General features: G+C 40.5%; 4 protein-coding genes across 9 annotated transcripts; all 4 read right to left on the bottom strand.

The window, feature by feature from the left end:
• Positions 1-75373: 75373 nt before the first annotated feature.
• Positions 75374-712232, bottom strand: SMYD3 (SET and MYND domain containing 3). Of its 2 annotated transcripts, XM_075203549.1 has the most exons (12): positions 711981-712232; positions 606445-606508; positions 567601-567708; positions 566302-566359; positions 559887-560023; positions 290476-290543; positions 278288-278390; positions 236546-236656; positions 176555-176642; positions 170716-170884; positions 91535-91643; positions 75374-75593 (listed from the first exon to the last, which is right to left on the bottom strand). In XM_075203549.1, exons 1-12 carry the CDS (start codon positions 712145-712147, stop codon positions 75492-75494), a joined length of 1284 nt encoding a protein of 427 aa, XP_075059650.1. In that variant the 5' UTR covers positions 712148-712232; the 3' UTR covers positions 75374-75491. The 2 variants fall into 2 exon arrangements, with proteins under 2 accessions (XP_075059650.1, XP_075059652.1); XM_075203551.1 differs by lacking the exon at positions 91535-91643 and having other exon boundaries at positions 75480-75593.
• Positions 712233-730958: 18726 nt separating this feature from the next.
• Positions 730959-747739, bottom strand: TFB2M (transcription factor B2, mitochondrial). 2 transcript variants are annotated; one of them, XM_075203547.1, is made up of 9 exons: positions 747581-747738; positions 742040-742410; positions 740605-740693; positions 739166-739319; positions 738564-738712; positions 737710-737799; positions 735589-735651; positions 732747-732898; positions 730959-732345 (listed from the first exon to the last, which is right to left on the bottom strand). In XM_075203547.1, the coding sequence occupies exons 2-9, from the start codon at positions 742368-742370 to the stop codon at positions 732159-732161; spliced, it is 1215 nt and encodes a 404-aa protein (XP_075059648.1). In that variant the 5' UTR covers positions 742371-742410; positions 747581-747738; the 3' UTR covers positions 730959-732158. The 2 variants fall into 2 exon arrangements, with proteins under 2 accessions (XP_075059648.1, XP_075059649.1); XM_075203548.1 differs by lacking the exon at positions 735589-735651 and having other exon boundaries at positions 747581-747739.
• An 8503-nt stretch (positions 747740-756242) lies between these two features.
• Positions 756243-784266, bottom strand: LOC142144541 (protein Mis18-alpha-like). Of its 3 annotated transcripts, XR_012689736.1 has the most exons (6): positions 783951-784266; positions 782141-782207; positions 781325-781398; positions 780354-780476; positions 779494-779587; positions 756244-756835 (listed from the first exon to the last, which is right to left on the bottom strand). XR_012689736.1 is itself a non-coding variant. In XM_075203545.1 (5 exons), the coding sequence occupies exons 1-5, from the start codon at positions 784105-784107 to the stop codon at positions 756755-756757; spliced, it is 522 nt and encodes a 173-aa protein (XP_075059646.1). In that variant the 5' UTR covers positions 784108-784263; the 3' UTR covers positions 756248-756754. The 3 variants fall into 3 exon arrangements, 2 of the variants coding, with proteins under 2 accessions (XP_075059647.1, XP_075059646.1); XM_075203545.1 differs by lacking the exon at positions 781325-781398 and having other exon boundaries at positions 756248-756835; positions 783951-784263; XM_075203546.1 differs by lacking the exons at positions 780354-780476; positions 781325-781398 and having other exon boundaries at positions 756243-756835; positions 783951-784265.
• A 30043-nt stretch (positions 784267-814309) lies between these two features.
• LOC142144540 (protein Mis18-alpha-like) lies at positions 814310-854470 on the bottom strand. 2 transcript variants are annotated; one of them, XM_075203543.1, is made up of 5 exons: positions 854215-854467; positions 842125-842191; positions 833911-834033; positions 832927-833026; positions 814310-814715 (listed from the first exon to the last, which is right to left on the bottom strand). In XM_075203543.1, exons 1-5 carry the CDS (start codon positions 854372-854374, stop codon positions 814632-814634), a joined length of 534 nt encoding a protein of 177 aa, XP_075059644.1. In that variant the 5' UTR covers positions 854375-854467; the 3' UTR covers positions 814310-814631. The 2 variants fall into 2 exon arrangements, with proteins under 2 accessions (XP_075059644.1, XP_075059645.1); XM_075203544.1 differs by lacking the exon at positions 833911-834033 and having other exon boundaries at positions 854215-854470.
• Positions 854471-855000: the final 530 nt, after the last annotated feature.

Below are 855000 nucleotides of genomic sequence, written 5' to 3'. Positions count from 1 at the left end.
CTACCTTTCATCTCCTGGCCTCTCCACTTTCCTACATGATAGGTATCTTGCTGACTTTCTGTCATCTCCTCCTGAATGTCCCAACATTTACTCAAACTATAGATTGTAAGCTTGCGAGCAGGGTTCTCTTACATCTCTGTCTGTATGTATTACCCAGTATTGTCTTATTAATGTTTGTTCCCAATTGTAAAGCGCTACGGAATTTGCTGGCACTATATAAATAAATAAATGATGATGATGTTTATGAAAATTAATATGGCCAAAACTCACTTAATGTCTTTCCTCCCTCTCCATCACTGTTGACAACACCACTATTTCCTCTGTCCCCCTACTCCATTGCATGGGTGTCATTCTTGATTATTCTCTCTCCTTCATCTCCCACATACAATCTCTTGCCCAATCCTATTGCTTCCAGCTCCACAACTTTGCTAATATCAGACAATTCCTCTGCCATTATGCCACCAAAACTCTTATCCATTCTCTGATCATTTCTCACCTAGATTACTGCAATTTTCTCCTTACCAGGCTCCCTCACTTCTTGCTCCTCTTCAATCTATAATTAATGTTACAGCAAGACTGATCTTCCTCTCATGCCCCTCCACTTCTGCCTCCCCTTTCTGACAAGACTTACACTGGCTCCCTTTCCCATACAGAAACCTCCTTAAACTCCTCACCCTCACATACAAAGTCCTCTCTAGTTCCACTGCTCCATACATCTCAACCTCATCTCCATATATTACTCTTGCTCTCTCCGATCAGATATTACTGTCGCTTAACCTCCCGTCTGGTAACCATGTCTCACTCCCGCATCCAAGATTGCTCCCGTGCTGCTTCCCACCTCTAGAACAATCTCCATCATTCAATCAGACTATCGCCTAGTCTGAAAATGTTTCTTGAAAACCTAGAATTATTAAAGCCTGTCAATTAAACCTTTCTGTCACTTATATGAAGTATACCTCCCTTCATTTCACCCACTCTTGCTTGAACTCCACTCATCTGCTTTCTCGAATCCCTTACACTGTCTTACCTCTTTGTGTCACCCATTTGTCTGCCCGTTCCCTTTAGATCAGAGTTGCACAAACTCAGTTCTCAAGAACTACCAACAGTTCATGGTTTCAGGATTTCTTTAATTGTGCACAGGTAAGTTAATCTATTTGGATGCGTAAGTAGTTTTCCCAGACAGAAATCCTGAAAATATGACTTGTTGTTAGTACTTGAGGACTGTTTTTGAGAACCTCTGATTTAGATTATATGCTCTTGCGTGCATGGCCCTCGTCCCTCCAGTTCTCCTGTTTTCATTACCTATGCCTTCTGCATGCAAGCTATGATTTGCAACCCCTCCTTGGGTATTTGTTGTCCCTGATAGTTATTGACTTCAAAATTCTATTGTATATAACTGGCCATGGCCACCTAAATACCTAAGTGAGTTAAATGAGACAGAGTTGTAGAAAAATCACTTAAAATATATTGTGTTAAAATGGTGTGACAACTACTTAACAATAACTGCCTCTATAGATACGTCTAATTATTTAATAAAAGTATCTACCAATTTTTTCACTTTTTTTGAATATGTTTATCTACAACTTAGAAGATCCATGTATGTATTAGATTTCTAAATTAACATGCAGGGTTTTTGATAACTGGTTTTCTGTATAGTTCACGCCATACCCTCACACAATTCATAGTCTAATATGGTTTTTTTTTTTTTTTTTACATTTGTATCAACATCATCGCAACATCCTCTTCTGTTTTATTTATTAGATTTGTTCATTTCAATTTTAATAAGCAGCTTTCGTCTTTTGATTTATATGTTTAGCTGTGGATTTCTATTTTATTAACTTTTTATTTGTAATAGCAGAAGAATAAAACATGTCACAAATGGAGGCAAAACATAGCAAATAAATTGTGCAGATAATATAATAGCAAGGAATAATCAGAATATATAGTAGCATGTGAACGGCCCAAGCCACATGGCCAGCCAATGGGGCCCAAGTATCTCATACAACAATCTAAGATAACCACAAAAAAAATGCAAGTGACATGTGAGTAGAAGAAAGAAACTAAGAATAAAAACCTGCTGGATCATTTTGATTTTAGTTTAGGGTGGGGAGTTTTGGGGGCAGGAGTTATTGAGGGATGGTGTATATAGGGGGAGCATATAGACAGATATAATAGCTGTGTGACAGCAAGGGTGGCCAAACCAATAGAAGTAGTTATACAGGTAAGTAGAAATGAACTGTTTTACCATCTTGGAAAAACAAGGAGGAGCTACAACGTGCCTGGGGGTTGCAGTGGAGTTCTATTTTCATCTTATTTGACACATTGTAGTCAAATATGACTTGTTCACTTCTGAATCTATTAAAAGGATGATATAAAGTGCTCCACTGTCATATTCAACTGTTTTTGGTACATAAATACCTAAGTATATAATGCTTCTGTTTGATAATAGGTATGATGAAAAACAATAGTTTATCATGTATAGTATGTTCTTTATTATATCTACACAATGTAAGGATTCTGTATCTGAGAGTACATATATAAAAAATTGTGGTTTTCCCGATTTATATTTTAGGACAGTCTTCAATGTTGTATAATTCGGTGAATTAGACCATTTCTAATAATTTTATGTGTAGTGCTTCTATGGATCAATTGGGCTTTTGCCTAACTCTTGACTAGTGTATTCAATGATGCAGTATATAAGGAGGTCCTTTTCCTCCACCGTTTACTCTTTTGTAGAAGTTATTTCTAAAATGTTAGTAGTAGTAAAATAGTAATAGTAGATGTGACCTTTTAATGTCACCCTTTCATGTTGCTGGGGATCGGCTGGGCTTGACTTGCCATCATCCCTTTTCTTTATCCCAAATGCGCCCCTTTAAATACAGTAGGAGGGGTTTTGCTGCCATCACTAGGCTCATTCAACAGCACCTACAACTGCTATTTCTCTGTAACTCTTGCTGCTAGTGCAGCTCCTTTCTTGGCACCAGGGTTGGTATACCTGACCTCTTCCTTCAAATCAGGGTTGCTGTGGATGTGCCCCCCTGGCCTCTTACAATGGCCAGAGCTGCAAGGTAGCAGGCAGAGCATTGTTATTAGATGCTTGGTCCCAACCTCAGAACAACTGGATAATTAATGAGATTGGTCTATTCTGTAGGTTACAGGAATTACAGCAGGTAGATATGCATTGAGGCAGGATCCTTAAGCAGTGATATATATTAGCTCAAGAAGTCCTAATAAGAACAGTTATACACTAGTTTGAGGTACTAGCGATCATCCAGGAGTTACAGAGGAATACTAGATAACACTGTCAAACAGGGCTCTTTTTATACAGTTTCTGACACACATGTTGGCAGGGGGTAGCACAGCCTCCTTGAGCCTAGCTAGCACCAGAATACAGAGATATTACATGTTATGCTTACCCTCCAGATGTAATATTCTCTAGACTTGGAGATAATGCAGTTTTCAACAAAATTTACATCAATCTGTGATTTCCAAAATTACTTGCTATTAGCTTTCATATCTCTCGAAGGCACAGAATGAAAATCTACACAGAATATAAAAGTAACCACCCCTGCTGTGCATTCAGACTAAAAATATACAGGAAAAGACTTAATTTCTTCCTACATGGCATACAGCCTCAATATAAAAATCAGCACATATGCAATTATATACATTGGCACACTATGCTTCTAATTAAAATACATGTATACCATAAGTTATCTATAAGTGATCCAGCCACAGAAGCATTACATGCTGATTTATAGGATTTATCTGAGGTGAAGTTTCTGTCATTAACATGACTGCATATAAAGTGGACTGCTCACCATTAAAGACCACAGACTGGATCAAGCATAATTTTCCTTCCTTCAGGATTTCACTTCAGTTTGAATTTCCACATTTGCAGACATATATTATAATTATTGGGATGCTAATCCCTTTTTACATTATTCAAGTGTGACTATTAGCCCAGTCTTTGTGTTCTCATGTGGCAGCACGGTGGCGTAGTGGTTAGCACTTCTGCCTTACAGCGCTGGGGTTATGAGTTCAATTCCCGACCATGGCCTTATCTGTGTGGAGTTTGTATGTTCTCCCCGTGTTTGCGTGGGTTTCCTCCGGGTGCTCCGGTTTCCTCCCACACTCCAAAAACATACTGGTAGGTTAATTGGCTGCTAACAAAATTGACCATAGTCTGTCTGTGTGTGTGGGTTAGGGAATTTAGACTGTAAGCCCCAATGGGGCAGGGACTGATGTGAGTGAGTTCTCTGTAGAGTGCTGCGGAATTAGTGGCGCTAAATAAATGATGATGATGATGATGATTTTGGATTTGCTCTGATTTCATAACAAGTTGCGTACAATGTTTGTTAAGTTTATTTGGGACAACTGTTCTGCATATAAGTCACATGAATTTATATCCTTTTGAGACTTTATGTTCCCTTTCAGTTGGGAATATATTATAGCACTGTTGTGCTTGAAGCTTGTTATTTGTGTAATTTTATTTGATCTACAATTTGTGGAAGCAGACTGTAAGCTTGCGAGCAGGACCTTCATACCTCTTTGTCTGTTTTACCCAGTTTGTTTATTAGTTTACTATGTTTGTCCCCAATTGTAAAGAGCTACGAAATATGTTGGCGCTATATAAATAAATAAATGATGATGACGATGATGATACGAGAATACATTTATGTTAGTATTCCTATATTCAGGATTTTAATATATTTGCAATCTCATATTTGCAGAAGTTCATTATAAATACTGGACTATAATAGTTTTTCATTTACTTCAATATGATCTGCAAAATATTAAAAAGACACTCAACCACTATATGTATATATTTGCTACATCTGATTGTACTTATCCATCAGTAATAAAAATTATGCCTGTAGCTTTAAATACTTTTCATTTACATAATTTGAAAAACATGTGCCAGCTAGACCACCCACACCGAGGCAAGCTTGCAAACAGCTAGCCCTTTACCATTGATACTGTACAGCATTTTATGTGGTGATATTGTGATTCCTGTTCACTAGAGAGTGTGTAGTGGCCCTAACACAGTCATGCTCTATTCCTGTGGTGTGACAGTGTAAGAAGGGCATGCTATCAGTCGTTGGCGTCATTGCACCAGACTCCACCTGCTTAAATCCCCATAATCTTCACCTTAATACCAGAAACACTCATATGCATATACACTACAGACATAAAACATACATCTCACTTACTAATCTTTCCCACAGTGCCTGCCATTTCACACTTGGTGAACTCCAGTTTATTCCCCCTCAGTACACTGCCCTTTTGATTCATGGTTGCCTCCTTTATCTCCCCAGGTGCCTTCTGTATGCTGCACTCTTTTCTTTTATGTCCCTCGCCTTTGTTCCCCTGCTACTTTCTTTCATGTATGCCCGACTTTCTCTCCCCCATTTCTCTTTATTCCATTGACATTTTTCTTATCTTTGCTTCCCTCTTGTCTCCTCTGCCCCTTATCTTGTGTCTACCCATTGTAACCTTTAGTTCCTTATATGTGTTTTCTGCCCCCACAGTTCATCTACCTGGCCCATGACTTGTCATCCTCTTCTCTTGTCCTCCTCTTGCTTTATATCTGCCACTGCCCTTTTCTCAAAAATGTATGTCCAGTCCCCTGTCCTTATCGCCACTGCCACCTTGTCCTCCACGTGTCTTTCTGCCCTTGCTTCATAACTGTCCATTACCCAGTCCCCTGCTACCATTAGGTCCCTCTTGTCTTCTCCCATGTCTGTTACTCTCAGTCGCCACTTTCTTACTTCCTTTCATAATTTCTGCTATTAAAATCATCTATATTAGCGCTACCTCCATCCCTTGGATGCCTGAACCACATCTTATCTATTTTTTGCACAAGTGAATAATGGACATCATCAGACATCATGCCCAGGACAAATAGACTATGATAACTTCCTGTCACTGACATAGGCTGCACTTCAGTGGTCCAGTCTGGACAAAGAAGAGGGCTGTAAAATATGGTGATGGGTTCAGAAATGAGGAAAAATGGTGAGGAAGACACATGGGCGAGAGGAGGAACCACACACATAAAAATAAGGTAAAAAGTAGAGCCCCCACCTACTCCAATGGACATTAGCAGCATACAAGCTAATAGGCTGTTTCACCCACCCCAAGAAATGGATTTTTATAGTACACATAAAACATACACAATTTTGGTATATGCCCATAATTTTTCAGGTTTATTCTGCTCCTTCAGAATGACAGTGTGGCCACTTCTCTGGTGACAGTGGGTAAGGGTCCCCAGAGGGGAGAGCTGGAGCTAAGGCATGGGTGAGTGGGTACACAGAGGCGTGGGTGACATAAATGGACCGGTTGTGCCCTCAGAGAAGGAGAGAGAGAGAGAGCGTGAGACTGCAGCTGGAGAGAAAGGGGTTTAGCCCAGAGCCATACAGAGAGCCCACTGCAAGGACAAGGAGGGGCTGTGGCTAAGTTTGTGGAACAACTGCTCTCTGGAGAACAATTGTAACATGTATGCTCTGTGAGTAATTGAACTGTTATTGCAACTGAACTGTCCAAATTTTTAGAACTGTACAGGAGGAGATACGAGAGTGCATAATTATTTAAAGGTAAGTGCTGGAGTGGAAGCCACAGGAATGTAAATGTACATTTGAGAGAAGGGTTAGAGCCCAATTAACTGTGACATCTGTTTACACTGGACCACCCCCCTACAACATTTGTTTACACATATTACAGTTGTTGTGTTGTTGTGAGATCCACATGAGCAGGATCCCTCTGGTCGTTTATGCCTACAACCAAGAGCTAGCCAGGGCAAATAAGAGCGCAAGGGAGGCCATGTATTGCCAATGGCTTACATGGTGACAATGGTGACAGGAGGCTACACAGCAAATGTCCTTTTTTAGGATTAAGCTAACTTCACAGTACCATTTTTCTTTTGTGTACAATTCTTAATATTATTCTGTTTAGGTTAATATAAATTGAATTGGAGCATTTTAAAATTAAATTAAATTATAATCCTGTCTGAATGTGTAATGCTGAGTGATGTATTTCATCCATTTGTAGACCATGCTTTATTTGTCCAGATGTGGGCGTGTAGCAGTGAATTATTCCTGAAAATTAAATTCAGATGCTGGCACTTGGCATACATACCTAGTAAAGATAAACTAATTATTGCACTTTCAGGAATTGTGGTGTAAATGCTTTACTGGGAAAAAATCTGCAAATCCTGATAAATCTTGCAGTAACAACCCTCACATGCAAGATACTAATCAGCTGGAGTCTAAAGATGTAAGGATGGAATTTTCAAACCAGCCGACCAGCTTTCAGCTTCTTATTTTTCTTTTATGTTTTGGTACTAAAGAAATAATTGTTTTTTGACTGTCTTGGATGTGAGGTTACCATGGTAACTTCACAGACTGCATTTGGGCACCAGGGAGATATCCATATTGCGCCTTGAACACTTAATTATTCAACTTTTCACCTCAGTAATGAAGCATCTCATTTAAAACTTATCAAAAAGAAAGACAAGGTCATTGGATTTTTTTAACCTCATCTGATTATTGTTTTTTTGTGTGTATAAATACAAATATTTATTTTTATTTCATCACTGGAAACCCTACCTGAATGTTATTGTTTACACTGTGAATATACTAAAATAATGATTAATCTGAATAGGTGCTGTTCTCTATCCTTTGTTTGAAATATTTATTTTCTGATGTGATATAAACATTTAAAAATATTCATTGGGTGGAAGTCACTTATGTTACAAATAAGATTTGTTGTAGTGTCTGTTTTTTTATTCCAATGAGCTGAAATTGCAAATGACACGGCTGTAAGGAAATCAAGATGGTTTGTAGAATGTAAGAAATGGTCCCCAACCATATGGCTACCATATTGAAGGACTTATAAATACAGTGGGGTAGAAAAGATAAACCAAACATTATGTCATTTGTCGTATGTGCACATTTTGATCAAATTGTTAACGCTCATTTATAGCAAAAATAGCCTCATTCATTTTTATATTACCAGAGTGGGGTAAATAACTCTCTCTGTTGCATCTGCCTGCAGGTTATAAATAATGATGGTAGAGCCTAGTTGAAAGCTAAGATAATTAAAAACATACATGAATAAATGCTTGGTCAAAGTGAAGGTTGTCACAACCCCCAAAGCGCTTGATTTTTAAAGAGCGAAATGTAAATGCCACATACGTTTTATGAGCACTATTTTCTCAATTTATGAGTCCTCAAGTCATACACATACAAGTCATACACATACATGTCATACACATACAAGTCATACACATACAAGTCATACACATACATGTCATACACATACAAGTCATACACATACAAGTCATACACATAATAAATACTTTTTTATGAGAAAGAATTTGGTTGTTCTTTGCTTTCTTTGTGAAAGAAATGTATATGAGAAAATAAACAGTAAACTGTACAGATGCTCAGTGTATCTGAGTACATTCTTCTGTGTTAGGGGGCTCTGCACTCCTAAATGCACCACAAGAATATTTAAACACAGCTTCTTGTGGCCTTTATCTGCTGTTTACCTCTTTGGCTTTTCCCCACCCCTCCCCTTTTTACTTTCTGTACCCCTACCGTCCTGTTCAAAACCAATACAAATTTAATAAGTAAAAACAAAAGAAATCATCAAACACAATACAGAATATGTGGTGCACTTACCTCCAAGAAAAGAACAATTGCTCAATCCTGCTCCTATGACACACTAGAAGGTGTCATACAGACCTTCATGCGCGATATCATAATCAGCAGGCCAACGTACAGCGCATCCATGTTTTTGCGATGATTAGTATCATGGGAGGACGCGGAGGATCATGTGAGCTATGGGCATATAAAAGACTGGTTTCAGAGCTGCACAGCCTGTCTTAATCTGATCTGAGGAACTGCATGTGTTCCACTTGCCCTAATTCGCCCCTCCCTTCTTCCCCACCATAATATATCTATATATCAGGTAACTCTTCTCTATCTGTCTACAGTATATCTATCTGAGTGTCAATCTGTGTGTGTATGTATCTGTGTTGTACATTCTTACTAGGTGGTCTATGCATTAACAATATGCGGCACCAGCAAATATGCATCGCTGCAAATCGCAGTTATGCATATTTAAGTACAGCTTCAATGCATCATGCCGGGGTGTGACTGGATCACTTATAAATAACTTATGGTATAAATGTATTTAAAGGAAATAGGGCAGGGTGCTTATTTATATAATTGCCAATGCACTTGTTTTTTATATTGTTTATATTTTGATATAGGAAATCTTTATTTCTGAGACCAGGGGAGAAAATTTGTTTTTTTCTGTTTTAATGTTGCTGGAGGAAATGCCTTATTTCTGATGTATAGATCTGATACAATAAGCCTTTGTTTAGAAAGCCTTTTGTATATCTTGGTGTAAGGAAATGCCTTGTTTGGAGTTTGCAACTTTTCTTGGGGAATTCTTTTCTTTGGAGGAAATGTGTATTCTGCAACTGTTTGAAGAAAGGACCCATGCTAATTAGACTTTTGATGTGTGAGGGTCTAGCACCTGAAGGCATAGAAAGATATAATTAGACTTGCTGTCAGATGTCCACTGTTTCCAAATTAAGATGCAAGATATCACAGCAAGATTTTAAGATTTCACAGATAAGTTTAAATATTGTAGCTTTGCAATGCATGTAAATCTATGTTTTGGTAAACAGGTTACATCCTGATTCTAAAAATAGCCTGTAAGGCTGTGTCTAAAATAGTATAAAAAGGGAGCCCTTGTAAACTGAATTGTATCATTCTGATGTTTCATCTGACCTGACCACTGATACCTTTAATCAGTGGAACAGTCCTTGTCAGGGCACCTGAGCGAAATAAGCATCACTCTTCTGCTTGACAACTTCTTCAATATTGCTGTAAGCCTGTGACCTGCAGATTAGACCCTAAATCTAATCCGTCCTCCGGCTGTTTCTGAGGTTTGGACCCAGCTCTCCAGTACCACCTTTCTGCCGCTACCCAGCAGCTCTGGCCAGTGTGATAGGCCATGGAGGATCCATCCACAGCACCCTGATCCATAATAAACAGTCAGGAGTACCAGCCCAAGTGTACCAGCATGGGAGTAAACTAACAGCGACAGTTACCCAGGAGGAGCGTGGTTCTAGGGGCCATAAAGGAGTCCAGTGGTGGCAGCAGGCTTCTCCTACAGTGGCAAGAGAGGTGTATTCGGATTAATGAAAGGGGACGGTGGAAAAGTAAGTCCATCTGGTTCCCAGAAACAACAGACAGGGTGGCATAGGCGGTCCATCCTGTCCAGGGCCCCCATCAGGGGCGTACTTGGGGGGTACTCTTGTACTGGGCCTGGGCTCACCAGGGGGCCTGGGCTCACCAGGGGGCCTGGTGGCTATCTTATATTTGGCGCCCCGATGGCCGACAGTGAAGCAGTCCTGGAAGTAAATCACCAGGCTGCTTTTCACTGAGGGTGGGCTGAAGGGTCAGCACAAGCGCGAGGGATAGAGATCCTATGTAGCTCAACATCCTGGAGCTCAGATAGGCAGCTCATAGCTCTTCTATTACCCAATGAGGAACGGACAACATCAGTGTGAGAGGTGAGTTGACTCACATATAGGACTACAGAGCAGTTTTTAGTGTTTGTAGTGTGTGCCACAATTTGAATTGGGGCACTACTGTGTGGCATAATATCTGGGGGCACTACTGTGTGGCATATTATCATCTGGGGCACTACTGTGTGGCATATTATCTGTGTGCACTACTGTGTGGCATAATATTATCTGGGGACACTACTGTGTGACATTTTATAATCTGGGGGCACTGCTTGGTATATTATTATCTGGGGGCACTACTGTGTGGCATATTATTATCTGGGGGCACTACTGTGTGGCATATTATCATCTGGGGTGCACTACTGTGTGGCATATTATCATCTGGGGGCAGTATTGTTTGGCATAATATGTTCCGGGGGCACATGTTTGGTGTAATGTGATTGATTTGGGGGCAGTATTGTTTGGTGTTTGGTCTTATATGAACTGAAGGCACTATTTTTTGGTGTTGTATGAACTGAAGGGACTGTTGTTTGGTGTTATATGAACTGAAGGGACTGTTGTTTGGTGTTATATGAACTGGAGGCACTATTGTTTGGCATTATATGAACTGGGGGCACTATTAAGCACCTTCCCCCTAGACGTTGCTGTACACGCCCTTCCGGCAGCAAGCTGCGGCACAGAGTATCCCTCGCTCGGTGTCCCTGGGTACACACTCTAATGAAGTGTTCTGCGCACTCTTATGGGTATGCAGGGGTTTTCTAAATCAATGCTCAGTTCATTTTGAGCTTCAACCTCACAATTTCTCTACTCATCGTTCCAGAGTGGCCTATCTCATTTCCTTGTTTGCCGGACAAGCTCTCGCATGGGCTTCCCCTCTGTGGGAAAGAAATGATCCATTATTACAAGATAGTGCCAAATTTATTTCCACGTTTCGAAGTGTATTTGATGAACCAGGTCGTGTTATTTCTGCTGCATCCAGCATCCTCCGTCTACGTCAGGGTTCTCGTACTGTAGGCCAGTACGTCATTCAATTTCGGATATTAGCCTCTGAACTTCAGTGGAACACTGAAGCGTTAATTGCCGCCTTCTGGCAGGGGCTTTCTGATAAAATTAAAGATGCACTGACTACTCAAGAATTACCTACTTCTCTAGAAGATTTGATTTCTCTTTGCCATCGTGTAGACATGAGATTTCGTGAAAGAGAGTCTGAAAAAACAACTTCATTTAAAGCACCTCTTCGCTCAAGCCCTCAAGTTCGCCCAGTTTCATCTCCGGTGATACCCATGGAGATAGGTCGCTCCAAATTAACTTCAGAGGAGAGGGACCGAAGAGTAAAAAATAGACTTTGTATCTATTGTGCTGATTCTACTCATATGCTCAATTCATGCCCTAAAAAATCGGGAAATGCCAGGCCCTAACCAGTTCTGGAGAGGTGAAGTTAGGGTCCCTGGAGTCCTCTTCATGTTCTACGAAATTAAAAGTTTGCTCTTTTGATGTTACGGTTTCCTTTGCTACCAAATCGTTTAAGTCCCAAGCACTTATTGACTCTGGAGCTGCAGGAAATTTTATTTCTAAATCCCTCGTGAATCAATGGTCTCTACCAGTGATTATTTTGAAAATACCTATTACTGTGACTGCTATCGATGGATCACGCATTATTAATGGTCTCATCACCAAGAGTACGTCTCCAGTAACCCTTCAAATTGGTGTATTACACCAGGAAGAAATTTCATTTTTAATTCTACCTGTTACTACCAGTCCGATTGTATTAGGCCTTCCATGGCTTCAACGTCACTCTCCCCAGATTGACTGGCACACTCCTCAAGTTACGTCTTGGGGGCCTGAATGTCATCATCGTTGCCTCTCTCAAGTCGTTCCTCTCAAAATACAGCGATCCTCCGTTTCACCTTGTTCACCGGGACTTCCTCCTCAGTATGCTTCTTTTGCCGATGTATTTGATAAAATTCAGTCTGAACGTCTTCCTCCTCATCGTTCGTGGGACTGTCCGATTGATCTTCAACCTGGCAAGACTCCTCCCAGGGGACGTGTGTATCCACTTTCGTTACCTGAAACTCAAGCTACATCTGAGTACATCAAAGATATCTCCAGCGAGGATTTATTTGACTTTCTACCTCTCCCGCTGGAGCAGGGTTTTTCTTCGTAAAAAAGAAGGATGGGTCATTACGTCCCTGCATAGATTTCCTTGGACTTAATGCCATAACTATCAAAAATCGGTATCCCATTCCATTAATTACTGAGTTATTTGATCGTATCAAGGGAGCCCGGATCTTTACCAAGTTGGATCTCCGTGGTGCCTACAATTTAATTCGAATCAGGTCCGGTGACGAATGGAAGACAGCTTTCAACACCAGAGACGGGCATTATGAATATTTAGTAATGCCCTTCGGGTTATGTAACGCCCCCGCTGTTTTCCAGGGTTTCATTAATGAGATCTTCCGGGACTTGTTATATGTTTGTGTCGTCGTCTATCTGGACGACATATTGATCTTTTCGCAGGACCTGCCTTCTCATCATCAACATGTGGCAGAGGTCCTTTCCAGACTCCGGAAAAATTCATTATTCTGCAAGTTAGAAAAATGTTCATTCGAGTTGCCCCAGATTCCATTTCTGGGGTATATTGTCTCCGGAGTTGGTCTTCAGATGGATCCAGAAAAGGTGAATGCTGTGTTACATTGGCCTCAGCCAACTACTCTTCGTGCAATTCAGCGTTTTTTAGGTTTTGCCAATTACTATAGACGCTTCATTCAAGATTTTTCCTCGATTGCATCTCCTATTGTGGCCCTAACTCGTAAAGGGGCCAATATTAAACAATGGTCCTCTGAGGCTCTTTAAGCCTTCCAGTTTCTCAAAGAGTCCTTCTCCTCTGCTCCTGTTCTTCGACAGTCTGATGTGACGCTTCCCTTCTTCCTAGAGGTAGATGCCTCTAATGTTGGTTTAGGAGCCATTCTCATCCAAAGATCGGAGCAACAAAAATTCCACCCTTGTGCCTTTTACTCTCGGGGTCTTCTGCCTGCGGAGAAGAATTATACCATCGGGGACAAGGAGTTGCTAGCTATAAAAGTAGCATTAGAGGAATGGAGATATTTGTTGGAGGGGGCTCGTCATCCTGTGACAATTTTTACTGATCATAAAAATTTGTCATATTTACAGTCTGCTCAATGTTTGAATCCTCGTCAAGCAAGATGGTCTCTTTTCTTTTCTCGTTTTGAACTAATCATAACCTTCAAACCAGCTGCAAAGAATAAAAAAGCAGACGCCCTATCTCGAGCTTTTGTGACGTCCTCAGACGTTGAAGACGGTCCCAACCACTCTATATTAGACCCCAAATGTGTTTCTCTGGCTGCTTCTTCCACTAAGGTGCTACCATTTGGGAGAACCCTCGTGCCTCCTGCTCTTAGGAAGAAAATCCTTTCGTGGTTTCACTCTTCTCGTTTTTCTGGACACTCTGGTGAACGCAAGACCTTTGAAATTCTTTCTCGAAGTTACTGGTGGCCTTCTATGAGGAAAGATGTCAAAGATTTTGTGGCTGCGTGTGAATTATGTTCCCAGTTTAAGACTCCCCCGCAGAACTCCAGCGGGTTTGCTTCAACCACTACCCATTCCTTCCAAGCCGTGGACCCATATTAGTATGGACTTTGTTACTGATCTTCCTCCTAGTAAAACTGCAATACTATTTGGGTAGTGGTGGACAGATTTTCGAAGATGGCACATTTCGTTCCTTTGACCGGTTTACCTTCTTCATCTACTCTGGCTGATTATTTCATCAAAGAAATCTTCCGTATTCATGGATGTCCTTCCGAGATTGTTTCAGATAGAGGAGTACAATTTGTTTCCAGATTCTGGCGGGCCCTCTGTAAGACCTTGGGTATCCGATTATCACTCACATCCTCCTACCATCCTCAATCTAACGGACAAACCGAAAGGGTCAATCAAGATCTTGAGACTTTTATAAGGATGTTCTCTTCAGCCAACCAAGACAACTGGGTAGATTTGCTTCCATGGGCTGAATTCGCTCATAACAACATGTATCATGAATCATCTGCTAAAACTCCATTCTTTGTGGTTTACGGTCACCATCCGTCTTTTCCGGAATTTCCTGCCCTCCCTCCCACCCAAGTTCCTGCTGTAGAGACTGTTTGTCAGACCTTCAAAAATATTTGGTCTCAGGTCAAAACCTGTTTAAAGAAGACATCTGCCAGATATAAGTCTTTTGCAGATAAAAAGAGACGGGCTATTCCACCACTGAAAGACGGAGATCGTGTTTGGTTATCAACCAAAAATATTCGTTTGAAGGTCCCATCTATGAAGTTCGCTCCTCGTTTTATTGGTTCGTATAGGATCATTCAAGTGATAAATCCAGTTTGTTTCAAACTTCTACTACCTAAGAACCTTCGTATTTCCAATGCCTTCCATGTGTCTTTGTTCAAACCTCTTATCATCAACCGTTTCTCGGTCCCTCCTTCAGCACCTAGGCCAGTTCAAATTCATCAAGAGGAGGACTTTGAGATTACTCACATATTGGATGCAAAAATTTTGCGAGGAGTTCTTCGTTTCCTCGTTCATTGGAAGGGCTTTGGTCCTGAGGAGCGGTCATGGATCAAAGCAGAAGATCTCAACGCTCCAGCTCTTCTTAAGAAGTTTTCTTCCAAGTTTCCGGACAAACCCGGTTCCAGGTGTTCTGTGCCCACCTTTAAAAGGGGGGGTACTGTCACTCACCGGACTGTGAGTGCCATTTCCCGTGTGTTCAGGAACCTTGGCCATCCGCCATCCTGAGGGTCTGCGCATGTGCAGCCCTTATCAAACCTTCAGTAACCGTTGCTTTTAATTGATTGGATGATCAGGCAACCCTCCCTATTTAAACCACCTGTGATCATTACCTGGTTGCCTGATCTTGGAGTCTGAGCCTCTGAAGGTGTTCCTGTGTTCCTCGTGTATTCAGCTCCTGCTGATTCCTGTTTACTGCTATTGTGGTTTCCAGACCACTTCAACTCTCCTGTGTTCATCGTGCCTGCACTCAGCTGATTCCTATCCGCTGCCTCCGTTACTACTACAGAGTTCCTGATCGTCTCAAACGCTCCTGTGTTTCTCGTGTCAGCTCTCCGCTCCCTCCGTTACTACTACAGGGATCCAGACCGCCTCTACTCTCCCGTGTTCAGCGTGCCTTCTCTCCGCTGCCTCCACCACTACTACTGGATACCAGACAGCCTCAACTCTCCCGTGTTCTTCATGTTTCCAGTTCCACTTACTACTGCTTCCTGAGTATTGCTTCGTTGATTCTGGATTACCTGCCGTGCGCTGCACCAACCTGATTATCGCTTCCACCCTCCAGTGGTCTCTCCTCCTGCCGGCCTTCAGCCGTTCAGGTATCCCTGCACGTCTCTCTGACAGCCTGCTCTCCTGAACCGCGGTATGCATACTTTCTATTGACTTTGCTTTTGTATTGCATATCCATCTGGACTGAGTTGTGTTCTCCTCCGGAGCCTCCTATCCACTGAAGCTATTGTTACCATTGACTTTGTTTCCTATTGCCTGGATAGCTATTGTGACTTTGTATACTTCAAGCAGTGCTTGTCAGTTATCGTTGTATTGTGGATATCATTGTGGGATCCAGTTCTGTGTGCCCCTTGTATACTCTGCTTTACATTCATCTCCTCGTGCCCCTCCTCACATATATATAGCAGTGGTACAACTTGCTGACGCAGACCACTGACTCCTGTTCCCTGTGTCACCAGTTTCAAGTATCCTCTCACATAAGCAGTGGTACAACTTGCTATACGCAGACCACTGACTTCCCCGTTACCTACCTGCACCTGGGATCCATTCCTTCACTATATACAGCGGTACAACTTGCTATACGCAGACAGCTGACTCTCACTACCTCCTCGTTACTCCTGGACATTCCTCCTCACTATAGCAGTGGTGCAACTTGCTATTCGCAGACCACTGACTTTCCTCACGTTTCCTTGTCCATCTGGTTCCTCGTGTACATTCATCTACTCATTACCAGTTGCTGCTAGTCATAGACTTTCCTCGAGCATTCTCTCACCATCTGCTGTTTCTCCTGTTCCGTTGTCACCCTGCTACCAGAGGACCATAGTACCAACTATATTACTCTGGTAAGTCCATCATCTGGTGATATCCTGGGCAAAGACTCCTAGTGCCCGTAACATGATGATGATAAAGAATTCAGGAACATTAGGGACATGGAAAAAGTGAAATAACTTGAGTTATTCTTCATCGTACTTACATTTTTGTGCAGCGACTTTACAGCATAGGGATCAGAATGGACAGAAGAAAGAAGACTTTACTGGACAGAGGCAGCATCTGACAGGGTAAGGCAGAATTGACAATAGCGTTACAACTCTGTCTCTGTTCTCTGTACATGCTGCACAATTACTCTTAAAAAATTGAGAATGTTTTTTGCAGTCACCAATTACTCTGCAAAAGACTATACATTATCCTCAATTTTTTCACATGATTTATACAGGTGCGTCTTATACAGTGGAGCGTCATATACATGGGGAAATATGGTATATCTCCCATCACAATTTTAGTGGTCCTTTAAGTGGCCAAATTAGAACCAGTTCTGATTTTCTCTGTGAAAGACTGTCAGACAGTAAACTACACAATTATGCCATAAAAGAAATAACAGGCCCCTTAATTTGGCTGTTGCTGTGTAATCTGATAAATATTCCATTATCTGAAACTCAAGAGTTGTTTTCAATCATTTACATTTTATCTGTTTGCTTTCAAGGTCATATGATAGCAATCAAAGTCAGATGCTCATCTCCAGTTAATTTCAATGAGAGCAAATTATAATCATGTCATCGCATCTGCAGCGTGTATGTATTGAGAATGGAATTTGATTTAAATAGAAGAATACTAATAAGTGGTAGAATTTTAGTACTGCATTCAAATTCTGTGTCAGTGATCAATAGAGAACTGTTACTGTTTTTTAATAATATTTCCACCACAGAAAAGTTAAATATGCTAAGCTGTTAGGTAAGAGGTGATGAGTGTGCCTTGTGATTATGTTATTATTAAAAAGTCAATTAGTTCAGTGAGACTAAACAAGACAATTGCAAAAACACGATACAGTGTACTGCTCAGCATTCAGTATTACTGTAACTAAAATGTCAAATATCAGACAAACTTTTATGGTATTTGCATAAATATATATGGACTGTTTCATGCTGAAGTTAGTGACACATATTCATATATATTAGGTACGACAACAAATATTAACTTATATGTTTGATTACGTTTGGTTTATGTGTCTTAACACTAGGGGGTAAATGTATCAAGCTGAGAGTTTCCGGTGGGTTTGAAAAACCAATCAGATACTAGCTATCATTTATTTAGTACATTCTACAAAATGATAGCTAGAATCTGATTGGTTGCTATAGGCAACATCTCTACTTTTCAAACCCGCCGGAAAACTCTCAGCTTGATACATTTACTCCTAGGTGTTGCCATTTGGCATTATGAGATATAGGTGTGTAAAGTGGTATTTGCTCCATTAGCACTTTGTATAACCTGGAGAAGGTCTCCTTGCGGACCATCTTTTCAAACTGGAGTGTGCTGCTCATCAATTTTATTTATTATTATTCCCATCTTGCGGAATTTACAGAGCACCCCACAAATTGTTTCTGGGAGCGGTGATCACATTATTAAGGCTGTGCCACATGGTTTCTGGTGACCTTGACATTAATCAGGTGATGTTTTCTCTTCATAGAAGTTATTTTTTTATATATGCATTTGGCAATCCCCCTTTAGAGATCCTCTGCTGGCCCCCAGCCTGTTTGGCTCACTCCACACTCCTGAGATCATGTACCAAAAAGTATCAAATCTGTTCAATTCAGCAACTCATTTTGTGTGACCGAATAGATTTTGTCACTAGATACTCAGGTCATGTGACAGGGTGAGTCTGTGGGAGCAGCATTAGACAAGTCTACCTCACAGAACACTGTATAATAAAATAATTATACAACCACTTACCAGTTACCTCTTCAAAAATATTTCATGAAACAACATCTAAGTACAGAAATAACTACTTTGCTATCTATCTTCTTGCAGCAATGTAACTACAAGCGGATATCATGTTGGTGTTAAATGACATCCATTTTCACATAGTATATGTTTTTATATATTCATTTTTGCACGTCATGGTGATTATTTTTTTCAAATGACACTTTTCATTATATTAGAAAAATGTTGATCCCAGGCCTTAGGTTTTTGCATTTTGCATGGACTGACATAAAATTACCCGGGCTACAGAAATAAATATATTGTTTGGAAGAACCAAATTCCTTCCTCATTCTCAGACCATTACTCACTTCACCTAAACTGTAATAATGTAGAAGATGAGAAGATGTCTTTGAGATGTTTTTCTATATTTATTAGCATCTGCTCAGTTGTTTTTGTCTAACCCAGCTTACCTCATGTCCAGCTTGGACCACAAGCACTTTATTGGAAATAGAAGTTTTGCACATTCAATGTAGAGGACAAATCCACAGTTAGTGTAATTATCATTAATTAGATATACCTGCCTCATAAATCATATAGCCTGGTTCCTTTCCTGAGGAAATTATTTTCTTTGCCCAATCACTCAAAACTGTGCATGTTTGCAGGCAGATCTAGCACATATAGCTATCAATAGATTGTAGAAATATTTATGTGACAGGAGATGGCTCTGGGAGATCTAAGAGGTCAGCACTAAAGGTGGACTTGTTTTTTACATTCAGGGAGCCCTGGGACACCTCATTGTGCTCACAGACGATATATGAATGGGGAAGGATACTGTTTTCAATACAAGAAGCGGGCAGATGAATGAAGCCAGAAGGCATAGACACAGCACCCACCTTCAAATAATACCAAATAAGAAGCCAGGGCCTGATTCATTAAGGATCTTAAATGAGGAGGTATCTTATTTCAGTCTCCTGGACAAAACCATGTTACATTGCAAGGGGTGCAAACTAGATTTCTGTTTTGCACATAATATTGACTGTTTTTTCATGTAGCACACAGATATCAAATTTAAATTTCAGTGTACAAATAAGCCATCAAGTATTTGTGTGCTACATGAAAAAACAGTCAGTATTTAACTTATGTGCAAAACAGAAAACTATTTTGCACCCCTTGCATTGTAACATGGTTTTGTCCAGGAGACTGAAATAAGATACTTCTTCATTTCAGATTCTTAATGGATCAGTTCCCCAGTCCCCAACTTATCTATAACATCATAATAAGGTATTGCCTGGTTGCTGACCTAAAAATGGTCCTGCATGGGACATTGTTATTTACTTTAGTCATATTAGGATCTCATAGGGTCCCTGCAGTGTTTTTCAATATAATTGAAGAAATTAAGTTTTCTGTGCATAGAAGACTATGTCCTCCATGTTCATCACTTCAAATATCTTCAAATCATTTCCTTCAACAATTTTTATATAGTTCTTGATTGGCTAATTTGCGGCATGGCTCGTAACTGAGCAGGTTGTGTGATGTCCAATTGTGTTTATTTATTCTCTACCCATGGGCTGCCTGCCAGAGATCCCGAAGATGCAGCATGCCACCCTGGAATTAGGTGAGGAAGTAAAGTGATTTAAGAGAGATGTGTGGGGGGTGTCTTTATTCAGAATAAAGATGCTTTTCATTGTGTGTTTTTTTTTTAATTTTTTTTTAAAAAAACAACAACATTTTTTCTAGTTACTCTACAGGTCTCAGCAGACCCAGGGTGCATTGGGTATGCTGGTACCCATAGTACTACAAGTGCCAGCATACCTATTAACTTTAAGGGGGCCAGGACATATTGGACCTGTAGTGCATCATGGAAAATTATTTTAGATCACTTTAAATTTTCTTTATTTACCTGCACTCACTGCCTAGAGGTGTTGGAGTAGACCAAGTGCTTTCAGCATGGGGCTGGCTTTTTCTAGGGGGAGTCTGATCTCCATAGGGAATTTAGCCTGTACTGACCAGCATAGGGCTGCTAGTCACTATGGCAGGGTGACCCCATACTATGGATTTCCCTACTATGGTGCCTGCAGCCCTGGTTGGCATATCCTAGTGCTGTTATCGGCATCTTTGGGGACACATAGCACATCTTACTGAAATGTACCGTACAGACCTGCACGTAGCTTAAGACACCTGTGACTCTGCAGGCTACGCCAATTGTGTACTTTCTCTGATGTAATTTACTTCTACACTTTGGCGCAAATTACATCCAATTCTAAATAAGTCCCTGAATATTTACTGTGAATGTGAATCTTGAGTAAGTTTTCGGGGGAATTCATAATCAATTCATTTGTATAAATGTCAGTATTTTACTGATGTAGGCTGATAACTGACTCAATTTATGAGTTACAATTCCACTGGCAGCACTGAATAAACACTCTGACAATACAGGGCTGACGTTCCTAGGCTTTGACTGACTATACAAGCACTACGCTCTTCCTCATTGACATTGTCGCGTTAAAAATTATAAGCAATGTAATAGCGTTTCGGAGGGAGGGGGCTTCTCAACAGAAATGTTGGAAGCACAGATTATTACTATACCAAAACCTGGCAAGGACCACTCAGACTGTAAGAACTATAGACCAATAGCATTGCTTAATACAGACCTGAAAATATACGCTAGATTGCTTGCTGATCGTCTGAATCCCCTCTTACCACAACTGATCCATCCGGACCAGGTAGGCTTTGTAGTAGGCCGTCAGGCCTCGGACAAAACCCGACGCATATTAAATGTTGTGGACCTCCTCTCTGGGCTCCCGGAGGAAGTTATTCTGCTCTCTTTGGATGCAGAAAAGGCTTTTGACAGACTTCATCGGAAGTACATGAAGGAGGTTTTGTGCAAGTTTGGCCTACAGGGAAGAGTTCTCCACTCCATATTAGCCCTATATCAGGATCCCTCCGCTAAAGTCTTCAGTAATGGTTTCTTATCACCTTCATTTCCCCATCACTAATGGTACGAGGCAGGGGTGCCCTCTTTCCCCGTTAATGTATGTTTTGGCCATAGAACCCCTGGCCCATACAATTCGGCAGGCGGACAACTTTCCAGGTATTAACATTCATTCACATAGACAGAAGGTGTGCCTGTTTGCTGATGATGTCTTTCTGTTTGTAACCAGCCCGGAGACCTCGTTGACAACCTTGAAGCATATCTTAGACCGGTTTAGCGAAGCATCATTTTATAAATTGAACATTACAAAATCTGAAGCCCTTCCCATTAATATACCACAATCTTCCCTTTCAAATTTACAAAAGAAATTTCCTTTTGTGTGGGTTAAAGATTCCTTATCATATTTAGGTATTCATATCCCGGCAAATTTATCTGCGGTCTTTGAAGTTAATTTTTCCCCGATTTATCTTCACCTCTCCTCACTGGCTAAGAACTGGATTGACTTTGAGGTCTCTTGGTTGGGGCGTATAGCGGCTTTCAAGATGATGTTACTACCAAAACTTATGTATATCTTCCGTACCATACCCTATATTATACCAAAACGAATGATGGATAGGTTTCACACTTTGATGATGTCATATGTCTGGAGGCAGAAACGCCCCCTCCTTACACACAAACGTATGTCCCTATCGAAGTCGAGAGGTGGCTTATTGCTTCCCAGCTTAACACTTTACCAGGATGCTTGTATTTTGAGCTGTCTCTGAGACTGGTCACTACCTCATGCAGCTAAGCCGTGGGTTGATATAGAGAGGGCTTTATACATAGGATACCCCTTGCTGGACCTACTTTGGATTCCTATGTCAGACTGCCCATCGGGTGCCCGTAAACTACTCTCCATCTCGGATGCCTTACGGGTATGGGATAAACTTATTAGCTCACACAAGGACTTTGTACTCCCCTCCCGTAATCTTTCCCTTTAAGCACTGTCGAAACTCATCCCAAATATCAATATTACGGTATGGAAAAATAGAGGGATAGTCCCTCTGGAGGATATGTTTGCGCAGTCCCTTTTCCTCCCCTTCGACATACTTAGGGACAAATACAATCAGCCTCAGTCCAAGATGTTTAAATATATGCAAATTAGACACTGGGTGGGGGGAGCCTCCAGGACCCCCCATGCTCTGTCCACATTACCAGCTCAGGTTCTAGATAGACTAACAAAGGCGGGTAGTAGGGGAGGAATAACATTCTGGTACCACTATTTCCAGTCCCTGGTCCCAGCCTCCAAGACTGCAACCCAAGCACGTTGGGAGGCAGATATTGGCCTGATTCTCACTCCCCAGCAGTGGGAAAAGATCTTTATATCCTCACACCGCATGTCTAGATGCATTAATCACACCAAAATGCATGTTAAGCTCCTCAATCGGCTCTATCTCACCCCGGATCGCCTTCATAAGATATGGCCAAGTCAGTCTAAATTCTGCTGGCGTCAATGTGGTCAAATAGCAGATGTCTATCATGTCTTTTGGACATGCCCGGTGATTCAGGCGTTCTGGGGAGAGGTATCCGCCTTGATCTCGGGGGTCCTGCGAGTTTCTATCACTCTTGACCCGGGCGTAGCCCTCCTACACATATACCAGCCTGTGATCCCTAGCTATAAACGCTATCTATTGGGACACATACTAATAGCCGCTAGAGCAGCAATAGCTCAGAACTGGAAGTCCCCTGCTCCCCCCAGCATCACTAAGGTCGTGTCTAAAATCCAGTATAGTTTTGAGATGGAGACAACAGATGTGCCCTATACGTCATCGCCTCCAATCCAATTTTCAAATGGTTTAACTGGCACGAATATGTCACAGAGGGCTCCGGTAGAGCACGGGTAGCCTCAAATCTCTCACCCTCTCCCTCTCCAGCAGCCCTCATAGAGGAACCCCAACTTAATGAATAGGCTCTGCCTGTGTGTTATTTGAGCTACCTAGGTTTTAATGTGTCCCCATTTGGTGTACTACAAGAAAGACCAATGTGTATATCTTATTTTTGCTGTTTAAAATAATGTGCATGTTATAAGATCGCTGTTTCAAACGAGTGACTTCCCCCCCCTCCCCCGGCGTGGGGGTTCCCCCCCTTTTCTTGCCTTTTGTTTGTTCCTTCAATTGTACTTGTCCCCCTTTCTTTTTTTCTGTATCCCATTTAACTTTGAAAATCTCAATAAAAATTTATTGAAGTAAAAAAAAATAATTATAAGCAATGGCAAGAATAGACGTGCATTACTTGCATTGCCAGTATTTCTGGGACTTATCAGAAAGGATGTATGTAAGGATGAAGTGGCAGCCATGGAACTTTCATTTATTACAGTGTTTTCAGTTACTATCTGTAATAGCAAATTTTTCCTCAATTTTAAAAAATAAATACTGGCCAACAGTGATGTATGTGTTTGACTGGTACATTTTTAAATGTTTACTGACATTATATTAGTAATACCTGTGTCAGTGCACCTAAACATTACATTGCCATCATCGGCAATTGGCACACACATGGTTTCTGATTACTCATTGTGTATCAATTCATTGTTTGAGCCAATGCCAACAACAATGTGATTTCTGCAAGGTACATTTGGCTGTCACACTTGCAATAAGGTATAATATATTGTAACAAAGGGAGGCATTTATCTGACAAGATTTTAATTTTAATCACTGGATATTGTCTGCATCTGACCTGATTTTCAAATTAATCCATTTTGTACAAATATAAGAAATTAGTCTGAATTTCAACTTCATACAAATTTCTAGTTAGTTCCAATAATATATTTATATTTTGACTATTTAACTTTGAAGCTGTCTTTACTTTCAGAGAACAATTACTTTTCTCTTGTTTCTCTCCTTTGTCCCTCTTTTAGTAACAGTGTGAAATGTAGAACCACAAATATCTTGTAATTGATGGACTTATGTATCAATGTTGAAAATGTTGTTGTGAAATGTGATACTGTAAACATCTATTCAATAAGGCATCAAACATTTACATGGTACTGAGATTTATATGGAAAAAAATATATCCATTTAATTAAAAAAATGTTTTGTATGACATTGGAAATACAATGGATCAACATTAGTCTGTCAGCTTACACTATGATTTCATCATTTATATGGATTAGGCCACAAGAAGGACCTCAGGAATTTCTCCCTTTAGACCCACAAAATGCCATTCTTCAGCCCTCAGGATAGGAAACCCCCCTTGTGGGTGATACAAATCTTAATGTAGCTTGTAGTATTACAGGCTTTAGGAATAAGGATTCAATTATAGGTGAGACAAATACCACTTATGAAACCTTGAACACTTCGGGGTAAATTTATCAAGCTGCTAGTTTCCAGCGGGTTTGAAAAAGTGGAGATGTTGCCTATAGCAACCAATCAGATTCTAGGGCCTGATTCATCAAGGTACGCAAACTCATGTTTCATACTTTGAGTGACGCAAACCCTTATATTTGCGTTGGAGTTTGAGATTGAGTTGACTTTGAGTGACGTATCTGCTCTGTTTGCACTGCGTATGTGGTGTTTTACATAGCTCAAGTCCCATTTAGCAGATGCGTATGAGTTTGCGTACCTTGATGAATCAGGCCCCTAGTTATCATTTATTATGTGCATTCTGCAAAATGACAGCTAGAATCCGATTGGTTGCTATAGGCCACATCTCGAATTTTTCAAACCCGCAGTCTTAGGCTGGTGCCACACAGGCCTTCTGAAGCTCTTATGGTAACACCTTGTAGTAAATAGGAAAATCAAATCTGTCACATGGAAAGTGTTTCAGTATGCCCATGTGACAGCTACCTTAGCGGTCTCAACTTTTCTCATGTGGGGGCAGGGCCGGATTAAGGGGGGTCCCCGGGCCCCCCTCTCTCTGAGGGCCCCCCACCGCTGGCCACACACTAATCGGATCACCTGTCAGTTGGTGACACGATTCTTCTGCTTGTTCGTCTGTGGGGCCCCCCTGATGCAGGTGCACCCCCCTCACAAAATTTGACAGCTGGCCTGATGTACAGCAGCACCGCGGCTGCTGTACATTCTAAGATGGCCGAAATGCAGCTGCTGTGCATTCAGCTCCTCCCAGACATGGACCATACCAAAAGAGACTGGGGGTGCTGTGTTGAACGTGGCTTCCAAGGTGAGTCACACTTTCACTTGGAGATTATATATATATATTGACTTGAGTAATTACTTTATATATTGGCTTCAGTGATTACTTTAATAATGATTAATAAAATAGAGGTTCCTATATATAAGTTATAGGATCTTATATTTTATTAATCATTATTATATATATATATATATATACATATATATATAGATGAACATATTTATGTATGTATATGTGTGTAACCTAATTAAACATTTAATAGAAGAGACAGGCTCCCATAACATATTTGTTGTGTGTGTATATGTATAAATATATATATATATATATAGCAATGATACCGCACATTAAAAAAAAAGAAGCATTGACAACATTACAATAATTTTGAGATATATATATATATATATATATATATATATATATATACACACCAATTTTGATATATATAGGTAGAAATATAGGTAGATAGATAGATAGATAGATAGATAGATAGATAGATAGATAGATAGATAGATAGATATAGTCAAAACTGATGTTATTTTATCAGTGTTTTTTTCTTTTTTTTTTAATGTGCAGTATCAATGCTAGTTTCAGGGATATGCTGGGACGGGGGAGCTGGGGGGCATATGCCCACTGGGCCGGACAGAAAAAAGAACATTTTAGCCCAAGTCACTATTACTTGGTGGCTGGCCCCTCCTCCAAGACCAGCCACCTTCTATCATTGGCCGCGGATCCTTACCATTCGTCCCCCCCTTTCTCTTATGTATGGCCTGCTATTGGTGTCACAGGTGCCGCCCCATGTGTGAAGAGAAACAAGGCCATGCAGTGCGCGGATAGAACAAAGTTAATGGAGGTAGTATGTTAATATAATGTGTGTGTGAGGGGGGTAGTATGTTAATATAATGTGTGTGTGAGGAGGATAGTATGCAGGGCCGGACAAATGCCAGAAGGGCCGATGGCTAGTTGGGCAGATCCAGTGGGGCAGGATGCCCGCCCGAGCAGCGCAGCTCACTGCGCGCTGCTCGGCGGACAGTTTCAATGTGCTGTGTGGCTATCTGATTTTAATCACATGGGACGGCATATGTCACGTGGTGCGTGTCCCATGTGATTACTGGCTGCACATCACATTAAACCTGTCCGCTGAGCAGCGAGGTGACAAGGTAAGTATGTCTCTCACTGGGGGGGAGGGCTGGCGCTGTGTCTCTCACTGGGGGAGGGCTGGCGCTGTATCTCTCACTGGGGGGAGAGGGCTGGCACTGTGTCTCTCACTGAGGGGGAGGGCTGGCGCTGTGGCTCTCACTGGGGGGGAGGGCTGGCGCTTTCTTTCTCACTGGAGGGGAAGGGCTGGCGCTGTGTCTCTCACTGGAGGGGAAGGGCTGGTGCTGTGTCTCTCACTGGAGGGGAAGGGCTGGCGCTTTCTTTCTCACTGGAGGGGAAGGGCTGGCGCTTTCTTTCTCACTGGAGGGGAAGGGCTGGCGCTGTGTCTCTCACTGGAGGGGAAGGGCTGGTGCTGTGTCTCTCACTGGAGGGGAAGGGCTGGCGCTTTCTTTCTCACTGGAGGGGAAGGGCTGGCGCTGTGTCTCTCACTGGAGGGGAAGGGCTGGTGCTGTGTCTCTCACTGGAGGGGAAGGGCTGGCACTGTGGCTCTCACTGGAGGGGGCTGGCAATTGTGTGTGTATCAGTACATTGTGTGGAGTCTGGACATACATATATATATATATATATATATATATATATATATATATATATATAGTGTGTGTGTGTGTGTGTGTGTGGCCATGTGTATATATAGTGTGTGTGTGTGTGTGGCCATGTATATATAGTGTGTGTGTGTGTGGGGGGCCATGTATATATAGTGTGTGTGTGTGTGTGTGTGTGTGTGTGGGGGGCCATGTATATATAGTGTGTGTGTGTGTGTGTGTGTGTGTGTGTGTGGCCATGTATATATTGTGTGTGTGTGTGGGGAGGGCAATGTATATACTGTGTGTGTGTGGCCATGTATATAGTGTGTGTGTGTGTGGCCATATCAGTACATTGTGTGGAGTCTGGACATAGTGTGTGTATGGGGCCATGTACATATAGTGTGTGTGTGTGTGTGTGGCCATGTATATATTGTGTGTGTGTGGGGCCATGTATATATAGTATGTGTGTGTTGGGCCATGTATATATTGTGTGTGTGTGGGGCCATGTATATAGTGTGTGTGTGTGTGTGTGTAGCCATTTATATATAGTGTGTGTGTGTGGGGCCATGTATATATTGTGTGTGTGTGTGGGGCCATGTATATATTGTGTGTGTGTGCGTGTGTGTGTGGAGCCATGTATATATAGTGTGTGTGTGGGGCAGGGTCGGATTTGCCCGCCGGGGGACCCGGCTATCCACTGGTCCCTGAATCGCTTCCCTCTTTGTTGGTGGGGGAGCAAGAAACTTTAAAGACAAAACAAAAAAAAACTCACGTGACCGCAGCGCCAGCTCCATTCGCACTGAATGTCATCATGCCCAACGTTCAGTGAGGAACGCCGGCAAGACAGAAGAGAAGAAAAGGAAGAAGCAGATAGAAAAGGTAAGTGATAGGGGAGCATGGCAGAGAGAAGGGGGAGCATGGCAGAGAGAAGGGGGAGCATGGCAGAGAGAAGGGGGAGCATGGCAAAGAAGGGGGAGCATGGCAGAGAGAAGGGGGAGCATGGCAGAGAAGGGGGAGCATGGCACAGGAGAAGGAGCATGGCAGGGAGAAGAGGGAGCATGGCAGAGAGAAGGGGGAGCATGGCAGAGTGAAGGGGGAGCATGGCAGAGTGAAGGGGGGGCATGGCACAGAAGGAGGAGCATGGCAGAGAGAAGGGGGGCATGGCAGAGTGAAGGGGGAGCATGGCAAAGTGAAGGGGGAGCACAGACAGCATGGCAGAGTGTGAAGGGGGGCCAGGAGAAGGGGGAGCAAAAGCAGCAAGGCACAGGGTGATGAAGGGGGTCAGGAGAAGGGGGGAGCAAAAGCAGCATGGCACAGGGTGATGAAGGAGGAACAAAAGCAGCATGGAGGGCACAGTGTGATCATAAGGAGGCACAACATGGTGATGAAGGGGCACAGTAATGTGTGTGTGATGGCACAACGGGCTTGTGGCAATGTAATATGTGTGTGGTAGGTGGTGGCTAAATAATGGGTGCTATTTTCTTTGTAGGGTGAAGATGGGGCAATTTAATTTTATAGTGGGGCCTATTAATTTAAGATGGGGTGGTTTGGGCGCTATTAATTGAATGCGGGGCTGAGTTTGAGGAGCATGAGGTATATTTATTAAATGTGAATATAAATTATTTAATGGCAGTGACGATTGCGGGAAATAGGTATATTTATTATACGTGAATGTGATTAATTTATTGCAGGAGCTGTCTGGAGGGAGGGAAATAAGTTTATTAAATGGGAATACTATTACTTTTATGTTGGGGCTGGAGGAAGGCCTAAGTATTAATTGTGGGTCCTATTGATTTAACGCCGGGGCTGGTTGGAATTTTATAAATGTACCCATTATTTTTTCCAAATAGGGCCCTCAACATTCAAAGATCCAGACTAGCCGCAACTTAAGAAACCAGCAGCCACAGGTGGTAAAAGTGACAAGAACAGGTAGGACAGTCTGTCAAATGTTCTGAGTCTAGTGCAGGCTTGGCTAACCTGTGGCACTCCAGGTTTTGTGAAACTACAAGTCCCAGCATACCCTTCCAGCAATAGACTGCTATATATTGGCAAAGCATGATGAGGCTTGTAGTTTCACAACACCTGGAGTGCCACACGTTAGCCAATCCTGGTCTAGTGGGATAATCTGGTGACTGTTCCACCCAGGTCAACACTGTGTACTCTTTATACACACACTGCATTCTTTATATACTACACTGTGGTGCTAGCTGTCCTTTGTGGGCTGACCACTCCCCCTCTAGTGTCTGGTCTCACCTCTGTGATGGTTGGCCACACCCCCTCTGGTGGGCCCCTAGCGTTGCAGTCCCCCGGTGGGCCCTCCATGCCCCAGTCCGACACTGGTGTGGGGGGTAGGGGCGGGCTGGACCAGGGGGCAGATGGGGACACATGTCCCCCGGGCGGGCCAAAAAAGATGAGTTCGGGCCAGTCTTCGTAGTGTGTACTTAGTGACTGGCCCCTCCCACGGGCCAGCCACCATCTCTATTTGGATGCAGCGAGGATCTCCTTTGACCTTCTAGTGTCACATGGGACGGCACCACGTCATAGGTGCCGTCCCATGTGCGCACAGATGAAGAACTGCACGGCGCGCTGATGAACGAGGTGAGTGCTTGGGGGGGGTAGTAGTATACTAATAAAGTGTATGCTTGTGTCAGTATAATAAATTAATGTGTGTATGTTACCGGGGCAGTATATGAATGTATGTATGTGAGAAGGAGCCATTATGTCGATGTATGTGTGCAAGAATGGGCCATTATATGAATGTATGTGTGTGTGTGAGAAGGGGCCAATATATGAATATATGTGTGAGAAGGGGCCATTATATGAATGTATGTGTGTGTGAGAAGGGGCCAATATATGAATGTATGTATGTGTGAGAAGGGGCCATTATATGAATGTATGTGTGTGTGAGTAGGGGCCATTATATGATTGTATGTGTGTGAGAAGGGGCCAATATATGGATGTATGTGTGTGTGAGAAGGGGCCAGTATATGGATGGATGTATGTGTGTGTGAGAAGGGGTCATTATATGGATGTATGTGTGTGTGAGAAGGGGCCAATATATGGATGTATGTGTGTGTGAGAAAGGACCATTATATGATTGTATGTGTGTGAGAAGGGGCCAATATATGGATGTATGTGTGTGTGAGAAGGGGCCAATATATGGATGTATGTGTGTGTGAGAAGGGGCCAGTATATGGATGGATGTATGTGTGTGTGAGAAGGGGTCATTATATGGATGTATGTGTGTGTGAGAAGGAGTCATTATATGAATGTATGAATGAATGTATGTGTGTGTGAGAAGGGGCCAATATATGAATGTATGTGTGTGTGTGAGAAGGGGCCAATATATGAATGTATGTGTGTGTGAGCAGGGTCCAATATATGGATGTATGTTTGTGTGAGAAAGGACCATTATATGATTGTATGTGTGTGAGAAGGGGTCAATATATGGATGTATGTGTGTGTGAGAAGGGGCCAGTATATGGACGGATGTATGTGTGTGTGTGAGAAGGGGCCATTATATGGATGTATGTGTGTGTGAGAAGGGGCCAATATATGGATGTATGTGTGTGTGAGAAGGGGCCAGTATATGGATGGATGTATGTGTGTGTGTGAGAAGGGGCCATTATATGGATGTATGTGTGTGTGAGAAGGGGTCATTATATGAATGTATGAATGAATGTATGTGTGTGTGAGAAGGGGCCAATATATGAATGTATGTGTGTGTGTGTGTGTGTGGGAGAAGGGGACATTATATGGATGTATGTGTGTGTGAGAAGGGGCCATTATAAGATTGTATGTGTGTGTGAGAAGGGCCAGTATATCTAATGTCAGGGTTGGTTGGAGAGAAAGAAATCTATTTAGCAAATGTGAATATTATTATTTTAAAATGTTGTGGCTGGAGGGAGGCCTAGTTATAAAATGTGGGTGCTATTGATTTAACACTGGGACTTCTACATTTTATGTACCCATTTTTTTCCAAATAGGGCCTCCAATATTCCAGGATCCAGACAACCAGCAAATGAGTTAAAGTAACCAACAGCCACAAGTGGTGACAGTGACAAGACAGGTAGGAGAGAGAGCAGGACAGTCTGCCAACTGTCCTGAATCTGGTGAGACCAGGCCCGGCGCTCCCATTAGGCAAGGTTAGGCAATTGCCTAGGGCGCCGGGACCTGCAGGGCGCCTCGAAATTAAAAAAAAACGGAAATCCACGGGGAGGAGAGGAGGGAAGGGGCTATTGAATCTTACCTGCATGAAGCTGCTCCTCTCTGCTCTGTCTTCTCCCCTCCGCTCACTGACAGTGACAGGCCGTGATGATGTCATCATCACGGCCCGACAGTGTCTGTGAGTGGAGGGGAGAAGACAGAGCAGAGAGGAGCAGCTTCATGCAGGTAAGTTAAAGAAAGACATGGGGAGGGGTGGGGAGGGAAGCGCAGCGGCGATTTTTTTAAGGGGGGGCGGCGATTTTCACACGGGGAGGGGGGGGGGGGCGGCAATTTTCACACTGTGCCTAGGGCGCCAAGGACCCTAGCACCGGCGCTGGGTGAGACAGTCCCGAACTTGGGTGACTGTTTCGCTTAGGACAGTTGGGAGGTATGTCCCGCTTCACTGTGTACTGCTTGTGAAGGCAGAACTGTGTGCACCTAACAGTAGTGCACACAGTATTGTCTGTGTATTTGTGTAAAATGATAACCATGCTACATCATAGGGGGTTACCCAGCCTTAATCCAGCTCTGGGCCTGGGCATAAAAATATATATATGGATTAGGCAACACTACAATAGCCTCTTTTTATATAGATAAATGTATATTGCACCAAAAACCACCCTTTAAGGATGGGCCGCTGCTGTGTGCTTGCCCCCTGGGCTGAAATCTGCCAGCCCTCCCCTGGTGTGTGGCCATGTATAAATAGTGTGTGTGTGGGGCCATGTATATATTCTGTGTTTGTGTGTGTGTGTGTGTGTGGGGCCATGTATATAGTGTGTGTGTGGGCATGTATATAGTGTGTGTGTGTGTGTGTGTGTGTGTGGCCATGTATAAATTGTGTGTGTTTGTGGCCATGTATATATATTGTGTGTGTGTGGGGCCATGTATATATTGTTTGTGGTTGTGTGTGGCGGCATGTATATATTGTGTGTGGTTGTGTGTTTGGGGCCATGTATATATTGTGTGTGTGTGTGGGCGCGCAGTATTTTAATATAATATGTGAGGGAAAGGAGGATCTTAATATAGTGTGGGAGTTAGGCTATTTAATGGTGGAGTGTAGGTGGGGGCTAATTATTTAAGATGAGGTGAAGGAACCTGTGTACTTTAAATGCCAGGGCTGACATGCTGGGGTGGTTTAGGATTATCAATTGAATATTGTGCTGATTTTGGGGAGGAGGGCTATTTATTAAATGTGAATATGAATTATTTATTGCTGGGGATGGTTGTGGAACATAGCTATATTTATTAACGTTTAATGCTATTTAATTTATGGCTGGGACTGTCTGCAGGGAGGGAAATATGTTTTGAGTAAATGGTTATACTGTTAATTAATTTAATGTTGGGGCTGGTTGGAGGGAAATAGGTCTACTTATTAAATGTGAATATTATTATTGTGGGGACTGGAAGGAGGCCTAATTATAAAACATGAGTGCTATTGTTTTAACACCGGGGCTGGTTGTAGTTCTCTAAATCTCATGTACCCCATTTTTTTCAAAATAGGACATCCAATATTCCAGGATCAAGACAAGAAAGAACTGAGCTAAAGAAACCAGCAGCCACAGCTGGAGAAAGTGACAAGAACAGGTAAGAGAGAGCAGGACAGTCTGGCAACTGTCCTGAATCTGGTCGGCTGTCCTGAATTTGGGTGACTATCTCGACGTCAGGATTGGGTCAGACTACAAGGACAGTTGGAAGGTATTGCTTCACACTGTACTGCTCGTGAAGGCAGAGCTGCGTGAACCTAACAGTAGTGCACACAGCATTGCCTGTGTATTTTTCTGAAATGATAACGATGTTACATCATAGGGGCCCTCCAGAGCCTTAATCCAGCTCTGTGTGGGGGGAAATTTACTAAAGTACGGTTTAGGTATACCACAGGTTTTTCAGCTATTTTTCTTGCTGTTCTCAAACTACAAAACTGCTGAAAAACCGCTGCAAAATCCAGGTTATACTGATTTTTCCATGCTAAGAATAAAGAGTTTGATATTTAGTAAGTTGTTGTTTCAGAAACAGCCAGAAAAAGCGTCAAAAAGAAGAATTGGTAGTGAGGTGAGATAGCTCAAATCATATGCTGATTGAGCTGTCTTGCCTCTCGATAGTATAAAAATAAACAATGTATAAAACAACAACAAAAACCTTATCTCTCTTTTAGTAATAGGCTGTTGAGCCTGGTCCTATTTGGGGGGCTCATACAGACATTACCTAGAAATGTCTGGCTCTATGCTATATAGCACTGAGCTCCTTAATAAAATACTTTATCCCTTATATGAAAAAATAAATGACTATGTAATCCATGGGGAGAAAATAAGAAAAAAATTCTCCCGAGGAGCTTCCGTTGCAAAATGAGTTAATGTACATTAAGTGCACCGATTTTAATAGATAGCGGTCTCTCATACCTCATGGAGGACCAGGCCCAATGCTGAGTAACACAGCTGAGGGATGGGAGGGTCCTTTTTGTAAACATCTCTATAATTATTTATTTATTTTGAAAAACCAGCAAAGGCTGTTTCCCCTAAACTGCATATGGTTTGTGCTAAACTCAGGCCCAGCGCTACCATTAGGCAGCTGTCTAAGGCGCCGGGCTCTGGGGGGCGACACTGAAATCGTGCCCATCTATTAAGCTGTGTGGCGGCATGGAAGTTAAACTGCAGCCGCCGCACAGCAGTTTAGAGAGTGAAAATCCAAACTGTGCAGTGGATTTTCACTCTCTAAACTGCTGATGAGTAAATCGTGCAGTTTGGGGGGCAAAATCACCGGTAACGTGCGGTAGTTTCAAAACCGCTAAAAAAATTACACTTTAATAAGCCTCACCCCAGACTAAATTTTGTCTAGAATGATCCGTGCTTTTAGCAGCCTACAAATGTAACTATTTTTTGTGAGGAAAATAAGAAAAAAAGATTATGTATGTACTGTAGCCTATATCAACCAATCAGATTCTAGCTCATGTTGTAGAATGTACTAAATAAATGATAACTAGAATCTGGTTGGTTGCTATATGCAACATTTCCACATTTTCAAACCCGCAGTTTAGTAAATTTACCCCCTGGTTAAACATAACAAATTATGTTTGATTCTACACTTTCAGCATACCGCTATGAGTAGTACATTGCAATCCTAATCCAGTGTATAGAAATCTAATACTACCACCTATAGAGTTCCATTGGCTGCTCTGTGGCCCCAAGAGAAGTACTATTAGTATCTAACAAGGTTTACTGTAATGTTCATAGGAACATTTACTTTTTTAAGGGCTATTAAGGATACATTTATTGTTGATCCATTCATTGTGGAGAAAGTACTAGTCCAAAAGCCTTAGCTTATTTTAGTGCTTTATAAGTTATGTACTCAAGTTAAATACTTTAGATTTAGAACATTACCAGAATCATATGTTAGAGGACATTATAATAGCTTGCAGCGGAGCAGAGAAACAGATTACATTGTGATATCAAGGGGAAAAAGTCAGTACAAATTTTGATACCTCTATATGTTAAATAATTGAGGAGGTCAATGGGATGTGTTATAGTTATATGATGAAAAATAACAGCTGTTACAGGACTGTTAGGGGCTATAAACTGCACGTCATTATTTATATTAATTATTATTGAACCATCCACTGAATAATGCAGACTCATAATCAGTATTCCTGCCTTAAACACATCCTCCATATAATGACTAAAATATCTGTATATACATGATACAAATCTAAAAACAAAGAATAAAGGAAGCGCTCATGCACAGTATATCTATTGGGTCACTGAGAGCAGCTGCAATTGAGGTGATTTACCTCTATTAAACCAAAGAAATTGTAACTAATCACAGCACTCAATCTCTGCCATACTATATCTAAAAATAAATTAAACTATGCAGAACTGTGTGATAGACTGTTAAACCATATCAGTAATTGCGTAACATATAAATACAACACATCAAAAAAGACGGGATACTAAATACATACAGTCCAAATGAATGTCTATAGCTTGTTGGAGACTTGTATGGATAGTCTAATATGTCAATATGCTTCATCCTATCTTGTGTTATGAAATGTGGTCTCCAATCCCATATGTGAATAAACACAAATATGGATTGTGCTAGTCAAATCCAAACTTAAACACATCAAGAAACAAGTATTATGCACTTACAGTGAGGTTATGTGTAATCTGTAGTGAGTCCTATCTTTGATGGTCCATATTTAGTATGATGTCCTGATTATGGATACCTCGTATGGGTTCTTTAGCATGTTCCAATGACTGCTTGTATGAAGTCTTTAGCATGTTTCAATAGCTGCTAATAAACTCCCAGCATAGGAGATTAGTGAAGCCTGGGAAAGTATGTGGAAGTGGATAGAAGCACGGGTTCAAAATATAAAGGTAACAACTTTAATTGCTAAAAAATGTAGCCACTAAAAAATATATCATGTTAAAACATTTGTCCAAGGTAGGATACGTCGCTCCAATGTGTATCGATTGCCCTCAGCGCGTTTCGTCGTATCCGACTTTTTCAAGAGGACAACGTGAATGTTGGATCGTTCATATATTTATATTGTTCCCGGTGGTCATTTTACACATGCACGTTAACCTCCATGTACTGCGCCTGTGCAGCACCGGACCCCGCCATATATATGTGATTATAGAAAACAGTAACCAAATAACATACTCTAATTATATATGTAGCATCATTAGTATTAGTGCTACCGTGTTTCCCCGATAATAAGACACTGTCTTATTTTTTATTTCCCAAAAAAACTGCAAAGGGCTTATTTTCGAGGTAGGGCTTATTTTAATTAACATTGACAGCAATTTCAATAAACAGGTAAGTGTGATGCCCCTCAGTCCTGCGTTTTTCCCCATCATGCCCCTCAGTCCTGCCTTACAATACTTTACTTACCGTTTTTCTTTTTTCTTCCCTTTCCTCTTTTTCTGTAGTCTCCTCCGCGGCGCTGCTGTAAATGACGCTGGCACGCCATTTCATGCAGGGGGGGGGGGGCTGTAGGCATTGTATTGTAGCACAGGCAAAATGGGGATTTAGCTAGGGCTTATAATCGGGGTAGAGCTTATTTTGGACCGGTCTATGAAAGTAAGGGTAGGTCTTATTATCGGGGTAGGTCTTATTATCGGGAAACACGGTATGTCTCTATAAGATGCTAAGTGAGTGATAAATGTTAGGTTGGCTATTTCATTAAAGGATATTCCAGGCAGGGGCGCACCCAGGGGGGTTTCCTGGTCCCCAAAAAACACTCTCCTACCTGGGGTGTCCTATGCCGGGACCAGCCACTAATGCTTGTAGCTTGGGATTGTCTCCCAGTCAGTCCCCTGCTGTGTGAGCACAGCTCTCTGCCGGCAAATTGGCCCCGCCCCTTCCTCCCACACGGCCAGCATGGGAGTAATGCAGGAGGCAGCAGAAGAAGAAGGTAAGAATGTGTGTGTGAGTGTCTGTGTGTGTCAGTGTATATGTCAGCTTACATATCTGTGTGTTTATGTATGTGTGTGTTTATGTATGTATGTATGTATGTATGTATGTATGTATGTGTGTGTATGTGACAGCTTACATATCTGTATGTTTATATATGTGTGTGTTTATGTATGTATGTGTGTGTATGTGACAGCTAATATATCTGTATGTTTATGTATGTGTGTGTTTATGTATGTGTGTGTATGTGACAGCTTACATATCTGTGTGTTTATGTATGTGTGTGTTTATGTATGTGTGTGTTTATGTATGTGTGTGTATGTGACAGCTTATATATCTGTATGTTTATGTATGTGTGTGTTTATGTATGTGTGTGTATGTGACAGCTTACATATCTGTGTGTTTATGTATGTGTGTGTTTATGTATGTGTGTGTTTATGTATGTATGTGACAGCTTATATATCTGTATGTTTATGTATGTGTGTGTATGTATGTGTGTGTATGTGACAGCTTACATATCTGTGTGTTTATGTATGTGTGTGTATGTGACAGCTTACATATCTGTGTGTTTATGTATGTGTGTGTTTATGTATGTGTGTGTATGTGACAGCTTACATATCTGTGTGTTTATGTATGTGTGTGTTTATGTATGTGTGTGTTTATGTATGTATGTGTATGTGACAGCTTATATATCTGTATGTTTATGTATGTGTGTGTATGTATGTGTGTGTATGTGACAGCTTACATATCTGTGTGTTTATGTATGTGTGTGTATGTGACAGCTTACATATCTGTGTGTTTATGTATGTGTGTGTGTATGTATGTGTGTGTATGTGACAGCTTACATATCTGTGTGTTTATGTATGTGTGTGTATGTGACAGCTTACATATCTGTGTGTTTATGTATGTGTGTGTTTATGTATGTGTGTGTATGTGACAGCGTACATGTTTGTGTGTTTGATCCTGTGTGTTTGTGTGTGTCTGTGCTTGTCTGTGTATGGGACAGTTTACATATCTGTGTGTTTGACATGGTGTGTGTTTGTAGCCACGCCCCTACACATACTGGACACGCCCACTTGTATCGTGGCGCAGAAACCCCCCTCCTCGAATCCTGCGTTTGCCCCTGCCAGGGGCCATTTTAATTGTGGGCAAAAAGCCACTAATACAATAATCTAAACAATATAAACAAGTAGAAGTAATACTATATATCACTAAAAGCCTAATAGAATAATATTAAAATATAATGAAGTTAAAATCTAATAATTAATAATACTCTTACATATCATAAATAGTGACAAATTTATAGTGTGAATAAAAATGATATAAAAATACAAATGTATATATACACACTCCTATAAATGAGTATTACATATATCACACCCCATAGATATACAATATTATTACTTCCAGTATTCTCATACCTATACCATCTATATAAACTGTAATGTGTGTTAGTGTATGATATTTATGCATCCTGCTTCTATTTATATATTATTGAATTATATATTAATTTATACTTTTTAACAAATAATAGAAGGTATAGCCCAATCAATATTTAAACCTCTAGATGCTAATGTTCTTAACTTGAATATCCAGGATGCTTCTTCTTTGTTGATCTTTCTTAAAAAATCTCCTCTCCAATTATGTGTAACTTGCTTAATAGCCATGAATCTTAGATCCTTCATCTCTTAATTATACTTCTGTGCAAAATGTTGTGACACACTTTGCAATTCATTTCCCTTCTGTATATTTGTAAGATGTTCAGCTATTCTAAACCTTTAATTTTCTAGTGGTTCTACTGATATATTGTTTGTTACAAGAACATTCTATTAAGTAAATTATATTTGTTGTATCACATGTTAAAGTTGCTTAATGTCAAAAGGTTCTTGGGTTTGATGATGGACTGCTTGTTGTTATTTTTTTTACCATAACTTTACATAACTAATAGCTTTTCCCAACGCCTTGCCATAAACTCGCGTCAAATGGCGTAACATGGATGAGGTTCCAAGATGGTTAAGGTCCCTCCCTCGACTGACTTTGGCTTCACATACACTACAACTTGCTATACAACTGTTGACAGGATTTGGGTAGAAATAATTCCACACAAAAGAAATGGCTTTTTTGGTCTTATGCCCAGGCATGACAATGGGCGTCTACTTGTCACGTGCCAGAACTGCTGCCACTGGTGCAGGACTTACACAAACAACCTCATCCTCATTAGCGCCCTCATTGGCTACACAAATCTCCCCCTCATCCTCATCTAATTCCAAAGTGGCATCCTCAATTGGTGTATCACCGGCTACACTCGGGCTGATCACAGCAGAAATGCTGAAAGGGCCCTTCTTTATGGTTACACTCTCAGAATGGTTAAAATTACACATACCACTCGTGGATGGACTCTCCTCAGGGATTGGTGTCATTTCTGATTCTGAGCATACATTTTCCTTTTAATGCCTTACTGTTTTCTTGCAGCTCGGCTTTCACACGTAACAGTAATTGTGCACCCTTTTTGGACTCCGAATTACTTGGTCTTGCTTGATCACAAGTGACCTTACAAGAAGTAGGCTCAGTAACATTTTTAGATCTTGCACTAATAGAGAAAGGTGAAGGCCTCATTCTTTCTTTGCCACTCCGTTTGTAGAATGGCATGTTGGCAATTTTTTTTTTCTCAGCAGTTAACTCTTCCTCAATTACAGCTCTTTTTCTCTTCAACACGGTAAAAGGTTTTTTTTTGTGTGTTTTTTTCCCTGACTTAAAAAGACCATGTACTTTTACATAGGCTTTACCAGATGACATACAGGGACTGGTGGCAGCAGCTGCTTGCTGATCCTGCTCATATGTGGACTGCTGTGAATCCATTTTAATGAGACCCAAAACACTTGTAGTGCAAATTCAGAAATATATAGTGCTGGTATAATACAATATCAGCACCAGAAAATAGCTATTTTTAGAAAAGGGGAATATCTGACACCCCAAACACTTTTAGTGCATATCCAGAAAGATATAGTGCAGGTATATAATCATTTCAACACCAGAAAATAGCTTTTTTCAAAGAGGGGAATATCTGACACCCCAAACACTTGTAGTGCAATTTCAGAAATATATAGTGCTAGTATATAATAATTTCAACACTAGAAAATAGTTTTTTTCAAAGAGGGGAATATTTGACACCCCAAACACTTGTAGTGCAAATTCAGAAATATATAGTGCTGGTATATAATAATTTCAGCACCACAAAATTGCTTTTTTACAAGAGGGGAATATCTGACACCCCAAACACTTGTAGTGTAAATTAGGAAACATGCCTCCTACTACTCTCTTCCTGCTCCAATTACTGCTCCAATTACTGCTCAAATTACTGCAACAGTCATCTAACCTTCTCTCTCCCTCTCTCAAATGGCACTGGATGTCTGTGGAGGCGGCTATTTTTCATTCTAAAAATCGCGAGATCTGACATCCGACGATATCACGATGATGCTTTGCCTCGTTTTGAAATCCGAACAGGTGGGAGAGTACCAAGCCGACTCGGATTCCGGATTCCGAGCCCGCCAATTTCTAATTCACATGACTATCATGGATGGATTTGTACCAGTTGTATGTAAGATGATTGGGAGGTGCATGAGGTGTGTAGTTGTTCTGAGACAGGCCATGTGATAAGGATGTTCAATTTACTAAAATAATATCTCAGACTCTGCCATGTTTGAATTACATTAGTAAACAAAATGTAGCCCCCCCCCCCCCCCCAATCTCATGGCATGATGTAGGGGACTTGTCTGACCTATTTAGCTGCTCAGGATTAGCTGCTGTGACAACTTCCTCTAGAGGGTAACTCCACCTAGAAAAAAAATTTGATCTCATGTAACAAGAGGAAGGGAATGTCTTCTGGTTGGCTTCTTTCAACCTGGTGGGACATACACAGCCCAACTGCTGGGAACTGGAATGAAATGGAGGTTTGTAAATGTGATATGACCTGTAAGGCAATTTAGGGCTGGTTAGTATGTCAAAATGAATGCTATGATGGAGTTTTGAAAGGATTGAATGGAAGGTGGGTGAATCTGGAAATGTGTGTTTGATTATTAGGTTTTTTGAATGGAATTGTCTGAGTTAAGATAAAATGGAGTTAGTGCAGATAATATGGAGTTTGCAACAGGTGCAAGAACTAGGCCCTGTACATTGGTAGTAAATTAGGCCATTACAAACACATGTGGCGAACATGTGCTTGTAACATGTTACAAAGCATGGCATGAGGTCGGCCATTTTAAGTATTGTGAGCTGTTGGGAGGGTAATGGAGATTGCAAATACTATGTAATGGAAGTGTATGGTTACAGGGTAAAGCCTGTTGTACTATTTGCTATATTTTGACTTAGATGGAATTGGAAAATGAAGAAAGTAGGCAGATTACATAGATTAAGTGCATATGCTGTTAAAGAATATAGCTGAGATCAGGAATTATTTTGGAAATAGTTGAGATAAAGGAGTTTTGTATTAAGTTCTGCACATGTAGTCTAGTGCTGGATAAATTGAGTGGATAAAATGGCTCTTATGTGAGACAGGGCCTTGTGGCCTAGTCTATCCTCCATTTTGTCTTTGTCTTCTCCATGCTGCATACACTCTGATCACACACACACACACACATTGGGCCTGATTCATTAAGGAAAGTAAAGCAAGAAAATGAGTAACTTTGAACCTTGGCAAAACCATGTTGTAATGCAAGGGGTGCAAATGAGTTTATTATTTTGCACATGAGAAAAATACTGGCTGTTTATTCATGTAGGACTCAAATACTCGATAGCTTTATTTTTACACTGACATTAAAAGTTGATCTAGGACATGCTCTACCCCAATTATAAATCTGTCCTCACATTTTAAATTTACCTCCCCATCCAATGCAACATGGTTTTGCTAAGGTCCAAAGTTACTATTTTTTTTGCTTTACTTTCCTTAATGAATCAGGCCGATTGTCTTTAATACATTCACACACCTTTAGACAATTGGTGGAGCTCACACACACATTTTATTGACTAGTATATTTATAAAACAGGCAATGATTGCAATGTAAAAAACATAAAAACAGAAGCGCCAAAACATAGTGTAATACAATTAACAACCCAAATGGAATTGAATTTAAGAGTGAGAGGCTGCAGACAAAATAGTGAGAAATATGTAGCTTATCTGATATAGGAGTAGATTTTTCTTCTTCAGCAATTTCCCATCTACAGTTGGTCAATCCAAAGTTAGTGCTGAAAACTCAAACATAAGGAATACCATAGTGTAATATGCTTATGCGCAGCATTCAGCAAAAACCAAGAACATCACCACACCAAATATGCGTGATTTTAATACAATAAAAAGTATTGACAAACAAATACCTGTATATAGAGCAGATAACATAGCAGCATATCTATAAAGGAACAGTCTCCTGCAGATGACCCAGAGTTGAAGCTTTCAGGTTTGAAAGTAATCTCCATGCCACACTGAAGAGATGGAAGGTTCCCAACAAATGCTTAACGCATTTTGTTGTTCTGACTTTATCAAAAGTAGAGATGCTCTGGCTCAGTTCCACGGAAACCAAACACACCCGCGTTTTTCTTAGATCTGCGTCCAATATCTACTATTAATGCAGCTGGTTTTAGACAGCTACTTGAGGTCTTGTGTCCCCGTTACCAAACTCCATCATGACACCATTGCAGTAGAAAAGCTATTCCTCACATTTAACAGGAGGGCTGCAAAATTCCATTCTACCCACTCAACACTTAACCACAGATATGTGGACAAGCGGAACTGGGCAAACTAAAGATTATATGACTGTGATAGCCCACTGGGTTGGTGATTCGACTTCACCAGCAGGAACAGCAGCAGCATGTACCCAAGTACGTCACATTTGTCAGAGGCAGGCTACTCTGTGTATCACCAGCTTCACTAAGAGGCATACAGCTGACAATCTGTTACAAAAACTAAGGGATGTCCTTGCAACATGGCTTATCACGGTTGGACTATCCTCAGGATATGTCATTTCTGATAACGCCACCAATATTGTGAGAACATTGCAGCTGGGTGAATTCCATTACATTCCCTGTTTTGCTCACACAATAAACTTGGTGGTGCAGAGCTTTTTATAAAATGACTGGGACGTGCAGGAGATGCTGTCTGTGGCCTGTAAAATAGCTGGACATTTCCGACATTCGGCAACAGTGCATAGAAGATTGCAGCAGCTGCAAGAGCAATTTAATTTGCCTTGTCAGCAACTGAAGCAAGAGGTGGTGACAAGGTGGAATTCCACCCTGTATATGCTTCTGCGTATGGAGGAACAGTGAAAAGCCATCCACGCTTACTCCACAAGCCATGACATTGGGAAAGGAAGGGGGATATATTTTAGTCCAGCGCAGTGGAGAATACTTTCCGTGTTGTGCAAGGTCCTGAAACCATTTGAAGTAGTCACCTGTGAAGTGAGTTCAGACACTGCAAGCTTGAGTCAAATGTTTCCCTTATTTAGACTTTTAGAAAAGCAGCTTGAGAAACAGAAGGAGGAGATTAAACAAAGCAATTACGCTAAGTATGTAGGACTTGTAGATCAAGTCCTTCGCCAGGATCCAAGAGCTATCAAGATCTTGAAAGCGAATCACTACATTTTGGTGACTGTGCTTGATCCTCGGTTTAAGACCTATGTCTTCTCTTTGTTTCCAACTGACCCAGATCTGAAGAGATGCAAGAAGCTCCTGGTGAGCAAGATGACAGCTCAAGTGTTACGTGACAGGACGGCATCTCCTCCTTCAGTTTCTCACTCAACTGCTGCTAGGAAAAAACTTCACTTTCCCAAGACACCCAGTGATGATGCAGATGACTCTGCACCAATGTTTTGACATCTAGTCTTGTCTAAAAGAATTGGCCAAAAAATGTGAAACCTGCCGTAACTCCACCTGATTCTACTATCAGCATGCAAAGGATGGTGAAGGATTATTTTCACGACAGCAGAGAAATAGACACATCAGACAGTCCCTTTACATACTGGGAGGAGAAAAAGGGATTTGGAGGCCCATGTACCAACTCGCTTTGCACTGCCTTAGCTGCTCACCCTCCAGTGTGTACTCGGAAAGAGTTTTCAGCACAGACGGGAACCTTGTCAGTGATCGGCGTAGGGGGCTACTTCCTCAAAATGTGGAAAAGATGATTTTCATAAAAATGAACTTAAAGTTCCATGAGGAAGGCCTTTCCCGCCAATTACTTCAAAATACTGAGACTGTCACGGCTCTGAAAGATTTTAGTAGACCCCTTGCCTCTACTATAGGGAACTTTGCCCAGGAGTGCGGAGTCTAACGGATAGGAGGTTTTCACCAGGGATGACCGCAAGGGAATATGGTCTCCACTGCCCCTTTTCCGCAGGTCGCAGTCTCCCAGACTAGTATTAGTAGAGGATGGTGGAGGTAGAACACAATGATATTCACAGGTTTAAAAGTTCACGACTCATAAGCATCACTGATAATAATAATAACACAGGAGATGATAGTAGTGCTGCAAAGTAGTGTATTGACTGATGGTACAACAGGAATGAGAATATATATATATATATATATATATATATATATATATATATATACATATATATATATCTATCGGCAGAGATGAACACACGCATTTGGTCAGATTGCAAGGACAAATCAAATATGCTACTTCATAGTTGGTAACCCTTGGCAACAGCATGAGATGAATAATACAACAGTTCAACGCAGAGGTGATGAATAAGAACACTTGGATCCAATAGAGAAACACACAGCAGATGAATGTGAATCACTGGTACAGCTAAAGTCCAAACAGAGTAGTATATAGAACTTGGCTGATCCGAGAATAGAGATGATTCAACATAGCAGGTGGTTACTGGTATCGCAGTGATTCTTATCTAGCAGAGTAGTAAGCGTTAAACAACATCCAAGGACTTGGATGTACACTGACACATGCAGCAGCATGTTGCCTAGGAGTAGCAGCGATGTGAGGAGTATCTGAACCGTGTGTGGAACTACAGGTAACAGGTATTCCAGTCTTAGATGCAAAGGTAAGTTCACTGTAGTATAAGGCAGCTGAACAGAGGCACGCAACTTGAGCTGGAGTAATAGCCACAGACACAGCAAGCAGTTCACAATAACAGTCCAGCAAACGGGTTAACAGCAGAGTGAGGATAAACCGTGCCAGACGTGGAACTACAGGTGACAGGTAACTTGATAGTAGCTCTATCAGCGAGATGTAGCGATCTAGACAGCCAGATAGAGGTAAACTTGAGCTAACAGATTAGGCACAGGTGTAGCAAACAACTCACGATAGTAGTCAGTGTGCAGATGAACAGTGGAGAGTAGTTTCAGCTTGCAGATGAACAGCGGAGAGGAGTTTCAGCTGAGCCGACCAGGAATCAAAGATGACATGTAACTTCGGCAGCTAGTATAGCCCAGCGAGCAGGTAACGGACAAACAGAAGGTCAAGGTATACAGCCAGATTCCAATGCAGCGTGAGCAACACGAAGAACAATCAATGAGTCCATAATCATGGGAGGTTAAAATAGTGCTCCAGGACCAATGAGATTCGGGAGGAGGTCCAGATCAAGGTAGCAAGGAACACCTGTGGGAAAGTAATGTCTCTGAAGCAGAAGCAAGCACAATCATGGTTCTTAAAGAGAAAGTCACAGCGCCGGCACCTAGCTATGGGACCGGCGTGTGACAGAGACTTCTGTAACGGTGGATTCCAGCAGTGATAAATTAATTATTGAGGATGAGGATGATGTACACACTGATGAGGGTGAGGATGAGGCTGAGGATGATGACAACAACATCTTGCCACAGTAGAGTTCATTAACACCACTGTTACCTTAGGTGGATTATGGCCATTGTTACCTTGTTTTGTGGGGGCCCAAACAAACCAAGCACTTCAGCCACATGGAGTGGCACTTTTGTGGCTGAAGTGCTTGCTTTGTTAAAATGTGCATGTCCATTTTAAGATCCAACATAAGGGCTCAAGGACAACTCCATCTTGCACCACTTTTCTTTTCTGCCTCTGATGTGTGCCAATGTGTCCTAGATGTGGTAGGAACTGCCGTGTGTTTGAGTCATTGCTCTGTCGCTTAGCATCCAGCCAGCAGTATTTGTCCGAAAGTGTATGAAAATAATAATGTGACTTGTGAGGTGGTCAAAATTGACTGCAAATTACTTGAAATTAGTGTTAGTGAGGTTAATAATAATGCAGGCACAAAAAAGAGCAAAATTATTTGATTTTATCATATTTTAGCAATTTTTCTAAAAGAATACAGATCAAAAACCAAAATCAAAACACACGAGGGTGGTTTTGCCAATACCAAAACCAAAACACAATGTTAATCCAGATCCAAAACCAAAACCACTGCACAGGGGTCAGTGAGCAAGGTATACTTGTAATAGCAAAATGTCCTGATTTATATAGTCTGTAAAGTTAACAAAGTCCAATCACAAGAAAATACAAAGCGGGAATTAAGATCTGCTCTTACAAGTAACATACTTCTGCCCAGAGAAGTGTATGATGTCACTTCCGCTATTGAGCTTGCTCGAAGTGGCGGTTAATTCTAATAATACATTTTGCATATGAACATAATGCTACATCATCATCATTTATTTAGATAGCGCCAGTAGATTCCGCAGCGCTGTACAATTGGGAGCAAACAGTAATAAAGCAATCAGAACACAAATAGTAGAATCAATGTCAGGCGCTCCACTAAGGTGTGCAGCCACGTTTGTATCTAGAATATCCACCAAATATCCCAATACACAGTATAACAAATGAAAATGATACATACACTTGCGCTCTCGTCTATGCACAATTTGGTGTTGCTCAACTTGAATTCACAATTTTTTTCAAGAAAACAGTTGAATAACAATGTCCTTCTCGGGACTCACATAAAATAAAACAAAGATAAACATAGTCAAATATGCCATGTAAATGATGTTGAGTCCACCACCATTTAATATATGCCTCCCCCCCCCCGTGTCTTGATAAGTATACTAATGGAAACACACCCTCTGCTTCTTATTTCCACAAAGCCCCCTCAAGATGTATGCTTACAACTAATCATATGACCATGTGCCTTCTCAAAGGTCCTTATGGGTACCGCTCTCTCGTGGATTCCATATGCCAGGGTCTCCCATCCATATTCATCAATCATGTAACACAGACAAAAATAGCGAAGTAGAAATCTTGTGCATTAAACAAGTAATTTGGTATATGTTCTTTAATAAAATTCTTAAAATAAATTAAAAACATTCAACTTATAATACATAGATATGACATGACATATGGATGTGTTCGTACCAGAAGTCCTTATATAACTGCATGTAAATAGCCAGACGAAGAGACGCTTCAATCCGGGTATTACTCCGCTAGTAAGGATGCTGGTGCCGAGTGTAACCCGTCTCTCGGGTCTTTCTTAAAAGGCTTAATGCAGATGTAGAAAGATCCCTCCTTATATTATCCCTTTGATTGTTTAATTGCACCAACATATCACAATTCCGTTTATCTACTTCCAGTATTGTGTGCTGCAATGTCTTTTGAAAATGAGACTTGGTTGAACTTAACTTTATTGTTCACAAACAAAGCTTCTCCTATGTGGTATCGGAACTTGCGATGAGCGCTCTCTTTACATTTCTAACAGATCATCTTACTTCCAATGTTTCACATGTACTCAATGAATAAATAGAATGAAAAAGTTGAGTTTAACCAACCCTCGTTTTCAAAAGGCATTGCCTCACATGTTCTTGGATACATCATTTTAATGCCCTCTTAGTCTTACCAATATACTTAAGATGACGGGCATTACAAAATATATACCATCGATGAGGTTTGACAGTTCATCAGACCATTTATCTCAAAGTTAATATTATTAGAAGAATTAGTAAAAATGTTATTACAGAAGTCCACCAGTTTGCAAACATTACAGCTTGAACATTTAAAAAAAAACATTTTGTGGATTTAGACAAAAAATTATTTCCATTAACCTTATTATGCAATCTCAACATACTCGGTGCTAAATGCAATGTATTGTATGAAACAAAATCTGTTGCATTTGTATAAATACCTTGTCTACTGTATTATAATATATACATAAGTTTTACAATTAGAATGTTAACTAATACAACACATTTTAAATGAAGCTACATCTTTTGTGCAGTTTTTTTTTAAGATAAGCATATGTTATTATGAGTATTGGTCCTGTGGATTTAAAGGAAAATAAGAACTATATTTCTTAGGTTGAATCAGAACTGCCTTTGGGAGGAGTTGGTTGACGGTAATAGTCATAAATTACATTATTAAATGGTCATCCATACATTTGCCAGACTATTAGGGAGATTACCCAATACCCCTAGGATCACCCTTTTACATTGTGCATTTGTAAAGGAGGGTTAGAGCTACTATTATTATTACAATTCATCTTGTTACATCACTCTATAATCTTACTTCTCAGACTTTAAGTGGATGGTGTTTCTACATGCAATTTGTATGATTATTTAATAATCCATCTAATAAAATACAGAATCAAAATCAGGGTCATCCACCCTAAAAAAACATCCTCCAAACCATGTATGACACACATTCACTTATGTAATATGGTCAACATACAATCTGTAATTGCTTAACACACACTTTTTGTTAAAATATTTTTTTCACTCTATAACATTTATTATTTGTTTAGTTTTTTTATTTCTGCCAAGCTACTGACATGTTCTAGAAGATGAAGCACCTTATTTATTTAGTGTAATAATCTCAGTGGGGGTCACTTACAAAGCCGAACTACAGTGCACAGTGCTGGTAAATGCAATTATGGTGTCACAATATAGCATCTTCTAGCCACATGTATAGATAAATGGGACCACACATGGATTTGCTGGTGGCTGTTATGTGTGTATCTTGTGCCTTAATAGGCAGACCTGGGTGGTGGACAGATGTTCCTTGTTGCTAAAGATTATGTGCAAGATGTGCATTAACGATTGCCAGGTTCACTAAAAGTTAATATTGTTTTACAGAACAAAGAATTTCAGTTAGAGTGGTTGAAACTGGAGGCATGCCTGACTTTACAGGATGGTGCATGGTCTTTTCAGACCTGCAAATGGGTCATTAAAGGAACCCGCTAGAGTATGTATAAGTACTCCCTTACATTAATTTGCACAAAGTATATATTTTTCAAGCATCCAACAAAATGCCAGAGCAGATCAATATGGAAAGGGTCTTGCACTTATTTAGACAGGACCAGTGGAACACAGTAAGCTTAGTGGGAAACACAGTAAGCTTAGTGGGAGTGCACAAAGCTTTGGAGGTGCTCCGCCCACCCATTGAACGATTTGTGCCAGGAGATCTTCAGCAGCACAGAGTGCTCCACCCTCCAGGCAGCCCACCTGCCCTCTAGCTTAGTCTATGCAGTTGGGCTGTCATGGAATGAAGAGTGCTCAAAACAGCCCACCGGCCCGCCCACTGGACAGCACACCAGCCCACCCACCAGCTTTTCCTCAAGACCTCAATTTTTGTTTTGAGCTGACGTGAGCTGATGTTGGCGTGGAGTGGACAGCGCAGGGTGCCCCAGCTATCGGACAGACCAGCAACCCAGCCATAATTTTATTGTGACAGGGACTCCCTGTGAGGATGAAAACAGAGCAAAAAGCTAGGATGCATGTTGAAATGTAATAAATAATACAAAGGTGGTAATCAATAATTTCTGTACACTACAATCAGTTGCGATGCAAGTAATACGCAACCTAATCATTATCGTAGCAACATTTAATTAAGTTTTATGTATTTCTATCATTTAATATAAAACATAATGTGGTGAAAAGCACATTAATGTTTCCAATATATTAATTGCACTGAGTTTGGTCTCATTCTGTTTGTATTCACATGAGAATGTTCCCGGTATTATTTATGTAGCATTTGCACATTGCGAACATAACTGATATTACTTTTATACACCAAATAGCAACTCCAGAGATGTCATAAAAGGACCAGTTTATAAAGGGCTAGAGGCAGGAGACTGAGGAAAGACACCTGGCCATACATAGAAAAGTGACCTCCACCTCAAGGAACAATGACCAAAGGAATTGAGTACTTGGGAGGTCATGACCCATCGATCTATGAATGTGGATCTTATTACTGTAACTGTGTATCTTTGTGATGTCACTGCTTTTTATGACTGTACAGTGTATTAATAGTACATCCATGGCTTTGGAATCCAGAATGTTCTGATAGAAGCTTATTCTTTTAGCCAACTGCGCAAGCGTATGCACGAGATACTTTGCCCAGTAATCTATTTTGCGAATAAAACCTTTATGCTTTGGAACCACAGCGAACACATTGGAGAATCTTTATTGCATATGATACATATGTACGTAACTATGCACTACCCACCACCCTCTTTTCATCCCTCTGCCACCCACTACCTCCTGTCTGCATGTGACTATGGAGGCTAGAGTGTTCATTAGTTGCTTTGCTTTCAGGAGGCAAATAGAGCATCTATCTTTTTCAAACATTCGAGGATTCAGCCAAGCAGAAACTGAGCTTTAGACAAGCAGCAGGATCAGTTAGTTACAACAACAAGTAGGAGAAAGCATTACTGTCTGTCATTTGTCACTGATTCTGGTGGGCCAGCCCTGATTTTAGGGGACTGCTCCACTCAGTTATGACTTTGCCCCAAAAGTGCTGAACAGACTGGAGTTTGATGCAGCTGCATTGTAACACACTATTTGTATCTCAGCATATGTGCAACTTAATATAACCATGTAAGAGCAACATTTTTGCACCTGCATTTACATGTAGATTTGGGCTGCAAATTGCACTCTACTCTACATAGTGTTTATCTTGGGTGAGTGCTTGCACTGAAATAGTACTAGCAGGACTGTGTTGCAAGGGCAATTGCATGCATTTGAATTCCAGATCTGCATCTTGCCAAAATATTCAGACTGTAAAAATACTGGATATACAGACACACTTCCTGCTCTAAAGACCCTTTAACGCATACTGCCCTGCAAAAAGGAGTCACTGCTTGTGCAGTGATAGAAATGGCAATGCCAACTGTCTTCAGTGCTGCTGAGGGGGGAGGGGGGTACAAGGTTCCAAGGCTTGAGCTGCATCAAATTGTTTTCTTAACGTACTTAGGTGCCGCAGCGACTTTACCAAGTTCCCCTCCCACCTGCAAACAGAGGACGGAATTAAGGCAAATAAGGAAAGCATGTTCTTATCACTCTCCTATGTGGTATTATTATTTTCAGTCTGTGCAATTCTCTAAGCTCTTCTCCTGTGTCTGCCAGTCTACCTCCATCCATTGTCTGTATAAATTTATCATCTTCCCCTGTATTTGCCAGCCTCGCTGCCCATTCCCTGTTGCCAGCCTTTCTGCCCTTGCCATCTGAGCCAACCTCTTTGCCCTCCCCCTTCCTGCACCAGCCTCTCTGTCCTTTCCATGTTTGTGCTATCCTCTCTAGACTTCCCCCATCTGCACCATCCCCTCTGCCCTTCCTCTGTCTGAGCCAGCCTCTCTGCCTTCCCCGTGTCTGAGCCAACCTCTCTGCAAATCCCATCTGGGCCAGCCTCTCCACCTTTCCACTGCCTGCACCAGGCACTCTGTTTTTCCTTGTGTGTATCACCCTCACTGCACTTCCCTCATCTGCATCAAACTCTCTACAATTCTCCTGTCTGAGCCAGTTGCTACACCCTTCCGCTGAATGCACCAGCCTCTGCCCTTCCCACTTGGTTCAGTCTCTCTGCCCTTCCCCTATCTGTGCCAGTCTCACTGCCTCTTCTGCCCTTCCCATCTGGACAAGCTTCTCTTCCTTTCCTCTCTGTGCCAGTCTCACATCCTTTATCCTGTCTGTGCCATACTCACTGCCATTTGCCTGTCTATGCCAGCCTCATTCCATTTCCCTTTCTGCACCAGCCTCACTTCATTACACCTTTTTGTGTCAGCCTCACTACATTTCCCTTTTCTGTGTGAGCCTCTCTGCCCTTCCCCTGTTTGCACCAGTTGCTTTGCTCTTCCTTTGACTACACCAGCCTCTGCCCTTCCCATTTGCATTTCCCCTTTCTGCGCCAGCCTCTCTGCCCCTCCATTGCCTGCACCCTTCCCTTGTCTGTGCCAGCCTTTGCCCTTCCCATCTGGACCAGCTTCTCTGCCTTTCCCTGTTTGTGCCAGCCTCACTGCCTTTCTCATATCAATGCCAGCCTGTTAGCAGAAGTGCTAACCACTAGGCCACCGTGCTAATCCACTTATCCTCTTGATCCTCACCTTTTTCTACTTTCATCTTTATCTTCCACTTCACCCATGCCTTGCTCCTCATCTGGTTACCATGGAGTCCTGGTGTTCAGTAGTCAGAATCAACATGGATAAACTAAGGCAGAACCATGTCCAACATCACATAACTGAACCTGAGGATGGTAGGAAAGTGAAATCTTCCGATTTGAATACTTTTCTTTATATTCTACACAATGGCTATGTAGCATTGCCATTTAGCATACAGTAGATATCAGGTGTGAGCATGCTCCTATTCTCTATATTTTTCTGATAAACCCTTATGGTCTTCCTCTAGTATTAAGCTCACCTTGTTTTATCACTTGCTCTTTCTGTAACTTTTGGCATTTGACATCTAGCTAATTTGATCTCGGGTGTGGATTATAATTTTGTTGTGGTGTCTGAATATACAAACTAACTGCTTGCTTCTCTGTGAAGTCCTCTCTTTAATATTATTATAGGTAATAATCCCTCTTTTAGTTAGAGATGTGCACCGGCGACTTTTGGTGTCTCGTGTTTTGTGTTTTGGATTCGGATTTCCGCAATGTTTTGGGTTCGGATTTGTTTCGCAAAACACCTGCCGAAAGGTTTTGGTTTGAATTTAAGGTTTTGGATTCGGATTTTTTTTGAAAAAAGCATAAAAAGTTCAAAAATCAAGTTTTTGGGCTTATTTTCACTCCTACGCTATTATTAACCTCAATAACATTCAATAACAAGCATTTCCACTAATTTACCGTGTATTCTGAACACCTCACAATATAGTTATTAGTCCAAAGCGTTGCAACGAGGTATCTTTCTGGACTGCGTAGGGGAGTGGTCCCCACAATATAATAAAAAAACCATCAACTGGTCTTAATCGCACCAAAAAATGTACCTGGACTGCGTAGAGGAGTGGGTCACCACAATATAAATTAAAAACCCTGAACTTGTATGATTCGCACCAATAATGTACCTGGACTGCGTAGAGGAGTGGGTCACCACAATATAAATTAAAAACCCTGAACTTGTATGATTCGCACATATAATGTACCTGGACTGCGTAGAGGAGTGGGTCACCACAATATAAATTAAAAACCCTGAACTTGTATGATTCGCACCAATAATAAATCTGGACTGCGTAGAGGAGTGGGTCACCACAATATAATTTAAAAACCCTGAACTTGTATGATTTGCATTCGCACCAATAAATGTATCTGGATTGCGTAGAGGAGTGGGTCTCCACAATATAATTTAAAAATCCTGAACTTGTATGATTCGCACCAATAAATGTATCTGGACTGCGTAGAGGAGTGGGTCACCACAATATAATTAATAAAAAAACCTCCACGGGTCTGAATTTCCAAAAAAAATAATTCTGGACTGTGTAGTGGGGTGGCCCCGGTACTAAATTTGATACCTGGCCCACAATACCTCCTCCAAGTTCCAAGTGTAGTGTTTATAACATATTAACACTACACTAATTCTAGCACGTCAAACCCTCTTGTTTTAAATAATGACAGGGCATTTAACTTTTGATTGAATTTTTGTAATTTGTTGACATTTTCTTTTACTTTTTGAACATGGCAAACGACTGTTGAATGGTCACATAATGCCCAAAAAATAGTTGCAAGATGGAATTGTCCTTGGGCCCTCCCACCCACCCTTATGTTGTTGAAATAGGACATGCACACTTTAACAAACCAATCATTTCAGCGACAGGGCCTACCAAACAACTGTGGCTGAAATGATTGGTTTGTTTGGGCCCCCACACCAAAATAATAATTCATCTCTCCCTGTACAAACTAAACAGGCTCTACTGAGGAAAGATGTCGTCCTCATCCTCAACCTCTGATTCCTCTCCCCCTACAGTGTGTACTTCCTCCTCCTCACACATTATCAATTCGTCCCCGCTGGACTCCACAACCACAGGTCCCTCTGTACTATCTGGAGGGCAGTGCTGTACTTCATTGAGGAATTGATTATTCATTTTTATAAACATCATTTTTTCAACGTTGTGAGGAAGCAACCTCCTTCGCCGCTCACTGACCAGGTTCCCCGCTGCACTAAAAACTCTTTCCGAGTACACACTGGATGGATGACAACTCAGGTAAAATAGAGCCAGTTTGTACAGGGGCTTCCAAACTGCCTTTTTTTCCTGCCAGTAACAATATGGACTGTCTGACATGTCTATTTGGATGGTGTCAGCAAAATAATCCTCCACCATTTTTTCAATTGTGACAGCATCCAATGCAGCGACAGTAGACATGTCTGCAATGGTTGGCAGGTCCTTCAGTCCGGACCAGATGTTATCAGCATCCCCGCTAGCGGCTCTTTTAGGAAAACTAAGCCTTTTCTCTCGCAGCCATAGATGTGGAAGAAAATGAGGGTGGAGCTGTTGGCGTGTCACGGTCCTCTTCAGAGGACAATCTCCTGACCAGAAGGTCTTTGCACCGCTGTAGACTTGTGTCCGCCGGAAACAGAGACACAACATACGCTTTAAACCGAGGATCGAGCACGGTGACCAGAATGTATTCCTCTGACTTTAAAAGAGTGACCACCCTCGGATCCTGGCAAAGCATACGAAGGGCTTCATCCACAAGAGCTACATGCTTTGTTGGATCGCAATGCTTTACCAGCTCCTCCCTCACTTTCTCCAGCTGCTTCTGCAACAGCCTGATCAGGGGAATGACCTGACTCAAGCTGGCAGTGTCGGAACTGACTTCTCGTGTGGCAAGTTCAAACGGCTGGAGAACCTTGCACAACACGGAAATTAGTCTCCACTGCGATTGACTCAGGCGCATTCCCACTCCTTTGCCTATGTCGTAGGTGGCTGTGTAGGCCTGAATGGCTGCTCCTCCATCCTCTGCAGCATATAGAGGGTGGAGTTCCAGCGCATCACAACCTCTTGTTTGAGGTGATGGCAGGGCAGGTTCATGCTTTTTTGATGTGCCTCTAGTCTGTGGTAGGCACTGGCTGAATGCCGAAAGTGTCCAGCAATTTTGCGCGCCACCGCAAGCATCTTCTGCACACCCCTGTCACTCTTGAGGTAATGCTGCACCACCAAATTAATGGTGTGTGCAAAACATGGGACGTGCTGGAAAGTGCCCATATTTAATGCCCGCACAATGTTGTCTGACACCACAAATCCCCATGAGAGTCTAAGTGGGGTAAGCCACTGGGAGATAATTTCCCTCAGTTTCTCTAATATGTTGTCAGCGTTGTGCCTCTTATTAAAGCCTGTAATACACAATGTTGCCTGCCTTTGCACGAGCAGCCATTTTGTAGATGCTGCTACTGATGCAGCTGTTGCTGTTGCAGCGGAAGGCGATGCATCTACCCAGTGGGCTGTCACAGTCATATAGTCCTTCGTTTGCCCAGAACCACTTGTCCACATGTCCGTGGTTAAGTGGACAGTGGGTACAACCGCATTTTTCAGAGCACTGAGGACACTTGATCGTACTTCTCTGTACATTTTTGGTATCGCCTGCCTAGTGAAGTGGAATCTCGACGGGATTTGGTACTGGGGACACAATACCTCCATCAACCCTCTAAATCCCACTCCACTGATGGCTGACACCGGGCGCACGTCTAACACCAACATTGCAGTTACAGCCGCAGTTATACGCTTTGCATTAGGGTGACTACTATCGTATTTTGTGGTCATGGCAAACGACTGTTGGACGGTCAATTGTTTTGTGAAAGACTTAGCGGTCTTACGACTTCCCCTCTGGGAAGATGACCGACTAACAGCAGCAACAGCAGCAGTGGCAGTAGTAGGCGTACCGCTGCAGGATTCCTCAGATGAATCTCGTATTGGAGAGGACTCAGTCTGGCTGCTGACTTGGGCTGCAGGACTCAATCTGATGGAGATCGTGGAGGAAGTTGACGAGGAGGGTGTTCCTGGTGTGTATCCAACTGGACCACGGGATTTAGGTGTCCCTGTACCGATGACGGTCCTAGCCCCAGTTCCTGAACTAACCACTGAACTATGAAGGTTATTCAGGTGACGTATAAGGGAGGATGTCCCTAGGTGGGCAAGATCCTTACCCCTGCTTATTTGAGCTTTACATAAGCTACATATGGCCATACATTGGTTGTCCGGATTTGGATAAAAATAACTCCAGACCGAAGAGGTGCATTTTTTGGTCTTCTGACCAGGCATGACGATGGGCTTTTTCATCCCATGGACATCAGCTGTTTCCCCCCCTGGTGCCTCATTTACAATAACCACATCACCATCCTCATCATCAAGTTCCTCCACAGCGCCAGCTACATCATCAATAGCCTCCTCCCGAGCCACCTCTTCCCGTACAGTGATGGGAAGGTCAGGCTTGACAACCACCAACACCCTTGGACTCTCCTTGGGGATTTGTGATAATTTCTCTTTAGAAGGCAGAGTTGTTTGCTGTTTTGTTGCTGACAGCATAACTCTCTTCAATTTTTTGTAGGGGGGGGGGAGGAGGAGGAGGGCTAAAATCCTTGGGTGAAGATGGACCACTAGTCATGAACACGGGCCAGGGCCTAAGCTGTTCCTTTCAACTACGTGTCGTAAATGGCATATTGCCAACTTTACGTTTCTCCTCAGATGATTTTAAGATTCTCTTTTTGCTTTTTTTTGAGAACTTGGGCTTTTTGGATTTTACATGCCCTGTACTAGGAGATTGGGCATCGGGCTTGGAAGACAACGTTGATGGCATTTCATCGTCTATGTCATGACTAGTGGCAGCAGCTTCAGCATTAGGAGGTAGTGGGTCTGGATCTTTCCCTACTTTATCCTCCAAATTTTTGGTCTCCATTATATGTAGCACAAGATACTGCAGAATGTGTGAACCTGGTAATATTGCAGACAGTACCAATGGGCTTATACTGCAGGATTGGTTTTGCAAATTTTGTTGTAATTAATTTTTTTTTAAATTATTTTTTTGTATTTTTTTTTATAACTTTTTTTTAATTTTTTTAAACACTTGGGAATAATGGGGAAATAACTATGCCCTTAGAAGCACAGGACACAGGACCACTGGACCACTGGACTGAACAGGACAGAGCACAGGACCCAGCAGCACCACTGAACTCAAAATTGACAGAGCACAGCACACAGCACCACTGAACTTTTACTGTTGAATGTGTGAACTTGGTAATATTGCAGTACCAATGGGCTTATACTGCAGGATTGGTTTTGCAAATTTTGTTGTAATTAAAAAAAAATTTAATTATTTTTTTGTATTTTTTTTTATAACTTTTTTTTATTTTTTAAAACACTTAGGAATAATGGGGAAAAAACTATGCCCTTAGAAGCACAGAGCACAGGACACAGCACCACTGGACTGAACAGGACACAGCACAGGACCCAGCAGCACCACTGAACTCAAAATTGACAGAGCACAGCACACAGCACCACTGGACTGATACTGCAGAACACAGCACAGCACAGCACAGCACAGAACTAAACAGCACAGCACAGAACTAAACAGCACAGCACGAGATCTACCAGGACAGAGGACCACCTAACACACCCTCCCTCTACCCTGATCAATGCCCGAGTGAAGATGGTGGCGACTAGCGGGAATTTATATTATCCGAGTATCGCGAGATCCGACAGCGGGATTATGACTCACAGCCTCGGTTTCAAGTTTTCATTTGGCGCCAATACCCGGATCTCGGATGTCTCGGATCCGACTCGGATCGGAAAGGTTCGGGTGGGCTCGGATTCACAAAATCCGAGTGCGCTCATCTCTACTTTTAATCACAAGCACAAATCCTCAAACTGTCAAATGGCAGCTGATCAGCACAAACTCCTTTCAGCACAGAAGCCTCTCAGCAATAAAAGTACAATAAAAACTCAATCTACAAGTTACAGTAATGACTCGCCTTTACACGAAGGGTCCATCTACTTCCTCAGGAGTAAGTTATTTGGTACTACCAACACATATATACACATCAATGTAAATGGTTCACTAGCTCCATATAATTATATTCATTTTAATTTGGACTGAGTAAGTCAAGTAGTGCCAGGCCCAGCATGCCATATGTAACAACTTGAAGTTCTGGTTTTGTGAGGCTATGTCAGCAGTACTATCCAAAACAATTCCCCAAGATTCCTAATCCTACATCCAAAAATTGCAGTATGAACTGTTCTTAAGTGTAGCTGCAAGAGTGTTTGCTATAATTGTCAAGTCTGAGCAGTTTACTCTGAATTCCCAATGATGAACATGAATAGGATATTCTGGATTCTCATTATTTGCATCATCTCCATCACAATTTACAAGTAAAAGCATTTGAAAAGTAATAAACTGTTGACTCCCAATTCTTCAGACATCTTGCACACACAACTAATGGGGTCTTCTGCCTGTATGTTAAAAGGACATTTTTTCCCAGAGAAGCTACAGCTATTGGGATGTTATTAAAAGGTCTGCCTGAATAACGGTCCATGTAATTATACAAGTAACTGCAGTGTGCTTCCCAAGTATAGAATGCTCCCTGGATATTGGCAAGACATTTGAATATAAAAGTATAGTGTGGCCTGCAGCAACAGTGGGGCTGGAGTAAGAGGGTCCCTGTGATTGGATGGGGTGCACTGTGGCAAGGGGAATCCCTGGATAGTGGGATGCAGTGGGAATCCCTGGATTGGTTGGAATGAGTGAATGACCTGCCAAAGTATATCCCTTTGCACCCTGCAACATTGGGTATGCAGCTGTGTAATGGTTCATATTGGACTTAAGCAAGAGATGTTCAGGTTGAGCAAAGGATTATTGTCAAATAAGGACATCTGCTGAAGTTATGGGCGAAGTTGAAACTGTAACTATTGTGATCTGTGCTGGAGGAGTTTGGCATTTATTTGTTCCATCCATTGCAAGTGTTATGATATGTGCAGGAGGAGATGATGTTGGAGTAAAAAGACATGTTATTTTTCTAAGAGATGGTCTGGTTCCCAGCAGTTATTTGACCTTGTACTGCACACTACTAATATTTACTCCCTGAATTTATGTTTAAACATTTGCGTAATCAGGGAACCCTCTTTTTGTGGATGCCAAGCCAGAGCAGAAGAGGAGGGCAACAGCAAGTGGGGCAAGACACCACACCAAGTAAGTGACCACACTCAAGGCCAGTAAGGCTTTCTCAAAAACGTTTTGGGAATAATCCCTTTAACAAGATGTCTCCCTTATCTGGTTTAATGGCTATGGATTAGTTCTCTCTACGTAATCATATATGGAAACTAAAACAGATGCACTACACTGGATATACATGCTGAGCACCCTGTTCTCAAAATAGATGAATGGGAAAAGGAATCTTTCTGTATTTCTTTCATTTTTGGCCTATGGGAGATAAAAAAAATAAAGCTTTATGCATTTTTTCCATCAAGGTTCATCTTCTGCTGAAGTGGGTGATTTTATGTGCTCTTAAATATTGTTTTAATAGCGGTATTTCTTTTTATTAATATAGACCTATTCTTGTTTATTTTAGGATACTTTCCCAATTACCATAGCAACCATTTATCTAGCCTGAGAAGGTTTAATGCTGGAACTTGCTGCCACAGCTTCCTATTATGTTCTCATTTGGGCTGATGAGGACTTGATATGTTTTTCAGATACCATGTGTTCATATTACGCTTTATATTTGTGTTTCCATGGTAAACATGTTCATATTTGTGGCTTTATCATGTGTCATGTCTATATAATTTTGTATACAACTAAGCAATATTTGTTACTGTGTGACTATTTGTGGGTGTGCTATTATTACATTCTACATTAGATGTATTTGACTGATACTAGGCAGCACTCGATACGCACCGGCTGTTTTGTATGATGATAATTGCATAATTAATTTTGCCTCCCTTATAACATTTTCACCACTCTGCTTGTTGATCTGTTCATGTAAAATGCTAATTTGTGTAAACACTTTTATTTGACATTGGTTCAAAGCCACGGGGGTGTAATACACTCAACTGCTGCTTCCTGAGTCTGCTCTGCTCTACACTGTCACAGAAACGCTGCCTCAGAGTACACGTGCTCCATTGTGGTGCTGGCATTCGCTATAATATTCTGGTAATAGGTGTTATTCTGGTCTAGATTTGGCCCCAGGGGCACCAAGAGAGGGCAGGTACAAATTACTGGGGCCTGGCCTGCTTGGGAGGCCACAGTCCGATAAAAAAAAATTCATACCAGTGGGTGAATTAGAGGTGTTGGGGATGTTAAGGGGGAGGGAGCGAGCTGACAGCTTACAGCAGCTCCCAGTCCCCAGACAGTGTGTGACATCACACACTGTCCCAGCAGGAAGGAGGAGGAGTTCCTGCTTAACTTATGTAAGTGAGCTGGGCAGGGCTGCCACCATAAATTGAGGGGCCCAGTACAATGTAACAGGCAGGGCCCCCCACCTTCCTTCTCTCACCCCACCCTCATTTTAAATTATTCTCTAGCCAACATTTGCCTTCCCCGATTCTCTACAGTCACCCCCCCATCCCCGGTTCCATCTAACCCCTGCAGTAGTTTACTTACCTCTCTGTGTCTTCTTGCTGTCTCCTTTCGGCTCCCCTCTATGGACAGCGCTGTAACGTTATTAATTACATGACGTCAGCAATACTGCAGGGAGTCTATCTGCTTTGACACAGCTCTCTGGGAGCAGGGCACCTAGGGGGATGGGACTGGAGCAAATGGTGGCAGCTGTGGGGCCCTGACATCTTGGGAGTGGAGGCAGACATGCTGCCTACATGGGGGCCCATTAACGCATCCTTAATTACGCACAGAGTTCTCTCCCCACACCACCTCTCACATCTCAGGAGAAGCTGTTGCCTAGAAATGGCGCACGCTACCTCCCTTAATTCACCGTGGCTGCCTCCTCCCAAAATAAATTGGGACAGTGTTATGCTGTGTCTGCTGGGGAGCTCATGATGTTTTTTTTTGGGGGGGGGCGTTGTGATTTGTCTGGGGGCTTATGATGTTGTTTCTGGGGGTGTTGTAATGTGGCATAATGTTTTTGTGGGGGTGGCATGATATGGCTGGAGGGGGGATTGTTAAATGTTATGTTTTATTAAAATGTTTGCCTTATATACTGTATGTTAAAAATTAAGAGGCGCTCAAAATCCCTTTGTTGAAGTCAAATAATTGGATGAAGTATTTTCAAATTAATATCCATCAATTTGGTTGTCTTTCTCTGAAAATATGCGAATAGCATGCTACGGCGAGGAAGGGCATATTTCACCACAACACGTGTGAGCACTTCTACACACATTTACACTTACGCATTCACTTGTAAATAGTTTACCTTAAAATATTTCCAACACATAGTCGTTTATAATGAAATGTAATAGAGTTAATAATTAAATATAATAATGTTAAAACTACTTTGTTGATATCTAAGGTTTGGGATTTAGGAAACATATCAAGTTTAGTCTCATTCTAACCCACTTTTTCTCATCAAACCTCATCAGACATCCGCTACTATCGACTAAGAGATTGCACCTTGCATATACTACTTATGGATGATAGGGAATTAATGATCAGAATGGTATTGTGTGTGCAATACAAATAGACCAGTTGGAACCAGCTTTTTGGCAGAAAGATACGTATGCAGCTGTTGGAGAGCTGACCCCCACCCTTGGAGGGCATTGTTTGAACCAACCTATGACCTGCATTACACTGGACTGTACTGAATCCTGAACCTATGGAAACATGCCAAGACTGCACTACTATTTTTTATGTATCACAAACTGTGTATAAACTAGGCTCTGGGTCCACTATACTTGACAACAGACTTCAGGATTGAATGACTGTATGCTGTATTCAGAGCGCCTGCGTATGTATCGGCTGTACTTTGTAATTGAATTGTTATCTTTTGCATTTTGCTATTAAATCACTTTGTGCATTGGACCCACACCAAATCGCAGCAGACAATATTAATTGATAGCGTCAAAATGAACATAACACCTTAAACATCTCTCTCTCTCTCTCTCTCTCTCTCTAAGGGTTTAAGGGATTTTGAGCACCTCTCAGTTTTTAGCATGGAGTATTTAATACATGCATTACAATAAAACATCATTGTGTGTATATATATATATATATATATATATATATATATATATATATATATATATTAGAGCTTTTTGTTTTGTACTGTAAGACATGGGGGTGAGGGGGAGATTCAATTAGACACAAGGGGCTAGATTTACTAAGCTGCGGGTTTGAAAAAGTGGGGATGTTGCCTATAGCAACCAATCTGATTGGTTGCTATAGGCAACATCCCCACTTTTTCAAACCCGCAGCTTAGTAAATCTAGCCCCAAGTCTCTATGGGGCCTATGCAAGATATTGGTTCAGTCCATGACACTCTATTTTCCCCTTCCCACACATGATAGACACTGACTACTATACACTGATATGTCTTCTGCCTGCCAGCTTGCCCCTCCCACATGTCCCTCATTACCCCTTCTACCTATCTGATTCGTCTCCAGTGCACTCAGCTATACAGGAAAACTCTTCCTCAATCCCATGAGGCTTAGCGGAAGGGGTCAGAGGAGCATGTGTTGAGCTTCTCCAATAAGGGCTCAGCATACACTCCTCTGACCCATGATGCTCAGCCTAATGGGATTGAGGCTGAGTTACTAGAGACACAGAGCAGCAGGAAGGACCTTGCTTAGTGTAGCCACAGTGCAAGGCTGCAGGCTTTCTACTGAGGCACCAGGATTTTTGTCCTGCACACCCCACCCCCAGACAGAATATGGGCACTTGAATGGTATATGGGGAGAAGAAAAATTTATTTGAACTGCTGTGGGAGGCAGGTGTCAGGAAGATTCCTTAGGACCCACTAGGCCCTAGCTGATCACCTGTAGGGCCTTATGAATAATCTGGCCCTGGGACCTTCCTTCACCATAGCTGCATTTTGAAAGATTACAACAAAATAAAATAAATAATGGTTACCGGGACTCACAAATAGGCCTACAAAAGGTATTTCTAGGGTCACAACAATAAAAAAAAAAAAGACACAGGAGACACAGGCACATGTCCTGTAAAGATTAGCTTTATTACAAATATTATTTAAAAATGGGATTGGCATGGCCCCTATTTATCAATGTGAATATGGAAATCAATTATTGTTACAATTTACCATTAAAAAATCACCAGAGCAGCTGTGCTAAGCAAAGTGTGTATGTTAAACATAGTATTATCTTATCCCTCTGTGCAGGATATGAGTAAACAAAGGAGTTTGTGTATACCACATCGTTCCATTCTCTTTCATATTTCGTTCCTTTCTGGACCTGGCCATACCCCCAGTGACACTTTGGAATAAGAAAACACGTACACAGGTCTTATCTGATCACGATGCAACCACTGGGATATCCACCAAGGGGCTCCAGGTGGTGGATCCAGGGATTCCTGAATGTGTCGCCAAATTTGGATTTTCCTTTCCGCAATCTCGTTCCCCAATGCTCTGCAAGGAACAAAGCACAAAACACACAAGACAAATGAACACAGAGTCATGGAGCACTCACCACGTCCATTTTCTTGATCGCTGTGCACTCACTCTCTGTCAGCGGCTGTGGGGGGCAAACAGAACAAACACCTCACCAATTGGCACCCTACTCACAGAAATACAAGACAATGCAAACAATTAACACGGTGCAATACAATAGGGACAACACTTGGCTTATTTTTAATGGGGGCTTAAGCATAGGGTGCAGGGACACAGGACGAATTTACAGCTCTGTATGTGAGAAATTTTTAAAATGGCCACAGACTACTTTGAGCACAAATGGAGACCAAAATGACGGGGATAGATCAGGCGCAGTCTTTCAAACCGGGCTGATCTAAGTGCTGGCACCTGAATGTCTCAACAGGACTAGTTAAGGTAATGGATAGATCCTCACTTGTGTCCATATAAACATGTTAAGTTAGTAGATAGAGAACAAGTTACAGATATGGGGCCTGATTCATTAAGGATCTTAACTTGAGATCTAATTTCAGTCTCCTGGACAAAACCATGGTAAAATGCAAGAGGTGCAAATTAGTATTCTGTTTTGCACATAAGTTAAATACTGACTGTTTTTTCATGTAGCACACAAATATCAACTTTAAATTTCAGTGTACAAATAAGCTATCAAGTATTTGTGTGCTACATGAAAAAAACAGTCAGTATTTAACTTATGTGCAAAACAGAATGCTAATTTGCACCCCTTGTATTGTAACATGGTTTTGTACGGGAGACTGAAATAAGAAGTTTCTCAAGTTAAGATCCTTAATGAATCAGGCCCATGGTCTTTATAACTAAATTCAATGGGGTTTCACATCAAATCAAGATGATTACAAATAATAATTATCAAATTCTAAAAAAAGATTCCATTCTTCAAACCATTCTCCCGGAAAAACCTAAGGTACTTTATAAAAGGAGCAACAATCTGAAAATTATGTTGGCCCCGAGCATTTTAAGAACTAAACAGAAGTATACGAATACAAAGATTGGTAACAACTCTAATTGGTTACAGAAACCTGTGTGTGGCATTTTCCAATGTACTAAATTAAATTGTATTACCTGTAAACATGCAAAGAATGGTGTTAAAGGGTCAGATTCATTAAGGAAAGTTAAGCAAAAGTAAGCAAGTAAAGCAAAACCATGTTGCATTGGAGGGGGAGGTAAATTTAAAATGTGATGGCAGATTTATAGTTGGGGTAGGGCATGTCCTAGACTTAAAGTTTCAGTATACAAATAAGCATAAGTATTTGTGTGCTACATGAAAAAACAGCCAATATTTTCCTTATGTGCAAAATAATAAACTAATTTGCACCCCTTGCATTGCAATGTGGTATTGTCCAGAAAATTTGAGTAAGAAAACTTACTAAATTTTTTGCTTATCTTTCCTTAATGAACCAGGCCCAAAGTCTTTATTTCTACAGGGAATTTAAAGAAATTTGATACACTTTTTTATTCATTGTAACACAAAGGGGCGTATTCAATTGTCAGCATTAACGCTGAAAAACGAGCGCTCAAAAAATATTACCGTTTATACGGTAATATTGCGCGCGAAAACCGTTAATACGGTAGTTTACTCGCGGAATTTCAGCTCGCCGTTTAGGGAGCGGCGAGCTGAAATTCCGCGAGTAATTACCGTATTAACGGTAAGATTTTTTGAGCGCTCATTTGTTAGTGTTAACGCTAACAATTGAATACGCCCCAAAGTATGTGATCTATTTATTACAATGTAGTTGTACTTTCCTATATATTGGTACAACGATTAGACCCCTTAAAAGAAGACTTGTTGAGCAAAGACACAATATTATTAATTAATATCTCTCTCACAGTATATCTCGCCAATATGCTTCTGTTCATAATGACGGCCCTACCATGTAGGAATCTCTGTAGGCAAGATGTATCCTGGATGCACCAAATTAATTCCATTTCTCCAGACGATTTTAATGAAGCAATGGAATTAAGCTACATCCTGTAAAAAAATTCATTGCTATTCAGTTAAATGTTGGGGAGTTGTTTTATTATGGTTTTGATTATTTTTTGAATTATATAGATTTATGAATTTGTTTAATATAGTATGATTATGACTATTTTTAGTTCCATTATCATTTTCTGTCTTAACATAGTATTATTACCATATTTATTTATTATTCTTTAATAAAAAAAATTCTATAGGTTAATTTAATTTTAACTATTATTATATATTTGTATTTTTTATATTTGTCTAATGGTTCACTTGATTGAAGAGGCTTGTGTTTATGAACTGCTGCTGACCTGGACTGTCTGATCTACTTGCTCCAATTTAGCCACCTAACATCTGGTGACAGTGTGAAAAGACATCTGAAGGAGGATGAAGATCACTTACCTGTTCGGCAACGATGGACAGGTAAGCTTCTGGCACTGGTGACACCTTCCAGTTCTGGAGCAAGCAAATCTGTAATGACTTGCTATGGTTCAACCAGAGGCCACAGCAATGAGTTAATCAGAGCTCACTTCAGGTATTTTCAACGCACGCCACACAACAGCCAAACCAGGCTTGCCACATTATCAACCCTCCCCCTCGTATCGGTCATATGTGCAAGAGCAAGAAGAGAAACTGGAATAGCCTGAAGACAGCAGATGTCGGCATATCAAGAAAAAAGACAGTAGGAGTCAGATATCAAGATAGAAAACAGAGGTGAACTAATAAAGTCTTACGGTTTCTAGAATCATCTCTATGCCAATGATATCCAGATCTACATCTCCTCTCCTGATCTCTCCCCCTATCTTCTATCCTGTGCCTCCTGCTGTTTTTCTGTTATCTCTTCTTGGATGTCTCACCACTTCCTTAATTTGAACCTATCTAAAACTGAACTGATCAGCCCCCACACACATATATCGGCTCCCTCCAACATCCCTCTATCTGTTGAAAATAAAACCCTGTACGCTGGCACCTAAGCTCACTGCATACTACTCAATTTTGACTCTTTCTTCTCTTTCACTCCCCAAACTTGCCGTTTCCACCTTCGAAGCATCTCCAGGATTAGAACCTTTCTCACCCTGGAGGCAACTAAAACCCTTATCCACTCTCTTATCACTCTTGTCTGGACTGCTGAAACCTCCTTCTTACTGGTCTCCATTCTCCCACATCTCTTCACTCTTAGGCTAGGTACACACTGAAGAATTTTCTGCCCGACGAGTTATCTCAAATGATTGTACCTACGACTGAAAGTCCAATCAGTTTGACGAATCATGCGTACACACTGAAACGATTTACCTACAGATCTGTGCTCTTCATCTGGTCCTCTAGTCTTCAGAGAATGACAGCACAATATTAATTTTTTCATTCATTATTGTCACATTATCACACTGATTAAAACCCCTTGTTATGGCTATCCACAAGCACTAATGAATTTTCGTTGGCTTCTGTGACTCTGAAACTAAACATTCTGTCTCAGAACGAACAAATGAATTATTCCTTCTACAGCACTCTCTACATTTATTCACAGGGACATTCATTGCTAGCATCAGCTGAAAAGAACACGGCTCTGTAAGCTCTATGGAGATCGTGTGCATGAGAGTATACACACTACATGATCGGTCCGTGGTAGGTAGGAAAATATTAAACAGTACGACCAACCAAATGAAATGAGGATCAGCAGTTTGGGACGACTTTAGATCATCGTGTCACTATACACACTCCAACGATATCTGACCAAATGGTCGGATGTCAGCTGATTGGAGGTTTTTTGTACAAACATCGGGCCAGTGTGTACCTAGCCTTATCCATCCTCAACGCTGCTGCACATCTCATTTTTCTCTTTGCTCTGCAAATGACTGTCACCCCTTATCATCACTCATTAGCTCTGCGCACTCTCGTCTCCAAGACTTCTCCCATGCTGCTCCCCTCCTTTGGAACTCACTCACTCTTCCAACCATGCTCTATACCGCCCTCCAAAGTTTCAAACCGGCTCTAAAAACCCACCTCTTCATCAAAGCCTATCAGTTCTCCTCCTAACCTACACCCTTGTCTTACCCTCTCTTTTTCATCTGTTTGTTTGCCCCTCCCTTTAGATTATATGCTCTCATGAGCAGGGCCCTTTTCCCTCATGTCCTCCTTCTTCCACTTTAGTTGCCACCAGCATGCCTTCTCTCCCTTTCTCTGTCAAAGACTCTGATTCTGTTTGCTGTTCCCACTATACTGGGTACAGGCTCAATCAGTGCTGTTTTACCCCCCCCCCCCTGTTTCCATGCCTTATACATTTGGGAGAGGTTACCCTCCCCCACCTCCTCTGGGCTGGTTAACTTATTCTACCCATTTTGTAGTGTTGTACCTTTGTTGTTATTTTATTGTTTTGCCTGTAATATTTTGCCCTGTTCTTCCAAGCTATGTCTCTGTATGGCGCTGCGGCCCCCTTGTGGCGCCTTATAAGTAAAGGATAATAATAATATTGCGGTGAGTTCCATGTTTCTTTTGCTCTTGGGTATTTGTGCAGGAATTTTCCCTGTTGCAAATGCCTATAATTTCCTGCCCCAGGATAGAACATGCACAAAGTATTAGCAGTGAAAGGGGTGCAGATAAAACATTCCAGCTACATACCTCGAACACTCCCTTTCCCCGTCTTCCCGTATTATTTCCAGTTTAGCATTTGTGTTTCCGCCTTAGGTCGGAAGTTGCTGGAGCTGGAAGAGAGCTTGCTACTAAAGTCAGTGCTCTCTCTCCGTTGGACAGGTGGAGACCAGGTAGGCCCCTTTTACAACAGTCTCTTAGCACAAGTCAGTAACCAGACTTACCCAGCGAAGAAATAAGTTATGTTAATGTGAACACTTCCAAATATACATTTTGTTATTGGTGGGCAGTAGTATATCACAGTCAACCAGCTAAGACAGTGTGTGACTTTAAATAAAGCAATTATGAACTACAGACAATTTATGAATATTACACAGACCCCATTCTGATGACACTCAGTGAAGACATTGTATGAAGATGAGCAAGGTTATTTTATCTATAATAATAAAATGTAAAGGAATACGATGAGGACTACAGACAAATGTAAATTATTTGACTTCAAAAGGCAGGAAAGAAGCAGCTCTTATGTTCTCCAAGACAAGAAAAGACTGTGTAATTATAAAGTAAGTGCGATATAAGTACAATGATTATCTCAAACTGCGGCCATTTCTCCTGGATATTTTCTCTGGCAGGAAATATTTTAAGAAAAATGCTGTGAATCTAAATGAAAGGCTATAGACATTTCCAATGTTAAGCTTCTATTTTCATTAAGACTTTCATATATTAAAAAAAGTAATAGACATATTTAATGTCGGGTTTTCTTGACAATTCTTTTTGCCTTTGGATGAAAATGCTGCTTATCCTAAGGCTTTGCACAGTATTTCATTTCATTGCACATTATTGCCATTAAATGTTTAATCAGAATTTAAAATGGATTGTGCTATAGTTCTAATAACTCACCATAGAGGTTACATTCACTAGCTTACTATTCTGGAACAAAAATACTAGATTAAGGGCAAGTTGTGGTTGTCAGTGAAGTGAGCCAAATATTATATTGTGATTCTGATCCTCTACATTTGGCCCAAAATAGTAAAGTACAGGGGAATCAGTCAATATGATGGGGGGAAAACAAAAAACACATTGGTACAATTTAAATGTACACATTAGTTGTTGTAATCAGGGCCATCTTAACAACATTATGGGCCCCGGGGCAAAGCAGTGCACCGGGGCCCCTAGATATAGATATGATATATAGATGTATACAGATACAGATATAGATATATAGAGATAGAGATAGATAGATGTACTTGCTCAGTGACCATTGTAGGTTTTTTTAGCAGGTTTTTTTCTTTTGCAGGATTCTTTATTCTCATTAAGAGCCGTGCCTATGGGGCTCCCTTGCCCTTGGGGCCCCCGGGCAGCTGCCCATCGTGCCCAATGGAAAAGATGGCCCTGGTTGTAATCACAAGGTTGCAGTTCAGTCCATAGGAAATATAGTACATAAATATCATATTGAAAATTGTTGTAGCCTCTCCTCAATTACTAGGATTATGAGGTCTATGCAATAATAATATGAGGCACCAGCAAATATGCATCTCTGCAAGTTGCAACAATGCATATTTAAGTACCACTGCAATGCACCATGCTGGGGCTACTCTGGGAGCCCCGGCGAAGTGACCCCTGTGATGTGATTACTTTCTGCTGCTTACTGGCGCACAGCACTTCCACTGTAGCGGATTATGCAAAGCCGGCAAAGCTTCAGCAGAATCCCATAGGAAAAGACAGGTAACGCCTGAGATTGCATTACCTGTCTGTGCAATGCAAAGCTTATTAAAGCTTCATGCATTGCAGAACATCGCAGTGTCCATATTAATCTATGGGGACTGTGATGCTGCATGATATTTGCTAAAACGGAGGAGATTTCTGCCATATCTCCTCCAGTAGACGTGTAATGCATAGTGACTAAACTTAAAAGACGTGGAAACAGCCGTTTCCCCATATTTTAAGTGCCAATTTAGCTTGATGCATAGACCCCTATATGATTTATGCATTCACAGAGAGGTCTGACATACCAAAACTGCACTTTCAATTTCAGGATTAGATCCGGGCCCAGTGCTGCCATTAGACAGCTTTTGGTAGCTGCCTTGGGTGCCAGGATTTGGAAAGCAACTCTGAGGCGACACCACTCAGAACTGGGTTAAGGGGGGGGGGCACAAATAGCCCCCTCGGGCCCAGTGTTGGTTTACCTGTTGTTAGGCCGCCTGGTGGGAGATCTGCTACTTCGTCACTCCATCATGATTGAAGCCACATGATATGCACACCTGTGCTGGGAAATCACACAGCATATCCAAATGAGAAAATGCTCTGACACTGGCTGCTTAGTGTTTAGCCGGAGGAAAGAGGGCGGCACAGAAGCTCATCTGTGACGTCTTTGGGTGAGAAGCGCGTATGTGACACAACAAGAGCACAGCCTGACAGCAGCTCACGGTAAGTGGGAGTTAAGTACCACATTGGTGCGGTGACATTAGGAAGAATATGCCTTCCTTTCAGAAGGCTAGTGGTGAACACTTGAGGATCACAAGAGACCCGGGTTCACTGTCTAGTCCATCTTTTCTAATAGTACACTGAACCAAAATGTAGATTATTATAATCGGTCACCATTAAGTACTTTCAGGATCTCTACTATGAATGGGAATGATACAGTGTCAAGATTACAAAAGAATAATCTTGACACAATTCACAAAATAAATAGGTGTTAAAAATACAGTTTTCAGTCCCTTGGTGTGCAAAAATATTCCAGGTGGAGGCGTCTGACCAGGTGGTGCGCGGTTTCTGTGGGTTCCACCACTGTGTCTTGGTACTGTGCATGGTCCCCTAGATAGGATATTTTACCCATGGTAAGTCCCCAGGAGTTGGGTTCTAGTGTGGTTTGGGGTTGGATCCCCGGTGGATCCTCTGGTGTCAGTTTAAGAGTGCCCCACCCTACTCTCACGAATAGAGGTGGTTCGAGGCGGGGTAGTGTCATTACAGGTGACGGGAGGACGCACAGAGGAAAGGGCTATGAGGAGTGAGTATGACACGGTTCCCTTGTCCTCCCACCTGTAGGTGGGTGGAGTACTGGGGCAGGATTGTTTCTAGGCTCTCGTAATCGCGGCGCCAAAGTAGTAGCCCAGAGCAAGATGAGGTGTCGGCGGCTGGGGTAGAGTGGGTGTCTCTGCCTCGTAGCCATCACCTCGGACATTGCCCTTCCGTCGAAGGGTAACAGAGCCTCACGTTTGTTTCGTACTGGTGCCGCGTCGGAATTGGGGGAACAAGGCGAGTCTCTGACCCGGGGTCCGCGGACGGAGAAGGTAGTGTCCCATAGTGTTCCTTCAGGATCAGGTGAGTAGCAGGGGTGTGAGAGAAGGGATTGTCTGTGTGCTGTGTACCCCTTTTACCACCCTTTACACTACTACAATTCATGTCCTGGGGACATTCACAAGCTTACTGTGCTCAACAAGAAAGGGTGCTGCTGGAGGTTTGCAAATTGGTTCTAAAGGTGTCATCATCTCAATAGGTGTTGTTCTAACACCAGGGGCACAAGAAGGGGGTTTCCCGTTGCCCAGAAATTACCCATGTTCGAATCACACGATTCTCTTGAATATACTAATAATTCCTTCCAGCCATGTCTCCAATATAGGAGCCATTTTATTGGAACCAAGAGCATAGTGTTTAATTGAATTGAGCTTCCAAAAATGACTGTTGCTACATGTAAACGGGAGACACCTTTTCAGTATGCTACATTAATTCTGTGGTGAGTTACTGACTAGTAAAAAGGCAGCAACACTGTCTGGTAACTCCAACTACTCTCTTTCTGCACTCAGGGAACTAGAAGTCAGTCACATACTGTGTAAGAGCTCTTTCTTTTATGTGTTCCATTTTTAGTGGTATACTTTAGTTGTAGTACACATATAACTGTTGGAACTGATGGGGGTGCTTCGTGTTGTCTCAGTTAGTGGTGACCTGTTGTGTGGTACCGTCTCACCCCTCTAGTTGTGTATTGCACATGCACAATGCAACCTGCTGAATAAGGCTACTGCTCATGTACACCTTTCGTTGCTTGCTGCATATGGATAATAGAAGCACTGCACAGATGTACAGTACATAGCTCTTCATCTATATACATATCCTGTAATATATATGTATACCCCTAGCCTGTGTTTAATAAAGCCAATGTTCTGGTTAAGATTGCAACATGTGGATTAACCTCCTTACTCACATCCTGCTGACACATGTTATAATCTAATAGGCATCTGTCAATACATCTGCTAATAATAACCACATACATTATAAGAAATAAGACTATCAGAGATGCCAGAACAGAGTGAAACTCTAGTTCTCCAGCTGTTAAGAAGCAATAAGTTGAACCATACTCTGCATGCACTGACAGTCTACTGTGGGACTACAGGTCCCCGCACGTCTTGCCATCCAGAAAGCCACAAACTGGTCATGGTTACTCTCGATAGGCATTAAAGCTGCCTAATGTATTAATAGTCCAGTGGGGATTTACAAGCTTTAAAATCATGTTATGAATTCTTATAAAATTTGGAGGGTACTTCACATGATATGTTCCCTTGTTTGCTTGGTGAAATCAGGCATTTGTAACCCCCCTCCCCCTCTGGAACGCCTACATTCCCCCTAAACACCCTGTGCAAAAATTTGCAATGAGTAAAGCGATGTATATGTAAGTTTATAGTTTTATATCTCATATGTTCTTCAATAAAAAATTATAAACATATTTTTAAAAACAATGTTAAATTAACTTCTCTCATCTGTAGATAACAGCCCTGATCAGATGGAAGAGAGACATTGAGGACCTGGATGAATGTATGTGGGAGGATGTATCCATTCATTTAATATCTGCAGTGAGGGTTGTTTCAAACTGAATGGGTACATAGAATATATTACAAATGTGGATTCAAAGTAATGAGTATTATCCCTATGAAAGATGTTAAGCAGAATTAGGAACTTTAACTTTTGGGTTTTTTTTATATGGAGACTTCTAAAATTAATTTCTATGCTACGTTAATGTCAAAATAGGATTCCAGATAATTGTCTGGTGGTCTGCCTTTTGGGAATAGTTGATAACATAGGGCCTGATTCATTAAGGTACTTAAATTAAGAAGTTTCTTATTTCAGTTTCCTGGACAAAACCATGTTACAATTCAAGGGGTGAAAATTAGTTTTCTGTTTTGCACATAAGTTAAATGCTGACTGTTTTTTCATGTAGCACACAAATATCAACTTTAAATTTCAGTGTACAAATAAGCTGTGAAGTATTTGTGTGCTACATGAAAAAACAGTCAGTATTTAACTTATGTGCAAAATAGAATACTAATTTTCACCCATTGCATTGTAACATGTTTTTGTCCAGGAGACTGATATAAGAAACTTCTTAATTTAAGCACCTTAATTAATCAGGCCCATAGTGCTTACAAAATATGAGAAAACCTTATTGGTGTTCTATGCAAGGAAAACTATTCTCCTGAATTCGAAGGAACCTAACCTTCCCGCATTGACTTATGGTACACCTGATCAATGACTCTGGTCTTCTACAAACCTACCAATGTGTCAATGGGGGTGCAGAAACAGTTATAAATACTGGGTTCTGTGTGTTAATGTAAATACTGCATAAAGTGTCAAAGGCAAAGTACCCACGTCTACGTGCGGGGGCTGGCTAGCAGACTTTAGCCCGGAGTGCAAGCACATTGCAATGGCCCATACATAGTAGCCCATCCTTAAAGGGTGGTTTTCAGTACAATATATATATTTTTCAACACAAAAAGAGGATGTTATATTGTTGCTTAACCCAGCAATACCTTATTATAATAAATGATAAATCTTAAATAATGAAAACAAAAAATGCAACAAAAAAACAAATCTCACTTAATATTGCATTTTATTTTATATGTTCCTTCTCCCTACAGCATTTTATTTATTTCTTTTTTTACACATACCTGGCTGATTATATTGGATATAAATCAAATAGCAATAGATTATATTATGATGTTCTATTACAGTACTGAACATAGGGGCTGATTCATCAAAATGCAAAAAGCCCTTTTGCTTTAAAAACCTGGGGGTATATTTACTAAACTGCAGGTTTGAAAAAGTGGAAATGTTGCCTTTAGCAACCAATCAGATTCTAGCTATTTTATAGAATGTACTAAATAAATGATAACTAGAATCTGATTGTTGCTATAGGCAACATCTCCACTTTTTTAAATCCACAGTTTAGTAAATATACCCACTGATGTTTTTGCCAGCATGTTTTTTGCTTCGCACTATTTACTAATAGGGTTATTATTTGTTTTAGCATTAAGCTAAAATAAATAATATGAGTAGTGCTACTGGGAAGAGGAGCAGAGAGCACTAGGTGTCAATCTGACACCCTGGCTCAGAGCTGGATTAAGGCTCTGGGGGGACCAGGGTACTTTAGACAGGGTAACCCCTATGATGTAAAATGGTTATCATTTTAGACAAATACACAGGCAATACTGTGTCCACTACTGTTAGGTGCACACAGTTCTGCCTTCACGAGCAGTACAGTGGGAAGCGGGACATATCTCCCAACTGTCCCCCTCACAGACATACTTTATGCATATACTGGCCCACACACACACACACACTACAGTCATTTAGTGGCCCACACACACACACACACTACAGTCATTTAGTGGCCCACACACACACACACACACACACACACACACACACACTACATTCATAGGAGGAGGTTTGAGTAATGTAAATAGTGAAGGACAGTCATGGGTGCAAGCACCTAATTAGTCTTGAGATTTCTATCATGTCCAGTTCATCTTTTATGCTCTACCCTCCAATATTTCTCCCCATTCCAAAAATACCATGCTAACAATGGCTCCAAATATATGCCAGTCACCAATGGTTACTTTATTATTGGTGGCTGACAATGATTTTGCCTTACAGTAGCCACACACCAACAGCTACAATTGTTATTCTGATACCTTTTGTATACATTGTTTTCCACAACCCATATAGACTGTAAGCTCATTAGGGCAGGAACAATTTATCTTCTCTTTCAGATCACTGTACATAATTCGTGTTATGATTCCCTCAGTGTACAGCACTGTGTATTATGTCAGCACTTTAATAATAAACAATAATAAAAATAGCCAATGAAATAACTGTTCTCAGTCTTAAGACAGGGAGGCAATTGCCAGCAAGCATTGGTCCTTGAACAAAGTAAAATAAAATAAGAAACCTACAATATATTACAAATGTAGTCATTTTATTAAACATATTTCTGCCATGCAACACATTTGTATGAAGCCATTCAATAACACTTTTAGGCTCTGTTCTTCAAGAAGGCAATGACTGAAGATTGCATCTGTCTATGTTGCTTTCAAGCCAACCTCACAGTCTCCTAACAGCTCTGTTAAATCTCTTGTCAAAGAGTGGTCTCTTCCATGTGTAACCTTCATAATATGAAATGCCTGAAAAAAACAGTAAGAGATAAATAAGTAATATGCTACAACAAAAATAGCTAATATATATAGATTTAGATTTATTACAAATATAAAATAAATCAATAAATGTGGCTTATGTGACAACATGTAGATTTCAAATTCAGACAAACATCATCATCATCATCATCATTTATTTATATAGCGCCACTGATTCCGCAGCGCTGTACAGAGAACTCATTCACATCAGTCTCTGCCCCATTGGAGCTTACAGTCTAAATTCCCTAATATACACACACACAGACAGACAAAGAGAAAGAGAGAGAGAGAGAGAGAGAGAGAGACTAGGGTCAATTTTGATAGCAGCCAATTAACCTACCAGTATGTTTTTTGGAGTGTGGGAGGAAACCCATGCAGACACGGGGAGAACATACAAACTCCACACAGATAAGGCCATGGTCGGGAATTGAACTCTTGACCCCAGTGCTGTGAGGCAGAAGTGCTAACCACTTAGCTTCTATTTAAACTTTGAACTACTTTTCTCAACATGCTTTGGCAGCCAGCCTGGGAACTAAACAGTAAACAATAGGTATATGTTTTCAGGTATAGTACATACTTTACACATGTACTGAAGAGAAATTACAAACTTACATTGTGGAAATCTGCATGGCAATGCAAGTAAAGTAAAAACCTAATGCAGTATGACCACTGAAAGAATTGTATATGCTTTGCAAATTTTGTTGTATTGATTTAACAACTTAACTCTATGAATTTTATTTCATACAGAGTAGCGTTTTATGCTATAACAGACAAACAGAATAGAGACTATACTGAAACAAAACAGGCGGTACTATATATAGCCCAGTCCCATTGTCTGAATGCCAGTGTACAATACAGAATGCATTTCCTATTTTGTCAGCATGACCATATATTGTCCTGGCCCTGGTGTTCCAGTGTGACCAAACATTGCCCAGTCCCTGGTCGGCTAGTGTGGCCAAACACTGCCCAGTCCCTGGTGGACCAGTGTGGCCATACACTGCACAGTCCCTGGTGGACCAGTGTGGCCATACACTGCACAGTCCCTGGTAGTCCAGTGTGGCCATACTTTGCACAGTGGCTAGTAGGCTAGTGTGACTAGATATTGAATAGTCCCTGGTGGACCAGTGTTGCCATATATTTTCTGGTGACTGGTAACCCTGTGGTATTACTTACCTCCATTCAGGTCCAATTCCAGCCATGAAATGACCTCTAGCACTCACTTGGAATTCGGTACAGGACAAGAAACTGATGAAGCCAATAATAGAAAAGACTCATAGTGATCAGCATTGTCTCCTCACTAAAAACCGCAGACAGAGATAACTGAACAAGTGGATCTGCTTTCAGCTAAAAGGCAGAGAGCAGCTCCTTGAGCTCACAGAATGATCAGTTGGTTATATTGACCACTCCCTAACACAGCCATATACTTGGAATGTATGGTGACGGGTTTCTGCTATTGTCTTTGAACTTCTCATTAACTGTACTGTACTGTACACACATCTTACATATCCCAGAGGCTTTAGACACACTGCAGTACCAATACTGAGGGGGACAAGGTTTACAGGACTGTATAATCATGACTTTTGCAGTTTCTACAGATGGCAATAAAATCTATAAGCTGATTAAAAACTTCTAGCAGGTTTAATTTCCGACTGAATTAGTTATTAATTAAGGTACAAACATTTTTTGAGGTTAAAATTGTACACAGAGTTTTTCTTTAATATAATTTTTTGTGTGTTTTTGGTTCCTTTTTCTTGTTCTGTCTTTGTTTCTATTAGTTTGCATGGTCGTGTGCAACACAGATGGTTACACTTTCCGTAATCACAAATTAAATCCATCTTGCAGTGTTTTTCTAGAGTGCTTTTTATAGGAAAGGACACGACTAGCTCTGCTGAAGAGCAAACTATATCAGACTAGATGACTTGTTGGGAGAAACTACTAATATGTACAATAATGCAAATGGATTTCATGTTTTTATTTGCAGGTAATTTTAAAATAATCCAATACTACTCTAATTTATACGCTTAAAAATCCCCCAGAAGAGTTGGGTTTTGTATCTATATAAAACACTAAATTTACCAAAGTTATATAACCAAAATAGGATATTCTTAATACCCCTACTACAAGGTAGGGGACCAGATGCCCTTTTAAATTAAATTGAAACTTTGCAAACATCTAGCTCTATAATCCCAAATTTAACTTTAATTTTAGAGAGCAATCAGATGCCATATGTTTGCAACACAGACCACACTATCTTGGCTCAACCTGACGGGAACCCCAAACTACAATACTCTTGTAGGCACATATACTTACTCAAACAAACTTCAAGTTTCTTAATAATCATAATCCTCTCAAAATAAGCATTTTAGCCAATTTAGAACCTGACAATGTTTTTGGTAATATTTCCTGGGCTGACATGGTAAGGAACTTAAAGTTTAGGTATTCAGGGGGCAAGTTACTTCATTTTATCAGACCACGTACTATGATTCTATTGTAAAGGTTACAGTCACAGACATCAAACACAATTACAAAAGTTACAGACGTCATGCTCTGAATCTGTAACTTTCAGCTAAAATATAGGGAAATTGGGGAGGGGGAGATATACAGTGAAAGGGCATATGATGGATTATAGAAGTAACCTATTTACTCCCAGAGCCAATCAGAGAAAGATAAGGCAGAAAGCTAAAGAAATAGTTCTGCATAATTAAGCTTCCAGAAACTAATCAGATTTAAAATTTTAAGCAGAGCATCGTAATGATTTACCCATGGTTGCCAACACTGGAAAAAGATGTTGCTGAGTAGGAGTTTTGGTTTTCCCAAAGTTTGCTGCCTCAGTGATTTTAGAACTTTTGTCAGATGTTGCTATGATTGGTGGTCAGTTTAACGATACTGACACAATGTGGTCACGCCTTTTTCGGTGCCGCCGCGCAGGCCCACCTCGGTTTCTTTTCTGCTGGGACTGAGGTGGGCCTGTGGACTTTAAATGCCAGGGCTGATTTTTAGTCCCAATCCGGCCCTGTATCTGATTCATTGTAGAGCATAGAGCAGAAGGGCTGGGGTCATTCCAGAACATAGCCTGGGGTATTTCCAGAATTTAGCCATGTGGCGGCACCGAGTATGTGGTGGATTAAGTGCTTGGGTAAGCTGGGGTTCGGTAGTGGGAGGATTTGTATTCCAGGAAGTTAGGGACTGTAACACCAGTTACCGTTTCAATTAGGGCTTTGTCCTCAGACCAGAAAGTAGTAATTTTGGGACAACTGCTTCTGCTGCACTTGACGTTAACAGAATTAACTATCAAAATTTACCCCTTAGCAAGTGTAAAAGCATAGACTCCCACTAACCGATCTACCTTTTCTTTTCATCATTCCTTAAGATAGCTTCTCATCTCAAACATTGTGATGGAATTAAGATCAAGGGCTAGATTTACTAAGCTGCGGGTTTGAAAAAGTGGGGATGTTGCCTATAGCAACCAATCAGATTCTAGCTTTCATTTATTTAGTACCTTCTACAAAATGACAGCTGGAATCTGATTGGTTGCTATAGTCAACATCCCCACTTTTTAAAACCCACAGCTTAGTAAATCTAGCCCCAAGATTCTCTTGTGTTTAGTTAAAAACCAATAGTGCCAATCAACACAATCAATATACTGAAGCAACTCAATAGTATTCAATGATAAACTGGTTGTATGAAGTTGCAGATACTCAGATGTAAGCTTGTCAGCCATAAGCCGGATCAACACACAAGCAGGTAGTCAGACTTAAGCAGGGTACAAAAAGCAGTTAATCAGGAAAAAGCTGAGTAAGAACAGCTTGTCAGGAGTAAGCCAGGTCATGCACAGCAGCAGAGAATACAACAGGAATAGGTTCAGTGTAAGCAAAATGCTCAAGCAAAAGCTTAGTTAGGAAGTGCCTATTTATAGGTTCAAACAGGAAACAGGAACCAATATGGATTCTTGGTTAAGGGTATGTTCATGAGCAAGTAGTGGCTTCTAGTGGCCGGAGGTGCAAATGTCAGATAATATTCCTAAAATTAAGGGACATAAAGATAGGTAAGGTTGAAATCAAACTAATTGCATTTGCAGATGATATGTTACTGATGACATTGAATCCATAATAAAGCAAACGGACAACATAATCTAGAAACAGTGCAAATACAGATTTGTTTCATTACTTTGATAAAATTTCCAGGTTTAAAATATCTTATGATTAATTTAAATGACTGGCTATATATTCATTAGCTGTAGGAAGGTGATATATTGCCCTTTCACTTAAGTGTTTGATGAATTCCCTGGCATATTTGTATGACACTCTGTTGACTGTTCCTTTCAGACTCACTAACATCTCTCCAATTATTGATTCTGCACTACAAGAACTGTCTTCTTGGAAGCACTTCAGCCTCACATTAGCAGGCAAATGCCCCTATTAAAATACAGTAATAACCTTCCCGAAACTGTTCTTTACATTACAAACGGCACCCCTGCTGATGAAATCCTCCTTAATAAACAATTGTGCCTTTATATGGTGACCTGGCCACAAACCTCTTAATAGCAATTTAAATTTCAACTGTTGAAATTTTTAGGTGGCGTGAACTCTCCAAATGTTGTGTTTAGAGGCTACACTCTTATGCAATAGATTGGACGGGGGAGGAATGAACATTTTTTATCAAAACTTGCTTAGTGGCAAGTGGGTATTAAAAATAGGTTTAAAGATATTACATTTAAACTATAAACAGTATATAAAAGAAAGGACTACTTTGTTCACGACCAAGTTTGCTTCTAAAAGCCATTGCTATATTGATATATGTAGAATGCTATTGTAAGAGGTTGTCGGGTATAACTATTTTTTCCTTACTGATGGGATATTGATTGTACGTAAATTTACAGATGACCTTGTTTAATAACCTTGAATAAAAATGTTCATGCAATGCCATTTGATCATAGAGGATCAAAGCATATTTGAATGGTATTCTATATCTTCTTGGTAAGCTTATTCACATTACTTAACATAATCAGAATGTATTATAATGGTGTTTTTGTTTTAGAAAGTGTATTCCATCCTTTTATTTTTTACATAAATTTTTTTCCTTTCATATATTCCAGTTATGTGAAGCCTCAATCAGACCACACAGAAGTCTCAGAAGTTTGGTGTGACCTAGGAAACCAAAATATGCATAAAATACAGTATTTTCACATTGTAATAGAGCCCGCATGCCATCCACATATCTCATGCATCAAGATTAGAAAGAATGTAAAAATTATTGAAAATAAACAATCCTTTGTGAATACAAGTGAAAGAAAAAAAAAAAGCCAATTTGTCTTTTGTCCATACTAAAATGAATGTGGCTGGCTAAGTCACAAAAGCACATAAAAGTATGCAGATTGAATACTACAATGCTGGATCGTGATAACTATTTGCTATAACTGCACTATACACATATGGTATAGAACAGAACACAGCTCTTTGGTACTTTGTATTTCATCCCAGGCTGATTAAAATTAATGAGTGCCGGTGTGACTCACACAGCAAATGACTTTGCGCATTTTTCTGCATAATGAGAACATGCAGTGGAGTGTGGGGCACAGGGTCTGTTACAGGAAAACGGAATTGTGAACTAATTGAGACATTGGTGCTTTCATACTCTATTAATGAGAGCTCATGTTAGCTATTGCCCTTGGTTTGTGAGGCATGTTTAGAGGAATTCAAGACATTTGAATATTTTAAGAACAAATAACTGTGTTATGGTCATTGTGAACAGATTTCAGCACAATTGCTATATCAGATTTTAGTATGTTTGTATATTGATTAGCTTGCCATAATCATAATTACTTATGGCAGGTTGCAAGGATAACACTCTACCCGGTAGGAGTTTAATTTTTTTAAATTATTTATATGGGTATCACACCCTGGACTACTGAACCTTGTATGGGCTTTTTTTTTTCCTGAATTGTTATACCAATATTGTTTCACGTTTAATTAGTTGATTTTGTATGAAACTACTGAAATTATCATAATCACTTATCTATAAGACTCCACAAAATTTTGTACATGTTGAGTTAAGTTGAGTTAGATATCAGAAAGGCAGTTGGACATATAGGGGCCAATTCAATACTGGAGAGAAAAAACGCAGCGTTAGCAGTTTTACCGTTAATACGGTAAAACTGCGCATAATTACCCTTAATACAGTAATTTCAACGGTGGATTTTTACTCACGGCTCCCTGAGCTGCGAGATGAAATCCAGGCTAAAATTACCGTATTAACGGTAATATTGTTAAAGCCGCGATATTCGCGACAGAGTTAAATCGGCCCCATAGGAGGGAATTCAATTCTCCCTGAATTACCGCAGCGTTAAATCTATTACCGAAATTACGGTAAATTCAACCCAGCTTTCTGCTCAGGTAGCTGTGAGCAAAAAGTCGGCGTTGAATCTACCGTAATAACACTATTTAAGCGCACTATTACCGTACTAACGGTAATAGTGCTCAGACCAATTGCATTCCACCCATAGGATGACAGAGAAGAGGAGAAGTCAGAATTTAAGTTGAAAGAGGTGACAGGGGTTAAAAGACTGGGTGGATATTAGAGTACTTAAGTAGCTTACTAGTAATTAAAAGAGCACTGTTGTAAGATGAAATCATAGTGGAGGAAGTCAGCCTTGGAGAGATATTTCCTCAAGTGTAGCTCAGCAGTGTGGGAGGTAGTGGGACTGGTTGGTGTACCATGGTTAAGATTAGGATTGTTATATAAGTGAGTGAAGGACAGGGTAGTTACAGGAGAGAGGTGTAGTTTGAGGATGACAATTGGATTGGGCTGAGGGATTGGGCTGAGGTGCTGCTTTTAGTGTGTTGATTTTGGTCCTGGGGCAGGGTAAGGTGATGCTGAAGGAAAGAAGGTTATGTTCAAGGAACGCGAAGGCCAAGTTGGATAAACTATATCTAGAGCAGAAACAGGAGAAGACAAGTTAAAGTGAGTGGATCGGATATGTAGACCATTGGGAGGGACCAACGGGGAGAGTAAGCAAAAGAAGTTTGAGCAGAAGATACAGTAGGGTTGTCAATGGAAATGTTTACATCACTTCACTAGTATGGAATTATGAAAGTCAAAGGATAGGAAATAGGTGAGCCAGGCAGCAAAGTCATAAAGGAATTGGGAAACTGGACCTGGGGGAGAATAACACAAAGATGGAGTGGAGGGAATAGACAACTGGTATCAGGGGCAAATACAGGATTTATAGAGGTGGGTTTCCATACCATGTCGCAAGAGTCAAATAAAGCCCAGTGCTGTTTGCACTTCTGTTAGGTGCACGTAACTCCCTCTTCACAAACAGAGCAATGTGAAGCAGGACATACACCCTGACTGTCCCGACACTTGGCACAAAGTCCAGACTGAGTAAGACAGTCATCCAAAATAGTTCTTTCAGCTTTTACTACTTGCTGCTGCTTGTGTTCTAAGCTCAGTTGCTGCTGGTCTGGAATCTGGAATATTGGGGCCCTCTTTGAGCCTAGAGTGAACAAATTAGGCTTTCCTCCCCCAACCAGCCCCAATGTTAAATCAATAGCATCCACGTTAAATAAATAAACCTATTTCACACCAAACAGCCTCAAAATTATCAGTTCTCATGTAATAAATAGCCCTCCTCCCCATATTAAGCCCCACCATTATTGAAGAACCCCCAAACCATCCCAGCATTACATTAATAGTCCCATCACCCCACCTTAAGATAATATGCACAACCATGGCCCCACTACTAAATTAAATAGCCCCCAACATCATTCCACCAATAAATCAATGACTTTCATCCACTGTTAAATTATTAGCTCCCACCCTCACCTCACCATTAAATTTATAGCCCATACAACCACAAACATTACATTATGTTACAAATGTACAATAATTATTAAAAACAATATTAATAATTAAGCTATTTATTTTTCATGTATTGTCATGCATTTGAAAAATATGACATCCAGGTGCAAATCAAGTGTACAGGCAGCATATTATGGAAACCCTTTTGTATTTTATTCTTATTCCCTAAAACACAATGTGTTCTTTATAGGGACTATTTTATACTTTATATGGAATATTTTGTATTCAATAATGACAATAGAAATGTTAACACCAGGAGCTCAGATTTAATTTATCACCAAAGCAAATATAGGGCTAGTCAATACTACTGGCAATTCATATCCAGTGCTTTATGACTCACATCAGGTTCCACATGAAATCCATACTATGAAATAGCCATTGGGAAACCTTTATTAACACATAAAACTGAATGGACTGCAATTACATGTGACCACTGCTGAGTGCAAGTCAGGGGCTGGCTGGGCTGGAAGGCGGGGGGGGGGGGGTGCATCTGCCGCCTAATGGGGTACCTTGGTGCAAGTGTAGGATCAGTGGGGACAAGTGAACAAAAACAAATGAAGAGAGAAATTGATTCAAATGCAGCTTATGGTACATGAAATAATAGTAAAGTATAACACTATAAGCCCTCCCCCCAACTTTACTTCTTCTATCCAGTGCTGTATGTTGACTCTCCTGACTTTCTACACGTGGAAAGGTGCATATATCATGTAGTGCATACCCCACCAGTGACATGCTGTCAGCGGAAGAGAGAAGAAGGCAGGCATACATAGAGAGGAAGGGAAGGGAATAACGGTTGATGTGCAGCTGCATGCAGTAATGTGGCTGGGCACGGGGGAGGGACCACCACAAAGAAGCAAACCATGTATCTACCTCCCCATTCCCAGGCAACTGTAAACCTACCCCCCAAGGTGTGTGGACTTCAAAAGAAAAGTCTGGGTGTGACTCAGAAGCATGCAGAAAATAGGATACCTACTCAGCCCCATTATCTGTCTACAGGTCCGATAGAGTAGCTGTGGGAAAATTCCCCCCATAATATACAGCTGTAGGGGATGTAGTGTAAGAAAAAGTAAGGTAGGCAGGGGGTTTGAGGGCTCTAAAATGAATAGAATGTGGATGGATACGAGTTTGCTACAAACAAATCTTGTATTTCAGACTATACAGAAAAAGTAGAGGGAGGGTAGAAGAAAGATATGGATATGGTTGGAGGGATTAGAAATATTAGATGGATAGGAAGTTTTGGGGTAGACCAAAGAGCATAAGTAGATAATGGGGATTGCACAGGGACTAAGTTGGGTGTGATGTTGCCAGCAGTCATTAGAAGGAGCAGAACGATAAATAGAAAATTAGAGAATTATTATTGAATGTAAGCTTTTATTTCCCTTGTGTATGGGTCAAAGGGCATAGGTTTAGCTGACACCAGACTAGTGGTCCACAGATCCATACTACAGCATTATTTACAAGAACAGATCTGCAAGGAATTTATCATAAGGAAACTCATTGTAGTTGGTGCTCACCTTGTGCTCTTCTAGTTGCATAACTTATATGTATGGCTGCAAAGTTAATGCCTTTAAAGATAGGGATAGTAATGTGTTAAGGAAATATTATTTTATCTTACCTGGCTCTATCAATGGCTATGTTTCCCCGTTAAACAGCTCTGCTCTTAAAATAGCAGAGTGGTAGGTTAAAAATGTGAATTACATCTTCACGTTTTATCTCACTTAAATAAAGACATATTCTCATTTACCTTCAAAGAATAATTCCTATCGTTGAGTGGAAACAAAGCACAGCATTTTAGGTAAGATTTTTCTGTTTCATCAGAAGGATCAATCATTTAACATACAACACCTGTGATTATTTAAACAAAGTCTTAGGCTAGGTATACACTGAAGAATTTTCCAACCGATGTGTTATCTACAACGATTTTACTAATAACTGAAGGTACAATCGCTTGGGCGATTCATGTATACACGCTGACAGGATTTACCTTCAGATCTGTGCTCTTCATCTGGTTCTCTAGTCATTTAGAGAATGACAGCACAATTGTCACACGCCGGGCGTTCGGTTTCTATAACCGAAGCCTGACACACTTACCTGCTCTTCGCTGACCGCCGCGCTCTGTTCGGCATCTTCTTTTCAGGTTTGCGCATGTGCAGGCTCGATCCCCTTCTGCCTCTCACCTATTGGCTGCTCAACACGAGGTACCAACTTCCTCCGCTTCTACTTTAAGAGTTCCTCCGCCCTCTAAGTTTGACGGGGACCCCAAAGCTTGTAGGGCTTCCTCAACCAGTGTTCAATTCAATTCGAGTTGCAGCCACAAAACTTTCTCACCCAAAGGGCCAAAGTTGGCTACTTGATTTCTTTGCTCTCTGGTCAGGTCCTAGCCTGGGCTTCTCACCTTTGGGAGCGTGACGGCCCACTCCTTACTGACAGCACTGCTTTTATTGCAGCTTTCTGGAAAATCTTCGACGAGCCTGGCCGAGTTACATCCGCAGCATCCAGCATCCTCAGACTCCGCCAGGGTCCTCGATCAGTGGCTCAGTATGTCATCAACTTTCGCACCTTATCATCAGAGTTGCGTTGTAACAACGATGCCTTAGTGGCTACATTCTGGCAAGAACTCTCTGACAAAATCAAAGTTGCTTTGGCCTCTCAGGAATTGCCCACTACCTTGGATGCTCTTATTTCCTTATGTAATAGCGTGGACCTTCAGTTCCGCGAAAGGGCTACTGAGAGTGACAACTGCCGTCGTCCCATGCTTTATCTCGCGCCTTTCTCCCAGATCCCAATTCTGAGGAAAATACCTTGTCGCCCCATTCTGGACCCCAAATGTCTCCTCCACTCTGACTAGTACTCCCTTACCTCCGCCTGGGAAGACTTTTGTTCCACCTGGCCTCCGTAAAAAAACTTCTGACGTGGTTCCATTCCACTTGCTTCGCTGGTCATACCGGTATTCGTAAAACTACAGAATTAGTCTCTATGTATGCTCCTTGGTATTCAGTTGAACTTGTCATCTTTCTATCATCCACAATCCAACGGACAGGCCGAGCGTGTCAATCAAAACTTGGAGAACTTTCTCAGGATGTTCTCTTCTGCAAATCAGGATGACTGGGTAGAACTCCTACCATGGGCCGAGTCGAGTTTGTACGCAACAATGCCTTCCACGAGTCCAGGGCAGGATCTAGCCTTACTGATGCTTTATTATAAGGTATAACGAATTATATGACCCTACTAATGTGGATGAGACTATAGGTGTTAAACATAACATCATATAAGCGAGGTACATTGTGGCTCATATTGTGGGTGTTGAAACTTTTTATCAAACGGTTACCAAGACTAGGACAGCTTTGGGCTGAATAGGTCTCATGAATAGAGATACTTCTAGCTATAGTGACCCTGTCTATATGGATGGAATAAAATATATATACTCAATATAGCACTTCTGAGCCTGGTACACAGCGATATAATCGTTACTGCCAGAGATTATATCCTATTAAACGGAGGTTATCTTATTGTGGATTATGAAGGGCTGAAGATATCTGACATATATCCCTATAATATCTATTCCCTAACAATAAGGGAATAATTCTGTATATACTATCATAACTCTGTTAGTGATAACTTATATATCCCCCGTTTAAAATTTACACAGTCCTTTATTTTTACCTGTGTACAGACAGCTACATCAATATTTTCCCACTTATCATAGATTATCGATTGGAGAATTTTAGAGCTGTCTCATAACACTGCGAGGCTTGGCGGTGTTTTCTGCCATTTTAAAATTTATATTTTTGTTTATTCATTATATTTTTGTTTTATTTCGCTAATGGTGCTACAGGCACTAATTAGGGACTCATTACTATTTTAATAAAATTAATAAAATGTAAGTTTTAAGTTATTCAATAATCATTGAGTGCCCCTACGTTACATGATTTTCCTCTCTGTGCTTGTCAATTTATGAATTAATAACACATGTGTAGGGTGCACCAACTCAGTCACTAGATAATCATATTATATGCGTGACAATAGACTGAGTGTATGAATTCTTTTTGTTTTGTATACATATAGGGCATTTATATTGCCATGCTGATGTCTATCAGGCCTATTTAAGGCCTGATTGGGTGTGGCTTAAAAACCAGCCCTTTCTTATATGCAAGCCCCTATACCTAGGAGGTTAGTGGATCTGATTTTAACTACATTTTAATGGTGTTTGAAGTATTTAGGTCAGTGGAGGACCTGCATGCAATGAGGCACCCTTGAGGCTGGGATGAAGGCTTAAATGTTTTAATCAAAATATGAACCAATGTCTCATGGTTTCATTTTGCTAGATACACACAGATATGCAGTGTTTAGGACAAGCACTGACAGTTGTCTTTTTTGTTTTGTTGTAAAACAGCCTAACTGGTAGTCAAAATTGTAAAGTGTATGGATGCCGTTATAGTGGGGACTAAAGAGGTTTTTGGTTCTATATATGTAGCTCTCAAGGATACTATGCAAGCTTTACTCAGAAATAAATTCACATATTTGTGGTAATTGCAAAAGCAAATTGTTTTTAAAGTTTATGCCATCTTCCTAATGCATTGCAGCATCTAAAAGTAATTGAAAAAGGTTTTTACACTTCCCTATTAAATATCTGTGAGAAAGTGAAGCCATTACTGAATTAAATTACCCAGAATACCCTTCTGCTTAAGTAAAGCATGGTTGAGCACTGCTTTGGACATATATGATCTGTGAGATTTTCACACATTTTCTTTTCCTTTTCCAATTAAATTAACTGGACATTTTTTGTTGTAGCAAATAAAAATAACTTCTGGCTCTTTTTTGTATTACAGATGTTACAAGTTATTACCAGCAACAGAGATATGATAGTAATGGCATCTGGGACATTTAAAGGATGCTGATCCTGCAAAGGATGAATTCTACAAAGTGCTGAAGGGCAGAATTTTATCATATTCCTTGTGCAATTATATGTGAAACAGTGACTTACAGCTACTCAGCTTTATCTTCATAAAGAGCATTGTTTGGTATTTTATTATTAATAAATTGCCCATGTCAAAAAGTATTGAATAAGTATAACTAAGTGACTTCTTCTTATTTTTTTTCTTAATGCAAAAATGTTGTGACTTCTTTGTTGTGACCTAGCACACATTTCCAATAATTGTACAGTGTATGAACATTTTTTGGCTGTGGGCACTTCTTCTTTTTTATTTTTTATTTATGTAATTTATTGGAAAATAAATAAAAGATCAAATAAAAAATATCTAAATAATTATATGGGTAAAGTAAGACAAAAATACCATTTTATAGATCACAAGAGTTGCTAGATTTTTTTTATACATCACTAAACTATGAAGTTTTATTATTTTAGGAGTGATGGATAGAAGTATCCTGCATACCAAAAATTGAAAACAACCTTATCTGTTCAACACAAATGTCAACTCTATTTTTAAAAGGTTGTACTTGCGGGCCTTAAAGCTCCAATCACTGTATGTAATGGACATGACTGTGACACACTTTAAAAACTGACAGCAGGGCCATAGCCAGATCTAGGGAGGACATAGAGTGCAAGTGCCCCAGGTCCCCTCTCTCAAGGGGTGCCAGCAGGAAACTGTATGGTTCCTGGTGGCTGGCCTCTTCTCCGGTGAGGCCACGGATTGCAGCATCCCTCCCTTCCCCAATGTGTCTCTGCCTCCTCCTATCTCCATCACCGACACATCTCACATGGGACAGGCTGCAAGAGAGGTAGACAGAAGAGTCTGCCTCTCCAACACAGCACAGATGGAAAAAGGTATGGAGAATGGGGATCTTAATATAATGTGGGCAATTAAATGAACAGTGGGCTGGAGGCTAATTATTCATTAGTGGGTGATATTAATTTATCTATGGGGTGATGGTGGGGCAATTTAACTTAATAGTGGGAATTGTTAATTTAAAGTGGGGTGATGGGACATTAATATAATGTTGGGCTAGTTGGAGAGAAATAGGTTGATTTATCAAATGTGAATACCGTATATACTCGAGTATAAGTCGACCCGAATATAAGCCGAGGCACCTAATTTTACCACAAAAAACTGGGAAAACTTATTGACTCGAGTATAAGCCTAGGGTGGGAAATGCAGCAGCTACTGGTAAATTTCATTGTATTTTGTAACGAGGGTGTAGAGTTGTATGTGGACATATGCAATAGATCCCTCCGGACAAGTTTCTAGAATATACAATCATCAAACATAGGAGGAAATAATAGTGTAGTATGTCCAACAAAGATGATTGTCAATCAAGCTTCCAAATAACTCCCGTGCGTGAATAATCTACGGAACACCCGTGTCTTCACTCTGTGTAGAAACCCCATAGGGTATATGCTTACTAAAACGTACATGACAAAACGCCCTTAGCAGGAATGGTAGATGTAGATTCAACTCCCGCCATCATATGGACATTTCCCACTCAAGAAGAAAAGATAAAAAGAGATCTAGCGCATTATCTTTTTAATAAAATATACAAGAGCCGGCAAACATGGGATTCATACCAGATATCAGCGTAAGTAAAGCAAGGTAAGCGTAGACAACCAATCTCCTCCTCACCATAGCCTGTCACGTCTGCACTCGTTAGAATCCTCAGTCCCGGTCTCAAGATGAAAATAATTGTGTGCAATGATGTATTTTTCAGGGGGCGTGGTATTGACTGGAGCCAGGCTGCCCCCCTCTCTCCCTGAATGTCTGTAAGGCTGTCTGTGTAGTTCCGCAGTGGAACGCATGTGCGTTCCACAGACAGGAAGCTCGGCACTTGCATTGCAAGTGCCGAGCTTCCTGTCTGTGGAACGCACATGCGTTCCACTGCGGAACTAACAGCAAGCACCAAACTCTTGTGAGTTGATTTTTTTTTACACCAAACTCTTCTCAGTTAATATTTTCCTTCTCTTTCTCTTCAGCCCTTAAGCGGGCTGAAGCTATGGAGGCAGGCACCACCCTCCTTACGGCCGTGCATTGTGATCTTGAAGCATCACTCGAGTATAAGCCGAGGGGGAGCTTTTTCAGCACAAAAAATGTGCTGAAAAACTCGGCTTATACTCGAGTATATACGGTACTATTCATTTCATTTAATAGCTGGGGCTGGCTGCAGGGAGGGAGGCCTAATTATAAAATGTGGGTGCTATTGATTTAACGACCAGGCTGGGTAGGGCTTTCTAAATTTTGTGAACCAGTTTTTTATTCAAATAGGGCACCAATATTCCAGGATCTAGACAAGCCACAACTGTACTTAAGACACCAACAGCTGCAGGTGGTGAAAGCTGCAAGAACAGGTAAGTGAGAGCAGAACAGTCTATCAAGTGTCCTAAATCTGGTGGGACAGTCCCAAATTTAGGTGACTGTCCTGCTTAGTGAGGATTTGGTCCAATGGCAAGGACAGAAGGGAGGTATGTTCCATTTCACACTGTATTGCTCATGAAGGGAAAGCTACGTGCACCTAACAGTAGTGCACAGTATTGCCTGTGCAGATGTCTAAAATAATAGCCATAATAGACCATAGGGGTGCCCTGTATTACTCCAACTCTGAGCAGGGCATTTGGTTAGAGAATGTGATTGGATGGAGTCAATCATGCGAAACATTCTCTTGCTCCTAAACAGCTATGTTCAGAACCCAGTTTCCAGGATTTCAAGACTGTCACAGCTTATTGCATTAAAAAGATTGATTGGCAGTTAAATATCCCCAAACACAGAGGAGTGCAAGACTCGACTCAGCAGCCTTTAGGAACATTTTAAAGGGAAAAATGTAGGTGGCCCAGTGACCCACCCCAAGGCTGCACACTATGGGACAGGCCCGGAGGGGTAGATGCCCCTCAGCCCAGCCTGCCCCTGCCCATACAGCACTAAGATTCATTTTGTAGCCTACTAAAATCTATCACTTGAAATGGCATCTAGGAGGTATGCATTATCTTCAAAAATAAAAATGTTATTAGCAATAAAAAATATTGTTATTTTAGCTGGGATACAATTGACTCTCAGACAAATTACAAACAGAGAAACGATTAATGGCAATCAAAGAGGAAGAAAAGAAGTCTAACATTAAATACTAACCTGCTTAAGTGTTTCCATAGCTTGGGGAAACATGCCTAAGTGAAGCTGTAACTTGCCCACTTTCATCTTTTGGACTGCCTGTACTGGATGGTAGTTTGAATAGTACATGCTAAAAAAAAAAGAAGAAGTTTTTGTTTGGTCAACAATCATATTGCATGCACATGGTACTTAGATATAAGTAGAGTTTTGCAATGTCATAATATATGATGCTTGTTTTAAAAAATGAAAGGTTTAAACAAAAAGTTAAGAATAATCTATATCTATCTGTAATTATGCAAATTTCCCAAAGAAGCCATATACTCATGGAACTATATCATTTCAGCACATGAGAGAATTGGTGAGATCATACCAAGTATCAATTACATTTCGGAGTCCATCTTAGCCCGTTTTTCAAGCTGCATGAGTGTTGGGACTGATCCCAAACTCCAGGGCATAAACAAGTTGCAAACCAGTGCCACCTAGCCTGCAAGCATCACAATAAAGAGGATTTGTAGATGCACGTCAAGCAATGCCACGGGCAATTAAAGCAATCATTATGTTCTCATGATTAAATTAAGCCAAAAATGAGGCTAAACCATGCAGTATTTTAACATAAAAATAGAAAAAATAATTTTATTGTCAGGTAAAAAGCAGTATGAGTAGTATCTAGTAGTAGTAGTATGAGTAGGACTTTGATGTGACGTTTAGATGTTTGTACAGGGCATCTCTAAAATGCACCTCTCTGAATACCTAAGCACACTTCTTGGTTGCGGAGAGTATGCTTGCACACTGAAGTATGGTGATTGGACCATAAAAGTGTACTAGTAGAAAGCGTTTTGACACTTATAGCCTATGCTAGGCTACACTAGTTAGCGTATACTCTCTGGGCCCGAGTCATTAATGAGAGCAAAGCATAAAAAGGGAGTAACTTTCACCTGGGCAAGACCATACATTGGAGGGGGAGGTAAATGTAAAATGTGGGGACCGATTCATAGTTGGGACATGTCCAGGGGCAAATGCAGGATTTGTAGAGAGGGGTTTCCCACGCCACAGTGCCAGTGGGTGTGAACAACATGCATGGGGGTGTGGCTATCATTTTAAAAAGTGCTTTGCTGCTCTCCAACTCTTCCTATCCTCATCATATACACAGCCAATACTGTGTGCACTACTGTTAGGTACACGCAGCTCTCCCTTTTCGAGCAGAGCCGTGTGAAGCGGGACATACCTCCCAACTGTGCTACAGTCAGGATAAAGTCCTGGCCGAGTGTGTCAGTACCAAAAATTGGGACTGATCCAACAGAATCAGGACAGTTGGCAGACTATCCTGCTGTCTACTACATGTTCTTGCTGTTTTCACTACTTATTGCTGCTTGTCCGGATCCTGGAATGTTGGGTTCCGGTTTGGAAAAAGGACAGGTATATTATATAAAAATCCCAGCAATGAGTGAACACAATAGGCCTTCCTCCCCCAAAAACGCTAGATATTAAATCAAAAGCACCTACATTTAATAATTAGGTCTCCCAGCAACCAACCCAGACAGCAAATTAATGTCATTCTCCTTTAATAAAAAGATCCATTTCTGCCCAAACAACCCCAACATTATTATTATTATTATTATTATTAATATTATTATTAATTTTTATTTATAAGGCGCCACAAGGTGTCCGTAGCGCCGTACGAGGACAAACATATTACAATACAATGGGAGACAGCACAGTACAGTAAACAGTAAGCACAGTAACTCAATAAGCTCAATGCACAGCTAGAGAGGGCGGGGAAGGGGGAGGGAGGATCCACAAATGACGGGGCCCAAGAAGGAGGGCACGGAAGACAGGGAGACCCCCAGGGGGGAGAAGGGAGCGAGAGTGGGGTGGAGGACCCTTGAGGAGGGCTAAGTAGCTGGAGAGCAGAGTTAGAAGTGGTGGAAACAGGAGGAGAGATGGCCCTGCTCAGAGGATCGTACAATCTAAGGGGAGGGGTGGACAGACAGAGAGACGCAGTGGAGGAGGGAGAGTAGGGGGACGGAGGCAGAAGATAAGGTAGGATGTTAAATGGGAGACAGAAAGGCTTTAGGAAAAAGGTGAGTTTTTAGGGCCCGTTTGAAACTGGACAGATTAGGGGAAGTTCTGATGGAGGGAGGGAGCTTGTTCCAGTGAAGGGGGGCAGCGCGGGCGAAGTTTTGGATACGCCCATGGGAGGAGGTTATAAGGGGGGAAGAGAGGCGACGGTCAGAGGCAGAACGGAGAGGGCGGGATGGAGCATGAATAGAGAGGAGGGTGGAGATGTAGGGCGCAGTGGAGTTGGCGAGGGCCTTGTAGGTGAGTGTGAGGAGCTTAAAGAGGATTCTGAAGGGGAATGGGAGCCAGTGAAGGGCTAGGTAGAGGGGGAGACAGAAGAGGAGCGGCGAGAAAGGAAAATAAGCCTAGCTGCAGCGTTAAGAACAGATCTAAGGGGAGCGAGATGAGAGAGAGGATGTGGGGGCCAAAGGAGAGAGAGGAGTCGAGGATGACACCAAGGCAGTGAAGTTGGGGGACAGGAGAGATAGAGGTGTTGTCGACAGTGATGGAGAGGTCAGAAGGGGATAAGGTATGAGAGGGAGGAAAAACTATGAGCTCAGTTTTGGCAAGGTTAAGTTTGAGGAATCGAGAGGACATCCACGAGGAGATGGCAGAGAGGCAGGCGGACACCCTAGAGAGGAGGGAGGGAGGGAGATCAGGAGAGGAGAGGTATAGTTGAGTGTCGTCAGCGTAAAGGTGGTAGCTGAAACCGAAGGAGCTGATGAGTTCACCCAGGGAGGAGGTGTATAGAGAGAAGAGTAAGGGTCCCAGAACAGAGCCCTGAGGGACCCCGACTGGAAGGGTGGACGGGGGGGAGAGAGACCCAGAGGTGGTGACAGAGAAGGATCGGTGAGTAAGGTAAGAGGTGAACCAGGACAGGACTGGGCCGGAGAGGCCGAAAGACTGGAGGGTGTGAAGGATGAGGGGGTGGTCAACGGTGTTGAAGGCTGCAGAGAGGTCAAGGAGGATGAGAAGGGAGAAGTAGCCCCTGGCTTTAGTAGAGAGGAGGTCATTGGTGACTTTAGCCAGGGCAGTTTCAGTGGAGTGGAGGGGCGGAAACCAGACTGGAGAGGATCAAGGAGGGAGTGTTCAGAAAGGTAGGAGGTGAGACGGCTGCAGACGAGCCTCTCGAGAATTTTGGAGGCAAAGGGGAGAAGAGATATGGGGCGATAGTTCGAGAGAGAAGTGGGGTCGAGATTAGATTTCTTAAGAATGGGAGATACGAGAGCATGTTTGAAGGAGATGGGGAAGATGCCAGTGGAGAGGTAGAGATTAAAGAGGTGAGCGAGGTGGGAGCAGGTGGTGGGGTAAAGGGAGCGAAGAAGGTGGGAGGGAATGGGATCCAGGGGACAGGTAGTGGGGGGGAGGATGAAATGAGAGTGTGGACTTCCTTGTCGGTGGTGGGGCGGAAGGAGTGGAGGGGAAGGTCGTTGGGGGGGAGGACTATCAAATTGGGTTGTGTACCATTGTGAACCCCTCATAAAATATTGATAAGACACCACTACCTTTAAATGCTCATGCAGTAATACTTCTCTCCATCTATCATATGAGCATATTTACCATAATTTGCACATGTAGACTTCCACTGCATAATTTCATAACAACTTTTTCATTTAGCCATTCAACATTTCTATGGTTCATTGTGCATGAGTGTCAGGATGAGAGCATACATTTGATAGGATAAAATAGAATATTGAATGTCAGGGCCCAAATAAAATATTGCATTGATACATAGAAGTGAACATGATCTTCCCTTCAGATATATGTTTGTTTCCTTTTTAAACATTTGGTCAATTAGCTCTAGGAGGTAACTAGGTTGAGCAGACCCTTTGTGCGGAGACCAGCTTAAGATATACAGATCCTAGACACCCATTGTTTTGATCATGTATTCAACTTCCTAATTGACTTCCTTTTTTGAAAGGAAGGTATTGTAAACACAAAAGAACCACTAAGTGTAAATTAGAGAGCCATATGCCTAGGTGAGAATCTTGGAGAGCCAGGTAAAACCTGAAGGCTCTTTATGCAGGTATATAGAAATATGAACTTCAAAAAAAATGCCTTCACATTTCATTGTTTGGGAAACCTGTGTGCCACTCCAAGCTGAGGGGCAAAAACCACACCCGGGTTGTGAATTATACTTACTAGCGGTACCAGGGATCAGCTATAATCACATGTCTTAATGAAAAGGTATATCAGATTGTTATAATTCCATCATGTTTGGTATTTAACTGTGCGGGAGATTATAACTGGTTTATTGAAGGGGGAGTTGTGTCTCTGGGATATATTTGTGGAGAGTTACCAAAGGTCAAAACTTGTGTTGTGAAGGGGCAAATTGTCAGTTTCTTGGGGATTAATTTAATTGAAGGACTATCCATCTTTTCTGCCTATATTATTATTATATTAGATTATTATATGCAAGTGATGCTCTGAAGTATCATCCCATTTGTTTTTATAACTGTTTGCAATTTTTTATTTGTATGTTAAATCTTTATCTAATTGTTTTTTTATTAACTGTAAGCATTATACCTTCTCTATATTAAATCTAACAATTTAATAGTTCTGTCTTATTGCTCTAAACTAATCCATTGACTGTTTAGAAGAGAGAGAGATTGCTTGGCTGGGGTTAGCTCTTCAGAAACCAGAGTGTGAAGGGTTAAAGGTTTAGCTACCAGAGCACCGAGTGTGCGCAATTGGATAATTGAGTCATAGGTTTGGTATGGGCCTTATACGTAGCTGGTGGCAGGTTGTGGAGAGAGGTGTGGAAGTGGGTATCTGTGTTGAGAAAGGGACCAGTAAACCTGTAGCCTTAGAGAAAGAGTTGAGTGCGAGATTTAGGCTGGAATCCTGTGTGCGCCCTTAGAGTAAGCTTCCAAGTCACGAAAGCGCAGGGGGCGGTTTGTGACAGATAAAGGGGGTTCCTAAGCAGTTTCCTGACAAAATAAAGGTGATATATTGTACGACTGTTGGAATATATGATAAGATATCAAATCAGGGAGTAGCCAGAAGGGTTTATCCCTGACAACGAGCATCAGCACTACAAACTGTATAGGGAAAAAAGCATTGAAGCTTAATATTTTTATTCACAGCATATTGCAAATCCCTAGCTATATTCAGTGTCTATAAAGAGAGATAGATATAGTAACGTTTAAGGATCTGTCTATCAAGTGTCAAAAAGTCCGAGCTCTGGTGAAAATGGGTATACTTGCTAGATATAGGGATTTGCCCTACACATCAAGGTATCACTGACAACCATAGCAATGCTATTACTAGTAGCCCCAGTTAGATTTAAAATTCACTAGTTCTTGTTGGCGATAGCTTCCCAATGCAAAGGATTTATGGATAGGATATATTTTAAGACGTTAAGGTCTAGCACATCAACATCATCATCAATGTGGACAAATCTAATTTTACCATTGTGGAGAAGTGGATAAATGGCTTGATTACAGTGGCACTGTTCAGCAAACTGTGGCAGCAAAAATAAAATTGTGAGCTTGAATAAGACTGAAAAAATACACTAAATGTTCACAAATGAAAAAGTACTTTAACTGTGCAGTTTTACTACAACAGGGCTCTTCTACTGTTCCAACTGTATTCAGTTGTAATTGTCACATGCCACTATATACTGAAAGGGAATAAAACTGCAGGTCACATAGGCGTATAAATGGCTCTGTGAAGACTTTATGAGAAACAGAGGAAGTGAGTGCAGAATCACATGTGGCTCATTCCCACTGCTGCCATAAAACAGAGCTTTATTACCTGGTGGAAGCTGGAACACGACCAGTCTGGCCATTTTTGTCATTAAACAAGATACTATAGGATTTATAATAAAACATTACTCTGTTACTGCCATTATTGGGATAATATAATGTCACATTCTGACTGTATGATACATCCATATGTTTTTTCGAGAAGTTAATACTTTAATGTAGATTTTACCCATTGTTCTTCTCCTGTAGAAATCGCATTGCACATAATGGCTTCTGAATTCAGCCAAGTGATACTGAAAATTTGAGGCTTTAAAGGCAATTAAACAATACACAGAATGGACATTTGTTGCACAATTAACAAAAGAGCAATCATAATTAATTAAGCAGGTGAGAAAAATGAGCCAATTTCCATGGAAAATAAATGGACAGATGGATTTTAAATGCTAGAATAAAAAAGTCTTAGATCCTGAAGGATACGTGCATTAATAGTAACAAGAAAATACTGGTAATGTAAAACAGATTTGTATTGCTATTTACAGCTGAAGGCAGGAATATTCATTAAACAATGTTTATATTAACTGTGTGATACACCTGTTTACCGGTAACTACTTACATCATGCAGCATGGACAAGAGACAATGCTTAACTGCAAAGTCATTAAAGACCATGGTTTGTGGCATTGCTGAGGATTGGGTACTGCTAAATCACACAATCAATTATTTTGCTGAACATCCAGCTCAATTTGGGCAGTTATAATAAATAAATCAATAGTAATATATATGTATATATATATATATATATATATATATATATATATATATATATATATATATATTTATTTTTTTTATTAAAGTTTTCATTTTTATTTTTAAATGAAATAGTTCCAAAATGTTTAGAACGAGGGAAACGCAGTATTCCTTTCTGGTCATATAAAATGAAATCATTCATGTGATTTAGATGAATATGACTACAGTGGACATATGCCACCTGTACCACACATTGGAGAAAAAAAAAAATCACTTATATTTTGGTGGAAATCTTACATTTCTGCTGCTTGAAGTAGTGTAAAATGTAATTTCTCAGCCCAGCATCAACTTTTTTTTTTATTGAAGCCTGTGGTGCATGTTCCAAATTACCCAGTGTGGTGCAAAGACTGTTCTGGGGGCTTGGGACACTTCCCTAAAGGGAAAGGACCCCATTCCTCCCCATCCCCCAGGAGCCAAAAGGCCCCAGAATGGGACAAGGGTCTTTAGGTTAAAGCTAGAGAGAGCCCCATGACATCCCAACTTCTGGAGCCAAAGGGCCCCTTCGGAGGCAAGGGTCATTAGGCCCACCTTCGTCACAAGGATCTGGCAGACCCCTAGGTAGCACAAAGCTTTCCCCAGAGGAACTGACTCTTTAGCTCATCCATTAAGGAACCTACACTGCAACAGCGAATGGACTGCCAGAATGTGGTCCTCCTCCTAACCTGCAGCCCAAGCCAGCCCAGAGGAAGCAGCAGCATCTAGATGGTCAAACTTGTTGAGAATTGCCTTTCACAGAGTGAGGCTCAGGAAGAGATGGTAGATTTGCTGCTGGTGGACCAGGAACAAGACACAGAGGAGGTAGAGGCAGATGAGTTTCTGGAATAGTCACAAATCTTTGACCAGCTAAAATAACGAGACATACTTCCACCTGAGTCTGGAGACCTGACAGGAAGGACAGATGAAGATCCACCCGAAAGGAGTGGTAGCTGAATGTACTGTTTGTTCTAACCACTTTTCTCCAAACTAATGGCACTAATGGTCCCTAATGTGAGGAGCATTAGGGACCAGCATAGGTGACAGTTTTACTGTTCTTGAAAGTCAGAAATGTGATGTATATATGCTGCAGGAGTGTCCTCTTCACTTCTCTAGGTCTGCAGACATCTGGACAAGTCTCATGGGCCCTCCTATCGGTCTGATGGAAGTGGCTGTTAATCTGCAGGGGTCACCATTCGTATAAGGGGAAGACTCTTCACACTAGATTCTGTGCAGGAGTTTGTCAGCGGCAGATTGCTTATTGATAGTTCTTGTGCAGGTGAGCCTATTAGGCTTATCTGAATGTACACACACCCTGGTAATAATGTGCATATGGAGCTTTTCCAGACCATGAGGGCCCAGCTCGCAACAGCTAGGGTGAAAGCTATGGCAGGAGATTTCAACTGCACCATAGAGGATGATAGGTGCATCTCCAACAGCACTACTAAGCTAGACGTCACATCTAGACTGCTCAAGGAGAGAGTAACTGAAGCATCCTTGTGGAATGCAGTGGGATCCACTGGGAATGGCTCTGTTAATTATACATGGAGCCACCCAAATGGTTCAGTGCATTCCCGTGTTGACTTGTGGTCACCACCAGAGCAGTGCAGCAGAATAGGCATGCCATAGTTTCCTGCTTCCTCTGAGACCACAGGGCCATCCCCTTTCATGGGGCTCTGGGCAATGGTTTTCCTCCTGACCCAGAATCCTGGCAGTTGAATTCTGCTTTGCTGGAAAGGGATGTGGTGTTGGAGGAGATAAGAAATGTCTACTTCATATATAAAATTATAAATGTTATATTGATTGCATGAGTGAATTATGGTAATATGATAAGGCCAAAATTTGCAGTATCTTTCAGGCCAAAGGTAGGCAACAGGCATATGACAGAAAGAGGAATTGCAGAAGGCGGCAAAGATAACTGCAGTCCCTGCAAGACCTCCAAGTGTGTCGTTGGGATTTGAGAAATGATCAATAGGTCCTGAAAAGGGCACTTTGAGGAAGAATCCAGATTAATCATCTTCTGTTCCAATGTGGAAAACCTGGAGAAAGGTGAGAAATGTAACTTCTTTTTCAGGAATCTCCTCTCTGGCCTCGAGATGAGACCAGAATACCAAGGAAGTCGGCAACCTCTACATCCTAAAGACAACTGAGAAAACATAACTGATAAGTTCCTATCTGGTATCACTAAAATTATTGATCCTGCAGGTAAAGCAGCCATGGATGCTCTCTTAGCACTGGAGGAGCTGCACTCTCTCACTAAGTCCTTTACGGTCTTCCAGTAATGCTCTATGTACAGCTGGGGGACGACCTGCTAGAACTGTACATGGAGTTGTGGTTGAGGGCAGAATGCCCCCATTCCTGATGGAGGGAATGATTTCAATCTTGTATAAGTGTAAGATATTGTATTCTTAGTTCTGAGGAACATCGCGGCTAATTGAATTCCCCCCTAACAGTTGAATGTGGCTTGGCTTTAATATCTAAAGCAAAATATCTTAAAATAGTTACTGTGACACAGTAAGAGCTCTGATATTGAAATATTTTTTGTGAATTATGTATCAATGCATAAATATCTCCCAAACATTCATAACTAGGTCAGTTCTGCTGTCAATGGCAAGCTACCAAACTGACTGATACAACAGGAGTGATTGAGGCATGCTTTCTGGGTACAGATACATAATGGAAAGTCTGTTTGAGCACACCTCCCAACAATTAAAAGTGCAAAATTGGAACAAAATTAGGCTATCACCTACCATAGTCCTGGTTGTCCCAGAAGCCCAGAGAAGCATGGCCTTCTGAAATTGAAAAATTGTGCAGAATCGCCCAAATTGGTTGTGGTTTGGGTGGATCTGAGCATGGTTTTAGTGGATTGAAGCATAGCCTAATTGTACAAGCCTTAAAATGTAGAGATGTTGGTAATTATGCTGTGGGGTGGAAGGGGCTAAATGGATATCATCAGACTATTAATCTTGAGATTTATGGTTGGCTAAACTACTTAAATTCCCTATGTTATTGATTAAAAATAGGGAGGTAATTTTATTACTAATATTAATGGTAAGTGTTGTTTACTGTTTTGGTAGACTGTTTTCCAGAGGCAGCAGGCAAAAGACTATTTTATTTTTTGTGACATTGTTTGTAATACTAATGTAAAACATGATCACAATTACCTTCTGTAACCTAATATTAATGCTTTAATAAGGACCCTTTTCTAACAAGGTGTCCTCTTAAAAAAATGTACTTATTACTGCTTATTGCAGCATGCTATAGGATTTGAACTCACTCTGCTTTGCCAAAACATATATTTTGCACATCTCTGTTTAAAACAGGTTTAATCTGCAAACAGCAATCAGCAGTAATACAATAGCAGCATAAGAAGGGTCAGAAGAAGGCTACTTTTATCACCAATAATACAGATGATTGAACGTGATACTTAAAACAAGAAGATTACATTAAGGTTGATTTGTGTACTATTAACTTGTCAGGCGAAAGCCCGGGAATGTGCATACAGTTTGTCTACAGAAAAAAGTAAAAAACAAATACCTTTAAGTTTAAAAATAATATCAGTAAGTAAAATAAAACAATTTATTCAAAAAGTTGCAATTTATTAATAACAGAAATAATAAATTACAGAATTGTACAGTAATTAAAATGTGTAGAGTTACCCAGCGCTATGAACAGGCTCACCCAGATGTCAGAGATCAGGTAGTCTTTTCGTCTTCCGCCCCTGGACCAAGCGAATCCATGAAGAGCCAATCGGAGGTCAGTGTGGCCAGTTTGAACTTCGGCGCCACTGAAGCCCGCCAATTGAAGCTCGCTGCGTCATGACCCAGCCCCCGCGCAGCGACTTATATTTGGCTGTCACGAGCGCTAATATCAGTCTGATGGCGGAGATTGAACTGAAAGGAGCTCTGGAGGCAGGACTACGTGTTCAAGCAACAAGACAGCAGTAGGCACATGGGAGGAAGCAGAGAGGCAGAGAACACCAGTATCAAGAGCTAAGACTGCAACGGCCAGCGTGGCAAGGCAGAAAAAGTTGGGTTTTACCAAGAAAACAGTGGTGTACATCTCTCTAGGACAATGGTTTGGCCATGTTTGTCAGGCACTAGGCCTGTGGTGTCATTTCAGGTGCCAGGCCTGCCTGCATATAGGAGATCAGCACCATTTTGGTCGGTGTTTTCCTCTCAAAACTTGCAGTGGAAATGTTGGTCGGTGCAGATTTTCCATTCACTATCCTCTGTCCTGCATTTTTGTGTCCCGCATTCAGTTCTCCATTAAAGGTAAGTAAGCTGTGGTCAGTAACCCCTGATCATTTATTGATTTTTCCTGCCTACCTGCATCTTGTGGTATATTGGTTTATCTGTATTGTATTATATTGCATTGTGTTGCCTATTGTTCTGTGTGGGGTGTTAGGTTTAGTCAGGGCAGTGCACTACACCTAGCCATTAGTTGTGCTGCAGTGGCCACAGAGTTTTGGTATGTTTGACTAGTGTGGGTGGCACACTCTGCTGGTGATAGTAGCTTACTAGTCCGTGGGTGGGTGTGTATGTGTGTCGCTTGCAGATGCAGTGGGGTAGAAGATTGATCTACAATCAATGAAAGTCGGTACGAATCATAGTGAGTAGGATTCGTGTTGCACACTAATGCTTGCCGTCATACCCACGTCTATGTTAAATACGCATCTGCGGTGAACACCTAAAGTCCCCAATGCCCAGGCTAGCATAACTGAGACAGTAGCAACGGGCTGTGGCAATGGTGCCTTACCCCAAATATACCTCTAGAACACACCCAGTCTGGCCCATCCAAGGTTTTCATTCTTATGTCTTTTTGCAGCTGTGGATATCTTCTGTCTGTGATCTGATGAGAGGTTAGTAGTTTGATAAACAAAAACAGCAGGTGGTGGTTTAGGGAAACCACAGGTTTTTTGGTGATTTTTCTGACAATTTTCAGACCGCAGGATTTAATAACGGCTACACCGCTGGAAAACAATAATTTTAAAAAGCACCACATTACAAATGTTTGTTTTTACATTAGAACAATATAAAGCACAAGATTTATGAGCGCTTTCACAAACTGCTGGAAAAATAAGATGCTTGTTAAAGACGAGGTAGGTAAAACTGTACGATTTTCATCTGTTTTCATCAGCCATTTTGGCCAAACCGCATGCGATTTAGAAGTTTTGAAACCGCCATCCATCACCGACCGTTTGGTAAATCCCGCGGTGTGCAGGTGAAAAGCATTGGCGATAGTTTTAAAGCCGTAAAAAATTGAATGATTAGTAAATTTCTCAACTGGGAATCTTTTCCTCATTTTGCAAACCAATTGTTTACTGCAGCTAATAAAGTAATGATTGGTAATTATTTAGTTTCAGTAAACAATTATTTTATTATATTATTAGAGCGTTCTAGTTGTTATATGTATTACCTGAAAGCCTTATGCAGTTTTCATAAATTATATATTGTTGCATGGTTGGGTTAGGGGTGCCATTTCCTGGGATAAACAGCTGCACTTCTTATGCATCAGCCAAACAATATCACACGAGTCCAGTGCCTTGGTTCAAGTAGCCACAGCTAGTTTTATTTAGCAGCTCCAAAAAATAACCAAAACATTAAAAAAGTCCTAGCCTGTCCTGCTTCTAATACAAGTCTCTCTAGAGTGAAGGACCTTGTATCCCACACACACAAAATAATAGAACTTACTAGTAATAAATTGCACTGTCGCTCACCAGGCCTCTGATCAGTTTCCCAAATAGTGACAGACTGAGGGAACTGCCCAGCAGCTTTTTACCAGCACCACAGGTTTCTTTAGGTTGGAAGCCCTGGAATGGGCCTGATGAATGGAGCTCGCCCTTCTCTCTCCATTCATAACCCCAGGGACTCTTACCCTTTTCTTACAGTTGAAAACACTCTTTGGGAAGGTCTTTCCAAAACACAAACAATCTACCTGGGGTTTTAAAACACAGAAACCTTGGACATATCTATCTGCCTTAAACAACTTTCTCAGTGCTTCTGTCACAATATTTATAAAGAAAAAGTCTACTTTGTGGACTTTAATTTTAGTGGTTAGGGGCACAATTTAGAGTTGAATGTAAAAGAAAACTATGCTATGTTGCTAGGATCTTAAACTGCTTAATAAAACCACACCAAAATATCTGAAGATTAGGAAACTTTACTATATGCAAAGTGACATTACTTTTTAATACAGTCTTCATTTATAGTTCATTATATCACCCAAATAGGTTTAAGACATTTTTACATTGTGTTATATGGCATGTTTAAGTTTTTCCATTTACTTCTAACTACAGTATGTGGAACAATGGCCTCCAGGACATAAAATGATTATAGGAATGTCAGTAACACTTAACTTGTTTGCAATATTTTTCAGAAAATCATAACTTTACCAATAATGCACAACACTTAGAGTTTATCATTTAATAATGCAGAGTTGGGTTGATGCCATGTAGTACACAGAAGACTTTACTGCCAATGGAGGAGTGACATTTCTATACCTTCTCACTAACTCAATGCCATACATACAATTACAGACAGGTGGCTACACAGATTGCAGAGCAGATTTGGACTCTGACAAAAGAGTCACTGCCAGACTCCTAGAATAGCTTCCTTCAAGCTAAGGTAGGAAATGTATAAAATCTGATTTTCATTAAAGAAATGGAGAAAGCCCATACTGTATTAATAATAAATACCTGGCTAAACAGCATTCTGGTAAAACAGCATTCTGGTAACATTCTTGAACAAATCATCTTCATAAAATACAAAGGGCTAGATTTACTAAGCTGCGGGTTTGAAAAAGTGGGGATGTTGCCTATGGCAACCAATCAGATTCTAGCTGTCATTTTGTAGAAGGTACTAAATAAATGAAAGCTAGAATCTGATTGGTTGCTATAGGCAACATCCCCACTTTTTCAAATCCGCAGCTTAGTAAATCTAGCCCAAAGTCTATACTGTAAAATTCAATGCACAGCCCACTTTTATTTTCTGAGAAGGTGTCTGCTTTTTACCAGGAGACATTTTGTGATTTATATTGATGACATGCATAATTTAATGTTTATAAATGACAATGCATATGTTATTATAGCAAACATTTCACAACCTAAAGAAAGGCCACAAAGTGTACTAACTATCAAATATATTAAATCTTCGTTACATTCTTAACTTTGCCATTATTAGTAAATCACTTTTAAATATTTTTTTTTTTTTTAGAATTCAGAATGCAAATAGTAATATTACACAGTTGCAACTTACAACTGTTTTGAGCACTGGGTGGTGCTCTAACAATGAACCCCTCCACCACCTTTCATGTCTGATCCCCCACTGCCAAGATTTATTTAAATCACTTCTGGATCACACGATAGTAGACGGAAGTTAGGCTTACTCTGCTAAATCCCACAATGTGAAACTTCCACATTATACACAGCAGACTAAGTCAGTTACATGGCTTCAGATTACCTTACTCAGGCTACTCAGTAGATAGAATCTCTTTAAAGGGACAATATTACTGCAAGTTCACTTAGGTTGGGTTGAAGAAGCTCTGCATACCTCCCTATCCAGGCAATATTGGAGAAATTAAGCCTTGCCAAAGATCTGCCTTCGGAATATATCTAAGATACGTCCCTTTCTCACCATGGAAGCCACGAAAACCCTTGTTCACTCGCTTATTATCTCTCACCTTGACTACTGTAACCTTCTTCTCTCTGGCCTACCTGATTCTCGCCTTGATCCTTTTAAGTCTATCCTCAATGCTGCTGTCCGCCTCATTTTTCTCTCCCGCCGCTCTATCTCTGCGGTCTCCCTCCAACAGTCACTACATTGGCTCCCCATACCCTACAGAATTAAATTTAAACTCCTCACCCTCACCTTTAAAGCTCTTAGTCAATCTTCCCCTCCCTACATCTCCAATCTCATCTCTACCTACACTCCTACCCGCCCCCTCCGCTCTGCCTCTGACCGCCGCCTCACTACTTCACTGATCACCTCCTCTCACTCTCGTCTTCAGGACTTTGCCCGGGCTGCTCCACTGCTGTGGAACGATCTTCCACGTTCCATCAGGTTAGCATTTACTCTCAAAGGCTTCAAGCGTGCCCTTAAGACTTGTTTCTTTATTCAAGTCTATCAGTCCTCCTAACTTTCTTGTCCTGGCTCTCTCCCCCAGTTAGTACCACCCTTTATGTGTCTCCCACTTCCCTTTAGGTTGTAAGCTCTCATGAGCAGGGCCCTCTTTCCTTGTGTGCTCCTTCTACTGTTCCTTCACCTTCAGTACCTCTTGGCCTGCTTCGCTAGCCCTGTTTTCCCTGTTTTATTAAGCTTCAGCCTTCTTCTTGCTGATTTCTATCATCCCTTTCACTATCTGTCAGATATAATCTGATTTGCTTTACCCTGTCACCTGTGTTTCTATATGTTTGTGTATCATGTTGTGTCTTGGTTCTGTTTTCTGTATATGTAATGTACGGTGCTGTGGACCCTTTGTGGCGCCTTATAATTCAAAGATAGTAATAATAATGATAATAATTAAAATCTGCACAAATCATGCTCCCAATTCACACAATCCCCGGCCAATCATAACCTCTTTCCCTGCATCCATGCCCACTTTCTGGTGGAGCGCCACTCACATCAGTATAAGCTTACCCCTTTTAAAGTCGACGGATCCAGCCAATTGGGAAGTATGAGCTCTGGGCTACCACTTATAATAAGCCACTTATATCACACTTTTTATTTTTTCATTTACATTGCCCTTCCAAATTTTAGAGGTAGACCATCTTTTGAACATAATTTGGAGTAAAATCTCCAAGGTCTTTTCCCTTTCTTCCCTTATTTTTGGATAATATATAGCCTCTGGGTATACTGTCTCCAAAACTATCTGTAATGGGATTCATCTAAATCATACGCCTGTTTCATTTTGTCCCATCCCAGCAGCCTATTTTATTTATCCCTTAGGATGCATAGTCTTCTCCTCATGTCTCAGAGGCTTGATGGAAACTGCTAGTGCTTACAGCTGAAAGGCACAGAGTGATAGAATGGAGTACTAGTACTAACACAAGGAAATGCATGTACTATCATGGCCATAAAGTCAACATGGTCCCTGGCAGACTTGGATGTGTGGCTCTTTCCTCATTGATAGAGTTTAAGAGCTATAAGGATGGGAGCCGAAATGCACTGAAAATGGCTCAATGACGAACTGTATTCTTTTGCAGTTTGGGCACAGAAGACAGGAGTCCTCCAGTCACTAGTGTACATATTGTAAGTGATAACGGTTCTCAAATAAACATGCCAAACATTTACATATGTGTCCATAAAAAGGTGTCTCAGGCAACAATGGTAGTACTAGTAGTACTCAATGTGCTGTATTTTACAGCTATTTAAAATTAATTTACTTGCATCCAAAATACTTGAATGAAAACTGCAATAATATGAGTGGAGATTTCATTATTAGTTACTCATCATCATAATATACAAACACCATTCAGTTTCTAATATGATGTAGCTGGAGAACATGCTTTGTTGGTTTATTTACTTTACCACATTTTATTTATTAATTTGAGTTGCAGACAGTATTTGATGTTAGTATGCTTGATTTTTCATTATATCCTCATGAGCAGCCCATTGGATACAGTGATACACAATTTCTTCCTTCTTAAAACTGCCGGTAATTTCATTTAACCAGTTACTTTTTCCTGTCAATGCTACATGTAATTTGTAAATTACTATGAGAGTGATGTTTATTCACCTTCACATACTGTCATACCCTTGTCATTTTAAATACATTTATACAGAATATAATGGAACAATGTTTGAAAAAGAAGCTGTAGAAAGATTGGGAACAACACTGAGAACTGAGCAGATTATATTGATCTGCATTATACCTTAGAGAAAGTTGAAATAACATATAAATCAGGTGCATTTGTTGTTCTTTAAATGACTGCAGGGAAGTATCTCAGTGCAATTCTCTGTACGGTTTGCTAATTCTGGCACTAAAAAGGTGAAACAAATAGAATCTGCGCATTAATAAGACATATCATGAAACACGCTCTGTGAATTTAGATTGCAGTTGTTTTCTATATTTTTGTTTTTCCATATCAATATCAACAGCTATAGCACTGGAATTACCTATCCAACACTGTCAATACTGAATTCATTCCTGTAGAAGGATGATTCCCTCTTGGATAATGAGCTAAACTCATATAGGACCTTTAGACCATGAGAGATTTCATCAGGGTTTATATTATGTATGAGCTTCTGACATGAACTGGTCTTAAAGGAAACAGCTAAGGCTGTGAGATATACAAATTAGTCACACCACTGATCAATAGAATATCTGGAGATCCATAGCCTGTAAGGAATGAAAGTTTTGAGGAACTAACAATGGTATGTACCAAATGCTGCTGTTAAAAAAGCCTGGATACGCATGCAGTGACTGAAACGCATTGCAAAGCAGGAAATCATTCATTGATATTGGCTGCATGCTGTACAATTGTTTTATAGAGCAATGTTGTAGCTATATAATTTTGCTGCACCCTCAAGCAGAAGAAAATATATTTGAATAAATTAAAGTAATTCAATAGTTTGCATTGAATACCAGAAATATAGGCAATATATCAACTACAGATTGAACACTTGAATAAAAGTAGCTATCATAGTAATCAGAGATGGCCAAAATCAACCATGAGTGCTGTCTTATTTCAATGTACATACAATTCAAATATTAAACAAAATACAGTTGCCTATTAGCCACTACCTGAATAAAAGAAGATGCTTCCACCTAACACAGTGAGAAAGCCCATAGATTACCATTACAGTGCAATATTTTTAAAAGTGAAAAACTGGATCTCAATAGGATAAAAACAAATCAATAAAAGTCCCCTACCAGTTCAAATAGGTTCTATGAAAGACTAAATTGCACGGGATTCATTATTATTCATGGGACTTTGGTGACATCCAACAGCTTTATAACGTACAGTTTGTGTTAAATTATCCTATAGGTGTGAGTATAATTAAAAAAAAAAAATTACACACACATATATTATATAAACAAAGACATATATATTATATGTATATATATATATATATATATATATATATATATATATATATATATATATATGCACACATACATACATACATATATATGTGTGGTCAAAGTCTGCCAGTACAGGTGGTATGACATTCCACCATTTCTCATATGGCTTTGATTGGAAAACTATTCCATTTCAGTCACTTACATTTTCCATACCACCACTTCTAAATTTCCACTTTGAACAATGTGTGTTTGCGTATATATATATATATATATATATATATATAATGTGGTGAAACAGGATAACATCGCCTCAACCAGTCTGCACCTCGTGTCTCACAAACTGTAGACTATAAAAACATATACTTTTCTGCCAGCATGGTTTTTTATCTTGCAAACTAGTCCATTGTCTCAGCCTAGGCAAAAGGATTATTGTCCACCAGTCCTGTATGAATGTACATCACACCAGTGCGGATCTCTTGTCTTTGTTTAGCTGTATGTCTGTGCGTGCTAGCATAAGGAAAAGGTCAACAGATAAATTACTACATTATATATTTGAATATAATATCTCTGGATCTTAACCTTACTTGTTTAAACAACTTACGTTGTATAGCCACAGAACAATACCTGTCCCTAATTGTATCAAGAGCAAATCATCTGCTATCTGTGAAAAGGTAAACACAGAAAAGGACCAATCACGCAGGTCCTGGAACTCTAAGCAAGGTCATTTCTGTCTTCAAATACCACCTCCAGAGAACAGCAAATAGGCATTCCAGATCTCTGACAGGAAAGGGACAATCGGTCCCTGGAGTACTGCCTTTGCCCTCTCCAGGTCTTGGCGAGTTGTGTGTCTGCCAAAAGCGGAGTGGCAGTGACTCAGGATCACTGCCTTGCTGGTTGCCTCAAAGGAGAGAGGGGGAAAGGTTTGAATGGTTGGACAGCAGTTCCTGAGAGTGGCTAGGATACTGGTAAGGTGTTTTCATTATACCCTGTATGTTGCTATGTTGTCTGTGCCAGACTGTAGTGCTATTTGTTGCAGATTATTATTTAACATTTTTATACTCTTAGAAATATTATGTGCATAAATAGTGAGCTCTGATGTCATTGCTTGTAATTGGTGGTTTCTGATGTCATCTCTTGTACCGGTTATTGTAACTTATTATAGATATTAGAATACTCGGCTGGCTGCAGTTAAATATTACAAAACACTGATTTTGAATAGTCATAATAATTTACAGTAGAGGCTGTGTTTATTTTATATAAATGTAGATTCAGTAAAAAAGTGTAGCCAGGCAAAAAAGTAATATGTAGATAGATTAGATACAGAAGCAGGGAGGACTTCATTCTACCCTATAGAAATGTAATTAATCATCATGTAAGATAGTGTTCTTTTTTTGGGACCTTAATTAAACAGGATATTGATAAAATATAAAAGATTCAAAGAAGAGCAACAGATGCACATCTCTGTTTGGCTGCAAGACCCTCTGTGTAGTGTCAGAGCAGCAGAAACTGCCTACTCTATTAACCCCAGCCAGGGGGCGGTAAAGTATCCTTCCCCTCTTCAATTGCCCTGTACAATTTGGATCAATTGTTTCTTTCCACTTTCTCATTACCTACCCTAGCTAATACACATTCATTTACATCTCTCCATCATGCACTTGTTAGGAACCCCTCCAGCCAGTACAGCAAAACCCGGAGTCTGCTCCGAATGTCTGGTATTCACTGCTGCCCCTAGTGGTGGGGTCAGACCTGGCTGCAGACAGACAGAGGGTCGTGAGATGTGCACTGGCTGGGGAGAACCCAGGAATAGAGTTACCGAGGCCGTAGAGTAGGAAGTGCAGGAGGGAGTCTAGTGAAACACTGAGAGGATGGTGTCAAGATTGATATATATCACTCGTGGCCACTAGAATACATAAGGAACAGTTGATAGAGAAGTCCCCTGATCCACAGCAACTTCTGTACCGGTGCTTGTCCGGAAAGGAACAGAACTTGCAGTCATAGGTAAAGATGACGAAACTGAACATAGACAGACGTAGACAGTAGCCAAAGGTAACTACAACCCACAGTACCGATGAGAGTCCGGAGATTTTAGGAAATAGTTCTTAGGTGGTTGCCAGGGGTAACTGCAACCCACAGTACCGGTGAGAGTCCGGAGATTTTAGGAAATAGTTCTTAGGCAGTTGCCAGGGGTAACTGCAACCCACAGTACCGGTGAGAGTCCGGAGATTTAGAGGTAACAGTTCTTAGGCAGTTGCCAGGGGTAACTACACGGTGATATGTTTAAACAGTCAATAGTACCTGTGGCAAGATTGAGTCCGGAGCCAAAGGAAGATTGTTGAAATCTGAGCAGGGGCTGCATCTCCGTATAAGGTAGGATGAGCAGAGGAGCTGCAGATCACGCAGTGGCTATCTAACTTACCCAACTACCTACCTACCTATCCCTAACTATCTATCTAGTTACTCTGACAGAGAGCCTGGCGAGTCATAACAGAACCTACTCAATTTACGGTCTCTCTTATTTACTGTCACCATACTTCGCTCCAAACTTCTCTTCTTTCTCCATCATCCTATTCCTCCCTCCCAGATTATAATTTCCCCTACACTACTTCCCTCCTCACAAGTCTGTACACATGAACTGTTTTGTCTCCTGCACCCTCCACACTCACCAGTCTACAAAAACAGATATAAACCTCACACCCACAAATCCTCCTCCTGCCTTCTTTCTCACCCTGCTCCTTCTCATAGCCTCCACTCCCACTATCTGTTGGAGTCTCACAAGACTCTGTTCTTGGCCCTTTACATTTTTCATTATACACCTCTTTACTTGGGGCACTAATTTGCTCATTCAGCCTCCACTACCACCTCTACTCTGATGACACCAAAATTTATATCTCTTCTCCTGACCTCTCTCCTTTTGTACTATTTCATGTCTTTCTTCTAGCACCACATGGATGTCCCAACGCTACCTAAAGCTCAACATGTCCAAAACAGAGCTTATTATCTTTCTTCCTTCCAGAGTCACCACCTGCCCTCAAATCTCTCTCACTGTCAATAACAACACAATTTCCTCAGTCTCCCAAGCCCGCTGCCTTGATGTCACACTTGACTCTGCCCTCTGCTTTATTCCTCCCATCCAGACTCTCTCCCAGTCCTGTTCACTTCACCTTAAAAATATTGCCAGAATACGACCTTTTCTTATTCAACATGCTACCAAAACTCTTATCCATTCTCTCATCTCCCATCTTGACTATTGCTACCTCCTACTACCTGGCATTCCTGACACCAATATATCCACACTTCAATCCATCCGAAATACTGCTGCAAGGCTGATCTTCCACTCTCACCGCTCCACATCAGCTGCACCACTTTGCAAATCCCTACGCTGGCTCCCTGTGTCCTCCAAATTCGCATTGCCTCTTCTCTGGTAACCTCCTCTCCCAAGACTTCTCCCATGCTGTTCCCCACTTATGGAATTCCCTACCCTGCTCCATCAGACTTTCCCACAGCCTTCAAATCTTTAGATGCTCTTTGAAAGACTTAAAATCTCTTTTTAGAGGTGACCTTATCCTTGCTAACACTATTCACACTAATGCACCCTCACAACTATCCCCATCTCCACTCTGAGCTGCTCCTCTTGTTTCAGCTGTGCCCTCTTTCCCTTAGAATGTAAACTCTCTAATGAGCAGGGCCCTCCATACCCTTTATTTTCATGTCTGCATTTATTTTGTCTAACTTGTATGTCACTGTTTTATGTATGTACTGTTTTCTCTACTAAAATAACTTGTGGATCTTAAAACTGTATTCATTGTTCATTTATACATTTTCGCCAAGTGTCTCCTTCTTCTTAGTGGAACCCTGAAACCTGCACTCTAAAATATTTTTTCTAAAACAGTATTCCAGTTGTCTGGACCATACAAGTACAGTCACTTCCAAATACGCCTGAGGATCTGTCTGTGCCCAGACTGGGTTATGTCTCTGGAATTAAGCTGGGTGGCCTGATTATGTTCCTTTGCATGTATTTGAAAGGACTGGTACAGATGGTAATTAGACTAGCAGAGAAGACTGCAGACTGCTGGGAACCAGGTTGACATCTGGACAATCAATATTGCACTAGCAGCAGGGAAGTGCTCCGGAAGTTCTTTTATACTAACTCTTGTTATCTGATTTTAGACTGCAGTCAGCTGGGCTGAAGCAGCACTCTGACTGGCTAAGATGGATCAGGTGACTAGATCCAAGATGGCAGCGCTCATGTACTGGTTTTGGAGGGATCTCTGTAGTGGAGATAAACTGGGCAGCATCCTGCAGAGAGATCTGAGACCAGCAGAGCTGCGAACCACAGGGACAGCTTAGAAAGACATCAAAAGGGTAAATAACAGGACCCAAGAGTCTGGTGCATGACTTTAGCATTAAGAAAACAATGTTCAATATCTATGTTTGTTTTCCATGATTTAGCTTTCTCTTTGAGTTTTCTTTTCAGTAAAAATGTTTAGGAGTCTATTTATTAAATATCTATTTATTAAAGGGAAGCCAATTCTTTGAATAAAGCATTTTTTTCTAAGCAATATTTTTATAATATTTTTGTTACATATTTTTATCTGGAACTGAAGATTGTCCCAGTGAACTGATATGTTTTCCCTTAACTCTCCAGGCTAGTATCGCAAAGATAGCAAAGTGTCAGCTGGTTGCATTGGTGAAATTTTAATTAGAGATTGCAGTAATAGGTGATTTCAGCCTTATTTTAATAAATAAACTCCCTTTTTTAATAACATCTCTTATGCATGTTTATATGCATTGTTTTATTTTTGCTTTTTTTTATAACCTATAATTTTTGCTTTATAAAACTAAATACATTGATATCTTAAAAACTATTTACATAAATTTCATCTTAATTTTAAATATTTATTACACACTTTCCAACCTTTCAAAAGCTAATTCCGGGAGACCCCACGCAGCGGGGCATGGTTGGAGGGCGGAAGGGGCGGAGCGCGATCAATCGCGTCATTTTGGCCCCACCCCAGGGCCAAAATGACGTGAATCACCGCGAATCGCGTCATTTTGACGAGCAAGTTCCAATGCGCGGGATACTTGCCTGCTCTCTCGGGAGTCCGGTAGACCCCCCCGAATTTCTGGAGTCTCCCGGATATTCCAGGAGAGTTGGCAAGTATGATTTATTATTGTAAATAACCTGTTATGCAGTATTGTTTGTTGTAGCAAGCTAAAAAAAAAGATGATAAGGCAAGGAGGTCAGGGACACACTTTGGGGTGATTTCCAGTTGCCAGAACACTTCTGTATTTTATAAGAAAGAAACAGTTTCTAAGAGCCTCCCAGCTAGTCACAGATGTCAGAAGATTCAGCCTCTGCAGTGCTGGATGAAAGAAGTGTAGGGAGAGAGAGAAAGAGGTGGGGAAAGGAGAATTAAGGGAAAGTACTTGACTCCATCAGGCAGTCCTTGATAAGTGGGCCCCTACCATCAGGGAGTCCTTAATAAGTGGGCCCCTAACAGACTACAGAGTTGAACACTAGTGAAAGTAAGGGGATGGACATACAGAAGGCAGATGGAAACTCTACTCAGGTTTCCTGCATTTGCCGTTTGTTTATACAGATTTTTTATTTAGCTTAAGAATACACAATTTAACACTTATCTCTATTTTCCGAACAATAATTTAATTACATAATATGGAACACATTTTTCATTAATATCTAATATTCAGTTCCATTTAAAGCACCAATCAGAAAAGTAATGCCACTCCAAAGGTGAACAGACTTCTGGGTAATGCCATTTAAATTGCGCCCCCACTGAGCATATTCACCTTTTGGAGTAGCTTGCTTTAAGATTGTCCATGTGTTTGTAGGTTAATTATGTTAATTGTTTTATTTTTATCTGAGAATAATTTTAAAGTAAATAAATGAGGATTTATTCATTATATAAAGCAAAAAGTATGGTAGCATATAACATATACCATTATATCTAATTTGACTAATGGTAGAATGCTCTTTTATCCAAACTCATAAGCACTTTCCTACAGTACTCACTGGGTAACTAGCTCATAAGGTAATTTTCAATCTTACTACATTGGGTACTTAAGTTTAATAAATAATATGTAAATGTTTCTGTTTGGATTTTCTATAATTACTTATTATAAACTTGAAAAGACTTATAGAATTGTCAGGCGCCTTCTCCGCACTGACACTTGGTGCAGGAGACGGACGCCTCTATCTTCTCAGCAACCACGTCCCGTTGCCTAGCAGCGGGACGCTATCTCTGCTCACCTGTCTGCAGCCAGCATGTGTTACCGCCAAAATCTCCCTAACCCTATCAGGAGGCACCTTAGGGTATATAAAGCAGCCTCTGACACATGTCTAGTGCCAGAGTATTTGGTCTTCAGCCTTGCTCCAGCGTTTGTTCCTGTGTTGCTGTTACTTGGATTCTGACCCGGCTTGATCCTGACTTCTCCTTTGGTTCCTGATTCTGGCTTAGACTGATATTTGGTATTGACCCGGCTTCCTGACCATTCTCCTGCTTCTGATTTGGCTATATCCGTTCCTCTGGTTGTGACCCGGCTTGTTAACTACTCTTCCATCCTGCATCCTGGTGAGTTGTTACCTCGCCAGCTGACTGATACTGAGGGCCGCGACCTGTGCGTCCCTTGCAAAAAAGTTCATACTTCCTTACGGGGGTTCCTGGTGAAAACCAGGGGCGTGTACTCCGCGTCTCAGTACTCAGTAGCGCCAACTGCTGGCAGGTATCCTCAATTCCACAGAGTAATTCTGACAAGAATATAATGTTGAAAATAAATAAATTCTAAATAAATGAGAAGAAAGAAGAATATTTTGGCTTTGTCAAAGCTCTTAAGCAGAGCGGTGCAGCTGGGGGACAGAGAGACTTGTACAAAATACCCTCTGCCTAATATGCTACTTACAACTCGGACAAAGCAACACTCTAATTTCCTATGCCAAAGCATTTCCCATGTAAATGTCATGTCACATATAGTAAGGAGGAGATGTGACCTAATTATCACAGAGACAGCACAGGATGTCCCACCAGGACACGGCAACGGAGACCCATCTCTCCCATGGACCCCATCCCATGGGCTAATATAAATGATGCAGTTAACAAACTGAATGGGGTGAAGGGTGTTTCAACATGTAGGGGAGAGATGCAATTTTAATGTAATGCAGTAGAGGACATGGACTATTAATTTAATGATGAGGAAAGGCAAGAAATATTTTTTTAATTGGTGGGTTAATGGTGGGGGTTATTAATTTAAAGTAGGGTAATGGGACTATTTAATGCTGAGGTGGTTTGGGAGTCTAATAATTGAATGTAGGTCTGAGCTTGGGGTGAAGGATGGCTATTTATTTAATGTTAATACTAATTAATTAATGTTGGGCTGCTTAGGGAGGCAAATATGTTTATTTTTTAAATTCTATTAATTTAGAATCAGGGTTGATTGTGGGTAGAAAGATGTATTTATTAAATGTGAATACTATTAATTGAATGCTGTGGCACTTTCTAATGCTATTATAATTGTAGCAAGTGGTTTTCTTATTGTCGTTTTGTTCCAGAATCAAGCATTAGGAAACCCCCGTCTAGAAATCCTGTGTTTGCCCCTGGGGGTTCCTGAAATGCCAGCTATTCCGGCTGGTTCTACTATTGGAATGTAAGCCTCTGCATAAATGTAATACAGTGTTGCCTCATTCAGCAACTAATTCTGACACCAGCAAGAGTCTATTCTCCTTCACAGGCAGAGGAATTTTGAATCCTGGAACTGCTAACACCAGTATCCTGGATACTGCTTATTGAACCACTGTGCAGTTGAAAATGTAAGGTTAGCATCTTCTTTAATAATGCACTAAAGTGTGTTGGGTCTTTTAGTTTTAAAACTATATTGTTAGATGTTGAAAGTATCAAGAACACAAAATATACCCAGTAGGCTTATGTAACCATATGTTTACTAATACAATTATGCAACATTCAAACAAATCAACACCTGTTATTTATTATTTAGTTGGAGGCAATAAACTATATTACACTGTAAACACATATCTGAAGGACATAAAGGGACTTCAAAGAGGATTTTCACATCTGAAATGCATTCTCAGTTGCATTTATGCTATGTTGCAGCCTTATGCACCCTAGGCAAATCTTAAGCTTGCCGCCCCCCCCCCCCCCCCCATAAAAAAAATTCTAATTTCCCAGCCAATAACACACTTAAAAATAATAACTCTTACCCCCTCTTGGCTGGCTACAATGCAGTCCAGAGGTCTGATGCAGCACTGATGTCTGATGCAGAATGCTGTCCAGGCTTCACTGATGCCCAGGAGCAAACACAGGATATCTAGAGGGGAGGCTCCAAATGCTAGACTTCAGAACACAACAAACAAAAGAAAAGAAAACTTGACATCACTCACTTGTTACACACTGACATGTACCCCGCTGCCCACCAACTTCACTCACACATGCCCATCTGCCCACTAGCTGTTCTCACATATGTCACCCCTTGCCCATCAGCTTGTGTCACTTATGCTAGCCACATAACACCAGCTTTACTCACATGCCTCCCTGCCCACTACTTGGCTTTTTTTTTTAGTATTTGGCCACTACTTGGCTCTCCTCTGTTGCTGTCTATTAATGTATTCTGTAGATGATATATTAAATATACTAACACATGCAAATAAATAGAGAAAGGTAATCTAAATGACAGATAATCCAGACCGTTCTATTTTATTTGCATTTGTTAATGTACTCTGCAGATGTAAAATTAATTATACTAATAGAGGGCAACAAAGGAGAGCCAAATAGAGGGCAAATACTAATACACATAAATGGTTCCTTAACTATCCTAGAGTAGCCCCAGGAAGGTGAATTAAAGCTGTGCTTCATTATGCATCGCTGCATTTTGTCACAGCACTATTTTAGTATAAAGACCCCATAGTCTCTAACTCAAGGACATTTCTAAGTGTAATCCCCCATCTCCCTATTTTCTCCAGCCTCCTCCTCCCCCCCCCCCAATTTTATGTAGCATCCATTCTCCCCCCTTTCTGTAGCCTCCATTCCCCCCCTTTGTATAGCCTCCATTCTCCCCCCTTTGTATAGCCTCCATTCTCCCCCCTTTGTATAGCCTCCATTCTCACCCCCTTTGTATAGCCTCCATTCCCCCCCCCATTCTGTAGCCTCCATTCTCCCCCCCTTTGTATAGCCTCCATTCTCCCCCCCCCCTTTGTATAGCCTCCATTCTCCCCCCCCTTTGTATAGCCTCCATTCTCCCCCCTTTGTATAGACTCCATTCTCCCCCCTTTGTATAGCCTCCATTCTCCCTCCTTACTGTAGTTCCATTCCCCCTCCTTACTGTAGCTTCCATTCCCCCCTCTTTCTGTAGCCTCCATTCTCCCCCCTTTGTATAGCCTCCATTCTCCCCCCTTTGTATAGCCTTCATTCTCCCCCCTTTGTATAGCCTCCATTCTCCCCCCTTTGTATAGCCTCCATTCTCCCCCCTTTGTATAGCCTCCATTCTCCCCCCTTTGTATAGCCTCCATTCTCCCCCTTTCTATAGCCTCCATTCTTCCCCTTTTGTATAGCCTCCATTCTCCCCCCTTTGTATAGCCTCCATTCTCCCCCCTTTGTATAGCCTCCATTCTCCCCTTTGTATAGCCTCCATTCTCCCCCCTTTGTATAGCCTCCATTCTCCCCCTTTGTATAGCCTCCATTCTCCCCCCTTTGTATAGCCTCCATTCTCCCCCTTTGTATAGCCTCCATTCTCCCTCCTTTGTATAGCCTCCATTCCCCCCCCCCATTCTGTAGCCTCCATTCTCCCCCCCTTTGTATAGCCTCCATTCTCCCCCCCCCTTTGTATAGCCTCCATTCTCCCCCCCCTTTGTATAGCCTCCATTCTCCCCCCTTTGTATAGACTCCATTCTCCCCCCTTTGTATAGCCTCCATTCTCCCTCCTTACTGTAGTTCCATTCCCCCTCCTTACTGTAGCTTCCATTCCCCCCTCTTTCTGTAGCCTCCATTCTCCCCCCTTTGTATAGCCTCCATTCTCCCCCCTTTGTATAGCCTTCATTCTCCCCCCTTTGTATAGCCTCCATTCTCCCCCCTTTGTATAGCCTCCATTCTCCCCCCTTTGTATAGCCTCCATTCTCCCCCCTTTGTATAGCCTCCATTCTCCCCCTTTCTATAGCCTCCATTCTTCCCCTTTTGTATAGCCTCCATTCTCCCCCCTTTGTATAGCCTCCATTCTCCCCCCTTTGTATAGCCTCCATTCTCCCCTTTGTATAGCCTCCATTCTCCCCCCTTTGTATAGCCTCCATTCTCCCCCTTTGTATAGCCTCCATTCTCCCCCCTTTGTATAGCCTCCATTCTCCCCCTTTGTATAGCCTCCATTCTCCCTCCTTACTGTAGCTTCCATTCCCCTCTTTCTGTAGCTTCCGTTCTCCCCCCTATGTATAGCATCCGTCCCCCGTCCCCTCCTGTTATCTGTAGCCTCCTCTTTCCTGTACTCACCTTAACTTCTTCATTTTCCTTCCTTTCTCTTCTTCCTCGCTTCTGTCTTCTTTCTCTGTCGGCTCCTCTACACTGGCAGCGTCGTGCGTTGTGACGTCACGACGCTGCCAGGCGCCGGGTAAATTTTAAAATGCGGTGCTGCTACAGTGCAGCACCGCATTATAGCGATCGGGCGGGTGAGTGGGCGAGCGGTAGCATTTATTTAATTATCACTGAGTCCCCCACTTCAGTGCCGCCCTCCAGAGCCCGGCGCCCTAGGCAACTGCCTAACGTTGCCTAATGGGAGCGCCGGGCCTGGCCTTATGACCTAGAATAATGTAATTTGGATCTTTAAACTGTATACAACTTTTTATAATGGTCAGAGAGCAGGAGATTTGGATTAAGTTACAAGACACAATACTTTAAACCAAATCTGTATCTCTAAGCTTAGTCACAGCAATCATAGCGAAGTCTCATGGCTAAAGAATAACTTATTCAATGGAAGTTAATAATATTTCTTCATGTTGGCTTATGGGCTAAATGTGTGTGCTGGGTTCACATATTAATATATGCTTAACAATTCTTCAGTGCTCTTGGGTCTATGGGGGGTATTCAATTATCAGCAAGGTTTTTATTTTTACCGCGTTAAGTCATTTTAACGGGTTAACTTTACCCGCAATTCAATTCCATTTTTTAACGCTACTTTTTTTCATGAAATGGCCCTCTAGCGCTCCAGTAGAAGGTCTATTGAAAGTATAGGGTGTGCGAGAGGCATCCGCATTAAAAGCTATTCAATTGTTTTTTAATGTGGCGCGTTAAACAGGCGAATATGCTGTTTTATCTCGCACCTCCTTGGGGTGTGTTAAAAATAAAAAACCTCTGAAAAGTATTTGAAATCATGTAAAAATGTGGAAAAAAAAATTAAACTTATGTTTATCACTAATGCCTAACTTGTGTAAGTTGATTTTCTTGTGAAAAAATAATGAAATAAAAAAAATATTAAACAAACTAAAATAAAGTCACTAATTAATTATATTTATGTATGTTTTTGGTACAAATATGAATGTAGTAATGTGTTTTGACACGGTATAGATGATTGTATGGTAAAAAATAGTTAAATTAAAAAATATGCTAAAGAAAGTACTGTAATGTAGATATTATCAATGTGTAATGCAATCTATCATATGGAAATGTATGCAAAACCTTTTTTTTGTGTTATACATGACCACGTTAAAGCTCCCCTTCACTCCCCTAAAATCTAGAAAACACAGTTTTTAATGCGTGGGGCAGCGTTCCCTCTTTTTCAATTGAATTGCACAAGTTTTCCCGCTGTGCTAACTTAAAATGGTCGCTATTGCCGTCAGAAACCCTCGGGAGGTTTTATTTTTTGTTTTACGGGGGCAGGGGAAAAAAAACAACTCGCTAACATTTGAATACCCCCCTATATATCAAGTCAAATATGGAGGAAAGAGTGGCACATTCTCAATCTTTCTTACATGTTTGCCTTTGAATCAGGCCCAGAGTTTCTGTCCATCAAGGAACGATTTTGTGTGCATAATCCACAAATTCACTCTGCGCATGCCCAGAACTACGCAACTTAACACAGCATCGCTTAATTTATCTTCGTATACAAAGGTCACTGGAATAAGCGCATGCTAAACTCCAGTGCTCGCAGCCACGTCCAATTCAAGATTTGGCCATTTCAAATGTACTTGTTTTTCTGCCGTATCTCTTGCTCCAGCTACAGGACTAGTCTAAGTCCTGATCAGTAGTGATGACAGTCTGGTATACATGCTATAACATGTGTTTGCAATCAGGAGCAACTGTAAAAATGTATTCTCTGTTCAGCAAATATTAAGAACATCCTAATAAATGTACTTCATAGACAAAAAAAGAGAAAAAAAGCACTTTCCTTTTTTTTTTTTTTAACTGTTTCATCATAACTGCCTATGATTTTAACAGGTGACATCAAATTATTATTTTTTTCTCTGCTTTTTTTTTCCCTTTTGCAATTTTATATTCCACATACATATTGGACGTATCATGCAGTGTCTCGTGTAGTATAGCTTAGTATAGTTAACTTCTTTCTAATCAAAGCATTAAGCGTTACTGCTGGTAGCACTTAATGCTTTGATTAGAAGGAAGTTAACTATGCAGGTTATACCCCGATAAACCCAAAGATAGAGGGCACTAGGAGGTAGTTAGAAATTCACACCCCATAACTTGTTATAGTTAGGAGTTCTATTCGCTGTGAATATTTAGTTTAGATCAGCAGGACCAGCTGAAAGATCGCAATCTTGCTAATTACTATATTAGCTATCACACCGGGATGGTGTGTATATCGTGAATTATCCACACTTTAGACATTAGAAGTAACAGCCGGTCTACTACTATTCCAGCCTGTATAGTCAGTTATTCAAGATCTATTATCATATTATCATGCAGATAAAATAAGTAGTTTTAACATCTTTTGCAACTACAGGTCAGTTATCAATCTGACCACTCCATATACCTGCAAATCAATTAACTAAAACCTTCATACCATATAGTCCATAAAATAGGACCATTTAGGTATTGGATTATAGTGCATCCAGCTCATTTTATCTAGATCACTTTTAATTAGCACATTGTTTTTTTATATTTCGCTTTTTTAACTATATATGTCAATAAAAGTTATGTTTTAAAAGGATGGCGTTAATACATATTTAGTAAAAGGAATTATCTAGGATTGTTGTGCACCTAATTAAAGAAACTTCTGTTCTCTTTCCTCGATATACAATATTGCCATGTTTCTAGGTAGCACCCCAATTGGATATATATGAAATATACACAATTCTGAATGAATTATTATTTATAAATATATTTATTTATACTGGGTTACAATCCAAGAGTTGGTGTGGTAGAACAACCTCTATCACACATCCCATAGTGGTACGCAGGAAAATGAGCGGAGATTTCTTACTATTACAAGCAATAATGTGAGCACCCAGTCATTGTGATAGTGTGTAGCAGCACATCGCTCTGTATTTAATTCTCCCCTTAGGGTCTTATCCAACAGTCATAGGTCTCCTGACAGTTATTTGATGTGGAGGTGGATAGCGCGGGTTAGAGTGGAGTGAGGACGAGCTAACTCTTACCTTTATACTGTGTGCACACATGCCCTAGTGACTTTGGTTGGGGGGCCTAAAACTTCTGTATAGGGTACTGTAGCAGTAAAGTGGTAAATGTTCTTCACTTAATATTGTTCAGTAATAAACTCCTTTAGTAAAACAAGGCATTCATAAATGCTCACAAAAGTAAAAAAAAAGCAAGCTATCGCGTAGAAAGTCAAAAAGCAGAAAAAAAAATGTATCACTAGGATTTGTAGCTAGATATTCAATGTACCATGTATTTTACATATGTTATGCAAACAACATAAACATTGAAGCCTTTAGCCAGTTTAAAAACAGAGGGATAGGAGAATAGCCATGAAAATAAGTTTTCGAGGCGATATATAAACATACAATAAATCATTACAGGGAAAATCATTTGTATAGTCAGCACCCAAAAGAAAAGAAAGTAATGGAAAACTTAATTAACTCCTTCCTCACAGCACATAAATTATATTCTTGCCCCAAGCTGAACACAATTCTACCAGAGAAAGAGAGCAACATTATTAGATGACTGCAGCAAAAACTTTACGACAAGAGCGATAAACCTGCCACTGCTGGCAAGTAAGCAATGAAATAAGACTTGGAATGCAATTAACTCAATCAGAATAAAACAAAGGAAACTCCTGTACAACCCTAGTAAAATAGTTAAAAAAAATAAAAAAATACAGGAGTTATATTTTAATCTATAAAACCTGATGTGATCCAAAACCACCCTTAAAAAGTTAGCATATGTTATTGATACCTACTTTTTTCCCTAAAATATTGCAGTCAGAAACAGAAACACTCAATCCCTCAATTACAGAGAGGAAATCTCCCAAGTTATTAATTCAATTAAGTTTTAATCGGCACAAGGACCAAATGGGTTCACTAGCCAAATTACCATAATCGGTTTTAGGACTGCGCTTGGTACAGGTTAGTCAAAAAATTAAAGACACTCTCGTCTGTGACAAATGCATTGAAATCCACAATTACTAATATAGTACACAGTTAATGATGTACATTTATAATAAAATCACACACTGCTGTGCTCTAAGTGGTTAGCACTTCTGCCTCCCAGCACTGGGGTCATGAGTTCAATTCCCGATCATGGCCTTATCTGTGTGGAGTTTGTATGTTCTCCCTGTGTTTGCGTGGGTTTCCTCCCACACTCCAAAAACATACTAGTAGGTTAATTGGCTGCTATCAAAATTGACCCTAGTCTCTCTCTCTCTCTGTCTGTGTGTGTGTGTGTATATGTTAGGGAATTTAGACTGTAAGCTTCAATGGGGCAGGGACTGATGTGAATCAGTTCTCTGTACAGTGCTGCGGAATCAGTGGCGCTATATAAATAAATGATGATGATGATGATAAGTAAATTAAAACTGACCTCCTATAGGTTAACAATCAATTCTCTGTTATGTTTTTGCTGTTGTCTCAGAATCCATTGCAGATTCTGCTGTATGTCAGAGCTGTTGTGTTTCTGTGTGCTGGAGGTTGCTAAGCAACCATACTCGCCATGTTTCCTGAGTTTCTAATGAGAATTCCACATTGGAGCTGATTTATCAGCTCTTGCAAGACTCATTACTGCTCAATACCTAGCAGCTGAGCAGTCAACACTCTCTGCTCTCATGATTTCTTTACAGCAGATAATTGGCCAGGACATACATAAATACACTAATTGCCATTATTGCTTTGCTGGTGATGGATTGATCTAGTTCCTGTATCCTTATCGTATATAGATTGGTATATCTTCTGATGCTGGATTTAGTGTGCTTGACCTTGGCTATGTTTACTGGACCTTGCTGTTGGATCTCTACCTGTTATCTGATCTCATGTACCTCTCCTGCCCACTGACCCAGCTTGCCAATTGACTCTCCTCTTTTGTTTTGTCTCCATGTTGCTCTATATTGCGAGTTGTATTGACTCTAACTCACTCATGGCTGTTAACAATTATACATTACTGGGATCTAGTCCTGGTGGCATTCGAGTACCAATTAACAGTGTTGCTCCGGTAAAGGCAGTGAAAAACGTCCCGCGCCTTAGGTTCTGTATAGTGGTTATAAGTCGCTGATTGGGGGATTCATAACATCCACCAGATAAATTATGAACGTCAATAGAAATATATCCTCCTAAATAGAAGAGATCATTATAGATGTTTGGATTACTAATGTGACAGCCAGTGAGGATCTTAAAAGTCCTGCAATTTCTTTAATGGAGATGTATCATCCGGAAGTCCCAAACTTTCAAAGATTCATTTGTAATAAATTTTCTCCTAAGAGACAAGTAGTTGTCTATACCAGAGTCAGGTTTTAGCAAGACATACACTTGCATGTAGTAGGAGCCCTCCTCTGGGTTTAGAGATGCGGTATCAAATCCACAGTGTATTAAAGTGCAGTTACAAGGTACATTCTTTGGAGCCCAAATCGGATGTATCGAGGCCGTAGTTGTAGATTAAAGGCAATGTAAAATGTCAGTTTCCGGCCTCGTTTCATGGTACCGTCAGTGAGTTTATCAAATGGATCAAAGAACACATGGTTCACTTGCGAATATTATAAAAAAAAAATATCAACCTCGCTAATACCTAAAGTCTCCTACCCAATTATTCACAACAATAGTAACAACAATCATCACTGCCATCAACAAAGAAATATTAGAATCAGAGGCGGAACTAGCTAGCTTCGGGCCGTGGTGCAGGGAACCAGGGACCACAGCTCACTAGTTCCTCATGGAGCAGGCCCCATTATCTTCATGGGCATTGGTACACCGCACCTGCTGCACCAATGGTAGTTCCACCATTGATTAGAATAGAAACCTTAAGGAACTATATCAAACACTGTATTTGCATGTGTTTATTTTTTTATTAAACGAGTGAAGACTTTATCCTATCTTAACTAAATAAAAAAGAGGACCCTCTGAATAGGCATATCCTGTGTCAGAATAGTGGTCATCATCAAGTCATTTGTGTAGCTTCTACTCTCCGATATCCTTATTAAATGCCTAACTTATTATTAAATAATTAAAATTATTTGCTAATATCCTGGCAACCAGACTGAAAAAGACCACAACTTCTCTGATCCATCCAGGCCAGATGGGCTTTATCTTGGGATACACTGTAGATTTTATATATCTAGTAAATAACACAAAGTACCCATTATTTCTAATGGCCCTGCAACTCATCTCAAAAAACAGATTTCAAGGCAGTCTTGGTGGCAGCAAATGGCCATTTCTTACTATCTTTCACAAGGATGGCCGCTTCATTCCCTGATATTAGCCCTAGCTATCAAACCATTAGTGGCTAAAATCTGTGCTAACCATAATTTATCCAGAATCACTGCTGATAAGACTCAACACAGATGCTGATCTATACACAGATATCATTCTCCTTGCACTAATTGCCACACCTCACTCCCTAACCATTTTAATGAAATCAGCCAATACTATACCTGTGTTCAAAAAAGTTTTAAACATTCTGGAACTACACTTCAACTTTAAATGGCAGACATAGAAAAAAATCAAATAGCATATACAACTAGATGAGACTCTAACCTCATTTCTGCAATCAAATCAGCTATTCATAGATGAAATGAACTGCTAACCTCTAGATAGTTAGGATCACTATGGTTAACATGTCAACTTATCTAGTCTATTCTACTTTTTCAGACTCTAAATTTAATGTCTCCCTCAAAACTCAGAAAGCTGGGGGAGAATTAATATTGGCACCATGCTCAGTCCTCCTCAATGTATACACTATCACACTATTCCACATATACATACCTGGGTCAACTAAGAAGCAGTCATATTCTATATAGTATCTCCTCGTTATTTTGCTTTTTTTTTTTTATTATAACAGTTTTTATTAGAAATTTTTCAAATACAGGATACAGTAAGGAAAACAATATCTAAACATTAAATATTCACTGACAAGAATATGTTACAAGAGGTTGAACAGTATTTTGTTTACATTCAATAAATGTCAATATCTGCTCACTTGATATCTTTTATATCTTGTTATCTTAAGAACAATAAAGATCAATTTGAGAAGTTAAACGTTGTAATTTTTATTTTTACCATCAGGTAGGAGTGAGTCTAATATCAAAGAAATTATAATGATAGTTCACCTAGAAGAATTGGACGTGTTCATTTAGATACGATGACGTACATAACACAAAATAATACTGGCTTTAACAACAGCACCAAGCAGGCGACCGTGGACAACTCCTGAATATATAGTACAGTGGCTGGAAGTGTATCCACCACCCCACCTCCTCCACATGGTTGTAGATCTGAAGATCAGATGCAAATGAGGATGGGGGTGAGCACAAGGAACGGAGGGGGGGGGGGGACAGAAGGCTGCTCCTCTACACAAAATCCAACATCAACAACTCCAGACATCTCACATCTATGTTTGAGTGGATCTATATCAGGACTAAATTCAGGAGATTCCTTCAACCAGGATCCACGTGTCCTAGTCCAAATTTTGGGTATATCAGACGGTAGTAAATCCTAATAGAGGAATCTAATTCTAAATTTCTGTCTCGATAATGTATACCATATCGAAGGTGAGAAGGCAATGGTAAGATGAGCCTTACTTGCTTGTGTTATTTTGTGCTTAAGAAGCAAAATCTCCCCGCATCCAGCTCTCTAGAAGACCTTCTACATATACCAATTAGATTGGTCGGTCCAGACCAACGGTTAGAATCATTTGGAACATGCAATATGGCAATAGTTGTACAAAATCTAGTGTAAACCAAACCCAGCTCCATTAATGCCATGTGCCTTACCCTGCTGGATGCCATATTTTTCATGCAATTTGTCTAGCGGAAAAAACATTTTGATCACTGGAGTCTGGATTATACAGCCATGGCAAACCATTTTAGCTATCAAATGAATATGATAGGAGATTTGCTGCAGTGTAAGCCTGCTTACAAAGAGCACCTACCAAAATTTGGACTGTGGGTTGAAAACTACAACACGACAACAAAAGTGGAATATAAAAGATATCACAAACAGAAATTTATGGAATCTGGCAATATTCTTGAAAAATATAATTAAAATGATGCTTAATGCAGCAACTCCACATACAATGTTTTCTTTTCTTTAAATAGCAAGTTAAGTAGCTGTTAAGCATACATCTGATTTTTCTTAGCGTTCCTCCGACAAATCATTACCTCCTTTTCAAAATGTCTTTGGAGGGCACAATGTGTAACCTATAGATGGTACAACTCCCTCTCTCCTTGCTAATAGCTCCCAGAATGTCATGCAATGCAGAGCGGGCAGTAGGAACTTTGGGTGGATTTTACAGTGATCAGAGAAGACAGAGTGCGGAGTGACATTCCAAAGACCCTCTGCTCACTACATCATGTGCCATGTGACTGTGGAAGCCATAGTAGTCCATAATAATGTGTAGAATTACAATCATCATAATTATCATTAATAGCAGCCTGAAGAAACAAACCAAGGATGTGTTTATTCATGGGATTGCTGCTTTAAGTAATATAAATAATTATGATCTGTGGTAATCAGCTCACAAATATTTTTCTATTACTGGGCTTGCGTAACCGTCGATTTAAGACAAGCATAAAATAACTCTGCTAATGAGAAATCCTCTGGTGTCAAAGTTAATCCAGTTAAAAACACAACATATCAGAGCATTAAACTCTTCAGAGGTAAGAACAAATACATGTTGCTGCACACTTACATTGAGAGATTTAAGGACAATCCCACTGGTGTTCAAACATGTCCAATCACCTCCTTTTTTAATGTACCATTAATGTCAAACTCCTTCCTTTCATCTATTGGTTATGCTAGAGGGTAAGTAAATAAGCATCCTCGGTAGAGATTTACAATCACACAGGAGAGATGATGGGAAAGTTTTATCTACTTTCAAACAATTTCATAGCATAAGAGGAGGTAACCCAGAGGACATCTAAACTGTTCCCTGACTTACATGCACTTTGAAAAAGAAAACGACCAAGAAGTAGGTGCAGTAAAGCAGGTAATCCCCATGCTATTTTCCCTCAGGAAATAAGACCGACCACTTTTTGTGATGCAAAAAACATTTAACCAGTTATCATGTCTGCTTCATAGAAATTCCAGCCCCATAATGCCATGTTATCTGTGGAAGTACAGCAAAACAATTACATAACAATTTATTTGACTATTGTACCTATTTTGCCTATGGCCAGTCACACCCCCACACCTGCCACTAATTAATGAGCTCTGTAATTGGCAGGACAGAAAAACAATTTGTGTCCACACAAAACAACATGTTTTATTGGTGAGCAGCTGTTTCTTGCTATAGCATTCGGCTTTTGACATACCAAGAAAGAAATTTTTACAAGCTTCCTTACTCCTTACCATCATTGTATTTAATTGACATAACAGGTAAAAAGGTATTTTTAGAGTAGAGCTGCTCCAGGCATAACATGTGCAGAGAGAATTCTGCTGGAAGTCCTGTGTTCCTGTCCAACATATATAAAAATGTGTCAGTATCTCATCTGAGCTTGCATATCCTCCTCCTGTACTTGATTGATGTTATTTGTGCATCACAAAAGTTCACAATACCAATTGATATACACAGGGAAACCTTATCTGTGACCTGGTTGTTCATTGAGTGGTTTAATACAATTTTTAAAATGATTTCTACTACTTTACAGTTTGTTTATGGATGAACTATGGCAATTAGGCATATATATATATATATATATATATATATATATATATATATATTTGCAGCAGAAAGTCCCTAGTGCAGCGAAACTGCAGGAGCAGGTCAGAAATCATCCTATCATTCTAATTGGATGCCTTCTGTACCATCCAGGCATCTAAATCACATTTGCAGGTGTACAAATACTGGTGAAATGGACACATAACTGTACAATAATGGCACATGACATAAATGCTAGCAGACAGGACTTTTAATGTTTTAACATTTCCCCCACCTGGCTGCACTTCATTTCCGCAAATGGCTGCATACCAGAGGTACTTTTTTTTTTTATAACTGAGCAGACACTCATCTATGCTAGTATTGCACCGTTGTAGCATGTCTGCATATTTTGCTGTTCATAAATTACTCTTACAGAGATGGATGCTCCCAGTCACAGAGGCGTCATTATTGTATTCAGTATTCTTTGAATGTAAAATGGGGTTAAAGTCAAAATGACAACTGAATGGATATGTCATCTGCACTGCCAGTTTGAGTACACAACTTGCTGTCAGTCATATTTATATTCAACCTACACCACTGAATTTGTAAGGGACAGAAGAGTATCTTTGGTACTGTGTGGGAGAGAAATTTTCTGCCCAAAAAAATTAAACTTCTTCCTTAATCCGCTTTTTTTTTTACCTCATCTGCTTTTAATAAAATGGCAAAAGAGCGAGATCAGCGCTACATCAAGGTGAACCTAGATGGTTTCCTAGACCACCAAGGTTTATGGGGCATGTAAACACTGAAGGAGAGACATGATGTCACTCATTCAGTGTTATTAATGTTCCTGCAGGGCCCTGACATTGAGCACAGGCTGTTGCTCCTCCACCACTGTTTTGATTAGCTGGCAGTGTTACACTGGGCTACGTTGTCACTGCCCAGCACCACACTTCCAATCTGAGGACCCTCCCCTCACCTTCCACCTGCTAAATTAATGCAATTTATCAGATTGCCACTTTTGTCTCAGGAAGTATTTGTTTTGTTTGTTTTTTCCCCTTGTGAGAATAAATTGGCAACTGTTACACTAGGGGTTTTTTTTGTCTTGCTCTTGATCAATGCAATTATAACTTATAAAACGTTGAATTCGATGGACCTGTGTCTTTTTTCAGTCTTACTAACTATATAACCTATGCAGTAGGAAACATTTAATTGCAATCTCCAGCAAAGAATTTGCAATCAGTTGCTATCTAGGAGATATGGTGTTCCAGATTCATCATCATCATTTATTTATATAGCGCCAGCAAATTCCGTAGCGCTTTACAATTAGGAACAAACATTTATAAGACAATACTGGGTAATGCGTACAGACAGAGAGGTAAGAGGGCCCTGCTTGCAAGCTTGCAATCTATGGGCCAATGGGAGTTTGGAACTCAGGGGCATGTGCTACATCACATCATATTGCACATTGGACCAGCTAGAATGCAAATGGGCTCTCCATCATCATACTGCAGCATCGCTAGGGACACAGTTAGTATCGGTTCCCGTGAGCTCCACCGCTAGCCTTCCTGTTTTCATCCTGTCTACCATAGTGACATTTGCCGGATGACTGCAGCACACATCAGGTATCTGGACAGTTTTTGCATCCCCATTTGGGATTATTGCTGTTTGCTTTATTAGGTCATATTTTTAGTCATTTTTCACCAGGACTTTCATGAGTGCTTCTATTTGGACTGCATTTTTGCATTTTCCGGATTTTTTCACTTTTATTTTAATTTTATTTTAATTTTATTTTCATTTTTATATTTTTTTATTTTTAATTTTATTTTTATTTTTATTTTAATCTTATTGTTATTTCTATTTTCATTTCATGTATGTACTCATGTATCAAAATCCAATTATCGTTGGAAATATTCATTCCCCTTTTCTTCTGGAATTGTTTATTTATGCCAATTAAATTCACTGTTTTTACCATTCTGCACTATTTCATGTTAACTATCTAATTCTACAAATAGTTACCATTTATATTATAGATATGTTCTAGGCAATTTGAGCGCATTAATTTATTATACATTGGGTGGTAATAGGGTAACCTAGGAAAATTAAGATGCTGTTTGAGGAATATTATAAACTTTTCTGAAGAGGTGGGTTTTCAGAGAATGCTTGAAAATTTGAAGACTAGAGGAAAGTCTTACTGTGCGAGGGAGGGAATTCCACAAAGTGGGTGCAGCCCGAAAAAAGCCCTGTAACCGGAAATGGGAGGATGTGATAAAAGTGGAAGAAAGACGCAGATCTTGTGCAGAACGGAGGTGTCGAGTTAGGAGATATTTTGAAACAAGTGAGGAGATGTATGTCAGTGCAATTTTGTTTACGGCCTTGTATGTTAGTAGAAGAATATATTTATATTGGATTTGTTGAAATACAGGTAACCAATGTAGAGACTGATAGAGTGACTCAGCAGAGGAAGAACGGTTTGCAAGGAAATTCAATCTAGCCGCTGCATGCAAAATAGATTGTAGGGGTTCAAGTCTGATTTTGGGAAGACCAGTAAGGAGGGAATTGCAATAGTCAATGCGGGAGATGATGAGTGCATGAATTAAGGTTTTTTGCAGTGTTTTGTGTGAGATATGTGTGTATTCTGGAAATGTTCTTTAGAAGTATGTAACATGATTTAGATATAGAGTCGATGTGGGGAATAAATGATAGTTGTGAGTCAAGGAATATACCTAGGCAGTGAGCTTGCGGGGTGGGGTTTATGGTCATGCTATCAACACAAATAGAAATGACAGGCAGGAAGCTTCTGTTTTTGGGTGGGAATATTATTAATTCAGTTTTAGAAAGATTGAGTTTGAGTCGGCGAGAAGACATCCAAGATGAAATAGCAGAAAGACAGTAACGCGAGACAACACAGATGGTGAAAGATCAGGAGAGGATAGATATATTTGTGTATCATCCTCATAGAGATGATACTGATATCCAAAGGAGCTTATTAGTTTCCAAGAGAAGTGGTTTAGATATAGAATAGCAGAGGACCTAAGACTGAGCCTTGTGGTACTCCAACTGATAAAGAAAGCGGAGCAGAGGTGGATCCAAAGAAATTAACACTAAAAGAGTGATGAGAACCAGGATAGGACAGTACCTTCAAGACCTTGGGATTGTAGCGTTTGTATGAGAAGAGAGTGGTCAACAGTGTCAAATGCAGCAGATAGATCCAGGAGAATTAGAAGAGAGTAATGGCCCTTCAGTTTTTGCTTTGATCAAATCATTGACAACCTTGGTCAGTGCTGTCTCTGTTGAGTGTTGAGAGCGAGAGCCTGACTGAAGAGAATCCAGTAGGTTGTTTGCTGTGGGAAAGTGTGTGAGGCGAGTGTAGGCTATTCTCTCGAGAAGCTTGGAGGGGCATGGGAGCTGAGAGATGGGTCGGTAATTTGAGAGAGAGTTTGGGTCAGAATTTTGATTTTTGAAATAGGAGAAATCACTGCATGCTTGAATAGCGATGGAAAAATTCCAGTAGATAGAGATAGGTTACAGATTTTAGTTAGAGGTGGAATAAGCACAGGAGACAGGGACCTACCAATTTGTGAGGGAATGTAGATCAAGAGGACAGGAGGTAGAGTAGGAAGATGAGAAGAGAGTAGAAACTTCCTCTACATTTGTGGGATCAAATGAATAGAGAGTGTCATAGGGTGTTACAAAGGTATTGAGCTGATTGCTTGTCGAGGGAGATGATACCATTTCATGACTGATCTGATCAATTTTGTCCTTGAAATAGGAAGCAAGATTCTGGGCACTGATGGTAGTCGGAGAGTTTGGGGTGGGAGGATTCAGAAGAGATTTAAATGTGTTAAAAAGGCATTTTGGGTTAGAAGCCTAAGCATAGATGAGAGATTTGAAGTATGTTTGTTTTGCAATGCCCAGATAATTTCTATAGGAGTGGTAGATACCAGTATATGTGATGAAATCATTAGAGGTACAAGATTTACGCCAGTGACGTTCTGTTTTACGAGAGTTTTTGTAGAGTTCATGTTACTTTAGTGTGTCTCTAGAAACCCCCCCCTGCGCTAACTAAGTTGCCACTGTCCTATACAGCAGCCGCGGCGCTGTCAAAGAAGAGTCCGCGGCGGTGCTGTATTGTATACAGCACCGCCGCAGATGCTTCTTAGACAGCGCCGCGGCTGCTGTATAGGACAGCGCTGGCTAAACAGAGGCTCTCTCTCTCGTGGGGTTTTTTTTTTTGGTCGGCGGGGAGAAACCCCCCCCACGACAATCCTCCGTGCGCCCCTGCTAGGATTTGGTGAAAATGGAGTAATGCCCGATCAGGGGAGGAGAATGTAGAAATTGGGGATAGAGGGTGTTGTAGAGAGGTGGAACACTGATGAAGATCAATAGAGTTGATATTCATGCGGTTGTGAGGAGGCTTGGAAAAGTTTGACACTGGGAAGGGTAAAGAATTATGGATGAGGGAGTAGCTAATAAGGTGATAATCTGAGAGGGGGACAGGAGTGTAAAGGAAATCAGACACTGAGCATAGTGTAGAGAAAACAAGATCAAGACAGTGGCCATCCTGATGAGTAGTGGATTCAATCCACTGGGAGAGGTCAAGTGAGGATGTTAGAGAGACTTTCCCATGAAGACTTTCCCCCCGAAATTCTAGCCTGGCAGTGAGAGGAAAATCAAAAATCAAATGATCATTGAAATGGAAGAAACGTTGGAAGAGAATGCAGTGGAGTTACTATACATAATAAAGACATCTCACATTATTACCCACAGCTTTCCCACAAGTGTTACCAACCATTCTGTACACAGTACATAGAGATGCTTGAACTATTTTGAACATAGTCCTAAAATTAGTTCATAAAATCTGTGCATAAGTTCAAATTGCAGGAAATTCTCAAACTCTTGCAAATTTGAAATATTTGGCCACCGGTCAAGCAATGGTAGAGAATTTAGGTCAACTACTGACCAAAACAGACAAAAACCACAAGCAAACAAAAAACAAGTTCAAGTCCATTGAACCAGCCTGGTTTGATTGAAAATTGAACTTGCTTAAACAGTTCAAGCTTTTCTAGTTATAATGCTCTGGCTGTTCTGACATTAGTTACTGTGACACACTGCTCAGTGCTGTATGATGATCTGATTACAGTGCTTTTACTAAGCATCTAGTACAAAAACAAGAGGTAGAGAAATAACACAAGTCTGCAAAATTTAAGGTATTGAAAGCTTTTTTAATAATACTTTTATATTCTTAATTATACTCCTATGTAAATCAAGAAATAGTATATAAAAAAAAATTACCACATCACATTTACCTATAAGGGGGTTACATACATTTTTAAGAAAAAACAAAAAGTTTAACTGTTCTTGACATATTTATTGTGAAATATGAAGAAGTGTAGATGATATCACTGTATTTTTATCTTAATTACTTAATAAAATAACAATAAAATCAAACAATAACATAAACAAAACCATAATTATTGAAAAAAATGTTAATATCTTGGTTTTTTTGTCTTCAAACTTGGTTTTGTTGCTTCTTCACTTATAAGTCTCAACGACCCTGGTATCTTCTTTCTACATCTTTAACGTCTTGGTGGACCCGTTCACCCTGTTCTTCACTGTAGTTTTGAAGATTATTCGGGAAATGCTCAATTTGGGAATTCAAAAAATGTACCTTTAAACTCATAATGCTGCCAAGGTTTCTGTAACTATTAAGCAATTCCCTGACCATTTCTTTGTGTCAATCCTTGACATTGCCTAAAAATTTTGAAATCACTTGTTTGAATGAAGTCCACGCCGAAAGTTCCACAATATTCATTACATGCCCGAAATGTTCATCTTTTATTAACTTTCTAATGCCAGGGCCTGTAAAAATGCCTTCCTTCAGTTTAGCATCGGATATGTTAGGGAATTTGGTGCAAAGATATTTGAAAATTTCTCCATCTTTAGGCAGTCCTTTTACAAATTGTTTCATCAGTCCTAATTTTATATATAGAAGTGGAAGTAAAACTTTATTTGGATCTACTAAACTGGATTTGATGACATTATTTTTTTCAATTTCTAAACTTTTTCGAGCTGGTCAATTGTTTTTTTTGCCAATGTAAATTTTTAGCTTTGCTATCCCATTCACAGAGAAAACATGGGAATTTGGTGTAACCTTGTTGCTGGCCAAGTACCATGCATAACATTTTGAGATCTACACATATTAACCAGTTGTGTCTTGCACATCCAATCAGTTCCAAAACAGTTTTCAAATTTTCATATGTTTCTTTAAGTTAGACTGAATGTGCTAATGGTATTGACGTGTATGTGTTGCCATTGTGCAATAAAACAGCTTTTAAACTTCTTTTTGAAGAATCTATGAATGTATATATACAGTGTGTATGTAGTGTGTACTGTGTGTGTGTGTGTGTGTGTGTGTGTGTGTGTGTGTGTGTGTGTGTGTGTGTGTGTGTGTGTGTGTGGTAGGCAGGGGTTAAAATGAGCTGGCACAGGGCAAAACTGTGTTGCATCTGATGTATTTAATTCCACCTTCGCCAGCTCACCTTGTAGTTGTAGTTATTATGTGTGTGCAATGTTCCTTTAGACAGTATGGGGTTTAGGCCCTGGGCAGGCAGCAGTTTTATGACAAGAACTCAATTGCAACGTTCTATACTACCAATTGAATTCATTTAAGACAATGTTTTATAATAAATGTAAGCAGAATACATTTATTATTTTAAAGAATATAAAATAAATGACTTATTCATAAATACACGTTTGGCAGAAAAACGTGATGGGATATGCAAAATCGGGAGTAATTTTCGTGTTCAGAAGCCAAAAATCTCTAAGTATAAATTCGTTAAAAAAGCTTTTTTATCGCAGACCTGTGTAATTAGAGACATAAGAACAAATTCTGAACGATCAGAAAATGGTACAATGAAAACCTATTTCCCGAGTGATAATGCACTATCCAGAATACAACAGCACTGCAAATAATATATCCCTGGATAAAAAAAATTGTCAGCACAGTTAGTGATTCCAATTATGAAAATGTTGAGGGAGTCACAGAATTTGCCCTTTAGGAGTTAGTAAATGATGAATCAATTAAGGAGTATATATTAAAAGAAAAGAAAAAAACAACCTCACACATCAGCCTGATATACAGTATCTGTTTTTAGATCCCATCCAGTTATCTGTCAAGAATGCAATCTATGAGAAAAATGAAAGTAAAGAGATAGAGTGATAGATAATAGAGGCACAGAAAAATTGGAGACATGCAGAGAGAATCCCTGCAGATATCTGGCAATAAAGTCAGCATTTCAAAACCTTGATGCAGTTTGAAAAGCAAACAGCAAATGACTGGATAACAAGGGGTATAGCTGAAACTTGACTAGTTCAGCAGAGTGAATGAAGACAGTTCAAGATGATCAGTCAAATACTCCAAACATCAACATTCAATAGAAAGAAAATAATGATGTGCTTTTTCTGATGTCCCTCCAATGAAAAAAATAAAGTTATGTTGGGAATTTATCATTTTAACTATTTGGTAAAAAATTAGAATCATCATAGTTGATAAAATAGGGTTCTCCTCCATTCACATTTTCAACCTTCACAGTATTACCAAGTCCAGCTCCGCTCTTAAAAGTCAGAACTCTTTCTGAAGTGAAAATCAAATGTACAGAAATGAACATTACTTATACTGACAACATTGAGAGACGTAGTCACCACAGCCCAAGCTGGTTCTCTTATCTTATATTAATTAAGGCCACTTTTTACTCCCATCTTTTAATAAAGTATAACACAAGGCAGACCGTGGTCAATTGACTGTTTTGGAAATAGTATCTGTATATACAGCATGTTCTGATATCAAAACACTGATTATACAGTCTACTTACTGAACTGCTGAGTGTGAGCGTTTCATACACTCCACAGCTGTCAGAATATTAGTATTATATGGTCAAGGAACTCATTATATTTTACAGTAGGCAGGACATTATCCCATAAATGTCAGTTGCACGAACTAACCTCAGACATATATTAGGACTTTTCAGACGATGGGACCTATTTATCAAGCAGTTTTTACATCAAAATCCCTCGAAAACTGAACTCTGCAAATGTCTGTATCCCCTTTATTTATATAAAAGAGATCACAGTAGATATCAAAGATGTTTGCTGCAGTCCCACTGTTAATGTAAGTAATAGCAGTCCCCATAGGTTTTATTTTTCGAGCTTTAACAAGTTCTGAAGCTGGCGTTAGCCATTGGGGAGAGCATTGCCTATGGGGAGAGCATCTTCGGAACCCCCACCAAAACTCCCTGGTGTCCCCTCCGTCACTATCGCAAAGCTGGCCCCTTTGAGATTGTTCCTATAGAGTGCATAGGGGATAGGTCTACACAAGAACAGAAGTTTTTCGTGACTGCGGTTCTTAGTGAAGATTTTTTACAAATAGTCACAATATTTCATTCCTCATCTTTGCGATAAGAATTGAAATTAAACGTGTTTGAAATTCGGTTCATAATAAATATGCCACTAAACATCCTCATCTGAGAGAAAGTGTAAAACAAGTACCCAAAATTAAGGAAATATCGTATGGCTTTGAAAATGCAAAACACTGGTATACCTTTCGCTACAAGTATCTTAGGCAACTCTGCTGATAAGTTTTGATACTTGCATATTTTGCATTTAGCTAGTTTCACTATTTGTCTTACCTGATATTCCTTTGCTAGAACGTATTGCTACACCAATCAGCAATTACTGCATACTGCATGTTCACAATGTGTGTTAGTGGTCACAAGTTGCAGGTAAGCAGACACCAGTAGTCCATATTTTAAAATTCAGCTGAATGCCAAATCATTTTTTTTAGAAAAGATTGTCCTAGATACTGAACTGAATCTGTGCCATAAATTGCAAGCTATTATAATTAAGCAGAAAGACCCATGTGATCCAGTCATATCTGTCATTTTAAATATTGTAAGGGATACTTCTGTTTCCTGCATAATAAAATTGTCTGAAATTAGATTTAGATTTGGCTAGAAGGATTTGTCAAAATCCATTAGGATTTAGCAGGATCCGGAACCAAATACTGATATCAGTATATTCTTAGCTGAGAATGTGAGAATGGTTCAAGAAATGCTATGCTAAGGTGGTACAAAAGGTAATTCCAGACATGAATTTTGTGACTACTGCTGGGTGACCTGTCTTGTATATTGTGTATATATATATATATATATATATATATATATATATATATATATAGTATATGGATAATCGAAAGAAAATACTACTACTAAGTGATGTGAGAATTCAACTGCTATAGAGAAGTGAAGCTGATGCCTGTACTGGTGATGGAGACCCACTGAACACTTACACATAGCAAGATACATAGATTCATTCATGCAGTATATGTTGTAAAAGCCAAAACTGTAAATCTTATTGTAGAAATAATTATGTTTGACAGTGGCAGCAAGAAAAGCAGCATTTATTATTCCTCAATCTGCTATACAATATGCACAATGTTATTATATGTATAAATATATGTAAATAATAGCTGTATAAATAGTGATATGCTTATATTTGGTAAATTCTGAAGTTATCACTACACCGTTCATTAGAAAAATATATGTATATTATGAAGAATAATACAACATCTACTATAAACTATTATAGATCGTATAAGTCACCTTGGATTTGTGAGCTGTATTAAAGCTTTTATGTGGACAAAGAACTCATTGCAGACTTGGTGACTTAAAATATTACTCCAATTACAGAAGGTAGCGCATTATTCCATATATTTTACTGCCATCCAAAATCTGCTGTCAAAGGCCGCTACTTCACTTCTTTCATAATAAGGCCACCCCTGCTTTCATGTAGGACTGAGAGGTCTATCTATAGCTGTGGAAATGGAAGTAGATGGTGTGTGACAGACACTGTAGAATATGTATGTATGTATAACTATTCTATTCCATTCTCCTTGTATACCATCAATTTACATTCAGCTTCATGTGGCTGACAGAAGCAGACCTGCTGCCCACTGACAATGTTATTTACCAGACTTATCTGTAAAGCTATGGGTCAATACAGATCTATACGTATAACAAAATGTGAATAAGAGAAAGAGACGGTGTATTTGTCCTGCAGTCATGCCTGGCTCCCACTACTAGAATAACAAATTGCAGATTTCCAGTTTTTGTCACCTACCAATTATTTTGATGTGTGTGGCAAATAAAATGCCACGTTCCATACTTGGTGGTCATAATGAAATCATATATATATATATATATATATATATATATATATATACACACACATACACACACACCTCCCGATCCACTCCGTTTTACAGATTAACATATATATGAAAAGTAATATTTTCCAATCAACCCAAAAAGTTTTAACTGTTTTCCTGGAATCCGTAGTAGATCTATGAGCTGCAGTCAATTTTTGAGAATGAAAAATTAAATTCCAGTGTACTGTTGAATGAAATATGACTTCACCTTCTGAATGAAACACACAACAAGGAGGGAATCTACTAAAGGTTGGTTTTCAAAAACAGTGATAGAAACAACAATTTTTTTGAATTGAAAGGTCAATTTGCTATTCAACCTATTAAAGGCAAACTGACCTATAAAGGAGTGGACAACTGTACAACATGTGAAGCTATAGGCTTGCCCTCCCCCCTGCAAAAAAATGGAACTTTGCTGAAATTAATAAATAATAATTATTAATAGCATAATATTGTATAAGAAAAATCAACTATTACAATTATTTCAGTCAGGCAACCTACTGTAGCAATGCATGACATGTCTGGTTGTTTCTGTACACTTTCTGACAGTCATGAATTAAATGTGTCTAAATAATTTATTACACTGTTTTTTAAAACATTTGAGGACTGATTGGATGTCAAATATCATAAGTAAGAGGACATTGTAATGTTTCCTGACAGTTAAAGTTCAAAACTGCTGTTCTGATAGTATAACAGGGTTTACAAATACCAGTGAGGTTTAAGATTGTGTGAACATGTAGCTAAACAACATTCTGTATAATTGGAGTGAACAGCTCTTTCATGATTCATAATAACATCTCAGTAAAGGAAGACTATTCAGATATACCGTACTCTATATAAATGACATTGTAACTAGAGATGGTTTTGGTTTTGGATCTGAATTAGCTTCGTGTTTTGGTTTTGGCAAAACTGCCCTTGTGTGTTTTGGTTTTGGATCTGTATTTTTTTAGAAAAATACCTAAAATATGCTAAAATCTCATAATTTTGCTCTTTTTTTGTTCCTATATTATTAACACTAATTTCAAGTCATTTTCAGTCAATTTTGACCACCTCACAGGTCCCAATATTATTTTCATACACTTTCGGACAAATACTGCAGCGATATGGCTGGATGCTAAGCGACAGAGCAATGACTCAAACACACGGCAGTTCATAGCACATCTAGGACACATTAGCACACAGCAGTGGCAGAAAGGAAAAATGGTAAAAAATGGTGAAAGATGGAATTGTCCTTGGGCCCTCCCATCCACCCTTATGTTGAATCTTAAAAAGGACAAGCACACTTTAACAAACCAATCGCTTCAGCCACAAAAGTGCCACTCCTTGTGGCTGAAGTTCTTGGTTTGTTTGGGCCGCCACAAAATAAGCTAACAATGGGCTTAAGGCACCTAAGGTAACAGTGCTGTTAATGAACTCTACTGTGGCAAAATGTTGTTGTCATCACCACAGCCTCATCCTCACCCTCATCAGTGTGTACATCATCCTCACACATTATTAATTCATCACTGCTGGAATCCATCATTACAAAAGTCTCAGTATTTTGATGTAATTGATGGGAAAGGCCTTCCTCATGGAACTTGTAGTTCATTTTTATCAACATCATCTTTTCCATATTTTTAGCCTCCTACGCCGATTGCTGACAAGGTTCCCGGCTGTGCTGAAAACTCTTTGCGAGTACACACTGGAGGGTGGGCAGCTTAGGCAGTGCAAAACGAGTTGGTACATGGGGCTCCAAATTCCCTTTATTTCCTCCCAGTATGTAAAGGGATTGTCTGATGTGTCTATTTCTATGCTCTTGAGAAAATAATGCTCCACCATCCTTTGGATGCTGATAGTAGGATCAGGTGGAGTTATGGCAGAGATGTCATGTTTTCTGGTCAATTCTTTTAGACTAGAACAGATGTCAAAATTAGGCGCTGAGTCATCTGCATCATCCCTGGGTCTATTGGGAAAGCTAAGTTTTTTCCTAGCATCAGTTGAGTGAGAAACTGAAGGAGTAGACACCGTCCTGTCACGTAACACTTCAGCTGTCATCTTGCTCACCAGGAGCTCCTTGCATCTCTTCAGATCTGGGTCAGTTGGAAACCAAGTGAAGACATAGCTCTTAAACCGAGGATCAAGCACAGATGCCAAAATGTAGTGATCCGAATTCAAGATTTTGATAACTCTTGGATCCTGGCGAAGTGAATAGAGTACTTGATCTACAAGTCCGACATACTTAGCGTAATTGCTTTGTTTCATCTCCTCCTTCAGAATTCCACCCATCTGCGGATGGATTACCACCTCACCCATCACCACATCTTGCTTCAGTTGGTGGCAGGGCAAATTAAATTGCTCTTGTAGCTGCTGCAATCTCCTACATACTGTTGCCAAATGCTTGAAATGTCCAGATATTTTACAGGCCACAGACAGCATCTCCTGCACATCCCTGTCATTTTTTAAAAAGTTCTGCACCACCAAGTTTATTGTGTGAGCAAAACAAGGAATGTGATAGAATTCACCCAGCTGTAATGCTTTCACAATATTGGTGGCGTTATCAGAAATGACATATCCTCAGGAGAGTCCAAGTGGGATAAGCCATGTTGCAATGACATCCCTTAGTTTTTGTAACAGATTGTCAGCTGTATGCCTCTTAGTGAAGCCGGTGATACACAGAGTAGCCTGCCTCTGAAAAATGTGACGTACTTGGGTACATGCTGCTGCTGTTCCTGCTGGTGAAGGCGAATCACCAACCCAGTGGGCTGTCAAAGTCATATAATCTTTAGTTTTCCCAGTTCTGCTTTTACACATATCCACATATCTGTGGTTAAGTGTACAGTGGGTAGAATGGCATTTTGTAGCCCAATAATTACATTTTTAGGAACCTTCTGGTAGATTTGAGGAATAGCTTTTATAATGAAATGGTGTCGTGCTGGAATTTGGTAAACAGGGACACAAGACCTTAAGTAACTGTCTAAAACCAGCTGCATTAATAGTGGATATTGGACGCAGATCTAATACTAGCATAGTCGCTATGGTGTCTGTGATCCGCTTTGTAACTGGGTGACAGCTTTCATACTTGCCTCCTCTTGCAAAGGATTGTTTAACAGTCATTGTTGTAAGCTACTAGTAGTCTTCTTCTTGGTCTGCTTCTGGGATGAAGATTCACCCCCAGCAGCAGCAGCAGCAGTGGGACTAACGCTCAAGAATTCTTCTGAGGAATCCAGGATAGTGGAGCAGTCATCTAGCCTTAGCAACTTGGATGCAGGACTAAGTCCGATCGTTACTGAGGATATTGATGAGGACTGTGTTGTGTGTGTAGATTGCAGGTGTCGGGATCTAGCTGACAGAAGGGACCTAGCTGATGATGGACTGCTTGTTATTTTTTTAGCATAAGTTTCAAATTTTCCCAACAGCTTTCCATGAACTTGCTTCAAATGGTGTAATGGATGACGTTCCTAGATAGTTAAGGTCCCTACTTGACTGTGGCTTTACATACGCTACAAATGGCTAGACAACTGTTGTCAGGATTTGGGTAAAAATAATTTCACACATAAGAGGTGGATTTTTTGGTCTTATGTCCAGGCATCACAATGACCTTCTTCTTACCATGTGCAAAAACTGCTTCCACCGGTTCAGGACTTACAAAAATAACATCATCCTCATCAACATCCTCATTAGCGCCCTCGTCGGCTACACAAATATCTCCCTCATCCTGTTGCAATTCCAAAGTGGCATCCTCAATTTGTATATCACCGGCTACACTTGGGCTGCTCATGCACACATCTGCAGAAATGCTGAAAGGGGCCTTCTTTATGGGTACACTGTCAGAATGGTCAGGATTACACATAGCACTCGTGGATAGACTCTCCTCAGGGATTTGTGTCATTTCTGAATCTGAACATATATTTTCCTCTAATGCCTTAATGTTTTCTTCCAGCTCGGCTTTTACTCGTAAAAGTATTTGGACACCACTTTTGGAGTCAAAATGACAAGGTCTTGCTTGGTCACGACTGACCTTACAGGAAGATGCCTCAGTGACAGTTGCTGAACTAGCACTCATAGACAAAGGCGGATGCCTTATTCTTTTCTTGCCACTGCGTGTGTAAAATGGCATGTTGGCAATTTTATTTTTTTCTGCAGATAACTTTGCCTGGATCAAAGGTCTTTTATTTTACCTAGTTGAAAGGTGTTTTTTTACAGTTTTGATTCCCTGACTTACAAATACTATGCACTTTAACATAGGCTTTACCAGATGATGTAGAGGGATTACTAACATCATGACCGGTGCCAGCAGCTGCTTGGTGCTTCTGCTCTTCTGTGTACTGCTGTGAATCCATTTTGATAACACTGTACAATTTCACTGCAAATTCAAAAGATCAAACCTGCCAGCCCTAGTATTTCTATTTCAGCAATGACAATTGGCAATGGAGCTCTCCTCTTTGTGTGTTACCTATATAACACAGTACAATGTGACTGCAGATTTACACTAAGACTGCCAGCCCTATTACTTGTATTTCAGCAATGACAAATAGCAATGGAGCTTTCCCCTTTCTATGTTATCTATATAGCATAGAACAATCTGATTGAAGATTTAGAAGACCAAGCCTGCCAGACCTATTAATTCTATTTCAGCAATGACAATTAGCAATGGAGCTCTCCTGGATGTCACTGGAGATTTTGAAGAACACTGCTACCCCTCCTCTTTCCTTTCTACCTAAGACGCTGGCCAACTGCTTTAAAGACTGCCAAGAACTGTGCTACCCCTTCTGTGTCCCTCTGTGAAATGGCACTGGATCGCCGTAGAGGGCGGTACTTATAGAATCCAAAACTAGTGAGATCCGATGATGTAACGATGATGTTTTGCCTCGTTTTCCTTGTCGGGGGTGCACGAAAGTACCGATCTGCTAAGTTCGGGTGTGTTCGGTTCTCGGGGAACCGAGCCTAAGCATCTCTACTAACAACATAGTTTGACTTTTAGATGTGAGATGGACTTCATGGAAACAAGGCAGCATTCAATCAGTAATAAATGATTTTCTTACACAACTAAGGAAATGTAACTTCTACTAAAACAAATCAACAGTTTGTTCTGAGGTTACATGTAGATACATTGTTAAAAAAAAAAAGGACCTGATTCATTAAGGATCTTTACTTAAGAAACTTTTTATTTCAGTCTTCTGGACAAAACCATGTTACAATGCAAGGGGTGCAAATTAGTATTCTGTTTTGCACATAAGTTAAATACTGACTGTTTTTTCATGTAGCACACAAATACTTGATAGCTTATTTGTACACTGAAATTTAAAGTTGATATTTGTGTGCTACATGAAAAAAGAGTCAATATTTAACTTATGTACAAAACAGAATACTAATTTGCACCCCTTGCATTGTAACATGGTTTTGTCTTACGTTAAGATCCTTAATGAATCAGGCCCAAAGTATGTGAACCTGCTACTCTCGCCATAATGTAGGGTTAAGCCATATTGCTGTGCTTAGTGTAAATGAGCTGTCACTGCTCCCAATATGATGAAACACATTTTTTATTTTTAAGTGTATATCAAGGATGCAGTAGGCAAAGAATGGACTAACTGACCAGTGTGCTTGTCGGATTTGGATACACTGAACGCCAGGTTTGTCTATATTAAAATGGTCCTTATTGTATTTAAAAATAAAGTTCTTATATCTGCGTCCATTGTTCTTGTTAAAGTATCTATCAGTAGTAGATACAAATTCACAGTCTAGCATAACAATAAAGCATTGATGTAAGTAGCAAGTATGTAGGTATTCACATTTACACCTGATCTACAATGCTTTTATTTTAACTTAGCTGTATAGATCTGGAAAAGTCAGGTCAACCACTTGTTAATAACCGTTTAAAATCATAGGGAATATTACTCAAAACATGGATATTTATGCTTGGCCAGGGTTGATGACACATGGTTAGAATCCCAATTCTATATGTTCTTGGTATAAATTAAGCATAATTTAAAAACATGCACCTATTTTTGTGCAATTGTACCCACTTTCAAGATGGCAGTGTCTATGGTAGTACAGCATTTTGCATCTTCAGATGGGAGGCATCGCATGGATCATGTGCCTTTGGTTGTGACCTCATGCAAAAATAAGATTTGTTTTGTGGGACAAGATTAAGTAGTTAAATGAAATTCAAGGAGTGGAGTACAAATATTTATGAGATCATTCCCTAGTCAACAAGTTACCACAGAACACTTCAGGGACTTATATGAAGCATAAATCAGATAAAACGTACCACAAATCCCTCTTTGGTGGCTTTGTCTCCATTTGGCCTAGATTTCTGACAAACGGTATGAGTTTGCGGAGTAAGATGGCAAAACGGAAAAGCAGAAGATTGCAGCGGACATTGGGAGGAGTTGACATAATTGCGGGCATATTTATAAGGGGTTGTTCCATGCTGTGCTGAAGGATTCCCCATTTCAAGAGAAACTGATGTCTGTAACCGCTGAGTTGATGGAGATCTGGTGCCATCCGATACTATAAATAAGACATCTTTGCCAGTTGCAATTTGTAGGAGAAGCTTATTTCTACATGCAATGTGTGTAATAAAAGGAGTCCCGATGTAGACTCACTCCTATGATTAATATATATATCAGGAGCTGTCCTGTCCTTTCATTGAGTTGCATATTTTTTTTACCAACCAACCAGTTGAAATAAAGAATAAAAAAAAAAAAAAAAGACAGTTAATGTCCCCCAAATCTTATGATTAATTTTATGCACAACTGAGACAGGAACTAACTATATTTAACAAAGAAAAGCAAAATACTTCAATTTAATTTAATAAAGGATGTTGTCCTAAATGGTAGTAGGCTGGATCTGAAGTGATAGTTTTAGCCCTTTCCACAGCAAGCATTTTGAGTCAGTCCACAAACCCTTAGATAGTGGGTACATCACCATTTTCTGGGGGAAGCTTCTAGAAGCAAAATATAACTGGGCACCGCAGTAGGTGGCCAGAAAGGCATATTTGCACTTTACAATGACACACTTGTATATCTATCATAAATGACACTTGATGTGACCTTGTAATATTGCTGGGTGTTCCTGCGTTAATGCTGAAAGAATTATCCCCTTATTAGTATATCTGACTACAATTTAACACTGCTGCTGAATACCAGCTGCAAAGTATGTGTGGGAATTCAGCCTTAGATTCTGGTTTCTTATGATAATGGAGTCAGTGAACTTTGCAGGCAAAGGAAAGCACTAACAGATGTAGTGACAGATGTTGATCAGCCAGCAAGAAAACACTGCAGGTAACTTATCTTCATCAGGTGTACAAGACCGGCACAATGATCAAACTGTATAAAATAAGAGTTTGCAGAAATTAATCTCCAAGCGTAATGCGTATTTCAAGTTAAATAAAACATACATAGGGCAATTATCAGTACAGCATCCTCTGTAGACCGCACTAGGCACACTTGGTTATATTTACTTTAAGTTACAAAATGTTGTATGCTGCTTTCAGGCCTCTATAGGCCCCTATTATTTAATGACCGCATTTTTAACACAAAACCTTTCAATCCTTATTGTTAGGACCACAGCTATTGATAAACCTTTAAAACCGGACTAGTAGATGTCTTCGCCTTTAGCAGCTGCCTTTCCCGTAGAACTATACACGCAGGTTCGGATGCCCCCAGGACTTATCTCTAGGTCAGAGTACTTAGAGTACTTCTGTTCTAGGTAGAGAAACCGGAAGGCTGGAACAGGAAAACTGAGGACAGGCCAAGGTCTGTAGCAAGCAGGAAGGTCAGAGTACAGGCCAGAGATCGAGTCAGGTAGCAAACAAGCAGGTCCAATATACAAGCAAAGGTCTGAGTCACAAGCAAAATGGCGAAGTCCAATATTCAGGCAAAAGGTCCAAAACTTCAGGCAGGGTCACAACAGAAGATCAATCAAAAAGTGTCAGAAGACAGAGCCGGTCAGCAAACAGCACAGGTAGTGAAAGCTATATGCCTTAAATACCTAGAGCGCCCAATCAGAACTGGCGAGGCACAGGGGGTAGTAATCAGGCCCATGAGATTCCTAATTAATAAATAATGGTATGCACATGTGCCTGGCTGTGGCTAATGCCAGACCACGGCGCTGTCTGACAGAGCGTCCCGGCTGTTGCCACGGTGACGGACTGGACCCGAAAACCGGAAGCTACTGGGTGCAAAAACCTCACACATAGGCATTTATGCTGAGCCGCATGAACCTTAAGATCTGTGCAGATCAGCATATACCCATAAGTGCATGTGTATGTGCAAACCATGATAAACAACCGCCTTCTTCTATGCGAAAAAACAGTTCTGCTTAAACACAAACATGCAATAGCATTACATATGTCTGAGCCTCAAGAAATCACCAATCAGCATCAGTAGTGAAATTGCAAACAGCCAATCACAAGCGGTCTGCTAGCGCTGGAGTCCGCCATCATCATCATCATTCAATATTTGCACCAAACCACTGAGAATGCAATATGGCTTTCTCAGGTGTATAGGCGTCTTTTTCATGGTCTTCATCCATTTGAAAATGTGCGTACACACACTTACTGTACTTTGGCTACATTAGAATCCCCCTGTCCTGCCTTGCAGGTTGTGCAAGGCAGAGTCACAGGAATCTGCATGATCACCTACATTCTGAACATGCACTGCGCTATTTAATGCAAGATGCGCAACACAAACTGGCGTAGTACTCACTCTGCATCAGGTCCTTTGTATCAATAGCTCCTTTGTATCAAGATTATTGGCATGAAAGATCAAGATGCCACTAAAGTCATTTTCTATAGAAAGAATGCTGGACGCAAGTATGAATGCTTCAGCTGTTTTAAATATTTTAATTAACTTTGTAATTCAGTGACTGCGATATAATGTAATACCCAATAGTTAAAGAGTCTGCATATATAATGAATCTGAAATATAGAAATCTTTGCACATAAGAGGAGAAGATGTATCATGCTTCATGACGTCAAATTAAATTGTTCATATTATTTGTGTTTTGACATGGTTGCCAATTTCTACATTTTTGTGGCTCAAAAGACACCAGAAGCATGACTGAATACGCCTAAAATGCATGAGTATATAATAAAAAGATGCCTCCAGTACATCATTAACCTATCAAGAAATGTAAAAAGCAAATCCATTTGCTCCTAGCTCCTCAGCTGCAAACAATATGTCAGTATCTGACGACAATTTCTTTTTTTTACTATTACAAGAACCCAAACATGCTTAAGGTGCTGACAGATTAATGCTTTGTTCACTTGTGGCACACATTCTTGCATTCCCACACATGTTCTTATAAGGAAATGGGACTCAATAAGCCCTTAATCACAACCTTTGGGTAATGTTATTGTGTATAATGCAATGTTCTAATTCTGTTTCAGGAAAAGCACTTTGCTATCGCTTGTATAAACCATACCTGTCAGCAGTAGTGCCAGTAGCATTGGAGAACAACTGCCTTGGCTGAACAAAGGACGGTCAAATGGAAACCACAAGGTATCAACAAAAGCTAGGTAATTTAAGAAACATTTTTTATAAATCTCTGTATTAACTGACTCCTGTGTTCATGAAGGGATTAGTGCACCTCTTGGCACAAAGGTCTTCTCTGTCTCTCTGCTGTTTGCTGTTTACTCAACGAGTCAGCAAGATATTACACCTCAGTGGCTGGGAAAAGGTTTTGTAAGGGGAAAGAGCAGGATAAGCAACAGACACCTTACACAATGCCAAAAAGAAAGGTATAAAAACAGTCATGACTAAGCTACCAGGAAATATGAAAGCTGAACTTTTTATTATAAACATAGATATAAATGGTAGAAAAGTCTACTGTAACAAGTTTTTTAAGATCAATTTTGCCCAGTTTGTTGATAGTTGAATATAGTTGTATTATAATGCATAAGAATGCATCTCATGCTCCGAGCCCTGTAAATATTGTTATTCCATTGTCAAGGTTGGCATTTTCCATATTCTTAATTTACACAAGGGTAAAATCTTTTACATATTTGTGTAATTTGTACTCGGCAATATCATCACTTTACCATTCATTTAAGTGAAATGAAATATTGTACTTGTTACTCTAGATTAAAGAAATTTTTAATGCCACTTCAGAGTTCCGACCTAGGGGCCTGATTCATTAAGGATCTTAACTTAAGAAACTTCTTATTTAAAGTCTCCTGGACAAAACCATGTTACAATGCAAGGGGTGCAAATTAGTATTCTGTTTTGTACATAATTTAAATACTGACTGTTTTTTTTCATGTTGCACACAAATACTTGATAGCTTATTTGTACACTGAAATTTAAAGTTGATATTTGTGTGCTACATGAAAAAAAACAGTCAGTATTTAACTTATGTGCAAAACAGAATACTAATTTGCACCCCTTGCATTGTAACATGGTTTTGTCCAGGAGACTTAAATAAGAAGTTTCTTAAGTTAAGATCCTTAATGAATCAGGCCCTAGATTTCTAGAATCAGTGTAATGTTTGGCTGAGGTAGATGAAACAGAGGAAGATAGACGTGAAGGAAAAAAACTGGAAATAGTGTTCAACCATAGTGGAGGTCATTTACATTATGACTTCTGACAAAAAAAGCATCAGGTTTGCACCAATAGTCTGCCCAGCAGCTTTGCAAAGTTAAAGTGCGTCTCACACTGTGCAAAAGATTAAACTTCACATCAAAGACCAACTTACTGCTCCTTTAGTATCAATAAAATAAACATTTAACTTTGTCTCCTAAAACAGTGATCATGTTTAGTCTCATATGTGGCTTATATTAATCATGGGAGTGTGGGGACATGCGGACTGTAATTACAGATGCCACATTTTTATGTGTTTTATTACATTGCAGAAAATGCAAAATAGGCCCATCAAGGGTATAAAACAAGACAAGATACCTGTCTGCTCGGAGCTGCTGCAAAACTGAAGTATTTTTTCAGAGATTCAATGGCCACGCAGAGCGGCACCCCTGAAAATATGACCTCTTCACCTCATTTCAATAAACTTGATCCTTAAACTGAAATTCATTTCTGCACTGCACCCCAAAACGAGGCACACCAGTGGACTTACTCCATATATCTCTAGGACCTGATTCACCATTTGTAACCAGGATATAGTGCTTATTGAGGTGTATTGGAGACCTAGATTGTGTCCCATGTATGAAGGGAATGCGTATGTATCCAGTGACGACATAATGTTGTGATTGGGATTTCCTAGCAAATCCAATGTGTCATATTGAAATGTGTATTTAATTATTCATGTGCCTGAAAACGAAACTGTTCCAGATCACACTTCTGGAACCAAAGGCTCCAGAATGGTGCAACAAATTGTTCCTGATGTGCATTCACTTTGTTGCTAGCGATTAGCATTGGCTAAATCTGAGTCTAATGAGAACCTCAGTTTTCACCAGGATCCCTCCATGGGAGTGATCGACTTTACTACTGGAAACCTACAGAGCACGACCCCAAAAACTAGCCTCACTATACACAAGGACAAGATAGGAATTGAAGTCAATATACAGGCTAAATTCGAGACAGGTAGAAATTGGTAAAACAGGACTCGGTCAGGGTGACAAGCATACCTGTAGGATCGATAACAAGCCAGGTCAGTGGAAGTAAGACAGACAGAATATTGCTCAAGCACAATACACACCCAAACCATCTTTCACTCAAGAAAATAGACTTGTTTAAATAGAGAAGCGATCATGCTCCCTCACACATCACAGGCGCACCTAAAAGCGAGCTTCTACGTAGTGTGACAAAAGGCATGGTTTGTCACAGGCTTCTAAAACAGGAGTTACACCTTTGTACAGTAGTGCACCTAAGTTAAAGAGATACAGGTGGAAGACATGTGTGCCAAATAATAGTAAAGAGTCTGATTTAACTTACAGATTTTGAAGTAGTTTAAAAGCATCTCTTTCCACAGCTAGCTGCCAGCTGACAGGGTGTGTCTGCAATCAAACAGAGCAACTGCAGTGACCCCAAGATGGGAGTGTCATCTGTCCATCAAGTCAGGGGTGTGGGAGGAGGATAAACTATTTAAAACTGTCATTTTCTTTTGTATAGCATGACCGATGCCAGACATTGGCCAGTATCTAGGAATCTAGTCTCTGTTACTTTAGCATTAGGGTCACAGTAAAAGTGTTATGAATTACTTTGTCATCCTGACAATAAAAAGCAAAGTAAAAGCAAGAAGGTGTTTGTGTGTGCATCACCTGAAGTGTGCCCTGTGTCACTGTAGTAAATGCCTAAAAAGTGGTAATATCAAAAGAAAAAAACAGGCACAGCACCTGAGACAGTGGGAATTCAAGGACAGGTTTGTTACACACAGTTCCAGTCTGGCAGGGAAACAAGAAAGCACATGCCCTCTGACCACACATAATTTAGATCTACTTCCTCTCATGCTAATGCCCGTCATTACAGGACATAGATTTATAGTGCTCAGTTATAAAGGGGTTAAGCTATACATTGTTCTCAGTGTATTAGAACTCGTACACACAGAGCTCTTTTATGTAACCATGGTATGGTCAGTCTGAGCTGCGTTTACTGCAGATACAGTTCATTGAACCCTATGAAAAAAATGGTGAAAGTACACATAAACGTTCAGAGTGAACGGTGGACGGAACATGGCCATAAGACATGCTGCATCTGTCCAGTGTTCATTCTGAATGCTCGTGTGTACTACAGGGACTTTCTTCAGAGGGTTCAGTGAACTCAAATAAAACTCATCACAGGGGCAGACAAAGCGGCCATATATATGAGCCATTGCGCTACCTGTTTTATGTTATGTCAAGTCATTTGTCTTTAATCTAAATTTTTATGTTTACATTAGTTTTCTATTACGAAAGAGGTGAAATACAATAACAGCTATATTAAAAGGTTTACTCGGATAAATGCTGCTGCTAGTTGCAGCTATAAAAACACAATTGTCATGATAGATTGTTACATTCCTGCCTTTTTTCTATCTCCAAAATAATAATACATTTATACCACTGGCTCCAGTTGTATTCTTTTGTTCTTTAAAATTAGCATTTTTGTTTACTAGATCTTTCTTTTAACCCACTTAATTGGGAAACTCTGCTACATAGTCTGGTGCTGTACTTCCAACACAGGCTAAGTTGGCATAAGCTATCATTTTTAGGTGGCAACTTTGTGTTCATTTTATTTACTTTTTTATTAACTTTTTTGCTACTTGATATTTTTGATATTTAACCAGCTGCTAGTAAAAATAATGAAAGCAAGAAGAGAGGTATTAAATGAAGGGCATGAGAATGTTGGTGCAGTGCTGTATTTCTAAACATAATGGGCCTGTTTCATTAAGGAAAGTGAAGCAGAAAAAAGGACTAACTTTGCACCTTGGCAAAACCATGTATTGAAGGGGGATGTAAATTTAAAATATGAGGACAGATTTATAGTTGGGGTAGGGCATGAACTAGATAAACTTTAGATTTCAGTGTCAAAATAAAACTATCAAATATTTGTGTGCTACATAAAAAAATAGTCAGTATTTAACTTATGTGCAAAATAATAAACTAATTTGCACCCCTTGCATTGTAACATGGTTTGCCCTGGCGAAAACTTACTCTTTTTTTTTTTAACCTTACTTTCCTTAATGACTCAGGTCCAATGAATCACTCCCTTCCCATGCTGCTTTTTGAGATAGATATAACTAATATGAGCCACTAATTGCAGCAAAAAAGATACCATGATAATGTTGTAATAACTTTAACAGATAATGCAAATCTCAGACCTCTAGTGACCTTAGAATGCAGAATGGCCAGCTAGTTGCAAACATACGGATTATTCACTCACAGGGGGTATTCAATTGACTGCGAGATATTTTTTTGTGCCACATTCAAATGTTGTTTTATCAATTAACTACACATCTACATTTATTTTGAATGTGTGATATAATAGTAAATAAACTAAGTTGTCAGAGAATGCAGGGATTTACTATTGTGTTTATATTCTCGGTTGTCCTTTTGGATGTGATTTGAACATTTCTGAAGTGATGGTGATGGGTACTGGTCATTATTTGTAGTGGGTCGCCTTTTGCTCCATGCAGGAGCAAGTTACACGTGAATACGCATTTACATGTATACCTAAACTACTGAATGAAAACATTAAAATGTACAAATGCAGCACTTGATTTAATGACAGCCCTAACTAAGACTCCAATGAAACATTGCAATTAATTAAGGTGTAATTCAAATGTGAAAGTAAGCAGGGCTTTGAAGTGACAATGCAGGGTGCACACCTTTCTATGCTCATGACACATAGGTGCAAAAAAGAGGAAATGTCCATCTAAAGCTGGGTACACACTACAGAAATTTCAACCAACCTTTTATGCCGAGCGATTTTACATGTGATCGATGTTCCGATTGCTCGGTCCATGGGCTGCATACACACTAGCCTTGTTTAGGACGATAAAGGGAAGAACGGATGTCCCTTTAGCGACTTTTTACAGCCATGTTGTCGTGAGCAATGACTGTAATTTCATACTCACTGTTGTGGATTGGTCGGAAGTTTATACACACTACACAACGGAAACGAGATTGGAACGAAAATATTAAACGGTACGACCAACCAAATGAGGCGACAATCGTCCATTTGGGCAGACTTTCGACCATCGTGTCACTGCACACACTGACCCGACTTTTGAACGACCGGTTGTATGTCGGCTGATTTAGCAGATTATTGGATGAAAACTGTGTAGTGTGTACCCAGCTTAAGTTTCTTAACTGTTGTAAATGACTCCTAACATATATATTTTTAATAAATATACCATAATCAGGTGTCCTGTGTTTACATACTTGCCATCACTCCAAATTAAAAAATTATGACCAACTTGGCTTCAACCCTAATCCACTTTGATCACACTTTGAACCTACTCACTGTGACCGCAATCCACCATGGGTATGACCCTGGTCTATAGCTCATGCCCTATTTTTTCTAGAATGTTACAACATAAAAACCAACTGGATTTGACATTTGAACTGTCATTCAAAAAACAAGATGGAAGATGGGTACGCACTTTATGTGACTCCCAGAAAATGATCAAATGTAAGTGGAACACAATGTCGGCATGGAAACATCCTATAAACGCGTGGTCCGTCTTCTTTCATGTCCCAGGGGCAAATGTATTAACTTCTAATTTTTTCATGTTGCCGTTTAAAGGCATTGTTTTGCCTTTAAAGCCATTGCCACTTTAATTTTTCACTGCAAACTTGCCCCCCAATATCTCTCTTTCTTAAATCTAAGGTTATCTGGAAGGTACCCTTTGTCTTTTGGGAAAAGACAAGTATGGCTTAGCTTAAGCTTTCTTATTTCACAACCCTGAGTTTTAGACTCAGGAGCCCCTGAGGCATCTACCCTACTGAACTGCTATGCTCCAGACTTGACTCCTTTGCCTAAGGTCTCAGAGATGTCGGCCTTTGCCAGTGTTCTCTGAGATCACTGCTTTGCCCTTGGGTCTCCAAGATGTCCTCAGTCTTGGAGACCTCAGGCCTTTTGCTCTAATGCTCTGGGTCTGAGGAGCCAGTTATCTTTTCGCTGCCCTTTTCAGACTCTCAATACTATGCATGATGGTGTTTGGAATTTGTCAGGAAAGGAGGGGGATACTGTCAGGGGGTCTGATTCATTAAGGAACATAAATACCGATATGTGGCGTATTTTACGTAAAATTGCACTGAGTATGCTCAGAAAAGGGCTTTATGCCGTGAACAATAGTACATTCAATTCACCTTCCAAAAAGAACACTTCCAAAAGCCTCCGATTTCATGGGCAGAATAGGGGACGGAAGAGGCATATGCACTTAGTCCATACATAGTAAGCGCATGCTAAGGTCGAGTGCAAGCACATCAGTCCAATTCAAGCTCTGGGCATCTCTGAAGTACATGCTCTTCAGCAGCATCACTTGCACCAGCTACAAGGTAGGTGTAAGTGCTGAACGATAGTGATGATGATCAGGTCTGCATGCTAAAACATGTTTGCAATCAAGAGCAACTGTAAAGAATTTTATGTACAGTAGACATTAATAGCTTCCTGAGAAACGTATTTCATGTAAAAAAAAAAAAAAAGACAAAAAGAGTTTTTTTAATTAATGATTGACTATGGGCCTGGTTCATTAAGGAAAGTTAAGCAAAAGTAAGCAAATAAGGCAAAACCATGTTGCATTGGAGGGGGAGGTAAACTTAAAATGTGATGGCAGACTTTAAATTTCAGTGTACATATAAGCTATCAAGTATTTATGTGCTGCATGATTAAACAGCCAGTATTTTCCTTATGTGCACAATAATAAACTAACTTGCACCCCTTGTATTGCAACACGGTTTGGTCCAGAAAACTTGATTAAGAAAACCTACTCAATTTTTTGCTTAACTTTCCTTAATGAATCAGGCCCTATATTATTAACAGGTGTTAATGTATTTAATAATATTTTTCTAATCTGTGTGTTCTGGTAATATATATACACGAGGTATGTCTATTAAATAACGAGATCGATTAAATAACTCACCTTTATTTATTGGTATTACAAATTGAATGTTTGTCCCTTTCATTATACTCCCCATTTTGCACTAATACATCGCTGTAGTGTTGTTTTCTACTGGTCGAAGGCATTGAGCAAATTAATTTCTGTCACTTGTTTCAACATATCTGCCGTTTTCTTCTTTACAGCATAACTGACTCAAAATGTGTCCCTTTAAGTACTGATCTAACTTTTGGGAAAAGATAAAAACTGCAGGGTGCTAAATTGGGCAAATATGAAGGATGTTCAAGTGTAGTAATGTGTTTGTTGGTCAAAAACTGCTTCACAGAAAGTGCTGTGTGAGCAGGCGCATTGTCCTGGTGAAGAAAGAAACCATTTTTCCACAGTTGTGGCCGTTTATTTCTGACTTTTTCTCTCAGCTTTTGCAAAACATCCTTATAATAATGCTGATTAACTGTTGTGCTTTCTGGAACCCATTCTTCCAAAATTACACCCTTGACATAGAAAAAAACCAATGAGCATTTTGCTTTGAATTTTGACTTGCTTTGACAAGCTTTTTTCATTCTTGGTGATGACAGTGTTTTCCAGTGCATTGACGGTCTTTTGGTTTCAGGATCGTACTGGAAGATCCAGGTCTCATCACAAGTGATTACTTTATGAAACAGGTTTGGATTTGTGTCAAGTTGTTGCAGAAAGTCAACACAACATTAATTGTGACGCTCTTTTTGCTCTGGTGTGAGAACCCTTGGGACCATCTGTGCACAAACTTTCGTCATGTTAAGATCCTCACGCAAAATTTTCCATACGGTGTTTATCAATGTTCACGGATTCAGCTATCATTTGAACACTGAGTTGGCGGTCTTCTCAAACAATCTGACTGATTTTTTCTACATTTTCTTCGGTTCTTGAAGTGCAAGGTCATCCAGGGCGTTCATCATCTTCGTCATTCTCATGTCCCTCACTAAATATTTTGTGCCACTGAAACACACGCGCACGAGACAGGCAGTCATTCCCATAAGACGTAGTAAGCATTTTAAAACATTCTGTTGGTGTTTTGTGCAATTTTACAAAAAATTTCAAATTGACACGTTGTTCAACTTTTAAAATTAGCAATTTTTCGGCACTCTACAGAAAACACAACCAAACTAAATGGCGACTCACAATCAACTGAACGTCATAGAGAATGTTGCAGCTTGTCATGAAGGTTCAGACAAGTTCAAGGTTAATACGTATGCAGTTATAACCGGTTCTGACTGCTTTGTTTACTTGGTGGAATCACAGTCTCGTTATTTAATAGACATACCTCGTATATATATATATATATATATATATATATATATATACACTGATTGAAGTACTCGGCGTTGTCGGGTTTAAATGAGTTAGATGTAACTGTCAACCTTTTAAAACGAATGAGCAGCTAAGATGTCATCTAAATCCATGCAATCCTTTCAATGACCCATCCAATGGACAAACTTGACATATGTGTGTCAATCTGTTGCCATTTTTGGCAGCTGGTAACAAGTCAAATTTTAGGGATATTCTTGATTACTGAAAGCTGTGGCAGTCTAGTGAACTGATCCACTAACAACGTTTTGCTAAAGCACAAATATTTAAATGTGACCTGATGTTGATCCTGAAGTATTGTGCAATCCTGTCCAATCTTTTGTGCTTTTCATTTTCACTCTACTATGGTATGGCTTAGTCACAAGTGAGCCTGACATTTTTCCTAATTAAAGGAAAGTTAAACTTCATTGTTGTCACTCAATAGTATATAGCAGACTTATTTTCTCCAGCTATATTAAATAAGGCTTTGGCACCAGCTTGTTACATAGGAATTATTCTTGGAAACCAGTACAATTTCTGCAGTTTTCCTACTTAGAATAGATGATAAATCATCAAGCAGCCAAAGAAAAGCAGCATTGCCTCTGGCTTCAGTTCATATTAAACTCACTTAAAAGCTCCCGTAAGTCATCAGCTTTGTGACTCAGGATGTTTAAATGAGATACAGTATCTGCTCATTTCTAGGGTAAGAAGGACGGATGGATTGCGATTTCCATACAGAACAATAAAGTTGCTTCAACAAAAGCTGCACAACATAAGGGGTGTCCACGCATATGCCAATAATGTCTATTAGCGTGAGTATATGTCAGTGTATATGTGTTAATGAATAGCATATATTTATTTTTTTTACAATTTGCTCCTGTAGTTCTATATATTTACCTACCTATGTAGATACAGTAGTAGTAGGATTTGATGATGACTTTAGTTTTAGTGTGTTTGATGCATGATACATATATATTTTTATTTGAATAGTTGTATATGTACATTCTTTCTTGTGTTTTTTTTTATCCCTATCAGTTATATAAAGTTCGTTATTGTTTTAGTTAACTGTATGTTAATTGATTCTAACTGCATAAACCGCATGGAGGCTCCGATGCTGTAGAGTGCTACGTCTGTTTAGGAGGAGGTTGTTACTTGCAATGGGTGGACGATATATTGTTTCATTTATCTTTTATAAGTAAAGGCTGTGATCGGAAGTTGTTTTCTGCTTTCTGCACTGTACCATTCCTGTAAGTACTGCTGTATAACACCAGTAAATCTGTGTTTATTATTAACAACACCAAAAAAAGAAAATCTAGAATTAGAGAATTTAAGACTGTATGCTCCAATGTGGTAGAGACTGATACCAATAATTAAATAATCTCTGCAATCAATGCGTGGTATGGTGGCTATATATATATATATATATATATATATATATATATATATATATATATATATATATATACATGTGTGCATATGTATCAAAGGGTATAATAGGAATTAATAAACTTTCCTGTTTTACAATATAGAAAATTACCTTGGAGTCTGTGATTGAGGCCTCATGATTTTATATAGTAATGGAACTCCTCTGTGACTCCTAATATCCTTATACATTACATATATTTTATACAGGTATATTATTTCCATTAGATTTTTTCAGTATGGGATAAACTGCACTGTCTGATCTTAATTGTCAAAGAGCTAATTAATTGTTTTTACAGTACCTGTCTAGATGTGGTCATATCCGAGAAACCCCATTCAACTTAAAAACATAATATGCCCTTTTTGCAATTTCATCGTTTGCTAATGCTTAAAGACCTTTTATTTTTGCATTCATCACTAAAATATGTTGTTACATTATAAAGTAATATGTGACGTCTATCGCAAAGGTTAATTACTTTTCTCAAATCCATTAAACATGTAGAAATTTTAACAACGGAGTATAATGACTAAATAACTATTATGAATCACTATATTAAAAGAATGAAATCATTTTTTTATGCACTACAATATATGTATAACTTCTTCCATCGAAGTTACATTGCTGGGCATGGTCCCCACAAGACAGGCTGATATATGTGACTGCAAAAAAACTGCCACAGTTTTCAGACCAGCAGGTCACATGTACCAGGTCACCCAACAGGTGCACAGGGAGAGTTCACTCACTGTCACAGTTTCCAGAGCAACCAGCAGGTGCACATGTATGTTGCAAACTGTCACATTCTCCAGAGGACAATGGCAATGCATTGTTGTAAATGACGGGCGAATGTTTAGCGAAATAACTCAAACCGATTACAACGCCATTATTTTTTCTGCAATTCTACAGACCAAGGCATTTAATATGGTATATGATGCCCTGCTCAGACAATGGCATCATAGAAATAAGTCATTCATAAAAGTCGTACTTATGCTATTAACATATAGTTAACAATAAAATAATAACCTGTGATCTCTTTTGTGCTTTGAAAAAAAATTCCTCCAAATTGTAAGAAAGGTAATGAAAATGTTATTTCTATACTACACTCATTGAAGAAAAACAAAAAATCCATCCTTCCACTTGATTTTTTTTTGTGGAACTCTGAAAAGTCTGAAAAGAAAATTTTTGATAAACTGTCCTGTCTTATCGCCTATTCTTGAATATTAGTGCAACTCTGGATAATCTTTGAAAGTCTTTCCCACATGCTTAGCCAATGATTTCTAAGGAGTTGCCCATTTTGGACAATGCCTTCTTAATCATTTCCACTCCCCCCTCATGCCCCAATGATGGCAAATAGGGAAAACCTCCTGTTGTCAGAATTGAAAAACTGACAGGATCTATTTTGAACTCAAGCAGGATTAGACCCCCAGTTGCTGATAAATCTCTACTTATAGCACCAAATACCAGGGACACAGGTTTAAAATGATAAAAATTCAGTCTCAGATTTGAATAGCAGGTAATTTCCAATACTCCTTTCATAATATGGAACAGAACTGCAACTAGGCCTGATGTACAATTGTATCACAATGCATAGATAATAGCAAAGAACATCAGTATTTGAATAGTTGATATTATAAACAATATAATAACAACTATAAACATATAGTTGATATGAAACTGGAAAACAACTCGGCTGTGCATTCAAAACAGTATCTACATTCCCGTCCAGCACACTAAATCTCTTAGCATTAAAATAAGAAACAATAGCTCTGATTTGGTCGTAAAGATTTCATTGTGTAAATGCAAATACATTTCTTCAATAAATAAAAAAAATACAAGAAAGGTTTGCCATTGTATCAAAAGTGTCTATTGTTATGCTATCAGTTACAAAAGTGCACGTCCAGTGAAATTTGCCTGGCTTCCAGCGCAGACTACTGTATTATACAGTATTAACAATATAATTTTTTAGTATTTAATTTTACACTGATATCTTAATCAAGTTTAAGGATGGTTATTGTTTACAGCCCTCAGCCCACTGTAAATATGCCTTATTCATCTTCTGCAGAGCAGGAGAGCAGATGACCTTAGATATTGGATCCACTCTTCCAAAAGTGTGGTAATCATAGGCTACACTTTATCACTCTTTTTTGTGAATTTTCTAGTTACTTTAAGTTGACACTGAAGAGATTATTGACAGAAATGTCCCGCTGGTTTGAATAAGCGATTTGGTTGATAGAACGGTGTGTGCAATCAATCTGCTTCAAGGCTTATTAAATAAGCCCCTAAATCATGCTGGGCTTGTGACATATACAGTCTTATTTCCCTTGACCTTGAAAGGATTTGCTGTTTTTCTCTGCGAGAACAGTGATCTTTACAACAAAACGTTTTCTATCATATAGTTACTGCAGTTTTCTTTACAAAACGTGTGAAGACAGATTCTTTACAATTGATTTTCCCTGGTCACATGAATAAATAAAACCTATTCTACTTTCAAACAGACATGAAATTAGGACACGTGCTATTGGCATAAGTATATAAACAGATGTTTGATATATGATTTCAAAGTTGTTAAAAGAATACGTAGATTCACCATTGGATTAATTCATATGAAATTTAAGCTAACTAACAAACTTTATGTAACTAAAGAACTTATACTAAATATTTCAAATACGCTATCTGGTATAAGTACATAGAAAGGTGGCATGTTTAAGCTGACAGAGAGTTCAAATTGGAAGGGTCAGGTAAAGAAAGCTAAGTACACATAAAATTAATCTGCGTGATTGGCTTACAGTCCCCTCGGTAATGTACATTTTCTGTAAAGCTTCAAACATGTGCCATAGCTGATGTCATTTGTAGTTTCAAGGGTAATAACCAACATGTTATGCTTAGCTATATAAGCTTTTTATCAATATCGACAGCTTTTTAGTCAGCAGTTGAAAACAGATTATATATGCTTAGTGTGATGGCTTCTTTATTTGTATTTAAATATGTTCACAATATTTTGCAGTATTGGAAGAAAGTAGTAGATTGGATGAGCTAAATGTTTTCCATAAGATGTACCATGTGTTTGTATTTGCGTATGTGGAGAGTTACAATATAAGACTACATGTCCTGCAGAGTGTCAGCTCTATGGAAATCTCTGTGATTACCATGTAAGGCACAGAAAATTTCTTAATTGGTTAGTTTACTAAACACTAAGGCCTGTATCACAGGGGTCATTTTCTTACAATTAAATCAAAGCTAAATGCATAATGATTACGCAAAATGTTTTTTAAGAAATTATGAGTTGATTACATATATAATTAAATGTGAATGCACAGCTTACTCACTGGTCTACTTTAGGACAGAAACTTAAATACAGCATAGCATCGAGGAACCATTAAAGACCCTGGGAACCATAGCAGATCTAGCCAATAGCGCATTTAAGGCAAGTATAGGTTTTAGCTTAACTCAACTCATTAAATTCCACCAATATTAATTTTTTATTTTTCCTCAAACACCATAGCACAAAACACCTTTGAGGGCGAAGGGAATCATTGATCAAGTCACTAATGCACTTTTGTACTCCATCTCCACAGTGCATAAAAAAGTATTAAAACTTAAAAAAAAAAATTTGAAATCTAACTAAAACAAAGTGCTAAAAAATATAACTAAACAATATATCCCTGTTATCCATCCAAACCTTTTCCCTGCCCACCAAGAATGTATGTTGGCCCAAATCCACATAAAATACTCCATCTGTCCAATTTGTGTCTGTACACGTTAGCCACACAGTATGGATTTTTGCACACGAGTACTTTTAAAACTAAAATTAATAATTTTGCTCTTGGACCCTATAACTACATTATTTTATATCTTAAATACGGTACAATTATTTTTCTGCATTGGCAGGACTGTAGGAAAGGAAAAGGCCAGAGGGCCGATGGCCACAGACTCTCCTAAAGCGGAGAAGGTGCTCTGTCAAAGAGAAATTTTGATTGTCGCTTAGCGTTTTCCCTTATCTCTGCACTGTACATTGCCAGAATGAGAGTTACAGCAGCCCACTAATGATTCTGATAATTATATCTAGCACCATAGGTTATAGGTTATGTCCAGGGCCGTCTCTCCCACTGGGCACAATGGGCAGGTGCCCAGGGCCCTGCAGCCCGGGGGGCCCGTCGAGGCAGCACTTTCTTTTTGTTTTTTATTTAAAGGGACGCTGATGGCTGAAAGAAAGTGAGATATATATATATATATATATATATATATATATATATAAAATCACTTTTTTTTTTACACACATACACATTATATATATATATATATATATATATAGGGGCCCCGGTGCACTGCTTTGCCCGGGGGCCCATAATGTTGTTAAGAGGGCCTTGGTTATGTCTGTAGCCTGGTGCTGGTTGCTGCTATAGCAATGCTAATTACTCATACTTGCCAACTTCTTGAAGTCGGCGTCTGGGAGCTGCTGGGGGAAAGGTAAGTGTGCGGGGGAGGGGCTCAGCAAATTGCGTCATTTTGGCCCCGCCCCACAATGTAAAGACTCAAACGCGTCATTTTACAGAGGGTGTCGGGGTCATTTTGAATCTAATTCTGCCCACTTCACAAGGAAGAGGGCAGATGTGGGAGGCTGCTATACTCTGCCGGGAGTCCTGGAGACCTACCCAGAATCCCGGAGTCTCCCGGACATTTCATGTAATTTTCTTAGGAGGAGGGGGGGTATGCTTTTTTTTTTTTTCTTTTAAACCGTGAAAAGCATGCCAAGCAAACAATGCTGACACAGGTATACTGAATCACATTGCTGTAGTTTTATTCAGGAAAGTCAGGATGGTAGATACAGCAACTGTTGTAGTTCCCAAAAAGAAACCAAAGTATTTACAATTTCATGTGACACTGCTGCTAGCCAACAGTCCCCTCACTAGTTACCTCCCACCTCCCTGTCTCCTCCTTTGCTTGATACCCTCTAATGATTACTCTCGTGCCTGCTGTTCCCCTCCCTTTAGTATGTAAGCTCCTATGAGCAGGGCCCTCTAACCTATCAAGCAAACAAATCCACAGGGGGATAGGCAAATTAATGGTTACCACTTTGCAGGTACTATGTAGCATATCCAAACCAGCATGTAGAACAAAATCGCTACAGCATAGAGAAGCTGCCTAGTGGTGTAGGTGATGTGGTTCCTATGTGCAATGTGAATGTATGATTTAAGTAAAAAGACAAAGGGGGAAGGGAGGAAAGGGCAAGGGAAACTGGGGCTGGCTCCAATGGCAGGTGAGCATATCATCATCATCATCACCATTTATTTATATAGCGCCACTGATTCCGCAGCGCTGTACAGAGAACTCATTCACATCAGTCCCTGCATATCATTGAGGAAATTCGTTAAGCAGCAGCAAGTAAGTTGTATGCAGATTTTCATGATCTAAAATATTAACATATGACCGTAGAAGCATAATGATCCTTGACTTTTTTAACTAAACAGCTATTACTAGTCAATCGCTTTCATAAGCTCATTATGTAAATGCCTCTTCCTTAAATAAGAGCACTATTATCTGATGCTAATCTGAGCACATTATATACATAATTAATAAAGACGGAAAAGGGTGAACTGCTCTTGTTGTACCTTTGTATTGTATTCTGAAAGCCTTTTCTAGTCCTTCACCATTATACACTGTGCACAATATTGGAAAAATGGGTTTATTCGTATTATGCTGACAATATTACCTTCATTTACTGGCGACCCAATTTTTTTTACTCTCCTATATACAGTCAGACCTGGTATAAAACAAGTAACATAGAAAAATAACATAGAAAATATAACTCTCTGTTTTCTATCCTGCAACCAAGATCTTATCCATTCAACCATCTTAGAATCCAATCACAAGCTTCCAAGTTTATTTAACAGTCTGCGATGTGGTACAGTGTCAAAAGCCTTACTAAAATCTCGATAAGCTACATCTACGCCTCCCTGATCTAGTACTTTAGTCACACAGTCAAAAAAGTCAATAAGATTTGTTTGACATGACTTTTCCCAGTAAATCCATGTTGTTTAGGATCATGTAAGTTACTGGTTTTGAGATATTCTACAACTCTTTCTTTTAAGAGTGTTTCCATCTATTTCCCTACTACTGATGTTAGGCTCACTGGTGTGTAGTTGCTTATCTCCTTGCTCCCACTTTTGTGCAGTGGGACTACATTTGCTCTCTCCAGTCCTCTGGAATTACTTCTGTAGCTAGTGACTGGTTGAATAATTCTGTTAATGGTGTTACCAGCACCCCTTTAAGCTCTTTTAGTATCCTTGGATGTAGCCCATCGGGCCCCATTGAGTTGTGCTCTTTCAGTTTTGAGAGTTCTGTCATTTGTCATTGTTATAAATATACTTGCAACTTAACTGTGGTCCCTTCCCTGCTCTCTCTGTAGTGACAGTATGTAAATCCATCACACTGAGCTGAATACAAACATGTTGCTGATGTTTTTTTTTACGATTCTATTGGTGGATTTGTAAACCGTTTAAATTATGAAAATCCTTTAAATTGTTCAGTTGATCTTCTGCTGAAAACTCAATTTCATGATATCTGTCCTTTAAGTACTAAAGCAATGTGAGATTATTATTACTGAGGTCAAACCAGGAGAGAAGGGAAGTATTCATGTTTGAATTTATATATTTACATAGCTACCTGCACTATGTAATCATCCATGTTTTTTTTTAAGAACAAAGGCTTTGTAGTTTTAGATTGGCACCCATAGTAAATGCTTTTGGTTGTGCTCTCTCAGACAGCAGACAATAATTTATACTGAGCGTTGAAAAGCAGACACTAATAATAATGAATAACTCTTTATAGCATTGTCTGCCTTTTTATTTTACTTTTAGTCATCACATATATAATTTTAAATTAAACCCTTTACTATTATTGATCTAGCGCTCTGCTATATGCTTCATGTTTGTATTACTAATGCTCAGCCAGCAAGAGCTGCTGTAACGACCTTGCATCGACTTTGCTTAATAGAAGACTAAAGTGTGAAATCCCTTATTATACTTTCCTTTACATATTTATGTTTCCTTTACTACATTTGAAATTTTGATAAGCTAATAAAATAATATCAAAACGTGGGACAGTTTACTCATGTAAAAAGAATAAAGCATAGCTGAATTCAGCACTATCCTGGGACAGTTTAATGACATTACAGAAAGATCATTGCTCTGATCCCCACTTCAATGCTGTTTTAAATGGCTGTAGACATACCGTGCCTCATTCATCAAGAAACACAAAAGGAACAGAAAGGAATTTTTTTAACAAACACACAAACACTGGGTCGCCCGAATTCATCAAGGAATGGATGTAGAGATATATCTGTTGATGAATATGGGTCTAGGTCCGTTCTGCTCTAACAGTCAAGACACTGCAGGATACGTTCAATACAAATATGAACAATGAAGTAACAAAAGAACGCACAGAGAAAAAAAACCTATTCAATTAATGTCATATGCTAATAATATAGTCATTAATGACAAAAAAATTTTTTTTTAATACTCCTCCCCCCATAAAATACATTTATTAGGATGTTATTAATGTCTACTGTACATAAAATACATTTTTACAGTTGCTATGGATTGCAAACACATGTTCTAGCATACATACACAGCCATCATCACTAGTAATCAGCACTTACACCTGACCTGTAGCTGGTGCAAGTGATATGACAGAAAACCACGTACCTTTGAGATGCCAAAAGCTTTAATCAGCCGCTGCTGCATGCGCTTCAGCTTGGCATGCCCTTACTGTACATTGACTACGTGCATATGTCCCTTCTTCTCCCTTTTCTGGCCATAAAGTCGTAGGCTGCAGTAAGGGTCTTTAGTGCTCAATGTTCAGTTGGACATTGCTGCGTTCTATGGCATATGCTTGGTTCTGGGAATGCGCAGTGAGATTTTACGCAAAATAGGGCACATATCGACATTTATTCTCCTTAATGAATCAGGCTCAATACATTGTGTTTGGCCATATGAACTTTATATTGGCCAGTGGAAGAGACATATTGTTTTCTGGCATCTTAATCATGTCGCATATTAGAGCCCCAAAGTGAGGCTTGCTTTATTTCTTAGGGCAACTTGTTTCAAAACCTATACAAAATCTCTAAAATGCATTTCATTATCTAAAGACTTCTATGAAGTAAAATATTGTATAATATGTAAAAATGGAAGGGAGTCTGGGTTACCAATAATTATGGTTATAAAGATGGGAAATGGATATCTCAGTATCTATGAAAGAGGGATAATTATTAGGACCTCTTATGGCCACAGCATTTTTACTTGCTGATGTTTCATTAGCACAAGCCACTTAATTAGTGAAGGACAACAGTGAAAGAACATAAATATAGATTTTGGTAACAATGCATCAATTTAAAGTGTTCATCAGAAAGACACAGCTGTAAGTCAAAAGCTACATTCAGAGGCGTATACAATTAAGAAATGTTTCCTAATATAAATATAAATTACAAGGAACGTGTAAGTATTGAGTAAGGTGATTTGCTTTATGCACATCTAATATTTTATACTGTATGTCATAACAATTCATTCATAGCTTAATCACATGTTTGCTTTCTTTAGAAGGCATCTGACAAATCAAAATATTTTGCTAAAAGGCTTATAGTAGTATAATTGCACTAAATTGTCCCTTTTTGAAAACACAACAGCTGGGAGCAATAAATGACAAGTTATAATCCAATGTTAAAAGAAAAATAGATCAATGCATTGAGCATTGTCTAACTACAGATACTGGTATGTAATAAAAAAATGTGGTTAAGCCAAAAGTTAATGTAAGTTAGTTAGTTTATCCATTTTTTTACAGACATGTGATTTGTGATTTCTACATTCAATATTTGCTACTAACACACCAAAACGTGGGCCTCAATGCCAGTTATAGTGGGCCAACATGAACCTCTAATTTTCTCTGATTGCTACTTTTGTAGGAACAATTAGAAAACTATTTATCATTTTAATATTTTTTTTGTCATTAGAATTAACACCAATATACTGTATTTATGCAAATATTAGTAAATAAATTGCAAAGAATAACGTTAAATCAATAATAGATTATGGGTCACGAAGATGTTTTACTGACATAAACTTGGTCCTGGCTAATAACAAAAACATTGGAAAATAATTTAAAATACATACACATAACCAGAGACCAGATAGACAGAGCATGGGTTTTACTTGACATACAGCTGCATCATGTTGCTGAAAATCAGTTACCTGGCTACTTTGGTTGCTAAATTGAAGAGTATGGTAGTAGGTTTCAATCCCACAAGCTGTGTGTAAGTCTCAGGATGACCACAACATTCTGCTGCTCAACTTTTAAGGTGTGTTTTAATATCAGAGCACCTTAATATTATTATTGATGTACTTGGATTTGCATAAGGCAGTTGAGTGTCATCTAACCCAGCTGCATTTATGGCCAGTGGACACACGCTCCCCCTCCTTTATTTAGGTAGCCACATGGAGGCAATAGGAACTTCCTGCAGCATAGGGCTTGTCATTTTTGTTGAGTGTGCAGTACTATTGCTGTTTTCAGAAGACTACTGGAAAGAGTGGTAACAGTTTTAGGATTGTCTTTTGAAAACATGGCATCTGGATGAGAGGTAAGATGTGACTCTCAGAAATTCTCCCCACTTTTTAAATATGTGCATACTATCTCCAAAACTTACATGGATTACAAAAGGTTCAGCCTAGTGTTACTAGGATAAATTGTTTAAGCAGAGAAGGGACATTGCATTAGTACATGTCATGGTTTGTTAGTAAATGGATATATGGTCATTATCAATGTTGTTTAAGTGTTCACCCCCTTTTTAAGCACCAGTTGGTGGTGCGCAAGGTACTGGGCAGTCGGCCCAGGGGCATGGGTATCTGTAGGGCTTTTAACAAGGATCAGTGTAAGTGGTGCTCCCATTCATTCAACAGAGAAACAGGGTGGTAGTGGGAAGAAGGCTTTCAAGTTTACAAGGTTAAGGGCCCTGACTCCACTAAGAGCGCAAAAGAAGGAATGAATACATCCAGGTCAGAAACAATCCCTGAAGGTGAGATTCTTAAGGAACAGCTGGGTGTGTTTAGAATGATCCATCACCTTTCCTATCTGGAGGGGCATCCAGTTAATGATGTTGTAGATCCAGGGTTATGTAGCATAGTGTAAATTTCTTTTGACAATGATGAGGCATTGTAGAAGAGGGTGCTCTTGAGTCACCCTTTCAACTGCTCCTTATACACCCATGTTTTTGACTACTGAGATAAAAGTTTGAGGGGCAATATATCGTACACTAGTGCCTCCCAATGGGCTGTGAATTCTCCTGTCAGCTATTAGAAGCATTAATTTCATTCTTGGAGTGGGGCAGGAGGATAGAGTCTGGTAATTGAGGAGTTTGATATTATCTGGATGACTTCCTTTTTGCTTGTCTGGAATAATCCCTGGTGTGTAGACACACCCTGGCTTGCTTTCAGGTCTTGGTTTGCAAGTTTGATTGTCTCGCTGGCACCAGATAAGCAAGGTGGCCCTACAGTAGTGTTAACATTTTTAAGCATAGAAATTGACCCCACAGTTCAAATATTCTGCTACCCTAAGCAGATGCTAAGGGAGTTGAGGAGTTTAAATATTTCCTTTCTCGCAGTTAAGAAGGCTTCTCTATGGCAGTTTCATACCCACTTTCTGCATTTTTCATTCGCTGTGCAAGTTATGCCCATGCGGTGGATCTTTTGTAGGCACCTCAGTGAAGCCTCTCAAGGTGTATCCAAACTGTACCATTTTCTGAAGCTCACTGGGAAAGTTAATGAAACAAAGCAAGACTGGGAAGAGTAGGCATTGTACTTCGGCAAGCACCTCAGCACTGTCACAGAGGTGGCTCAGCTGGGCTTAGCATAGCTATTCGCAAATTGGGTAGATGGGAAAAAAATATGTATAAGCTTTATTTAAGGCCATAGGTCCATTCTTCTTGGTTCAGTTTCCATTATATTGTTAATTTTAGAAAGGAAGCCAGCCATTGCGTGGCTATGCAGGGATTCGTATGTGCACTGGGCTGGGAAAGAGAGCAGGTCATCCACATGGACAGAAAATGTGTATTTAGAATCAGGACATAATGAGAAGTTCAGAGTGAGAGACATAGCCTGCGATCAAGTTTTTGAGATTGCTAAAGTCTGTAGGTGTGCCCAGTGCTTGGTCATGCTGCCATTTTACTTTTAGGCAAATGACATAGGTTATGTTGGATATGTTGGGCCATTAATATATGTAGAAGCCTGGTATGGTATAGTAAGATGTTAGATAACTGCCTGGTAATCTGTTCGGAAATGATACCCAGCTTGACATGGGGGCAGGGTGACAACCATAGGGCCCTCAACAGGAGGGTGATCAAAAAGGTAACTGATTATATTAGGTAAATTGTCTCTTTTGTGGTCAAACACTTCCCAGACTATATTGGCAGGATGGTGTGCACCTTTCAGATGTAGGTATTGACATTTTAAACCTCAATATTTAATGACAATGGAGAAGGCCCTGTGTTTGTTAGGGAGCAGAGGCCAAGAAGGGGCCTGATGGTTGTTCCTGGAAGGTATGAGATCAGTAACTCACAATGAGGACTGTGCCCATTCATTTATTATTTTTTTTTGGGGGGGGGGCAGGGGTATCTCCAGGACCTGACCTAGTAAGGTAGTGCAACAAACACAGGTAAGTGATGTGCAGCTCCTGTAAGAAAATATTGCAGTAATATTGTGGTGTCGAAAGAACCTTCTTATGAAATAAAGTCATAAAGGGGTTCTTTTGCACAATTTATATTTTTCATCTATCATATAAATTCAGTTTAGAGGCTTTTCCATGACAATGAGACATGGGCTCTCACAGTCCAAACATTAAGCAAATGTTTATATTCACCTACCTGTAGGGCTCCAAAGTTCGTAAACCAAATTGCAAGGCCTCCTCCCACATTTCAAGATTGATGCAGGCATCCATGGCAAAATCAAGAATCTTCAGCTGGTATATATTCTTATCAGGCAGTTGACTGCTAAACGTTACTTTCTTACACAGATTCCAAGCTTCTTTTTCTTCTATTATTTGAATTAAAGAATTTAATGTATTAATGAATCAGTATATACATACACAAGAACACTCCTTCACCATTCTCTTCACTGTATCTTTTAATAGCGGATGTTGTGTTATAACATATACACACCTTCCACTGATCTTACAGTGAAACATACAAAGCTCTTGTGCACCTTAATAATGGCCACAGTCCTGGGGGTAAATGTATGAAGTATCGGTTTCTGCAAGTCACCGGAAATTGGTGACTTTCCAGGGGAAATTTAAAGCGGCAATGGCCTTTAAAGACAACTCTGCCCCCTGGAATCATGGAATGGGTTGAAAAATAAATGTATATTTGGCTAGCAGAACTGTCTGCCAAGGGTAGCCGAAGAGGTATCTAAGAAAGGAGGGCCTGAAAGAGACAGAATGAGGCAGCTACAACATCACAGACAGAAAGATGTAGGGTAAAAAACTGTAGAACTGTACTCTGTGGGAGAAATAAAGTAAACATTTAGGTTTTCTTGCTGACTGTGTTACTGAATGGGTTTCTCTACTGGTGACTGATGAAATTATAAATAAAGTGACAATATCTGCTCCACATAATGTAGAGCGCTTATACATTTAGCATTTACTAATTTTTTAACTAAATACAGACATGCATTCTCCATATGAAACAGCCTCATATGTCTTCAGTTGTGACAAGTTCCTAACACTTTTCTATTTCCTTTTGTGAATGCTGTAATGGGTCATATAAAAATGTAGCATATTATCATATGTTCTGTTGATGAGAAAGGACTCATAATGGCACAGGCATAACTGGATGTGGCTTTTAATTCAAAACACAACATGACAAGAACATACAAAATCCATCTCAGCGAGCCCTTAGCATATCTACATTTAGCTAATCTCTAGGGTGCAAGCAACCTATTGCTATCTCCTGCACATCTCTAATTTTGTAGTGGGTGGGACAAAACAGCTTATAACCAGGAGATGTGGGGAAGGGAATGGAGGCAGCATGCAGTCACACAGCTTGTAACCAGGAGATGTGGGGAAGGGAATGGAGGCAGCATGCAGTCACACAGCTTGTAACCAGGAGATGTGGGGAAGGGAATGGAGGCAGCATGAAGTCACAATCAGCTTGTAACCAGGAGATGTGGGGAAGGGAATGGAGGCAGCATGCAGTCACACAGCTTGTAACCAGGAGATGTGGGGAAGGGAATGGAGGCAGCATGCAGTCACACAGCTTGTAACCAGGAGATGTGGGGAAGGGAATGAAGGCAGCATGCAGTCACACAGCTTGTAACCAGGAGATGTGGGGAAGGGAATGGAGGCAGCATGCAGTCACACAGCTTGTAACCAGGAGATGTGGGGAAGGGAATGGAGGCAGCATGCAGTCACACAGCTTGTAACCAGGAGATGTGGGGAAGGGAATGGAGGCAGCATGCAGTCACACAGCTTGTAACCAGGAGATGTGGGGAAGGGAATGGAGACAGCATGAAGTCACAATCAGCTTGTAACCAGGAGATGTGGGAAAGGGAATGGAGGCATCATGAAGTCACAATCAGCTTGTAACCAGGAGATGTGGGGAAGGGAATGGAGACAGCATGAAGTCACACACAGCTTGTAGCCAGGAGATGTAAGGAAGGGAAAGGACGCAGCATGAAGTCACACACAGCTTGTAACCAGGAGATGTGGGGAAGGGAATGGAGGCAGCATGCAGTCACACAGCTTGTAACCAGGAGATGTGGGGAAGGAAATGGAGGCAGCATGCAGTCACACAGCTTGTAACCAGGAGATGTGGGGAAGGGAATGGAGGCAGCATGCAGTCACACACAGCTTGTAACCAGGAGATGTGGGGAAGGGAATGGAGGCAGCATGAAGTCACACACAGCTTGTAACCAGGAGATGTAGGGAAGGGAAAGGACGCAGCATGAAGTCACAAACAGCTTGTAACCAGGAGATGTGGGTAAGAAAATAGAGGCAGAATGAAGTCACAATCAGCTTGTAACCAGGAGATGTGGGGAAGGGAATGGAGGCAGCATGGAGTCACAATCAGCTTGTATCCAGGAGATGTGGGGAAGGGAATGGAGGCAGCATGCAGTCACACAGCTTGTAACCAGGAGATGTGGGGAAGGGAATGGAGGCAGCATGCAGTCACACAGCTTGTAACCAGGAGATGTAGGGAAGGGAATGGAGGCAGCATGCAGTCACACAACTTGTTGTAACCAGGAGATGTGGGAAGGAAATAGAGGCAGCATAAAGTCACAGAGTTAGATAGAGGGCAGCATTACCAAAAGTACACTGTAGTCATGTGAGATTCCTGTTACAATGATGCAGGAAGATTGAAAAGAAGTTGAAAACATTCAACTATGTATAAAATACTGTAAAAATATTAACTGTATAATATATAGACACTCATTTACACCTCCAGGCCAAATGTTGATAAAGTTTTCTGTGGGGCATAGAATATGTATTCTGTATATATGTTATACAATTCATATGTGGTTAGTGATGCATAAAAATAAAATATGAATTTTGATTTAGAAAAAAAAGGCTGTTATTTTATATATTTAGTATTGTTATCCATGGTGTTAATTACTCAAGGCGGTTGTTACACAAAATAAAGAAAGGTGTATATTTTTGCCAGGTCCAGCCATCTGTCGCTCCACAGGAAGTATTCTGTCTTCAAGCATACATTAGGATGGCATGGCTAGCCATCAATTATATAGGGCCTCTCTCTGCATAGTGCTGGCCTACGCATACTTGCTTGCAAGAACAGACACATTGCACCGGATGGAAAATACATTTATATATTTAAATGCTCTATTTTGCAGTCGAAAAACCCCTCTTCTACATAGGCACAATTGCACATCATCTACTAAGGTCAAGTGTTACCTGTTGGATAAGTGTATTTGTGAGATTTGAGATTCTTATCAGCAGGATTTTTCTCCTTGTCTAGTAATATTACAGCAAACTCCCCCTGGGCTAACGGATTATCAGACCCCCACCAGCTAAAGGAGTGAGCACTTTTGTTGATGGAGACAGTGCAGCAGGTGTTAAGTTACTGTCAGTTAAGTCTCGGTGCAGATGTTAAATGACACAAAGATAAAGCCAAGTGCTCAATGTTCCCTCCGGCTGGATCCTTGTTTTACAATCCGAGCTTACATAAATAATTTTGACAGCTTTAAGCTGCAATTCCTGGTGCAAAAAAGAATGAATGAATGAAAATGTAAAACCTCCAGTATTCAAATATTTATGGAAAAAACTGAAGAATAAATTGTGAGCTATAATGGTTTACAGACCTAGTTCAACTTAATACAGGATTGTCCAAACCACGGCCCGCGGGCCGTATTCAAACTTCATTTCCAAGTAACGCTAACTTCATTTCCAAGTAAGTAGTCTATTTCCAAGTAAGTTTAATATGTTAACTATGTTTCCTATGGTTTTTTAGATGACCAGCTATCGTTAGTGTATTTTATGTGCGGCCCAAACCAACTCGTCGTCTTCCAATGTGGCCCAGGGAAGCTAAAAGGTTGGACAACCCTTACTTAATAGATTAGAACTCACTTACTAACATTGCATTTAGTTCATGCAACAAATAAGACTCTTATACTAATACTCTTGACTTCTGACCAGCACTACACAGAATTGTTTGCTGTAACTCAGTACAAATTTTACACCTAATTGCATAAGTATATCAGCTTATATTAGGCCTTCAATTTAACATTATCTTGGCTTACACACTTAAATCCAGTAATGGTTTGATAATAAAAGAAAGACCAAATTCAGAAAACAAGTTGGGAGTAGTATATGCAGCGAGTAATGGGGCAACTCTCTCCACAATGGGCTATGCTTACCATATTGACCTCCAGAATGGGCTCTGCTTAGGGTACTTGTATAACCACAATGGGCTCCGATAAGTTTTCTGGTCACCACAATGGTTTCTAACTTTACTTTAAATACTTGTTACCAGAATGAGCGCTGATTTACATACTTGTCATGGGAATGGACTCTGCTTGTACACCAGTGACTAGATGATGATCTTCAAAGTGTAATACTAATTAGAAAGGGCTGCATATTATTTGATTATAGAGCTTTGAGATTGCAAATTTTTATACATTTCGCTGACTGCAAACCCACTCCCACAATGTGCCAAACCATGTCCACAACCAGAGGGGTAGTTTTGGGGTGTTGCATATCTCCCTAATTTCTTCAACTTTAGGTTGACGCCTCTAACTGATTAATTGTATATATGACTCCTCAGTGATTGGCCTTATCTGTGGTCACTGACTAACTGTAGACTAAGCTTACAACAATTTGGGTGCAACTAATACAGTGCGTAGACGGAGCTTTACGTATTTCCTGTGAGTTCTGCCCATACTTTACTTGTTAAGTGATTAAACTGTGGACTGCTTCCTCTGAGAACTGGATACAGTGTTTGCGCCAGTCGTCATGTGTACAAATATGTATAATTATGGCCAATGATATTTGTCAACGTTATTAGTAGATGCTAGATTTTCCTATAATGTAATGAAGTATCATATACAGGAGAGAATAGTGGATTTTCCATATAAATTGTAACATGTCCACATCCGTTGTTTACCCATTTAAAAATCTAATGGGAATCTTCTTTGCAGCAGTAGTCCAAATGAAAATGACATATAAGTAATTACATAGCCACAATGCTAATGAATTGGTAGGAGAGGTTAATGAACAAACAGCCAATCAAAAGCAGCTAGTGCTATTGGTGGTCATCAACTTTAGAATCTTCGAGTAATTGCAAAAGATACACAGATACCCCCAGGCACATCTGAAGATGTGTCCATGTCTAATTATGTTACGTGTACGTGAACACGTCCTTAATGTACTCAGCTTATACTTGCCTGTCCTGCTCACCCTGTTCCACCTCTGTAGGCACAAGGGGACTTAAGCCCAAGATATGCAAAAATCTAGATATAGAGGACAGTATAAAAATGTGAATATTACACAAAAACATTGTCCTATGTCCAACTCAAATGAGGCCCTAGAGCAACATTTATATAGCAGTGCAGAGAGAAAACTGTGTAAAAATCCCACAGCGCGTGTTTCATTAGGGCTATATGATCTTTATAATTGTGCCTACTTTCTGTTTTTTTTAATCCTTCTGCAGTGGTGATACCAATGATGTAAAAAGTAGACATGGCTTCATCATTATTATACAACAATTTATTTAGAATGTACCTATGATGTTTGTGCTGGAATTTTCAAGCAGAAATCTCAGGCAAAATGACTGCCTGCACTCCAGCTTGTGTAGAAGCTGTGCAATGAGGTGTTTGCTGAGGGTAGTGTTTTTTTACTCTCTGTTTTCCTTACTGTTTTCTTCTCTTACATCCATATAGCACATTGCATTGTTTCAGGCTTGTCTGCACATCTTTTTCATATTCCAGAACACACACAATTATTATTATATCTTATTCTTACCTTTATTTCTATAGCACCAACATATTACACAGTGCTTAACCTATCAGTATGTTTTTGGACAGTGGGAGCAGACCAGAGCACCAGGAGGAAACCTATTCAAGCACACAATTTCATCAGCCTAGCTAGTTTTATAAATGATTCTCAGTAAGATGAGATGATACTGATCAGCAACAGAGCTCAGATCCATTTGTCTAGTTTTTATTTAATGCCCCTACAGGTGTACATGGAAAGGATACTGTCCTGGGAACGCAGCTCCTCCAGTGTTGTAAATAAACGTTCCATCTCCTTTGAAGCATCTTCATCCCCAGCCAGCATGTCTTCATCCTGCTCCAACACAAACATGTATTATAAGAACAAGTATGTTTATTGGCAGAAACTGAAAGGAGTTCCACACATGCCTGTAGTCTTTGGGGAACGAGGAGATCATAGATATTTTCAATTGAAAAATATGAAGCAATTCATACAGTGACCCATCCGTCAATCTGTTATAATAATATACTGTACTTTCTGGCCAATATTTAATATAATCAACAGAATAAAATTAAGTATGTAAGTTAAGTATGAGGTGGATTTCTAATTGGGTCTTATGGGTGATTATGCAGTTTAAAGTCACTTAAAATCATGAAAATTACAGAAATAACGTATAACAATTAATAATAATGGATTTGGAAAACATCTTATATATACACAAGACCAAACATTATATAAATATACATATACACACACATATACACACACATATTATATATATATATATATATATATATATATATATATATATATATACACACACACATATTATATATATATATATATATCTATATATATCGATATAGATATATATATATATATATATATACATATACACACACATATTTTATATATATATAGTGTATGTATATATATATATATATATATATATACATATATATATATATATATATATTATTATTATTAATATTTATTTATAAGGCACCACAAGGCATCCGCATATATATATATATATATATATATATATATATATATATATATATCTCATAATCATCATCACCATTTATTTATATAGCGCCACTAATTCTGCAGCGCTGTACAAAGAACTCATCCACATCAGTCCCTGCCCCATTGGAGCTTACAATCTAAATTTCCTAACATACACACTCAGGCAGACAGAGACAGAGAGACTAGAGTCAATTTGATAGCAGCCAATTAACCTACTAGTATGTTTTTGGCGTGTGGGAGGAAACCGGAGCACCCGAGGGAATATATATGTATACATATATATATATATATATATATATATATATATATATATATATATACATATATATATTTACACATATATATATATATATATACATATACACACACACATATATACACACATCGATCAGCCGCAACATTAAAAACACCGACAAGTGAAGCAAGTACTGTTGATTATCTCCTTGCAATAGCACCTGTCAAGCAGGGGGATACATTAGGCAGCAAGTGAATAGTCAGTTCTTGCTGTTGATGTGTTGGGGGCAGTAAAAATGGACAAGCGCAAATATCTGTCCGACTTTGACAAGGGCCAAATTGTGATGGCTGGACGACTGATACCATCTCCAAAACTGCAGGTCTTGTGGGGTGTTCCCAGTATGCAGTGGTTAGTACCTACCAAAGGTGGTCCAAGGAAGGACAACCGGTAAATGAAAGCTAGCGTGTCTGGTCCAATCCCACAGAAGAACTACTGTAGCACAAATTGATGAAAAAGTTAATGCTGGCTATATATATATATATATTCATTACTTCAGACCCTTTGCACCTGATTAATTACGTTTTTTCTTGTTTAGCTGCTGTGGGACCCACAGGGCACCCATGTGTATATGTGAGTTTTTCACCTGTAGGAGAACATGGCGGGGGCCTTACAAAATTTTGCTATGAGGCCCACAATTGTCTAGTTATGCAGATCTTACAGCAGGAACATTCAGCCGGACCCCTGTTACAGAAGTTACTGCACATGTGAAGCACATTTTTACATATAAACTCGTTAAGCAAATTGAGCTCTGTAATTAGAAAATGTATGTTGCTTATTAGTATTTTAAACATTTAAAATACCAAAAAACAATGAACCAGAATTTAACCAATCCCGACGTTCATCTTTGAGTAGTTCTCTGCATTTTAGTTTTTAATGATAGCTACCTCCAAAGGTACTGAATGGTGCTTAAATCAAGTTACTGTAATTCAAATGAATGGTTGTGATAATAGCTCATCACACTTAAGTGAAGAAAAAACCCTGTAATTTGGAAAATGAGAGGATCTCAGTGTGTGGCCAATCTAAATGTTACAATTCCTTCTAATAGTACATTTCTAACAATGTAGCACACATTTACAAATTACTCTACAGCAAGTTTTACAGAAAATGTAATTTAATAAAAACAAATATGTAAAACTAAATTGAATTTCCTTTGACTATTTTGTCTCCACAAAAGAATAAAAGAATAAAAAAAACAGTCATTCAGCACATTGAAGACCAGGGGTAATCACTACCTCTGAGCCGTTAATGACTAAAAGCATTTTATACCAAAACTCACATTTTTTCCACACTGAACTTTTTATTTGTTATTTATGATTCACTTTTTTTTTTTTAGAATCAAACTCTCCTGGGAAGCATTGTTGGGAAAGAAAAAATATTTTAAATGGATTATGCTGTAAAGACAAATTGGTGAAACTATGGGATACATTTACCAGCTTTGATCATTTTCATTGGAATATAGAAACACACACACAGAATGGCGCACTATTGGACTGATTCAATCTATGTCTTGCCCCAATTAATTGTAGAGATGATATGATTTTTAGTGATGTGTTTATGAGATTGAATATTATTCTACTGATGTTTACACCATAGAATTAAGTATTAATAAATTTATTTTTATCTGCAAATTTAAATGCTTACCAATTTTCCTTGTTTGTACGTTGGTAATTTTCATCCAACTTTTATTTAGCTGCTCTCTACAGCCATTAACATGTATGGGACTCATTATTATCATTTTATTTATATAGCGACAATTATATCATGCAGCGCTGTGAAGAAAATTTGTACTTATTCCCATCAGTCACTGTCCAAGTGGAGCTTACAGTCTAAGGGAGGGAATTGAATTGTCCACTGTGTACCTCTGGAGCGTTCACAAGGGCACCCCGTGGCAATGTAACATTGTGGTTTTCTCTTCACACCCCAATGTGATGATGGGGTACCATAGTACCCGGAAATGTGCTCAGTTGAACATTGCGGTAATATAGCTGGTATCATTTACACCAGCAGTGATGTAGCTGGTATCATTTGCACCAGCTACAGGGAAGGTGTAAGTGCCGATTGATAGTGATGACAGACATGTATGCAAGCCACAACATGTGTTTGAAATTAGAAGAAACTGTATTTAAATATACAGTACACATTGAGAACATTCCAATAAATGTATTTTATGGGGTAAAAAAATAGGATTTTTTTTTTTTTAATGTCTGTTTCTTAATGATTATATCATTAACAGGTAACAATAATTGAATATTTTTTTATCTGTGTGTTCTGCTGGGACTTTAAATTGCATATATGCCTAGTTTGTATCCTCCAGTGTGCCGTATCTGTCTGCATACGGCAAGTGCCGTATAGGTAAGACATACTTATACCCGAATTCAACAGGAGACATTTCTTCAGATCCGCTAGCAGTTGAATACAGGCCTACAGGCATTCAAATTGCATGCATTCTTTTATAAAAGCAAATTATCTTAGTTTTGAATCAGGCCCACAATGTATGTTTTGTATATAACCATTGTTATTTTCTATTTAGCAGCTGGTACAAAATGTTTTCTGACAGAGGGCTCCACAAACCTACATGTCCTAACTCCAGTATACGGTTATAAAGACCAGGCCTGTCATATGTTAAGTACCTCCGCAGTAGGGGACAACCAGTAACAGGAAAAAAGGCAGACCCTGGTTAAAATAGGAAGACAGAAGCTTCATCTTAAAAATGAACTCACATTAGTAGGAGCTTGTCTAACATAATATTTTCTATGTTTATTTTACCAAAATGTAACTACCGTATTTCCCCATGTATAAGACACACCTTTTTCCCAAAATTTTTGGGTCTAAAAAGTGGGTGCGTCCTATACAGTGCCAGCGCTATTTACCTCCCTCCAGAATGAAGAAGAAGAAGACTCCTGTTGGACTGGCACCACATACTACCCCCACCCACAGTGGAATAACGGGACAATGATCCCACCACTCTCCGCCTGCTGTGACGCGGATCCGGTACCGAAGAGTACCTAATACACCCTATAAATACTAATCAATCTAACCGTTTTCTCTCCCTGCACCTTTTTGGGTCTCCGCGGTGTGTTGATCACGGGGCCTGAGCGCTGATTGCGGTGTGAGGATAAGAGAGAGGAGTTGCCGCCCCGTCACTGCCACCTCACAAGGGATTTACATGGCCGGGGTCCTACACGGGGGTGTCCGCTCTGCCGCCTGCAATTCGTCCAAGACAAATATGAGCGTTCACCCACCCCGGTACTTGTATCCGCAGAATCGATCAGCTCACTCTGTGAACAAACTCCTTTTTTGTTTCCTAGTTTCAGTATTCTAAAAGAACAAAGGTCCCTCAGGTGCCTCCCGCTCGGTATGTTCAGCGAGGGAGAGCTTTGCACTGCCTACACAAGATGCTAATGAGTTTGGGAAGGTGAGCTTACAAAACACAGCAACTCTCGGGAATAGCTTGAGTTCAATAACTTTGTGTAATACAACTTTTTTCAAATTTTGGGCCCCAAAATTAAGGTGCGTCCTATACATGGGTGCGTCTTATACATGGGGAAATACGGTATTTTGAATCCATTATGGTTACAACAACCATTCACTGTCACCTGCCATCTCTGTTCCTCCTTTGGTGATCCCCACTGCCTCCTTGGTGACAGCAGCTGCCGCCACACATGGCGTACATAGGTTCCGGCTCTGTTTCCAGCAGCGAGCATGATACCAAAGTCAGGCACCAGGGTACTCACACCTACTCCAAGTTGGTTAGTGAATCACCAAAGTGCCCATGAAGCATGAAAGAGAAAGCTTCTCCACAGCCAGAAAAGGATGGAGGTTCAGTTATTAGAACTGGTAAAGGACAGTTATGCAGGACGGCTGTTGGCTACTTTAAAGTATTTACAGTGACTGGTTCTTGTTTCATGTGTCCACCTTCTGCTGTCTCTCATCGTTTCACCCATGACGCACCCACGATAACTGCGCAGAAGTGCCATCCACCAAGGACTGCTTTATTATTGGCAGATAAAAATGCTGCTACCGTGTAATAACAACACACACTTTCCCACTCAGTTGTTACAATTGTTATTCTGCTTTTTATGTATCAGGTGTTCCCCCTCCTACACTAACTAAAAACTACTTCACTGGCAGCCTAATGCAGACTTACCTTGAAAAGATAAGCAAACGCCATAATTAGGTGGTGTTAGTTTTAATGGCGTCAGATTGCAATCTCCATATAGGTCTATGGGAATTGCAGTGACCAACATAGAATGGGTTAAGGTAGGAGAAATTTCTGATTTTTAATGCTTTACACCCTTAATAAATTGAACGAAAAGCTGTGATATGGCAGCGGCTGAGGGTTCATGCACTTGGTCATTTAAAATACTTTGAGCAATTGAGAATTGAGTTTGAACTACCCCAATCCCATTTTTTCGCTATTTGCAACTTAGGCATGCCCTAACGTCTCAGTTTGGTGGGAACATGCTTCAAATAGTGGACTCCCCCTTGAAAAACCTGATTCACATGGTGGGCTCGCCCTGGACAATATCTGTGTTTTATGCTAACCTGTTACCACAGTTGTCATCCTCTTAGAGCCAATTGTAAGAATGATCTGGGAGCTATTTCTGATGAGTATTGGAGTATCATGACTAGTAGCACTAGAAAAGCCACCTCGTGCTTAAGATTCCAACAGGTGCATTTTTATATTTTCCATAGAGTATATTTTACTCCCACTAGATTAAATAAACTGGGACATCGTAAAAATTACCTTTGTCCCAAGTGCAATGCTCCCTCAAGTACCTTTTGGCATATGATTTTGATGTGTGTTCTATGGTGCAAACCTTCTGGAACGCGGGTCGTGCAGTGGTGTATTTCATCAACAATAGAAGTTACTTTAATACGATAGTGTTTATACATATATTCAATTTAACCTCACTTACTAAGGTGATCAAAGCATAGAAATGGTCAACACCTGAGGCTCTTGGTTGTCCAAAATGGATTGCTCTGGTGAATGACGTTTGTTAACACAAAAGATTCATGTACGAGAGTAGAGAGGCTCTCTATAAATATCATTAGATTTGGCATCCCTGGTATAAATCACAATTTATTAACCATTCTCATCAAGGCGATTAGGAGGTGGGGAGGATGAGATGGGAGCCAGTTATAATGACCCCTTCATTGATTCTTCACACTACTCTTGTTGGGTATGCCAGCCCTCTGCGGCACTCTAATGCTGATTTGCAGCCTTTCTGTGATGTCACTGTGCTGATTACTATTACGTTGCAAATCTGTTGAGTTTATATATATATATATATATATATATATATATATATATATATATATATATATATATATGTATGGAATTTTACCTTTTCAAAGCAGGTGACTTGCCTGCTTATAGCTTTTATGGGTTGTTGCATAAGAAAGTTCTCACTTCCTGATTATGTCTTAGTCAGATTAGCTATGTTTAGTTAGATTCAAAATGTACGTGTTCTGTATTTCTAAAATAACTAAAAATACTTTATCGAAAAAAAGAAAAGCTGTGATGACCATTTTTGGCTAATCACAGCTAAATAAATAGACTCCTTAAAGAATAACAACTAATTTATATATTTTACCATAATTTGTGAGAACATTTTTATTGTGTTAATTCTTAATTTGTTAATGTGCCACAGCACAGGCTAGAAAAATTATCACATTTCAAAACTAAAATTCTAAATTGTAGAGAAGATTACTGTACTAGCCCTTTTTTGTTTCCCCAAAATATTTTTTTCACAAATTGGTTGTGTATATGAGACTATTAAATGACATCACAGATTAAGATGAAAATCACAACACTTCCTGCAAATCATGAACACAGGTTAGGTAGAAAGTCAGTTTTCCGCATGTTATTTTTTGGTCAATTTAAATGTATTATTCCCAAATGAATTAATTAAACTGGATTATGCTGTCTAAAGATCCTCAGATATATCATACTGTTGGCATAATTTATGTTTTTATGCATCAAGCGACATCTGTCAAAAATGAGGAGATATCTTAACAGATGAGAGGAACCCAGGAATCAGATTGCTTTAATTAACATAAGTTTAATGCTAGTGAGGTCTTAAATTTATCGTTCACTGATGCATTCCTAAACAGATGCTTCTGACGGTGTATGAATACACCAATACACCAGGGAAGGCGGGGCCTGTAGGAGAATCTATCTTCAGGTCTGCTTAACTTAAGGTCCCTACTCTATAGTTTATCTCCTGGAGGACCAGAGACAGCCTGCCAATCAAGTACCTTACTAAAAACTGCTGCTCTATGGTACCCAATCCTGTTCTTGTACTCCCTTTCTAGCCACTAGTAAAAAAAATGCCAGTGAAGAAAACAAAACTGATAAATAGAAGTGGCCTGGAGGGAACAGGGGCCTGATTCATTAAGGATCTTAACTTAAGAAACTTCTTATTTCAGTCTCCTGGACAAAACCATGTTACAATGCAAGGGGTGCAAATTAGTTTTCTGTTTTGCACATAAGTTAAATACTGCCTGTTTTTTCATGTAGCACACAAATATCAACTTTAAATTTCAGTGTACAAATGAGCTATCAAGTGACACTCAGTGAAACAGTACATTGGCTGGGGCATGATAAGGAAAGTAATGTCATTATACACATTGCCCCACCCACTTGATGATGCAAATGGTATTATTAAGTCACGCCCACCTCCTCTTTTCATACCACCCTCTGCTTCTCCCGGAGGAGAGATATGAAAAGTAGGCAGGTATGCAGCAGATATTCCTGCTGCAGGCCTATGACCCGTTTGCTAACTTATATGGAGGAAAAGAACATAATGGACTTATATGACAATGAAAAATCCACCTCTGTAGTCCTTGGGCAAGGTTCCATGTACTATAGTAAATTCAGCTATGCAGGCAAAGGATATTGGAGGAAACACATAATAAAAATTCAATATTTGAAGCACAGCTTCACAATTTAACTTTAAGGCTTTATTTATCAAATGAGGCACATGCCTAGGTCAGCACTGTTCAGTGGGTGGCACAGCACTGTTACAATAATCATAATCATCATTTATTTATATAGCAATAATAGAGAATGGTGAGTTCGACAGAGGAGCATAAGCATGTGGGTGAAAAGTCAGTAATTTATACTGCATTATCTTGCAATGCACATGGTATTGTCAACCCAATGCACAGCTCTGATTGAGCACCACAATAATAGAACTCTCATTTGCATAGTTAAATCCGCTCAGTTTTTATTGTAATAATGCACTGCAATGCAACGTAATAACTGCTATGCCTTTCCTTATTAGCGTGAAATGATGGAGGGCTGTATTAATTAATGTTGAGCTTTGGTGTAGTTGTAAGCAATCTACGAGCTTAATGTGGGCTTTACTACTTATCGTACTCCGGTCAATAGTTCCTCAATAGAAAAATGCACAGGATACAGTTTTATGTGACTTGCAAATATAATCTCCGTACAGAAATCATGAGACTGAAAACCAGAACCATATGAAAATGATTTTGAAACTAAGGTATATAATTGCTCTGACAAGAGAAGAAAGGGTCAGTTTTGGGACAAAAGTTCAGCAGACTGTAGATTTTGTAAGCTGTAGGGAAAGAAAGGTTTATCATTACAAGACATTAGCCTTCAAGTGAACTTGCCATACAGAAGTCTTTTGTATGCATTTAACACAGCAAACATTATTATTAGAAGTGTTGATAAAGCCTTATGCAAACTCTGTCCTCTCTTCCTGGACACATATTAGAGATATAGCAGAACCCAAATGTTAAGGCAATTTACAATTGCAACTATACATAAGATGGTGCCAATCAGATATGGATGAAACATAATATGTTCACACTGGGGGGTATTTATAACAAGGTGCTAATCTGCAAAAAGCCACAGACATTGGCTTTCACTGTCTAACGCACCACAGTACGGTGTAATTAACTATTACAATAATATAATCTAGATTTTATTTTTAAATCCTCACCAGATAGATGTAAAGTGATAATATCCAACTTTTGAATTGTCAAAATTTTAACACAATTTCAAGGAAAACTTAGCTATTGGTATGCAACATAGTGTTTCAGACACAGAACCATTATGCATTAGTTAGAGACTTATCTAGACACACGTGGTCTTCTTAGCAAGCTTTTGATGGGTTTCCCAAAGTTTCTAAGGAGGAACACACTCTCTCCCCTCGCATCCTCAAACCTCCTTACTGGGCGCACTGCCTGCCTCCGCAGAGATAACTTCCGCTCTTAGCAAAATAACACTACAGTCTGGCACAGACAACTTACAGGGTTTAATGGAAACACCTCACCAGTATTCTAGCCACTCTTAGGAACTGCTGTCTATCCATTCAAGCTTCTCCCCTCCTCTCCTTTGAGGCTAACAGCAAGGTAGTGGTCTTGAGTCACTGTCACTCCACTTTTGGTGGACACACAGCTTCACAATACCTGGAGAGGTAGATCAGGGCAAAGGCAGTACTCCAGGGACCTATTGTCCCTTTACTGTCAGGGTAGAGACCAGAGCCTCAATGCCAGCCTGACTTCAGCTGTCACTGGGTAATAAATAACTATTGCTGTTCTCTGGAGTTGGTGTTTAAAGGCAGAAATGACCATCCTTGGAGTTTCAGGACTTGCCTGATTGGTCCTTTTCTGTGTTTACCTTTTCACAGATAGCAGATGATTTGCTCTTGATACAATTAGGGACAGGTATTGTTCTGTGGCTATACAGCAGAAGTTGTTTAAACAAGTAAGGTTACAATCCAGAGACATTACATTTAAATATATAATGTAGTCATCTATCTGTTGACCTTTCCCTATGCTAGCACACACAGACACACAGCCAAACAAAGACAAGAGACCCCACCTGATGTGATGTACATTCATACAGGACTGGTGGACAATAATCCCTTTGCCTAGGCTGAGACAATGGACTAGTTTGCAAGATAAGAAAACCATGCTGACAGACATTTTAATTACTTACAAATAGAATATATACAAGTTTAATTATGACTGACAAATAGGGGAACCAGAGGGCTAGAAAAAGTAAATGTTTTTATAGTCCCCACGAGGTGCAGACTGGTTAAGGTGATATTAATACCTCGTTTCACCACATGGGGCTACAAATGTCTTGCAATATTGGCAGTTACAGAGCAGGGAGATTGTTACTTGATACCAGACCATACAAATGGCAGCAGGGACCAAAGCAGCACAAGTGGCAACTACATGGATCCTTGCAGCTGAGGAGACTGCCCCATATCAGCTACTGCCCCTTCTACCCTGGTAGTCAGGGTCAAGCTGGGCTGGGGGGCATATGTCCACTGGGCTGGTCCCATAGTGGGCTACCTTGGGCTGGGTAACTGTGCCACCTGCCTAATAGGCTGTTCCCAATAGGCTGCTAAGTGGAGTCTTGCCCTCTGGGCTACAATTTGCCAGCCCCCCCTGCTGTTAGTTATGTAGATATTCAAGGAGGTGCTGTGGTATGACTGCTCTATGGGGCCTACACTTATCATTGTGAAAAAAATATTGATAAAAACTTACTCTTCACCATGATTTATTAATATTTTCCCACCATGGCAGTTGAGCTATACTCAGCTAAATTACTTATCGCCTTGGAGGCCCCTATTCTGCTCTAGTGAGCATGCCCGGGGATATGCTTTGATCTAGAAGGCAGGTTTAAGCTTCCAGGTCCACTGCTATTAGAAAAAAAGTTAATAAATGCTTTTTTTTTTTCGTTAAAACAAGCATAAAAAAATGAAAGCAATAAAAATAATGCATAAAAATATAGCGTTAGATATAATGTATAAGCGATACTATATGTACCAAATAGCCACATCCATTATAAACAGATTTGCCCTGAGATGGTGTTAACAGAAATGCATTGACATTAATGGAACTAGACGAGCATTTGCTGCTCAGCCAATTACGAGTGGCTTTCCCATGCTGCCTTGTTCACTGGCTGAGTGGGTATTGACCCTACCAACAATTCAGTTCATTGTCAATCAGTGGGGCTCCGTAAAGAGCATTTATAGTTGTCTAATAACATTTTTTATTTTATTTCCAATTGGACTACATTGATGATGAAGATTCCCTTTAGAGTACTTCAAGCAAGAAGATTTTCTAGTCTAATAAAGTGGTGAAAGAGGGGTTTTATTGCCCAAAAATTTATTTTATTCCTATGGGAGTCTTTTTTTTTTGCATTTAAGCTATTGCAGAACTGTAAAGCGATGTGTAATATGAAGGTGCTATATAATAACAGTTAATAAATAACTACATGGGTTTTGTCATTCTAGTTTTTCTTTTACGAAGAAAATATATATGGAAGAGATGCAGACATAAACATTCAAACAGCTTGGTCCTAGGAAGAATATGGCGATAGTGACTGCATCTTTGCTCCAGCCATATCTTTCAGCCAGATGAAGCTTGCCCATTCATTTCAGTGGGGTTTCTAGTGCAAAATGACATCTGGTGGTAGAAACTGGTATTACATGTAAATAAATGCAATATGTTTCCATAAACAACATGGATTGTTGCATAAATAGCAGTGTGATGCATCACTTGTTATATCTATATTAGTGTGCAGAATACTCACCCATGGGACATGACTTGACTACTGTCAAAAAACAATTCTACTGTGTACTATAATGGACCACTAAATTACAGCTAACATACTTAACCAGATATACTACCTGGCCAAATTTCTTTTGGGTTGGTGCAAAGTTTCATGTAAAAAAATCTTCTCAGGAAAAGATTTTTTTCCCAGAGTAGATTTATGTGTAAAGAGAAAAAAGCAGAGGGCCAAGAATAGAGCCTTGAGAAATCCCAACAGATAGAGGGAGGGAGGAGAGGATGTGTCAGTAGTAGACACTGAATCAGCATTCAGAAATGTAGGAGGTGAACCATACAAGAAAAGTATGGTGAAGGCTGATGGAGTGAAGAGCGTGGAAGAGAAGAGGGTGGCCATGAGTAAATCAGACTGGCCATGTGCAGATCATTGGTAACTTTAGTGAGTAGAGTCTTAATGACATGTATAGGCAAAAGCCCAATTGTAGAGAGATGAGAAGAGAGTATGTGGAAATAAAGTGTGCCAGGGGATTGTAGCAAGCTGCTCAAAGAGTTTGGAAGTAAAGAAGAGGAGGGAAATGGGGTGGTAGCTGGAGAAAAAGGTAGGGTTAAAAGATGACTTCTTGAGGATATGAGAAATGAGCGCATGTTTGAAGATGGAAGGGGAGGAGTCAGTGTAGAGGGACAGGTTCAGGAGGTGAGCTAGGTGTAGGCAAGCATTGTGGAGGTGGGGGAGGAGGAGTTGGATGAAACGAAATGGAGAGGACATGTTGAGGGATAAACAGTGACCGAAGTGGAAAGTTAGAAACGGTGGTATGGAAATTGCAAGTGAATTGACTTTGATCATTTTAAAATGAAGGCTATAGGAGAAGTGGTGATATGGCATACCACAATATTACCACATACCACAATATATCAGGCAATTTCGACTACTGGGGGTAAGAAGAGAGAAGTGTGAAAACCCTGTTTTCAGTAAATGAAGTGAAAAAAAAACTGAGGATGGGTATGTGAGTGGATGAGAAAATGGGTGTGGGGTGATGGGTCAGGCTGGCATTAGGACACATTGTAAAACACATTATTACAAAGAAATAATTCTAAAGCACTATGTAAAAAAGAAACCTTCCTGCTCATTGTAGATTTAATCTATGTCAGCTATTCTGCATGTTTTCAGTTACATGGGGATGGAAATCATTAGTGCTGTAACTGTCCTTTAATATGGATAAAGCCATGTTTACAGTCCAGGTTTAACATATGGGAATGAATAAAGGTAGGATTTTATGGAGGGGAAATAATTAGCAATGCAATCACTAATACATAACAGAATTCATTTATTGTACCAAATCTTCCATACTACAGCATGAAATAATATATGCTTAGGCGGTTCACCCTCCTTTTCAGTTTTTATGCCAATGATTCTTTTTAAATATGTAGTTGATATTCATCCTCACAAATATCCCTTTATCTGAACTCGACATTTTAGATGAAACTGGTTTTCCTATAGCAGGAATCTCAGGAAGGAGTTAAAAAAAATAAGTTACACTCTTAATTACAGATCAAACATCTGCTGTCTGACGCATGCCCCCAGCACTGATGGGTACAGTGCAGGAGAATGTGCGCAGAGTGCCACAGAGTACTAGCATACCTAGCGACCTCTCTTTACAAGGGTTCACATGAATTGATTGATAGAAGTGCTGATTGGGGATAAAGCAATAGAATAAATGCTTTAATATGTGATACTTATCATTTTACTTTCTATATATTATCTTACTATAGCAGAATGGATTCCTATATGTTTCCTGTTTGTAAAAAAAGGTAAATCCACATAGATAGGAAAACTAGTATTTCCAATTTGCAATACCCATATCGTAAATACAGTACTTTATAGATGCTGAGAAAGTCATTTTATTGCCTACTAAACAGCCAGCCACAGTTCTGTCATAGATGATAGATTACACTGCTGTCCCTTAGCTTGCAGAATTGCACAAGGCGAGTTGCACTGCTTATCCTTTTTGTCACTGATCCAGCAATTTATAAACCTCTGTATTCTAAATAGAAAACAACAAAACAGATGATAGTTTTTCGGCATAGATGCTAATCTATTCTGTGCTGATTGAAATACAATTAAGGAGTACCAATATATATTTATGCAATGTACTCTCAGTTGCTTAGAAGTCCTATGGCTGAATGTCATCAGTATTCTATACACTTTTCATGCAAACATTTGTTTAGATGTAATTGCTGTTGGACAGAGTTGTTGCCTCTGCAATCAGTCAAATTAGCCTGATAATTTGTTGTGCCAAGGCCTGCTGTAGCAGTTTCAGATTCAAATTCTTTGAATATAGTCTGGTGGGCAATGCACCCTAACATTTGAAAATGCATGAACTGAAGATTTATGCGTAGAACAAAAATTCTGACAGTAGATCTGCAAATAAAGGGTACAGCAGTGGGCATTGAGTGACTATGCTTGGGGATTTTCTGTATTTTTAGGTATTCATGTTCTACCCATTCACTGCACAGCATACTCTGCAAATGACCAGTATATCATATAGAGTTAATGAGTGGCATATCATACCAAGCAAATGACTGGCATATCATACTCAATATATTACATGACAAGCATACCGTACTCAACAAATTGTTGGCCTATCACAGCCAACAAATGACGCAGGTGCGCACTTGGGGTGGGGGATTCCGAGTGCACAGAGCCCTCCTCCCTGCCTGCACATGCACGCATCTCTTATTCTTTAACCTCTTGCTATATGTGCATGTGCAGCCATCTCCTTCACTGCAGAGAATATTGAGAGGCTTTGTGATGAGTTATTGAGTGTATGATTTTTGCATTGTGCTGCAATGTCTATGTGAGATAAGCTGCAGCCTGTATGTGTGACTGTGTGAAGCGCTGAAGAGTATATAGGGAGGCATTGTACGATATGCCGTTGTGTGTTTATAACAGCATGTGATGTACAAGGAATAGCGTGAAAGGTTGTGTGATGCACTGCAGAGTTTAAGCGCCATTATGTGATATGCTACAAAGTCTATGTCAGCCTGTATTGCACTACAGAGTATGTTAGTATTACTTTACATTGGTGCAGTGAGTGCGGATGTGCACTTAGGGGGTTGGGGGTGTTTTCCTTTGCCCCCAAAAAACCTTTGCTTTGTTTGGAAATCAAGCACTTTGAATCCTCCATCTTGAAATCCTGCATTTGCCCCTGTAACCAGCATGCACGCAAAGGACTACAGCAATATCAAGCATGATATAATTTTTGTTGACTTCACAATGCATCCCAATGTCCTTGTCCTAGGTCTAGCATGCAATCCCACTGCTTCACTAATACAATGTAGCCCTATAAGGTCTGTAAAACTCTCTATTCAGTTGATGCTTTTCTGCAGAAACAAATAAAATAAAATGCATTCCAGATCCAAACAGGTGTGTTTCATTTTAATGACTATGTGTACATAACCAATTGAATGTACACTAAAATATGTACACTCCTCGGGATAATAATGTAAACATAAGAAAACAGTTTAATTCCAAACTATACATATTAGTAATCATAGTTATTTAACATATAGGAGCTGTAATTGCTTCATAAATAAATGTAAAACACTGTAACAGGTACATAAGAGGGACTATAGAGGGTTTGGGTGCAGAAGAAAGAGTGTGTCAAGTGTATTTTATGTTTAATAAGCTGGCTAAATTTAGCTGTCTTCATTTGCATACACAGCTATAGCAGTCCTCAATTAATTCATAGCATAAAAATTAACCATGCATGTTTACAACCAAATTGTCCCAGCATTTTAACATGTAAAGACACCAAGAAGATCAAGTCGTGCGATTTAACCAATCGGTTAAGTAATAACACAATTTACTTGTCAATTTTTATGGACTGACACAGCAATCAACACTGTCTGTCATCCGGTTTGATGAAGGAATTAGCTGCAAGGTTATCTGAGGAAGGACAATCAAAATATTGCCATTTCAATTCTACACACCGATGTAGATTTTTTAAAGAATCAGTTCACTTCCAGAGGGGATATTAACCACACTGTGTGTTGCTTTGAAATGCACAGCAAAACCCTCAAGCTCGGAAGTAGTAAATGTAATGTTCCCCCTTGCATAATAATATGCAATTAAAGTCTGAACTACATGACTGATGAATTATTGCCTCTTGCAATTTCATAGAACAATTTAATTGCATTTTGATTTGTTCCAGTATTTCTTTTACAGTCTTTCATTTCATGGCATTTTGGGACTGGCGTTTATTGCATATTTTCTTGTCTAAAATTGCATTCTTTTTCTCCATTTAAGCTTGACTTACATGGGGCAACAAGATGATATCATTAAATGCTCAATAGCAGCACAAACAACAATGCACAAATTCTTCCCTGGTGGCCAGGAAAATATTTAAATGGTATAATTTGCTTATATTTGAAGTATTACACAATTCATTTGGTTTTAGCATTGCTTATAATGCTTTTCTGTACATTTGCCCTGCTTAACAGCAGTATCTATATTTTCATCTTGAACTTGTCAGTGGCCTTGGCAGCATTTTGATTTATTGCCATTATTACCGAAAGAGAGTATAGAAAATATTTATGCTAATCGGATAAGCGTTTTTGCCTAAGAAATGCTGCTGTGGTAGTTTAGTAATTAGCACAGGACAGAGGTCTCAAGTTCAAACCTCTCTGGGAGCAAATAGTTTGAATATATTAGTTAGAAACGAGGTCATAGCATTTTGCTAAACTTTACATAACTATTGATATATGTGTGACCTGATTATGAACAGCATATAATTTGTTATATATGAGATAGATAGATTATACTTGCCAACTCTCCCTGAATGTCAGGGAGACTCCCTGAAAAAGGGGTGATCTCCCTCGCTCCCTGAAGAGACTGGCATTCTCCCTGATTCTCCGCCAACCACTTCTTATGTCCTATGTCCATCTATTGATTCCTATGGAGGTGGCCATTTTCATGGAGACCAAGATTTAATTAAAGACTGACAGATAAGACAACATGACTTCAGTAATGGAGACAGAAATGTAAAAGACACTTCAGTCTCTAGAGATTCATTAATTGCTTTTCTTTAACCCATAGTTGCCTATTCTCCCGGAATGTCCAGGAGACTCCCGCATTTCTGGGAGACCTCCTGAGCTCCCGATAGAGCAGAGCAACCTCCTGGTTTTCACCCTCGCAATAGATAAGTGGCGGCGGCTGGGCTTAATGACACAAATATTGCATCATATTGGCCCCGCACTTTGCTGTAATTGGCCAAAATTGTGACACATGTTTAGGGGGCGGGGCCAAAATGATGCGATTTGTCAAGCCCTGCCCCCACACACCCACCTCCCACGGGAACTACCTGAAGCCAACGAGGAAAAGTTGGCAAGTATGAGATAGATAAATACAGAGATAGATAGATAGATAGATCGATAGATTTGATAGATAGATTTGATAGATAGATAGATAGATAGATAGATAGATAGATAGAGATAGATAGAAAGACAAACAGAAAAACAGAGAGACAAAAAGATAGATTAAACTTGCAGTTATTTCTTTCCCAACCAGAACGTATGTCCAAACGCTTATGTACAGCAGATATCTAGAATAGGGTAGGGGTCTTCTGGAAAAATATAAAATATTTGAAAACATTTTTACTTTTGTCTTCTCATTTACCCTTAACTAGGGAAAAGTGGGCTTTTGAATAAGAAGCTTAAATTCATTGATTACTTTCAAGGGGGCCTCTTGGTCACAGGTGGCACCATAATTGGGTCTTGGACTCCACATTGGACTCCTCGGGGACCCCCAAGTGCACCTCACACCACTCTCATAGGAAGGTAAGAAGAATACTACATGACCACCAGTTGTCAGATCCTTGGAGGTTTCAACAACCTTTTGTAAGAGACTACATATGTTATTCCCTGCCACAGATAGAATACTTAAGGATAGACTGCATTGTGATTAGCCATAGATATTTACATTTAGTTTCTGACAGTACTATTGGTCAAATTACATGGTCTAACCATGCTCCAATTCTTCTAAAAAATAACCCTTCCAGTCAATGGCCTTAGTATTAGCCCAAATTGACACAGTGGTAGGGGACCGCAACACACCTAGAAGATTTCAATATGGAAGTCTCACAAGTGTGGGCAGCACGGTGGCTTAGTGGTTAGCACCTCACCTCACAGCACTGGGGTGGGGTCATGAGTTCGATTCCCAACCATAGCCTTGTGTCACACTCCGTTCCCCGGGTATCTTCCTCGAGCCTCTAAACACTGACTATCACTTTAAATCTCTCTTCTTAGTACAGGCTGTCAGCCTTGTATCCATGATTAGTTCACCTGTGTGTTAGTCAGTTCTGCTATTGGTCAGCCTCCCTTTATAAGGCCCATCCTTTCATCCTTTCATTGCTGGTTCTTCAAGTCATACCTGACCTGATCCTGATGCCTCCTCTGTGTTCCACATCTCTGTGGTAATTGTGTTTCAACGCTGCTGGGTGTCTGGATTATGCTGATCTCTACACATCGGTTCTGCTTACCAGTGGTAATTGCTGTGATCAACATCCACTGCCTACTCGGCCTGCACTACTGACTACTACTGCGATGTTGTATCTGGACTCTGCTAATTGCTGTAGACCAGTTCCACTACTGTGGTAATTGTTATGATCAACGCCCGCTCTTCATCTTGTCTTCACCGCTGATTGCTGCTGTTTCGTTCCACGTCCTTGTGGTAAGCTGTGGCTCATCGTTGCTGTATGTTTCTGGACTTTGCTGTTCTCTGTGCACCAGTTCCACTACTTATGGTAATCACTGTTATCAACACCCGCTACCTATTCAACCTGCATTACTGACTACTGCTGCCTTGTTCCATTATCCTGTGGTGAGCTGTGGCCCATCGTTGATTTATATATCAGACTCTGCTGACCTCAGTATATTTGTTTTACTTACCTGTGGGAACGCTTGCTATCTACTCTATTAACATCATTGTCTATGCTGGCTTGTTTACATCTTTATAGTGAGCTGTGATTCATCACTGCTGCATTTGGATTTCATTGAGCTGTTCCTCTCCAGTACTTCATTGAACTTTGTATTATGTTCCACTCCTTAGTGGTATAGTGGTGATATGCCATTGGCCTTCAGTCTGCATTATTGAATGTCATTGATGGTTCCCATTCACTGTATATTATCGTTATCATCATCTGCAGTTTACTCAACCTTCAGTGAACTTTGTATTATATTTTACAATAAAGTGGTAATCGTTATTATCACCATTTGATGTCTGAATTGGATTTCTTCTGTGATTAAGTCATTCTCTATCTGTCTCACTGGGAACTTCCCTAGAGGGCCGCGAAATGCAGGGTGGAAGCCGTTAAAGCCCAAATTCCCTTGCGGGAGTCTCTGGTGAATACCTTCCACCCTATTAGACTCCGCGCCTCTAGGGAAGTCTAGCGAATACCTATTGAGACAGCAGGATCTCATTTATTCGTGAGCTAACCTGACACCTTGTCTGTGTGGAGTTTGTATGTTCTCCCCATGTTTGCATGGGTTTCCTCCAGGTGCTCTGGTTTCCTCCCACACTCCAAAAACATACTAGTAAGTTAATTGGCTGCTATCAAATTGACCCTAGTCTGTGTGTGTGTCTGTATGTTAGATAATTTAGACTGTAAGCTTCAATGGGGCAGGGACTGATGTGAGTTCTCTGTACAGCGCTGCGGAATTAGTGGCGCTATATAAAATAGCTGATGATGATGATGAAGTGTGTCATTAGGCGTATAAGGCGTACAATTAGATGCTCCTTACAACTGGCCCTCCTCAAAACAAAAAGGCCCAAAAATACTTCTGCAAAAAATAAAAAACCTTGACACATATAGTCAACTTGCCGAGGCCACATCTACTTTGAATAAGCTCCTGAGTGATAAGACAATAGTCCTACAAAAGTGCAATAATAGATACTTCTACTTGCAGTAAAAATCTGTCAGACTCCGGACTCCTGGCAAGAGCTCTAAGGGTTCAGAGGGCATGGACTTGAAACTAAAGACAACAAGAATATTAGTATACATAAAGTGAAAAACATTGCAAAAGTGTTTAATTATTATTCTAAAAAGATACAACTTTGATATCAGAGGACACACAAGAGTGTACTATTAAATAAATAAATCAAGTTATTTCTTCTACATCCGATGGGAAAAGCCCAGACCTTGATGGATTCTTGATAACATATTATATATAGAGGGCCTGATTCATGTTCGGACCCAAGTCCGTTTGCGTAGCGTATCTTACTTGATAACTCTGCGCATGCACTGAAATGGATCTTATGTCAATGAATGCAATTGCTTGGAATTCATGTCAGAACACAAATGACACTTACAACTGCATAAGATATGAAGGTGGAATGAGGGTGAATTGAAGTAGGCAATGTATAGTAAGGGAGCACCAACACAGATGTGGGCGATTTAAGTCCTGGGTTTCTCTTAAGTACACCTGGTTTCAGATGTATCACTTGCACCAGTTACAGGTCAGATGTAAGTGCCAACTCATAGTGATGGCTGACACGGCAGAGGTTTTTTTGGAAAAGTACAAGTATGCGTGCCACTAGCCAGCACAGAACATTTGTATGCAAGTAAGACATACCACAAAAACTCAATGCATGTACAGTATACACTAAGAACATCTTGATTTATGTATTTAATGTAAATATATATATATTTTAAACCAGATTTTTTTATTAATGTATTAATGATTATACTCTTTACATTTGTTCATTTGTTTTAGAATATACGTTCTGATGTGACCTTATATTGCACATATGCCTGTGCGTATACTGCAGTCTGTACTGTCTGTCTACGTAAGGCAAGTACTGTTTACAGATGATTGTACTTACACCCAGATTCAAATTGAAATGCATCTTGAGATCCGGTTAGGACTTGAATATGGTCAGAACTACACTCCAGTTCTGTGTTCTTTTTTAAACCGCAACTTAAGTTGAGTTTGAACTTGAATCAGGCCCATTATGTGTTTCTAATTTTACATAAATTGTAATACCTGAGATGAATTACAGGGCCTTAATATACATACATGCTATACATCCTTCAAAGAAAAACTAACCACTGTTACTCCAAGCATTGAATGAAATGTCTAAAGACAAAATAGCTTTAAGCCCACATAACAGTAATTCTTAAGCAAAGGAAGGATCCTTCCCAGTCCTCTAGCTATAGAATAATGTCCTTGTTAAATCTTGATCTTAAATTTTAAACTCCTCGCTAATCATCTTAAGATGCTCCTACCAGATTGTAACCACATTAGGTCAGGTTTGTACTTGGATGTAAGGCAAGAGTTAATACCACTAAAGTAATCAACTTAATTCTCCATGTTAACAAGAACAAAATTCAGGTAATCATCCTACCTACAAATGCTTGTGCACATGGACTTTGGCCCTACATGCCTTTATAGAATCCTTTACATTATATAGCAAAACCCTCAGCTAAAATTAGAATCAATGGGTCGCTCCTAATCCTTTCATATTACAAATGATAAAAGACAAGGGGATGTCTTGCGTGCAAAGATTTTAAAATCTGTAGTATCTCTCACAAACCTTATAAGTGAATTCCAGAAATATAGTACTTTTCCAATTTTACTACTATGCATATCATAACAGGCTTATGTGTTTAAATGACAGCTTTCTCAAATTAAATATCTGGGTACTAAGATGTTAAAGTTCTGGAGTGAAATTAAACAAATTTCAGGAGAAAAATCACAGGGGAGCAGGGGCCGGCTGGCAAATTTTAGCAAATCACAGTTGAGCAAGACTCAGCTCAGCATCCTATTAGGAAGATTTTAAAGGAAATAAAATGCAGGTAGCCAGTGACCCAGCCCAAGGTAGCTCACAAAAGGGCTTGCCTAGGGGTTGGATTCTCTACAACCCAGCCAGCCCCTGTGGGGAGCGAATTGCACTGACTCCAGTAGGTAAATTTATCAAGCTGCAGGTTTGAAAAAAGTGGAGATGTTGCCTATAGCAACCAATCAGATTTTATTTATCATTTAGTACATTCTACAAAATGACAGCAAGAATCTGATTCATTGCTATAGGCAATATCTTCACTCATTCAAACTGGCAGCTTGATAAATTTACCCCAGAATTGGAGATGGCTGCTGAATCGGATGCATACACTAATTTCAAAATATAAGAAATCACTACTTAAACATCTGATGAATGCGGTCAAGGCATTCAGTCCTCTCGTGATCGAGTACCACATGTTAATAGAAGATATTGCTTCCTCAACAGCAGCAGATAGATGCCAGCAATTCACAGTTATATGGTTTTATTGGCTGGAATATAAAGATTCATTGAGCTATAAAGTTATTTTGTGACGACATAAACCTCGATCTCTCACTAACACCTAATCATATTTTATTATAAGAAAATCCCTAGGCGTTGTACTGCTTTAGTTTAAAAGTCTGTGAAATATTAACTTCCATTCGAGAGTATTAAGGTTATAATCATTTTTGAATCGGACAAACTCAAAAGAAAATATATCCCTGTGAGAATCCCCTCCCCCTGTCCTTGTTCTCTCTCTCATACTCCTTATTGAACCTCCATTGATATATTTATAACAGGACACATTTACTTTACATTTTTCTTTCTTGGGTTTTGTTATTTCAATAAACAGAGGTTATATAAAATAAGAAAAGAAGAAAAAAAGGAAGGGAGGGAAAAGAAGGAAATAAGAAATCGAGAAAATGAATGAAGAAAAGATGACAATGAATGGAGGGGAGGAAGGAAGAAATAAATGAGAGGAAAAGAAGGAAGGGATGAAAACGGTAAGTAAGGAAGAAAAGAAGGGAGGAAAAGAAAGTATAGGAAATGAAGAGATAAGGAATGGAGAGAACAGAAGGAAGGATAGAAAAGAGAGATAAGGAAAGGAAGCAGGGGAACGAAAGAGGAAAGGGAGAGAAGGAGTTAAGGAAGTGAAAGGAAGAGAAGGAAGTGAAGGTAGAGATAGGGAAGGGAGGGAAATAAGGAGGTGAGAAAAAGTAGGAAGGGAGAGAAGGAGAGGAAGGGTGATGGAGGGAAGAAAATGAAAGGAAGTAAAGAAATGAAGGAAAAGAAGGAAATATGGAAGAAAGCAAAGGATAGAAGGAAGAGACTATGGAGGGAGGGAGAGAGGGAGGGAGAGAGGGAAGGGAAAGGAAAAGAAGTAAGGAAGGGGGAGGGATGGAGAGAAGGGAGAGAGGGAAAGGAGAGTTAAGGAAGGAGGGAGGGAAGGCAGGAAGAGAGGAAGGAAATCATAGATCTTGTTACTACACTTGGTTTAATACTGTATGAAAATAGTGTACATGAGTTAGATTCTAGTCTTAGGAGAAACAAATTAAATTATATATACTTTATTGTTTATTTCAAATTATATATTTTAACAAACTCTGAGGATGAAAGGAAGGAATGGATTGAGTGTAGCAAGGAAAGGGAGACAATTTGATTACAAGAGTTAATTAGCATCACTGGACCACATTTACAAAGCGCAATGAATGAGCATTGAAAATTTTTGGGGTTTTGTACCAAAGGTGCCTAGACAATCAATCCTGCTCTCTGTTCTTGGGCTATACCAGTGCATACCTAAGCTTGAAGGGAGGTGGGAAAAAGGGAGGGGCCAAAATGGCACAATCTGCAACAAATCACTTCATTGAGGCCCATCTGTCTAGAAAGTGGACTGCAACTGAGAGAAACACCTGCTTTCCCAGCGGTCTGAGAGAACTACCCAAAACTCGTAAGTCTTCCAGACATTCCAGGAGAGTAGGCAAGTATGTGCTAAAGGACAGCCAATTTGCATTTGAAATGTGTTGCTCAATACATTGAATATGCAGAATTCTCACCCAGGGTTCCTCTTGCATGTGCATTTCCACAAAAATCAGTAATCTCCTTAAGAAGGTCATAAATATGCCTCTATTTGTTTATTTTTTTAAAAAAAAGCTTCAATACAATGCAGTGGATATCGAACCTACACATCAAAAGAGAAGTAATAAGAATGAGCCCAATCTGCAGAGGACGCTAGACTTTTTTCAAATTACAGGCTTCAGAAGCACAAGAGCAAGTTCAATGAGAGCTCTTTCCAACATTCAGCAAAACTGAGTATTTAGCCCTAATTCCATTGTTGTAAATACACAAGGAGCAGAGGCAAACTCAGGATTTCCAAATGCTTGATTTTGGAACAGTAGGGAGAGGGATAAGGGGTACTGGGTATCAGTAAACATCTTTAAAGTCGTGCCCGCTACCTCTCTACTACCTCCTATATATTTATCTTTTGTCATATCTATTTAAACATTTTTCATATGGATCATCTATATATTTCTTACTTATCATTTAATTGCAGTATTACACTGTACTGCTGTTGTTCAATTAACTCCTCTCCCAAGCTATTTATGGTGAGTGTCGTGAACATAGAGAACTTGCAGTTATTTATAAGGGTTAACCTATCACATAATTGTGGGGAATAAGGCCTAAATCATAACTGCAGTGTAAATATGGTATATCAAATGAATCCATTGATAAATTGAGCTACTAAAGTTTAAAATGTGAAGTCAGAACATCTGTTGTGTGTATTCGATGACTCTGCACATCCGAGTGTTAGAAGATAGCAGTGTCACCTGTAGAAGCTTCAAAGGCGCCTGCTGTGAGCTATATCCTGACACAAGTTAGTTTTTTGGACACCTGAATACACTTTGTGGTGCCATTCACAGCTTGATATCCTTGCAGACAAAGGCAGCATTTGAAGGCCTCTACAGGTATATAGAAATATGAACTTCAAAGGAAAATGTCTTCATAGTTCATATTTTGGAAAATCTGGGTGCTACTACATACTCAGGGGCAGAAATCACACCAGAGTTGTGAATGACAGGTACTGGCGGTATCCGGGAACAGCTATAATGACAGGTATGGAAAGGTATGTCACATTGTCATAATTCCATCATGTTTGGTATTTAAATGTGCGGGAGATTATGACCGGTTTATTGAAGGGGGAGTTATGTCTCTGGGATATATCTGTGGAGAGTTACAAAAGGTCAAAACTTTTGGAATATTTGTGAGCAAACTATAGTGACACTCAGCGGACATCCCTCCTGCCCCCTATTAGCATCAACACTGCCCCTGTGAAGGCCATCCCATTTAATTTTGCTTAAAAAACCTGTGCTGGGAAGGGGCAAATTGTCAGTCTTTTAGGAAAATCAATCCACATTGATAAGCTGTCCATCTTCCAAGCCAATTTCCCATGGTTCAGATTATACAACTCATGTAAATTATATTCTGAATGTAATCCCTTTTATTTTAAACTGTTTTGCTTGTGTATGTTATGTCAGTTGTTTTTCGTATATCTGAATGCCCTGTAACTTGCATATTAAATCTATAATTTAATAAGTGGCGTCCTTGATACTCTAACGAATACATTAGCCTGTTAAGAAGAATATAGCTTGACCAAGATAACCCTTTGAATGCCGGTGTGTGATTTGTTAACACATTTGACTAACAAGCCTAGTGTGTGCTTGCATTTACATTTGTGTAACAGTCCGGAGGTGTGATGAGTTAACCCTTTGATTGCTGGGGTGGGCCTTGCTAACCTGTGGGTAGCCAAAAACTTTGGGTACCAGTGTGGGACAGTATATCGGAGTCCTATTGCCCGTAATCAATAGGTGGTGGCAAACCTGAAGTGTGTGGGGGTATCAGAGCGCTGTTGTGGGGCGATTCAGCAAGTCTATAACCTCTGTGATAGGTAGAGAGAGACTTGAGTGGTGGAATCGTGTGTAACTTCATACAGTAAACACCCAAAGTCTGTAAGCGTGTTCGTGACAGTGAGAATAAAAGACACAATCGGGTGCTAGGGCACAAACACTACCCTATACCGAAAGATGGATATAGTAACAGAAGCTCCCTTAAAAGAAGGGGGAAATTAGTATCCATAAAAGCATAAATACATTAAAAAGTAAAAAATAGAGAGCAGTAAATCTTTACCCTGAACCATTAAAATAACATTTATTAAAACGTGAATAATAAAATGTCACAGAGTGACCATAATCCCTATATTCAGGCAACGGAAATGCAGGCATTAGAACTTGGGGTAATCAGGCTAGGGTTAATGTTTCAAATTATTACAGCTATTGTCTTGGATTGGATCCCTTTCTCCAGATAAGATTGTATTTATTCCTTCTTCTCCTATGGACTTTCTTTTTTCTATTTTTATTTAATTATATGCAATCCACTCATATTCAATAGAACTTTTAATACTTTGAATAGCACGCTATGACACCTGATTTTCAGTTGCCCTAATATAGGAATTATTGTTCAATTGTGAGATTTTATTATTCATGTTTTAATAAATGTTGTTATGCTGGTGATATGTCTTTATTAAGGCTAAATCTTTATCATAAATCAGTATATGTTCTGTTGATAATCTACAATCACAGCAACCATTTGCTGATGACAGAGGTTAAAAAAGACCCAGGCTCACAGGCAGTGAGAGGAGATAATATAATGTTACTGAGCATCGTTGTGTGTTTTGTCAGATTGTAGAATGATTATTCTATATTGAGATAAATCCCTCCTCCATTTACTTTTCTGAAAGGCTAGCGTGACAGCCAGGGTCTAACTTATCACATAGTAGTCGGTGTGCTGAGTAGCATCGTGTCAGTGTGAGGGATCCAGTGATATATTTCACCATACATACTACTTGAGGATATGTAGAGAAAGGCAGCACAGAGTAACAATTGCTGGATACCTGCTGACAGCTACTACTGATAATGTGGCTACTGTTTTTTTTTAAACTCCTATGCAGATGTCAGAAATGTGCTTCTCTCACCCTGGACTGCCCGCTCACTGGGTCCTGGGGACTTGTGTCGCTCAGGAGACTTTTCATTGTTTCCGGCCACCTAGAATGCTTCAACCTGGCAGAGCTTGTCTAGCCAGCACAGAAGACGGGTGCCTGTGGATGTTGGCTGGGCTGTCCAGCTGGCCAAAAGGGTAGGAGCCATGTGCACTGCATGTGAACGTGCTGCATTGAGGCAAATTTCAAATTGTGATAAAAGAGCTGGATGGCAAAGTTTCTGGGCAACTGGAACCCCCCCCAAATGTGTGTCTGAAGAGGCTGTGTGAAAGGGGTTAACATGCATATTTAAGGTTATATGCACATATTTTAATCCTACTTTTATAAGGACACATGTTAAAAAAAACTGTGTTTGCCTTTACATTGCACTGTGAGACAAAGATTTACCATAATGTGGAAATTGTTACCCATTACAGCAAATGTGTAAGGTTAAATGTCCTTGTATAGAAAGACTTCAGCAAAAGACACACATTAAAGCATCATCATCATTTATTTATATAGCGCCACTAATTCCACAGTGCTGTACAGTGGGGATTAAAGCAGGTTTAATCTCATTCTCTGAGAGAGAAATTCCATAATTTTGTGTCAGCCTCGTCCTCCCTTGTCTAGAAAACTACACTTTTATCATAAAGGCCTCTGGGTACACAGACAGAATATCAGTCACAGCACTTCCCAACTTGCCACTACAGCTGTACCATAATCCCGCATACTGCAACCTGCTCGACAAAATGACGTGATTTGCAGAGAATCGCGTAATTATGACCCCGCCCCCCGACAAAAATGGCATTTTGCTGCGGGGGCGAAATGATGCAATTGCCCCCTCTCACCCTCCAACCACGCCCCCTGCCCGGATCGCCCAGAATTAACTTTACAAAGGTTGGCAATTATGACCTAAGCTCTGACAGACAGGGTTCTCTCTACCCAATTTCATGTCAGTCTACCTTGTGTGTCCCTGGTGCATTGGCTTATACTGTTTTTTTCTGTTTGTTTACTCACACACATGGAATCCGTAACTGTATGCATGCTGGCTTTAACTGTTAGCTCACAACTATCCATGTAATTGTTATCATGCATAATTGCTTTTATGTATGTTATGTAACCCCCAGTCACCAGGGTCGTAACTAGGGCTATGATATAGGGGCGATCGTCCAGGGCTCAACGCTGAGGGGGGGCGCAGTTTATGAATATTTTAGGTTCATTTGGTTAAAATTGAGGGCTAGGGGGTGGCAGTTTTGTTTCTCGCCCCAGGCGCTAAAATTTTAAGTTACGACTCTGCTTGTCACTGTGTGTAGTGTGGGGTGCAAAGGTTACACAGTGCACCTCTTTCTCAAGCCCTGGCTAGCTGATGGGCAGGGCCGGACTGGGACTAAAAATCAGCCCTGGCATTTAAAGCACACAGGCCCACCTCTATTCTAGATAATAATAGTATTACAGTACCTTTTGCCAAGGTCATTGTTATATGGTGTCCCGTGAGATACAAATGTATTACGTGCAGCTTGACACTCTATTTGTAGCATAGGGCTTACCAGTATTAGCTTATGGTATATACGGGACCAGCAAGAGAAAGTTAGGAACACTTGGGGCCCCCCTCCATAGACGAGTAGGAAATAAACTGTGTGCCGCAGCATCGGCACCGAAAAGGGCGTGACCACATTGTGCTGGGGTGTGGTCAACATGGGTCATTTATACATATATTGTAATAAAACATTAAATTAATCATGCCCTCCCAGCCACATTATGACACCCCTAGCCCACAGTACTTATCTATGTTTCTGGTGCTGCGGACATCCATCAGGGTGGGAACTTCCTGTAGAGTGAGCAGGGAAGCTGTTAGACTCACGAGATTACCAAATCTTGTCATACTTAGGGCTCCTCGGCTTGCTCTGCAGTTTGTGTCCTGTCCAAGGACCGGGAGCAGCTATCAGCTCCCTTCCCCTAATCAGAGCTGGATTAAGGCTCGGGGGACCCAGGGTATTTAAGACAGCAGGGACCCTATTATGTTACATGGATATCATTTTAGACACATTTTAGACAATTACACAGGCAATACTGTGTGCACTACTGTTAGATGTACAAAGCTCTGCCTTCACAAGCAGTATGTTGTGAAGCGGGACATACCTCCCAACTGTCCTTGTAGTCGGACCAAATCCTGACTAAGCGAGACAGCCACCCAAATTCAGGGCTGTCCCGTCAGATTCAGGACAGTTGGCAGACTGTCCTGCTCTCTCCTACCTGTCTTGTCCCTTTCACCACTTGTGGCAGCTGGTTTCTTTAGCTCAGTCCCTGCTTGTCTTTATCCTGGGATGTTGGATGCCCTATTTTGAAAAAAAATGGGTACATGAGATTTAGAAAACTCCAACCAGCCCCGGTGTTAAATCAATAGCACTCACGTTTTATAATTAGGCCTCCCTCCATTCCCAGCAATAATAATATTCACATTTAATAAGTAGACCTATTTCCCTCCAACCAACCCCAACATTAAATAAACAGTATACCCATTTAATAAAAACCTATTTCCCACCCTCCAAACAGTCCCAGCATTAAATTAAAAGTTCCGTCACCTCACCTTAAATAATTAGCTCCCACCTACACTCCACCGTTAAATAGCCTACCTCCAACACTATACTAAGATTCTCCCCTTCCCTCACACACTATATTAACATACTGCTCCAACACACACACACATACGTCATATTAACATACTGCAGCCACCCACACACGCACCATTTTAACATACTGCAGCCACTCACACACGCGCCATTTTAACATACTGCAGCCACTCACACATGCGCCATATTAACATACTGCAGCCACCCACACATGTGCCATATTAAAATACCGCGACCACCCACACACGCCATTTTAAAATACTGCAGCCACACACTATATTAACATAGCACACACGCACTATACTATCATACATTTTGACTCACCGCCCAGCAGTCCTGTTCACTCCCCCCCCAGCAGCCCTGTTCACTTCCACCCCCCCCAGCAGGCATGTTCGCTCACTCCCCCCTCCCCAGCAGCCCTGTTTACCCACTCCCCCCTCCCAGCAGCCATGTTCACCCACTCCCCCCCCCCGCAGGCATGTTCACTTACTCCCCTTGGTGCAGTTATTTTCACGTATTCTCTCCCCCTCCTCTAGTAACTGTCCCTGTCTCCCCAGCACCATTTTCCATAATCCCCGAAAGGAATTCAAATACTAAAAATAAAAAGACAATGGAAAACACTTACCTCAGCAACCTGCTGGCATTCACTCTGCACCCTCGACAGCTAAACCCCTCATTGCGAGGGCTCTTACGCGGCTGTGCATGACGTCATGACATCACATCATGCCACGACGCGAAACTTAAAGCGCTGGGACCCAGGAGTGCTGGGAGCCGGACTGGTCCACACAGCCATCGGCCCTTCTGGCAAATGCCAGAAGTGCCAGATGGCCAGTCCGGCCCTGCTGATGGGCATGGGTGTAAATGAGCAGGGGGTCCCTGCACATGCAGGTGTTTCTTTGTATGTAGTGAGACACAGGTGATGTCACTTTGTGGTGCAGTGCAATAAACGTCAGAATAATTTAGGCGCCAGACCATCTCTATGACAAACTGAACTTCAGCACCATAATCATAATGGTTGCAGCAATAACTAAATATATACAGCTGCTTACTCTCTCCAGCAGTTCTTCATGAGCAATATAAATATGGTTGCAAATATATCTCCTTACTCCTCCTGCACAGTTCTTAATGTTATCTAGTTGTAATATAACATAGTTCATATGTCTCCTACACTCCAGTACTCCATACTTCACTGCAATTCCACTTTCTCTGCAGGGACATTCACATGGATGCTAACATGGAGGCAGCTGCTCCTCAATGCAGTTTTAATACACGCTGTGTAACTCTCAACTGCAGTTCACCCCTCCTCTGCGGAGATGAGTCTCCATTTGGCTCTGACACTTCTCTCTGTGTACGCACAGCCCTGGCTCTGACACTTCAGCTACCATGCCTCTTGCAGTTACCCTCACTCCAGGGTCTCTTTTATGCAAAATGTCCCGCTCCTTTCCTATACCCATCCTCTCCCCTAGCCCCTTTCTCTCGCCCAACTCTAACTGCCCCACCCCTCACCCTTCCCCTCGCTCCATCAACCCTGATAATCTCATCCGCATCTCCCCTCTTCCCCCCCTCCCTTTCTTTTGTGCCTCTGGAACTCCAGGTCCGTCTGCAACAAACTTTCCTCTATCCATGACCTCTCGATTTCCAACTCTCTTAATCTTCTTGCCATCACTGAAACCTAGATTACTTCTTCTGATACAGTTTCAACCGCCGCTCTCTCCTACGGGGGCCTCTCCTTCACCCACTCCACCAGACCATACGAGCATCCAGGAGGCGGAGTGGGCCTCCTCCTATCCCCTAACTGCACTTTGTCATTCCTACTTTACATTCTCCTTCTCCTCCTTTGAAGTACACTCCATCTGTCTCTTCTCCCCTATCCACCTCCGTGTCTCCGTCATCTACTGTCCCCCAGGCCCCTCCTTCCTTTTCCTTGACAACTTCGCTGCCTGGCTCCCCCACTACCTTTCCTCTGACCTTCCCTCCATCATACTTGGCAACTTTAATATTCCTATTGACAACTGTTCTGACCCCGCCGCCATTAAGCTTCTCGCCATTTCCTCCTCCCTAGGCCTTACTCAGTGGACCTCTTCCCCCACCCACTGTCTTGGTCACTCCCTTGACCTTGTCTTCTCTCATCTCTGTGATCTCTCTGACTTCTCCAACTCTTCCTTCCCACTATCTGACCACCACCTCCTCTCCTTCACTCTGTCCTCCTCCCCTGCTCCTGCCTCGCCCAAAGCCACCCTCACTAGACGTAACCTGGATGCTATTGACCCCACCTCCTTCTCCTCCTCTCTCAAAACTCTCCTTTCACCCCTTCCCTCCCTGGCCTGTCCCGACCAGGCCTCCTCTCTCTACAATCACTCCCTCACCACTGCCCTGGACGCTGTTGCCCCGGCCTCTTCTATCCGCCGACGCCGCATTAGTCCCCAACCCTGGCACTCAAAACTCACCCGCTTCCTCCAAAGATGCTCTCGCACTGCTGAACGCCTCTGGAGGAAATCTCGCTCCCTGGCTGACTTCCTCCACTTTAAATTCATACTCCTTTCTCCTCTGCTCTCTCCCTCGCTAAACAATCCTTCTTTAAGTCCCTCATTTTTTCTCAGTCCTCCAATCCCCGCCGCCTCTTTGCCACCTTCAGCTCCCTCCTCCCCCCCCCTCTGTCCCGCCTTCCCTCTCCGCTTCTGACTTCGCCACTTTCTTCTCTTCCAAAATTGAGGCCATCAGACTGAACGTATCCTCATCACTTCACCTCCCCCCATCAACCAACTCTGGTGCTCCTTCAGCCCTACAACCGGTGAAGAAGTTCGCTCCCTTATTCTTTCCTCTCCACCCTCTACCTGCCCTCTCGATCCCATCCCCTCCCACCTCCTTCGCTCTCTCTCTCCAATGGCCTGCTCTTACCTAGCACACCTTTTCAACCTATAACTCTCCTCTGGTGTAGTACCCTCCTCTTTTAATCACACTCTTATCTCTCCTATCCTCAAAAAACCCAATCTTGACCCCACCTCTCTTGCTGATTATCGCCCTCTCTCTCTTCTCCCCTATGCTTCCAAATTACTTGAGCGGATTGTCTGCAGCCGCCTAACCACGCACCTCGCGGACAATTCCCTCCTTGACCCTCTCTAATCTGGCTACCGCCCCCTCCATTCTACCGAAACTGCCCTTCCAAGGTTACTAATGATCTCCTATCAGCCAAATCCAAGGGTCACTTCTCCGTACTTATCCTCCTTGACCTCTCTGCAGCCGTTGACACCGTGGACCACCCCCTCTGCAAACTCTTCTCTCTCTCTGCCTCTCTGGTTCTGTCCATGCCTGGTTCACCTCATACCTCGCTAATCGCTCCTTCTCTGTATCCACGTCTGGTTCTTACTCCTCCCCCTACCCTCTCCCCGTAGGAATCCCGCAGGACTCTGTTCTTGGCCCTCTACACTTATCGCTCTACACTTCCTCCCTTGGTGCTCTCATCTCCTCCTTCGGTCTTCAGAATCACCTTTATGCTGATGACATTAAACTTTATATCTCCTCTCCTGATCTTTCCTCCACCCTCCTCGTTCGGGTATCCGACTGCCTCTCCGCCATCTCCCCCTGGATGTCCGAGCGCTTTCTCAAAATCAATATCTCTAAAACTGAAATCATTGTCTTTCCTCTGCCCAGACTCCCATCCCACCATGACCTCTCTATTGTCGTCAATAACACCACCATCTCCTCTGTCACCCAACTTCGCTGCCTGGGTGTCACCCTCGACTCCTCTCTCTCTTTTGCCCCCCACATTCATTCCCTTGCCCAAGCCTGTCGCTTCCAACTACGCAACATCACCCGCATCCGTCCTTTTCTCTCTCAGGATGCTACCAAAACTATCATCCATGCACTCATCATCTCCTGCCTCGATTATTGTAACCTCCTCCTCACTGGCCTTCCCCACTCCCATCTCTCCCCCCTCCGCTCTATACTCAATGCGGCCGCAAGACTCATCTTCCTCTCACGCCGCTCCTCCTCTGCCTTGCCTTACACTGGCTCCCCTTCAACTACAGAATCCTTTTCAAACTCCTCACCACCTCTTACAAGGCTCTCTCCAACTCTACTGCCCCTTATATCTCTAACCTCCTCTCCATTCACACTCCTGCCCGCCAACGACCGCCGCCTCGCCTCCACTCTTACCACCTCTTCCCACTCCAGAATCCAAGACTTTTCCCGTGCAGCCCCCCTTCTCTGGAACAACCTCCCTCGTTCCATCCGTCTCTCTCCTACTCTGTGCTCCTTCAAACGTGCACTCAAAACTCACCTCTTCCTCAAAGCCTAACAACCATCTACTTAACCCCCATCTCCTCCCTTTAGCTTGTCCTCCCTTCTCTCCTCTTGCCTCAACTGGCTCCTCTTGTGCCTGGTCTGTTTACCCTTCCTTAGGATGTAAGCTAGTATGAGCAGGGCCCCCTCCCCTCCTGTCTCTATACCTGTTCTTCCGCTCCGTCTTTACTGCATATGACTGGCCGGAGTTTCTAAAGTATTGGTACTTTTTGTTCATTGTTCTGTATGGTTTCACCTGTATAGTCTACTGTTAGTACTGTGTGCGGCGCTGCGAATACCTTGTGGCGCCTAACAAATAAATGATAATAATAATAATAATAAATAGTCCCCATCTCTCTTGGGGTTCTTTTTAGTGATATGGAGTTCTCCCCCTCTCTGGGATTAGGGACTCCTCCCCTCTGTATATGCAGCCACACTCCTGCATGCAGCAATCCCCATTTCTCTTTTGGGCTTCTTCCCCTTATAGGCTCCCCCACTAATGGGGTCAACAGTGATTGTCTCTTAGCAGCAGCCGCCACTCACCCTCTCCTGGGCAATGTAGGGGGACCCTGGAACACCCACCTCGACTGTCCAAGGTCCCCAGCTTTTACATGTCTGCTGGTCCTGTGTCTATCTCTTCTGTCCCTGGTTGTCTCTCTCCCCTTGCTGACAGTCCCTCCTTCCTCTCACTCTGTCTCTAGCAAGCTGCTCTGGATTATCAGCATAGCGACCAGTGTGTGTCACTCGTCACAAACTTGCCCTCTATGTGACCCGTCCTGTATGCACTGGGGTGCAGGGTTTACTAAAACACCACTTGGAGGTTTTACACTTATAATACATGTTTATATTAAATTCATGGATGTTATATCTATGTGATGATTGCTTGGTGCTATAGAATCTGTGGCACGCTATAAACAAACGTTGATGATGTCCACTCATCAAGTGCACTATTAGTGACTTTGTTTAGACTCTACAAAACTCATTATATAATTAAGCTGTTAAACAATCAGATCCTGGCAATTTCTTTTTAGGTAAAGCTAACACCACCTTGAACTCATCTACTTTTATCCTGTCAGCTAAGCAATTAACAAAAAAGTCCAAGTTAACTAGAACCAGGGTGACCCTGAGGAAGCTGGTTATTTTGGTCAAGTCCAGTTCTGAACCATTCAAGATATCAGTATAAGAATTCTTAATAACATTTGGAATGCATATTTTATATTTAACTAGGAGCCCATATTTATTTTACAAGCCCTGTATCTACTTACAGGATAAAGACTTCCTGCAATCCCCAAAGGGATCTGTTCTAATGGCAGATTGAGATATGTGGATTGCTTCAAATCCATTTCATATGCTTGCCTCATTTGCCAAAAACTGGACCCAAAATGTGTGTAGCCTTTCTGGATGAGTAACAAAGTAAGATCATACTTTAAATCCACCAATAAGACCTTATATATTACCTCACCTCTCCTCTGGATTGAATTGCTTCTTCCCATACACACCTCACCTGAACAATATTACACATTCTGTATAAAGAACCTGAGGTTTCTCCTGAATTCCCACTTTTTCTACCACAGCACAATTTAAATTCTCCGACCCATGCATTGGGTCTTTGCTTTGCATTCTTATTTTTATTGTAATACTGTAATATCTGATATTATAGCAGATTACGGAATGGAATATAGTGATCCAGAAGATCTTCTTTGTCCAATCTCAGTTATTGTAAGGAAAGGAGTTTGTACACAAGGCCTTCTGAGTCTTTCACCTGCAGCCCCTATCTCTTTCCTACTTTAAGCGCCATCTTTCTTTGCTCAGCAGAGCTTGACCCTTTGCCCCAGCTCTTATTGACAGCTGAGTCAGTGAGTGAAGCTTGGTGGGTCTTAAAGCAGAGAATACAACTAAAAATTATATTATTATTTGCCCTGAGCAGCAAACTTCTGCATTACTTGACCCCCTCCTTAGCACAACAATGCAGGATGGTCATGCACTGCCAGCATCACATTTGAGATCAGATATGCAGCACATGGTCTTACTCTTTCCTTCGTGGGAAAGGTCTGCATGATTCTTGCTTACTTAATTAAAGTAAGGTAAGGAATTTTTAGTTGGACCATGTTTTGCAATAGTGTGAACCATTGTTTGTGTCTATTTTTGGTTTCACTTACACATGTGAATAGACATGCTCTATCATAGGGCACATTAAAAACTACCTATCTGCAGAATTGCATGGAGACTGTTCTAGCCTTTCACCTAACTTTCAAGAATTTTAAGTAAGGTGTCTTGTCTAAATTAGCTTATGATCTTAGATAATGATAGGCAACCCGATTTACTTCAAAAGGACACTCTAACCTTTAAAAGAGGGTACATTACCTTTAATCTCAGTTAAAACAACACATTTCATCAGAGAAAGAGACACCTATCTGTACTAACATATCAACAGGCATTTTAAATAAGGGTTACAAGCTATAACAAATCTGGCAATAAAGCAGGAAGGAGTTGGGGGACTGCACGTGAAGGTTAAGCAGGCCGTAGGGTCATCTGTTGTTCATCACTTATCTAAAAGGTGTGGGGAAAACTTTATACAGGTGGTGGAATAACAATTTTAGCTACTGGTGGAAAAATTGTGTGTGACTATTATTATTAGCATTTATTTATATAGCACCACTAATTCTGCAGCGCTGTACAGTGAACTCACATCAATCCCTGCCCCATTGGGGCTTACAGTCTAAATTCCCTAACATACACACACACACACACACACACACACACACAGACAGACAGACACACAGATACACAGACAGACACAGTGACTAGGGTCAATTTGTTAGCAGCCAATTAACCTACCGGTATGTTTTTGGAGTGTGGGAGGAAACCGGAGCACCCGGAGGAAAGTCACGCAAACACAGGGAGAACATACAAACTCCTCACAGATAAGGTCATTGTCAGGAATTGAACTAATGACCCCAGTGCTGTACGGCAGAAGTGCTAACCACTTAGCCACCGTGCTGCCCTATTGCAAGGCAACAGCATTGTCAGCAGCCAATCATAAAACTCTCATTGACAACTGGCATTTCTGTGCAGCTACAGGTGGTGTAGTATGGTTGGAACAAGGAGAGACACGGGAAGGCAGAGACACAAAACACGACCAAGCCACTATACAAATCTTAAAACAATCGTTGATGTTAACCTTAACGGTCCTTCACTATTTATCTTAGCTAAACCTCTTTCCTCTTCTAGTTCTAGAAAATGTTTTTGTGCTGCACAGTTTCTGCTGTAAACAGAACTAGAGCGGTTGTTCCCCATGATGTTCGGCAGCAGCTGCTGTCTCCAAGGGTTAGGTCACAGGCAGCATTAGAGCAGGGACAGCAATTATTGTATATCTTATTCTTTCATATTATTGAAATTCTGCTACCAGTTCTTCTAGCGATTGTTAGAGCAGGAAGAGAGGAGGATAGAGGAGGCATTTTTTGGAATAATTTGCACTACAGGTGCTTTGGGGTGTCCCCAGTGTGAAACAATAATTTTTCTGGCTGCAAAATGTCATATCTAGCAGCACTATCTATTGAATATTTGTGCCGATAAAAAAAAATTGCCAACATGCCATTCTACACACGCAGTGGCAAAGAAAGACTGAGGCCTTTGCCTTTCTCTATTAGTGCCAGATCAAAAAATGTTACTGAGCTTTCTTCTAGTACGGTCACTCGTGACCAAGCAAGACCAAGTAATTTGCAATCCAAAAGTGGTGCACAACTACTGTTACGCGTGAAAGCCGAGCTGCAAGAAATCAGTAAGGCAGTAGAGGAAAATATATGCTCAGAATCATAAATGACACCAATCCTTGTGGAGAGTCCATCCACCAGTGGTATGTGTAATCGTCAGCATTCTGATAGTGTACACATAAAGAAGGGTCCTTTCAGCAGTTCTGCTAATGTGTGCATGAACAGCTCGAGTGTAGCCGGTGATACACGAATTGAGGATGCCACTTTGAAATTAGAAGAGGATGAAGGGGAGATTTGTGTAGGCGACGAGGGCGCTAATGAGGATGTTAATGAGGATGATGCAGACAGATACCAAACTGCCTTTCTCAATTTCTATTTATATTTTACAGTCTATAATGGCTGAATAATTTTCTATTTTACTACTAGTGGAGAGGGGGTCTGATACAGACTGCCACCAAACTGCCTTTGTCCATTTCTATTTATATTCTACAGTCTATAATGGCTGAATAGTTTTCTATTTTACTACTAGTGGAGAGGGGGGTCTGATGCAGACAGATACCATACTGCCTTTGTCCATTTCTATTTTTATTGTACAGTCTATACTGACTGTCTTTTTTCTATTTAACTACAAGTGGAGGGGGGGGGGTAACACAGACTGACACCAAACTGCCTTTGTCCATTTCTATTTAACGCACAGTCAATGCAGGCTGATTTTTTTTCTATTTAACTACAAGTGGAGGGTGTTATGTACAGCCAAAGACGATGGCTACATTGCCAATAGTCAAAGATGGAGGGAAAGACAACCAGGTTTGTCTGTATAATATGCAGGCAACTGTTAGAAATAAGGACGGCCTACCAGGGATCAAACTGTTTTTTCTTAATTTATTAGCTTTAGAATTACCTCGCTTATCCAAGAAACTTGTGGAGCACTAAATTAGGTTATTTTAGACCAAAAAATGCTATTTTTTACAAAAATAGCAAACCAAAACCAAACCAAACCCAAAACCAAAACACGCAAGGGCGGTTTTGCCAAAACCAAAACACGGGGGTCAGTGACCATCTCTAGTGCTAGTTGGGTTTTGGGGACGAGTCCAGACTGCTATGCAAAATTTCAGAGTGTGGTTATGTAAAATAGTGAGTGTGAGCACCATTCCCCTATCCAGGATATAGCTATCAGGCTCCTGCACAGCAACTATTGTCATCATTACACTCAACTGGTCTTCTCTGAACACATTAACAAGAGGATACAGCTGCACATTCTTAATTTAGGTATATAGCTATATATCTAGGGTACAGATATAGTAATATACCTAGGCTTGAAATATAGCTATATTTCTAGGTTTGGGATTAGAGGATTTATCCTTTAATTTAACATCCCTTTCCCATTGCCAGGCATACATGTCATATTGATGGCTACCCAAACATTTGTCAGCATGCATTGTACATATAAATCCCCTATATGCAGTGATAGATTCCACAGTGATAACCTTAGAGACAGTCACAGTGATATGACCATTGTCAGCCAAACATTAATATCCTAATTGCCAGTCATACATTGTAAAGTAAAATCACCATTGACTGTTATATATTGCACAGATATCCACAAATATACCCCATCAGTCAAATATATTGTACATAGAGGCTCCTTTTACAGCTATATATTGCCAGATACAACCCAATTGCCACACATATGTTGCACCAACAGCCCTACCCAGCCACTTACCTGAAAAGCAGGTGCTCATGGTGTCTTCACAACAAAGTACTGTCTCCAGGTTTACTGGCTTGATATTTTCAGGTCCTAGGTTACATTTTAAGCTCTGAAAAATAAAGGCAGCCAGCCAGTGAAAGTGCTGCTGTCTCCACATCTACAAGCTCTTAGCACACAAAGGTCTGGATGATTGTGGTGTGGGACAATGATAGCCGATGTGCCCATCCCCTTCCCTGCTTCTTGATAACAGCTAGTGGCTGGATCATTTTCAGTGGCTGTACACCTTAGAGGGAACATTGGAGATGAGGGCTAAGGAGATCATTATAGTTATCAAGGATCAGTTGTGTTTAACAATAGGTTGGAACCTAGAGTAAACCAATGTTTCCCTACATAACATGATGACTTGCATATACTTTTATAGCAATGCAAGTGTGCAAATTAGGAATATCAATGTGGATCACAACTCTATGAAATATTAACAACTACAGAGCAATTAATACAAGCAAAGAAAACCCTGTTCATTAAATTGAGGTAAAGAGCAGGAATAGTGAATTGTAGTTGGCAAACTTTTGGTAAGTAGTGTAAGGCTGTGCAACCTGTGGGCCTGAAACCTAAGTAGGGTCCCAGAACTTTTTGGGGGTCTTCTGATTTTCAGATATGTATTATATTCTATCAGGAACCACCATTTTCGAGGCGTATTATTGATACTTGGGGTCTTAGGAGAATGGCACACTAGCATTTTGTGGTCTCGGTTAAAGAAAGAAGAACCACTAGTATAGCAGATGGTTTTAAAAAGTATATTAGTACATTACTTGATATAATGTATTTTGACTTGTGCAAATGTATTACAGTGCTGTATGGATTATGGATTTAGTCCCCAGTTAGGGGTTACCCATACCCAAAGCAAGCACCAGCATGAGCTGTGACAAAGTTATATTAATACAGAAAAACATGTGTCAGAAGCAGAAAGCAGTCATGGTGGGGAAGTTCTACGTGCTATGTTCAACCAATATAATTGCTTCATTTTGTTCTGCAGTGCAGAAAAACCAGCAGTCTGCACCCCTCCGATGGCCTAACCAAAGCCCTGACAGCTAGATCAAGTTATTCTGGACCTGCCTCCCCAGCCCTGTCAAGTGTACTTCCTACTAAGCTTTGCTATGCTCCAGTGTTTCCACTACGTGTGTCACGGTCCGGAGACTGGATAGGAGCCCAGTGGCAGGGAGGAAGGCTGGCTAACAGGAGATAAGATGGAAGAAAGGTCAAACAAGCCGGGTTCGGTACACAGAGAGGCGTAGCGGTCCAAAGGTTGAGGCAGAAGCGTAGTGGAGGGCAAGCCGAGGTCGGTACACGTGTAGTAAATGCAGGTAGACAGGAACAGCAACAGGAGCAGGAGCTAGATCACAGGCACAGAGCACAATAATCAGGCACTGGAGACAGGAACTGGCCAGGCTTTTATAGGAAGTCAAGGGGTGGAGCTAAGGCATGCTGGAAGATCAGGTGATCACTGGAACTGATCTAGAACACTGAATAAAGACAAGGAATTGTCTAGCAGCCAGAATAGCTCAGTAGGTAGAGCAGCAGTCCAAAGAGGCAGAAGACCTGGGTTCAAATCCTGACAACATGCTGATATAATTCATACAGGGAGAAAAATTATCATCATATCTAGGTGTATTCTGTCCCCTCTGACTTACCATTACAATTTCATTTTTGTTTTAGTTTAAATTGTTTGGGGATATGTCCCACTGTGTATGGCTTCACCTAAGTAGACTTCACCCTTAAGCCAAACTATCTACAACTTTTGTCTGGAGTTGTTTTAAAGAAGTGGTAGTGCAGGGGAAATTGAGGTTGGGACTCCAGTCTTTCTTTAGTACAGGTATGTAGAGGGCCACAGCCTAACTAATGGCTTAGAGCCTTTCTTATATTACTAAGTATACTTTTGTTAATCCATATTATAAACCACAGTGATCGACTTTAGCATAAATGCCATTACAAGACTATGAAAGTCAAGTATTCATGTAAGCTGTTGCATAATATTTAATTCAAATTAACCAATGCAATAACTAATTTAATGAACTTCCTAATTAAGGCCATACTGTAGAATATCACCTATATTTATTATCAATTAAATCTCTATCTCTTCATGCAGTAATATTGTGCCACCACCGTGTCTGTCAGTTTGCCATTTCTATTTCAAGGCAACTGAGTAGTGCATCCTAATGTGCAAAAGCACTGTAACAAATCACATATTAGTTGCTACAATTTATCAAATGTATCCCTGAATGATAAAGGATGGTTTCCTTGCAAATCGTTTTTTGTCTGCTGAGTCATTCTGTCAGTCTCTACATTTTTTGCCTGTTTCTCAAAGAACCCAATATAAAATATTCTACTAACATACAAGGCAAATCAACAAAATTGCACCGACATACATCTCCTCACTTGTCTCAAAATATCTCCCAAATAGACACCTCCGTTCTGCACAAGATATATGTCTCTCTTCCACTGTCGTTACTTCCTCCCATTCTCGGTTACAGGACTTTTTTCGGACTGCACTCAATTTATGGAATTCACTCCCTCGCACCACAAGACTTTCCTGTAGTCTTCAAACCTTCAAGCGTTCTCTGAAACCCCACCTCTTCAGACAAGCTTATAGTATTCCTCTACTACACTCTTAATCTCACTAGGTTACCCTATTACCACCTTCTACACATCTAACACAAAACAACAACCCTCTGACCAACACAGTTGTGTGACTAAGCATACAGCCCACTAAATACGTTGTAACCTTTGCATTCTAGCTGGACAAATATTCAATATGATGTAGTTACCCTTGTGTATCAAACCATTGTCCCATAGATTGTAAGCTTGCGAGCAGGGCCCTCTTACCTCACTGTATGTATGTATCACCCAGTATTGTTTTATTACTGTGTGCTCCCAATTGTAAAGTGCTACGGAATCTGCTGGCGCTATATAAATAAATGATGATGATGGTTAAAGGTCTTTGATTCAGGTAAAACTTACATTAACCACAATGGGGACACGTATATGATCCTAAAACAAAATATTTTTTTTCCTAATAATGTCCATATGTGCTAACATTCAGGGCCTCTAAGAGAAATTTCAAGCCCTGGTACAACAACCTCTTGGAGCCCTATCCATAGCCACAGAAGTGGGTGGGGCCACTGCAGGTTGATGGCTCCTCCCACCAAACAGGAAGGCCAGGGCTCTTGCACATGCTCCACTGCCACTAGACAACCCTGGTAACATTCTTAATATTTCTCTCTTGTTTGCATGTAATAGTGCCATGGGAACCTATAACTGATCTAGCTGTGGTCTAGTGTTCATGAGTAAGTATGGGCCACATATTGTGGTCCTTTCTTGTGTATGTGTCAAAAGCTTATGGAGTATTTTATAACCTGTAAATGATTATTTCAATCTGACAGAATTAGAATGCAATCTGCTTTATTTGTTCAATGATTTATATATGAAAGTAAAAAGAAAGCTTTCAATATTTATTCAGTATGTAAAGCCTGTAAATCAGACACCAGGCCCAGCCCAAATAACAAATACATAGCCCACATATCTAAAGCCTTTTATGAGCTTTTAATGATTGATGAAACATATGGGTTTTGTCAAAAAACACAACCCTATCTTCAAACACAAACAACTTTATTAGGCACTATGACTTTTGACAACAAATCTATAATATAAAAGCCTAGCGGCGTGTGTTAGTCTGTGTGTGGAAAAAAAAACAACAAGCTGCAGCGCCACCTGCTGGGCGGAGTTATACACTGACCTACTAAATTCTTAGCATTATCTAATATATAAAAGTAAAGGCCTAGCGGCGTGTGTTAGTGTGTGTGTGTGTGGAAAAAACTATTTTCTCAGAAAGGACTCATCCAATTGACCTGAAATTTGGTATACTGACATTATTTGACAAAAAAAATTAGAATAGTGAAGTCAGTTAACTTCCATCATCCCCCCTTCCCCCGTGGCAGGGGTAGTAAAGGCTAAATTTACAAGTTATGGGGTCAAACTCATTTTCGTAAGGTAATTTTACCTCATGAACACACATTAAAAAGGGCGATTGCGTCGGGAAGTAACGCTCTTCCCCTGAGGAGGCCTGGGCTAGGCCCAAATGCATGACAAGAACATTTTTAAGACCTTAAGTAGCTTGATTTGACTAGAATGCATGAGTATCATGCACGGGTTAACTTGTATATAAATATGTTTATATAGTTAGACTCCATGTAAATATTTTTAAAAGGGGGTAAGACCCACAAAAAGTCAAATCTATCACAGAATACTCTGCAGCTACCATAAATGAGGAACTGGTACCCCAATTATATGTCACACACACACACATAAGAATACAAAGAGCACGAATAAATACATACATATATATATATATATATATATATATATATATATATATATATAAATATATATATGTATATATATATATATATATATATATATATATATAAACAGCCACATTGGCAGTATGCCATAATCAATAATAATGAATATTAAAATCATATTTATTACATAAATTATATAAAACATTTGAATTAATAAAATAAGAGTTTATATTTAAACATAAAAAAACAATGTTCATAGTGCATTATCTATCCATGTGTCAGTACTGACATTTTATCTAGGATTTATCTCAATTACATGATGTTAATATGGAGGGGATGTATTTTTAAGCCACCTCAATAAATTGTCTCTCCTTCTGAGATATTATAAGTTATGACAAATATTAGCAATAATAGTTGTCAGATAAATCTCAGCCATAAAAAAGAGGCGTGGTATTGGCACTTGAAACGTAGTTGTGGTAAGATGGCTATAACAGTGCATCACCAAATTATTACATAGTAGCTTTGAACATTCACTCCATTTTGAAGACTGAGGATTATGACATATATTATTTACTACTGTTTGTTAGAACTTTTCAGAAACTGTGACGATTTATTAAGGTGGCTTACAAATAAATTAACTCCTTATCATCAAATGCTCATACATATAAGTCCACCACAGATGATGCTACTGCAGCTTTTGCAATTCCAATGATCTAATTTCTAACTTTTAATATCACCAATATATTCATTTTTAAATGACAAACATTTCTCACGATAGAGCTTATTCATGGGGATATAGACTGTGAAGTAAACCCCCTCTATACAGAATTAGCTACATACCAGATGACCTGACTACAAAAAACCAGAACAACAACAAGCGGGACAATATAGAAAGTAAATCAGCAAGAGCTTTAACACGGTCTCACTTTAATTAGCATACAATGCAGATTTCTTAAAGCATCTGTTCTTTGCATCATTTAAGAAGATGATAAATTGCAGTATAAAGAAAAAAGACATAACAATACAGAGCAACATCATACATCAGGGGGATGTTTTGTATGAATACAAATCACTACACATAATTTTAGTATACCAAAAGTGACATTTTCTCACATGATCTTTAAAACAACAAATCTTGTATTCTGATGTTCAAAAAATGGTATGAATGACTATTGTGACAAAAATGTCTTTCTTCAACTAAATAAATTCAAATATAAAAGAGCAACAGAAATAAAATTTAAATATGCTAAATCTATATAAAACTATGTGCTACATATGTGCTATATAACCTATTTATTTTATTGTGTGTGTTTGTGCGTTAAGAAATTTAGACTGTAAGCTCCAATGGGGCAGGGACTGATGTGAGTGAGTTCTCTGTATAGTGCTGCAGAATTAGTGACTCTATATAAACAGCTGATGATGATGATGATCTAGCAGTTACTTTTTAGTCAATAAGACCTATGTTACAACATATGATTTCAAAATAGTTTTTCTGAGAAATAGAAAAGTTCATATAATTTAGCATTTAGGAAAGAGGGCATTTCCTGGGAGGAGAAAAATATAAACGTTTAACCTGGTCAGCCTTCACTGGAGGAAGCACCACTAATGGACAGGGCAATAATAAAGTTTTATTCACTAATGAAGAAACCATAGATCAATTTGAATGTGATTCAATCAAGGGAGGAAGAACGCGTCACCAGGCCCCATAGCAAAATTTGGGTAAGGTCCCAGCGATTCTGCTCTAGCCTCCCAGACCTCTCCATCTGAGGAGTGGCAACCTTGCAATGCCATGCCTCTCACATCCAGGCCCTGTGGCAGCCACAGCTCTCTATGCTCCGGTAGTTCCTCCACTGGTTCCAATTTGCCCCATCCTCAAAAAATGTTACAGAGAAAAGTGAGAACCTTAATGTTAAGGATAACTTGAGTCTACTGACCTAAGTTATCAAGTAGTTTAAAAATACAGTTGTGGACAACAAAGCGAAAATGATGTGTTATGACACTTCAAAAATAGAGTGTGAACAAGGAAATCATTTTAATGTTCAGCAGCTAAATAGCTCTAAATACCTAGAAATATAAGTTGCTTGTTGGTACATGAAAGGTAGAATTACAAGCGTCCAAGTTACATTTCCAAATTTGCAGTGATGATTTTACAAACTTGTGTGAAATGTACAGAAAGTCATATTTGTGAGGCTTTAAAGAATCTCTGCTGATTTAGGCCAGTGTGGTAAGCTGTCTTCACAAGTGTGGGCAATCCAAAGTCATCCCAAAGCACCAAATGTCAGAATAATTTGAGAATAATTCAGAGTAACTCACCCACTCTCTAGTATACTGCTGTGAGCAATTAGGGAATATTTAGTAGCTGTGATCCTTTTTGATCCCTGAAGCACCTTGGCTTTCATTTTTATGTGCAGGGCCCATTGGAGTAAGATGTATCTGCCCAGGGCACTGAGGATAAGACAGTGACAAAGTATTGTTGGAATGTGTCTTGACAGATTAACAAAGTGTTTAATGTTGATATCTATATTGTGTGATACTTACAACTCGCTCTGAACTTGTGATCTGATGAAAGTGGTTTAGTAAAAATTGGGAAAAGAAATACACTTTGTTTTAATTTAGGCAATTATACTTTATTGTTCTACTTGATTCCCAAGGGGATGCATTAAGCAGTTTTAAAATGTCAAATATCAGCTCTATGATGAAAAAATTCTTTATTGCACTATTAAAATTTAATATAGTACAACAACTTTCAGTTCATGCAACTCCCTAATTGCAAATCATAACTGATACAAAATCTGTTTGTTTCTGAGGCAAAACAAGTCAGTTAGGTCTATGGGGGAATGTTTTTTTTGTTTATTTGTTTTAATCATAAACAACAAATTGTTGTGTATAATATCAAATATGTGAAATATAAGAAATATTATTATGAAGAAAACCACATCTTAATATTGCGAAACAATTATATTGGTACTCTCTGCAATTTTGGCTGTTATGCTAATGGATACTTAGAGAAACTTTTAGAACAAGTCTGATTAGAGGTCTTCCCCTATAGCAGCCACCTTTCCTGTAGAACAGATTATGTTGGGAGGTATTCGGATGCTCCCAGTACTTCACTCTATAATAGTAAAGGTTTATCAAGAGTAACCGCAGTTCGGAATAGAGGGTAACCGGAATACAGAAGTCAGGTACCAGAGACAGTCCATGGTGATTGCCGGGGCGGACAAACCGGAATTGATGTCTCAGCTGATGCCATGACAGCCAGGAAGCCGCTGAGAGCAGCCCGAAGCGAGCCGTGGCTCACAACAGTGATCAATTTAATGTATGCTAAATGTTGCAAATTGGTAGTTGATTCAAACGGACCTCAACCCGATCTACTTAATCTGGGAGATCATTTTCTGCTCCTATATTTACAAACTCCTGATAGAAAAGAGTCAGGTTGACCTTGTTACTGTTTGTTACTCTTATAGTTTGTATAAAAGACTCATTTAACAGTTATTTATCCTCATACTCATCCTTCTAGATAAGTGATGGACAACCGATATACAAGATTGGCACCCTAACCTTCACTTTATCCTTCAGCAATAACCCCCCCCCCCCCACAATGACCTCACATCCCTACACCACTCATTACAAAAAATGACTCACAGACCCCCCCACTTTCCACAAAATGCCCTAACATGCCATTTACACCTCACACCTGCTCCAAATTTGTACCACAAGCCCTCTGGGACTTGAAACTCAGATCTCCTTCAAATGCCTCTTTCTATTAGGAATACAGGTGGAATACAGATGGACACCCAGAACTAAATAAGTCAACTATTTTTAATAATGGCAGCCGAGAAGTTTTTTACCTTCAGGCCAGAGGCCAAAAACTATGGAGGGAGACCACTTTTCCTTCCATGATGTGCTGTGTGAGCTCCCTGCATTGTGCAGAGGTGGTCATGGAATATCTTATTCTCTGCTTTATGAACAAATCACAGCAGGGGCCACAAGTAAAAGCTCACCTTTACTTTGTGTCAGCAATGGGGGCACTTAAATGATGTAGACACAATTCTGCACATAATACTTGATTTGGGCCAAGCTGCACCTGCAACACTGTCATTACTGGGATATATCACTTGCCAAATTCTGCACCTCTAACTACAGTGTTTTCATGAAATACCCCATGAATCCCCTAATACCTTTACTAATAATCCCCTATCCCCTCCCCTTCCTGAGCAGCACTGTTTCCCTGTTTGCTTATGTTCCCATAACGTAATAATATGCTGTGGTTATATACACGAGATTGATGAATATTATTTTAATGTTCTAGTTCTTTGCCCATGTTTGTTGATCTATAATTTTCAGAGCTGCGCTGTACCCCTTTGTCCCCTCCATAATTTATTTTCTGTAACCACTAGTAAAAGCATGATTTTTGACACCTGTAAGGCCCTTTAGTGACCTGAATAGTATACAGTGCATTAAATAACTGGAGTGTATATAACATGCTTGCCAACTCTCCCGGAATGTCCGGGAGACTCCCGCATTTTGCGAGAGTCTCCTGGACTCCCGGGCGTGTGTGGCAATCTCCCGAATTCTGCCCACTTCACTAGGAAGTGCCCCACTTCCTAGTGAAGTAGGCAGAATTAATCCCAAACGCCTCGATTCCTGGTGAATCGCGGCATTTGGCCCTGCGCCCCGCTGTCAAGTGACGCGTTTGAGTCGTGACGTCACAGGGGGCGTGGCCAAAATGATGTGATTTTGGCCGTCCCGCCCCCCTCACGCCTCCCTCCACTGGCTGGCTCCCGGAAGGGAGCTGAAGAAAGTCGGCAGGTATGGTATATACTGGGGTACTTAACAAAATAAGTCCACCCTTCTATCTTTCACTCCATGGCTGCAGGTTGTCCAGTGAGGAGGAATGTGCCTCTTTACCAAAGCAGAGACAGAGTGAGTGTTAATTTTGCTGACTTGCTTTGCAGAAATGCACTGATTGGATTGGTTGATTCATACACAGAAACGGGACCAGTGATGATATCATATAACAGAAATTATTGCATTCCCTTACGTTCTACCTAAATCAGATCCTATCAGAACATTGTCCTAATTATGTAGGAGGGGTTTCTGCTGTCTGTGTTAGAGTGGGAAAGAAATACTTTATTTACTTAACAGAGCTGCAGTGGAATGCCAAGTTAGCAAATTCATATGTACAAATACAGACTAACTATAAAATAGCTCTTTGACTACTGCAATAAAAATATTTTTTTTAAACAAAAAGTTAAAAAGAAACTTCTGCATTGCATTATTGGCAGAAACAGTAGTAAAGTTAGAGAACTAGAAAATATAAAACATCACACCAAATATAGGGTTAGCTGAGTTTTAGGTTCCCTTCCTTCCCAAGTCCAAACAAATTCAGGTCCTAACAAAATCCTCCTGTCATTGAATGCACGTTATTACTGGAGTGTTAAGTCTAATCTGTCAAACATGTCCTTTTTTAAACAGCTTCATTTTCTTTGGCCTAGCTTCTATTAAATTCTCATGCCTCTGTGCAGAATAGATATATATGAATGCACATCAAATACAGTACCTCTTTTTATAGTCATATAGAGGGAATTATGATACCAGGTTTCTGGTTTTTATCTGATACTGCAAAGCTTAACAAGTTTCCAGAAACAGATATTTAATCATAGAAAGTTCAAAAATAGTTCATTTCATCTGAAAAAGAACTTTTAAAAACTCCAGTTTATAGGGATTTTTTAAATATTATTTGAGCAGAATGATTAAGCCCTGAAAAAAAAATATGATACCTTGATTTTGTGAAAAAGAATATGTTTCCAAATTTATTTATCTGTCATGTTATTTAGAATTGCGGCATTATAAACAAATACACTTGCTAGTGAAGAGAAACATTCACATACACTAATGGAAATTACCCTAAGCTATGGCACTTTTAAAGAATATTCTTCGTATTGATCCATTTCAAAGATGTATTATTGTCTGAAATGTGTTACAGCAACATAACTATATTATTTTACTATATAATATAAATATAAAGTAGTATGATACCAGGTTTCTGTTTTTTATTTGATATTGCAAAGTTTAGTTTTCATCTGAAGATGGCGTTAGCCGTTCTATCCAATGGTAAGAGCATCGCAGGAGTTGGATCTCAGCATCCCTCCCTGACAGGCTTGACACTTCTCCCCATCACAAATTCTGCACAGGCCATTAGAGCCTGTAAATAAAATGATCGCAATTGCAAAGACTTTACTATAAACTTATCAGAGCTGCTATCCCGGCTGAACAATGTTAATATATAGTAGGGGTGTGCACCGGGCACTTTTAGGGTTTTGGGTTTTGGGTTCTGATTAGCTTGAGGTTTTGGGTTCTGATTTGTTTTGCCAAAACACCTGACGAAAGGTTTTGGTTCTGATTTAGGGTTTTGGGTTCTGACTTATTTTTAAAAAAGCATAAAAAGCGCTAAAATACATTATTTTGTTTTTTTTACACTCCTACGCTATTATTAACCTCAATAACATTCAATATCAATCATTTCCACTAATTTCCAGTCTATTCTGAACACCTCACACCTCACAATATTCTTTTTAGTCCAAAACGTTGCACCGCGGTAGCTTTCTGGACTGCGTAGTGGAGTGGCCCCGGTACCCAATTTGGTACCGGGGCCACAATACCTCCTCCAACTGGTCTGAATTCCACTGCACATATGGCTGCTCCTCCATCCTCTGCAGCATATAGAGGGTGGAGTTCTAGCGTGTCAATGCCTCTTGTTTTTGATCATGACAGTGCATTTTAATTATTTTTGGATTTGCCCCCAACACTGAATGTAGTTAAATATCTGATACGCATCTCTCTGGACAGCGTAGTGGAGTGGCCCCGGTACCCAATTTGGTACCGGGGCCACAATATATCACCCTCAACAGGTCTGAATTCCACTGCACATATGGCGGACACCGGATGGACGTCTAAAACCAATATAAATGTTAAGACCGCAGTTCCTCTTTTTTGGGACTGCACAAACAATTAACGTAGTAATATAAACGGAAGTTACTATTTTTTGTAACTACTGAAATAAAGAAAGTATTAATAGAATCGGCCGTTACTCCTTTTTTGAACTACAGAAAGAAAGAACGTAGTAATAAAAATGTCAGTTACTCTTTTTTGGAACTACAGAAAGAAAGAACGTAGTAATAAAACTGGCAGTTCCTCTTTTTTGTAACTACAAAAACAAAGAACGTAGTAATATAAATGGAAGTTACTATTTTTTGGAACTACTGAAAGAAAGAGAGTATTAATAGAATCGGCAGTTACTCCTTTTTGGAACTACAAAAACAAAGAACGTAGTAATAGAAATGGCAGTTCCTCTTTTTTGGAACTTAACAAGAATTATATAATTTTGTTTATTCAGAAATGATGAGTCTCTCTATTAGAGTGTAATGCCCCTTAAAACTCCTTTAAATAAAATAGTACATATTCTAGGAGACCCTGTTTATATATTTAACTTGGTTTTGCAAAAATATGCATGATGATCACTGGACAGAGATCTGTAATAGAGCAGCGATTAAAGTGGCCTGATTAAAGGTCATGTAAGATCTTAAAGCACTCACAATTATATAGAGACTGTATTCTCATTAAAGACGCTGCCTAACGTGTCTAAAAGTTGGCACTTATATAGCGCTTGCTTCACTGGGTGATGTGAGCAAGCGGAGTGTGTTAATATGGAGAGACCCTATCTAAACATTAATATGATAGAACAAATTGCAGCGCTGTATATGCTGTGTGTAGGTAAGGTAGGGATCTCAAATACCATGACACTCTGTTTAGCCTAATCCCTGACAATGTAATATCACGGAAAGCCTATTTGCTTATCAAGGGCAATGCCTAGCTTCTGCTAAATCAGACAGAGTATGCAGCGCACGTCTAACACCAACATAGCTGTGCCGGTGACATGGCCTGCAGGAATATCTCTGATGGAGATAGAACTCGGCCCCAAAGAGTGACCACCCTCGGATCCTGGCAAAGCGTACGAAGGGCTTCATCCACAAGAGCTACATGCTTGGTGGAATCGCAATGGTTTACCAGCTCCTCCCTCACTTTCTCTTGTAATATAGATTGCAGTACCTATTCTCTGGAACTGCTTAAAGAATGAACGTAGTAAATGTAATATAGATTGCAGTACCTATTCTCTGGAACTGCTTAAAGAATGAACGTAGTAAATGTAATATAGATTGCAGTACCTATTCTCTGGAACTGCTTAAAGAATGAACGTAGTAAATGTAATATAGATTGCAGTACCTATTCTCTTGCACTGCTTAAAAATTGAACGTATTAAATGTAATATAGATTGCAGTACCTATTCTCTGGAACTGCTTAAAAATTGAACGTATTAAATGTAAAATAGATTTCAGTACCTATTTTCTGGAACTGCTTAAAAAATGAATGTAGTAAATGTAATATAGATTGCAGTACCTATTCTCTTGCACTGCTTAAAAAATCAACGTAGTAAATGTAATATAGATTGCAGTACCTATTCTCTTGCACTGCTTAAAAATTGAACGTATTAAATGTAATATAGATTGCAGTCAGGGGCGGATCCAGAAGTTAATTGTACCGGGGGCGATTTAGCCCCGCCCCCTTTTTGACACCTAAGGCTGCTGACGGCTGCACACTATGTGCAGATCCGTTCAGCAGATTGTGTCAATCAGAGCAGTTGGGCAGGACTCTCTCCCTAACTCTCTCTGCTGACCGGATCTGCACATAGTGTGCAGCCGCCGGCAGCAAGCCCCTGCTAGGGGGGGCGATAATTTAATAATCAACATGAGTAAATTATGTGCAAGGTAAAATAATATAACAATACAATAAGGGAGGAACATTATGTATGGGAAAGAATAAGGGAAATAGGAGCTACGATTATCTATACGATCCCGTAGCCCAACCTATGATGATTTCAACCAAGGGATATAAACTCTATTATATACTGCAGAGTATTTCACTGTAGTTTTAAATTCTAGTCACCAAATTGCTCGATATTCCTTGTCCTTGTTATAGAAAACATAATAATGTTAATTTTTAGTCCATACCTAGCCTAGCACAACATCATTTTGGAGTTTTGGGAGAATAGGATCTCCAGGGGGTGGGTACCACGTCCTTTGCTGTGTTGTTTTAGCTAGAACATTTGATATTGGGCTATTGGGACACTGGCCAGGTTTAAGACCAAAAGCTAGGGTTATCTGCAGTGGAGGGCTGGCAAATTTTAGCCAGGGGGGCAAGACTTGAATCAAAAACCAACTAGAATATTTTAAAGGAAAAAAATTGCTGGTAGCCCAGTGACCCAGCCAAGGTTAGCTCACTATGAGACTGGCCCGAGGGGCAGATGCTCCCCTGCCCCTGGTTGTCTAACACAGCACTCGCAATAATGTATTTTTTTAATGTGAAAATCACCCCTTCCCAAAATTTGCCAGCAGCACTCCCACAATATGTGGAATGTTGGCCCAGTTGCACCACCTGCAGGTGTTGGATGCCCCATGTTACATGACAATGGGGAGGCTGGGACACTGGTACCACCTAGAGAGGACTTTAAAATGAGTCTATGTTACAGTTACACTCACAGAGCAGCCCTGAGTAATCTGAAAGAAATTGGTCCAGTTTTGATCCCTAACTGGACCCCCAAACCCATGCCCAATCTCTTGTGTATTTTGGTAGTGAGCTAAGAAAATTATCTTTAAGTGGTTTAAAGATGATAGACAGTGTGTGATATAGATATATATATATATATATATATATATATATATATATATATATATATATAAATAATAGAAATCACCAAGTAAGAGACTCCTTAGTCCAGGCTTTTTAAGCAGTAGCTGTTTTATTTCAGCATAAAACAGCATAAACAGCATAACATAAAGGATCCATGGCTTTCTAACAACTAACTATGTCCACAGCCCCTCACTATTGTCCGGCTGCTTGTCAGCAATGGAAGCCCCGCCCACTAGTTCCCACAATCCTTTTATACACACACACACACACACAGCAATCACACCCATGTTGTGCACCTGAGTATGTGCTCCTTTCTCCAGGTACCAGCAGGATCATTAACCCTGGCTGTGCCTTTCCCTGCTGGATAGGGCCTATTGTAATATATATATATAGACAAACATATATATATATATATATATATATATATATATATATACATACATATATATACATACATATATACACACACAAAGATTTATTTACTTATTACTAATTACATTAAAATAATATTTAAATTCAAATAATCACAGAAAAATATCAATTGGTTAGCTCTGTGTAGAGTGCTTTGTAATTACAAGGTGGGAGGAAGAGGAAAAAATGAAATGTGCTCTCAGCATAACCATAGCTATAAGATGCTCAAATAATTATGCTGCAGTGATTTCTAATTGCATTGGGTGGGAGGGGTAGTACATTGGAAAATTAAACTTGATGTATTATTTGCAAATATGTCAACTTGCATAAACACAGTGATCTTTATGTCAGAAATGTCTTGAACAGACTCAACATTTAACTTTGATTTCAGCTACATCAATAAAAAAATGTTTAGTTTAATTTGCCTTTCTGTGATTGATTCACAATGCCATGGACTAGAAGGTCAAAATAACAGTATTTCCTTCCCGTCTGTTTACATTTCATTGGGTTTGGCTAATGCAGTAACGTAGACAGAATATATGTCAATGCAGCGAGAAGATTATGGAGGTTAAATGGATTCATACAAATCTGATCAATTTTCTTATTATCTAATCATGTATACTACATGGGACTTAGCGTGACTGCTTCTGCAAGATGGAAACTGAAAATAAGACTGTTCGATGTACCAATAACGGCACCCGTGTATAGGCAAGACAATGGCAAAGACATAACTTTAGCTTTTGTTTAAATTTTGTTTGCAAATTAATATTTTCATGATTTAAAATGACTGTAGTGTTGGTTCATGTGTTCAAATAAGTGTACACAATTGATATTAAATTAGGAGCTATGTTATATAATACACACAACATTAATAAACACCTGTAAATAGTATTGGAGAAAACACTTTGGATTTTAATGTTTGATAGAAAATGGATTTGTAATTATACATTTTATAATATTAAAGTAAAATGGAATTGTTATGGTGATGTTTATATTACATAGTATGACTAGCTCACTTTTTTAGTTTTAAGGGTTACAAAATAGCTCATTGTCTGTTATGGTTGTAATGTATTTAAAAAAGGATGAGATTATACTGATTTATACACATCTTGGAAAGGAATGAAAATGTCATTTATTTACAAGAAAGATTGATAATATTATCACCAAATCATATAAAGAGTATCCATCAATATCAGTGTGGACTATACCTTTAATTAAGGAAAAACAGACAGGCTCTCTAAACAAATTGTGGCTATCTGCTATTGGTATGACTGGTTCTTTAGGACCACTTCCTTATGGGTCCTAAACACACAGCTGAATTGATCCAGGAGTCTGGGTACGAGTGTTCTAATTTTCCTACATAAACCTGGCAGGTCACACATCAGTTTAGACTTTTACTTTTTACCTCTTTTTACTTTATATAATATTTGACTATCGACATATACTGTGAAAAGTCCTGAACATGAAAAGAGAGAATCTTTGAGATTTCATTTTCTGATTGGTCTATAGTAACTTTTGATAGCTGATCCTTTTATTTCACATACCAGTTACACAGTGCTTCTTCATAGCTTTACCTGTCAGCAGTGAATGATTACTATCATATTTCATATATGGCTTAGCTAAATTGTTAGCAGTTCCGTGCTTTAATACTATGCTACTGGGATAATTATATGAATGGAGCATAGGATTGTTTGAGACACATTTAGCATTTCTATAAAATTGTTTGTAATAAGATCAGTTTATTAATATTAATCTGTGGTTTTAAACTGCAATAATTGATACAATTATGAAGCACATCATCATTTGTGAGATATTCAACGGTTCTTTGTAATTGTTTTTAAATAACATCAGTTTTATTAATAGAAATGTCTTTATTGTGGACAAACAGGAAAATACATTAATTGGTATCTCTTCATATTGAAATAATATATATAATTTCTGATATTATAATTATGTTATATACCATGAATGTATTCAATTGATTGGTAGAACTTTATTATCTTTTATGGATGTATAATAATAATTAATGTGGATTTCTAATTAGTTTAAGTTCTTCATAATTGTGCACTCTTATTATCATGAGAAGAAAAGCCCCAAATGTGCTCTGCTCATACTCTTAAGAACAAAGTAGGGACAGAGTGGGGTCTGGGAAGGTTGGAGTGGCATTGCCAACACCTTACTCAAATTTGATCCATTGGGCCCAGCGATGCCATGTTGCACCTGGTGTAGATTTTAATATTGTGCTCTGGTTTGTTTTGTCAAGGAGCAAAAACAAACCGGAACCTGCTGCCTCTACACCGCATATGGGCAGAGAAGGTGAAGTGTCTACTGCCCCTTATATCTCTAACCTCCTCTCCATTTACACTCCTGCCCGATCCCTGCGCTCAGCCAATGATCGCCGCCTCTCCTCCACCCTTATCACCTGTTCCCACTCCAGAATCCAAGACTTTTCCCATGCGGCCCCCCTTCACTGGAATGACCTCCCTCGCTCCATCCGTCTCTCTCCTAATCTGTGCTCCTTCAAACGCGCACTCAAAACTCACCTCTTCCTCAAAGCCTACCAACCATCCACTTAACCCCCTCATCTCCTCTTCTGTGTAAATATGCTCCAACAAATTATCTGAATAAATGAGAGAAATAAAATAAAGAGAACTGAGAACAAGCTAAATTAACAGACGTCAAGAACATATGCAACATATATTATTTGCTTTATCTGACTAAACAATTACCATTGAAAATAAACACATGGTGCTTGGTAGAATGCACATTTGCTTGTCAATTTTTACCATGATGTTATACTCTTTCAATGAGAATTAATAAAGATCTCATTGTTTTGGTTTATATGGGTGGGAGAAGTATGCTTGGGCAACAAAATAACTAGAACTATGGTGCTGATCTATCAGAGGGCAAAAAGCAGATAGGCGATAGGGCTCTGTATTGCAATGCCCTATACATCAAAGGGGTGCCGCCAGTGCTAGCCCCCTCAGATGGTAAGATTCACTATTTTTCACGGGTGACAGCTGCCCTGGGCAAAGGAGGGGTATGTAGTTTACTCAAGCGCAGTGGAGAATACTTTCCATGTTGTGCAAGGTGCTGAAACCATTCGAAGTTGTCACCTGTGAAGTGAGTTCAGACACTGCTAACTTAAGTCAAGTGATTCCTTTAATTAGACTTTTGGAAACGCAGCTAGAGAAACTGAAGGAGGAGATTAAACAAAGCAATTACGCTAAGTATGTCGGACTTGTAAATCAAGTACTTTATTCGCTCCACCATGATCCAAGAGTTATCAAAATCTTGAAATTGGATCACTACATTTTGGCGACTATGCTTGATCCTAGGTTTAAGAGCTATGCCTTGAGCAGCACAGTGGCCTAGTGGTTAGCACTTCTGCCTCACAGCACTGAGGTCATGAGTTCGATTCCCGACCATGGCCTTATCTGTGTGGAGTTTGTACGTTCTCCCTGTATTTGTGTGGGTTTCCTCCCACACCCCAAAAACATTCTGGTATGTTAATTGGTTGCTATCAAAATTGACCCTAGTCTCTCCCTCTCTGTTTGTGTGTGAGTTTGTGTCTATATTAGGGAATTTAGACTGTAAGCTCCAATGGGGCAGGGACTGATGTGAATCAGTTCTCGGTACAGCGCTGCAGAATTAGTGGCGCTATATAAATAAATGATGATGATGCCTTTGCATGGGGAAGCCTATTTAACAAGCATCGGTGTGGTACATGTACCATCACAATATTTCTTCTGTTATTGTTATCTCAGGATAACCTTTACTGCTTAATTTTTAGAAATCAGGGCTATAAGAAGCAATAAGCAGGGGATCATGAAACAAACAAGTTACATGAAACAGAAGCTAAAGATGGCCCTACTTACAATATAAATGGTGTGAGTAACGCTTGATTCATAAGATAGTGCAAGTAATTAATTGTAAATTGTAGCTGCGGCTATTGTAAGACAGCAGTATTATCAGCTACCAATAATAAAGCAGCCATCGGCGGCTGGCATCTCTGTGCAGCTACTGGTGGTGTGGTACAGCTGACATGAGGAGAGACAGTGTGAGTTGGAGACATGAATCATGAAATAGTTTTTCTGTAAAATGTCAGTTTCTGACAGACAGTGAAGAGCTCTCCAGGTGGTCAGTGAAAACCAAGTAAAGTGAAGCCATTTTTCCACAGGCCTTTTTTTAATCTCTGCACTAAGCACATTTATTCTTCACCTTGCAGTTTTATGAAAGGCTTCCCATGATGCAATTTTGATGGTCAAGTAGACTATTTTAGATCGAATTCACTGCAAATCGCAATGTGTATGGGTTCTTACAAACTCCATTTCTTAGCAATATGTGGTCGGCACCGATAAGTTGTTATAAAGGATGGTCAGATGTGACATCATCTGACAGCTTTTACTATCCGTTCCAAGATCTGATAGGTCTAGACCAGATGTATATGGCGCCATGTTCTGTAAGAACTCAAATAGGCAAATCTGTCAGAGATTAGGCATCCTGGCAGTCAGGCCAAGCAGCTGTACTGACTTGTGTATGGGCAACATACTTGTGCAGTTTAAACATTCTGCAGATATCACAGCATATTAGTTAGTTTTTTTTATGCACAAAAGTCTTATTTCCTCTATTTTATTGATTATATGCATGTCTGTACAATTCTGTAACTGTTGATATTTCTGTGATTTTTTTTCTCTCATTGGCTTCTCACAATTCACTCTGCTGCAAACAAAGTTACTGTGATCAATCTACAGGAAAACACCATTCCACATTCCTGGATTTTTACAATTTCTCAGAACCTTTTTCATGGTCCCCTCATAATCGAAGCCTTTCCCCTGCTTTTACACCCTTTGTCCTTCATTTCAAACCACAAAATGTACCAAAGTATATTATTTTCTACTGTGACAGTACTACTGTACAGCGTTCAGACCAGTAAAGAAGTGCATGGTTAGTAAAGCAAAAATAGCAAAATACTGTACATACACATAACTGGATTGAAAAACTTGTAATATTGTATTCAGGGTACCATACAATATTTAAATCCATGGAACACAAAAAGCATTATATTCATGATAGTAGAGCGTCCCATCAATACAGAATGTCATCCATTATAAAGGCAAAAATAAGATGTAACTCTAGTTTGTAGTTTTGCAATAATTTCTTCATTTTGTAGTAAATTTGGATGTGCTCCGCAATATATGAAATAGTTTAATACTTTTTAAAGCATACAGTGAAACAAGAAATAAATGTACTTAAAAGAGAATGAAGCAACAGCTGGATAATTAATGGTTTTCCTTATTTGAAACACCGTTTCTATATAATGTTTATTACGTTACTGCATCAAAAGTGACATTGTAGCTGCTTGTTGCATCCTGCTCATTTTCTTTACTTTGGATACAAAGGAAATGTAATTTTATTTTTATTTATTAATTTAAAAAAAAGCACAATATTTTATAAGAATCAATAACGTAATTAGTTATTAAAATGTCTATTTTATAATGGCATCTATTACAAAAAGAACAAAAGGAGAATTGACATGTAGAATGCAAGCACTTCTTTTTCTGTTATCCCAAAGCTCACAGTCGGATATAACAATAATTATAAGCAACATAATGCATGGCTAATTATACATATATTAAAATGTCATTATTCATAATAATATTTGAATGCATTAAGAGCTATAATTATCGAAGACTTAAGATTCATATATGTGGGAGTCAATTCCCAAGTTGTATTCATTAAGGTAATCACTGTAAAACTAAATAATAAGTCATGTCTACGCAAAAAAGAAAAACCTAGCAAGTTTTTGCAGATTTGAGCCAATATCACATGTACATGTAAAAATAAATTAAACGTATTAACATGGGAATTAAATACCACAGTTTAAAATTTACGCAATGGTGCTTTATAATACAATCAGTGTCAAAGGTCAGTCTAATAGGTCTGTTCATTTATTAACTGTAAAATAAAGTTACTTATGACATTATCCTTACGTAATGAAGGTATACAATCATTATGAGTGTATTAACACTATTTTATTTTTTCATATGATTTCAAAATAAAGGCAACACAACCTCCACCCAGGGATAGCAGCCATGTTGTGGTCTGAAGCAATGTTCAAGAAAAGGATTAATTCCCTAGGAGCCAGGGACATCAACAAGGCATTGCAAGATTATTTTTCATTGTCGATTGATGCACATTGTATTGTCTGCTCTCTACCCCTCCCTTCTCTCCCCTTATGTTTTTTGTACCCCTCTCCCTACCATAAAACCTTTAATAAAAATAATAATGTTAAGATTATTTTTCATTAGACACTGGAACTTAATAAACAAGTGGTGAGAATTCTCATAAATATTGATTCAGTCCACAACATGGTTACCTTCACTGTATGCATGCCGCAGAAGCTCTTTAAGCGCTAGAAAAATATTTAATAAGATTACGTTTAAGGTCGTCAATTAATGTAGGCTCTCCATGATCTGCTCTTTTTCTCCTACAGAGGGACAAAACTTGCTCTTGCTTTTCCCAATAAAATACAAATAATACATATTTTTTGAAAAGCTTGATAAAGTAAGTACAATATTACGGGAAGGGAAAACAGACACAACATAGACAGACCATTACTTATCCCATTTAACAACACTTCAACCATAACTAGAGTACAGAAATAAGGTAATAAAGTGTACTGTACCTTATCTTTTGAGAGGCAGCGATAACAATCACATGTGAAACAGTACTGGCGCTGACACTGCATCTGGCGCATGTGTGAGGGCATCTTCACATCAATGTAACTTATAGTCAGCTGTATAAATGATAAAATAGAATGTACGGTTGTCTGCTTAACACTATAGTGTGACATAGGGCAACATGTACATCATATATGCAAGCAGTAATACTTTTAATCTACCTTCTGATCTTTGTTTAATACACTATAGTCCCCTATTCATTACTAAACAGCTTGTGAGCCGGAAGTTCGTTGGTAAAATATTTTAGTTGCACAAATGCTTGATTTGGTAACCATTAGTTTTACAACACACTAAATGTTACACCTACAAAAAAATAAAAATATTTTTATAACTAAATATTCCACAATATCGGTTTTAGGCTTATTTAATTATTTTTCCAAAATAATAACTTTGATTATATTTTGACAAATACAGAATGATGTTCAGTCATCGGTTTTGCAGAGGTACATTAACCATTGAATTTAACACATATATGATTAATCATCACTTAAGAGACTGTAAAATAAACATGTAAAATATGCATACCAATAAAAAGTTTGATGTCTCATAGGCAGGCCCGGCGCTCCCATTAGGCAAGGTTAGGCACTTGCCTAGGGCGCCGGGCTCTGGAGGGCGCCACAGAATTCTAAAATACTTTAAAACTGTGCGGCGACCGCTGACCATACCTGTCACGGCCGCCGCACAGCATTCAGATGCACGGGGAGGGGGGGGGAGAGACTATTTTGTCACCACCGCCGCCTCTCTGCTCCGTCTCCTCCCATCCACTTTCTAGTGTCAGTGAGTGGAGGGGAGGAGACGGAGCAGAGAGGCGGCGGTGGTGAGACAAGGTAAGGAGAGGAGGGAGGAGGGCGGCGATTTTTGCAGGGGGGGGGGGGGGGCGCCGGTTTTTTAAAAATGCCTCGGGCGCCGTGGACCCTAGCACCGGCCCTGCTCATAGGTAATCAACTAACTGAGTTGTATGTGCCATTTAACATTAATAGGCTAGTGAACTCTCCTTTCCAGCAAGCCTACAACTATGTAATGGTAGTCGTAGTTCTATAAAGACTCTGTGACCAGTTCAAATCAACACCATTCAAATAAATGAATGCACATTAACCAAAGCACAGTGTTGTTATGCGACAAAGTTTAAGTATTGTGCCTCAACCATGATCATTGGTTGTAAAGCCTTGGCAAACATTAACAAATGTGCTATAATATTATATGATTATTGCAGAGTCACACAGTTTCACTTTGTGCTTGTGAGACCAATAACAATGATTGGTTTACAAGAAAATATACTGTATTTTAGGTGTGAGCGGAACATTATAGTCGGGCCCCATACAAAGTTTTGTAAAAAAATTTAGGGTGGGGAGGTGATGCCAGTGCATCATTTCTTAGGGAAAGCGCATGCACCGTGAAATCCTGTTTGCTGGCAGGATGTGGGTCTGTTACAGCCCCCCCCCCTCTCACTAGCCTGTAGCTGCCGCGCCAACTGCAACTTCAGTAGTTCTGCCACTGACTGTAGGAAAATATATAAGACTCTAAACAAGACATAATAAAGCCGTTCATTGTGGGTAATGTCCATGTGGTTCTTGGTCATGTATACCGTTTAAACCTACTGTATGATTGTGCAGTAATTATAGTTATACTCAATACTGTGGCTTTGCCTTGATAAATAATAATGGTCTAAGAAAACCATTGCCCGTAATAAGCTTGATAAAATTGTATGAAATGGTCATGTTGAACTTTCTTATATAACAGTATGAAGAATAAAAGCAGTGACATAAAACAAAGCTACAATGTAGGGTAAAAAGGCCTGTAAATATGATTACAAGGAGTGGAGTATGCAATGTAATGAATGAATTGACAGCATTAGACTGGGGTGTACAGGTTCACCAATAAACCTAGTTATTAGGGATGAAAATAACATGTTTATATAGAATACACATTTTGGACAATGAGGACCTGAGTTATGTTCAGATGTACGTCCATTTGTGAAGCGTATCTTGCATGAAATAGCTCTGCACATGCCCAGAAAAGGAAAGTACGCCAATGAACGCAATTTATGTGCGCATGCAACTGACACTTACAACTTGAGAGGCAGAACCTCTGAAGGAAGGGGTGGACTAACGTAGGCCAAGTCCTGTGTTTGTCATAAGTGCACTTGTTTTCAGCCGTACCACTCAGGTCTAAATGCTGACTGATGGTGATGACTGACACAGCATAGTATTTGATTTTAAAATTAAACATATGTGTATGAGTAGCTTTCACATAACAACTGTATGCAACTAAGATATACTATACAAATGCATTGTATGTACAGTAAGCATCAAAATAATGTTTACGTAATACAAAAAATATTTAAAATATTGTATTTTATATTTGAAAATATATAAATTATTACACTTCTAAGGGCTAGATTTACTAAGCTGCGGGTTTGAAAAAGTGGGGATGTTGCCTATAGCAACCAATCAGATTCTAGCTTTCATTTATTTAGTACCTTCTACAAAATGACAGCTAGAATCTGATTGGTTGCCATAGGCAACATCCGCACTTTCTCAAACCCGCAGCTTAGTAAATCTAGCCCTAAGAGTTGTTATTTTTGATAACAATTTTTTTTAAGCATTCTGGCATACACTTTTACTGTACATATGCATGTACATATACCGCAGTGTTATGTACGTCTACAAACAGAAAGTAACGTTTAGGCAGAGCGTACTTCCACCCAGATTCAAATCGAAACACATCTTGAGATCAACTTAGATTTGAATACAACTGGAAATATGCCCAAGTTGCACACTCTTTAAAAACACAACTTAAGCGCAAGTTGTGCGGCATTGGAGAAAAAACGTAGTTTTTAATAAATACAGTAGTTTGTAGTGGGTTGAGTTAGGGTTTAGGAGGAGCAATACCGTAGTATCTGGGGTAGGTGCAGCAAGGGTAGGGTGTGTAGGCTTGGGCAACTGGTTTCTAAGCAATTGTATATATACACAACTGTTAAATAACTGTTAATCTTAAAACCTGCAAACAACTGGCAATGAATAATAAACCAAAGCAAAATAGATTCCTGACTATTTCCTCTTCACAAATTCAAGGCAGCTTCTCATTGAAGAGCCGTTCTATCATAAATAGCAGTGCTTGCATTTTATAGATATTCAGCTTTATAACCTCCTGCTGTTAAACTGCTAGCATACATATTTGCTTTTCTTTTGATGTCTCTATGTAAGCTGCTAAACACTGTTATGTTAGTTGACAAAACATTTCTAAATAAAATGTACATGGAACAAAATATATTTTTGTTATTATAATAAATAATTGTAATACTAATGTCTGATAAAAACAAAGTGGCTAATTGAATAAAAGGTTTTTGCAGCCAAAAACCAGATGCTCTATACAATCTGTAGCCAGAGCTTTTCATTAAGGCACAAAGCAAGCAATCACGAGCTTTGATTTAAGTAAAATATATTACTATGTTTGCAAGAACATGCAGAAGTTCTAAACATGTTGAGGTTTCATGGTCTGTGAGTACATACCATTATCCTGAAATCCAGGCATATGGCAATATGTAAATATAAACCCATTTTACACAAACTACAGCGTGCGGGTCATGCCATTCTGTTTGTTTCTCCATTGTGTCTGACATGCAATGCACACATGATTGTGCTCAAGCTTACTCTGCTCATTAAAGTTACAGAGAATATTTGTCACCAGAAAAACATTGGAAAGCTAACTTTATCGCCCTCTGACTTAAGCCTAATATTCAAATACTAAAACAAACAATTGTCTTCTTAATTTTGAATTTTGATTTTACAGACTTTATAACTGGATTATAACTGGATTAACTGGTAGTTATATCGCCCCCACACTTACTATGTTCTTCCCCTTCCTAGATTAAACTGCTAAACATTTGGTATCCAGCTGGCTAAATACACATAATACCAATACCTATATTTTATTGTATTCCTTTTATTATAGTTGTGAATAGCCATCATCCTAAAAGTGCTTTACCCAGCTAAAACCAAATCTGATCAGACCTGTGGAATTTGAATTCTCTTAATTAGCTTCAAGAATCATTCATTTGCATGCTACAGCTAGTCTGTTAAATGTTATGATTTATATAAACCAATGCATCCCAGAATTCCTAATATGAAGACCATTGAGAGAGCATAAGTGGAACAGTGTAATTTATTAATAACACAGGTACACAGGTTTAGGATGCAATAAATTGTAAGGCAACAAATGCAGCAGGGTATGGCAGTTATAGCATGGATAATTCAGGAAGCCAGAGATGCAGAGAATGGTCAATAATAATATTGATCAAAGAGTCAGTGCTGAGAAACCAGATTACAAGGTCTGGTTCAGAGGCTGGAAAAGCAGGATAAACCACAGTTGTCAGGATACCTGGATAACTCAGGAGACACGAGGCACCGGATGAGTCACGGGTATCAGGATTCAGGTTACTCAGGAAGCACAAAGCACAAGATGATCAGCAGGCAGAGAAAGTGTAGTGGTCTACAGGGAGGAGTACTCAGAGATCCAGATAGGCAGACAGCCAGGACACTGGACCAGACACGTAGGTGTAACAACTACAGAAACAGGAGCGAGATAGTTAGATAGCTGCTACAGACTGTAGATGCTGGATTGCTAGGGGAGCAATACACTGCGGACACAGTAACACAGGAGAGTCAAATAAGCCAGGGATCAAAGCCAGGCGGTCCACCGTGATAACAGGGAGAAGGCAGAAGCGAAGTCACAAGAATGCTGGGTCAGGGGTCACTGGAAGAGGTACCAAAATTGAGGGACAGGCAGGCAGAGGTCAATACCAGGAAAACAATCAGGGATAATACACAGGAGAAACAGCAGAGTTAAGGCAACAGATGGCAAAGACTGCTGAGAAAGACAGTTGTTTAAAGGCTAGAAACAGGTGCTTAGCATCCCAGAGTAACTAGCTTAGCTCTAGCATGTAGGATAACTATCCAAGTACCCCAGTGGCCCCTTTGGTGGAACAGCGGTACAGAAGGCTGGATGCATATAATGACAAAGTCCAACATAGTTCTTGGCAGACAGAAGCTGCAGGAGGCAAGCAGCATCCTCATGGGAGATGCTACAGAACAGCTGGAGGCAGATCATGACACCACCAATAAACCCCATTTTAGTACATTTGATTTGTAGACTATTATTATTATTATTACCATTTATGTATATAGCGCCACTAATTCCGCAGACTCACATCAGTCCCTGCCACATTGGGGCTTATAGTCTAAATTCCCTAACACAGGTACAGACAGATAGACACAGGCTAGGGTAAATTTGTTAGCAGCCAATTAAGCTACCAGTATGTTTTTGGAGTGTGTGAGGAAACCGAAGCACCCGGAGGAAACCCACGCAAACACGGAGTGAACATACAAACTACTCACAGATAAGGCCATGGTCGGGAATTGAACTCATGACCCCAGTGCTATAATGCAGAAGTGCTAACCACTTAGCCACCGTGCTAATGATAGTTACAAATGATGTTCAACAATGCACAGTCAAATTGTAGCAAAATCACTTTATGGAATGATATAAACGTATTGGACAGCTTTCATTAGAGATATTGCAATACATGGTAAGGAAGGAGAAACCTATAGGACAACTTAAGTTAAAATACAGTCATGATCAAAAGTTTTGAGAATGACACAAATATTATTTTTCACAAAGTCTGCTGCCTCAGCTTTTATGATGGCAATTTGCATATACTCCAGAATGTCATGAAGAGTGATTAGATGAATTGCAATAAATTTCAAAGTCCCTCTTTGCCATGACAATGAACTTTATCCCAAAAACAACTTTTTCACTGCATTTCAGCCCTGCCACAAAAGGACCAGCTGACATCAGGTCAGTGACTCTCTCGTTAACACAGGTAAGAGTGTTGATGAGGACAAGGCTGGAGATCACTCTGTCATGCTGATTGAGTTAGAACAACAGACTGGAAGCTATAAAAGTAGGGTGGTGCTTGATATAATTGCTTTTCCTCTGTTAACCATGGTTTGCTCCAAGGAAACACGTGTAGTCATTAATGCTTTGCACAAAAAGGATTTCACAGGCAAGGATATTGCTGCTAGTAAGATTGCACCTAAATCAACCACTTGTCAGATCATCATAGAGTACTTCAAAGAGAGAGGTTAAATAGTTGTGAAGAAGGGGCGCCCAAGATCGTCCAGCAAGTGCCAGGACCGTCTCCTAAAGTTGATTAAGCTGCGGGACGGGGCATCAACAGTACAGAGCTTGCTCAGGAATGGCAGCAGGCAGCTGTAAGTGCATCTGCATGCAAAGTGAGGCGAAGACTTTTGGAGGATGGCCTGGTGTCAAGAAGGCCAGCAAAGAAGCCACTTATCTCTGTTATGGCCACCAGTGCGGCATAAACTCATAGAACAGGTAAAAGAGGTCTTCAACTTTAGCAGCCGCCTTTACCGTAGAGACTGGTTGTGCTCACAGGTACTCAGATGCCCCCAGGTCTTATGCTCAGAGTAGTATGAGCTTATGCTTACACAGTAGCGCACAGGTATAGGAGGTAGCTCACAGAGTAGCGGCAGGCCAGATGTCAGCGGACTGGGCAGGGCACCAGAGGATATGTCAGGTTTATGCAGAAAGGTCACAGGCACAGGTTCAAGATCCAGGGACAGGCGTAAGATCAGGGCCACTAGCAGCGGTTCAGAATCTGGGTTCAGGCAATAGATCAGGGTCAGAAGCACAGGTTCAGAGTCCAGGAACAGGCAAAGGTCATATACGGGTAATCAATCTCAGGTTAGACACCAAACACAGGAACATGTAGCAGGCATCAGTACTGGAACAGGACGCTATAACCGGTAGTGAGGCTCAGTCCTCACTGCCTTAAATAGTCATAGTAGCCAATCAGAAAAGAGCCCTAACAGCATCCCCAGGAGCAGCCTAATTAATAGAAAGCCCTGCCAACCAATGAGGGGAGAGAGAGCAGTTACTACTAAATACCTAACCCTGAGCAGCTGATCCTATACAGACCTGCGCTGGAGTTCTCCTGCCGCCGCGCCCGGCCAGCTGTCAAACAGCCGGGCGCGGCAGCAGGAGAACTCCAGCGTCCCGGTTGTTGCCCAGGCAACAGGGACGCAGACCTCGGAAGTGACATCCCGGTCGTCATAGCGACGGCCGGGACGCCTGCAGGAAGAAGGTGAGAGTTGCGGCGGTGCCAGCGGCCGCCGCGACTGCTAACACTCTCCAGGAAAAACATCATGGTCAGACTGATATTCTGTAAAAGGGATTGGTCTGCTGAGGACTGGGGTAAACTCATTTTCTCTGATGAATCCCCTTCCAGACTGTTTGTAACATCTGGAAAAACATTCATCCGGAGAAGAAAAGGTGAGTGCTACCATCAGTCCTGTGTCATGCTACCAGTAAAGAATCCTGAGACCATTTATGTGTGGGGTTGCTTCTCAGCCAAGGGATTGGGTTTACTCACAAATTTGCCTAAAAACAGAGCCTTAATTAAAGAATGGTACCAAAACATGCTCCAAGAGATACTTCTCCCAACCATCCAGGAACAGTTTAGGGACAAACAATGCCTTTTCCAGCATGATGGAGCACCTTGCCATAAGGCACAAGTGATAACTAAGTGGCTCGAAGGTCAAAACATCAAAATTTTGGGCCCATGGCTAGGAAACTCCCGAGACCTTAATCCCATTGAGAACTTGTGGTCAATCCTCAAGAGGTGGGTGGACAAACAAAAACCCACAAATGCTGACAAACTCCAAGCATTGATTAGGCAAGAATGGGTGGCCATCAGTCAGTATGTGGCCCAAAAGTTGATTGACAGCATGCCAGGATGAATTGCAGAGGTCTTCAATAAGAAGGGTCAACACTGCAAATATTGACTCTTTGCATAAACTTAATGTAATTGTCAATAAAAGCCTTTGACACTTATGAAATGCTTGTATTTTTACTCCAGTATGACATAGCAACATCTGACAAAAAGGTCTAAAAACACTGAAGTGCAATCTTTGTGAAAACAAATACTTGTGGCATTCTCAAAAATTTTGGCCATGACAATACTGTATAACTGCAATTATATATGATGACAAATGTGCACAGAAATATCGTAGAAAAGCAGGATATTCAAAAAATTAAAATAAAATTAAATTTAAAACATCTGAATAATAGTTAATAAAGCACATTGTTCTCCATGGTTACTTCAGAAAAAAGCCCATAGATGCGACTTTGAGACAGAGATTATATACTTCTCCGTCCAGAAGAAAGTTCCTGTCCTTGATAATTGTAACAAATGTCTTCCAGCTGACACCTTGATCTCAAATTATTTCCTCCTCCCTTTTTGAATCAAAAAACGGACTGGTCCTTATCTTTAGTGTTTCTCACACAACTTGTGATACTCAGATTGGAACGCCAAATTTGTACATAATGGAGCTAGCCCACCCCTTCCACATACTGACGCGTTTCAACTCAATCTGAGTCTTTCTCAAGGTAGCGGGGGGAGGTGCCTCTAACAATCTATAAACTCACAGACGGACAATCAATTTGGCCTATTAAATCCTTCTAGTTACAACATTTTTTAATAAAAATACATATAACAATACATATCCAATAGATACATGCATATAAGTGAAAATGTAAAATCATACCTTAGGAAAATCCAATTGCATGATCAGGGATATACAAGAATCTGACTAATCATTTAGATAATCTTAAAATGTAAATCCGAAGGGTCAAGGACTTTCTTCTAAATCCTCTCAATAATGAAAAAATTAAAAATTAAAAATGAACATGGGAACGAATAAACGAAAAAAACGCGGGCCGCGGGTTGGACAACCCTACTCTAAACCATCACCAAGGTCATTAATAAATATATTAAAGAGGAGTGGCCCCAGCACGGAACCTTGAGGTACTCCACTTAAGACTTTTGACCAATTAGAAAATGTTCCATTTATCACAATTCTTTGTTCCCTATTCTCTAACCAGTTTTCAATCCAAGTACAAATGTTGTTTCCTAGACCCAGTTCCCTTATTTTGTAAACCAACCTCTTGTGTGGCACTGTATCAAAGGCTTTTGCAAAAGTAGACCACATCTACTGTGCTGCCCTGGCCTAAGTTTCCACTAACTTCCTCATAGAAACTAATTAGATTACTTTGATATGACCTATCCCTTATAAGTCCATGCTGATTCCCACTAATAATCTTATTGTGCACCAAGCAATCCTGAATACTATCCATTAATATACCCTCCAGTAGTTTCCCCACTATTGATGTCAGGCTTACAGGTCTATAATTCCCTGGTTGTGATCTCATCCCCTTTTTAAACAATGGCACCATATCAGCTATTCGCCAATCCCTTGGTACTGAGCCTGATGAGAATGAATCTATGAAAATTAAAAATATCGGGCTAGCTATTTCTGAGTTTAGCTCCATAAGAACCCTTGGGTGTATGCCATCTGGACCTGTACCTTTATTTATCTTAATATTCTTCAGTCGCCTTTGGACTTCTTGCTCTGTCAACCTAGTATTAATTAATGGTACGGTTTAATCTCCATTTTTATGTATTATTCCTACCATTTGTTCCTCTCTAGTAAATACTGAAGAAAAGAAAGTGTTTAATACCTCTGCTTTTTCCTTAGTATCATTTATCAATTCACCCATCTCATTTCTTAGGGGTCCTATATTATCTTTTTTAATCCTTTTGCCATTTATATACTTAAAAAAACTTTTTGGGGTTTGTCTTACTTTCTTTTGCAACTTGTTTTTCATTTCCTAATTTAGCCAATCTAATTTCCTATTTGCATGCTTTATTACATTCCTTGTACCTACAGAAGGACTCCTCAGACCCTTCAGACTTAAACAATTTAAATGCACGCTTCTTACTTTGCATTTCTTCCCTTACTTTTTTATTTAGCCACATTGGTTTAGACGTAATTCTTTTACAATTATTTCCCATAAGAATGAACTTATACGTGTATGTTTCCAACAACATTTTAAAGACAGCTCACTTTTCTTCTATATTTTTTCCTTCAAAAACTTTGTCCCAGTCTATGCACTTTATAGACTCTTTTAGCATATTAAGGTTTGCCTTTCTATAGTTTAAAGTCCTAGTTGATTCCTTATACCGTTGCTTCTGGAAACTAATTTCAAAACTGATTTAGAAGAAAGTCCTTGACCCTTCGGAATAACATGTCAAGATTAGTCGGATTCTTGTATCTCCCTGATCATGCGATTGGGTTTTCCTAAGGTATGATTTTACATTTTAACTTATATGCATGTATCTATTGGATTAAGTTTAACTAGAAGGATTTAATCCATAGGCCAAATTGATTGGCCATCTGTGAGTTTATAAATTGTTAGAGGCAACTCCCCCCACTACCTTAAGAAAGACTCAGATCGAGTTGAAACGCGTTGGTTTGTGGAAGGGGTGGATAAGCTCTCCTTCACAGGTACTCTGAGAATTCTAAACGTCCTGGCTGTGGCAGTCCCCTAACCTGAAAGGCACTGTTTCCGCACTTTGGACGCATTATACCATTTTATTCTCGCATGAATTCCACTATGCTTGTGTTTGGATGTATGTGTGTTTTATACTATTAGTGCAATAAATTGTGTGTTTTAATCTACCACCACGGATTTGCACTATGTTGTCTTTATCTCCCTTCTCCCATATGTACAAATTAATTTGGCGTTCCAATCTGAGTATCGTAAGGTGTGTGAGAAACACTAAAGATAAGGAACAGTCCGTTTTTGTGTTCAACAAGGGAGAAGGAAATAATTTGAAATGAAGGTGTCAGCTGGAAGACATTTGTTACAATTATCAAGGACAGGAACTTTCTCCTGGACAGAGAAGTATATAATCTCTGTCTCAAAGAAGTCGCATCTATGGGATTTTTTTCTGAAGTAACCATGGAAGGGGATCGAGATGAGAGTGGGGGAGGCCAGTGAGGAGGAGGTTGCAGTAGTCCAGGCGGGAGATGATCAGAGAGTGGATAAGGCATTTGGTGGCATCTTGGGAGAGGAAGGGCCGGATGCGAGCGATGTTGCGGAGCTGGAAGCGGCAGGATTTAGCAAGAGAGAGGATGTGGGGGCCAAAGGAGAGAGAGGAGTCGAGGATGACACCAAGGCAGCGAAGTTGGGGGACAGGGGAGATAGAGGTGTTGTCGACAGTGATGGAGAGGTCAGAAGGGGATGGGGTATGAGAGGGAGGAAAAACTATGAGCTCAGTTTTGGTAAGGTTAAGTTTGAGGAATCGAGAGGACATCCAGGAGGAGATGGCAGAGAGGCAGGCGGACACCCTAGAGAGGAGGGAGGGAGAGAGATCAGGAGAGGAGAGGTATAGTTGAGTGTCGTCAGCGTAAAGGTGGTAGCTGAAGCCGAAGGAGCTGATGAGTTCACCCAGGGAGGAGGTGTATAGAGAGAAGAATAAGGGTCCCAGAACAGAGCCCTAAGGGACCCCGACTGGAAGGGTGGATGGGGGGGAGAGAGACCCAGAGGTGGTGACAGAGAAGGAACGGTGAGTAAGGTAAGAGGTGAACCAGGACAGGACTGGGCCGGAGAGGCCGAAAGACTGGAGGGTGTGAAGGAGGAGGGGGTGGTCAACGGTGTCAAAGGCTGCAGAGAGGTCAAGGAGGATGAGAAGGGAGAAGTGGCCCCTGGCTTTTGCAGAGAGGAGGTCATTGGTGACTTTAGCCAGGGCAGTTTCAGTGGAGTGGAGGGGGCGGAAACCAGACTGGAGAGGATCAAGGAGGGAGTATTCAGAAAGGTAGGAGGTGAGACGGCTGCAGACGAGCCTCTCTAGAATTTTGGAGGCAAAAGGGAGAAGAGATATGGGGTGATAGTTCAAGAGAGAAGTGGGGTCGAGATTAGGTTTCTTAAGAATGGGGGATACGAGAGCATGTTTGAAGGAGGAGGGGAAGATGCCAGTGGAGAGGGAGAGATTAAAGAGGTGAGCGAGGTGGGAGCAGGTGGTGGGGGAAAGGGAGCGAAGAAGGTGGGAGGGGATGGGATCCAGAGGACAGGTAGTGGGGGGGAGGATGAAATGAGAGAGTGGACTTCCTCGCCGGTGGTGGGACAGAAGGAGTGGAGGGGAAGGTGGTTGGGGGGGGGGACAGAAGAGTGGGAGGGGTGGAAGAGAGAGTGGAGGAGATTTCAAGTCGGATGGCCTCGATTTTAGAGGAGAAGAAGCGAGTGCTGAAGGTGGCAAAGAGGCGGCGGGGGTTAGAGGACTGGGAAGAGATGAGGGATTTAAAGAAAGATTGTTTAGCGAGTGAGAGGGCAGAGCTGTAGGATGAAAGGATGAATTTAAAGTGGAGGAAGTCAGCCAGGGAGCGGGATTTTCTCCAGTGACGTTTGGCGGAACGGGAGCATTTTTGGAGGAAGCAGGTAAATTTGGAGTGCCAGGGTTGGGGTTTGGAGCAGCGGGGGTGGACGGAGTGGGCAGGGGCGACCGCGTCCAGAGCGGAGATGAGGGTGTGATTGTAGAGTGAGACCGCCTGGTTGGGGCAGGCCTGGGAGGAAAGGGGAGAAAGGAGGGTATCGAGAGAGGAGGACAGAGAGGCAGGGTCAAGAGCGTCGAGGTTGCGTATGGACAGAGTAGGTTTGGGCAGGGGGAGGGGAGCAGGAGAAGAGGAGAGAGAGAAGGAGAGGAGATGGTGGTCATATAGAGGAAAGGGAGAGATGGAGAAGTCGGAGAGATTACATAGGTAGGAGAAGACAAGATCAAGGGAGTGACCAAGGCAGTGGGTAGAGGAGGAGGTCCATTGGGTGAGACCAAGGAAGGAAGAGAGGGTGAGCAGTTTGCTGGAAGCAGGGTAGGTGGGGTTGTCGATGGGGATGTTAAAGTCACCGAGAATGATCGAGGGGAGATCGGAGGAGAGGTAGTGAGGAAGCCAGCTAGCAAAGTTGTCAAGGAAGAGGGAGGTGGGGCCAGGGGGGCGGTAGATGACAGTGACGCGGAGATGGATGGGGTAGAAGAGGCGGATGGAGTGAGCTTCAAAAGAGGAGGAGAGGGAGGGTTCAGGTGGAATGACACGAAAAGTACAGATGGAGGAGAGGAGGAGGCCAACTCCACCGCCTGGGCGGGCACCAGGCCTGGCGGAGTGGGTGAAGGAGAGGCCACCATAGGAGAGGGCAGCGGGGGAAGTAGTATCAGAATCGGAGAGCCAGGTTTCAGTAATGGCAAGAAGGTTAAAGGAGTTGGATAGAAAGAGGTCGTGGATAGCAGTCAGCTTGTTGCGGACGGATCTGGCATTCCAGAGGGCACAGAAGAAAGGGGGAGAGGAGAGGGGGGAAATGGGGATGAGGTTAGCAAGATGAGCAGCGCGCGGAGGATGGCGGGGAGGAACGGGAGAGGTAGGGTGGGGGGAGAGTATGGGTATGGAGTGAGAGCGGGGAGGCATAGTAGGGAGAGAGAGTAACAGAACAGTGAGATAGTGGGGACAGTGAAAAACAGGTAAGAACAATGGTAGGAAGACAATGAAAAGGTAGAAGATAATAACGAATTAGGGCGTGGAGGGCATGGAACAACAGTACAGTGAGATAATAAGGACAATGAAGACAGGTAAGAATGATAGCAGAACAGTAAGATAATAAGGACAGCGGATAACAGGTAAGAATAAGCAGGGAGACAATAGCAAGATGGAGGACAATAACCAATTAGGGCGTGGAAGGCAAGGAATAATAGAAGGAGAGGTAATAAGGACAATGGAAATAGGCAAGAATAATAACAGGTAAAAGTAGTTGCTGGTAAATATAAAATCAGGAAAAACAAGATAAAGGCATATAAATAGTAGAATAATAACAGGTAAAAAGTAGTTACTTGTAAATGTACAATCAGGAAAAACAAAATAATGGCATATAAAATAATGTTTTATATGCAGTTGCTGCAGATAAGCCAGGGATTCGGCAGGAGAAGGGTTAATTGACAAGCCGGGTCGGTACACAGTAGATCAGTTGGTGCAGATAAGCCAGGGATTCAGCAGGAGAAGGGTTAACTGACAAGCTGGGTCGGTACACAGTAGATCAGTTGATGCAGATAAGCCAGGGATTCAGCAGGAGAAGGGTTAATTGACAAGCCGGGTCGGTACACAGTAGATCAGTTGATGCAGATAAGCCAGGGATTCAGCAGGAGAAGGGTTAATTGACAAGCCGGGCCGGTACACAGTAGATCAGTTGGTGCAGATAAGCCAGGGATTCAGCAGAAGAAGGGTTAACTGACAAACCGGGTCGGTACAAAGTAGATCAGTTGTTGTAGATAAGCCAGGGATTCAGCAGGAGAAGGGTTAAGTGACAAGCCGGGTCGGTACACAGTAGATCAGTTGGTGCAGATAAGCCAGGGATTCAGCAGAAGAAGGGTTAACTGACAAGCCGGGTCGGTACACAGTAGATCAGTTGGTGCAGATAAGCCAGGGATTCAGCAGGAGAAGGGTTAACTGACAAGCTGGGTCGGTACACAGTAGATCAGTTGATGCAGATAAGCCAGGGATTCAGCAGGAGAAGGGTTAATTGACAAGCCGGGTCGGTACACAGTAGATCAGTTGATGCAGATAAGCCAGGGATTCAGCAGGAGAAGGGTTAATTGACAAGCCGGGCCGGTACACAGTAGATCAGTTGGTGCAGATAAGCCAGGGATTCAGCAGAAGAAGGGTTAATTGACAAGCCGGGTCGGTACAAAGTAGATCAGTTGATGTAGATAAGCCAGGGATTCAGCAGGAGAAGGGTTAAGTGACAAGCCGGGTCGGTACACAGTAGATCAGTTGATGCAGATAAGCCAGGGATTCAGCAGGAGAAGGGTTAACTGACAAGTCGGGTCGGTACACAGTAGATCAGTTGATGCAGGTAAGCCAGGGATTCAGCAGGAGCAGGGTTAATTGACAAGCCGGGTCGGTACACAGTAGATCAGTTGATGCAGATAAGCCAGGGATTCAGCAGGAGAAGGGCCAACTGACAAGCCGGGTCGGTACACAGTAGGTCAGTTGATGCAGATAAGCCAGGGATAGATGGTATGGCCTTGTCTTTGGAGTGATGATGACACTCCTTTGTACCCCCACAATAATTTCCCACTGTCTTCACAAGTTTTTAGATGTTTTATAATTGTGCACAGATAATTGTGTGGGAGGAAAGACACAGAGCTGATCTAATGTGCAGCCTTCTCCAACTGCCGCCCACATGCAGTATCCAGAGCTCACTAAATGTGCAGTCATAAATGGAAAAGTATAACTGTTGCCATGATTATACTAGAGAAGAACAATGGTAGTCATGAGATTCTACCTCTGCACTCCTTTCTATAACTTGATATTAAACATATGGTGAGGTTGAATTACTATGAATGACTTACAGTTACTTGTCTTTTTCACCTAAGCAAAAATGTGCAATAGAAGTATAGCAGGGCTATATACAGAGAATATGATTGAGTTACATACTAGGATGATCCTTGCGTCTGAATATCCACCAATTCTTTATTACATAATCATAGACTATAATGATTATTACAATTAACACTACCAGCAGTCAGAACAAAAAAATTAAAGACTATTATCAAGTAATCAACATTAAAAATAAGAGATTGTAATGTATTTCACTAGTCTAATAAAGAGAAAGACTCTGTTCTTCAGGTGTACCACTAATACATTTATTCCATTGAAGTAAGGTATAGCTTGCTTAGAGATAGGGTAATACTACTCTGTTTGGGTGTAATATTATACTGTATATTGTGTTTGTGTCTTTGTGAATTATCTATGTGCAAGAAGTTTAATGCAATTTTCCTTCTGCCATTGAGATATAGTGCAGTAACCTTTTTACTCTTTGGAGACAACAAGCTAATTTTCTTGTGCAATTTAATAGTAACTGTCTACACTGTTGTCAAGGTATCACCAGGCAGAATCACCATGGTAATGTCACCTCTGGGTGTGCTATATAAGACATGTCCATGGATGATAAAGTGTATGAAACTGTTACAAAATATCTAAAAGTTATTTGAGAACAAGCGTTCACCACCAATTTCTTATGGCTTCCTTTATAATGTGCAGTTCCTGGTCAAAGAATTGCAAGAATGTAATTGCAACCTTTCCCTACAAAACCTATTACCGCGCAAGAAGTATAATTATAACTACTCTCCAATGCAACCCACCCTACTCTATATCACCCCTGCAGCCTAGCACAAACTAGGGCTTCAAAAATAGTTTAACAGATAACCAGACATACTCATGGAGTAGATTCACAAAATCCACCCTAAATTTTACTTTCAGGGCCAGGTAAACTAGACATTACACACTTGCCATACTCACAGTGACACACTACACAGACAATTCCACGTGCCCTATATCCATAGGCCAAACTTCAAACTATTGTGTTGTGAGGGGATAATCTGATGGATGTGGCATGTTTGTCTTTGGCATGTTAAAGCATGTTACTTAATAACTATCAATGCACCTTCCATTAAGGTAAAGACTGACAATTATTGTAAGCACAACATTGATATGTGTTGTTGCACTTGCTACATAGAATATAATTTACTTTCTGTTATCCTATTTTCCTATTAACAAAATAGCAGTTTAGGTTTAACTGACATGTATACTACACAGATGGAGATGGATCTCCTTGAAATCCCATTAATCCCTGCCATTCTCCAGTCCCATGCAATTACAGTAGACTCCCCCCATCTACTCAGGATTAGGCCTTTCGAACTGTACAATCACACCTCTGACATCTTACTATTGTTGTCTGCTTTTTTTCTTCCTCTGTGTTTGCACATCAGTCTATATTATGGTGTTCTTACCCCTGGTATGTCCCCTCCCCTCTCCTCTTCTTTTGCTTTCTATATCCCATAAATTTCTTACAATTCAATAAAAATTATTGATGTTAAAAAAGGAACATGCTTTAATATGTAATAGGTAATACATGAATGTTGAGTGGGTTCAGTGCTTAATTACTTTATTGTAACATCCGTGTCAGCTTAGTTGATGTGGTTACATTCCTGAAAACTTTTTTTGTGTTTACAGCAAATCAAACACATGTAATACATAAGAAACATCTTCTCCCAATTAGGAAAATTTGAAGCATTACATATGTTCATTTATTTTCTCCAAGAACATTTAACTGATTCGTTTGTTTGCTGGATTAGGCATATTGTTTTAGAATGTGCACTGGCCGGTAGTTTGTTTTTGGCTGCAAGGGCAGTGGTTGATGGAGCTACTTTAATAAAACAGACCTGTCTGATACTCCCAAAAAAATCTTTATTTCTGGAGAAATTATGTTGGGGTTTTTTTATATGAAAATTGCTGTTGGCAGTCACTCAGCACATCAATTATGCCACTAATCACTAACGCCACACTTGTACATACAGGGATATAATGGCATAATAATTATGTTTCATGATTGCGCTATTTGGCTAATTGAATAGTAAGTACTGTGGAGTAGAGTACTTCACTTGTGTACCATTGTTACGAAATAACCCCAAACTCCATAAATCAAGATGTGCTCTCCTTAGGTGTGTTGCCCTTGAGCGGGATTGTATTCAATTCAATGGTGTCCTTCTCAACTTTTTCTATTTCTGACCTGTGATAGAGTGGATCACTGTATTGCAATAAAAACCCATTTACCTCCCCAAACTGTGATGACTAAAAGGCCCTTTCATAGAAACATCCCAGCATTCACCGGAGCTCCTTCCTGCAGTAACTGTGTCACAACAACATACATGGAATATGGCAGGTTAGGAAGAGGAAGTATCCTCCTTCTTCTGCCCAAAATCCACTGAAGCTGTTAAACACTGTAGTGGCAATACAGTGACTTTAGGAATAAGTATAGGTGATAATTGTCACCCTGAAATCACTGTGCAAGTGACTTGAGCTTCTGTGGAGCACACACATAGAAGACAGTAAAATAAAATATCATTGTGGTGTCTGGCCATGGTAATTTAAAACACTGCCCGCCCCCTAACATATTTATGATGCCAGGCCAATTAGTGGCACAGACTGAAAATGTAATCTTTCCCTACAAGACTCCCAATAGATGGGGGACCTAACCATCCACTTAGAATTGGGGGCTAGAGCAAACAAATGCTGGGCGCCCTTACCCAAGTTCCCTGAAGGTAGTAGGGAATGGGGTTTAAATAGAAGCCACAAGCCTCCAATGGCAGGTAGTGGATGGGCCAAAGTGCCAGGAGGATGGGGGGAGATTACCTTCTCCCTCTGCTGCCAGTTGGGGGCAGCATAATAAACCTTATGTCCTTGGTGGGATGGGTAGATTTGCGGCTCTCCATCTCTTGTTGTACTACAGTCTTTGGGTGGCAGGGTATCCTGGGACTTATAGTATCATAAAGCTGGAGAGCTTAATGTTAGTTAAGTAAAAATAGAAATCTTAAATATACACCAAAGGGCTTATTCGATTCTTGTCCTATGCTTAGTCTTGAAGTCTTGTCAAATTAATAAATTGTGGAGAAAAATCTTCTCAACCTCCCCTATTCATGACTCTGGGACGACACAGATTTTAGAGATTTTCAGAGTGGAGTATCATATATAGACCCATCTCTGAACTCTAATTGGTTGATGCAGAGTGATGGAAAAGACAAGGAAAATAGTAGAAAAAATATGACGAAGGAAGATGAAATAAAAAAGAAGACATGAAGATAAAATAAAAATTGTTTTAAAATAAGATGAATTAGAAGTATATTTATATTCTGTGCAGTATTATTTTATGATTGCTATTATTAATGGTTATTGACTCCTTGCCAAATACACAGGGTGGCATAATTGCCACCTTTTGAGGTACCCTTGTTCACCACTAGAAAGTGCCACTGCACTTTTCTGTGCTTTGATTGGATGTAAATAGTAGACGGATTGGATTACCCTCCTTTGCTTGCCCCTCTCTATTAAACACAATCAACTCAGCCCACTTTGGTGGAACACCAGGTTAAAACATAATTACATTTATTAGAAAAAAAGAGGTAAAGGATTCTCTTAGGGGGCCCTAAACCATTGACCAAAAATTGTTGCTGTTACTTCAATAAAATCATATTGCTTTATTAGTACATTCTAAAAGATATATGTTAACACATTAACCTCTAATCGTCAAAATATTATGGAGTGTAGATAAGTGATAATAGAAAGAAATTTGTCATTAAAAATGTGTTCAATACAACAAATAGGAACTCTTTTAGTTATTTTATATATAATATGTTATCTGATCCTTCATTGGATTCCCCTAAGGATCAATCAGATTTTAACTATCATTTATTTAGTACATTTTACAAAATGACAGCTACAATCTGATTGGCTGCTATAGGCAACATCTCCACTTTTTCAAACCCGCAGCTTGATAAATTTACCCTTTGGAATTGAAAACTTCATTTAGTTACATACATTTAAACCCTAAAAGCTTAATAAGAATTCAGGTTATGTTCATTTTGATTCTGTATAAAGTAAAAAAGATAATTCAGCATTGTTGTATTGTAGAAAATAAAGATGGCTTCCCCTGTCTCTAAAAACTACAAATTCAAATGTCTCCATAAACACAGACAAGAAAAAGTAATGGTCCACGATGTATTCAACTGCATTCACATAACCAGACAGCAGCATTATAAGACACATTTTCATTCTGTCTATGCAAATGAAAACCACTTAAGACACTATTTTCTTCTCCTGTTGCAATAACATTTAAATTAGATGAAATAATTTAATTCTGTTGGAGTCAGTATATGCTAATTTAAAAAAATAAACAAGAAACCAGGTATCACAACCAGATGGTCTGAAGTTGCTGACAGCTATTATTTAGAATCATAGACAGCATGAAGACTGTTACAATGCAAAAAGTTAATATAGACCACAGAATGTTTTATTTAATTTTCCAAACTATGCTTTAAAATATAGTTAAGGCTCATACACGGGCATTGAAATACAACACCTGTTAAAAGCATACAGACAGAACATTATTTTCAACAGAGCCTTCAGGGTGTGAACTCAAAGCTTCTCTGCGGTATTGTGTACTTTGCACTTATTGAGTGCTCCCATAGAACTCTAGCAAACTATCAGGGTCAAGAAAAAGTTGGGTCAGTATCAGAAGGACAGACAGAATAATTCCCAATCACAAAATAAGGCAACACAATCAGTTGATCGGCACTGCAGAATAGTGTAAGCATATTAAAATAGAGGAGGGTTCGATATTATAGCCTCTGGGAGGGGAGGTCAGGTGACCAGTGCAGGAAGGGCCTGTGGTGACACTATCACGTCACCATGGCTTCGCCCCCTGCTAAGAAATGCAGAAATTCACGGATAGCGTAATTAAGCTCCACCTCCACCAACACCGGGAGGAAGCCTCTTCCGAAATTCAGGAACTAGGCATGCATAAAAGAGAACAAGGATATAAAATGCTCCAATCCAGGACAAGTACTCCATCATAAAGGGAAACAAGGCCTGAGGCAGCAGGAACACAAGGATAGGTTCCTCATATATTGGATAATGCACTTCTTACAGTAAATTCTATTGTTATTAAAAATCACCAAGTAGTTCTTAGACCATATAACAGCATGAGGCTGTAGGCTGAGTGCTTTTATATATAGGTCACAGAAATATGTGGCAAATTCTATTAATCATAATAATTTAAAACAGGGGGGGCATTATTTCTTATTTTAAAACAGGGAGGGCATTAATTCTTATAAATACAACATTTAAAGGAAGTGATGACATCAGAACACAATGCTTATTTTATTTATATGTGTTTATATATATATTAACAACACTAGTGTATTATAGCGTAATATTAACACATGGGGTAAATGTATTATGGTGCGATTTTTTCATCTCGCCGATTGACAGCTAAAATTCTAAAATTTAAAGCGGCGCTGCCTTGTAAAGGGAAGTTTCCCTTTACAAGGCAGCGCCGCTTAAAATTTTAGCTGTCATCTCGCTGATTTCCGACGAGATGAAAAAATCGCACCACAATACATTTACCCCATGAGCCCTCAGAATCTGAAAAACTTTACCATTTTCATTTGTACCAGTTCTCATACATGGATATTTAGAATTACCTAATATAAAAAAATACTGAATGTAAATTAATATATTGTGCAGGAAGTAAAGAATTAGCAAACTCAACACAACAATTAGAAAGAGAAATTTTCAGTTGTTTACTTTCATGAGAAATAAATCATGTTCAGAAATAATATGTATCCGTGCAACAAAAATCATGGAATGGCTCCAGCACATCTATGTTAAAAAAAATGCACAAAAAAATATATCAAACTTTTTTTTAACTCTGCATCAACTTTTTGTCACTAATTTGAACTTTCTGTAATTTATTCTGAAAATAACAAGGTTTCCAAGACAAAATGTTCTGCACTTCCCTGAAATTATACAAAACTGTACAATACATCTCATTAAACTTCTACACGTTCCTTACACTTAACCCCATGGTTTCTTTTCCAAGCTCTTTCTATCTTCACTGTTTTCTCATGGCAAACTTTTCTATCATGCATTTCTCTCACTGTACAGCTCAGCATTTATCAAGCACCTTTCTTACTTGGTTAATTAGTCATGCTTGCACAATACACTCAAATCCCCTTGAAGAGCAAGTAAATCCACCAAATGACATGACTATATATCAAAGGTCATGTATTACTGAGCTGAATCATTTATACAGAACTGATGGCATGATCTGGACAATATATATATATATATATATATATATATATATATATATATATATATATATATATATATATATTTAATATATAATATATTTAATGAGAACCCAGATACCCCTGATCATAATGACAATTTATTTTGGGAAATAGAGAAGTTGCTGTTCAAAGAAACAAAAATCTGGTGGGACATCAAGAGCCTGGAACAATACCAGAAGGTTGATCGCATTCCAAGAGATCTGCGCATCAATAAATCCCCCACATTTGGGTTGCATAACCCTAACTTTATTAAGGAATGTATTAAGGAATGGGATAGCATTTTGCATGAATGCTCAAAGAATTTGAACAAAATGATCATTCATGAAAAAAGACAGTAGTTTCATATAGTAAAGAATGAACTACAGGACAAGGAGACATTGCTAGAACACCACAAGGACAAAGAGGATTTTAAAGCAAACAAACAAGTATTAAACAAAAAGCTAGACAGAATAGAAAATTATGTGATTAATGTGAAGGAAAGGAAATTTGCCAGGGACAAGAAAGACTATGAACAGGAGAATGATAAAACAACAATACAAACAACAATACATCCCAGATAGAGAGAATAAGCCACTGAATGATTGGAAAACTGTCCCCTTTAGGGACCAAAAAAGTCCGAGGCCTCTTAAACAGACACATTTTGAGACCATTTGAAATAATAAGATTGGAACCACCCATTACAAATAGATTTTCAATATTAGAGAAAACTGAAATAAGTGACAGTGATGATTTTTTATCCCCAGGCCTAACACCATGGGAGAAAATCATTCTCTGCAAACACTCACTAAGAGAGAATATAAGGGTAGCTTCCCCCGTTAAAACGAAGATACTCAGAAGACGGGAAAAACGGGAGGGCAACCACATCACACAAAAGGTGATGCCTGCAATAACAGATAATAAACTAAGAAGGAATGACATCTTCAACCTTTCTAGCCATACTGTCACGGACACTAGGAGTCTCAACCCAGAATTTACCAAGTTGACTTCTACTCACCAGAGGCGCGGAGTCTAACACAGTGGCTGGTCTTCTCCAAGAACTCCCGCAAGGAAGTATGGGTTTTAGCGGCTTCCACTGTGCAGGTCGCGGCCCCCTGGAGAGTATGGCAAACTGACGGATTACAACTATACATGATGGGATCAGGGGCCTCCCTGAGCAGGGTAGGAAGAGGAACACTAGAAGATTAGGAAAGTCTCTGGAGAGTAGGAGCTGTACCGTACCATCAGGTACGGAATGCAATGACAAGTAGTAGATGGAGATAGGTAGTTCAAGAACAAATAGTATGTGGATGAACTGTGGCAGATAGATACACCACTAGCGTGGAGTAAAGACTTATCCAGGCTGCAAATGCAATACAAGGTGGTGGAGTGGTCTGCGGCTGACGGGTATTACCACTAGCGTGGAGTAGAGACTTGTCCAGATTGCAGGTATAATACAAGATGGAGGAGAGGTCTGCGACTGACCGGAATTACCACTGGCGTGGAGTAGAGACTTGTCCAGATTGCAGGTATGATATAAGGTAGCGTGGAGCAATCTGCGGCTGACAGGTGTTACCACTGGCGTGGAGTAGAGACTTGTCCAGATTGCAGGTATGATACAAGGTAGCGTGGAGCGGTCTGCGGCTGACAGGTATTACCACTGGCGTGGCGTAGAGACTTGTCCAGGTAGCAGGTATAATACAAGGTAGCGTGGAGCAGTCTGCGGCTGACAGGTATTACCACTGGCGTGGAGTAGAGACTTGTCCAGATTGCAGGTGTGATACAAGGTAGCATGGAGCGATCTGTGGCTGACAGGTATTACCACTGGCGTGGAGTAGAGACTTGTCCAGGTAGCAGGTATAATACAAGGTAGCGTGGAGTGGTCTGTGGCTGACAGGTATTACAGGCGTGGAGTAGAGACTTGTCCAGATAGCAGGTATAATACGAGGTAGTGTGGAGATATCCGCGGCTGACAGGTATTACCACTGGCGTGCAGGAGGCTTCCACGGCAGGCAGTTAACAAGATCCGGGAACACTGGACTCCTTGATTACCTCAGAGGAATGAGGACCAAGAACAGGCAAGGGTAGTAAGACAGAGGGTGTCTTAAATAGCGAGAGGTAATTAATCAACCAATGAGGAGAGGGAGAAGGTTTTACCAGTCCCCAGGTCTGCACATGCGCAGGCACATCGCTAGGATGGTGGACAGCCGCGGCGCAACACGGGTGCCGGCAGAGCAGATAGAGTTCTTGATCTTGAGCCAGAGGAACCAGCGATCCGTTGAATGACCCATACACTATCCCAATCAGAAATGGCAATATTGAGCAAGGGCTTATCCTTTATACCTATTAAGAAACCTAACAAATTCCAATTATATATTGATATCCACAAATTTACTAGGAAACTTACATTGAAAAGACATTTCGCTAAAAAAGATCAAGCAATTCTGGCCAATTATGAGAATGATTCTAAATCATGGCTTAAATTAGCATCTAAATTTTACCCTTTGGAATCAAAAAGTACCAATATCGATATATTCCAGGAATTAATGATACAGAATCTATGTATCTCTGATTATAACAACCCATCTAAAAAGAACCTTACTAGGAACGAAACACTGAAGGATCTACAGAATAACAACAAAATTATGATTAAACAGACAGATAAGGGTGGAGGTACAGTGATGCAGAATAGGACCTATTATATTAAGGAAGCAACTACCGTGTCTCCCCGATAATAAGACACTGTCTTATTTTTTTGGAAGGTAAAAAAAATTGTATAGGGCTCTTTTTCAGGGTAGGTCTTATTTTAATTAACATTGACAGCAATTTCAATAAACAGGTAATTATGAACAAAAAATCCTACCTTTATTCAAAAATGGTCATGTCATCTTCTTCAACAACATCATCATAAGTGTCCATACCCCGAATTCCGGCCTGGATTTCTTGCGCCTCCATTTTCTGAAGAAGAAGTGGACCCAATCTGTCATGTCCAGCAATATAGCTCTCCTTAAATGAGCATGTCTTGTCCAGGTAGCCTGCTCGTAGTGCATTGGCGACACAGCTGTCAGTAATTTTATCCCATGACTTCTGCACCCAAGTCACGACCTCTTGCAGACGGGGCTTCACAAAGTTTCTTTCCATTCTATTTTCAATGTAGTCATTGACTTCCATGCGCAAATGGTCCTTGAATGGCTTGTTTATTGCAATATCAAAAGTCTGGAGATAGGCAGTCATTCCTGCGGGAATCATTACTTGATCTATTCTTCTCTCTGTAAGGAAGATCTTCATGTCTTTAGCGCGGTTAGTGCAGGCTGAATCCCAGACTATCAGACCTCTTTGGTCACCTCGCAAAACAAGTGGCAGCATTAAATCCAGCCACTTCCTTATAACTGCTTGTGTGCACCAGGCTTTTTCAGTTTCAAGAAAGTAAATGCCTGAAACATGTTCAATCTTATCTGTCTTGCCCTTACTGATGATTAGAGGTGTGGCTTTCTTTCGATCCAGACGAATTGCCAAAACACACGTAACGCGAGCACTTTCAGAGCCAGTGGTGGGAATGTAGATTGACGTGGCACCCCTGTGATTAACTGTCGTTTGAGATCCTTGACCTATAAACACTGCAGTTTCATCCATATCATCATCATCATCATCATCATCATTTATTTATATAGCGCCACTAATTCCGCAGCGCTGTACAGAGAACTCATTCACATCAGTCCCTGCCCCATTGGAGCTTACAGTCTAAATTCCCTAATATATACACACACTCACACAAAGACAGACAGAGAGGGAGACAGACAGAGACTAGGGTCAATTTTTGATTGCAGCCAATTAACCTACCAGTATGTTTTTGGAGTGTGGGAGGAAACCGGAGCACCCGGAGGAAACCCACGCAAACACAGGGAGAACATACAAACTCCACACAGATAAGGCCATGGTCGGGAATCGAACTCATGACCCCAGTGCTGTGAGGCAGACGTGCTAACCACTAGGCCACTGTGCTGCCCATAAGCAATCATATTGCAGGTTTGGTATTTAGAAAAGTCGATCCCATCAACAAAGGACTTGAATGCAAGTGCACGTATAATAACTTCAACATCTTCCAGCTTAAACAGTGTTGTTGATCTTCTTAGAGACAGTCCATATCGCTGAAGTAAACCGTCCAACCAGTGTTGTGATGCTTTGAATTCTTCTGGGACCATTTCAAACTGTGGTGCCTTTGCAAGGGCAAATGCTTGAATATCAGCCCTGCGTACAACCAACGCCTTTGCTCTCCTGTCAGCAATCCATTCTCCAATGATGTCTTCCAGCTCAGGATATAAGGGTTGCCGACCTGATCCAGACCTGCGCTTCTTAGCTTTTCCCTCATCCACATGTTGACTGAGCTTATTGTACTCCGCTCTTTAAAAGGAAACGCCCATCCCTGGCTCTGTTTAGACTATCAGACCCACCATGTCTGTTTGCTGAGAGGAAGCAGCTTTTTAATCATGTAAGTAAACCAATTTTAAACTACACATATGTTTTTACCTGGTTTAATCTCCACTTAGGTACATAACTGTGCCAATGTTTTACTCTACTTCCCTGCTTTCTCTGCATATTGCCAGCTAAATGCATTCTTTTGTTACATATCCCTCCCCCTAGCGTCTCCAAGTAGGGGGGACGCGGACTTCGCGAGGAGCGCATATTTTCGTGACAACGCATCTGCATTTTTGTGTAGAATCCCAGGCCTAAGTGAGAACTTGAAAGGTTGTAGTGCCAAGAACCAGCGGGTTACCTTGGCATTTACCTCCCGGTTGTTCTGCATCCATCTTAATGGTGTATGGTCTGTTATTAGGGTGAACTCTCTGCCTAGGAGATAATAGCGCAGAGCTTCTGTAGCCCATTTTATGGCGAGACATTCTTTCTCCACAGTGGCATATTTTTGTTCCCTTGGAAGCAACTTACGACTTAGGTACAGGACAGGATTTTCTACTCCATTCTTCTCCTGTGACAAGACTGCACCTAAGCCAACACCCGAAGCATCAGTTTGGATGAAGACCCTCCGGGTAAAATCTGGTACTTGTAGAACTGGAGAGGAACAAAGAGCTAACCGAAGATCAGACCAGGCGGTTTCTGCAGAGTCAGACCAGGTTAATCTATCTGGACAACTTTTTTTTAACATGTCCGTAAGTGGAGCAGCTCTAGTGGCGAAGTGGCTTACAAACCGCCTGTAGTAACCTACTAAGCCTAAAAAGGTTCTTAACTGTGACTTTTTCTCTGGTCTTGTCCAATTTTTGACTGCCTCCACTTTGTCTAGCTGGGGTTTTACATGCCCTCGACCAACAATGTACCCCAAATATTTGGCTTCTCTCATGGCTATGGCACATTTCTCTGGGTTAGCTGTTAACCCTGCGGACCGTAATGAAGCTAAGACCGCCTCAACTTTGGCTAAATGTGATCCCCAGTCTGGGGTATAAATCACTATATCGTCCAAGTAAGCAGCTGCATAAGCTGTGTGAGGTTGTAGCCATTTATTCATAGCCCTTTGGAAGGTGGCAGGTGCCCCATGCAACCCAAAGGGTAGGACTTTATATTGATAGAGACCATCAGGGGTGGAAAATGCAGTCTTTGGCTTGCCCGTGGAAGTCAGGGGAACTTGCCAATAACCCTTTGTTAGATCAAGGGTTGTTAAATAATTGCTACCAGCAAGATTTTCCACTAGTTCATCCACACGTGGCATCGGATAGGCATCAAACTGCGACATACTGTTTAGGCGCCTAAAGTCATTGCAGAACCTAATTGTCCCATTGGGTTTCGGGACAAGCACAATGGGACTATTCCATTCACTAGTGGACTCTTCAATTACATCTAACTGGAGCATCTTCTCGACCTCCTTTCTCACGTCCACCCGTTTGGCTTCTGGAATACGATATGGCTTCTGCTTGACAATGATTCCTGGCGCAGTGACAATGTCGTATTCGATTAAGGTAGTGCGCCCAGGAATGGAAGAGAAGACATCCCTGTTCCGACGAATCATTTCTTCAGTTTGTTGTCTCTGCTGAATGGACAAGGCTGGCTCTATGAGCACTTCAGACTTTTCAATGGCAGTACTCACTACCTGAGGAGAGGTTTCCTCATCATGCCAGGGTTTAAGGAGGTTCACATGATATATTTGCTCCTCCCTTCTCCTACCTAACTGGTGGACTCTGTAATTGACCGGACCGACAGCCACTAGAACTTCATATGGACCCTGCCAATGGGCGAAAAGTTTGCTTTCCTGGGTAGGAACCAGGACTAGGACCTTGTCCCCAGGCTTGAAAGATCGAACAACAGCACTTTTGTCATAACTTTTCTTCTGTCGTTCCTGAGCCTCTTTTACATGTTGCTGCACAATGGGCCCTATCTTTCCTAGCCTCTCATACATTTGGGACACAAATTGTACCAGATTTGGCTCCCTGGGACCTTGCTGCTCCCACCCTTCTTTTAACATATCCAAGATACCCCTGGTCTGCCTCCCAAACAATAACTCAAAGGGACTAAACCCTGTTGAAGCTTGAGGTACCTCACGGATGTCAAACATCAAATAGGGAATAAGAGTGTCCCAATCTTTTTTTCTCATGAGCCACTGCTTTCCTGAGCATGTGATTTAATGGGCGGTTAAAGCGTTCCACCAAGCCATCTGTTTGTGGATGGTATACAGAGGTCTGAAGCGCCGTAACCCCTAGCAACTGGCCATGTCCTTCATTAGTTTAGACATGAATGGATTACCCTGGTCTGTGAGAATTTCTTTGGGTATTCCCAAGCGTGTAAACATCAATAGAAGTTCTTTAGCTATGGTGCTGGACTTTATGTTTCGTAGGGGAATTGCCTCTGGATACCTGGTTGCATAGTCAAGCACCACTAGTATATATTGGTGCCCACATGCGGATTTTTCCAGGGGCCCCACAAGGTCCATAGCTATCCGTTCAAAGGGAACTTGTACTATTGGTATTGGAATGAGAGGTGCCCTGTACATAGGTTTGGGACAGGTTCTCTGACAAATGGGACAGGACCGGCAATACTTTTTCACTGCCATGTGTACACCGGGCCAGTAAAACCTAAGCAGAACTGGTTCCCGTGTTTTATCCTCCCCTAGGTGTCCCCCACAGACATGTGTATGTGCTGCTTTTAACACTAGGGTTACATGGACCTGAGGAACCATTAATTGTTCTACTTTTTCCCCCTGTACATTAGCAACTCTATACAGGAAATTATTTTTAACTATAAAATATGGTATACCTTCTGCAGGTTGGGCGGCTGTCGCTACCCCATTTACCTCAGTCACACTTTTAAAGGCATGTTCCAAAGTGGCATCATTAAGTTGGTCTCGAGCAAAGTCCTGCAAAGGAAACAAAATTGGTATTGCGGACCAGTCCGTATCCTCACTTACAGGCGGGGTGGGCTCATCTGCGACATCACCGACCAATGCTAGTTTGGACTGTTTATGTTTCCCAACAGTTGGATGCTTTTGTGGAACTCCTGCTGTGACTCCCAGGATGGCATTCCGGTTTGGCGGTTCCCAAAGATCGATGTCCAGATGTTGTGGATTCTTAGGCGGTTCCTTTAAGACCGGGCTTCCGACCATTGCATCAGTTGCCGGCATGTCTGGCCGGATCCACTCACCGAGGACATCATTAAACAGTGGGAAGTCTCGCCCCAAAATGAGTGGATATGGGAGTTTAGGTGCTATGGCAGCTACCACCATAACAGTTTTGTCTTTGAGTGTGACTGGTAGTATTGTTCTTTCATACTCCTCTGTTGTGCCATGTACGCAAAGAACTTTCACTTTGGGCAACCGAGAAGTTATGGTTTCGGGTAAAGCAGAGCTGGAAACCAATGAGAGTTCACTCCCCGAGTCAACCAAGGCCAGAACAAGGTTTTGGTTGATTAGCACAGTCACCTGGAACAAACAAGGACTTCCTGATGTGGGACTCATGGCAAAACAGCTTGGAAATGCAGGTCCAATATGTGCTACAGAACAGTCCATGGGTTCCTGTAGTTTAGGACACTCTGCCTTAAAGTGGCCTTGCTCACCACATTTAAAACACTTTAGATTAGACAGCTTTGCACCTGGCCCTCTGTCCGTAGCAGTTTTGCCATTGGGCCCTGTGGCAAGGATTGTCAAACCTGGCTTTTGGCGTGGCAGCGGATTTGGCACAAATGCAGGTTCTTTAGTCATTTGCTGTAGCGCACAAAACCTTTCTACCACGGTGGCAAGCTCTTCATAAGTTTGTGGGTCTGATTGCAGAGCCCACCTTTGCAAATCGCGGTTCAGCCCCCGGATGCAGTGATCTATCGCCAGAACTTCAATAATCCGAGAAGGCGAATTCTCCTCAGGCTGCAGCCATTTCTTTAAAATTTTAGAAAGCTCAGCCACTTGCGCTCTGACCGGTTTTTCTTTATCATAGCGCCATTGGTGATAGCGCTGGGCTCGGCCTGGCCCGGAAACTCCAATGCGAGCCAATATCTCAGACTTTAGACACAGATAATCAGAGGCCCGTTCCTCATCTAGATCCATATAAGCTCGCTGAGCTTCACCAGTCAGATATGGCGCCAGTCTCTCAGCCCAATCTTTAGGAGGCCATTTTGCCCTTTTTGCAAGTCTCTCGAAAGACACCAGATATGCTTCTACGTCATCAGCTGGTGACATTTTCTGGAGAACAGGACCAGGTGGTTCATTTCTGTCATGCCTCACCTGGCTTAACTCTTCTCTTAAGAGCCTTGTGTTTTCCACCTGTGCCTCAGCGACTTGTAGCATCTGAGCTTGCTGTTGTTGCTGCGCAGCGGCCACATTCACGAGGGTTCTCAGTACTTCCTCCATATTGATGTCTGCGCGGGTTGGGTAGCGTAAACTTGCTTCCCGGAGCATCCCACTCCTGACACCACTTGTAGCAAGAGCCCGCTACTGCAGAAGCACAAGCGTACAACTTCTTCCTTTTTATGGTTCTTTATTGTCAGGATGGTAATAATGTTTTGACACCGTATACTTGCACAGCAATTATGGAGACCCTCAACGCTTACTATACATAGTTCAGCTCTCTGTCCAGATCAGCCAGCTAGCCCAGCGTTGATCTCCCTGAACAATGAAACAAGCAGGGTTTTATACCTGACACTCCTTCCACAGGCCTAGCTTGATGGACAGGTGACACACCCACCTTCTCTTTAAAAGGAAACGCCCATCCCTGGCTCTGTTTAGACTATCAGACCCACCCTGTCTGTTTGCTGAGAGGAAGCAGCTTTTTAATCATGTAAGTAAACCAATTTTAAACTACACATATGTTTTTACCTGGTTTAATCTCCACCTAGGTACATAACTGTGCCAATGTTTTACTCTACTTCCCTGCATATTGCCAGCTAAATGCCTCCTTTTGTTACAATATATACACACAAACACATGCAAATATACATACACACACACAATTGAAGTGTTTACACTTAACTAAATACATACACCATAGTCATTATTCCTACCTATTTTTAGCTGCTTGTCATGTACAAGGAGCTGTTTCTCTATCTTGAGAAATTTAATGGAAGCAGTGTAAAGTTGGGTACACACTACAGGATTTTTGAACAATTATCGCACCAATCACATGCTAAAGTCTGTTAGGTCCAATATCGCATTAGTGTGTACTCTCCCACAATCATGCTTTATCGTACCAAACAATGGTGAAACTATCATTAGTGTGGCAGGTGCCGTGCACCTGGGCCCATGGAGAAAATGGGGTCCACTGCATGCACTTGCAGAGGGTCAGGGGCCCAGGTTCCCTCCTCACCGTCTACCTGCATCGGGGCCCACAGCTCGCTAGTTCCACCTCTGGTACCAAATCACATCATATCGTTTATTTTGATTTTATAAACGGACTAAAAATCACTATGGACAATGGAACGATGTCGGCCAAATTCTGAAGTGTGTATGGACTCATGACCAGTAGAATAGGCAAAACTCTTTAGAGTTTACAGAGTCACAATCTTTTCAGCTGATGGTAATGAGATGAGGAGCACAGATCACACATGTAAATCGTGTAGATGTGTTCCCAGCTTAAGAGTAGCAGGCTTGTTGACTGGCCTTGTACTTTCTGCATTGTTTTATTGACACAGGGGCATCTTAACTAACTTAAGCTTTCAAATCTCAGTTTTTGTCCTGTAGCAAATCACATTAGCACAGCATCCTAAAGATGTGTGATGTGACTTCTGTAATCAGCTTTTATTAACAGCACTGCAATAACATGTCAGGGTAGCACTTTACAACATATTTTAACATCATGCATCATATAGGATGTAGTCATTTTATTTTTACTACCAAATAAAATGGAGTCTGTTATTGGTTTTGTGTGTCTGTTTAGGAACATATTCTCTGTTTCTGCTATTTTTCTCATTATTTACTTATCTTTTATGGCCATGTTTTTTCCAAAACTGGTGCTGTGGTCTTGTAAACTCATTTCTTTAAGTAACAGGCAGACAATGGTTATTTAACAAATCCAAGTAATGTTGTTAGAACAGACAGAGATATGTATTTGTATATTTTTAAGTATACTTTGAAATGTTTGTTTATAAGCAATATATTAAAGTAATTGCTTACTTACTTTGCAAGCGTTGATGCTATATATAGAATAATACTTTCATCTCCTGTCCCTGTTGCATCCTTATTCAATTTAATGTAAGGAAAAGTATTATATAGAAGGATGACATTGTTCAGACCTTCTTTAGATCTCGCTGGTGAGATATGAAGGCTGTGCCAGATACCCTCCATTAAAGTATTTGACGCCTGATTCAATTGAGGGCTGCTCATTGTATATGGGAGCTCCATGCACTGAATCCGAGGAATTATGTGTCTGTCTAACAACTTATGGAAGTCAAGTAGTTTTAATTGTGATATTCCTTAGTAAATCATTTTCTTATACATAGTTTGTGAGTGTATCATTCTTTCTTTGTGCTAGTATTTCATGATTTTAATTAGAGATGAGCGCACTCAGATTTCCTGAATCCGAGCCCACCCGAACGTTGCCGATCCGAGTCGGATACGAAACAGATCCGGCTATTGGCGCCAAATGAAAACCTGAAACCGAGGCTCTGAGTCATAATCCCGCTGTCGGATCTTGCGATACTCGGATCCTATAAATTCCCCGCTAGTCGCCGCCATCTTCACTCGGGCATTGATCAGGGTAGAGGGAGGGTGTGTTAGGTGGTCCTCTGTCCTGGTAGATCTCGTGCTGTGCTGTTTAGTTCTGTGCTGTGCTGTGCTGTGCTGTGCTGTGCTGTGTTCTGCAGTATCAGTCCAGTGGTGCTGTGTGCTGTGCTCTGTCAATTTTGAGTTCAGTGGTGCTGCTGGGTCCTGTGTGCTGTGTCCTGTTCAGTCCAGTGGTCCTGTGTCCTGTGCTCTGTGCTTCTAAGGGCATAGTTATTTCCCCATTATTTCCAAGTGTTTAAAAAATGTAAAAAAAGTTATAAAAATAAATACAAAAAAATAATTGTAAAAAAATTTAATTACAACAAAATTTGCAAAATCAATCCTACAGTATAAGCCCATTGGTACTGCAATATTACCATGTTCACACATTCTGCAGTATCTTGTGCTACATATAATGGAGAGCAAAAATTTGGAGGATAAAGTAGGGAAAGATCCAGACCCACTTCCTCCTAATGCTGAAGCTGCTGCCACTAGTCATGACATAGACGATGAAATGCCATCAACGTCGTCTTCCAAGCCCGATGCCCAATCTCCTAGTACAGGGCATGTAAAATCCAAAAAGCCCAAGTTCTCAAAAAATAGCAAAAAGAGAAACTTAAAATCATCTGAGGAGAAACGTAAAGTTGCCAATATGCCATTTACGACACGTAGTGGCAAGGAACGGCTTAGGCCCTGGCCCGTGTTCATGACTAGTGGTCCATCTTCACCCAAGGATCTTAGCCCTCCTCCTCCTCCCCCCCCCTACAAAAAATTGAAGAGAGTTATGCTGTCAGCAACAAAACAGCAAACAACTCTGCCTTCTAAAGAGAAATTATCACAAATCCCTAAGGCGAGTCCAAGGGTGTTGGTGGTTGTCAAGCCTGACCTTCCCATCACTGTACGGGAAGAGGTGGCTCGGGAGGAGGCTATTGATGATGTAGCTGGCACTGTGGAGGAACTTGATGATGAGTATGGTGATGTGGTTATTGAAAATGAGGCACCAGGGGGGGAAACAGCTGATGTCCATGGGATGAAAAAGCCCATCGTCATGCCTGGTCAGAAGACCAAAAAATGCACCTCTTCGGTCTGGAGTTATTTTTATCCAAATCCGGACAACCAATGTATGGCCATATGTAGCTTATGTAAAGCTCAAATAAGCAGGGGTAAGGATCTTGCCCACCTAGGGACATCCTCCCTTATACGTCACCTGAATAACCTTCATAGTTCAGTGGTTAGTTCAGGAACTGGGGCTAGGACCGTCATCGGTACAGGGACACCTAAATCCCGTGGTCCAGTTGGATACACACCAGCAACACCCTCCTCGTCAACTTCCTCCACGATCTCCATCAGATTCCGTCCTGCAGCCCAAGTCAGCAGCCAGACTGAGTCCTCTCCAATACGGGATTCATCCGAGGAATCCTGCAGCGGTACGCCTACTACTGCCACTGCTGCTGTTGCTGCTGTTAGTCGGTCATCTTCCCAGAGGGGAAGTCGTAAGACCGCTAAGTCTTTCACAAAACAATTGACCGTCCAACAGTCATTTGCCATGACCACAAAATACGATAGTAGTCACCCTATTGCAAAGCGTATAACTGCGGCTGTAACTGCAATGTTGGTGTTAGACGTGCGCCCGGTGTCCGCCATCAGTGGAGTGGGATTTAGAGGGTTGAAGGAGGTATTGTGTCCCCGGTACCAAATCCCGTCGAGATTCCACTTCACTAGGCAGGGGATACCAAAAATGTACAGAGAAGTACGATCAAGTGTCCTCAGTGCTCTAAAAAATGCGGTTGTACCCACTGTCCACTTAACCACGGACATGTGGACAAGTGGTTCTGGGCAAACGAAGGACTATATGACTGTGACAGCCCACTGGGTAGATGCATCCCCTTCCGCAGCAACAGCAACAGCTGCATCAGTAGCAGCATCTACAAAATGGCTGCTCGTGCAAAGGCAGGCAACATTGTGTATTACAGGCTTTAATAAGAGGCACAACGCTGAAAACATATTAGAGAAACGGAGGGAAATTATCTCCGAGTGGCTTACCCCACTTAGACTCTCATGGGGATTTGTGGTGTCAGACAATGCCAGTAACATTGTGCGGGCATTAAATATGGGCAATTTCCAGCATGTCCCATGTTTTGCCCACACCATTAATTTGGTGGTGCAGCATTACCTCAAGAGTGACAGGGGTGTGCAGGAGATGCTTGCGGTGGCACGCAAAATTGCTGGACACTTTCGGCATTCAGCCAGTGCCTACCACAGACTAGAGGCACATCAAAAAAGCATGAACCTGCCCTGCCATCACCTCAAACAAGAGGTTGTGACACGCTGGAACTCCACCCTCTATATGCTGCAGAGGATGGAGGAGCAGCAAAAGGCCATTCAGGCCTACACAGCCACCTACGACATAGGCAAAGGAGTGGGGATGCGCCTAAATCAAGCGCAGTGGAGACTGATTTCCGTGTTGTGCAAGGTTCTCCAGTCGTTTGAACTTGCCACACGAGAAGTCAGTTCCGACACTGCCAGCTTGAGTCAGATGATTCCCCTGATCAAGCTGTTGCAGAAGCAGCTGGAGAAAGTGAGGGAGGAGCTGGTAAACCATTGCGATTACACCAAGCATGTAGCTCTTGTGGATGTAGCCCTTTGTACGCTTTGCCAGGATCCGAGGGTGGTCACTCTTTTAAAGTCAGAGGAATACATTCTGGCCACCGTGCTCGATCCTCGGTTTAAAGCGTATGTTGTGTCTCTGTTTCCGGTGGACACAAGTCTACAGCGGTGCAAAGACCTTCTGGTCAGAAGATTGTCCTCTGAAGAGGACCGTGACATGCCAACAGCTCCACCCTCATTTTTCTTCCACATCTATGGCTGCGAGGAAAAAGCTCAGTTTTCCTAAAAGAGCCGCTGGCGGGGATGCTGATAACATCTAGTCCGGACTAAAGGACCTGCCAACCATTGCAGACATGTCTACTGTCGCTGCATTGGATGCTGTCACAATTGAAAAAATGGTGGAGGATTATTTTGCTGACACCATCCAAATAGACATGTCAGACAGTCCATATTGTTACTGGCAGGAAAAAAAGGCAGTTTGGAAGCCCCTGTACAAACTGGCTCTATTTTACCTGAGTTGTCCCCCCTCCAGTGTGTACTCGGAAAGAGTTTTTAGTGCAGCGGGGAACCTGGTCAGTGAGCGGCGAACGAGGTTGCTTCCTCACAACGTTGAAAAAATGATGTTTATAAAAATGAATAATCAATTCCTCAATGAAGTACAGCACTGCCCTCCAGATAGTACAGAGGGACCTGTGGTTGTGGAGTCCAGCGGGGACGAATTGATAATGTGTGAGGAGGAGGAAGTACACACTGTAGGGGGAGAGGAATCAGAGGTTGAGGATGAGGACGACATCTTTCCTCAGTAGAGCCTGTTTAGTTTGTACAGGGAGAGATGAATTGTTTTTTTGGTGTGGGGGCCCAAACAAACCAATCATTTCAGCCACAGTTGTTTGGTAGGCCCTGTCGCTGAAATTATTGGTTTGTTATAATGTGCAAGTCCTATTTCAACAACATAAGGGTGGGTGGGAGGGCCCAAGGACAATTCCATCTTGCAACTATTTTTTTGGCATTATGTGACCATTCAACAGTCGTTTGCCATGTTCAAAAAGTAAAAGAAAATGTCAACAAATTCAAAAAATTAAATCAAAAGTTAAATCCCCTGTCATTATTTAAAACAAGAGGTATTGACGTGCTAGAATTAGTGTAGTGTTAATATGTTATAAACACTACACTTGGAACTTGGAGGAGGTATTGTGGCCCCGGTACCAAATTTAGTACCGGGGCCACCGCACTACGCAGTCCAGATACTTGTTTGGTGGAATTCTGACCAGTTGAGGGTGTATTTATTATATTGTGGCCCTGGTATCAAATTTAGTACCGGGGCCACCCCACTACGCAGTCCAGATACTTGTTTGGTGGAATTCTGACCAGTTGAGGGTGTATTTATTATATTGTGGCCCTGGTATCAAATTTAGTACCGGGGCCACCCAACTACGCAGTCCAGAATTTTTTTTTGAGGAATTCAGATCCGTGGACTGTTTTTTATTAATTATATTGTGGTGACCACTCCTCTACGCAGTCCAGATACATTTATTGGTGCGAATCATACAAGTTCAGGGTTTTTAAATTATATTGTGGTGACCCACTCCTCTACGCAGTCCAGGTACATTTTTTGGTGCGATTCATACAAGTTCAGGGTTTTTAAATTATATTGTGGTGACCACTCCTCTACGCAGTCCAGGTACATTTTTTGGTGCGATTCATACCAGTTGATGGTTTTCTTATTATATTGTGGTGACCACTCCTCTACGCAGTTCAGATACATTTATTGGTGCGAATCATACAAGTTCAGGGTTTTTAATTTATATTGTGGTGACCCACTCCTCTACGCAGTCCAGGTACATTTTTTGGTGCGATTAAGACCAGTTGATGGTTTTCTTATTATATTGTGGGGACCACTCCACTACGCAGTCCAGAAAGATACCTTGTTGCAACGTTTTGGACTAATAACAATATTGTGAGGTGTTCAGAATACACTGTAAATTAGTGGAAATGATTGTTATTGAATGTTATTGAGGTTAATAATAGCGTAGGAGTGAAAATAAGCCCAAAAACTTGATTTTTTAACTTTTTATGCTTTTTTCAAAAAAAATCCGAATCCAAAACCTTAAATCCGAACCAAAACCTTTCGGCAGGTGTTTTGCGAAACAAATCTGAACCTAAAACATCACGAAAATCCGAATCCAAAACACAAAACACGAGACACCAAAAGTCGCCGGTGCACATCCCTAATTTTAATCTTGGTATCTGATCTATTTTAATCCATAGCAAAATTACAATTTTGAGATTTATTGGTTTCTAAGCTCTCACAATGTTATTATACAAGCATAGCACCAAAATCTATGTAATTCAGTAAAAATACAGATTGAGTACAGATCATTATTATCTTAAAGATGTCACAGGTACCAAGTGAATTCATAGACTGCATTCTTATTAAAACAAAATCTACTTCTCTGTGTAGATGATAGGGGAGTGTTACCTTTTAGTTACTGTATCCTTGAATGTTTGTACATCTGCAATGCATCACCCCGGCCTGCATAAGGATCGTGCAAATGTGGACTAAGCAACCTGCTTCATTGTAAGGGAGGTAAGGACACAAGAAACAATCCCATGTGGTGTTAGAATTGATATTTGTGTTAATCTCATGGTCTTTGTTGCTGCTGCTAATTAAAGCATATTTTTTATTCCAGACTCTGGATTTACTGAATGTGCAGTTATACAGTGCAGTGAAATGCTGGAGCTTTGAGGTTTGTACTTAAAAATCGAATGCTATACATATCATTAGGCCCCCCTATTATCTAATAGTTTGTGTTTGTAATTTATTATTATCTTTTTTTTCTTTGTTAAAAAAAAGTATATGTAACAAATAGTTTTTAAAAAAATGTGTTGGTACTCAGGACTTTTAACTTGGTTGCATTAATGAACATGTTCAAAACAAAAGCTCCATCTTGTTTGTATTGTTGATAGATCTAGAAGAAAGCCAACGTTTTCTGTCTTTTTAGAGATCGACACCTATATGTGTCCTTATAAACGTAAGAAGAGCTCTGAATTGCTTTTCATGTCAAAATAAAATTGTGCTTCCCTCTCACTGGTGTATGTCACCGCATGAGCATTCAGAATGGAGTGGAAAAAATATATTCAACAATATGTACAAGTCATAAATGTTATTTTAGAGAATATATTAATATTGTACTATTTAAATTTATTGATGTGTATTAGTCATGTGAACTATGGTAAGAAAATGTATATAGTATCATTTAATATTTTTCTGTGTATGAATGTTTCTTAGGCTGAGAATCTTCACAATATTGGTTCATTTCATTTGATTGCATTTCTGCCTACAACTTCTGGTTGTTTCTATTCCCTTCCACATATTATCACACTGAAGCTGTCACATGCAGACCAGTCCACACTATAAAAATTACACGAGAAGACAAGTCCCCGTCATCTCTTGATGATGAGCATTCCAATGATCTGATTGGTTACATGTTGTTTTAACCCCGCCCACATTAAATTGTGGACATTGAGGACATTCTGGATGAGCAGAGCTGGAAGAATAAGTACAATAATCTGCTAAGACCCTAGTCAAACACGTCTTAAATGTATTCCATTAGTGAATACTTAATTTATCTTATTTATCTTATTTAGTATTGCTTCCTTTTTCATCGTTAATTGTGTATTCAACATAACATTGTGGAATCAATAAAACCTATGTGCAGTTTATTTATTCACTTATTTAGATTTTACTTGTGGGAATACAGTGGTGAGGAGGTGCTATAAAATGTGTTATCATAGGCGAGCAAATCTGATGATCGCTAGCACACTTTCCTGCAGCTTGTTAACTACATGGGCCCTGATTGGCCTTGCTGGAGGGAAATTGTGTAGACATGGTCTGCATTCTCCATCAATTAGGGCAAACCCAGCAAATCCACTATCAAAGTTTACTATTAGGCAAGTGTATTTTGCTAAATTGTATTTTTTTTTAGATAAAAACAAACTTTCATCAACTATGGTGATGCTCAAAGAAGTACTAAGTGTAGACACGTCCAGAAACAATTATAATCTGCAGCCTACCTCTTTCCCATTACGTCACTAGTCTTTTTAAACCTCTTTATTCTTAATGTTCAAACGTTAGACTCCATCTAGCCCTGGGGTACTTGGTTGTAGATTGAGACTTTTAAAGTAACATTTTATGCCATGGACCAGTATGAGCCAACGTGTCAATTTAGGCTATATATGAAAGGGCAGAATGATGTCACATTGTTGCATTCTCAGCTTGAATAACAATATATGCAAAATCTATGATTCATATGAATGAACAGTGTGATCAATGCCTGTCACACAGTGAGTCAGTCAAGGGATAAAATGCAACCAATGTGCTTAGATGAGAAAGTATTTAAGGTAAAAAGTAAAACAGGAGAGCATTTGAATTATTAAAACTAAGAGGTGCTGAAAATGAATTATAGAAATACAAGGAATGTAGAAAAACAGGTAAAAAAACAAAATTAGGTTAACAAAGACTTAAGTTGAAAATTAAACAGCAAAATATAGCAAATTTAATCCCAAAACACTTTTCAAGTAAGGCGCACATAATGTCCGATGACCCTAAGCTATGTATGGTTAAGGACACAAATGAGCAGTCTTTTTTGAGTGCGTGCAGGTCTGACGTATGTGCAGTAAAGCCCCAACAGAAAAGCAGAGTGCTGGCCTAGGATGGGGGAGGGGGTAAATGGGCCCGGCTTGGCCGAGAACCCCTCACCTCCAACTCTCTTAGTGGCTGGGCCCCCCTGCAGTGGTGGTAGTTCTGCCAATGAGCAGTTCCAAAGTTTTTCTCCCACTGTTATTTAGGTTTTTTCCCCACTTCCCTCTCCATAATTAAATCACTATGTTATATTACACACTGTCATTTATAGCGGATGTCCAGAAGCACAAAACTTCAATATATAGTTTTCAAACCGTACGTTTATGCAGAAGTTTACACCAGGCAGCCCTACACTATGACAATCTTTTTTATTGTTTTTGTGAACCTGGACACATATCATACTTACCTACTTTCTTCAGCTCTCTTCCGGGAGCCTGCCAGTGGAGGTGGGCGTGAGGGGGGCGGCCAAAATTGCGTCATTTCGGCCCCGCCCCCTGTGACGGCATGACGCACACGCGTCATTTGACAGCGGGGGCGGGGCCAAACGCCACAATTCACCGGGAATCACGGCGTTTGGGATCTAATTCTGCCCACTTCACTAGGAAGTGGGGCACTTCCTAGTGAAGTGGGCAGAATTCGGGAGATTGCCAAACTCACCCGGGAGTCCGGGAGACTCTCGCAAAATGCGGGAGTCTCCCGGACATTCCGGGAGAGTTGGCCGCTGACATGTAACATTAAAATTTACACATAACCTATACACAGTGAAGACAACAATCTTGTGGATGAAACCAATATGAGCATGCAGCCAAATCAGTAGGAAATTTTACTGATGCATGAAACACCACAAACTGTGGAAGGTGACGGGAGCAGGTTAACACCAAATAATGGGATATAAATTGTACAATAAACTCACAAACATCAAACTGCAAAAATGGTCACAGTTAAAAGGTTGTGGTCCTCATTTGCATGACATGTATAAAAAATGAATACATTCCGGGAGAGTTGGCAAGTATGACATATATTTAATACTCATGTTATTCTTGCTATATTATACATACATTTTACTTTAACATCCAGGCTGGTCAATAAAGAGCTATATTTTTGATTGTGCAACTATCTTTTAAACTACAGATCTATTTTAGAAGCAATAACATTACAAAAAAAGTGAAAGACAGATGATTCGGCAAAAATCGCAATTCATAAAACATTGTTTTTAATGTTCTTGCTTCCCATAGACTGGAAGATTTACTGCAGAAAAAGCAGCTGCAGCACACAAAAAAATATTCTTGGAATGATTAGTGAACACTGCTGTTGGCCTTATACTGTAAGTGTTTCTTCATATGTTTAAAATAAGATGAAATATGAACAACTGTCTGGATTCCAAATATGGGGAATACAAAACACAGACATTTATCACAAATAGGGTTGATTCAGAATTAGAAATTACACAGGTAGCACAGCAACAGGTAAAAACATTTCCAAGCATTATCTTTCCTATGTGAGATATGAACAGTGATTGATGGTTTAACTAGTATGTGGAGATGAGGCAGCACTGTGGAATGTAAATGGGTGGACTCAGGCAGTTCCAGGTGTCTGTGACAGGAGGGAAGACAAGATAATTATCATACCTCTTCACCCTTTGGTATTTCCTTGACTGCGCGGAGGTGCATGCGTATTCCTTCAAACACTATCACACAGTTTGGGTCACAACTGTGATTTAAAAGGGACATGCTGAAATAGATAACAAGAAAATGGTAGTGGAAAGAAACAAACCTCATTGTCATAATTCAAATGAACCTATAGGAGAACAGAGCTGAATAGCCGCTGACATGTAACATTAAAATTTACACATAACCTATACACAGTGAAGACAACAATCTTGTGGATGAAACCAATATGAGCATGCAGCCAAATCAATAGGAAATTTTACTTATGCATGAAACACCACAAACTGTGGAAGGTGAAGGGAGCAGGTTAACACCAAATAATGGGATATAAATTGTACAATAAACTCACAAACATCAAACTGCAAAAATGGTCACAGACAAAAGGTTGTAGTCCTCATTTGCTTGACATGTATAAAAAATGAATACTAATTATAGCCATATTATGGTAATGAATGCACTGTCCATTTATTTATACATATTGATACATACTGATGGCAGTTTACAACATTTACTTCTACATAAATGATCATTAAATGACAACATTAGCAAAGCAGCAGTAATTTAGATGTATTGCCAACATGGCAACACTTATCAGAACATGCAGACATGGTAAACTCAAATTAGCTTCACAGCCATACAGAACACAATCTGACTGAATCCAGGGTCTTCCTCCAGCCCAAATTTACAAAAAAAAACCCTCTCTTCACCCTGCCGGCAGCGGCACCAAGAGAAGGAGAATCAGCGAAAAAACGGTTTGGGGCCCAAATCCCACCAGTCAGCCTTCGCCCCCCTTCTAACAATAGCCTAGGACCAAACATCAATCTAGCAGCCCTACTTAAAAGGTTCCTGCACATCCTAGCTTCTCTTCTTTCATTTAAACCTACATTATAATTGGAGAGCACTCTGAAGTTTTGAGGAGCTGATAGATTTTCCCCAGCCCAGCCTTACTTGGATTGAACACACTCTGGCCACGGTGCACTCCTTCCAAAGAAGTGAGGTGAGAGGGAGACCAACTCATGCCAGTGTACAGGCTGTGGTCTAGATGTAATCTCGCAGCCACATTATAAGTCCGATTTCAGCCTTCTGAACCTGAACAGACCTTGTCATACTGTATACAGCACCTAGAGACCCACTGACAGCCTGGCTTCTGTGACTTTGGGCATTTTATAATAAAGGCAGTACATCCTAATCTTTCAAAATGCTTGATTCAACCCACATGCTTTTAAGCCAGCAGTGAAAATAGAGCTGGTATAATACCCAGCATAATAAGTACAGCTCCACAATACAGCATGAATTCAATTTAACTTGCATCTCTGAGAACACCTTACATTTAATGATTACCCACTTGCCTCCCTAGAGTAACTCACAAACACGCTAAAGCAAAAAGAAGACAAAGCCTGTAGGTACCAAGAAGCTTCGGAGCAGGGACTAACAGAGATGCGTTTGGGGATTTAATAACTTAACATATGTTTCGATGAGCTATAAAAATAATCTAGATGAAGCAAAAAAACTTTCCTGAATCAGTAGAAAATGAGACCACCCTAAATACCTCACAGGTCTCGTTGAAAAATGCCTCCCAGAGGCATCAAGAACTCCAGCTAGATTGTGCATATTGTCCCTTGAGATCAAAACCTTCTTGGGACCAGCCACCAGGAAAATGTGGTGGTGTGGTTCCATAGCTTTTATAGTCAAGGAAAAGGTCCTTGTCAAGTCAAGGAAAAAGATCCATACGGATTCTAATCCCCATTGCCACTTGTTACGGGACCATGACAGCGAATCCCAAAACCTAGTTGTGCAGCCCATTAGACTCTGCTCTGTCTGCGTTAACTTTGGCTGGCATAACAATCCACCATATTTTGCCCTATATTGTGACAGTTCTATGCCGGTCAGATAGAACTTATACGTATTATTCTTTGCCTCATATTTGTAGACCATAAAACCACCTGGTTTCTTCTTTCGGCAGAGTACTGCCATGTGTCCATTTGGCAATACCCTTAGGCGTGGATGTTCAGGTGACACTTCTTACTCTGTGGCACTGTTGGCTCAATGATATTGTAATCCTCAAAAAGGAAAACAAAGAAAAAAGTAGCCATAGTCACAGTAAAATTTGAAGAAAATGACTCCCACTCGGACATAGTTCACACAATTATATGAGAGGCCTATAAGGTGATCATTCAAGGGATGCTAATAAGCATCATGGCTGGAGGAAAGAAAGCCTCACAGCGGCATATTGCTGAGCTAGAAACCAACATAGCCTCATTAACCTCTTTACATCAGAACTTCCCTAGTGCAAAACATACCTCAAGCTCATTGCTCTCAGGAGCAACCAGCAACTTTCATGTAAAGCTGACAAAAATTTGCATTAGTTCCACCAATGATCATATGAGAGGAGTGACAAAATAGACACAATTCTGGGACAGAAGATTAAAGCCAAAAATAACACGCAATAGAAACATGGATTTAAAAGATACCTCGGTTCAGCTTCTGTTTGACCCACATAAAATATAACACATCTTCTCTTCACCAACTATCTACGGTCATGACACCTCCCATACCTATTTCATTCTCAGACAGACTTGCTTAATAAGGAGATCACAGTTAAAGAGCTTACCCAAAAGACATGGCTATACAGCAATATAGTATCAAATAAATTGCAAATGTAATGACTCTGCTGCTATTCAGCCAATTCTAAAATGTTAAAATTGAGGGAACCTCCACCAGAGCATATACAGTTGTAAATGAGGGTTGTGATACAAGAACATGTGCCAGCTATAAGCCCATATCCTTTCTAAATGTGGATTTAAAAGTAAAATGACAGCAAACAGGCTAGATGCAGTCACTACATCGCTAGTCCATCCAGACCAGGGGGTAAATGTATCAAGGTCCGATTAGTCAGCGTTTTAAAATGATAACCCGTGATTTTAGTCCTCAAGTCGCCAGATGTATTAAACTGCAATTTTTACTCTGATTTTAAAAATCGCTGGTCATCTCTGACGATGTGCTGCGATGTCAAACACTCCCATGTTTAGCTAACTCTCCTGTCTTGTCCTCATCTAGCTGCGTTTTTTGTAAACACATCACTGTTACACTGTTCCTGTCTATAGAGCTGCAGGTCCCCGCAGCTGTCAAAAGTGTAAAAACAAATAAAAGTTAAAAAATAAAAAGTGTGAGTTCCCCCTGCCCTAGCACTATTAACCCTAGTACTGCCAGCCTACTGATGGTTACATGAAAATCAGGAAAAAAATTGCGTGGGGTTCCCCCAATTTTCATATGACCAGCACTCGGCAAAGCAGCCAGGGTGGGTGGCACTATAGCAGGGGGACATGCGGCAGGGGTCCCCCTGCCATAATGACAAACCAACCCCAGACTGTTCAGCGCTCGGCTGGATTCTCTAGGGAGTGGGGACACCCAGCCCAGTGCTGAAAGCACTAGGGCTCTTCCTACACCCCTGGGTGGTGGGTGTAGGGTAATAACAGCAAAAGTAATGTGGAAAAAACAAACAAACACCATTTTGCTTTGTGGAACTACAACTCCCAGCCAGCCACCCAGCGAAGGGCGCCCCCATCCCGATCAATGCTGCTGAGCACTGTCAGTGTAGTCCCCGCCGCCGCTCAGTAATCTGCTTACTGATGAGATCTCGCGAGAGTTCACGAACTCTCGCGAGATCTCCTCAGTAAGGAGCTTACAGCTCGCCGCGGAAGGAGGACTGCACTGACAGGTAAGTGCTTGGGGGGTGTATCACGGGGGGCGGTGGGCGGCTCACATTGGGGCCTCACGGGGGAATGGAGACCCCCTTACCCCAGGGGCCTCCATTCCCTTAATCCGGCCCTGGGGACAGTGGGCAGCCATCACCTTGGTAGAGCCCAAGTTAGTGTATTCCAGAAGACTTATCCTGAACAAGTACTTTAAAGTTAGGATGGCGGATGGGCGATAGGCAGAGATTCCAACAGACCAAGTCCAGTTGCATTGGGGCCATTGCAACAACCTGGTGGAAGTTGGAGTCATGGCGGGAATGTTCAATGAGATGATTTTGCGCAATGATTGGGGCAAAACATCGGGAATTATTTTGTTGGAAAAAATGCCCATCGAAAGACGAGTTCCAGGTAGGGAAGAACATCCAACCCTAGACGCCAGTGACAACTGGGTCTCAGCAACCTCTCTTTTCCATCTCCAGGCCTCTTAAAGTGAGTAGCTGATGAAGAGTATATAAATAATCTATTATTTTATATATGATCATAACATATGAACAGATTCAGCCACAATTGAATTAGCACACCGATTGGGAACAAAACCAGCCTTCCTTCCCCATTGCAAACATTTGGGTTGTAAATACTTGATAATCAGGTTTGGAGCATTTGGTCAGAAATTAACATATGAAAGACTGTAGCCAGGTTCTAGTCTCCACCCACAAAAAAAGGTTTTTTTACTGTACACAGAAAAAGAGAGACTTTCTTTTGGAAGCTGCTGCTAGACTGTCCAGACATGCCATGATACATGGAAGTGACATGCAGGTCATGGCCTACATAGGCCCTGACTAGTATGGAGTTTGAATGGAATGAAAAGTGAGTGAGTGAGTAACTGAGTCTGAATACATGAGAATGAATGATTATTTGTTGGAAGTGATATGAAAGTTTGAATACAGATGGTAAATGTGATTGGAAAGATTTTGGTTTGTTATAGACAGTGTTACATAAATGCATGCTTTGTTGGGATAGATTGTTGGTTTAAATTAAAGCATCTATGTTATACATAGTTCTGTGGTTCAGTATTGGTTCCATGACTTGTAATAATGTTGCAATGATGTGACTCCTGTTGTGTTTGGGATAGATTGTTTATATAAATGGAGACGTTTGTGTTATACATGGTTCTGTGTTAAGTTTTGGTCATGGAAGCATTGGTGTTATATATACTCCTGTGTGATTCTGTGATGGTTTAATACTGTAATGGAGTTTTTGAATGGAAATAGTTTGCTTTATGCAGTTTTATGTAATTGCATAGAAAGTGATGGATTATTCAGGAAGTGATCAGATTGTTAAATATAACGTTTTGTTGGACTATTGGTTTATAGGGAAGTTTGTGGATCTGAATCTCTGAGTATGTCGTTGAAATACCATGTGTTTAAAAATGGCCATTGGACTTGAGTGAGATGTGAATGCTTAAAACACACACATTTACTTATATATTTATGGAACAGGAAATAATGATGCATGGCACAAAATCTATATTTTGTGTAAAATATTGTTACACTGTTTATTGTTCTGTAATATAATACAACACACTTTAAATGAAGTTATAACTTGCTGTGGTTATTCTTGAAGTCTGTCCATTTAAGGGGATATAAGAATGATATTTCTTGGGTTAATTTAGAAATACCTTTGCGAGGAGTTGGTTGATGGTAATAGTAATATATATAACGGTATTAAATGGTCATACATACATTTGACAGAATATTAAGGAGATTGAAACCCATAAGGAGGTAAAAAATCCTTTAACAGTAGCCAAGACTATCCTAAGGGGGGGGGGGGTTAGTCCTTGGGGGAGGAGGATAAATCTAGACTGCAAGAAGCCCAGTTACTAGATCCAGATCTAGAAGAGATGTGGGCACTAGAAGATTTGTCATACAAGACGGGGGTGGTAGATTAATGTGCTTGGTTGGAGGGGTTACTGTATAAGGTGTCCAGCCCAAATCATAAGTACAGGTTGGTAGTCCCACCCAAATATCGGGGTCAGTTCATAGCTCAGGCCCATGGAGAAGGGGTACCGATCACTGAGGAAAAAGGAGAACACGAGCCAGGCTCAGGCAGCAGTTCATGTGCTTAGGTTTAGCAAGGGATGTAGACCACTACATAGCCAACTGTGCAGACTGCAAAAACATGTTAAGGCTGGGCTGAAACAGTGAGATTCAGACAGTGGAGGAGAGTAGGCAGTGTAGAAAGCAGGACATTGATGACTGCATGATGTTGCTCTCAGTAGTCACTGTAGGAGATAGTGTGCAGCAGGAATCCTGCAAGAAGCCAGCCCATAATTGGATGCAGAATGGGGAACTGAGTAACCCCAGGGCAGGAAGAGACTGGGGGAGGTGGAGGCATAGTCAAGCAGGATCCCAGACAACCAGGGAAAGGCAGTCGGTAGGGCTCTCAGTAGTAGGACTCAGAGTAGCTACTATATCCCCGTAATCTCTCTGGAAAGTGCTTCAGGCATACAAGGATCTCTCCAACTTTAAGTTCAATTTCAGAATTTTAGGACATCGCATCCGATAGGAGACTGTCCTGGAAATTAATTTTTATCTAATGAAGACTCCGGGTTCTGACCTGGATTCTTTACTGCATTTGCCATTTGCCATAAACAGCACAGGAGAGAGCAGCTACGCTGCTGGAGAGGGATATGAAGATTCCCATAGGATTGAATGGGTAATGCCATCCCATAGGATTGAATGGCTATTGCCATCTTTAGATAGTATTAGTCATCGGGGTCAAGCTCCGAAAAGCTAAGCTGTTCAGAACTGGATAAAATTATGGCAACTGCGGTTTAAAGCTGTAATTTGACTAATGCAGGATATATTACTGATATATGCTGTGTTAGGCTATTCTTAAATGATCATTTTACTTAAAACTGCCTATACCATTTGGAAAAAACAGTTTCCGCAAGGTTTACGGCTTCATAAGTAGGCCCCATAAATCTGTTACTGATAATTTGTCCCATTAGATTAGATTTATCACATTTTAAGACTTAGTGAGGACCAGATCATCATCATCATCACCATGTATTTATATAGCACCACTAATTCCGCAGCGCTGTACAGAGAACTCACTGACATCAGTCCCTGCCCCATTGAAGCTTACAGTCTAAATTCCCTAACATACACACACACACACAGACAGACAGACAGAGAGAGATTAGGGTAAATTTGTTAGCAGCCAATTAACCTACCAGTATGTTTTTTTGCAGTGTTGGAGGAAAATGGAGCACCCGGAGGAAACCCACACAAACATAGGGAGAACATACAAACTCCTCAACCAGATGGTTGAGAATTATGTTCTAATATATAAAAACACATATTTGAAAGAGGGTGTCCCCAAGAAACATTAGCCATTAATCAGACATGGAACTAGCGAGCTGTGGGTCCAGGTGCAGGGAAGCGGGGAGGAGACAACCAAGCTAGTTCGCCATGCAGCGGGCCTCATTACCTCCATGGGTCCTGGTGCACCGCACCTGCTGCACTAATGGTAGTTTCACCACTGCCCTTAATCTAGCCTCTGACACATTTTAATGTCTCACAGAAAACTAAGGGCTATGGACTAACTTCAACATTAAGTGCCTACCAGACATAACGCTCCTTAGATCCTTCCCAAAGTTCAATGAATATCAGTTCCAGCTTCCTAACAGTAGCTACTTTCAATACTTACAATTCGAGCCCCAATCCAACCCTCCACCCTGAAAGTCTTCTGCTTTGACATCAATCAGCAAATGCAAATTCTAAATTGTTCTGCCTCCATAATAAGAACCTTATTAAAATTAATACAATGTATAGGATTCATTGTAAAAATACCCTTCCTAAATCCTCATTCAAGCACCTACATCACACAAAGCCACAGTGAAGTGATGATACGTCATATATTACTAAAGAAAACCATTACAATACATATTCAATGGAAATTTATAAAGATTCATTGGCATGCATTCTATATTTAAATATTTTTTTCATTGTCACTGCAAATCTTTTGATGTGATGATTTTATATCAATAGCTCTGCAGTGATGTGTCTCTTTGTTAAGGGAGTATTAATATTGTTGCCGGATTAATAGCTTTGACTCCTGAGCATGGGGATATTTCTATGTTTCCCATAAATATATGCCCCGTAAATACTACAAAATATAAGTAATTAAATATAACTACAAAAACTAAATCAGTAATATAGTCAAAAGAAGATACTGTCTTTATTAATAATAAGAGTCTCTATTAAATGTGCGGGAAATTTGTAAGCTATTAATTTGATTTTGGGGCTCGTGGGGAAATAGGCCTTATTTCTTAAAAGCCTGTCCCTCTACAACCGCTGTTATTAATTTAATGTTGTTGCTGGCGGGAGTGGGGGTGGGATATGTTTGTTTATTAAATGGTAATGTTATTAATTTACTGTTGGTACTGTTGGCAGCGGGGGAATATGCTGGTATATTAAATGTAAATGCTATTAATTCAATGTTAGGCTAAGATATCTAGTTACAGCTCTGATTTTGAGATTTAATGAATGACATCTTACTGAACTTTTAAGCTGATTTTCAGTGCATCACCCACAACCTTTACAAGCACTAAACATTTATTTTCAGCACACTTACACCTATGCAGTATATGGAGATATATGCTACCACAGTGGTATAAGACCAAGTCATATTCCATTTCTAGAAAGTCTAAGGTTAAGGGATTTTTTATGAATCTCAGTGGTTATAACCAAAATTGCAGAATTGCACAGGCAGAGACTTTAATACCATCTTTGACCACCGACTTGACAGGTCCATTTCACAGCTAACTCCCCATCACAATCACATAACAAGTGCTAGGTCAAACATATGAAAGAGGCGGAATTTTTGACTGTTGTTGTGCGCTAAAATCGACAGCTCAAAAGTACACCTTTTACTCTTCCTTCAACAAGGTCTACTTGAGAATAGATATGTCACTGGGCTCACGCCACCTTTGAAATTAGGAGATTATTATGAACCCCTGGTTTTACCACCATTTTCAGCTTAATGGAGGGCCTGGAGGGACGTCCCTCGTGACGTCTCAAAGAAACCCTCCTGCGGATTCCCCAATTTCAATCCAGAGTAAAAGAAGCTATTGTGGATTATTTCAGTGTATTTTGTGCTCCCCGTTGGTCTGGGAAGCAAACAAGGCAGTTATAATAGGCTGCATAATTAATTATGCCTCCCATCGCAACAGGGAACAGAAACGCCTTGCTGACAAACTCACCACCTAGGTGCAACTTTTGGAGGGTAACTACAAACAATGCCCCTGCAATTGAAACGATAACAACCTTGTTGGCTAGAAGCAAATTGAACAACATTCTGACCAGAAAGACGGATAAGGCACTGCGTTGGCTTAACCAACGCTTTTACGAAAAGAGCAATAAAGTGGATACCTTGTTGGCCTATAAGATTAAAGCTTGCCGCTCCTCCCCAGCCATCCCACTCATAAAAACCCCAGACGATACTCCCCTTTATGACCCAGCAGCCATAAACAATATTTTCAAAACTATGCTGCACTCTATTACCATCAAACAGCCGACCCACAGGGACCAATCTTCATCCCACCATCCGCCAATATCTAACCTTGTGTAGACTTCCTAAATGCTTCTACATCTGCAGCAACACTGAGCAACGATAACACAGACAAGGAGATTGAAGCCACCATCAAGTCCCAAAAGCCGACTAAGGCTCCAGGACCGGATAGCTATTCATTGTCTTCCTACAAATCATTTGCACCTAGCCTAATAAACACCTTCGCTCCCTATTTAACCGAATCCTGGATGGGGAACATTTCCATCCAAGTGCCACAAAATCCATTATAATAGTAATCACTAAACCGAGACCACACCATCTGTTTAAACTACTGCCCTATATCCTTATTGAACCCCAATCTTACATTTTTCATCCAGATTCTTGCTAATAGACTGAACCCATTTGCTCCCGGCTTAATATACCCTGATCAGGTGGGCTCCGTCCCGTCCAGACAGGAACTCGACAACACCCGAAGGGTCATTGACTTGATCCACCTCATTAACAAATCTAGGATTCCATCTCTTGCCCTAAATGTGGAGAATGCCTTTTATAGGGTTTCTTAGTTGTATATAGCTCTCACCTTACAGAGATTCAGTTTCACAGGTAGATTCCTGCAGGCTATCAGCGCTCTTTATCGTAATCTTTTTTGCCTTGGTCCTTACCAATGACCTAGCATCTACTCACTTCTCCTTGATTAATGGCACCAGACAGGGAAGCCCTCTCTCCCCTGATCTTTGCCCTAGTCATTGAACCTAGCATTCTGGATCAGTGCTAACTCAACCATCTCTGGCATTGCCACTGAGTCTCTATTCGCGGACATTGTTCTACTATCCCTTACCAAGAATTTGGTTTCAATCCCCAACCTCTTCCATGAGCTGTCTTATTTTAGGATGGTCTCGGGATACAAGATTAACAACAGTAAGTCTCAGGCGCTACCTTTCCATCTACCTGGCTCCCTTATAAAGCTTCTCACACTTAACTTTAACTTCCAGTGGAGGAAGGACTCAATAACAAATCTGGGGGTTAGGATTATAAAGTCAGATGACCTACTATATAAAGAAAATTTCCCACCCCTGATCCATAAACTTGAGCAGGTCCTCCTCCACTTGGAAACACTTTATATCATGGATAGGCAGGGTTAACACCATTAAGATACCTATACTACTATAATTCCTATATTTCTTTCAGACCCTAGTGTCCCGATGCCACCCCAGACTCTTGCGGCTCTCCAAGCCTCATGCAACAACTTCATTTGGAACAATAGTAAACCTAGAATCTGCTGTAATTTGCTGGCCTCTGTGTCAGGTGGCCTTGATTGCCTCTGCTTCGTAGGTACTACCAAGAAACCCATCTGAGCCAACTAATGACCTAGCATGTTGCCCCGCACTGCAAACAGCGGGCTGACCTTAAAAATGACATGATTGCCGCCAACTCTTTGGTGTTCTTGCCTTGGTTCCCCAAGCGGCATTGTCCAGCTTCAGGACTCCGCGAATAAGACTCTCCGTCTGTCAGAGCATCCCTCTCCACTTAACCCAATATGGGATTACCCTCTTTTTCTTTCTGGCCAGGAGCCCGGTGTGGCCTCAGAGTGGAGGGCAGCAGGGATCATGCGCTTCCACCACAGAGAAGTCAAATTTGATCTACATCCATTTTTGAGACACCACTTTCCCAACTCAAAATTCTATCGCCAAATACGACATTATATAGAGTCATCTTTCACATCTGCTCCCCCTCTACACTGTTCTCAATTCGAACATAACTGTACCTATAACACAAATTACAAAGGGACCATCTTCATCCTCCACCCCTACTCACCGCCACCTCTGCCCCCGACCACCACAATCCCCATCCGCCCCTGTGGCACACTCCGTCGCATCCCAGTACCCCCCATGCCCCTGCTCCATAACAAAAGCTTAGGTGTAGGACACACGCCTTTACCTGGTTTCCATCTTTCTTTGATCACTGGAATATCCTGGCATGCCCCCTTTCTGCTGTTTGCCTGTTACACTGTTTCAGTTTATTCTACCATGTTCAGTGTACCTTATGTGTGTGATTTATAAAATGCCATGCTTGTTTGTTTATTATAAGCCTTCAAAACTTTCACAAATAAAGAGATTTAAAAAAATAACTCAGGATCAAACACCCAATATCCTTTATTCCATGTTTTTCAATTACTTTCTGATGTTTGCCACATTTCATTTTAATTTTTTAAATTACTGGCAGCTCTTAGAACCCCGATGTTGACAGTTTTCATATCAAAGTATAAATACCATTTGGTTTAACTCTACTCCCTTTTTATTCATTTAATAGTGTGATCAAATCGCTTGCTGGAATAACAAGGATTGGATTAAACATTACTGATTTCTAATATTTGTTTAGCCTAGTTCAACAGTAACAGGGCTCACTTAAATTACATTATAACGCCATATACCGGGAATTGAACAGAAGTATAAAAAGTTTTTGCCACTTGCCACTACCAGCTAAATATAATTTATGCGAATTGTAACAAGAGTTGATACACAGTTCCTGCTGTGAGAAAGTTTACAGTTTAGCTCTAATAAAAATCTCTCTTTCCGTTTTACTGCTTATATTACCATAGGTTCTTGTAGCAAAAAATATAAACTGGGGCCTCCAGTTCCACCTTTCAACTTATTTCTATCCTTAGTAAAAGCCACATGCTAAAATCAAACAAAAAGCCATCAGTCTAAGACTACATAAATAATTTTTTCAACTGGTAATGAGGCATTTTGAAAACAAATTTAAACCATTTTTTTTCTCGTTTCCTTGTAATTTAACAGTGGAAGTAGTTTTCTTCTGATAAACCCCACCGGCTACCTTAAAAAAATATAGTTACTGTGAATAAGGCAGTCTATGCAATACCTGGGATACACGCCAACACCAACGTCCTGCATCTCCCCATCGCCGATGGTGAAGCTGTTACAGGTCAGCTGTAAAAACAAGTAAAGCAAATCTAGGATTAGTGGTTTTTGACCTGAAGGAAAAAAAACATTCAATAAATAAAGTCTATTTCATTCAGCAAATTGCTCTAGGAGACCATAAAACACCCAATGCCAGCACAGTAATAAGTTCCACATATTCCAATCTTCTGCCATTTTAAAATCATTTCTGAATGGTTATACTAGTGCCATTCATTTAAAAAAAATATACGAGTCCAAATAAGGTGTTCTTAATTAGTGTGAAGAAAGAGGTCCTGTGCAACCGGACAGCCAAGTACTGCTTGTTTTACAAACTGTATTTTGTTGAGAACATGCAGTAAATTTCTGTGGCTGGGACATGCATTTACTCACAGCAATACCTTTATTAATTGGCACATTTAGTGACTGGACCCATTAATAACAGTTAATGATTTTTTTAAGACTTAGAAACATAACTGCTAAAAAAGAGGGATAGAGAGGAGAGGAAAGAAAAATAGTTACTCCTATGCAAATTATGTTTCCAGTTAACATAAACTCAGGCGCACTTAGGGGGTTTTCCAGCTGCCTGCGGCAAGAAGGTAAGTGTGAGTGGGGGAAGGAGTGGCACTTACTGTACTTACTGTAATATGGGTGGAGGTCGACCATTTATTTAATGGTGAAGGTGGGTGCTAATCATAGTGGATAGGATATATTAATTTATTAGTAGAGACAATTTATTTGATGGATGGAGCTATTTAGTTTATAGGGTCATGGTAATGCCTATTAAATTAATGCTAGGGCTGTTTGTGGAGGAAATATGTATATTTACTAAATGTGAGTGTCATTAATGTAATACAGAGTTATATGTGGGGGAAGGTGGAAACTTATTAAATATATATACTAATCATTTAATGTTGGGGCTATTTGGGAGGGAAATAAGTGTATTTAGGTAATGTGAATACTATTAATTTAATGGAAATGTATGTTGGGGGAATAGGTCTATTTATTAACTCTGAATGCTATTAATTTAATGTTTGGGATGATTGGGGGAAATATATCTATTTATTAAATGTGATTGCTATTAATGCTATACATGTGCTGGTTGCAGGGAAGGAGACTAATTATTAAATGTGGGTGCTATTGATTTAAAGTCAGGACTGGTTGGGGGTAGGGAGACTTTCATTGCTAGACTATGATGTAACTATCCTTTGTGTCCTAGAATGTTGGCATCTGTTTGGATAAGATAAGAAGCAACTAAGCTTAAGACACTAGCATCAGCAGGTGGTGAAAGCAGCAAGAACAGGTAGGAGAGAGCAGGATAGTCTGTCAACTGTTCTGATTCTGGATAACTGTCACACTCAGTCAAGACTTTGTCCTGATTACAAGGATAGTTGGGAGGTATGTCTTGCTTTACTGTACTGCTTGTGAAGGGGAAGCTGCATGCACCTAACAGCACTGCATGCAGCTTTGCCCGTTCCTTTGGAGTGGATGGAAGGGGGCTGCTCATGAAACCCCCCCCCCCCCTCCTCTAGAAACCCTGCCTTTGCCGTCGAGAATCTACAAGATACAAAGTTAAACATGACGGGCCTGAGTCATTAAGGAGAATAAAGCATAAAAGAGAAGTATCTTTGCACCTTGTCAAAAACATGTTGCATTGGAGGGGGAGGTGAATTTAAAATGTGGGGACAGATTTATACTTGGGCGTAGGGCATATCCTAGATCAACTTTAAATTTCAGTGTAAAAATAAAGTTAGCAAGTATTTGTGCTACATGAAAAAGCAGACAGTATTTTCCTTACATGGAAAATAATAAACTAATTTGAACCCCTTGCATGGTAACATGGTTTGTCCAGGAGCAAACTTACTCTTTCTTTTGCTTTCCTTACTCAACTTAATACCATTTTTACAGTTCATTATTATTTTTGTTTTAGATACAAAGTAAATAAAACAGTGGAGATAATTTATGAACCACACATGAAAAAACCCACAAAACCCTTGGTTTTACACACGGATGATCCAGCTCACAATAAGGTGCACAGTTACTCTTCAATTTTGGGACACACTTCCGCAATCTAGATGTGTACTTTGACATGAGTAAAGGTGAAAAAAGAACTAAACTTCCCTTCAAAGTCCAACATCTTAACCACATTAGTACCACTTGTTTTAATCAAATAAACAGTTTTCCCTACTAAGGCACATATTAATCATGGTATTACATAGACATATGGGCTGCCCATAAAACATGCAGCAATTGTGTGTGATTGTGGGTACATATAGCTGCTTATAATACAAGCAGGAATTTTGTGGTTGTGATGTGACATAAAAGCTATGTTGCATGGTGTAGGGGAGGGGGCACTTACTAGGACTCTGCTTTGTTTTTGGTTTTTTTAAAGTCAAGCTTTTAAATGTTTAACATTTTAATAATGGCTCACTATGAAGTAAAGAGTTCAGTCTGAATGCTCCTATCCACATGTTTCAACATCAGTCTGGAACTGATGTTGGATAAAGTCAGGATGCTGAACAGATTAATCTAATCAATTTTTTTATAACATACCAGACTTCAGAAACAACATCAGTACACTCTGTATGAATCTCCCTACAATGGGCAGCTGAGGCTTTAAAACATATGCTAGTTTGACCCCAGTAGTTGCAAAATGTATTGCTTCACCAGTGAAATATCTTATGTTTCTGGAAACATTTATGTAGCATTTGTAACCAAGTAATGTAGCATCTAAACAGCTTATACCAGGCCTAACATCTTAAAAACACATCAGAATGACGCCATTAGGATGCTTTTGAGACAAAAGCATAGAGGAAATTAAGTTAGACAACAGTTTGTCTCATTTGGATTGAAAACATAGTGAAAACAACACCCAAATCTCTAGATGTGCAATGCAGACATGTACAAGATCTGAAAAAAGGCAAAAATGTTTATTTCGGCCACATTAACTTAAGAACTCAATTCTCCCCAGATTAGAGCCATGTTAACTCTATTACCGTTATTACGGTAAAATCAACCCAGTTTTCTGCTCGCGGCTCAGCGAGATGCGAGCAAAAAGCTGGCGTTGAAATTACCGTAATAATAGTATTTAAGCACACTATTACCGCTACTGTAATAACGGTAATAGTGCCCAGGCTGCGTTACTTTTTACAGTAACGCGGCCAATTGAGTTCCCCACATAATGATCATCATTAACTGTCATTTTGGTTTCAACAACAAGTCTGAAGACAGGAGTGCAAGCACAGTATGACAAACGATTGCACAAGTGTGGCCAGTGAGACAGATTTTGAAAACACACTTTTCCTGTTGCAAATTGTTGTTACTTAATAGTAAAATGCATACAAAAATCTGAACAGGAGTACAAAAAGCAAATCACACATTTGTGGCGAAAACATTGTTTTTTTACCACAGAGCTGAAGTAAAATACAGTAAAACCAGCTAAAAAATGGTAAGTGAGCTCACAAACAGGGAGCTAGATTATTTTTTATATAGTCATAAATTAAGGTGACGTTTTGTGTCCTGATTTCCATAATCCTGTTTGCAACATAACAATATTGTGCGTGGCTGATGATCATCTATTATTTTTTTATAGTTCACATCCTAGGTACAGCTCAATAAAACCTGGATCTGCCACTGTACATCATTTTGGCTATGTGTTATAAAGAGTCATCCCTCACATCACAAGCCACTTTTCAGGATGGGTAAAATAAATACAATTTTAGTAAATAATCCAGTTGTTTCTGTGGTAAAAATCAAACTCATAAAAAGTACAGAAACAGAATGTAGAGACCATTGGAGACACTCCTCAAATTAGAACAAAAAAAGCAATAAGTATTTTAAATTCCCACTGTTAAAATAGGCACACACAGTAGCTGCCAGATCTATACAATGTCACCTATTCTGGTGGCCTATTTTGTTTGTGTACAATATGTGATAGTCCTTTATAAATAAAGTTATTAAAATAAATAAAATAATAAAAGATTTACAGAAATGTAAATTAAATGCTAATCTTGCAAATAATGGTGTATTTCATAAAGGTCAAAGCACAATTGTTGTTATTACTTCTTGTCTCCTGCATGTCTTTGTGCTTTCAGTCTCAAAATGTGCAGGGATCGAACAAACAGCCAATCAGAGTGTCAAAATGCACACAGATTCTGGGCCTGAGTCATTAAGGAAAGTAAGGCAAAAAAAGGAGTAAATGTTCTCGGGGACAAACCATGTTACACTGCAAGGGTGCAAATTAGTTAATTATTTTGCATCTGAGTTAAATACTAGCTATTTTTTCACACAAATACTTGATAGCTTTATTTTTACACTGAAATTTAAAGTTGATATAGGACATGCCCTACCCCAACTATAAATCTGTCGCAACATTTTAAATTTACCTCCCCCTGCAATGCAACATGGTTTTGCCCAGGTGCAAAGTTACTCCTTTTTATGCTTTGCTCTCCTTAATGACTCAGGCTCAGACATGTGCCGAACTGGTGGGAGGTAATTACCTGTCCAGTTGTAGGATTGTGTAAGTGACGACTGGGCAACATGTGGCAGGGGCATAGGATAAAAAATGAGTCAAGCAGGAAACTACAGATATAGTTAAATTGAGAAAGGACCACGAACCTCCAAATTAGGTGAGGTGTCTGTCAAACTTTTGCAGACTGATCGCAGTGTCAAACATACCTCTGTATAAACCAAGCTCATACGTCCAACATGTTTTAGGCTATGATTTGGTTCAATGACGTTTAGAAAGGGGCTAATTTTTCATAGCTGCCTTAAAACATGAAATGAAAAAAGAAAAAAAAGTAGTATTTTTACATGAGTGTCCAAGAGTAAAAAATGTTTAAAACCCGTGACTGCCCCTACAAATTAGATACAGTTTGCCAAATATCCCAGATTATTATGAATTTAAAAAAAAATAAGAATGTGTGTGGGATCACAATATCCTCTATAACTTTAATACATTAAATAACTTTTCTGAATTAATAAATGACAATGAATTGCATGTAAGGGTATATGGAAGTACAAGTCTGTAAAACTCTTTAGCTTCTAACCACTAACCACTCATTATAGTAAAACCATACCTAATGTAGTTCAGGGATTCCAAATACTACAAAATTATATTACAAGCCAGATGTGCTGCAAATGAGTAAGGGTGGAACCTCAGTGTGAAATGCTGTATGGAAAAACCCAAATTGTTATTATACCAGATTCCTTTGACTGTACCAGTAGTAATGCTCAGGTTCCTGTCCTTTCTTTGAACATAAAAATGCACTCCACTCCCTTCATTGTCTCATTTGGAGACATAGTAGGGCAGGAATTCCCATTATTATTCTGTGGACTTCATTATTTAGGACCGTTTTGCATTCTGGCCATGAAAAATGTTGAGCAGTGCTCATATAGTTCTTAGCTTTTAGTTTGTCTCATTTCTAAAGGTAATTTGTCTATAAGTTATAAACATACACAGTGATCAAAGTGGACATTTAGAAGTGGCAGTATGATAATTGGACTGTAAGCGAATGCAATTTGATAGTTTTATAAAGAAGGCGGTAGGAGAAGTATAGGTATGGCATACTCCGCCACTTTGACCACTGTAGATAATTAATGTATATACATATTGTGATAAAGCGCGGCATTCACAGGAGTCTCACACAGATTGGCCGAACCATTTCACTGATTATCGGCAGTTTTCAGGATGGCTTATACAGGTTCAGCAGTGGTTACAGCAGACATTTCCAGTAAAGCATCACAATCCTCCCACAACCCAATGTCTGGCTAAACAGTAGTTTCCTCACTACTAGCTGGCCACTAACTGGCATCAGTGGCCCCGGCCACAAATACAAAAAGTGTTTTTATCCTCCACCCTAGCACTACAAACGAATCACAACACAACAAACAAATTATTACACCCATGTGGTACACCTGTGTGTGTGTGTTGGAAGACCTGCTAAGCTGCTAATTATTTTTAAAAGGTTGTCAGTTACATTCAACTCATTGATAACTTAATAATATGAAGATTTAAACCCGGGCAACGACCAGGTACTTCAGCTAGTAATATATAATTATTGATATTAATATAGTAGCCTAATAACAACTGCAATATATGTGAGTGCCAGGCAAAAGGAAATATTTCAAATACTAAAGTGGGGGATGAATATTAAATTTAGGAAGAGTCTTGATAAAATTAATGTCCAATTTAAATATTACATTTTATGGAATTATATAGCAACCTTCCCTATCACCACCTTTTTAGAGTATTTTGTATAGATTGAGATTATTATATTGTAATCTAAAGATCAAGCGCTGTGACAGATCATTGATTTTTTAAATATTTACTTTCTTCATTTATCACCCTTTTCAATTAAATATAAAATGTTGCCTAAATTCTATTGGACTGGTTAATTTGTAATGCATATAAATATTTTAATGCATAGTAATAAAATTAATTTTTATTTTTCCAATTAATTTATTTAGCTCCTGAGTGCCCCATTCGGAACACTCTTTATTTTTCATTGCAATAGTGTATAAGGGTATGAAAACTGTCAGATATTCCTAAATTCTTTTCACATTCACACTATATTGAGGTAAAGTTATAAAGTCTAGAGGGAATAAAAAGTAAGAATTGTGTTCAATATTCAGCAAAAAAAAATTGTACCATATAATTGGTCAATATTGAATATTAGGGTTAACTCCAGAGACAACAGTCTCTTGAAAACCTAGCACTGTCCCTGGAAACTAGAGAAATAACCTTGCATTTATTGAAGCAAATGTGAAATGAAGAACTATTTTTATTATTCAAAGCAAAAGTTTCCTTCTTCTCCATCTCAAGTATCCCCAACAGGTCATATTTTGAGGATTTCTCTGTTTAAGAACATCAAGTAAGGGCTGCACAGGAGGTTCAATCTGGTGGAGTTTGTATGTTTTCCCCATGTTCACATTGGGTTTCTTATGGGATCTCCAGTTTCTTCCTATAGTTCTAAAACATACTAGTAGGTTTACTGGCTTATGATCAAATTGGTCTTGTTTTTATATACTTGTGGCACAGAAATTAAATTGCAAGCTCCAATAGGCACAGCAATGTGTTGACGCTATAGCAATAAAATGATAACAATAATTGATATTATCATTGCTCAAGAATATGTGTTTGATTCACCAAATTTAAGGAAAGTCACACAATACAATAGGTGTGGACACTTAAGAGGGGGACCTCCGGGGTTAAGTGACCTGGGCCTCCTATAGCGTTAATCCTGCTCTGTCCCTGGCAGTCACCAATAAAGGGAACAACTGGGTAATGATTCACAGGGCCTCATTTAGATTTAGCTAAGCATCCAATTTTGCACCTTGGTAAAACCATCTTGAGCTGGAAGGGGCAAGGTATTTAAAATGAGACAACAAATTTTGAGTTGGGAGGGTGGCACATTCAGCTCAACTCTAAATTGAAGTTTCAAACTAATGTTACACAGTATGTGTGTACTAGGTGCAAAAGCAGGCAGTAAAAAAAAATAAAAGCAGGATTGTTTGACCAGGTACAAATTTGTGCCACTTACATTTGATTTATAAACTTGCAGTTCCTAACTTGTCCCTATTAGCGGTTCGAGTATCTTCAGAAAAGGACATATTAAGGAATTTCAGCTGACCAGGAATTAATAAGCTTTAAGACAATTTTTAATGTGCAGTAGTGAGTCAGTGTGTCACATTTCTGATATCACAAATTGAATTCAATATCCAGGCAGTTCTAAAGTAATAGGATTTATTTTGATATACAAATCTAAAATATCCAACAGGTGAAGTCAAAAGAGGGAGCAAGGTTCTGTGGAAGCATCTGGTTCAGATTCAAATACAATAAACAAATAGAGGCTTCAAAACAGGAAGCGTCTTTTATAGGCCAAAACAGGAAATGAGCTCCAAGATTAAATCTTCATGAGACAGTCCCAGCTATCTTAGATAAGGGCTATTGTAAAGGCAAGTTCCTAACAGAGATCCAAGATGGGATCTTCATGAGACAATCCTGAGCCATCGTGGCTGAGGGCTATTCTAAGGCCAAGTTCATAACATAATGGTATCACTTATTTGAATTGGGTGAAGTCCAAAATAACTTTAGTAATTGGTCATTGTCTCCTGGTCTGGGTCGGCTTGTTCCTGTGGGGTTTTGTTTTTTTTAAACATTGGTCTCTACTCTGAAAAGTTTTTTTCAGTGTCACTCTTTTTTGGCACTGGAAATATTGGAGATACCAATCAATGACACTAGAATAATAAATGCAGGTACTCATATTGGCCATAAAAGATGGACTGGTCCATAGTATGCACTGTAGCTTGGACAGACAGAATTCAGAAACAGACTGCGTACAATAATAGGTCACAGTAGGCAGCCTCTAGTGGATAGTGTGTCCAATGCAGGAGTTAGGGAAGGCAGTGATCCAGAGATTAGTCAGAATCCAATACAAAGGGCAGAACCAGAATTGGAACTAAATGAATCACACAGCAGGAGTTCCACAGGCACAACTTTAGTACACCTATCATGGGCAGAGCAGCATGCAGCTTCCTGTACTCCCTGTGAGTCACTAACCCTTGCTAGTATTCGCAGTGCATGATCGCACTGCAATACTACCTGGCTGGTTGGAGGCATCTACAGCAACCGAGCAGCCGGTGGGGGAGAAGAAGCATTATGGTCAAGCACGTCTGTGCCCTCCACTCTTTACACTCTGGTACTTTTCCTCTCTATCTAGCCTGAAACTCTCCCCCAGCAGCATATCATTTTTAAAAGATACAAAGCCAGAAAACAAAAATACTAACATCTTTCTTTTATAAAATATATTTACAGATTTATCCTGTAAACTATTTAAGGATTTTTTACCCATGGAATTTGTGTACATTATGCCAAATAGTGAATATCATTTGTTTGTTAATTATTCATGTGATCACTTTGCTAATGCTGGTCAAATCACAGCCACAGAGTGGAATATTTATATCTTGCAAAACATTTGTACAGTTTTAAGTTTTATCCAAATACATAACCAAAATATCCAGAATACCCTAGCGGGCACCTCAGTTGGCTGATAAAACATGCAGGAAAGGCAGCTGGATCCATATTTGGCGTGGTGCACTTAATAAATAATCCTGGACAGCAGCCAATATAGCTACTTGTAGATTTTATAGGTAATCCCTATGCACATCATACAAGTAAGCCCCTTGCACCATAAAAAAATTTTGACGGAAATGCCTGGACGATTGCTTGCAGTTAGGTAGTTAACAAAATTACATAAAACATGAATATTATTATCTCCTCTACTGATTTGATAACGCTCTATATTGGATCAATTTATATATTAGTTGCAGGTAGGCCATTAAGAGAGTTATGGTGTGGGGCGTGTCAATACAAAAGCTGGTGAGATTTGTGAGTTGTTTTAACATAGTTTAGCAACAAATGGAACGGGAGGTGGAGGTTTGGTAATATATTTAAAGAAATGAGTATCAACTAGTTTTGTAACCTTTCAAATACTTTGCTTGGAGTTTTGAAAATGCAGCTGAGAGGATTTGCATAACTGCATGCAATCACCATATGCAATGTTACATTGTCTCTTTGATTACCCCATGTAAGTAGTCAGGCTATTTAATAAAAGCATATGCAGATGGAGCACCTTTCTTGTAGAAAAACATCTAGGGGAAAATGTATGAACCTCTGGATTCTTCATCTCCGGCGAGTTCAGCGTCTTCAGCGCTTAAATTTAAAGCGGTGCTGCCTTGCAAAGGGAAGTTTCCCTTTACAAGGCAGCGCTGCCTTAAATTTAAGCGCTGAAGACGCTGAACTCGCCGGAGATGAAGAATCCGGAGGTTCATACATTTACCCCCAAAATTGGGCACCCATCACAGAATATGCCATTCATGTCTTCTAGCTCAAGTGACACTACACTCCTATATAATGTATTTTAGTGGCTGGAGCTAATTGAGCACAATCAGTCTCTTCATTTTAATTGGAGAAGTGGTGGGTCATGCCACTTAAGCAAAGGATCTCCATCTGTACTAGAGTGTGTTGAAATGTAGATGGACAGTCTCTTTTGTGAACAGAATGCCTCTGGAGCTGCCACCGCCTCTGTTTCTAGCAATATCGACCACAAAGGGTGACCCAGATCAACTGCATAGGTACTATGCACTAAAATCAATAATATTGACACTCAACAAAAAAAATAGCCTCTTGCCAATGGTATTTATACTCTCACAAGGCAATCTCACTGCTAACATTACAAGCCAAGATTGGTCAAATGGGAACATTTCTTACACGACTGGGATTTGCATAAAAGATTGAGAAAAAATTAGTGACACCTGTTCAAGGCCTGTGCACTCACAAGTCTTGACCTTTGGGTAATTTTTCACAGACATACCTCAGAGACATAACTCCCGCTTCAATAAACCGGTCATAATCTCCCGCACATTTAAATACCAAACATGATGGAATTATGACAATGTGACATATCTTTGGAAAAGATATGTGAGTATAGCTGTTTCCGGTCACCGCCAGTACCTGTAATTCACAACCCTGGTGTGATTTCTGCTCCTTAGTATGGAGTGGCACCCAGATTTCCCAAAATATGAACTATGAAGACATTTTCCTTTAAAGCTCATATTTCTATATACCTGTATAGGCTTTTACATGCCGCCTACAAGGATCTCCAGCTGTGATCGGCCCCACAAAGTCAATTCAGGTGTCCAAAAACACTATCCCAGGCCAGGCTATCTCACAGCAGGAGCCCTTTGAAGCTGACTCTCTTATCTTTTCACACTGGAATGTGCAAAGCTATCAAATACTTTTACATCAGAATCTCTATCTTCACATTTCACACTTTAACAGCTGTCCATGGATTAATTTGATATAACCTATTTACACTGCAGTTATGATTTATCCCTTATAAATAACTGTAAGCTCTCTATGTTCACGACACCACCCCTTAAATATTTAAATATTTCTCCTAAAATAATGCATGAATTAGCCTAATTCATGGCTTACAATATCCATTACAGTGATGGGATATGGGGAATATATTTTTACATTTGATAAGTGTATGGAATATTAAAGGTGGACAAGCTGTATTTTTCAACAGGCTGGCTGCACACAGTCACATCAGCTGAGAGCCAAAGAAACACTCTGTTCTCATCCGATGTAGTGACCCTGAACACCAGTGAACTAAAAAACTAAAATTATTTACTGTATATTGAAAGTGAAAAACAGAAACAAGCAGCATAGAAATTCTATTAAAAAAAACAACGACATAATCCTCATTGCTAATATATATTGTTCACATCTATATAGATATACACACACAATATCTATTAGCAATGAGAGATGTGCACCTTTAATAGAATTTCTGTTTTGCTTGTTCATTTTTATATATATATATATATATATATATATATATATATATATATATATATATATATATATATATATATATATAAAAGTAAATGAGAGGAGGCGCACAATAGTGTAGTATGGCAAGTTATGGAGCCAAGTGAAAAATCCAAAAAAGGAACCAAACCACCAGAAATGAGTGAGCCAGAGCTTCCCACCATGTGGGTATCAACAGGATCTAAAATAGATATGTATAGCTCATAGGATAGAAAATCACACACAGCCAAATGACGTTCAAAAAGATATAAACAGGTCACACCAATAAAGATGTATGCGTACCAGAAGCCAATTGTTTAATGGCTTATCTGCAGGATATCCCGTAGACTGTGAGGATGTATTCAATCTTCAGCCACCTTAGGTTATCCCATAGGTTACCTCAATACACAGAAGTACACAGATGTAGTATCCAAAAAATTCAAGTTTAATAAAAACAGTAGTAACTTACACATCCAGAAGCAGATGGTGAGCCTATCTGATCAGCAATGGTAGTAATAGCAGTAACTCAACGCGTTTCGTCTGTACAACAGACTTCATCAAGAGCATATATATATATATAGACACACACATACGCACAAATAAACATACTGGCAATGACCTCTTCTGAGCATGTGTGGTCCGATACAAGCACCTGCTCTTTGGAGAGCAGAGCGACTCTGCTTCCAGCAGCACTTGTGGATTCCCTGCAGATCCGCCACTGCTTACTGTACCCATATTTGTTATCCCTTCTTGTGTTCTGTATCCCACAATCTTTCTTCTACATAAAAGTGAAAATAACATTGATTAAAAAAAAAACCCTTTCTTTAACATTTTCAAGTGGCTTGAGAGATGATGGATTTCTACTCCTCTAGTCACATGAAACGAACTACCCCCTCCTAGCTCTACTTTGCCTGAGAGATGTCCCCCCCCTCCATTCTTCCACCCTCAATTTTAAAACAAAACAAAGTATCAGACCACCTATTCCTTCCCAGCAAACCCGAACGTTGATTACAGTATCAGATCAGCTGGAAAACTGTATTAAACTTTGTTTTCTTTTACTTTTCTCACTCCTCTGCAAAGGCTATAAATGTATGTTCTCTTTGAGTGTTTGTACCTTTTTCATTTCGATGCTGTTAATAAAATGCTATTTTTTTAAAAAAGAAACTACATCTCTGCTTCTGCCTTGCTACTAATTCCCACTTGTATAAAGTTGCAACTGACGTCAAACCAGAGCAATGAGTTCAAGAGCAACAAAAGTCTGTCTAAGCTTACCTTAGCCCCAAGAAGCTGCACTACACTTGAAAGGCTTTTAAAGAGTCTGTCATCGCAAATCCAAGGATGTAAAGTTCCCAAATGTACCAAATAAGATTTTTAACCCATGACTAGGTTTTATATTACTTCATGTTTCCTGTAGGCAATTTTTTTACTAAGAAATGCTCCATAGAAAAGCCAAGAAAGTGTTTCAACACAGTCTCTAATCTATAACAGTTTTTCATAACTCAATCAAGTGTGTCTCTATATGTCAATATAGACTAAACAAGCACTGCACTTTAAATGAAAAGATTATTGTTTATGGTGAGTTGATGGGTTTTTATAGTAAAACCAGACCACCAAATTCATATATACGAAGATATTTATATCTTATTAAATAATCTTAGTAAATATATATAATATATGTTTTGCATAAAAAAAGCCTTCATGTTAGCCAGACTCATCCTACAAAAGAAATAATGTAATATAAGTTTAAATCAATGGCATATTCTGAAAGAAACGGGACCAGCGAAAAATCTTTGCAAACCTAATTTAGTTTGTTAGCTGGGTAAATTATGTCAACCCATATAACATTTATCATTGAAATAAGACTATATAATAATACATATAAGGAGTCCTTGGGAATACAAAGCTAAGCAAATGGTGGGTGGTATTAGGAAATTATATGAGACATTAACATGTACAGGAGCGAGGGGGTATGATGTGATAAAACATAGCACCAATGCATACATTAATAAGGAAGAGTTGTGCGGACATAAAACATAGGAATACTTAAAACATTTGGCCTGAGTCATTAAGGCAAGGCAAAAAAAAGGAGAACATTTGATCATGGTCAAACCATGTTACAATGCAAGGGGTGAAAATTAGTTTATTATTTTGCATATAAGGAAAATACTGGCTGCTTTTTCATGTAGCACACAAATAATTGATGCTTTATTTTTACACTGAAATTTAAAGTTGATCTAGGATATGTGCTACCCAAACTATAAAACTGTCCCCACATTTTAAATTTAACTTCCTCTCCAATGCAACATGGTTTTACCAAGGGGCAAAGTTACTCTTTTTTTTTTGTTTTGCTCTCATTAATGACTCAGGCCCATTATCTGCAGCTAAATTGAGCAAGACAGAAAAACAACGTTTAAAACGTATATCAGTTCTCAACAGCACTAATGGTCCTATTAATTAAGATGTGGCGTTAGGACTGGTTTTCTAGCAAAACAAAAGAAAACCATCTATCGTCATGATTGAGCAATAAAGTTTTCTCGGAGGCAGCTGAGCGATACTCAGCTGCCTTGGCAATATTGCCTGGGAGCATTAAGGCTTAATTTACCACATAACCGAGCTAGTCACAGGGAATATGGACATGCATGACTCAGCTAGTCCAAGGGGTAAATGTATGAATCTCCGGATTCTTCATCTTCGGCGTGTTCAGCCTCTTCAGCGCTTAAATTTAAAGCGGCGCTGCATTGTAAAGGGAAGTTTCCCTTTACAATGCAGCGCCGCTTTAAATTTTAACGCTGAAGAGGCTGAACACGCCAGAGATGAAGAATCCGGAGATTCATACATTTACCCCCAAGTCTATGTTTAAAGTCCATGTTTAAACACCGAAAATAACATATGTGTCTTATATATTTCTTCTTTTTTAAAGGATCACCAAAAGAAAAAATGTTTAATTTAAGTGATAAAGCATTTTTTCATTGATTATCTTCTGTTATCGCCAACCTGAGTCTCGGAAAATCTTTTCGCGTACAGAGACTACCACCAACAATAGCACTTTTTGACGACAGTAACCCTTTGATAGATAGGAAGACTCCATCTCTCCAGCTAAAACACCTGCTTTCTTTGGATATAGGGCTCTAATCCTTTTGATAAATACAGAACTAAAGCTGGCCACATACATTGTGATATCAACGGCATATTCAGACAATTAGTGCAATATTGCAGAAATATGCCTTATAATGAAAGCTATTAGATTACTGTTGGGAAAGATGGAAAATTAATTTGGAAGATAATAATCATGTGTGTCATCTCCTTACCACAATGGCCATAGTGAAGAAACCCCAGTGCTGGACGACAGAGCCAAGCCGCACCTCTGGTTGTAGCAAGTGTTATCGCAAGAGATAGGGCTTCTAACACTTTCTTAAACAGACGGCTCTGTGGGCTGCTTCTCTAATTGCAAAGAATTCTGCAGCACTTCTTCCGGATCCAACTTACATGTGCTGAACAAGTCGTTCTGTTGTTCCCACTGTTCCAAGAAAGACAACTGATTTGATTACTATTCCTGAAAATGTCTCACTTCCATCTGGCCTCATGCTCTCTAAGACCAAACACATTATTGAAAACAGCAAGATGATCACTCCGAAATCAAAACTGTACCTGGCAATTTCCACTTCCCAATTTGATGTCATTGGCTGATTCAAACTTCTAGGGAAAAGACTTAACCCTTAAAGGTAATGCAGGATATGAGAGACTGTCCTGGCTGTTGACTACTTTAAGCATCCCAGTTTTGGCTGCAGAAAAAACGGTATCGAGCTACACACATTGCTACCAAAGGAGTTATAAAAATAACCTTGGGGCCCTTAAGAGAGTGCAAATGACAGCCCAGGACATCTAAATCAATATTTTGGACATTTGTTCTCAGTTTAATTTACTAATGATAAATTGGGCAGTGTGGGAGACTCAGCAAGATTGAGAGGCCAGCAAAGCAACCTTTGGAGGACTGTAATAAGGTGGAAAAGTGGTGATATTCCAAAGATCTGCTTGACATCCAGAGGATTCCGCTGGATATCCTATACGCTGAGAACATCAGGATCTCTAGTAGGAATCCATTTGTATTATTTCCCACGGAAGGTGATGGGAAGGGCTCAATCACTTTGAAAGAGATTACATCTATGTCACAGAAATAATCACCCTACTATAAGAACGGAATTGTGATTATGGACTGCTGTTAACCATTTGTTTTCTATGGGAACTTTTATGCGCTGAATGTCCTAATGTTTTTTTATTATCTATTGAAGGAAAAAATATTCCTAAGAGTATAAAAACAAACTCTTGTGTTCCACTACTTGCTTTTAGCGATATTAGCTGTTGATGGTACATGAAACACCATCAAACACTGCAGATTGGGCTGTACGCTCCTCAGTGTCACTCACCGGACTGTTAGTGCCTCTAGGTTGGGACATGGGTCTCTCTCGCTCCTGCCGGCGCCTCTCCTGAGCCGCGGCCGTTCGCCATCTTGACTAAGATTGCGCATGTGCAGAAACCCTGAACTGTTAATACCTCGCCTCTAGTGTCATTGGTTAATTAATCACCTCTCAGTACTTAAGGCACCTGTTGCCCTATTACCTTTGCCTGTTCTTGGTTCTCATTCCTTGAGACTCTGAGGTGTTTCCTGTTTCTGCTCGTGTTATCAGTTTGCTCTGGACAAGTCTCCTCTCCTCATCGGTAGTAGAACTTACCCGCTGCAGACTACTCTCGCTACCTCCGTTACCTGCCTGCTTCTGGACAAGTCTTCTCTCCAAATTGGTAGTAGAATTTACCCGCTGCAGACTACTCTCGCTACCTCCGTTACCTGCCTGCTTCTGGACAAGTCTTCTCTCCACATCGGTAGTAGAACTTACCCGCTGCAGACTACTCATGTTGCTCCGTTACATGCCTGCACCTGGACAAGTCTTCCCTTCACATCAGTGGTACAACTTGCCTATTGCAGACCACTCACGTTACTCCGTTCCACGCCTGCACCTGGACAAGTCTTCCCTTCACATCAGTGGTACAACTTGCCTATTGCAGACTACTCACATTGCTCCGTTACATGCCTGCACCTGGACAAGTCTTCCCTTCACATCAGTGGTACAACTTGCCTATTGCAGACCACTCACGTTACTCCATTCCATGCCTGCGCCTGGACAAGTCTTCCCTTCACATCAGTGGTACAACTTGCCAATTGCAGACCACTCACGCTATTCTGTTACACACCTGCGCTGGACAAGTCTTCTCTACATATCCGTGGTGAAACTTACCAGCTGTAGACCATTCATGTTTCCTTGTGATATAGCTGCTACTCTGTATGGTACCTATTAGCTGGACTAAAGTCTACAAGTGCCTCTGTGTTGTAGCTGCAAGTCGCTGACTCTTCTACTATATTGTTGATTGGTCTTTGCCTAACGTTATCCAGTTATCAAGTACTGGCCTGCTATATGCTACCTGCGTGCTAAGGTACTTGGACTCTTTCCTCATTTTATCCTGTTTACTAAACTGCTGTACCATCACAGTTCCACGGTGCCAAGACTCAGCATTTATACTATTGACATTCCTTTCCTTTATTCTACTGTATGGTTCCACTGATTCACCACACTACCCAGAGGTCCGCACTTCTGGTAAGTGTAGCTACACCTAGTGAATTCTGGGTAAAACTCCTAGTGCCGGTGACACTCAGGTTTTTAAGACAGTAAATATTTTTCTTCATCATATAAAATGTCTCTCTTCTTCTACACTCTGTTTATGTGTGCCAAATTGATAATTTAAAAGAAAACAGATCAAAGTCACAGCTGTTTGCTGACACAATTTTTTTTAATATAATTAAATGAATGTTGTGCTGTGGAGACTCTGTGACTAATGGCTATTAATTTAATCAAACCACCCCTTCCCAAAATTTTTGTAAATTAAATAGAACTTGAAACTTAACTTTAAAACAAAAAAAAGTAGCTATGTATTATTTGCATGAATATCTCGATAATTATAATCTCGTCATCTCTTTGGGTGAAAAAAATGGAGGTTTCAAAACTCAAACACAAATTTTTTTTTTAATAAAATTATCAGAGACAATTTATGCCACACGCTGTGCCAACATATTTTACTAAAATATACTAGTAAGGTAAATGATTTGGCCACATACCAAACATTAAGGTTTCCTTACCCCTGCAGAATTTTCTTCCATTGTCCTCAAGAGAGCTCAAGTGCTAACAGCATGCTGAAACTTCACCACTGACTACAATTGCTCTCTGCAGATTGTGTTGGATAGTAACTCAGGCTCCACCTAGGAGCAGTTTGCCACCTTAGACCACCATTGGGCCCAGACCACTAAGACCATCAGGCCACATAGCAGCCATATAGACTGCATTTCCAACAGTTACATCACTGCCTATGATACAATATTAAATGCAATATTATTATAGTTTATAAATACAATATTACTTTAAATAGATCATAATTGCACATGCAGGGAAAACAATAGTTAGTACAAGGTCCACAGGGCTCTTAAGCAATTGGAAATGACCAGAAACTTGCACCATCTCGGAGGTGGAAGAAAAAAAGCACTTTTGATTAATTCTTTTCACAAGGGAGGCACAAGTAAGCAGTCAATATAGAATATAATGCAATTATAGGCTTATGGAAATAATTAATTAACATAAAAGCAGTTTCCCTTGCTGGTAGGAATGAAACACATATTAGGGTAAACAAGCAGTATATTTACATTTAAAAAAACCATAAAAGCTGTAATTTATTGTGGAGAGGACTGATATCTGGGAATGCATTTAGTGTTGACTATTACATCTATAAGTAATGTGTTGTGGAGCCACATCTTTCAACCAGCAATGACCACTTCATTGCTTTATACATGCGCTTACCTGTAAAAGTAGCATTTAAACTGTGGCATTGGAGCTGAGCATTTACAGACGTGCTACTCCATATGTGTTGATTTTCATAAATAACACTAAGGGCTCTATTAAGCAGGGAAAGCCCTATCTCAGGAGTTACCGTGTGTTTGAACTGTAAATTACATCTTGCTGTGTGCTCCCTTGTGTAGCATCTCAGCCAATCAGTGTCCTGAGGCCTTTTATTATCTCCAGAATTAGTGTGTCTCCATATCTATCCAAGTCTACTGTAGTGATATCACTGACGGGCACTGAAGAAATTCATTGATTTCTCTGGCGAAAGCTTCCTCATGGGTGAGAGCTTATTTAACGAAGATCACAACCCTTCTTCTGTTATCGCCATCTAAGGATGGCTGATAGCAATAGATATTCAATTAAAATTCTTTGTTTATTTAAAGAAAGCACTTTTTCACATGGGAAGACTAGCAAAATAATTGTTTAGATTTTTTACATATTTTTTAACATATTACCATGTTTTAAATATTTTTTCTTTCCAAGTGGAATTGACAGTCCAAGTCAGTGCTCCCAGTTCCACTGCGCATGCGTGAATCGGCACTGCGGGACACTCATGCACATATTCACCAAGACTGGCCTGCGCTCTGTCATATTGTTGATCTTTTTTGACGTGAAGATTTTGCGGAACAGTTTAAAAAAATGTTGTTAATTTCTACTGTTATGTTACTTGGCAAAATGGAAATTTCCCTAGCCTCTATATGTCAAAACAATTCTCATATTGCAAGTAGAATTTTTGCTTAAATTGACTACCAGGTCCAAGCATTTAGTATGCTACCTGTTATATAGTACAATTACACCACCCAGCAAACAAAGGTTTACATTGCAACTGGATGTTTACCTGTTTAATAAAGTAATGACAACATCTAATTAATTTTAGGTAATTTTGGAAATGGTGGAAAGCAAGGTGCCCTTCTGGACAATGGTATTCTTTGCTTGCAAATGTCAGTCCCCATTGTATAGAAGTATGTCTCATTGCATAATATTACAAATGAGTAATGCTAACATTAATAATATCTTGGAGATTACAGGGAAGGGAAAATAAATGAAGAATTCAGAAATCAAATGTAGGGGCTACTTGCATCAAGTATGATGTATAGAAAGACTCCACAAAGGTTAGACATCAACAAACAATTCTTTGACACTAGTGGGAATTATCCAGCACTGGGATAATTTACATTGTTTTAATTTAAATGTATATTGAAATTCACTGAGGGGATCAACTCTAAGTCCATACTTCTTGATAATTTCTAATATATTCATAGAATGTGTGTTATTCCTTATAATCCTACGCAAGAGTTGTAAAGCTTTAGATATTACAACTCATGCATTATAGCAGATTTAAGAAATATTCACAAATTTGAACAATATCATAAAAGAAAGTCTACTAAGAAATTGAACTTAAAATTTATTTGAAATAATCAGAGAAAAGTGTATATTTGATATGGCAAATCATGTATGAAATGGTGATGCCCAAATCTCTATTTCCCCCCTCTGCATGAAGGGCAGAAAATGATCCGAATAAGCCCCCACTGCTCTCTGGGTGCAACATCACTAAGGCTAGTTACACACTACAGATAATTTCTCCAAATGAGATATCGTTAATGATTTTACCAACAACTGAAAGTCCCGATCAGCATGTCAATTCATTCACACACTGTACACGTATTAGAAGATTTACCTTCAGATCTGCAAAGATCATGACTCTTTAAACTCTATGGAGATCTGACTACCTGCTGGTCGTGAGTGCATACACTCTGCAGAATTGGAGCAACATCGTTAGATCGTTTACTGAGATTTTTAATCTGTTTATAAGATCAAATCAAACTATATGCTGTACTTTGGAAGGATAATCGTTGACCATGAGATAGTACACACTAATGCGATATCAGGCAGAACAGTGGTTTAACATGTGATTGGCCCGATATTTGGGTGAAAAACTTGTAGTGTGTACCTGGTTTAACAGTGAGCCAGTGAAGTGCAGGATTATGTGAGACCAGTTGAATATCTAAGTTGTGTTGTAGCATGTATGCTTTATGAATGTTTAATAATAGTCAGCCTCTTCTCAGTTGAAAAATTATTACAATATTCTATCTTCTGGTCCACATTAAGTATCTGTTTTCCATTGCGCATAAATAAGCATTTCTGGCATAGACTATGTAACCTCAACCTTAAAGGATCTGTAACCTCAAAAGTTTGTCTGCTTAATTGTGTCTAGCATTGAAGAATACATATGCACATGGGGAATGTTTATGCTTATGATTGGGCTGGAGCAAACATAGAAACACAAAATTTGGAGACAGAAAATAACCTAAAGGCCCATCTAGAATAACCTTTGTGCGTTTGGTTTTATGTACTTTTTTTTCCATATGTTAGGTACTTCTTTTGGGTATTGAACTTGCCAATTATTTGCTTGCTCTCTGTCCCATTGTTGATCTTTTCTGGCCCTGGCTAAGCCACAATCTATTAAATCGTAAAAGAATTATAACCCTCTCAATAAGATTAACAGGAGTGATCTGGGAGGAGAAAAAAGAGAAAGAAGGGGAAGTGGAAGTGAAGAGGAACAAATAAAAATGTAGCTCCAGATTTAGTAGACCCATCACAGAAACTAGGAAAAGACATATAGTAGAAATATTTGTATACATGAATACGTTCATTTTTATGTTAGTCAAATACAAAGGGAAAAATAAACATTGTTATTATTAATAATACAGTGTATATCTAGTCATTTTCTTCCATTCTTACTCCATTGGAATTTACAGTCTATATTCCCAATCACACACATACTATATGGTCCATTTTGTTAGAAGCCAATTACGTTTTTGGATTATGTCAAGGAACTGGAACACCTGGTGGAAACCAACGCAAACATACAAATTCCACCTATATAGGACCCTGTTCAGGAGAAAACTCCTAACCCCAGGACTGTGACACAGCAAGTGTAACAACTGGGCCAGAGTGCTGTCCATAAAACCTTAGTTCTTTAAAATAGTTTTTGTTTTTTTAATTTTAGTCTTATACAATACTACATATTTATATTTAGTTCCTATTGAATTTTGAAAATACAATTTATAATCCTTGCTCATAAATAATGATTTAACATGGTTTTAATTGAATAGGTGACCTTGTTAGGCAGGAAAAAACATATTGGTGCTTAATGAAGATAAAACTTGCAAATGAGTCAAAATCATATCAGGGGAATAAGACTGTGTATTTGTGAAGCTATGACCTAAACATATTCTTGCAAAGCTCAAAGTCTCCAATGTTAGGTCAGAGCTAGTGATGGCCTGCTGGGATATTAATTTATTGAAACATTTTAATAATGCAAATCATAAGCAGGCCTTTGGCTATATTCAAATGGTGTCGCAATAGTTTATGCAAATCATGCAGTATACACCACATGCATATGAAATGCTAAAAATACTGTGTTTGATATGCTAAAATACTGGGATGTATCACTGAATAAATATACCAGATGTCTGCTGAGACCCAACAAACCATACTTCACTTACCCACAACAAGGTGGCAAAGATGACAGAAAAGTCAATTTAGAATTTTACACACAAAAAACTTTAAGGTAATATAAGCTAATAACTTGCAACAGCAATGTAGAAATAGGATTTTGTATGTATGAGCAGTGTAATGGCATTGACACACATTATACATTCATCCACATAATGTATACTCACCTACTCTGTACACAAGGACTACAATTAACTTTCAACATTTCATATGGACAAGACGATGAGCTAATATTACATTTTTTTACACAATATTCCTCCTTCCCCCACTTAGCCAATCTTTCAGGTTTTCATGCAAAGGACCTATATTTTTTCGAGGAATTCACCCCACAATTAAGGTTGTATAAAACCAGGAACAGTACAAATTAAAACAGTGTACTCATGCCATTACTCTCAATCCTCAATTTGTAGCTCAGGTACTAATTGGACAGAACCACACCTCTAGTCTAGTCTGTCTAGCCAACGTCTGCTGTTTCAACTTACCATTCTCTTGGTTGCCCACAGCAACACAAGAAGCATCTCCATTTAGATACTATTAACATGACACAGCTACCCTCAATTACAGTGGAAATATCTGGAAATTTAGGAGCATGATATATAATCAGGTCCTAGCTTGACATCTTTGAACTCATTTTTACTATAGACATCCTAGAAAACTGTGGCAAATTGATTGATTCTTATGCATCAAACACAATCTGCCACAAATACTGTAACAAACAATTGTTTTAAAAATGGTCAAACATAAATAACTACAAACACAGAGGAAATGGCATGTGAAGGCAGAATGTTTATTTGAGAACAGATTGTTTATTTTTTGATAAATCCTACAACAGACTGTTTCATTTTTCAAAATATTATTTGCAAAGACGAAAACCTGTGTTCTGTTTTATTTAAAATCAACATTAGCAGCCAAATGTATTGAATCTGCCATCTGATTCAGTGCTACACTGTATTTTTTTTTAACCAACAACTTTCAAGGCCAACACTGTCTCCTATATCATGAAACAGCAATATGTTTGTCTGTATTTGTTCCCACAAAGTATTTATGTTTTCCAATGTATTACGGATGTTACAGTATGTTTATGTAAGTTCTATTCCAATTATTTATTTTCATGAATATGTAGTAGTTCATGAAAAGTTGAAAACTGCTGATGAGATAAAAATGTATGTTATCAATTTAATATCAGCATAGATTATGAACGTTAAATGTGAAATATTGTTCTGTAACATTTATTTTCCAATTATTTCATAATACAACAAACATAACACTTATGTGCCTACTCTCTTGGAATATCCGGGAGACTCATGAATTTCAGGTAGTTCTCCCGAACTCCCGGGAGAGCAGGCCACTGTTCCTTGTCTTGGCCACTTCATAGTGAAGTGGGCGGAATGCAGAGACTCGATGACTTGGGGGGAATCATGTCATTTTGACCCTGTGGTGTTAGCGAGGCTTTGCACTGCAAGAGGCCAAAGGACGCAAATCATCACTCCTCCACTACAGTTGTCACCCGAGAAAATTAGAAAAAGTAGGCAAGTATGAAATGACTTAATCAGACCATTAATAAACTAAAAAGGATAATTTTGTCAAGACAAATATCTCTGCAAATAGTAAATACAGTAACCATCTTAGTTGTCAGAGACCAGTTTCTTAAGACCTTACCAATGTTGGTTATCGGATTGTGAAGTTGCACCACTGGCAATTCCATGTGACTTACAAATGATAACAAACTATGCTGATGAGTACAGGGATCTGGAGATTCCCACTGTGCGCAACTAGACTATGGGTCGCTGCCAATGTGTGTTTCTCTAACTTATGCACAGGGTTACTGAACAGAAAAATCTGTTTGCTGGTAGTTATTTCTGGGGGTATAAAAGTAACCATTATTCCTAAGGTGATATATAACTTGCAATATATTTTATTCTAGCTCAACACTTGACAACCTACTCTGAGTCTGCTTGATAACTTGATGGTAATTTGATGGGTCTGTAGACATATGTTTCCTTGCAGATCTCCTGCAATTCAGCTACAGCAAAATTCAACTCATTTATGGACCATCCCTAAAAATGTAATCTTGTCCCACCTTTATCTCATTTAAATTATCTTACTCCACAAAATAAAATCTTGTTTCTGCACTGCTCTGTAAAAGCAGGTGGACTGGTTCACATGCTCTATATTTTGCGAAGACACCCTCATTCCACCCAAATCCGCACTCGCCTTTTGAAAACTCCTCCACAAAAGCACCACTACCTTGCTCCGCAAACCTGTAACTTGGGCAGAATTGTAGGTGCATTTGCGCAAATTTAGCCACAGAGAATGTTTTTTTCTTAAATAATAACATCCTATGGAAAGACTAAAATGAAGTTACTATTTTTAAATCTTTGTAACAAATTTTATTGGGTGTGTTTTGGAGTAAGCAGTTGTGCTAATTCTTGAACTTGAAAACTGGTGGTAAATATACATAAGATATTATGAATCATTAGCACTAACATGGAGGTACAATGCTAAACATCAGAACATTAAATGCACAATGTAAATTATCCTGTATTTTGCACTTACACATGGTTGTACTAATATGATTCATATTATGATGGACAGCCACTCTAATAAATTATACTTGTTATGTTATTTTTAGAATCAGCATTACTGTTAGCAACTGCTAATAGTTTTTAGAAGATATAAATCTCATGAAACCAATAATTTCGGCAGTATGAGCGTTAACCTCCTAAGGGAAGCAAACAAGTTGTTAACAACTAGTAATGACTGATTTCAAAAGAAACCATTGCTTAATTAGATTATATTTCATACACTATAATGAGAAGATATGATCTGTGTAATTGTAGCCTACTCCTTAGAAAAATACAGCAGGCACCTTAGAGCAACAAGAAATAGTGGGGGATATTTAATAATAACCGCATTTTTGACACAATCATTTTCATTCCTTAACACAATAATAAGGAATAAAAGATTGTGACCATTTATAAAAAGTCTTCTGCCAGAATAGCAGTCACTACAAACGGCTGTACAAGCGAACATACAGTTTAATTATCCCCTCTGTGGTCACTATAGCTCTCCCCTCTGTTTACTATCGCCACCTTTGCAATAGTAAACAGAGGGGAGAGAAGGTAAGATGCGGTGAGAGAGCTGAAAATCCCTGTACCGCAGGCTTCAATGGCGCCATCGGGCACAAGTTCCGTAAACCTCTCATTTTTAGAACTTGGTAAATTACGCTAAATAGCACTCCCCAGAGAAACCTATGGGGACTGCTTTTGTATACGATAACAGTAGGACCGCATAGGCATCGGAGATATCTGCTGCAATCCTTTAGTTATAAATATCTGGGATCCTTAATATTGTGGTTGTCCCCTGATTAGGAACTTCTTAAATAGGCCCCAGTATATTTAACTAGGTGACTAATTACATTTTTTGCATCATAGTGATTATTGATATTATAACTATGTATAAACCTCTCTTAAGATGACAATTTACCCATGCTATTACTCCCAACCATAATCCACTGTTCTAACTACAGACAAACCAATTTTTATCCAGCAATTGGATGTAATGACTCACCAACTGGACAGATTTATGTCAAACTCGCTACATGGCAAAACAATGCCTTTAGCCTGTGACATTCTGCGATATATGCCATAGGTGACCCCCAAAATGTGAACAAAAGCCATTTGTACCAACACACACAACATCCAGTGGGGTCAGTGAAAATGTAAGCCAGGCCCATTAGGTTACTGGAACATTGTGCAGTGATGTCAATGCATGATGCTTCAGGTGTAGAAAGTGCCGTATACCTGCTTAAAAGACGTTACTAGTTATTCTGCAGCTTCAAGGAGGAGGGGGCGAGAACAAAGCAGCCTTGAACCCACGTAAGATATTAGGGGATGGAGGGGGTAATTATGGGCTCCCAGAGCCTATAGGTCCCTGTGCAGTTGATATTGTTGCTAACCCCATTGCTTTGCCACAGACTTCAATGTCAGCTGTTGTTAAACTGTACCTTTCATCATGCTCAGTCTGTGAAATCACTGTGTACATCAGAGAATGATGGGAATTATCCAAGTGACTATGCCTCAGAACTGTTTGGAAGCCAAAAGTTAGGCTGCATGATAAAAGGCTGCTCTGAGGGTGCTATGTGCAACCAAGCTTTCTTATTTTTCTTTATATTGCCTCTATTATTGTAGTGACAATTCTACAGAGTCAGTCAGGTGGAACTGAAAATGTTTTTGCCTCTCATCTAACGCATCTATACAAGTGACATATATGCCAACAAAATATTTAAGATGGGACAGCATAACTGAATATTTGAAGCCCAGAAACTGCATTACGTCTAGGATGTGCTCTGTGAGCAACAGCTGGAAAATCACCTGTAGTAATTTCAGCTGGAAACACATTAGGTGGTTTTTTTAGCCTTTTCATCTGTCAGGCCTTAGCCGTAGACTTGAGTGTAGAGAGCCATTAACCGGTATTAGCGCTACTGAACTAGCAGGTGCGGAGTCTAATGTACACCTGGTGTGCGCCAGGGACCCCCGTAAGGAGGTTTGGACTTCGCTGCACAGGGCACTCAGGGCACGCTGGTCGCGGTCCTACTAGCCAGTTGCCGGTGTAGCGGTAAGGAGGGTCAGACGGTCTGGATCAAAAGCCAATCGAGAATGCTAGGTACAAAGGAGGATCCAAACGTGTAGTCAAAACAGGCCAAGGTCGCAGGAACAATATGGGTCAGGAATCAAGAGAATGGTCAGCAAGCCGGGTCACAACGGTAATACACAATCCAGGAGAATAGTCAGGAGCGCCGGGTCAGAATCCAATAATCAGCCACAAAGAATATGCTGGAGACAGAAACCTGTTACTCTGGCACCCTAATGGCGCCAGAGCCAGGTTTAAATAGGAGCAGGGAAGCAGGGATTGGAGGAAGCAAGAGGAGGCACGCACAGGCACGCTGCGTGCCGACAAAAGCGTCCCGTTGCGCATGCCCCCAACAGAGGAGAAAGCTGGGGGGCGTCCGTCCCCGCATAGCGGAGGAACAGTGGGGACGGCGCCTGACATCACCATGTTTATGATTTTAACGCTTGAATGTAGAGTATGTCCTGCCTGGAGCCTAACTCTCTTGAACAGTGTAACTATTTACCATTTTCATAATCAGAATTACTGAACATATTCTTTGAACCTGTACACAGACACAGCATATAAAAGAACAACTATAGCAGTGAGATCCAAACACTTTGGGCCTGAGTCATTGGGACGATTATGTACTATTGTTATTTTCCTTAATATTCAGGTATGTCAAGGTATTGTGTGTAATCTTGTAATGTAATCTAAATGTGTGCTTTGCTAAATGACATGAGTCTGAACCTAGTGTCAATAATCCTTTGAAATTATCAAGACCCAAGGATAGATAAGTATCTCTGAGGAGTTTTTTTTGTATGCAGAGGATGTGGACCTGACCAGCCAAGCAGAACGAGCAGAGGTGATAACTCAGGCCCTGTGAACATTCCAGATCTCAGGACATTCATAATTCACTTCGGAAAACTCTGTGTCATTTTGGGAATGAATCTGACTTAATTGAAAATGTAATTCCTAAGGTGGGGGTGAAGAGGTATGTAAGATGGGTTTAAAATTTTCTGCTTTAGATATTACGGTGTGCATTCTTATGAGGGGGTCTATCAAGCAATGTCCTATTTTTCTCAATTGTCTGCCCTCACACACGCCAAGTCTTAAGTAGTTACTCTGTTTTTATTTCCTATTTTATTTCTGAAACTTATTTGTGCAACTTAATGTATGTCTTATTATTAACTTTTTTGTAACTAAGTCTTGGAAACATTTTTCAGATTAAATACATTTAATCTACCATGTTCTCCGTGATTCTTTGTGAATTTACGAAACCCAGTGAGGCTCATGCTACATTTGTATGTGATTTAAGTGTGAAACATTAATAAGTGTTACGAACGCCATAGTAATTCCTTCATGGTGGCAGAAAAGGTGTATTCATTGGTAAGTGACTAAGGTGACTCCAGTCACAGTCACCTGCTCAGATTACTATATCTGAGACAGGCTGGGCGTTCGCAGGGCCGGATTAAGGGAATAGAGGCCCCTGGGCTAAGGGGGCCTCAATTCCCCCGTGAGGGCCCCCCCGTGATCCGAGCTGACCCCCCCCCCATGATCCGAGCTGCCCCGGCGCGCTGTACGCTCTTTACTAAGGAGATCAATACTGCTGCTGAGCACTTTCAAGAGCCCCCTGGATGCCATAGGCCCCTGGGCTGTAGCCCAGTTAGCCCTATGGATAATCCGGCCCTGGGCGTTCGTGACAGTCATTAAGGAAAACAAAGCAAGAAAAAGGGGTAAGTTTGCTCCTGGACAAATCATGTTACAATACAAGGGGTGCAAATTAGTTTATTATTAAATAGATAAGTTAAATACTGGCTGTTCTCTCATGTAGCACAAAAATACTTGATAGCTTTATTTTTACACTGAATTTTAAAGTTGATCTAGGACCTATTCCAACTATAAATATGTCCCCACATTTTAAATTTACCTCCCCTTTCAATGCAACATGGTTTTGCCCAGGTGCAGTTACTCCTTTTTTATGCTTTGCTGACCTTAATGACTAAGGCCCTTTGTGTCTCAGTAGATTGCATATTTAAAACCATCAACTGCAAGGTTCAGCAGATAGCCATAACCACAGCCGCACGTGAAGAAAAATGCAATGCACATTAAAATATCCAATCCACAGCAGGTATGTGTGATTTGAAAGCTAAATTCACTAGTCAATATTAAAAGGAGCTTTTAATATAATCCATTCCCTATCTTCCTTGACATACTCCTGAGTAATTCATGTTATACACTGGGCTACATATTAACCCTTCAACTGCTGAATGGTCAAATATCTGTCCAGATTTTGCAGCACTGACAACCATACCAAGTTTCACTTTACTGGATCGTGCTGGTTACAGCTGGAAAAGTTTTTAATTAGTCTCTTTTAGCGAATTTTATACTTGTATTTTATTTGTATGTTAGCATTGTTATTCTTTGGTAGCATATTTAAGTACAATATTATTTATTTGAATAGGTTATAGAGGAGACGGCAGAAATAGGTTTAACATGTTACTTAACTATGCTTTTGTTCTATGCAATTTTCATTTAGCAAGTTAAAAGGTTCACAGTCAGAATGTCTACATTTTCATAATGTCTACACAGTTAACTTTCAACATGCAAAATATAGACATGGTTTTAAAATAGACAGTTAAAATGTGGACATAAATCAGTTTATTTAAAACGGCAATACATGTAAACAAAACATGGAACAAATGTAAACAAAAAAATGGCGTACCCCACCCAACCCCATCCTAGGTTGGTACTAGCAACATCGGTGGGACAAAAAGCGTGGGGTACTTCCAATTTTGCTACTACCATCACAAGGCTGTGTCAGCCAGGGCACTATAGCAAGATACCCGCAGCATGGTGTTCCCCTGCCATAATGCCAAATCAGCCCCAGGCTGGTCAGCACGGGACTGGATTCCCTAGTGAGACCAAGTCTGCAGGAAAAAAAAATGTGTGAACCCTCCCCCTTCTTGGGGTACAATAATAACACACCAACACTACTGATTTAGAATTGGTTGAATATTCAGTCTGGCTTTCAAAATGGAGTCTAGCAGGCATGATTGTATTTATATGCTACAGCTTCAAGGGAAGTAAGTTTTGCAAAAAGTATTTCCAAACCTCCAAGGCAGGGCTTCATATTTTAACACATTGTGGTTAAGGAGGCACATTCTGAGTAGAGGTGCACGTAATTAATAGTTATCCAATCATTGTAAATGCCAAGCTAAATGTCCCTCTGTGTAAGGGTGCCAAGATTATTGCTTAAAACCAATGGACACATGCATTATTGTTACCATTCTGATCTGCTCAGTTAGATGGTCCGAGATCACGTAACTTAATAAAATTGATGATTTAAAAATATCAGAACCTCTGACTACTTCAATTTAACATTACCGTTTACCACTACCACTGGGATTACCCTGTTATATTCTCTTTATTTCTCAACTACTGTACATCCAGGGTCTTCATCTGTAATACATACATGGATCCTTGGCAAAATGAGTCTTCATCTGTAATAAATATATGGATCCTTGGCAAAATAAAAAACCCTGATAGACACCCCAAGATCTGCTCCTATGCAAAATGAGCTCTTAGCAGCAGAGGTCATATTTATAACATGGGATTTTCCCATGGCTTGAATTCAAGCCCTTAGTTATTCCCTGCCAAGGCTTTATTTGTTGTACATTTACATTTTGCTAATAAATAACCACTAACAGATGACTATGTAGTATTTATCTTGTGTATTAATAACAGCATTTATTTTTATTACATAAATTGGTAATTTTGGAGCCAAGGTCAAATGCTAAGATTTGCTCCTCATATACTTGGACTTCACTGATAAAAAGTAATTTGGGAGAAATGTACCATTAATTACATTATTAAGTACAGATGTAGAACAGTTTTTAGTTAAACTGTGAAAACAGGAGCTTCTCGAGAAGCAAATGCGACTCTGTGTTAGCCCTGCCCACTTAATTATATTTGATACGAGTGTGGCACACACTGAGTGACATGCTTCATGACAAGGACAAGATTATGTCATCTATCTTAAACAATCCTTCTCAATCTGTAAATTGTAGACAGTATATTTTGTGGAAAAGTATTGGCAAGGCTCACATATGCCCCTAGTAATGTGCTTTATCAAGCATGTAATTTGGTAGAGATAAGCAGTAATATTATGCTATGGGGATCGGTACATTCCATGTGCCAAGTCTATTATTATGGGAGACATTTTATATTTCTATGCTGGACATTTTAAATATCTAGCCTCTGGTTGCTGACATAAGTGGACGTAAGCAGTTGCCCTCTGACTCCAATAATAATAATACGAGTAATTAATGCACTTTCAATGTCTGTGACTGCTGAAAATGTCAAGAATTAAATAACTGGCTTTTTTTCGGAGTTCACTCTTTATTGCTTCATTTATTAAAAATGATTCTTCAGTTTTGAAGTTCAGTTTTCCTTGTTATAGGGAAATCTGCTCAAAAACGTTTACTGTGTAAAGGAAAAAAGAAGTGGAGTGATACAGAGGCTCTCTTTTATGCAATGAACATAACTGTACAATGGTGTACAATTGTAAAATACTCAACAGCACTTCTAAGGGACCAGTCAAAAAAAGATATGCAGTGCTTGAGGAACGGAACTGAAGAATATGCTAGATGAGAGGAATAGTACCAATAGGAGAAAATAGGGAAAATATGCCAATAAGCCACTTCAAAGGGAGATTAGATGATTGTTTACATGACAGCCATGGAGTCCCTGTCTGCCCCACAAAGAGCATAACACTGGCATGATATTTGTTGGGGGCATTATAAGGAGTGAACCAGAGATAGACAGTAGCAAAATAGCTGGTAAACTCATAATTACCTAATCTCTCCTGAAGTGTGTCAAGCTGGCTGTGAGAATATGACCCACACTCTGGTATTGGCACAGCTAGTCTAAGAGGTACGGAATCTAACGTGCCCCTGGTCTTTGCCAGGACCCCCACAAAGATGTTTGGGCTTTGCGGCACAGGCACGCAGGTCGCGGCCCTCCCAGGTAGCCACCAGAGAGGTGGAGAGATAAAGAGCTTGAGCAAGCCGGGTCAGAACCGTGCAGGAGATAGGTACCAAAGGAGCAGACGAAGGCAGAGGCAGGAGTGCAGGGATCAAAACAGAAAATCCAAAACAAGCCAAAAGAAGATTCCAGGAGCAGAGTCAGACAAGCCGGGTAAACCGACAAAAGTAGATTCAGGATACAATATACTGTCAAAAGTGCTGGAGCAAAGGGCAGGGGCGCACGCAGAATATTTAAGGGGAGGTCCCACCCCCACAAAAAAAGAAAAAAAGCGAAAGCTGCTGCGCATGCACCCGCGCATGCGCAGCAGCTCCGTTTCGGCAGCACTGTACTATCCAGCAGCCGCGGCGCTGTCAAAGAAGCGTCCACGGCGGTGCTGTATACAATACAGGGCCACTTTTGTTATTTTGTAGCGGAGGGGGGGGGTTTCTCGGTCTGCGTGCGCCACTGAAGGAGGACCTTGATACTCTGGCAACAGAATGTACCAGAGCCTTCCTTAAATAGACAGAAGTTCATCCTCATTGGTGGCAGTGAGATCGGCGGTCAGAATCAGCTGACCACTGACAGGAAGCCGAGAAGAGCGTCCCGTTGCTTAGCAACAGAGACACAAGTGATGCGCATGCGCCGGTGCTCGCCAGGCAGAAATACAGACGCGCTCCATTGCTAGGTAATGGGAGTCGATTGTTCTGAGCAGGAAGGCTCCTGTCCCCGGCACTTCCTGAATGTGCGGGACCAGCACCTGACAGAATGTTTGTGAAACTCCCAAATTAATGGGAGAGTAGAGAGACTCTTGAGAGAGTAGGCAATTCTCCTACAATTGTGCTCATCTGTCTGGAAGGCCAGGGTGATGTGCCATAATAATGATGCAAGCCCCACTTATCGTTGTCAACACAGAGGGGGAAGGGGCGCGAGGATGCAATTAGCCTCATGATATGCCCTTTCCTTCTTCCATAGAGAAGGAAGAAGGAAAGGGGATTAGAAAGGGAGATTAGAAAGTCCTGAACAGACAATAGACAGAGAATGTCACTGAGCGAGCAGTCAGTTCCAAGGCAAACAATACAAACAGTCAATAGTAGCATAATGAACAACATTTGTAGATCAATGTAATATAGGAACAAACTGTGATTTTGAAGACATCAGAACCATTGCTCTGATAAGTTGAAAAAACTTAATTTCAAATGTAAAAAGAGCTTGTAGTTAACAGGCTATGTAGGTTAACAAAAAGACAATTATTTTCTGTCCTATTTATCAAGCTGAAAAAAAACATGTATTCAGCCGAGAGGCCAAGATTCTATCCGCCTTTCTCACAGAACATCAGCTTCCACCATTTCCGAGTCTTAGCAATTTGTTCAGAAAGGATGAGATTTAAATCAGTCCTAACCTTAAGGAGTTTGTCTAAGGTAGTCAGGTCAGGGGATAGCTTATGTTGGTGCTCCAGGTCTTGCAGTTGTGTCATGATGCCATGCTGATAAGATGCCCCCTCAGAACCACCTTATGGGCTTCCCATGGGGTTGTAGGGGAAGTATCTGGGAGAGCATTGGGCAGCATTGTGACATAGTAGTTAGCACCTCAGTGCCACACAGCACCGGGGTCATGAGTTTGATTCCCGACCATGGCCTTATCTGTGTGGAGTTTGTATGTTCTCCCATTGTTTGCGTGGGTTTCCTCCAGGTGCTCCGGTTTTCTCCCACACCCAAAAACATACTGGTAGGTTAGTTGGCTGCTATCAAATTGATCCTAGCCTTTCTCTCTGTCTGTGTGTGTTTATGTTAGGTTAGTTAGACTGTAAGCTTCAATGGGGCAGGGACTGATATTATATAATATCAGTGTATATATATATATATACACTGAGACTGAGTGAGTTCTCTGTACAGCGCTGTAGAATTAGTGGCGCTATATAAATAGATGATGATGATGATGAACATCATTAAAAGACAATACTCAGTCAAAAGAGTCTGTATTTGCCGGGTGAAATGGGGAAGGAGGGATTCATTAATTCTCCAATTGGAGGGGCGGTGCACCTTTTTAGGGGCACTTTGAGGAAAGTGCAATGTAATAAAAACATCAAGCATAAAACCTACAATAGAGACCGTCCCAATGTCTCTTGCTCTCACAAATAATTTAAGACATAAATAAGGCTATACCAAGCAGTATTAGAGTAGATACAGTTAAAAGCTGAAAATAACTAATGAGTGGTTATAAAGTGGTAGCAAAATTGACTTTGAGGTGAAGTAAAACTTGTACCCTCTCCTCTGTACATTTCCAGCCAGTCTCACAAGCTTGCAGAACTTCATACAGAACACTTTTATGGAGGCAGTTCCAAAAACTGGAATGAAGGCTTGCTGTGTATGTATCCCTACATATTTTGCAGTTCATAAATGACCTTTAGAAGTCTGTTTATTAAAAGGCAAAAAGCCCTACCTCACCGTTGATAGTTTCCCCTTGCAAAGCATGTGGAAGTCTATTTAACAAGTATTGCAGCGGTACATATACTACCTCAATGCTCTATTATAACCATCTCAGGATGGCAGAAAATTAATGGACAGAAGTTTATTTAAATAAAGCACTTTTTTAATTGTGAATAGTGACTCATTTATTCATTCCTGACACACTGATTAAAACTGCCTTGATATAGCTATCCACATGTCTTTACAAATTTTATTAGCTTCTGTGGCTCTGAAACAAAATATTCAGTGTCAGAACGAACAAATAAACTATTGAATCTACAGCACTCCCTAAGTTTAATTCACCGGGACATGTTCACTGCCGGGATCGGCTGAAAAGACCATGACTCTGTAAAACTCTATGGAGATTGTAATCATGAGTGCATACACAATACATGATTGGACGGTGATTGGAATGAGATTATTAAACAGTAAAACCAACTAAAGCACTTTGGACCGATTGTCGTTCATCCTGTCATGATACACACTAATGCAATATGTGGCTGATTGGTCGTTTATCGGGTGATTGGCCTGATAATCAGCTGAAAAACCTCCAGTGTGTATCTAGCCTAAGACATTCAATACTTGTCTGATTTTGCACCATATAGGGACACAGGCTTCAGGTTAATAAATAAACACAAACACACAACTAAATTGTGCAATATTTTTTAATTATTTTTAATTTTGCTGAATTTCCCTGAAGCGTTAATTGTAATTGATACCAATATCAATTTGAATAATTTTAATGCATAATTGTTTTTCATAAATAAGTAGCAAGCTACAGTTTTTTCACCATTAGTTATTTTTTTTTATTTTTTTTTCCTTCTGTACAACATATAGCTCAATAAGCACATTGTTTGGAAGCAGTCAGCATTGATACCCAGTGCAGGAGGGCATATGAAATCCTGGCAAAATCAAGTGTCAGATGTCATTTAAATACATTTTTACACACTTTTGTGAGTAGTTATTTCTATTTGTAGATTGGAAATGTTACAATCTGTTACACTGTTGCAATTATGGAAACACCCAATATTTGTTCATTTCTGAATACACAATTATTCTTTTCATACACGTTTAAATTCAGTCTTTTATAGACAAAAATTATATTTTCTGGTTAACATGTTTTACATCCACCTATTGGATTTAGATTCCTAGGGTCATATGGAAAGTGTCAGCCTCAAGTTTATTTAGATGCAATTATAAGTAGTTGTATATGTGTTTACATCCAACAGAATAATTTGTTGTGGAAACAAAGCAAGGCCATAAATTATATAACCCCAGCCATTCAGTATGCTGTTTACAAATATTTATATGGTAATGGCTGTAACGATTGAGGTGATGTTAACCTTAATGAATACTTGGGACATAAGGATCACATGTTTATGTTAACTGTTCCATTAACCTCCTAGGGACATATAATGTAGTCACAGAGAGCAATCAGAAATGAAAACATTTATATTTACATAGAGAAAAATTTCCATAGGAGGAAGGATCATAATTGTCTCAGCCATTCTGAGACAGCATCAATAAATAATATTTATTTTCCCAGAACTACAGCATTAGAAAAATATAGCACTTTACATAATTTTCAACCAATCCAGCAATTTTTTTTTTCCCATCAGTCAACTTTCACTTTTACAGTTTGACAATTCAAATAAATGTTATTGTTACAAGACAAATGATAGTTTTTATATTAGTGTTCACAGTATGGAGGACTAATATTGTATCATTGTAATCTAGCAGGGGGTTGAGTGAAATGTTTAAACTTATGCAATCATTAGCTAACATAAAAAACCTTCCCATCTTGAATTAATATGTAGTTTTCTTCCAATGTGGCATTGTCTTTTGTATTGTAATTCAAGTATTTAAATTTAAATTAGACCGTAGTTTTAATTTATTACCTTACCTACATCTACTTTCCTGGATAATGTCAATGTGCTATCTTAAGGTAAAACAAAAATTAACTGCACTTGTTTTTTATTTGATTTTTGACTTTTCCAATTCAACCACTGCAAAAATTTAGTTTTCAGTGGATTTAAAATAGGAAATCATATTTACATGTGCTCTGGAGGTACCATGATCCAATGCATAGTAGCCAAAGACCCTCCTCCATGAATTTGTGCCAGATACCTAGCTACGCTATATACTCTGAATACCTCCCAGAGCTCTTATTTCGCCCACTTCTTTGCCAGACGTTCTCAGGTGGCACGGGTGATAATAGATGGAGACTTCAATGCCATCTTAAATATCCGACTAGACTGATCACAACCTGTACCACGTGGCAATCAAATTGCTTGCGAGAGCTACAAACTACAATCTTTGCTTACTCAAGCCAATCTCTATGACACATGGTGGGTATTATACTCGAACGATAGAACAAATACACATTCCTCAGTACCACATGGCACATACTCTAGATTGGATATGTTCTTTTTAGATGCTCACATGACACGGGCCGTGAGGTCGGCTACCATTACATCAGTCCCCTGGTCTGACCACTCAGCTATGATGTTAAATCTTGACGTTTTGCGACCTTTTACACTATGCTTTCAATGGAGACTGAATGACCATTTGTTTCTGAAAAAAGGGATAACATCAATACGATTCGACAGGCTCTACTAGACTTTCAAGTAGACAATGACCAGGACGATATCACTATTAAATGGGAAGCTCAAAAGACTACCATTAGAGGATTGTCTAATTAGCTTAGTCTCTCACGAGAAAAAACTCCCCCTACAGCTGATTAAAGATTTAGAAACCCAAGTAAAAACCCTCAGTGTCCTTCACCAAAAATACCCCAAACGCAAAACATATATTAAACTCCTGGCCCTACAACGTCAACTTGACAAACTGCTCACCTGAAAAGCAGCCAAGACTCTCCAATGGCTCCAGCAATGCTACTTTGGAAAGGGAGACAAGACGGATACTCTGGTCACCCGTAAGCTCCAAATAAAACGCACTCGCAATCATATTGTGGCTATCAAACACCGAAATCAACAATCACTTTAAGACCACCAGGCCATAGTCAATATATTCTGCTCCTACTAAAGCTTGTTATATAATCTCCCTCCACCTATTGCTTCTCCTAACGTGCTACACACCCAAATAACTAAATACCTTAGCACCTACTCCCTCCCCCACCTTACTCAAGCACAGCTATCGGTCTTAAACACGGATGTTATGGTGAAGGAAATCAAAACCACCATTAAGACAATTTGGCTGCTCCAGGCCCTGATGCCCTTACTGCTTTCTACTACAAGAAATTTGCTTCCGTTCTCATACCTATGCTTCTCCCACTTTTTAATGCAATTTTAAGCGGTAAAAAAATTTGAGAGAGACGCAACCTTGGTAGACGTTATTGTTATTGCCAAAGGACATGAGCCTAGTCAATGTGCAAGCTACCGACCGATTTCATTTTTTAATGTGGACTTAAAGCTGTTCACTAAGTTGCTTGCGAACAGATTAGTCCAAGTGATACCAGCCCTGGGCCACCTAGACCAAGTGGGCTTTATCCCTACTTGTCAAGAAGCGGACAACACAAGACAAGCCATTGATCTAATAGAGGCAGCTAATCATTCTTAAACTCCTGCACTGGTGGTGTCTCTTGATGCAGAAAAAGCCTTTGATAGGGTCTCCTGGTCCTTCCTGAGGGCTACTCTCACTGCAATGGAGTTTTGAGGGAGTTGCTTATGTTGATTGTCATCCCTCTACTTAAATCTTTTAGCTATTGTTCTGGGCACCGGTGCTGCGTTACCACTAGTCATTATTGCAAATGGTACCCAACAAGGCTGCCTACTCTCCCCATTACTATTTGCCCTTACTATGGAGCCACTAACATCCCGAGTTCGCAATAACTTAATGATCAAAGAGATTCAGGCAGGTATGGATGACTATAAGGTTTCCAAGTACGACATTCTTCCTACAATCACCAATCCCCCACCTCCCTCCTCTCCCTCCAGACTGATCTTACTGAATATGGCGCAGTATCTAATTTTAAAATCAACAAATCTGAAATCCTCCCTCTCAATAGGATTTCCGATGGCAACCAAACAAGCTTAAATACCTGGAGATCTATTTGATAAGTCACTATAACCAACTCCATGCTGCTAACTTTCCCTGACTATTGGATTCACTTAAACGTGACCTTGAGACATGGGAATAATTATATATCTCCTGGCTAGGCTGCATAACAGCAGTAAAAATTAATCTATTGCCATGAATGCTTTATTTGTTTCAGAATCTACCAGTACAGGTACCCTTACTAGCACTTTAGACCCTTCAGAAACAAATTGTCCGGTTTGTCTGGGCAGGCAAACGTTCTAGAGTGCGAACTTGTACACTGAATCGCCAACCCTCAGAGGGAGGTCTAGGTCTAAATATTTAAAAATACTACGTAACCACAAATCTCACTCAGCTGGTCCTGTTCCATTCGTCATCTTCTACAAGATTGTGGGTCGATATTGAGGCCAAGCTCCTACACCTATTCTCCCCTTATACTCAATTGTAGATCTATTGTCAAACATCATCCACCAATTTCCCCACTCTCATCCACCACTCGTTTCGCTCTTTAGTAAATGGAATGTGCGGGTGCTGTAATCCCACATCTGAAGAAACCAGAAATCCTGTTTCTGATTGTGAAACAACCCAGCCTTTCCTTGTGGCCATCAACAATCCTCCTTTCAACACTGGTCCTGACGGGATCTTAGGTTTGTAACGGGCATAGTGCCTATGCGTATATTTCCCGAATTTGCGGACCTCCAACGATGATATGACATTCCCTGTGACCATTTCTACCAATACCTGTAACTAAGACACCTCTACCACTCTATTCCCACATTTAAGTCAATATATCAACTCACGCCTCTAGAATCTTCTGTAGAAGTAAATCTCTACCTACTGGCGTAATCTCCGCATTTTATCATCTTTTGGTGGGATATCATTAACCTGTCAAAGACCGCTATGAACTGAAGTGGCATGAAGACCTAGCTGTGGAACTAGAAATAGATGAATGGTCCAAGGTCAGGACACGAGTCGCCAAGAGCTTTATCTGCGTGTGCACTAAGGAGAACTCACACAAACTACTTTAGAAATGGTACCTGTTCCCCACCCATCTGAAAGTCATATATCCTGATTCCTCTAACTTATGCAGGAGGTCAAGTGGATGGGAGGGTTCATTCCACCACATTTGGTGGTCTTGCCCAAGGTCGAGAGATTCTGGCAAAGAGTTCATAATCTGATCTTTAGAGTCACCTCACTGCAACTTCCTCCTTGTTTTTCCTACTTGCTCCTACACAGACCAGTGCTGTCACAGAAAAGTACATGATGGCACTTACAGGCCACATGCTCAATGCCACCAAATGTGAAATAGCAGTGAATTGGAAACAACCTGAACCTCCTGCCCTTCCTGAAGTGATTAACATAATTTGGCATACCTAAATACTAAAATATCACAAGTGCCATCAACGACCGTCCAAATAAATTCCATACCATCTGGAACCCTTGGCTTTCCTCTCATGGAACAGACCAACAGAGGCCCTCTTAATAGAGTAATCAACATCACTGATATCAACTATAGACTGCATGCTGGGCACTCACTGCTCTCCAAGGTGCCAGGCCGGGTAACCCCCGTCCCCCTACCTCCCTCACTAACACGTTCCCCCTCCTTACCTCCACCCTTCTCTTATCTCCTACCACTGACCCCTCATATCTTTTTATCTTCCCCCTTTGCCTTTCATCTATTTTCTTTTCTCTTTTCTCTCTCTGTTTCTTTTAATAACCTTCTATTTGCTGACTGTTCAATGTAATTTTGTCTTTATTCTGTAAAAATGTTGTAAAATCCCTAAAAAATTATGTTTCAAAAAAAGACTTGTGCCAGATAAGTGTACCACCAGAGTACAATTAGCTATGTAGAAATTTCAGGTGAAAAAGGAGGACTGCAATGCCGGTACCAGCAAGAATGACCAACACCTCCAATGTCAAAGCAGCTGTCCATGTTACTAAAAAGAGGATGACGCTGGAAGAAGCAGGCCCCTCCGATGAGGAAATCATATTTTTGGTTTGCTTCCTCAATGGAATATCTATTAAGATTACTTAACGATAGAGAATCTACCTTTCACATAACTTGGAGACTTTGGTGTCAATTCCCCTCTTATCATCATCAGTCACTAATTCCGCAGCTGTACAGAGAACTCACTAACATCAGTCCCTGCCCCAATGGAGCTTACAGTCTAAATTCCCTAACATATGCACACACACAAAGAGAGACTAAGGTCAATTTTTGATAGCAGCCAATTAACCTACTAGTATGGTTTTGGAGTGTGGGAAGAAACCGGAGCACCCGGAGGACACCCACGCAAACACAGGAAGAACATACAAACTCCACACAGATAAGGCCATGTTTGGGAATCAAACTCATGACCCCAGTGCTGTGAGGGAGAAGTGCAAGCCACTAAACCATTGTACTGTCCCTCTCCCTGGAGCATTATAAAATGTTAAACTCTGGCCACATCTATGCTGATCCTCACCTGCTCCACTTTCACCTCTTCCCCTTGCCCACCCACACCAATATGTTATACCCAAGGTCTCCCCCTCTTTTCCCCAAATATATATTTTATACTTAAAAATCAATCATTCTTATAGGTAACTGTTAACTGAGGGGATGTGTACACTATAACTGTCCCCCGGCTTCATAGGTATGAACATTTATCTAATCATCAACCAGTTTATACATATTTGTCAATTTGTTGGGGGTTTTATGTACTTGCTATCTGTCAGTACTTATAAAGAGATTTAAAAAAAAAAAAAAAATTCCCTCAGCAACTCACCACCAGAATTAGGCATATCCTTTCGGCAGCACCCGCCCACTTGCGGTGGACTGGAAGCAGTATTTCTTCCCCCTTTACTCCAGTCCATAATTAGTCTGACACGTTCATCATATTGGGTTTATGACCAGCATTCTCAACAAGATATTGGCTGACCTTTTTCCAATTCCGCTCTCCCTTCACTTACATTCTTTAGTGTCTTTCTTTGTTCATTCCTCCTCTAATCTCTTTTACGTTGCTCCTTACTACCACTATTTCTTCTCCTTCACCCCCCTTTCTTCCCCTACGGTACTAGCCATGCTGTTCCTCTCTCCCTCTCCTCTTCCTTTCTCTTCCCCTTATATCCCTCTCAAAATTTGGTTGTTCAGTACGAGTTTATCAGATTTATTAACTTTAGCACTGCCAAACTTAATAGTGTTTATAAAACAGACCACTGAGCTTTTTATTTTCCCTTTTGTAGTAACAGTTCTACTTTATCCTCCTGCTGGGTCCTGATATCGCCCACTTAAGAGAAGCAAACTGACTGACGGGAACTTTCATTCTGCCTGCAGAATGACAGTGCCAGAAATCAGTCTTCTCGCAAATGTTTCCTGTCACTTTTTAAGCAAGTCTACCTTTATTAGATGTTGCTATTATAGGCATCATAATTCCCCTGTCTACCTCACTCCTGTAGGAATGGTAGTCATTGGAAAGAATGACTACCACGGGTCACAATAAGACTGTCGTTCTTACCTCACCTGTCTATTCAGTGCAATATTTTTGTGGAGTGCTTTTGACTTTTCAAAAATAAACATTTAAAATATAAAAAAAATAAAAAAGGGGTCTAGACTTGGTGTTTGTGGCTTGATATAAACTTTTCTCATCATAGCAATGAGGTGTTACATGATCCCTCTGGCCAGTTAAAATTACTTCAAAAATGTTTTAATGGAATGTTATTAATGCTTAATAGCAGTTACATAGCTGTCACCCTTATTCCCTTACACTATACATCTCAACATTCCCAAGTGGAAAATGTGACAGCTTAGGCCATGCCCCTATATCCATAGCTAACAATCTTTTTTTGATAGTCATTACTCTTTTTACAAAAGGCCCCACCCTGGCCTTTCAGGAAATCAGGGCTGTTCTGTTAAAATCAGTTTCAAACTTTTGTTTCTTTTAAACGTAAAAATCCACTTTATATCTTATTTTGTTACGTATTAATTAAATTTACAGGGCAGGTTAGTGGCAAGTACTAGTAAATGTTTCAATGACGATAAGAAACACAGACACATAAAATAATCTATTTTATTAATACATTTTAAGTGTCTGGGATTTTTCTCTGTATTACACACTAATGACTAATCCAGTGGATTACAAACTTTTTCAGTTCAAGGCACCCTTAGGGTCTCAAAAATTGTTTCAAGGCACCCCTAAGCCAAAATAATTACCAAGTAGTCCCCCACCTTGCTTACCACTGACCCAGGCCGAGGCACCCCTTGGAGATTTCCAAGGCACCCCAGGGAGCCCAGGCACACAGTTTGGGAACCACTGGACTAATCAATAAATGCAATACATTCTGCATTAAAGACTCTTAGGGATAGATTAGGTTAAAACTGCCTGTTGTAGGCTGAGTTACTAAAATCCAAACTGCTAGAAACTGCCTGAAAACAGAGTTTTGCAAAGCATCACATTAAAAAGTGCCATTACGATTTTTAACATGATTTAGATATAAACCATCAGATTTACCAAGCGGCATTTTAATATACCACTGGAATAACAGCAAGGAAGAGAGCCAGAAAAATAGAGGTGGTTGTGAGAGGCTTGCGATATCTTGCACTTCAGAACATAACAGGAGGCACCATTGATTTATGAATTATGGGGACATTCAGTATTTATTTATTGAAGGGGCTAAATTCATTCATTTTCATTATATTAAGGGGGTAATATGAATATATCATTATATTAAGGGGTTAATACTGTTTGGAGCAGATTCAATTTGGTGAGAAGGGATGCAGGGGAGGTTTGGCAAATTTTAGCTCAGGGGGCAAGACTCGACTCAGCGGCCTATTAGGAACATTTTAAAGGAAAAAATGCAGGTGGCCCAGTGACCCCGCCCAAAGTAACCCACTTGGGAACCGGCCCAGGGGGCAGATGCCCCCCTGCACCCCAGCTCAGCCTGCCCTTGAGGGGATGTGATGTGTCTCTGTAACAGACCTCGACACACATCACGTTTTTACAGAAATCTCCACCCATTTTCCTTTGTGTCCCATAGAGATTTCTGTACTGTACTAGCCTGGAAGGTGTGCAGCAAAACATTAAGGCGATGTTCAACTGCAACTGGCTGCTAATTGAGTTTGCCCCTGAATGTTAATGAGGGAATAATTATTTATGATGTGAGCAACACCTATTATTCCAAGATCTGGGCACCATTTATTTTGCACCCATATGGTTTAAAACCACCACCAAACAGTTTCTGGAAAATGGGAAAACGTATTTTAATTATTCTATCAAACATTTTAATAATTTAGGAGGACTACAGTTTTCATATTTACTAAGGCAAATTCTATTTTAAAACACATTTGTGTGATAGGATATTCCCTAGACACATCAATGTGCTCTCAAACTTCTGGTTAAAGAGTTATTATTTATCACCAAGTTCTAAATAGAATTATGTTGATTGTTGCTGCCATCCTACATATTAATTACAAATCAAAGTTTTTGGCTCTAGCTATATAACAGCAAAATACAGTCCGAATAACCCCTACAATTAAAGGGGAAACCACCATTATAGTTTCCTGAAGTATTTGTGTGTTATATTATTTCTTAGTTTAGTTTCTTCTTCAATTAGTAAATAGCAGTACTAGAAGGCAATATTGCTAAAACAACATAACAGAGCTAAAATCAGAATATGGCTGTTAAACAACTAACCAACAGGACAAGGAAAGTAGCTTATAGAAGTCATATAAATATTTGTGGATAAAAGACAGTGCAACAATATAAATACTTTATCCATAAATATTTAGATTTTTACACTAAGATACTTTTACAGCTTTATATGCTTTTATTGTTAATCACATACAAAAGTTGGTTATTAGGTTAATTATTTTAATTAGCCCTGCTAAGAGTTTCCCTTATATATGAAATCATCTGTACTGTTGTGTCTCCTTATTGCTTGTGAAGGGTGGCTCTGAAACGCGTAACTTTGAGAAATTGTCCAGTGTAATTCATACTGATATGCTGTTTTATTGCTTTAAAAGTGCAAGTGTAATTTTATTACTTCAATAAAAGACTTCTATCTTCTTTTTACAGAGCTTTACACTTCTTATTCATATATATTTTCATTTACAGTGGTCCCAAAGCAAGTGTCTCTTGCTAGTTTGCACCCATGTGGTTTAAAACCACCACCAAACACAATTTTTAGTAAATCTACTCAGGTTCTCAATGCTGGCTTTTCATCATACTTGTGCCTCCAAAAATTATATTTTTAAAAAAAATAGTGTTCTTCCCGGGTTCACAACAAGCTCTAAATGCTTTTAAGGGTTGTTCTAGTGCATGGTGTTCAGACTCTGTATATATCTTTTGCATGCTATTTAAAATCTTTAGAGCTTTGTTCCTAACACAGTGCAGCATTCAAGCCATTTTAAATTGTTCTGCATAGAAGTGGACTTTAATGACTGATAGATAAATGTGCAGGCTCTGCTCCCATCCCATCCAGTTGTCACCCACACTGCCTGCTAGACTCAGCTCTAGGTGAGGTTTGAAATGCTCCATGGTATCCCGGCAGGTTGCACGATCTGTAAGATGGTACCAGATTAGAATATAAAATAGGACACTTCTAACACCATTTAATATATGTGAGCTGAAGTTTCTGTGTTACAGTATTAGTCAAGCTTTTTCTTAAATTAGTAATCAGTAGCTGGATCTGGCAGCATCTTTTATTACAAGATATGGTTGCTGGCTGTTAGAATTGGTTGCAGGACAGAAAATTGATATCAGCCAGTAAACTGACTGTGTGATCGGGAGCAAGCTGATAAGGAAAGAGAGCTGATTGCAGTAGTAGCTATCTATATACTACCTGATAAGGCTCTGCATATTATACTTGGCTACTAATATAGGTCTAGAAATTATATTGAGCACTAGACATTGTGATACTCTACATATGTTAGAATTAGCACCAGATATAGGTCTGTATATGAGAACGGGCAACAGATGTCGTTGCTCATTTTAGACTTGGCGCCAGGAATGGATCTGCATACCAGATTGGACAACAGATAAGGATATGATTTTACACATTACACTGGGCAATCTACATATTAGACTGAGCAACCTATACGGCTCTACTTATATACGTGTTCTGCTTATTATATTTGTAATTGGGTTGCATATTATATTTGTAATTGGGCATGGCTCTGTGAATTAGACCCAGCACCAAATATGGCTCTCTATATAAGACTTGGCACAAGATATGGCTCAACTCTACATAGCGGATATTCATAATCTGATGATGTTATTATGAACGTCATTGGGGCTGTGTACTATACTCTGCAATAATTTGCTCATGAAAAATTAGTTACAGTACTCATTCATTGTCATAATTTTACAAGCAATTTTTTTCATGACAGGTAGTGCTGCCTTTTACGCCTGCCTCTTATTTGGGCGAATAATTGTTGCCAACCCTATTACATTTAACTAACTCAGTGACTAATATTATCCTGCTGTGGTCTTTCACCAACTACTATAACTGTTTGCCTGTTGATGATTGACGCAATTACTGTGACAGATAAGCTGTCATAAAAGGGGGTGTTTATGAAAACTGTTTAACAGGTGCCTGTGTAGAAAGGGTGGAGTTGCACACAGCAACAAATCAGATTCATTTTCTAGTACAGTTTAGGAGATTAAAGCAAGCTTCTAATTGGTTGTTGTGGTTAATGCCAAAATATTTTCAGTTACCTAAAGGACTCTTTTATAAATGATCCCCACAGAGACTACAGTTAGATGCATGCAGTAGTGAACAGAAATTCCTAAACAGCAGTAGAAATTAAGAGGTTGGTTGTGCAGTCTTTCATTCTTTTATTGAGCCTCAGTGTTGAAGAAGCAATTAAACGACTGAGCTGACTACTTTTGTATAGGGAGAAACCAGATTACATTTCATTCCAGCAGACAGTATCAAAGCATTATGTGATAGCTAGGACAATTAACCTGCTGCAGACTTATAGTAGCAGGTGTCTTCCTGTTTAATATGATCAATAGAACTCCAGTCTTGGGAAAACAGTTGGGAAAATCTCAACTACCCCCATGGTAGTAAGCTACTAATAATGTTCAGAGATATTATCTATCTATATATAGTAGACGTGGATATTTTAGAGATATTTTACAAAAATAAGTTCTGAAAGGGTAACGTTTATATTTTAATTTGTGACAACTTTCACATTGGTTCCACTTCAATGTTTAGATTTACTTGTACTTTTAAGAAGATAGAAGTCTAAAAGGAGTTATTGAAGGTGATTTCTAATATCTGTAAAAATTTACGGTGGAGGGTTTGCTATTTCTTATAATACACAAGTTTTCTTTGGGGCCTGACTATCCAATAGGCTGAGTAGGCTGCAGCCTAGAGCGTAAGGCTTTTTGTGTGGGGAGGTGCACAAAATTAATACAGGGGGAGGTAAAATACAGTAGAAAATTTAAGAGAATAGTTGTTCTTCAAAGTAAGGAAAAAAATGAAATAAAAATGTTGACGTCTTCCTACGATAAAAGCTGAAGACAATGAGTCATCCTCGGGCAGGTGCTTGAGAATAAGCGAATATGAGTGATTTGGATGGCGACAAGCACAGGCATGGCAGCCCCCCTTCCCCTCCACCTCCACCATAAGTAGTGCTTGTTCATACCTCCATTCTGCTATACAGTGCAGATTTTAATGAAAACCAAACGAGTGACAAAAATATTTTGCTGTGACCCTTTTCAAATTCCACGTGGAACTGAGCTTCGAAAACATGGGAACATAAACATTGGTGTGGATGAAGGAATCTGGATTTTAAATGAAGGATGAGTTTGATATTATATACCATGTATTAGGCTGGCGTGGATGGCGATACGAGTGTATTAGCCTGCGGCTGCCTGAACACTTAATCTGGCCCTGGTTTTCTAATAAAGAACTATAATAAGAGAACTCACAGTTAATACAGATAATATTTACAGGAGTCTATATTTAAAGAAGGCTCATTTGTGTATTATATAAATAATATGTATTCTTTAAAATAACATAATATGTTAAGAGATTTATGCAAACCATGCTCTTCATTTGGTGTGAAGGTGGTGACCACCAAGAAAAAAAAGAGACAGTATTTTTCTCTTTGAGTCATAGCACAGACTAATAAATGGAATATGTTGATAATGGCTACTGCTGGGAGTTTACAGCTACAGTAAACATGTGTGACGTAATGGGAGATTGTCTAGTGTCTGCTATGTCTTAAAAAAAAAAAAAAGTTCAAAACTGCTAAGATGTCCAAATACAGCTAGGAGGGCATATTAAGGTTAGGGTTAGCTAGGAGTGCAATCTGCATTATGTAGCTAAAAATAATCTAAAGATTTCAAGATTTATATAGTGACAGAGAGATATTATGTTACAATGATAACATATGCAACCACCATGTCACTCATCATCATCATCAACATTTATTTATATAGTTCCAGCAAATTCTGTAGCGCTTTACAATTGGTAACAAATATTAATAAAACAATACTGGGTAATACATACAGAGGGGTAAGAGAACCCTGCTCGCAAGCTTACAATCTATTACAATCCCACTCATCCACAACCTCTATTTACAATTACCATTCATGCATTTTACCCAACCTAGCATTGATGCCACACATACTAGCAGATACTTTATACCAGCACAGTAAACCCAAATTATATACAGTAAATACAGAGCCCTATTCTTGTGACTAGCAAATGCAGAGCCCATTATATTCACAGAGTGCAAAAAAGCCTTGGTCCTTATTCAGGGAGATAAGGGCAGCCAGTTGGATAGTCAGAAAAGAGAGCTCCTTCCCTGTCGCCAGAAGCCAAGAAACAGTGATAAAAAGAGCTGTGCCCAGAGACCAGGGAGAGACTTGTGCAACGGGAAACTCTGGAGACCTTCAAAATTGGACTGAAAAGAGGTTACGGCTTTTGCTTAACTGCCAAGGATCAAAGGCTTTAAAGTAAGACTGTAAGAACCAGTCATTATGTTCCTTCCTACCCAATCTCTGCGGGTATTGTGATGGTGTGTGCCTGCCAAAAACATGGTGAAACTTAACGTCATTCCCCATAATAGGATTATTGCCTCACTGGCAGTAAAAGTGTGGAAAGTTGGGTTCCAGCTGGACTATGCTAAAGCAGGATACCCCAGGAACTGGTTTAAGAAATTAGTAACTGTGATGTTCTGTTTCCCCTATGTGTTGCATTTTAATTCTACAGAATGATTGCTTAATTGGTCTTTAAATGTGATATAGCACCAATGTTGAACATTTGTGTCAAATAAACTTTATTCTTTATTTAGATATTTGCCTGGTGTGAAAATACTTTTCCCGTGTCTACGGTATTTGGGGCGGGTTACAGGTTGAAAGGTGTCTTGTTGAGCACTGATAATGCTGAGGGATTAGTTTCCTGTTAACTGGGGTAGGACTTTAAACAGACAATCAAAATGTGTCCAGATAATCGTTCAAATTTTCATGGCCAAAACAAGACAAATATTTCATGGAACAGATAGGACAATTTCACTAATCTCTAGGAATTACTACTCATGTTTTATTATTATTTTCTACAAATAACCAGATTTCTATTTATTGTATTTGTAATAATAAACTTAATTTGTAGACAACAACTATGCAATTAAAAAAAAGTATAATTATTAATGAAATACTTGAACAATGGGTTACAAATCTGATTAAATGACATAATTTGGGTCATAGCCAAAAAAGGTTAAGAACCCCTGTATATCATGCTCTTTAAAGCACAATTTGAATAAAACAAACAAAGGCAACAACTTGAAAGTGGTCATACATCCTGCCCTGCCCTGATCTGATCATATTTACAGCGTCTCTTGTCTGCATAACATGCAACAATGAACCTAAAGACTCAGACATCACAACCCACAAGGTCATTTATGAATAAGATAAAATGTACATTATCTCAGGTCTTAATTTGTTATTATTTGATCACTAAATTATTGTGTAATGTCCATGTGACCATATAATGGTAAAATAATTTTTGTTCAAACGGCAAAATTGTTTACTTTAGTAGTGACATGTCAGGAAAAAGGGACGTCTTCTTCACCATGATCAGTATCATCTCCTGATAAGATCTTTAATAATAAAGCAATATTTGTAAATGCAATCAGTAGCTGTTTTGCACCTTGTTGATCCCATGCATCAATGTCATCAGGCTGTTCTAAGGGTAAAAAAGCTACTCACTACTAGGTACATGTACTGTACCAATTTTAGTGGCCACTAGGTCCCTCCAGCACTGGTGCCCTACACTATGTTCATGTTTTCAGCACTACACAGTGGTGTAGAGTACCTGGAGTAATTATATGGAGGAACAGTAGCCAAAAACTGCTACTTGCTGGATGCTGTCCCAACAGAACAGATTTGCTTACCTTTACCTTATGCTCAACTATAAATTAATCAAACCTCAAGACCCCATTGGTGAGAGCATATATGCTTTAAATATGATCTAACATTACAAAGCACAAACTTATCCAAGCGAACAGTTCTTTTGCACACAGAAACAAATGTGTACAAACACCAGTGAATTCATTAATATAACGTCTGTTATGCAGTAGTAAATGATTGCAAACTATGCTGTGAAAAAACAACCTAGACAAAACTATGCTTGGATTATTCTGATTGGCGCTTTAGATCTTTTAATTTGATGTTTGTTTATATTTACACTTATTTCCATTTCAATTAGTTATTCTTTTTTATCTCAAAATGAGAACTCAAGTTAAATGAGAACTATACTTGTCTTAACCTTTCAAATATATGATAAAGCTCCCTAAAAAGATCTGTTTATGCAAAGACTGGCTGCTAATGAGGTTTTACTCAACAAGATTTGATTTATCTCTGTCTTTTAGATTGTTTAAAAGCTATGTAAATTTGACTTTTAACAGTACTGTTCTCTTTATAATTTTTTTGTTTAGAATTATGCCTCATGTATAGTGGATATGTCAGACCAAGACTTGTTGCAACTTGTGATTAATGTTCTCCTAGTAATGCTATTTCTCCTACATACTTACAGATCACACCAGTCAATTTTGCAATCTCAACGTGGTTAATTAGAAAGAAAGAAAACTCAACTACTGCATGTGCAGAGATACTGTTCAGGAAAATTAATATTACTTATTTTAAAAAATATATATATTTCTGGAGATCGGTTTTCCTGCTTCAATCAAGAATGTTCTTTTCCTGAGAAATAATTTAATTTAAAAAAGTGATCGCTCATGAATATCAGCTTCCATGACAGTTTAATAATCAAGTGGCACAGTTCTATTTGTGTATTGCCTCCCTAGAATGTTATACATATTATTTCTTTTCAGTCTGTGGTCCATGGAAAATAAACTAACCTTCTCTCAACTTACAACAAATAAGCAACTGTAGGGAGGAATGCCACCCATATCTGTACAATAGAGATTTATTGCCAGAGCTCTATTGTGAGCTTTGGAAGGACTTAGGTTAGGTAACCAAGTGGATTTCTGGGGGAAATCCTTTTTTATAGGGGGAAGGTAAGTGTAATAAGGGGTGGTTCACTAATCATGTTACAATTAAACCACTATTAAATAAGGACTCATCCACACAAAAGTTTTCTGTTTTTGCAGAAAAGGCTCTTTCTCTGGCAAATAGAAGTTGTTTTCACCAGAGGTAGAGCTCCCTGGGCTTCTCATATTAAAGCCTATTGAAGGACTGCGGCTTTAGAAGTAGTGTTGCAGGAATACTTACGCTATGGCCAGCTCAGGGTGGCGATATCAGAGGATAATGATAAGAATAATGCTTTATCATTTAAATAAAGCATTTTTTCATAAGTTACACATAATTAAAATATTTATATATATATATATATATATATATATATATATATATATATATATATATATACATACACACATATATACATAGTGGAGATAATGCAACTATCTAAATTAGTTTGTTTTCATAGTACAAGGTTTATTGGAGGACATGACTGATAGGACTAATGTTCTTGTCTCTCATCACAAAACTTCTGTAAATTCTTATAAGCATTTGGATATGCAGATACAAACTGACATAACTCTTTAGAATATGATAAAGCACAGTTTCCAGAGCTAAGGTTAGAGTTTCTCATTTATATAAATTCACCATAACAGCTTCCATAGGCAAATGTTGTTCCATAAAATGGGTAGTAGTCTCTCTGTGAATTGGTTTGCCACTCTATACCTAAAAAGGGTAGTTGTAATGTGTACAATGCCAGTTAAGAATAATCAATAAAGCTGGATCTCTGTGCTATACTAATATTTGGACAATTTTCTTACTTTGGCCCCTATTTATCAATTTGTGGCCATAACATAGATTTTCTATTGCCCCGTAGCTCACAGACAGAAATCTTGTAACACTGCAATTTACGATTAAACTATTGCCTGATCAGCCCCTTACTGCTTCGCCAGCCAGTCTTCCTTGCCTGTATGTATGCAAGACGCAACTTTGCTGGTTCACACATGTACAGTGGAACTGGAAGTGAAAATAAATTGAAAATATATATATATATACAAGTTAACCCGTGCATGATACTCATGCATTCTAGAAAATGTTTGTTCCCCGGGAGGTTGTTAGGGTGGGGCGACTTAGGCTCCGCCCCCTTTCCGACTTCTGAGGCTGCCAACTCGTCAATAATATCAGTATACCAAATTTCAGCCCTTTTTGAGGGTTTTTTTCCCACACACACTAAGAATTTAGTAGGTCAGTTAACCCGTGCAAGATACTCATGCATTCTAGTCAAATCAAGCTACTTAAGCTGTTAAAAACTCCCCACTGTCACCCCCGGCAACCACCAACCACTCCCAACTGTCACTTCTCCTTCAAGAAATATATATATAATTTTTTTAAATCTTTATAAACACTTTTAACAATTAACAAATTAAATTAACAAATTAAAAACATCTTAGTATACCAAATTTCAGCCCTTTCTGAATTTTTTTTCCACACACACTAAGAATTTAGTAGGTCAGTGTATAACTCCGCCCAGCAGGTGGCGCAGCAGCTTGGTTTCATTTTTTCCACACACAGACAGACTAACACACGCTACTAGACATTTATATTATAGATATAGCTGATGCATAGGAAGTGCAGTAAGTAAGACCAGTAAGTTCTGCTGTCATTTTGTATGTGTGTGGGTCTCTAGGTCCTTCACTATAAAGAAGGTATTCCTGTGTATTAAATAAAAGCTGGACAGACTATGTCTTTGTTTATATTTTGTTGCAGGTGAATGAAACTAGCTGCGGCTACTTAAAACAAGGCACTGGACTTGTGTGATATACTTGACACAAACAGTACAGCTCCATTGCTAATTGTCATTGCTGAAATAATAGGGCTGGCAGTGTTCTTAAAAATCTGCATTCACATTTTACTGTGTTATCAAAATGGATTCACAGCAGTACTCAGAAGACCAGGAGCACCAAGCAGCTGCTGGCACCATTCATGATGATTGTAAGTCTTCTATGTCATCTGCTAAAGCCTATGTTAAAGTGCATAGTGCTTTTAAGTCAGGGAGACAAAAATGTAAAAAAACACCTTTCACCTTGGTGAGGAAAATAAATCTGTAATCAAGGCAAAGTTATCTGCAGAAAAAAATAAAATGGCCAACACGTCATTCTACACAGGCAGTGGCAAGGAACAAATGAGGCCTTCGCCTTTCTCTATGAGTGCTAGTTCTGCAGCTGTCACTGAGGCATCTTATTGTAAAGTCAGTCATGACCAAGCAAGACCTTGTCATTCTGAATCCAAAAGTGGTGTCCAAATACTTTTTTTACGTGTAAAAGCCGAGCCGGAAGAAAACAGTAAGGCATTAGAGGAAAATGTATGTTCAGATTCAGAAATGACACAAATCCCTTAGGAGAATCTATTCACAAGTGCTATGTGTAAGCCTGACCTTTCTGATAGTCTGCCTATAAAGAAGGCCCCTTTCAGCATTTCTACAGATGTGTGCATGAGCAGCCCAGGTGTAGACGGTGAGACACAAACTGAGGATGCCACTTTGGAATTGCAACAGGATGAGAGGGATATTTGTGTAGCTGACAACGACGCTAATGAGGATGCTGATGAGGATGATGTTGTTTGTATAAGTCATGCACCAGTGGAAGCAGTTCTTGCACGTGATAAGAAGAACTCCATTGTCATGCCTGGGCATAAGACCAAAAAATCCACCTCTTATGTGCGGAATTATTTCTACCCAAATATTGACAACAGTTGTCTAGCCATTTGTAGCGTTTGTCAAGCCACAGTCAGTAGAGGTAGGGACTTTAACCATCTAAGAACCATGATACGAAACTTATGCTAAAAAAAATATTAACAAGCAGTCCAGCATCAGCTAGGTCCCTTCTCTCTGGTAGATCCTGACACCCACAACACCTTCCTCATCAATATCCTCAGTAGCGATCCGAGTTACTCCTGCATCCAAGTTGCTAAGGCTAGATGACTCCTCCACTATCCTAGATTTCTCAGAAGAATTCTTGAGGGTTAGTCCCACTGCTGCTGCTGCTGCTGGGGGTGGATCTTCATCCCAGCAGCAGACCAAGAAGAAGACTACTAGTAGCTTACAACAATTGACTGTTAAACAATTCTTTGCAAGAGGAAGCAAGTATGAAAGCTGTCACCCAGTCGCAAATCGGATCACAGAAGTCATGGCGACTATGCTAGTATTAGATCTGTATCCAATATCCACTATTAATGCAGCTGGTTTTAGACAGTTACTTGAGGTCTTGTGTCCCCGTTACCAAATTCAATCATGACACAATTTTACTAGAAAAGCTATTCCTCACCTCTACCAGAAGGTTCGTAAAAATGTAATTATTGGGCTACAAAATGCCATTTTACCCACTGTACACTTAATTGTAGATATGTGGACAAGCAAAACTGGGCAAACTAAAGATTATATGACTGTGACAGCCCACTCGGTTGGTGATTCGCCTTCACCAGAAGGACCAGCAGCAGCATGTACCCCAGAACATCACATTTTTCAGAGGCAGGCTACTCTGTGTATCACTGGCTTCACTAAGAGGCATAGATTTGACAATCTGTGACAAAAACTAAGGGATGTCATTGCAACGTGGCTTAACCTGGACTCTCTTCAGGATATGTCATTTCTGATAACGCCACCAATAATATGAGAGCATTACAGCTGGGTGAATTCCATCACATTCCCTGTTTTCCTCACACAATAAACTTGGTGGTGCAGAACTTTTTAAAAAATGACAGGAACGTGCAGGTGATGCTTTCTGTGGCTCGTAAAATATCTGGACATTTCCGGCATTTGACAACAGCATGTAGAAGATTGCAGTAGCTACAAGAGCAATTTAATTTGCCCTGCCACCAACTAAAGTAAGAGGTGGTGACAAGGTGGAATTCCACCCTGTATATGCTTCTGAGGATGGAGGAACAGCAAAAAGCAATCCACTCTTACTCCACAAGCTATGACATTGGGAAAGGAGGGGTATGTAGTTTACTCAAGCGCAGTGGAGAACACTTTCCATGTTGTGCAAGGTGCTGAAACCATTCGAAGTTGTCACCTGTGAAGTGAGTTCAGACACTGCTAACTTAAGTCAAGTGATTCCTTTAATTAGACTTTTGGAAACGCAGCTAGAGAAACTGAAGGAGGAGATTAAACAAAGCAATTACGCTAAGTATGTCGGACTTGTAAATCAAGTACTTTGTTCGCTCCACCATGATCCAAGAGTTATCAAAATCTTGAAATTGGATCACTACATTTTGGCGACTATGCTTGATCCTAGGTTTAAGAGCTATGTCTTGAGCAGCACAGTGGCCTAGTGGTTAGCACATCTGCCTCACAGAACTGGGGTCATGAGTTCGATTCCCGACCATGGCCTTATCTGTGTGGAGTTTGTATGTTCTCCCTGTGTTTGCGGGGGTTTCCTCTGGGTGCTCCGGTTTCCTCCCACACTCCAAAAACATACTTGTAGGTTAATTGGCTGCTAACAAAATTGACCCTAGTCTTTCCCTCTCTGTCTGTCTGTCTGTGTGTGAGTGTGTGTGTCTATATTAGAGAATTTAGACAGTAAAGCTCCAGTGGGGCAGGGACTGATGTGAATGGGTTCGCTGAGGAATTAGTGGCGCTATATAAATAAATAAATGATGATGATGATGATATGTCTTCTCTTTGTTTCCAACTGACCCAGATCTCAAGAGATGCAAGGAGGTCCTGGTGAGCAAGATGACAGCTCAAGTGTTACGTGACAGGACAGAGCCTCCTCCTTCAGTTTCTCACTCAACTGCTGCTAGGAAAAAACTTAGCTTTCCCAAGAGACCCAGGGATGATGCAGATGACTCTGCACAACATTTTGAAACCTGGTCTAGTCTAAAAGAATGGACCAAAAAATGTGACACCTCTGCCGTAACTTCACCTGATCCTACTATTAACATCCAAAGGATGGTGGAGGATTATTTTAATGACAGCATAGAAATAGACACATCATACTGAGACACCTTTACATACTGGGAGGAAAACATTTGGAGCCCCATGTACCAACTCGCCTTGCACTGCCTAAGCTCCCCACCCTCCAGTGTGTACTTGGAATTAGTTTTCAGCACAGCCGGGAACCTTGTCAGCGATCGGCATAGGAGGCTATTTCCTCAAAATGTGGAAAAGGTGATGTTGATAAAAATGAACCACAATTTCCACGAGGAAGGCTTTTCCCGCCAATTACATCAAAATACAGAGACTTCTGTAATGGTGGATTCCAGCGGTAATGAATTAATAATGTGTGAGGATGATGTACAAACTGATGTGGGTGAGGATGAGGCTGAGGATGATGACAACAACATCTTGCCACAGTAGAGTTCATTAACAGCACTGTTACCTTAGGTGCCTTAAGCCCATTGTTAGCTTGTTTTGTGGGGGTCCAAACAAACCAAGCACATCAGCCACAAAAGTGGCACTCCTTAAAGCTGGAGTGGTTGATTTGTTAAAGTGTGCATGTCCTTTTTAAGATTCAACAAGGAGAATTCCATTTTGCACCACTTTTCCTTTTAGCTACCGCTGTGTGCCAATGTTACCTACATGTGCTATATACTGCTGTGTGCTTTGCAAAAATCAAAGACACCCATTGATGATGCAAATGACTCAGCACAACATTTTTTTTCTCTGTAAAGAGAAATTACAATTTTAAAACAGTACATGTATACGTTGACATCTAGAATTGCAATTGAGGCATACTCAGTATATTATATAAATAGGATCAACAAAGTCTTTCTGTTGCATTAAGTACCCAATGATGCCATTTCCATTTGAACACCATTTAGGAGTTTATAGTACTGTGCAGAACTACAGAATTTTACTTAGTTGATGTATTTTCTCTTAAATGTTATTATTTACAGCACAGTACAAGTTATAAAAAATAACATAGAAAATAATTATTTTCATCTTTCTTTCTATGTGATACAGGAAGAGATGAAGGAGGATTCTAGAGGATCCCCAGTGTGCCGTCATCTGCCAGTTTATAGGCAGTTTTCATCCGTAGCATGCACGCTCTGGCAGCCAGCAAAGATTTGAGGTTTTGCAGACGGCACAGCAGATGAAACAGTAACCAGCAGGGGCTCAACATGCATTTTATATTTTCACCATATAATACTGTACATGCTATAGAATGCTCTGCAGACACCAGCTATAATAAATTTCTGAGCACTGGCAGATTCCTCTGTTTCATATTTCTCTTATTTGCCAAGAGATTGAAAAAGATGAACGTGTTTGCCTGTAAAACACAGTGGGCTGGAAAATATATGTACTCTTGTGTCATGGGTGTTTATTATGGGATCTCATCAATACTGATGAAATTGTTTATCTGGTTTTGGCTTTCAAATCAAAAGCTCTGATGAATTCTAATGAATACATTTCTGCTTCTCAATATACGGATGTACCTTCCTTATTCTATTTCATTTGCATGGCATACTATGGCATTAAATGGCACCTCAATTTATTACTATTATCTATATAGTGCCAATCATATTATGCAGTACTGTACAGAGAATATGTAACTATTCACATCAGTCCCTGCTCCATTGCAGCTTATATTCTAAACTCCCTACACAAACACATACACACAGTAGAGTTCATTTTGTCCCATTTTGGACTGTAGAGGAAACCGGAGCACCCAGAGGAAACCCACACAAACACGAACATACAAACTCCACACGGACAAGGCCTTAGATGGAATCAAACCTATGACCCCAGAACTGTGTCAGCATGTTTGCATTTAAGCAGCCTCAAAGTATACACATTTTACCTTCATGGGATAAGTCCACATTCTCAGAATATTATATATTGTCCACCCTTAAACAAACGTATACAATCCATGTAGGGGGTGTGTACAAAATGTGCCTCATGATATATTATATATATATATATATATAGAATTTCCCTGGGATAGGCTGCAGACAGGGTTACGTTTTCACACTCTTCTACACACAGCACAGAAACACAGGTGGAGCACCTGGGTGTGATCAATTAAGGATTCAGCTAGCTGGTGCTTTCGAGGAAGCATAATTAGTTGCTTTGTGTTGCGGACTGAGTGACTGATGCTGAACAAGTCGGCCAGTGACTAGAGAGCTGGACTGCGTTAGTCATCATTAGGGTCACAAGGAGGTGTATGCAGCTTGATGTTGTTTACTGTGTCATCCTAACTAAAGTATACTGTTTAGTGTGAAGGAACAATGAACATCCTGTTTTCAGCAAGAAGATGTCTGTGACTGATGTCTGTGTGTGCATCACCTAAGGGTGTCCATGTAAACATTTCAAGAGACAATTTATTAAATTGTGGAAAGCAATGCACTAGTTACTGAATAACTGTTCTAGTAACTAAACAAACAAAAACAAGTGTTACCTGGTATTGTCTCATTTATACACACATTGTTTTTATGGAGGTAATATTTTCAAGTTAGCACTGTAGCTTTAGCATTTCTTTCCTCTCATAACCAACACAAACCTTTCAAAGTGTTACCCACTCATAGTAGAACTCTGTCATTTGAGTTTGATATGCCTGTATTATATCCTGTAACGGTACTGTGAGGATTTTACTGCACCTATGCTTTGAACCTGGACAATATTCACCTTAAGCTGCACAGTTGACATGCGTAGCATTAGATATAAGCATTTCAGGATTTGGTTTAACTTTCTATCCCTGCAACAAAATGTTAGTGGCTGAATTTGTGGCATCAGGCTGGACATGGTATAGTGATGTACAGTATACAGCAAAATAAGACAGGGATGGTCATTTACAAACTGTAAAAGTGTGAAACAGCAGCATTAATGTTTATTTGTTTGCCTACTGCTGACCAATTCCACCTGGTTTTATGGGGACAAGCATGGTTTTGTGGCCAAAGATGGCGGTGTCAGCAGGGGTGCTAAGGTTTTTACAGGCCAATGGCAGGAGTTTGGTAGATTGGGGGCCTTCCTTGCTAAGCACTCATGAGCCTACTTTTGCACTAACATGCTATTTGTATGAGTAAAATGGGGTAATGAGATTTGAGGGAGACTGTGCAGTCCTTTGCTATCTGTAGAGAGACATGATTTTCTTACAGCAAAGCTGAAATTTCGTCCTATAGTTTAAATATGATGCATATTGTACCTTAAAGTAACACTGCTGTAGGAACATGCCTTTCTATGTGCACTTCTACAAATATAATTAAAAGCTTAAAACATACCAAAGTGACAAATGTAATAAATGACACCTATGTTCTCTCGCCACCATGATTAATTCACAACATAAATTAGGCTAAATTGAGCAGTATTTTAGGAAAATAAAGGGGGTAGTTTAAAGTTTAGAAAATTAAAGTGACGCTTCACTTTTTTCACCATGTGCTTTTTTCAGGTGTTTCCACATTTCATGTTAGCCATACATTACATAATCTGATCATACTGGATAATTGAAATGAGAGCAATGGCACACACACTAGATAGATCACATGATCAGATTAGAATGATTCCATACAATCAGATTGCAGCAGACATTGTCTGCTGACTCCCCACTGTGTAAAGGTCAACCGATCACCTCACAGATGTGGTGAACCTGATTTTCTACCCTCTTGGGATCAAATGCAACAAAATTTAATAAGATCAGATTTTGATAGTCTATGATGGGGCCACATACTCTACAATACTTGGTGAACTTGTTCAATTAGGTTTATCTATAAAAGTAGTTTATGGTTAAACATAAAAATATTGTTTCATCCTCAATGGCTGTGGCTCTTCAGGAGTCATTTAGATGCTACCCATGTAAACTGATTTAACAAGGAGTCTACAATCTATCTTCCTTGTTGAACCTTAAATAATCACTAATAAATGTGATCTTCCATAGTAAGTATTAGTGTATGTTGGAACATTAAAACATAATAATTTTGTTTTCTTGTTTTTGTTTTTTTGAAACATATTTTATTACTGCATACAATAAATTAATGAGACTAAAGGCATTGATCTTTATTTTGAGAAGACCTCTAAAGATCCGTCCTATGATAGGAGAGCCAAGGGTTCCAAATGGCACGGAATTTGTTGGGGCGATCATTAATGATACTCGTGATATGTTAACATTGGTAGTCTGCCAAATTCTATTAATCACTTCAGGAAGGACAGGGGGTTCGGGCTGTTTCCAAGCAACTGCTATTGCACATTTGGCGGCATTAAATATGTGGCCCGCTACCGCCATTGTGTACTTGTCAATGTGAGTCTTTTGTTTTTAATTTCTAATGCTTCTGTCAGATTTCTCTGCCTCCACTTTTTTTTTTAACTGCTTCAATTAATCTGAAAAAGAGCATAACTTCTCTCTTCTAAAACATCGTAAGCATGAGTGGCAGGTTTCCAACAGGTTTATAATGCTGACATTTTATCCAGGTTCTTGGATTGGACCCACCAGAGGGCAAAATCCTTTGGTCTCTCAATTGTCATCCCATGCAATCAATCAAAAGAACACTGTATCCCCTCTCATCCTACGTAACCTGAAACTCTGGGATTAGTGTAACTAGACTCTCTATTGTTCCCATGTTACTTCTTGGCTATATTGTATTTTCTTGACATTTGGGAGACTCTGGTCAGTGTCACATAACCCATTGCCTGACATCACGATCCATTCCCCTCCTTCAGCCATACTTCTACAGTGAAGGAAAGAACTGGGAGAATGGGTTCCAAAGTGGCACAATAGAAACTAAGCCAATGGAGATGATCGACCACACAAGGGGAACATCTAACTTCCCTTTTACAGTTCATTGCCATAGATTGCTGCTCAGCTTACGTATGCATTCAACTTTAATTATCAGCTTACTTTCAACATATTTCTAAACAGTACAATGACCTCTATTAACTGAAAACAAGTAAATGTCTGCCTTTTCGACCCTTTGAGAAAGGCATCATGGCAGTACTAAAGGGTTGCTCCCACATTTTAAGGGTTAAATAAAAACAAGATAAGCACAACTCATTTTCATTCAGATTTTCATTGATCTGCAAATGTTTGTTCGCATTCACTCAACACAAGATGTTTTTTGACACTTAATAAACACACAACATGTTTCCCCATCTCCTATCCTGGGATTCAATGTATTTGGAAGAGATTTGTACAAATATACGTGCTTACCTCCGTTCCGAGGTTAGCCTTACAAACACAATTAGGCTATCAGTTCACTACACACATCAGTGACATGACACATAATTAGTCAACAGCATGAGATCCTAATGATTCCCTGTGAGGATTCTGATACCAAAGGATTCTCATTTTCTGCTCTATGATGTGTACACGTATACACTCCCCTCCAAAGAATACAAAACTAACAACCATCTCTGGCAGGCACATGCTCCCATTGTCTTCACAGATAAACACACAAAAGACTGTTTTATTTTACTGATGTTTTTCTTCTCATTTTAGAGTGGAGAAAAACAAATAACCATTACAAATGAATCTCTTTTAAATGGTCATAATCTAACATGATGTAGAGAGCAAAGCATTTCTGCGACTGCCTCCAGGGCTCGGGCTCCTCTGACATGCAAAAAACACAAATGAAGAACAAGGAAATGTGTTTCTTGTTAAACTGATGTTATGTCCTTCATATGTTTATTGCAGGACTACCATGACATCAAAAGGGCTCAGAACCTTGATATTTACAAGTGTATGGGAGTAATAATACATAGTTAAGGATTCATTAGCAAGACCAGAAATCCTGTTTAATTTACAGAGTACATCTCACAGCCAGTTTAGATACAAAGTATTATACTGTTTTTAGTAGACAACAAGAAACAAATTGAAATTAAATAGAAATTAAAAAAAAAATTGATTTTGTAGATTTAACTATTACTTTTTTTTATTTCTTACATAATAAATTTTGTTTCCTAAATGCCACAAATGTTTTGCAAACAAAAAACCTAGAAAGTTGTATAAGGTAAGTTGTATACTCTGTAGGCTCACTCTACTATGAACATATTTGCCAATATTTCAGATAGAAAAATCCAGACACATTAAACCAGTGATGGATAACAGTAGGGATGTGCACCGGCGACTTTTGAGGTCTCGTGTTTTGTGTTTTGGATCCGGATTTTCGTTATTTTTGAGGTACGGATTTGTCTCGCAAAACACTTGACGAAAGGTCTCGGTTCGGATTTAAGGTTTTGGATTCGGATTTTTTTTGAAAAAAACATAAAAAGTTTAAAAATCAAGTTTTTGGGCTTATTTTCACTCCTAGGCTATTATTAACCTCAATAACATTCAATAACAAGCATTTCCACTAATTTACAGTGTATTCTGAACACCTCACAATATAGTTATTAGTCCAAAACGTTGCAACAAGGTATCTTTCTGGACTGCGTAGAGGAGTGGGTCACCACAAGATATATTAAAAACCCTGAACTTTTATGATTCGCACCAATAAATGTACCTGGACTGCGTAGAGGAGTGGGTCACCACAATATCTATTAAAAACCCTGAACTTTTATGAATCGCACCAATAAATGTACCTGGACTGCGTAGAGGAGTGGGTCACCACAATATATTAAAAACCCTGAACTTTTATGATTCGCACCAATAAATGTACCTGGACTGCGTAGAGGAGTGGGTCACCACAATATATTAAAAACCCTGAACTTTTATGATTCGCACTAATAAATGTACCTGGACTGCGTAGAGGAGTGGGTCACCACAATATCTTAAAAACCCTGAACTTTTATGATTCGCACCAATAAATGTACCTGGACTGCGTAGAGGAGTGGGTCACCACAATATCTTAAAAACCCTGAACTTTTATGATTCGCACCAATAAATGTACCTGGACTGCGTAGAGGAGTGGGTCACCACAATATATTAAAAACCCTGAACTTTTATGATTCGCACTAATAAATGTACCTGGACTGCGTAGAGGAGTGGGTCACCACAATATCTTAAAAACCCTGAACTTTTATGATTCGCACCAATAAATGTACCTGGACTGCGTAGAGGAGTGGGTCACGACAATATATATTAAAAACCCTGAACTTTTATGATTCGCACCAATAAATGTACCTGGACTGCGTAGAGGAGTGGGCACTGGGCACCACAATAAAATATATAAAAAACCTTCAACAGATCTGCATTACACTACACATACGGCTGCTCCTCCATCCTCTCCATCATATACATGTTGGAGTTTTAGCGTGTGACAACCTCTTGTTTTTGATAATGTCAGTGCATTTTGAATATTTTTCAATTTGCCCCACACCACTGAATGTACTTTATCTATGATACGCAATACGCATCTATCTATCTTGACTGCGTAGTGTGGTGGCCCCGGTACACAATTTGGTACCGAGGCCACAATATAATTAAAAAACCCTCCACGTGTCAGAATTCCACCAAACAAGTATCTGGACTGCATAGTGGGGTGGCCCCGGTACCCAATTTGATACCGGGGCCACAATACCTCCTCCAAACATGGTACAGACAATTCGTCATTGAGATCCCAGACAGACAGGGTCAAAGTGTTATTGTTTGACTTTGTAAACCCAAAAAACTGTCCCTGTTGCACATAGTCGTGCAATGAAGACTGACTTTTTCATTTAAAGGCACGATCTTTCAAGTGTAGTGTTTGTAAGTCTAAGTCATATTATACTTTTGGTAAAATTGGTTTATTTTGTTCCTCTTTATGGTAATTAGTAATAGAATTAAAGTATGAAATAGAATTAAAGTATGAAATAGAATTAAAGTATGAAATAGAATTAAAGTATGAAATAGAGTGGTATATAGAGTTGTAGTGTGGTATAGATAGAGTGGTCCACACAATATAATAATAATAAAACCCTCCACGTGTCAGAATTCCACCAAACAAGTATCTGGACTGCGTAGTGTGGTGGCCCCGGTACACAATTTGGTACCGAGGCCACAATATAATTAAAAAATTGGGCATCAACTGTCACCGTTGTTTAATATCTGATACACCTAAATATGGACTGCACAGTGGAGTGGCCCCGGTAGTAAATTTGGTGCCGGGGCCACAATACCTCCTCCAACTTCCAAGTGTAGTGTTTATAAAGACAGACAGCGTCGAAGTGTTATCAGTTGGCTTTCTTAACCCTAAAATTGTCCCTGTTGCAAATATTCGTGCAATGGACAGTTACTTTTTTATTGAAAGACTCAAGCTTTCAAGTGTAGTGTTTATAAAATATAAACAACAATACAGTAGTTTTAGAGCACGTCAAAAACTCTTGTTTTAAATTATGACACGGCATTTTACTTTTGGTTTAATTTCTTGAATTTTTTAAGATTTGGTTTTACTTTTTGAACATGGCAAACGACTGTTGATTGGTCATATAATGCCAAAAAAAAAGTTCCAAGATGGAAATGTCCTTGGGCCCTCACACCCACCCTTATGTTGTTGAAATAGGACATGCACACTTTAACAAACCAATCATTTCAGCGACAGGGCCTACCAAACAACTTTGGCTGAAATGATTGGTTTGTTTGGGCCCCCACACCAAAAAAGCTATTCATCTCTCCCTGTACAGACTAAACAGGCTCTACTGAGGCAAGATGTCGTCCTCATCCTCAACCTCTGATTCCTCTCCCCCTACAGTGTGTACTTCCTCCTCATCACACATTATCAATTCGTCCCCGCTGGACTCCACAACCACAGGTCCCTCTGTAGTATCTGGAGGGCAGTGCTGCACTTCATTGAGGAATTGATTATTCATTTTTATAAACATCATTTTTTCAACGTTGTGAGGAAGCAACCTCCTTCGCCGCTCACTGACCAGGTTCCCCGCTGCACTAAAAACTCTTTCCGAGTACACACTGGAGGGGGGACAACTCAGGTAAAATAGAGCCAGTTTGTACAGGGGCTTCCAAACTGCCTTTTGGAGTTCTACCACGTCACTACCTCTAGTTAATTTAGATTGCAAGGCTTGTAAATATAAATACTTTGAAGATAAAAAAAAGCAGGCTGCACAGACTGTGGAGCTAGAAAGTGAAATTAAATGGACCACGTTACTTTGGTGGCTATCTATGCCCCCCCCCCCCCCCGCCCTACACTTGTAGTTGAATATAAATAAAGCAGCCTGCATAGACTGTAGAACTAGCAATTCAAATATACAAAGAAATGGACAAAGGCAGTTTGGTATCTGTCTGCATCAGATCCCCTCTCCACTAGGAGTAAAACAGAAAACTTTTCAGCCGTTATATAATCTAGAATATAAATAGAAATTGAGAAATGCAATTTGGTATCTGTCTGCATCATAATCATCAACATCCTCCTCAGCGCCAGCTACATCAATATCCTCCTCCCAGTGTACAACATTCACACCTTCATTAGCCAAATCTGTAACTGGACTGTGGGTGATCCTTCCAGCATATGCAGAGGGCGTGCTGCAAATGCTGGATGGAGTCACCTCTTCCCGTACAGTGATGGGAAGGTCAGGGTTCACAACCAACAACACCCTTGGACTCGCCTTGGGGATTTGTGATGTCATCTGTTTAGAAGGCAGAGTTCTTTGCTGTTTTGTTGTTGTTGCTGACAGCATAACTCTCTTAAATTTTTTGTAGGGGGGGGGAGGAGGGCTTAGATCCTTGGGTGAAGCTGGACCACTAGTCATGAACACGGGACAGGGCCTAAGCCGTTCCTTGCCACTACTTGTCGTAATTGGCATATTGCCAACTTTACGTTTCTCCTCAGATGATTTTAAGTTTCTTTTTTTGCTGTTTTTTGAGAACTTGGGCTTTTTGGATTTTACATGCCCTGTACTAGGAGATTGGGCATCGTGCTTGCCAGACGACGTTGATGGCATTTCATCGTCTATGTCATGACTAGTGGCAGCAGCTTCAGCATTAGGAGGAAGTGGGTCTTGATCTTTCCCTACTTTATCCTCCAAATTTTTGGTCTCCATTATATGTAGCACAAGATACTGCAGAATGTGTGAACTTGGTAATATTGCAGTACCAATGGACTTATACTGCTGGATTGGTTTTGCAAATTTGGTTATAATTATTATATATATTTTTTTTTTTTTAAATTTTTTATTTTTTTTTACTTTTTTTTTATTTTTTAAAAACTTGGGAATAATGGGGAAATAACTATGCCCTTAGAAGCACAGAGCACAGGACACAGCACCACTGGACTGAACAGGACACGGCACAGGACCCAGCAGCACTACGGAACTCAGCAGGACAGAGCACAGGACACAGCACCACTGGACTGATACTGCAGAATGTGTGAACTTGGTAATATTGCAGTACCAATGGACTTATACTGCTGGATTGGTTTTGCACATTTGGTTATAATTATTATATATTTATTTTTTTTTTTAAATTTTTTATTTTTTTTTACTTTTTTTTTATTTTTTAAAAACTTGGGAATAATGGGGAAATAACTATGCCCTTAGAAGCACAGAGCACAGGACACAGCACCACTGGACTGAACAGGACACGGCACAGGACCCAGCAGCACTACGGAACTCAGCAGGACAGAGCACAGGACACAGCACCACTGGACTGATACTGCAGAATGTGTGAACTTGGTAATATTGCAGTACCAATGGACTTATACTGCTGGATTGGTTTTGCACATTTGGTTATAATTATATATATTTTTTTTAATTTCTAATTTTTTATTTTTTTTTACTTTTTTTTTATTTTTTAAAAACTTGGGAATAATGGGGAAATAACTATGCCCTTAGAAGCACAGAGCACAGGACACAGCACCACTGGACTGAACAGGACACAGCACAGGACCCAGCAGCACCACTGACCTCAGAAGGACAGAGCACAGCACACAGCACCACTGGACTGATACTGCAGAACACAGCACAGCACAGCACAGCACAGCACTGCACAGCACTGCACAGCACTGCACAGCACAGCACAGCACAGCACAGCACAGCACAGAACTAAACAGCACAGAACTAAACAGCACAGAACTAAACAGCACAGAGGACCACCTAACACACCCTCCCTCTACCCTGATCAATGCCCGAGTGAAGATGGCGGCGACTAGCGGGGAATTTATAGGATCCGAGTATCGCGAGATCCGACAACGGGATTATGAGTCAGAGCCTCAGTTTCACTTTTGAATTTGGCGCCAATACCCGGATCTGTCTCGGATCCGACTCGGATCCGCAACGTTCGGGTGGGCTCGGATTTCATAAATCCGAGTGCGCTCATCCCTAGATAACAGGTATCCTTAGGGTCACATCTGGCCCCCAGCTTCTTTCTGCTTCATTGCCAGATTTGTTATAGCTTGTGATACTTGTTTAAAATGCCTGTTGATATGTTATTACAGATAGGTGTCTCTTTATTTGATTAAATGTATTGCTTTAATTTATTACTGAGATTAAGGGTAATCTGTGACCATTTTAAAGATTAGAGGGCAGCACCATGTGGCCCCTGCAGTAAGATTGCGCATTACTATATTAAGTCATGTACCCAAAATGCTCAAATCATGCCCTTTTATGTTCCAAGGTCATGCCACCTTATACCAGGTCACATCCCTTTGGATACAGGAACTCAATACTGTTGGTAGGTATGTATCAGCACCAGCTATGTAACATGACACAAGTGTCAGGAATGCTCACCGATTATTATTATGTTAAAACAATAGAAAACACCATTAAAGTACAAATGCATTATGCCGAGTAGAATAAACAGAGAATATTCAGGTAAAATCACTAGAAAAAAACAGACATTTTGAAAAAAACAGTGTATGTTGTGTTTAAAGTGAACCTATGACATAGACACAAAGAAGACAGTCAATTTATGGACTGAACCAATATTCAGCTAATCACTTCACAAGGAACTAATGGCCTCACTGGCCACAGAAAGCCCATTGAGGTCATGCTACAGTATGTCTGGGGAAAGTCTGAACTCGTGGAAGAACTCTAGTGAGAGCAGGCAATTCTCTTTCAAAAAGTTTACTTGCATGCAAAATGGGTCGGGTAGGCCATAATGACACGAAGTACAATGTTAAGCCCCACCCAACTCTTTGAACACGAAGAGAGCAAGGAGTGAAGACAATTAGTATTATCACCTCATGCCTTGCTTCGTCCGTTTGATTAAGATTGGTGGCAAAGTTGCTCATACTGACCAGCACCTCCCAGAGAGAAGGTATAAAAAGTAGACAAGTATGAAATATTTTCTCCATTTGCAATTCTTAGGCGTGAAAAGTGAGATAGTATAAGTGAAATTTCACTTATACTAATTTAATTTTACAGAGTATTGCGATACAAAATTGAGATGCAACTTCTGTTTGTAAGGTCTGCGATCTTATTTATAATGTGAAATAATTATTATTGTGAAAAAATACAACAGTCCATCAAATTCAACTCTCCTCAGTAACTCTACTATCAGCTGTCGAAGTCAAATCATTGGATATGGTTATTTCAAATTGATATCTATCAATCTGATTGTCTTTGTCTGAAATTATGAGAATAGCACGCTTTGGTGTGGAGGAGCGTAATTAACCACAACACGTGCGGACACTTATACGCACATTTACACGAACACATACACTTGTAATTAGTTCACCTTAAAAATAGTTCCAACACAGTTATTTATAATGAAATGTAGCAGAGTTTATAGTGAAATATTATAATGTTAAATACACTTTAGTGAGATCTAAGGTTCAGGATACAGGAAACATTTCATGTCCAGTATCATTCTAATCCCCTATTTATCCTCAGACGTCTGGTTCAATCGCCTAAGAGATCGCACCTTGCGTATGCAAGATATGGATTATAGGGAATAAATAATCAGAATGGTATTGTGTGTGCAATGCAAATAGAAAAGTTTGAACCAGCTTTCGGCAGGAAGATTAGAATGCATTTTTTGGAGAGCTGACCCCCACCCTTGGAGGGCATTATTTGAACTGGCCAATGACCTGCATTTCAATGGACTGTCCTGAAGCCTGAACCTATGAAAACATGCCAAATCATCTCTATTGTTTTCACTGTATCACTAACTGTATATAAGCAGGAGCTCTGGGGCCAGCAGACACTCTTCTCAACCACAGACTTCAGGACTGAATGACTGTATGCTGGATCCAGGGCGCCTGCGTATGTAATCAGCTGTACTTATTTTACTGAATTGTTACTCTGCTGCTTTGCTATTAAATCGCATTGTGAGTTGGAACCACACTATTTGAAGTGGACAATGTTCATTGGATAGCGACTAGACGTACATAACAATTTGGGGGCTCTTCAGCGGAGATCACGCTACCAGAAGATTCGCAAAGCCTACGGATTTTGGTTCTCAACAAAAGGTGGAGACGCGTCATATACGATTAAGAACGCAATGTGTTAGAAGCATGTTCATTCTGTGTTGTGAATCCGAATGTCCATTTTTGTGTAATCCAAGGAGCGCTGATTTGAATCTAGGGACAGGAAGGAAAAACTGTTTCTTTTACTGTCACTGTGCGTTTCTGGGGAATATGTTATGATCCACAATTTATTACACTCAGGTTGTATAACAGACCACTGGGAAGGCCCGTACCAAGTGTTGATGATCAGTACCACATCTCTGAAGGTAGCAGAAAGAGACACTTTTTCTTGTTCCAGGATTTTTCTTATTTGTATTCTTTTTAGGACATCCTATTTTTGTTAAGGAGGACAGATGACGGAGAGAGGATCTGGTAGTGATATTGATGAAGTGGCATTGAAGAGAAGGTTGATAGAACCATCAGTACAGCTTATTGTTAAACTCAGTTCAGAGGTTATGAAAAGATTTGCTAGCTCTGGAACTCGGGGACAGTGTGAGGGGCTATTGTCTGAGGAATATTGTATCTGTAAGTACTGTGACTCCCTAGTTGAAGAGAAGTGCATTCAGCGATGCCAGACCAATAGTAATTTGTATTTGGGCGGGCATCCTCTAGAATATTATCACTCCCTAGTGGGTAAGGTCTTTAACCAAACCGAGTGCTGGGTGTGCTCTCATGTGCCTCAGGGACAGCATAACATAGGACTAGTACCAGTCCCATTAAACATCTCTGAGGTCCTTGAATTACGGGGAGGGAGGTCCATAGACGGGAGGTATAATATCACTAGGTCCCCTAGTCTAAAGCTTCGCCAATACTCCTTAGAACGGTCTTTGTTGTGTCTAAATCTCTCACATGTAAAGAGACTGGAGGATTGGGAAGCTGACCTACCTGATTAGACAATGTCTCGCCACACTAGTATTGATGGGAGACTCTCAAGACCACCAATAAGCAGGAATAGTGATGGACATCATAAACTAGGACGTATTAACAGACATAGGAGAGTATCCATTTTGAAGGTTCCTCTAGGTTATTGTCAAAACGTTATCCATGCCGACACTTGTCTTGAACAAATGGAGACACTAGACATGGGTAGTTTCATCAAAACATTGTGTGATATTATCAATGATTGTACTGTACATTATGTCCTCCCAGATGATGTGCACTATGTTTGTGGGAGAAAGGCTTATTCCTGGTTAACTCCGAGTTCCAAAGTTTTGTGTTTTCTAGGTAAATTGGTTCCCGAGGTCATGACCATTACACATGATGAAATGATTGATATCCATAGGACTACATCACCTCCATACATACACACACAGTATGACTATTGTGGCAAAAGAAATATGATTCCTGGTGAAGAACATGTAGCTACTAAGTTAATTAGTGTAACTACTGGTTTCTACCAGGATCGCTTGGGGAACTTTAAATTTTAGGTATATTCAGGACCTGGCTAAATTGATAGACAATATCACTAAGATGTATGATGACACTTTCAGGTACACGGGTAGAGAGGTACAGGCTTATAAAAAGGAGTTGGTGCAACATAGACTGGTGTTGAAGTATCTCACGTCTATTACTGGTGGATATTGTGTGACTTTGGCCACCCAATTTGGTGTCAAATGTTGCACGTACATCACCAGTAATACTGACGACACCAAGAAAGTTATTGACCGGAAAATGGATGAAATCCTACAACTGAAATGGGAGTTTTAGAAGAACCATAATTTTTCATTGTATGATGTTGGAGAAAATGTAGCAGGATGATTCTCGTGGTTGAATCCTGCAAAGTGGTTCTCTGATCTAGGAGAACAGGGTACAGAAAAAGATTGCTAGTATAGGTAAGCTCCTTATTCTTATACTTGGTGTTATCTTAGTGATTGGCTTATGTGTCAGATGTGTTCCTACTGTGTTGAAGTGTGGAAAACGTTCTACTGGGGTAAACACTGAAAATGAGACTGTAATGGTGATGAGAAGTACAGGTAACATGGTCAATGAAGAACTGCATTATAATCCTGACATTAGAGATTTACGTTTGTAACCTTATCTCCATTCATACACCCTCTTGCCCTGTATGATCTGCTATCGAGCATTGCCTCTCCTCCCATCTGGTTACCACATCTCATTCCCATATACAAGATTGTTCCAGAGAAGGGGGGCAGCATAGAAGCAATCTCCCATGTTTTATCAGGCTATCTCCTAGCATGCTAATCTTCAAATGTTCCTTCAAAACCCATCTGTTCAGGAAAGCCTACGCTTCATCTGTCTAACCTCCTCATCCCGCCTCTTCTTGATCCTCTTTAACTCATCTCCCTCTTTCCTTGTTTGCTCCTCTTACTACTCTCTTCATCTTCATTGGCCCTGGAAAAAATTATTTAAGTGGTCTCATGTGGGAGGGACCAAAAAACTGTAGGTGCGGCCAACACAAAAGTAGGCGGGATTTAGAACCCCTGGAATTTGGTTGTAGTAACATTTAGGAAAACATAGTAATGCTGCACTAAACCTATTACCGTTAATACGGTAATTTTAATCCTGCTTTTTGCTCACAGCAAAAAGCCGACGCTGAAATTCCATATTAAAGCTAATTACATAAACTATTACTGTAATATCTGTAATAGTGCCAGTCCTGTGTTATAAAATTACATGAATCCTTTTGCATGATCTGCGACTGGTTTATGTCTCTGTGCTCAAACTTGTTTAGTTGCCTACTAACACTTTCTTCCAATATATCTTTCATAGAAACATATCTGACTTTGTTTAATAAGTTTAATTATTACGAAATATGTAGGCACAATTGTATTTGATCACTCTGCTAGAGCAGTATGGGCACCTCACCACACTGTTGCATCTTTCCCTGACATCATGAGATTCAAACTACCAGCCAATTCTCTCTCTTTAATATATAAAAAAGTGTACTGTGTGTTTCAAAAAATGCATTAAAAATAATCCTCATAATAAATGGCTATCCAGTGCAATCACCACAAAGGTGAAATGCTTCAAGCATCTGCAAGAAAATACTTCTTTTGTAACAATTGTGTATTATTCCAGTGATTGGGGGTGGTTTTAATTAACAACAAAGCAGGGAGGATTGGCAGAGACTGGCATAAGTGAAGGGGAGAGCTATTCCAAGGGTTTGCTGGTGATATACTAAATGCAAAGGAGTATAAATTAATGATACTGTCAGTGCAATGAGGGCTGTTCAACAAAGTGATCTGAGAATGGGACCAGTGCAAGGCAGAAGGCAGGCAATGGAATCAATGTAAGAACCAGTAAAGTATCACCAGAGCTGGAATAAGGCTCTGGTGGTCCTGGGGCACTTAAGACAGGGGGTTATCATTTAGGATACATTTTAGATAAATACATAGGCAATACTGTGTGCACTACTGTCTGTCTGTGTATGTTATCAGTGCCACTATATAAATAGATCATGATGATGATGCAGCTCTGCCTTCACAAGCAGTACACTGGGAAGCAGGACATACCTCTCAACTGTCCTTGTTGTTGGACCAAATCCTGACTAAGCGAGACAGTCACCCAAATTTGGGATTGCTATACCAGATTCAGGACAGTTGGCAGACTGTCCAGCTCTCTCCTACCTGTTCTTGTCACTTTCACTACCTGTGGCTGCTGGTGTCTTTAGTTGCTGCTTGTCTGGATCCTGGAATGTTTGAGGCCCTATTTGGGAAAAAAACTGGGTAAATGTGATTTAGAAAACTCGAACCAGCCCCGGAAATAAATCAATAGCACACACATTTAATAATTAGGTCTCCTTCCAGCCCCAACATTAAAATCATAGTACTCACATTTGATAAATAGACCTATTTCCCTCCAACCAATCCCAACATTAAAGTATTAGTATTCCCATTTAAGAAATAAACTTCTCTCCCTCCAAACAGCCCCAGCAATAAATAGCATTTACGTTTAATATAACCATTTCCCACAACCATCCCTGGCTTTAAATAATTAACATTCACATTTAATACATAGCCCTCCTCCCAAAACTCAGCCCCCATTCCCATTACACATTATAGCAACATATCCCTCTTCCCTCACATTTATAGCAGCCCCCTTTCCCTCACACATTATAGCAACCCCACCTGCCCTCCTTACCCGCACACATAAACGGCATATCTTGGTTGCCTTTTCTTCACCTTTACAATAACCTTCAAATGTCATACTTAACATATCTAAATAAAGACACAGAGACTGTATAAGTGGCTAAGTAGGTCACAGTTTATTATTATGAAAAACTTGCTGGCGGAGAAAATGCAGTGCGTGACAGCTAACCAACTGATTACACGGACCAAGCATGGATGGCGAAACGGCCCTGAACCCACTTAAAACCGGGAACTAATCTAGGGAACTAAACTGGCAGGCACTAAATCTGGCGTTAGAGAGACTACACCCCCTCTCGAGTCACAAAGACGTGCCTTCGCTAAGCAGTTTTAGGGATCCCACACACATAAAGGACCAAGAGTCACTTTACCTCGAAGGAGGCAGTGACGTGTTGCATATCAGCGATAGTGCAGTATCTATCAGCCGCTGATCGCAGTGCCTTCCTACCAACTGTGCCTGCTGTGCGATGCTGGGAAAAAGTGAGGTTAAAAGTAAAATATATGGCTCAATGAGCAGCCGTCATCAGTGGTGAGTGGGCCGGATTTTGTTAAGCAGAATGAGGCAGTCTAGACATACAAAGAGCCTATATAAACAACCAGGACACTCCCACTGCTACTATTGGTGGGCCTGGAACCAGGGATATTAACCCTGTACAGGTAAGTGTAAAGTTACCGAAAGGCACACATACCTGCATTTAATTGCTTTTATCAATAGGGACTCTTGTCATTATAGCAGCCCCCCCTCCCCTCACAGATTATAGCAGCCCCCCCTTCCCCTTCCCTCACACTTACCTTGTTACTGCTGCTGCAGCTGCTGGAGACTCTTCTCTCTGCACTCATGGGACAGTTCCTGTCATGTAACCCTGTAGAAGGTCACAGATAGGGGAAGAAGGATGGGACGGGGCAATAGATCCGCAGCAAGGTAGCTACTACCACACTGTGCCCAAAAGCCCCCGCTGGCAAATGGTCCATAAATAAGTTAAATTTTTTGTTTGTTTTTTTAAACCCTCAAAAAAGACATTCGGCGGCTTCCTAAGGCCACCGGTCTACTGGGAAAATTCCTGTTAGGTTCAATGGTCAATCTGCCCCTGCTGACAGCCGCTCCTTATTTCCTGTCAGTCCTCCTCCTGCTACCGCTGACTTTTGCTCTCCAGCTCCATTTTTGCACCTCGACAATAGACCATACTTACCCACTTTCTTCAGCTTTCTTCTGAGAGCCAGCCAGTAGAGGTGGGCGTGAGGGGGGGCGGCCAAAATCGCCTCATTTTGGCCCCACCCCTGTGACGTCATGACGCAACCGCAAAATGCGGAAGTCTCCCGGACATTCCGGGAGAGTTGGCGAGTATGAAATAGACCCCTGCCCTTGGTTCTCCTCTTCTCCCTTTTCTTTCCATCTCTATCACTGTTATGTACCTGTTAGTCATGCCCCACCGCTGGGCTCAGGTCAGTCTGTTTCACTCCCCACCTCTCCTTTCCTTGCTTCTATGCTTTCTGGTACTCACCCATACTGCTTTGTCTCAGTGTTGGTTTTTTTAATTGCACTCTGTTTTTGCTTTTGTAATGTCATGTATGCCGTGCATTGTCCATGCTCTATGTACGGCACCACAGACCCTTTGTGGCGCCATATAAAGAATAATAATAATAATAGACAGATGCCCTATAACCTAGGTTCTTAAAATGTTGTACATGTACCCAAGGAGGTACATCATAAACAGCAGATTCAAGGTGTACTTAAGCTTGTTCAATAAAAGTCAAAACAACATTACACTAGTAAATAATACTAAAACATATACAAAACTATTCCTCTTTCAAACATTTAAAATACATAAAGAGTGGTTTGGTATAAATAAATTCACTCAGCTTTACAAACACTATAGGTGGGCATAAATAGAACACACTAGGGGTACGTGGTAAACATTTACCATCACACTGGGGCACAGTCTAAAACTTAATGCGAAATGTAAGATGTATGTAATACATTCCGCAACAGGCAACTTTGTGGTGAAACCCAGCTGGGTAGAATATATTCCTATTTTTAGAACTGCAGTGACCAATCAGTAAAAGCAATCCACTATTTGTAAAGGTATGCATAAATAATTCCGTTAGTAGAATTAATCAAAGTGGTTTGCTCAAACAAAAGATTTAATAGGTCTTTGCTGCAAACAACAAACAAAACACAAGACCTGTCCTGTGGTTATAAGTTGCTGCTTAGAATAAAATCAGTAGTGATCATTACTGGTTGTTGGAAGAAGTCCAAGAAAAGCCAGATGATCACAGCTTGCTGACTATGGAAGTTGAAAACATGGGAAAATAATCATATGACAGACTGTGTGTGGCCTTCCAGGTTACCACTGCTGCCTTAAATCATTATACTGTGTTTTGAGGTTGTGTCACCTAATAGGAAATATCTGGTTTGAGGAAATATATATCTGTTTACTTAGGTAGGACAACTTGCGTCCATATCTTTTAACAATATTTTTCCATAAAATGTGATTAACCACAGCAGTGATGAGATGTAATGCTAAAATGCTCCACTGTTCCTTGTATCCACACACCAGTTGTATACCAGGACATTCTGCAGCAGAGCAGCAGAACATCTGTTGCTCATTTTTTATCTGGTACGCATTTATACACTGGAGTGGTAACGGTGTGCACTTTTTGTTAAAAAGATAATACACTATCTCTGGTTTTGTTCTGTATTTTCTGGGTGTATATTATGGAACCTAATTCTGGATGATCCTGAATGCTTGAGAATAAGGTTCTGAAGTGTCTGAAAAATCTGGCAGTCTGGTACGCATATATATCTCACTTAAGGATCTCTGAATCATATCCTTATATACTACACTATTGTGCGCCCTATCCCCGTAACAAAACTTTTCATAAAACATAATATTTCCTTTTTTCCCTTTATTTGTATTTCTCTTTATAGAGCAAGTTATTTTTCTTGCAGGATCATTTGGACTTGTTTTGGTTTAACTGCTTATGGCAAGACAATATCCTCTAAAATGCTGAATTGCTGCTAGTTAATGATAAATTGATGGATCAATAAGGATTTCTCGCTCCTACTCTGTTTATGTCAATGTGATTGCTTTCCTAACCGTGTGTCAAGTCCCATTCCCTCTGCTTTCTTCACAATTTTCTCAGCAGTGGTTCCTACCCTATTTTTTTAACCAAAGTAACTCACTCAATAACAAGATTGAGTAACCTATTCTAGTCTGGACTTTTTGCAAGTAATCTCATCTTTACCCGTTAGGAATAATACATATAAATGATGATTATATAACTAAAGGCAATTAGCACAGGTTTGAAAAACATGGCAACCAATTAGAGGAAGTTAGACGGTCTGACTGGTTACTATGCCTAAGAGTATGTGTGCTATTTATTAATGCTATTTGTTATTTGTTTGTACTTTGCATTTGCTAATATAATCCAGTCCGTTCTCATTAACTGTTACATATATATATAAATGTATTAATTTGAATATGGAAAGATACAATTTTACTCTTAATGAATCGTATGACTTGAGCAACATCTAAAATATATTCTTCTACAGTAGATAATCAATTTTAAAAAAATATTAATTATTGGGCTAGCTCGAGCCCTTGACAGATTCTGTATATGAAAGAGCTCATTACAGTAAAATCTATCACTATCCGGTGAGGGGTAATATAGGAGACGATGCAGCCAGAATGAATTGTAGCTAATATATATTATGTCTTTATAAAAAGCTTGCTTTAAAAGTCTTTCTCAGAATAATTATAGAACTTAGAGGAAAACTAAGGTTACAGCGTGTTTGCCAAAAATATTTGTGACTAAGCTAAGAAAAACTGATTACTACTTCCACAATAAAATTTTGGGTCACAAGGAGCAGCCTCCAAACATGGATCCAAACATGCTGTTTCAAATTATGATGCTCATTTGTGCTTGGGGGATCAGTCTTTGAGGCTGGGTCTCCCTCTCCCCGCTAGCTGCGAGATATTTTATTTAAATATTGCAGGTAGAGTGCCCTTATATATTAGAAAAGTATGTAATGTTTAAATGTTTGAACACGGATTTAAAAAGCACCCACTTATTTTGGTTGGAATAAATCTAGTAACTTTGCGCCGTTGATCCTGTTTATATTCATGGAAAGCAGAACACTGTGGTGCAAGAGATTCCACCATACCTGCTGGTCTAACAGAATTTTTCTTCACAACTATTGTCAGTTGGTTGAATACTGGGGCTGTGACTCTGTCCATGATCCCTGCGGATATATAGCAGACATCCTTTTAGTAATACGTAGCAGGGTAGGATACCTCAGTGAGATCCTAACTGATTAAAGGATGCAGTTAACAAGTGCACTGGTCCAATGTTCCTGGACAAACTGCAGCATTAGACAACTCTGTACCAGCCCCAGACTAAATACACTGTGTCAGCAGATCAAAGGGAAGCAGCTGCTCTTAGGAGTGGTGAGGCTGGGTCTACTACCAGTCACACATTCTGTTTGCTTATCGGAAAGTGCAATTAGAGTCCAGAAGTCTACTTGTCCCTCACCCTTCAAATTACTGTATGGCAGTAAAGTTGAGGCAACTGTTCCTAGGACTGGTACTACAACAAACCTAAGTAGTCACCTAGGATGCACGGTTTAAGGTTGCGCTTAAAACAATGAATGAGAGACATAATTGTGCGTTATCACATACTTCACCACTGAAACATCATTGGGACACTTCAGGAACAATGTGCACCCTAGGCCACCCTGTAGACACTTCAAATATGTTGGACCATACAAGAGCTCAAACTGCCTGAGGTACATCATCTAGGTTGTGCAATTTGCAGCACGGATATAAGGAAGTGTACCTACTAATATAAAGCATGCTAAAGGCATACCATAAGCATGTGGATTCAGCAGCCATGGTATGCTGCTTATCAATGGAAGAACCAGGAAGTGATCCACTACCTGACCTCCTCCAGAAGGCAAAGCTTGTTGTCAAAATGCGGAAACAGTTGGGTTAAGGCAGCAGTCATCTTAGGTGCAGCTCAGTGGGCAACCAGGCTGGACTAACTTGGTGATGCACTACATAAAATCTGGTGAGCATAGGTCAATTAGACAGCCCGCTTACTGGGTCTCACAAGAGGTGAATGAGTGTACATAGCTCTAGCATTTCCTGTACATTCCTCTAAGTAGCAAGGCATTTTGCAGTTCATGGACAGCCTCCACTTTGTTGGTTCCCAAGATGGACAAGACAACACTTTTTTATAGATAACCAACATTGTGACCATGTCTGACTTCTAGCCCCTGCCCAGTATTTATAATTTGCTAGATGTATTGGCAGGAACATTTCCACTCTTGGCTTGAGAAGGTGGTAATGGCAGATATCGCTAGCCACAAAGGCCTTAGAAGTCAGCATTCACCGTTACATTTGGCCTGTTTGAGTTTAAGGTAATTCTGATGGGAATATAAAATGCCCCAGCCACCTTCCTGTGACCCGTCAACCACTTTCTGGAAGGGTTCAAAACCTTGCTCAGGCTTACTTGGACAACATGGGACAACCATATAGAACATGTAGGGTAGGTGTTTGGGGGTATAACTGACAATTAGGTCAGCAGATGAGAATATCAGAGGTGGGAGGATGGGTTAGGTCAGAACAGAACAAGAAAAGCTAGAGGCAATGTGTGACTGTTCCCAGCTCTTGACCCAGAAACAAGTGCCAGCAAATTTCTTGCTAAAAAATTACCATTTGATAAAGGACAGGGTATCGAACCAAGGTGAGCAATTAGAGACAGACACCAACAAAGAGGTATTGTAGCAGCTACACACACCTCCCAGAAACAAGCGGCTCAAGGTAGTGGTGAAGGAGAATGATGGTAGCAGCAACAATTGTCCTTCAACTGGGGCACCTTCGTGGTGCACAGTTGACACATTTGGTAAGTGTGATGGCCTAGTAGCGGGTGTGATTAGTGACAGCAGGTACCTGACTTTAAGTCAAAACCCCAAATCCCCAATAGGCAAAGTAATTATGATTTTTCATTCTACATGACAACAGAAGACTTCATATAAAGTGTAGTAGCTATTGATCCAGTAAACATTTACTAAACCTCAGTTTTATGGTGGTCAAAACATATGAGTGATGTGGTCAGTTGGATAACTTTCTAAAAATATGACCTTACTTAGATTTGAACTAAATTTTTAGAACATTCTTTCTATAATTTGTGAGCTTTTAGTTTTGTTTTTAGTAGTCACAAACAACTTGCAAATGTTACAAATTAAGAGGAATACACAGGACAACATTAATATAATTCACATTGCTCTAGCTTTTATAGTCAAATATTGCCCCTTCTTACTGTGATGTCCAGGCCCTAATGCCAAAGGATAAAGACAAGACATTACTGATCCATTTTTCAAACTACCCACATGTGTAGTTTTGGTTTTTCATCTATTACTCTTTGGTTCTCCACAAAATTTCCCCAGCTATGTGTCATACTGCCCTTTCCGATTCAGTATGTTGAGATTGCTGAAGTTTAGTATTGGTGGAGATTTTAACTTAATAGTAAGGCTGAAGTTAAACATTGAGGGCCTGATTCATAAACAAACGCAAAACAAACGTAATTTACCAACATGTCTGGTAATGATTTGATAATGTTTTAAGACCACACAATCTGGACAGTCGGGTACTGGACAAGCATTAGATTGTTGGGAGGTATTCATTTTTTACAACATGGATATCCTCCTTGCCTGTCTCTAAAAAATTCTAGTATTTTATTATGCATTAGTTACAGAGGAGATGAAAGGCTATTTTGAAAGAAATGTGGTTATAAGCACAATTTGTACAGGTTTAGGCAGCATTAATTTATTTTCTAAAGGGTGGAACTGGGGATCTAGAGGGTTAACTTGAAAATCACTACAGATGATATGATCAGTAGACATAAAATGAAAAAACTGCTTTCAACAAAATAAGTTTTGATTTTCATTTCATATTATAATTTGAAACCCGATAATTGATTTTTGTCATGTTCACTCTGAAGCTGCAACAGACAAATATGCAGCCCTTGCCCTGAAATAATCAATGGCAGACATGTCTTTTGACCTGAATTTTATGTCACTCTGTAAGACTACATAATAGTACTATAAATAAATGAATAAATGAACAGTGTGTCATTTTAATAGTAATACCATATAAGTTTCAGTTTTCAAAACAAATGGTCTAAGATTGAAGACTGGCTTATATTAATGACAGTGGATGATCTTCATTTACTAACATAAAAGCCAAACTTTACTTTCTGGCAGCTCGAAGAAAAATGTACAAATATATTAAAGTTAAACACAAAATAAGAAGTCAGATAAATAGGACAACCAAAGACTTAAGTGGTTGATAAATCAATTTTCCATCTGACACTCCCATTTGAGGTACATATAAAAATATATTGTTTCACATACCTTAAAAATCCAGATGGATATTTCAGAATAATTTTAAGATGCAGGTGTGACCATAAACATCTTACTGCCTTTAGACAAGAGACTGTTTCCTACTAAATGCATGTTTTACAAGTAACATCTAAAAATACAGATGTGCTTAAGATATAGAATTATATAGGCCATCTGCGGGTTAGGTATTTTGTATGCCAAGGCATTAGAGCATGCAAGCAATACACGTTTTACTGTTTTTACATCATTCTAACTGAAGGGGAGATCCTTTAATTAAAGGCTGGTTAAACTGTAAGTAAAATAAATTAAGTAATGTTTAGTTTATTTAGTTTATAGGAGGTTTTGGTTTTTTTTGCTTCTTTAGTCTACTAAAAATGTATTGTAGAGCATAAATCAAGTAGAGTTTAGTTTTTAATTAATATCTATTTTCAAATTTTAAATCAATATTATACAAAATCAATACTACTATACAGTATGTGAATATTTTTCGATTGAACTTTCGTAAATTTTTCATGTCAAAAACACTATAGGGACTCCAATACTATTTTTTATTTAGCATTTGTACTTGACTAATTTAAATATTTAGGGATGGAATGGAGCCTGGGTTCAAGCTGGATGGTAGCCACGACTTAGAGCACCTGCCAAATAGTAGTGATAGTAGCTACTACGCGGTTATTACCCTCTGAAATCTGCCTTATTCAAAGAGTTTACAGGGTTTTGAACTTACTAGGGCTTTATTTAGAAATAGGAGTAAATCCAGGTAGAAGGTACAGTTTTGCATCTTGGTAAATATATGCTGTGCTGCCGGAGGGATCAAAATTAAATAGTGAGAACAGAGTTACAGTTGAGAGGGGAAGCATCCTAGCTGAATTTTAATTGCAGTTTGATAGTAAAGCTGTCTACTATTTGTATGATATATGCAAAATATGGATATTCCAAACATGCAAATAAATTGCATCACAACCTGCGTGTCCAGATCCAAACTTCCACTTTTTGCTCCTAACTCTAATATGAAAAAAATATATCTTCTTCATCTACAACACACACGATCTGCATATTTACAAAATGGCACAGATACTCTGGTGTGTACAGAAGGGCCGAAATCTTTGACCTCCCAGCTAGGAGGAAGAGAACAATACTAACAGTGTGGGACTAGTCACATCTTCTCTGATTCCATACCTCCCAACCTTAAGATTTCCCTAATCGATACAACGTGTGCGTGCATTGCTACTGGTAAATGTGACATTGTGGAGCACATCTCTTAATAATAACACAAATGATAGCTGGCGCTAAAGAGCTGGGAGACAGAACAGATAATCTGGAGGGTAAATTCCAAAGCCTTATTAAAACTCATAATGCTCTGTGGGAAAATGCTGGTAGATTGAACTGGGAAGCTTCTGCTCAGACTTATTCAAGAAAAACACTATATCATACTGTACGAATTTTCTTCTAAACTGTACCCACCTGCTCAGTACTAAAAGGTGCTCATCACAGATATGTTTACGAAGTTTAAAAAAGCCACTTTGCGTTTCCAGATGACATATTTCTTCAGAAGGCCGCAGACTTCCTGTTCACCCAAGATGGCTGCGGATTGCAGCACTCCAAGGAGGCTGACAATTAAAAGCTCTATGACCAATTACTTAAGACTTCAGAGACTTACTATCAAATATAGAGAACATATTACAAACTGAGCTCTCTAAAACAGCCCACGCTCCTTTCAGACATATTACAGCCCTAGAGAACACCAGTTCAACGTCTAGAAAACAACATCCAACAACAAAGAGACAAAAAAAAGTAGATATAATAATACCAATAAAGACACATATATGAGAGATCACCAATTGATCATTAAAATAGATCCTGCAGGATCATATAAGTATTAAGAGAGTCCATGAGACTATAACAGATTTGAATACTTAATTAAAGGATATCCTCTGCACTCACCCAACCTCTACCCAAACTGTTAGCAGTTAAATCATGCCCATAGAGTACTACACTCCCCCAAAATTAGGGGAACGCCACAAGATGTGGTAACCAGGTTACACTTTTATCGCTCTAAAGATGCTTTCATGACAGCAGTCCACCCCAGTGGTCACTTTCTTTACAGACACACAAATATGCCTTACACTCAATCTTGAAAACTTTACTATAAAGGACCCTAAAACCTGGGAATGACATGTTATGGTCACACCAAATCAAATACCACTGATATTTTCCCTTCAGATTCTGTATAGAACACAATGGGTGATGTATATCCATTAAATATATTGAAGAGCAAATTGAATTCCATCAAGCTCTGGACTTGCCTAACATCACCAGAGACCCCACAACGCATGATAGGGTGGGTGAATAAATCAACAAGAGTACCCCTCAATACAATGCTAATATTCTATATACTTTAGGTGAAAAACATAGCTCAAATTTTTAAAAGACTAACCCAAAAAACATCTATAGACATACTGCAAGATCCATTCTATTTCTTTACTTGACATTACATGCCATCCACTGTAATCACAAGTGGCCCAATACAACTTTGCAAATTTCAAAAACTTGTGGATCAGAACAAAATTAAATGAACACAGCTAAATTATTTACCTGTGATGAAGAAAATTGTGCTTTGTGAATTTAGCCGATATTAAGGGTTAGAATTAACTTGAGGGTTTAAATTGTGCCAATGTTGGCGTACTGTTACTTTGTTTCTTTGTCATTGACAATTATGCAGTTTAGTATCTTTTATAGAAGCAATGAAAGTTAGGGGATGATACTAATGTATGATATGGGAAATTAATATGCCCTATGTAAAAGATGCTTTGAGAAATTAATTAAAAAGCTTGTTTCTTTTTTTTAACCGTACATCTTCTCTGTAAGAGCAAGGTTGTCCATGCTAGCAGGAATAAAGTTTCATTTCTTACTTCAGAGTCATAAGGATTCAGTGCTGTCTTTAAAAGCAACTTCTTAAATCAGCAGACAAGTTCCTAGAAATATTGCCAAATAAAGAGTTCTGTTCATCTCCAATAGTGACCACCATGGAGGTGTAAAGGAGTTCCAGAAGAAACATCTATCTCCACTACCCCTCTTACCCTACCTTTCCTCCCCTTCACCTACATTAACAAGAAATCGTTCCCAACATTGTGGCACTTCACAGTTATGGAATGCAATATAATGGTTTCCCAGTGAAACTAATCATCTCTAAGAATGAAAAGCATAAAGTCATCCTGAACTCAGCAGATGGACTACAACTCCCTTAAATTGGGCAGCTACATATTGACAAGAATAACACATTGTATTGAGCCAGAATAGTCTACCTCTAAACACCTGGGATCTAAAATAATCATAGTGATAGTCAAAGTTTCACTTTTTGAATCTTTCGATCGTTCACCAGGCCTTTTACGTTTTATTCAAGCACTGACTACAGAAACATCAGCTATAGAGGTATAAAATAGCTCTATAAATTAAGGCAGCAAAATTAAAAGCTATATCATTATATGAATCATTTGGTATTGCTCCAATAATAATGTATTATGGTGCTTACCTATCTGAGGGATCCAGCTGCTGTTTAATGGGATGACAGGTTTTGATATCTGAGCTACTGCATTGTAAAGCCCCTTGCTCCTCTATAAGAGGATTCAGAAAGTCCAACCTAATTATCCCCTTGTTTTCATTACAAAACTTTTCTGAATAACTTAGCTTTACAACATTCTCTTTGTATATTAATCAGAGAAATTGATCCGTTGTTAACTGTAACTACAATATATTCTCACAGGATAGTTTATGCTGCTCATCTGAGGAGCTAGAATCCTAAAGCTATTCCCTATTACTTACAAGTGTATCTAACTCCCATAAGATGAGTGTCTTGGCTTAAGCTGTGGCTTACTGGGTCAATGATACTATTGATTGTTTAGATGGGTTTCAAGTGTTTTTCTCAAACATTAAAAATAGTGAAAGAACAGAAAACCATCTAAAATATTCACTTAAAAAGAACCTATATGCACCCTTGTATTAGCTTAGAAGAAAGACGTTATAACCTTCTCTGCATATATAATTGCTGTTTACATATATCTATGCACAATAAAGCCTCAATCCTCCTACACTAATAAAATATTTCCTTACAGTAATTTCGACTAATGGACAAATCCAAAAGTGGATTATTATTCATTCATTTATTTATGAACTCTACACAAGAAAATTCTAGATTAACATAGAACATATATAATTCTTATTTGTAAAATTAATAAAGTAAGGTGTAACCTGGTTAATGTGAAAGATAACATAGCAAATCAAGCAGCACTTTTATGAAATACTAATATAATAATAAATATTTCTCTAAAAATCTCTCTTTTGGTATATTATAGCATCAGATCAGGATATTTTGGTTCTGATTTCCTTGTTAACATGTAACTGCCCAACTATTATCTGTTTGATAATCTCATAATTTCTAGAGACTCCAACATGGAATTTTACCAAACTCTAGAAAGATCACTTATTACACCCAAACAATTTACACTCCAAACCCTTTCTCCAGCTACACCCCTAAGTAATTTACAAAATGAATTTGTCTTACAAGATGTTTGGAGGGCACACCTCCTCATAGAACATGAATGAACATACTTCTCCCCTGCAGATTCCAATTACTCCAGAATAGAACTGCATCTACTATCTGGTGTGTATATAGAGGTGTATTTAGAGGTCATTTTGTTCGATTCGCTTTCCATCTTAAAAAACAAAGACTAAAAAATGGATATCCATTCATTACATGGTTTTGGAAACTTACCATAATTGTATATCATTCCAAATCTAGACTTGTACAAATAAGCTGTATTTTCCCAGCAAACAGAGAAACTTAAGAATGTCTAAACAATACTCATTTGAGAATACAACTAAAGCTGCACTACCACCTACTCGGACAATCTTACTATCCTTCTCCTTACATTAGCTGCAGTCCTAGGCACTGCTTCATGCAGCCATTTTTCCCCAAGAGCTCCTATGGTTCTGTAAAATCCTTTGTAAAGGTGTATGCTAGACCGGATCATGCTTCCAATTAGTTACCTGAAAGCTTTACTTGGTTGGCATGCTTTGCTGCATCTTATTAATACTTCAGTATCTTACAAATCAACAACAATAATTTCATAATAGATATATTAAGGTTGTGTCTACAGAGATTTATTCACTGTTTGTAAGTGGATAGACATCATATTTGCCAATTTTTTAGTTCTCCCCTCCAGGAGATCCAGAAGAAGAGGTCCAAAGGGCAGGGAGTGTGATAACATAATATGCATCATCACTGCTACGCCCCCACCGCCCAATGCCACGACCAGGTTACCATGCAGCAAAGGCCTAGATGACACAAATCAATTCATCAGGGTCTGTCTGGTGAAGCTTGATGACACAAACCGCATCATCAAGGCCTCAATCCGTCCTCTTTACAAGAGGAAAGGTGGAACCTAGTAGAGTGGTTGAGTGGTCTGCTCTCCGGGTGTCCAGAAGTACTCTCTTAAATTTGGAAGTCTCCCAACCTTTCCGGGAGAGTAGGCAAGAATGACAGACACAGTGCTACCAAAATCAGGTGCCGAAGAACATAATTCAATTTACAATATGCTGTTTGCGAAGTATGTGCACACTTGATCTAAGTCATAATTTATTTTGCAGCCTCCTATTTCAATAAACAATAAGAAATGGGAAAATTACATCTGACATCTGTATTTGTGCAACATAACATTTTCCAATTTACGTGTTTGACTAGGAAGAGATTGGAAAAATGATGCACCAAAGGAGATCTGTCACACCTACACATGGATGAATTTAAAATATCAAATAATGGTTTGCATAAACATTTGTGATAAAATAGCATTTTCACTTCCTTTCCAATTCACTTTCCAGTGTCTACAATGGAAGAGTATATTTCTCTTTAATTTTATAGAATTCCTGCTGAATACATCTCAGTGCAAAATGAGATAATGCCCAAGGCTGGAGCAAGGAGGGAAGTTGCCTGAAGTAAGACAAAAAAGGATCAGTTTCTAATATGGCCACACACGAGGGTGATCAAGTTAGACAGATCTGGCCATTTGTAGGCTGTGTGACTGGATAATAAATAATGCAGCTATCCGATAACCACACACTTGTACATATACATGGTAATATATAGATATAGTATTTGTCAAACTGGTTTCCAATATCCGAGGACTTCATTATTCTTCTGCTTCAAGGGAAACATATAGCATTAAGTCAAGTATGCTTCCCAAAGTGTAATATTGAATTTCCCTATATTATATTTTTCTGCCACTTTGAAAGAGTTGTACTACACGTTGGGCCTGATTCATCAAAGCATGTATCTGCCTAATTTGAGCATATCGGCCGCAAAATCACTTTGTGCATGTCCAGAACCAGGACATACTGCCGTGAACGCAGCCCTGTCTTTGAACGCAAAGGACACTTACTACAGCCTACGATTTCGGGGAGTGAACTGGGCGGGTAAGAGGTGTTTTACTGTAGCGAATGTACAGTAAGGGCTGGCCAAACTCAAGCACATACAGCCACGTACGAATCCAGCTCTGAGCGTGTCAAAGTTACTTGTTTTTCTGCTCTATCTCTGGCTCCAGCTACACGGCTAGTTCAAGTCCTGATCAGTAGTGTTGACAGTTTCATATGAATGCTCTAATATGTTCTAGCAATCACGAGCAACTGTAAAACTGTATTTTATGTTCAGTAGACATTAACAACAGTCTAATAAATGTATTTCATAAAAAAACACAAAAACACCTTTCTTCTCATTTAGTTTTAGCATTAATGCTTTTATTATTACCATACTACATTAATTCAATATTTTTTTTTATTTCCCTGTGCGTTCTTTTGCAAATTTATAATCCACATAGGTATTGGACGTTTCCTGCAGTGTCTTGTGTAGTAGAGCACAGCAGATCTACACCTGAATTCAAAAGCACACAGATCTTGAGATCCATGCAAAGCCTAAATACATGCGCATAATACCAAACTCGGGTTGTGCTCAGAATACGTGCCTTGATGAATCAGACCCGTCATGTGAATTAAATTGCTATGTTTGAATGCTGTCTTAAACTAATGAAACGGCAGCATCTGTGACCTTGAGTGGAGGTAACTGTCAACCACTAGCAGAAAAAACACAAGCTGCTGAATTGCAAATAACTGCAAGTTTGAAAAGCACTGGGGCTTATTAACAAGATTGCGATCACTGGAGTGTAAACTTGGTCATCCCAGTGATCCCACTAAAATGAACATTACTAATACACTAAGCGTAATTTGTATTTGAAAAATTTCCTAGTGAGTGAATGTGTATGTACTAGAGATGTTCACTGACCCCCGTATTTTGGTTTTGGTTTTGGATCTGGATTAACTTTGTGTTTTGGGTTGTTTTATTTTGCAAAACCGCCCTCACGTGTTTTTGATTTGGAACCCTATGTTTTCTAAAATCCCCAAATTTTTTTTCTAAAATCACATAATTTGGCTCTTTTTTTGTTCCAACATTATTCTCCCGTCTCTCCGTCTCATCCATGTGTCTGTCTGTCTTCCCCTCCTTTAGATTGTTCGCTCCTTCGAGCAGGGCTCTCCTACCTCCTGTTTCCATCACTTTTAACTGAGCTCTCCAGCTACTCAGCTCACCTCCTCTCAGTCCCTCTGCCCTCTGTCTCCTCTCGCTTCTCTCCGCTCCCCTCAGTGACTCTTTACCTGTCATCCGTGCCCACCCTCTTGGGCCATAGTTACCTGCCTATACTCACTTTTCCCCTCCCTCCCTCTCTTTCATGCTGTGCCTGAGCCCCCAGAGTTATAGTGCTTACTGTTACTGGTACTGTGCTGTTTCACCTTGTACTGTGCCATTGTTTGTCCTTGTATGGCGCTACGGATACTTTGTGGCGCCCTATAAAAAAAATTAATTATAATAATATTAATAGTTCCGTTAGTGCACCACACCTAGTTAGTTACAGTTGTTTGACTTAGTTGCGTTGCCGACCATTAGAGTGTTGTTAGTGTCGGGTCGCTGTTGTAGTTAGTTTAGTGTTGTGGGTGCACTCCTTAGTCTCACGGATAGCGCTGAGGGAGGCTATGTGTACCTTGTCATCCGCAGGTGTCGGGGAGGTGCAGGAGAACCGGATCGGAAGTGGGAGTGTCCCGGTGAGTATCACGCTCGATTCCCCCTTTCGGCTAGGCCCTCACCGGGAGGTGTGCAAGGTACTTGAGGCGGGACCGTTCCTGGTCTCAAGTGCCTCTAGTCCCCCGTGCTTTGGCAAGAGCAAAGTGAGGAGGCGGCAATTGAGCTTGGACTGAGAGTGTCCTTGTTCATTGCCGTGTTCTCGGACAGCCCTTTCCTGATAGGCTCGGGTTAACTCTCCGTTTCTCTTCCTAGGTCGATACCAGTGAGTGTACGGAGAGCTCACAGATCCGGAACCGAGGTAGGATCCAGTCATCCACGCGAATCTTGGTAAGTTTTCTTAGGCACTAGGAGTTAGTCGCCCTGTGAGGCACATCTCCTCGCAGGACCTAACACCTAGAGTACCACCGCTGTCCTTGTTAAATAGAATTTGTCGGTGTCCCCTGGCTAAGGCTACTGCAGGCAAAGGTCCTTACATGAATGGGGCTTTGCTAAATAGGGATAAGCCCTAAATCCATTGAAAACTCCAGTTTTTACCACATTTAGGGCTTATCTTTCTTGGCTATATAGACCCCCATGTATAGTAGTCAAGGATTGACTTTGAGTGGTTTTTGTTTCTTTACGCCCTCTGTCCTTTTACAGAGACAAAGGGGTAAATTTATCATGCTGCGGGTTTGAAAAAATGGAGATGTTGCTTATAGCAGCCAATCAGATTCTAGTTATCATTTATTTAGTACAGTCTACAAAATGACAGCTAGAATCTGATTGGCTGCTATAGGCAACATCTCCACTTTTTCAAAACCGCAGCTTGATAAATTTACCCCAAAGAGAGGAGGATTCAATGATTTAACATGGCATCATTCATAATGCCATTACATCACGTTTAAGGTAGCCTAAAGTCAATCACTTCATATTTAATTCCAAAGTAGAACCATGAAGTTTAGTACTTCTGTGGTTTGCAAGGTAAAAACATACACAAACAACCAGGAGGTTTTCTCATCTCACCATACTTCTCTTGGTCATCACAATTGGGTTCATGTCAATGTCAATCTTGTAGAATGGCTGGACATGGTCACTGAGAATTATTGTAAAGAAGATTACATTCACTTGTGCATCTAAACAACACTAAAAGATGGATTTAATAAAGCCTTACAAAAAAACACATCTGTATTAGATTAAGTATTGTTGAATAATAGTATTACTTTAAGGCAGTCCTCTGCCCTCTGCCACGTTCCCTCTCACTCTGCCCTCTGTCCCCCTCCTCTGCCCTCTGTCACACTGCCCCCTCCTCTAGCCTCTGTCACGCTGTCCCTCTCCTCTGCCCTCTGTCCCCCTCCTCTGCCCTCTGTCACGCTGCCCCCTCCTCTGCTTTCTGTCACGCTGTCCCCCTCCTCTGCCACGCTGCCCCCTCCTCTGGCCTCTGTTCCCCTCCTCTGGCCTCTGTCCCCCTCCTCTGGCCTCTGTCACGCTGTCCCCTCCTATGGCCCCCTCCTCTGGCCTCTGTCACGCTGTTCCCTCTCCTCTGCCATCTGTCACACTCCCTCTCACTCTGTCCCCTCTGCCGCGGCCAGCCAGAAAAACAAACAAAACATAAACTTACCAATCCTCGCTGCGCCGGGACCCAGTATTCTCCCTCTCTCACACGCAGCTTGTCACTATAGTGAGAGAGGAGGATGCTGGGTCCCGACGCCGCGCGGATTGGTAAGTTTATGTTTTGTTTGTTTTTTTTCTGTCTTTCTCGCGGCACCCCTGTGACAGCGCCGTGGCACCCCTGGGAGCCGTGGCGCACACTTTGGGAACCGCTGCTTTAAGGTATTATTCAATTTAACTTTTTTAGCTTTAAAATACAGATAAGAATATAAAACTGTTTTATCAAGTTAGTACAAAAGTATCCCAATGAAAAGCCCATACACATATTGAATATTTTTATATATGGTCTGTCAATTGTTTAAAAGAATTAATAACTATGTATATTATTGAGTTGGATCCTATTGTAAAATGGGAATTAGTGATTGAGCTGGGTCTTAGCTTGGTTGATGTCAAATTTGTCAGATGTTACCAAACTATTGGCGTTTTAAGGGAGGCAGGAGCAAATATTGACAATGGCTAATCATAGTAAAGACTTGAATTTACATGACAAGCTTTTGGTGATGTAATATATATTGTCTCTAAACATATTATCTCACCCATTAAAGAAAACTGCTTAGAACTATAATCATCAATTGTCATTAAATCATGGACAGAATTGGATGCCAAAATATAGAAAGTCTATAAAGTACATAGGTACCAGTGCTACCATTGGAGCATCTACTGACCTCCTTGAATACTTATTAAGTCTGATTTTCATTTATTAACATCAAATGTATGTTGTGTAGTATCTTCAAATTTTTCTACCAATCTTCTGTAACTATTTGCAGCACACAAATGCTTACATCCCTCTATCACACTTATATACATAAACACACCGTTCGAGCAATTTAAGCACCTTTTCTACTGGTTAGTCCATTGGCGAACTATACACTATTAAACCTTTGCTGTAAAACAGTTTGTGAGAGCTGTGAGGATATGTACATCATCACTACCAATATTTTTCTTGTTTTATATTAATACTAGGTCAAAAAATGTATTCTATGAAATGGACCACAATAAAGTGCACATTGATTAAAACCAAAACACAAACTCATGGAACAGTACATGTGTTAAGCCGTGAGCAATAGAGAAAATAACCAGATCCTGAGGAAGTTCAAACTGGTTAATTTTAGGATGGAATGTGCTACACCGGAGGGTCAATACTAAATATGGAGTGAAAGATTAATGCTCTCTCTAAATGACTGAGTACAATAAAACACAAGAATCAGATGTTATACATATGCCTTAGAGGATATGATCAAACACAAATTGTGTAAATTAAGGATAGATGTCATTTCATTACTTGTCTTGAGGATACATGAATCATGCTAGTAATATTTAGATGTGCCTGAGTTTTTCTGAACATTGTATTGTTTTAATTGAACATTTGGCTATAGTTTTTGCTGCAAAATCCCATAAAACTATTCACAGCACCTAAGGAAAAGAAACTTCCGGCATGCAGGAAGATGGTTAAATAATGTATGGACATGCCTGAACTAGGATTAAAGGGATTGGTTAAGACTGGGTACACATTAGAGGTTTTTAATCCAATTATCAAGCCAATCATGTAATAAACCTTTCGGCCAGATATTGCATTAGTGTATATGCTCCCACAATCAACAATCATTGTTCCAAAGCCCATTGTTTCGTTTTATTTAATTTTATGAATGGACTAAAAATCTCTGTAAACAATCTAACAATGTCATTCCAATTCTGCAGTGTGTATGCGCTCACGATCAGCAGTGTAAGCAGATCTCCCTAGTGTGCAGGGTATGGTGATCGGGACATTCAGTCTTTGGTAAAATCATTAACGATATCACATCGGAATACATTTTCTGTAGTGTGTACCCAGTCTTACAAAGATAGCAACAATTATTACAAATTAGAAAGACTGGAATAATTTAGTCACTAATTAAAAGTATGCCTACCTATATCAAAGGCATGTGCAAGTTGTGGCAATTGTGGCAATATAATGTAACTCTCTTTGACCCAGTGATATTATAAAACTAGTCTATTAGTATCCTCTTCAAATTGATTCTATTCTACCCTTGATTAATTAAAATACAGTGTATGCAATATATGAAAGCATGATGCAGTGCATATAGTCTGTGAGTATTGCTGTTATATAACCTATTGGAAGCTGCAGGCCTTATGCCCGATTTTACTGGACTGTGCATTACTGCATGAGGCAAGATGCAAACCTCCTAAAAGTCCAAAATGTTTGCAAAATAGACCCAATTTCCCCACATCAAGGATTGTGAATATTAAGGATGGGGTACGGCTTTGACAAAATGGTGCCATGGTGTGGCGGTTTATGGGCATGTAATGAATGGATTGGGGCAGCACTTATTTATACTCATATTGCCTCAACAATTGCCTGAAAAAGACCATGGAGGACCAGGTTATTTCTTATAGAATGTGGGATATGTGCCAAGTTTAAATATTTTGTTTGCCAAGGAGTGCTGAGGGAACATGATGAAATGAGATCTAAAAGTACCATACAAGTATTATATGTGGGTGTCTCTCTTTATATTCCATCTATCTCAACCAGGTATCAACATATTGCAAACTTTTATGTTGAATGTTTTCAGTTGCGTGTCTCAATGAATCAAATTACAGTGATAGCATAGTCTCTGTTTTTCTATAACACCAGAATAATCTATACCACCAACAATCTCATAATACAGAGTATTGAAGGGAACACAGGACACAGTGTGGCCATCACTAAACATTAATATTTTACCCTTCTTGTGCTCAGAAGCTACCTCCACACATGACCACTGATAAAGGATAATGATGATGGCTATGGAAAAGGTTTATCCAAGGACAAGGTTCTGAGCAGACGATGGTGTTGGTGTGGCTAACTTTCAAGTGAATAGTGACAATGAGCAATTTATAATGGTGGTAAAAGACAGCCCTCAAAGGCCTCAACGCACTTGTTGCAGTTAGTGTTAAGAGAGAAATAGTTAATTAAGAATAAGTTATAAAGGTATTATGCGAGTTAGAGGTATAGTTATTTACATACTGAGTTACATATTGATGGTTATAAACAAGGGACTAAATGTTTCAATGGACTTTGCCATTAATAAAATGGTCGTTTTAAAAAATGATGGCAGAATCGGGGATTTTTAATTTACCCCAAGATACTTTCTCCATTTATGTAGTCAATAAATGCTGTGTCTAATTGGCATTTAATGATCAGTTGGTCAGTTTTTGATGAGATACAGATATGTCATTATGTAAGGGGAAGAGACCTGCACAGTCAAGAAGACCCTGGAAGAAATGAAGATTTGAGGAAGGGGAACATGACTGCGCTAGGAATAAGTGAATAAATAAATATAATGATAAAGGCATAATGCATGGTAAAGAGTGAGGATTTGTTAAAGTGGCGAGTGGGTGGGCTTAAGCTCACAGTGGGTTATTAATGACCAAGAGGAACGTTTGCAGTGACATGGGGTAAAAAATGAATGCAGAGGAATATGTCACGGCATGATTTACAGGGGTTCTTGATTTATGTGGGCTACCCTGTTGTTGGTAAGGAAACTTGGGAGTATGGAAACAGTACCCCCAAGGGCAAGGTCACAAGGGGATCATGACTACAGAACAGATTTACTCAAGGGCAAATTCCCAAAGGGGATGAAAAGTTTGGTGTTGCTAACCCACTCTTAACTGCTTTCACATGCAGCTGATGACATCATTCACATGATTACTGAGAGGATGTAAAGGCTGTATATGTAAATGGCCAGCGAAACAGCCCAAATGCTACGGCCACTGAAATTCAGGAAACGGAAAGGATATAAAATCAGCTTCTTCCAATATAATTTTTTTCCAGCAATGTTTTTTAATTTTTACCACGTTCATTTCCATCTAACCTGGATTTCTACAAAAAATTTAAAATTTTCTCAAAGCACTTTCCGAAAGCGGAATGGGGGCATACACCTATATGGCAGGCAGACAAATTGCCATCTTTGTACTTTATTCTGCTGTGGGTTGCATTTTTCTGGATTTTAAATGACCCCCTTGGGATGGGCAGTAGTAGTAATATTTATAGTATTTCAAACATCATGGGTCTGATTCATTAAGACACGAAAAATGAATGTAATGTGTGTTTTTTTAAAAAATGCACGTTAAACAGGTATGGCATAGTGATGAAGGAGAGGTGGGGGAGCAGCATGGCACAGTGATGAAGGAGAGCGGGTCAGCATGGCACAGTGATGAAGGAGAGGGTGGGGCAGCATGGCACAGTGATGAAGGAGAGGGTGGGGCAGCATGGCACAGTGTGATGGAGAGGGGGGGCAGCATGGCACAGTGTGATAAAGGGGAGGGGGGCAGCATGGCACAGTGTGATGGAGAGGGGGAAGCAGCATGGCACAGTAGATGGAGAGGGGGAGCAGCATGGCACAGTGTGATGGAGAGGGGGGAGCAGCATGGCACAGTGTGATGAAGGGGGCAGCATGGCACAGTGTGATGAAGGGGAGGGGGACAGCATGGCACAGAATGATGAAGGGGGGCCAGGTGAAGGGGAGAAAATCATCATGGAGGGCACAGTGTGATCATAAGGAGGCACAGTAATGTGTCTGTGATGGCACAGGGGGCTTGTGGTAATGTGTGTGTGGGATGGCACAGAGGACTTGTGGTAGTGTGTGTGTGATGGCACAGGGGGCTTGTGGTAGTGTGTGTGTTTGTGTGTATGATAGCACACACACACACACACATACATACACACACACTTGGGTTTGTGGAAGTGTGTGTGTGAGGTAGGTGGTGGCTAATTAATGTGTGCTATTTGTTTGTGGGGTGATGGTGGGGCAATTTAATAGTGGGGACTATTCATTTAAGATTGAGTGGTTTGGAAGCTACTGAATGTGGGGGTGAGTTTGGGGAGAATGAGGTCTCTTTATTAAATGTGACTATGAATTATTCAATGGCAGTGATGGTTGTGGGAAATATAGGTATATTTATGAAATGTAAATACTATTAATTTATTGTGGGGAATGTTTGGAGAGAGGGAAATAAGTTTATTTATTAAATGGGAATACTATTATTTTAATGTTGGGGTTGGAGGAAGACCTAATTATTAATCATGGGTGCTATTTATTTAATGCTGGGGCTGGTTGGAATTTTCTAAATGTTCCCATTTTTTTCCAAATAGGGTCCCCAACATTCCAGGATCCAGACAAGCCGCAATTAAAGAAACCTGCAGCCACAGGTGGTGAAAGTGACAAGAACAGGTAGGAGAGAGCAGGACAGTCTGTGAAATGTTGTGATTCTAGTGGGACAATCCCAATTTTCGGTGAGTGTTCTGGCCAATGTAAGGGGCAGGCCAAGACTGTGAACTCTTTATGTACACACTGCATTCTTTTTTATACTACACTATTGGTGCTAGATGTCCTGAAAGTCAGGAGTCATGGGACATATGTCATGCTCCAGCGAGCAGGCACTGCACTTGTGCCAATGGTGTACACAGCAATACAGGTTTTTTTTCTGTAGGAGGGTGGCCTAGCGCTTTTCACCTGCTAGCCACACCACAATGATGCATAGCCACACCCCCAATTGTATGAACACACCCACTACCATTTTTGCAAAATTGTTTACCATGCTCAACTATAGGGGGGCCCCATGAAGTTGTTGTATCGGGGCCCTGAATTCCTCTTGGCAACCCTGCTCCTTATTGCAAACACATGTTCTAACATGCTCAGCTGTCATCACTAGTAGCCGGCACTTAGACTAGACCTGTAGCTATAGCAAGAAATATGGCTGAAAAACAAGTACCTTAGATATGCCCAGAATTTGAACACTGCTTGAGCTTAGCACGCCTTGACTGTACATTGACTACAGCACAACCCGTTCCCTCCCTGAAATCGCAAGCTGTCGTGTCCTTTGCACTCGAAGATGAATTGAAAATTGTTGTGTCCTGTGGTGTATGGTCCAGTTCTGGGCATGTGCAGAGTAATTATGCGCATTATACTTAAAAATTTGCCAGTTACGATCCTTAATAAATCAGGCCCCACATGTTTCGGGGTTTTTTGTACATAGTGACAATCATGTTACATAGAGCTGTAATGAGGATATGTAGTCTTTCACATCAGTCCCTGCCCCATTGGAGCTTACAATCTATATTCCCTACCAAAACACATACACACAAAGGGTCATTTTCTTCAGAAGCCAATTAACCTACCAGTAAGTTTATCAACTGTGGGAGCACCCAGAGGAAACTCACCCAAACACATTGGATTATATACAAAATCCACACGGATAAGGGCCTGGTCAGAACCTAACTCATGACCCCAGCATGTTCTTTACAAACTACATACATTTATTTAAAAAAAAAAATGGTTTCATCTGGGCCATCTACCACCATCAAATAACCTAGCACCATCACTTTATTGTCCTGGGCAGTAATGTGATAGATTAAAGGATAAATAGGACATTATGATGATAGCTGGGCCATGGTAGAATTCTATGAAGCCCTCTAGAAATGGAGTAACTAACATTTTCCCATAAACCTTATGTAACGTTTTCTAGATATCAGTGTCATTGTGTATGGGCATGCCATATTGACCAAGTTGAAGGATAGATGGACAAAACAGTCACCTTAGAAATATATCCTTTATGATCATAAGGAGAGCATCTTTTGTATTACATTTTACATTGAATTATGCTGCAATCTAGAGGACAGAATGGGATTATGCTGGGATCTGTTAATGCTCTATATTACAAGGCTTGATTTACAAAAGTTTTATACATCCTTTAAATTTATTAACAAGTGATAACAGGTGCAGTGATTATAAATGAAACGTGATAAAATAGTGATGCCATTTTATTTTAATACAACTTAATATGTATGTAGAGAAACCATTTAAAATGAAAATGTCAATTATCATGCAAAACACACATAGAAGCGAGAGCAAATTACTGAGAACGTGACAAAACCTATGATTGATAAAACTAGGCGATTAAACACAAAGCTCTCTTCAAACATTATCTATCCAGCATGTATCTGCAAAAGCTAATGACACAGTAAGATGTAAATAGAATAACTTTTTCATTGCTTCTCTCTTTTTACAATAAAATCTGTAAGGATAGGTCATACACCTATTCTGCAATTAAAGAAATCAAGTCACAAATTTAATTTATGGCAATTCTGCTTGTATATGATGAAACCCCCAACATTATCGCTGCAAATATACACGTATTAGCTAGGCAGGATTGTAGACCGCAAAATAAATTATCTTAGTTGTGCAAGTTGCAAACTTTCAGTTTATTTGACATGTATGTGTTAGGAACTCCCAAGTCAGTACAGTGAAACTCGGGAACTACTCAGAAGGCCAGGTGTTCGCTGGAGCCCCTAGTGGTGGGGACAGACTGGGCTGCGGGCCGACCGAGGGTCGAGTAACGTATACTGACTTAAAGGAGTTCCCAGGAGTGGAGTGATTGGTGGACTGTAGTATAAGAAGAATCCTAGGTCAAAAGGTCACAGGCACAGATGCAATATCCAAGGGCAAGCGAAGGGTCAAACTCACAGGCAGAGAAGCAAAATCCGAATTCCAGGCAAAAGGTCAAGGTCAGAAGAGAAGGGTCACAGGTCCAATAACAAGCAGGGGTCAAAACACGGGTAGTCAAATCCAAGGTAGCAGGAACCAAAATGGATAGCACAAGCAGGCAGCAGAACTGAGGACAGAACGCTATAACCGGCAATGAGGCTCAGTCCTCATTGCCTTAAATAGTTCAAGCAGCCAATCCGAGAGGAGCCCACACAGGAGAAGCCTAATAGATAGAAGTGCTGGTGGCCAATCGTAATGCAGTGCTCAGCTGCATACTAATACCTGACTCCTCTACAAGCTGCCTCCTAGGCACCTGGACAGCCATGATTGGCTCTCACCTAACTAGCCCTGAGCGCGCGCGCCCGCCTATTAACCAGCTGGCCGGGCGCGGCGTCAGGGAATCTGTAGTGTCCCGGTTGTTGCCCAGGCAACCGGGATGTGGAAACCGGAAGTGACGTCCCGGTTACCGTAGCAACGGCCGGGACGTCATTAGAGGATCTGGAGAGTCGCGGCGGTACCCGCCGCCTCCGCGATCTCTAACAGTAGGTAGTGTTTTATTAAGTACCCTCAAAATGATTAAGATATTAAACCTATTTTTTCAGACTTCTGTACCACTTATGCTCTGCTGCCGAGTCTTTAGCCTTGCCAAGATGGCTACAGCAATGCTTCACTCCCAACATTGTCACTGTCCAAATTGGGACAGAATGTGCACAAGGTCCCTAAGTGTCGGTGCACCGCTAAAATGCGGGTTGTCATACCACACAGTGAGCATGGTCTTGTCACATAAGAAAGTGCCATGCCCCTCAGTAACATGTTAAATACCTGTAAAGTGCTAGGCCGTTACCAAACTCTCTCCTGTCACCTAAAAAAGCACCAGTGGTAGGTGTGCGCATCAAATGTTCACCACAGTAAGCAAACAAACTTCTCGACAGCCCAGATAGTGCTGACCAAAGTTATGACTAATCGGACTGTGGGATGGGGCGGTATGATGTGTTTTTATGAAACTGTTTGAATTCCAGGGATCCACGCCAGTATAAAGAGAGAACCTAGAGGAAGTAGAGTGCTGTGGATCTCGTGTGGATAGCAACTCTTACAAGTTGTGGCATATCTGCTCAACAGGAAAAACCTGCATTTCACAGAGTAGTGACTGAAACACGAGCGATCCGTAGCCCAGCACCACATTACCAGCCTTATGGGGACATGATATGGAGAAACAGCAGCTGGCCTGTTCAAAGGAAAGAAGTGCTTAAGTTAATTTAAATAATTAAACACCCACTCTTCCTCATTATTAGCCATTTATTAAGATGGGGGAGGATTAATTTAATGCCCTGGCAACCGATGTTTAGTGCGGGGTGATTCTGGGACAATAAAAACAATGAATGAATGACATTACAAATTCACTCTTTTAGGACCCTCTTAACCTGAACACTTTAGGTGCACCATTTTTATAACAAATCTTAATTTTCCTCTTTGGCCATTTTAAATATTGAGAGATAAACCCACAGTCTCTGAAACACAGCCAAATAACACCAACAAATATTTGTGACTAAAACATGAAAAAAATAAAAGTAAAACAAGTAAAAACAGCTTTAAGTGTTTGGGCTGCATTAAAGATAGCTAAATGAAAATCTAAGTTAAAATCTTCGGAACATAACTCATTAATTTATCAAAGTGGAAACCTTTAAGTTAATTGCTGACATTCTTACATAAGATAAAAATGAGTTAATACTCTTAATCATAGTTACCTACATTTTGGACCTCCCATCTGGGAGAACACAGAGGTGAGGTCCAAGGGACAAGTGGGGGGCATGATGATGGCATTTGCATCCGGGAGGGTGACCCAGAATGCTGGAGTCTTCAGGACATTCCCGGGAGAGTAGGCAAGTATACTCTTAATTATAGGATTGCAAACCTCTCATCTTTTGGAGACACAGTAACTATTTTGAATCCAAATCCATGTCTCCCTTTCCTTCCAGATAATCCTTCTTTTAACTGTGGTGTATAGATCTGTATAAATAAACATGAATTAAACCCCAGGAGCGACAGCCAGTAATTCCAGCATGGAGATGACCCGCACCCATGAAACTATGATCTTTTGCCTCCATAATCACAGTCCTTTACACAGACAGATCGTGGGGAAGTCGGGGCAGTTTGGGATGGTTTTAGCTCTTTTGCTACTAGTTTGCTACTGTTTGGGCCCATTCTGGTGACTATTGTGTAAGTCAATTATGATTATGAAAAAATTATCAAGTTGAAATTTCCAAGATAAATCATAATGTTTATTGGACACTTATCTTTCACTCGGGAATGAAACAAATGCTTCAAAGTTAGTACAATGGACTGAACAGTTTGTAATTCAGATAAACTATTTTTTATTATTTTAATGTATGCATATTACCTTTTTATACTTCATTAATGTTTTCTATTTAACATATTACACGATTTGAGCAAATTTTTGCATATGATTTTCCTGTTTCAGATTTATGACCAAAAGTGTGATATAGTTAAGCTTTTCTATATTACCAACTGGTATGTAGCTATTTTGCACGTTGTGCTTTACACACACACACACTTTTAGTAACAATTAATTCCAACGTTAGATGAATAGACAGGAACAAGTGCAAGAGATGAAACAGTGAATAATACATTTTAAGCTCACAGAGTCTATAAAGTCCTGAACCGTAATAGGGATAAACTGAACAAAACAGTTATTCTGTCCAGAGGTTTAGGTCATCGCTTCATTGCTACTATTAGCACTTGAAAAGCTGTCCGAATGCATGACTCAGCTGTGTGGAATTTTGGTCTACCCTCTACATTCAAGTACCACCTCAATGTAAATTCTGATGTCCATCCAACATATAGCCACTTCAATTTCCTGATGTGTTTCTCTGCAATTTAGTTTAATCAGGGGCATGAAATGAAAAAAAATTCCAGAGATGGTATTTAAACTTCATTTATCTAATCAGTACCAGGTTAGTTCATTAATTAATCAATCACCAACTGAGAAAAAAGTTTCTTAAATCCATTATCATCAAATAATCTTACAAAGAATTATTTTTCTTATTTAACTATCCAAATGAATACATAAAATATATAAACAGTGATAAAAAGTAACTTTGTGACTAGTATATAATACAAAGGCAAGTATATAATACAAAAAAAATATAGCCATCATGCTTATTGATATGCTCAGCAGTAGAATGAAGACAACTAGTGTGACCAATAGTAGTATTTATAAGGTAATATTTATAAAGCCTAGTAATGCCCAGCAATATGCACAGAATCACTTTTCGGTATTGTGCCAGTATTAGTGATGCCCTGTATTATGACATTAGTAATAGTCAGTAATATGCCTACTGTCCGGTAATATGCTGACATGAATGCCTAGTAGTATGGCAACAATATTGTCAAATATTGTCCATATCAATAAAGTGCGGAACTGTATCAAGAATGTGTAGTGATGTGAATAGAGTAGGTAGGAAATTAATCATTCAAAAATCTAATAACAGCCCAAAGTACAGGAGTAATCAATGCTACTGTGTGCAATTCAAATGTTATACTAATTTTTAGTTTTCTATTTTTTTGCGCAGCCCTCATGGGCCACATGAGTCGCATATGTGTTACATGAAATGGTGTCAAGAATCTTATATACCATTTTTATTTCCATAAGACATAGTTTCCTTAACAGATTTAAAAATCTGTGAAAATTTAGGTCTACATCCTATACAGTCTGTTCATACAGTAGTGAAAGCCAGATGGTCTTTTACAATCATGTTTCTTTATGTTCTGTTCCATATGGAATATAGCTTTTCTTAAGAAGATTATGGAAATTTTGAGTAATTTTACGTATAATTTGGAGTTTTGTGGGGTAATAAGTCTTTAAGGGTCTCATCTTTTAGGCATATATATCAATGTTTATTCAGAATCACTTCTAAGGTTTAACCATTATTAGTAAGATTTTGTGTTCCTCTTTAAATGTTGGACTGCTAAATGTGCCCTGTATGCCGTGTTTCTGTTAGTATTTTGTTCAGTTAATTTAGAGGCAATTTTCCTGTTCTTTATAGGATGAAGAGTTGGTATAATTCCTTTAAATACATTTATATTGGCCACCATGTGTATTTCAGACCCAATTTATGTGATAATTTCCTACCTGTTAATAGTAACTATAACAGTCCACTTGTGTGATGTAGGTACAGTATTATTAGCTACAAAAATCTCTAAATCATGGAATGCCACTTTATCTGTAATTGCATTGGCAATAAATTGTGATGGATATCATTTACATATTTAAAAAAGTTTATCATGCAATTTTCTTTTTGAACGTTTCCCAACCAATTAAACTATTGTTCACATTCCCTTAGTTCTTAAATTTCACTGTAAAGTTTAGAAAACTTGGGTATTAGCCACAGCAGTCCCAAAGCTGCAAATTAACTGAATAACATTTACAAACATTATCCTCCAACTTCAAAAAGTTATTTTCCCTGCTCAGTTCCCTTAGCATCTTGGCACAAGAGCCTCACTTGACATAAGTTCAGAGACTTCTAAACTCTTGTTAATCCTATTCACTAGGCAGTGTGCCTACTCAAGGAAGCATGTTCATCTCAATCCACTTACCCAAAAAAATTATGAAATCTCACTGGCTTTAAACATACCAAACCGGCTCTATTATATCACATGCATTCACTAATGCTGCAGGAGATTTGGTCAATAGAGAAATAAGCCGAATCCAATTACCTATTAACATTCAGTAATGCAAAATGGATATTGTGTATTGAAGCATAACAAAGCTGTGCACAAATGTTATGTTTCAGTTCAAGCAAATTGCGATTTAAATTTACAGAGCACCAGCTATCATTTTACCTGTACAAAAAATGTTTTAAGCCCTTGACCTATTAGAACAGACAATTGAAATGCTTTGTACACATCTGCATGAAATGTTCTACTAATATTAAAGTAAGGAGTGCGTATTATGGCACTGAAGAAATAATTGTTCTTCCTTGAAGTGATAACTTGAAATCATTTGTATTGGGGTGTAGCTTGAGCAATGGATGGCTCTTTGAGCAGGGAGCTTCTGTCACAAACACAGTATTGAACCCAACAGCAAATGCTAAACAGTTGTATGGGGTAAGATAAAAAAAAAGACCACAGCTTTGGTGAAACATAGAAGGTCAAGAAAAACCAATATCTGCAGATTTTTCCAGTTTATATTAACAAACTAGATGAAAAAAACAAAACAAGGGAGGACACAATAATATAAGAGTAAAAAGTCTGGGCTCCTCAATACCAGCACTGCACATACTGGGCCCCTGAACACCTGCACACACTAGGCCCTTGAACACCTGCTAAACACTTTACAATCTATTCTCCAAGAACTGTTTGGCTCACAAGTATCTCTTGAAATTAAATCTAACACAGAGGGGTAGATTTACTAAGCTGCGGGTTTGAAAAAGTGGGCATGTTGCCTGTAGCAACCAATCAGATTCTATCTTTCATTTATATTAGTACCTTTTACAAAATGATAGCTAGAATCGGATTGGTTGCTATAGGCAACATCCCCACTTTTTCAAACCCGCAGCTTAGTAAATCTAGCCCAGAGTCTTGTAACCTAGAGGTGAATCATCCTTCAAAGTAATCAGAAAGTATACTGAAAGCAGTAGGCACAAAAATCCTCTTTGAAGATGTATCATTACAGATCGTTTCTGATAAATATTAACAAAATCAGGGCTAAGAGACATTAACTTCAGCATCATCACTTCTGCTAAAGGTCAAACGAACCAGGACTAAGGGCTAGATTTACTAAGCTGCGGGTTTGAAAATGTGGGGATGTTGCCTATAGCAACCAATCAGATTCTGGCTTTCATTTATTTAGTACATTCTACAAAATGACAGCTAGAATCTGATTGGTTGCTATAGGCAACATCCCCACTTTTTCAAACCTGCAGCTTAGTAAATCTAGCCCTAAGACACTTTACCTGTATGCAGCCTCTATAAAGCACTCAGTCTTACTAAGCTGTGCTGCGCAAAGATTTGATTTGCATTTTTCTGTTGGTGCTTCAAAGAGTCTTGCTTTTTTTATGGCTGTTCATCAACTTCTGTCCTGTCCATCATAACACCTCTCAGGGATAAGTGGGAGGAAGATCTGCAACATCACACTATAATAGAGCAATGGGAGACTACCATCCACTACATAAAATGTAAAAACGTTTAAGAGTTCCAAATGATTCTTTCATTGGTCTATGTGTCTTTCTTCTTTACAATATGTTCACAGCTCTCTTCAACCTCTATACTAGAGATGTCATATGTAAAAAGGTGCTCTGATTCATATCTGGTGGAACTGCAGTGTAGTCAGGTAATGGTCAAAGGTATAAAAAAAATTATATCAAATATTTCATATTCAAGTCGGTTTTGAACCAAGCCTCGTTTTGAAAGTAGAAGTGTGTTTGTGAAATTGTGAAGTACTATAAATACTGGGAACTATGGGTCATCTATTCAGCCTTAAAACAGATAAAGGGACTGCGCTCCATCTTAGATTGCAAGAGCAGCTCTGCCAGTTAAGGGGATCGCACCCTTATGAAAACTACAAAAAAAACACAAGGTATGCGCTCATTGACTAAATGAATATCCTCTCACTGGTGTTAAGATTACCATGATTTGGAGTATGTAATATTCAGATATCCTGACAGTATAAGGTGCCTATATATTGTGAGACTAATTATCCAATTATCTATGATGGGGACTATAGTTGAGCTGGACACATGCAATTCCGATCGGTTCATACTGTCGATTTAACACAATCAGGACATTATTTGGAGATTGTTTTTGGTATTAACAAAAACCTCTCTTAATATTGCAGGATTTGAATTATTTCATTGTTGCTATCAATGAAATTATTAGTGAACTGGTACTGAGTGCAATATATGGATTTGATTTAATCCCATGTGATTAATGTTGAATTTTATGATTGAACTGAATATTTATGCCTAGTGTTATTTTATGCTTATTATTGCTTATTATTGTTGATTGATTTTTACACCACCAGGGGGATTGTTTTTAGCTAAGTTAATATTATATTGTAATTGGTGTCCTGCAATAAAGACATATAAAATAAGAATGTGCATTTACATAGTCTCACAATATATAGGCACCTTATACTGACAGGAAAGCTGAATGTTACATACTGCAAATCATGGTAATCTTAACACCAGTGAGACGATATTCATATTCAGCCTTGATAAAGACTCCACTTCAGGGAGATGAAATGCGTCGGTGGCCTGACCTACTTCACTCATCTCCTGGAGACATTGCTGATGAAACGCTAGAGGGAGGACCAATCCCGGGTGTACCACCTGCCCTTCCTTTACATGCGCACACACCAATGAACTCTTTGGTATGGGTATTTTATCCATAGTTATTTAAGGATTTCTTTATCTGTTTTTATGTGAGTGCAATGTTGTTTTTTAAACTGTGTTACCTAATAAAACATTAATGCACTAGAGGCATATTCCTTTTTATATTTTGCATATGATGTGAGTCCTGAAGTGGATTTAAGTCTATTTCCACTACGTTGTGATTGATATGAATACAATAATATATCCTCTTGTAAGCATAATTCTTATGGGGGACTCAGTCTCTGTGTGTTCACATAAAGGCTATTCTGCATTGGTGAAGGATACACACCATTTGGACAAGATTTCATTTCTCCATGTTGAAGGATTCCTTTCTGACTCATTTCTTCATACTTTTTGGGTGTGTGTTTGCCTATGCGATACAGACTACACTATGTATTTCCATTCTGAGTTTGTTCTAGTTATCTTTGAAGAGTTTTTAGGAGCTGATTTGACCACATTTGACCACCCTTCATTGTGAAACAAGATCCTGGATTCTATGGATTCATGTGAGTGCTTGATTTATATATATAAATTGTGTTATATTTTGAAACTTTGGTCTACCTGCTTTGTACCTACATTATAAGGAAATAACTATATCAGAGTATATGAACTCTGAAGTCATCCTGTTAGATTAATTACAAGAAATGAATGGCTGGATCAGTTAGGAGAAAAAATAAAAATCAGACGCAGTGAAGGAAATATACACAAAATAACACTTAATACTTAACTTTAAATATTATTTGTATTGAGACCCTGCCTGGAATTTTGCAATACTTCCACTTTTACAATGGGACTTCCCAAGGTAACAGACAAATAAGGAATTGTTTCCCAACTACCCCTCTCATGACTGATCCATTCATTTATTTACCTGTCTAATTGGATGTTCTTACAGTACAATAATAAATATGTCAGAGCATGTAGGTTGTTCTGCATGTTCTTTATTATGCTTTATTAATGTACACTTTATTTACATGCTTTTTCACTATTTATTTATTTTGTATTAACAGTTGTGCCTACATATTTTGCAGTGCGCAATAGATGATATTTAATCATTCACCTCAGTCCTTGCCTCAGCTAATAAAATAAATTGCCTACCAGACACACTAGGGTTAATTTTGTCAGAAGCCATTTACCTTACCATTATTTCTATGAATGGGAGAAACCCAATGCACCCAGAGTGCACAATGCACCTCCACTCTGCTCCTTTGAAAATAAAGACAGGGCAACAGTGGGGGCGGTGGTGATGGTGGGCTGTGAGGTGCCAGGAGGTGGAGGTATCCTAACACTGCTGGGCCCCTCACACCTTAAGACCCTGTAGCTGCCTCACCACAAGTACCCACAGTAGTTACATTCCTGGAGGATAAAGTTCAAGTAATCCCAGCATTGGACATCCATCCATTGCTTATCTATCTATCATTATGTCAGCCCAGAATACATACACAGAACAATACACCTGCCCAACATGACAAGACCAAAGAATATAATCACAATACAATTTTATTCCTTGGGTCTAATCCCCCCATATTAATTAATGAATATGTTTCGTGTAAGAAAGTAATCCAATTCTATTTTTTAATTCTGCTAACTTCATGTGGTAAAGAAGTCCACACTAGTGGTAGGCATTACCCTACCATACCTCTTCCATTCGCAGTGGTAACTCCTTCACATCTGTATTGTCCTTGGTAGGAAAATATAGTTAAACAAATCATTTTATTGACCTACAAAATAATAATACAGATATTAGTGTTACGCTCTGCAAGAAGAGAGCCCTGTGCTAATCCTAATTGGCATTGAGTCTAATGAATTCCCTGGTGTTCAGCAAGAACAAGCGCAAGGCAGGAAGAACTTCGCTGCCGAGAACTTGCAGGCTGTGGCCCTCTGGACTGTCTAAGGATGTAACACTAGGCCTAAAGGCTGAATGAGGTACCCAGAAGATAGCGCAGAGGTAGTGATAGCACTGGAATCAGGGACACCGGATATAACACAGAATGAACAGGCAGGCAAGGATCTAGTACAGGGAATTTGGCACAGAGCTACTAACCGGTTAGGATTGGGTACACGAGTAGTCAGGTAATGCGTAGTCAGAGAGGCCAAATTCGGTGCACAGGTGATCCAGTAGTGCGTATTTAGACGAACCAAGTTCAGTACACAGGTGATCCAGCAATGTGTTAGCAGACGAACCAAGTTCAGTACAGAGATTATCCAGCAATGCATAGTCAAACAAGCCAAGTTCGGTACACAAATGATCCAGCATTGCGTAGTCAGGCAAGCCAAGTTCGGTACACAGGATATCCAGCAGCAGCTCAGAATCAGACAGGCAAGGAACGGTACATAGGAGATCCAGGCAGAGAAACACTCACAGGGAGCAGGGCAAAAGCACAGACTAGGCAGGGGTCAGACGCACAGCAACTACGCTGCACTGACACAGGCTGAGTGTCAGTGCAGCATCTAAATAGGGCTAGGCATACAAGATAGCCACCCCAACAGGCGAATCATGTGACCTGCCAACTGGAAGTGCTGGGATAGGGACAGATGGAGCAGTTACAATTAGGTCACCACTAAGGTGCCAATTTTTTTACAAAAATTATCCTTCATCATTATCATCAACATTTATTTATATAGCGCCAGCAAATTCCGTAGAGCTTTACAATTGGGAACAACCATTAATAAGACAATACTGGGTAATACATACAGACAGAGAGGTAAGAGAACCCTGCTCGAAAGCTTACAATCTATAGGACAATGGGAGTTAGAAACACAAGAGCATGTGCTACATCCTTTCTTTCCCTCTATGAATGAGGTTGTCTGCCTCTGATCCCTCTCGAGTTCCAATGCTTTTATAATGAGTTGACTGTACCCCATATTGAAGCTATGGTCTAAATTGTACCTTATACAATGATAATAATATGTTTGCATCACATACATTTATCCCTTTTTATGCATCCCAGGATTTTATTTACAGATACAGTCTCTGCCTGGCATTGTATACTGTTATATTGCTTTATGTCAGCTAGTCCTTTCCATCTCACTTTCCTCAATTGTATTGATTTTAATGTGTACCTAGCATCATTCTTACCATGGCCTAGGTACAAAACCCTACATTTCTCTACATTAAACTGGACCTAACAGTCCACATAATAAAAAGATTTAAAAAGACAGAGCCCAATATTGATCAATGTTGTGTAACACTAATGTCTTTATCACAGTCTAGGCCTGGCTCGCAATCTCCGTTCCACTTCATCCCAAAGATGTTCGATGGTGTTGAGGTCAGGGCTCTGTGCAGGCCAGTCAAGTTCTTCCACACCAAACTCATCAAACCATGTCTTTGTAGTCCTTGCTTTGTGCACAGGAGCACAGTCATGTTGGAATAGAAAAGGGCTGTCCCAAAACTGTTGCCACAAAATTGGAAGCATAGCATTGTCCAAAATGACTTGCTATGCTGAAGAATTAAGAGATAAGGGGCCTAGCCCCAACCATGAAAAGCAGCCCCATACCATTATCCCTCTTCCAACAAACTTCACAGTTGGCATAATGCAGTCGGGCCGGTAACATTCTCCCAGTATCCACCAAACCCAGACTCGCCCATCTGACTGCCAAACAGAGAAACGTGATTTGTCACTTCACAGAACATGTTTGCACTGCTCTACAGTCCAGTGTCGGTGTGCTTTACACCACTCCATCCAACACTTGGCATTGGTCTCAGTGATGTCAGGCTTGCATGCAGCTGCTCGGCCATGGAAACTCATTTCATAAAGCTCCCGCTGCACAGATTTTGTGCTTACATTAATGTCAGTGGAGGTTCGCAACTCTTCAGCTATTGAATAAGCAGGGCGTTGGCGACTTTTACGTACCATGTGCCTTAGCACATGGTGCTAAGGCACAGTTGTTGACCCTGCTCTGTGATTTTACGTGGTCTTCCGCTCTGTGGCTGAGTTGCTGTTGCTCCTAAACACTTCCACTTTATAATAATATCACTTGCAGTTGACCGTGGAATTTCCTGCAGGGATGAAATCTCTGACTTATTGCAATGCTGGCATCCTATCACAGTACCACACTTGAAGTCCCCGAGCTCTTTAGAACAATCACAAATGTATCACAAATGTTTGCAAATGGAGACTGCATAGCTAGGTGCTTGATTTTATACACCTCTGACAACGGGTCTGATTGAAACACCTCAAATCAATAATTAACAGGTGTGGCCAAATACTTTTGTCCATATAGTGTATAATGGACCCTGGTGCTATAACCAGTGTTTGAAGAAGCATTGCTAGGATACAATCAATTGGCAGTGATCTTTGTGTAGAGGATAGATTATAGAATGTTACTCTGCCTCTACTCTGAAGACATCCTGCTTACAGACCCAGGTTAACCTAATGAAAACTCCAACTTAAAGATCTTTATTGATAAATTGCTGCTCATACGCCACAGAACACAGCAACGTTCAACTCATGTTCGAATGCAAAGGACACTTACTACAGCTTTCAATTTCTGAGAGGAACGGGGCGGGGAAGGGACATTTGCCCATAGTAAATGTACAGCAAGGGCATGCCAGTCTCAAACGTACGCAGCAGTTTCCATTTCTCAACCTTATCTCTTGCACCAGTTAGTCTAACTGCCAATTACTAGAGATGTGCTGTGTGTGCATGCTATAACATGTGTTTGCAATCAGGAGCAACTGTAAACATTTATTTTATGTAAAGTTGACATTAAGAACATCTAAGTAAATCTAGGCTATGAAAAAAATGTATATTTTAATATTTTGTCATTAATGTCTTATTAACATTAACAATAATTGAAACGTTTTTTCTTACTGTGATGTGCGCTCTTTTGTGACTTTATATTCCACATACATATTGGACGTATCCTGCAATGTCCTGTCTAGTAGAGCAGAGCGTAGCTATACCCATATTCATCACCACACATATCATCACATCCACTCCTTGTTGAATTTTGGCATACATATATCCGATTTACGTGCGTTTTAAAAAAAAACACACATTGCGCTCAGCATGTGTCCCTAGATGAATCAGGCCCAATGTGTGCATGCAAGACTTGGTTTTTTTCAGTTATTAAACGATAGCAAAACATTTTAAATGTGTTATTTCTGGGCTGTTCAACTAGTGAACATTTAAATGCTCTAGTTTTTATGTATAATAATTGTTTTAAAGAAACCAGAGCCTGCAAGCATGTCATTATTATGGCATTAATATAAAAACTCAAAATGCTCAACAGCATTGGAATATTTTATGGTCTTGCTTGAATTAGCAGTACTCGTTTACACATTTAAATTAAGAATGAGCTCAATGACTTACTCATTCCAGCACGAGTACACCTGCTTATAAGAGTTTCTAAAAGCTTTTTTCAAGATTTATAAAATATCTGAAATAAATGTGTCTGTCGTTCGCTCCCAATGAATCTAATAACTGTGGGATTTGTTTCTGACACCTAGTTAAAAATAGATGTCATAAAGGAGCTGAATATTATTTTATTACTTAACATATTGCCAAAGGCAATATATTCAATAATTCCAAGATGTAGGTCTGTTCTCTAGATATTCTACTTGACAGACGGCTAAGTACCACACATAATTACTATGGAATTCGTTTTTTTATGACTTCAAAATACATTCTTACAAAAATAAAGACAGCTGAATCATCTACACATGCGCGCATGCGCTCTAGACATCGCAGAGAACAGTACGCTTGAGATAAATCTTGGCTCAGTTGTGTGAAATAATCCAACTCATAAGAGCCCATCTGAAATACAGGCTGTCTGAAGGTGTGTTGCCTAAACTGGAACTATTTGCATTTGTTTCAGGTAAATCTTGAGTTGGCTTTGCTGGTGATTCTGCATTATTCTGCATACACTTCTTCTAAGTATTTGCGTTTACCACTTATAACCATTCTTTTTCTAGATTAATTTAATCTTAGGACTAGGTCATCTGTCTGTAAAAGTTTCCTTGGTTAACGAAAAAACTGCAAAACAAAATAGCGTTATTGAAAAATTGTAATATTAGCTTATGCGAATGACATCTATATACACAAGCTAAGTAGAACCCCGTTCCCCCTTAAAAGTTTACATGACTGTTCATTTGATACAAGTCCCTAGTGCACTTTCACATGCTATATGTCTATAATGAGAGGGGCTGATACTCTGTGTCAGTATTAGCTTATTGGATAAGTGTGTTTTCAAAATTGAAACAGTATAGTTTTCTTGCTTAAACTCATTGGATACATAAAAATATTACAAGTTACAAGTTTGCTGTAAGATAATATGGTGGCATTATGGTTCCAATTTGTTCAGGATCATAAGAGTGCTATTTTTAAAATGTTAGTGAGAGAAAGTTCAATATAATTATGTCTTCTTATGACTTCTTTATTTTGGGGCACAGGTTTCACATTCACAACCATACACTTCAACACAGTATATCTTAAAAGAACAATAAGGCATGCTCACTAAACGTTCCTGCTGTTCTTTCTACCAAACTCTTCACAAAAGCTTATAGCCAACCGACTGGAGAACTTTAGAGCATCTTGTCCAGACTTAGCAGTAAAGTCTACTGGGAGGAATTGCTGCAATGACCTGCCAGTGATTTCTTTCTACCTACTAGCTACACTGACATGGAGAGAAACCAAGAGCTTTAAATGTAATAAAATATCTACTAGGACAAAGAACTCATAAAGCTCTGCAATTCTTTGGAGCCTTTAAGAGACATAGGGCTAGATTTACTAAGCTGCGGGTTTGAAAAAGTGGGGATGTTGCCTATAGCAACCAGTCAGATTCTAGCTTTCATTTATTTAGTACCTTCTACAAAATGACAGCTAGAATCTGATTGGTTGCTATAGGCAACATCCCCACTTTTTCAAAACCGCAGCTTAGTAAATCTAGCCCATAGTCATGATAAACGTATTATGAAATATAAGGTAGTGCCATTATATGTGTATATGTTTAACTTCTCGGATTTATTTTATAACTGGTTGATGAACATGAACATGTACTGCCCTGAACTAATTTACAATATTGAAAAAGAAAACCTCATTAGAAGTTAGAAGCTTAATGTCATTAAGTAACTTGAGAGTAACATTTAAATGGTAAATCACTGGTAAAGGGATCCAAAATAGTGTTTATCCATTTTAATGCATAAATTGGTTATTTAATATTCTGAGCTCACAGTTGTCCTTTTTTTTTTTACATTCTTCAGTTTTCTGTATATAATTTAGATTTATAAACAAATCCTATGTACAGAACATTGTGAGACAGCCTGAAGGGAAAAAAAGCAATGAGAGTAGAGTAGAGGATGGGGGAGAATAAAAGCAGTGAGAAGGGGACACTATGTTCTTGGAACCAACTTATGAGTAACAATATTATTTTTGATTTTCTGTCTATAACTATTAGAATAAATATGGTTTATATGTGTGAACTTGTACTTTGTGTCACATATACAGAGAAGACATACAGTATTAAAATGTGGCAATTCTTATGTAAAATATCTTCATTGGTTGATTTTCACCAGCATTCCGTAACTGTGAAGTTTTTATCATCATCATCATCATATATTTATATAGCGCCACTGATTCCGCAGCGCTGTACAGAGAACTCATTCACATCAGTCTATGCCCCATTTGAGCTTACAGTCTAAATTCCCTAACATACACACACAGACAGACTGAGACAGAGAGAGAGAGACTAGGGTCAATTTTGATAGCAGCCAATTAACCTACTAGTATGTTTTTGGAGTGTTGGAGGAAACCCACGCAAACACGGGGAGAAATTACAAACTCCACACAGATACAGCTGTGGTCGGGAATTGAACTTATGACCCCAGCGCTGTGAGGCAGAAGTGCTAACCACTTAGCCACCATGCAGTTCTTATCTGTATGACCGTTCAGCTGTTACCTAGCCTGCACCCTAGACACCAATTCATCTCTGCCCTAACCTTGATAGTTTTACCTTGCCTTGTCATTACTCTTACCCTGAGTGGTGAACACTAATAACTGTTCAGAAGTCCTAAGGGCAACAGAGTACAGGTGAGCATATCTAGCTCTAAGGAAAAGGGGAAGAATAGGTGAAAAGCAGGAGTAGCCTGGAAATTGGTGTTCACAGAAGGGGTTCCATTTAGCTGGACATACATAAAAGAGGCCTGAATACAACAATGAGGCAAGTCCAGCTTTTTCCAGGTTTTTCCTTATTTTCTGTGTTAATGGCAGTCACCCAAGATCTCCTACCTTGACATGATTCCATATCATAGCCTTTCCAGAGGCAGATGCTACAGTTTCTATGTGAAACAAATTTGGGAAGAAGTGTGATCTTCATTATAAAATGCATGGAACACTGTCTGCGAGTCAGGCCTTATCGCACAATATGAATGCCCAACCTCAATTACACTCTTGTGGCTACCGCCATATTCCAAAATCTTCCCAGGAGAATGGAGGCTGCTATAGCAGTAAGTGGGGCAACAGGGCATTGACTCCATATTAAAGTCCATGGTTTTGGAATGAGATGTTCAACAAACGCATAAATGTAATGTCTGCTTGTTCACATACTTTTGGCCTGTAGTGTAGGTCATACTGCCTGCAAGTGGAGGCCCAACGACCTATTAAGTGACTTTATATGTGTGTTTTTATTTCATATACATACACATAATTGTATGCACTAGATTTGTAAGGATGTGTCATGGATCATATAAATAAAGGATTGTGCTATAACTGCATTATTTTATTCTTAGCCATTTTGTAGAACCAAAGGTTAGCAAACAAATTTGGGAATGGCAGAACCCAATTAATCAATGTACCACACGTTGTTTTGAATTAGACTTTTTGGGAAAACTTTGCACTGTTAATCTGATATAATATACAAGGGCAATTTTCCAGCAACTAAATCATAGCCACTTTGCAAAAACATTTGAAGGCTCAGGAACACAATGTGACATTGGCAGCTTTGTGTTCCTGCATTTAGATCTATGCCAGGAAAAAATAATGTTTAAATTGAAAGCCACTGCGCAGATGAACTGTGTGTCACATTCATACCTTCTGTCAGTAATCACACTATGGGGAAACATTTTAAGAAAGCCCCAGCATTCATTATCAGCTGAGTTTCTATTACAGATGGCTATCAGGCATATTGTGTACTTGCTGGTATGAAGCAGCTGATCGATTACTTTCCCCTGACAACAGGATATGTTTAGTCAATGAGTTCTAGAAGTTGGTCTTTAACTAAAGCACTACACCTTGACGCTTCAGGGACAAATGCATCTCTCAAAGTAGAATTAATTTATTTTAAAAACACAAAATTTTCACAAGGTTGCAGTTCAGTGGTTGAAATGCTACACATCCACATTATTTATCCTTGCCGATTGGCTTATTTACATTCTATGCACAATTATTGGCATAAATCTCCAGATGGTGTAAAATCAATATCTCTTTACATTATGCACATTTTTTTATTATACTTTTATTTTATTATAAAGTGATGAATTTACGGAACAAACAGGTCCACTAATACATGACATGGTAGGGAAAAAAATCAGTCCATACGGAAAGAAACAAATGAAACGTTTAGGAAATGCATTTAATTTGTTCATTTAAAAATGCATGATAGTTTTTTGGTGGGTCATTTTCCCAATTGTTAGCTTAGGTTAATTATAATAGTTATTTTCAGGTTAATAGTGGTTAGCCTAGTAATAAAAGTAGGAGTACTGACTGTATGCAATGGGAGAGCAAAACCAGTCAAATTACATCTGTTAAAGTACAATATAGCATACAAATAATTTTTGGGGGTTAGGTACAGACTAGGGTTTCAAACACTAGTCTGGAGTTGGTTTAGGGTGGAAAATTAGGGCAGTGATGGATTTGTGGCTAATTTAGTCTTTCCAAAACCCAATTGAAACCCTGAACGTGACCCTAAAAATGTCATATAAAATGGATTTCACTTTAATATGACAGACAACAACGCCCTCGAGTGTCCTGAACCTAGTTATTGTGAAGGATCTAAGATGCACATAAAGTTGGTCCTGGAGTACATACGAGGAGAGGGAAAGCAGAGGTAATACAGCAGATAACAATTTTCATGACCAGCCTGTTATTCTTTACCTATAATAGATCAGTAGTCAAATCAAATAACACCAAAGCTGAAAAAAACAAAAAACAGGCTATTCTGTCACATTTGAAATGTGTTTGAATAGGGACCCAAATAAATTTGAGAACATATGGAGCATCCTCTTCTCCAAGTCTACTGGAAAAAAGGGAGAATTGTTTAAACAACTCCATACTTCACCTTCTCTGAGTGGAAAGTCAAATTACAGGACAGAATTTGAACTAATGTTACAAAGCCAACAACTTCACTGAGGAAGCAGATGGCAGCAAACATTTCATACTAATAGGTGTTGTGTTGGCTCCAATTAAGTAGTTCTTGGACATGTCATGCCATAGCATAGCATAGCATTTGATTGTTAAACAAGTTCCTTGTAAAAGCCAAAACTAACACAGTAAAAAGAAACAGTGATTAATGTAATTTGGCTATATTTTGACTACACATTGGTAGTAGCACACAAGAGACTGTGTCCATGTGAAACAAAAGAAGGGGTAAATCAGATGGAGAACCTCCAGCAACGAACCACAGGGATGTTTTCATCAAGCCTTTTTCCAAAGGGAAAATCTGGACAATATAGGATATGTTGATACACTCATCCCAGTCCACACTTCAATCCGCCAAGACAAAGCCCCTAGTGAGCTTGGTCACTAAATCTGGAATCCAGACAATTTTGCGCCACTGAATTTTGACACTGTCCTGCAAAAAACATGATAGTTGGAGAATATGCTTTGATGAATTCATAATACTGAGAAATATTAGCCTACATTAGATGGCAGTTAGTGACGGTTGCACTTTAGCCCTGTGCCCTACCTCCCACATAATTAGCTTTTCACAAATATAAACCAGTTAAACTTGTAATGACAGTGGGAAATTACAGAGAAGTGCCATCGATTGTCATCACACCAAAGACAAGGATGTTTTAAAGATCTACTGGACTTTTACCTTAGTTCAGCTGCTGGACCCAGTGAGTTCGACTGTCATTGCTATTGTTATATCTTTACTCCTTTGGTGGTCTCCTTGGTTCCAGCAGCTGTGGGGAGTTGATCGCAACGGGACTCACCTGGGTGTGTAGAGTCCAGTGGGTCCCCCTAGGCGTGTCACTGACTCCCCGGTGATGGCCGCAGCGAATCCGGATTTGCTGCCAGTTCCTTGATGCCCAGGACCAAGAGCCAAATCAGGGCTTACCTCCGACCCTCTGAGTTTTTTGCCACCAATGCCAAAAAAACTTCAGCGTGCCGGCAACTATTTAAGCTGCCACAGCTGGCACCATTTTTAATCGGACTGTGGAGAGCAACAGAGAAGGATGTTGTGGGACGCCCACAAAGATCAAGAGAGAAGATCAAGTGTCGGAGAGCAGTGCAGGGAACCCTTGTAAGGGCTGAGAGCAACCCTGCCAGGAAGACACCGGGGTCAAAGATATCGATGTGGCAGAGCATTGAGGACAGAGCGGTAGAAAGACTGATGCCGGAGGCAGCTACAGACACCTGAATATCGCCAGAGCGAGGTATTGCCCTAGGAGGCACCCATCTCTCTCAGGCCGGCACCTGTATTCTGTCTTCTTTCTTTACTTTATACACTTGGGCACAAGGCTCTGGCACCACCTGTAGGGCACAAGACCCTTACACCATTAGTAGGAATATTAAAAATGTAGTTTCTTTGCTCAAGGACACCAGGCCGTCGGCACACTAGGTCTATTAGGCAGTAGAGGTTCACAAGGTCCCAGTGCAGTTAGGGCTGATTAGGAGCATTTAGTCTGTTGGCCTCATATATTAAATTCAGGCTTAAGGCCTGTGGTACCCTGAGGGAGGCTCTAGGCCTTTAACAGTATTTGTCAGGCTTAAGGCCTGTAGCAGCAATTCCAGGACTAGCTTGTTGACAGTTGAGAGGTAAGTGAGCTTGGAGACCGAGCCCGGTCTATTACAATTTAGGAAAAAGTAGATAGGCCTTGTATGACCCCCTGATCTGGTGTATTCATTAATTGTGTTCAAGAGCTGCATATGCGCTTGCGTGCAGGTAAATTTCCCCAATTGGATTCAGAAGTCAGGCCCACCTTGAAGGTAGGCTTCTGGAAACCCCCAAATCTGTGCTATACTGATGAGGGCAGAATACAGTAGGGTAGCATCTGTCCATACAGTTAGAAGTCTTAAAAGCTCAGGTATTATTTCCCTTGGCTGCGGCTTGTGCCTTAAATCCCTAAGGCACGAACGGTGGTTCAGGTTCAGGATAACACTAATTTGAATTGTACCTTCACAGCATGCAGAGCAGGTGATCAGGAGTGGTTCATTTGAGTGCATTGGCTCTTAGCCATCCCTTGGGATCAGGTGAGTATCTGGGGTGTTGCAGCAATAGCGTGAGAGTGGTTCCTCCTCTAGGTACCCTTATACAGCAGCCAACAGAAATTCTGCAAACTTGGAGAACAAGTATTCTGGCTCTATGTACAGCAGTGAGCACGATGCCAAACAAATATACAAGGCATACAGCTTCTCCAAGCTGGAGGATAACCGCAACCCATGTAGCACAAAAGTGAAAGCCTTCTGCAGAACAGGAAGGAGCTTTGGTTAATGTAAATTGTGACGGTCAAGGAGGCCAGCAGCTAACTGTCATAAGACTTCTACAATGATCAACTCATCATTTATGCCTTCACTTCCACTGTCTCTCCTCAGTCCAATCATGCCAGACCACCAGTAACTGCACAAAAATGACAGTCACCAATGGCTACTTTAATATTGGTGACTGATAATGCTTCTGCCTTACAGTAGCCATACACATTCCCTACCAACAGCTACAATAGTTATTCTGATACTTTGTGTATCAATTATTCCCTACACAACTTAGATTGCAAACTCATATGGGCAGGACCTTGTTTCTTGCCATTGTACATACTTTGTTTATATTACATATATATTACTATACATATTATAGTCAATGCTGTGTAATATGTTGGTGTTTTATAAATGTATTATTATTATTATTATTATTATTAATAATAATAATAATAATAATAATAATAATAATGATGTTTAGAGGAATGGCACAGTACTACAGATATGACAGTAGTCACCTTCTGAGAGGTATATTCTGCATAGCTAGTCGTGACATGACCTTCTTCAATGAAAATCTGCCTCTGCCAAAAACTAAATTTTTTATGTTGGTACTTCAGGTTATGAAAATGTACCAAATTTCAAAGGAATAAATGTTTTTTGTGTTAGTCACAGATGACAATTTTAAGGAAACCTGTGTGTGTGTGTTACTCACTTAGTACATGTAGCTCAACATTTAACTACCACAGCACAATATTGACTACAGCCAAACAGATGGTTATGGATATTGCTGACTTATGAGTATCATATTTCTCTTTTAATCTACATGAAAGCATTGCTGCCTAAGAACAATATGTCCAGGAAAAATTGTCTCATTAAAAAAACAGTGTTATAAATATTCTAAATTGCCTTCTTCACATCTGTAGGCTAATACTTGCAAGTGAGAATACAGCTTTCTTCCTGTTTATTCCTCGCAGAGGCAAATAAACATAAAATGGGATTTTTTTAATTTTTAAATCAAAATTAAGTTTAAGGCTCTCTTATATCACAGCCTGATTTGTATTTGAATATATTGAGGGATATTCTCTAAAATGAAGGTAATTTGTCAATAAATGGTGGTGTCACAGATCCTATGGATATTTAGTGGATCCCTTGTAGCTGCCAGATGATATTGCTCATTCAGGGGTGCGGAGTCTAACGGGTATGTGGTGTTCGCCAGTGACCCCCGCAAGAGGGTATGGACTTTGCTGCCCCTAGTCCGCAGGTCGCGGTCCCCTGGATGAGTATTGGCAGCGTAGTAGGCGGAGCCCGACACAGAGGAGAGATGATGGCAACTCAGAGAAGTACTGACGCAGTAGCAGAGAGGCTGCCCTATTAGTAGTGCAGAGCAGTAGTTCAAATTAGAGATGTGCACCGGCGACTTTTGGTGTCTCGTGTTTTGTGTTTTGGATTCGGATTTCAGTAATGTTTTGGGTTCAGATTTGTTTTCGCAAAACACCTGCCGAAAGGTTTTGGTTCGGATTTAAGGTTTTGGATTCGGATTTTTTTTGAAAAAAGCATAAAAAGTTCAAAAATCAAGTTTTTGGGCTTATTTTCACACCTACGCTATTATTAACCTCAATAACATTCAATAACAAGCATTTCCACTAATTTACCGTGTATTCTGAACACCTCACAATATAGTTATTAGTCCAAAACGTTGCAACGAGGTATCTTTCTGGACTGCGTAGAGGAGTGGGTCACCACAATATATATAATAAGAAAACCATCAACTGGTATGAATCGCACCGAATAATGTACCTGGACTGCGTAGAGGAGTGGGTCACCACAATATAAATTAAAAACCCTGAACTTGTATGATTCGCACCAATAATGTACCTGGACTGCGTAGAGGAGTGGGTCACCACAATATATATAATAAGAAAACCATCAACTGGTATGAATCGCACCGAATAATGTACCTGGACTGCGTAGAGGAGTGGATCACCACAATATAAATTAAAAACCCTGAACTTGTATGATTTGCACCAATAATGTACCTGGACTGCGTAGAGGAGTGGGTCACCACAATATATATAAAATAAGAAAACCATCAACTGGTATGAATCGCACCGAATAATGTACCTGGACTGCGTAGAGGAGTGGGTCACCACAATATAAATTAAAAACCCTGAACTTGTATGATTCGCACCAATAATGCACCTGGACTGCGTAGAGGAGTGGGTCACCACAATATATATAATAAGAAAACCATCAACTGGTATGAATCGCACCGAATAATGTACCTGGACTGCGTAGAGGAGTGGGTCACCACAATATAAATTAAAAACCCTGAACTTGTATGATTCGCACCAATAATGTACCTGGACTGCGTAGAGGAGTGGGTCACCACAATATATATAATAAGAAAACCATCAACTGGTATGAATCGCACCGAATAATGTACCTGGACTGCGTAGAGGAGTGGGTCACCACAATATAAATTAAAAACCCTGAACTTGTATGATTTGCACCAATAATGTACCTGGACTGCGTAGAGGAGTGGGTCACCACAATATATATAATAAGAAAACCATCAACTGGTATGAATCGCACCGAATAATGTACCTGGACTGCGTAGAGGAGTGGATCACCACAATATAAATTAAAAACCCTGAACTTGTATGATTCGCACCAATAATGTACCTGGACTGTGTAGAGGAGTGGTCACCACAATATAATTAAAAAACCCTCCACGGGTCTGAATTCCACCCAAAAAGTTTATGGACTGCGTAGTGTAGTGTTCCCCACAATATTATTTAAAAATTTTGCAGCAACAGTCAACGTTGTTTAATATCTGATACACCTCTATCTGGACTGCATAGTGGAGTGGCCCCGGTACCCAATTTGGTACCGGGGCCACAATACCTCCTCCAACCATGGTACAGAGCATTCATCATTGAGATCCCATCAAGTATGTTAAAGACGGACAGGGTCGAAGTGTTATTGGTTGACTTTGTAAACCAAAAAACTGTCCCTGTTGCACATAGTCGTGCAATGAAGACTGACTTTTTCATTTCATCTTTCAAGTGTAGTGTTTGTAAGTCATATTATACTTTTGGTAAAATGTGTTTAATTTGTTCCTCTTTATGGTAACTACTAATAAAATTAAAGTATTAAATAAATAGAAGCGGCAGTTCCTCTTTATGGGAATTAGTAATAGAATTAAAGTATTAAATATAATTAAAGTATTAAATAGAGTGGTATAGAGTGGTAGTGTGGTATAGAGTGGCCCCCACAATATAATAATAAAACCCTCAACTGGTCAGAATTCCACCAAACAAGTATCTGGACTGAGTAGTGGGGTGGCCCCGGTACCCAATTTGATACCGGGGCCACAATAAAATAAATACACCCTCAACTGGTCAGAATTCCACCAAACAAGTATCTGGACTGCGTATTGGGGTGGCCCCGGTACCCAATTTGATACCGGGGCCACAATACCTCCTCCAAGTTCCAAGTGTAGTGTTTATAACATCTTAACACTACACTAATTCTAGCACGTCAAAACCTCTTGTTTTAAATAATGACAGGGCATTTAACTTTTGATTTCATTTATTGAATTTGTTGGCATTTTCTTTTACTTTTTGAACATGGCAAACGACTGTTGAATGGTGACATAATGCGAAAAAAATAGTTGCAAGATGGAATTGTCCTTGGGCCCTCCCACCCACCCTTATGTTGTTGAAATAGGACATGCACACTTTAACAAACCAATCATTTCAGCGACAGGGCCTACCAAACAACTGTGGCTGAAATGATTGGTTTGTTTGGGCCCCCACACCAAAAAAACAATTCATCTCTCCCTGTACAAACTAAACAGGCTCTACTGAGGAAAGATGTCGTCCTCATCCTCAACCTCTGATTCCTCTCCCCCTACAGTGTGTACTTCCTCCTCCTCACACATTATCAATTCGTCCCCGCTGGACTCCACAACCACAGGTCCCTCTGTACTATCTGGAGGGCAGTGCTGTACTTCATTGAGGAATTGATTATTATTTTTTATAAACATAATTTTTTCAACGTTGTGAGGAAGCAACCTCCTTCGCCGCTCACTGACCAGGTTCCCCGCTGCACTAAAAACTCTTTCCGAGTACACACTGGAGGGGGGACAACTCAGTTAAAAAATAGAGCCAGTTTGTACAGGGGCTTCCAAACTGCCTTTTGGAGTTCTACCACGTCACTACCTCTAGTTAATTTAGATTGCAAGGCTTGTAAATATAAAGACTTTGAAGATAACAAAAAGCAGGCTGCACAGACTGTGGAGCTAGAAAGTGAAATTAAATGGACCACGTTACTTTGGTGGCTATCTATGCCCCCCCCCCCCCCCGCCCTACACTTGTAGTTGAATATAAATAAAGCAGCCTGCATAGACTGTAGAGCTAGAAATTCGAATATACAAAGAAATGGACAAAGGCAGTTTGGTATCTGTCTGCATCAGATCCCCTCTCCACTAGGAGTAAAATAGAAAACTATTCAGCCGTTATATAATCTAGAATATAAATAGAAATTGAGAAAGGCAATTTGGTATCTGTCTGCATCATAATCATCAACATCTTCCTCAGCGCCAGCTACATCAATATCCTCCTCCCGGTGAACAACATTCACACCTTCATTAGCCAAATCTGTAACTGGACTGTAGGTGATCCTTCCAGCATATGCAGAGGGCATGCTGCAAATGCTGGATGGAGTCACCTCTTCCCGTACAGTGATGGGAAGGTCAGGGTTCACAACCAACAACACCCTTGGACTCGCCTTGGGGATTTGTGATGTCATCTGTTTAGAAGGCAGAGTTGTTTGCTGTTTTGTTGTTGTTGCTGACAGCATAACTCTCTTAAATTTTTTGTAGGGGGGGGGGAGGAGGAGGGCTTAGATCCTTGGGTGAAGCTGGACCACTAGTCATGAACACGGGCCAGGGCCTAAGCCGTTCCTTGCCACTACGTGTCGTAAATGGCATATTGCCAACTTTACGTTTCTCCTCAGATGATTTTAAGTTTCTGTTTTTGCTATTTTTTGAGAACTTGGCCTTTTTGGATTTTGCATGCCCTGTACTAGGAGATTGGGCATCGGACTTGCCAGACGACGTTGATGGCATTTCATCGTCTATGTCATGACTAGTGGCAGCAGCTTCAGCATTAGGAGGAAGTGGGTCTTGATCTTTCCCTAGTTTGTCCTCCAAATTTTTGTTTTCCATTATATGTAGCACAAGAGAGCGTACCCCTAAGCCACACACACTCGGCAAAGCCTTTAAAAATTATATGCGGCACAGGAGAGTAGCACTGGACTTATACTGCTGAATCAGTGAACTTTGTAATAGCAGTACCACTGGACTTATACACTGCTGAATCAGTGAACTTTGTAATAGCAGTACCACTGGACTTATACTGCTGAATCAGGGAACTTTGTAATATCAGTACCACTGGACTTATACTGCTGCTAAATCAGTGAACTTAGTAATAGCAGTACCACTGGACTTATACTGCTGAATCAGTGAACTTTGTAATAGCAGTACCACTGGACTTATACTGCTGAATCAGTGAACTTTGTAATAGCAGTACCACTGGACTTATACTGCTGAATCAGTGAACTGTGTAATAGCAGTATCACTGGACTTATACTGCTGAACCAGTGAACTTTGTAATATCAGTACCACTGGACTTATACTGCTGAATCAGTGAACTTTGTAATATCAGTACCACTGGACTTATACTGCTGAATCAGTGAACTTGGTAATATAATATTGCAGTACCAATGGGCTTATATACTGCAGGATTGGTTTTGCAAATTTTGTTGTAATTAATTTTTTTTAAAATAATTTTTTTGTATTTTTTTTTAGAACTTTTTTTTTATTTTTTAAACACTTGGGAATAATGGGGAAATAACTATGCCCTTAGAAGCACAGAGCACGGTCACAGGACCACTGGACCACTGGACTGAACAGGGCACAGCACAGGACCCAGCAGCACCACTGAACTCAAAATTGACAGAGCACAGCACACAGCACCACTGGACTTTTACTGTTGAATGTGTGAACTTGGTAATATTGCAGTACCAATGGGCTTATACTGCAGGATTGGTTTTGCAAATTTTGTTGTAATTAATGTTTTTTTAAATTATTTATTTTTTGGTATTTTTTTTAATAACTTTTTTTTATTTTTTAAAACACTTGGGAATAATGGGGAAATAACTATGCCCTTAGAAGCACAGAGCACAGGACACAGCACCACTGGACTGAACAGGACACAGCACAGGAACCAGCAGCACCACTGAACTCAAAATTGACAGAGCACAGCACACAGCACCACTGGACTGATACTGCAGTACACAGCACAGCACAGCACAGAACTAAACAGCACAGCACAGAACTAAACAGCACAGCACGAGATCTACCAGGACAGAGGACCACCTAACACACCCTCCCTCTACCCTGATCAATGCCCGAGTGAAGATGGCGGCGACTAGCGGGGAATTTATAGGATCAGAGTATCGCGAGATCCGACAGCGGGATTATGACTCAGAGCCTCGGTTTCAAGTTTTCATTTGGCGCCAATACCCGGATCTGTCTCGGATCCGACTTGGATCGGAAAGGTTCGGGTGGGCTCGGATTCACAAAATCCGAGTGCGCTCATCTCTAGTTCAAATAGAGATGATAGCGGAGTAGAACTTAGCTGACCTGGAGATGGCAACTCAGAGCAACAGCAGGTGAGTCACTGATACAGCGGCAGTTCAAATAAAGGCAGTAGTGGAGTAGAACTTAGCGGATCTGAAGATAGTAACTCAAAGCAACAGCAGGTGAATTACTGGTACAGCGGCAGTTCAAATAGAGGCAGTAGCAGAGTAGAACTTAGCTGATCCAAAGATGGTAACTCAGAGCAACAGCAAGTGAATTACTGGTACAGCGGCAGTTCAAATAGAGGCAGTAGTGGAGTAGAACTTAGCTGATCCAAAGATGGTAACTCAGAGCAACAGCAGGTGAATTACTGGCACAGCTGCAGTTCAAATAGAGGCAGTAGCGAAGTAGAATAGCTGGTCCGTAAATGGTAACTAACTAACTAAAAGAGCACAGCAGGAGAGTCAGACCGAAGGGAGCCAGATCCTTACAGACAGTGAATGAACTCGAACAACAGGCATCGGACAGGAGGAAGTGGGAGGTTCAAATAGTGCTCCAAAATGCAAGGACCAATGGGGAACAAGTAGAAGTTTATGAGAGAGGGGAATAGGTTTGCACATGTGCAAAACAGATGGTAGATGCATCCAAAGGTGTGTTCAGGATACCGGAATCACTGCTTATTGAAGGAAGGTAACACCACTGGTGCCCGTCCGCGGGGCCGGCGTGTGACAGGTGGCATGTAAACAAATGGACTTCATATTCTTTAACAAAACAAGAAAACAACAACACTATTTTTACTTTTAGTTTAATACTGGAGTTAAAAGTAGTGGCAAATGTTTTATATGTAACTTGATTGCCATGATTTTACAAATAATGTCCACTGGTACAGGATATTTCCCATTGTCTAGAGCTGTAGCTTTAAAGCAGTTCTCCACCAAAATGCATTTTAACATGTAGACTGTGGAATGAATGTATGAATAAATAAATAAACTTTCTCCATCTGTCCTGTCTTAATCAACTTCCACTGCTTTTACAGTACTCTATTTGTCATTAAGGAGAGACGCTGAAGTTCTAACACAGGAACCCAACAATAATCACACACCTACAGGCTGTGGCATCATTCTGGTGTCAGTGGCTTTATTAATCTGTGTGTTTCCTCAATGACATACATGTGGAGAATAGCCACATAAATGCTGATGAAAACAGGTGTTCAAAGAGTAAGACTAAATAGATTTCTTTTACATGAGTAAACACAAAAACTACACATTACAATTGGTTGGGGAAGATAACCTCCTTTTTTGGACCACAGATTACCAAGCAACTTAATACTTAGGTGTCCATTTATTAAGCCGGGGAGTTAAGAGTAGATTTTCTATTGCTGGTTAGTCATACCGATTTATGGAAAAATTGTTACTGGCTGACAGTAGTAACAGTATTCTTATCGCTCACTAGGCTAGTGCAGGGAGCATGTGAGAGCCGGTTCACACAAAGTATAATAAATAATTAATAATGCTAATTATTTTAATATAAAAACAAAAGTCTTTATTCTACTAATAAAGCATTTCTTCTTGCACCTCTCAGCGCTGCAATCGCCTCCCTGAGATGGCAGCAGTGATAGGAGTACAGCGGTGATACTTGCAAAACATGGGGAAGCCTTTACCAGAGAGCCCCAGCGATATCTACCCCTAGTGATACTCAGTGACAGTCACCGCTGATGCTACACTTTAATAAATAGGAATAAACCCTATAAATAAACCTTACCCCTTTAGAATGTAAGCTCTCTAATGAGCAGAGTCCTCCATACCCTGTGTATTCATGTCTCCATTCATTTTGTCTGCCTTGTCTGTTCTTGTTTTACGTATCTCCTGTTTTATGTATGTCCTTGTCTTCCCTAATGTACGGTGCTGCGGAGCACTGTGGCGCCTTACAAATCTATGATAATATTAATATATGGCAAAAACAGACATATTTACTGCTGTTTTTCAGTTAATAAATATGCCTCTTTGAGAGCGTGGAACAATTTAAAAGAACATATTTAGTGCAAAGCATACTACTGCAATATCATGCAATAAATTAATGCAATTAGCACAGAGCAAATACTAATTAGTGTATATGGTACAGCAGAAACAGGGGCATCATTAGAAATATGTGGGCCACATAGTAACATTTTGTAAAGAGCCCCATGTACCACCCAATGATGAAAACTCACATATACACATGGGGTTTTGACAGAGAAGAAGCCCACACTCAGCTGTGGACCCCATAGCAGCTGTATCCTTGAGAAGAACAATAAATACTATATATAGCAAACCCAACTATCAAGCATACACAATTCAAAAATTGCAGGATATTATGTGAGTATTTGCAAGTGATTTTCAGCAATCGCTTAACAAGCATATGATAGACGTTAGGTATGTATCAGTAACTGCCACCCTTCTTCTTCTAACTATACACTGCCCCCACCCTTAATAGCATACTTGCTCACTCTTCTGGAATTTCTGGGAGACTCCCAAATTCTAGAAGTCCTCCAGAACCCTTCCCACTTCCTAGCAAAGTGGGTGGGGTCAAATGATGAGATTCACTGCGCCACTCCCACTTTTATACTAGCCACTTCATAAAGTTGCCAACTCTGCTTAATTGTAACAATATCTTCCCACCTTGTAGCTAAACATTAACCCTCCCTTCCAACAGAATAGCCCTGAAAACAGTTCCGATTTCGACAAATCAGTTACGATTTTAGCGCTCTGTCCCACTGCCCTAACTGGGGAAATGTTTGTCCCGCAGGTGGGAACATTGGGAGGTATCTTCCGTTCAAAGCTTGTCTGCATAGCACCAGGTGCTGCAGTGTTTGGAAGGGAAGGGAGGTTTTAAATGGGCAGCTTAGTGCTTTACAGCATTAGACAGCCTTCTGGGGGCATGGCTACCCCCCAACGTGATGTGTTTACACGCCCTGTCCTGCTGTCCAGAAATAAAATGTTGGAAGTTATGCTGCAAGTAATTATTTTTTCCAAACCAGACATATATTTGCATGCACCAGTCAGCCTAGAATGTCCATCATATACAGTATAGCCACATAAACAACCCCAATGTAAACAAATAGTTCCATGCTCACCACATATAACCCTAAGCCCAACACATACAGCCAAAAATCCCAACACGCACAGTCCTACAATCTTGTGCACATCACTCACAACCCCAGTCTCAGCACATACAATTCCATGCTCACCACATTTAGGATTAGGTGTAAATCTAGTTAGTTTTGTCAAGATGCAAAATTGAGATTGAGGTGTATGAGAAAGATTTCAAATGCGTGGACAGTTTTAGAAATGGGAGACAGCACGTCTTCGCTCAAAAGTAAAGTTGTCCAGTATTTAGGTGCTACATGCAGTAAGTCAAAATCAGGCAATATTTGACTGCATACAATAAAGAATCTCAATGAACATTATCACCCGCCTTCCCTCCCATATAATTGGGTTCACTTGGCATCTTCATTTGGTCCAAGAGCTATACTTACTGGGACTATGGTACACCAGATTTCTAAATGACACAGACAAATTGTTAGGCTGACAGTCTGATCACCAACTCACAGAACAAGATGACGGAGGTCTTTACCTATAGCAGCCGCCTTTCCCTTAGAGCTTTATATGCTCACCGGTACTCAGATGACCCCAGGACTTAACTCCAGGCGTAGTGTGAGTTGGTTATACAGGCCCGTAGCGGCAGGCCAGGAGGCTGAAAAGAAGGAAGCGGATAGTCAGATGGTAGCCGAGGTCAAGGGTCACAACCAAGCAGAGTAGTCCGTAAACATGCCAAAGGTCAGGGTCACAGGCAAAGTATGGAGTCCACGGTACAGGCCAAAGGGTCAGGGGCAAAGGCAAACAGGCAGAGTCCAAAGTCCAGGCAGAAGGTCACAACAGGAAATCCAACAGGCAGAGTATCCACAGGATTGAATCCAACAGACAGGAGCAGGTCAGCAAACTGGGTCAGTAAGCGCTATAACCAGCAGTAAGGCTAAGCCCTCCCTGCTTTAAATACTTTAATGTGCCAATCAGAAAAGAGGAGGACAGGGCTGACAATCAACTTCAGGAGGCTGCTAATTAATTACTAGCTTAGAACTGGCATAGATAATAACATAAACCAGGAACATGTATACATATATAAATGAACCAACTTAAATCATAGGAGAGATCCCCCTGGTGTTGGAGAATGTCCCTACACCTTCCTACTCTAAGCCACAAAGATAAGCCCAAGGAAGAATAACAGTGCGTTGAAACTAATGCACGCGTCCGGCTGTTAGATCACACCAGGATGCTGCGGCATACCGCCGCGGCTCGTGACACAAATACATAAAGAGTATGGACAGCTCATAACGGGATTTCATTTCTAAGTTAGATTTGTCACATTTTGAGTGATCAAATATGCTTAATATAAGAAAGACAGAGCTCGCCTCCCCTGGGCTTGTCAGGATGCCTATTCTGCACTTAAATAAAAAGGCAACAAAACACTTAAAATTCATAGGTCTCAATCCGCTGTTGTGATGTCAAAAACAGCTGCAATAAATAAATGAAATTGTACTGTCACAAACGGTTTGTTACTAACAAATAGCAAATGTGCAGCCGACAGCAACCAGACTAAATAGGAATGTGTTTCTCTGGAATTTTGCATTGTTAATAAATAACTCACAGAATCTATGCATTTAATACTAATATAATGATGAATGCAGACCAAGTATTCATAGCTTGGAGGTTCATAAGAAAAGATTACTACTGTTTAAATCTTAACATTATATTTTGATATTTTATTTGTACTTCAGTTAAATGTGGGATTTATTTAATAAATGTAGATACCATAGAATCCCACAGCACAAATCCTACAAAACTGTCCATAATTATAGTTATTGCAATGGTTATGATTCTTCAAAGCTAAAATAATGTTACATGTGCATCTCTATACTTAGAAGAGGTTCTTTCACATACTTGTAATTAATCATTTATATACAGATGAAGTGAAAAATGCATCTTGTCTGCAATCAGAGAATACAAAGGCAGTTGATTAAAGAAAGAAAACACTTAGCAAAAGGGCATCACTAATAAAGAGCCTGCGGGTGCTGGAAAACACAGTGGGCCTGATTCATTAAGGAAAGTAAAGCAAACAAAATGAGTAACTTTTTACCTTGGCAAAACCATGTTGCATTGAAGGGGGGGGTAAATTTAAAATGTGATGGCAGATTTATAGTTGGGGTAGAACATGTCCTAGTTCAACTATAAATTTCAGTGCACAAATAAGCTATCAAGTATTTGTGTGCTACATGAAAAAACAGACAGTATTTAACTTATGTGCAAGATAAAAAAATAATTTTCTCCCCTTGCATTGTAACATGGGTTTCTCCAGCAGAAAACTTTTGCCTTACTTTCCTTAATGAATCAGTGTGTACTACAAATGACATAATCTCATCCAAACAAGAATTTTGTCGCTTGATATATTGGTGTACATTGCAAGCTGATGGTATCAAGCCATAAATTCAAATATATCAAATACCTTACAATGGTACCTTCAGAGATACTATCTCTGCAGTCAACAGGCTGACTTAAGCTGCGTACATACTTATGTAATTATTGTGCAGATCACACGACTGTTTGGTCCGATATTGCAAGAGTATGTATGCTCCCACAATCATGTGTACCAAAACACATTGCATTGTTTGATTGGGTTTTATAAAGATCACGAACAATGACGTACGGCAATCTGTAAATAAAATATTCTGTCCCAGTAACCAGGAATTCTCTTACTGCAGCCTTAAGATGGTGTCGAAGTTGTATAATTGGATGCAAGAAAGTATATTGATTAATATTGTTTTACCGTGGGATTACAATCTGTACACCACGTGTTATGTGTAAAGGCGCGATCGCACGTTAAAACACAAACGCATACACTCGCACATTCATTTATTTATATATTTCATATTCATAATGGTTCCATTTCACAGTCGTTTATGAGCAGATGGTATTTGGTTTATATCTATATATATTATAAGGTTATATGTACACTTTAGTAATATTTAAGGTTCAGGTTACAGGAAACATATCATGTTTAGTATCATTCTAATCCCCAATTTATTTGCAGTCATCCGATGCAATCGCCAAACAGAACGCATATTGCGTATGGTAGTTATAGATTGTAGGAAATAAATGATTAGAATGATATTGTATGTGTAGTGTAGATAGACTAGTTTAAACTGGATTCTGGGCGGGAAAATCGAAATCATCATCTGGAGAGCAAACCCCCCACCCTTGGAATGTTGACCCCCACCCTTGGAGGGGGTTGTTTGAACTGGCCTATGACCTGCATTACACTGGACCTGGACCTATAGAAGCAAGCCACATCATCTGTATTGTTTTCTCTGTATCACTGAGTGTATATATACAGATCCCTGGGAACAGCTAAAATAGTCATCTCTGACCAGTCTTCTGGACTGAAGGACTGTAGCTGGTACCAGTGGAGTGCAGCGGGGCGGGGCGTATGTATGTTTTTGGTATTGGCTGTATTGTACTTGTTTATCGAACTGTTAAACCTTTTTGCTTTTTGCTAAATAAATTGTTTGTGCTTTGGAACCACATACATCTCTTAGACAATGTTTATTGAAAAACGATAAAAATTAATACTGGGTACACATCTATACGATTTCACCAACGATTGAAAGTCCAGATGAGCATGCCCACTCATGTGTACACAGCAACACAATTTACCTTCAGATCTGTTATAGTCACCTCTCATAACAAGCTGCTGAAAAGATCTTGAATCTGTACACACTCTACAGATATCTGCCTACACTGCTGGTCATGAGTGTGTATACACTTCCACATTTACCCGACATCATTTCATTGCTGATCATGATATTTAGGAAGCAAGATGTGATGTGTTTTGGTACAATAAAACATGATCGTGGAGCATACACACTCTTGCAATATCTGCATTAGTCACAAGCGGTTGTGAATAATGTGATCTGCATGATAATTGTATTGATGTGTACACAGTCTTTGCAAAAACCTACTTTTCCATTTCATTCAGATGAAAATAGCATTGGTACAGAGATCACAAAGGTGCCCATAAATAGAATTAAATGTATATCACTGGTATAACTGCCAAGATTCAATATTTTAGCTTGAAATTGTCTAAAATCCTTTTGGATTGTTTAATTAAAGTTACAACTAGGTAGAACAAGCTAAAATGGTACATCCAATTAATTATGGTTATTTAAAAAAAGTATATATTTCTGAAAGAGGGTTTTAATCTTAAAATGATTTTTTAATCATTGATTTGTATATGCCACTGCAAATATAATAAAATGCAATTGTTTAACTTTTTTCTGTCCTGTGTTTTTTTGTTTTTCCTCAAAGGCCTTTATGTCATTTACAAAGAGTTGTTTATTTTGCTGCTCTTGGCTAATAAAAGACTGCTCTGGGGATACAATTGTAACAAATGTGCAGAGCTGTATCAGTGTGCAAATAAACAACTCTACCATGTAAAGAAAGCTAACAGAGAAGGAAGTCAGAAACTTAAAGCAATGGGTCTGATTCAAAAAGAGATATATGTCTGTTTGCATAGCATATCTTTGTGTGTTTTGCCCTGTGCATACTCAGAAAGTGAACATATGCAACTACCGCTATTCAGACCTGTGACTTTTTGGTGCTTACGACTGAAGAGGCTGTGGGAAGGGGTGTTCTAACATAGGCAATGTACAGTAAATCGTTTTCTAGCAATTGGGTACAGACTCAGACTGGGATGTATTCACGGATATGGCAGGTGGTCTTGGTCAGGTTTAAGTAGCGGATGATGATGATGATAAACTGCTTGTAATTCGAGGTTTGCAAATGATTCACAGATGCTTATTGAAACTTTAGTATTTGCTTGGCCATAGATTATGAGTTGTTGGGTATGTCGTAGGAAATGTTATAAAATAAAATATTCTTTTGTATGCATGATGGGAAGCTGCTACAACGGTATTAGCCAGGATATTCAAGTTTAATTGATGTTCCATAGCAATTGAGTTAGTAACATATAAAACAGTAACATATAAAACAAAAAGGATTTTGTACATTTTGCAAGTGTCTTAGGGGTGTGTCTGTTGGTATGTTGGTATGGTTGGTATGTACTCATTCAGATCTGGACGCATATTTAACTCTGAACATGGCGTACTAACACATTCACTTATGTTCAACTTTTTCAAACTTCAAATTACATTTACGCTTGCATTCTACTCTGAATTACTCCCATTGCCAAATTGGTAAAGCTGTATGATAATGTAAACATCAGTTTAAAAATATAACATATCAAAAAATTAATGGTTTTACAAAACTGTAATATTAAAATATGATTAATAGGGGTGTGGCCTGGCGGCAACCAAGATCATACGTACTTTGCCTGAGCTCTTCCCTAAATCCAACTCCATCTGCCCTGTCCTGCTCCCCTACATACTTCAAGTATACACTGTGGGGTTTTGTTGGCTACGCTGACTCACTTGCTGAATGCACAGAATCCCGCAAATAAACCGGACCCGATTTCCAGTTTGGTGCAAGCCTACAACATCAGCGTTCTGGTGGTAGAAGACACCACTAGGACATCCACGGACTACACTGCTGGACATCTGGCAGCTGCAGGACATGACCCTGATGCCCTTCAGACACCCCTATTTGTGTCACCTACCTGCAGCCAACTGCAAGGTTTCCAGCATGCCAGACTCCTCGGACAGGTGAAATTCCTCTCCCCGCACATCACAGATGCTTATTGAAACTTTAGTATTTGCTTGGCCGTAGATTAGGAGTTGCTAGGTATGTTGTAGGAAAGGTTATAAAATAAAATATTCTTTTGTATGCATGGTGAGAAGTTGCTACGACGGTATTATCCAGGAAATTAAAGTTTAATTGATGTTTCATAGCAATTGCATTAGTAACATATAACATATGGAGCTAAGCAGTGTCCTGCGCACTCTGAACTCTGACCGGAGCTTGCATTCCTCCCTGTGACATCCTCAACTGTTGGGGCTCCTGGACAGGGGTCTGATCCTAACCCCTGCTGTCATCGACCTCCCACACCAGAGACATTGACCGCAGGGAGCTGTTTTTCTCGGGCTGTTTGGGCAGGAAGCAGGTTTCTCTCCCCCTACCCCTCCCTCTCCCTCTAGACCAGCATTGCGTGCCACTATTGCCATCAGAGCATGTCACAGATGCACCCATGCTTACCAGAAGATCTATTGGAGACAATTTCATTGCATGTGCAAAAATTACAAGATAATCAGGATACATATCAGAAAGAGCTGCATCTTAGTCTGGTACAAAAGGGCTACCAAGTAACAAATAGATGAAACTTTATACACAATCTCTAGCTGCTATACCATTACCCACCTGCTTATATGTTCTTCACAAGCCGCGACCTATTCTCAGATACTTATACTGATGGCATGTACAGTTATATGGCTTCTCCACATTGCTGGATTGACCGATACCAGACTTGTGTGCACTACTGTATTTCACCGAGTTCTGGCAGTGGGTTTAACCCACCATCCCGTTCTTCTGGTCGAAGACTACCCTCCAGTGGTATGACAACCAAACTGGGCATGCACCCCCAAGCATGAGGTAAAGCTCCCCATGGGACCAGCTGGCTGATCCTGCACATTTGACCATGTCAGGACACTGACCTCACATTACCGACCTACCCATGTCTGAGTACTGACACCACTTGCTCCACCCTGGCAACCTATGCTACACTACACCGCTCCTGTGCGATACGTTATCTCACTTACAATCTATCCTATCGTTGATACGAAGGGCCCTATAAAATACAAGAACAGCAAGCCCATTTTTGCTCTGAATTACTTCAAACACTTGGCAGCAAGCAAGGAAAAGGGGACCCCCTCCTCCCCAGAGGCTTCACCTCTATCATATGTTGGGGACTCCAATAATTTGGGGACTATGGATCCTCCTAGCACTTCCTCTGCCCTTCTCAACCCCCAGTGCTTCACTGTATTCCATTATACATGGTGTGGGGTCCGGGTATTGCCGCTTTAAAAGCACCATTTAACTGTGCCCATAGTAATGACATAATTTTGCACTGTAGCTTTTCAGGGCATTCAGATTTAAAAAGGACGCTGATTTAAACCTTTGGACAAACTTCATATCGGATAATTGGTAAGTAGTGATTTAATTACTGTCAGGATAACAGCCATCGTTATTCTCCTGTCATGTAAAACCATTTCGGGGGTTGACAGCGCCGTTTTACCGTACCCCACCCGAAAGAACTTCTTTTGAGAGCAACAAAGGACAGCGTTAAATACGGAAGTTCTCTCTGACCTCCAACTGTTTCCTGATTTTTCCTCAGCCACCATTCTTAAGAGGAGATCATTCCATGCCATCACCACGGCCCTCCGAAGTCACAACATCTGTTACCATTAGGGGTTCCCAGTGAAGCTCATCAGTCAGAGGAATAGTTTAACACCTGTCATCTATACTCCTGAAGAGGGCACCCAGCTACTTAAAGGCTAGGACATTGTCTGTGCTCCTGACACCTCTCAACTTCGTGTCCGCATTACCTCTGAGTTGCCCACAGTTGGACAAGCCAGTCCCTAAGGCGCAGCTCTCTGAGACGTTACTTTCCCTCTTTTTCAGATACTCCAATGGAACTATGCCTCCTGTGGTTGTCTCCACTGCTCCTGAGACTCTACCTTGGACATTCGGAAGCCCGCAGCATGAGGCCTGACCAGTGCCTCTCAGGTACTGTTTGCTAGACTTTGGAACCTGATTCCTCATGTGAGGTTTATGCCCCTCTCATTTGCTCAACCTACTCCCTGGACCTAGACTCCGGATGTGCCTTTCTCGAGATATACCTAATAGCCAAACTTCTTACATCTGGCCATGCTGGTCTTCCTCTGAAGCTGCAGATGTTTCCAAAAAAAAATTGTTGCTAATTCACAAGGAATAAGGACTGACCTCTTTAGTGAAATTATCTACTTATCCACAAGTGATATATTATATTAAAGAGGTGGTGCTCTTCCAATGTAATTAAACATTACCATTACAAAGACCAGAGTTGGAACTAAAAAAAAAACAAAAAAAGGCACTCCAGTCCACTAATTAGAGCTATTAAGATAAAATATTTTTTTAGAACCAACATATCTTTTCTCATAATTGGGCTAACTTGCCTTTATTCCAGAGATTAATGTGACAAAATATTAAAAATATATAGGAATATATATACAAAAGAGAAGAAATGGTGTACAATAAAAATAACAGAGCCCTTCAGTGTTATTTATTATGATTCCAATAAAAACTATTAAATTATCGCATGGCTGAATCTCCTCCAAAGTAAGCTGGAACATCTATTGGTGGCCTTAATTTGGACAGTAACTCCTTTCTTATAATATTCATCAATAGTATCTGAAATAATGCCAATATAAATCTCTGTATTAAATTAGCAGTCTTGTTACTGCATATGTTTACGATGTCAGTTACAGAAAAAAATTGTAACTTAACAGCAGGGGCGGATTGGGAAATTAAAGTGGCCTCGAAAAAAGTCTGAAAGTGGCCTCATGTGGGCGGGGCCACAAATGGTAGGTGGGGCCCAATATGTGTGTGTACCCACTGTGTCTGTCCCTGTATGTGTGTGTGCTCACTGTGTCTGTGCACCCACTGTATGTACACGAGTATGTGTGTTCTGTTCTTGTCGCTTTCCCTACCTGTGAGTGCTGGTGTCTTTAGCTCAGTTGCTGCTTGTCTGGATCTTGGAATTTTGAGAGTCCTGTCTGTAAAAAAAATGGGTACATTAAATTAAGAAAACTCCAACCAGCCCCGGCGTTAAATCAATAGCACACACATTTAATAATTAGGCCTCCCTCCAGCCCCATTAAAATAAGAGTATTCCCATTTAATAAATTAACCTATTTCCCTACCTACAAACAGGCCAGCAATAAATAGCATTTATGCTTAATAAATATAACCATTTCCCCAAACCATCCCTGCCATTAAATTATTCGTATCCACATTTAATAAATAGCCCTCCTCTCCAAACTCAGCCCCACATTCAGTTAATAGCCCCAAACCTGCATTAAATGAAAAGTCATGCCTCCTCATCTTAAATTAATAGGCCCCCACTATTAAACTAAATTGCCCCACCATCACTCATTAGTCATTAGCTACCTCACCCCCCCCCCCATTTCATTGCCCTAAGCCCCCCTGCCCTCACCCCCATTACAGTGACATAAGCCCACCTGTCCTCACCCCCATTACACTGACATAAGCCCCCCTGCGCTCACCCATTACACTGACATAAGCCCCCCTGCCCTCACCCCCATTACAGTGACATAAGCCCCCCTGCACTCACCCCATTACACTGACATAAGCCCCCTGCACTCACCCCCATTACAGTGACATAAGCACCCTGCCATCACCCCATTACAGTGACATAAGCACCCTGCCTTCACCCCACTACAGTGACATAAGCCCCCTGCCCTCACTCCATTACAGTGACATAAGTCCCCCTGCACTCACCCCCATTAGTGACATAAGCCCCCCTGCTCTCACCCCCATTACAGTGACATAAGCCCCCCTGCACATACACCCCATTACAGTGACATAAGCCCATTGCTCTCACCCCATTACAGTGACATAAGCCCCCCTGTCCACACACACACTATACTGACATAAGCCCCCCTGCACACACACACACTATACTGACATAAGCCCCCCTGCACACACACACACACACACACACTATACTGACATAAGCCCCCCTGCACACACACACTACATTAACCCCCATTACATTGATATAAAACACCCTCACACTTACCTTATTCCAACCGCACTTCCTGCACTGTGTGTACACATGGGACGGCAACTGTCACATGGTGCGCGTCCCATGTGACCTGTCTTTATTACGGGATAGGACAAGGAGAAGGAGGCCATGCAAGGGGGGGCGGAGTTTAAGATTAGTTCTGTCGCGACAACGATGCTCCCCTGCTGGCACCCCTGCTCCGGGTGTCCTCCGCTGTCCCCCTCACTCTCCCCCTAATCCGTACCAATGTTAGGCTGACCCTTACAGCGCCAGCACCAGCTGATGGAAAAAAAAACAAAAAACCATTAAGCAGCCTATGGTCGGCCTCATTAGGCCCCCGGCCTACCGGGAAAATTCCTGGTAAGCCCAACGGCCAATCCGCCGCTGCTTAATAGTCCAATGATATATATTCATGCTTATTAGATATCATGAGATAAATTGTATTAGTATAACCTTAGGATATCTGTAGTTCATAGGTATTAATAGTAATGAAGTATCCCTCTTATTGTGGTCTCATTCATACAAGATAATCTGACACATTCCCACTGAGTGCCACTAGTTGTTTTAAGGAGAATATCACAAATGATATGATATGTTATCTCCAATTTCCTATGTAGTATCAAACTGGATTCAAATATCGTTAAATGGCTCCTCATATTTTCAAAACTCTTCAACACTAGCACTGGAGTCAGTGTACCATGATCTCTATGTATATTTCAATTGGTGATTGTTACTACATCATTATCAGTGTCAGATTCCAAAAGTTAGTGATTTCACAGTTTGGTAATATATATTCATGCATATCATGAGGTAAAGTCCATTTTCAATCTATTAATATATTTGCAGCTCATTGCTATTAATGGTGCGGATAAACTGTTTATAAATATGATAATATCATTCACATCAAATGTTGTTAAACAATCACACTGAGTTCCTTTTGTTCGATAGGAGAAAGCTATCATCATCATCATCATCATCATTTATTTATATAGCGCCAACATATTCCGTAGCGCTTTACAATTGGGGACAAACGTAATAAACTAATAAACAAACTGGGTAAAACAGACAAAGAGGTGAGAAGGCCCTGCTCGCAAGCTTACAATCTATGGGACAATGGGAGATTGACACATGAGGTTAAGTATACATTTTGCATCTTGGCCCAGCCAGACTGCAGAGGTAAAAGTGACTCATAAGCTAAATGATCCCGTCACACAACAATGTTGGTCCGGGGGTAGTTGTCTTGTGTGAAATTGTGTAACAGGCTAAAGGTAGTGAGGTTAAGATGGTGGTTGAGGAATATTATAAGCTTGTCTGAATAGGTAGGTTTTCAGAGAACGCTTGAAAGTTTGTAGAACAGAGGAGAGTCTTATTGTGCGAGGGAGAGAGTTCCATAGAGTGGGTGCAGCCCGAAAAAAGTCCTGTAACCGGGAATGGGAGGATGTAATGAGGGTGGATGAGAGACGCAGATCTTTTGCAGAACGGAGTTGCCGAGTTGGGAGATATTTTGAGACAAGAGATCCTCAATAGTAACATTTATTACCTCCTATCTGCTATAAGATGGAATGTGGGATTTGTTTTATACTGGATAGCTAATTAGGGGATTGTTCCCAGGAGATCACTTCATGAGTTTTAAATCCCCATACAGGTTAGCACCTACTCAACGTGTTATATATTTATGCCTAATTGATTCATTGCTGCATCGCTTATATAGCGTAACTAAAAAGCAACTTGAATATAACAGTTTAGCCGATCATCAAGGCTAAACGGCTGTGTATGGCCGACACTTCTGGTTTCTGAGACGTCATAAATGATGTCAATATGCCTCCAACGTACGTTTCGCTGCCCGCTTTTTCAAGTGGTAACCCAATTAGTTATCATGGACTGCTTTTATACATCATACAGCCAATCCAAAATACTTTGTTTTCATTTACGTTTTTGATTACCAATAAAGCGCCCCAGAAATCTGTATGTGTAAATGAACACAATGGTAATAGCATTTGTTAGAGAAAATACCCTAGAAACAATGTATCTTTTGAATCAAAAGCAAACTTATGATTATTAAACAATTGTTGTGTTGCAACTGAATTACAGAGTAACCTCATATTTATTATGCAAGTATTGTATACTTCCATTTTTAGATGTGTAGGATGTACCTCTATTCTTAAAATATGTGTATGTGTTGTTTACGATCTACTATGATCATAAATTGGACTAATATTAAATAAAAATAAACAACAAAGTATGTGATAAGACACTCATATAAATGAGTGAAAGTGATAGAAAGCCAATAAGACACTGTAATAAAACAACAATATTAGGGAGTGACATAGGTCTGTTAGAAAACTGTGAAAAAAAATTAAATGTATTAATGATCACAAATTCTAATAGATGTAATTTATTAATTAATATATAATTGATAAGGTGAAATAAGTGACTAATAGTTATGAAAAATGTAATGGAAAAGTGCATGAGTTGAATGTATAATAAAAATAAAATAAGATAAACAATGCGCTTATATGCTTGATTTAATGATTAAATATAAATAAATGAATATTAATTAAATTATTTAATCAAGAGTCTTAATAACACAATTCCAATGGGGTATATATATTCGATTCGATTCGAGCTGTCCGGGAAGAAGGGCCTAATACTGTCTGCTAAAGTACCAGGGAGTAAAGTTAGAACCGGGAAGACTTCTCTTTTGAACCAGTATGTCCACAAATGGTTCCGGAAAGATTACCTGAACACATTAGGGGCCCACATACTTTCCAAAACCATCCATCTAGACCAAAAGTCCTTGAAGCTACAGCGGATAAGTTTGGTGTCGCGGTTGTTTTAGAACATACATTTTATCCATCGTTAAGGAGAATTGGTTGCAGATTATACTCCGGGATTCCTAAGGAGCTACTATACAGATAAGCGGTTTGATTTTATATATCTGGTACGCACACCACTTCTATTAATCTGCACGATCAATCATAGATCACCTTTATCCTGTTTTACAGTGTTTATGAGTTACCTGCGGTGCATCTATTCAGACACCATTCTGTTTAACTCCTCTGGACTATTTTGTGTACATCTGTGCTTATATGTTTATATACACTGTATACACCTGAAGGCGCCGCCCTTTACCATATATATCCTCATATATATATATATATATATATATATATATATATATATATATATATATATATATATTTGCTATTACTTAAATAGATATTCATACATTACAAAACCAATTTGAGGAGCTCCCAATTTCAATAGTATTTAAAATTTCAAATGTGTTCTTGTTGAAATATATGGTAAGTATTCATACATGGTAAGTAGTTCCATCATCTTTTATACAAAATAATTGATTTGTTTCAAGGTATTTGCATCTCCTGTTGCTTATTTAGGAAAAGAGTATTATTAAATATGTTTCTTCACAGTCAATCCAGAAAGTTAGAGAGAATATGTGTTATATACTTACTTTATTATAGTCTTTTTTCAGAGAAATGAAATATAATGATAAAGGGATCATTCTTATTGATGCTTATAGAAAACTTACATAGCTGTTACTCTAATTTAGGCCAGTGGGGGATAGAGAATTTAGGAGGAAAATCCATCTACTTTTTCATTGCAATAGTTGTTTTTCTATATCACCTCCTCTGATTCCCAAGGTAACTTTTTCTATTCTATAACATTTCAGAGTATCAGTAGTGCTCTTGTGATACAGAAGAAAGTGCTTGGCCACTGATGTTAGTTGTCTGAGACAATCTTCATCACGTTGCGCATTTCTGATGTAGCCAATGTATTTCAGAATTGTTTGTCTTAGCATTCTACTAGTTTTGCCCACATAGAACATATTACAAGGACATACTAGAACATAGATAACCAGTTTGGTTCTAGAGTTGATATGACTATTTATGTGATGAGTATCATCAAATCTGTCCAAAAATTTCTGTTTTTTATCATGTGGGTGCAAATTTTGCAACTACCACATCTGAAAGACCCACAGATCTTATCTATATTTTTCTTATCAGCAAAATGATTCCTCACCAATCTGTCTTTTAAGTTGGTAGATCGTCTCCAAGAGCTTTTACAGGTCTTCATCAAACCGTAGAATGAGCCAATGCTTTTGAATTATTGATTGGATATCCTTCCATTCGTTGCAGAACACTCTAATAAATCTTATTGTATTAGTAGTGTATATATAAATAAATGGTGATGATGATGATGATATTGGTAGTGTCCTTTTTCTTTTGAGTGAAGATTAGATCCTGACAATAGTCTTCTATTTTTATGCTCTTTACATGTTGGGTAAGGAGGGTCCTTAATATTGTTAAATACGTCTCAAGATGCCAGAATGAGCTGTTGGTGCTTTATCTGGACACGGAGAAGGCATTCAATAGACTCCACTGAAACTACATGCACCAAGTCTTGCTGAAAATTGGTTTCACTGGTAACATCATGAAGGCAAACCTAGCAAAATTAGCCATTGAGCCCTTAGCGGAAAGCATACAATGCTCCTTGACTTGTAAGGGCTTTAACTTCCTGGGGACCGACCACAGTCTATGAAGGCTGCCCACACCTCCTCTGGTGGGCCCTAGCATTGCAGTCCCCCGGTGGAGCCTTCATGACCCCAGTCTGACACTGATTGTAGATCATAGATTTCAGGTTATTCTATTCTGGCTATGCCATTGCAGGAATTAGTCTCATCCTCAAAGCCTGAGCGTGTTACACACACAGAGGAGTCAGAGCAGGCATTCTTTAACCTTAAAGAGTGTCTGACTAAGGCACCTGCTTTGGGAATACCTGATTATGAAAAGCCATTTGAGTTGTATTGTATGGAAGCTGATGGTTGTGAGGCAGGGGTCTTGACACAGAAACATGGTGACTCTAGCAGACCGGAAGCACACTACAGTGCACAATTGGACACTGTGGCAAAATCACTCCAAACGTATTTAAGAAGTGTAACAGCAACTGCTCTTCTGGTAAGTAAGAGCGAAGACGTAGTATTAGGACATGATTTAATCGTCTATACAGCACATGCAGTATCTATTCTGCTAAATTCAGCACAAACCAGACATGTCTCTTTAGCAAGGTTCACAAAGTGGGAACTAGCTCTGATGGCACCTGCAAACATCACTGTCAAATGGTGCAATACTTTAAATCCAGCTACATACCTACCATATGTGCCTCGAGATGCACAAAGGGTGGAAGGAAATGAGACTCTGGTCGGAGGTGAATTTTGCTGGTATACTGATACACATGATTGTATGTAATATTTGAACCATACTTTTACTGCAAGACCTGACAAATGTGACACACCCTTAAAAAATATAGATTTAACATTTTACATGGATGGGAGTTGTCATAGACAGACAGACACAGGGGAACTATGTACTGGTTATGCTATTGTAGATGATGAGGATGTTATAGAAGCTGAATCCCTTGACCCACCTCACTCAGCCCAGGTGGCCGAACTCATGGCACTAGAGAGAGCGTGTGAGTTGGCAGAGGATAAATCAGCTAATATATACACAGACTCTAGGTACGCCTTTGGGGTAGTGCATGATTTATGACAGGAGCAGGCACACCAGTAGCACATTCACATCACATAAAAGGACCCTTGACAGGGTTATCTGTAAATGTATCAACTGACAAAATGATGGTTTTTCAGACGACAAACACACAGAAATAAATTGAAATGAAAGATTTGTGTTCCCTACAGGAGATAGACAAGGTAGCTCGTGGCTCCCAGAGCATATTACCCAGGCTTAGCTGAGGCAGCACATGGTCTGACTCATCTGGGTAAAGAAGGCATGTGTAAGCTGGGTAGAGCATACTGGTGTGCATCAGGCTTTTTTTCTCCAGCCGGTAAGAAGGCAAAGTCTTGTCTTACTTGTTTGAGGAAAAATGTTGTAAAGACAATACCAACTGAGCCATCCCATATCCCTCCTACAGACAGACCTTTTCAGGTTATACAAATTGACTTCATCCAATTACCACCTTGCAGGAATCTCAAATATGTATTAGTTTGTATTAATGTGTTTTCTAATTGGGTAGAGGCATTTCCAGCTGCCACTAATACTGCTGTTTTTACTGCTAAGAAAATTGTTCAGGAATTTGTATGCATATATGGTATTCCTAGAATTATAGAAAGTGATAGGGGTACTCATTTTATTGGTGATATTTTTCAGAACATGTGTAAACTTATGGGAATTGATAGCAGACTTCATACTCCTTACCGACCATAAGCCAGTGGTAAGGTGGAAAGGGTAAATGGTACCATTAAGAACAAACTGAATAAGATAATGGCTGAAACGGGATTTGCGTGCCCAGAAGCTTTTCCGCTAGTCGTCCATAGCATCAGAACCACTCCCAAACCTCCTCTAAATCTGTCCCTCTTTGAGATACTTTTTGGCAGACAACCTCATTTGATCATAGGTCCACAGGACAATTTAACGTGCAATAATGAAGTGACTGTGCAATATCACAAAAAAATTAGCAAACAGCTAAAACAACAGCAACATAAACTCAAAATGCTGTCACCTGGTATGCCAGAAACCAACTGTCATGATGTTGAACCTGGGGAATATGTTATGATCCGCAATTTCTTATGCTCAGGTTGTTTAACAGACCGTTGAGAAGGCCCGTGCCAAGTGTTGATGACCAGTACCCCATCTCTGAATGTAGCAGAAAGAGACACTTGGGTCCATTCTACTCAATGCAGGAAAGTCAACAACCCGGAGAAAGTACAAAACAAAGCCGAGGCTGACAACACAGATCTGTCACTTGTGAACCTGTTCCGGGAAACCTAAAGACTGCAGCTACTGACACCTGAGCCAAGGACGTTGTACAGACTAATTATCCCAGCAATGGAGTGGCGGTTTTTATACTCTTCTTGTTCCAGGATTTTTCTCAGGACAGCTGACAGAGAAAGGGTCCGGTAGTGATACTGATGAAGTGGAGTTGGAGGAAAAGTTCTTAGAACAATCAATACAATCTGTTGCCAAACTCAGTTCAGGGGTAATGAAAAGATCTGATAGCTCTGGAACTCAGAGACAGTGTGAGGGGCTATTGTCTGAGGAATTCTGTATCTGTAAGTATTGTGACTCCCTAGTAGAAGAGAAGTGCATCCAGAAATGCCAGTCCAACAGTAATTTGGAATTGGGCGGACATTCTCTAGATGATCATCATTCCCTAGTGGGTAAGGTCTTAAACCAAACTGAGTGCTGGGTGTGCGCTCATGTTCCTCAGGGACAACATAATGTAGGAATAGTACCATTCCCACTAAACACCTCTGATGCCCTCAAATTACGGAGAGGGATGTCCATAGACAGGAGATATAATATCACTAGGTCCCCTAGTCTAAAGCTTCACCAACACTCCTTAGATCGGTCGTTGTTATGTCTAAATATCGCACATGTAAAGAGACTAGAGAATTGGGAAGTTGATCTACCTGATGAGACAATACACCGCTATTGATGGGAGACTCTCAAGATCACCAATAACCAGGAATAGTGATGGACATCATAGACGAGGCATATGAACAAACATAGGAGAGTATTCATTGGGAAAGCTCCTCTAGATTATTGTCAAAATGTTATCCATGCCGAAACTTGTCTTGAACAGATGGAGACAATAGTATGGGGAGTTTTGTCAAAACTTTATGTAATATTATCAATAATCGTACTGTACCTTATGTCCTCCCAGATAATGTGTATTATGTGTGCGAGGAAAGGCTTATGACTGGTTAACTCCAAGTTCCAAGGGTTTATGATTTCTAGGTAAATTGATTCCCGAGGTTATGACCATCCCACATGATGATATGATTGATATCCAGAGTACTACATCATCTACATACATAAACACACAGTATGAACATCGTGGCAAAAGATATATGATTTCCGGTAAAGAACCTGTAGCTACCAAGTTAATTAGTAAAACTACAGGTTTTCAAATAATGATTGCATTAGACCCCACCAGGATCGCTCGGGGGACCTTAAATTTTAAGTATATTCAAGACCTGGCTAAACTGATAGACAATATCACAGAGATTTATGATGACACTTTCAGGTGTAAGGAGCTACAGGCTTCTAAAAAGAAGTGCAACATAGACTAGTGTTAAATTATCTCACATCTATTACTGGTGAATATTGTGTGACATTAGCCACCCAATTTGTTGTCAAATGTTGCACATACATTACCAATAATACAGACGACTCCAAATAAATTATCGACCAGAATATGGACAAAATCTTACAATTAAAATGGGAATTTCGGAAGAACCATAACTTTTCACTGTACGAGATAGGAGAATGGGTAGCAGGATGGTTTTCGTGCTTGAATCCTGAAAAATGGTTCTCAGGTCTAGGGGAGTGGGTACAGAAAACGGTTGCTAGTATAGGTAAGCTCTTTATTCTTATATTCATCTTAGTCATTGGCTTTTATGTCAGATGTGTTCCTACTGTGTTGATGAAACTGTAATGGTGATGAGAAGTACAGGTATCATGGTTAACGAAGAATTGCATTATAATCCTGGTAGGTTAATTGGCTGATAACAAAATTGACCCTAGTCTGTGTGTGTGTGTCTATCTGTCTGCGTCTGTCTGTGTTTGTGTGTGTGTGTCTGTGTTAGAGAATCCAGACTGTAAGCCCCAATGGGGCAGGGACTGATGTGAGTGAGTTCTCTGTACAGCGCTGCGGAATTAGTGGTGCTATATAAATGGTAATAATAATAATAATCCTGTTTTAGAAAACATAATTAGGTGATAGTATCTGCACTATCAAAAGGTGGAACTGTGGAAGTCAAATAATTTGATGGAGTCGTTTCAATTAATAACCATCAATTTAATTTTACTTTATGTGAAAATATGCGAATAGCACGTAACGGTGTGGAATGGCGTATTTAGCAATAACACGTGCGAACACTTCTGCATACACTTACACTGACACATTCACATGTAAATAGTTCACCTCAATAAAAGGTTCCAACACACAGTCTTTTATAATTGAATGTAATTGATTAATAGTTTAATATAATAATGTTAAAACCACTTTGTTGATATCTAAGATTCAGGATATAGGAAACATATGTTTAGTGCGATTTTAATCCTTTTTTTTATCATCAGACATCCGCTACTACCAGCTTAATGGTCGCATCTTGCGTATGCAAGTTATGGATGATAGAGGAATAATGATCAGAATGATATTGTGTGTGTAATGCAAATAGACCAGTTTAAACTAGCTTTTCGGCGGGAAGACACGTATGCAGCTGTTGGAGAGTTAACCCTCACCTTTGGAGGGCATCGTTTGACCCGACCTATGACCTGCATTATACTGGACTGTCCTGAATCCTGAACCTATGTAAACCTGCCATGACATCACTACTGTACAGCCCTAATCTTACATCATGACCCTTTAATTTCCAAATATGTTTTGCTTGTAATTGCTTGTACTAGAACACAGTGGTGGAATACAGATACATAGCTCCAGATCTATTCCCATTGAAAAACACATGTACATATTATACAGTTCATGATCACATAGTCAGCTATAAATTGGTACAGTTGATTCCTCTTTAAGAGCATGGCTTTTCTAAATGATACGCTCCATAGAAAACAATTATGCCTCCTTTTTTAGTTACATAGTAACACAGGTGCCATAGACCTATAAAGGCAATGTACAGTACATTAAGTAATTTAAATGTACAGTAGATCTCACCAATAGAACATTATAACATGACACCAAATGCATAGCTGCCAACATTTTAAAATAGTTAAAAGGGGCACATTGCTGGTGAATGGTTATCTAAGCACATCATATCTGAAACTTGGAGCACTATAGTCCCCAAAAGGCCATATAATAAATTCTTCTAATATAGCATAGTTTTGTATTTTAAAGAGGACACTTAAAAAATTATTTTACTAATTAAGTACACCAAAAAAACATAACCGGTGAGAATTGAATGAAAAAAGGAAATGTATTGTGCATTTAGAGAATATGGAAAAAAAAATTCTTTTTTAGGACAAAAATTGGGCAGCACAGTGGTTATAATTTCTGCCTCACCATGATTGCCAAAGAGTTCGATTCCTGACCAGGACCTTATCTGTGTTTGTGGGCCTGATTCATTAACGAATGTCAATACGTGACTTATAGTGCATAAAATTACTCAGCACATGCCCAGAAACTGACTATATGCCAGTACACACAAGAACATCCAATTCATCTTCTAGGACACTTATGAAGGGGGACTACAAAAGGGCACTTACGATGGGGAAGGGAATGGGTGTATGCAAGTAGTCAACCGTACAGGCGCTTGCCAAGCTCAAGCGCACTGTCAGATCATTTGCACCTGCAACAGGGCAGGTGTAAGTGCTTAGTGATAGTAATGACAGATGTGTATGCATGCCAGAATATGTATTTAGAATGAGGAGCAACATGTACTTTATGTACAGTAGACAATAACCAGGGGCGACCGCAGGATTGTTAGGGGGGGGGGGGTTGCCCCCCCACCCCCCAAAAAAACACGCGAGAGAGCTGTTGTGCATGCGCAGAAGCTCCGTTTCGGCAGCACTGTACTATACAGCAGCCGCGGGGCTGTCATAGAAGCGTCCACGGCGGTGCTGTATACAATACAGCACCACCACGGACACTTCTTTGACAGCGCCGCTGCTGCTGTATAGTGCAGTGCCGCTACGTGGGGCACTTCGTTAGCGAAGGGGAGGGGTTTCTGGAGACCCAGAAAGCCTACCTCCGTGCGCCCCTGATAACATCATGCTAAATATATTTAATTTTTAACAAAATGAAGAAAAAAAATTGTTAATGGTTTTTTTTCATTAATGACTATTATTAACAGGTGACAATTAAATTCTTTTGCTGGGACTTTATATTCCAAATATGTATTGGACATATCCTGCAGTGTATTGTGTCTGTCAGAGCAGACCATACCTAGACCTGTATACACCAAAAGATATTGCTTCAGATCTGCACCTAGTTGAATACAGATGTGTGCATGCCATACTTGCCAACTTCTTAGATTAACCCTCCAGGAGGTGGGATCTCATAGTCACACAAACTGCGTCGTTGGCAACTATGGCATATGCCCGAATTACAAGCATTTTATAAAAAAGCAATTTACGTTTGCTTTGCATGCCTTGAATCAGGCCATGTATGGTCACTCCATGTTTGCGTGGGTTTCCTCCCACATTGTGTGTGTTAGTGAATTTATACTGTAAGTTCCAATGGGGCAGGGACTGATGTGAATGACAAATATTCTTTGAACATTATTGTGTAATTGGTGGAGTTATATAAATAAACAATAAATGTCTAGGGAGAAATGTTTAAAACCTGGGACTATCTTTGAAAGCAGAGACAGTTGTGAACCATGCAAATGTTGTTAGTTATAATCACTACTGTATTAATCACTACTGTTATAAATGTGATTTAACCACATTTCGCACCCTGGATTTTAAATGGCTGTCTACTGCACTATTATCATCAGATATAAACATTTTGACTATTTAAATATATTGGTAGTATTAAAAAGTAACCTATACACAATATGCCGTGAAAATATTCCCCATAATAGTTTTAGAGATTGATGAACCACAAGTAGGTGTTCTTTGTAGATTTGCCCTAATGCAGCTCAGATTTGCAAAACAGTGAAAAACAAAAAAAAGTGATTTGCAAGTGCAAATGACATCTATAATTCTATAACCCATAACTGCCAACATTCCAAAATAGGACATTTAGTCCCTGCCTATAGCTTACTGATTGGCCCAAACATTGAAGCCTCTTCCATACATAACAACAATATTAGTAGTATCAATAATAATTATATAAAATGGATGGTAATCAGTGGCGCACGCAGGGGGGGTTTCTGGTTCTCCAGAAACCCCTCCCCTCCGAGAACCAACGATACTGTACAGAAGCCGCGGCGCTGTCAAAGAAGCGTCCGCGGAAGTGTTGTATTGTAGTATAATACAGCAGTGCCGCGGATGCTTCTTGACAGCGCCGCGGCTGCTGTAGAATTCAGACTCGCCGAAATGGAGCGCAGCAGCTCTCTCTCGCTCTATTTTTTTTTTTTTGGGGGGGGGTGGAAACCTCCCCTTCTAAATCCTGCGTTCGCCCCTGGTAATACACTAATCATAATAACAGGGTAATAATAATAAAAGTATTATTTTTTCAAAATCTGTTTTCAAATGTGCATAAACAAATATATTTCCTCTGTATTATATGTTCTCTCATACCTGTAAGTTCACAGGGTAACGCAGAGCCAAGTTTGTTGTGGACAACAATTTACTTTTTAACAACAAATTAAGCATAAACAATTCTATATATATATATATATATATATATATATATATATATATATATATATATATATATAGATATATATATATATATATACACACACACACACAAGGGTGTTATTTGTTTTATAAAATGCATGTAACCCATACTTGCTAACTCCCGGAAGAGGGGGTGTGACTGGAGGGTGGGAGGGGGTGGGGCAAGGCCAGTCGCGTCATTTTGGGGCGGGGCCAAAATGACGCGATTGGCCTCGCCTCGTCCCCTCCCGCCCTCCAAAATGGCGTGATTCACCGAGAATCGCGTCAAATGACGCGATTCTCAGTGATATCCGGGAGAAATGCCAGCTCGGGAGATTGACCCGAATTTCGGGAGTCTCCCGGACTTTCCGGGAGAGTTGGCAAGTATGATGTAACCTTGTAGAACATCTTTCCCTATAATTATAGCTTGTCCACATGCAACTAGCTGTCTTAGGATGTCATGGGGTGAGTTGTAGTAATTGTTGGTGTAGCAAGCTGCAAAACTCTCGTTAATGCAAGTGTGTATCCTGTGCAGAACCCTATTGAATTGACTTGATAGAAGCTGTTTTGTATTTCAAAAATCCTTGCCTTGCCTGGCTGTAATGTTTAGGCCAACATCTAAAAAGAATAGAAAATTGCTATTTCCCTAAATTGACACTGCTGGGACCAACGTTTAATCAGCTAAGAGGAAATTATATTGCATACATTATAGAACTGATAATAAAAAGTATATACATCTGTATAGAGTGAGGAAGTCAGTTTACACGATGAAATGATCTGAATAGCACTAAAATTATGATTATCATGAACTTAATCATCTATGTTCACTCCTGCAAGTAGTAACCATAAAATTAGTATATATATATATATATATATATATATATATATATATATATATATATATATATATATATATATATATATATATATCTATATCATCTATTGTGGCAATAGCGGCAGGTTGCCACATACTATTAAAGAAGAGGCTAATAGTTTCCCTGAGGATCTACAGGCTCAGGCTACTGACACAGTTAAGTCTACCCACTCTTTCACACACACAGCACAGGAAGACAGGTGGAGCACCTGGGTGTAACCAATTAAGGGAACAGCTAGTGTAGTGCTTAGGAGGAAGCTTATATAGCTGGACTTTTCCTGTGGGTGGTGCGACCGATGCCAGTGAGTGGCTACTGTCCAGTGTGAGGACTGGCTCTCTAGTTAGCGCTAGGGTCGAATGACTTTGTAAATATTTTTGATGTGATTGCTGAAACTTCTACAGTCATCATCGTCATCATTTATTTATGTAGCGCCACTAATTCCGCAGCGCTGTACAGAGAACTCATTCACATCAGTCCCTGCCCCAGTCTAAATTGCCTAATAAAGACTCACACACAGACACACACACAGACAGGGAGGGAGACAGACAGAGAGAGACTAAGGTCAATTTTTAATTGCAGCCAATTAACCTACCAGTATGTTTTTAGAGTGTGGGAGGAAACCGGAGCACCCGGAGGAAACCCACGCAAACACAGGGAGAACATACAAACTCCACACAGATATGGCCATGGTCCAGTAGCTGTTCATTCCCTCCTGACAAGCCTGAATAAAACACCAAAGTGATTCAGCATTTGTTTGGCATACTCACAATATATATATTTGTAATCTGTAGCAGTTTTTATATATTAGCAAATTATTTGGTAGACCAAAAATGCTATTTAGAAACTAAGATTTGTTACTTTGCCGCGGTGCCATTATGTTGTGTTGTCGCGGAGTTTGCCTTCCAGCAGTCAAACAATTGTTAACAACCAACGTTTTCAATATTTGTCGCTTTGTCACATTGTCGCTATGTGGCCTAATAGCTTACTTTTCTTTTATACTAAGTAACTATGTAAAATTTGGCAGCTTTCCCTTGAGAGCCGTGGAAGATATATATATATATATATATATATATATATATATATATATATATATATATATACACACACACACACACACACACACACATATATAGTGGCAGACACGCTGGCAAAGTCATTGAAAGACTGTATGTAAGTCCTAGATCTCTAACCTATGTGTTTTAATCTCCAGGGACAGTTGTTAATATTTGAAAGATAGTTTTCCAAAAACTTTGGTATTAAATAAGAGCTGGATCTAGTGCTTCATGGTGTTTAGTAAATCAGAGGATTAACATGGAATGTTGCAGTTACAAACAGTTTGGATTTTATTCAAGAGGTCACAAGTAGACAGACAATAGACACAATCTCTGAAGTTATGCTGGTACACTGAAGATATTTCTGGAGCAAAGTAACACAGTCTTAAGCAATGTATGGTAGAGAGTAATGTCTCTTGCAACAAGACTGGTGCACATTTTCACAAAGTTCAATAATAACTGCAAAGCACTATTGGAGAGTAAAGAATAAGAACTGTGTCTTGGGATGCTGAGTTGATATAGGGCTGAAGACAGGAGATTACAGAAGCAATGCCAGAAAGAAACAAACTGATAGAATCAATCAGGTCTCATGTGTACAGAATGAGCAGAACCAGAAAAACTGGATGGCGCAGTCCAGAAATGAGGATACAATTCAGTTTTGAAACAGAAACTTAAGCAGGCACAGGATCAGACAGATCAGATCAAACAGGTCAGGATACAGGAGACGGTATAGGGACAAGAACAAACAGATCAGATACAGTAGCCAAGGACAGGAACAAACAGGTCAGGATACAGGAATCGAGAGCATGAGTGTCAGAATCTATTAAATGCTATCACTGGCCATGAGTTCCAATAAATTCTTAGGAGAAAGCACGACTGCACTGCAGCTCATCACTAATTGAAAGCAGTAATGCAGGGTACAGTTATTACAGAGGGAGAAACACCTGTGCATCTAAAATGCATGGCAGATCCAAGTATTCACAGGAAACAAGGTACATTTAACCCTAACACCTGGAATGAATGGAGAGAGAGGGAGTCTGTCCATTCATTAGGTCCATTTTGGGTCTTCTGACCTACCAGTCAGGCTGCAGACTAATTAACTGTTGCATCTGCAAAGTCTAGTTTAAAAGATGTCTATTTGTTCAGTCATTCTCTCTTGTTACCTGGGGAAAAAGGTAGGAATTTTCAATAGGGAGAGAAAACTGGTATTTGTTCGTAAGTGAACGCAACTGGACATCTTTTGTTTGTTAGTGAGTTGGGCATTAGGTCCTCCCACCTCCCGAGAGAGAATATCTAATTTAATCATTTGAGCCGGACAGGCTAGGATTTATTTTGTTGCTTTACTTTGTTTTTCATTTTTAATAATACTAGCTAGTTGTACCAAAACATTAATCTGCTGTGACTTTGCAAGGCTGCTGTGTGAAAAGTGTCTTGATCTGTACCCTGATCTTGGGACAATATATACTGTTAACATGCTTAATTATGCTAATTGGTTGAAGTAAATCATAATGAACAAACAGATAGCATATTTTCACAATAAGCAATATTACAGTATTTATTGTTTTCCCTTTGTTATCTTTTATAGTTTTTTTTTATTAATTGAGCTATATAGAAAAACAAAAAAAACATTTAAGCTGTATAATCACCTCAAAATATTTACAAGGCTGCATTTTAAACATGCTCATTATACTGTACAAGTTAACCCGTGCATGATACTCATGCATTCTAGTCAAATCAAGCTACTTAAGGTGTTAAAAAGGTTGTTGTCATGCATTTGGGCCATAGCCCAGGCCTCAACCACCAACCACTCCCCACTGTCACCCCCGGCAACCACCAACCACTCCCAACTGTCACTTCTCCATCAAGAAATATATATATTTTTTAAATCTTTATAAACACATTTAACAATTAACAAATTAAAAACATCTTATCCCAAATTTCAGCCCTTTCTGAATTTTTTTTTCCACACACACTAAGAATTTAGTAGGTCAGTGTATAACTCCGCCCAGCAGGTGGCGCTGCAGCTTGGTTTTATTTTTTCCACACACAGACAGACTAACACACGCCACTAGACATTTATATATATAGATAATGTGTTATTAATTTTACATAAAATTTAATGTAGTACATAATCATTTTGCTTTAACAATATTAAGTTACCTACCTATTTAATAGCTTCAGAGAAAGCAAATATGTAAATGAAGTTTGAATTTCCACTAAAACTGGATACAATTAAATTAGACTTTTCTAACACAAATTATATAAACAGATGAGTTGCTCTCATTATAGATATTTGGGGAAAGAGCTGCAGGTATGCTGCACCAGTGTTTCTCTAAGGCACGCCTTCCTGAAGACTGATGAGTATCTCATGGTTAACAGACTGATTCTGAGCATTTTTCAAGGATATTACAGACATATAACTATATAAAAGCCAGTCATATAAAAGATATAAAATATAAGTACAGCAAATTGTAACACAACAACACTACTGTGTCTTCAGTATCAGCTAATTTATTGTAAATACTCAGAAGAATAGATACTGAGCATGACATACAGAACAGTAAGTTGCACTGTGTAGTTTACCAAGCTACAGTGCAATGTTCAGTAAAGGGTTACAAAGAAAGAGCTGACATTGAGTATTTTCCTTTAATATGTGGTTTAATGAAGTGAGTGTAACTGTGCAATGTACTGCATCAGACTGTTCATCTACACACCGCCATGGGAATTGAGGCATTGTAATGAAACAGTGTCACAGTTAAGGGAAAAGATGAAAAATCCCTGTGAGATGTGGTTACAAAAAACTGACTTGTAGTCACTGCTCTATAAAATCTATTGACAGGTTGATCTAGTCAAAAATAGAGCAATTCTATTGCTGAAATGCAACATAGTGTTAGAGAGAAAAACGGTGCACATTTGCTCCTGCACAAACCATGTTGAATGCAAGGGATGTAAATGCATTTATTTATTTTTTTGCATGCAGGGGAAATACTGGCTGCTTTTGCATGTAGCACACAAATACTGGCAGATTTCTTCTTACACTGCAATGTAGAGTTCTGCTAGGACACACCCTCTCTCAACTCTAAATCTGTCCAAACATTTTAAATTTGCCTCCCCCTACAGTGCAACGTGTTTTTTTTCAAAGGTGTATAATTGCTCCCTTTTTTTTTTTACTTCAGGAGGGTTGGATAAATTGTTTTTTTTTAATTCTAGAATCATTGATGTACAAGCATTTATATAAGAAAGGCAACACATGCTAAAATAATAATTAAAAAATAATTTGAAAGGATAATTCCACCCAAAGCTCAACCTGCAGTTAACACTGGGAGGTCTTGAACAAAGCTTGTATAAGCAGCAGAAATCTCATTGGGGAAACCTGTCAAATTGAGAAATTCACTAAGCACCTGTAGGTAAAATTTCATATTTTGCTTTAGGTCATCTAATTCCAACCAAAACTACATTTTTAGTTTTGGGTGGGGTTAGCCTTTAAACAAATAGATGTTGTGGTAATAAATGAGGGACACCAAATATATTGACACCAATGGTTTCCACAAAGTTGTGACTCACATGTTAATTAAGCAAATAACATCACAGCACGCTCTGTGCCATGGCTGCCTATAATTATGGCTAGCACAGCTACAAGTAGAGACCTGAAAGAGAGCTGATTTTTGGGGTACATTTTGTAGGAGCTTCAGTGACCAAGACAGCTCAGCTTGCAAAAGTTTCCTGAGCAATGGTGCCTAATGTGCTTTCATTATGGAACTCGGAGGAAAAATCTTCTTTAGCAAAGGGCAGCAGTGGGTGGAAGCACAAACTCTAGGATTGTAATATCTGTTCATTAGTTCACAGTGCAAGGCAAAACAGACAAGCAACTTCAGATTAGTTGACTGCAAATTTCAACTTGCGTTGCAAGCATTCAGTTTAATCACAGTCTGACAACAACTCCACAAAGCTGGATATCATAGTAGAGCTGCAGTGCATAAACCCCTGACATTGTATGTTTTTCCGACATCAGTAGTGCAAATAGAAAGAGAAAACACTAAAATGCAGTCCAGAAAAGTGATATGGTCAGATGAAATCATTCTTTAACTTGTTCTTTAACAAATGGATGAGTTCATATGTGGCGTAATACTAAACAACTTTCCAGCCCTGGGTGCTTGTTTCCAAGAGAAGGATTCCATAATGTTAAGGAGTGCATATTCCTGACAATGTTTGGGTGCAGTCAATTCCTGAGAAGGAAAGGTCCATGATAATCCTATCTTAATGGTAAATCAAGTGAACATCTTCACCCCATGTCGCAGCTTTTCTTTTCTGATGTCTTCCAGGATGACTATGCCTCCATCCACAGAACATGTGTGGTCATCTAATAGCATGATGAGCATAACACTGATGGTATTAATATGTCATGGCCCCCTTAGTAACAGATCTGAACCCAATTGAGCATTTATGGCATATGCTGAAGTTACACATGAGACTGTGTTTTCCACCATCATCAACCAGGCGTCAGTTGAGTTACTTTCTTGAGGAAGAATGGTGCTGCTTACCTTCTGCACAATTGTAGACACTGATAGGTTTAATGTTATTGTGCATACTGGCCCCATATGGTGGCCCAATGTCCTATTAAGTGACCTTCTATTATTATTATTATTATTATTATCCTTTATTTGTTAGGCGCCACAAGGTTTCCGCAGCGCCATTCACAGTACAAAACAGTCGACTATACAGGGTGAAACAGTACAAAACAATGAACAAAAATACCAATACTTCAGAAACTCCAGGCAGGCTGATGCAAAAAACGGAGCAGAAGAACAGGTAGGGAGACATGAGGGAAGAGGGCACTGCTCAAGTGAGCTTACATCCTAAGGGAGGGAGAATAGAACAGGCACAGGGGGAGCCAGATAAGGTAAGGGGGAGAGCGAGTTGAGAGCGAGAGGCGGGGTTATGTGGATGGTTGGTATGCTTTGAGGAAGAGGTGGGTTTTCAGCGCACGTTTGAAGGAGCACAGAGTAGGAGAGAGGCGGGTGGAACGAGGGAGTTCATTCCAGTGAAGGGGGGCAGCGCGGGAAAAGTCTTGGATTCTGGAGTGGGAAGAGGTGATAAGAGTTGAGGAGAGGCGTCGATCGTTGGCCGAGCGCAGGGAGCGGGCAGGAGAGTGAATGGAGAGGAGGCTAGAGATATAAGGGGCAGTAGAGTTGGAGAGAGCCTTGTAAGTGGTGGTGAGGAGTTTGAAAAGGATTCTGTAGGGGAAGGGGAGCCAGTGTAAGGCAAGGCAGAGAGGGGAGGCAGAGGAGGAGCGGCGTGAGAGGAAGATGAGTCTCGCGGCCGCATTGCGTATAGAGCAGAGGGGGGAGAGATGGGAGTGGGGGAGGCCGGTGAGGAGGAGGTTGCAGTAATCCAGGCGGGAGATGATGAGTGCGTGGATGATAGTCTTAGTGGCATCCTGAGAGAGAAAGGGACGGATGCTGGCGATGTTGCGTAGTTGGAAGCGACAGGCTTGGGCAAGGGCATGAATATGGGGGACAAAAGAGAGAGAGGAGTCGAGGGTGACACCCAGGCAGCGGAGTTGGGTGACAGAGGAGATGGTGGTGTTGTTGACGACAATAGAGAGGTCGTGGCGGGATGGTAGTCTGGACGGAGGAAAGACAATGAGTTCCGTCTTAGAGATATTGATTTTGAGAAAACGCTCGGACATCCAGGAGGAGATGGCGGAGAGGCAGTCAGATATACGAGAGAGGAGGGTAGAAGAAAGATCAGGAGAAGAGGTGTAGAGTTGAATGTCGTCAGCATAAAGGTGATATTGAAGACCGAAGGAGGAGATGAGAGCACCAAGGGAGGAAGTGTAGAGCGAGAAGAGGGCCGAGGACGGAGCCCTGCAGGACTCCTACAGGGAGAGGGTAGGGGGAGGAGGAAGAGCCGGACGTGGATACAGAGAAGGAGCGGTTAGCAAGGTATGAGGTGAACCATGCGTGGACAGATCCGGAGGGCCCGAAAGAGAGAAGGGTTTGCAGCAGGAGGGGGTGGTCCACGGTGTCAAAGGCTGCAGAGAGGTCAAGGAGGATTAGTAGGGAGAAGTGACCCTTGGATTTGGCCGATAGGAGGTCATTAGTAACCTTGGCCAGTGCAGGTTTGGTGGAGTGAAGAGGACGGTAGCTGGATTAGAGGGGGTCAAGGAGGGAAAAGACCGAGAGGTGCCTGGTTAGGCGACTGCAGACAATCCGCTCAAGTAATTTGGAGGCAAAGGGGAGCAGTGAGATGGGGCGATAATTAGCGAGAGAGGTGGGGTCAAGATTGGGTTTTTTGAGGATGGGAGAGATAAGAGCGTGTTTAAAGGAGGAGGGGACTACACCAGAGGAGAGTGATAAGTTGAAGAGGTGAGCAAGGTAGGAGCAGACAGTTGGAGAAAGAGAGCGAAGGAGGTGGGAGGGGATGGGATCGAGAGGACAGGTCGAGGGAGGAGAGGAAAGAATGAGGGAGCTAACTTCTTCCCCTGTTGTGGGGCAAAAGGAGCACCAGAGTTGATTGTTGGCGGGAGGAGAGGCGATGAGGGTGGCGGGAGAAGGGGAAGAGGAGATGTTCAGTCTGATGGCCTCAATTTTGGAAGAGAAAAAGGTGGCAAAGTCCGAAGCGGAGAGGGAGGGCGGGAGAGGAGGGGGAGAGAGGAGGGAGTTGAAGGTGGCAAAGAGGCGGCGGGGGTTGGAGGATTGAGAAGAAATGAGGGACTTGAAGAAGGATTGTTTAGCGAGGGAGAGGGCAGAGCAGAAAGAGGAGAGAATGAATTTAAAGTAAAGGAAGTCAGCCAGGGAGCGAGATTTCCTCCAGAGGCGTTCAGCAGTGCGAGACCACTTTTGGAGGAAGCGGGTGAGTTTGGAGTGCCAGGGTTGGGGAATAAGGCGGCGTCTGCGGATAGCGGAGGCCGGGGCAACAGCATCAAGGGCAGTGGTGAGTAAGAGGTTGTAGAGAGAGGACGCCTCGTCAGGACAGGCCAGGGAAGGAAGAGGTGATAGTAGAGTTTCAAGAGAGGAGGAGAAAGAGGAATGGTCAATAGCATCAAGGTTGCGCCTAGTGAGGGTGGCTTTAGGCGAGGCGGGAGCGGGGGAGGACGGCAGAGTGAAGGAGAGGAGATGGTGGTCAGAGAGTGGGAAGGGAGAGTTAGAGAAGTCAGAGAGATCTCAGAGATGAGAGAAGACAAGGTCGAGGGAGTGACCAAGACAGTGGGTGGGGGAAGAGGTCCACTGAGTGAGGCCAAGAGAGGAGGAAAGGGCGAGAAGTTTGATGGTGGCGGGGTCAGAACGGTTGTCAATGGGGATGTTAAAGTCGCCAAGTATGATGGAGGGGAGGTCAGAGGCGAGGTAGTGGGGGAGCCAGGCAGCGAAGTTGTCGAGGAAGAGGGACGTGGGGCCAGGGGGACGGTAGATGACGGAGACACGGAGTTGGATAGGGGAGAAGGGGATAGGGGAGAAGAGATGGAGGGAGTGAACTTCGAAGGAGAAGGAGAGGGAAGGTAAAGTAGGAATAACCCGAAAAGTACAGTTAGGGGACAGGAGGAGGCCCACTCCACCTCCTGGGCGCTCATCCGGTCTGGTGGAGTGAGTGAAGGAGAGACCCCCATAGGAAAGAGCAGCAGGAGAGGCAGTGTCAGAGGAAGTAAGCCAGGTTTCAGCGATGGCAAGAAGATTTAGAGAGTTGGAGATGAAGAGGTCATGGACGGAGGATAGTTTGTAATGGATTGACCTGGAATTCAAGAGGGCGCATGAGAAAGGGAGAATGGGAGCAGGGGAGATGCGGATGAGATTATCGGGGTTGGAGGAGCGAGGGTGAGGGGGAGAGGTGGGGTGGTGAGAGTTGGGCAGGAGAAGGGGGGTGGGGGAGAGGATAGGTATGGGAAATGAGTGGGGTGGCATAGAACAGAGCAGGATCAAAGGCAGTGGCGAAAACAATATGAAATGCAGTTAAATGCAATGCAATAAAATTAATATAAAGTGCAGATGCAATGACATGTAATGAAATAAGAAAATGAAAAATGGGATGAAATGAAATAAAAGCATATCCATTTTTTGTCCACTATTGTAAAAAAAAAATTACGCAAATATCATTAAGGGCCAGTAATCAAATACTGTAAGATTTAAATATACAAGTTTGTCCATTGGGCAATGGTAATTTGAATACAATAACTGGCAGGTCCAACTAGTGGCCTTATTTACATTAAAGATTGCTTGATTAGCCCCCTTTTTAAAACCATTGTTCGAGCTTAATTGAATCTCTGTATCATTGGTACTGTATTTCAACTGTTGAATGGAGGAGAGATGGATTCTCACACAGAGATAATTTATCACTATGTAGTACAGTGCACAATGACTTGCTGTGCAGTGCACAATGCCGTCTTACCAAGAGAATGGAATGGGAATGGAGAAAAGTACAAAATGGCCTGTTTTCCCACACCCTGCTTTATCTCTCACATTGGTAATATGTAGAGATGCTCAGGCTCGGTTCCCCGAGAACCAAACACACCTGAACTTAGCAAGTACCGAGCCGAAACAAGCCGGCTCGGTACTTTCGCCCACTCTCAGAATTAAAAACGAGGCAAAACGTCATTGTTATGTCGTCAGTTCTCGCAAGCTTTGGATTCTATAAGTATCGGCCTCCACGGCGATCCAGCTCCACTTCAGTTCTTGGCAGTCTGTAGTGCAGTTGTGTAGAAATGAAAGAGGAGGGGTAGCAGTGTTCTTCAAAGTCTCCAGTGACATTCAGGAGAGCTCCATTGCTCCAATGCTAATTGTCATTGTTGAAATAGAAATAATAGGGCTGGCAGGCTTGGTCTTCTAAATCTGCAGTCACATTGTACTGTGTTATATAGGTAAAACACAAAGAGGAGCTCCATTGCTCCATTGCTAATTGTCATTGCTGAAATAGAAATAATAGGTCTGGCAGGCTTGGTCTTCTAAATCTGCAGTCACATTTTACTGTGTTATCAAAATGGATTCACAGCAGTACACAGAAGACCAGTAGCACCAAGCAGCTTCTGGCACCAGTCATGATGATAGTAATCCCTCTTAGTCATCTGCTAAAGTCTATGTTAAAGTGCATAGTGTTTTTAAGTCAGGTTAACAAAAATGTAAAAAAACACCTTTCACCTTGGTCAAGAAAAAAAGACCTGTAACTATCAACATTCAAAGAATCGTGGAGGATTATTTTGATTTTTTTTGAACGGTATAAAGACAACAGTTTTATTAACAAAGAACAATGTTGCTTGCAGAAGTAATGTAATCATGGATGTCTAAATAGACGTGTATATGTATTACCTTCCACTTTGCTGCTGTTTCATCAGTATTGCACAAAGTGTTTGTAATCTGCACTTTACGTCAAAGGTACCTAACTATATTACAATTTTTGGGGAATTGGGGCTGATTCGAAGCTCAGTGATGAACTTGCTTTTTGCTGTGAATTACAATGGCTCTTTTTAGTGCATTGTCTGGCACCTTGGATTGGTCTGGGTCTGATAAAAGCACGCATCCTGGGGGAGGTCAGCGCTCGTCGCCATGTATTAGCTGTAGAATTACCACAGTTATCCAAGGAATGGGTGTAGCGATCAAATGAACCATAACTGATTTCATGATCCAAGGACATTCCTTGCACCACTTTTCTTTTCTGCCACTGCTGTGTGGCTATGTTTCCTAGATGTGCTATTAACTGCTGTGTGTTTGTGCCATTGCTCTGTCGCTTAGCATCCAGCCAGGTCGCTGCAGTCTTTGTTTGAAAGTGTATGAAAATAATATTGTGACCTGTGAGGTGGTCAAAATTGACTGCAAATGACTTGAAATTAGTGTTATTGAGGTTAATAATAATGTAGGGGGGGAGCAAAAATATGTGATTTAAGCAAAAAAAATAGGTTAGAAAAAAAATTGGGATCCAAAACCAAAACACACAAGGGTGGTTTTGCCAAAAACCAAAACACGAAGTTAATCCAGATTTAAAACCAAAACCAACACGGTGGTCAGTGAACATCTCTTGTAATATGACAGTGTACCTGCCTTCCTCCATAGAGCCTCACCACCGTTGTGCATCTGCCACTTCTCCATGCACGAACATTGGAAATTGTGCTCATTTTGCATTGATTTCAACATTGCCTGCAACATTCACAAGCGTTAACATGCAACACAATATAATGGAATTCTATGGGAACACTCATTAAATACACTTGTCAGACGCCGTCCCTGTGCTATGTCCGCTGCACAGAGACGGACGTCTGCTTCTGTTGCCGAGCGCCCGGTTGCTAGGCAACCGTGCGTACTTCCGGGTCGGCGGTCACGCGTTCTGTTGCTAGGCAACGGAACGCTTCCCAGTAATTCCGGCGGTGGTGTTTAGCGTCACCACCGCCAATGATTGGACTGTCTCCTGTGTATAAGGGTCACTATGGCACTTGGTAAGTGCCAGAGTATTAGGTCTCACCTAGCTCCAGCATTCCTGTGTTACCTCTTGTGAATTACCCGGATTGTTCCTGACCATTCTTCCTCTGCCTTCCCTGTGTACCAAACCCGGCTTGTTGAAAACTCTCTCCATGCTTCTGACACCTGACCCAGCTATCCCTGACTACGATATTGGATTCTCCTTGTGGCATATCCTGATTCTCCATTCGGATCCAGCCTGCCTGACACCGTTCCATCTTACAGCTTCACTGGTTACTCCCTCGGAGGACCGCGACCTGCGTGTCTCCCGCAGCTAAGACCATACTCCCTTGCGGGTGTTCCTGGTGAAGACCTGGGACACGTTAGACTCCGCGCCTCTTTGGTGAGTAGTGCCAAAACCAGTAAGCAAATATCCTGAGTTGTGACAACACTGTGCTGTAATGAGAACACACTTTAAACGCTTTGATAAAAGGAAAAGACCTAAACATATTTTCCACTTTACCCTCCTTTTATTTGACGGTTCCCCTATATTCTCCTGGCTCTCTAGCTCTCCTTCCATGTATGCCTTGATTCTTTTGCTGTTCTATAGTCTTATAAGATGTATCTCAGAGCATTAGTTCTTTTAGTGCACCATTATAATTTGTGTGAGTATATTATGCTTATTCACTTATGTATAACTTATTTATCTTTATTTATGGTTTGAACTTTATTTTAAGTTTTCAGATTTAAATGTTGCTACAAATTATTCATTAAAGTGACAATAAATAATATAAAATAGAGGAGAAAAGCACAATGTTTAGTCTGTACTTTAAACTGGTGGTTTTTCAATGCCCATGTGTACCAGTAATTACACATGGATAGCAAATATGTTAGTTACCGCATCAATTTCTGTAGCTATAACACTTACACACAGTCACAAATATCCACATAAAAATATATGTGTTGTAAACAGGTCACTGCATCCTGTCTATTTGAACTGTGCTGTACCAGACATAACACCATGCCTCCTTCGTGACATTTTCACTAGCAGCATCATTAAAAAAAAAGAAGAAGTGGGTGGAGAAAAAAAAATAAGAGAAATGGTTTTTATTTTAAATATCTTAATTGATGGTAAAGCTTAAATGATCCTTATTCTGCAATTATTTATATGACCTCATGCAATATTGCACAAATAAGCTATGAGAAACCAACAATCTAAAATAGTTCCAATCTGATTATTTTAAATTCCCAGAACTCAGAAATAATTTGAACCAGGCTTGGCACTTGTGATCTCACCACAGCTCTAAATTCTACTATGGTTTTGTAGGTCATTACAGATAAATACGGTGGTGGAAGAGTTAATACATTAACCTTTATTCTCACTAATAATATACTGTAATACAGATTTGTCCAGGTACCTTGATCCAAAAGTTATAATCCTGTTATTACCAGGTATTAAATTCAATACTACCAAACTGCCAACATAAGTAAGTATAAACAGTGACACGTCACCCAGCAGTCTTCCCATGTCAGAAATCCTTCATAGAAAACTATTATTATATTAATCATTTTTAATCGATGCCACAGAACAAAGTCAGAAGCCTACATAAGCCTACATAAGCTTTAATTTAAATCTCCCGAAGACGAGGGAGAATCTTCATTGTTATTGCAGCCAATTAAGGCACAGAAACAATTGTGTTAGAGGGACACATACAACACAGTTCTCTCTCTGCTTTGTCAGAGATGTCACGTCTGCAGCTTAATTAGCCAGTGAAGCAATAGAATTTGAATAAGACAGAAACAATAGATACAATAAGATATATCATGTGATCCAGTACTCCTTCAATGTTCATGTGGGTAACCTGTCAGGATTTTTCAGCTTGTTAAGTATCCTTTAAAATAACATGAAATGCATATGTGAATAATAAAACACATAGAAAACTAGGTAAGGGTCATTTTGAAAGCACTGAAATGCATAACTAGTAACTTTAACTGATGCACACATTAGGGTTACGCTTAAAAAAAATGTACACCCATTAGGGAGTGTTTAGTATAAACAAGAACACATAGGGTAAAAAAAAAAAAGGAGCTTGAGAAATATTAACATTACAGTAATGAGAGTAGGAAAGAAACCAGTTAAATTAGAGCAATGTAAGAAGTGGATATGTGCCAAACTTCTGTATCCGCCAATAAAGGACACAAACAAAATCACTGACAAGAATATTTCCACTAAAAATGCAAACAAAATGGAAAGCACTTTTGTGTCTGCGCTGTTTCTTAAATAATTCCAGCCAATAGTAAAGCTCCAAATACACTTTATTAGTTTTGAGGAGCAAGTGTCCATTTTACAGGAAAACCATGTTGTAGGTTTTTAGCTTATTCAATGTTAAGGGATTGGCGGCCATAAACATTTGAATGAATGTGTTTAGAACTATAAAAGGTGTCTGCTTCATATTGTTAGAGTTAAGTGTAAATCTTTAACCTCCTTCTATATGCTCTATTCTTACAATAACTACAGGTCATATCAGTGAAGTAGAAATATAGAAGTGGAGGTATAGAAAATGTAAGTGAATAGAATTTGATAGTTTTACAATGAAGGCAGTAGGAGAAGTGGCGGTATGACATGCCACCGAATACACTCCCACTTCCACCTCTGAGTCAGAAATCAACTTAGATGTGAACACAAAAGTGTCTCTGTGGTTTCTATGCCCAAGAGTATGCGCTCACAACATACTTAATTGTATTTGGTTAAAGATGGGTAAAATATCATTGGAATGTTCAATTTCTTTCTTACTTCCCAAGTATGCTATTGTATTTTTTTCTATTAGATGCAAACTCTCTACATTCAGAAAAAATATAAACACATACCTCTAAACAAAATTAACTGTAGTATACATTATAACTAGGTTGTTTTGTATTCAGATTAAGTTTTCATATGAATATCTACTGAATGGTTTATCTATATCTACCATATTTTAGTAAATCCACCCAGACTGCTCTCTGAGACAGGTAACCATGTATTTGGAAATAATATCTTATGTTTTCTGGTAACTGCTTCATCCCACGTTACTGTAAATAAATCTTTCTCTGCTGTGCAACATATATCCTTGTAGCTTTATATCAGCTATGTATTAATTTTATTACACTGATTTGAGTAATGAAATCTGATGTCTGGCTATACCTATAATAATGTCACTGTTACTTGAACTAGTGAGAAAAAAACGCTTTACGAAGGAACACCAAGTGGTCATCTATAATAAAAAAAAATGCATTGGCATACATTTGTAGTGCATTACACAACCTTCTATTTTTATAATATCTACATACAGTACTTTTTTTTTACTATAGTTTATTTCTTTACTTTTTGTTACTATACAATTATCTATACCATGACAAAACATGGCGATTTGACAGTTTACCGTGCCGTGTTACAAAAATAATTGAATAGCTTTTAACACTTCTCCCTTCCTCCCTCCCTATACTTTCAATGGATCATCTACTTGTCCGCGATGGTACTATTTTCGCTATAAAAACGGTGCGTTAAAAATAGATTTGAATAACGGGTAAAGCTAACGCACTTCAGAATGAGCGAAAATCATGTTAAAAGCACTTACAGCGGTGTTAAAAAAATTACCGCTGAGAATTGAATTACCTCTAAGAGTGCTATTGTACTTGCATTTGGCAGAAATTACTGCATTTATGGAATGTCATATATACCATACACAACTAATTGTCATGCTCAATTTTACATAAAAATGATTGCAAATTACAAAATGCATATATTATATCTTGTAGTAAGGAACAGGGAATGCACAAGTCAGCTTCCCACTACCTCTAATATGTCACCAATATTTGAAAGTAACTTCAAGTGTGACTTAATATACTAAAAGACTCTGCATAATCTTTAAATATACTGTATTATTACTATACTGATGCTCTTCACCAGCGATGTCATTTTAAATATGTATTAATGAAACAAGGCTTTAATGTTATCATACAATTATCATGAAAACACAAGTAGCTTCAAGGCTTTTAACTAAATGGTTTTCTTGCATGGTTCCAGAAAATTACAATTACCACTGCAGTTGTTACAGACTGAGGTGATATCCTAGAGAAGCTGCTGGACAAGGAACACCAAGAAAGAATGAACATACCTGTGATATGCAAGCTAATTGCTAGTCATATAAAACCGCAAATATGAGTTTGTGAATTAAATCATAGTACTAGCTCGATGTGTCGTGACACTGACATTGCCGCCATACAACAGGTCATCTTTGTAGGGCATTCTGGTAAGAAGTTTGGTCAGTGTAAATAAACTATGACTTGAAAGGTGTTTGTACATGCAAATTAGTTTTTTGTGACCTCTTTTCACAGATGTTGGTACCTGTAGCATGTTTAAAATGTGCTATAAATCTAACAGATTTGTTCACTTGCAAAGGAATTTCATATTGAGAAGTGTCCCATTATTACTGTTCTCCCAGGAAGCAGAAAACTTATTAATTTGTGAGTTTACCATTTTCTGTTGCTAATTCCTTTTTATTTTACCAGAAATTATTGAATTATATCTTTGTATGTCGCTTTGTAAATTGTTTTCATCTTGACCATTGTGGATTTATTTTCCATATTATACTACACCTAATAAGTTCAGGTCTCTGTGTTCTTACAAATTCACATGTCAGATTTAGCTTAGTTTTAGATCACTACATAGTTGAAACAGATGAGATCATTTGGTTTATAATAACTCTGGGTCAGGAGAGATCATTTGGTTTATGATAACTCTGATGAAGTAAATTGTGATTAATTTAAAGGTAGAACCCAAAGGCTTCCTGAATAAGGTGCCGGCTTGTCACAAAAAAACATGCAAACGGCATAATTGGAAAGGCAAAGTTAGTGTATTGGACAGATAGGGAACGTTTTAATAATTTTTAAACACGACCAGGTGGTTGGTTTTGATTAACCCTTTGTCACATACACATCATGCAGGCCCAGGTGAGTGCTGGATCATGACAATACATTTCTAGATTAGTCACTCCATACTTCAAAGGAAAATACCCCATGGATCATGAGATATCATGAGTCTGAATGAACTGGCCATGGCAGCAGGCCCAGATATTAATAATTTATAATTGTCACAATTAAAAATAAACATATAGCAATACTCAACTGCCCCATTGATATTGGAAGTTATCATGGAAGTGTAAAAATGTCAATGTGATGTGAAAGGAGTTAACACTGCAACCTCTGTAACAAAATTTAACTTGTGCAAATAAATAAATAAATTTGAAAATAAATAATAATGAAATGGAAGATACAGAATATTATTTTATACCTAGCTATACATTTATGTATATATATTTTTTTATTTTAAGAAAATAATATGTACCAACAATTAAATGCCATGGTTTCAAAAGGACAGATAGGTGCTGTGAGCATAACAGTACAACCATTGGGTCTATTTAACTCCAAAAACTGTATTTCCTGCCAGATTAAAAAATGAATATTACCATTTCTACATGGCTGGAAAGTGTTTGAATAATCCTTTTAATTGTAACCAATACTATTTCACCATTGTTCAGAGTTCCTTAGGATTAAATATTTAATGCATCCAATTCAGAAGAGAAATTTGAGTTGGATGTTTATGCATTCTGTTGGAAGAGCTGCAAAACACAGCAGGGGACAGTCCACCTGTTTCAGGCAACCTAGTTAAAATTCCAAGAGGTAGTTTTGTTTATATATCAGAGCGATGAGGAATATCTGCCAGGCAGAAGGAAAAATAAAACCTGTTTTGACCTTTGACAAAATATAAGTGTATGCATTTTGATTACACTTTGTTCCATGTACTAAAAATTGACTATACATTACCTGAGTTGTCTGGAGAAAAAAAGTACACAGTGCCTCGTGATCCTGACTATGGGATACAGCTACAATACTCCTGAATGTGTCAAGAGAGGAGTTCATTAGATGTCACATTTAAAACAGCAGAATGAAGAACAGGGAGTTATGTGATGGACATGGGGCTATAATGCTTGTGCACACGACTATACAGTACATGATGTGTATGGATTTGTGGGGCATATTTATCAACAGATATTTTCGCAGATGATAGGGCTTGCCATGTTTCGTGAGAGATAAGCTACCCCATACAGACAATTTAACAAGCATAGAGGTAGCACATACATCTCCGCAATATTTGTATTGCTATCGCCATCTCAGCATGTGTGTATAAATCATTTTCTCAATTAACAATATTTGTAAAATATTTTTTACCTTTTTTTTTTCTTACAACAAACATATTTTTGTATTTTCTTTCTTACTAAGTGAAAGTGAAAGCCCATGTTTGGGCTTTCAGTTCCACAGTGCATGTGTGAACCAGCTAGCAGGGTCATGCCTGCACTAAACCCCTTAGACTGGCCCAGCGAAGTGGCAATTTAACTGTTATCAATAAATTGGGGAATTAGGTGATATTTTTGCAGCAATAAAAAAAAATCTACTTTTTTCCACATTATAATAAATAGAGCCCTATGTTTGTTGAACCGGAGGCTATTATGTTGCATAAAGGGATGTACATGGAGGCATAGGTTGGTGACATATTGTTGCTGTTATGTGGGTATTGAGTGGGAACATAACTAATTTACTAGATAGCAGGATGTATGAGGTGGGCATGAAGTGCTATGCTGACCATGGGTCTATACACCGCATTTACTTTTTTGCTATACTACAGTGGTTCCCAAACTTTTGCAGTTCGCGGCAACCTTAGAGTCTCCAAATTATTTCAAGGCACCCCTCAAAAATAATTATTGAGCAGTCCTGTTTTATAAGTAGTTGGGTCAAAAAATTGTAATAAGCATTTAGGTCAGGACAGAAATACTTATTTAGTTTTATGCAAAAATGCCCCCTCTGCATCCAGACACACTGCCCTCTCTCACACTGCCCCCTCTGCCCTCTGTCACGCTGTCCCCCCTCCTCTGCTCTGTCACGCTGCCCCCCCACCTGCCCTCTCTCACAATGTCCCCCTCCTTTGCCCTCTCACACGCTGTCCCCTCCTCTGCCCTCTCACACGCTGTCCCCTCCTCTGCCCTCTCACACGCTGTCCCCCTCCTCTGCCTTCTCTCACGCTGTCCCCCTCCTCTGCCCTCTCACACGCTGTCCCCTCCTCTGCCCTCTCACGTTGTGTCCCTCTCACGCTGTGTCCCCCTCCACTGCCCTCTCTCACGCTGTGTCCCCCTCCACTGCCCCCTCACGCTGTGTCCCCCTCCACTGCCCCTCTCACGCCGTGTCCCCCTCTACTGCCCCTCTCACGCTGTGTCCCCCTCCACTGCCCCTCTCACTGTGCCTCTCCTCTGCCCCACTGTCCCCCTCCTCTGCCCCCCTCCTCTGCCCCGCTGTCCCCATCCTCTGCTCTCTGTCCCCCTCCTCTGCCCCACTGTCACCATCCTCTGCTCTCTGGTGAATGATTTGATCAATGCTAACTAGGGGTGAGCGGGCTCGGATCCGAGCACTGTTCGGGGATTCCCGCCCAACGCAAAACTCAGAACGAGGCAAAACGTCATCATCCCGCCGTCGGATCTCGCGAGATCCGGATTAATATTATTCCCCGCTGCCCACCGCCATCTTCACTCGGGCATTGGAGCTTGTATTGAAAACAGCTTTCAGACTTTAACCAGTCAGCTAACACGCTGCCCTCTCTATAAACTTATAGATTTTTATTTATTGCGCTGTATTAGGAGTGTGAACTCCCAGCTTATTTTGTCCATGGAGTGCTACTGTGTTTATAAATTAGTGGACTGAATATATACATATTAGTTTGGAGGGCTGAGTTCACGTTTATTATACAATGAGAAGGTTTTAGACTAGAACTTATACAGGATACCCTGGTACTAATGTGGTCTAATATCAAGTAATTTAGACTTACCACGCTTCTTCCCAGGGTCTACTAGGTCTGAACAAAGCTGTTACATCCTACCAAGAATTATGTTATATAAGGGTTCTAACGAACATATAAAAATTGTGGCCATTTATGACATCTATCACTAAGAGGTTCAATAGTAGGTTGATATGCTGTTTATGTATTATAAGTAAACAGCATTAGCAAAGACTTCTCTAGCTTATGAGGAGTTTTTTAGCTCATTTATCAAGAACTCATCAAAAGGTGTACACTCTTAGAAAATACTAAAGTTCCTGGATGGCATAGAGATTGAATACATGCATGATTCAAAAAGGGGATCAATCTATTAATTTTCCAGTCCAGTGGTGCTGTCCTGCTCAGTCCAGTGGTGCTGTCCTGTGCTCTGTCCTGCTCAGTCCAGTGGTGGTGCTGCCATAATTTCAGTGGTACTGCTGTATAAGTCCACTGATCCTGCCGTATAAGTCCAGTGGTACTGCTGTTTAAGTCCACTGATCCTGCCGTATAAGTCCAGTGGTACTGCTGTTTAAGTTCCCTGATCCTGCCGTATAAGTCCAGTGGTACTGCTGTTTAAGTCCACTGATCCTGCCGTATAAGTCCAGTGGTACTGCTGTTTAAGTCCACTGATCCTGCTGTATAAGTCCAGTGGTACTGCTGTTTAAGTCCACTGATCCTGCTGTATAAGTCCAGTGGTACTGCTGTTTAAGTCCACTGATCCTGCCGTATAAGTCCAGTGGTACTGCTGTTTAAGTTCACTGACCCTGCCGTATAAGTCCAGTGGTACTGCTGTTTAAGTCCACTGATCCTGCCGTATAAGTCCAGTGGTACTGCTGTTTAAGTCCACTGATCCTGCCGTACAAGTCCAGTGGTACTGCTGTTTAAGTTCACTGATCCTGCCGTATAAGTCCAGTGGTACTGCTCTTTAAGTCCACTGATCCTGCCGTATAAGTCCAGTGGTACTGCTGTTTAAGTCCACTGATCCTGCCGTATAAGTCCAGTGGTACTGCTGTTTAAGTCCACTGATCCTGCTGTATAAGTCCAGTGGTACTGCTGTTTAAGTCCACTGATCCTGCTGTATAAGTCCAGTGGTACTGCTGTTTAAGTCCACTGATCCTGCCGTATAAGTCCAGTGGTACTGCTGTTTAAGTTCACTGACCCTGCCGTATAAGTCCAGTGGTACTGCTGTTTAAGTCCACTGATCCTGCCGTATAAGTCCAGTGGTACTGCTGTTTAAGTCCACTGATCCTGCCGTACAAGTCCAGTGGTACTGCTGTTTAAGTCCACTGATCCTGCCGTATAAGTCCAGTGGTACTCTCCTGTGCCGCATATAATTTTTAAAGGCTTTGCCGAGTGTGTGTGGTTTAGGGGTACGCTCTCTTGTGCTGTATATAATGGAGAACAACAATTTGGAGGATAAAGTAGGGAAAGATCAAGAACCACTTCCTCCTAATGCTGAAGCTGCTGCCACTAGTTATGACATAGACGATGAAAGGCCATTAACGTCGTCTGCCAAGGCCGATGCCCAATGTCATAGTAGAGGGCATGTAAGATCCAAAAAGCCAAAGTTCACTAAAATGATCAAAAAAAGAAATTAAAATCATCTGAGGAGAAACGTAAACTTGCCAATATGCCATTTACGACACGGAGTGGCAAGGAACGGCTTAGGACCTGGCCCGTGTTCATGATTAGTGGTTCAGCTTCATACAACGATCTAAGCCCTCCTACACCCCCCCTCTAGAAAATTTAAGAGAGTTAAGCTGTCATCAAAAACACAGCAAACAACTCTGCCTTCTAAAGACATGGCATCACAAATCCTCAAGGAGAGTCCAAGGGTGTTGGTGGTTGCGATGCCTGAACTTCCCATCACTGGAAGGGAAGAGGTGGCTCCTTCCACCATTTGCAGCATGCCCTCTGCATATGCTGGAAGGATCACCCACAGTGCAGTTTCAGATGTTGATATTGAAGGTGTCAATGTTGTACAAAAGGAGGAGGATATTGATGTAGCTGGCGCTGAGGAGGAAGTTGACAAGGAGGATGCTGATGTGGTTTGCTTAAATGAGGCACCAGGGGGGGAAACAGTTGTTGTCCATGGGATAAAAAAGCCCATCGTCATGCCTGGGCAGAAGACCAATAAATCCACCTCTTCGGTCTGGAATTATTTCTATCCCAATCCGGACAACAAATGTATTGCCATATGTGGCTTATGTAAAGCTGCAATAAGCAGGGGTAAGGATCTTGGCCACCTAGGGACATCCTCCCTAATACGTCACCCTAAGACCTTTCATAATTCTGTGTTTAGTTCAGGAACTGTGGCTAGGACCGTCAGCAGTCCAGGGACACCTAAATCCCTTGGTCCTGTTGTATCCACACCAGCAACACCCTCCTCGTCAATTTCCTCCTCGATCGGGATCGGAGGTAGTCCTGAAGGCCATGTCACCGGCATGACTGAGTCCTCTTCAATACGGGATTCTTCCGGAGGATCCTGCAGCGCTACGCCTACTACTGCCGCTGCTGCTGTTGCTGCTGGGAGTCGGTCATCTTTCTCAGAGGGGAAGTCATAAGACCGCTACGTCTTTCACTAAGCAATTGACAGTACAACAGTCGTTTGCCATGAGGATGAACTACGACAGCAGTCATCCTATGGCAAAGCGGATAACTGCGGCCTTGACGGCTATGTTGGTGTTAGACGTGCGTCCGGTGTCCGCCATCAGTGGAGTGGGATTTAGACGGTTGATGGAGGTATTGTGTCCCCGGTACCAAATCCCATCTAGATTCCACTTCACTAGGCAGGCGATACTCGGGATGTACAGAGAAGTACGAAAAAGTGTCCTCAGTGCTCTGAAAAATGCGGTTGTACCCACTGTCCACTTAACCACGGACATGTGGACAAGTGGTTCAGGGCAAACTAAGGACTATATGACTGTGACAGGCCACTGGGTAGATGCATCGCCTTCCGCAGCAACAGCATCAGCATCTCCGAAACGCCTGCTCGTTCCAAGGCAGGCAACGTTGTGTATCACCAGTTTCAGTAAGAGGCACAACGCCGACAGCCTCTTAGAGAAACTGAGGGAAATCATCTCGCAGTGGCTTACCCCACTTAGACTCTCCTGGGGATTTGTGGTGTCGGACAACGCCAGTAACATTGTGCGGACATTACATATGGGCAATTTTCAGCACGTGCCATGTTTTACCCACACAATAAATTTGGCGGTGCAGCATTATCTTAAAAGTGACAGGGGTGTGCAGGATATGCTTGCGGTGGCCCGCAAAATTGCGGGACACTTTCGCCATTCTGCCACTGCCTACCGAAGACTGGAGCACCATCAAAAACGCCTGAACCTGTCCTGCCATCACCTCAAACAAGAGGTTGTGACCCGCTGGAACTCCACCCTCTATATGCTGCAGAGGATGGAGGAGCAGCAAAAGGCCATTCAAGCCTACACAACCACCTACGACATAGGCAAAGGAGTGGGGATGCGCCTGAGTCAAGCGCAGTGGAGACTGATTTCCGCGTTGTGCAAGGTTCTTCAGCCGTTTGAACTTGCCACACGTGAAGTCAGTTCCGACACTGGCAGCTTGAGTCAGGAGATTCCCCTGATCAGGCTGTTGCAGAAGCAGCTGGAGAAAGTGAGGGAGGAGCTGGTAAAGCATTGCGATTCCACAAAGCATGTAGCTCTTGTGGATGAAGCCCTTCTTACGCTTTGCCAGGATCCGAGGGTGGTCAGTCTTTTAAAGTCAGAGAAATACATTCTGGCCACCGTGCTCGATCCTCAGTTTAAAGCGTATGTTGTGTCTCTGTTTCCGCCGGACACAAGTCTACAGCAGTTCAAAGACCTGCTGATCAGGAGATTGTCATCTGAAGAGGACCGTGACATGGCAACAGCTCCTCCTTCATTTTCTTCCACACCTGTGGCTGCGAGGAAACAGCTGAGATTTCCTAAACGACCCGCTGGCGGGGATGCAGAGCAGGCATGAGCGAATTTTAACATCTGGTCTGGACTGAAGGACCTGCCAACGATTGCTGACATGTCTACTGTCGCTGCATTGGATGCTGTCACCATTGAAAAAATGGTGGAGGATTACTTTGGTGACAGCATCCAAGTAGACATGTCAAACAGTCCTTTCTTGTACTGGCAGGAAAAAAAGGCAGTTTGGAAGCCCCTGTACAAACTGCCTCTATTTTACCTGAGTTGTCCCCCCTCAGGTGTGTACTCCAAAAGAGTTTTTAGTGCAGCGGAGAACCTGGTCAGTGAGCGGCGAAGGAGGTTGCTTCCGCAAAATGTGGAGAAGAATACCATCAGGTGTAGAATAATTAATGCAGGAGGAAGAACCAATCATGAAGACATGAGCCCTTTAAATGATCGAAGGAACTGGGGGAACAAACATCTTTGAAAAAGTTAGCACATTGCTAACGAAACGCGTTAGTTAGGACTCCCCTGCATCTGGATTACTCTCTTTGGAAGAGAGTGCACCTCCGTGATTACGGAGAGACGACTTTTGTATCATAGGATTGTCATTGCAACATTATCTCAGTGTGTATGCCGAATCTCATTTATCTACATATGAGGTAATCAACATCGGGATATCAGCCCTCGCCTAATTGGAAATCCAGCACCTGAGTGTGATCATTTCGAGATCACTTGGACATATTGTTATACATCAGCGGACATCCATCTTTACCGGGATGCCGGTTCATTGAGGTGAAGCGCTTTTTATTATTAACATTCTTACCTTCTACCAAGATTTTAGAAGAGAATTAACATACTTCCATTTGGGAGCTACCATCAGTGACAATTGTATCACGCTTCAGACCCATACACCTTACAGACGGATCCAGTTTATGTACCCGTGTGCTGCAGCTGCATACGATGAATGGGTGAGATCCATCCTGTTACACACCCTTAGGATTGTGTTCCTATATAATTATTATTAATATTTGCACTGGCCAGACGCATTATTAATGTTCTTTATGCACATATGTATATTGTGAGTATTTTATTTATGCATGTGAGTTCCGCCATTGGAATAGACTGTACATTTTAGAATAAAGATTTAACTCTTTTTTGGACGCACCCTGTTTATTTCTGAGGTTCTGTATACTTTGGAGATTGGCTATCTCATACAGAGTTTGCGACAAGAAGATTTATTCATTCATTTATTAACATACTGAGGTGATATTAGGTTGTAGCAAAGTAAGCCATTTTGTCTGTAGTGGAGAAGATGATGTTCATCAAAATGAATTATCAATTCTTCAATGAAGACCAGCAATGGCCTCCAGAGACTACAGAGGGACCTGTGATTGTGGAGTCCAGCGGAGACGAATTGATAATGTGTAAGGATGAGGAAGTACACACTGAAGGGGGCGAGGATTCAGAGGATGAGGATGAGGATGACATCTTGCCTCAGTAGAGCCAGTTTACTTTGTACAGGGAGAGATGAATTGCTATTTATGTGTGGGGGCCCAAACAAACCAATCATTTCAGCCACAGTAGTTTGGTAGGCCCTGTCACTGAAATGATTGGTTTGTTAAAGTGTGCATGTCCTTTTTCCGCAACATAAGGGTGGGTGGGAGGACCCAAGGACAATTCCATCTTGCACCTCTTTTTTTTCTTTGCCAGCTCGTTTTGTGGGGGTCCAAACAAACCAATCATTTCAGCCACAGTTTTGTAGGCCCTGTCACTGAAATGATTGGTTTGTTAAAGTGCGCATGTCCTATTTCCCCAACATAAGGGTGGGTGGGAGGGCCCAAGGACAATTCCATCTTGCACCTCTTTTTTTGGCATTATGTGCTCTTTGGGGCCTAGATTTTCAAACTGCCATCCTGTCTGTCACTGCAGTGCCACTCCTAGATGGGCCACGTGTTTGTGCCGCCCACTTGTGTTGCTTAGCTTAGTCATCCAGCTACCTCGGTGGCACCTTTTGGCCTAAAAACAATATTGTGAGGTGTGAGGTGTTCAGAATAGACTGGAAATGAGTGGAAATGAATGTTATTGAGGTTAATAATAGCGTAGGAGTGAAAAAAAAACAAAAATCTGGATTTTAGCAGTTTTTATACTTTTTAAAAAAAAATCAGAACCCAAAACCCAAAACCTTGAGGGGTGTGTTTTGGCAAAACCCATTAGAACCCAAAACCTGAAGGTAATCAGAACCCAAAACCCGAAAAGTGGCCCGTGCACATTCCTGATGCTAACTCTAAAAGCTGTTTGTCTCGCCTGAGGAATTGTCTGTACCCAGACTGGGTTATGTCTCTGGAGCTAGACTGGTGACTACGTGGACAAAGGCCTGATAATGTTCCTCTGCATGTAGTGAATGGACTGGTGCAGATGGTAATTACAGTAGCAAAGGAGAGAAAACAGGAACTGGATTGCTGGACCGGACTGGGACCAGAATGCTGGAATGGACTGTAACGGAATGCTGTAACCGTAATGCTGGAAGAGGATCGCTGTAACCAGAATGAAACCGTAATGCTGTAACTAGACTGAAACCGGAATGCTGAAAGATTATTGCTGTAACTGGAATGCAGGAAGAGGATTGCTGTAACCTGAATGAAACCGGAATGCTGGAGTGGAGCCAGAGTGCTGGAATCAGACTGGAGCCAGAATGCTGACTGCACTGTCAGACCTGGATTAATAGCAAGGCTGCAAATTGCTGGGAACCAGGTTGACGTCTGAAATACAACGTTGCACTGGCAACAGGTAAGGGCTCCATGAAGTCCTTTTATAGTTATTGTTGATTCCTGATTGGAGACTGCAATCAGCTGTGCATAATCAGCACTCTGAGTTGCTGAGATGGATTAGGTGACTATATCCAAGGTGGCAACTCCCATGGACTGGTTTTGGAGGGAATCTGAAATGGAGGCTGTTATCACCTGATTGGATGAGAGAAATCATGTGACTGAATCCAAGATGGTCACACCCATACTCTGATTCTGGAGGGATCTCTGGAGTGGAGACAGACTGGACAGCATCTTACAGAGAGGTCTGAAACCAGCAGAGCCTGAGGACCACAGGGATAACTTGGAAAGGCAGCGAAGAGGTAAGTGACAGAACCTGAGAGCCTGGTGTGTGACAATGTTTACTCACTTCTAATTCTCCTAGACTTCTCTGCTGCATTTGAAATTGAAATTCTCTTCTCATACAAGCCCTACATTCCCTAGTTCTTCAGAACACTGTCCTATTCTGGTTCTCCTCAAACTTATCAATAAACTCTTTGAGTGCTTGTTTCTCTGTATCCACCTTCTCTCTGTTTCCTCTTTCAGTTGGAGTACCACACAGCTTAGTGCTAGGTCCTCTGCTCTTTTCTATTTCTACTACTTCTCTTAGAAAACGAAAAATCTTCTTTGTATTTCAGTATCTTTCTCTATGCAGATGATATCCAAATGTATCTATCCGATCTCTTGCCATCTGTATTGGCCCGCATTATTGTACATCATTCTGCCATTTTACCTTGGGTGTATTCTCGCCTCATCAAATTCAAAAACGGAGCAATTAATATTCCCACCAGATAACAAATGCTACCTTCCTGACATCTCGATTTTTTTGACAACACAACAATAAACCCTACCCATCAGGTTTGTTGCCTAGGTGTCCTCCTTGACTCAGAACTGTTTTTTGTTCCCCACACTGAATCTGTATCCAAATCCTGCTACATACATCGAATATATATTTTTAGAATATGCATGTATCTCACACAAGACACTGAAAATACTTTAATTTATGTACTCATTATCGCCCGCATTGACTATTGCAATTCTCTCCTTACTGGTCTCCTTGCCCATTGATAAATTTGCCACTTTGTACATGTAAAATAGGCATTCTAATTGACAGAGTGAAAAGTGGGACTGTTATGAAAACCAGGACATATAAATGCCCTTGATAGAAGGTGGAAGTCAAATAATTGGATGAAGTAGGCTAAATTGATTAAATATTGTTTTACTACATGGATTAATAACACACACATTTATATTCACACTTACGCTTGTAAATAGTACACATTTATTAAGGTTCCAATCCACATTCATTTATTAGTAAATTTATTAGAGATTATTTATACATAGATAATACTATAGTAAAAGGTAATTATGGTTGAGGTCCAAAAAAAAAAAAAAAAAGTGACCAATCAAGTTATAACATATTTTTAGTAGAGTTCAGACAAGGAAAGCTAATGCTCATTGCTATGTTTAACATTATCTTTTCTACACAGTTACCAGTAGCACAGTAAATATTTCCCAAGATGTTCAATTTAACAATAATTTTTCAAGACACATTTTGCAATTCATACACTGCTTTCAAACAACTGACAGCATTTTATACATTCAACACAGCCTTAGTGTCACGACTGTTAGTGGGTGTATGACTGGTAGAAGGTACCTGCTGTTGTTGGCGCAACTCAGAGGAAGGCGCGGAGTCTAACGTGCCCCTGGTATTCACCAGGAACCCCCGCAAGGAAGTATGGACTCCGCTGCAGGGACACGCAGGTCGCGGTCCTTCCTAGAGTCCACAGCGAGATACAAGGGGGTGTCAGACAGGCCGGTTCAGCAACGTTCAGGTAGAGGAGGTACCAAAGGGAAATCCAGAAGAATGGTGAGGCAAGCCGAGTCGGTAATCTTCAGGGAGCGCAGTACAAAGGCAGAATCCAGATAGGGGTGGTCAAACGGTCCGGGTCAAAAGGGTCACAGGCAGCACGAGGAAGGTCAGGAACAATATAGCAACTGGTACACAGAAACGCTGGAGGCAGGAAGACCTGATACTCTGGCACTGACTAGAGGACAGGAAGGGGTTAAAATAATGTGAGGATCCAATCAGCTTCAGCGCTGAGCGCTGTCATGCCTGCCGCCGGGAATACATAGCGTCCCGTTGCCTAGCAACGGGGCGCGTCATACTGCGGGGGAAATGGATGGCAGGGGGAATCCGGAAATGACGCGTCTGGTTGCCTAGCAACCAGACGCGCGATCACGCAGTCAGGCGGCCGTGCGGACGGCGCCTGACAGTATACCCTCCTCTTCCTCCTCCTGTTTGAAGGAACTTTTTAAGAATTCTAGGAGCGTGAAGGTCCTGCTTGTCCACCCATGATCTCTCCTCTGGGCCAAATCCTTTCCAATGGACCAGAAATTGCTGTTTGCCACGAAGAATGCGAGAGGCCAAGATCCGACTGACTTCGAATTCAGTTCCATAAGAGGTTTGTATTGGTGGGGGACGACCGGGAGGTCGATAGAATTTATTGAGTACCAGTGGTCGTAGTAATGAGACATGAAAAGTATTATGACATCTCAGAGAAGGAGGAAGTTTCAATTTGAAGCATACAGGATTAATGACTTGCATGATGGTGTACGGGCCAATAAATCGAGGAGCCATCTTCATAGAAGGAACCTTTAGTCTTAGGTCCCGGGTGGATAGCCATACCTGGTCTCCCACCTTTAAGAGAGGAGTGGCCCTCCGATGACGATCTGCAAAGATCTTGTGATGCTGAGTAGCCTTGAGTAAAGCCGTCTTAGTCTTAGCCCAAATGAGAGAAAATTCCCGATAAAGAGTATCTACGGCTGGAACCGGTGAAGAGGATACTGGAAAAGGATCCGGAAACACAGGGTGACTTCCGTATACAATAAAGAACGGAGAGAATCCGGTAGACTCATGAATGTGTTGATTATGGGAGAACTCCGCCCAAGGAAGGAATTGAGACCATTTATTCTGGTTGTCGGAGGTAAAACAGCGGAGGAATGTCTCGAGATCCTGATTGATTCGCTCCGTCTGTCCGTTGGTTTGCGGATGGTATCCCGAAGAGAATTTCAATTCTATGTTTACTCTTTTACAAAAGGTTCTCCAAAACTGGGATGTAAATTGGACTCCGCGGTCCGAAATGATCTCCTTCGGGCACCCATGTAGTCTGAATATCTCCTTGATAAAGATATCTGCCAGACGACTGGCCGTGGGCAGTCCAGTTAGAGGAATAAAATGTGCCATCTTCGAAAATCGATCAATAACCACCCAGATAGTGGTAAACCCTGCACTGAGGGGTAGGCCTGTGATAAAATCCATGGCCACACTTTCCCAAGGAGCATCGGGGATAGGAAGTGGACGAAGAAGGCCTGCCGGGACTCTTCTACAAGTTTTGTGTTGAGCACAAGTAGTGCAGGAAGCAATAAATCTCTCAATATCGGCACGTACATTAGGCCACCAGAAGCGTCGGCAAAGCAGCGATGTTGTCTTCTTTATTCCAGCATGGCCGGCAATGCGGGATGAATGAGCCCACTGCAGGGTCTTGAACCGGAGATGGGGTTCCACAAATGACCGGCCTGGAGGAGGAGAGGACGTTTTGGTCCTAGTAAGGGCTACGATATTAGAAGGATCAATAATATGCTGCGGAACCAATGGTCTTAAACGATCGGAATCGTCAAATGAGCGAGATAATGCATCGGCACGTCCATTCTTGGCTCCCGGGCAGAATGTGAGTTTCATGTCAAATCGAGCAAAGAAGGATGCCCAGCGGGCTTGCCGAGGATTAAGGCAACGAGCCTCTTGAATGAACACTAGATTCCGATGGTCGGTAAACACAGTAACAGGAAATATAGCCCCCTCCAACAGATGTCGCCACTCCTCCAGAGCCGCCTTGATGGCCAGTAATTCCTTGTCCCCTATTCCATAATTACATTCGCTTGGAAGAAATCGTCTGGAGAAAAACCCACACGGGTTGTGTGAGCCAGCCGGAGACTCTTGAAAAAGCACCGCCCCAATGCCTACTGAGGATGCATCTACCTCTAGGAAGAAAGGTCGTTCTTGATCTGGCTGGGACAGAACTGGGGCTGAAGAGAATGCTTTCTTTAACGTTATGAAGGCAGACATGGCCTCCGAAGACCAGACCCTAGGGTTGGCAGTCTTCCTGGTTAACGCTGTAATGGGGGCTATAATGGTGGAGAATCCCTGAATAAATTGGCGATAATAGTTTGCAAAGCCGATGAACCTTTGAATGGCTTTAAGGCCTTGTGGCTGAGGCCAGTCCAGAATAGCTGACACCTTGGTGGGATCCATACAAAGACCTTGACTCGACACGATGAAACCAAGAAAAGATACCTGACTAATCTCAAACACACATTTCTCCAGCTTGCAATAGAGGTGGTGTTTCCGAAGTCTACGTAAGACCTCCTTTACTTGTTCCCGATGAGTCTTCAGATCTTTAGAAAATATTAATATATCGTCTAGATATACTACCACAGAAGTGTATAACAGGTCATGAAAGATATCGTTAACGAAGGTTTGGAAGATGGCTGGGGCGTTGCAGAGGCCGAAGGGCATCACCAGGTACTCGAAATGTCCATCTCTGGTGTTAAAGGCCGTTTTCCATTCGTCTCCTTCCTTGATGCGAATTAAATTATAGGCCCCACGGAGATCTAATTTGGAAAAGATTTGAGATCCACTGAGTTTGTCAAAGAGGTCGGAGATGAGAGGTAGTGGATATCGATTTTTGACAGTGATGCGGTTGAGAGGACGATAATCAATACAAGGCCGAAGAGACCCATCCTTCTTCTTAACAAAAAAAAAACCTGCACCCGCTGGGGAAGTAGATTTGCGGATAAATCCCCGTTTCAGGTTTTCTGAAATATATTGAGACATGGCTGACGTCTCTGGACGAGATAAAGGGTAGGTCCGCCCTTTGGGAATGGGTTGGTCAGGAGATAAAACAATAGCGCAATCCCAGGGACGATGAGGAGGCAAGATCTCCGCTTCCACTTTACTGAATACATCCTGGAATTCCATATAGGCCTCAGGAAGGTGGGTTAGCTCGGACTGAGCCATTACTTGACATTTAGGAGGCAAGACTCTAGACAGACATTCAAAGCGACATCCTTCACCCCATGACATAACTTGAGCGTGGTCCCAATCCATCTGAGGAGAATGTCTTCTCAGCCATGGTAGCCCCAAGATGAGGGGATTAATGGACCTCGGCAACACCAAAAGTTGGATCATTTCGCTGTGAAGTACTCCTACCCTCAACCGAACAGGAGAAGTCACGGAGGAGATGGAGCCGTGAGTGACACGACTTCCGTCGACTGCCGTCAGAGATAACGGTTGGGGCAATGGGTTCAGAGGTATTTGGAGCTGCGAAGCTAGATCCGCCGAAATGAAGTTCCCGGAGGAGCCGGAGTCCACAAAGGCCGTGGTGGAAAAGGTACCCTTGGGGGTGCTCAGGATGACAGCCATCTGAAATTCTGGAGAATTTTCTTTAGCATAGGGAGCAACTGTGGATTCTCCTAAAACGGCCTCCCCACCACCGTTTAGGAGGAAGAGTTTCCCGGTCTCTTGGGACAAACTCTTAGCAGGTGTCCCGGATCTCCACAATACAGACACAGGCGTTGTTTGAAGCGTCTCTCCCTCTCTTCAAGGGATAATTTAGAGCGTCCTACTTGCATTGGTTCGTCCACTGGCAGGATGGGATTTTGGAACTGGGGTGCTAGCCGTGGTATGAACCGTTTGCCAGGAGAGCGTTCCTGCGTGCGCTCTTGGTAACGCAAATCCACCTTGATGCACATGGAGATGAGAGAATCTAACTCAGCCGGGAGTTCTCTGGAAATTAACTCATCCTTAATCCGGTCCACCAGACCTTGCCAAAAGGTTGCCACCAGTGCTTCGTTATTCCATTTTAACTCGGAAGCCAGGGTTCGGAATTGAACTGCGTATTGCCCCACGGACAGGTCACCTTGGCGGAGGTTTAACAAGCTGGTAGCTGCAGAAGCAACTCTTCCGGGATCATCGAAGACTTTCCTGAAAGCTTCAATGAAAGAGTTGGAGTTATGAAGAAGTGGACCCCCTTGTTCCCATAAAGGTGAGGCCCAGGCAAGGGCTTGACCACTGAGGAGGGAGATGAGAAAGGCTACTTTGGTGCGTTCTGAAGAAAAGGCCCCTGGGTTGCACTCAAATTGGATGGCACATTGGTTCAGAAAGCCCCTGCACTTCTTGGGATCACCGTCAAACTTTTCGGGTGTCGGGATGCGTACACCGGAGGCCGCTGTAGAGACCGTAACCACACTGGATGCTGTGGATGCCGCAGAGGTTATGGCTGGTGTAGCGGGTGCAGCATTCTGAAATGTATCGAAGCGGGTAGCAATCCCTTGGACACATTGTAGAAGATGCGCTTGGGCTGCTTCTTGTTGCTCCACTCGTTGGGCCAAATGCAGAAGTAGGTCACGAGCAGACGGTTCACCAGACCCCTCCGTTGTCATGGCCAGAGTATACTGTCACGACTGTTAGTGGGTGTATGACTGGTAGAAGGTACCTGCTGTTGTTGGCGCAACTCAGAGGAAGGCGCGGAGTCTAACGTGCCCCTGGTATTCACCAGGAACCCCCGCAAGGAAGTATGGACTCCGCTGCAGGGACACGCAGGTCGCGGTCCTTCCTAGAGTCCACAGCGAGATACAAGGGGGTGTCAGACAGGCCGGTTCAGCAACGTTCAGGTAGAGGAGGTACCAAAGGGAAATCCAGAAGAATGGTGAGGCAAGCCGAGTCGGTAATCTTCAGGGAGCGCAGTACAAAGGCAGAATCCAGATAGGGGTGGTCAAACGGTCCGGGTCAAAAGGGTCACAGGCAGCACGAGGAAGGTCAGGAACAATATAGCAACTGGTACACAGAAACGCTGGAGGCAGGAAGACCTGATACTCTGGCACTGACTAGAGGACAGGAAGGGGTTAAAATAATGTGAGGATCCAATCAGCTTCAGCGCTGAGCGCTGTCATGCCTGCCGCCGGGAATACATAGCGTCCCGTTGCCTAGCAACGGGGCGCGTCATACTGCGGGGGAAATGGATGGCAGGGGGAATCCGGAAATGACGCGTCTGGTTGCCTAGCAACCAGACGCGCGATCACGCAGTCAGGCGGCCGTGCGGACGGCGCCTGACACTTAGAAAGCTAAAATAATTGTGCTGCACAGTGCTTGTAAAACATAATATGTGGTTCTATTGGTTCTGGTTGGCAACAGTTAAGTGTATTTCAAAGGTATCATTTATTAATACATTGGCCTGGTGATTTTATGATTTTAAGAATATTGTCAGGCAGGTGGGGTATTTTTTTTTGGGGGGGGGGTGCTTTCTTATTGCAGTGGTAAGAACAAAGCATGATGGTAACATATAGGTTAAAAGTACAGAATTTGAAATTCTGATCTGCCTCCCGCCAGCAGCTTTTCTGGCTACCATCGTAAGCTGACTGGTTACTATGGAAACCAAGGGCTGCCACTGATCTTATCGAAGAACTTATAGTTCATGGCTTTCCTTGATGAAATGATTTTGATGTAAAACAATCCATATAAACATTATACTAATATCTTTCTTTAATATAAGTGAGCAAAATTTGTGTTTACAACTAGACAGAATATATATAATTACTACAAACTACATACAATGGCAAATAGCTCTCCATTGTCTTTAGGCAAGTATATTAAACTGTGACAACTTTGCTAGAGAGGTAGTAGTTTTGGAGATTGTAAAGTGAAAATAATTGAATAGAGACATCAGTTCTCGAATTACTCTTAAGCTAGCTACACACATCGACCCTGACAAGATCAATGACTGATTTGACATTAGTAACTGTTAATAAGGTTGTAAAATTACCTAAAATACAGATAGATAGCATCATCTTCTGAATGCATTTACCAACAAGTTTGATAATCAGGGCCTGATCAACCACTAGGCTGATCAGGCTGCAGCCTGGGGCGCTGAGTCCTGGGGGGGCGCAGCGCGGAACACTGACAAGCTGTTGGTTTTTTGGGGGGTTTTTTTTTCTTCAAGTGCCGGTGATCGGCTTCTTTCTCCTCTAATGGGGCCGCCCCTGGCCTCAAGGGGGCGGTCCCGCATGTTCCCGTACCCAATCACGCAGCTAACAGCATCGAACGCTGTTAGCTGCCCTATCAGTGTATTGCTTAGTGTGGTCACGTGAGATCTCACATCTCACGTGACTCACACTAATCACACAGAGCGCGCCTGCAGCTAACAGCGTTGGATGCTGTTAGCTGCGTGTGAAGATGACAGAAGCGCCGGCGTCTGGTCAGAGGAGAACAGAAGACAGCAAGGTAAGTGCTTGTTAAATGTCAGGGGGGTGACACATCGGATGTGGAGGGGGGGGGAGATGACTGGGGGGATCTTATAAATTGGATATGGGGGGATTAATGATCTGCTAGTATGGATTGGATAGGGGGGATTAATGGAGTGAAAATGGGGAGGTAATGAACTGGCTGGAGGGGGGGGGCTTATGACTTGGATGGGGGAGTTAATGAAATGGCTAGAGGGGGGGATTAATGAAGTGAAAATGGGGATTAATGAAGTGAAAATGGGGATTAATGAACTGGCTGGAGGGGGGCTTATGAATTGGATAGAGGGGGCATATGAATTGGATGGGGGGAGTTAATGAAATGGCTAGAGGGGGGGATTAATGAAGTGAAAATGGGGATTAATGAACTGGCTAGAGGGGGGGGCTTATGAATTGGATATGGGGGCATATCAATTGGATGGGTGGTGTTAATGAAATTGCTAGAGGGAGGTGATTAATGTAGTAACCTGGGGCGGCTGTGACCCTTAATCAGGCCCTGTTGATAATGATCTGATTTTTATAAGATTATGATCAGCTGTTGCAGTTGTTTTCAGGCCACAATGCTGTGATACTGGATATGAAACAGAAACTTAGAATTTGACATCAGATAAGAACCGCTTGACCCGTCTAATCTTCCCATTTTTTAATCTATGGTAACCTCAAATCCTATTTAATCCTTTGTGAGAATATCCCTATATTTATTCCAAGCATGTTTAAATTGCTCTACTGTATTAGCCTCTACCACCTCTTATGGGTGGCTAGTCCACTTATTCACCCTCTCTGTGAAGTAGTGTTTCTTCAAATTTCCCCTGCATGTCCTCGTGTTCTTGTTAAAACCCTTGATATACTTGAAAGTTTATATCATGTCCCTCCATTCTCTTCTCTGCTCCAAACCATACATATTAAGTTTCTCATTGCTTTATTACATTGCTTACCTGCCTTTTAAGTCACCTGAAATAGTGACTCACAGATCCATTTCCTCCCCAGTAGTTTCCATTATAGTGCCATTAATTCTATATTTAGCCCTTAGGGTACTGCACTGGTAACCTTTCCCTCCTGTGAGTGCAATCCATTTACTATAACTCTCTGTTTTTTATCCTGCAACCAAGATCTTATCCATTCAACCATTTTAGAATCCAATCAAATATGGTCATCCAAGGGTTGAATTCTGATTCTTTAGTTGTAGTTAATTTTTTGAAGATGAGATAGGTCCCCAGAGGTACCAGTGAGCACCCTCCCCCACTCTTAAGCTTACTTTTCACTGACAGGCGCACAACTCAAGTTGGGCAAGAGGGAGGACATTCTCTATCCAAAAAGTAGGCATTGCGCTTCTGTTATATTTATGTAGGTGTCTGTGACTCTGTCCTATCTATTGCGCCTGATGTAGTAGGTTCAAAATGTTGCACAGTTTACAGCAATGTGCCTTAACAACATGTTATGTACTTATTGTGTGCCAGTCCGAATTGCGCTTTGATCACCCCTTTCTCATACAGCTTGTCTTTTGATCACCCCTGTCTGCTTGTGACCCTGACCTTCAGCTTGTTTCTGGACATTGTGCCTGTGCTACCCTGACCTTCGGAATGTTTTTCTCGATTAGACTTTGTGCCTTAGGTGAAACAGCACAAAACACAACAGTCAGAGTGGATCCATACCCACACTCTACAGGGTACCATATCAAGACTCTCCAAAACATGTGCCCCCTGAAAGCAACAGAAATTAAAAATATAATACTTCCATGCTGCCACAAAAAATATATTTAGTATGTTGTGCTTATCCCAGAGCACAGTACTGTTTAACACTCAGCATATGTTTTAAAGCAGGTTAAAAATATAGGTATTATGGCATGCAAGGTGAACACAAATAACTGGAATACACAGTGGGGAATATTCAATTGGCCATATTACTGCCAAAAGTAACGCTGCCTGTGCGCTATTACTGTTAGTACGGTAATAATGTGCATTATTACCATTAGTATGGTAATCTTTAATACTGGTTTCTGTTCGTGGCTCAGGGAGCTGTGAGCATAAATCAGGTTTAAAAATACCATATTAACGGTAATATAATTAACGTCACATTGAATGCGGCCAAATTGAATTCCCCCTAGTATGTAAGAAAAAAAAAAGGAAATGTGCATTTAATCCAAAGTGCCAAACATATACAGTTCCTAGCAAGGTTCTATGCCAAAAAATATTCCAAACTACTTGTAATTTGCCAAGCAATATGCACAACAAGATGTAACATATCAGGTAATAATCCCAACAGGTGTAATAAGCCAAGGATTTTGCACACATTGTAATATGACAAACAATGTAAAATATAATATATCAGGTACCCAGCAAGATATAATATGCCAATCAATATACTTGTATGATGAAAAATGGAATCAGATGTGCCAAACAAGATACACTGTGCCCAGCAGTCAGTTACTGCCACTTCAACTGACTTCTTTTCCATGTCATGTCTTTGACAAGTCCCCTAAAGCGCTAAAGTGCTGATTGCACCTGTGGCTCTCCCAGTTCCATAACAGGTGACACAGTGCTGCTGGCTTTTAGGCCTCTGGTGGTGCCCATCTGTGACACAAAGCAACCAGGGAAGTACTATATTGAGTGACTGGCCTTGACTCCCAATATCCCGTATGCAGCCTAGAAGTCTCCTCTCAATTCTCCTCCACCATAGTCCTGCGGGAACTATAAAGGGATGCCTGTGAAAATTTACTATGAACATCTGCAATCTCATGGAGGATACAAATGTCCATGTACTGACAAGATGCCAACTCTAAATGCAGAGGAGGAAATATGTGCTTCTCTCAGGAGGTGACTTTCACACTGGTAAACATACTTAATGTGATGGTTGACTTGTTGCCATGAAATATTTTCTGACTTACATATAGTGCTATCACCATTTTTTTTTTCATTCTTTTATGAAGTGTTACACTTTACTATTTTTGTTTTGAAATACTTGTAAAATAACAAAACATAAAAAGAAAGATGTTCACTGTCACTGCAGCTGTAGGGAAATGAATGAAAAACTAATTACAAACTGTGCTTTCTGTTTATAACACATGTTCAAAAGAAACCCTATTGTTTTACAATGGTCAAAGTGGGGGTGTTTCCGGTGGAGTACAGTCAAAGTACTTCTTTGATTGTAGAACTATCAAATTTTTCCCACTTACATTCCCAATACATATTCCATATCGCCACTTCTAACTTTCCACTTAGACCACTGGTTTACCAACTTCTAATTTTGGAATAACAGTCTCTGAAGTGCCTTTATTTACATACCAGTGTCTTTGCAATATCTTAGCAATGACAACTTTAATTTCCAGATAAATCATGCATAATATGTACATACTAGACTGCACTATATATTTAAATAAAAAAACAAGGACATTTTTAAAGATTTTAAAAGTGAACTACTTGGTTAAGAAAATGTGACTCCAGCTGTTCAAAATATATCTATAATGCCACTCAGGCAACAGCTGGTTGTTCATCATAGTGTACATAGTTCAGCAAAAAAATATTTAAAAAATATGCTTTTTAACTACTGATATCCAAAGGATATTTTATACAGAATTATCACAGTAGAGTTTGGAGTAACTCAGGTTATCGTGAAGGATGGCCACCATAAACGTAGTATGAAGTATATGGTTGTGTTAATGTACAAAACCAAAAGGGACACAACAAGCCTGATCTCGACCTTGAGCAACGATAATGTGACCTGGCACTCATGGCAATTCTATGTTTCACTAGCAGATAAGTAATCCAGGCATAAGCTCTTGAATTTAATGGACTATTGCAGAAATGGTTGCATATCCTATATATTCATCATATCAGTTCTTCCACACATGGCATTTACTGATTAAACCATATTATCAAGTCACCAGTGGAAATTGAGAAATCCCAAAAGTAAGTTGTGTGTCCACTCACCAGGCAGACATCCCGCATTCAGCATGTAAAAAGAAAGGAGTGTAAAGTTACCAAACTCCAGTTGTTGTATGTGATTGATTTTATATTAAGGGGTCTATTTATCAATGGGTGCGAAACCCTAAATCCGTAGAAAACTGGAGTCTAAGCACTTAGGCTTCTCCCTATATAGGAAAGCCCATTTATCAAGGATTGCATCTCGGATGGCGATAGCAGATGCTAAGGACAACAACAAAAATATATATTATTAAAATAAAGTACTTTTTCTATTTTTAAACAGTGTTGTATTTTTTCTTTTTTTTCTTTATTTCATTTTAAAAAGTTCATTATCTATATTAGTAAATCTGGAAATTGAAGCCCAAGTCCGGGCTGCCATTTCCAGTGCGCATCATAGAGAAATCAGCTGACCAGTGTCGCCAGGGAGCTGAGCATCCCTTAAATAGGCAGTCATAGGAAATTTTCCTAAACTGTAGAGTCATGATAAATACACACCTTAGTAATAATAAATAAGAGACTATGAGACTATGAAAATATTGCTTTGCCTACTGACAAGTACCTCATTTCGGAGTTATCTCAAGCTCTCTGGGGTCAAGTTATTAATAGGAGAAAAAGCATAGATTTAGGGCATCTCTCTATTTAACAAAGCTCGCGGACATGGAGAAGCCTTTCATCATGTACATCTCGGGACGGTGATAGCAGAGGCACCTCGAAAGAAAAAATGCTTTATAATTTAAATAAAACATTTTTTCTGTTCTTAAAGCAATAATTTTTTTTCTCTCTCTCTCTCGTTGCAAATCTGCAATTGAAAGTCTGAACTTGCCAGTGTACAAGTCGGGAAGCCAGCTCAGGCATGGGACCCAGCACTGGCTGGTAAAGCTGTAAGAAGTCTTGTTTCGGTTTTCATTCAGTGATTTGCATTGATTGTTTCATTATACATGGTATAAATAAATCAAACAAGTGGAAAAAAGGGAAGGTATTGCAGTATATTATTTGCACAATATTCTACATATAAAGTAACACATTGGTAGTGTGTGGCATATGAATATGAGCCCAGATGACGACTGTTATGCTGGCAGAATTACTTAAGATGCAACTTGCTGCATCTACATCTCTGGCCTTTACACAAATCTGGGCCTATATCCTACTCGCCAAATTCCGGGTAGGTCCACTGGACTCCCGGTAGAGTAGGACATCCTCCCGTGTGAAGAAGGCAGGATTTGGAGCCTACAAGACACAATTCTCTGGGAATCGCATCATTTTGGCCCATCCCCTGTGGTAAATTGACTCGTTTGCATCATTGTATCATGGGGTGGCGGGGCCAAGATGATTTATATAAAAAGAAAGAAAGAATAGTACTAGAAGGAGCACTCTTTTAAACAGATAATTGAATTATTATCGATTATATACGTTAAAATGAACAACCTTTATTAGTAAATTTAAAATGAATAAGCGAAATATTAAAATACGAGATTTGATGTGAATTGAACCTGAATATGCATCAGTTAAAAGGTAAAAAACTACCCCACTGGCCTGATGCTATGTGTAATCCCTCTGTTACTAATAAAGGGTGGTCGTGAAATATGATCACTGGAATTACTTATATTTGATAATAGGGGCTGTAGTGAACCTATTTGGTAAGTCCACCAGGAGGCAGGCTAGGGTCCGCCTACTAAATATAATTAACTTGTCCACATATATCGTTGTCACCAATCTCTGATCGTTATCCTTGTTTAGGGAAATGAGATACTGATAGACATAATGACTCGCTAGTCTAATACGTGTTCCCTGTCAGAGTGGTGCTTGCCACCAATCTCTGATCATAGGGATGAAGCTGGTGTTCTGTAGGTATAATATCAGGAGGTCCACTGTATATTATGCTCTAGGGCTAATAGACCCCCCCGTTGTTCCTTGCTAACTATATGGAGTGTTGTAATCTCCCAAATTTATTCTGTCAGCTTTATCATAGTGTTAGGAACATGATACCTAGCTCTGTACATCGTACAAACCTGTTTCCCTATCAGTGGATCATGGACTGCTAACCCCTGAATATGATTCCGTAGATTTGAGAGAATCTAATGGTCTCCCCTATATATCACCACTACTATTAGTTATTTTAATAATGAGGACATAGCAAACAGGCTCAGTGTGAACACCGACGCGCGTTTTGCTTATGAGATTTAATGAGCCAACCAGACTGACGGTTCCGATAGGCTTTATAAAGGGAAGAGCCCGCCTACATTATGACGTTCGTGTGTCCGCTATAACTAGGAACTATACGTTCCGCGATATTAGCATGCGTTGATAGGTTATTGAACATCACATGACACCGTCTTGTGTTCAGTGATGTGGTTTGTTGATATTGTTGTTCCAAAAGGGGGGCCCCTCATAAAGCGAGCAGTGTGATTGGTCCCCTGCTACGTTAGTGACAACAGAAATTTAGTGGTGTTCTGACATGTTTCATGGTAAGTATATACCTTTTACCACACCAACAATATGTAGAGAATAAATGCACAGTAGTAAATAGAAGAAGATTTATCGTTCATTAGTATACCACTTTCATATTATTTCAATGAGAATATAGTTAATAATTCTGCGTTCACCTAATAGTTATTAAGGTGACCTGATGATATTGTATTGAAAATGTAGGATTTCTGACCGATATTTAAACATAAAGTGTATATAATAAATAATATAGATCATGGCTCCCTTCTACAAATTTCGTGGTGTTCTGACATGTTTCATGGTAAATATATACCTTTCACCACAGCAACCTTATGTAAAGAGTAAATGCATAATAGTAAATGGGAGAATATTTATCATTCACTGGTATGCCACTTTCATATCATTTCAATAAGAATATAATTAATGATTCTACGTTCACCTAATAATTATTAAGGCGATCTAATGATATTGTAAATATAGGATTCCTGACCAATATTTAAACATAAAATGTATATAATAATTAATATAAATCATGGCTCCCTCTAAATAATTAGGGTAAATTACATAATATATGGTGCCAATATTTAGTTGTATGTTCAGTATGTGCAGCTGTATTCATTAATATGTGGCTAAGCCCATATTACTAATGATCTCTGTTAGCATTAGGCAACACCAATATTTGGTCTTCAAAATTTTTTTTAACATATGTTGGCCTGAGACTAGGTGCTGACTCTTAATACCATTATGCAATATATGATAGTGATAATGTGAACATCATTATGTTGTGAATTATGTACTAGGATTTTAGTTTACTATTTTTAAAGGGAAATCACCTGTTATTCAGGTAACATGTGCCTAGGGGCCAAGATGATGTTATTCACTGAGACCCGTCCCCACACGCCCACCTGCCCCCCAGATCTCCCGTAGGCCAACATTTAAAAGTTGGCAAGTATGGCCTATATATATTATACATTTCTGAGATGAGCTGACAATAAGCATATACTAGAGCTGATATAAGTATATACTATACTAGGGGGTAAATGTATCAAAGTCTGGTTTTTGCATCTCGCGGGAGATCGGCGTCTTTGCAGCTAAAATTTAAAGGGGCGATGGCCTTTACAAGTTTGCCTTTACAAGCCATCACTCCTTTAAATTTTAGCTGCAAAGACGCCGATCTCCTGCGAGATGCAAAAACCGGACTTTGATACATTTACCCCTAGATCTGTTTTAATCTATAAATCCTGTGTGGAGAATTGGGACAGTTTAAAACACACAATTATCTCTGCGATAGCTTGTTCAATGCAAGAGTTACACTTCTACTAGGAAAATACAGAAATCGAGGTGCCCTGTATCCAATGTCGTTCCTTTAAATGAGAATGGATGAACAAAAACAAATGGAGCAAAAAGTAAATACAGCGTTTGTACGCTTAATACTGGTAGTGCTCAATCTAAAATATTAGTAGTGTACTCTACAGAGCTGCTGGTATTTTCAGTTTTTAATGGAAAATTGGTATAACTTTATTTGAAAAAGTGAGGAAAACATTTTTTCTGCACTGCATACCAATATACAATATTTGCAATTTTATTAAAGGACACAGTAGGAAGACACTCTGAGCCTCTTATTGAGGATTACTGGAGACAAGCATTTGGACTCAGATAGATAAAAAAAAAAAAAAGTAAATACAGTTTCAAGTAACTTAAATTCACATTATTTGCTTAGCTTCAGAATCAGATTATCATTAATAAGGAAAAATAATTATAGTATTAGAGTACCCATTTGGCTACTGATGATAATCAGAAAATAGGTTTCCCACTAACTGTGAACACGGGCAATGGTGTAGCAAGGAGCCTTGGTGCCTGTAGACTGCATTTGCCCAGGCACCCCATAATATTTTTATATATATATATATATATATATATATATATATATATATATATACACACACATATATATATACCGTATATACTCATGTATAAGCCGAGTTTTTTTAGCACATGTTTGTATGCTGAAAAAGGCCACTCGGCTTATACACAGGTGAACTTACCTGGTGTCCGGTCCCTCAGCTGTTAACTTCCACAGTGGAATGCATATGCGTTCCACCAACAGGAAGTTTAGCATTTGGAACGCAAGTTTGCGTTCCAAATGCCGAACTTCCTGTCGTTGGAACGCACATGCGTTCCACTGCGGGGGTAAGTAAAAGGCTGAGAAATATCTCTCTCTCGTTTTAATTTTAACAATTTTATGTAAAAAATTGAATTATTAGAAAAAAAAGTCAGGGTGTCAGTATGTTGGTAATGACCGTATACTATAATATTCCCTAACTCATTAGGCAGATCACTAATGCATATCAACATTGGAAACATTTTCCTATATCCACCTCTTCTATCCCATATAAAAGCAACCAATTCTACTCACAGAAGAAGGCATTACAATTGTACATTAGGCAAAACCAGGACATCTTTGTTTTGTGTAAAATAACCACTAATAATTGCGTGAATTAACCTTTCCAGTATCGGGGACTATATCTGTCGGTTGCCGCCAAGATGATAGAAAGTTTTTTTTAGCAGATGAGTTTGCTGATCTCATGTGAGTAAGTGACTGAGGTCAGGGCTGCAAGAGTTGGCTCAGATAGCAGCACTGAAGTGGGCTGTCTAACTGTGCCGCGTCTACTCTCCACATACATAGCCTGCAGAAAATAGAGCAAGTGTTGTCATTGTTCCTGAGCCAGCGCACCCCTTTCTCTTCAGGTAGTAGTGCATGTTAATATCCATTGTAGAGAGAACGTATCATGCAGTGTGAGTGCGTGGGTTTTTGCTTCAACAACCCTGGTGCCTTATCTATTTTTTATTGTTATTTTTTGTGCGCTGTACATGCACAAAAAATACAGGAAGGCAGAGGGGACGATTTTAACACAATATAGTGATGTGAGTTTCCTGACAGTCTAATGCAAATAGACTGATGTCGATCTTGCCTAAGTATGAGACGATAGCATTCAACTTGTTTTAAATTGTTCTCCATTTTATTTTATTCCCCACCACACAAATGCACACCTACATTCTTTCATTTCTCTCTCTCTCTCTCTCTCTCTCTCTCTCTCTCTCCTGTGAAAACTGATTTATTTTACAACTCTCTCTCATATATACAGGGATGCCACCTGTGAAAATTATACTTCATTTTACAAACCCATCAATTTACATCACAAAAGAGCACCCTAGGGTATTGTTTACATTATCTTTGATTTATTTGGGTTAGGTTGTACCCAATGATTTTATAATCATTTATGAGTGTTCCTTGTCATGTACTGTTATTTATGGTTTGGCTAAAAATGATTTCATAGATTTAACCTATCATTTTTATTTAGGTTTTTGTGGTTAAATTAGTGCTGTTTTGACCTGTTTTTTTCTTTAACTAGTTGGAGTTGCCAGGTGATTTCCAAATGATCTTGTCTTTTGTTTTGTGTTTCCATGTGCATAGAATCCCTATAGAAATGTTTCAGTTATGAAATCATTTGTTAAGACTGTGATTATCCTGATTGTTTAAAACTCTGGCTGCAATTACAGTAATTAAACAGAAGTGAGCTTTTCAAAACAAAAAAAATTACCAGTAGCTGCTGCATTTCCCACCCTAGGCTTATACTCGAGTCAATAAGTTTTCCCAGTTTTTTGTGGTAAAATTAAGTGCCTCGGCTTATATTTGGGTCGACTTATACTCGAGTATATACGGTATATATATATATATATATATATATATATACACATACATACATACATACATACATACATACATACACACACAAACAAACAATTGTATCTCATGTTGCCCTACAGTCCCCACCAGCTCACCTGTAATTCCATTCCCCTCATTTTTCCTCTACCCCCTACCCTATTATTTATCACCTCTCTCATGATCTTGCGAACTTTCTGACTTTTTGGCCTATCAGACTCATATCTAAGCAGGAAGATAGATTGGCATTGGTAACAGCTTTGGTAGCAGCATTGGTAACAGCATTGGTAACAGCATTGGCTGGCGCACATAGAACATGCTAGGGTTGCTCCAAACTTTGTCCCTAAATATGCGGTTCCAGAAAGGAGCAACATTTCCATGAAGATAACAGAGTGGAGTAAATACTCACTCTAAAAATGTTGTCTGTCCCTTTAAACTCTGGCTTGATCCTACATTACTCTTCCATTATTTTAGTTTTTCTGAGAAATACTGAACTCAACATAAGAAGTTTCCATGAAGAATATACATTTTACAAAACATTGAGTCCTACTCTAGAAATAAAACACTTCATTTAGCATCCTATCATAACCATTGCTCAAATTTACCCAAAGAAATACTTCATATATGTTACAAATAACAACTCATACCTCCCAAAATGTCAGCTCTGTCAATAAAAATATATACAACAGAGAAATAATGAAATTTTAATAATAGTATAATATAAATCACACAGCGAGGGTGGTGGTGTTTCCACTATTTAAACACCATTTTCTTTATTTTACACTTTGTTTTTAATATTTTGCTACAAACTAATCTGGATGAAGTGGAAATTTCTTTTATTGAATTCAATAAAGTATTACATTTTAATGGTCCTCAGGATATTATCAATTATTCACAGAGTGTCCTGTATAGAACATTCTTTTTTCATTTTGGATGATTTCTTTTACTATGATATTATAACAAATGAATACCAAATCAAATAATCAGGGATGTGAATACCTAGTGCGGTCATACCTCTTTTGCCAGTATCTAAATTTCCTAACATACACACACACAGAGACTGAGAGAGACTAAGGTCAATTTAATAGCAGCCAATTAACCTACTAGTATGTTTTTGGACTGTGAAATTATAAGACAAAAGTTGATATATAAAATATATGTGCAGATTTTAAAACATTGAAAGACATAATTTCTTAAAACATATATATAAGTAGAGCACAAGACAGCACTGACCAGGGTCTATAGAAAACATTCACACAGCTGAATGCTTTTTATGTAAGGTCTAATTGGAGTTGGAAAATTGATAGAAGCTAAGCGGTAAAAATAGTATAAAAAAATAAGAGCATCTCCCAAGATACATGACATTTCCCCACATCGCCTAGGCATTGCAGAAATGACCTTGAAGATAATGATGCATGGGTGGTACATAGCTCGGTGAAGTATGACATGTGTTCAGGGATGATAGTCATATTCCTGAAAAGTATTTCATTGAAGCCAATTTGTAAATTCTATACTATATCACTTGTTAGTATATCTGAACATATTTATCAATATAGATAAGTTCCATGCAAACCTAATATTGATATCCACGCATTGTAAGATAAACTATTAAGAGGCATATGATGATAAATAAAAAAATATTCATCTTAGAAATATGTAAAAAAAAAAAAATACATACTGCATAAGCATAAAAAAACCTCAGTGATATCACTGGCTCCTAGTGAATTTATAGACTGAAATTTCATGAATACTGGCTTTGCCCACAAAACAGCTTCTTCTACTGCATGTAGGTGATGAGAGCAATTTAAATAGCAACCGAAAATTAGCTAAATAGTGCCTTGGTTGGCCACATAGTATGAAAAATGTCAGAACTCTTACGTGGATGAATAGCAAGCAATTGGACAATACAACATTTAGCAGTGCACTGACATGAAAAACTCACTTTTAGTAACGTAACTAACATGCTTTGCATATGCAGTTTCAGTTATTTGTCCTGCATCACTGTTCATATTGGATAGAATGGCAAAGATGCAAGATGTGACCTCTGTAATGTAGGGGGATAAATTGTTATATCAACGTTTAATTTTAAAACAAAGCTGCAAAAATAAAGCTGGGTAAGAATAAACATTTTTTGTGTTCTTAGTTTATCGTTATGCTTTGTAAATTATATTTTCACTATGGCTTCATTTTTCTTTTGTATGTCTTCTGTGTTCTCTTGTTACAGGTGTACTAATGTGTTAGCTATTTGGGGAATGCATGTGCATGCAATGCCTTCATCCTGTACACCTACAAAAAACAACAACAAATCTCTTCCAAAAGAACCCACTAAGGAAACTACACACAGGTGGTGAAATGCGTTTCAGCTTACTCCTGCACAACTCACATTTTGAGCTCTATATATGCTCATCTTATTTACTTTACATTCATAAAATGTTTATTCTTTAATTTTTATTATCTTTATTTTTATTTTATTATGTTTTATTGCTATCTTTACATCATAATCTATGGATCATTATTAACAATATATTTGTTTTCCCTATATTTTATTATCTTTCTACCATAATAATTATTATGAATATATAAACTTTTATTACTAGTTCTTTCATATCTTCTTTTATTACTATGTTTTATACTATCCAAATCTTTAAATGTCCTAGTGTGTCTAATCACTCCACTATACCTATTTTAGACATATGTGCTAATTCCTGCATCCACCACTACTTACATTACTCATTCTAGTATTAATACAATTTATGTCAAGTCTATATTTTCTTGTATTTTGGCACACAATCCAATTCTCTAAATTTTTTCTTATACCTTAAAATCCTGCTACTTTTTTTTCTTCCAATTCCTCCCCTATTCTATTTCATGCCTCTTTATGATCTCCTGTTCCCCATATTTTTACTCTAACTCTCCCCACTTCTCCGCATGCCTATCTAACCCTTTCTGATATCAAACCCAGTCGCCCATTCATCCTCTATCCAGGGGAGGGCTGGCAAATTTCAGCCTGGGGGGCAAGATCCGACTCATCAGCCTGTTTTAAACAGAAAATATACAGGTGAACCAGCCCAAGGTAGTCCATTAAGGGCCCGTTCCCGGGGGGGGCAGATGCACCCCTGCCCCCCAACTCAGTCTGCCCCTGCCTCTATCCCTCTCTCCTCTTTCACCTATCCAACTATGTACACATGTATCTGTTTCCACATGGTTTTATTCCATTCCATAAAAAGTGTTGAACCCCTTTGCACTCCATACTGCAACCTCCGACTTTTATCCCACTTTCTCATCCACCGTCTACAGACCCTGGCTGCATGCCTCACCCACCGTCTACAGACCCTGGCTGCATGCCTCACCCACCGTCTACAGACCCTGGCTGCATGCCTCACCCACCGTCTACAGACCCTGGCTGCATGCCTCAACCACCATCTACAGACCCTGGCTGCATGCCTCAACCACCATCTACAGACCCTGGCTGCATGCCTCAACCACCATCTACAGACCCTGGCCGCATGCCTCAACCACCATCTACAGACCCTGGCCTGCATGCCCAATCACCGTCTACAGACCCTGGCTGCATGCCTCACCCACTGTCTACAGACCCTGGCTGCATGCCTCACCCACAGTCTACAGACCCTGGCTGCATGCCTCACCCACCGTCTACAGACCCTGGCTGCATGCCTCACCCACAGTCTACAGACCCTGGCTGCATGCCTCACCCACCGATCTCAACCCTATTGAGCTCTTGTGGGATGAGCTTAAACACAAGGTCAGGGAAAAATGTCCCTCAAGCCATTTGCACCTCTGGGGACAGCTATAGTTGGTACAAATTTGCCCTGAATATTTACAAAAACTAACAGCTATGGAGGATTTTTTGATTAATATAGTTTGATGAATAGAGCAGTTATATAAACTAAAAATAATAAGTTATGACATTATCAATGTACTGACTATAATTTCAGGGCAATTTAATAGTACCTTGGTTAAAAAAAAAAAAAAAAAGTATAAAAAAATAGAAATTTGTGATTCTAAATTTTTGCACGCTAGTGTATAATTGTATAAAATACCCAAACTTACACATCAAAACAACTACATCATCATAAAACCTTGGTAATGAAGCCATATCATTTTGAAATTTGAGAAATTATTAATATATGCATACTTGAAATGGTTTTGTGCTGCCCATTGTTTTTTCATTGAAATAAACACAATATGGTGTTTAGATAAGGTAATTCATAGCATTACGCAAAATGAATTAGTCTTTTCCTAATGCTAAGAATGTTAAATTATATATCTATAAATTCCTCTAGCTTATTTTTGTTGATCATTATTATTAAACATGACAACAGATTAATAAAATAAAAAATAAAAAAGGTTCAGAACAACTTGCACTGTACACCTAGAGGTGTTAGCATTATTATGTCTTGTGGGAGACCTTAAACCAGCATATAGTGTACCATTTGTGTGTCCTTTTTCAGTTTGTACAAAATATTACAGTAACCAAAAGTTACATTTATATTGTAAAAGTAAATGTGAAAGGAAACTTGATACATTTCACTTTGACATCAAATGATATCTACAGTAATTTACTTTGCAGTGCTAATTGCAACATCTTTTGTTTAAGTGTATACAGAGTCTCACATGGTTTTACAGCTAAGCTAAGATCAGAGAATATGTTGGAGCTGAAGATGATTCTACTCCGCTTTTTATATTTTACAGTGATGCTTAGTTTAATGAAAAAAAGTTTTATCAAGTTGAATCGTAGGAAGTCCAAGGAATGTTTGCATTTAATAGATACCATCTCAGGGGCCACAAATATAAAAAGTTATTCTTCAATCTCTACAGTAATGTAGCAACACATTCATAGTCCAATAAATCTCTCACACCCACAGCAAAATCCATTTATTAGAACTCTGGAGACGACACATTTCATCTGCTTGACTGTTGGCAATACCCACCATAGGGGAAAAACACAGCATGCAATGTACTGCTGGCAAACATGAAGAAAGGTTTACATTAAACTCTATGAAGAGAAAGGATTACTTGTTAAAAACAGACAATGTAGTTAAACTCAACAGTTCAACTAAATAGTCAAATAGTGTTTCATATACTATAAAAACATAAAAAATATCCTTAAGAACAAACAAACTAATATTTCCCATGTTGGTCAGTTTCAAAAGTGCAGAACATTTTTTTGTGTGCAAATGTCTCCATTTGCCCAAATCTTGATGTTTGGAACGGACCCCAGAAAATCAATCTGTGCTTACTTATATAACACATCTTGTATTAAATATCAACTTTTCGTTTTCTCATGAAATACTGCTTGGTTTAGTTCAATTTATGCCTTAATTAATGATGAAAATGAGGGGATATTGGAAGGGCTGGATTTACCGCTAGGCAACCTAGGCACATGCCTAGGGCCCAGCGGTTCCCAGGGGGCCCGCTGTGAGCATGGTAAGAAAGGCGGGAGAGCACCAAACCTGAGATGCGCTCCCCGCTGTCGCTTGTCCGCCACCCCAGGATAATAAAGTGCGGTCAAAGAAAAAGAAAAAAAGAAATCACCTGACTTGGAGTCACATGGCTCCTCACTGAATATGCTATCGGGGCGCGATGACGTCACGCCTGACATGCAATGGAACGGAGCAGAGAGGAAGGGAGGAGGCTGCCGGATCATGTGACTTCCAAGTCAGGTGATTTCTTTTTTTTCTTTTTTTGTCTTTTTCTTTGGCCGCACTTTATTATCTTAGGCCGGCGGACAAGCGGCAGCAAGGAGGGCAGGTGGATGAGCCACACCATGGAGAAGAATGAAGACAGAACAGAAGAAAACAGAAGAGAACAGAGAATAACAGAAAAGAAGGTTTCCCTCAGTGTACCATAGGCTGCACATTTTGTGAACATCAGCGCTAGTCTTTGTCACTCCCTTTTTTTTTTTTTTTTTTTTTTATGTGTGTATGTGTTTATGGTCATATACAGTGACATATCATTTGCAGGGTTTTTTTTTCCGTAGGAGGATGGCCTAGCTCTTTTCATCTGCTAGATACGCCTCCAACAATGCAAGCCACATCCCCTTTGACGCGGCGGCACATAGCTTACCCATTTCCTCTGCTATAGGGGTATATGCTATGCTAAAAAAATATAGTGCTATAGATGGTTTCAGGGAGGGGGCCCCAAACCAGTATCTTGCCTAGGGCCCCATGAGGTCTAAATCCGGCTCTGGACATTGGGATTGTCTTTGCACCTCACAGATGCTAAGTTGGGGGACAAATCTATGCGTCTCCACTTAAAAAGGCGTGCATATTCCCAAAAACAGGTGTGTGAAGTCACACAAAAAGTATTCGCACTGCACTTTTCCATGTTTGTAAACTACTCCTCTTTCCTATTACAGAATGTCGGGGGTGTAAGAGATGACTAATTAACCATATGTTCAATCTTTCTTTAGTCTCTCATGGCTATGTATAGAGCCAAATGTAGACAAAATGGGACCCTGGGCAGAAACCATGATTGGGCACGAGGTAAATGTTGGACCATATGCACCATGTTGCAAAAGCGGCGCTTTGCTGCATAATAAAAGTGATCAGTAGCTCCTGCAGCATATCATTCATGATTCCCTCAGTGCCTCACGGAATCTGCCTTGTTATATGTTCATTGTGTGGACAGCATATGACTGTACCAATAGGTTCATTTATGTTTCGGTAAAAACTAGAAGGTAAGAGTATAAAAATCCATCAACAAATTTGTATAAAATCTCAGAGTCAGCTCCAAATCTTAAGAGCAGATGTTTACTTTGCAATAGCTGGCGCAAAATATTATATACTGAACTAAATCTTTACATCATATCTGAGGCTTAGTCTAATGTGCTAAGACATACCTGGTATCTTGAATAATATGTAGACCTATATGTGCTCCCAAGTAAACAAAGATCAGCCATATCTGCAGCCAAATACAATATGTCGAGCAATATCTGATGCTAAGCACACAAGCCCTATCTCATGCCATGTATAAAGTTGGCCATATCTGCTGCCAAGTACAATATATTGAGCAATAACTGGTGCACAGACATAACTACTGTCAGGGCCCTCTTAACAGCAATATAACAGGGCACTGGAGTAATACCTTTACAACCACTCACAGGAATAAAAATGAAAATTTTCGATAACATTAAGCTTATTTTTATTAGTACCTCCAACAAAATCAGTGTTTAAACATTAAAAAAACATGATGTACAGCAGAGATTGATCCACACAGACATTTGCACAATATAACATGAGCCTTGAAGTTGAAAAACAAGAAATTCAACATAATAATGATACACTATTGGTAAAATCACGGAGATGGCACAGTACGAAATTACTATGAATTATTTATTATTAATTAAGTGTTCAACACAAAGATTTGCAAAATTTCTTTGCAGAAAAGTGCATAAAAAATTATTTAAAAATAATGTGTGTTGATTTTGTCTTACTTATGTACAATTAGTACGTGTACTTTGTTTTCTTCAAGGTCAAGATATGCAACAGCAAGATTACATGTACAGATAATAGTTGATACTGAGGTGATTAGTCAACCTCAATAAAGAGGGTTTGAAGGTTCTGAATAAATCTCCCAGAATAATAGACTGAAAAGTTGTCAAAACTATGGGGTCCCTATGCTCACGGGGCTCCCGGGCAACTGCCCAGTGTGCCCATGCGTTAAGACAGCTCTAACTCTGCCATTTCTAATATGCAGAGCAATATTTTGTGCCAAGTCTAATATGCAGTGCAATATCTTGTGCCAAATGTAGAGCCATGTTTACTTAGCAACCATTACTAACCTCTCCTGGAAGCTTTCTCTCCGCTCCAACTTCTGCCAACACCATCACCATTGGAAAGTCTCAACTGCAATAATGCTGGGCAGTTATGCACTTAAATCCAACAGGCAACTGGAGTCCACTGTCCAGCAATTAATGCTCTAGTCGCTATGTTAACTAGTCCAACAGAAGTTTAATAAGGTACTTACGCTGAGTAGTATTATGTCTTATGTGCAATTGCACATCACTAGTTTTCAATTAATGCTTTTAAAACTCTTTCAGTAAGTAGAAGCCAGTGATGGGATTTCTAATTGATTAAGAATGCTGGCTAGTTGTACAGTGGACTTCAATTGGTTGCCAGGGTCCACTGCACAAAAACATGATTTTGTATGTCTGGTTTCTTCACTACTCCATATTTATTGATCACTACCACTACATCTACACAGATGTGTCACAAAAAGACAGGTGTGTCACAAAGGAGAGAAAATGTCTTAAATAACAAACCAATATCAAATCACTTTACATTAAGATGACTTACTGATGTTTATATTTGTTTAATATTATATTGTTTATCAGTAAACAATTTTCATTCATACTTTGCTGAACTGTGTTAATCAGTAAATGGTTGCATGACACAAGTGGTTGCAAATCTTCTTTGAGAATGTGTGATATTACCCACGGACCACCAGATGGCATGATTACAATCTAATGTACAAGACATTGCAATGTGCTGGTAGTATATCACAAACTATCTTTATGATAACATTTTTACAGTATCTTCTAACTAAAAACAGACTCAATTTAAACAAATATATCACTAGGAAACCAAACCGAAAATTTCAAACAAAAAATTGGCTAAAAATAGTTTGAGTTACTGATACAAAGAAAAGACAATGAGGCAAGAAAATAGATTTGACTGATTAATGTTGAACTTTCTCGCTCTACTTTTGTAAGCAGTCATGATACTGATGAGGGTTTTATGTTTTGAACAAAATACCAGGGTTATAAAGATTTTATCTTATGCTATATTTCTTGTTTCCACAATGATGAAAATTGAATAAAGCATAACTCTATGTACTTAATTATAACACAATCAATCAACCAATCCCAGATCAATATTTAAATCAATGCAAACCAATGCCCAAATCAATTGACTGTGCTCAGTCTGTCAATTCACTGGGAAGTATTTTCATTACTCTAGCCTCGGACCTGTTGTAAGAGGAATACCAGATTGGGAACATTAACAATCACTTGATCCTGATCCTTGACCACTTCATCACTGTTTGTGTTTAATTGTGATGGCACATTTCATGTAGGTTCATAACCAACATTCATAGGACATGTTTATTGTTTAATACAGTAGATCTAAAGACGAGAATGAACACTATAATAAATGTCATCTTGTATGAGTGCCCGTGTTACACCTTTTCAAGTTTTTTTTTACATCCACATAGCTAGAAAATGGCCAGTCATAAGGATGGGGAACAGATACATGGTGAAGATATCAGATGAAAGAGATCAGTCATGAGTTGAATAACACATATGGGAGAAAAGGGGGGCAGACATGAGACAAAGGAATAGATGACACATGTGGGAGGTAAATGGTCAGAAATGCGGAAAGCAGTAGATAAAAGATCAGAGATGAGGCAAGAATCAGACATAAGGCATGGGGGTAGAAACAAAGACAAATGGCATATTGGGAAAAAATGAGACCCTCTCTTACCTGCCACTCCTATGTTGATCAAGAAAGAGAGAGATATTGGGCCCGATTCATTAAGGAAAGTAAAGCAAAAACAATTAGTAATTTTGCACCTAGGCAAAACCATGTTGCATTGGAGGGGGAAATTTATATTTATATTTGGGGTAGGGCATATCCTAGATAAACTTCAAATTTCAGTGTACAAATAAGCTATCAAGTATTTTGTGTGCTACATGAAAAAACAGCCAATATTTAACTTATATGCAAAATAATAAACTAATTTGCACCCCTTGCATTGTAACATAGTTTTGGTCTAGGAGAAAACCTACAAATTTTTTTGCCTTACTTTCCTTAATGAATCAGGCACATTGTTTTTGGGCTGAAGACAATCAAAAAGGACTATTTAGTAATATATTATAATTTTGTTGTAAAATATAAAGACAATAAGAAACAGCAGTTCATGTATTGAAAAAAATTCAGTTTTCTTAACTGAAAAAAATGCTTTTGATTATGTTTTATCTGCAAGCGTAACAACGTCTAAGAAGGAGCTTTGTACAGTTGTGAATATCACAGGTATCATCACTAACTTATCATAAATCTTTAATATATTTGATCTGTGAACAATCCAATGCATGCAGATATTTTTCTTAGACATCAGTATGGATGTAATTTGGGAGGAAAAGTCAAAACATTGTCCTTGATATGTTTCTAATAAATACACTAATATGAATATGCTTATAAAGATACATGCAACATGTAATCTTACTAAACCCCAAGATTCCTGTCTTTCTGTTTCTATTAGTTTCACTATATTGATATAGGTAATCACCCCCAGAATGTGCAAGGGATAACTATATTCGACCTGTCGACTTTGGTTATGTGCAATATATGTTTACATCAATGCTGCAGCTAAACGACAGGGACACCAATGCTTCAGGTAAGCAATGGAAAAGGGTTTCCTAGCAACAGCAGTGAAGTGCCGGTTACATGCTGATAGGAATCCTCCCACATATTCAGAATGGTTTGTTATATTGACAGTATTTCTGCTCTTCCCTCTGCCCTTTATCTAAGGTTCTTCATTGCTGCACATCTGAAAAAAATCTGCAATGGTGAAGGTCGGACCAAGATGTGTACTGAGCCTCATCTGATGGAGACCTTTTCCATGAACAAACATAAATCATTTTCTTTACTTTGTGTTGTCTTAGATTATTCTGTTTGAAGTATGTAAACAGGATAGAAGGGCAATTATCCTGACTGTTCAAAGTTGTGCCTTAATACATTGCATTGCACTGCACAGCCTGCAGTGTAGCTTTGACACAATTCAATTTCAATATGTTTACAGTCATTTTTCTTAACAAACCAATTTATGGGGGTCTTGCATTGAATAAAATACAAAGTAGGGTAATAGGATGCAATTATATACTGTCAGAATTTTAGTTCTATATGACTACAGATTAAAGTCGCACAAGATTTGAGCACAATGCAAATGGGGATCATGAAGACTTCTAAAACTGCCATTACGGTAAGGGATTTGCTTAAGAAATAACAGGTTTATTCTCAGGGGGCTATATGATAATGCAACAAATTTTTGGATTAGATGTTCGGCTACAAAAACAGCTTTGCAATTCAGCTATTATAATTTATGGTAATATAAAGATTCAGAATAGTGGGTACTTTAGGGGGAGAGCATAAACAAGGTTAGAAGTGTATAAAGTGAGTTTAAAATTGCATTTCTTTAAAATTGTTCAAAATAAAAGAAAAATAACATATACCATAGTTGTATGTGATACAGGCTAACAACTGGTATGTAACAAATGTTAACAAGCAAAAGCACAAACATGCATCCACTGCATTTATTGCTTACTATATAGTTGAATAAAATAAATAAAGCGGGAACATACCAAGGACATTTTCTTTCCTTTTAGATAATTTAATTATATATCCAAACCATTTATATTTGGGAAAGATGGGGGTGTGACATGGCAATTAATTTTAGCCCTAATTTTTGATGCCTTTTAAAAACTATTTAGCAAAAAACAAACTAATTAAGCGTTATCACTTAATACATCTGATTGTATTTCATTAAAATAGTGCTAAAAAGCATCTAAAATCAGAGCTAAAATTAATATAAACCTAGTTGCTGTGTATCGCAAATTGTGCCTCACACCCCATTGGAGTTGCGCAGGAACATCCGCAATGTTGGGTACCGTAGTAGCCAGAAATTGTGAACATCGCGGCTGCACATCGCTCAGGAATTAATCTGCCCCAATGAGTCATTTATGAACCTGTAAAGATGCAGCACCTAATATGTTGCTGCTGTGTGTGATTTATATGGACATGTGAAGACATTCCAACTCATAGGCTGTTTTCTTACTCGTTTGTCTCTTATTAGATCTCACTAGAAATAGATCACTACTAGTATTATATCATAGTTTCAGTTTTCATGGGTCAAGACTAATTTTCAGGGTCCAGGAGCAGTAATAGTTACCCAATTAGGTGTGGAAAATATAGGCGTGGTTTTGTACGATTAGGGACAAGAACCATTTTTGCCAATTTTGTGCCTTCAAATGTTGGGAGACAATGCAATACAACATGCATTTTATATATTTATATATATATATATATATATATATATATATATATTTGTCAGGGATAAGCCCCTGATTAGATATCTTATTATATATTCCCACAGTCATACAATAGATCACCTTTATTTTGTCAGGAAACCACTCCTGAACCCCTTTATTTGTCACAAACCGCCCTCTGCGCACTCGTAACTTGGAAGTTTACTGTAAGAGAACAAAGGATTCCAGCCCCAAATCTCACACTCACCTCTTTCTCTAAGGCTACAGATTTCGCTGGTCCCTTTTCCCAACAGACGCATGCTTCACACCTCTCAGCAACTGCTACCAGCTATGTATAAGGCCGTAGCAAACCTATGACTTAATCACCCAATTGCGCGCACACAGTGCTCTGGTAGCTAAACAATTAACCCTTCACACACTGGTTTCTAAAGAGTTAATCCAGCCAAGCAATCTGTCTCCTCTAAACAGGCAATTAATTTTTTTAGAGCAATAAGGACAGAACTATTAAATTTTAGATTTAATATTATTATTATTATCCTTTATTTATTAGGCGCCACAAGATTTCCGCAGCGCCGTACACAGTACAAACAGTAGACTAAACAAGGTGAGACATTACAAACGGTTAACAAAAAAATACCAAAACTTCAGAGACTCCAGGCAGGCTAATGCAGTAAAGACGGAGCAGAAGAGCAGGTATGGAGAACAAAGAGAAGAGGGCCCTGCTCAAATGAGCTTACATCCTAAGGGAGGGTAGACAGAACTCAGGCACACAGGGAGCAAGTTGAAGTAAGTGGGGAGAGAGCAGAGGGGCTGGGAGGAGAGAGGGGAAGAACAGGTGGAGGAGAGGTTAGGTTGAAGGTTGGTAAGCCTTTAGGAACAGGTAAGTTTTGAGTGCCCTCTTGAAGGAGGACAGATTGGGAGAAAAACAGATGGAGCGAGGGAGGTCGTTCCAGTGAAGGGGGGCAGCACGGGAGAAGTCTTGGATTCTGGAGTGGGAAGAGGTGATCAGAGTGGAGGAGAGGCAACGGTCATTGGCCGAGCGCAGGGAGCGGGCAGGGGTGTGAATGGAGAGGAGGTTAGAGATATAGGGAGCAGTAGACTGGGAGAGAGCCTTGTAAGTGACGGTCAGGAGTTTGAAAAGGATTCTGTAAGGAATGGGGAGTCAGTGTAGGGCAAGGCAGAGAGGGGAGGCAGATGAGGAGCGGCGAGAAAGGAAGATGAGTCTTGCAGCCGCATTGAGTATAGAGCGGAGGGGGGCGAGATGGGAATGGGGGAGGCTGGTAAGAAGGAGGTTGCAATAATCAAGGCGGGAGATGGTGAGTGCGTGGATTATAGTTTTGGTGGCATCCTGGGAGAGGAAGGGCCGGATGCGGGCAATGTTGCGTAGCTGGTAGCGACAGCATTGGGCGAGGGATTGGATGTGGGGGGCGAAGGAGAGAGAGGAGTCGAGGGTAATGCCCAGGCAGCGGAGTTGGGTGACAGAGGAGATGGTGGTATTGTTAACAGTGATAGAGAGGATGTGGTGGGCGGGGAGTCTAGGGGGAGGAAAGACAATCAGTTCAGTTTTGGAGATGTTAATTTTGAGAAAGCGCGATGACATCCAGGAGGAAATGGCAGAGAGGCAGTCAGATACACGAGAGAGGAGGGTGGAGGAGACATCAGGCGAGGAGGTGTAGAGTTGGATGTCGTCAGCGTGAAGGTGATACTGAATACCGAATGAGGAGATGAGAGCCCCCAGGGAGGAGGTGTAGAGCAAAAAGAGTAGAGGACCAAGAACAGAGCCCTGAGGGACACCAACAGGGAGAGGGAAGGGGGTGGAGGAGCCAGATGTGGATACTGAGAAGGAGCGGTTAGCGAGGTATGAGGTGAACCAGGCAAGGACAGATCCAGAGAGGCCAAGAGAGAGAAGTGTTTGTAGCAGGAGGGGGTGGTCCACGGTGTCGAAGGCCGCAGAGAGGTCAAGGAGGATGAGCAGGGAGAAGTGACCCTTAGATTTGGCTAAAAGTAGATCATTAGTAACTTTGGCCAGGGCAGTTTCGGTGGAGTGGAGGGGGCGGTAACCGGATTGGAGAGGGTCAAGGAGAGAATTGTCCGAGAGGTGTCTAGTGAGGTGGCAACAGACAATCCTCTCAAGTAATTTGGAGGCAAAGGGGAGAAGTGAGATAGGGCGATAGTTTGCAAGAGAGGTGGGGTCAAGTATGGTTTTTTGAGGATGGGAGAGATAAGAGCGTGTTTAAATGAAGAGGGGACTACACCAGAGGAGAGTGATAGGTTGAAAAGGTGAGCAAGGTAAGAGCAGGCAGTGGGAGAGAGAGAGCGAAGAAGAGCGAAGGAGTATATTTTGGCCCGCTCCCTGCGCTCGGCCAATGATCGCCGCCTCTCCTCCACTCTGATGACCTCTTCCCACTCTAGAATCCAAGACTTCTCCCGTGCTGCCCCCCTTCACTAGAACAAACTCCCTCGCTCCATTCGTCTTTTACTCAATCTGTGCTCCTTCAATCGGGCACTTAAAACTCACCTGTTCCTTAAGGCCTACCAACCATCCACTTAACCTCTCACCTCTTCTGGTTCTCCCCTGCCCCTTTTTCTCTCCCCGTTGCTTCACTGGCTCCCTTCTGTACCTGATTCTGTTTACCCTCCCTTAGGATGTAAGCTCGTATGAGCAGGGCCCATCTTCCCTCCTGTCTCCATACCTGTTCTTCCGCTCCGTCTCTACTGTATCTGCCTGCCTGGAGTTTCTGAAGTACTGGTACTTTGTGTTTATTGTTCTGTACTGTTTTACCCTGTATAGTCTACTGTTCGCACCATGTACGGCGCTGCGGAAACCTTGTGGGGCCTTACAAATAAACGATAATAATAATAATAATAATAATAATAATGCTTACAGAGCATAAAAAAAAAACAGTTAGATAAAGATTTGACCTACAAGTAAAAGATTGCAAACAGTTATAAAAACAAATGGGATGAAAGTACAGAGCATCACTTACATATAATAATCTGTATGCCTGGGGCAGGCAGAAAAGATGGACTGTCCTTCAATTAGATTGATCCCCAAGAAGCTGACCCTTTGTTCCTTCAGAACACAGATTTTTAAGCAACATCGTTACATCGATCCAATTTTATCATTAATAAATTCCCTATGACTCTATCCATCTTTTGATATCAAACACGCCTAAATACAGTGTATTCGCAGAGCTTCCACTCATTACCTTCATTTCTCTGTGGGGCAGAATTCTTAATTTAACATATGAGCTGCCTTTCATCATGCTATTGCCGAATATGTGGTTGATCACTACTTTTATTGATTTTAAGGGGCATATTTTAAAACTGAATTAATTTGGTCTATATTACATATAGCCTGTCAGCACATGGCCTTTTTGAGCCAGACCACATGCTGAACGGAACCTAAACATCTATTCAGGTGTCACAAATAGGCTATATTTCACCCCGGGAGCTCTTTGAAGCTGCCCCCTTCTGTCTTCTCACACTGGGATGTGCAAAGCCATCCAGTAAATTTACATCAGACTCTCTGACTTCACATTTTACATTTTAACTAAACTTACCAATGGATTCATTTGATGTAACTTATTTACACTGCAGTTATGATTTATTGATTTATCCCTTATAAATAACTGCAAGCTCTCTATGTTCACGACATTATATATATATATATATATATATATATATATATATATATATATATATATATATATATATCTGTCACGGGCACTAGGAGTTCTGCCCAGGATTCACCAGGTGACTATGCTTACCAGAGGGGCAGAGTTTGCACAGCGGTCCTCTGGCAGCAGGGTGAATAGTGGAACGTATATAACAGCAGATGGAGAGAGGATGCCAATGGAATTGATGGTAGTCAGTGGCTTGCAGCTATACTGGTAGATGAGTCAGCGACTTGCAGCTATACTGGTAGATAAGTCAGCGACTTGCAGCTATAGTGGAAGGCAGGTTTCAACCACGGAGAGCCGGGTGGACGTGAGCAGGTGAAGGAAGGTAATGGGAGAGTCAGTGGTCTGCGTTCAGCAAGTTGTACCACTGCTGTGAAGGGAAGACTTGTCCAGGTGCAGGTAGGTAGCGGGAAGCCAGTGGTCCGCGTTCAGCAAGTTGTACCACTGCTGTGATGAGAAGACTTGTCCAGGTGCAGGTAGGGTAGCGGGAAGTCAGTGGTCTGCGTTCAGCAAGTTGTACCACTGCTGTGATGAGAAGACTTGTCCAGGTGCAGGTAGGTAGAGGAGGTGTCAGTGGTCTGCGGACAGCATGTTGTACCACTGCGAGGAGGTGAGGACTTGTCCAGGTGAGAATAAGTGGAGGAATGAATAGAGTCAATAATTGTATGAATACAATGAGAGCACAGAGGAACTTGCTCCAAACAGATATGCAGCGTTATAGCTAATAGTCTATAGCGGGTATGGATACCGCTGCTGAGTAGGGAAGCTTGTCCTAAGCGGATATGCAAGGTAACAGTTTAAAGTCAATAGCAAGTAAGCATACCGCTGATGAGTAGAGAAGCTTGTCCACGAGGATATGCAGGCACAGCAGAAGCGCTGAACGGCTGAAGCGGGTATGGGAACCGCAGGTGAGCAGAACAGGTAATCCAACAGACAGCTGAGGACACGAGCAGGATACAAAAGTCAGTAGCGGGTATGAGAACTGCTGATGAGCGGAGCAGGTAATCCAGCAGACAGCTGAGGACACGAGCAAGATACAGAAGTCAGTAGCGGGTATGAGATCCACCGATGAGTAGAGCAGATAATCAGCAGGAAGCTGAAGACACGAGCAGGACACAGGAGACACCTTCAGAGACTCACAGGGAATGAGACTCAAGATCAGGCAACGATGCGCAGTCCATCAAGATGGCGAACGGCCGCGGCTCAGGACAGGCGCCGGCAGCAAGGCTAGAGAACCACGCACCAGCGCAGAGGCACTCACGGTCCGGTGAGTGACAATAACACACATACACACAAACATATATGTATACACACACACACACACACACACACACACACAATATACTATGCAAAAGTATCAGGCAGGTGCAGAAAACAATGCTGCAAAATAAGAGTTCTTTCAAAAATAGAAGTGTTAATAGTTTATTATTTTTATCAATTAACAAAATGCAAAGTGAATGTACAGAAGATAAATCTAAATCAATTCAATAGTTGGTGTGGCCACTCTGCCTTCAAAATGGCAGAAATTCTTCTAGGTACACTTGCACACAGTTTTTGAAGGAACTCTGCAGGGAGTCTGTTCCAAACATGTTGGAGAACTAACCACAGATCTTCTTTGGATGTAGGCTTGCTCAAAACCTTCTGTCTCTTCATGTAGTCCCAGACAGAATTGCTGATGTTGAGATCAGGGCTCTATGGGGGCCATATCATCACTTTCACTCCTTGTTCTTATTTACACTTAAGATAGTTCTTAATGACATTGGTTGTATCTTTGGGGTCCTTGTCCTGCTGCAGAATGACAGCAACCTCCCAGATGGTATTACATGAAGGATAAGTAGGTTGGGTACTAAATTCCGAGTAGCCAAACCCCGACACCAATTAGGCCTACATGACAACACTGATGGAGTGCTTACCGACACTCTTTTCCCCCCGACAGCTTGGAAAATAGACTTGAGAGAAATGCAGCGCATCAAGATGCTGTCTGCCCGAAATGAGGTCAAAACAGAGGCTGACACTGTCATACCTGCTATTACTGTGCTTATTTAAGAAGGCGGCAGCTGTACCAGCGGTACAATGGTTTGTAAAAAGAAAAAAAAACTTTGTTCCACTGGTACAGCTGTCGCCTCCTTAAATAAGCACCGTAGTTGCAGAAATGATAGTGTCGGCCTCTGTACTGGCCTAATTTCGGGCGGACGGCCTCTTCATGCGCCGCATTTCTCTCAAGTCTCTTTTCCAAGCGGTCGTGGGAAAAGAGTATCGGTAAGCCCTCCATCGTTGTTTAAGAGTATCGGTGAGCCCCTCATAGGTGTTGTCATGTAGGCCTAATTGGTGTCGGGGTTTATGTAGTCATTTAAGTGACTATCAGCGGGATAAGTACCTGCCTTTATTTCTCAGCATTAAGGACACCATTAATCATGACTAAATCCCCAACTCCATTGGCTGAAATGCAGCCCCAAACTTTCAAGGAACCTCCACCGTGCGTCACTGTTGCCTGCAGACACTCATTATTGATTAATTATTGACATATTCACTAATGAGTTAGTATATGCCTTGTTCCAATTTCATTTCTGGCCAACCCTAAAGCAGCCATTCTGCAGACTTACTAAAGACCATAGTTCCTTAAAATCTATTTCATATATGTAAAGCATGCCTGATTAATATGATGAGGAAAATGCTGATTGCAAATGTATTTCCCTTTGTTTCCTGCTGGTTTTTTTTATCATTTGCATAATAGAAAATTAGCACTGTAAATGGAGACATCACAAGCACTTGTAATGGACAACGTTCCACAGAAATTGTATACTGTGTATTTGCAAGAATCTCACACTCTGTTGTAGAGATGATGATGTCATGTTTACTTGTATCAACTTATACTGTAATTTAGGTATCTAGTGATGTTGTTCTGTTTTGTGGTCCTACCAAAAAGCTCATTGCATTTAAAAAATGTGAAGGTCATTGACAACAATTCCCTTATTTGCTGGAGTAATTAACAAGATTAGATAACGGTTACATTCCTATCACATAAATTAGGAAGAAGTTTTGCAGTCCTTTTGTAAAATGATAGCATCACAGTCACATAACTATTCAGGAACCTGTTTTTGTGTGTTCCAGAGTGTATAACACAGAGAGTTTCCCAGCTCATCGGAGCTGGATCCAATAAAGTGTGCTGATGTTAATTTTAATAAACAAACCAGCATTAAATGTACACAATATGAATAAGCAGGCATAATAACATATGTTAAATTTGTCAAGTGTTGATTAATGGGATTAATTAATATGCTCAGTTCGTCATATTCAGAATTTAAATGAAGCAATTAGCATTATGTAACCACAGTTTGAGAGGTTGTTTTTGAAAATAAGTCCTGGAGAACACTTTGGCTTCAAATGGGGGCTGTCTGTTTGCAGGATTAACTGACAAAAAGCTAAGAAGAATATATCTCATTATTTCTAATTATCATTATTAATTTATATACATTGCAGTATAATATTCTCAATTAAATATACTTTATACTATAGAATCTCATTGGTTATGACAAAAATATTCAACCTTTTGTTTCTTACACATCTGCATCAATTATTGATATTATCTTTGTTATGTTCATTGAGGCACATTATAAAGAATCACTAAATAACTCATGCAATTCTGTATTGAATCCATACAGAGATATAAATCAACAAGTAACATATAAAATCAATGACAACTGTTAGATTGTACCGCATGTATTTCAGTCATATACTTGTCTCAGTAGTAAAATAAACCTGCATGGATCCGCACACATAACTTCAATACAAACTATGGACCACTAATATGGAGCCATTCATAAAAACAATTATATCACATGTATTTCAATACTTCATTCATACAAGCACAGATCTGCTGACAATAACATGTGGTACAAAGTTAAGCTGGGTACCAGGGCCAGACTGGGACTAAAAATCAGCCCTATACCAGTCCTATATTTAAAGCATACAGGCCCACCTCTGTTGGTGTGCAGGAAAAAAGCCTGTGTGCCGCAACGCAGCAGCCAAAGGAGTGGCCACATGGGTGCATGGTCAACATGGGGCGTTGATACATACCTTATAATAAAACATTACATTTATCACGCCCTCCCCATCCACATCACGCCATCCCCCCCAGACACATTACGACACCCCCAGTCCACTGTACTTATCTATGCTTCTGATGCTGCTGGCATCCATCAGGGTGGGAACTTCCTGTAGAGTGGGCAGGGAAGCTCTTAGTCTCACGAGATTAATAAATCTCATGAGACTTAGAGCTCCTCGGCTTGCTCTGCAGGCTGTGTCCTATCCGGGGACTGGGAGCAACTATCAGATTCCTCCTGCTAACCAGAGCTCGATTAAGGCTCAGGGGGCCCAGGACACTTAAGACAGAGGGGCTCCTATGATGTAATATGGTTATAAGACACATTTTCTACAAATACACAGGCAATACTGTGTGCACTACTGTTAGATGCAGTTCTGCCTTCACAAGCAGTGCAGCCATTTCCTACAGCTTGCCCACCGTTACAGGTCTTCAGCATTTGCCTGTCTTACCCAGGCTCTCCATCAGAAGTCTGGTCTGGGTTCCTTTGTTGCTTATCAACAATCCAAAGCAGTTCTGAGCATGTGCAGAACTTTCTCATTCACACAGAAAGTTTCCTGCTGAGGTCATCAAGAAGCGCCTATTGTACTATAAAAGGGACCCTCTGTCATATAGGCTTTGCTAGGTGATTGTGTTAATAGCCAGCCTGACACTGACCTCTTGCTTTGGACCCTTCTTTAGACATATTGGACCTGCCTTTTCCCTGTTTACTGACCTGATATACCGTGTATTGACCTGGCTTTGGATTCTGGACTCACTCTTGTTTATTCCTTTGGCACCCTGCTTCCTAATTTGGCTATTACCTTGTACCAACCCTGCTAAGACAAGTGGACTTGCTTTTGTTTCATCTAATGGAACTTGCTTACTGACATTTACTGACATGATTTGCATACTGGTCACGCTGCAGTCTGTTTTCTGGGACTCTCCTAACTTGACCACTGCTACATATATCTTTACACACATATTGCAATGTGTAGCCCTGGACATACAGTCACCCCAAGTGAGACCATCATACACAAACTCCTGAAATAACATATCAAGGTTGGTGAGAGAAACACTCAGATTCTAAACACACTTTTTTTAATTAAAATATAAACTGAACTTATTACATATTACAGAAAACAAAATAAAAATAATAAATAATATAACCTATAAAAAAACAAACTGTAAAAACAAATATAAAAATAAAAGTCACAGGTGCTCATAAAGATATTGTTAAATCTTTTCCAAAGAAGAGGTACTGTCGCAGTACTGCAGCATACTGGCACTGCTGCTTGGTGTGGAAGCTCTACAGACGCTATAAGCGCTACGGAATATGTTGGCGCTATATAAATAAATCATGATGATGATGATAGACAGGAGGGGTATTGGACCCAGGAGCTGATGTTGCCTGTGGGGAGGGAGCGGCAAATGAGGGGATGGGGCAGGCCTGTAAAAGTCGTGGGCATGGCGCGGCTGGGAACTCTGTCAATCCTGTGTACGCTGAATTCCCTATAGAGCACCTCCATAATTAAATGTTCGGCCTCTGCCCTGTCGTCACCATCTAAACTATTTAGATTTTTGTTTTTGCCACACATATCAGGTCGCATTTGTCGCCTTCTTTTTCCATCAGCCTGTTGGCTGAGTCAAGTATCCGTCAAGTTGTTCCGCCTATCATTGCCTTTTCTTACCCCTCCTGCCTGGTTGTTGTCCTTGTTGCTGGGTGGCTTCAGAACTCTGCTGAGGCGTCTCCTGTGTATCCTCCACCACATCACAAAACCCTACTCAATGAAAGCAGATAGCTGTGTAATAAAAGTATAAATTAAAATAGTATGATAACAATAGGTGCTTGTATTGATTTAATATTACAATAATCTTTCTTTTTCAGTACCCATCAAAGGTTGAGGAATGGCTAGTTATCTCTCTATAATTTGAAGAAATATGGAATTTCCCAAACAGTGGCAGAGCCACAGATGGGAAACCTGTCTGAATTATAGTGCCAATTAAAACAGATTCTTTAGTATTATCCTGTTGACCAGACTGGATGCAAAATATGAATTTATCTTCGTGCACATTAAAATAAAAAGTGTCAAATGGTGGAGCAGTGGAACAAGCGCCCTTCCATGACAAGCTTAATAAGAATGCATTGAATTGCCAACACATAACCAAACTGTTAATTAAAATTAAGCCTTAATTTTGGATTTGTGGCTGATGAATCATTTGCACTACAAGCTAATATTTTAAAACCTTACCCTCAAAGAGCACTACTGCCTGAAAGGAGGATATTCAATTACAGAGTCCGGATTCATAAACAGATTCAAAGGTTTTCATACCATTAATATTCGCCTTGACAAAATATACAAAGCGGTAATGGCATGTTGTGTCCTCCACAACTATCTTAGGCGGAAAAGCCCAACTGTGCACAGCAGAGCTTCTACTTGGAGCATTGTACAGAAGTGTTAAGAAATATGATCATTTCTGCGTGACAGTTCCCTTTTCTGTTAGGTATACATGCCTGGGTCTCTTATGTGTGTTATTATGCGGAAGCCACCGCCGCATATCCGATCTTTTGCCGGCTTTCCCTTACCACTCAGTATTCACTAGTTCTGTGCATCGGCAGGATGTTCGCCGGTATGCTATGGATGGTTGGTTAGCAAACAGTAGCGCCCACTCCACCTACTCAGTCGGCATCTCACTGATTCAACTGGTTGCTATGCAAATAGCAACCAGCATCTCTTCAATACTCAGTACAGCATCAGCTGTGCAATCACTGCTACAACCATGCAGATAATCATCCAGCAAGCTTCTGATTTGTTATGCTGACTTTAAAAACCACTTCCTGTCACCATTCCAATGCTGGTGATAGTTTTTTGTGATATGGTGTGCTTTGTATCCTGACCTGCTCTGTTATTAGTTTCTGACCAGATTGTTTAAAAGAACTGCTGATTCTCCTGTTTCACACCTTGGCCTGTCTATCTCCCTACATTTAACCCCTGTCTGTTTGCCTCAGAGTTCTGCCATTTACATCCTGGTTGCTCATAACCTCCTACTGTGACCAGTCAACTCCAACAGGCAAGTGCTAGACCAACAGTTGCTACTACCTGAGCTTAAGTCCTGGGGGTAACCAAGTAACAAGTTCCATGGAAAGGAAGTTGTTAAATGTGAACATCTTGCAAAGCTGTGGCTGAGGATCTCATGCTGCTCTTTCCTTAACAAGAAGTTGTGGAAGTGGTAGGGTTGACACCACTGGGGTCTTCTCAAATGAAAATGCAGGTGAAAAGTCCAAGTTAAACAGGGAGGATAATTTTAATAGTGAGGATCATGGCAGAATGGCATGTTATAATGCATGCACATTGACATTCTATGTTAAATTGAAGTATTCATTTTAACCGATATGTAAATAAATATTTTAAGCATTCATGATTGCATGTTTACTTACTATGCCACTTGCTGGTATGTTTTCGGTTTCCTAAGGGACAGATTAGGAACTGGACTCCCCCTAGTGTAAGATGCCAGTGGTTGGGCTGGCAATTTCCTGGTCAGCAGTGAACCTCAGGAGTTCAAAGCACCACAACTTTGGTACATAGACATCTTCAGCTCCTGCCCCAGATCTATTGGAAAGCTCCAACTTATTGAGTTATTTGTGTAACACAATACGCATGTTTTGGATCTTCCTTCTGGCCCAAACTGCATTTGCCCCTGGAGAATGAGAAAGACTCACTCTGACCATTTTCTCATAAGCTTTCATCCTCTTCTGCCTGTTGGAGAAGTCTTTAGACTTGTTTTGCCACAAGGAGGGTGTCAGGATTCCCAAACATGAAGACCACTAGAGTAGCGCAAGTGAAACTTAGTGGTTTTATTTCAACACAGGTCACACAGAAAAAAATGAAATGCAGTAAATTGTAAGGCAGTTAGCACAAGTCCAAAGAACCAGAATATCAGGATAGCTGCCTCCTAACAGGAATACTAAATACCAGGCATAGAATAGCTGCAGTTACTGGATATCAGGATACCAGGTTTAGCTGGGAAGCTGGAGATGCTGGATATCAGGCATGATGGGTTAACTGCAAGTACAGGTTTGTCTAAATAGTTTAGCTAAAAAGCTGGAGACCAAGCACAACAGGATAACTGCAGGTATAGGTTCACGGAGACTGGATTATCAGGTTGAGTGACTGGAGCAGGAAATACTGGTGTCCAGATGTAACTGATGAAACGCAGGAGCAAGGAGATTGGATTACCAGGTTTAGCGACTGTAGCAGGAATACATGGTAGTGGCAGAGAGATGATCACTTGGTAATGCAGGATATTTGAAGAAAGATATGCACTTTGGAAATGCAGGATACTTGCAGAGAGATGATCACTTGGCAGAAGTCGAATACCAGGTAGCAAGTCAGGATCAGATCACAGGAGTTACACAGAGAAACCAGCAGCAAAGACAATTGATGAACTAGCCCAGACTGCTGAGAGAGGCAGTCCCTTAAAGGCCAGAGACAGGTGATTAGGATCAGAACACACGAAGGAGGTTTAACCCCTTCCTGGCAAAAACAGATGAAGGCAAAACAGCATCTATGGAAGAGATGCTGAACTGCAGCCAGGGGCAAATTGTGACACAGGTTTGTGATGTGTAGAACTCAATAATATCTTAGTTGCAGGACAGAAAACAGAGCGTTTTAGTAAATGGAGTGCATTCACAGGAGGGAAATGTTACCAATAGAGTACCACAAGGATCTATACTTGCACCAATGCTTTTAATATCCTTATTGGTGCACTACGGAATTTGCTCACGCTATATAAATAAATGTTGATGATGATGATTGGTGACATTGCGAATGGTATTGAAGGGAAGGTATGCCTTTTTGCAGATGACACAAAGATATGCAACATGGTAGACACACCAAGAGGGGTAAAACAGATCTAGGTAGACTAGATGAATGGTCAAGAGAGCGGCAATTACAGTTTAATGCCCAAAAAAATGCAAAATAATGCACTTCGCTCTCAAAAAACCAAACAGTTAAATATAGTATTAACTAAGAAGGAAAGGATCTATGAGTCACTATTTCAGGTGACTTAAAGGCATGTAAGCAATGTAAGAAAGCAATGAGAAAAGCAAGTCAGATGTTTGGTTGGATAGGGAGAGGAATCAGTAGCAGACAGAAAGAAGTAACAATGCCACTGTATAGGTCATTAGTAAGGCCTCATCTAGAGTACTGTGTTCTGTTCTGGAGGTCATATTTCCAGAAAGAGGGAAACATTCCTCAAAGAATGAGAAATATTAGAACACGAGGACATGCACTGAAGCAGGTTCAGAGGGAAACTGTGGAAAAACTACTTCACACAAAGGGTAGTGAATGACTAGAATAGCCTCCCATCAGAGATGGTAGAGGCTAATACAGTAGAGCAATGTAAACATGCTTGGGATAGACATAAGGATATCCTTACAAAGAATAAAGGATCAAATGGGATTTGAGGATACCATATATTAAAAATTGGACAGACTAGATGGGCCAAGTGTTGCTTATCTGTCGCCAAATTCTGTTTCTATGGTACATACACACACGCAGACACACACATATGCAGGATATGTGGGCAATGGTCTATAGAGTGAGCTCATCACCACACCCAATTTACCATCTTACTATACAAGTAGTTTTACGTGTAGCATTCCTGGATCCATCAGGCTTCAGTTAAATTTGCCTTTAGAAAACACCAACCTAGATTTTGCACGAGCCTAGATTTTGCATCTAAATAGATCCAAATGTATCCCGCGTAATCCAGCTTGCTCTAACATCCAACCTGTTATGATTTCTAATGTTTAGTATTAAAGAATTATACTGTATTTCTATTACCCATTCCACAAGGCCACCCAAAATAAGAGAGGAATAGAGGAATATAGCATACACACAAAAAAGGGTTGGCTTATCAGAAATCGGTGTGCTAATTAGATACAGCTTTCCCATTCAATCACCACAACCATTTGGTCGCAAGGTATCAGGCACCACTCAACTCAAATAAGAAAAATATACATAAAGATCATATAACAGGCGTATATGCCTTCTGGTAATGCCCTTAGGTATGCTAGTTATTACAGTTTTATAACACCAGATAGAAACAGTGAAGGTATGGTCTATGTATCATATGATCTCCACAAAAAGCTGCCAGTAAATGCATCGTAATATGCTGGGGATGTCATGATTAATATTCCCATCATTGCACAGTTCATTAACTATGAGCTGTGATTCAAAATCACTTTTTAAGTAGATAAATTAATTAGTCTGTGTTTAACTGTTTTTGCTTTATCACATAATTATTAAGAGTAATACAATGCCATTATTTGAATGTTCCAAAAGCTTATCTAGAAGATTAATGTTAAAAGATACCTGCTTTTTCTGTTCGATATATATAATGCATAACTAATATCTATGGTTTATATTCAAGATATGCTAAACAATAATTGGGTGTATAAAAAAATGTCATTACTTGTTTTTTTTGTTTGACATTATATTCTATGTTCCATGAATTTGTGTACAAGTAGTACTGTTGCACGAGTCATTTGCTTTTCTAATTCTTTTGCCATACACAAGGTGACAGATAGGAGACTTCTCTGACAACATGCCAAGGAGACTTGCTAATAATAGTGCAAACCTTACAACATCATGCACTAAGATTTGCTTGGTGCAGATTAAGATTTAACTGCATTCTCTGTTATTATTTTTAAATAGTTGTGTGAGTATTCCATAGATAAGATACACTTGATTAAAACAGAGGTATTAGTCCTAATCTGTAGTGTATGTTACAGATACTTGGCCCAGTGTTAAAAAAATGTTAAATCATTTTGTTAAATATATTGCTAAATGTTTTTTAATGAAGAAGAGGGAGTACTCCCATTGTTTTTTGTTTGCTGACCTTGCTCCTTGCTTGACACGGAGCAGCAATATCTTTCACAGATGCAATGCTGATTTGATACCTGTAAAAAACAATTGAGGGACACAAACTAGAAGCAAGAGGGCCACAGTAAAAGAGGGGGATACCCAAGAATAAGAAGGGAGGAGGGCCAAGGACTAGGAGGATGAGAACGAAAAAACACAAAAGTGACATGTCTACACTAGATGTATGATTCCCAAACAGTGTTACAATATGTAAAAGAAAATTAAAGACGTTAATTTTTTTTAATTCATGTGAAGGATAGGCTATGGTGAATGAGTATGAATGAAGGCTGGGGGAGAGAATGGTCAGGTGGGTTAGGAAGTTCCATAAATGGGGGTTAATGGGGAGCCAGTGTAGGGACTTGCAGAGTGATGCAGTAGATGTGGGCTGGTGAGAGAGGAAGATCAGTATTGCCAGGGCATTTAAGATGGATTGCAGCGACAAAAAAGGGGTCTGGGTATAGACTGATTTTCACCATTAACATTTTTTATATAGGTCCAGTAAACTCCTCAGCACTTTACAATTGGGAACAAACACAGCAATAAAACAATACTGGGTAAGCTTACAATCTATGGGAAATAAGGAGTTTGATACATGAAGTTAAGTACTACATATTGAACATAGGTCCAGCTAGATTTCAAAGGAAAACGTGCTTAGTGAACAAGATAATCCATTCCCACAGCAAGGGTGGTGGAAGAGTTGTTATCTTGTATGAACTGTGTAAAGTGTGATAGTTGGTTACCCTAGGGGGGTTTAGAGAGTAGTTGAGAAATTTTACAAGCTAGTCTGAAGAGGTAGGTTTTCAGTAGAGATGTTCACTGACCCCCGTGTTTTGTTTTGGGTTTTGGATCTGGAATAATTTCGTGTTTTGATTTTGTCAAAACTGCCCTTGTGTATTTTGGCTTCGGTTTTGGATCTGTATTTTTTAGAACAAATAGAGAAAATATGCTAAAATCACATAATTTTGCTCTTTTTATGTTCCTACATTATTATTAACCTCAATAACACTAATTTTCAGTCATTTCCAGTCAATTTTGACCACCTCACAGGTCACAATATTATTTTCATCCACTCTCGGACAAAAACGGCAGCGACCTGGCTGGATGCTAAGCGAAAGAGCAATGACACAAAACACACAGCAGGTCATAGCACATCTAGGTAACATTGCCACACAGTGGTAGCTGAAAGGAAAAGTGGTGCAAGTTGGAATTGTCTTTGGGTCATCCCACCCACCCTTATGTTGGAACTTAAAAAAAGGACATGCACGACATCTTGAATGTTAATATTTTTATGTCAATTCTGTTGATTGTATCTTTTCCTGTTGTTTCCTCTTTAAATAAATAAAGAGTTTAAAAAAAAAAAAAAGGACATGCACACTTTAACAAACCAAGCACTCCAGCGACAAGGAGTGCCACTTTTGTGGCTGATGTGCTTGGCTTGTTTGGGCCCCCACAAAACAAGCTAACAAAGGGCTTAAGGCACCTAAGGTCCCTGACATCCCTTAGTTTTTTAACAGATTGTCAGCTGTATGCCTCTTCGATACACAAAGTAACCTGCCTCTGAAAAATGTGACGTTCTTGCTGCTGCTGTCACTGCTGGTGAAGGCGAACCCAGTGGGCTGTCACAGTCATATAATCTTTAGTTTGCCCACTTCCGCTCGTCCACATATCTGTGGTTAAGTTTACAGTGAGTAGAATGGCATTTTGTAGCCCAATAATTACATTTTTGCAAATCTTCTGGTAGAGGTGAGGAATAGCTTTTCTAGTAAAATGATGTTGTGATGGAATTTGGTAACAGGGACACAGGACCTCAAATAACTGTCAAAAACAGCTGCATTAAGAGTGGATATTGGACGCAGATCTAATACTAGCATAGTCGCCATGGCATCTGTGATCCGCTATGCGACTGTGTGACAGTTTTCATACTTGCTAGTCGTCTTCTTCTTGGTCTGCTTCTGGAATGAAGATCCACTCCCAGCAGCAGCAGCAGTGGGACTAATACTCAAGAATTCTTCTGAGAAATCCAGGATAGTGGAGGAGTAATCTGGCCTTAGCAACTTGGATGCAGAACTAACTCCGATCGCTACTGAGAATATTAATGAGAAAAGTGTTGTGGGTGTAGATTGCAGGTGTCGGGCTCTAGCTGAGAGAAGGGACCTAGCTGATGCTGGACTGCTTGTTATTATTTTTTAGCATAAATTTCTGATTTTCCCAACAGCTTGACATGAACTTGCTTCCAATGGCGCAACATGGATGAGGTTCCTAGATGGTTAAGGTCCCTACCTCTACTGCCTTGGCTTTACAAACGCTACAAATGTTTAAACAACTGTTGTCAGTATTTGGGTAGAAATAATTCCACACATAAGAGGTTGATTTTTTTGGTCTTATGCCCAGGAATGACAATGGCCTTCTTCTTATCACGTGCAAGAACTGCTTCCACTGGTGCAGGACTTACACAAACAACATCATCCTCATCGACATCCTAATTAGTGCCCTCATCATCTACACATATATCCTTCTCATCCAAAGTGGCATCCTCAACAGCTACACTTGTGCTGCTAATGCACACATCTGCAGAAATGCTGAAAGGAGCCTTCTTTATTGGTAGACTATGAGAAAGGTCAGTCAGGCTTACACATAGCACTCGTGGATAGACTCTCCTCAGGGATTTGTGTCATTTCTGAATCTAAACATACATTTTCCTCTAATGCCTTATTCCTTTCTTCCAGCTCTACTTTTACACGTAAAAGTATTTGGACACCACTTTTGGAGTCAGAATGACAAGGTTATTATTATTATTATTATTATTACTAATTTTTATTTATAGGGCGCCACTTGGCAAGGTCTTGCTTGGTTATGACTGACCTTACAAGAAGTAGTCTCAGTGACAGTTGCAGAACTAGCACTCATAAAGAAAGGCGAAGGCCTCATTATTTACTTGCTGCTGCATGTGTAGAATGGCATGTTGGCAATTTTATTTTTTTCTGCAGATAACTTTGCCTAGATTACTGGGGTTTTTTTCTTTACCAAAGTAAAAGGTGTTTTTTTACATTTTTGTCTCCCTGACTTAAAGACACTATGCACTTTAACATAGGCTTTAGCAGAAGATGTAGATGAATTACTATCATCATGACTGGTGCCAGCAGCTGCTTGGTGCTGCTGGTCTTCTGAGAACTGCTGTGAATCCATTTTGATAACAGTCAATGTGACTTCAGATTTTGAACAATACTGCCAGCCCTATTATTTCTATTTCAGCAATGACACTAAGCAATGGAGCTCTCCTGTTTCTGTGTGAGCTATAAGTCAGTAGAATGTCACTGGAGACTTTGGAGAACACTGCTACCCCTCCTCTTTCTTATCTAGCTATGATGCTGTTTAACTGCACTAGAAACTGGCAAGAACCCTGCTACCCCTTCTGTCTCCCTCTGTGAAATGGCCCTGGATCACTGTGGAGGGCAGTACTTATAGAATCCAAAACTCGCGAGATCCGACGACGTAACGATGACGTTTTGCCTTTTTTCAATTCCAAGGGTGTGCGAAAGTACCGAACCAAGGAACTGCTAAGTTTGGGTGTGTTCGGTTCTCAGGGAGCTGAGCCTGAGCATCTCTACTAAAAACTGAGTTATGGTTATAATTAGAGGAGGTGAATAAAAAAAAAAGTCATAGCTATCTTGTTGTGCAAACTGTACAAAGGGTGGGACAGTCCCATGGCTTTTCTCTCTCTTCATCCACCGATGAGGACACAGCAATTTATCTTTTCCCTCTGCCCTACTTCCCCACATCCTCTCCCATTGTCTCTACTATGGACAGTATGAGGCTAATCTGGGGAATAATAGGTGTGATGCGTAGAGCAGGATTTATCATCTATTAGTATTATGTGTAATAGTCTGCGTGCTGCAAACCCTTGGACTAGATTGCACAGGGAATAATAGGTGGGATGCGCACTGCAGGATTTAATCTGGGGACATATATAGAGACTGTGATGTACATATAGCATAATATGGAGACTGATGTACATATATTGCATAATATTGAGACTGTGGCGTGCATATATAGCATAATATGGAGTAGTGGTACTGTGCATATGTACTTGGAATAATGATGCATGAATCTTTCATGCCCTTGTTACAATTCAGACACCAGTATTAATCTTGATTAGCATTGGCAGCCCAGAGGAGCGGAGTCTAACGGATTTCCGGTATTCACTAAGAACCGCCGCAAGGCAGGATGGGCTTAGCTGCTGGTAACCCGCAGGTCGCAGCCCTCAGGGTTGCCTCAAAATGTAACACTAGGGGGTAAATGTATGAAAGTCCGATTTGTTCAACTCGCCGGAAATCAACGACTTTGCAGCTAAAATTTAAAGCGGCGATGGCTTATAAAGGCAAGTTTGCCTTTACAAGCCATCGCCGCTTGCCTTTTCAAGCCATCGCCGCTTTACATTTTAGCTGAATAGTCGCCAATTTCCGGCGAGTTGAACAAATCGGACTTTCATACATTTACCCCTAGATCTGAATCACAGGAGAATGTCTCTAGAGAACAGCAGATCCGGAATAAGAGTTGTAGTAGTGCATAACTGGAGCAGTGGTGTTTGTACTGTGCATAATAGTTTGTAACCAAAGCAGTGCCAGTGTTAGTGCCATGAGTAATGAGACTTGAAGTAATGCTGAAAGTTGTATTACTTGTGCATAATAAAAGGTATAGTACTTTGGTGTAATAAGAGTTGTAGGTACTGTGCAGAATGGGTGTTGTATTGGAAACTGTAGTTGAATCTGGGATACACATATACACACAAACACACATACATATCTGTAAAATAGGATTTGGAGTAAAGTACAGTTGTGTGTAAGTGATTGGAGGGAAGTTATATGTACCCTGTATATGCATCTAACCCCACTTCAAGGGTATCTGCTTTGGGACTGTAGTTCTGGGTAAACTGGAAAATATCCTTTGTGTCAACAGGAATAGTTATTAAGCTGTTATAACATTTTTGCCATGACATTAGTCATTATATAACAGATGGCATTGTCAAGAAGCTGCTTCAGAAAAATGACTGAATTAGTAAGTTCATCTGTTGAAAAAAATAATAGCTCTCTTGAAACGCAATATGTAAGAACTACCTAAGGAGACTTGGGAAAGAAAAGATATAACTGCAGACGAGCGAATATAAGGTTTTGAAATTGATGCATACTTTTTGCACTCTATGAAGCAGTAGAGATTATTAACAGACGTTTGGCAGAAAAATGAAAGCCTCATTTCACCTATTATGACCCAAGACAGTTTCAGAAAATTAAACAGGGTCAGGGTGAGATACCAAAAGAAGCACTGAGAACTGTTGCTTACTTGGCCGAGCTACATATCGTTTAACTTAAAGTAGAACTTAGAGATTGTGTGGAGAATTATTCAGTACTTGAAAATACATGTTCTCCTGAAATAAAAGGTATCACAAGATACAGACATCCATGCTCTCTCCCCGATAGTACACACTGAATGCAGTCAACACTCACTCTCCCTCCCCAGACACTAAGATTAAAACTTACACATAGGAGCCTACAAACATAACCCCCATATGCTTCCATATAACTCACAGTAAGTACAGTGGATGAAATAAGTATTGAACACATCAACATTTTTCTCAGTAAATATATATTTAATGTGGCTATTGTAATGAAATTTACACCAAATGTCAGCAACAACCCTTGCAATCCACACATGCAAAGAAATCAAACCATAGATGTCCATGATTTAAGTTTTATGTAATAATGTGAAATGACAGATGGAAAAAGTATTGAACCAACTTCCTGAAATGTAATACTTTGTACAAAAGACTTTGTTGGTAATGACAAAACTTCAAAAAACACACAACAACCCTTGATATGGCGCCTAGGAAATAATACAAAAATTAAAAATAGTCAAAAGATCAAGCTGCTGCAAAAAATAAGGTGGCTGCAAACCACCTGCCTAAAATCCAATAACCAAAAAAAGGGAGATTTGCAGCGCTAAAAATCTAACTGATTTGTAAATGTGAATAAAATATTAATAAAAAACAAATCAATGGTCACGGATCATATTATATAATTAGAATTTAATATCAAAATATAATATATTGCACATCTACCAACTAAAATGGAATTAGTAAGCATATAACAATAAATGGAGCTGACCCCACATGACAAATCACAGTACACTGTGATACAACATGTATACAGAGAAATGCATGTGTGCACACCTATTGTAGTGCTACTGATTGACAAAAATATATAACAGCTGTATTTAGCGTGGTTCAAAAGGCATGCAAAAAATGTTCGTCACAGCTCCACAATAATAAATAACCCTGGCTGGTGCCATAAAAATTAATACGATAAATTTTCTGTATGGTGATCCACAATTCAAAAAGCGCTTGACAAAGCTTTTAGTATGTTATTCATATAAAGCATGTAATCATGCTGTGGTGATATGTTTCCAAAGAGTAGTAACCCAATGTGTGTCTTAAAATAGTCTCTCATAAATTGATGTTAATAGAGAGTGAGTGACTCGATAGAGACAGACACAAAGGAGGGCTGGTAAGCTTTAGCCCGGGGGGGCAAGACTCGACTCAGCAGCCTATTTTAAATGAAAAAAAATGCAGGTAGCCCAGTGATCCAGCCAAAGGTAGCCCACTATGGAACTGGCCCAGGGGGCAGATGCCCCCCTGCCCCCCAGGCCAGCCTGCCCCTGGACAGACAGGGTTATCTCAGTCCATTTCTCATAAAAATCCCTGAGAAAATTCTGTTCTCACTGAGATTCTTAATAACGTGTAGTATTACTCTTTAGCCATGTAGAGATATAACATGAAAAATAAATATACTGTTACCGTCTCTCACAGCCTGTAACGAGGTGCAGATATGCATCAACTCTCCCCGTCTAGATGTCTTCAACTGACCGGATAGAGATAACTCAATATGTTCTTTAGCCGTGTCTGCTATCAGGAGCTACGTGGGGTTCGGCTCACGTGGGGTAGGGGGCTCACGGGGGAATGGGGGCCCCATTAGCCCAGGGGCCTCCATTCCATTAATCCGGCCCTGAATCCGGATAGGCACTCCCACTCCAAAGGGATGTATGTGGATGTGTGCACCATATGAAAAAGGACTCTCACTGGATCCAAGTATGACATACACCGTATATTACCCGCTCCTGTGTCTATAAGTGGAAGGGATGGCATCAGCATGCATAATCCATAGCAAAGGATGTAGATGAACAACAAAAAATAAAAATAGAAAGAGAAGGGAAACTAACTAGTGACCCTAATACCCCTAACACGTTTCATAACAATAGTAACTTCATCAGAGGGAATATTTGTAATCACACAGGGCTCACGAGAGCCTTATATACATTTGAGAATTCAATTAACCAATCAACACTTAATCGGAAACAGGTAAAATAACATAAAATATTACAAACAATGGTATGAGAGTCTATAACAATGCATGACATGAAGTCTACTAAAATCTGTATCATCTACGGTGTGCATATGGAATACCATAGCACTTGCATGCAGCTTGAGCCATTATATTTCAGATACTGCCCCTAAAAGCATACAGTATTGGATTAAAAGAAAAGCTATGCTCAATAGCTGTTTTTCTGGAATATATCTACAGTGAATGCCTACTTTTATTTTCTTTAAATGTTTACCTTTTTTTCTTTGGACAGGTTGAGCAATCTAATAATTGTCAGGCTCACAGATTTTGATCTTGCAAAAAGCAGCAAGCGAATTTGACACAACACACCACACTGAACATTGCAAATACTCAACAGTAAAATAAGATTGTGCAGTCCTTACAATTTCATTAGTTCTTCCAGTAGTGAGGGATGCAGCCTGAATTACAATGAACTGAAGACTGATGGTTCTTTTCTTTAAACAATACACGCAGACTAGAAGAATATAATTTGGTACAACACAACTCATTGGTAATTGCCTAGTTTATCCTAGCATTAAACATTGAAGCACTAAAAAGAAAATAATCATCTTCAGTGATTTACTGTTTCATACAAGATACACAAATAAATAAATACAGATTAAAATGAGCAACTGCCTGGCAGAAATCAGGTTATTGAACATATAGCTGAAGAGTACATTTAGTATTTTCCAAACATAAGCTACTTCTGTTTTTATAAAGGTACTAATAGGTGATAAGACGTTCATAACTTTGACTATACAAAAGTACATTTTTACGGCTTAAATATTAGAATAATATGAAATTATCCTTGAAATTGCTAGTCTATAGCAGGTGATGAAATGCATTGCATCAGCCCATAGTAACCAACCATCCATCTATTACAATTTAGAAAATGAAAACATTTTTAAACTCAAATGGATATAAGTCATGTAGTTTGCAGATCACCTCTTCACTCACAGCTTCTAATGGTATATTCATCTGCTAATGTATATATCCTTTTATATGTTCCAACACATCTTGTAAAAAAAAAGACTGGGGCTGAAGAGGTGGCATTTTTCCGTGATTAATATATGTATCTCTTTTTTATTTGATAAAGTTATAGTTCTGGAAATATTATGCTACTTGAGAGAAATCAATATTTTAATGATATTAACTCCTCCCAAATGCAAAACAAGCATTTGGGAGGAGTGGTCAGGAAAGTGGAAAAACTATTGCATGAGACATTGGCACAGCATGAAGTTCAGTAATTTTTGACTGGGATAGTGAAGTACCTTAAGCGCCTGTAGCTCACAGTGCAACATGGAGATGGGTAGCCAGTGGGATACTGGGACTTAAGGTTCCATAACAGGAGTTGCCTGTGTCTGAGATTTTGTACATAATACATAAACACACACACACACACACACATATATATATAATACATAACATAAGCAAACTCTCTTCTCTGCCCACCCACACCACCCAAGTTTACTTACTGCCCATGGCTCTACCACTTACTTCAAAGGCAAAATTGATGCCATGTGTCAAGAAATCTCCTCTCACAATAGTCACCACCCTACACCCACCTTCTCCCCCATTTACCTACCTACCATCAGTTGTCTCTCTCTTGTTATTGAAGACAAGGTCTTCACACTTATCTCCGCATTTCACTCTTCTCCCTCGACATGCCCCCTCAATGTGCCCTCCCAACTCCTCCACACCCTCCCCGAAATGCTTGCCTGTACCCAGGGCCGCCATCAGGGGGGGACGGCCAGTACTGCTGTGAGGGGCCCGGACAGACCTCTCAGTCTGTCCGGACTCCCTGGACTGTCCGAGTCCCTCAGTCACCGACCGTGCTACCCCTTTTTCTTCTTACCTTCTTCTCCGTGATGCTGCAGCTCCGCCTCCCAGGCTTTGATAGGCTGGGAGCGCGGCGAGGTGAAGTCATCACTGCGCACCACGCTCCCAGTGTATCAGTGACCAGGAGCTGCAGCATCGTGGAGGAGAAGGTAAGTTAATTAGGTATTCATCATATTTAAACTGTGCCACTTTTTTTTCTTCTTTTTTTAAGCATTATATTTATTTTCAAATACAGTACATAAAGTAATTACATTTGCTACAGACCAGAACAGAAAAGTTGTACAAATAAGTAAACACACTGAAAGATAAGCCATCAGGAGCGAACCTGAGATGCTTATTAGTATCTGGCAATATTAAAAAAAAACATATAGTACCAGGTATGATAGAATATGTAACAGTATATTTTGAGAGGGATGAGAATTAGGGAAAGGGTGGTTGAGACAAAGGCCTGGAGCTCCAGTGTCCCTAAGTTTTACTATGGGGATATAAAAGCATTTGAATGCTTATGTAGTGTTTCTTTTACCGACACATCCTCTCTTTCACTCCTCTCTGTTGGGGTTCCTCAAGACTCTGTTGTGGCCCCATGATTTTTGCTTTGATGAACTAATACACTCCTTCAACCACCACTACCACCTCTATGCAGACAACACAAATCCAGATGCCTTTCTGATATCTCCACCTGGATGTCTCAAAGCTACCAAAAGCACAACATGTCCAAAATGGAGATTGTTATCCAACCCCTAGTGTCACTATCCTCTCAACTAGTCCCATCACAGCTGACAATATCAAAATCTCCCCAGGTTCCTCAATCCTTCCTTGGTGTCATCTTTGACTCTGCCTTTAGTTTCATTCCACACATCCAGTTACTTGCAGTGTCTTGTAGCCTTCTTCAAAACATTGCCAGAAAATGCCCCTTCCCCACTCAGGACATTACCAAGACCCTTATGAATTATCTCATCTCATGATCTCCCACCTTGACTACTTCAACCTCCTATCTGACCTTTCCCTCACCCATCTTGCCATTGCGAGATTGATTTTCCTCTCTTGTTGCTCTACATTTGCTGCACCACTCTGCAAATTCCTACTCTGGCTTCTTTAGTCCAGAATTCAGTTCAAATACTCACCTTCGCCATTAAAGCCTTCACCAACCCCTCCACTTCATATATCTCTGACCTCTTCACAAGATACACTCTCTTTCGACCGCTGTGGTCTGCCTCTGAATTATGCCTATCCCCTTGTAGTAACCACCAATCACACCTGCCTTCAAAACTTCCCATGCTGCTCCCCACTTATGGTACTCCCTATTTACCTCTTCACTATAGCCTACCCTATCCCCAGCTTATACGACTCCCTCAGTATGTTCTACCAGCTAAATTCCCATGTCCGCTGAGTCCCATTAAATACTATTATTTCAGAATCGTCTCTCCCTCAATATTATATTATATATACCCATTGTCTCACATCTGCATCTTCATTGTCAACACCGATATTCTGAACAGTATGTTGTATGAGTTTTGTGACACCTTACAAATAAATGATGATGATGATGATTTATGAGAAACACAAAGCTCACAGTGTGATAATAGTTCATAAACAAGGATTCAGCTGTGCAGACCAAAAACATAGAAATGTCAAAATATGCAGTCTAATCAAATTTGACCCAAAAGACCGTCCCAAAAGTAAAACCCTTTCAGAAATGAAACAATACTTCAATAACGAAAATTCCAACTATGTCTGTAGGTTTTTGCAAGTGCATTTTTTTTTCTATTCATAAGGAAATATCTACAATTGTATTCCCTACTGTTTATGGTCAAGAGCCATTCAAATGTTTTGATATTTCTGGTGGGTAAAATCATTAAAACTACAGCAAGATAGGTAACTATATTGTAAAACATATTGTAGCTTGGATAACTTACCAGTAGCTCAAATCTCCTGTGTCCCCCGTTAAAACTAAGGTTGTGGCCCTTGCACAATTAAACTATAAACAAATGAAAATATTTACAATTCTTCTATGTATCTAACATATTTTTAAGCTATTGTATTTTTCTATTGCGTTTAACATAAAAACACATTTCTACTACATTTTGAGGTCAATCTGTTAACAGTACATATTAGTATCACTTAGGCTGTGCCAGATGTTTAAAATGACTGCTGTGATGATTTGCATAATTCTATGCAATTATTATGTTTAAGAAAGAAACATGCAAGACAAGATTAACAGTAAAATTAAACATGGAGAACATAGTATTTTTTTAATTCGTATAAAACAATAATTATAATTTGATCAATAATTAATTGGAAAATGCGACCGACAGAATAGCAGACCCATGCATGGTGTAGGTAAAGACTGGAGTTCTAAATTATTGAGAAATTTGTGTCTGGAGTAAAAAGCTATTCACAAGAAACTACTAGTGAGAACAAGTATATTGTGATTAGAGGGAAATGTTGACGTGTCACTGTAAAGAATAAAGAAAGGAAACGTGAAGTAAGTCTGATAAGCATAGTAAAGGTTACAACAACTTTAATATATTGCTCGTCATCATCATCAATTTATATACCGCCACTAATTCCGCAGCGCTGTACAGAGAACTCACTCACATCAGTCTAAATTCCCTAACACACACAGACTATAGTCAATTTGTTAGCAGCCAATTAACCTACCAATATGTTTTTGGAGTGTGGGAGGAAACCGGAGCACCCAGAGGAAACCAACGCAAACACGGGGAGAATATACAAACTCCTCACAGATAAGGCCATGGTAGGGAATTGAACTCATGACCCCAGTGCTGTAAGGCAGAAGTGATAACCACTACGCCACCGTGCTGCTCATGTAAGTAATTTGCTTTTTATAGACTAGTTACTAGAAATTCTTTCCAACTAATGGCTCTAACCAATAAAAACACACATATAAAAATGCAAATGCATTTTGATATGCATTTTTACAAAAGTTTTAGATTTTTGGAAGTTTCCAATACAGTTTGACATGGATACACGCAAAAAAAAGAGAGACTGGTTTCTAATCCTAGGAACATTTACACATGTTATACATTAAAAACTAACTAAAATCAACAGTGGATATTGGGCCATAAATTGTATTGAAACACAATTGAAGTTTATAATCTATGCCTCTTTTGTATTACATATATCCATATATCACCTCACATATAAAATAGTAATAGAAAGTCCATTCCATGTTGCAAATGTAGAGACCGATGCAGAGAAAGTAAAGATATTAATCTATTTTTGTAACTGCTAGTGAGAAACATATTTTTCTTACTTTCTTATATTTAGATAACTATTCATAAGTTAAATATGACACAGATTTTAATAGAAAGCCATACATGCAATGTAGATGTTATGATCTTAACATAGATTGATCACTTTAAAAGTACACAGGTGTACCAAAAAAGGACTGGTATTCGTTATAATTTGTAATCGTAACTTCAGCTGGTGTAGAAAGCAAAATTAATGTCATAAGTCAAGTTTGATGGATTTTTTTTTTCTAGAAGAGTGAACTATATCCCAGAACATTCAAATGTACACCCTAAAGAATAAGGGTTATGATAAAGTGGCAATGCTTATAGTGGTGAAATTAGTGAGTCTCTGAAACACTATTGACAAATGTAGTTTTAACTCTGAAGTTTATAAGATGTTGCACAAGATAGACTATAAGTTAAGATATGTAGTGATACGCAAGAAATAAAATTAACCAATCAATAGTGTCAGTTCTTGTGTCTATACGTTTTTCACTACTAACATTTCCTCTGTGAGCATTCAGTCCCTGACCATTTAAAGTGAACATAATTTTGTAATATTACCTTAGGCACAACTTTGTCTGGGTCTTATGACTATCAATAAACTAAGCATTTGCTAGGTGTAACATTTAGTATCTTCTGATGTGATAAACTGGATGAATGTGTACAAGTATGCACCCATATGCAAAACAAAACTTTCTTTTCTGGGATGTGATTATTTAAAAGTGATTCAAGGGATGAAGGAGGATTTAGGAGGGATACAATGTTCAGCAGGGAGTCGCAGAGCAATTATCATCACCCTAAAACAAATCAATTCATAATCATGGTTTTGCTGCTAAACACATTGTATCAAATAATTGCACAAACTAAAATCAAAACATCTACTAGAAAAGGGGTGTGATCTTACTGGAAAAGACCATGATCAAGCAGGTTCAGTGTGTGGTCTAATTTCTCCCTATTTTACATATGGCATTGTTGGTATGGGACAGTCTCTTATCAGTCAGTAATCTTATAGGCCACTGAATACACACTATTTTTATATTTTTTTTCTCCGTGTAAGTGTCCATAAGGGGTATATTTTCTGGCTAGTTCAATAATCACTTCTTTCATTTTAGGCACACTGCAGCGTTAGGGTATCTTTAAAGTAGAGGCTGAAACACAACCTACTTCCACTCCATTGGCAAATTTAGTCCTAATCCCTGATATCGCATTCCGTGTATATGGCCGAGTCTTGATCAAATTGAAAGCCTAAGATACGCCTTGGGTCATCCAGCTGAGGCCTTTGGAATGCATAGTTTTCACAGAGTCAGCTGCAAATTAAATTATAATGTACTTTGTTGTACATTTGCTGTGTTTAACTTTAACTAAATTAGTAAACTGTATCTGATTAAAGAGATTTTTTTACAATAATATGACCACATATCACTAACTAAAAGTATATATGACAACAAAATATAAAGTAATATGTAAGAAATAAATAAACATTTAGTGCTAGATTTACTAAGCTGCGGGTTTGAAAGAGTGGGGATGTTGCCTATGGCAACCAATCAGATTCTAGCTATCATTTTGTAGAAAGTACTAAATACATGACAGCTAGAATCTGATTGGTTGCTATAGTCAACATCCCCACCTTTTCAAACCCGCAGCTTAGTAAATCTAGCCCTTAGTGAGCAATGATTGCAGAACTGATTAAGTCCTTCATTTCCACTATTAAAAACACAGTTATTGCAATAGTAAGAAAATTGTAAATGTAGACAACTTCAGTAAACTTGAGTACCATATTATGAACATATATGAGCATAATGAAAAGCAAAGTAGGAATGGGGATGTGGGACCCAGTAACTTAAACTAACACCATATATGTTCTTCAAGGTTGAACTCTATCAAATGAGGACAATTTACATATTCAGAAGAGTTCAAGGGGTATATTTAATAAACTGTGGGTATGAAAAAGTGGGGATGTTGCCTATAGCAACCAATCAGATTCTAGATATTTATTTAGTACATTCTACAAATTGAAAGATAGAATCTGATGGATTGCTATAGGCAACATCTTCAAATCCGCAGTTTAGTAAATATACCCCAAGGTCTGAGAAAAACTAAGCCAGAGAAAACCTAGGTAAATCAAATCACTACAAAAGCAAATTAAACAAGCAAACTTCTGAAATTTGAGTTACAAGTTTGCCTAATTAATCATTAGTGTGTTGTGCGCATTGCTTCTTAAAGCTTAACTGTAGCACAATTCCATTCAAATGGCATTAGGCTCCTATGCCCACTTCTCTTCATATGTGTCTGTTTTTCAATAAAGCCTTGGGCCTGTCACTCCTCCTCCCTTCCCTACTCCCACCTATCCCAATTCACACTGCTTGAAGGTTATTGATTGTCTTAACTTACTTATTCACCGTCCCCTTATATGTGTCTCTCTATCAATAAAGCTTAGAGTATGTGATCAACCTCCCTTACCGTTCTCACATACCCCCGCGTCCCCTCATATTCATTGCTTTTTAAACAGTTGCCTTGTTGAAGTGATGCATGAATAGTGCAGTTCTTGATGTATAGTGTAGGATGTCTTCTCTTGTGCCTTGTCTTTTATTGTGCAATAAAGTATGTCTGATTTATGTTTCAAGGTGTATTGTACATCAGCTTCTATGTGATGCAGTACATATGAATATGATGTTTTATGTCTTTTTTGGGGGGATTTTTATGTAAAATAAAGTTACAGCAAAAACTACTGCATATCTGTTGTTCATCCCAAGCTACAAAAAAACGGCCACCATAAACGGGGACAGGTTTTACTTTAACATTTATCATATTATTTTTTCCTCTAGCGTTTCCAATGTGATTAAGTAACGTATTACAGGATATAGAGCTGTACTACAAGAAAATGGGTCACTGCTCTCCAGCAGACTTATGTAGTCATGTCAGTTCGCAGTATTTCTTCAGGAGAACTGGCCAGTGAGATTATCGTGCACACAGAATAAGTCTTTGTGTCTGCCTGTGTGTGTCATAGTTGTCTACTCTTCTGTAATATTGGGAGACCTCCTGTGAAGGTAGGCTAAAATCTTGGATCCACATGTTAGGGGTTGTGGGGTAGGGGAAAATGTATCCCCCGAGCTAGTCCCACAGTGGGCTACCTTAGGCCGGTTCACTGGGCTACTTGCATCCCTTCCCCCCCCCCCCTTTACAATGTTCCTCTACTGCTGAGCCAAGTTTCGCCCCGTGCTAAAACTTACCAGCCACTCCCTGCCCACTGTGCCCCCAGAACTGCCGGTTTGCGTATGAGTGAATGTGAAGACACAACATTGTGCATGCATGTGATTATGGTCAAGCACAGCCAGTATATGCATATATCAAGCACTAGCCAGTATATGCATATATCAGGGCACATCAAGAAGAATGAGGATCCTCGTGACTCAAATGAATCAGTACAATACTTGTATTACAAGTAATTCTTCATTGTTCTTTTACATATTAATTTATTGTTTAATACTTTAAAAAATACATTTTGGACTTCAAATAAAGTTTAATAGAGATTTTTGATCATTAAAGAATTTGGGGCCCAATTATCAAGCCCTTTGAATGCGAAAAAAGTTCACTGCAGCAATAGGGCTTTTTTTTTTTTTTTTTCACTTTGCTCTATTTATTCACCCTGTTATCACAAGCAGTTGTGCCCCCATGAGTTCTTATTATTTCCCAAGCAGTGCAGTAGCAATTTCACTAATTGGTTATTATCAGCGTTTACCCCCCTTACTCAGAGCGAACTTGTCCCTTTCAGCAGTATGTAATGCGCAGCTTCCCAGTGCTACTTATACAATCTCCCCGAAATTATTGTTCAAAATTAGACAAGAATGCTATGAAGTACTAGAAAATGTAGTGAAAAGAAGTAACATATACAGTTTTATTGTCTCCTTAAAAATGAACACCTCTATGCATAAAATCATCAATGGACTTGGAATAAATGTGTAGATTTAATTATGATATTTTGGGAACTGTGCTGTACGTGGCCTATTGTGTACAACAGCACAGAGTAATTTAAATTCATTTTGAGATGTTCTGACTAAAATTATTCCATTGCAAAATATTGATGGTAATCTCTTCTTAATTCTCGTTGGTATAATGTAATTCATAACAATCATTTTGCATGGAGCTTTATATTAAGCCGGTTTTAGAATGCTTTAATAACAGTAATCATGGTTCCTGTCTTGATTTCCTGGCTAGAATTCAGAAGATGTTATCACACTGTCATATCACAAATACAGTCCTGTTGTATATGAATTATCCAAAGTAGCTTATCCTTTGTGAGCTTAATGTGAATGCATGCTTGTCAATTGGCTACACTCAACTGAAATGATTTACAAATGTAGATACTGAGCAGTCTACTTTACCCTTCAAAGAAAAGTTTAATTAAAATTCTTTTGACAAAGAAACAAAGATATATGTTTGCATTCGGCTGGGTTTATAGACAATGCTTATCTTGTGTTGTTTCTTTCCAGAGCTTAATAATGATTACATATTTTGGCTAACAGCCAAGTAATAAACTATTCACAGACTATTTAATTATAAACAACAAGCTAGGACCTGCTATTAGAATACATAAATTAAATAATGTAAGATTTGTATAATTGAAAGAAAAACATCTTAAGAGATTTGAGTGGGAGTTTTTAACATAACTAAAATCTTAAACCATAAAGTAAAAGTCATAGCTTTGGCATATTGAGGTCACTGGTCTGCTGATATTATAAACAAACTCTGGCATACTACACATATTTTGTTAAACTTATATATCATTCTTGGTAAAGAAAAACATAATTCCCAACAGAACAACTGAACTGAACAATATCATCTAACAATTATTATTATTTTTATTTTATTTATTTTTTTTACTAATTTTGATGATGCTATATTTATTTATTTTTAAATCTGTTTATTTTTGACAACAACAGGAACATAAAGTGAAAAACAATTGGCATTTAGATATTGGACTTTTAAATAAAAATGACATTATTGCATATAATTTATATTGCTAAAAAATAGAGTCTACACATGCGCTACTAAATATATTCGTATATAATCTAATCCTGGAATCCAGGCTGGGAAAAGTACAATGTTGTTGGATTTTTTTGTATAAATATAGGAAAGGGGACGGGACCTTGGAAGGGAAAGGGGGTAGTAAGGGAAGACAAAATATATGTCCATCTAGGGCGGGGTGATCTGCACCGCTATTGCCCCGGGGGTAAAACAGACAATACTTTGGAAGAAAGAAGAAAAAAGAAAAATACTTAAATGTCAAGAAGTGAAGTGGCTCAACTAGTACCAGGTAATGGAGTGTGATAAAATGTGTACTATAAAACCCATGTCTTATGAAAGTTTAAAACCTTATCCTTTAAAAGACTTGTGATGTACTCCATCGACACTATATACCACACCCGAGAGATTACCGCCTGAGGAAATGGAGGGGATGAGGATTTCCAATCTGCAGCAATTTGTAAGCGGGTAGCTGCACAGACATGTTGTACAAGTTTGTCCCTATGTTTATCAATGGTTTTCACAGGAGAGCAAAGCAGCATGACCAGTATAAACACATGGTGATGATGATGATGATGATGATGACCAGGGGGTCGAGGATTATGCCACTGTCCAGGATCTGAGTAAGTAGCGCAGTCACCTGTGGCCACACAGTTGAGATGTGAGTGCATTGCCACCTAATATGGTAAAAAGTCCCCTCTCCTCCGCACTCTCTCCAGCAGAGATCGGATGTGCCCGGATAAAGTCTGTGTAATCGTGTTGGAACCAGACACCAACGTGTGTAAACTTTGAATGTGTTTTCCCTGATTGAGGTGTTTTTGATACCTTAGATATCTTGAGCCTCAGCTTAGATTTAACAATTAGATCTAACAATTATTAATTGTATAAAACAAAATGTTGCTAAAGCTTTAAAACTCAAAAAGACATTGTCATAATATCAACTAATCAGCAAGGCCAAAATATTTTTTCATGCCACTGTAGCAAATTGTTGCTTTTCAAGTACAAATCTAGCTACCGTATACTGCCTCAGAGCCAGTTCTGAGTTAGCTTTGGTTGCGTTAGCAGTATGTAGGGGCCTATTTATGACACCGGCGCAGTAGCCCTCAAAATGTACTGCTAATCGTAGCAGTACATAAAGAATGCTGGGGCTGCTCTGGGAGATCTGACGTTGACCCCCAACCTCCCCAAAGTATTTTGCCTATTCACCGACAGCCTAACACTGTCAGCAAATGGAAAAACTGTTATGCACATAGCACATTCCCGGGGAGGGATCCAGCAAAGCCAGAGAGTCTTTAGCAGTATCCCATTGAAATTGACAGGTAACGCCATCCTGAGACGCAGCTTGATAAATTAACAAATGCTGCTGTCCCCATACAGGTCTATGGGGACAGAGATAAGCTCCAAAAATTAGGTTAATGTTGGCGAAATCTATGAATTTTTTGACGTTAACCCTTTAATAAATAACAAAAAGCTGTATTGATGCCGAGATTTTTGCTATTCACCTTTTCTTAAATAGACCCCATAGTTTAGGTCAGCGTCCATGTCCCTTTCCCAGTAAGAGCCCTACAATGTCTCCAGTGAAAATCTACTTATCAGATGGCAGTGCCATATGTGAAGGAAGCAGTGGATTTAATTTGACCAAAGTCAATGAGAGTACATAGACCATGCTCATGTTCAGGTAATAAATAAGTGTAATGTCATGAAATTTGCCTATGTTGACTTGTCACGAACGCCCAGCCTGTCCCAGATACAGCAATCTGAACAGCTGGCCATGACTGGCGTTACTTTAGTCACATAGCAATGAATACACCTTTTCTGCCACCACAAAGGATTTATTATGGTGTCCTTACGTTCACCAGAACCACCAGATCACACTTAAATCATATACACATGTAGCATGAGCCTCCCTGGGCTTTGTAAGTTCATAAAGAATCACAGAGAACACACTAGATTAAATTTATTTAATCTGAAAATGGTTCCAAGGCTTAGTTATAAAAATTAATAGCAAGACATACAATATTTTTGTACAAATAAGTTTTAGAAAATAAAATAGGAAATAAAATCAGAGTTACTACTTACTAATTAAGACCTGGTGTAAGAGGGAACACAATTGAGACAGTTGATACATTTCAGTCTTGATAGACTGAAAAATGCACACGTTATTGTCAAAGTCAGAAGTTTTTAAACCTTTTTGCCACATAGCTCTCACCACCCCACCTTTGGAGTTTAGCTGTCAAATAGGACAGATTGATCTCCAAAAAAGTCACAGACCTTCGAAGGGAGCTAGGGATGTCCTGAAATCGGGAATGTTCACAGGATCTTGAATTATCACCTCTGCTCTGCTTGAGTGACTAGATGGTTTACAACTTTGGGGCTTCAAACTTCTCCAAGAAGCTATCTCTCCCTGGTCTGGCTATTTTCAACAGATTAATGACACTTTTGCATAAATTCAAACGCATGTCATCTAGCAAAGCACACGTTCAGATTACATTATAAGGTTACATACAATATACATTGTTATTTTTTGTCGAATTCATGTATGACAATCAGTCATTACATATACTATATAATCGTCACATGACTAATTTTCTGCTTTGGCAAGTAGTAAACCAAATAATAAACACTTTAAAAAAAAGGAAACAAGTCACAGAGAGCAGTGGCGGATTCAGGGGGAAAGATGCAGCTACACACTATATTCTTGTCCCCAGCGACTGAGAGGCAGACAGAGATCCTGCCCGGCCACTCTGATTGTGTTTAAAACACAATCAGAACGGCCAGGCAGCATCCTCGACCTGGTCTCTGTCGACAGGCACATGTATATATTGTGTGGATGCAGGCACTAAATCCCCCACTCCCCAGAAACTGTCCTAAAAAAATGAGAGAGAGGAGAATTTGGGTATAGACTACACATAGGCCTGTCTTCTGGTGTGACTGATGTTTAAAAATATTTGATTTTCGCAAAGGGTTTGGGTGTCACAAAGGAATAAAAACAAAAAAACAAAAACACTTAATGAAATATAAAAACCTGATATGCAAAATTGGCATAACTAGTAAAATGAGCAGCAATGAAATATCAATAAATAGTAAAACTACATAGTATTGATTGGGTTTACTGGTTGCTACACATCCCTCCCAACATTTAAAATCACGAAATTGGGACAAAAAAAAACCTTGCCCCTTTCTGCCTAAACTCCAACTCCACCTAATTTTGGTAAAGCCCTTCTGCAGCCCGCAAATCTGATCTGGATGTCATGCCAAAATGAGGATTCCCACTTTATCTTCATCTTACACATTTTACATTTCTGCACCCTAGGTTTTTGAATTTAAGTTCTGTCTTAATATGATTAAAACTAAAATTGTGCAGCATTACGGTATTTAAACAGCGATAGCGGAGATGCGCAGACTAACAACCTTTTATGTTTCAAATAAATGCTGACGTATTATGTAATAATGCTAAGCCTGAACTATTGGGTGTTTGTTAATATTACAGAGCCAAAGATAGTAAACCGTGTATTAATCCTGTGATTATGCACGCGGATAGGTGATTAAGGAATATCTAGTGGTGAGATACTTAAATAGATGGATTGTGAAGTAAATATAGATAGATTTGTGAAGTGAAATCAGTACATTTTCTCTGCTTGTGCACCATATGTTTTGTTGCTGAGATGTGCCTATCAGATAATATAATAAAGGGATTACTGATCTGAAAAGAACATGTATAGGTTAAACTATTTGGTTTGCTGGCATACAGGTTATTTGAGATACCTGATCCGAATAACAGTTAATGCTATATCACCACTGAGAATCTGGATGAGATTTTATATGGCCCCTGTGGAACAACAGTGAAAAATTAGCTGTTCAACATAACAAATTGCCTTGTGCTCTTGCAGAAGGTAATGACATTTCAAGATGCATTCTGAAATATAAATAGGAATACAAGTAGTTTATTACACTTACATTTTCTCATTTCTTTTTTCTATCTCCGCTCATATATACCAACTGTCCATTCATAAACTGGTTGCTGGTCAGGGAATGTCTTTCTACTGATCCAAGCTATATTCACATCAGCTCAATATGGCTCACCCAAGCAGAATACATGTAACAAAGGTATCAATGCCACCAGAGCAACCAGCTGCTGCACCTGGCCTAGATTAGCTCTCACTTGCACAACAACAAAAATAGTTTTAAAATACATATATGTTGGGCACCTATATCTCACCCTAAACTTTAATAAATTATTCTTATTTGCTATGTAAATAAGCAGGAGAATATACAGTAGCATGCAAAAGTTTGGAATCGCAAAGTATTGATTTTTTTTTATCAATGTACCATTAAATCGATTTAAAAATACAGTTACTACAATACTAATGGTGCAAATGACTATTACTGCAATTTAAGAAACAGACATCTTACAGGTCCTGAGTTGACGGCTTCCTTAAATACTACACGCCAAATGCCATTGTCATCTACAACAGTAAAAATTCTACTCCGATGTGCTGAACTAATAGGGATACTTGCAAAGGAAAAGCCCTATTTTAAAATGGCAAATATAAAAAAGGACACTAGAACAAAAACATTGGATGATGGATGACTGAAAAGGAGCATTATTGTTGAGTCTAATTTTTAGGGATTTGACTCAAACAGGAGAACATATGTGAGATATAGAGCAAATTAAAGGATGCAGAGTGCTTGATGCCTTCTGCCAAGCATGGTAGAGGAAATCTAATAGTATGGGGCTCTTTGGTGCTGGTGCGCTCAGAGAATTAAACAGATTAGAAGTAATAATGAACCAGAAAGGTTACCACTCTATTTTACAAAGTCATGCCATCCCCTGTGGTCAGGACTTTAATAGTGAAAATTTCAGAATGCAGTGATCCTATGCAATGATCCTAAGCTATACAAAAACTATTTGGTGAAGAACCAGGGAGTTGGAGTACTGTCTGATGGACTGGCCAACACAATCGCCTGATTCTAACTGTAGGGAACACTTATGGGATGCCCTACACAGGGGAGGGCTGTCAGACTTTAGCCCAGGGGGAAAGCACACAGCACTGGCCCATAAGTGGTGGCCCATCCTTAAAGTGTGTTTTTTGGTACAATATATATTTATCTATATAAAAAGAGGCTATTTTAGTGTTGCTTAGCACTCTAGACAGGGAAACCCCCTATGATGTAGCATGGTTATCATTTTAGACAAATACACAGGCAATACTGTGTGCACTACTGTTAGGTGCACACAGTTCTGCCTTCACGAGCAGTACACGGTGAAGCAGGACATACCTCACAACTGTCCTAGGTGAAACAGTCACCCAAAATCGGGACTGTCCCACCAGATTCAGGACAGTTGGCAGACTGTCCTTCTCTCTCCTACCTGTTCTTGTCACTTTCACCACCTGTGGGTGCTGGTTACTTTTTGCTCATTTGCTGGTTGTCTGGATCCTGGAATATTGGAGGCCCTATTCGGAAAAAAATGGGTACATAAAATTTAGAAAACTCCAACCAGTCCCAGTGTTAAATCAATAGCACCCACACTTTATAATTTAGCCTCCATCCAGCCACAACATTAAAATAATAATATTCACATTTGTTAAATAGATATCTTTCCCTCCAACCAACCCTGACATTAGATAGCAAACACATTTAATATATAAACCTATTTCCCTTCCTCCAAACAGCCTCAGCAATAATTTAAATAGCATTTACATTTCCCACAACAATCACAGGTATTAAATAATACATAATCATATTTAATAAATAGACTTCATTTTCTACAAACAGCCCACAATCAATAAATAGCTCTTAAACCACCCCAGCATTAAAATAAAGGTCCAATTACCCCATTATAAATTCATAGGCCCCACTTTTAAAGTAATTGCCTCACCATCACCCCACAAATAAAATAGCACTCATTAAATAATCAGCCCCCACCTGCACTCCACTATTATATAGCGTACCTCCCACACTATATTAAGACCCCCCTTAACTCACATATATTAACATACTGCCCCCCCACTCACACACTATATTTATATACTCCCCCCCCACACACTCACATACTATAATTTATTTACTGCCCACAAACACAATATATATACAGCCCACACACACATACACACACATTATATACTGCCAACAGACACACACAATATATACTGCCCACACACACACACACTATATACTGCCCACACACACACACACACACACTATATACTGCCCACACACACACACACACTATATACTGCCCACACACACACACACACACACACACACACACACACAATATATACTGCCCACACACACACACAATATATACTGCACACACACATACAAAATATATACTGCCCAAACACACACAATATATACTGCCCAAACACACACACAATATATACTGCCCAAACACACACACAATATATACTGCCCAAACACACACACAATATATACTGCCCAAACACACACCATATATACTGCCCAAACACAAACACACAATATATACTGCCCAAACACACACACAGGGGTAAATGTATGAACATGCGGGTTCTTCAACACCCGCGTGTTCAGCGTGTCCCTTTACAATGCAGCGTCGCTTGAAATATAATCGCCGAACATGCTGAACACGCGGGTGTTGAAGAACCCGCATGGTTATACATTTACCCCACAATATATACTGCCCAAACACACACACAATATATACTGCCCAAACACACACACAATATATACTGCCCGCACACACACAATATATACTACCCGCACACACACAATATATACTGCCCAAACACACAAAATCAACAGCCCCACTTACCTTATTCCATCCGCGCATCTGCGGCAGTTCACACATGGGACGGCACCTGTCACGTGGTGCGCGTCCCATGTGACAAGCCACACAGAGAGGGGAGATGGGACCGTGGCCGATGATGAAAGGTGGCCTGTCCCAGAAGAGGGGCCATCCACCAAATAATGGAGACATGGGCTGGTTCATGCACCGGCCCAAAATAGTAAAGTTCTGTCCGGCCCGGGCGGCATGTGCCCCCCTGCCCCTTAGCCCAGCCGCCCATTGGCCCTACATGCTAGTCGTACCTCTCAGATACAAATTTCCCCAGAATATCATCAAAAACTGACAGAATGACAAAATGTCTGCAAAGCTTTAATTGTTGCAAATGGAGGACTATTTGATGAATGTAAAGCTTGATGGATAAAATAGTTATATGCAATAAAAATATATTGACTATTATTTGCGGTAAATTAAATGGTACCTTGATAAAAGAAAAGTATCAATTCTTTAAAAAAACAAGAAATTGCTCTAATATATGCAATAATATTATTATTTAAGTACCCTATATATTATATAGATTTTAATAAAGACTAAAGTGCACAAAGAGACATCTTAATGATGTGAAACAGTAGTTTTCCACAACATGCTTTATAAAATCATCTATAGCGCCCTGACCTCTGATGCAGGGTGTGAATCCTGTACAATCACGCAGGGTAGCATATACAAAGGAGCAGAAAATTGTGCATTGTGCCAATTCAAAAAAACAGATGAAGTATCCATTTCTTACAGTACAGAGTTGGTTGTCTCACTGGAATGACAGCCAAACCACTGAAATAACAGAATATGTGTATACTATTATCATGCAAAGAAATTAAGCCCATCAAAGCATAAAATTAATTCTATGGGTGCAATGTTACCAGATGGGCTCAGTCAGCTGATGGAAAAGTTTAGAAAAGAAACATATTTTCCTCTAAACAGGCTGTTAAAATAGTTTTTAATCCCACTATGAGCAATATTTGGAAGGGGGTGGGCTTGTCATAAATGTATGCCTTCTGAGTACATTGAGTTGTTAATCAGTTATCTGTGTATACATACACCAATCAGTCAAAACATAAAACGAACTTGTGCCACCAAAACAGCTCTGATCCAACGAGGCATGAACTCCACAAGATCTCTGAAAGTGTCCAGTGGTAACTGGAATCAAGATGTTAGCAGCAGATTCTTTATTTTTTTAGCACATCCCACATATGCCCAATTGGATTGAGGTCTGGGAAATTTGGAGGCCAAGTCAACACTTTGAACTCTTTGTCATGTTCCTCAAACCATTCCTGATTTTTTTTTACAGTGTGGGAGGGCACATTATCCTGCTGAAAGAGGCCACTGCCATCAGGGAATACCGTTGCCATGAAGGTGTGTACTTGGTCTGCAAGAATGTTTAAGTAGGTGCTATGTATCAAAGTAACATCCACAAGGATGCCATGACTTAAGGATTCCCAGCAGAACATTGTCCAGAGCATCACATAGCCTCAGCTGGCTTGTCTTCTTCCTACAGTGCATCCTAGTGCCATCTCTTCCCCAGATAAACAACAGACACTCCCTCAGCCATACACATGATGTAAAAGAAAATGTGATTCATCAGACCAGGCAACCTTCTTGCTCCATGGTCCAGTTCTGGTGTTTACATGGCCAATTTAGGAACTTTTGTCAGTAGACAGAGGTCAGCATGGGCAATCTGACCGGCCTGCGGCTATGCAGCCCCATATGCTGCAAGCTGCGATGCACTGTGTGTATTGACACCTTTCCATCGTAGCCAGCATTAACTTTTTTAGCAATTTGTGCTACAGTAGCTCTTCTGTGGTATTGGACCAGATGGGCTAACCTTCAATTCCCACTGGCATCAATGAGCCATGGACACACATGACCCTGTTGCCGGTTCACTGGTTGTCCTTTCTTGGGCCACTTTTGGTAGGTACTAACCAATGCACACCAAGAACACCCAAGAACACCTGTCATTTTGAAGATGCTCTGACCCATTCGTCTAGCCATCACAATTTGCCAAAGTCACTCAGATGCTTACACTTGCCCATTTTCCTGCTTCCACCACATCAATTTCAAGAACTGACTGTTCACTTGCTGCCTAAAATATCTCATCCCTTGACAGGTGCCATTGTAACAAGATAATCAATGCTATTCACTCCACTTGTCAGTGGTTTTAATGTAGTTGCTGATCGGTGTACTTAATGTGTGACTACTTTGGGGTTTAATACAATTATGCAAACACTCTCAAAAGTGTGTCGCTTGTAAGAGGAAATCAATACAAACACCTAAAAATCAGTAGTCGAAATGGTATATAACATACCTAATGATTTAAAAACAGTTGGAGTCAAGATGCAATCTGCCAATCAGAATAGTGATATGTTAATCATCATCATTGTGTTCCGCTGCACCAGCCCTCAAGTACAAAGGATACACCCCCCCCCAAAAAAAACCAGTTCCTGTGGACACAAGTCTAAGTATAATTATATTGAAAATACGTGATCAGGCCTTTCCTGTACACAGCCTATACTTTCGCACACATGCCCACCACTGTTCTGCTTCTTCGAGTAAACGTTAAGCAAAAATCCATATACAAAAGTATGTAAATGCATTTTTGAGGCGCATGCATATATACCCTTAGTGCTTTACATAGTAAGCAGTCTTTTATGTGACTTACGTACAGAGAAATAACAACCTTTACTCGATTATAAAGTATTTTGCATAGCTGGCACAACCTATAAAAGTTATGCTCTGTGCTTCAAGTTGCACCATACATTCTCTGAGGTTCTGGAAGTAAAATATAATATTTTGCATCAGTTGGAATTTGTTATTCTAACAAATTTCACTGCCAGATTTTATATGCCCAGAGCATTTGCTGAATGTGTGTAACTTCTGAACAGAGCTATGTTGCTCCATGCCAAGATACTGCTCCAGTTCCAGCTGCATGTATGCTGGGAGAACTCAGTCCATCTGCTTGGACTCCACTGTTTATTTCTTTAATCAGTGTACATTTCATTTTCTGGATCAATATTCAGACTTAAGAAGCAATTTTACAAGTCCATAAAACATGTTTAGGTACTAAATTAAACCATGTAACCTATATGTGTAATAAATTTTATTAAGCAATAGCAAGAAAAAGTAGAGGTTGTTATAAAACTTTTTTTTCACATTGATCTGATTAAAACTTACACTGTGTGTGGGAGAATCAATGTAATATGTGGGATTAACCTAAGATGAACCTAATCCAAACCACTTGTTATTATTCTATGGGGAAGTCAAAAATTCGATGCATACATCTGAATGGAGACCTGGTAATATTGTACACTTGCAGTGTTAAACACGGTACAGTAAATGTGTTCCTGAGAGTTGGTGAAAATACACAGTTATGATGATAATTACCAGCACTACTTAACTGTATCTGATTTGCTGACTGCGGATTGAGCTCTGAAGCTGATCCCAACATTTTATCAGCCCATGGACATTTTCATACTGAACAAGTACATCTAAGTATATTTTGTGTGGTGTATGGTCTACGGAGATATTCAAGGACTATAAACTTCAACATGGTATGTGTACTGACTTTGGGTATAATTATATTTTCAAATGTCAAATTCAATAAATGTTAACTTATAAGTCCCAGAAAATAATAATGGATTTTGATAACTACATTTAGTATACAAAATAACAGTATGCAAGTAACCATTATAGAGAACCCAGGGACCTTTCCATGGACAGATATGTAATACCTGGGACTGGTTTTGGACATGAGGGAGTTAGCAGGTACAATAAAGAGCTCTGTATTTGTTTTTAAAACAAAATATATTAGTAACATATTAAAATACAACCTAGTGGAAACATGTTCACGATGACTTTTTATTAACAGTTATACTCTTATTCTTACTGTGCATACATCTGCTGTTCTGCTTCACTGTTGTCTGCTGCTCTCTCGCCAATAGAAAACAAAATATTAGATGATTTGGCATTTTCTGAAATACCATCTGTGAATCCCAGGATATTTTTCACTTTGGTATATGATGGAAGTTGATTTGTAAGTTTGAAAGGAGCCAACAGTACTGTTAAGTGCATTTGCCCCATGTGGTTTGTAAGTGCACTGGAAGAATTTTGGAAAGAAGACACACAGCCTGTGGCCTCTACAAAACATGGCCCATTTTTCTAAGTAAACAAGTATTTTTAAATAATATCAAATAACCATTTGGCTATCATAATGTTCAAAACATGATATAAAATAGAACAATTTACATTTTATCTTTTTTGATATGAGCATAGTCCAACAAGGGCATAATTTAATAGCAGTGCTTTAAAAAGCAACTTATGTCTACATTTATTTTCTTATTTTTTCGTGTACATTCTAAAAGATTGTGATCTTTTTATGTACATTATTCATTTTCCTTTTTAAGTAGAATATTACTTTGTAGTTGTTAGTAGTTTAATAGTTCTCTAACACTACTATATTAATACTCATTAGTACTATACATTACATCCAACAGTGCTAGTTAAGTAATACTCAGAACCTTGATTATGCCACCCAGTGTAAATATTGTGTTATTTATGTACTTCTAGATCATGTGATTAAGTGAGACTACTGCTGTGCAACATATAGGTGATTTGCTCATATGGAAGTCTAAATACTAGATATAAATGAGCCTGCAACACTAAGGTCCATTAACAACAGGGAGAGGAGCTTCCTGCTCACTGAACAGGCACTAGATGGGGCTTGTGCAGATTTGTGTGGAGACATGGGTGATCAGTCTCCTGAGGTAGGTCACCGGGTACAAGAAGGGGCAGAGTAAACAGAGTCAGGGAAACTAGTCTTGATCTGACACACTCTAATATATATATTATTAAATATATATCCTAAATTGGATGAGTAGCATTGCTGCTGCAGTATATTTCCACTAGCAATCAGGGGAATGACTGCTAGAGTAAACATGAGAACAGGAGTTAAGTGATGGAAAGGAAGCTCCTGATAGTAAAGGATTTAACAGTTTGCCATCTCCTGGGTTTTCAGTTCCACTATACATGCATGAACCGGCTAGCAGAGTCATGCATGTGTATATCCCCTTAGACTGGCTTGGTGAGTTAACCCTTAGAGCTCCGGGTCAGTAGCGCTGAGCCAGCTTAGTATCGCTCTGCTGCTTTGAATTATTACTATTACAAAACTGTGGTTAGAAGTGATAGAAAAATCAGCCTTATCATGCAAATTGATAAATAGGCCACAATGGGAGGGTTTGAAGTATATGTAGAAACCTGTTTATGACCTGTTCAGTAGTATAAAAACAATGACAATGTAGAATCCTTAGAATAGATATACATGGAGAGAGAAAAAAAACAGGAGTTAAGAATGGATTGGTGTTTGTTTTAAGTCACATAGCATCAATTATTGTACTGAAAGCCAATTACTATTACAAACTAAAATATCTCAATAAATTATTTTGTCAAATTTGTAGTGTTGCAACCTCTGAAATTGCAAGTTTATGAAGATCCCCTGATCCCTCTCTCCCTCCCTTACAGCAGTAATAAATAAGAGTTTAGAATGCTTGTAAAATGGAACACATCACTTGCATTGTAAATGACTCATCTAAACATTTGATAAAACATGGTCTCCTTGGTTAAATCACTATAACACACGTATTGTTTTAATATACTTTTTTTATGCAGATTATTTTATATAACATTTCCTTATGTTAATCCTCTTATTATTCGCTTTCTTCATAGTTTTCTTCCCTGCATGATACATGCGCCCCCCATTCTTATTCTTTACCTTATCATACATAATGACATTACACTGCTTTATAGTATCTTTCATTTATTATAATCTTGTACACAAGTATTAATTTCCATACCTCCCAACCATTCTGATATCAGTGGGACAGTCCCAAATTTAGGGCTCTGTCCCAACTGGGGACATGTTTGTCCCGCAGGTGGGAAGGGAGATACCTAGTGGACAGTCTAGCGAAGTACCATATGGGTGGGTGTCCACACCCCTAACATGAGACAGCCAGAACCCCAATGTGATGTGGCTACACCCCATCGTAACGTAACTAGGTCCCCTGTCCCACTACTGGAGACTTGAAAGTTGCGAGGTATGAATTTCCCTTAAAACTGCTGTAACAATCATATCAGATTTTCAACTCTACTGTCACTAAATAAAAAAATGTTTAAAATAAAAAAAGAAAAGCCAAAAATGTATTCGCCCCTTCGTGAATGATTTTAGCTATTCAGATATAAATTGGGACAATGAACTTCTAGCAAAGGAAGACATTTTTTAAATCTATTTTAACAAACGCCACCTTTCACAAGTGATCCACTAGAGGGAGGGTGCTCTGCTGGACATGGTGCTGTAGAATAGAACAGATAGAGTTAAAGTACAGATGAGGGGTCATTTAGGGAATAATGACCACATCATGGTAACATCTGACTTGAGTTTCAATAAAGCTGTTTGTGACATAGGTCTAGTAGACGAGTTTGATTTTCTCTAAGTTGAAAGTTTGATCAGCTAAGAGGAGTATTGAAACTTGCAGATTGTGAAAACATACTCTTAAATGAAAGCCAGTGGGAAATTTTTAAAACTATTTGAAATATATACTGTTGCAAGTAATAAGGAAGAAAAAGAGAGCATTTACGTTGTTAAAACAAAAAAGGATTGAGATTTTATTTTGCAAATACGGGGAATGTAGCAAAGTATGTAAAACAAAAACCAGGTTAACAAAGACTAAAGCTGAAAAATGTGCCTCAAAAGACAGTAAATCTAATCCGGAAACAAGAATATAAATAGCAAAAAAGAAAAACAAAGTATAATATTAGGCCACTAAATTATAAAGTAAGAAAATGTATTCACAAAGGAGGAAATAAGTACCAGTAAACAGGTTCCGTAGCAATAGCCTATGCCCACCATTAATGTTACTTATCTAACAAAGGAGCAGATACAGTTACACCTAAATACATACAAGATCGGTAAAGCACCTGGCCCTGGTAGCAGCCACACATGTGCCAAAGATAATTTCAGTAATTTCTAGACCACTATTTGTTATATTTAGCAACTTCCTCATAACAGTGTCAGTGTCACATGATTGGCAGATGTTGTTACAATCTTTAAAAAGGGAACAAAATCTGAACCAGGAAATGATAGACCTGCGAGCCGGACTTCTGTTATTGGTAACTTATTTGGAAAGATTCTGAGATATTGTGAAATATATTGTAGAATATAATTTAGTAAAAGTGTCAGCAGGGTTAATGAAGGACCAATCATATCTAAAAATATGATAATTAGTTTTTATGATGAGGTAAGATTAAAACAGAATCTTGGTAGTGTAGTTGTGATAGTTATTCTATATTCAAAGTGGTTAGAACAGACAGATGTAACAGTGCAAGCAAACTGATAACTCAACAGAAAGGACCTTATTTTAAAAAGACACATTGGCAGAACAAACAAGCACATTTAAATAAGAACAATAGCGCCTTCAACGCCCTCTTTTGAAGAACAAAGCAAAAGTACAGAAGCAAGTGGGTCATCATTAGGGTGCACAATATCTTTCAAGATAGTTAAAATCTAATATATAAAAGAGAAAATTTGTCCTTCTGTCCTTCTGTCTGTCTTTCTATACAAATCCACATTTTTTAAGCGAAGATCATGAAATTTTGCATACGAGTGTATTAAAACATGACGGAGGCAACTAAAAAAATTTAAAATTGAAATTCATTACGGGGTGGGGGTGGCGAGGGGGGTAACACCTAAAAATCATCGAAAACGACCATAACTCTGGAATGTCTGGAACAATTTACACCAAACCTGGTACACATATGACTTACAGTCTGACAACAAATATTGTGGGGGCAAGACACTCCTAGCACTCCTAAGGGTGGGGGTGGCGAGGGGGGTAACACCTAAAAATCATCGAAAACGACCATAACTCTGGAATGTCTGTAACAATTTACACCAAACCTGGTACACATATGACTTACAGTCTGACAACAAATATTGTGGGGGCAAGACACCCCTAGCACTCCTAAGGGTGGGGGTGGCGAGGGGGGTAACACCTAAAAATCATCGAAAACGACCATAACTCTGGAATGTCTGGAACAATTTACACCAAACCTGGTACACATATGACTTACAGTCTGACAACAAATATTGTGGGGGCAAGACACCCCTAGCACTCCTAAGGGTGGGGGTGGCGAGGGGGATAACACCTAAAAATCATCGAAAACGACCATAACTCTGGAATGTCTGTAACAATTTACACCAAACCTGGTACACATATGACTTACAGTCTGACAACAAATATTGTGGGGGCAAGACACCCCTAGCACTCCTAAGGGTGGGGGTGGTGAGGGGGGTAACACCTAAAAATCATCGAAAACGACCATAACTCTGGAATGTCTGGAACAATTTACACCAAACCTGGTACACATATGACTTACAGTCTGACAACAAATATTGTAGGGGCAAGACACCCCTAGAACTCCTAAGGGTGGGGGTGGCGAGGGGGGTAACACCTAAAAATCATCGAAAACGACCATAACTCTGGAATGTCTGTAACAATTTACACCAAACCTGGTACACATATGACTTACAGTCTGACAACAAATATTGTGGGGGCAAGACACCCCTAGTACTCCTAAGGCTGGGGGTGGCGAGGGGGGTAACACCTAAAAATAATCGAAAACGACCATAACTCTGGAATGTCTGGAACAATTTACACCAAACCTGGTACACATATGACTTACAGTCTGACAACAAATATTGTGGGGGCAAGACACCCCTAGCACTCCTAAGGCTGGGGGTGGCGAGGGGGGTAACAACTAAAAATCATCTAAAACGACCATAACTCTAGAATGTCTGGAACAATGTCTTGGAAGAAATTCCAAAAAAAAGGGGAAATATATTTTTTCTCGATGCACCCGGAGGAACAGGTAAGACGTTTCTCATCAAGTTGTTACTTGCTAAAATTCGAGTACATTCCAAGATAGCTATTGATGTGGCCTCTTCTGGAATTGCTGCAACTTTGCTCCCTGGTGGAAGAACAGCACATTCAGCTTTCAAGTTACCGCTTAATCTGGCCCGAAGTAGAACTCACGTCTGCAATATCACTAAACGAACAGAAAAAAATCAGATTCTGCAGCAATGTCAGGTCATTGTATGGGATGAATGCACCTTGTCACACAAAAATGCTTTACAGGCCCTCAATCAAACACTTCAATTTTTAAGAGGCAATGATTTACTAATGGGTGGAGTCACTGTTGTATTGGCTGGAGATTTTCGACAAACATTGCCGGTCATTCCAAAAGGAACAATGGCGGATAAAATTAATGCATGCCTTAAATCATCACATCTTTGCAGGCATGTACGCACTTTGCGACTAACCACAAATATGAGAGTTTCTCTGCATGGCAACACAATGGACGGTAAGTTTGCTGATCATTTCTTAAATATTGGCAATGGTTTAATGCCGCTTCATCCAGTAACTGGTCTCTACAAACTCAGAGAAACACTTTGTAACACAGTTGTGTCTTAAAATTCTTAAACTTAAAATAACAGTGAAATTTTGGAACAGATTCCCTCAATACTACAAAGGAAAAATCTCCCAGGATTCCCCTCAAACATGGACAAAATAGGCATTAATACGCTGTGTGCTAAGGGCCATTTTGCCATGAACCACCACCCAAACTGCAGTTCCAACCTTTTTATATCCACCACTAATCAAAACAGGATTGTCCACAAATCAAAACAGGACTGTTGGATGAATATGCCATTGTGTTTATTTGAGGTGTATCTAAATATATTTATAGAAACAGCAAACCAAATTAGTTTATAGACTACGTTATAACTAGAGGAACATGCAACAAAAAGCAGGGCACTACAAATGCACGCTCCCTCTGTGTGCTTCAATAGGCACCTACTAGTTTCATTTATTATTATTTATTACTTTTTTTTTTTAGCAAATGCTGTGTGCACAAGACCAGGTTGGACTGGTACAATGATGGCTTCTAAGTGGCACAGAACTTGCTCACCCAATCACATATATATGACCAAAAGTTGCCTAATAGAAAGAAAAACATTTCAGTCTGACTTTGTGAAGGGCAAACTATATTACCGCTTTAAATAAATTCAGATATTTGCAACTAATCAAACTGAAGATGGAATATCCAGATCATTGGCATTTCAATAATTAACCAGCACATCTAATGATGGCCATTATGCAAAAGGCAAAAGATGAATCGGTTAACTTCTTTAAACAATTGGCGCTCTAGGCAAATGAATTAGAGCTGCAAATTATAATAATTTAAAAGTGAACATGATACAAGAAATGAGGATGGAAGAAAATAATTAGTCTGTTTAAGGTCAATGGATGAAGAAATAATGATGATAGTAAGATAGAAATTGACAAGAACATAAAGGTTTAACGGAAAGATTGCTTCATTGCCTACAAAAAAAGTTAAATCAATGCAATGCGTGTAGGCTTTATAGCAAATCATAAATGTAGTGTTAAGATTTCACAAGTGAAAAATATGTGCAAGTAGCATTTGTAATTTCCAAAGCCATGAAGATAGCAATTTCATTTTACACTTCCGGAGTCAATATTTCATGAGAGATAGATTTTTATTGCAAATATACAGTATAACTTTTCTAACTATGAATAATAATAATGTGACACGTCTTCAACTATTCTTTATTAAAAGAATAAATGCATTTTTATTTTACTTAGACAAGCTGAGAGAAGCAAAAATAAATTCAGATATTTTGCTTAGGCTACACGATCTGAGAAGAGGGTAGGAAGATACAGGCTAGAACAAATAGATATGGATGTTTGAACTGCAGTCTGAATCTATTATAACAGTTGTCTCTGCAGCCCATTCCAAAACTGCTTCCAAGCCATTTGTTCCCCTCCCCTGCAGCCCCATGGGTACTCCATTCAGCCATTTAGCTAAGGGCTCCATGGTTGGTCTCACAGGCCTGGCCATTAATTAGGTTGTATGACGCTGAGGAGGAGGAGTTGTGAGCGGGAGGACCAATCAGAAACCACAGAGATTGCGGCTTCTGTGCTGCCACTCACATAACCCCTGCACAGCCATGTTAAAATAGCGAACAGAATGTTGTACACATTTAGGGTGCAACAAAACTTTGTTTTCTTTTTTTTTATACAAATTTAAACATAAAAGAACATTCATCTCCTTACATCACATATTCTTTGATGAAGCAGACAGAAGGAACTTTGTTCAATTCAGGAACCACTAAACAGATTCTAAAATCAACAATTAAAAAATGTAATTATAAAAATAATAAATAAATTACAGTATGGGTTAGAGGCAGGGGAGGGCTGGCAAATTTTAGCCCGGGAGCAAAACTCGACTCTGCAGCCTATTTAAAAGGGATAATAAATGCAGGTGGCCCAATGACCCAGCCCAAGTTAGCCCACTATGGGACCGGCCTGGGGGGCAGATGCCACCCTGCCCCCCAGACCAGCCTGCCCATGGTTAGAGGTAAACCAAAGCCATATATGACTCAGAATACAACCTGTGCTCATATACCCTCTGATGTTTAACAGATTTATAAGGCTAAGGAAGTGTTATTGGATTTTTTGATCATAGAATATTATAAAACAGAGGGGCACTTTGCATCAAATACCAGATAATGAGGCATGAGAGATAACATACTTGTCCATGAGTACATGGACATTTTATTGCATTACAAGTTCTGCTGTTTTAGCTTGCTTTTAGAGATCTGCTTCGGCCTGCAAAGAGGAGGGTATTCATGATTGATTTCCGCATTGCAGCGATAAATTCCCCCACAAAAACTAGTAATTGTCCACATTTCTGAAAATAAAAATATATAGCAGAGGCAACTGAGTTTTACGCTACTGTACTGACGCGATATTGGCCAAGAGCAAAAAGAGTTAACTTATTGCTTCACTGTACCAAATTCCATTGTTGTGTGCATGTCATTTGGACTTTCATTCTATTAGTAGAGAAGAGAAAATTTAGGTATTAAGAAAAAAAAACCACACATAAATAACATATAATTTATATATAATGATGTTATTTTAACATAAATATTCAACTAATAAATTTACCAGGTGTTTCAAAACATAAAATTCTGGCTAAAACTTATCCACAAGTGCTGTCACACTCTAAATATAGACACACAAATATATAGGATAACATGTACTGACGCTAATTAATGATATATACCACGTTATTAATTTATGAAAAATCTTTAACTGAGACAGTACATACAATGTCAATATTTTCAGACATGTAATAATGTGGTATAGCATACAGCTTTAAATAGCGAAAATAGAAAAAATACACATTAACCTATTTATTTGTATATATAAATACACAATTTGACTTATTTTAAAAAGTTAAATATTTTGAAGCATTATTGCATAAAAATGTTTTGGTGGTGTTAACAGAACAGGTATCATGGCGCTAAAAGTGCCTCCATGACCTCTATAACTGGCACTCATGGCAGCTGCCATGCACCCGCTCCTTGAGGGGACCACAAGCTATAGACAAGACCCCTCTGGTGCCTCCTTACTATTGGGGCTCTTGACCACCTGATCTGGTCATAACTGGTGCCCTTGCAGCATCCCCACTTCCTTTTGCCTGGGACCCATAAACACACCTATCATAACGCTGCCCACAACTCCCTTACGGTGGTGGTGCTGCTGTCCACGTCACTGCACATCTACTCGCAAGGCTAGCGCCTCACTCTTGCACTGCACTCCCAATGATCTTGCCTGCTGTTACCATGAGCTTGCACTACTATAGTAACACCGGGGACATTACACAGACACCACACGATTCACTGTAATTTGCACTACTGGTTCAATTTGACTGAATTTGTATATATTTATTAAACAATTTCCTACTAATTTAATGGTACCACTAACCTGCAGTAAGTTAAAATACAGACATTTCCTTATAAAGGTATTTACATTTCACTTACGTGCAAAGATGCCATAGTCAGTAGGAGCTTAGCAGGAGGTTCTGTCAAGAACTTAGCATCACAAATTTGAAAAGTGTTCCAAACAATGTTCCTAAATCAAAAATACTTGCATAACATGCAATAATGATTTCTGTGTATCACCATTGGATATAGAGAAGTCTTTTTTTGTATATTGTTGTGGAAAAGATGTGTGTGAGGGAAATCTTTGTAGACAACCTGCTTACAAGCAACATCCCTCAAGTTACAAGACACACCCACCCCCCACAATTTGAAATAGGACTAGTGACCAGACAAAGCTGCTTCCTCTACCTTGATTTTTTCACGTTGGCTATATAACTACTGGTGAGGAACATCAGGGTCAACCCTAAACTTACTGATGTGTGAATAAGTTACTGATGAGTCAATAATCACCAATGACTTCCCATTCCTCACTAACCCTCTGCCCCATCTCCCAAATCTTTTGAAAGTTTTTGATACTTTTGCACAATCCATTGCAGAAGCTGGTTAAGATTGCCTCTTGTCCACAGAACCCACATTTCAAACTGCCCCTTCTTTATATTGATGTTGTATGAAAATAATAACTACTAATTCTTTAAAGCTTTACTCTCAGACAATATCCTGTTTTGGAAAGGCAAATTATATACAATGGTCATACTCTCTGGCCTTTTATATAATTTTGGTAATCTCAGGTTCCCAGGTCAGCTTTGGTCTCTTAAAACTAAAAATAATTATTTTATCATTACACAAAATGAAATTTGCTGAATTGATTTATAAGTAGCAAAAGGAGCATGAAAGGAGCAACCCTCCTGAGGGTCTTCATGGGAAATCCTGACTTCCCTCCTTGAGGTCCTCCAATCATATACAGCTGGTAGTTAATAGATTGACAAAACTTAAACACTTCCTTAACTTGTAATAAGCCAATTTTTCGAGCTAGGTTTTTGGAAAAATACTCCCCATTTATTGAAATTCTACATTCATTGTAAAACTTGCAGATATTAACATCAGTGTAATTAACAGTACTGGGTGTGGGGTAGGGATTTATCATGTCAGGTACTCAATAATTCTTGACACCATAAACCCTACTCCCGCATTGGGTGTTATTAATTACTCTGATATTAATACCTGTTTCTATTTTGCATGTGTAATACATTGTAGAAAACTTGGTGAGAAGTTCTTCCCTTAATTGCTATGAGAAACTCAAATGCTCTCAATGCTTTCACTACTTTAGAAACATTTAAGATCATGTAATATCGAACTTCAATCACTAAGATATGTCAAACAATTATTTTTCAAAATAGCAATAAAGAATCTAACGCATTAAGTGAAACAGTATTCATGTTAAATCATAGTGGCTACAGAACATTTATAATATCATATATCACTGCAATTCTAGAAGGTGAACTTGGTAGGTCTTCGGAGATTATGGACAGATTATAGGCAACCCAATATTCATGGTTTGCCCACACCTGTAGTTTGTACAGCATTTTAGTGATTATCCTTTAATGCGATGAGTTTACTAGATGAAAATAACTACAACAGTAACAAAGTTAAAATACACTGATAAATGCAGGTGTAATAAAAGTAAGTATGAACAACGCTAATAAATCAATAATCCATCTAATATTTCAAGATCTGCTCTTTAACTTTTACACAGTTAATGCTAGCCCATTAATTATTATAGATGTAATCTGCTAGCTATCCTTAGTTTAGCAACACTAAGGGAGAATTCAATTGACAGCGTTACTAATGTAATTGCTGCGCGTTATTACAGTTAGTATGGTAATTTCAACACTGATTTTTGTCGGAGCTCCCTCAGTTGCAAACAGAAATCTGCGTTGAAATTACCGTACAGTACTAACGGTAATAGCAAGCACCCCACGGTCTTTAGAACAATTCGGGGAATTGAATTCCCCCCTAAATATGTGTTGGTTATTTTAAAGTAATAAACACAAGTATACATTTCCCTTTTTTAAATAATTTTAAAATGATTTTTAATGTTGACTAAGGGAGACCCTGATTTTAACACTCAACCAGATACCCTTCAGGGGCCACATGTGCAGTTCTCTGACCTTTAAAAGGACCACCTATTACCCTGAATCTCAGAACAAGAGCTGCAGCCACAGGTTAAATATGCAAGGAATAAAGCAAAAATAAGAGTTGAGGCTGATGGGGCATATTGGGCCAAAAAACAGTAAAAGCTTGACAGGGTATAACAAGGATGGAGGCTTCCAATCAATGCCCTAGAGCAGGGGTGGCCAACCAGTCAGAAACCCAGAGCAAAACAATATCTATAGGTACTGCAAAGAGCCAACTTTACGTTTTATATGTGTGTGTGCATATACATATAACCAGAATAAACATGCGCATACCGTACACACATACATTGAAAATATAAAATCATTTACAATATCTTTCTAAGCAAAAAAGAAATTATCCAACACTGCCAAAATGTTCAGAATAATCATAAAATCAGCACAGGTGGGAGGGTTCAAAGGTTACACTGCTACTGTATTCACAATCCTTCAGACCTCTTAATGTGCTCCTCTGACCTCTTTACATGCCCATTGGTCATCCCAATACGCAATCAGATCTCCCCACATGCCCCTTACATGTTTGTCAGATATTCCCAAATGCCTATCAGACCTCCCCAATTGCCATCAAAGCTCCCCACATACCATCAGATCTCCCCAAATTCCATCACATCTCCTTACATGCCCATCAGCCTCTTCACATGATTTCAGATCTCACATGTCCATCACTTGCCCAGGCAGAGGAAGAAGGAAGAGTACACTACACTCTGTCCTCCTCCTTCAATGATTGGATTGTCTGCGACACTGTGACCTCCATGCATTGCTCAGAGGATTTTCACAAGACATGGCTGCTCTCAGTCAGTCGAGCAGCTGATTATTTTCCTGTCTGCCCCTGCTGACACCTGGGTGTCTATACTTCATTGATGTTCTCGGCCAGGAGCCACATTTTGTGGCTCAAAGAGCCACAGGTGGCCAACCGCTGCCCTAGAGTGTACCCCACAGCAAACTGATGCTGTACACAATTTTCTATATAGATTCATTAGACCACATCGTGAGTGAGTTCTCTATACAGCGCTGCGAAATTAGTGACGCTATATAATTAGATGCAGTTGTCTACCTGTAATGATAGCTCTACACCCCCCACACACACACACATTCATTAAGGCCAGGTACACACTGGCAATGCATTTTGTGAAGCTGGTAAAAATGTCAGTGACAAAAAATGTCAGTTTCTGTTAATAGTGCTTACAGGTCATAAGCACTAATAACAGAAACTGACATTTTTCCCAATGTTTACCCGTGCTAAACTCATGTGAATAGAGCAAGACGTGTGTTTAAAAAAAAGCAAACCCCACACAGGAGAACGCTAGTAAAAAACATAAGTTAAATATGGCGATATTTGAAACGATGAGTAAAACTTTCAGATCTGTTTACATTATTACTACTGTTAAAAATGTATGCAATGAACGTTTGTGGGTACAAGACCTTAATGACGTCACTGAAAGTGTAAAGTATCTTAGAAGGTTCCCCACTAAATGAAGAGAACAGCAAGTGAGGTTCAGTTTCATGTAAGGATATTATATAGACATAGCACTATATTGACTTGCCTACGTGTGGGGAGGCTAGCTTGTGCAAGGTTTGTACAAAATAGGTATACAAAATTTCTCCAGCATGTCTTAGCTATTGATTTATATATAGATGCAAAAAATGTACTTTTCATATTTATAATTGGTTGAGTGCTGTTTCTTGCTTTTTTTTATATGATATGTTTTAACTTATAATTATTGCCCTAAATGCTTTTTATTTTGCTTTCAGACTCTGAAGGCAATAAGAAATAGGAGGTTATGGGAAGGGTTTAGGTATGATATTTCTAAGGACAAAATGTGAAGGCAGTAGAAAGAGCATATTCTGTGTCTCCAGTCATTCCGCCTTGGCTTGGGTGAACAGTTCTGCTATAAATGCCAGCTGGAGAATGGTTTGAAAAAAATATGCATAAATCTATTTATCTTCAACAAAGCCAGCTGTCATCTAGCCAGTTGTTTATACAACAGTGCCCAAATGTTGCTATACTGGCCAGATGTGAGCATAATCAGGGAGAGCAACCGTAGTCATGTTATACACTTGTAACTCTAGCCAGACCCAATAACAAATTCACATCTAAATAAAGATCTTTCATGTATAAACCCAAACATGCTGGGCTACAGGTACTCAGCTATCTTGGGAATAACAGAAGAATGAGGACAGTCAAAGTCATTAACACATTTGTCTGCAAGCTAAGTTTAATTTTATTTTTACAAATTGGTGATGAGCTGAACTACTGCTCAGTATGGCTCCGCAGTAATAATATAACCCCAGTAATAAAGACAGCTAATATACCCTGCACTGCTGTACAAATAAGCGTTACAACTACAATACCTTTACAGCTGACAACACAAGTGAAAGCTCTGGTTTCTATCAGCCTATTGTATCGTTAAGGAATGGCACTCACATCCAATTATGTGCCACCCTCTTCTGCCAAGAATACCAGTCTCTTCTCTCACATTAAATTATGTGATTGGCATGGGCAGTCCAACCTATTTTACCCATTTACGATCTGGCCATCATCATTCTGTCAGGCTTAAATGTTTTGATCAAAATATGATGTTTTAATTTTGCCAGGTACACACAGATATGCGGTGTTAAGGATAAGCCCTGACAACTGTCTTTCTGTTTTGTATACATATATAGGCATTTATATTGCCATGCAGCTGGTACCATATATAATATGGGATATACCGAGCACAGGCTTATTGCCATGCAGCTAGTACCATATACAATATGGGATATACTGAGCACGGGCTTATTGCCATGCAGCTGGTACCATATATAATATGGGATATAACGAGTGCAGACTTATTTTTTTCTCTGATTTTGTCTCAAAATATTGCCTTATGTTGTCATAACAGCTGTCCATCAAGCCTTTTTAAGGCTCATATGGGTGTGGCTCACAAGTCAGCCCTTGCAAGATGTAAGCCCCTAGAACTAATACCTCATATTTTCATTTGCTAGATACACACAGATATGCAGTGTTAATTATAAGCTCTGACAACAATTCTCTTTATGTTATAAGATATACACTAGTCTGTTTTTAAGCCACTAACCATACAGATCTGGGTGAAATCATGTAATATTGAATAATATCTGGCTTCTGTGATCAAAACACTCATACATCAGGAAATACATGCACTCCAATAGCCCAGATTGTGGCAGAACTTTGTATGTTAATGGGGCTGCACAATGTGTGTGGTCAAAACTGTCCCGATTTCCAGAATTGGAAATGCTGAGAGGTATGAAAGTTTCAAGCAAATGTGCTTCAGCACTGCAGGACTCTAAGCATTTACAATCCTTAGATATGATGTGTCTTGGCACTGTTATAGTCCTGAGTTAATAGCAGAATCACATTGGTAACATTCTTAATACACCTCTCATGTTATACCATAGTCGCTTAAAGCCTAACATGCTTTCTTTGCAATGGCCCAGAACTGCACTGCTGGAAGTGTCATAATGTATACATGTATCTAGTTTTGCTATCATCATCCAGTGAAGTATACTCTGCCCTATCACAGTATTATGCTTTCCAGATCAGCCTAATGTTATAGAAAAAGGTCATGTCTGCTATTGTTTGTCAGCTCACAAGACTTTGTCTAACTGATAAAAGGAAATAATTAGTATACAATTGACTTTTTATGACCTCTGTGCATGCAAACAGCTCCCACAGAATCACAGCCTAACAAAATTTCACCAGACAGCAGCATTCAACCAGAACAAAGTCAAATTACTGTATATGTCATTACTGTCAAACTGATGCAGACTGGTCATAGCTGATATATGAACCAGACTCTAGGAGCACTGGATTGCACTTTCTTTACGTTCTCTGCATTCCTTATTTTCATCCAGCTAGATAAGAGCTTAAATCCCAAGTAGATATTGCAATCTCTATTGTACCGCTGAAAATAGCAGGCAATTATAATGTGACTTCATATAAGTTCACTTGTGGGGTTTTTTAAGCTCTATCGATGATAATACAAAGCAACTGGCAATTTTATGTTCAGCATCAATTTGTTTTTCTCATAGAAATGTGCACATTATATTGCATGCTGCAAATGTTTTATTCATCTAAGCTAGCAAACCAGTCAAATGAATCTATGGGGCACTTATTCCATTATCAGCTTCTTCTTTTATAGAGCACATATTAAAGTGGTTAGAACTCATAGCCTTATAGCCTTTGCATCAATTAGCTTCTGGAGGGGTCTGATTACATGTTTTACAGAAAGACAATTAACATTGTTTACTAAAGAAATGACCCGACAAGAAGTGAGCGATGAATGAGGTGGACACTGATCCGAGGATAATGTATGCATGAAAGTTATAACTGTTATATACATGTATAAGGTAGTTTGCTCATAGCCTAAAGTGTTTGTATTAAGTGAGGGGGTTGTCAGACATTTGAAACGCAAAATGCTTACAACCTATGCCAAACCTGGGATTCTAAACTCCATATTTGAAGGATGACAATGCATTTGGCTAGTTTATCAAACTGTTTTAGGTGTAGACATTTTAAAAGTATTAAAAGATTTTAAACATGCTATTTCATCTTAATCTTTGCCTGGACCCAGTAACTTCAGACCACCTCCGTACAACCCTGGGAGGTCACGCAGCGCCAGCAGCACACCTGAGATCAGAGGAAAAGGGTCTGGCAGTCTCCCTCCTTCCGCCATGGGAAAGAGCTGGGTAATTCCAGCAGACTTCATTAAAGCAACACTGTGGTCTATTTTTACACTTATATTTGTGAACAGGCATTCTCTATCATGGTCCTTATTAAAATCAAAAAGAGCAACAGGATAAGAATAGAAATCTCTCTGCTGCATTGAGTTATTGTTCACACCTGACACCCCACCACAAGTAGCACAGTTGCAAGGTATTTACACTTAAGTTAATTTAAAAAAGTATATTTCAATAAACAAGCTTATAGTCATAATTATAAAAAAAAAACAAAAGACATGTAGGATTTTCTGAATTTAAAATGCATTACATTTTTATATCCCACATGTAGGAGTGAGGTTCCCCAGAATAATGAATGTGTTGTACTAACTCTTGTACCCAGTACTATGCCTCCGAAATACAGGCATTCTCTTCAAAATCACAAAGCCTTTGTGCTTTCAACTACTACTCTTGCTTTGGTTACTATTTTTACCTGTCTTGTGCAGTGATTTCTTAGGCATGGAAACCATTAGAAACAAGCATGAATGCTAACTGTGCACTTGGTCAGAGGTTAGTTACTAGATTACAGTCATTCTGCACAGAATGTCAATGAACTAGAAATGGGCTCTTGTTACAATGTTTAGGCATGCAGAAAACATCTAATCAATGAACACTATAACTTGTTTCAGTTGTGAAATATTCATAGCCCTTGGGTACCAGGCAACATTTGAGGTATTTTTTGAATATTGTCTAATAAAGACTATAGCGTTTGTGACTGAAATGTGCAGTAAGGCCCTATTTTCCAATTTGACTCTTAATAAGATGCATAATTGTATGATTTACTGCTGATAAAATCATCAAAGCTTGACATATAAAGTAATTTGCCATGAGGCTCTTGATTATTTTCAGAAACATGGGTTTACGATCGGAAAATTAATTTCAAATAAAACCTATCTGGCAGATTGCCGTATTCTGTGAACTAGGCCTACTCCATAAAGACCAAAAAAGCACAATTAGCAGCAGGATTAAAACAGGTTTTCTTTGCTTATGGCTTATACAAAGGACCAGCTAATTGGACCCCAGGAAGTTAGCTGCAACCTTCCCTCTGAATCGCGAAACAGCTTGGACTTTTTTTGACAGACTTCACTGCCCACCTAATTTCTGTTATATTTCATTGTCCCTCACAGTGATCAAAGCAACTCATGTTTTTTTATTTATAAAAATCACTTGCTAGGACTCACTTTTTACTATTTTCTGAGACTTACATCATGTTCTTTTCGTTCCCACACTAATGCTCAATTTTATTTGATTCGATTTATTAATATTTGTACATAGTCTGATCTTTATTTTTCTTCTTACAATCCTATAAGCAGGCCCTAGCAACGTACAACTGTTGCACGAGGGAATGTACAACATAATTCCAAAGGCTAAAAGCACAACCAGGTAAATCACCATCTGTACAATATCTTATACCTGCCTACAAAATAAAACACAACCGTCCCTGATGAAGTGCATATGTGTGACACCGATTCCAACCAGAAATTGGATTTACAGTGAACAAATGTCATCAATGCAATTGTTTGGCATCTGTATGCATTAATAATGAGCGTTGCTTGCTAGACTCTCTATAAATTGAATGGTTGAAAGTTCTAATTAATCTGAAACTCCACAAAATAGTGATGTTTTTATGTGATATTCAAAGCACCACAATGGCAGAAGTTCACTCAATTCTGAAATAGATAGGAGACCTGCCAAAAAAACTTGTCACATATTAAAATAAATTTGCTCTGCTGTGCCAGCAAATGATAAATGTTTTTTTTTGTAATGCTTAATGTAAATATTAAATACAGACTGTGTGTACATATAATAGTAAATCAAAAACATGGCATAACCACCCACTAGTAAAATTTACCCCATATGAACTCTGTGGTTACAGATTGATGAGTAGCATTCAGTGTGCACACACACACACACACACACACACACACACACACACACACACACACACACACACTTACATGAAAGGTGAACATCTGCTATTAATATCTTGGAGACAGAGGTGCAAAATAGCAGTTTTATGTATGTAACCTTGGGTTGTTCATTGTGTACCTGGAGTTACTGACAGGCAAATCTGCAGGCAGCTCCAGTGGACATTGCACAGTATCCAATCATTATCATCAATATGCACAGCAAGATATTAATATTATATATATATATATATATATATATATATATATATATATATATATATATATATATATATACACACACACACACACACACACATATATAGTGATAAAGCATGGCATTCACTGGAGTCTCACACAGCTTGACTGAACCATTTCACTGTTTATTGTCAGTTGTCAGGGTGGCTTAAACAGCGGTGGTTACAGCAGACATTTCCAGTGAAGCATCACAATTCTACCACAATTCTACCTCTGGCTAAACAGTAGTTCCCTCACTACTAGCCGGCCACTAACTGGCATCAGCGGCCCGCCCACAAATAGTGTTATTATACTCCACCCTAGCACTATAAACAAATCACAACAAACCAATCACTACACCCATGCGATACGTGTGTGTGTGTGTGTGTGTGTGTGTGTGTGTGTGTGTGTGTGTGTGTGTGTTAGAAGAAGTACCCAGAGGTAATTTAACCCTGTCTGTAGCCTGCTCCTACAAACTATAATCATTGTTCTGTTCGTCTGTTCGGTTAAGCAATTGGTCACCCCTGCACAAATTGTGATGAAACCAATGCGAGGTATTCCAGTTGGATTTGAGCCTTCCACTGGATGGATTTGAACAAAAATGTCACAGACTGGTAACATTGGATCCCGGAACAGATATTAGGGGGTGCAGGTCCTGGTCGGACCTCCCGTTGGTGTACGCTGGGCAGAACTTTGACCCGGGGAGCCTGTCCTTGGTCTTCCAGTGGATGGATTTGGATGACATTTAATAAAAAAGAAAAACTACACTGGACAGCCACTTCTGGGGTGTGTTGGAAGAACTACTAAGTGGCTAATTATTTTTAAAAGGTTGACAAATATATCCAACGCACTGATAACTTAATAACTTTAAGTTTTAAACCGAGTCAACGTCAGGTACTTCAACTAGTATACACATACACACATAAATACATAATAATAATTCACCAAAATGTGTTAATCTGGTTAAGAATCATCACTCTATATGCTAAATTCACCAAATGGATAGAATCCTTGTCTCCAGACATAAGACAACATACCTCACAGAGCTACATGTTCAGCTGCACTGGAGCTTCATATGGTTCATTAGAACTCAACTGTAGTACACAGGGCAGATCTACTGTATTGACCAATTGTTCATAAACTTGACACTAACGTGAGTTTAGCCTGACACAAAAATGTTTACACTTTTCATATTTGTGGAACCATTTGTTTAAGCCTTATATTCAAAATCAGCAGCCATGAAATACACTTCTTAGTGTGTCAAATATAAAATAACTCCTATTATTTGGCAGAAAACAGTAGTGCCCTGGGCCTTCAGACAATTTGCATTTTAAAGAGTTTGAAAAAAACAAAACAAAAGTTATACACCCAACAATGAATCTTTGGCACACCTAGTGCCTGACACATGTGGGGGAGTGAGATACAAATTAATAAGTAAATACAGAAAGTCTTTCAACTACTTGTCCTTAAATTGAATGCAAATATGTATAGATTTTTTTTCTATTTACAACACACCTGTTATTTAGGTTTTGATTACAAGAAACTGTCTGGGTTTTTGATCATGAGAAAATCAACGCTTCATGATAGCTATAATTTAATACTTTCTCATAAATTTAGACTTGGCACTTACTTTGCCAAAATAGTCAAGAATCTGGAAACCGGGCGGCAGCTGGGAATAGTCTTGGAGCTCCTTCTTCAAGTATTGCTCTAATGTGAGAGCAAGGTGTCCCAGGCCTTCTTGCATTTCTTCACTTAGATCTTTGACATCTGAAAGTACAACAGGGTGGGGAAAATTTGTGGGAGACAGGTAAAATGTGGGTCAATGAGTGGGAGGAATCAATGTAACTTAAAAATATGGAAACAAACTAAATCACTTGGCTAATTTATGGTGAATAACATCAAAATATTAAAAATGGTGTTTTAAAATAATGTATCTTTAATATGAGTTACTAGAAATAGAACATAGGTGAAAATAGATTCCAAATGACAACAAAACATTTTATAACCAACCTTTATTACTGAATGTCAAGTAAATTGTCACAAATCCCTCTACTGTCTGCGCTAAGAGAAGTTGTTGTAGACAAGAGCTTCACCGTTAGCAACCCCCTTTCCCATGGAACCAGATATGCTCACCAGTACTGAGTTGTCGCCAGAACTTAATCTCGAGCAGTGATAACTTAACTCAAGGGGGTGGACACCACAAGGGACTTGGGAGCAGGTTGCAGAGCAGAGATCTCTATGGCAATAGGGATGCAGAATATACCTGGACCAGGTTCAGTAAATAAAGCAAGTTGCAATAGGATGCAATACCAACCTCCACCAGTATAACAACTTGGCAGCGTGGAGTAGAAGATGGGCAAAATGCCAATTGTGGCCTGTGTGGTAATGGCGCTGGAGGGCAATACACAGTACAAGGGACAATGCAGAGACACGATTACACTACAAAACTGGAATGAGTATCACAGCTGACACAGGAAACTCCAATGCAGCAAATAGCGGCACCACGATCATGTGACTGGGAAGTGGTACCACGGAAAATAGGCAGAGTCAAATTGCAGGAAAAAGGGTCGATCCAGCCAGCTATAAACGTAATAGGGATCACAAACAGTAAGGTTAATCCAGGCAACAATATACATGGTAGGGGGACGCGAGCAATAATGTCAATCCAGGCACCAATCAGATTTACACTTATCCATGCACTTTATTTTTACTTACCATTTTTGTTTTTAGCACTCGTCACGTTATCTCTAATTTTAGAGACTTCCCCCTCCTCACTATTATTATCTTTAACTTTTATAACCTTATCACTATTCCTACATGCATGTATATATTGTCCCCTAAACTTTAATTTCAATTTATCATGGTCATACAGTTTGTTTATGTAAAATTCCTTGTCCTCAGATATTTTCTCTTCATATTGCTCTAACCCATATAGCTCTCTTTCATAATAAAATAAAAACATCCTTTCAGAACCCCACCACTGTATAACATTAGTGACTAACATTCGATTGGCCATTATAAATGTCAATCACAAAATACATGAGATGATTGGCCATCCGGAGTATATTAGACTTGGCTCCATCCTAGACGTGTAATTTCCCATGATTAAGCCTAAGTGGCGAAACGTACGTCGGGTCACGTGTGACGTATGATGTCACACACCGGGAAGTGAGAAGCCGGTCAGCGGAACATAGCCGCGATCGTGCTACATATTAAGGCAATGCTACTTTCTTTATATTAACTACGCTAAATCTATAGATGACTATACAGTTCTGGGACAATTAGAAGCTCTAAGAAACTAGGACTAATCACTAGTAGTTTAACGCGGTTATCTTTGCAACATTCTCATACTAAGAGGGAATTATGCTAAAAATGCCACAGTAACTGGCACAATTATAAATGATCAGATTATCTGGCTAAATACCTAGCGGTTTTAATGGGTTATCTCACCCATACCTAATAGGATTAGAGTGTATCACAGTGAAAACGCCATGCTAATAGGCACAAAGATTTAATGATACACTCTTTCTACCCAGATAACTTTAGGACTAACTGCTAGTGATCTATATGCTATCTCTGCAACACATCCATATTAAGAGGGACCTGGTTTATAAGTGCCATTTCAACAGACACAATGTTAAAGGGTACCCTTTGTGTATACCATTTGGTCAAAACACTCAGTGGGCTCAGTTAATTAATATACCCATGCCTAATATAATTAGAATGTTCATATATATAATGCCATGTTAACAGGCATATTAACTTGATGACACCTCCCATGTATGTTATCAGACTTTTTTGGATAGTGTTTAGCAGGCTTCTTTGAACCTGAATCTGTATAGCGCATGTAATTATATACTTTGCAAATTGCCTTATATGAAGTGAATGCACTATAATAATGTATGATAAACACAGCACACTAATGAATATGTGAAATTCCTGTGATACAAAATAATAGTGAATATATTCTTCCTACTCACTAATTAAATAAACAATTTATTGACCTGCTTTCTGGAAGGATTCTTTTAATTACCTTTTCTTCTTTTATCATTCGCCGACTCTTTTCGATACCAGGATGTATGTTTTTAATATAATTTAAATAAATTTTGTTTTTACATATAGAGAAGGGACTGGAGTGCCTCATTAACCAACCTCTTTCAAGTGATCTTTGTCACCACTAGCTGTCTTTGAGTTATATTCTCTAGTTAGGAGAGCACCCCCTCATATCAAACCTCTTTATATTTTTTGAGGTAGAATCCACAAGAATGTCCTGGCCTTAGAACGGAATGAAACCTTTCTTTTTCCAGCAATCAGGAGAAGTCAGGTCACAGGCACAGGTCAAAACCGGGTTGGGTACGTGTTAATGGGGACGAGAACCCCGACACGCATGTCATCTACACAAAGATTTCGATTGCTCTAAAAAACGAAGGCAATCTAAATAGAATAAATTTAAAACCGAAGATCCAGCTTTCCGACGGCAGCGCATGCAGACAGCCAGTCATTCCGATGAGGCAGCTGTCCGGCACTTCACTTTGACGTCAGTGCGCCGTACATTCATGGTAATTTAAAGTGACAATGTTTGGACCTCACAGGCTTACTGTTTAAACACTTAGCCTGCGGGGTTCAAACATTGCCACTTTAAATCGAAAGCTTGAGAAAGAAGAATATATTGTCCTCTTTTCTATGCTTGTTGCTCACTACCTGCTCCTATATTTGGTCTACACCATAACACACATTTAATTTTTTTCAGAATGTATAAGCTTTCGTTTTCACTATGGAAAGGAGGGGAATGATTTAAGGACAGGAAGGGAAATAATCAATTAGTGAAGCAATTGTGATGAGCTGGAGACTGTCAGGTATAATTTACATATGTTTGAGATTTTTAAAGTAATTTCACTGTTACTTGTTGGCTGATTTATCAAAAGTCGATAGTACTTTTTTTCATTTTGCCCAATGCAAACTGCTATCATCAGGAATAACCCCCACTGGTGGTAATTTACATAGGGAAGCTTTATATATTTGTACCGTCGCCATACCTGTTATGTTATCGCCATCTTAGAATGTAACATAAGGCCCAAATCACAGTAAGTAGCAATGAAAATTCCTTCTTATTGACAAAATTGGGGACATGTTGATAAATAGGCCATTTAATATCATGCAACAATTGAGGACTAGCAACAATTTTTATGGGGGCAATCCCAAGTAAAAGACCCAACGAGTAGTGTCCTTGCCCAATCAAAATCTCCATAGATAAATATGTATATCTACTTTATACACTATAGCTTTAAAGGCTCCCATATTTACAGGATATAGTATGGCTCCAAAGCCAGCAGCATATATAGAGCTTTCTTGCCCTCAGTATTTAGTACAGGTTCCATATCCTCACAGTATGTACTACAGGTCCCACAGCACCATTCTACAGCACAACTACCGTAACCTCAGTATACAGTGCAACTTCATCACAAGCCACTGTGTAGAATACAGCTTGCTTGCCTGCAGAATACAGCTCTCATGTCTCAGTAGACAGTGCAGCTCTCATGTCTCAGCAAACAGTGCAGCTTCATCAGTGTGGTAAAGGGGGCCAGAAGAAGGGGGGGCAAAAGCAGCATGGAGGGTGCAGTGTGATCATAAGGAGGCACAGCATGGTGATGAAGGGGCACAGTAATGTGTGTGTGATGGCAGAGCGGGCTTGTGGAAATGTAATGTGTGTGGTAGGTGGTGGCTAACTAATGAGTGCTATTTTGTTTCGGGGTGATGGTGGGGCAATTTAATTTTATATTGGGGACTATTAATTTGGGGTGGTTTAAGGGCTGTTAATTGAATGTGGGGCTGAGTTTGAGGAGCATGAAGTCTATTTATTAAATGTGAATATGAATTATTTAACAGCAGTGATGGTTGCAGGAAATAGGTATATTTATTATATGTAAATGCTATTAATCTATTGCTGGGGCTGTTTTGAGGGAGGGAATACTATTACTTTAATGTTGGGGCTGGATGAAGGCCTAAGTATTAATCCCTGGGTCCTATTGATTTAATGCTGGGGCTGGTTGGAATTTTCTAAATATACCCATTTTTTTCACCAAATAGGGCCCCAAACATTCCAGGATCCAGACAAGCCACAACTAAAGAAACCAGCAGCCAAAGGTGGTGAAAATGACAAGAACAGGTAGGACAGTCTGTCAAATGTTCTGATATTAGTAGGACAATTCCGATTTTTGGTGACTGTTCTGCCCAATCTAAGGGGCAGGTCAAGACTATACTATGGTGCTAGCTGTCCTTCATGGGCTGACCACTCCCTCTGTATTGTCTGGTCTCGTCTCTATGATGGCTGGCCACACCCCCTTTGGTGGGCCCCTAGCGTTTCAGTCCCCCGGTGGGCCCTTCATGCCCCAGACCGACACTGGCTCTAATGTCTCAGTAGACAGTGCAGTTCCCTTGCACAAAATATACAGTGCACTTAGATGCCCAGGTCACATATCCCAGTGTATAGTACAGTGTTACATGCCCTTTCTAAACAGTAAAGTTCTATCACATGTGACCAGTTTACAGTACTGCTGCCATGCAACTAGTTTTAAGCTCAGTCTCCTGGAGATATCCCTGAAAGGATCATATTCAGCATTAAGCTACTATTAACCTATGCTCTCATACTTACCTTGTGCTCTGGATGCTTTTTACTGGCCCCTTGCTTTGACTCCCCCAAAAAAAGTTGAAGAGAAAAAAGGAAAAATGCTCCGCTGCTCCGTTTCTGTTGTCTGTCCCCCTATATTTCCCCCACCTTATCCGTCTCCCTCCATCTGTTATCCCTTATCTCTAGTTTGACTCTATTCCTGTCTATTCCCATGTCTCATTGGCCTGCTTATTTCATTGTCTATGCCATTCTATGTCCTTCTTTTATGCCCTCCCTCGTTCTCTTGCTTGTCTGGTCCATGTTGCCCTTGCCTAACTTTTTCCTCTGTCTCTTCTTGATTCACCTCATGCTTTAAATATGTCCACTTTTATTTCATAATCTATGTCCTTGTCTGTTTTTATTTGCTGCCGATATAACTGTTATCATATCCCTGCCTAATTTCTTATCATTACTTGACTCATGACGGTTATAAGTTTATGTTTTTCTTTTTCTCTGTTCCTCCTCTATTTTCTCTTGTCTACATTTGCCCTTTCTATAGTCTCTACCCTACTTGTCCCTTTTTGTGACATGCAGAGGGAATGCTCCATACTTGTCCTTGAGGTACTTTTGACTGCATACCCACCAGGGAACATCAATGAATGCCCTTTATAAGTTAACTTTGCAATAGTATATAGTATTTTATTGCAGACGGTACAGGAGAGTCATTGAGCTGTCCAGAAGGATATGTAATCAAAAAATAATCAGGGGTTTTGACAGTTCCCCCTTCCCCTCCTTACTCTCCCGACACCCTGGACCATGGGCAATTCCTAGAAATGGGCATGGGTGAATTACATCTTATAAGGAGCTTCCACTCTCAACACTGCTCCTTGTAATTATGGCAGTGAGAGCTTGCAATACTGTGAATTTTCCGGTACTGTGAGGAGCAGGGCAGTAAATGGAGGCTATTTATTGGGTAAAAGTCATTCTTGTCTGCAAGCAGTGATGCCCATCTACTGAAAGGAGTGGCAGCCGAACAAAAATGAATCAACTGCATATAACTCTACTCTTTGTTTCTCTCAGCAGGTTGGCATTCTGGGATGGATCAGCACTGCAGTTACTTCTATGCACAGCCGACTGCAAGCACAAATATATCGCCAGCAGAGGTCAGCTCAGAAGCCTATTCAGTAATAGTGGGATCCATGCACTCCTTGCCAGCCTACCCTTGCACATAATCCACCTCATTTACTAAACAAGCAATGTGTGCGTATAAAAAATGCTTCACCCATGAATAACAAAGATGACCTCCTGAAATAATTCCTTGTATATGAATAAAAATGTTACTAGTAGCTATTTTATATTAACCAACTTGTATTTTCTGTTTAGAGGTCTAGAAAATCGACAGATATATTTAAATATAAAAGAACACAGAGAAACTCACGGGACTGGAGATCATGTATTGAGTAGAATTCTCCTGAAGCACAATCTGGTTGTTCAAGCTAGAAATAAAAACAGGTGCTGGTATTACACAACCTTTCTAATATTGTCTACAGTGTTCTTAATTTAAAATACCACTTTCATAACTCAAACCTAGTAGAACATGCAGTACGATCTGTTAATAAAGAGGATTTACAAAACCATTAATTACCTTTCCATTTACTGCCTTAAATATACTGAAACATTTACAAATAGAGTGGCCCAAGAGCAACAGAACATTCTAGATTTGTGAGTCTGCTCAGTTGTCTGTTACCACCTTATGAATTATTTAGTCACACGAATTCAAGAGATGTTGTGAAGCACGATACATATTTCATTTTGAAAGACACAAAGTCTAATAAATTAATCACTGAGTATTAATGACAAAAACGGAAACATGCCTAAACTAGTATCATGAAATATAAGTTCACTGAGTAATTGGCATCCCAACAAACAAGGACACTTATAACAATATTAAAGTTCTACTGTTAGCTTATAATTATGGACAGAAAAACTAAAAACATGAGATCCAGGGACAGTGATAAATTGCTTTTGTGTTTTCATCTCTATAACCAAAAAAGTCACCGTAACATACTCTAGCTGCACAGGGCTTCTCTTATGGTGTAAATATACCACAAATAGCTTGTACTGTGCAGGAGATGTTTTGCATTTTTGTAAAAGATCTTTAAATCTCAGAAGTTCATATTTTCATATTGTAGTCTGTACAAAAAAAAATCACAGCCAGCAAATCATTAAAAAAAGCTCACTTCAAAGTTCATGTTTTTATAACAAAGTTCAAAATGCGCCAACAAATGCACTTTCCAGAAAAAGTGCTACTGCAAAAGTGCAAAACGCAGCCTATTGAAAATATAGGGATGCGGCTTTGGTTCTGCCATCTCTGACCACCTGGAAATAGCAAACTATTTTGTGGGGGAAGAAAAAGTTGTGCACATAACTGTATAACAGGAAACACATCGCCAAGTTTACCTTCTCCACCGGCTAAAATAAATGATCCCTCTCGCAAAATTAAATCTAGCTTTAAACTCCCATGTAACTAGGTGCACTTGTGTGTTTAATCTATATATAGCAAAGAATGCCGTGAATCCTGCAACTCTTCCCATTGGACAACGCAAACTTTTACATGACTGCAGACCCCACCACCTTGGTCTGCAAATCCTACCGAAGAACAGGTGCATTTGTGCAAAAGTAAGCACGTGACATTACAACAGATCATTTATTTTAATGAAACCGCTCTTCAACTCACCATTTTAAAGATGATTCTGGCTACAAGCCTTACAGAGTCAGTAGGAACGTTGGGGAAGAGACTCTTCAAACACAAACATTCTCTTTTATGGTCTTTCCATGCATTTTTCTAAAGAGCAAAATACAAAACAAGTTAGTGTAGTTTTATCTGAAATGTCCTTTATAGCTACAAAAGTTCAGTCACTTCAAATTATAACGTACACTGTACAGCATTGCCAAATACACATTAGTATCTATAAAACTTGCTAAGACCATCATTTTCAGCACCAAGATATCGTAAGCCACAAAGTATCTCTGCTCATAGCGCTCTTCTCTGGCTGGACCAGTATCTGTTTATGTAACACAGACAGACAATTGGCAGATGGATTTCAAATAACACATTTTATTTTGGTAACAAAGATGACAAAGCTTGTAAAGGACTGCCAGTTTATATTCTGGACAGCAATAGCATTTGAAAAATGGTAAACAAACTCTGCATGTAACATTTTCTTCAGTGCAGCTAAATTGTGTTATTTGAACATTGCTAATTACATGTAAATATCCCACATTGTTTTATCCTTGGAGAATTACATTTAATCTGTTTATCATGTTGGTGCTGAAGTGGTTTAATGTGATGTGCCTTTCAACATTTGCAAGTAAAACTCTTCTCTTTATTTTGCCACACAAAGCAGCTCTTGCTACTTGGCTCAAGTGGGAGAATGACACTTTCCAAGTTTGCCACATACATCAGTGGCCAAATCAGACCTGATCTAGCCATTCCGCAGCCAGTTCACTTATGGAACACACTGGACCTAAGTCATTAAGGAGAGCAAGACATAAAAAAGGAGTAACTTTGCACCTTGGCAAACCATGTTGCATTGGAGGGGGTGGTAAATTTAAAATGTGGGGACAGATTTATAGTTGGGGTAGGACATGTTCTAGATCGGCTTTAAATTTCAGTGTAAAATTAAAGCTGTCAAGTATTTGTGTGCTACATGAAAAAACAGCCAATATTTAACGTATGTGCAAAACAATAAACTAACTTGCACCTCCTGTATTGTAACATGGTTTGTCCAGGATCCTTTTTTTCTGCCTCACTCTCCTTAATGACTCAGGCCCTCTGGGTCTTGTTAGTGAAGACAGATAATAATCGCAAAAACACAGGCTGAAAGCAGCCATCCTGATTGCATTTTCCAACATTTGTGGACCACCTGCCCTGCAATATCTGGCCAATAGGTGGATAATATCTATTGTATACCATAGATTATAGACTCATTTTGGACATATTAAATTTATGTTTCATGTCACTGTATCACATGAATGTACAGCACTGAGTAATATGTTGGTGCTTAAGGAATAATAAATAATAATAATGTAATTAATATAAGAGTGGTATCACATGACAGAGAGAGAGAGAGAGAATGTGTTGTTATATGATACTTAGGGAGAGGTGGGCAATGTATTACATGGGGGAACAGAGGAATATGTGTGGCTACAGGGGGAAGAGAGGAGAATTTGTTGCTATAGGGGGTAGTTACAACAGAGGTAATGGAAGTGTTCTACAGAGGTGATGGGGACTGTGTCACAAGGGATGACAAATGTGGTACTACAAGGGTGTGGGGGAAATGTGTTACTAAAGAGGTGAGAAGGAATATGTGCTACTACAGAAGTGACAGGGGGATTACTACAGAGGTGATGAGAGGCAAGGGTTTTCACTGGAGTGAGGGGAAAAATGTGTTATTACTGAGGTGAGGGGAGGGAAGATGTGTTATTACAGTGGTGATTGGGAAATGTATTATTACAGAGTCATGTCTTACTACAGAGGTGGGAGGAATGTTTTTTTACTGAGATGAGGAAAGCCAAATGTGTTACAGGAGAAGGGGGGCATGGTTTGCTCACTAAGTGACGTAGCCACTCCCCATCTGTGATGCACAGGAGTGGGCTTTTTTACAAATGAGAGATGTAATATAGCTGCAAAGAGGTTCTGCTTTCTCTGTAGTACATTCTACATATTTTAAATGTTTAAGCAATTTCAGTTTTATTGCAATCAATTCAAAACATTACCATCTTCCAGTCCACCCCTTGCAGGGCCACCTTAACAACATTATGGGCCCCCGGGCAAAGCAGTGCAGCGGGGCTCCTACCTCTATATATGTGTATCATTGTATCATATATATATATATATATATATATATATATATATATATATATATATATATATATATATATAGATGTATATATATATATATATATATATATAGATGTATGGATAGATAGATATAGATAGATATAGATATTTTTGCAGGATTATTTATTTTACTTAAGAGCCCTGTCAATGGGGCCCCCTTGCCTGTGGGGCCCCCGGGCACCTGCCCATCGTGCCCAATGGAAAAGATGGCCCTGACCCCTTGGACTAAAAAAGTTTGTGCAACCGGGCACTAGAAGTATAACATTCAAGAGCAGGGTTACCTATTTTTCAGAGAGCTGCAACACTGTTGTAACAATTGGAAACAGTATTTTTGGCTGACTGCAAAGTTCTATTGTTTCAAATAGAGAGGATGTTAGAATCCTGAATTTTCTGTGGTCAGTTGAAATATCCAGTTCAAAAGGTGGTTTAGAAATCATTTGCAAATCATCTTACCAATTTCCAATCTAAACTTCCACTTGTATAAAGGATGCTGGTTTGGTGGATTCCAATAGCAGGAAGAATCTTTTGTTAAAAAAGTGTACTCTACCTTTAAATAGAGAGGTTGAGCCTGGGGCAGACCTGAATTAAGGAATATGCCCCGGGCAACTTTGGCCCTGGGGGCTCCCCAACCAGGTATTCCTGGTAAAGAGCAAAGTATGTGCGGAACAAACATACCGGGCACCAGTGGCTCAGGGGGCATGGATGCCATTTTCCGCCACAGGGATATGTGCACTGGAGGAGGGATCCCCTGGGCCCAGGACTTCTGCAATGTCGGAGACCCCACTATGGAACACACACCGCCAATACTAGAGGACCGAATGGGACATTGTATACATATTCAGTGTGCACAGTATCACTACAAGACTTTAATAAATGCCCAATAATAGAGGATCTACCATTTATACATTTAATTACTTTGATTACAGGGTGGATGTCAGATGGCATGAAAAACTCTGCAGCAGCGCAATGTAAGAGAAGAGGTGTGATTTTAAACAGTGACCACTGTGTGCTATTATTTTCTCTTTTGGGTTTTTATTTTGTACTTTGTTTTCAGAAAATGAAATAATACAACAACGTAAGACAGTCGTCAAAATTATAACAACTGTACAAGTAGGTAAGCAGCAACTAAAAACTTGATAGTAGGCTTAGTCATTTAGAATGGAGCAGATAGTGTTGTCACAAGGGTCCTTGTATGTGATAAGACAAGTAAAAGGAAGTTGAGAGGGTATAGGGTTAGGGGGGAGGGGGGGCAAAGGCCTGGACTCCTGGGGAACACAATTCCAAAATACTTGCTAAGGCTAATGATTGGCTATATAATTTAAGGTGTAGCTTTGGATACAAAGGTAGATCTGAAAAGACACAATCTCTTTTTTGCTAATTAATGTTATACTATTTTATTGATCAAAGGAATCTCAAACTGTTCCAAAACACAAATGCTGACATGTGCCGTACTTCACCTAAAATTGCACTACACATGCTCAGAACCGGACCATATGCCATTGAACGCAGCAACATTCAATTCATCTTTGAGCACAAAGGACCCTTACTATAGTTCATGATTTCATGGGCGGAACAGGGAGGGGACTGGGCATATGCGATATACAGTAAAGGTGTTCCCCGGCAGATAGGTACGATTCAAGCTCCGGCACACGCAGAAGTATGCTGTTTTTCAGACATAAGGTTTGAACCTGCTCAAGGTCAAGTCTCACAGATGATAGTGATAACCAAACAAAGCATTCAAATCCTTCTCATGTAATGGGAGAATTGACAATTATTTTCATTTCATACAGATTTAAAAACTTGTGCAAGTTCTTGAAATAGTTTCAATCTAAAATAATTTGTATACATTTGCAATGTTGAATTTCACACATTACCAATGTAAAATGTTATAAGCCTGTTGTCTAGTTCATATACATATATTTGCTGTGCTGATGTGTGTATTAAAAGCTTGTGAACATCTTGTCTAAGACTATTCAAGGTATAAAGAATATGTGATTTCAACATACGCAGTACCTTTTGTGCTCTGCTTCAAATGTAATGCTTAAAGTATATGGACAAGAAACGAAGTAAACAGTGGGCAGTGGTGCATGAGAGGGCGGTGAGGCAGCAGGGTAAATATGGAGCTCAAAATGTTGATAAACTTGGGATGGATAATTATGGAATCCTGGGAGGGGGGGAGGATAATTAGGAAAAACCTTAATAGTGGCATAGGGGCAGGAGGGATGAAATGTGTCTTAGGGAATGAGTGGTATTATGCGGCATAAGGGTTTGGGGGGGGCGGTCAAAGGTAGTGTGTATGTTTTGGAAAGTATAAGGGTGAGGGTTGTGGTAAGTTGCCCTGTGTTGGATTAGAATTTTTGATTGTTGGCATACATGTCTGAATAAAATTGTTTGAGTATTGAAGGCTACCCACTGCTCCCTGCTACCTCATCCTGAAGTTGCACAGCAGTATGCTCATGGGTATCGTCCACGGTGGCATCATCTTCATCCTCTGTATCTGCATCTTCAGCTACCACAGTGGATGAAAAAAAAATAACCACTGCATACCAGAACACCTCATAAGACCTGTTCCTCTGACCCAGTCGTCTAACCATCGTCACTTTGACACATTTTTTCCTGCTTACAACACATCAACTTCTGACTGTCCACTTGCTGCCTAATATATTTCACCCTTTGACTGGTGCCATTGTAACGAGTTAATCAATGTTATTCACTTGTCAGTGGTTTTAATATTATGGCTGATTGGTATATGTCCAACATATGTCCTTGTACGAACTACCTGAAGCAAATCCAAAAATGGGACACACTACTTAAGAAAGTCAGAAATGCTACAGAATCAGGAGCTACAGTTTCCTATACAGGGATAACACGCAGTTATTAGTAAACGGCCTATCATTGGATATTCACTGTACTATATTCCAATATATGTCCTTGAATTCACCAGTTGAAGCAAATTCAAAACTAGTACACACTGCTTATGAAAGTCAGGAATGTTACAGAATCAGAAGTTGTAGTATTCAGGATACTAACAGTTGACAGGGCTTAAGGATTGCCTCTCCAGCTGTTATATAGCATATGCAGCGACGTTCTCTCCTGCGATTGGTTTTGTGTGAATGGCTAGACACTGTAACCCCCCCTAATTGCTTTTTTGTGGCTCACTATTGTGATATACAAATGTTTTATTAAGCATAGGAGGATGAAATCAGCCATTTTAGATATGGTATAGAAGGGATCCGCAATTGACGTGTCTACTCCCAAACATGGTCCGAGAGCCAATCAGTGAGAATTTTGAAAAGTCTCATTAACTTGCAAACATTAGAGGAAGCAGCTTCACGAGGGTTGAGCTCTGTACCCTAAAATCCACTATGTACAGAATACTGAGTCATATCCTCGTTAAATCATTATTGAGGAAAAAGCAGACTACAGGTATTGCAGCAGTCGCTCCATCAACCAACTACAGTGACAGTGGAGTGACTTATGCGGGCAGCAACTGCAGCTCCTTGAGGAAATGAGGAGGGAGATTACAAGGCATAAGTTCATAATTATTAATAATATATATGATTACAGTTACATCTGGCCCATTTAATTATATACAAAGCTATATGACTTGTAATAACCTTCACTGGACAAAGTACAAGGCCTGCTAGTTAACAGTGTTGTTTCAGAATCCATATGTGATTAATATAAACATCCAAGTCAAGTCCATATGAAAGTGGTGTAGAGGTGTGTTTATGTGGCCAGTGATGGAGTAATGGTCCACGGGTGGTACTGGATATTTCACGTTGAAACCTAACATTATACATATGTATATGTGAGAAAGATATAACATTTATTAAAAAACTAATGTGTCATATTTATTCCAACAGAACACCTCCACCACAGCTGCATATACCACCAGAATCAGGAGGTTAGGGAGGAACCATGAGGTGGCCCAGCAAAAATGCCTTTCCGCGTGAACCCTTCTGTGTATTTCCAAAACCCAACACCAACAATCCCATTCCCAGACTCTGGAGAAGTCCCAAATGGAGGAAGCCAAGGAGGTTCAAGAGGAGAAGGAAGGGAGCCAATACCAGGCCAATGCAGAAGAATGTAAGTATCTTGACTGAATAATCTAGACTAGACTAGCCTGGCACCCTAGTGGTGCCAGTCTAGTTTAAATACAGGTTGCTGAGGATTCATTGGTGGACATAGGGTCGGTAGTCAGCTGATCTGACCGCCGAAAGGAGGCGCTAATCAGTGTCTCCGTTACCTAGCAACGGGATGGCCAGGGAGAACAGAAGGCGGCCGTCACCGGCCCATAGCATGAGTGCGGTGACAGCGCCTGACAGTAGGCCTCGGAAAGCCGTTCTTTACTAAATGTGTCCTTGCCTACGCTTAGCCAAAGTTCTCCATTGGACAGGTGTCTGACATCATGGGCCTAATAAGTGTTTGCTGCCAAACAATCCCCCCAATATATCTGCATGTGTTTCCAAAATGCAGTCCTCTAGCTACTACTATGTTTAGAATAAGATGAACCTTTGATGAGAATTTCTGCTAATGTACCACCTCTAAACTTTGCTGAGCTAGAAAAATGTGTAAACAAACTACACGCATACAGCTAAGGTATGTTTACAAAATGTAATAAGAGTGCAATGGTAAAATGATTTTATGGCGAAATACCACCTGTCCATATTTTGATTTGGAAAATAGTACAAAAAAATTGTTAAATTGTTATAAGTTTTAAATCTGCTTTTCTGTTCTAAGGGGGAATTCAATTTGACTGCGCTGTTCGTGAGAATAACACAGCCACACCGCACACTATTACCGTTAGTTTAACACAGATTTTTGTGCAATAAAAAAATCAGCTTTGAAACTACGGTACTAAATGGTAATAATGTGCACTATTACTGTAGTAATGGTTATTCTAACAATCTAGAATGGATTGATGGTAGATCCTATAGACATAAGGACAATTTAACCAGAGGAGAGAGGAAAGCATTATGTAGTCTACAGAAAAATGAGGAGATTATTGTCAAACCGGCTGATAAGGGCAGGGGTTTGGAAATTTTAGATTTACTAGATTATCGTACTGAAATGTCCAAGATTCTTAGTGACACTATCACTTATTGTCAACTGTCACAAGATCCAACACATGAATATCATAAGCTTTTAATTGAACATCTTAAATCTGGTCTAGAGAGTGGGATCCTTACACAGAGAAAATATAATTACCTTGAGACATCATACCCCAGAACATCAGTTCTATATTATCTACCGAAGATCCATAAGAATGTCATCAGGCCACCAGGAAGACCATTTGTGTCTGGGATTGTATCTCTGACATCCAATCACATTATGTCAATTATTTTATTAAAGATCATGTTAAGGAGAAGAAATCATACATTCAGGACACCACCCAAGTGACTAATACATTGGGTAGTTTGAAGTGGCGGGATGACTACTGGTGGGTCACTTGTGATGTTGCCTCTTTATACACTGTGATTGACCACCAGCAGGGTCTAGCCAGTTCCAGACACTTTTTAGAATCAGCAAGTGTATTATCACAGATTCAGGTGGATTTTATATTGGACAATATAGAATTTATACTTCGACACAATTATTTATAGTATGATGGTATGTACTATCTGCAAACTCAATGCACAGCAATGGGCACTAGATTTGCCCCAAGCTATGCAAATTTGTTTATGAGCAAGTGGGAGGAAAACTACATCTGGTCCTCCCACAAGTTTGGGGCAAACCTAGTGCTCTGGAGGCATTACACTGATGACGTCCTTATTGTTTTGAGGGGTACTCGCCAATTGTTGGATGATTTTCTACACTACATTAACCATAACCAGAATAATTTGATAATCATCTGTGCTTGCAGTCAAGAGAAAGTCAAATATTTGGACTTGTAGATCCATATAGAGGATAATACCATTAAAACCAAGACATTTATTAAACCCGTAGATGTCAATGGATATATCCTGGCCACGAGTCATCATCATTACAACTGGTTGACCAATATTCCGCAAGGCCGATTCCATAGAATTCGTAGGAATTGGTCCGATCTCAATGTATATGACACACAGGGTGAACAACTGAGGGAGAATTTCTTGGAAAAACAGTATAATCCTGGTCTGGTGGCTAAAGCATTTAAAACAAATAGGGATGTAGACAGGCGACTTTACTCCAATATAACCATAAGGCCAATAAGGAACAGGATGTTAAGTGGGTTCAAAAGCCCTTATTTATTACGCAGTATTCCCAATCAGCCTCTCAGTTGAATAAAATTCTTAATCGACATTGGCATATACTTCTGAAGGATGATATACTGCAAAGTATTCTACCCCCTAGGCCTAAACGAGTTTATAGAAAAGTGCCAAATTTGTTCTCCAAGATCACTCAGTAATATACCAGTGAAGGCGGCCCCCCATAATTGGTTATCAAAGGTATCTTTCAAAGGGGGGTTTTATTATTGTGGTATATGTGTCAATTGTAGAACCTTGAGTTATCGTTCCAACAAACCTATTTGTTCCTTTCAGTCCAATCAGACATTGGTACAGTTCACAGTAAAAGAACACCTCGCTTGTAACAGTCAAAATGGGGTGTATTTGTCCGTGTCACACTCAATATGAGGGACGCACCACTAGGAAACTACAAGTGCGCATTAGTGAACATATTAGGAACATCAAAAAAGGGAAAACTTTACATAGTATATCGCAACATTTTGGAGGTGACCCTAAAGGTCTCAAATTTATGGCTTTGACTCAGATAAAGCAAGACTGGAGGGGAGGTGATTTTAAATGGAAAATCAAGGAACAAATTAAATGGATTTTCCAACTGAAGACTCTGGCTCCTAAAGTATCTTTAGAACAACATAAGATATATTAGGGTGTTCTTATTGCTTCAATGGGTATAATATATTAACCCAATACAATAGTATATGGGGTTTTATGAAATGATACTTTATAATCATCTGTTATAATATAATATGGGGTCATTTATTATAATATTCTATACCCATTTGTTATAAAATGTGTGTAATATGTAGTTAGGTTCTATATTCCTCCAGTTAATTAGGGCATAGATGGTTACACTTCAGGACACTTTGTTTTTATCAGATATTTATGTGTATATTTTTATGAGTATTTTTATATTTATTTCATTTAGTTTATTTTTTATTTATACGTTTGTATTTTGTATTTTATTTTTTTTTAATCTTAAGAGCATATTTTTTAGTAGTAGCCATGAGTTTTTGTTATATGGAGTGATTACTTGTGGCGATTATTATATAGATGGTGGTTTCCCGGCCATCCGACTTGATATCTCCTCCTCCACTCTCTCATCCACCCCCCCTCTTTTCCGCACTTCCCCCCCTAGCCACCTTCCCTTCCGCCCCACCACCGGCAAAGAAGGCCACTCTCTCATTTCATCCTCCCCCCATCTACCTGTCCCCTGGATCCCATCCACTCCCACCTTCTTCGCTCCCTTTCCTCCACCATCTGCTCCCACCTCGCTCACCTCTTTAATCTATTCCTCTCCACCGGCATCTTCCCCTCCTCCTTCAAACATGCTCTCATATCCCCCATCCTTAAGAAACCTAATCTTGACCCTACTTCTCCCTCTAACTATCGCCCCATATCACTTCTCCCCTTTGCCTCCAAAATCCTCGAGAGGCTCGTCTGCAGCCGTCTCTCCTCCTACCTTTCCGAACACTCCCTCCTTGATCCCCTCCAGTCTGGTTTCCGCCCCCTTCACTTTACTGAAACGGCCCTAGCTAAAGTCACCAACGATCTCCTCTCTGCTAAAGCCAGGGGCCACTTCTCCCTTCTCATCCTCCTTGATCTGTCTGCAGCCTTCGACACCGTCGACCACCCCCTCCTCCTCCACACCCTCCAGTCCTTTGGCCTCTCCGGCCCTGTCTTGTCCTGTCCTGGTTCACCTCGTACCTTGCTGACCGATCCTTCTCCGTCACCACATCTGGTTCTCTCTCCCCCCCGTCCTCCCTTCCAGTCGGGGTCCCTCAGGGCTCCGTCCTGGGACCCTTACTCTTCTCTCTATACACCTCTTCCCTGGGTGAACTCATCAGCTCCTATGGCCTCAACTACCACCTCTACGCTGACGACACTCAACTTTACCTCTCCTCTCCTGATCTCTCTCCCTCCCTCCTCTCTAGGGTGTCCGTCTGCCTCTCTGCCATCTCCTCCTGGATGTCCTCTCGATTCCTCAAACTCAACCTCGCCAAAACAGAACTCATAGTCTTTCCTCCCTCTCATACCTCGCCCCCTGCTGACCTCGCCATCACTGTCGACAACACCTCTATCTCCCCTGTCCCCTAACTTCGCTGCCTCGGTGTCATCCTCGACTCCTCTCTCTCCTTCGGCCCCCACATTCTCTCTCTTGCGAAATCCTGCCGCTTCCAGCTGCGTAACATCACTCGCATCCGGCCCTCCCTCTCCCAAGATGCCACCAAGTGTCTTATTCACTCTCTGATCATCTCCCGCTTGGACTACTGCAACCTCCTCCTTACTGGCCTACCCCAATCTCATCTCGCTCCCCTTCGATCTGTTCTTAACGCAGCCGCTAGGCTTATCTTCCTTTCTCGACGCTCCTCGTCTGTCTCCCCCCTCTACCTATCCCTTCACTGGCTCCCCTTCCCCTACAGAATCCTCTTCAAGCTTCTCACTCTTACATACAAGGCCCTCGCCAACTCCACTGCACCCTACATCTCCACCCTCCTCTCTATTCATGCTCCTTCCCACCCTCTCCGATCAGCCAATGACCGTCGCCTCTCTGCTCCCTCCCTCTATCAGAACCTGCCCTAATCTGTCCAGTTTCAAACGGGCTCTAAAAACCGACCTTTTTCTTAAAGCCTTCCAGTCTCCCACTTAACTCCCTACCAGATCTTCTGCCTCTTCCCCTTCACTCCCCTTCCCTTATCCTCCTTCTCTCCCTCCCTCGTGTCTCTCTGTCTGTTTACCCCACCCCTTAGATTTTACGCTCCTTTGAGCAGGGTCATCTCTCCTCCTGTCTTCACCAATTTTAACTCTGCTCTCCAGCTACCTTGCCCTCCTCCTCCCCATTCCCTCTTGCTCCCTCCTCTCCACTCTGGGGGTTTCCCTGCCTTCCGTGCCCTCTTGGGCTCCGCCGTATGTGGGACCTTCCCCTCTCCCCTCCCCTCTAGCTGTGCTTTGAGCTCACGGAGTTACTGTGCATTTTGTTTACTGTATCGTGCTGTCTCTATACACCTCTGTATAGTATTGTATTGTAACTTTGTTTGTCCCTGTACGGCGCTACGGACACCTAGTGGCGCCCTATAAATAAAAATTAATAACAAATTAATAATAGATGCATTTGTATTGATGAATCTCATGTCACTGTATCAACGAGGAATAACTAGAACCTGGCAGTTCAGCTGGGATTGGCGTGACTTCAGCTAGAGGTGCGAAGTCTAACAAATGGAAGGTCTTCACCAGGGATTCCCACAAGGGAATATGGACATCGCAGCTTCCACTTGCAGGTCGCAACCCCCTAGAGAATTTGTCAACGAAACACGAGAGAGTGAGCGAAGGATTTCACAGGTAGTAGCCCACGGGAAATGTAGAAGAGGTAGGCCAAGTGGAGATCTGTAGCCATTACCACTGACAAATGGAGTAGTGATGATCTGTGGAATTACCACTAGGGAGTGGATTGCATCGATGATCCGTAGAGTTACAACTAAGAAGAGGATGGTAGCGATGGTCAGCTGAGTTACCACTAGGGAGTGGTTTGTAGCGATGATCTGCAGCGTTGCCACTAAAAAGTGGTATGTAGCGATGATCTACAGCGTTGCCATTAAAAAGTGGTTTGTAGCGATGATCTGCAGACAATAATCCCAGGAAGCGCAGGATCACTTGGAAGCTGAATTATAGGAACCCACAGGAACACAGGAACAAAGAAGAGCAGGAATGCCGTAGATCAGGAGCTGCTTCCAGTATAGGAGGTTGAAGCTGACTGAAATAACCAGCCCAGAATCAAGAGTAGTGAGGCTAGATATAGGGCTGGTTTACTAGGGCAGCCAATAGTCAGGCAGATCAAAGGGAGAAAAGCTGGTGGTTCTGCACATGTGCAGAACCGCCGACAGCGGAAGAACCGGCTGGCAGAGTCAACGCTGGAGAGGGAGTCCGGACAGCCGCAGCAGATGACTAGATACGGCAGGCTGGCTGGGACGGAGCGCGAGAGCAACGGGTGAGTGCGCCGGCTCCCGGGCAGACGCCGCGGGAGACCGGCGCATGACATCTCAGATTACTATTACATGGGGTAACTTGGCATTGATTTTTAAGTAGGTTAATAAAATATCATGGGGTCTGTATGGGAGGAACAGAGAACTCCACCTACTGTTTTTTTACCTATCACAGCTTGTCGTGTTAAAGCAATGGGTACACTGCAGTCACATATAAAAGGATGAACATACCTGTATATGTTTACTCTTGATAAAGTTCCGCTTAGGAACGAAATGCGTTGAGTGACAACACTTTGACATTGTTTTTCCATTACATATGCAACCCTGCTATTCTCGCATTGGCACTACAATGCCCTGTTCTCACATGTGAGTACTACTTTGTTTGTTGCTCAATAAAATTGATTTTCACTGACCACTCCCCTTGACTTCTTTATTGGGGCATCACTTCCGGGCGGAGAGGAGTCATCTGTGGGAGAATACTCTTACTACATAGGTGCTTGCATCGAGTGGAGGAGGGTCGTGTCCCGTGTATGAAGTCCCTCATCCAGCATGTCATTGGGGAATATCGTAATTGAAGAGGGAATGGATTAGATTCTCTATGCGGACAACTGGAACATTATCCCAGTTACAATACCTGTAAGTGCTCCTTTCTGTGCAATTTGGTATTATCTGATACAGACCCTTATTTTACATAATTCCCTTAATGCTCATTCATTGACCAATATTGGTGGATCATCGATCAAGGTGGATCATTATTACAATTATATACAATTATGTATATGGAGATATTGCATATGCACATGGACTTTTTTGTTACTGTATGTTTTCTCTGTTGACTTGTTTTTGTTGTTAATTTGTTTCTAAATTTGTTCTAAAAAGTTATTTTATAAAAAAAGTGTGTGTTTTATTTTATTTTTTTTAAAAGCAAATGTGTACTAATCTAAATTTGTACATTTGAGTTATTCTTGATATGTTTTTTTCATATCATGCAATTACACCATGCAACAGTAGAGGTTGATGTGGTAATGTATTATACAAAGGGTTAATAAGCAGGGTTAATTCTGTAATAAATAATAAAATAATAAAACATGTGTAAGGACAGACTTGCATTGCCTGTGTGTTCCTCTGTCAATTGGCAATACAAATGTATGTTGTACAAAAAAGTATGTCTGCCAGTAAATTAGAAAGAAAAGCAAATGAAAACTTACTACTACCTGCATCGGTTTTTACGTCACGTGAGTTAGTACCATATTCATAAAGGAACGTATTGCCTATATACACTCAAATACACCTTGAATACAGTTGTGTCTATGCATGATGTACATGCGTTTTTTTAAAAAAATGCACAATGGGGCAAATTCCCCACGTTGCTCTTTAGAACAATGAGGCCCGTGCACTATTACTACGGTAATAGCTGCGCATTATTACTGGTTCTACGGTAATTTCTCAGCTGATTTTTCCTCGCAGCTGTGTGAGCCGCAATCAAAAATCCACGTAGAAATTACCGTAACAGTAATAATGCATGGGCTGAGTTGTTTTTAAGAACAATACGGGGAATTGAATCTGCCTCATTATGTTCATTGTGTGTTCCTTGATAAACCAGGCCTATAAATGTCAAAAAAGTATACCATAAGATCCTATTAAAAACTAAGAAATGTGTTGTGTGATTTTGTATAATGAAACACCTATTTTTCAATATTGATGGCACATTGTTGTATTTTTCTTAGAGTCTAATAGGATCTTGTGGCATACTTACTTTTTGGACATTCTGCTCATGGGCACTCCTCCTACATTTTTTCCATATTGAAAGTTAATTTCAGTAATTGTTTTTATATTACTAGTGCAAATCAGAACCTTCAAAATAATCACCATTTACTTCTGGGCTGAACAGTCAGTATCACAAATTATACATACAAACAGAACAAGATAGAATGTTAACTAAGAAGGTCCAGGCATGAGACTGAGCGTAGAGAGGGCACATATAAATACATTAAAAGCTAAACCTCACCAGTAAGTGTTCAACCTACTAAACTGAGTTTATGCCCAACTGTTTATTTTGCTTAGTAATTATGTTATTCTAATATATAATGGATAAATTGAAAGTCATCTTAGATTAAATAACTGGACTCTTTCATGCCTTGCATTATTATTCTGCATGCTAGTCATGTAAAATTACTTACATCCAATGCAGACTTTTCCCTAGGCAGCAGATCTGAAAGCTATTAAAGGAAGCTTTGAATTTTAAAACCAAAATGCTTTCTGATTCAAGAAGACAGTCTAATCTTAATTCAGAATGCCAATTAATAGCACAATAAATATGTTTGAACAGTTTAGGAATTACTACTATTTATGGATATATTACTTTTTTTTTTACAAGAAAACTATTAAAAAAATGTTTTAGAAACGACTGTATTTTATTAAACTAAAGAACATTTCTAAGAAAGATAGACACAGATAAATCAATTAAAATGTACCATACTTTTGAAATACATAACACAAAGCCTCGTAGAAAATGTGGATTCACACTAGGGAATATAGCTTTAGAAGTAATTTAGATAAAACCAACGAATGACATGAATCATAGGTCATCAGGGATTACAGTTTAACATATGTGGCAGGATATGTAAAGCAAAACAAAACAGCAGGATTACACAGAGGGATTACACCGTGCTGAATAGAATATTAGGTTAGGTATTCTCAAAATGCTAGGCATTACATTGCAGGTGTACTGTATTATAATATTAACCAATAAATACTGTTGCGCATGAGGACAAAATAGCCCATGTCCACATGCCAGTGACAATTAAAACATGGCAGTATTTTGGAAAACATACATTTCAGAAACATTTTTGATCCTCTCTTTCTTTCACATCCTGTAGAGCGGTTGAGTACAGGATCTAACTAGGATTTGAACCTAGGTCTTCCTACCTCTTAAGTGGTAACCTTACCAATTGGAATATACATGTGGATAGCAGCTTAAGATGGTTGAGCTTTAGATCGCTTTGTGTGATACAGTACATTTGTGAAGGCTGTGGGAAATTATATGGAGACGTCAAGAAGAACCATCACACCAAAAACAGATTTTTTTGGAGGATCTACTGAAAACCTTGTTTCAACTGCTGTATCCAATGAAATCAACACTGGGTCCTGTCATTCCTGTTGCAATCTATATACCTTCTTTGGGGAATGGGTCCTTTTTTTCCTGTTTGCACCATCTTCAGCAGCGAACATGACGTTAAAGAAAAACACCAGGCGCAAAACTACTACGAGCTGACAGATAATCACAAGAGTGCCTGAGCTGCGCAAATGAATTCTCCAGTACCACAAGAGGAAGGAGGTTCAGTTACGATAAAAGGATAGGCATGATTGCCAGCAACTGGCTTTTTTTTAGATTTAAGAAATGATTAGTTTGTGTTTCATGTCTCCACCATCCACTGTCCACTCATGTCAACCAAACCACACCACTAGTTTGCATGTTGCTATTTGCTTGATAATGTGGTGGTCTGATAACAATATTTGCTGGCTAACTGGGCTTCAAACTCCTTTTTAGCATAAAATGGTTTAAGACACTTTTGCTTGTTTGTTTTTTGTTATTTTATGCCCACATAATGCGAAAAAAGTGTTTTAAAAATTACCCTAAACATTCAAGCAAAGATAAGCTGACATACAAAGTGGTCACTGTCTCTGTGATAATGTAGGTATACATTAAATTCACAAAAAAAAAACATTATTTGTTTCAGAGCCATCATTTAAATTATTGTTGGACTATTATATTATACACTTTCTTTATCCATCTTTTTTGCATCATAATTACCCTTAATTATGCTAATACTAAGCATGGGTATAAAATTGAGAGGGATTTACAAAGTGACTAAGTGAGATAATTACATTTGTGTGAATGGTTGCTATCCAGCCATGATAATTAGTTTACCTTTAAGTCAATTAGTTCAAGGCAAGCATAATCGTGATAAACAAGGTTTTTGTTTTTCAAAGCTAAAGAACATCTCAGATAACTGACAAATTCATTCACACGGGATCTAAATAGAAGGATAAAATATGGATGAAAACTGAAGTAGATGGCTTTACAGGGGATTTTCTTGTCTTCTACTTCGACAGAATTATGGCTCCATTCTGCATGTGTTGCAACCTAAGCTGTGCAGTCTAAGCATGTAAAAAATTGTAATCCCTTCGGAGCCAAAGCTTTATGCAATGCGCTGCAGACTTCAGAAGTGCTAATGGCATTTAGAAAGAAACAAAAATCTTTTCAAGATCTGTTAAACTGCTAGTACCATAAGCAACATAAGCTTTTATATCAAAATAAATGCCACGATCAGTTTTATTTATTTATAGCCATTTATGAGAAGAAAAAAAAAGAAAGTTGCTTGACTTGATAAGGAATTTTATTAGTCATTGCTGTACTACCAGCCGAACCCCCCTGAAAACTGCACTTTATTAGTGGTGCAGAGTAGGAGGGAGGAGAAGAAGACAACTCTACTTCTTTGCCTTCACCGGTTTTTGGTATCAGAAAAGGAATTCACAAAACAAAAACTAAAAACATATTTACATCATCATAAAAAACACAAGTAGCTTAAAGGACATTGATCTTCAAAAAAAATAAATACAGTGTTATACATATACTTTATATCCACATAACAGATATTTTCCATCATCGACTGGCTCTAGAGGGTAAAAATGGGTTTATTACATGAAGCACACGGTTAGTGCACCTGTGTACATAAGTGTAAGCTTTAGTACTGGGTTAACGTTAAACCTTGGTTTTTAATTAGCTAGAAGAAGGCAAGACCAGAGGTCTATAAATATTAGAGATGGGCGGGTCCGGTTCTCCGAGAACCGAACCCACCCGAACTTTGGGTATCCGAGTACCGAGCTGAGCAGCTCTGTACTCTCCCGCCCGTTCCGAATCCAAATCGAGGCCGAACGTCATCGTGACGTCGTCGGATCTCGGGACTCGGTTCTCGCGATACTTCAACTTTATAAATACACGCCTCCACAGCAATCCATCGCCATTTGACAGAGGGAGAGAGCAGGGTGTAGTCATAGGCTGATTAAAACAGGGACAGAGAATACAATATTGTTCTTGCAATTGCTCTAACCAAAATCGCTAGTGCAGAGAGGAGGATAGAGGTTTATTATTTTTTCTTAATATTTGGCACTCCCCAGCGCTTTTGGGGTGTCCCCCATAATTGTGCATAAATATTTCTGGCTGTCAAAAGTCATATCTGTCAGCAGTATCTACCAAACAATTTTTAGCACTCCTCAGTGCTTTTGGGGTGTCCTCCCTAATTGTGCATTAATATTTCTGGCTGTCAAAAGTCATATCTGTCAGCAGTATCTACTAAATAATTTTTAGCACTCCTCAGTGCTTTTGGGGTGTCCTCCCTAATTGTGCATTAATATTTCTGGCTGTCAAAAGTCATATCTGTCAGCAGTATCTACTAAATAATTTTTAGCACTCCGCAGTGCTTTTGGGGTGTCCTCCCTAATTGTGCATTAATATTTCTGGCTGTCAAAAGTCATAACTGTCAGCAGTATCTACTAAATAATTTTTAGCACTCCTCAGTGCTTTTGGGGTGTCCTCCCTAATTGTGCATTAATATTTCTGGCTGTCAAAAGTCATATCTGTCAGCAGTATCTACCAACTAATTTTTAGCACTCCTCAGTGCTTTTGGGGTGTCCTCCCTAATTGTGCATTAATATTTCTGGCTGTCAAAAGTCATATCTGTCAGCAGTATCTACTAAATAATTTTTAGCACTCCTCAGTGCTTTTGGGGTGTCCTCCCCAATTGTGCATTAATATTTCTGGCTGTCAAAAGTCATATCTGTCAGCAGTATCTACTAAATAATTTTTAGCACTCCTCAGTGCTTTTGGGGTGTCCTCCCTAATTGTGCATTAATATTTCTGGCTGTCAAAAGCCATATCTGTCAGCAGTATCTACTAAATAATTTTTAGCACTCCTCAGTGCTTTTGGGGTGTCCTCCCTAATTGTGCATTAATATTTCTGGCTGTCAAAAGTCATATCTGTCATGCAAAGGATGGTGGAGGGCCTATCAGGGATTAAACTGTATTTTTCATAATTTTCACTAATAATGTTTGGGTGTAATATACACCCAAAGATGAGTGCTCAATTGCTAAGAGTCATTGATGGAGAGGAAGACAAGCAGGCTTGTCTGTAGAATTTGCAGGCAAATTGTGCTGCGTTATATAGGTAACACCCAAAGAGAAGAGCTCCATTGCTCCATTGCTAATTGTAATTGCTGAAATAGAAATAATAGGGCTGACAGTCTTGGTCTAAATCTGCAGTTACATTTTATTGTACCATAGCTCACTGCGAAACTGGAGAGGTGGCAGGGTTTAGTGATAATCTTCCTCCAACAATACTAATTCATCCCAATATCATAGAAGTCTGTATAGTATGATGTAATTGCTGATAATGGCCTTCCAAAGGGAATGACTAGTTGATTTTAGGGCAGAGCTGTCACGATTTTTGGGCAATTCTTTTACAGCACAGTAAATATCAAAATGTTGAGCGGACTCATCTGCATCACCACTGGGTGTCTTGGGAAAGCAATTTCTTTTACAACAAGCAGTTGCCAGAGAAACTGAAGGAGAAGACGTCCCAACAAGATGTTGATAAGTCTGGGATCCTTGCAAAGAAAATAAAGTATTTAATCTACAATTAAAATATAGTTAGCACATTTACTTTGTTTTACTGCACACTATAATTTTATGTAGCACCTTTTCAAAATCTATTATTAAGGCAATCACTTGACTCAAGCTAACCGTGTCTGCACTTTCTTCACAGGTAACTACTTCGCTGGACTAAAGTATATTCCCCTCAAATGCTAGTCTTCTTGCAGCTGCTGCATTCTCCTACATGCTGTTGCAGAAACCAGAAATTGACCCTAAATGTTTATGGACACAAACAGCATCTCCTGCATGTCATTTTTCAAAAGTTCTGTAACACCAAGTTGATAGTGTGTGCAAAACAGGAAATGTGATGGAATTCAACCCCGCTGTAATGCTGGGCCAATATTGGGGTCGTAATCAGAAATTACATATCCTCAGGAGACTCCAAGCAAGATTAGCCATCTTTCAATGACATCCCTTAGTTTTTGGAACAGTTTGTCAGCTGTATACCTCTTAGTGAAGCTGCTGATACACAGAGTAGCCTACTTCTCAAAAATGTGATGTACCTGGGTACATGCTGCTGCTGTCCATGCTGGGGAAGGCAAAAGACCAACCCAGTGGGCTTTCACAGTCATATAATCTTTTGTTTGCCCAGTTACGCTTGTACACATATCTGTGGTTAAGTGTACAGTGGGTAGAATACCATTTTGTCACCCAATAATGACATTTTTAGGAACTTTCCGGTACAGGAGAGAATAAGCTTTTCTAGTAAAATGGTATAGTGATGACATTTGCTAACAGGGACATAACACCTCAATTAAATGTCTTAAACCAACTGTATTAATAGTGGACATTGGACACAGATCTAACACTAGCATAGTACCCAGGGCGTCTGTGATCCGCTTTGCGACTGGGTGACAGGTTTCATTCTTGCTTCCTCTTGCAGAGGATTGTTTAACTGCCAATTGTTGGGGGGGGGGGGGGAAGATTGCAGGTGCTGGGATGTAGATGAGAGAAGGGAGGTAGATTATGCTGGAATGCTTGTTGTTAATTTTTTTTTAACCGAAGTTTCTGATTTTCCCAACAGTTTTCCAATAACTCGCTGAAAAATGACGAAACATGGATGAGGATCCCAGATGGTTAAGGTCCCTACCTCTACTGAGTGTGGCTTTCAAAATGCTACAAATGGATAGACAACTCTTGCCAGGATTCGTGTAAAAATAATTCCACACTTAAGAGGTGGATTTTTGGTCTTATGCCCAGGCATGACAATGGCCTTTTTGTTATCACTGGCAAGAACTGCAGCAATTTTTCTTTTCAAGTGTATGAAAATCCTATTGTGACATAGGAGGTGTTCAAAATTGAATAAAAAATGACTGGAAATTAGTGTTACTGAGGTTAATAATAATGTAGCTACAAAATAATACCTAAATTATGTTATTTTAGCACCAATAAATGTAATTTTTATAACAAATTGCAAAACAATAACCAAAACCAAAACCAAAACACGCAATGGCGGTTTTGCAAAACCAAAACCAAAACACGATGGTAATCCAGATCCAAAACCGAATCCAAAACCAAAACACGGGGGTCAGTGACCATCTCTAATAAATATATCCACTATTTTCTTAAATTTTGAAAACATGTGCACATTTACAGCTTAGTGTACAATAGAACATACAGCAAACTGAAAACAAAAAAACCTACTGGTATGACCATTCTACAAACAATGAGTTTTACAATGTCTACATTCAAAAGCTGAATTGACAATTTCCAGTAAAGCTTCTCCTATTTTATAATCCCTCATTTCATTTGATTTTGTTTCCTTGAGAAACTTCTATAATCAAGAAAACTACCCTAGGACACACAGGATGTAATTTACAACTTCTACTTGCTAAGGTGTCTGTGCCAAAAGCAGTGACCAGGCATGCAAATCTTGATGTGCGCTTGGTGGACCATCCAGGTGCACAGGTTTAAAACCAAGGTGTTTTGCTGTGCACATAAGGCGCACTTCGTAACAAGGGACAACTACCTATGGAGGTTTTAGTGCTTGTAAGCTAAAGATGAGTTAGTTACCTTATTTCACCTTCTGATCATCTTTGCAAATTTGCTTAAATCTTAAAAACAAAATTGGTATTCGTCCAAACCTCTCACTCACATGAGTTCAGTTAACATAATAGCCTATTAGGAATTCTAAAAATTTTCGAGCATGACAACACCTGATGTATGCTCCTCAGGGGCGGGCTGGGCAATTAAATTGTATTTAGGGCAGCCTCTTGGTCTAGTGGTAATACGGTGCAGACAGCCTGTGCGGTCCCTGCATGGGAATTCACATCATAAACCACTCAATGTGGCCGCATCATATATTCATAGAATATTGAACTACAGCTTGTAGTACAATATTCTGTGAATGAATGACAAAAGCCACAGTGAGTATTATTCAATGTGACACAGACCGCACAGGCTGTCTTCATCGCATCTCTTGTAAGGCAATAGTTAGATCCTGGTCAGAGTGTGAAATCACCAGGTCATGTGGCTGAAGCAGTGACATGGTACATAGTTCAGGAGCTGCTGAAAATCTTCATGCTCATGTGTAGCTGGAACTCAATGGTGGAGAAAAAGGTAAGAAGAAGGTAATGTGATGGGGAGGGGGAATGTGTGATTAAAGCTGGGGGCATGTATGATTAAAGCTGCTTGGTAGAATGGGGCATGTGTGATTAAAGCTGGGGGGGCTTGTGTCATTAAAGCTGGGGGCATGTGCGAGTCAAGCATGTGGGCAGAGAGGGGCATGTGTGAGTTAAGTATGTGGGCAGAGAGGGGCATGTGTGAGTTAAGTATGTGGGCAGAGAGGGGCATGTGTGAATAAAGCATGTGGGCAGAAAATGGTATGTGTGAGTAAAGCATGTGGGCAGAGACGTGCATGTGTGAGTAAAGCATGTGGGCAGAGAGGGGCATGTGTGAGTAAAGCATGTGGGCAGAAAGGGGCATGTGAACCGAGAGGGGCAAGTGTGAATAAAGCATGTGGGCAGAGTGGGGCATGTGTAAGCCAAGCATGTGGGCAGAGGAGGGCATGTGTGAGTCAAGCTGCTTAGCAGAGGAGGCATGTGTGTGAAGCATGTGGACAGAGGGGCATGTGAGAGTCAAGCTGCTGGGCAGAGAGGGGCATGTGTGAGTCAAGCATGTGGGCAGAGAGGGGCATGTGTGAGACAAGCTGCTTAGTTGAAGGGGCATGTGTGTAAAGCATGTGGGCAGAGTGGGCATGTGTAAGTAAAACATGTTGGCAGAGAGGGACAGTATGATTACAGGGGCACAGTAACGAGGGGTCACAGTGTGATTAAGGGGGTAGCAGTGTGATGATGGGCACAGTGTGATGAAGGGAGGAGCAGTGTGATGAAGGGAGCAGCAGTGTGATGATGGGACAGTCATATCTGTTATATCTGTCATTTCTTGCGCTTATTGTTGTGATTTTATAGCTATATAGTGTTTTTTAATAAAAATTTATATATTATATATACCGAGACGTACAACTAAAATCCGAATTTCTGAAAAAACAATTTCAATATAAACAGACTTACCTCAAGAGCGACGCTGCAGATCTCTGATCGCACCAGCATGCTGACCGCAAGTTATTCCGAATGAACAGCTCTCCGGCACTTCACTTTCACGTCATTGCGAACTCTATGAATGTTAATTTAAAGCGGAGATGTCGGCTTAAGTGTTTAAACACTTAACCTGCAGGGTCCCGACATTTCTGCATTAAACTTACATTCATAGAGGTTGTGATGTCGTGAAAAATAACTTGCGGTCAGCATGCTGGTGCGATCGGAGATCTGCAGCGTCACTCTTGAGGTAAGTCTGTTTATATTGAAATCGCTTTTTCATAAATTCGGATTTTAGTTGTAGGTCTCCTCGGTGTCTGTATTTTTCGGCACCATTAAAGTGTACCCAACTCATATCCCTTTATAATCAAGCAGGTATGTAAGGGCAGCACGGTGGCTAAGTGGTTAGCACTTCTGCCTCGCAGCACTGGGGTCAAGAGTTCGATTCCCGACCATGGCCTTATCTGTGTGGAGTTTGTATGTTCTCCAAGTATTTGCGTGGGATTCCTCCGGGTGCTTCGGCTTCCTCCCACATTCCAAAATCATACTGGTAGATTAATTGGCTGCTATCAAAAATTGACCCTAGTCTCTGTCTGTCTGTGTGTATGTTAGGGAATTTAGACTGTAAGCTCCAAAGGGGCAGGGACTGATGTGAGTGAGTTCTCTGTACAGCGCTGCGGAATTAGTACCACTATATAAATAGCTGATGATGATGATGATAAACAAAAGGTGCTGTAGGTAAAAGATACAAATAAAGTGAAGTTTGTTTTTTGTTGCCTTAAATATTTTAGTTATTTAAGATTTATTATTTATTACAATAAAGTATTGCTGGGTTAAGCAACACTAAAATAGCCTTTTTTTTATATTGTTGAATATATATTGTACCGGAGACCTTTAAAGATGGGCAGCTGATATAAACTGGTGGTATGATCCATATGGACAGCGAGAATTTTACTGTAGGGATAAGATTCACTTCTTTAAATACAATTGCAACAAGTCTGCTTCTATGTGGGTCCACACTCTATGATGTGTTACATGATAACATTTGAGAAGTCTAGGGACTCCCAAGCCACCATTAGCTTAATTTTTAAATAAGATACGCATTTGAACTCTGAGTTTTTGACCTGCCAAAATAAATTGAGAAAGGGATTGCGGCAGATTCTTAACTATATGAGTTGAGATATGGACAGGAAGCATTTGCCTGAGGTGTAAGAGTCTAGGGAGGGCGTTCATTTTAATAGACATTATGCACCGAAACCAGGAGCGGATGAGTTTGTTCCACTGTGCCATATCAGATTTTAGAGGTTCAATGAGTCTGGGAAAGTTGGCCGAATATAATTGGAATTATATGTTTTAGTTAAACATACCCCAAGATATTTAAGCTTTTGGCTTTGTCAGCGAAAATCATAAACATCAAAAACAGGCTATTAGGGAAGGTGGTTAATGGAAAGACAAGCTCAAATATAACAGAGTCTGCTGCAAACAGGACCTCACAAACAACATGCTAAGTAAACACTCATGTAAATCTTCCAGATATTTTACTGACCTTAGAGAAACTTGAATAATGGGGGAATGTGAAAAGGTCCAGAAACAACTACCCATACAGACCTAGATAAACTTTTAAATAGACGGGAACCAGGACTTCCTTGTATGATTTCAAGATGTAAATGCCTGCCACGGAAGTCAAAAGACAACTATCAAATTTGTTTATGTTGAATAAAAAATGTTTTCTATTCGCAAAGTGATTTTAACACTGGAAATCCATTCTGCTGTTGAGGGAACAGAAGATTCCAAATATGGAGATAATTAGCTGCATTAAGGATATGTGAAATTTTCGATTTCTTGTATGAATACTTTATATCAGTGTCTCCCAAACCCAGTCCTCACGGCCCCCTAACAGAGCAGGTTTTTCAGATAACAAGTGAAAAAATTAGGACCACCTGTGGATCTGTTACAATGTATCAGTCAATAATGAAAACACCTGTTGCCCCAGCAAGGACATATGGAAAACATGCACTGTTAGGGTCGCTGAGGACTGTGTTTGGTAAACCCTGCTTTACATAGGATAACAATGTTTGTCCAGCAGTGTCTGTCAAGACTAATTCTAAATTACATTGCAAAAAAGAGATTAGAACATGTAGGGAAGAGTGTGTGAGGTCTCTTCCCCTGAACCATCTTGTTAAGAGTTTATAGTCGCATTATTGTCATTAGCTGCTAATCTCAGTTGTAAATGAGACCTCCATAAATTTGTGCCAATGTTGCTCGGTGAGCATTTTACCTAGTTGTCTTTCCCATTCACTAGAAAAGTAAGGCAGGGACAATTAGGAAGATATAAGCAGGTAATACCGCTTTCGTACTGCCGCCCCGGCAATATCCCGGGTTTTTCAAGCCGGGTTTTTGCCGGGGCTCGGAGCGTCCCAGCTCAGAAACACCATTCATACTGCACTTCGGACCCGGGAATTTCCCGGGTTGACCCCATTCATACTGCACAAGTCTGTGCCCTGGCAATTTGTGGGAGTCATCACCAGAGCAGTTTTCATTGGCTGAAAAATGGTGATACACAATATAATAATACAATAATACAATAATGAATAAAGGATACCTCCAATTGGCTTATATATTTAGTCGTACTAGTCTAGGAGGGCTTTCTGAAAGGCATAAAGAGACTGGGAAACATATAATTAAGGGAAGGTTGTAGGAGCTTTTAAAGCTAGGCATTGCATATTTCAATGATTACCCCAAAAGACTAGACTTCTAGATGGAAAATTAATGGCCTCTTTTTGGCAAGCATAAAATGAATGAGAAATGCCTAATTCCAAATCCTCGAGAGATAGGCAGACAGCCAATTAGCTTGTTTTCTGTGCAACCCGGGTTGAAAAACCCGGGTTGCACCATTCATAGTGCAGGCAACCCGGGTCCTACCCGGGAATTACCCCTCGATAAATCCCGGGTTGAAGACCCGGGTTTTTAGACCTGGGATTTTTGACTTGTACCATTCATCCTGCACCAAGACCCGGGTCGTTTGAGCTCGCCCCGGCAAAAACCCAGGATTTTGGTGCAGTATGAATGGGGTATTATACAGAAGGGAGGTCGGGTGCAGAAAAGGAGAAGAGGAGATATGTAGCTAACCAAATTTAGTGACAGATAATAAATAGCAGTACCGCACTCAGGATTATATTTTAATGCAGAATAAGGTAATTGTTTGGGTTTATATTGTACATTTACTGCAATTCCTCGCCTCCCAAAAACATAAGTCTCCCAAAGTGGAGTAGGGAAGGGAAATTTTCTCCTCAGTCATAGAACCAGCTGACATGGACATAAGAGCCTCTGCAACTTCTTCTGTCATGAAGCCCTTCTCCAAGAAGTCTATATGTCCCATCACTTTCGGAAAGGCTACTAAATTCAAATATAATCGAGAATAAGGGGCTCACTGTTGTATTAGCAGTTTGGTGGGATTTCAGCTTGTACAGGGTTTCTTTATCCTCTTTATCCTTCACAGATAATGAAGAAAAGACCCTTTTTACTAGAATTCTGTAGCACCCTTTTACAAAAGACAATATAAATTAAGCATTACTCTTTTTCTCCCATTGCCAAATCCATATAGTTAGTACTTATTTAACTAAAATAAACATTTGATCTTATGTAACAGTGTCTTTTAGTTTATGTTACAAAAATGTTCCTAAAGTGGCCTTTACTTGTGTTATTAGGATTTAGCTAGTTTCAATTAGAGATGGGTGGGCTCGGTTCCCCGAGATCCGAACCCACCCAAACTTGAGGTATCCGAGTACAGAGCTGAACAGGCTCGGTACTCTAGTGCCTATTCGGTATCGAAATCGAGGCAAAACGCTTTTGTGACGTCGTCAGATCTCGGTTCTCGCGATGTTTGAAATGCATAAATAGCCGCCTCCACAGCAATCCAGCACCATTTGACAGAGGGAGAGAGAAGGGTTAGGTCGCAGGCAGCATTAGAGCAGGGAGAGAGCACATCTTACAGCACTTCTTATAGCACTTCTTATAGCAGGAAGAGAGGAGGACAGAACAGGCATTTTTGCAAACATTACCAACTGTTTGGGGTGTCAAATTCCCTCCTCAAGAAACTATTTTCTGCTTGCAGAAATAGTAATATACCAGCAGTATATATTTCTGAATTTGCACTACAAGTGTTTGGGGTGTCAGATATTCCCCTATGTGAAAATCAATTTTTCTGGTGCTGAAAGTATTATCTAGCAGCACTACATATTTCTGAATTTGCACTACAAGTGCTTTGGGTCTCATTAAAATGGATTTACAGCAGTCCACATATGAGCAGGATCAGCAAGCAGCTGCTGCCACCAGTCCTGATGGTAGTCTTCCCTGTACGTCATTTGGTAAAGCCTATGTAAAAGTACATAGTCTTTTTAAGTCAGGGAAAAAACACACAAAAAAAACCCTTTTACCGTGTTGAAGAGAAAAAGAGCTGTAACTGATGAAAAGTTAAATGCTGAGAAAAAAAAATTTGCCAACATGCATTTCTACACACGCAGTGGCAAAGAAAGAATGAGGCCATCGCCTTTCTTTATTAGTGCCAGATCAAAAAATGTTACTGAGTCTTCTTCTTGTACGGTCACTCGTGACCAAGCACGACCAAGTAATTTGGAGTCCAAAAGTGGTGCACAACTACTGTTACGTGTGAAAGTCGAGCTGTAAGAAAACAGTAAGGCATTAGAGGAAAATATATGCTCAGAATCAGAAATGACACCAATCCCTGTGGAGAGTCCATCCACCAGTGGTATGTGTAATCGTGACCATTCTGATAGTGTACCCATAAAGAAGGGCCCTTTCAGCAGTTCTGTTGATGTGTGCCAGAACAGCCCAAGTGTAGCCGGTGATACACAAATTGAGGATGCCACTTTGGAATTAGAAGAGGATGAGGTGGAGATTTGTGTAGGCAACGAGGACGCTAATGAGGATGTTGATGAGGATGAGGTTGTTTGCGTAAGTCCTGCACCAATGGCAGCAGTTCTGGCACGTGACAAGAAAAAGTTCATTGTCATGCCTGGGCATAAAACAAAAAAATCAACTTCTTATGTGTAGAATTATTTCTACCCAAATCCTGACAACAGTTGTATAGCCATTTGTAGTGTATGTCAAGCCACAGTCAGTCGAGGGAGGGACCTTAACCATCTTGGAACCTCATCTATGTTACGCCATTTGACGAGAGTTCATGGCAAAGTGTTGGGAAAAGCTGAAAGTTCTGGCAAAAAAATAACAAGCACTCCATCCTCAGCCAGGACCCTTCTGTCATCTACATCCCGATGGCTGCAATCTACAGCCACAAAACCATCCTCATCAATATCCTCAGTAACAATCAGATTTAGCCCTGCATCCCACTTAGTAAGGCTGGATGACTCAAGCACTATATTTGATTCCTCTAAAGAATGTTTAAGCGTTAGTCCCACTGCTGCTGCTGCTGTTGCTGCTGCTGCTGCTGGGGGTGAATCTTCCTCCCATAAGTAGGCCAAGAAAAAGAGCAGTACTACATTACAACAATTAACTGTGCAACAATCTTTTGCTAGGGGAAGCAAATATGACAGCAGTCACCCAGTCGCCAAGCGGATCACAGACGCCATGGCTACTATGTAAGTGTTAGATCTGCGTCCAATATCCACAATAAACGCAGCTGGTATTTCACAGTTAATTAATGTGTTGTGTTCCTGTTACAAAATTCCATCTCAACAGCATTTTTCCCGTGAAGCTATTCCACAACTATATCAAAAAGTTTTTAAAAATGTAGTAATTGCGCTCAAAAATGCCATTCTGCCCACTGTACACTTATCCACAGATATGTGGACAAGTGGAAGTGGGCAAAGCAAAGACTATTTGTCTGTGACAGCCCACTGGTTTGGTCATTCGCCTTCACCAGCAGGAACAGCAGCAGCATGTACACCACTACGTAATATTTGTCACAGGCAGACCACTCTTTGTATCACCGGCTTCACTAACAGGCATACAGCTGATAATTTGTTACGAAAACTAAGGGATGTGATTGATACATGGCTTATACCACTTGGACTCTCCCCAGGATATGTCATTTCTGATAATGCCAACAATATAATGCGAGCATTACAGCTGGTGAATTCCATCACATTCCCTGTTTTGCTCACACAATAAACTTGATGGTGCAGAGCTTCTTAAGAATTAACCGTGAGGTGCAGGAGATGCTTTCGGTGGCCCGTAAAATTTCAGGACATTTCCGGCATTCTGCCACAGCATGTAGGAGATTTCAGCAGCTCCAAGAACAATTTAACTGGCCCTGCCACCAACTTAAGCAAGAGGTGTTAACAAGGTGGAAATCCACCCTGTACATGCTTCAGAGGATGGAGGAACAGCGCAAAGCCATCCAAGAGTATTGCACAAGCCATGACATTGGGAAAAGAGGGGGATTGTATTTCACTCTTGCACAGTGGGGAATCCTTTCAGTGCTGTGCAAGGTGCTGAAACCATTTGAAGTTGTGACGTGTGAAGTGAGTTCAGACTCTGCTAGCTTTAGCCAAGTCATTCCCTTAATTCGACTATTGGAAAGCAGCTTGACAAACTGAAGGAGGAGATGAAAGAAAGCAATTCCGCAAAGTGTGTTGGCTTTGTAGATGAAATACTTAATTCGCTTCGCAATGATCCAAGAGTAATTAAAATCTTGTACTCGGATCACTACGTTTTGGCGACAGTGCTTTATCCTAGGTTTAAGACCTACATTGATTCTTTGCTTCAAAATGAGCGAGATGTGAACCTTTGCAAGGAGCTATTGGTCAGCAAGTTGTCCGCTGAACTGGGCCTTGGCTTGACGACATCTCCTACTTCAGTTTCTCAGGCAACTGCTGCTCAGAAAAAATTAAACTTTCCAAAACGAAGCAGGGATGACGCAGGGGGCAGACCACAAAAGTTTGACATCTGGGCTGGTTTGAAAGATTTTAACAAAAAATGTGTGACCTTGCCCATAACTCCATCCAATCCGACTATTAACATGCAAAGGATGGTGGAGGATTATTTTCAAGAGGTAATTGATATGGAAATGTCAGACAGTCCCTTTCCTTACTGGGAAGAAAAGCAAGCCATTTGGAAACCCATGTACAAACTTGCTTTGCAATACCTAAGCTGCCTACCCTCCAGTGTGTACTCTGAAAGAGTATTCAGCACAGCCGGGAACCTTGTCAGTGATCGACGTAGGAGGTTACTTCCGAAAAATGTGGAAAACATGATGTTCATCAAAATGAACTACATCTTCCAGGAGGAAGGCCTTTAACATCAAAGACATCCAAGCACTAGTTTCAATATCTGCTAAACGGGTATACATTACATTTATTGCAATCTCTCTTTTTTTTTATTAAATTAACATCACATATTTATGGGCTTCCCATATAATTAGAAGAAGTTCTCCAGTAATTCTGTAAAGGAGTGAGAGATAATGTTATCAGTCTGTTGTTATCATATCACAAAGTCTTGCAGCAATAACATTATGTTTCATATCCAGTATTTTAGTCTCATGGGGGTCCTCCGAAAAGACCAAAGCTTCTCTAGCATGGTCAGTCCAGGTAATAGTTTCAAAGGTCAACTGACTGAAAGGTTAGTGAAGGGTGATTTAGAAAAAGATACTCATAAGAAGAAAAGGAATTGTGGGTGAAAAATGTGTAATCTCTGGATATGATATTTAAGATGCTTGACATGTTTACAAATTACTCGTAATTCTTGTAGATGCTTACAAATCCATTTTAATGCATCATATGAGATTTAGACCCAAGGAGAAGTTCAAGGACAACATTTAAACCCTCTAATAGGAATATATAATAATCAAGAAACAGAGATAGGTTGGCAAAACTTTTATCAAATAATGGTTGTCCTGCAAACACACACTCACATATAAATATATATCTCATTTGACAAATATGTATTTCACCTCTTGTGGAAAAAAATCACCACACCTATTGTCTTTGCAAGTGCACTACTGCTGGACCAGTGGAAAGTAAGGGGTATAAGGGGTATACATCTTTGAAATCCCCCCTGCCTTCAATTATGTTTCCTGTTGAAGTGGGATCTCTTTGATCTGTGCTATCTTCTAGAAACATTTGTGTTTATTTGTGCGAGTTATTCATTCCATTCACAATATGTGAAACAGTGAGTAAATTAAATAGTCAAAGTTGTACTAGGGAGTTAATATTATCGTGGTCATCAGGCTTGGTGCAAGGCCTAATCAATACCATGGGAGGGGAGGAGTGGGGAAAAGAAGAATAAGAACAAAAAAAAACAAGAAATAAGGAGAAAAATATTTAAAAACAACAAAAGGTTCATAAGAAGATAAAGAGAACAAATTCCATATGGAAGGACATGCCAAACATTTATAAGCTGCGCAGCTACCTGAGCAGTAATCTCACCAGGGTGAAACTTGGGTGGGAGTACCAAAGGGGGCAAACACAGACAATGTATCAGGTCAAAACAGTTCTACCACAGATCCTGTTATACTTTATGAGACACCCTTTTAATAAGAGTAATTTTGTGTTTAATAAGAGACAAATGTGAATAATTAGCTGTTTAACAATTTTGCTGTTATATGTGGCATGCACACCTAAATGCAATCTTCCTTTGTTCGCTGCCAGCAATCAAAGGTAATTTGTACGCTTTAGTGTGGGTACTTTGAACCAGCAACTGATTGCTCCCAGTTGCTGCATAGTTCCTTAGAAGCTTGTTCCTAGTGCAAGCACATAATTGCCTAGGAGTTTTCTGATGACATTCCTCTGTGTCAAGAAGGTGGGTTCATTAATTTCTTGCTTGTTATAGATACAGTGACTTTGCAACTAAGTCGGTCTTTCCATGCCTGCTGTTGTTGTCTCTGGGCTTTTCCCTATCTCCCTCTTAGAGCCTCCACAGAGCCTGTGGATAAACATCTAAACTCTACACGCAGAAGTCCTGGGAGCAACTGAGTGATAGTGAGCTTTACCATCACTTTAAATAAAAAAAAAAGTGCTGCTACAAGCATCGTTCTAGGCATCACAATTGCATTGTTTTTCAATAAAATAATAATATTGGGTTATGCATAATGAGGTATCAATTAAGTCAGTGATTTGTCTAATGTACATAAGAAAAGTACATTCAGCATTATGTGGCAGGATAACAAGTTAATGGTAATGAAAACAACACAGCAGGTACAAGTAACTTAGCTGAACAAAGATTAACGGCGAGGGCCAGGAATTCACAGAAAATATAAGTTTACAGTATGTCCAAGCATAAGACAGATTTCAGGTTAACATTCCTGGTGACTGGGTACATGTAAGAGGTAAATGGTTACTGAACAGCAGGTACAGGTAAGAGCAATGTTTTCACAGGAACAAAATGTAGCAATACAGGTAGTCAAAGTGAAAAACAGCAATGCCCAGCAAGGAGCAAAGTGAGGAGCAGGTATATATATTCAATGATACATGTGCAGTAATTAACAGGAGGAGAAGGTTAACTCCTGCTAGTGAGGGAAAAGGCAATAGCACAATTGCACCACCTCTGGTAAGTCAGAGCTACTGCAGGCCTGATACATTAAACAGAGTCCAACATTAATTCAGGAGCTGCAGAGGCAAAGCATTATCCCCATGAGCGATGCTGCAGTGCAGACGGTGGCAGATCCTGACATATAGATTTACAAAGGGCTGTATCACAGAGCAGTGGGCAACACTGCACTAAAATAAATCTGTCTATGATGTCACCAACAGGTAGGGCATCAATTTTAAATGGTGACCAATAATAAATTTCCATTTTAACATATCTAAAAATCCAAGTTTAGTATACAGCTCAATAAACAATGTAAAAAAAATAAGTCGTGAACAAAAATAAGTTGAGATCAAACAGTAGTGTGAAGTAGTGGTCATACATAAGATGAACGTGATTGTAAGTGATGTTATGCTATAATAGTGCACCTTGTAAATTTGTCATAGTGCAGGAGGCAAGCCTCCAGTCTCTATCAGGGAGTTTGTACTAGCAAAAGTCTATAGAGACAGTGCTCAAGTAGATAGTCCAGAGAGTCCATGGTGGTCTTTATTGTAGGTGTAAAAGAACATTCCTTATTTAACCTCTGACTCATCCAGTCTGACATCTGTATAGTAGGTATTTATGGCAACTGCAGTAAAGAGAACAGGAGTATAAGGTGAGCCAAGGAACAAGCATGGTAAAGCATTAGGGCACTCTGATGTCTTAGCACTAAGGCTTTTGCTATAGAGAATCTATGTTTTTTTGTTATTCATTGCAGATAGGTGCTGTCTGGCTTGACAGATAGTGAGGCAATTCGCCCCATGTACTTATGTAATAATATGTTATATTACATGTCTAAACATGTCTCTTGATTGGTATGTCACAGTAGACATAAATCAGATGAAACAGTCAGTACTGCTGTGTAATATTCTCTGTTCTGTTTTTATAGGACTACATATTTAAATGTAGAATTCACGTTTTTACTCAATTAAATCCAAGAGCTACAGAGCAGATGAATCTGAACCAGACGTTTATATAAACGTTTGTGGTTCAGGTTGACTTAAACTGTGAAATCGGATTTCATTCCAATAACTTTTATTTTTAAAAATAAAAGCTACAAAATAAATTAACTAGCTCCTTTAAATCATTAGGGAGAATGTTCTGGCACTGTGGTCTCAAGAAAGCAATTTGAGCATACGGAAACTCGCTTATAAAGCGAAGTGAGAGTTAATAAATAACAAAAATAGAGTTGAATGAAAAGCTGGCAATTTCTAGAATTGTTCAACAGCACTATTAATGCACTTATAAATCCATACAAGTTACAGAAAGATCACTTAAGCTCTATAATCTGTTTGCCATTTTATTCCAGACTTTTATGGAATGCCATCTGCTTTCCGTGCACATATATGAATTATAGGAAATAAGCCAACAAGCAACAAATAATAGAAAGTGCAAAAATGTCAAAGCATATCGAGATGGTAAATCTTGGTTTTCTAGCTTTGGAAAAAAAAAATCTAGAGTAGATACAAATATTGAAATTATCCAGTTAAAGCACATCTAAACCCAAATATTCAAATGTTCAGATAAAAATGTTCAGAAAATGTCTTGCCCTGACTTTACAGCTTTCTTATTAACGAAGAGAGCAAAATCTAATAAGAGTTCTCTTTCACCTCAGTCACAAACTAATAAAAACACAACTCACAGGTTTTAGCCACTTGCCAAAAATATAGCTAATATAGGTCAAAAAGCATAAACAGTGAAGCAAAACATCTGTGAGTAATCTTCTTTCAAACCTTTTACAACACACCAATATTGTCAATACTAATCACTCAGACTCTTATTGCTTTCCTTCTCCCTGCACATTCTTGCTAGATGCAATAGCACACAAATAATGTGAAATGGTGAACTAAACATATTCCACAAAAAAAAATGATGAGCATATCACTACAGACTGACACTGCAAAGCGGTAAATGAACTCTAACTGCCCCAAGAAATTATCGCAGTGTCACGCAGCTGCCTTGGTGAGATGTTAACGGTAAATTTTGGTGCTAAGAGGTTTTCTGCAATAAGCGGAGATGGAAAAGCAGACTTATTGCCTATTGCTTCAAAAATAGGCTGGTAAGTATCCTGTTCTGGTTGCTTATGGCTCCGCAGATGCAGGGGTATGTGCCGGCACACTAGTGGTAAGCACAGCCATTTGTATGATTTTCTTATTGACTCTTGAACACTCCACACCCCTCAGCTAGGGGTGCACATTCAATGTGTGGAACAAAGACATTTTAATTTGAATTAAACGATACTGTTACACCCCTAAAGACCTAGGAAAAATGGACTTGGAATATTAAATAGGGTCATAGTAATACCAAATTTCCATAGAAAAATGCAGAATGTTATTCAATTGGTACATTATAATATCCCATGAATCACTTGGATATATAATTCTATACTAGCAAAAGTGACCCAGCTGTGTGCAACTGTGTCATTAATTACTAGTTTCATAGTATTATCTTCTTCCTCCAAACACCTTTTATTCACCTCTGCTAGTCTCTCCCCTACCATCATCCTCATCCCTTGTCCTCTCTGCTCCCCCTCCCTCCCTCTTTCACTTTTTGCAAACTCCCAACTCCCAAACTCCTTAGCCTCACTATTCCTTCCTTGACTTGCCACAGCCACATGCGCTATTCCCTGCCCGCTTTCTTACCCTCCATTCTGAATAAAGGTACCAACCCCATCCACCATGGGTCCTGCTTGAATCCCACCATGTCATTCTGCTGCTATGTCCCCCTCTTGTACTACTCATAGTGACCACACCCTTGGTCTCATGTTCTTTCACCTCTGTGATATCTTCGACTTCTCTAGCTCATCCTTCCTGCTCTGACCACATTCTCCTCACCTCTTGAATGCAGTGCCATGTCTAATCTTCCTCTCTCAATGTTCCTCTTCCACTGGGCCTCTCTGCAAAGGCATCCATTGGCTCCCCATTCAATCCAAAGTACAATTCAAGCTGCTTTTCCTCACCTATAAACGCCTTTTTATGCCACCACCTCCTACATCTTGACCTTTGCAAGAAATTCTTTCCTACTGGCCCACTCTGTTCTGTCAATGACCTTTTCCTTTCCTCCTCTTCTAGACACCACCTTACACTCCCACCTGCTGGCATTGGAACTTCCTGACCCGTCTGACCTGACTCACCCCCAACTCCAATCTTTCAAGCACTCCTTCTAAACTTACCTTTTCACGCTTGCCTACCCTGTCCCATCCTAAGACAACTCTGTCTTCACATTCTACCTGCCCATTTCACTCATTTCCCACCACCCACATCATCTCCGTTTGTTTCCTTGCTACTCTCAAATGTTAGTTCTTAAAAGCAGGTACCTCTCTACCTCGTCTTCTCACCTCTATGTCCTCTTATTAATGTTTCTTTATGTCATAAGTTGCATCTTCTGCTATTGTTTGCTCTCTTGCCCCAATATGTATGTATATATGTGTGTGTGTGTGTGTGTGTGTGTGTGTGTGTGTGTGTGTGTGTGTGTGTGTGTGTGTGTGTGTGTGTGTAATATCAAGAGCTTCCAATTTAAAGTAAACCCCTGTGCATGCTCCGTAGAACGGAGTAACTCTTATCACTAGACAATATCACCCTACACTACAGTAAACATTAAGAAGCCCACAGACTATGATGTCCAGAGTTACCCCATCATTGCTTCCCTTAATTGATGGGTTTCCCTCATTTGTTTGGTTGGTTGTCTAGTTTTCAAAATTGTATGCCTTGTTGGACTACCCATATTATTTCTACACATTTTATGCATTTCATTTAAACTAGCAAATAAAGTGAATTATCATTTTCAAATGTAGATTATACTATGAAAACCTATGTGTAGAATCCTGATTGTTGCTGTTTTGGAAAGGTGTATTGATGACAAAGCCAGACACAATACACACATTTGGTTTTAGTTCACTTTCTTGCAATTCTAATTTTAAAAAAACAATTGTGGACGTTTGGGTAGATTTTAGCTTGGTGTATCAAAAAGATTTCCTAATAGTGTCAATGTCACGTGCTGATAACACAATTTACAGAATTATCCAATCAGTCACTAGCTACATGAAAAATTCCTGAGGACTGGAAAACAGTGAATGTAGTCCCACTCCACAAGGAAGAGGCGAGCAACTACCAATCAGTGAGTCTCACATCAGTGGTAGGGAAAATGATGGAAACACCTTTAAAAGAGTTGTAGAATCTCTCAAATTCAGTAATTTACAGGAACTCAGAACAGCATGGCTTTACTGTGGTGGGGGGGAGGGGGGGAGATCATGTCAAATAAATCTTATTGGTTTATTTGACTGGGTGAATAAAGTATTGGGTCAGAGTAGGGGGCATAGATGTAGATTATCTAAATTTTAGTAAGGCTTTTGACTGTCCCACATCGCAGACTGTTAAACGCAAAAGCTTAGGACTAGATTCTAAGATGGTTGAGTGGATAAGATCTCAGTTGCAGGATAGAAAACAGAGAGTTATTGTAAATGGAGTGCACTCACAGGAGGTAAAGGTTACCAGTGGAGTACCTCAAGGATCTGTACTTGGACCAGTGCTTTTTAATATCTTTATTGATGACATTGCAAATGGTATTAAAGGGAAAGTATGCCTTTCTGCAGATGACAAAAAGAAATGCAACAGGGTAGATATAGTTGGAAGGTTAAAACAAATGATTGATGATCTAGGTAGACTAGAGGAATAGTCAAAAGAGTGGCAACTACAGTTTAATGCCAAAAAATGCAAAATCATGCACTTGGGTCTCAAAAATCAAAAGGCTAAAATAGAATTAATGGCACCATAATTGAAACTACTGAGGAGGTAAGGGATCTAGTAGTCACTATTTCAGGTGACTTAAAGGCAAGTATTTAATGTAACAAATCAATGAGAAAGGAAAGTCAGATGCTTGCTTGCATATGGAGAGGAATGAGTAGCAGAAAGAAAGAAGTAATAATGCCACTGTATAGGTAATTGGTGCGGCCTCATCTAGAATACTGTGTTCAATTCTGGAGGCCATATCTCCAGAAGGATAAAAATACAATCGAGACTCTTCAAAGAAGGGCAACTAAAATGGTGCATGTCCCAGCACAAAAACTGCCCGGAAAAGACTAAAAGATCTTAAAAAGTATAGTTTGGAGCAGAGAAGGGAACGGAGGGATATCATACAAACTTTCAAATATATCATGGGTTTTAACAAGGTACAGGAGGGAAACATGCTTCAAAAGTAGAGAAATATTAGAACACAAGGACATGCACTAAAACTGGAGGGAAGTAGGTTCAGAGGAAATCTGAGGAAAAAATACTTCACAGAAAGTGTAGTGGATAAGTGGAATAGCCTCCCATCAGAGATGGTTGAGGCTAATACAGTAGAGCAATTTAAACATGCTTGGGATAGACATAAGGATATCCTTACAAAGATTAAATAGGTTTTCAGGTTACCATAGGTTTCAATTTGGGCATACTAGATGGGCCAAGCGGTTCTTATCTGCCGATAAATTCTATGTTTCACATGACCAGGAGGGAGTAGTTGTGCCACTGTATACTGTATAAATCCAAGTAAAGTGCATCTCTTAATCTGTATGTGCCCTTCTTTGGCTATTTGAAACATTACGAGGCCTTAGCAAGTGAAGAGGTATTAATCTATTTATTTGCTCATTCTTCCCAACATTTTCAACAATTAGATCATCCCCATTGTCTCATGAGCTTGCACACTCAATCTCTAACTACTGCACTCAATGGAATGGCATCCAGTTATGTATTTTCTTCAGTTTACACAATTTGAAAGTTTATAGCAGTTTACAATATGCTGTTAGTTATGCTCATTTCTATCAGTGGGGGCTGTATGTTTTCACTTGTACCCATTGCCTAAGGAATTCTTATATTAGTCTTTTTTTTTTTTTAACATATAAATTAGATTACTTACCAAACCAAGTAAATAAAATTTGCTATGGACCATACGAAAAATACATTTCAGTGTGTGGTATATATAACTGATAAAGATAATGCATACAAAAAGTTATGTATGGAGGAAAAAAAACATATTTTGGAGATGGAGAATTCCTACTAAGCGTAAAGACTCAATATGGGATACCACGAAATGCCAGATTGAACCTCTACACCTTTAACCATGACTACTCAACAGTAATACATTGGTACTGCGGATGAAGGTTAGATTGAGATGTCATAAATAACTTGCATGTATAAGTCAGGGTAACAACTCTTTAATGGATAAAGAGATGGAGGAGTCTTGAGAATAGGGTTATACAATCACTATGTTTTGTATACACCATTGTCATATGCTGAAGACAAACCGTGACAACAATTCTGTAAGATTGACTGGTATCCTTTTTATGCTGTGTAAAATAATAGTTTGTATGTAATTTTGTAACATTTGTCTGTTAATACAAGCATTGTACCTGTCATTTAGCTATAAAGAATCTATTAAAGAGCAATCAGTGTTTAGCTAAATTATTCTGCAGTGTGTTTAGTATAAGTTATTTTCTGAAATGAGATGGAGGGCATCTATATCTTAAATTAACCTTTATTGATGGCAATGTAAATAAAGTGTGCAATGTGCTCCATTCAATTAACTGTTGTACTCTGGGTGAAAAGCTAGTTTAAGGATGAGTGGGGAGATCACCATTGGAGCTTATCACTGAAATTGCAAACAAATCATGTGTACGAAACCTGTGTGTGATACTACAGGGTGTTTACCTGGCAAAGTGAATCGCAGTATCTGGCAAACTTGCACTGTGAGCATCGCTGAAGTTTTTCAGTCCTAAAACACAAAAATGAAAACAAAATAATATGCATTTATAATGTGGGATAGAGATTTTTACATCCTCATTTTTTTTTATTAATTTCCTGAGTGTCTAGTGGTAATGTGTTTATTCTGCTTATAAAAATGTAATAAAAGAGCCTCACCACAAATATTATGATGTTAGGCTGGGTACACACTATGAAAAATGTCTCCTGATGCAATATCGTTAACGATTTTACCATCAACTAGGAAAAAAAAAGTCCTGATCAACATGCCGTTTCACATGTACACACTAAACACGTTTTATAAGATTTAGATTCAAATCTGTGCTCTTCATCTGTCATAACCATCAGCTGAAAAATATTGTGACTCATACCATAGAGATCTATGGACACTGCTAGATGTGAGTGCATACACACTGCAGGATTGGAACGAGATCGTTCCATCATTGAATGACATTTTTAGTTTGGTTTAAAAATTAAATGAAAAGATACAATGTGCTTTGGAACGATAATCGCAAATCCTTGGACCAAACACACTAAAAGGATATCAGGCTGAATGGTCATTTATTGTGCCACTGGCACAATAATCGGCTGAAAACGCTATAGTATATACCCAGCCTTAGTCCTAGTGATTGCCAGCTCTTGAGACCATCTGTTTGAGCCATTGCCCTATCCTCACATGTATTACACTAAATACTGTGTAAAGAATAGGAAATACAATAAATTAGTGCCTTTATGTCATTAACAGAGAAGGTCACGCATATATTCGTTTTAAGAACTGTGATTGTAGTACACTACTACACTTGTTAGCAACTCCCCACCTTGTTACTAAACCTGGACAATGAAAAACCACCAGATGAGGAGAACTGAGCTAGACTTAGGGCTAATTTATTAAGATGCGAGTTTTAAAAAGTGGAGATGTTGCCTATAGCAACCAATCAGATTCTAGCTGTCATTTTGTAGAATGTACTAGATAAATAACTAGAATCTGATTGGTTGCTATAGGCAACATCTCCATTTTTCATCATCATCATCATCATCATTTATTTATATAGCGCCACTGATTCCGCAGCGCTGTACAGAGAACTCATTCACATCTGTCCCTGCCCCATTGGAGCTTACAGTCTAAATTCCCTAATATAGACACTCACTCACACACATACAAACAGACAGACAGAGAGGGAGACAGACAGGTAGAGACTAGGGTCAATTTTGATAGCAACCAATTAACCTACTAGTATGTTTTTGTTTTTCAAACCTGTAGCTAGATAAATTTACCCCCTAAAGTTAGGTGCACCTATACCACACTATCAGTGAACTTTGCACCTATTAGCATACAACGTAATTGTCTGTTTCCGCTCTGTCCCAAAATAAAGAATAATAAAAATTACTGAGAACAAATGTATTTCCATTATCATAGAATAATCTCTTTTTAACCAAGCATTAAATAGGTAACAAAATCTGTTGCATCCCAAACAGAATCTGTTGAACAAACAAGATTTGCTTAAAATGAATGAATGATTTTCCTAAATAAAAGAGTTGGGTAAAAGGTAGGAGAGTGCAACTGTTATCATTTCAAATAATAAAACATTGCTCATGTTAGCCCATTTTGATTCCTGTTACAGCTGTCATGATGACCAGGTAAATTATTCCCAATACATCTGGGAAACACTGCTGTCAGAGGTGTAGAACATAGTGTGACAAACTCCACATTTCTGATGTGAAATTGGGGGGGGGGGGGGATCTATATTCCTCAAGAACTTCTAAGTATATGCATAGACATACTCATTGAATTATAGGTTTTTGATTCTGTATGGAGAGACAGGACTTAAAGATCTTAAAATTGTTGGCTGAGATATTTCGGATACATCGGAATTAAATCTGTTTGCACTTGTGTGCTCTAGTATTGACATAAATAGTAAGAGTGAAAAGTGTTCTTGTATAGTACCAGCATATTCAGCACAGCTTTATCATCTCAAAAACCTCAATGTTGACTCTAAATGCTATATAAACAACATAGGCCATCAGTGATTTGCTGAGAGGTGTAAAAGACTACTCCTGATTGTTTGCCTGGCTATCAAGTAGCTGGGCTCACCAAAGCTTACCTCATTGTGTGTCATGTGCAGAATGTAATGGAAAGGGTAAAACTAGACATTTTAAAATGCAATTTGGCCTTAAACGCATGTGTAGGGGTTTGCATACAGCCACATATTGGATACAGTTTGAGTTTTCAGCCTCCAAACAGCATAGTAAATCCTGCGGTTTGGGACTGAAAACCACATTTGACGTATGGAGGTTTGAAAACCAAACCAAAAACCACCCTTTACTAAATCTCCCCATTTATCTCATTTAGCAGAGAACTTTACATCTTTTTGTATCTAATTAATTGTAGATTATTATTTTATTGCCGATTTTAGAAATCTACAATATATTGAACGGTTCCAAATTTGAAGAACATCTCATGCTTAAAACTAAGAATGGCCAAAATAACTGGATCCACTAAAGCCTGAATGGATTCCAGCTTATAAGGTGTATGCATTATTGTAGATATGCAAGAATACCTGTTTATACTCATTTAAATGCCTCTAGGAGCTATATATGTAATGTGACAAATGTATTGCTATTGAAACGGTTTTTAATGTACCATGTTTATGTCAGTTTTGAAAGGTTTTAGGGGAAGGGTAAACAAGATCAGAATTAGCTTTATGTAATTTTTTACAAAACCTCCAGCGAAGATGATGTTTACTCTAAGAGGAAATGTTGAAACGAACATGGGTTAAGATAATAACTTAAAAAAGTGGGTTTATTCAGGCCATATTTAAATGCATAATGTAAACAACTGTACTAAAGGATCTTTGTCCAAGATCAACTAGTTGCATTTCCAGTTAAACAGTTTATAAGACTCCCTGCTGTGCAAAACGAAATCCTGTTTCTTCTCAGTATGAAAACAAATTGAAGAAATAAGGGCTGAAGGTAAAATTACAATGTCCCTTTTGTACTGACTGGACAATTCCAATTAAGATATTATTTTAATTTGTTATTAACACTCAGTGGTTAGGTACTTGATAAGTGAACATAATAAATCACAATTCCATGACTTATAGTTTGTTAAAAGGCAATATCAATAAACACAATGGGTCTGATTCACATTCAGACACAAGTTCATTTGCGTAGCGTATCTTCCATGAAATATTTCTGTGCACATGCTCAGAAACAGACCTTACACCAAAAAAACTGTATGATTCTGTAGTCAGGAACAACGGCATAGCGGCATCTTTTGGACACTGCCTTCTCCATTCATCTGTCTTGATCTCAGCAGCGGCAGCTCACTATACTGATGTTCCCCACGGCTGACAGACAGGCAGAGAATCCTGTCCGGCCGCTCTGATTGTTTTAACACAATCAGCGCAGCCGAACTGCATTATCTGCTTACCTGTCAGCCGCCGGGAACATCAGTATAGTGAGCTGCCGCTGCTGAGATCAAGACAGATGAATGGAGAAGGCAGTGTCCAAAAGATGCCGCTATGCCGTTATTCCTGACTACAGGTGGAAGCGGACATAGGGTGAGATTTTTTGTTACCTACCCGGCAGTGGAACGCATATGCGTTCCAACAACAGGAAGTTCGGCATTTGGAACGCAAGTTTGCGTTCCAAATGCCGAACTTCCTGTTGTTGGAACGCATATGCAGAAGTTGACAGCCAGGGACCGGACACCAGGTAAGTTCACCCGTGTATAAGCCGAGTGCCCTTTTTCAGCATACAAAAGTATGCTGAAAAACTCGGCTTATACACGAGTATATACGGTAAGAAAGATTTGTTTAAAACTTACAAATTGCAGAATACGCATAATGTAATTGGTTGTTACGCTTCTATACTTCTAAAACTTCTAATTGGTTGTTACGCTTCTATACCCCTAAAAACTGTTATGTATAATTATATGATTTATTTCTGGAATAAAGCAGTTTCAGTTTGGAAACCAGACACTTGTGTGGTCTCTTATTCTGTGTTCCGATCGATCGTTACTATAGATATTTGACATACTGCTGACTAACTTATTCCATTACAGGTGGTTATTCTGCTAACATAGGCAGGGCTGCCAAGAGGAATTCAGGGCCCGGGTACAACAAATTCATGGGGCCCCCCCTCATAGTGGAGTAAGCCCCCAAAAAATGTTTTGGTGTGTAGTCATACATTCAGGGGCGTGGCAATGCGCCGTTGGGGCGTGGCTAGCCTAACGGCGATGCAAAATATTTTGGAGGTGTGGTCATGTATTTGGGGCGTGGCAAATGCACCATTGGGGCGTGGCTAGCATCAAAATCACTAGACTCTCAATTCGCCGGAGTGTCACATATGTTCAAGCACTCCTGACTTTCAGGACATCTACCACCACAGTGTAGTATACAAAGAATGCAGTGTGTACACAAAAAGTTCAGTCTTGGCCTACACCTTACATTGGGCACAACATTCACCAAAAATTGCCATTGTCCCTACTAGAATCACAACATTTCACACACTGTGCTGCTCTCTCCTACCTGTTCTTCTCACTTTCTCCACCTGTGGCTGCTGGTTTCTTTAGTTGTGGCTTGTACAGATCCAGGATTGTTGAAGGACCTATTTTGAAAAAAAATGGCTACATAAGGAAAATTCCAGCCAGCCCCGGCGTTAAATCAATAGCACTCACGATTAATAATTAGGCCTTCCTCCAGCCCCAACATTAAAATAATACTATGCACATTTAATAAATAAACCTATTTCACTTCCTGCAAACAGCCCCAACAGTATCTATTTCTTGCAACCATCACTGCCTTTAAATAATTCATAGTCACATTTAATAAATAGACCTCATTCTCCCTAAACTCACCCCAACATTCAATAGCCCCCAAACCACCCCATCTTAAATTAATAGTCCCCACCATCACCCTACAAAATAAATAGCACCCATTAATTAGCCACCACCTACCTCACACTCACTACATTGCAACAAGCCCCCTGTGCCATCACACACACAATACTGTGCCCCTTCTTCACAACTACACTGTGCCCCTTATGCTCACACTGCGCCCTCCATGCTGCCTTCCCTCCTTTTTCCCTTTGTGCCTCTCTCCCACTTTTTTTTCCTCCTCTGTGCCTTTCTCCTTTTTTTCCTCCTCTGTTCCTCTCTCCCACTTTTTTTCCTCCTCTGTTCCTCTTTCCCACTTTTTTTCCTCCTCTGTTCCTCTCCCCCACTTTTTTTTCCTCCTCTGTTCCTCCTTCCCACTTTTTTTTCCTCCTCTGTTCCTCTTTCCCACTTTTTTTTCTCCTCTGTTCCTCTCTCCCACTTATTTTTCCTCCTCTGTTCCTCTTTCCCACTTTTTTTCCTCCTCTGTTCCTTTCTCCTTTTTTGTCCTCCACTGTTCCTCTTTCCCACCTTTTTTTCTCCTCTGTTCCTCTCTCCTTTTTTTTCTCCTGTTCCTCTTTCCCACTTTTTTTTTTTATTCCTTTGTGGCTCTCTGCTTTTTTCCTCCTCTGTTTCTCTCTCCCCTTTCTTTATAGTATTGTCCCTCTCTGTTTTCCTCCCCTTGCCTCTCCGTTTCTTTACTTACCTTTTGTCAACTTCTTTCCTTTCTTTTCTTCTCTTCTGTCTTCTTTCTTCATGCTTTGTCCTGACTGCGGCGCTCCTCACTGACTGACGGGCGTGACTTGATGTCGTCACGCCCGGCAGTCAGTGTGAATGGAGAAGAGGAGGGACACGGCGCCGCGCGATCACGCGTGTATCGGGGGGGGGGGGGGTTTCTTCCAGCTCCCCCCACCAACGAATACCCCCGCCCCCCGCGGGGAAAAAATAAATAATTTAATTAGCGGAGAGGGCCCGGCCCGGGCCCCCTGGTATGGCCGGGCCTGGGTAAAATGTACTCACTTCCCTCCCCTCTCGGTGGCCCTGAACATGGGTAAAGAACCCCAACACATGCAAGACCCAGCAAGCCGGATAACTCATGGGCAGTGCAACTGAAAGTTCATAAATTAGGCTTTAAGTCTCACTAAATAAAAATAAATAAAAAGTTAATAGTAAAACTAGATTAAAGTATTTTAAATGAATCAAAGGAAAATAAAATAATAATATTAATTATTTTTTTTTAAATAATAAAAAAAACCAAAACAAAAAACATGCTCCATTTTAAGATAAGAGCATCCTTTTCATTCATTCTATATGGTTATCACCATCCTAAGATGGTAATGACAGAAAAAGGATTGCAGAAGTACTTTCCCGAATGAGACCTAGCGAATCTTTCTGTTGTCTGGCGGTAGTATTGCTATCGCCAGTGGTGACTACTTGAAGTATAGGATTAAGTACCATCTCCAACAAAAACACACATTTGTATCAGAGATAGGGCTTTTCACCCTATAATAAACAGATCCTTAAATCTTACTGTGAGGTACAAAATACTAGAGATGGTCACTGACCCCCGTGTTTTGGTTTTGGATCTGGATTACCTTCGGGTTTTGGTAAAACCACCCTTGCGTGTTTTGGTTTTGGTTTGCAATTTTGTTTAAAAATCAATTTTTTTGCCATAAAAGAACCTAATTTAGTGCTCCACCTGTTTCTTGGATAAGGTAATTGTAAAGCTAATAAATGATGAAAAAAACAGTTTAATTCCTGGTAGGCCGTCATTAATTCTACACACAAACCAGATGGTCTTCCTCTCCATCTATGCCTATTGGCAATGCAGCCATCGTTTTTGGGTGTATATTACACGCTACACTTATAGTTAAATATATAAAGAAATGGACAAAGGCAGTTTGGTTTCTGTCTGTATAGGCCCCCCTCCACTTGTAGAAAATATTAAAAAATTCAGCCGGTATAGACGGTACAATATAAATTGAAATGGACAAAGCCAGTTTGGGGTTAGTCTGTGTATGACACCCTACCCTTATTGAGAAATTGCCAAAACAGCAGCCTTTCAGTACTGTACATGAAATAGAAATGCCCCAAGTCCCTTTCCTATTTGGGGGTAGATTGCACCCTACACTTATACTTATAAGTATACTTATTTTTTTTGGGGTGTGTTTTCTTCCCTGATTTAAAAAGACTTTTAAATGCACTTTTACATAGGCTTTACCAGATGACGTACAGGGAAGACTACCATCAGGACTGTGCCAGCACCTGCTTGCTGATTCTGCTCATATGTGGACTGCTTTGAATCCGTTTTAATGAGCCCAAACCACTTGTAGTGCAAAATATTCAATAGATACTGCTGCTAAATATGACTTTTGGCTGCCAGAAAAATTATTGTTTCACACTGGGGAATATGGGACACCCCAAAGCACTTGTAGTGCAAAATATTGTATAGATAATGCTGCTAAATATGACTTTTGGCTGCCAGAAAAATTATTGTTTCACACTGGGGAATATGGGACACCCCAAAGTACCTGTAGTTCAAAATATTGTATAGATACTGCTGCTAAATATGACTTTTGGCAGCCAGAAAAATTATTGTTTCACACTGGGGAATATGGGACACCCCAAAGCACTTGAGAGGCAAAAATATTGAAAAAAAATGCCTCCTCTATCCTCCTCTCTTCCTGCTCTAACAATTGCTAATAGAATTGGTATCAGAATTTAAATAATAATAGAAAGAATAAGTCATACAATTATTGCTCTGTCCCTGCTCTAATACAGCCTGTGACCTAACCCTGCTCTCTCCCTCTGTCAAATGGTGATGGACTGCTGTGTAGGCGGGTATTTATGCATTTCAAATATCGCGAGAACCGAGCTCTGAGATCCGACTACGTCACAATGACGTTTTGCCTCGATTTCTAATCCGAATGGGCAGGAGAGTACTGAGCCGACTCGGAAAGGCGAAGTTCGGGTGGGTTCGGTTCTCGGGGACCGAGCCCGCCCAACTCTACAAAATACTAAGGGAATTTATTTTGAAATACTATGTAAAGTTTATTGGGCGTAATTCTTAACGGTGCCCAATCGTGGTGAAAAATGATATTTTTTTTTATCATCACGATAATCTTATCATGGTGATACAAAAAAATGCGTATCGCCTGCATTTACCCAAAATTTTTTATCAGGGTAGTTGAGGAACAATTGCCTGAAGCAGTAAGAGTTAACTTATCTAATTTGGATTCTCAAATAAAGCATAAAATAAATATTTTTAAAATTATATATTTTTAAACATTATTGCATTAAATGCTTTTTCATAAGAATAAAGTATTTTTAAAGCTTTCGTTCTGTTATACCTGTTTAGCACCTGACAAGACATTAAGAAAGTGCTTAGCAAGTTTGACCTCTTTCCAAAACAACTTACGTCATTACCATAGAGCGCTGGGGTGAGCTTTGAGTTAAGAAAGGACAGCAGTGAAGCTGATCAAGCAAACTGTACAAAGGTACCCAAGCAGTGGAGGAGCATCCAGATTTGTATGAGTCATCCACACCAGACTACAGTGACATTGCAAGATGTTGTGAAAAGGGTCACAACACAATGGTATTGTATGTCCAAAAAGAAGGAGAAACAGCAACATAACAATATACTTTTATTTATTTTCTTTTTCAACATAGGATGATTAATAAACTCTGCAAACTACTTGAATAGAACTGGAAACAATATTGTGTGCTAATAACCTGCTATGTCCAATGTTAAAATTACGGAAACAATGGTGGAATTGATGTTGTAAGGTAATAGTGGTAATGTGAGACATTTTAGAAAAGAAGGAATTAAAGACCTCATAACACAACATAATACTCAATTGCTGGAATGTTAGTAAATTATATTGAAATAGTTCCCCTTCCTGATTAGAGGGATAATATTATCAATCACCCACCATCAAAACAGTGAAGAAAGAGCATCATATATAATATAAAGAGAAATATACAATGAAAATTGTGTTATGAACACTTATGGGAGTGAAGGAGTAAATACTGTATGCTGACTGTTTAGTAACAGATCCCTGTAGGTCGTTTTAGCAGCCTTTTTAAATCACGTTTCGAGCCTTAAAATTGTCATTTTCTAAAATAATTATTTTAACCCAGATTTCGTGAAACATAGGTAGTTTGGAAAATAAAGTATGACTTCTTTAAGGTAGAATGGTGTCCTCCATAACAGAGACATTTCTCTTTTTTGGCATTTGTGACATGGTTGATACCTTACTCTGAGCACCCCCTTTAAAAAAAATTTGGAAATACAGTTCTAAGAGAACAAAAAATGTGAAACCCCTGCTGGTCTATGATTACTTACTAGGAAACAACTTGCTGTTGCCCTCCTCTTTGCTCCAGGTGTGGCGTGGCATCCGCGACCAGGGGAACCACCTGAATACTCAGGTGTTTAACACAATTAAAATGCAGTGGACACTAGTGGTGTGCAGTGCAATGTCAAATAAATGTTGGGCCATCTGTTAGAAAAATAACTGAACATCTTTATTTCAATGCCTTCTTCTCCTGCACATATAACGATTGCTCTGTTTATGTCATAAATGAATAGTGATGTATGGTGTAGTATGTCACACCATATGCCCTATATTGTACTATAATGAATGACTGATTTATATTTTGGCTCTGCTTCAACGCATTACATTGTCTTATACTTGTTTTTTGTATGCCAATAAGGTATACATGTTTCAATAAAACAATAATAAAAAAAATTCTACATCTTATGTTTCATAGGCCGTAAAGCTTTTTGTACAAGATACTGCAGCGAAGCTTCAGGGAAGCTTTGAGAACATGCTGTGAACATGCACTAAACACTTTGTTAAAGTAATGAGCAATTACCACCCTTTAACTAGTGTTTATCTTGCTTTGTTTTCCAACACATACAAATAAACATAAGTATGTATTTGAATATTAAACACTGATATTTGGTTACTTTAAGAATTAGTAAACATATACTTATCGAAGCTACATTTTCTTCAGGTGTTCTACTATATTGCATTACTAACCAGGTAATCAATCTGTTGGCCTTTGTGGTTTTTCGTTGCTTACCTGCAGGCAATCTTACATCTCTACATAAATTGAATGCACCACAACAAAGGATTTGATGCCTCAATAAATATTTATAGTTTAATAATAAATGGTTTCATGTTGAGCTATCACTCCTTTTAATGGATAAACTTTCCCTTCATTTTCTAATTAAGAGATGCCATTTACTATCAGGGTGTTGTTTTGTCTGTTCTAATTAAAGAATATGATGTATACATCAGTTTATTTATAGAGCACCACTCGATATGTAGAGCTTGAAACTAGTCAACAAGTGTAAAATCTAGGAAATAAATAAATTGCAACTGTTAAAGTGTTATAGGCCAAAAACAGGACAACACTGCAAAAAGAAACAAAAATGCAACATTTTTTTTATCATATAAATTTAGTTGTAGGAAGACTCCTAGTTACTTGCATATATTCACAAGAACCTCTGCAACAGCAGTTCACCCGTGTGTTAAAACTTATCTATTTGTCCTGACTCCAGGACAGTTGAGAAATATGTACCACTGCTGGAGGACTTACATCAAACCCTAAATAAGGCCGCCATGCTATTGTGAGAACTTGGGAGTTTGTATCTATGGTGGAACACACCGGAAGATGTATGGATGCAATACAAGGAGGGGTTGTCCCTCCAGAATACACTGAAGTGTTCAACACTGTAGGCAAAATGCTGAGGGTGCAGCGGAGTACACAAAGTGCGAAGGTTTGGTAATGTGCAATGATGTACACAGAGTTGTAGGCTTTGCCTGGGTAGCGTGTACTAAGGTACAGAGAGGTGTTGACACTGGATGAACAGCACGTAGCATATAATGAGGTACATAGAGATGTTGGCACTTCTAAAACAGTAAACAAATTTATACAACAGGGTATATCGCAGTGACCCTGTAAATCAGAGATATAAAGCAAGTCTAAGACTTCACCAAGGATCCCCGAAAGAGGATATGGACTTAACTCAGTGAGGACCCAGATCGCAGGCCCTTGTAGTTCCCTCCATGAAAGCAGCAGAGTACTGGGCTCGTATGAAGACTCTGCTGAAAACACTGCAGATGAAAATGTGTGTGTGGGTGTGCTGCTGTCGGGGAAGACTGGACACAGGAGTTGAAGAAACTCGAAGGGCTGCTATGCTTCTTAGTATAGTCCTGGAGCGGGTATATTGATGTTGGACACAATTGATGCTCAGACACTGAGGAAAGCACTGTCGTCAGTACTGGAGGTTAGTGATAAAACCTGAGAGAGGCCTGAGGCTGAGCCTAGCTGAGTTCTGTTAAGGATTCTAATTGGGAAGGCCAGCAATCAGTTGACTGCAAAGTGTTGGAGGCAGGCCAGTGATGTCCAAGGTACTGGTATTGACAACCATTGACCATTCCTTTAACCTACTTAGATCACCAATCATTTTGTTTACCCCCCGGGTGTATCTACTGTGTTAAAAAAATATTTTTTGGCATATGCAAAAGCAATGCAGGCGTTACCCTCAAAACCATTAGTTGTGTCACTAATAAAAGATACTAAATAGCACTGGTCCAAATACAGCTCACTGGGGTACTCCTTGTCAGCATACATTCCAGTTACAACTGTCTGTTGTCTATCCTTCGTCATCTTTTCCATTCAATCACCTTTGAATCCAATGCCAAGCTTTCTAATATATTTAGTAGTCTTCAGTGTGGGACAATGTTCTCTGGATATGCTACATCTACAGCTCCACCCTAGTCTATATTTGAAGTAAAAAAAAGTCAATCAGAACTGTTTGACATGATCCCCCACCTCATTAAATCCATGCTGCTTGGAATCTATACATTCTACAATTTTTTCTGTCAGCACCATTTTTTCTATTGATTTCCCTGATGTCAGGCTCACTGGTGTGCAGTTGCCAGCCTCTTCTTTAATTCTACTTTTGTGCAGTGGGAATACAGTCCAAACATACACCTGTTAATAGTGATTGGTTGGATAAGTATGTCCTCCTGTGCTATAGAAATGCAGGTCTGACAGACCTTCGGGATAATATGGGGAGACAGTCGTATGGTTTTGGAAAGCTTCCTCACAAGAATTTTTGTTTACAATTCCAATTCCACCTTAAAATAAACTGGATATAGTGGGAGCCCCATGTGCATTATTCTACTATAAAAAAAGGATATATGGCCTCTGGTATATTTGAATTATATAATATCTTGGATCGGAAAATATGCGGAGGAAGTGACCAGAGAGAAACTTCGTATTGGTGGTATGACTGAACTGTAGATTGCTATAGAGATAGAGATAATTATGCCAAAAAACGTCTTTAAGATTGCTGAAATGATTTTAAATATTATGAAACAGTCGATAAATTAAACACGACAACTGATGCATGCACAATCTGCAGTTCTTGAATCTGGTTAAAAAGGACTATAGGGATCTATACTATTCCTGCAAAACATTTGACTATGTGACAAATTCTTATGTTAAACCGTTTCCATAGGTCGAATGGCTTGGCAAAAAAGGGAAGAAGTGGCTTCTTGCTGGGATGCATTATGTGCATCAGCAAAGACAACAGCATGGTACAACACAATAGTAGAAAACTTGCATAGAAAGATGTCTCTTAAAATATCTGTATTGTATAGTCGTGGGCCCACTTAAAAGAGCAGAAATGGCACAACTTGCATTATTCCCCAATAATTGAGAATATTAATTATTAATAATTAGTCATGAATTTGCCTTACCTTGCCTTGCCTTATTTGCCAGGAAAATTAAAACCTTGCACAATGCAGAATCGTCACCTGGTTTTGCACTTAAGATTTAGTCTCAGTTAAAAGAATAAGAAAATAAAAATGTGGCTCCACACAGAACTCCACAGACCTATCTAATGTTTATACTATTAGCAGGCCTTAGATCTGTCTGGATGTGATGAATAATTCATAGTACAGTATAATAAAGTCAGAGATCAATAATTTTGTCCAGTATTTTAACATCACATTGTAGCAACAAAATGTGGCATGACGACTATCTTAGGGAGTGGTTCTTTCCCAGTCTGGGTAATTTGACTATAAGAGCTTCTCCACAGCCGCATTAGACATGTAACAACTGTAGAACTGTGAGAGTATAAAATACTTGATAGTTATTAAGATGTACAAATATATGGTAAATGCCTTAAAAAAAAAAGAACTATATAGGACTACGCTTTGAAGGAAAGAAACAGATGCTTCCTATGGAACAAGACAGCAGCAAGATGCCAGACTGAAGCAAGCAACTGGCAGGAAAAGCATGTAATGCTGAACAGAGGATGTGGGCTTATATGTATATTTGCTGAGCTAAAGAGATTTCCTTATATGTCCTTGTTGTTAACCAGTTAATGCTGGTCACTATGTATAAATAAAGGATCAGCTTGCATGGACTCTCAGAGCTGATTTTGAAACTGCAACACCTCGTTTGTGTTTTATTCTTCACTCTCCTGTTAACAGCAAAATACCACATAGGAAATCAGGTTATCAGAGATCGATAATGAGGGCACCAAGCCTTGGTACCCCGACAGAACTAAAATACAGTCTAGTTTCTTGTAAAACACCAAGGACAAGCCATATATACCCGGTGATTTTCTATTTGGAAAGCGAGAAATTGCTGTGGCTACCTCTTCCTTAGTAAGATGGCATTTAATAGGTTTGATATGTGTCAATAAGCTGAAATATTTGTCGGTCCTCTGCTGTGACATCAGTGGCCCTTCACCCTGTGCATGAATCTACAAATCCGCACAAATTAAAATCTAGAAAGCTGCACATTTTTGCAGAATTTGCCACTTATACTCAGCTGGTACAAATAGAAAAGTACCCCCAAAATACACACACATACAGTGGTTAAAGAGGACATTTAGAAGTGGTGGTGTCAAAAATGTAATAGGAATGTCGCTGAAAAGAGTCTGATAATTTTACATGAAGGCAGTAGGAGAAGTGGCAGCATGACATACCACTATATATATGCTTAATGCATATACTTTTATATTACTTAACAGATATTTTTCACTTTTTATTGATGTTGTTTCATTCCCTTCATACATAAAGACAGAGATATTTGCCCTTTACACCAGTGAGACGCTAGTGCAGCTGTTTAACAAATTTGAACCAAATAATGTAAACTGGCAAAAAATGGTGTAATAATTATGCATGCCTAAATGTGCAGACATTGGACAAAATTTCAAAATTTAATAGCAGTTGATTTTAACAATAATTATAACCTTAAAACAAATGAAAACAGAAGTTATGCATCCCAAAAATGTAGCTGCTTGATAAACTGTAAAGAACAAATCCACAGAGCCAGAACACTGTGTGAAACGCTAAAGAGTGACCACTTATGGTATTACATTATTGTATATTAAACAATTGCAAATTGAATAAGGATAAAAGGATTAAACAGTAACCATTTGCCTTTCTGGAAGGGTCAGAGATGAATAAACTTCTGACCATTAAGCAGATTTCATGGTGAGTTAATCCAAAGTTCTCATGTGATAACATGCAGAATAATATATCCTTAGATCTGTTTATTTGAGAAGACTCCAGATAATTAGATTATATGTACAACCAAGTAGAGGCAAAAGGGCATGGGATTTTCCAAACCATATTAAGAATTTTGTTTTATTCTTCAACATGAAAAATGTATAGAAAAATGCAAATTGTAAATACACCATAAACTGTCATGGTGCTTACTCCCAAGCGAGGAAGCGATCAAAGCCACGCCACGTCCAACCAAGCTCCTTAGTCCTGACAGGACGATTCGTGAGGGATACAACTGAAGTCGGTGGGTTGGAGGTTGTAGAATTGTGACGGGCAAAGCAGAGGCCAATAAACAGGAAAGCAAAAGAACACTCGAAGCACCAGCAGAGTACAAAATTCCAACTTTGTAGGAGGGAGGATATTATAAGGGTTGCATATTGGTGTGATTTCTTAGCTTTAATTTACTTGACCTTTAGTAAAGGGCTGATTCCAATAAGTGAAAAAGAATGTGCAGTTGTCAGTGTTGACGGTGCACTGCCACTTATAGTCTATAGCTGGTATTGTGGCAGAGCACCATATAAACAAGATAAAATATAGATGGGATTTCAAAGTTGCTGTGTATGTCTGAAGCAGTGTAAAATAAGAGTAGAAATCTTTACTCAGTTCACAGTCCCCAAAGCTATCCCCAATGTAGCAATGTAACAACTATTACTTTAAAATTTAAAAAATGATCACCAAATTTATACACCTATATTTTTACTTTGTAATAGTGTGCAGGAGTCAATGTTACACTGCTATATATGCATATATCTATAAAATACTGGCTAAAGACAGCAAGTGACATCTGCATTCCCTTAAAATAATACAGAGAGTACTTCTGGTGGGTATATATATATATAGTCAAGTCCATAAATATTGGGACATCAACACAAATCTCATATTTTGGGCTCTATACACCACCACAATGGATTTGAAATGAAACAAACAAGATGTGCTTTAACTGCAGACTATCAGCTTTAATTGAGGGAATTTACATCCAAATCAGGTGAACAGTGTAGTAATTACAACAAGTGTGCCTCCCACTTTTTAAAGGACCAAAAGTGATGGGACAAAAGTAAACAATCCTATATCAAATTTTCACTTTTTAATACTTTGTTGCAAATCCTTTGCAGTCAATTACAGCCTGAAGTCTGAAGTCTGGAACGCATAGACATCACCAGACGCTGGGTTTCATCCCTGGTGATGCTCTGCCAGGCCTATACTGCAAATGTCTTCAGTTCCTGCTTGTTCTTGGGCATTTTCCCTTCAGTTTTGTCTTCATCAAATGAAATGCATGCTCAGTCGGATTCAGGTCAGGTGATTGACTTGGCCATTGCATAACATTCCACTTTTTAGCCTTAAAAAACTCTTTGGTTGCTTTTGCAGTATGCTTTGGGTCATTGTCCATCTGCACTGTGAAGCGCTGACCAATGAGTTCTGAAGCATTTGACTGAATATGAGCAGATAATATTGCCCAAAACACTACAGAATTCATCCTGCTGCTTTTGTCAGCAGTCACATCATCAATAAATACAAGGGAACCAGTTCCATTGGGAGCCATACATGCCCACGCCATGATACTACCACCAACATGCTTCACTGATGAGGTGGTATGTTTTGGATCATGAGCAATTCCTTTCCTTCTCCATACTCTTCTCTTCCCATCACTCTGGTACAAGTTGATCTTTGTCTCATCTGTCCATAGGATGTTGTTCCAGAACTGTAATGGCTTTTTTAGCTTTTTTTAATGTTGTTTGTCAAACTCTAATCTGGTCTTCCTGTTTTTGTGCCTCACAAATGGTTCACATCTTGTGGTGAACCCTCTATATTCACTCTTGTGAAGTCTTCTCTTGATTGTTGACTTTGACACATATACACCTACCTCCTGGAGAGTGTTCTTGATTTGGCCAACTGTTGTGAAGGGGTTTTTCTTCACCAGGGAAAAAATTCTTCTGTCATCCACCACAGTTGTTTTCCGTGGTCTTCCGGGTCTTTTGGTGTTGCTGAGCTCTCCGGTGCGCTTTCTTGTGAAAAATGTTTCAAACAGTTGATTTGTCCACACCTAATCTTTTTGCTATCTCTCTGATGGGTTTGTTTTGATTTTTCAGCCTAATGATGGCTTGCTTCACTGATAGTGACAGCTCTTTGGATCTCATATTGAGAGTCGACAGCAACAGATTCCAAATGCAAATGTCACACCTAGAATCAACTCCAGACCTTTTACCTGCTTAATTGATGATGAAATAACGAGGGAACAGCCCACACATGTCCATGAAATAGCTTTTGAGTCGATTGTCCCATTGCTTTTGGTCCCTTAAAAAGTGAGAGGCACATATAGAAACCGTTGTAATTCCTACATCGTTCACCTGATTTGGATGTAAATACCCTCAGATTAAAGCTGAAAGTCTGCAGTTAAAGCACATCTTGTTAGTTTCATTTCAAATCCATTGTGGTGATATATAGAGCCCAAAATATGAGACTTGTGTCGATGTCCCAATATTTATGGACTTGTGTCTCTCTCTCTCTCTCTCTCTCTCGCAGTATTTTCTCAAAAAGCCATATTTTTTATTTTTTTTGAAAAACCACTCAAAAATTGTTCATACTGTTCTTAATAAATCCCCAAAGTTTTTTTGGGGATCATGATGGGATCATCTGCTACAAAAGCTTTCACTTTGGATTGTGTGTTAAAATAATGAAAATGTTAACCATCTGAACCTGTTCATTACTTTTAATTTATCTCCTTAAACAATTCCTTTGATCTATATTATGTACAATGACACAGTATGTTAAATACTGAAATATTTAAAACATTTGGGATAATTTTATATCTTTCACATATTATAAGAAAGCTTACTACAGATCATTACCAATTGGTGCTGCTGCTGCCGTTATGACTCGCCGGGCTCTCTGTCAGAGTAACTAGATAGATAGATAGATTGGTAGATAGATAGTTAGAGATAGGTAGATAGATAGTTAGTTAGGGATAAGCAGGTAGGCAGTTTGGTAGGTATTAGATAGCCACTTGGGTGTTTAGATAGGTAGTTAGTTTAGTTCTTAGATATAGTTTAGGTAGATTAGATAGGCAGATAGATTAGCTAGATAGATTAGATAGGTCTTAGATAGGCTCAGTTAGGTCTGTTCTCTGTCAGAATCTGCCTCAATTCATGCTGTCATTTCTATTTTATGCCTCACCTGGCCAGCCTGTTTCTTCTAGGTCATTCACCTGGCTTCCTCATTATCACCTGCAGCCTATTGGTTCTGCTCTCCTTAAATAGACGGCTAATCCTCTGCAGGATTGCCGGTAATACGTTTACCATAGTGTTCTGCTCCCTTGTGTTTTCCCTGTTACCTGTGCCTGTTGTTTCCTGCCGGCTTAGTGTATCCCCGTGTACCAGACCGTTTCCATTCCAGTCGACTCTTCATTGGATTTCCCTGTGTACCGACTCGGCTCTGCTTTGACTCTTCTCCTGTGTTGATATCCTGTGTACCAGATCTGATTCTGTTCCTGACTATTCTACTATCTACTCACCAGTTCCAGTAAACTATCTCCTGGACCCCGGTAAAGCCGTACTCCCAGGCATGGCTCCGGCGTGATCTGCAGCTCCTTTGCTCATCCTAACCTTATACGAAACCCAACTCAATATGTACCAAATACTATCAGCGCTCCTGGAATCTGCTGCCTAATATGTATACAAAGTAAGAGAGTTCACTCTCTTCACACTCTAGAAGCATACAAATAAAAGAAATGTATACATACATTCAGCGCCAATTCCTAACACACTGGGTTTTTTTAAAATTTATTTCGTTCAATTCAAAGAATTCCAACAGTACTGTTTTTTTCTTACCACAACTCAGAGAAAATATAACATAGTGTAATATGTCACATCAAAGTCCTAAACAATACCCAAGATCATAGAGGAAATTTCCATGTAAACACTGTGTAATCTTTATTAGAAACACCAGACAGCAATACTTGTGTTTATCCAGCACACCTTGGCCCCATAGGACATATGCTTACAGAAATATTCAATTAAAGACAGCCTTCAGGTAAGCAACCCTTCTTTTGGTCGTCCTTCCTTCATTGGGGAGCCACAATTCCCTCCATGAACCATAAAAAATGATGGGAAGGAGAAAATCTAGTGCATTATCTTTTTAAATCATCCATGTAATAGATAAAAAGCAATAAAATATTCGTACACATAAAAAAATGTAACTCCAGTGTATCACAATATAACAGGGACTCGTACCAGACTGTCTCAGGAATCAATATAAAAGCAGGTCTCAATTTGTTCCCAGTCAAAGTCCGGTCCCCATTGTAACCAATGCGTTTCAAATCTCCACGAGTCTTTCTCAAGGCTAATTGATTTGTAAATCTCCTTCCACGGTTTTTGTGCTCTTTCCATAGCAAAAACGAGGCTTGGGCATAGCTCATCCACCGCAGCACATCCCCATCCTCTCCAACTCCCGTTGAACAGGAAGCGGTACAGTGACATACTTCCGGTACGTGTTCATTGCGAGTTGGATAATAAAGTTTTAACAATCAAATATAAAATAATGCATTTAAAAAATATATGAAAGTACAATGACGTACTTCTGGTACATATTTACCGCAAATTGAGCAGTAAGGTTACAGCAGACAAATATAAAAACATACAGTTATAAAACATAAAATATGATACCAAAAATATATAGAGCAAATGAAGCATGCACTCATATTGTGCATTTGTGTTCCTTCTTATCCATAATTGGGTCTCTATATATTCGAAAGTCAATTCAATGTGACATGCATTGGAATTCAGGTAAGTGCAAAAATTATGGAGGGTTATCTCTGATCCTCTCCAGACAAAGAATATGTCATCTATATAGCGATAACAAGCTACCAGGTCTGCCCCAAACTCATGGTCACGCCACACCCATATCTCCTCCCATCGTGCCATGAAGATGTTGGCGTAGCTTGAGGCGAACCTGGTGCTTATCGCCGTACCAATGCATTGTAAATAAAAATGCTCCTGAAATTTAAAGTAACTGTTGTTGAGAATGAACTGGATCCCCTCTTTTATAAATCGTTTCAAGGCTTCTGAATATGGCGTGTTCTCAAGACTCTTGGAGACAGCCTCCAAACCTAATTCATGTTGGATGATTGGATATAGGGATTTTACATCCGCTGTCACCAAGTAAGAATCAGATTGCCAGTCAATCTCATTTAATTTTTCCAGAAAACAGCTCGTATCTTTCAAGTGAGATTTAGATTGTTTACATGGAACTTTCCTCTATGATCTTGGGGATTGTTTAGGACTTTGATGTGACATATTACACTATGTTATATTTTCTCTAAGTTGCAGCAAGAAAAAAACAGGATTGTTGTAATTCTCCGAATTGAAGGGAAAAAAAATAAAAAAAACCCCAGTGTGTTAGGAATTGGCGCTGAATGTATGATTACATCTGTTTTATTTGTATGTTTCTAACCTTATATGGAGACACAGCCCCTGCAGCATCTCTACGCTCAGATTTCTACAATCTTCCTCTGGCTCCGGAGTCAACCTTGCCATAGGTACTTTTGACTGTTTATATATATCACTGTGTGCCAGTAATTGTAGTTACCCCAGGCAACCATCTAAGAACTGTTTCCCCTAAATCTCCAGACTCACCGGTACTGAGGGTTGCAGTTACCCCTGGCAACTGCCTAAGAACTGTTTCCCCTAAATCTCCGGAATCTCATCAGTACTGTGTGTTGCAGATACCCCTGGCAACTGCATAAGAACGGTTTCCCCTAACTCTCTGGACTCTCACCGGTACTGTGGGTTGCAGTTACCCCTGGCAACCACCTAAGAACCGTTTTCCTCAATCTCTGGACTCTCACCGGTACTGTGGGTTGTACGTACCCCTGGCAACTGCCTAAGAACTGTTACCCCTAAATCTCTGGACTCTCACCGGTACTGTGGGTTGTAGTTACCCCTGGCAACTGCCTAAGAACTGTTACCCCTAAATCTCTGGACTCTCACCAGTACTGCGGGTTGCAGTTATCCCTGGCAACTGCCTAAGAACTGTTACCCCTAAATCTCTGGACTCTCACCGGTACTGTGGGTTGTAGTTACCATTGGCAACTGCCTATGTTCAGTTTCATAATCTTTACCTATCACTGCAAGTTTCGTTCCTTTCCGGACAAGCACCGGTACAGAAGTTGCTGTGTAGCAGGGGACTTCTCTATCAGCTGTTCCTATATTTATTCCAGTGGCCACGAGTGATATATCAGTCTTGACACCAACCACTCGGTGTCTCACCTGACTCCCTCCTGCATTTCCTACTCTACGGCCTTGGTAACTCTATTCCTGGGGTCTCCCCAGCCAGTGCACATCTCACAAACCTCTTTCTGTCTGCAGCAAAGTCTGTCCCCACCACTAGGGGCAACAGTGAACACCAGACTTCCGGAGCAGACTCCGGGTTTTGCTGTACTGGCTGAAAGGGGTCCTAATAGCTGCTCTGGATGGATGGTGCTACTTGATGGTTTAGAACTGGCTGAAGGCTTCATTTGTTTTTAGTATTTCCATTTCAGAAAGGATGTACATTCGACCTGTTGGACTTAACGGATTCACCTTACACAAAACATTTACTATAGTGATCCATAAAATATTCGGGCTTCCTTGGGTATTAAAAAGATGGTGATGGACCAGCTGGATGGAGGAATGTCACTTTCACTACATCAATATTTTCATCCTTCTTCAGAATAAATACGAGCCACCATTTCTTGTCATAGACAGCATTTACATACCCTCTGATGTCAGCAAGTGAGAGCTGATACTACATTATCTTGAGAAACTTGACAATGACCCTCATGCTTTTTTTCGAAGTGTCCAAAGTTGTTTTCTGCAGCTGGCACAAACTTTTGCAACTTTTGGCATTTCAGAAAATAATTTACATATCCATTCTGAAACAGTTCTAAGCCCCTTCTCTGACAGGATGGACCTCTTATGTCACCCTGTCTGTGTGTTGCTGGGGACCGGCTGGGCTTGCCTTGCCACTGTCCCCATTTCTTTATCTCAAATGTACCCTCTAACCGCAGTAAGAGGGGGTTTTGCTGCTGCTCCTTCACCGGCACTTAGAACAGCCCTCTTGCTGGACACCTGACCTCTTGCCTTCAGATCAGGTTACCCCTGGCCTGTCACACTGGCCAGAGCTACAGGTAGTGGGCAGAGAGTTGGTACTGGATCTAGCGTTCCAACCTCAGAACAGTCCGATAATGGATAGAATTGGTCTAATCAACAAGGGGGTTAGCTCTGCACCAGAGAACGAAAGTAGATAAATAGACCTTCCTCTTACCAATAAATATATATTAAATAAAGTCAAATTGAGGGGGTGCTGCATGCTAATAATTGATTAGAAAAAAGCTTTTAAAAAAACCTTTCCAAAAATAGAAAAAGAGGAGAAATGTGCACACTCCAGTCTATGTAATGATGTAGGATTAAAGTTAAAACTTAACATTTATTTCACAATTAATAATAAACTCATAGTCCAATGAAAAGTGAAATATAAAAAAACATATGTAAAATTGAACAAATGTGGATGAAGAATCTCACCTACACTAGACCAATGTGTTAAAATAAATGTGCACCCTATAGTGGGAGCTTAAGTGACTGCAAAGTATTATAAAATCGTGTCTATAATTGAGCGGTATCCTCTCTCTTTTTTTGGAAAGGTTTTTTCCAAAAACTTTTTTCTAATCTGTAGGTCACAAGAATTACAGCAGGTAAGTAGGCGTCAAAGCAGGCTCTTGAAGCAGTGATGTTTATGAGTTTAAGTGTCCTAATAAGGACAGTTACATATGCTAGTTTAAGGTACTAGTGATTTCCAGTAGTACAGGTGGAATAATAATACTACATGATCAAACAGAGCTCTTTTTATACAGATCCTGACACAAATCTAGGCACTGGGTAAAGTAGCACCCTGAGCCGATTAGGCACCGAAGCATCGGATATCACATCAGATAATTTAACATCAGGGTGTTATATTTCTCTAGACATGGAGGTAACACAATTTAACTTAAAAGATTCACAGCAATCTGTGATTTCCTAAGTTACTTTTATCCTGAGTATACATTGTTCAGACAGGTTCCTGTCTCTCTAACAAGACGTGACAACAGATAATGACCGTCTGCTGGGCCATCAGGCTAAAGCAGGTTTTTATTACTTCTGCAATGAAAAGACTTAAGGTGGGTACACACTACAGGTTTTTTTGTCCAATAATCGCCTCAACCAGCCAACATACGACCACTGATTCGAAAGCTGGGTCAATGTAATGACACAATGGTCGAAAATCTTCCCAAATGGTCACTTGTTGCCTCACTTAGTTGGTCATACCGTTCAATATTTTCGTTTCAATCACCTCTCCATCGTGTAGTGCTGTATAAATTTACGATCGATCCACGATAATCCTCCGATAATTCCTCGAGCTGGGGCTCCGTTTGGGGTCATGTGTATGGAAATTTCAGATGCCTGTACCTGTCTCACGTGTTGTGGTGTCCGCACATCACTGATTTGTTAATTAGATGATTGTAACGGAATAGCAATAGCAGTAGTCTTCGCATTGATGCATCTTGCATATGGCAGCCAGTTTACTAAAGTGTAGTGTTATACCAAAACAATGTTTTTATGTGTATTGCTTATGTCTGCCTTCTAAATTAGGCCCCTGTACCACCTTATTGTCCACACAATACACAATCTTTGTAGAGCAAAGTATGTGCATGTCAGAATGGCTAATTCTATTACAGTGTCCATGTATTGTACTATAAGCAGGAAAAGTGCAGTTGCTTGTTGTTCTTCTATTGTATCCATTATGTAAAAGCTCTTCCCCTTTATGCTAATGTATTTGTTAGAGCTCATTCAGGGGCGTGGAGTCTAACGAGCAGGAGGTTTTCGCCAGTGACCCCGCAAGAGGGTATGGATTTCGCTGCTCCTATCCCGCAGGTCGCGGTTCCCTGAACAAGTGTTGGCAGAGTAATAGTGGAGCTTTAGACAGCGAGTTGGTAATGGCCAGTCAGAGAGATACTGAAGGTAATGATGATAGGGTCAGTCTCATAGGAAAGCAAGTACAACGGTATAGCGGGAAGTAGCAATGGAGTGGCAAAACTAAGTAGCAACTGGAAACAAGAGCTGGTGAGTCCTTAGTTCAGCAATAGTACAAATGGGAGCAATGCTGAAATAGAATAGCTGAGATGTGGATGGCCCGTCGGGACAACTGCAGGTGGATACTGATGCAGCGGAAATAGAATGAGAGCAATAGTGGAGTATAACTAGCTGATCCGTAACTCAGAGCAACAGCAGGTGAATTACTGGTACAGCAACAGTTCCAATAGAAGTGAACAATGGAGTTGAACTAGCTGATCCGTAGATGGTAACTCAGAGCACAGCAGGTGAATCACTGATACAGCGGTAGTTCAGATAGAGATAATAGTGGAGTAGAACTTAGCTGATCCGTGGATGGTAACTCAGAGCATAGTAGGAGAATCACTGACACAGTGGCAGTTCAAATATAGAAGCAGTAGTGGTGTTGAACTAGCTGATCCGTGGATGGTGATTCAGAGCAGCAGCAGATGAGTACAGGTGCAGCAAACAGTTCTGTTAGCGGCAGCGGAAGAGAGGAGTACAGCTGATCCAGGACATTCGTACCAGGCAACAACAGGTGAGTCAGACCGCAGGAAGCCAGATCCTTACTGAGAGTGAGTAACCCGAAGAACAGGCATCGGACAGAGGGAAATGGGAGGTTTAAATAGCGCTCCAAAATGCCAGAACCAATGGGAACAGGTAGGAGGTCATAAGAGAGGGCAATAGGTTGCACATGCGCAGAACAAGATACTAGATGGAGGATGTTGATCCGATAATGAAGTTAGTACACCCTGATCACCACTTACAGGAGGAAGGTAACAACGTCGGTACACGTCCACGGGACCGGAGTGTGACAACACACCTCCATAAATTTGGTAAAATGATTGCATATGACAATTTTGTGTACTCGACTATTCCTACTGACTAGATTTTCCTCATTTCTTCGGCTTCCTTTAGTTTTTGTGTGGCATTTACCATGCATACAACCATTGTTATTCCAAATTGCCTCTATTTTCTATCCATTAGTTTGGTCTAACATGATCTTACTGTTATTTTTGCCTTCATTATTACAGGGCTTTTAACTGGTTATGATACAAGCTCCATAGGCTGACAAAACGGCACCCAAAAGCTGCCATATTATAGAAGACAGGTAGCTGTTATAGCTGTGTAATAAATAGCTACTTTGAAAACACAGAGATTAGCAGCAGCAAGACTGCTGGACCCTCTTCGCATTTTGTTAAACCAGCTGGGTTTCATCATTAAAAAGCCTGCAAAAGGACACTAGGTAAATCTGAGCACATAAATAAATAACTGTCCAGCCACAGTCACAATAGACAGCACAAAGCCACCATGAAGAGGTCTGCTTCCCCGCCAGTGTGTAGATCTACAGTGCAACACTGCACTGTAGCGGGCATACATTGTGGAATACAAGCTTAGGAACCACAGGTGGACTATCCTGAACTCACCTGCAGGAATACTAACACTGGGTGACACAGTTCAACTGCTTATATACTTGAACTTGGAGATCTATCTGGGGGAGCCCAAATAGAATTCTAGCAACACAGACAGACGTGCTTAGGGGAAATGCAACTTTATAGACTGCACTGAGTTTGAAGTCCAGTTTGGTTACACAGTGAAAACTGTGTTGGACAAGTGACCACTCTGCAACAAGCTTTCTCTGGCGAATGGAAAGTCTGTGCATGAAAAACCTCCCTACCTCTTCTATTTCAGTCTACTCACCTAACCCAACTTCCCCCCTGCTCACCAGACCCCACACCTGATATCCGCTCACCTTTTGCTCTTCCAACTTTGTACCTTTGTATCTTATACTTCTTTAAATGTTTCCCCTCCCGCTTTTTATAGCTTGAAGAGGGCATTGCAGTGTATGGACAGATACCTCCATAAACCATCGATATTTTGAACTGCAGACACCTCTTCACGTACCAGACTGGACAAGCAAAATCAAGGGTTCAGTAAGTGAAATCCACCCCTCACTCAACAATGATCAACAAATATAAGAAAATCAAAATTCTGCCTCATTTTCCTGCCAAAGCCATCAGCAGCAGTGGTCACAGTGGAAATTTAGAAATTTCATGGAAAATGCAGGTGAATAGAATTTTAGACAGCAAGAGGCATGGCAATATGGCATACTACCGTATACAAGACCACTTCAACCTTTGCTTAATTGAAAAAAAGTTAGATCGGCAAACAACTTTTGACATGACCCTGGCCAAAGTTGACAATACCACGAGATTAACCACACTGAACAGAGATGACAAAAAGGACTAGGCCCACTACGTAAGTGGTTTAAAATTGGGCCAGAACTATACAATCCCAATGTGGATGATCTCGAAAAACAATATTGCAGAAACAACTTACGATTTAAAGGAATTTGATAATGAGTTATGGGGTGCATTTAATAGATTACTTTAGTATTACTATTCCTAAGACCCTAGTACTTCAGGATATATGCATTTCACAAATTGAGAGAGCACTAGAGCGACGTTCTTAGATTTTGACAGTTCTTGGTGCACATCTGCACATGTCAATGATTCAGTGGACGGAGTAGGATGATCATGCCATCTTATACGCGCACTAACACTTCCCAACACAACTCTGTACACTTCTGCAAGTTATATCTTGGAATGTTGGTGGCTGAAGTACCCACCTTAAAAAAGAATAGACAGAAGAGATCCTACATGCAAAATACAAAATAAATATTATTCTTTATGCCCCTATTACTGCCCCCACCACCTCCCAAGGACTACTTCTGTGACATTAGTGGTATACTTCAATACGGTGGATGACCCTTTGTCACGGAGTCTGAGTTAGGAGTAGACCTCAAAGCCCCGCTCTAGATAGACGTACTCCTAGAGAGGTGCGGAGTCTAACGGTAGAGAGGTATTCACCAGAGATCCCCGTTAGGGAATATGGACTTAGCAGCTCTCTAGCTGTAGGTAGTGGTCCTCTAAGGGGAATTAGAGCAGGGTGAGATGGAACAGTGCAATGGAGTAGGACTGCTGGATGATAAATGCAGAGGTTCAGGTGAACGTTAGTGAACCTAAGTGCTGAAATCTTTAGAAAGCGAATAGCTGAGAACAGGACTGATTATGAGGCATGAGGTTCCTGCAACAATACCGCAGGTCAGAATCGTGACACGGGATGCCAAATTAGAAGTGGGGAACTGCAGAGAACTGATGCAATGAGATCCCTGGAAAGAGGATAGCTTGAGGATGGGACCGATGATGAGGCACTAGGTTCTTGCAATAATACCACAGTGTCACTCACCGGACTGTGAGTGCTACTTCTAAGGTAGCTAGGAACCGTGTCCGTCCATTATAATGGTTACTGCGCATGTGCAGTCCCTTTTAACCTTCAGTTCTGTTCCTTTAACTTAATTGGCTGATCAGGCAACACTCCCTATATTAAGCACCTGTGGTCAATACCACGTGGCCTGATCTTGGAGTCTCATTCCTCATGAGTCTCTGAAGGTGTTCCAGTGCCTGCTCGTGTGTTCAGCTGATGCTGATTCCTGTTTGCCGTTTGTGGTTTCCAGACCACTTCTACTCCTCGTGTTTCTAGTGTCTTCAGCAGCTGATTTCTGTCCGCTGCCTCCGTATATCTACAGTTACAGATTACTGCAAACTGTCCTGTGTTTCATCATGACTCCAGCAGCTGATTCCTATCCGCTGCCTCCATATATCTACAGTTACAGATTACTGCAAACTCTCCTGTGTTTCATCGTGACTCCAGCAGCTGATTCCTATCCGCTGCCTCCGTGTATCTACAGTTACAGATTACTGCAAACTCTCCTGTGTTTCATCGTGACTCCAGCAGCTGATTCCTATCCGCTGTCTCCGTATATCTACAGTTACAGATTACTGCAAACTCTCCTGTGTGTCATCGTGACTCCAGCAGCTAATTCCTATCCGCTGTCTCCGTGTATCTACAGTTACAGATCTCTCCAACTCTCCTGTGTTACATCGCTACTGTTCCAGCTGATTCCTGTTAGCTACTTCAGCGTGTTTACAGAGTCCTGCTCGTCTCAGCGCTCCAGTCTGCATTCTACCTGCCGTCAGCTGACCCGCTGCCTACTGCTTCTACAGTGTGTCCATTTGTGTCAACTTGCCTGTTAGCATCGAGTCTACGCTCCTCGGCTTCCAGCTCTGCTACATCGCTTCAGCTCTCCCGTGGTCTCCTGCTGTTCAATTCGATATACTACTGCTTCCTGAGTATTTGTCGTCCTTGCTGGCCTACCTACAGTGCGCTGCACCTACCTGCCGCTTCCATTCTGCAAGGACTTCTCATCTCGTCAGTTCCCATCAGAGTATCATATACTAACTCTACTGCTCTGATAAGACCATCAGCGGGTGATACTGGGTAAAGACTCCTAGTGCCCGTGACACACAGGTCTTGATCGTGGAACAGGTAATACAGAATACCCATGTGCAGACGGAAGCCTGAGAGAACAGCATCCTAACAGGTAAGAAGACCTGAAGATTTAGCACCTTAGTAGAGAAGCAGGTGCTTTAAATAGACAGGGCTGACAGGCAATTAGTAAATCAAGAGAATGCAGTAAGTTTTGAAAAGACCAGGTGTGTGCATGCTCAGTTCAGACCAGCAAGTGAATGCAGGGAGTGAGAACCAAGGGAAACAGGTAAGAACAGTGACCAGAATGAAAGGTAATTGGTGGAATGTGTGACACCCTTCCTTGGATAAATCTCCACCTGCTCTCAGATTACAGTCTTCATTTGGAAATAAATACAAACATTAAAAACAAGTAACCAACTCACAGATCCCTAGAGGTTTTTGAATCCATCAGATAGATTATACACATTTCATTCAGCAGTACATCATTGTCCAGAATGACAGCAATGTGCCATGATTTGGTCAAGTGATTAGTGCCTGTAAATTTTACACTCAAACCGAACAATTACTAGAAAATGTTCTAACATAAAAATACTTGTAAATGGTATTTTGCTATTTCTATCCTGCTATTTTAGTTTATGCTAAACTTTGCAAGAACAAATGCTGAGAGAAGCCAACTTAACTAAATTAACAGAAGTTCAAACAGATATAATCAGTGGGGATATTACATTTGACATTGTTTATAAAGCACCAGAAAATCTGCAGCATTGATCTATTATTTCATATTTACATGTTCACAAGACACCTGGTCCAGATGGACTTTCTGGTGACCATAATAAACTACAGCCATACAATATTGTTCCCAACCTGTTAGAATGGTTCCAAAACAATATACAGACATAGACCGTACTTTCCCTCCTCTAACAAAGCTCCGGCGCATGCGTGGTAGTGTGCCCCGTTGCTAGGGAGTGGGACACTTTTGGGCTTTGGCGGACAGCAAGTCTGTCTGCCCACTTCCTCCAGCAACTATTTAAACTCTGCTCTGGCACCATTAGAGTGCCAGAGTATCATGTCTCCTGTCTCCAGCATTGTTTGCATGTTTCTGCTCCTGTTTGGTTTGACCCGGCTTCCTCTGACTACTCATCTGGATTGTGCGCGTTATTGCCTTCTGTTGTGGCCCCGGCTTGTCGACCATCTCCTGGATTTCGCCTTACCATTGTGACTTCGGCCTGTCTGACTTCTCTGTGGATGTCCCTTCTGTACCGTCTCCTCATCATTGGTCTGACCCAGACCATCCTGATTGTTCCCTAGCACTACACTGGTAACTGTCTTGGAGGACCACGACCTGAGCAACCTTTGCAGCTAAGCCCAAACCTCCTTGCGGGGGTCACTGGTGAACACCAGGGGTATGTTAGACTCCACACCTCCAAGTTCAGTGATATAAATACCAGTTAGTGGTTTACAGTTCATCTTGAGTCTACAGCGCTTTCTGAGTCTGACAGTATACTCTGGCCATGTCAGACCGAACTGGGGAACCCTCTGCTCGTGAACTTCTCCTCCACCTGGCCCAGCATGTGGAACAACAGGAGACTAATCAGGCACAACTTCTGCAGTGTTTCCAGGGGTAGTGTCTCGATTAGATTCTCTTCAGGGATCCCTGAATCAGTTGCAACCAGCACCTGCTGCTATGCCTTCCGCCAGTGCCAGTCCTACCACCTACAGGAATTTGCGCATACCTGCTCGAGAGTAATATGATGGCAATTCCAAGGGTTGACTAGGCTATTTAAACCAAAGCTCTATCCAGTTCGAAGTCGGAGAACTTTTCTTCAGAAAGAGCCAAAAGTGGCATATATAATATCCCTCCATACTGGACAGGCTCTTGTATGGGCCTCCCGTCTATGGGAACATGATGATGTTTCTCTACGGAATTCCTCAGTCTTCACTGAAAATTTTCGCAGTATTTTTGATGAGCTTGGTCGAGTTTTAACTGTCACCTCAAGTCTTCTTGCTCTCCATCAGGTTTCGCTCTCAGTTGGGCAGTATGCTGTCCAACTCCAGACATTATCTTCTGAGCTAAAGTGGAATAATGAGGCATTAGCTGCTACTTTCTGGCAAGGACTTTCTGAACACATTAAGGATTTTGTAGCCTCTCGTGATGTTCCTCCTAATCTGAATGACCTCATTTCTCTTAGTATCAAAGTGGATATTCGCCATCAGGAACGTTCCCTGGAAAGGGACCAAAACAGAAGCCTTTCCTCCCGCTTGGCCCTTCACTTTCAGTCTCCTGTTTCTTCGGTTGAGGATCCTATGCAGATTGGACGCTCCCGTCTTTCCCTGGATGAACGTGAGCGGCACATAAAAAATCACCTCTGTTTATACTGTGGAGAGGCCGGTCACCTGTTGTCTGCTTGCACCAAGAGGCCGGGAAAACACTACCTCCTAGGCGATGAGGGAGAGGGGGAGGGAAACCTAGGATCCAGTTCCCACATCCCCTGTTCCCACAAGAATGACAACTTTCTGATGCCAGTCACCCTCAATACTTCGGATGATTCTTTTGTATGTTAAGCCTTTGTGGATTCTGGATCCGCAGGGAACTTCATACCCATCACTCATGTTTAAAAACTTCATATTTCGTTCCATTCTGTGTTGTAACCTCTGCTATTGACTGCAGTGGATGGCAATCGTGTCAGCAACGGTTCCATCACCTGTATTACTTGTCCGGTTCAGTTGCAGGTAGGAGTTCTTCATTATGAAGGGATCAAGTTCCTGATTATTCTGCAATACATGAATTCCATCATCTCGGGTTTACCCTGCCCAAGGACGCATTCTCCTCAATTTGATTAGCACCGGGCCCAGGTCACCTCCTGGGATCCCTCCTGTTTTCAAGACAGTCTCTCCAAGGTTCCTCGTCCAGTGGTTCAGTTGCCTTGTTTTTCTTTCTCTTCCCAAGTGAACCATACCTGAACTTCCTCGATGTGTTCAGTAAATCTGCTTCCACATCGTCCATGGGACTGTCCTATTCAACTCGTTCCTGATAAAAACCATTCCTAAGGGCAGGGTTTATCATTTATCTTTACTGAAATGCAGGCCATGTCCCAGTATATTTTCAAAAACCTTCAGCTGGGCTTCATTCGAAAGTCTTCCTCTCTTGCGGGGGCTGGATTCTTCTCCGTTTAAAAAGGAATGCACCTTAAGACCATGTATTGACTACCGCCGCCTGAATGCTATAACAATCAAGAATCACTATCCGCTTCCTCTTATTCCAGAGTTGTTGATCTCCAAATGGACCCTAAGAAGGTGGAATCATTCTCAACTGGCCACAACCCTGTGGACTTAAAGCCATCCTCTGGTCATCAACAAATTCTTCAAAGAACCTGCTATTCTTCCTCCTATCAAGATCTCTCTTGGAGACAAATACGAGGTCAAGAGAATCTTGAAGGTTCGTTCTTTTCGAGGCAAAATCCAGTTCCCTGTGCATTGGAAGGGTTATGGACCCGAGGAGAGATTCTAGGAAAAGATGAGTTCCATTCCCCTCGTCTCTTTGCTGAATTTCTTTGTAGTTCCGATCTTTCTCTGGGGGAGAGAAGGGGAGGGGCTACGGTCAGGCGCCATCCTCCGTAATTCTTCTGTGGAGCAGAAATGGTCGCCTTGCAGTTCCGGCTGGGGGCGTCCTGTTGCTAGGCAACAAGTGTGCAACATCCCTGGCCATCCTCGCGCCGTCGGGCACAAGCGTGGTAGCTCGCCCTGTTACTAGGCAGCGGGACGCTATTGGGCTTGGCAGTCCACATGTCTGTCTGCTCACTTCCTCCAGCCCCTATTTAAACTCTGCTCTGGCACCATTAGGGTGCCAGAGTATTAGGTCTCCTGTCTCCAGCATTGTATGTATGTTTCTGCTCCTGTTTGGTTTGACCAGGCTTCCTCTGACTACTTTTCTGGATAGTGTTCGTTATTGCCTTCTGTTGACACCCCGGCTTGTCGACCATTCTCCTGGATTTCACTATCTGCCTTACCATTGTGACTTCAGCCTGTCTGACTCTCTGTGGATCTCCCTTTGGTACTGTCTACTCCTCATTGGTTTGACCTGGACCGTCCTGATTGTTCTCTAGCACTACACTGGTAACTGTCTTGGAGGACAGCAACCTGCGTACCCATTGCAGCTAAGCCCAAAACTCCTTGCGGAGGTCCCTGGTGAACACCAGGGGTACGTTAGACTCTGCACTTCCAAGTTCAGTGGCCTAAATACTAGTTAGTGGTTTTCAGTACATCTTGAGTCTACAGAGCCTTCTGAGTCTGACAGTTTCCAACATACAAATTACATTGAGTTTGGTATAATTCTATTCGCAAGCATTAGAACATTTCTGGTATTATTTATGTAGCGTTCCCAATGTGTGTATTTTAATTATAAATAGTATTATTATCGTTGATTTGTAAGTGCTCCGCAGCACCGTACAGTAGAGAAAGCATGACATACATGTCCCACGCAGGGATAGCAGGACAGAGACCTAAATTTGGGACTGTCAGGCTGAAAGCTGAAAGATGGGTAGTAAGGCCATACCCACACAGTATCCAGAGCTGCAGAGAAGGGCAACAGCAAGTGGGGTACAACACAACATCCTGGTACCCCAAGCAACTAGACATACAGCACAAGCAAGTTTTCACAGATGTATTCTGTATAAAGTGCTCACGTTCTACCACCTAAACAAGAGTGCAATCAAAAACCAAGAACAAGGGTTGTAGGGAAAGTGTTTTTTTGTGATGGGTGTCAAGTGATGCAGTGATGTATGGAAAAAAAGTTTTAAATATATTATACTGCAAGTAAGGATTTCTGCTTTATCATCTAAGTGTTTGGCTATCCACATTTTACAACTACATATTTATGGCCAGTTCAAATGAAAAACATACAAGTCAGTTTTGAAATAATACAAAAATGTAATACATATGTAAGTTGCCAGGGAATGTGGGCTATAGAAAATCCCAGTTGAAAAATAATTGTATAAACAACCAATCTATGTTATACAAGACATTTCAAGATAAGCTAGCTCTATGTTGGATCAAAATAATATACTTTTTTTCAGAATGTCAATATTAAAGTAAAATAAGTTTATAAAAATGGTTCCAGATAGTGCCACTTAAATAAAATTGAATGGTGTAATTATTTTTACAGTAGCCATCCCATTCTTCAGAAATGTTAACAGGAGTTTAAGGAGACAAACCAATGCACTTTAGCTGAAATGACCAACAGTGATCACTTAATCAATACAACACAAGATAGCAAAGTCAGTCCAAGGGAAAATCAATCCCTTGCCGGAGATGTGTTACATATATTAGTCAGCAAGAATCTCTTTAAACATGGAACTACTGTGCCAAATGTTATGTTTTCATTTGGTCAAAAATTTATACCAATATCTATATGCCTACAAAAAATACTACTCTCTAGCCTTCTACTGTACAAATAAATACATTTAACATTACAGAACAAAAAGTTCTAGCATAATAAAATGAAAGGTTAACTCTACTTTTGTGAAGCTCATCCTCTTAGGTCAAGAGTTATATTAGGGTCTATTTTGCATATTTAACCCTTCTGTCAAAATGAGATGTCAACAAGTTAATATGAGAGAGGCTGCCGTGAGCAGACCGTAAACTCTCTATGACAGAACTCCCAGAGATGGCAAGAGCTTTGTGATAGGTGAGCAATATATACACTCTACTAAAAAGTGTATATCGAAAACACCTACATATAGGGCTAGGTATATATTTACAAAAACGGCTGGAAAATTTAAGTATTGCTGCTATTTAACAGTCTACGGCTGGAGGTGTCACGGATATTTCCGGCACACTAAAGTTAGCAGCTCTCACCTCAGTGTAAAGGCCTAACAGAGACCGAAAAGAGCAGTGGTCAGGGAACAGGGGTAAATTACACCAAATGGGGTAAAACTGAAATTCCTGGCGGTAATGCTGCCGATTCACATGCTGGCAGTTGGATTGTAGACCTCTGTGAAATTACTGTTGTACCAGAAGAGCCTCAAGGGTTGGCAAAGACACTTCTTGAGCTTCGATACAATAATGAAGCACATATTGCATTTGAAAACAAAACAGATCTGTCATATTTTTGGATGTCAACAGCTGCAAAGGCATTCAAAATTGCACATGAGGAGGCAGTCAAAAAGTTGCTGCCTTTTGCAACAACCTACCTTTGCAAACAAGGATTTTCCACTCTAACGAACATAAAAACAAAGCAGAGAAATCGATTGGACGGTGAAGACTGTATCCAAATTGCTCCGACATCAAAATGCCCCAATATTGATGCTCTCGTATCAAAAATAAAGCAACATCATTTCTCCAAAACCTGAAGTTTTGAAGTTGAAGCTTTCAAAGAAATTTTGAATAGATTCAATAAAATTTTAAATTCCAATAATTAATAATATATGATTTCCTTCCTTTCAAATCAAAGAGGTAACATCGGCGTATCTAAATATATTTGGGGTCAAAAGGTAAAAAAGTTCCCTGACCCCTGGAATAGAAGGATGTCGTCAGAGCCTGCCTCAACTGGCTACATGCTTCCCCCCCCCCTTTCCTTTCGCTAAGCAGGACATTATTTACTTGCAGGAGCGGTACAGACAAAGCAGTCTTTCACTGCTATGGTCAGCAAGCGAAGAAAGATATCAAACTGGAGGACACTTCTTCACCAGGACAGCCACTTTTAGCAGCACTGTTCTGGTTACTGGAAAATGGTAAATAGCTCTGAAAACAAAGAGCAAATAGCCAATCTGTTATTGTATACCCCATACAGTCTATTTTGCCCATTTTACCTCTAAGAAAAAATACGTGGAGAACACCAGCAGAGGCTCTACTCCATATAATATAATTGACACTCGCACTCACTCCTCACTCCCAACATGTTGCTGGAAACCCACTATGGAGTCTTCTGATAATTCCGATGAAATGGTGTCAAAGACATGCTTTCTATGGCACCTGTCCTGACGGGGGTCTCTCAAGCTATAATGATAAATCAGACCTTGTGGCCACTTGCCACGCACCCACTGCCCAAAATGGGGAAGCCCTGAACCTCCTCCTCACCTATCCATGTTCCCCGGCATTATGACCGCTTCCACCCTAAGCCCAGGAAACCAAAGACTCTGGTCCCCACATGATCCAGTTGTATCTAGTCAAGGCCTGCCACTTTGTTCTCTGCTAAAACGAGACACTAATCATTCCCCCCTGAGACCTTGGGGAAAGGAGCCTAAAGATATAATGCTACATGTGTTACAGCGCCGTACATTAAATTTGCAGTAGTATACACTATAGACAGGAATGATTCACAATACATTACATAATAAATTATTAAACTAAACATAACTATACAAAGATAATTATAAGACAAATTATCAATGTACAGTAAACAAAACAACGGTTACAACAACAACAAGATATATTGAAGCAAAACTCTTTATATATCAGTAAAACAAGAAGTAATTACTAAGAGCCATAGCATAACATGGGTCTTAGAGAGTCCAGACGCAGTGCAAGGGGAACAAGTTTCGCTAAAGAATTACAATTGTACTACCAAATCATCCCTGAAAGCCAATAACTTTAATAATAGCATGGTATATAATCAGGGTCTCAGGACAGAATGATCAATCAAAAGGAGGACTAAAATTTAGGTGTAATCTATTCTGCATTTGTGGTAATCAGAGGATCATCGGCCAAAAGCCTGGTTTCATACCATGAAGTAGACTTAAAATAAGACTGAGATTTTACTTGATGTAGCTAGACAAAGAATCAATACAGCTCTCCCAAATTTGAAAGAAACCTTTGCTTTGTTTTAATTTAAGCAAATAAGATTCAATCCAATCCTTCCGAAAAATGTAAAATAGTTAAGTTTTAAATATAGATAAAAGTTGTCGGGGTCTCCTGAATCCACAGCTGCAGTATGCTTTCCTTAGCATCCACTGAAATGATTGCCATTCATTTCCTACTACCCTTAGTTATTTTAAAGGACGCAGACATAATGCACAAAACTGCCCATTCTGGTGTCAGAGGTGGAACATAAATCAATAAAGTTTCAGAGGCATATTGGTGCACTTGCCTCCAGAATTGTTTAATATATAGACACACCCATATACAATGATAATAGGAAGCATCATTAGCATGGCATTTAGGGCATCCACTAGAATCAGTGAGGCCTGGAGTGAACCTACGGTGTGGAGACAGGTAACCCCTATGAAAAACGTTGTAAAACATTTCTCTAGACATACTAGAAGAGAGAGTGGTAAGAGAGGGGCATATCCAATAGCAAATAAAGGTCACTGTACCAACATACAAGGAGTAGGTATCCCAAAATTGTAGTTACATAATGTCTAGCCTGAAAAACGCGTGTGTGTGCAGAACGTCAAACTTATCCAGAGTCAGAGCTATCATAAGAGATGTCTGTGAGGAAGTAGAAACCAATGATTTGACACAGGTAATACCTCTTGATTGCCAATGACTAAAGGGACAGGAAGCGTGTCCAGATTGAAAATCTGGGTTATTCAAAAAAGGTATAACGAGTGATGGCTGTTAAGATTAAATTTATGACAAATAAAATGCCAGTAATTCCACACATTAAAAGTGGGTTATCCACAATTTCATTTGGAATTCCCCGTTTGTGTATATGAATAAAGGCAGTCAAGTGCATATCGAAAAAAAACGATTGCTCTAAAGCATAGTTAACATAGGTACTTCCAGCATGCAGTCAGTCTCTAACATAACGGAGGGTACCTGCATGACTGTATAATTTCAGGTTAGGGATGTAGAAACCCCGTCTAACTTGCTTTGCTGAAGCTTAAAAAGTTAAATTCTGGTCAGTTTAGACTGCCAAATACAATTCCTAAATTCTTTGTTGAGAAGCTGTTCATCCTTAGCCAATAATAGGACGGGCAACTTTTGCAATGGATATAAAAGTTTAGAATAATACGATCATCTTAATAAAATTTGCAAGGCCCAGACAGGAGAGTAGAAGATGTTTCCAATAGCCATTTCGTCGACTGTTTGCTTATCAAATTAAGCATATTTTTTAGCAATTGAATGCCCAAATAGGTGAATGACTTGCTAACCCAAGATAAAACTATTGCCTACTCCATGATGGCCTGGTCTCAGGGACATCGCTATCCATCTTGATTGATTAATCGAAAAACTAGATACTACACCATATTCCTCAAATGTCTTGAATGGAGGTGAAGAAAAAAAAATATTTTAATATCCTGCCAACCTATATGTATCCCTTTCAAATTAGGATGAGATTTCAGAATATGACGGAGGGGATCCAATGCTAGATTAAAAGAAAGTGGCAATAGAGGGCAACCCTGTTGTGTGTCCAGAGTCATAGTTATTGGAGAGCTAAGTTGGCCATTAATGAAAAGGGAGGTGATAGGATTAGTATATAGATTGAGAGAATTCTTGTTCAAATGCCCTAGTTTCATAAATTGGAGGTGTTTTAGGAAATAGTATCAAATGCCTATTTTGCATCAAGGCTTAATAAGATGTTGGGTATATTTTTTTTCCTGTTAGCTAAAAGGAGGCTTTCAAGGAGTTCTTTAGCCGAGTTGTAAAAGTGTAAGTTGGTTGCGGGTAGGCTAGATGTATAGGCATTGAATGCATGTTTCATAGCATTATGTAAATATGTAAAGAAATGTATGTGGAGTGGGTACCTGTGACAGGATGGACCTCCTATGCCACACTGTCTGTGTTGTTGGGGACTGGCTGGGCTTGCTTAGCCACATCCCCTTTCTTTATCCCAATCGCGCCCCTCTAACTGCAGTAGGAAGGGCCTGCTGCAACCACTAGGTTCCTTCAACAACACCTTGAATTGCTTCCTACTGGGTAACTCTCGCTGCTAGTTAACCCCCTTGCTGGGCACCTGGGCTGCTACACATGACCTCTTCCTTTAGATCAGAGTTGCCGTGGATGGTTCCCCCTGGCCTATCAGACTGGCCAGAGCTGCAGGGTAGTGGGCAGAGCACTGGCACTAGATGCTGGGTCCCAACCTCAGAACAGCTGGATAACAGATCAGATTGTTCTAATCTGTAGGTCACAGGAATTACAGCCGGTAGGTGTCAATGCAGGATCTTGAAGCATGGACATTTTATTAGCTCAAGTAGTTCTTACAAGGAGAGTTACATGCTAGTTTGAGTGACCTCCAGTAGTTACAGATGAAATGATACAAAACATGGTCAAACAGTGCTCCTTTTTAGATTCTGACACACATGTTGGCAGGGGATAACCCTGCCCCCTGATCCTAGATGGCACTGTAAAGACTGAGATATTACTAAGATAATTAAAATCAGGATGGGATATATCCTCTAAACTTGGAATTAACACGATTTTAAACTTTAATAAAATTTACACCAATCTGTGATTTCCTAAATCACTTGCTGTTAGGTTTGTGTGTCACTCACACAAGATTCTAAAGAGGTGATTTGCTTAACATTGTGTTCAAGTTGAGTCACCATAGCCGCAATAGCCATTTATAAACTGTCCAGTTTCTTCTCTATGACAGGCATGATATCCAGGAGCATTTCACGGGCTGTTTCAGAGACAGAATGAGTGGATACGGGGGCTGGGGTTTCCTGGACATCAGAGCTAGTCCCTGAGAGAAGGGGATTCAGGTGAATATAGGCTACCCTGGGCAGTTTGAGATCTAGTAGAGGAGGCTTTTGTTTTACCCATTTTACCACCAGAGGGTTTGTCAATGTACCTATACATAATTAAAGCATATACTCAAAGATATGAGGTCACCTAGGCAAAAAAGCATGCCTTAGACATAAAACATAAGCCATCTGATACAGTTCTAGTTTAACAAAAACCAGAATGACAAACAGGAAATATTTCAAAATCGTGTCAGTATCACCCAGAGATGCCACAAAATATTTGAATACAAACGGAACAACTTGTAATTCTGTAGGCATCTAGTCACCTGTGTAAGGCCTCAAGGACCAGCGAACAGAAGGTGACAGTCTCAGATTCTTGTGAATAAGAGTTCAATTGTAATTGATGAAAACAGGATAAACTCCAATCCACATATTAGGTAGCTATATGATTTGAAAGGAGCACTGAGCAAATAGTTAAAATAAACTCAAGGTGTAGTACCAGAACCATAGGTGTCAATATCACCAATATTCCACATAAAAACAACACAAAGTACCGTAATCCAAACAGGGCTATAATTAGAAATTGTCCAAACATATTCAATGTGGCTTGAGAATTGAGAAAAGTGAAGAGAGAGTACATAATAGACCCATCAATCATGCACTGGCACATTGGTGAACCATGAGGATGGTAGAAGCATTAGCAAGCAACCTCTCCAAATATAACAAGCTGGATAAAGGGGTTACAGGTCTATGCGCCACACAGACAGTCAAAAACATATACCAGCCCAAGCAGCCAAATACCCAATCGAAGACAATCAGGCCCAAGTACGTTCAAAGGATGTCAATAAAGCCTGTCTGGGGCAGACTACTAAAAGACTGTATAACTCAATACAACAAGTCCTTTTGAGCAATAGCACAGACGTAGCCTTTCATAAATAGGAAGAAGTCCTATCTTCAACATAAACAAACCTTTCCAAGATAGGGATTCTCCCTACTTAATAAATAGAGCCCTCAATGTTAAATGAACATTAAGCAATAATTGCAAACCCAGAAGAGGAAGAGAGAAGCTCATGCATGGACACAACTGTATTTGAAACCTGCACTTCCACCAACATGGTATGTATGTGTTAATTTATGGAAACATCTGCCACATATCAAGAGTCACATGACACATTTTACATAGATTATGATGTCAAGGTGGCTAAGAAGTCCAAAAAGTCCATTTTAACCTATTTCTAGTTTTTACTATTGATTGTTCTGCTTTTATTATTTCACTTTGTTATGAATTGTGGTGTTTTTTTTCTACCATCCTACATACAATTTACCATTTAAATACTTTTATGGTTCTTAGTTTTCACAAAAACATAGGAAGGGAACAAACTTGGCCACTGAGAACTTCAGTCAAATGATCTAGTTTTACTGCCTACTGACTTGCATATATATTGTTGACAAAAAGATCTAGTAGAAGTTCAATCTTTACACCCTACTAGAACCCTATATATAGTACAACTCAAGTACCATAATTGCTGTGTGACATTATTTCCTCCTGTCAAATCCCTAAAACAATTCTGCAGTATAAGTAATCCAAAGGTATCTGAAAAACTATTTACGCTAGTCAACTCAAATCAAATGATGTTGGACATGTAACATTGTAGTTTGCCCCAGGATTATGCAGAGGACTGCAAATGCACAGGTTCCTACTGCACCTCCCAGCGCTGGAAGTCCTACAAGCAAAACTAGTCTAAGGAACCCTCTGTTAGAGTAACTAATGAATTATCAGGTATGGGATAGGGCTATTTGAAAAACAGATCTTTTGGGTTGGAGTTAGCCCTCAAATATCTTTTTTTATTGCAGAAGTTTTAAGTCATTTATGAGGTCCCGGGCAAGCCTCTTTAAAAATTCAGATGCCTTTACATCGGTGAACCATGGTAGAGATGGAGACATTGTGTCAAATAATTCATGGAGAAGAGGGGAAATGAGAAATAATGTTAATTATTCTGTCCTTAGGCCCTTGGTCAAGTCAATGTTTCCAAACCATATTTCACTTTTAAAAGAGAATTTTAATTACTCTGGGTTTGAAACCTTTCAAGTTCTTAATGAAAGATACTGTAGAAATACCAAGCACTTGTCTGAATTACCTCTACAAGGAAAGATTATCTAAAATGTTTTACATAGTGTCCTGTTATTACTAGGAAATTGGATACGCTCGGATGACTAGATTACATTCCCATCAAAAAAGACAGAAAAGCAGCCTATACTCTTTGTGAGTCAGGGTCTGAGAGAAAATAATTAAAGCTATTTTGGTCACTATATGTAGAGAAATGGACATTCGGCATGATAGAAGAATGTTATTATGGCATTATTGGGGTTACAAGGAGGTTGTGGACCATTTACAAACGTTTTCAATTGCAAGATAGAACACTAAAGTATAAAAGACACAGATACAGCAACATTTACTTAATTGTAATATGAGAGTGAAGGTTTTGTTGGTATTTTTCCCTTCCTTTTATGGGATCCTCAAAAGTAGTAAGCGCTATTGCACTTTGCCTCCCATCGCCTCTCATTAAAGGAGTTGTTTACTAATCAACTGGTTAACTCTCTGTATCTAACCGCTGAAATACATTTCCTCTATACACTGAACTTTTGTGACTACTTGTTGGTTTCTGTCCGGACAGTTTATGTCACGCAGTGCCAACGTGAGAAATTACAAAGACTAGTGAACCTGCGGATGAACACAATGCAGAGACTGCGATTGAAAAAGATTTACTGACTTCCAGGTGGCCATTTATTGTTTTGGATATATATCCTCAGGCTCTAAACATTTCCCAGTGTTATAGTCACATTCCTTTATACATCTTTGAGGCGGAACTATGATATGAGAGATTGACTTTATCCTAGAAACACATATATAAAAGAATACTGTGGATACCTGCAAACAAGTTTAAGGATCCAAATCCTACATAATGAGCTAAGATAACAACAGTTACTAAGGATTATGCTAAACTCAATTGGAGAAGGAATTGTGATTATATACTACTAATGCTTTATACCAGTGTCCATCCATTCATGAACATCTAATCATGCTGTGTATCTAAAGTTTAAGGATCATGAGTCTGAATACCATATAGATTATTTGGTAGTGTATGTTCTTTATCGATCTTTTAAATTAATTTTGCTTATTGATTTTAATATTGATTTATTTTAATAAATCAGTATGATTACATGCTAACTGTTCTTTTCCTTGGAGATTTGCTTGAATACATCAGACTAAATATACAGTCATGGCCAAATGTTTTGAGAATGACACAAATATTATTTTTCACAAAGTCTGCTGCCTCAGTTTTTATGATGGCAATTTGCATTTACTCCAGAATGTCATGAAGTGTGATCAAATGAATTGCAATTCATTTCAAAGTCTCTCTTTGTCATGAAATAAATTTTATTCCAAAAACAACATTTACACTGCATTTCAGCCCTGCCATAAAAAGACCAGCTGACATCAGCTCAGTGATTATCTCATTAACACAGGTGAGGCTGTTGATGAGGACAAGGCTGGAGATCACTCTGTCATGCTGATTGAGTTAGAATAACACACTGGAAGCTTTAAAAGGAGGATGGGGCATGAAATCATTGTTCTTCCTCTGTTAACCATGGTTACCTACAAGGAAACATGAACAGTCATCATTGCTTTGCCCAAAAAAGGCTTCACAAGCAAGGATATTGCTGCTAGTAAGATTTCACCTAAATCAACCATTTATCGGATCATCAAGAACTTCAAGGAAAGAGGTTCAATAGTTGTGAAGAAGATTTCAGGGTGCCCCAAGAACATCCAGCAAGCGCTGGGACGTCTACTAAAATTGATTCAGCTGCGGGATCGGGGCACCACCAGTGCAGAGCTTGTTCAGGAATGGCAGCGGGCAGGTGTGAGTGCATCTGCACGCACAGTGAGGCGAAGACTTTTGAAGGATGGCCTGGTGTCAAATAGACCAGCAAAGAAGCCACTTCTCTCTAGGAAAAAAATTAGGGACAGACTGATATTCTGTAAAAGGTAAAGGGATTGGATTGCGGAGGACTGGGGTAAAGTCATCCCCTTTCAGATTGTTTGGGGCATCTGGAGCTTGTCTAGAGAAGAAAAGGTGAGTCCTGTGTCTTGCCAACAGTAAAGCATCCCGAGACCATTCATGTGTGGAGTTGCTTCTCAGCCAAGGAAGTGGGCTCACTCACAATTTTGCCTAAGAACTCAGCCATGAGTACAGAATGGTACCAATACATCCTCCAAGAGCAACTTCTCCCAACCATCAAAGAACAGTTTGGTGACAAACAATGCTTTTTCCAGCATGATGGAGCACCTTGCCATAAGGCAAAAGTGATAATCAAGTGACTCGGGGATCAAAACATCGAAATTTTGGGTCCATGGCCAGCAGGGGCGGATTGGCCATAGACCTTACAGGGAAGTTTCCCGGTAGGCCGATGCCTAACGAGGCCACCTGGAGGCCACCTCAGATTTTCCCGGGGGGCGCGTTTAGATGCGGCGGGGGGAGGCACGTACAGGAAAGCAATCTAAAATATTGGTGTTCAGAGGGCAGCAACAGGCAGCCAATTGCTAGGCTCCCACGGTGCTGTTCGGCAGACAGGAAGTCTGACTTCACTTCCTGTCTACCTGATGTGAGAAGAGACGCTGCTCAGAGCAACTGAAGGTAAGTGAGGGGGGCTTAGTATACTATACTATACTAAGGGGGGCTACCTATACTATACTATTGGGGGGCTACCTATACTATACTATACTAAGAGGGGGCTGCCTATAGTATACTATACATTTGCCCTGCATGGCTTTAGAGATGACCCACTGTGTGTAAAGTCATCACATCTAGGTTTTCCTAAACTACAACCAAATTCCTGTAGTTCTAAATCCCGCCTACTTTTGTGTTGGCCCCACCTACAGTTATTTTGGTCCCGCCGACATGAGGCCACTTCAATAATTTTTTCCAGGGCCACTTTAAGTTCCCAATCCGCCCCTGATGACCAGAAAACTCCCCAGACCTTAATCCCATTGAGAACTTGTGGTCAATCCTCAAGAGCAATGGCGGATCCAGGGGGGAGGGGAGGGGTGGCGCAATCGGGGCTGCACACTATGTGCAGGTTCACTGCCTTATGGACCTGCACACAGTGTGCAGCCGCCGGCAGCCTTAGATGTCAAAAAGGGGGTGGGGCCTAAATCGCCCCCCCCTAAATCGCCCCGGGTAGAAGTATTTTCCAGATCTGCCCCTGCTAAAGAAGCAGGTGGACAAACAAAAACCCACAAATTCTGACAAACTTCAAGCATTGATTAGGCAAGAATGGGCGGCCATCAGTCAGTATGTGGCCCAGAAGTTGATTGACAGCATGCCAGGACGAATTGCAGAGGTCTTTAAAAATAAGGGTCAACACTGCAAATATTGACTCTTTGCATAAACTTAATGTAATTGTCAATAAAAGTCTTTGACACTTATGAAATGCTTGTAATTTTACTTCAGTATACCATAGCAACATCTGACAAAAATGTCTAAAAACACTGAAACAGCAAACAGTGTGTGTGTGTGTGTGTGTGTGTGTGTGTGTGTGTGTGTGTGTGTGTGTGTGTATATATATATATATATCTTGTGGAAAGAGCCCGCTACTGCTGAAGCACACGCGAACAACTTCTTCCTTTTTATGTAGTTTTATTGTCAGGATGGTAAATGTTTTGACACCGTCCAGATTTCACAGCAATACTTGGAGACCCTAAACGCTAGCTAGACATAGCTCAGCTCTCTCAAGACCAGCCAGCTTCCCCAGCGTTGATCTCAGTGCACAAATGATATAAACAAGCTTTTATACCTGATACTCCTCCCCCAGCCTTAGCTTGATGGACAGGTGACACACCCACCTTCTCTTTAAAAGGAAACGCCCATCATTGGCTTTGTAATTCAAACAGACACACCCTGTCTGTTTGCTGAGAGGAAGGATTTCAAGTCATGTAAGTTAAACCAAATTTAAACTATTGCTTTTCATACATAGGTCTTTACATTCAATCTAGGTGCATTACTGCACAAATGTTTTACTCTACTTCCCTGCTTTCTCTGCATATTGCCAGCTAAATGCCTCCTTTTGTTAATATATATATATATATATATATATATATATATATAAAATTTGTTTTTTATACTTGGTACAAGGCTACACTATTTGTGTTTGAAAAATAATTGGTGGTTTTACTTTTGGTACACTTTGTGTGGCACTTCTATTCTCTGTTTCATATTTTTTAGGTTTTAGTGTACTTGCAAATAAGATTGAGAAGCTACTTATTGTATGTGACTTTATTTATTACCGCATAGATTTGTGTTTGTATACACGTAGGTGAGATGTGAATCCTAAAACCAAAAGGCCTTTATTGTATATTATTCTTTCACATTTCACAATATTATTTGTACTATTAAGCTTGGCAGCTGATGTAAGTGACCTTTCTTAAGAATGTTTAGATCTGCAAATACTGAGAATCTGTGATCAGAGTATTGTGATAAAATATTTAGTGGAATTAATGCAAATGTGAAAAATGATACTGAATTTTTAGATGATTTCTTTTGGGGTTTGGAGAAATTATTAGCTAAGGAGATAGGACTCTGGTGGGATATCACTGGATTAGAAGAATACATGAAGGCCAAGAGAGTCCCAAGGGGTCCAAGAATTTGGAAAAATCCTACATTTGGTTCTGACAACTTCCATTTCATTAAGGAATGGGAAAGAATTTTTAGTGAATGTTCTTTTAATTTGATGAAGTTAATGGTTTATGAAAAACAAAATAATTAAAAAGTCATCAAACATGAACTGAAGGTACAGGAAAAGAAAGTGAAAATTCTCAAATCTATAGAGGATTTCAAGATCAATGAAAAAGTATTGCATAAAAAGCTTGATAAAATTGAATTGGAGGTTATTGAGAGAAAAGAAAATAAATTTCAGAGAGATAAAAAGGACTATGACTATTATACTAACCAGATTTTAACTGGAGTAGGTTTAAACCTAATATTAATGAATCCCAGTGGAACAAGAGTTGGAGTAATAGGGAGATGAGAGATAATAGACGGGATCAGGAAGAGTGGACTACTATTCCCTATAGTAATAGAGGCTCCAGAACTAATAGGATATTTGATGTACTTCCCCAATTAAGCTTGGTAACAGATATACACCTTTACAGAGAGAAATATTTTGGAGTGTAGAGGAGGATTTTTTTTCATCATTAACCCCAACACCAAAACAGGAAGCTCTGATCAAGAGATTAGGCCTACGAGAAAATATAAAGATTGCATCACCTCTGAAACAAAGGTTTCTAGACAGAGAGATAACCAGGGAGGATATAAGAAAAAAATGGCGAAATTATTAGAATCCTTTGATGACCTTAGGATGTTAGGTATTTTTAATTTATCTGACTACAAACTTACGTATTTTTAAATTAAATTACTCAGTAATACTTACTTTATTACTCAGTAGTAATAAATGAAATGATTTTCAACATTTTATTGATTTGAATAAATATATAAGGAGATCAACGTTAAAACTACAAATAAAAAAAATCAAAGTGTAGTTAAGAATATTGAACCCAAATCATCTAAATCAGGTTTGAAATTACCCTCAAAGTTTTTTCCTTTAGAATCTAAGGGTGGTAATCTTGAAGTTTGTTTATCAACTGGTAAAGAAAGATCTGTGTAATGAGAAAAATACTATTAGATATAAGAAAAATACATCACTACACGAGAAAAATGCTCTTGATTCTCTTATGAAGAATGAGAAAAATGTTGTTAAGCAAGCTGACAAGGGGGATCGTCATTTTAAATAGGACTGATTATGTTCTTGAGGCTAAAAGATTATTGAGTGATAAAGAATCCTATAAGGTCTTAGAAGGAGACCCAACCACATCCTTTGTCTTAAAAATTATTTTGCAAAAGGCTTTAGAGCATGGGTGTCCAACCTTTTAGCTTCCCTGGGCCACATTGGAAGGCGACAAGTTGTTTTGGGCCACACATAAAATATATTAGCACTAATGATAGCTGATCATCCAAAAAAAAAACATAGAAAACATTGCTAATGCTCCTTGTTGTTGCTCAGTGCTTCAATGACATGCTAATGGCTGCTGTCAAACATCAAGTGATATTGTTACAACATTTTATGAAGGGCTTCAATACAGCAGTCATTAAGACAGGAAGATAAGTTCCGTGATGCTCCAGGACCAGGTGAGTTTATGCACTGGTCAGCGTCCCTTGAAATAATAATAAAAAAACAAACAAACCCCTTAACTTACCTTTCAATCGGCTTGTTCTCTGATCCTCTTCTCCTGTTTTTTCCGTTTCACTGCTGCTGATGGTTTGCGCGGGTGACTCCTATGTGCTGTGCTCCGCAATAGATGTCGAAACAGCACCGCAATGGATGTCGGACGTGATGACGTCACGCCCGACATTCACTGCGAGTGCCGCACGTAGGAGGAGACCAGGGAGGGACCGCGTGACCACAAGGTAAGTATTTTCTTATCTTTTTCTTTTTTTGCGCTGCCCCCTTGCCACAACCAAAACTCCTGCTCGGCCACATTTACAGGCATGCTGGGCCGCATGCGGCCCGCGGATCGCGGGTTGGACAACCCTGCTTTAGAGGATGCTGTTCTTAATTCAGATGAATATTTATATTTATTATAGGAATCTCTGACTATTCTGATTTTTTATCATCTCCCTAAGGTGCATAAATGTTTAACAAAGCCCCTTGGTAGACCTATAATAGCAGGGATAGATTCCCTTACATCACATGCCTCACAATATGTTGAGATTTTTCTAGAAAAATATGTTGTAGATTTACTTGCCTTCCTGAAGGATACTACCTCCTTGTTATAGTTATTGGAAACAGTTGAATGGAAAGAAGGATATAAATGGATTACTATAGATGTTCAAGCGTTATAAACCTCTATAAATCATGATAAGGTACTAGAAGTAGTTAGACATTTTTGGGAATTAGAAACTAATTGTAAATCATTTATTTGTAATCTGGTTCTTTTTATACTCTCACATAATTATTTTAAATGTTTAGATGTATTTTACCTCCAAACTTGAGAGACGGCAATGGGTACAATTTTTGCGCCGTCCTTTGCTAATCTGTATATGGGCAAGTGGGAAGCAGATAATACTTTTAACAATAATCCTTTTTTAGAGCATATTATTTTATATCGTAGATTTATTGATAACCTTTTAATTATTTGGAATGGGTCTACGGATAGTTTTTAAAAGAAGTTAAATTATATAGGAGATAATCAGTACAATCTCAGATTCACCTCCAATATGGGGGAGACTAGTGTTGAATTTTTAGATCTGATTTTGGAAATAAAAAAAGGTGAAATCAAGACAAATACATTTATTAAAAATGTGGATATTAATAGTTATTTACATTATGGTAGTAATCATTTAACTAAATGGAAAAATAATATTCCCCTCTCACAATTTAGCAGGATAAAACGCAATTGCTCAAATACTGATAAATGTAATGAGCAACTTAAAATATTTGTTGATAGGTTCAGGGAGAGAAAGTACCCTGAACCTATTCTATCTGAAGCTTTGAAGAAAACTAATGAATTGGAGAGAAAAGATCTTTTAATTTATAAGAATAATGATAAGAAGAGAAATATGATTCCATTCATTACTGGGTATAGTAGAGATAAGAAAAGGATTAAACATACCTTGAAAAAACATTGGAATATAATTCGTCTGGATCCTATTTTAGGTCCTGTAGTCTCAGAGAGACCAGATTTTATCTTTAAAAGGTGAGAAAGATCTATGGGCACCAAGTAATTTAACACATATAGATACCAAAAGGAAAAAAAATTCTTGTTGAAGGGTTCTACAGGTTTCTTTAGATGTACTAAGAGTAATGTATTCAAATTAGCGGATGATTTGAATAAAATCTTTATGGATTCATCTAATAAATCTGAATTTAAAATTCAGCAAGTTACGAACTGTCAAACAATGTCTGTAATATATATGTGATAGAATGCCCATGTGGCCTTAAATACGCTGGGAAAACTAATCACGTTCTTAAGTTACGCATTCAGGATCATGTCATATCTATTAAAAACAAATCTGAGCTACATTCTATTTCCAGACATTTTATTAAATACCATAATGCAGATGTGGAGGGTTTAAGATTCAGAGCAATTGAACATGTGACTCTGGGAACAAGGGGAGGAGATTTGGCTAAGAAATTAGCATGTAGGGAGATTTATTGGATATATAAACTTGATATATTGGTACCCTCAGTTTTAAATGAGGCCTTTGAAATAGCCCCTTTTATTTCATTTGTATTAATTGATGCATTTTTTCTGCTTTCTGTCTTCCTTCATTTCCTGCTTTTTTATTAAAATTTGCAATATTGGATTTTTTATTTTGTTTATTGCTGATGTATTTGTATTAAACTATGTATGTATATTTTATATGTAGTTATTGATTTTTAATATTGCTTTTTTTGATGATTATATATTCACGCCTCTGTACAAATTATCACCACCAAAATGGCGCCGACCATATGTATTGAGTTTGAAGTCCGGTTTAATGGACAATTAAGATGAACAATTTGTGAAGTTCAAGTTTTATTGATTTGTATATTTATATATGTATATTATTAGATTAGAGTCTGGCTTCCCTTTAGATGTTTGATTCATGCTTTCATCGGCAAAAGTCCAAGAAGCGGATATGACGTCAGCGGAAGTGATGTAGAATAAGGGCGGAAGTAAAATAAATGTTTTAGATGGACGCTGGGTGTTTGGAGGATAACTGGATCAATTTTGTGATTGGACTATGGGATTATTTAAACTACTCTTGGAAAGCTGAAGTTACATTAAACTTATAAAAAAACATTTCAACTGTGGACTGTTATAACTAAAGCTCAGAAGTGAGGTTTTTGTTAAAGAGTATTTTGTCCATAACAAAATATAACTGACCATCGATTAAAAGCATGGGAGCCCAACCCAAATAATCCAGAGAGTTCCAACGATTGGTGGTATATAGAAATTGTTTGCTACTGTTCCCAGAGTCTCTGTTTACTGGACAGATCAATTATGTTCTGCTGGTTTTCAAGTAGACAAAAGTATCTGTAACATTTTTATGTGTTGGTGACAAAACCACCATGCAGCAAGGACGGATCTAGGAAATTTCTATACCCCGGGCGATATAGAGGGGGGGGGGGCATTTAGGCCCCTCCCCCTTTCCGATATCTAAGGCTGCCGGCGGCTGCACAGTATGTGCAGGTCCGCTCGGCAGTGACAGTGTGCTGCCCGGCTGCTCCGATTGTGTTTAAAACACAATCAGAGCAGCCGGGCAGCACACTGTCACTGCTGGACGGACCTGCACAGTGTGCAGCTGTCGGCAGCAAGCCCCTGCTAGGGGGGGCAATCACCCCGATCGCCCCCGCCCCCCCCCCTGGATCCGCCACTGCCATGCAGTGTGTGTATGTGTATAGAATATATATATATCTTCTTAAAACTTCTAGCTAGCTGATTATGTTCCTGCTCAATACTCTTAAAGATATTTACTTTATTAAAAATGCCTTTGCTGTTCATTTTAAATCATCTCAGTATATTAGTTCTGTTATATCAATGAATCCTATTTAGAAGCTTGTCCGTTAATATTTAATTTGAGTTTATTACATCTCATCAGCTGAAATCAATATGCATTTCTCTGCAATCCACCACAGACATATAAAGAGAAAAAAAAACTGCAGAGCTTCAATGGATTTACGAATATTTTTTTAGAAAGGTTCATAAATCTAGCTCATATGGAGTATATTCTACATGAATAAGATTTAGGGGTCTATTTATTAATACTGTGCAGTGAAAATCAATATGAATTGCTGTAAATTGCAGCGATGCGTAATGAAACAGTTGCAGTTTACTATGCCGGGTTTACTCTGGGAGCACAAGCGTTAACTCCCTTCTTCACCGCCAGTAAGTATGCCGGTGAATGGAGAAAATGATATGCGCGTGAGCATAGCGATTTCCCGATGAGGTATATAGTGAAGCTGGAGAGGCTTCAGCTGGATCCCACTGAAAAAGACCAGTAACACAATCCTGAAATGCTGCTGTCCCCATAAAAGGTCTATAGGGACAGAGGTAAGCTCTGATAATTAGGTTAATTCCAGAGAAATTTATGATTTCTCCAATGTTAACCCTTTCATAAACAACAAAAATGGGTGAAAGTGCCTTCTGCCACCATTTACATCAACATTTTGTCTCTTCTTCAGTTGTCCACTTAATTTTGTGATTTGTTTTTGGGTTGCAAGAAGAAACAAACTGACAGAGATTGTAAATACCAAGATTCTATAGCCTGCAACAGTGATTGATTAATATTTAAAAAATACAAATAAAAAAACACCTAATTTCTCATGGGATTGTTGCTTTAACTTCTGTTTTTATTCTGGAACATTTGACCAGCTTATTTGCTCTTAGAATAAATTATAGTGAATGTCTCTGTCCTCCTCTTTGCTTTCCTGCTACTTATCGGGTACTTTAGCATAGTATTTCATCCAGAGTGACATCACTTCACTCCTTCTAGACACAAATTATTGCAATGGAATAACTCCTGTATGTTAACGAGAAGCAAAATAAGAAAAGCTGACACTCATTCAGCTACAGCTAAGCCATAGAGGCCAGTAACGCCATACTGAGAGAGCATTACTTTGCTTATTACATAATGCTGCTTCCCCATAGAGGTCTATAGGGACAGCGGTAAGTGACAGTAATTAGGTTAATGTCAGAGAAATCTATGATTTTTCCAGCATCAACTCTTTAATAAATAAGAAAAAGTGGTGAAAGAGACTTACTGGTGTTTATGACAGTACTTTGGTTCTTCACCATTTGTTAAATAGATCCCTAAGCCTTGTTTACTATCATGCAAAAGTGCAAACCTATAGAGCAAATCCTCTTTTGTGACATAACACTTCTACTTTTACACAAATGCTCCAAGTTTGATAGGAAACCACATAGATGTCTAGAAAAAGTTAGCTGCATTCTTGAGATACTAAAGTCTGCACCAGCCGATGGGATGGAAGGCGTCGCGCAAATTGGAAGAGGGCCCAGTTACAGAAATTGAAAGGGGTGAAGAGGGAACAGTTACAGAAATGTTCCCTGCTTGGCAGGAGGGGACACTGCCTTTTCTTCCCACAAAAGAACTTTTCATCTTTCAAATAGACTCCACATTTCTAGGCGTGCTGTGACCAATACAATAAAAACACACAGACACAAAAAATGTAATTTAAAACATAAATGAGACTAAAACAGAAGTTTAGGGGTGACAAAATGTGAAATAAACTGGATGGCCCCACAGTGTTAGTAGGTTGGACTTTGAAGTGGCATATTAATCTTTCCACCATGCGCATTTTCTAGAATATATACAAAACCCACAAAGCTTGATTTTCTGGGGACAGCAACAACGACCATAAATTGGGCTTGCATCTTCAAGTTAGCTAGTTAGACAAATAGGTGCATTCACACATATAATGATGAAAACACAGATCTACATTTTTTTGTGGTTTGTAAATTACCCTTACTGGCAGTATAGAAAGAAGAAAGATTTGTGGAAAGACCACTGCAGGTGTTGAAGGTTGTGTCTTGTGTTATCGTCTTATTATATTTCTTTTTCTCATTTATGTCTGCAAACATAAAACAAAGTCTAGTATTATTTTAATTAATGGTAGAGTACATTCTACTAATTACCAGTAGAATACGTTTACTATAAACTCATGGTGGAAGGAGGAGTACCTTTAATGTTTGGGCCTCACTAAAATGTGTCCATTGTGTGAATGAACTGTCATAAAGATAATCTATACCATCTTTGTAGAGAATGGAGGATACAGATTCTTATTAGCATTGAATTTTGTGGTAACGTCTATTATCAATTAGGACTCTGATACAGGCAATATTTGGTCATAGTGTGCTTTGAATGATTCTAATAGTGTGTTTTATACTTAGGATTTCATTTTAAGAGAATAAAGTGGATAGCATTTCTGTTCACAGTGCTGGTGTCATAAGTTTGATTCTTGTCCAGGTCCTTATATTTGGGTAGTTTGTATGTTCTCCCAATGCTTGCGTGGGTTTCCTCTCACACTCCAAAAACATACATGACTGCTGACAAAATTAACTATAGTGTGTGTGTGTGTCTGTGTATGTGTTAGGGAATTTAGACTGTAAACTCCAATGTGGCAGGGACTGATATGAATAACACATATTCTCTCTACACTGTTAAATAATTGGTGACGCTATATAAATAATAAAATATTTAGCCAATTCTTTGTACACAGTAAACTCTTTCCATATATGCTATTTGTTTATTAGAAGAGTCCCCAGCACTGTTCTAAGTTATAGTAAGGAGAGAGTACAAGCTCCTTTATAGAATTTGCTGCAGAGACTTGAACAATTCAATACTTTTTGGAATTTTGTTCCTTTTTAAAGTAAGGATTGAATGAGCACCAGATATTTATATTTTTTTCTTTTAGTTATAGGAACCGAAGCTTTTTTTTTTTTTTTTTTTTAAACAGAGGAGAACATTAGGAATTACCGGAAAGATTTAGTGAGAACAAATCAATGACATGTTCTGGAATTGTATGTGTACCAGTTATGGAAATGTCTGGGTGTATTGTGTAGTGAATTAACAGGAGTTAAGCAAATGTTGTGAAAGGTGGCATGACTATAAAATTAAGGGGTCTATTTATCATAGGGAGAAGATCCCTAAATAGGGCTCCCTATTTACCCAGCCCAGAAGCTGGTAATAGCTATAGCCAGGTATTGCTGACAATTGCCTTTGCCGGCCGCCTCCAGCAATGGAGTTGTTAAAAAGAAACACAGTGGTATCTGTACCGATTCAATCCACCAATTGCAGTCACCATCTCAGAATAACGATTGCAGCAGCGATAGAGAAAAATTGCTCTATTTAATAAATAAATGAATATTTTTTTTTTTTTTCAATTTGCTTTGAATCTGCTAATATAAGCCCAATACCTCGCTTCCAGTGCAGTGCACATTTGTGACCTGGTAATGCCGGTCACACATGCACAGAAGAAACCCTAAATGGCCAGTCAAAGGCTAAGTCTCTGCTTACCGCTGCCAGTCAGTGTCACCATGGAGCTGAGCATCACTCACCTGCCCTGGAGACCTTTTAATGACAAATAGCAGTGATGAAAGATTTTCTATCACTGCGAGATACACTAATGGAAAGTATCTTCTACCGCTGCTTTTTATGTGATGTGAGAAATGTTGAGTTTTCAAGAAAGAAGATATAAAATGGAAAGATTTGGTCAGGATGGGATTAGAGAAATTGTATACAATACATGTATTAAGGTTTGAATGATGATGTTTGGGGTGTAGAAAAAAAAATTAAAATGAAAACACTTGGTTAGGCTTTAGTTCCATGAAGGGCAATGTGAAAAAGTTTTCAAAGAGGCTGCAAAGAGGAAGAAGGGAGAGCACAGTGTATTACTTCCTCCTCCTAGTATACTGAGTGACTTCCCTGCACTCTGCAGAAAAGATCACATGAGACAGAAGTTGGATCATCATCATCATTTATATAGCGCCACTGATTCCGCAGCGCTGTACAGATAACTAATTCACATCAGTCCCTGCCCCATTGGAGCTTACAGTCTAAATTCCCTAACATACACACACAAAGACACACAGACAGAGAGAGAGACTGGGGTCAAATTTGATAGCAGCCAATTAGCCTACTAGTATGTTTTGAAATTAGATGACCCAGTTCTGATAAGATCAGTTGATCAGATACATACCAGCTACATTACTTATTTGCATATGTTCTCTCTAGTTTCTTGGATATATTATTCTTTCACTGAGTCATCTGTGTCTTTGGACCTCTGCCACTTTAATCTTTTGGTGTTCACCAATAAAGAGTGTTACTTGCACAATCATTTTGTTTTGCCCCAGAAATTTGTGTCATTAACACTCTAACATTTATTGATCCAATGTAAGTTGAATCTAATAGTTACTAGTGTGTCAGCTACTGTTAAATCCATTGTGCATGGATTTATTATTAGTAATAATAAGGTCTTTTTATACTGCATGGCAGTTCACAATTTATGGTGGGGATAATGATTTATGATTTTAGTGATATATGATTTGTGGTCTCTCTACCAGAACTCCCGGCTGCCACTGACAATGTGATCCAGGCCTTCAAATGGCTAGCAAAGAGAGTCATGGCCAAACATATTGCCCACCATGCAATTTTTTCAGATAACAATCACAATTTTCTCTAAACACAAGTTGAAATGAACAGTATTTAATCTCCACAATTCTTTCTCGGTTAATATAATATGCTGTACATCCTTTTACATCAGTAAATGAAAAGAAATGGCATTGACAAAATTACTGACACCCTAGACTTAATATTCGGTAGCACAGCCTTTGGTCAAAATAACAGCAATCAGCAGCTTCCTATAGCCATGGATGATCTTCCTGTATTCTCTGCTGGTAGTATCACACTCTTCTACAAACTCGCCAGTTCTCCAAGATTTGAAGGATGCCTTCTGCTAAGTGCTGTCTAGTTTCTTGTCTTGTACCATTTGGGTATCCCTTCTGAAATGTGTTTGGGGCCACTGTCCTGCTGTAAGACCCATGATAATTTGAGGAAGGGCCAGCTTTCCGACATTGGGTTCAACATTGTGCTCCTAAACGGCCTGGTAGTCAAAAAAATTCATGATGCCCTGTACACATTCAAGGCAACCAGTGTCAGATGCAGCACAGCAACCCCCAAAACATCACTGAACCTTCTGCAAGGTTGTAGGGAGTGTGTTCTTTAACTAAAAAATAACATTCTCACAGAAGGAATTTGGCTTGCTCAGGTGGGTTATGGCAAACTCCAGTCAGGCTTTTTTATGTCTCATGTGTGAGGCCCTCCTGGGCCTACCATATAACCCCATTACTTTGAGTTGGGGATGGATGGTGAGAGTTAAAACTGTCATACCTTGTGACTGAAGATCAGATTTAATCTGTTTGACAGTTGATAGAGGTGCTTTCTACACCATTTGAACAACCCTGCGCTTCAATCTACAATCAAGATTTCTCTTGCTGCCACGTCCAGGGAGGTTGGCTACAGTGTCAGTGTCAACAGAAATATTGAGATCTCTAGAGATTGATTTGTAGCATTGAGACTGTCCATACTTGGCTGCAATCTAATTTCTGACCACCTCAGACAATTCTCTGGCTTTCTTTCTTTTCTCCATGCTCATTGCAGTACACACGGTGACACAAAACAATAGAGTGAGTTCCCTTTTATATTCAAGCTTCCTTAAAGAGGGATTTTTATACTGCAGGCACCTGCTGTTCACCACAAGTGAGTTGAGTTTCAAAGTGAAGGAGAATCACCTGCTTGATATCCAATTATTTTTATCTATTTCTAAAATGTGCCAATATTTTTGTATAGCTTCATTGAAGGATTTGAGTGTGAAATAAGCTACAGTTTAGTATTTATTTCTGCTTTTTGTGTTTTATTCCACTGCAAATCAAATATATACATATGTGGACACCAAAATAGACAATATAGTATCATGAAAAGGTATTATTTTAGGGTGATAAAGGATGTTTACCCATATAAAATATTTAACTTTCAGTCTCAGAACCTCTCATATTGGTGTACATAGTATAACTTGCCTATATCTCTTTATTTCATATTTTATAGATCTTAATGTGATTTGATATTGGGATGATGGGCTACCTGAAAATTTAAACGTCATTTCTGCATTAATCACTATTATACTTTAGAACACGGCCTGTTAAAAAAAACCAAAAGCCACCATTGTCAGCAGTAGATTAGACAGTGCACCTAACATTGCCAGCATGATGACATCTACACTGACAAGTTCACTTTGGAAATCTACTTCTCCTTTAAATTACAGAAGATTAGTGAGTTACACAAAGCTTGACCTGCATTGCTTTAGTACATTTTTCCTTTACTTGCCAATTTAAAAGACTCATTCTGACTAATGTCCTTAATAAAAAGTAAAGCTTAATAAATATCACATCAAACAAAATAAAAGCCAATCAATAAAAGAAGTTTAGTTTTATTAAACTTAAAAGTTAAAGTGAAGCTGTTATTGATCAAACACATGGAATGAGCTGTCCTTGTGCAGATGAAATTCCAGTTTTACTAAAACTGAGAGGAACAACATTTAATTGCCCCTCAGTCCTTATTGAACTATTTTTCTTGTCACTCAGCTGGGTTTTACAATGGAGAAAAACAAGTTCCGATTAGACACAAAAGGTTCAGCATTAATAATTTACCTTTATTTCCAGAAAAAAAAGAAAAGCAGAACCACATGTTAATCTGACTAGCGCATAGATAAAAAAAGAACAGACTCCAGGGAGATTAGAAAAGGTTTTTCATATGCATTTTGAATGGGACAAACACTATCTTCAAACAGTATGGAAATTAAAATAAAAATTCAGATAACTATTTCTAATCATAAAGCTCTCTTTTTATTTAATGTTGAAATTCATATTTGAGTTCGAAAATTGAGGAGGGGAAGATGACCCTCTCCATGCTCTGTCAAATGGAACATTCAGCATAATTTATTGGTGAGCATGAAAAAAAATGACTAAGGAATACAATCATAAGTTAAAACTACATCAAAACTACAGTGATCCCATTTTATAAAGGATATATAAATATATATATATTAATTTAAGGGAGATCCCCCTCCTATAATTAGCCTAGGGCTCGATAATTTTAGAATCTAGAAGTCAGGCTTTTAATTTAGGAACCAGGCAAATTGTAAAACATATTTATATGACATCCACTAATGAATAGCAGACTATACACATCCCCAAAACTTCTACACAAAGCTCACCCCTCTTACAGACATTAGACCCTCTACAATCTACATCATAATCCTATCATGTCTGGGGGTTTGTCTGTACCCAGACTGGGTTGTGTCTCTGGAGCTGAACTGGTGGGTATGTGCACAAAGCTGGCTGTCCTGATTATGTCCTTTCGCATGAAAGGGAATGAACAACTGCAGGTGGTGGTTGCTGAGAGTTCAGGAGATTTTTAAGTATGAGTGGCACAGGGAACTGGCAAGAAGGCAAGATTAGCAAAGAAGACCGGACTGGAATTGAAATGCTGAACCGGACTGGAACCAGAATGCTGGGACCAGAATGCAGAGACTAGAATGGAACCAGAATGCTGGAACCGAAATGCTGGGACCGTAATTGGAATGCTGGAACGGAACTGGAATGCAGCCTGCACTGTCTGGGCAGAAGGAACTAAGTAGACTGCAGACTGCTAAAAAAAAACAGGTTAACGTTTGAGTAATCAACGTCGCACTGGCAACAGGTTAGGGCTCCATGAAGTTCTTTTATGGTAACTGCTATCTGCTGATTGGAGGCTGCAGTCAGCTGAAATGTAGCAGCTGACTAACTGAGAGGGATTAGGTGACTGAATCCAAGATGACAGCCCCCATGCACTAGTTTTGGAGGGATCTCTGGAGTGGCAACAGACTGGGCAGCATCTTTCAGAGAGATCTGAGACCAGCAGGGCCTGCAGACTGCAAGGCAGCTTAGAAAGACAGCAAAGGGGTAAGTAAAGGACCTGAAAGACTGGTATGTGACAGTAGCCCCTCTTTTTCGGGTGGACCTTGGACACCACTTGGGATTCACGGGGAATTTTGCATGGAGGATAAGGGCCAAGCATGGAGCATATAGATCAGTAGCTTTAATACAGGCTTGTTCTTCTGAACCGTAACCTCTCCAATCGATAAGATACTGAAGGTAACCATGACGAAACTGTGAAACTTTTCTAATATTCAACTCTTAGTTCAGTTTGGATTTTAGGAATCTTAGGGAGTGTAGAATAAAACCTATTCAAAATCAAAGGCTTCAACAAGAATACGTGGAGTTTGGGATTTACAGGAATGGAGGGAGTTTGAGTTTGTAAGCTACTAGGTCAATGCCTTGAAATGGAAAATGGAACAATGTAGCGAGGGGAAAACTTCATGCAGGGTACTTTAAGCCCCAGGTTGTGAATAGAAAACCAGACTTGATCCCGTTGTTAGAGACTGGGCATTGCTCGACGTTTGCGATTAGCAAATTTCTTGTAATTAGAGGAAGCTATACCAGGGAAGAATGAACAGCCTTCCATATTTTAGTGAACTGACAAAAAAGTAGTATTAGCAGCAGGTACAATGGCAGAAGGAAAAGGCTGGAACTCAGGTACTCATGGACCCTGAAAAAGGGTGTAAACTCAGAGGAGGAGTAGTACTGATTATTGCGGGAGAATTCTGACCAGGGTAAAAGTACTTTCCAATTATCTTGCGATGAGACAAGCAAGCAAAGAAAAGTTTCTATTTCCTGATTCACTCTTTCGGTTTGTCCATTTGTTTGCGGATGATAGGCAGATGTAAACTTGAGCATCATTTGGAGGGCTGAACAAAGACCGCCAGAACTGCGACGAACTGGACTGATTATTTCTGAAGGCAAGCCATGGAGTCTGAAAATTTCCAGAATAAACAATTGAGACAGTTTTGGAGCAGAGGGAAGTCCATTGAGGGGAATAAAATTGGCCATCTTGGAAAATCTATCTACAGACCTGAAACTAAGGAATGTGAGGTTTCAGGAATGATGAGAAGTTCTAACAATTCTGAATGCAGAGCCCCTTCTCTGATCTTGAGAGGGAGTGTCTGATGAGCGATAATACTCTGGTAGATGCGACTTCCATCCACTGCAGTGATGTAGAAAGGTCGGGTTAACAGCTCCGTAGGTAGCCGCAAATCTTGAACCATGTGACGGTAATGAAGTTTCAGAATGCTGGGGCTGGAATGCCGTATCCGAAATGGAACTGGAATGCTGGAACCAGAACAGAACTGGAATGCTGGACCCATAACCGGAATGCAGGCTGCATTGTCTGGGCAGGAGGAACTGAGCATACTGCAGGCTGTTAGAAACCAGGCTGGCGTTCAAGTAATCAGTGTTGCACTGACAACAAGTTAGGGATCCAGGAAGTCCTTTTATGGTAACTGCTATCTGACTGGAGGCTGCGTCCAGCTGAGGTGAAGCAGCACTCTGAGTGGCTGAGAGGGATCAGGTGATTCGATCCAAGATAGCTGTGCCCAGGCACTGGTTTGGGAGGTATGTCTGGAGTGAAGACAGACTGGGTAGTATCCTGCAAAGAAATCTGAGACCAGCAAATCCTGGGGACCACAGGGACAGCTTAGAAAGACAGCGGAGGGGTAAGTAACAGGACCTGAGGGCCTGGTGCATGACAAAGCCTTTTCTATCCCACTCTATCTCCACCTCAATCATCTTTTCATTTCATACTATCCCCATTATACATGCTTCTCCTCATGCTCCAAATCCACTTAACCACATTTCAGCATCATTGCCCACTCAATCCTATTGTCTTACTTATCAAACTCTCTTCATAATCCCCAAATCAACATGGAACCTTCATCACCATCACCCAGCCCCGTCATCATTATAATCATGAAAACTGATCCCCTGCTTTCTGCATGATTAATTTATATCATCCATCAATAACCCCTGCATCACTCATAACAACTGATGGATTGTAGAGAAGCAAATTATTAATGCTCCACTAAAACTAGATTGGGACAATAAATTATTCTTTCTGCATGATAATTAGTGGTGAGTGATTGGAGTGTTCTGTCTTCATAATCTGCTTGCAGGGATTTGCTCACCAGGTGTTGATCTACTAGTGTATAACCAATGCATGAGTAGGAAGGGAAGAGCTCATGCAGTTTTCTGCTTGGGTATGGTAGTCTCTTTGAAGCAGAGAGGGCACACAATGACTGTGTTGATCCTCCTGGGGCTGATTTTCACTGTAGCAGGGGACTACACACTTCACTGTGTAAGAGTACAGCTTCTGTCCAGGTGAACGGGTGTTTTTCTCCTGCTTTTCCTATGTGAAATGGGACCAGACAGGGCTGTTCCCTCCCCCCCCCCTCTTATTTGCATTAGGTATAGAACCTCTAGCCATGAAAATACATCTGAACCCTAATATCACCAGTATACATCTGCCTTCCAACACCCATAATATTGCCCTTTATGCAGACAATATACTTCTTACCATCACCAACCCTCTGGCTTCATTACCCAACTTATTTCAAAAACTTGACACCTTGTCTACAGTATCAAATTTTAAAATCAACACAGCTGAGACAGATATCCTGGATTTCGATAGCCCTCATCTCTACACTGTACAATGCCTTACTCCCCATTACCACAGATGTGAAAGACTGCTTCAGACCCAGTGGGAGATGGGCACGGGAACAACACTAGACCACAAAGAGTGGTCAGACATTTATAAGTGAACAGCGCGTTGTTATATATATGTCTGCATTAAAGAAAATGCTAACAAATTACTCCATAGATGGTACTACGTCTCCTCCAGACTACACGTTATATACCTACAAACAAGCACCGCTTGTTGGAGAAATTGTGACCTGACTGGAACCTTTATGCAAATATGGTAGGACTGTCCCAAAACACGCCAGTACCGAAAAACAGTCTTTACACTAGCATCAGCAATCCTCGAAACCCCTATACCCTCCGACCCTAAGCATGAACAACTATCCCTACCTCTCCCAGACCTCCCCACGCACACCCACATGCTTCTCTGACATATTATTATTGCAGCTACCTGTCAAATAGCTGCCTCCTGGAAAAATCCTACACCTCCAACATTTCAAATGGTCTGTGGTCGGGTTTGGCATACCTACCAGATGGAACACATCAACAGTATACTGAGGGGCTCCTCCATGTCCTTCTATCAAGACTAGTCCCCATGGGCTTCTGACCACAACCAACCTCTGCTTCAATTCTAACAGGAAATAGACCTGGATTGGAACTATGAGATTAGATTACACCTTCCTATTTAATGCGTGAACTCTCTTCCCTCTCCCACAATCCCTCCCAAATATCTCTTACCTCCCTCCTATAACCCTTCTTCTCCACTGTCTTATACCCCCCTCCCCCTCTGTTTGAAATAAAAAACAACATCTTTATGGTACTAGATTAATACACAATTAACTTCCTACTGTAAAAGCACTGTGAGAGAGTGTTGTACACCCTTTATTTATACGTGCTTGTACTATGTCACTAATGTATCTTTCAAGAATTTTTGTAACACTGTTAAAGATAAGATGTTATAAATAAAACATTTTTTTTTTTAAAAAAAAGTATAGGAGCAGTCCAACCTCAGCCAGCTCTGAGCCAGTGAAAAGATTAAGTCAAGAGATACCTTAAAACCCACCTCTGTTCAGGAAAGCCTACTCTTCCTCTGTTTAACCTGTCCATTGTCCTTCTCTTCCCCTCTTCATGATCCTTCTTCACTATAGTAGTATGCCTCACCTTCATTCTTACTCTGTTCCTCTTTCTACTCACTCTTGTTTATCTATCCCTTCAGAATTATAGTTCCCTCAACCTGACTACCCACTTTGTGTTTTCAGTCTCCCCTTCCCTTTAGATTGCAAACTCCAGTGGGCAAGACCATTTTATCCTCATGTCCTCGTCCTCTAGTTACCTCTGCCTTCTAGCTCCCCAGCCTCACTTTTCTGTCTCCACACTTGGTCCCTACACTCGGTTTTTCTCTTCTCCCTTGCTTTCGCATCTCCATCACTGCTCTGAACCTGTTAGTCCACCCCCACTGCTGCCCACAGTTTCAGCTTGCGTTAGTTCACTCCCCACCACTCCTTCTTCCCTTTCCTAGTTTCTAACTGTTCTATAATTCACTTATACTTCTTTGCCCTATGCACCTGTTCCCAGCTGAGTTGGTGTTAATTGGATTTTTGTTTTTGCATTACAGCATAAAAAAGGCACCATGATACGGGTTGGGTACTAAAAATCCGACACTACTTACAATGACATGATGATCGCTCATATTCCCGACAGTTTGAAAAAGTGAAGTGCCACAATTTCCACAGATGAAGATTCCGGCAGACAGAATAACGTCACTTTGAATGTCGACAGTATTATTGCTGCTGTTAAGGGGGCAACGGAACTACGCGCCAGCTCTACAGTCTACAAGGCTTACTAAAATGCATTATACAGCCAGTGTGTACTTCCATTGCCCCCTTAATAGCAGCAATAATACCATCGCCGTTCAAAGTGACGTCATTCTGTGTGCCGGAATCTTCATCTGTGGAAATTGTTACACTTCCCTTTTTCAAACTGTCGAGAATATGAGCATGTCATCCATCACAACTTCGTGATCATCATGTCGTGGTAAGTAGGGTCGGATTTTTCTAGGTCGATATTATGACTTCCACCACCCTGATACGCGTCTTCCATACTACAGTGGGAACACCTTCACCCCTCCCAATAGCCCGTACAAACTTCTACTACTACAGAAATGTGGCAAATCTCTTCCACAAATCTAAGAGCCACATTGAAAATGTAGGCACATTTGCATAAATTGAGATGCACAGTGGGTCCAATGGTTTATTTGCACTGTGGAGCTGCTCTCTGTAAATGACTGCCAATGTCTTCATAATGTCGAAGAACAATATCTTAGTTAACAGGTTAGTGAGGTGAAGTATGTCTGGAAGAAAAAGTTTGCCATATCAGAGAATTGACATAATTGGGAATGATTTGCCATTGATCTTAATTTCTATGTGTTTGCTAGGTATAGTTTATTATTTTATTCCATTAAATTTTATTTTTCAATTCTTTGTTTTTTTATTTTGCTTTTACTGCTTTGGTATAAAAGACTAGCGGTCTCAAGGACTCTTGTCCATTATTAAAGAACAATGTGGATGGTAAAGCTGCTGTTACAGAGTTCCAAAACTTGTCAGTTACGTTGGTCCGCACAGTCCAAAGAAGCTCAGAAGAAACCTAGATCTTTCAGTACAGGACTGGAAGGGGGATGAGGGTAGTGATCTTTGTCATTCCAATAGAAGTAAGCCAGTATTGGATTGTTTTTCACTCTACCATGGGGAACCAGTGCTTTGGGTCTACCTATTATAGTAGAAACCAGAAAAGTGGTGTATTTAAAATAATTGAACAGCAAACCATGATGTTAGCCATGGTAAGTCAACTTAAAAAAAAACATTCCAATCGTTTGGTTTTAATGTTATTATGCAAGGAAAAATTGCAATGAATGAACATTACACCCAGCATTAAAGACGATTTGACAAGTGCTACATCTGTACGTCAATCTGGTCTGAGCAAAGGGACAATAACCAGCATATTAAGTTAGTAGAAGATGCATTCCTTTCCAATGCTTCTATTTACTGGATACTTAATAAAAAGTAAATAAGAGCAAAAGTAAACATGACTTAATATATAGACTACATTTTAGTACATTATATTTGTGCTTCAGAACTCTACCCTTCCCCTAGATACAATCTTGCAATCGGTTTAAGTGAAAGGCTGGTGAACTGTAGTATTATTCACAATACAAGTCATATAAAGGTGGAACAACCCTAAATATTAAATAATAACACAGCATCCTGCTCACACCTTGGAATGAATGACCTGATAGATATGTAGTATAAGGCAGTGTGCCATATGCCTTGCTAGTCTGCTTGGTGGGGTTTTTACAGTACTTAAAATAAAATCCTACAAGGGAATGAACGCTTTCTATGTATCTTGCTTGTGTAAATGCTTTGCTTTACAATGTGTTGTAGTCCAGAGAAGATCAACTACTCCTGAAATTGGTGAAGAAATGATGTCCAACACTGCAGTCTCTAGGGCACCCAAAATAATTGGTCTGCAATAAGGGGGAAGCCACACTGCTAAAAAGAACTTCGTTATCGTATCTTATCAGATTATAGTAAGGATCCACAAGAAACCTGTCAACAAACAGGGTGAACATACCTACCTTATACATGCTTGTAAATAAAGTGAACCCACTCCTAATATTGTGGAGCCAATGACATTACTCAACCCAGGGCATGAAACACTGGTGCTAAAGACTTGCTACAGAGGTGAGATTTACAAACCTCTATAGAGCTTGTTCACAAAATACCTATGTAAAATAAGAAAACATACACAACACACACAATCCATGCATAACAAGGCAATGGGTCCTGGAGGTTCATGTCAATTAACATCCACCTAACACTATTTACATCATTATAGAGCATCACAATTAAAGCAGTCAAACCAAGTGCACCTCCAGTTTGATGTCAGCTAGGAGACACAGCCAACTATCAATCAAGATTGGTTCTTGAGAAGTGTGTCGATTCATTGGTATCAAGAACAATAAAGTATTTTGACAAAGATATGAAAGTGTTATTTGCCAAACAGAAATGCCAACCCAACAATACCTTACGAGAAAAAAAATGACAATAATGACAACTAAAAATAAAAGCAAATCAAATAAAATATGTGAAACAAAATAATTGGGATTGAGCTGATTTGCATCACATATATTAAATTATCATGTATAAAAATAGACACAAATTGCAGAAATTTTCCAAAAACCCTGGGAATACACTGGTTTGCTTCTCTCCTATTTCTAAAATTCTCCAGAAGACACAAAAAGTGATTGGATTGAAGTAGTAGTTTATTGCATACTACACATTGCAGGTCTACATCTTAATAAAATTAGGAAGCAACCGTGGATTATACAATCTGAAATTAAGAATGGGAAAAGGTTAAAAAGTAAGAAAACAATCAATCCAAATAACTATCAAAACTGTGAAACACTTGCACAAATGACAACAATGTAAAACCTTAGTTACTGCTGATATATATGATTGGGTACCAGTTCTGTGAGCATATTACAGAGCATTACTGCGAGTGCTGGAAAATTACTGGCCACTACTACTGTACATATTACTGGGCATCACTACTATTGCTGGCATACTTGGCAATGCTGCTGCTAGGTGGTAGTTTACAAGCATTCTAGTATAGATCCTTTGTGCCAGTGCATCATAATCAAACTATGAAAGTCCTATTGTACCCCAGGCCAGATTCCCCAATCAGGCACAAATGAAACAGTACTAAATACAAACCGTATTCCTATTCATTTTTATTTACGTTTTTAGTTAAAACAATAAACAAAAATTGAATGGGAAAACCTTTGGACAATTCAGGGTATCACATGTAAGCTCCTGAAATCTAGAAGGCAGTCTACCACTGAGCTAGACTAATCTAAGCGTATTTCTGATTGTTTCCTATTGTTTACTGCATTGTATGAATAAACCAATAAGGCAAACCATTCATGTCAGGAAGCCTAAGACACCATGCAATGTAGTAGCTTACATTAGTATGCACTACACACAATGTAGTAGCTTACACTAGCATGCTTGTTGGGACTGTCAGATATGTTCCTACCTGATGTGGCTGATCGCATGCTAGGTAGTAATTAAGAAGTATGACGAGCTTTGGACCCATGCAAAATGTGAAAGAGCTAGATCATTTTAGTCCTTGTGCATAGTCTGAAAACCTCTAGACAGGTCTGTCATGCAGATATTAAATGTTTTTCACTGCTGCTGGCGTCCTAGCCACAATTTAATCAATGAGAAACTGAAACGCTTCATAAATCACCAGAAGAACGCCATTTGCTTGAAAATGGTCTCTCAAGTTTGAGAACACATTACACATATCAACGTCTGGACTCTGAGAATGAGCTGGCAAGAAAACATTTGGACGACAAAGGATGCAATGTAATATAATGGTTTTATTTTGGAAACTTCTGGTGTAATATTGACCTCTAGTGTAAAATTTTAGTAATGCTCCTTTTTAATTTTAGCTTTTAATTGAAATGACACAAATATAAAAAATAGACAAATAACTAAATAGGACCACTGAAAAAAGTGTCTTAAATATGATGTATAAGCCTATATTAAAACAAAAATGCTGATGACAGAAGAGGGACAAACACATTGCTGTCTAGAAGAAATGTTAAGTTTCTTGACAGCTGCAGAAATGCATTTTTAATATTCTTTGCTATATATTGTTATTGTAAGGTCTGTTTACAATACAATTTCCTTTTAAGTACAATGGCTCAGGAATATTTAACAGCTTTATAAACAAATCATAAGAAAACAATTTCAGGGAACATATATTATAAGGATTTTACTAGGAAATCTAAAAGGGATATTTAAAACTATTAAAAATGTTAAGTGAGCTAACATGGGCATTTGTCTGCTCTGTGTTTCATTGATCTGAAGTGTATTCAGCACCGACAACATTCAGCTAGATAGAACGTTCTTCAAAATACTGTACATTATTCTGTATGCAGATAAGCAGGTCTGTAAACATCAGCCTTCAGTGCAAACAGAGTGACAGATCAAATACAGTACATTGTTCTGTGTTGGTCTGTGCCTTCATGTTCGCTATGAATGCTGGTGTGTACCAAGCACCCTAACACTAACAACCTAAGCTTCTACTGGAGTAAAGAAAAATAACTTATATATGCAAGAGGTTTGCTGAGGAAAAAAAAATATCAGGAAAAAAAATAAGACAAGAATAAAAGGTGAACACTATCAATGCAGATCATTAGAGGAAAAACTGTACTACTATTCAGGAAGGTCCATTTTCCTTCTTTAACAAGCCATACTAATGTCACAGATATTTACCATAAAAGTAGTATTGCACTGTCCAGGGGAGGGCTGGCAGACTTTAGCCCACGGGGCAAGCACACAGCACTGGCCCATAAGTAGCGGCCCATCCTTAAAGGGTGGTTTTTGGTACAATATATAATCTATATAAAAAGAGGCTATATTAGTGTCGCTTAATCCATATATATTTTTATGCCCAGGCCAAGAGCTGGATTAAGGCTTTGGGGGGTCTGGGCACTTTAGACAGGGTAACCCCTATGATGTAAAATGGTTATCATTTTGGACAAATACACAGGCAATACTGTGTTCACCACTGTTAGGTGCACACAGTTCTGCCTTCAAGAGCAGTACATGGTGAAGCGGAACATACCTCCCAACTGTCCTAAGCGAAACAGTCACCCAAATTTGAGACTGTCCCACCAGATTCAGGACAGTTGCCAGACTGTCCTGCCCTCTCCTACCTGTTCTTGTCACTTTCACCACCTGTGGGTGCTGGTGTCTTTAGCTCATTTTCTGCTTGTCTGGATCCTGGAATGTTGGATGCCCTATTTGGAAAAAATAATGGGTACATAAAATTTAGAAAACTCCAAACAGCCCTGGTGTTAAATCAATAGCACCCACATTTTATAATTAGGCCTCCCTCCACCCACAACATTAAAATAATTATATTTACATTTGCTAAATAGATCTATTTCCCTCCAACCAACACGGACATTAGATAGCAAACACATTTAATATATAAACCTATTTCCCTCCCTCCAAAAGCTTCACCACCCCAAAAACAAAGCACCCATTAAATAACTAGCCCCCTCCTGCACTCCACCATTAAATAGCCTACCTCCCACACTAAATTAAGACCCCCCCTTCCCTCACACATTATATTTACATGTTGCACACACACTTTACTGACATCACACACACACATTATACTGACATGCTGCCCATCACACACACACACACACACACATTATACCAACATGCTGCCCATCACACACACACACATTTTATGCGGACATGCTGACCATCACACACACACACATTATACCAACATGCTGCCCATCACACACACATTTTACTGACATGCTGGCTCATCACACACACACACACATTTTACTGACATGCTGCCCATCACACACACACACACACACTTTTACTGACATGCTGCCCATCACACACACACACACACTTTTACTGACATGCTGCTCATCACGCACACACACACTTTTACTGACATGCTGCTCATCACACACACACACTTTACTGACATGCTGCTCATCACACACACACACTTTACTGACATCTCACACACACATTTTACTGACATGCTGCTCATCACACACACAATTTACTGACATGCTGCCCGTCACACACACATTTTACCGACATGCTGCCCATCACACACACATTTTACCGACATGCTGCCCATCACACACACACACTTTTACTGACATGCTGCTCAACACACACACACAACACTTTTACTGACATGCTGTTCGTCACACACACATTTTACTGACATGCTGCTCAACACACACACACTTTTACTGACATGCTGCTCGTCACACACACACTTTTACTGACATGCTGCTCGTCACACACACATTTTACTGACATGCTGCCCGTCACACACACATTTTACTGACATGCTGCCCATCACACACACACATTTTACCGACATGCTGCCCATCACACACACACATTTTACGGACATGCTGCCCATCACACACACACACTTTTACTGACATGCTGCTCATCACACACACAAACTTTTACTGACATGCTGCCCATCACACACACACACACACTTTTACTGACATGCTGCCCATCACACACACACACTTTTACTGACATGCTGCTCATCACGCACACACACACTTTTACTGACATGCTGCTCATCACACACACACACTTTACTGACATGCTGCTCATCACACACACACACTTTACTGACATGCTGCTCATCACACACACATTTTACTGACATGCTGCCCGTCACACACACATTTTACTGACATGCTGCTCAACACACACACACTTTTACTGACATGCTGCTCGTCACACACACATTTTACTGACATGCTGCCCGTCACACACACATTTTACTGACATGCTGCCCATCACACACACACATTTTACAGACATGCTGCCCATCACACACACACACACTTTACTGACATGCTGCCCGTCACACACACATTTTACTGACATGCTGCCCATCACACACACACATTTTACCGACATGCTGCCCATCACGCACACACACTTTTACTGACATGCTGCTCATCACGCACACACATTTTACTGACATGCTGCTCATCACACACACACTTTTACTGACATGCTGCTCATCACACACACTTTTACTGACATGCTGCCCATCACACACTTTTACTGACATGCTGCCCATCACACACACTTTTACTGACATGCTGCTCATCACACACACTTTTACTGACATGCTGCTCATCAATTACCTTATTCATCCGTGCGCTGCTCCTCAAACATGAACCCGGCACCTATCACGTGGTGCACGTCCCATGTGACAACGGGGGCTCTGAGAGAGAGGAAGGGAGGGAGAGAGAGAAAGAGGAGGGGGGACGGATCAGAAGGATCCGTGGCCAATGATAGTAGGTGGCTGATCCCGGAGGGGCCAGCCACAAAGCAATAGAGATTTGGGCCAGTTATTTAACCGGCCCAAAATAAACTTCTTCTGTCCGGCCCGGGGGCATATGCCGGACAGAAGCTGAGAGCATGAACATTTTTGTAAAACTGCAAAATGATATCTGTGATATCATACACATAGCAGAGTACTGTTGACCACAACTGTGATAATAATGCTGTGTGTCTGAGCAAAAAGATGAACATGATGTCCAAGAATGTGACCTGTTCATTATCAGTCATTGATGTGAATGTGGTAGCTAGATGACCATGAAATTGCATTTTTTATGCCCATATGCTACTAAGGCATATACATCACAACCTCTGCACCAGTAGCATGTGCGCCAGTTTAGACATACATACACCCAAATACTCTTATACCCACATCCATGTCATAATCACCAGAAACATTTTTTTTAATTTTACTTTGATAGAGAAAAATATGCTATTTGTTTTGATTTAATAAACAAAAACAAATCAAAAAATCATCTATAATACAGCAGATTTAATATTCCTTCTGGTGCAAGACAAAGGCAGGCACAAGTTTCAGATATGAGCAAATCTACATAGACAAATATGCGGTAGGCTTGTTTTGTGGGTATGCACAAATTCATGGATGCTAAGCGAAGGGACATATCTCCAACTCAGCATCAGCCCCTTATATACAGTCAACTTCCAATAGCGATAACACACTCCTATGTGATCCTACCACTTAGTCCAAATGCTGAATAGCCAAACTAGAAAGTGACCAGTGGGGTGAGCAGCATAAGGAAGGTAGAAAACAGGGTAGGAGACTTTCTCTGTAAAGCAAGTCCCTGCACACAAACTACTGCTAATTTAGTAGAAGTCAAGAATGCAATCTGCTGAGAAGTGAGCCAGTCACATATAGTGATCACTGAAAATTACAATGTGCACTTGGAATTGCAGAGAATGTGTTTCAACAAGAGACACGACAATATACTGATAACCCGAAAGAAGAAGTGAAGTGTGGCAGCTCTCTTGCCTCATCCGAAACAAAATAATCTAAGCCTTGGAATGTGAAAAAAGACTTTAACATGTTTAATTAGACAAGCATCAATGTTTAGTTTTTGCTGATAAACATAATGAAATTACATTAAGCGTGAACAGCGGTTTCATGCTACTGCGATAGTGATGAAAATATAGTAGTATGATAAAACCATCTGGCAGTCTATTCCATTACTTCTTACCATAGGTGGTAGCTCCAAAATTAACCATAATTAACCATAATCTGCTGAGCCCCAAATTCAGCCAAAATTAAAAGCCTCGCTATTCCACCCGTGATGTCCTGCAGCAGCTTTCCCCATCCCAAGTGCTTTAAACCCAAGCCTATTAATATACTGAGGGATCCAGTGTATAGTAAGGGAGGCAGAACTACTGATATCATTGAAGTAGGTGACTACTAAGTTACTGGCAAAATTGTATATGATACCTGGTGCCTTAAAACCTATAAATACACTTCATACAGTAACACAATACTTGCCAACTCTCCCGGAATGTCTGGGAGACTCCCGAATTCCAGGTAGGTTTCCCTTGACCCCTGGGAGAGTAGGGCACCCTCCCCCGCATCTGCCCACTTCCTAGTAAAGTGGGCAGAATTAGAGCCGCAATTACGCGATTCTCAAGGAATTGTGTTATTTTGGCCCTACAATTTGTAAACCCTGCCGCCGCCGCCTCCTCCCATAGCTCCAGGAAGGAGACTTCAGAATGTTGGCAGTTTCAAGTAAGACTTCCTACACTTTTTGGTTCCACATCATCATCATCATCAATTTATATAGCGCCACTAAATACGCAGCGCTGTACAGAGAACTCATTCACGTCAGTCCCTGTCCCATTGGAGCTTACAGTCTAAATTCCCTAATATATACACAATCACACACAGACAGAAAGGGAGACAGACTAGGGTCAATTTTGATAGCAGCCAATTAACCTACCAGTATGTTTTTGAAGTGTGGGAGGAAACCAGAGCACCCAGAGGAAACCCACGCAAACACAGGGAGAACATACAAACTCCACGCATTGATATGGTTTTTGTCTTTCACTACTCCCTCATGCACATGGTCATTGAAGCCAAAATTTCTCCACTTACTTGGACTGACCATGCCAGTATTTATATAATTTTTCACCTAATTAAATTAGCCCTCAACCATGTCTATGTCATCGTGATGATTCTGTTACTGAATTAGATGACATTTTATGAGATTGAGGGAGCAATCACAGAGTTCTTTGAGCTCCACGCATCAGACAATATTGTGGCAATTGTCATATGGGAGGCTCATAAGACTACCATTAGAGGCAGGCTAATAAGTGAAGCTTCAGCTGCTAAGAAGCTGGCAGCTCAAGAAATTGCCACCTGAGAGGGGCATATTACCTCTTTCTAACATAACACAAGCATTCGAAAAATCTCCTTGCTCAAATCAACGCCTCTAAAGACCTGCTAAATATGATTCTCTCCCACAGAGCCGCAAAGACTATGAAAAAGCTACAGCAGAAATTTTATGATAAAGCCGACAAGGTGGATTTAATACTTGCAAATAAGCAGCATCAAAAACAGGCTGGCAGGTACAGTATGCTTATATACTGTGCAACTATATTCTACTACTTTACTATAAATTCATTGATCTTATCACCGAGGTTAAGAATAAAAGTATAAATCACAGCAAACTATTTACAATCCAATTCAATTTAACCAGAATTACTCCAGAAATATTAAAAAGTTTCTATGCTGGAAGCAGGAGGACTATCTGTTCTATTGGGCACTATGTTCATTTGTTTTGTTTTTTTAAAGACCTTTGCTTGCTGCATATTGCTTTGTACATACACTTGAAAATGTCATATTTATAAGACAACAGTGTCACTTCTTCAACTAAGTAAATGAAGCAAGAAGCAACATGGGAATGTCTTGCCATGTTTTCTGAAATTATTCAGAAAAATTAACTTTTAGCTTTTATACCATAATATCATAAGGAATCTGGGGAACTATTAGGCAGGATGCTTCACCCACACATGGTGGAAACAGTTTGATGCATGAAAGAAATGGTACAGAAATCAATCACAGACAACAATAAATAAAGAAGATAAAAATGTCAAAACTTTCCTCAGACACCAAGATACATAGTGCAGCTATGCCCTAAGTAACTTTAACACTATTGTTGTCACAGCTTCATCCATGCATAATTATATATTGTGCATATCTGTTTAGATGCTGGATCAATTACGTCAGTAATAGATAAATTTCACTTGTGTAAGAAAGCTCAGCAGCCAACTCTAACTGCTTAGTATTCAAACACATTTTGTAATCCAATACTGCCTCTCAGTGGATAACTATATTTTGCAGTAATAATGAATATAACGCATTGTTGACACCAGTTCAAAGAACACAATCACTATATTGTTTTATATTTCCAAATATTACATTATTCTTAAATAAAATAAGTGTATTACATTAAGCTTGCCGTCTCCTTGATGACCATCAGTATTTTGTAGCTTTGTTACCAGACCTTTTTCATTTCATTTCAAAATAAACCATGTAGGAATTTACAAATATATTTTCTTTTTTTTCTAAATCCAGTGTTTTTATTGGTTTATCTTACACATAGAAATTAAATGCACAAGCAATCATAAAAGCAACTGCCAACAAGCATCACATTATGTATGAAAGACAAATTAGTGCACCTGAAGCCAAAATGTCTAGGATATAGAGATCAACCTACTTGATTGAAAGATGCTTTGAGGTCCAATATAATAACGGATAATTTGTATAAAAAGTAAAGAGAGTCACCTGGATCAATTGTAGCATGGAAACTGGTAAAGACAAAATAAAACAGACAGAACAAAGCAATGACAGTAATATTAATAACAACAACATTAACAAAGGGTTCTCAATGGTTCTGGTCCAATAAAGAGGATCTCGCTATAGAGGACAAATGTGGAGTCCAGCTACTGTCCCCAAATATTTTCAGAAGTTGGCATGTTTTTCGTTACTACAGACAAAACGTTTGTGACCCACAGTAATATTAACCAGGTTCATCCAGTCACGTATATGAGGGCCAGTGGGAGCCAACCACAATCTGGGTATACAGACCTTGACCAGCATAAATACATTAATAAGGTATTGTCTCGTCAGACTATTTACCATATTCTTCTATTTCAAGAAAAAGGTCCCTGGAGAATACAACGGGATTGTAATCCCAGATTTACGGATACATTTAATAAATCTGGTCCACAAATGCTTAATTTTAGGGCATTGCTACAATAGGTACAAGAACGAGCCACAGAAGTCCACACATTTGGGACAGTGAGTATTCTTATCCAGTCTAAATTAACCAGTCTACATGGAGTAAGATATGCTCTGTGTAACATAGAAATCTGAATTTGTTGAAACTTCAGGGGATTTGTTAAACTATACTAAAAAAAAGTACACTGAGTCCTCATCCTGAAGAAGACTGAGATCCCCCTTCACCTTCACCCATAGCTGTGCTAGAGTATTAGTGGCAAATTCACCTAATAAGTAAGAGTATGTGAAGGAAATTAGTTTTGAGTACCCTAGAGGCTGAAGCAGGGTTTCGGGTTTAAAGTTGACCATTAACGCAAGTCATAATTGTAGGTAGCAGCAAAACATATACATGGGGATCTCAAATTCCTTTGAATTGTTCAAATGATTTGAAAACTCTTTTGTTACACAGTTGGCCCATAATAGAGATGTCATGTCTCAACTAGAGGGACCTTCAAACAAATCTATTAAAGTCCCAAACAAGAGTTCTGGGGTCTACCCCTTCACCATGTAGCATGCTGTGCGCAGAATTCCAAATCTTTACAGCCTGTACAAGCAGGGTAGCCGAGCTTCTAGGGCAGTGGTTCCCAAACTTTTTCAGTTTGCGGCACCCTTAGAGTCTCAAAATTTTTTCAAGGCACCCCTCCAAAATAATTACTGAGCAGTCCTGTTTTAGAAGTAGTTGGGTCGAAAAATTGTAATAAGTATTTAGGTCATGACAGAAATACTTATTTAGTTGTATGCAAAAATGCCCCTCTGCATCCAGGCACACTGCCCCCTCTGAATCCAGGCACACTGCCCCCTCTGCATCCAGGCACACTGCCCTCTCTTACGTTGCCCCCTCTGCCCTCTGTCACGCTGTCCCCTCCTCTGCCCTCTGTCACGCTGGCCCCCTCCTCTGCCCTCTGTCACGCTGCCCCCCTCCTCTGCCTTTTCTGACGCTGCCCCCCTCCTCTGCCCTCTCTCAGGCTGTCCCCCTCCTCTGCCCTCTCTCACGCTGTCCCCCTCTTCTGCCCTCTCTCTCGCTGTCCCCCTCCTCTGCCCTTTCTCACGCTGTCCCTCTCCTTTGCTCTCTGTCTCCCTCCTCTGCCACCCTCCTCTGCCCTCTGTCCCCCTCCTCTGCTCTATGTCCCCCTCCTCTGCCCCCCTCCTCTGCCCTCTGTCCCCCTCTGTCATCTGTCCCCCTCCTCTGCCCTCTGTCCTCCTCCTCTGCCATCTGTCCCCCTCCTCTGCCCTCTGTCCCCCTCCCCCTCTGCCCGCTGTCCCCCTCCTCTGCTACGATCCCTCTCACTCTGCCCCGCGCCAGGCGCCAACTATAGAAAGAAGAAAGAAAACAGGAACTTACTAATCCGCCGGGCGCCGGGACCCAGCAGCCTCCTCTCTCCCGCAGCAGCTTGTCACTGACGTCGATATTCAGTGACAGCTGAGGGAGAGAGGAGACTGCTGGGTATCCGGCGCCCGGCGGATTGGTAAGTTCCTGTTTTCTTACTTTTTTCTATGTCTGGCCCGCGGCACCCCAGTGACAGCACTGCGGCACCCCTGGGAGCCGCGGCGCACAGTTTGGGAACCGCCGTTCTAGGGTAAACACCTGATAATAAGATCTGCAAGGTATTGTGTTGGCTGCCTGTTTGTCTTTTATTAGTAATTCCCAGTGGAGATCGTGGTAATAAGGGTCTGATACCCAGAAATTCAAATGAGCTATTTGGGAGGCTTAAGATTTAACAAGGCGACCCCAGGACTGTATCGCAAAGTGTTCCACCAATGGACCTGATATAATATACTTTTTGTCTGGGATATGCACTTTTTCTCCTCATTTTTCAAACTAAACACAAGACTAGATCTACCGCATAAGATCTTTTACCAATATCTTCAGATCAGACATTTCTTTCACTCCCTACAAATTCTGCTACCCTTGGATCAATGTTCCCCTCTGGAGTCTCTGTGTCGCAACTCTATCAACAAATGGTCTCATATCCACACTATACTAAGTGATTAATAACCACAACCTTCCAACCAAAGATACACAGGAGCTAGTATGGGAAAGGGACATGGGAGAGATTCTAGACCCTAAAGAATGGTCAACAAATAGATATATCCTAGCTAAAATATCTGTTTCAACCAGAGTGAAAGAGAAATCTTTTAAAATTTTCTACAGGTGGTATTTAGTCCTCTCAAGTATACATACTATAATCCCAAACTGTACAGATCGATGCTGGAGAAACTGTGGCTGCCAGAGTACCCCGCTGCACGTTTGGTGGTCCTGTCCCAAGATAAAGTCATACTGGCAGCAAGTTCACGCTCTCATTAATTCAATCACGCAAATCCAAATGCCTGATTCTCCACTATTGTCACTTCTCCCTAGACCTATCCCAGACACACCACAACATACAAAAATTAATCAAACACATTTTAAATGGTGCAAAATGCTTGATAGCTGCACACTGAAAAGACACCTCCCCCTTTCCTCTCATTTCCTGCTACTACAAAGAGCATATCACGAATCAGGGTCTTAGTCCTGTTTACACCACTCGGTGGTACCATATCACTGTACATCTCCCTTTAGGTTGTATGCAGCATTCTATCCTGGGACAAGTGTGACTTCTGTTTGCAGTACTGGAGGCTTCCATCTTGGGTGAGACATTTGCTAAACATGCTGCTAAGTTTGAACACCTAGGGATAAATGTATCAAGGTGCGATTTTGAAAATCCAGCAATTTTCTCAGAGAGTTGAAACTTGCAGATGTATGAACCTAAGATTTCATGTAAAATTGCCAGAGTTGTGTTTCTGTCAAAATTGTTATTTCCAAAATCGATAGAGATCAAACTCCCGACTGTTTACCACTCTAGCTATACAAGTCTTGTATGAAGCTGAGATTAAGTAAACTCTCCTGAGTTTGCTTTAAAATACGCCAGATACAACACGCTGCATCCTAGCAGCATGTTCAGTAAACACATCAGGGTGCCACCCACCTTGGCTGGTTTGCCTAGTGCTGGTAATGTGAATATCGGGGGGACCCCACGCAAAATTTTTCCCCGATTTCCACGTTTTTTTTTTTAAAACTTTTATTTATTTTTAACAGTTTTGACAGCTGCCGGGACCTCCGGCTCTATAGACAGGGCCGTTTAGCAGTGATGTGTTTACTAAGCTCACAGCTAGATGAGGACAACACAGGAGAGTTAGCTAAACACAGGAGTGTTTGACATCGCAGCAAATCACCAGAGATGACCAGCGATTTTGAAGATCAGGGTAAAAATCGAAGCTACATTTTATACGTTTTGGACTAAAACTGTGATTTGCCATGATTTTAAATCTCTGAAAAAAATCGGACCTTGATACATTTACTCCCTGATCTCATCCACCAATTAGCGTCCTCTGCAGAGTCTCCTCCTACACTCAGCAAATTACCAGTGCAACATTTGCTTAGCTCCAGATCTACCTGCTGTATACAGATTTCAAACATCGACCCTCTGAGTGAGTTCAGATTCATCCTGTTTGCTGTTCTATGAACTTTTACCATTAGCCCCTTGTGTCAATTTAGCTTCATTCTACCTGTTGAAATAAAGACTTTGCTTATTTATTCCTCATGTGGATTCACATTCATTCTATCTGCTCGTCTACAGATTCCAGCTGTTACCTTCTGTGTGGATCCTCCTTTTGCCAGTCTATTCCTGTCTCTCTTACTGGCTATCTGAGGTAGTAGGTTGTTGTTCTAAGTCATCCACTTTCTGGAGTCATCTGTGTCTCGGGGTGCAGACTTCCAGTTCCAGGCCTAACCCAGACTCTGAGTTCTGAGTTGTCCAGGGTCAGTTTCAGGCTTATTCTGTTCAGGAGGTTGCCACCTCTGTATATCCTCTGCCTGAGTTCCGAGTCTTCCCAGTCCCTGTTGTGGTACTCTATTTATCTGAGTCTCTGAGTTCTTGGAGGTATGAAATCTCTGGTCGTGGGATCAGGTCCTCCCTGTTCCCATGTCCAGCTTCCAATCCATCCGGCCCAGATTCCAGTAATTTATTCCAGTACGGAGACCAGTCCCGCATTCCTCCTCCTAACATCCAGTATACAGGATTAGATCAAGCTCTATGAGCAAGACATTCATCTCTATACTCCTGCCACAGCTAGTCCCAAGGGTCCTGAGACGGATCCCAGAAACCCTATTGCTGTGCCATAGCATTTGGCCAACTTACAGATTAGAAAGCCTTACCCCACTCTAAATAACACTCCAAAGAACTTCCAAAATATATGGACCCTGTCGATGTCATATAATTGGATGAACAAAAGTATATTGGTTAATATTGTTTTATCGTGCGATTGCACTCAGTATGCAACGCTACACGGGGCATGGCGCTATTACGCGGTAAAATACGCATGCACACACTCGCACTACAACATTTAGTTATTTATATATATTTCATATTTATATTGATTCCATTCCACAGTGATTTATGAGCAGATAGTATTTAGTATATTATTAGTTTATATATTATGATTATATGTACACTTTAGTGTTATTTAAGGTTCAGGTTATAGGAAAAGTGTCATGTCTGGTATCATTTTAATCCCCTATTCATCAGCAGTTGTACGGTTCATTCGCCGAAGAGATCTTACATTGCATACTCTAGTTAGTGATGTTAGGGAATAAATACTTAAAGTGATACTGACTGTAATGTGTAAATAGACTTGCTTAAACTGGTTTCTGGGCGGGAGAATCATCTGGAATGTTGACCCTCAGCCTTGGAGGGGGTTGTTTGAACTAGCCTATGACCTGTTTACACTGGACCCACCTGAAACCTGGACCTATAGAAGCAAGCCACGTCATCTGCATTGTTCTCTCTGTAACACTGAGTGTATATAATAACAGCTCTCACTGGCACTGACCTCAGTCTCTTCTGACCACAGTATTCTGGAATGAAATACTGTATGCTGGTACCAGTGGGAGCGCAGCGAGCACGGTATGTATGTATCTATTGGTATTGGCTGTACTGTATTATAATCATGTATTGAATTGTTAAATTTTACATCTGCTAAAAATAAATTACTCTGTGCTTTGGAAACACAATACAATCGCTTATGCAATGCTTATTTGAAAATGATAGAATTACTTTAATAACCCCCTGGACAAACTATTATGAAGCCGAACCCCCACTATCTACCCTTTGACATTAGATACCTTGGCTCTAGCCCTTGAGCTTTTGTGATGACTTGAGACCATTCCACTAATTTGCTTCCACCCATTCATATTATAGCTTATCAGATAAATACATAACTCACAAATCGCTTTATACTTGATGGATTATTTGACCATCAGTAGTAAAACCCTATCCTCCTTCCCTTCCACTCCCCTCTCTCCCTTCCCGTTTGTCCCCCCATTAAAACAAGTCATAATGTTGAAAGTACACCACACTAGAGGCTCACCAATAATATGAATTTCCGCTTTATTACAATTGTCTTTATGTCCTTATTGCTATCTAACAGTGTTCCCTGAATACATTGCACCGTTACTGTTTTCCTTATTGACTTGTAAAAAAGAAAAAAAAAAGATTTGGTAAGGCGAACCCTCTGGAGAACTTAGACTTACACATCATCATTTTAATAAGGTTTATCCTCCTTGACACCGAAAGAAGAAGTTTCCGCCAGGTTTGGACTTTAGATTTCAGAAAATCAATTTGGGGCTAAATATTCAAAGGTATGTAGTTGCTTATGACATTAGAAATCCAGATACATAAGTATTTAAAGCGAGAGGTCCACTTCAGGGGTAGGAGACTATTCGGAGGAGATTGGCCATGAAGTCATGTGCATCAGACAGAAAGGGCAACATATCATCCACATAAAGTGTCTCCTTTTCTTGCCTATTAGTGGTCCTAATGCCTTGAAATCACTGAAATAGAGAACACCCTTTTTAAATGCCTCCTACCAGTTTAAAGGAATGGGACACAACTTAAAACTCGCTTGTGTGAAAGGGTTAGAGTATAGGAGCTTGGTCCAATTAATATATACAAGGTCCATTCAAAATCTCTTCATTACCTCCCTTAGATATAGCCACTCAATGGAATCAAAAGCCTTAGAGTTGTCTAATAAGACTATTAACACTTCTTGGGAATTTAAATGATATATTTCCATTTTACAGGTATTGCTTGTTTGTTCTAACATCAGCTGACATAGCTGCAGTTAGAAATTTTTATTTTTTTTTAAAATAATGTGCACCACGGCTCCCAGGGGTGCCGCGACACTGTCACAGGGGTGCCGCGGGCCAGCCATAGATAAAACAAACAACACAAAAACTTACCAATCCGCGCGGCCCCGGGACCCAGCATCCTCCTCTCCCACGCAGCTGTCACTGCGTGAGAGAGGAGGATGCTGAGTCCCGGCGCTGCGCGGATTGGTAAGTTTTTGTGTTGTTTCTTCTTTCTATGGCTGGCGTGTGGCAGAGGGGGACAGCGTGACAGAAGGAGGACAGCCTGAGAGGGGCAGTGGAGGAGGACAGCGTGAGAGGGGCAGTGGAGGGGGACAGAGGGCAGAGGAGGGGGACAGCGTGAGAGGGGGCAGCGTGAGAGAGGTCAGAGGAGGCAGCGTGAGAGAGGGCAGAGGGACTGGATGCAGAGGGGGCAGAGTGTCTGGGGGCAAAGTGGGCAGAGTGTCTGGGGGCAGAGGGGGCATTTTTGCATACAACTAAATAAGTATTTCTGTCCTGACCTAAATACTTATTACAATTTTTTGACCCAACTACTTCTAAAACAGGACTGCTCAGTAATTATTTTGGAGGGGTACCTTGAAAAAATTATGGAGACTCAGAGTGCCGCGAACTGCAAAAGTTTGGGAACCACTGCACTAAGGGGTAAAATTACTAATCTACAGTATAGTATCAGGTTTGCAAATCCAAACTGTAGGATTCAACATTTTGAGGCTGAAAACTGTAACTGCATCTGATATGTGGAAGTTTGCAAACCTCTAAACTGTGTGCGCTTTAGGGTAAACCGCCTTTGCTTTAGGCCAAGCTGCATAAGTTAAAACAGATGTCAATCGGCATCTGGACCGGTTCTTTAGGAGGAGGGGGCAAATAATTATCCTGATCAAGAGAGTACTGGCCCAATGCTGAATTTCACTTGGCCCATTCCTTACACCCCATGCCATTGGGTACCAGGGTTAAAATATTAAAAGATAGTCCAACCTCTTATTGTACTACAGTTGCCAGCATGCACATAAGCGCAAGTGGATATTTGCACTTGTATTGCCACAAGAGTGCATCAATGGTCTCTTACACAGCTGAAACAATCATAGACTCAAAGATAAGAAACTGCTCCTGATTGGCTGCCTGGCAATTAACTAGCCTAGCTCACTGGAGCTTAATTCACTTTGCATTGCATGCTCCTTGGGAGCTGTCCAGCTATTCCATATGTTTTTCTTTCTTCCCCATAAGGATTACCATCTGCTCATTGGCTGACATCAGAGCAAGAAAGAAAGTAAGCATTTATTAAGGGAGCCAAAATGTATTTATTAATTATGGGGCAATACTAATGGATTCATTAAGGAGGCAAAAAAGGCAATAATTTATTTATGAACAGAGGCAACAGTTACATAATGACAATGGCACTATTAACAATGCGTACTTGTGGCACTACAAGTGCAAAATGCATAGTGTTGCTAACATGAAAAAGCTGCCAAAGATTACACAGAAAAAGTTCAACAAGCAATTAAATCTTTGAGATCACTGTCCACCCCAGGCCCCAATGACTAGCACCACAAAATTATAAAAATATTGCTGCTATACTGCTGTCGAAACTGACAAATCTATTAACTCATATCCTGGAAGGGGGCAGCCTTCGGTACAGTGAACCAATATAATACAGCCGGATAGAGACCCCGCATAATGCTCAAAATTATAAGCTAATTTCGCTACTAAAAGTCGATCTAAAAATTTACCTCTTGTATGAAGGCGGCTCTGGATCAAGACTTCCCATTTAACTGGAACTTGCAAACACTAAAGATACTTCAGTTTACAGATAAATAAAACCACCACCTTTTTCAGGCAAACTACCCTCAATTACGGTCCAAAGTTAAAACAGATCTCATAGCCTGTGAACAGCAGCGTATTTCATTGATTGGAAAATGAATATACTACCAAAATCATGAAATATTTTTCAGGCTCTCTCAGTACAAATCTCGCCTCATACATTCAATCTTATACAGCACACTATTTACTCCTTCATTTGAGAAAAAACAAGAATTAGGCTACGGATCCTACAGCAGCTTACGCAAGATGGTGGCTTGGTTACCCTAATATCTGGGCAACTAATGAAGTATAGACCACCAAAATTACCATGCTTTTGCCTCTCCTTGACTTACAAGACCTTAATATAAAGTAGAGGATCTTCTACTTTATTAATCCTATAATACAATATTTATATATATATATATATATATATATATATATATATATATATATATATATATATATATCACACAGCTCTCCAGAAATGGAGTCTTTGGTCTATGAATTAAAACACTATACAAGTTTGCTTGTCTTTGGTGAAACACCATACAAGATTGCTTGTGTACAGTATCTGGCTTCACCCAGTAACCCAATAACTGTGTATATGTGTGTGTATATATATATATATATGTGTGTGTAATAAATAAATAAATATATATATATATATATATATATATATATGTGTGTATTTATGTATATATATATATATATATATATATATATATATATATATATATATATATATATTATAGATCTTTTTGTGTGTAAATGTTGTAAAATTATAGCTACGCCCCCACACATGCTAGCCACGCCCACTGGAGATGTGGCGTGAAAACCCCCCTCCTCAGATCCTGCATTTGCCCCTGAGGGCAGTGCCGTACTTGCCTTGCATGTTCTTTTGCTGCGCAAGTGAAGGCAATTACAGTTTTGACCGTGTGATAAAATATGCTTAAATTCCCTTACTTTCCCCCTAGGAAATGTTAGTAAAAATAATGTGTGCGACAACATTGGGCTCCTAATTGAATCACCCCCTTAGTGGGATGTTCGGGAGCAGAGATTTTATCCTTTTGTTCTTCAAAGATTTTGTTTATTTTGTAACCGAAAAGTACCTCAGTACTTGAGCAATCACAGTGAAATTGAAGACGTGGGGGTAATGTATCAAGCTGAGAGTTTTCCGGCGGGTTTGAAAAACCAATCAGATTCTAGCTATCATTTATTTAGTACATTCTACAAAATGATAGTTAGAATCAAGTTTCTGGTGCTGGGAGAAGCAGGAAAAATGGGACCTATTTACACTATAGTTTTAAAACCCAGCTACAGGACCCCCCAGCCCCCTTTCCTGTGAGGTCAGAACCAACAGGATGGTAGAATGCAAATTAGGGTTTTATGACTCTGCTGTTGGAATACCTTTAAGTCAAGTTTTCTTTACACCGTCCTCACTTTTCAACAGTATGGTTTACAAACATGATTTTACCTCCACACATCAGGTCATAAATTTCCCCTTATCTGCATACCACACATGCCTCTGGTTAGTATGATATTGGAGAAAATGAGATGATATTTTCCTGTGACCCTATTCAGCTTGAATCTGTCATTAACATACAACCCAGTCTCTGCAGTCGGCATGTCTGGGGCCTCCCAAACATGTGTTAGATTTCATTGTCTTGCAAGAGATATCCTCAAAGGCTTTCACATTTGCGTCCTGCCATAAATGGTATAAGGTGCTACCCTTATCTGCCAGCCCCCTCTAGGTAGTTTAACATACACAAAACCCATTGATCTAACAGTTTCTAAGAGAACCATGTCACACTATTTCTAGGAAGTAATTCACAAACATATATTTGCAGATTTATGCCTAAAAATTAGCTTGCACATGACAACAAATATAAATTAAATAATGAAACTGAACTGCACACTATATAGACTGAAATGCTCTTTGCATTGTAACATATCAGCATGTTCTTTTACCTGCCAATCAAAGTCTTTCTGTGTAACTAGCAGAATGCAGAGATCCAGAGCATTATTCAAAAAAGTCTCCAGCCATCTATCGGTCTAATCCTTGCATTTCTGTTAAATAGATCACCAATTTCCCACTGAATATTTTCCCCCTGCTGTATAGATGCAAGCATGGCATAGATACGGCATGAATCCAGTCTGCAGCTTTTAGGAGTCTTTCAATGGCGTGTAGTAAACTACAACAGTCCCAGTATGCAAACCCTCCTGTAGCAATAACTGTAAAATCCTCAGCTTGTATCCATGCTTAATTGTATCCTGGGACTTGTAGTTCCACAACTTTAATTTAACACCAGAGAGATCATATTGACGTATAAGCTCAAATGCTGATTAAACAAACACTTGGGGGTATAGTTACTGAACTGGGGGTTTGAAAAAGTGGAGATGTTGCCTATAGCAACCAATCAGAATCTAGCTGTCATTCTATAGAATGCACTAAATAAATAATAACTAGCATATGATTGATTGCTATAGGGATCTCCACTTTTTCAAACACGCAGTTTAATAAATATACCCCTTTGTGCACATTTACCTGCCCACCCATCTATCACTAACTCTTCAGTCCTTGTGGTCAGATATAGTCCAAACCCCACTTAAAAAACGGATAGGTAAATTAACCCCATCAGCACCATTATCTACACTAGTATTGGTCCCAGGATATAAACTTGATTCCCTTCAAAATGGCTGACTTGCAAACCATCATTCTTCAGAGGTGCATGCAAACAGGGATGGCGAAACGCGGCAATCGAGGTAAGCAAGGCAGAGGGGGTGCGAAGACGGAGGGGCTCTACCCCCTCCTGCCATCCCCACTTGTCCGCCGGCACACAAAAAAAATAGAAAAAAAAACCCGGCAGCTCCCTCCTCCCCTCTGCGTGATGTCATCACGTCCCGACACTGTCAGTGAGGAGCATGCAGAGAGGAGCAGCACACCAAGCAAAGAACAGAAGACAGAGGAGAAGAAGCCAGAAGAAGAAGGTCTTAGAAAAGTAAGTAAATAACAGAGGGGACAGTAAGGTTGAAAATGGAGAGGGGGAGAGCAAGGTTGAAAAAGGAGAGTGGGGGGACAGCATGGTTGAAAAAGGAGAGTGGGGGGACAGCACGGTTGAAAGAGGAGAGGGGGAGTGCAAGGTTGAAAAAGGAGAGGGGGGCAGCGTGTGGTAGAGGAGAGAGGGGGAAAGCGTGTGGTTGAGAGAGGGGGGGCAGCGTTTGGTGGAGGAGAGAGGGGGGACAGCGTGTGGTGGAGGAGAGAGGGGGGACAGCGTGTGGTGGAGGAGAGAGGGGACAGCAATGTGGAGGAAGAAAAGGGGGCAGCAATGTGGAGGAAAGGGAGGCAGCAATGTGCAGGAGGAAAGGGGGGAAGCATTGTGGAGGAGAGGGGGGCATCGTGTGATGGAGGGGGGACAACCAAACTAATCTGGCAAAAATTTTAAATCTTAATATAAAGAATACATATTCTTAATTTATATTATTTGTGCCTGGATCACTGATAAATAACTTCTGATATTAATTTATATAAAGGAAATAGCGCAGGGCGCTTATTTATAAAATGGCATATGCACTTATTTTTTATATTGTATATATTCTGAGATAGGAATTCATTATTTCTGAGACCAGGGTAGAAACTCGTTTTTCCTGTTCTAACCTTACTAAAGGATATGCCTTATTTCTGATGTATATATCTGATACAATGAGCTTATGTTTACAAAGTCTTTTGTGAATTGGGATGTGTTTAGTATGGAAGTGTCATTGTTTGGGATTTGTAAGGTTGCTAGTGGAAACCTCCAATTAGGCATATGTGGAAGGGAGTCTGATAGCAGGAAGTGCTAACAAAGTTTTGTGATGAAGTGTCATGACTGCTCTGGCCAAAGGCCCAGCAGGGAGTCGTTACTGTGTGGCCTTTTGTCCAGAGTGAATTTCATAGATAAGCGCAAATTTTGTTAGCTTTGCAATGCATGTAAATCCATGTTTGTGTAAATAGGGTACACCCTAATGCTAATAATAGCCTGTGTCTGAAATTTATAAAAGGCACTAGCTTGTATTTGAAATGTGTTCTTCTGATTTCAACATTTGACCTGATCACTGGCACCACTAACGAGTGTGAGCAAATAAACATCTTCAGGACCTGCTTGGAAACATCTTCAATATTGCTGTATTTCTGTGACCTGCAGATTAGACCCAAAAAGTAATCCGTTCTCCGACTGTCTGAGGTTTGGACCCAAGTTTTGCCAGTGCCACCGCTCTGCCTGCTACTAGCCCTGGTCAGTGTGATAGGTCAGGGGGGATCCATTCACAGCAACCCTGATCCATAGTAAGAGGTCAGGAGCACCAGCCCAGGTACACCAGCAATGAGGTACGCTAGCAGCATCAGTTACCCAAAAGAAACCCAATACTGGATGCCGATAAGCAGTCCAGTGGTGGCAGTTCGTGTAAGACCCTCCTACTGCGGCAAGAGGGCGCATTTGGGATAACGAAAGGGAACTGTGGCAAAGTAAGCCAAGCCGGTTCCCAGCAACAACAGACAGGGTGGCAAAGGCGGTCCATCCTGTCACAGATTTCTGGTGGCAAGCAGTGGGATAACCCCGGGCGGCTTTTCGTGCAGCAGTCAGGAGAGCCGAGTTATTCAGGAGAGGAAAAACTGCAGCCAGGAGAACGCACAGGATGTAAATTGTCCAAGGCGGACCTTGAGATACTGTGCCAAGCAAAGAAGTTGGAAATTTCTTACACAGCGACAAGGAGCGAAATGAAAAAAGCACTGAGAGCCTGGGATACGCAGTACGGGTCAGCAGATGAGGAAGTTGACAGTGACCTGGAGGAGACATTAACTTCACACCCAGAGGTAGCTGCAGTAACATCCCAGAACACAGCACCTGTTTTCAGCAACAATCCTCTCCCACAGAGCAAACCAGTGATGCAAGTTCAACAGCGTGATTAGGGTAACTTTTCTGTACTAATGTAGCAGCTGGAGTACCTGGGAGATAAAACAACTGAGGCGGAGCGATTGCTTATCATCAAGTTGTGGGGCAATAGCTGGGCACCACCTCCTCCAGCAACCTTGGAAAAAGCGGCCCAGCTGGCGGATCAGTATGTGGCAGTGAGGCCACACTGGCAGAAGAGCCAGGTTAACAGCCAACCCCAAAGGACTGTACAATCAGAGGGACACCTCTCTTCTACTCACCCCCAAAAGCAAGTACCTAACCTTTCGGGTACACCTCGCCAGCCACCGCCCCGCCCTTTCCCTGGAAGTTATCAGAGACCTTTGGAGTCCAGGATGGAGAGGAAGTGCTACAGCTGAGGGAAAACCAGTCATTTAAGGATGGAAGGTCCCACAGCCCCAGCACCCCAGACTCGTGCCCCTAATCCGAGTCCTGAGGCCCGGCCAACTTGCTTAACTAGCGAAGGTGAGCCATTAGAGACTGTTTCCACCCCTGTCAGCCCAATGGAGTGTGGCGTGTCTGAAGGTGACTCAGCGAAGAGAGTCACCTGTGTGTTCAAAAGACCCCCCCAAAAACATGTGGAGAAACCTGCAGCCGGTCCAAGTGGGACCCCTGCAGGGTGAAGGACTGAGAGACTCAGGGGCCTCAATTACTGTTGCGAGTACCCACCTTATTGATCATGCTGCAGTATTGCAGGATTGCACTACCAAAGTTACTGTGGCAGATGGACTGGAAAAAGAAATGCCTGTAGCAAGGGTGTATTTGGACTGCGGATATGGCCAGGAGTTGCGACATGTTGCCGTTATGGATGTCGGGGGTGGAATTGTGACCGCATTTCTCTACTCTATTACCTGGAGCCAAGCTGATAAGCTACAGTCTTCAGGATCTACACCTGCACAGCCCAGAGAAAAACACCACAGCTGCTAGAGAACAGTCATCACCTGCACCCACAGCTTCAGCCAGCACAGAGGAAAAGACCACATCTGCTATTTCTTCAAGAAACAGCCAGCCCTTTGACTCTGGAAAGACTACGTCCACTAGCTACGCATAGGATGTTGTCTCTTGCCAACCTGATCTTGTGGGGGTGCCCGGTGATGCTACTGTCCCTAGCAGTATGCCAGCTCCAGCGGTGAGTACAGCTGACCACAGTGACCCCCCCTATGACTGACCCTAGTCACCCCAACAAAGACCCCCCTGCAGCATATCCTGACTTTGATGATAGTGAGGGCCGCAGGGAAGAGTTCAGGGCAGCACAGCTCTCTGATCCCTCACTGGAAGGCATGAGGCGCCAGGCTGGCGGAAGCCTTCCAGCAAGGGAGGTAGGGAGTGTGACCTGGTGAAAAGGGTTGTTTTACCATGTAGCTAGGAAGGTAGATGAGAATAGACCAGTTTGGGAACAAGTTCAACAAGTGGTACCACGGGGCTTTCGGGCACAACTAATGTCAGTTGCCCATGAAATCCCTAAGGCGGGACACCGGGTTAGAGACCGAGCATTAAAGCACCCGACACAGAACTTTTTCTGGCCTGGAATGTCTGATGACGTCCTGGCCTACTGTAAGTCCTGTGATGTGTTGGCGTCTCGGGCGCTGCAGTGGTCGTGCTCCCCTCCGGTCCTTGCCAATAATTGGGGAACTTTTCCAGCGAATGGCTGTGGACATAGTAGGTCCCCTGCCTGTCCCATGTCTGACACCTACCCCTTGCCCTGTATTAACGCTTCTGTAGTTGAGTTGGACAGAGTTCAGGGTTACCTAGAGGACATTTCCAATTTCAGTAAGATTTGGGAAGATAATCTGGATCCAATAGGGCTGGTGTTAGGGAAGATGGGGTGGGCATGTTTGACTGTTAGGGCAGAGAAGTGCCAGATGGGGATATCAGAGGTACAGTACCTGGGTGATCGTGTGGGGGGGAGCAAGGGTTAGGGCAGAACCAGCTAAGGTAGAGACAATCCGAGACTGGCCCCAGCCCACGACCCGTTTACATGTACTAGCATTCTTAACGACTGCAGGGGACTACAGACGTTCTGTCCCAGACTTTAGCACTGTAGCAAAGCCCCTGACAGATATCACTATATATATATATATATATATATATATATATATATATATATATATATATATATATATATATATATATACACACATACACATACAAGTTAACCCGTGCATGATACTCATGCATTCTAGTCAAATCAAGCTACTTAAGGTCTTAAAAAGGTTCTTGTCATGCATTTGGGCCTAGCCCAGGCCTCCTCAGGGGAAGAGCTTTACTTCCCGATGCAAGCGCCCTTTTTAATGTGTGTTCATGAGGTAAAATTACCTCACGAAAATGAGTCTGACCCCTCAACTCGTAAATTTAGCCTTTACTACCCCTCCCACGGGGGGAAGGGGGGATGATGGAAATTAACTGACTTGACTATTCTAATTTTTTTGTCAAATAATGTCAGTATATCAAATTTCAGATCAATTGGATGAGCCCGTTCTGAGAAAATAGTGTTTTCCACACACACACTAACACACGCCGCTAGGCTTTTACTTTGCTATATTAGATAATGCTAAGAATTTAGTAGGTCAGCGTAGTATATAACTCCGCCCAGCAGGTGGCGCTGCAGCTTGAGCACTCTGTCGCCCGGTAGTTTTTTCCACACACAGACTAACACACGCCGCTAGGCTTTTATATTACAGATATATATATATATATATATATATATATATATAAATAAATGGTACGTTTTCACGATTACCAGAGACCCGACAAGCAGGAGCCCTGCAAAAAAAATCCGATTTGAAAAAAAGAACGAAAACTAAAAACCGAAGCTGCAGATTTCCGATGCCACCAGCATGCTGACAGGAACTTATTCCGAAAAGACAGCTTTCTGGCAGTTGAGTTTGACGTCAGTGCGACCTAGATAAATGTTCATTTAAAACGGCAATGTCTGGACACCTTAGGTTAAAAGTGTAAATAGTTCAGTGAGAGGCATAAAATGGGCCAACTTGGAGAACGTGTCTACTACAACCCAGATTGTGTTTAACCCATTACAAACTGGAAGATCAGTAATGAAGTCCATATACAGATGAGTCCAGGGATGGTGAGGAATTGACAATGGTTGAAGTTGGCCGGCAGGTGTCTAACGAGATATTTTATGTTAGGCACACCTGGAACAGGAAACTATGAATTCTTGGATTTCCTGCTTGAGAGTAGGCCACCAATTGGACCTTTTGACAAATTTGAGAGTCTTTTGAACTCCAGAATGTCCGGAAAATCAGGAGGCGTGAGACCATTGAAGCAATTTTTTGTGAAGTGCTTCTGCGGTACCTAATGCGGGCAAATAATAACACAGGGCAAAATGCACACAAAGAAACAGGGCAGATCATAACATAGCCCCCCCTTTAAGGAGCGGATTCCAGACGCTCCATACATGCTCCTTTCAGGTTTTTCTCCTCTTCTTTTTCTTTTTATAAGATCTCCCTGGAGACACAATTGGGCTCTTCTCTAATGGAGTACAGAGAAGACCCAATTCTTCAGAAGCAGAAGAATTGGCAAGTTCGTCCACTAACACTCTAGTATCCTCCAAAAATTCGCTTTCAGAGTCTGAGTCCCAGCCTAGAGTCGGAACAGGACTGTTAATTTTATGAGAAGATGGTGAAATGCCCATGAAGCCGGTAACCAAGGTTTGTTGTTTGTTATGTTCTTTTTATTTTTTGAAGATATAGGTTGACCAATGGAAGCAACAGACATCGATGACTTGTGAATAAGCTTAGGTGCAGAAACACAGGCTGGAATGGAAACAGAAGAACTATGACCAGGAAACTCAACTGTTGATGGAGAGTACTTCTTGCACACAGCGTTAACAAAGTCCATGGTATTATGGATAATGGGGTTATCGGAATTTAAAAGGGAGAAGGCCCAGGTCTGTGGCTCCCCTCTAAAATTCATGATCATAGAACCCACTTGGTTAAATTGGCTGGCAAAGTAATCTGGCGAGTCTTGAAACAGTTTCATGGAAAGCTGAAGAACCGAAATAAACTGTTTGATGTCTCCATCAAAGAAGACTGGAGGAGGCTCTGATGACTCGGAAGAGGCATCTGGGCATTCTGGCTCACTAGGAAACTTTGGGGAGTCTTCAACTTGAGCAGCAGTCTCTGGAGAATCCCTCACTGGGATGGCAGAGCATAAGTCCCCGACTGGGACGTCAGAGCAGGAGTCCCCCACTGGGACGTCAGAGCAGGAGTCCCCCACTGGGACGGCAGAGCATGAGTCCCCCACTGGGACGGCAGAGCAGGAGTCCCCCACTGGGACGGCAGAGCATGAGTCCCCCACTGGGACGGCAGAGCAGGAGTCCCCCACTGGGACGTCAGAGCAGGAGTCCCCCACTGGGACGGCAGAGCATGAGTCCCCCACTGGGACGGCAGAGCATAAGTCCCCCACTGGGACGGCAAGCTGGGCACATTGGATGGATTGCCCAAACTGAGCACACCACTCGGACTGGGCAGCACTATGGGGAGCCGCAGAGCAGACAGCACTGTGAGGAGCCGCAGAGCAGACAGCACTGTGAGGAGCCGCAGAGCAGACAGCACTGTGAGGAGCCGCAAAGCAGACAGCACCAAGTGGTAACTCGGGCTGAACCGCATGCACTGGCAACTCGGGCTGAACCGCATGCACTGGCAACTCGGGCTGAACCGCATGCACTGGCAACTCGGGCTGAACCGCATGCACTGGCAACTCGGGCTGAACCGCATGCACTGGCAACTCGGGCTGAACCGCATGCACTGGCAACTCGGGCTGAACCGCATGCACTGGCAACTCGGGCTGAACCGCATGCACTGGCAACTCGGGCTGAACCGCATGCACTGGCAACTCGGGCTGAACCGCATGCACTGGCAACTCGGGCTGAACCGCATGCACTGGCAACTCGGGCTGAACCGCATGGGACAGGGCCCTCTCTGGAGCGGACCGGAGGGACAGGGCCCTCTCTGGAGCGGACCGGAGGGACAGGGCCCTCTCTGGAGCGGACCGGAGGGACAGGGCCCTCTCTGGAGCGGACCGGAGGGACAGGGCCCTCTCTGGAGCGGACCGGAGGGACAGGGCCCTCTCTGGAGCGGACCGGAGGGACAGGGCCCTCTCTGGAGCGGACCGGAGGGACAGGGCCCTCTCTGGAGCGGACCGGAGGGACAGGGCCCCCTCTGGAACGGACTGTAAGTGACAGGGCCCCCTCTGGAACGGACTGTAAGGGACAGGGCCCCCTCTGGAACGGACTGTAAGGGCAGCGCCCCCTCTGGAACGGACTGTAAGGGCAGCGCCCCCTCTGGAACGGACTGTAAGGGCAGCGCCCCCTCTGGAACGGACTGTAAGGGCAGCGCCCCCTCTGGAACGGACTGTAAGGGCAGCGCCCCCTCTGGAACGGACTGTAAGGGCAGCGCCCCCCTCTGGAACGGACTGTAGCTCAGGAACAATGACAGCAGCTTGTGACTCGGAACTGAAGGCCGCGGCTGAAGACTCGGAACCGGGCAGCACAGTGGCAGGATACTCGGGTGCAACAACTGCAGCAGGAGACTCAGGACCGGACACAGTGGCAGCAGGCTCAGGACCGGACACAGTGGCAGCAGGCTCCAAGCTGGAGGCAGATGATGTGACCTCGGAGCTGGAGGCAGATGATGTGACCTCGGAGCTGGAGGCAGATGATGTGACCTCGGAGCTGGAGGCAGAGGCTGGCACCTCGGAGCAGGAGGCAGAGGCTGGCACCTCGGAGCAGGAGGCAGAGGCTGGCACCTCGGAGCAGGAGGCAGAGGCTGGCACCTCGGAGCAGGAGGCAGAGGCTGGCACCTCGGAGCAGGAGGCAGAGGCTGGCACCTCGGAGCAGGAGACAGAGGCTGGCACCTCAGAGCTGGTAACTGGGGTTGGCAAATTGGGTCTCATGCCAGGGAGCAGAATAGATGAAGCACAAACAAATCCAGAATACGGAGAAATAACAACAGAAGATGGTTTGGTAGGTTGTCGTGGTCTGCGGAGAGGACAGGCTTGCAAGAAGTGTATATTACTTGCACAGTAGAGACACAGTTTGTTGGTTATTCTGCACCGTCGCTCCGCTTCGGTCAGGTGGGGGCGTGCACCACCTGTGAACCGGGCATCTGTTACACTGTAGTTGTTAGTTAAATGCAAATTTGTCCTAGTACTATTAAGATGTGCTGGCAGCACAGTTTCAGCAGCAGACAGAGTTGGCTGAAGCAAATCAACAGTATTGGATTTCAGAGAAACAGATTCTGATAGTCTTCTGAGTGGGTCCAAAAGTATAGCAGAAAATTGAGCCAGCTGAGAGCGTAACAAAATTATGTTAGTTTGCAGACACTGAAGCAGAGGCTGTTCAGCCATTTGTAGAGCAGACATGTTTGCAGGGAGAAAACAAATGAAATCAATTGCAATGAGAGTTCCAGGTAAAATCTGAAGCAGGGTTTTTTTTCACAGGACTCCAAGGCTTGCTTTTTGGCTGGTCATTCTGTTAGGGTTCTGTTCACAACCACTTCCTTAATTACAGCCATGGAGCCAGACACGTGATATAAACGTTTAAACTGTTTATTGCAGTAAAGTAAAGTCCAGGTAATGCAAAAATAAACAGTAACAGTTCAGGCTGAATGGAACAATGGATTTCCAGATCTTGGCAAACAAGCAGTAAATAATAAAGAAATGCAGCAGATGACTTAACTGAAACCAGTTTGTAGTAGCAGCCAGAAACATGCAGGTAATCCAGGAACAGAGAGACACATGAGCAGGCTAGGAACATCACATGAACAGGCAAGAAAACTTCAATGACCAGCAAAGGATACAGGAATCAGCAGGCACATATAGGCCACAGACAGGTGTGGAGTGATTAACTAGCAGTGCAAGTTAACCCCTGACCGGAAAGGCTGAACAGCAGTACCCCAGGAGAATCACAGGCACTGCAGGGTAATATGCACACAGGGAAACTAGGCAAATAATAACACAGGGCAAAATGCACACAAAGAAACAGGGCAGATCATAACAGAAACTAAGACTGTTGCATTTTTATGTACAAGTAGAAATGGCAGCTCCATTGCTGGCTATAGTAGTGTGCTGGGGGATTTTTCTCTGTGTTTGTTTCTATCAGGGTAACCCCACTGTCGTGAACATAGGGAGCATACATTTATTTATAAGGGATGAATCATAACTGCAGTGCAAATATGTTATATCAAATGAATCCATTGATAAGTTCAGCTACGAAAGTGTAAAATGTGAAGCCAGAAAGTCTGATGTAAATATATTTCATGGCTTTGCACATTCCAATGTGAAAAGATAGGAGTGTCACCTGTGGCAGCTTCAAAAAACTCTTGCTGTGAGATATATCCTGACACAAGTTAGTTTTTGGTGAATAGACTTTGTGGAGCCGGTCACAGCTGGACATCCTTGTAACTCAAGGCAGCATTTTGAAGGCCTATACAGGTATATAGAAATATGAGCTTCCAAGGAAAATGCCTTCATAGTTCATATTTTGGGAAATCCGAGTGTCACTCCATACTGAGGAGCAGAAATCACACCAGGGTTGTGAATGACAGGTACCGGTGGTATCCGCAAACAGCTAAATTCACATATCTTTGGATAAGGTATGTCGCAGTGTCAAAATTTCATCATGTTTGGTATCAAAAGATGGACATAGTTATATGGGATTTATTAATGATTAAATTGGGTCTGTGTGGTATTCCACAGAAAAGTGAGGTCACATAGTAGAATTGGTTATTAAATCAGGCAACATGCAAATGGTGATTGAAAAAAGGGTCACAGGGCCACAACCCTCTGGGGGTAGAAAGAGGTATGGAAGTGTTTAAAAGGCTGAGACCAGGTATAGCAAATTGTCAGACTTTTTTGGGAAATCAATTCACTATGATAAGCTGTCCATCTTCCTAGCCAATTTTCCATGGCACAGATTATGCAACTCAAGTAAGTGCTATTCTGAGTGTGCCCATTTTATTTTAAACTGTTTGCTTGTTATGTCTATCTAATAATTGTTTATTCATTATTTTTTATATCTGTATGCCCTGTACTTTTGTATACTAAATCTATAATTTAATATGTTACCTCCTTGACACTCTAACCAATCCATTAGCCTGTTAAGAAAATAGCTCTGCCAAGTTAATCGTTTCAATGCCAGTGTGTGATTTGTTGATACATTTAATTAACAAGCTGTGTGTGCTTGCATTTACATTTGTGTAACAGTCTGGAGGTGTGAAGAGTTAACCCTTTGCTTGCTGGTGTGGGTCTTGCTATTCTGTAAGCAGCTAGAAGCCTTGTGTGCCAGTGTGGGACAGTATATTGTGGTCCTATTGCACATATTTAATATGTGGTGGCAAACCTGAAGTATGTGAGGTGTGAGCGCTGTTTGGGGGCGATTCAGTAGGTCTATAACCTGTGTGATAGGTAAAGAGAGACTACGGGCTGGAATTGTGCGACCTCATACAGCAAAACACCCCAAAAGACACCCACCCTTTCAAGCACCTGCTATGAGCCCATATATTAATTGAGCAACTTTCACTTCTGTATAATTTTACAAGGTTGCCTGTTTGTTAGACCAGATAAAGGACTGGCTTGACCCCCTGTCCCGCCTAAATCCTGGTTTACTATTGAGAAATACGGTTCCCATTTATTAACTCTGGCCAATCTGCTATGGCTGTACACCAAATTCAGGCCTTTAAAGACCACTACCCTAACTAGTATACGCAACTCCCTTATGGCCTGGTATTCACTAATACAGATAACTTCCGACTTTGCTCTCCCTTTCTCTAATTTGTCGATTATAGGCCTGTCTAAACTGATCCAAAACTTGCACCTGTTGGATTGACATACACAGGGTAAAACTGCACCACCTATTTAAACTGCACCCTCTTTGAGGGTGCAACCCTCCTTACCTTTTTCAATTTACATGAACATTTTCATCTTCCCACACAACATTTTTATAAATACAGGCCCCTAACCTGAGACAACCCACCCCCTGTTCATAAACCTTAATTTCTGGCCACATACTAGTGCCAGTAGCATATCCTCCTGGTACGCACCTTTTCTCTTCTCTATTGAAGCTCGGAAGTTGTCTACACAAACTCAATGGGAAGTGGACTTACAATTGTCTCTGTCTGAAGAGGACTAGAAACATATTTTCCTGAATGTATCTAAAACTTCTAAATGTATTAACCACTCTGAAAAGTTACTTAAACTTATTCGTAGAATATAACTGACACCTGAAAAGATACACAGAATTATGACTGAAGTATCTAAATTCTGTTGGAGGAACTGTGGTAAGGCTGGGAGCTTGTTTCATACCTTGTGGAGATGCCCAAAGATAAAATATCTATAGTGTGAAATTTTTTACCTAATTAATGTGGTGGTGAATGCAAGCCTGAACCCTTCCCCCTTCCTCTGAAGTGACCCTTTTACACCTATCACCCCCCCCCCCACCCCGAACACACATCTTCAGCACCATAAGCGATATGTACTGTGTCACATTTTTATCGTCACAAGAGCTGCTGTTGCCCAATTTTGGAAATCTCCTTCCTCCCCACTGTTTTCAGTGGTTACGTCCAAAATTCAGTCATGGAGACCTTGGGGTTTCCGTACTCCTCATCTGCCTCCTCTCCCCATATCAAATGCTTGGATTGGAGCACTTATTACTCTGTGCACTTAGCCCCTCCAACTTCCTCCTCTTTTCTGTGAAATTTATATTGTATTTTGCCACAAACCATGTCTGTCTAATTGATGTTTTCTGATGTACTTTATTAGCTACGAGTAACTTTTCCCCCCCTTTATGGTCCTCCACCCATTTTTCCTGTTTCCTTGTTTGTTGTGTGTCCTTTACCCTGGCAAATTCAACATTCAATTATAAACTTTTATTGTTATAAAAAAGAAAATCCTCAGGAAAGGCTCCCTTGACCCGAGGTGGGAAGGACCATACAAGATACTACAGACTACATCTACAACCGTAAAGGTGGAAAGTAAAGACACTTGGATCCATGCATCGCATTGCAAAAGGATAATAATAGAACAAAAGAAGAGGTGCTGACAAGTCTGATCAAACCACGATATCCAGTGGCCACACTACCCTTTAGCAAGGTGCCCATAATAACGCCCCATTGCATGTGTCACCACCTAAATCAGAAAAGAGTACACTTGCTATTTCCATTACAACGACGGTTATTTTTTATTTAATTTTTTATTTTATATTATTATTTTTTTGATATTCTATTACATTATATTTATCCTTGTATACTATTTTAGCCTGATTAGCCAGTGGTTATTAGAGGAGTTTATGAGATTAAAGTTTTCTAACCTGTTTTATAAATGAAATCGCCAGCCCCACACAGCTGACATCTAATGCATATTTCCAAAATAACCCGATTTTCTACCTAGCAACTAAATTGCACGTTAGTCTGGATTGGAGGGTATTTATTGGATTTATTGAAAATAATCTGATTAGCCATAGCAGGCCCAGCAGGTTGCTGTGCAACATATGGATTTAAGGATGGTCTATTTCCAATGTGCCCTGTGAAAGGCTATTGGGGGAAATTTCCCCAAGTTTCAATTTAAGGCACCCAAGTAACACTTTCTAAACTACCACTAAAGAAACCGCCACCTAGGGGCGGAGAAATGCATTAGGTGACGTCATTACTTCCAGGAACAACGCTGCCTGCATGTTGGCGGACTCACATGTGAACAAGAAGGACAGAATTCCATATGTCCTATCTGTGATTTAGCCCAGATAAAACACTCCTACCAATATATGTGCACATATAAGCGAGATAAATATTTTTTGCTGGGATTAGTTTACTGAAGGACGAACTATTAGGGTTAGATAAGATTATCAACAGCCCAGTGTTTTTCAATATCGTCCACTAAGAAGAATAATTTGTAAGCAGTCACTTAAAGTGGATTCCATCCTATTATCATGGCAGCTGTAGCAGCTATTTTTTTGCAAATTCAGCTCTAATAGGATCTGTTTATGATCAGTCTGTACATCTGAGACTCTTTTTGACATCATTGCTTATTGTCCATTGAAACTAGAGATGGGCGGGTCCGGTTCTCCGAGAACCAAACCCACCCGAACTTTGGGTATCCGAGTACCGAGCTGAGCAGCTCGGTACTCTCCCGCCCATTCCGAATCCAAATCAAGGCCGAACGTCATTGTGACGTCGTCGGATCTCGGGGCTCGGTTCTCGCGATACTTCAACTTTATAAATACACGCCTCCACAGCAATCCATCGCCATTTGACAGAGGGAGAGAGCAGGGTGTAGTCATAGGCTAATTAGAGCAGGGACAGAGAATACAATATTGTTCTTGCAATTGCTCTAACCAAAATCGCTAGTGCAGAGAGGAGGATAGAGGTTTATTATTTTTTCTTCATATTTGGCACTCCCCAGCACTTTTGGGGTGTCCTCCCTAATTGTGCATTAATATTTCTGGCTGCCAAAAGTCATATCTGTCAGCAGTATCTACTAAATAATTTTTAGCACTCCTCAGTGCTTTTGGGGTGTCCTCCGTTATTGTGCATTAATATTTCTGGCTGTCAAAAGTCATTTCTGTCAGCAGTATCTACTAAATAATTTTTAGCACACCTCAGTGCTTTTGGGGTGTCCTCCCTAATTGTGCATTAATATTTCTGGCTGTCAAAAGTCATATCTGTCAGCAGTATCTACTAAATAATTTTTAGCACTCCTCAGTGCTTTTGGGGTGTCCTCCCTAATTGTGCATTAATATTTCTGGCTATCAAAAGTCATATCTGTCAGCAGTATCTACTAAATAATTTTTAGCACTCCTCAGTGCTTTTGGGGTGTCCTCCCTAATTGTGCATTAATATTTCTGGCTGTCAAAAGTCATAACTGTCAGCAGTATCTACTAAATAATTTTTAGCACTCCCCAGTGGTTTGCGCTCAGAATGGATTCAAAGCAGTCCACATATGATCTGAATGAGCAACCAGGTTCTGTCACCAGTCCTGATGTTAGTGTTCCCAGTACGTCATCTGGCCAAGGCGATGTCAAACAACAGAGTGTTTTCAAATTAGTGCAAAAAACAAAAACCAAAAAAAAATTTACTGTATTGAAGCGAAAAAGAAGTGTAACTGAGCAAAAGTTAAGTGACGATAAAAAAAAAATTGCAAGCATGCCATTCTACACACGCAGTGGCAAAGAGAGAATGAGGCCTTCACCTTTGGCTATTAGTGGCAGATCCCAAAAAGTTACCCAGCCTACAATTGGTGCACAACTACTGTTACGCGTCAAAGCCGAGCTGCAAGATAACAGTGAGGCATTACAGGAGAATATTTGCTCTGATTCACAAATGACAACAATCCCTGTGGAGAGTCCATCCAACAGTGGGATGTCTAATCGTGAGCATTCTGCTGATGTGTGCCTTAATAGCCCAAGTGTAGCCGGTGATACACAAATTGAGGATGCCACTATGGAATTAGAAGAGGATGAGGGGGAGATTTGTGTAGGCGACGAGGGCGCTAATGAGGATGTTGATGAGGATGAGGTTGTTTGTGTAAGTCCTGCACCAGTGGCAGCAGTTCTGGCACGTGACAAGAAAAAGGCCATTGTCATGCCTGGGCATAAAACAAAAAAATCCACTTCTTATGTGTGGAATTATTTCTACCCAAATCCAGACAACAATTGTATAGCCATTTGTAGTGTATGTGAAGCCACAGTCAGTCGAGGGAGGGACCTTAACCATCTTGGAACCTCGTCTATGTTACGCCATTTAACGAGAGTTCATGGCAAAGTGTTGGGAAAAGCTGAAAGTTCTTCCCAAAAGAATACAAGCACTCCCTCATCAGCTAAGACCCTCCGCTCACCGACATACCGACGGCTACAAAATACACCCACCACACCATCCTCATCAATATCCTCAGTAGCGCTCGGAGTTAGCCCGGCATCCCACTTAAGGCTGGATGACTCCGGCACTATTATTGATTCCTCTGAAGAAAGCGTTAGTCCTGCTGCTGCTGTTGCTGCTGCTGGGGGTGAATCGTCATCCCAGAGGCAGGTTAATAAAATGAGCAGTCCTACATTTCAGCAATTAACTGTGAAACAATCATTTGCGAGGGGAAGCAAATATGACAGCAGTCACCCAGTCGCCAAGCGAATCACAGACGCCATGGCTGCAATGTTAGTGTTAGATCTGCGTCCAATCTCCACAATAAACGCAGCTGGTTTTTCACAGTTAATTGAGGTTTTGTGTCCGCGTTACAGAATTCCATCACGACACCATTTCTCCCGTAAAGCTATTCCACAACTATACCAAAAAGTGTGTGCCCACTGTTCACTTAACCACAGATATGTGGACAAGTGGAAGTGGCCAAACCAAAGACTATATGACTGTGACAGCCCACTGGGTTGGTCATTCACCTTCACCAGCAGGAACAGCAGCAGCATGTACACCACTACGTAACATTTGTCACAGGCAGGCCACTCTTTGTATCACCGGCTTCACTAACAGGCATACGGCTGACAATTTGTTACGCAAACTGAGAGATGTGATTGATGCATGGCTTATACCACTCGGACTCTCCCCAGGGTATGTCATTTAGATAACGCCAACAATATAGTGCGAGCATTACAGCTGGGTGATTTCCAACATATTCCCTGTTTTGCTCACACCATCAACTTGGGGGTGCAGAGCTTCCTACGAAATAACCGTGAGGTGCAGGAGATGCTTTCGGTGGCCCGTAAAATTTCAGGCCATTTCAGGCATTCAGCCACAGCATGTAGGAGATTACAGCAGCTCCAAGAGCAGTTTAACTTGCCCTGCCACCAACTTAAGCAAGAGGTGGTAACTCGGTGGAATTCCACCCTGTACATGCTTCAGAGGATGGAGGAACAGCGCAAAGCCATCCAAGCATATTGCACAAGTCATGACATTGGGAAAGGAGGGGGGATGTATTTCACTCTTGCACAGTGGGGAATCCTTTCAGTGCTGTGCAAGGTGCTGAAACCATTTGAAGTTGTGACATGTGAGGTCAGTGCAGACTCTGCTAGTTTGAGCCAAGTCATTCCTTTAATTAGACTATTGGAAAAGCAGCTTGAGAAAATGAAGGAGGAGCTGAAAGCAAGCAATTCAGCAAAGTATGTTGGCCTTGTCGATCAAGTACTTAATTTGCTTCACAATGATCCTCGAGTTATTAAGATCTTGAACTCGGATCAGTACGTTTTGGCCACTGTGCTTGATCCAAGGTTTAAAACCTACATTGAGTCTTTACTTGTAAATGAGCGAGATGTGAACTTTTGCAAGGAGCTATTGCTCAGCAAGTTGGCCGTTGAACTGGGCCTCGGCTTGACGACGTGTCCTCCTTCACTTTCTCAAGCTGTTGCTCGTAAAAAATTAAATTTCCAAAAAAGAAGCAGGGAAGACACAGGGGGCAGACCAGAACAATTTAACATCTGGGCTGGTTTGAAGGATTTTTCAAAAAAATGTGTCACTTTGCCCATAACTCCATCCAATATGAGTATAATATGCAAAGGATGGTGGAGGATTACTTTCAAGAGGTAGTTGATATGGAAATGTCAGACAGTCCCTTTCCTTACTGGGAAGAAAAGCAGGCCATTTGGAAACCCATGTACAAACTTGCTTTGCAATACCTAAGCTGCCCACCCTCCAGTGTGTACTCTGAACGAGTGTTCAGCACAGCAGGGAACTTAGTCAGTGATCGCCGTAGAAGGTTACTTCCCAAAAATGTGGAGAAAATGATGTTTATAAAAATGAACTACATCTTCCACGAGGAAGGCCTTCACCATCCAAGACATCCAAGCACTGACTGTTCTCTAATGGCGGATTCAAGCGGCGATGAATTGATAGTCTGTGATGATGACGTACACACTGATGAGGGTGAGGATTAAGCTGAAGATGATGCCGATAACATCTTTTTAAAACTTTCTATGTAAGTGTAGGGTGCAATCTACCCCCAAAGAGGAAAGGGACTTGTGGCATTTCCATATCACATACCATCTTGAAAGGCTGCTGTTAGGGCAATTTATCCTTAAGGGTAGGGTGTCATAGACAGAGTGACCCTAAACTGGCTTTGTCCATTTTTCATAATATTGTACAGTCTATAATGGCTGAATTTTTGGGTATTTTATACAAGTGGAGGGGGGCCTAGAGAGACAGAAACCAAACTGGCTTTTTCCATGTCAATTAATATTGTACAGTCTATAATGGCTGAATTTTTTGGTATTTTATACAAGTGGAGGGGGGCCTAGAGAGACAGAGTGACCCCAAACTGTCTTTCTCTATGTCAATTAATATTGTACAGTCTATAATGGCTGAATTTTTTAGTATTTTATACAAGTGGAGGGGGGCCTAGAGAGACAGAAACCAAACTGGCTTTCTCCATGTCAATTAATATTGTACAGTCTATAATGGCTGAATTTTTTGGTATTTTATACAAGTGGAGGGGGGCCTTGAGAGACAGAAACCAAACTGGCTTTTTCCATTTCTTTACATATTTAACTATAAGTGTAGGGTGTAATATACATTCAAAGACGATGGCTGCATTGCCAATATGCATAGATGGAGAGGAAGACAATCTGTTTTGTGTGTAGAATAGGCCTACCAACGAAGAATTAAACTGTCTTTTTGAATGATTTATTACCTCAACAATTAGATTACTTGTCTCTAAAACAGTTGGAGCACTAAATTGGGTTAATTTAGGCCCAAAAACATGGATTTTCCAAAAAAATAGCAAAACAAAACCAAACAAAACCAAAACCAAAACCAAAACACGCAATGGCGGTTTTGCAAAACCAAAACCAAAACACGACGGTAATCCAGATCCAAAACCGAATCCAAAACCAAAACACGGGGGTCAGTGACCATCTCTAATTGAAACCAATGCTCCCTGCGGGGCACACAGAGAAGTAAGGAAATTAGCACACTCATTAATTTTGTCTAGCTTCTTTTATAGAAGAAATAAGAAATAATAACTGGTCAATTATATGAGATCATGTGATTTAGTACAACACCAGCAGATTGCATATTTATACCAGTATAGTAATTCTAATAGTATACCCATTAGTGGGTAATATGGTAATTTTAAGCACAATTATTTGAATTTTATTTGTTGTATGTTTGTTTTATTTATTTTATAGTTCAGTAAATATAATCTATTATATACAATTCATTATACAGATGAGATCAATAGTTGATGAAGGTAGGTAAGAAACGCAAAGACAGGTATTTTTCCATACCGCCGCTTCTAATTTTCACTTTAACCACTGAATATGGGTATATGAAACTTAGGGGGGTATTCAATTGTTAGCGAGTTTGGAAGTTTGAGCGCGTTAAGTCTTTTTTTTGCTATTTTTCCCTATTTTCGAGCGCGAAAACTTCTCCCCCAATTGTAATCTTTATTTTTTTTTTACCGAAACGGTGTTATCGCGCTCCAAGCATTTGTCAATGTAAAAGTAAAGGATGGCTGCGAACCCTTAGCGGAAAAAGCTATTCAATTGTTTTTTAACGCTCAGTGTGAAACAGGCAAATCTGCTGTTTCATCTCGCACCTCCTTGGTCTGCTCAAAGAAAAAAAAAATTTTTGTAAGTTAATAAAAAAGAAATTAAACTGAGAAAATAGGAGTAATAAAAGTTCATAAAAGTAACCTAAAAAAAGAAAAGTACTAAAAAAAGTGTATAATCATTAATAATTTTTGGAAATTTACCCCTTTAGAAATAACCATAGTGCTGCATGTATTTAAAACTTTTTTATATTATTTTTTTTTAAGGGGGGGGGGGGTGGTTGTGCCAAAAAGTATCATGTTTTTTTATTTATATTTTAAAAGCAAAATCGTTTGCTCCCCCACTCTATTTATAGTTCCACAAAGCAAAATGTTAAATAAAAGCACAACACCCTCATTCCAACCACAAATCTTTATTAAAAATAATAAAACCCCAAGAAATACAGTAAACACCCTCATGTACACCATAGATTTTGATAAAAAAAAAAAATACAAAATACTCACCATGGACGAAATCCTCAGTTTTATGATGCTTTACTTACACACACTCATTTACGCAAAGTCCCAACAAATATTTTTACCTTCGAAGAAAGGTCCGGCTTGCCCACTGTCCCACAAATATTTGTACCTTACAAATGTCCATGCTTGGCCAGTGTTCAAATGTTTGTAAATTTCAAAAAATGTACCTCCTTGTAAAATCTTTAATTCTGCTGTACAGGGGGGGCCATTGTTGCTTGCAGTGCTGGGGCCCTTCTTCATTGCAGTGTGGGGGCCCATTCTCTTGTGCAGTGCTGGGGCCCTTCTTGATTGCAGTGTAGGGGCCCAATCTCCTTTGCAGTGCTGGGGCCATTCTTGATTGCATTAATTTACTTTTATTTTTTAATAGTAAAATGAGTGCCTTAACCATTTCAAACTCGCTATGACCAATAATAGAGCGCGAGGGGGTGCATGCAAAAAAACAATTGAATTGAGGGTTGTTTTTTTTTAAACGCGCGCTCGAACAGGAAAAAACGAGCGCAGGTTTTTTGTTTTTTTTCGAGCGTGAAATTTTATCGCGTCTCGCTAACAATTGAATACCCCCCTTAATGTTCTAACAAGTTAGAAAAAAATAAATGTTTAAAAAAAGTGGTTAGAACGTGGATTAATTCTGGCCTCAAATGGGACAATCCTGCTGTTCTGCCCAAGTAATATCCAACAGACATGTGAGTACACACACTGGACGACTCAGCCATCCGATGCTCATTATGAGCGGCCACCTCACCCAGGGGGCCTTTAACATGGTTGGCAGAGAACTTCATACACAAATCAACAGTAGTTATCTGCTGACCAGATTTACAGGCAAGCCCAAAACCAATGCTAATGACCTTGATTGGATCTTTCTCAGGCATTACAATCAGTTTGTGGCCACACACATACACACCAATATCAGGCAAATTTGCAGCCAGTAGCTTAAGTCTTACTTATACAATTATAAGGAATCACATATCTGGATTATCTAAACAGCAACATAATATAGTGCTAAAGGCAACTTAGTTAATTAAATGTTTTTTGCACAGAAACTTTATTTATGCCGCATAACATCTATGAGCTCCAGTTACGCACGTTAAGTGCTACAAGATGAAAAAATATTAACGTATGGCAATTTAGAAAATAATACAAAAGAATGAGCAATAATTATAAGGCATTTTTGTGCTCTGTGATAGGGAAACTACTGTACAATAATAAAACTAAAAATAATATAAGTTTTTGATGAATCTGAGATCATCCTAAATTCAAACTAATATTGTCAAATAATCCAACTTCATATTTCAAAATAGTAACTGGCAAACTGACATAAATATTTAAGAGATTGGTCCATCTGTAATGATTAAACAACGAAGGAGAGGCGTGTCTAAACTGTCAATCACACAGTATCCTGTTTTCTGATTGGCTGACTGGCAGACTCTATGTCTGTCTGTCTGCCAGCCAGCCAATCAGAAAACAGCCTGATTATATGAGACTAAGAAGTACCTGCGCAGGCAATGGTCACAAGCCACAGCTCTCCGACTCTTTTCCCGGGACACGGTATACACATAGGGCTGCGTACACGTCACCGTCTCGCTCAAAGCAAGGTCTCTTGTGGCTCGCAGTCCGTTACCCTTCCCGGGGCTCTGGAACTTCTCAAAACTTCCCGCCATTGTGCAAATCTATCTCTACCTTCAAATGCGCGCTCCCGATCAAGCCAGATGTCACTGCATTTTGCGCTCCGGGCACTGCCTGATACGTGCGCGACCCCGTTTCTGCGTAATAGGAAATGCAGTAAAATGGACATGGTTAATAAAAACCATTGCTAGTGCCTTTGTTCACATCATATCTGCTCGATAATGTAGTGGCAAACTGGCCCATAATACACAATTGTGTGAGGGGGGGTTTGTAGGAGTTTCTATGTTTAAAATTTACATTAGCTTTAAAAATGTATGTACCTAAATTCCATATAAGCATATTACCCTTTTTCGTGGTGGTTGTAAAATTAGACAATGAGCTATATACCACAACTTAAACGAATAACCTCACAATTTCCAGTAATGTAGTCACTGGGTTGTGGTGAGAAACCTAAGCCCCACAATCTGGCAGAAGCCCCTTCATTGACTGGTCAATGATGCTGTTTTATCCTGAGGATGTAATGTATTCTCTGCTGTGGAGGCTACAATGCATAGTGATCCCCTTATTTTGCAGAGATTTAATTCTGCACAGATATCCTCATGTGCACAAACACCCCTTTCATAACAGTGGAGCTGAAGCTAACCGCATAGAAGAGGTGAAGACAGTTGTTGCAATTAAAAGCCGAGAGAATTGTCAGCTGGAAGAGGATAAAAGCCAGATCCACACTAAATTCACAAATACACCCAGCGGCGGGCTGGGCAGTGGGGTCATATGCCCCCCGGGCTGGGCAGAAGAATTCTATTTTGGGCTGGTTCAATCACCGGCAAAAGTCTCTATTGATTGGTGACTGGCCCCTCATTCAGGACCAGCCACCTACTATCATTGGCCGCGTATCCTTCCGATCTGTCCCCCCCTCCCTCTGATCCCCGGTGTCACATGGGACGCGCACACCACGTGATAGGTGCAGTCCCATGTGTGAGGAGAAGTGTGCGGATGAATAAGATAAGTGATGGCCAGCTTGTCAGTAAAAGTGTGTGTGTGATGGGCAGCATGTCAGTAAAATGTGTGTGTGTGATGGGCAGCATGTCAGTAAAATGTGTGTGTGTGATGGGCAGCATGTCAGTAAAATATGTGTGTGTGATGGGCAGCATGTCAGTAAAATGTGTGTGTGTGATGGGCAGCATGTCAGTAAAATATGTGTGTGTGATGGGCAGCATGTCAGTAAAATGTGTGTGTGTGATGGGCAGCATGTCAGTAAAATGTGTGTGTGATGGGCAGCATGTCAGTAAAATGTGTGTGTGTGATGGGCAGCATGTCAGTAAAATGTGTGTGTGATGGGCAGCATGTCAGTAAAACGTGTGTGTGATGGGCAGCATGTCAGTAAAACGTGTGTGATGGGCAGCATGTCAGTAAAACATGTGTGATGGGCAGCATGTCAGTAAAATGTGTGTGTGATGGGTAGCATGTCAGTAAAATGTGTGTGTTTGATGGGCAGCGTGTCAGTAAAATGTGTGATGTGCAAGATGTCAGTAAAGTGTGTGTGTGTAGAGCATGTCAATATAATGTGTGAGGGACGGGGGGGGGGTCTTAATTTAGTGTGGGAGGTAGGCTATTTAATGCTGGAGTGCAGGAGGGGGGTAGTTATTTAATGGGTGGTGGGGAGGCAATTTAATTTATTGGTGGGGCTGTTTGAAGGGAGGGAAATAGGTTTATATATTAAATGTGTTTGCTATCTAATGTCCGGTTTGGTTGGAGGGAAAGAGTTCTTTTTAGCAAATGTGAATATTATTATTTTAATGTTGTGGCTGGAGGGAGGCCTAATTATAAAATGTGGGTACTATTGATTTAACACCAGGGGGTAAATGTATGATCCTCCGGATTCTTCAACTCTGGCGAGTTCAGCGTCTTCAGCGCTTAAATTTAAAGCGGTGCTGCCTTGTAAAGGGAAGTTTTCCTTTACAAGGCAGCGCTGCTTTAAATTTAAGCACTGAAGACGCTGAACTCGCCGGAGTTGAAGAATCCGGAGGATCATACATTTAGCCCCAGGACTGTTAGGAGTTTTCTAAATTTTATGTACCCAGAATGTTATCCAAATAGGACATCCAACATTCCAGGATCCAGACAAGCAGCAAATGAGCTAAAGATACCAGGACCCACAGGTGGTGAAAGTGATAAGAACAGGTCGGAGAGAGCAGGACAGTCTGCCAACTGTCCCGACTTTGGGTGACTATTTCGCTTAGGACAGTTGGGAGGTATGTCCTGCTTCACCATCAGGGGCGGATCTAGGCAACTGCTGTACCTGGGGCGATTTTAGGGGGGGTGATTTAGGCCCCGCCTCCTTTCTAATTTCTAAGGCTGCCGGCGGCTGCACAGTATGTGCAGGTCTGCTCGGCAGTGACAGTGTGCTGCCCGGCTGCTCTGATTGTGTTTAAAACACAATCAGAGCAGCCGGGCAGCACACTGTCAATGCTGAACGGACCTGCACAGTGTGCAGCCGTCAGCAGCAAGCCCCTGCTAGGGGGGGGCGATCGCCCCCCCCCTGGATCCGCCACTGTTCACCATGTACTGCTCATGAAGGCAGAACTGTGTGCTCCTAACACAGTATTGCCTGTGTATTTGTCTAAAATGATAACCATGTTACATCGTTGGGGTTATCCTGTCTAAAGTGCCCAGTCCCCCCAGAGTCTTAATCCAGCTCTGGGCCTGGACATAAAAATATATATGGATTAAGCAACACTAAAATAGCCTCTTTTTCTATAGATAGATATATATTGTACCAAAAATCACCCTTTAAGGATGGACTACTACTTATAGGCCAGAGCTATGTGCTTGCCCCCGGGCTAAAGTCTGCCAGTCCTCCCCTGAATACACCCACATCTTGCCGAACCCTCACTGAATTCGAACAAAACCACCCAGGTCCACACTAAATTTGCAAAAATATCTGATCCACATTAGATTCTCACAAACACACCCATTTCCACACCAAGTTTACACAAAACCACAAGGATCCTGGATATATTAGTGCTTGTGAACTAATCATTCATCCAGCAGAATATTTGTGTTTCAGGTAGTTAGCCATTGATCTGTATGAATTGGTGTGAATTAGGCATAGATCCTTGTGTCTTTATGGGATTTATGTTTGGATCCAACAGGATCTAGGGGTTACAGTTACTAAGCTGCGTGTTTGAAAAAGTAGAGATGGCGCCTATCAGATTGTAGCTGTCATTTTGTAGAATTTACTAAATTAAATAACTAGAATCTGATTGGTTCCTATTAGAGATGCTCTGGCTTGGTGCTCCCGAGGCCCCCTGAACTTCGTCGATCCGAGTACCAATCCAAGTCAGCTCAGTAAATTTGCGCACCCTCGGAAGTGAAAACGAGGCAAAACATCTTCGTTGGATCTCGTGAGTTTTGTATTCTATAAGTACCGCCCTCCACGGCGATCCAGCACCATTTCACAGAGACACACAGAAGGGGTAGCACTGTTCTTTGCAGTCTAGTGCAGTTGGGCAGCGTCATATCTAAAACAGAGGAGTGTCTCCAGTGACGTTCTACTGAGCTATAGTTCACACAGAAACAGGAGAGGTCCATTACTAATTGTCATTGCTGAAAGAGAAATAATAGTGGTGTCAGTGTTCTTCAAAATCTGCAGTCACATTGTACTGTGTTATTATAGCTCACACAGAAACAGGAGAGGTCGAAGTGTTGCCAGTCTACAGTCTACGTGGCATTGCTCCATTGATAATTGTCATTGCTGAAAAAGAAATAATAGGGCTGGTAGTATTTTTTAAAGTGTCGAGTCACATTCTACTGTGCCATAGCTCATACAGAAACAGGAGGGGTGGCAGTGCCCTTGTTATTCTCCAGTCACACTTTTCTTGTCATGCTCCAGTCTCAGTCATGATGATACTAAACCCTCTACATCATGTGCTAAAGCCTATGTTCAAGTGCATAGTGGTTTTAAGTCAAGGAAACACAAATGTTCAAAAAAAACGTACCTTTTTAAAGAAAAAAACACCTCTAATAAAGGTGAAAGATTACTGTAGAAAAACATAAAATTGCAAACATGCCATTCTACCCAAAATATTAACAAGCATACCAGCAGTCGGCTAGATCAGGTACCTTCTCAGCTAGATCCCAGCACCTGCAATCTACACAGTCATCTTCCTCCCCCTCATCAGTGTGTACATCATCCTCCCCCTCATCAGTGTGTACATCATCCTCACACAATACTAATTCATCCGCGCTGGAATCCACCATTACAGAAGTCTCTGTACTTTGATGTAATTGCTGATAATGGCCTTCCTCGTGGAATTTGTAGTTCATTTTACGACAGAGCTATCACGATTTTTGTGCAATTCTTTTACACCAGGCCAAATGTTGTGCTGACTCATCTGCATCACCACTGGATGTCTTGTGAAAGTTGTTTTTTCTTAGCAGCAATTGCCAAAGACACTGAGGGAGGATAAGCCATCGTGTCATGTACCACTTGAGCTGTCAGGAGTTCATTGCATCTCTTGAGAGCTGGGTCAGCTGGAAAGAAAAGAAGACATAGCTTTTAAACCTAGGATGAGTAGTGATCTGATTTCAAGATGTTGATAACACTTGGATCCTGGCGAAGCGTATAAAGTACTTGATCTACAAGTCCTACATAGTTAGTGGAATTGCTTAGTTTTATCTCCTTCAATTCCTCTAGCTACTTTTCCAAAAGTCTATTTATGGGAATCCCTTGACTCAAGTTAACAGTATCTGCACTCTCTTCACAGGTGACTACTTCGAGTGGTTTCAGCACTTTGCACAACATGGAAAGTATTCTCCACTGCGCTTCACTAAATTACATCCCTCCTCAAATTCTTCTTGCTGTTGCAGAATGCTGAAAACGACCCGACTTAATTCTGGACACAGACAGCATCTGTATATCACTGTCATTTTTAAAAAGCTCGGTACCACCAAGTTGACTGTGTGAGCAAAACAGGGAATGTAATGGAATTCTCCACGCTGTAATGCTCTCACAATATTAGTGGCATTCTCACAAATGACATATCCTAAGCGGGATAATCCATGTTGCAATGACATCCCTTAGTTTTTCAAACAGGTTGTCAGCGGTATGCCTCATAGTGTAACCAGTGATACACAAATGTAGGATACCACTTTGTATTTTCAACAGGATAAAGGGGATATTTGTGTAGCTGATGACGGCGCTAATGAGAATGATGTTGTTTGTGTAAGTCCTGCACCAGTGGAAGCAGTTCTTGCCAGTGATAAGAAGAAGGTCATTGTCATGCCTGAACATAAGATCAAAAAATCCACCTCTTATGTGTGCAATTATTTTTACCCAACCCTGACAACAGTTGTCTAGTTATTTGTAGCGTTTGTGAAGCCACACTGTCAACACCTTCCTCATAAATATCCTCACTAGTGATCGGATTTAGTCCTGCATCCAAGTTGCTAAGGCAAGATGACTTCTCCCCTATCCAGGATTACTCTGAAGAATTCTTGAGCGTTGGTCCCACTGCTGCTACTTGTGGGGGTGGATCTTCAACCCAGAAGTAGACCATGAAGAAGACTACTAGTAGTTTACAACAATTGATTGTTACACAATCCTTTGCAAGAGGAAGCAAGTATGAAAGCTGTCACCCAGATGCAAACCAGATCACAGACGCCATGGTAACTATGCTAGTATTAGATCTGCGTCCAATATTCACAATTAATACAGTTCGTTTTAGACAGTCATTTGAGGTCCTGTGTACCCGTTACCAAATTCCATCATGACACCATTTTACTACAAAAACAATTCCTCACCTCTATCAGAAGGTTCCATAAAATGTAATTATTGGACTACAAAATCCCATTCTATCTACAGATATGTGAACAAGCGGAACTGGGCAAACTAAAAATTATATGACTGACAGCCCACTGGGTTGGTGAATTGCCAGCAGCAGCAGGTACCGAACAACACCAGATTATTCCGAGGCAGGCTACTCTGTATCGGCTTCACTAAGAGACATACCGATGACAACCTGTTTGAAAAACTAAGGAATGTCATTGAAACATGGCTTATCCCATTTGGACTCTCCTGAGGATATGTCATTTATGATAACGCCACCAATATTGTGAGAGCATTACAGCAATGTGAAATACATCACATTCCCTGTTTTGTCCACACAATCTACTTGGTGGTACAGAGCTTTTTGAAAAATGACAGGGACGTGCAGCAGATGCTGTCTGTGGCCCAATAAATTTCGGGACATTTTCGGCATTCTGCAACAGGATGTAGAAAATTGCAGCAGCTGCAAGAACAATTTATTTTGCCATGTCACCAACTGAAGTTGGTGGAATTTCACACTTTATAGGCTTGTGAGGACGGAGGAACAACCATGACATTGGGAAAGGAGGGGGAATATATTTTAGACCAGCGCAGTGGAGAATACTTTCCGTGTTGTGCAAGGTGCTGAAACGATTCAAAGTAGTCACCTGGGAACGGAGTTCAGACACCGATAGCTTGAGAAAAGTTATTCCCTTACTTAGACTTTTGGAAAAGCGCCTTGAAAAATTGAATGAGGAGATGAAACAAAGAAATTACGTTGATTATGTCAGACTTGATGAAGTACTTTAATCGCTTCGTCAGGATCGAAGAGTTATCAACTTCTGGAAATCGTATCACTACATTTTGGTGACTATGCTTGATGCTAGGTTTAAGAGCTATGTCTTCTCTTTCATTGTTCCAGATCACAAGAGATGCAATGAACTCCTGGTGAGCAAGTTGACAGATGAAGTGGTACATGACACGACGTCATCCCTTCCTTCAGTTTCTTAGGCTACTGCTGCTAGGAAAAAATAAGCTTTTCTAAGAGACCCAAGTATGATGCAGATGATTCAGCAGAACATTCTGAAACTTTGTCTGGTCTAAAAGAATTGGCCAAAAATCGTGACAGCTCTGTCGTAAAATTAATTACAAATTCCACAAGGAAGGAGAAGGAAGCTAGTTAATGCTGGAATGCTTATTAATATTTGGGTAAAATGACATGTTGGCAATTATATGTTTTCCTTCAGTAAAGTTTCACCTTTATTAAAGATGTGTTTTTTCTTTAAAAAGGTAAAAGCTTTGTTTTTGACATTAATGTTACAGAGACTTCTGTAATGGTGGTTGAATTAATATTGTGTTAGGATGATGCACACACTGATGAGGATGAGGCTGAAGATAACAACATCTTGCCACTGTGGAGTTCATTAACAGCACTGTTACCTTAGCTGCCTTAAGCCCATTGTTACCTTGTTCTATGGGAGGCCCAAGCAAACCAAGCACTTCAGCCACAAAAGTGTCACTCCTTGTCGCTGCAGTGCTTGGTTTGTTAAAGTGTGCATATCCTTTTTAAGATTCATTATAAGGGTGGATGGAAGGTTTTCAAGGACAATTCCATGTTGCACCACTTTTCCTTTCAGCTACCGCTGTGTGCCAATGTTACCTAGATGTGCTATAAGTGCTGAAGTTTATTTTCAATCATCCTTTCAATTGCTTCTCTCTTGTACGTGTGACCACATACTTTGTTTTTCACTGGGTTCACCATCTCCAACTGTGTTATAGGAGTGCTCTGAGTGATGGCGATCTCCTCGTCTTCATCTTCCAAATTTTCGTCTCAGGTCTCTTAGCAGTTCTTTAAACTGGAAATATTTATCATGCTGCCTAAGGGCCTCCTCTGTATTATTCTTCTGATGTGCAGTATACTGTTACGACTCTTCCTGTGTTTTGTATTTGGCAGCAGTACCTTGTTCCACCAGAGGTGCTGCTGTTCTGTCCTAGACTCTTCTGCATGCCTGAAGGAGTTAATCTCCTTACCTGAGACCTAATTGGAACTGCACCTGTCACACTCCTTTAAAGACCTGCCTCAAGCTGTGCTCTGTGCAGTTCATCCCGTTTGTTCCTGGCTGCTACTCCTGCTCCTGTTTATTTGTTGTATAACTGCTGGACTGACCTTCTGTGTATGACCCCTGCCTGTTTCTTGGACCTTGCCTGCTTGCCTAAGACCCCGAATCATTTACCTGTACTTTGGACCACGCTGTTTTGCCTGTTGCCCTGATCTTTTTGCCTGACTTCTGGACCTCGCTTATTTGCCACGTCTCAACCTGGCTATTTGGATTTATTGTCTGATCACTGCTTGATCCCTGGACTCTGTCTGATCTCCTGTACTGCCTTGTGCCTTTTGGACTGGGGTAAAATTTATTTTATCAGCACCTGCCATTGTTACTATACAGTCTCTTTAGGAAACCTGTTCAAACCTGTGGATCTTTTGTTTGTGTATTTACTTTAATATAGACACTTTGCTTTACATTTTTGTTGCTATTAGTAAATACACTGGGATTCATAACATGATGAACTGCCAAAAAGAAAACCTTGGAATTGTGTGAAAGAACCCTGCTTCAGATTTCTCTTGGAACTCTTTTTGCAATTGATTTCATTTGTTTTCTCCCTGCAAATATGTCTGCTCTACAAATGGTGGAACAGTCTCTGCTACAGTGTCTACAAACTGACATAATTCTGTTACGCTCTCAGCTGGCTCAATTTTCTGCTATATTTTTGGACCCACTCAGGAGACTATCAGAATCTGTTTCTCTGAAGTCCAATACTGTTGATTTGATTCAGCCAACTCTATCTGCTGCTGAATCTGTGCTGCCAGCACCTTGTAATAATACCATGACAAATTTGCATTTAACTAACAACTACAGTTTAACAAATCACAATAGAAAGGGTATTACATCTGCGCAAATACCCAGTGTAAGTAGATAATGGCTGCCAAAGAGTGGAGACAGTGAAAGGGGGGGAGACCCCTCCCCCCTTAGTAACTTGTAAACAACCACAAATAAATTTGGGGTAGTCCCCAGGCGCCTATACAGAGACAATGAAGTCAAATGGGCGAAATAGGTGTTTATTTGAATGAATCCATAATAATGAACGTTGGCATAGAATATATTTTCCTCTATGACTGCGATATAAAAACATCAGGGATCTGATGAAGCCCTGTACTGGGTGAAACGCGTAGGTTACTCATTCAAACCGGATTTACCGACATTCAACAGCACTCATCCTTTTCACTGACAAGCCGGCTGTAAGCTTACACAGACCGGATAGCAACTACCGCATGCGCGAACTTTCAACTCTCACTCGGCAGCTGGATTCCCTTCAGCACGGACAGAGATTCATACAACAGCTCCCCTGGACGGATGTTTGGGAGATAAACTCTGCAGAGCGGGGTGAGTTTGTTTTGTTTATGACCGTTTGCCCCTATGTGGTTGTGAGGGGTTAGAACCAAAGCTCACTAGATACCCTGTCCTCTAGGTTCACAGGTCACACAGGTAAGGAGACAGGAAAGAAATAATAATCCCTTTTATTAAACAAAGTGTACACACTTAGTAAAATACAACAGTGCTCCCCAAGGAGAAACTTGTTCCCCTATCAAATATATCAAGTGTCAGAAAATCACCAGTGCAAGTAAAAACTCCCCAACAAAGTCCCCAGCAGGTTACCTCCAAGCACAGAGTCCTAGCAGGCCCAAACTCCTGGTAATAAAATCCACAGCTGACAATCCAAGTGGGCCACGGTTTCTGATCCTTAAGGTGGGTCTGTGTATCTTGCTGATCCCAGCCGCTCGGCCAACTCTCCACCAGCTTGGTGGGACCCTGGGTATAGTCTCCCTACCGATGTAGGGTCACCAATTCCCCAGAATCTGCGAGTGTCTCCCGATGGAGTGGTAACAGAATCAGTCCTAGAGGTACACTGTCCGATCTCTGTCAAGAAGCTCCTGCCTTAAGCATTCGTTTAAGGCCCTCCGAGAATACGGTTACTCTCCAACAGTCCAAGTCCTCACTGTCTCAAGATTCTCCAACAACTCCCCTTTTGTCCCTTCCACAACCCCCCACTCATTGTCCTCTTCTGATTGGTGGTGTGGAGAGTTTGGGTGGTAACAGGGGTGGAAATAGTGCATGACATCAGTGGTCTCCCCCCTGCGGTGATGGTGCCATTCGGACTGTGTTGCAGACTTGCTAGAACAATAGTTAGCAAACAGGGAGAGACCCCCTCCTGATTTTAGATAAGGTCCTGACCCTCCTCTTTTTAACCCGTTCCACTACTTTTTGATGTCACAGGGTCCAAGGCTGATTCCCACTTCCTGTGAGCTGCCTCTCCCCTCCCTCTCTGGACACCACAGCAATAACAGATCTGGCCACCGGGCGGCATTTAATAACAGAGTGGGCCATGGTTGTTCAGTTGGCCCACTGAGGACAGACCGGGTTGGCAGGATATTCTCAATATAAGGCCCGGGTCTGTCACAGTGGTATATTGGAGCCGCTGTGGGTTCACCCCACTCATACTGATTTTGTCTTGATACAATAAGACTGCTCTGCTTTGTAAAGAACTACAACACCCATCGTTGTTTGGGCCTATGCACATGGCTATTGCACCATCTTTGCAACTTTACAATTAATTACTCTGGACTCGGATCATCCATTTATGCATAAAGCTCACTATCTTGTGAAGTTTATTTACCAGCAAGACTGCTGGAAAAGCTTTGCTGTGTTTCACGTTTTTTTATATATATGTTTTTATATCGCAGTCATAGAGGAAAATATATTCTATGCCAACGTTCATTATTATGGATTTATTCAAATAAACACCTATTTCGCCCATTTGACTTCATTGTCTCTGTATAGGCGCCTGGGGACTACCCCAAATTTATTTGTGGTTGTTTACAGTTTAACAAATGCCCGGTTCACAAGTGGTCCATGCCCCCATCTGACCGAAGTGGAGCGACAGCGCAGAATAACCAACAAACTGTGTCTCTACTGTGCAAGTAATACACACTTCTTACAAGCCTGTCCTCTCCGCAGACCACGACAGCTTACCAAACCATCTTCTGTTGTTACTTCTCCGCATCCTGGATTTGTTTACACTTCACCTATTCTGCTCCCTGGGGTGAGACCCAATCTGCCAACCCCAGTTACCAGTTCTGAGGCGCCAGCTCCAGCCGCCTGTCCTGAGGCGCCAGCTCCAGCCGCCTGTCCCGAGGTGCCAGCCTCTGTCTCCTGTCCTGAGGTGCCAGCCTCTGTCTCCTGTCCTGAGGTCACATCATCTGCCTCCAGCTCTGAGGTAACATCATCTGCCTCCAGCTCTGAGGTAACATCATCTGCCTCCAGCTCTGAGGTCACATCATCTGCCTCCAGCTCGAGGTCACATCATCTGCCTCCAGCTCTGAGGTTACATTATCTGCCTCCAGCTTGGAGCCTGTTGCCACTGTGTCTGGTCCGGAGCCTGCTGCCGCTGTGTCCAGTCCTGAGTCCGCTGTGTCCGGTCCTGAGTCCGCTGTGTCCGGTCCTGAGTCCGCTGTGTCCGGTCCTGAGTCTTCAGCCGCTGCCTCTACTCCCGAGTCTTCAGCCGCTGCATCTACTCCCGAGTCTTCAGCCGCTGCCTCTACTCCCGAGTCTTCAGCCGCTGCCTCTACTCCCGAGTCTTCAGCCGCTGCCTCTACTCCCGAGTCTTCAGCCGCTGCCTCTACTCCCGAGTCTTCAGCCGCTGCCTCCAATTCCGAGTCACAAGCTGCTGTCGTTGTTCCTGAGCTACAGTCTGCTCCAGAGGGGGCGCTGCCCTTCCAGTCTGTTGCAGAGGGGGCACTGCCCGTCCAGTCTGCTCCAGATGGGGCGCTGCCCTTCCAGTCCGCTCCAGTGGGGGCGCTGCCCTTCCAGTCTGCTCCAGAGAGGGCGCTGCCCTTAAAGTCCGCTCCAGAGAGGGCGCTGCCCTTACAGTCTTCTCCAGAGGGGGCGCTGCCCTTCCAGTCCGCTCCCGAGTTGCCAGTCCATGCGCTTGAGCCCGAGTTGCCAGTCCATGCGCTTGAGCCCGAGTTGCCAGTCCATGCGCTTCAGCCCGAGTTGCCAGTCCATGCGGTTCAGCCCGAGTTGCCTGTCCATGCGGTTCAGCCCGAGTTGCCTGTCCATGCGGTTCAGCCCGAGTTGCCTGTCCATGCGGTTCAGCCCGAGTTGCCTGTCCATGCTGTTCAGCCCGAGTTGCCTGTCCATGCGGTTCAGCCCGAGACGCCGGTGCATGCGGTTCAGCCCGAGTTACCACTTGGTGCTGTCTGCTCTGAGGCATCTCACAGTGCTGTCTGCTCTGAGGCATCTCACAGTGCTGTCTGCTCTGAGGCATCTCACAGTGCTGTCTGCTCTGAGGCATCTCACAGTGCTGTCTGCTCTGAGGCATCTCACAGTGCTGTCTGCTCTGAGGCTTCTCACAGTGCTGTCTGCTCTGAGGCTTCTCACAGTGCTGTCTGCTCTGAGGCTTCTCACAGTGCTGTCTGCTCTGAGGCTTCTCACAGTGCTGTCTGCTCTGAGGCTTCTCACAGTGCTGTCTGCTCTGAGGCATCTCACAGGGCTATCCAGTCAGAGTGCTGTGCCCAATCCGGGATTCCCGTCAAGTGTACTCAGCTTGCCGTCCCAGCCTGGGACCCCTGCCCTGCCGTCCCAGCTGGGGACTCTCCAGAGTCTGCCATTGAGCCTGAACGCCCAAAAGCTGCTTCTGAATCTTCAGATCCTCCTCCAGCCTACTTTGATGGAGACCTGAAACAATTTGCTTTAATCCTTCAACTTTGTATGAAGCAATTTGAAGAATTTCCTGCATATTTCTCAGACCAATTTAACCAAGTTGGAACTATTATCATGAATTTCAGAGCCGCAGACTTGGGGCTAGATTTACTAAGCTGCGGGTTTGAAAAAGTGGGGATGTTGCCTATAGCAACCAATCAGATTCTAGCTTTCATTTATTTAGTACCTTCTACAAAATGAAAGCTAGAATCTGATTGGTTGCTATAGGCAACATCCCCACTTTTTCAAACCCGCAGCTTAGTAAATCTAGCCCTTGGGCTTTTTCCCTTCTCAAATCTGATGATCCCATTACCCACAACACCATAGACTTTATAAATGCAGTCTGCCAGAAATATCTTCCATCTCCAACCAAGTCACCTGAACCAGTTTTCTCTATGCCACCTCAGTCTCCACAAGCATCAACCTTGGTGACTGGCTTTTTGGGTATACCACCATCTTCTGATAGAATAAAGGGTCCTGTCCCGACCCTTGGCTGGGACTCGGACTCTGAGAGTGAATTCGTTGAGGATACAAGAGACTTAGTGGACGAACTGGCCAATTCTTTTGTTTTTGAGGAATTGGGTCTTATCTGTACTCCTTTGGAGAAGAGCCCAATTGGATCGTCAGGAAGATCCCATAAGAAGAAAAAAGAGAAGAGGAGGAAGACCTGAAGGGAACTTGTTTGGAGCGTCTGGAATCCGCTCCTTAAAGGGGGGGCTATGTTACGACTCTTCCTGTGTTTTGTATTTGGCAGCAGTACCTTGTTCCACCAGAGGTGCTGCTGTTCTGTCCTAGACTCTTCTGCATGCCTGAAGGAGTTAATCTCCTTACCTGAGACCTAATTGGAACTGCACCTGTCACACTCCTTTAAAGACCTGCCTCAAGCTGTGCTCTGTGCAGTTCATCCCGTTTGTTCCTGGCTGCTACTCCTGCTCCTGTTTATTTGTTGTATACCTGCTGGACTGACCTTCTGTGTATGACCCCTGCCTGTTTCTTGGACCTTGCCTGCTTGCCTGAGACCCCGAATCATTTACCTGTACTTTGGACCACGCTGTTTTGCCTGTTGCCCTGATCTTTTTGCCTGACTTCTGGACCTCGCTTATTTGGATCTTTTGTTTGTGTATTTACTTTAATATAGACACTTTGCTTTACATTTTTGTTGCTATTAGTAAATACACTGGGATTCATAACATGTACAAGCCCTCTTAAATCTGGGATCTCATCTGGTGGATCATGTTTTAATTTAAGTATGGTCTTCTCAACTGCACTAATATCTTGGTTTAAATCTCTGTTCAATTCAGAGTATTCCAAGATGACGGATTCCATGCTGCCCACATGTTCCATGTTACAGTCTGTCTGAAGCAGATGTAATGCCACTCCAGTTGTAATATCCATTCCTGTGTCTATATAAGTTTGGCAGTTCTTCAGGGATGAGAGGGAGGTTTCCAGATTGGAGAAGGAGATTAAAGATGCAACAGGAGCAGATATGGTTTAATAATGTACAGTTCGTTGACAGTACTGTTGGGCATAAGGCAGCTAAGTTATTGGTAGTTTGTTTTGTGGGAACCCAAACAAACCAAGCTCTTCAGCCACAAAAGTGGCACTACTTTTGCTGGAATACATGCTTTGTTAAACTGTACATGTCCTTTTTAATATATTACATAAGGAGGGTAGGGTGCCTGGAAGGGCCCCAGGACAATTTCATCTTGCACCACTTTTCTTTTCTGCCACTGCTGTGTGGCAATGTTTCCTAGATGTGCTATGAACTGCCGTGTTTGTGTCATTGCTCTGTTGCTTAGCATCCAGCCAGGTCGCTGCAGTCTGTCCGAAAGTGGATGAAAATAATATTGTGACTGGTGAGGTAGTCAAAATTGACTGGAAATTAGTGTTATTGAGATTAATAATAATGCAAGAACAAAAAAGAGCAAAATTATGTGATTTTAACATATTTTAGCTATTTTTCTAAAAAATACAGATCCAAAACAGGGCGGTTTTACCAAAACACAAACTTAATCCAGATGCAAAACACGGGGGTGATCAATGAACATCAGTAGTTGCTATAGGCAACATTTCCATTTTTTTCAAACCCGCAGTTTAGTAAATATACCCTTAGGAGTCCATGTCAATTAGTTTTGGATCTGGGTGTCTGTTGAATGAGGTATAGATCTGGCTGCATCTATGTAGGTGTATTTGTAAGAAGTTGGCATGCATTGATGTGTTTGTATGAATTTAGTGTGAATCCAGGTGGTTCTGTGTGAATTTACTGTGAATCCCACAAGATCAAAGTGGTTTTGTGTGAATTTAGTGTGGCTCTGTGTTTTTTTTTTTTGTGCATCTGGGTGGTTTTGTGTGAATTAAGATGTGACTCCGGCAAGATCTAGGTGTATTAATGTCAATCAAATGTGAATGTGGGAAAATCCAGCCGTTTACGTGACTCTAGTGTGTTTCTTTTGTGAATTTAGTGTGGATCCAGCAAGATCCTGGTATATTTGTGTAAATCTAGTGTTGATCCAAGGTGCTTTGTGTGAATTTAGTGTTAATCCTTCAAGATTTGGGTGTTTATGTGAATGTGTAGGTCCAGCTTTTTGTGTGAATTTAGTATGGATCCTGCTTTTACCCACACCCATCATTTGCTGCATTAGTTACACACTTCTACCACAATGGAAGCACTGTGTTACCTGGTATAAGGATATATTCGCCTTGAAAACAAAAAAAAGAAAGAAGAGACAATCAAAGAAAGTCAGATAAGAAGTCTCAACACTCAAACAGACTTTTTATGTAGCGTTTAGGCTTCTGGCCATCGAAGAGTAAGGAGGAGTCTTTTGAGCTCTGTTCCACACTACAAGAGACTGTGAATGAGCAAGCATTGGAATTGAGAATAATATAAAGATGGTTTGATTTTGACAACTGCGAATGATGTAATGATCTTAGTATAAGGGATACCACTGAACACATAACTCCACAAGGCACTATATATGTTCTGATAAAAATCTAAAAAGATCTTAGAGCAAGAAACGCAGTTACCTTTGGGTCCTACAGAGTACACTAAGTGATTGCCCAACAGCATGTAGATTTCACTATCAGAATGTACAGGAAGAAATCTTGAGGAGGTCCAGTTGCCTGAAAGGCATAGTCTTTAACAATCATAAGGTCTAAATATACAAAGACCTTGCATGGTACGTGCTCCAACAGCATTTGTTTCTGAAAGCACTCAATAACCACATAAAATTTAGTTGGGGATTCTGGTTGAGTCTTTAAGTCGTATACAAAGAAAAGCAAAACCACTCTATGCAAACTGGTAGCTGGAAGACCTAGATTTAGTCTGTGAAGTCTTGAATGTCCAGAAGATTGATCTCGAGGATTGGTGACTCACTGACACAGTTTTGTAGACTTTGATCCTTGGTCTGTATGCACTACTTCCAGCAAGGAGCAGAATCTAGCAGGGCAGATAGTGTTCACCAAGGACCGCCGCAAGCTGGTTTGGTCTTAGCTGCGTCTGCGCCGCAGGTCGCGGCCATTACTGGGATTACCAGGCGAGAACTATAAGGAAAGCCACTGAAACAATAGTAATAGGACAGAGTGCGGTGTGAGCAGGTTAAATACACAGGAGTTGTAATAGTCTGCTGCCAGCTGAAGAATCCCAGGAGAGGTAGAAATCCAGCAGGAGACAAAGGAGCCACACCTATCACCTAGGGTAGGTAACTAAAAGAACAGGCACTGAGCTGCTGGAGGAAGTGCCTTTTAAAGTTTGGTGCCAAATTAGCCAGCCAATGAGGAGACAGCAGAGGAAATAAGGAGATCGGGATGTCGGCCGGCCGGGACGGAAGGTGGTGGTCGGTGGGGAGCAGGTAAGTGCGCTGGACTTCAGTTATGGAAACAGAACGTACTCCACGTGACACTCACATTCTCCAAATTTGAGCCTTCACCAAGAGAAAAATAACACATGGTTCAAAGGAACAGATGCAGCCCCAAATCTACCAATGAATCAAGGGGAGCAGGTGACACAAGAAGATACTGCTGCCAAAAATAATGGGCCTTTCTTCTTTACTTTGAACTTTACAAATTTCTATTTGTTTTTTATAACTTATTTTAATTTTTAGGACAGAAGACACCTTGCCTAGTGTGATGCTTATGTAGTATATCTATCAAGACTGAAATATCTAATTTTCCTCAATTGTGTTCCCTCACACAGGCCTTAAATAGAAAGTAGTAATTCTGATTTTATTTCCCATTTTATTTTCTGAAACATAGCGTATGTTTTGTTATTAATTTTTGTAACTAAGCCTTGGAAACATTTTTCAGATGAAATAAATTTAATCTAGTGTTTTCTCCGCGATTCTTTGTGAACTTACGAAGCCCAGTGAGGCTCATGCTACATGTGTACGTGATTTAAGTGTGACACATTAAGAAGTGGTGTTGGTGAATGTAAGGACACCATAATAAATCCTTTGTGGTGGCAGAAAAGGTGTATTCATTGCTAAGTGACACCAGTCACGGGCAGCTCTTCAGATTGCTGTGTTTGGGACAGGCTGGGCATTTGTGACACATACTAGGACCCCAATTTACCCATCAATTCTTGGTTGTCCTTGTTAGTCCCACACTATTTAGCGGTAAAGCATATTAAGATTAAAGATAAGTGACCATTTGCTTAAGCCTCAACGTTAGAAAACTTCACCATTATCCCAACTAGTTTGGTATTAGCGATTCTTTAAATAATAGGCACCAATGTCATGTTCAGGACCTTAAACCTCTTGTGACTTAATGTTCTATGGCCATTTTGACCTAAGCTGTCACTAGAGCATATTTCATCTAATAACATTATACATCATAGTTATGATTCCATTTTCAGAAACTTCAGGCCTCCAGTAATACCCCATTCATACAGCCTAAAAAAAAAAAATGGGTTTTTGCCGGGGCAAGCCCAAATGACCTGGGTTTAGGTGCAGTATGAATTGTGTTAGTGAAAAATCCAGGGTCTGAAGACCCAGGACTTTTGGTGGGGCAATTCTTATGTCAGCCCTGGTTAGCCTGTAGTATGAATGGTGAGAACCGAGTTTTTCAACCCGGGTCTCACATAAAGCAGCCGATTTGGTGTCTGGGATGCTGGCCCTGAGAAAAGCTCTCCTCCTGTGCATATACAGACGCCGATTATTCTCCCTCTGTGCCAGAAATTGCTCCTTTTGCCTTCTGAAATGACACTGTGCAAGGTAGCACAGTGTTAGGCAGCTGCATCAAGCTCTCATTTGCTGTATAAAACAGCAAATAAACAATAAAACAGGAACGCTGGGCTACCCAATAGTGACTCGTCGGCCATGATTAAAGCAATGCTGTCAACAGTCGCCACCCACTTTGACCTTATCTTTGTGTGTAAAAAAAAAACCCAACCTATTCCCCTTTAAATGACAAGCATTTTTCAGCCAATGAAAGCTCGGCATGTGCTAACTCACACTTATTGCCAGGGCAGACCCGGCAAATTCATCCATGTTTAACCCCAGTTGTATAATCTTAGCTTCACAATTTAGCTGGCCCTTTTTGGACCAGGCACACAGTTCAATTGATTCTAGTTATTTTTCTGATTTGTATGTTTACCAATGTTTAAATCCCTTTCGACCACCCCTCCTCCATTCCCCGCTCTTTGTTCCCCCTCACCCATCACTCCTGAACATTACCCTCACCAGCTAGGAATGCTCATCAAATGCATTACAGCTGCTATCCACAACCTATTCAAAACCTCAGCCCCATGGTTACAATGTTTGATGGTTTAAGGATAATGTCTCCTAACCACACTATCTTACTGTCCTCTGCACCCTTAACAAGCACCTTCTGCCCAGTCTCAAAGTTTCTGCCCTCAGCGTTTCTAGCCCTGCTTCTAATACACATATTCCTGGGTCCATGCTTGCTTCATGCTGGTATGATCTTGATCCCTGTTTGTTCATTGGGTAATCTGAAATACAGAAATAGTTGTTCTGCTTGTTGCCTAACTTAATCTGTGAGCTTCCCATATTTCCCTTGATTGCTGTTTTGTGCTAAACTATGAGAATAAAACATAACATTACATTATGGTAGCACATATTCAGTAGAGCCTAAGTGGCAGTGGGCTCTGAAATACCAGGAAATTGTAAATTGATCACCTATGACGGAGAACACTTTATTAGCTGCCATATTGCTCTCTTAATAGAAGATGCATTCAGTTTGAAAAAAGACAAAAAACAAAACTCAAGATAAAAAGCAGGTGGCATATTTAATTTAACTACATACGTTTTCTTCCCCCCCCCCCCAATATTCTTATATACATACACAAACCACAGCTGTATAGATTTCAGATTTTGCACTTTGTTAAAATGGTGCTTGCAAACCAGTATCCATTTTCCTTCGCTGGTTGCAGTGCACTGAATTTTTGCTTTCTTGCATAGTTGTCAAACTCTGGACACTTGTAAGTAAAATACATATATACAAACCAAAATGAGTACTTCATTATTTTACGTTTTAATTCTTCAAACTCTGCTAGAGATTTCTGCCACATTTTAGAGATTTACATACTACTGTAGTCCCTAAAACACCTCAACCACAAAACGTTCTGTTAAATTTGAAGCTCTGCAACACATACATTCAAAAAGGAATGAGAGTATAAAGAGGTTCTGTACCAGTGGCTGACAACAAATACGGCCATATCAATGTCATAGAAAAACATGAAAAAGGATAAATCCATGTTTTTCAACCCCCCGACTAGCTAGTTTAGTTTGCTAGAAACAGTTACTCACAATTTAAGCAATATTTTCCAACATTTTCTGTGCATACGGCTTTTAAAGTCCTATGAAATGTAAACAACTTAAGAGACTAGGAAGGGCGTTTTATTTACTCTGAAAACGGACACATAGGGGAGAATTCTATTCCTTGCGCTCTGGCACCGGACACCACGACGATGTCCAGCTGCACACAATTATGTGTACCATACTACCCGAACATCACCGATTTTCTGCACACCTCTAAGAAATATGATGATAAATCAATGGAAAAACAAAAACAAACATTGCCACAGAGTGCCTTCACAACCGTTCCAGAAGTACTCCATGGCACATCGCTTGGAATTGAATTCCTCCCTTAGGGTATAGTTTTGTAAAGTCAAATTTAGTTGACGTATCCTTTAAAAAGGCACATCACACATTAATGCACTCTTAATGACCTTTACGTTACACATTTACAAGCTTCCACTTACAACTGGACGTAAGCAAGTCGCATAGGCAGCCGCAGGTTGAATCTGACTATTTATAATCTAATGGGGACAGAGAAGTAACTGTACTGCAAGTAGAGCAACACAGAATTTGCCCTAAAAATGTAATGAAGTATTTTATCCTCAAAGATTTGCTTTTAGGAATATCTGCTGTAAACATTTGTAGACAAAACTTTTTATCATTGTTCAATTTAATAACTTTTACATGCTACATCTTCGAACATATCATCTAAAACAAAACTTCGATCAAACTCCTCTGAACAGGACATGAGTTCAAACAGAAATTTGTACTCCTGTGGGTAGATGTTGCCTGTTGTTACGGTCTTGGGCAGTGCTAAACTTTCCACCAACTTTTCTCCACTACCTGGATCGAAGGAACTGGAAGACAGGAAATATTCATTCAATCACTTACAGCAAAAGTGTGAGTATGTACACACACAGTAAACATGCTAACATTTGCGACTTTATACAACATGCTCCTTAAAAAGTGGTAATAAAATAAATTAATAGGTTATATGTGCACAATAGACCAAGAAGTACCAACTTTCTGCTTTTATTTGAGCATGTATGTAGACAACTTTTAAAGTACTAGATACATTCTACTACAGAAAAAAAATAAATTAAATCTAGCATAAGGGATATGCTTGCAAAACAGACTCATGAGCAGAAGTTAAATAAAGAGTTACCGATGAAACAGACTCTGCACAAAACCATGAAAATATGCTGCCGAGCTGTAAAGGCACATAAAAAACACTTCGGTTCTTGGTGAAAAGACTTACTTCAGTTTGTCTATCAATCTTGACCTGCGCTTCGCCAGAAATTGCTTTACCATGTGGATAAATATATTGCCGTCTGCAGGTGTAAAACGCTCAGTGAACAAGTCTCTTCGTGGGGTTATCCGTACTAAACACAAGTGTTCATTTGGGAGATCCTGCAAACAAAAGAAAATAAATTTGGTTAATGAATCGTGATCAAGTTGTGGTGCACTACAGTATATACACAAACGGGTTGTTTTTTTCCGTATCCCTCTTGCTGCAGCACTGAATGGCTATTAAAACTACCCTGAAGCTGCTGCTTCTCTCAAAACGTCAGTCTGTCACCAGTATTAGGCTATTGGTAGATGCAGAGAAGGCCAGCTGCAGACAAAAACAAACAGTCATTAGGGACTGGTGTGTGCAAACGGAGGCTGTTAATGTTATGTGGGGACTGGTGTGTGTTGGAGGTGTTATTGTTATGCAGGGACTATTTGGAAGAGAACTAATATTGTGTAAGCACTGGTGTGTGTGTGGGTGCATAATATATTTTGGGCAATGAGGTTAATGTTATTTTTGGTCAGGTTACAAAATGAGCTTATTTATTAAATGTGAATGCTAATAATCAATTTAACGTTTGGGCAGTTTCTGTCGCTGCTGACGTCCAAGCTTAAAACACCAGCAGCAACAGGTGATCAAAACTACAAGAACAGATAGGAGATAGCAGGACTCAGACAACTATCCCAATCTGGTGGAGGCAGTCCAGAACAGTTGTACTGCAAAATTCTGTGCCTGCAGTGTAAATAATGTTTTGTGTTGTCATGTGACCCTTGTGAAAAGTTCATGCATATTGTGTAACATCGAGCATTCTTTTACATGAGAGCACAGAATCTGGAGGGGTGCGGGGTTTAACATATTGGGAGGACCCGGCCATTTAAACTTAACTGTGGCCTAGGCACATTTGTGCTCCTCATCTTATGTCCACATGCAAACACACACATTGTCTTTTGTAGGGAGAAATATTAAAAAATAGTTAGCAGTAGGATTTGGTACACTTATCAAATGGAATACATGACATGCATCATCCGTAATACCTCTAAATCATTTAACAAGTTCTGGGCGCTATGGACCTCATACTTTCAAATCCAAACTCTTTTCGTCACGTGATTCTACAGCATCGCTCCATCTGGATCCTTCCTTCCTTTCCCCATTTCTTCTTTTTCAGATTCTACTCCACCCCTTCCTTTCTCTTATTCTTAGGCGGTCCACCACACCGCCTCCCATCCTCATTCTCTTCTGTCTAACTTCTCTCTTTGAAGTTTCCGCTTTCTTTATTGAAAAATCAGATCAACACCCGTACCCATATTCTTTTCTAAGACACTGTATGTTTTAATGCATGTGTATTATTCAGCTGTTTAGAACACATTGCTGTACAGAATGTTACTTCCTGTTGACCATTGCAAAAATAAAAGAAAAATTAGTTAACAGGTGGAGGGGGCATTTATGGGGAGTTTGCCTGGTTTATGGGCAGATGCACGAATGGAGAGGGGTTGGAGGGTGGTCTAGCACTAGACATCCCTCCTACAAAGCTCGTCATTTAACCTTTGGTGGTAGCACACGTTGAGCGACTTGGTTGGACTATTCATCTAGACTAAAAATTGCAAGCCAGTCATAGAGCTTGTTAGGATTCCGAGATCTCCCTTGTTCAAATTGTCTGCCAAGTTCCAACAGTTCATTGAAATGTTGACCCACCCATAAAAATCATGGACTTGTGCTGTGCAGCTCTATGCTTTTGCCAAACACTTTCAGAAACGTGGTCACTTTATTACAGGAATGCATGTCATTGTTTATCAAAGGATTGTTATTTCTTCCTTGATTTTCTGCTTTTGGAAGAAGGATATCTTATCCATGAGAGAAAAATGTTGGTTTGTGGGTAAATATAACATCCGATTCTGTGTCCCGAAAATGAAAAATACTTTTGCTTTTTACTGGGTCAAAGCAAAGTTTTTTTCTAATTTGTAAGCTATGTCAGGACTGAGAATATTGGAACAGATTTTTCCACCCATTGTACAATTAATACAATATTGTCAGACGTACTGCCTTCTGTCATGATCTTGGAGTATATTAACGCTTTCAAAGCATTAAATGTACGTTAGTAGCAGGTGATCCTTATGTGGAGATGCAATTTCAAAATTTGTCAATGGACAGTTTCTAGTGTAGTGTCTAGGCATTACTACTTCTGCTTCCTGGTCACCTAATTGCAATATATTGCATTCAAAGCAAACACTGACAGAGCTCAATGGGAAAGATTTATCCACCATTTTAGGGACACCCATGCCTACCCATTAGCACTGCTAAAATGTAGTCTGCAGCTATTATCCATCATAGTGTTAACACTAAATTCAGCATATTCTAGATTTAACTCTGCACAGAGGTGGAATTATTAAAGCTGAAAATTGCAGCAACTAAAAAAGTTATTGCAAAGGAAGGTTGGCCCATGAGGAAAGACTTGAAGCACATCACACTGTCAGCCAGAAAACCTATTTCAAGGAACCTTTCTTATCCTACAGTAGCTGCTTTAAATAAACGTACCGATATCACTATGGTACTGCAGAAACTTAGAAATAAATAAAAAAAAAATATGCAATAAATTAGGAAGACACAAACTAGTGTTTCTGGCTAAATTGTTATGTGCAAATGAATTACAATAAATTAATTCATAGTTACAAGTCCACCTGACTTTTACTTTCTTCTACTCCAAATGCAAAAAAGGATTCAAGATGTAAATTCAGCAACTGAAAAATTATCCATCTACAAAAATCTAGCACTGCAAAATATATAATGCCTCACTGAACATTACAGCACATACCCCAGACTTGACCGTTATAGAACCTTTACACTTTGTAGGTGTCGCAAATGTGGACCAGGGCTCCTACAGGAAAATATAATAAATAATACAAGGTAGAGAGGTTATACAAAAAAACAAAGAGTTAAACAGGGATATATAGCAGCTTGCATTTTATTTAAAGAGCAAATGCTTAAATTTCATACAATTAATTACACCCCCCCTCCCCCTAAAAAACCATGGGAGGGGATTTTATGCATGTTATAAACCTGAATGGAACCTTAAAATTTGCTGCTGTAGTTACCAACAAGCAAGGCTGCCTCCCCTGTGTAGCAGAATACCTCCTCTTCCCTAAAACCCATCTTTTCATTCAATAGACATGGCAGCATCCAATCCGCAATTGGATTGGACCTATTCCATAGGATTAGTCTCATACACGGCTTGACTTTATAGGCCCCGACATGTTGCGTATAAGCTTTGACTGTGTCATCTCTGTAGATTTAAATATACATGTTTAGGGAAATGGTAAGCATTCAGGTATTCATGTGTACAGACAAGGTACTTTTTCGTAACAGCGGCACACATTAAGATTTAATCTTTAATTTCTGGACCATAAAGTGTAGTATTTCTGTAGTTATGCTTCCTCCCTATTTCATTAGTTATTTTGAGCACATTGCTGTTGTCAAAGGACACAAAACATAGCTTTGCAATTTAAGTTAATATATGCAAATAACACATTTTTATACTTGCCAGAAGTATGCAAATTGTAGCACTTTCTACATTTAGCATGTATTGCAAGCATGAAAAACAACTTAGAAACTATTTGAATGTATTGTACCCTTTTACAATTGTTATCAAAGATTTTGAATCTTTGAAAGGAGTCAAAATGGGCAAGGGCTTGTCCACATGAGCAGAAGACTCGCATTGCGTTCCAAAAGAAGCATGACATGAGTATACTACCAGTTACATGGATGAACATTCCATTGATCCCTAAAATGCTTCAAAATGATTCAGACAATTTTCCCACCATCACTTCTATGTTGTGTATTTCATTGCTGTATATAAGAGACATGGCATAGGGATCTATATGCAACACCCCCTCTGGTGTTGTTCACACCTCCCAGAGTGTATGGCCTGGCACTGGGATCCAGAGGAGACACACTGGGAATGTCGCTTAGCAACATCAGGCTGGTATGAGTTGAGTGGATCTGTGTGTGGAGAGTCACAGCCATAGTTGCCAATTCCGCTTATAGCAAGCGGAATTGGGCTTCTTTTTTACACGAGTTGCGGTTTTTTTTAGGCTGCCGCTTGTCGCTTATTTTTGGGCTTGGAAACACTGATCTTAACCTGTGAAGGAACTACAAGTCCCAGCATGCTCGTGTCTCTCGCACCTGGAAAGCTCATGGTTAATTAAGCCAACTAGATTCTAACTTTCCTGCCGATAGCGATGATCGTAGTGAATAAACACTGACATACCTGCTCACACCGACATTTACTATAACTCAGTGCTGCCTGTATCGGAAGTAACGCAAAAGCAATATAGCAACACTGCCCAACGTTTCTAGGCGGCCCCGCCCACTCATCGCCCATAGCCAATGAGAAACCTGCCTATGAACTACCAATGGTAATTTATCTTACAGCAAGCTCCAGCGCTGTATGAATGTGACAGCAGCATGCCACACACGCATTTTTTTTTTTCTTCTTTGAACTGTTTACATTTAGTGATTGGTTGGGACAATCACATGTTTTGTTTTATGGGCAGGTGCAGCGATATTCCTCCAATAAAGTGGCATTTTTGTTTGTTGGTGGGCGGAGTCAGAGGAGGACATGGAATAAATCACAGGAAGACGGATCTGCAACAACCTGCTGAAATAAGTGCTGTGGTCATCTACATCCATGTCAGGAGCTATCCAGGGATGAGAAGGAGGTGCACTGCCTAAACTGTGCACCTCAACATTACACAGTGACAGGGGGTTACATATAGATTCTTTGCTGGTTGTATTTACCCAACATTTGGAATACAGCACAAATTTTCCACTCATATGGATGAGTCCTTCACATGATTTATCAAAGGGACACTTTCTCTTACTTTATCTCTGACAAACTTCGGGCTATGATGATTTGTTTCCAAGATTAGTTATGTACCTTGTGCAGAAGCTCAATGTCGCAGGCCGCCTGATACAACACACCCAATGCTTGATACTTTCTAAAATCTCCAGGTTTAGAAATCAGATTCTACAATGAAAAGGTGATCAATGGTTATTTTCATAGCTTTCCCATCAACACTGCTAATTAAAAAAAAAAAAAACAATATTTGACACATAGCGTTCGATAAGAGATTTAACAGGAAAAAAACAAAACAAAAATACAAAGTTCAGCATTTTAATTAGCAAATATAGACAACCCAGCAAGACATCCTCTTTTTTTCCTGAAACTATATTAATAATAATTCATTATTATAAAGCACCTCCCAAAAGGACTCACTCACATTACATTGTTGTAGTGGGCACCCTCAGCTGCTATTCTATATAATTCACATCAATCCTGACCTCAATAGAGTTTGCAGTCTAAACACACGCACATGCATGGACACGGTTTTTGCCAAAAGCCAATAAACTTACTTGCATGTTTTTGGACTGTGTAAGGAAACCAACACAAACACAGAGAGGACAAACAATCTCCATATAGACAGAGCACTGGTTTGACCTGAACTCATGACCCTGGCGCTGAGGCACAGCAATGCTAATCACTGTGCCTACTGTTGGAGGTACTCACACATAGGCTTGCCAATAACATGAAACCAGGAACACACAAAAGGCGGTCCCTGACATTTCCTTCTTAAGAGGGTGACTTAAGGGTCATGTCCCTGTAAGAGTTAAAACGCAACTGGGACAATATCTTAAATGCTCATTAATTGGGATCCTATAAACTAGTTATTTTACTGCTATAAAGTAGCAGAGCATTTGACCATTAACTAAAATGGTAAGAGAGCACATTACCTGGTATTGATTTTCACTCATAAACACATTTAATTCAATTCTGCCATATCTGTAAATGGAAAGTTGTTGGTAGAGGGGATAAATTTGTCGCCAGAGTAAATTACCCTCTTTTTTATGTTTAAGCATCACAAAAACTTTTATAGGAATATCTGGAAAAAAAAAAAAAATTACAACAAATTAATGGTGAAATCTAATAGATTTCAAGAAATGAAACAAAACCCTTCAATTAAACTGTAACCCCAATTAAAAAGGTGTAATGATGTCTCCTTTCTCTACACATTAAGGTTTAACTACTCAGAAAGTAAGAAACAGTATGACATGGTCAGGATCTTGGTCCTAACCATAATTGAGAACAGTCATTTTCCTGTGGCTTTTGCTTTCTTAGGAAAACATTATAAATAAATTCTGTGCAAAAGTACCTAACTCAGTCTTTATTGTTATACAGCACGTAAAAGGTGGTCACAGACTGTTCAATTTGGACAGCTGTACTTGCATATAACTAGAATACAGACACTGATTAGCCAACACCGATACATTCCCCCCTCTGTACCTAATCATTGTTCTGGAGAAGAAAGTCCACAAAAACAGAAAGCCAAACTTACCTGCAGCCCAGGGAACCTCACTTATGCCCAAGAGTTTCATCAAAGTACTGGAATACATAGACGGAGGCTGAACAAGTCCCTCAGACCAGGGATCCAGCCTGAAGAAGTCACAGTGAGCAACTTTTAGCCTTCCATTTGTTTTACTCTGTAAAACCTGGAGATAGAAGTAGTGAATTGAATTGTTTGTACATACTTAAATTCCTAAGCAGTAACATGTATGTAACGGTAAGGATAGAAGGGTGTATGTACACCCAGCATTTTTCTCAGTATCCAATGACAATGAAAATAAGCAACTTGGTGTAAAGCAGCGTTTCTAAATTCCAGTCCTCACGCAGCCCTAACAGCTCATGTTTTGAGGATTTCTGTCTATGGAACAGGTAGGATAATTACTGACCCAGTAAGTAGACCAAGTCACCTGTTCATGATTAAAGAAACCCTGAAAACCATGAGCTGTTGGGGGTGCGGGAGGACTGGAGTTAAGAAACTCTGCTCTAGAGGTTATAGGGCAGTGTTGGCTAACCTGTGACACTCCAGGTGTCGTGAAACTACAAGTCCCAGCATACCCTTCCCGCAATAAGCTGCTATATATTGGCAAAGTATGCTGGGACTTGTAGTTTCACAACACCTGGTGTGTCACAGGTTAGCCAACACTGAAAGACAGCATAGGCTTTCCATCTGATGTAAACAGTGAACCTTTAATTAAGCAAACCCCTACCTGCCCCCTTACATCTTTATTTCTCACCTTCTGCTTTACATGGGGCAGAGACATCATACCTCATGCTTCAGTGTAAATGTGTTTAGGCTACAGTTTTCCATATTGTGAGGGTTGGCCAACCTGTGGCCCTCCAGGTCTTGTGAAACTACAAGTCCCAGCATATACTGCCAACTATCAGAGCATGCGGACATTTGTAGTTTTACAACACCTGGAGAGCCACAGGTTGGCCAGGCCTGGAGAAGTAGCAAAAGTATCAGAAGTGCTGAGAGTCAAAATTCTCCTGTCAGCAGTAGCTGCAAAATGAACTACTAGTGCAGAGTAGGCAGGTCAAGAGGAACTCTTTTCTTTGTAAAGCCCGTTTTACAAAGCTCCTTCTGTCTAAACTAATGCTTGCTTCCAGATGGCTTCCTCTTACATTACAAGATCCCCTGTGTCGTAAGTCAAGATGGCCTATAGGAGAAGACCCTGGTGATAGTACTCTTTCGTGAGAATGGAGCAGTTGGGGACTTTGCTCTTTTTATACATAATACACAAGGCACTATGTATAGTTTGTTAATTCTGAAAAAAAATAAAAGCAAATACTATTAAGTATTTTTTGAAAGAAAAGGGTTGCAGGGCAAATGTATTGCATTTGTGAATTTAAAAACATCTTTGAAATAAACCATTGCTGAGGTGACTTGATGGCAGTAGCTGTTCTCTACAAAAGTTAAGACCTTTTCAATACCTGTAAATGAGGAAGGAAACGTGCATTGCTTTCCAAGGCGACCACATTGATGCCAGCATCTAGCAATGCCTGGGTGAGAATTCCTGGACCTAAATAAATGAGATCAATATTTTATAACCTCAGTATGTCCTGAATCATTAAAACATGCACTTTTCACTTGCCTCACCCAAATACCAACAAAGTTATAATAAACAAAGTATCTGGAAGTCAATAGAAACCAATATTATATATATCTATCAACATCTAGTTTCATCTTCTAGATTTCTGTCACATTCTTGTGGTGTATATTTACAGCCCAAAAGAAACAAATGTTGGTATTTCTCGTTGAAACGGGCAATATAGAGTTTGTGAAACAATAATTGGCGATTTGTCATTGTAAATATTAATGTTGACTCAATGACTTAAGAAAATAACATCTCTCTATCCCTCGCTCTGTTCTTCTCTCCTCTTCCTATTTCTTTCCCACTACTTGTTATTAAAAACCCTTGGTCATCTTCAATGCTCTCAATACAATACCCCTACATTTAGTTGTTAAGATGTTATGCTGGTCGTATTTTCTGGTTTCTAATTATTTATTTTTATGTTGACTCTGAACACTGGTTGTATTTATAATTGACCTTACAAAAATAAATCTTTAAAATAAATAAATCTAAAAAAATGGAAACAAGGAGAGTACCCTTTATGGCCACTGTACAGTAATACACACTTTCATGGCTGGCATACACAGGGATAAATACAGTAATATTAACATACTAATATGCACACAGACATACACAAGAATAATGGACATATAAACAAACACACATGTGGCTACAAAAGTAATTGTACACAAAAACTAAATTATTTTGAAACTTGTAATTTACACACACAGGAATACAAATAAACACACACACACACACACACACACGATAACAAGCATATACACACTATTATAAACAATGAGACACCAAACAAACACCAGATACCATACAGTATCTGGTATATTTTTAACCTGGACTCAAAAGAAAGAAGGAAAGGAAGGATTTTTGGTTTAACAACAACAACCAGGAAACAAAATAGTGTAAAATCCAGGAGCATGTGAAATTAGGGGAAAAATCTAACACTCAAAATTAAAAGGTCCCCCTCCCCTTTGTAGAACACTTGCGTGGCTAAGGCACAAAATACTGTACTGAACTGTTGCAGAAATACACAAAACAATTCTACAGTACTATGAAAGTACCAGTAACATGAAGTGGTAAATTGTGGAGTAAAATGAGACAAAAGGTAGTGTACATGACAGAAATCATATTGAAGAGCACTGTACCATTTAATTTCCAATATGTGTAGCAAAACTGAAAACTCAATTGAATAGTAATGTATCTTATACATGTAGTTGTTATTTTTAGAGTATAAATTGAAATCAATATTATGACAATGTTAGTGGTTAGGTTCATACCTGGGTTGCACTCCATAACGATTGGTGCATCTCTGCCAAGTCCACTCGGATGCAAGCACTTCAAAATCGTATTTGCAAGACCAGGGTCGTTTATACAACACTGTGAGCGTCTACAAGATGCTGACTTCTTCATTTCACAACTGTGGTCTGTTGGCCACTGTTTCTGAGCAGCCATAGCAGACATCCCATAAGAATTTGAGAAGTTTACTGTGCCATTACAACACTTTATTACATTGTGACTTCGTCTTGGGGAAAAAAGCACTGGCACTCCAGTGTGTGGCCCACTGCGCAGTATACACATCCCCCTCTGAGCTCCCCTGATTGAAGACATTGTGCAGACTTTGTCAAGTTCTCACAAAGATGTTCACTTCCTGTAAAAGTCGAAAAGTACATTGGTCTCCTTCAGCAGACTCAAAGAATCACCGTTTTGTTTTAAATCAAAATAAATCTATTAGTTGATACACTAAAACAGAATAAATAAAGTAACATGTAAACTTAAAAAAAAATAGTATCTGTATAAAGGGTGAAGTTTAATGTCATTGTCAATAAACAGCAAGTTCTTGTGTCAACACTAAGTTTACTAACAGAGCAGTACAAGGAATACTGCACCCCTACTCTATTAATTATTACAGACATCAAGTCGGATATCAGTGATATGTATAAAAGGCCTATATATAGCCCCATCACAGACCTCATGTCACTTTCTATATCTATATATTTATAGTAGGGAGTGTGGTATCCAATATTTCAGAACACTATACTTAATAACGCATTTTTATTATGAATGCTGATCTTAAAAGTGTACCAGCAAATGTAAACAACATTAAAAAGATACCCCACCCTTCCATTAAAAATAGTTACAAATTAACATCTTGTAATCATTTCCCCCCCCCCCCCCCCATTTCAGCTATGAACATGTATCGCAAACAAGATAAAATTTAGCCAGAAATGGGAACAGTGGCTTGCTTACAACTTAGAAAACACAAGTACCGTACTTCTAAATTATGCCCTCTTGGCAAAGAGCATCCAAAGACCTTTACACCAATTTTCCCACTGATGACTTACATTATATAACTTATGGGAGCGGAATTTTTTTTTTCATTATTATTATATTATTCTGGCAATATGTAATGCTAAAATGTGCAACATAAATAATTAAATCCACCATTAACAATCTATTAATATTGTTAGATATTCACATTTCCCACATAATATATTGCTTATAATAGTGTCTCCTTAAAAAAAAAAAAAAATAAATATATATATAAAAAAAAAATTCCCTCATAAGTTAAGTTAATTTTGCCCCTTAATCAATAAATAATGTCTGTTTTGCAACAGCTTTGAAAACCCCAATTTAGTAAATCCAGCTGTTTGCATGTTTATCATTGTTAAAATCAGGACAGCGAGACCCACTATGTTGGGGTCCCTTCTATGGCATCACTCTGGGGCCTTACTAGTATAGACAGGCCACCAGCGGCCTCCTCTCTTCAATCTCTTAAATTCTGTTTGTCCCTTTGGGACTCATACCGGGCCAAATATAAATGGTCCTCCTCTATCTCACCTCTGACTCCTCTGGGGCAACCCACACTTGCCTCCTGGCAATTCAACACAACAATTTAAACATTGGATAAGTGCGGGAATATGGGTGGTCTCGGACCTGGCAGTCAATCAAACTTGGGCTTCTATGTCGGAGCTTCACCACAGTTTTGAACCGTTTCGCCCGTTTGTTTGTTTTTTTGAGTACTTCCAGGTCCGACACTTCGCTATGACTTTGCCCCTCCAAGATGTTCTCTGGACCCTCACTTCCTTTGAGTATATGTGTCTACATTCCCCTCTCACTAAAGGGATGATCTACCGGATCTATAATTGGCTCATAGAATATACCTTTGATACCCCAGGCCAACATGAGCGGGAATGGGAGAATGACCTGGGTGCTCCTCCAGATGAATCATGCTGCTAGGAGATCAGGGAGGGGATTGCCAAGAGCTCAATCTCTAAGTTAATTAAGGAAACAGCATATAAAGTGTACTATAGGTGGTACTACACTCCTGATAAGATGTCTGGAATGTTTCCCACAGCCACTCCGAGCTGTTGGCGGGAATGTGGCCAGAAAGGTACGATGCTAGATATATGGTGGACCTGCCCTCGTATAGTTCCCTGGTCATTCCTTCTCTCTCGCCTTATACCTGATGAGAGCGCACCTTCTAACAAGCTTATTTCCCACATCTTGGCAGCTGCTAAATCCCTAATAGCAAAGCATTGGAAAGACCCTAGGGCTCTCTCTATGCAGGAATGACGGTCCTACATATGGCATGTCGCAAGCATGTAGAGTATAACGTGCCAACTCCATGATAAATCATATAATTTCAATAGGGTGTGGGCCCCGTGGTATTCACTAGAAGGCCGCAGCGGTCTATCCAGTATGGCTCCCCTTCCCACAGTTGGAATATAGCTCCTGGGCCGCCTCCGGATCCCCTAGGTTGGATATGGCGCGCTGCTGGTGAGTAACGTATGTCTGTTATTTTTTTTTTTTTTTTCTTTCGCCAATTTAATCATGAGGTTTAGTTTTTCCTAGCAATGTTTTATGTCTACTTATTAGCAATATTGTTAATAGTATTTGTGCCTTTCCACCCCCCATCCCTCTTCTCCCCCACTACCCCACCGATATAAATGTATAAAACACAGAGGAGACACCTTGTATATTAATACTGTTATGTTCACTATGTTGATTGTATTTTTCCTGTTGTTTGCTCTTTAAATAAAGAGTTTAAAAAAAAAAAAAATCAAAAAAAGAAAATCAGGATAGCGGTTTGTAAAGTGGTGGTTTTGAAAAATGTGTATTCTGGCCCTTATAACTGCGATTTTGGCTTTAGTAATTCTGAAAAAATAGCCAACAACTGGCGATTTGACCAAACCGCCCTTTAGTAAATCTAGCTCCATGTGTAAAATCTAACACAAAACACAAGTGCTTTCCAATAGTTACCCTGACTGGGTGTATGGAGCGCTCAAAATGTGTGGGGATTTTGAGTTAAGCACTCGTTTGTTGGCTAGAGCAGTTGTTAGATTTTACACGTGGAACGCACTGTGGTTAGTGCCCATTAGGGGCAAAACCCTTCCCTGTATGAGGTGGTGGATAGTATTCCGCATGAGGTTTTGAAAAAAAGGAAAATGGAGAGGGGCTGGATAAATGCTGTGAGCTGGGGGTAGACTCTGGCGGAGGTTGAGACCTCCCTAGGTGGTAGCTATAATCTGGCAGTCTCTCGATTCTTCGCTATCTATCCTGTTCTTATATTTTGTGGAAACTTTTTTTTTTTTTTTAGTAAGGTTTACATAAATTTAAAGTTTATTTTCATTTCCAAACCGTAAAGGGTGTGTGGGTGGTATTCTAGATTGGAGACGGGGTTGTTGAAATGCAGAGTACTTTGTTAAAGGATGTTATGGTTCTTTGATGGGTATAATTATTCTCATTTGTGAAGCGATGCAGTAGTTCTTGTGGAGGGGTTGTAGGAGAATTGGGCGTTATGATAATGTGAAGTTTCAGTCGTATTGGTCTATTTTAACAATTGATGTTGTATATAGTCTATTTTATTTTGGACAAAGTGGTTTCGGATTTATTTTTGTTGAATTTTTTAATTGGGGGGAAAAAAAAAAAACAACCCTTGCAAAACTACAGCTACTTATTCAAAATAATGAAAATGCTATCTGTGCCTACTTTGCCACCTGAATTCATGCCCAAAACAGTGTTGGGCTAGGCAAGACAGGTATTTTATATGTAACTGACCCCCCTGTGTTGATTCTCACTGTCAAATTGGTGGCCCAACAGCATTTAACCCATGCAAAACTGCAGCTACTTATTCAAAATTATAAAACACAGTGACTTTGCCCCCTGATTTCATGCCCAAAACCATGTTGGGTCAGGATAAATACTATTGCAGTTTGTATTAGTGACCCCCTTTAGTGTTAATCTGATGTGAAATCAGTGATCCAACTTGATATAAGGGCACATTTATCAATGTTCGGCAAAAGTGAGAAATAGTTATCAATCCTTATCGCATGGATAAGGATTGCACTATTTCTCAAATTTATGAACAACAGATCACAGAAAAAGCAGTTCCGAAAAACTGCTGTTTCTGTGATAAAAAAAACAAACATACTTACCCCCCCTCTTCGGAAGCCAGCTGCGTACATTATCAAGACAAGTTTCCGAAAAAGTGATTTTTTTGGAACTTGTTAGATATGAGCTGGGAGCATTCACCATACTGTAGAATGGTGACTGCTCCCAAAAACGAAGAGGAGTGGAAAGCAGCAGATATCCATGATATCTGCTGCGATGCACCTTTCATAAATATCCGGAGGACACCTAGGGGTATATTTAAGAAATAACGGTAGTGCACTATCGTGCACTTACCGTGTAAATTAGTCCACGATGTCTCCTACTCAAATTTATTAAAGGTGCATCGCAGTAGATATCATGGATATCTGCTGCTTTGCACTCCTTATCGTTTTTGCGAGCAGTCACCATACAACAGTATGGTGACTGCTCTGGCCGCAATCTAACAAGTCCCGAAAAAAATCTTTTTTTCGGGAACTTGTTGTGTTAATGTACGCCAGCTTACATTATCAGAATTGAAGAAATCCAATGCTGTCAGCTCTGCTCCGAAGAGCAGAGCTGGACAGCGCATGTGTGGAGGGATCACATGATCCCTCCCTGTCACTCAGCGCTCTCTCCAGAGACAGAGAGGGGATCTTAGAACTGGACATGCGCAATTGAAGAATGAAAAGAACGAGGAGAAGATCCGGAGACAGCGCTTCCGAAGAGGGGGGTAAGTATGATTTTTTACATCACAGAAACAGCAGTTTTTCGGAACTGCTGTTTCTGTGCAGGGTTGTACATTGCGATAAGGATTGAAAACTACTTTTCACTTTATGTGAATATTGATAAATGTGCCCCCTAGGGAGCTTAATTTCACGGTAAGTGTTGAATAGTGCACTACTGTGCTTTCATAAATATGCCCCTTAATCCTTTAAAAAATAAGCTTTTCTGAATAAGAAACTGGAGCATAAATAATAAGCTAACTTCAACCTTGTATGCACAATAGACTTTCAGTAACGTTTGAATTTACACTAATAGCATACACAGCTGTGATTGCTTTTCTGCGTTTTGTGCAAACAAAAAAACAGCATGCTCTAATTTTGTATAAGATATTATTTACTTACACTTAGATAGTTACTGGTGTTAGCGAAAATCCGTTATTACACATTTAACTCATACATAGTGGATTAATTTATTATACAGAACTCCAGTGACATATTACAATTGAACCTTTTCTTTAGTGATACACTGACATCGAGGTACAGGACATGCATGTGTCGGGGCAGCACGATACACTGACATCGCGGTACAGGACATGCATGTGTCGGGGCAGCCCGATACACTGACATCGCGGTACAGGACATGCATGTGTCGGGGCAGCTCGTCAGACTAGCCGAGGCCCGGGATCACACGTACCGCCGCGACATGCTCCTCACAGTGCCACTTACCTGGTTTCCATGGAGGCGCCGAGCACGCCAGGAGGGAATGACCTTGTCCCTGGAGCTGCACACATGGTAGCTCGGGTGAGAACAAGAGACAGATCCGACGCTTCCCTTTCCGGGGTCGGGCGTGTGACAGCCATGGAAGGCGGCCTATAGTAGCACTCACTAAGTACTTCTGCAATGTTAACTCTCGTCACGTGTGCTGTATTTAGTTGGTTGACAATATTAAAGGGGCACTTTGTTGCTTTCTAGTTACTTCACGTGTGACAAGGTCTCAGGAGTGAACAACCTTTATTTTACTTATTGCACTTGATTCGATGCCAATTTAAAAAGCTCATTGAATAAATAAGTAAATGGTCAGACGTCAGAATTGCACATAACATGCAGAAAAATAATTGTGTTGTTTACTTAGTATTGACAAATAGAGACATTTCCAGGGACAAATGTTGAAAACCTGGCACTGGCCCTGCAAATTAGAGGCATTTGGCAACTGCTAAAGTGTGGTCACTCTACCGTAAATACGTTGAGGAAACTATTAAACTATTGAGATTATTTATATGATTACAAAGACATTTTTAGTGCATAACCATTTTGTGGCTACTATTGATAGCGTGTAGGACAGACCAGTTAGCCTGTATTTTCAGTTTTTCTTGATTAATTTAGATGGTCAAGATTTATGTCAATAAAGAAAATTCAAGAAATCAGTAAAAATCCAATAGTTTAGGGTTGAAGGCAGAACGTTAAATTACATAACATAACTATCAAGTGTTGCAAGGTATTATTCTATGCCTATGGGATCAGAGTCAGGACTCCCTATTCATGTAATTCTTGAGTGGCCATCTCTTACAAAAATCCTGTCAGCCCAAACTAGAGTGATGACATTTTTTCTGTCTTGTAGGTCATAGATTTGATTATGAATATAGGCAATGTTTAGTTAGGGCATGTCTAGGCAAATGCAGCCAATTCAACTCCTTGGTTTCTCTAAAGTATGTGTGTTTTAGCCATATCATCTGCACCAGCTACAGGGCAGGTGTAAGTGCCAACTGATAGTGATGACTAACACGCCATTATCTGTTTTAAAAACTACACTTATGCGTGCCACTAGATTGCACAGGACAACGATATGCAAGTAAGGTAAACTATAAAACCGCACTGTATGTACAGTGTAACAGTTGTGACTGTGACAGCTGTGGCTCCGCCTCCGGTGACCCATGCGGCCACATCATGGGGTGGACGTTCCCCTGTGATGACGCGGACAGCTTTGTCATCGGTGCGCCCACATCGGGAGACATGGGTGTCAGGTGGGAGCCAGAGTCTATCTGCCCTAGGGGGAGCCATTTTCCAGGAGGGAAGAGGTGGTACCGGGTCCCTGGCAAGTGAAGGGGAGGCTGGTGCTGTGAGGCACCAGGGGGCATCCTGGAAAGCTTACTAGGACTAGGAGCAGTAAACAGCCATAGAGCAGTACAGACCCACATCATGAACAACCCCTGGAAGGGGTACAGTGACCCCAGTGTTACCATCCCAGTGAGTCCAGAAAAGAACTCCAGAAAGAGGCCGTGAGAGAGGGGGATCCTGCACCATTAGCGGTACCCCAGAAGAGCCACCAATCCAAAGAGAGAGCATGGAGTGGTGCAGCACTGGTATGACTGGATGGTAGAACCTGTGGATGAGAAGCTGCGGGAGAAGTGTGCCTGGAAGAGAAAGGCATGGATGACTTGCAGCCAGAGACCCTGGATAGGGGTGAGTGGGTGGCGGCTGTCACAGAAACGCATTTGGGTACAAGAGAGGAGGGGAGATGGAGAGCCCTTAGATATAGTCCAGAGGAGTGTCAGCAGCCGAGGAGAGAGTTCATGGCCAGATGCTGTGTGAGACTGATTTATGTGCCCTTAAGCAGGAGGGAGAGTGCCATGTGAAGCCATATGGTTGGACCTTGCACTCTGGGGAGTACTGTGATTCAGTAAGTCATTCTGTGACTACATGTATGTGATACAGAAATCCCCAACAAATGGGATGTGTAATAACTATACAAATCTGGAAATGTTCCCTTAACAGTCATTCTCAGCTACCATGATAGAGATGATGGGAGATCCCCGTATAGTGGGGAAGTATCCTGTAGAGCAGTAGGAACCTCTTTAGAAAGTACCCCCATACCTTGAGGAGATGGCGGGGGTCGCTGTGTGGGTGAAACTTGGAAAAGAGGGCCCCTGTGGTAGGGTATGGTGTGCACTAGAGTTGTGCAAGAATCTCTGGACCATGCCTACTGTCTGCATGTATATATGATTAGCTCTGATGGACAGGGCCATCTTTCCCATTGGGCATGCTGGGCAACTGCCCGGGGGCCCCATAGCCAGGGCTCTGAAGTAATTAAGAAAAAAATGTACCTTTTTGCGTTCACACAGCGGCGATCCGGCTTCCCCCTTCTTCCCCTCCTCCCTGCTGCGCTCGCATTGAAGTCAGCCATGACGTCATCACGCCCTACATTTTCAGTAAGCAGCACACTGAGAGGAGCCACGATGCGACGAGCAAACAAGGAAGAAAGAAAAATGAAAAAAAGAGAAGGCGATAGAAAGGTAAATGAAGGGGGGACAAACAGGAGCATAGTGGAGGGCACAGTGTCTGATACAGGGATAGACCAGAACCAGAATGAAGGGGGACAAACGGGAGCATAATGGAGGGCACAGTGTCTGATACAGGAGGAGACCAGACATTTTTTTTTAATGTTTAAAAACTGACTTTATAAGCAGATAACAATAAATATAAACTTAATTTTATTGATAATTTACATTTTTATTCCTGTGAGTGGTTGTGTTGATAGGGGCCCCAGTGCACTGCTTTGCCCAGGGGCCCATAATGTTATTAAGATGGCACTGTTGATGGATGCTGTGAAACACCTGTCCCTACAATATCGGGTTGGTGAATTGCTAGAAGTATTTTTTGCTGTAAGGGTTAGCTGGAGGAGTTGAAGTGGTCATACAATCTTTACCTGCAACCTTATGCTCTTTTGTGCTGGAGGAGAGGAGGAGATAAAAAAAAGTTTGTTTCTGTTTGAACTGAGATGGCCTGGCTCCCAATTTCACTTGCATTGCACCTCGCGACTGCACTAGAGTCTTCCCACATGTGGGTGTGTTAAGTACTCGTTTATTTATGGGCAGTACGGTGGCACTTCTGCCTCACAGTGCTGGGGTCATGAGTTCAATTCCCGACCATGGCCTTATCTGTGTGGAGTGTGTATGTTCTCCCTGTGTTTGCGTGGGTTTCCTCAGGGTGCTCCGGTTTCCTCCCACACGCCAAAAACATACTAGTAGGTTAATTGGCTACTATCAAAATTCTCTCTCTCTGTGTATCTAGGGAATTTAGACTGTAAGCCCCCCAATGGGGCAGGGACTGACATGAATGAGTTCTCTGTACAGCGCTGCGGAATCAGTGGTGCTATATAAATAGATGATGATGATGTGTATTTGGGGGGTTCCTCTGGTATTGGTTGCCCGTACCCACAAGCTAGTCGGGGCAGAAAGTACCAAGTGTTATTGCAGCTATGGCCACCATGGGCGACCTTTCACATACAGTACGCATTAAGAAGACCCTGATAAATGTAGTTGCTGTATAAAAAATTAAAAAAATAACACATTGTTATTAATCATTATTGCATTAAGAGATGTTAATTTATTTTATACATTTTTGCATGTCTTCTTATGGATCGTTATATTTATACTTTATATTGCACATATGCATATCCTGCAGTGTGTGTCTACATACAGCAAGTAACGTATAGACAGAGCGTACTTATACACAGTCATATGGAGACCTATATTGAGATCCGCTTGTATTTGAATACGGTCAAAACTATGCTAAATTCTGTGCTCGTTTTTTTGCAATAATGATTTTATTAAAGTTTTTTCCTTTTGGTTACATAGTACAAGTAAAAACAGAAAAACATACATTGTAAATTACAAGGGGGAAAAAGGGAGGGGGATCAAGGGTAGGGGTAGAGGGGGAGGCAATACACATCAATACCTGTGCTCTTTTTTTAAAAGCACGTTGCGTCCAAAGATGAATCAGGCCCATGATGTCTAATAATGGCTGTAATACATTTTGTAGGCATTATCTTTTTCTTTTTAAGCAAAACTGAGCTTGAGGTGGACGCAACCATTTCCCTCATTCCTTAAAATATTAAATAAACTATGGGTGAAATAGTTATACTCAAGACAACTGAAAAAAAAATTAAAACAATTAAATTGGCTAGTACTAACTGTGTAAAAGGTTTTTTTCGCCTGCTTTGGCCTTAAATATTCTACAAACAAAAGCAAACCCCTTTCCCCCCCAAAAAAAACCCCTGTTCTTTGGTAAACATACACACAAAAAGATATTTCTTATGACATGGACACCTCAAGTTTAAAAAAGTTATGAAGTGGTGAAAACCTTCCTCTTATACAGTGATTACATATGACAATTTTCTTTTTTTTTTAAATGACAATTTGTACATAAAATAAGCAAAATAGAATGGTCATCAATTTAAAAATAATACAGTAATAGTGAAAGAAAGAAAAGAACATTATCGGTGTGTAACTTTAAACATTTTTAAACTTGGATTAAAGGGAAAGATGAGGGAGATGGAAGGGGAGATATAAAGAGGAGGCTACAGAGTGCATCTATAATAATTAACAAGAAGGCAAATGGCATATGAAGCCCACTAGGCTATTATAGTGGGCCATATTATATTGCTTATTATTATAGGGTCCCCATAGGACACGATATTCAGCAATTATGAAGTGGCGGGGAAGAGATTGGGGAGGATAATTAAAACTAGGGATCACAAATGAGGTCAAATGTATCTGCTTTTCTTTGCAGTTGAAAAGTGATTCTTTAGTGAGTCTATAAACCAGATTTTATCCTTAACATACAGGAGATGGGCATGGGTCTTACCAGTGCCTAGCCATAGATTTGGTTGCATTCAAAATATGAGAAACACTGGACTGTGCTCTTAAACCGTGGACAAGGAGGCACAGGAGAACAGAGCAAGGGAAAAGTTGAAATGTATTGTCCAAATATCCATAGAAATGCATATTATGTGAATTTCCCTTCAAAAATTTGAGATCTTAGGACATTGCCACCAAATATGGATGAAATCCCTCTAAGTTCACAGCATCACCATTATAAGGATAAATTAGTTGGGACTATCTTATGTAGTTTTCTGGGTATAAGGTACCATCTATGTCCTGATCTATCGGAGGCCCCAGGTGCCTCTTCCATTTAAGCTTATGTCCCAGCGAAGTATACAAGTCAGAGTTGGTGAGAATTAGAACATTTTTGATAGAATGGCACTAGGCTTCGACACCTTCATAAAGAACTTGATTTGAAACGCGTTGGGCTGAGTGGGGATCCGAGAGCAGCTGTAACAGTTCCGTGTGAGTAGAAGAAGCCGTCTCCAACTCTGGTTGTATAACATCCTGCAGAAGCTGACGTGTTTTCTACATGCTATATATATTTTTATACCCATGGTAAGCGCATACCCTGAAGGGACTGGATCCTGCTCTTGAAGATTGCTGATTTTAATGTTTTTATGTGTTTTAGGCCAGATATATCTGGTAATAAAGATATTTATTTTTATATATCTATTTCTATAAGTATGTATCATATACACACATTGTTCTGTGAGGGGAGTGTTATGTAATATGCCTTGCTGGTTTTGGAACATATTAGACTCTGTAACATATAATATCGGTTTTGGCAGATTACAAGAACTGTAACGAACACACTGCCATATGTGTTCAGGTGTATTGTGGGAGAAATAACCTTATTCTTTCACATATTGGTTTTGGTTTATATATTGTACCATATATACAGTCACACTATGTTTTGTATTTTTATTTTTTTCATGTACACATCAGAAGAATAAAAGAAGAACGCACACTTCACAAGAAGAAAATAATTTTACTTTAGAGACATTATCATTGCTTGTTTATTTGTTAATGTCACATCAGCGTGATTGTTGCACTATTGTATCATTCGGTATTTACCACGTATGGGTGGTATAGGGCTTGATTGCTGCAAGTGTGCTTGGAAGCACAGGCCAATTTAGAAACTCATTCTTTTTAGATTGTTTTGGGTATTCGCCCAGTTGTGTCCCAGAAGGTATTAAACCACTACCATGGCAGTGAGAATCTCTGGTTGTCACAAGTAATGAGTTAACAGGTGGGTGCATCGCTTGTGCTGCCTTAGTGTCACAAGCCGCGGCGGTACTCACAGCCGCGGTGGCTCGCTTCTGGTCACCTTGATGACCGGGACATCATTTCCGCAGGGGTCCCGATCGTTGCCAAGGCAACGGTCAGACGCTTCTCAGTATAGCGCCGCATCCCGGCAACAGCCGGGCGCGTGCGCAAAGTGTCTTAATAGCCTGGAGGCTATTAAGCTTTAATTTATTAGTTAGACAGGCCCTGGGTGTAATTGCAGAGCTAGGCTCTGATTGGTCCAACCATGTATTTAAGGCAGTGAGGTCTGCAGCCTCACTGCCGGTTATAGCTTCTGTTGCCAGTCTGCTGACCTGCTCTGCTCCTTGCTCCTGTCCTTTGGATATTGTGTTGGATTGCCCGTGTATGACCCCTTGCCTGGATTTGGACCCTGCCTGTGTTTCTTGTGACCCCGACCTCTGGCGTGTTTACCGACCTTCCTGTTTGCTCATAACCCTTGACCTCGGCTTGTGTATTGGATTCCCTGTCTGCTGCCGACCCTCGACCCTTGCCTGGACTTCACTCCACTTTCCTGGGTTCTCCCTAGTCGGTACGCACTTCACGACCCTCTGCTGGTCTGCGGCCAAGTCTGTCCCCACCACTAGGGGCTCCAGTGAACAGTTGACTGTCAGAGCAGACTCCGGGTTGTGCTGTACCGGCTAGAGGGGTTCCTAACACTTAGTACATATAATGGAATATCAGCAAATGGTCGCAAAGTGGCAGCAGATCTGTAAGAGTAATTTACAGATTTCTGTTAACCTCCAATCTGAATCACTGTAGAGACAACAGATGCAGTTCTTTTAAAATGATGGTGAGCTAATCACTGGAGCAACACATTCTGTGGTTTGCTTTTGGAATTTATTCACAGAACACTAGTAAAATGTACCTGGCTATGAGGTCTATTCTGTCCTAGCACTATCGTACAGGATGAAAGCAGTAAAGATAGCAGTGATAGTTTTAAGAAGCCAGGCTACAAAAAGATGGGTGTGCCTCTGATTGGCCTTTATAACTGGGGTAAGTAAATGTGTCTCTTGTCTGAGTGCTTTGTGAGGGCCCAGGTCGAATCTCGCTGGAAGTTGTGGGTTCCCCTGCTACATTATACTGAGGGAATGTGTTTGAGGGTCCCAACTCCTTATGTGTGTTTCTTCCACCCTTTGTGGCACCCTGCTGTAGTGTCTCAGTATTGTGGGGCCAAAGTGAGCTGGTGTCAAGGAGAGCAGTGTCCCCGAAGAAATTTCCCTGCAGTGACTCACCTGGAGAGCTCTGTTGAGTGCTATGCGATGGGTGCACAGGTCACCAAGCGGGAGATAGTGGTACTGGCAGAGTAGTCCCTGCTGTAGACGCTCTTTCTTCAAGGCTTCTCACTCCCTACTGAGGGAAGTGAGGTTGCTTCCTGGAGGTGAAGTTTACCACTGATCTATCTTGGTTCTCGGCTTACGTTTAATACCTGTTTGGCTTGCCTGATGTTAGTGCTGGGAGCGGTGGCTTCTAGATAGTGGGTGAGTTTGCAGAGATTCTGCATCCAGCTGCGTAGCAGCAGAACGACTCTGGGCCCAGTGCATGTATGAGCCACTGGTCATACATGGGGGATAAGCCATTGGGCAAAAGCAGTGAGAGAGAGCTGCTTCTACTTACTTTGGATCCTCGAGGTTAAAGTGCCTAGCTTAAGCGTTGTACAGCCAACCTGGGAGAATGTGTGTAGCTGAGCTGCGTGGCCAGAAGATGGGGACATCTAAGCCACAGCAGGCCATAGCAGCGGGCTGTAAGTGAGCCTTCTTTGTGGCTAATGTTGTGGGCCAAGATTGCCCAGTGTCGTGAGATCTTGCAGCGTCCAGCAGCCGTAGAGGAGCAGGGTGAACTCACAGATTGGAGTTCAGAATGTCTGCCAGACCACGCTGTCCCCCCATATTACTATTTATTTTTTTTAAATAGTTTTTACTGTTTTGACTTTCGAATAACCTCAAGAGATATGAATATATTGTTAAGGTGTGTCATAAATAAAGCATTACAAACATTCCATCACTTCTTGTGAGCATGGTTCTCATTACTATTGACTCATATTTGTTTAAATGTTAAAATAATGTAATTGCTATAATGCCCTGTATGTATTACTTACTCTGTACGAGGCTGCTGAACATGTTTTATAAATTAATTATAACATCATAATATTTATCTACCATCACATGAATTTAGAAAACTCCAGAAGTAGTAATCTAGACTTCTATTCTGTAAAAGTTTGAATGTTAAGAAATCTTCGCAAACACCAAATACTACAATACTGTTTTTCTATTACTATCAAATGAAAGCTGTATATAACAAAGTACATTATTCACGTTTTTAAAAAATGAAAAATATGCTTATCCTAATACTTTGTGGTAAGGCTGCTCTACAAAAAACTAAAATAAAAAATGAAACAAAAATATATTTTTTTTTCAAAAAAATCCACTTTATTTATGCATTTTAACAAAAACAAAATGAAACCTGATAAACAGAGAATACCCAAATTCAACATAAAACATGAAGAAAGACATTTGTTACAACAAAGAGCTCCATTACATCAAGTTACAACCTAAAAGAAATATGAAGTGTATAGAACAGACATTAGCTGTGAAAAATCATGAACAAACAAACAACATAGAAAAAGGTGGGTCAGCCATGTTTGACAAAGTATTTCTCCACCTAAAATAAAAATAATGTGGGCTAAGTTCCACATTATTTCAGCACTTTGTCGCCCTATCTTATAGCTCTAGTCATTGCTACTTTACCGGTTTGATTAACGCTTGAGAAAATGCTTATATATTAGCAGTGGCATTCAAGATTATATAACTGATGTTACTAACCAGAAAATCATAGGGATATGAAGGACAATACAAGTGTAACATTGACAAGTTCAGGGGACATTAAAAAATAAAAACAAATTAACCAATGCCACGGAGATCTTATATTTTCAGGGTCACTGCTCAGAAGAATCAGGCTCACAGTTTTCTTCTAGTTTTGCAACATCTCTCTGTAGAAAACCTAAAATTTGTTTGCACTACAGGAAAAGCAAAAAAAACAAACAAACAAGAAAATAAGTACAATGATCTGGTGTTTCTCAGCTCTATGGAAAGTGCAACAGTATTCATTAGCAAAACAAACTTGGGCCTATGGTCAGAAGACAGAACTTTAATTGTGAAAAATTCTCTTATAAAGAACTGTATTAGCCAAGAGAGCCCTCCATGACCCCTTACATTGGAGTTTTGTTATTGTTTTTTTGTGTATGCTAAAATTACATTTCCAAAATAACCTAACTGTCCGAAGTAATGCTTATTCTTAAACACTGCAATTAAAACATCCGTTCTTAAGTAAAATAAAAAAGTTTAAAAAGGAGTTTTGAGTTAAAGGAAGTTTTCCAAATGCTGTTAATATCAGTTTGTATGTACAAGGGTGTTATTTTGGAGTTATTAGGAAGTTCAACCACTTTGAATTTGCATATGATTAAACGTTTGTGGTGCTAAACTGGAGATAAAAATTTTTTGGTGCTTTATTTTACTTTCATATATAAAATCTGTGGTTTATCATTTTTAAGACAATGTAAACCCACTTTCTACCCACTTTCATTGAACCCCATTTAGATTCTTAAGTAATATTACTATTACCATAAAATCTGCCTCGGGATTACTTGAGTCTGCAGATTAAGGTCAGGATCAAAAACATGAATTTACACAGGGGCGGATTGGCCATACCGGGTATTTTACCGGGCGGCCGATGGTATGAGGCCGTTCATTTACCTCCTGATGTAATCTTTTTTTTCGCATTACATTTTTTTGTTTTTTGTTTAAATCTCCGGACTGCTGGGATAACTGCATGTCAGCAGCACCCTCCAGCACAGACGGAGAGGGGGGGAATCGGGGGAACATGCTCAGGGTGCCAGTGGTGAACTACCTAGTGGCCATGGATCTTCTCCTGCTTACCTCCATCCCCCTATGCGTGGCCTTGTCCTATCCCAGATGTCACATGGGACGTGCACCATGGGACCGGTGCCGTCCCATGTGTGCACTGCAGGAAACGCGGCTTCAACAAGGTAAGTGTGAAGGCGGGGGGTTAATTCAGTGTAAAGTGTGAGGACAAGTGGCTTATATTAATATATGTATGTGTATGTGAGGGCAAGGGGCTTATATCATTGTTATGTATGTGTGAGGGCTGGAGGCTTATATCATTGTTATGTATGTATGTATGTATGTATGTGTGTGTATGTGGGCAGGTGGCTGATATCATTGTTGTGTGTGTGTGTGTGTGTGTGTGTGTGTGTGTAGGTGGCTGATATCATTGTTATGTATGTATGTGTGTGTGAGGGCAGGAGGCTGATATCATTGTTATGTATGTATGTGAGGGCAAGGGGCTTATATCATTGTTATGTATGTGAGGGCTGGAGGCTTATATCATTGTTATGTATGTATGTGAGGGCAAGGGGCTTATATCATTGTTATGTATGTGAGGGCTGGAGGCTTATATCATTGTTATGTATGTATGTATGTATGTATGTATGTATGTATGTATGTATGTATGTATGTATGTATGTATGTATGTGTGTGTGTGGGCAGGAGGCTGATATCACTGTTATGTATGCATGTGTGTGGGCAGGAGGCTGATATCATTGTTATGTATGCATGTGTGTGGGCAGGAGGCTGATATTATTGTTATGTATGCATGTGTGAGGGCAGGAGGCTGATGATATTGTTATGTGTGTGTGTGAGGGCAGGAGGCGGATATCATTGATATGTATGTATGTATGTATGTATGTATGTATGTATGTGTGTGTGTGGGCAGGAGGCTTATGTCATTGTTGTGTGCGTGCAGGTTTTTTTTATGTCAATGTAATGGGTGTGAGGGCACGGGGGCTTACGGTAATATAATGTGGGTGTGAGGGCACGGGGGCTTACCGTAATATAATGTGGGTGTGAGGGCATGGGTACTTATGGTAATATAATGTGGGTGTGAGGTAGAGGCTAATTGGTTGCTATTTTATTTGTGTGGTGATGGTGGGGCAATTTATTTAAATAGTGGGGGATATTAATTTCAGATGGGGTGGTTTGAGGGCTATTAATTGAAAGTGGTTCTGAGTTTGGGGAGAATGAAGTCTATTAATTAAATGTGAATATGAATTATTAAACTTAAATGTTATTTATTTCTGGGCTTGTTTGGATGTAGAGAAATAGGTTTATTTATCAAATGTGAATACTATTATGATAATTTTGGGGCTGGAGGGAGGCCTATTTATTAAATGTGAGTGCTATTGATTTAATGCTGGAGCTGGTTGGAGTTTTCTAAATTTCATGTGTCCATTTTTTTCCCCCGAATAAGGCCCCAGGATCCAGACAAGCAGCAACTGAGCAAAAGACACCAACAGCCACAGGTAGGGAAAGCAACAAGAGCAGGTAGGAGAGAGCAGGACAGTCTGCCAACTGTATTTTTCTATATTGGCAGTTCGTCTGCACCGTTATTACGAATACGTATATTGTGATTACATTTTCTGCTACAGGTTTGCTATAGATAAAATGAGTTGCTCATTTTGTTCTATTTTCAATGTATTAGTCAAAGGGTACCCATTACCTGTGCGCAGAGGAGGCAGTCATTATGTGGGTGAGCCAATAATCATACCTCCCAATTTAGACATGTTTGTCCTGTGGGTTGTAATGTTGGGGGAAGGGTGGTATTTAATGGGCAGCATAGCGCTTTGCAGCGCTAGGCAGACCTCTAGGGGTATAGCCAGCTTTGTACTAATCCCGCCTCCTTTTGTGTTAGCCATGCCTACAGTTGATTTGGTCCCACCCACATGAGGACACATCCACAATTTTTTCCAGGGCCACTTTGAGTTCCCAATCCGCCCCTGAACTCACACATACTATTTACACTGAACTAGAGAAACAGACATGGTTGTTGACAGGTGTGAACATGAACTGTGTGTTGTGTGCAATCGTATGTTTAATAAATGTGTGTTTTTGTTTCTGGACTGGTAAGTGAACTGCTCGTGTCCCACAACCTTGATTACCAAAGCCACCCAGGCAGAAAAATTAGGCCCATCACCGGCCATCCACTTACGGCGATATAATGACCTTAGCCAATACAAGGAGGTTGGTCACTAATCTGGTTGCGTTCCTGCCCAGTAGTAAATACACACCGATACCAAACACACAGGTTTTAGGAAATAGCAAAGGGATCCTGACGCCTGTATCCCCTCCACCACCTCCATCCACAAGTCCCCAATCACAGGACAATCCCAGAGGAGGTGCCAGAAGTCAGCAGGGGTTCCCCCACTCTTTGGGCACACAGAGTTAGTTCAGACACCCATCTGGTGCAACCTGTGTGGGGAGTAATGGACTGTGTATTACGTATAACTGCACCTGCCTAAACCTGGTACAGTAGGTGGCCTCCCTGGCACTGTCAAGAATGGCACTCCAGTTATAGCCACCTAAGTCCACCTCCCTACCTCATCCACAGCCCACCAAAGTCATCAGAAGCAAGGAGGAAAAACACATTGGCGTACAGAATGGAGATGGTCTTTGTTGTGCCCACCTGTCCCAGAAGCAGAGAGGGGCCATGCCAAAAGTAATATGAGTTATGCCAAACTGGGTTCCAGGGCATGTCGGAGCTACAGATAAGTAAAGAATAGGCAGCTTGGGAGTGGAAATTATAATTGCAGTTGCGCAAAGAATTTAAGAACACCGTTGGCATAAAGTTGACTCATGGATGCGACACGCCATTGGGGAAATTGCCGCAATTTATACAACTCAGGAAGAGTGGAATTAAACCAAATCGGATTATCAGGGTCTATCCCAACAGTATCCATCACTCTATGGAGCACATTTGTGACTGGATCACTATTAAATAACTTTTGGTAAAAATGTATTTAAAGCAAATAGCGCAGGGCACTTATTTATGTAATTGCATTTGCACTTATTTTTGTTTAGTGCAAGATAGGAAGTCGTTATCTCTGAGACCAGGGTAGAAAAATTGTTTTTTTTGTCTAACCTTGCTATAGGATATGCCTATTTCTTATGCATATATCTGATACAATGAGCCTGTGTTTACCAAGCCTTTGGTGTATTGTGGTTTGGGAAACTGGCTTGTTGCGAGTCCTGTTGTTGTTCTGTGTAAATATGAATTCCGAACGGTCTGATGAAAGGCCATGTGTTAATTAGACCTTTTGATGTGTGAGGTTTAACTTGGAGACAGGAAGGTTTAATTTAAACCGTGCTACTACATTTCCTGCATCTCAAAGATGCAGGATATCACAGCAAGGTTTTTAAGAATTTCAAAGCGAAGTATAAATATTAGTGGCTTTGCAAATATATGTAAATTTATGTTTGTTTAAATAGAGTATATCCTGATGCTAAAAATAGCATGTGTCTGAAAGGTATAAAAGCTCTGACTTGTACACTGAAATGTATCATTCTTCTGATGTTCCATCTGACCTAACAACTGATACCTCTAATCAGTGAGAGCAAATAAACATCGCTCTGCTTCAAGACCTGCTTGACAACATCTTCAATATCGCTGTATTCCTGTGATCTACAGATTAGACCCAAATCTAATCCGTTCTCCGGCTGTGTCTGCGGTTTGGACCCAAGCGTTTCCAGTACCATCGCTCTGCCCGCTACCTGCAGCTCTGGTCAGTGTGATAGGCCAGGGGGAGATCCATTCACAGAAACCCTGATCCACCGTAAGAGGTCAGGAGTACCAGCCCAGGTACACCAGCAGCAAGATACGCTAGCAGCGTCAGTGACCCAGAAGGAACGTGGTTCTGAGCGCCATAAAGGAGTTCAGTGGTGGCAGCAGGCCCCTCCCACTGCGGCAGGAGGGGCGCATTCGTAATAACGAAAGGAAACTGTGGCAAAGTAAGCCCAGCAGGTTCCCAGCAACAACAGGCAGGGTGGCATAGGCGGTCCATCCTGTCACAACATTCCATACCAATAAGGCTTGCCTAAGTAGTGGTGGAACAATTCCCGAAACTCGGGTACCCAACAAGGCCTGGACAGGTGGATGCACAAAACCTGTCCACCTGGCCAGATAACTGACAAGGACGGCTGGCGGGGAAACCCCGAACCATTCCTTCAGATGTGCCAACTGTGCGGCTAAATAATAGCCCCAAAGGCCCGTAAGAGCAAGTTCCCTAGAGGCTGTCACGCGCCGTCCCTGTGTCTCTTCCTCCGCACAGGGACGGGCGCTCTCTTCCAACAATAGACGGCCGGTTGCTAGGCAAACGGCCGTCACTTCCGGTTCCCGGCAGCTGCGCGTCCCGTTGCGATCCTCAGTATCCGGCGGTGGTGTTCAGCATCACCACTGCCGTAGGTAGTCCTGCCCCCTGTGTCCCATATATAAAGCAGACTCTGGCACATGATGAGTGCCAGAGTATTAGGTCATATCCTTGCTTCAGCTTTACTGTGACTTTATATCTGTGACTCCTGTGTATTACCCGGCTTGTTCCTGACCATTCCTATTCTGTGCTCCCTGTGAATTGACCTCAGCTAGTGTGACCATTCTTCTGCGCTTCTGATACCTGACCCGGCTTTCTCCTAACTACGGACATTGGATTTCCCCTGTGGCATCTACTGATCTCTCGATTCTGACCCGGCTTGCATGCCACCGCTTCCATCCAATCGCTTCACTGGTTGCTCCCTCTGAGGACCGCGACCTGCGTGTTCCCGCAGCTAAGACCATACTTCCTTGCGGGGGTTCCTGGTGAAGACCTGGAACACGTTAGACTCCGCGCCTCTTTGGTGAGTAGTGCCAAAACCAGTAAGAAATACTCCTGAATCATGACAGAGGCTTTGGAATGGCAGAGTGGCTAACCTGATTCTCACACGCTTGCCCCCCAGACCAGAGAGGGCAGGAATTTGTTAATCTTGGAGAAAAGCCATCTCGGGAGATATACCGGAGAGTCGTGCAGTGGGTTCAGGAAATTTGGCTGCAGTACCTTTTTTATTAGGTCAACTCTACCTGACACGGACAGGGGCAATTTTGTCCAAGTAGAAGTCTTGGCCTGAAGATAGTTAATCACAAGGTCAATATTCAGTGGTATGTAGTCAGCAAACAAATTTATGACTCATATCCTTAAATATAAAAAATATCCCTAGATACTTAAATTTAAGTGTCCACCGGAGAGAATGGGAGGCTGCAGGACAAACCGGAAGTCCCCCAGATATAGGGAATATTTTAGACTTGGAACAATTTATCCTCAGGCCTGCGAAATCACCGAAATCCTCCAAACACAGCAGTGTAGTCAGAGACATGTCTGAATCTCTAAGAAACAGAAGCATGTCATCAGCATACAATGCAATTTTGTCAATCCCATCCTCGACCCTGAGGCCACAGATAGCAGGATGTTTGTATTAAGCAAGCCAGTGGCTCAATAGCTATGGCAAACAAGGCCGGGGAGAGATGACAACCCTGTCGTGTGCCCCTGCCCAAGTCAAAGAAGGAGGTAACATGGCCATTGATACTAATTCTGGCCATGTGACGAATAAAGCAACCAAACCCAGGATAGAAAATTAGGGCCAATCCCCAGTCTATACATAACCACCCACAAATATTCCCATTCCACAGAATCGAATGCCTTAGCCATAAATCCCACCTGGTCTGGGTTGATCAGCTGGGAGCTGACTTGTTCAGGCATATAGCAAGGACTTTGGCAAGGATTTTTAAATCAGTCGAAAGAAGGGAGATTAGTCAATAAGAATCTGGTAACATTGGATCCTTACCCATCTTTGGGATATGAACTATCAGGGCCTCCAACATGGCAAAAAATCCGCCTCCAAGAATTCATTACATTGAGCAAGTAGTGTAGGAGTAAAGAAAGTACCACATTTTTTGTACAACTCCATAGGCAGGCTGTCTACACCCGATGCTTTACTGCAAGGAAAGGATGCTATTGCAGATTCAAGCTCCACTGTAATGGGAGCCTCCAGACACGCCACGCCCTCCATAGGGTAGGGAGATGCACCTTGTACAGGTAATCATATACTTGAGTTGCAGAGTGATCCACCTTGGAGGTACAAATTAGAATAAAAAGCTCTAAACACAATGGCTATCCGTTTCGTCTGATAATGTATGTTACCTGACCAGTCAGTTATAGCTGAGATTGTGTTATTTTGTAGCTCAGTCCTGGCCAGATAAGCCATAAGTCTACCGTTTTTATCCCTCTGAGCATATATAGCGTGCCCGGAGAAGAGAAGCTGGCGGGAGGACTTGTCCACCAAATGATCAGTCCATGACTTCTGTGCATGGAGCCAGACCAGTCCATCTTCAGATGTAAGTTTAGAAAGGTAAACCTACTATAAATCACAACATTCCCGTTCCAACCTCACTTCCTCCTCTCTGGAAAGTCGCTTGCGGCCTTCCACCCGATTGATCAGGGTGCCTCGAAGAAAGGCTTTAAAAAATCCCAAAGTACAGGTGGTTTCGCCGACGAGGCATTCACAGAAAAGAACCCCTTCCAATCTGCCACCAGGTCCCTACCCGTCCCAATCAGCGTAAGCGAGAATGTGTTTAACTTGCAGAAAAGAGTGCCAGTGTGTGGGACAAGGGCACCGACCAACAGCACAGGAGAATGGTCGGATATCCCCCTAGAGAGATAACTGACCTCTGTGGCCAGGGGGGCCATGCTACTGGAAATTAAAGCCAAATCTTTATGGGAGAATGTGTAATTAGAGGAGGAATAACAATAAAAAGTCTGGCTGGTGGGGAAGCTGGCCCTTCATATATCTATCAAACCCATATGCGCTTTTAACCTAGAGGGTTAATTCCGTGGTGTCTCCCTCCACCTGTCAGCCCCGGAATCCATAACGGAATCCATAACGGCGTTAAAGTCCCCCATACACACCACCGGACCATGAGGGGAGATTGCAATAAACTTGGGAGGCCTGCTTAAGCACCTTAGAACTGAAAGGTGGAGGGACATAGATGGGCAAAAATGTAACTGGGGAGTTATCCAATAGGGCTCAAAGAAATACATAACAACTGTAGAGGTCCAGTTGTACCTGCTTAAATACAAATCACAAATTTCGTGTCAATATTACTGAACACCCCCGTGTGTCGAGTAAACTGAATGGTAGGCCCAGCCGTCCTATAATTTCTTAAGGGCCAGAACGCGCCCCCCAACCAAGCATGCTATATCAGAATTATATTTTTTCAACTGTGCAAGGACCAAGGACCTTTTTATGCGGTCTTTAAGACTCCTTACATTCCATGACAGAAATCTCAGTCCCTCAACCCTTACTCCGCTCAAAGCCATCGGCCATGATGTAACCGTGGGTAGAGGGCAACCTGCATATACCCAAATTGAGTACTGATAACAAAAGAGAACTTGTTACAACCAATGCATCTTAAGAAAACACATGTGGGTCATTCCACATCAGATCACCCAACAAAAACATGAAATGTCCACTACCCATCTCAGATTTCTCTGAATTTTTTTTAGTAAACATAGGATGTCAATAAAACTATTTCTGCCAAATATCTCGACTGTGACAATTAGTTGATTAAATATTTATTTTTCAATTTATTAAATAATTTACTTATCGCTGCTTCTTTATCCAGTTTATTTGAAGTATCACAGGTGTTTATTAAGGAATCACCACAAAATGTTTCAAATAGAGTTTAAAACGCTAGGTTCAATTGACATTAGGGATCACATTTTTTAGGGGGGTGTTTCAAAAAGATATACATTACTACCACAAAAAAAAAAAAAATCAAAAAAAAAAATCAGCAGGGTACTCTGTTTCATAGCAGGGAAAAAAAATATAATGAATTTGATGCTCGATTACTGTTGTACCGCATACATAATTAACACAAGAAACCATGAAATTTAAAACCTTTAACATAACTTAAGTCCTTAACTGAATTTGAGTCAACAAGCTCATTATTTTTCCCTTGTTTGGAACTTGTTGTAACGGTCTGAAATTTTCCTTAAAGTGTCAGCAGAAAGTGTATACTGCCTTCCAGTACTTCCTTGGATAGTAGGCACTTCCGTTACACAGAGGACGTGTGTCACTCACCGGACTGTGAGTGCTTCTTCCCGGACATTTCGGAACCGTGGCCGTCCTCCATCCTGAGGGACTGCGCATGCGCAGCCCTTTCTAAACCTTCAGTGTATGTTCCTTTAACTTAATTGGCAGATCAGGCAACACTCCCTATATTAAGCACCTGTGGTCAACACCACGTTGCCTGATCTTGGAGTCTCATTCCCCATGAGTCTCTGAAGGTGTTCCTGTGTTTCCTCGTTTGTTCAGCCCAGCTGATTCCTGTGGTTTCCAAACCACTTCTACCCCTGTGGTTTCCAAACCACTTCTACTACTGTGGTTCCCATACCACAGCTACCCTTCTGTGTATCATCGTGACTGTGAGCTGATTCCTATCCGCTGCCTCCGTGCACTACAGTCTTCTAACCACTTCCACTCACCTGTTCATCATCGTGACTGTTAGCTGATTCCTATCCGCTGCCTCCGTGCACTACAGTCTTCAACCTGCAACTCGTCTGTGTTTCATCATCGTGACTGTTAGCTGATTCCTATCCGCTGCCTCCGTGCACTACAGTCTTCAACCTGCAACTCGTCTGTGTTTCATCATCGTGACTGTTAGCTGATTCCTATCCGCTGCCTCCGTGCACTACAGTCTTCAACCTGCAACCCGTCTGTGTTTCATCGTGACTGTTTGGCTGATTCCTATCCGCTGCCTCTGTGCGCTTCAGTCTTCAGTTCTTGTCAACTCTCCCGTGTTTCCTTGAGACTGCTGCCACTATTGCTATCCGCTACTCTCCGTGATCAACAGTTCCAGTTCAACTCTGCTCTCCCGTGTCCCATCGTTACTGCACCTGCTGGTTGCTATTGGCTACCTCCGTGTTTCCGCAGAGACCCGCTGCTGCTACTCCTCAGCGCTACGCATCCATCTACTGCTGATCCGCTCTCCACGCTTTCCTGTGTTCCCTGCTGGTCTACCTACCTGTGCGCTGCACCTACTAGACCACCGCTTCACCCATCCCTGGACTTTGCATCCTGCCGGCCTCCTGCCGTTCAGGTATCTTTGCACTCCTGTCTGACTGCCTGCTTCTGAACCACGGTATGCATACTTCTCATTGACTGTGCTGTGTATTGCATACCTTGCTGGACTGTGTTGGTTCACCTCTGGAGTTTACTATCCGCTGAGTCTATTGCCATCATTGACTGTGTTATCTCGTGCTGGATTACTTCAAGAGACTTTCTATATTGGCAGTGCTGTTCAGTCATATATACATATATATTGTGCATATTACTGTGGATCAAAGTTAAGGTGCCCGTGTATATCTTGTGTTGCAGTCTCTCCCCGTGCACCTCCTCACATATATATTCAGTGGTACAACTTGCTAGTGGCAGACCACTGATCCCTGTTTCCAGTTTCACCTGTTCCAGTATCCTCTCACATAGCAGTGGTACAACTTGCTAACGCAGACCACTGACTCCCCGGATACCTCCACTTGGATTCCATTCCTTCACTCTGACAGCGGTACAACTTGCTATCCGCAGACCGCTGAGTCTCATCACCTCCTCGTTTCTGTTGGACATTCCTCCTCACTATAGCAGTGGTACAACTTGCTACTGCAGACCACTGACTACCTTCACGTGTCCTTTGTCCATACAGTTCCTCGTGTATTATTACCATCATATTGCCAGTGCTGCTAGTCATAGACTTTCCTGAGCATCTCATCATCTGCTATTTCCTGTTCCGTGATCACCCTGCTACCAGAGTACCATATTACCACCTATACTGCTCTGGTAGGCCTATCACCTGGTGATCCCTGGGTAAAGACTCCTAGTGCCCGTGACAACGTGAATAAAAGGGACAAAACACTTATTTCTTGAAGGCCAGGACAGCACATTTGTTGATTGGTTTCGTTTCTTGAAGTGTATCACCACATCTTGTTCCTCCTCATTACAATGAATGATATACCCAAAGTACCAGATGTTATCATACACAGCTGCTATGTATGTTTTTTGTGACTGTGGTCATAGTGACACTAACTGTGGTTCCTGCTGTCTTTATGTCACCTGATGACAATCGATATATGTGTAGCTCATCATTACTAATAGGCCGAAATCTGGGATGAGAACGTGTTCCTGCCACAGTGTTTGCTGTTTCTAGACGGCTATGCAGCTTGGTTTTGCAGTCTTGTATTTCGTTTTGTGACACGTAAAAAACTTTATACCATGTACATTTTCATTTGCCCAGGTCCAAAGTTGTCAAGATGTGATGGGTTTCCACGGCTTGCAGACTGGTGCGTGTGGCTAGACGTTTAACTGTCCCGTCAATGCCATCACATGGACTCTAACCATGAGATGTGGCAAAAATTTTAATTCTGCTTGAATGTTGAAGTCATTCCTATGGATGCATAAGTTAAAAAAAAATTTGCAGTTCTTGTATTGTGCACTAGCACCATCACTAAAGTAGTAAATATACTCCAATAGTTTCGCTAAGTGTTTCATAACTACCGTAATGACGGCATGCAGTTATAGCTACATGGTCACAGGTATCGCTAATAACGCACAGGCTCACACAGTTTGTGGTTTCACAATCATCTTGCCTAAAATATATAACAAGCTAACAGTCACCATATTCTTTGGTCCACTTCAGTGACATAACTTTTAAGCTTTTTCTGGCTCCTTTTTTGTGAGACAAGAAAGGATTACAGCATGTTTTCTGAAATTCTTCATATCTTAGCAGCAGAAGCTTTTCATGATGGTAGCAGCCTAAGGTTTCAGGATCATTAGTTACTGCATTTCAAACTTCAGTTCTCAGAATCAAAAGTTTTTTTTCTTCATCTGTAAAGTGGTCCCAGCTATGTAATCCAATAGTTTTTGAACAGATAGTAATATGGCAGTCCGTATTTATAAGACTACCAAATGAGCAGCTGCCATGATTGACTCTTTCTGTGTCTCCCTTTCTCTTTCTCTGGAAAGGTCTTACTTGCCTACTCTCCCAGAATTCCCGGGAGGCTCCCGAATTTCAGGGAGTCCTCCCGGACTCCCGTAAGAGTAGGCAAAGCTCCCGCATTCAACGAAATTCACATCATTGTATTAAAGTAATTCTATCGTTTTCAAATAAGCATTGCCCAAGCGATTGTATTGTGTTTCTAACGCACAAAGTGATTTATTTTAGCAGATGTAAATAGTCAACAATTCAATACATTATTATATTAGGATACAGTACAGTACAGCACAGCCAATACCAAAAGATAAATACATACCAATGCAATCGCATGCGCTCGCTGCGCACCCACGGGACCCGGTGGACAGTATATCTGTTAGAATACTGTGTCAGAGTTGACTGAGAACTAAAGGGTGTGTAGCGATGATTATATACAGTACAGTGTTACACTTGAACAATAGAGATGACGTAGATTGTTTCTATAGGTCCAGATGTTGGGTGGGTCCAGGGCAGACAAGTAATAGGTTGATTCAATCTAAGGAATCCAAAGGTGGGGGTCGTCTCTCCAGGGGGTCTGCTCCTTTCATAGCCAGCATCATACAAAGGATTATTCCCTAATAACAATAACTAAAGTATGCAATGTGCGATCTCTTCGCCGACTGCACCGGACAGCTGCTGATGATTAGGGCTTCAATATGATATCAGGCATGACACCTTTCCTATAACCTGAACCTTTAATAACACTAAAATGTACATATAATCATATTATATAAACAAATAAACCAAATATTATCTGCTCATAAATTACAGTGTAACGGTACCAATATGAATACGAATTATATAAATAACTAAATGTTGTAATGAGAGTGTGTGCGTGCGTATTTTACCGTGCGAACGCACCACGCCATGTGTTACGTGGCGTATGGATCGCATTTGCATAGCTAAACAATATTAAACCAATATACTTTCGTTCATCCAATTATACGACTTCAACAATTGAATGGAGGGGAGAGGCTTAATCATGTCATTAAGCCCCGCCTCCTCTATTCAATGACGTGAATTTCGGCATTTTAAAGTGGGGGCAGGGCTATGGTGATCCAACGATGTCACCCACGCCCCCCTCCTACCCCTTGTCACATGACTTCTCCCACGGATCTCCCACGGGAGAAATCTTAAAAGTTGGCGTGTATGGGAAAGTTTCAGTTTTGGTCTCTCTAAAAGGAATCCCCTTCCCATCAGTTTTTTGTTTGTTTCATTTCCTGTATGGGAGTTTTATCCCATTGCCTCAGTTTAGTTCACTTTTTTGGTATGGTTTTTAAACAATGTGTAAATTATGTATGCGGTACAACAGTAATCGAACATCAACTTCGTTATTTTTTTTCTCCACTATAAAACAGAGTACCCCGGCTGATTTTTTTTGTGGTAGTAATTTATACCTTTTTTAAACACCCCCCAAAAAATGGGATCCCTAATGTCAATTGAAACTAGCGTTTTTAATTCTTTTCGAAAAACGTGCAATTTTGCAGTAACACAAAACATGAGGCAGATAAAGTAATTTGGTTTGGATTTTTGGATTCGGGAGAAAGAGTTACCTTAAGGGTCCAAATTTTGTGGCGATTCCTTAATAAACACCCGCAATACTTCAAATAAACTGAAGCAGCGATAAGTAAATTATTTAATAAATTGAAAAATCAATATTTAATCAACTAATTGTCAGACAGTCGAGATATTTGGCAGAAATATTTTTTTTGAATCCTCTCGTAACTAAACAATTTTCGTAGAAATCTGAGATGGGTGGTGGACAACCCTGGTTGAACTGACATGGAATGACCCATGTTAGAGAATTAAGATACTCAAAAACTTTACGCTGCAAAAATAGAAAACATGTCAACTGCATCTGTGTATTTGAAAACAAGATAGCATGCAGCATAATAACAGATGGGAACAATTGAACTGTGTCTAACAATCTAACCCCTAACTCCTCCCTCCCCCACCCCGTATACCTTACACAAAGCCGTGGTACACTTAATCCCATAACTATTCCTTACTTAACCTACCTTACTAACCAAAAGCGATCCTACTTCTAACTTGTAGCAGGAGGCTCTCCGAACATATTATCGCCACACACAAACTGTAACTAAACATTTGCATACATTTATTGTTGCATAGATATGTAACAGTCCGTCCCTTAATCTAAGACATGAAGCCTGCACTCAAGGCCCTTGAGAAAGCTCTATTTGGTGAAACGTACGTCGGGTAACTAACGTCATTTGTGACGTCACAACCTGGAAGTGGGGCCAGCGAGCATTAGTGCTGCAGAGCTCCCAAATGCAAAATTACAATATATTATTTAAATATGGATGCTTGCTGCAAATTACTAACCAATATGAATGAAGTAGCATTTGAACTTTTTTATGTTACATATTAATGGATTAAGGAATAACTATTGGGCAGACATTAATTATTGGATGATAAATCCTGAGAAGGATCCACTAGTATAAGATAATAGGAAACTGAGACAAAATCAGAGCAACAGGCTGATTATTTATACATGTTATTAATCCAGTTATTCAGATGAAGTTTAATTGGTTCCCCATAAGAATTATATGCCTGATTTGTAAGGTCCAATGAAAATTTGGGTAACTAGGAACATACGTTACTTCAGAATAAATTGCTATTAATCTAAAATCAACTATCTGGATAATATGCTGTCTTATATGAATAATAGTTATCCTTCCAATAGTATATAGGGAACAGACCAGCAAAGCCCTTTATAGTAGTGCAATTGTGCACAATTCAGCCTGGGAATATAAAGATGTATGTGTTTTTGGGATGCTTATATATGGTTTTCATAATGGGATTTTTATACTTGCATAAAATCCGTTTCTCTTAGTCCATTGGGGGACACCGGGGACATTAGGGTATAGAGTAGGGACAGGGCGAACTGGCACTTTAAACTTCTGTTTAACTGAGCCCTAGCTCCTCCCCCTCTATACCCCACCTCGTGTCCAGCCTCAGTTTGTTTAACCAAGCCCACAGAAAGCGGAGATAGAGAGAAACAGGAAAAGAGAATAAACTTAACAAACAACAGCATTCTCTTACCAATAAGACTACATGTCAAACAGTAGGAGAAACTAAAGCGTTAAGGGTGGGCGCCCGGTGTCCCCCAATGGACTAAGAGAAAGGGATTTTACGCATGTATAAAAATCCCATTTTCTCTGTCTTCCTTTGGGGGACACCGGGGACATTGGGGACATCCCAAAGCTGCCCTACGGGAGGGAACGCTCAGAAGAAATGGCACAAAACACCTTTCTTCTAAAACTTGCATTCTTGGATGCAAACACATTAAACTTGGAAAAGTTAGTGAATGTGTGTACAGACTACCACGTGGCCGCTTTACACAGCTGTTCTCTGGAAGCACCATAGCGGGCCGCCCAGGTTGCACTTACAGACCCTGTAGAGTGCTTGCATAGATTATCTGGGATAGGCTCCCCAGCCTTACTATAAGCTTGACGAATAACAGACGTGATCCACCTAGCAATAATTACTTTAGAAGCTAGCCAGCCTCTTTTGTGAGCATGATAGAGACTCAAAAGATTGTCAGTCTTGCAAATCTTCTGAGACCGCTGCACATAAATTCGGAAAATTTGGACAACATTGAGAAAACCAATAGAAATATCATTAAACTGATTACATAAAATCATTCAGGACCGGAATAACAATGTGTTGATTTAGATAAAAACCAGACACAACCGTAGGAAGGAAAGAGGTCCTGTTTCGAAGAACTGCCCTGTTTTTTTGAAAAACAAGAAGAGGAGACTTGTAAGAGAAAGCAGCAAGCTCTGAAAACTGTGCGTGCCGTAGAAAAGGTCAAAACCGTTTTCTAGGATAGAAATTTGAATTCCACTGTATTCAAAGGGTCAAATGGCGGATGCTGTAAAGCATTCAACACCAAATTCAAAATCCCATGGTGGTACCGGAAGAACATATGGAGGTTGTACATGAAGAACGCCCTGAATGAGTGTGCCAGCAAGTTTTCTTTTAAAGAAGACAGAAAAAAGCTGACACCTGACCTTAAAGAGAACTAAGGCGCAAATCTGCATCCAACCCGTCCTGCAAGAACCTAAGTAACCTGGCCAAGCAAAAAGAGGAAGTAGGATATCCCTTCTTTTTACACCAGTCAATAAAAGTTTTCCAGACTCGAGAAATCTTTGCAGAGGCTGGTTTCCGAGCACAAAGCATTGTTTGCACCACAAGTTCGAAAACACCTTAGCGCTTAGGATCATAGCTTCAACAGTCACACCGTTAAAGCCAGACGTTGTAAACGTAGATGACAAAAGGGATCTTGAGTTAATAGATCTGGGCGTAGCGGCAACCACCAGGTCTTAGCTCGTCGGTGTACCAGGCCCTCTGCGGCCAATCCGGCGCTATCAAAAGAACTGGAACACCCTCTCTCTTTATCTTTCTTAACACCCTTGGAAGCATGGCTACCGGTGGAAAAATGTACACTAAGCAATACCTCCAAGGGACAGACATGGCGTCTACTGCAACAGCCATAGGATCTCTAGCACAGGAGCAGAAGAGGAGAACCTTGTGGTTCATCTGAGATGCCACCATGTCGACATTCGGGTGACCCCACCATTCCACCAACTGACTAAACACCTTAGGATGAAGTGACAATTTCTGTATGGCCAAGGGACTTTTGGTACCGCTCTGATGATTGAGGTATGCCACTGACGTGGCATGGTCTGACTGAATCTTCACTGGCCTTCCCTGCAGCAAGTATTGTGCGCTTATAACCACATGAAGACTGCACACAATTCAAAAACATTGATTGGAAGCTTGGATTCCTTTTAAATACAAAAACCCTGAAACCGAGCATGAAGACAGAAGGCCTCTAATCTCGAAGGCTGGCATCCTTTGTGATTAAAGTCCAATTTTAAATTGATAAATTGCATCCCCTGGCGAGAATCTGTTTATGTAACCACCAAAGAAGCAACTAACTGGTCTGCGGAGACAGATGAAATACCTGGGCCACCAGATTCAGATGGCATTTGTTGCATTGCAACAGAAGATCCAACTGGGACTGCCGTGCATGAAACTGAGCAAACTGGACCGAATAGAAAGTCGATACAATGTTGCCAAAAACGCTCATGGCGAAATGTACCGAAGGCTACCTTGCTGCCAACCAAGATCTTACCCTGTTCTACAAGGCTAGAATCCTGTCTTGGTTGGTAAGAACGCCAGTTTTGATGGATGTGAAATAAAAATACTCAAAAAGATACCGTATTTTTCGCTCCATAAGACGCACTTTTTCCCCCCAAAAAAATGGGGGGAAAAGTGTGTGCGTCTTATGGAGCGAATACTGCATGACAGAAAGGAAGGAAGAAAATAAAACTTACATGTCCAGCGTGGAGAAGCGGGTCCCAGCCAGGCTGCAGATCCTCCTGAGCGCTTCTCCACGCTGGACATGTAAGTTTTATTTTCTTCCTTCCTTCAGGAGGATCCGCAGCGCTGAAGACACCTGAGGGAATAAGATAAGGCTATAGTGTTTGTGTGTGTGTGCTGGAGGCTCTACTGTGTGTGTGCTGGAGGCTATACTGTTTGTGTGCTGGAGGCTATACTGTTTGTGTGTGTGCTGGAGGCTATAGTGTGTGTGTGCCAGTGTGCTAACATAGCATGTGTGTCTAAGAGTGGGGATCAGTGTGTTAATATAGTGTGTGTGTTGGTGAGTGTGAGTGAAGGGGCCAGTGTATGTTTTCCTTCTCTAAAACTAGGTGCGTCTTATAGTCAGGTGCGTCTTATGGAGCGAAAAATACGGTAATTTGCGGAGATGGGAGCAACTTGGATTTTTTGAAGTTGAGAATCCAACCGTGAAACTGTAGAGTCTGGATTACTACTTGGATATGTCGCCTACAGCACCTTTGGAGACTGTCAGTAAAAGAAGATCGTCCAGACAAGGGATGATTGTAATCCTCTTGGACTTCAGCAGAGCAGCCACAACCAGCATGATCTCTGTGAAGATACCTGGGGTCGTGACCAGACCAAAGGGAAGAACTTGAAATTGTTAGTGCTCTGACCGAACCGCAAACCTCAAAAGGGACTGATGACCCCTCTAGATAGGTACATGAAGATAGGCATTTTTGATGTCTAGAACCCCCATAAATTTTCCTTGTTCAATGCTGTGAATGACCAAGCTCAAAGACTCTATCTTGAACCTGGGTACTGTGACATGGGTGTTGAAACATTTTCAACTGGTCTGAATAAGCCCTTTGGTTTTAGTACGAGAAAAAGGTTGTAATAAAAACCTAAACCTCTTTGAGAATCTGGCACCGGAATCATCACTCCGGAATAAAGGAGGGATAGAATAGTTTCTTGTAAAACCAGTCGCTTTCATGGACAAGTGGGAAACCCTATGGCAAAGAACTGTCTGGGAGAAAGACGGAGCAGATCACTCTTGTATCCTCAATCCACTACACCCAAGCCCAGACATCGGTGGTAGACTGCAACCACTGATCCCTAAACAAGAAAAGACGAGCTCACACCACTGGCGATTGCAAAGGAGCAAAATGTCCGTCATACGGACTGCTTGTTTGCAGGTTTCACTGCTGGACGTCAAGCCAACTAGGCCTGGCGCCCACGCAGCAAACCAACCCTAGGGGCGGATGACTGGCCTGTAGGAGATTGGCCTGAGGCGTTTTAACCCCCGAAACCTTCCCGAGGACTGAAAGGACTGGAATTTGGATAATCTTTGTTTGGGAGCATTAACTGGGAGAAAAGTGCCCTTTCCACCTGTAGCTTGACTGATAATGGAGTCAAGCTGAGGTCCAAACAAAAGACCCCCAGAAAACAGTATGGCCTCAAGAACCTTTTCAGACTCCCCATCAGCCTTCCAGGACTTAAGGCAGAGAATACGACGAGCTGAAACTGCAGAGGCAGAAATACGTGCACCAATCAGTCCCGCGTATGTAGCTGCCTCTCGTAAATAATCTATCGCCCTCTGAATTTGCTCCACTAATGGAAGCAGTTCAGAGGAAGGCCTGCCTGCCAACCTTGAAAACTGTGTTTTGACCAGCGTTCTACTGCTTTGTTAACCCACGCAGATGCAAAAGCAGGCCTGAAAGAGGCACATGCTGCCACGAAAAATGAACTTAAGGATGGCCTTAACCTAATGGTCTGTACCATCCTTAAAAGTGGCTATGTTAGGAAAAGGAATAGTAGTTACCTTGGCTAACCTTGTAACTGCAGCATCCACACGTGGAAGTGTCTACCATTTAGCACAAACTTCAGGAGAGAAAGGATAAACCGACTGCAGTCACCGAAATACTTAGAACTTGCTATCGGGGGAAGTCCAAAGCTCTGACAACAAATCTTCCCATAGGAAAGAAGCCAGGAAAAAGAAAGATTTTTTATTTTTTTCCCCCCGTGCAAAAAGAGGAGCCTGTGCAACATGAGGAACCTCTTACTTAGGAAAGTGAAGTACCGGACACACAGCTTGTATTAATTTCTCCACACTGTGGGGAACCGAATGTATCTCCTTCACAACCGAAGGAGCATCCCTGTCAGAATTCACCGCTAAATTAGTTTCATTCTGGGAACTAGTCAAAATCTGGCTTATTTTCCTGAAGTTGTGGTGCCATCCTCCTACGCTTATGTGAGGAAGACGGTGCCGCAGATTGTAACATCCTCTCTAAGAGGAAGAAACGTAAACAAAACCCTGTACAGAGGATGCAATTCCCTGTACCCAAGCAGGCTATACAGACTCCGCCAGGGAGAAACAGCCAAACCTTGACTTAGAGAACTCAAACCCATGTCAGTTGCTACAGTGCAAGCAGAATCAGAAGATGGAGCGACCACAGCCTGTGACAGCACCAACTGATCAAGTTCAGCCACTGTATTGGAGAGATACCGAACCCAGGCATGTGTTGCCGTATGTAAAGCAGCTGCTGCTGTTTTACACTGTATTCTCTTTGAAAGCCGGCAGGCTGAGCAGAGCCTGCGCGCCTGACTGACCTGATGGTAGCTTTATGTTGACAGATAGCACAGGTGAAACTCAACATTGATGTAACACCAGCTTTACCACACATGGTTTTTCCCCTTCTGACATATTAACAGATGGGACAAAACACAAAAAAAAACAGTGTAATAAACAGTGCAACAAAACACAATATAAATAACAAGCAGCCCACAAAACTGAACAGAAAGTGAGCCTGCAATACAGCCAACAAAGCCCCACAGAGTAAAAATAATAAACTTTTGAAAATAACAATCCCCAAACCTTTCTATCAGGACAGAAACGGGAGATAAATTTGCTGTTTATTCTGGTGTCTGCACACAAAATAGTGAGAGACCACCATGGAGGAAGTGTAATAGAAGAAATACCACAACGGCCCAGCACTGAATTGGTAACATTCAACAGGACAACACCGTCAACCAATCCAGTGCCTAGCAGGGCTCACTATGTTAGTTGCCTGACCCTGTCTCCTGAGCTAAAAATAGAATCTTTTTTTTTTTTCTTCATAAAATGACTGCTTCTAGTAAGAAGCAGCCTGCTCAGGGACAAACTGCGATTTTCTACCCCTCTCTCTCAGGATTGTGCTGGGAGAGGGTTTCACTTACCTTCTGCCACCCTTCCTCACGCAGTGTCTGCAGTCTGACTGTCAGATCAGCAGGCCGAACACAGCCTGCGGCGACTGTGCCCGGCTCCTAGGAGGGTATGAAAACGTTGGGAGAGGGAGGCTGGCAACAGACACCTCTCACAGCACCTCGGATCCCCCCCTCCATACAGCGCTTGCCACACGCTGCATACTGCAGATTTCTGCCATACAAATAATAAAAGTAACAGAAAAGGGCTGTGTTGGCTTCCCTTTTTGTCATAGCAGCTGTCCATGAAACCTATTTAAGGCACATTTAGGTGTGGCTCACAAGCCAGCCCTTGCTAGATGTAAACCCCTATATACCTGGGAGGTGAGTGCATCTGATTTTAACTGCATTTTAATGGTGTTTAAAGCATATAGGTCAGTGTAGGACCTGCATATAATGAGGTACCCTTGACGTTGGGATGCAGGCTTAAAACTTTTGATCAAAATATGAACTAATACCTCATGTTTTCATTTTGCTAGACACACACAGATATGCAGTTTAAAGGATAAGCGCTGACAACTGTCTTTTTGTTTTGTATACATATATGGGCATTGCCATGCAGCTGGTACCACATACAATATGGGATATACCAAGCGCGGGCTTATTGCCAAGCAGCTGGTACCATATATAATGTGGGATATACCGAGCGCGGGCTTATTTTTCTCTGGTTTTATTATACTACAGAAAACCTACACTAAGCTACAAGAAAGGATTCTATGCTACAGGAACGTTCCCTACACTGCAGGTAAACAATCGAACCGAGGATACAAGGACTTGATAAGTATCATTAATATATATATATATATATATATATATATCCATAGAGCTATATGTGTATTTGTAATGTGGATTTAACTATTTATATACATATAACTGTGTAGCTATTGTCTGATATCTGCGATAGTTAAATCAATATTATAAATACTGATTCTTATCAAGGATACATATGTAAAACTAGGATAGTGTAAGGAATAGCGTTGGTGAACCTAGGGTTAATGTTATATTGATATAGTGTTAACAGTAAAATACTTCGATTTAAATACAAACATATGTTGCGAGTATTGGTTATTTAGAACGAATATATACTGTGAAGTACTGCTGAAATACAGTGATTATTGGATAAATAGTTCTGTAAAACTTGTGTTATTCAGTGTGGTGAGGGATCACAGGAGATCCAAAATAGGTTGAACTTGATGGACTGGTGTCTTTTTTCAACCTCATCAACTATGTAACTATGTTACTGTATTAATGAAGTATTAATGACATAAAAAGAAAATTAGTTATAGTTAAACCCTATTAAGCTGGCCCCACCTAGGGGCTGAAAAGAAAATATTTTAATACACTAATTTCAATCTATTTTATTCACTTTCTGTATATTTCAATAATATTTCACCCTGATGAATTAGGTTTATGTAAAATGGCCAATGATAGTTGTCCAGATATTTTGTATTTTAACTGAGAATTAATAAAGATTATTTTTTTAATAAATAAAAAAATCCTTCCTGCATGGGACTGGAGTGCCTTCCTATAGTACCAACTCTTGTCTTTTGCTTTTCTACTGAATATTAGTTGGAAGAGCACTCTCTCACCTTAAACCACAATATGGATACTGGATGACACAAGTCCTAACTCTGTGCGGATCTATTCCCTTTTTTGCTGATATACTTGTATAGTGCACTAGTAACTATAAAAACTACTAACAAACCAAATATGGCATGTTTTCTTAAAAGTATACTCAAATATGTACCTACTATTAATATGTATTTTGTCATGATGATTTGATTCATCAACAGAGTTAACATCAGAAGAAAAGTGGTGCAGGACACTAAAATCACTGTTAGTATATCAGGAACAAACATGGGATGTGGAAGATTTAATTCTGCATATGCAGTGCAATTAAATGTTATACATTGTTAAACATTACAAAACAAAATACATTGCTTGAAAATAGACAATGCAAGTTAAGAGTCATTTGCTCATTGACATAAGCTTGTATTTCAGTGACTATTATATTCTGTCAAAACTGACTCTATTCTGATTATTTTGCTTTAATTACTTCCATTTTATTAGTCATTTGTAAATCTTAAAAGTTGATTACGATTTTGTAATTACCTTTTTCAATTCTTTTTCCAAAACATTAAACGTCATCAGCGTCTCTACCACTTCAGTGTTAGTGGCTTGTTTTTCCTCACGACCAAAGCTATAACTGAAACAAAGATAATATTGTTAACGCATGTAGCTATTCAGCAATAAAGACAAGAAGCACCTATTGACCCTCCAAATTATTCTTGTCATATGCACTGAAATATGTACTAACCACCTGGGTGACACCTATCACTCATCAAATAACTGGTAAATGTACATCACTTAGACGTTGTACACAAGTGCATTATTTTGAAATGATTCAAGTATATTCTAAAAGTCTATTAAATGTACTTTGACACGGATAGATCAAAAATTATTTAAGCGAAATAGACTTCTACACACACTTTTTGATGAGTGGTCACCTTGCATCAACTTTGACAGTGTTCAGAAGCATTAACTGTTAGTAAAAATATATTGGACTTCTATGGGAATGCTCATTTAAAAACATAATACACTCTGCTGTAGGGAAACATTAACAAAAGCACTTCACTCTCAACACTCAGTTAAAACAGGGAAAAAGTACAAGATTTTGTCTATACTTTAATTAGCATTATTTTCAAATAACCATGTGTACAAGGAATTATGATGAATATATACACAATACTCATGTTTACAGTTGTATCACATGAAATCAAATCAAAAGCCATGTTCTATGGCTAAATGGTTAATTTTCCCAGCACAGGAACTCAGGGGTTGTCACTGACTACTGTTTTTCAGTTAACAAAATTATAAATGCAGTATTACCTGCAGGAAAAATGCATGTTTCAAAATGCTTGTGTGCCACAAAATGTACCATTAACAGCAGTACATGGTGTAAGTCCTCTTACCATTTAATAGCATTCACTTTTAAGCTGTATAAATTCCGCTTGTAGTTCAAGTGGTATGGTGCAGAAGTGTACAACTTTCCAATGGGTAACCTGCATCCTTTACAATACAGATGTTGAAGAGTGCTCATGGTTGAAAAGAAAGAGAAATGTGATAAGCTTATAGAAGTCATTATTGAAATCTTAGAAAGTATTACTGTGGAAAAGGCCAACGTGGAAACCACAACAATCTACATAAAATCTGCAAATTTCAACAACTGCTGATCTACAGCCCCAAGCATTCTTTGCCATTCAGAACATTGTATTTTATAGGCACACACACTATGGCACAGATTCAATTCGGCGATGTTAGTGTAGGAATAACGCAGCACTAATTGTATTAGCGTTAATACAGTAATTTTAACACAGAGTTTTGTTGCCGTTAAAATTACTGAACGGTAATAGTGCGCAGGCTGCGTTATTCCCAAAATAACGCAGCTGAATTTAATCTGCTCCTATATGTCGATAAAATACAACACCAGGACCTTTCAACATCCTGATGCCAGTGCACTCTGCTGTATGGAAGCTAACACAGAATCATGCACCTTAAATTACAGCTCATTGTCCCATCCCTCAATATAAAGCTTAGGGAATAATTCAAGTTGTACATTTAGAGGTGGGATGACGAATTGTAGGTCAAATTGAACATCTCTACACTTAGATTTTACAGCAAGGTGCTTAGAGAACATAGTGGTCAGAAAACAGTGCTGAAAAGCTCTGGTGTTAGAACAAACGGCTGGGGCTACCAGAGTGAATACGATTACTTTACCATGTACTGCCTACAATCAGTAGCTTTAAAAAAAATATATAAAATAAATGCTGCGGAGCTCTATTAATATATACTGTCCAAAAGTAATACATAGTGCAGAAACCCTTTCATTGAAATCTATTACTCTCCAGCACAAAGAGTAATTTAATGTAAATAACATACTTACCTAGATCCGTTTCTTTGGTTAGATACACTGATATAATGTGCTGAGCTTGAACATTGCCCTTTTCTATTTAATGTCTAAGGAATTCAGCTAGATATATATGAATCAGAGCAGTTTTACTTTAAGCAAGTGCAATGTATGAACTTTCAGATAATGATACGTTTGACACCAGAGTTTTCCTGTACCAGCTAGTCTGTGCTTTTGGGAACCTTGCTCTTTTGAGCATCATAAATTGTACATTAAAGGTCATTTTTTTTTTTTACCGCACAACATGTACTTCCATATATCAAACCAGGTTACTGTTGACAAGAACATTGTTATTCCTGGTGGATAATTCCACAAGCATAAAGTTCCTTTGCGTGGGAGAGCCCATTTATCAAACAGGGCTATTGTGCTATGCCAAGATATAACTCATAAATTATATCAATCGTTATATATATATATATATATATATATAAATTATAAAAGCTTTCTTTTTTTTAAAAAGTAAATAAAAAAAATTATTAAATAAATGGTTTTATACAGTATAAATGATATAGTACTCAAGGGATGACTTAGCCATCATTGTAACCCAACATTTAATCTCCAGCTCCATTTGATTTATTCATGGGATTGAAAGATTAACAATTGATTTACTGAAGAGGAATACGAGTACACAATATTTCAATCCCATGAAGGATTTTTTTGCAAGATATATATTCTTGTTATAGTACTGGAAATGGAAGCTGAAACAAAGCTTGCAATTCTAAGCATGCACCAGGCTTGAGCAGAGCAATAGGTAATATACACACAATATCTTGCACTATCCGACATACGTACCTGCCACAGTCTTTGGGAATGGTGGATGCTAGCTTCTTCTGGCTTATTACAACATGATTTGTAACAGCTGCAACAAAATAAACCACTGTTTTTATTTAAACAAACTATAGGAACATGTGTTAAATGTGATTAGCAATACTGAACACACGATTAATCAGGTGGAATGGTCATTAAGAAAACAATATTACCCAGTACCCCCTCAGCCCAGCTTAGGACATCTTTATCGGCAGATCCACAAGTACATCAGTGACATTGTTGGCAGAAGGTATGTTTTGGCAGTGATGATCATGGTGCAGTACTGAGGGAAAAGTTTTGATAATTCCATTAGTTACTAAGGAGTGACGTTTATATATTTTTTGGATCCTGTCTGTCTAAGCCGTCTTCCATTTGCAAGCAACAAAATAACTTATAATATATGTTGTTAGTGGACAACCCCCCCCCCCCCCCCCCCCAAAAAAAAAAACAATAAAGAGGCAATTATAATCTTGCATGCCATGGTGCTAGTCTATAAAGGAATTTTGACTGCTAATGATGTCAGCATAGGTTAATAGGAAATCGGCAAGTTCAGCACCTTGCCTTCATTAATTTAGCCAGTCATTAAGCAATTTGTAAGGCAAGAGCCATAGTTAGACCAGACGGTTTTCCGTAGACTTCCCCGGCTGCTCTGATTGTGTTTTAAACACAATCCGAGCAGCCAGGCAGCACATTGTCACTGTCGAACGGACCTGCACAGTGTGCAGCTGTCGGCAGCAAGCCCCTGCTAGGGGGGGGGGCGATTGCCCCCCCCCCCCCCCCCTCTGGATCTGCCACTGCTGCTGTTCCTGTTGAAGTTTTTTAATAAATACACACAAACTTTCAATCCTTCTCTTTGTGATAAGGCATGAAAGAGATCATGTTAAAAAACTGGACAGAAATAAATAGGGGCCTGAGTGTTCCAATCACTCAGCCCAGGTGAATGTGTGTGTAGCAAGTTTTGGGGGTGTATTTACTAAACTGTGGGTTTGAAAAAGTGGAGATGTTGCTTATAGGCAACCAATCAGATTCTAGTTATCATTTATTTAGTACATTCTACAAAATGACAGCTAGAATCTGATTGGTTGTACACTTTTTCAAACCTGCAGTTCAGAAAATATAGGCCTTGGACATTGGTAATCCAGGTGATAGGGCAATACTTGTATACTGAGGTATAGGAAACTGGCATTCTCCAGAAGATAATAAATAATAGTATATTTAATTTGAATACAATATTGATAATGGGTAGCTAAAGCTTGCCTTTCTTATACCAACATCATAAATGAAGGCTGCAGTGGCACACGAAGAAGATAATGTCAGCCATCAGAATGTATGGAGTTTAATAACATTAATTTTCTTTCTTGCTATAAATCTCAATTAGTAGTAATGGCCATCTCTTTTTTTTTCTCTTTAGAATGAATTAATTGGGTTTTTAACGTTCATACTTAGGTTGCAATCTGTGTAAAGCAAGAGAAGAGCACAATTTATGTTGCTGTATTGGGCAGCAGTTGTATTACTATGCATACCCCGTACCCCCAAGTCTCGTCCATTCCCATGAACGAAATGATGCCGCACCACGTCTCCTCCATTACCCATATATGAAAGGATTGCCCTCTCCACCACCTGTGTGATAAGGATTAATGTCATCGCTATTATCTATGAAAGTACTGCTGTCCCTCCAAACACCTGCGATTGCCCATGTAGGACATAACTCTACCCCTTCATTCTGCATGTATAATATGAGCACCCCCGATTACACAGACGTTACTGGCAGCGTGTGACTTATCCCCCTCCGCACCTTTCAGCAGTATGATATTATCTTCAAAGTTACAGCCCGCCCAATCCTCAGTGTCACCCAGCGGGCGCCAGCACTTTGCGCACATTAACACTGAGGGTAGATTGGATTGCTCCTCCATTTCCTGCAGCGTCATAGTAATATATGACGCCTGTGCCATGACGGTGTTTATAGATGCGGCTCTCAGTGGATAAAGGTAACGCTAAAGCACACGGTTATATGACGCACACATAAATAACAGCTCAGACTGAGTGAGCGGCAACTGTTAGCCCGGCTACGCCACCAGGAACCACGTGACCGGGCTCAGGAGGGGGGGGGAGTCAACTGACGTCACTGCACCATGTGACCGATCAATACCAAATAGCAGGCGGGATACTGGAACGCGCTTTTATTCTATCTCATTTGTGACAGTGAAGGACGGTAATGCACTGATCATGGCTAGCACAGTGTTGTAAACAGCACGGTTTCAACCTTTGCAAATCTTTTACTGACAATTTTATAAATATTTACTGACATGATACATTTTTTACTTGCCTATTAAATTGTGGAAATACTATACTAGTCTTGAAATAAGACCTAGGCAGGTTACATCGCAGCCAACTGAATTTGCCCCTAAGGGGCATATTCAATTCCGATCCCGATTCGCGGGATCTCGCCGGAACGGGTGCGAATGTAATCTGCGGTACCGCAATAACGTGATGGGCTGCGAACGAAAATCCGCGTTATTGCGATACCGTATTACCGGCAGTAGTGCGCATTTTCCGCATATGCCCCTAAAAGTCGTCAATCTCTCAGTAAGGAGGGAATACAGTTGTCCGCGGTACTGTACAATCACCTGCATCCTCATTTTATATGTTCACTGAACTCCTTAGTGACTAAATATCAGTAAAATTTAGTTTGATATGAAATGTAAAGCTCTTTTCACAAAAGAATGTTTACAGTGGTACAAACTTTTTATTATATCTACATATAGCGGCCTTTACCGTTATTGCAGTAATGATGCGCTTAAATACCGTTATTACGGTAGTTTAAAAGCCGGCTTTTTGTTCGCAGCTCCCTTAGTTAGAAAGTCGGGTTATCTTTACCGTAATAACAGTAATAGAGTTATCGCAGCGCTACTTTAGGGGGAATTGAATTTTCCCCTATAAGTCTTTGGGGGGTATTCAATTGACGGCGGGATTGCCGAAAATCCCGCGCTCAAAGAATATTACCATTAATACGGTAATCCTGCGCGTTAATACAGTAATTTACTCGCTGGATTTCTGAGCTGCGAGCTGAAATCCAGCGAGTAATTACCGTATTAACGGTAAAATTCTTTGAGCGCGGGATTTTCGGCGATCCCGCCGTCACTTGAATACTCCCCTTTAAGTCTTAGGGGCCGATTAAATTTGGTCATATTAGTCTAGGATTAATGCAGCGCTAGTACTATTACCCATACTTCCCAACTTTGTGGCTCTGTCCTCCAGGAGATCCTAGAGGACAGGTCATGTGACGGGTAGGAGGGGACAACTTTGCATCACCATAGCTCCGCACCCACTATAAAATGCCAAAATTCACGGCATTGAATAGTGGGGGTGGGGGGCTTAGTGTCACGTTTAAGCCCCACCCCCAATATTCAATGCCGTGAATTTTGGCATTTTTTAGGATCTGGGAGGTTTGCTTACTCGTCCGCGAGGACTCCCAGAAAATCAGGAACCTCCCGGAATTTCCGGGAGACTAGGCAAGTATGCTATTACCTTTAAAACGGTAATTTTAACATGGATATTTGCTCGCTGCCCCGACAGGTGCGACCATTAATCAGCGTTAAAATTACCATACTAATAGTAATACTGCACACTTTTACAGTACTAACGGTAATAGTGCACAGGCTGTGTTATTCCTACAATAACGCGGCCAAATTGAATTGGCCCCTTAAAGTGAGGCATCTTAACTGGTATCCAACAACATTCTATGTTTGGAAATCAGGATATGACCACATTCCCTTAAAATCACAGCACCACCATGTCACATTGTGGGCTTGGTCTGATCACAAATATGTTTACACTGTAAACCTAAACCCCTCCTTAATATACCCCTGATAACCGCGTGACACCCATTCACTGTGCAGAGTGAAAGTGAGTGACACATCTCCCAGCAGTTGGGACAAAAGACCTAACTGGCAGGATGAAAGGTTGTACATTAGACTCGGGAATATCCTACTTAAATTGGGACAGTTGTAAAGTATATCATAACCATAGTTTCCTACTCTCCCAGAGTGTCTAGGAGACTATTGAAATATTGGATGATCTCCCGGGCAGGCAGACTTAACTTGTTCATCTCTGCTGTGCCTCCATACTACAAAAAAACTGTCCATCACTCTCAAAGACAGGGACAGGTTTTGTTATGTGTTTATTATTATTTATTTTTCTCTAATGTTTACAATGAGATTAAGTAACGTATCATCATCATCATCATCATCATTTATTTATATAGCGCCACTAATTCCGCAGCGCTGTACAGAGAACTCATTCACATCAGTCCCTGCCCCATTGGAGCTTACAGTCTAAATTCCCTACTATAGACACACACTCACACACAGAGACAGACAGACAGAGAGGGAGAGACTAGGGTCAATTTTTTTGATTGCAGCCAATTACCCTACCAGTATGTTTTTGGAGTGTGGGAGGAAGCCGGAGCACCCGGAGGAAACCCACGCAAACACAGGGAGAACATACAAACTCCACACAGATAAGGCCATGGTCGGGAATCGAACTCATGACCCCAGTGCTGTGAGGCAGACGTGCTAACCACTAGGCCACTGTGCTGCCCCAACGTATTTAAGGTAATTGATCTGTACTACAGGAGCCATCAAGCACACTTATGTAGTCATTGCTTATTCTTCTCCCCAGTCTTTCTTCAGGATACCTGGCCAGTGAGATTGTCTGGCACACAAAATATAAGTGTGTGTGGAGAATTCAGTTAGATGCAAGGTGTGGAGGACTCGCCTGGATGTGCAGCATCCAGGGGGTCCCTCTGTGTCCGCCATGGCTTCCTGTCCGCACAAACAAGGTTGGCCGGGACGGGAAGCCAATCGGGGCTCCCCACTCTGCTTTTTGATTTTCAATTCTGGCACCGCTGCGAGCCCTCTATTGGGGTTGTGGTGAGGTCACACTTGTCGGCGGCTATTTAAGTCACCACAGGCAGCTCCATTTTAGTCAGTTCAACCGCGGAGCAAGACAAAGAGAGACACGAGGAGACAGCCAGCGTGGACAGAAGAAAGAAGACGGCGTTTAAGCAAGAAGACGCCAGAGAGAGGAGACTGCAAGCAAGTAAGAAGACGCCGGAGAGCTAGTGTAGACCGAGAGCCCTTGTCAGGGCTAAGAGCTACTCTGGCTCCTGAAAAACGACACGATCAAGACCAGAAGAGCTGGGTACATTGCGGTCAAGCCAGGAAGACAACGGCACAGACTGGGAACGCCAGGGGAAGATTCCTGAAGTCTTCAGAGGCAAGTAAGGCCCACTGATGCACCCTTTCTCACCGGCCCACGTTCGCACTTCTAATCCTTTACTTCTCCCACACTTTAGGCTTGTTGGCAAGTAGGGTAGTTGGACACTAGCTCATAGTTAGTTATTCGGCATGTCAAAGTCAGCAAATTAGATAGTCATTTCAATTAATATAGAGCAAATTTGGTTGTCTTTGTCTGAAAATATGCGTAGAGCATGCTAAGGTGTGGAAGGGCGTATCCAGCCACAACACGTGGCAATAACAGTTTTTACACTTTTATACACATTCACACAAACACACACATTTGTAATTAGTACACATTAATCGTAGTTGCAACACATAGTTATTTATGTCAGGATATAGCAGTATTTATGTTTAGTATTAAAACATAAGGTTCAGGTTGCAGGAAATGTGTTTGGTATCATTTTAATCCCCTATTTAGCAGCAGTTGTCCGGTTCATTCGCCGAAGAAATCACACATTGCATACTTTAGTTAGCGATGTTAGGGAATAAATGTTTAAAGTGATACTGACTGTAAAATGCTAATAGTCTAGTTGAAACTGGATTCTTGATGGGAAAGTCTGAGCACATCCCCTGGAGAGATGACCCCCACCTTTGGTGGTTTGAACTGGCCTATGACCTGCAGTACACTGGACCTTCCTGATGCCTGGACCAATAGAAGCAAGCCACATCATCTGCATTGTTTTACTGTATTCACTAACTGCATATAAGCAGGGACTCTGGAAAGAGTGACCAGTCTTCTTTGACCACAGCCTTCAGACCTGAATGACTGTTCACTGGATCCAGGGCACCTGCGATAAGTAACGGCTGTACTTGTTTTTATTTCGCTTGAATTATTCTGATACTTTTGGATAATAAATTGCTTTGTGCTTTGGAAACACAAATCGAGATTCGACAATCATTATAGGAGAGCGAAAAAACGTGCATAACAGGCATAAGGCTCATATTAAGTTAGTGGGGGCACAAGACTCTATAGCAGAGTTGGCTAACCTGTGACATTCCAGGTGTTGTGAAACTACAAGTCCCAGCATACCCTTCCAGCAATAAGCTGCTATATATTGGCAAAGCATTCTGGGGCTTGTAGTTTCACAACACCTGGAGTGTCACAGGTTAACCAACACTGCTCTATGGTCACTTTACCTCAAATGGGTGATGTAAAAGGGTTTCAGAGTAAGCGTTTCAGATTGTAATGAAATTTGGTATAATAAATGCTGTCATGGGTATAAAGAAAACCCTCAAATCTTAGTTGAGTAGAGTTGGGCAAGGTTTCATTTTAAACCTTTTTTTTTTTTTTTTTTTTTTTTTTATGGGCTTTCATATGATCTATAACACAGTAGTATGCTTCAATAAAAATTAAAAATGTAAAATTTTCAAAAAGCCATATTTTTACATTTTTGAAAAACATCTCAAAAATTGTTTATACTGTTGTTAATAAATCCCCAACGTTTTATTTTGGGATCATGATGGGATAATCTCCTACAAGAGCTTTCATTTTGGACTGTTTGTTAAAATAATAAAAATGAGAACTATCTAGGTCTGTTCATTACTTTTAATTTATCTCCTTAAACAATCCCTTTGATGTATATTATGTACAATGATGCAGTATGCTAATACTGAAATATTTTAAAAAAATTGTGATCATTTTATGTCTTTCACATATTATAAGAAAGCTTACTGCAGATCACTACCAATTCATGCTGCTGCCCTGGATGGAACTGGCTAAAGACTTCATTTGTTTTTAGTATTTCCATTTCAAAAAGGGTGTACATTCGACATGTTGGATTCACCTTAAGGAGAACATCTACCATAGTGATCCATAACACCTCTGACTTTCTTGGGTATGAAAAAGATGCTGATGGACCAGCTTGATGGAGGAATGTCACTCACTTCATTGATGTTTTCATCTTTCTCCAAAATAAATGTGAGTCACCATTTGTTGACATAGACAGCATTTACATACCCTCTGATATCAGCAAGTGGCAGCTGATACTACATTATCTTGAGGAACTGAACAATTACCCTATTGCTCGTTTCGAACTGTTTCAAGTTTTCTGCAGCTGGCACAAACTTTTGGCATTTCAGAAAAAAATGTACACATCCATTATGAAACAGTACTCAACACCTTCTTTTATTTTTTTTTAACCAAGTGTTTATTGACGGTCATAAAGGATTAACAATGCAAAACGGATACATGTTCTATCATTCAAAATATAATCAATACTTAGTTTAATGGAGCAGAGCTCTCCATATGTTGGAGAGGAAATAGATCCGATTCTATGAAATAAAGACCGGTATATTTTTAATGAACCCCTTCTTATTAGAAGTGTGACTAGCCTATTTAAGGCTCGGACTGGGCTGCCAGGGATATGGGGAAATAATTCCTATGAGAATCTGCTAAAGAGTGATCGGAGCATGTGCTGAGCTCTGATTGGTGGAGCCCTTCACATGCTCTTCTGACCTGTGGAGATCAGGAGCAGTCTCATGGGCTGTGCCTTCTATTTTCTGCCTGGCCGGGTGACTGAGGCTTCTTCTTGTGAGTACAGTGTTGCTCCAGGTCTACTGGGTCTCTCCATCCCAGCACCCCATCTCCAAGTTGCTGTTCCTCCCTGCTCCCAGCACACATTCTCCCAGTCTGATACTCCACTGTAATGAAACACTCTGCTTTTTCAAATGTGACACAAATGGTCCAGGGACAAGTAAGGTTTGGGTGGGCTTAAATTAGTGACCAAGGAGCTTTTCTTCACTAATTAAAACTCACCCAAGCCTAACCTGTACCTGTAAAACAAAATTTAAGTGTCTTTCCACGTAGAGTATATTTTCATTTCAGTTCACATTCCTGCACAGAAGTGAATGCAAGCACTGTCTGTAAAATATCCAAACACACCTGAAGAGGAACATGCATTCTTCTAATGAAGTCAACTGGAAAAAATATTATTTTGTTGATTTTCTCAGATGTGTAATGCCTCAATAAATACAATTTTCATGAATCACTCAAAACTGAAGCTCTTGTAACAGATGATTCCATCATGATCCCAAAATAAAACTTTGGGTATGACCAATTTTTGAGATGTTTTTCAAAAATTTTAAAATATTGCTTTTTGAGAAAATCAAAATTTTCAATTTGACAATTTTACATTTTTAATTTGTATTTAAGCATAATGCTGTTATGTCACATGAAAGTCCGTATAAAGAGGTTTAAAATAAGACCTTGCCCAACTCTCTATCTCAATCAGGTGAGCTGCAAGTGCAATTTAAATAAACTTTAACAACAATTTTTTTGTTAAAAAATTGCAGCTTTAAAGGAAGATATGACCTCAAAACCAGTGCACATATCAGCCTAAGATTTGGGGGTTTTCTTTACACCCATGGCAGCATTTATTATACCAAATGTAATTGAAATTGGAGACTGTAAGGTAGATTATTTTTTTTTGTCTAAAATTGTGTTGATTTGATGTGGAATGACCCTACAGGTAGTCTTTGGGCACCAGGCCCTTTTAATTAGGAATGGCACAGGCCCCTATAAATAGCTGGACATTAGGCCCTGGTAGTAGCTGGGTGCAAGGCCCTGGTTGTTAGGAGGGTTCTTGTATAGTTTAATAGAAGGGTACTAAACCCTTAATCTAAGGGTCGTTTGATCCCTGGTTATTAGTTAATTGTAGGTTGTTGAGAGTGCCCTACAAGACCCTCCATACAGTCCGGAAGGACACCTAAAGTCCCGAACCCCTAAGAGACTGGCTTAGGAGCCGGGGTTCAAGCAGCGGGAGGACGCCTGTGGAGCGGCTGTGTCGGCAGTTTCGGGCGCCCATTCGTGAGGGGGTTGCTGCGACATTCAGAAAGATACGGTGCCTCCTAACTATGCATCGCAATCGGGTGAGTACCTAGGTTGTCGGGAAAGGCAACTTTTGGTGTGACTTTGTCTTCCTAGGTATCCATTACATAAGGGCCTCCGGACCGTCCACGAGACACCTCTAAACAGAGATTTGACATAAATCTCTGCTTATTTTTCCACCCACCGGAAAATGAGCAGAGATTTCTACCGTAATTGCCGGAAATGTGCGCATTGCGATGTTCTCATGCCACATCGCCGGAAATGGAATCTCCCCTCGTGTGTGTTTACCTGTACCAATTCAAGGGCCATAGAAGGGACAGGGCTTACAAAACCAGACTAAGTGGGCTACTCTGGATGGGAAGTGTGCGTTTAGGTCTGTCTAACTTGGCACTACTCTACCCAGAGGCGCGGAGTCTAACAGTACAGGTTGTCTTCACCAGGAACCCCCGCAGGTCACGGCCCTGAGGGAGAGAGTTAGAAAAGACCGATATGGAGAACACAGGAGTAGAAGGAACTCTGCAGCTAGAAAACCACAGAGAGGTGAATAGACTTGAGAAGGAGATAGCTGTGGGGTAAGTGGTACTGAGCAGCAACCAGGGATTCACTTGAACAGTGAGGTGAACACAAGGAGGTGATGGTTGTGGATTACAGGCACTGAACAGCAACCAGGAAATCACTGGAACAGCTAGCTAAAGCAGCAGGAGCAAAGCAATCTATGTCTGTTCACTGTCAGGGCTTGACACATAAAGAACAGGCACCTGCCTGCAGGTTCAGGTGCCTTAAATACCCTGATAATGAAAAAGGCACCGATAGTAAAGAATAGGAGGTTCTAAAAAAAGATCGGGTCTGCACATGCTCAGACCCAAATCCAAGATGGCCACCACCATCGGAATGGACGCACATGCTCAGTGTTGAGAAGGACCTCTACATTTAGCAGGTAAGTGTGCGGGCCCGGCGTGTGCTAGCAACGTTACTCATGTGAGTGATGCCATATATTTTTTTTTTAATTTATTAGTAAACAATGTATTTAGTTTAATAGAAATGTTTTTGATTATTAAAGAATTTAGGGACACTATGAAGCTTTACCAAAGTGATAAAATGTTTATTGCAGAATCAGGGTTTTTTATTTTTTGTTTTTTTACTTTGCTCTATTTATTCACCTTGTTATCACAAGCAATTGGGCATCCATGCTTCTGCTTGGGACACATTTTTTATCAAACAGTGCATCAGTAATTTAACTGTTATGCTGCTTGGTTATTACTGGTGTTTCCATAACTTGTACAATAAAATAAAAATAATTTTTCCTTCAGCTCTGCTACACTTCCAGGCTCTGGTAGCATGTCATCCATACACAAACCTCCTCTGGCAGCATGTTGGGCCAAGTTCTAGAGGTCCACCTATAGAATTTGCACTTCCTCGGTTCTACTTGCATACTCTTCCTGAAATTATTTTTCAAAAGTAGGTTTTAACCCCGTCTGCACTGCTTATCGAATATGTTGGGGCGAATGGGTGGGGTGAGTGATCGCGCTTCCCCCTCACTGCCTGTTGGGCGTGACATCATCACTTCCCGACAGTGTCAGTGAGAAGCGCGTAATGGAGGAGCAGCTGCTGAAGAAGAGATGTCAGGTAAGGAAAGAATACTAGGGGGAAGGGCAGTCTGAAGGAGAGGGGACAGTATGAATGGGATGGGGCAGTGTGAAGCAGAAGGGGGGTTAGTTGAAGCAAAGGGGTGTGAAGCAGAAGGAGGGCAGTGTGATGCAAGGGGTGGCAGTGTGAAGCAGGAAGGGGAACAGTGATGGAGGGGGGGGGGGCGGTGTAATGTATGGGGGACATTGTGCTACAGGGGGGACACTGTGATGAAGGGGGGGGGGGCGGTGTGCTGTATGGGGGCAGTGTCGGACTGGGGTATGAAAGGCCCACCAGAGGGGGTGTGGCCAGCCATTAGAGGCGAGACCAGACACTAGAGGGGGACTGGTCAGCCCATGAAGGACAGCTAGCACCATAGTGTAGTATATAAAGAATGCAGTGTATATATCAAGAGTACACAGTCTTGACCTGCCCCTTAGATTGGGCAGAACAGTCACCAAAAATTGGGATTGTCACACTAGACCAGGGTTGGCTAACCTGTGGCACTCCAGGTGAGGTGAAACTACAAGCCCCAGCATGCATTGCCAATATATAGCAGCTTATTGCTGGAAGGGTATGCTGGGACTTGTAGTTTCACAACACCTGGAGTGCCACAGGTTAGCCAAGCCTGCACTAGACTCCGAACATTTGACAGATTGTCCTACCTGTTCTTGTAACTTTTACCACCTGTGGATGCTGGTTTCTTTAGTTGCGTCTTGTCTGGATCCTGGAATATTGAGGACCCTATTTGGAAAAAATAATGGGTACTTTTAGAAAATTCCAACTAGGATTAATTGTGGGTTCTAAATCAATAGGACCCACAATTAATACTTACGCCTTCCTCCAGCCCCAACATTAAAGTAATAGTATTCCCATTTAATAAACCTATTTCCCTCCCTCCAGACAGCCCCTGCAATAAATTAATCGCATTTACGTATAATAAATATACCTATTTCCCGCTATCGTCACTGCCATTAAATAATTCATATTCACGTTTAATAAATAGACCTCATGCTCCTCAAACTCAGCCCCGCATTCAATTAATAGCGCCCAAACCACCCCCATCTTAAATTAATAGTCCCCACTATAAAATTAAATTGCAAACAAAATAGCACCCATCATTTAGGCACCACCTACCACATACACATTACATTGTCACAAGCCCGCTGTGCCATCACACATTACTGTGCCCCTTCATCACCATGCTGTGCCTCATTATCACACTGCACCCTCCATGCTGCTTTTGCCCCTGCTCTTCTCCTGGCCCCCCTTCATCACCCTGTGCCAGCTGCTTTTGCTCCCCCCCTTCATTACCCTGTGCCAGCTGCTTTTGCTCCCCCCTTCATCACCCTGTGCCATGCTCCTTTTGCTCCCCCTTCACCCTGTGCCATGCTCCTTTGGCACCCCCTTCACTCTCTGCCATGCTCCCTCTTCACTCTGCCATGCTCCCCCCTTGCTTCCATTCCTTCTCTTACCTATTCTATTGGCTTCATTCTTGTCTTCTGTCTTCTTCCCGACTCCTCTGCGATGCTCCTCACTGAACTCTGCTCTGTTCGCACTGAATGTCAGGCGAGGAGTGGGGGAGCGCTGCGGTCATGTGAGTATTATTTTTTATTTTTTTAAGTTTCCTGCTTCCCCCCCCCCCCCACCAACAGAAAGAATGTTGATCAGGGTTGGGGCCTACCGTCGGATAGACCGGTACCCCGGCCGGCCAGTCCGAGCCTGAATTGGGGACATTGCGATGCAAGGAGGGCAGTAGTGTGATTCACAGGACATCTAAGTGTGATGAAGGGACATCTGTTTGGATTACTTGTTGTGAGGACACCGGGGTTAGAACCAAAGCTCACTAGATCCCCTGTCCTCTAGGTTCACAGGTCACACAGGTAAGGAGACAGGAAAGAAATAATAATCCCTTTTATTAAACAAAGTGTACAAACTTAGTAAAATACAACAGTGCTCCCCAAGGAGAAACTTGTTCCCCCACCAAATATATCAAGTGTCAGAAAATCACCAGTGCAAGTAAAAACTTCCCAACAAAGTCCTCAGCAGGTTACCTCCAAGCACAGAGTCCTAGCAGGCCCAAACTCCTGGTAATAAAATCCACAGCTGACAATCCAAGTGGGCCACGGTTTCTGATCCTTAAGGTGGGTCTGTGTATCTTGCTGATCCCAGCCGCTCGGCCAACTCTCCACCAGCTTGGTGGGACCCTGGGTATAGTCTCCCTACCGATGTAGGCTCACCAATTCCCCAGAATCTGCGAGTGTCTCCCGATGGAGTGGTAACAGAATCAGTCCTAGAGGTACACTGTCCGATCTCTGTCAAGAAGCTCCTGCCTTAAGCATTCCTTTAAGGCCCTGCGAGAATACGGTTACTCTCCAACAGTCCAAGTCCTCACTGTCTCAAGATTCTCCAACAACTCCCCCCCTCCCCCAGACAGCTCCCCTTTTGTCCCTTCCACAACCCCCCACTCATTGTCCTCTTCTGATTGGTGGTGTGGAGAGTTTGGGTGGTAACAGGGGTGGAAATAGTGCATGACATCAGTGGTCTCCCCCCTGCGGTGATGGTGCCATTCGGACTGTGTTGCAGACTTGCTAGAACAATAGTTAGCAAACAGGGAGAGACCCCCTCCTGATTTTAGATAAGGTCCTGACCCTCCTCTTTTTAACCCGTTCCACTACTTTTTGATGTCACAGGGTCCACAGCTGATTCCCACTTCCTGTGAGCTGCCTCTCCCCTCCCTCTCTGGACACCACAGCAATAAGAGATCTGGCCACTGGGTGGCATTTAATAACAGAGTGGGCCATGGTTGTTCAGTTGGCCCACTGAGGACAGACCGGGTTGGCAGGATATTCTCAATATAAGGCCCGGGTCTGTCACATACCTCCCCCTTATTAAATCAAGGGGACAGTTGGAGTCTGGTGGTCGGGCTCCAGATGTTCTCCTTGGCACGGTGGGTTCCTTAATGAAGGGTTCTCTTCCTCTCTTCTGGAGAGTCCGTCCGCATTTGAGTGGTCTTTCCCCTTTTTGTGCGAGATAGTAAAGTTATAACCTTGTAATGCTAAACTCCACCGTAATAACCTCCCATTTTCCCCAGAAGATCTTTGTAACCAGTAAAGGGGGTTGTGGTCTGTAATTACTGTGAACTCTTGCCCATAAATGTAGGGTTGTAATTTCTTTAGGGCCCACACTATGGCCAGGCATTCTTTTTCAATTGTGGCATAGGCTACCTCTCTATCCACCAGCTTTCGGGATAAATAAACCACTGGGTGCTCATGCCCATCCTCCCCCACTTGGCTGAGCACAGCACCGAGTCCACACCCTGAAGCATCTGTCTGTACCAGAAATCGTTTCTTGAAGTCTGGGGCTGCTAACACCGGGGACTGGGTCAATGCTGCCTTCAGAGCGTCAAAGGCTCCCTCACACTCTGGGGTCCATTCTATATGTCTGGAGTATTTTTTCTTTGTCAAGTCAGTCAGGGGCCTGGCAACAGTGCTATACTGAGGCACGAATTTTCTGTAGTACACTGCGATCCCGAGAAACGCTCGTACCTGCTTTTGGTTGTGGGTTGGGGCCACTGAACAATGGCTTCTACTTTTGCCGGTTCAGGGCGTATGATTCCCCCACCAACACGGTGCCCCAGGTATTGCACTTCTGCCATGCCCATGAAGCATTTGTCTGGGCGAATGGTCAACCCTGCCTGCCTGATTCTCCTCAGGACCTCTGACACTTGCACTAAGTGATCCTCCCACGTCTGGCTGAAGATGGCAATGTCCTCTAAGTAAGCCTGGGCAAATTCCTGACACCCCCCCAACAGGTCATCAATCATCCGTTGGAATGTGGCTGGAGCATTTTTCATCCCAAAGGGCATGGTCGTACATTCAAACAATCCCAGTGGGGTTATAAAGGCTGACCGCTCCTGAGCTTTGGGGGTGAGGGGAATTTGCCAATAGCCCTTGCTCAGATCCAAAGTGGACACAAACTTGGCTGCCCCTAGCCTGTCTAGTAGCTCATCTATTCGGGCCATGGGATAAGCATCAGTGGTGGTGACCTCATTTAGTTTACGGTAGTCCACGCAGAAGCGGGTGGTCCCATCCTTCTTCGGGACCAATACCACCCCTGCAGCCCATGGACTATTTGACTTCTTAATTACTCCTAAGGCCAGCATTTCCTCTATCTCCTTCCGTACTTGGGCCAGTACTGCGGGGGTCATGCGGTATGCTACCTGCCTTATGGGCTTCTCCTCCCCTGTGTCTACATGGTGGGTGGCTAGGTGGGTACGCTCGGGCTTACAGGTAAATTGGGCCTGCTCCTTCTCCAGCACCTCCCTCATTTCCTGCCTTTGTCCCTCTCCTAGCTGCGTCCCCACTGTCACTGTCTCCACCCCCTTTTCCTCTCTCACCTCCCCTATCATCTCCAGTAGGGGGGTCTACCTCTGTGGGACCCATGGGGGGACAACACACCACCATTGCTGCCATCTGCCGTTCCACATAACCTTTTAGTCGATTGATGTGGAAGGTTTTCAGCCAGGTTTCCTCATCATCCAGCACTACTACATAGTTGACCGGCCCTACCTGCCTCACCACTTTGTATGGGCCATCCCAGGTGGCTTGAAGTTTATTCCGTCTCATTGGGACCAGCACCATCACCTTCTGTCCTGCGTTCAGCTTCCTATCCTGAGCGTGGGCATCGTACCACTCTTTCTGTCTTGCCTGGGCTCCTTTTAAATGGCCTTGCGCCAGCTGCGCTACCCTCTTCATTCTCTCCCTCATCTTCTCTACATATTTAAGGATAGGCTGCTCATTAGCCTGGAACGTTCCTTCCCAGCTCTCTCTAACCAGGTCTAGGGGGCCTCGTACCCTCCGGCCATACAAAAGTTCGAAAGGAGAGTATCCGGTGGACTCCTGGGGCACTTCTCTGTATGCAAACAGGAGCTGCTGCAGGGCCCTGTCCCAGTCTCTCCCTTCAGACTGTACATATGCCTTCAGGAGGTGTTTCAGCGTTCCATTGAAACACTCACATAACCGATTGGTCTGGGGATGGTACGGAGTGGTTCGCAGGGGCTTAATGCCCCACTTTTCCCATAGGGTCTGGACTAGGTTCCCTTGGAATTGGGTCCCCTGGTCAGTAACCACTTCCCTGGGATATCCTACCCGGCTGAAAATGTCCACCAGAGCCTGGGCCACATGCTCTGCGTCTATGGACGACAGGGCTACTGCCTCTGGGTATCTGGTGGCAAAGTCCACCAGGGTGAGGATGAAACTTTATCCGGTGTAACTGGGGATGGCTAATGGACCTACGATATCTATAGCCACCCGTGCAAAGGGCTCCTCAATTATAGGCAGGGATTGTAGTGGGACTTTCTTAGGGGCTCTCCCTATTCTCTGGCAGGTGTCAAAGGAGGCTTTGTACCGTTTCACATCCTGGGTGACTTGAGGCCAGAAAAAAGTCTGCAACACCCGGGCCAACGTTTTTCTAGTGCCAAAGTGCCCCGCTGCTGGAATGTCATGGGCCAGCGCTAATAAATGGGTCCGGTAAGCCCAGGGTACTACCAACTGCTTCACTTCTGTCCCTGGGTCTTGATCTAGGGTGGGGGTGACTACCCTATATAACAGCCCTTTGTCTCACACTACTTTACTGCCTGCCACTTCCCCTCCCCCAGCGTCTGCTGCACTCCTCAGTTTGGCTAGTGAGGGTCAGTCTGTTGGGCCTTCCTAAATTCCCTTCTGTCCTCCTCCCCCAAATCAATTTCTGGTACAACATCAGATCTTTTAGGATTACTCACCAATGGTGCTGCCTCTGGCTCCTTGGTTCTGGTTTCTGGGGTTAGTCTTGGTGGTCTCCTTGGCGTTGCGGCTTCTTGTGCAGCTGTGGCTTGCACTCGGCTCTGGCTGTGGGTCACAGCTTGCACAAAGTGAGTGACCAATCCCTGGCCCAAATCATTCCCCAAAATCACTTTTGCTGGTAGTCCATCCAGGATGCCCACCTCCACCATTCCAAATCCCGCCCCCCAATCCAAATGTACCCGGGCCACTTGAATATCTGCAAGATGGCCCCCCACCGTGGAAATCCGGACCTGCTGTCCCTCCATAACTTGGGATCTTTTAATTATATCAGGCTCCACCAGGGTCAGGGATGCTCCTGAGTCTCTCAACCCCTGGACCTTGCAGTCCCCCACCCACACATCCTGTAGATGACCCTGCATATTCCTAGGGCTCTGCCTCCCCTCCCCCAAAATCAGGTTCACCACATACACCCCGTCCCTTGCCTCTGGCACATCAGGACAGGGTGGCTCGGCCTCAATGCCGATTTCAAAATCTCCTGGGGCATACTGTAAAGCGGCCACTGGTGCAGCTCTGGCTCCTGGCATCGGACCTTTGGTACGGGGACAATCTCTCTGGAAGTGCCCCACATGGTTGCACCGATAGCACCTCTTTGGATTCAGGTCCCAGGGTCTGGATCGGACTGGTTCATCTCTTGGATTCCGGGCAGAGTTCTCTCTAATAAAGGGGCCTCCAGGTGTCGCTAGACTTGCTGGAATTGGTCGGCTCCCCCTCCCTGCAGCTGCTTGACTAGGGATACTAGGGGCTCTCCACCTGGGTCGACTCACCACATACTCATCAGCTAGCCCTGCTGCCTCCTCCAGGGTCTCAGGTTTTCTGTCCGCCAGCCATTCCCGGATCTCTGGGGCCATTTTTAGAGTCAGCTGCTCCAGCATAATGAGCTCTTTAATTTGCTTAGCGGAGCAAGCCCCTTTCCCTTGCAACCATTTCTCACAGGCCCTCTGTAGCTGGCTGGCAAATTCCTGGTGCAACTGTGACCCTCCTTTATTTAAAGTTCTGAACTTGTATCTGTAGGTCTCTGCATTTAACTGGAATTTTACCATCAGCGCCTTTTTCACCGTACCATAATCCCCACATTTTTGAGGGCTTAGAGCCTGGTAAGCTTCCAGCGCTCTCCCAGTCAGGCTGGGTCCCAGATATTTGGACCACTCTTTCTCCTCAATCCCATGGACTCCCATCAAGTTTTCAAAAACCTGGAGATGGGTATCAATGTCTGCATCTGCCTCTTTAAAAATTGGGACTCCACTATATCCCAGCTGAGGTCTCAACCGGGCCTCTCCCCGACCTTCTTCTGTCTGCATCTGGGGTACCTCAATTGCTACCCCCAACATTGCTTGGAGTACGGCTGCCCTTTCATGCAGGGTTGCCCTTTCCCCCAGTGCTGTCAGCCAATCTTGAAGCACTGCTGGAGTGCCGGACGGTGGTCTGGGTTGTGTCCCACTGGGGGGTCTCTGTGGCTGGCCTTTGGCCTCCTCCTCCTCCACCTCTGACTCTTCCATCTCCTCAGGGTGAGCCCATTCCCATTCCATTAGTTTGGCCACCAGAACTTCACGCACGTCTGTGTCATCAAAGTCCACCCCTTTGGTTCTGCAGAACCCCTGCAAGTGTTGTTTCCTTGCTTTCATATAGAATCTCTCTGTGGCTTTTAAACTGATCTGCTCTGCTTCTGTGGCCATTCCTGCTGACTTCCCAGCTAGGTTCTTTTTTTACTAACACTGGTGCTGACAGACTGTTGCCTTGTGTCCTTACAGAGCCTGACCGTATCTGGATACGAGTCCCTGCGCTCTACCCAAACGTTGGGACTGTGTGACCCCACTGCTTGCCACCAAAATTGTGAGGACACCGGGGTTAGAACCAAAGCTCACTAGATCCCCTGTCCTCTAGGTTCACAGGTCACACAGGTAAGGAGACAGGAAAGAAATAATAATCCCTTTTATTAAACAAAGTGTACACACTTAGTAAAATACAACAGTGCTCCCCAAGGAGAAACTTGTTCCCCCACCAAATATATCAAGTGTCAGAAAATCACCAGTGCAAGTAAAAACTTCCCAACAAAGTCCTCAGCAGGTTACCTCCAAGCACAGAGTCCTAGCAGGCCCAAACTCCTGGTAATAAAATCCACAGCTGACAATCCAAGTGGGCCACGGTTTCTGATCCTTAAGGTGGGTCTGTGTATCTTGCTGATCCCAGCCGCTCGGCCAACTCTCCACCAGCTTGGTGGGACCCTGGGTATAGTCTCCCTACCGATGTAGGCTCACCAATTCCCCAGAATCTGCGAGTGTCTCCCGATGGAGTGGTAACAGAATCAGTCCTAGAGGTACACTGTCCGATCTCTGTCAAGAAGCTCCTGCCTTAAGCATTCCTTTAAGGCCCTGCGAGAATACGGTTACTCTCCAACAGTCCAAGTCCTCACTGTCTCAAGATTCTCCAACAACTCCCCCCCTCCCCCAGACAGCTCCCCTTTTGTCCCTTCCACAACCCCCCACTCATTGTCCCTTTCTGATTGGTGGTGTGGAGAGTTTGGGTGGTAACAGGGGTGGAAATAGTGCATGACATCAGTGGTCTCCCCCCTGCGGTGATGGTGCCATTCGGACTGTGTTGCAGACTTGCTAGAACAATAGTTAGCAAACAGGGAGAGACCCCCTCCTGATTTTAGATAAGGTCCTGACCCTCCTCTTTTTAACCCGTTCCACTACTTTTTGATGTCACAGGGTCCACAGCTGATTCCCACTTCCTGTGAGCTGCCTCTCCCCTCCCTCTCTGGACACCACAGCAATAAGAGATCTGGCCACCGGGTGGCATTTAATAACAGAGTGGGCCATGGTTGTTCAGTTGGCCCACTGAGGACAGACCGGGTTGGCAGGATATTCTCAATATAAGGCCTGGGTCTGTCACACTTGTCATTTCCATTTGGACCAATAAACGAAAGAAGATGCCCATTACTTTTAACAAGTGCATAATACATAGGCTTATTGTGTCAAGTTTTTTGTTTTGAAATCTAGCGCCTGGATACCTCCCCTCTAGAAATCCTGTGTTTAACCCTGGACAGAAGTGGAGTCATCAAATATCACTGCATCTAGACTGAGGGAGGAAGTAAGGCTTATTTTTTATTTATTTTTTTACAAAAGTCAAGTGTATTATGTGTATTTGATGTGTGCGGGGGGCGGATTGAAATTTTGCCTAGGGCACGGAGAGACCTTGCACCAGCCCTGAATGAGGCCAAGCAACTAGTTCACCATCCACTATTTAATATATCCTATCCTAGGAAAGGATAACAATTGGTCGCTTTCGTAAGACCTCAACAGGAATTTGACTAAAACAATTATCTCCAAAAAAGCTATTTTGTAATAAACTTGATAACAGTGATTGCAGCCTTTCAAAGGGAATGTTGTGTATCAATCCCTACAACAAACAAAGAACAAATATAGATATTAAAGAAAGGCGCAGATCTTATATAGCAAGTAAATCATACAATCACAAATTAGATAATTTACCATACATACATTTTTAATTAATGGATACATATAAAAACATTTAAAACCTTATATTACTTATGAGTAAATATATATATAAATAAGTCTAAATGAATTCAATAGCGTGGGCTATTGGCCATTCCTCAGAGGTCGTACCATAGATCCGTTTCAACCATGTTGGAACCAGATACCACCTAAAGTATAATTTATATGCAGAGACTCAAGAGTAATATCATAATATCGGGTTTAGCAAGTGAGTCTACACAGTGTTTCACCTGAAGGTATGTAAACTGATTGACTGCCAGGAAATAAAATTTCTCTTGTAGGATTGACCAGAAACAAAGACCTCTTCAATTATCCTGATAACTCTCCTGCCAGGGTAGGTAGCAAGACAGATTGCCCTGGAGAGAAGCCAGGGTTGTTCCAGAGGGCTGTTATGGGGGAGGGACTGAGGTGGACTCAAAATTAAATGTACGGCCGTCCCAGATTCGATGTGTAAAAGTGGTGAATGGATGCGACCTCACCAGAGAAGGCCTACCACCAGCTGGAATACCCAATGCTGATCCCAAGAATAGCAATTACAGAAGGAGGATTACAGGTCTACCCATCTTGGACCACGTCTACCTGCAAAACATGCTATGGTCTGGCTAAGGTGAGTAGCAAGGTAATAGAGACGAACATCTGGAAAGCCTCTGCCACTGTTAAAGGTAGCCCTACACAGAGTAGAAAAACTGGTGCACAGTGGCTTATTTTTCCGCATAAATTGAGAAAACTAGCAGTGTAGTTGTATTAGAGTGGACCTACGTACCTTAACTGAAAGGATCTGGAAGAAATAGAGCAAGTGAGGCAGAACATTCATTTAAAGGGGCAGATTCAATTCTGTAAATATCTGCACGAGGTGCCTCTGGAACAGCCGCCAGAGACATCTTGTGCAGATATTTTTTGACACAAGTAACGCACCCTTTAGAGGTGTGAGCAAAACTCAGCGTTACTTTTTACCGTAGTAACCGTAAAAAAAAGTGCGTCCGCGATGTTCTTAATAACATTGCAGACAATTCAATCTGCCCCTAAGAATGAAAATCAGGAGATAATTAATTTTGCCATCTGGGTAGATCCAACTTTTTTTTTTTTTTTAAATTCTGTGTAAAAAGATTTATATCTCAAGGTGATCTAAACCCCTAGAAATTTGATTTTAGAATGGTGCCAGGAAAAGATAAAGTTAGTCTTCATCCATGGTGGGAGATGGAAAATGGAGAGCAATGAATTCTGTTTTAAAGAAATTGATTTTATATCTTGTGAGGATTTTCTAAGTAGAGAGGATACTAAACAGGTTCGGGAAGGAGTATAAGGGGAGGTAAATGTGTGGAGTATATTGTCCGCGAATAAACTCTACTTATATTCTCTAGTCCCAACCACAATGCCTTTAATATCGGGGGAGAAAGCCAATTCTCGGCACCAAGGACTCATTCACAAGAGCAAATGTCAGGGCTGACAGGGGGCATCCCTGATGTGTGCCGTTAGTAATTGGAAGAGGGGACGATAATACGCCATTTACAGAGACCCGGAATAAAGCCTACTTGGTCATTGTGGCTCATTTGAGGCAATACAATGTTAAGGCATTCCACAAGTACCTTGTCCATGTTCAAGATTGAGATAGGTCTGTAACACAATCTGTGGCGTCTTTGCCCTCTTGGGATAATAACAATCCGAGCTTCAATAGCCTTTTTTTAGAAGGGTCAAACACACTGTTGAACATGTCATGAAGATAAGGTTCGAGTAGCAAGTTAAATGTTTTATAGTATGTGGCCGTGAAGCCATCAGGGCCTAACGCTTTATTAGACTTTAATTTTTTTTAATAACATCAAAGATTTCTTTGGTGGTGACGTCCATGCCCAGCACTTTGAGTGCACTAGGAGAGCCTGGGAAAATTACACTTCAGAAAAAGTATTGAGGTGACTCTACAGAAGAGGATGAAGGGCACACCTTTTGTGACATGTTATAGAGTCTAATGTAAAATCTCCTCACTTCCTCTATAATCTTAGGGCCATGTATAATTTTACCAGAAAGTAATTTCATCCTAAGAACATTACTCTGCGATCATTTTCACCTCAGCCTGGAAGCTAGTAACCTGCCCACTTTGAAGTTCTCCACTTTAGCCGAAAGCAGGAGATTTTAGTTCTCCTTTTGCTGCCACAAGTTTGCAGTAGTGCTCTGGTAAACCTGTAGTTTTGTGAATCTCGTAGACCCTGGCTTCGTGCTTGGAGGCATAAAGTAGTTACTTAGTCCTCATAATTTTTTTTGGTTTAAGTGTACGTAGCTGCCTAGGATCACAGCTTTATGAGCGTCCCAGAGAAGCATCAGCGAGCTCAATCTGCATCATAATGTCGAATTTCGGTATCAATTTGTAATTTTAGGTGGGCATTAAGTAGAGTTCTTTCATCTAGGTGCTGGTAAACTGCTACTGTCCGGTTTGAAGGCCCACAACATCCATGTTGCAGGGCCATGGTCTGACCAGGTTCTGGGGAAAATATCAACATGAAGGATAGGTTGAGCCAGATCAACACTCGGGAAGACAATGTCCAAACGCGTGTGTACATTGTGGACAGTGGAGTAAAAGGTATGATTTCTAGCAGTGGGTTCTTTGACTATCCATGCATCAGTGAGGTGGTGCAGGCCTTAGAATTGATAGTTTTACTCTGGAGGGTCGATTTAGGGGGAGGTCTATTTCTATCCAAATGGTTATCGGGTGTGGCACTAAAATCTTCTGCCAGAACAACTCTACCTCTTCGATGTTGCGATCCCACAGAGTGTGGGAGAATTGAGCTTGATTCAGATTGAGAGCATAGGCATTGAGGAAGGTGCAGGGAATTTTATTAAGGTCACCCGTCAAGATGATGCAACACCCATCTGGGTCCTTGACTATCTCGGATGTGTTAATGTGAGGTGTTAAGCAAATAAGGGTGGACCAGAGAACGGAGTATCCTGAAAAAACACAGCCTTCATTTGCCAAAGAGTATGAAACAAATTGGATTGCTTCTGAGGACAATTCAGACCCTTCAAGTTTAGTTTCATGAATTTAATAGCCATTATAGTAAAGTTAAACAGCTTTGAAAAAATTGAATAGACAAAGGGAGACTGGCCCGCTGGGTGCCCAGGCCATTGGCCTCAGGGGTAGGTAAAGGAAGGAAAGGAGAGGGCAGAGGATGGGATGAGGGAACAAGGGCTAGGGTCAAAAACACGTATAGCCCATGGAGTCTGACAAGGGTGGGGGTGGGACTAAAAAAAAGCTTACGGTGTCCGATGCTAGTCCAATTGACCAGAGGGGGGATATGGTAGCATTGACATAGACACCTTCCTATGTAGAAAATAGGAAGGTGTGGCATTTAGGGGTCCAGGGTGCGTGGTGAGACTATTAAAGTAAATAAGTAAACGTGTGAATTATAACATCACTGCACGTGGGAATAATAACATGAAGAACAAGACCAAACTGTGCATGAAACAATTGTTTCATGATCCAATTTAATGGTTGCTTGTTTGTCTGACTCTTCCTTCTCCGTGCCAAAATCAAGCAGCCAATTCTTTAGTTCTGTCCCAAACTGAGCAGATCTTTTGGAGCGTCTGGGCTGATATCTAGCTGCTTCTCTACGAGTCTTCCTTTCTGTTCTGCAAAATTGATCCCTAGAGGGGGTTAAGAGTACAATATGCTTCTCGGAGGGGTGTTCTTCTTTGGTTGCAATTGCATATATAGTTATGAGGCATTCCGTAGTTAATACAAGCACCAGTATCCTTGTCCCAAATATTTTAAGCTGGATGATGGTTTTGGACTAGCATCCATCATGCAGGATCCAGGAGAAATAGGTCCGCTCTAGGCAAAGGACGCCTCACGCAATTCACATATTAAAGAACATTCAATAAATAAATAATGTGATGTGAGGGGGTGCTCCCCCAACTGTAATAGATAAACAGATTTACAAATTCATGTGAGGTTGGTCTTCGGAGCACTCCTAGTCAAAAACACAATTTTGTAACCAATTTCATTGATTCACACTTTAAAATGCTGATCAGTTAACTTTATTGGTCTGCAAAGGCGAAATATTTAAAATTAAAGTGAGTGGAAAATGTAAACAAATTAAACAAATAATATAATTTAAATTTGACCCACTGTGGGAGCAGATACTTTGTGTGTATAATTTCACCCAAGAAATCTGTACCTCATACCAATTTGCACAGCTATCAACACTGAGAATACAATTTGTACAGTACAGTTACCTACTATGAGGTTGGATTTACCAAACATTTATTTTCCTATCAAATGTGAAGTATCTACCTGATGATTGGATTGATACAATTAATAATAGGAGCATAATGTCATGTGGGGATGTAAATATACTGGGCAATAATTGCTCGATATGGCATAATAACAGAAGATGTCACAGTTTTGCACCAAAAGATTTCTTATGTAGCTGGTTTGCCAAGGTTATTCAAAGGTATCCTTGGTAGGAATTAGATGATTACCCTTTAGGGACAGTAATGTATAATGTTCTTAGGGCTTAATAGCTCTATGACTGAGGACTTAGTAACCCTATAATTGAAAATAATAGAGCACTGTTAAAGCGCTTTTAATTCAGTTAGTTTTATTGGTTTATGAGTTATTGATGTAAAGTCATCTAGCTAACATAGTTTCATTATATTGCCTTCAGGTTTGTTAATAAGCCTTATTGGTAAGTGTTGCTAACACCCCCCTTTGACACTACACTGCATCCTCCAGCTTACAACATCAATCCGTATCAAACATATATAGATGTGAACCCCTTTAGGTTAAAATGGCATATTGGAAACATGGATGGAATAGTGTATTTCCAGGCATCAGAACATTCAGTTCACTGCAGTGCACCCCTGCCTTTTTCTACCAGAAACTGGAGGTTCAGAAGAAGCATTACAGGTCAGGTTCTGGAAACTGTGGCATGCAGTGAGCTACCAATTGGTATGTTTCAACACAAAGGAGGGAATAAATCCTCTGCCCTATTAGGTTGACCGTATAGTGACCATCATGTAAATGACACCATGGGGCCGAAACCGAGTTTGAACACATTTGCTTAAAAAAATTATGAGAAAAAAATTAGAATGTATTCTCACTAACCCCCCCCCCCCTTCCCCAATTAAGCATAAAACCCCCAGACCCTGTGTGTGTGTGGTTCTGGACATAATTGATTAGAGGGCTCCTTTACATGCAGGGTTTACAGCAATGTCCTCCTTATACTCCTCCAGCAACGTACTTGGGTCAGATAATAAAGTAACTATATCCATCTCCTGCACAGTACTTTAAATGTGACTGTTCTACTTTAACCCCTTAAAATTATACCTCAGTGAATATCCATTCTCTCAGCAACGTTTGTAACCCCTCTTTTGCGGAGTAATATCACTCACTTGGCTCTGGCACTATGTTCTTGCCGGTGGTAGTCACTTTCCAGACAGTGACTACAATGACATTCGAAATCCAAAGACTCATACCCTGACATGACACCTCATGTAAGTAGTAATGTAAGGGTTAGGGGTAGCTTTACTATTAAAAACAACAGATCGGGTCAAATCTAAGTCGCTGTTTCTGTCATATCGGGGTATGAGTCTTCGGATTTCCAATGTTGTTAAACTCACTGTTGGGGTAGTCAGTATCGTTAATTCGTACTACACCCGTTCTTGCAGCCCTGCTTACCATTTATCTGCAGGGGACGAGCAGGCCATCTACTGGATTCTCCTTCATTAAGCCCCACTGGGCAATGATACCAATTGTGATTGGGGAGGGGGCTACTGTCACTATCTGGAGGAGAAAAAGCAAAAGTTATCAATATGGTCTCGGCCCTGCTCACCACTCCACTGTGGTGGTGACACTTAATGTATTTGAGCTCTGACACTTAATTGTTATATAGCCACATTCTGAGGTAATTTCTTCCACAAATCTATCCCATTTCGTTCATATTCTTTCTGCCATAATGTACTTAGAACCTCGTGGCAGCAGGCCATGGATCAGCTTGCAGGGGGAATTCCGGGACCTCCTCCCCTCTGTTCTTGGTACCTGCCTGTCACTCTCTCACCATACACTTTCTGCTCATACTGGCTTTATTTTGCGTAGCAATTATTCTCTGTGCTTCTTCTCTGGGTCCTAGTGCCTGGGTCAAAGATTCAGTCATCGGGAGGTGTAAATAAGAGGGGAATTAAACACGACTATGCAAAGTTGGACGAATCCCTAGATGCGCCAGTAACATTTGCGACAGGTTAACATCAGGCATTAATTAGATACAGTTCTACCCAATGTTTAAATTTTTGTTTTGATGGTGAAATATGCTTCTGTTGTTTGGTTGTAATAGAATGTTAAAAAAATTCTAATACAGCAGGTATAACTCTCCTTCTTGTGTACCAATAATAAACAAATTCTTCCTAATATACGCTCACAAAATCACATAATACATGCATGATCAATGAGGACAGTATATCCAATCCCATAGCGCTCAGTACCAAAGCACGGACAAATACAAACTATCAGGCATCTGAAAGGCGCAAATATAATTCCCCACTCATACAACATCTGAGGCTAATAATGAGCTACAATCCCATAAACTCTTAAATCGACATTGAGAACCTCAACATAAAAATGGAGTGAATAACAGTATGAAAGCATGGATGGTATCACGTTAAGGTCCATACTAAACCGTGATTTGCACCTATACTCCTCGATACAGGAGTTACCACATAAAATGATCCCCAGATCAAGTGTTGTGAAAGTACCGTAGGGTAAGTCTCCTGGCGGTGATCAGTGAAACTTGACCGATGTTCCAACCTCAGACCCGTCTTCTGATGTAATATTAGAAGCGCGATTACAGGGATTATGTTTAGAAAATACAATTTCAATCCAAAATCGGTGGTCTTCCTTCCTATATGTCTTCCAGTATACACTACTAGGTACGATGTTAATTTCCAATAAGTTCCCTCCGGTCCGCAAAGCGTCACCCGAAAAGAAGCCGATGGGAAGATCAATGAGGACAGCACTTTTCCTTTGCTTATTTCATGGCAACAATTACAATGGGTTAACTCTCTAATTAGCTGATATAGGCAGGAAAGAGAAATAGACCTGAAGGGTGTTAAAGTCAAATAATTGGATGTTTTTAAATGAATAATTATTGGTCGTTATAGTTTCCTGTGCCATTGCGATTTGCACGCATTGGCGTACAAAGGTTAAAAATGCTTAGGAAAACACAGTAAAAACACTTACATTCCAACTCACATTTGGAAATAGTTCATTTTTAATAAAGTTTCCAAATCACATTCTTTTATTATTCATATAAAACAATTTAGAGATATATTGCACAATGGTAAACCTATATTATTTATAGTGCAGGTCATAAGAAATGTATTGCGTTTGGTCTTAAATTAATCCACATTTCACCAGCAGGAATCCGGTATCATTGGATAAGTGATCGCAGATTGTGATCGCTAGTTATGATTAGTATAAGATTAATGATCAAAAATGCCGGTAATGGGTTAGTTTAAACCAGATTTTCGATGGTTCCCCGAGGAAAGACACATACACAGCTGTTGGACTGACTTTCCCCCACCTTTTGGGGAAGCATCGTTTGAATTGACTACATGCATTGTATTGGACTATCGTAAACCCTGAACCAATCTTAGTGGTATCTTTGTATACATTGTGACATCTTCACTGTTTTTGTCAACCTAAACTGTATAAAAAGTCACTGGACAGTATCAGCCTCTCTCACCACACAGACTTCAGGATTGAAGAGTTGTTACTGGATCCAGTGCGTACTGTATGTCTTCTACTTATATTAAATCTCTGTGTGTTGGAACCTCATTAATCACATCGGACAATCTTTATTGGTAGCAATAAGTACGGACATAATAAGGGTAAAAAAAGTGACCTCCTTCCCTCTGGTGACTTTTTACTGTCTCTCAGCTTGTAACGCTCAGCTCCCGTATACGGGCACCCGTCTCGTTACCTTCCTCTCACAGACTATGATACGGGCATCAGATTCACACCATACGCCATCCTGCAGTTAGATCTGCGCAGGTGCAGAGTCTGTCCTCCTTCAAGACCTCCTCTCTTCCCTCATTGGCTATGGGACTATGGAGCACTATTTTAACCTCCTGTGTTCACCTGTTTGATGCCTGTTCTTCAAGCTCACTTCATGCAGCTGTGGTTCTGGTTCCTGTCTTCCTTGTGGTTTGCATTTGGTCGTCTCGGTCTGCTCTCAGCTCCGTGGCCAGTATTGAACTACCCCTATTCCAGTGTCTCTACTGCTTATCTTCTGGCGCCAGTGTCTGCCTCCTAGCATTTCCTGGCTCCTCCACATCACTCTGCTATCTACTCTCTCAGGGGGCCGCGACCTGCGGGATAGGTGCCGCGAAGACCATACTCCCTTGCAGGGGTTACTTGGGAATATTACCTACCTGTTAGACTCCGCGCCCGTGAGTGAGCCCTACTGTGTCCAGCAGAGTCTGGGGATCCATAGTCTACAGCTGAGTAAGGAATTTTTTCCAGTGTAGTGAGACTATTTTATTTTCTATATAAAAAGAACCTACACAATGGATCCAGAGCCCACCTCTAAAAAGCTGAAGAACAGGTAGTGGTATTTTTCTATGCTTAAAAATGTTTGTTAAAAACAAAACAAAAAAAAAACAAAAAAAAACCCTGGAGTATTTTTTCCTGTTTACACAGTACTTATGTGGAGCGCATGCTGAGGAAGAAAACCTACTCATAATTGTGTCTGAGCATGTGATGATTTCTTGCAAAGATTATAGGAGTTTTCTGTATATTCCTAAGAAAGGGGAGGTTTCTCAACCACCTGAACAAAACAAATTCCTAGATGATCAATGAAATCAATGGAGGATCACAAGGATGTAGAGAACACGAGGCCTGGTTTGTCAATGTCCTGCAATGAATAGCATAGATGTGGTGAATAGTAATCAAATATGATTTGGCTATAGCAAGTCTCTCAACAAGAACCACTATTCCATTAGACAATGTATGTCCTTTTAAAGATCCTATTGATAGAAAGTAGACTTTTTTTTTTTTTTTTAATTCATATTTCTTCAGGCATTGAACTGAATAGCTATAGCTTCAGTAACCTTGTTTGGCCCCCCCTAGTACCTTCCGGTGTTCCGTGACTTTGCCCGCATCCACCCCGCCTACAGTTCCGTAAGTCCCCGCCCCACTCACGACTCAAGCCCTGAGCCGTTTCGGGATCCTCTGGCCTGGACATTCTAAATCTTTTACCCAGGAAACTAAATGTGCTATGTCTATTTTTTGCTCAGGCTGATGTCTAACTGCTATGTACCGACCAGCACCTATCTCTGTTAAGGAGTTGTCATTTTCATCCACTTCCCCCTCCCAGCCTCCATTCCCTCCTAATATGTTTACAGAAAAGTTGGAAGGGAACGGACTTAAATGTTTGTTTGTACGCCAATGCTCATTGGTTTTTTTTGTTGTTTTTTCATATGTCCCCTTTTAAAATAAAGAGTAAAAAAAAAAGAAATCACCTGGCCAAGCTGACCTCGACATACGACTTTTCAACTACATTCCGTCTGGGTCCCTTACCAATTAACCAAGCATCCATGATAGTATACAAACTGTCTCTTATTTCAACACCAAGTTCTTAATGACCCAATTTCATATGTATAAACTGATAATCGTACCAGAATAACAAGCACAGTACCTTGTGAGGTCCTATTAGTATCCCATTTCATTTCTGAAATTAAAAAAAACCCAATTAACTCGCCCCAAATTGAAATTCAGACCGTATGTTTGAGGGGGTCACATATTAACTGGTCTTGGGAACTTTTAATGGATATTTTTTTGGGTCCTCACTAATCTCAATCCTGACGCCAAAACTCTACCTTGCCTCTCTTCTCTGGTTTAACCACTTGAGATGCTTATCAGTTTATTTGAAGAGGTAAAGTTCAGTTGTAATTTTGTTGAGATCAGCAAGGATACTTGGATCTGGAGCAAACTTGTGCTTGGATTCATTAAAACATCGTGTTGAAGGACGAGTACTCAAATTGGATAGGTCAGCATATGTTGGGACATGGTTGAAGCAGGTTAATGTATGAACCTGGGTTGACTTCAAGTTGAGGGCTAGATCATGGCTGAGCAGGATCATATCGATGTACTAGTAACAATTGTGGACTGAGAAATAGAAAGTGTATTCACAGGAAGGTTCTTTAAGCCTCCAGGAGTCAGAGATTGTGGGAGTTCATGAGACTTGGGAGGGATTGCTGGGGTAAGTCAGCTATAGGGCAGAAAGCCTTATGGAGGTATGGCGAAACTGCATGGAATCTCACCAGCTGGGTCATAAGCAACGTAGAAAGTTAGGATCCTTCTTGGGGAGCCAGAGAATTATCAGGGGTTAGTAATATTAAAGAATTGGAGGTGGAACAGCTTATCAGACTGAATGAGGTGAGATATGAATGTGTGAAGGTAAATGTAATATGGCATGTAAAATGCTTTTAAAACGAATGGTTGCCGAGTATGCAATCTTAAAAGTAATTATGTCAACTTCAAAATGCAGGAGAGTAGGGATGCGATCTCATGTTTCCTGATGGCCATGGTAGTGAGGTATAGTACCAAACTGTGCACATTTGTAAATGTACATTGAGGTGTTATATGGAATATAAAGTGTCAATAAAATACATAGGGGCCCCAGCAGGTGGGAACAGCATCTAGAAGGGGTCATTTATAAGAACAGATTAGTATTAGGTAATCTGCCTAAACATTAAAGCAGCAGGGTCCTGGTAGGATCAAAGGAACCCCCCCAAAGAAGTATGCCAGAAAGGAAATAGTCCAAATAAGAGGGGCCAAGTCCTAAGCTCCAGCAGCAAAATAGGTAAGAGAGCATGTAACCTTCGGGCAGCACAGTGGCTTAGTTTCCTCCGGGTGCTCTTGTTTTCTCCCACACTCCAAAAACATACTGGTAGGTTAATTGGCGGTTATTAAATTGCCCTTAGTCTTAGTCTCTGTGTGTGTTAGGGGATTAAGATTGTAAGCTCCAATGGGGCAGGGACTGATGTGAATGAGTTCTCTGTACAGCGCTGCAGAATTAGTGGCGCTATATAAATATATGATTAGTATTCCAAAATGTAACACTGCAACAAATGGAGATAAATTATATATACCTGTATTAACAAGTGCTGATAAAGTGAACAAATTAACATCTGAATACAAATAGCAAGATGCTTCTTTGTCTCCCTTATGGTGCATTGCTTGAATGGGGTGGGGGACATTACATGTCCCTGGATGCATATCTAGTCTACATTTGAATGTGAAAGCTAGATTGGGAGGAAGATATGGTTGGGCCTCGGTGGGGGGTATAATCCAGCCCTACATGCAAATTGAGCTTGTATTGGAGATTTGGGGGGAAACAAAGAGCACCAACAATTGAGTATTATATCTCACAATAAAGGAGACAGAACATTTCCTAGATTCCGATACCAAGAAGAGCTGGGAGACAGAAAAGCTTAATCAATTCTCAGAGCTTGTGGAAATCGGTCTTGAGGACAGTGGACCATTACTTCCTAGGAGAATGTCGCAAAGTAGTTTTTATGGGTCTTTGTGTTTCGAAAGACAAGACAAAACTGTTCAAAATATTGTAAACGCAGTATTAGAGCATCAAGCCCATGAAAAAAAATGAGGTGTGCATTTTAACACTACATTTGCAAGCTATAAGATGAATCTTATGGTTTTTTTCACCTGGTTTGCTTCTTCATGTTGCTTTTAATGATTCAGCAGTTTCCACAGTGTCACATGTCTACCATGGCAATCACAGTCATTTAGCACAAGATTCAGTGAGCTGAGGTACTTTGGATGCCCTATAAGCTCCGTTTGCACAACACTGGAACTAGAGCATACATACTGAATATACACCCGGATTGTCAAACCAACCCCCAACCCAAAACATTACCACCAGCATTTTTTATTAAAAATCATTTGTTAATTTAGAAAATTGCTGTAAAATATTCCAGATGTAACAAATAATCTATTCTGCGACCATTTGATTGTTAAGAATGGCTAGCAGACATTGAAATAATCAGACTCAAAAGGCGATTTTTATTTCATATTATAGAATATATAAATTAAATATGTGTACAATAGCTAGTAATTTTTTACATTTTAGAAAATTGTACACACATTTACCCAAAATACTTTGATGTAGGGTTGCTCTAGAAAACATTTAGCAATATACACTGCACTAAATATTTTCTGAAAACTTTCTTAATTTTGTTTATGCAATTTAACAAAAACAAAAGATAAACAGAAAATACCCAAGCAAGTTTAAAAGAAACATCAATTACAACCGTGAAAGAAACACACACTAAATCAACATTTTCCAAACTGGTCTTCTAATCTTAGGAAGCTTCCTCAGAGTCCTCAGACTCCTCAATTTCCAGGGTTGAAATTCTCTTCTCTATGACACCTAAAAGTATTCTGCACTAAAATGATAAATAAAAAATAAAACAAAAATTAATATGATCTGGTGGTTCACTGTTCAATTAGAAATGCAGCAGCACAATTCACTAATACAACCTTTCCCTCCCCAAAAAACGTCTTTCCTTGTATACAGGTAGTGAGCAGCGGATAAGATGTTCCTGCTACCATGTTTCCCCGATAATAAGACCTAGTCACTTTATAAGCCCTACCCTAAATTCCCTTCCTACAGCTAAAATAAGCCCTACCCCGAAATTAAGCCCTATCACGAGCGCCATTTTCCCGACGCTCCGATACGGTACACACTGGTACCCTATTCGCCCACCTTTCCTGACATGGATGCCGCGATTTTGCGCCGGCATCCAATTACAAGCTGCAGCAGTGAGCGTGCTCCTCTTCCTTCCCCCTGACGTGCCAGCGCCATTGTTGAGAGCCGCGGAGGAGAGCTGAGACGCGAGGCAGGACACAGAAAAAAAACAGGTATGCAGCACTGAAGGGGGGCATGATGGGGATAAAAGGAGCACTGAGGAGGCATGATGGGGATAAAAGGAGCCCTGAGGGGGCATGATGGGGATAAAAGGAGCCCTGAGGGGGCATGATGGGGATAAAAGGAGCACTGAGGGGGCATGATGGGGTTAAAGCAGCACTGAGGGGGCATGATGGGGTTAAAGCAGCACTGAGGGGCATGATGGGGATAAAAGGAGCAATGTCAATGTTAATTATAATAAGCCCTACCCTGAAAATAAGCCCTATGGTGTGTTTTTGACCCAAACAAAAAATAAGACAGTGTCTTATTATCGGGGAAACACGGTATCATACACTACACTGCTGCCCAGAGTCACTGACTGGCTATAGGCAGAGTAATTCGGTGACTTCATGTCCTGTACATGATCACAGCCTATCAAAGACACATGCAGCAGTGCGCCACCTTGTAGGGGAATCTTTTACCCACTGCTTGTACACGAGATAAGCAGTACTGGAGAATTAAATTACCAGAGTGTGTGGAGGAAAAATGAATTACAGTGGAGGGTTGCTGGTGTTGGGCAAGTTATTACAGAGAGAGGCACTTATGTAATGGGGCAGATGGTTGGCAACCTAGAAGTAGTGTAAGATAGGATTCCATATGCCTGGTGCTAGGGTAGAGAGGCAAAGGTCCCCCCAGTAGTGTTGGAATGAAACAAGGGACACAGGGCTAAAATTGCGGTGTAAGGTTTTACCACCGTGGCAGATAAGTAGCAGTAGTGTAGGAAGGTAATACTGAGAGAGCTTCAATATGCAATGCTATTCAACATGTCACAAAATAAATAACATTTTAGAAATCTTATTTCAACAATGTCAGCAATAGCACAGGCTTCTTTCTTTCTTTCTTATTGCACTAGGGTTGCTTATGTACCTGAGCAGCTTCCACTTCTGTACCTCTATATTTGTTATTTATCTGAAAGGTATTTGTAGTGTTAACCAATCAGTATGGTGAACAGCTTCCTCTCACAATTAAGACCTTTTCCTTTCACTTTATCTATGGATATTACAGTAGAAATCCACCTCTCTAATTTTATGTTCAGTTCTATGTTCTTGAATTCTTGGAGGAGTTAAGACCCCTCACCTTTATTTTAATATTTCTTTCCCACGCACCCCAATGGCATACAATTGGCCTTCAGGTGCCAAGTGTACCATATACCTTTTACTGGCCAGCACAATAGACCAGACATAGCCTGAAACATTTGTCTTATCCGACTTCCTATTCACCTCCCCTCTGTTTCCACAGCCCTTAACCATTCAGGTGCTTTACAGTTTCTTTACACTGTTTTATAGTACTAATGTTATATTATTCTATTAAAGGCAAAACTTGCCGGATTTTGCCTTTAATAAAACTGCAGTTTTAAATACGGAAGTAACAATTGCCGAATATCAGCTATTTGACGGATCCGCTGCTTAATAAATTTACCCATTAGTCTTCCTACAAGAAACACACTTCACCCAACGCTTACATCCTGAACTTCACTGTAGGTCCTATACAAACACTTATTATGCATGCGATAACAGGTAATCTTGATTCCCCCAAAAGATACCTAGATAATCATTTAATAATGATATTAAATTTTACTAAGATCTTAGCCAAGCGCTTGAACATTGATCCACTATGACAGTGATGGCTAACCTGTGACACTCCAGGTATTGTGAAACTACAATCCCCAGCATGCTTTGCCAGTAGATAACTAGCTGATAGCTGGCAAAGCATGCTGGAGTGTCACAGGTTAGCCATCACTGCACTATGACCAAGTAGAATTTGTTCCAGGGCATCAGGCAAGGGACAACACAAACAGAGCAATAGATCTTACACAAATTATAAGTAAGAAAATGCCAGCAGTCATTGTGCCCAGTGCAGTGTTCAGTCTGCGTCGGCCATCTCTATATGTGTGCTGGGGTTGGAGGGATAATACCCAGCGCTGGAGGGGTTAATTCACCGGTGCTAGGCACTACGTGTGTAAAAGATAATTTTTACTCACCGTAAAATCTGTTGCTCTGACTCCATTCGGGGACACTAATAGACATTGGGGTATAGTAGGTGGTCTAGAAGTTTATGCACTTATCATACTGGTTTTAACACACACTCATCCCCTACTGTACCCCTCCTCTCTGGCAGAAACTTAGTTTTGTATAACCAAGCATAGAAGAAAGGCCAACAAGGCACAACCAAAACAAGGTAATCATAACAGAACCTATTTCAGACCAAAGGGAGGGTGTGCAGTGTCCCCCAATGGAGTCAGAGAAACAGATTTTATGGCGAGCAAAGATCCTCTTTTATGTTTCCTACCATTGGAGGACACTGCGAGACATTGGGGACATAAAGCTGCCACTAAGGGAGGACTTGCTTTGGAACAGATGCGGGCAACATTTTACGCCCAAAGTTCGCATCCGCAGATGCAAAGCCCTGCAACCTTGAGAACTGTGAAAAAGTGTGGATAGACGACCACTTTGCTGCCCGGCACAGATGCTCTGCCGAAGCACCATGATGCGCCGCCCAGGGAGCGACAAACAGACTTAGAAGAATGAGTCTTCAAAGCTATCGCCACAGGAAGGGATGCCCTGACATAAGCCAAACAAATGGTGGATGTAATCCAGTGAGCAAGGGACTGCTTAGATGCAGGCCAACCCCGCTTGTGAGCGTAATAAAGAACAAAAAGATTGTTTGTCTTATGGACAGAAGCCGTGCAATTTACTTAACATCTAAGGGCGTGAACTACATCCAGAGACAAGTTCTCATCTGAAGAGGAGGACGAAGGACAGAAGGCCAGCACAACAATTTCTTGATTCAAATGGAATCGGGACACAACCTTTGGAACAAAGGAGGGCTTAGTGCGGACCACCGTCCTTTCATCATGGACCACAAGGAAAGGAGGATTGCAGCATAACACTCCTAGCTCTGAAACTCGGTGAGCCGATGTGAGAGAAACACCGCTTTCCAAGTAACATAAGTCTACAAAATTCAACGGCTCAAAGGGATCCCTAGTGAGAGCCCTCAGCAAGAGATTGAGATCCCAAGGCTCCATAGGATGGATAAAGGAAGGCTGAACATGAAAAACCCCCTAAAGGAACGTCTGTACGTTCCAAAAACCTGCCAGCCAGCGATGAAAAATATTGAGAGCACAGAGACCTGCAGTTTGAAAGAGAACCTAGACATAGTCCTTTATCGAGGCCCGTTTGCAAAAATGAAAGCAAATGGGTAAGACTGACACAGAAAGTGTGAAAACCTTGAGACTCACACCAGAATATGTATTTCTTCCAAACCAGATAATAGATGGCTGAAGAAGATTTCCTTGCCCTGATCATGGTGCTCAATACCCACTGGTAGAATCCCTCAGGACCTTAGAATTACAGTCTCAACAGCCACTCCGATATAAAGAGTGGCAGAGAAGAGGACCCTGAACCAGAAAGTCTGGACGAAGAGGCAGACGAAAGGGGGCCCTACCTCCATTTCTGAAGGTCTGAGTACCATTGCTTGTGAAGGAACCATTCCCCAGGGTGGACCTTTTGCCAGTTTAGAGAGTCTGCCTCCCAATTTTCCACCCCCGGGATCAAGATGGCTGAGATTATCGGAACATGGCGTTTCACTCAGGACATGATCCTAGTCGTCTCCTGCATCGCCATGGAGCTGCATGTTCTCCCTGATGGTTAAGATAAGACACAGCCATGGCACTGTCTGACTGTCACGGTTTCACAATTGAATCCTAGGATTTGCCCAGATTAGTGCTATTCAAGTAGGGCGCGGAGTCTAACGTGGAGACGGTATTCACCAGGGACCACCGCAAGGCGGTTTGGCCATAGCTGCGTCTGTCCCGCAGGTCGGGGTCCCTACCAGGAGTAATGAGGGAAACTCCTTTGGGAGATCAGCTGAAATGGCAGCAAGGAAGTGTAGATAGTCACCTCTGCAGACGAACAGGTTACCACTGGAATAGTGGCAGATGCACTGGGAAGTGTCAGTCCTGAGTCAGCTCTGTGGACAAATATGTAATTACACTGGAATAGAAGGTAGAGCGTCAGTTCTGCAGACAAGCTGGTTACCACACAGGAATGGAGTGGCAAGTCAGCTCTGCAGACAAATAGGTGGTCACACTGGAACATAAGGTAGAGCGTCAGCTCTGCGTACAAACAGGTACACAGAGAAGGAGCCACGTTAAGCACCAGAAGGTAACTAAAAGTACAGGCACCGGATATCCAGGGGAGGTGCCTTTTAAAGTTTGGAGTCAATTTTGTTGACCAATAGGAGAGCAGCAGACCAGAGTTCAAGATGGCAGCACCCGGGACGGCCTGGACAGCCGACTAGAGAAGGTAAACCTGCCAGGGATCGGGTTCGTTGCCCAATCACCTGGTGTGCGACACTGACTGGATTTTCATGGGTTTCCTGATAAGGAACCGCTGCCCTTGAAGTAAAGCTCTGTGAACCGCCCTGACTTCCAGGACATTGATGGGTAAGCCTCTCGAGGGGACCAGTGGCCATGAAATCTGAGAGGACCAACCACCAAGCACTAGCTGGACAGACTGGTGTCTTTGCTGACGAGGGTAAAAGCGCAGAATGACTGGCCCTTCTCTACATTCGGTCTGGTTAGCCACCCTGAGAGGGATAAGCGTGTGGCTCTGGATAGTGTGATGATCTGTCTGTCCAAAATGTATGGGGGAGCCATACCAATTGTGGAGAATCTCCCTCTGAAGAGGTCGAGAGTGGAACTGTGCAAAGGGCACTGCCTTCAACACAGATACCATGGATCTAAGCAGCTTCACACAGCAGAGAAGAGACACTTTCCTTCTTGACACGTTAGTCCTGGTCTTGTGTAGAAGGGAAAAGACCTTGTATTCTGGGGGGTAGACTCTTTGGGTTACCGTGTTGAAGGTGAGGCCCAGAAACCGCATCTGTTGCGCAGGATTGAGCGAGGACTTCAGTAGGTTTAGTATCCAGCTGTGCAGTTCGAGAAACGTGATCTGAATGTAGCGTAAAAGCAGAGATGCAGACAGCGCCTTTAGCAACAGGTTATCCAGGTAGGGTACGATGGTAACCCCCTTGGGAGCGCAGGATTCCCGCCATGACTGTCATCACTTTGATGAACACTCTTGGGACAGTCGCTAGGCCGAAGGATAGGGCCCTGAATTGAAACTGATATTTTAGTACTGCAAAGCAGACAAGGCCCTAGTGGTCACTCTGAGATGAGCACATCTAAGTAGGCATCCTTGATGTCGATGAATGTCATGAATTCTCCCTGTTCCGTGCCTGCAATCACCAAATGCAAGTATTCCATCCGAAACCTGAGCTTGCTGACCTGCTTGTTGAGGGTCTATAGGTTTAGGATGAGATGGAAGGACCCGTCCGGTTTGGGGACCAGGAAGAGATTGGAGTAGGACCGGCACAATGACCCCGGAGGATAGAAGCTTCATGATGGCTTACTGAATTCCCTTTCGCTTGAGTGCACAAGAGGCAAGAGCTGTGGTGAAAAAAAAATCGGCGCATGGAGAAATGGACTAGGTCGATAACCACCTGTTTCACAATCCCCCTTACCCAAGCATCTGTGGTCAATGCCCACCATTTGTCTTGGAAGCATAGTAGAGGAGCTCCCACAACAATAGTTGTGTGTTCCAGTCATGTTGTAGGCTTGTCGCCCGGCCAGAGGGTGTCGTGTCTGCCGGAGCCCCGGCCCCTCTGGTGTCATCATTTTGGAGCCGATGACTCTCCCTTGGAGGAAGCTCCCTGAGCTCTGCCGAAGGGACAAAATGATTGAAAGAGTATTTTTGGTGGAGTTGACAGGTAAACACATGCTCTTGCCCCCTGAATGACCTGCTCTAACTGAGATCCAAACAGCGCAATACCATCAAACGGCAAGGCTTCTAAGACGCGCTTGGAATTAGCGTCCACCAAGAGCGCAGCCATAAGGTGCATTGCGCCTTGATGATGAGGCCCGAGAACCTGGAATTGACTGACACCACATCCAGCGACGCCTGACCCATATAATCAGAGGACTCCTGAATGTGTTCTGCCAATGTTAGTAGATCAGCTCTAGGCACATTGTCCTGGAAACCCTTAAGCAACTGCTCTGCCCACAGCTGAATAACTTTTTTAACCCAGGTTATGGAGATGTTGGGTCTGAACAAACTCCCACTTGCCACATAAGAAATGCGACTTTCTTCTCCACTCTGCTTGTCGGGTGAATCCCTGAAAGAGACCGAATACTGCGCAGGAATGGCCACAGTTGTGGCAAGGCGAGCAACTGAGGGATCCACCTTAAGGATGCCCTCACATTTTACGGATTCCTCTGCCAGGAGTGGGTAGAGAGATTTATATTTGCTTGGCATTTGAAACTGTTTATTTGGCTCCTACCAAGCACAATTTCCAACAGCTGAGAAGTGGGGAAACAAATCTGCTTTTTAAGTCTCTTAAAAAAAGAGAAATCGAAAGGGTCCCCAGCCTCAGGTTCCGCAAAACCTAATGATTGGCCAACACCCAGGATAAAACAATCAACAATGTATGCGGAGGTCGAATCCTGTGGGTCATCTGCATCCTCTCTCTCAAGATTCTAAAAATAACTCACCATCTTCAGCAGAAAAATGTCCAGAATCTGGATTGGGCGCCTGAAAGGAGTCGGGAACTACACACTTACTCATGTTGGGGACAGTAAGCAAGCATTCTAAACTTGGAGGCTCGTGCAAATCCCTGGGCTAATTCAGTCAGGGATACAGCCAATCCTGCCTTTGCCTGGAAGGCTCCACTACCCACAGGTAGAGACTAAGGACTGTGTCTATGGTGCAGTAAAGGAAGAAGGAGGATCACCTACCTCTGCAGACCGCGACATCACCCATGCGAGTTTAACTATAGATGTCGCCAGCGATCTGGCCCAGGCCGGCTCCTCCAAGGCTGTCAACACTGGGGTGGGCACACGCTGATCAGGGCACTCTGTCTCGCACAGTGCACACAGGGCGTCTAGGTCAGACCATCCACAAGATTATTTCACATTACATTTTGAACATGTATAATGCAGCAGACTTTCCAGTAGGTCCCGTACCCTTGGAAATACCTTTCTCAGACATGATGGTACAATTAAGTGGCATCATTTACCCTCTGGGTTTTTTTTGTTTTTTTAAACCAGTAATTATTACAGAGAAGCACGGAATGAACTCTGAACATATATAACAAAAGTTAACCCTGCACTGAAAGACACCAGCACCATGAGGCACAGTGCTCTGAAATTAGTTCGGTCTGCGCAGCATGTACCAAGATCTGTTAACAACCGACTAACCAGGTTAGAACCCTATACAGTTATAAATGAAAATGATACCAGACAGGAGAGACATGACGACAGCGCATTAGGGAGCAGCTGTGGACCGGTCTAGCCGTTCCTGAGTGGGAAATGGATACCTCCGGTGAAGAAAGCCTGCAAGGAAGGTGAAAGAGGAAGGGTTCCGCACCCAAGACTGCCTCCATCATGGCCACGCGCAGCCGAAGAGCGTACCTATAATGTACCTGTCGACTGCCTCTCTTGCGCTGCAGAAGTGTGACCAGTATTGAACTGCTGTTCCGAACAAAGCATTGCCTCCGGTGAAGAGCAAACACCTGCCAGCTCCTCACGGCAGCCTGAACTGCTCGTTGTCAACAAGGGGTGCCGGCAAGTGAATCGGGATGAAAGGAGAGGCTTGACAAGCTTCACTCCCGCCTAATCAGTGACGCTGCTGTCAGGATGCCTCTGTGTCCTGCGGCTATCTGACCCCGACAACCCCCGCTCTGCTCGTCAACTAGGGGGATGCTAACATAGCACTGCTGGCCAATTAGTGTGTGAGGGGTGAGTGAAGCAGACAAGCTGCTCACCCCTACAAAGTGTAATGACTCACTGGTCTCTCTGTCAGACTAACTAGATAGATAGTTAGGTAGGTATTAGATAGCCACTTAGTTTAGTTCTTAGATATATTGGATAGTTTAGGTATATTAGATAGGCAGATAGATTAGCTAGATAGATTAGATAGTTCTTAAATAGGGTTAGTTAGGTCTGTTCTGTCAGAATCTGCCCTCATTCATGCCGTCATTTCTATGTAATGCCTCACCTGGCCAGCTTGTTTCTCTGAGCTCACTCACCTGGCTCCTCATTATCACCTACAACCCATTGGTTCTGCTCTCCTTAAATAGCCAGCTAATCCTCTGCAGGATTGCTGGTAATATGTTTACCATAGTGTTCTGCTCCCTTGTGTTATCTGTTACTGTTTCCTGACGACTTAGTGTATCCCCGTGTACCAGACAGTTTCCGTTCCTGTCTACTCTTCATTGGATTTCCCTGTGTACCGACTCGGCTCTGCTTTGACTCTTCTCCTGTGTTGATATCCTGTGTACCAGACCCGATTCTGTTCCTGACTATTCTACTATCTACTCACCATTTCCAGTCAGCTATCTCCTGGACCCCGGTAAAGTAGTGCTCCAGGCATTGCTCCAGCGTGATCTGCAGCTCCTCCGCTCATTCTAACCTTATACGGAGACGCAGCCCCTGCAGCATCTCTACGCTCAGATTTCTACAATCTTCCTTTGGCTCCAGACTCAACCTTTCCACAGGTACTTTTGACTGTTTACATATATCACCGTGTGCCTGTAATAGTAGTTACCCCTGGCAACTGCCTAGGAACTGTTTTTCTCCAACCTCCAGACTCTCACCGGTACTGTGGGTTGCAGTTACCCACGGCAACTGCCTACGTGCAGTTTCATAATCTTTATCACTGCAAGTTCCATTCCTTTCCGGACAAGCACGGCTACAGGGGACTTCTCTATCAGCTGTTTCTATATTTATTCCAGTGGCCACGAGTGATATATCAATCTTGACACCATCCACTCGGTGTCTCGCCCGACTCCCCCCTGCACTTCCTACTCTACGGCCTCGGTAACTCTATTCCTGGGTTCTCCCCAGCCAGTGCACATCTCACGACCCTCTGTCTATCTGCAGCCAGGTCTGTTCCCACCACTAAGGGCAACAGTGAACACCAGACTTTCGGAGCAGACTCCGGGTTTTGCTGTACTGGCTGAAGGGACTCAGAGTGAAGGAAGCCGACAGGCTATTCACTCACTAGGTCTTAGGAGGGTCCCTGTGATGACACCTGTGACTAAAAACAAAATATTAATAAAAAGAACGAACTCTATACTAACCATAAGGGCAGAAGCCCATAATGACATGACCTATCTCCTAGGCACTTAACAAAAACTGAGATTCTGCCAGAGAGGAGGGTCATACTAGGGGAGGAGTGTGTTGTAGAACAAGTATGATAAGTGCCTAAACTCCTAGTCCACCTACTATACCCCAAGGTCTGTGTCCCCCAATGGTAGGAAAAAGAAAATAGTTATTTAAAAAAGGTATACAATCAAAATAAATGTATTTTAAATGTGCGCAGCGGTTCGGGCAGAGTAATACCAACATCGCAACATTCAGCGGGTTAACCCTGAGTGAAGAATGTAATTTTTAAACGTAATGAATGAATGGATTTAGTGCCAGAAAGGGTTATGTCTCGGCGCTGGGAGTGCAAATGTATTTATTTTCATATTGTTCATATATTGATTTGAAGTAATATGCCATGTTGAGGAAATATGTTTTTTGTTATTAAGTAAATCCCATGCTAATTAACGCTTTTCAGAGTGACCAACATCTTTTCAGTCTGAATACACAGCAGGAGGTTGTTAATTTCCTATAAGGGACTATTTGAATAGTGTAACAAATAATTTGGGAAATCACAGAATACTGTTAATTTTGTTAAGTTTACAGTGCGTTAAATCCAAGTTAAGAGAATATATTATATCCAGATGCTAAACATCAGATGTAATATCTCACACGTACGAGGTACGATTAGGCGACGGTCATTCCACATCAAATCAACAAAAATCAACACAAGAAAAAATTCTACCCTACATTCTCTCATTTCAATTACATTTGGTAAAATAAATGCTGCCACGTGTGTAAAGAAAACCCCCAAATCTTAGGCTATGTAAATTGCTTTTAAAGTTATATGCCTTTAAAGCTGCATTTTTTTGACGAAAAATTTGTTAACGTTTTTTTTAAATAGCGTTTGTAGGTCACCTGATTGAGAGAAAGTTGGGCAAGGTCTCATTTTAAACCTCTTTTTATGGGCTTTCATATGATATAACAGCAGTATGTTTTAATAAAATTTAAAAATGTAAAATTTTCCATATCAAAATTTTGATTTTCTCAAAAAGTCAGATTTTGTAATTTTTGAAATACATCTCAAACATTGTTCATACTGTTGTTAATAAATCCCCAAAGTTTTTTTTTCACAGGTATTGCTGCTCCACAGCTAAGGTGATAATAGATAGCTCCCTATCAGATACTGTTCCATTTTCCAATGGGACTAGACAAGGTTGCCCCTTATAACATCTGGTCTTCACCCTGGCAATAGAACCACTTGCTGCAATGATGAGAAGCTTGAACTCTATATGCGAAGTGGATCCGGGGGGGGGGGGAATCAGCAAAATAAGCTCTCTCTGTTTGTGGATGATATCCCTTTATCCCTATTCCAACCGTAAACAACTACACCCGCCTTATATCCAGAAAGACTACCTTATGTAGCTATTAGATGGTATAAAATTAACTTAATATCTGAGGCCATGCTGCTGCAAACCCTACCGCATATCAAAGATAAAGTCAGTATTGGTTTGGATTCTAAGTGGCAAAACCGCAAAATAAAATACCTAGAGATATTCATCACTACTTCTTAAGATTATCTTTATCAGGAGAACTTTCCTCAACTGATTGCTAGAATAAAATTTGACTTGGAGTAAATTCATTGTTTCATGGCTGGGGAGAATAATTGCAATAATAATGAATCTTATTTCAAATCTGCAATATCTTTTTCGGACCTTACCGGTCAACTTCCCCAACATAGGTTGCAACTCTTTAAAAGTTATCTTTCTTAAATTTGTTTGGAACAATAAATCACCTAGAACTGCCCTGTCTATGCTTAAGAAACCAAGGAACAGGGGTGGTGGAAGTTTCCCAGATATTAAGATCTACTACCGGACCTCACATTTGAGTCAAGTAGCGTCAACATTTGCTCCACCCAATACTATTGCATGGGTGGAAATCGAAACTACATTTATGAAGCTAAATTATCTTGCTTCTATCTGAGATCAAAAAAACTTAGACCATTTCAACTAAACTCCATTGGCTCCTAAATTCTGCCTATTAATATCTGATATAAGCAAATCCCAATATAAACTTTCTAAAGCAATCTCCCCTATTACACCAAATTGGGGTAACCAAAAATTTCCCCAAGGACTTTCCACCATTCAGTTTAAGCACTGGATTGAGGTCTGTATAAAAGTTATTTATGAATTAAAGATACAAAATAATTGGGCCTCTAGATAGTCCAGAAATTCCCCTCACACTCACTCTTTTAGTTTTTTCAAGTTAATAATTTCCTTACCTCACTTCGATCTACACATCCCTTAAGGGAAATAACCCCATTTAAAACAATCTCCTTAAAGACCCCAATGGGAAATGGTCAGCTCTCTGACTTACAATCTGCTTTTAGAAGTTTCCTTTGACCCTCGGGGTCAACACGAGAGGGAATGGGAGAGGGATCTCTGATGAATCTTGTTGGGAGGAGACCAGAGAAGGAAGAGCTACCACTTTAATAATAACAAGAATAAAATAGACGGTGTACAAGATCTACTACAGATTGCCAGCTTTCACTCTGCCTCTAATAACCCCCCTTCCAGTTTTTGGTTTGTTTTTTTTAAAAAAAAAAAAAAAGAATATACAATAAGTAAACCATTCTATTGGCTGTTAGAACTTGTTTACTGTTGTCATGTACTTATCAGTCTCTTCAATAAATATAAGCTTCAAAAGAAAAAAAAATGTTCTCTAATTTGCAATTTATTTAGAATGTTCTGCAACATTTTATAAATGTCACACCATTTTCTAAATTATACTTATTTTTAAAGGTGCTACAAAACTTGTATCTATTTTTCATATATAGTGACACAATACAGATATGTCTTGTGTCATCAATATTAGACTCATCAATAGTTGTGACATCACAGGGACGTGCCAGAAAAGAGGATTTATACTTGCGATAAATTGGTTTCTCCGATTCCATCTGGGGGACACTGCTAACCATGGGGGTTGAGTAGGGTAGGGAGGAGTCTGGCACCTAAATAGTTAATTCTTTTAGCTGCTGACAGGCCATCCCCCTGCCAACTCCCAACGGAACTCAGTTTTATTAAAAAAGGCCAAAGATGATAGGCCAATCAACCAAGATACACAGAAGAAAGCAGAAGGGAGGGAACGCAGTGTCCCCCAGATGGAATCAGAGAAAACGATTTATCGTAAGTATAAATCCTCTTTTCTTTCATTCATCTGGGGGACCCTGCTAACCATGGGAACTTACTAAAGCAGCCCCTCTGAAGGGTGGGACTGCTCTGATAGTCCAGCACGTAGAGCACTACGGCCAAATGAGGCGTCCTCAGACGCAAAGACATTAAATTGGTAAAATTTTGTGAAAGTATGGACTGAGGACCAGGTGGCTGCTTTGCATAACTGATCCGCTGAGGCCCCATTCCGCGCCGCCCAAGACGCCCCAACCAAACGGCACAAGACAGTTCGTACTGACATAAGCCTGCTTAATTGTCAGGGTAAGTCATCTAGCAATTGATTGCTTAGCCGCTGGCCATCCCCGTCTAGAAAAATCAAATAAAACAAACAAATCTTTGCAGTTCTCAACGTAAATACGTAAAGCCCTAAACACATCCAAATATTTCCTTCTCCCTGTTCCAGAAGCCTGAGGCTCCTCTCTGAACACCGGAACTATTATTTCCTGATTTACATGGAAACCAGACACCACCTTAGGAAGCAAGGATGGAATAGTCCTTAAAACTGCTCTATCCTCATGAAAAACCAGATAAGGTCCCCGACAAGATAAAGCCCCCAGCTCAGAGACCCTCCGAGCTGAGGCAATAGCCAGCAGGAAGACCACTTTCCAAGTTAAAAACCACAACTCCACTGAGTATAACAGTTCGAATGGAGCCTCCTGCAGCATATTAAGGACCAAATTAAGGTCCCAAGGCGCCATTGGATGAACATAAGGCGTCTGGATGTGAAGCACCCCCTGCAAGAAAGTCTAAACATCCGGTATCTCCGCCAAACGTCTGTGAAAATACACTGACAGTGCTGACACCTGAACCTTTAGAGTTCCCAAACGGAGACCTGCATCCAAGCCATCCTGTAGAAAGGCCAGAAACCTAGTCAGACAAAAAGACTTTGAATTGTAAGACTTCTTCTTACCCCAACTTATATAAGCATGCCAGATGCGGTGATACATCTTAGCCGAAACTGGCTTCCTAGCCTTGAGGAGTGTCCACTACGCTCAAAGAGAACCCTCTCGATCTCCACAGACCGGATTCAAAAGCCATGCCATTAAATTCAGCCGGTCTAGACTCTGATGCAAGAATGGTCCCCGAGTCAGCAGATCTCTTTGAAGCGGAAACCGAACCCCCGGACTTACTACCACAAAAAGAATCTCTAGATACCAGACTCTTCGTGTCCAAGCTGGAGCCACCAGAATGACTGGTAGATCTCCCTGCCTGACTCTTCGAAGGACCCTGGGAATCATTGATATGGGGGGGGGAAACAGGTAACCTAACCTGAAGTCCCAAGGCATTGTCAACACATCCACTGCAAGAGGATCTCTTGTTCTTGCGCAAAACTCTGGAACCTTCCTGTTGACTTGTGACGCCATCAGATCTCAATTTGGAAGTCCCCACCTGTCTACCAGTGACTGGAACACTTCCGGATGAAGAGCCCATTCTCCCGGTAGAACCTCGTGCCGACTTAAGATAATCTGCCTGCCAGTTCTGTATTCCTGGGATGAAAACCGCCGACAGCGCGGGCACGTACCTTTCGGCCCACGCAAAAATCTGAAACCTCACCTTCATCGCTCTTACACTCCTGGTGCCCCCCTGTCTGTATATGTACGACACTGCCGTGGCATTGTCGGATTGGATTCGGACCGGCCTTCCTTGCAAAACACTGAGCCCTCTGCACTGCTTTTAAGATGGCCATCAGTTCCAGCACATTTATGGGAAGAACAGACTCCTGCTCTGACCACAGCCCTTACATCCTCAGGTGAAGGACTACTGCCCCCCAACCACTCAGACTGGCGTCCGTGGATACTAAGATCCAGGACCATGGAGCAAAAGACCTGCCCTCTCTCAGATTGTCCCTCACCAACCACCATCTGAGGGATTCTCTCGCCTCTGGTGACAATCTCATCCACTGACGATCCAACCTGAGGTAGGACCCTGACCACTTCCTCAGCATGTACCATTGGAAACATCTGAAGTGAATCCTTCCGTACGGAAGAGTCTCGAAAGATGCCACCATCTTTCCTAACAGTTTCATACACAGAAGCACTGAGGGCCTCCTGTGCGACAGAACCCTGTCTGTCAACTCCTGTAAGGACCTTACCTTGTCCTCCGGAAGAAAAAGCCTGTTGTCTGCAGTGTCCATTATCAATCCCAAAAATGACATCCTTTGGCAAGGTATCATTTGAGACTTTGTTCCATTCAGGAGCCAACCATGCCATTCCAGCACCCTCACTGTAATTTGAAGATGTTGTTCCAACAACTGTGCTGCTGACGCCTTGATTAGTAAATCGTCCAAATAAGGTACAATTTGCACCCCTTTGGAAAGGGCTGCCGCCATTATCTTTGTAAACACACTTGGGGCTGTTGCAAGCCCGAACGGAAGAGCCCTGAACGGATAGCGAGCTGAACCACCGTAAATCTGAGAAGCGGCTGATGCCCCTCTCAGATTGGAACTTGAAGATACGCATCCTTGATGTCTATTGATGCCATGAACTGACCTGCCTCCAGACCGTTTATGACTGATTTCAGAATTCCATCCGAAAGGAAGCTATCCTCAGGTAACGATTTATTTGCTTGAGCACTTGCCTGAATGAACCATCCGGCTTTTGGACCAGGAAGAGGTTTGAGTAAAACCCTTTCCTTCTCTGGTACTCCGGAACCTCTACAATAACTTCCTGCAAAAGAAGCAAATCGACAGAGGTGAGCATTGCCTGTCTTTTCCGAGGACAGCGGGGTAAACTGGTTACAAAAAACCTGCGAGGAGCCGGCCCTACCAAGTCTATCATGTAACCTCTTCCCATGATTCCCTGAATCAATCTGTCCGCTGAGGACTCTGTCCACTGCTGACTGAACAGTAGCAACCGTCCCCCCACTCCTCCCTCTGCTACCAGAGGAGGATGGTAGTCATGCTATCCAGAAGCTCGGCGAAAGAGGACCTACCTGCTGCAGAGGAAAAGGATGATCTTCCCCTAAGCGACTGTCTCCTACCTCCAGAAGCTCTTGACCTGACTGTCTGGCCTCTGCCAGACACGCCCCCACGAAAAGGCTGTCTAAAAGAACTAAACCTTGGAGTCCTAGGTCTAGGAGTATTCACAGGTAAGGATGTACTCTTTTTCTCTCTCTCCCCCCCCCCCATACACATAACCTGGGCCTCCTCATACACATAACCTGCTGCCTCCTTTAGGTGCATAACCAAAGGGAGCAACTCCGAATCCTGTAATGTGGATGCTAACTGCCAAGGCCATGCTTCCATAGCCCTTGCTACCCAGGCCGAAGAAAACGCTGGTCTGAAGTTTGTACCAGCAGCCGTAAAAGACTGATTTAAGAAAAGTTTTCAACTTACGATCAGTCGGATCCTGGTACCGGCAGTTTTGTCTGGCGAACCAACCTCGCCACAGGCGTATCTACTCTCGCCACCTGTTCCCATTGGGTCATATCTTTCTCTTGTAGCGGATATAACGACCCAAACTTTCTAGGCACAGTGAACCTCCTACCCGGATGATTCCAAGAGGCCTCTGCGATCTCTCTCAGCTCTGCAGAGGGAGGAAACCGGACCGCCTGTTTAGAAACCTTCTTAAAAAGAGACCGATCCAAAGACCTCGTCTCTTCGACTTCAACAAATCCCAATGTCTGACGTACTGCTTTTACCAGATCATCCATACCCTGGTACCTAGAGCCTTCCTCTGACTCTATTAATGAAAGATCAGAATCCTCTAACAATTCACCTTCCTCCTCAGGAGGATCCCTCTGAATCAGACAGAGACAACAGCGGATTAGCTGATCTAGGTCTCTTATTTTTATGTAAATGCCTAGGATTTTCCAGCAAAAGGTTTAGCTGGTCCAAACCCCTAGCCACTGCAGACCATCCAGCCTCCCCCGCTTGGGATGACTCCTGGTGTGCCAGGGAAGGAGATTGTCCCACACCTGGGGGCAATAAACTAATCATCCCCCCCTGAACTCACAGAGGCTAGCGTCCCAGAGGTAGAGGGTAGCCCCATAGCCACCACTGGAATCTCCGCTGGCTTAGATAAAGGCTTCACTAGGGTATCAACCCCTGTGTCAAAGCTGCCACCCACTCGGGAGGATCTGTCCCCTGAATGGAGCTGTCTTTAGGCTGTAACACCACAGGCGCCACAGGGCAACCAGCACAAAGCCCCCCTGGATCCAGATGTTCACCATTCAATTTAGCATTACATTTGGAACAGACAATATATTTGGCACGTGTTGCTTTACTTTTATCAGCCATCATAAGAGAAGAAAAAAATAAAGTCACGTACAAGACAGAATGTGCATAATTAGATAGTATTTCTGAAAAATATCTTGTGTGTTTGTGCCTAAGTCACAACACAGTATTTCTGACCCAAAAAGGAGAGCTATAATCTCGTTAACATTAAGCTCTACCTAGTATATGTGCCCACAATACTTATACTTCTCTTTCCAGCATATATAGAGAGAATAAATGATACTTAGCAGGGAGACGTCTGTCAGCAGTTGCACTTCCTCTCCGAATGGCTGCTGCTTTTCCTCCTTTGTATTTTGGCACAGAAGTAATCTTCCACCTGCTTCTTCAGCAGAGGGGGGGGGGTTTATATAACTCCCCTTCCGCTGGCTCTGTCCATTTCCTGCGCAGTATATCAGCGATTTCCACTTCTCCACTAAGTGGAAATATCTGCTAATCTGTCCCCAAGTTCCCCCTCCACTTTTCACTGAGGAGGGGACTTGGTAAGCTCCACTCCTCCAGGCAATGGCCCCGGGGAACGGCAGGAGTACCGGTGCTCTCTGCCTCTGGCAGCGCCAGACCCTGCTAGCAGTGTGAGAGCGGTCTGTGCAGACCGCTTATCACACTGCGAGAAGTCTCACCACTCCATGTGAAAAACGGTCAGCGGGAGCAGCGGCTCCCCTGCTGACAGCTGCTTCTCGGTTCACGAGTCGGCTCTGTATTACAGAGCCACTCGTGTGCTAGTCAACAGAAAAACTCTACAAAGAAAAGAAAAAGCCTAATTACAGTGAACCCTGTTCACTGTGCAGCTCTTCAACTTCAGCCAATACTCCTTGGGCACCTACATCAAACTGTGTTCCATTGGGAGTTGGCAGGGGGATGGCCTGTCAGCAGCTAAAAGAATTAACTATTTAGGTACCAGACTCCTCCCTACCCTACTCAACCCCCAGATAGATGAAAGAGAAAAAAAGCGTCATAGGAGAAAAATATTTAAGATATTACCCTTAAACTGGATTTGCCTCATGCAGAATCCCCACATTCCTATAAATCACAGATAAAGAATTTCAAAGTAGAACTCCAGAAAGAGATTCATTGGTGTTCCAATTACCTTTATTAGCTCTTCATTCAATATTGCGTACTTTTCTAGTGTAATTGGCACCTCGCTCGTAGGAAGTAATTGGTCTTCGTCAGCAGAGCCAATAGTATAACTGGAATGAAGATACTGCTGTTAACTTATGATGGAACTTTCTCAGCAACAAGACTTGATATGTAATTTGCTCTCATCAAATTATTCTGCCCATACGTAACACGTTAATACAATTGTAAAACTATGAGTTCCACTTAGGATGATTATTTACAGTTGAAGCCATGTTCAGTTTCTGATGAATCACAGGTCATGTTCTCTGGATACATACCAAGCATGAATCTCTCAAAACCCACCTGTTCAGGAAATCCTAACCTTCCTGTGTCTAACCTCCTCTGGCCCCTCCTCTTCACTGCTCTATTTTTTCCTCCCTCCTCATTCTGCCCTCATTCCTCTCTCCCCTCAAGAGTTCTCCTCTGCTCACCATGATTCCCCACTTTGTGTTTCCTGCGAGTCTGCCCCCTCCCTTTAGATTGTAAGCTCCTGCAACCTGGGTCCTCTAACCCTCATGTCCTCCTTCTTCTGTTTACCTATGCCTTTGAGTCCACAGCCTCATTTTTGCACCTCGATACTAGCTCCTGCCCTTAGTTCTACTCCTCTATCCTGCCTTCCCCTCTCCATCACTGCTCTGATCCTGTTAGTTAAGTTCATACTGCTGGACACAGGTTTAGCTTGCTTTAGTTCACGGCCATCCTCTCCTTCCTAGTTTCTCAATGCGCTCAGCTGTAATGATTTTTATTGCACTTTGTTTCTGTTTTTGTATTGCCCTGTTTTTGTATGCTGTGTTCTGTTTTGTTCCATGCTCTATGTACGGCTCTATGTAATCATAATAATCACAAGTAGTGCTTCATGATTTACCATGGACTCCAATTGGCTGGAAAAAGTAATCATTCAGAAATACTTTTGTGACACAAGATTTACCAATGTATATAGTTTAATCCCTCTTACCAATTAAGAGTCTCGTCATTTAACGCATAAAAATGACGCTTGAAGTTCAGGTGTCTTGGTGTAGCACAGTAAAACTTTCCAACAATTGCAGTACATCCACCACAGTGCAGGAGTTGATAAGTGCTAATGATTGGAAAGACAACAAAAAAAAACAAAAAAAAAAAAAAACACAGGTAAAAAAATTGTCATTAAAATATTATAAAAGTATCACCTTGGCACAGTCTAGCCTGGAGCTCTAGACCTCCAGGAGACACTTAGCATACTTAAAAACTATATACACAAGGGAGCAAGGGGGCCTCACAGATATTAAATCCTACTATCTATTGGTAGGATACTGAAGCAATTGTCTTTTCTATTTTAAGCATTGCTACGACCAAAATAAAACAAACCCAAAAATGATAGGAAAAGGTCTCGTAAATATCATGACACATGTACTTTATGTAAGGTATGACAAAATGTTATACTGACTGAAGCAGAAGATAGATTTTCCCAACTAATTTTTAATTTCACTTTCCATTTTTTGTTTGTTTTAACCATCCCTTCCCTATTCAGTGCCAATGTTACAATGGATCTATTAATGTTGGCTGGCAGGCAACAGTGACCAGACAGATCTACCATGCAGAACAGACATGCTTTTATGTATATTGGAGTAAAAAAAAATAATAATTATCCAAATAATTTTGGCCTACGTTTAGCCGACTAGCATAATGAGGTTACCAAACAATCTCCCCATAATGCCAGACAAAGATTCTTGGGCTCCCAGCCTGACCATTTCTTTCTCTCCCCCTCATTAAAACTTCCTCACATTATTTACTACTATAAGTTGTCGTGTTATATGTTGTGTTGTAGGCGTTCAGGTATGGAAAAATGCAGAATTTGAACGTTTCAAAGTCAAAAAGAAAACAAGAAACAAAAACTAATTGCTGCTACTCAATGTGGATCGTACAGCAAGTGTTATCTCCTACAGCAGTGGATCCCAAATGTTCTCGGTGCCAGGCACCCTTAGGATCTCCAAAATGTTTTCAAGGCACCCCAAGCCAAAATAATTACCAAACAGTCCCCCGCCTTGCTTGCCCATCTTACCACCGGCCCTGGTCGCGGCACATCAGGGAGTCATGGTGCAGTTTGGGAACCACTGTCCTACAGCCTTTGTAAGAAGCACTGTTAAATAATTTAATGATAAAATTATAGAAGCCAATGGGTGTTAAGATAGGGATAGATTTTAATATTACTTCAATGGTCTTTTTGACCAATCTAGAGCAACCAGGATCATTGGTGTTCTCTCTCTTTTGATCTTCTTTAATGCACGGGATAGCATTACTATCAGTGGAAATAGTGGATACCATGACAGTTCCAGTGAAAGATCAGCTAATATACCGAAGAGCCCCTGCAGATTCATGGTCACCAAGAAATAACTCTTCTTTTTGTGATTTAGCCAAGAGACCATCATGTCCACCTAATCTTGTCATTATTTGATGGAATACCCCTGGGTGAAGGGGCTATTCCCCGGGTTGAATGGACTGTCTGGTCAGGAATTCTGCCTCCCAATTATCCACTCCTGGGAATGTATACCATCAAAATTGTTGGGACCTGCTCATCTTATGATCTTGGTTGATTTCTTCATTGCTAGGGAGAATTTTGGTTCCCTCCTGAGGATTTATATACGTGGCCTGGCGTTTTCCACATTGAATTTGAACTGCCTTGCCCATTAGGAAGCACTGTACTTCTATCAGAGCATTTGTCACTGCTCTGACTTTTTAGAACATTGATGTAGTTTATTTGCGGGACTAATAACTCTAACCTATGATGCAGCGACACTGCTCCTCATCCCTGAAGATTGAGGTCTGTGGTCACAATGGTCCACTTTTACCACCGCAAGAGAGACTGAGTAGGGTCTCCGGTGACATCCTGATGAACTGGGAGGCTAACTGAAGGCTGGACCTGTACCACAGTATCAGAATATTGCACCTCTTCAAAAGCGGAGACAATCATCCCCAACAATTTCATGAAGAGGTAGAAAGATATTCATTTGTCGGTCAATATAGTTCTCACTCATTTTTCAATGGTTAGTTTTCTTGTTCTATCCTAACCATTCCTCTTTGCAACCTGGTATTGACTAGGAGTACCAATAGCACCATGCTCATCGGGTACAATTTCTGATTATTTATGAACCACCTATCAGACTGAAAAACTGAGCTGCTCTGCGGAGGTGGTTCTGAAGAGGAGAAACAAAACAGGTCTTGAGGAGAATGTCTAAATAGGGGACTACAATTACTCCACTTGATCTTAACAGACCAGCCACCACTACCATGACCTTGGTGAACACATGATGTATCGCCATAACTAGGTCATCAATTCCCTGACTTTTCCTCAAATCCTGATGAGTCCTCAAAATCTAAGTCCCAGCAGTTCATTCTCTTCTTGTGAAGAAAATTACAAATCTTCACCAAAACAAACCTTGGCTGTATTCTGGAGCTTACAAGTTTTTTGGCCTGAGGAAGATTCTAGTAGTTTACCCAGTGAGGTAGACACTCGCCACAAACCCATTGCCGATTTCTCCTAAGGGAGAAATCAATCCCAACTGCCATGAGTAAGGGTACTTTTGAAATCTGCCTGCATTTCCGGAGCTCGGCCACCAATTTGAGGCTGGCACCAACTAGGGACCCTCCGTCACTGTTCAACATATCAGTGAGGGGGGGGGGGGGGGATCACCTCCGGAGCCTTCCACGAGCTGGTGATGGAAGAGAGGTGGGATGCAAGCTGCGAATCCACCACCTTCTGCTACACAGAATAGAAAATCTTGTAGAGCATCAGTATAAGCTGCTGCAGCAGCAACTCTATAACCTACATATAAAAGCATAAAAAAAAAAAAAAAAACAACAACAAATGAACCCAAAAGGTGCCATAGTGTTCAAGTCCTTGGGCACGTAGCCTAAAACTAGAGAGCCATTGGTGAAGAACCATAGAAGGGAGGAACTTCAGATTTTGTGTAGTTGTTAATCACTAAGTGCTCAGCTCCTGCACCAGCCTCACCCTTACCCCATGGTACCATTGTCCCCAAATAGGAAGAAAGAGAAATGTAGTTTATCATAATTTAAGCAAGGTAATTATGCAACAAAATGAAAATAAAAACAAGCTTTTGAATGTCATGGGGAAAACAAATTACATTAGCATAAGTGGTTTATTGTTTCACAGTTAATCAGGCCAAACAACATCTGTCCTGTAATTGCCCTCATTATGATAATATAGAGATCATCATTTTTTTGTAGAGCATCACAATATTCTTCACCACAGTGGGGAAAACAAAGCATAAATATAGAAAGAACAGGAACATAGAATTTTTACATGAGAACAAGGTGTAGGGAAGGCCAGCAAAAATGAACTGTAGTGTGTGTGTGTCTGTGTTGTAGGAAATTTAGATTGTAAACTCCATATGAATGATGAAATGTTCTCTGTAAAAAGCACTTCAGAATATGTAGGGGTTATATAAATAACTAATAAATAAATGTATACACTTACATTAGTGACACAAACATGTACCATAAATGCAAAAAGTAATACTCTAAAATATTTTTATCATAAAATTTTAATAGTGAGGTTGTGAAAAAATGAAAATGATGTCCGCACCATCTGCCTTCATAGCTCAATGGTCAACATGACAAGGTGAACAGCCTATTCCTAATCATGGCCACTGTGGCACACTGGTTAGGATTAATGCCTGATAGAGCTGAGGCTAGGTTCAAATCTGACCAGAGCATTATTTGTGTACAGTTTGTATGTTTCACCGTGTTTGTGTGGGTTTCTTCTGGGCGATTCCACACTCCAGAATCATACTGGCAGATTGACTGGCTTGACAAAACTTAAGCCTAGTGTTTGCGTGGTAGGGAATATAGATTGTAAGCTCCAATGGGACAGGGACAGATGTGAAAGATTATTAATATCTGTAGAGTGGTGTGGAATATGTAAGTGCTATATAAATAATGGTTAATAATAATAATAATAATAATAATAATAATAATAATGATATCCTCCACAATTCCAGCACACAGAGTCTCACAGGTTGTCTGAGATGATTAGTGTTCACATTGTAAGCTTAACAGTCAAGAAAAAAGATCCTTTTCATATGGTTCATTATCAGGTTTACTAACTATTTCAGACACAAACCTAAATTACCTAACCAAGGACAGTTCATGAAGGTGCCAGGTCATACCTAGTTCTGAATTAATACTGAAAACAGATTATTTGCATGTAAATCCCTCAAGAAATAAACACTCAGAACAGGAAATCCTACATATAGCTAAACATTTACTGTGAACAACAACTATATGTTTCTTCTATATTGGATTTTGTACACGGCTGTATTAGGTCTGCTATCTTTTAGGCAACTATGAATACTCAGGAGTGTGAGCAACCCATGTACCGACAGGAACGTGTTCACTGTGCTCATCAGAAACATTCTGTGACATCATCACGCTGGCTCTAATGATCACACAAAGCTTAAGGCATTTATAACAGAAATCGACTATAAAACTATGCATCCTGTCCTCTCTATCAATAACAGCACGTGTATTAATAACTATACATTGCAAAAGGTACACTTGACATAGCCAGAAGAGCTTTGAACAAAGCCACTGCACTTTGTAGTAACTAAAACCAGCAGAATACAAGTAGTGCTTTTCAGGAGGAGGAGCAGTTCAACTTTCAACTGTACCTTATATAATAGTCATATTTCTGGATGTTTTTTATATTAGCACCTTTCCTGGTGGACACACAAACGGGATGTTTTCATAGCATGTTGAGAACTCTAAACTGAATTAACTGGTGAGCTTTAAGCCTAATACTAAGAACTTGAGTGTATCATCTATCGTAGTAGATACTTTATCAATTTTTCATCATAAAACATATACTTTGCCATTTGAAAAATTTTGGTCAATACGTGTGATAATATGGTTTGAAGTAGATAATTTGAAGGCGTGTGAATGTGTTTTTTATTTACACCACATAAATTGTGCAAAATAGTCCAGACACATTATGTAGAGCACCTTCTGCGTAAAGGGACTACAAACATGTTTTATGGTCAGGTATGCCAATTAACATGAGAACAGGAGAAGTGTATGGCAACATGGTGGCGCAATGGTTAGCACTTCTACTCATGTTCCCCTGCTGGGGGTATACCAGCTGGGTACCAGTGTCTTTTAAAAGCTCCTGAGCATAGTAAGCTCCCAGCCCAAGTGCAATGGGAATATGACCTTGGTCACCCTCTGACGGTATAAGACTGAGAACGCATTTTTAAAAATATATATACAAAATATTAAAATGTATTAACCACTCAGAAATGCTCATAAAAATGATCCACAGACTATATTACACCGAGGGCCAAATAAAAATTTGGCCCTCGGTATCCTAAATTTGTTAGAGGGAGTGTGGGAAAGCCGGATCCCTCTTTCACGTTTTTTGGAATTGCCCCCAAATTAAACCTTTATGAGATGACGTATTTGAACTAATCTGACAGGTAACTTCATTAGTCATCGCACCACCACCAACTATGGCTATCCTCCAACTTTATCCGCCTGACTTACCGGTGGCTCACCACCGGTATGTTGTGGGTCATATTCTAATCGCTAGAGCGGCTATTGCTCAGCAGTGGAAGAGCTCGGCTCCCCCGCCTCTCTCCAAAGTCATAGCAAAAACCCAGAAGAGTTACACGATGGAGTCTTCCCCCTGATGAAGTGGTTCACCTAATCTGACTATCATGCTACTCACTCAGCTGCGGCCTAATCCCCTAGTTTCCATTAGAGCCTCTGTCTTTTTATTTTAGAGTTATTAAATGCAGGGTCTCCCATGTACTCTACTAACTCCCCTTCCAGAGCAGCTCATGATGATGTCAACGTCCCCCTCCCCCCACTCTCTCCTTGCCTCTTCCCTGTAGGATGTAACCTCCCATTTTGTCTTTTTGATTTGATGTGTATTTGATAAATGTTGTCTACACCAGTCACTTAAACTTTGATTGCATGTAATTCTACTTCTCTCTGAAAATTTTTATAAAAGTTCTTGTTAAAAGAAATCTACAGAATTTCACCCCGAAAGAGCACAAAAAGAGTCATCCAGTTGTTTCCAAGACAAGACAAAACATGGTGCACTTAAAAAGTGTAATCTTCTTAATTACTTAATTAAACTAAACAATGATGCTCACAAAGTTTGCAGCAAAGTTGTACCCTAACAAGTGTGTGTTAAGAATTATAGTTGGCTATACAAGAGTCAATGAAGGAAAAATTATATCTGAAAACACTATAGTAAAATCCAGCTTCTTCTGTACGTTCCGAATAGCTTTCATCCTCAAACCTCATGTGTGCAAAGCCTAAATAAGTGATGGGCAACAGGTGGCCCTAAAAGTCTTCACATGTAGCCCTCAGCTCCTTCCTGTTTTATTGTCAAACTTGTTTGTAATAGATTGTAACACTTATTTAAAATGCCTGATGATATGTTATTACAAATAGGGGTCTCTTTTTTTGATTAAATGTATTGTTTTAACTTACTCATGAGGGTAATATGCAGCCCTTTTGAAGGTTAGAGGGCTGCCCATTTGGGCCCTGAAGTATATGAAGTTGCTTATCAGTGGCCTAGACACTTCATATTGAACTATTTATAGCCCAAGCTTTCTATTACTGCTTTTTGACAATGTTCAATTATACCATTCTATCACTTCTGCTTAGCAATCTCCCTATTTACCACGGTCACCTCCACTACACTGTACTGCCTTGACCTGCTCTCTCTATTGAACCCCTGTCAGTGTTCTGCCCAGCATCTATTTCCCGGGTGCTCCACCCGGCTGTTTTTACTTGCCACCAGTTCTTGGAGCCCAACATAGTCCTATTATAATATTGGAAATAATAGTATTGTCACTCACCGGACGGTTAGTGCCTCTGGTTTGGGACATGGGTCTCTCTCTCTCTTGCCGGCGCCTGTTCGGCGCCGCGGCCGTCCGCCATCTTGACCAAGGATTGCGCATGTGCAGAAACCACGAACTGTTAAAACCTTGCTCATAGTCTCATTGGTCAATCAATCACCTCTCACTACTTAATGCACCTGTTACTCTATTACCGTTGCCTGTTCTTTGGTTCTCATTCCCTTGTGACTCCGAGGTGTTTCCGGTTTCTACACGTGCTCTCCGTTTGCTGTGGAACATACCTGCACCTGGACAAGTCGTCTCTCCATATCAGTGGTACAACTTGCTAGCCGCAGACTGCTCCTCGCTATCTAGTATTATACCAGCATCTGCACAAGTCTTTACATTTACCAGCGGGAACATATGTCAGGAGCAGCTTACCCTACAATTTTGCATGGTACTTGTTATTAGGACTAAAGCCTATAGTGCCTTTGAAGTATAGCTGCGAGTCGCTGACTCTCCTGCTGCATTATTGATTGGTCCTTTCATAGACTTTATCCAGTTGTCATATATTGGTCTGCTGTATGCTACCTGGTGTGCTAATGCACTTGGAACTTTCTCCTCCTTTTATTACTGCTCATCAGTCTACCGTGTTACCATTGTTCAGAGACTCTGCATTTATATCATTGACATTCCCTTTCCTATTCAGTTGTACAGTTCCGTATATTCACCACACTTCCCAGAGGGCCGCGACCTGCACAGTGGCAGCCGCTAAAACCATACTCCCTTGCAGGAGTTCCTGGAGAAGACCAGCCACTGTGTTAGACTCCGCGCCTCTGGTAAAGTGAAATTCCACCTTGACAAGTATATTTTATTATAACAGGCACTATGTGAGCACTACAGCCAGCAGTGTGTGTTTAGACCACTGACCACCAGTCTGATATTCCTGGTAGGTCTGGGCAATAACTGCCAACATTGTTCACTATTATTACAACTGCTCCCACCCGGCTGCTTCTTAATGTCACCCAGCTGCCAACATTTTCTAGGGAAAACACTGCCTATCATACCACATATCTTCTCACCACCTCTTCAAGCACATGTTAATCCACTCTTCCATGCTTCAAATTTGCTTCAGGTACATAGCAAAAGTATTTCAAGCTAATTTTAGAAGTAATGTTTAACATTTATATAAAAGAATAAAATATATTTTTACTGCTAGTACATTTTTTACACAACGTGCACTTTTAGACACTTCCAGAAAAGAAAGCATAACTATGTGGGCACAACGCAATGTACACACACCATTGTGCAGAATTTGACGTACGCACCTGCCAGAGTCATGGCCATCGCTGGATACGATCTTCTCTTCCCCAACTTCAACTTGACTTGTAACAGCTGCAAGGAAATAAAATACAATCTTTAAATTAGTGAAGCACTCAAATTGAAGGAACATGAGCGCAACGTAATTAATCTAGTACACATGATCAACCAGGTGTAATGGCCATTCTGAAAACAATATTACCCAATACATGACACAGCCCAGCTTATGACATGCTTTATAAGCACAAGCACAAGATGATCATAGTGGAGTACTGAAGTAAATATTTTGAAGATCCAGTAATGACTGTTTTATTATTTTAAAATCATTTATAATATATGTCAGTGGACAATAAAATTACAAATTAGTCAACTAATGATGTCCTTGCAGTGTTTTAGAAGGAAACTGCTAAGTTGTGCTCTTTGCCATGATCATCACTCCTTTGCCTGCCTTCTCATTGATTATGGATTTTGCAAATTCCCCTCTTCCATTTAGTAAATCACCAGGGCTAAAGCATAATGGACAATGAAGAAATTGCAACACTTGTTAACATGCATGCAAATTATTCAGCATTTCATTGAAGGAAACAGGGGATTTTAAAATGTGTAAGATTACCTAGTATGAAAAATCCATTTACTATATAGGACCGCACACATTTCAGGAGCCAGGTAGCCAATGTGCCTGACAAATTACTGCTGGTGCATAACTTTTCTCACTTCTGTTTAGATACATTGTGAGCAGATTTTTACTGGCTCCTTAAAATGTTCTGATTGCTCCTAGAGTACACGCGCTCCTGAATTCCACATAATTTTGTCCAACCCCAGGAGACAGTATGCCCAACTGTAAAACATGCATTGTTCCTTATATCACACAAGTTTTCCTAATGAACACTGAAAAGATAAACCCACAATTCACCGATCATTAGACCTCACAGTTTACTAATACTTTATTTAAATTTATTTTCAGTATTACTGATGTTTCTACATGTTAGCCTTATATATAGGATTGCTAGATATCAATCTAAAGCATATTGCTGTAGAATGGTTGCCAGCCAAGTGAATTACAGCAGTCCTGCATTACCAGTCTTTTTAATAGGTTTCATATACAGCCAAGTTCAAGGAATTTCTAAACTAGTGCCTCGTATATGAGACAACAAAAGTAAAAGACAGCTGCACCAGGATTTGCAAATCATATTTACATGCATTATTCAGTCCTTAAACACCCACACCTCCCAATTGTACTTTAAGGACTCCCTTTTTATTCAACGGAAAATCTTCTCTATCCATGTTACTTCAAAATGCTCTTATTTGGAAGTGATATATATTATATCTGTATTGACAAACTCTTCAACAGCTTGTGAAATATGACAGAAGTGATTCTACTAGTGGCAGCGTACAAAAAAATAAAAATAAAAAAAGAATAAATAAATAGCTATCTGTATAGTCGGGTTTCAGGAGGTCCTCTTTAGTAACCCTTAGGGGACCTGCTTCTCCAAAATGCTTGAGTGCCAGTAGCTCAAAAGAAAACAAGGTATGCCATGGTGTAGCATATTCTTTTTATATGTAGACTCACTAGGTAGCATAAAAAAAAAAGTCTGCAATGAGTATATGCAAAAAAATAAAACATTCCTAGTATCTTCTAATGCTACTACATATAAAATAAAAATACTTATGAACTGCCAAACATCATCGGTCATATATCTTTTCGAATGTTCATGTCTAAGAGGTCCTTGAAATTGCGTACAAAAGGAACACATGAGAAACATTAGGAACAAATTAGAGACACATTCTGTGTCAGAGCATTTTTAAAAATTGCTATGATATAGATCCTAATAAATTAAAGTTTAAAGCAATAGAATGTGTCACTTTAAGCTCTAGGGGTTGTGATCTGTGCAAAAAAAAAAAAAAAAAAAAAAAAAAAAAAAAGGCACATAGCGAGATGTTCTGCATATATAAACTTGGCACCTTCTGGACTGAACAAGAGACTTGAAATAGCCACATTCACTTTAACACTGGTTTGCTGTATTATATACTTTGGGGGGTATTCAATTGTTAACGAGTTTGTAATTTCGAGCGAGTTGTCTTTTTTTTTTTTTTCTTTCCTATTTTCGAGCGCAGAAACTTCTCCCGCAATTCTTATCTTTTTTTTTTTTTTTTACCGAAACGGTCTTATCGCGCTCCAACCGTTTGTCAATGTTAAAGTATAGGCTGGATGCGAACCCTCAGCGGAAAAAGCTATTCAATTGTTTTTTAATGCTGTGGGTGAAACAGGCAAATCTGCTGTTTCATCTCGCACCTCCTTGGTCTGCTCAAAGAAAAAAAAACATTTTTTAAGTTAAGAAAAATCTATATTAAACTGAAAAAAAGGTGTAAAATAAAAGTTCATTAAAATAACCTAAAAACTGAAAAGTACTATTTTTTTTAAAAAAAAATAACAGTGTAATAATTAATTTTTTTTTTTCAAAGTTCCCCCTTTAAAAAAATCCATTAGTGGTGCATGTATTTAAACTTGAATTATTTATTTTTTTAGGGGGGGGGGGGTGGTCGTGCCTGACCTCAGTCAGCTCTCATCAAAATTGTGAAAAGTAGCATGTTATTTATTTTTTAAAACCAAAAGCGTTTGCTCCCCACTCTATGCTTTAGTCTTAACCCTAGTGCTGCAGGCTATTGCTGTTTAAATCTTGGAAAACATTTTTTCATTGAACCAGCACTAGGCAAACCAGCCGGGGTGATAGGCACTATAGCAGGGGGGGAAACGCAGTTTGGGTCCCCCGGCCATAATGACTAAACACCCACAGACTGTTCAGCGCTGGCCTGGATTCCCTAGGGAGTGTGGTCCGCTGAAAAATGTAAGCGGGCCACCCAGCCCAGTGCCGATAGCACTAGGGCTCTTCCTACTACCCCTGGGCTGTGGGCAGTAGGGTAATAAAATGGGGATTTTGTATGAAAAAAAAAACGAAAATAAAATTTTTTGACTTGTGGAACTACATGTCCCGGCCAGACATGTTGGCCTAAATAGTGTGGGCATGCTGCTACTTGTCCAACTACAAGCACCAGCGTACCCATGGCACCCAGGGCATGTTTGCACTTGTAGAACCACAAGTGCCAACATGCTCTTACACCCACGGCTGGCTGTGATCTGTAGTTCCACAAAGCAAAATGTTAAATAAAAGCACAACACCCTCATTCCAACCACAAATCTTTATTAAAAATAATAAAACCCCAAGAAATGCAGTAAACACCCTCATGTACACCATAGATTCTTATTAAAAAAAAAAAAAAAAAAAAAATACTCACCATGGACGAAATCCTCAGTTTTCTGATGCTTTACCTACACACACTCATTTACGCAAAGTCCCAACAAATAAAAATGTCCATGCTTGGCCAGAGTTCACGAAATGTTTGTAAATGGCAAAAAATGTACCTGCTTGTAAAATCTTTAAATCTGCTGTCCGGGGGTGGGGTGAAGGGGGGGGGGGGGGGGGGGCATTGTTGCTTGCAGTGCTGGGGCCCTTCTTGATTGCATTAATTTTTTATACTAAAATGACTGCCTTAACCACTCCTCATTTCAAACTTGCTAGGACCAATAATAGAGCGCGAGGGGGTGGATGCAGTGTTTACAATTGAATTGAGCGGGGTTTTTTTAAAAAACGAGCACAGGTTTTTTGGGGTTTTTTTTCGAGCGCAGGATTTTCACCCGTCTCGCTAACAATTGAATATGCCCCTTTGAGAACAAGCAGTATTTTTTATGTTCCTTCATTTAATTCTGTTTCAACTAATTACTATTTTTAATGTTTTAATATGAGCCTCAAATTTACAGTAACTATATATAAGCTTGAGGATTTTCCATTTTTAATCTCTAAGAAAGACTTTATGTCATGTCTATTTGACATCTCCCTTCTAAATGGATGATGCGGTTGTCGAATCTAATTCAGATTGTTCACCTGTAAGTGTCAGTTTATCAGTTATGAGCTGAAGAGAATTAAATACACTGCATGGTTTGCGTGTACAATTAGCTCTGCTTTATTTGTTACCAGTCCATATCTATATAGCAAAAATCACGCATTACAGAAAACTACGCCCCAAAAGGTTTTAACCACTCATGCTTCATTTAAACAGATCTTGTTACATTCTTTCATTTTCACACAGGAATACTCCCCAGGGGGGAGTTGTTTTTTTTATCACCATCTGTTATATTCAAGGTCATGAGCACAGTCTCCTGCAAACAATGAATAACTCCTACAAACTATCTAATCCAGCGGTTCCCAAAGTGTGCACCGCAGCACCACTAGGAGCCGCGGCCCTTTCACAGGGGTGCCGCGACCAGGGGAAACAAAAAACAGCTTACCAATCCGGCAGCGCCCGGGACCCAGCATTTTTCCCCCTCCTCGCTGAATGTTGGGCATGACGTCATCACGCCCGACATATTCAGTGAGAAGCAGCAGGAGTGAGGAGGATGCTGGCTCCCGGGCGCCGTCGCATTGGTAAGAAGATAGAAGAAAAGACAGAAGAAATAGAAGAGAGAAGGCCAAGTATGGTAAGTAAAGAAACGGAGGGGGAAGGTGGAACGAAACAGCAATGGAGGGGCAAAAAAAATGAACAAGGGGGCAGACAGTGTGTGCCTGAACAAGGGGGCAGACAGTGCGTGCCTGAACAAGGGGGCAGACAGTGTATATGGATGAAGAGAGGCAAGGTGTGATGATTTTTGTACATGTTTTTATTTTGTTTGTTCTTATTCCTCTTAACATTAGCTGTAAATTATTCTTTGACAGAAATAGAATTGAAAAAAATATATAAAAATATTATTTTCCCTTGGATTTATGTATATTATTTTTGCAAACAACTTACTAAGTATTTCTGTCCTGACCTAAATACTTGTTACATTATTTTGACTCACTTAAAAAATGGGACTGCTTGGTAATTATTTTGGAGGGGTGCTTTGAAAAAATTATTAAGACACTATGGGTGCCGCGAACTGAAAAAGTTTTGGGAACCACTGATCTAATCTGTCTTTAAGCTATAAGAGAACAAAATGGCTATAAAGGCAACAAGATGGCATCAGCTTAGCAAAATCATATTTCTCACTGTTTAAGGAAGACAACCAATTATATTAATAAAATGTTTGAAAACTGAATGACTCTCCATTTTAGTCGTTGTTATTGTTTCGGAATGTGTTCCTGTATCCTCAGTTTTAATGGTCTTTTAGTCTCAAAGTTGTCCATTTACCAGACGCCTTCTCTTGCTAAGATATTGCCCTATACCCATGCTGTTGTCTCGCCCTCTTTCACTCCCTATTTTTTGGGGATTGTACAGTAAATATAGGAGACAAATCTTTTAGTAATAATAGGTTCCGTAACTACCCATTCTTTTGTGAGCGGAAGTGGCGTTATTTTTGAACGTCCTAAGGGTGGAGGCTTTCTGTATACCTCGAAAGTCGCTCAGATTTTTGTCTTCACACTATTCGATTATGAACTTTTATAATGTAATATTTATACTACCCATTTCCACGACACTTGAGCAAACCCCAGAGGAAATGGCTTAGACAAAATGCGTTGTCGAAGTAAGCAAATTGGATAAAGTCATTTCAATTAATATCGAGCAAACTTGGTTGGTTTTGTTTGAAAAGATGCGTAGAGCACGCTACGGCGTGGAAGGGCGTATCTAGCCACAACACGTGGCAATAAGTTTTTACACACATTCGCACAAACACACATTTGTAATTAGTACACATTAATTGTAGCTGCAACACAGTTAGTTATTTATGTCGAAAAATAGTAGTATTTATGTTTAATGTTATAAGTTATATGCATGTTAGTAAAACATATGGTTCAGGTTATAGGAAATGTGTCATGTTTGGTATTATTTTAATCCCCTATTCAGCAGCAGTTGTCCGGTTCCTTCACCGAAGAGATCGCACATTGCATACTCTAGTTAGCGATGTTAGGGAATAAATGTTTAAAGTGATACTGACTATAAAATGCTAATAGACTAGTTGAAACTGGATTCTTGGTGGGAAAGTCAGAGCACATCCCCTGGAGAGATGACCCCACCTTTGGATATTTTGGTTTGAACTGGCCTATGGTCTGCAACATCATGGACCTTCCTGAAACCTGGACCAATAGAAGCAAGCCACATCACCTGCATTGTTTTACTGTATTTCTGACTGCATATAAGCAGGAGCTCTTCATCTAGTGAGCAGTCTTCTTTGACCACAGACCTGAATGACTGTTCACTGAATCCAGGGCGCCTGCGATAAGTAACGGCTGTACTTATTTTATTTCTCTTGAATTATTCTGCTACTTTTGGATAATAAATATTTGTGCGTTGGAAACACAAATCGAGATTTGACAATCGTTATTGGATAGCGACAAAACGTGCATAACAGCGTGGGATTCACATCTATGACTTCCCTAGATTGGAAGCGAAGAATTCATTTGAATGTTGATATATGCCATGTTAAAATCATATATTTGGCACGCACATATACTTACCCATCTATGCAGTGAGTCGTCATATAAAAAAATATGCTACACTATTATATATCTTGTTTTGTTTTGAGCTAAACAGCACTTAGGCATTTTGGAGAATCAGGTCCCCTATGGGTTACTGAAGAGGGCATCCAGAACCCTTGCCATTCAGATAAGCTATTTATCTATTTTGGTACACTGTCACAAGTAGAATCACTGATTACTTTCAATTTATTTTTGTTTACTACACTATGTTTGGTGTGCCTGCTCTATTTTATGGTTCATTTTAGATTTATACTTGGAACAGGTGTATGAGAGGAGCAGCCTTACTGTATGGTTTTAAAATTTATATTTCTTTTATGATCAGTTGAATTCAAGTATCATGGTTTATTGTATTCATCACTTAGGGCCATAAGTTTTACACAATTTTTCATTGTGAAGTAAGACAGTTTGATCTCAAACATTTTAATAAAACACACTGTTCATCTGAATATCATTAAGTACATGAAAGAATGTATATTTCTGTAACAAATTCCTTTTTGGTGTATAAATTATGAGAGGTAAATCCACCGTCTTGATTGGTATGATAATTGTGATCTACCGGTCACTCCAGTATATGAATAACTGCCTTCCTCACTCTTATACACAGGTGAGCCTGGGGTTAGTTAAGGTCTTGCATACAAAATCAGAACTCTAGAAAAAAAATTGCATAGTTCACATCATGTTAATAAATTATATCACAGTTGTGTAACATGTTCAAAATATATTTATTTCACCTTTTTAAATGCTGAAGCCAAGATCGTTTATAAAAATTCCATTAGCTAATAGAATTTAGTTCCTGAAACCCTAATATCCTCAGTTAACGCAAAGATGTCAACTTAGTGTGGCAAAAAAAAAAAAAGAAGAAAAAGTAGAACTAAATGTGGGTGTGGTTTTACACAACCAATTAAATATATGATTTTCTTTTGAAAAAGCTATAATCACACACAATGCAGCCCCATGTGACCAGTATTTAATGCAGAGCCTATTCTAATGACAAATATAAAGCACTGACAGCATCAAATACAAAAAAAATACAGTACATATTAGATATTACTACACAATGTAGACCAGCAAAATCTCTGTGGTTGATACACAATACATGCAACCCAAAACTATGAGGTAACTTCAGAGCAGGTCATCCAAAACTCTGGTGGTTATAGAGTGCAGGCCACCCAGAGCCACAGTGCAGGCCAAACACCATGAGCCTCATTCATTAAGGACAGTAAAGCAAATTTTTTTTTAACTGTGAACCTTGAAAACCATGTTGCAGTGCAAGAGGTGCAAATGAGTTTATTATTATGCACATAAGGAAAATACTGGCTATTTTTTCATGTAGGACGCAAATACTTGATAGCTTCATTTACACTGCCATTAAAAGTTGATCTAGGACAGGGTTGTCCAACCCGCGGCCCGCATGCGCCCCAGCATGCCTGTAAATGTGGCCCAGCAGGAGTTTTGGCTGTGGCAAGGGGGCAGCGCTGTTAATGAAAAAAAAATCCTGCAAAAAAAGAAATGTCGGGCGTGACGTCATCACGTCCGACATCCATTGCGGAGCACAGCACATAGGAGTCACCCGCGTGAACTATCAGCAGCAGTGAAACGGAAAAAATAAGAGAAGAGGATCAGAGAACAAGCCGATTAAAAGGTAAGTTAAGGGGTTTGTTTTTTTTTATTATTATTTCAAGGGACGCTGGCCAGTGCATAAACTCACCTGGTCCTGGAGCATCACGGACCTTATCTTCCTGTCTTAATGACAGCTGTATTGAAGCCCTTCATAAAATGTTGTAACAATATCACTTGATGTTTGACAGCAGCCATTAGCATGTCATTGAAGCACTGAGCAACAACAAGGAGCATTAGCAATGTTTTCTATGGTTTTTTTGGATGATCAGCTATCATAAATGCTAGTGTATTTTATGTGCGGCCCAAAATAACTTGTCGCCTTCCAATGTGGCCCAGGGAAGCTAAAAGGTTGGACACCCCTGATCTAGGACATGCTCTACCCCAATTATAAATCTGTCCTCACATTTTAAATTTACCTCCCCCTCCAACGCAACATGTTTTTGCCAAGGTTCAAAGTTACTCATTTTTTTTTTGCTTTACTTTCCTTAATGAATCAGGCCCCATGTATTCTGTTTCTCTGGAGTGCGCCTGGTCAGCTGTGTAGGAAGCTGTCACACTTACATTATGCATTTTTAAATGCATTAGGCTAACATATATCTCCTCGCTTGTCTCAAAATATCTCCCTACTCGACACCTCCGTTCTGCACAAGATCTACGTCTCTCTTCCACTCATCACATCCACCCATTCTCGGTTACAGAATTTCTTCCGGGCTGCACCCACTTTTTGTAATTCCCTCCCTCGCACAGTAAGACTTTCCTCTAGTCTTCAAACCTTAAAGCGTTCACTGAAAACCCACCTCTTCAGACAAGGTTATGATATTCCTCAACCATCATCTTAATTTCCCTAGATTACCCTATTACCATCCTCTACACCAGGGGTCGGCAACCCCCGGCACGCGTGCCAGACGTGGCACGCTGACCACTTTTGTCTGGCACGCCGACGCTGAAGCTGCTTCAGCAAAGCAGCCGATGATGGCCGAAACGGAGCTTCAGCGCATGCGCAGAAGCTCCGTTGCGCAGAAGCTCCATTTCGGCCATCATCGGCTGCTTTGCTGAAGCAGCTCCCAGGTTTCTCCAGAAAGACGAGTCTACAAAGGTAAGTAAGGGCAGCAAATTGAGGGGCATACTTTGCATTTGTGGGGGCAACTGTGGCATGCTATATATTTATGGGGGCAACTGTGGCATGCTATATATTTATGGGGGCAACTGTGGCATGCTATATATTTATGGGGGCAACTGTGGCATACTATATATTTATGGGGCAACTGTGGCATACTATGTATTTGTGGGGGCAACTGTGGCATGCTATGTATTTTTGGGGGCAACTGTGGCATGCTATATATTTTTGGGGGCAACTGTGGCATGCTATATATTTATGGGGGCAACTGTGGCATGCTATATATTTATAGGGGGCAACTGTGGCATGCTATATATTTATGGGGGCAACTGTGGCATGCTATATATTTATAGGGGCAACTGTGGCATGCTATATATTTAAGGGGCAACTGTGGCATACTATGTGTTTCTGGGGGCAACTGTGGCATACTATGTGTTTCTGGGGGCAACTGTGGCATACTATGTGTTTCTGGGGGCAACTGTGGCATACTATGTGTTTCTGGGGGCAACTGTGGCATACTATGTGTTTCTGGGGGCAACTGTGGCATACTATATATTTATGGGGCAACTGTGGCATACTATGTGTTTCTGGGGGCAACTGTGGCATGCTATGTGTTTCTGGGGGCAACTGTGGCATGCTATGTGTTTCTGGGGGCAACTGTGGCATGCTATGTGTTTCTGGGGGCAACTGTGGCATGCTATGTGTTTCTGGGGGCAACTGTGGCATGCTATGTGTTTCTGGGGGCAACTGTGGCATGCTATGTGTTTCTGGGGGCAACTGTGGCATGCTATGTGTTTCTGGGGGCAACTGTGGCATACTATGTGTTTCTGGGGGCAACTGTGGCATACTATATATTTATGGGGCAACTGTGGCATACTATGTGTTTCTGGGGGCAACTGTGGCATGCTATGTGTTTCTGGGGGCAACTGTGGCATGCTATGTGTTTCTGGGGGCAACTGTGGCATACTATGTGTTTCTGGGGGCAACTGTGGCATGCTATATATTTATGGGGGCAACTGTGGCATACTATATATTTATGGGGGCAACTGTGGCATACTATGTGTTTCTGGGGGCAACTGTGGCATGCTATGTGTTTCTGGGGGCAACTGTGGCATACTATGTGTTTCTGGGGGCAACTGTGGCAAAGTATGAATTGTGGGCACAACTATGAGGCATAAGATGAATTGGGGACACAATTATGAGGTATGATGTGAACTGGGGCACTACTGTGCGGCATAACATTATTTTGCTGGTCCCTTACTGTTAATATGATATTAGCCTCATAAAATATATATATATATATATATATAGCCGAGAGGGATGGGGGCGGCTACAAATTGCCCGGGCCTGCTTGGTGGCCCGAGTCCCCACTGGAGACCTATCTTTGAAAATACATTTTTTTTTTTAAAAGTATTTTTTATTTTTTTTATTGAGTGCAGGGGGGATCGGTAATAGCTAAATCCCCTTCAGCTCAGGTATTTCAGACGCCAGGTCATGTGACTGCAGTGGATCACATGGTACACTCGGCGAGCTGCTGGATATCTTCCCATGCTGTGCAGTGGAAAATAAGGTAAGAAGGTGTGCTGGAGAGGGGGCATGTGTGACTAAAGGTGCTGGGCAGAGGGGGGGCAAGTGTGATTAAAGCATGTGGGCAGAGGGGACATATGTGAGCAAAGCTGCTGAGCAAGGGGGCATGTGTGAGTAATGCATTTTTCTGTAAGAGGGTGGCCTGGTGTTTTTCACCTGCTAGACAAGCCCCCAATGATGCACTGCACGCCCCCAATTGTACGACCACTTGCATGGCAAAAAAAATGTTGCGCCGCCGCATTTTTTTTTATCATGCTTGGCTATAAAGGGGGACACATGAAGTTGCTATACTGGGGCCATGAATTTCTCTAGGCAGCCCTGTATGTATATATATCAGTGGCGCACGCAGGGAGGGGTTTCTGAGTCTCTAGAAACCCCCCCTGCGTTAACTAAGTGGCCACTGTCCTATAGAGCAGCCGCGGCGCTGTATTGTATACAGCACCGCCGCGCGCCCCTGTGTGTGTGTGTGTGTATATATATATATTTATATATATCTATCACACCCAACTGGCACACCTGGGCTTCACTAGATTTTAGGTGGCACTCCGATAGAAAAAGGTTGCCAACCCCTGCTCTACACAGCTAACACAAGACAACAACCCTCTGACCAACATTGTCACACACACAGCCCGCTCAATACTTTTACATTTGCATTCTAGCTGGTACATTGTGCAATATGATGTAGCACATGCCCTTGTGTTTCAAACTCCCATTGTCCTGTAAGATTGTAAAATTGCGAGCAGGACTCGCTTACCTCTCTGTCTGTATGTATTACTCAGTACTGTCTTATTAATGTTTGTTCCCAATTGTAAAGCGCCACAGAATCTGCTGGCGCTATATAAATGTTGATGATGGTCATAAAGATCCCCACATCGCCTATATTACACATAAAATAAATGCCTTCTCCATAAGCAATATAAAAAAATGAAACCCCATCTATTTACTATGTAAATAGATGATGCTGCCTCAAAAGTCAACCCCCATTACCCATGTAAATAATTATGCCCTCTCCAAGACGCCACTATTACCCATATATGAATAGTCCCTTCATTTCCCATGTAAGGCTGGATGCCCTCCCATTGGCCGTATAAGAAATGATGTCCCACCAAATCGCCCCAATATCCTTGCGACATAAAATCTCCCGCCACTATTCCACGTACAAGAGGTGATTTGTCCCCTTCGTTCCACATGTACGATATGATCACCTCCTGCTTCCCGTATTACATGTAAACGAATAGAAGCCCCGTGGTACGTCCACTCCGCACCTTTTAGCAGTTTGATACGATCGCCAACGTGATGGAACGCACAGTCTTCCGAGTCACCCAGCGGGCACCGACACATCACGCATGTGTAAATAGTGGACTCTTCGGGCTGTTCTCGAAGACTCATAAAATTGAACTCCGCCGGGAGACTCCCCAGAGCCATGTTGTCGGAGTCCTGCACTGGTCCTGTTCTCTCACATAGCTGTGTACCAGCAGCTCAGACTCGGCGCCAGTATGTGTCATGTGACCGGGCTCACTGTACCACGTGACAGAACTACAGCCAGTAGCAGGCGGGAGAATTGATCATTGGATTGAAGTTTTATTCTGTCAAATCTATGATGTGTATAAACTATAAACCGATGCACTGATAACTGCAAGAAAAATATTGTAACCAATAGCAACTAGAGCTTGTATTTTTTTTCTAGTACAGCAATGGAAACAGATGTATGCATGGTTGCCAACTGTCTCTAATTTCCTGTCATTAGACCCAAGTTTCATGAACAAGCAAAGTGATTATTAAAATGTGGAGGGAAATGGGAGAAATATGAGGGACTGAATAAATGCTATTAAAATTTTAAAATATATAATTTATCAGCTAATTAAAAACAAGCAAACGAAAAGATTTAAGATTGTGAAATTTGAAGAAAAACATTGTGAATAAAATTATGTCTGGGTGTTGACTAATTGATATGGACTGGAATCACTTCACATGTATTAACTTATATTAGATAGTGCACTGGTTTTTGTTTTGTTTTATATTAGCCTAATTGCCATTAGTTGTGGCATTTA

Source organism: Mixophyes fleayi, chromosome 3 (assembly GCF_038048845.1).
Source record: "Mixophyes fleayi isolate aMixFle1 chromosome 3, aMixFle1.hap1, whole genome shotgun sequence".
Lineage (NCBI taxonomy): Eukaryota > Metazoa > Chordata > Amphibia > Anura > Limnodynastidae > Mixophyes > Mixophyes fleayi.
Note: the sequence above shows the minus strand (reverse complement) of the source record. Positions and strands in the feature narration are given on the sequence as shown.

Coding starts and splice junctions, on each gene's coding strand:
- TFB2M (XM_075203547.1), bottom strand. CDS start 742,370: ATGTCTTCAATCAGGGGAGCTCAGAGGGGGATGTGTATACTGCGCAGT. Junction 737,800..738,563: donor TGAGTGAAAATCAATACCAG/GTAATGTGCTCT, acceptor TTTTCATTGTAG/AATCTGATTTCTAAACCTGG. Junction 732,899..735,588: donor CTATAACGGTCAAGTCTGGG/GTATGTGCTGTA, acceptor TTTTGTTTGCAG/GATCTCCCAAATGAACACTT.
- LOC142144540 (XM_075203543.1), bottom strand. CDS start 854,374: ATGGCTCTGGGGAGTCTCCCGGCGGAGTTCAATTTTATGAGTCTTCGA. Junction 842,192..854,214: donor TCGTATCAAACTGCTAAAAG/GTGCGGAGTGGA, acceptor ATTTCCTTGCAG/CTGTTACAAGTCAAGTTGAA. Junction 833,027..833,910: donor AATGACGAGACTCTTAATTG/GTAAGAGGGATT, acceptor TCTTCATTCCAG/TTATACTATTGGCTCTGCTG.
- LOC142144541 (XM_075203545.1), bottom strand. CDS start 784,107: ATGGCACAGGCGTCATATATTACTATGACGCTGCAGGAAATGGAGGAG. Junction 782,208..783,950: donor TAATATCATACTGCTGAAAG/GTGCGGAGGGGG, acceptor ATTTTGTTGCAG/CTGTTACAAATCATGTTGTA. Junction 779,588..780,353: donor AAAGTGAATGCTATTAAATG/GTAAGAGGACTT, acceptor TCTTTGTTTCAG/TTATAGCTTTGGTCGTGAGG.
- SMYD3 (XM_075203549.1), bottom strand. CDS start 712,147: ATGGCGGGAAGTTTTGAGAAGTTCCAGAGCCCCGGGAAGGGTAACGGA. Junction 236,657..278,287: donor AAATACCAAAGGGTGAAGAG/GTATGATAATTA, acceptor TCATTTATACAG/CTGACTATAAGTTACATTGA. Junction 75,594..91,534: donor CTATGGAAACACTTAAGCAG/GTTAGTATTTAA, acceptor TGTTTTTTTCAG/GCATTTCATATTATGAAGGT.